Source organism: Notamacropus eugenii, chromosome 4 (genome assembly GCF_028372415.1).
Source record: "Notamacropus eugenii isolate mMacEug1 chromosome 4, mMacEug1.pri_v2, whole genome shotgun sequence".
NCBI lineage: Eukaryota > Metazoa > Chordata > Mammalia > Diprotodontia > Macropodidae > Notamacropus > Notamacropus eugenii.
Window position 1 is genome coordinate 169,394,636 of NC_092875.1, and position 1,138,220 is coordinate 170,532,855.

General features: G+C 37.2%; 3 protein-coding genes, 1 long non-coding RNA gene and 1 other non-coding gene across 7 annotated transcripts; 2 read left to right on the forward strand and 3 right to left on the reverse strand.

Annotated features, from left to right (window-relative positions):
• The first annotated feature begins 208,896 nt into the window (after positions 1-208,896).
• Positions 208,897-970,735, forward strand: GMDS (GDP-mannose 4,6-dehydratase). Of its 3 annotated transcripts, XM_072606892.1 has the most exons (13): positions 210,973-211,296; positions 349,574-349,618; positions 362,943-363,030; positions 366,099-366,208; positions 535,857-536,049; positions 536,896-537,000; positions 576,484-576,611; positions 598,634-598,678; positions 636,911-636,931; positions 833,248-833,366; positions 858,677-858,773; positions 969,376-969,444; positions 970,208-970,735. In XM_072606892.1, exons 1-13 carry the CDS (start codon positions 211,195-211,197, stop codon positions 970,268-970,270), a joined length of 1,185 nt encoding a protein of 394 aa, XP_072462993.1. In that variant the 5' UTR covers positions 210,973-211,194; the 3' UTR covers positions 970,271-970,735. The 3 variants fall into 3 exon arrangements, with proteins under 3 accessions (XP_072462995.1, XP_072462993.1, XP_072462994.1); XM_072606893.1 differs by lacking the exon at positions 598,634-598,678; XM_072606894.1 differs by lacking the exons at positions 598,634-598,678; positions 636,911-636,931 and having other exon boundaries at positions 208,897-211,296.
• On the reverse strand, positions 305,919-305,991 carry TRNAK-CUU (transfer RNA lysine (anticodon CUU)). Its single transcript has one exon. It is a non-coding gene; the product is annotated as a tRNA-Lys (tRNA).
• Positions 415,214-482,300, forward strand: LOC140502845 (uncharacterized). The gene is made up of 2 exons (XR_011966592.1): positions 415,214-456,989; positions 462,384-482,300. It is a non-coding gene; the product is annotated as an uncharacterized lncRNA (long non-coding RNA).
• A 13,558-nt stretch (positions 970,736-984,293) lies between the features above and the next one.
• FOXC1 (forkhead box C1) lies at positions 984,294-987,996 on the reverse strand. Its single transcript, XM_072606891.1, has one exon. It carries the CDS (start codon positions 987,947-987,949, stop codon positions 986,174-986,176), a length of 1,776 nt encoding a protein of 591 aa, XP_072462992.1. The 5' UTR covers positions 987,950-987,996; the 3' UTR covers positions 984,294-986,173.
• Positions 987,997-1,037,285: 49,289 nt separating this feature from the next.
• On the reverse strand, positions 1,037,286-1,037,867 carry LOC140498291 (large ribosomal subunit protein uL4-like). Its single transcript, XM_072599478.1, is given in 2 exon segments — positions 1,037,286-1,037,593; positions 1,037,595-1,037,867. Coding segments are annotated over 2 exon segments (555 nt in total). The 3' UTR covers positions 1,037,286-1,037,311.
• Positions 1,037,868-1,138,220: the final 100,353 nt, after the last annotated feature.

The window sequence follows — 1,138,220 nt, forward strand, 5'->3', positions numbered from 1 at the left end:
TCAGGATAGGCCATCCTTTGTTCTCCAAGTTTTACCACCATGCCCCACTCACCACTTTTCAATTCTCTTTTATGTACTGTTCTCCCCCGTTAGAGTGTAAGCTCCTTGAAAGCAGTGTGTCCTCTGCACTTAGTACAATGCCTGACACATAGTAAGCACTTTATAACTGCTTCTTGACAACAGGAATGCTTACAACAATCTAGGAAGGAGCATTTTCAACTGGGTGGTGGGGATGTGAAGACGGAAAGTGGTTGAGAAGTAGGAACATGAGGAAGTGCTGGGCAAGTCACTTTGCCACTATACCTCAGTTTCTTCTTCTGTAAAATGCGGTGGTTGGATTTGATGACCTCCAAGTTTCCTTCCAGCTCATAAAATCTATGAGATGAAAAAAGGACTGGAGATTGAGAATAGCATGAGTAATCAAAGAAATAAAGTCCAAAAGAAAGTCAGAGGAGATGGAACTAAGGATATTACAAGGGATAGGGACTAGATCTATAATGTTATTGATATAGGGAATTCACAGATGAGGAAATCTGCTTTACCAGTGCATGTCAGCAAAGCATCTGTGACTTACAGTCTTAGAGGGTTCCCTGAGGCACTAAGAGGTCAAGTGACTTGTTCAGGGTCACACAGTCAGGATATAACAGAGGTAGAATTTGAACCAAGTTTTCCTGGTTCTCAAGATAGTTCTCTATTCATGACTGCCTCTGCAAGAATAATGCTATAACAACGAGATGATGATGATAACATAAAGGCAAAAATTCACCAGGATTCCAATTTCTTATTATCATTTAATCAACCTAACTGATTAGAAGTTCCTTTAGTAGATTAAAAGAATCTATTTCTTTATACAAAGAAAATAAATATGTAATGGATGACATGATTTAGGTTCAGAATTTAACAGGAGGTAGAGAATAGACTGATTTGCCTTTCAGGAGATGGTAAAGTTCCTTTAATAATTCCAAGCTTTCCCCAGAAACAAATACTCATCTTTTAAAGCAGCTAGGTGGCACAGTGGATAGAGACCAGGGCTGAAATCAGGAAGATCTGAGTTCAATCCAGTCCAAAGCATTACTAGCTGTGTGACCCTGGGCAAGTAACCTCCATCTTCTTCAGTTTTCTCAACTGTAAAATTAGGATGATGATAGCTCCTATATCCCAAGGTCATTGTGAAAAACAAGCAAGATAATATTTATAAAAAGCACTTAGCATAGTACCTGGCACATAGTAAGTGTTATATTTATAAATGTTTATTCCCTTCTCTAGTTTTAATATTCTCCTAGTGGTGTTACATGACTGTGAGAAAGTTTCTGAAAAATTGAACATGAATATCACACAGACGTCAATGGAGAAGTACAAGGAAGATTTGAGTAGATTGCAACATATAACAAGAAACTTTGAAGAAGAGGATTAGTAGGTGTCATCAGGAAATTTATGATAGGAAAAGAAAATAGTTTGGTCACATAAAAGAACAAAAGATCATAAGCAAAATACCTGGGTGCATCGCTGATATTCTCCCAGTGTCAGGAACAACTGAGGAAGTCCCAAGCACGTTGGGTAGACTCCCAGGGGCAAATTTATGGGACAGAATGGACAAGAGTCATAATAGAAAGGCACGGTCTGGAGAGTTTGCAATCTGCAACATTACAGAAAATATCCAAGTTAATGAGATCACAGACCCATTTGAGTATTCACATATGGTTAACACTAGTGTTTACAAACAGGTAGTTACAGCAGAGATAGCTTCACTTATTTTAAAGGTCTTCAAATTATAGATTATGCCCCTTCAGAGATTGCTTGGTGACCTAAACCGGACAAGTTAGCGTTCTTGATATGATTTCCACTGAACAGGTGCCCTCACAGTGCAAACTGTCACTGTAACCAATGTTCTTATCAAGGACAAAGTCAAGATGAGATAGAATAAGGAGCCTATAAGAGTAAAGAACTATTCTATGACCATATGGAGACATAGTCTGTTTCAAATATCCATCCTCGACCCCTAAAGTTCAGTCAAACTAAAGAAGATAAGAGAGGGAAGGGGAAAGAGAAAGAAATAGAAGGATTTAAAAAAGGAAGGAAGTAAACAATGAAGAGAGGGAGGAAGGAAAGATAAAGAAAAGAAGGGATGAAAGGAGGAAAGAATGAAGGGAGGGAGAGAAGAAGGGAGGAAGGAAGGAAACTAGGGAAAGAAAAGAGAGGGAGGAAGACATGACATAAGGAGAAAGAGAAAGGAATGAAGGAATGTGAGGTGGAAGACAGAAAATGAAGGAAACAGGGGAAAAGGAACAAGGGAGAAGAGAAGAAAGGAACAGAGTAGACAGATTTTATTTGGAGATGTTCACTGCCTTGTATGTTGCAATAACACCATTTTTCTGATTTTAAGTTGTCAAAATTCATCTCACCAAAAAGTAAAATCAGAACAGAGCATGTAATCTGCTTGAAAGGAACCCTGCAGGATCTCCAGATGTTTTCTTTTATTCTGTGGGGCAAGAAAGGGCTATGTCAGGGGAAGCAAATATGTTCATTCCATGAAAGAAGGAAGGTCACAAAGTGGGAACAACTTATATGCCTTTGAAAGTATTACATTACAGCAGAAGGAGCCAGAAATAAGATATCATTTGTTAACTTTGCTAATCCATTAAGTATACATTGGACAACTGAGCTATTATTTGGAACTTTCTGTATGTCTCTTATAACAAGGAAACAGTGTCCCACTGAGTTTAGGTGTGGTGTGTGCTAAGACCACATAAAACTTTCAGCAACTTTGCATGAAGTTGATTTTGATTCTAGGTAACAGCACATGTTGAATCAGTAGGAGAAAGAGAAGCCAACACCCTCCACCCCCTCTACCGGAAATATATTAGTAATAAATTACTTGGTATCTAAAACAGTTTATGGTTATTTCTATCAAATGTATCCCACAATACAGGATTTATATTTCTTCGTGTGACTAATTTTTTCTTCCATCAATCAACAAGCATTTATTAGGTACCTACTAAGTGGCAGGCACTGTACTAGGCACTAAGAAGACAAATACAGCCCTTGCCTTCAAGTAGCTTATTTTCTCTCATGGGAAATAATGTATGTATATAAAAGTAAATGGAAAATAGATATATTGCAAATATAAGACACATTTGGAAGGAAAAGAGGAGAAGGTGCTAACAGCTGAGCAGATCAGAAATCAATCAAAATCATTTATTAAGTGCCTTCTATGTGCCAAGCATTATGCTAAGCCCTGGAAATACAATTACAATAAATGAAACAATCTCTACTCATAAGAAGCTTAAGTTCTAATAGGAAATGGCAGTTGGGTTGAACTTTGAAGGAAGATAGAATTCAAAACTAGAAGAGACATTAGAAATCATATCAGACCACAGAACTTTGAGCTGGAAGGGACCTTAGCGGTCATCAAGGTCAATCTCTCGGTTTTACAAAACATTCAATGCACAGAGACATCTAGTGATTTGTCCAAAGCCACAGAACCAGTTAGTGGCAGAGACAGATCTAGAAATCAGGTTTCCTTACTTCCAGCCCAATATTCTTTTCCCATATCTCATTGTCCATTATCCTTCCTTTGATTTTCACTACATTAACTCCTTCTCCCCAAGACTCTGGGTACTTTTTCTTACAATTTATTAAACTGTCAATGTTGGGGAAATCCATTGTGGAAGTTACAAAAGAATTATGGCATTGTGCCTGGCAATCTGCCTGTCTAATAGCAAAGGCACCATCTGTTTCTGTACAGGCCAGGTTAGCCACATTATCCTTCTCATTCCATTAAGCATCCCCAGAGGATATGACAGGTAAAAAGTAGGTAACTAGTGAGGGTCAAATGAAAGTATATTTTAAATGTTGCCTTTGCTTTCATCTTCCTAGGCTTTTTCCCCCTATTCCCCTAGCAATGAGCTATTTATTACAAACTACCACAGTGTAAGGCTGTATAGACAGAGAGACAGAAGGTACAGAAATTACTGTTCAGATTTGGTGGGAGGAATCCAGTTTGCCTAGAGCATAGAACGTATTGAGATGATAGTGCAGGAAAAGGCAGGAAAGGGAAAGCAGTCCCAGTTTGTGGAGGACTTTAATGTCCAAGTTGAAAAAGTTTGGTATATGCATTGGAAGGTAGGGATGGGGGAGTGTATAGTGCTGACACTGAAAGTTCTGGAGAAAAAGCGTGAAATGATCATTCTTGAGTACTAGAAAGATAACTCAGGAGCAAACAAAGGGCAAATAATATGCACCATACATGGTCCAAAATGTTCCATTCCTTACTAGGAGACACCGTATAGATATTTTTGAAAACTATGCCTTTAGGTGCTTGGTCCTGGCTTGAGGAAGAAGCATCACTCAATCAACAAGTAGTTTTTTAATTAACATTTATTTTCTCTCCTTCCCACCATATCCTATTGAAAAAAAAATGAAAAAAAAAAAACAATTAACAGAACCCATATAACAAATACACATGGTCAAGTAAAACAAATTCCCACATTGACCATATGCCAAAATGTACTAATTATTCTGTCCCTTGAGTCCATCATCTCTCTGTCAGGAGTGTAACAAAATTTTTAAGTGCTTGCTAGGTGTCAAGAACAGTGTTTAACACTGAAAATAAAATTTTAAAAATTATATAAAAAGTCCCTGACAACAGGGAGTTTATATTCTAATGAGTGAGATGACATGTAAATAACCAGCTACATACTTAATAAGTGGCAGGTAATCTCAAAAGGAAGGCACTAGCACTGGGGGGACACTGGGAAAGACCAACTATTAAAGGTGGGATGTGAGTTGAGTCTTGAAAAGTCAGGAAACTAAAAGGCAGAATCTAGGAGGAAAAATACTCTAGACATGGGGGATAGCCAATTCAAAGACAAGAGCTGGATGCTCCATGCTGTTTGGAGGTCAAATAGTCTTGCACTCTCTGTTAGTAATAAAATGCACTAGAGGAATGGCTTTCATTGTCTACCCCTTATGGCCGATCTGGCTCTGAGAGACTGAGGCTAAATAGGTTAATTTATTTCCCAAGGTCACACAGGATGTATGTTGTGGAGCTGGGATTTGAATCCAGGTCTTTTGATTGTACGTTCAGAATTCACTAGCACACACATAAAGGAGATTGATGGCGTTATACCTTTCCTGGACCATTTCTGGAATTTGGGGACTGGTGCTTAAGTGTCTGAATGTGCCCAAATCTCAAAGTAGTGCCAGGAAAAAAATATCCCGGAATGGGGAAAAGAAAGCCTACCTTAAACTCTTCAATTCTTGTTTTTTAATTAGAGAAAGCAATTTCCTACCCCTCTATGGTAGTCTTCCATGTATTCTGTATGCACACACACATTCCCCCACACCATATATATTACACGCACATAGATATACCATACACACACACACACACACACACACACACACACACACACTATTTTTTCTCACCCATTAAAAAATAAGCTTTTTGAGGACAAGAACTGTTTTGTTCTTTCTTAGAATGCCCAGCACATAGCACAGTTTTGGGCATATAATTAAGTGCTTAATAAGCACTCTTTGACAAACTATTTTTTAAAATTTTAATGTAACACTAATTACTCTGGCCCCTACTGCTTGAAGGCCTGGTATACTACTTTTTATCCTTTCCCTAGGATTCTATAGTACCCCTAAGGTGAATTGGGACACATCCAGGTTCTCTGCCCCCACAAATGATAATGAGTTCCCAGCACCCCATTTCCATTAGCCACTAACAATTGGATTAGCTTTTATAATGAAATATTTCCTTCCAAGTTATATAGTTAATCCTTCCACATCGCAAGGGTTAGAGTACAACACCTTCATGATCTGGACAATTCAAATAAAAAAATTTTGGCCCCCGCTTTGTACTAGAGAAGATGTCCGAATTTTTCCTTTTATGGGATGTTCACAGTACCTTATTATAAAATTTGGGGTATTTGATCATAGGTTATGTGTCACCTGCTGGTCTTTGCCTGTCAGCTTTGAAAAAACTTTCAAAATCTCCATTTAATTTCTTATGCCCACATGTGGTATATTGAAGTAATGATGGAGAAAGTTGCAGCATAACTGTAATCACAAACATGTGAACACTCCCCAACAGGTAGGGCCTAACCCCTCTTCCCCAATTCTGAGCTACCCAGGAGCTACAGTGGTAGAGTCAGGAAGACCGGATCTCAAAAAGAGCCTCAGAATCTTATTATCTGTAACCAGACCTGGGCAAATCACTTAACCTCAGTTGCCTCAGTTTCCCCAACTATAAAATGGAATAATAACAATATCTATCTCACAGGATTGTTGGTCAAATGAGATGGTGTTTATAAAGTACTTAAGACAGTGCCTGGCATATATTAAAAAGCCATATAAATGCTTATTCCCTTCCCCTTTACACCACTTCAGCCTCTGGGGAAGGGAAGGAAATTAGGCTCATAACTTAGCTCAGTTCCTATAAAGTATAATCCCAAATTCCAAGTCCAAAGCTTCTATTGGGCATAAGCATCCTGACTTCTTGGGGCTTTCCCATCAGGCTGGCTAGCTACTACAGTCTGCCTAAAGTCCTGGTTCCAAGGATGCTATGTTTTGAACAGCTGGATCTGGCAGGGATTGTTCTCAGCACCTGAAACTGAGAGTAAAAAAGAAACTGGATAGAGACCCCAAGCTCATTTCTCAGAGCCTCAGGGTGAAAAGAGAAAGGGGAAGAAATATCCCCTTTCCCAGAACACTTCATGGCTCCTGCACTGGGAATGAACTGTGATCTTTACCCTTTGGGCTCGGAGTGATAAAGAACATGCAGGAAAGAGAGGGAAGCTGTTTCAGCTTGGCATTTCAAAAGATGTAGCCTGTTTTGGCTACATGGCCAATGAAAGGAGGCTTTTCCTACCCACATGGTGGGGGTACACAGAGAAGCAAGGTTATCTCCATGTTAGGCAAACTAGGCATACTTCAAAGTCCCATTATATTAAAAAAAAAATACCCTATAACTTAGCTCTTCTGAGCAACACAATGATATGAGATAATTCCAAAAGACTCACCATGACGGAAAATACGATCCACATTCAAAGGAAGAACTATGGAGTCTGAGTGCAGATTGAAACATACTATTTTCTCTTTTTTGTTTTGTTTTAGGGTTTGTGTGTATGTTTTCTTTCTCATAGATTTTTTTCCCCTTTTGTTCTGATTTCTTCTTTTACAAACATGACTAATGTGGAAAATTACATTTACTCTAAGCAAGGAGGACCCAAAAAATAATCATTAAGTGGTGCTTGGGCAGAGAATTATTGTTGTCCAATCCATGATATCCAGAGCGAATTGGGTTTAAGCCTTGGTCTTTGAGAAGAAAACCTAGTCAGTAAACCCCAAGTTAACTAGGTAGGCTTTGGCCATCAAAATCTATCTTTCTTTAGGCAGAAACGAGGAGAAGAAGGGAGAGGGGAGGGGAGGAGAGGAGACAAGCTGAGTTGCCCAACTGGAAGTGGTCAGCTAGGTCCCAATTGGGGCAGCTCAGACTACTCACATGTTATGGTTTGTCCTTCATTCTCAAAGAGGACCATGACATCAGGGAGATAATGACATGACTTGCACTTGACTTTGATTTGAATGAGGGAGGTCTGTACAGTCACCAGTCTCACTTTTACCTCCAGAGCCATCTGGGTCCATTGGCCAGATATTGATCAGGATGACTGGAGATGGCCCAGGATGCAGCAAGAGACCTTTAACTGTTTCTTTTGGACAGCAATCCTGAGGGTCTTCCCCTTCAAGTTTGATTTCTTTTTTTTTTTTCTTTAATTACTAAAAGGGTCATCCTCCGAGTCACTTTTTAAAGAGGTCTATTCACTTTGTCTCTCTCAAAGAGAGAACCTGAAAAGACCTTAGCCTAAAAGGGCTGGGTCTCCCATTGCATCCTAGGCCATCTTCAGTCATTCTGATCAATATTTGGCCACTGGACCTAGATGGCTCTGGAGGAAAAATGAGGCTAGAGACCTTGCACAGCCCTTCCTCACTCAAATCAAAGTCAATTGCAAGTCATGTCATCATCTCCCTGATGTCATTGTCCTCTTCGAGAACAAAGGACAAATCATAATGTGTAAATATGTTTAATACGGTCATACATGTTTAGCTTACATCAGATTGCACGCTGTTTTGGGGAAGGGAAAGTGGAGGGGAGGCAAAATTTAGAATTCAAAATCTTATAAAAAGGAATGTTGAAAACTAAAAGTTGATTAATTAATTTTTAAAAATACCCTATAAAGAAAACTTTGAAGAAGCTTAGCTTATGGAGTGACAAATCCAAAGGAATGTACATATTTTTCTTTCGGTTTCATCAACATTTTTGTTAAGTAAATAGTTTAATAACATCTAGACTTGGCAATGGGCAAGGAGACAGCCAGTCATAGACCAGGGAGAAGCCCTGTCCTCATAAAACTCAAAATCAACACTGCACAATGACTAGAATAATAGACTATCCTGTAAAAGGTCAGGTTTCAGAGAGCACAAAACAAACGCTGGGGATCTGTGTCTGAGACGACTCAAGGAGAAGTCCACAAACATGTTCCAGAACAACACAATGGCATTTGAAATGACTTGGACCCCAGTCTTCAATTTGACAATGGTTAGCAGAGGAAACATGCTTGTGCAGGCCCAGGGTCTCTCACTGCTTGTCCCACGGAAATCACAGGAAAAAAGAAGTCTCCCCCATCGGGATCTTTTTACTGCTGCTCCTGTATATTTGGTCCCACTGTAGCGGGCATAATATGTGGAACATATTATCAGAAGACCTAGGGAGCTTGAGGAATTAGCCTCTGGTTCCTGGTGTGTCCTGCTTAGAAAGTGTCAGAGTTGAAGACCATCCCTACCAGGGCTTCTTAGACGGTCAGAACCTCACCACGGGCTTACCTTAGGCTGATTCTGAAAGGGAAAAAAATGCTAGTTTGGGGAAAAGATGATGGGAACTATGATAAAATAGTCTTTGTGAGGCGCGCGCGCGCACACACACACACACACACACACACACACACACACATACACACCCTACCCCATGTGCTTCCTAATTTAAAGTCAGCTGGGTTATTGTTGTTTTATCACCCTTTTCCCATTTCCCAGCCTCCCCACCCAGGGAAAACAAATAACTTCTTGTTTATCCAGTTTAAAATATCAATGCAAAGTGATTAGATAAATAATTTAGGTAAAAGCCTTGTGGTTCAGGGAGCTAAAGACCTCTACCTTTCTGTCTCTGGCAGGCACTGATAAGAACCGTGTAAAAAAGTGAACACAAAGAAAGGATAGGCCTTTTACCTCTAAATCTGACCTGGAGGGAACAAACTAATCTATCTCACTTTTAACACCCAATACCTCTCATTCAGTCACAGGTTAAGTACAAAGCCCGCCTCACCAGCTCATTTACCTAGTGGTCTCACATGTTAATAAAATATGAGAGGAAAACAGCCCCAAAGGAAAACTCTAAGGAACAAAGAAATAAAGTGTTGTTTTCACCTCTGGGGCAGAGGTCTATGGGATCACTGTTCAGTGGGGATGCTCAGGAAGGGCCTGGTTCCTTCTCCTTTGTCAAGAGTCGCCGGCTCTGTAGTGTGTGTGTGTGTGTGTGTGTGTGTGTGTGTGTGTGTGTGTGTGTGTGTGTGTGTGTGTGTGTGTGTGTGTGTGTGTGTGCAGGACAGAAATCAAACAAGATATTCTACCCAGGAGCTAGGTCTTAATAAACTAGGGAGTGGGGATGGGGGTGGGGGTGGGGGGATGGGAATGCAGCGAGAGTGATTGCTGTCACAGCCACCTGCTACATCTCCATTTTTCTAATCTTCCCCAGGGTTGGTAGGGCAGCTGCTACAATCACCATTTTTGGTGGGCCATGTGGCTGATAATTAAAAAGGACTCATTCTTAAGGACAGGTTTCACCTAAGACAACTCCTCTAGCCCATAATGACTATCTGGGGCCAATACTGAGTAGCTTAGCACTAAGAACATAATTGGCTCCTAACATTTTACAAGTGAGGAAACTGAGGCAGCCCCAGAAAGGAAAAGTACCTTCTCAGTAAATGTGTGACTATACAACGGAACATACACTGCTAGGCTAGATTTACACTGCAAATACAAAGAAAAAGTGAAAGTCTTTGCCCTCTTGGATCTTACATTATATAGGGAAGACAACATATCATCAATCTGAAATCAGAGAAAGGAGAGAGCCCCCAAAGAAAGAGACGTGGAAAATTTTTGGTTTTCTTAATGGTCACAAGAAGTCCAACACCACAAAAATGCAATTTGGATCCAATAAGAAACAGAGAACTTCTTTTTAAATTTATTCATTTTTAGTTTACAGCATTCAGTTTCACAAGCTTTTCAGTTCTCTCCCTCCTCTTCCCCCTCCCCAAGATGGCATGCAATCTGATATAGGCTCTCCATATACATTCACATTAAATATATTTTCACATTAGTCATGTTGTGAAGAATTAGAACCGATGGAAAGAACTTTGAGAAAGAAGAAACAAAACAAGAACGAGAGAGAGCAAATAGTATGTTTTGGTCTGCATTCAGACTCCACAATTCTTTCTCTGGATGTGGATGGCATTTTCCATCATGAGTCTTTTGGAGTTAGTTGTCCTAGAACCTTGTATTACTGAGAGGAGCCAAGTCTATCAAAGTTATTCATTACACAATGTGGTTGTTACTATGTACAATGTTCTCCTGGTTCTGCTCCCCGCACTCAGCATCAGCTCATATAAGTCTTTCCAGGTTTTTCTGAAGTCTCCCTGCTCATCATTCATTATAGCACAATAGTATTCCATTACATTCATAAACCACAGCTTGTTTAGCCATTCCCCTGTTGATGGGCATCCTCTCAATTTCCAAGTCTTTGCCAGCACAAGAAGAGTTGCTATAAATATTTTTGTGCATATGGGTCCTTTCCCCATTTGTATGATCTTTTTGAGATACAGCCCTAAAAGTGGTATTGTTAGGTTAAAGGTTATACACATTTTATAGCTGTTTGGGGATAGTTTCAAATTGTTCTCCAAAATGGTTGGATCACTTCACAACTCCACCAATAATGAATTAGTATTTCAATTTCCCCACATCTTCTCCAGCATTTATAATTAAAACAGAGAATTTTTGTTGTTGAGTTGCATCCGACTCTTCATGACCCCACCTGGGGTTTTCCTTGACAAAGATACAGGAGTGGATTGCCATTTCCTGCTCCAGATCATTTTACCAGTGAAGAAACTGAGGCAAACAGGGTTAAGTGACTTGCCTAGGGTCACACAACTAGTAAGTGTCTAAGGCCAGATTTGAACTTCAGGTCATCCTGACTCCAGGCCCAGGCTTTATTCTCTGCTCCTTAACTGTCCAACAACAACAACATACAAGCTATGTGCAGAGAACTGACTGAATGATTATCTCAAAAACTTCAAAATAGTATATGATTTATTAGCAAAGCACTTCACCAGCTCCTCTATACATAAACCCAATCTCATCTTTCTTAACTGAAGACATCATATAGCTAATGAGAGAAATGATTATTAATAACCAATGATTAGGAGAGATCCAGAGTTACCCACCCCCCTTTTTTTTAGAAGTCTTCATTTCAAGGCTCAGCCTCTGAAGAACAGGACTGATGATAGTAGATAGGATCAACATTCTCCTCAATCTAAGTATTCCTACCCTACCCAACTTTACAAGGAATTTAATCTAGGACGAAACTCTAGCCCACTGGGTTCCACTCAGGCAGGGGTGGGAGATATAGATCCTTTCTCTAAATTGCCTAGGCTGGAGGTGATTTGGGAGTACATGACATAAACAAAGTCATGTCCCCTAGCCCCTCATTAGAATATATCCACTTCTCATTATAATATACATTTTTTCTCATTACTTTGCAACCAATCAGAGTCAATTGCCACTTCAGAAATACCTCTTCTTCCAAGGACATATAAGAATTGGAGGAGAGGTGGCCAGGAGTCCTTTGGCATTTGAAAGTGCAACTGACCCTTTTATTAATAATATGCTAACATTATTAATAAAATGATTAATTACCCAGAATATGTTTCTCAAACTTTTTAAGTGTCACAGTACCATCAAAAGATGAGAGAACTCTAGAGACCCCTCCAAACATTGTCCAGTGATGTGTTTCTATACTTTATACAAAGCATTCATGAATTATATCACTAAAAAAATCTATAAATTTTTGAGAGAAAACAATATATTTAGCTGAGAAGCAAATGATTATTATTAACTGTTACCTTAGAAAAATAGTCTAACACTGAGTATGAACTGAAGAATTCACCCTTGAAATTCCATCTGTGTGGGGTACAGATGTCATATAGTAACCACATTATCATCTAGGCACAGTTTCACCCCCCAAAAGAGCAATAGCCTCAAAGATCATGTTCATTTGCCTCCACTACAAATTCCCACGTTTCCGATCTTTCCATTAAAATAAATCAAACCTTTTCCAGCATATTTCATTCTTTTGAATGAAGCACACCCAGACCTTTGGCTTTATCCCCAGTTCAGTTTACAGCCACATCAAAACATTTATGGAACATTATACAAGTCTAAGATTCTGGGGATTTAGAAAAGTTTAAGGGGACTTTATTTGTCGTTGGGTCTGTCTTAAAAGGTCAACTTTCCCTCCATCTAGTGATGTGATCACAGAGATAAGCAGAATGCCCCTGACCTTGCTGTGGCCTGAGTAGAAGAGCCCCACTCAGATGACTTCTGACTTCAAGGATCTGTCATATTATCATTATGGGAATTCCCTCTCTTGAAGCAGATCAAATCTCGCTCTATCTTTGGGAGTTACTTTGGCTGAAAAATTCATCATCCTTCAGCAAATCCAGTTGATAGTCTCTGTCAACTTGCCTAGGCTGGTCCTCCAACAACCTATATTCAGGTTTTCATTGCCCCCATATTCAGACTTGGAAGGACTTGCCAGCACTTGGACTTTGCTGACATTGACTTTGAGAATCCAGGGACACTTCCATGCCAAGAAGTATTGAAAATGTTACATTCTTCTTTTCTACTGCCTTTTTTGAAACCCTAGCTTGTCCTTGAGGAGGGGTAGGTGGGGGAGAGGATGGAAGAAAGGAGGGGAAAGATCTTTTCTGCTTAGAGATCATAGGATCATAAATTTATAACTGAATGGCACCTTAGAAGTCATCATGTCCAGCCCATCATTTTATAGATGAAGGAACTGAGTGAGAGAGACAGACAGACAGACAGACAGACAGACATAGAGAGTTTAAGTCATATGGTGACAAAGGACTATTAATGAGACTATTCAGACACAGGTCTGAAATGACAGAGCAAGGATTTGAACCCAGGTTCTCTGATGCTAAATTTAAAGTGGTTTTTTTCCTACCAGAACACAGTGTCCTGGTAGATCACCTAATTCAATCCCCTTTTCTATTCCCTTTTCATCCAGGTTTATGGTTCATCATAGGACCATAGGTTCATAAATATCAAGCTAGAAGGGAGTTTAGAGATCATTTAGCTTAACCCCTGTATTTTACAGGTAAGAAAGGTGAGACTCACAGGGGTTAAGTGATTTGTTAGAGGTCACACAGGTGAATTTAGTGGTGGAATTAGAACCCAGATTCTCTGACTCCATTGTCAATGTCCTTTCTACTTCAGAATGCTGTGCCTCAAATCATATCTGAGAGTGCTAGACTCCCTCAGTTGATAGGACCAGATGGTATCAGAGAAGTCATGCCCTCGTATTAACTTTATCTGAGATTTAATCACATATCCTGAGTATTCTCATTTTTAGAGTTTCACCCTGAAATTTCTTCCATTAATAAGCTGAAATTTAACCAGACATTACCCATGGCCATACTAGATATCTAGCCAGCATGCTTCAAATACTTGTCCAAAATTGTTGTTTTACAAATGAGACTGAGACCTCTGGAGGGAGATTGAGTTGGCCAAGGACCCACACATAGGAAGTAAAACCAAGAATTTCCCAGTCTCTTTGAAACCATACTACCTCCTTTATAACAAGCACCTTGACTGTCCCAGCCATCAGGTCAGTCCTATTTGGAAGTCCTAGAGATAAGCCTGGTGACTGGGGTTAATTAAAAATGAGCCTGGTATTTTTATGTCACTCTTAAGAATGGCTAAGCAGACCCTTCTCTCAGCCTCCAAGAGTCTGCCCCAGGGACAGGAGAGCTCACCAGACTTGGAAACAGTAAAGCATGAAGCAGAGAAGGAAATCTCTGGAACCTGACTGACTTCGGGGCTAAAAATAGTCCTGAGAACTAGGGAGCAGGTTGGTTCTGGCCTGGGAATGACAAAACGGTCCGAGACTAGGATGCTACAATTATAGCCCAGTAGCAATACTGTAACAGTAAGCCATAAATTTTTTTTTCCCATGGCAAATGGACATATTAGTACTCAGTCTTAGTCCCTTCTTTGCCTTATACTATCATAATTTCTTCACCTAAAATAGAAATAGATTGTACATAGCAAGGGGGAAGGACAGTTGACTATGATTACAGACCTGATATGACTCTGGAATCACAGAATTAATTTGAAGTTGGGCAGTGACTATATAACATTTGATACAGAATAAAAATAAGGTAGCTGGGTGGTGCAGAGGATAAAGTGTTAGCCCTGGAGTCAGAAAGGCTCTTTTTACTGAGTTAAAATCTAGCCTTAGATATTTACTAGTTCTGTGACCCTGGGCAAGTCACTTAACCTCAGTTTTCTCTTCTGTAAAATGAGCTGAAGAAGGATAAGACAAACCACTCAGTATTTTTGCCAAGAAAACCACAAATAGGGTCACAATGAGTCAGATATGACTGAAAAACAACCGAACATAGAACAGAGAGAATAGTATATTTGCGTTTCCTTCTCAGGCACCAAGAAGCGGTTCTCCCTAGATCACAGGGGTGGGGAATCTGCAGCCTTGAGGCCACATGTGACCCAATTCTTTGACTGAATCCAAACTTCACAGAACAGAACTTCAACACCCAAAAGAATCTAGTCAGCATAAGCTTGAAACTCTAGATGAACCAGTGCCTAGAAATATAAGAGGACACAATGAGGGACCAAAGTTGTCAATCTAGAAGGATTATAGCACCTTTGAGGAGTTTCCATCAACCTATTTCTTTCCTTTCCTTGTTCAGAACAAGACCTGTTATTTTTACTAGAAGGAGCTAGATGGTGACATGGGTAGAGCCCTGGACCCAGAGACAGGAAAAACTGAGACACTAATTGTGTGATCCTAGGCAAGTCACTTAACCTCACCTTACCTCAGTTTCCTTAACTGTAAAATGGAGATGATAATAGCACTTACCTCCCAAAGCTGTGGTGAGGATCAAATGAGATAATATTTGTAAAGCTCTTTGCAAATCTGAAAGCATTATGTAAATGCTAGCTGTTATCATTGTTCTATGTGATGTCCTTTTCCTCTAGTAAGTTTTGCCATAAACAATATATAAAACACCTGATGCTAATGTCTCCCTTAATTCAACAAGATGATCTATTTCTCTCCCTGCCCCTTGTCATATTCTGTTCTCACACTTCCCTTCTTCTAGTCCCCAAATAGAAGAAAAATCATTTCTGCAAAAGTCTTTTAATATTTTGGTAAAAGCATATGTTGTAAAATCAACAAGTGTTTTATTGCCTCCCCACATGCGCATGCGTGTGCGCACACACACACATACACACACACACACACACACACACACACACACACACACACACACCTGTGGCTTCCCTCCTCCCCCCACCCCACTCCCTTCTTTTCCAATGTCTTTCCTTTCCCTGTTTCACTGTCCCTGGGCTTCATGTTTGTTCTTTTGGCTCTATTTCCACCTTGACCTCCTCTGACATCCCATTTTTATGAGGTTAAATATCCCTTTAATTTAGTACATTTTGTACCAAGAAATTCTTCCAGGGTGGTTATTTTTAAACTAGGAGGGCAAGAGAAATGATGGTGGAGAAAGGAGAATGAGAAGAAAATGAAGAGTAAAGATGTTAATATGAAAACGATAAAACCTTTCCCAGAAAGTCCACCACAGCTGTTTCTTCATTGAGATCCCCCCCACTTCTTTCCTCTTTTCCCTTCTCTTCCTCCCTTTCTCCCTTCCCTTACCCTCCCTCTCTGTCTCTCCCCATCTCTCCCTCTCTCTCCTTGCCTCTCTCTCTCTCCTTTCCTCCCCTCCATCATTTCCTAGTCCCTAGTCCCTTCCTATTCCCGGGTCTTCACTAAATTCTACCCTTCTAAATTGCCCTAAGGATATTCAAGAACCAGAATCCCCATATTCCCCAATTTTTATTACATATATACACACACATTGTACCTATACATTGATGTTTACCTATGTAATTCTTGTGTACCTATGTAATTCTCTAAGGACTCACTCTTAACACAAAGAGCCCAGAAACATCTTGAGATGTCTTGAGAAGTTTTCTCTGACTTGCCCTTCCCCAGATGAAGCCTGGAAATGTCAGTAGTTTGCACCCTTTTACCCCCTTTTCCTCCTCAATCCCCGGGTGGTAGTCAGCTTGTGAACTCATTTTCTTCTACCTGAGTGAAACTTGGGGATGTGAGAAGGGAACAGAAAGAGAACATGCATTTATAAAGCAACTACTATGTTCCAGGTACTGTCCAGGTAAGCATTTTACAAGTAATACCTCATTTTGATCCTCACCGTAGCCCTGAGAACTGTGATATTATTATTCTCATTTTACAGTTGAGGAAACTAAGGCAAACAGAGGTTAGATGACCCAGCCAGGACACATAGCTAGCAAATGTCAGAGGCTGGATTTGAACTCAGTTCTTGACTCAAGGCTCATCATTCTATTTATATAGCAATTCCTTCCCCAGGGGCCAAAAACAGTTCCCCTCTATAAGTACCCAGGTTCAAAAGGCATCAAACAAAGAAGAGATTTTATTTATGCAGCAAAAGACACAGCAAACACTCACCATCTGAGTCCACAGAAGATCCCAAGAGGCCCTCTCTGACCCTCCCCTCACAGCAGGCCTTCACTTGTCCCTCAGTAACAATGTTGTTACTGTTAAGTTGTTTCAGTCGTAACCGACTCTTCGTGACCCTATTTAGGGTTTTCTTGACCCTGGAGTGGTTTGCCATTTTCTTCTCTAGCTCATTTTATAGATGATGGGACAAGTGTCCCCTAGGGACCATCTACATCACTAATGATGCCCTGAGCAGGACCTTCCCTTCCCCCTTGGGGTTTGCTCTTCCACAGCAAGCCTTGCTATATCTGACAGATCCTTTTCTCCTGGTGATTTCAGCTTTAATTCATCAACCATTGATCCTCCATCCCTCTGCTGCCACCATAATCCATTCCCAGCAGGCATAGCAGTACTTCTTGGCACCCTTCTCAGGTACTCTACAGTGTGGCTCTGCCTCCCAATGACTCACCGCCGTTTGCTCTGTGTGTGTGTGTGTGTGTGTGTGTGTGTGTGTGTGTGTGTGTCCAGCACTTAGCACAGTATCTGGCACACATTACACACGTCATAAATGCTTGTTGACTTGACTCTCCATGGGTGCCCTTCTGGCAGTTGGGTCTTTCCTCCTGTAGGTGGTGCCAGGAGCATTATGGTTCTTCCCCAGTTCTGGACCAAAAATATTTGAAACTTTCCAGCTCTTTCAGGTCTAGGATGAAAATGCCTCTGGGCTGTTTAAGATTTTGTCCTGTTTCATCCAGACTCTACTACCTGCCCCCTCCACACAAAAGGCCTCTTCTGGTGATCACAGGAATTTGATTTTCCTTGTATTGCTCCAAGATGTCTATATTTTGCACTGATCTGTTCCTAATGCAGCCATCTCACTGATTCCCTCGATCTTTCAATTTCTTGGCCCTGTTCCTCCTAATGGGTTACATTTAAAGAACTGGTGGCATCTGGAGGGACTCCTTTCTTCTCTGTCCTATTTGGCTTCCTATTCCCTGTCTTCCTCTTCAGCCAACTAGGCCAGATTATGAGAATTATCATAAACTCTCCAAAAATTCTCTAGAGATGGTGAAAAAAATCAAGGTGGGATTCGTCTGGAAAGGTTCAGTGAATGTTTCCAATATATTTTCATGTGATTCAAAGGGGAGAGAGAGACAACCCTGTCCCAAAGGTAAAAATGTATATGTCTACTATACACATTACATGTTCCATCTCTACAAATTCTCATTTTTTGTTAACTATCAAAATCTTAGTGATATTGGAAAAATCCTGGAAAACAGAAGTAGTGGAATTGGAGATGGTCAACATTTTCTCAATTTTCAGAAACAGAAAGAGATGCAATTTGCAAACTATATGCTCATGAATTTGACTTCCTGAAAAAAAAGTTAGAATATATTCTTAAAGGGATAGTTACTTAATATCTAGAAAAAGAAAGCAATGATCACAAAGAGTCATCATAGCTTCAATAATAATTAACAATGGCAATAATGGTGGTGGTGGTGATGGTTCACTTTTATATAGCACTTTAAGGTTTACAATGCATTTCCTCAAAATAATCCTATGAAAAAAGTAGGTTAGGTTATACAAGAATAACTTCATTTCTTTTTTTGAAAGGGTTACTAGAGTATTAGATTAAGAAAAAGTTGTTGATGGAGGTGACCTAGATTTCAGCAAAGTAACTGATAACATCTTTCATGCTATCCTCATGAAACAAGATGATGATAAGTAGACAATTATTTAGTTAAGTGAATTCAGAACAGGTGAAAAGACTAGATCTAAGGGTGTTAGAGGCAGAGTATAGATTCCTTTGGCCTTGTGCTGGCTAATTTTTTTTTTCTCCCAGTGACATGAATGATATACTCATCAAATTCACAGCTTAATCCAAGCTCACAGATATGGGATAGCACAATAACATCCAAAAGATTTCAACAGACTATAATGTTGGATCAAATATAATATGATTCATTTTTAAATAAGAATAAATTTTTAAATAAGTATAAATAAAATCCTACATTTGGGATGGGACAGGGAAACCATGGCTAGGTTACAGTTTATGTGAAATAGATATGCGAGTTTTTGTGAACTGCAAGTTCAATTTGAGTTTTCAGTGTGAGGTAGCAGCCCCTACACCCTCTCCCCTCCAAAAAAGCTAATGTGACCTTAGACTACATTAAGATAGTCATCCTGTTCAGAATATGGTAGGCAATATTCCCACTATACCCTGCCTTGGTCATATTATATCTCTGGGAATGACATTTTAAGAATGACATTGATACAAAGGGGAGCATTTACAGAAAGGGGGTGCAATACTGTGCCTTATGAGAATCAACTGCAGGAACTACAGTTATTTAAGCTGGATAAACCAAGAATTAGGGTTAAGAGGAAGTGCAATAAATATCTTCAAATATTTCAAGAGCTGCATATGAAGGAGGATCTAGACTTGTTCTTTAGCACTGGAATGTGGATGTATTATCTGAAAGCCTGTGTCATTTTAATCCTGGAATTTGGACAAAAGGACTTTTTAAATTGGGTACATGTTTGTGTTGTGGATGGTTTCCCTAAAGTTAGGGACCTAACACTAAGGCAGCTAAGTGATATAGTGGTTAGAATGAAGGGCCTAAAGTCAGTAAGTTTCATCTTCCTGAGTTCAAATCTGGTCTTAGATATTTACTAGCTATGTGACCCTGGGTAAGTCACTTAATTCTGTTTGCCTTGGTTTCCTCATCTGTAAAATGTGCTGCAGAAGGAAGTGGCAAATCATTCCACTGTCCTTGCCAAGGAAACTCCAAATGGGGTCGTGGAGAGTCAGACATGACTGCAATACCACAACAAAACACTAGGATTTCAAGTCATATGAAACGCTGTTTCAAATATATTTTTTTATAGTAGGAGTGAGGACAATTTTATCTGTAAAGCTGTCTTTACTGCATTTTATGGTCCGCAAATGCTTTATTGCATTTTAACCCTGGACCTGAATTGCCAAAATGGACTGGGTTAAACCTAGCCTGTCATATTTTTCAAAAATAGTCTTTTGGATAAAAATATTTCAGAGAAGGAATGAAGGAAACAAACATTCATTAAGTGCCTACGTTGTGCCAGGTATTGTGATAAGCATTTAATCTTCAAGATAATCCTAAGAGATGCATGCTATCATTATCCCCATTTTACATTTGAGGAAATTGATGCAGATACAGGCAAAGTGACTCACCCATCAAAAACTACCAACCTGGGGCAGCTAGGTAGCACAATGAATGGAGCACTAGCCCTGCAGTCAGGAAGACCTGAGTTCAAATCTTCCCTCAGACACTTGATATTTACTAGCTATGTGACCTTGGGCAAGTCACTTAGCCCCAATTTCCTTGCCTTCTCATCTCCAAAGAAAATTATCAACCCATATGTCTACTTTCCCAACTGCATAAAAATATTATAGGAATAATCTATATACATATTGAAGGCATTCTTGATCAATGTATTAAAAAGAAACATGCAGCCATTTGCAAATAAGTCCACATCTTTACCATCCCACAAATAACACAAACAGATGTATAGAATATAAGGTTCTATTATGACAGTGTTTGCTGATTATAAAAAACATTTGATTCAGCATAGCAAAATGTTGCTTTAATGATCTTTCTCCAATATGTCTCCCATGCACTAGACAAAATTATACAAGATTTTTTGAAACACATAGTAACAGGCATAACTTTGAGACCCTCTGACCTAAATATGTAACAAGTCATAGGGTCACCAGAAATGTTAACCAGTAACCACTGTCATGAAGGAAATCTTTTTCAAAGTCTCTGTCAAAGATATCTTTTAATAGTAGTGTTCTCCAGATACTCCTATTTGTAGATGGTGTTGTGTTTAATGCATCAAACCTCAACACATCAAGGATCCTCCTAAAAGAGAGCCATAATCGTTCAGAAGAGTTTGGTTTAATTGATCACCCAGAAAAAATAATCCCTATTGTCCAAAATAAGATATTCAGTTGGAAGGATAATCTATAGAATTCATCAGTCATTGCATCTATCTTGCAGGGAGGCTGCAAATGAATAATGAATTGGGTATAGAATTAAGCAAGAAGAAGGAAGCAGACTAGATTGCAATCAAGAAATAACCAATCTCTTTTAAAAATCCCAAACTTCTCCCTAAAACAAAGGCCCATCTTCTTAACACCAGAGTTGTTTTAGTAATAACCATAAAATCATATATGTAGAGTTACAAGCTTATTCAGGGACCATCCAGTCCAACACCTTCAATTTTATAGATCAGAAAACAAAGGCCATGTTCATGATGATTCAGGTGTTCAACACTGGAGGTGGGATTTGAATGAGGGCCAGTGCTCTTTCCATATGATTATAGTCACGAAACACTATAGTCTCTGAAAGATTCAAATTGAAGATTATTCAAAGACAATGAAGAAGTGCATGAGGGTCATGGGCAGACTGCTTCATATTATGAATAATTCATTGTGTAGGAATAGTATAAAAATGTCATCAAAAACGTACGAGTGAAAAAGAAGATGAGCTGATCATAGAGTGAGAACAATATTTTGAGGAAGGCAAGAAAACATGGGAAAATCCCCTAGAATGTTGGATAAATCTCCAGTAATTAATTTAGGAGTAACCACAAGTAAAAGTTGTATATAATACAAAGGCACGAAGGGGTTGTGATCTGCACCAGTGTAGAGAATACTCATATTAATGAGATCAACCAATCAAGAAGCATTATTAAGCACCTACTATGTGCCAAGAAGGATGATAAGCACTGGGAATACAAAAAAAAGGCAAAAGACAATACCTAATCTCAAGTTGCTTATAATCTAATGGGGGAGAGAATATGTAAACAAACATATCCAAATAAGCTATGTACAGGATAAATAGGAAATAATTAACAGAGGGAAAGCACTGGAATTAAGAGTAGTTGGAAAATATCATAAAACTATTTGGATACTAGAATATTGTCAGTAAATTTTCCTTATATCTAATTTACATGCCAGCTTTAGGCTCATTTCCTCTTGTTTTCTGGATAGAAAAGGATAACTAGGCAACGTAATCTTTAGGCTAACAATTTAAATTCATGAGAAAAAAAAGTTTTCCCCAGACATTTTCTATTCTCTCTATTCTTGTCCTCTTGAGTCCTAAGCCTTCCCTCTTTACTTTTTAACTTCCCCTCCCTTCTTCCCTATATAACCTGCCCTTCCTTTCCTCTCCTCTCCTCTATTTTCTTTTTTTCTCTTTTTTCTTCTACTTTCTTTATCTTTTCTCAAAGGTTTTGCCCTCCAATCCTTCAGTCATCTTTTCAGCTCTTACTTCTGAACCATGTCCAAGATGTTTAGTGACTGTGCCTAACTCAGTCCAGTCTACAGTACAAAAAGGATGACCACATTCCCCACATGTTATGTTTCTTTTTGTCCTCTCAGAACAATTTTTAAAGTTACATGACCAAATGACAAATGCAAATCAGAAGACAGGTAACAATAGCAAAAGTTGTTGTTGCTGAACATTGAGTTCAGGAAGTTCCTAGACCTCCTAAAGTCTTTGGGGGAAGAAGGAGTTTAGTTGATGTGAGTTCAATGTGTAGGATAAAACAAGGTTCTGAGTTGTGTTCTTTTGTGATACACGAGTTGAAATGAGCACATCTACTTTAAAATGGCTAAGGCACTCCCTGGAAAATGCTTTGTGAGGGAAATCAAGGTAGTCTTCTTCAGCAGATATCTAAGCTTAACAACTCCTGATGTATTTTTTTTAGTGTCTCTGAAGGAGATAAACAAGGGATAGTTTGGGGAGAGGAAGTGAGGGAGAGAGGAAAGTATAAGGAGATGTTGCAGAGTGAATGAAGTAGACTGATAGATACTATTCCCCTCCCAAATACATCCTGACAAATGATTGGTATGCTGTTCTTGCATATTTTCTATTTATCCAGAAGAGGTACAGTGGTACAGGGTGAGAGGTGAGTGTGGGCCAAACCGTACAGTCATCAGAATAAGGGAGTGTGCCCCAGGCAGGAAAGCAAGAATCCTAGGTTCTAGTATTGGCTTTAGCTGTTTATAGCCCCTTCCAGCTCTGAGCACGAAGCAACAAGGAATGCACTAAGTGTCCTTGGAGAACAAAAGTGGGATTCAATTCTCCTTCTTACCCCCACTCCCATACTTTCTCTTGCACTTGCCTCTCCAATTCTGTGCCATGATAAGTTCTTCTGTTAAATTGAATTCTGCTCTGCATACATGTTTATGTTTTTAACTTCAAATGAAAAGTTCTAGAATTCTACTAATAGTCTCCAAAATGTAGTATCCTCTCCCCTATAAACCATCTCTCGCTCATCAGTCTTCGATCTCATCCATATACAGGTCATAGAGGAAGTGTGAAGTCATTGGCTCAAGATCAGCACCTTGTAGAACATCTCTTACTGTATTCCCTTGAAGCCAATAGCACTCTTCTCAGCATAGTTCCCAAACCAAGGGTGCAGTTTTTTATCCAGGTCATCTAATTGTTAACATCTACCTCAATATCTCAGTGAATCTTGGATTTCATCACTATGAGAATTCCCACAGATCATGATCAAATGCTATAATATTTGGAAAACAGAACAATGTTCAGCACATAGTAAGCATTATAAAGGTGTTAGCTATTATTACTATTTATTATTATTATCATGACTCATCCATGCCTACTCATCTATTTGAGTTTTTACCATGTCATTTCATGATTATACCCCACTGGGTCCCTCCCACATGCTCAGGGGCTTCTTCACACTCCCTTGACACACTGAGTATATCACCAGGTCCCACATACTTTCTCTTCCTCACTCTCACAATGGGACTAGTCTATTTCCATTTTAATTTTATGATTTTTATGACATCATTTATAGCAATTTTCCTAGGTAATTCCTTGTTTGTAATGAGCCACTCATTCCCGGCTCACCTGTTTGTTGCCCTTTGGATGATCTACAATTTCAACTTTTTAAACACTAGTGTATCATGACTTGTTGCCATAAAACATCACTGGGACAATATTGGTTTTAATGACCCCAAGCTAAGGGTCATCTTCTCCCTGAAATAAAGACATAACTTTTTAATACCAATATTCACCCAGTGATGTTCAGTTCTGGGCCCAATTCATATATTGTCCTTTTTTCTTCTTGTTCAGTTGTTTTTAGTCATATCCAACTCTTTGTGATTCAATTTGGGATTTTCTTGGCAAATAAATTAGAATGGTTTCCCATTTCCTACTCTAACTCATTGTAGAGAAGAGGAATCTGAGACACACAGAGTCAAGTGACTTGCCCAGGGTCACACATCTAGTAAGTATCTGAGGCTAACAGGAAGATTCATCTTCCTGACTCTAGGCAAGGCATTCTATCCATTGTACCACCTAGCTGCCAGTCTTTCTATTTTTCTACAATTCTTTGAATAAATGTGTTAATGACACTACTCCTCTGTGATATTGACCAAGTGACTTCACCTTTCTGGACCTCAACTTCCTTGATTATAAAATTAATTAGTTGCACTAAAGGTATTCCAAAAGTTCCTTCCAGTTCTAAAGCTAAATATGACTACATAACCCTATATCCAAATCCTCATTACTCACTGGTCAGGATCCATCAATCCTAATTTCTAATTTCTACCAAGCCTATCTCCTTATCATAGAAGGAGATTTTCTCAAGTAGCTTAGGACTTATTATTTACAAATAATGATGATGATGGCAGTAACTCATAGTAATATAATTTAGGCTTTCCTTAAAATAAATCTATGTGGGTATTATTATTTCTGTATAGGTATTATTATCCTCATTTAATAGATGAATAGAAAAGTTAAATTCAGTGCAATTCAAACCAACAAACATTTGTGTAGTGCCTACACTATTCAGGCTTCTGCAGCACTGGGAATACAAAGATAAGAAAGTAAGGAATGCCCTAAGGAATGTTCATTCCCTTGGGAGGATACAACATGTACATAGATAAGTAAGTATAAAAAACATAAAGTGACATAGTGTAATTTCAAGAAGAAGAGATCACACTGGGAAAGATCAGGAGAAACCCTAAGGTCAGAGATGGCACAAAGATGAAGAAGGATTTTATTTCAGACAAAGGAGACAGATAAAGACATGAAAGCAGGGGATGGAATATTGTATCCCGAGAAGAACTATTAAGCCAATTTGACTGAACTATGGAATGCATGAAGAAGAAGAATATGAGAGGTAGGTGAGAGTCAGATAGTGAAGTTTTAAATTATAAAGGTTTTTTATTTTATCTTATAGGTACCAGTCAAGATATTTGAGTTAAGAAAATGATGTGGTCAGATCTGTGTTTCAGCAATACTTATTTAGCAACTATGTAGAAGAAGGATTGGAGAGGGAGGAAACTGAAAACAAGGAAATCAAACAGGACATTATCATGATAGTCAAAGAAAGAAGTGATTAGGGAATGAATATGTGTGGAAGCTTTACTGGCAAAGAAATCATGGAAGTAAGTGAGTTTATGGAGGCAAAATTGACTAGACTTGACCACTGATAAGTTATGAAGAATGAGAGAGAAGGAAAAATAAAAGTTGACCGACTACCAGATTGCTAACATGGATGACTAGCAGGATGGGGGTGCTGTCAGTAGAAATAGGGAAATTCATAGAAATCATGTCATAAACTGCAGAGAATTCAAGAAGGATGAAAGCTGAAAAAGGTGATTGGATTTAGCAATTAAGAGATCATTGGTAAAGTTGGAGGGAGCACAAGTGGTTAAGAAGCAATGGGAGGTGAGAAAAATGTAAGAAATGGTATAGATGACCTTTTCTAAGAGTTTAGCTGTGTCTCAAAGGTGACAAGGTATAATATGGCATCTCAAGGAATCAACTGAAGACTTTTTAAGCATTGTAGAGAACGGGATATTTGATAGATTGTAAGAAATTTGCTTTTGTTGAGTCATTTTTCAGTCATTTCCAACTCTTTATGACCCTAGTTGGGGTTTTCTTGGCAGAGATACTAGAGCTGTTTGACATTTTCTTTGTCCAATTCATTTTACAGATGAAGAAACTGAGGCAAACAGTGTTAAGTGACTTGCCCAGGGCCATACAACTAGTAAGTATCTGAAGCCAGATTTGAACTCAAGAAGATTTCTTCCTCACTCCAGGCCCACCACCCTATCTACTGTACCACCTAGCTTCCTGCAAGAAAGATAAGGAAATAAGGACAAGGATTTTTAAAACATAGGGAGAGATTTAATATGAAGGAATCATTCCATCATCTCTATTCTGAACTCACTTTCTTTCCTTCATAGTCTGGACTCCGTGGTGAGCCAGTTTAGTAAGTGACAGTCCTCTACACCAAGGTCATTTGTTGTAAGTTCTTTCATCTCCCCTCCTCCAAACCTGAAAACCTATGAACATTTTCACTCATTGATCTTTCTTTGCTCCAGCCTGAGAAGCTGAGAAGACCCTCCTTTTTGTCAAGCCTAACACTCTGTGCCTTTGGTGCCACTCTTACAAAGAGCAATCTATATTTACTTCATCCACCTTTTCTATACCCCTCAACTCTTTAAAATCTGGCTTCCAACTCATTTACCTTAAGAAAATTGCTCTTGAAGGTCACCAATAACCATTTGATGGCTACATGCTCAGAGCTGTCAAAAAATAATCTTGAAGCACAGACCTGTCAGTGTTGCTCTTCCACCCCAAAACCTCCCGTGCCTCCTTCTTGCCCCTGAAGCTACAGACCCCTTACCCTAACATTTAAACCTTTCCACAAGAGCATTCCAACTTATAGTTTCCAACCTTCTGTCACATTATTCCTCTTCAACCACTCCATGTTCCAACCAGACTACATGCCATCTTCCATTTCCATGCTATTTTCATGCCAGGAATTTCCAGTAGCCATCTTAAAATCAACATTTTCACAACTAAATTCATTATCTTCCCCCTCTAAACTCTTTTACCTTCCAAATTTCTCTATCCTTGTGGAGGGCAACACCATCCTCCCAGTCTCCCAGGTTCATAACCTAGGCATCATCCATGACTCCTCATTCTCTTATCTCTATGTTCAACTTGTTTCTAACGTCTATAAATTTCATATTTGAAACAGCTCACAAATATGCCTCCTTCTTTCCTCTGATACTGATACCTTGGTGTAGGTCCTTGTCACTTCACACCCGGACTGTTATAATATCCTGCTGGTGGGTCTGCTTGCCACAAGTCTCTTTCCACTCCAGTCCATCCTCCACTCAGCCAACAAAGTGATTTTCCTAAAGAGTATATCCAAGAATGTCATCCCCATGCTCAATAAACTCCAATGGTTCCCTATTACCTCCAGGATCAAATATAAAATCCTTTGTCATTCAAAATCCTGCATAACCTAGTCCTTTCTGACTTTTCCAGTGTTCTCATACCTTATTCCCTGACCTGTACTCTTTGATCCAGTGACACTGGCCTCCTGGTTGTTCCTTGAACAAAATATCCCTGCTCTCATCTCCAGGAGTTTTCTCCATTCATCAAGCCTGAAACGTTCTTCCTCCTCCGCCTCCTTGCTTTTCCAATTTCCTTCAAGTCCCCACTAAAATCCCACTTTCTATAGGAAATCCTTCCCAACTCCTCTTAATTCTAGTGTCTTCTCAACTATTTCCTATTTATCCTGTCTATAGCTGTTTATATACAATTCCTTGTGTGTTGTCTCCCCAACCCAAGCTCCTCCAGGGTTTTTTTTTCCTTCTTTATACGCCCAGCACTTTGTATAGTAGCTGCTTAATAAGGGTCTATTGCGTGTCCATCCTTTATTGCCGAAGAAGACCATGCCATCAGAGAAATAATGACATGACTTGCACTTTGACTTTGTTTTGAGTCAGGGAGGGCTATGCAGGTCACCAGCCTCACTTCTTCTCCAGAGCCATCTGAATCCAGTGACCAGACATTCATCAGGAAGACTAGAGTTGACCCATGATGAGACAATTGGGGTTAAGTGACTTGCCCAAGGCCACACAGCTAGTGAGTGTCAAGTGTCTGAGGTGAGATTTGAACTCAGGTCCTCCTGCCTCCTGCACTGGTGCTCTATCCACTGCACCACCTAGCTGCTGGAGCACACTCTATCCTTATCTCTACCCATCAGAATCTCCTTTCAAGGCTCAGCTCTGAAGCCTGATCTCTGAGCTGAAGGTGTTCTCTCTCTCCCTAAATTTTCCTAGAGCCCTTTGATTGAATTTCGCTTTTTCCCCCATCACTACACATTTCACATACTGATCTTTATATATAACATTTCCTCTCTAGTAAAATGTTATCTTCTTGGGGCCAGGAATTGATTGTGTAATTTCTTTTTAAAAATTTTTTCATATCCTAGTGCTTAGTACAATGACTTACACATAACTGCTAAACGTGTGTAATGTAAATATGAACAGTGCCATTTAACCTTTACAACCCTAAGAAATAGCAAGTGGGATTAATAGTATCAGCATGTTAAAAATTAGCCAACTGAAGCTCAACAAGCCGAGTGAAGTGCCACAGCCAACAAAGCTAATGGCGCAGCCAGGACTTGAACCAATTTTCTCCTGCCATAAGCCATGGCCAATGCTATCTCAAATCACAGCTGACATTTACAGAGTGCTTTGAAGTTTATAAGGTTTACATACATTATTTCATTTGATCCTTACAATAACTTTGTGAAATTTGTCTTACAACTATTCTTATCCCTATTTTACAAAAGAGGAAACTGAGGTTGGGAAAGCCTAATTGGCTTGCCCAGGATCTCACAGTTGAAAGTGTTTAAATGTCTGAGGTAAAATCCAGAACTTCCTGACTCCAAGTCTAGTGTTCCATGTACCAAACCACCTTGCTACCTACTTTCTTAGCTCCCTCCACTTCTTTGGAAGTCAAGTGGCCTGTGCATTTTTTCCCCATGAGGCAGGGCCTCCTTCCAAACTGAAATAGTATGTATTTAAGTGGGGGGGGGGGGGGGGGGGGCTGGGGGCAGGAGGGGAAGGAATGACAACATATTGTCCGTGAATAGCTACATTTTATTCATCTTCCTGTTTCCAGCATTTGAAGTATTTATAAAGTGTCTTATTTGGTTCTTTTTGGATGGATTGCCTGTTTGAGATGAGGAAAAAATGAAAGAATTTGCCAGAATGGAGAGTCCATAACCTAATCCCTAGAACTGAAGTGGCTTTAGTTTTTCCTACCTGTTAACACTACAGCCCTGCCTTCCTAGCAATGAAGAGAAACAGAGTTAGTTTGGTTAGTACTGTGAAGAATCATATTTTTGTTTTTCTTTTATGTTTTTCTTTTCTTTTTTTCTTTCTTTCTTTTTTTTTTGCAAAGAGGACATCAACTATGTCAATTCTTGGGGGGTGGGAGGGTACTAAATTAGGATCTTTTTTTTTTTAGAGGCAATTGGGATTAAGTGACTTGCCCAGGGACTTCCTGACTCTAGGACTAATGCTATCCACTGCACCACCTAGTTTCCCCTTAAATTAGGACCTTTAGGTGTTTAGAATCAGTAAGACCTGAATTCAAATACAGCCTCAGACAATTTCTAGCTGTGTAACACTGGAGAAGTCACTTAACTTCGATCTGCCTCAGTTTCCTCATCTATAATGGGAGTAATAATAGCAACTAACTTTCAGGGTTGTTGTGAGAATAAAAGGAGATAATAGTTGTAAAGCCTTCTGTAATTATACATACATACATACATCTATACATGTGTACATACATTTATGTATGTATACTATTACTTATTATAATTTCTGTTCTTTCCTGGAACTCATTTTCTGTTTTTGTATGTGAAGTACAAAAACCGGTTGCCTAGAGAACAGAGGATGGAAAATGAAAGTTATCTTAGACTGAAAGAAGTGGCTAGTGGTTTTCTACCCCATTGGGATTGGGAAATGCATAGAAGTTCGAATAGCCTCCAAAAAGAAACATTAATTACAATCAAATTCTAAATACAGCAGTACTCTGGAAAGGGAAATGGTGGATGGAAGAATGACTGCCAAAAACCTTTAAGGAGGTTTCTTTTGTTGTTTGTGTTTTTAAAGAACGCCATTGTTAGAAAGAAAATAGGAGGGCACTTGCTTCAAGCACTTTGCTGACCGCCTGTATCTCAAAGCAAGATTTTCTGTGCCCGGAACATATGATTCAGTCCATTTCCCAGAATGGTTTTTCAGGTTGGGTCATTGCTGGATCTTGGAGACATCCGCTTACATGTTAATTTCAGGCCAGGGAGCAAGCCCTGCGTCCCAGACAGAGAACCCAGAGCCGAAATAGAAAGGAACAGCCCACTATACAGCTAATACCAGGACCTCTGAGGAGTTCTCCAGCTAAAAAATCCCGGTCTGGCTCAAAAACATCTCCCACAGCTTTTGCTTACCCAAAGACAAAGGTCTTCTTTTATTGAAATCCCCATGTGTTAAATCGAAGGACACCGCCAGGTTCCTTTTGTTGCTTAAATTTAATCTGCCTGACCTTTAAGGAGAAAAATACCTCCCGAGCTGACTCCCGCCGCTGCCACCGCAGAAGAATGAGTGCAGGGAGTGCCCTGGATTAAGTCATGCAACGCTGAGGTGGTTGTTTTTCATTGCAAAATCGTTTTCTTTTTAAAATATCCCTCCTCAGTCATCAGTGACACCAAAGCGACTGGAGGTGGTCTGATCGTTCCAGACAAGCAGAGAAAGGAAGTGGGCGTTTGTTCAAAGCCGGCGTGTGTCACTGAGGCAGGGGCCAGGACAGGGGGCAGATTCTGGGGATGAACCAGAGCATCGTCCCTGAAAATCTTTAATGCGGCATCTAGGACGTGTTGCCAACATAACGATCATTCCTCTATCACATGCCAGCTCAGAGCCAAGAAGCCCCCTTGGTAGATTTGCGAGCCCTTTGTTGCGTTTAGAGACATCTCTAGAAAAGCTCAAGGGAGGAGTGTTAGGTTGTGTCTTAGGGTCTCTTCCAATGACCAGTTTAAAAGTTCCAGCAAAGCACTCAGTCCTGTGTAGTGACTGGACTATCTATCATAGCAGAGGAAAGGGAACTGGGGACTAACACACTTCGAAACTTTTCACCAAAAAGTAGAAAGATGAGGAAAAACACATCATATATCTTGGGAACAGTAATGTCCTGTTATTGTTAAAAACTGCTGGGACCTCATTAGCCACTATGAAAACATCATCCGTAAGTACTGAAAGGCCATAAATCTTCAATGTCCAGAAAAGAAAGTGAGAGTGGGGAGGGATGAAAGAGGGGAACTGATGCGAAATGGAAGGGAAAACGGAGGGAAGGGATAGAGAAGAAGGAAAAGGGAACCAAAGAACTGCTGTCGATTTATCATCTTTAGTGCCTAGCTATGAGTTATTAGTTTCCACCTCTGCCTGCCAAGCAGTTTCCAGAAACTATTATGTAAATTCAATGGCTTACTAATGGATAAGATAGTGAACTTGCATAAAATATTACCCCCCAAAAAGAGTTTTTAAAAAAACCCTAGCGTTTTTTACTGCTGGGATTAAACCCAAACCCTTCCATTTGCCATGTAAAGTCCTCCTTCAGGACCTGACTCCACCCTGCCTTTCCCATTTTATGATACATTTCTCCTCTTCACTAACTCTTAGTTCAGCCACACTGACGTTCTTGCTGTCCCTTACACACAGCATTCCATCTTCCGACTCTACGCTTTTTTTTCCTCAGTGACCCATGCCTGCAATGTACTTTTTCATCACCTTTACCTCTTAGGACCTTCTTCCTTGAGATCCTTTCTGATCACCTCCAGCTGCTAGTTACTCTCTAAAGGAAAAGGAAACAAAACAAAACAACCAATGTTGTATGTAGATATAGATGGATTTATAGGTGTAGGTATGTTTTTATTTTATTTTATATTATTTATTATATGTATTATTTTATTTATATTTATTTTATGTCCCTCAGTTGTATGTTAAAACAATTTTTTAACGTTTGGGGTTTTTTAATCTTTGAGTTCTAAATTCTGTCCTTACTTCCCTCCCTCCCTCCCCTCAAGAGAGTAAGCAATCACGTATAGGTTATACATGTGCAATCATGTAAAACATTTCCATATTAGTCATTTTGTACAAGAAAACTTAAATAAGAGAAAAGAATGAAAAAAAGTGAAAAAAGTATACTTCAGTCTGTATTCAAATGTAGATATATTTTAAATAAAGTCTGTATATACTTATGCAGGGTGTCTCAAAATGCAGTTTTAAGCTATTAAAACTTAAATCTGCACTAAAACTTTTGGGCCACTCTCTAGGTCTGTACATTGTCTCTCCCAACAGAATATCTGCTCCTTGAGGGCAGAGGCTAAATCATTTTTGTTTTTGTAACCCTTCTGCCTGGTACAGCCCCGGGAATTACTAATTAATAATCAGTTGATAAAGTCTGGTGCTTACCAAATGCTCAGTGACTGATGGATTGATGTTCCATGATTTCCCAAAGTAATTTAGCCTCTTTTCCTCTCTAGAGATTTTAATTCTTTCCAGGGTATGGGCCTGTGACAAACTGAAGCATCTTTCCATTAAGTGAGGAGAAGTAATATGTCAATAACAGAAGGTCCATATTTTAAAAAGAATGTTTAAGTTCCATGCTATCCTTCTTTCCAGAGTTATTGGCCACACTCCTCTAAGGAGCATCTTTCTTTTTTTCTTTTCTTTTTTAAGTAAATTGTGTTTTATTTTTTCCAATTACGTGTAAAGATAGTTTTCCACATTCATCTTTTATGAGTTTGAGTTTCAAATTTTTCTCCCTCCCTTCCATCCCCCCTCCCCATGACAGCAAGCAATCATGATATAGATTATACACATGCAATCATATTAAACATATTTACACATTAGTCATGTTGTGAAAAAAGAAACAGAGCAAAAGGGAAACAACATGAAAAACAAAAAGCCAAGTGAAAGCAGTACACTGTAGTCTACATTCAGACTCCATAGCTCTTTCTCTGAATGTGGATACATTTTCTGCCATGAGTCTTTTGAAATTGTCTTGGATCATTGTATTGCTGAGAAAAACTAAATCAATCATAGTTGATCATTGAACAATATTGCTGTGTACAGTGTTCTCCTGGTTCTGCTCACTTCACTCAGCATCAGTTCATATAAGTCTTTCTAGGTTTTTTCTGAAATCTCCCTGCTCATCCTTGTTGAGCATGATTTCTTATGGCAAAATAGCATTCCATTACATTCATGTACCACAGCTTATTAAGCCATTCTCCAACTGATGGGCATTCCCTCACTTTTCAATTCTTTGCCACCAAAAAAAAAAAGAGTTGCTATAAATATTTTTGTATATGTAGCTCCTTTTCCCTTTTTTATGATCTCTTTGGGATAAGACCTAGTAGTGGTATTAGTGGATCAAAGGATATGCACAGTTTGATGGCCTTTGGGCATAGTTCCAAAGTGCTTTCCAGAATGGTTGGATCAGTTCACAACTCCACCAAAAATGCATTAGTGTCCCAATTTCCAGGGGCATCTTTCAAGCCTTACAAGAACACAGTGTTTGTTCAATTCAAGTTTGTCCCATTCAGAAAATGGGAAAATATCTTGCTATGTATGAGAGGGAGGGATGTGGAAGGCAGCGTAACTCAGGAATTCTGTGATATAAGGAGCCTGGGACAGCACAACTATGACAATATAGTCAGTGTTTAAGTTGGAATTTAGACAAGATGAAAGTCTTCATAATAAGGCACACAAAAAACAAACTGACTATATGAAAATGCATTCTGGCAGCTACATATCCTGGAATCAGACTTAGAAGGGAAGAGAGAAAATAATAACTAACATTTCTATGGTGATTTGTTTTCCAAAACACTTTACCTAGATTATCTCATTTGAGCCTAACAGATCTATAGGTATTGTTATCTCCATTTTATAGATCAGGAAGTTGAGATTTAGAGAGATTAAATGACTTATCTACAGCTAGTAAGTATCAGAATTTGCACCCAGAATTTCTTTACTCCAAGTCCCACATGCTATCCACTATTCTGGGGTGGCCCTAGGAGTAGTTAGACTAATCTCCTACCTATTGTGGGAATCCCCTTCACAACTTCCTCTTTAAGTATTCATCCCTCCTCTCCTGCCTGCATATAATAGGTGAAGTCACCTTCTTGTCTGCTATAATCCTTATTTTATCCAAGCTAAACCTCCCCCACTAAATTAACCAGTCCTCATATGACATTATGTCAAGGCCCATTATCATCTTAATTACCTTCCCCTGTTTACCCTCTTGTCCATCAATATTCCTACTGAAATGTAGTAACCAAAATGAAGAAAATACGAGAGATGTGGCCTAAGACACAATGCATGGGGACTAACACCTCCCATATCTGAAATGCTCCATCTTCATCTCTCCTTCTTCATCTCTGCTTCTTAGAATCACTTAGGTTCTTCAAGGTACTGTTCACACACCATTTCCTACATGATGTCTTGACTGTTTCCCAGTTGATCTCTCTCTCTCTCTCTCTCTCTCTCTCTCTCTCTCTCTCTCTCTCTTTCTCCATTTGTATATACTTTATGTTTAGTCATCTGTGCACAGGTTATATCCTCCTTAGAAATATCACAGACAAAATGCTGCCCCACAATGGCTTAGATATAACACTTTCCCATACAAATTTAAGAATTATGTTAATAAATGTTTTCATATCAAATAATCATACACTCCAAAGTACATGGAATAGAAGCTTTCCAAATAGAGACCTAGTAGAAGAAATCAGAAACATGTGGGAAGAGGTGAAGCAGGCATCATCCCCACTATTGTCTTCTACTACAGTTGTCATCAAGATGCTTTCAGGGAGCTAACAGAAGATGAGCTCTCATCCTCATCATTTTATTCAGTTATAAAAGTCAGAGTCATTTTATTCATCTACTCTACAATAATCCATAGAACAGTAAACATAAATGAGAATAGCAGGATAGCACCAATCATAGGACCATTCCTATCTAAATTCCAATGAACAGGTTGACAATAATAATGTTTTTATCAGACACTGCAGAAATATTATCCTTGAGGCTCCTGAACTTGATTAATGCACATCCCCCAAGGAAATGATAAAATCTGTACAATATACAGTACAGTTTGAAAATGTGAATACCTAATAAGATCATAGAAAGACAATATCAAGTGTTCAGGATCGCTATTCAAAAATGGCAGCAGTTAATGTTAGAGCGGTCATGGAAAGATAGGCACATTAATACATTGTTGGTGGAGCAGTGAAATGGTATGATCCCTTTGGAAAGCCATTTGGAATTATGCAAATAAAGTGACTAAAATGTCCATACCCTTTGAATCAGAGACTGGGCTTATACCTCAAAGAACCCATTGATAAGAAAAAAGTCCCTATATATTCCAAAATACTCATAGCAGCACTTTTTGTGATAGCTAAGGATTGAAAACAATTCAGCCAATCAAATGAATACTTACTACACAAATGGTGGCACATGAACGTAATGGAATATTACTGTGCTGTAAAAAATTATGTGTGTGATAAATAAAGAGAAACATAGAAAAAGGTATACAAAGTGATACTGAGTGAAGTGAACAGAGTCAAGAAAACAACATATACAATAACTACAAAAATGTAAGTGGAGAGAACAAAGACGCTCCAAAAAATCAAAAATATATGTACAAAATTGCAAAGATCACATAAGAATTAAAATGAGGATATATGAGAAGATACACCAAATCCTTCATGGAGATTATACATTGTTACATGTTGCATATGTTTCTGGACTTTTTCAATATATCCACCAGTTGTGCTGACTTTTTTTCTTCCAAAAAAAATACTATTTGTCATATGGAATGGAAGGGGGAGGAAGACACATGGGATACTATGATGGTATAAGAAACAGAAAATATCAATAAAAACGTATTAAAAATAAAAATTAAAGGATCACTATTCTTGCTAAGCCTACGGACAAGTCTGTTATTATAAATACAAACCTGAAAAGAGATTTGAGAATTCAACAAATAAACTGTACACATTACCATAGTCAGAACTATTATGTATAATCATCTGAATGTAATACTGATCCATAAAAATTTAAGAATGTTGTTCTTAATAAATATCTCTATTCTGAATGCACACAATCTTCAGACTGTGAAATTAAAAGCTTGCAAAATATGGAGGCTTAGTATAAGAATTCAAAACTTTGTGGAAACCACATGAACAATCACCACTCTTGTCCCATCTGCTATTGGAACTAACCCGGTGAAGTTTTCAGTAAGTGTACCAAAGAGTTTGTATGTCCTGAGACTTTTTATTCAATTCTAAAAAGTAGCTTTTTATCCCCCTCTATGATAGTCCACCACACATTAAACATAAAAGGATAATAGCAGGATAATGACTTCTCTAGAGGCAGCTAGGTGGTTCAGTGGATAAAGCATTGAGCCTGGAGTTAGGAAGACCTGAGTTCAAATTCATCCTCTGATATTTTCTAGTTGTGTGACAGTTGGGCAAATCACTTAATTTCTGTATGTCTTATTCCACTGGAGAAAGAAATGACAAACTACATCTTTGCCAAAACAAAAAACCAAAAACCCATGAACAGTATTGGTGTGATAGAGTCCACAGGGCTTGTCCTAGGACAATGTCTGAACTCCATTGAACAAGATGAAAAGAACACAGTTAACAAGAAGAATGACACAATGGTTGAGGGATCAAAAAGGAAGGACCAAGACATTCCAGGAGAAAATCATTTTTTCAGCAAGATTCTCTGATAAAGTTCTCATATGCAAGATAAATAAGCAACTGGTCCAAATTTAGAAAGAAAACAAGAACATTTCTTAATTGCCAAGTGGTCAAAAGATAGAACAGGTAGTATCTCCAGCCCCAACCTACTAACAGTCATATGGAGAAAAAGATATTTGAAGTCACTAATAATTAGAGAAGTGCAAATTAAAGCAACTCAGAGGTCCTACCTCATACCCATCAGATTAGAAAAGATAATAAAAGGGAAAATAAAAACTATGAAAGGGACTACTGGAAAACAGGCAACTTAATGCACTGTCAATGGCACTATGAATCGGTCTAGCTGTTCTGGAAAATATTTTTTCTAGGATTATGCTTCTGATGTCACGAAGTTGTTCATACTCTTTAACCAGGGGTGTGGCTGAAGCTAACTGATGCAGTTTTTAAGAGCGAATTGTGAAATTTTCAGTGTGAACATTTATACCTTAGAAATCAGCAAATTCTAGAAATCAGGGCTTGATTTATTGTTTTTGTTGATTATCTAGACTTAAAAAAATAATAGAGAAAATATTCATGATATGGATTTTACTTTAAAATTTGTTGTGAATACTTTTTTTCAGAGAGCCAGCTATTAAACATCTACCAGCAGATTCTTACTTTTAATCCAATGATTCTCTTACTAGGCCTATACCCCAAATAGATCAAAGGAGGAAGAAAAATACATACACATGTATGCGAAATTATGTATAACAGTACTTTTTTGTAATAGCAAAAATAAAAAGGTGAAGTAAGGAGGTATCCATCATTTGGGAAGCCACTAAACAAATTATTATATATGATTATAAAATGATATTATTGTGCCACAAGAAATGATAAAATGGACATTTTCAGAGAAAACTGGCAAGATTTACATGAACTGATACAGAATAAAGCAAGTAGATCCAGGAAGTCAATTTACATAGTTACTACACTGTAAAAAAAAAAAACTACTCTGAAAGACTTGAGAATTCTATCAATGTAATGACAAAACATAACTCACAAGGAAAATTGAAGCTTGCTATCCATCTCCTCATAGAGAACTAACATACTAAGAATACAGAATGAGATACTTTTTTTGAAGAAGATCAGTGCAGGAATTTTGTTTGTTTGATTATGCATATTTGCAATGAAGATTTTAATTTTCTGTTGTTTTTGGTTTTGTGCATTTGGGGGAGAGAAAATAAATTCTTGGTAATTGAAAAATAATAAAATTTAATTTTAAAATGCAAAAAGACCCTGGTCTATAAAGAACAACTAATTCTTGGTTCAGTAACTATTGAACAGGATAATTGAGGGCATCATAGCGACAATAACAACCTTTATTAACTACCAAAAAAGTTTTTATGGTCATCTGGGCTTCAAGTTTGTATTACAATGAAATGAGATAATCAGAAGATTTCTAACACCTCTAACAGTTAAGCAAAGGAGTTTTACTTAGCCATAACATGGAAAGGATATTCAGCAAGAATGATTCATTGATTCATTTAGATGCTACTTCCTTTCCTCTGGTGTTTGTCATGTTGGTCTCATGTCAGAAACCTGAAGAAAAAGAGTAATTCTGGCTTCCTTGTAGGCTGGCCTTTGTACTAAGGCTACCAGGAAGTTTCATCAACAGCCCAAACCTTAGTGTCCTGAGCCAATTAAGTCTCAAGGATAGTTTCAATACCTTTTAAGGAAAAACTAGACTAGCCCACATGGCAGATAATGTTCTTACTACAACTTTTGACTCAGTTCCAGACTCATGGTGTACTAATGTGTAATAGGGAGGTTTGAAAATTGACTGGCACCTTAAAAGTTGCAGTTCAAAAAGACAAGCATTCTCCTCTCAGACAAGAGAGTAATTTGAAATTAGCTCAGTCTTTGAGACAGAAGGCAGAATTGAGTCATACCCTGACATATGCTATACACCACACTAGGTGCTGGGATAAAAGCACAAAGTAAAAACTGTACTCAAGAAACTTTCCTTCTATTAGGGTGAAACAATATTGAAATAGATAAGTGAATACAACTCAGGGAAAGAGAGAATACTCTCAACTAGGACAAAAAGAAAGAAAGTCTTCCTATTGGAAGCCACAGTTGAGTTGAAACTTGAAGGAAATTGAAGAGTCTAAAAGGCAGAGATGAAGAAGGAGTGTGTTCTTGACATTCAGGAAAGCCTGTTCAAAAATATAGGTGCAGAAAACTGGAAATCAAGGGGATGCCCATCAACTGGGGAATGGCTGAACAAGTTGTGGTATATGAATGTAATGGAATACTATTGTACCATAAGAAACGATGAAGAGGAAGACTTCAGAGAGGCCTGGGTTGAACTGATGCTGAGAGAAAGAAGCAGAACCAGAAGAACTTTGTACACAGCAACAATGACAGTGTCCAAGGAATTTTTCTGGTAGACTTAGTTCTTCATAACAATGCAAAGACCTAAAAAATTCTCAATGGACTTTTGAGGCAAAATATCTTCCACATCCACAGAAAGAACTACGGAATTGGGTCACATAATGAAGCAGATCATTTTCTTTTGTATTATGCTTTGTTTTGTTGTTTTATGTTTTATGGTTTCTCCCATTCATTTTAATTCTTCTATTCAACATGACTAAGGTGAGAATGTATTTAATAGGAATGTATGTGTAGAACTTACATAAGACTGTGCACCTTCTTGAGGAGGGAGTGGGGAGGGAGCAGAAAAAAATCTAAGATATATGGAAATGATTGTAGAACGCTGAAAACAGATAAAATAATTTAAATATATAGGATCAGGGGGTGGAATGCCCTCCAAAAATAAGGACAGTTGAATGAGGAATTGATGAAGGGTAGATAGAGGATGGGGAGGAACAAAGATAGATCTGGAAATTTTGTACGTAGAGATGATAGTTAAAAGGAGATGATATGGTTGGTTGGTTGTTGTCCTTCATTCTTGAAGAGGACCAAAATGACATCACTTTTGTAAAGGGCAATTTCAATGTGTCTGAGTGTAGCTGATCAGACCAATAAGAGCTCGGAATGCTCTACCACAGGTTGGGCACAGATAGTCCGTGTGAAAATTTGGGGTGGATACCCCAAATTTGCACATTCTGCATTTACTTTTTGCTGTCTCAGTTCTGCTTTGCTTAAAGAGCACCGCACCTTTTCTCATGTGGGCACATCATGCTGAGTGGTCCTGTGCCAGTGTCTCCCATGTTGCACAGTCAAATCCAGAGTTCTTGAGAGAGACCTTGACAGTGTCCTTGTATGGTTTCTTCTGGCCCCATGTGATCACCTGCCCCATGCAAGCTCTCCATAAAATAGTCTTTTTGGCAAGCATACATTTTGCATTCAAACAATGTGGCCAGCCCATCAGAGTTGTGCTCTCTGAAGCATAGTTTGAATGCTTGGCAGTTCAGCTCGAGCAAGGAATTCAGTGTCTGACACCTTATCCTGCCAGGTGATCCTCAGAATCTTCCTAAGACAGTTCAAATGGAAACTATTCAGTTTCCTGCCATGGCGCTGGTAGACTGTCTGTGTTTCACAGGCATACAACAATGAGGTCAGCACAACAGCTCTGTAGACCTTCAATTTGGTAGTAGTCTAATAGCTTTTCTCTCCCAGACTTTTCTTTGGAGCCTCCCAAACACTGAGCTAGCTCTGGCAATGTGTGCATCAACCTCATTGTCAATGTGTACATCCCTGGAAATTACACTACCAAGGTAAGTGAACTTATCCACAGCATTCAAAACTTCCCCATTTGTTGTAATTGTTAGTTCCACATATAAAGAAAGAAGAAAAGACAGTCCATGACAGATCTTTGAGAGACACCCACTGTTAGGGGTAGGACACAGATGATGACCCAACAAAGGAAACTAAGGTATAATAAGACAGAGAGAGAAAAAAAATCATTATTTAAATTTAACATAATTATGCACAATGCACTGTGGTAGGCACTATGGGAGATTTAAGACATGGTGTTTGCCTCAAGGGGCTTTTAACATAGTAGGAATTTGCAGTCTAATAGTATAATGTCATCAGGAACTTGGGAAGCAAGTGGGAACTCCTGCAAGAGAAGAGAAGGGATACATAAGGGAGTACCACAATGACAACTTAACCTCCTTTACAATTTTTCCTGGGGTTCTAAGACCATTTCATGAATAGTCACATTATTCATGCTCATACTCTAAGATTCCTTGCTTTGCTTCTTCCCTCCTCCCCAAAAAAGTCATTCTCTTCCTAAAATGAAGACCACAGAAATTTTCTGTTAAGATATAAAGGTTCTAATCAAGTTTCTACATGCAGGAGAACTAGGACATGGAACATGGTACACTCCTTTGGAACATTCATTCATAAACTACAAGCCGTTACTTACTTATTGGTACTGGAGATATCAGTCTTAACTTGAACCATTCTACTTTTCTCAGGGCTCCCAACACTACCTCTCATCATCTCAACTTACTCACTCACTCCCTTTCTAAGACTCACTCCTCTTATTTCATTCTCTCTACTCACTATTTTTTCATACTCACTCCACCTACTCCCCAGTCACTTTCCACTCATTTTTTTCCAAGATTCATACTGACTCATTCTTCTTGAACCATTCATCACCTTCCTACCTCATATCCAAGAATTAGTTTCTTTCACCACACCAGAACACCAGCACCAAGGATATATCCCCATATTTCATTAATAAGCCCAGGAGGTAACTAGAAGCTATGGACAGCAGCAATTCCTTTGCCCAAATCTTCATCTGATATCAGATCAATCCCAGTTTTCTGTGAAGGCTTGAGCCCTTTGCTATGTAATATAGCATAAAAATGAATGATCCTTGAAATCCTATGACATGACAACAGGAAAAGAATGATGACATGGTGCTGTTGATCCTGGATTTTCAAGGACCATTCCTTTACATTGACCTTTATACTGTTGTCTACTTTAGTATGGCCCACTGAATCAATATGGCCCTGGTCATTGACTGATCCCTGAGTAGGTAAGTTAGCTTCAGTTTGTTCATTGATTGCAGTACAAAGCAAAGGAAGGCAGGAAACCAGAAGGCATGTCTGAGGAATGGTGAATAGTTTAGTTTGGCTACAGACTAGGGTACATAGAGAAGAGTAATAAGAGACAGGGTTGGAAAAAGTAGACTGGGACCAAATCATGGAAGGAATAGGGACTTTATTTTTTAGGAAACAGAATCATTCAAGGTTTTTGAGCAGAAAAGCTACATAATTAAAACTATGTGTTAGGACAATTTGTCTGGTAGCAATGTGTAGAATGAATAATTATAAGATGAGATTAAAGAAAAGGAGACTATTTTGGTCCAAAAATGCTATCATACAAGGGTGGTCCCATAGACATGAGACCCTGAGGCAATAGCCCAGTCCTCCATGTTCATGTCTGAGGTATTGAGGAACATGTGGGCAGGTAGGTGGTATAGTAGGTAGAGTACCAGTGCAGGAGTCAGAAGGACCTGAGTTCAAATCTCACCTCAGGCACTTGACACTCACTAGCTGTGTGACCTTGGGCAAATCACTTAACCCCAATTGCCTCATCATGGGTCAACTCCAGTCATCCTGATGAATATCTGGTCCCTGGATTCAGATGGCTCTGGAGGAGAAGTGAGGCTGGTGACCTGCATAGCTCTCCCTGACTCAAAACAAAGTCAAGTGCAAGTCATGTCATCATTTCTCTGATGGCATGATCTTCTTCGGCAACAAAGGACAAACACTTACACATTGGGGGACAATACTATATCAGGACCAAGTAACCATGAAAGAAAAACCTGGAGCAACGAAGTCTTGTCTAAGAACAAACATCAACTATGGTAGGCACTACATGAGGTGTATGAGCTACAGATACAAAAGTGAGATCATTCCTGCTCTCAAAGAACTTACATTGTTTCTAGGCAAAGCAACATAGGTAGGGAGGTGGTAGCCAGGGTCTAGGTAATCCAGAGGCCTTAGGGAAGAGGCATAGCAAATGAAAAGACTGAAAATAAGGTATCACAAGATACAGAGGACAGAAAGGAAATACAGTCCTTAGCCAAACTGGACTGAAAGGAAACCTATTGTTCAACAAGGTCAGAGTGTGGGCAAAGAAAGTTTATTTAGCATTTATTACAGTCAAGGTAAGTATGCCTTTACCTTTTCAGCTCCTCTCTGTTTCTCTAAAGAGTTCTAGCTGTGGACAACCATTGGGCATGCCTAGTGTTTCAGGTTGGGGAATACTTTTGTCTATGTGGCAGTAGATAAGGAGGCCTTTGCAATAATGGGGAACAAGAGGAAAGAAGAACCTAAACTAGAGTGGTGATCATGAAAACTGAAAGGATGGTATAGAATCAAGAATGATTACTGAGGTAGAATGGGAAAAAATTGAAGTGGAATCAGGCAGCAGCATTTTGTGACTTTCCCCAGCCTCTCTTATCAATCCTCAAACTGAAAAAGGGAAAGTAAATGGCAGAGTTTACCTAGGGTCAGCATTAGGTAAGACACACAAGAAGGATAATCAAGAAAATCAGAGATTCCACAACAAACCTTTATTTAAGACCTATTGTGTGCAGGTTATTATGGTAGGCACTGAAGATATTGCCCTCAAGACATTTACATTCCAGTACAGAAAGTAGGGGGTTGTGGAAGAATGGCATGTATTTAGTATAGTTGACATGGTTGACCATGAGTTTAGACTTAGGAGAGAAGGAAACAAACCCAAAAAATAGCTATTGGACTAAAGGGAACAAGCATTTATTAAGTACCTACTATATGCCAGGAACCATGCTAAGCAATTTACAAATATTATCTCATTTGGTACTCTCAGCAACCCTGCAAGGTAATGCTATTATTATCCTGTTACAATTAAGGAACAAAGGCAGACAAATAATAAATGTCTGAGACCAGATTTGAACTCAGGTCTTCTTGACTCCAAGTTCAATACTCTATCATCTGCATTGGTAGTCAATGTGGAGTAAAATAATAATGTCAGGGTCAGGAGATCTGCTTTTAAATTCTGCCTTAGATAAAAGAAAGCAAGATGATCATGGGCAATTCACTTAACCTGTTGGATTCCCAGTTTCCTCATCTATAAAATTGGGAGAATACTTATACCACCTACCTCAACAGTATTGTTGTCAGATAACTATTTTGCAAACCTTTAAGTACTAGAAAAATGGGCATTGTTATTATCATCATTGTAGAGGTTTGTAAGAGAAGGGGTACTACCAGACCTGGAGAGCCAGATTTCCCTCAGGGAGGGGAAGTAAAAACATCTTAGCACATGGAAGAAATGACGAGAAGGACGCTCTCAGAAAAACCTGGAAAGACATACATGAATTGATACCATGTGAAGTGAGAAGAACCAGGAGAACACTGTGTACAGTAATAACATTATTGTACAATGAAAAACTGAATGATTTAGCTATTCTGTGCAATACTATATCTAAGACAATACCAAAGGACTTATGAAAAATGCTATCTGCCTCCAGAGAAAGAACTGATGTTTTCTGAATACAGACTTTAACATACTATTTCTCTCTCTCTTCTTCCCTTGCTCCCTCCATCCTTCTCTCTTTTCTTTCTTTCCTTTCTGTCCTTCTTTCTTTGTTCTTCCTTTCCTTCTTCCCTCCTTTCTTTCTTTCTTTTCTTTCATTTGTTCACATCTTCTTGCACAAAATGACTAATATGGAAATATTTCACACGTATAATCTATATTAGATTGCTTATCATTTCAAAGAGGGAGAGAGAGAAAAGGGAGAGATAGAATGTGGAACTCAAATTTTTTAAAATGTTAAAAATATAAAAAGTAAAACATTATTAAAGACAATCTTGGCATAGTAAATTGAAGAAAAAACAAGTTTGTTTTTGATATAATAGGGATCCAGAAGGCACAGTGGAAAGGGCTATTAGGGGAGTTGCCATGAGAGAGGGAGAGAGGCCAGGAAAGTATTGAAGTTGAACTGAATGGGGGCAGAAATATGGGAGGAACTCTCAGATGGACAGTTCATCTAGAGATAATAGGAATGAAGGAAGCAGAGTTGAGGTGGTATGCAGAAGAGACATGCTTGAAATGACGGGGTAGAGTAGGAGTGCTGAGTCGGCTAAGTTGTACCTGGAGGAGTGTTTAGAACTAAATGCAGCAACTTCAAATTCATTAAGTCAGTTAATAAGTGATATTTAGATGCTAGTCATATTTATGACCAATTTCACATCCCATTTCCTAGGCACACAAATGTCCTATGGGTATTTCCCATTGACTTCAAAGGAATGTTAACCCTGAGAGGGAAGCTTAATAAGGACTTAAAAAAAAAAATCAGTGACAGCATGAGCATGTATGCCAAGGCCTTGTCTTACAGCCTATCCAGATTCAAGGTGTTCAAGTCTTCAATCTTTAAGGAAATTCATCTACAGGCTTATGAGTGAATCTAGATGAGAATCATCAGAATTTGGAAGTTCTTCCCACTATTCATCAATGATCTGCAGACATCATTAATGTGTGACTAACTGGACAATAACATATGACCTTTAATTATCTCTATCACAAAATACATGTGTGTGTAAAAAGACACACATGAAACAGAGGTGTTATAATTGTAGACTAAACAATAAATTTGTACCTCTTAAGCAATTTCATCCATTGTGAAAAAAAATCATGATTTGAATTTTATATTGAACCCATTCAATGCTTTGACAATGGGATAGTAAAATTTAAAAGTAGATTGGATGTTTCAGGTCATCTTGCCTAAACCTCCCATTCTCTATAACCAATCATAGGTTTATAGAAATATACAAGTAAATAGACTCAGAGACTGGTGGGCTGAAAATGAAGGATGTTGTAAAAAAAGAAAGTTTCTCTTAAAATGGATGAGTGTGAGCACTAAAAATGGATTTTAAAATATGGATATGGTTTTATCAGTGGAATGACGTTAAAGAAGCTGTATTACTAGCATCTACTTTGCCTCCAGATCGGGGATGAGGAACCTAAAGCCTTGAGGCCACATGTGGTCCTCTATGTCCTTTGACTGAATCCAAACTTCACAGAACAAATCCCCTTAATAAAAGAATGTATTCTGTAAAACTTGGACTCAGTCAAAAGGCCTCATCCAAGGACCTAGAAAGTCATAGATGGCCTCAAGGCCAGCAGCATATTCCCCACCCCTGTTCTATACCCTAAGGCCCACTGGGTCTTTCAAGTAGACTTGCAGCTGAAACCTCTTGTATGTGTTATCTCTTCTTATTAAAACAAGAGCTCCTTGAGAAAAGTGACTCTTGGTTTTCTATTTGTGTCCTCAGCATTTAGCTCAATGCTTTGAATAAATGTTTTCTTTTTCATTCATTCATATAACTGAATTCAGTGGCATTTAATAGAAAAGGGCATGAGGAACTTAAATGGATTTGAAGTTCAGTTTTCCTTAAGTAGGTAAAATATATGGCAAATATCTCTTTAGTGGAAAGAAGAGGAAAGTGTGAGTTCCTTGGGCTGGAAAGGGAAATAGGCCCTGTGGAAGAATTCACTTCTTTTTGTCGAAGCAGCAGCTTATGTTCAGGACGGTGCAAAAGGAAATCATGGTGGGGAATTCTCTCACATCATCTTAAAAAATATCTTACTGTTGATGTGCGGATTGTTGCCAAATTTGTCTGACTGGCTAAAAAAGCTTTATAAGAAAAGGAGTAAACAAAGAGTGTTGGTCAAAGAAACTCAAATTCTCTTCTCACTGTCATATTCTGTAAGCTTGCAAGGAAAGTAAAACCATGCAACAAATTTATACACATATTTCTGTTTCCTCTCATGTTTCTGTTCATTTCTCTAAAAATCTTCTGCTGACTAATGCCAGTCTTATATTAAGACTAGGCCCAGACAGAGTAAGCTGTATGCACCCAGTCTAACTTGAGGCAGTCACACATTTAGTAAAAAGATTCTTAGATGAGGAATTAGGAGAGCCCTGAATTCAAACCTCATCTCTGGTATTAACTAGACATGGCAAATCTAATAGCTATATTGGTGAAAAGAGGAGGGCCATAGAAAAGGGTTTAGGACTGGGGTAAGGAGGATGAAAAGCAATGACAAAGAGGCTGCTTAGCTCTTATATGTGAGTCTAAGACACAACAGTATAATAATTTATAAGAGATGGTAAAAGAATAGAGAAGAGAGAAGTTATACAAAGAGACGATGTGGTTGTCATGACTAGCCTGATTTTCTTTTTTAACAGCAATTTCAGACTGGTGGCTCAGAGAAATGCATTAGAGTTTTCATAGTTTTTATTAATTCATTTCACAAAATCTTTCATGCTGTTCGTATAGAAAAAAGATGAGAAAAGTAAGCTAGATGATGATTGAGTAGATTTAAAATAGCTGACTATCAACAAGCATTTTCTTTTAAAATAATTTATTACCATTTTATTAACATGTTACGGAAATAAAAAGAATGTGACAGATATTTGTAATAAAAATAACGACAACAATAATAAGACAAATGTGTTGGGTGGATTTAGTTTTTGGTGTGAAGTTCCACAAAACATGATATCTTTGAAGACACTGCTACCTGACACTTTTTCAACTATCTGTCTCTTTAAATTTTTTTCTTTCATTAATCTATCCCAATCACTATTCCAACACCTTTCCCCACTGAGCAAAAATAAAATAAAGTCTTCAACATATAAATACATAGTTCAGTAAAATAAATCCCCACATTGGCCATGTCAAAAAATGTGTTTCTTTCTTTAAAGTTAATTGTGCCTCTGGCAGTAGGTCAATTGGCATGTTTCATCTTCATTCTTTTGGATTTGTGGTTTGTCATTGATCATAGATCAGAGTTCTAAAGTCTTTCAAAGTTGTTTTTCTCTATAACGTTGTTATCATTGCATACATTGTTCTCCTGGTTTTGCTCACTTCACTCTATATCAATTCATAGAAATTTTCCTGGTTTCCTTTGAAATTATCCTTTTTATCATTTCTTATGATACAGTATTCTATTATATTCATATACAATTTAGCTATATCCTAATAGCACAACTCTCCCTAGATTTCCAATGTTTCGATATAATGAAAAGAGCTGCTAAATATTTCTGTGTGTATTTCTATACATGCATATAGTTATGTCTTTTTCCTTTTTTTAATTTCTTTTGTATATAGGTAGCCTAGTAGTTGTTTTATCAAGTCAAAGAGTATGCAAAATTTGGGCATAACTCTAAATTGCTTTCCCAAATGGCTAGAGCAGTTTGTAACTCCAACAGCAGTGTACTAGATACCTGCAACAATCCTGACAATCAGACTTGTCCAAAAGCTGTAGGGACTGTCTTAGGTGGTTATGTAGTTTCATTTATGAAAATTCTTCAAAGGTAAACTAGATGAGTACTTCTTATTGCAGAGATTCTTTCTAGCTATGGACTAAAATACATAGACTCTGAGGTCCCTTTCAATGCTGATATCCTGTAATACTTTTGATAATTTTCTATCGAGTCAACTAACCCCACTAAGCTTCAGTTTCCCAGCCTGTGAAATAGGAATAATGATAATTTAATGCCTGTAGTAGGTACTCAAAAAGATTGCTATAAGGATCAAATGAGATAATTTATGAAAAATTCTTTGCAAAAACTTAATTTAAAAAAATCTAAATATTTTATTTCATTGGTGTGGAAAATTTTCAGTGTGAAAACTTCCTCTATCAAAGAAAATAAGCAATTCTTGTACATCTTATAGAAGAGAGTTGACTGGAGGACTAAGGGTCACGGCAGTGGGGTTGTTACACCATCAGTATGTGTCTGAAGCTGGACTTGAACCCAGGTATTCTTGGCTCCAAAGCCAACATTCTATCTACTATACAATCCTTCTCCTTGCAAAGTTTCAAGGGCCATGGGACTTCTGGGAGCAGAGCCAGGAGGATAGAGTAAAGAAGCACTCAGCTGAGCTCTCTCAACATTCCCCTTCAAACAACTTTAAAAAAACACTTCAAATCAAATTCTGGAATGTCAGAAGCAACAAAAATTCAGAGTGAGACATCCTTCTATTCCAAGAAAACATAGGAGATCGTGAGTAAGGAGGTTGATCCAGAGTCCCTATGGATAAAACACTAATGGTGGGACTAGGTAGTCGTGACAGAAGCAACAGCACCTTCAGGAGCTCTCAAGCGAGAAACAGTAAGGGGACCTGGCAACTGGTCAGAAAGAGATTACAGGATACCCCTGTGCTAGCATTGGAGGTAGGAACAGAAGCTATTTGGCAATTTCATTGCCTAAACTCACTTTAGAGTCATAGTTCAAGGATAGAGAGGAGCACATTCAGTCCAGAGGGAGTGAAAACCTTGTTGGGTAGTAACACTACTGGTCCCAAAGCATCAGGGACCCTGAAGAACAAAATTATTTCCAATCCCAAGGGAGGAGGGGCCCTGAGTAGCAGTATCAATTGCAATCCCAAGGGATCTGGGGACCTCCCTGAGTAAGGACCAGAGTGCAGAACAAGAAACTAGTGGCCACATTTTTCTGAGTCACATCACCTTGGAAGCACATAATACTCCCAAGTCGCCAGAACTAGGTCTGAAAAGAGCAGTGCAAAAATGTCTGAAACTTGAGACAGAATCCTTCCACCCCTATGTGGGGTAAAGAGCCTAATATTAACATAAAGTTCCAAATCAAGAAATAGGATAGAAAAATTAGCAAACAATAAAAAAAAAACCTAACCATAAAAACTACTATGGTGACAGGGAAGATTAACACAAAAACTCAGAAGAAAATGAAGTCAAAACAGTTATAAACAAAGCCTCCAAAGGGGAAAAATATGTGAATTAGATGCAAGACCAATGAGAATTCCTAGAAGATCTAATTTTTTTTTATTGCAGAATCAAATAAGAGCAATAGAAAAAAAAATTAGGCAAAGAAATAAAAACAAAAGAAAATTACAAAAATACAATCAATAGCTTGGTAAAAAAGAGACCCCAAAAATAACACCTTAAAAAAATTGGCCTAATGAGAAAAGAGATACAAAATCTCATCGATAAAGAGAAATACTTAAAAAGGAGAACTGGCCAAAATGAAAAAGGTACAAAAATTCACTGAAGAAAATAAGTACTTAAAACGTATAATTGGGCAAGTGGAAACTAATGGCTCCATGAGACCTCAAGAAACAAGAAAACAAAATTTTAAAAATGAAAAAAAAATGGATGAAAATGTGACTTACCTCATTGAAAAACAACTGACCTAGAAAATACATTGAGGAGAGATAATTTAAGAAAACCTGATCAAAGAAAGAGTCTAGATATCATATTTCAAGAAATTATTGAGAAAAACTGCCTTAATATCCTAGGATGAGTAAAATTAAAAGAATTCCTGAATCACCTAAAAGAGATCCCAAAATGAAAACTCCCAGGAATAGTAGGATCAAATTTCAGAGCTTTCAGGTCAAAGAGAAAATACTTCAGGCATCAAGAAAGAAGCTATTCAAGACCATGGAGCTATAGTTGGGAATCACACAAAATTTAGCAGTTACAGTATTAAGGAAGGAAAGACTTGGAAAATGATATTTCAGAAGGCAAAAGAACTGGGACTATAATAAAAATAACCTGCCTAGCAAAGCTGAATATAATACATCAAGCAATAATAGATATATTTAGTGAAACAGAGGGCTTTCAAGCATCCCTGATGAAAAGATCAGAGCTGAATAAAAAATTTGACTTTCAAATATCAGACTCAAGGGAAGTATAAACATAAAAGAGAAATGATAAGGGACTCAATAAGTTTAAACTGTTTAACTTTTTCTTTGGGAAGATGATACTTGTAACTTCCAAAAGCTTTATCATCATTACAGCAGGTAGGATTCTACATAGGAAGAGGCTATAGGGGTGAGTCAATTATGTTGGGATGATGTAAAAAAGATATATTGGCAAGAAAAAGGAATGTCTTAGGAAAAGGGGGAAGGGAAAAGAAGAAAGGGGAAAATTATCTCCCAAAAAGTGGTGTGCAAGGAAGAGCTTTTATAGTGGAAGGGGAAATGGCGTAGAAAGGAGGCAATGGTTGAATCTCATTCACATTTAAATTGGTTGAAAAAGGAAAATATGTGTGTTTATATGTGTGTGTAAACACACACACATACACACACACACACACTCATTTGGTAATAGAAATCTATCTTACCCAACAGGGAAGCAGGAGGGGGAGAGGATAAGAAAAAAAGGAAGTGATAAAAGGGAGAGAAGACAAAAGAAGGCAGTGGTCAGAAGTAGAACAGACTTTAGAAAAAGGACAGGATAAACAGAAGAAAATAAAATGAAAAAAATGTACAGTTAGTAATCATAACTGTGAATGTGAATGATTTAAACTTGTCCATAAAATGGAAGCAGAATGATGAGTGAATTAGCAACCAGAATTCAAAAATATGTTGTTTACAAAAAGCATACAACACAGAGAACTACACACAGGGTTAAAATAAGATTCTAGAGCAAAATTTATTATGCTTCAGCTGAAGTAAAAAAAGTGGCAGAGGTAGCAAGCATGATATCAGATCTAATTAAAAGAAATAAGCAGAGAAACTACATGTTACCAAAAGGAACCACAGCCAATGAAGCAATATCAATACTGAACATATATGGCATAGCATCCAAAGTCATAAAGAAAAGTTAAAGAATTACAGAACAAAGTAGACAATAAAACTATACTAATAGGGGACCTCAACTTTTCCCTCTCAGAGTCAGATAAATCTGTCCAAAAATAAATAATGAAGAAGTTAAGGAGATGAACAGAATCTTTGAAGAGTTAGATATGATCGGCTTCTGGAGAAAAAAAAATGAATGAGAATATAAAGGAATGTATCTTTTTCTCAGCTATACTTGACACATTCAAAAAAATAACCATATAAATTATTTAAAAACCTCACATTCAAATGTAGAAAAGCATAAATGTTAGATGCACTTTTTCCAGACCATATTATAATAAAATTATGTTACTTAAAGGCCCATGGAAACACAGACTAAACATTAAATAAAAACTAAATAATCTAATCCTAAAGAATGAGTGGATCAAATAATCAATATCTAATTAAAGAGAATGACAACAAGACAATACCTAAAATTTCTGGGATACAGTTAAAGCAGTATTTAGGGGAAATTTTATGTCTTTAAATGTGCACATCAATAAAAGAGAGAAAAGAGCAGGTCAATGAATCAGGCATGCAACTGAAAAAAAACCTAGAAAAAATAAATGAAAAACCCCCAATTAAACATCAAAAGAGAAATTCTGAAAATCAAAGGAGAAGTTAATAAAATTAAAAGCAAAAAACTCTAATAAATAATTCTTTGATAGTTTGATTGGTATGGCACTGAATAAGTAAATTAACTTAGGAAGAATTGTCATTTTTATTACATCAGCTTGGTCTATTATGATCAATTTATATCTCTTCAATTGTTTGTATCAGTCTTTATTTGTGTAAAAAGTGTTTTACATTTGTGTCCTTATAGCTTCTAGGTTTGTCTTGGCAGGTAGAGTCCCAAGCATTTTATATTGGATCAATTTCCCTTATATTTGAAAAATGAGGCCTTTATCAGAGAGACTTGATGTAATTCTCTCCCCCCCTCCCCATTTTCCTGTTTTCCTTCTCATTTTGCTGACTTTGGTTTTTTTTGTGCAAAACCTTTTTTAATTTCATGTCATCAAAATTATCTTTTATAATTCTTGTAGTTTCCTGTCTCTTGTTTGGACATAAACTCTCCCCTTATTCATAGGTCTGGCAGGTACATTTTCCAATGCTGCTTTAACTTACTTATGGTATCACCCTTTATGTCTAAATCATTTATCCATTTTGACCTTATCTTAGCATACTATGTGAGCTGTTGGTCTATATTTAATTTCTGCCAAACTTCTTTCCAGTTTTCCCAGCAATTTTTGTCAAATGGTGAGTAATTACACCCAAAGATTAGATCTTTGGGTTTATCAAACACTAGATTACTATGGTCATTTTCTATTGTGTATCTAACCTATTCCATTTATCCACCACTCTGTTTCTTAGCCAGTGTCAGATTATTTTGTTGACTGTTACTTTGTAACACAGTTTGAAATCTGGAATTGCTATGCCACTTTCCTTTACACTATTCTCTTGATATTCTTGACTTTTTATTCTTCTAACTATTTTTTTCTTAGGGAGTACATTGATGGCTTGTTCAATTTTTTTTTTTCTGAGATAGTGTTATTTAAGTATCCTATTTCCTCTTTTGTTAATTTGGTCAATTTATATTTTTATAAATATCATTCACTTTACTTAGAGTATAAGTTTTACTGGCATAAAATTGGGCAAAATAATGCCTAATAATTGCTTTAATTTTAACTTCATTAGTGGTGCCTTCACCTTTTTCATTTTTGATATGGGTAATTTGGTTTTTCTTTTTTTTGATCAAATTAACCAGTCATTCATCTATTATTGTTTTCCCTCATAAAATCAACTCCTAGGTGCACTTATTAATTCAAAGGTTGTTTCAGATTCATTCTATGATACAAATATCATCTTGGTGCATAAACCAAGGAAAGTAAAAATACGAAAAAAAACTATAGGCTAATTTCTCTAATGAATATTGGTGTGAACTTTTTAATTAAAATATTAGCAAGGAGATTACAGCAATATGTCACAAAAATTACATACTGTGACCAAATAGGATTAACTTCAGAGCTATTTCAATATTAAGAAAACTGTACAATAACAGTGAACTTTCTAATACTAGGAATAGCAATAATGACCTTTATTAATAGCAAGAAATCATGTGATTTTATCAGAAGATGTAGAAAAAACTTTTGATAAAATGCAACACTTAATCCTGTTTTTTTTAAAAAAAAAACACTAGAAAGTATTGTAGTAATAGATCTTTCCTTAATATAATAAATAGTATCTAGCTAAAACCAAGAGTTGGTATTATCTGTAATGTCAATAAACTAGAAGTCTTTCCAATAAGGTAAGGTCTATTTCCAAAGCTGATTAAGGAAAATGAAAAAGAAGATCTATATTCTAAAATTTTTATAGTCTCTCTGTCTTTGTGGTGGCAATGAATAGGAAATTGCAGAGATTCCCATCAATTGGGGAATGACTGAACAAGTTGTGATGGAATATTCCTGTGCTGTAAGAAATGATGAGCTCAATGATCTTAGAGAAATATGGAAAGACTTGCAGGAAATAACGAAGAGCAAAATGAGCAGGACCAAGAGAACATTGCATATAGTTATAGCAATAATGTTTTAAGAATGACTTTGAGCAAATAAGTCATTTTTACTATTATAAATCCCCAAACTATAAAGGATATATGAGAAAAGACACTACCTACATCTAGAAAAGAACTGATAAATAGAAGTATATATAGAATAGTTTTATAGATATATACCTATTTGTGTCTAATGGTAGCTAACCCAAGTATTGGGGGAGGAAATAAAAAAGGGGGAGGAAGGAAATTTACATGATACCTTTGCTGTATGTTTAAAAAGAATAGTAACTTGTACATAGTGCATTTACAGTTTCATATGCAATCATCTTTTTTATTGTACTATGTTATGTAAATGCGTCTTTTATTCCATAAATTTAAAAAATAAATAAATTTAAATTAAAAAAAGAAACAATGAGGTTGATGCATTGATTAGGAACATATTACACAGAAGCAAAAGAGCACAGTATTCTAGTCTTTGATAAATACAAAGATCCCAGTTATTAGGGCAAGAATTAATTATTCAACAAAAACTTCTGGGAAAACTAAAAGGCAATTTGACAGAAACTGGACAGAGACCAACATTACAAACTACATATCAAGATAAACTCCAAATGGGTATGTGACTTAGACTTTTTGTTTGTTTAGTTGTTTTGGTCATGTACAGTTTTTTTATGGCCTTATCTTCCAAAGATACTGTAGTAGTTTGCCTTTTCTTTCTCCAGCTTATTTTATAGATGAGAAACTGAGGCAAACAGGGTTAAGTGACTTGCCCAGGGTCACACAGTTAGTAAGCATTTGAGGCTAGATTTGAACATCAGGAAGATGAGTCTTCCTGACTCCAGGTCCAGCACTCTATCCACTGCACCACTGAGCTGCCCTTAGACTTAAAGAGTGACATAACAAAGTAGAGGGGCAAGGAAAAAATTACTTATCAGATTTATGGATAAATGGATAACCAAACAAGAAACAAGAGAGGTTCACTGCAGTTCAATGGATAATTTTGATTACATAACATTTAGAAAAGCTTTGAACAAATGAAACAAATGCAGCTTAAATTAGAAGAGAATCAGAAAATCGGGAGGGGGGGATCCTTGTAATATGTTTCTCTTATAAAGGTTTAGTTTCTATGTCTATGGAATTGATTTAAATTTATTAGAATAAGAGCCATTCTCCAATTAATAAATGATCAAAGAATATGAATAGACAGTTTTCAGAGGAAGAAATCCAAGCTATTAATAACCATATTTTTAAATGCTCTAATTCAGTGATAATTAGATAAATGAACGTTAAAATAACTCTGAGATTCCACATTACACTCATCAGAATGGCAAAGTTGCAAAAGAGGAAACATAAAAGCTAGGTCTGTGAGACAACATCTCTCATACTCACCTGCTTTTCTCCTTTGACATTACCACCAACCTGATTGCAGGTTCTCATCACCTCATGCCTCAGCTATCGCAATATTCTTGTGATTGTGAGCTCCTTGAAAGATGAGAGTGTCCTTTGCTTTTCTTTTTATCGCTAGCACTTAGCACAAATAAAACCTGAGACTTACTTGTTATTGACTGATAGACAGCAAGTAGAAGTTTTACAACATATTTCACTTAATAATGTTCACATATGTTTTTTGCTAAATGTTTTCCAAAGAGGATTTGCCTTTGCAATTACATCCTTGAGTCTACTAGTGATCAAAGTTTGACCTAGCAGACTCTTCATTGCATTTTAATTTGGGTATCCCAATAGAATTCCCATACCTCTGTAGTAATAATTGAGTCAATATGGTAACTCATTCTAGGAAGCTTGGTACTGAGTCCTGCCTCTGACACTTACTGGTGTGTAACCCTGGGCAAATCACTTAACCCACTGGGTCTCAGTTTTCTTAACTGTGAAACGAGAAATTTTAACTCTATGATCTCTAAGGTATCTTCTAGCTCTATGTCTGTGCTCCTAAAATCTCCCATTTCACAAGTGGGAGTCATTATCTGTATGTAGTATTTATCCCATTACACAACTGTGGTTTTAGAAGAATGGACAAACCCAATATATTCAGTAGATTGAAGAGCTGTGGAAAGTTGCATTGGTTTCTTTTCATGTATGATTTTTTGGGACCCTAAGATGCTACTAGAAAAGCCCTGGTATACCACGGGAAACTGCTTAGCCTGAGTATGCTTAGATTTCTTCATAGCCTGTGCTCTGAAAATGTAGGTTTAATTATTGAATAGCAAGACATATTAGGACAGAGGCAGTGCAACATGGTGGATAAAGAACCAGCCTCAGAGAATTGACCTCATATGTGTGTGTGCATAAGCTGCCCTGGGTATTCCCAGTAACATTTTAAACATCTCCAAAAGTTTTTATATTTTGTGTTTAATTTTTAAAGTAAAGTTTTGTTGCTTTTTCTTAATTAAGGTTAGTTAACTTTTCTTTAGTGTGATGAATGAAAACAATGTCCTTCATTACTGGGTATTCAGTAAATGTTTGCCTTAAAAAATGACACAATTCCCTAACAAAAGGTGCTTATACAATGACTTCTTTGGCAGATATGAACTTGGGTAAGTCATTTAACTCAGCTCCCCAAACAATTCTCTATAAGCTAAATTGAAAAATAAGTGCTGATATATTAAAGGAAATATCCTCATAGGGAGCTTAGTTCCTGTATGCATGAATGAATGAATACTTGGTACTTGGTGACCAATTGGTGTTGATCTTGATGCTGGTGGAAATATTCTTCTCCACAAGGGTTAATCTTCTATAATAATGGCTATTGAGATCAGTCTGGAAGCAAGATTGGTAGCAAGGGTGAGAAGCGAGAGTAAATGCAATTATTACAACTCTTGGGTCAATGACCTGGGCTATCTCCTCTAGGGACCTAGGCAGGGGTGGGGAACCTGAGGCCTGAAAGCCACATGTGACCCTCTAGGTCCTCAAGTGCAACCCTTTGACTGAATCCAAACTTCACAGAACAAACTGGATTCAGTCAAAGGGCTGCACTTGAGGACCTAGAGGGCCACTTGTGACCTAAAGGCTGCAGGTTCTCTACCCCTCGATCAAGGAGAGGTGGTGGTTGAGTTGTTGATGATGGTTTGACAGATCATGACATTTTTTAAAAAATGTATTAGATCCATGAACAAATTTCTGAGTAAAGTTTAGAATTTTCTCTAGCAATTCTGTAATGTCTGTGATCTCATCTACACATATATTTCCTTCAGTGATATAACTTACAGCCCTTACATGTCTGCTTATCCTGCAAGTCTATTAGGGGTCCACCTCATATGTCAGGAGTCTTCCTTCATGTTCTCTGGTTAACTACTGGTTATCTTTCATTCTCACCACATGATCAACTGATCTTATTTTTTATTACATATTTCTTTGATGGCATCCTTTTTACTGCCTCTCTTTAAACTTCCTTATTTGGCTCTACTTATAGGATCTACTTTTCAAGATGTATATACTGATGAACAAACCCTATAAGCTGTCCATTCAATTGCAATCCATGGTCTGAACAATAGTCATTCTTCATCTACTTCATTTCTCCTGTGTGGATATTGAGGGTAAACTCTCTTGGGTGATTACTGATCTTACTTGGGAAGCTCTCATATTCCCAGACTTGATGCAATCAGTGTAATGTCATCTGCAAATAGGAGCATCTGGAGGGAGATAAACCTCTTCCACTCTGCCTCTACCAGAGAGCTTCTCCTTGATGATGGCTAGCATCTTTGGCAAGAATTGATCTCCCCTTCCCATCTTGTGCCCCACTGGAATCTCTTCTAGAAATCATTAATAACAGAACAAATAAATGTTTATCTAGATGAAATAAATGAAGTTAAATTCCATCAGGAGTCAGGAAGATGAACTAGGACCAGAAAGCAGAGCTTACTTGCCTCCATGATCCAGTTTGTACATGAAGTTATAGAGCTTTTTCCTAAAAAAATAGAGTCTTTATGTGAATAGCTAATATCATCATCTAAACACAACTCAATCATTGTATAATTGTATAACAAAGAGCCCTTTCAAAGAGATGAGAGTTCTACATCCTAAGAAACTTTAGAGACCTTCAATTCTGCCATCAGTTGCTCCTGAAACTGGATAGTCATAACAGCTACCAATTATATAGTGTTTTAGTATTTGCAAAGTGCTTTACAAATATTATCCTATTTGATACAGCAACCTTGGGAGGTAAGTGCTACAATTATCCCCATTTTGAGGATAAGGAAATTGAACCAAAAAAAGGTTAAATGATTTTTCCAGGGATACATGGTTAATGAAAATCTGAGACAGGATCTGAATTGAAGTTTTATTAACTCTGAGTCCAGCTTGAACCACCAGCTGGGTGATAGTCATTTTGTCCAAGTGCAGTGGTTAAAGCAAACTCTGGCTAGAAGATGTCATCAGCCCAAGTAAAGCTAGCCCACGAGAAAATATTTTTGGTCCATATTACCCTATTCTCCATCTCCACTGACCCTGTCACTGGATGATTTGCCTGTGTAGTCTTAATACACAGAAAATCCTATCTCTCAAGTCCTAACCTGTGCCCTTACACTGAAATCCCCTGCCTTGGCTTCCTCATCCCTCTAAGGTTCAATCCCTAGAAGGTAAGATCTAAACATGGAACCAGAGCTCACAGTCTTTAATAAGAATCACTCACTTATGTAATCAATTAATAAGTGAGGAGAACTTGAGCTGGTCCTCACAATTCTACTTCTTTTTTTGTCTTGTGGCTGTTTGTGAGCTCCTAATGATTCATGAATGAAAAATAATCCCTCTGTATGCTCATCCTTGCTTCATTCCCAGTAACCATCAGGTTGTTCCTCTCTACCAGAGAGCATTTGGCCCCTCCAAAAGCAATCAACCCTGGTTTGTGAATTACAGTGTAGAACGAGCCAAGGAATGGCAGGAGTGAAACATCAACTTCAGTAGCCATCTTTTGCAGTTATTTAATCGTACCAAACAGGATGTAAAGATGGTGGCCTGTGACTGACAATAATCTTGAATTAGGGAGTGTTTGCCATGAGTGGGCTGGCAGGTTTCATAATGGCTCTAACAGAATTCCCTGCTCACTATGTCTAAATGAACTGATATTTCAAGAAGGCAAGAAAAAAGAAAGCATAATGAGTCTCCGATGAGTTGCCTGTTCGAAAACAAAATGACACCTTTCTGGCTTGAGCTGTTTGACAAACTCCAGCTCCAAGCCGTGTGTCTAGTGAAGGATAGGTAGCTCCTGCTTTCTGCTACTGCATTACCTACACTTGAACACAATCAGAAGTTGTGTTCCAGTGCACACAAAGGAATGATTAGCAGGCAGATAGAATCCTAGCTACCAGTCTGGACAAAGATGGGGAACATTAGGTCAATTACATGAGTGAGCAAACTTACTGTAATACAGGAACATGGCTCAGCGCCAGGCACTCCTACTCCATGCATCAAGGATCTTGCTGGACAGAGAAAATGAGAAGAATGTCTTTCAGAAACCCCTGTCCCATCAACATCTGTTTTAGTGCTCTCTTCAGAAGCCTGGAGTGGATTGCTAGCTTTCAAAATCAGGTCAAAGTAAACAAAAAGAAAAAGATGTTTGGATAAACAGACCTCATTACATCTGGTCAACAAAAGAAAAGGGGAAAAGAAGACAGAGATCTACATGAGGAGAAACAGTTGTTTGTGTGCAGTGGAAGGCAACTTGGGGTTAGTGATGCCTTGGCCAGGCAACCTGATGGCTTGTTTGTTGATATTATAAATGAGGAATCAGGAACTGGGGGAGAGAATTGCATTCATACATCTTGATCAGCCAATAAGCATTTATTGTCTACTCTATATAAAGAACTGTGCTAAACTCTGAGATTACAAAGATAAAGCATTACTTACCCTCAAGGAGCTTACAGGCTAATGAGATAGAAAACATGGAAAAAAACCATATACAAACAAGCTTTATACAAGATTGTTTTCCTATATGCTTTTATTAACTGGTCACAATGTGGAAACCAAAAGAAATATAACTGTGATATTCTGAGACAGCATTGTTATTAGAACGTGTAAAGTACCAGAATAAAAGATTATAGCTGGTCATGATCCTGAGGTGCATTATTCAGCTGGCTGCTATTCACTAGGGAGGTTAAATGACAGATCCATTGTAATGGGATTCTTTCCTAAAGTTTTCATTGAGGCTAATATGGAAATATGTTTTGCATGACTGCACATGTATAAGTTATATCAAATAACTTGCCTTCTCAATGAGGAGGGAAGGAGCAGAAGGGAGGGAGAAAATTTGGAACTCAGTATTTTTTAAAATTAATATTAAAAGTTGTTTTACATGTAACTTGGAAAAATATAAAAAATTCAAAAACATGTAAATGAAATACATTTTTCACTGAAGAAGGATTCACCAAGTTGGTGAGGGGAAGAAGGAGAAACAGAAGGGGTTCCCTTCATTGACTTCATAGATTTAAAGCATCATGTTTCTTAGGGTTTTATTTCTTCTTATTTGGCAGAAATGAAAGTCCCATGCTGGAAAAGCAAATTTTCCACTTACATAATGCATAAGCCATATGCAACTCCAAAGACTAATGAGAGTTCTTAATTTTTCGCTGAATAGTAAAGCCAGTGGATTTGTAGATGGTTATAGTCTGCTATTGATTCAATCAGTCTCTCATTTTTATCAGCCTTTGGTATTACCACTATCACATTGTATGAGTTCTGCAGTCCTTATTTCCCACCATATCATTCCTTTGACTTTGTCTCTGGGTTTGGCTCTTTCTTTTTTGGGGGAGCAGGGAGTGAGGAAGGCACACAGGTAGCTGCAAGAATCTCACAATTAATTTAGTTTTCTTTTCAAATCTGGAAATCATAAGTCTCCATCTGCTCAGTGAATCTTGACTGGAATTATCCAGTTAGGGTGATAGCCTTATATTATAGAATGGGTGTGGAGCAGAGGAAGTGAATTACATTTACAGCGTGGATCCTCTTGCCAGGAAACACATCCAAGTGGGGCTGGAAAACCAGCCCCAAAATAGTGGGCATTAATTGGCCCCTTGGCCAATGCAATCACTCTACCAGCCAATTAAAGTCCTTGGAGCGAGAGAGTACTCTCATCCAAAGCCAAAGCAGTCAGCTCCAACCCTGGTCACACACCATTGCTTTCTCCTTGCTGCCAAACCCGTGACTTTGCCCCCTTTGTCCTGTCTCCTATGGCTCAGGTTTTCTTGCTTTTGTCTGCTGGCGAAGCTGGGTAGCTTTTAAGGCTGTCCAGGATGCAGCAACCCATGGGTATTAAAAAGAAGCCACAGTTAGTTTATTGAAATTCATGGAAAGTCAATGAACTTGGAGTGTGGATTGAGGGCCCTTGAACGGTCTGCTCTCTTCTGGAGAGACACAAACAAAGGAGGGAAGCAGGAGATAACAGAGACCAGGAAGGCTGTATGACCAATGGAAATAGAGTCAGGACATGCAAGTTTTCTCTCTTATATGTAAAAGCTATAGGGAGTGACTGGGATATAGTAGATAGTACGTTTACTATAGTAGACCAGTCAGGAAGACCTGGGTATAAGATCTGCCTTGAAACGTACTGAGGAAAGTCACTTGTTTGGGAGCAAATGCCTCTAAGTGAGTTATTTTTTATCTTGTGATAAATCAGGGTCCACATTAGAAAAGGAAGGACAGAGAGCCTAAATACAAAACTTATGTGTCTGAATGAAGTTTATGGAAGGATATTCTTCACATGTTACTGAGGGTTTTGGAAAGCTGCAGATATACAATGATGAAAATTTTTAAGACTATCTCTCAAAATTGTCCTCATAACTGACTTGCAGTATTGCCACAGATGTTAGAACAATTCATGGGGCTGAAGGGAGATAGGCAGGAACAAAGATAGCTTCCTGGCCTCCCCCCTTTATAAAGGAAAGGTCTCATCTCTGATGCAGCAGTTCAGTTCTGAAGTACTCATGATGGAAAATGCTATACACCTCCAGAGAGAAAACTGATGAACTCTGAATGCAGACTGAAGTATAAATTCTCTCTCTCTATTTTTTTCTTGCTTTTTTGCAACATTGCTAATATGGAAATATGTTTTGCATGATTCCTATGTATAGTTGATATTATATTATTTACCTTCTCAGTGGGTGAGGGAGGAGCTAGAAGGAAAGAATTGGGAACTCAAAATTAAAAAAAATAAGTGACATGCTAGTGATCTTTCACCCATATTCCTCACTCCCAAGGGGGTCTAGGGCAGTGATTGTTAGAGACGGGTAAAGGGAAAAGATAAGCATTAAATACTATTTACTATGTGTCAGGTACTGTTCTAAGCAAGTTTTTAAAAAAAATACAAATTTTATCTCATTTGATCCTCATAATAATACTGGGAGGTAGGTCCTTTTATTATCCCTACTTTACAGTTTAGGAAACTGAGGCTAAGAGAAGTTAAATGACTTGCCCAAGATCATACAGCTAGTAAATGTCTGAGATTATATTTGAACTTAGAAGATGAATCTTCCCAACTCCAGGACCAGCACTCTATGAATTGCGCCATCAACTGGATGCCAAGGACTATACTCCCAGACCTATGCTATGAAATCTTTAAGAATTATAACCAATACAAAGGGTAGATGGAGAAATAAGTTGTTCCATGACAGACTTTATAAACTTCTAGTGCCCACCTTCATAGGAGCCTTCTCTCGATGGCTTTGCCTGAAATCTAAGAAATTTTTTCATGGCCCAAGGGCCCATTCTTCTGCATAGGTGGATATTAGTAATATAGAGATTCATGGGAAAGGATAGAACAAAGGTCACAAACACTTGATATCTTCATGGACTGAATTTCATATTTCACCTAGTTCTCTTGAATCATTCTCCAGGCTCTAAAGCATGTTATAGATCTAATAAGCAGATTAAAATTCACCCAGGTCCTTTTGTTCTTCAAATATTAGAGTTTCTAGGAAACTATTTCTATTATTTCTGTTAGTTTCTATTAGAGTATCTATGAAATGTGCCAACAGTCAACTATTGAAAACTGAAAAAGGCTCTCATTTAAGTGTGGGGGATAAGGGATCTCAACTCTGGAGCTAGAAGAGATGTCCAATGGTTCCCTATTACCTCCAGGATCAAATACAAAATGCTCTGCTTAGCATTCAAAGCCCTTTACAACCTAGTCCCCTCCCCTCTTTCTAGTCTTCTCACCCATTACTTCTCCAAAGTGACAACAAGACACTCTATCTCTCCACTCCAGGCATTTTCTCTGGCTGTCACCTATTCCTGGAATGCTTTCCCTCCTCAACTTCACCTCCTGACTTCCCTGACTTCGTTTAAGTTCCAACTAAAATTCCATTTTTTATAGGAAGCCTTTCCCAATCCATCTCAATTTTAGTGCCTTCCTGCTGTTAATTCTTTCCTATTTATCCTCTATATACCTTGCTTTGAACATATTTGGCTGTGTGTTATCTCCCTCATTAGACTGTAAGTTCCTTGAGAACAGAGATTTTTTTTTACCTCTGTATCCCCAGAGCCTAGCACGATTCCTGGAGCCCTCCAGTCTTGCTCCACTCTTCATGACCCTGTAGACTTGTCCAAAGATAGTGGAGTAGTTTGCCATTTCCTTCTCCAGTGTGTCTCCATTTTGCAGATAAAGAACTGAAACAAAAAAGGGTTAAGTGATTTGCCCAAAGTCACACAGCAAGTAAGTGTCTGCGGCTAGATCAGTATCCATCATACTGCCAGCTACCTGTCGCACAGTAGGAGCTTAATAAGTCTTTATTAATTATTGATAGATATCATCTAACCCAAATCTTTCCTTTTATAGATACGGAAGCTAAGGCTTATAGAGATAAGGTGACATGTACAAGATCATATAGAGTCAGTATTTAATCCCAGGTCCTCAGAATCAAAATTTATATATAATTTTGATATACATACATATAGACATGCATACATATGCACACATAATCCAAAGGATCAAAAATATAGTTGAGCTTGGTATTTCCTTGTTTTTGAACCACAAGTGTGCATATTAGGAGAGGGGGGATAGAAAGAGAGATATTAAGTTATAAAGTTACCTAGCTAGTTAAATGTCCTCATTTGATTTCTTTCAGTCAACAGTTCAGGCCTAGTGATGCAAGAAGCAGTTGTACAATTGAGTTGGGATAAATTGACATAGTTCGTTGATGTAATTCTTTCTGCCTAAAATAAAGTCAGGCATAATGTTCAAAAAAACCAAAAAAGATCTGAATTTGACCTTTCCCGCATTATTCATAACAGCTAGAATTTGTTAGGTTCATCTTTGGCTTTATCCAAAGACAACCTCGTGAGCCACAGCAAAAACACTTACTACATAGTAACTCTGAATTTCCTCTTTTCAAGCTCCCCATGCCCAAATACAGTCAATTCATTTTTAAAGAATTCAATTCAGCACATTTATTAAATACCCACCATCTACTGGGCATTGTCCTAGATGCTAAGAATACAAACAAAATAGTTTCTGCTCTAAAGAACCCAAATTCTACTGGGTACTAAAACACATTCAAAGAGAAGTAAATAGAAGAAAAAGAATATTAATGGGGCTAGGGGGTATTTAGAAGGCTTGATAGAGGAGGTCATTCCTGAATTGAGCCATGAGAGAATTTTCAATGGAAGAGGCACCTAGGGGGGATAAGAGGAGTTGGAATAAAGGATATAGGTGGCCTTGGCAAGAAGGGTCATCTCTTTCTCAGAGGCTGGAATAAATGAGAAACTTAGACAGAACTGACATGTAACCCCACTTCTGCGTCTTTACCTCAAGATAGTTGGGAATGAGGCCCACCCGGAAGCTAACCCATACCTGGAACATGTACTCAGTTCTGTGTCGGGCAGCCCTGGCATCTGAGGTCTTTTAGTGGTAGGCATAGTGCATGAAACCTTCCTTTCAATGGTAGGCCTTAATCAGGGCATCAGTAAGCCATTAAACCCTTTTGGTCCCATTGGTATCTGAAGTTTATATCATTTGGACTAACTAGGTGTGGGTCAAAACCAGTCTATATCAACTGTTTCTCTTCTTTCTGCTACTTTAGGTAAATGTCTTTGTCACATTCACATTTTTAAAATTAGTAAATACTTTTCCTCTCCACCCTTACATATGTCAATAAAGATGTTGATTGAAAGTACATAAAATTGTTAAAAAAAAAACTAGTCTTACTCAATGCCACATGCCCTACTCTTTTATTTATATTCTCCTTATTTGTTGTTGCTCAGTTGTTGAGTGGTGTCCAAATCTTCACGACCCTCTGGACCATAACATGGCAGGCCCTTCTATCTTCCACTATCTTTTGAATTCTGTCCAAGTTCATGTTCATTGTTTCTATGGCATTATCTATCCATCTCATCCTCTGCCATCTCCTTTTTCTTTTGCCTTCAATATTTCCCAACATCAGGATCATTTCCAGTGAGTTCCATCTTCTCATTAAGTGGCCAAAGTATTTAAGCTTCAGCTTCAGTATTTGACCTTCCAGTGAATAGCCTGAATTAACTTAAGTGCTGACTGATTTGATCTTCTTACTGTCCAAGGGACTCTCAAAAGTTTTCTTTAGCACCACAATTCAAAAGCATTCATTATGCAGTGCTCAGCTTTCTTCATAATCCAGCTCACAGGTATTCATTGCTACTTGAAAAACTGCAGCTTTGACTATATAGATCTTTGTCAGCAAGTTGACGTCTCTGCTTTTTAGCATGCTGTTTAGATTTGCCATAACTTTCCTTCCAAGAAGCAAATGTCTTTGAATTTCATACCTGCAGTCACTATCTTCAGTGATCTTTTTGCCCAAGAATATAAAATCTGACACTGCTTCCATTGCTTCTCTTTATCTGTTTGTCAGGAAGTGATGGGACCAGTTCTATGAATCGATATGGTTTTAACTACATGAATCTCTGCCACTTATTTCCCTTGATACAGCCAACTTTATGCATAAGCATGAGTTGGCAGTCACCTACTTGGATTAATTGGCAGGGGGGACACTGGGCAGACTTCCCCTCAACTACCACTGTTCAGATACTGCTTTCCCCCATTCGCTTGTCTGGCAGTCATAGGCTGACCACTTAGGGAAAAAAGAGAGATTTAATTTCAATTGAGGGGAATCAGAAGCCTTATCCCAGTAACATTTCAAATAGAACCATTGGATGTCTTAGTCTTATAGACCATAAATACTTCTCTTGATGCTCAGTATTCCCCCTTTTCTATCAGCTGACCTCATGTCATCCTATACCCCCTATCCCTTGTCATCGGTGACAATGCACTGGAAATTGCAGAGATGTTCATCAATTGGGGAACAGTTGAACAAATTGTGGTATATGATTGTGATGAATATTACTGTGCTATAAGAAGTGATGAGCTCAATGATTTTAGAAAAATATGGAAAGATTTGCACAAAATAATGAAGAGTGAAATGAGCAGAACCAAGGAAACATTGTATAAAGTAACAGCAGCATTGTTTTAAGAATGACTTTGAACAAATAAGCTATTTTGTCTATTATAAATACCCAAATTAACTACAAAGGAAACATGAAGAAAGTCACTAGCTGCATCTAGAGAAAGAAGTGATAAATAGAAGTATATACAGAATAATTATATATATATATATATATATATATAAAATGTGTGTATGTGTATATGTACACACATCTATTTGTGTCTAATGGTAGCTATCTCTAAGGTGGAATGGGGGAAGGGAGGAAAAAAGGGGAAAAAAGAACTTTGTTGTATATTTGAAATGACAGCTTTGACAGTTTTGTTGTATATTTGAAAGGAAGAGCAAATTGTGCACAGTAGATATGCAGTTTAATGTACAATCCTTATTTTATTGTACTATATTATGGAAATGCTTGTTTTATTTCATAAATTAAAAATAAAATTTAAAAAAAACAAGCATACTGCTTGAGAGGTATTAGCCCCATCCTATTGCTACTTGGTGATTCATTTCATCCCATCCCTATTTCTCCCAGCCTCACTCCCCCTCCTCTCCCTTTCACTGCACAATTTGAGCCCCCCATTTCCTTTGGTAAATAGCCCACTGTCATCTTGGACCTTTTCCTCTTAAAATCATTCTACCTTTTCATTCAAACCTGACTTTCTCCTGAGTCTCCATATCTACAACTCCCTTCTATAATTTGGCCACCCCTTTCCCCAATGCCACTTTGTTATGGGACCCATCAGTGGAATCAGCATATTCTGGGCTCTCAATTACCACTTCCAGACCTTTGCTCTGCCACAATCACTCAAAAAACTCTTTTGAAGTTCATACCATCCAACCAGACCATACTCTTCTAGACTGTCAATCTCCCATCTTTCTCAGTAATTATGGGCCCTGAATCATATTCTTCCTTAAGATTTCCTTTTCATTTACATCATCCTCAGAAAATTTAGCATCCACATCAGTGACCTTCCTCACAATCAGTTCTTACAGCCTCTTGAACTTCTCATCTCATGTCACCTCCCAAGTGACATCTCACCTCCATGTGACCTCAACCACAGTCACCAATTAGGGTGGCTACACCTTATTGCTCACTTCCATTTGAAATTATTTAGCCTCCAAAATTCTGACCTCTGAAATTCCTCTCTTTCATCACAAGTCTCCCCCCCCCCCCCCCCCGCCCCTTTTAACTTCTCTGCCTCTCTTATTCCTCATCTAGGTAATATGATATTGTGGGAAAAGGGGGAAATTTGGTGTCAGATGACATGGGTTGAAATCTCATTTCTGCTATTTATTCATTGTAGGGAAGGAGCAACATTTACTGGAATCTCTTCTAATTTTCCTCAAAAAACCAGGAAAATAATCTCAATTTGATTGGTCCTAGGAGCTAGGGTCAAGTGATTCATGTCACTTACGGCATAAATTGCCCAATCCACAGTAAGTCAATGCTTCTCAGGCTCAGTGGATGTCCCGCTGCCATGAGTGTCAACACAACCTTTTGATCAAACATGTTTCCATATGGAGACAAGAGGTACTAGGTCTATCTGAACCAGTACCATATCCTTATTGAATACCTTTTCTGTATTTTCTGCTCCTATTAAGTACACTTCCTTTCCATTAAATTTTAGGTGATCTAGAAGTGTCTCATTTGGCCACTCAGAATCCAACATAGGCCAAAACATTCCCTATGTGACCTTGGGCAAATCACTTAGACTTTCTGGGCTTCAATTCCTTCATCTGTACAAGTAAAGAATTAAACTAAATCTGAGATCCCTTCTATATCTAAATGTGATTATATCATATATATGCTATTTGCCTTCCTTAAAACTTTTGATTCCTTAAGTTTCCTCTGTTCCTCCAAAGGGAGAACACTCACAATAATGTTCTAACCTAACTTCCCTCCTTAATTAGTACTGGACAGATGGTCAGGCCTTTCAATATTGTCACTCCTATACACTTTGCTCTCACTGTTTTGCCCAAAGCAAAGCCTGGGTAAATTATACTCCTTCTCTCTTTATAGGTTGCCCAGTGCTGTTGGAAGAAACCATACAGTCATGCCAACCAGGTCCATTAGAAATCAACGCTGCCTAAACTGGACTCTCAGTATGGCACAAAAATCATTTTACTCATCTCATATTGACTTCTCACAGTAGCTATTCCACGTTTCTTTCTGTTCAAACCACCAACTTCACTCCCTCACCTTCAAATGTCACAGATATTCGTCTTTCACTTTACTGAAGTGACTGAAATTATTTTCCCTTTCTTTTTCTCATCAGATCTTCTGAGTGTCCTTATTCATTTATTCCTCCTTTTAACTAATCTCAAAACAATTGACCCTCTTCATTGTAACTGAACCTATACTTTACCCCTCCCATCTCTTTAAGATATTACAACATTAATTATGTATCTAATACTTTTCAAATTTATCCTCTTTATTAAGTCCCTCCTCTCATGTTACAAATACGCTTAGGTCTCCCCTTCCCTAGAAAAATTTTTCCATGTTTTGGCATCCTCTTAATTTATTATCCTATATTTCTCTTCCTCTTTGCTCCTACAAAGTACAGTCTACACTAGCTTTCTCTGCCTCCTTTGTGTTAGGGGGCACATTGACTCAACCCCTTAACAATCTGGTTTCCATCCCTATCACTCTATGGAAATAACCCTCTTCAAAAACCGCAATAAGCTCATCACCAAATCTAATAGTCTGTTTTCTGCCCTCTTCTTCCCTTGATCTATATGCAGTATTTGCTTCTTTGAATTATCATTTCCTTCTTGGGACTCTTTTTTACCTTTGACTTCTATAATACTTTACTTTCAAGGAATCTTCTCCTGTTTCTCTAATTTTTTCTCTCTTATCCAGTCTTCATTTTCCTCCCATGTCTTAAACCTTCTCCAAGATTCTGTCATAGACCTTTTTTCCATTATTTTTTCCCTTGGTGATCTATATATATATAGTCATATAGATCTCTTGACAGCAAATTTCTCCCTAGTCATTCGAAAACATTTATTAACTACCTACTATGTGTTAGGCACTGTGCTAAGCTCTGAGGATACAAAGAAAGGCAAAAATTAGTCCCCATTTTCAAGGAGCTCACAGTCTAATAGAGATAACATGCAAACAACTATATACAAACAAGGTATATACAGAATAACTACCTGGATTTCCTTCTACTATCTCATACTCAATGTGTCTAAGATTGAAAATATCCTCTCCCAAAACTTTTTCCTCCCTTTATTTATATATTGCAATCAATTACATCACCACCAATTTCAGTCCCCCAATCTTATAACTTTGAAGTCATCTCTGTCTCTTTCTTTTCTCTCATTCCAAACATTAGGTCAGTCACCAAGTGCTGCCATGTCTACCTTAGGAATACATCTTACATTTGTCCCCTCTTTGTTAATTACAGTTATATTAATTCATCTCTTCTCATCTGGAATAGTATAATAGTCTCATTTCTGTTCCTTATTTCTTCAGTCTATCCTCTCTCTAATCAACCTTCCACACCACCACTAAAAACTAACTCTCAATAGTTTTCCATGGACTACTAAATAAAGTGTGAGCTCTCATATTCATTTCTTCTCATCTTACCATGTCTGGGATGGACACTCCCTCTGTCCCCCTACACACACACACACACACACACACATACACACACATACACACACACACACACATATGCACACACACCATCCCTCTATGTTGAAGTCCTACAAGGCCCAACTCAAATAAAATATCTTCCATAAAACAGTCATTGATTCCTTTTCTGCAAAATAATAACAATACTTTCTGATAGTACTTTGCCTGAATCTCTCCCTTGTATCATAGTTATTTGTGTCCTTGATTTTGTCATTTCTGTTTGTATTCCCCAAACCTAGCACAGTACTCAGCACACAGTAAGAGTTTAATAAACACTTGTTGAATTGAATTGCATGAAACGCTGATAACTGTTGGGAGATGTTCACAGCTGAAGCTGCCTCTACAAGAAGAGAAGAGTCAGTCCAGGGCTGGAAAGGATACTAGTATGCTAGACCTTGCTAAGGTAACAAACTTTGTTTTAGCTTGGCCAAAATTCAGACCTTCTTGAACATTCAGTTTCCTTGAATTCCAGCCTGACCTTAGATTATGCTATTTGCCTTTTAGATCTCTTTTCCCTTAAGTAGTCAATGTCTCCCACCTCAGACTCCCATTTGCTTGTGCTCACTAATCTGATAACTGATCCTCATGCCCTGTATGATCTCTGCCTCTTATTTCTGGTCCTACACAAACTGAGACTTGACCACTGTGGACTCTGCCTCTCTCCCAAATAGCTTAGTCTTGACAGCACCACTCCTATCAGATCTCAGTCAAGGTCATGGAAAACCCAACGTCACTGTTATTGGAAGGTACCATTAGAATAGTCTCATCTCCACCTATATTTCACCATTACAGATTCACTTTTTTCAGAAATTTAGAACAAAGTCCTCTAAAAAAGACTTTTTAAACGAGAGGTCGCTACATGGTGCAGTGGTTAGAGCATTGGTCCTGGAGTCAGGAGTTCAAATCCAGCATCAGATTCTCGATACCTACTAGCTGTGGAACCCTGGGCAAGTCACTTAACCTGATTTGCCTTGTCAAAAAATAAATAAATAACTCCAGGAGACAAATTTGTCTGCCTCACAGTTTTGTCCAATATGAGTTTCAACATTTAAGTGACACTGGAGAAACCCACGAAGTTAATAGTTTTCTTTCACAAAAATCTCCAAACTAATCATTAGATACAGGTTCTGTTTGCATAACCTCAAAAATGTGGCCCAATTATAGTTAAAGAAAGTGGTCCTCATACTGAGAAAGCAGTCGCTCTTACTATTGTCCAGGATGAAACTGAAGGAACTATATTCAATCATGATCAAAGAGTATGAGCCCTCATAGATTACATATTGTTCTGCAATACAACATACAAAGTTTAAAAAAAAAAAAAGGTATGTCTCCTAAGCACTCTGTCAAGGTCGTATACTGTGAAAATAGTACAATCTGCAAAAAATCCTTGAGTTTCTGACTCTCACTGTAGAGAGGAATGGGGGTAGCAATAAAAATAATACTTACATAGCACCTACTATGTGCCAGGCACCATGCTAAGTGCTTTAGAACTATTATCTCATTTGATTCCAGCAACAGTCCTGGGAGGTAAGTACTATTATGATCCCTCGTGTTCATCCTTTGTTGCTAAAGAAGACCATGCCATCAGAGAAGTGATGACATGACTTGCAGTTGACTTTGTTTTGAGTGAGGGAGGGCTGTGCAGGTCACCAGCCTCACTTCTCCTTCAGAGCCATCTGAATCCAGTGACCAGATATTCATCAGGATGACAGGAGATGACCCAGGATGCACTGGGAGACCTTGGGCCCTTTAAGCCAAGGTCTTTGCAGGTAGTCACTTAGGGTGAGGCAACGGCCATTCGTTGAATAGGCCTGTTTAAGAAGTAGCCAGGGCATGGCCCCTTTAATGAGGTCAAGAAAAACAAAGACATAAGCCTGGGTGGGAAATAGCAACAGTTACTATTGATAATCACTGTAAAGCTAGAGAGGTCCAGGAGCCTTTGGCAGGAGCCCATTGGAGTCCCAGTTTCAGAGAGTAGTAGGTTTAAGGTTTTGGGAAAGACCTGGGGACAGGACAGGAAACAACAGGGGAACGACAGAGGAAGAAAAGGAAAGGAAAGAGAAAAGAAGGGAAGGAAAGGGAAGGGAAGGGGAGGGGAGGGAAGGGAAGGGAAGGGAAGGGAAGGGAAGGGAAGGGAAGGGAAGGGAAGGGAAGGGAAGGGAAGGGAAGGGAAGGGAAGGGAAGGGAAGGGAAGGGAAGGGAAGGGAAGGGGAAGGGAAGACATATCAACTGGGCAACTTTTAGCCATCCAAATTTACCTTCCTTTGGAGAGGAGAAGGAAGGGGAGGGACAGGCAGATAGGAGAGGGGGAGATAAAGTACCCAGCTAGCATTCAGCCAGTTGCATCTACTCACAGGATCATGTTCATGCTTCATTGCTCTTCTTTACAGTTGAAGGAACTGAGATTAAGTGAGCTGCTATACATATATCTGTTATACAGGTATACATAGATTATGTGATTGTAAGGAGAAGAGACAGACAAGATGTGAGTGACAAAGGCAATGTGTGGTGCAGAGCACTGGACTGATCATAAACTTATACATTCCAAGCTAAATATTCGCATTCATCAAAAGCGCTGACCCCAAGGGAAAATGACTACCAGAAGAAATAATGTCAACAAATTAGAGCTCTTCTCTGAGCGTGAACAGTTTGCTGCTGACTTGGAGGAAAAGTTGAGCCAACACGCAGTTGGCAACAGTGAAGCAGAAAAGGAGCGGGCAGCTCTCAGAGATTTGGTGTACAGCACTGCATTTGCTCATCTGGATCAGAACACTCGCAAACACCAAGACTGGTTTGATGAAAATGATGGGGAAATTCAGAAGCTGCTAAATGAAAAACAAGAACTCCACAGGATTTACCAGCAGGATAGTTCATTCACCTCTAAGAAGGCAGCATTTAATTCCATCAAAAGCAAAGTACAAGCAAAGCTTAGAGAGATGCAGGATTCCTGGCTCAGTAAGAAAGCAGATGAAATTCAGCTTTATGCTGATAGTAACAATCCAAAGTTCTTTTATGATTCCCTGAAAGCTGTTTATGGACCAAAAACATACTGTGCATCACAACTGCTCAGTGCTGATGGAGCCAGATTGATTAGTGACAAGGACATGATCCTAGAGAGATTGAGTGAACACTTCCATAGTGTTCTCAACAGACCATCATCAATCAATGCTGAGGTCATTGACCATTTACCTCAGGTTGAAGCCAATCTCTCCTTAGCTGAACTTCCAACTGAAGAAGAGGTTTTGCAGGCTATTAGGCTCCTTTCATGTGGCAAAGCACCTGGTGCTGATTCTACTCCAGGTGAGATTTACAAGGTAGGGGGACCATTGCTCATACAAAAGCTGACTGAAATTTTCCAGGTTATATGGCAAGAGGAAGTTATCCCCCAGGAGTTCAAGGATGCCTCCATTGTCCATCTCTATAAGGGTAAAGGGAATAGATTGTCCTGCAACAATCACAGGGGAATCTCTCTCTTAGTTATTGCTGGCAAAATTTTTACTACAGTCCTCCTTAATAGGCTGATCCTTCACCTGGAAGATGGGCATATACCTGAGAGCCAGTGTGGCTTCAGAAAGGGCAAAGAAACGTTCGATATGGTGTTTACTACCTGACAACTCCAGGAGAAATTCCAGGAGCAGAACAGAGATCTGTACACAATGTTTATGCATCTGACGAAGGCCTTTGACACTGTTAGTCATGAGGGCTTATGGAAAATTATGTCAAAATTTGGTTGTCCGGAGAAGTTCATCAATATTGCATGCCAATTTCATGATGGCATGTTTACCCAGGTTCTGGATACTGGACAATGCTCTCATGCCTTCCCACGCACCAATGGAGTCAAACAGGGCTGTGTGCTTGCTCCCATGTTAGCATGATGTTTTCAGCCATGTTGTCAAATGCTTTCAATGAGGATGAACACGCCATCAAGGTCAACTACCATACTGATGGTAAGTGGAGGGAGTGTTGGTGCATGCATGATTTTCTGTTTACAGATGATTATGCACTCAATGCATCCTCAGAAGCTGAAATGCAACAAAGTATGGATCAATTCTCTGCTTCCTGTGCTAATTTTGGCCTAATAATTAACACCAAAAAAACACAGGTGCTCCATCAGCCACCACCACACCATCTATATATGGAACCATAGGTTATAACAAATGGAGAAGTTTTGAATGCTGTGGATAAATTCACTTACCTTGGTAGGGTACTTTTCAGGGATGTACACATTGACAATGAGGTTGATGCATGCATTGCCAGAGCTAGCTCAGTGTTTGGGAGGCTCCAAAGAAAGGTTTGGAAGAGAAGAGGTATTTGACTACCTAACTGAAAGTCTACAGAGCCATTGTGCTTACCTCATTGTTATATGCTTGTGAAACATGGACAGTCTACCAGTGCCATGCCAGGAAACTGAATAGCTTCCACTTGAACTGTCTTAGGAAGATTCTCAGGATCACCTGGCATGATAAGTTACCAGACACTGAAGTCCTTGCTCAAGCTGAACTGCTGAGTATTCAAACTATGCTTCAGAGAGCACAACTCCGATGGGCTGGCCACGTTCAAATGCCAAATGTACACTTGCCAAAAAGACTACTTTATGGAGAACTTGCATGGGGCAGGTGATCGTATGGGGGCCAGAAGAAACCATACAAGGACATTCTCAAGGTCTCTCTCAAGAACTTTGGATTTGACTGTGCAACATGGGAGACACTGGCACAGGACCACTCAGCATGGTGTGCCCACATGAGAAAAGGTGCTGTGCTCTTTAAGCAAAGAAGACCTGAGACAGCAAAAAAGTAAATGCAGAATGCGCAAATTTGGGGTATCCACCTAAATATTCAAATGGACTATGTGTGCCCAACCTGTGGTAGAGCATTCCGAGCTCATATTGGTTTGATCAGCCACAGTTGGTCGGACACACTGAAATTTCACTTTACAATAGTGATATCATTTTGGTCCTCTTTGAAGACGAAGGACAACAACCATCTGTTATACAGCTATTTAAGTGTCCGAGGCCAGATTTGAACTCTGGTCTTCCTGACTTCAGGCTCAGAACTCTACATCTTGTGCCACTTAGCTGCCTCTAGGGGAACTGGTTACTCAATCATATTATCTCCTTTCTATAAAACTTTGAGGGAAGGGAACATATTTTAAGAAAGTTTTGATTTTATCCTTTCCAAGAGCATCCTAGAGCAGTTCTTGAGAGAGAGACATAAGGAAATGCTTGTCCTAGATCGGGGAGGTTCCTTTGGAGGCATTTAGCTAGCATTGCAAAAAAGTTCCAGTACCAAACACTGGATTGAGAATAGTTTTTGGAGTTGCACAATATCAGAATCTACCCAGAAAAAAATTCTGTGGAAAAGCACTGGCAGGTTTGAAAAGCATGTTCCAGTGGCAGGAAGTGAAGGTTGGAGAAACCTCCAACCTCATTCCTAGCAGGAACTTATTATTCCAGAAGATGTGGATATATGAGAGACACCCATGAATCAACTTGGCTAAGAGAAAGAGTGTGGGGCAAATGTTAACCAGGAAACAGGATACTTCAATTTTACGTCTTGAGACAATGACATCCAGCAGTCGAGTCAAAGTTTTGGTGCAGAGTTATTTCCTTAAAATGTTTTCATATATACATATATTTAATGTACATACATACATACATATATAGATATAGATATACTTGCTTACTCATAACATTAATATTCATTTTACTGAAGGTCTCATCTGATATAACTCTCCTTACCTATTTCCAAGCTCACTTTCTAAAAACTTTTTTTTTAAAACCAAGAAGGATGCATTTGGAAATTATCATCAATAAAAAAGGTATCTATGCATCATTCATTGGTGGATGGTACCTCAACAGTTGCCATACAATGGTAGATAGCAAAATCTATCCTCTAGTAACCTCCATCTGATATAAGCAATATAGGAGCAACCTGTATTGAATGCTGTGGATAAGTTCACTTGCCTTGGCAGTATACTTACCAGGCATGTCCACATAGATGATGAAATTGACACATGCATTGCCAGAGGTACCTCAGTGTTTGGGAGGCCCCAAAGGAAAATGTAAGAAAGAAAAGGTATTAGACTGACTATCAAACTGAAAGTCTACAGAACCATTGTACTGACATCATTGTATGCCTGTGAAACCTAGGCAGTCTACCAGCAATGTGTCAGAAAACTAAATCGCTTCCATTTGAATTGTCTTAGTAACATTCTGAGGATCACCTGGCAAGATAAGGTACCAGACACTGAAGTCCTTTCTCAAGCTAAAATGCCAAGCATTCAAACTCTACTGCAGAGAGCACAACTCTGATGGGCTGAGCATGTTGTTCAAATGCCAAAAGTATATTCATCTAAAAGACTATTTTGCAGAGTACTCATACAAGGCAAGCACTCACATAGAAGCCAGAAGAAGTAATACAAGGATCCTCAAAGTCTCTCTGAACAAATTTGGAATCAATCACATGACTACCCAGAATGGCATGCCCTCATTAAAGTGCTGTGCCCTATGAGCAAAGAAAAATTTCAGTATCTCAAAATAAATGTGAGATGCTCAAATTTAGAGGTATCTCTACTCCAGATGTTCATGTGAAATATTTGTGCCTGACCTGTGATAGAGCCTTCTGAATTCATATTGGTCTGATCAGTCACAATGGGATACACTGTACCCTTACTCCAACATAGTGATGTCATTTTGGTCCTCTGAGAATGAAGGACAACCGTGAATCAACCAATAGATGAAGCCATAAATAAGACTATTCTTACAGAAGAAGAAATAAATAGATGGGTTGCCTATTTATTTATTTATTTTTTTGCATCATGCCCAGACAATGGAACAGAACAAGGTAGTGGTGGAAGTTGTGGGGGACAAATAGGGTCAATTGCATTTTAAGATCAGCTGAAGTTGAGAAAACATCACTCACTGAGTTAATTCAAAGATCCTTGTTAGGGAGGGTAGGGTTTTAAGCTTTGGACATAAAAACTTAGATTTACAGGAAAGAGTTAGGTGAAGCAACAGGATGGGAAGGGGGTGAAGCCAGAGTATAAGGCAGCTACAGTGCAAAGAATGCTGGACTGGATGTCAGAGGATGTACATTTAGACCCTGGTTCTGCCATTTATTATTTGCATGACCTAACATAAATCACATTACCTCTCTGGCCTCATATGTAAAATGAGGGCAGTCAACTAAGGTGATTTCCAACTCTAGACTTATGATTGTGACTATGACTACCTGTATAACCTTGAGTATCACTGGGTCTCAGTTTCCTCAAGTGTGAAATGGAGTTGGAATAGCTTTCCAATCTCCCCTCCAGTTATAATTCAACAATCCTATGATAACATGTGACTGATAAATATAACTGACATCCAGCTTCCATCTGTAGATTAAATTACTTTAAATTGTCCTCAGCATGCCATTTCAATCTTTTTTCTTCCTCCATGGTATATTACTACAGCTGCTTAGAAGAGTTGTGAGTTACCAGCATTTGCTGTATCCTAGCATTTGGGGTCACAGGCTCACAAAAGACTATATTTTTAAAATGATGATCATCAAACCAGATGCCAGAACTCAAGACACTCTATAATTCAAGCCTGGGGACCCTCAGGCAACATATTCATTTATATTTTAAGAAGGACAGTCCTACAATAAAAATATTGTAAGCAGTTTTCCCCTCGGGCCCCCAAAGGACTTATGTGTTATTGCACATGCATGCATGCACATATGCACACACACAAACACACATACACACATATGCTCTGTCACTTGTGAGCAGGCAGGGGTCAGGAACCTGTCTGAGCCCAGAGAGAGCCAATGCTTTCTTGAAATCTTTCCTTGTGCCAGGAAATAGTCACCACACCCACAGCTCCAACAGCAGAGGCCAAGGTGTTCCAGGGACACAGTCTGTCATATAAGGCACGCCTGTGGAAAATAAATTCTGAAATGCGTATCCCATTTCTTTAATCTTTAATTCCTCAAAACTGAAAGGAATGAAAAAAAATTAAGGTAATTTGATGTGTGCTTTTTTTTAAATGAGTTTGGTTTTCTTTCCCCCTTCTCTCTATTAGACTACCAAAACTTGAACAGCCAAAAGAAAAATTTTGATTTTCTTCATATCCCAGCTTAGTCAGGATATAAGTTTGCTTTCAGTGGAACATTATTAATGTTGACCATGTTGACCTACCTACAGGAAAGCAAAGGTAGAGAAAGAAAAATGTGGGGAGGGAAAAGTGAAGGAGAGGGAAAAGTGGAGGAGAGGGAAGGAGGGGGAGGGGGAAAGGAAAGAAAGAAGAGCAGAGCAGAGGAAGAGACAAAGACAAAGAAAAAGGAAGAAAGAAAGAAGTTTCCCCGCAGTAAAGTTATCTATGCAAATGTTTAGGTAAACACCAGTTCAATTATCTAAAGTTAAAGAATAGAAACATTTTGCATTTGAATTCAGCGAATGTCACTCTTGATTTGTACGTTTTGATTTTTCTTCATTTCAATGGGAGTTCTATGAGTCAGAGCTGTAAAATTAGCTAACAGTCAGTGTTTTACTGCCTCAGGTTAGGTATAATTCTATCACTAGGACAAAATTAGAGAGAAATGACCTGCTTTAGTTTAAAAAAAACAAATGAAAACCATTGTGCAGTGTTTCTTTGGCCATCTGAGACTGTTTCTTCACGCTGTTGGGAATGTAGAACCCAGATGGTTGCTCCCATTCAGTGAAACTTCTTGCATCTTTCTTGTATCTGGGTCCGAAAAGTTCCAATTTCATTTGATTTTTCAGTCTATATAAATCTGATGTCCTTGAACTTCTCTGCCTCAAATGTGTTCAGTGACATTGTAAGTGACACCAGCCTCAATTTAATCCATTTTTTCATTGAGACTAGTTGTCTTTGTCACAAAAAAAAAAGAGCAAAAGATTAATAGAACTTCTCAGAAAGATCAAAATAAAATTGCTCTGACTTTGATTTCTGAGTATTTGGGGCAAAAGTCTATTTTGACTTGAAATGCCTATTTAAATTAAGGTACTTTCATTCCTTATTTCTTTTTTATGTTGAAAGGTATTTTACTTTTTAAAGTCTTTTAATATAGTATCCCTTTAAATAAATAGTCACTACTGAGGCAGGAATGATGCTGTAAATAGTGACAAAGTATTATATATGAATGCCATGGAGTATCATTGCACCATTTTGTTGGTATTATTCAGTTATATGAGTTGTGTCGAAATCTTTGGTTTCCCCATTTGAAGTTTTCTTGGCAAAAACACTGGAGTGGTTTGCCACTTCCTTCTCCAGCTCATTTTACAGATTGGGAAACTGAAGTAAACAGAGTTAAGTGACTTTCCCAGGGTCACACAATCAGGAAGTGCCTGAGGCTGAATTTAACTTATATTTCTGACTCCCAGTCCAAGTCTCAATGAACTGTGCCACCAATCTGCCCCTATTGTGCAGTGACAGAGGGGACAGTTTCAGAGAAAACTGGGAAAACTTGTATGAACAAATGCAGAGTGAAGTGAGCATAACCAAAAGAACAATTTGCGCAATAACAACAACCATGTAAAGACAACTTTCAAAAACATGAGAACTCTGATGAATACAATCACCAACCATGATTCCAGCAGACTGATAGTGAAATATTTCTGCCTGCTTCCTGATTCAAAGTGATATACTCAAGGTGTAGAAAGAAACATATATTTTTGGACTTGTAGAATATGGGCATTGCTTTTCCTTAACATATTTATTATAGGAGCTTTTCTTTTAATGGAGGGAGGACAGAAAACAGATGTTTGTTAATTGACCAAAAAATAAGTTTTTAAAAAAATCAAATGAAGAAGTACCAGTATTAATCATAAATAATATTTTGATGGAGTAATTGTTTCATGGGTAAGAATACTCCTTATACCCTTGCAAAGCACAATTCATGTGATTTTATATTTGTCTTTCCAGGTGTTTTCCATAATGGATCCATCATACATGATAGGAATCTTCTTCTGGTTCTTTAAATAACTCAGGATCATTGTACCACTGGTGTCATTCATCTATTGTCTCCAATTTTCAATTCTTGACTTAGCTTGTCTAGTCGTATATGCCTTCAATAATGAATTACTTTTCACATAGGCCATCATTGTTAATATGTTGCAGTTTATTGTCTACTCTGTGTCTTTATTTTGCCCTTTGGATATTTGTATTCATGAGATCCTAGATTTAAAGCTGACCTTAAAAGTCTTCTAGTCATTTTACAGATGAGGAAAATGAGTCCCAGAGAAGGGAAGGGATTTGTCTAAGGTTACACATATGGTCAAAGTCAGAACCAGAATTTGAACTCGGGTCCTACAAGTTTGGTGTTTTTTGCACTGTACCACATAATTTTGATGCTTCTTATGTAATTTGTCATTTTGATTATCAAAGAATCTAATTCTTTCAATATAAAGTTATTTATATTTAGAATGTAATAATACAGTATTAAATTCCCTGTTCTTATTCATTAAATACATTTATTGCCTGCTCTACTCCCTTAAAAAATCAGTTCATAAAAACCTGATGCTAAATTCAGAAATAAGCTACAACAAACCAAACAAATTTACTTCCATGACTCACATTTTTTTTAATGCATAGAATATATAGTAACTGTTTCAGGCAACAGCTGGAAATTATTGCCCTCTTGATAGAAGTTACCTTAATTGTGAAATAATTCCCAAAGCTGGATATCATCATTTAAAGTTACTTTCCAGTCCCTTGGGCAACATTTTACTACCCCTTTCTCTAACTAATAGAGGTTACATCAGTTGTTTACAGTTATTGCTGTCAATTGTCAAACCTATAAAATACATAAAATCTATTATTTATCACAAGAAATACGTGTGGTTTCATAGCCATATGTGGTGAGGTTTAAAAATGCATTTTATAGTTTCTGTACCCAATAGTAAAACTGTAAACAAGTCAGACAGCCTCTACCCTGAGGGCACCATTTTCCAAATGCTACTTTAAACATGAGTCATGACACATTTGATAAGATTTTTAACTGTGTTAAGAATATACTCGTAGTTAGCATATCACAACCATATGAGGAGAAGTCTGTGCTCTCTGATTGTTGTTAATAGTTTAATGGAGCATTAATTATGTGCAACTGCAGCCTGCGTTCATGTTGCACCCTTTTTTAAAAAGGCTGTTATGAAAATTGACCTGTCAAAGTCTTTTTTAAAAAGTCTTCTCTTTTTCCTGGGAGTTTACAAAGACATTGGCTAAAATTGCAAAGAAATAGACACACTTCACTGGAGAAATGCCAGTGGAGGATGCATACATAATTCAATTAGACTGTGTCTCATTCACTCTAGTTCTCTTTGTGCATGAAGACATGGGCTCAGACATGCATACAAATAGAATGCACATGTCAACATCGTCAAAGACTGTATCTATATGGCACAAAGGAAGCAGGAAAATTGGTAATTGTCTATTTAATTTGGTCAACTACTTAGCCACCCTATTTTGAGGAAGGCCTGCACTATCAGATGGGCGGTCTCTACTGAATATATATATATTTAGCTCTTTCTTCACATTGTGTAATATGGGCACAGCCTTAAATCCCTTTGGCATAGGTCACATTTCTGAACCTCTTTTGTCTACACACAACATAAATGGAGAATTCAAACTCTCTAGATAACTTAAAGCAAAAAATAAACAAAAAAAGAAATTCCCTAATTGGTAAAAGTGATACCTTTATTTTAATATTTATGCTTTGTGTGAGTAGACATAGGCTGAAAGTGACAGCACCCAATTGCCCAGAATTGTTTCTCACAAATGGTTTTAGAGGAGCTTTTTGGGTAAATGAAGCCAGTGTCAAAGGCTACCTAAAGATGTCTGATAAAACATATGACATATATCAATTAAGAACAGAAACTACTTACTTAGTATCTCCCCATCCTTCACCTCCTACAATTTGGTGCCAAATGCTGTTGACTATATCTCCACATTTCCTCTCATAACTGTCTCCTGCTTTCTGGTCTCCCTACAACTACTAGTTCAGGCCTTATGGACTTCAAGTCCAGAATTCTATCCATGATGCCATCCAGCTGTCAGGTAGACAAGAATTGAATCAATTAGAGCTAAAAGAATCTCCTAACACATAGATGCATTAAGCATGGACTCACACGTAGTGTTCATGCCTCTAATATCACCAAGGTCTTCTCACACTGCCTTATTGAGACTGTTTATTCATTAGGCGTGGAGTCACCATTGTACAGTTGTTCTACTGGCCCCTGGTGATAGCTGGGCTGAGGTTTTAGATGTAGCAGTTTTGACTTAGTTGTCTTCCTCTGAGTTGTTGTTTTGATTTTCTCTGTTACTATAGCAATTTTCTATAATTAGGATATTTTTCTGCTGTTTGCTCATTTTTCCAGTCTACTTCTTGACTTTTAACTCTATGCTAAAGTGGGGTTCTGCTTTCCGGAGGGGTAGGGGCACTGTCCCAAGCTTTACATTACTTTATATTATATCTCGGTTTTCAAAGATAATTCTGGGGGCCTATTTTGGTTATTCCAAGGTGGTATGGTCTAGGGAAAGGGGTATTTACTGCTCTCTTGACCTGTGCTCTGGTGTGTGAGTGGCCACAAACACTCTTTTTTGCCCTGGAACTGTGACCAGGGTCCCTAGCTCCTTGTGGCCTCAAATTGTCCTCATCCTTTCTATGGGACTGAGATCCAAATCCAAGTATAGGCAACGCAACAGAGTCCTGCCCCTAGTGCCAGCAAAGGGACCCCTATAATTTCCTTCTAACCAGTTTTCTCATCCTCCTTACCATCTGTGTGTTGAGAGGTCTGGAAACTACCACTGTTGCCACTGATTCAGTTACCCCGAAAGCCTACTGATGGTTTGCTGGGGCAGAGCTTGCACTGGACTGCCTCCACTTTTACCCAGACCTTTCCTGGCACTCTTTTAAGTTGTTTTAGGCTGGAAAATTGTTTCACCCTGTCCTTTTGTAGGTTTTGCAGCTCTAAAATTTGTTTTGTGGCATTATTTAAAGTTATCTGGAGTTGAGTCCATGACTTCTCTTTGCCATTTTGGTTCTATGCTCTGTGAATGTAGTCTCGACCAGCAGGACATTACTCCATTGGCAACAGTTAGAGGTTGCTGGGTTAGTCTCAGATCGCTTTGGGTATAACTCCTTGCTTCCAGATTCATCTCTTCAGGTCTTCTCTGTACCACTTTAGTTCCAATCTGCAACAGTAAGCCCTTACAACCTCTCCTTGATAAAAGCAGGCTAACAACTCTTTCCTCACATTCATCATATCCAGCTGACAAAAGCCAGACTGGGTGCCCAGAGGCTAAAATGAATTCTACCCCTATCTCTGGGAGTAGATCCAAACCCTCTGTTACAAATAACTATCTAACTTATGGTTAGATTTATCCCAAGATCCACTCTGACCTAAATTAGCATGCAAATTAATCTGAGTCAGAACAAAATGTAATTTAAGGACTCAAAAGTCATTGTTCTTTACCTATTTCCATGCCTGCCTCTACTATGTACAACTGTTGTCATCAAAGCCCCATTGCTTTGACTGTACTTTGGCCAGTGAAAAACCTTGCTGTCTCCTTACATGGATAACAAACAAGATGGGCATGAGATCCTAATGCAATGAAAATTTGACCTCATCAGTATCACTGAGGGATGATGGGTTGAGACCCACAATGGGATGATAACTCTGGAATCATATATCGTAGTGCCAAGAAACAAGATAAGTCAAAGGGCAAGGGCAGTTTAACACTGTATATGAAGTAAAGAAATCCCAGAGAAGAGAAACATGGCAGAGATCACTGGACACAGAAACAAAAGCAAAGCTGCTATCAAAATATGTTACAGATCATCTGAAAAGAAAGAGAAACTAGTTATAAAAATAATTATTTTATAGCTAATATTTATATAACTCTTTAGAGTTTGAAAAGTTCTTTGTACTGTATATATAAAAATATATGCATGTATATGTGTATATATGTGTGTGTGTGTGTGTGTGTGTGTGTGTGTGTGTGTGTGTGTGTGTGTGTGTGTAATCCAGAATGCCTCAAGGATAAGGGATAGAAGACAGCACAGGCTTGGCATGGAATGATGATGTAGGAATAATGGGGAACTTCAATTTTCAGGATATCTACTCAGGTTTTTTCTCTGTTAAAATCAGATCATTTTTTTTACTTGCCTTATTAATAAAGCCATCCTTCAAAATGTGAAGGAAGAAATTCACAGAACTATCTTTGATCTGATATTTAGCAACAAGGAGGAATTGGTTACTAAAGAGAAAGTGATGTCAACCCTATGGGGAAGTGATCGTTCCATCTTAGAATTTCTGATAGAGAAGGTTAGGCAAGCTAATCTGACCTGCACCATATATTTTGGAAGAATAAATATTAACAGGATCAGAGAAATGATAAGTAGAATTCCACCCTCAATCCCATTCTTCAGGTGAAATTACCAAGAAGGAATGAAAGCTCTCAAGAATAAAATTCTGAAGACACAAAGAGAAACAATCTAGCTAAAAAAAAGGGTAATAGCCTAAAGAGACCAATGTAGATTCACAGGAAATTGGTAGATCAACTTGGAATATTCAAAGAATATACGGAAAATAGATATGTGCACAGGTAATTAAGGATGAATACAAAAATACTGCAGAGTACTGTAAAACTAATTTCAGGAAAGCTAAGGCTGAGAATGAATGGAGACTGGTAAAGAAAGCTAAAGATAACAAAAATGATTTTTTTTAAATCTCTATTGCAGTGAGGATGGAGAAAAAGATCAAAGAAGAGACAGAACCACTATTTGGGGTGTGTAATGCTATCAAAGACAAGTAAGAGATGCTTAGTTATTATTTTCTTTCCATTTTCTCTGCTGAGAAGGATCTTTATATTGGAAAGGACAGAGATTTTATATTCAAATTAGGAAATAGCAAGAGAGGACCTAGCTATACCTAATGAGTCCAAGTCATCCAGACTCAGATGCATTATGTCCCAAGGTCTTAGGATACTTGGTAATGTTATTGCTAAACCACTATCAGTAATATCTGAAAGTTTCATTTCTAGTCCTGTTGGAATCCTCATGACCCCATTTGAGGGTTTTCTTGGCAAAGATACTAGAATGGTTTGCCATTTTCTTCTCCAGCTCATTTTACAGATGAGGAAACTGAGACAAATAGGGTCAAATGACTTGTCTAGGGTCACACAGCTAGTAAGTGTCTGAGGCTGGATTTGAACTCAGGAAAATGAGTGTTCTTGACTCCACATTCAGCATTCTATCCACTGCACCATCTACTTGCCTTGGAAATCAATCTTTACTACACTGATTAATAATCATAAAACAGGAGCTGAACAGAGGCTTCTATCTACTATCCTTTCACTTTATTCAGTCATTTCAGTTGTGTCCAACTCTCCACAACCCCGTTTGGTATTTTCTTGGCAAAGATACTGGAGTGATTTGCCATTTTCTTCTCCTGCTTATTTTACAGATAAGGAACTGAGGCAACCAGGGTTAAGTGACTTTCCCAGGGTCACACAGCTAAGTATGAGCTACCACAGGACTGAAGGACAAATGTCCTAATTCTCAAAAAAAAAAAAAAAATAGAAAAAGAATACAGGTGGCAAACTAAAATCACCTTAGTGATTAATTTTAATTCCTGGCAAAAATATATTATATCTTATTAAAGGAATTGTTAGCTATTTAAAAGGAAGCAATGATCACAAGAAAAGCCAATATGACTTTATCATAGTAGTTCATGCCAAATTAACCTCCTTTTCTTTTTTTGTCAGGGTTACTAGGCTGGTAGACAGTGGAATTTCATAGACATTGTTACCTCAATTTGGACAAAAATTTTCATGATCTTCTTGAGAAAACACTGGATGTATGTTGGCTAGACGATAGTACAATTAGGTGAATTAGGAATCAGTCCAATGGCTAAATGCAGTAGTGCTTAATGGTTTGGTATCATCTTGGAAGGAGGCAAAATATAATCCCGGACCTCAAGTAGTTTACAATCTAATGGAAGAGAAAACATGAAAATAAATATATACAAATCAAGCTATATTTAGGATAAATAATTAACAAGGGAAGGCACTAGAAGTAAAGAGGAGTTAAGAAAGACTTCCTGTAAAAGATAAGATTTTAGTTGGCACTTACAGAAGCCAGAGAAATCAGTAGGAGGAACTGAGGAAGGAGAGGATTACAGGCATGAGGAACAGACAGGGAAAACACTGGAATGAAAAGCGCATTGATAAACAGTAAGGTCTAAGGAGACTGGAAAGGTAGAAGAGGCAAGGTTATGAAGGTCTTTCAATGCCAAGCAGAGGATTTTGTATTTGATCCCAGAGGCTAGAGGGAGCCACTGGAATTTATTGAGAGGGAGGGTAGTGACATGGTCAGATCTGTGTTTTAGGAAAATCACTTTGGTAACTGAATAGAGGATGAGTTGAAGTAGGGAGAGACTTGAGGCAGCCAAATCCACCAGCAGGTTATTGCAATGATCAGGTATGAGGTGATGAGGGTCTTTATTAGAACAGTGGTCTTTACCTGAGAAGAGAAGGAGACATATTCAAGAGATATCAAAAAATCAAAAAAACAATGCAAAGACTATTTTCTCCCTCTCAAACCAGAGGGGGTAGTAAAAGGCAACACGGAGAACTCTGAGAGCTTCTCCCTCTCAAAGGCTGTAAATGACACTCAAGAGCAATGATCCCTGATAGATCATCACAGGATCAGAATTCACCTCCCTTCCAATGAGCTTCCAGCAGCTTCTTCAGTCTCTCTCCACTCAATCAACAAAGTGATGACTTTTTTTCCAATCAGAAAATTCTCAGCAAAGCATCTGAAGAATCAGTTAACTCAGAAGCCTTCTACATCTTCTTTCCTTGTCTTCTTATGACTCCTATGCTCAACTTACCCCCCTACTTCTTCTGTCTCCCATTATATTTTCTTCTCTGGCTTCTTATACCTTCTATTACCTCAAATCAGAACTTCCTGGTGGTCAGGGACTCATCTTATGAGACAAAAACTCAATAATTATGAACCCCATCATCATATAATCTCCAGACATTTGATTTACAGTTTTGTCACTTCTGACCTTTAAAACTCTGAGGGGGAAACGTGCAAATGAGCTGCTGGATCATGATGCCTTGCAGTCATTGTTACTCTTGCTTTCAAATGAGTCCTCTTAGTACATTCATCTGAGAGACAGTTCTCTATCTGGTTCTCAATCTGTGTCTCTCCTCAACATTTTATGCAAGAGACTCTTTCTCTTCAAATTGTTTTTTTCCTGTTTTCCTTATACAAACATTTTTTCCTTCCCCTTTCAGGAACACACACACACACACGTGTGTATGTATATATGTTTGTGTGTATGTATGTATATGTATATGCATATATAGATGTAATCAATATTTTATTAAATAAATCTATGATATAAGTAATTATCTGGTTCTTGTGGAGGGGGCTCTTGCTCCTCTTGCTGTCCATACATGGATTGGGTTTGATGGACTCTGAGGTCCCTTTCAAATCTGATGTTTTTTGATTCTGTGACTGTTGATTGGATTCCACCAAGGAAGCCTGCTGCAAAGACTGCCCAAAGAAGTGTCCTAACTAAAAGTATCTAGAAGGGCTAGTCAATATAAGGAAGATAAGGAAGGGCTAGTCAACTGACTCACCTGAAGAAATTCAGTTTCTTAGATATAGACGTAGCAAGCATATTGGAAAATGAAGGTGATATAAAATCAAAAGATATAAATAAACAGAAAAATAAAAGATAGAAACTTTCTCCAGGAAGTAAAGAAATTGTGATTTTTAAATTTAATTTTCATATCAACTTTTTTTCTTTTCATGTCTTAAATAAATTTCACAGGATGAGGAATTTTCTTCCATAAAATCTCCATGATAACAACTTACAGAGAAGTTTCACATGCACTCTCAAACTTATGGCTTGAATTAGGTATTTAGTTGAAATATTTACCTTGTATATTGGCAATCCAGATCTAGAAAACTCACCCTCACCAGATCTGCAGAAAGTGGAGCATTCACGTCTGAAGAATACTTGAGTTATTTTCCACTCTTCTATTTGTGTCATTCAGACTCTGTCTGCATCAGGAAAAATGTATCATGTATCATGTTATTTGCCCTAAATCATCTTTTCCAAGCTCCATATTCATTATCTCCATGAGTAAGCAAAGGCTCTGTTCCATAGCACAGCTGTCATTCACACTGCTAATTGGAATCATTCATGTTATGTACCCTGAATTTTCTTGCAATAATATATGGTGGAGGGGAGAGTATAGATATAGATATAGAAGTTATATAGAAGTTCAATTGTTCATTCTCCAAACAATTCTCGATAGCCAGAGGGTCCCTGGGAATGGACAACTTATTATGAAAACTATTTAGGACTTGGGGTTCCAAGGACCAATGGAGAAAGTAACTATGTGCTGAAAGTTTCTCTCTCCTTATCTCAAAGTTGGATTGAGAGAAATAATTTGGGTTCAAGTTAGTGTCCTGTCCCAGGGGCTGAAGTCACTGGCTTTGTCTGCTTCTCCTTTTTCTGCCCATTCCTGGCTCAGTTCCTGGTCCATTCAAATGATCTTCATTTTTCTGGCACTTGAAATAGCCCTGAAACAAGACATTTCTAAAGAAACATAACCCAAGAGTGTTTTTATTTACATTATGATATTCAATACTTCACTTCTTTCTTAATTTATGTAAGTTGGAACCTTTTAAACTTCAAAAATTTAGCATAAAGTGATATTCTGCACACTGATTAGATTGTAGTTGCAGAATTTTTTCTGCCTGGTTAATTTCAATGCAATTTACTCCTTCAGAGAATTTTTAGTTTCATTCTAAAGGTAAAACATAGGGTAGAAGAGCTGGCAAAGAGCCTGTTGCTTTAAACAAGAACTTGCTGTCAAAACTGAAGATTGATTATTGCAGACACAATTTCCTCAGTAATGATTAGATTCTGCCTATTTTTCTCAGTCAATTAGGTCACTCTTCTTAGCAGCAAGGATTAGACTCTGTTGACCTGGTTTGGAAAATCACAAAGATTACCCAAAGAGTTCCTCATTCCATAAACTTAATTTGAACTTTTGTTTCAATTTGGAAAAGACCTTCCTAGAGCAATTTGAGATTTGCTGAAAACTTCCAAACAATTAAATTGAAAAATGTCCTCTGTTTAGGATTTATATACACTTTTGAAAATATTTGGGCTTAATGTTTTTATTGTCTGGAATTTTTTTTCATAAAATTGGGAGCAACATTTTTTTTCCTTCTACCCAGAGAGTTATACACTTTTACTTCCCCCCACATCCCAAATCATCTCATCAAAGCTCCATATTCATGATCATTTCCAAAGGTAAAAACAATCTTTACATATTAACCATAGGTGTATCATTTTAGGTATCCAAATTCTGGAGTCTGACCTTCTTTTAGTTACTTTTTCATTAAGAACCCATTCCACTAGACATAGAGCTTAAGTTAAAGTCATTTGATTTGCTCATCCTAAATGTCCCTCTGCCTCCTTTGTAAATTGTCCAGTTCTTTTACTGGCTAGCATGATATTATTGGGGAAATCTGTCACAAAAGATGAACTGCTTGAAGAAGGAAGAAAGTAAATAATTTGAGTTCACAAGAGAAATCTCAGAGTACATGTATTTTATCCCCAAAGCATCTGGGGAAGTAGCCAAGGAAATAATATGGGTGGAGGCTGTGCTGGTAAGAACATAGCAATGAGCCCCCCAGGGCTCCCTTTTTTTGCAAACCAAGTACAGCACCTGGGATACCAAAAGGTACCCTCAACTTATAAAACTCTATAGACCAGCACCCACTCAAAACTATAGCTCACAAGCCTCCATAATGTGTTCACTTTTTGCCAACAATCATAGGGCCCATTAGCTTGGAAAAAAAAAAGATAAATAAAAGAACAAGTAAAATGAAAAAAAAATCCTTCCAGTTTCATATAAGATATACTCTCATCTGGGTTACTAAATCACCATTGGTGAGGGAACACATGCAGACAACACTTGCATGTTGATCATACACATGAAGGACTCATGTGGCTAGGGCACACACAAATAGGGAACATGTGCCCATGCCACAGATATTACCAAGACAATTCATATCTAAAATGCTAGAGAGCTACTACTGTCCACTGCCCTCTGATGGATAAAATATTTCTACTAGCCTGGTCGTTCTCAGGCTTCTCTCTGCTCCTTTCAACTCGTTGAGGTCTTTAGTTAGATACTTGACTCCTATCTGCAAAGATGAACTAATTAGAAAGACTTCCTGATGAAGGAAAACATTGGATGTTTAGTGAACAGACAAAGCAATGAGCCACCACTTCTAGCTTTTAACATCCTCATCCTACATTTGAATAAACTGAGGTTCAAAATGAGGCAAGGTCAAGGGACTTGTCCATGATCATACAGCAAAGTCAGACTGAAAACTCAGGTCTTCTAACTCCAAACAATAAACCACAGTGCTTCTCATGAGACACTGGGTCCAGTCCCTCTGTGTGACTCCTGAAACCCCTATGGTTAATAATAGGGGAATCCCAAACCAAGATAGGTAAATAGCTATTAGCAAAGCATCTAGATTCTCTCAATGAGTTCAAGGCATTGATGCCTTTATAAGCTAAACATGTCAAATGATTTTAAAAGAAATTATAGAAATAATTGATGATATTTTTTTTAAATTCAAAAAAATTTGAGAAGTGCCATAGGACTGCAAATGGGTGTTTAGAGTTGATAAAAAGGATGATTGTACCTCAGGATGTAGAAATTGTTCTCAGCCTTGACCAAGATAAATGCAATGATCATGTAATCGTTCCTTCTTACTTTCAAAATCTGTACCTCAATAAAACACTGTTGCCATCAGAATTATACACAAGGCACTTCCATGCCTTCAGTTTTACTTTGTATTCAGTAAGACAAAAAGGATATATGTAATCCAAGCCTGAATTCAGTCTTGGATGACACATGGCTGCCTCCAAATCCCCAATTTGTACTTTTTTCTGGTTTCCCAAGGGCATGCCTCAAATCCATGTCATTTGAACCAATGCAAAATGCAAAGTATCTATGGACAGAGACATATACATAATAGTGTCTTTACATTTTATTACGTTCACTTCTAGGATACTATCTCATGCTCCACATTGTACTTTCTAGAATTTTAATTAATGAGGGGACAAGGTGATGTCGCTTACCTATGCTTCTAATCTATGTCTCAGGAGCTTTGAACATTGTACTTGCTGAGTGGGACAAAGACAGAGTTGACCTAGCTTGGAGGTGGTCTTGCAAGTCTATCAAGCAGAGCACATATGAGAAGGCAGCTACTTTACACAGCCTTTCAGATATCCATTATCTCACACACACTAATAAATATAAGGTAAGAGGCTTTGTATACTGAGAACTCTTTATTTCAAATATCTCTTGTCTTTTATTGAAATTTCCTATACAGAAATTCTCTTGCTATCACATAACATCCATAAGGGCACAATTCATAATTGATTTAACTCACTCATTTGACTAAAATTTTTATAGCAGTAAAATGGTCCAATGTCCTAATTTCAAAAAGGGGAAGAAGACATATCCTTTAAACTACAGGCTGGTTAGTTTGACTTCAATTACTGCCTGAAATATAGAAAACTAAAATTTTATAAAGAACAGGTCACTCTAACTTCATTTCCTATTCTAACAGGTTAAAGGAATATCATAATTACAGGATATCTGGCCTTAAATAAGGCATTTGACAAAGTCACTCCTTATATCCTAGAGGACGTAGTTGAAAAATATGTGGGTTAGATAACAAATCGATTATGAACAGGTTCAATGACCGTACCTAGAAGGGAGTCCAACTGGAGAGAAGTCTCCAGTGAAATCTCCAGAACTCTGTGCTTGGCTTTGCTCCTTTCAACAGTTTTATCAATGACTTGAGTGAAGGCTAACATACTTATTAAATGTATGAACAGCATGAAGTTGAATGGGAGGGTTAACAGAGCAAGCAGAAAAATGGAAAGTTATTTACCTAAAGCAATGTTTGATTCAAGAAAGCCTTACAGTTACCCCTTTTCAACACTAGATGTCAATCATGTGTTGTTAAAGTGAAATACTGGCTGTGTTTTACACTATTTGTTTTTGTAGACAGCTGTGTTGGGAAACTGACAGATGGACAGTTTATATAGGTTAAGTGAAATATGGACCTGTTTATAGGCATCATCATCAGAGGGAGCCATGAAATCAGAGCCTGCTTATCATATACATATTATGGAAATACAAAAGTGTATATATTACAGAATGTAGACATTTGTAAGTATACTTCAATATATTAATGGAATATTTTGAAATATTGTTTTCTAGGATTTGGAGCTATGTGCTTTAAGGTATCTACAGGTAAGGATTTAGAGCTAGATAAAAGCACCTTAGAGATCATTTGATTCAACCTTTTCATTTTACAAATAAGGAAACTGAGGCCTACAGAAAATAAGTGGCTTAACCAAGGTCCCACAAGGCATGAGTATCAGAGCTAGGATTTATACCCAAGTCTCCTAACTCCAGGTCCAGATCCTTTCTACCATACTGTTTCTATAACCCACATTGAGAATTTGTATTATGGGCCAACTATTTGTTCCTAGAGTCCCTCCTTAGTCCCTGGGAGCCTAGAAAAAAGTAATGTTCTCCCCTATATTCATTTCAAATGCTGTGCTTTTCTATTCTTAGAATTGACCTGAAATTTCATTGGTGTAAATTCCTAGTGACAACTTCCTCCACCAACACAAATGAACACCTTCCCTGCAACTCACAGTCTTAGAGAGCTGCCTGGTAAAATAATGGTCAAAATGATTTACCCAGGATCGTACAGCCAATATGTGTCTGAGGCAGGACTTCTTGAGTCTGAGTCTTGAGTTCTATCCACTATACCACACTCCCTACCCCAAGCATATTTTGATTTTTCCCTTTGCTCTAAAGTTAACCTTTAGTTAAAAGAAGATGAGATGGAAACACACAAAAAAATTAAAAAATAATAATAAAAAAACAAACACTCCCTTACTCATTCCTGGGAACAAATGGTCCTTGGCCTTTGAGGAAAATCAGCCTTAATGCCTGTGATTTAGGCACGTAGTTGCAGCAAACTGGAGAAAGGCATAAGTTTTGTTTGCTTCTGGGTTTCTGTATTTCTTCTTGTTGTCTTGGAGAGTGAGAGATGCAGTAACATTTTCTCTTTAAACATTTTCTTATTGCATAGTGCCGAAACTCCACCTCAGAGCTCCAAGCAGACACAACTGAAAAGAGACCTACATTTTTTTTTTCTGCACAGGGAGACACACCTTCTCTGTTAGAACATCATGCCAGAGGCCAAATCCCTCTTTTTTTTGTCATCTCATTAAAACATAATGATTTCTGTGAAAGAGAAAACAGCTTAAGTGTTGTTACCAAGAGTACTGAAGGACAGGTTATGGAGATAATCCAGGATATTTTGTCTCATTATTTTTTTAAAGATTTCACTTTCAGGGAAATCATTAAGTTTTAATGAGATGACAACATACACACATGCACAGAGATGAAAATCTTTTTTAACATATATGTGTATACATAGCTTTTAAAACATATATACAAATACATACATGTAGATGTATGTTTGTGTACATACACATAAACATATATGGATAGATATATAGGCATAAAATTAGATTGGCCATACTTATCAGGAGATGAGGGACTCAGTCAAATAAATAGGCCTTAATACAAGTATAGCACCATACCTCAAGAAATAGGAATAAAGCAGATGTAGTCTGCATGCCTCCAGCTGACACCTTGTTCCCATTATATAGTATTTATGTGTATAGCATATGACAAAAAACAGTTTTTTGGCACTGGGCAAATGCAGTAGGAAAAGCTATAAGTCACACCGCAAAATAAATACTTGTATAAGTTGATTTTCCAACACCCCTTTTAACAAAGTGCAGGTTCTCTCCTAAGTGGCTCGTATTACAGATAGCTTTATGATAAGTTACTGGTCAAAGAGGGAACCACTCCCTTACCGCTGCCCAACTTCAAACCCTAAAGCATTATGGGAATGAGACAATAATAAGAGTACTTTCCACTGTTAGAAGGAATAATCCTATATAACAAAGAATTTATTGTCACTGTCATATCATCGTCATCATCAGCTTCAGAGTATTAGGCCAGTCCAAAAACTGTAGGCTGAAATGTAATTTATCAATAATTGGAAATGATTTGCAAATCAGCTTTTCATTGGACCTTGCAAAGTAATTCTAATTAATTGGGTCACAATTACTCGTTTGTACATGTTTACCAGGATGTAGTCTCTGTAATTTTTTAAAAATTAAAAGTCAAAAGTATAGAGAATAAAAAAAAACTCATAATGAATATCCTTTGTTTCTTTACTATGTGTTAAATTCTACCTTGTTAAACATTTTAATTCTTTTTATGAAAACGTGTCACAAAGCTAGTGAAGTCTGGTTGGGATGCCCTTACCTCTCCTTTCTCTGCCATCTCTCTGCCTTTCAGAACTTCTTCTCTCCAGAAACCCAGTACCCTACATCTTCTAGTAGATTATAGCCTTCTTAAGAACATTTTCAAATATCCATAAAAAGCAGTGTGTAATAGTATTTCAGTAAAGACTTAGTGAACAAATAGAAGAATGAATGAGTGTCAATAGAATTATAGGCTATCTCAATGGGCTTTAGAAATAATCTAGTTCAATACCCTCACTTTAGAGATGAAGAAACTAAAAGCCCATGAAGAGGAAGTGATTTTTTCATGGTCATTCACCAAATGAGCATCAGAGCCATGACTTAGTACCATGCCTTAGAACTCTTAAGTCCTGAGTTCTTTTCATTACAATTCACATTCTCATAAGTTGTTCCAAGTTTTCCCCTCTAAAAAAGGAAAGCATTTTCGTGAACTAATTAATGAAACTAGTGACAGTGTGTTAACTCTCCTCTGTACCCAAAGAGTTTGTATTTTCAAGCAGGATCACCTGAGGAGGTAACACAAAGGAATAACCCTCAAATAGAATAATTTTAGGGGAAGTAGGACAAGGTTTAACAGCTGGAGAGGAGTAGGAAACATCAGTGTCTGGTATCTAGTACACACAAAATATTTGTTGATTGAAGAGGCAAGAAGGGCCTTCCCAATACCTTGTAGGTGACTATCTACTTCGTCTATAAGCTATAGCACTGAATGAGATCTTTAAGAAACAGTGACTGTGGTATACATTCCCAGAGGCTCTTCCTGACGGCAAATTTTTATGAATAAACAAGGGAACTGTCATTCTCCTAGGGCATACTATTTTTAATTTTTTTAAATGACCCCTCTTAACTGTTACATGGGTGGGTGGACAGATGTTTGCAATTATAACCATATATGTGGTTACATGCCAGGTATGCCAGGCCTGAAGGAATCTGACTTTTTGTGAAATATTTTCAAGTAACCAGCTGCCACATTGCACTAGGCAGCCAAACCACACCAAATGGAAATGTACTCAAAGAGATGGGCAGAGTGAAATGCTTCTGTAAAAACAGAAAAGTGACTCATGCTCATAAAATATAATGACTATAGTAATTCTTTAAATATACTACCCATTCATGTGTACCTCAGTGGAGGCGCCAGTGGAGGGGAATCTCGATCACTTGTTTATTAGCACATTGTTGAGATTGTTGGTTTTTCCCATCACTGCCATGGACAGAAGACAAGTTGGTACTGAGAGGAAGGTCTTTCTTTTCAGGCTCTGTGTGTAAAGACTGTTCTGACAGGGAAATCTCCTTGCCTGCTAAACATGCTGACCTGTTTACCAAGCACATTTAGAAAGCCTTGAATGTTTTTCTCACCACCACCACTTGCCACAATTCATTCTTTTCAAGGAAAGTTTCAAAATAAGATGCAATATTTATTACCATAAATAAGGATAACTGACATTTAGGGAGCACTTTAAGATTTACACATCACTTTACACAAATTAATTCATCTGAGCTTCCTAAAGGCCATACAAGGCAAATACTATAGGTACTGAGAACTCCATTTCACAAATGAGGGAACTGATGTTCAGATAAGCTCATAGTCACAGAGCAAGTGACAGAGGAAAAAAATGAACCCAAGTTTCTTCTGACTCAAAATGTAGTATTCTTTAATTAACATTGAGCTCTTGAAAATGTTGGAGAAAATATCACAGGGTGTCACCTGTCTCCCCCCCCCCAAAAAAAACCAACTATTTTTAAGTAAATTATTCTTAAATTCCAAAGGAGAGAAAGTATGACAGGAAGTAAAAGAAACTTCCTGAGCCAAGAAAGTCAATACATAAAACTGTTTGTAACAGAACTTTTTTTTAGTAGCAAAGAACTAGAAGAAAAGTAGATCCTCCAAACCTGGGAAATGACCATAACCAACAATACAATATGAATAGAATTCAGTGTTGTTGCCACTTAAGAAAAGCTGGGGCAGCTATGCAGTACAGTGAAAAGATCACCAACCCTGGAGTCAGGAGGACCTGAGTTCAAATCTGACCTCAGACACTTGACCCTTACCAGTTGTGTGACCTTGGGCAAGTCACCTAACCCAGATTGCCTTGCCTTCCTCCCCCTCCCCCACCAAAAAAGAAGAAATGCTGAATAGACTAGAGAAACTTGGGAAGATTTGTATAAAATGATGCAGCATAAAGTAAGCAGAACCTAGAAAATAATTTAGACAGTGATCACAATAATATAAAGAAAGACAACATTGAAAGACTGTATAACTCTAATTAACGAAGTACCATTTGTGACTTCAAATAACTGATGGTGAATCTGTTTTGGCATACAGCCAAGGTGCAGAGTATGGCAAACTTTTTCAGGCATACTGAATTTGTTGATTTATTTTTCTTAACTATATCTTTTGTTTCAAGAGAAGACAGGGGAGGGAGAAGGGGGATTCACTAGGATGTGAAAATGGTAAATGAGAAGAACAAAGTATCAATAAATCATTTTTAAGAGACATTGTATGACTTCTTAAAAGATTTCCATGTTTAATATATCAATTTTTGTTCACTCCAGCCTTACCTCTTGCATTATTTCTAGTTTCTGTGGCCACCTCCTCCCAAAGACATTTAATTTTTCCAGAAAGTTTTGTTTTAATTTTTACTGAAAACTGGGGACAAAAATGGCAGGCACATATTGAGTGGACACATCCCAATAGAGCCTATGTTGCTGCCGCCACTGGTAGGACCTGTTAAGACATAAACTCCAGTTCTAAGACAGCATAAAAAGAAAATATCCTTCCCTCCCTTCCTCTTTACCATGTAATTTGGCAAGAAATGAAGAAACAAATCACCCAAAGGCTGCCAAACAGGGTACTTCTTTACCGTTTGCTATATTAATGGTTGTCAGTTCTAGAAACATTTTCATTTTTCATCCTTCTTTTATAATATTAACTGCTTTGGAGAGAGACAGAGAAGTAAAACAAAGCCAAAGAAAGACAGAGGAGTAAATAGAGAGAATAGTTTGTTAGAGAGAGACATTTAAGACAGAGAGATAGTGTTTGGGGGTGGAGAGAGGAGATGGGGAGATGTTCGCTGGCTGACATCACTGAAGCTCACCAGTGAAGGGAGAAAGAAACACCAGCCACCCGGAAATACAGAACAATTGCCTGAGTGTATCTGAGGATAAATGAATTAATGGTCAGGGAACTGTCATCACCCTCCTCACTAACACTTTCTCACCTGTGGCTTGTTGGCTAGGCTAGGCTTGCAGGTTCAAAGCTGGCTTTGTATATTCATTCCCCTGTGAAATGTGTTGAATTTTCCCACACACCCGTACCTTTATATAAATGTTATATGTTCCTATGCTTAATGAGAATAACATGACACTCATGTAAAGACGCACCACATGTTCCATGGACAGCTGTTATTCAGATAAAAGTCCTAAGAGAAGGGACACTGACCTGTGACTTAATCGGTTTGACCCTGAACGCAGGCTCACAGTCTTCTCTCCATCCCACTCCTTGAGGCTGAACCAAATCGGACTCGTGGGCTCTGAAAGAACTGTGGAACCATACAGATGCTCTGAAGCATCCCAGTGTTTTTGCAGTCATGAGATCTCCTGGAAGTGAATTTCTAAATAAACTTCCAGCCGTCATTTCTGACTGCCTCCAGAGGTGATGGGGTGTTGTGGAAAGAGCACTGGATTGCAAGTTAGCGGACCTGGGTTTGAGCCCTGGTTCTGTCACTTTCTAGTAATGCAGTGATAAGTAAATCCCTTTAATTCTCTGAGCTCCTTTCCTCAATTGTGATAAGTGAGGATATAAAGACTTATGCGTTCTTATGGGAACTACTGCTAGGATCAAAGGTGATAATATATATAAAGTGCCCTGCCAATCACCATTCTCTACATGTACACGTCATCTATTCTTATTACTTAAATATGTGCATAAAGTTACTGACTGCCTGTTCTTACCATCCAAAAGATAATTTCCACAGAAGTAAAGAGTGGAATGGGGAGAGAGGTATGGTCAACTATAGTTTTAAAAATAGGGTAGTCCAAATTTAACTTAAAGATACACATCAAAAAAAAAAAACCAGTTTGGAATTTCCCCTCCTCTCAATCTATTTATATAGGAAATGTTTTATTGCATAAAATGGAATTCCATTTATATCTGCTATCCATTGTGAATATTCATGTACATAGATATAGACAACAAACAAAGTAGAAAAATCTCCCAGTTCCACTATGTTTGCAAGACAATTAAGCCCAAATAAAAGTTTAAGGTAGTTAAGTATGTCAAGAACCTATCAATAACTGACCGATGCTGAATGTAAATCAAAGCATACTATTTTCTTTTTTGGTTTTTCTTTGTCGTGACTTTTCCCTTTTGTTCTGATTCTTCTTTCACAACATGACTAATGTGGAAATATGTTTAATATGACTGTACATGTATGACCTATATCAGAATGCTTGCCCTCTTGAGGGGAGAGGAGGGAAAGAGGGAGAAAAAAATGTAGAACTCAAGATCTTATAAAAGTGAATGTTGAGAACAAATAAGTAAAGTTTTACTTATCTTGCTAAAAAAAAAAATAACTGACCAATGAAAGAGTAGTATGAAAATGCATGAGGCAGAAAGAAAAGGAAGATGAGAGAGGATGGGGTAGGGAGATGTGAAAGGAGAGTGGTGTATGAGGCCAAGGGAGGTAAGGTCTCTGGAGCCTTGCCTCCAAATTTATTGACCTCCAGTCCAAGAGATCAAGGTGAGAAGAATTCCTCTCCAGGAGGATCTTGGAATTTCTGGATGGAGGAATTCCCCGACAAGTCATCCAAAGCCAGTTCCTGCAACTCCTCAAAATTTCTCAGCATCTTCATCTATTTATTCATTTTCTTCTTCCTTCCCTCCTCAAAAGAAGAGAATATTACTAGCGCTCATGTCTTCCTCTACTGTTGTCCCTAATCCTTGGTCTTCTTCTAGGACTCTTGCAGTCGTCCCCTTTCATATGAAACTTTAATCTCTTCTCCATTTGCATAAAAACAAACCAATGTCCTTCTAACTTTAAGGAAGTTTCTCCTTGATTCTTCTATTGTGCCTGAGTACTGTCCCATTTCTCTGCTCTCCTTCACTGCCAAACTTTATATCTTCACTATTAACTCTGAGGAGAGTAAAGTAAAAGAGGACTAGAAAAGAAAGAAGTCAGACAGTGAAGGACCTTAAAAAAGCAAACATAAAACATTATATTTGATCCAAAAGGGAATAGGTTGTAAGGAATAAAATAGCCTCTATGACCTGCTAAATGAAGAAGGCTTCTAGATTTGAAACAAGATCTCCTTGATGCCCAGGCTTGAACCCTGTCTATGATGCCACACTAGCTATCAACACAAGTTATTTCTAGTACAATTACATACAAGCACATCTTATGGGAATTCTTACTTGTTAATGTTTCTCTGGATTTTGGGACATATGGGACATCCTCATTATTTACCTCCAGGTATGTCAGCCTGACCACTGACTAGAGAGATGCCTCTGCTCTAACTCTCCTCTGTTATACTTGAGATTTTAGAACTGACTTCTGGGTCACATGACATAAAGATGAAGGGATAGATATTTTCTCCAATCTTCACAACTTCTCAAACCTCTTGAAAATAAAAAATTATCTGCAAGAGATAGAGCTATTTTGTCTCTCTCCATAGTTTAGGACACCAAGAACTCTCATGAGATTGCTGCTATTTGTACTTTGCTTTCTAAGAGGACCAATGACATCATGAGATGATGTCTTGATTCACCGGTGAATTGGATTTAAGTGAGGCACAGTTGTACTAAGTCCTCAGCTTCACTCACTCTTCCAGAGTCATTGAAGTCCAGGGGCAAGACAAAAGTCAAGACTGCTGGTGATGGCCTAGGATTCAGTGGATAACTTTGATGTCTTTGATATCTGACCAAGCTCTAAGTGCTCCACAGCACCTGCTTCAGCCACCTTCACAGTTGTGGGAATAAATTGTTCTTATCTGTCCATTCCGCTGGTGGGGGGAAGAGGAATGCTTGGGGAAGACATGCTCCTAACTCACCAACAAGTTTGAAGTCCATCAGTTACCCTCGAACTGGTTTAGCCCAACTGCCAACACAGTTTACTGAGGTGTGGCCACTGTGCATGCTACAGCTTTTTAGAGCCACAGCTGAGAGTTGAGTGCCAGTTAGACACCAAAATTGAAAGAGCAGCCCTGAGAAGGGCTTTCCGAGTCCTCACACCAGAGCTGCTCATCCTCCTTGAGCACCCCATACATCCTAATAAGGCAATAACGCAATGAACCAACAATATAGAGAGCCCATCCCTAACTTCTAACTCACTCACTCTGAATTGTCTTTTTTTTACACTTCTCAGAGTTGCCCAAGCCAAGAAGGAATCTGTTCTAGTGCTTCCAAAGATTCTCTCTCTCTTCAGTTAGGTTTTCTATTTTTTCAATTTCTCAAAGAGACCTTGGAGATCATCTACTCTAACCCTCTCATTTTACAGGTGAGGAAACTGAGGCCCCAAAAGATGGAGTAATTTGATCAATGTCATATAGTGAAGGAGCAGAGCAGGGATGAGAACCTAGGTCTCCTGACTCTAAGCATCATTTCTTTTATTTGCAAAGTTTTAAAAAAATCATATATCTCCTCTGATAGGTAGAAAATGACAAACTCCTACTGAATAGTTTTCTATGATGACAAAGAAGAACTAATTCCTTTAATTTAAATCTACTTTTTAAAAAGAATATGTAGAAAGTTACTAAAGTTTTTATAATAGCTCTTTTTGGAATAGAAAAGAATTGGAAATTGAGGGGATATCCATCAATTGTGGAATGGCTAAACAAGTTATGAGATATGAATGGAATGAAATACTTGTGCTACAAGAAATGACCAGCAGGCAGATTTCAGAAAAAATCTGGAAAGGCTTACATAAATTGATGCAAAACAAAGTTGGCAGAACCAGGAGAACATTATACACCGTATCAGGAACATTACACAATGATCAACTATGAAAACCTTCATTCTTCTTAGCAATACAATGATCCAAGATAATTCCAAAGGGGCCAGGGTGGAGAGTGCTATTGATATCCAGAGAAAGAATTGATAGTGTTTGAATGCAGATCAAAGCATGCTGTTTTTCACTTCCTTTATTTTTTTTTTGAGGGACTTTTCTTTCAACCTGTTTCTTATTTCACAACAGGACTAATATGGAAATATGTATTACATGATTACACATACATAACCTATATCAAATTGCTTAAGGACCTTAAGGAGAGAATGCTAAGCGTAGGAGGAAAATAATTTGGAACTCAAATTTTTTTTAAATGAGTGTTAAAAAATTGTCTTTACAGGTAATTGGGAAAAAATAAAATACTATCTTTAAAAGGAAATATAACAAAAGAAAACATAACATTGCTTGCTCATTCATACTTAGTCATCACAAGTTGAAGAAAATACATGAAAAGTTATTTAAAACTGGTCATACTTAATATCTTTTATGGGGTAGGCTTCATTTAACATTGCATTAACAAGTTTCCACTGCATTTAGAACTTGCACAGTTTTCTAAAGTCGTGTTTTGCTGCACACAAGAATTGCTTATGCTAGCTAGAGTCTAACAAAATTTAAGAAAGGAAAAACTGATAGACTATTGCCACTTAGTCTGATGTCAACCTATCATCCTTACACTAACACAGTAACACCTTTAACATATCAAATGAATATCCATGTGCCTGGGAGAGCCAGAAGGAAATGAATATTCTGTCTTAAGGAAGAACCAAAATTCGTCCAAACACGCATATCACCCAAGCCAATCTCCAAGTGCAAGCAAGCCTGACAATAATATGGAAACTTTACAGTTACACAATCCACACACGTGCTTTAAATAGGAAATTAGCTCAAATGGAGTGTTCATGTGGCTACAAAAACAGTATGGCAGTGTGATGAGAGGAGAAAGCAAACAACTGGCCCCCTCTGGAGCCCCTTCTGGTTTTATTTTCATGACTTTAGTCAAAGTTTCTTCAGATTCTAATGCTTCAACCATTTATTTCAATAAATATAGCAGAACTGAGTAAATACATAATCTTCATGGTATTCCTATAGAGAAAACTTAGGATCTGCTACTTCTGACAAGCACATGTATATATATGTATGCACACACCTACACATGTGCACACTCACCTTTCCACAAAAAGATTTTGTTACATGCTTGGTATCTGTTTCCTTCTTGCCACAACTTTCCCTTCTGTTTCCCCAGGGACCCTCAGAAACACCACTAGATCACAGATTCTCAGGGCCTGAACTTCATGCCAAATTGAGTTCTTTCTAACTAAATCAGACTCAGAGAAGCAGATCATTTTTGTCCATGAAAGCCAAGCTTCAGCACCAGTGTTTTCCTCAATAGGATCCCAAAAGATGTTCAGTTGTTCAGTCTGGAACAGAGCTGAAATCTTGATAGATAAATTGTACCATAGAAAAGCTGGGTTGTTCCAACCCAGCTAACCACCCCAGGGATGGATAGCTGATGTCCATTCTCTTTGTCAACATCGCATCAGGCATTAGTGAGAGAGGAGTCTAGAAAGGACCACCAAGAACAGGTCTATACTTACTGCCTAAATGAACTTTCTGGCAAATGACCAGATAATTGAATACTAGGAAGTCTATTTGGAAGCTAGTAAAAATAGACTATTGAATATGTTTAATCCACATCCCTGAATACTGAGATGGCTATAATGCAGAAACACTGCCTTTACAAGTAGGGGCTTCAGTAGTGAGTCTGTTCCTTGCCCAGAGTGAGTTCAGAAGTTTGAAGAGCCCCCTAGGAAGGACAACAACATAACTAAATAGTTTCGTAGCTAATTATATGGCAGGAATATCAAATTCCTTCCCGAATGACTATGTGATCTATTTTTCTGTACCCTACGGTCATATACACCCAAGACAAATGTTACAGCTCTGAAGAAGAAAAACACTGAGGATGCTGATCAAATCCTCAAGCAGTCTGGGGATATTGGTTCAAACCTAGACTCTGTTAACCATATACAAACATACATACACACACATTAAACAGAAAACAAGAAGAAGGCTGGACTAGGTTCAGTAACTTGAATGTTTAGGTGGACCCAGAATTAATTCCAGGCTCATCCTTGTAGGCAGAACAGAGGAACCACAAAGTCTAGTATTGACCATTGCAAGTTGGAAAAAGTGGAAAAAGCATGACACAACTTCTCTGACAATATTTCCTTGACTGTAATAAAAAAAAAAAGCACCATGATGCACTTTTTAAATCAATGCACTTCTGTCCTGGTTCTCCAGTCATAAAGCTGCAAAAGTGAATAATGACTTGTACTAGTTTTCCTAAAAATATCTGAAAGCTATGTAGTGCCAGTGTAAACACCACAGTAACCTTGACACATGAGGGACAAATGGAAGAGAATAAGCTTTCATATAGCATTCACGATGTGCCAGACACTGAGATAAGTACTTTACAAATACTATTTTACTTGATCCTCACTTCATCCTGGAAGGAAGGTGCTGTAATTATCCACATTTTACAGATGAGAAAACTGAGGCAAAGAGAGGTTAGGTGATCTGCCCAGGGTCACATGGCTAGTAGGTATCTGGGGTCATGTCTGAATTCATATCACCCTGACTCCAGACCCATTGTTTTATATGCTGTACCACTTGCTGCCACATATAACTAAAGTAGATTATGCTTCTATTTTAGAATGCTGCTATTTAAAAATTACTTTTATTTAAACAATTCTTTAGACACAATTGAACTAGTTTTAAAAGCCAAGGTTCAAAATTTTTACTTTAGACTACTGCCATATTACAAGGTAAAAAAAATGTTTTTTAAAATGAAATGTAAAATATATCTGAACTGATCCTTAATATTCATAAAAATAGTTACTTTTTCTAAATAGGTCACCAAAACATCAGGAAATCTAATGTATTAGACTTTATTAATCAGGCCTGTTCAAAAGAAACAATTCCTTAGTCACTAAATGGTAAGACATGATGCAAGCTCACAGCACAATTGATTCCACGTATTGTGACTTAGAGGAGGGTAGAAAACCAGCCCTCAAATTTAGCCTCTTTTTCTAAAGCCTCAATCCTAACCTACATTCAGAATTGTCTTTATAGATTCTTTTCTTTATGCATTATGCTCAAATGCTAAATGAACAAATGATTCTAGTTGAACTTCATTGATGCCGTTGGAAGGCTTGGATTTTTATTTTCACCATTCATTGCTAATTGACATCATAAAGTGAATGCTAATGTTAGCGATTCCACTGTAGCAAGTCAACTACAATCTCTTCTATTGGTTTGAAATGTAAGCCCAAATATCCCTGATAAATTGTGCAGGTTCTTAACATTTATTAGGCATTTATCAAGCTTTATAAAATATATGTGCAAAGAGAATTTGAAGCATAATAGATAAAAGTTCATCAGGTTTATGCAGCATATGAAAGCATCTTTAGTTCTGATATCATAACCTTTTTAAAGAAGAAAATAAAACAATAAAAAGAAATGAATAGAAAATCAGTGAGCCACAGTAATGGAGCAAGATGGGAAATCCCAATTTGGTTTGGCCAACGATCCACTCAATGCCATACCTTGAGGAATGAGGGGCCTCTTGGCATTACCTATGCCTCCTAACCTAGGTCATTTGGGTGAGGGAAAACATATGCAGAGATGGCTGAGATTCCTCTGTTGAAAGGGTGGAAAACACACTTTTTGGACAGCTTTTTGGAAAGCTGTAAAACCAAATGCAGTTCATAACACATGCTGTGTGATCAAACAGAGCTTCCCCTCAACTTGCCAGAATGCTGCTGAGGGACTGAGAGATTCTTTTAAAACTATATATGATATTCTAGTGTTTGCTTTCATACACATTAGCATGTTATTTCATTCTGTCTGGGATAAGAATCAAGTGACCAAGATGGGGTATGTATGTGAGTGAATGTGTGTGTGTGTGTGTGTGTGTGTGTGTGTGCTCGTGCACACATGCAGCACTCACACCAGGACTCTTATCGATTAGAATTTGTCTTACTGGTACTTCTTCTTTCTTAATTTAGGGATTTCTTTTTCCCAAAATGTAATGTTAAATACTCACTCTAACCTAAGATACTTTCAAATAATTTTTATAAATGTATGAATTATACTATAAAGGCCATCAGTAACAACAAGAGAAATAATGAACTTTCAATGGCCAGACTACATGTTTGTCTGTGGGTTCCTTTTCATTTAAAAGACTCATGACATTGAACATATTCCAGACTCACTCTAAATTCAAACTCAGGTTAGCAAGCTGGGCCCCCAGAGCCCAGATACAGCTCCATCACCTTTTGGAGTTCTAGGGGTTTTCAAGGGGTTGTGGGATTGTTCTGATTCTATTGGCTTGAGCCCCCATCTAGTGTATTAGTATCAGTTTTGCATCATGTAATCAGTGATTAGTAGCCCAAAATCATTCTGAGCAATTGATATCTCCTTAAAATCATCATCAATGATTTTATAGTCAATAAAAGCCAATTATAATCAATAACAACCAATTAACATCAATTAGTTTTTCCAAAGGAAAATTTACTTAAAAAAAAGATACAATCCAAACTAAAGTATAGAAATAGCCCCTTGAACTGAGCTCACTTCTTTTCACTGAGGTGAAAAGGATAATAAGCACAAATTTAAAATAGTTGGTACAAAACATTTATCCTACCAAGTATACGTTTGGTATAGTATAGCTGATTCACAGAGTCATCCCTTTGCTTATAGGGCACAGTGTCTCATTAGATGGCTCAATTTAGTTTGCTTCTCTGCTGGATTTAGTTGAGCAGATAGTCCCAAGTCTGATTCTTCATCAAGCTCGGATCCATGAAAACTCTGCTGAAAGAAACTTTGGTTCCTCTATCTCTGTTGGCTTTTGGAACTCATAAAGTAAAATCCTAGTCCATTCTGTCTCCTACAGTACTAAAAGAAAAAAATTAAAATACTGCAGAGATAGAAAATCAGCAGTGCCATGTATTCATGGCTCCATGGCACCAAAGATGGGGAAATATGGCAACTAGCAGCAGCACCTGCTACCACTCTCAGCACCTAAAGGGTGTTAATAAAGCCTGTATTCCTTACTTGCCAACAGAATAGAAAAAGACCAAGGTCCTCCACAGGAGTCTTTTATTTGCACCCTCATTTCCAATCCAGTTGGCAATGAAAAGGTTTGTCTTCACCAGGCAGTAATTAGATAGAAAATAGTCACAAAATATCCATGACAGCCTCAAACTGTACATAGGGCCTCCTTCCATCATGTGTCATCGTGCATTTCTGGAAGCAAACATCCATGCTGTTGAATCAGATTACCCAGGGTCACACAGCTAGGAAATGACTTTGGCCATATTTTAACTCATGAAGATGAGTCTTTCTGACTCCAGGCCCAGCACTATATCCACTGCGCTACTTAGCTGTCCCTCATGAGTTCCTATAGGCCTTCCCGGTTTCCTGTGAAACAGTCCATTTTGTTATTTCTTATGACACAATCATATTATATCAATTCCTAATCTAACAGTACATCTCCCTTAGTTTCCACTTTTGGACTACCACAGAGAGAAAGGCTGAAGGTTGGAGTAAGGACATAGATAAGTATAAATATGCACTTAAACTCACACAAGTTGAATTTTATTTATATATATGATATATATATATATATAACGTCTACGATAATAGGTGACCTATATTAACTTAATACATACTAAACATGTACGCATGTGTACAATCTTCCCTCCCCTTATAAATATATATAAAATATTTGGAGATAGGCATATATACGCATGTGTTTGTCTATGTATGTATGTGGGAGTGTGTATACACTATGCATAAAGATCAATCTGCAGGCTCTATTCCACTGGGTTTATCAGTCATACTGATATATGGTTGTTCCCAATACACACAAACCTGATTAATAGGGTTGACCTCAGAAGACATTCCACCTCCAAGAATCAGGAAAGGATATTTAGGAGCTCATTAAATCCTTTTTCACCTTGGACTATTTGATGAATGAGCCCTCATAGACACAATCAACCATAAAACTTGACAGACTCTGTCTAGAAATAGCCCGTCTGTGTTTGTTTATTATATACTGATGGACGACCTTGTTAGATTCAAGACTAAACAATTTCACGCTTCTCTGTTCCAGTGACTAACATTTACTATAGCTAAAGGTTTCATTCAGTTAGAATCTGTCAAATCCTATAGCCAGCCCAGAAAATAAGGTTAAGGGGTATGCATATTTACTAGAAATAGTCATTGAAGCTGCCATCACTCATCTTTCCCACCTGTCAGCTTTCAAAACGACATGTTCTTATCTCTTTTAAGAACTTAACGAATTATTTTTTTTATGCAAGTTATTTGTTTATATTCCTTATCTTCCCTCCCAAATTATAAGCTTCACCAGGACAACAACTAGAGCCTACTTGTCTTTTCACCTCTCTCAATGCCTAGCACTGGGTCTTATATAAGTTAGGCATATAAGTATTTAATGAATAAATCAATTCTTCTAGCCCTCTAATTTTAATGGTGAATTATCTCTTTGTTCCTTGTGTTCCTTAAGTACAAAAGCATTACAAGAAATAATATATGCCAAGAGAAGTCATCAACAACAAATACTTATTGAGTGCTTCACATCTAAGGGTCCTGGAATTAAGCATTCTATGCATCTTTTCATTTCTTCTCATTTGGTTACATGCTATAAGTATGACCTATTATCCTCTGTCTCTAGCTAGCCTGCAAATAGAATTCTGACCAAATGTCTGATGTTGTCTCATATAATTAAGATACTAACCTTGGACCTGGAGTTAAATCTCAAATTCAGGGAATATTTTTCAAGCATGTTAGGCCTCTATTGCAAAATACCATTTCTCAATTGCCCATTCATATCCCCTCTCCCAAATTCTGTCATTCCTTGGAGCATGGCTGGCCACAGTGCGGCAATACCACCAAGAATCTGAGCCAGTGGTTGGTGAGGTACTTCAAAACTTCACCAGAGTTATGATCTCATCTGCATGGATACACCCTGCGTCAATATAGCTCACAATCCATCCATACCTGCCTTCTCCTCCTTTGCAATTCTTGTTCATATTCTCTCCTAGATCCTCCACAGAGTATGCACCCAATAGACTGAAAACCTTCCTCTGGGTTTTTTGATATGTTATGGGTACCAGCACAGCACTCCAACCATCCATCTGTTACCCTTAACCTTAACTTCACAACCAACGTACTTCCTTTCCTAATCATGTATATCCTCAATTCAGTTGCTTATGCCACTTTTTAAGTGTAAATTATCATCTGAAATTTATGCTACATGCTGCTTGGACCCACTAGATCTCTATTTCTCCAGTGTCCCTTGGGTTAACCAAAACTGTGATTCCTCAGGGACTGTGATATTCTGAGACTTGCAACCATATGGTATCACCAAGAAAACACTATTTAAATTTAGCTATTATTATCATTAGGGGCCATAACAAAAGTTTGAGAAATTGGGTGACCAGCAGAACTGATTGGCATGTATTTTTATATCTTTTTTATGTACCACTAGCCAATTATCAATAAATCCTGTAGAGTCATTCAAAGAATGGGCAACTGTGCTTTTATTTACTGATACTTAGATCTAGAAAAATTTAGTTCCTCAGGTAATTCTTCTGCTAGAAGGCATCACAGTAAGTCAGAAAGAACAATGCATTTAGAGTCAGAAGACTTGAGTTCAGATCCCAATTCTGTCTTAATATCTCTGTAGCCTCAGGCAATTCACTTAAACTCTCTTGGCCTCAGTTTCTTCATTTGTAAAATGAAAGGTTTGGACTGGATGGCTTCTGAGATCCCTTAAAAGGAGGAAATCTATGATCTATGAACTCTCTTTACACCCAATTCAAGACAGGGAACTTTCTGATCAATCCCTATTATTCCTATGATTTAATCAGTCTGGAGAGGAATGTCATGGAAGTCTTCTGACATCAACATGGCTACTAGAAATGGCACAAAATAATCTGGGATCTGTAGTGGGAAAGGGTTTAAGAGCATCAGGATTCAGTATTGTTCTTCCAGGCTTATAGGTTTGTGTGTAGTGAGAAGCCCTGAGCAAAAGACCCCAATGCCAGATGTGTGGTAGCTTCAGTAAGACTTAATCATAGAGTTCCCAAAGCAACTCGTGATATGTAGGATTGTAAAAATATAGCCACAGAAGTTATTTTGGAGCTTGTTGACTATCACATTAACATAAGAGCTTCTTCATCAGTTCACATTTAACTTCTATCCTACAGATAATATGCATATATAATATACATATATCTACATGTATATGAATATGTACTTATATATATGAGGGATATCATGAAGGCAGAAATGATAGTATTTGGCAACAATTTGAATAAGTGTGGTGCAAGTGAAGAGTCAAAGATGACACCAAGATTGTCAACCTGGGTGACTGAGAGGAAAGAGATACCCTTGATAATAGAAGTTGGAAAGAGGAGAGGGTTGTGTTTGAGGGACAGAAGTGGAGTTCTATTTTAGATGTGTTTGAGATGTCAAGAGAATGTATTTCAGACACTGCAATATTAACAAGATTTATATTGATGGTAGTTAAAAATCTTCCCTGCCCATTAATTGACCTCTGGTGGATCCCATCAAGGGAAGCTTGATTAGGGGAGGCTTGTTTTGTAGGAAGACTCACACCTTTTCTTAATCTCTAATGAGGCACTGGGTCTAGAGGATCATGATGCTCTCTGGCTCTGAAAAGTGTATATATACATACATACATATATATATATGTATGTATATGTTGGTGTTTCTCTTTCTGATAACTATGTATGTAATGGTCAGACATTTGGATCTGTCTGTTGATCTGTGATATATGTATTACTTAAGTTAGAAGCCCTGTCTATTGGTCTTTATTTCTCTGTTTGTACTTTCTCTGTTGATAAGTGTACTTAAAATAGATTGTTGATTCCTCAAAAGTTGCTTTCCTTTTAGAAAAGCAGATCTGAGAACCTATGTGAGTGTCAGGGTGCTTGCTGAAACAGATACCCAAGAAGTAGTTGTACAAGTACTAGATGATACAGTGGATAGAGTGCTGGACCAGGAGTTAGGAAAATCTGAGTTCAAATCTAGCCTCAGACACTTCCTAGCTGTGTAACCTTGAGTCCATTGTTTAACTTCCCATTCCCTTTCCTTTTCTCTTTCCATAATTTCTAAAATGGAGATAATAATAGTACCTACCTCCTAGGGTTGTTGTGAGGATCAAATGAAATACCATTTGTGAGTGTAAATAGCAGTTGTTTTCTGTTCTGGTCAGATACTTGAAAGGTCTTCCCCTCCGAGACTGATGGTGTACTGGTGGCAAATTGGGCCATCTTTTGTCTCAATTCTTATCTAGCTTTCAGTCATTAAATGGACATTATCTCAGGCAAACGACCCTAATTTAGAAAGACCAAGGTTGCCACTGCATCCCAGGTCATCTCCAGTCATTTTGACTTTCGTCTTGTCTGTGGACTTTGCTAACTCTGGAGGAATGAGTGAGGCTAACAACTTTGTGTGTTTCTGCCTCACTTCAATTCATGCAAAGTCAATACATCACCCTTGTAATGTCACTGGTTCTTTTTTGAGAATGAAGAGCAATAACAATATATGTAAATATTTATATAAATATATGACTGTTTGTGTGTTTTTATATTACAAACATTTCCAGGTTATCTCTACCCCATGGGAGGTCTCTTGCATCAAAATAAAACAATTAAACAAAATTAACAATATAGTGACCTAGCTAAAGGAACTTACAACATTCCATACCTACAACTCCTCAAACCCTTATATTTTAAGTGTTTTTTTAAATTAATAGAAATCATCTTTTCTCTTTCTTATTCCCTACCACATTGGGGGGGAGGGGAGAGAGAAGAAGAAGAAGAAGAAGAAGAAGAAGAAGAAGAAGAAGAAGAAGAAGAAGAAGAAACAAATTCCTTGCAGCTAACATACATAGTTAAGCAAAATAAATTCCATGATTGGCTGTGTTCAAAATTATTTGTCTCATTACACACCTAAAATCCATCACTTCTCTATCAGGAATTGGATAGCATGTTTTATCATTGATCTCTGGAATTAAGAATAGTAATTGCTTGATCATAATTTTTTAAGCTTTCTCTTTATAGTGTTATTGCTATTATATACATTATTCTTCTAGTTCTGCTCATTTCATTCTTCATTAGTTAATAAAAGTCTCCAAAATTATTTCTTTTTATAATACTGGTGTAATAGCATAAAATTTTCTTTTTGTTCTGCTTATTTTGCTCATTACTTCATACAGGTCCTTCTATGTCTCTTTGAAATCATCTTCTCTTATAAAGGTCTCATTTCTAAGATGAATAAGGAACTAATTCAATTATATAAGAATAAAAGTTATTCCCCAACTGATAAATAGTCTAAGACTATGAACAGGTGGTTCTCAAGGGAAGAAATCCAATGTGTCTATAGGCATATGAGAAACATTGCTCCAAATCACTAGTAACTAGATTAATGCAAATTAAAGCAATTCTCAGGTTCAACTCATACCCATTAGAATACAAAGATGACTAGAAAAAGAAAATGATAAATATTGGAGGGTCTATGGGAAAACAGTCACATTGATGTACTGTTGGTACAAAAGTTCTAGAATACAATTGAAAATCAAATACAAAAAGTTACTGAACAATTCATGTCCTTTCACCCAGCTTTACTAGTGCTAAGCCTATGCCCAAAAGAAATCTAAGAAATATGCACAAAAATACTTATAGCAGCTCTTTTTGTGGTGGCAAAAAAAAGGAAACCAAAGGGGTGACCATTGACTGAGGAATGGGTGAATAAACTGTGGTTTATGGATATGTTGGAATAAAATTGTGCCATAAGAAAAGATGAAACAGGTTATTACAACAAGAAAGGGACAGACAAATTTATTATGTCTGGAAAAGTTGGCTAGAGACAGATTGTAAAGAATCATAAGTTTTAAATGCCAAGGGAGTTTGTGTTTTAAGCCTACTGGCAATAGGGAGTTACCATGTTCTATCTGCAGAGACTCTTAAATTGTGGAACCCCTTATGGGGTCGTGACCTACTGTTTAAGAAGCAGTGAAGGGGTCTTGAGTGAAAAAAGTTTAAGAAGCCCTGGTCTATTGAACAAGAGAATGTCAGAGTCAGATCTATGCTTTAGGTAGATTATTTTAGGAGAGAACAGAGATTAGAAACCGGCAAATCAATTAGGAAGCTAATAGAATTATCTAGATAGGAGGTAATGAGAGCCATTAGAGATAAAATGGATGTTGTGGGGAAAGAGTAAATAGGACTTGGAGATGAGAAAGATGAAAGAGATTTCTTGGAGATAAAACTGACAGGAGTGGAAATTGATTGCATATGGAGAGAGGGGGAGGGAAGGGTCAAGGATGATTCAGTTTGTGAGTTTGGGTGGCCAAGTTAGAAGGAGTTACCAGTTTAGGAGAAAAGATGAGGTTGTTTTGGATATGTGAAATCTGAAATACCTATTCTATGGATATCCAAGAAGGTACATTCAATTGGTGATACAGGAGAGAGATTTAGACTACATATATGGATTTAGGAATCATTTTTATTCGGATGATAACTGAATACAAGGGAGCTGATAAAATCATCAAAAGAGAGAAGAGGGCATAGGATGTCCCTGGGGGACATTCACATTTACATGGATAGGGGAGTAGAACCTGTATGGTGATATAGCAAAGGAGACTATCAGGCAAGGAGGACAAACTGGGGGTGTGGAGGAGAGGGTTTTATCAACAATATTAAGAGGCTTGTGGAGAAATCAAAATAGTTGATAACTGATAAAAGATTTTTCATTGTATTTAATGGTTTAAAATTTAACAGTTAAAAATTCATTGGTGACTTTGGGAAAAATTTAAGTATTATGTGGTGTCAGAAGTCAAATTAAAAGGAGTTGAGAAATAAGTGGTAAGTGTGAAAGTGGAGGCAGAGCATATAGACAGCTTTTTCTCAAAATTTGGTTATGAAAGAGATATTTTAAAATAGCTTAAGGAAATAACAGAGTCCAATAAAGGTGGTGGGTGTTTTTTTAAGGATAAAGAAAATTAGGGAATGATTATAAGCAGTAAGGAAGAAGCCAAAGAATGGAGGGGAGATGAGATTGGGGAGGGGTAGGATGTCAATAGGGTGGTGACTGGATGGGACCAAGGTATCAAGTGGAAAGATTGATCTTGGTCACCTATTCACCAGAGATCAGAGCAAAGAAAAAGAAATAGGTAGAAGAGGAAGCTGATGATGGTGAAGGGGGTTTGAGGTGTAAAATTGTGGAGGTGAGAAACCAAGAAAAATGGTCCCTATTTTCTCAGTAAAGTCAATATCCTCTGGGGAGAGGTTAAGTAAATAGGGTTAATGGGGTACAGACTCTGGGAACCCCTTTGAACTCTCCTTGAATTTTCCTGCTTAATCTGGTTTTTCATACCCAAATTTGTTACCCTTAACCTAGCCTGGCCCTCCATTGTCTGTGGCCTCTGGATTGTCCCAGATTGTTTCCCACCCTTACCTTTCATTGTCTGATATCTCCAGATTGCCTCCAACTATTTCCCACCCTTGATCAGTCACCCCAGTCCCATTAAGATCCTCCTTGGACTCCTCCTCTAGACCCTCCCTAAACCCCTTCTCCCATCAGCCCATACTACTAGATCACCCCCAGATCCCTCCCACAGTCTTTCTGTATATAAATTCCATCTCATCTCCATGAAGGTGCTCAGGTTCAATCTGGCTCAGATCCAATCTACCTCATTTTGTCTAGCTGAGATTCTATCTGGCCCCCTTGTTAATACAAGCCTCACAAATGGTTAGGCTTCTTAAGAGTCAACTCAGTATGGTGAATCTTTAATAGGCTTTGTTTTACTCTGACTTTAAGAAGGCTTGGGTAGAATTCATTCTAGCAGGACCTGGTGAGTCACCATTTTGGGGTCCTGAGCACGCCAAACCTCAACATTATGGTTCCCTGACTTCAGCAGGGTGAGACAGACAATTTAATGAGAGAAGAATAGGTGGAGAAGAATCACTACCAAAAAATGCAACAGAAGTCATCTAGAAAAGAATCACAGGGTTGCTAAAATGAGGGCCTATCTGAGATAACTTAAATTTGTACACTCTGCTGCATGATTTTCTTTTCCCAGCAACATGTAACCACATTAGAGTTGGAGTGGAAAAGTTAGAGGAAGGGAATTATCTCAGGATGGCTTCTGGAATGGCACGAGGTTGCAAAGTTGGGTTAGAGTTGCATTATGCAGGGCTATGATATCCCAGCAAAGAAGATTGGACTTAATGTGGTAGGCAATAGGTAGGGCACCATGATCCGTTTATGAAACAGGAGAATGGCATGATGAGAGCAAAACTGAAAAGATTGCTTCCATGGCAGAATATAGGGTGCATTAGAAGGTGAGAGACTAGAATAGGTGAGATCTGGTAGAAGTTATTTTATTTGATCTACACAGGAATCCATTTCAGACATAATGATGGGGTTCAAGACTCTGGGAACTTCCTTGAGCTCCCCTGGAATCTCCTCACTTAACCTGGCTTTTCATACTCAAATTGAGCTCTCCCTGTATCTCTTCACGGAATCTGGCTTTTCATACTCAAATCTGTGACCATTGTCTGTTATCTCTTGATTGCCCCACCTGCTTCCCACCCAAACCCTCCATATCTCCTGATAATCTCCAGCTATTTCCAGCCTTTGACCCTCCTTGGATTCCCTCCTTGGACTTCTCCTCTAGACCTTCCTTAACCCTCCTCCCATCACCCTGGACTACCAGATCACCAACCCCCCTCAGATCCCTCCCATACTCTTTTCTGTATTTAAGTTTCATTTCGCCTCCATGAAGGCGCTCAGATTCAATCCAACTCAGACTATGTGTAGGTGGGATTCTATCTGGCCTGCTTGTAAATACAAGCGTTACAAATGCTTAGGCTCCTTAAGAGGGAACCCAATTTGGCTAATCTCTAATAAACTTTGTTTTCTTTGGCTTTAAGAAGGCTTGAGTTGAATTCATTCGAGCATGACCCGGACTGTCGGTATTTTGGGGTCCACCATCACCCCTCAACCTCATCAATTTCACTTGCCAAAGGTGGATCTGAACGATCTCATTTATTTGGTTTGTTCATATACTCTAAAGTTACCCAAATAATTATACGTTCGCCTTATGTCTGTGCTATACTAAGTCTAATTGAACCAGAGATCTGTTTTCTGACCTCTAACAGTGGGAAACACATGGAGGTGCCTGGGAGATCATTCTCTGCTGCAAATGAACTTGGCTGTTCTGGAATTGGAATAATCACTGGAGATTGTGGCTGTTTATCCTTCATTCTCAAAGAGGACCAAGGGTGAAATCTTGACTCACTTGTGAACTAGATTTAAGTGAAGCACAGTCACACAAAGTTGTCAGCCTCACTGTCTCCTCCAGAGTCACTGCAGTGCAGGGGCAAGACAAAAATAACTGATGAAGCCCAGGAAGCAGTGGGAGATCTTGACTTTTCTAAATTAAGGTCTTCCCCAGCTCTCAGTTTTCAGAGGCCCTGCCAGCCAATTTGGGGACTAAGAGTTGGTGAGATTTGAGACAAATGATGGCCTAATTCCGTAATAAAGAGGGCAGGGAAAGACCGTAGGAGCTTCGGTCCAAACAGAAAATAATTACTCATTTGAAAGTAACGAAATCTAAAGAGGGAATTGTATAGCTATGCTCAGGAGAGGACATGATTAATGTCTTCCCAAATTTGAAAGGAAAATTCAAGAGGAACATAATATGACATTAAATGGTTTCTTGGCTTTCAGGTGAAAGCCAGTTCAGTGGTAGCTATGAAAACTAAAGGAAACCTAACTAGGTAATTAGCAAAGGATATAACTATGCAAAAATGCTTTACTGTTTAAGAAGTTATATCATCAGAATCATGCGTGTAAATCTTCATAAGACTTTAAGGACCTCCTGAAATGTAGCGGCATCAAATGACATTGCCACAGTTTAACAAAAACAAAAACAAAAAAAACCCAACAACACATAGACAGACAGACAGACAGACAGACAGACAGACCAGTCTGGTTATTATGTAGCTATCAGAAATGTAACAATTCTTTCTGAGGAAGTGCTTGAAGGCTGCAACTCTCCCAGCCAGAATCAGAACCTAAAGAGTGACAGGCTCTGAAAAGAGGCATTGCACCTACAAATCCAAAAGTAAACCTCCTTTGGGGATAGTCTGGAATTAAAGGGATTCTTTTTGGTCATGTCTACATACAGCCTTTTAGAATGAACCCTCAGTTTGGGTATTCCCTCCACTCCTTCATATCCTGTGTAGACTCTTCCAAGTCTTAGCATAAATCTAGTCTGTCCAATAATAATAACAATAATGAAACCTTCTATCAAAAAAAAAAAAACAAACCTTCCTAACCATCTCCTATGGGCCCGGTACTATCATGCAAAAATTTATGAAGCACTTTTCCTACCACAATGTTATGAGGCAGGGACAACAAGTAATGTCGCCTTCACTGTACAGATGAAGAAACTGAGACTTGGAGACATTATGGGGCTTGCCTGCAATCAGATAGTTCTTAACTGCTAGACTAGAACCCAAATCACTGGTCCCGCTGTCTAACTGTACCACCCTACTAAATGCACTAGAGGCCCTCTGCATATTCTTTTTAAATCTAAAGTAGAGATTCTTATCCTGGGGTCTATGGATAGATTTCAGGAAATCTGGAAACTTGAAAGGAAAAAAACATTACACCTTCATATCACTAACCTATAAATGAAATTTAGCATTTCTTTGATCATGAATGCAGGTAAAAAAAAATCAATACATTATTCTGAGAACAGGTCCAAAGTCTTTACCTGCCTGCTAAAGAGGTCCCCATGACCCAAAAAAGGTTAAGGTTAAGAACCTGTGACTTACAGGATGTTAGAGTAGATTAACTTTTCTATATCTGGTCATATCTTCACTTCTCAGGTTATCTGTGTTATCCCTCACTTTATCACTTAAGCATGAACAATTGATCCATCTTCATTTCTGGCCATGCATGTCCTCCATAATGTCTTTCTTTCCACATCTCATAGAAATTATAGTTGGTCCGACACACCAGCCTGCTTACGCTCATCACCCATTTTTTCCATTGCCCCTTGAGTTGCTTGACATTTTTATCCAGTGATTATTGAGTTTCACAACTCAAGGCTATGCAAAGTCATCAGGAAAATAACAGTATTTAAAAGGTAATGATTAGTTCCAATCAGTAAATATTTCTTGAATATGGGTTAGGTGAATGGCACCATGCCAGATGTTTGGAGGATAGAGGCTTTCAAGGAATCAGACTTTCAAGATGAGCTATTCCAAAGATCAAAATGAAAACCAAAAGCCTGTGTTTATTTGTGGAGATCTAAAATGTTACAATCACATTTATTTGAAGAGTTCCTATATAAATTTTTATTAATGCAAAGTTTTATAAGGAAGAAAATTCTAAAGAAGCACTATGTACATTTCAAATGTGAAGGCAAAAAATGCACACTTGTGGCAGCACATGCCTGTCATCCGTTCTGTTGGGGAGACTGAAATGGTGGGTCACTTGAGTTCTGAAGTTCTGAGCTGCTACAGTGTGATCAAATGTCTACATTGCCTCCAGCACCAATAGGTGAGCTCCTGGGAGCAGGCATCATCAGGCTGCCTAAGGAAGAATCAGTGGTAGGGAGAGGAGATGAGAGTCAAGATATTGGAATGAAGCCAGTATTGTGCCAAACTTCCAACACAACAACCTAAAAAAAAAATCAAATTCTAAGTAGGAAAAGGAAATAAATATCACAGTGAGTCATTTTTCTAGTATAAGTAAGTTTATGGAAAAAGAAAGGTCTGCTGACACCAAAGTGGGGGCTTGCCAGGAACAGGATAGTAGCACTGGGCTGTGGCAGCAGCAGCAGTGGGGAAAAGCCCAGACCTTAGGGATACTAAGGGGACTGAAAATCTAGTCAGAAAGAGTTTGTGTACCCTTGTATTAGCATTGAGAGCAGGCATGGTGTGATCTGGTAGCTCTGTCATTTATTATCTGGTTCTGGGTCATAGTTCCAAGGTAGAGATGGACAGTCTTCATCGAAAAGTGATGTCACTTATTACATAGTTCTGAGAAATAGTTCCAGGGTAGAAAGGAGTGACCTCAGTCAAATGCAAGGGAACAGAGACTCCACCTATATAAGAAACATAGCACAGGGTAGGAGGGCAGTGAAGAAACCTCTCTACAGGTCACACCACGGAAAATTTACAGGTCTCCAGAGTGGGCTGTGAAAGCAGCAGAAGGACATAAAAGACAGAAACTCAGGCCAGATATCCTCCTCATGCCCAGAGGTGAGCAGAGTCCAGTTCTAACATGAAGTCCAAAGTCAAAAAAATAGGTTTGAAAAATAAGCAAATAACATCAAAAAAAACCTATTGATGATACTGAAGCTCAAGGTACAAATTCAGAAGACAATGACTTGAAAATGTCTACAAGCAAAGCTTCAAAGAAAGATGCAAATTAGAGACAAGCCCAACAAGAATTCCTAGAAGAGCTAAAGAAACAGATTTTTAAAAGAGAAATTTAATTTAAATCAAACAAGAGCAGAAGAAAAAGTGGGAAAAGAAATGACAGAGGCAGAATCAAGGTGGCAGAGGGAAAGATTATGACTGACAAACCTCCCGCAAAACCTCTAATACCAAATGACCACAGAAAAAAACAAACAGAATTCTGAGAGGGAAAACCAACAAAAAGTTACAGTAAGCTATTTTTCCAGCTCAGGGCAGCTTAAAATGAGAGGTCTATGGATACTGAAGTAAAGGCTTACTTGGAGCACAGTACAGCTTGGAGGAAGCACAACACAGTAGAAACGGTGCTGGCTACAACTGGGGACAGCAACATTACCCAAGGACAGTAAGAGGACTGAACACTTGGTCAAAAAAGATCCCATATGACTCTTATACTAGCACTAAATACAGGGGCCATTTTGCAATGTTGTCTACCATCATCCAGTTCTAGGTAACAGTTCCAAGGTGGAGAAAGGAGCCACAGTTATTAGGGAGCAAGAGCCCTACCTGTTTCAGGATCAGAGTAGAGACCAGGAAGGTGGTGACTAGATCCCTCTGGGGATCACATTACATTGGAAGGACCAAAAACCTGCAAGTACCCCAAACAAGCTGTGAAAACAGAAGGGCATAATGGAAGAAACCTTAAGCCAGTCATCTTTTCCCCACCCTCAGCAATGAACAGAGTCCAATTCTAATATAAAATCCAAATTCAAGAAGTAGAATTGATCAAGTAGAAACTAATGACTCCATGAAACATCAAGAAACAAGAAAACAAAGGCAAAGTTGTTTTTTTTAATAGAAGATAATGCAGAATCTCATTGAGGAAAAAAAAATTTTTTTTACCTGGAAAATAGAGTGGGGAGAGTAACTTTAAATAATTATTGGAGTCCCTGAAAGCCATGATCAAAAAAAGAAAGAAGCTCGTTGTGATCTCCTGAAAGAAAGTCTAAAATTAAAACTTCCATTAATATGATAGCCAAATTCCAGAAATCCCAGATCAAGGAGAAAATACTGAAAGGAGTCAAAAAATAATGCTTTAATGTGAAGTCATAGTCAGGGTCACACAAGAGTTAGCAGATACCATTGTAAAGAAGCAGAGGACTTAAAATATGATATTCTGGAAAGCAAAGAAGCTGGGATGACAACCAAGAATAACCTGCCCAACAAAGGTGAACATAATCCTGCTGGGGGAAGAGGGGAAGGGGCAAGGACATTTAAAGAATTAGAGAGCTTTCAAGTATTTCACTTGAAATTTCACAATTTCTAGTATTTCACGAAAATACTAGAACTGAATAGAAATTTGCCTTTCAAGCACATGACTCAAAAGAGGCACAAAAAGGTAACCATTAGTGAGAAATCATAACAATTTAACAATATCATACTGTTTACAGTTGTATATGGGAAGATAATACATGAAATTCCTAAGAATGTTATCATCAGTAGGGTACTTTGAAGTAGTCCTTTTAGACAGGGAACATGGGCATGAGTCTATGAGGTGGGGATAATCTTAAAAGAAGCGTGGAAGGATGAAAAGGAGTAATGCACTGGAAGAAGGGGTTAGGGAAAGAAAGAATGGGAAAATTTTTCTTCATAAAAGAGGCATAAAAGGAGGAGATTTTTCAGGGTGGGAATTGATGGGGGAAGAGCAGACAGTGCTTAAACATCACTCTTATCTAACTTGGTTTAAGGAAGAAAGAAAGGAGGGAAAAGGGCAGAGAGATAGAGTGAGGAGAGTATGATAAGGGGGAGGGATTATTAAGGGAGGCAGTAATCAGAAGCCAAGTAGAATTTTAAGGAAGAGACAGGATAAAAAACAAAAGAAGGCGAAATAGATAAGTTGAACTCATCCATAAAACAGAAGCAGAGCAGAATGGCTTAGAAACCAGAATTCAATAATATGTTGTTTGCAAGAGATATATGAAAGAGAAAGACACATACAGAGTTAAATTATAATAAATACATGAAATATATTTAAATATATAAAGTATTTAATATACCTTAGTTTAATAAATACTAAATTCAATAAACATTGAATTTATAATCATATTAAATTATATTGTTTGAGCTCAGCTCAAAGGGATCATAGAAAATGAATTTATATTAATACTGAACATATACGTCCAAGAAACAGCATAGTATCCAAATTCTAGAAGGAAAAGTCAAATGAGTTAAAAAAGGAAATAGACAGTAAAAGTAGACTAGTGAAGAAGGGTCTTCATCTTACCCCCTCAGATCTAGATAAACCTAATGACAAATAAGAAAGAAGTTAAGGAGATGAATAGAATTTTTAAAAAGTTAGATGCAACAGACTTCTGGAGAATACTGAATCAGAATAGAAAAGAATACATCTATCTCTCAGTGGTGCATGACACCTTCACAAAAATTGATCATATATTAGGGCATAAAAAAAACTCACAAATGCAGGAAGGCAGAAATATTAAGTGCACACCTTTCAGATCATAATTCAATAAATATTAATTCAATAAAGGATCTTCAAAGCATAGATTAAAAATTAATTAGAAACTAAATAATCTAATCCTAAAGATTGAATGAGTGAAAGAACAAATCATAGAAATGTGGGGGAGGGAGAGGAAAGCATGAATCCCCTTACTCAAATTGACTACTCAGAGGCGTCTCAAGGTAAAAACAGAAAATCTCCTTTATTCGGTTCTCATGAGAAACCAGACTGGTCCCTTCACCGTAGAGCTGGAGTAGGGAGACGCCTTACAGAAGGAGAAGGGCAATTTATATAGATCCTGACATGAAAATCCCCCTCCCACCACTGACCATTATTATCATTGGCTGAGAAGCAAGGTCTTACATTCTAGGCACGAAATCTAACCAATCCCTTTTGAAACCCAGTTTAAATTTCCCCACTCCTGAACATTACAAATCCCGCGAAAATACACATCATTATATGCAAATTAGGAATTGAGGAGTTAGTGAGTCATATCCAATCACTGATCCTAAAGAAATACATAGCCTTATACGGAAATCACCCAACTCTGGAGGAATGGAAACCTGGGCCCAAGGTCTCTTCCACTCCAGGGAGAAGGCTCCATATTCCTGAGAAGTCTTCACTAAATCTGTTCCCATTCAGAAACAATCAATAACCTTATTAAAAATTAAAAAGTGGCAACAATCAAACAACAAGAAGAAATTTGTAGGATACAGACAAAGCAATATGTATGGGGAATATTATCTATGTACTTCAATAAAAGAAAGAAAAAACAGATGAATTATGCATAAAAATAAAAAAACTAGAAAAACATCAAATCACAAATCCCCAATTAATCATCAAAAAAATATTAATTCTAAAAAATCAAAAGAAAGATTAAGTTGACAGAAAAAAAAACATTGACCTAATAAATAAAACTAGGAGGTGGTTTTATGAACAAAAAATAAATGAAAACAGAGGGACCATTGCCTAATTTGAAAAGAAAATAAAGGACACAGCCAAATTACCAATATCAAAAATGAAAAAGATGAAAGTACAACTAATGAAGACAAAATAAAGCAATTATTAAGAGCTATTTTGCCCAAATTTATGCCTGTAAAAGTAACAAACTAAATGAAATCAATGCACATTTACAAATATATAAATTGTCCAGAGTAACAGAAGAATATAATACTTAAATAAACCTATTTTAGAAAAAAGAAATTGAAAAAATCATAAATGTGTGCCCTAAGGAATAAAAAAACCCAGACTAGAAAAATTTACAAGTGAGTTCTACCAGATGTTTAAAGAACAATTCCAATACAACATAAATTGTTTGGGGGGAAAAATAGATGGCATCCTCCCATCTTTCTATGACACAAATATGGTTTTGAGAGCAAAAATGGAGAGAGAAAACTAAAGACCAATTTTTCTCAAGAATAATGAAGCAAAAATTTTAAATAAAATGCTAGCCAGGAGATTACAACAATATATTACAAAAATCACACTATGACCAGGTTGGATTTATACCAGGAATGCAGAACTTGTGCACTATTAAGAAAAGTATAAGCATAATTGGCCATGCCAACAGCAACAAAAATCTTATTGTGATTATTTCAGTACATACAGAGAAAGCTCTGGATAAAACACAACACTTATACCTGTTAAAATGAGACTTTTAAAAAATAATTAATTTTTTCATTTTTAGTTTTCAACATTCACTTCCTTAAGATTTTGAGTCTTAAATTTTCTCCCCCTCTTTCTCCTCCTCCCTCCCCAAGACAACATACAATACAATAGGTTCTTCTTATACATTCATATTAAACACATTTAAACATATTTAAACACATTTTTCACATTAGTCATGTTATAAAGAAGAAATCAGAATTAATGGGATGAACTACAAGAAAGAAGAAACAAAACAACAAAATACAAAGAAAGCAAATGGTATGTTTCCATCTGCATTCAGACTCCAAAGTTCTTTCTCTGGATTTGGACAGCATTTTCCATCATGAGTCTTTTGAAGTTGTCTTAGATCCTTGCATTGCTGAGAAGAACTAAGTCACCCAAAGTCGGTTATTGCACAATGTGACTGTTACTGTGTACGGTGTTATCCTAATTCTGCTCATTTCACTCAGCATCAGTTTATGTAAGTCTTTCCAGGTTTTTCTGAAGTATGCTTGCTCATCATTTCTTATAGCTCAACAGTATTCCATTACATTCAAATACCACAACTTGTTCAGTCAGTTCCCAGCTGATAGGCCTTCCCTCATTTTCCAATTCTTGGCCACCACAAAAAGAGCTGCTATAAATATTTTTGTACATATGGGTTCTTTTCCTATTTTTATGATCTTTTTGAGATACAACCCTAGAAGTGGTATTGCTAGGTCAAAGGGTATGTACAGTTTTATAGGCCTTCGGGTATAATTTTAAATTGCTCTCCAGAGTTATTGGATCAGTTCACAGCTCCACCAACAATGCATTGGTGTTCCAGTTTTCCCACATCTTCTCTAACATTCATCATTTTCTTGTTTTGTCCTATTAGCCAATCTGATAAATAAGATATGCTACCTCAGAGTTGTTTTAATATGCATTTCTCTAATTAATAGTGATTCAGAGCATTTTTTTCATATGACTATAGATATTTTTAATTTCTTCCTCTGAAAACTGCTGTGACTATCAACTAGCAAATGACTTGCATTCTTGTGAATTTGACTCAGTTCTCTATCTATTTTAGAAATCAGGACTTTATCCACACTGGCTATAAAAATTGTTTCCCAGTTTTCGGCTTCCCTCCTAATCTCAGTTGCATTGGCTTTGTTTGTGTAAAAACTTTTCAATTTAATGTAATCAAAATTATCCATTTTGCATTTCATAATGTCCTTTATCTCTCATTTGGTCATAAATTCTTCTTTTCTCCATAGATCTGACAAGTAAACTATTCCTTGCTTTCCTAGTGTACTTATAATAACAGTCTTCATGTGCAAATCATGTGCCCTAAAATGGGGTTTTTCTTAATAATTATAAGAACCAACTAAAACCAAGAGCAAGTCTTATATGTAATGAGAATAAAGTAAAAGCCTTTCCAATAAAATCAGGAGTGAAACAAAGATGTCCATCATCACCATTAGTATTCAGTATTACAGTAGAAATGCTAGCTATACAGGCAAATTTCAGAAAAATCTCAAAAGATTTTTATCAACTGGTGCTGAATAGTGACCAGAACCAGGAGAACATTAAACACAGTAACAGTAGTATTGTATAATAATCAACGAAGATTGACTTAGCTCTTCTCAACAATTCAATGATCCAAGACAATTCCAAAAGACTCATGATGGAAAATGCTATCCACATGCAGAGAAAGAACTGATGGAGTCTGAATGGAAATAGAAGCATACTATCTTCACTTTTTGGGGGTGTTTTTTCATGGTTTTTTCCCTTTTGTTTCTTCTTTCACAACATGACTAATGTGGGAACATGCTTTACATTATTGCACTTTTATGATCTATATCTGATTACTTGCTATCTTGGGAAGGAGAAAGGGGAGAGAGGGAGACATAAAAACTTGAGATTCAAAATCTTTCAAAAAATGAAGGTTGAAAATTGTTTTTACATGTAATTGGAAAAAAATACTATTTAAAATGCTACCTATAGCAATAAGACAAAAAAATAAATTGAAGAAATAAACACAGGTAAGGAGGAAACAAAAGTATCAAATTTTTTGGATGATATGATGGTATACTTAGGAAACCCTAGAGAGTCAACTAAAAAAAACTAGTTAAAACAATTAACAGCTTCAGAAAAGTTGCAGGATATAACATAAATATTCAGAATTTTTTCATATTACCAACAAAACACAGTAGGAAGAAACAGAAAGAGAAATTCCATTTAAATTACATGCAGACAGTAAAGAATACTTGGAAGTATACCTGTCAATACACACACAGGAATATAATTACAAAGCAATCCACACAAATCAAGGCAGATCTGAACAAGTGAAGAAATATTAATTGCTCATGAACCAATATAATAGAATCAATATAATAAAAATATCAGTACAATTTAAATAAATTTATTTATTCAGAGCTGTACCAATCAAACTACAAAAGAACTGCTTTATGGAGCTAGAAAAAAATCATTAAAAAATCATCTGGAGGAACAAAAAGGTCGAGAATATGAAGAGAATCAATGAAAAAAAATGAAGGAAGGTGGCCTAGCATTACCAGATCCCAAACTATATGATGAAGCTGTACTCATCAAAACAATTTGGGACTAGATAAGAAACAGAGGTGTTGATCAATGGAACATATTAGAATACCAAGGTAAGATCAAAATAGGCACATGATAGATAGATAGATGATAGATAGATAGATAGATAGATAGATAGATAGATAGATAGATAGATAGATAGATAGATGATATATATATATATATAAAGTAATATTATAAGCAAATTAGGGAAGCATGGAAAAAATTACCTGTCATATCTATGGATTTGGGGAGAGTTCATGACCAAATAAGAGAGATTTGTTGGAGGTAAAAATAATTTTAATTACACAAATTAAAAAGGTTTTGCACAAAACCAATGCAATTAACATTAGAAGAAAATTAGGAAACTGGAGGGGGCAGTGGAATTTGTGGCAAATTTCTCTGATAAAGGTCTCATTTTTCAAATATATAGGGAAATTAATCAAATGTATAAGAATAAGAGCTATTCCCCAATCAATAAATGGTTTAGACATATGAATAGTCAGTTTTCAGAGTAAGAAATCAAAGCCATCAATAATCATATGGAAAAAGTGTTTTAAAACACTAATAATTAGGGAAATATAAATTAAAACAACTCTAAGATACTACTACCTCATGCCCAGCAGATTGGCTAAGATGGCAAAAAAGGTAATGACAAATGCTGGAGGGGATGTGGGAAAATAGATACACTAATACAGTGTTGAACCTTTAAACTAATCCAACTATTCTGGAAAGCACTTTGGAAGTAGTCCTTAAAAGCAATAAAACTGAGTATACCCTTTGATCCAGTAATACCACTTTTAGGTATATTTCCCAAAGAGATCAAAGAAAAAGGAAAAATTACTTATATATGTAAAAAAATATTTATAGCTATTCTTTTTACAGTGGCAAAAGAATTTGAAACTTAAGAGATGTCCACCAGTTGGTTAATGGCTGAAGAGGCTATGACATATGAATGAGATGGAATGTTATTGTACTATAAGAAATGTTGGTGGGGATTGTTTCAGTAAAACCTGGGAGAATTTATATGAACTAATACAGAAAGAGATGGGGAGGGGGGAGGAGAAGAAAAGAGGAAAGGAAGAGAAAAGAGAAAAAAGAAGGGGAGAAGAGAAGGGAGGGAAGTAATTAAAAAGCACCTTCAGAAAGAAAATATGAGGATATGGTAACAGTCCATAAGAGAATTACATAGAAGAAATAGAAAAAAAGAGCCTTTTATGATGTACCTTTATTCTTCTTTCCCTCTCTATAATATCACTTAGAAGGTCCTATAACTCAGTTTGACTTTTATAAAGAATATTTCAAAGTAACACTCATCATTCTAATGATTAAGCATCTGTATAACATGGTTGAGATAATTCCTTTCCATGTCAGAGTATGGTGAGTTAATGGATGACATAGTACCCCATAATTAACTTTCTCTTCCCTGTTTATTAACCTGAATGTATTTACTGTATAAGGGGGAGGAGGAGAGGGAGGAAGTTCTTTTTTAAAAAATTACCTTCTAATTGGTATTCTTTTTCCTACTCTCATTTTGAGATCACTTTACCAAGGCAACTTGTACAACACTGATCTCACTCCCTTCCTCCTCTATCATTCCTCCCTCTAATTTTTTATTGTTCCTTCCTTTAAAGAAGTTTGCTTCTCCATCCTCAAAAAACATTCACTAGACTCCCACCATCCCCACCAGTTATCATCCTCTCTAAAAGGAAGTCCATCAGTTGATATATAGATTAGATAAACAGACACAGATAGATAGATATAGATATATAGATACAGATATATCCTCTATATCTCTCCTCCTCCACTAGTCTTTGAAAAAGCTGACTATACTATGTGCCTCCATTTCCCCTCCTCTTACTCTATTTCAAACTCTTTGTAATCTGTTTTTTTACTTCATTATTCAACTGAAACTACTCCTTTCAAAGTTACTTAACTGCCCCCAAAATGATCTTTCCTCAATTTGGATTTTTCTTGATCCTTCTGCACCATTTGATGTTGTTGACTGTCTTCTCCCTTTAGATCAGGAATTCTTAACAAGGGTTTACCCATGGATAGATTCCAGGAGGGCTGTGAGCTTAGGGTGAAAAAAATTATATATTGATTTTCATAAGTGTCTAACTTAAATTTAGCATTTCCTTCAATTATTTAAAATATTACTGTGATAAGAGGTCATTAAGCTTCTTCAGACTATCCAAAGGGGTTCATGACATTCAAAAAGCTTAACCTAGATATTTTTCCCTTACTGGGTTTTCGTGACATTACTTCTTGGTTCATCTACCTATTTAACCATTCCTTCTTAGTCTACCTTGCTGGAACTTTATCCAATTCATACTCAATATGTACCATAAAGTTCAATCATAGCCCTCTTCTACCCCTTAGTACTATTTTGTCTGATGATCCAATCAGCTCCCAAGACTTGGATTATTATCTTTATGCAGATGACTCCCAGATCTATCTATCCAACCCCATTCTCTGTCCCAAGCTCTAGTTACACATCAATCACTGTTCATTAGACATTTTGAACTATATGTCCCACAAGCATCTCAAATACAACATGTCTATAAGAGAATTTGTTATGTTTCCCCAAAAATCTACCCCTATTCCAAACTTCCCTGTCACTGTGAAGGACGCTACCAGCTTTGGTGTCACCCAAGTTTAAAACTTTGTTGTTACCCTCAACTCCTCATTGTCAGTCACTCCACATATCTAATAAGTTGCCAAATTTTCTTGCTTGTATCTCCACAACATGATTTCTATATATCCCTTTCTCTCCACTCACCCAGCCACCACCCTGGTTCAGCCTCTCTTACCTAGAATAGTCACATAATTGGTCCCCCATCTCAAATGTCTCTACATTCTTATCCATTTAACACACAGATGCCAAAGTGTTTTTCCTGGAGTACTGATCTAACTACATTTCCATTGCATTATTTTCTATGCAACCTAGCATATAGTTAGGGTTTAATAAATATTTGCTTGACTGACCATGTTGACCATGCCTTTTAATTTTATGCACTTCATATACAACTACAAATTTTCAAATTTGTTTAGTACTTTGAACAGATACTTGGCATTAATTGTAGTTCTTTGAGGGAAGGAACTGTCTTTCTTTTTCCTCTTTGAATCCCTAACACTTAGTATAGTGCCTGGCACACAGTAGGCACTTAACAATGTTTATTGTATTATAGTAAAAGAACCAAATGTTCACAGATTCCCAAATACATCTATTTTATAAACAGATTTTTAAAAAAGACTCAACAGTATGTTATCAACAGAAAAGACTAAGGATCTGTCAAAAAGTATTTTGAAAGCTGGTCAGTGCCTTGCACTTTAGCTGGTAAACACTGATTCACAATGACAGTTATCATCATCCTTACCATAGGAATTAGAGATGAAAAGAACTGCAGAGATCATAGTCAAACCCCTCATTTTGCAGATAAGGAAACCAAAGTCAATGGAAGTAAAAAAAATCATGCAAGCAGTAAGAGAACCAGAATCATAGATGTCAAACTAGAAGAAGTCCTAGAGGCCAATTAGTCCACTTCCCTCATTTTACAAATGAGGAAAACAAGGCCCAGTAAAGTAACTTGACTTTCCCAATGTAACACAGGTAGTAAGCCTCAAAGATGAGATTCAGACCCAAGCCTTATGATTCCAGATTCCTACAATGAAAATGATTGTTTCACAAAATATTTTAAGCCAACAATTCAATTGTCTTTGTTTTCTGGCCTGGCTGAAGCTTTCATGATTGTTCCTTGATAGAGTAGCTTGAGGTAATGACTGGTGCAGCCCTGTAAACCTTCACTGCTACACCAAGAATGTAGCTTAAGCATCCCTGCACAGGTCCCTGGGGATCTGTCACCTTACTCAGAGTCCAGGGCAGCTGGACACTGTGTAAATATTTGGTTACCATACAGAAAGGAAAACAAATTTTTTAAAAAATATTTTTGATTTTGTGGTCCTATGCAGACATGCCCAAAGCAATCTATACTCATCAGTCAATAGAACTAGTTATTTTGCCTCCTAAACTCAAAATTAAACAGGTTTCAATGATTATATCATAATCGGATTTCTTTCCACCCTGACTGTACATCTGGAGCCTTGCCCAATTAAGGACCATTTATAACCTCTCCTCTCATGTTTCACAATTAATGATCTAATTCATATGGTGCTAGTTTTCTGAACACAGACCACTTTCCCTGGCCTCTGCATTAGACCAGTAAAGCAGTGCTGATACAAGCAAATAGCTTCAAATGTGTTTTAGTTAGTGCATACTGTCAAGGAGTTTTCCCTCCATCATCCATTTCTGAAAGTATTTGGACCCTCCTAACTGAACAAATTTTTTTTTCTAAATGTTTCCTACAGGCAATCCCTGAAGGACCAATACGAGTTCTGCGCAAAAGGAAAACTTGCAGGTGTGATACGGGTAGAAGAAATCCTGTGGAAATATTTGCAGAAATATTTGGCTATCCTAATTGACCAAAAACAACTGTTTAGTCCTTAAGTGTTTGCCAGTGAAGTGAGTGTTTATGATTTTTTAAAAAATGGAATTATTAGGATGTGCCCAAATTACGATTTTATTGATGCAAATATTTCCCAGGGTTTACTGATTGCATAGGCCCCCACCAGTTCTCAAGCTTTATTCATCTACCTTCAATCATCATTGTTAACAAAAGCAAGGGAGCATATGTCTAAATTTTACCTACCAAAAGGCCCACAGCTTAGTTTTATTCCATTTTACTCTCTCCCAGCAAAGAGCAAAATTGATTGAACTGAATTTCTTTCTCCTTTTCTGTGGATTTACTTCCAGAAAGGATGCTAATGAACTGATAAATGGCCTTAAAGTGAGAGGTTGGCATATGGGAATGAGGAGGAAGATAGAGACAGAGAGAGACTCACAGAGAAAGACAGAAAAGAAAAGAGAGGAAGGAAGGAAGGAAGGAAGGAAGGAAGGAAGGAAGGAAGGAAGGAAGGGAGGGAGGAAGGAAGGGAGGAAGGAAGGGAGGAAGGAAGGGAGGAAGGAAGGGAGGAAGGAAGGGAGGAAGGAAGGGAGGAAGGAAGGAAGGAAGGAAGGAAGGAAGGAAGGAAGGAAGGAAGGAAGGAAGGAAGGAAGGAAGGAAGGAAGAAAAAAGGGAGAAAGAGAGAGGAAGGGAAAGGATAGGGAAGGGAGAGAGAGAGAGAGAGAGAGAGATGGAGACAGAGAGGGAGAGACAGAGACAGAGACATAGAGAGAAGGGGAGGGGAGGGGAGTGGAGGAGAGAGGAGGGTGGGAAGACAAGAGGGGATGACCAACACAGTGATGCTCTGGAACTTTGAAAATTAGTCTGCAAAGTCAAAGTAACTTGTCTATATTTGGAAAACATTTTTCAGCATACTTGTGCTTCCTGTAAATAAAAATAGAGATATATTTTGTTGAGATGAAAACCATGCACAGAAAGAAAGAAAAAGTATAGTTTCCAAAAGACACAATTCATTTAACATTTACCTACCTAGGATGAGCTAATTACTGTTTCTTGCAGTATTTGCAGTAATTTACCAGCAAGATCTTAAGCTTGATCCAAATAGCCTTCTTCATCTGAACCAGTAGGTGGCGATGTTGACTGTATGCCCAATGGAGAAAACTTGGCAGGCGCTTTTTCAATGCTTAAAAAGGTAATCCCAAGAAATAAAAATCAATTCATCTTATCTGTGTTTTGAAACTTTCAGAGCTATTATTCTTCATACCAAATACTCCTGTGAACTCTCTTTGTTGTTGAAGACTGCATTGTCTACATATTAGTTTTGGCTGTTTTCCAACATTCAAGAGATGGGAACCCCTTTGATTTGTCAGGTTTTAGCTAACCCAGTGCGGATGCCTCATAGCTAGTGGTGATCTACTGTTTACCTTACCTGGGATCAGGCTTTCCAGAGTGAATGGGGTTTTCCTATGAAGAATAAAAAACACAAAGAGTAGAGAATTTGGTTGGTTTTAAATTATTATTATCATGTTTTGAGTTGGAAGGCACTTTAAAAATATTTGCTTGGAAAATTTATTTACTCATTTATCACATTAATCATATATAATCTGATAAATTCTATTTAAGTTAATATGTATGCATAATTCTTTTTTAATTTTAAAATTTTGCTTGTCAATATGTGTAGGTTTATTGACTAAAGATTAACTGTAGACAGCCCCTGATTTTATGCCTTGCAGTCAGAAAAGATCAGTAGCATGTTGTCAGGGAGTCACAGCTACAAATTTATAAGCAAAGGTAATGGTCGATCTATGGCATTCAGGTTACATTTTTCTCATTCTTTTTTAGGCTTCAGGCTTTAGAATTCTAACTCATTGCGGGGAACATTCCTTTCTAGATGCCTGGCTTGAGTACTGGATGACTTATTAATCTTGGTCCTATAAAGACTAAATTTTGTCAGGAGACCTCTGTGTATTTCTCCAGTCATTTGGTAAAGTCTACAGTACGAGTAGGTCCTAGGCCAGTGTTTTCAAGGTTGAGGAGTTAGCTAAAAAAATTTTCCTGCTGGATATGGAGTAGAATTGGAAACTAACTTTGTGGTTCCCTGTGTGCATTACCATCCGTGGGAGGACAAAATGCTATTTAGAGAATTTGGTCATTCCAAGGATAATCATAATGCTTCAGGATAAGAATGGATAGGGGGAGAAAGGGTCAAAGAAGAATACAGTACTTAGAAACTTATAAGGATGAATGTGTAGCATCTGCAGCTGCTACATGAGGACAGCCCTCATTTTAGGTTCCCTATAGTTAGGTACCCTAGGTTCTAGGTATTTTGTGGGTCTGACATCTTTCCACACTATATCTCATGAGTCCCCAACTTGTGTTTTACTTTTACCAAATATCCATAGGACATATCCACTTCATAACAAAAGCATTTTAATTGAATAGCAATGTAAATAAAGTGACAATAGAACATTTTCTTAAAAGAGCACAAAACAAAATATACACATGGTAGGAAGAGTGGACCTTTCTAAAAATTATGAATGAAACATCCAAATATGTGTCATGCATATAAGCCAGGACATCTATATGAAGAGATGGATGCCCATGTGGGGAATTGTATGTGACCAGGGTACACACATGGAAGGTCAATTCCCACTTCTGACATCAAAAAAGCTACAGCTACCAAGCCCTCTAACCTGTTCCTCATAGTTGCTCTCTGCTTCCTGCATATATGTTTCTTCCCTGTTTCTCATCAGGCATTGATCTCTGCTGCTCCCAACAAGTCTTTGTATTATAGCTGCTTCCTGTCCAGTGTCTCCCCTGATCCCTGGGAGGTATCCTATCTTGGCAGCCAAATAGTCTATCAACGAGCTCTTTCAGCCATCTCCACCATCCCACAGGAAATGTAACAAGCCTCTCCCTTGCAAAGGGAAGTTTATAGTTCCTTCAGCTTACTTTCTCCTATCCCCAAAGCTAATTTTGTCATTTTATCTATTAGAAGTGCTTTGGTTAGTATGTCAGCATTCTCAGCCAGTATCTGTGAAGCTTTCATTAGTCAGTTTTGGCTTAGAAACTCTTCCCGGTACCAGAAGGTACAAAAGTCTAGACCTTAAAGATTCTTAAACTTTTTTACATGTCATTGATCTCTTTGGCACTCTGATGAAACCTATTGCAGAATAATTTTTAAAATTCATAAAATAAAATGTTACATCAGAAAAGAAATCAATTCTATTGAAATAAAGATGTAATTTTGCCCCCATCCAAGTTCATAGACCCAGAACCTCTGGCCTAGACTGAAATTGGTTCTTTCTTTTGAACTCTTCTATGAATGGTTTCTCTTCTTCTGAAATCTTCTCTGCACTACTTTGTTATTTCCTATATCTATCAGTTCAGCTGTCAGTTTTTAGTCCATTTTTGTCCCCAGGTGTTATGATGCTCCTTGATTGCAGTAAATCTCCTTTGAGCTCTACTTCCTCAGATGGAAAAGGTATTGAAAGACACTTTGCTAAGGAAACTTTTAACCTTACCCCAACCTCACCTTTGCTTTTGTTTTTATTTTTGTTTTGTTTTTTCAAAATAAATGCTGTGTGGACTAAAGACGGCTGAAAGGAGGTTGACCTTTGTCCCAATTTCCCGATTTAGTAACATGATACAACCTGGTATCTCTCAGGTCTCTTTACATTCTTTTCTCAGTATACATACACATATATATATAATGTAATTCCTTCAAATTATGTGGGGACATACTTAAACATTTATAACATACATCATTCATATCAGTGTAAACATCAGAAATAGCACAGCATAGTTACATGTGCTCATTATAACTGTGCCGTATATCATTTCATTTTAATAGTATGAGTAACATAAGCGCTTCTAATAAATGACACATCATCAAAAGCATACACAACAGTGCAAATATTTAATCCAAAACACATATTCCATGTAATACATGACAATGTATTTGTAGCAATAGTATAATCATAACTGCACATTATACATCACAACATGTATCGATGAAATAAAGTTCATTACATAATAGACAAATAAAATATAACACATATGTGTTTTTGTATGTTTTTTTCTCCAGAGATGAAAAGCTTATATGTCCAAACTTCAAAGGCTACTAACATTGTATATTCTCTAAGCACACAGCATGAGATGGTTTAACATTTGGAATAACATAAATTTTTCTTATAGATAGGTGCCAGCCATCTTGGGCTAGCAGAAACTATTTTCTTTTCTTTTGGTCCAAGCATCCAATGTCATCATATAGAGTTTTCATAGCAGTAGAGTAAAATGCCCTAGGTACCTCCAACCTAATGGTAATCTATCAGGGCTCCAGTTTCTGCCATTTTCTCAATAGCAAAGGGTGCTGTTGGGAATAAAACTTGAGTTCCAGAGGATCATGCCCATCCCTCACAGTTAATATCACTTCTCCTCATCTTGTATCATAAGACTGCTGCCACTACTACTAATTCTAGGACAATTCAAGCAGGAATCAGTGTTCACCACAACAAAGTTTACTGGCACAATCTCTGATGAGAGAAACATGAATGGTAAATGATTCAGTCTTGGAGTCTTCTGAGTCAGATGTAGCCCCTGCTTCTAGCCCCATCTTTGTTTTCTGAAGGTGGTCTATGGAACTTCAGCTTCTGCCTTACCAGTTCTGCATTTGCCTTTCTAGTATACACTGAATTCACGTATCCGTCTAGCTCAAATACAACACAATATAACTGCTCCATTTTTGCTTAGCCAGTGGTGTTCTAGTAATGATCTACTGGAATATTTGGTTCCACTATTCTTTATCTTTCTGGGAGGAATGGTTCTGATCAGGGTTCAATTTGCCAAGGGATTGATTTGGTAGATATTTCAGTTTTGAAAGATAAGACATTTGGGATATTCTCCCACCTTTGTTCCACAGGCTGTACTTAATAAAGCATTTCTTTCTCAATAATTTGGAGAAAGTGTTTTTCCTGCTGTAAAATTTTTTCTCTGTGTTCGAGTCTTTCCTCAGATAATTCTAATCATTTTCTTCCTTCTCTCTAGTCCAATCATGTTGGGATTGGAAGTTCAAATCCATGTGGACGGTCTCGGGCGGGTAAAAGTGGGACTTCTAAATCTTAGAGTCTTACGAGGCCCTCCATGAACAGCGGGGATTCGAGAAGGTCAGACTGAGCTAGCTCGGCTAGCTCGGGTATTTCCGCCTCTCCCCGGGAGATACGTGATGGGTGGAGTCTCCCTGCCCTCGAGGTCTTCCCGGATCTGGGCACACTATTGTTATCTAACAGCACGGTATTCAGATGCAAACTGTGCGGCTGAAGGCTAAGTAGGATTGAGGAAGCCTGAAAGCTCTCTTAGCACGTGAGGAGCCAAGAAGACAGTAGGCTCCGCTTCTCTTCTTTCCTCTCTCCCCTCCCCCTCTCTCCCCGCTTGTACTTCTACTTCCAATCCCTTAAGATCCTAGCCTCCTTAGGAAATCTCCCCCTCTTCCTCCTAAGGAAGACTCCCCTGCACTTGTAACTAGACCCTGAAATAAAGCTCAACCCTTGTTCAACTCTGGAACGTCCTTTCTCTCATATGAGCATCCGGTTTTGGCCAACCGAAGACCTCGGAGGTGAGGTAAGAAGACTCGGGTAGCCCACACAGGCCTCTAGGCGTGGCACAATCATGTGCATGTGGAACCCCTCTTAATTTAGACAGCCAGGGTTTGCTTGAGATAGTCTGATGGCATCTACTTCTCTGGGTTTTACTGCACACTTGACTACTAACCTCAGCAACAGTCTATCCATATGAAACATCATGATCTCAAGAGGGTTTCTCCCCTTTCTGCTGAAAGGTAGTAAGGAACTGAAAGCAGACTTGCTGTGGAGTTTCTATATTACCAAATTGTGCTGATAAAACTTATAAACAATTCAGCATAGTGACATCAAGGTTTCATAATTTCAAACCATGTACTACAGTTAGTGCTGGAACCTTAACACTTTCTATGAGTCTCCTCTGCTTTGTTGCATCTCTTGCCTACCACTCTTGTACAGTTTGGTGGCATGTGCTGTACAGGAGCATTCTTCCTCTTCAGGATTGCATGTTTGATAACCTGAGACTATTTATAGTTTAGAATAATGAAATTGTTCCCCAGCATTGTATCCAGCCTCCCCTCCATCCTCTACAGTAGGCTCATGCCCATTCATGTCTCATACAACATCTTCAGACAAATATTTCTGTTGGCAGGATGGTCTTGAGATTTCTTTCTATATCCTCTTCCTTGGTTAAGAGCTTAGTAATCAGTTTCTAGGTATTTTTCTCAATTTTCATCTCATCAGGTATTTTACTCATTCTGATAATTTACAGAAAACAAGCAAAGTTTTGTCTGATTCTTCATATTATTTAATAAGCACTTTGCAATTTTCCAAAATATTAACAGCATTGCACAGGACCTTTCAACAACTTTATCTTGCAGGTAATGAGGCACTCCTTTAACTAATATTCTCTTGGGTAATTCCAAGTGCATTGAGGCACATACAAGCTCCCCAAATTTTATAATCATATTTTCCTCCTTGTTAATTGACTACTCAATCACCATAGGAAAAGGTAATGATACTTCTATAAAAACTTGACATATTACCAATATAATAATAATTTTTAAAGTCTAACCTGTCTAAAAACAAAGCATATTATTGAACTCTAGTTGGAGGGGGGGAGGGGAAAGTAATCCATTGGATCTGAGCAATACCAAAAAAATAGAAATTCTGGACAAAAATTTCCTGAATGGATCCCTGTAGTTCCTCTCCCTAGGGAAGGTCTAACTCACCTAGGAGACCCGATAAGACCAGGAAATTTAAGATGGATTTCTGAACATAAGCTAGATGACAGCTGGACTGAAAAAATGAGGAGGTATCAGAAGATAAAGTCATTTCAGGATTTAGCAGTTAATAGCAGGATTCAAAAGAGGAGAAGGAGTTAACTGTTCTAAGGAAGGCTCAAAGGGCAGGCCTGGGCTGTGCTGGTTAGAGAACTCTAACAGGTTGTTGCTTTCTGACATGTCTTCTGGTAAGGCATCACAACCTGGTCTCTCCCAAAACTCTCTATATGAAAAATAAAGGTATAAAAATAGCTTGATTTTTTTTAAGTTTAAAAAAATGTCAGACATTTTAACTTTTTTTTTAAACCAAGCTAGACTTATCTTTCTTCTCTACTCTTCAGATGTTAATTGCATAATTATAGGATCATAGATGCAGAGTCAGAATGGATTCTAGCGGTCATTTAGTCCAACCTCTTCATTTTACAAATGAAAAAAATGGAAACCCAGGCTGGCTATATGACTTGCTTAAGATAATACAAGTACTACATGTCAGTGGATAAATTTGAACCTAGGTTTTGGGTTCAAATTTTGATCTAAATTAGAGTCCTTTTGACATACATATTCTGTTCTCCTTCTGATATCACTACAAAGAAGAGCAGTGAAAACTATGGAGATATTTTCAGGGAAGATTTTAGGGAATAATTTATCCTGTGAGATGAAATTTGATTTAAAAGTTCAGAACAGTTAAATAACAAGATTCAAGAAACTGAGTCAAGATGGTAGAGTAGCAGGAAACAGTACAGTGAGCTCCTGCTCCTACCTCAGACTCCTCCAAATAGATCTAGAAAATGCACAGATAGAATCCTGATGGGGAAAGACAGAAAAATTCATGAGACATTTTTCCAGCCCAGGTCAGCATAGAGAAATAGAGAGGACAATAGACACTGAGGAGGTAGTCTGTTCAGGAGCAGGAAGGATTATTCCAGTAACCAGAGAAAGTTTGTGCACTGGGGTAAAATAAAGTCCTACATCTATAATACAATAATATTCCCTCAATGGGAATAGGTGCCATCTGGAAGGTTTCTCATCTATTACCCAGTTCTAGATCATCAATCTAGCCTAGACTAAGGAGTAGATCTGCACCTAGAAGTGACACTCTGGGATGAGTGGTGGTAGGTCCTAAGCAGTATACCGAGAAAAGAACAAATTCAGAAGCATTCAACAGCAGACCCTAGGAGCAGACCAGGGATTCAGTTTCAGTTTCTAACCCAGTCTGAAGCCTGTAGAAGAAAAGCCAGGGAAGGAATCTCAGACGAAAGGGGAACCTACAGTTCTGTCACTCTAAATCAACAGAACTTTCCAGCAGTCTATTACTGGCTGAGTCCAACAACAATCTGCTGTTGCTCAGATCCAAACTCAAGTCAAGAACTTGCACAGCTCAGACCAGGAGGGCAACTTTGCCTTGGATCTGAACACACTGGGAGTACTGAAAGCCTGCAGAGTCTGAGTCTGAACTGTCCCTGAGCTCCTAGAATAATACAGCACTCAATATCCTCAAGAAATAGCAACAGAAACTTCCTCTAGAACTGTACAGAGTCCAGCCCTAATAAAAAGCCCAAAGACAGGAAGGAGGCTAAAATCCCACCAATAAAAGTTGTTATAGTGAAAGGGAAGTTCAGGACACAAACCCAGAAGAGAACAAATCCAAAGTATTTAGAAGTAAAGTTTCAAAGAAAAAAATGCAGGTTGAGTAGAAATTCAACTAGAATTTCTGGAAAAGATAAAGAAGGAGGTATTTTTTGAAGAGTTTAAAATGTTTTTATAAAGGAAATTAGAACTCTAGAGGAGGGAATGGAAAAGAAATGAGAGATACAGAAAAAAAGAATTGGAAATGAAATTAGCTGCTTGCACAAGAGGTATAAAATTTTACCCAAGTAAATAACTCCCTATGAACTAGAATTAACCAAATAGAAGCTAATGAGGCCAACAAAGACCAAACACTAAAAAAAATGGAAAAAATGTATGGCATCTCACAGTGAAAACAACTGAAGTGGCAAACAGACTGAGGGGAATAAAATTTAAGAATTACTGAACTATCTGAATGCCATGATTAAAAATAAACAAGCAAATAAAAGCCTACATATCCAATTAAAAGGAATATTAAAAGAAAAACTGCCCAAATCCCTTAGAAACAGAGGGCAAAGTAGAAATAGAATCTTCTGGTAACTTCCTGAAAGAAATCTCCAAATGACAATTCCCAGGAACATTATAGCCAAAATCCAGAGCTTCCAGGTCAAAGAAAAAATATTGTAAGCAGCCAGAAAGAATTCACATACCAAGGAATGACAGTCAGGATCACAAATGATTTAACATGAAGTAATGAAGAGTTTGGAATATGATATTTTAGAAGACAAAGTATATATAGGCTTACAGCCAAGAATAACTTACCCAATAAAACTGAAGATAATCCTACAAAGGAAAAAAAAATGGATCTTTACTGAAATAGAGGACTTCTAAGCCTTCCTGATGAAAAGACAAGGGTTACATGGAAATTTTGAAGTTCAAAAGCAGGAATCTGAGAAACATACAATGACAAACATTAATGAAAAATGATGAGACTAAACAAGGGTAAAATGCTCACATTCAAATATAGGAAGATGATACAAGTGTCCCCTCTGAACCCTAGAATCATCCAGAATCATAGAGGAGAGTCTAATTCAATAAGACCTGAGAGTGATGAGACTACTGGAAAGAGAGGCAAAGAGGAATATATTTTGAGGGATGGGAGGGGTGGGAAGGAAGGTTAGAGAAAATTATCCCACATAATCAAGGTGTATATGTAGACATATGAATAAGGATGAAGGGACAGAAGGGAGTGCCTGACACTTGAACCTCACTCTCATCTGAATGGATCAAAGAAGGAAAGAATGCACACATATTTGGATATAGAAATACATTTTGCTCAACAGACAAATACAGGGAAAAGAGGAAAAAATAAAACTAGAGGGAGAATACATTAAAGGAGGGATTAGTCTTAAACTCTAATGGTGTAGAAAGGTATTTATAGCTCTTTCGGAGGAGGCAAAGGATAAGAATCTGAGGGGATACCCATCAATTGAGAAATGGCTGAACAATTTATGGCATATAAATGAATGGAATAATATTGTGCTATAAGAAATTACGAAGACTATAGTTTCAGATAAATATGGGAAGACTTGCATAAACTGATGCAGAGTGGAGTGAAAAGGATCAGGAGGATAATTTACATGACAACAACATGGTAAAGACAAACAACTGAAAAATTAGGGACTCTTATCAGCAATAATTACCTACCATGATTTTAGAAAACTAATGATGAAACATACTACTCACTTCCTGTTAGAGAGGAGAAGGACTCAGAATGGAGACTGAGACATTTTTTTTAACATGGCCAAGGTGGAAATTTGTTTTGCTTGACTATGCATGTTTGTAACAGAAGTTTTGTTTTACTTCCATTCTCATTTGGGGGAAGAAAAGGTAAATTTTTGCTGATAAAAAATAATTTTTTAAAACTCTAAGTTTTAATCTAAAGTTTTAACAACAACAAGAAACAAAAACTTTTTTCTTCCTGTCTCTATAATCACTAGTTCTTTGCAACACTGCCTATATATGATCAAGTTAGGAGGAAGGAAGCATTTATTAAGTACCTACCATGTAGCAGACCCTGTGCTAAGCACTTTGCAGATATTATCTCATTTGATCCTCATAATAATCATGGAATATTGGTGCTTTTATTACCCCCATTTTATAAATGAAAAAACTGAGGCTGAGATATATTAAGTGACTTGTCCAATGGCACAAAGTCTGAGGATGGATTTGAACACAGGTCTCTTGACTCTACACACAGCATTCTATTCACTGAACCACTTTCCTGCCTCACCTAGGAGAGACGATTCTATGAAACACAAGGAAGCCTCTAAATTGTCTTGGAGGTCTTTGCTTTGGAATAGAAACCCACACTTTAAGACTTGCACATGTATCCATGTATCACTAGTCTGACTACCTCCTTAGTCATACTGACAACAACCCAAAGTATTCCAAACTGTGAAGGGAAAAGTAGCAGAACCCAATCTCCATTGATATCGCTGAGCCAGATAATAAAGAATTAGCTGTTGAAAGACATAGCTTATTTTCTTTCCTGTAGTTTCCTCATCCGTAAAATGGAAATAATATTACCTGTACAGTCTACTTAATGAAATTTTGTGACAATCCTAGGCTCATAAAATCATAGATATAAAGCCAGAGAGGCCATGTAGTCCAAAATCCTCATTCAACACATGAAAAAACAGGACCAATTATGTTAAGTAATTTTTCCCAAGGTCCTAGAGTAAGTAAGCATCATAGGTGAAATTTGAACACAAATTCTCTGACTCGAGTCAGTGATCTTTAGAAAAGTATGCAGAGCACATTGCAAACCACAGAGCCATAAGAGTAGTAACATTACTATCCAGGTTAACATTACTATCCAGGAACTCATTCATTCACTCAGGAAAAGTAACTAGGTATTTTAAGTAAGACTGAAGAGAGAGTCAGAGTAGCACAGTGTATCAGCAGCCAGATTTGGAGTCCAACAGAGCTGGGTTCAAGTTCTGTTTCTGATATACACTCAATATGTGATAATGGGCAAGTCATTTAACTATTATTTTGGGTTACTTAACAACATTCAAGGTTGCAGCTAGTTGTGAGTCTACATGAATGGAGGGAGATTCTATCCTGGGAATTCAATATAACAGTGAAATCACTTCATACTCACCCTCACCCAGCACTCCAAAGAAACAGTATGCTACTTCTATCTTCCTTCCTTCCTTCCTTCCTTCCTTCCTTCCTTCCTTCCTTCCTTCCTTCCTTCCTTCCTTCCTTCCTTCCTTCCTTTCTTCTTTCTTTCCTTTCTTCCTCTTTCTCTACTTTGTGTCTTCTTAAAGGATAGGAACTGTCCTTGGGATTTCATTGGTACACTGAACTCCAGAGTAAGAAATCTCACCCTACCAGTGCAGGTCAGCACCCTCTCTGCCACTTTATAGTCTTACAGAGGACTGCGACATTTAACGACTTGCTCGGGGTCATACAGTCAGTATGTGTCAGGGATGGCACTTGATCCCAGGCCAGTTGTCTCTCCACTATTTGATGCTGTCTCTCTTGCTCCTCTTCATGTCTGATAAATGCAAGAACTGTGCCAACAGATTTTTAATAACTTGTTCTTTTTTAAATTCCCTGTATTTAATAAGAGGTTATTATAAGAGAAAAGCACATGAGAGGTTATCATTCACACTAGCAAGAAATGGATATATTTATTATTATATTCTATCATATTATTTGAATGGGCACTATTACCCCTATTACCCTTCATGTGGCATCAACAAGTGGAGAAATCTCCTAATCCTACCCCATCTCCTTTCTCCTGAGGGGAGGAGTAAAGATTGAGTTGTCCTAAAGTTAACACTTTGCCACTTAAAATCTACTTCTTGTGGGTTCACAGTAGCAAAGAAAATGCCCATTCTAAAGTGGCTGCCAAGGTAGAAACAATGACAAGCATGGTGGGGGATGGCTTGGAGATAAGAATGAGTTATGGCAATAAGGTGGGGAGCATACTGTGACTACAGCAATAATGACAGAATCAATCAACAGCAATTTTCTGAACTCTCTTTAGGTAGAAAAGCAACATAGCATCATGGATAGAGAACTGGCCTTGAGGTCAAGTAGGCCTAAGTTCAAGTATTGCCTCTAACACAAGATGGTGTATGACCCTGAACAAGGTACCTAACCTCTCTGTGTTCGCAGCAGTTCTTCAGGACTCTTAAGTTTCTGAAAAGTGTTGCCTTAGTACTGTAGAGGGATCACTCTCATCCAAGGGGTTCTTATGTCATTGAAATTGCAGGTTTGTTCTATAGACCTATCCCAGTAATGATTAAAAAGAGATCTTTGACCTACTCCATTTCCAATCTGGGTCAATTCACTCCTCCTTAGGCAGCATGGTGGCACCCACACTCCTAGGAACATACCATATTGGTGCTAGATTTAGTACATTCACCCATTTGACACAGCACACTGCAGCTCAAAACTCTCAAGCTGAAGTGATCCATCAGTCTCAATCTCTCTGGTAGCAAGGATTACATGCCCAGAATGAGGGGTTTATTTTTTTGGTTTTATCTTTCCAGTTTTAATGTCAATTTTATTTTATTTTTAGTTTTGGATGTTCTCCTCCCCTCTTTTCTTCCCGCCTCTACCTACAGAGAAGGCAAGAAAAATAAAATCCATTACAAATCTGTATAGTCATGTAAAACAAATTCCTCTATTTGCCACATCAAAAAAAAACCCCAGAAAAAATAGAAAGGATAAAATATGCTCAGATCTGTACTATAATCCATCAGTTCTTTATGTGGAAGTAGATAACATGTTTTGCCACAAGTCCTCTGGAATTATGGTGGATCATTATGTTGATCAGAGTTACTAAGTCTTCAAAACTGATTACAATATCATTACTGTTATATATATTGTTCTCCTGGTTCTTCTCACTTCACTCTGTATCAGTTAATACAAGTCTTCTCAGATTTTTCTGGAACCATCCCCTTTATAATTTCTCATAGCACAATGGTATTTCATCACTTCATATAACATAAATTTTTCAGCCATTTCCCAATAGATGAACATTCCCTCAGTTTCCAATTCTTTACCACTACAAAAAGAGCTGTTATAAATATTTTTATACACATAGGTCCTTTCCCTCTTTCTTTGATCTCTTTGGGGTATAGTCCTAGTAACAGTATTGCAAGCTTTGCACAGTTTAAATAGCTTTGGGGACATAGTTCCAAACAGCTTTCCAGAATGACTGAACTAGTTCACAGCTACACCAATAGTGCATTATTGTACTTGCTTTCCTACAACCAAGAAGGGTATAGTTTGAAGAAAAAAAGAGGGATATTAAAAAATGCATCAGTAACAAATGAGGTTTTTTAATGCATTATTGCATGGGAATGTGAGTATAAGTAAAGTGATCATTCAAGGATTGTTCAGTAAGGGCACTAATGGTCCTGATAGTGGCACAGCTCTCCAAGTCCAAGTATCTCCTAACCACAGAATTCAACTGCTAATGAGGATGCTGCTACATCTTCCAAAGCTAAAGTAAAGCATATTATTTCTGAGAACTCAGTGTATGAGAAAGGACAAGATTTCAGAATGTGTTGGTATGTTCACTTGGAGGTGCTCAAGAGCTTTGACCAAGAGCACTTACCTGTGTTGTGCCAATAGAATGACATCACTCAAGTCTCATCTGCTACTAGGGAAGACAATAGCAGTGGGCTAAGCCTGGGGCCCACACAGATTACCCTAGTCTCACTAAAGAGAAAGAACACTGGCAGTATGTCTATCACTCATTTCATGAAGAAGCCGAGGCAAGGTTGAAACTGTAGAAATGGATGGATTCTGAGCAGATACCAAAGAGGAGAAGGAGGACACTGGTTGTATGATTACAGACATCCCAATCAGCAGAGCAGCTAAATCACCATGTGGATTTGATTCTAAGTTTGTTGATGATGTAGTAGAAATGGAAACCAGTGAGGTTCAGCCCATCTAATAGAACCTAAGACCACAAGCTTACTAGTCTCATTAGGTATGTATGTAGAATTTGTAAGACTACTTTAACTCTGTAGCAGACACTTGAAAATTTTTCTATTCTTTTGTGAAGGAAGACAGTACTTTGTTCTGCTTCACAACCCCTTTGGAGGTTTGAAAATTTATACAAAATCAGTGATTTGCTCTTTGATAATTGTAACACACACACATCAAACTGCATGTTAATGTCTTTAATAAAACATTATTGAAATTTGAAAAAAAATACTTTCAGTAATTTAGTCAAGAGGTATTAAGGTCCTGAACTAAGGTAGTAGTCATGGGAATGGAAAGTAGGAAATGGATGTGAAAGCCATTGTAAAGGTAGAATTTAAAGGATACAGTTACAGATTAGGATCTAGAGACTAGGGAGAAGCATTTTCTCCTTAAGTTTGGAGCCCGAGTCACTGAGAATTCTATTGGTATTAACAGAAATCTAAGAGTCAAGAAAACTGGTTTGTACAAACACCTACATTTAGGGAGAGTAAGAAAAAGAGTCAACAAAAGAAATAGAGAAGAAGCCAGAAAGGTAGAGGAACAAGTATATGATATCTCCGAAACCAAGATAGGGGAATACAGCAAGAAGTGAAAGGCAACAAACAAGTTAGATGCTACAGAGATCATGAGGAAGATGAGGACTGAGAAAAGGTTACTTGTAGAGGCAAAGCCTGTTCCCATGGGACTTGTGCTTACTCACACCCTAGCAGAAGCTCTCCATGACCCTGGAACCTGATGTTCCTGCAGATACTGATGCTCTGTACAGTAAAGTTGTAATTGGGCCTGGGAATCCAGGAACTAGCTTCAGGAACAAGATAAGCTTCATTACTTGCTTCAGGTGTAAGGACATGGGATAGTCATGAGATGGTGAAGTAATGGGATGAGCTCAGCCTGCATGTGATTTGGTTACAGCCTTTATAAATCCTGAATCTCAGCTGAATAAATGGAGTTGCTTACCATCTTGTCTCCCACCTCATTCATTGCTCACAGTTCGCTCAGTCAAGACTGACAGGCACCACTGGTCAGAGACCTGTTGGTCTGGGGCACCCGGGGGGCTCGGGCCCTGATCCCAAGCAGTTACTGGATTCATCAGTTAGGAGGTCACTGAGACCTCCAAGAAAACAGTTCTAGGAGACTAGCAGGGATGAAAGCCAGAATGCAAGTAATTGAGAAGTTAGTGAATGATAGGAAAGTAGAGGATTCAAATGGAAATTAATCAGAGACTGTCCGTGAAGAGAAAGAAAGAGGTGAAAGTATCTTGAGATGGGGTAGAGGACTGAAGAAGACCAGAGGATGTTTGTTTAAAAAAACAGTACAAGTACAAGGGAGAATTTAAAGGTGCACAAAAATAACTATAATTGATGGAGCACCAAACTGGGGAAGGCAGCAAAGAACAGGAATAAAATGGAGGAGTTATCCTTGACAAGGAGGAGGGATAATTCTTCCTATGAAATAAGTATAAAAGGAAAGGGAGAATATAAAGATGCTTTTTCTCCAGAAAAAATTAAAGAATAAACAATATGTTTAATTTCCCTTTGTGCTTAAATTACTGCTTGAAAGTTAGGATTTTAGGGACCCTGGAAAATTCAGGTCATTGGGCACCATTGAGTGAAATGATGTTTTGGCAGCTTGAAAGACTTGAGAACTGTTATCTATTCAATAACCAACCATGACTCCAGAGAATCAAAGACAAAGTATTTTATTCACTTCCTGACAGAAATAAATGAACTAATGATGCAATATTAGACATTAATATTTGGACATAATATGAGAACTTGTTTTGCTCAACTATTCATATTTGTTTCAATTATTTTTCTTTTTATCTTTTCAATTGGGGAAGAGAAAATAAATGCTTATTAATTGAAAAACTAAATCAAATAAAAAATAAATTCTGCTATGGTGCAATAAGTGGTACCTACAATATTGTTTTTCTAACTGTTCATAGTCTATAAACCACTTCAGTGAGCCAGAAGATCTAATGGACCACTTATTTCTCAATCTGCTCCATCTTTCCACCACCAAAAGCATTCTTCCAGTGGTAGCACCCTGGAACCATCCTGCTCTTAGCTTTTTGAACCACCCTATTCTTAACTACCTGATGCTTGCCTTGCCCTAGGTGGAAGGAAAATAAAGGAGAAAAGTGGAGCAAAAGACCTTTGTTTAGTGGGAATTTGGAAGGGGAGCAGTGACAGCAGAGTGTCAGACATTATTTCCTTCAATAAATATTTGTAGGCACCTTTCACCTCACCTCCTCCTTCACTGAGCCTGCAGATGGCCTCTCATGCCTCCAAACAAAGCCAAGAAGTGGTAGAATCCAACTAATTTACTTCTTATCCAAGCTGGCAGGGGCAATGGCATGGTGAACATTAATGAAATATTGAGCTAGAGTTTTCCAGAGTATGAACTAAGTAAGCACTTTTGGAACAAAAATTTTAGGAAAAATTTCTGTTCTGTTTAAACAGTTTGTCAAACATATTCTTTTAAGGGTTTACTAAAAACTGTGATTGATGGTTCAAAAAAAAACTCAGCTGGTTTTTCATATTAAAAGTACTTGGAATTCTGAAGTTGAACAAATGATGTGCCATACTGCCAACTCAATTATCTCGGATGCCTTGTTCTTTTCCAGGCTCTCTTTTTCTCCACCACCTTCAACACTGTAATGTTGAGTGTTGCCACTGGGGAATATATAAATAAATATACACATACACACATACACACACACACACGTATATATATACGTGTGTATGTCTATATACATATATACACATACATATATATATACGTGTGTGTGTATATATATATATGTGTGTGTATGTATCTAGATATATAGATATATCTAGATACATACACACACATATATATCCATTCAAAAGAGCTGCTGGAACTTTAAACTACCTTAATTGAAGGGGTCCGAAAATTGTAAGTGTTGGCTCAGTATTTTGGACAGGATGATGTTTTGTGGGTGACAGAAGCCTTAAAACTATGGGCTTATTCAGTTCCATCAGTGGGAGGCATTACTCAAAACGAGTCAAAAGTTCTTTTTGCTTCAGCAAGAAGGAAGCAGAGAATTCTGAAACCGGCCAAAGGTGATATGCCAAGATTTTGAGGGAGGGCAGCCTAGAAATTAGGAAGTCATTATGTCTATAGAATTGTTGGTTTGCCCACTTTTCTGGACTTTTTGATAATTGCTTCTCTGGTTTTGTTGGCAGCCCCTAGGTATAGTTATATATTTAAACAAGACTGGATTTGATTTAAAGCTACTCTGACTGCAGTGATATTACTTCACCATGGCTTGAACTGAAAATATTTGTTAGGCCTCTGATAGCACATATTCTGCTAATCTAGGGGAAATGTAGGGATGAGGTACCACTTTACTTAAACAGTTTTAATTCATGGATCAAGCATATATTTTGTAGACCATTGATTTAGTGAGAAAATTATCCCAAATAGTCTCAAAAGTCCACAAAAGCTTGTAGGTAAGTTATGCAATCCATCCAAATATAGTTCCTTCTTCTGAGAGTTAGGGTCTAGGAGAATTTTCTTACTTGGATATTCTGAGAAGATCAAGGGAAATAAACTTACTGAGACATTCTCAAAGACAAATCAATGAAACAAATTAGGTATTTAGGTGACACAGTGGGTAGTGGGCCTAGAATCAAGAAGACCTAGGTTTATATGTGACCTCAGATACTAGTTGTATGAACTTGGCCAAGTTGCTTAATCTCTATCTACCTCAGTTTCCCTTAGTGTAAAATGAGGATAATAATAGCACCTACCTCCCAGAGCTATTGTGAGGATCAAATATCATATTTGTCAAGTGTGTCTGGTACATAATAGGTGTTATTTAAAGGCTAGTTGTGATTATTAGTGTTATATTATCACACATGCCATGTATTGAAAAATGGCTAGGATATCACATTTACCATGTATTGGAAAGGAAACTAGAAATTCTGAGTAGGCAAGGTCTCTCCCACTTCCAATTTCCCAATCCAGAAAGCACAAAATACTGTCCACCAAAAAAACTAAACTTGTGAAAAGAAACTTTTTTAAAAATCAGAAACAATTTCATCTTGATATTAAAAATGCAAAAATCAGGGCAAAAGGAATTCAGGCCTAACTCTGACATCAATTACCTGAATCAGTGTTGCTTTACACTAACATCTACAATGTCTATTAGCTATAATTCTTGTTTCAGAAGTTCCCTTACAACATGAAGCGCCCAGGTACATTCTGGGGATTTCTCTCTTCTCCAGATTATTTCTACCATCCTGGTGACACTTCCCTTATAAGAATCTGGGTTCACCAGGCTCAGTCATAGAACAGTTTTGTTTACAAATTAAGTCATTAAAGAGACTTGAATCTGAGTATGTAAAGAGTCAAAAGATAACATCCTCAGTTGAGCCACTCATCACACCTTGGATGATACCCCAGTAAGCGTGAATACAACTATGGTTGTCTTCACATTAGTAGGCACTCTTCCAGAACTCCTTTATCTGTGTCATCTTGCTCTTTCACCCAAAGCTCTTCTCCAGTTCCTGCTCACCATCAATGCTTCACTACCATTTCCTCATCATCTATCAGCGTGGATCCCTGCTTTACTGCTCTTGTAGTTAGGCTCATTTCTAGAGATGATATTTATTAGATCTGCTATATGGGACCAGCTCTCGAGCACATTACATATGAAGAGATTCATTTACTCAGGCACCTCCACTGACGATTTACAGGTTTTTCAAGCTGAAGCATCCCCAGCCTTTTAAAACTTTGTTTAGCATGTTTTAAATATTTAAGTCCCACAAGTCCATGCTCCAAGCAAAAGACTATCACTAATTATTGAGGGAATGCTTCCTCCTTGAGCTACTCCAATGAGTCTCGATTTTCCACTCAGGGTTGGTTCCCAGTGAGGCAAAAATATTTTTATAAATTTAACTCAATTCTCTATATATTTGAGAAATGATGCCTTTATTAGAAATACTAGTTAACAATTTTCCCAGTTTTCTGTTTTCCTTATAATTTTGATTGCATTGGTTTTGTTTGTGCAAAAACTTTTAAATTTTATACAATCAGTTATTTATTTCACATTTTGTAATGCTCTCTATATCTCTTTTGGTCCTAAATTCTTCCCTTATTCATAAATCTGACAGAAAAAGCTATTGCATGTTCTCCTAATTTGTTTATGGTACCACCTTTTATGTGTAAATCATGTACCTATTTTGACCTTATCTTGGTATACTGTGTGAGATGTTGGTCTATATCTAGTTTCTGCCATATTGTTTTTCAAGCAATTTTTGTCAAATAATGAGTTCTTGTTCCAAAAGCTTGGATCTTTGGGTTTATCATATACTAGAGCACTATGGTCATTTGCTACAATGTAATTTGTTCCTAACGTAGCCTACAGATCCACTGCTCTGTGTCTGAGTCAGTGCCAGATTGTTTTGATAATTACTGCTTTATAATAAAGTTTGAGATCTGTTATGGCTAGACCACCTTCTTTTGCATTTTTTCATTGATTTCTTTGATAATCTTGAGCTTTTATTCTTCAGGATGAATTCTGGTATATTTTTTCTAGTGCTATAAAACAAGTTTTGATAGTTTGATTGGTTTGGCACTGAATAATAGATTTATTTAGGTAAAATTGTCATTTTTATTATTTTAGCTCAGTCTATCCATGAACAATTAATATTTTTCCAATTGTTTAGATCTCACTTTTTCGTGTGAAAAGTGTTTTATAGTTGTATTCATATTCTTCTTGGGTTTGTCTCAGCAGGTAGACTTCCAGGTACTTTATATTGTCTACAGTTATTTTAAATGGTATTTCTATTTCTATCTCTTGCTGCTAGACTTTGTTAGTAATATATATAAACACCGATGATTTATATGAATTTATTTTGCATAATTGCATAGTCAGCAATGGTATCAAGGCCTCACTGGTGGCTTGTACTAGGGGTGGGGTTTTTGCAGTGGGACTTTGCTAAGAGGCACAAACCGTTCACTTGCGTTAGAAGCTGCTAGTTCGCTGGAGGTCAGGCCTCATTGGTAGACTGCCCCAGGTGCTCTGTGACCTGTTGCAGGCCCCCTGCTGTTGAGGATGACAGCTCTCCCTTCCCACTTCAATGAGACAGACTTTTCCTGCTGGACTGGGAAGCTGCTTCTGTGATCCTAGGCCGATTCTGAGGAGGTTTTCCAGTTGTTTGAAGGGGAATTTGGGAGGGTTCCAGAGAGTTCCTTCCTCACCCCTCTGTCTTGGCACAAGAAATTGATGAATCTTAATAAGAGGAAATCCCCAAGGCAAAATATGTGATGTTTATGAGAGAGTTTTAATCCCTTATCACCCCTGAACTCTTGGTTTACCCTTACTACCTGAGGACTAGTATTTCTTCCTAGTAGTCAACTGAGAATTCTGGCTAGTAGGAGACGTCTGCTAAAGATAAGATAGAGGACAATAGACAACAGCCCTAAGTTTGGCAGCAGGCTTTATGATAGAGATTCTCAATCTTTTTAGCTCTGTGGGTCCCTTTGGCAGTCTGGTGAAATTCATGGATCCTTTCTCAGAACAATATTTTTAATGTATAAAATAAAATATGTAGGATTACAAAGAAAATTCATTACATTGAAATGCAGTTATCAAAATATTAAAAATATGTTCTTTGACATCAGGTTAAAAACTGCTATCAGATGGTTACAACAAACCAGACTTCAGATGCATGAAGAAATCAGGTTCAAAGAGCATAGAAAATGGTTCAGATTGTTCCTGGTGCTTCCAAAGGAGCTATATAGTTTCATGCCAGGGCAAAGAGCTAGCCAAGCTCCCACTCCTTTTGCCACTGAGCACCTATTTGTATGCTTATATTTTGATCACCCCAGGAAAAAAATGACTTTAGAAATATTTCAGCCTGCTGGTTCTTGTGAAGAAAGTGGTGTGTAAACTATAAAAGTGCTATGTAAATGTCAAATATCATGATTATTCTTATTATTACTTCCAACTGTATCAAACAAGGGTCAAGGTTATCTGTTTGGTTAGGGAGGAACTTCAACTCATGACAATATTTGAAAGGTTTCCTTCCTTCACTCTGCCCCCATTCTGTCACTAAGTTGTCTCCCAATAAGTACTCCCAATGCCTTATTTCATGGATGGCAATGAAGTCATCAGAATTGGTCAAGCTCTGGCCAATTCTATCAAGCTCGTGGAAAGCTTTGAATATGACACTGGCATTATATAGTATTTCTGTAGGTCAAGGACTAGTCTAGCTATTGGAGAAATTCATTACCATATTGGTCATAAGGAGATGAATATTTTACAAATATCTGAAATCTGCATCAATGAAAAAAGGAAGTATGCACAGGATTGAAAATGCCCATTCTTTTGAGAAAAGACCATCGATTTGGTGGTTCAGAGATTATTGGCAGCTTTAGAAAGAGTAGGTTCAGAATAATAAGGTCAGATGCCAGATTACAGAGGGTTTAGAAAAGGGTGAGAAGAGTGGAAATGGAGTGCAGATAGTATTTGCAAGAAGTTTTGCTGAGAAAGGAAAGATATAAGACGAAAGCCAGTGCAGACAGTAGAAGCTAGTGATAAATTTTAAGGATAAGGGAAACTTGGGCATATTTATAGGTAGTGGAGGAAGGAAGATAAGGAGATATTAAAGATTAGAGAGAATGGGGATGATAATGAAGACAATTTGATAAAGGATGGGATGAGATCAAGGATGTTAGAGGGTCAGCCTTGAAAAAGAGAAGGGCCAGTCCAAGGCTAGAAAGATGAAGAGGATAGAAGTGAATGATGTTCAAGGGATGTGAAGTGAGGAGGAGCAAGGAGAGGGAACTCTCCTGGAATGTCTCCATTAAAAACATATACAACTTAGAAGCAGCAAATAATTAATCAATACTGAAACAAAAAACAAACGAAGTGTAATATCCATTGTTAAATATTTATTAAGCTTAGGGTTTATGGCTCTTTTAAGTTATTGATGGATTCTTTTTTATTTTTCATTCTCATTCAAATCTTTTTAAGACAGCCCTTTGCTAACAAGAGAAGAAGAGAACTGGACTGTACCCAAATCTTCTGATGGATTTCTGATGACATGGCCAGGCTGAATTAAGCACTGGTACTCCACTTAGGAAATCATTGTCTTCTGCCTGGAATCTGTTCAGTTCATTCCTATTTTCTCTGTGGCATTCAGTCTCTGTTGGAATAGGCCAACCTGAAAAGAATTCAGACAAGGTTGCTCTGACCCAGATGACTGATCAAAGTAAAAGGATACCCTGTTTGGCTAATCCCCTGAACAAAAGTAACAGGTCAGAGTCTGGACAGAAGAGTTAAAACCATATTAAAGTTGGCTTTTTATTTAACTTCTTTTTTTTATTAAAGTTCAACTTTTCAGTTCAGGTATTCCTAATTTCCACAGAGTTTAACACTATGATAGAGACAGGTTCCTGAATTTAAATGTATTTGTGTGTGAATGCGTGTGTGTGTGTGTGTATGTGTATGTGTGTGTGTGTGTGTGTGTGTGTGTGTGTGTGTGTGTGTGTATGCTACACACAGTAGGGATACATCCTGTAGAAATAGCCAAAAGGCTTAACTACATCTTTGATGTGCTTTGACACTGAGACTTATGAAGCATCTCCTATAGTGCTCCTTATGGAGCACTGCAGTGTTTATACCCACATTCATAATGCCACCTCCAGATATACATGAAGAGGATAGACATATTAATCATAGAGTCCGGGACTTGGAGACAAGAAGTTCTGGATTCAAATCCTGGTTCAGCCACTTATGACCTGTGTGATGTGACTTTGTCCAAATCACTTATCTAGGTGTTATCTCTAAAATGAATGACTTGTACCAGATGACTTCTGAGATCCCTTCTAGGTGTAGAACTATGGTCCTGCGATCCTGAAATCCTCCCTGCTTGTTCACAGCTTACCTTACCATTCCCAGCTCCTCTTCTTTTTTCTCCTTTTCCTGGGTTTCTGCTATTTACTCCCCCTGTTCTTCATCTCAGTCTCCTTTTTGTTTTTCCCACTTCACCAGGTTCCCTAAGCATCCCTTGTCTATCTCTCTATCCAGCTGGAGGTCTCAAGCTCCTACAATTGTCTGAATATTTTTTTTATTTAACAATGTCTCATACATGGCTCTACAAACACATAACTACTTTCAAAGTCAAAAGACATATTGTGTTTTCATGAGTATCACATGCATTATGTGTTGCTTTAGACAAACTGAGGCCTGGGAAGGATTTTGATTTAAAAAGGTCAAGGTCACCTGCTGTACCCCAGGTTATCGCCATTCATCCTGACTTTTGCCTTACCACTGGACTTCAATGACTGCAAGGGAGAGTGAGGCTGATGATTTTTTGCAGCTCTATCTCATTTAAATCCAATTCATCATCCTCCTAATGTCGCTGGTCCTCTTGAAGAACAAAGGATGAACAACAACATATAGACAGATAGATGGATGGATGGAAGGATGGATGGACAGATAGACGTGCATATTAATGCATAGATACAGTAACATATACATACCTGCATAGACTCATCAATATTTGATCCAGTCTGGATTTCATAAGTATAGAACTCCCACCATAGAAGTTCCTTTCAATAAATGTAAATCAGCAAATTATCTCTAACTTGCAGTCTTAGAGAGCTGACTATAACACTGATAGCTCCATTATCACACAGCAATTGTGTGCTAGAGATATAACTTGAATGTGTGTGTTCCAATTCTTAGACCACATGCTTCTCAAACATTCTAAACTGAATGGCCCAGAAGCATCTCAAACTCAGTTCAAGCTCAGTGCCCAAAACATAACTCATTATCTTTCTTCTCAAACCCTCTCCTCTTCCAAACTGATTATTGTCAAAAGCATCATCATCCTACCAGTCAGTCACCCAGATTCACAGACTTGATGTCATCCTTACTCTCATTCACCCCGAAATGCAATTAGCTGAGAAATGCTGTTATTCCTGTCTCTGCATTATTAGCATCCCCTTCCCTCTATTCACACAGCCACCACTATAATTCAAGTCCCCATCATCTCTTCCTATACTGTTGAAATAGCCTCCTATTTGATTTTCCTGTTACTAAATGAAATTAATCTGTAGTAATAGTAATAATCTGGGGAAAAAAGGCTTGATATTCGTTATTAAGTATATGCATACAAGTAGTCTTTTCCAAGCATTCATGTAGGATGACAAAGCTAAAAACAGACATGCATATTTAAAATAAAGAGATTCTGTTCTCATAGACCATAGACCTATGGATGTAAAGTGGAAACTCGTCTCCTTACCTTTATAGGTTTTAACAGTTTAATTTGGTCCAGACCTACCATCCACACAGGGAATTCTGAGTATACATTCAAATGACATTATATGTACACATATCAGCAGCATAGGGTTGTAAATAGAGAACCAGGTCAGAACCAGAAAGATCTGAATTCCGATCCCACCTCTCTTACACACTGAATACAGGATCCTGGACAAGTGCTTAACCTTTCAGTGCCCGAAGCAACTTTCTAAGATTAAGAGTTATAGATAAGTAGTTGGGGGGGCGGGGTGGAGCCAAGATGGCAGAGTAACAGCATGGACTTTCTAGAGCACTCCTGCCAAGCCCAGCCAAATACCTGTAAAAAAAATGGCTCTAAACAAATTCTGGAGCTGTAGAACCCACAGAATGACAGAGTGAAGCAAATCTCCAGCCCAAGACAGCCTGGAAGGTCACTGGGAAGTATCTATCACACCATACTGGGAGCAGAGTGCAGTCCAGTATGGGCCACAAGTAAAGAGAGAGGAGCTGAGCAGGCCTTGGTGAGACTGAATCTCTCACACCTGTGGTGGTTTCCATACTTCATGACTCCAAAATGCTGATGATAAATTGGAAGGTCAGTGAGAAAAGCCTGTGGGATCACAGTGGATTATCTGGCTCTAGCCCCAGGCAGGTGGGGGGGGGGGGGAGAGGGGGGAGGAACCCTCAGCAGTCACAGCAGCAGTAGGGGCAGTTGCAGCCCCTGTTTCTGGAGTTCTAGGCTCACAGATTGTGGGAGGGGATCTAGAGGTTGACAGTACACCCCACTGGAAGGAGAGAACTACATTGACAAAGGGCTCAAAAGTCAAGTAAATGGCTGGGGAAATGAGCAAAAATTGGAAAAAGAATCAGACTCTAGAATCTTACTTTGGTGACAAGGAAGATCAAAGCATGCAAATAGAAGAAAACAAAGTCAAAGCTCCTCCATCTAAAGCCTTCAAGAAAAATATGAATTAGTCTCAGGCCATGGAAGAGCTCAAAAAGAACTTTGAAAATCAAGAATGAGAAGTAGAGCAAAAACTGGGAAGAGAAATGAGAGTGATGGAAAAAAATCATGAAAAAAGGAGTCAACTCCTTGCTAAAGGAGACCAAAAAAATACTGAAGAAAATAAAACTTTAAAAAATAGACCAACCCAAATGGCAAAAGAGATCCAAAAAGCCAATGAGAAGAATGCCTTAAAAAGCAGAATTGGTCAAATGGAAAAGGAGATCCAAAAGCTCACTGAAGAAAATAATTACTTAAAGATTAGAATGGAGCAGATAGAAGCTAAAAACTTTAGGAAAAATCAAGAAACTATAAAACAAAACCAAAGGAATGAAAAAATAGAAGACAATGTGAAATATCTCATTGGAAAAACAACTGACTTGGAAAATAGATCCAGGAGAGACAATTTAAAAATTATGGGACTACCTGAAAGCCATGATCAAAAAAAAAAAGAGTCTAGACATCGTCTTTCATGAAATTATCAAGGAAAAATGCCCTGGTATTCTAGAACCAGAGGGTAAAATAAACATTGAAAGAATATACAGATCACCTTCTGAAAGAGATCCCAAAAGAAAAACTCCTTGGAATATTGTAGCCAAATTCCAGAGTTCCCAGGTCAAGAAGAAAATATTACAAGCAGCCAGAAAGAAACAATTCAAGTATTGTGAAAATACAATCAGTATAACACAAGATCTAGCAGCTTCTACATTAAGGGACTGAAGAGCTTGGATTATGATGTTCCAGAAGACAAAGGAGCTAGGATTAAAACCAAGAATCACCTACCCAGCAAAACTGAGTATACTACTCAGGGGGAAAAATGGTCATTCAATGAAATCAAGGACTTTTAAGCATTCTTGATGAAAAGACCAGAGCTGAATAGAAAATTTGACTTTCAAACAGAAGAATCAAGAGAAGCATGAAAAGGTAAACAGGAAAGAAAAATCATAAGGGACTTACTAAAGTTGAACTGTTTACATTCCTACATGGAAAGATAATATTTGTAACTCTTGAGACTTTTCTCAGTATTTGGGTAGTTGGAGGGATTATATACATATAGACAGGGGGTACAGGGTGAGTTGAATAGGAAGGGATGATATCTAAAAAATAAAATTAAGGGTTGAGAGAGGAATATATTGGGAGGAGAAAGGGAGAAAGGGAATGGGGCAAATTATCTCTCATAAAAGAGGAAAGAAAAAGTTTTTTTTTAATGGAGGGGAAAAGGAGGGAGGTGAAAGGAAAAAAGTGAAGCTCACTGTCATCACATTTGTCTTAAGGAGGGAATAACATGCACTCTCAATTTGATATGAAAATCTATCTTATATTACAGGAAAGTAGGGGAGAAGAGGACAAGTGGGGTGAGGGAAATGATAGAAGGTAGGGCAAATGGGAGGAGGGAGTAATTAGAAATAAATACTTTTGGGGAGGAACAAGGTCAAAAGAGAGAATAGAATAAATTGGGGATAGGATAGGATGGAGGGAAATATAGTTAGTCTGACACAACATGACTATTAAGGAAGTCTTTTGCAAAACTACACATATATTGCTTACCTTCTCAATGGAGATGGGTTGGGAGGGAGGAAGGGAAAGAAGTTGGAACTCAAAGTTTTAAAAGCAAATGTTAAAAATTGTTTTTTACATACCAGTGGGAAATAAGAAATACAGGTAATGGGCTATAGAAATCTATCTTAACCAACAAGAAAATAGAGGAGATGGGGATAAGGAAAGGGAGGAGTATAACAGAAGGGAGGGCAGATTGGGGGAAGGGGTAATCAGAATGTATGGTGTCTTGGGGTGGGGGAGGGGAAAGAAGGGGAGAAAATTTGTAACTCAAAATCTTGTAGAAATGCATGTTGAAAACTAAAAATAGATAATTTTTTTATTTTAAAGGTTTATTTTTATTTCAAAATAAAAAGAGAACTATCATTTTAAAGGTTTCCAACTAATTTTCTTTATAAAAGTTTAGTGACTGTTAACATCAGGACAAGTTTTAAACAGTTTTAAATTTTCATTTTCAAGACAATGTATTGGTAAATTATTATGTAATGATCTATAAAGCAGAAAAGATCTTGCTCTTTTTGAATTGAATTTTCTTGAATTTGTAGTCATTCCATGGCCTAAGCAAAAGTTAAAATTAGTGTTTGAACTTATTAACAACTTAATTTCTAAAAGTTTTTCTTCCAGAGTAAATGTAATCAGAGAAGGAGAAACTAGACTGTGAAACAATGATGTACATCTATTCAGTTGTATGGTTTAAGTTTGAAATCTCTTTTGTTTAAGGCAATACCAATAGAGAATTTTTTTAAAAAAAGAGTTATAGATAAGATGCCAATCCACAGTAGTACAGTTCCACATTGAGACAGCCCTCACACCAATGAAAGTATGGTTCCAATCAATCATACACATGTATAAACACACCTGTACACATGAATGTTATTATTCAGTCATTTCCAACTCTTCATGACCCCATTTGGGATTTTCTTGGCAAAGATACTGAAGTGGTTTACCATTTCCTTCTCTAGATCATTTTACAGATGAAGAAACTGAAGTAAACAGGGTTAAGTGACTTGTCCAGGGTCATAAAGCTGTCTAAGGCCACATTTGAAATTCAGGTCTTCCTTACACACAGGTGTAAACATACACACAGGTATGTTTATATACATATATACATACATACATATATACACACACATATATATGTATATATGCATACATATATATGCATACACACAAACTAAGAACTGAAATGCTAGTGGCTGACCACAGAAAAGGACAATTAGCTCCTTGGTCAGTTGGATTTCTGTTTAGTTTCTTAATAAACATTAGTTATAGTATAAGGACTTATGCATTGCAAGTCTACATATGTATATATTCATGTATTTTATGTATATATAAACATAACGCATGGATTCATATGTTATATTTAGAATACAATGTGTTCCAAAAGTCTTAGGGCTATTTTGAGCTATTAAAGCTTAAAACAGCAGTAAGGCTTTTGGGATACCTATCTAGCTATATGCATAAGTGTTATGAGATGTTTACATTGACCCAAACCTAATATAACCAAAGCAATACAATGCAAATGGGACGGTAGGCAGATAAGTGGGGACATTTGTTCCAGAAAGCTTCTAAGTCCTTCTTTAGGAAAGAGCGGGAGGCATTAAGTCATTTGACCAATTACCCCTACCCCACTTAAATAAATTTCTAAGATACTATGCCCTGCTATCTTAACTAGGTTAAAGCATATCTTAATAAATCAATCAAAGACTTTAAATTAAGTTTTAAAAGTCCTTAAAAACTATTGGATGAACTAGAGTAATGTTAAAAGAAAGTCTGCTCTGATTAGATGATTATTTATTCATGCTCTGAGACAGGAAGTTTGTATATAAAACCAGGAGCTAGTTCAGAACTTATAAGATGCAAGTGAGTAGCAAACCAGGAAAGAGGAATTTTGAAAAAACGTTTCTGAGGAGTTTCTGAGGTGGAATAAGAATGCTTCAACATCAGCCTTAATCTTTTCCCTCTCCAAATCTCCACCACCACCACTAACCTTGGCCAGAGAGGGACTTTTTGAACTCTGAAGAGTCAGGAGAATTTTGATTTTTCCCATATTCCCATCTTCATCTTAGCATCATCCCCAGAACATCAGGAGTTAGCAGTAACGTCTGTACCATGAGTTGAGAAAAAACTAAACAAATTGAGAAAAGCAGATTCAAGGCTCTACAAATATTCTAGTAGGAAAGTTAAACTGCACCTGAGGTGAACATGTTGAGGACTCAAGCAAAAGGGCTTCCAGGAGCTATGAGTTATCCCACACCTTCGCGAAACATATGCTAGGCTTGAGCCCACTTTCCTCTGAAAACTGTGTATATTTGTTAGAAGAGTGGGTCACAAAATTTTAGGGAATTTTTTTGTACTAACTTACAGCACAACCTTACTAAATTTTTACCCCTTTCTAAAAATTAATTAATTTGATTAAATGATATCAACTGGAAATCATGGAAGGAAGCACACTGGTGGGGGCTCATAAGCTATAAGAAGGATACTTTCAAATGTCTCAGGGATAACTCTAGAGCCCCGAGAAGACATAATGACTGTGCTTTGGGGACCCAACTCATCAGCAAGAATTGGGTTTGGAATAATAGCTCCAGAGCATACACTACATTAAGAAGCAGTTTTAATCGGCCACATGTTTAATTCGCCACATAGTGATCAATCAATAGTGTTGGTATTAAGTGATGTGACCTTGAAGCCAGCTCATAACTCTGTTGTTTCAATACATGGCATCCAAACTGGAGGTTAAGTGATTAGCCTGGGCCACTCCATCATTCTTCGCTATGCCCCACTTGGTGTCCACTATGCCTGGAATGTTCTGCTCCCACACTCTAACCTCTTAATTTCTCTAGTTTCCTTCAAGTATCAGCTCAAATGATGTCTGCTGCAAGAGGCCTTTACCAATTCCATCCCTGCTAGTGTCTCCCCTCTGAGATTATCATTCATAGGCTCTCTTTATATCTTGTGTGTACCTTATTATTTACATGTTGTTTTCCCCCATTATAATGTGAACTCCTTGGGAACAGGAACTATTTTCACCTTTCCTTGTATCCTCAATGCTTAGTAGAATGCCTGGTATATGGTAATACTTCACTAGATACTTGTCAAAGGCCTAATTGAAGAGTAAAATGGGAGGAAAAGCATGGTGAATCAGAGGCACAACTCAGCTGAACTCTCAACATTCCCCTGCAAATAACTTTAAAAAGTGCCTGAAATCAAAATTTGGAGTAATGGAGTCAGCAAAAGGTCAGAGTGAGCCATTTTTCTTGCTTAAGACAATTTAGGAGGTCAATAGGAAAAGTCTGTGACATCAGGATGGAGGGCTGTGTGGAGTGCCCAAAGGTGGAGGCAGCAGTAGCAGCTTCCAGAACTCACAGCCTAGAAATGGTAAGGAGGTTGGAAAACTGGTCAGAAAAAAATAATAGGGGATTCTTTGCTGGCAGTGAATGTAGCTGGATCATAGTTCCAGGGTGGAGAGGAATTCTGGTGGTCAGTCACAAGGGAACAGGGTCCCTGGTTACAGTCCCAGACCCAAGAGAAGCACCAATATTGGGGGCTGCAGAGAAACAGGGGCCCTTCCTGGGTAAAGACCAGAACACAGACCAGAAGAGAAATAACCACATGTCTCTCAAGATCACAATAACTTCAAAGTATGTAAAACTTCTAGATCCTCAGAATAAGCTCTAAAAACAGCAACACAAAAAAAGCATAAAGCTGGGCACAGTGCCTTCCCATGCCTGGGAGAGGTGAACCCAACTTTAACATAAAATTCAATGTTAAGAAATAAGCTAGGGGACACAGCCAAGATGGCAGAGTAGAAGCAGGGACCTGCCTGTGCTCTACGCCCAAATCCATCAAAATATCTGTAAAAATTGACTCTAAAATTCCAGAGCAGCAGAAGCCACAAAATGACAGAGTGAAACAGATTTCCAGCCCAAGACAATCTGGAAGGCTAAGAGGAAGTGTCTATTGCACTGGGCTCAGAAAGGAGCGCAGCCCACCATGGGCTGCACTGGCACAGAGGAGACTGGAGCAGGCCTCAGGGTACAGAATCACTGGCATCTATAGAAGTCTCCAGACTTCCTAACCCACAAATACCAAAGACAGCTTCAAAGGTCAGTGGGAAAACTCTCTCATCTGGGTGAGAGAGTGGTGGCAGCCACTGCTACAGCAGCAGCTGCTTCTAGAGCTCTCAGTCTACAGATGGTGGGAGAATGAAACTGCTGATCAGTGTTGCAGTTCTGGGTGACAGTCCTAGGGTGAGGAGAAACTCTGGTGGAGCAGAGTTGGTGGCAGCTGTGGAGAGGGAATGCTACTTGCAGATCCAAGACAGAAAAGAGTGCTTATACCTGCTTATAGACCAGAGTGCAGGCTAGGAAAGGAGTAAACAGCACTCCTCTGATCATACCACTTTGGAGAAACTGAGAATTTACAGGTCCCTAGAGATATCTAGATATCTCTGAAAACAGCTGCACAAAATCCCTGAAACTTGGGGCAGTACACCCTCCACTTAACAAAGAGGTAAAAAATGAAGTAATTGGCTGAGGAAATTGGCTTTTCCAAAAAGAGGAAAGAAATAAGATTATAGAAGTTACTTTCTTGGTGAAAAGATATTTTCTTACAACAGTGAAGATCAAAGCATACAACCGGAGGAAGACAGCATGGTCAAGGCTCCTACATCCAAAGGCTCCAAGAAAAATATGAATGGTCTCAGACCATGGAAGAGCTCAAAAAGGACTGTGAAAATCAAGTAAGAGAAATGCAGGAAAAATTGGGAAGAGAAATGAGTGATGCAAGAAAATCATGAAAAAAGGTAATAGCTTGCTAAAGGGGACCCCCAAAAATGCTGAAGAAAATAACACTTTTAAAAATAGACTAACCTAAATGGCAAAACAGGTCCAAAAAGTCAACGAGGAGAAGAATGCCTAAAAAGGAGAATTGACCAAATGGAAAAGGAGGTCCAAAAACTCACTGAAGAAAACAAAAATGGAATGGAGCAAATGGAAGCTAATGACTTTATGACAAATTAAGAAATTATAAAACAAAACCAAAAGAATTTTAAAAATAGAAGACAATGTGAAATATTTTGTTGGAAACACAATTGACCTGGAAAATAGATCCAGAAGAGATAATTTTAAAATTATCTATCTAAAAATCATGATCAAAAAAAGAGCCTAGACATCATCTTTCAAAAAATTATAAAGGAAAACTGTCCTGATATTATAGAAACAGAGGGCAAAATAGAAATGGAAAGAATCCACTGATTACCTACTGAAAGAGATCCCAAAAGGACAACTCCTTGGAATACTGTAGCCAAATTCCAGAGTTCCCAGGTCAAGGAGAAAATATTACAAGCAACCAGAAAGAAACAATTCAAGCACTGTGGAAACACAATCAAGATAACACAAAATTTAGCAGCTTCTACACAAAGGGATTGGTGGGCTTGAATATGATATTCCAGAGGTCAAAGGAATTAGAATTAAAACCAAGAATCACCTGCCCAGCAAAACTGAGTACAATACTTCAGGGAGGAATGGAATTTCAACGAAATAGAGGACTTCTAAGAATTCTTGTTGAAATGACCAGAGCTGAATAGAAAATTTGACTTTCAATTACAAGAATTAATAGAAATATGAAAAGAAAGTCATTTATCTTCATGCCAAAGTGAACCAGAAAAGAATTCAAATCAGAAGAGGAGTGAGTACACATTTTGGGGGTTCAAATTTGGAACTACCCTCAAAAAAGGAGATGAGTGGTGAGCAAGGGTTATTTGTGTTCAATAATGTACCAGAAAATGGTTTAAGGAAATGGAGGACTTAAGTGGTAAGACAAAGGTCAAACACGAGCAATGCCTTTGCTTGTAAAATGCACATTATGGTGAGTGAGTCCCCAGAAGCACACAGTAGCAGTCCTTGGGGAATGAGAAGAAACATCCTTAGCTTGTACCTGTGATTTATTACTGTGACATGATATTATTACATTTTGGTTTTTAGCATTTTGACAATGTAGGTAACAGTTATAAGAGATGAAGAACTCAGAATTAAATACTGTAGTTATACACAGAAGAGTAATTTGGTTTTTACGTATTGGCCTGGGACTGTTAACCAATAATACAAATTTTTAATTAGTACCTCACCAGTATGAAAAAGTGGTAGTATCATTATTAATGTCTAAACTACAATGTGTTTCACGCAGGATAATGGTAAAGATCAGGCCATGTTTCTCTGAATTAAAAGTTATTCTGAGCTACAGCATTCCCAATCAACTCAAACCTAACTCAGTTATAATGAGGTACAATGAATTTCAATCAACTGCATAGGAGTCCCCTATTTGGGGTCCCCTTTAGCAACTGTGTAGTGATTTATAAATGCACTGTAGTATCCTTCTAACTCATTAGTAATGAATGATACTATGTGTTTGCAACTATTTTTTGCTGTATGACTACTTTTTCGTCACAATATTTCTTAGTAAAAGTGTCTTGTATTCCTATTTCTTTCTTATATGTGGAATACAAATGATAGTGTGTGTACCCAGTTTATTCCCAAACTTTAGTCATAGCAGAAAGAAACTGACAAATAGTCACTCAAATAATTTTCATAAATTAACTATTTATAATGGTATCTCATATTTTTACAGCTCCTACATGTAGGAGCCATGCCATGAAAATTATGAACAAAAAAAATGAAAGTTATCATTGAGATTGTGTTTCAGAATTACACTGCAAACAGCCACCTGGAGGAATTTTTCAATAAACCATTGGACATAATTCAGAAAAAAAAGAAATAGGCCAGAGAAATTAACTAAAAACTTGATGATAAATTTGATGATAAAAGAATTTGATGATAAAAAGCTACTGTGGTAGTAGGGAAGACCAAAAACCATAAAGTCAGAAGAAGACAACAATGTAAAAACAGCTTCAAACAAACCCCCTCCCCCCAAAGAAAAATGCTAGTTGAACCCAAGTCCAACAAGAATTCCTAGAATTCTTAAATTCCTAGAATTTAACTCCTGCAAGGGTTAAGGAAAGAGATAAATGTGGCAGAGAAAAAACCGAGAAAAGAAATGAAAGTGATGCAAGAAAATTATGAAAAGAAAATTAACATTTTGGTAAAAAAAAAAAAAGACCCCAAAATATTGAAGACAATAATATCTTAAAAACCAGAATTGGCCTAATGGTAGAAGAGAGATAAAAATTCACTCAAGTGAAGAATTCCTTAAAAGGAGAACTGGACAAATGGAAAAAAAGGGTACAAAAGGTGACTGAAGAAAATAATTTCTTAAAAATTTGAATAATCTAGCAATACCACTGCTAGTTCTATATCCCAGATATCCCCCCAAAATAAAAAAACTCAAAAGGACCTATTTGTACAAAAACATTTATAGCAGCTCTTTTTGTGGTGGTTAAGAATTGGAAATCAAAGGAATGCTCATCAATGGCTAAACAAGCTGTGATATATGATTGTAATGGAATATTATCATGCTATAAGAAATGACAAGCAAGATGATTTCAGAAAAACCTAGAAAAACTTACATAAACTGATGCATGGTGAAGTGAACAAAAGCAGGTAAACATTATACACAGTAACATCAGTATTCTTGAATACTGTGAATGACTTAGCAATTCTCATTAATACAATGATCCAAATCCAAAAGGATTAATAATGAACCTTCCAATCCATCTCCAAAGAAAGAACTGATATTGTTTTAATATAGACTGAAGCATGCTATTTTCACTTTTATTTCAGTCTTCTTATACAAAATGACTAACATGGAAATGTTCTACATAATTGCTTATGTGTAACCTATTATATCTGATTGTTTACCATCTCAGAGAGGCCAGAGGGGAGGAAGGAAGGGAGGGATAGAATTCAGATCTCAAAACTTTAAATAAAAATGATTTTAAAAAAATTATTGCACTTAAAATTGCAAAAAAGGAATCGACTTAGGTAAGGGTAAATTAATGACTTTGTAAGACAAAAGACTGAGACAAAATAAAACAAAATTTTTTAAAAATTAGAAGAGAACAGGAAATATCTCATTAGGAAAGGAGCTGAACTGGAAAAGAGATTGAAGAGAGATAATATGAAAATTATTGGACTACCTGAAACTCATGATCAAAAAAAGAGTCTAGATTCTATACCTCAAGAAATTATTAAGGAAAGTTGCCCTGAATTTTAGAACTAGAGGGTAAGATAGAACTGGAAAGAATCCACTGATTGTTTCCTGAAAGACATCCCGAAATGAAAATTCACAGGAACATTATAACTAAGTTTCAAAACTCCTTGGTAAAGGAGAAACTATTTCAAGCAACTAGAAAGAAACAATTCAAATGCTGTTGAGCTACAATCAGGATCACACAAAATTTAGCATCTTCTATATTAAAAGTCTGAAGGATGTGAAATAAATATTCCAAAGAGCAAAGTTTGGGTTTGCAACCAAGAACAACCTACTCAGCAAAGCTGAGAGTAATCCTACAAGGGAAAAAAATAGATATTTAATGTAATAGAGGACTTTCAAGTGTTCCTGATGAAAAAACTCAAGATGAATAGAAAATTTGACATTCAAACACAAGTTTCAAGGGAAGCAAAAAAAAGATAAACATGAACAAATAATCATAAGGGACTCAATAAAGTTAAACTGTTTACATTTCCTGTATGGGAAGATGATGCATATAACTCCTAAGAATTTTATCCTAGTTCCAGGAGCTAAAAGAAATTTACATAGACAGAGGGCATGGGTATGGGTCAATTACATTGGAATGATCCCAAGAAACCCTAAAATTGGCATTTTGGAAAAAAGGTGGAGTAGGTCAGGAATTTCTAGGCTCTCCATATTTCCCCCAGAAACAGACAGAAAATTGCCACAAAATAAATGTAGAGTAGCAAAAAATAAATGGGGTAAAGTAGTTGTGTTCCTAAGACATCTTGAAAGGACTTCAGAAAAGACAGGTCCTCCAGGAGCTGAGGTTAGGCGTCAGGCCAATTTCACTGAATTAACAAACAGCAGGCCCTGAGGCAACTGTCAGGAAGCAGACTAGGCCACAAGAAATTTCACCTCACACCTCAGGAATTTTCACCTCACAAACTTTCATTTAAAGAATAGCAGACAGCTGAATGAGGGAAAATTGAAGGACCACTTTCTCCTCATCCTACCCCCACCTCCTGTTTCAGGACACTAGGAACTGGCAGTGCTGATTGGAAGTGATCCCAGGCTTTGGGCAAGGAGAAGTGAGCATACACCTGGTAAGTGTAGTACTTATACCACAGGAAGCAAGGACATTTTGAGGACAGTGTTGCTTGGGGACCCTCACTGTGGCTTAAGGAAGGAGAAGAGTTCCTGAGATTGAGCCTCTGGACAGAATTCAGAAAATAACAACAAGATGAGCCTGAGGCCTAGGACAATATTACCCACATCTCAGGATTAAAAACCTGATTGTTATAATAAGCTACTAAAAAATAAAATAAAAATAAATAAAAATAAAAATGAGTAAGCAAAGGAAAAAGAACCCAAATATAGATAGCTTTTTTGGTGTAAAATAAGACCTCAGTTCATACTTAGAGGAAGATAGTGAAGTAAAAAAAAAAAAGCTTCTCTTACCCCAAAGAATAACATCAAATGGCAACAAACTCAAAAAGAGTTCTTGGAAGAACTTAAAAAGGAATTCAAATATCAAATAAGAGAGATTAAGGAAAAATTAGGGGAAAAAATAAAAAAAATTCAAAAAAATTATGAAGAAAGTTAATCAATTGAAACTTAAGGAAGAAAAAACTCTTTAAAAATTAGAATTGATGAAGAGAGATCAAATGATATTATAAGATACTAAGAAATAATAAAACTAGAAAAAATAGAAGAGAATCTGAAACATCTCACTTGAAAAACATCTGATCTGGAGAACAGATTGAGGAGAGACAATATATGAATTGTTGGACTGATTATGAAAGTTATGACAAAAAATAATCTGGATGCGATATTATGAGAAATTATTAAGGAAAATTGCCCTGAAGTTCATCTAGAACAAGAAGGTAAAGTAGAAATAGAAAAAAACCTACTATTCATCACCTGAAGGCAATCCCACACAGAATTAAAATAAAGGACTAAAGCAGAAACTAATATACTCCAGTTGAAATTAAAAAAAGAGAAAGGCAGAGTTAGCAATCATGATCTCAGACAAAGCAAAAGTAAAAATAGGCCTAATTAAGAGAGATAAGCAGGGAAAGTACATTTTGCTAGAATATGCTGTATAGCATATAATGAAGCAATATCAAAAAAATTTACAGAAAATTTCTTTGATTACGTTCTTTTTTTTTCAAATATATGCTGAGTAGGGAACTGAGTCAAATTTATAAAAATAAGACCCATTGTCCAATTGGTAAATGGTCAAAGGAAATTTTCAGAAGAAGAAATCAAAGCATAAAAAAATGCTCGAAATCACTATTGATTAGAGAAATGCAAACCAAAGCAACTCTGAGGCACTACCTCACACCTATCAGCAATGGTAAATTCTAGAGAGGATGAGTGAAAAAGATACAGTAATGAATTGTTGGTGAAGTAATGAACCAGTTCAACCATTCTGGAGAAGAATTTGGAACTGTCCCCATAGGACAACTATACATACCCTTTGATGCAGCAATACCACTACTAGGTCTGCATCCCAAAGAGATCAAAGGAAGAAGGATCTATATGTACAAAAGTATTTATAGCAGCTCTTTTTGCAGTGGTAAAGCTCTGGAAAACAAAGTGATAGTCATCAATTGGGAAATGACTGAACAAGTTATTGCACATGACTGTGATAGAGTACTAAGCTCTAAGAAATGATGCTCTAAGAAACGATGAGGGGAGTGGTTTCAGAAAAAAATGTCAAGACCCATATAAACTAAAGCAAAGTGAAGTGAGAACAAGGATGTCATTGCATACAGTAACAGCAATGTTGTAAAAATGATGATCAACTGTGAAAGACTTGGTACTCCAATCAATACAATGATTCAAGACAATGCCAAAGGACTCATGATGAAAATAAATGCTACCTACCTCCAGAGAATGAAAAGTGAAGTATAATTTTGTCACTTTATTTTTTCTTTCTTTTAAAAAAAAAATGACTAACATGGAAATATTTTGCATGATTTCACATGTTTAATTCATGTCATATTGCTTGCCTTCTCAGTGGGTAGGGGAGAGGGTGTAAGGGAGGGAGAGAATTTGGAACTCAAAATTTTAAAAAGAATGTTTAAAAGAAATGATAATATTTTTAAAATAGTAAAATGAATTTTTATGAGGAGAAAGAAGAATCAAGGAGGCCTCAAGGTAGCAGGACAGTAGTCTGGAGATTATCCAAATATTTTTCTTTTCTGTATCACTTTGATCCCTACCAGGAAGCCTTTCCTCTGGGAAAAGCTCCAGGAGGGACTGTTTCAAATTTATTTCTCCCTTAGGCTAAGGATTGTGGTGAACCGATTTTGCTAAATCAGCAAAAGCTGTATCCTTCACAACATCTTCTAAGTATGTCTCCTTTAAAGAGATCTCTTTCTCCATCTGTTCAATTCTAATTTCTAAGGAGTTCTTTTATTCTGTGGATTTTTGTACTTTTTTTTAACCATTTGGACTATTCTGTTTTTAGGGTATGATTTCCTTCAGTGTTTTTTGTGCCTCCTTTACCTCACTACTGACATTTTTCTTCATGATTTTCTTGCATTACTCTCATTTCTTTTCCCAGTTTTTCTTCTACCTCTTTCATGTGATTTTTCAAACCTTTATTGAGTTCTTCCAGGATTTCTTTTGGGGCCTGAGGCAAATTTACATTTTTTTTTGAGATTTTCAACGTAGAAGTTTGGATGTAGAAGACTTTGTCGTCTTCGTCTGAGTTTGTGTTTTGGTTTTCCCTGTCACTCCATAACGTTCTATGATCAGGTTCTTTTTGGAGTTGTGGTTGTTTGCTCATTCTACCAGACTATTTCTTGACTTCTAACTTTATGTTAAAGTTGGGCTCTACTCCTGGGGTTGAGATGGCACCACTCCATGCTTCAGATTTTTTTGTCCAGCTGTTTTCAGAGGTAGTTCTGTGGGTCTGTAAGTGTTTTGGTTCTTCCAAGGTAGTATGATCTAAGGAGAGGTTTGTTTACTACTCTCCTAGACTGTATTCAGGTCTGTGAGGGACCACAAAAACTCTTTTCTGCCCTGGAACTGTGACCAGAGCCTCTGTACCACTGTGTCTATGAGCTCTGCTGTGCTAGTGCTCCTCCCCACACTGAGACTGTGACCCAGGACTGTGACCAGGATCCAAGTACAGGCAATGCAATAGAGTCCTGCACCCAGTGTCACCAAAGGGACTCCTATAATCTCCTGACCAGTGGTCCAACCCTCTTACCATCTCTGGGCAGAGAGCTGAGAAAACCACTGCTTCTGATTCAGTTGCCTCCAAGGCCTGCTGGTGCCTTGTAGGAGCAATGTCTACCCTGGATTGCACTTCACTCTCACCTTGGTACAACAGAAGGTCCTGCACACCTTCTAAGTTGTCTTGGACTATAAAATTCTTTCACAACCCATCCTTCAGCCACTTCAGAATTTATTTTGTGGCATTATTTAAAGTTGTTTGGAAAAGTATTTGGTAGAAGGGTGAATTATTGTCTTTTCTCTCTCCTTTTCTGCCCCCCTGAAGTAGCTCTTTGGAAAGCTGACGTCAACCGCAGAAAGGTGTACTGTTTCCCAAGGACATACATCCTAACTGAGAGGGAAAAGCATCCACTAGATCAGATTAGATTAATCTAAACTATTAAATTATTTTTGTGTGTGTCCTGGACCCTTTTGGAGGCCTAGTAAAGCCTATGAATAATAATGTTTTTAAATATATAAAGTAAAATAGACAAGATTACAAAGGAAATCTAGCATATTAGAATGTAACTGAAAAAAAAAGTTGTTAAATTCCAAATTAATAACCTTTGCATTAGATTCTCCTAAAACAGAGATGTCAAACACCAGAAGCATATTAAAATGTAATAGGCAAATATGTTTTAAATAAATAAAAATATAGTAAAACTAAGTCAATTTGTAGGCCACAGGGATTTTTGGGTACAGTTTAGTGACACCCATTTCCATTTGATTTCGACACCATTCTCCTAAAAGTTTCAAAGGAATCAAAGGGTTCAAAGGGAATATAGACAGGATCCCATGGTCTAAGAAATCAGCCCTGGAAAGGTAGGAGATCCTGAAGAATGAAATTCTGAAGACACAAAAGGATATAATTTCACTAAGAAAGAAAAAGGAATTTGTCTGAAGACATTAATTTGGTTATACAGTATACCAATCAATCTAGACTTTTTTAATGTACAGAATTTGGAAGCGAGCAAGTCAAGACAATAAGCATCTACTAAGTACTTAAGACATGCCATACGTTATGGCATGGAACATAAAGGAACACAAAGAAAAACAAAATAAACACTACTGGTCTTCAAAGGATTTATAATCTAGTGGGCAAGACAACATGGAAACATGGAAATGATGGGAAAAAAACATAGTTAACTCAGAACTGATACCCAAGATAAGTAAAGAAATAGTAAGAGAATACCTAGTTGCCCTTGAATTCAAGGTGTAATTGAAGAACTTCTCAATGATATTTGAAAGGGCATAGAAAAGAGGAGAATTATCATGAGGAGGACATGGAAAAGGACAAATGCTCTGATTTTTTTTTTTTTTTAAAGAGAAGCTCATAGAATCTTTGAACTATAGGCCAATGAGCTTAACTTCAATTTCTGGGAAACTTCTTGAAATTTGGTACCTAGATTCTAAAGACTGAGTACAGCCTACCAATAAACTGTATTCTTTTCCAATGTGCACTTAAAAGAAACATTGCTATTTGTACTAGTAATTGGTTATCTGATTTTATATCTCAGACATCGACTTTAGTGATATGCTCTGGTCTTGACTGATAGCTTTACATAAATGATATCTAACAATTTTTTAATTGCTTAAAACAACATATTTGCTGGGGAAAGAAGTTTCACATACTAGAGTTTTCACTTGAAATGACCATTAAAGTTCCTCTTCCTCTTCCTCCTCTCTCTTCCTCCTCCTCCTTCTTCTCTTCTTCCTCACCATCACCACCATCATCTTCCTCCTTCTCCTCCTGCTCCTGCCACTGCTGCTCCCCACCCTTCCCTTGGAGAAGACCATCCTGGTGCCTCTTTTGTGAAGGTGCAGCTGAGGAGACCCCCAGACTTGCCATTGTGACAAAAAGCCAAAAAGCCTAAGGAAGGAGTCAAGACTGAAAACAAAGCCAAGATGATGGATGAAAGCAGATGGTGGATGAAAGCAGAGAAACACCTGAACTCTCTCACAAATACCTTCAGATACCTCTAGAAAGTGAATCTGAACAAATCTGAGAGTGGCAGAATCCACTGGGAGACAGAGTGTGGCAGATTTCCAGACCAAGAGAACCCTGAAGATCATCAGCAAGGATTTGTTGCACCAGGCTGGGAGAGCAGTGCTGGTCTACACCCCACCATAGCTAAGTGGGAGCCAGCCCTGGTAGATTGAATCACCAGTGCAGCAATGATTCCCAAATGTTTCAGCACAGGATATGATTCTGGTGGAGCTGGGTGAAAGTGCCTGCAGAAGCTACAGCACCCATTCCTGGGGCCATCAGCCCATAGACTAAATGTTTGAAAGTCACCTACTTGAACTCAGAAGAGGACAGCACTGACACTATACCCACATCTGCAACTTCAAAAGGGAATATGAACTGGTCTCAAGCCCAAAAAATATTATTGGAAGAGCTCAAGGAGGATTTTAAAAGCCAAATGAGAGAGGCAAAAAAATTAACCAATTGTTTTAAAAAGTAAAATGGACAAAATGGAAAAAAATTCACTGAGGAAAACAACAACCACATTAATTTGAAGGTGACAGGGCAAGATGGTTCAGTGGTGCAATTTAAAATTAAGAGGCACACACCACTTAGTAAACTAATGGAAGCCTATTGTGAAAGGTACAGTTTGTCAGTGAGGCAGATCAGATTCCAATTTGATGAGCAACCAATCAATGAAACAGACAATTGATGTATTCCAATAGCAGACAGGAAGCACTTACTAAAAAAGAGAATATACAACTCTATTCCAGAACTGTGCTCCCAAGGAAAACAATACATTCACAATTAGAAAAGTAAAATTTGGTTCATCCACAACCTGACTACTGCAGTATAGTTTTCTCTCTTACAGGTGTAATGGCAAGCAAAGTAGGATCTTTTGCTGTTTTTTGTTTTAGTATAATCAAGTGCCTCTGACTGAATGCAGCCTTTGATTGAATTAATCAAGAGTCTTTAACTAGAAATAGTATATGTATTTGTATTGCTAATTATTTTAATGTTATTGAAGATCTTCCCCACCCTTTAATGGGCCTATCCTTTAAGGGGAGTTTGATTAGGGAAGATGTGTAGGAAGGCCATACTTTTTATTAATGAGGCACTGCTTGCCAAGGGTTGTGATGCCCTTTGGCTCTGAAAAATGTACAAATACTCTGAGGTGAGGTTTTACTTTGGGGCTTAGTTTTTGGAAGAAGGTTTGTATGTCAGATGAGACTCTGGGAAGCTACTAAATAGCACTTTGGCTTTGAAAACCCAGATGTTGGTGTTTCTCTCTCTAGTAACTATGTATGTATGGTCAGACAGTCATCTGTCTATTGATTTGTGGTGTATGTATTGCTTACTATCAGGCAGTTGGAAGCCCTGCCTGTTGATTTTGATTTCTCTGTATTTTCTCTGAAGTTCAGGGTGCTGACTTTTTCCCCTGAACTAAGTGAATGATACATGTGCTTTATTAAAGTGATTGTTGCCTCCCCCCCAAAGTTGCCTTTCCTTTTAGAAAAGTGGATCAAAGAACCTGTGATAGCAGGCCCTTCTTTGTATGTCAGGTTCCTTGCTTTTAAAACATGAAACTGTAGAGGTGTATGCAGTAGACAAGAGGCATGTAAATGCTCACTATATGCCAGTCATTGTGCTAAACATTTGGGGGTACTAATACAAGAAAAGTAAAAAGACTTAAGCTGCTTACATTCCAAATCACAAAATGATACACAAAAGGGGGCTGGAAAAGGAGGAGAGACAGGGAAGGTACCTGTGCATGATCATGGTGGTAAAGTTCTGAGAGTCAGAAAAAGAGACAAAAGGGAAATGAAGCATGGCCAGTCTAGTTCTGTCCTGAAAACAGACACACCAGAAGGAGCTCACCAATAGAAAAAGGGGGCCAAAGGCAATGGGATGTTCTAGAGTAAGAAGGCCCTTAGAACTGAAGGAAGTTCTAGAGTGAGAAGTCCTGAGAGTCAGAAGCAGAGCAGGGAAGGGATAGATGACACACTGTACTTCTGAGTTAGGAGCCAGAGGAGTCTTAATAATGCCCTTCGTCTTATTTTCTGTGCTATTAATATTTTCCAGGTTACCAGTGTCTTTCTGGAGCTGCAGTGTCCATAACGAAACATAATCTCACTTCCCCATTATGATTTTTAGAAGACAAACCAAACTGGCCAGACATAAGAAGATAAATCAACTGAAACTTTATAATCCAAAAGTCAATTCCTCAAATTCAACAGTATGATGATCTTTTCCAATGTCTCCCTCTAACTTGCTAGAGGTCTACATTTTTTCTCATTTTCTTCTAAATGTCACTCATCTATCTTTTGGGATCAACTGACCTATGTTCAACTGCTTTTAACTTTGGCCTTCAGAAACATCTTGGAATATTTGTGACTACCACCAGGAGGAGCACCTACAATGGATCCACCAGGGCTCAGACCCTGAGCAGCACCACAAGGGTCCTCCTACTTAGATTGTTACAGAATAGCACCTGAGAAGTGTTGCTTTGCATCTTGATCCCATTGTCACTTGGGAGGGTCTCTCCTCTACAAAGCCCTGCTCTGATACCTCCTCATGGTGTAGAGATGACCCTGAGTCCATTAATAGAATACAACTCTGCCATGCTCTACTATATTGGAAAGGCTTCAAGTATGGTCCTAGCAACAGATTATATCTACTTTCTCAAGATCAATCATGTTAGGTACAAAGAAGCTCATCACTAGTAGTCTGGACACTTAGTGATGAATTTCTAAGTCATGAAAATTCATGAAATAATGGAGAATAGTGGGAAATGAGGCAGAGGTTTATAAGTCACAACTTCGTTTTTGAATCTTTCACAAACATATAGTTATTGGCAGTCTAAATTTTAGATATTTCTTGAGCAACCTTGTGGTTAACTCCCACTCCTCACTTTCTCTTACCCGCTATATTTACTTGCCAAGGTTGTTAAGTCTACCTTCACATCTTATGTGTGGCTGCTTCTTTCATCTGATACTGCCAACCCCCTATGCCTGTCCTCATCACATCAGGCCTGTACTATTACAAAAGCCATCTGGATTATTCCTCCACCTCAAGTCTCCTCCAGTCCATCCATCAAAGTAATATTTCTAAAGCACAGGTCTGATTATGTCACAATAAACACTATTCAAGAAACTCCAATGATGCCATGTTAGTTCTAGAATCAAATATAGTATCCTTTGTTTGGCTTTTAAAGCATTGACCTGACCCCTTCCTACCTTTCTAGTTTACTTAAAAACTTATTCTCCTCCATGTACTCTGCAATCCAGTGACATTGTCTTCCATACTATTCCTCACCCAAAATACTCATCCCCTGACTCTGGGCATTCACATGGGATGTGCCCTATACCTGGAATTCTCTTGCTCCTCAACTCTACCTCCTGGACTCCCTGGCTTCCCTCAACACTAAGCTAGAATTCCACCTTCTATAAGAAGCTTTGTCTCTTGCCTGAGATTATTTCCCATTTATTATATATTAAATAACATATTATAATCACAATATAGTATATAGAATATATAATAGAATAGAAAATATTGTCTAATATACTATATAATATTATTATAATGATATATAATTATAATACAATATATCTTGTTTGTATGTAGTTGCTTGGAGATTGTCTCCCTTATTAGATTGTGAGTTCTCTGAGGACAAGAACTATTTTTGTCTTTCTTATCCAACACTTATCATAGTAGTTGGCAAATAGCAGATGTTTAATAAATGCTTGTTGACGATAAACAAATGGATCTGCTACCATTGTAACTGAATCAGATCAATCTTCATTTTATCTCTAAAAATTTTTGAAGCCAGAAGCCAAACTAGAAATTATAAAGGAGAAATATAAAGAATGCTTTATGAGAAATGTGTGATTGGGAAAAAGTGATTAGTCAGGGAGAAAAAATGAGGGACAACAAATAAAAATAAAAACATCCATGTACTCCATTGATATCCATATAATGTAAAGAGAATGCAAGAAAGATCTCTCACATATTGCGTAGACCCACTGTGGTAAATTTATGTGAGGATATAGATAAGAGTCACACAGAATGGAAAGTCATGTATGACTTACAATCTACAGTACCAGAGGGAACATGTATCAATAAAATCACAAATCCATTGTATTATTACAGTACCGCAATATTTGAAATTGAGGAAGTCAGTTTCTACTAAAGTCTTCAAAAACAAATTAAATTCAGTGTACATATTCATAATGACAAGAATTATATGTGGATACAGATACACATATTCACAAAGATTTAACAATGAATAAAAAAAATTGTAAATCATTTATATACCTAGGATATAGTGGCAAGTTTCTCAGACACTTTAAAGGATAAGATGAAGTTAAACTTACTTTTCTGGATCCATTTCTAATCTGCAAATTTTCCTTCAGTTTGATTTTAAAGAAACAAATATTCTCCTTATTCATACTCACAAAGTGCAGGGTTCTCTTTTGTAATATCTCTATACTCTGAGACCATCAGCTTTTTATTTAGCTATAGAAAGCATGTTTCAGCATGTCATCAGTAATTGTGGATAGTCCTTATATTGGTTAGAATTCCTAAGTTTTTCAAAGTTGTTTATCTGTACAATATCATTTTAGCCACATAAGCATTTTCCTGGTTCTGCCCACTTCCTTTTGCATCAGTTCATATAAGACTTAACAGTTTTTTCTGAAACTATCCCTTCATTATTTCCTATAACACAATAGGGTCCCATTACATTTGTATACCATAACTGGTTTAGTTATTCCCCAATTTATGGGTACCCCTTCAGTTTCCAAATCTTTACTACCACAAAGGAGCTGCTATTAATATTATTGTTTATATCAGTCTTTTTCTTCTTTCTTTGATCTCTTTGAGGTATAGATATGGAGAACCAGGAAAGAATAGTGTCCCAAAAACCTAGAGAGAAGAGAGTATCAAGGAGGAGAGGGTGATCAACAGTGTCAAAGCCTTCAGAAGGTTCAGTAATAAGGACTGAGAAAAGACCATTGGATTTGGCTACTAAGAAATCATTGGTCACTTTGGAAAGAGCAATTTCATGGGAATGATAAGGTTGGAAGACTGATTGCAAGATGTTAGAAAGAGAGTGAGAGGAGAAAAAGTGGAGACCCTTATTGTAGATAGCCTTTTCTGGGAGTTTAGCAACAAAGGGAAGAAGAGATACAGAATGAGAGAGTTAGAGGGGATGGAATGGTCAAGTGAGAAGTATTTTTTAGGATAGAGGAGACATGGGTTTATTTGAAGGCATTAGAGAATGAGTCAGTAGATAGGAAGAGAATGAAAAAAATGATAGAGTGGAGATAATAGAAGGGACAATGTGTTGGAGCAGAGAGAAAAGAATAGGATCACTTGAGCAGGCAGAGGGGTTAACTTTGATAAAGAATAAAGTCACTGCAGGGGTGAATGAGGAGAAAGTGGCAGGAGGCATCTGAGTGATAGGAGATGAGGAAGAGGAGAAAAGAGAGAGTTCACACTGAATGGCCTCAATTTTTCTGTAAAATATGAGGAAAAATTCTCAGGTGAGAGAATAGAGGAAAGGGGAGCAATGGGATATTTGATGAGGGATGAAAAGATTTGAAAAAGCCACTGTGGAAAGTGGGTAGCGAGTTGCTAAAGGAAGTATGGTAGGGTTGCCTAGCAGTAATAGGGGCCCAGTCGAGGTTGTGTAACAAATTTGTAGTATACCCATCCAGAACAGTTGCATCATTTTCTTCACCTCTGTTCAGAAACATGTGTAGAAGCAAAAAGGGTGAACAGTGGGAATGATCCAAGGCTGAGACTTCGCTGAGCATAATTGCCAAAATGATGGGGGGCTATGGATTTAAGAAAGAAATATTATGCAGATTTGAATTGACTCACCAAGGTGCCACGATGGGCAGAAGAGGAGAGAGTGGCTGTGTTTAGGAAATAACCTGGGAGAGGACTGAAGAGTCAAGAAGTCAGAGGTCAGCATGCAGATGAAGAGTAGGGTTTTCTGAAGAAAGGCAGCAAGAGAGAAAAGGCACTATATTATGATTGGATAAGGGGATTTCAGAATTCTTAAACATGGAAGTAGCACATTTTTGGCAATGGCAAGAACAAGGGTATGACCATTTTTGTGTGTGGCTGAGGTGGAGTAGAGGAACAGCTCATTGGAGTTGCATAGGTTGAGGAACTGAGTGGTTATGATATTTTGGGGGTGAATATGAAGTCCCTTGATATGAGGGCAAGAGTTGGGAAGGAAATATTTTGAGTCATGTACAGAACTCTCAGTGAGAAAGGAAGATAAGTAAATGAGATCTATAAACAATAGCTACCAGGATTTTGATTGGTAGTAGATATGAATAGCATGAATCTCAAAGGAGAAGAGATTACTAAGTGATGGAGTTAAATGGAGGACCTAGAAGTCGCAATGGGGAGCAGGGAGTATTCCAACTCTTCTGTCTCAGTGAGTGGAGGGGAATAAATGAAGGCGCAATACTGGAAAAAGTGGCCAGGGAGGCTGTGTCACTGGGAGGTGTGTATGAGGGTGGGGGCATGTCTTGAAATTAGGTACTATCTACTGATGGAAAGAGTAGGAAAGGAAAAGATTTAATGTAAAAAGAAGTTCGTTGCCTATGGAACAGGCATTCCACAGGACACATTGAAAGGGCTAGGTTGATGTTTGGACGAAACTTTGGAGTGGAAGAGTTGAAGCAGATGGAAATAAGGAATTGGGAATGAGATTTGAATGATAATCTACATCAAAATCATTGGAATGTAAAGGGTATAAGGAGGAGTATGATCATCTTGGATTATGCTCTTGAGAGCATAATCATTACTGAGTAGAGGTTATTTTTCCTCTCCTCAAGATAACCTCTTGAGAAATGTAGATTATGCTGGAGGCAAATGTAGTATGAGATGGAAGGCACCTGATCAGATGATTAAATGGTAGACCCTAGTTCACTACTCTAGTGAAGGTTAGGCAAAAAAAGGGACCAGCAAAAGATAGAAAATAAACCTGCACAAAAAAAGAAAAAATTCCCATTCCCCAACAACTTTCCCCTTCCTCTTCCTTTAAGGACAGGTACAGCAGGAGATGGGAGGCTTGAAGTTCAAAAAGAGGTCGTTCCACTTTGAATCAGAGTTTCTCCACTTCTTGGTTGAGAGATTAGTCTGGCAGCAGGAGGTTAAAGTTGTCTAGTGCTAGCACAGATAGAAGTTGTTTGGGGGCAGATGGAAGATATCTGGCCCCTTGCTGCTTTCCCTCAGGGGAACATGTTGTATCCAGCAAGCGATGGAAGGTATGAGGCACACAGAGGAATTTTGGTTTTTCTTCTCATCTGAGGAAAAGTAGTGCCCCCCAGTAAAAATGTAAGCAGCTTGAAGGCAGGAACCATTTCATTTTTTTGTCCTTGTATCACCAGTACCAAACACAGTTCCTGATACATAATGGGCAATTAATGTATGACTGACTGGTGAATAGAATAGGATGGAATAGACTCATAAAACTTGGTTCAATTGTTTTACAATCTCTAGTAAGTTTTTACTTTCATTGGATTTGAGGGGGATATAATTGTGGAATCAGTCTGTTATTTTTTTGTGCTTTAAGAGAGTTTGACACTGATTCTAAGGATTATGGGTAAAGCTAGAGGTTGCCCCTCCAATGAGACACATTACTAAAGAACAATGGAAAATCTCTTACTCAACTTGCACTGCTTGTTCCCAAAATGTTCCAGTCCCTTCCTTGGTCACTGTACCCTAGTCACTCTGCCTTCATAAATTGTGTCTCTCTACCTTCATTATCTTTGGTCTTCTAGACACTGTTGTAAGATTATAAACTATCTCACTCCAGTTTGAAGAAATTGGCCACAGTGCCTCATTTGTGCATCTGTATCCTTTGCTCTTCCTTTTCAGCTATAAGATTAAAGAGCAACATAATAAACAACACATATTCCTTCTTGGTCATGAAAGAAAATTATAACACTGAGTCAATTCTTCAACACAATCATCATCTGCACAAAGGCGTTCATTTTATTGCTTCCAATTTTATGTCTATATCCTTTATTTCTTTTCCCTTTTTCCATGTTGAAACAGTGTTCTTTAGTGGATAGATACCTGGATTCAAGTCCCACCTCATACACATATTGGCTGTGTGACCCTACATAAATCACTTAATCTCTGGCAATTATTTAATACTTCAACATGCAGAGAAGGTGCAGAGTTGCATTGGTTGAGGGAGTCTTCTCTGGGAATTCTCTATAAACCAATAAAATTACAGATCCAATCCTTATCACTTTCATAATTAAAGCCAGGATGTCTAGTGTTCTATCAAATAAGGAATTGTGGAAAGTGGCAATTTTGTCTTGATCTTGGTTTTTCAGAATTACTCCAGTGCTTCTCCATAAAATATCTGTAGCATCCTCTGAGATTTAGACTCTCTCTTCCCCATCCATTTTGGAGCTAGGAGATGAACAAAGTCTCTTCCATCAAGACTTGTACTATTTGAATAATGCATTATGATGCAAGTAGGAAAAGAGGAGGAAGTGGTAATAATGTCTCCCACAACTCCTAGCATTGCATCTAACTGCTCCCTGGCTATAGTGTCCTTCAAGAAGCATACTACTTAGAAAATCCAATCATCTAACTCTTGAATTTGGGATTATGCTGCAGGCAACTCCCAAGACTAGTGCTGTGCAAGAAATTTCCTTTCTCTGGCTAGTGTCAGATGCTAGTGTCAAATTGCCTGAACAATTAAAATCCCCCCTCCTTTACACAGGAAGCTGGAATTCATTGCCCTTAAGGGTCTCTCTGGCAAAACAGGCAAGCAAGTCTCCTTCTGCAGAAACTATATCATGGCTTCTACTGCCTGGGCTGGGAAAGTTCACTTTCAAGTCTCCAGTGTATACTTGTATATTCAGAAAACTGTGGGTGAGCAAATGTAACTCCCATGTTCCTAGTCATCCATGAACAGTTCCTGGGGGAAGGAGATTATGTGTGTGTATACACACACACACACATATATATACATACACACACACACACACACATATATATGTTTACACACATTTCCCTCCTTCTCCTCAAAACACAAATCCACTTTATTGAACTTCTGCTTATACTCTGAGAAAGAAAAGGAAAATTTGAAAAAAGTTAAGGGAAATTTTGGAAAGGTTCCTCACAAGTGTCTGTCCTTCCAAGAGTCCTGGACATCCAGATGATCTTGGCATCCCTGATATCTAATCAAGAGCCATCATCTCCTGTTCTTTCAACAAAGCACCACTGGACTTCTTTCTTCAGGAGAAGGGGCCTACAGATGTCCCAGAAAAAGGGTCTTTGTTCTAGAAGTCCATCAAGAAAATTAGGAGAGCTCCCCAATAAATTTCATTTATAGATAAATTCTTTGGTTTAAATACATTTTACTTCTCATTTTAAGAAAGAAATTCTTCCTGTCTTTTGCTATTTGAGTCTTATTAAAGAAGAGGTGAATTTTGTTCAATATTTTCTCAGTATCTATTGTAATGATTATATGATTTCAAACTATTATTCCTATTAATATGATGAGTTATATAAATAAGATATTAATATGATGGATTATATAAGTGAAATCCTTATCCAAGTTATGCATTCTGAGAAAAAACTTTATGAGATTACCATAAGTAATTTTTAAAATATGATGTGTTCTTTTGCCAAGATTTTCTTTATGAACCTCATCATGGCATGGAAGTGACCCTGTGTTGTCTAACACTGTAACAGTAGAGCACAAGTTCAGACAGCTTCTATCGTGCTGAAGAGCCTTCAGGTAGAGCTACTATAGCAAACTAAATCTGTTTTCTGAGGATCAGCCAACATAGGAAGAGATTTGCCACAAGCATATTGGCCCATTGGTGATGAATACTTAGCTCATGGCAAATCAGGAAACAAAAACACAAAATAACATTTAGTCCTGTGTATGCCCTTTCAACTTCCTCTGTAACTGTGCTTGTGTTTGTCCTTCGTTTTCGAGGAGGACCATGACATCAAGAAAATGACTTGACTTGGCAGTTGATTTTTATTTGAGTGAGGGAGGGCTGTGCAAAGCCTCACTTTCTTCTCCTCTCCAAAGGAAGGTAAATTTTGTATTTACTGACTAGATTCCTTTCCTTTGCCTTTCCCTTCTTTCCCTTTCCTTCTCTCTCTCTCTCTGTCTCTCTCTCTTTCACAAAACCTTCAACCCAGTTCACTCAGAAGCTCATAGATTGGACCACAATAGATCCCTGCCCAAGCTCTACTTAATGGCTTTATTTTGGGCCCTCCTGGCTTAGAATGTTTGTCAATGATAATTGTTTCTCTTTGGAACAGAAACTTTGAGGGTCTTCCCCTTCCAACTTGATTTTCTTTTCTTTTTTCTGGTTTTCTAATTAAAGGGGCCATCCCTTAACTCACTTCTTAAAGAGGCCTATTCACTGAATGGGTGTTACCCCATTCTAAGTGAATATCTGAAAAGGCCTTAGCCTAAAATGGCCAGGATCTCCCATTACAACTTGGGCCATCTCCAGTCATCCTGATGAATATCTGCTCACTGGACCTAGATGGCTCCGGAGAAGTGAGACGGTGACTTTGCACAGCCCTCCCTCACTCAAATCAAAATCAACTTCAAGTCAAGTCATCATTTCCCTGATGTCATGGTCCTCTTGGAAAATGAAGGACAAACACAATCCGTAACTGTAGTAGAATGATTGAAAAGGATGTAAAGACTGCTAAGAACCACCCAGTTTTTAGACCAGTCTTCAACAATAACATAGCTATTGCTGCAGTAAATGTGAAATATGTGTCCTCTGATCAAATAGATATATTATAGGAGGAAGAGAATTATATAAAACTTCATACCCTTATTAGAAATGAAACAAAAGACAAAAGGAAACTCCTCCTAAATGGAAGAATCAAATAAAGGAGACAAGAGAGTAGATTTTATCATGCCTTCAAAGACAACATATTACATCATTTCATGGGACATTCGGTCATCTTATATTGCAGTGCTAATGATAAGCACTTTACAAAAAAACCACTGGGGAAAAACAGTGCAACTGGGGTGCTACTACCATCAGCTGCAGAGGAAGAGGAAGTAAAGAGATTCCATGAAGATCTTGATAAGAGCCTCAAAATTAAATCAATGTATACAAGTGCTCAGTGATTTCACTGAAAGGTGGGCTTAGGAGATGTTGAGAATTATGTTGACAATGATGGTTCAGAAGTAAGAAATGAGATGATGTTGAAGAAAGTACCAGAACCTTTACAATAAAACCAGTGGGGAACTTCCCCTTTTCTATTCCCTCAGGGCCTTAGCTACAAAGGCTCATCATTTCCTGAGCAACAGGATCCTAGCTCTACGTGCCAAGCTTTGTCCCTTCTTGGCACATACTTTTAATTCAAATTATCTTCACCAATGTGGGAGCAGAGGAGAAATGTCCTCCTTCTTTGATGCACTGCCAAGGGAGAGGGTGAAGAACAAACCTCAGAGCTTCCCCACAAGCTAGGTCATAGTCTTAGAGTGGGTCTACCTTGCTTTTTAAAGGGAGCAGGCCTACTGCTCAGCCAGCCAATCACATTGTTGCATTGTTATTGTTCATCTTTCATTTTCAAAAAGGCCCAGTAGCATCATGGGGTTGTAGGAGTCTTAATTCATGTGTGAATTGGATTTAAGTAAGGAAGAGTTATACAAAGTCATCGGACTCACTCTTTCTTTCAGAGTCATCAAGGTTCCGTGGAAAGACAAAAGTCAAGATGCCTGACAATGGCCTGGTATGCAGTGGAAGACCGAAGTCTGACCAAGTTCTAAGCACTCCACGGCACCTGCTACAGACATCTTCATGACTATTCATCCACCCATTCTGTTTGGAATGTCTTCACATGCCTGGGGTACATATCCCCCTAGTTTATTGATAAGATTTGACAGTTGTGTCATGGAGGAGAAATATAAATACTCTTAGCTCTCCCATTGCTATTTCCATATTCTTCCTTTACTACCCACACACAGGAACCTCTTATTCTTTGAGGTTCACAACTCTCAAAATTTATCACCCAATCTAGATCCTAGTGGTCATTATCTATCTATCTTCCAGAATGCTCTTTTTCCTTCTTCAATGAGCTGAGTACCTGATTCATAGTCTTTACCACAATCCTCCCTCATACTTGGGGGCTTCAGCATATAACTGATGTACCCTCAACTGCCTTAACCTCCCAGTTCTTCAACTGATTCCATTCTCATACCTTATTTTTCTTTTAACTAACAATGTAAATGGAACCAATATAGTTAGATTCTAATATCAGAGTCTCCCATATGCAACATGAAGAAGTAGAAATGTCACTAATGAAAATAAAGATAGTGAGAGAATCTAGAATCTGGCCTTGACTACATATACACTTGCTTTTGTCAATGATATTCTTCAGCAGAACACATCATTACACAAATGACATAAAAAGACAGAAAATACAAGATTCCACTAGGCTTATTGTTCAAAATCAAAATGCCACTTTTAAGATTCTCCAAAAAGGTGCCTCCCAATCATATATCAAAGTTATACATAATTCTGAAGGATATAACAACAGAAATAACTTGGCTCAAAATATCTTTGATTATTAGTATCAAGTAGTCATAAAACAAGGAAATGAATACTCACACAGACGTTTGTCACCAGGATAGAGGATGCCCAACAGTTTCCAAATGAAAGATGTATTCTCTATACATGATGAGGTCCTCAAGATAATTACCCTTACTGGCAAAGGGCCTCCCGATAACTACTGGGAAATGGCAAAAGTCTGATTGCATCAAGCCTCAGAATATGGAAGAGTCTCCTAAATGAGATTCAGAAACATTCAAAAAGGGGTTGACCTAACTGTAAATTTTAGGAAAAGTCAAGTGGACAAATAATTATTTTTGTCTAGACTCTGAAGTCTATTGTCCAGTTGGATAATTAACCCAGAGAGTTGACCCATATGCAAGGTAGTACCCTTTTCATATGTAAGAAGTTTGGTTTCTGAAAGGGGCAGGAAATGAATTTTTACATGAAGAAAAATAATTAAATCCATTTGCAAAGGACGGAATGTATTGGTCCTTTTTGTATGTGAACTATTTGGTTGAGAAAGGAAAAGGAAAATTTTGAGCCCTCCCCCAGTTCTACCCTCATTATCAACCCTCACCCTTCCCCACCAAAAAACCAAAGACCTGATAAAATCCATATGTAAAGAAATACTGTTTTTCAATATAATGTGGGAGGAGACTGTTAAGATGGTCAAACTGAGAGTCTATTGATAGGAAAGTTTCAAATGCTGTGCTGGTAGTTGCTGATTAATCAAAGAAAGATTGAAGCTCAGTGGAAGAGAGGTGAATTATCCTTATAGCCCTTAAGGTCCAAAATTGAACAGGACGAGATCATACTAAATAACCTTTAAGAAATTGTGTGACATTTTTAATGATCTCAAGCTTGTCCCTGAAACAAAGGCTTGTACTTTTATTTTATTACAACCTTAGCAAACCCTAAATAAAATGGGGATTTACATAATTAAAAAGGAAAAAAAAGAGGATCCTACATGAAATTGCAGATCTCTATTAATATATAACCTCTTTTTCTTTTTTAAATTTATAAGTTCACCCAGTACCTTTCAAAGCTCCCCTTCTTGTCTTGTGCTTCTTTCTGACTTTTCTTCTATTCTCTTCTTTTTTTATGTCTCAGTTACCCTATTTTATTCTTTTCTTTTTCTACTTTTCTTTTTTCATCTCTTTTCTTCCCTTTTTTCTTCCTTCCTGTCTTCCTTCCCTTTTCTTCTCTTTTTCTTTTTTTCTATTTCTCTTTATTTTCTCTTCCTTTCCTATCTCTTATCTCCCCTCACCCTTCTACCCACCACCCCATCATTAGAGAAAAAGAAAAAATACAAAGCCCTGTAACAAATGTGGGGTGTGTGTGTGTGTGCGTGTGTGTGTGTGTACGGCAAAACAAATTCCCACATTACATCATATTTTTAATAACAATGTTCTTCCCATAATGTTTAATGCCTCTGACTCACGGAACACCACAGTCTCTCAAGATTTAAAGGTACTCAAAGAGCAGTGCGGCAGTAGTACATGGTAGGTATGACCAGGGTGTAATTTATTATTAACAGAGAATTACTCAAAAGCAGTAACATTAAGGATACAACAGGAAGATTATGACTGAAGGAGCAAAGACAGGTTGATCACATAATGAGAAAAAGAGATAATAGCCTACACAATAATTAGAGATGCCAGGTTTGTTGTAGGACATACAAGAATTGCATAGGATGAATAGGCATGGACATGGGATTTTTATCATTGAAGGGAATACCCATATTAATGAAATTGCAGACTAGGGATCACATGGTTTCCAGAAAGAGAAGGAAGTAGACCAGATTCCAATCCAGGGTAATAGGGTAAAGAAGCCAATTTCACAAATAAAGAGAGAACTAGACATTAAAAATGACTAGCTGAATCAGAATAAACCATCAGAAGAGAGACACTTTTCTAAAGCAAGAAGGAATAAGTTTCCAGGGGAACAGGGTCATCAAATCTGTCCAGGAGGGGCAGGCGGGAAAGTCTAGGCTGCTAGGGGATGTGCTTTGAGAAGCCAGGGAAAGGATTTTTCTCATCCAGCAAGTCAGGAGGCAAGAAGGACAGGACTCCTTCCCAGAAGGAAGTCTGCCCTGTGGTTAGAAAAAGGTTAATAAAGTTAAGGGCAGGGAGAGGTAGAGCAAAGGGTTGCCTATCAAAACTAGCACTTTTTTATCTAGAGAAACACCATTGCATATCTTCCCTGTCAGACTATCTCCTGAGCCACCACAGTCTGTCCCCCAGATTGTCCTCTATAGCATTGCTTCCCCTACTCAACCCCCAACAGTTTTTGTTTCGGATGAAATAATTCCTAGATACAGCTCAGCTAATATGCTGTGATGCCAAGGGCCACTCCTCCTCTGAGCCTAGTCTTGTCTTTCAACAGCAAGCAAGCTGTGGGATTTCTCAATAACACTCTATTCTGCTTCCTAGTTGCTTCCACATCTTATTTCTGAACTTGATCCCTCAACACTCATTTTGGCCAAACCTGGAGGGGAGATTTAATGCCTTTCTTTCTCTTTTCCCTAATCTTGCTTCCTAACTACTCCAGTAAAACATCAAATACGGTACAATCAATCAATGAGAAGAATTAGAGTTTATAAAGGTCATTCTTGTGGTTTACTTCCGTTCTTCCAAGAACATGCACAAACACAGTCATACTGGGGAAAGCATGCTTTATCATATCATTTGGATAACTTATTAATTATTATACTGTTTAGATCCAACTTTACGTGATTCAGAATATTGTCTGAGTAGGAATGCCTGAGATGACTACAAGAAAATTTGGGTTCCCCTAAGTTCCAAATCCACCTAAAACATCCTTGTTTTGGGATACTACACCCAGGACTTGTTTTGGAGTCCACACAATCTGATCTTTTGGGTTCCCATTATGTGATTTATGTGTGAATCATGTGTGGATGCCTTTGTCAAAATCCTATATAATGTAAACCTTTCAAAACCTGAGGAGAGGGATCCAGTCCTTCTTTCTGATTTGTTGTCTTCTGTCAAATGACCAAATATATTGCTTATTAAAAATATTGAAAATTTTGGAGTCAGTTCTCATGAAGAACAACACACACACACACACACACACACGCATGCGCGCACACACACACAGAAATTGTGGTTTCTTTTCTACATTTGCTAGGTCTATTCCTTGGAATCAGATGGCACAATTCTCTTTGTGAGGCCTTAATTGGTCTCAATTTCTAGCTAAGACATTCAGTTTGGCAAAGCTGTAGGTGACTTAACCCTTGCAGTTGTAGACAAGGTCTGCATCTTATTTCTTATTTCATCTTAGTATCCCAAGTGCCCAGCAATACTAGGATTTAATAAACATACAGTGAACACTTTGAATTGAATAAACTAAAGGACCAATGTGTACTTCACGATAGACATAGAAATTACTTGTATAATGACTAAGACAGACCAAGCACCCTCCAAAAAACCTGAAAATTCAATACTACTTCAGTGATGATAAATGTTGAATCACCTTTTCAGGATCTCCCCAAATACTTAGACCCTTTCCTTCTGAAACTCATTTACATTAGTTTTGTATATATTCTTTGTGTGTGTGTGTGTGTGTGTGTGTGTGTGTGTGTGTGTGTGTGTGCGTTAACACATAATAATGGAAGCTTCTTGAGGTCAGGGATTGTTTAGCTTTTGTCTTTATACTCTTACCTCTTAGCACAGTGTCTCACACATAGTATGAAATGAATAAATGTTGATTAAAACTAAGTTCAGTTGCATACAATTCTCTGTGACCCCATTTGGGGTTTTCTTGGCAAAGATACTGGAGTGCTTTGCCGTTTCCTTCTCCAGTTCATTTAACAAATAAGGAAATTGAGGCAAACAGGGTTAAATGACATGCCCAGGGTCAGAAAGCCAGTAAGTATCTGAGACCAGATTTGAACTCAAGAAGATGAGTCTTCCTGACTCCAGTCCTGGCACTTTTTCCACTGTACCACCTGAGCGCCCCAATTAAAACTCGAAGTTTACTGAATTTTATTCTTGGCGCTTTTCAAAGAATTCCCTTTTCATCAAAACCAACTGCCAGCAAGCAAAACTCATCAGAAACAGAAAAATGAAAACTTTCACCAAAAAATTACATATAACTAATATGCTCATTGGTTTAGAAATTAGAATATCATCATAAAATCATAGAATTTTGGAATGGGAAGGGACATTAGGTATCTAGTACTTTCCCATAATCTTATAGTCAAGAACACTGAGTCTCTGAAGTAATAAAAGTGATTTGCTCAGAGTTATACAACTAGTCAGTGTCTGATCAGAGACTGAAATCCATGTCCCCAAGCCTGCTCATGCTCCTCAGTATTTCTTGCCCCTGTCATACCATCTCTCATCTCACTCCTCATCTGACTATAACATAGCTGTAGAATATATGGATGCTTGAACTTTTAAAAGTGATTACCCTCATAACTCAGTTCTTTCCCCTATCCTTGGAGCTTTTCAGATTTGTTAAACAAATCCATACCTAGCAAATCTTTGTAACCAGATCACTTGAAGTCATCTTGTCTGTCTTCTTCTAGGTCAACTCACAACTCTTTTATTTCTCTATACTGATCAAATAAATTGGTACATTATCTCTCTTTTACTTGGTGTTATACAGTTAAGGATTACATTTTAATATGTATAGCTAATTGAAGCTGGGCTGGGAATTTCTTTTTCCAAGAAATTCATTTTGGGGCCCAAATTCACTGGCTTGGCACTCTATATTGGCCATATTAATTTCTAAATCTCCATTTTACTAGCTACAGCTAGACTACTGAATATACATATGAATTGCAGAATCTTAGAGTTGGAAAGGACCTCAGGACCATCTAGTCCAATTCCCACCCAAAATATTATGACATTCCTAACATGGCCTTCCAACCTCTCCTCTAAGACCTCCAGTAACAAGGCAGCCACTTCCAAAGTTGGACAACTTTGATTATTAGGAGGTTTTTCCTCATATTTAGCCAGAAATCTGCCTCCCTATAACTTCTATCCACTGGACCTAGTATTGCCCTCTGGGGCCAAGCAAAACAAGTCTAAACTTACAAGAGAAAGAGTATAAAATTCAGAAACATTACAATAGAGGTACAAGGAATGTAAAGTGAGTGAAAGAAATCTACCCAACAAATCGACTGAACAGCTTTAAAGCTGACTATCCTACTGGAAGCTTAACTGAGGTCCTCAGGCTGAGTCCACAGTCCAGTCTAATTCTCTGGGCCAGAACTACATCCCAGGCTGCCACTTCTCATATCCAGAATGCCTTCCTTGTCCACTCCACCCCAAATCAAGACTAAGATCTGTCCAACTCAAGGCTTTAAATGAAACCTAGCCATTGATTATACAAAGTCACAGCAACAACAATCCAATAGAATTTTTGCTCTCGGCATATACATTCCTAAGAGACCACTAAAAAGTCCCCACCATCACGCTTCCTCCAGAGAAGGGGAAAAAGCAAACCACATATGAATAGTACTGCAAACAGTCACTCAAAACAGGAATAATTTGCCCAAAATTTCTGCAAAAATACTCATATTCCATAGCATTCCAGATCTGCTTTCTTTCCCCTCATCCTATCTTGTTATCCCAAAACTTTTGAATTTTCTCCGACAATTTTTGAATTATTGCCATCTCATTTCAAAGCTTATTTATAAAATGAAAATGCAAAAAAACCCCTCTTTCACAGTGTATAGATAACACAAGCCCTATGAGAATAGAAAAATAAATATCTCTTCTTTAATATTCAGAAACATTTATAGATGTCTTCTTATACAATAGTTTTTGCAAGCAAAATATGGACTGATAATTTATCTAAAGTAACTCGAAAAATCATCTTTCCTAGTTGGTCAAGGAGTTCCTAGGAACTCACCATATACTTTAGCAAACCTCTGTGGTTTCTGTTTAAAATCATAGCAGATTTTTTACAGTGGAGCTGAGCAGACTGATCTGCCAGCCCCCTCTTGCAAAGTGGGAGGTTTCTCACATTTCCACCTTGCAGTTAACATTCTTCTGGCAGCAATAAAGTCTAATTTAACTTTTTTTTTTTTCCAGCAGCATTTGCCAGTATGCAACCAAAAACATCCTGAGGTATAAAATGAGGTGATTTGAGGATGGAAAATGACAAATTTTCTCCCAGGAAATTTTAAGTCTGTTCCAGTGCTTGCATCTCCAGGATTCCTGAAGGAACCTTCCCAGTCTTACCACATATATAATCAGGATGGAAAATGCAAAGATCTAACCTTTAAGGAGCAAGATCTTTAAAGAGTAAATCCATATAGATTATGGTTAATACAGCATCATATTTTATGTAATTTTTTTCAGTGCTACCACTGAAATAACACATGATTAATGAAAAAATGTTCTTTTGGATATGTAGCCTTTATGTCCACATTTTCTTAGCTTGTTGCTGTCTTTGATTTTTCTCTTTCCAGGGAAAAGCTTAGTAAGTCCTGAGGTTCTCTTTGTAAGGAGAATCCTTAAAATTTCAGGTTCAAGTGGCACTCAATAAATCTTTTAAAATAGTAATAATAAAAACAACATTTTTTTTAAAAAAAAGCTTAAGGCCAAGTTACTGCTTCCTGTCATAACCAATGGGACTATTAATCCAGGAAGAATATTTTAAGAAACATTGCTATAGTGCAACACACTTAAAGAAAGATCTGCAGTATTCAAATAATTCATCCCTAGTTAATAAATCAAAACTTTTCAAACCAGACTGGCTATTAGATTTTCATGAATGACCTGATTCTCAATCCAGAAATGTCTCTTCAATGATTTGATGATTTCTTGGCTACAAGGAACCATCATATATGACATAAAATAAATTCAAATTTCATGTGGTAACTTATACCTTAATATCTCACAAAGGAAAGTCATCTAAATTCCAGAAATTGTGTATGTGCGTATGTGTGTCTAGTTAAGTTAAGTCTAATTCTGCCCCAGAATTAGAAAGACCCAGTTTCTAATGTACCCAGGATGTATGATCCTGAACAAGTACTTAACATTGCAGACCCCGTAGACAACTCTCTAAAAACCATAGATTGCATAACAGTTTATCAGTCTACATTGGTTGGTGGAAGGAGTTCCCTTACTGGGAGCTCCTTGTAAGGATGGAATCACAATTGTTCATCTCTCCTCATATAAACATATACAAACACATACACATGTTTATACACTGCAAACATATCCATGTAAATATAGACATATAGCATATATGTGATATGTGTATATGCATGTTTATGCACATGTTTATGATATGTATAAATAAATACATTATCTGTCCATGTATGATTTCATTGTTAGAGGGAACTTCCAGGGAAGAAACTCCCTTTACAATGGAGGTCTATAAAATGCTATTTAATTTATAGCCATCGTAAGCCACACATATACAGAGAGGGAGAAGGAAAGAGAGAATTTGAATATATTTTATGTTACACATGTTACATTATACTCTATATTATATTACATAATATTGTATTTATGTTATATTACATTTATTATATCTTCCACTAAAGTCCATATTCTGATGCTTCATTGCGTGAAGATAACCTTGTGTTCTTAAAGGCAGTGTCAGCAGAACAGAAGTTCTGGTGGGTACCAATGAGAAGGGAAATGTAGAGAATAAGCATTTATATAGTGCCTACTATGTGCCAAGGACTGGGCTAAATGCTTTACAAATATCTTGTTTGATCCTTACAACAACCCTGAGAGATTAAACTTGTTACTACCCTTGTTTTACAGAGGAGGAAGCTGAGTTAAATGACTTGCTTGGTGTCACACGAGTAAATTTCTGAGGTCAAATTTGAACTCAGGTCTTCCTAACTCAAGGCCCAATACTTTATCTACTGTGCCACAAGCTGCCTTTACTAAGTTGTAAAGGCTTTCATATATATATATATATGTCTGTCATCCAAGGACCAAGCTGGCTAATTTTGAAGAAACTTATTATGAAGGGGGCCAGAAGATAATAAACCTAGCTGTAGCAAAGCTTGACTACCACTGAGTTAAACAAAGAGAGAATGCAATTTGTGTTAATGTAGACAGTATTCACTCACGAAAAAATGGATCATTGAAGTATTAAGACTGATGCAAGTGTTTTATTGTAATATTCTAGAGAAGGGGCCATGTTTTTTAGTTATCTTTAAGAGATAGTAAATGGAATAGTACCCAATCTACTTGAAGCATGTAACTTTAATTTGAATCTATGATCCCCAATAACCTGGCAAGTCAAAAGTGCCAGCTTAAACCACTGAGCCTTCTCAGATGACAAATTTTAGAAAGTATAAACCTCTGGGTAAAAAGTACTCTTAATTAGCCCTATCATATGGTTAAAACTTGGGTAATTATCCCTTTGATAGGAATGGTTAAGGTTAGGTTCAAGAGGAATAAAATAGTCTATAAAGGTTCAACAAAAAGCAGAACACATGATATAATGATTCACCAGAGTAGAAGCTGCTGTACTCAATTTAATCTTTCCCTCCTTAAACTCTAACTTCCACAAGGAGCAATCTATCTATTGTATTTATTTCTTCTGCACCTATTTACTTCTCATTGTTAAACAACTCTTAATAATGGGATGTATATATTGAGGTGCATTTATGCTACCCCATGTCCTTACACACATACACACACATGCTTGCAAACACACACAGATATACACCAGAAATATTATTCTTAACAGAGAGGTTAGCAATGTATCAAACCCAGTGGAAGGAAAGTTAATAGTAATAAGAATACTAATATTTATATACAGCTTTAGTGTTTATGTAGCACATTTAAAAACTTATCTTTCCAACAACACCATGAAGTGCTATTATTATCCTTATTTTATAAATGAAGAAACTGAGGCATATAAATGAAGAAACTGAGATAAAGTGACTTGCCCAGGGTCACACAGCTAGTAAGTACCTAAGGTTGAATTTGAACTCAGGTCTTCCTGACTCCAGGTCCAGACTCTATCTGTTGCATCACCTAACTGCCTCTAAGTAAAATAATTCTACATTATTTTTAGAAAATTTTACATTTGTTTGTCCTTAAAATGTAATGCCCTTAGGCATGACCAAGACAAAGAGCCTTACTTGCCAGACCTAGAGGCCTGTGGGCTACCCGAGTCTTCTTACCTCACCTCCCGAGGTCTTTGGTTGGCCAAACCGGATACTCGTATGAGAGAAAGGACGTTCCAGAGTCAAACAAGGGTTGAGCTTTATTTCAGGGTCTCGGTTACAAGTGCAGGGGATTCTTCCTTAGGAGGGAAAGAGAATCTCCCAAGGAGGCAAAGATCTTACAATAAGAGATTGGAAATAGAAGTACAAGCGGGGAGAGAGGGGGAGGGGAGAGAAGGAGAAGAGGAAAAGCGGAGCCTTGTGTCCTCTTTGGCTCCTCACGTGCTAAGAGAGCTTTCAGGCTTCCCTGATCCTACTTAACTCTCCAGCAGCATAGTTTGCATCTAAATACCGTGCTGTTAGGTAACTAGGTGTGCTCCAATCCGGGACAATCTCGAGGGCAGGGAGATCTCTCTCCCATCACGTTTCTCACGGGAAGAGGCGGAAATACACGAGATAGCTCGGTTCACCTCGATTCCCAGCCGTTTCCTGGGGGGGTCTCGTGAGAGCTCTAAGATTTAGAAGTTCCCACCTTTACCCGCCCGAGACTGTCCACACGGAATTGAGCTTCCAACCCCAACACTTACTGGGGCAAATGTTTTGAAGGGCAGATGGGCATCCTGAAAACTGCAGCTCTCTGCTTTTCCTACTCCTTGCCCAAACAAGATATTTCATTCATCTTCATCAGGTAATCAATGGCAGACAGGGAAAAGATAAAAGTGGAATTAAAAGAGAGAGGGCAAATTCAGGTAGGGTTTAGTTATAAGCAAAACAAATTCCATCTTCAGAGGGTAGAGCATAAAGTCTGAAAGGGGAAATAAAAGGAAAAAGGAAAAGAGTAAAAAAACAGAGTGAAGGGAAGGTAAGTGGAATAGTCGAGGCAGATTTTATCAGACATATGGCATTGAGCACACTACTCTTCCAACATCCTCTTCTCTCTAAAGAAAGAGACAGTTGGTAGAGAGGGGGAAAACGTAAAAGGATAGGACAGAAGGAAATTCACAATAAACAACTATAACTGTGAACTGCCAACATGAATAAGATGAACTCATGGATGACAAGCATGAAGGTAGCAGAGTAGATTAGAATCCAACAACATGTTGTTTACAAGAAACAAACCTGAAACTTCACAAATAGTCATGTAGTGTTCAAAATAAGGAGCTGGAGCAAAAGCTACTATGCCTCAGGTAAACTAAAAAACAAAAACCAAGGGTAGTAAATATGTTTTTAGACAAAGCAACAATAAAAACAGACTTGTGTAATGGTAACGGAATTTGAAGATTTTCCCTGCCCTTTAATAGGCCCATGTGATCTGCTTTGAGCTCTGTCCCAACCCACAACTTGGAGCTGATGAGGGGAGGAGCTTATTGAATGGGTGGAGCAGGAAGGATCCAGCTAAGAAAATGAGAAAGAGCTGAGAGAGAGAGCAGTCAGAGCAGAGCACAGCAGCTAGTGTGACTGAGAGAGTGATTTGCCTGAGGGAAGGCTTGGGGATGGACTTGCTCCCTGCATTGATAATGTGTGTAGATTTCTTTGTTACTATGATGTAGTTGGTTTTCTGTCATCTGAATAGTTTCATCTTTGAGGAAGAGAGTTTATATTTTGTGAATTTACCTTGAAAATGCACAGGCATATCCATAGTGCTGCTGTGGGTATTGTATTGGCACTACAACTTGTTTAAAAGAGATCAATAGCTAAACTTCATCATGCTTAAAGTCAACACAGGCAGTGAATTAATATCAAAACATAATATGTGTGTATTAGGTTGCATAGGATCAAAAGGTTGAAAAAATTAATCAATTTACTGGAAAAAATGAAAAGTAAAACTACAATAGTTGGTGATTTTGATGTACCCTTTGCAGAACTAGACAAAAATAAGAAAGAAATTGATGATCTTAATAGATTTTAGAAAAGTTAGATATAATAGATCTCTGATGACTACTGAATAGGAACAGAAAATAGTATTTTTTTCAACAGTGCATAGAAACTTTACAAAAATTGACCATGAACAAGGGTATAAAACCTCACAAATAAATGCCAGGAAGCAAAAATATTAGATATATCTTTTGCCAGTCATGAAATAGTAAAAATTATAGTCAATGAATAGCCATAGAAGAAAAGATTGAAAATTAATTTGAGACTAAATAACATAATCCTAAAGAATTCATAGGTCAAGAATAAATAATAGAAAAAAATAGATAATTTCATGAGAGAAAATCATACAAGATGACATACCAAATGGGATACAGCCAAGCAGTCCTGAGAGTAAAATTTCTATCACCGAATACTTTAGAGAGAGAGAGAGAGACACACACACACACACACACACACACACACACACACACGCATACATTTTATTGCTTCTGGCTGGGCCATGCTAATACAATAAAACTTATAACCTAAATTAATGTATCTATTCAGTGCCATACTAAATGAACCAATAAAGGATTTTTAATATAAAAATATAATAACAAAATTCATCTGGTTGAACAAAAGGTCAAGATTCTCAACAGAAATAATTTTTAAAAAGCAAAGGGGTCTCAGCAGTACCAAATCTCAAATTATACTGCAAAAGCAATAATCATCAGAATTTTTGGTATTAGATGAAAAAACAGAAATGAACAGTTATACAACATGTGGAAGAAAATGAACACAGAAGTAGAGCTTTTGGTAAAGCTAAAAACTCTCAACTACGAACAAGGTCTCAATAGGTTTCAATGCCCCTTATTGCTTTTATAATAAGTTCTTCTAATTCGCAAATTATAAACCAAATCCTGCCTCAGATTCTTACTTGCTATGTTATACTGGGCAAGTCACATGACCACTATTTGCCTCAATTTCCCCAAGTGTAAAGTGGGATAATAATAGCACCTACTTCACAGAGAAGATCAGGTGAGATAATATTTATAAAAAACACTTAGCACATAATAGAATCTACATAAATTCTTATTCCTTCTTTTAACCTAATTTTTCAAATTGATTACCTCTTATTCCTCTTCTACACTTCAGCCAAACTGGCCCCCCCGCTGTTTTTTTGTAAACAACTTTCCATGTCTTGCCTCTGTGATTTTACAGAGGCTACTCATCTTCTTCCTCCTTATCTTATTGTCTTGGATCACTAGCACATTTCAAGGTTAAGCTTAATTGTCACTATTGAAGACTATTCTCTTCAAATTATCCTGCCAAGCCTAGAGGCCTGTATTGGGCTACCCGAGTCTTTCTTACCTGTCCCAGGTCTTCGGTTGGCCAAACCGGATAAACGTATGAGAGAAAGGATGTTCCAGAGTCGAACAGGGGTTGAGCTTTATTTCAGGGTCTAGGTTACAAGTGCATGGGAATTCTTCCTTAGGAGGAAGAGGGGGAGATTTCCTAAGGAGGCTAAGCTTAAGGGATTGGAAGTAGAAGTACAAGTGGGGAGAGAGGGGGAGGGGAGAGAGGAAAGAAAAGAAGCGGAACCCTACTGTCCTCTTTGGCTCCACACGTGCTAAGAGAGAGCTTTCTGGCTTCCTCAATCCTACTTAATCTTCAGCCACACAGTTTGCATCTCAATACCGTGCTGTTAGGTAACTAGGTGTGCTCCAATCCGGGACGACCTCGAGGGCAGGGAGACTCCACCCATCACGTATCTCCCGGGGAGAGGCGGAAATACCCGAGCTAGCCGAGCTAGCTCAGCCGCAGTTCATGGAGGGCCTCGTAAGACTCTAAGATTTAGAAGTCCCACTTTTACCCGCCCGAGACTGTCCACACGGAATTGAGCTTCCAATCCCAACATTATCCTTTTTTTTTTTTAACCCTATCCCCTTCCAAAAAGATAGTTTTGCTTCTGACCGTTGAGTCCTTTAATCTACCCTCCCTTTTATCACCACCACCTCTTTTTCTCTTATCTCCTTTCCTGTTGTGAAAAATAGGTTTCTATGCTCCACTTTCTGTTTATATATATATATACATATATATATACATGTATGTATATATGCATATACATGTATATATGTACATATATATGTATATATGTATCATTTCCTTGTTGAACCAGTTCATATGACAGTGAGGTTCAAGAATTGCCTGCTCCACCACCCACCATCATGCTCACCTCCACCATTTTGCATGCCACTTTTCTGTAAGATTTCCCATTCTTCCTCTCTCTTCTTCCTTCTCCTAAGATATCCCTCTTTCTCACATTTCCATTCTTGTTTTGACATCATCCCAATAAAAGCAAACTCACATTCATGCCACCTAAGTAGACTCTTTTAAACGCCTTAATAATATGTGTGTTTGTTCTTTGTTGCCAAAGAAGACCATGCCATCAGGGAAACAATGACGTGACTTGCACTTGACTGAGTTTTGAGTGAGGGAGGGCTGTGCAGGTCACCAGCCTTACTCCTCCTCCAGAGTCATCTGAATCCAGTGACCAGATATTCATCAGGATGACTGGAGATGACTCAGGATGAGGGAACTGGGGTTAAGTGACTTGCCCAAGGTCACACAGCTAGTGAGTGTCAAGTGTCTGAGGTGAGATTTGAACTCAGGTCCTCCTGACTGCTGCACTGGTGCTCTATCCATTGCACCACCTAGCTACCCGCCTTAATAATAATGCATTTCATAAAAGAGGAGATAAGTTTTAGAGATACTTATAGATTTGATAATGTAAGATAGAAGAAAACTGGTTAGAGTTTTGCCTCATTTTGTTCATTGACAAAAAATAGAAAAATCAGAGTTTATATTCGCTTCTGATGAAAGGAATAATAATTTAACAAAGTACAGTAGAAGTTAAGTCAAATTTTTAGCTTGCTCTGCTCTGAAAGCATGTTTTTAAGGATTCAGACAGAAAGAACAGAAGCAAGAAATTGGCAAAAGTTGTTAAAAATTCAAAACTTTAGTGCTAGCAGACTACTGCAAAGAAATAGGTACTTCATTGTAAGAAATTTATAGATTTTACTTTGGAAAGCAATCTAGCAAAACGCAATAAGAGTTACAAAACCAATTACACCCTTGGACCTAGTAATCCCACTGTTAGTACTATGTCTTGAGGAAATTATTAAAAGGAAAAATATTATCTGCACCAGAATATTGAAAGTGATTTTATTCATAACAGCAACAAAAACTAGAAACTACATATTCAATGAGTAGGAAATGGCTAAAAATACCTCAACTGTTATCTATTAGTGTAGGGTAATATTACTGTACCATTAAATTTACAAACATAAGAAATATAAATAAATTTGGAAAGATACTTGTACTAATGCAAATCAAAGAAAAACTAGAACACTAAATGTGACTAAGCTGACGTAGTTTTAAAGCCACTAAACTTGGACTCAAAGTAGACCTATATCTACAAGCTTTTGCTATGCTCTGAAACTTGATCTTTTCATTGGCAAAATGTGACAACAATACCTGTAGTACCAACCTCACAGGGTTATTGTAAAGACTAAATGAGAAACTAGTGACATTGGGGTTCAAATATCAGTGCCACCACCATTACTGCTAAGACTCAGTTTCCTTACATCTGAAACAGAGATAATGGTACCTATATTGGTACCTATTCACAGGGTTGTTATGAGAATCTCTGCACACATTATGTGAGGGTGGGGTACAATTGATTAAACCAACCAAATCACCCTCCCCCACTTTAACTAGGTGATTAAAATGCTATACCATGGTGAGAAATTATTTCAGTTGATCACTTACTCAGTCATAGCCTTCAGACTAAGAGCAAAAAGATCCTTTATCAACTGGAGTAATTGCACAGGAAAAATGTTTAAATTGATTGAAGGTCACTAAAATGTTCTGTGGGATTTGTATGAAATCAAGAAGTTTTGAGTGAACAGCATTCCAGGAAGAACGTTCCAGCCCAACCCCAAGAATGGTGGGAAAGAGGTCACCTCCATTCCAACCTCAGCATCCTAACAGTATCCCTGGATCAACTTGTGCCAGTGTCTACATCAGGAGCCCAGAACAAACTGGATAATTGATGAAAACAGATTCAAGGCTCTCCAAAGAGCCCAGATGAAAACTCTACCATACCTAAAGGGAACATCATGAGAACTCTGGCAAAAGGACTTCCAAGAACTAGGAGTTACCCCTTTGCCCCTGGAATCTTTAAACTTGGGCCCATTTTCCCATGGTCTTTATATGTATTCAAGGAAGAATATCAGACTTTTGCAAAGAATGTTTTATACTACCCATCTTAGTAGATAAGGCTTCCTAAAAAATCAATTAAGTGTGACTAAGACATATGAATTTACAATCATGGAAGGAGGTGTACTAGCAGAAGCCTGTGAATTATATAGTTCAAGAAAACTACAGCCCAAATCCTGAGGGGCTACCTTTAGTCTCTGAGTGGAGACATAATTAGCTATCCTCTAAGCACCTGACCTGTCAATGCAAGTGAGGATTTTGAGGGGGCCCAGAGTTTAAATGGGATACGTTTAAAGTACTAAATTTCAGCTTTTAGTTCATCTGCTGTAATTCAGGTTTAGGACCCTGAGCAGAAGAGGAAAGAAAGGAGTAAAGCAATGAAGAAAGGGAAAATGGACTTCCAAATACCATTCAGGCTTAGGAATGGAGGTATTGTGTTGCAGTGAAAAGATCAATAGGTCTAGGGTAAGAGGGCCTAAATTCAAATCCTACCTCAGGCTCCTTACCTGTATGAACTTGGGCATCTCATATAATTTCTTAGGACCTCAGTTTCCTTATATATAAAATGAGTTTTCTGAGGCCCCTTCCAGCTCTAAATCTATGATACAATGTAATTTTTTTTTCTGTATGCCTTAATAAACTCATAATTTAGGATGTTTGGTGATGCGTTGTCTGAGGAAGTCTGCTAACATTCTGTTAATAGAACATATGGGGTTTGTTTTGGAAGTCATTTATATCTTAAGATTTATTGACATAGTCTGATGCTTTCCAGACTTTGCCCCATTCCCTAAGGCAACGACATGACTATTTCCATTTAGCAGACCAGGGCCCAGGCAAAATCCTATTTCTAAATACCTGACTTATGAACCACCAGAAGATACAAATAGCTGTGACTGTCTGCCTTATACCCCTAGGACTCCTAGATCCTACAAATCCTCTTGCTTCTTTATCCTTTCTTCCAGCCAGAACACCATGGTGCCACAGATTCCATTTCCCTTCCAGAACTTATACCCAGGGAAGAGCCCTCAGTTTCCTTCTAAATGCTCGGTCTCCTTCCTCCTAGACCCTGGGAGATCCCAGTCTCTCCCATTCCCTCGAGTCCCAAAAGCCTTTCCTCTTACCTCAGGTTTCTGTATGAGTGGTCACCAAAGGAGCCCTTCTAGCTGGTGTTAAGAGTGAGAGAAATGCACTTTTGGTAGTGGTGGTTGGACTTGTGAACGCTTTTTCACAGCGAAGCAGTGTTACCAAGGATAGCCAAGCTTATAATCACCTTCTGATTTAAGTATGCCTTTATGGGTTAGCCTGGGAACATAACCATGTTTATAACCTTATTTATATAGAAAGACATGTTTGAACTTCTAAAGAGTTGATTGACAAACTGGAGATTATGGGTACAGAGCTACAGCAATTGACATTACTGAAAGTTACCGAACAGGTTAGTTCCAAAGACAGGGAGGTAACTTCTCTCTTCATTTCATGATATATTATATTGCCTCTTACAGAGAGGAAGTTTTAAAATATTTTAATTAGCTAATTAAAATATTGAAATTAATAAGCTAAAATATTTAAAATGTAAAGTATTTAACTAACAAATATTGACCATTTGAGATAAAGCAGTATGTTAAAATATAAAGAGCACTAGAATTGCAGTTAGAGCAGGCTTAGATTACATTTTGGTCTTGCCATTTACTCCCTTTGTAACCTAACCCTCCTGGGCTTCAGTTTCCACATCTATGAAATGAAGAGTTTATACTAAGTGGGTTCTGAAATCTCTCCCCACTTTGGATCTATGACCCTATGACAAAACATAAACTCTAACAAAACAATAATAATATTAAATAATTTATTCTGTGCCTCCTTCCAAACTTGGCTCCATCTATGTATGTATAAGTTTTGTTGTTGTTTACATAGTCATAATATTTACTGATGTTTACATAGCACTACAAAGTTTACAAAACATTCCTTGTCTGTAATATTAGTTAATTGGACTTGAGAGGCTCTGAAGTCCCTTTTAGCTCTAGATTTATGACCCCATGATCTCTCAAATTTTATTACCTTTTAACAATGAAACAAATTTAAAAATCCCAGAAAAGAAAAGGTTTCAAATTATAAGGATAACTTATCAGTACTTGGTTCTGTCACAGAAAGAAATAAAACTGTAATCAAGTCAAAAATTAATTCAGGCTTATATGATTTGTTTATTTATAGTCATTGAAGTTGTTTTTATTCAGTCATTTTCATTCATGTCTGACTCTTTGCGACTTCATTTGAGGTTTTCTTGGCAAAGTTAAGGGAATAGTTTACCATTTCCTTCTCCAGCTCATTTTATACTTGAGGAAAGTGAGGCAACTAGAGTTAAGTGACTTACTCAGGATCACACAGTTAGTAAGTGTCTGAGGCCAGATTAGAACTTAGGAAGATGAGTCTTCCTGACTCTTGGCCCAGTACTCTATCTACTGTACCACCTAGCTACCCTGGTCATTGAAGTTACATGATCTTAATCCTAATTCAATTTAGAAACCAATTATCTGTATGATACTGGGCAAGTCATTTAATCTCTCTCAGTCTCAGTTCCATCTTTAAGGTAATAGGAAACCACTGGAGTTAATTGAATAGAAGGGTGACATAGTTAAACCTGCACTTTAGGAAAATCAGTTTAGTGAATGGAGAGGATCTATTAGAACACCCTAGAGACTGCTAAGAGTGAACCTTTCTACTGTGAAATGGTGAGATCATTTTCTCCACAGTCTCTGTTGCCTCTAGGAGCAAATATGAAACGCTCTCTTTGGTGTTCAAAACCCTTCTTAACCTAGCCTCTTCCTATCTTCCTAGTCTTCTCCCAAATGTACTCTTCAGTTCAGTCACACTAGTCTCCTGGCTGTTTAAATTAGAAGGCACTCCATTTCTTCACTCGAGGCATTCTGTCTGTCTATCCCTGATACCTAAAACAATTTCCCTTCTCCATTCTGACTACTGACCTCCCTGGCTTCCTTTAAGTCTCAACTAAAACTCCACCTTCTACAGGAAGTCTTCTTCAATCTCTTTTAGTTCCAATACCTTCCCTTTGTCAATTAGTGCTTATTGATCCTATTTATAGCTTGTTTTGTATATATTTGTTGCATGTTGTACTGGTCATTGGATTGCAAAATCTGGGAGGGCAAGGACTGTCTTTTGCCTCTTTTTGTATCTCCAGTGCTCAGCACAGGACTTGGCACGTAGTGGGTGCTTAATAAATGTTCATTGAATGATTGATTGCTACTATCTATTCTATCTAGCTTGTTGGATATGGATAGACAGTTTTCTCCTTTCCCTAACCTTTTTTGGTTTAAATCCTTCATGGACAAAGCAACTCACAATCCTGGAAGTGCAGGACTATGCTGTCCTTTCTCCAAAGAGTCTTCAAGTAGTTCATTGCAGGGTGTATCATCAGAGACAGGCGAGTCTTTCCATGACTAATAATAAGATGTTTGTTTTTTGGTATGTTTGTGAGCGTGCGCGAGTGGGGGGCATTCCCAAGTATCTTTCTTATTTCCACTCTCTTCTTCCTTTCTTGTGGTTCTGATCTCAGTGGTATACAGAGTCTCTGGAAGCTGAACCTCTAGGTTGGGAATCATACAGTGCATTTCTCTCTGTTTCCAGTCAGTCCCTATACCCCATAAGGAGAAATCCCTTCTGCTGCACAACTACCACTTGCATTAATTGCCTCTCAGCTTCCATTGCATGGTCCTTAAAAGCCCAAATCTCTGTCTCTAGTTGGTGAATGCACTGAACCAATTCATTTTAAAACTTATTGTGCTAGTATTCCTGGAATTTCTGATGGATGATCCATAATAACCAGGGAATTCTAGTTGATGCTTTCTTTATCTTCCTAAGCAGCCTCCTCCAGCTTGCACTGAGTTCATCACTCCATGTGAGTGAGATCCTATTCTGTGTTCCATTGAGAGGACATCCATACACAAGGGCTACCAGATGATATCCTACGATGTCTGGCCATTCAATCATGCCATCCTTTGTATTTTCAATGCCCTTTCCCCAACTCAACCATCATATGAACATGAGAACATCTCATCCCAATTTATTATACCTTATATTAGGAGCAACTCTGATGCTGGCATCTTGTAAGTTCAGGTTAGATTTTGAGATGAAATGAGGCACAGGTAAGGAGATAAGAAACGAAATCCTTAACAAAAGAAAGTTTATTTAGTTCTAACGTAGCAAGGTTATGCAATAAGAATACTGTGTCACTTAGCTTATTTAGACACATCTTCCCCCACCTCCCCCCATCTTCCACACCCTCCCATTCCATATGAAAAGGTCGGTAAGGGAGGGAGTGTTAACTTATGTGGTCTTCAAGCATTCCCCAAATCAGAGGGTCCTCAGATCTACATGAGTAGGACTTTTTATGCTTTTAGATAATCAGAAAACTGTCAAGAGAGGCAGAGGATATTCAGGTGATAGCTTTGTCAGCTTTGGGGGAAAACTACTCTCTCCTGTGGGAGAAGAAATATTGATGTAATTTGATCCTATTTGTAGAACGTAAAGAAGGAATTGTGTATAAACCCACAAATTTCTATTCCTTATCACTCGCTGTAAAAGAGAAGCAAATAAAATTAACCTGTTTCAACACTGACACACAGGTTAATAATTCCTTCTGAACTATTGTACTCATCTGCGTACTTTTAAACACTGTTTCAAAGACCTCCTCCTTTTAACATCTGGAACCACCATTACTTTCCCTTTTTCCCATAGAACTTAAAAACTCCACTTAAAAACTGGGAAAAAATTCTTCTTGGAAGAAATAAGCATAGATAAGGAAAACAAACTCACATAATTGCCATTTTCCAAAATGTATGCTGTCTTCCACACTTTGAGTTCATCAAGTTTCTGAAAATTGTCATTTGAGGTGCTCTGAAGATGTGATTGATCATTAGTTTGATTAGAGTTTTAATTGTTCGGAGTTGCTTTTCTTTAAATGATTGTTGTCATTGTAGAAATTGTTCCTTTTAGTTCTGCTTATCTTACCTTGCATTGGTTCCTACCTCCAAGGACTCTCTGAAATCATCTTTTCTATCTTTTCTTCCTATGCAGACCTTACCACCTGTTCTGTCACTGGCTCCTAAGGTCAAGGCCTTACCCTCAGCTGCACCTCTAAGCCTTCCAGAGCCTCAGCACCATCATCTGATCTACTAATGTAACTTAAGGACTCCTGTGCCTTGCCATCTGACCTGCTGTTGAACTTTAGGTCTTCTAGGCTTTTCTATACTTCCTATTTTCCTGCCATTATGAGATCTCAGTCAGTCAAGAAGCATTTGTTATCTGCTTTATTCTAGGCACTATGCCAAGTACCAAGAAGGAAAAGCAAGGCAAAAATGTAATCCCTGCCCTTATGGGGTTCACATTGTAATGGAAGATACAACCCTCAGATAACTTTACATACAAGATAAATGCACTGAAAATAGAAGGTAATCTCAGAAAAGAGACAGCAGCATTTGGGGTTATATCAAAGATGATGATAAACTGAGACATGGAATCATCGTCAATAATCTATAAGAAGAGCAAGAAGAGCCAGCTCTCTTTGAGGCCTTTTCTTTGGGACGTGTTGCTAACATATTCCTTCCCGTGCACTTCCAACGAAGAAGAAAATTTTTTGCCTTTCTCCTGATAGTAACAGTAGCAGGTGGTTCATGTGTTTGCCTAGGTGATCCTGAGTCCCAGACTGCCTTCTACTCCGGTTTTTGTTGTTATTGAGGTTTTTTTTCTATTTATTTATTTATTTTTACTGAGAACAGATCAAATTGATATTTCTAGCCCTGGCAATGTCCTGTGAGCCAAGAATGAATGGATGGATGGGTGGATAGATGGATGGATGGATAAACAGACAGAAAGATAGATGACTGGATGCTGAGCCACTGACCACATTTTGTTAATTATTCACTAGTCAAAATTGATAAAATTGATTGCTAATTACCGAGAAATTATGGCTCTTTTTTCATTCATCACGGTATACATCTTTTGTGTCTTCTAAAATACATGGCACTATGGGAAGGACTTGAATTTGAATTTGAGTTTATACACATATTGGTTGTGTGACTATAGACAAACTATTTAGCCTTGCTGGGCTTTAGTTTTATTATCTGTAAAATGGATCTAATACTTGTATAAAGACCAATGGTCTATACAAGGGATGGACTACTCTCTTCTACTAAGAGGATCTATTTCTGCTTTGAGGTTCAATACTGAGGGAATCTGGCTCCACAGAGAGGACTTAGGCTCTTCTCACACTCGCTGCCTTGTAATGTATCCACATGCCAGATTCCCATGAAAAAAATCTCTTGAAAGTTTTGGTTTTGTTCATGTCTGGTGTCTCCACCAAAAGTCCCTCCTAGAAAGTTACTCAATGTAATATGTAGATCAATTATGGGGTACGTATGTGTTTACCACAAAAGAAATGCTAGGACTGTAAGGGTGCATTAACAAATACTTAAAACATGATATAGTAATCCATAACTCCTATTATACTGCTGTGTAGTGTCTTGGGGCAGCTCAGTGGATAGAGTGCTGGCCTGAGAGTCAAAAAGACCAGAGCTCAAATTTGGCCTCAGACACTTATTAGCTAGGTGACCTTGGCTAAGTCAGTTAACCATGTTTGCCTCAATTTCTCATGTATAAAATGAACTGGAGAAGGAAATGGCAAACCATTCCAGTATCTTAGACAAGAAAACCCTGAATAGGGTGATGAAGAGTTAGATATGACTGAAAAACAACTGAGCATAGTCTCTTAGGAGATTGACACATAAACATTAAAACATGACCTCCTCTGTTCAACTGCAGAATTGATACTTCACCTTCACCTCAATTCTGCCTTCTCTGAGCAGCTTATTCAAGGTCAATGTGCTTTGGCAAACCAAAACATGGCTTAGGCTCATACTCCTGGTGGTGGTCATCTCTTCTGAGTTGCTTCAGATGTCACGTCCTGCTGGCAACCATGTAGTTGCCTTTTTTTTTTAAATCTATGCAAATATTTACTTTGTTCTAGCCTGAAGGAGAAAACTAAGCAGTGGAGAACAGTACCTATGCAGTAATGCTGAAATCTCCCTTAATAAAAACAAGCCTCATTAAATTCAGTGGAAATAAGAAAAAAGACGCAAAAGAATAGGCTGATTAAAACATCACTGGTTCCAGCCCCTCACCTGGTGAATGTGAGTCAGACACTGATGTTCTGGGAAAGGGCCAAGGATCCTGCCAGAGGCTGCCATCGTTGGCTGAGGAAATCAAAGCTGTATTTAGGGCTCCTGGATTGTGCTCAGAGCTCAGGGTGGGAATGCCTCCTAGGTCATGGTTAGGTCTAACTACATGAAGACACAGACCCCAGAATAGGGGCCAAAGAACCAGAATGTGCTAAAAGACTTGCTGTGTACTCTGCCTCCCTAGGAGGTGACACTCTTTCTGCAAGAGGAACAAAGAAGGGGAAGAGGGCAAGGTGCAAAACTCAGAAGAATGTTGAGGTCCCTATGCATGTGGTATGCTCAGAAGTTCCATATCAATCAGGGATTTAAGCCTTCGTTGGGATTCTAGCAATGTTGCCTCTTTGATAAGGAAATGGATGTGTCTAAGATACCACTGGCTTCTTTTCCCTAAGATCAGTGGCTAGGGAGTAGTATCATGGAGAGCTACCTGGCTCAGTGTTGACTTCAAGAGAATGTGACTTGTGCCCTCTAGGAAACATCATCCTGCTGGTATTCTCTCAGGAGCTGGATGGGGCCCTGTCAGATACCAGCCCCAATGAAAGCACAGTACCAAGTCCTTGCAGCAGTAGCAGGTAGGCAGATGCCATGCAATTCTTAATTCTTAAATTGAAAATGATAAATGATAAAAATAACAATAAAAACAGTAACCCTATTCATTTCTCCTGAATGAACCTGAGAACTACACATCTTCTCCTTTGCCCATCCAACTTAGCCTTCCTTTGTTGCTGCTATTCAGCCATTTCAGTTGTATCTGACGCTTCATGACCCTCTTTGGGGTTTTCTTGGTAAAGATATTAAAGTGGTTTGCCATTCCTTCTCTAGCCCATTTTACAGATAAGGAAACTGAGGCAAACAGGGTTAAGTGACTTGGCTAAGGTCACACAGCTAAATAAGTGTCTGAGGCCAGATTGTGAGTTCAGAAAGATGAGCCTTCCTGACTCTATGCTGTGTTCTATGTACTGTGCCACCGGGCTGTCCATCACTCTCCCTTAACATCATATAAAAAAGAAACAGTACTTTGCAAACCTGACCAAACTGCCTCTGGGGCAGGAAATTAGTTCTGTGAGTGCAGTTCAACATGACCTTGTGGGACTGGAAAGGCAAGAATCAGAAATTCTCATCTAATGGAGACAAAAGGTACAGGAACTAGGGAGCCCAGCCCCTCCTGCTGAGCTGGCAGGATCTCTGGATTGCACAAGCACACCAAAGTACACATACAGGCCAGGATAAAGGATGCTGCTGGGCTGGGGCTAAGGGAGGAGCAGGGGCAGGGAGAGAGGGAGGGGCTCTGGCAGAAGGTGGGCAAGGGAGAATCTTGTTTGTGTTTTGAATGGATGTTAACTCTGAGGATTTATTGCTTTGGAGGAAGTGAGGAGACTGGGATGGTGATGAAGATGATGAAGATAGACTTAGGAGGAGGGGAAAAGGAGGAGAGGAGAGGAGAGAAGAATCATTGCTTGACTTTTGAGTCTTTGATTTTCCAAATCATTGGCCCTATGCAAGAACTAGCATCTTCATTTGAATCATAGCCATTCAGTTCCTTCCAGGAGCTCCCATACACTTGAAGTCATTGAGTCCAAGGTTATAATCACCCATCTTTGGATTACTGTTTGGTCATTTGTGCTCGGAGAAAGAAACACAAAGCAACACAGGCAGAGAGACTTGAGGTCCAGTTTCTGGCTCACTTAGACAAGCATACGTACTTATTGTCACATTCATGACCTCAACACTGCTGCCAGAGGTGGAAGAAGCATCCTTCCCAGCCTCCATAATACCATCTCCTCTGACCCCCTTTCCATACACTGGAAGATTGGAGAAGAGTTTAGAATGCTGACAAGCTCGACAGACAGGAAGAGAGAAATAATAATTATTAAATCTACTGAGTAGAAAGCATTTCCTGTTCAATTTCCAGTTATTTTTAATATAGCCTACCCCAGCTCCATTATGAATTATGCAAGTAGAGACAGAATAGGGGAAGTGACTAAAACTCTCAAGTTTCATGTATCTTTTACTGAGGGGCTCACCAGAAAAGATGAGGAAGAAACACATTTCATTGGAATGGGACTGGTTCCAGGCATGCTTTCCAGAAAGGATGGCCATGGTTATACTTACTTACACTTATACTTACACTACTTTCACTATCTAACAGGGTCATTTTGAAGAAAGCATTTTGTAAGTCTTAAAGTGTTTTTTAAAAGCACTTTTGTGAATTTTAATGTTTTTTTAATTTTTGTCTTTGCATTTCTTCTAGCACATAGCATAGGGGTCGACGGTGCTTAATGCAAGCTTATTGGTTAATTGTGAAATCATTTTCAAATAGTGGGAGCATGATACCTTGGGAAAAAAAAAATGGACTTGATTCAATCCTAGAATTCCCATTTTTAGAATCTGCCTTGGCCTAGCTAGGCCACTTACTTTTCAGATCTTTAGTTCCTTTAGCCCTTCTTCACTCAAATCAAAGTCAACTTCAGGTCGCGTCATCATCTTGATGTCATGGTCCTCTTTGAGAACGAAGGACAAACACAACCTGTGAGTGAGTAGTCTTTCCCGTCCCCTTCCTCTTCTCTCCTCTGGCGTTCTACACAGGGGAAGGTACTCTCCATGGCCAAAAGCTGCCATTTTTCCTTTGGGTTTAAGGCTATATTTCTTGCGCAAAGATCCAGCCTTAAACCCAATTCACTCAGGAGCTCATAGACTGGACAACAATTCCCCACCCACCTAGCACATAGTGAAAGTAACTATTACATAGTGATTGTTTCACTTACTTAGGAACCCTGAGGGTCTTCCCCTCCCAGTTTGATTTTTTTTTTTTCTGATTAAACAGGCCATCCCTTGAGTAATTTCAAGAAGTCTATTCATTGGATGGATGTATCTCACTCAAAGGGAGAATGTGATACTGTGTTAGCCTGAAAGGGCCAGTGTCTCCCATGGCCTCCTGGGCCATCTCCAGGCCTCTGGACCCAGATGGCTCAGAAGAAGGAAGCGAGGTTGGTGGACTTGCACAGCCCTGTCTCACTCAAGGGCAAACACACAGCAACAATCCTTTAACATTTAAAATGAAGAACTATGTGTTCCCATAGGCCTCTTCAACCTCCCAAATCCTTCCCTCCCTGGCATATGCCTTCATTCTTTTGCATGTGCATCCTTTGAATGTAAATCACTTGGAACCTAGGGCCAGGAAACTCAAATCACCAAGAATAACTGTAAGAATTAAAAAGTAGGCCAGACTTGGGTCACCAAGCACTCATGAACTCCAGACATTTTTTTCACATTCAAGTTACAGGGAAAGAAAGAAACAACTGATTTTCAGGAATCCTTCGGGGATGTCCATGGCTGTCCCTCCTGGCCTTGATACACAGATCCCTTTCAAACGAAAACTACAGGAAGGTCACTGGCAGCATCTCCCAGCTCCCCTGGAATCCGTAAAGACCCCAGGTCCTGGATCCGGAGCTGGGTAGGGGGGGTTGGACGGACCGACAGCCCAGGCCCCTGACTTTATAGCTTTATACAGAGTGCGGCCATGGCTTTCCAAGCTGGAGCCCCGGCATGTGCATGTCAAATGCACGCTTCCCTTCATGCACCAGGCAACGGATCCTCGGGAGTCGGAAGCAGGCACGGCCAGTGGCTCCGAGGGGAGGGCGAGAGCCGGCCTCAGCAAGTGGGGCAGGGTACTTGACCTCTCTGCGCCCCGGGTCGCTATGCGCTACGTAAACGCTAGCCATGTAGATTATAAGTCATTCCTGTCCAACCCCTTCGTTGTACAGAAGAGGAAATGGAGGCTTGGAAAACGGGCACCCAAAGAATGATAGGTAGGATTGCAGCTCAAGGGCCTACGAGCCCCATCCCATTGAGCCTCACTCGGCCATCCAGCGGGCGTGACAGAGCGGAGCTCAGCGCTTCCGGTTCTCCGGTTCTCCGGTTCCTCTGGTGCCCCTCGGAGGTTGCCCTTCCAACACCCGGAGGTTCCAGATAAGGCCCAGGGTCGCCACACCAGCCCTCTCTTCCCTTTCCTCATTCCCTTCAGCCCCGGGCGCATGCGCACCCTCATGGCAGGGAGGGGCGGAACCAGGAGCGGGCAGGGCGAGGTCTCTCCTTACCCCGCCCCCACAGCTGTGGCGACGGAGGGTCGCAGCGTAGCTCCGCCCCCTTCGCGTTCTGCTCTTTGACGGCCTTCTAGTCTCCAGGAGGGGGAAGTGGGCGGGGCCTGGATGGACGTCGGTGGGACGACGCTGATGACGTAAGGGGCCGGCCGAGCCCGCCGCTCTGTCCCCACCCCCCTAGACACCCCCTTTCCCCCTCCCTCCCCTGTGAGCTTCTGGCGGTGGGCCGGGCTCTGTAATAGTGGCGGCGCGGGCGCCCTGAGCCCCCTCCCCCTCCTCTCCTCTTCCTCCTCCTGCCCCTCCCCCTTCTCCAGGCTGCTCACACCCCCCGGCAGGCACACACGTTCTGCCCCTTCTGCCCCTGCTCGCCCTCCACGCCAACCCTCGGAAACATGGCACAGGATCGGGGAAGCTGCCCCAGAGACCGAGGCGCCGGGGATGGCGAGATGGACAAGTCCAGGAAGGTGGCTCTCATCACCGGCATCACCGGCCAGGTGAGAGTGCTCTCCAGGGGACCCACGCGCGGGGACGGGAGCAGCTGCACATGGATGGGTGGGCCGCCTCCGGGAGGTCCCGGAAAGGTGTGGGTGGCCTGAGAGAGGGGCGGGTGTGTTAGATGGCGTTACCTGCACTCCCGTGTACTGTCTCCTCGTCCGTGCCCTCCGCGCGGGACGGTGCCCCGGGGATGCGTGCACGCCTACCTGCCCACACGTTTTGGTACCTGCCACACGCCTCCTCACCTGGGAGGCACACAGAAGTTCTGGCTGCTCAGGCCGTGGGGTCGCAGCAAACCTGTGCTGTAGAGTTGTAGTGGGAGGAGGAGAGAACAGGTGGCTGGGTGTGCGTGTTCACAGATGCAGCAGCCGGATTCAGAAGCCTTCGTGCCAGCACGCTTTTGTTTTTGACACTTGGCATACGAAGAGGGCGGTGATGTGCTTCCAGGAGGCAAACACCTGAAACGTTTCCTTCTGATTTCCCAGACTGGGTCTCCTGAAGGCTGAAAGAGTCCAGAAAGTAGTGTCTGGTTTTAAAATGGTGTTTTTAAAAAAATGAATTTCTAAGATGTAGTAGAACCAATTTTGAAATGGATTTCACAGATCAGTCAAAAGATAGGAGAGAATTTTATCTCAGGAAGATCCGAAGTAACTTAATGAAGAGTTTATTCATTCACCTGATGGTTCTGAAGATCGAAACCCATCCTGAGACAGTGGACTTGGGGCCTTGGGAGGAGGGACAGTAATGTGAGTCCTCCTTTGTAAGGTGGCATCAGTGTGTGTTCATGCATCTTCCTGAACTTGGTTGATGTCTTGTCAGATGTAGTCATTTAGCACCTTCTCAGGTGCTAATGGAGATGATATTGCCAGTATTTTTAAAGAGCTTGTTCTTTTTTCTTCTCCAATAAAAACTTTTGTTTGCCTGGATTATACTCATTATACTCAACAAAAGAAATCCCTTCACTCTCCAAAGGAAAATAGATACAGTAGGATAACTATAACTATAAGGGAGCAGACATGGAGTAAAGAAGACCTGAGTTCTAATGTGGCCTCAGACACTTAGTAATTCTGTGACGCTAGGCAAGCCACTTACTTAACTGCTGCCTGCCTCAGTTAACTTTTTTGTAAAATGGGGATGATAATAGTACCTACCTCCCAGGGTTGTTGTAAGGATCAAATGAGATAATAATTATAAAATACTTAGCACGTGTTTATTATTACTATTAGAATATGTACTGAGACTTAAGACTAACTCATGGAAAGAACTGTGGTATAGTGGAAAGATCACTGTTGTGAATCAGAAGACTCAAGTCCTAAACCCCTGCCCTTTCATTTAACTAGTATAACCCACTTCAAGCTCGTGGGCCCCATTTTCCTTGTGTGTAAAATGAAGGGGCTGGACTAGCTAATAGTTTTGGCTTTATAATTCTCAGATTCTATTCTCATACTTTCAGTACCCAAGCCTGCTCTGGATTTTAAACAGTTGTGTGCTTCATTTTACTGAAGGCAACTACTTAAGCATAGCTAATTACGAAGGTACAGAGATAAGAATCTAAAATTAATAATCAGAAAATTGAACTAGAAATAAAGGAAATAAGGTAAATAGTTAAAGTACACATCCTGTGTAATAGTAGTAGTACACATCCTGTCATTTTTCTTTTGATTGACCTCCAGAGACGGTGTTCTTTTTCACAGCTTGTTAGTTGTAGGTTAGATCTGAAGCTCAAATGGTACCTTTTAGGAAATCTAGTAGTTAGTAGAGATTATTAGAGTCAGGGAATTAACTGAGATGTTAAAATTTAAAGATAAGGCATTATTAAGCTGAATAGCATAGGGTTAGAAATAGAACCCTATTTACAGTTGTGAAAATAATCCTTTTCTATCTTCTATGTGGTAGGAAAGTGACTTTTTCTCTTTCAGTTCATCATGCTTATGGCTACCTAGATTAAGTAATAGAATCATAGGACTCTAAGGACCTTAGAGGTCATTTAGCCCAGCACCCTCATTTACAGATGATGAAACTGAGTCCCAGAAAGTGACTTGTCCAAAGGTCGGATACTAGGATTGTAGACTTAAAGTTGGAAGAAATTTTAGAGATCTCTTTTCCCATGCCTTATTTTATAGACAATGAAACTAGGAAGGAGGGAAATGAGCACTTATTAATCATTTACTATGTGCCAGATACAAGTAAAAACAGACTGACAATTCCTGCCTTCAAGGAGCTTATATTTTAATGTGGTAAGACTACACATAAAAGGGAGCTGAGGGTGGGTGCTGAGGAAATGCATAAAGGCTTGCTTGGGCCCCTCCACAAAATGGAGGCTCCTGTAGGAACTCAGGAATGGGAGAAGGGGGTGGACCGTGCCAAGGGATTTTCCAGAATGAGAAGACTGCAGCAATGCTCCAGGGTGAGGAGGCCCCAGGTGCTGGGGGATGTCTCAGGATGATACATCAGCAGAAGCATGACTTTGAAGTCTGGAAGTCAGAAACTAGGCCCAAAGAGGTTAATTCACTAGTTTACTAGTTACTGTGGTTAATAGTAAACTGGCATTTGAACCCACGTCATTTGACTGCAAAGCCAGTCTTTTTGTTATTATACAACAGACTTCCTTTCATCTTGTTACTCCTGTGTTGTGTGTTCGTCCTTCATTGCCAAAGAAGACCATGCCTTCAGAGAAATAATGACATGACTTGCACTTGACTGAGTTTTGAGTGAGGGAGGGCTGTGCAGGTCACCAACCTCACTTCTCCTCCAAAGCCATCTGAATCCAGTAACCAGATATTCATCAGGATGACTGGAGATGACCCAGGATGAGGCAGTTGGGGTTAAGTGACTTGCCCAAGGTCACACAGCTAGTGAGTGTCAAGTTCTGAGGTGAGATTTGAACTCAGGTCCTCCTGACTGCTGCACTGGTGCTCTATCCACTGCACCACTTAGCTGCCCCAGCTTTTAACTCTTGTGTTAAAAATTATTGTGGCACCACTTCCTTTTAAATTAAGTCTAAACTCATTGGTTTCTAAGGTCTTCTATAACTTGTGTCCACCTCACATTTTCAATTTTCCATAAACATAAATTTTATTTCTTTTCCAACATGCATTGTCTGCTATAGGAGGATCTTTTCAATGTTTCCTAAAAGCTTCTGTTTCTCAGCCTTTGATCACATGACAGTGTCCTTTCTTTTCTTATGAGACAAAACCTGTCTCCTCTATGAAGTCCTCACTGATAACTTCAGATCTTAGTTTGTATCTTGCAATTTAGCACTCCATTATGTACTTACTATCTTTATGAAGATTTTGTCTCCTCTATTATGATTGTTAGGTAAGGGCAAGAAAAATTGTAAGTGCTCAATAAATACTTGTTGATTGCTTTTCTTGGTACTCTGCTTTTCAAATACTCTATTTTGGTAGTTCCCAACCCAAGGGCTAAGTTCCCCTGGGGGCAGTGAGACTATTTTAAAGTATATCAGATTGCTGAAGTAAACATACATACTTCCCACTGAGAGGCAATTTTGTATAGTGATTAAGATGTAAGGTAGTGATTTAGAGCTAAGGACTTTGAGTCACTTGAGACCTGGGTCCAAATTCTATCTCTGAGGCTTAATGGTTCTATGCTCTTGAGGTAGTTAAATCTCGGTTTGCTTATCTGTGAAACCAGGAAAATAATGCCAATAGTACTTCCTAGAATCATTGTGAGGTAATTTCATCAAGGAGGATTGATGTATTTAAAGCATTTTGTTAATCTTAAAGCACATAAACCTCACTTATTTATCAAACTAAACAAATGTCGTACCCATATATATATGTGTAACTACTTTTCAAATATAAGTAGATGCTAATATGATGAATAAAATAGAAATTAATTTTGAAGTGTTGCTGCATTCATAGTAGCTTTTCGTTATCATTGTCTTAATCTATAGTATTAATAGGCTGGCACTTCACCCATGTACTAGAAGACATTGAAAACCACTGTTTTAAGCAGCTGTGCCAGAATGGTGCCCTGCACCATCTGCAACCTACTGTGCATAATTTCGTAAATTCTAAACTAAGGGTTGCTTGGTAGATTGCTGCTAATAGCTTCTCTCCCAATCTCATAAGCACTTGATCCCTTTATTGTTTCCCTTTTATTTATGCCTGATTCTCTTCCCCTTTTCTGATTAAACCTGAAAAGGTTCTTAGAGAGCCTCTAGTCTATATTTTCAGTTTATAAAAGAGGCATGGTATGAACTGGATTTGTGATCAGAAGGACTTGAATTCAAATCTTCTCACTGTGTCTATGATCTGAATTGTCACTTAATCTTTTCTCTGAATCCTAGCTGTTCCATCTATAATAATAATAATCAAGCATTTACATAGTACCCTAAGGTTTGCAAAGTAGTTTACAGACATCCCGTTTGATCCTTATAACCCTGAGAAGTAGGTGTTAATATTATTCTAATTTTACAGATGAAAAAATTGAGGAAGACAGATTAAGTAACTTGCTCAGCATCACACAGCTGTTAAGTGTCTGAGACTGGAATTTTGAACTCGGGTCTTCCTGACTCCAGCCCAACCAGTACTTCATTCACTGTACAATAGACTAAATGATTCTTAAGGTTCTTTCCCCATCTAAATGATCCCTAAGGTTCTTTCTAGATCTAAATCTATGATCTGATAAAACTGAAGCCCAGAAAGACTGTGACCTGCCTAAGGTCATATGATGACTACCTGCTGGTGAAGAGACTAGAACACAGATTTTCTGACTTTCAGTTCAGTATACTTTCCATTCTGCTATGATAACTATATGTAATGGTGTCTTCTTTTCTTTGCTATTCTTATAACAAGAGCACTAGTCCATACCCACTTACCTAGTTGTAAATAATACTATTGAGTATTGGTATGTTAGATAGTAAGGAAGATCTGGGGTTAAATTTTTCCTTTGTCATCAATTGACTGTGTGACCCTGTGAACTTCCCAGTAGCTGAACAATGCTCTAAGACTATAAATTGTAAAACATAGGTTCATAGATTTAGAGCTTAAAGTAACTTTGGAGGTTATTTAGTCTCATTTTTTACAGAAAGGAAATTGAGGCACAGAAAGGTTGTGACTTGCCCAAGGCCCTGCACCTCATTCATTTCAGAGGAGGGAACTGTACTCATGTCTTCCTGATTCTAAGTCCAATGCCTGGTTTGCTACAAGATCTGTATTGGCAGAACAAATTTCTTTTTTCCCTCCAAATTTATTAATTCATTTGTTTTCAGTTTTCAACAATCACTTCCATAAGTTCCAAATTTTCTCCTCCTCTCTCTATCATCTGCCTCTCCCCCAAGATGGCATGCAATCTTATATGGGCTCTATACATACATTCCTATTAAACACATTTTCACATTAGTCATGTTGCAAAGAAGAATTAAAATGAATAGGAGAAACCATGAGAAAAATAAAACGTAATATAACAAAAGAGAAAAGAGTCTGCTTCATGTTCTGACTCTACAGTTCTTTCTCTGGATATGGATGGCATTTTGCATCATGAGTCCTTTGGAAATCTTTTAGATCCTTGCTTTGCTTGTGAAGGGTTAAGTCTATCAAAAACGGTCCTGGCACAGGACAAGTAACAAGGCTGTTACTGTGTAGAGTGTTCTCCTGGTTCTGCTCACTTCACTCAACATCAGTTCATATAAGTCCAAGTTTTTCTGAAATCCCTTGTTTGTCATTTCTTTTTTAATTTTAATTAATTTTTAGTTTTCAACATTCACTTCCACAAGATTTTGAGTTCCAAATTTTTTCCCCAACTCTCTCTCTCACACCAAGACAGTGTGCATTCTGATTACCCCTTCCTCCAATCCGCCCTTCCTTCTATCACACCCCTCTCTTTTATCCCCTTCCCCTTTATTTTCTTGTAGGGCAAGTTAGATTTTTATACTCCATTGCCTATTTGTCTTATTTCCCAGTTGCATGTAAAAACAATTTTTAACATTCATTTTTAAAGCTTTGAGTTCCAACTTTTCTCCTTTCTTCCCTCCCCATTCACTCCCATGGCAAAGGCAAGTAATTTGATATGTTATACATGTGTAGTCATGCAAAACACTTCCATAAGAGTCATGTTGTGAAAGACTAAATATATTTCCCTCCATCCTAACCTGGCCCCTCATTTATTTTCTTCTCTCTTTTTGACCCTGTCCCTCCACAAAAGTGTTTACTTCTAATTACCCATTCTTCCTATTTGCCCTACCTTCTGTTATAGCCCCCTCACTTAACACCTTCCCCCTACTTTCCTGTAGTGTTGATAGATTTTCATACCAAATTGAGTGTGCATGTTATTCCCTCCTTAAGCCACATCAAATGAGAGTAAGGTTTGCTCAGTCCCTCTGACCTCTCCTCATTCCCCTCCATTGAAAAAGCTTTTTCCTTGCCTCTTTATGTGAGAGATAATTTATCCCATTCTATTTCTCCCTTTCTCCATCTCCCAATATATTCTTCTCTCACCCTTTAATTTAATTTTTTTAGATATCATCACTTCGTATTCAACTCACCCTGTGCCCTTTGTCTATATATATAATCCCTCCAACTACCCTAGTACTGAGAAAAATCTCAAGAGTTACAAATATTAACTTTCCATGTAGGAATGTAAACAGTTCAACTTTAGTAAATTCCTTATGATTTCTCTTTCCTGTTTACCTTTTCATGCTTCTCTTGATTCTTGTGTTTTTGAAAGTCAAATTTTCTATTCAGCTCTGGTCTTTTCATCAAAAATGCTTGAAAGTCCTTTACTTCACTGAATGACCATTTTTTACCCTGAAGTATTATGCTCAGTTTTGCTGGGTAGGTGATTCTTGGTTTTAATGCTAGCTCCTTTGACTTCTGGAATATCATATTCTAAGCCCTTCGATCCCTTAATATAGAAACTGCTAGATTTTGTATTATCCTGATTGTGTTTCCACAATACTTGAATTGTTTCTTTCTGGCTGCTTGTAATATTTTCTCCTTGACCTGAGAGCTTTGGAATTTGGCTACAATATTCCTAGGAATTTTCCTTTTGGGATCTCTTTCAGGAGGTGATCAGTGAATTCTTTCCATTTCTATTTTGCCCTCTGGTTCTAGAATATCAGGACAGTTTTCCTTGATAATTTTTTGAAAGATGATGTCTAGGCTCTTTTTTTGATCATGGCTTTCAGGTAGTCCAGTAATTTTTAAATTATCTCTCCAGGATCTATTCTCCAGGTTGAGCTGCTTTTTTTCCTATAAGGTATTTTACATTTTTTTCTGTTTTTTTATTCTTTTAACTTTATTTGATTGATTTTGATGTTTCATAAGGCCATTAGCTTCCACTTGCCTAATTCTAACCTTTAAGGAGTTGTTTTTTTCAGTTAGCTTTTGTACTTTATTTTCTGTCTGGCCAATTGTACTTTTTAAGGAGTCATTTTCTTCAGTGGATTTTTGCATCTCTTTTTCCATTTGGCCAATTCTCCTTTTTAAGTAGTCATTTACTTTTTCCAAGGTGTTGACCCTTTTTTCCCATAATTTTCTTGTATCCCTCTCATTTCTTTCCCCATTTTTCTTCTGCCTCTTATATGATTTTTAAGCTCCTTTTTGAGCTCTTCCACGAGTTCTTTGTGGGCTTGAGACTACTTCCTGTTTTTCTTTGAGTTTTGAGATTGTTGTCCTCTTCTGGGTTTGTGTCTTGGTATTCTCTGTCACCATAATAATTTTCTATGGTCAGATTCTTTTTTTTTGTTGTTTTTCGTTTGTCTTTTTTTGGCCCTTTTCCTTTCTTTTAAATTTGAGCTCTGCCCCCAGGGGGTAAGTGGTACTGTTTCACGTTTCTTGTGCCAGTGGCTGCAGGCCCTGGGTATTTACCTGGTGCTGCACTGATGTTGCCCTGAGGTCCACAGGGGACCCTTGTGGCTGTTGCTGCTCTGAGGATGTGTGTAGGAGGTGACTGGTGCTGCTGGAGGCTGTAGGGGTCTGGCAGCTTACCTGGTGCTGAGCTGGGGTTCTGGTGCTGGTGACTGTTATATGCTGAGACAAGCAGGGTGTTTCTATATTTCCTGGGGACACAATGAAGCATGGGGAGGTCCAGTCACTGTGTGCCCAGAGCTGTTCTGAAGAACCTGGTGCTGGCAGCTACCTTTTTGCTTACAGGTAGGGCTGGGGTCTACCTGTTTGCCCAGGGCTGGGGTGAGAGACCTGGCCATTAGAAGTTGCCTATATGCCTAGGGCTACACTGAAGCACTTGGTGGTTTTCAGAGTGGGAATCTCCCTGTTTCCCCTTTGCTGAGGCACATAGTGGGGTCCTTGTGTTGGTGTTTGCTACTCTATTGTACTGGAGCTCAGGATCTACCATTGGTTTGCTGAGCTGGGGCTTGTTGCTGACTTGCTAGGAGGCTTCCTGCCCTGGACTATGCTCTCCTTTTACCTGACCGAGACAAACTTTTCTTGTCAATCATTCAAGTTTCTTGGGTTCAAAGATTGTTTCATCACATCTTTTTTCCGGTTCTGCTGTACCAGGATTTGTTTTGGGGAACTATTTTTATGGTTGTCAGGAGGTGAACATGGGAAAGTTATGTCGATTTACTGCTTCCTCCACCATCTTGACTCCAAGAAGTCCTTGTTTTTAGGCAACTCTCCCTTCTAATGCTTCTTTTTTCTCTGTTTTCCCTGATTCCCTGATTTTTTCCCCCTAAGTATCCCTCCTGCATTTTCCTTGTTATCCTTTGAATTCCTTTTGCCAGATGCTTTTTTAGTACTTAGAATGTTTTCTTTTTTCTCTTTAAGTTGAACATTTCTCCTTCAAACTTTGCTTCCATTTACCTCTTCTATGAAGTATGCCTAGACTAATAACAACCAGGCTTTAATTTACCTGTCAGCAATCACTGTAAGAGTTACCTTAGTGTTTATGTATTTTCAGTTGCTGGCAATGTTGTTTGTGTTTATCAACTCTGTATCTTTGGAGCTAGTCCATTGAATTAAATTATAAGCTACTTCTGGGCAGAGATCATATCTTCTACATCTATGAAGTGCTCCATAAATAATAAGCACATAGCAAATATTAGCTTACATTGAGGTTGGTCAAAATCACTCTCTAATAATTTCTTATTTATTCAGCTGTAATGACTTGCCTGAGCTCCAGTCCCATATCACTGGTTATACCTATTCAACATTTAGGGCATAAAACATCTCAAATTTAGTGTGTTTGAAATGGAACTCATCATTTTCCCATGTAAACCTTCCTGTTTTTGTTGAGGGTATCTGAGGTTATCACTGTCCTGGTTACCCAGGATCACCACCTTGGATTCACCATCTACTCTTCTTTCTTTCCCACTTCCTGTATCTGGTCAGTTGTGAAACCTTGTCTGTTTTATGTCCATAATGTCCATTGAATCTCTCTTCTTTCCCTTTATAGGGCTACCCCCCTGGTTCAGCCCCTTATCACCTTTTGTCTGGTTTATTGTAACAATTTCACTATTCTTACTGTATCTCATTTCTCCATTTTCAGATTTACCTGTCATGTAACGGGCAAAATAATCTTCCTAAAACATGTCTGACCTCATCATTCCCCTCCTCAAGAAGTTTTAGTGGCTTTCTTTGCCTCTGTTGGTTCTAGGATAAAATATGAACTCTTCACCTTGACGTTTCTTTCAGTATGGTTCCAACTTGCCTTTCCAGACTTATTTTTACATTAATCTCCTTTTTGTATTCTTTCTTTAATCTAAACTAGTCTCCTAGCTGTTCCCAAGCCCGGCATTTCATCTTTAGGCACCAAGCATTTGTATAGGCTACCCCAGTGCTCTCCCTCCTTATCTCTGAGCTTCCCTCCTGACTCAGCTCAAGTGCCCCTTCTTCTCCAAGATCTTTTCTAATCTCCCCAGTTGTTATGCTCTTTCCTTCCGATTATATTATATCCTACCTCAATAGAACTTAAGCCCATCGAGGACTCCTGGCTTTCTTCAAATCCCAGGTAAAATCCCACTCTCTACAGGAAGGTGATCCTGATATTAATTCTAGTACCTACTTTCAATTGATGATGTTCTGGAACATGTCATTGCAAGCCACTTTACCTGTGGGAGCAGGACATGAGTGAAGTGCAGTCACTCCAGTACCACTTCTTCTCTGACTCCCTTACAGGGAGCCGCATTACCAAACCCTGTGAGTGGCAGTATCCCTTAGGCCTCTGGCCTTGCCTCAATCTGGCCTGTTGCTGTAGGACAACGTCAGTGGAAAGCTCACTAGCACCTGTGCAGCCTCCACTTCTTCAGCAGATTCAGCTACTGAAGGCTGGTTCCTTGCCACCCAAGTTCTTGGCACTGTTGGAAATGTGTGGTTTTATCAATAGAGATGACTTTAAACAAGAAGTAATTGTGCATCAGTTTTATCTCTTCTCCATTCCAACCAAACTGGAGCCAGTGGAAAAGTATGAAGTTGAGAACATGGAGTGCTGTGTTTGAAAAGCAATAAGAAATTCACTTTGGCCCCAGCATTAAGAAGTCCATAGCTTCTGGGAATGAAGAGGTGACAGTCCCACTGTATTTACCCTGTCAGACTTCATCTGGAGTATTGTTCTCCATTCTGGACACCACTACTTAATGACATTTATAAGTTAGAGTGTGTTTGGAGGAGAGTATTCAGGATGGTGAAGGGTCTTGTGTTCATGTCATATGATGATTGGTTGAAGGAACTGGGGATGCTTATCCTGTAGAAGAGAAAATTTGGGGGATACAAGATACATGATTTCAGATATTTAAAGAATGTTGAGGAGATATTAGATTTGTTTGGTTTGGCTTTAGAGGGGAAAACCAGGAACAATGAGTGGCAGCTGTAACAAAGCAACTTTAGGTTGAATTTCAAGAAAACTTCCTAAAAATTAGAGCTGTCCAAAACTGCAATAAGCTATTTCCAAAGTGGTAAGTTCTTCCTTCTGGGAGTTCTTCAAGCAGATGTTACACTTGTTGGGTATGTAGTAGTAGGGATTCATTTCCTGTATTGGTTGGACCAGATGCCTATTGAGGTTCCTTCCAATTCTCAGATTCTGTGGACTTGTGATTCTGATATCAACCTTTGATTTTTTTGGTAAAGGAACATTGAACTCATTTGTATACAATGGGAAGAGAGAGAAGGAAGGAGGTAAGTAGTAGGGGTCAGAATATGGTGATGGTTCAGAATAACTTTGTGATTCATATTGGGAAGTTTCATTAAGCAATTAGTTGAAATTTCACAGCTTGATTTTATTGTGGGCCAGGTCAGTGTAATATCTCTAGTAGCACTTTGCATCTTAGGATATGGTAGATAGCATTCAACCATACAAGGTTGCACAGTGGCCTGGTGAGCATGGTCAAATGTTAATTCATTCGGCATGCATTTATCAACCACCTGTCATGTGCTAGGCACTGTGCTGGAACCTGGGGTACAAAGACAAAAATAAGACAGTTCTTTCTCTAAAAGAGCTTACATTTTCTGTGTGTGTATGTGTGTGTGTGTGTGTGTGTGTGTGTGTGTGTGTGTGTGTGTGTGTGTATGTGTGCGTGTGTGTGTAAACATATACACAGAAAATTTAAATATTAAATATTATCTGGGAAGGAAAGCAATAACAAGAAAGGAGCACAGGATATAAGGTTCCTGAAGGAGGTGGCATTTGAACTGAACTTTGGAAACTAGGGATTCTGTTACCTCCCAAGGGATCAAATATCTTCTATATTCAGATGAATCCCAGATCTTAATATTCATCCCTACTTTTACCCTTAAGCTCCAGTTCTGCATCATAGGATAATAGGATCATAGATATAAATCTGGAAGAAGTATTGCAGACTCTTTAGTTTAACTCCTTAATTTTACAAATGAGGAAATTAAGCCTTAAGAAGCTTAAGTGACTTGGTCACTTAGGCAGTAGCATCAGGAGTGCAATTTCTATCCAGGTGCTCTGATTCCATAGTCAGTGATTTTTTTTCCTGTTCCATGCTGCTGTCTGTCTCATGCACATTTCCAACTGGTTGGATGTTTCTTAGACCTCTCTAACTCAGCTCATCCAAAGCAATGCATTTTCTTTTTCCTCAACTACCTTTCTCCTTAATTTCCTTATTTCTGTCACAGTCCTTCCAGTTATCCAGATGTATACCCCCGGTCATCTTGAACTCTTCACTCTTCACACTTGTCCTTCATGTCTAATAATTTGCTAAATCTTATTGATTCTACCTCCTCAGTATGTCCTCCAATTCTATTCATACCACAACCACACTTGTTTGGACCTTTATATCTTGCCTATACTATTAAAATAGATTTCCAACTGGCCTCCCTGCTTTGCATCTCTTTCCTTTCTGATCTGTACTCTACAAAGTTGCCAAAATGATTTTACTAAGTCACAGGTATGCCATCCTCCTATCCCCACTCTCACCCCTTCAAGAAACTCCAGTGGCTTCCTGTTGTGTCTAGGATCAAATATAAGCCTCTTTGGCATTGAATGCCCTTCACAATTGGCTCCAGCCTACTTACCCAGGCTTGTTGCCCATCATTCCCTCTTCACATACTATATGATGCAGCCAAATTGGCCTGCTTGGTCTCACTGAGGCTACTTGACAGAGCATATTCTATTCCATTGTCTTTGCTCCCTCCTGATCTCTGCCTCATAGAATCTCTTAGTTCTAGTGCCATCTTCTCTATAAGATTTTCCTAGTCTTTGATTACTAGTGTCTCTGCCAGAAATTACTTATATTTACTTTGTGTGGATCATAAAACCTGAGGGTTAAGATATTCAATTTCTTTCATTAAAAACATTCAGTAATCTCCAGGTAAAAGCAGTAATAGCAATACATAAAGAGATGAAGATAACCCATAAGGAGATAAGAGCCCTGTACAAGGAAGCTTCCTAGAGTCTCTGAAACTCCAGGTTCTCTTGAGGGCAGGCATTTTTGACTTTACAACTTTTCCCCTGAACATAATACTTAGTATGTGGTAAGTGGATAATGATAAATTGATCATGATAAATTGATTGATTTTGAAGAGTTAGTGGGAAGGAGGTATATATTCCAGGCACTGCTACTTTTGCAAAGTCATGGAGATGCAAGGCAGGATGTCACAAATGAGGAACATCTCCAAGGCCAGTTTGGTGGGACATGAGTATGGGAAGGGCAGGTGACAGGTAATAAGCCTGGAAAGGTTGACTGAAACCAGATTGCTTTAAATAGTGTTAGACTGAGAACAAAACCCAGAACTGAAACAATTTAGAAAGAACTTTATTAAATCTTCCAGCAGAGGGGAAAGCTGAAAAAGGGATGGCCCACTCCCTATGAGTGTCTATAAATTATATATGATATAGGATTCAGACAGGAACAAGGAGATAGTAGCTAATTGGTCAGCATGGAGACAGTTTGGAGATAAAGCACATGGGTTGTTTAATATGTGTAATGGGAGAAAACTCCTCACTTTCCTTGCATCATACTTTGGATCTGAATTTTGGTCTCTAAACCACATCTGGTTTCTCAGACACATAGGTTCAAACAATGCCATCAAGTTTTTCCACAAAAACCAAACAGATGGTTTTCCACAAAAACCAAAGAGGGATACACTAGAACTTCCTGAGGTGGGAAGTGACATGACCAGATCTCTGCTTTTTAAGAGTTTCTGCTTGGTAGCTATGTGGAGGGTGGAGAAGATAGGCCAATGAGGAGGCTATGGCAGTAATTCAGGAGAGAGGTCATGAGGGCCTGAATTATAGAGGTGGTTGTGTGAATGGAGAGAAGGGGACTGAAGGGAGATATGTCATGGAAGTAGAGTTGACGAGAATTCGTGTTTGTCCTTCGTTGCTGAAAAAGATCATGCCATCACAGAAATGAAGACATGACTTGCACTTGACCTTGTTTTGAATGAGGGAGGGCTGTGCAGGTCACCAGCCTCACTTCTCCTTAGCCATCTGAATCCAGTGACTTGAAACTGGGTTGTGACAAGAATTATAAATCTTGAAAAGGCAGAATTTATTGGATGTGAGGAGTGAGAGAGAGGGAAGAGTTGAATGATGACAGCGAAGTTGGGGAACTTGAGTGCCTAGAAAGGTGGTGATTCATGAGAGAGTCTAGACAGTTAATGAGGGTGTGGGAGTCATTTGACCATGGTGTTTAGGCTTGTATGGGAATAATGGTGTGGAAAAGGATGGTAAGAAAGAATTTGAGCCAGGTCCTGAAGTTAGGAAAATGGAAGTGGAATCTAGTAGGAGGTCAGGGTTGGTTGTTGCCCTTCATTCTCCAAGAGGACCAAATGACATCACTATGTTAGAGTTAAGTTACAATGTGCCTAACTATGGCTGATCAGACCAATATGACCTTGCAAAGCCCTACCACAGGTTGGGCTGTAATGGTCCATGTGAACATTTGGGATAGATTCTCTAAATTTGTGCATCTCTCTTTTCTTTTGACCTACTTCAATTTTCCTTTGCTCATAGAGCTTAGCACCTTATCTGATGAGGGCACGCCATGCTGGGTGGTCCTGTGCCAGAGTCCCCATGTCACATAATCAATTCCAAAGTTCTTCCAAGTTTGTGGTAAGGTGATGACAATAGCAGTCATGAAGAGATTATGTAGACTTCAAATAATGAAAGGCAAAGAAAGGGTGTGTTTGTTGTTCAGGAAGTGGGAAGCTTGTAGAAGGCAGATCGTCTCCAGGAGATGGCTGTTTTGTTTTATTCATGGGTGTTTCTTTAGTCTTCTCTCCCCATGTAGGTTGCAGGATTCTTGAATTCTTAGATCCTTATTTACATAGCCATTGCGAGTGGTGGCCTTTTGCCCATGCCCCAGCAAGCACTCAGTAAGTATTCGTTGATTGCCCGAGGTCTCTTTAGTGATATCTTTTGGCTTTACAGAAGCACACAGTTCTCAGGAAGTTTTCAAGATTTATAAAGACTATCAAGAAAAGGTAGCTTACTAAGGGACTTCGTGCTTCCAAAGTGAATTAATAAGAGGTATGGATTCATAGATTTAGAACTGGAAACTGAGACTGGAGAGGTTAAGGTCATATATGTATTAAGTGGCAGAGGTGGAATTTTAAAACAGGTTCTCTAACTCCCAGTCTGTTGCTCTTTTCCACTGTGCCAGGATACTTCTGAATTAAGGAGAGGCAACAGGCTTAGCAGCTAGAGAACAGATCTTGCAGAAAGGAAAGGAGGGTGTCCCTCCTGACACTTATCAGTTATGATCCTTAAAGTCACTTACCCTTTCATTACTCCAGGCAATTCTCTAAGATTGTCAGTTGCAAGACTAGTGCTGATCTGCCTTGGTAGAGAGAGTTCCTTAAACCAATGAAATCATAGGTCCTGATTTTTAAAAATGGAAATTAAGGATCTATGATTGAATTAAGACCATGTAGAGGTGACTCCAGCAACTGCTGCTTCCAAAAGGAAATTCTCAAAAGTTATTTTATTTTCAGCTCATAGTTATTACAGCAATGTCCCCCGGAAGGTATGAAACTGAAATGAAGTTGCATTGAGCTTCAATGTGATTACAGATGGCTTGGTAGTAATTTGGGCACTATATTTTTCTTCTTTCACTCTTTCACAGGTATGAAGTTGATTTTGTAGAATTGAACTTTACTAATGTGACAATAAGAAAAGAAAGGAAAACAGTTTCCTACTTTTTAGGGGTGAAGGCCAGGAAGGGTGCAGATGATACGGAAGGGAAGTGTGAGGTGATGTAATTAGTGAAAAGTTTTGCAAAGAGAATTTAGCTTTTCTTGTTGAGAGGCCATTGAAAGAAACAGGTGTTAAATAAATACAGTACTGAAACAGGTCTATTGTTTTTGACACGTCATCGGTTTTTATGGGTGTAACAGTCTTGGGTTTTGGTTTATTTTTTAACCTCACCCTTTTTCTTTGTGTGCACAAGTAAGTGATACTTGGTAATTTTACCTTATATGGTATTTTCTTCTCATTAAATCGTGTCTTTTAATCTTCTAGATGGGTTTGAACATCTAGGTTTGAGCCTACTTAAGCATAATCGGAGGTTTATTTTGAGGCTGTCACTATGAGAATTTTAATTTCAATTGCTTGAAAGAAGAGTGCTTTCAGACAAGTTTTTTTATCTTTTCTAGGCCATTTACATGCTTGGCAACTCCAGCTGGAGATATAGGATATATCCTACATAGGCTACTGTTGGTTAGTGAAGGACTGATGGTTATGAGTCAACAGAACAGGAATCATTTCTTAGCACTGCCGTTTAGGCATCCAGACTTAACTTTGACAAATTTTCGTTTTCTCTTTTAAAAAAAATGGATATTTCAGGAAGCATCAGTGCAAAGACATTTTAATTTTGTAGTGTCTTTAGTGCCAGAAGTTGTGTGAGATAGAGAGGGGAAGAAGGAGAGGAAAATAACTAATGCTTAATGGGAGATAAATATATTTGTTAGAACACTCACTGTTGGTTGTACCTCAATAGGCTGGGTTACCAGAAAAGTGCTCTAGTTTTGATAAGGCTAGAAGAAAGGTTCTAGTTGAAAAGTAGTACAGTTCTCTTTCAGAAATTACATTGGGTAAAGGTAAGATGACAGAACCAGAGAATCATAGATTGAGATACAGAAGGGACTCCTCATTTTACAGATGAGGAGATAGAGGCCTAGAGAAGATTATGACTTGGCCAAGGTCACACAATTCTTAAGTTTTTTTTTTTAATTATTATTATTTTTTAATGTTTAACAATCACTGCCATACAATTGAGATTTTATCCCCCCCACACCTACCCCCCACTACCCCCCTCCCTCCCCACGACTGCATACAATTCTGTATAGGTTCTACATATACTTTCCTATTGAGTATATTTTCACTATAGTCATGCCATGTAGTCGGACTAAAATAAATGGAAGAAATCATATAACAAATCAAAACATGATACACAAACACATACACATACACAAACATGATCTGCTACATTTTGTGAATGACTTCCATATTTCTTTCTCTGAGTGTGGAAGGCATTTTGCCTTGAGAACCACCTCTGAGATTTTTTTTTTTTATAAGAAGTTTTTGCATTATTACAAGATTCCAAGTCTACCAGAAAAAATTCTCACACACTGTGGTCGTTGCTGTGCACAAAGTTCTCCTGGTTCTGCTCCTTTCACTCAGCATCAGGTCATATAAGTCCTTCCAGGCCTCTCTGAAGTCTTCTTGTTCATCATTTCTTATTGGCACAATGGTACTCCATTACATTCATATACCATAATTTATTCAGCCATTCCCCAATTGATGGACATCCCCTTGACTTCCAGTTTTTGGCAACTACATAGAGTGCTGCTATAAATATTTTTGTACATGTGGGACCCTTTCCCATTTTTATGATCTCTTGGGGATATAGTCCTAGTAGCGATATTGCTGGGTCAAAGGGTATGCACATTTTTGTAGCCCTTTGGGCATAGTTCCAAATTGCTCTCCAGAATGGTTGGATGCGCTCGCAGCTCCACCAACAATGAATTAGTGTTCCAACTCTCCCACATCCTCTCCAGCATTTATCATCTTCTTGTTCTGTCATGTTTGCCAATCTTATAGGTGTGATGTGGTACCTCAGAGTTGTTTTGATTTGCATCTCTCTAATCAATAGTGATATTCTTAAGTTTTATGGGCAGGATTTGAACTGAGGTCCTCTAACACCAGATTCAGTACCTTTGGTTGTGGAAGGAAGAAAGATTAGATCTCATGAGCCCTTGATTAGGGACTCTCCAAGAATGTTTCCCTCTTAAATTTTGAATTGGTAACAACTTAGTTTCTTTCTATAAAGTACAAAGTAGGACCATATTAATATATTACTTTATCTCCATGGCTTGAAAGCTTTTCTTTCCCAGGCCTTTGAGAACTGGAAGGCATCAAGAGTAGATCATCTGCTCCCTGGCAAAAATGCACCATGAGTATGAGTTTGGGTCCAACGCTAATGCTAATAGGATTTTTAATGATACATTCCCTTTTCACTAACAACGTGTTTCCTAGTTTCTTTGTCTAGGAACATTCTCCACCTTCCTTGGCATTGAGAGATACTTGGTAAAGGCTAGGATTCTTTGATAGGCTAGGCAGTGCTTAGGTAATCAACTGAACTGGCAGTTCTGTGACAGACTATTCTCTGTGCAATTGCATCTTGTACTGCTACTTTTCTACCAGCTTTCATTGAAATCCATTTGAAGAGACAGAAAATACATTCATATGAAAATATCAACTCACATTTTATTTTAAAATTATGCTTCATCAAAATTAGGAATCTCCTTTAAAAGTTATCAATGGAACAAATAGAGAAATGTGAAATGGATGGTGGGCATTGCTCTTTATGATGTTCTATAAAGTCATCTGGATATTTTACTTCATACCCTTACTTAACAGCCTTGTGATCTAGGATGTTTAGTGATGCTTTCGTGGAGGAAGTCTGTTAGAGTTCTATAGTAATAGAAGAGCGCAGGGGTTTGTTTTGAAATTTAAGCTTGTATCTTTTTTTTTCACTTTTTCATTTTTTCTTTTTATTTGAGACATACAAAATCACTAATATGGAAATGTTTTAAATAATTTTACATGAATAACCTATATCTGATTGCTTACCATCTCAGAGAGGAGGGAGGGAAGGGATGGATAGAATTTGGAACTCAAAACTCTAAGTAAAAAATTTTTAAAAATAGGAAAAAATAAACCTCATAATTTTTCTTTTTTTAAAAAAATTAATTAATTTTATTAATTTTCAGTGTTCTACAATAATTACCATATAACTTAGATTATTATTTTCCCTTCCCTCCCCCCTCTTTCCCCCTTTCCTCCCTGAGATGGCATACAATTTTGTATAGGTTCTACACATATATTCCTATTAAATACATTTTCACTATAGTCATTCTGTGTTGAAGAATTAAAATGAGTGGGAGAAATCATCTAACAAACCAAAATGCAATACACACACACGCACACACATACGCGCGCACACACACACACACACACACACACACACACACACACACACACACAAATGATGTGCTACATTCTGCAATTGAATTCCATAGTTCTCTCTCTGGATGTGGAAGGCATCTTGCCTTAGAAGACCACTGGGAATTTTTTTTTTAAGTCCTTGCGTTGCAATGAAGTTCCAAGTCTACCACAAAAAACTCTCACACACTGTGGTGGTTGCTGTGCACAAAGTTCTCCTGGTTCTGCTCCTTTCACTCAGCATCAGATCATATTTTGATTTGTATCTCTCTAATCAAAAGTGATTTAGAGCATTTTTTCATATGACTGTAGATATCTTTAATTTCTTTCTCTGAAAATTGCCTGTTCATATCCTTTGACCATTTATCAATTGAGGAATGACTTGTATTTTTGTACATTTGACTCAGTTCTCTATATATTCTAAAAATGAGGCCTTTATCACCGATATTAGCTGTAAAAATTCTTTCCTGGTTTTCTACATCCCTCTGGATTTAGGTTGCATTGGGTTTGGTTGTGCAAAAACTTTTCAGTTTAATGTAATCAAAATTATCCATCTTGCACTTCATAATGCTTTCAAAAATTCTTCCCTTCTCCATAAATCTGATAAATACAGTATTCCTTCACCACCAATTTGTCCATGGTATCAATCTTTATACCTAGATCATGTACGCATTTGGATTTTATTCTTGTGTGTGGTGTCAAGCATTGGTCTATGCCTAGTTTCTGCTACACTTTCATCCAGTTTTTCCAGCAATTTATGTCGAACAGTGAGAGAACTCACTGTTCTGGGATATAAGAATATCCCAGAAGCCGGGGTCCTTGGGTTTATCAAATAGTAGATTGCTGTATTCATTGTCTACTGTGTCTTGAGTACCGAGTCTATTCCACTTGTCTACCCTTCTGTTCCTTTGCCAGTACCAAGTGGTTTTGATAATTGCTGCTTTATAATACAATTTGAGATCTGGTAGAGCTAGACCACTTTTCCTAGCATTTCTTTTCATTAGTCCCCTTGATATTCTGGACCTGTTGTTCTTCCAGATGAATTTTGGTACTATTTTTTCCAGCTCTAGAAAATAATTATCTGATAGTTTAATTGGTATGGCACTAAATAAGTAAATTAATTTAGGTAGAACTGTCATTTTTATTACATTGGCTTGGCTGACCCATGGGCAACTGATATTTTTCCACTTATTTAGCTCTGACTTTATTTGTGTGAAAAGTGTCTTGTAGTTGTGTGCATATGGTCCCTAGGTTTGTTTTGGCAGGTAAACTCCCAAATATTTTATAGTGTCTACCCTAGCTTTAAATGGGATTTCTCTTTCTATCTCTTGCTGTTGGCCTTTGTAACTAATATGTAGAAATGCAGAAGATTTGTGTGGGTTTATTTTGTAATCTGCAACTTTACCAAAGTTATTTATTGTTTCAAGTAGTTTTTTCTTGAATCTCTGGGATTTTCTAAGTATATCATCATATCATCTGCAAAGAATGATAACTTAGTTTCTTCTTTGCCTATTCTAATTCCTTCAATTTCTTTATCATCTAATTGCTATAGCTAACATTTCTAGTACCATATTGAATAATGGTGGTGATAATGGACATCCTTGTTTCACCCCTGATCTTAATGGAAATGCATCTAGCTTATCACCATTGCATATAATGCTTGCAGAAGGTTTTAGGTAGATATTGCTTATTATTTTGTGGAAAGTTCCCTTTATTCCTATACTCTCCAGTGTTTTTAATAGGAAAGGGTGTTGTATTTTATCAAAAGCTTTTTCTGCATCCATTGAGATAGTCATGTGATTTCTGCTAGTTTTGTTGTTGATATGGTCTGTAATGCTAATAGTTTTCCTAATATTGAACCAGTCCTGCATTCCTGGTATGAATCCTACCTGATCATAATGTATTATTCCCGTGATAAGTTGCTGTATTTGTTTTGCTAAAATCAAGCTTGTGTCTTAAGATTTGTTGATGCAGTCTGATGTTTCCCAGACATTATCCCTAGGAATAGCAAAGCAGCATAACTATTCTTATTTGTTAGACCATAGTCCAGGCAACCCCTACTTCTGAACACCTGTCTTATGAACCCTTGAATAACTGCAGTTGCCTCCTGTACAGCCATAGGTCTCCCTAGGGAAATGATCATTTCAGGTGGGTCCCACAATCCCTCTTGCTTCTTCATTTTTACCCCTTGCTCAGAACACCATACCTTACATCCTCCCCCCAATGCATTACTATCATAATGTTACTTCCGTAGCATCCCCCCTCCAACTCAGTTCCTGACACTCAGGTAGGATTCCTTCAGACTCTCTGCCAGAGCCCTAGAAAAGCCCAGTTCCTCTCATCCCCTTTAGTCCCAATAGTCTCTGCATGCTTCAGGCTTCCACATGAATAGGCATCATAGGAGCCTTTGCAGTTGATAATTGGGATGGGGAAGATATCCTTGTAGTGGTAGTGGTTAGACTTTTGAACTCATTTTCCTATAGAAGCAATATTACCAAGTTTTCAGTCACATTATTAGCTATAAGTATGCCATCGTGGGCTATCCTGGAAACATAGCCACCATTTATAATCTTATTTCCATTGGAAAATGTTCCAAACTTCCAAACAGTTGGTTAACCATTGAGAGATTATAGTAATTACTGTTATTGAAATTTATAGAACAGGTCAGTTACAGAGCTAGAAAAGTAGCTGCTTTCCTAATTTCATTGTTTGTTATGTTGCCCTTTCTAGAAAAGCAACTTTAAAGTTTATAATTGTCCAGTACTGGCCACTCAAGGTGAAGCATTGTGGTCAAGTGGAAAGAGTACTGCACTTGTAGCCAAAGGAGCTGGATTCAAATTCTTACCCTGCTATTTACTCCATATGTAACCTAATCTTCCTGGTCTTCAGTTTTTGTATCTGTAAAATGAGGGGTTTATCTGGATAGCGTCTTATGTTTCTTCTTACCGTAAATCTGTTATCTTAAGAAGCACTAATAAGAACTTGGTTGATTGAACATTGGGAGGGAAGAGTAATAATCTGAAAAAAAGCTTAAAACAGTATGAGAGAGAAGTGCTGAAGTAATCCTGGAAAATATTTTCTTTATATAGGGCTGTTATCACTTCTGGGTCCTTAGTATATCTTGTCAGGCTGACTTTGTATTCTTTGGTCTCCTTTGAGGATTTAGCCTTATATTTTATCAAGGAAAAAATGGCATAATAATTCAATCCTACTATGCTAGTCACTTTGACATAGCCATTGTATCCCAGCAAGAGCCAAGCAAGTATGGACAAGTAAATAGTTGTCTTTCTTCTATCCTTAGAATAAGTTTCTGAGAAAGAGACACCACCAATTGTCCTTGTTCTGTACAAGTAATTTATTTTATCTGATTTTAGAACAAAGGACTGTTTTCTTTTTGTCCATGTACTTCTTGACATTATATTTATGCAGGCCTGTACTATACACGGGGAAAAAGAAAGTTCTACATTTATTTGATTCTCTGTCTATAACAGATGTTCCAGAGGCACATCTAGATTAGAAGGCTCTAGGCTTCATTTTGGGAAATATCACTATGACAGAAAGTTGTGTTGGAACCATGGCTACTCTCCCATCCTAGGGCCTTTGTACTCCAGTCAAATTGAAGGAATTGCTGTTTTGCTTTCCCTCATCATTATCTGTTCATAGTTTACTTATCCATCAAATTCCATCTCAAAATCTCCCTTCTTCTAGCTTGGCCCTCACTCTTCTTCCTCCTCCTGGAAATAACTCTCTCTTAGATCTCCCAAGTTTTGCTCATTTTATTTTTTTGTAGGGAGTATTTCTCTAATATAAACTATTTCAGGACCAAGGGATTTTCTTCTTAGGGTTCTAGGGATGCCTCTGAGGGTTGGGTTGTCTTTTTAACACTCTTGTTTCAAGCCTTCATTCTGGCTCTGTACCCCATTGTCATGTGCCAGTAAGCATCATTCCAGTTCTGTTTAACAAATTAACATTAATTAGCTTTTGCAAAGTGATAATTACTTCAAAAAAACAAAGTAGGGACACTTCCTCCAAACCTTTGAGGAGGTACACTTTTCCTTAGGGAGAGTCTCTAGGGAGAGTAGTCTCAGAATGAATGTATTTTCTGTGTCAAATTGGTTCCATGTTCGCATCCAAATATAGCATCATTGACAGATAAGTCCTCATCTTAAGATATATTCTGAAGGTTCCTCATTGCACTTTGTGGTTTGAATGCTGGGATCACAATAGAGCCCAGTATAGAAAAGACTCTCAGACTCCTAGGTGTTTTGCTTTACTGACTTTACAAGATCATAGCCTTCAACTTGCTTCATCTAAAATGAAGATGTTAGCAATGAACTTGGCTCATAAAATGGTATCAAGTAAAATTTGTTAAAATGGAGTTCAGAGGAATTGAATGCCTTGGCCAAGGTGAACTCCATGATTCTTCAGAAAGGCGGAGTGAGAGTGAGAGAGAGAGAGATACGAAAGTGAAGGCATTTTCATAAAGTTCATGCAGGATAGATCCTTCCATCAGAGAACGGATTGGTCCATTCTCTTTCGGTTCACAACCTTTGACTAATCTATTTACATCATTAATAAATGTAGCTGGATTGGCTCCTTTCTGATAGCCTTTCCCTCAAACTCATCAGGCCTGGGCATTAGTTTCTGATCTTCTTCACCTGACTGTGCTAGGTCACAGGTCAACTTTCCCTTTTGGAAGTTTTTACCTTGTGGAATTGAATCTTCCTTTGTTCCCCACAAAATAACTAATGTTGAGGTAGGCAAAGCATCAAGTTTTATATTCATGCTGTTATGTGTCCGCTTTGAAAGGAGGGCCCAAGTACTTTTCCTTTGTAGCATTGTCTCTCACCTGGTGCCATCAAGCAGGAAGAAGTCACACAAAGAGAAGAGGTCCAACCAAGAGTGATTGAGGTCTAATAATGACTTTTTGAAGACACTTCTATTTCCACAACTGTAGCTGGTCAAAAGAGACTGCTATCCAACATGTCGTTAGCAGAGTAGAGCCAGTTACAGACTCTCTACATGTTCTCCAAAGTCTCTCCAAGGTACTTCTGTTACACATCATCATGACTCTTTAAGAAGGAAGCAGGTTTTTCTGGATCTCCCATATGGGGAATTTAATTAAGCAAACATTCTGCCCAGGCCTCATAGGCTTATTGGCTAGTACTTGGTTATACCATTTAGTTATTTGTGTATATATCATATTCTTTCTTTAACTAGACTGAGTATTATTTTTATTTTTTTATTTTTTAATGTTTAACAATCACTGCCATACGATTGAGATTTTATCCCCCCACACCTACCCTCCACTACCCCCCTCCCTCCCCACGACTGCATACAATTCTGTATAGGTTCTACATATACTTTCCTATTGAGTACATTTTCACTATAGTCATGCTATGTAGTCGGACTAAAATAAATGAAAGAAATCATATAACAAATCAGAACATGATACACAAACACATACACATACACAAACCTGATCTGCTACATTCTGCGAATGACGTCCATATTTCTTTCTCTGAGTGTGGAAGGCATTTTGCCTTAGAAAACCACCATTGGGATTTTTTTTTTTTTTAAGAAGTTCTTGCGTTATTACAAAATTCCAAGTCTACCAGAAAAAACTCTCGCACACTGTGGTTGTTGCTGTGCACAAAGTTCTCCTGGTTCTGCTCCTTTCACTCAGCATCAGTAGACTGAGTATTATAAGGTCAGGGATTGTACCTTATTCATTTTTGTATTCTCTAAAACCAGCACAGTTCTTTACACACAAGTTATTAGAGAGTTTTAAAAATGGGAGTGGTTAATTAATTAATGACAGTAATAACTCATATCCTTTACATGCACTTTCCTCTTAATTGCCATTTAGATAATAATTGAAAATCTCTTCATTGGATAGTACAGAAAACTGTCATCAATTCCCCAGCTGAAGGATTATATTAGAAGGTGGTTTTATTAAGAGAAGATAAAGCAACAAATAATATCTTATTTTTATTTCACACATACATATGTTCTGTAGCAAGTAACTTTATAGTAATCTTCCAATTTCCCAAGATCACACTAAGTAACAAGACTAGTATAGGACCCAAACCATCTGACTCCAAATTCAACATTCTACTACCAAACTGCTTTGTACTCCTACTACCTTGTTTGGTAGCTCAAGCAGACAAGCATTTATGAAGCACTTTCATTTTGCCAGGTACTGAGCTGGGTACTAAGCATACAAAGGCAAAGGAAGCTTAAATTCTTATGGAACCTTATGACATGTACTTCTATAAGTATATACAAATTAGAAGGCATTTTTTTTTTTTTTACAGTGGGGGAGGGAGGAAAGGCCATAGCAGGTGGGGAGGTTAGAAGAAACTTCATGTAGAAGATACCACTTGAGTTGAGTTTTGAAGAAAACTAGGAATTTTTAGAGGTGGGATGAGGAAGCTGTGCATTCTGGGTGTGGGATAGCCAGTGAAAAGACTCCTGAAAGATTAATTACCACTTTTCCTTTTGTTGGAGGCAGTTGGGTTGGGGAGTTGTGGAAAGGAAGGAGGGACAGTATTGTGTTGACTATAAAGAAGGGTGTCCATTCCCCTGAAACAGAAGAATGTACCTCAAAATATTCCCAAAAAGAGATCCAATATGGTGTCAAACCAGGGATTTCTCTTTATTGAGCCTCATTTCCAAATTACATGTCTTACTTTTGCAGAAGTTGCACAGGAATATACCACCTTACTATATCCTGTTTGTAGATGGGCTGAATCTAGCCTTCTCTGTGATAGCACTGGGGTCTCTCCCCTATGAGAATACTTCCTACCTGGCCCAAGGATTGACAAGATAACCTAGTTTTCTGTTTTTAGAAATTTGGATGGAAATCATGAGAAGTAAGCAAAATTTTATATAAGAAAGAAATAGAATTCAGATCCAAATTCCAACTTTGTTCCTTTCTTTCTTTGTGTTTTTGGGCAAATCAGTTGACCTTTCCAGCCTTCATTTTATTTGCCTGTAAATTGAGGGAATTGGTAGGACAGTTCTATATTGAAACTGTGTATCTATGTAGCTGTCATTGTCATTAGTTAACTCACTCCTGTGCTTTATATTCTCTGTAACTTCTATTGTAGGAATATCCTCAGGACCTATGTGCTATCCTCTCAAGTCAGTCTGGGGGATTAAGAGATCATGTTGCAGAATTATCCCTGAGTGGAGCAGTGGCTTTCCTGGTTTGGGAATTTTAGAATCTCTAGGTTAACCAAAGCTGTGGTCTCCAAAGTAAGGGTGGTGGAATGTTGCTAAAGGGTCTCTGCTTGACTCCGAGAAGGTAAGAAGAAAGGTTGAACTACTTCTCCACCCTCTCCTTCACTCATTCCCGCACCCCAATCGATCCTAGGTTTTTCCGGAGGACAACTAAACTTTCTTCTTCAACACTCTCCTTTTCTTCCTCTTTCTTCTTTGGCCTTTCATGCCTGGGCTATATTATAGTGCCTCTTTGGGTAATTCTAATTCTTTAGATTATCTAACCAGGAACTTGGAGCAATTGTGTCAGTACAGGGCAAATTACTGCTTATGTCATCCTACCTTGAATGAGGTCTAATTGTTGGGCTGTTTTGCGATTATATACGCACATCTTAATTGTCAATTGTATTAAGGGAACAATGGAAGGGTAATTAAATCTGAAATTTAGTTTGGAGTAAAAACTTGAAACTTTTTCTTGTACCTGTCATTTAAGATGTTACATTTCTTCTAATTTAATATTTGCAGCTGTATTTTAATTTCTTTCAGTAGTATTTGCTTATAAGCATTGATATGATATATAAAGGAAACGGTGTACTTGGCACAAACTAGAAATTCAGAGGGTTAGCAAATGATTCATCATATTTTTATCAGGTAACCCCCCCCTTAGGGGGAAAAAAATCAATGAATTAGGAAAAACCCAACCCTGTAGTTTGAGATTGTCTGCATTTTGGTATTGTCCCTTTTAGGCAGTAGCTGGGAAAGCACTGGCAAAGGAACAACTCAGCCATTCTTTCTGCAGTTTTATCCTTTTATCCTTTGAGAAGGTGGCTAATGGTTTATGTTCTCTGCGTGGCTTAATGGACAAATGCTCACTTCTGCTTCTCCCTCGAGGCATTGAGGTGGTGCAGGAGGTAGAGTGCTGAGCCTCAAATCCAGCAGTAGACACTCACTAGCTGTGTGACCCTGGGCAAGTCGTCATTTGTATAGATATTGGGCAAGTCAACCCCAATTGCCTCATCCTGGGTCATATCCAGTCATCCTGATGAATATCTGGTCACTGGAGCCAGATGACTGGAGGAGAAGTGAGGCTGGTGACCTGCACAGCCCTCCCTCACTCAGAACAAAGCCAAGTGCAAGTCATGTCATTATTTCTCTGATGGCATGGTCTTCGGCAACAAAGGACAAACACATGCAGATATAAATCAGCACAAACTCCAAAATGCAAGAGTATATTCTGCAGACAAATGCTTGATAACGATCAGGAAAATACAGTCATAGGAAGAGGTGAGATGGGAGCCTAGATGAGGAGAAGAGAAGAATGTGTCAGAAGTAAGCTGGAACCGAAACCAACTTTTAGTTGTGGCAGTTGGTGAAAATGAAGCCCACTCAACAGCTCCTTTCTTCATCTTATTTTTCCCACATTGCATGATTGCGAAAATTTCCACCTAGAATTTTATTATTAATTCTTTTCTTCAGTATTCCCCCTTCAGACCAACTTGGAGTACAGAAGAAAGGTGACCATAACGAGGCCCATCACAAGTTTCCATACCCCATTGAAATGTTTATTTGTATTTCCTTTCAAAAAAATTAATATTTTATTTTTCCTCAATCACATGTAAAAACACTTTTTTTACATTCAGTTTACATTTTTTTAAAATGTAAAGTTCCAAATTCTTTTCCTCCCTTACCTCCCCTTATTGAGAAGGCAAACAATTTGATATAGGTTATACATGTAGTAGTAGCTGGACTGTAAGCTATTTTTCTTTTTTTAGTGGTAGCCAGAAATGTTTTTTTTTTAATAAATGTAATATGATATTAGGTGAGTTCTCTCCATTCAAAGAAAAATTTCTCCTACTTCATATTTTTGCCATCTGAAGCAGTAAGTCAAAAATGGTGCTAGAAGGATTGAAGTTAGCAGCAGAAACAGAAGATTAACATTTTTTTCTAATGAAATCTAACAGCTTAAGCCTTTCAGGATTGTTGTATGTATTGTTTTCTTGATTCTGCTCATGTTACTTTGCATCAGTTCATACACATTTTCCCTGGTTCTCTGAAATCACCCCTTCATTTCTAATAGCACAGTCATATTTCTTTTTTTTTAAAAGAAAAGCTATTTTTATTCTGAACTTGACAAGCACCAAATAAAATGGCATTTCTGTATATAGCAGGACAGAAAAAGAAGATTGTAATGAAACTGCAAGTCTTTATTATATATGGCTTGATTTTCTTTTTAGGTAGGTAATAAGTTCAACTTGTAGCTTTTGAAGATGTCCTGCATGTCTGTGTTTCTTTTTGACCTTCTTTTTGTTCAGTTTTAGTAAGTACCTTATGATTTCTCTTTGCTGTTTACCTTTTCATGCTTCTCTTGATTCTTGTGTTTGAAAGTCAGATTTTCTATTCAGTTCTGGTCTTTTCATCAAGAATGCTTGAAAGTTCTCTATTTCATTGAATGACCATTTTTTCCCCTGAAGTATTATACTCAGTTTTGCTGGGCAGGTGACTCTTGGTTTTAATCCCAGTTCCTTTGACTTCTGGAATATCATATTCTAAGCTCTTCGATCCCTTAATGTTGAAGCTGCCAGATCTTGTGTTATCCTGATTGTATTTCCATAATACTCTAATTGTTTCTTTCTAGCTGCTTGCAATATTTTCGCCCTGGTAACTCTGGAATTTGGATACAATATTCCTAGGATTTTCATTTTTCAGATCTCTTTCAGGAGGTGATCAGTGAATTCTTTCAATATTTATTTGGTGCCCTCTGGTTCTAGAATATCAGGGCAGTTTTCCTTGAAAATTTTTTGAAAGATGATGTCTAGGCTCTTTTTTTGATCATGGCTTTCAGGTAGTCCCATAATTTTTAAATTGTCTCTCCTGGATCTATTTTCCAGGTCAGTTGTTTTTCCAGTGAGGTATTTCATGTTGTCTTCTATCTTTTCATTCTTTTAGTTTTGTTTTGTAATTTCTTGGTTTCTCATAAAGTCATTAGCTTCCATCTGCTCCATTCTAATTTTTAAAGAACTATTTTCTTCAGTGAGCTTTTGAACCTCCTTTTCTATTTGACTAATTCTACTTTTTTAAAGTATTCTTCTCCTCATTGGCTTTTTGAACTTTTTTTGCCAATTGAGTTAGCCTATTTTTAAAGGTGTTATTTTCTTTTTTTTTTTTTGAATCAATGAAAAAAAGTATTTATTAAGTGCATATTGCATTTCAGATACTGTGCTAAGCCAAAATATATTTTACACATATAAAGAAGAAAGCATTATTGAATTGAAATAAAACTGATTCAAAGGTGTTATTTTCTTCAACATTTTTTTGGGTCTCCTTTAGTAAGCTGTTGACTCATTTTTCATGATTTTCTTGCATCACTCTCATTTCTCTTCCCAGTTTTTCCTCCACCTCTCTTACTTGATTTTCAGAATCCTTTTTGAGCTCTTCCATGGCCTGAGACTATTGCATATTTATTTTGGAGGCTTTGGAAGTCTTGACTTCCTGTGATGGTATGCATTGTTCTTCCTCATCCAAAAGGATAGAAGAAAATACCTGTTTACCAAGAAAGTAACCTTCTATAGTCTTATTTTTTTTCCCTTTTTTGGGCATTTTCTCAATCAGTTTCTTGACTTTTGAGTCCTTTGTCAAGAGGGGGTTTACTCTGGGGACCTATAAATTCTTAGTTCCTCTAAGGTGGCACAATCAAGGGAGAAGAGATTACTCCTCTCCTGGCCTGCACACTACTCTGGGAGCAACCAAAAACTTTTCTGCCCAGAATCTGCAAGTAGAATTCCCTCTCTACAGCTGCCTCCAGCTCCACCTTGCCAGCGTTCCTCTTTCTCACCCCATGGCCAGGCTCAGGGCTGAGATTCAGATCAGCTGCTCAATTCCCCCAGGGGCTTTATGAGGAGGGCTCCAAAAATGGATGCTTCTGCTGCAGTGACTGCTTTTGGAGGGGCCAGACTGTGTTCCCTTCTCACCTAGATGAAAGAGCTTTCTCACTGACCTTTGAAGCTATCTGTGGTGTTTGTGGGTTGAGGAATCTGGGAATTGCAGTTGCTGCAGGTGGCTCCCTGAAGCCTATTCCAGGTCCTATCCCTGCCACGTTGTGTGGCCCATGCTGGGCTGTGCTCTGGTCCGTGCCCAGTGTGAAAGACCTTTCCTGTCGCTGTTCCAGGCTGTCTTGGGCTGGAAATCTCTTTTACTCTGTCGTTTTGTGGCTTCTGCTGCTCTAGAATTTGTTTGGTCATTTTTTACAGGGATTTCATGGGCTATGTGGGGGAGCTCCTACAGGTCTGTCTGTCTACTCTGCCTTCCTACCTCTGCCCCCCTCCCCCCCCCCCGCATTGGTTTTTAAAATCAGAAACATACATGTAGCAAAACAAAGAAAAAATCCCCAGATTTTAGTTCGTTATGTAGAAAGAACCATGTTGAAAGTAAGAGGAAATTTTTCTTTGGAAGTGTGGAATGTAAAGAAATAAATGATGAAGAGAACCAAGAGGACATTGAGAAAATAAGGTCAAGATGGTGAGGAGAGAGATTCAGGAGAAATAGAGACAGACAGGAGAGAGGAAGTTAGGAAGAAACAGAAAAGAATAAGAAATGAAAAGTCACAAAATGAGCACAGAATCATAGCTTTAGACCTGGAAGGGACCTTGGAGGACATCTAGTACTCTTCCTTTTGCAGATAAAGTAATTAAGATCCAGAAAGGTAAAGTGATTTGTCCTTGTTCACATAGCTACTAAGGGTCATAGGTAGGAGAGAAGTAGAAAGCAAGGGGGCTTAGATGATGAGATGAGTATTATTAGTTGGAGGTAAATTATTCTTGCAGCACTATAGAGTTTCCATCTTAAGTTTACCCAATAAATCTTAGTGACCTCCTCTGCACACAGGAAGGGGAGTAGTAGATCAGTGTTAGAATCTGCCTCCCTGGAGTCTGTTGCTCATCCTTTCCTTCTGCTTTCACCTTGATTCTTCCCACTTGTAGATCTTGACCACTGCTACTGGTTTTGGCACCTATAACATAGGAGCAGATGGAGTTTAGGGCTAGAGGCAAGAAACTGTTTCAGATATCAAGTTGTTTTCTTTCCTTCTAGTTTACTTTACTAACACCCAGATTCCTGCTCTTAATTTACTTGCCTTGAATTTATGGATGTTTTTGTGCCTAAACCTTGCTTTTCAGGTTTCAGGTATATCTTTCAGGTTTTATGACACCCAACTGCTTGAGACTGTTTGCCTGTATTTCCCTGTTGATTCTTAGCCTGTTCTGACCCTGCTAATATTCAGGCACACGCTACTGGCCATCATTAGTCCCTGACAAATATTGAATTCTTGAATTCTAGCCAGCCACCACTCTTTTTATGCTCTGGCACTGATAACCAGAAGGAAATGAATATTTCTCTGAGCTGCATGTTTGTGGCCTGAGTAGTACCACCTTAGAGTTTATTTGCCATTGGCTAGAAGAAACAGATCAGGAACTGGATTCTACTCTAGGGACAAGGGTTCCTCATTCCTGTTTTAAAACATAGTAAAATGGCCATAATAAGTAACATACACTTTTAATCTAATTTGTAGTCTTTTAAGTATGAAAATAACATTCACTCTCTTAGATTTAATATCCTCTGGCTCATAATCCACTGGTTGAGATTATTGTAAATCTGTTCCATCTCTTTCTATGTTTGCTTTTGAGATCTTAATTTTTTGCATTGGTTCTTGCTTCTGGTTTATATACTTCTGAAGAAATTTGAATACCTCCTGTAAGCATGTATGACATTATGACATGTATGAGACTATGACACTGGGATATGACTGGAAAAGCAGGTGGGCTGGTCATGTGGTAAGAGTAATTAATTAAGCTCTCTGCATCCACTGGCAATCCAGGCAATGTGAACCCCCTACGGGGTGTTTAGGAGAGGACATAGACAAGGGCAACAGAAGAAATGGATTGGTGTATTATGTATTATTGCATGCACTCATATCAGTAAGAACCTGGATCCATCAAAAAACATTCACATTGGTATTCTTCTAGTGATGCTCTATAACTGTGAAATAAAGAATCAGAATTATAGGTGACCCAATGAGCGATGGCCATCGACCTTGTGGGCATAAGTTGGTTGCAGCATACTACCAGTGATGACTTGCATGGGTCCAAAAATCTTTCAGAAATAGGAAATATAGAATTAGCAAAGGAAATGTACCAGTATAATAGCAAGATCAAGACATGACAAATGAATACCCTGACTATATAGATACTGACAGAATTTGGAAAGACCTAGAGTGAAGCTTTCATTTTATAGAGAGAACTTTATTCCAATTCCCAAGCATCCGAGTTAACTGGAGCTTTACAATTATATAGACAATTTGCTAACAGTACAACCAAAACATTAAAACAAAACAAATAAAACTTTCAAAGCACAACAGTCAGGAGAAAGAGAAAATAGAAAATTAGAAAATTAGAAATCCTCAGAGGAGGAAGAATTTCAGGAAGTTATGAGTTGTACACATTTGTGGACAAACTCCTGAATATATACTTCATTAAAAATTTGTAATCTCATTCGTGCACACTTCTTCCAACGGTGCAGAAAACAGCCTAATCACACTTTCTCGACCAGTGCAATTTTTGTCCATTTCCTCCTCCCTCTTTTTCATTTTTCTGCTTCTAATTATCCTTCAAGGTTCAAATCCAGTGCCTCCATCTCTGTAGAACCTTCCTTAATGTTCTCTGCCTATTGTAATCTCTTCCTTTAAATTCTTTTAACATTTCTTATCTGTACCATTCATTTCACATGTGGAACATAGGGCTTTGCATTATTGCTTATCTTTTAAAAGTATCTCTCTGGTATTCCTAACTAGATTACAAGCTTCTTGAGGGCAATAACTCTGTCTCATACTTTGCTATCTCCAGCACTCAACACAATGGCTTGTACATAGTTAACTGGCAATCAGTAGATAATAAGTGAGAAGAAAAAAAGGCCAAAGTAAATCTTGTGGGTGCATTTAGGATGGAAATGTTGTGGAGCAGGATATCAAAGGAAGGAGGGAGATCTCTGATCTCCTAATCAGTGAAATTACTGTGTCCTGTTGGATTTGTCCAATGAGATTCCCAGGTGCATACCTTCTGATTGTTTGCAGCTTTTTTTTTTTTAAGCCAGGTGATTTATTTGATAGCTGTAGGAATTAAACTGAAGTTATGGGTACATTGTTTATTAGGATTTCTTGAAAGATAAAAGTAATAATGATAGTAAACTAGTTAATTGCAGGTTCCATGCCATGTCTTCCAGCATTCTGTGGTTGGAAAGTTATCCGTATAGATTGTTTTCTTCCTGTTTGGAGTTTTTTCATTCCTCTTTGTATTTTATATTTGTAAGTATTTCCCCCATTTAAAAAAAACTCTAGAAGTTGTTTGTTCTTTCCTTTGCTCCCCACAATTATTTCATGACTTTATTTCTCTTTGGCTTGATGTGTTTCCAAGTGAGTGGACTAGATAATAAATAGAATGTATTGCTGGGAAATACTGCCAGGAATATTAACACACACACATGCAGCTAAATCACTTCAAAACTTGCTTTTTCCTGCATTAAAATTATATAAAATTAAGATTGTTGACATTCTAGAGATAGTGAGATTTTATAAAACTGGAGAAAATTATTTAAAATGCAAATTAGATTAATTCTGACCTAAGCATATAATTTGCAGGAATTGTTATCTGCTCTCAATAACATTGTAGTAGGCCAATAAATACGTAAGCAAAATTAAGCTATCTTTCATAGTTCATAGATATCAGTATGTTTACACCTATAGTACTTTTTTATCTATCTGCGTATACATCTATCTGTTTCATATGCAGCTCATATAGAATATGAATTTCCATGTGTACCTTTGAAATGCTTTGTGGCTCTTCGGGAGGAATTTTAGGAAAAAAACTTCAAATCTTTCCAGTGAAATCCAGATGCCTCAGTATTTACAGTGTTTTCCTGCTACAAAGTTCTTTACTATCCAGCTCCTTAGATTTCCATAATAGCCCTATGAGGTAGGAAGGGTAGTCATATTCTTCATTTGACAGATAAGGAAATTTAGGCCTAAAGAGATTAAATCATTTTTTCAAGGTAACGAAGCTAGTTGGTGGCAAAGCTAGGACTGGAAACCATATCTCCTGACTTAAATTTAATCTAATATTCTTTCCACTCTTTCATACTAATATTGACTTAGAACAGGGATTCTTAACCTAAGGTCCATGAACTTAAAAAAATATAATTTTGGTAATTGTATTTCAGTAAACTAGGTTTCTTTATACTTCTGTGTTTTATTTTCTACATTTAGAAATATTCTGAGAAGAGGTCCCACAGACTTCTCTAGACTGCCAAAGGGTTCATGACACATGAAAGGTTTAAGAACTTCTGCCTTACAAACTTCTTTTAGATGTGACAATGTTTGTAAAAGCTTGCCATGTGCATATTGTCTTTTGTGGGAAAGATTTTAAACCTATGATTAAATGTAAAAGAAGCACAAATTAGATCTGGGTAGTAAAATGTATTAAATGTCTCTTGTTGTTTTAAATAAAATATACATCTATTCTTAGTCTACTGAAATATTATTCATCCAGAGTAGAACTCAGTATTGTTGATAGACTCTCAAAATTTCAGGTTTGGAAAGTACACAATAGTACACATGAAAAAGGTTTCTCTTGATAAGATACCTGAAAAATGAGCATCCAGTCTTTGCTTAAAGGCTTCAAGTAAGGGGAGAAGGGGTGCCTCAGCATCTTCCAAGATAATCTATTCTAGGTGGGCAGGGGCTGTTTTCTTTCTGTCTTTGTATGCTAGGCTCAACTCATTGCTTTTGCATGTAATTGATGCTTAATAGATATTTGCTGAATTGTTGAATCATGTTTAAATTTGCCTTTTTGCAATTTCTACACAAGCACATTCTCACATCAGAGAGTGGTTTACATAACAAAAGGCATCATTTTATAAGAAAGTGCCATAGCATGGATACTGAAAATCCCAACACTATGAGTCTCAATTTTATGCTCCATCAAATGTCTGAATGCACCATCACCAAAGACAGTTTGGTTAAAATTATGGAAAAGGAAGAATGTGTAAGCTGTGACAAGAAAGAAAGAAGGAAGGAAGGAAGGAAAGAAAGAAAAAGAAAACTTTGAGAATTTGGTTAAAAGGAAAGGAGATAAAAGACAAATATTTGGTATAAGGACTGCTTTGGACAGTAGAAATGCTGAAGAATCCTTTAAGAATGTAAAAGAATGAGAAAAGAAGGTGACTAGAAAGTCCAGGCACTGTGGAAAAGAGGGATAAATATGATATGAGTAAAGAGAATGACAATTAACCTAATAAGTAACCAACATATAGTTATTTGAATATCTGGGGAAATTTCTCCTTTGTTTTGTGGTTAGAAAATTATGACCAGTGTGTGTATAAATATTTCCTGATATTTGAACATATGACTTTGGAAAGTCATGATTTATTGATTACTGCCCTCAGGCTAGGAATCTACACCCTCTCCCACTCCCCTTCCCCCTACTGCTATATATACCAAGGGCTCTTTCAGCTCCTATTTATGCTTCAGTGCTCAAGTGCCTTTCCAAACAATCAGTAAGCATCATCCTACTATGTGGCAGGCACTGTGCAAAATACTTTGTCCATTTCTTCCCTCTTCTCTGCTATTGCTGAAGCTACATGGTGGGGAGATGGGTGTTTCTGGAATTCTGAATTGGAACTAGGCATGCATTTTCCTATATAAACAATGTTATAAATAGTGGTTAGGTTCTAAATTACTCCATTACCATTAGTGCTATACTTTAGCTGCATTTTGGCTCAAATGAGCTTTTGTGGGTTATCTTGGGAACCTAACCATCACTTATTTTGTCTGTGGGAAATATGTTGTTAGAAGTAATAGACTCACAACTTAAGTTTTAAAACAGAACCGTTTTGTTAATTGAGGACTACCTGAATTATGGAAATATGAATTCATAATAAATATTTATGAGGATATAATAAAATAGTGTATGAAAATTGTATAAAAGTATGAAACACTATATTCAGTGTTTTTCCACTTACTTTATTGAAAAAAAACTGAGGCCGTTTAATGTGTTTCCCATTCTTTTCATCTCAGAACCCCTTGACTTCATTTCCCACTATCTTCTTCTTTTCTAGACTCTGACAAAGAGATAGTACTTCACCTAAGGCCAGTCCTTCTTCATGTGTACTTGAACTTCTTCCCTCCCATCTTCTCTAGCAGATTAATCATACTTTCTCTCTTTTGAATTTTCATCCTCTCCCTGTCAATTTTTCTTCTCTAGTACCTTCATTCTTGCCAAGTCCCCTCCATCCTTAGAAAACCTTGACAAAATTCTACCATCCCCTGAAGCTTCCATCCTATGTCTCTCTTCCTTTCTTATATAAATACTTTGAAAAAGCTACCTCTACTTCCTATCACTTACTGCTTAGCCTTTTACATCTTGACTTTTGACCTCATCACTCAACTGAAACTGCTCTCTCCAAAGTTAACAAAGGTTTCTTCTCAATTCCCATTCTTCTTGATTTACCTGCTGCATTTGACACTGCTGACCACCCATTCCTCCTATATAATCTCCTTTCTGTGTTTTTGTGACACTATTCCTTTCCGGTTCTCCTTCTGCTTGTCTAACCAGAGTAGTTAGGTGGTGCAGTGGATAGAGCACCAGTGCAGGAGTCAGGAGGACCTGAGTTCAAATCTCACCTCAGACACTTGACAGTCACTAGCTGTGTGACCTTGGGCAAGTCACTTAACCCAAGCTGCCTCATCCTGGGTCATCTCCAATCATCCTGATGAATATCTGGTCACTGGATTCAGATGGCTCTGGAGGAGAAGTGAGGCTGGCGACCTGCATAACCCTCCCTCACTCAAAACAAAGTCAAGTGCAAGTCATGTCATTATTTCTCTGATGGCATGGTCTTCTTTGGCAACGAAGAATGAACACGCACACACACTTGTCTAACCACTTCTTCATAGTTTTCTTTGCTAGATCATCATCCATATCACCACCCTTAGCCATAGATGTTCCCCAGGGTTTTGTCCCAGGCCCTCATCTTTTCTCCCCCTGTGCTCTCCCTCTGGTAGTCTCACCACCTCCACTGGGTTTACTGTTATCTCAAGGCTCTTCCTACTCCAGTCCATTTTAAACACTGCTGCCAAAGTAATTTTCTATAAGTGCAATATCTGACTATGTGACTCCCTTCCTCAACTCCAGTGGCTTCTGATTACCTCTAAGATAAGGTGTAAACTCCTTTGTTTAGCTTTAAAGTCCTTCACAACCTGACCTCATTGGAAACTATTCTTTCTGTACTCTGTATAGGGTACAACCAAACTGGCCTTCCACTGTTATCTCCTCAATGTCTTTGCACTGGCCTGTACCCTATGGTTGGAGTGAACTTCATCTCATAAGTCTCTTCCTTTCAGATGCACTGCCTTCTCCATGAAATCTTTCCTCATTTCCCCAGATGCTAATGCCCTTCTGTTCCTCCCCCCCAGTACCTTATATTTGATTACTTTTAATATTTGCATTTATTCACTTGATATGTTTACTTCTTCCTTCCTTCTTCCTTCCTTCCTTCCTTCCTTCCTTCCTTCCTTCCTTCCTTCCTTCCTTCCTTCCTTCCTTCCTTCCTTCCTTCCTTCCTTCCTTCCATTTTTATTGTTTTAAAATGTAAACTCCTTGTGAGTAGAGGTTGTTTCATTAGTCGTCCTTTTATCCCCAGTGCCTGGCACATACTAGGCACTTAGTACTTGTTGGTTGATTGCACAAATATTAGTGGCAGTTGTACAGATGGAAAAGCACTGGATGTGAGTCAGAGGAGATATTGGTTTGAATCCTGGATTTAACATTAGGTGTGTAATCCTGGGCAAGTCACTAAATAAACCTCAGTTTCCTCATATGTCAGTTGTGTTACCTGATAGAGTTGCTGTGAGGAAGGCTCTTAATAAACTTAAAAAAATAATGAAGTAGGCTACTGCTATTATTTTTAAAAATTTATTTATTTTTAATTTTCAGCAATCACTTTTCTAAGATTTTACGTTCTAAATTTTCTTCCTCTTCCTCTTCTCACCCTTCCCCAATATGGCATGCAATCTTATATAGACTATTCATGTACAATCCTATTAAACATATTTTCACATTAGTCATATTGTATAGAACAATTAGAACCAAAAGGAAAAACCACTAGAAAGAGAAAATAGAGAAAATAGTGTTTTTCAATCTTCATTCATACTCCATACTTCTTTCTCTGGATGTGAATAACATTTTCTATCACAAGTCTTTTGGGATTTTCTTAGATCACTGCATTGCTGAGAAGAGCTAAGTCTATCAAAGTTGGTCATCATACAGTGTTGCTGTTACTATGTACAGTGTTCTCCTGTTTTCTGTTCACTTCCCTCAGGATCAGTTCATAGAAGTCTTTCCAGGTTTTTCTGCTTATAACACAATAGTAATTCCATTACATTCATATGCCACAATGGTATCCCCTCAATAAGATCTGCTATAAATATTTTTGTACATGTAGGTCCTTTTCTTGTTTTTATGATCTCTTTGGGATACAGCTCTAGAAGTGGTATTGCTGGGTCAAATGGTTTATAGTTTTATAACCCTTTAGGTCTGGTTCCAAATTGCTCTCCAGAGTGGTTGGATCACTTCACAACTCCACCAACAATGCATTGGTGTTCGTTTTCCCACATCTTCTCCAGCATATATCATTTATCTGTTTTGTCAAATGTTAGGCAATCTGATAGGTGTGATGTGGTATCTCAGAGTTGTTTTGATTTGCATTTCTCTAATCAGTAGTGATTTAGAACATTTTTTCATATGACTATAGATAGTTTTAATTTCTTTCTCTTAAAACTGCCTATTCATATTCTTTGACCATTTATGAATTAGGGAATGACTTATTATCATAAATTTAACTCAGTTCTCTCTGTATTTTAGAAATGAGGCCTTTATCAGAGATATTGGCTATAAAAATTGTTTCCCAGCTTTCTGTTTCCCTTCTAATCTTGGTTGCATTGGCTTTATTTGTGCAAAACCTTTTCAATTTAATGTAATAAAAATCATCTGTTTTACATTTCATAATGTTCTCTATCTCTTATTTGGTCATAAATTCTTCCCTTTTCCATAGATCTGACAGGTAAACTATTTCTTGCTCTGATAGTTTGCTTACATTATCAATCTTTATATCTAAATCATGTGCCTATTTTGATTTTACAACATCAACAAATTTGAGGAGAGAGAGGGAGAGCATTAACAATTCACAGGGATTGGCTGATGAGAATTGAGGAAGAAAGGCTTTACCTAGGAGGTGACTAACTCCTGAGCTGAGCCTTGGATAAAGGTTCTGAGTACTGGAGAAGTTGGAGTGTATTCATGGAGTAAGTTGCAACCTTGCATATTCTGGGAGGCAGGAGGTAAAAAGTAGTCCCCTTGAGCTCGAATAAGGCTTGCCCGAAGGGGATCAATGTGAAATCAGTCTGGAAAGACTGGTTAGGTCATGTATTTTGGGTCTTTAGTGCCAGTTTGAGGTCTTTGTATTTTAGCCTATAGATATAGTATGGAACTACTCATGTTTTTTGGCGGTGGAATGACATAGAGAATATTCTATTTCATTAACTAGCATTAGTCTAGAGTTATCCCCCTTTTCCTTTAGAATGTTAATTGATATGGTCTTCCATACTATAATGACAAAAGTCTTTTGGGAATGACCTTTGGATGAATTGAGCCAAGATCGTGTCTCATATCTCCCTTACAATGGTGAAACAAAATGTCATTTTGGCCACTTTGCCTATTGTCAGTGAGTAGAACCGGAAAAATTCAACTGAGTTCTGATTCAGTGTCACTGATTTTGATGAGGTTCTGCCTAGTTCATTTTAAAATTCAGTCACAGGAAGACCAGATTTGAAATCCAGCCTCAGACACTAACTTTGTGACCTTGTGCAAGTCATTTAACCTCTGATTGCCTCAGTTTCCTTCTCTGTAAGACAGAGATAATAACAGCACCTACTTCCTAGAATTTTTGTGAGGAACGAATAAGATAATGATTGTAAAGCACTTAGCACAATGCCTGACACATAGTAAGCACAATATAAAATATTAGCTATTACTCTTTTTTGAGATTTAGGTTCACCTTGTGTGTACTTGCTGGTTATAATGTCCCCATTAACAGATGAGGAAATTGAAGCTTATTGAGGTTAAATGATTTGCCAATGGTTGTACAACTTCTGAATATCAGTGGTGGTATTTGAAGCCTAGTTTTATTAACCACAGGGAGACCACACCTCCTTTGCGTTAGGTTCTGGGACCCTGATGTACAGAGGTGAATGAGACATGGTCTAAAGATAATGGTTCACATTTGTAGAGGGCTTTGTGAGTATAGAGGGTTTTTACATTTATTCTGTAACCTGATCCTCATAAGAGTTGTGAAGGGCAGTGTGGCATAGACAGCTAGCTTCAGTCTTGCGAAGATTTGGGTTCAAGTTTTTCTTCTGAAATACACAGCCTGTGTAACTCTGGTCAAGTCATGGACTGCCCAGTGCTCCAGGCAACCTCAAGTGGCAGAGCTAGGGGCTGATCTGCATTGGTAGAGGGAATTCTTTATCAAGAATTCTGCTTATTTTTCTGTAATCAGGGGTCTAGTAAGAAAAAAAAATGCATATTTTATGTACACACACATATACATACATACATACATATATGAGATGAATACGCACATTTACATATATATTATATGTACATTTACATATATATTATATGTACATACACATATACTTATACTCTATATTGTGTGTGTATACATACATACATACATACACACAGGCATATACAAAGTATTCTAAAAGTCTTGGTGCCATTTTAAGGTATAAAAGTTATTGAACTTTTTAAATCTTAAAATGTACTAAGACTTTTGGGACACTGTCTGTATAATACAGGATATATAGTACACTGTGTATACTCTGTAGACATATATGTGTGTGTATTTGTATACATATATATACATACATATACATACACATACACACATACAAATATAATATGACTTTCACAACAATAGTCTGAATTGGTAGATCAGATGTTATGCACCTCATTTTTTTTCTTCTGAAACCATTTTGAGCATGCACAGCTTAAGATGACACATTTACTAGACATTACTCTCAGTATTTTCTGCAATGTGAAATCTTCCTTTTAAGAATAGTGAGCTTTTATTCCAATACATTTTGAATAGGGGTTAGAAGGTACTACAGAAGTCATGAGATCTACCCTATACCTAAGCATGAATATCTTCTGTGAGGCACTCCTTTGTCATGCAGCATCCACCAAAAGAACTGACACTGATTGATGGGGAAGGTACAACCTACTGAGGTCGTCCATTTCATTTTGGGCTCACAACTAATTCTTGGGAAGATTTTTGTTGTTTTGGAGCCAAAATTCTCTTTTCTGAAGATTCGACTAATTGCTCTCTCTTTTGCCTTCTGTGTTCAAGTAGATGAGTAGAGGCAGCCTTGTGGTGCATTAGATGGAATAGATCCTTTTTAATCTTTGTGACCCCCTGGGCAATCCACATAAACACTGCCCACCTCAGCTTCCTCTTTTGTAAAATGGGGATGATAATAGCACCTATCCCTCAAGATTGTCGTGAGGATAAAATGAGATAATATTTGTAAAACACTTGGCAAATTGTAAATTGTTGTGTTAATGCTAGTTGTTTATTGTTATTATTGTTATTATCCATTACTACCTTTATTATTACCTATTATCCTATTGCTACCTATTATTATTACTATTACCTATTATCCATTATTACTTTTCAAAAGCTTGAAGAAGACATCTTTCCTTCCTGAGTCTTCTATCCTGCAAGCTAACAATCCCTTGTTTCTTCAGCTGATCCTCATAAGGCATTTTCTTTAGTCCCTTTACTGTCCTTGTCACTTTTTTCTGGGCCTGTTCTAGTTTTTCAATTGCCTTCCTAAAATATGGTGCTTATACTGAAACATTCTACTCCAGATGGGACTTGATGAGGGCAGAGTACAGTGGGATGGATTAACTAACTCCTTTGTTGTTCTAGAGACTATGCCTTGATTTAAAAAGCTTAAGTATATATTGTAATGCTCTGAGTATAGATTAGAAAGAAAGGCTTGTATTTTCCTTAGCTCTCTTATAACATATTGGGAAAATGGTATGCCTGGTGGGGGGCAGTTCTGACCTCCCTGATGCTCATATTCTGAAGTCACACAGCGAGGAGGAAATAGACTCAGGGAACACCAATTAATTCAAAATGACATGTGCATATACATAAGACAGCAAGAAGCTGTAATTTAGCCATACAGCGATGTTTCCTTTAGCTTTAATGTTTGAAGCTATTTTTATTGAAACAGCTGTACAGAAAAACCCCAGTTGTTAAATAGTGTATCATGTTGTGTTGGTTGCCAGAAAGGTCACAATACAATCTCGAATGATCAAGTAATGAAAGTCTCTATTGTAATGCACATGTGCGAGGAAGCAGAGAAATAAGGTTGCTCTGGGGTGGCTAACTGAATATCCTGAATTTAGTGCAGTTCAGAATTTAATCTCAGTTCTGTGGTATAATGCATATTTAATTTTCCCAAGTTAAAGGGGAAGGAAATTCACAATTTACTTGATGGCTTAGAAGAAATCCTAAATAAAAAGTGTTTAGTATCAAAAACAACAAAACTGTTTTCTTTAGACACTTCAAACCATATAAAGGTAATTATTTTATGCTTTCTCTGGTTGAATTTGTATACAAATTCCATTGTTAGCAAAATTTGCTAGCAATTAAAAATGAATTTGTGGTTTTTTAGGGAATGGCCAATGTTTTATTGCTGATAGAATATTGTTTTACTGTCTTTAACATCAACATGTTTCTGCCTCTAAAACTTAAGTTCGTTATCAAATGCCAGATAACCCTCTCAGTAGTAGAGTTGTAGTGACATGCAGCATAAAGCTATGTTTTAACTATATGTAGGTGGAATTCCAAATCATTAACATGTTTATATGCTCACCTAATTAAATAGTTGAGAGCAACATTCTTGAAACCTGACTTTCCAAAACAGAAAATAACATTAGAGTCACTTAAGAAGTTAGCTGAAGTATTGCTATTTTATAATTCAACCCAGATGTGCCACATGCAAAAGAAAAGTCCATGTCTGTGGTAGTATTACTTTTCTTTATCACATCACATAACATCACTTCTAGTTGGCTTCTTAATCAATTGAATTACAGTGAAATGTAACACAGGCTCTATAAATTAAAAACAACTAGGTTCTCTAATTCCTCATACTGTGATACTGCAGTTGTATAATTGAATTATTTGTAATTCAAAAGGATGGGTTAAATTATTACCAATTTTTGATAGTTTTAGTTAAGTTCTAGGTGTTTAAGCTGGGAAATGGCATAGTTTTGTTTTATTGGAGCATACCTGCATGATACTTCTTAGAGGAGTGTTTAGCTGTTAGCTGTGCTGAAATATATGAAGCCAGGTTTTGGCGTCTTGCATTGCTCCATGGAAGAAGTTCTTGATGAGAACTTTTGAATCCTTTAGAAAAAATCTAAATTTCCTTTGCACTGATGCCCATTTTCTGAAGCTGCAATACAGATGACACTTTCCCTAGATGTATTGTGAATATTAACTTGAAAACACTTCTGTACCCTGCCTTGAATATCCTCCTGGAGGTACTGAATGTGTCACCACTTTTCTTTATGCTGGCTTACTTGATAAGCACTTCTTGGCATAAAATAATTCTCTTTCAAACAAAATAAAACAAGCCTCACTCTCACAAAGACTTGTGAAGTAGCCACCAACAATGAACTTATTTGGTGTAGAACATAAAGCATAAAAGGCAAATGAAAGAACCATAGGAAAGAATGTGATTAAAAACTGGCTAAGAAGACATTTTAAAAAGACACATTTTTCAGAAAACTGACATTTCAGCACATTTTGGTACCAGAAAGTGGTAACAGTGGGCTTTATTTTCAGTGGCTATAATTTCTTATTATTAAATTAAGTGAAGCTTTAAGTCAGAATTATTTTTAAAAGCGTTTTCGCTCTATTTACCTGCATATAAAATTCATTGAAGAGTAAAGTTGTATGATGAATATTCTTTATAAAAATTATTACTCTAGTAGAGATTCTAAGTGCCTGAATCACTGCCTGGGAGTTAAAATATGCTTTCCTTCCTAAAGGAAAGCATTACTCTAGAGCCAGCATCAGGAGGATTTATACTTTGAGTTGTTCTTTCTAGAAGTGATTATGGTTTTATGCTGATGTACACATCCACATAACAGATTTGAATCCTCTTATGACCTACCACTGAGTTGTGTTCTTACCAGTGATATTCTTTACAGTGCTGCAGATTTTCACCCATTTTTACCTTCTTGTCTAATATGATTCTTATCTGTATCCTTTCGTAAATCTTTCCAGAACATCTCTCCAGTGTACTGGTGGGCTTCTTCACTTTCTTTTATTATTTTGTATGTATGACTATAACATTTCAGTTGTCTGTTGGTTCGCTTTTGATTTCCTTACCTGACTGGCCTACCTCCTTTTATGGTCATACATATCCTAAATAAAGTTTGTTTGGTTTTTTCGCCTCACTTCTTGCATGAAAGTCATTGGTAAAAAGTTGAAACCTGCTTAAAACCTTCTTATGCCACCCAGCTGATCACTGGGTTACTTGCCATTTTGGATCTTCTGAGATAGTACTTTTTCATGATTCTTAGCTATGTGACATCACTGGGAGACTATTATTAAAGTTCGATGGTCAGGGAGTGGTACAGAATCAGAAAGTTCTGAGAAACTTCCCAAGTGCAGCCTCTTGCCCTTGTTCAATTCTTAGCCTAGCTCATGATTTGTCTGCAGTGCCTGTTCAAGTTTTGTGTCCTGTTCAGTGGACTCAGTGGGCTACTGTGCAGCTCCGTGCCATATCCAGGGCAGGGTGCAGTCTTTGTCTACTTGATTTTTTCGGTTTGAATAGTTAGGTTGATTTCCTTAAACTGGCTATGGTTCCTATTGTAGAGACACTGTATTGTTCAGTCAATTAATCAAAAGGTATTTATAAAGTGCTTATGTGCCAAGGACTGTGTTAAGTTCTGGGAATTTAAAGAAATAGTCACAACTTACAAAGAGTTCACATTCTAATTGGAAAGACAACATGTAAATAACCATGCATGTACAAGATCTATATAGACTAGATAGGAGGTAATTTTAGAGGGGAAGGCACTAGCCTTTATGTTTGATCCTGGCAGTGATAGAGAGACACTCATGTTTGCTAAGTAGCATGGTCAGACCTTAGTTTTAGGAAACTTTCTTTGGCAGCTGTTTGGAGGGTGTATTGGAGTAAGGACAGTGGAGGCAGGGAGGCTAATTAGAATGTTGTTGAAGAAATCAAGGGGATTTGTGATAAAGTTCGAATTTGGGTGATATCTGTGTGAGTATGAGAGATGTTTTGAAGAAAGAAATGATAAATATTTGGCTGTGCCATGGCTCAGTGATAGCACACTTTGTCAGCAGAGAGAAACATCTTGAAGATCTCACTATTTATGTGGAATCTCTCTTCTTTCTATTTGAACTTGGTGTTGGACATTGTCAGTGACAGTGGCAGACACTTTTGGTGGGTGTATATTTCAGTGTTTCTGGCAATGATTGGTATTGATAATCAGAAGGTCATTGTGATACAGTTGTCTCTGTAGTTGATACATCAAGGCATCTTATGGGATCCTGGTATATGCACAGGAGACACTTTGTTGGAGCGAGAGCCTTTATGACTGTTTTGCTGGACTGAGGCTATTTTTTTGGTAGTCAACAAAGTTGGATCTTATTTTCTCCAAGCTTTGCAATGACTATAAAGATGATTCTGCTTTGGATAATCATCTGCATAAGTCTATCTTTTTTTTTTTTTCTCATTGTATTCATCAAGAATAATAAACACAATAACAACTTTCCCTAACCCTCTAAAGTTTGCAAAACACTTTACATTTATTATCTCATGTGATTCTCAGAAATACCCTGTAAGGTAGGTACAATTATTACTTTTCATTTTACAGGTGAGGGATCTGAAAGACTGAAAAACTGAAAGACATTAAGTCATTTGCCCAGCATCTCACAGCTAGTAAGTGTCTAGGTTAGGATTCAAACTCAGGTCTTCCTAAAATTTAGTCCAGTGTTCCATTCACTATACCACTTAGTGGCCTGGATGCTATTAATACATTGTATTGATCATCCTTACCAATATTTTAAAGGAATGAGAAAGTAGGCATATAGGCCAGTAATTATAGTTGTGTCTTCTTAGCTTCTGTTTTTGGTAATAATACCACCTGTAAACTTTTCCATTACTTTGGAACAACCCTCCTTTGAAATACCTTAAAAACTGATCTCTGAATGCCTTTATAATTGTATTATCTTTAGCATGGATTTTGTCAGGCCCTCACAATTTGGCTTCACAAATGCTTTCCAAATAAATTAGACATTATTCCTTTTCACACATGCTTTACTCTAGCCAAACTAGCCTTCTTACCACTCCTCAAAAATGATACTCCATCTCCCATCACTGAGTTTTTGCCTGCTCTGTCCCCCATGCCCAGAATGTATCCACTTTTCACCTCTGCCTCTTTGAAATCCCAGTTTCACTTTTATGGCACTTTAAGGATTGCAAAAATACCTTAGCCAAATTGCCTCATTTGAGCCTTACAACATCCTGTAGGTAGGCACTACAGGTAGTAGCCCTCTTTTGCAGTGGAGGCAGACAGAGGTTAAGGGACTGGCCCATGATTCCATAGCTGGTCAGTCAGTGCCAGAATGTTTGGATGAATAATCTTTTTTTAGTTTAAATAAGTATCTTCCCATTATCTTATAAACTCATTCACATAGAATGCTTTATTCCCTGGTAAAATATAAGAAATAAGCAAGTGCAGCTTTTCTTTCAAATTGTGTGTCCCTCAGAATTTGGGGCATGAGTATAGTATTTTGTTTAGTATCGTTTCAGAGTTATATGTGGTTTCTCTAAATGGACCTCAGATAATAGTCCTTGTAGCAGGAACCATGCCCTAGCTTTTTTTATTATGGTATATCAAGTAGCAGTATTAAGTATGTAAAAAGTGCTCCATAAATACTTGTTTGAGTCATAAAACTGGCCTGAAATACTCTGCTTCCATTGTGGCAAGCAAACTATTTCCTCAAAGAGTCAATTAATTCAGGAAATTGTGACTTTGCTTAATGTAAACACCCTCATCCAACCAGAGTTCGTGCAGGGGTGGCAACCTCATCAACTGGGTTTCATTGAGGCTTAGGGTGGAGACAGGGGCCAAAATGAACCTAATCATAGTATTAGGTATGTTCAGAACTGGTTGAGGTGCTGGGTCTTGCTTTTGCTACTTAATACCTATTTGACTTTGAGAGAGTTATTTGACACTTGCGTCATTAGTTTCCATGTCGCCAAAATATGAGGTTTGGGTTAGATGATCTCTGAGGTCCTCTCTCTCAGCCCTAGATCTATGAACTTTCAAGGTGTAATCCCCAATGATTTGATGTCATCTGGGAAGGCGGTAGATAGTGGAATGTTCCCAGCATTGATATGCCTGTCACATGTACAGATGACATCTAGCTAGGAGAGACAGCTAACACACTACATGAATGTAGGTCAAATCTAATGAGATAAAATTTAGTAGTGATAAATATGAAATATATAAATTTTGATTAAAAAAGTAAATTTCACAAGTAGATGATGGGAATGGCATGTCTGGCAGCTTGGGGGAACAGTGAATCAAGTATTGGACTTGAAGTTAGGAAGACCTGAGTTCAAATTGGCTACTCAAACACTTATTAGCTACTCATTTAACCACTGTTTGCCTTGGTTTCCTCATCTATAAAATGGAGATGAAAATAGCACCTATCCCACAGGTTGGTTATGTAAGTGAAGAGAAGAGATATTTGCAAGAGATGTGGAGATAAAAATAACAAGATTTGGCAACTGAGTAGATGTGTAGAGTGAGGAGTTGAGGATGTCATTAATGTTGCTAACTTGGGCCACTAGAATGATAGTAGTGCTCCAGAAATAGGGAAGTTCCAGGAGGGGTAGATTTGGTGGGGGAGGGATAAACATAATGGTTTTGTTTTGGACATGTTAAGTTTCAGATGCCTATGACACATCCAGTTAAAAACTAGTGGTATAAAAATTAGTGATACATAGGACCAGATCTCAGGAGAGGGACTAGGGTAAATATATAGATGTGGGAGTCATCTGTATAGATGATAATTAAATCCATGGAAGCCGATTAGTTCACTAAGTGACAGTGTAGAGTGAAAAAAGTATGGGACCTAGGACAAATCCTTGGGGACATCCAAGGTTAAGGAGTCTGACATGGATAATGATCAAGCAAAGGAGACTGAGGAGCAGTCAGACAAGTAGGAGAACCAAGAAAGAGCCATGTTATGAAAACCCAGAAGGGAATGGTGCAGGAGGAGACATGGTCAGACAGCAAATATCATGTGCTCCAAGTAGGTTAAAAAAGGATAAAGACTGAGAAAGGCCATTAGATTTGGCAGTTAAGAGATAACATGGTGATGTTGGAGAAAGTAGCTTCAGTTGAGAGAAGAGATTGAAAACTAGACTGCAGAGATTTAGAAGAGACTAAGACATGGGGGTCCCTAGTGCATGGCTAGCACAGTGTCTGGCACATAGTATATGTTTAATAATGCTTATTGGAACTGCATGTGGGGTTTGTACCCTCATAATCCCAGCTACTGGGGAGACTTGACTTTGGGAAGTTTGAGCTTTAGTAGGGCTGAAGTTCACATTAAATCTGGTACTAATATGTTAAATCCTGAGGAGTAGAGGTCCACAAGGCTCTTTAAGGAGGGGTAAATCAGAGGAGATCTAAATAGTTGAGGAGGTCAAAGCCTCTATGAAGATGAGCAGTGGCCTTGGCCTCTGCACTTTTAGCCTGAATGAGATAGGGAGAACCGTTTTCAAATAAATAAATAATAATAAGTGATACTTATTGAATGGAATTTAATGGAAGAAGCTAAATGGGATCTTAGGCTACATAGAGAAGCCAGTGTCCAGAAGAAGGCAAGTCATAGTTGAGCTGTACACTCCCAGAGTCCAACCGCATTTAGAATATCTTGTTCAGTTGTAGGTGCTACATTTTACAAAGGACCTTGATGAGCCTGATAGCTTCACTGATGACACCAGTGAGTGTCAGTCAATAAACATTTGTTAAGCTCTTACTATATGGCAGATACTGTTAACCTCTAGGGATATAACAGAAGGCAAAAAGCATTCCCTGCTCTGAAGGAACTCATAGTGTAAAGGGGGAGGCAGAATGCAAACAATAGCTTACAAAGCAAGCTCTCTGTACAAGATAAGTTGAAACTACAGAGGGAAGGTACTAAGATTAAAGAAGGTGGGATTTTAGCTGAGATTTGGAAGAAGCCAGCAGAGAAGCCAGGAGACCTAGGAGAGAATTCTAAGTGTAGGAAGAGGCCATTGTATGGGGACCTTCATGAGATGAATGGACCAGGAGAGTGAAGGACCAGATGGCATCTACCAGATTAGATTTACTGAAGGAACACTAAAGACAAGAAGATATACCTTGGGGTGGGGGTGACAAGAATGTTAGTCTTTTGAATATTTAAAGGGTTGTTACGTGGAAGGGTGATCTGACTTGTTTCCTGGAAGTTAAAACTAGAATAGTGCATGAGTGTATGCCAGGTATGCTGCTGAGGGGGATTCTTGTATAGTTAGAGTTTGGCCTAGGTAGCTTCTGAATGCCATTCTGTCTCTGAGATCCTTCCCTTGTACAGTATATGATGGTAGGTACTAAGGCAAAGAGGACAATTTAGTTTATTTTAAATATTATAGAAATATTTGGAAATATTTAGATATTTCATTTATTGCATATTTATATTACTTTATCATTTCGTATTCTTGTTAATTGGAACTAGAGTCAGGCATTTATATTTTTATTTAGAATGAAGTGTTTTTATAAATGCAGTTTGATGATAGTGCTAGACTTCTGTCTGTAATAAAGATGCTCTTCTGTGCTTTGATTTTGTGTATGTCATGATTGAAATGAATGAAAAACAACAAATCTTTTTAGACTTAAGGAACTGAACAATTGGTGTTAAGATTTTTTTTCTCTTTATAGCACTTACTTTATAAAGCATGTTTTATAGTAAATAAAATGTGTGAGAGATAGGGACTGGATCTTTGATTTGGTTCATAGAGGAAACTACTCTGCAACTTAGAGAGTTGCTTAGAGCACTGAGAGGGTAAGTTCTTCTCTAGGGCTCACACAGTCAGTAAAATCCCAGGCAGTGCTGGGACTTGGATCTTCCTGCCTTCAAGGCCAGTTCTGTCTTCACCGCTCCAACCTTCTTAACTTACCCCTCACGTGAAAGACATTGACATTTTCCAGTGCAAATGGTTAACGCTTTCTAGTTAGGTCACTTAAATAAGCTTTCAGATATGAGGAGACTTCTTTAATTAAAAAAAGTGCCCTAAGAATCAAGCATTTATGTCATGCTTAGTCATAGTAAAAATAAAAAAGATAAGCTTGATGCTTATCTTTTAGAGGTTTTTTTTCTGGTAAAAAACCATGTTGACACCTGCTTTGTGTTTTGTACAAAATGCTGAGGTGGCAGAATTTAGCTGTAGTGTAGTAAACTGCGCCACCTAGAGGGAAGAGAAAGAAGTTGATCATCCAGTTCAGTAGTTGAGGAAACTGATTTGGTGAGCAGATAGCAAACTCTTGAAGTATCGTAAATAAATTCCAGGCTTGCCAAGGATCCCAAAAAGAAGGCTTACACATTTTTACTCCTGTCATAGGATGGCCTATATATCAATCATCCATCCCTTTGGTTTCCATTCAGAGATTATAGAAATCCATCCTTTCAATGTGGTAGGTCTTTTTAGATTCAGGTGACTGAAGAATCCATGCCATTGATTTTTTCTCTTTATATAGCAATTATCAATTATACATTAGGTATCTTAAAAGTTAGTCATCTGTGCTGTTACAACCATTCTTCCTGTTATCAATATTTCAAATTTTTTGTCCCAGAGCAAAATACATGTTTCACACTGAAGGTTAACTGTTAGTTTTCTAACACTATCAGAGGTATCATGGCCAAGTGAGAGAAGACTAGACTTGCATTCATAAGACTCAGTTTGAATCCCATCTCAGATACTTATCAGCTCTATGACTGTGAATAACTCATTCAACCTCCTTGAGCCTCAGTTTCCTCATCTGTAAAATTGGGGTAATAATATGTACCCAATAATGTTGTTGAGAATCAGGATCTTCCTTTTTTCTTTGGGAAAATTAATATATATATCCTGTGTATAATAACAATATATAGTATATAGTTCTCATAAAAGCCTGTTGCTGCAGTGGAAAGCACTTTAAATTTCAAGTCAACATTATATCATTAAGGCCAATCACTTAACTTTTCTTTGTCTCCATCTTATGGTTTCATGATTATATTACCTATACCATCTCAGCAGTCTTGAAAGGATTATTGAGAAAACATCTGTTGAAAATAATTTTGTGAGAAAATTGTCATTAACAGGGGAAAACCCCAATATTATTTTGTTATGGAGGTCAAGCAGACAAAAAATGATGTAAACTTCAGAAAGTATTTAGATGAGGGAATGCATTAACCCATTTGTATGAAGGGCATGAGCCTATTTTTACTTTAATGCTCATTAGTCCTAAGGTGATGTTATAGAAGGTAACAAGTGCTATTTTGAGGATACTTATAGTGTCTCAAATGAAGTGTTTATTTCATTTTAGGAAGTGCCCAGAGTTTTAACTAGTGTGCTAAATACAGAGAGCATAGACAAGCATTTGCATTGCTTTAGCAATTCCCATAGGGTTGTGCCTGGGCCCACATCCTTGTCTGCAACCGTGTTCTGTGTTGCCTACAACCGTGTTCTGTGTTGCCTACCCTGTTCCTTATGTGCTGGTTGCCTTGGATGTAAAAAGTTCAAGTTGTAATGATGTCTTCTATAGGAAAAATTTGTGACTTAGTTTAATTACATAATTTCTTTGGCTACCTGGAGGGAGACAGTCTTCTAAGGCCTCTCTGATTTTCTCTCCCAGGAAAAAAATCTCCTCAGTACCATTGTTGCCACCAGCTGCTATTGCTTTTCAGGTTTTTTGTTTTTTTTTTTGTTGTTGTTTGAAGAAAGGCTGATGGCTGACATTACCCTTGAGTACGCAGTCCCTCGTCCAGGATCTTCTGGAATTACCAACCAAAGTGTGTATATGAGTGTGTGTGTGTGTGTGTGTGTGTGTGTGTGTGTGTATATGTGTATATATATATATATATGTATATATATATATATATATATATATATATATATATATATATATATATATACTGTTTCAGTAAATGACACAGCTGTACTATTCTCCTGTGAAGTTGTTATAAATGCAACACATTTTTAAAGGATGCTCCAATGCTTTATAGTCTAGGAAGGGGAATACTTGTACATGTCAGTCTTTCTTCACAGAGTGAATGCTTTCACATGCTTGAAAAAAGATGCTGGGTGAGCAAACATAAAAACAGGCCAGATTTTCTAACTCCTCAAATAACTCTGCTTTATGAAGGTATCTTAGTTTTGTTTTTTTTTAAACTAAAGGGATTTATGTAATTCTCCTTAACTCATAAGACAATTGATGAGAGATTTAGGGCTAGAAGGGACCTCTGAGGTCATTTAGTCTAGTTCTTTCATTTTATGAATGAGGAGAGTGCTTTGCACAGGTTTTTATAGGCAGTGATAGATCTGGACCTTTGTTTCCTAACTCCCAATCAAACATTCTTTCACATGTGATGTGCTTTTGCCAGTGTTAATGCTGAAGCTTCCCTTGAAGGAGGAGTTGAATAAGAAGGCCTCTGCCTTTTGAAAGAGAAGGTCATCTGTTATGGAAACTGCTTATTATGTTTGTATGTAATTGTCAAATTTATAATAAAGACTATAGTTATCATTAATATGTCAAGTTAACTAATTTATTTTGATTATAATAAACTTTGTTCATATCTTTACAGTTATTCATTGTCCATATACTATGGTAATCTAACATTTCTAGTAGTTGCAGGGAAATTTGGCAGTTACCCACTCTTGCAATCAGAATCTCCTTTTAGTAACTACCACTAGAATATTCAGATCATTCAATGAAACTGTTTCTTTGATATGGTTGATCCCTGTGTGAAAATTGCTTTATTATTAATATTTTTCCAATGGGTAGATAATTTTTTTCCTTCAAAATTCATTGGTTATTTGGATCATTACTATTCGGAGTAATTACTATTGCCAGTCTGCAGTGCCACTTTATTTATCTTCTGTTTTCACATCTCCGCTGTCTCAAGCATTCTGTTCCAGGTGACTTGCAAAAAATAAGCAAGTTTAAGTACACATAGTTTAAGAGATTCTAGGAAGAAGGAATGTCCTTATATGAATTCTCTAGTTTCTAAAGAAGCATGCATTAGGAAGTGCAGATTCCAGACTGAATAACTTTTTGTATCTCGTTTCTCCAGGCAGAGAAGGGGTTACATGTATACTGCCTGAAAAGGGGGCAAGTTACCCTATGATCCTGAAATCGAATATATACTAAAGAGAGTAAAACATAAAATATAAGTAAACATTAGCTCAATTACCTGACTAATAACCTTAAATTTTCACATTTTCCCCGAGTATAAACAGCCATTCACAATAATACACTTAGCTCATTGATGTGAAAATTTATCAGCATTAGACTTGCCTAAAAGTTCTTTAGAAGACCATAACAGCCTCATAAAATGGATAAACAGTGGCGTGTGGGAAGCTCTTGCCATGTGTTCCTTAACATTTGGTTCAAACATTTTGGTCAGATGTTTAATTTTTGTTCTTTTCTGATGACTCTGAAAATGTTGATGATAAGTCACTTATGGGTCCTTGAATAGTAAGAAAAAAGAAATGAAACTAAATCTTGTTTATTAAATGAAGTAGAGAGTTTAGTGATTTTGTTTGGAGGAAACATTTTGTTTTTCTAATAAGCATTTTGAACATGCAGTTTGAACAGATATGTATTAGGGATTATTTTTCTTTTCCTAAAACTCTTGATAATGTAGTTTCTGAATTTTTTTTCAGATTAAAAACATATAGGAAATACCATAGTATTGATATTCAATGAATATTTTAATGTTATCATTATAATCATCATCGCTTTGGAATTATGAGGAAACACTATTGAAATTCTAGTTCTAGAAAGTGGTCATATATTCAGCAAATAAAAATCTAATTTAACCCTTAATTTAGCATAATGTAAAAAAAAAAATTGCTCCAACTCTTAATTTCTGCTTTCTGATATCTGAAGGGAAAATGTGAAGTGGGAGAACTATGTTACGGATCTAAGAGTTCTTTTTATCTATCTGTCTGTCTATCTATCTATCTATCTATCTATCTATCTATCTATCTATCTATCTATCTATCTATCTATCCAGCTATTTATTTATTTATTTAACTTTTAACATTCATTTTCACAAAATTTTGGGTTCCAAATTTTCTCCCCTTTTGTCCCCTCCCCCCACCCCAAAACACCGAGCATTCTAATTGCCCCTGTCACCAATCTGCTCTCTCTTCTATCATCCCTCTCTGCCCTTGTCTCCATCTTCTCTTTTGTCCTGTAGGGCCAAGTAACTTTCTATACCCCTTTACCTGTATTTCTTATTTCCTAGTGGCAAGAACAGTACTCAACAGTTGTTCCTAAAACTTTGAGTTCCAACTTCTCTTCCTCCCTCCCTCCCCACCCCTTCCCTTTGGAAGGCAAGCAATTCAATATAGGCCAAATCTGTGTAGTTTTGCAAATGACTTCCATAATAGTCGTGTTGTATAAGACTAGCTATATTTCCCTTCATCCTATCCTGTCCTCCATTACTTCTATTCTCTCTTTTGATCCTGTCCCTCCCCATGAGTGTCGACCTTAAATTGCTCCCTCCTCCCCATGCCCTCCCTTCCATCATCCCCCCCCCACCCTTCTTATCCCCTTATCCCCTACTTTCCTGTATTGTAAGATAGGTTTTCATACCAAAATGAGTGTGCATTTTATTCCTTCCTTTAGTGGAATGTGATGAGAGTAAACTTCATGTTTTTCTCTCACCTTCTCTCTTTTTCCCTCCACTAATAAGGCTTTTGCTTGCCTCTTTTATGAGAGATAATTTGCCCCATTCCATTTCTCCCTTTCTCCTCCCAATATATTTCTCTCACTGCTTGATTTTATTTTTTTAAGATATGATCCCATCCTCTTCAATTCACTCTGTGCACTCTGTCTCTATGTGTGTGTACATGTGCGTGTGCATGTGTGTGTGTGTAATCCCACCCACTACCCAGATACTGAATAGTTTCAAGAGTTACAAATATTTTCTTTCCATGTAGGAATGTAAACAGTTCAACTTTAGTAAGTCCCTTATGACTTCTCTTTGCTGTTTACCTTTTCATGCTTCTCTTGATTCTCGTGTTTGAAAGTCAAATTTTCTTTTCAGTTCTGGTCTTTTCATCAAGAATGCTTGAAAGTCCTCTATTTCATTGAAAGACCAATTTTTCCCCTGAAGTATTATACTCAGTTTTGCTGGGTAGGTGATTCTTGGTTTTAGTCCTAGTTCCTTTGACTTCTGGAATATCCTATTCCACACCCTGCGATCCCTTAATGTAGAAGCTGCTAAATCTTGTGTTATCCTGATTGTATTTCCACAATACTTGAATTGTTTCTTTCTAGCTGCTTGCAATATTTTCTCCTTGACCTGGGAACTCTGGAATTTGGCCACAATGTTCTTAGGAGTTTCTCTTTTTGGATCTCTTTCAGGCGATGTTCTGTGGATTCCTTGAATACTTATTTTGCCCTCTGGTTCTAGAATCTCAGGGCAGTTTTCCTTGACAATTTCATGAAAGATGATATCTAGGCTCTTTTTTTGATCATGGCTTTCAGGTAGTCCCAAAATTTTTAAATTGTCTCTCCTGGATCTATTTTCCTGGTCAGTTGTTTTTCCAGTGAGATATTTCACATTATCTTCCATTTTTTCATTCTTTTGCTTTTGTTTTGTGATTTCTTGGTTTCTCATAAAGTCATTGGCCTCCATCTGTCCCATTCTAATTTTGAAAGAATTATTTTCTTCACTGAGCTTTTGAATCTCCTTTTCCATTTGGCTAATTCTGCTTTTGAAAGCATTCTTCTCCTCATTGGCTTTTTGAACCTCTTATTGCCAATTGAGTTAGCCTATTTTTCAAGGTGTTATTTTCTTCAGCATTTTTTTGTGTCTCCTTTAGCAAGGTGTTGACCTGCTTTTCATGCTTTGCCTGCATCTCTGTCATTTCTCTTCCCAGTTTTTCCTCCACCTCTCTAACTTGATTTTCAAAATCCTTTTTGAGCTCTTCCATGGCCTGAGCCCACTGGGTGGGCTGGGATGCAGAAGCCTTGATTTCTGTGTCTTTCCCTGATGGTAAGCATTGTTCTTCCTCATCATAAAGGAAGGGAGGAAATACCTGTTCACCAAGAAAGTAACCTTCTATAGTCTTATTTCTTTTCCCTTTTCTGGGCATTTTCCCAGCCAGTGACTTGACTTCTGAATATTCTCTTCACACCCACTTGGCCTCCAGATCCTCCCAGCCAGCACTTGGGGTCTGAGATTCAAATGCTGCTTCCCAGCCTCAGGGCTTTGGGTGGGGGCAGGGCTGCTATTCAGTGTGAGATTAAGTTCAGCTGCTCAGGTGGGGGCAGGGCTTCCTCATGGGCTCAGTTCCTTCAGGGGGTTTATGCAGAGACCTTCAACCTGCTTGGGGAGCCCTTGTCTGCTGCTGACTCTGCTGCTGCCTCCCAAGGGGGTCTGAGTTATGGGGGCACCCCACTCCCCTCTCGGCAAGCCGAGAAGACCCTCTCACCAACCTTTGGGGCCCACGGGTGGAGGGACCCACGGGGCTGCTGGAGATTCCATCCCTGAAGCCCGCTCGGATCCTCTCCTCTTGGTGCTGCGCGGCCAAGGCAGGGCTGGGCTCAGCTCCGGGTCCGGGTGCGACGGACTTTTCGCGTCAGGTTTTCAGGTCCCTCTGGAACAGAAATCTTGTCTGCTCCATTGTTCTGTGGCTTCTGCTGCTCCAGAATTTGTTGGGAGTTCTTTTTTACAGATATTTTATGGGCTGTGGGTTTGGAGCTAGCGTATGTGTGTCTTTCTACTCAGTCATCTTGGCTCCGCCCTCTAAGAGTTCTTTTAAGGAAAACTTGAAGGTTCAGGGAGAAGCTAGAGTAAAAGGAAGAATGAAATGATCCAGAGTAGATGACAAGGGTGCACCAGAGAGCTTTGAAAATGAGGATAGAAAAGGGTAAGATGAACATAGGAAGAACCTAGGGCATAGGTAGCAACCAGGAAATCCTCAGGGAAACTGAATAAGTTGCTAAATGCCCCTACTCAAACAGGAGAAAGTCTAGTTGTCAGAGGTCTTCTCTGGGCAAATGGAAGGGAAAATCAGTAAATTGGTGAGGTTGAAGTCTATCAGGATACCAGACTGAAAGAAGCCAGAGTGCATGGATTCAGGATCCAGGTAGGAAACTTCAGCACATTATTTGAAATGTCATCCCAGGCATGGGGATAGAAGTAGGGTTGACTAGTAATAATAGTCATATGAAATACATCATAATTCATAAAATACTTTACTCACAAAACCCCTGTGCGATGGTCAACAGACATTTACTGAGCTGTTATTATATGCCATACCAAGCTTTGGGGCTTAGAAAGGGGCAAAGAAAGACAAAAGATATAGTCTCTACAATCAAGGAATTAATATCCTAATGCATTCAACAAACACTTATTAAGTGCTTACTCTGTATTAGGCACCATGCTAAGTGCTAAGGATACAATGAAAGACAAAAACATAAAAATATTCCCTGCCCTACATTTTAATATGGAAGTTAAAAATAACTGTGTACATTCAAGATTTATACAGAGTTGTCTGAAAGTAATTTCACGAGGAAGGCAGTAGCAGAGAGGTGGGATGGACACTGGTTAAAAGCCTGCCTTAAAGGTGGTGGAATTTCAGCTGAATTTTGAAGGAAACAAGAGAAATTATGAGGTAGAGGTGAAGACATTTGTCATCATTACCATAATAGAATGATGCTGTCAGGGAGGTTTAAGTGATTTGCCCAATCACATAGCAAGTGGCAGAGTCTCCTGCCTCTTGACCTAGTGATGGATTGGGAGCAGTATTGGACTTGGAGTCCAGAGAGCTGAGTTCTAATGTGGACATGACACTTATTAGCTTTATATTAGGTGAGTTATTTCACTTCTGAATTTGTTTCCTTGTGTGTTTTGAGGAAAGCACTTTTATATGAACTGACAGTATGAATTGTTATTAATATACTGAAGGGGGAAGCATGAGTAACACCAACTGTGTGAAATGTTTTCTTTCTTTTTCTTCCTTAAAAAAAAAAAAAGACTGTCTTCCTACTTTGCCCATACTAGAAGTAAAAAGGGACTATTTAAGAGCCCCAATCCCACTCTGATGAGCATGGGAGCTTTTTGGGGTACACTATTCAGACCTGGCCCAGTTTGCCTCTCCTTAGGCAATTTCTATAACCTCTTCCCGCCAAACCATTAGGTGCTCACTATTTTAAGGAAAAATAAGATTTTTTTTTTTTTTGTAACAGTTAAGTGTTACAGTAGGGTGGACATTTATTATAGAAAGTGGTCTGTGGGCTGAAAATGGGTTGAGTTAACAGAGAGCTCTTGGAAGGGACTGTTAATACTTTAAATCTGTGTCAAGTCAATGGAGACTTTGTTTAATTGACTTCAGGTATGTAGTTTTTGCTCCCTAGTTCCCCTGTGCTGTAGAGTAAGATACCAGATATTTTGTGCAGGAATGAAGAGCAAGCTCCTGAAAAGGGAGTGTGTCGCTTGTTTCAGAAGCAGGTCCATTGGGTCTGCTTCTGAAGGTATAAACTCTGCTCATTTTTGGATGGTGATGCTGGACAACAACAAAGGGGCCTGACTAGGGGAAACTTCTGTTTTAGGGAATGCCCATTTTTGTCACATGTGCTGTACCCTGTTTTCATTTTCAAGACTTCTAAGAACTTTCTTTGGTGTGACTGGAATGGCTTATACTTGTCAACTTTATGGGAATGTGTGTTCATGGGAAGACTTGCTCAGGATGCCAAAATAAATGACTTTTTTTCATTTTTGAGACTTTTCCACTTACCAGAGTAAAAGGCTGATGTACATACAACTGGACTTCTCAACCAGCTATGGAGCAGCTATTAAGAAAGAATAAAGGTGTTGATTCGATATGATTCTTTTGTGTTGCTTTAAGGGCATGGGGTCAATTTTGAAATGAGGAATGATGATAAAACTTGAAAGAATATGTAGGAAAAGCAAATTGTAAAACACACTTCCATGATTTTTAAACATACTGCCTTTCCTTGTGAGACTTTGCTTCCAGCTGTTATTTAAACTTGTGTGCTCTTGCCTTGTTAGACTGAGCAGCTGAGAGTACTGTATTAGCCGGAAACCAGGGCATTTATGATTGAGTTCCTGTTATTGACTTACTCCTAGACCAAATGCCAAGTTTCTCTAGACATAGTACAGTAGGTCCACTGTAGGGGCCATGCATGAATACTGTTTTGACATTTTTGTTTTATATGTAGACTTTTTTTAATGGCTTTCTTTTTTTCTTCAAGTTCCTGAAAACATTTTTTTGTAGGTAATTAGGAGAAAGTGGTTGATTTTGACTAACTGAAATACTAAGGAAAAATAAATGTTTTTTAGGTTGATCATATTGAGGTGTTATTTTGTATTCTTTCTAGATTGAAGTGTTTTTGTTCTGTTTGTTTTATCTTATTTTATTTCAAGCTGACAGAATAGCAGTGCTGATTTTAGCCCATGAGAAGAATTTTGGTAACAGTGATGTAAGAATCAGAGAAATCCCATACTTTCTTAATGCCATTGATATAATCATTGTATAATTGAACAAGGCAATTTTAACCTTTTTTTTCCTCTTAATGTTCACAGAGATTTTAAATATACCTTCTGGAAAGCTATGGTGGTTGCTTCCAGCTAGAAGTATTTTTCTTTTGAACTTCCTTTGACTCTCATGCCTTATCGGCAGCTAGAAAGGAGGGCTTTGGATTTCTTTCACTGTGAGACACAGGTCTTATAGAATGTCTTCTTCAAATTCTGAACACCTGCAGCATTTTAAGTTTATATGTTATTGGAATTGCTCTCTTAGTAATTGGAGGAGACCATAAAGCAAGAAGATATTTGCATTGCCACCTCTGTGGGTGGGCCTTTTTTTAATCTAGGGGACTTCCCATGGTCTGGAAAGATCTTTCCTGCATAAAGGAATTGCCTTTCCTCCCTCAAGATTTCTATCAATGTCTTCCTCCAGCTCTTCATACGTTCCTCCCCAATAATATTACTACAAAATAGAAGTCATTTCCACATTATGTATAGCTATATCTATCCTATAGCTCTCTTTTTACCCTGTATATTTTCTATTATTCATGTTTTTAATTCTGAGTATTTAATTTAGCTTTGAAGGAGATCATATTCCTTCTCATAGTCCAAATGTATTAGGACTTATAGGATATTTACAAAGCATTAGTGAGTTTTTCTTTCTGCTAAGTACCAGGTTCTTGAATTTTTTGTTATATACTAGTGAAGTAGGTAGCACTAGGAATCCTTTTTCTAATCTATCAAAGATTTCAATTTCTGAGAATACTGAAATTTTTCACTTCATAGTTGTTCATTAGTAGCAAAAATCTGTACAATGATAAAAGGATAGGAGAGTTCTTTTGCTATGTACACTTTAAGTCCTTTCTAGGAATTCTGCCCTAATAATGAATTTCTAATTTCTAGTCTGTGTTTTCTTATAGAATCTGGCTAGGAACAGTCATAAAAAGATCATGTAATCCACCACAGTGCCCTCTCTGACCAGATATAATCAAAATTATCTAGAAATCTTACTGTAGTGGTGCCCTTGGGGTCCATACCTGTGTTACAGGTGAAAGCATGGTATGATATCATCCTGTTACTTCTTAATGATAAACCCTGTTGGACATGAAATAATGTCCATGGACTAGTGTCACTTAGTAAAGAGAACAGAAGATGACTATTAGGTGGTATATTCTTTGACCTCGAGAGACCTATAAAATCTTAAAATGGAATCTTAAAACCTTAGAACAGAAACTTTTTCTCAGAATCCAATTAAATCTCTCATTTCAGTTTAGGCCCTTTTTAGGCCTTTTATCTTTTATTCTATACTTAGTGAAAATTACAAAAAGTTACTTCCAATAACTTGTGCAATATGCCCTCCTATGCTATACATTTCATCTTCACTTAACCTTTTTTAGGTATTACAGGTTAATTCTGACATTTCTCATAGTGACTAGACCAAGATCATACAGATAACAAATGGCAAAATTAATATTTGAATCTGTGTTTTCTGACTGAACATGTTACTGCCGCTGTGCACCACTATGTTTTCTAGAGGGCCAGAGTCAATAAATATGGAATAATTTTTCAGAGAAAGTTAAAGTAGAATATAAGTGTCCTTGATATGTTTATATGCCATGTGGCCCCGGAGCTGGAGCCTGTTTTCAGTCTTAACCTTTTCCTATAGTTTACTGGTCTGGATTTGGTTATCAAGTGAACTACTTGTATCTTGAACCTTCTAAAGTGTGTCTGATTTAAGTAACACTTTTAGAATACTACATAATACTACAGCTTAAAATACAGTTTGGAAAAACATTACCTTCAGTGCCCTAGTATGGATATACTATTTTACTTGTAGTTTTAATGCAATGACCTCTACAAGGTTCCTGGAAATTTTTGTCAGTTATTCTTAGGAGGAAAAACTGGGAAAATGTTGGGAAAGGAGGTTTTGTCTTATAAAAGGAAAGTTTAAAATTCTAAATAATTGATACTAAGCAATTCTATTATTCATCAAACATTTATTAAACCCATGTGGGGCAACTAGGTGGTGCAGTGGATAGAGCACCAGTGCAGGAGTCAGGAGGACCTGAGTTCAAATCTCACTTCAGACACTTGACACTCACTAACTGTGTGACCTTGGGCTAGTCCAAATTTCCTCATCCTGGGTCATCCCCAGTCATTCTGATGAATATCTGGTCACTGGAGTCATATGGCTCTGGGGGAGAAGTGAGGCTGGTGACCTGCACAGCCCTCCCTCACTCAAAATAAAGTCAAGTGCAAGTCATGTCATTATTTCCCTGATGGCATGGTCTTCTTCAGCAACGAAGGACAAACACACATACACATTAAACCCATACTATGTCCAAGGCACTATGCTAAAGCAAAGAACAAATTCAGCTTAATACAGCAAATATTTATGTATTTGTTTGCTACAAGGACAGAAAAAAAGAACTGGACTTTCCCTTCAAGGAATATACATTTTATTAGGGGTGAATGTGTGGCATACATGTACAGACATATGAATAAAAACAAGATAATCTGAAAAGGCAAAGAGTCAAATCTATAACTAGAAATTTTTACCCTTGGGGCAAAAAGATAGGAAAAGTGTGGTCATTTGGGTCTGGGATGAGGAGTCAGTGACCATGGGACTTTGGGATGAAGTAGTGTAAAGGAGTGAGAGGGAATCTTTCATGTAAATCACCTTGTGACTTCCAGTCTGGTCCATAAAATGTGAAAACTACTCATTGTTCTCAGGTTTACATTCTAGGTTAGGGAAGAGGAAGAGTAAAAAAGTTCCATTTTGGACACGTTAATTAAGTGTGCTATCTTGTTGGGGATGTACATCAGGCAGTTGTGATATAGGAATGGACTCAAAGATGTCAGGATTGGATGGATATGTAGAACTGAGACATGTACAAAGAGATGGATAAATGAACCCATAGCAATATTGATAGTATCAAGAAAGAGAGGCTAGATAGGGAAATGATGAGGACTCTGGACAAGGTCTTGGGGGACAGTTAGGGGCATGACATGGATGAAGATTTAGTAAACTAGAGCAAATAAAAGTGCCCATACAATTAGGATGAAAACCAAGAAAACAGCCTCATAAAGTATTAAAAGCTACAGAAAGGTTGAGAAGAAATTATGGGAAAAAAGCTATTGAATTTAGCTGTTTTTCAGGGGTGGGGAACCTGAGGTCTTTTAATAAAACCTTAAAGTCTTAAAAAGACTTAAAAGTCTTTAAAACTTGGACTCAGTCAAAAGGCCACACTCAAGGACCTAGAAGTCCACCTGTGACCTTGAGGCCACAGGTTCCCCACCCTTGGTTTTAGATAAATTGAAAAAAACATTTTTAAAGCATATGTTATATACCAGGCACTATGCTAAGTGCTGGAGATACAAGATAGAAAAATACACAAACATAGAAATACCCAAATATACAGATACAAAAAAAACCCCACCATAGTACCCACTCTCAAAAGAGAGCTGGAAAGGTTGGGATGAAAAAGTAGGAGGAGGGGGAGATATGGAGCAGTCTGGAGAGTGAATTGAGCTGAGAGTAAAGTGAATAGCATGACTCGGAGTCCCTCATTAAATGGTGAATCCAGCTAGGGATTCAACAGTGAGCAGTCCTCAGAATGTTGTCATCCCAAAGAGGGTGAAGCAACTTAGAACTGAAGTAACTTAGAATTTAGATATCTGAGTTGACCTTGGTGAGGAGTAGTTTCAGTTAAGAGATGTGGTCAACAACTAGACTATAGGGAAGGGAAGGGAGGAAATGGAGGCAAGGATTTTTCTAGGAATTTAGCTGGGAAAGAGAAATGGGGCTGTAGCTTCTCATTTTAAATAATTATTCATGCTAAGAATGGGTTGGGTTTTTTTTTAAACATTAGAGGCCTCCTAGTTCTATGTATTTTTCTGTCTAGAGACTATTACTAAAATCACAGAATGAATGTGCAGACTAAAAGGGACCTTAGAAGTCATAGAATTCAATCTTATTATAGAGGAAAAAAATGAGGCTGAGAGAGGAAGTGATTTATCTCCAGTCACATAGGAAATTAATAGGAGAACCAGGGGCTAGAAATGATCTTAGGAATCAGCATTCTTTCTTTGGAGATTGTTGGAGATATTAAAAAATTCTTAGTTTTTCCCTTTTCTAGAATCCATGTAGACTACTACCCTCTTAAGACATTACCTTAGACCTCTTATAATCCAGTATGAGTTCGTTTCAGCTTTTCTTAGAATCAGTTACATTCCATTCATGCTTTTCTAAGGAGATCCTGGGATACACCCTGTTTTCTTTGAGTTTTAGAGACTGGTTTCTTTTATATTTAGCTTTCAAAATTTTAACCGAATAACTTATTTAGTTATATTTTAGATTCTTGTCTCTCTGTGTTGGGGAGATTGCAAGTGGGCAGGCCACTTGTATTTTCATTTACACTCCATTTGCAAATTATCTCTTAGGTTAGATTGCATGTGCAAGTAACCAATCTTGTCTATTTATATTGATTTTGATTAACTTCAGTTTCCAAAGGCATCTTACTAACCTTGATCCACAAATCTGGGGTTGTACCCTAGATTGGATTTGCAGCCTCTATATGCAGAGTATCTTAAATTAAGGGAAACAATCCTATATGGTCTGGCTTATTACATATCCATCCATATCTGGCCACTGGACCCAGATGGCTGTGGAGGAGAAAGTAAGGCTGGTGATTTAGCACAGGCCTCCCTCACTTAAATCCAGTTCACTTGCTTGTCTTGGCATCACCTCTGGAATGTCATGGTCCTCTTTGAGAACAAATGGCAAACAACAGCATAGCTATATTTAGGGATGTAGGGTCTACAGCTTAGTGCCTGAAGGAATTTTAGAGATCATATCATTTGAATACTATAAGCAAGCATTTTGTTTCTTTGAAGAGATTTAAAAAGTATAGGGTGTGCATAACTTAACTTGCTAATTTCTTTTTTGGAAGCATCTTTACTGTATCTTATTCCCTGAACTCTTTCCTCCCCCCCTTTTTCTTTAACTTCCCCCACTCTCCCATCCCTTTTCCTTTCCTTCTCTCTTACAGTTGTTATTTTTAAAGCACACATGCATCTTTTAATTAAGCATTTTTCATTAGATTATAACTATTCCAAGAAATTAAGTAGTTTTTCAAAATTCAAGAAATGAACATATTCTTTTGAATAAAGAGCATTTTTAAACCATTGGCTGTGAAGTTCTGCATAGAATTAATGCAATAAATGGGTATGTGAAGAGTTAAACTATTCTTTCTCCCCTCCCCCCCAGTTTTTGTATAGGATGATTGAGAGAAGATTATGCTATTGTACACTCGTGGTACTTATTTAAATTGTAATCAAGTCCAGAATAGCTTAGAAAATTGAACTTTTTAGTGCCTAAGAGTAATTTTGTTCTTCCTTCACTAAAATTTCTGTTAGAGCTGATTAACAGGCAAGTTTGGCTAGTTTATCTGTTTTTACATCTTTTGCCCACTTTTAGGATGCATACTAAGGAACAATTAGCATGAGTAAATGAGAATGAGGGTGATGGAGCAGTTATTCCGTACCCTATATCGGCCAATTCTATTTAAGGTCTTAAATGTAAGGGAAAGGCATTTGGACTTTATTGCGTAGATATTGGGGAGCATTCGAAGGTTTTTGAGCAGGGGAGAGACTTGGGAATGAATTGACTAGTGATATATTGGCTAGGGCAGAGTGTGCTTCGTAGCTTCCATGTCAAGCTGGCTATTTCTGAGCTACAGAAAATGTATCATGTGACTCTTTAGGAGAGTTGAAAATGTAATGCACTTATATAGTGCATTTTCTTGCTCTTCATGACTATATAAATATTTATTCCATGGCCACAATTCCTGTGTTCCTGTGATATAAGGAACCTGTTCCCTGGAAGCTGCTGAGCTGCATCCCCTTTTGGCATTATTTCATCCTTTACTCAAGATGGAGATCTCTTTATTTTGCAATAATATATAAAGAACTCTTTATGAAATATTAGCAGAGGTGTCTCAAAATTCTTATTCCTGCTACTGACAATCCAGCCATCTTTGTAGAACAACTTATTTTGCTTTTTTTCCTCCTTTGTGTGACCATCTTTCTTATGTGTGACCATCTTAATGAGAATGAGAAAGCCTAGGATCTAGTTCTGATTTTTCCCCATTAATTCATTTTAATTCAACAAACATTGATTAAGTACACTGTGCATTTCACTGGAGATATAAAACTGGAAAACAGCAGACTTCTGACACCAAAGGAGAGTACAGTCCAGTATGGAATGATATGTACACAAATATCTGTTTAGAAGAGTTTGAAAATGATTAAGACCAAAAGTGTGACTTTGTGAGATTCAAGGAAGAGAAAGGAGTGATTATTTTTAAGTAGTAGAATGAGATGATGTTACATGTATGTCTAGATTTTGGTCATTCTGGACTCGTCTCATCAATTCTAAAATGAGAAGTTTGAATAATCTCTAAAGTTGCATTTTAGGTTTTTTAAACTATTCTCCCTATTTCTTTTTCAGGAGAATGATGTCATATAAAGCATTACATTCTCTTAGACTTTCTATTTAAAAAAAAACAACCCACTATGATTTCTTTTTTTTTTTTTAACCCATTGGCACTGAAAATAGGTAAGGATTTCCCAAAATGCTGAGACAATCCACATTAACACTTTCTCTTTGGGAAATCCCTATATTTGGGACTAGTGCTTCAATGTATTGGGCAGTGGAGAAATTTTAGCCTGATGCTTAATCCTCTGTTTTTCATAAAACTATAACTTTCCATCAGTTGAGTTTTAGAAAAATTTCAGTTATGAAATCAGCATGACACTCTAGTTAATACATTATAAGAATATTAGCAGCACATAGTAAATTAGAATAAATATTTTTGTAGCCATGAATGGTAAGAAAATGTACCATATTGGATTATGAAACATTTTATGTGAAACAGATCATTACATTTTAAAATCTCTTAAAGAGGAAGGAAAAATAAATAGTAATATTTATAGATTTAGCTTTATGAATAAAAATGCTATGTGTTTTCCAGGATGTTTGATAAAAGAATTTATGGTATATATATTCTCTAATATAAACTCAAAAATAACTGCTTATTTAAAAGTGTATGTCTAGACAAATATATTTCCTATTACTACTAGTATAGCTGATTATTCTTAGATAAAATTAGAAATTTCACCGGTGAGCCTAATGTAGTATTTTAGAGCTAGAAGAGACCTTACAGATCTTTTATTCTACCCCTGCTTTTATTCCAGGGAGATAAGTCAAATACCTTGCTCAAGCTTAGACTGTGACTGACAGCTGAAATTTGAACCAAGGACTCTAACTTCTAAGTTTAGTGATTGTTCTGCTATCATAGTATGGTATTAAGGAACTTGGAGGAGCAAGGTTTGACTAGAGCAACATACTTGTTTAGGGGAGTTGTGGGAAAGAGTTGGAAGAGTAACCTTAAAATCTTAAATGCCAGAACAAAGTGCCTGTACTTTATTCTAGGGTACAGCCTATGCAAAGTCATGAAGGTTTCAAATAGAATATCATGTACTGCACTGGGAACAGCAAATAGGTTTGTTTGACTGGAATGTTGGGTGTGTGAATGGAAGTGGTTTAAGATAAACTTGGTAAGGTAGGCTGGAGTCAGTTTGCTGTGGGCTTTAAATGTCTAAGGAGGTTGTAGTTTATGCCATAGGCAAGAGGTGAACACTAAAAATTCTTGAGTAGGGAAGTGGTCAGCTCATCCTTTCTGAATATCAGTTGGATAGCCATGTTGGGTAGCGATTGGCTAGGGGAAGAGACTTGAGGCAGGAGATCAGTCAAGACACTATTGTAATTGTCCAGATGAGAGATTATGAGGGTCTGAACTAGGATTTGTGGCTTTAGTGGTGGGAAGGGGGATGCATAAGAGAAATACTGTGAATACAGAATATACAAGACTTAGCAACCGATTGATTATAGAGGCCAGGGGAGAGTAAAAAATTGAGGATGACTCTGAAGTTGTAGACCTATATGAGTTAAAGTATGCTGGCACTCTTAATGGAAACAGAGAAGTAAGGAAGGAAGGGTTTTTACTTAAATGGCCACTACCCTAGTTCAGGCTGTCATCAGTTCTCATCCATTGAATCTATCTATTGAAATAGCCTCTCCTTATTGGTTATTTCTCCCAGGACCAGGTCCATCCCTTCTACATTCTTTGTCATTTTCCACATGGACTAGCAGCTCCTGCCTTCAGTATACTTCTATAATAAGTGATAGCTGAAGGAATGATTGAATACACTTACACTCTGGAGTCTGGACACAATGAACCATGGGTGAGAGTAGGAGCTATTTTTTCTTCTGTTGCTTGTTCATAGACATCATTATCTATTGTCATTTCACTCTGGCTGCAAACTGAATAAAATTGAAATTTGTTCCTCTGTTTTGAGCTGCCTCATGCAGCTGCGTTGTCATTGTGGCCCTGGAATGTTAGGAGGTTTAAGCCATGATCTTTGTCAGTTAGCATGTTGGGGGAATCAATGGTAAATTTTTATTTACTTTGAAGAAGATGACACTGAAGCTGAGCCTGTGAATCACAGTAACTTGAATGTGTGACTGTAAAACAGACAATCTTCCTTATTTGCCCCATGGGCCATCTTAACAACATAAGCACAACAACACTGGTGTTTTGGGGCCCCAGCCATATGGCCTTGTCATGAAGACAAACCATGCAGAACCAGGCAAATCTATTTTATAGTATAATTCATTCATTTTTATAGGGCTGGCCACAGACATAGAAAGGTTAAAGAACTTATTCAAGACCACACAGTGAGACAGTAGAACAGTTGGGGAGAGATAGCAACTTCTGACTTCTATCCAAGTGGTTCCTACCTATGGTATAATACTATTAGAAAACTACTTCAAAAATTACTTTGGGTACATAAAGTAATTTCTACCCCAGGAAAATAAAAGGCAAATTTCTATCCCCAGAAAACTCCTCTTTAAGCAATTTTTTTTTGCTCAAATTAGAACCTTACTTGTACAATAAAAAGAGCCATCCTTTGAATGATTTAATTGCACTCAGTTTTTCCATTTGATGCCTTGTACAGCTTTTGAATCACAGGGATAAATCAGTAATGTGGGACTGTTTGAAAAAACCTTGGCATTCATGCTTAGTGAACCATCCAAGAAATTAAGCAATGTAAAATAGTAATTATAATGTATGTGTGAGTTTACTAATAATTTGCTTTAGTGTTGAGTTATATTAGCTTTTCATTGTAGAAATTAAGGAACATTAGAGTGAGGGAGTTACTTCTGTTAGAATGTGTAACTGCTGCTGGGCACAGAAGTTTGCCTGATTATACCAACTCGTCTTCATAATAACCACTAGCTTATTTTAGAGATGAGATTTACATATACATGATTACATTGTTTTTATTTAATGATAGACTTTGACGGCCAGGATATTAACATTTGGACATGATCATATCCTATGGTAGTAGGCAGCATTATTAAAAAAAAAAAGTTCCAAACATAAGATTTTCCTGGGTAACTGAATACTTTTAAGTAAGAAGAATTTGAAGCCAAACATAGATGAGTAAAGATTGCAGTTAAACACCTTGTTCCTGTTGACAGTGTGTACCTCACTTTTTAACCTCTAGTTTTTAAACCGATGGAATTGAGAGCCTGTTATCCCTTGTTGACAGTTATGACAGTGTCCTCAGAGAAGTTAAATTTGTTCTGTCCTAAGCTGCCCAGTACTAGGAATGGGGTAGAGAAACCACAGGCAGGCATGCTGTGTGATCTTCAGATCCTTTGAATTTGTTTTGGATCCAATGCTTAGGGCAGAACTCAAACACTTTTGAAAAAATAACATAAAAAACAATTATAGAGACTTGCTACGGTAGATTTTCAGTAGTGCATTCCATACTTAGCAACAGTGGCTTTCTAAGTACTTTTGAGTGGAGTTGGGCCTTATGACCACAGTATTGCTAAATTCTGGGAAGTGTAAATTCTTTTTGGTCTTGGCACCTCAAGAGCATAAACTTCAAGTATAGACTGATGTGTTTGGGGCCTTGTGCCTAACAGGTGTTTATCAGTGCAGTGAAGCAAAGATTCCACCAGGTGGCTCAAGAATATTAGATACTACACCATTATATATACCTTCTCCCTTGCATTCCATGGTACTTCCAGTAGGCCTTTGGTTATAATTGATAATCCCAGTTTTTAAAAACATATATTGTTGTTATGTGAAAATACAATATGTCTTTGGTGCAACCATCTTCAATCACTGACAGATCGTACAAGGAAAGTGATATTTCTTTAAGTTTTAATATTTCCTCTACCTAGTATTTAGAATGTTAATGTATAATATTCAATTAAATTATGTCATTAGTCATAATTCAAAAACATTTTTATTGAATCTAGGTGTTCAGTTTTTTTTTTTAGTAAGATGGAAAATAATATATGAGCTGCTTTTTTATTCCTTTTGCCTGAGTCACATGTGTTTGAAAGTTATGTTTTGGGCAAGCTCTGATGTTTTTCTAGATCTTTGCTTCATAAGCATAATTTTCATAATTCACAAACAAATTTGAAAAATGTAACTTTGCTTAGAAATTCTTCTTGTAACAAAAATACCAAGTTAGCAAACATGTTATCACATATGGCTCCATTAGAGAACACAAAATTCCTTCTTCTACCCCACTTCCAAACCTCCTATGTGTTATACTTTGGACTTACCTGTTTAATAGTTTTTATTTTGTTTATTACATCTAAATTTTCAGGATGTAGTTTTGTGAGAGGTTTTTGCATTCTGAAAAGTTATGTCATAAACAAATTAGAGGAACAAGGAAAAAATCAGAACTATAGATAGGAGAAGAATTCATGATCAAGCAGTGGACAGAGGGGATCAGAGAAGATAAAATATACAATTTTGATTAAATTAAATTAAAAAGTTTTTGTACCACAAAAACAATTCAGTTAAAATGAAAAAGGAAATAAGTAATTAGGAAAATAATGTTTGAAGCAAATGTTCCTTAAAAAGGTTTCATTTCCAAATTTATGAGAGTAAGAGCCATTTCCCACTTCATAAATCTTCAGAGAATATAAATAGGTTATGCATTTTTCAAAAGAGGAAGTTATCAACAGTTATAAAAAAAAATTCTACAAATTATTGTCAGAGACAAGGTATTGATGCTATACTCTGTATTTTAGGCACAAATGTTCTGGCCTTTTCTGAAGATTTAATTTAACATTATTTTGTATGCAGGCATTTCCAGCCTAAAAAGAAATATCCAAGCTGACACAGTCCTCCCTTCCCATTACCCCTACTACCTCCCACCTGATGCCCTTGTTATTTTTCTTCCCACCAGCATGTGAAGTAATTTTAATGGGAATCTTGAATAGAGAAAATCATAATACATTTAAATATTATATGGGGTTAAGATTTTAGAATAGTTGCTAAAAAGCCCCTAGTTCTATTCTTTCGTGAATCATTACCCTCAAGGATTGAAAAGGACTTCTTCCTTTCAATCAATATCAATATCCTTTCAGATAGCCAGCCACAACATGCTCTTCCTGACAGAGAAGTATTAGAACGAAGTACACATTTTTGTACATGAACAATATTGGAATTTATTTTGTATTGCTGTGCATATTTTTAAAGGGTTCGTTTTTCTTTAAAAAAAAATTTAGATCAGTGGAGAGAAATTAATTCTTGATAATTGAAGAGTAAAATTTAAGAAATAATCTAAAAATATATAATAAATTCCATACTTTACTTTCAAAATTGCCCTGCTTGTCTGTGCTCCTTTCTGAACTTCCTTCTGTACTATTTTGGGTCCTTAAAAATGTTTTTCAATGGCCCTCCCCTTTTTTCTTTTCTTTTTTTTTTTTGCCTGTGGCATTCTTACTGCTCTGCTCCTCACTCTGCTTCATTAAAAAAGGAGGAAAAAAAAACCTTTTTAAACAAATAAATATTGTGAAGCAAAACAAATTCCCACATTAACCATATCAAAAAAATTTATCTTCCTTTCTATACCTTCAGTCAGTTAGCTTTTTGTTACCAGGTGAGTAATGTATTGCATTGTTGGTATTCTGTATATGAGATGGTCCTTTTTTTTTTTTTTTTTTTTTTTTTTTAGGATTCTTTGTTTGACATTCTTAAGTTTTTCAAATTTGTTTTTCTTTACAGTGTTGTTCTTCAGTGTCTGCTTACTTCACTCTGAATCAGTTCATACTTCTAAGATTTCTTGAAATCTTCTCTTTTATCATTTCTTATGGCATCATAATAGTTTATCACATTCATTTACTATATTTTTCAGCCTTTCTCCCATTGATAGACACCCCTTTAGTTTCTAGATCTTTCCTTTTCCTTTTTATTTTGCTTTTTGACTCTCCTTCAAGATCAGAACATTTGTTTTGCTTCCCTGCCTGGTATCAAGCTCTTAAGCTTCCTCTCCTTGCCTGTTTCCTTATTGAGTTTTGTATAGTTCTACATCTGTCTCTCTGTGTGTATATGCTTAAGGTTCAGGTAAGAATTAGGTTCCCCTGATCTCCACTCCCCTCTCCAGTTCTTCTACCTTGTTTACATACTCTTCTTCTCATATACTCCAATTAAGCAAAATATTAAGTTCCAAAAATCCTTTCTATGTTTATTCTACATTGGGGTATTCCATTTACCCTCACTTTTCTTTCCCTTCTTTAAACCCTCAGAATAGAACCATTATACTTAAGGATCTGCCATTTTTCTTATTTAGTTCCCTTAATGTCCGTTCTAAAGGTTTCTTCTCTCTCATTAGAATTGTGGAAGGAAAAAATGCTGTAGTTGAAGTTACAAGCCTATTAGAAACAATTTTTTAAAAATTAATTTTAGTTTACTATAAATCTAAGCATTGTTTTTTAAAACTTTTTCTTATTAATATTTTTTAAATTAATTTGTTTTCAATTTTCTACAATCACTTCCATATATTTTAGATTTTTTTCTCCCTCCCTCCCGCAGCTTCTCCTCTCCCTTTTTCCCTCCCTCTCTGAGATGGCATGCAATCTTATATAGGTTCTACATATATACTCTTATTAAATACATTTTCACCTTCATCATGCTGCATAGAAGAATTAAAATGAATTGGAGAAACTATGAAAAAACAAAACAAAACATACAAGAGAAAATAGTCTTGCTTCATTCTGTGATCCAATTCCATAGTTCTTTCTCTGGATGTGGAAGGCATTTTGCCTTGAGTCCATTGGGAATGTTTTAGGTCCTTGCATTGCTGTGAAGGGCTAAGTCTACCAGAAAAATTCCTCACCCACTGTGGTTGTTGCTGGGTACAACGTTCTCCTGGTTCAACAACTTTCACTCAGCATCAGTTCATATAAGTCCTTCTAGGCCTCTCTGAAGTCTTCCTGTTCATCATTTCTTATAGCACAATAGTATTCCATTACATTCATATACCACAACTTGTTCAGCCATTTCCCAATTGATGGGCATCCCCTTGATTTCCAGTTCCTGGTGTCCATAAAAAGAGCTTCTATAAATATTTTTGTACATATAATGAGTTTAATTTTAGATATATCGTGTTTAACAACATCACCAGTTTGAAATGTCCAATAGGCAATTGGAGTTGTGAGCCTGGAGGTCAGAAGAGAAATTAGAGCTAAACAAGTAAATCTGGGAGTCATTTGCATACATATGATAATTGAAGCATGGGGAGCTGATAGATCACCTCTATACAGGAGTATAGAGGGAGAATAAAGATAGTCGGACAGAGGTTTGGGGGACCCCCCCATGGTTAATGTCATGGTATAACTGATCATCTAGAAAAGTTTATTGAGTGGACAGACGTGGAAGAGGACAACTGGAGCAGTATCATGAAAACCTGGAAAGAAAAGAATAACAAGGAGAAGAAGTTAATCAGCAGTTTCGCAGAATGAGGATGGAGAAAGACTTTTTGATTAAAAGATCATTGATGACTGGGGAGAGAGCAGTTTCAGTCATGCTCAGAGTAGTTCTGATTTACACTTCTCTTATTGTTAGTCATTTGAGCATTCTATCATATGGTTGTTAATAATTTGCAATTCTTTTAAAAATTGTTCCTTTCCTTTGACTTCTTAACTTTTGGGGAATGCCTTTTGGTCTTATATATGTTTCTATAATTCTTGGAAGGCATGTCGTATGCTATCTCATTTCCTCACAACCACCCCATGAAGTAGATAATATTATTATCATGCACAATTTACAGATGAGGAAACTGAGGTAGACAGAAGTTAGGTGGCATGGCCCAGTGTCACACAGCTAGTAAGTCTCTGAGGCTGGATTTAAACTCCATTCTTCTAGGCCAACATTATATCTGCTTAGTTGTCTGTGTATTTTAGAGATCATAACTATCAGATATTTAATACAAATTTTTTCTCAGTTAAACTACTTCCATTCTTATCCTAGGTAATTTAATTCTGTTTGTATAAAAGATTTCCAATTTCATGTAATCAAAATAATCTGCTTTATCTTTTATAATTGTCTCCATTATTTGATTAAAAATTCTCTTTTTATCCATAACTGTGAAAGGTATGTGATCTGCTGCTTTTCTCCTTTTTTGGGCGGGCGGGTTCCATGCCAAAATGTTAAATGCATTTTCTTTCCCTTGTATTTTTCTTGATGGTTTCATCTATTTATGTCTTGCTTCCCTTACCAGGTTGTAAGCTACTGAAGACTCAGGACTTTTTAATATTTGCACACTTTTGGTTTAAAAACATACACACATACACACACACACACACACACACACATACCTCATTCACATGCAGACATTCTTGGGTTCACAGTAAAAATGTTAGTAAGTGCTAGTTGAATTAAAATGATTACTTTCTCTCTTACTCCCCAGAATGATTGATTGATTGATCCATTGTCGAGGACTGAGACAAATGGGCTGTCCTATCCCAATTTCCACTAGGCATAAAAGGTCATTAAATTATACATAACCTTTTGATCAATTGAAATGTATGTCATTGTCCTTGATGATACTTTGTGTCTTTTTTAAAATGTCACCTCTCTCCAGAAGCCTTTTGTGATTTCCTTACTTGTTTGTGTATACCCTACCTGTATTTATCTAACAGTGAGCATGTATCCCTGTAGTATAATGTAATCTCTTTGAGAGCAATGTCTTTCTGACTCTTATATTTCTCTAGATCCTAGCACACTGTGTGGCACCCAGGAGTTACTTAATAAATGATTTAGGATTGATTTAAACATTTAATAGCTATTTGTTGACTGTTTAAAGCATGAATTAAGGAAGAAAACTTGTTTGAATTATTTTATCTTTGAAAATACTTTATGAGTCTCACTTTGTTCATCTATAAAATAGGTGGTTAACATTTTCAGTGCCTGCTGAACAGGGTTGTAATAAAGAACAAATGATCTTGTATATCAAAGGTACTTTCTGTTAAGCATTGTATTACTATAAACTGATACTTTAATCTATCTAGCATGCATTTTTTTAGAATAGAGATTTTTGAATGATAGGATTTCATATATCAATTGCTTAGATTTTTCTCTTTCAAGAATTCTTGGCAACAATTGGATGGTTTTAAAGAAATTAATACAATGAACTTATCACATAAATGGTATATGCATAAAATAAAATGGGAAATACTCAGATGAAATTCTAATCTTTAAAGTGCACATTTGATTTGAAATTACAAGACATCAAATATTAATTAATACTATTCTAAGTAATTTGATTCCCACTCTTTGACTGCACAGGTTTTGATAAGTGAAACTGTGTAGGAGGTTATATGGTTTTTAATACTTGTCTGGGAGAAGAGTTTTATCTTTTCTTTACCTCCCTTTTTTTTTTAAACCAGACTAAACCATGGCCCTTAGTATGCTTCAGTGCAAATGCTTGAAAGCAACTGGAAGAGACACCAAATATCTAGATTGTTTCCTAGCTTTTGCAAGTTCTTCTGACATGTTTGATTTATTGCATGATAGACTAGCTAACACATTGCCTGCTTCTGTGGAAGTAACAGTAGGGACTTGTTACAGATTTCTGGGTAAACTCATGTCTGTTTAGCCACTTCAAGTCTTTAATAGAAATCTACAATCAGTGCCCTTGGCCTTCCTATGGGATCCAATATATTAAGATATATTGATTTTGGTAGACCCCTGTTAGATGGCACACTTGCATTTTTCAAGGGATAGTCACAATGTTTGAAAAATTATGGTATGATAGCATAAGATTCTTACCAAACCAAAACAGTCACAATAATTAGAAAAGGAAATTTATTAGGTAAAAATTCACTACTCATATGTCACAGAATTTCTTTTTCTTTTCTTTCGTGTTTTGAGGGGCATCTCTCTGTTTTAATGGCATGGTACCATATATCCATCATAGGTGGCTGGATTTACAGCTCTGTCCAAAGTGCTACTTTCCTAACAATTAGAACTGTCTAAAAATTAATTGATCTGCCATGATTGGAAATGGATTCTACCTCACTGGAAGTTTTCAAGTGGAAAATCAGTGACCTCTTAGTGTAGATATCATAGAGGTCAGATGCAGTTTGGACTGGGTGATCATTGAAGTCCTATTTAGCCCTTAGTTTCTGTGATCCTGGTGGCAATTCTGAGACTACAGGCTATAGATGGATATGTATGTATGTATACATGTATACACATATACACACATGCGCATGTTTATCTTTTTGACTAAAGGTATGGGGAATGGCAGCTGAATACACACCCATGAGTTTGTTATTATTGTTTCTGAGGACTGCCCTGACTTACTACAGGATAAATTTATTGCTAATTTCCTGTATTCTATGCTTTAACAGAGAATTAGATAGGGGAAAGAACCAAGAAGTTTAATTATAACACTCAGTGGCTGTGGATATGAGGAAAGGAAGAAAAGAAGGAAGGAGGATTTTATACTTCTTGATCCAAGCTGTTAATTCTTTTTTTATATCTTTCTTCATAGCCCTAATTTCTTTTACTATTTTCCCTCTTTACTACTCTTCCTTAGTTTTTAAGATAATTTTTTGTATCTTTTTTTAAAACTCTTCCAGGAATTCTAATTGTACTTGTGTCTAAGCTGCATTTTGCTTTAAGGGTTTGTTTATAGATGTTGTTGAGTTAATCTGTTCTGTTTTTGTGTCATAAGTAGCCATTTATGAGCAGATTCTTATTATTTTGCTCATTCTTCTATTCTGCTTCTTGACTTTGAACTTTAGTTTAGTGTTAGATTCTGCATGTATTTTTGGAGGGGAATTTCTGGCCTAGGAGTTTACTAATTCTATCTATCCTTTTCTTTCTTCTGCTTCAATATCTCAGGCTGGGTTATTGCAAGATTTTAGTGTTCTCAGAGTGAGGAGGTACGGAATGAAGACTGCTCACTGCTGAGTCTGAGCTTTGCAAGTTCTTGACCCAGCTTGGGTATGTCAGCTTGTGCCTGGTTCGGAATTTCAATAGTGTGCTGCTAGTCGCAGCTACTATTAGCCTGATAGGAGACTCTGCAGGTTCAGAGTGACTGAATTGTAAACTTCCCTTTGATCTGGGACTCCTGATCTGGTTATTCCACTACAGACTTCAACTGTGTGTCAATTGGAATCCATATTCTATTTCTGCAATCAGAGTCACATGACTGCAATTTGCTTTTAAACTTGTTTCTTGTTCAGTATATAGCTAGGGCTTGCTAGCCATTGTTCCTCTCCATCACCCCTATGTGCAGATCCTTAATTTGGCCCAATCTGGATCTGGGTTGTAGGTAAAGAACTTGTTCTTTGGCACTTGTTCCTTCACCTTGTGCTACTTCAGGAATCTCCTTCAATCTTAGGTCTTTTTCAGTGCCTAGATGCTGTTATGCTTCCTGGAGCATGTTTCTATCCAATCCCTATCTCCAGTGTCTACAGACCTCTCTGTGTCTACCTTATGCCACCCTGGACTGAGAAAATGACTCACTCTAACTATTTTCTTGGATTTCCTGGACAGAATTTGTTGGATTTTCTAGATCTTTACGGAAAAGCTTTGGTGAAGGAGTTAGGCCATATTTCTTCATTCTGCTCTACCATTTTGATTCTACTTCTTCCTTCCTTCCTCCCAATTTGATGAAGCTAAGAATGTTGGATTGAAGTTGCAAAGAGGGAAAGTTAGATTTAATGAGAGGAAAAGAGGAATGGGCAATCTTAAGAGGTAGGTGCCTTCCATTGGAATGCTTTAAGTAAGGCTGAATGACCACTTATTAGATGTATATTAATAAAGATTCTTATTTGGGGATGGTCAGACTAGATGACTGCTAAAATCACTTTTAACTTTGAAATTCAGTGATTCTGTGAACTGGATTTAGAATGGTAGTTTGAATGGAAATGTCTAAGAGAATAAGTAGCCCAGGACCCTGTTTTTTTTTTTTTTTCCTCACTTTGATCAGTAACTTGGTTGAAGGTAAAGTAGGTTTATGAAGTTTTCAGATGACAAAGCTAGGTCTAGCTAACATATTTGATGACAGTCAGGATCTAAGACATTGACTAAAGTATGCTGGTGGTATACTTTAAGACTTATCACTTAACCTCAGCGTGCCCCAGACAACATTATAAGTTGTGGAACAGGTTCTGATTTCTCTTGTTAACAGGAATTTCTTCCTTGAGAAATTCCCTTACTTTTACTCTCCCTCTGTTCTTAACTCTGTAATCTGGCTTCTGACCTTATCATTCAACTGATACATCTGTATCTCTGAATTATATTTTTAAAATTAATCATAATTTCCTTCAGGATCATCTATCCCTTTCTCAGCAAGCCACTCCATATAACAATATTTAAGAAAAAAAAAAGAAGAGGAAGAGGAAAACAATATCAGTATAACTGATCAATACATTGAAAACAATCTGAAAATATATGCAGTGAATCTCAGTCCCATCTCTGTGAAGGGGTGAACTGGGGGTACCTCTCATCTCCTCATTCTTTTCTCCCCTATATCCTATTCTTTGTTATGTTCTGTTTATTCTGTCTTCACAACATATCTCAAATACTCTCCCTTCTGTCCTCTGACACTGTCACAACTCTGGTGTAGTCCTCATACCTGGACTCTATTACAATAGCCTTCTGTTTGATCTTGCCTCAAGTCTCTCCCCACTCCAGCTATTGTCTAGTCAGCTGTCAAATTAATCTTTTTAAAGTACATCTCTGTTCATGTCACTCTTCTCTTCAACAAACATCCCTCTTTCCATCAACTCTAGTGACTCCCTATTACCTTTAGTATCAAATATAATTCTCAGTTAAAATTTTAAAGCCCTTCATAACCTGACCTCTTTTTTTTCATTCCGGTCTTCTTACAACACTCCCTGTAGTCTGCAATACAGTGACAACAGCCTCCTTTTGAGCCCTCATGCAAGAAATTCCATCTCCCCACTCAATGTGTTTTTACTAACTGTCCCCCATGTCTGGAATTCTCTTCCTTTTCATCTGTGTCTCCTGGTTACTTTCAGGTCTCTGCTAAAATCCCATCTTCTGCAAGAAATTTTTTTTTTTTGCCACCTTTAATGCTGGTGCTTTCCCTCTGTGGATTATTTCAGATTTATCCTATATGTAATTAGCTTGTACGAGTTGTTCAACTTCATTGAACTTCTTTGGACTGTGTGCTCTTTGAAAGCAGGGCCAGCTTTTTTACCTTTCTTTGCATTCCCATTGCTTAGCTCTGTGACTGGCAGATAGTAGGTGCTTAATAAATGCTTGTTGACCTGTAAGTTTCCTATATTAATGAAATCACAGATCTATTTAAAAATAAAGTCTAGCATCTTAAATTAAAGAAATTAAATGCATTAATACACAATGGGGGATATTATGGTTATGTGATAGTTGAAGTACAAAAGTTTTTGGTGTTTCATTAGTAGTCTGCAGTGTGACAGGCAGCCAAATGTACCATTGGTATCTTAGATGGTATAAAATGAACCATGTTGTACAGTATAAGAGTGGTTATACTTCTCTGGACTCTGACTTGATTAGACCACATGTTTAATTCCAGGTAAGACACTTTTGGAATAAACTATAATGGTTACAAAAGAGGCAGATCAAAATGTTGAGGGACCTAGAAGCCACACTCTTTTGAAGAAAAGTTGAAATGACTGGCATTATTTAGGCTGGAAAAAGAGGAGGCTTGGGGACAAAGGAACATGATAGCTTACTTCTGTAATTGAAGATCTTTTGAGTGGAAAAGGGAGTGGACTTGTTTTCCTTGGCAGGAGAGGGGAGAGCCAGGAACAATGGATGGAAGTTGCAGTGAGGCAGAATTCAGCTTAATAGAGGGGAACAACTTCCTTATAATTAGAGCTGTACAAAAGGGGTACAGGCTGCTTTGGGAGGTAACAACAACAGTGAACAACAATAACAATAACCCACAAAGATTGAGAGCTGGGAGGGACCTCAGAAATCATTCTTGTTCAACCCGCTTTATGAGTGACTTAAGTGATGACAGGTCATATAGGTAGGTAATAAAAGGTAAAGTTGGAATTTGAATTCAGCTCCTCTGAAGACAAATCTAACATTCATGCTACTCTACCATGCTGCCTCTCCTAAAGAACAGATTTTGTTTAATACCATATTTTATATAACTGTAAGGTTTGTGAGGGCAGCTAGGTGGTGCAGGGGATAGAGTGCCAGGCCTGGAGTCAGGAAGACTTATCTTCCTGAGTTCAAGTTTGGTCTCAGACACTTACTAGCTGTATGTATGACCTGGTCAAGTCACTTAACTCTATTTGCTCATCACTCTAGCATCTTCATGAAGAGATGGACATGACTAAAAATGACTGAATAACAATAACAAAAGTTTGTGAAGTGTTTTCCTCATTACAGATCTGTAAAGCAGATATTGCAAGTATTTTTTCTCCCATTTAGCAGTGGGGACATAAAGTCAGAGAAGGTAAGTGACTTTCTGGAAATTCCACAAATAGTAAGGTTCAGTGCTAGTTTGGATCCTAGGTGCTCTTTCTAGCACACCACAGGTGAGTTCCTTGTCATAAAAGTGCCTCCTAGCAGAAGCAGAATGACTTACTTGAGAAGGATGATGTAAAGGAATTTCTTCTCAGTTAGCTAACTAGATAGGCTGATCTTTGCAATTTTATTATTATCTGGTTTTACAATAGGAAACAAGAGGTAAGGAAAGTGAATACTTACATTGTGAAATGATGAGCCATAGTTTTCTACAGTAGTTAATCTCTAGGAGTTAGTGAAATTTAAACATTTCTTTTGCTTTTTAATATCATCAGAAACTTTTATTCTTAAAAAAAACAGGCAAGTAACACCTATGGGTTAGAAAAATGAACTATTCCTCAAAATGTGATAAAAGTTCAATTTCATGAAGGCATATGTGTCAGAATCTTATGAATTTAGGGCCAACTCATGTAGAGACTGAAAATAGTGACATATTGTGTTAGACTTTTTTTTGAGGATGTAAAACATAATGTTTATTGTATGTGCAGTAATTACTGTACTTTGTCTCAAGAAATTTGCATGCTACTCTATGTATATGTGTATAGAACAGACATAAATCAGCAGCTGAAATGTTCAGAAAAGGTATTATTTAGGTGATGCTATTTGAGCTGGGACTTGAAGGAAATTAGAGATTCTAAGAGGTAGAGTATAAAGGAAGTGTGCTCTGGGCATGGGGCACTGATGTTGCAAAGGTGCTGAGATAGGATCTTGTGTGTTTGGGTATGAGAAATAGGAAGAAGGTCTTGTGCCTAGGACAAAATATACATGGAGAGTGATATGTGTGTTGTTGTTCAGTTCTTTCAATAGTGTCCAACTCTATATTACCCCATTTGGGTTTTTTTGTGTTTGGCAAAGATATTAGAATGCTTTACCATTTCCTTCTCCAGGTTATATTACAGATGAGGAAACTAAGACAAAGAAGGTTAAGAGACTTGTCCAGGGTCACACAGCTACTAAGTAACTGAGGTCAGGTTTGATATCAGGGAAATAGATCTTCCTGACTCCAGGCCTCTCACTCTATCCACTGCTCCAGCTTGCTGCCCTGATGTGTATGTACTAAGGCTGAAAAAGGAAGTTGGAGCTACAGTTATAAAAGGCTTTTTCCCCTGTTTTTTTCTTCCTCTTTCAGTGTTGTTGATTTTTGCTACACCTCTACAAAAAACAAAACAAAAACCACAGTGCCCACCCAGCTTAGTCTATGGCTTACTTGTATTTGGTTCCTGTTTTGGATCTACGTTCCATTTTCTTGACTCCTACCACCTTCCTTCCCTCCAATAGGGAATTGCCCTTTGCAACAGTGATTGTGCTAGTCACCCTAGGGCAGATACCTCATAGATCTACCTTTCATGGTTGCATAAGCAAATAGAAACCCTGTTCAGAAGTAAAATTGATTTGATTCAAAAAACCATAAAAGACCATCATAATCTATTAAATAGCTTAGAGATCATCTACTTCCACTTCTCTTCCTTCCACCTACCCCTTCCATTTTTCAGTTATTGAAACCAAACTCTAGTGAAATTGTGATTTGTCCAAGGTGACGCAGGAAAATGAGTGACAAAACCAAAGTGAAGACCTAAGCCTTTGTGGTTGTAGACCATTCTGCTTCCCACCATTCCACACTTCTTCTTTCTGATATGTTTGACTAAGGTCACACTTTTACATTTCTTTTCAACGACATTGCTATTATGTGTCAAGTGATTTTTTAAAAAATTCTTGTTTTTTTTCAAGCCAACCAACTTTTAAAAAAAGTACCATCTTTCTCATAAGATTTTTTAAATGCCAGTGTAATAGGAAAGCTCAGTTGGTTTGGAATTGGGGAATGTAATGACTCACCATTAAATAAAATGATGTCAATGACATTTTCATCTTGAGAGCCAAACATTAGTTCAGTAATACTCTTTATCTTTTTTTCCTGTCTTCATTAATTCCAGAGGGAATAGATGCCTCATAATATCTGTATTATATTCAGTAAGATGTCTCACTTGCTTGAAATTCCTGATGTGGAATTTTATCTTCAGCAAGGCTACAACAGCTCAGCTCACTGGAAAATAATCCCCCCCTTGGGTTTAGTAGCACCACATGTGATTTAGCTCTGCCAAACTCAGTAGCCCTTATCCAAGTAAGTCTATGTAATATGAAGTACCACCAGTTCTATTGTATATATCAGTTTATTTTATACTTCGTGTTAGTATCTGGTTTCTGAAGAAGTAAAAATATTTTCCCTTTGATGATAAAAGTTTATCTTCTTAACCTCTCTCTAATCTTGGACATCAAAGTTGAGGGGAAACAAAAGTATCTGACACTATCTCCTTTACAAAGTTGCTATGAGGTATGCTTTATCATCTGTAGAGTACTATTTAAGAGGACTGGGCTTGAGGGTCTTCTTCAGTCACTCTGATCTCTGGTACTATGAGTTATTAACATAATCATCATCATCACCTCCACTTTCTAGATAAGGAAAATGTATGCTTTCCAAAACCATATTTTTATTAGTAAGGAAACTATGAAAAGCTGACTTAATCCTGGAGCCCAAGTTTTCTGACTGCTGAATGCTCTTTTCACTAGAAATGTTGTAACTTCTTGTGTATTGGTTGGTTTTTTTTGTGCTTTCTATTAAATATTGAATTCTGTTAGGAAGTTTCTAAATCATACTTTGATGGTAAGCTATACTTTCTATTTGAAGATCTGGAAAATACTTTAGGTGTCATTTTTAAGCAGATGAATTACTTTTCTTTGTATATTGTTAAATGTAGAACTACTGTTTCTAAAATTTAAAGATATTTCTACAGTTTGGATTAGATAATACCTTAAAAATAAAAAAAAAGACTTGAGCTTTGGGGTTGTTATGTGGAAGAAGACTTAGTTAAATGGAAGAGAATCTTTAATAATATTTTGAACTTATTTAGAACATTATCATTTTTTAAAGTACTTTGACATACTTTATCTTACTTGATTCTCAAGCCATTTGAGGTAGTGATTGTCATCATCCCTATTTACAGATGGAAAATTGAAACAAAAATTAATTGGGTTGTTCAAGGTCCATTTGTTGTTATTCAACTTTTGTTGTGTTTGACTCTTCATAATCCCATTTGGGGTTTTCTGAGCAAAAATACTGGAGTGGTTTGCCATTTACTTCTCCTACTCATTTGACAGATGAGGCAAACCCCAGGCAAACAAGTTAAGTGACTTGCCCAGGGTCATACAGCTAGCAGGTGTCCTAAGGCCGGATTTGAACTCAAGTCTTCCAGACTTCAGGCCGAGCACTCTATCCACTTAGCCAGGTTTACATTTTTGTCCCCATTGATTGATATTTTTAAGAGATTTAGGGACCCCTGAAACATCAGACCACTGTGCCATTTTATTTAGTTACGTAACTTTCAGGGTTGCAACAGGGATAAAAATTAGGGGACCAAATGTGATGGGTCTACTCTGGCAGGAAGTGATCAGAGCATCACAGAATTTCAGAGTTGGCAAGAAAACTTGGCAGTAGTCTGGTCCAGTGATGTCAAATTCAAAGAAAAATGGTGGCCACTAATTTACACAAGGATTCCTGAAGGCTACATAATCATTTAATTTTAAAATGTTATCTTTGTTTTATTGGTTTTTTTTTTTACTTATTTTGTTCAATATTTCACAATTTTGTTTTAATTTGGTTTGGGTCCACTTGGAAGTGTTGTAAGCTGCATGTCATGGTGTGTTTTGCACCTCTGATTTCAGTCTAACCCATGCCTGTAAAAAGAATCCCTTCTACCACATACTCAACAAGTGGTTGTTGCACATCTGCTTGAAGACATCTAGTGAAGGTGGAGCTGAGAGTCATCTCCCTATCTTGGGAGGCAGTTCCTTTCACTTTGGAGTCATTTGTAAGCAGCCTTTCTTTCCATTGTTCCTTTTAAAGGTAGAGTATGGAATTTAAATAGATGTAGCCTCTTAATTTCTTTCTATTTCTGAGCCAAAAGAGAAGATAAAAGCTAGAACACTGTTTTTATAGGTAATAGATTGTGAGGATGAAGCAATAGCCCAAACCTGAAGGATACTTTAACCTAGAGAAGGTCAATTACAGTGATGTCCTGATTAACATATGCCTTGGGAAGGAAGGTCCTTAGTCATATTAAAAATGAATCTATGCATCTAAATCTTAACACAGCCAAAGTACTTGGCTTAAAGATTTTCAATACAAAACTGTCCTTGTGTAATTTTAAGCTACAAAAGAACTTAGAGATTATTCAGTTCAATCCCTTCTTTTACAGATGGGAGAATTGAAGCCAATTGAAGATAAATAAGTTCTGCATCCTAAGAAAAATTATTAAAGTTATGTCCCTAAGCATATCTTTGTGTGTTTTTTGTCTCCTCATTTCCCATAATGACTTTGGCCTATCTTCTCCTTGTGAGAAAAAGAAAAAAAATAATGTTGACCTTTTATGTTTGTACTGCTTGCCATTATGTTTTAATAATAGTAAGATAGTTTTATATTTTATATAATGCTTTAAGGTTTACAGAGTACTTTACATATGTAACTTCATTTGATCCTCAGAACAACCCTGGGAGATAGATACAATTATTATCCTCATTAAAAAGGAAATTGATGCTGAGAAAGATTAAGTGATTTGTCTCATGTTATAGAGCTACAAGTAGTTATGGCAGTATTTGAACTCAGAATTTCCTGACTCCAAATCCAGCACTCTGTTCACTGAGTTTCATTTCAGTTACTCAAACTAATGTGTTACTTCAGTCAGATGTTTTCATTTAAAATATTTTACCTATTACTATGGAATCAAAATCACTTTCCCTTTTTAAGGCTGGAATTTTAGACGTTTTCAAGGAGTAACTTACTCAAATAATTCTGAAAATAAATTACGTTTAGTTGTATGATCAAAATCTAGAAAGGGATTTAGAGATCATGTAGGTGGAACTCCTCAATTTGTAAATGAGGAAAATGAATTCTAGACAGGTCATATGGCCTGCCAAGGCACATAGGTAAAAAATTTGCAGGAAAAAAATTGGAACTGAGGTCTTTTTAGGGTGACCTGGAAAAAGTCAGAAAAGAGAAGCCTTTATTTTATCATACCATATATATTAGAGTACTGGTTCAGAGCCTCTGGGAAAAAGCAACAATCAAGGTTATAATTTTCATACCTTACCTCTTTATAGATGCCTCATTTAACCTTCATGTTCATCTTGAACTTTTTTTTTTAAGGGTCTTAAGCTTCTACCCCAGAAAAGTTCTTCCACATTTCATGTAAAATCCACTCCTTTCCTTGTAGCTTTCCTTCACTTAATCCTCTCCCTTACCTCCCTCTGCCCTAAGACTTCCAGGTACATTTTGCATCTTTTCTGGCATGTATGATACAATAAAACCAACATCTAAGTGTATACTTTCTGCAAGTACATTTTAAATGATTTGAGTATTTTTCATGTCTGACTTTTTTCTTTCCCTTTTGATAGAGTAGTATTATGTGAAGTGTTACTGTATTATAGTTTGAGATTATACTTTTCTGATTGATAGAAATGAGTGGAATCTGATATTGTCTTGGACATCACTATTCTTTGTTTCTACAAAAGTGCTAATTAATTATGTCTTGGGAAAGGGAACCTAAATTAAAAGTAGCAAAAATGTCTTCCCTTTAGACTATTTCCTTCCCTGCTTTTCATCATAACTTTAGAAAATAAAGAGAAACAGAGAAGTCTGTGACCATTCTTTCTAATTATCTCTCAGTGTTGATAGCTTTTGACTTCAGATCTTCACGTTAGTTCGTTCATGCAGACTCCAAACAGGGGATACCTTTTTCCTCTTCACTTGTTAAAATTCTTCTCAGGCCTTTTTTCTACTCTACAGCCTTCTGTGATCCTCTCAGCTAAAAATATTCTTTTCCTCCGATTTTCTGCTAGTATTTATTCTTGAAGTCTTCTTTGCTCCCATCATACTGTGCCTTATACTGTACTTAACTCTCTTCTCTTCTCCTCCCCCTCCCCCTATCCCTAGGAGATTATAAACTCCTTAATGGCTAGGGCTTCATTTTTTTAACCTTTTATTTCTAGAGCCAAGTAAAATAGTCTATCCATATTGATGGACAGTATGAATACAATTTTATTTAATTGAAATGTACTAAATCTCAGGAATTGATTCCTGAGTATTTCCTTTCAACAGTAAAAGTAGTTCGATAATTTTTGAGGTTATGAATTTAACCTTAAAGGTTTATAGTTAATTTACTGTAATAGCTTCTTCTTTTTAAAATGTTTCTTTTCAGAAGTCTTGAGTTAACAAGTAATATGGCCATTATTTTTCTAGAGTGTCAGGCAGTTAATAGTCTTTTATCTAAGTAATGTTTTTATTTTAAATATTTATGGTATGAGTCAAGAATTTATAGTAACAGGAAGGAGAAAAAAAATCCATGGAAATAGTAATAAGAATTTCTTACAATGAGACAATCTATATCCAGCCTGTAGGCCTTTGCTATTATTCCATCAGATATCACATCCTAAACTAGTTCAGGACTCTCCAAGGAACAACTTGGAGTCAAGTGTTGCTGACTGAATACATGATTAAATTCCCTCTCATTCAGTTTCCCAGCTCTGTGTTTGAAGACACTATTCTCCTAGAGGTATCATGGGACTTGAAAAAATTTCAGATCCTGGAACATTTTTTATGAAAGTAAAGGGAGAAAGCAAGTTAGTCTCAGTGGCCTTGTGCAGTTCCAACATTGATCATTAATTTTTCTGTACATAAGTTTTTCCAGAAGATTTAGCTATATATGGCCTCTTTCTTGACTGAATGTTAAAGACTTCTGTGCTGTTGCCTGTGCTTTCCTAAATAACTTATTAGATTGATAAGACTCTTGTCTAGGCTCTTTTTTTTTTTGATCATGGCTTTCAGGGAGGCCCATAATTTTTAATTGTCTCTCCTGGATCTATTTTCCTGGTCAGTTGTTTTTCCAGTGAGATATTTCACTTCTCTTTCATTTTTTCATTCTTTTGGTTTTGTTTTGTGATTTCTTGGTTTCTCATAAAGTCATTGGCCTCCATCTGTTCCATTCTAATTTTGAAAGAACTACTTTCTTCAGTGAGCTTTTGAACCTCCTTTTCCATTTGGCTAATTCTGCTTTTGAAAGCATTCTTCTCCTCATTGGCTTTTTGAACCTCTTTTGCCAGTTGATTTAGCCTATGTTTCAAGGTGTTATTTTCTTCAGCATTTTTTTGTATCTCCTTTAGCAAGGTGTTGACCTGCTTTTCATGCTTTACCTGCATCTCTCTCATTTCTCTTCCCAGTTTTTCCTCCACCTCTCTAACTTGATTTTCAAAATCCTTTTTGAGCTCTTCCATGGCCTGAGCCCATTGGGTGGGCTGGGATACAGAAGCCTTGATTTCTGTGTCTTTCCCTGATGGTAAGCATTGTTCTTCCTCATCATAAAGGAAGGGAGGAAATACCTGTTCACCAAGAAAGTAACCTTCTATAGTCTTATTTTTTTTCCCTTTTCTGGGCATTTTCCCAGCCAGTGACTTGACTTCTGAATATTCTCTTCACACCCACTTGGCCTCCAGATCCTCCCAGCCAGCACTTGGGGTCTGAGATTCAAATGCTGCTTCCCAGCCTCAGGGCTTTGGGTGGGGGCAGGGCTGCTATTCAGTGTGAGATTAAGTTCAGCTGCTCAGGTGGGGGCAGGGCTTCCTCATGGGCTCAGTTCCTTCAGGGGGTTTATGCAGAGACCTTCAACCTGCTTGGGGAGCCCTTGTCTGCTGCTGACTCTGCTGCTGCCTCCCAAGGGGGTCTGAGTTATGGGGGCACCCCACTCCCCTCTCGGCAAGCCGAGAAGACCCTCTCACCAACCTTTGGGGCCCACGGGTGGAGGGACCCACGGGGCTGCTGGAGATTCCATCCCTGAAGCCCGCTCGGATCCTCTCCTCTTGGTGCTGCGCGGCCAAGGCAGGGCTGGGCTCAGCTCCGGGTCCGGGTGCGACGGACTTTTCGCGTCAGGTTTTCAGGTCCCTCTGGAACAGAAATCTTGTCTGCTCCATTGTTCTGTGGCTTCTGCTGCTCCAGAATTTGTTGGGAGTTCTTTTTTACAGATATTTTATGGGCTGTGGATTCGGAGCTAGCGTATGTGTGTCTTTCTACTCCGCCATCTTGGCTCTGCCCACCCCCCCGTTGATAAGACTCTTGCATGATGATTATTATAGTAATGGTGGTTTTAGTTACACTCTCAAGTCCCTCAAAATACTTTAAAAATATTTGTCAGCTTGTTTGTGATGTCAGTAACGAGTATTAAACTCATCCTATGTACAGATAAGGATGAAAGTAAATTATTTTTAGCTTATTTCTGGAAAGTTGGCAATGGAGCATAATTTATTTACTTATACTCTTGAATTAAAGTTTTTATAATTTTCTTTCCCATAAATTAATTCAATGAACTTCACCAACCATTTATTGAGCCCCTACCCTGTTTGAGGCCCTCCAGGGTCCAGAGATACAAAGATGAAAAATGGCCCAGCTCCAATCCTTAAACATGTCCTTAGCTCTTTTATTATTAGACAGTTTCGGTTTTCTGGTTTCTAACAATTCTCACCTCCTGCTTTCAGCAGGTATCACTGATCTATTCCAGGAAATATGACATGCACACAAATAAGTATAATACAAAGTATTATGTGGTAGGAGCAAGAGACAACATGCTCTAGAAAATGTGAGGAGGGAGGGAACACTTAGCTTTGGGGATCAGAGAAGTTTTCTTGGCACCTGAGTTGAACCTTGAAGGAAGAAAAAAGATTTTAGTAAGTAAGGATTAGGAAGAAGTACATTCCAAGCATAGAGGGACCACTGGCACACATGTATGAAGACCAGATGGCAGGGTGAGATTGGAGAACTTACCATAATTTGTCTAGAATACAAAGTACAAGAATGGGAGTTAGGTGAAATAAGGTTGGAGCTAGATAGTAGAAGACATTAAATTGCCAGGGTGAGGCATTTGTATTTTATCCTGTTTGGTAGTAGAGAGCCACTTGTAGATAGAAGAACTTGATTGTGACATAGTAAGAAATGTTCCTAGTTTTGACTTCTGTGTGAAAGATAACCCACAGCGGGGAGGAGATGGAAGTCAAGAAAATTTAGGAGACTTCATCTTATGATAATCCAGGTAGAGTTAATGAAGACTTGAACTAGGGTGGTAGCAGTGTGGGTAGAGAGGAGGGGTGGGTTCAAGAGATTTTATGGAGGTAGAACTGACAGGACTTGGAAACATACATACAATCTGTGGATGAGAGAGAGGGAAGAGTCATAGATGATCATTACAGTTTGAACTTAAGTGACTGGCAAGATGGTGGTGTCTGTTTCACAAATAAGGGAATTTTGGAGACACAGCTTGGGAGTGAGGATAATAAATTCAACTTTAGGACACTTTGAATTTGAAGTGCCAGTGGGACAGCCACCATTTTGACTTCATCTTTAGCTTTTATTATATCTAATATATGTAATTTATTAATTTTAAGGTCACAATGTTAATTGAACATATGAACTATTATTTTTGCAGTTGGTTGATATGCTTTTTTTTTTTGATAAGAGATATAAAGCCATGAACATAGGATATTGATTTTTTTTCTCTAAAGATTTCTGAGATATTCAGATGTAGAATTTTAATAGTTTTGACATCATCTGTTCTGGCTAAATCAAACTTTAGATTTCTAGACAGACCCTTATTTGGTTGATTTTAACATAGCCTTACTTTTCTTTCTCTTAAAATAGTAGATTTTCGATGGCTACTATTTAAAGGATGCATCAGATTCCCTCAACTTCAAAAGCACATTAGAAATGTAATATTTATTAGTAGTATCCCAAATGTTGGTTGGGAATGACAAGTTTTGGCTTCACTGAATGAAGCTTTTCTTTTTCTTTAGAATAAGCCACCCATCCTTGTGGTGATCCTTGCTCCAGAAATGTGGTAACTAATATGTAGACAGTTGTTAATCAGTCAATCAACAAACATTTATTATCTGCTATGTTCTAGGCACCGAGAATACAAATGTAATAAATGAAACAGAGTTTACACTGTAAACTGTAATAGGGATGGCAACAAGTACTTATATAGTTATACACCAAGGATTAGAAGGATTTTTAAAGGTTAAGCAGAGGAGTTTATACTTTATCCCAAAGGTAACAGGATTCCATCAGCATTGATTAAATAGGGGAGTAACTTGGTCAAATCTGTGTTTAAAAAAAAACAAATTCTATTTTAGTCACATTGAGGGTGAACTGGAGTGGTGAGAGCCTTGTTTAGCAATTGATTTGATATGTGAAGAATCCAGAATAATACTGAGATGAAAAATTTGGGAGACTGGAAGGATAGAACATCCCTTGGACAGAGATAATGAAGTTTGGGAAAGGAGAAGGTTGGAGGGTGAAGATGAGTTTAGTTAGGGCCTGAGTTTAAAATGTTTCTGAGAAATACAGTTTGAAAGATTCAATCACTTAAAAGTGATGTGGGAAAGCCAGAACAAAGCTCAGGGAAGAGAGCCTGGGGCTTTCTTTAGGCTGGGAAATCATCTGGATAGAGATGATAGTTAAAATCTTTTGAGCAGATACAAAAGAGAGAATGTAGAGGGAGAAGGGAAATGGACCCAAGACAGAGCCTTGGGGATCACCAACAGTCAGGGGACCTGATAGATTATTTCCTGTTCACTCTGTTAGCCAGCCAATGGACCTTGCTGTTTCTAACCCAGGACATTCCTCACTTCTGCCACTTAAAGTTCCTACTTTCTCTTTATTACTAAGCTAAAGGGCTGACTCTTCCACTGGGCCTTTTCTGATCTCCTCAGCCTCTTGTTTCTCCTCCATTAAATTCTCTCCTATTTATTCTGAAGACATTTTGCATATAAAAATATAAACTCTTTGTTGGTACTGATTTTTTTTTGCTCTTTTTTCTCCAGTGCCTAGGACAAAGCCTATTGATTCTTAATAAATGCTTAGTGATTGATTAAAAGGTTCCTTTTGCTTTTATACAAGGTTTTCATAACCTTAGGAATTAGATCTAAGAAATTAAGTCTTTAGTAACTGGGTATACCTAATCTATGGTTAATAGGGAGCCACTGAAACTTTTTGAGTATCTGTGTAATTTGGTCAGGCCTGTGTTTTAGGAAGAATGCTTTGAGAATTGTGTGATGGATAGATTAGAGAGGGGAAGAGACTTGAGGCTGGGAGACCAATTAGGAAGCTATTGTTAATAATCTAGGAGGGAAATGATGAGGGCCTGAATTTGCCTGGTATGGGATGAGGGAAAAGGATGGATGCAAGACATGCAGAGGTTTCAAAAAAGAAAAAGATTTGCCAACTGATTGCCAACTGTGAGTGAGAAGAGTGTTGAATTGACACCCTCGCTTTTGAAGCTGGGTGACTTGAAGAATGGTAATGCCCCAGAGAGAAACGAGGGAGTTCAAAGGAAGGGTGGATCTGGGGGAAATCGAATGTTTGGTTATGGAAATGATGAGCTTGATGTTTATCCAGAGGGTAGTTGGTGAGAGAGAGGGCCTAGGTTTGGATCTATAGATTTGGGAATCATCTGCATAGAGATGAGAAATAAACCCCTGATAGCTCATGAGATCACTTGGTGAGAAAGTGTAGAGAGAAAAGAGAGCCCAGGATACAGGAGCACTCATATAACATAGGGGTCCTAATATGGATGATGAACCCGCAAATGAAACTGAGGACTGCTTAGCCAGGTAGGAGGAGAACCAAGAAAAAATATCATAAAAACTCAGAGAGAAGACAGGTAGTCAATAACAGCAGGTGCAGCAGCAGATACTATAAAGCAGTGAAGGATGAAGACTGAGAATTTGGCAATTAAGAGATCATTGGCATCTGATTTTACAATGCTTGGAGATTTTGTAGCTTGGTGCATACTTATCACAGTGCCTGGCACATAGTGTATGCTTTTCTTTAATGGTCTCAAAAGAAGCTAAATATGATCTTACATGACATTGAGAAGTCTAGTATTTAGATGGAGAGATAATGGTTAGGCTGGACTCTGTCTTGGTCCAGTGACATTTGGAGTGCAGTGAGCAGTTGGTGATACTGGAATGAGCAGAGAGACTAGGGAGGAATGTAGGGATCTAGGAGATATCTCTGTAGAGAGTGAGCCTGTGGGTGCAGATAATGACATGAGAATGAATATAGAAATGGAATAGAAACAGGTCTAGGACAGAGCCTTGGAGCATACCCACAGTTAGGGGGCAAAATCTATTTTCCCATTTGTAAAATGAGAATACTAGACTGACCACTAAGTACCTTTCTAGCTCCAAATCATGATCCTATGAACTTGATGATTTTCCAAGGTCCCATCCACACACACACACACACACACACACACACACACACACACACACACACACACACACACATACACACATATTCTCTCTCTCTCTCTGTCTGTCTCTGTCTCTCTCAAATTATAGGATTATCTTTCAGGAAGGGAATAGTTAGGGAAAAGGTTTGTGAGACACACAATGTTCAAAATGTTTTTCCTTTAAGAGACTTGACCTCATCACATGTAGCCAGTTAGTTTCCAGTATTATGCAGATATTTGCTTGTCAGAGTATTTGTCCCGGCGGACATATTAGTGTAGTATATAAAAGACCTTTTATTGAGTCTCATTTTTTTCTTGAATGAATTATATTCTTTCTTGATTTATTTTGTCAGCTCTTTCAGGTTTATTGATGCAATGGCTCTACTTAATGACTGGCATTGTTGACATATCAGAGTTCTAATCTGACTCTCTGGCACAGTAGGAAAGTCCTTTGAAACCTAAATGTTTAACCCTTGTACTTACTTCATGGAAAGTTATAGAGAGCAGTTTCATTTTAGAGCCATGCTTTTCTATTGTCTGAGAGATCAATTGTTATTTTATTTGAAATTAATTTCCCAAATATCATGTGCTTCCATCTTCAAAATTCATTGCAAGAGCTTTTTGGGGATGCCTATGTATATCTTAGGTCTTAGCCACTGTGTGGTTGTAGGCATGCCATCGTATTCTTTCTCTCTATAGAAAGGGGTCTTCTGTTTTGCTAATGTTATTGTAGGAGTGTTTTTGTGTTATTAGTCAACCTGAATTAAAAACATATTTTTCCTTTGCAAACTATATATTTAAAGGAATATTTGTGTTGTACTTATTATTGAGATTAAGCATGAAAAAGGGTGAGTTTAGAAATAAGGGGCAGGAATTTGTCCCTAAGTAGGTAGAAAATTAGAGAAGTGTGCATATAGTATGCTCTATCCCAGAGTGGACCTAAAGAACTGTTTATTGGGGAAATGCCATTGTTGCTGTTGTTATTGTTCATTTGTTTCAGTCACATCTGACTCCTCGTGACCCTATCTGGGGTTTTTTTGGCAAAGATACTGGAGTGGTTTGCCATTTTCTTCTCCAGCTCATTTTACAGATGCAGAACCGAGGCGAAGAGGGTTAGGTAACTTGCTCAGGGTCACATCGCTGGTAAGTGTCCAAAGCCATATTTGAACTAAGGAAGATAAGTCCTCTTGACTTATTGTCCAAATCTGACACCCTGCTCTCCACCATAAAGAAAAGTGCCCAGTGTGGTGCTTGATTCCACAACCCTGAGATTAAGAGTCTCATGCTCTACTGACTGAGCTAGCTGGGCACTCTTGAGGAATACCATCATGTCCTTAATTCCTACCACTGGGCATTTTTTTTTTTTTTGATACTAAGCTCAGTCAGTATGGTCAGACCTCTGGCTGTAGGTAGAATCTACAGGATCAACACTCCAAACTTTTACTTAATATACTCAGTCAATAAGTATGTATTAAGCTCCTAGAATATGCCAGGCATTGTGCTAAGTTCTGGGAGTTGCAAATAAAGTAAAAAACTATGTCCCTGCCTTCAAAGAGCTCACATTCTAATAGAGAAAACAGTATTTAAAAAGAGGTATATAATGGAAAGCTTGTGTGTTTGTCCCTTATTCTTGAAGAGGACCATGACATCAAGATGATGACATGACTTGCAGTTGACTTTGATTTGAGTGAGGGAGGGGTGTACAAGGTCACCAGTCTCACTGAGCCATCTGGGTCCAGTGGCCAGATGTTCATCAGGACGACTGGAGATGGCCCAGGATGCAATGTCTAATGGAAGGAAATCTCAAAGGGAAGACAGGAGGGTGAGGACTATATAGTGAAAGGTCTCCTACAGGAGGTGGCATTTGAACTGGGTCTTGAAGGAAGCCAGAGGAAGCAGGAGGTAGAAGTGAGGGATGAAGAGCATTCCAGATGTGGGGGATAGCCAGTGCTAAGGCACAGAGTTGGGTGATAATGTGTTATTTGAGAGGAGCAGCAAGAAGTTCTGTGTTGTTGGGTCATCAAGTATGTGGAAGGTAGTAAAGTATAAGAAGCCTGGAAAGGTAGGAAGGGGCCAGGTTGTGAAAGACATTAAGTGTCAGACAGGATGTCCTCAGAGTCTTGGCCTAAGAGCATGGCAGCATTTAACTGACGCGTGTAGACACCTAGGAGAACAGATGTTAAAGGCACGAATGGCTACTTGTCCCAGAAGGTTGGCAGCCAAACCACACAGAACAAATAGGGAAAGGAACAGAAAGGCATCAAAACACAACAGTAATGTTTCTAGGATCCTTACCTGCTTGCTTGAACTTTTCATAGTACAATGCAACCCAGTACAATGTAGTACAATTCACTTCGGAAGTAAAGTAATGGACTGATCTGGCCTAAATGCTTTCTCTTCTCTGATCCAGGTGCTAGTGAAGCTTCTATATTTCATCTCTAGTTGTGAGACTCCTCCACCTGCTGATGGAAAAGACATTAAGAGGCTAAAGATATTTCTGCAAGTAAGCAAGCTGTAAAAGCTGCCTGGAGGGCTGGGCTGGCCAACTGAGCAGAAATTGTTGCCTTTACTGATTGAGGGCATTGTGAGTGAATCAGTATCTGTGTGCACTGGTATAGGATGTGTGTCTCAATTGTGTACATTGTTGACTATGAATATCTTGATAAACTGATATATTAAATGCACATCTAACTCAGAGAGAGATTTTGTCATTTGTGGTCAAGTAGCTCCTTTTCTCCCTTTTTGGTGTTGTCCAAAGTCCTAGAGTGTCAGGATATTCTAAGGGAAAGTAATACATTAATGCCCAGCTTTATAACCTTTTGTATTCTGCTTATGTAAGAAACTCCCAAGCTAAGCAACTTTTTTTTAGTGGCATATTTTAATGTCTATTGCTAATTCTCCTCCCTTCCTGATTAGGATGTGTATCTTCCCTTCTGAAATAAAGGGAATATTTATATAAATAAATATATAAATATATATAAATAAATATAAATATATAAATAAAGGGAAAGTATAAAAATTCCTCATATTTGTGTTTCTTGTGTGTATTGGGAAGAGCACTAGAATGGAACTTAGGCTTATGACCCTGCTACAAACTGTGTGACCTTGGGCAAATTGCTTTATTTCTATTTATATAAAGTATTTTGACGAAGTGAACTCTACAAATCTAGAATTCTGTGATTCTGTTTACAACATACATCTTAATGACCTAAGGAGAAGGTTTTATCCTAGTTTGCCATTCATATGTTGAATAATTAAAGTTGATAGGACATTGTGAGGTTATTTTTCTTTATTAAAAACAATAACAATATAAAAATGATTGCTTTTATATTTGAACTGTGTGTGGTTGTGTTTGAAGGAATATTACTTATGAAACGTTTCCTTTTTATCAATTAAAGGGACAACTCCACCGCACCCAGAGGTTATAGATGTAAACTTAAAGTATAGACTTGTGTTTTTATTTGGTTAAAGTGCTGTGAAGGGAACATAGGAACTGGAAAGGCAAAGAAAAGGTCATTATGGGAGTTGAACATGAAAGAATAGTGCTTTCATAAGCAAACAGGGCATTGATGTGGTCTTGGGGGCTGTGGTTTGTATTTGCTATAGTTACTATCTTAGAGACAATAGTGAATCAGACGTGAATCAAGGCAAGCAGGTTTTAATGCCAGTTTCCAAACAGAGATGTCTCCCTTAGATACACTGGGAAAATCGAAAATAGACCTTTTATTTGTTCTGCTTCTCCTCTTACCTTTGGACAGCATAGGAGGCACAGTTAAATAGTGCCAACCAGCATTAGCTGAAGCACATAATTGTATTGGGTAATAGAGGAATTTAAAAATTCCTGTTTTCCCTGATGATTCTCTTTCACAAAATGTCCTAGTGGTGAAATACTTTTGCAAGTGTTCTCATTCATCTTCAACTGATGCAAGAACCCAGTGGCTTGTGGTTTCCAAATTACCAAAGGCCTAATTTACTTGGCATGTGTTTCCCTTTTTGTGTCTATAGACTTCCTTTTGGCAGCCAAAGGAGTTAACTCACATGGCCAGTTGAGTGTTGATGTCTTTGGTTGGGAGGGAGGTAACAGGTGACTCTTGGGATTCATCACAAGATAAGTGGTCCTTCATACTTAGGCTAGTAGGTTAGAAACAAGCCATTGAGTTCAGACAGAAAGTATCAACTTTGATTCTCATTTCCTGACATACATAAAATGAATACAAGGTTTGTGGCTCACATCCTCTCCCTTTTGCTTTCCAAAGTCATTACCCAGTACATCAATCAGTCTCCATTCTAGACCATCATTACAATACACAAGTACAAACATCCTAGCATGTTACAATTGACTCTTCGTTTCATCCATGGTCAGAAAGATAAAAATGTATCTGGATTTGAGTTACTCTCGAGGACTAATGAAATTAGCTGGTAGATTTGGGTAGTCATAGAAAGCTTGCTCTCTTACTGTGATTTTTCCATGGGTTCAGCTTTCATTGAACTTGGTATTTTCGACAAAAATGTAAATTCACAAAAATAAGAAGGAATAAAAATTGAATTACAAGGTTCAAGGATAAAAAGAAAAATAGAAGCTCATTTGTATGTTTCACTCATTTCCTTCCTCTCTACTGGGCAATAAGTTCCATCAAGCCTTTGTATTTTTTTTTGCTTTCTAACATAATGCTCTGCACACAGTAGATACTTAATAAATAGATGTTCAACTGAGTTGTGAAATGTTATTAAATTGTACTATTTTAATATTTCCCCTAGGTGAATGTAAAAATAGATTTGTAGAACAACAAGGATGGAGTTTTCAGCTTTCTCATAAAAGCATTGAATACCTTTTCATTATTTTTTTATTTTACCAACACTGAAAATTGGTGGGGGGGGTTTTGTGTGAATATCACAATAATCTAAATGAAAATTTTAAAATATCAAATCTTCTTTGGGGAAATGGCAAAAAAGGTTTTAAACAGACTTATTTTCAAAGATTTTAATCATTAGCACCTTATTTGACCATGGAATAAGCAAGCAAGTACTTTATATGAGACCATAACTCAGGTTTTTTAAAAATATATTTACATTTTTTACAATTTTTTTGTATTATCAAAGAACGCCCCTAATTACTTATTTGGCTGTTTTATATTTGTGGATTGAGGAATTTTTCAGATAATTTTGGAGAAATTACTTATCTCTTTGGAATTTTCTTTTTTCTTAATCAAAAATTTAAAATGTAATTTCAGGGAGATAAAATTTCTTTGATTCATATAAGGAAATAACAATTTAGAACTACTGACTTTCTCTGGAAAGGTGTTTAAACAAAGATGAAAACTCTCTTTGTTCTTATCTTTTGTACATCACATTTTTGCCTGGCTTATTATATTTGACATATAATGCAGAGGTAGGGGTGAAGCATTTGTTTTTCTGGTTCTGTTTCCAGAGTTTGCCATAAGTTCAAAGTCTTGAATAAGATACCAATGTCAAGTAAAATGATTTAAAGGAAGCAGACACAATGTCATCTATTTCATTTAACAAAATGAAGCAGTGACTTGTTAGAGATACTGACTTCCCTAAATCATTAAAATGAAAACCTTAATTTAAGATTGTTGGGGGAGTTTGAAATGATTTATGTCCGACAAATTCTAAATGTAATAATGAACAAATTTTTATTTATGTTTGGTATAATTTTCTTACAGTCTAAATAGACATTGTAATATAGTGTTTTTTCAAAAGAAAGTTGTTCTGATAACTACATCTTATTGTTTGTAATTTATTTTTAAAATTTCCAAATCACTTTTTAAAAATTCTTCAGATTGTTTTAAAAAGCCAATTTGTCAGAAAGGTTTAGTTTTCTAGTTCCTGGGTTGAGGGGAGTATTAGCATATCTCTTCTATTAACACATAACTTTTTCCCCAAAATTGTCCCACAGTACTGAGTTAAGTGAACAATGTGAAATAGTGCTTTGTATTTTCCCTCAAACAATCTATATGTTCTTACGTTTTGCTACATGTAACTCGCTAAGCCACTCTCAGCCAGATTTAAATGGGTTGATACAGTAAATTATTATATCTTAAAATTAAGGAAATAAGATTCAATTTCAAATTTTGAATTCAACAAGGATTTACTTAGTTCCATTATGTGCCAGACGCCAGATGCAAAGATAAACAAAAAAGAATTCTTGTCTTTGTGAAACTTACATGGGTGTGTGTGGGGAGAAAGGTAACATTTAAGCAGGTTAATAAACCTCGTTACTTGGAGAAGAGAGCTTTTAACAAATGGAGGCAGGATGCAGGCATTCAGGAAAGCCTTGCTTTGAGGCAGGAGTGGAGCCTTGAGGTTAAGAATCAGTATATGTAATTATGATTTCAGTCAGAAGTTTTTTTCAGATGACATGTATGCTGTATCTCTAAAGTAATTGTGGATACCTTCTTTGTAAAACCTGACGGAGTCCTAGAAGGAGTCTGAGGCTTTAGGCCACTTGAGTCACACAGTTTTAATTATATGGAGCTCTGGAAATAAGCTTTTGGAAGCTGGCCAAATAACCAGACTTTGGGTTTCTTTGTTAATTGCCAAATAAGCAACAAACTTCTTCCTTCCCTACATTTCTTCTATTCCTTTAGCTTTCCTGTCCTTTTCACTGATTAATCATGAGTCTAGAAAGCCTATGACAAAGAATATTCTCCACCTCCTGACAGGGAGATAATGGACTAATATTTGGAATGAAATACACATTTTTGAACATGGCCTATATGAGAATTGATTTGCTTGAGTATGTTTGCTTGTTTTGAAGTTTGTTTTTTTCCTTTAAATTTCTTTCCTCAAAGTATAGCTAGATGAGCAGGAAGAAAATAATGCTGTGTAATTGGAAAAAAAATTTAATTAAAGTATAAGGAGATGGAAACAGCAAAGCATAGTTGAAATGAATTTGGTTGGTAAGGCTGCATATCCTTGTGACCTCCAGCATATGCCTTATATCAAAACACACATATAATCTCATGTAGCAGACAACATTCATGACTTTGTTACTGTTCATGTACCACATTCTGTAGGAGATTAGAAAAGGCATGATTTCTCAGGAAGGTAGTTGTAGCGTTGCCTCCTATAGTTCTGGAAACCTTACCTGATTCCCCACAGTGGTTAGTGTTTCTCCCCTCTAGAAATTATATTGTATTTATTTACCTGTTTAAATGTTGTCTTCTCTAGTAGAATATATGCTTCTTGCGGACAGGGATAGTTTTTTTGTTTGATTTTTGTTTTGTTTTTATATCTCCAGCATCCAGCACTGTACCTTGTATCTAGTAGGTGCTTAATAAGTACTTGTTGAATGAACAAAGATTGATTCTAATGGTAAGCCTGTAATCTTAATAACTTAAATTTTTTTTGGTATGAAAAATGAACATTACAAAAATGAAATTTGATTAGAAATATAACAGGCTACAAGAGGTTTGGGGAAAAAAACCCAGCAAAACAATTGGAAAATATCTGAAGTAATTTTTAGTTTATCTGAAATTCACTATGGGGCAGGGATTCTTAACCTTTTTTGTATCATGGATTTCTTTGGCAGCCTGCTGAAATCTATGGGTACTTTGTCATTGTATTTTAAGATACATAAAATAAAACACATGGAATCAACAAAGGAAACCATATTGAAATACAGTTTTATATTTGCATATATACATATATGTAATACACTTATGTATATATATATGTCTATCTATATGTATCATATATTTGTCATAATATGTGTGTGTGAGTTGTCTCTCTTCATATTTAGGGAGATAGACAGACAGACGCCCCCCCCCACCCCCAAAACAGGCTCCAGGTTAAAAACTTCTGCTCTAGAGTGATCCCTGATAAGTATAACTCTTCCAAGGTAACAAAACATTTTACTTCACTTGGCATGTACCATGTTGCTAAAGAAGACCATGCATGCCATCAGAGAAATAACGACATGACTTGCATTTGACTTTGTTTTGAGTGAGGGAGAGCTGTGCAGGTCACCAGTCTCACTTCTCCTCCAGAGCCATCTGAATCCAGTGACCAGATATTCATCAGGATGACTGGAGATGACTCAGGATGAGGCAACTGGGGTTAAGTGACTTGCCCAAGGTCACACAGCTAGTGAGTGTCAAGTGTCTGAGGTGAGATTTGAATTCAGCTCCTCTTGACTCCTCCACTGGTGCTCTATCCACTGCACCACTTTGCTGCCCACATGTACCATATAAACTTGACCAAAGGTCTGGATCTATACAGGAGTGGGGCACCTACAGCCTCATGACCACATGTGGCTGCCTAGATTCTCAGGTGTAGCCCTTTGATTTGAATTCAAAATCAAAGAGTCACACTTGAGGACCTAGAGGGCCACATGTAGGCTGTAGGGTCCCTCCCCACACCCCCTCCCCAAAAGTTCTCCAGTGCAGTGATGATCTGAATGTTGCAAATGAAAGTATCCTGCCTTTGCCTTAATCATACATATAATTATACTTTAAAAGATAACTAACACTGTAGACATCATTTAATATCTTTCCTAGTATATATTCTACACACCACAGACCAATCAATTAATTCAACGTATACTGGTCATTGTGGTAGGTAGTGGGAATACCATTACAGAAGTTCCTGCCTTCAAGAAGGTTGCATTCTTCTTGGGACATATGACTTGTTAACAATGAATGAATATAGGATATACATATATATGAGTCACAATGATGGGGGAGCGGGACTCAACACCTGCAGGAATTAGGAAAATTCCCCTTAAGGAAGCAGCATTTTAGCTAATTTTGAATAGAACTAGGGGTTCCAGAGGAAGGAGGAACACTACAGGCTTTGGGGGGTGTCTGGTTTTATGAAGTCACAAAGGCCAGAAGAAGACAAAGAAAAAATTAAGAAACTCAGAAATGCATAAAATGTAGACATGGCATTATATAATATCAGCTCAGATTTTACAATAAGGTACTGTAAACACCCCATAAAAGAAAAAGAAAAAAATCAGACTTCTTTTCTGGTACAAAGGGAGGGCCAAAAAAATTGTACGTGAATTTTCCAGATCGCAGGGGCACTGTGCCCCTAACCCTTGCAATGTGGAAAGTACAACTGTAATATGTAATCATCCTGGAAAGATAGGATGGAGCCAGATTGCCAAGGACATTAAATGCCAAATATAAAAGTTATATTTTGACTTAGGGGCCTTAGGGACTCTGATATTTCTTGATGAGTTAAGTGACGTGGTCAGAATTGCACTTTGGGAACATCAGTTTGGCAGCTGTGTGTGTGGAGGATGGATTACAGAGAGGAGAGATTGGTTACAGATTGCAATAATCTGGGGGAGAGAGAATGAGGGTTGCATCTAGTGTGGCTGTGGGGTGAGTGTAGAAGAGGCAATGAGCGCAGCACATGATGAGCTGGAATAGATGAGACTTGGCAAGTGATTAGATGTGACGGATGAATGAGAGTGAAGAGTAGTATAGTTCCTAGCTTGCAGGTCTGGGTGACCAGATGACTGGCAAAGAAGGAAATTGCAGTTTACGATTTTGGAGGCAGCATGGTTATGAATATGAGAGCAATCTTAGAGGTCTTGGAAAACAACCCTCTCATTTTATAGATTAGGTAACAGAGAATAAATGTCTTGCCCAAGATCACAAGACAATTGTCAGTTAACCTTTGTTAAGTTTTTACTATGTGCCAGACATTGTGCCAACCCTTGGGGATACAACCTAAGGCAGAGAAAGTCCCTGCTCACAAGGAGTTTACATTCTAATGGGAAAGAAAATTTTTAAGTAACTAGATATATGCAAGATATATAAACAACAGATAGAAGTAATTTGAGAGAGGAATGTATTAGCAGCTCGAAGACTGGGAAAAGCTTCCTGAAGAAGGTGGAAAGCAAGAGGGGAAGGGGCACAGCATTTCATGCGGGGTAGACAGCCAGCCAGTGGAATAGTAGGGAGATGGGAGATGGATGTTGTGCTCAAGGAACTGCAAGTGGTATAGGTGTAAGAAGACTGACAAAATAGGAAAGGACCAGGTTATAAATGTCTCACGGAGGAGTTTATATTTGATATTGGAAGTAATAGGGAGCCAGTGGAGTTCATTGAACAGGGTAATGATATGGCTAGACCTACACTTGAAAAAAAATCAGTCTGTGGTGCAGAATATGGATTGGAGTGGGCAAAGACTTGAGCCATAGGAGGCAGTAGTTGAAGTGAGAGATAATTAAGGTTGAGACTATATAAGAGAGAAGGGGATATGTACATGTGAAGGATTTTATGAAGGCAGCAATGATAGTATTTAGCAACAGATTGATTACGTGCGGTGAAAGTGAGGAGTCAAAGATTATCCTTTTTGATGAAGGAAAGAGATACCCTTGACGGTAATAGGGAAGTTGGGAAGAGAAGGGGGGTTGTGTTTGAGGGACAGATGTTGAGTTCTGTTTTGCATATGAGTTGGAGATGTCAATAGAATAGTGTATTTGAGACACGCAAGACATAGGTGTACAAGTACTAGGTGGTGCAGTGGACCAGGAGTTAGGAAAACTCAGACACTTCCTGACTGTGTGACCTTATGCACTTCTCTTCCCTTCCATTTACAAAGTGGAGATAATAATAGCATCTATGTTCCAGAGTTGTTGTGAGGATCAAATGAAAAACAGTATTTGTAAAGCATTTTGCAAATCTTAAAGTGTTATATAAATTCTAGCTATTCTTTCTTACACTCTAGTCTACATAGAAATATAACTCTTGAAATCATCTGCAGGAGAGACAAATTGGATCCATATGTGGGGATGAGATCACCAAGTAAGATAGTATAGAGCAGAAAGGGAAAAGGGCCCAAGATAGAGCCCTGGAGGATGTCCATGGTTAGTGGATATGACATTTATGAAGAATCAGTAAAGGATACGGAAATGGAACAGAGAGATAGGAGGAGAACCAGGAGAGAACAGTGTTGTGAAAACCCAGAAAAGAGACAATATCTAAGAAAAGTTGGTGATTAATAGTGTCAGATATTACTGAGAAGTCAAGAAGAATGAGAACTGATGAAAGGTCATTAGATCCATCCATTAGGAGATCATTGGTTATACTGGAGAGTAGTTTGCATTGAATGATGAGTTTGGAAGCTAGATTGTGGAGTATTTAGATGGGATTGAGAGGAAAGGAAATGGAGGCACTTAGTGGAGATGGTTTTCTTAAGGAATTATGCCATGACAGGGAGGACTGTAGTTTGCAGAAATGGTAGGATAAAAGTAAGAGTTTTTAGGATAGGTTTAAGGAGAGATTGAAATTGGAGAGAGAGAGGATGATGATAATCAGGGCCTTTTGCTGGAGAAATTGGGAAGAGAAAGGATCAAGGATGCATATAGAGGTATTGATCTTGGCACAAAGAAGGGGCCCCTCTTTATCTGAGAATGGAGTGAAATAGAAAATAGTAGGAGAAGATATCTGAGAGGTATGCTGAGGAGTGGAGAAGAGAGATATCTTTTTTTAAAATAATATTTTCCTCCTAATTACATGTAAAAATAATTTTTAACTTTCATTTTTTAAAAGTTTTGAATTCCAAATTCTGTCCCTCCTTTGTCTCCTCCCCCCACCCTGAGATGATAAGCAATCTGATATATTTTATACATGTACAGTCATGTAAAATATTTCCCATTTAGTGCAAGAACACAGAAAGGAAAGAAGGAAGAAAAGAAAAGGAAGGAAAGAAGGAAGGGAGGAAGCTTTTTTCTATATTCAGACTCCAAATCTTTCTCTGGAGGCAGAGAGCATTTTTCTTCATGGGTCCTTTGGGATTGTCTTGGATCATTGTATTGCTGAGAATAGCTAAGTCATTCACAATTGTTCATCTTACGGTATTGTTGTTATTATGTACAGCGTTCTCCTGGTTCTGCTCATTTTGCTCTTTATCAGTTCTGTAAGTCTTTCTACATTTTTCTTAAATCATCCTGTTCACTATTTCTTATAGTGTAATAATATTCCATTACACTCATATACCACAGCCTGTCTAGCCATTCTTCAATTGATGAGCATTCCTTCAATTTCCACTTCTTAGGCACCACAAAAAGCAGCTATAAACATTTTTATACAAATTGATCTGTTCCCCTTTTTAAAAAATCTCTGGAATACAGACTAAGCAGTCATATTGCTGGTTCAAATGGTATGCACAGTTTGATAGCCTTCTGTGCTTAGTTCCAAATCACTTTCTCAAATGTTTGGATGAGTTCACAACTTCACCTATAGTGCATTCGTGTTCCAGTTTCCCCACATCTTTTCCAACATTTTTCATTTTCTTTTTTGTCATATTAGCCAATCTGATGAGTATGATATGTTATCTCAGAGGTGTTTTAATTTGCATTTCTCTAGTCAATAGTGATTTAGAGCATTTTTTCATGTGAACACAGATAGCTTTGATTTCTTTGTCTGAAAACTGCCTGTTTATATCCTTTGACTATTTATCAATTGTATTTATCAGTTGGGAAATGGTTTGTATTCTTACAAATTGACTTAGTTCTCTATTTATTTGAGAAAGAAGGTCTTTATCAAAAATACTTGCTATAAAATATTTTCCCCCACTTTTCTACTTTCAGAAGAGGAATGCCCTATTGAGTGGTCTATGAACTGATTAGAGAGAAGTAGAATGTTTTCCTTTGCTTAGGAAAGGCCAAGTAAGATCACATATCATACATTTGTTGCGAACGTCTTCAGCATGGTTTAGTGATTTCCTCCAGCTCCATTTGTTGTTTGATGTTGTTCAGTCATTTTTCAATCCCATCTGACTCTTCATGACTTCATTTGGGGTTTTCTTGGCAAAGATGCTGGAGTGCTTTGCCATTTCCTTTCCCAGCTCATTTTTCAGATGGGGAAACTGAGGCGTACAGTGTTGTGATTTGCCTAGGGTCATATATCTAGTAAATGTTTGAGGCCGTATTTGAACTCAGGAAGATGAGAGTTCCTGACTCCAAGGCCAACTCTGGATCCACTGCGTCACCTAGCTGCCTGACCTTCTTCCTTCTCCCTTCCCCCCAGCTCTATTTAACAATATGCAACTAGAAGCAAAGGAGGCAAATGATTGGAGTAACCCATGATTTGAGCTAAGGCCTCATTAGTGATAGGACCAGGGATTGAGAGATTCAAGAGTTGAGGATATTATCAAGTTGAGTTTGTTCCTTAACATTATGTTAGTGTATCCAGTGCATGGGGTGATAGCCTTGGAAAGAACTCGGGTGTTGAGGAAATATAGGTCACAATGGGAGGGGAATAAAAAACAGAGTTAGTGGTTGTAAAACATAAGGAAAGATGGAAAGATGAAGCTCTGATCAGTTAAAGGCACTTCTGAGTTTATGAACAAGAAAGTGGAACACTTGACTTTGATGGTAAGATCCAGGGTATGACCATCTCTGTGTGCACCACAGGTGAAGGACTAGGTCATGGGAATTGAAGAGTTTGAGAAATTAGGAAGACAGGGTACTTGATGGGATATCAATATGTATGTTGAAATCCCTAGTATGAGGGCAGCAGATTGGGAGGAGACAAACCCTGCAAGTTAGCCACAGAACTCATTGAGGAAGGAAGAAGAATGTGCTTGATTGATAGATAACAGTCACCAGAATCTGGATTGAGTGATTTATTTGAAATAGTGTGAAATTGAGAGGAGGAAAGATTTCTAAGTGAGAGTAGAAGAGGCAGAGTTTGGAGGTGGCATGGAGAGCAAGGAATATTCTAATTTCCTCACCAGGACTATGGATTCAGGGAGTATGAGAGAAAGTACATCCAATACTGGAAAGGTTAACAAGAGAAGCAGTGATAGATATTAAGAGTGAGCCATGTCTGAAGGCCAGAAAAATGAAGGAATGAGAAGGGAAGAGATCAGTTAAGAAACATGTATGAAGCACCTGTTATTCGTAACAAGTAGTCCTACTTTCAAGAAACTCTCTCTAATGGGGAGTCAACATGTAAACAACTACATACAAACAAGCTATGGTATAGCTTGTATAGGGGTGGGGAACCTGGGGCTTCGAGTCCACTTACACCCTTCTAGGTCCTCAAGTACGACCCTGTGACTGAATCTAAACTTCCCCTTTTATTCAGGGGGTTCATTCTGTGAAGTTTAGATTCAGTCAATGGGCCATACTTCAGGACTTAGAAGTCCACATGTGGCTGCAGGTTCCCAACCTTGATATACAAAAGATAAACTGGGGGCAGTCTGTAAGGGAAGCCCAAACAATGATATAGCCTTACCAGGCTAACTTAACTGTAATGAGAGGACTTGGGGTTCCTGGCATTCAGGACTTCTTGGAGCCCTGAGAGAGACAGGGAGTTAATGGTGTGTCTGCCAGGCTCAGTGAAGTAAGACCCAGTGAAGTGGGGCCTTGGGTTTGTGAATTTGCACAGCGGATGATTGTGCTCATTAGAGCACATGTGACAGGCCCTATGTGGAAAGCCCTTTGCTAGTTGTGGCCCAGAGCAAAGAGGAATCTTAGCTTGGTGGCTGACAAGGTGGAGAAGTGGAGTGGGCTGAGACTAGCACCTACAAAGTACTCATAAATAGCAGTTGGGTTGGCTGGATTTTTCATGGAGCAATGTTAAGATGGGGATGGGGAGAGACTCTCCTCATAGGAGGGAATGGTGGTTGAATCCCTTCAGCACTGTCGTTTCCCAGACCATGGGACATCTCCTCCATATCACTTGTGCCCAGACTATACCCATACCCATGAAGAATCCATTTTGGAATCTGACAATTAGCCTGCTCTTTAGAAACTATGTGACTTTGGACAGGTCAATTCCTTCTCTGGGTCTCAGTTTCCTTATAAGGAGGTTAGACTAGATGGCCTTCGAGGTCCCTTCCAGCTCTAGACTTCTGAGCCCAATAGTACAGAAGGACTCTCTGACATTCTTCCATTGTACTCTGACTTTGTTCTTTTGTTACCACTGTGACCTTTTACTGATCATTCAGCATTTTTGAACCTTGTTTTTTCCGCCTATGAAATGGGAGCCATGTGGGACTAATCACTAGATGATGTCTCTTAGATCTGACCCCATTCCTCATTCTCTGTGCCTATGCTCTCAATTGTCCACTCTGTTCCAGGTGGAGTTTACTGAGTAGGGATGGTGGTGAAATGGTCATTCCTATGTTTTAGGAAGATGACTTTGACAGCCAGGTAAGTGGAGAATAGATTATAGTGCAGAAAGGCTTGTTTTTGGCATACCAATCATCAGGCTATCATAAAGGACTAGGCATGAGGTGAAGACGGTCTAGACCAGATTTCCAGCAGTGTCAGAGAAAAGAAGGGATGTAGGAGAGAGATGTATCAAATGGCAGATCTTAGCAACAGATTGATCGAGGGCAGGAAAAGAAATAGTGAGGACTTGAGGAAGTTTGTTGGTTGTGGAGTTGTTGCATACTTGTGGTTACTTATTTTCACCATTTTTCTGGCCAAACATTAGGATCATAGATATTAAACAATCTCCTGATACCTTAATCTAATATTAAGTATAAAAGTCCTTTGGACTATTACTTTTGCCTGTGTTTCTTTTTTTCCCCTTGGTGGGGGCAGGTTGGAAGTGAATCTGTAATTTTGATTTCATCTGTTTAGGGAACTCTTGAAGTAGAGATTTCCTCCACTAATACAGATAGACAATTCCTAATTCTCAGTCTTAGAGATTTGTCTGGTAATATTTGTTAACTGTAGCACTTTAACCTGAGTGTCACTGCCTGAGAGGATGGCCCTGGGTCCACTAGAATGCCTTCCTATCTTCTGTATTTTGGTTTCAGATAGTTATCAGTAGCAATCAAAACAGGAAAGGACAATCATTTTAATACTGTGAGATATTGCTAGGAAATTACTTAATGAAGTAGAAGTTAATCTTTTTAAAGATGTTAAGATAACATCTTTGAAAATGCTATTTTTCCTCAGTCAATTAAAAAAAAACAAACAAAAAACAGCCTGGGATAATGGTCTCAGAAAAAGTATTGCCAAATAGTTATGTTTGATGACAGACTAGAAACTGTACTTCATGGTTGTTCTATTCATGTGACTAAAATTTTACTGTGAAATAAAAGCAAAGCAAAAAAAAGAAAGAAATCTTTCTAAAATTTCTAGTAAATCCAGTTGGGTCCTGAAGGTATTTCACAAGAAAATGATAGGACATATTTTTTTTAAAAGTCTAACAATATCAATAATCAGTTTCTCATTTTAAGTATTTTATAGCTTAATCAGTTAAATACTTAAAGTGGGTTAAAATTTCACATTCAGTAATTTTAAAAATGCTCCATTTGAATAAGCATTTTGTATTCAATGATACTTTAATTTAGAATACTTTTATAATTTACTAAGTAATTTAAACAAGGAAAAAGTAAGTTATGGATTCAGATATTTATGAAACTCTGTATTATTGCCATATGAATATCCTCTGAATCAGAGAATTGTCCATTGTTATAAATGCACTGCACAATCGAATATAATGCAGCACTGATAAGTCTGATATTTCCTTTCCATTCTGAACAGTAGTTTTTAAACCGGAATATATAGTGTGCAAAAATTAGCAAAGAATACATCCATTTTGCAATCTTTAATTGTCTTCATAACTTAGGCAAGATATTTCTGTTGTTTATCTCTCATGTACAGGACCATGAATAAGGTAGGCATAGTGGGAGTGCATTGTTGGGTTTGTACTGTCTTTTATAAGTGAGTAAAGGAATTTTTCTTAAGTAGCAGATTATAACTAGCTTTTATTGGGTCTGTGTTCTTATAGCTCCATTGGTGCAAAAGTGTAATTATTCTAATAACAAAAAAAGAGAAATGTCTTTATGTACTTTAGAGAATTTGAATACTGTTCTATATAGGTATCTGGAATTTAAAAACTATATAACTGTGAGGCTAGGGAAATTGAACTGAGTTTTCTTTCTTGAGAAGCTGAAGACCATAACAACTTACCTTAGGCTACCCATCCAAGAATTTCTGTATTTCTTTATAGGATAGCACAGGTTTCAATTTACACATATTTAGTAGAAGTGACAATTATAAGCTACTTTTGCTCCAGTTTTAAAGTTAGTCATTTTGAAGGGTATTCTAATTTATTATTATTTTAAATGGCTTCTTAAATAACATTTTATTGATTCATTGAGTGATTACGGCAAACTATGAAGATATATGCCTTCAATTCTAAAAGGAAGATGTAATTTCTTGCATGTCTTACATTTCTTGAAAATTTTACAGTTCATATTCCCTTGGAAAAATCTCCTTTGCATTGTTCTGTATTGTCAAAGACTTTTGAAAATCACTGACCTTGTGTAGAAGACTGGAAAAAAATAGTAAATAATCTTTTTCAATACGAATTTGTCGATTATGAATGCATCAGTGGACTGTTACCACCAAGGGAAATTCTGTGGATATAGACTGGAATTTAGATTATTCATAGTGAAAACCATTATTTTGAGGCTGTATATTGATATTTGATTTTCTGTCATCTTCTCAACTTGCTGGTAATCTTTTTAAAAGTAATCTAAATACCTGAATGTGTGTATATGTGTGTGTGTGTGTGTGTGTGTACATGTATATATGTATGTGCGTATATCCTGTACTTGTCAGGAAAAAGCAAGGTGTAGATTTTGGCAGTTGTACATTTTTATGCATGAAGATAGGGGCTTCAGAACATGATCTGAAGGCACTGTAAACTTTACCTAACATGGTTTTCTTAATATTCCCCATAATATTTAATGTGATACTTATATGGTACTTAGTCTAAATCTTTAACATTCTTCAAAGTATTGTCAATGAAGCTATTTTTATAACATATTTTGGAAGTTTATAACTTTTAGATGTGCTTATTTTTAGAATTTTTGTACAACCGCAAATGACCTGGGTATGCTTCTATTGCTTAATGCTATTTAGTATATTTCTCTAGTGTCAAAGGCATCCTGGGATAGTGGGTAGGGAGTTGCCGTTGGAGTCAGTAGAACCTGGGTTCAGATATTTTCTCTGATGTTTACAATTGTTTGTCTCTGGACAGGTTATTTGATCTCTTTGCCTAAGGCAACTCTTAATAAACTTTCAGAAAGGGTGATGATTACTGATGGTTGAAGTAGTTTCTTCATCTCAGAATTACCTATACAATGAAATCCCAGGTCCAATTCCTGTCTCAAGGCAAAATTAAAATTTTAATAATTGTTTTGCTCTTATTTAGATCTTACCCTAGAGATTACAGAAAGGAAGAAGTGATTTTCAGAATATAAATGCTTTAAAATAGAGAAGCTATGAAAGAATTTTACTACTTTTATATTAAATGAATTGGATCAATGAATTATGTTAAACTTTTATCTATATCCCCATTGCTTTAAAGATTCTATTTAGTCATCTTATATTTCAGATTCCTCCTCTAAATTTTTCCTTTAAGAAAGCCTTATATGAGTCTAAAACACAATACTTAGCAAATTGTCTAGTGTTTAGTAAATTCTTATTGACTGATAATTACATTGTCAGAGTATTTAACTGTTCAGGAGTTGAATCTTCACATAACTGCTTAGCAAAAATGAAAATAACTCAACATTTAGGTACTTTTCTAAATGTCATGTAAACCTTGTTTTTCATCAGAGAGGGACAATTAGGTGGCACAGAAGATACAACACTGGCCTTGGAGTCAAGTAGTCCTTAGTTCAAATTTGGACTTCGACACTTACTAGCTGTGTGACCCTGGCAAGTCACTTCCCCTCTATTGTCTGCAAAAAAATGAAAAGAAAGAAAACACACCAGAGCCATGATATCCTCAGTATCTGTATTGACAGATACGTCCTATATACTGGTTAGAAGAAATGAGCATTTTTACCTTGGCAAGATAACCAAAGATTTATTGTCTTAAATAAAAATGCCAGAACATTGTTGTATTTGGCTTTGTCACTTAGTCATTGACCTAACCAAAAATGCTTTTCAAAATTCTGCAAAATAAATGAAGATTGAGATTTCCTTATAGTGTGTGGGATTTCAGGCAATTTTAAGCAGCTTTTGGTGAAGATAAAAAGTTTTAAAAATTCTTAGGATTTAATGGAAAATGCAGTTATTTGAAGGAAAATACTGTTACCGTTGAGATCTACCTTATGTACTCAATCTCCCCACAGCTTGTAAAGTTGGTTAAATATAGCCGTCTTTGGGATCTGTGGAACAGCAAATAGGGAAAGAAGTGAAAGTTGGAGGCATGTTTGTGAAAAACTCCTCAAAGTAATTTGTTTTGACACTTTTTAAAGGCCTCTTTGTGAGTGGACTTCTTAAATAGTACTTCTGTTGCAGATGATCCGTGTGAGAGCACAAAATAGACGATTTTCAAGAGGCCTGGTGTGGGAATATTTTAAAGTCCATTATTGCTTCTGTTGAGACAGCTGCTTGACTCTGAACAGTTCACTCTCTTTTTAATAAATCCAAATCCAGGTTACCTGGAAGGAAGTTCTACTGCGATACCTGCCTCGTATAATCCTTTTATGAGTGATTATTGCTTGTGCCTGTTCCCTGGGGTTTTGTGGAGAAGCCAAACTGTTACTTGTGTTTCTGGTCAGGAACAAATACTCAAGCAGCCCAGCATTTATTAGCAAGATGGCCTGCTGTCTTGGTGAAGAAATGAAAATGATCATTCTTCTTGATTTTTCTAATCTCAGCTAGACTGAATAATCCCTAGCCTATTTAAATTATTAGCAGTTCACTAATTTTTCCTACCTTAGTGTACTGTTTGTCTAGTTTCTCTCCTTAGATCCCTTTGACTATCTGGGTTATGAAGACTGTCCTAAATCCTGGAAAATTTATATTTTGATTTTTCTGTAGAAACACAATACAGTTATTAAAATGGCAAGAAATATTGTATCTGATATATATAAATATGTATATGTATATATATATGTGTATGTATATATACATATGTATATGCATTGGTTGAAATTGCTCTCCTTGAATCTATGCGTAGAGTCGCTCAGTAGTTCTATTAAAATTATAGATCAATTACACACAAGAATTTCATTTATTTTGTGTGACCTTCTATGACATGTATTTAAAATTGCACAACTGTAAAAAGACTCTCCATGTATTATTTATTTACCCTGTAATTCACCTTACATCTAACGAAATGTGAAAATCTTTCCAGAAACATTAAAAATGTGTTTCTGGAGATGGAATCTGACTCAGATCTACTGACTTTTAGTTCTGTATTCTTTTCAGTATAGTATAGATATAATTGGAGTGTTATGTTATCAAAGGATTATTTCTTTTTAAAGAATTTAGCAAAGGATTCTGTTAAGGAGTAGATCCCATTGGTGTATTTTAAGAATTTTTTGACTTAGCAAGATTTAATGAACATGTTTTTGGACTGTATATCATAAAGCAAAGTATACTCTGCTTTCAAAGTTACTATGTTTTTTAGTTTCTGCAGAGGAAATAATGATAATAACAATAATAATAATTCTAAACGTACCACCCTGGGATCTTGTGAACATCAATCAGGTAAATATAAAAATTCCCTTGTGATTCTTAAAGAAAATACTTAGTAGAACAGCACATATTACATAGATATCTCTTTAAGAAAACTGCAAAAATGGTTCCACTCTCATTTCATAAATGGAGATGCTAATGCATGGAGACAACCAGTGACTTTTTCCAAGTCACAAAGTAAGTGGTGTCTTGAAAATGGAACTAAGATCTCCATTTAGTTCTGTGTCTTAATTACTGGACATTTTTGCCTCCCAAAATAGAGTTAATGTATCCCAGTGATTTAAAGTTATACCAATCTAAAGTCTGTGTCTTTTGATTTTCCACTTTGGAGCATTATCAAAATACTGTAGTAATTTTGGACTGAGGAACTGGAAAATTTTTGGGTCTGGTATCTCATGAACCACTTCTGGGATGGCAACCAATGTCATGTACCACTGAAATCAGGGAATCTCAACATTCAGAATCGTATGTTTTCTAATCTTGGCAGAGCTTGATGTATCAGTGGTTTAAATGATTATCATTTTGTTCATCATCTTAATATGTTTTAAAGCATCACTTTCAAATTATGGCCAACTAGCAATTTATTCTATATGTCATCAAACCCAGTAATTTTGGGCTTTCTGATAATTTCTACTTGCCTTTTATTTAAAAAAAAAATTCTTTTACTCTTGAATCGCAGAAGATAATGAGCATTTATACTTCAGGATCTAACAAAGCTGAGTAAAACTTCCTATTTTTCTTCCCTACATGGTCCCTTTGCTACAGCCAAGCTAATCTGTTTGCCATCTCTCTCATATGACTTACTTATTCCTGCCTTTTTGCCCTTTGCGTATATCATTCCCTCCATGAGAAATCTGTTCTCTTCTTCTTTCTGTCTATATGTACCTCTTAAAATTAGGACTTAAAATATACTTGTAGGATATATTTCATGACTAATTCCATCTTTTATATTAAACATACCCTTAGTAGTATTTATGTACTCATTTAAGTTCAATAAACAAATCATTACGATGCTGATCCTGTTTATGGGGCTATCCCTTTAATATTGCTGTTTTCCTAGGGTCTTTTTAGAATAGTTTTCAAAGAACTTGGGGCGGGGAAGCTTGCTTTTAGATAGCACTCTAAGGTTGGCAAATGTGCTTTACACAACTTACCTCACTTGAACCTGAGGAAACTGAGACTTGCCTAAGTATTGGAGGCAGAATTTGAACTCAGGTCTTCCTGACTGTAAGTCTGTATCTTTTATTTTTTTATTTTTAACACAGTTTATAACAGATAAAGCAATTCAACTTTTGGTCAGGTGATATTTCTTTTTAAAGCATTTACAATATGGACCACAAAAGAAAGAAATTTTTTTTTTTAAACATTGACCAACTGAGACTCAAATAATATTTATGTTGCTAACTTCACAAGCTCTTGACCTAATTGTCTCCACAGTAAGGACCCTAACTTATTGTTGTTGGTCTAAAGTCTTATGCTTAATAAGACTTAATTTTAGACAACCTCGGATGTTCTCCTACCCATAATCTATAATTGAATAATTGAATATTAAGCTTACAAATCTTTTGACTATAGGAAATTGCCACTAATAGTAAGGATATTGCAGGGAATACAATATCTCCCCAACTTCATGTCAATTCCAGGCAGGATTAGATTATCCACTTGCATTCAGTCAGGCTTAAAGTCTGCCAGGTGTCAGTGGGGAAATTGAGCCAGGAGAATCCCACCTCAGCCCATGCTGAACAGCCGCTTTCCCACCCTTCCCTTGAGATCACCTATGCAGTTCATACCAGCATCTTATCAGCTTACTGGCATCATGTATTGGAGACTCAGATCGCCTTTCTTGCTACCCATACCTGGAGTTAGACTCAGAAGAACAGTCACTTAATAGTCCCATAGCATCTAAAAATGGCAAGTTCCAATAACCAGGTTTCAAGTATGATTATAGTTTCACTTTGGCTAAGGAACATCTTTTGAGGCAAGTCTTCAGTGGCTTACATGTCTTTCTATACATGTTCTAGTTCCTGACTAAATGGCAATCATAAAATCAAATTTCCCATTAAAACCTTGACTTTTTCATCAATGCCAAATTTTACCCGAGATTACCTTCCTCTAGGAAATTTAGACTGCAATTCTTTTCTCCAAACTAAAGATGTCATTGATTTATTCTCAGTAATTAATTCAGTCTATTGTTTTAATACTAATTGCTTTTACCTCACTTTGTAACATGTCCAATTTTTCTCCCCATCACTCCCCTCCCCCTGCTTCTGATTACTTGCATTCTGATTACTCCTTCCCTCAGTGTACCCTCCCCTCCATCACACCCCACCCCTCTCCTCTCCCTATCTTCTCTCTTTTTTTGCAGGGCAAGATAAATTTCCATACCCCTATCCCTGTAGTTCTTATTTCCTGATTATATGCAATAAAAATTCTCAACATTCGTTTCTAATACTTTGAATTCCAACTTCTCTCCCTCCCCCCTTCCCTCCCCAGCCCTACTGAGAAGGCAAGTGATTCAATACAGACTAAATATGGGTTGTTTTGCAAAGACTTCCATAGTAATCATGTTGTGTAATACTAATTATATTGCCCTCTGACCTACCCTATCCCCCCTTATTTTCCCCCCTACAGTTGACCTTGTCCCTTCTTGAAAGTGTTTATTTCTAGTGACCCCCTTCTCCCATTTGCCCTCCCTTCTAACATTCCTCTCGCTCCACTTGTCGCCTCCTCTCCTACTTTCCTGTGGTGTATATAAATTCTTATATCAAATTTAGTGAGCATATTATTCCCTCCTTCAGCCACATGTGGGGAGAGTAGCTTTATTTTTCCCCCTCTCCCCTTCTCCCTTATCTCCTCCATTGAATAAGATTTTTCTTATCTCTTTTATGAGTTATAGCCTGCCCCATTCCATTATTCCCTTTCTCTTCCTGGAATTTTCCTCCTTCACCCCTTAATTTTTATTTTATTTTATTTTTGTGTGTGTGTGTGTGTGTGTGTGTAGATATCATCTCTTCTGATATAACACACCCTGTACTCTCTATCTATCTGTGTGTGTGTGTGTGTATGTACAATCTCTCCAACAACCCAAATACTGAGAAAAGATTCAAGAGTTAAAAATATTTTCTTTCCATGTAGTAATGTAAACAGTTCAGCTTTAGAGAGTCTTTTGTGATTTTTCTTTTCTGTTTAACTTTTCATGCTTCTCTTAATTCTTGTCTTGGGAAGTCAAATTTTTAAATACAGATCTGGTCTTTTCCTCAACGTGAAATCTTGAAATTCAACTATATCACTGAATGACCATTTTTTTCCCATGAAGTATTATATTCAGATTTGCTGGGTAGGTGATTCTTGGCTTCAGTCCCAGTTCCTTTGACTTCTGAAATATCCCACTCCAAGCCCTTCGATCTCTTAATGTTGAAGCTGCCAGATCCTGTGTTATCCTGATTGTATTTCCACAATACTCAAATTGTTTCTTTCTAGCTGCTTGCAGTATTTTCTCCTTGATCCGGGAACTCTGAAATTTGGCCACAACATTCCTAAGAGTTTCTCTGTTGGGGTTTCTTTCAGGAGGTGATCGATGAATTCTTTCAATATCCATTTTACTTTCTGATTCTATAACCTCAGGGCAGTTTTCCTTGATAATTTCATGGAAGATAATGTCTAGGCTCTTTTTTTTGATCATAGCTTTCAGGTAGTCCCATAATTTTTAAATTATTTCTCCTGGATCTGTTTTCCAGGTCAGTTGTTTTTCCAATGAGTTGTTTCACCTTATCTTCTATTTTTTCAAATTTTTGGTTTTGTTTACTGACTTCTTGGTTTAACTCATAGTCATTCATTTCCCTGAAGTCAATTCTCTCTTTAAACAAATTATTTTGTTCAGTGAGCTTTTGAACCTTCTCCTCCATTTGGCTAATTCTCCTTTTTAAAACCTCCTTCTCCTCGTTGGCTTTTTGGACCTCTTTTTCCAATTGAGTTAGCCTCTTTTTAAAGCTGTTATTTTCCTCAGCATTTTTTTGGTTCTCCTTTAGTAAGCTGCTAACTTGTTTTTCAAGGTCTTCTATTGTCTGAGCCCATTTTAAGTTCCCTTTGGGGGCAGAGGCCTTGATGTCCCCTGATAGTGTGCCTTGTTCTTCCTCATCTGAAAGGATGGGGGGAGACACCTATTCCCCAAGAAAGTAATCTTCTATGGTCTTATTTTTTTTCCCTTTTTTGGGCATTTTCCCAGCCAGTTACTTGACTTCTGAGTTTCCTCTCCACAACCACCTTGCCTCCAGTTCAGCCCAGCCAGTGCTTGGGGGCTGAGATTCAAATGAGCTGCTCCCAAACCTTAGGGGTTTTTGGTGGGGGTGGGGCAGCTATTCAGTGTGAGATTAAGTTCAGCTGCTCCTGTGGGGGCAGGGCTACCACACCAGGTTCAGTTCCCTCAGGGGGTTTATGATGAGACCTTTAACAATGGATGTGGGCTACTTTCTGCTTTGGGAGTCCTTGTCTGCTGCTGCCTCTGCTGCTGTCTCCTGAGGGGGCCTGAGTTATGGGGACACCCTGCATCCCTCTTGGCCAGCCAAAAAGACCTTCTCACTGACCTTTGGCACCTGTGGGTTGAGGGACTTGTGCGGTGGCTGGAGATTCTGTCGCTGAAGCCTGCTCAGATCTGCTCCTCTCAGTGCCGCCTGGTCAAGCAGGGCTAGGCTCTGCTCTGGGTCTGGTGCGCAGCAGACCTTTCCAATAGGTTTTTCAGGTCTCTCTGGAACAGAAATCTCCTCTGCTCTGTTGTTGTTCTGTGGCTTCTGCTGCTCTAGAATTTGTTGAGAGTTCTTCTTTACAGATATTTTATGCGCTGTGGGGTAAGAGCTAGCATGTGTGAATCTTTCTACTCTGCCATCTTGGCTCCTGCCCTCCTGTAAGTCTGTATCTTAATCCACTGTACCACATAATATGCTTCATTTCACCCAGAGAACAATGGAAATCTATATGGTGGATGCAAGTACATTGTATCACATTACAAAACAGAGAATTATAAATGAATAATTGAGTAAAGAGTGTCATTAAAGAAATGTGTGTGCACAGCAACAACCACAGTGTGCAAGAGTTTTTTCTGGTAGACTTGGATCTTCATAGCAATGCAAGGACATTAAAAAAAAAATTCCCAATGGTCTTCTAAGGCAAAATGCCTTCCACATTCGGAGAAAGAACTGTGGAATTCAATCGCAGAATGTAGCAGATCATTTTTGTGTGTGTGTGTATGTGTGTATATTATGTTTTGGTTTGTTATATGATTTCTCCCATTTATTTTAGTTCTTCTACACAGCATGACTATAATGAAAATGTATTCAATAGGAACGTATGTGTAGATCCTATATAGAATTGTATGCAGTCTTAAGGAGGGAGGGAGGTGGGAAGGGGCAGGTAGGGGGAAAAAATCTAAGTTTTATGGTAGTGATTGTAGAGCATTAAAAATAAATAAAATGAATATATTTTTTAAAAAAGAAATGTGTGAGTTAAAAAAGGTAAACTGGCTGTATGGAAGAGAGGTTATGTGGTTTTGAGGAAGAGAGAAGCACTGGAGAGACTTTGTGAACAATTAGCATATCTGCACTGTGATGAGAAAGGGAGGAGGAGCCCTAGCAGATTGTATCAGAGGGATGCCCTCTGATTAATTTATGGGAGGATACTGATAAAAGTTAATAAAATAAAAAGTTATTTTTCCTAAAATATTTCTTTGCAGACTTATCACTATCTTACTTTAAAAAACAAAACAAAACAAAAAGCAACCTTCTTCAGGGGCTCCTTATTACCTACAAAAATTAATTATGTAGATTGTTAGCTTGACTTTCAAGACTCTTTATAATGTGGCTCCAAAGTTCCTTTCCTGAGTTATATTCTACTATTTCTCAATATAAACCCTCTACTCCTATTCCATTTTCCATAGTACATCATATTTGTTTCTCCCTTTATGCTTTTGCTCACACTGTTCCATTCTCATTGAACTGTCGTCCTATTTTTTCTCCACTTATGTAAATTCTACCTACTTTTCCAAGCCTAGCTCAAATCTTTCTTCCTTCAAGTAGCCTTTCCCCCAAGTTAGATGGATGCTAGGTACAGCTCTGACAGTAATTAGTTGTCTGACCATCAGAATGTCCTTTAACCACTTTGGCCAGAGTGATCACTTTGCCCTTTTAATTCCTAAAGTATTGTGGTTCCACTCAGCACTTTTAGAATATCCCACTCTGGATCACACATAGGTTGGTACTTTGAGAGGGCTGTTATTTCATTGATGTGGGTTCTTCATCAGGTGTAGATTACAACTAATCTTTGCCTTGTCATTCTCCACAACTCTTATTCAAATCCTTCCATTCTGTGCAGAGAATCTATCCAACACACTGGAGGCCTTCATCTAGGTCTTTTAATATTTCGTGGACACTGACACAACATTTAGACTAGTTTTTATCCCTTGCTCTTACTACATGATTGGTCCCATGTATATATTTTTTTCACTAGTATATATGTCCTAATATCTTTAAACAACTTCTAACATACATTCTCATTAGTGTTGAACTGTAGCCTATTTAAAGTCCTAATGTGCTTCTTCATCATTCTTTAGATCTGCCACCATTTTGGAATTTGGGGTATTCCATGGCTTTCATTATATAGCATTTCACCTGGAAAATGCATGAGTAGACTGATGAGTCTAAGATATATCATCATTAATGTGGTAATTTTCTTTCTGAGGGCAGACTGCATCTAATCTATGAATTCTCATTTTATTGGACTTTCATTTATGCCCTCCTACAAATCTCCCATAGAGGCACCGTAGCACCTGATATAAAGGAGCCCTCTTCTACATCTCCTTATATTACCTGAATATCAGTGGAACATATAGGCTTGTCTATTGACTGCCACAGCTAAAATAGATGGCTTTTTTTGGTCAACTTTTCCATTTGGACTTTGTGTTATGAATGCCAATGATGATGATTTAGGTCAACTGGCTAAAGGATTTACTCATGTTCACATAGCTAATGGTTGACAGAGCTTTATCTAGAATTTATGTCTTCTGACTTCTAATCTCGTATTCTTTTCACTGTACTTTGCAAAGCCAATAAAGTGGAAATATGTTAAATCTATATAGAAGACAAAGAAACAGGACTGCAACAATTCAACAGGTAGGCATATTTTGGAGATGAATTGGAGAGGGAGAGATGTGATAGTTGGCAAAAGAAGACTGGACTGAGGAATTTAAAATTTATGAACAATATGAAGCTGTAATAGGCTTTTGAAGAAAAAAAATTGTCTTTCAGATATGTGCAAGATGGATGGGAACAGGGAGAGACTAGGCAGAAAGATGAGCAAATATGCTTGGTATAAATTAGCTGTGAATTGATGAGTACTTGAAGGAGTATCACAGGACTGAGTGTGGAAAGATGCCTTAGGTAACCTCTAACATACCCCACTCATTTGATTGACTGTGGAGATAATAAGGAAAAGTTGGAATGATTTTATGAACAGTTGATTTTGCTTATGAATGAGTAAGAGAGGCAAAGGAGAGTTGAAGATAATTATTACATTTTTGGTTTAGATTATGAGGATTGGTGATACTGTTAGAAGTGAAAGGAGACAAGGGAGAAGAAATTAATGGGAAAGTTCTTTTGGAAGTGTTACCATTAGGTGTCATCAGGAGATCAATAACATGGCCTGTTAAGAGATACGACTGGTAAGAGTAAAAGATGAAGAAACAAATTTGGGAGTCAACCTTAAAGTAGAGATAGTAGAATCTATGATAATGAATTGTCCTCTCAAGAAAGGTAGTTGTGGGAGGAAATCGGAGGGCCTAAAACAATGTTGGTGCATAACCTCAGCAAGGTTCAGGAGAAAATGGAAGAGATGGATATTAATTTGTACTTTATAAAAGCATTTATTTCTTTTATATATTTATATCTCACCTCTCCAACTGTATACTCCACACCCAAGAGCAGCAGCAGTTTTGAGTTGTTTTCTTGTATTTTCTGCCAACATCTGGGGGGTATTGCATAAAATTTGAAGTCCATCTCCTATCGTTAGTTTTGACTTACTACTATAGGTTATATCTTTACAATATCAAATATGTAAGAGAAGAATACACTTGTGTAATAAATTCTTCTTTACAAAATATTTCATAAAACTCAATTATTTGAAGCATTTGTTTTTATTTTTTTCCTTTGAAGACACTATTCATACAACAGACTCTTAACTGGTTGTCAATTGAACACACACCCTATGTTGTCTCTGATACTGTCTCTCACTCCCTGTGGATGAACAGACTGGTGGGAGATAAATGTATTAGTTCAAAGACAGTATTGTTGGAAAACAGTTGTTGCCTTAAAACATAGTCTGTTTTGAATTATGCTATCTTCTGACCCTTCTAAATTAGAAATGCCTGAAGCCAATACAAATTCTCCCAGGACTATAACTTTTCTACAGTTCTATCATGTTGGAGGAAAAAATTCTTGTCTTAACTTTCTTCAGTCTTTCATTAATGTCTTTAGGGAACTGAGAGAGTACATAGATTCTGGAATGCACTGGTATTTTCTAATAATGCAGGGAACTCTATGCAGAATGAGAGGGAAGTGAATAGTATATCATTGTAAGAGTCCTTCATTTCAGAGAATATATTTCCCATTTGGAAGGTGATTCTACAATGTCATTTATAAACCATACTTGACATATTGTATGTTTGGATTCTTCAGTTAAAAACAAATCTAGAAAAATAAGGGCTTTATTTATGTTTATCCAATTTGCAAGAGGAAATGCTGTTATATTGTAGCATAAATTGAAATGTCTTAGGTGTTTAGAAAGTAAGATTCTAGTTTCTCACTGAACTTCACATCTATATATACTTTATAACTGCCCTCCTTTAATAAAACTAATTTTTTAAAAATTACATTTTTACAATATAAGAGTCCCTGAAATTGGTCTGAAAGAGATCTTCCATATGTTTGTGGTAGGGGTCAATAGATAGTTCTTCATTTTCTGTCTCCACTCACTTTCTGCTGGGAAAATGTGACTTCTTTGAATGTAAGAGAAGAAAAATATACCTTTTAATTGTACTTTAATTATAGCTCCATTTCAATAAAAAACATACCTATAATCCTTGGACATAATAAGTTGAACATTGTATATGATAACAGCAATATTGTTTTAAGAATAACTTTGAACAAATAAAGTTATTTTGGTATTATAAATACCCAAATTAATTGTAAGTAACATATAAAGATGCTATCTGCATACAGAGAAAGAACTGATACATAGAAGTATGTACAGAAAAATTTTACATATATACATATATAGGTACATATATATGTACCTATTTGTGTCTAATGGGGTGAGGAGTGGGGAGAGAAGAAAAAAAGAAAAATGATACAATTTTATTGCATATGTGAAAGGAATAGAAAATTTTACATAGTTGATTTGCAGTTTTATGTACAATCATCTTTTTTATTATACTGTGTTATGGAAATACTTGTTTTATTCCTTTAATTAAAGATAAATTTTTTAAAGAAGAGCAAAAATAAAATATTAAAAATAATATACCTTTGTATTAAAATGTTATAATACATTAAGAGGCAGCTAAGTGATTGATTAGATAATGTACTAGGCTTGGAGTCATGAAAGACCCGAGTTCAAATGTGGCCTCACACACTTACTAGCAATATGACCTTGGGCAAGTCACTTAATCTCTTTGCTACTGGAGGAGGAAATGGCAAACCCCTCCATTTTCTTTGCCAAGAAAACCCCATGGACATCATTGATGTGCTGTAGTCCATGGGTTCACAAAGAATTAGATGTAACAAAATGACTGAATAACAGTAATAGCTGGCAAATAATTTATTGTTGGTCATCTATAATGTTTCTGATACTTTTGAAGAGAATATTCATTCTTGTATCTCTAAATTGCAGTTGACTTCTATAAGACCCCAAGAAGTAAGAGAAATCCTATGGCTCTCTATAAAACAGATGAAATTTGTCTTTGGTGTTCTCAGCATCCTCTCTCTGTAACTTTTCATTTCTTTGGTGTTAATTTAACCCTGTAATCTCTTCTGAAAAGATACGATAAACTAAGGTACAAATAACTATTAATAATTATTTTAATATCTTATAAAACTTTCTTGCTAAAATGAAACTATGATGATAAAATTTTATTTAACAGATGAGATTTTGTGTAATAATTGGCTGCTGGTGATGGTAATAGAAGAATGTTTGCTGTTTACTTAGATCACACCAGGTATAGAAAGGATTGGGTGTGCTGGTTATAGCTTGTGCTGATAGGCTTTGTTTACCATGTGGGAAATTTCCTTCTTCCAATCTTTCTCAAACTCTATGTGACCTATCAAGTTCTTGCAACTTACTCAATTCTGATTCCTGACTTCTGTTTTTAGCCAGAAGGTGTCATGTTTGACAAAATAGTCCTTTTGGTGTGTGATCATGAATCTAGTCTCTCTTCCTCCTCAAAGCCTGGGAATTAGACTTTAAAATAAAAGCTGGTTTGTAATAGGTGTGCAGCAAAATGGAGATAATAAAGCCTTTGTTCATTCCTATGATTTACCTTCAACTTATGAGAAAATACAAGTGCTCATTGTTTGTCATTAACATGTGAGTGCTCACCAAAAGGATAATATTAACCCTAAGCTGGAAGGTCCAAATTTACACTACAGGCTTTAAAATAAAAGTTAACATGTCACTAGTATTTTACAACTTGTCAGCTCTGGAAACTAATGAGATGTGACCTTCAGTAGAAGTAATTTCCGTCTTGGATAAACTTTGGTGTTTCATGGATTCTTTTCAACACAAAAATAGTAAAAAAGTAAATTCATTCTCTTGTTCCTTACCTTTATATACCTATCTGTTCATCATCCATATTTTTACTAGCTAAGAGTATTGAATAAGAGAGTTCCTGCCTTCTGAGTCCTTATGTTTGACAGAAATAACTATAGAAGAAAGTGGAATAGACAGATACCTGATAAGTATAAACAAAGTACTGTGATAACATAGAGGAAAGAAAGAGAGATCATTTTGACCAGGAGATCAGAAAATCAGAGAAAGCTACTCCTTTATCTATTCCTTGAAAGTTAGCTAGGATTTTATTCACTGGAGATATACAAGGAGGGGTATTTGTAGGAGTAAGGAAGGATTGAGTAAAGTAGAAAGGTAGGAAAATGTAGAGTGTTTTTGGAGGAGGAGGAGAGAAGTATGAATTGTTTGGGACTTATCTGGGTCTGTGAAAAGGTTTAGTGTGAGGTAATGTGGCAAAAATTAGGTGAATCCTGGAAAGCCTTGCTCTTGGAGATCCTTGAATACTTAGTTTATGTGCTTTAATCCTACCTCTGACACATACTGGCTTAACTGTCCCAAGAAATTTCTAATCCGTCCTGATAAAGGGAGTTCCTTATCAGGAGGTCCCTTCACCGATGAAATTACAAGTATGGTATGAAAAAAAAAGGGTAAGAAGTGGCGAGATGGCATTTGTTGGTTAAGAATCTGCTTGAATTCTGCTAGAACGTTTCGTTGAAAAAATTGATTGAAAAAGAGTGTGGTCATTTGTAAAGAGTTAAACGTGTGTTGGTGACTAGCAGTGACATTTTGGAAACAGCTAACCTGCTAAATGAACTTGAAATAAGATGGGATAAGTTTTATAGAAAGACACATTCATTTACATTTGTGTCTCTCTTTGTTGTTCTTGTGACCTTTCAGAGCTATAAACAAAAGGACATTGTTTTCTGAGTCTGCCTTGGCCAGAATACAAATTAAGGAAAGAAATGCAGATCTGGCAGAGTGGAAACTTTAATGTCAAACAAGTCCTTAAATTTCATAATTCTGCCTTATAACTTTTTCTTTCAAATTTTAAATTATTCATCAAAACCTCACTTTGGGGACTGGTCAAGTATGTAGCTCTGTTGGGGTTCAAGTACCCACAACATCCAGTTTCCTTTATAAATTGTCTCAGTGATTAGCACTACATGAGCAAGTATTTTGTAAAAGAAACAATAATTAATTGTATGATTCCATCACTTTTGGAGAGTATGAGAGATAGAGTGAGGAGAACAAGGAATTATTATTGCCTAAATATGTGCAAATCAAATTTTTACACAAGTATCACGATTTACTTTCAAGATTTATTGTTTAGCATGAAATTCCCTGGTAATTGACTGGTGACTTCCTTGAAAATTTGTATAAATCTTTATCTCTGTATTTATAACCTCTCATGAATGTATAAAAAGCTCCTGTAAATAAAGTAATAAAAACTTTCAGCTGGTGTATTGTTGACATAAATGTGAAAAGTGTAACTTAAACCAACACTAAACAGATTAGTATGGCAGTTATTTCTAAAATTGCTTCCCCTCCTCCTCAGAGAACCCCCAAATGTCTTCTGATCTTCAGATCATTCTTTTTGCATCTATTCTCTTCTGAATCTCAATTTATTTTTCTAAATACAAAATTATAACTGATCAAAATAATTGTCACAACTGATGTTTATATAGTGTTTCTTGCTTGTAACATTATGTAGGTTTTCTCATTTATCCGCCCTCTGCAAGTTAAGTTGTTACAAGTATTATTATCTCCATTTTGCAGATTATGAAATTGAGGCTAGGAGTGATTAAGTGCCTCTCTCAAGGTGACGCACAGTCAGAAGGGGGTGGAGGGAGGTTGGTCCAGAAATCCTGTCCTTGCCACAACAATAAGAGAGCATTTTATCACCGTTGTTTCCCTGATCAAAACAATTTAAAATAACAAAGTGTAGTATAGATGTATGTGGGGTGGGGGGAGAGGAGGCGAGGGAAAAGGGAGATCTTAGTTTGCATTTTCACCATTATTCAGAAAACCCTGCTGTTTTACTTATCCATGATTCATTCTTAGAACTTGTGCTCCTGATGGCAAGAATTTTATTACCTATAAAATCACCTACTTATTATACCCTTCTAGCCATGTGTAGATTTGCTTATGCTATAAAATCTATTGGTTGGAATCTGTTGTGAACTGAAACAGTGAAATTTACTATTATGAGTAATTCAGTGAAACAGATACTTTTATTTTCAAGACTTTATCCACTTTGTATTTGATGATTATATTGAAAATAACATCAGCTTGTGGATACTGTACAGTACAAGAAGGATTATATAGTCGTAGCAAAAACAAAGAAATCAAAGAAAAAAAACCTGGTACGTTTTCTACAGCCAACAGAGTGCATGAGACGTTGGTATTTCTGGTTTTGTCTTTTTTAAATTAAAAAGTCAAAGAAGCTTTGATTAAGTGCCTACTTTGTCAGGCACTATGTTTGCCAAACCCAGGGAATGAAAAGAAAGGCAAAAAATAGCTCCTGTCCTCAAGGAGCTCACAATCTGACTTAAAATGGATGGCTATTTCTAGAAGGAAAAAGAAAAGGAAAAGATAACTTAAACTTTAAAGGGATGAGCCTAAAGGAGCTTATAAAAATGAAAGACTACAAAGAACAGCAGAAATTCTATTGGAAAAGCCAATCTCAAAAAAAACAAAACCCTACCAAAATGAAGGATTTTTCTGTTTGAAGTTCATCTGTTGGACACTATTCCTGTTATTGCATGTCACATGATATAGACAAGCTCTTTATAAATGCTTTTGAATAGATTTTGGTTGATTCGTTTGTGGTGCTATTATTATCTCTAACTTTGAATCTGCTTTCCCTTTCTTAGGTTTTCTCATACTACATAAAATTGATGTTGCTTTCATTTGAAAAGATCCCTAATACCTTTATTTCCCCTATCAACATTTAAATCAACAGACATTGTTATTTTTTTAATGTTTTTAGGCTGTGAGGGAGATACAAAGATAAATAAAACCTCTTTCCTATCTAGATCTTGGTGTAATTGGTAGCTAACGCATATGCCCAAATGATTATGGTATATAAGTATATAAGAGAGGTACAAAGAAAATACTGTGTCCTTATTTGAGACTAATCACTGCTCAATATTGGGAATCAGAAACACTTTCTTGGAGATGGTACATATATTGACCCTTGTCCATGAGGAAATGATACCCTTCCCTCCGAAACCCCCCTCCTCCAATTCCTGGGAACTTTTTGTCTAAACTCCAGAAACTGTCAGTGCCATTGTGCTGAAATGAAGATAACTGACTTGTGCTATTTCACCTTGAACAAAGACTTTGTAATGGAAATATTAAATAGGGCAGGAGTAAAAAAATAACCATTACCAGTTTGACAATGAGCATATATTTTCAACTGGAATAAGAGTTGAATAACTTGACATCTATCTAAGATTTTAAAATATTTCAAAAATAATTCTTTGTTATAAGAGATGACTTATTTTAAGAGCTGGATCGGAGATCAACAAAATGATTAAAATTTTTTTTCAATTGGGCAATTTGTGCTTTTTTTTTTTTCAGATGAAGGTTACCTCTTTTGGGGAAAACTTATTTTAAAAAATTCATCAAGTCATCTAAGTTTCTTATTTTCATATAAAGCATGCACAGACTCTTTGAAACTTAAGCTATGACTGAAAGTTGTGCTCAGAATTAATGCTAATAGAGAATGAATTGATAATGATTATCAAAATGCTTAATATAGGGAGTTCTGTTTTATAGGTTTAGGACTGGAAAGAACCTCAGAATGATCTAGTCCAAACCCCTTAGTTTACACATGAAGAAACTGGCCCACAGAAGTTAAATGACTCACTCAAGGTCACACACGTAGTAAACGGAGGAAGCAGGAATTGATTTTAGGTCCTTTGACTCCGATGCCTGTGTACTCTTAAGTAGCTTCCTAAAAAATTGGATTATTTGGTAATCCTAACTGAATTGTTGTAGAATCTGATCTTTTCACAGAAAGTGATATTCTTCCCTTCTCCCTGCTCCCCCTACCCCCAATTGTCCTGGCTTTGGTTCTGTTTGCACCACCTCTGGTCTTTTTTTCCACATCTGGAGACTAAAGAGGTCCCAGAACTGTGCCCACTAGACACTGACATCCAACAGAAGTTGGTCACAATAGCCCTTTACTTAGCACCCCCGAATTGAGAGCCATCTGGACCCAAGCTCAGGCTGGGGCATGCTTATCTTTCTCCCTATCCAGCCTTGTTCTCATTGATACCCATGGTCCCCAATAGATATTTGCTCATGGGCCTAATTTGAATCTTCTGAGGATTTACACCCTAGAGCCTGAAACAGTTTGCCTGAGGAATCATACAGAAGCAATGCACCATTGACACAGGTACAGATTGCTGTGGCTTCTGCACAGCCACTCCTGTGAAACAATAACTCTCCATTTTCCACACACCTAAATTCCAGTCCATATTTAAGCCACAAACTTCCAAGACTTGCTTCTTTCTACTGCTTCTGCTGCTTCTTATTCTTCTTTTCTTCTTTCCCTCTTTTCTTTCTCCTCCTCATCCCTGCTCTCTTTTTCTTCCTCTTCCTCCTGACTTTTTTCTCCTTTTTCTCCTGTTTCCTCTTCCTTCTTCACTCCCTTTCCTTCATCTCCCTCTCTCTCACATTAGAACTAAAGTTACTTAACCATGCGCTGATTTTCATGGAACCTTTGACCTGTTATGTTTTCACCTCTCTTTAGGCACCTTGCTCTCACCATATTGATTCCTTACTTCATACAGATACCCAATCTTCTTTAGCTTTATTATTATCTTAGAACTTTTAAACCCAAGTAACTCACCAGCCTCAGCTTTCCCCTTTTAGCAGGGATCATCCCAGGAGCTTGTTTCTACTCATGTCTGTTCTTCTGGTTATTGTCATCAGGAGATTGTCCTGATGCTTTCTTATAACTTGAGGGATACAGTAACTCTTTACTCCGAGGTGTTATTGTGAGCCCTGTCCTCTAAGTCAGGGTTGACTACTCTGTAAGATGACTGAAAATAGTTAGTCATCTTTTCTAACTTCTACTGTCACCACTTTGACAGTATATCAACTATTAGCATCTCATGGTTTACTGGATGCTGTTATGATTGGCAAGACAACTGCTGTCATCTTTGATCAATTTGAGCATTCCAACAAATCACCTGATTCAAGCTGTCACTGCATAGCAAATGGATAGGTAGAACAAGTGAAATAAATGATCTTTGTGAGCAACTGTTTGAAAAAGGTTACTAGCCATCAAATCAGCTATTTTTTTATTATTCAGTAACAAACCATCTTGTCTGGGAACATTTAACTTTCTTTCCCTTTACCCCCAACTAGCTATACTTAGTTATCAGCACTGACATTGGAACTGGTCTTTCTTTTTCCATTTCCTTCCCTCTTCGTGCTCCACACAACAAAATAATCTTCATAAGGCATGTTGGTCCCCTGCTGAAAATCTTCAGCATATCCTTATTGCCTAAAGGAGAAAATACAAATTCCTCATTTGCAGCCCTTTATCACCTAGCTCCCTTCCTTAATAGTCTTATTTCCTACTACTTCTTGTTACAAACTTTTGCTTTTCTCCAAACCGAACTACTAGTTATTCTCTGAATTCATTATTCCTCCTCCTCCTTCCATATGTTCACAGAGGCCATCCTCATTACCTGGAATGCACTTCTACACTGGCTCAGGAACCTCCTCTGTAAAGCTCTCACTGATTCCCTTCCCTCACCTCTTCTCTCTTTCCAGGATTCATTCTCTTCTCTTCCTCAGTTTTAATTTAACCATATTTATTTGTAAGTGTGTTGTATCCCCCAAGTAGAAGGTAACTATTTCATTGTTTCCCTAATCCCTAGCAAAATGCCTAGCCTATAGTAGATGCCTAATAAATGTTTGAATCCGGTTAATTCGAAATAAGCAGTTGAAATTTAGTTTTCTAACTTACTAGGAACTCTTAAAAAAGGATCTTATGGGCCTTCATTCCCATTCATTGTTGATCATTTGCTAATACCTTCTTTCTGTAGTACTTCCCAAGTGTTTTCTTCGTATCATTTTCTGAGGCAGATGCTTTCATTTTACACATGTGTCACTCCCTTATCAATATGCATTTATTTTGTATAGGTTTGATAGTAGGATCTAGAGTGCATGTAGTAGACACTTAATAAGATCTGATTGATGATGATCAGTGATTTGACCACATTCATCCAACTGGCCAGTTTCAGAGTCTAAGCACCATGGGCTTGACTCCAAGCTCATTGCTTTTTCTAGTTTTCTACACTGACACTATGTGTTAGGCATTATTACTCAAACAATTGCTGATTGCAGCTCCAGTAGCACTTATCATATTCAATTAAGGTTATAGCTTTAGAGCTAGAAGAGACTTTAACAATCATCAAATTCAACTCCATCATTTTAGAGATAAGGAAAAAGGCTCAAGACATTAGGTGATCTACCTAAGTCTTCACATGATTCATCATACCACAATTTTAGTGGAAATTGATTTTGGCCCAAAGTAGTTTCCTTCAGTTACTAAGAACTTTAGACCTGTATTGTATGAGGTGCAGGTTGCTTTGGCAATTGTTTCAGTCTGCTGAATAGATGCAATGGAGGTAAACTAGAACCTGGCAGTTCTTTTATTTCTCCAAAAAAGAATGACCTGGGGTCTAAATAAACTTATTTTGATTGTGTGGGAGGTATTTGACCTACTCTCTTCCTTCCAGAATTATGTTTTTAGAGAGTAAGAATTAGGTTAGTCTGTATACCACAATATTCCATCTTGTTCTTAAGAAAGTTATGAACAATTAAAAGCCTAGTATTGTGTGAAATCCTCTGATATCACAAAGAATTTGATTTGGGAGGGACCTCAGAATTCATGAAGTCTAGCTAATGTCTAAAGAAGAATACCTACCATGTACACAATTCCTAGCAAATGGTTATTAGCCCTTTCTATGAAGAACTCCAGGAAAGTGACATTCACTGCCTCCAAAGCAGCCCATTTTGCCTTCGATTAGCTCTATTTTTAGGAAGTTTTTCCTTAAATCTAGCCTCAGTTGATCTCTTGGCAGCTTTCACTTCTTAAAGATTGACTTGTGAAAACTGTAGCCTCTCAGAATTCATTTTAGTTGTACAAACATTTCTGGAAAAGAAGTCATATTGAAAACCCTGTGTTAGGTGCTGCTGAAAAACAGAGTGAGGTATATCCAGCAGGTGGGCTGGCAGGTAGGCAGTTGAACTAGCATGCTCTCATTGCTACATTTTCCTTTTCTATGTGAGTCATATGTACGAGGCAAGACAGTAATGGACTACTCTGTGCATAGATGTGGTACAAAAAGTGATGAAAATTGACAAGATCCATTGTGAGTGGGCTGCCTTCAGAGGTGATATACTAGACTTTCATTATTTTTTTTTTCTTTTTGGTATTATTTTGCAGGGAATTTAGAGGAAAAAAACACCTAGATTAAAACAATATTATCAAGTAGTGCTTATTTGTACCACAGTGACCTTGGGCATTATAATTAGTGGAAAAAAGAGCTTTCTTTAAAGGCTGGGAATGGTGGCTCCTTAGAACTACTGTAGTTTTATTCTAAATGTAGAGCCAAATGGAGTCATTAGTGCTAAAAATATTTAAAATGGTAATTTTACTGAATGTGAAAAATTAGTATGCCATATTAATGGATTGATTAATGTAATACTAGATTCTATTATGGGTCATGTAAGACATGTTTATATGTAGTATACAATTACATTACATATATTAAATGAATACTAGTTTTAAGTTTATAGGGTTTTTGATTATATCAGAAAATTCTTTTTATGAGCTATACCCCATTTTCTCTAATTCTTCCTGCTGGTGCACTCACTGGTAATGAATGAACTCAAGCCCCCAAATCAAAACAACTATTAAAAGCACTCTATGCATGGAATATCTATTTTTATATCAGTATACTTATTTCTTACTTTTAAAGTTATAATTGGTTTAAAATGTTTATTTTTAAAAGTTTGTATTGCTTTTCATCTAAATGAACAAATATTAGGGAGACAGTGTGATACAGTGTTAAAAAAGAATACTGGCTCTTGAGTTGGAGTACCTGGGTTCAAATACCACTTCTGATGATTGCCACTTATGCAATTTTTAAATTTCCTCATCTGTAAAATAATGGAATTGGACTGGATGACATCTGAGGTCTCCTTCTAGCTCTTCCTCTCTTATCCTGAGTGACTGCCCTGAAATTATGCAATATGGTTGTTATTCATAAACAGTCTCTTGTTTTGACAAAATCATGGGCAGGAGTTATATTCTTGGTATATAATACTACATATTTTCACTCACTACTAGCTATTTCTTCCCCATGTTGCTTTAAAAAGTATTCACAGTTCTGATGCTAATTAGCATGAAGATGGACAGTCTTTCACATGAGGGGAAAATTTATATTAAATTTAAATACTCCATAGTCCTCTGGTCAGTAGTCTTCATTCCTCCATTTTCTTTAAATGTTACTACTCTCTTTTGCTTGCCTGTAATTTGTCATATTTATATTAAATGATTAGCCTAATACAATAAGTTGCCTCTCTTCACCCCCCCATTAGTTTCCCAATATGTTTTTAGCTTTCCAGAGTTTCCTTAAATTTTCCTTTTTGTATTTTATGTCCTGAGATTTTAGAAATGCTTTTTTATACTTCATGTAAGACAGTAGTCATGAAATCACTTTTAATGAGTTTATTAACTTTTATTACAAGTTATTTCCAATTTTGTGTACTTAATTTAATAACTATGGTATTATGCTTATTATTTGATATTTCAATTTCTGTAGCACAGTTAGTTGTGGTGTCCTTCATAGATCCGTAATGTTGAGAATGAGGGAGGTGGTAGTTACAATGTATTTTGCCTTGGTCAGACCTCATTTCGAATTTTGTGTTGGGTCATCTCTCCCAACAGAATGTGGGATCATTGAAAGTAAATATTTTATGCATGTACATATATATATATGTATATATATATATATGTACATATATATATATGTAAATAATAGGTGCTTAGTAAATGCTTATTTATTGATTGAGGCTAAGCACCACATTTTAGAACATTGATAAGCTATATAGTATATCAGGTCATAAGGGCAGACAGGATGATTTGAAATCATGTCAGATGTGTTTAGAGAAATGGGAATCCTCAGCCTTGAGAAAACATAGATGGGCCTTGATAGTTGTCTTTGAAATATTTGGAAAAGTATCATGTGGAATTTTTTGACCTAGAAGCCAGTAGGAGTAATTGGCATTCATTAGACTTATAAGATATTAAGGATTTAACACCTTCCAAGCATGGATGTCCTCTTGAAACAAGCAACTACAGGTGATGCCAAAGTTTGTTAAAAAGCAGGGCTCATAAAGTACAGAAAACATGGGACCTTTACATAATTCTCTTCTTATCTGATTTCTGTTTCTGTGTATATAGTGGAGCAGATAGGGCTAAAAGGGTCCTAAAGTTCTTGAGTTAAATATTTGACTATGGTGTGATCAGGTGATGCTATAAAAATGACCATTATGATTGAATCTCTAAGGCATCTTATAAAGGACACTGAGCAAGTAGATGTGTGTGCAAAGTAAGTACATGCATTCTTACATTTTTTAAAATTTGAGGATTTTTGACATTTTGACTCAGGAGCAGAGGGAGAGATGAGAGGAGGGAGGAGTGTGATTTGAACTACTGTTGGTCCACAGTCCCTGAGTCTCACTAGGGATAAGGCTGCCAGAGTTTAATGTTGATTATAGGTTCTAAAATTCCATGACATTTTAATCACTGGTCAGATGACAGTATTCCCTGACAGCTACCGTTCTGAAAAGAGCAGGAAAAAACAACAACACTTGCTTTGCAAAACTTTTGACTTGCCATGATACTTTATCTCTGTGCTGGGTCACATCAATCTGTGTTGTGTGCGATGATTACCAGACAGTCAATCAGTTGTGCTGTGTTACAGCCAGAAACCAGTAGCATTCCCACTTGCTGCCTGTTTCCCACTCATTGTGAAGCTTGTGCCCCTATCACTTGATAGACCTGGAAAGGAAGTGCCGAGGAAGTGAATGCCACTGCTGGTTCAGAATGTTCCAGTGTGGTTGGAAAGTTTGAGAAATGGGCTGGGTGAGAAGAACAAGACCTTATTGACAGGGTTCAATCCTGGTCACGTCTGTTTCACATCAACTCTCTAAATAATTGCAGCTTTCCCCCCCTTTGTCTCTTTCTCTCTCTGCAGCATTAGCACTTTCACCTCTGCTTTCTTTTTTTTTAAGCAAGTTATGCAACTATGGTAAAACACAGAACATTTTTATTTTCTCATCTCAAGAGAATTATCAAATGTATAAATTATAAGGTTACCTGCTTTAAAAAAGAAAAATCTCATTCTTTCTAGGATTTTTCTACTGTAATTTTTTTTTTAAAACTGTGAGTACTTTTCCTTGAACTTTTTTTTCTTATTCTTAGATTTATGGAACCACTGATTATTCTAACATTTCCGCCAGTGGCATGGGCAGACCTGGCCTGTCATGGTCTAAATCAGTCAGTATCATAATTTGATTTCTGCGGAAGTATGGACATATAAAAAGCATGTGATAGTGCATATATCATATGAGTGAGAGGAAAATTCTTTCTTCTTCCCCTCACAAGTCTATAAACCAGAATATTTATGTCACAGAGTCAGAAGAAAATCTGGTAGAGTTTTAAAAGAACCACAAAATGTGTCCCTCGTATAATGTGCCTTGTTATTCTGCTCGGATTTATGTAGGACTCCTGCATTGATGTAATAAACCCTCTTCTGCCACCCCTGTCATTTTCAAGGCTCCTGGTGCATCTCAGATTCCAGCTTTAAGCAGTATGATTGCTATACATTCTTTCTCTGAAATATTTTGTTAGAATGTTTGAGGGTTAAAGATGTGTTTTAAGCTTTTCTCTGACTGAAGAATCTGACGAAAATGTTAGCATCCCTCCTGTTTCTTTCTTGGTTTTAAACGAATTTCAAATTTCTCGTTTAAGGTTTTGGGTAGTTAGAGTTTCTCACTTCTATGTTTTTGCAAAACTTGGGGGTGGGTGGGAAGGAAAGGAAATTGCTAAAAGGTGAAGAACAACTTTAAGGATTAAGGAATGTCAGATTATTTCATTTTTGATTGAGGAATGTCAGATTATTTCATTTTCTGAGGGAGGTATGCAATTTTTTATGGTACTTAAGTCATTTTTCATTTGTTTAATTTTTACAACTTTTAAACATATGTACTACTGTATATAAATGTTTTTACTTTATTTTAAAATTAAAAATTGACTGTTTTGTGTGGATTTCACAAGAAATTTTGCTATTATCACCTCTTACCTGGGCTATTGTAATAGCGTCTAAATTGGTTTCCCTTTTTCCAGACTTTTCTTTCTCTAACCTAACCTGTTTGTTAATTGAATTTTGCAACTCTCCTCCTCTCTTGCACTTATATTAGGACCATGTTTTTTTCTCATTTGGTCTGTTGTAATAGCTGCCAAACAGGACATCTTTCCTCTTTTCTCTCCTTTCTCTGATCTGTCCTTTATATTGTTTCCAATATAATATTTCTGAATTCTTGAGGGTGATGGTCAGTGTAACAGTTCTAGCTCCTAATAACAATCCATAGGGCTAATAATGGAACCTTCTTGCAGAGAGGTGAAGGACTATATGTATATTTATATACATATATGTGTATACATATATGTATATGTGTATTTACACAGAAGGAAAATTTTTTGATATAGGCAAGGCAGAAATTTGCCTTATTTGATTGTATATGTTTGTAACAAGGGTTTTGTTTTTCCTTTGTTGTTATTGAGGAGGTAGTGTGGGGAGAAAGAGAGAGAAGACAGCTTTTTACTGATTGAAAAAAAATATGAATGCGCCTACATCCCCACAAAGGCCCAAATAATCTTTTTAGTACATAAGCCTATCAATTTTACTATCCTGCTTAGAAAACTGTTCTGTCCCCCTATTACCCAAGGGAGTGGTTCCCAGCTTTTTTTTTTTTTTTTTTTTTTGAGTTTGAGGATCCTTTTATAATCAAGAAATAATCTTAATTCTAACATGATAGCAATGCTTTTGGTATACTTGAATTGAGATAAAATGCTAAGTAGCTACTATGAATTTAGTAATGCTTTCAGATGAATTTGTATTCCATTTTGCTCTCTTATCTACATACATTTGAAAAATAGCAATATGTATATGTGTGAAACATTTATTCAGTCTGTAGAAAGTATATTAGTAGTCTTCTCCATTAAGGCCCTTGTGGGCAGAATGTACCTACATTTTATTTATATCTTCAGTGCTTTGCACACAGTGCTTAATAAATGTTTTTATAATTTAATAAGTTCTTCTCCTTCTCCATCTCCTTCTTCTTCTCACAGTTAAGTGACTTGACCAACATAATACAGCTAGTGTCATGTGTCTGAGGCTGAATTTGGACTCAGGTCCTCCTGACTCCAGGGCTGGTGCTCTATCCACTGCACAATCTAGCTGCCCCAATAAGATATAACATTGCATTCTTCTTTGGGATAAGGCCCATAAGTTGGGAACTTCTGGCCTGTTGGCCAAAATATAGATTGCTTAGCCTGGTGTTTAAAATCCAGTACCATCTGTCCTCCATCTATCTTTCTAGTTTCATGTCATATTACTCCCCTTTATGCAGTCTATGTTTTGACCAGATAGCTCTATTGTCTGTTCCTTGAACTTGATTTAACATCCCATACCTCTTAAGCATTCCTTCACTCCCCCTCCATACCTGGAAACAAGCTCTCTTATCTCTGCTATCCTGAATTCTTTTCTTCCAAGGCTCACCTTTAGTGTTACCATATCTGTTAAGCCTTTTTTCTTGCCAAAAACGGCTACTTCCTCCTTAAATTTTCCTAGAGCATGTTGTTTACCTTATTCCTTTGCCTCTATCCTTGTAATATACTTATCAGTGTTCAGTTGGCATCCTTCCTAGTAAAACATAGTTTAAGGACCTGGCATTTTTAATCTTGGTATCCCCAATACCCAATATAGCCATCTGGTACAGTGGCAAGAACGAATTACTTGCAGTTAACTACTGCCTGAGACTTATGTGATCTTCCACAAGGTAGCACAAAATGACTTCAGAGGGCTCCTCTTTCTCTACAGTTAGGATCCTATGATCCTACATGGTGAGTACTTAATAAATGTTTGTTGTTGAATTCCAGTACTTGAAAATATCCTGAGATGTTACAAAAGGAATTAAAAGTGACTATTTTTGACTGACACCTGCCTGTCTGTCGCAGGTACTTTTTTTAGGTCTTCATAAACAATCGCTAAGCATTGATGTCATTGAAGTGTCCATTGTCTTCATGTAGGATAGTGATGTATGTATGACCTGTCTAAATAATTCAGTCCAAAGGACAGAGGAATCAGTTTCCTCCTAGTTAAAAGAAGAGAGTGATGAGTTATTCTGTTTCAATGTCATCGAATGTTACAGTTAAAAAATATCTTTCTTAAGGTGCTTGGGCTTTTGCAAATGGCCATGCTTGCCATTTTGTATCTAACATTTTCCTATCTCTTTCTGTTCCCAGGATGGCTCGTATTTGGCTGAATTCCTGCTGGAAAAGGGTTATGAGGTGAGTGACTCGATGAGCAAGCATGACTGATGGAATCATTTGGACCCAGCAGCCTCTAGCTTCCTTTGCTGCTGTCCTCCAGTGTGTGTGTTTTCCACTGAAACCCTGATAACAAATCAAAGCTCTATTAAAGAATGGCCTGTAATCATGCCAGCTCATTGTGCTATTTATCTTCTGGTATCCACTGGTGGCTTCCCTCTGCTTCTGGGGATTTAACTGCTCTGCACACTTCCCACACTCTCAGATAAAGCAGCAACCTGTGCAAGTCAAAGCTGTAAAGAATTAAGGAATAATTTATGATGTAATACATTAGTTTTAAAAAAACCACTCACAATGAAGTCACTCTTAATTCGGAAATTGCATGAAGCAATAAAAACCTAGCTAATCCTTGGCAGACTCATATGAAAAATTTAAACCTAGAGGTTGTTGCTTTCTTTCTATTTAAGAGTCTCTTATTTTTATGGAAATCCTAACTAAGAAGTGTTTTGTTGTATTTTTTCATGTGTTTAATTTTACTACTTCAGTGCTTAGAAAATGAGAGTTTTATTTAGCAAATCTGATATCAGTTGACATGCAAAGTTTGCCATATTGCATTTGTTTTATACTGTTATGCATGACTAATTGAAAGAGTTTCTTTTATGTTAGTAGTGCCCCGGATTATTATTCTGTACAAATGTAGAAAAGTATAGGGTGGCTCATGTATTTTGATACTTTGTAAGTGTCTATACTTTTTTTTTGTTGCACAAAAAGTGCAATAGCACTTTTTGAAATTTCATAATATTATAGAAAATTGGAACTTTAAGGAAGACTATTAGGGGTCATGAAGAATAGACTTATGTGTAAAAACTGATTCACAGTCATATTTATAGCATTTGTGACATTAAGCATTGGCTTAACATAGTACCTAAAAAGCATTAAGCATTGGCTTAACATAGTACATAAAAAGGTTTATCCAAAGAAAATTTAAACACTACCTTTATATATTTGAATTTTAACTTCATCAGTGATTAATTGATGCAGCTAGGTAGCGCAGTGGATAGTGCCAGACCTGGAATCAAGATCTGAGTTCTGATCCAGACTCAGCTACTTACTAGCTGTGTGAGTCATTTAACCTTGTTTGCCTCAGTTTCCTCCTCTGTAAAATCAGCTAGAGAAGGAAATGGTAAACCATTCCAGTATCTTTGCCAAGAAAACCTCAAATGGGGTTGCAAAGAGTTGGACATGACTAAAATGACTGAACAACAACAACACCGATTAACTAGAGATCTTTCCTACCTTATTTAGCACTCAAATTAATCATGTCATTTTACTGCTTGATTGGTAGCAGTATTGAACAAAAATGTAGTTAAATATTAATGAACAACAAAAAAAAAATCTTTCCTCTCTCTCTCTTTCTCTTTCCTTCTCTCAGCCCCAAGCTGGAGATAGCATTCTTCCAAAATGCCTGTTTTCACAAATCTACTGCTCCCTCTATTTTTCTGGGATGCTACCCTTCAAATGCCTCTTTACAAAAGCATTCACAATAAATATTCCCAGACCAGCAATTGCCTGTGGTTAGCATTGTTTATAAAGATGATTTATTTAAAATAAACAAAAAGAAGGTAAGCTTTTTAGGAAATAGCTTCAGGTTTCCCTGGAATCCAAAGGGAAAAAGAAGGTACAAAATTACCACCTTGGGTTCCACAGTCCAGAATGGTTTTAGCAGCATAGTATCAGCCCTCATGCACATGCCAGTTCTACTCATAAAACTTTGTTTCCAGAATCTTAGTGCCCACTCTTCATCATCGCTGCCTCTGACTACACTTCCTATAGCTCCATATGTGTTCTGGGTATCTCCCCTTTTCCCATAGTTTGAGGACCTGACTTTCTCTTCAGTTGTTCGTTTCTGCCTGTGCTGACATTCGTAGTTGGTGTGCTCAGCTTTTTAAGACTGTCATGGACATTGCTCATATTTATTCATCTAATGGCAGCTTCTAATTCAGTTAGTGATACAGGAAACAATCACATCTTTATGTTTTTTTGATGCCTCCTTATTGGTCCTTAATTTTTCTGATTGTATCCTTTTTTGTTTTTGAGACTACATCTTCATATATCTCTGACATTGGAAGGTCTCCTGTAGACCTCATGTCACTGCTGATCTGCACAGAAGCTTTGACCTACTCCATTTTTAATCTGTGCTGATTTACTCCCTTCTTATACAGACTAGTGGCCTCCCACTTATGGGGGCTCACTATATTGGTGACAGATTTAGTATAACTAAAGTCTGATTGGTTTTAGCTTTGCTCCACCTTAAAGCTGACTTCAGGTACAATCTAACATCTCCTCAGAGTATGGAAAGCATCTGGTTATGCCAGGCCACTTGCTGAACATCCAACCCACCTTTCCTTGTTATTTCCTGAATCCTTTTGTTGGGCTCTAATGTAGACTACGGCATGCACATACATACATATATACACACCTATGTGTGTGTGTTATTTCAAAATTTGCGAAGCACTTTATATGCATTATATTGTCATAATGTAGAGACTTAAATCATTCAAAGATTGGTTGAAAAACTGAGGATGCTTATCCTTGAGAAAGGAAGACTCTAGGTGAAGGGGGGGTCATGGTAATTGTTTTCACATATTTTGAATTCTGTTATGAGAAAGGGATCTTGATTTTCTTGTTTTGTTTGGGCACAGAGGGCAGAACTTGGAACAGTGAGTGCTCCAAGAAAGCCAAGTTTTGGTTGGATTTAAGAAAAAAGAGACTTCCTTAAAATTAAAACTTGCTCAAAGTGGGAACAGGCTCTTGGGGAAACAATGGGTTCCCAACTTCTGAATATCCTCCAGAGGGAGGCTGGATGATTCCTTTTCTGGGTTTTTTTGGAAGGTACTCTTGTTGACATACTGGTTACTTTTCATGACCTCTGATTTGAGGTAACTTTTAACTCTGAGGTCTTCATTCCTGTGAAATGAGACAGTTTTCACCCTTGAAAAGATTCCAATCCATCTGGAGACCAGTTAAATGCATATATACCATGACTGGAAAAATTATAAAGTAGCATATTCAAAATTACAAGTAACAGAGTAAAACTTGAATCCATATCATGGTCTTTTTTCAAGAAGACTATTTATGGCACATCCCTAGAAAGGAACCCATTCATTTGGTTCCTAGAAGTGCTGAACTGAACAGGATTGCCAGTGAAATCAGATATCAAAGCCTGTCCCTGACTTGATAATTTAGGAAGTCCCAAATTGATCAAATTGAGACACTGGCAGCAGCGCACATCTGACTCACCTTCTGTGTGTTGCTGTTCTCTGTGCCAAATATCCTGATGTTTCAAGCAAATGTTTGTTTGCAGAAGTAGATAACTTAGTTGCCAATTTTTCCCTTTTATTGTAATCTTCTACAAATGATATTTGGTGTCCAATTGAAGAAAATGTTCCTCTAAAAGAAATCTATGTGGTCAGGAATTTGAGTTTAAGTTAGAACAGTCTCTCTCTTCTTCTTTAAATAGTGAAGCATTTCTTTGAACTGTTGCCTTATTTGACTGTAGGGATTCATTTCAAGTAGACTTGTCTTTGATATTGAGTACTTTAAGAAGTCTTTCTTTCTTTCCACTTAATTGAATGTGACTTGAAACTTATTTATCAAACGTGCTATATTTAGAGATGTCAGTAATTTTACTACAGTTTGTTGATTTTGAACATTTTTTTAATGTTTTGCTCAAATCATTTTAAACATTGACTTCACTTTGTAGAAAAACTCTTATTATATGAGTTTCTATACCCCCATCTCTGCTCCCTCCAAAAGAAAACCCAATAACCAAAGCCTTTAAAAACAATTACATTCAGAAATCTCATATATCTGTCTTTTGTGAAGAGTTCACTAATCTTGCATTCTTATCCAGATTATCCAGTGTATACACAGTTTGTTTCACCTCCGTCACAAAAAGACTCAGCTTTCATTAGTTCTTAAGGTAATGCCTGCTGTCATAGAGTAAATGTTTTAGCAGGTCTTCCTTTTGAATATGCATAGCAAAGGTTCTCTGCATATGAGGTTCAATGTATACTCAGACAGAGTGCTACCCACTATCACTGATGAAATGTAGACTATTTCTTTGATGAAGCATTATGTAGTCATCTGATTCTCACCATGATTCATAGGATCTACCACTGACTTGTGTCAGAATTGTCTTTGTAAACATTACAAACTTCTGTAATGTTGTCTTTTTATTTGAGATAGTGATATTTGATCTTGTTGATTATTTTCAAAAAATGTGATAGGACACTTGTATGATCTTAGCATTTTTTTATTGCTAAAAAGTTAATGATCTGCCTTTATTCTTTGGACTTCTCTTTGCCAGGTAAAGAAACTTTCTCTTAAGTAATGATAAATCTGAATTCAAGAGCAGAAAAAAATTGTGATTGACTTCATATTTATAATTGGATTTTAGAAAATTCATAAACTTGTATAATAGTCATAACTGTTTATCACAACTTCATACCTTGTAAATTTGACAAAAATTAAAGAGGAGAACTTATTGAGGTTTTTTCTTTGCATATAAATATTTCTAAAAGAAGTAATTTAAAGCTGTATAGGTGTTTTTGTTGTTCAGTATTTAGTTATGTCCAACTCTTACTGACCCCAGAGACCATAGCATGCCAGGCCTTTCTACCCTTCACTATCTCTTGAAGTCTGCTGAAGTTCATGTTCATTGTTTCCAAGACACTATCTATCCATCTCATTCTTTGCTGTCATCCTCTTATTTGCTTACGTTTCTCTGTTTTTAATACTTGCCTACTGAAAACTCAGTTTAATGACCTGTTTCCCCTGTATTTATCTTACTTAATGAGTTTTCATATATCAGTCCTTTGGAAAAAAAATACTCTAAAATATTTTCTGTGTGTGTTGGCTAAATTGTCAAACAGAATATTTAGCTATAGTTCAGTTTTAAGAGTATTGTACTTCATATAAGGAAATAAACAAAACTAATGTGTATTAAAGAGAAAAATAGTGCTGTTAGCTTCACAAAATTTAGATTTAAAAAGTTTTAGCATAAAATTTTATGCAATTTAGTTACCCATGTCTGCCACATATAAAAATGATACCTATATCTGTATTTGGATTCATTCTTGTTCATTTTCTCCATATGATGGTGATCTCAAAGTCATATCTAAGATTAATCCAGTTTTCAGAAATGGAAAGAGGTGAAAAAAGAGACATTAAGATGGGTAAAATAGAATCCACTAAATATTTTAAGTAAGACTTTAAAAATAAGTCAAATATTGAAATTAAAGCTGCCATTCCAAACTTGACACTTGTCCAACCTGTGACCTAAGCTGACATTAACACTAGCAGCACAAAAGGTGCAATGTTTGTATAAGGAGGAAGTGGGATTATGTCTTGAACAATTTCCCTTATGTACTAATTTCAGTTAGCCTTTTCTTTACCATTAGACAGGTACGTATTCTTGTTCCAACTATTTTTATTACTGCACTTTATTCAAAGATAAAATTTCAAATGGCCTCTCATATGTTCTAGAGAGTAGGATTCTGCCTCAAACCTCTGCTTGCTTGAATTCTGTGATAGCAGCAATCTTTTCTCTGTCCTTTTTTGGGCTATACATCTGCTGTGTCTCATTCTTGATGACTGACACACCCCTTTCCTTTTTCTGTCACATATATCCTAAAACTAAATGTGTGTGTGTGTGTATAATATATGTACTATATATATTATATATATGTAAAATATATGAGAGTGTATGTATCTTTTATGCTGGCTTTCAACTTGCAAAAGAGAAAAATCAAAGTTATGTGTAAATAATATCAGTTAGGTTGGTAAATGCACTGACACCTGGACCATACTTTAAAGCCCAGAAATGTTAAGTGATCTTTCCCAGAGAAAATGATTTCTAGGGGCGGAGCCAAGATGGCGGAGTGAAAGCAACGACTCACCTAAGCTCCTGGACAAACTCCTCTGGATATCTCTGAAAGGAGAATCTGACCAAACTTTGGAGGTGTGGAATCCAGTGGGTGACAGACTTTGACAGATTCGGAGCCCAGGTTAGACTGGAAGGTCCACGGGAAGGATCTGTTCCGCGGGGGTAAGCCCCCAGCGCACAGCGCAGCGCAGTCAGCGCAGCAGGGCAGAAGGGACCTGAGAAGCCCGAGAGTGGCGGGCGAAACCAGCGGAGCAGGAGACAAGCCAAACCGAGCTGGTGAGAGCCGCTGAGCGCCAGATATCAGCGCAGCAGCCCTTGAAACCTTCAGCCTGAAGACTAAACTTCGGTAAGTCACCTACTTGAACTTCCTGGAGCCAGGATGGCGGAGTGATCAGTAAATGCTCTCTCCTCCCCGCCTGATGACCGTGAAAGAACCATAAAATATTTCCCCAGATAAATCCTGGATCAGCCGGAACAGCAGAAGGGGGCAAATAGTCTCATAACACCAGAGGCTAGAAAAATAGCAAAGGGGGATTCTTCCTACCGTGGCGGAGGCGATCTGGAAGGACAGACGACCCAGGGCAGAGAAAATTCGCACTGAGACCCAGGCAAGCCTCAGCGCCTCGAGACGAGCCCCAGGAGGGGCGGGAACACGCATTAGCATCTAGGCGTGCCCCAGTCCTTTAGGGGAAAAGGGAAGACAATAGGGAAGCTGGGATCACCATCCCCTGACCTTGCCTTTGCCTCAGGTCAGCTGAGGAGATCTCCTGAGACCAGACCACCCCTCCCACACACCTAACAAGCTAACCCCAGGGTTGATCTGGGAAACAAAAAACAAAAACCTGCTTTTAGCCTCGACCCCCATCAGCTGAACACAAAGATCTGTACCTTCTGACTGAAAGAACCAGAAGCTACAACACTCAGCCAACATCATGAATCAGAAAAAGCAGACGAAAAGTGAAAAAACCATAGAATCTTTCTATGGGGATAAGGACCAAAACACAAACACCAAAGAGGTCAGAGCTGAGACTGTACTTCCATCTGAAACCTCAGAAGGGACTATGAATTTCTCGCAAGCTCAACTAGATTACCTGGAACAGCTGAAGAAGGAAATAAAAGAAAAACTGGCCAATGATTTTAAAATTATAAAAAAAGAATTCACTGATGAGAACATCACTCTGAAAAGGAAAATTGAACAAATGGAAAAGGAAGTTCAAAAATTAACTGGAGAGAATAATTCCCTAAAAGGAAGAGTTAATCAAACGGAAAAGGAAACCCAAAACCTAATTGGGAAAATTGATCAAATGGAAAAGGAAACACAAAACCTAACTGGGAAAATTGGTCGAATGGAAAAAGAAGTACAAAAATTAAATGGAGAAAATAGCTCCTTAAAGGGAAAAATTGGTCAGATGGAAAAGGAGATGCAAAAGCTAACTGAAGAAAACAATACGATGAAGATTAGAATTGGGCAAGTAGAAACTAATGACTCAATGAGGCAACAAGAATCAGTCAAACAAAATCTAAAGAATGAAAAGATAGAAGAAAATGTAAAATATGTAATTGGAAAAACAACTGACCTGGAAAATAGATCCAGGAGAGAAAATTTAAGAATTATTGGCCTGCCAGAAACCCATGATGAAGAAAAGAGTCTGGACAATATCTTCCAGGAAATCATCAAGGAAAACTGCCCAGAAGTACTCGACCCAGAGGGCAAAATCGTCATCGAAAGAATCCACCGTTCCCCTCCCGAAAGGGATCCCAAACTCAAAACCCCAAGAAATATAGTTGCCAAATTCCAGAGCTATCAAGTGAAGGAGAAAATACTACAAGCAGCCAGAAAGAAACAATTCAAATATCAAGGACATACAGTCAGGATCACACAGGTCCTTGCAGCTTCTACATTAAAAGATCGAAAGAATTGGAACCCAATATTCCGTAAGGCAAAGGAGTTGGGACTTCAACCAAGGATCAACTACCCAGCAAAGTTCAGCATAACATTTCAGGCAAGGAGAAAGTCATTCGATGAAATAAGGGATTTCCAGAGCTTCCTGACCAAAACACCAGAACTCAATAGACAATTTGATCTTCAAATGCAGGTCTCCAGATAATCATAAAAAGGTAAACAGGGGGGAAAAAACAAAAACAAAAACTTGCTACTCAATTAGGGCAAACTGTTTACCTCCCTATAAGGGAAGATGATACCTGTTAATCTTGAGAACTGTGCAGCTATTATGATAAAAGGGATATATGTAGAGGGAATGGGTATAAAGTAAATGATGTTATGTCAAAAATATGATTTAAGTATGAGAAGGGATTGTAATAGGAGGTGTGAAAAGGGGGAAGCAGAAAATGGCAAATTATATCACAGGAAGAAGTACAAAACTATAGTAGAGGGAAGGAGGGGAGGGAGATGAGCATTGTTTGAGAGGTACTCTCATCTGATTTGTTTAAAGGAGGGAACAATAATGTTAAGTAGATAATCCTAACTAGCTCTATAGGTAGTAGGAGGGGAAGGGGGAAGAAAGGGGAGGGTGGCTAAAAGGGAGGAAAGAAGCAATAAGAGTAAAAGGGAGGGGGGCTAAAAGAAGGAGGGGAAGGCTGCAGGAGGAGGGGGAGAAAAGTGAATACTATTGAGGAGGGGAAGGGAGACGGGAGAGCTAAAAGCACAAATGGTGGGAAAGAGGTTGGAGGGAAATACACAGATTGTAATCATAACTGTGAATGTGAATGGAATGAACTCTCCCATAAAACGGAGACGGATAGCAGAATGGATTAAAAGCCATAATGCAACAATATGCTGCTTACAAGAAACACATTTGAAACGGGGGGATACACATAGGATAAAGGTCAAAGGATGGAGCAGAATATACTGTGCTTCAGCTCATGTAAGAAAGGCAGGAGTAGCAATCCTAATCTCAGACAAAGCAAAAGCAGAAATAGATCTAATCAAAAGGGAGAAGGATGGAAACTATATCCTGCTAAAAGGCACCATAGACAATGAAGCAATATCATTACTAAACATGTATGCTCCAAGTGGTATAGCATCCAAATTCTTAGAGGAGAGGTTGGGGGAGTTGAAGGAAGAAATTGATAGCAAAACTATACTAGTGGGGGACCTCAACCTCCCCCTCTCTGAACTCGATAAATCTAACCTCAAAATAAACAAGAAAGAGGTTAAGGAGGTAAATAAAACTCTGGATAAGGTAGATATGATAGATCTTTGGAGAAAATTAAATGGGAATAGAAAGGAATATACCTTTTTCTCAGCGGTATATGGAACATTTACAAAAATTGACCATGTACTAGGACATAAAAATCTCACAATCCAGTGCAGAAAGGTAGAGATAATCAATGCATCCTTTTCAGATCATAATGCATTAAAAATTACATGTAATAAAAGGCCATGGAAAGAGAAACCAAAAATCAATTGGAAACTAAATAATCTAATTCTAAAGAAGGGTTGGGTTAAAGAAGAAATCATAGAAACAATCAACAATTTCATTCAAGAGAATGACAATAGTGAGACAACATACCAAAACTTATGGGATACTGCAAAAGCAGTTATTAGGGGAAGTTTTATATCTTTGAATGCTTACATAAATAAAATAGAGAAAGAGGAGATCAATGACTTAGGCTTGCAGTTGAAAAAGCTAGAAAAAGAACAAATTGAAAATCCCCAAATAAATACCAAATTAGAAATACTGAAAACCAAAGGAGAGATTAATAAAATTGAAATTAAGAAAACTATTGAATTAATAAATAAAACCAATAGTTGGTTTTATGAAAAAACTAATAAAATTGATAAAACTTTGGTCAATCTGATTAAAAAAAAGAAAGAAGAAAATCAAATTACTAATATTAAAAATGAAAGGGGTGAACTCACCTCCAATGAGGAGGAAATTAAAACAATAATTAGAAACTACTTTGCCCAACTTTGTGCCCACAAATTCGATAATCTAAACGAGAGGGATGAATATTTTAAAAAATACAAATTGCCCAGACTAACAGAAGAGGAAGTTGAATACTTAAACAACCCCATCTCAGAAAAAGAAATTGAACAAGCCATCAATGAACTCCCTAGGAAAAAATCTCCAGGGCCAGATGGATTCACAAGTGAATTCTATCAAACATTTAAAGAACAGTTAATTCCAATACTATATAGACTATTTTTGAAAATTGGGGAAGAAAGAGTCCTCCCAAATTCTTTCTATGATACAAATATGGTTTTGATACCCAAACCAGGAAGAGACAAAACAGAGAAAGAAAATTATAGACCAATTTCCCTAATGAATGTAGATGCAAAAATTTTAAATAAGATTTTAGCAAAACGAATACAGCATCTTATCAGGAGATTAATACATTATGATCAGGTAGGATTCATACCAGGATTACAGGGCTGGTTCAATATTAGGAAAACTATTAGCATTATCGATCACATCAACAACAAAGCTAACAAAAACCACATGATTATCTCAATAGATGCAGAAAAAGCTTTTGACAAAATACAACACCCATTCCTACTAAAAACACTGGAGAACGTAGGAATAAAGGGAACTTTCCATAAAATAATAAGCAGTATCTATCTAAAACCTTCAGCAAGCATTATATGCAATGGGGATAAGCTAGATGCATTCCCAATAAGATCAGGGGTGAAACAAGGTTGTCCATTATCACCACTATTATTCAATATGGTACTAGAAATGTTAACTGTAGCAATTAGACAAGATAAAGATATTCAAGGAATAAGAATAGCCAAAGAAGAAACTAAGTTATCACTCTTTGCAGATGATATGATGATTTACCTAGAGAATCCCAGAGATTCAAGTAAAAAATTACTTGAATTAATAAACAACTTTGGCAAAGTTGCAGGTTACAAAATAAACCCACACAAATCTTCTGCGTTCCTATATATTAGCAACAAAGTCCAACAGCAAGAGATAGAAAGAGAAATCCCATTTAAAGCTAGGGTAGACAGTATAAAATACTTAGGAGTCTACCTGCCAAAACAAACCCAGGGATTATATGAACACAATTACAAGACACTTTTTGCACAAATAAAGTCAGATTTAAGTAAGTGGAAAAACATTAGTTGCTCATGGGTAGGCCGTGCTAATATAATAAAAATGACAATTCTACCTAAATTAATATACTTATTTAGTGCCATACCAATTAAACTATCAGACAATTATTTTCTAGAGCTGGATAAAATAATATCAAAATTCATTTGGAAAAACAAAAAGTCCAGAATATCAAAGGGACTAATGAAAAGAAATGCTTGGGAAGGTGGCCTAGCGCTACCAGACCTCAAACTGTACTATAAAGCAGCAATTATCAAAACCACTTGGTATTGGCTAAGAAACAGAGAGGTAGACAAGTGGAATAGACTTGGCACTCAAGATGCAGTAGGCAAGGAATATAGCAACCTTCTGTTTGATAAACCCAAGGACCCCAGCTTCTGGGATAAGAACTCATTGTTTGATAAAAATTGCTGGGAAAACTGGATAACAGTGTGGCGGAAATTAGGCATAGACCCATACCTGACACCGTACACAAGAATGAAGTCCAAATGGGTACATGATTTAGGTATAAAGATTGATACCATGAATAAACTGGAGAAGCAAGGAATAGTGTATTTATCAGATCTATGGAGAAGGGAAGAATTCTTTACTAAAGGAGAGATAGAAAGCGTTATGAAATGCTAAATGGATAACTTTGATTACATTAAACTGAGAAGCTTTTGCACAGCCAAACCCAATGCAACCAAAATCCGGAGGGATGTAGTAAATTGGGAAAGAATTTTTACAACTAAGCTCGGGGATAAAGGCCTCATTTCTAGAATATATAGAGAACTGACTCATATGTATAATCATACAAGTCATTCCCCAATTGATAAATGGTCAAATGATATGAACAGGCAATTTTCAGAGGAAGAAATTAAAGCTATCTATAATCATATGAAAAAATGCTGTAAATCACTATTGATTAGAGAGATGCAAATCAAAACAACTCTGAGGTACCACATCACACCTATAAGATTGGCAAACATGACAGAACAAGAAAATGATAAATGCTGGAGAGGATGTGGGAGAGTTGGAACACTAATTCATTGTTGGTGGAGCTGCGAGCGCATCCAACCATTCTGGAGAGCAATTTGGAACTATGCCCAAAGGGCTACAATAATGTGCATACTCTTTGACCCAGCAGTATCGCTACTAGGACTATATCCCCAAGAGATCATAAAAATGGGAAAGGGTCCCACATGTACAAAAATATTTATAGCAGTACTCTATGTAGTTGCCAAAAACTGGAAGTCAAGGGGATGTCCATCAATTGGGGAATGGCTGAATAAATTATGGTATATGAATGCAATGGAGTACTATTGTGCCATAAGAAATGATGAACAAGAAGACTTCAGAGAGGCCTGGAAGGATTTATATGACCTGATGCTGAGTGAAAGGAGCAGAACCAGGAGAACTTTGTGCACAGCAACGACCACAATGTGTGAGAGTTTTTTCTGGTAGACTTGGAATTTTGTAATAACGCAAAAACTTCTTATAAAAAAAAAAAATCCCAAAGGTGGTTCTCAAGGCAAAATGCCTTCCACACTCAGAGAAAGAAATATGGAAGTCATTCACAAAATGTAGCAGATCATGTTTGTGTATGTGTATGTGTTTGTGTATCATGTTTTGATTTGTTATATGATTTCTTTCATTTATTTTAGTCTGACTACATAGCATGACTATAGTGAAAATATACTCAATAGGAAAGTATATGTAGAACCTATACAGAATTGTATGCAGTCGTGGGGAGGGAGGGGGGTAGTGGGGGGTAGGTGTGGGGGGGATAAAATCTCAATTGTATGGCAGTGATTGTTAAACATTAAAAAATAATAATAAAAAAAAAAGAAAAAAAAAGAAAATAATTTCTAGAGCACTAAGGAAAATAATGTTAGCATTAGGAACCATAGCAAGATTTGTTATATATTAAATAGACAAGATGATTTTTCCTCACTGATACTGCTATACATGGTCTGTCTTCAGTTTCAGAATACAGAGATAGCCCTATCAGCAATATTCTCTCTCTCTCTCTCTGTATGTGTGTTTGGAAAAACATGGGTTGTGGTAGCTAGAGTGAAGCTTTCATTCTGAAACCACATAATTAGCCAGTTACCTGTGAGGTTTATATGTGTATGTTTTTTAAGTTTAGGAAGAGAGACCTGGGGGAAGAGCCAAAAAATAAACCATTGGTACTGTTTCCAATTATTTGTTTAAAAACAAAAACAACAACCTAGTCCTTTTTTCTTACTCAATTAAAAGACTGAGTTGCATGTACCACCATATTATACTTTTCCTTATAATTCGCTATTTTTCTTTTCTCACTATAAAAACAATATCATAGGTCCATGGAATTGTACGTCGATCAAGTTCCTTCAACACAGGTCGGATTGAACATCTCTATAAGAACCCTCAGGCTCATATTGAAGGAAGTAAGCCATTTTCTTTCACGTATAACTTTTTTTGAAGGACATCTAAAGGATGACAAAAGTAATTTTGCCTTTAAAACGTATTTTTCATTTCTGTCAAATCTCATTTATATATGTACTACTTATGCACTTATCTACTCTCTGTATGTAGTACTTATGCACTGCTTATTTATTTATGTACTACTATTTACGTATTCTGCGTTGCTGATTAGTTACATGCCTTAGGAAGAGAACATGTCTTGCTCCTAAGTTACCAGAGCATCCCCTTAGGATAAAGCCGAGATTGAATTCCTGTAGGTAATGGAATTTCTTCAGGTAGAAGGGACTTTGCTACCCCAGTAGGACAGTATACTCTGATGTGGGAAACTGTACCATAATGATTATCTGATGACCCATTTACTTCAAATGGTGGGGTCTCTTTTATACAAATAATGGAGGATGCTAGTTTTCTGCCTTCACTAAAGTCCGACTCCAGTTTGGCAACATGATGTAGAGGTGATTCTGACTTCTCAAAGATGATCCCCAAGAAGAACAGGCTCTTAGAGATCCTACTGAGCCGGAAAGGCTTGGAATATAGTCCTCAGTGGTCTGAGGAATCCATCAGTAAGTTCACAGGGCTTCTGATTAGCAAGTTGGTCTCCAAGTCAAACTGTTTTGGCCACAGATCCTGGAGACCATCTTGTAAGGTATATAGAAGATTTGTAGTTTTTAATCAGTTGGGATTTTAACCACATGATGAAAGTATCTGCATGTTTGGAAGATTGTCCTGATTAGCACTTTTCCCTCTCCTCCTTTTTTGGTTCTTTTATTTTAAACTTAGGCTATTATGTTTAGTTAAAAAAGTTTAAATTCATTCATGAAGGCAGGAACATGTGATCAGCAAGTGTATAAATTAAAATACATTTAATAAGCAGGTATCCTAAGGTAAGAAGGATGTCATTCATAGTCAATAAGTAATAGATTATCACATTTCCTCATCAAGAGCTCCATATGTCCCAGGCTTTTTGGACATCTCCACACATTAGTAACAATATCAAGCAGAGCAGCCACACCTCCTTGGAGGTCAGATATTTTCACCAACTTTTTAGAATTCATACCTGTGCTTTAGAGTGCATTTCAAATGCCATCTCTTTCATGAACACTTCTTTGATTTTTCTGACCTGTAAGGACTGTATCCTTTAGATCTGACATAGCATTTTCACTAACATGCTTCTCATATAATGTCTATCATAGCTATCTATATATTTGTATTTCTTCCCTATACTTGACTATAGTTAATTCCTTTGAAGTCAGGGACTGTGTCTTGATAAATAATCCAAATTAGTTATCTCTTCCAGCTACCAATACAATGCTCTGCCACCCTAGGAAACTAATACAATATTGTACTCCCTATTTCAAGTGTCAAATATTTACCTCAGAGATGTTTCTTGTTTTTGCACAAAGTGAGTAAGATTACTATTTCTGAATCTTGACATAGCCCAGGGTTATGCATTATTGATAATCTGATGAATCAGTGATTGCTTTGGTGTTTTGTCATTCCATAGAAGCAGATTGCAATCTCTTCATATCTCTCTATTATATACAATTCTTGTCCATGTATTTCCATGAATTTCCAATGTGGAAATTCCCAAAGTTTTAGAAATCTTCCTCTTGGTGTAGTTTGAGTGCTGGTTTTGGAGTCACAAAGACCTAAGTTCAAATCCAACCTCACTTACTAGCTGTGCAACTTTGGGGAAGTCATTTAACATCTGTCTGCCTCAGTTCCCTCAACGGTGAAATTGTGATATAGTGACACCCAGGATTCTTATGAGGATCAATTAAGATAATATTTATAAATCATTTAGCATGGTGCCTGGCTGGCACGTAGTGGTTAGTAATAAATGTTTTACCCTTCCTTCCTTCCTTCCTTCCTTCCTTCCTTCCTTCCTTCCTTCCTTCCTTCCTTCCTTCCTTCCTTCCTTCCTTCCTTTTCATTTAATATCTTATGGGTACGGATTCTTATTCAAGCTATCCAACTGTTTTCTTTCTTTCCTTTTTTAAAAATATATAAACTAGTCCATTTCTTTAATCTAGACTCATATCCTTGGTAGTATATTTTAGGTTACTTCTTGACTTGCACAAGAAAAGAACAAGATTTTGTGAAAATAATGTATGTTATTAGTAAATGCACTGATGAGTTAAATTATAGGATCATAAATTAGAATTAGAAACAACTTTAGAGATGAAGACATTAAAGCCCAATGAGGTTAAGTGATTGACCTATTTCTACCCAGCTGGAATATAGGAGAGCTGGGACATGTACACATATCTTCTGATTTCAAATCAGTCACTTTTCTGCAATATTATTCTGTCTCATACCATTTAGACCTTTGGAAGTATATGCTAGTTGGTATAGTACTTCAGTTAACTGAAAAAGACTGAAGAGCCTTTAGCAGAATATTTACTTTTTGATTATCGTCTTTGAATTTAGATCTTCTTACCCATCAGGGTATAAAGTAATTCTTTTGAATTTGTGAGGAACAGGGAAGAATATAACAACACTGATGCTTACCTAGCACTTCAAGAGTCCCCAGGTAGAAGCATGTGAATAAGTACAAAAGTATTTTCAAGACCGGTTTTATTATTACCATGACTTTTTTTTCTTCTTTAAAAGCATAGATATTTAATAGGGATTTTTTTTTTTGCTCCATAATATTCAGCTTTCTTGTAGCATATTTCTTAGAATTTTTAATGCAAAAGTATGATTTATGAATTATGTCATCTGCCTCATTGCCTTACACATAATAATAGCTCAATACATATTTATTTAATTTTATTACAGTGCCCTGAATATAGTTGTGACTTAATAAGTATTTATTGAACTAATTGCATATGATATAATAAAATTATAGTTTTAAAAGATCTTCTTTGTAAGTTATTTTAAAGTGCCAATTAAATTTTACTTCTGAGTCTATGAAAATAAATTAACTTATTTCGCATGAGGCTTCAAACTTTCTAAATGTGCTTATCTGTTTTAATTTTTCTTAATCTTATTTACTTTTTTTCTAATGGTGTCTTCTTGAACTCCAAAGATATGAAATTGCATTATGGAGATCTCACGGACAGTACCTGCCTTGTGAAGATAATTAATGAAGTGAAACCTACAGAAATCTACAACTTAGGAGCCCAGAGTCATGTCAAAGTAAGCAGTTTTCCACACTGAGTTTCATTGAGTAATGATGTAGAGGGCAAATCCAGGCTCTGAAATAAAAGCCTCTCCCAGATGGAGCACTCACATTGTTCCTTTCTAATTATTGAAGGCATTTGAACATTAGAAAATTGTTATACTAATGTGGAATTACTGTTCAGAATAGTTTTCTTATTAAACATCATAAAGTTTCTTATTCAACTATGTAAGAAAATGTTACTACCAATTCAAAGAAAATATAATTTCACATTACTTTGGTACAGTAAGCCCCTGGCTTTGATCTTTTATTATTTTCTGTCATTTCAAATTATATTGAAGATAAAATGCTTTCGTAACATCTTGGAAAATGATAACTCAACCCATGTGCCATTTTCATATGTTTATTTTTAATAAACTTTTAAAGTACTTGTTGAGAGAATAATATTGCCAGAGAAAAGCTGCAAGTTTTTTAAAAGCTAAGTTCTGTTCTGTTGTGCTTAGTGTCATTGACTGAGGTGAAAGTTACTTTGTATTTTTCCTGTCTTTCAGCTTGATCAAACAATTGTTGAATTCCTGTCTGTTTTTTCAGGCTTTCCAGCAGTCTCTCTGTATCTCATGCATTTTCTTTTCAGAAACTTGGTATATTAATCCCAGAGACACTGAAAATTTATCCACAGGGCTTTAGGAATTTTCTCAGTTCCAATTGTTGTCTTAGTAGTACTTTGCTTATGGTTGGACTGAATGAAATAGGAGAGGTATTAAATTCCATTCCAAGGAGTGGTTTACGATAGTTGATGGTTCTTCTAATGCACATATATCATATAAATAAAAGGAAATATATTTTAGTTGGGAAAACCACAATTACTATGCAAACTTGTCAGTATTACTTGCTGGTCTACAATATCATCTTCCCTAGGCAGGATGTAATTTATCTATCATTTCTGTTTCAGTTGCTAAAGGAAAAAAAACGTACCATCACATTAATCTATATGGCATACCATGGTGAAATGACTATTCTAAACAATCAGTGGTCTAAAGTAATTCCATAAAACATTAGACTCATTTTCTTTTCAGGTTATTAGCATGTACATACAAATTGATAAGAACATTTTGCTATTCACTACAGTCTGGGAGAAAATGATTTTTCCCTTGTTCTGTACTAGGTTTGTTTCCCATTCAAACTAAAATCTAAGCTCTGACCAACATTGAAGTTTACTTAAATGATGCCTTATTAGCATTTGTCCTTTTCCCCTTTTTTTCCAATAACTATCTTTCCCCAGAATTACTAAAAGTAATAAAAGGTAAAGATTCTATTCCCACAGAATGACAGTGCTCGTCCTCTGATTTTATTTCTCCAGTCCCCTGAATATTGCTTGTCTGTTTCTGAAGGCATAATAGCTTGAGAAGCAGTAGGGAATAGGATATAGAGACCAAGAAGAGGTAAGAAGGACCTGGTTTCAAGACCTGCCTCTGAGACATACTAATACCATCTGTGTGATCATGAGAATAACCTCTGAGGCCCTTTTTCTCTCTACAAGACTTTAAATTACATATGATTTGGCATTCTGCATCAATGGACAGAGTTTTCATGGTGGGACTTACCTTCACTAGTGAAAACACATATCCTTGTCCTTGTGAAAAAATGACGTTTAGAAAAAAATATGTATTTGTAGTATTTTGTTTCACTGTTTCCATTTTAACTCTCCAACTTTCCTGTGAATATGATGCTTTAGTATTGATGAGAAGCTACAAGCCCATCATGGTGGAAAGGTATGTGAAATTGTGTGGAGTTCTGTTGACAGAAACTGTCTAACTCTAAAAGTTAAACATTCTTGAATTGTTTTCCCATTATCCTTGCTGTAAAAGACTAATGCCAGTTTGGAATATTTGACTGAAGAGACAGATAAATTCAGCTTTTTAAATAGTTTTTTACTAAAGTTCAATTATAAGAATTCTTTTTTATTGAACTTGGTAATATGATGATGCCTAAATATTTTAGTGAATTGTTAAAAATTTTAGTTTTCAAAGATTTATAATTTTTTTAGTGGTATGTTTGTTTCTTTTTATCTGGATTGTGATTATTATACAGTCAGGCATATATTATGTGTTTTCTTCATTATATTCTTCATTGTTCAAGATAAAAATTACTTTTTCTTCTTCTTTAGCAGGAAAACACGTTTCTTTTTAATTATCAAAATACTATCCAGATGTCATTAAAGATCATTATTATACCTTCTGTTTTATCCAAGCAGTGAAACCTATCATTTTATACTTTTTCATGAAATAACAAATGATACTTTTTATCATTTATTAGCTCGCAGGTATCACTTTCACTGACCTGTATTAGAAAAAAGTACAAATTGTCATCTCAGGCTCATTGCAGGGAAGTTTTGGAGTTGAGACGTATTGGCTTCCTTCAGTCTTTACCGAGTCGTTGAAACATAGTTTCTGCAGTGTTTCCCAAAGTTTTTTTGTTGTAGCTTTCAGATTTTTTAGATTAAATTTATTGATGCATTTTTAGTTTTTAACATTCACTTGCATAAGATTTTGAGCCCCCAATTTTCTCCTCATCGCTCTCTTCCTCCCACCCCAAGATGGTGTATAATTTGCTATAGGCTCTACATATGCATTTATATTAAACCTATGTTCACATTAGTCATGTTGTAAAGAAGAATTAGAACCAATGGGAGAAACCACGAGAAAGAAGAAGGAAACAGAAAAAAGTGAGAGCAAATAATATTCATCAATTTGCATTGAGACTCCATAGTTCTTTTTCTGAATGTGGACAGCATTTTCCATCGTGAGTCTTATGGAGTTGTCTTAGATACTTACATTCTAAGAAGAGATAAGTTTTCCAAAGTTAATCATTGCACAATGTGGCTGTAACTGTGTATAATGTTCTCCTGCTCTACTCACTTCACTCAGCATCAGTTCATATAAAATTTTCCAGGTTTTTTCTGAAGTCTCCCTGCTTATTATTTCTTATAGCACAATAATGTTCCATTACATTCGTATACCACAACTTGTTCAGCCATTCCCCTATTGATGAGCATCACCTCAATTTCCAATTCTTTGTCACCATAAGAATAGCTGCTATAAATATTTTTCTGATTTCTTTGGCATATAGAACTAGAAGTGATATTGTTGGGCCAAAGGGTATGCACATTTTTATAGTTTTTTGGTCATAGTTCCAAATTGTTCTCCAGAATGGTTGGATTAGTTCATAGCTCCATCAACAGTGCATTAATGTTCCAATTTCCCACTTCTTCTCCAGCATTTATCATCTTCCTGCTTTGTCATGCTAGCCAGTCTGATAGATATGATGTGGTACCTCAGTGATTCAGAGCATTTTTTCATATGACTATAGTTATCTTTAATTTCTTCCTCTGAAATCTGCCTATTCATATCCTTTAGTCATTTAGTGTAATCAAAATTATCCATTCTGCATTTCATAATGTTATTTATCTCTTGTTTGGTCATAAATTCTTTCATTCTCCATATATCTGACAGACAAACTATTCCTTGCTCTCCCAATTTACTTATAGTGTCAGCTTTCATATCTAAATTGTGTACCCATTTTGAGTTCATTTTGGTGTATGGTGTAAGATGTTACTCGATGCCTAGTTTCTGCCATACTATTTTCAAGTTTTCCCAACAATTTTTGTCAAATAGTGAATTTTTATTCCAGAAGCTAGAGTTTTTGGGTTTATCAAATAGTAGTTTACTATAGTCATTGACTACTGTGTCTTATGTACCCAACCTATTCTACTGATCCACCACTCTATTCCTTAGCCAGTACCAAGTAGTTTTGATGATTTCTGCTTTATAATACAATTTAAGATCTGGTACAGCTAGGCCACCTTCCCTTGCATTTCTTTTCATTAATTTCTTTGATATTCTGGACCTTTTGTTCTTCCAAATGAATTTTGTTATTATTTTTTCTAGCTGCATAAAATAATTTTTTGGTAGTTTCTTTGGTATGGCACTGAATAAGTAAATTAATTTAGGTAGAATTGTCATTTTTTTTATATTAGCTCAGTCTAGCCACAAGGAATGGATGTTTCTTCTAATTATCATCTGACTTTATTTGTGTGAAAAGTGGTTTGTAATTGTGTTCATATAGTTCCTCGATTTGTTGCCTCCCAAATATTTTCTGATGTCTTCAGTAACTTTAAATGGAATTTCTCTTTCTGTCTCTTGCTATTGGTCTTTGTTAGTAATATATAGAAATCCTAATGATTTATGTGGGTTTATCCTACAACTTTTCTAAAGTTGTTTATTATTTCAAGTAGTTTTTTACTTGATTCTCTTGGATTCTGTAATTATATCATCTTATCATGTGCAGAGAGTGACAGTTTTGTTTCTTCGTTACCTATTTTAATTCCTTCAATTTCTTTTGCTTCTCTTATTGCTAAATCTGATATTTCTAGTACCATACTGAATAACAGTGATGATAATGGATATTCTTAATCCACCCCTGCTCTTACTGGAAATGCCTCTAGTTTATCCATATTATATATATAATAGTTGCTGATGGTTTTAAGTAGATGCTACTTATCCTTTTAAGGATGACTCCATTTATTCCTATGCTCTCTAGAGTTTTGGGGTGTTGTATTTTGTCAAAAGCTTTTTCTGCATCTATTGATGCTTTCTGTTAGTTTTGTTATTGATATGGTTAATTTTGCTGATAGTTTTCCTAATATTGAACCAGTCCTGCATTCCTGGCCTATTAAATTTCAGATTAACTGAGTACTAAGTAATTTTTTAAAAATTGTGAGTATTTATATGCCATTAGAATATATGTTCAGATAGGAATTTAGGAATTTATTTGCAGCTTATCATCTCCTAACATAATGGAAGAAACATTTAGGTTAGATAGCTAAGAATATGCTTAAGTTCCAACTTTTGTGTGTAACTGGAGAGTTGTGCTGAAGATGATTATCAAAATCGTTGATAAACAAAAATCATAGCTTGTTATCAAATAGAATTTTTGTCTTATGTTTAATGATACCTAAATTGGGTATTCACTATACTTTCAAGTGTTAAATATTGTGAAAATAGGTAAAGATTTGGCCAAATTCCCCATACTGGCCCTCTGTGTTCTAGATTGTTCTTTATTCCCAACTGTGTGTTCAAAAGAAATAACATAACCTCTCATACCAGATACCTATCTTAGATGAACCACATGCCTTCCCTGAAATAGTTTCGTTTCTGACTCATGCTTTTCCTGTAGTAGGTGCAATAGTGGAAGGATTTTGATTTCATAATTTATCTTCTAGAGCTCAGGAATTGCCCAGTGGATTAAAATTAAGAGACAATGGTAACAATGGGTATTGTAACTTATTCTGTTAAAGTCTGTACCTAACAAGGGTAAATTTTAAAATTTGTACTTATACTAGTACTTAAAAGAACTTGAGATTTTGTCTGATATGAATACTTCCTCCAATAACACAGATATCAACCCTTGTACAACTTAGTAATTGTTGAATAGTGTGGATAGTTTTTGAGATTGGAAAAGGTGAACTAGTTTCGCTGAACTAAACTAGACTCTTCTTTGATGAAAAGTGAGTAGTCCTTAATCTACTCAAAGCCCTGATAGGTTGTTAAGGTCCGCTAGAACTTGCCTTCGTTCCATTGGGAATGATGTAGGATGCCAATTTTATGACATTGTAGGAGGTCTATAGTTAAGACAGTGACCTTTGTTTTATTGGCTGACAGACTACAATGCTGATGCTCTAAAGTTAACCAAGAGTTGGTTATATGAGGTTCTTATTCTATTTAACTATTCTCCTTTATAATTAAAATCTAAGTCTTTCCTCAAAATCTTTCATTGAAGAAGAGCTCATTATCTTCCCTAGCAGCCAGTTCTTCTGTTGGATGACACTAATGGCTAGGAAATTTTTCCTTCCATGAAACTGAAATCAGTCAATCAATAAACATTTGTTAAGTGCCTACTATTTTCCAGGCACCGTCTTAAGCTCTAGAAATCTTCCCCTTTGACATTGGTCTACTCTGTGCTTCTAGTTGTGCTTTCTGAGACCAAGCAAAACTCATTGGCTAATTAGATACTATCATTATTAATAAACACAGTGTGGTAATCATAGCTCACATTTATGTAGTGCTTTGTAATGGCATTGTGTGGTAAATTTGCAAATATTATCATCTTACTTTTACGTGTATGAAACAAAGAAATAGAAAACCTATGCAAATGTCCATGGTTATACAGTTAGCAAATATTAGTGTTGGGGAGCCTGAAATTCAATGTTCTTTCCATTATTTGTCATATAGTATATTGATGAATTAGGACCCTGAACTCATTTTACTATTCTACACTCAGGTTACCTCTTGAATAGTCAGTTTTGGGAACACATTTGAAGAAAGGGACATTTAGGAGCATGCTCACATGAGGGTTGCCAGCATGGTTAAGTATATCAAAATTGTGTTACACAAGAATTGTTTTAGGTAATTGGTGTTATTTAATCTATGGCTTATAGAGGAACCTGACATTTAATTTTCCAATATTTGTAAAAAGAGGAATCGTGGTTCTTCTATTTGGCCTTAAAGGGGTTCTGTCTTGGATCAGTGTGTGGGAGTATTGAGGAGGTTTTAAATTCACTTTGAAATTGGGATCAAGTAGCAAATTGTCCTTTAATAAGTACATGCATATTTTAAAGACTACAGCTGACAGGAATGAGGACAAAGAAGTTTTCCATATTAGGTATCTTTCCTTTTGGGAGCATCATGCCATGCTGTTTCGTGAAGCTTATGTGGAACCTAGCTAGTTTAGAAAAGTTGTTTTGGTTAATTGATATATAGACTGGGAGTTAAGAGGCCACTTTCATTACCACAGCTTTCTGCCTTTAGAAGAATTGATAGTTTCTAATCTTGTCACTGATCTTTTGCCTGTCCTTCACTGCAGCTACAATAGGAAATAGGGGAATTTTGGCCACTGGGAAACAGGACAGGAAATAACAATAAAAGATGGCATTATTCAAATTCTTTGAGGTTTACAAATAGGTAGGAGATCAGATTTTGTGTGTTTTTGTGATTGTGATTGTGAGACTGAGATTGTGATTTTGTCAGAATTTTGAATTCCAAATGAGGAATCTCTCTACCAATGCAGACCTTCTCTGAAACTTGAAGAGGTGTTATAAGTAATAATACCTAGCATTTATATACAACATCACATAAACTGGACTTCAGAACAATAGCATGAGGTAGATTTGTCAGGTATCAGAGAATTAAAATGTTTTGCTAGCTATCAACTAGTTAATAAATTTCAGAGTCTAGATTTGAACTTAGATCTTGATGCCAAATTGAACCCAATAGCCTGCACCATATGGAGTGTCTGTGGTGATAGGGTACTCAGATACGGACTTGTAACAGTCAACAAGAATTTATCAAATGCCTACTGTTGGTAGTGGAGATAAAAATGATCTTCTGTTGTTCCAGCCAACTCTCCTCTCAGCACGTTCGGTTCCCTATTCCCCTCAAGTGTGTTAAGAGTCTAACATAGATATCCTCTTAATTGGAATGATTATATTGGTAGATACCATGTTTTAAGAACTAAACAAAAAACCTGTCCAGCAGCAGAGTGTAATGTTTGCAATAAGGTTGATCCAAATAAATCATTCTTTTTTCAGTACGCTTGGAAAACAAAGTTCTAATCTTAGCACATTCTGAAGTTTGGTCCATTTGAATCAGTGACGTCTAGACTCTTATTGGATGTTGTTTATTTTGGCTTCTCTCTGCAGAATGAAGTCTTCTATCACTCTCACTTCCAGTTAATTTTATGTGGGCTATGCTGAAAGTAAGGAAAATAAAATAATAGGAAGTTGGTCTGGTTTCCTGTAGGAAACCAATGAAGATGAAATTGGTTCTTGGAACGAACCCACAGCAGTCTGGGAAATACTGACTGAAGACGTTTTTCTGATTCATAAGAGTTATGACTCATGAAATAGGTCATTGAGAGGCTGATTGGATCTTATGTGGGAGAAAGTGAGAGGTGACTGAAATGCACTGGTTATTAAAAGCAGTAAACTGGCCTGGTGTCGTCATTGAAATTGGAACAAATTATCCAATGCATAATCTTGCCTCTTTTGATCAGGAGAGAACTCAGAAATCTCTTCTGTGCTGCTTTGTAGAATGTTTGTTAATAGCAGCATATATTTATTTGAACTTTGAATTCTTTGCTCCACTAAAAATTCTTCCATTATGATTTTGGAGCTTTTGCAAATTCTCACAGATTTTCTGATGATTGTGTATCATTTGCTAGATCATAGGATTAGATAAAAACTCTTTCCCCCAAGTTCATTTTAAGGTAGGGTGACATTGTAACAAATTCAGAGAAATGAGAATCTCTCCTCATTTGAAAAACCTGTCACTAATGGTGAAAGCAGTATATTGTATTATAACTTATGTGGGACTTAGAATCAGAGATACCTGAATTCAAATTCTGGCTGTGACACTTAATAGCCTCTGGATAAGTCATTAATATCTCAGAACCTAAATTTCTTCATCTGTATAATGTGTGTAGTTATATTTTCATTACTCATTTACAGGATTACTGTTAGGAAAGTATTTATATAAAATATTAGTCAGTATTTTGAGACTCCTTACGGTACAGTGGAAAGAGTACTAGAATTAGAGTCAGAAGACCTAATTTAGTCTTAACTTCTTCTCCCCTCATTTCCTCTTTAATTCTAGTCTCTAATAAAGAGATGAACTTTCTCTTCACCAAAACTAATCCCACCTTGATTCTGTTCCCTTTTCCTGCATTTAGCAAATCCTCTCTCATATCCCTCAAACTAATCTTGCGTACACACATGCCCAAGTCTTCTCCTATCTTCAAACAATTCTCATCTAATTCTTCCTTCACCACTACCGTTGTTTATCTCTCTCCTTTCTGAGCCAATGATTGCTTCTGCTTCTCCTTTCACTCTTTTCTTCCAGTTAAGAAGTGCTTGTTCCATTGACACAGATGACTTTTAACACCCCAGTGCCTAAAAGACAATCTTCAGTCATTGTTATGAATTAAAAAAAAATATCCCTAAAACTTCCAACTTCTGGTAGTAAACATTGCTAAACTTAGATAGGCTGCCCTCAGACAACAGATTATCTACCACTGGCAACTGTCTTCAAAGCCATCCCAGCTTGCTAGGATTTGCCAGAGTTTGTATTTTACTTTCATAGTTTAAAAACAAATAAAAATTGTGGCTTCTATGCAGCGTTGAGGTATGGGAGTACAACTTTTACATCTCATTAATGATAATAATTGCCAAATCATGGTTGACTCACTTTTTAAAAAATATAGCTCCAGGATAAAAGTAGATTTTTTCATGTACAGTGTAGAAGTATATACAGGGAAGGTAGGTGTCTCAGTGGATAGAATGCTGGCCCTGGAGTCAGGAAGACTCATCTTTCTGAGTTCATATCTGGCCCAAGACACTTACTAGTTGTGTGAACCTGGGCAATGAGTTAGAGAGGGAAATGCCACTCTAGTACCCTTGCCAAGACAGTCCCTAATGGGATCATAAAGAGTCAGACATGACTGAAAAATGACTAAACAAGACAGTGAGATTTCACGAACTGCTGGATAGTTTAAGTTGCATTTTTGGTTTTCTTTTAACTAGATTTAAATTTTGTTTTGGAAACAGAAACTGTTATTTGTTGGTTATGCTTGAAGGGCACACTAGTTTAAGATTAGATTTGAGCCTTCAGGTACGGTGGTATAGTGGTTGTGGTTTGTAAGAGGATCATGACATCAGGCAGATGATGATATGACTTGCAGTTGACTTTGATTTGAGCGAAGAAAGGGCTGTGCAAAGTCTCTAGCCTCACTTTCTCCTCTAGAGCCTTGTGTGTCCAGTGATCAGATATTCATCAGGGTACTGGAAATGTCCCAGAGTACAGTGGGAGACCTTGACTCTTTTAAGCGAAGGGCTTTTCAAGTTCATTGGATTGGGCATCGTGGAATTTAGGCTCAAGTGTTAGTTTTACTGCTTATTACCTTTTGTGACCTTGAGCAATTCATCTGACCTCTGTGGGCCTTGGGGACTAAGGCTAGATAGCTCTTTAAGTTCTAAAATCTACGACCCTATAATCTCTGTTTAATCGCCTTAATAATGCTTTGTGAAATTCTTGTGTGCTTATTAAATCTCACCCCAACTAGACTGTATTCTCCTTGAGGACAAGGCCATACCTTATTAAATTTTGTTTGTATCCAGCCATCTCATACATTATGATGATTGAAATCTACTTTTTGTGTGAATGTACACATGTTGAATGATAACCTGTTATTAGTGATTAATATCTGGAGATAGCATAGAGCAGTGGACCTGTGTTCAATCCTGACCCTATATGCATGATTTTGAGAAAATTCCATTACAAAGGAGTAGATGATTTCAAATGATCTCAAAATTATATCTTGGAATTTTCTTCTTCCTTCTCTGTACTTACACCATTTTTTGTGTTCCCAGTGCTTATTTTAAGACCTGTCAAATGTAAAATGATAACAATATCAAAAACTGCCACTTACCTCACTCAAAACTATAGTATCTCCCTCATGACTTTAATATTCACAAAGCCCATTGAGACTTAGAGCTAACTCATCTCTACTAAGAAACTGGAGAATAGGAGCTAGGTGAGGACAATATAGAATCTTTAGTTAGAAAAATAACATTTCTAACTTGCCACCTTAGAGCCCTATCATTTCACACACTTCTCACCAGCCATAATTATATCCTGAAAGTTTGTCCACTTGTTAATTTACACTTCTGTATTTGCTTGAAAGAACTAGAAATCTACCTCAGTCTTCTAGTTTCTAACAATTCTTTTCATATTGACCTCACTTCCTTACAAACAGCTTCCCTTGATATAACTAGAACAGGATGCACTTCTTTAGGGGAAGACCACAGGACAGTTGAAGGAATGGTACCTCTTGAATCAGAGGAGATGGGTTCAAATCCCCCTTCTGATGCTTACTCCCACTGTGACACGGATCTCCCAGGTCTTGGTTTCCTCAAATGTAAAATGAAGGGCTTGGAACGAGAGGGTTTTTAAGGTCCTTTCCACCTCTAGATCTATGCTTCTCAGTTTCTTCCCTATTGAATTGCTTCCCAGTATATGTTGATATCTACTGTATTATAATGTTAAATGTTGTTTTTACACTTGCTTCTGCTTAATCCCTGTGATTTCATAGAGGTAGATCTTTTTAGGATTATGACAAATCAGTTGCACACACATTGTAAAATCAGGAAGGGCGAGCTCTTCCCTATAGCAGTATGCATATTGAAAATGGAATATTTTATTGCCTTTGTAGTTTCCTACTCTTTCTTACACGCCCCCACCCCAAAACTGCATTCATAATAAATATCTTGACCCCAAAAACAAACCAGAAAAAAAATCTTTGATTGTCAGTTCCAGGCTTCTAAGAGCTTACATACAATCTTCTGTTTAGCTCTTTAAGGGCTTCTACCAAGAGTAGAAAAAATAGCTGAAAAAGTAATCATTTTGTAGGTAAATTGGTTGTGCTGTGACCTTCTATAATCTGAGTGCCTCAGTCCAGGGTTTTAAAAGGTCTTTCTTTTAATTTTTTCTAGACGATATACCTTAGCTTGACTGTAGGATGCATACACAAACATATATATCAGTTCTCAGTTATCTAAACCCCTTTGGGTTCTTTTTGACTTTGGAAGATGACAAATGAAGGGGATATATGGAGTGACAGGAAACAGTGCAGTGACCTCTTGTCCCAATGTGTCCAACCAAGTATAGAAAATGTACCAGTTGAAATCCTGATGGGGAAATTCAGAAAACATCATGATGAGTTACCTAAGACAAAATGGGCTCCACATAAGATGTCTATGGACCCTGGGGATGGGGTTGTAATGAGAGTACTCTGGGACCCAAAGAGAGCCTGTGCACCAGGGCAAGAGTAAATTCCAGACCCAGACTGGGTCACCCCCAAACCCTGACTAAGACATCATGATAAGGACAAGTACAAACTGGCAGATATGTTGTACATTACCTATTTCTGGATCATAGATTCTGGATGGAATGAGAACAGGACCTGCACATGGGGAGTGGCATTTCTCAGTAGGGAGTCCCTGGTCAGTGGACTGAGAAAGGAAGAATTTCAGAAGCCACCAACAGCAGTGGTGTGGCTCAGATCTCAGGTACAGAGTAATGTTTCATGTCCGCCATCTAGGCCAGCCCATTCAGGAATAACCAAGACTAAAATCCCATACCAAAGGAAGAGAGCCTACAGTTTTGCTCTTTGAAGCAACAGAATTTACCAACTGGCTGAAAGGGGTAGAGTCCAGCAGCAGTCTTCTCTTGCAGAGATCCAAACCCAGGTCAGTAATTTGCAGAACTCAGACCAGGGGGCAGCTAATAAAATAAACGTTGCACTTTAGGAGCAATGAAAGGTTATAGTTCTTCAGCCTGCCCCTGAAATCCCAATACAATACAACGCATAATACTCCAAGAAACCAGCAAGAGGAGCAGCCATTCTGCTGCTCTGTGACAGAGCCCATCTCTAGTCCAAAGTCAGGAGGTAGGCTGGAAGAATAGGCAAACCAAAAATTAACCCCACCATAATGAGCTATTGTGGTGGCAGGGATTTTCAAGACACATATACTGTGTTGTTAGAACATCTCCAAAAAATGCCTCAGTGACACAGATTGAACACAAACTCAATTAGTGTTCCTAGAGTAGATGAATCAAGAATTTTTTTAAAAAAAGAGCTAAAAATTTTTTGCAAATGGAATAAGGTTGAGGAAAAAAGTTGGAAAAGATGTAAGAGTTCTAGAAGTATTAGAAAAAGAATTAACAGCTTGGCATAGCAGGTGCAAAACCTTGCACAAACAGAAAACTCCCTGAAAATTAGAAAGGACTGAATAGAAACCAATGATACCATGGGATAATGAGAAATGTAAAAAAAGTCAAATTTGAAAAAAAAATAGACGAAGATGTAAAGTATCTCATAAGAGATTGAGGAGAAAGATTTAAAGATCACTGAATTATCTGAACTCAATCAACAAAAAAAGAGCCTAGACACTATATGTCAGGAAATAAACAAAACTGTGTAAGTCTCTTAGAAGCAGAGGGCAAAGTATAAATAAGGAAAATCTATCTGTTACATCCTGAATTTCCATATCAAAACAGAATTATTGCAAGCAGACAGAAAGAATTCAAGTACTGGGGAACCAAAGTGAGAATCACACCTAATTTAGCAACCACTACTTTTAAGACAGCAGAGAACTTAGAGTATGATCTGCCAGAAGGCAAAGGATATGGGCTTAGAACCAAAAATAACTTGCCCAGCAAAGCTGAATACAATGCTGCAGAGGGAAAAATGGATTTTTAGTGAAATAGAGGATTTCCATGCATTCCTGATGAAAACACCACAGCTGTGGAGAAACTTTGCAGTTCAAACACTAGAGTTAAGAGCAACATAAAAAAGGAAAATATTCATAAACAATGCTAAAGGATTAAACAAGAGAAACTGTATATTTTCAAATATGAAACAAGTAGACAACTGTACAAACAAGGGGATGTGGAGAAGCAGCTGACATGATTCACATTCACTTTCATTGATCGGTAGAAATAAGAATACACTTGCACACACAGATCTGGGTACAGAAATACATTTCACTCAACCAGGAAATAAGAGGGAAAAGGATTAAGAGAGGAGGAGGAATTAGAGGAAAGGGAGATTAAGGGAAGGATTAGTCCCAAGCAAAACAAATTCTAAAACTTTACAATTTTGCAGTTACAAAAATATTTACAGCTCTTTTTGAAGCAAAGAATGGGAATTTGAAAGGAGGACCCATATCCTGGGAAATGAATAAATATGTTGTATTATATAAAAATGATAGAATATTATTGTGCTCAGCTCTTATCAGCATAATGATCAAGATACTAGGAGACTAAACATGCCATCCACCTCTGGACAGAGAGGTGAGAAATTAGAATATAGAATGAAATGAACTCTTTTTAGGATATGACCAGTGTGAAAATTTGTTTTGATTGACTTGTATTTTTTTCTTGTGTTTTCAATGAGGGTGAGGGGTGCAAAGGGAGAGAGCTGGTCTTGGTTGATTAAAACGAATAAAATATTTTATTTTTAATAAATTTTAATAAACTAAATGAATTAAAAATGAAATAAAAATAAAACCTCGTAAAATATTTTTAAAAGATGGCATGTAGAGCAGGATTGGAAAAATACTTTCAAGATGAGATTTTGTTTTTGCTACTTCTAGGTCCAGGCCTCTTCAGTGATGGAACATTTCATTACTCCGGAATAAAAATTAGCACTGTGTCCTTCTATCCTAGTATTAGTTTATAAGATTAAAAAGAAATCAGTATTTTCTTTTGGTAAAATTAGAAGGATTGTTTTTCTTTGATTGATCAAACAAACATTGACATTAGAATACTCTTTCAGTTTGTAATCCTATTGTACTATTAAACCTCTTTAAAATTTCTCTCCTTACTTATTAGTATCCTCTCTCTGTCATTGGGATTCAGTGTCAATCAGCTTGAATTTATAAATCTATATAACATATCTAAATTTATAATACATCTAAATATATATAATATTGAATATATAAATATGATATATTTGATGTAGACCATGTAGATTTGTGGAATTATCCCTTCAGGGAAATAGTTTTATAAATGCAAATCTGCCAGGATATCAGCCTATCAGTTGAATATGTCAAGAAATTATTAAATATATAATTTTGTAAATTTTAAAAAGAATGTGTTGTCTGTCTAAACATGGTTCTTAAGAGGCTAAGATCTGGGATTTCACAATGCAAATATTAATGACTCAAGCATCTAGGTGGCACAGTGAATAGTGCACTGACCCTGGAGTCAGGAGAACCTGACTTCAAATCTGACCTCAGACACTTGACACTGGCTTTGTGACCTTGGGCAAGTCACTTAACCTCATTTGTCTTGCCTTCCCCCCTCCAAAAAAAAAAAAATTAATGACTCGAATTTATGTAATTTTAAAGGTTTTGTTAAGTGGTTTTCTATGATCAATTCTGTGAAGTAGGTAGTACATTTCTAGAGGTCACGGGGTATCATACCTGTGGTCAGTTATTACTCAAGGGTATTTTCTGTTATCATGGTATGGTTATGTTATTTCCTGTTACTGATTGTCCTTTGTTCCAACCACAAAACTTATAGGTCGCTGTACTGAACTAAAGTATTATGCAGTGCCAAGGAGAAAATGGCAAAGTAAATAATTTCTTCTCTCTGTTTTGCATTAAAACAATGTTCATTTATTGACTTCTTTTGTTATGGTTTTCAGACATTCCACTATAAAAATGAATAAACAGATTTTCTTTTACAAAGCCTTATACATGGATCATCTAAGACTAGGACTCTGGCGTGGTACATGACCAAAAATTACAGACTGAAAGACATCATTTCTTGGGGTCAATGGGTAATTTAGAAATGGAGATAATGACAGGAATTGAGAGGGGAATTGAGAATAGGATCCCGATCGTTTCTCCTGCTTTATGTCTCAGCCCAGACTTTTTGATTTTTATGTTTTGAGGCTTGCTTACTGCTCCTGTCATTACAAAAATAATTGTTACAACTTATGGAAATGGATGAGCAAAACTATAGTATCAAAATGGGCTTTTATGGGTGTTTCTGGTCAAATTTGAGCTCTCTTTTCAATGCTGTTCTCCCAAATTGTGTTCAGGAACATTTTTAGCTTCCTCCCTTCACTTTCCAGGAATAAATGCTTTCAGTTTATTTTAATTTCTTATAGTTTATGAAATAAACTACAAATTAGGAATACAGGTGAAAAGGGTAGGAACAGGAGCAACGAATAGAAATTGTGGAAAGACAAATTACAGAACAATATAAAGAATAATTTCCTAACATTTTGAGGTATTTAAAAATGTAATGAGTTGCACCTCTGGAGGTGGTGGAGTTTCCCCCTCCCTATGTTTTAGAGAGGATTTATGTATAAGTTTAACTAGTTGACTCAGAGGCACTTTCTAACTCTGAGATTTTATGAACTAATACTCTAGGTTCCTTATTATTTATTGAATACTCTCTTGACATTCTACAGCTGAAAGGGTCTTGATGAATCTAGTTCACTGCTTTAATTTTACCTATGAGGAAACTATGTATCAGTGAAGTCAATGGCCTTGCCCAAGGTCAGCCAAGTTGTAGAATCCAATGTCTCCTGACTTCTTCACTGATGTACTTCACACTCTGCCAAGATAAGGAAATGGAGGTCCAAAAAATATACCATAAATCACTTCTCATTGGGTGCAGAACATTGTGCATAGTGCATCGATCCTTTAAAAAGTATGTACATGTCAAAATTTGGTGTGTTACAGAATTTCACTATTCTGTCCACTGTAGTTTAGGAATCATTGATTAAGGAGTATTCCACACTCTTCTGTAACATGAAAGAGTCTAAGGAGGCAGTGATGTTTTTGGATACTTTCAAAAAATGATACCCATTCTGATGCAGCCATTCAGACCTCACACCTCCCTCTACTCAGTTGGATGGAGGTTTCAGCATTCTGAAAGGAAAGTCCCACAACTTAAAAGCTGTGGAGCTCTGCTTTTCTAGTCATCCCCCACACTGTGAGTGCAGCGGTTTTTTATTCTGTTTTGTTGTTCCTTGTATGAATTTGTTAGCATTATGCTGCTTAAGTAATTGTCATCTAAGGTGTTCCCACCAGTGTCCCTAATGGAAAATTGCCTTCAAGATTCAATGTTAGTTGTGTTAGTTAAGAATATAGACTATTCTTAAATTTGACAGTATCAGTATCACATCAAAATAAGTTAAATAGGTTGCCTTAAAAGCAACTCTTGGAGTACTTGCTACTTATACAAGCAAAGAGAATGATGGTTATTCCTCAGGATGCATGATATATTTCTTTTTACTTGGCTGTGTTCTCAAGGAAGTTGCAGAGAAAGAGAGGTCATTACAATTCTAGTGAATTTCTTGTTTTATAGAATTTTTGAGTTTCTATTACGAATAGTATAAATGTAACTTTTCTTTTATATTGGCATCCATTAATTACAAAGCACAATATATGGAGATGTCATGTTTTGTAGTATAAATAACACATGCCCATTTTTTCCTTACTTAGATTTGAAATTAATTTTCTTTGTGAATGCAATGTGTAGAGTAATTTAAAAGCATTGTAAGCCTGTTAAATTAGATTATTAAGGTTCATTTTATGGGAAATTGTTTTGTTTAGGAAAAAAACAGTAGATGACTTTCAGGATAACACAAAAATTTTTTATCTAGAACCAGTTTCAGGGAGATGTAGTGATTGAGATAAGATAGCTGAAAAGAAGGTATGCCAACAAATTTGTCTATATTCAATGATGTTAATGTTATTATATATTTTAATATTAATTTATTTGTATTTATAACCTGTAATTTTTAAACATCTTTACCAAGCTAATAGTTTAAAATAAGAAGTGGAACAAATGTGTGGTGAATTTAATGACTACAGATAGACAAACTGAATAATTTCGTTACTAGTGATGTCTTCTTTTTTATTCTTTAGGAAAGTTTTGAGAGGTGGGATTTCTCTGATTTCTCTGTTTCCTTCCCTTTGCTTGTGTTGGTAGCCACACATTCCGTGATATAAATTAGTGAAAGCGATGACTGTTTTCACTTCTTTTTGTAGCCAGGCTTAATTATATTAATCAGCTTAGGCTTTCTTCACTTTTTGGTTGAATTTATAAAAGTGAATGCATGTTCTTCCTTTTTTTATTAATGTGCCCAGGTGGCCCTTAGAAAGATATTGAAGTTTCTCAGTCTGAATTAATATTCTTGGATCTTGATGGGTAGATCATAATGTGTCATCTGACATAAATTCTGTTTTGAAAACCTCTTAGGGATCTGAGCAATCTAATTCAAATCCAAAACCACTTAAAAACTCCTTTCTAGTGCCTTAAGAATTTATGTTTGAGAGAGCACTCCGTGAAAGCTCCACTCTACCTGTTCAAACAGATTGTTTTATTTTATTAGATCGAGGTGGGGTTGTAATTTTGATAACAGCTAATAATGTTTGGAATTTTGCTTATAATTAGCAGACCACACAAAGATATGTTTGTTGTATTTTGCACAATCAGTTCATTTATAACAGTAAGTCTGTTGTCTAGACCAAACTAAACCAAAACACAAATATTATCTTACTTAATGCAACATAATTACTTTACATAATTATTTTATGTGATTAAACAGATTAATGTAATGATAAAAATAAATGCACATGTATATGTTAATGGGGTTTGGATATAAATGTGTATGCTGGACAGTAAGGAAATCAACCATTCTAAGTGTTTCTGAAAGATTCTACTAGAAGGTCATGAATTTTCATAGGAAGAACATTTTTAGATTTATTGTATCTTAACTAAAGCATAGCAGATAATTTTCTTAAACTACAGTAGAATTGGTAGAAATATATACCTTACACAGTACAGGTATACCCCACTTTATGTCTTTATGTTTTCCCCAATGTTATATATAAAACAAATTTCAGATAATCAGATCATACTTTAAATGAATCAAAAGATCTCAGAATTTATATTTTCTATTTATTCTTGTGAACTTGGATTTGTTGAGCTTTCTTAAAATCAGGCACATATGTCTATATAGAGTAATATAACAAAAAAAAGCAGACAAGTTCTGTTTTAGCTTGGTGAATAACAGTGTAGTTATTTTTCTTTAAAAAAATCTTTTTTTATCAGTTGATTTAATTTGTTACACTTCTAAGAAGAAAAGAATACTTAAAATAATTTAGTGGAAATGTTTCTAGTTTCTTGTATTTCCATTTTTACTTTTTAACTGGTATCTAATTTCAATTCATCCTCTCCTCAATTCTATTACTTAAATGTTTGCAACTTATTTCTAATTTATGACATTAATAAGTAAAGCATATATTACTGAACTTCTGAATAAAAGGAAATGTACTATGAAGTGCCTTTAGTTCATAATTAGTTTGCTGTCTTTGTCCTGATTGGTGAATCCTATTTATAGGTGACATATCTATAAACTTATAGATATATTTATAATCATTTGACTCCCTTGCTCTTTTCTACATGACACTATAAAACTATGAACTTCTCTCTTACTTATATGTTAAATCAGCCATCAAAATTACTTACTCAAAGTATTTTCCAAAGAAATTTTGATATTTTAAATGAACTTTTGAACTTATTTATTTTTATTGGATTATGATTAGTAGAAAATGTATTTTAAAAATTAAAATAGATGTGTCGATGGTAGTTATGCTCTCAGTGAAGTGTTACATGTGGAGAAAGGATGGAAGAATTTAGTTTCTTTTAATTTTACTTGTAGTGCCAGGAAAAAACTTTTCCAGAGAGATTTTTTTCCTCCTCTCATTTATAGATGTCAGTTTTTAATACTAAACAGAGTTCTAATTATATAAAAGTGTTAAAGTAAGAAACCTTGTGGAAGATTTAAGACCTTTATTTTTATGTTCATGTATATCATTAGGAGTATAAATGCTAAATCTAAATCTTTACTAGGCAGTTAATTGTTAAATAGCACAATACGGAACTTTTTTTTTCTCTTCTGGATTACGTGCTGGGCCCTTTTTTCAGTCTGGCACTCATATAAAGACAAGTTAGAGGCAGCATGGTGAATGTTAAAGGGATTATTTAGGAAATACTGTAGTATTCCCATGCCTTTTTTTTTTTTTTATTTGCCCAGGAAAGAAGAATAAGACATCATATTTGGAACAGATTAGTTGACCATTGGATTAGCATAATTATAGTCTTTGGTTTTTTTTAATAAATGTTATAAAGTTATTCTTAAATATAAGCTCAATATTACTTTATAATTTTAACCATTATTAAACTGTGTTAATGGAATAAGCCTCAGAAAAATGAAATATTAAGATAAGCTCTATATCAATGGATGCAACCTATAATGAATTATTTATGACCTCACATATTGAAAACTTAAAAAAATACAGCTATTTTCTGGTCAATCATGGATCCAGATTTTTCTCCTAAAACTCTGAGTAATCCATTCAAGCTAAAATTCAGCATCCATGAACAAGAATGATTAATTCCTAGTTGTATTAGATTAAATGATTTCTTTTAAATAACCCATGTTCAAGGATTTTTTAAATTTACTTGTGGTTTTAGCATTTTTTATTTTTTATTTTTTTGCCTCAAGTAAAACAAAGGATGTGCCAAATAGGTTTTTGGCATTTTGTAGAGAAGAAAATGATTCCTTAATTTTATACATATATGTGTGTGTGTGTGTATCTTATATATATATATTATATATAAATATATAATATATATGGTACCCTGTAGAGACAAGATTTGTTAAAATGAGACTGATAGTGCCGTGTCTCTGTTATACAAATAGATGGCAGCAGAGTGTTACAGACAATTCAGCAACTAGCTGTAATGAAAGATGAGTGATGGGATATGCTGACTTCTATCAACTGTAGCTTTGTGTACCTTGTAGTTCCACATAAAATAAGGGAGCTACTATTGATAATGAAAGAACATGGGAAGATGAAGAAGGTTATGGGATGCTATAAAATTCTGAATATCTGCAAAAGTCCCAGGTGGGAAAACTTAATCTTTTAAGGTATGTCATCTACTCATGAAACATGATTGAAGTCAGCTAAGATAATATGCATGTCAAAATAGAGACAAAGAGGGGGTCAGGGTGGTAGGGAAAGAGAGAGGAAAAAAGAGAAAGTATTCACAAGTCGCAACTGAAAGTAATGAACTGCTGCCTAGGGGTACTGTAGAACTTGGCCAGCATGTCGACTTTTTAGTTAAGCAAGTTATAGGGAGGAAATGTCAGTCCACGAATCAGGCAAACATTCCATGGGAACATTTGCTCAAATGTCAGCATTTTAGAAAATAGAACTGCAGTCTATTATATTCCAGGCCCCAAGCATGAATTACTATTAAGTGGGTGCTAGCAAAAGTAAAATTTTTGCATTGAGTCTGTAATTAAGAAAATCTATTTTGCATTTTAATTAAGATTCCTAAATACTGACACAATGGCTATAAAAGATGATAGCAGCGTAATGAGTATGCTTAATAGGAGTCTGTCTTTGAGGACTTTCCTTTGGTTTCTCCCGAGTCACCAAGGTATATAGTATTTGAAGTCCTTAAAATCAAAGTATTTAAATCCCTTAGATAGAAGGGGATGATCAGTAGTTAAGTACTTATTAGAACCTGGGATACGGAAAAGAACCTCTAAAATGTAGTTTGTATATGTCCGCAGTGACTAGAATAGATCAATATTCCAGTGTAGTAAGAACTTGTATCACTGTATGAATGATGCAGTTCTCAAAAAACTTGCCACACCATTTATTTTCCTAGTCTACCTCATGTGGTTCAATTCTATAAATGAATTTCTGCATGACAAAGTTGCCTCCAAAGGTGTGTATAACAACTTACTTAAAGGCAGTATCTGGCAAGTCTCTGTTGTGACAGCAACTTATTTCTCACATAATTATTTTCTTAGTAAATTTGATATCTTAACAACTCCTTCCCTCACTGTTGGGTTCAAAAAATAACACTTATTATAATTTATTTCTTGTACTTAATAAAGGCTTACTTGATAGTTCATTTTAGAGGGGTTTTTTTTTTTCTTTTTGCAGTTCACTTACTAGCTTTTAAAAGTGACGGAATGAAGTTTTCGAGAGGAGGAAGGTGGTTTCCGGAATGACTTGTGTACTGTAATATACTTCAATAGAATTTAAAACAAAGGTGCAAAATAAATACTCATGACTAGTAATAGTCAGTTCTTAGTGACTATTTTATAAAACTATGTATACAGGTAGAAGGATGTTTACTTACAATGCCTGGTTTGGGTACTTTAAAAAGCAATAACTGTGTTACCTTAGACTATTATCCAAAGTGCCATGTTACTCCATTTTAGTTAACACACACATTGTTGTATGCTCTCTATGAGTTGAAGAAAATTTAATTCCGAGGTATGTAATTATTTTGAAAGTATGATATTTCGAAGTAAATTTCACATGTCAAATTTAATTTTTTCAAGAAAAAAATCATCCATTTTGGACTATCTTTCCAAAATCCAAATTTTTAAAATGAAGCTTAAATTGTTGTTACAATATTTCCAGTCAACTTGAACATGAACAACTCTACCTACTATAGAGAAAGTTAGTTGAAAATCTGTAATTATAAGTTATAAAAAAGATTTATACTAACATATGATCTTAGTTTGAAAGTGAATTACCTTTCTTCCTTTAAAAATGGAGTGTCTTTTTGAAGAATTTTTCTTTCAAACATCTTTTCTTAAAAATATTTTTTCAGTAGACATTTCACTCAATTTTTTTTGTTTCAGAAAAATCAGTTGAACAGTGTTTTTGCAGTGGGTGTATTTTTTTTCCTTTTCCCACAATTTTTTTTGACATTTATGACAAGATCAACACTGATTTCCCTAACTACATAGGTTTTCAAGTGAATGTCACATAATCATGTTCTAAAAAGCCTGCTACATAGAGAGAAATACAAGTGAGTTCTGGAGTTTACATACGGATCAATAAAGTTTATTATCAGTTTGTTGAATGTTTTCATATTGATACCACCTTAAGTTTCACTAAGTGAATAGAAGTAGAATCATTATTTAGCTTCGGTAGTTTAAAAATGGCTAGTTATACCCATGTATAGCAGCAGTAATAGTAGTAGTAATTTTTTTTACATTACATAACAGAAAATTCACAATTTACCATTGACATTTTAAATTGCTAATTTAGGGGGAAAATGTACTTTGATAATATCAGCTGCTGATTTTTAAACTAATAACACACTAAAGGAAGATTGTGACAGTTCTCTTACAATGTCCCAATTTTATTTACCAATTGAAATGAACTCAGAATTTTAAAGAACTAAATTAATATTTCTAAAATTTTATGCAGTTAAAAATTTCTGGAATCAACATTTTTTTCCTCAACTATATTTATTAGTTTTTATGCAATTACTTAATAAAGACCAACCCATAAAATATTAGCATCACATTATTTTAGAATCATATTAAATATGTATTTCTTAGCCTTCATTGTGTTCACTATGGGTCAGTAGTGTCTTTAATGCATTTAAAGGTAATGCATAAGAACGTACGTGAATGTATAATTTAAAATGTTGGGTAAGATATGTTATGTACTATATATATCTTATTGAAACAATAATTTCTAATGTTGATGTTAATTTGTAAAATTATGACGATCATTGGAAAATATCCATCATTAATTCTCATTTCAAAAGATTATATCTTTGATTCCCTGTAGAATTTCATCAGTAAGTTTCTTAAAGTGAGCATATAGCCAGATCTTTGTTCTTTTTTAAAAATTAATCCTTTTGTAATTATTTCAGAAACTTATACATTTTTTAGAATGTTGTCTTTTCACATGTCACACCTGTGCTAAATATAGTATTACCTTTGCCAAGTGTTTCCTGTGTGCTTCTCTTTTTTAAGTGACTACGTTTCATGTATTTTGGAATATGCAACTTGCCTTTGGGTAGGAGATGTTTTTGTATGTGTGAACATCCTTCTACTTCCCACCCTCCCACATTGCTATGCTCTGATGATCCAAAGTATGAAGCTGAGCATCTCACATGATATTATGTCTGGATAGTACAATTCATTGGTACAACAGGGAAATAAAGATAAACTGCATAAAAGCAACCAAAAAAACATTCAGGAAGTCAAAAGTGTGAAATGCTACCTAGATTTTTTTTTTTGTTATTTTTCTTATCAGTTTTTCTCTTCATCTCTAAAAATTATTTTTAACAATCTGGAATAATTTTATTCCTCCTCTGAGTGTTTTCACCTTTATTTAATAATGCTAAAAACAAAAAAAAATGATGTATTTTAATTGCTCACATATATAGTCTAGTTATCTAGTTAGTTGGGCAGTAAATTTTAATTGCAAAGCAATAAAAAATGACTTCTTAAAATGCTCCACATATCAGAAACATTAAAAAAGAGTTAATATGGTAAAAGCTTCATAATCAAATTTAGCTTTTGAACAGTGTCAGTCGTATATTAAAAACATCTTTATACCCTCAGGTGAAAAAAGACCCTTAGAACTGACATGAATGTAACTAAAACAGTTTGCAGCTAGCCTTCTCATGGAAAGTGATAAATATCAATTAAAAATTAGTTTCTGTTTTTAATTAAATCAACTCTGTCAGTAGGAATTATATTTAAAATATGCAGAGGGGAAAACATGAGACGTACAACTGCTTATCTTTTGCTTTTAATAAACTTTCATTTTCCCTGTCAGAATGTTAATGAAAGACATAACAAGAACATGACATTTTCTGTAGGGTTTCATGCATATGCATGGTTTGTGTTAGTTGTTTAGTATTAGTTTGGTCACCTAATACCATTTGTGGTATTTTATAATTTCTTTTTTTCCCACATATTTTCCTGTTTCGATTTTCATTTTATTGTTTTATGCTACTGCATGTCAGACCTAAGTGAAGTATTTGTTCTCCCTAATTGTCCCATTTTTCTTTCATCTTGCCTTTTGCAAACAGTGGCTTATGACTATGTATTCTGCCATTGTTTTAATTCATATAAATTTATTTCTTTGTGAAGCATCATTGAAAAGCCTGAAACTTATGATTATAATAATTCAAGCATTTGGAAAGAACACATAGCTTATTGTTAATTAAAGTTTCCAAAGTAGTTGAATCTATCAAGTTGGCATTAATTAGAAACTATTCATATGACTTTACCAAAGATAAGTAAGAGTACTGAGAGTTATATATCCATTTAAATCTAATTTAACTTAAATTACAACTTTCTAACTTAAGACTCATTGACCTACATTTGTGGTCAAAATATTGAGCTTACAAGCTTCATATACATATTACCACAGGGGATTCTTTCTTTATGCTGAATAAATCAAAATAGCTGAAATGACACTCTTTCTAATATGTAGAATAATGGAAAAAAAGACATCTGGGGAAGTTACTTAACACTCTCCACCTCCGATTCCCCACCCAGGTTCAGTTTTCTTACCTTTAAAATTAGAGATGTGAGAGAATTTGGACTAGATGTTCTTCTCATAGTTCATTTCCTATCCTCGCTTGGTTAGTATTCTGACCTATGCAAAGGATCCCTACAGTGTTCTGTAACAATGTATTTTAAAGTAATCTAAGGATGATAAAATTTCATTCAGATATTGCAAAATGTATATGTGAGTGCTTAAAAACCTACCTTTTGTACAAAGACCTATTGCAGTAGGTAATAGTTTCTTCAAGTAATATTTCAAATTGCCCAGCTTTGAATGTGCATATACTTTTTCAAAATTTAGCACTATATTAGGAGAACCCATGGATACGGAGGATTAGCTAGTCTACTTTATTCTTTCTGGAAGCTAATGGAGATGAAGATTCTCAATGTCATTTTTTCTAATAGACAAAAGGAATTGTACTTTTAACACCTAGGGTGTATTAGCCAATGTTGAACGATATGTGTATGTTTATTACAAAATGGTAATACCTATATAAAATGAATTACTTCTTAAACAAAACATTGTTTCTGTATATACTGATGAATGACATAATAGGGCAAAACAATAACAATTCAGAAGCTTGTAAGTGTAATTACTTAAAAGGGATTATTAATACTTGTATTTTACTTGAATATTTATAATTTTGCTTCCTAAAATTTGGTAACAAATAGTGAACTTGAAGTAATCATTTTTAACTCATCAGAAGAGCTGTTTGTTTTCATGAATTACTTTTTATTTCTTAGATATGCAAATTATGTTTAAGGAGACTAATGTTTTATCAATTTTGTGAATGACCTTTCTTTTTAATGGACCCGTTTACCAGTTTCCGTGGAGTAAGTTGCCGTGGAATGGTTTTTACATTTTTGAGGAATCTAATTTGCCTTAAATCATACAGTAGTTTATCAGGATAATGCATTCCAGGTATTACCTATATAGTACCAGGGCTTTTTATTAAAAAGGTATACATTCATTCCTTTTTACAAAAATGCATAAATATATTTGGAACTCATTTTTTTTTTATTTAGTTAAAAACAGAATTCTGGAGATGTGAAAATTTACTATTTATGGAAGTACTTTTGATTGAAAGCCTTTATTATGTTTACTTGCAAAGCCTCAGCTACTCTTATAGCATGACCAATTTATGATGAAGTAACTGATTTAGCTTTCAGATGATTCTTCATCTTTTCGGGCTAGTTTTTATTTGAATTACCATACTGCTGTTGATTTTAAACTGTCTAGTTTACATATAATTCAACATACCAAAAATTCATGCTTATGTTATAAAACTTTTAAATATGCTTTGAGAAGAATACTGTCTATCTATGGTTTTTACTAAACAAGGTGTTTTCTCTTAGTTACATATCATAGATAAATTTGATAGATGCTTTAATTATTGAATTTTCAAGATATTTGTGACATCTAAGATGACTCAAAAATTATTCCAAATTTCTTTTTACTAAAATAAAATTGCTATTATGATGAACAGTTCTAGTTATGATGATGTCTTATAGAGTATAAGATCTGAAAGAAACAATGTAGGTTATCTTAGTGGAGTCACTTTTTGTGACAGTGTTGTGATTTGCCCAAGACCACATAGCTTGTTGGTAGTCAAACTGTTACCAGATCCCAGCTGCCCTGACCAGTACTTGGTACCCTCACTTGGATTTGTATAAAATAGATGAATTCCTTCAAAGTTTTTCTTGCATAGACATTAAGTTGAAGAGTTGTCACACTGTAGTGATTTTTGTTTAATCATTTTTCAGTCATGTTCCACTCTTCATGACTCCATTTGGGGTTTTCTTGGCAGAGAGACTAGTGGTTTGCCATTTCCTTCTCCGGTTCATTTTATAAATGAGGAAACTGAGACAGACAGCATTAAATGACTTCCCAAGATCACATAACTAGTAAGTGTTTGAGGCTAGATTTGAACTCATGTTTTTTTACTCTAGGCCCAGTACTCTCTAGTAGACTATACTAACTTTAATTTTAATGAAATATTCAAACTCTTTAAGAAAGTTATAGAACCAGAGTAAAACTGTCAGTGTTATATTTTTCTCTTTTATCCATTACCTTTTGATTTCAATAGTTCTTCTTAGCATATTCACCTACTTTCCTTCTCATTTCTCTTTATGGAATGAACAGTAAGTATGAGGAGAATGTGAAAATGTTACACTTTGGAACTGATTTAAAAGGCTTTGACTAGAACCATCTGTTCCCACCTCCTAATCTTCAAACTGCTCTAAAAAACAGACTATAATTTTATCCCAGGAGGGGTTAGTGGATACAACTAGCTGCAATAATAATACAATTAAAAAAATAAAATATACAGATACCAAAAATGCAGTGATCTGTAATAGCCTACAGGGCTCCTAGATGCTTTTATAGGCCTTATTTTTAAAAAATAAATTTCCTTAAACTTAAGATTTTTCCTTCCTTTTCTTTTTCAAATCATGTTATCTCTTCCTGTTTTATTTATAGCATTGATAGTATCAACATGAGATCTGTTAAATCATTTCATGTTGTCTACTTACCTACACATCTGCCTTCTGTGAATTCATTGCATTAAACCTTTCCCTTTTTTTTTTTAATGTAGGCATTCATTATAAGTCTTGTATTCACCATGTAAAGTAGTCTCTAGTTGAGTATATAGAAACATTTACAACTGAAGTATATGGTTATTGATGATTCCTTTCTTGGAGTTTTGAAGAACTGCCCAGAAAAATGTAGATTTTGGCTTTTCATGTTATGTGCTCAATGCGGAGTGATTGAGTTTTGTAGCAAGATAACCGCTGTATGGTTGTTATCACTCTGTTTGGATTGGGAACTTCCTCATTGGCAAAGGCTAATTTTTTAAATGTTCCCAAGCTAGCAAAATGTGTGTGTGTGTGTGTGTGTGTGTGTGTTTATACACATATGTGTGTATATAAACACCTCCCCCTCCACACATATATATTATATGATCAATCAATCATTAAATATTTATGAAATGCCTACTATTTCCCAGGCATTATGATAAACACTGAAGATAAAAAGAGGAGAAAGAAATTCTTTGCCATGGGGGAGACAACAAACAAACAAATATATACAGACAAGCTATACACAGGATAAATGGGAAATAATTAACAGAGAGAAGGCACTAGAATTAAAGGGTTGGGAAAGGCTTCCTATAGAAGATGAAATTTTAGCTAGGACTAAAAGGAAGCCAGGGAGTTCAGTTGTTGGAGCAGAAGAGGGAGAGCCTTCCAGGCATGGGCAACAGAGAATGCCCAGAGCTGAGAGATGGAGTGTCTTGTTTGTGGAACAGCCCAGAGCCCAGTGACACTGGATCAAAAAATATGTGTTGAGGAATGAGGTGTAAGAAGACTGGAAAGGTGGGAGGGGGCCAGATTATAAAGAGCTTTGAATGCCAAGAGTGGATTTTGTATGTGATCCTGGAGGTAAGAAGGAGCCACTGGAGTTTATTTTAATGGGTGGGGAGTGACATTGTAAAATTGTAAAAATCAGTTAGGAAAGTCTCTTGGTGACTGGCGGATGGACTGGAATGGGGAGAGATGTAAGGCAGGCATACTCACCAGAAGGCTCATTGCTATCATCCAGGAGTCAGTTGGTGAGGGCTTACATTAGAGCAAGTGGCTGCAGTGTCAGAGAGAAGGCTGTACATGATATACTGTAATGGTGAAATCAACAAGCCTCAGCAACAGATTGGATATGAAAGGTGAGGGATCACGAGACGTCAGGATGGCTCCTGGGTTGTTAACTTACTTATAACTGTTCTTATGATTATCTAATTATTATAATATTATCTAATTCTTATAATAATTGTAATCTTTCAAAACAAATACATTTCAAAAGTAAAATTTCTCTTGTTAAAAAGTGTGTTTGTATATAAAGGGAAATTGCATCGAGGCCCAAAACAACACAAAGATTATTCAACGAAATCCATGGATATGTTAAAGAGTTGCCCTAATCATCCATACTGATAAAAAGAAAAAAAAACTGAATATATGAAAATCATTTTTCATATTCTGAAATGCAGTTGCATAGTCCAGTCATAGTCAAGTATGTGTATTTGGCACATCAGCTCATATGGATGAATAGTGAGCAGGACTCAAAATTCTGAAGAAAGAGTTTAGGCCAGATTTTATTTGGGAACTTGTACAGTCCCTCCTTTGATCCCAAATTACTTTTCCAAAAAACTATTTCCTTAATTACCAGCAAGCTCCCTATTATGCTATATGGTTGTAAATTTGTGAACATCGCAATCTTGGAGGAATTAAAATGATCAGTATTCAAAAGACTTTTCAAAGATGCAAGATGGGCTTAAGTAGAAGCCTATGATGATTTAAAAGCAAGAAGTGGTTTAAAATGAATATTTGAAAATACGTTTCACTGAAAAAGAGTGTGGGATTGTTGCAGACCAATAATGAAAAACAATTGACAGACTGAATGACATCTGACCTCCAAACATATGAAAAAGTCAAATGAAGAAGACGTTTAGTATATAGGGTGTTTTTTTTCTTATGAAAAGGCATGGATAAGAATCACATAGGAGGTGAAGACATGGATGAATTTTAGTTGCATCAGAAAAGAGAGTGACCACATTGATAATACCACAGACTTAGTGAAGTATGAAGGGAAAATTAACTGCTAAGCCTCATAGTACTTTTGGTTGATAAATCATTAACATGAACAATGTGGTGTTTTATCTTTTCACAAAAATGACAAGTCCAGTTTGCAGTTCATTTGTAATACTCTTTTCATTTAAATGTAAAAGGTTTTAGTCTGTAGATAAGTGCTAGTTCCTGTTTAGTATTAGCAATACTAATTAAAAAGTAAATTTCAGTCACATATGTAATAATAATTTTTCTAATTTGCTCCTGTTAACATGATGTTCTTTCATATGCAGATTTTCAAGGACAATGTTAAATAACTTAATGTTAAAATTTTGATTCCTTATTTATGAAACTATATATATGTATATGTATGTATGTGCACACATTTCTCTCTCTAACTATTCTTGGTAAGTATGGTTAAAATATTTAGACTTGTCTATAGGCATTGTAAAATATTTTTTTAAACTTTGCTCATCACTTGTGTTTAATTGTCATTAGATCTACCTTATTTAATTCTTTCAGTCAGTAAGTCATCCATTCAAAAAGTATTTATTAAGCACTATGTGCTAAAGCTGTGCTAAGTGTTGAGGCTTAAAAAAACCAACCCTTGCCCTGCCCTCAAGCTTACATTCAAATGGTATGTGTGTGTGTGTGTGTGTGTGTGTGTGTGTGTGTGTGTGTGTCTATCTATGTCTCTGTGTGTCTCTGTGTCCTCACATCTGAGGAGATGAAAGGTAACCTTACAGGGAAATGGATACAAATCTAGGGGCCTAGGAAAAAGGCCTTATGTCTGTAAGTTGAACTGAGACTTAAAAGAATCCAGGGAATCTAAGAGTCAGGTTTAGGAGGTTGACTGTTATTCCAGGCATGGAATGCAAAGGAGTATCATTTGTGAGGAACAGCATATAAGCTGATATGTCTGGACCATAGTGTTCATGAATGAGTGACATTTTAAAGGACCTGGAAAGATATACATACATCCATTATATATATATAGGTACATACATACACACACATGTGCATATATAGAGAGTATATGTATATGCATAATAGGTATATATGTTGTACGTATATATGCATATGTATGTAATGTATATAGGCATGTGCATATATAGATATACATGTTATTATATTATTATATTACACATGTTATTATATTATATATGTTGTGAATATACACATCTCTGTCTATTTATCATAACATTAAATGCCAGAGTCTATATTTGATCCTAGAGGTAATAGGGAGCCATTGACATTTGTTAATTGGGTGTGGAAAGTTGAAATGATCAGACTTAGACTTTAGGAAAATCACTTTGGCAGCTGTGTGGAAAATGATTTGGAGTAGAGAGAGAGTTGAGCCAGGGAGTTCAATTTAGAAGGCTACTGCAGTAGTCCAAATTGAGAAATGATTGAGGCCTGAACTTGTGTGGTGATTGTCTGAGCAGAAAGAAGTCTACAAGAGATGTTGTAGAGAAAGAAGGATTAGTTTTACAATTTTCAGGCTATGTGGAATGAGTGAGAGGAGTATGGAATGACACTGAAGTCATGAATATGTTGGGCCAGAAGGATGATAGTGGTCTTAGTAGTAATGGAGAAGTTCAAAGAGGGATAGGTTTAAGAAGGAAAGTAGTGAGTTTTATGTTGGAATATTGTGTTTGAAATGTCTAATAGGTATTGGGTGATGTGGGCCTGGTGCATAGGAAAAAGAATAGGGCTAGATAAATAGATCAAAAATCATCTGCGTAAAGATGATAGTTAAAACATGGGAACTGATGAGATCACGAAGTAAGAGAGCATAGAGATAAAAGATAAGGAAACTGAAAACAGACCTGTGGGGGTATCTGCAGTTAGGCTGAATGACCTGGATAAAGATACAGCAAGGGAGACTGAGAATGAGCAGATAGGCAGGAGAATGAAGAGAGCAGAATCCCAAAAATGCAGAGAAAAGAAAGTATCCAGGAGAAGAAAGTGGTCTGCAGCGTTTAATGTTGCAGAGAAAGGTTCAAGGATGAGGACTGAGAAAAGGCTATCATATTTGGCAATTAAGAAATTATTGATAAATTTGGAGAAAATAGTTTCATTTGAATGATGAGGTTGGAATTCAGAGGATTTAGAAAAAAGTTAGAACAGAAGAATCATAGGCACCAAGTGTTGATGGTTTTTTCCAGGAATATAACTGAGAAAGGGAAGAGAGATGTAGGAACATTAGCAAATGGGTATGTGGGATAAATTCAACACATAATTCAGTATTTATTACATGCAGAACCTAGACATTTACTGAGAAGAATACAAAATTTAGATGATAGCCCCTGCCTTCATGGGTCTTGGGTGGTTGGTTGGTTATTGTCCTTCATCTTCGAAGAGGACCAAAATGACATCACCATGATACAGTGAAGTTTCAGTATGTCTGGCTGTGGCTGATTAGACCAATACGAACTTGGGATTCTCTACCACAGGTTGGGCACAGATGAATATTTGGGGTGGATACTCCAAATTTGCTCATCCTGTGTTTACTTTGTGCTGTCTCAATTCTGCTTTGCTCATAGAGCACAGCATCCTTTTTGATGTGGGCATGCCATGCTGAGCAGTCCTGTGCCAGCGTCTCCCGTGTTGCACAGTCAAATCCAAAGTTTCTGAGCGAGACCTTGAGAGTGTTCTTGTATCGCTTCTTCTGACCACATGTGATCACCTGCCCCATGTGAATTCTCCATAAAATAGTCTTTTTGGCAAACATACATTTAGCATTCAAACAACATGGCCATCCCATTGGAGTTGCACTCTCTGAAACATAGTTTGAATGCTTGGCAGTTCAACTGGAGCAAGGACTTCAGTGTCTGGTACCTGCCAGGTGATCTTCAGAATCTTCCTAAGACAGTTCAAATAGAAGTAATTCAGTGGCATGGTGCTGGTAGACTATCCATGTTTCACAGGCGTACAGCAGTTAGGTCAGCACAGTGACTCTATAGACCTTCAGTTTGGTAGTCAGTCTACTGACAGATGTAGAGTCTTACACTTGAGGACAAACTGTCAACTTCACAGGTATAAGAGGAAGGAGGTGTAGCTAGGTAGTGAGACAGCAGTTCTGAAATAAGATCTGATATTTTAGTAGATCACAAACTTGATATGAGTCAGCTGTGTAACCTTTGATCACACTAAGAAAGGCATGGGTTCCAGGAATATGATCCTGCTGTATTTTGCCTTCCTCATATCTCACCTTGAGTATTATGTTCATTTCTGTGCACCACAGTTTAAGAATAATATTGACAAACTAGAGAGTGTTTATAGGAGGGCAACCAAGTTGCTGAAGGTCCTTGAAACCAAGACATAAAAAGATAGATAGCAAAAACTTGGCCTATTTTACCAGCAGAAGATCAAATCAATTTGGATATCGTAGCTATTTTAAAGTATTTGAATGGCTATTATGTGAAGCAGGAACAATGAATGGAAGTTACAAAGAAGCAAATTTGGGATTGATAAAAGGAAATATTTCCAAACAACTAGAGCTGTCCAAAAGTGCATTGGGCTGCTTCAAAAGGTGCTGAGTTCCCCCCTCCTTGGGGATCTACAGCCTGAGATTGAGTGATCAAAGTCCTGAAACTTTCAGAGTTTTCTTGTATATCTCAATGAATATTTTCAAAGCAGGATTCAGAAAATAGAGAAGTGGATAATCATTGTATGTACTTTAAAACCACATCATCTGCCGTCTGTTAGCATCAGGCCTTTTTGCTTTGTAGTTCTGTCACCTGAGATAAATTTGCAGTATCTTTCTTGATTAAGCCAAAATTCCATTTCATTTTAAATGCTGTTTGCATCACTTATCTCTCTCAGGCTTCCTTTTATTTACTTATTCACATAGCATGTGAGCTACATTTTAATAATTTGTTCATTCACTCAGTATTTTCTTTTAATTTTACCAAGTCCTCGTACTCTCCCACTTTTTGATTATGCCCATTTTTAGCTAAGCAAAGATACCCTAAAATTACCTGTGAAAGTGTTTTTGGAAAAAGTATTTAGGAAAGATACTGTCCTAAGCAGTATTATAGTATTGAAAGTTTACCATTTCAGGTTCTTTCAAATGGATAAACTGCTCATTAGGAAGGAGCTCAGTACTTGGAAAGATTCAAGACTTGCAGAATACATGCAAAGGATTTAGTAAATTAAATTAATGCTTTGTAACCTGTCTACTTTTATATCTCCCTCTCAAAATTTTAAGTTCACTGAAGGCAGGGAATATTCTACTTTTTGTGATTGTATCTTAGGGTTTAACTTGATGCCTGACACCTAGCTCAATAAGTTCTTGTTGACTCACTTTGCTGAAGTAAGTTATAATTTATCTAGGACAAAAAAGATTAGAGTAAAACTCTAGTTTCTTCTCCTGTTTATCATAGTTCAGAGATACATTCAAAGCCCTTTGCTCCTGTGTGCACCAGAACTGAGATCTATAGTGTAACTCCTTTTTAGAAACCCAGCTTGTTGCTCTTAATTTCTTTAGTAATCCAAAGAATCTATGATCTCATCTATATGGATATATTCCTTGCGTATTGCAATCTCTTGTCCTGTGTAACACTCATCCATGTTCTTCTATGATTTTTTTAAATTAGAGGATACATGCAATGTGGAGACCTTTCTCTAAACTTTTTTTTTTAAAAATTTTATTTTATGAGTACTAGTACAGCACCTGAATTGTCTCTCTCAAATCCCTTTCTCTCACTATTGATTTGGCCCAATCTTTTTTCTCATCAAATACTTACTACATGTTTCATCACTAATAATACAACATAATCATCTTCTACGCAGCATGCATGTTTCCATTGTGCTTTGGTTCACCCAGTTTTCATTCTTTGGGGACTTCTATAAATTGCAGCCAAACAGCTTCACTTGAACAATATTCATGTTAAAAAGATGGGTTTTGTTTTGTTTTGTTAAGGAGCAGCTGGGGGAATCTTTGAAAGTGTGATATATTTTTCTAATTCAGTCTTGCCTCCTTTTTTCCAGAGACAACATGGTACAATAGAAGGAATTGAACTTGGAATTAGAGAAGGAGTTTGAAACTTGATTCTCCCACTTATCAGCTGTGTGACCTTGCCCTAGTCAATTACCTTTTGAGGGCCTCAGTTTTCTCATTTATAAAACGAGGGAATATCACTAGGTGACCTCCAAGACTCTTTTCCTCTCTTAACCTGTGATTGCATGATCTTCCTTCTCATTAGTTCTGAGCATAGATAATTACTTTTCTGCAGGTCTTGTCTAATACAGCCTTTGTGTAGTGAAGCTCTAACTCAATGAATTTTCTATTTGGTTCATTCTTTCCTTTTTAGTTTTTTTATACATTACTCTCTTTCATGTACTTTATAATCCAGTAACATTGACCTTCTTTATCTTTTTCAATTTTTTGCCATTTAAAATATGTATCATGTTCCAAGATCTCTCCTGTTTAGTGGTAGCTGTCAAGTCTGATGTTATCCTAACTGTGACTTTTTGGGACTTTAGCTTTTTTTACTGCTTGTAGTATTTTTTCTTTAGTCTAGAAGCTCTGCATTTTGGCTGTGGTGTTCCTGAGAATTTGCCTTTTGGGATTTAGGAACCAGAAGATTCTTTCTAGTTTTACTATTCCCTCTAGTTCTAACAGAAGTGCTCGGTTTTCATTTTATGATTTCGTGAAATAAACCTCTTTTTTTGTCATGATTTTCAGGCAGCCCAATAGTTTTTGGATTATCATTCCTTGATTTATTTTCAAGTCAATTGTTTTTAATACCATGTATGTCACATTTTCTTTTTTTTCCTTTTTCAGTCTTTTGATTTTGTTTTAATATTTCTTTCTGTCTTTTGGAATCAGTTTTTGGGTTGACCTATTCTAATTTTTAGGGAACTCAGTTCTTGGTTATTTTTTGCCACCATCTGTTTCAAGGCATTAATTCGCCTAATGTTTCTTTTTTTCTCTTGCTATTCCATTTTTTAACTTTTTCTTATCTTCGATATAGTTCTTATCTCCAGGAAAGACATCCTTTTCTCTTAGACTCTATTAGAAATTCTTGTGGAGTTAGTATTTGTCTGAGTTTAGTCTGGGCTTTTCTCAGTCCAAGGCATTTCTCTTTTTTTTTCATCTTTTCATTTTAAAAGAAAATTCTAATTTATTTATTTATTTTTAGTTTTCAGCATTCATTTCCACAAGATTTTGAGTTCTAAATTTTCTCCCCATCTGTCCCCTCAGCCCACTCCAAGATAGCATGCATTCTGATTACCCCTCCCTTCTCTCACACCCCTCTCTTCTCTTGTCCCCATCCCCTCTATTTTCTTGGAGGACAAGATAAATTTCTATACCCCATTGCCTCTATGTCTTATTTCCCAGCTGCATATAAAAACAATTTTTAACATTTGTTTTTAAAACTTTGAGTTCCAACTTCTCTCCCTTCCTCCCTCCCCACCAAGACATTTCTTTATTGTGTTCAGTGTTTTCTTCTGCGAACTCATGTCTTCAGCCTCAGTGTATAGATTCAAGGCTTGTGTTTAGGTCACATTTTGTTCTCATACTTCTGTCTAATGTAGGAATTCCCTACTTGATCCTTAGTTCTGTGGCTAAGGCTAGGTACTATTAAGCAGGAATTGTAAGGACTTGTCTCTCTTTTTATACCTAGTGCTTAGAATAGTAGGTGCATAATGAATATGTGTTGAATTAAATTTAATTGAAGAACAAAATCCTCTGTGAATAGTACTCTCTGGAGGATCTGACAACCCCGTTCCTCTCATATGCAAAGTTGTGTTGGACATCCTTCATGACAGCAATGAACACCTTTGGGGAGCATATCTCCCTATTTTAGATCTTGTTTAATATTCACCACCAGAGTATTGCAGAATAAAATTATCTTTATGGCTGAATTTATTGAAGAATCTTGGATCACCTTTACATGTCAATGGGAGATTTTTTGTTGGAGTTGAGGGTTTTCAAACTTCGTCTTACTCTGCTGAGTTAGATGATGCCTGATTATCAACATGTCATGAACACGGTGATATCTTGTGTTCTTTTACTTTCCAACTAATTCTGTTACTGTGATGGTATGATCTGCTGTGAAAAATTGTCTAAGAATTCCTCCCTGTTTCCCATTTCATATTTTCTTCAAGAATGTCCTAGAAATGTGAAGGTCATTCTCATAAAGTTATTATAGGGATTGATATAGAGACTGGAACCTGATTTCTTTAGCATAAATGAAAGATAAAGCATAACATAAGTTGGCCCCTTTTTTGCAGCTTATAGCCTTGGAATGTTATCTAGAACATTCAGAAGCTTGCTAGTGTTACAAAGCCTGCACGTGTCAGAGACAAGACTTGAACTCAGGTCTTCCTAGATTAAAAACCCGTTTTCCATCCATGATGCCAGACTACTTTTCAAAGATTTTATTACTCAGCCGTTTTAATCCTCTTCCATTTTTTTTTAAAATGTTGGGTTTTTTTCCTCCCTTTTTTAGATATCTTGTAATTGCTTCCTCAAATTGAGGCTTTATTATTTGACATTTATCAAGGGCCTTATGCATTAAACCCTTGCAAATGATCTCATATCATCAGATTCACAAACCAATCCACAGAAGACTTGTTAGAAATGTAACACAGAAACTGAACTCATTCCTTACTAAAAATTTCTAGTATGTTTTTCATTGGCAGAATTTAGTAAATGCTCATATGTGTGACAATGAATGTATTTTGCAGCCAATGGTGTTTCAGCCTCTTTCTTTATGTAGTGTGTGTGTGTGTGTGTGTGTGTGTGTGTGTGTGAGAGTGGATTTTCTATCAGCAAACTTTAAAGACAAACAATGTCGACTAAACATTTTGGGATCTTCTCTACCATAAACCAGGAAGCAATGTAGTTGATGACACAGAGGTGGAATGCAGAATGGAAATGAAATGAGATAAAACTCTTTGTGGGGTGAGGCCACAGTGTACACACACACACACACACACACACACACACACACACACAGATACACATGCACGCACAGACACACACATACACACACACACACACACACACACACACACACACACACACACACACACACACACACACACACACACACCCTCAAGGGATAAATGCTGATATGTACATTAAAGTGTGCCTTTTTTTCTAAAGTTAGGAATTTCTAAATATTTATCATTGCAGCTAAGTCATATAATGAATGCAGTGTCAGGTTTTCCATTTAGTTCTCTCTTAAGCTTATATTTTAAGCTACTAAGTGATGAGAGCTTCAACTTTCAACTAAATCCTGCTTTGATTCTTCTAAACATATGTTCTTTCTTCTGATAGTATTGTTAAACGTATGTTATGCTATATAATATAACATGATAACATTTGGAAGTGCAAGTTAACTTTAATTACTGGTATATATTGATGATCCTTTAAGAAAAAGAACAAATAATTTTAGAGTGATAGCATAAATATTACTTTGAGAGTAACTTTTTTTCTGTCTTGTGATTGAATACCTTAGTGACACTTTTCTAACAGAAGTTTCCTTATATTTTTATGTATCATTTAAGCCTTTGTTTGTTGTTTCTGGTAAAATTTCACTTTGAAGATTTTGGGGACTTGTTGGGATGTAGAATTGTTTGCATCATTAGGAGTCTTGTGACATATTCTTTGGCAACTAGAATAATTAAATAATTTAATTTGAAGGAGTAAGGTATTGCATTTACTTATTTTTAGCTACAAAACAAAGAATTCAAAACCTGTACTTTCTAAGTACTTAGGTTTTCTAACAGGAGGAAGTTCTTGTACAAACTCTTTAATCATTGCCAATGGACCAAAAACATTAGACCAGTTCCTCTTTTGGATTTCTTGGTATTACTGTTTGTGCTCAGAGATGTAGATTCAGTGCTATTCATTGTCTCTCTTTCACTTTTACCTTTCTGTTCTGTGACTATACTTTCCTAGTATGAAGAAATTCTCCATGCCCCCTCACCTCCTTGACCCTGCCCCTAAGATTTGCTTTATATTTCCAATTGTATGTTCTCTGTCTATAATGCAAGAAGAAGTACATGCTCTGTGGTCCTGGATCTCAGGACTTATTTCTGATCCATTACATCCTAGTTTAAACTGAATTTTTTAGAACTGAGCTTTCTTTTCTATTTCCCTTTTGGGTAAGACATTTCCATACCCAAATGAGTATTAATAGAAATTCATTCCTCTTTAAACCAGTTCCTATGAGAATGAGATTCAAGGATTGCCCACTCCCCACCCATTTTCCCCCTCCACTGTAAAAGCTTTTCCTCACATGCCCCTTTTTTATGAGATTATTTTCCCCATTCTTTCCTCTCCCTTCCCCCTTCTCCCTCTTTGTTGAACCCCTTCATTATTGAGATCATCCCAACATAATCGACTCATACCCATGCTTTTGTTTGTGTAGAATCATTCTAATTGCTTTAATAATCATAAAGTTCTTAGGAGTTGCATATATCATAGGAGTTACATATATCAGTTTTTTCATTTAGGAATATAAAGATATCACCTCATTAAATCTCTTATGGCTTCTCTTGTTTTCCTTTTTATGTTTCTTTTGTGTCTTGTGTTTAAATGTCAAATTTTCTGTTTGCTCTGATCTTTTTATCAATAATATCCTCTATTTCATTGAATATCCACTTCTCAACTTTGCTGGGGAGACTATTTTTGGTTGTACTTCTAGGTGTTTTACCCTCTGGAATATCCTATTCCAAGTGCTGCACTACTTTAATGTGGAAACTGCTAAATCTTGTGTGATCCTGACTGGCTTCATAATATCAGAATATTTTTTTTTTCTGGCTGCTTACAATATTTTGTCCTTGGCCTGAGAACTCTGAAGTTAGACTATAATATTTCTGGGAATATTCATTTTGGGATCTCTTCCAGGAGGTGATCAGTGGATAATTTCAATTTCTATTTTACTCTCTGGATCTAAAGTTTTTCTTTATAATTTTTTGAAATATGATGTGTAGGTTCTTTTTTTTGACCATGGCTTTCAGGTAGTCCAATAATTCTTGAAATATTTCTCCTTTATTTCCTTAAACTATTTTCTAGGTCAGTTGTTTTTCTGATGAGATAATTTACATTTTCTTTTATTTTTTCATCCTTCTCACTTTGTTTTATTGTTTCTTGATGTCTCTTGGAGTTATTAGCCTGCATTTGCTCTATTCCAACTGTTAAGGAATATTTTCTTCAGTAAGCTTTTATATCTTTCCCCCTATTTAGCCAATTCTACTTTAAAGATTTCTTTTTTTCAGTGGATTTTTGTATATCTTTTTCCATTTTTTAAGCCTTTTTAAGGAGTTCTTTTCTTTAGTGAATATTTATGCCTCTTTTACCATTTGAATAATTCTGTTTTTTTTAAGTGTTCTTTTCTGTACTTCTTTTGCCAAACTGTTAATTATCTTTTCAGAATTTTCTTGTATCACTCTCATTTCTTTTTCCAATTTTTCCTCTGCTATTTTTATATCTTTAACTCTTCAAGCAGTTTTTGGGGGGCTTATTTGAATTTTCATTTTTGTTTGAGGCTTTGATTATGGCTATTTTTACATTATTATCTTCTTCTGAATATGTCTTAAGCTTCCCTACCACCATTGTAGCTTTTTATAGCCAAGGTCTTTTATTGTTCCTTTCTCATTTTGCAGCTTATTTTTTGAATATGATCTTTATGTTAATGTTGGACTCTGCTTGCTTGGGTTGGGGGAGGATGACAGTCTATTTTCAGAGCTAGTTCTGGACATCTGTAAGTTTTCAGTTTTCCAAGGTGGTGTGATATAGGGATAGAAATGGTCACAGCTCTTCTGGTCTGTTCTCTGGTCTTTATTCAGGAAGAGATCCTGTTCCCCTACAACCTCAAATCCTAGCACTCCTGTCAGTGCTGGAACTGTGACCAGGGCCCCTGTTCCTTTTTGATTGCTCACAAGTGCCTCTCTCTGCCTTAAAACTGTGATCCAAAACTGTGTATGAGAGTTGAAGTTATCAGAAAGCACCAGGTCCTACAATCCTTGCCAGCTCAGGGTTTCCTGTCATTTCTTTCTGACTAGTTGTCTGACCCCTTTGCCACCTTTAGGCTGAGAGCTCCAGAAGCTGCTGTTGTCACTGTTGCAGCGACCTACAGGGCCTACCATGGTATTACCACTGCATGCGTTCTGGACTGGCCCCCACATTAGTGTCAAACACTTCTCCTGGTGGCCTCCCACATTGTCTTATGCTGGGAGAATGCCTTACCCCTACGTTTTGTTGGCTTATATGCTTCAGAATTGAATTTGATGAGTTATTTTAAAATTGACTAGAAGGGAATGTTGGAAGAGTTTGGCTGGGTTACTGCCTGTACTCTGCCATCTTGTCTCCATCCCTGCACACTACTATTGCTTGTAATTCTCTACACCACACCCACTTCCCCATTTCATATGAATTTTCACTAACTACATCTCTCCCATCTTGTAATTTTTGAGGTTAATTACCTAACCTTTTAAGCTTTATGTTTCTTTCAAGTTTCTTATAGTATCCATGTCTTCATTCCATTCATCATGAAAAATGTTGAACAAAATACTACCAACCATCAGCTTTATAGCACTTCACTGTAGACTTTCTCACTAGTCTCATTAGTGGACCTTTATCTGTTAATCACCACCTCCCTCTGGGTTTCAATATTCAGCCATTTTCAGATTGACTTAACTGTACTGTCACCTAGCCCATGCTTCGATTATATCCACAAGGATGTACTGATGACTTTTTTGAAGTCTTGCAGAAAAATAATGTTGAGAAACAACAAAGTATAGCAGACAGAGAAGTGGTCTCAGAGTTTACAAGACTTCTTTTTGTGACCTGTCTGTGACACAGATGGATTATATGACCCCTGTGCCCCAGGCAGCTCTCTGAGACCATAAATTGCTGAGGAAAGCTGATCTACATTGGTACAAAAACTTTATCCTGGCAAGTTTACTATACTAACAGACTCTTCAGGTCTGGTAAAAATGAAAAGATGAATGAACAACAAAAAAAGAAATATTAATTGCACCAGTTTTATTTTCCATTTGAGCAATCTTGTAAGCAAACAGGAATGGGATTAGAGTTACAAATCTTTTTATGAGTTTACATTAGTCAATATCCCATATTCTCTCTAGGAAGCATTTCCTAACCCCACCCCACCCCCTGAATTCTAATGCCAGCATTTATTTTGTATTTTTCCCTTATATAGCTTGTTTGTACAGATCTGTTAGCTCGTTGTCTCCCCTATTAGATTGTGAACTTCTGGAGGGCAGGAGTTTTGCTTCTTTTTTTGCTTCTTTTTTTTTAATCCTCTGCTTACATAGTGTCTGGCACATAAAAGACCATTTATTGATCATTATTCAAGTCTTTTGTTTTTATATTTCTTTTATTTTCAGATAAATCCTCTTCCCATCCCTGAGAGCCATCTCTTATAGGACAGAATAAAAATGCAAAACTAACCAACATATTAGCTTAGTTTGAGAATACATGCAGTGTTTGATTCTCATAGTAGCTCTACTGTGTCAAGAAGAGAGGGACACATTTCTCTTACTCTTCAGATCTGGTCCTTGTAGTTAAATAATGTTCTTTTTAATGTTTTCTATTTATGTATTTGAAGTCAGTGTGTTTATTGTTTTCCCAATTCTGATTATTTCATTTTGTGTCTGTTAATATGTCTTCTTATGTGTCTCTTTATTTTTCATATTCATCATTTCTGTGGATGTAGTAATATTACATTAAATTAGCACACATTAGCAGAGTGAAGCCTCTATTCTTATCCTGAAGATGCTATGCTAACCTCTACAGTTTTTTACCTGATTCCTCTCTAAAACTACCCTGTCTTGAAAGTGATAGCAATACATCAAGTACCTCTTATTCCATTACACCATCTATAATCACCCCAAAAAGATATTAGATCATCTATTTTCTGTGAGCTCTATAAAACTTGTAATACATACAGTCTTATTCTCTAAGACTTTGACCTTCTCGAGGACCATGTCTAATTCATTACTTTATTTCACAGAGCAATTAGCACAAGCTTTGAACATCTTAGGCACTCTACAAATATTTGCTGATTGACCTAATTATATTGAAATTTTCACAATATCCATTTCCAAATAATTAGTACTACTGGTACCTGAGTGCTGTCGTAAGACCCTATCCTGAATCTGGAAGAAATTAAATCTGCTAAGGAATATTAGAAGTGAGAAGGAATATTAGAAGAAGAATATTTCTTGTAGGTAGACATATTGTAACTCTCTAAATAAAATCATAAGTGCTGGTTCTTGGCCTAATAAAATATATTGTATTTGAAATTCATTTATCACTTTGCTCTTGGCATTTTAATTCATTAATTAGAACTTCTCCAAATCCTTGAGAACTATTCATACTAGTTGGTGGCATCAGTTTGGGTGATGGACAATACTGAATACATGCCTTTAGTTTCAATGGAAAAGCCTTTAGAAGACTGAGACACTCTGATCCTTGCAAATTATATTTTTGTGGTAATAATTTTTCAGTTCTTTGGCTTAATATTTCAATGAGTTTTTTTATGCTAATATTTTATCTGGAGGAATATTGTGATTTTCTGAGTGATTTCTCATATGGAAACTCATGCATTTATGTAGGACATAGATATTTCAGTGCATTTTTATTGCTCCAGACAGCAGCAAACACATGGCAGTATAGTATGCTAAAAGGAAAATGATGGTAGTCAGTCCAGACAGACTCCATCAAAGGTCTTCCTTCATCTCTGGTACCACAAAAGGCCTGGAAATGTATCCTAACATCTTTTCCTTGTGCTATTCTCTGCCGATGAAGTGCTCAGAAAGGAAATCAAACTAAGGAATATGTGCAGGCAGGGAAAAAAAACACCTATCAGCATCTTTCTTTTTATTTTTTGTGACAGGACATTGAATGTGTGCTATCCACATCCAGAGAAAGAGCTACAGAGTTTGAATGCAGAATGCAGATCGAAGCATATTGTAGGATTTCTCTCTCCCTTTTTTTTTTGTTTTGTTACTCTTTCCTTGCGGTTCATCCCATTGGTTCTAATTCTTTTTTTTTTTTTTTTTTACAATGTGACTATCATGAAGATATGTTTAATATAAATGTGTATGTAGAGCATATATCAGATTGTATGCCATCTTAAAGAGAGTAGAGGGTAGGGAGGCAGAGAAAATGTAAAACTCAATAGTTTGTGGAACTGAATGTTGAACACTAAAAATAAATTAATTAGAAATAAAGAAATCAAATGTGAAAAGGATCTCTCTCCATTTTCCTCTCCCTTCAGCTGAGTACCTTGCCTCTTAACTGAGAAAATTGAGACTATTTGACGTGTGCTCCCTTGTCTCAGCTTCTTCTCATTTCTTCATTCTTTGACATCATTCCCCAATTCCTTCCTCTTTTCTAGACCCAGTCTCTGACATTGAGACAGAAGCAAGAGAGAGAAATAAGCATTTATATGGCACCTACTATGTGCCAGGTATTGTACTAAGCACATTTTACAAATGTGATCTCATTTGATCCTCACAGCATCTATTTCAGGTAAATGACCCTTCACTTTGCCTTGGCCAGCCACTCCACATGTGCTTTTGATCCTATCCCCTTTTGTTGTCTTTAGAAAACTCCAAGTTACCAGTGACTCACTAATACTAAGTTTCTTGGTTCTTTTTCAGTCCTCACCCTTCTTCATCTTTCTGCTGTACAGGAGACTGCCTACCACCCTCTAAGTGAATACTCTTGTACCTGTTCTTTTGTGACATTGCACTCTCCTGGTTATCCTTCTATCTCTTTCCCTATTTCTATTGCTGGCTTACCCTCCATTTTAATTCAATTCAATAAACATTTATTAAGCACCTTCATTTTAAAGTATGTATTATATTTTAAACACTTATTAAGACTATGTGCTGGGCACTGTGCTAAATGCTCTGTTGTCAAGGAAAGACAACACAAAAGGAATCTGGAAAGGGGGGGAGTGTTTCAGGCATCTTGTTCAGTGGTGCTGAAACTGAGAGAGAGAGAGAGACAGACAGACACACACAGAGACAGAGAGACAGACACACACAGAGACACACAGAGAGAAAGATAGACAGACAGACAGACAGAGAGTAAGAGAGGGAATATTCTTTAACTGTGGGTAGTTTCCAAAGCTCTCTTCTAGACTCCCCACTCTCCCCTTTCCATCAGCTTTTTTGAGTTTTTAATGCTTTCCATGCTAATGACTCACAATTCTATATATCCATCCCCAGTTTCCCCCTTTAATTCTGATCCTATCAGCAGCCTGCTGGACTTTTCAAATTGAATGACTTAGAAGCATGGTAACTTTAACATGACCAAAACAAAACTCATTATCTTTCTCCCTAAAACATCCTCTGTTACAAACTTCTTTATGTTGTCAAAAGCAATACCATTCTTCCAGTAGCTCAGGTTTGTTGTATCAGCATTATCATTTTCTCCTTTCTCCCCTCCTGGCAAATCCAATATATTTCTTCCTCCACAACATTTCTTATATCACCCCTTTTCTCCACTTATATTATTATAGTAGACTCCTAATTAATCTCTCTGCCTCAATTCTTTTTCCTCTAACAAGTTCAAATCGAAAGGAATTCCTATGGGTAGTGCATTGACTTAGGAAAACTCAAATTAACATTATCTCTGGTGTTTTATATTTTATTTTGTTAAGCTTTTCCTAATTGCATTTTAATCTATTTCCTTGTATTCTGGAAGTTTTGCAGGCCAGTTTTTTTTTTTTTTTTTTTACACTTGGGTTCTTCACTACGGCCAAAGTGATTTTTCTTGAGAACAGATCTGACTGTGTCACTCCCTACTCAGCTAACTCTAGTGGCTCCCCCTTGGCTCTGTGATCAAATACTGTAAACATCTTTGTTTGGCTTGTAAATCCCCATACAACCTAGTCCCAACCTGTCTTTCCAGTCTCATTGGACATCATTTCCCTCCTACACTCTGCATTCCAACCAAACTAGCCTTCTCTGTACCTCACACATGACACTCCCTTTCTCATCTGCATGCCTTTTCACTGACCATCCCTCATATCTGGAATGTACCCCTTCCTCACCTCCACTTCATAGAATCACTGCCTTCCCTCAATATTAAAATCAAGTGCCACTGTGATCTTCCCAACTGCTAATGCCTTCCCTCTCAAACTACCTTCCTTTGAACTATTACATCTTTATTTGCATCTATTCTCTTTATATTTTCATTTTATTTATGTAATTTTATATTTACACATATTTATATTTTATGTATATATTTATTTATACACACATATTTATTGATATATTTGTCTCCCCATTAGAATTTACAGGTAGGGATTATTTAATTCATTGTACTTACATTCCCAATATCTATCCTATTTCCTGATAACAGAGAAGAGTACTTAATAGATTCTAATTTGCTGAAGATGTTCCTAAGGCTCTTCATGACCAGCAGATGGAAGAGAGCAACTCTTGGAAAGATGAGATAATTGTTCACTCTTAAGTGAACAATTCACTTTTAATTCACTCTTAAGTAGAAAGGAATCATTCTAATCTGAAAGCATGAGAGGGAAGACCTACTGATTTCTGGAAGTCTAGAGCTAAGAATTGGAGAAAATTATTGAAACCAAAGAGAATGATTCATAATTTTCATCTGTAAATATGGATTGTTCCTTCTTTCATCTCTAAAAAGAGTTCTAGGGACAACAAGGCTCAGTTGAGATTCTCATTAATTTTCACTAATTATCTCATATGATGGGGAGTGAAGCACTTTTGTAAAGACAAGAATCATCTCAAGATGCAAAATTGGTTCAGATAGTCTTGGAATAGGATAAGTAGGGATCATTTAGGAAAGAGAGGCAAGAGAAAATAGAGTTAATTTTACATTGTAGGTAGTTACTGAAATTAAGCAAAAATAGGAAAAGAATGTTGGGTATCATCATGATGTACCTCCAAAGCAAGAGAATTCTTTCTTCGTCATTTAAAGACTAGATGGAATTTTCTCCCAAGATCATGTGCATGTTCACCGACACTTGGTAATTCTTATAAGTAACAGATTTTCTAAACTAATATTCTAGCAAATGGAACAAGGTGCGTTTTCCCAGACTTCGTTTGCTGTGCTCATGAATCGCTTGTATAACTTTGTGACCTCGCTTTCTGTCCATACCTATTTAATTGCTAAATTACACTGACTACCAAATTGTGTTGGTTTGCTTTGTCATGCGTTTTCTATATGTCTAATTGCCTGGTAGGTCCTGCCAATTAAGTGGTGTTAAGAAAGCCTCTGTCAAATTGGACTGATCTTATTTTTCTGTACTCTATCTGATTCATCTACACTGTAAAAACCTATCCTGGTTTCTGAAAAACTGAACCCAAGACTTTTATTTGGATCATTTTGTTATAGCTGCTTACTGTGAAATGAAAGGTAATTGCCTAATCTAGGGTCTGGGAGCTATTTTAAAGATTAGAAAATTGCCTCTCTGTCTGCCACTAAAACAAACACTCTTCTTCTCAAACCTGTGCTCTACCAGTCAAGATGTTTACTGTGAGCGTCTTGTTCACTTTCTTATGATCACAATGTGTAAGAATCAACCAAAAGAAAACAAAATCTCTAAACAATACTACTCCTGATACCCATTTATATACATCCCAGACTCAGTAATGTACATATGCTAAAAAGTTCATGTTCTGTACAGATGACTATAAAATATTTTAAATTCATAACTAATAAGCAAATTGGGTATTCTTTTCCATTTTCATTTCTCTAGTCCCTTGCACATTGCAATCTAATTGAATAGAATTAATGTATAGTGGTTTGACAATGTAGTAAGTGCTTAATAATTATCTGTTGATTTTATATGGTAATGCTAGTACAATTTAATGTACTTGAGGTGATATGTTAACTTTTTCTCACTTTATTCATATCTTGTTATTTAGCATAATTGTATTGCATCATATGTCATTAGATTATTTCCATGTTGAAGTGTTTTTTGTTTTTGCTTATTTGGGAGATTTAGAGTACTTTTTCCTCATATCATTTGGAATAACTTTGGTAAAAATTGACCTTTACTTGACTATATCTGCCAGTAATCAATAGCAAATAATAAACATACTGCAATTTCAAAATTACTTACTGATGGATTTGTCTGATGAAATGCTGCTATATTAAGAATACTCAATATAGCTTCGAGATCATATGTGAAATCTAAGATCTTGTTATAAAATCAAGAGAAAATTAGCTTTGCAAAGACATGTACTGTGACCTTCAACTCCTAACAGTCTAGAAGGTGTTTAGGCCAACCCTTCAAAACAGTTAGAATCAGCCAAAGTGTCTTAAGACGCATATGGTTTCCATTGTGTAATGCTATTTCTGTTTGAAAGAATGTAATATGTTATCTAGTTCCTAAACAGTTAAGAGCTTTTTATTTTTTATATTTGATTTTATAATCTGACAGAACCATAGAATCATATAATTTTAAACCTGAAAGGCATGTTAGATAGTATCATTATCTAGTTTAAAAACTTCATTTTAGAGATCAGGAAACTGTAGTCCAGAGAAGTTAAGTGATTTGTCCAGGGTCACTTAGCAAAGGTCTAGATTCTTAGATTTTTCTGAAGTCCTCTCCAGCTCTGAATCTGTGTTCCCACAACTTTATTTAGTCTTAGTACTTAGATGTACCCAAGGTCATAGAGGAATAATTTTCTCTCTCTTTAAAAATGTTATCCTGTGGTTTTGTGTCAGAATTGTTTCTGAAAATACCTTTATCTCCTTCATATTTATTCTGCAAATCGTTTGACCAAAACCCCTTAATACCTATCTGACAATATATGCAATGGGAAGGAAAGAGAATAAGCATTTATATAGCATCTACTATGTTCTAGGCACTTGGCTTTACAAATATTATCCCATTTAATCTTCATAATCATCCTCTGAAATGAATGCTGTTGTTAATCCCATTTTATAGTTGAGAAAACTGAGGCATGGTTTATTTTTGGCATATTTAATAGAATTTACCTGTATATCCCTCCCTATGCTTTCTAATCTTATCCCTTGTGGTTTATTCAATTTCTTTTTCTGAGAGTGAGTCATTTAAATTCTATATTTCTTGATTTGTTAATATGGACATTTTAATTTTTGTCCCCATTCTCTTCTTTTTAAATTTTCATTCTCTTTTTACCTAATGTTATTATTGTTGGGCAAAATAATTTTAATAAGTTTCTTTGTTTCTTGTACATTTATTATCAATTTTCCTTTTTCCTTTTTGTTACTAATGATTTGATTTTCCTCATTCCATTTTAAAAACCAGATTAAATAATAACTTCATAGTTTTAATTAAATAACTGTGCTTTCTCTTTTAATTTTGTTCATATCTTTGATTTCAGAATTTCTCATTTTTAATTTCTCATGTTTAATTTAATGTTCTCTAACTAATATTTTAGATGCTTTCACATTAATTGATTTGGCCTTTCTTTTGTTAATGAAAAGATTCAAAGGTATATATTTTCTTCTGGCTACATTTCATAAAATTTTCATGTCCTCTCTTTTTTCTAATTTCCTTGATGAAATTATCTTTTGTCTCTGGTTGTTCTGTGGCTCACCAATTAAGCTTAAAAGCTTAAGGTTTTTAGTCTTTAACTAGTCGTTGCTCCTTTCTTCTACAGTCCAATTGAATATATTTTTTTTATACAATTGTGGTCAATAAAGAATATATTTATTATTTCTATTTTCTTAATTTTTTTGTGAGAATTTTACGCCTTTAACATGTGTTAAATGTTCATAAGGGTGCCATTTGGTACTAGGAAATATGCATACTACTTTTTATTGTCATTAAATATTCATCAGTTAGATAACATCTAACTTTTCTAAAATGCTATTCAGGCTCATTTTTTTTTTGGTGATTGTTTAGTTTTCTAATTCTGAATGGGTAACATTTAGGTCCTTCACTATTGTAGTTTTACTATTTCTTTCTGTAACTTTTTCCTTCAAGTACTTAGATCCTATAACATTCTGTGCATTATATTTTGTGTTGATATTAATTCATTATTACCTTTCAGAAGAATACGATTTCTTGTTCCCTCTCATTTAAGTCATTTTTTTTTTCTGTTCCTTTGGTTTAGATTGTGACTACTACCCCTGCTTTTCTGAGATCAATTGAAATATAATAAATTTTGTTGTAGTTCTTTATTTTAACTCTGTACAAATCTTTTTTTCAAAGTGTGTTTCTGATAACACATTGTTGTATTCTATTTTCTGATCTATTCTAATGTTTTCCTTCATTTTGTGAGTACATTTACCCATTCACCCTCACACATTTGGTCATTACTTGAGTACTTTCTCCATCCTGTTCACTTTTACTGTATTGTCTCTTCTCTCTTTCCTGCCTCAGTCTTCACAGAGAAGAGGATACTAAGAGAGAAAGATATAATCTGTGTTTGATGCCAGGTTTTTTCCATTTCTTAGCCACTGTTTTCCTCCCCTTAAACAGACTATAGTCACTGGATCTTTCTCCTCTTCATGATTCAGTCTCTAAGGTTAGAGTTTGTTTTTGTAATGAATAATCCTTCCCTGAATTCATTCTTTTTTACTTCCCTTGTTGCCTTCTATTTCATACGGGTATTGAATATATGCCTAAACCTAACCACTTGTGTGTATATATATTCTATCCTCCTTTGTCCTATTAAAATGAAAGTGAATACAAAGGACACCCAACTCAATAGTCCCCCCTCCCCATTTCTCCTGATTTGTATTGTATTCTGCTTCTGTATCTTGATTATGTGAGATAGTAAACTCTTTCCATTCTTTTTTCCATAGTATATTAATTTCCCCTTTTTTTTCCACTCTTCCAGTAGCATCAAAGCAAAAAAACAAAAACAAAAACTGCTCCCAGGTTTTCTTTGTTATTCTACGCACTCAGTAATCTCTGATGATATTAATATTCTGGTGGGGACCAGAATATTCATTTTTCCCTGTCAGAATTAGACACTTCAGACTTTTTATGCCACCTTGAGATTGTTCATTTGTATTTCTCCTTTTGTATTTCTTTTGCTCCCTGAGTTTGCATAGTTTCTACTCATCTCATGTCTTTTTTATCAAGAATGCTTGGAAGTCATCTCTTTGAATAAATTTCCATTTTTCCCCCTGTGGGATTGTATTCAGTTTTAAATTTTAAGCTATCCTCTTCTTTATAGTGATAGCTATGAAATCTTATTTGATTCTGACTGTGACTCCTAAGTACTTGAAATCTTTCTGATTGTTTGCTGGGCTTTTTCTTTGATCTACAAGTTTAAATTTTCTACATTTCTGAGAGGGTTTTTTTTTTAAGATTTTTTTTTTAGGAGATGATAAATCAATTAATTTTATTTTTATTTTGCCCCTAGGTTTCAGTAACCCTGGATAGTTTTTATTCATGATTTCTTAAAAAATATGAGATCTAGACTAATTTTTTTGTGCCATCTCTTTCAGGTAGTTCAATAATTCTTAATTTTTTTTTTCTCCTTGTCCTCTTTTTTAGGTCTGTTGTTGATATGAGGTGCTTCTTTTCTTCTATATTTTTCAGTACTGTGACTGTGTTTTAATGTTTCTTGTTAGCTTATGGAGTCATTAACTTCTCTTTGATCCACTCTAATTTTCATGGATTCTTTAAGTTAGGTCACATTTTGCACCTCTTGTACTTAGCTGTTAATCCTTTCAACTCTTTGCAGGCTCTCATCTATTTAACACAACTATAGGCTTACTTATAGTTGTTGGATTTACAATAGTTCCTGTCAGTTTACTGAAAAGTTTTGCAGGTTTAGATAGACAGAACTGTAGACCTACTTGGTGAGCACTTCTTTCCCTGGCTACATAACTTCAGGCTCTGCCCAGGTCTGTGATGCAGAGTTAAAACTCCTGGTCTAAAATCCCTGACCTTTTTACTCAATTGCAGGCCCCAATCCAAATTCAGGATTTGCAACCCTGCACCTTGGCGTGACAGAGATATAAGCTCACCATTTGTCCAAAGTCCTTGCCCTGGTAACTCAGGTACAGGCTCCAGCCTCAAGCTGTTCTATTATATCTCTGTACCAAGGGTTAGAAGGTGACATCTTTTAGCTTGCTACTCACTCTTCCGGTTCCCTACCCCATGAACATTCATAAGCTCTAGCCCAATTTCTGGTCTGGAAAGCTGTGAATTGGCCTTCCTGGAATGACCCCCTCCCCATTGCCTGTGCTGATCTGGATGTAAAATAGGATCCACAAGGACTTCACCTCAGATTTCCTGATCACCAATAGATCTGCTGCCCTTCCTTCCTTCCTTCCTTCCTTCCTTCCTTCCTTCCTTCCTTCCTTCCTTCCTTCCTTCTTTCCATTATTTTTGGAGTGATCTTGTGAGAGAGCTGGGTTGTTACTGCTTCCTTTTAATCCACCTTGTTTGTCAGTCCACAATACAGTATCTTACAGCCAATTGCCAATCCTTAAGAAGTCAGTACTTTGACGTTACAAAGAATTATTGTTTTGGACATTGAAAAAAAGAATTTATTTTGACCATAAGGAGCTGTGATCCTCATATGAAAATCTCATGAGATCATGAGTTTTATAAATTGAGCTAGTAGATTAGATTGGGATCCCTGTTCCCTCCCCATGTTCATCTGTGCCTTAATGACAGACCAGTGACTCTGAGATAATAGAGGAAGCAGAAATGACGCAGTGCTTGTCAGCTATTGTTCATAGCTCCTTTCTCAGAGTTAGAACCATCCAAATTGTGGAAATGAAGTTAGAAAAGGTGATTAAGCCAGGGAAGGGTGGATTTAAGAAACCCTTAAATTTGTAACAACTCCTTATCTGACTTTGTCTACATAAGTTTTCCTCTCAAATATGTCCCTGAAAAAACCCTGAGTTTACATTAATAGTTAATAAATGTTTCATAAAATCTTAGAGTCAGAAGAAAATTGAGAGATAATTTAGTTCAGTTTCACAGTTTAGACCTCATTAGAGATAGTTGTAAAACATGTAACTTCATTACTGTGCAGACGTTACTGTTTTTGAACCTAGGTTTAGTGACTATCTGTGTAAGGAGTAGGGGATCTTTGTAAGTCTGAAAAATGGAAGGGTTTGGGAAGAGTCAGCTAGGAGAATACTAGCAAGAAGGAGAAGGAAGCCAAAACTTTGAAAATGTTTTACATTTATAGAAAGTGTGGCAGAATGGATGGAAGTTAGGAAGACTACGGTTTGAAGACTACTGTCTGTGTGATTTTGGGCAAACCCCTTAATCTCGCTCAGTGCCACAGGAAATTTCTTTAAGGATAAAAGTTACGATCTACATCCAGGGAAAGAATTGTAGAGTGTGAATGCCGAGCAAAATGTACGTTTTTCTTTTTCTTTTTTTTTTCTTTTGGTTTTTCCCTGATTCTTCTTTCACGACATAATTAATGTGGAAATATTTTTAATATGTTTGTACATGTATAGCCTATATCAGATTGCATGTTGTCAAGGGGAAGGAGGGAGAAGGGAAAATTCAGAACTCAAAATTTTATAAATGTGAATGTTTGAAAACTAAAAATAAATAAATTTTAAAAATATAAAAAGAAAGGATTAAAGTTGTTGATGAATAAATTGTCCATCTGTTTGGGTCCAGTTTTCATATAGGAAGTTCTTATACCAATGAAATCATGGTTCTACACCTATATACCTCCCCAAACCCCCCAAAATGGTTGGAAAACACAAACATATCCCAAGCTTGCTTTACAGATTATTTATAACTATATTTTTTCCCTAATCAACAATGAGATGCTCCTAATAAATTACTTTGTTAATTTGGTTGCTCTGTAGTTTTATTACCTCCACCAGGACAGATTGTTACTTATTTATGTCTTCTCATCTCTTATATTTTTTGTTCATACCATTCCTTAAACCCTCCAAAGATAAAGATTATTATATTGAAAGTTTTTATTAATTAAAAATGTGTAATAATAACAACCAAGAAATATTTTCCCTTCTTGGGGTAAAAAAAAAAAATACTAAATGAATCATTCAAACAGATCAAGAATGGAAAAGTTTAGCCTCTGAAGGAAAAATTTCCAAACATTTTGGAGCAGGTGAATGTAAGGATTTATAGGGGATGTGTGGCTTGAATCTTTCTACTTCAGTTACTTCTAAGTATTATTTGTTTACTTAAGGTTACAATATTATCTTGATCAGACCCTAATGAGGGTACCATTTAAAAACACTTGTTAGAAATGCACACATATAAAAGAATACGTTTTCTATGTACTGAGTCTATTCCTTTCCACTTCTGTACTGAAAAAGTCCTACCATGCTCTGGAGCTGTGATGCTCTGCCCAACCAGGATACCACAGTGACCATGAGTAATTGGATATGTTTGGAAAAGAGGCCTCCCGAAAAACCCAGAGCTTTTCCTGAGGTGCTCTTGTGAATTTAACACACAAGTGGCATGTACATAAATTAGCATGAGTTGCTTGCTGCAGGTGGCAGTTGTATTAATTTTCTCTGTGCATTGACTGCCTAATCTAAACATTCCAGTGCTGAAAACAAAACCGTTATTTGGTATTTCAAGGAAAGGGTCCTCAAGTCTCATGTGGTAAGAAAGCATATATGAAAAGGAAAAGAAGTCGACTGATACAGGCTATCTGAACCTGAGATAGCAATGGGTCACATCCCTGTCCAGTTTAGAGGCCTTGGCAAGTCACAGATGTACTACTGATTCTACCAGCTCGAGATGCATTAAAGTATTGAAACTGTATTTGGGAAAGAAAGAAAGGATTCAGTTTAGCCGATGATGAATAACAGAGTGAAGTTTTGCTCTTTCAGCAACTTACAGATGCTTCATTGTATTTGCCTTTCCTGAATTCTGATGAAATGATCTTGAAAGAATTATGCCTGTTGTTCTTGGCATTTAATGATCTTGTTCCATGCAGCGTGAAGGACCTGCTGCTTGTCTCAAAAATTATGAAACTGAAAGAAGATTGATTTTGGATTAACTCCCACAATCTTGCCTTAAAACTTTAAATGACTAAAAAGTGATCCTTTAAAAATAAGACAACCCACAACAACACAGAGAATCCCCAGTTTTTTCCAATTTATGTTACATATATTAGACTATTCCTATTCATACACATTACCTATATATGTATGTATGTATCTTTGGGAAAACTGAATCATATAATTTATAATAGAGTAATAATATTTCCATATTTATTCAAACCCCTGTAGAATATATGGGTATCCTGTTTTTAGAATTCCTCTCAAGTTCTGTAGCCTGCCTTTTTTTTTTCTACAGATGTGCCATATGTAATAGCTGCTGAAACATAGTGAATTCTTGGAGGTTTTAAAAAAAAAAAGTAGGAACTGAGCTTTCTTGGGAGATGTGATGGGGGAGGAAATGATATGAGGGATGAAGTTGGTAATAAATTAATACCTATAGTCTTGGTCTTGTGGCATGAGTTTCCTATTGTTGAAAGGAAAAGTGAGATGACCAAAACATATGCCTTCAAAAGAAAGATAAATGAGAAAACACATTTCTTATAGTTCATACAAATCCCCTGACTCACAATCTTCTTGTTTTCTTTATTAATAAGTACTTATACTACAAATTTGCAAAGAGCTTTAACATCACTATTTTGTCTTCAGTGCCTCCATGATATGGCCCAGCATCATTCTCATTTTACATCTGAAGAAAATAAGGCCCAGGTGTTCTGTGTGATCTGTTCAGTGTCTCGCCAAAAGTTATTGGAAACGACAGCTATACAGCTCACTGTCTGAGTTTCTACATTACTGTTAAGTGCCATATTGCCTCCAAAATCTATCCTTGTGTCTTTGTTTTTCTTTTCTTTTTAAAATAAGTTTAAGTGATAAGCTTTTGTTTTTACGTAACAGTCTTTTCTCAAAATTCCTCTACCTCCCCTGCCTTGGAATGGAACCTTCTTTTAAAACAAGGAAGAACCGCATTTATGATTGTGATGTTCCCACAGTTCTGCCCTAGTTAATCAACCCCCCATTTTCTGAGAGGAAGGAGGTGCATTTCACTACATATCTTCTGGAGCCTTCATGAGTTTTCCATTTACCCAAATTTTAATCGGCTTTTAGTTTGGCTCCATTTACATTGCTGTAGTCATCGTATACCTTGTTTTGTTTATTTCACTCTCCATCAGTTCATACTTTCATCTTTCCTTGAATTCTTCATATTTATGATTTCTTACTACACAATAATATTGTTATATTCGTAGCCTTGGGTTTATTCAGCCATTCCCGATCTATGAGTACTTTTTATTTATATATATATATATATATATATATTTCTATCCTTGCCCTGTATTTCTTGGATACCAGGCTTTTTCCAATGATGTTTGATAGATAAAATTTTTGTCATTCTCCAGTTTTATAACTCTTCATTCATTTTGCTTTTCAAATTTTTATGTAATCCAAAAAGTGTTTATATACCTCCTCTTTCCCTAGTTTGGTTAAGAATTCTTCTTTTTGCCATAACTGTTAAATTTACCTTCTTCCTCTAATTTTTTATGATGTGACCTTTCTTGCATTCCTTTTTACACATTTTATAGGACACTCCCTTTTTTTTTTGAGCAAGATTAAATTACCATTTCTCAGTATTTTTTCAGCTAGAAGTCATTCCTTCTGCCCCAAATTTCTTATGTCTCTTTCCTTGACTATGTTTATGCACCCAGGATGTGATGTAAATCTATTAGGAATTGTAAAAATCACCTCTGTTAAATTTCTTCACATTCTAGTTGAGCAAATTGAGCCTCTGAAAGATATAGTAAACTTGCCCAAGGTGTTTAAAGCCCCAGCATACTACATTTGGGATTTGAAAACAGATCTTCTCCAAATCCAGTGGTATTTATAATATTATTCATACACCTTTTAAATTTGTGTTATGTATCCTTTGGATTTTAAATTCCTTGAGAGTAAGGATTTGTCCCACGTTATACATTTGTATTCCCAGGACTAGCTCAGTGTCTTGGAAATAATTACCTCTTAATAAATGTTAGAATTGCCAGGAATTGAATTCATTAGGGCTTTGCTCATCACTAGCTTTGCTCACTTTTTTTTTGTCTAAAATATTTGTTCTCTTATTTATTCACTCATTTCATAAATGCTTATCAATTTTGTATTTCTCAAAAGAGCTAGAGATTCTGTGAAGAAACTCATTATTGAAAAGTGTGTAAATCTTGAGAACAAATCAGTTATTGAGACATAACCATCTTCCAGTATTTGCTGGGCTGTCATGCAGAAGGAGGTATTAAATTTGTGGTACTTGATCCAGGAAAACAGAACTAAGACCAATGTGTGGAATTTACAAGAAAGAAGATTTCCATTCAACTTAAGGAAAGCTCTCTAATGATTTCAACTGCCCTTAAATGGAATAGGCATTCTTAGAGAGTACTTTCACTGGAAATGTTTAAGCAGAGCCTAGATGAACACTTGTCTAGGAAGTTACAGGTGTGGGCATTAGTGACTTGGATAGGAATTGCTCTAAATGACATATATAGCTTCTTATAATTCTATAATTAGTGTATTTTTCCTATTTTTAAGTTGTATACATTCCTTTTTATAATGACTTGCAAAATAGTTACAAATAATTATTATTTATTTTGTAGTTGTTAGCAGAAAGGGAGGTGTGTTAGATGAAATAATTTTCCAGTGTAATAAATTTAGGGACATAGACCTAGAGCTAGAAGGAACTTAAAGGTCATTTAGTCCAACCCCATCATTTTATAGATGAGTAAATTGAGACCAAGGAGGTGTCTGAGCCCCCAGAATTAGTCAAGTCGGAGGCAGGATTTGAACCCAGGTTCTGTGACTCCACAGTCAATTCCGCTATCTAGCAACAACACTCTCTCTAAGAGCTTGAAACATAGCAGATGCATTTGTTCGTTTACAATATCAGTCAGCCTTCAGATATTTTAACTCTTTTAGATGAAAATTTTTCTGAGATGTGTAATATTATTCCCTGTCTTAATAGGATTAACAATAAGAACAATAGTAACTAATTTTATAGTGCTTTAATTTTTTATAAAACCTTTTCTCTAAAAGAGATGTCTGAGAATTGTTTCCTCTTTGCAGAAATAAGGATATTGATACTCAGTGCTGTAAAGTAATTTGCCTAAGGTCAAATAGGTAGTAAATGTTGGCTATGGAATTTGAGCTTACACCTGATTCCAGGTTCAGTGATATATCCATTACACTAGGCTCTCTCTTATTTAATATATTTATTATAGGTTGCATTCCAAAATTGAGTAGAGAACTGGCCTTGAAACTAGGAAGGATTCTTCCTAGTTTTACTCCTACTTCTGACATTCAGGCTGTGTGAGGAGTGGAAAGTTCTTAACCCCTCATCACTTGAAGGCAAGTATTTTAAGACTATAACTTACAAAAAGAGTGCCCACTTGCAAGAGTTGCAGGAATTTCTTCATTGAGTAGTTCCCTATACGAATGAAATTATGGGTTCAGACCTTCTTCACTGAGGCAACTAGGTTTGCAGTGGATAGAGTGTTGGACCTGGATTTAGGAATATTTGAGTTCAAATCCAGCTTTAAATGCTACTAGCTATATGACCTTGGGCAGGTCACTTTAACCTCTGTTTGCTTCAGTTTCCTCAACAGTAAAATGAAAAATCACAGTACTTACCTTGCAGGGTTTTTATCAAATGGTACAATGTTTATAAAGTACTTAGCCCAGTGCCTGGGACACAGTAGAAGTTATATTAATGTTTATTCTTTTATTTCCTTTCCTTCCTTCCCTGACCCCCACAAACACTGAATCATCAATATTTCATGACTTTGTTATTTCATTAGCAGTGGCATTCTTTTTACTGACAAATCACAGTTTCTCTGTACCTTAAAGGACTATCTTCTTGAGCTACTTTATGGCTGTTGAAGTTGATATTTATAATATTACCTAGTATTTTAAGTTACAGTGAACAATATATTAAATGTACAAAAATGGAATTGATTGTCTCATCTCTTAGTAAGAGGGTGGTGTAGTATAGTGAATTGAGTACCAGACTAGGAAATCAGAATTGGAATCCCACTTCTGACATTTACCTTCTGTGTGACAACAGGTAAGTCATTTACTCTATCTGAGCCTCAGTTTTCTCATCTATGAAGTTTTATTAATAATGCCTGTGGCCTTACCTTGCAGGGTTTTTGTGAGACTCAGATGAAATAATGCACATGAAGTGACTTACAAACTTTAAAATACTATATTGTCATCACTCATCTCCCCCTGTTGCAAAGGCAACACATTTAACTCCTTATCTTGCCACCCCACCCCAACCTCCCCAAACCTACCTCTCTTTCAAACTTTCCTTTTATTGTCAAGTAATTGTCCTTCCTAACACAACCCCAGTTGTCTTTCTACAACATCTTTTGCATAGATCTCCTCCTTTTCATTCACACAGCCAAAACTGTTGTCCAGGCTTTCATCACCTCTTGAATAAACTTCTGCAAATACCTCCTTTTGGTCTTCTAATCTCAAGTCTTTCCCTTCTTCATTCCATCTTCTGCAAGTGGGAACCCCGCCTCAAGTGACTTCCCTAAAATTCAGGTCTGGTCTGATCATGTTACGCCACTCCATCCTCCCTCCCTCCTCTACCATCTCTACCTCTGACCCCTGTCACATCGAAGTTCTTTGTCATTTCAGCTTTTTGTATCTTGGCTCTTCCCTGCCTTTCCAGTCTTCCTTCACCACCCTCTTCTCTTCAGAGTCTGTTTCAGCCATACTGGCATATGTTCTATGTGCATGATGCTTCATCTCCAGTCTTCATGTCTTTGCATTAGATAGCCTCATTGACTGGAACGAATTTTTTCTCACCTTCCCGTCTTTCCATTCCTGGTTTCTTTTTTCATGATTCAGCTGTTTTGCCCCTTTCTTCATGAATCCTTTCCTTCTCCCCTCATTTGTTTTGGCACCTCTTCCTCCCAAAACTACTTTGTACCTATCTATCTATCTATCTATCTATCTATCTATCTATCTATCTATCTATCTATCTATCCATCCATCCATCTATCTATCTCTATCTATCTATCTATCTATCTATGCATATACACAAATATATGCACATATATGCATATGGAAAATATATACATTATGTATATATTCCTATGTGTATATGTTTTCTTCTCATTAAAATGTAATCTCATTGTGGCCAGGCACTGTTTCTCATGGTAGATAGCACATAACAGAAACAGGCATAGGGACAACACTTGTGATTTCATTTGTATAGGGAATTCCCAGAGGGAGGACACGTTCTCTGCCAATGCAAGTTAGCATCTGCTCTGAGAGTAATGGTCTTCAAGACTATAATTCTAAGAGGTTAAATAACCTTTACATGGTCAAACTAGGTAGTATGAGTCATAGGTGTGGCCTGAATCCATCTTACTGCTTCTGAGTCTGACTTTCTATCCATCATGTCACACTATCCCTAATCAAATGCTTGTTGATTGATTGCAAAATTGGAAAACTGAAGCCCAATGAGATTAAATTATTCAGTTATTTGCCCATGATTATATAATGAGTTAGTTGTAGGATCAAGGAAGAATATAGGTATCTTCACTTCACTGCCCCACTCTAGGCCTTCTACTGTGTTTTCAAGCAGATAAAAGCATGAACATGATGAAGTTCCTGCCCTCAAGGAGCTTGAAGTGACATGGCATATATGAACAACAATACTGGTATTTTTGGTAAGTGAGGTGAAAGAGGTGCCATCAGAAAGCCACTGGAGTTCAGAAGAGGGAGGATTCATTATTGGTTTATGTAATCAGTAAACCCTACTAGGGCCAAAATACAAGGTTTTTGAGGTCTGGGGCTAACACAGTGTTTTGTACATAATAGTATTTTGTATTGATTGAACTGAGATGCATTTATGGATGAAATAGTTTTTGAGCTGGGTCTTAATGGATTTTTAATAGGTAGATATGGAAATAAGAGGTCATTTCATGAAGGTAGAACACATAAGGAAAGGTACACAGCAGTAGGATCCTGGATCCTAATTATAATTACTAGGTATGTTACCTTGGGCATATCTCTTTTGGTTCTCAGTTTTACAGGATCATTGAATCATAGATTACACTCTGGAGCAAATTGTAGCAGCCATTGAATTGAAGCTCCTCATTTTACAAATGAGTTTTCTAATTTGTAAGGTGAGAAGTTTGAATTCTAGGATAATTTAATTAGGTCATAGAAAGATGGGAAGATTATTTGGGTTCTGCCACTTAAAAACTGTGACCTTGAGTAAATCACTTACCTCTCAGTTTCCTTTTCCTTAAAATGAGAGATTTGAACTACATTGCTTTTGAAGTCACTACCAGTTCTAAATCCAATGAGGGATATGTTTGAAGAGTAATGAGTAGTCCACTTTGGATGCATCATAGTATATATTTTGGGGAGCAGTGGGACACCAGCTAGAAAGGGAGATTGGGGGTAAATTGTGCTGGCTTTCAAAGCTAGGTTTTACCAGTTTGTGGTTGGTAGGTTCTTTACATAGCCACTCTCAAATATGTTGGTTGGTAAACTCTTGTCGTTGCTGAAGTGCTTAGAAGTGTAGGATTTAGAGGGGAAAGTGCCTTTATAGATGACCTCGTCTAGCCCTCTCATTTGAGAGATGAAGTGAGTCCTCAGGTGGTTAGTTGATTTGTCCAAAGTTATACAGCAACAGAGCCGTGATTGGATCTCATATGCTCTGCACACCAGATCAGTGCTCTTTCCATTTCCACCATAACATAGCAAGACTAGTTTTTACCAGAACCAGGACAAAAATCAGTGCTGTTGTCATTGCACTCCATTTATCCTTCACCCTCTCCCTGAAGAGCTGTGATTCCAGTACTCCAACCCCCATCTATAGATTCCTTAAGGAAGAGAACTCAGTTATATCCTAGGCAGTGCATGAGATGAGAAATACAGCAAAAGTCTTTACTCCTGATAATTTTCATTATATTCTCTCACTTCTGAATGAGTGCAGTTATTCCCATTGTTGCTCTTTGAGTCACGCCTCACTGCTCTGTCTCTCTGGGAGGTGGATTATATGCTTATTAGAACATTACAAGTTCACTTAGTTTTATTATCTGATGTGTGAGTATGTAGACATTCTGACAAAATAAATCTTATTCTTGACCCTGATTGATGTGGTTTCATTCTGACAGTAACTGGACATTTCCACGATGATTCTTCTGTTATTATTGTGCTTGCATATCCTCCATGGCATGTACCTTTAAATCTCAATTTACTTTCCTCTTGATCAAATTGATGAATCTCTAACCAGACACATGCTTTAACTTCTTTCATTAAACTTTCTCATTTACTTCCTAAACATAAATGTTTGCCATGACTCATCACTGATTAGATATTTTTAAATGAATTAATGATTAGATGATTTTGAGGAAATAATTACAAAAAAAGTCCTCGAGGCATTCCTCTAATCACTTTTAATGTGTCAAATGTTAGAGACACTATCTTTCTCTTCAGTACTATTACTGTGATAACTGTTTTTGCAAATGATTGATAATATTTTTTGGTGCCTACCAGTGAAGAAAATAGTTTGAATAGTTTGGGCTTTAGTGGGGATGGAAACTGAGCCAAAATGTTGATATGAGTAGCTTGTCTCTGAGTTAATAATGACATCTAGCTCCAATTTTGTCCCTTCTTTCAGCATACTTTGGACAACTCAGTTGTCAAAATCTCTGCCTAACAAAGAAAAGCCTAAAAATTTCTGCTGTAGCCAGAAGGGTAGCTATATCTGCCATCCTTGAAAATATCAACATACTAGACAAGTATCATTTTGAAATATTTTTAATGTTTTGTTTCTCTGTCTGTTGACTCTATTGTTGGACCATGAATTGATGAAGTAGTATTCCAACAACTTCTCCAGGCAAAGGGCTTTACTTTAACCCACTTTATTTTTATTTTTAAATAATAGATAATATTTACTTATACTCTTATACTTATATATACTTATACAAAGAGTTTTTGTACATTATCTAGTTATATCCTGATTATAACTCTATGAAGTAGGTGCTGGGGGTGGAATTTGAACTCAGATTATCTTCTGGTACTTTTCACCAAGCAACCTACCTTAAAATTGCTTTCTCCAATTCTGTCTTCTGTACTTTAATTCTCAGTTTAAGATAAAATACAGCTCCTTGTTTAATATTGAATAGTCTCTGATTTTTTTGGATACCCAGAAGTGGTTGGTGTCTCATCTACTTGATTTGCTACTTCTCTAAATTTTTCACAGAATACTTATGCAGATATATTGAACTAAAATTAGAGTACTGAGACATCCTTATCTAAGAATAATAGGGCTGCAACTTAGCCAACCTCATGGAGTAGAGGTCAGTCAGTCAAAAAACATTTAATAAACCCTTGCTGTATGCCACACACTGTGCTGTGTATCTGCAGATACAAAGAAAAACAAACAAAAAAATTAGCTGTCCTTAAGGAACTCAGGGTCTAATGAAGGAAACAAACATGAAAATAGGTAATATAAAATATATACCAAATAAATCAGAGAAGAAAGAGTACTAGCAGTTGGGGAGACTGAGAAAATCTTTCTATATAAGGTGGAATTTTGAGTTGAATTTTGAAGAAAATTCAGGCAAACACAAAGGCAGAGATGACACTTAATATCATATGACTCCAGCTTTTAGCCACCCTCATTATCTCATTATTTGTGAAAGAAAGTTTAAATTTAAGAGGTATGGCTGGAAACTATATTGCTTGCCTGTTGCTAGAATCTGGAATCTAACTGTTGCCCCACCAGAAGACTATCAAAGAAAACTGGGTTGTTAGGTTCTTTTGGAGGGAGAGGAAAGGGAATTTGTGGGAGCAGATAAGAATAGGTGGTGCTTCAGGTGGGAAGAGTCCCCAGTGATGAGAGTAATGGAAGACATTGAGAAAAGACCTATTTTAACTGGATGAATATGGAAGCAGTTATTCACTTTTCTGTTAAGCTTTGATTTGTCTTCACTCAGGAAAAAAAAAAAAACAACTTCATTTAGCTATTTCTTTCCAGAGAAAAATTCATAATATTTTGTGAATTAATTTTGAGCTACAGAAACATCTTATGACATTGTTTGTTATGAGAGCAGAGCTTAACTTTATTCCAGATGAAGGAGGGATAAACCCTCATCTTGCAGTATTTTAAGTAGTTTCCTAAATTTAACTTGTCCTTGTATTCCTGTGTCATGTATAAAAACATAATGAAATATATTTCTTGGGATGGAAAGTATCAGTTCCAGTCTATTGTAGTTTATTTTGAAAACTACTTCATCAGGTACGAATTGTTTTTTCATTAGGGAGGTTTTTTTTTCCATGTTGCCTATAATCTATTATTCATCTTTATAGCTATATTTGTGCATTACCTATTTATATAACTATATTTGTCCATCACCTGTGCGTGTAACTAACTATATTTGTAACATCTGCCAGCTCAGATTCTATTTTTGACCACGGGAGCCTAGAGTGAATGGTAGCAAATGTTATTTATTGCCCTCCTTTTTAACCCCTCAGAATGCTCAAACTCTCCCTACAGCTTTCCTTTTTCCCCTCTTATATTCTGAGCACATTTGACACATAACAAAAGTGACTTTTGTCTTGTTATGGAAATGTGCCAAGCTGTTTGACATGATGACAGGTGGGATATTACTTAGTGCCGGTGAAATTTGGGCTGTATGGGTGCTTTGTTTCCTCCTGGATTGTGTTTTGACTTGCATGTTTCTGACAGCCATTGTAGCATTAACCTTCCTTACTGAGCTTAGAACTTGCCTGCAAGAGTGAGCTTAGTAAAGGACATAAATTTTTTTTAATTACTCATGAATTTCTCCAGAAATTATGCTTTAGTATTTAAATACTTCCAATATTTTTTGAACATGTTTTTTTTTCCCTGCAGAATTCATTTTAATATATATTCCTACACTTTTATTCTTGATTTGAATTACAAAATATTAATTATGGAACATTTCAAAGAAGAGTTTGGGAGATTAAAAAAAGTCAAAATATTCCTCTTGCTTTGGTGAAATATCTTTATCAATACATTAAGTTTAAGGTGGTCAGTTAGTCCTAAAGAAGTAAAGATTCCTTCCTCTTTATGTTTTGGTGATATAGTTCTACTCAAATACTTCGTAATATAGTAATTTTTAAAATTCCAGATAGCTAGAATACAAGGGCATTGAATTTGGAGTCAGAAAACTCAGTTTGAAATTTGGCTCTTTGCTTTATTATCTTCATGACTTTCCATGAATCATTTCGTTTCTCTGAGCTCCATTTTCCTCATCCATAAAATTAGGAGGTTGGACTAGATTATTACTAACGTCTCTTCTAACTCTAACTTTATGATTTATTATTATAGTAGTAGTGGGTCTATAAAAGTCAGGTTGCTCCCTTGCTTTGAGCATAATGAGATATTTAAAACATTGTGGATTTGCTTTTGTTTGGAAATGAAAATCCATGGCTTTATAATTGAATGCTTGGTTTTATAGTTGCTAGGCTTTCTGATATAGTATCATTGAAAAATATGATATTCTGTGACTTGCAGAAAAAGCATGGACTTAACTTTTATGGTTGAACCACAATAATACTTCAAAACATTCCTACCTTATAGAAAGCAATGTTATTTATCTGTGCATTAAATGTAATAAAATGAAAAGTTGTGTAGATATTTTCTTACTCTATTATGCCAGGTAACATTACAGATGTGTCTGCTTATCTCTGAATCTCTTTCTGACTGTCAAAAATGTGACAGTGATCAAGAACAAATGAAATCCTTCCTACTTTTTCTATGTCACAGAGAGGCTTCTGGGAAATATATTCACCATGGGCTCTTTTTTCTTCTCAAAATCTCAAAATTCTTTGGTATCATTCCCTAATTTTGGTAATGAACTGGCTGTGTCCTTGCCATGGACCTCCACTTTATTCCAACCCCCTTTTTTTCTAAGGAAACTGAAACCTCAATCATCTCCTGATTCACTTTCAGCCTCAACATCTTTTTTATCTACTGATTCCTTACTTAACTGCCTTCAAACATATCCAGATCTCACCATCATTCTTTAAAAAACAGACATTCACTGACCACATCCTTTCCCATGGCAGCTATCTCCTATGTCTCTGCCTCTGCACTGGCCATCCTGGTATGTCCTCCCTCCTGAGCTTTTACTTCATTGAATATTGAAATTGAAACCTTTACCACTTTAGATGAAGCACTACTTTCTAAGAGTGGCTCTTTCTGATCCTCTTTCTCAACTACTGATACTTTCACTCACTAACTGTTGTTAAGTTGTTTTTCAGTTGTATCTGTTATATGACTTGCCCAGGGTCACATAAGCTAGTAAGTGTTTGAGGCCCAATTTGAAGTCTTGAATATGATTCTTCTTGACTCCAGACACACTGTGCCATCTAGCTGCCCCCTCTTACTAACAATATTTTATTTAGTTATTTGTGTTTTTTTCTTTTTATTTATTTTGCATGTCCTTGTATATCTACTTAATTTATATTCTGTTAAAATGTAAGACTATAGGGGTTGTTTCATTCTTTGTATTTCTATCCCCAATATCTACAGATCTGACCATATTATTTCTCTACTCAACCAACTCCAGTGGTCTCCTGTTGCCTCTGGGATAAAATAAAAACTCCTTTCTTTAGCTTTTACTCCTTTCTTTAGCCTTCTACGACCCAGCCCCAACCTGTTTCTCTAGCCTCAGTGGGTGTATTACTCCCCCTCCTGCACTCTGCTTTCCAACCAAACTGGACTCTTTCTCTCAGAAAGGACACTTCATCTTTAATCTCCATATCTTTGCCCTGGCTTTGGCTCCAGTGTCTAAAATGTACCTCCTCTCCATCTTACAGAGTTCCTCTCTCTTCCTTTAAGATGAAGTTTAGGCATCATGTTCTGCATGAAATTCTTCCTGATCCCCTCAACTGCTACTATCCAACCTCCCAAGCTACCTTGTACTTAACTATTTTGATTATAGTTCTATTTATACACTACACATATACTATGCCTGTTTTATATGTGTGTGTGTGGTGTGTGTATTTGTTTCTCCAACTGGAATGTAAGTTTCTTGTGAATAGATATTCCTTTTTTTGTATACTCATTAGCAGCCACAGTGCTTTCCATATAATAGTGGCTTTATAAACCTCTCTCTGATTAATTAGTAAATACTTAAGTGATTGATAGCAATTAGAAGTTCATTTTTATCCTCTGAATATTGGCATTGCTTTTCAAGGATAGTCTTAATATTAAGCCCTTTCAGATCTCTGATCGTGCAGAAAAATCTCTAGATTTCCTCTTTAACACCAATTTTCTCCCAGAGACCCTATATGACAGTCAGTCCTTGGGCAACTTGATTTTAAATAACGCAAAAGGGTAATGTGCACACATGTATGTGCATGTGTGCATGCATGCTATGAATCATAATTTTTCATAAAAGAAATGGCACAGAGTCCTAAATTTTTGATGAGTTAGGCTGGTCATTTGGTAAGAATTACAAATGGCCCCAGTTGTATTCCTAAGACAATAAAAAAATAACAACGCTTCCATTACACTGACTAGATTCTTTATGGAAAATTCATGAGAAAATGTAAGGAAGAATCACACTGGATAAGCAAGTCATTTGCATCAGTGGAGAACATAGCATATGAAATTGTAGATCTTTCAAAGTGTCAGGATACCTCAGGGAATCTCAATATGACATATATAGTGGGACATTATTTAATGTTTAACATGAACATGCATGTAAAAACACTCAAATTCAAACTTGTACTTTTTAATTTTTTCGAATTTTAGAAATCAAACAAAAATTAGATAATTATTTGAAGAAATACAATAATTATTTGTTTACATTTTAGGAACTATAATTCCAACTGATTATATTTTCAGAGTCCTAGGACTACTTTTCTTGTGCCTGATTTATGTGACAAAGTGTTCTATTTCTCTTGTGGTATTAGTACAGCCTCATGCCAGATTTTCATAATTGTAGGAAATATGTGATGGTTTCGGCTGTAAATTTAATGGACTTGTTTTTAAGTCTATTTAACCTTTCAGAATTTTTGTTCATTTAACATTTACTTATTTTTCCTACCCCTTCTGGTTTGCCCTTGGAACTGTGTTTTGTTTTGTTGTGTTTTCTTCCCTTCGCATACTTTAAGGCAATCTACTAAAATCATTCTATTAGCAGATGTGACTATATTGCTACAGGGAATAATCTTCCATTAGAGGATAAGGTCTAGTTAAGTGAAAATATGCTTTTATGTATGAAATGTTTAATAATATGGTTATCTCTGTTATCCAGTACAGTGGTGTTAAGGCAAATGGGAGATGGTGAGTACAGGAGCGTGGCCATATTTAAAATTTACTGGTATTATAAAATGTTAGGGCAGATTGGTGGTACAGTGGATATAGTTCTGGGTCTCAAGTCAGGAAGACTTATCTTTCAGAGTTCAAATTGGGCTTCAGACACTTATTAGCTGTGTAACCCTGGGCAAATCACTTCCCTCTGCCTGCCTCAGTTTCTCAGCTGGAGAAGGAAATGGTTAAATATTCCAGTACCTTTGACAAGAAAACCTCAAATGGGGTCATGAAGAGTCTGACACGAGTGAAAAAACTGAACAGCAACAAATGAAGCCTCACTTTAGTGAATCTGAAATTTGCGTCTTAGCAAATCTTTTTAACCAAACTACTAAGTAGATAGATGGATGCAGAGATTTTATTTTCACTTTCTCTCCCCATCTTTGCTTCTTTTCCAGTTTTGTCACTAGCTAGACCCCTAAAAACAGGAGGAAAGGAACATAGTTCTGATGTGTAACCCATATATTTTATAATCATTGCCTGAATAGTAGAGATGTTGTGCCTTGATCAGGTAGATTGGCAGGTATAAAAAGCACCTGTGCTGAGATAAATCAAGGCTGTTTTTCTATACCATTAACAGGTAACTTAGCAAAGGAAATGTTAACTACAAGAGATGCTTCTCACCCTTTTATGAGGTTGCTGGGGGGGTGAGGAGGAGAAAGGGGAAGGAAAAAAACTGTTGAGAGTTGAGGGATATAGGGAATATAAGCTTGTCATCCTTGAGGTAAGAATTTGCACAGTGTGAATACAACAGTCATTATATCCAGACATGACAGCGTGCATCAAGACTGTTACATAAAATCAGACATACAAGGCACAGCAGACTGACAATTAGGCAATTGTTATAAATTGCAAAGCTGAGAAATGGGCTTCTTCATTTTAATACCTACAGAACACTCCTTGTGCAAGAGGCACACTTACATAAAAGCAGCATTATGCTCTAGATTCTAGTCTGATGATGCTATTGAGTCCTGTGAAACTTCTGCTTGCCAAGTACAGAAAGGTCCTTTTTGTCTTTGTGAACTGAACTTAATGTCTTTCTCTTTGCTTCTGTTTGTATTCCTAGCACTTACCACAATTCTGGCATTCAGTAAGCACTTAATAAATGCTAATTTTAATATATACTATCTGCCTTGTTGCTTAGTCGTTTTTGAAATCTCTTTGAATCCTGAATTTTTAATGAAATGCTCTTTATTCCTTCCTTCCTTCTTTCCTTCCTTCCTTCCTTCCTTCCTTCCTTCCTTCCTTCCTTCCTTCCTTCCTTCCTTCCTTCCTTCCTTCCTTCCTTCCTTCCTTCCTTCTTTCCTTCCTTCCTCTTTATCTACCCTTTTTTCTCTTTCTTCTTCCTCTTCATCTTCTCTCTCCTCTCCCTCCCTCCATCCACATAGGGAATCATACTCTTACCTGTGGGACTCTGCTTAAAGGAATGTAAATTTTGATTGCTGAAACCTAGGAACATATTTTGGAATTTAGAGGCTAGATTTCTTTTTTATGCCTTAAATTCTAATCACTCTGGCTCTCATTGATTGCCAACAATAGGACCCAGCCCAAACCCTGCTTGGTCATCTTTTGGATTCTGAAGGTTCAGAGTGAGTGTAATTTGCACTTGTTTCTGTTTTGACCAGAAACTCTAAGGGTCTTCACCTCCTAGATTGATTTGTTTTTTTGACTGCATAAAAGAGGCCATTCTTTGCCTCATTTTTTACCTAGCCTTAATCACTGAATGGGCATTGCCTCAGACAAACTTAGACCTGGGAAAGGCTTTAGCTTAAAAAGACCAAGACCTCCCACTTCATCAGTGGGCATCTTCTTTTGTCTTGATCTGTATCTTGCCACTGGAGAAGAGAGTCTTGCTAGTGACTGCACAGCCTTGCCTCACTTAAGTCCAATTCACTTGCAAGTCATGCTTCTCCTTCCTTATGTCGTGGTCCTATTTGAGAATGAAGGACAAACAAGAAGAACAACAACTGTGCTAGAAGTCTTTCTCTGGTCCCTGTAATGCCCTTTGCTATCACTGTAACCCTAGGATTGTTTATCTGTTGTCCTTTTCTTAATACTTGAGTTATCCACCTGCTTTCTGGTCAGTATTTCTCCTTTAAGTCAACTGAGCACACATTTATCCTACACTTGCAGAAAAGTGCTGTACCAGTCTGAAGACACAATGTTAAAAATAAAATTGTTTTTGCCCTCAAGAAGTTTTACTTACATCTACTTGGTTTGAGGGAGGGAAGGCACAGCATATATATCAGTAAGTAAATACAGAATAATTTGAGTAGGGAAAGGATACTTACTAATGAAAGGATTAGGAAAAGATCTCATTTCTTCAACTACTTCATAAGTTTCATAATTTAAAAAAAATCTCTGGGTTCTGATGTGGAAAATTATATGCAAAAGCCCAACTGTTTCTTTTCCTAGTTTTACCTGGGTTATTTGATGTATTCATAAGTCATTCTTATCTTTTATAGAAAAGAAAAACTAGACATTTGCCGATTTATAGTTGTGGATGTCTTCACCTGTTTTTTTGGGAAATGTCACCTGTATTCTTTCAATTCTTCTAAAATTCTGCCTTTTCTTTGAGGTATCTTGTAGATTGGTCCCCAAGGAATGGTATCATATCTAAAATGGTTGTTTATTTTTTTCTCTTTTATATCAATCCTTACCCTTATTCTTCACTGCATTTTTCTTTTTTAAAAAGTCCGGATTTTCTTGCAGTTTTTCCCCTTGGTTATAATTCTTCTTTACAATATGACTAAAAAAAAGGTAGGGGATTGATGGGGTAAACATTACTTGGCCAATCTCAAAAGTCTCAAATGAAATGGGAAATGAAATAATTAAGCTGCTATCATCTTTCTCAGTGAATGTCAGGATAGATAGTAAGAGTGTGAGAAGAAGCAGGAAAGTACATCAGAAAGAAAGGAAAAATAAAGAAGATAGATTTCAAGCACTGGCAAGTAAAGGAAAATAATGAAGAATAAAGTATCTTGCTGAAATTTAGCTATAGCTACAGATACATAAAATGTTTTTATAATTTTTGGAGAATTGTAAACTCTTCATTAATAAAATAAAAATAAATGAAGTTGAGTAAATAAACCATCAAAAAATCTGTTTAGGAAATTGCAAAAAAAATTACTAGGAATAATAAAGCCTGTTTCAAAGTCCTCTTCTGACTGTACAATGGCATGAAGGTGACCCTGAAAGAGTGATAGTTTGCACTATGTAGAGAGCAAGTTTTGGAAGGATAGACATATAACTGGAAAGGCTAAAATACTGGCTTGAAGTGATTTCTTCTCTACTTGTTTTCTAAGGACCAGTCTTAAATTTCAAATGCCACACCTCTCTAAGGCAATTAAAAAAAAATTTTGAGGGAGTAGAAGGTACAGTCAAGTCATGAGGACCAACTAACTATGATGTTGTAGAGTTTTAATACACATTATTAATGAGAGTATACTGCAATAAAATAATAGATCTTTGGATATCTTCAAGGTTGAAGATGACATAGATGTCATAGCATATTTTACCCAACAGGCTTCTGGGCAGGTTGAGCTTCTGTCCTAAAGAAGAATACAGAGAGGATAACATAACTAAATAAACAGCTAACCTCTTAATGTACCCTAATAAATTACTTGCATCCAGTTGGCCAACATTTCTTGGAATTTTGTAATAGCACAACAATTTATGTTGTTTTTTATATAAAATTAAGGAAGATGAAATTTAATTCAGTTTAGGAAGAATTTATTCATTCAGCATAACCTAATGGGATAGGAACTCTTTTTTCCTGTTTCATGAGCATATATCAATATGCTAGATACATTCAACTGGGGTGAGAGTGAGACAAACAATACATACACAAATAGGTAAATACAAAATACACATAAGGTAAATATGAAGTAATTACGCAGGAGTGAGTAGAGAGCTATTGCTCTGCAGAAGGGGAATCAGGAAAGGCCTCATGAAGATCATGGAGGAGTTAAAAGGTGCTAGGGGGAACTTGGTGGAGGTCAAAGAATATTCCAGATATGAATGAAAGTCTTTACGAAAGTGAGGGCTGGAATGTCATGTCTGATATACATTTTCAGTTGTAGTCTAGTTCAGCAGGAAAATAAGATGTATAAAGGTGCATAATAAAAAATCAGTCTAGAAAGGTAAGTTGACCCCAGACAGTGAAGGACTTTAAATACCAAACTGAGGAGTTTGGATTTTATTCTAAAATCTAACCTTTTGAAAAGTGAGTCAGATGACCTTATCATAGCAAATATATATTTAGTTTACACATGTAAAAGAATTAGAAAAAAATGGAAGGAAAAGCTGAACACATATATGAGTCAGGTAATAGTCTTTAGCTATTTTCTCATCAGACCCCCTTTTTGCTTCAATCAATAACATAGTAAAGTCATACTTTTCCTCCCTGTAAATAAATATCTTTTAATCTTTGATCCACTATTTTTTCAGACCACATCTGAGAATTATAATGTTTATCACCTTTTCTTCTGGCTAAAAAGAGATCATATTCCTTACTTTTGAAGTGAAGAGAAAGGTGCTGAAGATTTTTTCCAAAATCATGTGAGACTTACCTTTCCTGAATAGATGCTTCTAAGTTTTTTTCCTATTCCATTAACTTTGCATCCTCATTTAACAGTCATTGCCTTTGATATACAATTGTACTTTATGTTTACGTGTTCATCATCTTAGATACTTTTTTCAATGAGACTACTCATTTTCTGTTATTTTTAACTCTAACATAAGAAAAGTTTTAGAAAAGAATTGCGAGGAAAACTGATAAACTTACATGACATGAATGGATGCAAGCCCTGTATACTACCATTTGAATAAAAGACATTTCACCTTGTATAAAATTTCCTCTAAATCTCAATCTTTGAAAGAAAGGATGGGAATTGTGCATGATTGAATTGGGTATGTACTGCTGGAAGTTTTTCTGAACTTGGATGATTGCTTAAAAAAAAGAAAGATATTTGGATAGCATGGCTATTGTAATGATCTAAGATAGGGAACTATGAGACAAATCCTGAGTTGGACTTGAACAAATTGGGTTTGTTTGGACTTAACAGCATGAATTGGTGATTTGGCTGTTGTATTCAGAGGACCATGCAGCTGTGATATTAGGAAAAATCTGGAGAAGAATGGTTCCTTCTGACTTAGATTCATGCTTAACATTTTTGTAGAGTTTACCATGTAGAATAACCTCCCCTTAGAAAAGATTGCTACTTTCTGCTGGCACTTAATAAACATCTGTAGAATCCCATGACCTCTTGGTAAGAGGGACTTCTTGTTGCCTAGTTTGAAAATATTTATAATGGAAGGTAATTCACAGTCTTCTTTCTTTTGATAAGTAAAAAAAAATAACTACTTTAACCACTTTCTGGGAGCAGGGCTTGGTAGATTTATCAGATTTTAATGCAACACAGGTAAAATTTTCTTCATAGGATAATAGGTGAATGATATTTTTTGAAAATCAAATCTTTAAGTGATAAGGTAGTTTGTAGTTTAAAGGAATTATGCACTAATTATTTTGTATAGTTAAAAGCCCTTTCCTAATGTGATTTAGCAAACTGGAGCAATAGATAGAACAAGTGAGTACAGCTTTGTCCTGAGTTCTTCAAATAGGTATGTACTTCCTTCCTGAGGTGAGTACTTCCCATGGTGACTACAATCATTGTGCTTTACCTCATGACCCTTTCCTTGCCCATGTTGCCATTTGGCTCAGCTTCCACAATTATGGACACTGTACGTCTCCCTCTCTTCAACTTTGATGTGACTCTGATCTCATGGGATCACGAATACCCTATGGAGAGTGTTGTTGGTCATTCCCACCTTTTCTCCTGGTGCAACTGTGCTGGAGACTGTTTCTTTGTCTCTCACCACTTCCTGTTTTTTTTCCCCTTAGGAAGTATTTCTGTCTGTAGCTCTGAACAGAACCCAAAACTTTTGCATTTTGTACAATAAAAGATTTGGTATTTTTTGGGTTTTCTTAAAGCAAATCCCTCCTACGTCTTTAAAGAGAGTGGGGGGGAAGTATTGAGTTGAATATTCTTTATCTTAAATTTGAAGATACTGTAAGGTTTTCATAACTTACTTTTCATATCAATCGCTAAGTTAACAAAACTTATTTAAAGGACATTGCCAGAAGGTATGTATGTATGTATGTGATATGTGTGTTTATGGATTATATCCAACTTCAGTTATGTGAGGACTGTAGTCTGGGTCAGGATTTGAGCTTTGTTACATATTTAAGATACCTCTGATTTTTTTCCTTTAGTACTTGGGCATTTCAAATATAACAAAGTAATGACTATTCAATTTGGTAAGGATTTCCAACCACTCATATATTTGAATTTTTTGAGAAAAAAAACCTTAGTTATTAAATGACTTCATTCCTTCTCTTCAAGCTCCATTTAATGAAAGAAGGAAGAAAGAGTTTTCATTCTTCTCTGAATGGAAAATACATGTATATATATTTATCATTTCTTTATTAGCGTTCTATTTAGCTATATGTGAAAAGAAGTATTGGTATTTAATGAAACACAGACTTATTCACAAAAATCCTGAATGCTTCTAGGAAAAATAAAACCTATAGATCATAGGATTTTGAGCTGTATGATAATATCACCTTCTTGTCCATTTTACTAATGAGAACCCTGAGACCCTGAAAGATGAAGTTTTTTGCGGAAGGTTATACTAGCACTTAGCAGAGTTAGGATTCATACTTGAATGCAGCACTTTCTAGTATCTAGTATACCATATTACTCTAACCTCCTTCTATGGAGTGTGCTCATTTTCGTATATAATTCTTTTATTCCATTATGAAAAACTGTATGCATACAAACAAAAAAGCATTTAAAATGAGGAGGTAAAGAGTAGAGACAAAAGAATTAGAAGATGGTTTTATATGACACAAATGACTGAGAACATCCCTTGGCCAATTTGGGACATTTTTGAGGCTATGTGTGTCCCCAATTTCAGGATACACCTTTTTTTTTTTTTTGGTTTGTTTGTTTATATTACCCTTGATTTAAGAATTTAGAACTAGATATGAACTGATCCAAGCCCACCTACTTTTTTTAAACTTTATTAATTTATTTTTAGTTTTCAACATTCCCTTCCACAAGATTTTGAGTTCCAAAATTGTGTGTGTGTGTGTAGTGTGTGTATTCCCTGTAACTACCCTAATACTGTGAAAGGTCTCATGATTTACAAATATCATCTTTCTGGGTAGGAATGCAAACAATTCAACTTTAAGAAGTCCCTTATTATTTTTCTTTCCTGTTTATCTTTCCATGGTTTTTGATTTTTCTATTTGGAAGTCAAATTGTCTATTCAACTCTGGTCTTTCCATCAAGAATGTTTAAAACTCTTGTATTTCATTGAATATAATCCCCAGTTTTGCTGAGTAGGTAATTCTTGGTTTTAATCCTAGCTTCTTTGACCTCTGAAATGTCATATCTCAAGCCCTCTGATCCCTTAATATAGAAGCTGCTAAATCTTGTGTTATCCTGATTGTGTTTCCACAATACTTGAATTGTTTCTTTCTGACTGCTTGCAGTATTTTCTTATTGACCTGGGAACTCTGAATTTGACTACAGTATTCCTAGGAGTTTTCCTTTGGGATCTCTTTCAGGAGGTGAACAGTAGATTCTTTCAATTTCTATTTTACCCTCTGGTTCTAGAATATCAGGGCAGTTTTCTTTGATAATTTCTTGAAAGATGATGTCTAGGCTCTTTTTTTGATCATGACTTTCAGATAATCCAATAATTTTTATACTATCTCTCCTGGATCTATTTTCCAGGTTATTTGTTTTTCCAATGGAATATTTCACATTTTTCTTCTATTTTTTCATTCTTTTGGTTTAGTTTTATAATTTCTTGATTTCTTATAAAGCCATTAGCTTTTATTTCTTCCAGTCTAATTTTTAAGGTATTATTTTCTTCGGTGAACTATTGGACCTCCTTTTCCATTTGACCAATTCTACTTTTTAAGGCATTCTTCTCCTCATTGAATTTTTGGATGTCTTTTGCCATTTGGGTCAGTTTATTTTTAAGGTGTCATTTTCTTCAGCATTTTTTGGGTCTCCTTTACTAATCTATTGACTTGTTTTTCATGATTTTCTTGCATCACTCATTTCTCTTCTAAATTTTTCCTTTACTTCTCTTACTTGATTTTCAAAATCCTTTTTGAGCTCTTCCATGACCTGCAACCAGTTCATATTTTTCTTGGAGTCTTTGGATGGAGGAGCTTTGACTTTGTTGTCTTCTTCTTCTTTTATATTTTGGTATTCATTGTCACCAAAGTAAGATTCTATTGTCTAAATTTTTTTCCCACTGTTTGCCCATTTTTCCCAGTCGCTTACTTGATTTTTTAGCTCTTTATCAAGGTAAGACTCTGCTTCCCCCATGCATGCATGAGTGTGTTGGGGGGGTGAGGGAGTGGGGCTCTTCTGCTGTTCCAAGTTTCAGAGGTTTTGTGCAGCTGTTTTTAGAGATACTTCGAGGGACCTATAAATTTTCGGCTCTTCCAAGGCAGTATGATCAAAGGAGAGCTGTTTACTCCTCTCCTGGCCTGTGCTCTGTTCTGTAAGTGACTACAAATACTTTTTTCTGTCTTGGAGCTGTGAGGAGGATTCCATCTTCAAGATTGCCATAAGCTCCACCATATCAGTATTCCTCCTTGTCCTAGGACTGCCACCCTGTAGTGTGACTCAGATCAAGGCATGGGAAAGCAAGAGAATCCTGCCTCGTTGCCAACAAAGAGATCCCTACAATCCCCTTCTGATCAGCCACTCAATTGACCCATCGTCTGTGGCCTGAGAGTTCCTAAACCAGCTGCTGCCGCTGCCACCACCACCATTCTTGGGCTGGGGCCAGACTGCTCTCCTCTCTCACTAAGGTCTGGCAGACCTTTCTTACTGACCTTCTAAGTAGTCTTTGGTGTTTTTTGGTTAAGAAACCACCACAGCTGCCAGTGATTCAGTTCCCTGACACCAGCTCTGGGCCAGTCTGTGCTGGCAAGGCCCATGTTGGACTATGTTCTTCTCTCAGACTGGAGCAACCGACCTTTTCTGTTGACCTCCAGGTTGTCTTGGGATGGAAATTTGTTTTACTCCATCATTTTTTGAGTTCTGCTGTTCTTAAATTTATTTTTTCAGGTATCTGCAGGGGTTTGAGGGACAGCTCAAGCAAGTCCCTGTTTTTGCCACACCTTCTTGGCTTCATCCCCCCAAGATACACCTTTTGAAGAAAACATGAGCAGTGACCATGAAGCTTTTGACTTAAATACATATACACACACCAAGTTATACCTCCAAATAAAAGTTCTCCCATTTGAAATTGCTATTCATTCTTTGTTGTTGAAAACCAGTAATATCACAAGAATGATGTTTTTTGAGTTGTATGTGAATTGGATTTAAGTGAGGCAGAGTTGTACAAAATCCTCTGTCTTACTCTCTCTTCCAAAATCATAAAATCCAGTAGTGAGACAAAAGAGGACTGACAATATCTGGGATGCAGTGGATGACCTTGACCTGTCAAAATCAAGGTCATTTCCTAGGCCTCTGTTTGTCTGAGGCAACATCCATGCAATGACTAAAGACTAGGCAAGAATTAAGACAAAAGATAACTCAATTTACCATAATAGAAATGCCAGTCTGGGAGGGGAAGACCCACAAAGTTTCCAAAACAGAAAATGTTTGCAATTTACATTCATTCTAAGCCATTAAAACCTAAACAATGAAGCATAGAAGCTTGGGCCCCGAGTTATAGTCTCTTTGGAAGGGGACCTGTACCAATTTAATTGGTGCCAACATTATTTAGTACACTTAAGAAATAGTCTTGATGCCCTTTCTGTTGACACCTTAATCATTTATGAATGTACAGCTTCTCATTACAATTGGTCATCAAGATTACACAATATTCAGCATCCCTTTTCTTGTTCTTTTGTTTTATCTTGTGTATCTTGTTTCACTTTGTGTGGATTAATGTATATATCCTTTAAGAGCTCATACATTAAATTGTTGTCATTATTGTCCTTGGTAATGTCTATCCTTTTTCAATCCTATTGCAAAATATTATTAAGCATTTTCTGATGATCTGACTTTATTATTCTTTTACAAGATGTAATTATATATATGTCCTTTTACATAATAGATGTATTCTTGAAAAAATTAAATTACATTTTTATAGATCATATCGTACAATTAATTTACTGTGTAGTTCCTGATGTATTGAATTTGATCTGTATTCAATTGGCAGTCCTTCCTAATGCTTGGGTTAATTATCAATTAAGGCTAAGTATAATTTTGTCAAGTTGTTCATGGAGCACTTCAGTATACCAGGTAACTTATTTGTTTAATTAAATGCAGTGGGTGAAAATTTTTCTTAATATGACTAATTATTTAATGTTTCTATTTAATAAATTTTTTGTATGCTGCATTCTTAAAGAGTAACAATGTCCCTTTCCCTGCTCAGCTTCATTCATTGCATTATTGTCTACGTGATTTTCCAGATGTTCTGATTCAGATTATTCCTCTACTAAAATATTTCATGGTTTCAGCATTAGTTTGGCATTCAAGCCTTCGAATAATGGTTCCAACATATTTTTCCAAACTTACATTATTCTCCTCTCATATTAAATTCCGACCAGGTTAGACTGCTAACTTCTTTGCCTTTTCCCCTTTCTCATCTTATCTTTTCTCCAGAGTGTCTTTGTTTCACTCTGAGAGCTGTCTGCCTATTCCAACCTTATCTCCCAGTATCTATATTTTGAAATCATTCTCTTTCTTGTAGTACCAAATTTAGTTTGTTACATCTCCAGTAATACTGGTCCCTAATATTCTCCCCAAACCTGTTGAAAATGTCTTCTTTCAATTCTTAGTTACTGTTCCTCTCCTTGCCTCTTATTTTCTAATTGGTATTAATTTTTTATTTGTTATATCCCTTACTAAATTATGAGAGAAAAGCTTGTATCATCTTTGCAATTTCAGGATGAAATAAGTGACTTTCACATAGTAGATGCTTAGAATTAATAGTTGAATCCAATTGAACCTTTATTGTGACAACCATTAAACTGTAACTTAGGAATATTATTTATAACAATATAACACCATAAAATTCAACATTAGTAAATTACTGGGGAAATCACAAAAGGCAAGTGCAAACATTGCTAATTTTTAGAAACCCTATTTTGTATTTATTATATAGAAGAAAATGCTTTGGGTCATGATTTTGTCAAAATAATCACTCTGTAATTTATTTTGACTGACAGAAATCTTGCCATGAAATATATAGATTTCTAGCCTACTGATGTAATGAAATCAGAATCTTTTGAAGTCTTAAATAATGTTGCTTTTTAAACTTTGCTCAAGGGGTTTTTATAGGCAGCAGTGAGGTGGCACAGTTGATAGAGCACAGGCCTTGAAATTAGGAAGACCCAAGTCTGAATCCTATATTGGGAAATTCTCAAGCATTCCTTGGCTGTGTGACCTTTGGCAAATTGCTTAATTTCTTTTTTCCTATATTTCCTCATATGTAAAATGAGGATAATAATCAGTACCTGCCTCACAGGGTTATTAAGAGGATCAAATAAGTTAAAGTATATAAAGTGTTTTGCAAAAACAATATTATATATAAATACTAGCTACTTTTATTATTGTAGTGGAATCAGGGTTTAAAAAGAGGTGGTGATGCACTTTTCCTTAATTCCAATAATAAACTCTCATTATAAAGGATAATTTTTTCCAACTGGATGAGAGAGGGGACGTATTTACAGAATAGCTGGTATTTCAAATTGTTGCTTTTGTAAGTAGTTATTTAATAATTTACTCTTTTCCACATTGTTGATCTTTTAATTTCTTATTCCTTTTACTGTATGACCTATTTACAGGGTCTTAAGAATGAATCAATTTTATCATTGTGGTCATGTTTTAAACCTGCTCTCCTTGTCTGACAAAGGCATCTTTGAAGAATTCCCAGATAGTAAATTTCCATTTAAGATTTGTTTGATTGTCATTAAAGAGAAGAAATATTAGAAGTAAGTCATAAGAAAAAGAAAACATGGAAGTGTGGTAGAAAGTATTATTTAAAGTAATAGTCATACTTTAAATCCAGTCATCACCATTGTCTGAAGACTACTGCCTCTCCTTTTGTTGAAACTGGTGTTGTTCCCCAGCCCAATATTCAAGCTGTCCTTGTCAGGATTGGTGGGTTTTGTTTTAATTTGCTTTGTTTTTTTAATTATTTTGCTTTGCATGTACCTGGGCACATGTTTTTCACAATTAAACAATTTTATATTTTCTGATCTGTGATACTACCTCTTTGGAGAGATTACCTCTTTGCTATTGTAAGGTAGGTAGCATCTTCCTTTGGTCTTGTTTTATGTTTTGTTTTGTACACTGCTACTCATGCTCAATGACTTAGCACCCCTTTCGAATGCTGTGCTTGACTCCTGGGCTTTATCTAAGTTTACAAGAATAATGATGCCTTTTCACCTCTAGCATTCCAGTGAGGTGCGTGATGTCATAGGGGAAAAGAAGAATCATTAAAAATAGAGAAAACAGGACAGAAACTCCCATACTTTCGCTTTCTGAAAGGGGAAAGGTCATCATTTCATTTAGCTGGTGATTGTCTGATGGATTTTGGCATCACCTGACTGCTTTGCTCTTGTTTTGACAGCTTTAAGTGACAGAGAATGTCACTCTTTTCTTATTATTTAATGGCATCCTGGCAGTGCTTACTGTGAAAACTTAACTGCTGTTGCCCTTTTGGTCTTTGCCTTGACCTAGAAACCTGCTATTTCAATGGTGCCTTGATATTCTTGGTTGGCAGCACATAGTAACAATGGCTCTTTTAGAGCAGGGGTCCAGCGTTAATTCCAATCACACTTCTCTTTTGTGTGATTTGATGACAGGTAATAATACCCTTTTCATGGATACTTTTGTGTTTGTTTCAGCAAATATCACCAAAAGTAAGTTAAAGAATGGGTTAATGTGGGTTTCCTTGGATTGTGAACATTAGGTAGCCTTTTTTTCGTATAGCACAGTACTACAGAAGTCAAGAGTATAAGTGGTCTGAAAATGAGCAATAGGCATATTGTACCCATTAAACATTTCTTGATCTCTGAAAATAAAACCGTTTAAAACCATTTGTATCAACTCTTATTGATTTTAAGTCAGAAAATCAAAAGAGCTGTTTATTTAAATACCCCTGTAGGATACATTCTTTAATTACAAGTTGTAAAAATAAAGGTAAGTAACAAATAAGTGAATATTATGACATCTGTGATGTTTATTTTGTTAAGGATTCATGGCTTTTATGAGCACATAAATGAAAATGACCTCACTATAGTAACACAGACCAAAACCTGTAGGAGTGTAGAAACATTGCAGATGTATTAGCACTTCAGAGTAGTCTCAAGGGATACCTCTTTTGTGCAGAATTGATCACTTACTTGTGTGCTTTGAATAATATTTTAGTTTCTTAAAATACAGTTATTTTCATGAAGGAAATTTGATAAAATAACTTATTTCTCTTATAATTTTAAGAATCTTATTTTTGTCCATTTCTACCTTTGTTACTCAATATATTTTCATCCGTATCTTCCATGATTATCTTTTAAGAATTCTTTTTTTCCCCTGAGGTCCATTAGCTCTTAGTTTGATTAGCAAGTAGTTTTATTTTCAATTGATCACCTTTTGAGGTTAGATTCAATCATCAGTGTCTGTTTCCCCTCAGTGAAAGGATAATAATGTTAAATAATTTGGTTGTCTCATTGGGCTCTACTCTTTGCCTCATGGACTCTGTCATTTCTCTAACTTCCATCATTGGTCTTTATCTTTTGTTGATTTCTGGATAGCATCTCCAGACCTGATCTTCTTTCCTGCCATTTCCTAGGTGTTTTTATGAAATCATTATCTTCAGTAGTTGTCATAGCATCTCTGGTCTGAAGTATTTATGTTCAAGTTACTAGGATCTTTAAATAATCATCCACCTATATCCCAGTCATGCCTATTCCTATTATACTTTAAAGTTATTTTTTAACAAGTATAAGCTACATCTAGAGATACAATTCTTTTAAAATTTTATAATGTTTATTAAAGACCTAATTTTGTTATTCCAAATTCCAAATTGCACTTGTCTTCACCAACTATCTAGATATTTGAGAAGAATAAGCTTTCAGTTCTTTTAAGAATGATCTGCTAATTGTTTAGTTTATTTCTTTTTATGTGACCTATTGACATTGAGTAACTAAGCTAAGGGAGGATGAATGTTTACAGATATATTCACTGTATATACACACATACACACATAAAATAGTAATGATAACTAATATTTATATAGTGCTGTATGCTTTAAAATTATCTCTTATTACAATTATTATCCTCATAACAAGCCTTCAAAGTAGGTGCTATTATAATTTCCATTTTACAGATGAGGAAACTGAAACAAACAGGTTGAGTTGCCCAAGGTAACACAACTAATAAGTGTCTGAGGTAGGATTTGATCTCAGGTCTTCTTGAATCCAGACCCAGGGCTCTATCTACTACACCACATATATCTTACGTTTTAATATGTTCATCTGCCAACCTTCCGCTACTGTCATGCAGAACTTTAGAAGGGGACTGTATAAATGATGAACTTGGCTTTCATTCACTGTTTTCTTAATTTAAAAAAAAAATCCCACTAACCCCTGAAACTTTTGGATTTTTTTCCCTTCATTTATATTTAAGGTAAATATCTGTTTATTTAAAATATTGTATTATCTGTATTATGTACAATAAATTATACATACACAATTTGAATGAATTTATTATCTTATTTATGCAGATTCTCTCTGCAGTTGTGCTTTTTTGCAACTTACCCACACCTTCTCATCTTGTGTGACTCCTGTTTAGGGACTTCTCATACATACTCCATAGAGATTCCCTTGAATACCTAGAAATCTTCCTAGAAGTCATCAGCATTTTGTGTGAACCAGAACTACATTGGAGCTGTTGATTTGTTATCCTTTGCTTTTATTATGTCAACCTCATATTCTGACCATTTATTTCCTGGAGAATAACTTTTATGCTACTCCTTGCCATTTTTATTATGTATTCTTTTACAGACATACACACACACTGTATATATGGCTTTGTAGTGACAGCACATTGTTTATGCTACAAGAAACCATCCTTTCTAAGTATTCTCAATTAAATCAAATAGGTTACATAACTTAACTGCATTTGGTAATTCATATTATAAAGATTTATAAAACAGTTTTCAGCTTTGATCATACAATAAAGACCATTTGTTCAGTGAAATGTACTTTTTGTGTAAGAGAACATTTTTAATGGTATTAAATTACATGTTCTTGCTAAAGGCAACTACAGAGAAGAGAATATAAACTTGGGTGATTTCAAGGGTAAGGTCAATCAGTGAAAGTTACAACAGTAAAACTCATATGTTAGAATTAACTTGTTTAGAAAAGGTGATTGGTCGTATTTTATGCTTATCTATGATATTTCTTGTAACCTAAAATTAGAACGAAACATTTCTTGAGAATTACACAGAATTACAGAATTGTGATATGTTAACAAACCAATTAGCTTTCATTAGTTATAGTATTCTGCTGCGCTATCTATTTCTCCTGGCCCTAAGTGACTGAATTAAAAGAAAATGCGTGTTTATATTGTGTATCATTACTCTTAGAGATATAGCTTTGTGAATTACACTTACTGTGTTGACAAAGTTTTTTCCCTTTTGCCTGAACATTTTTATGTAATGCCAATAACAAAAAGTTTTCATTCCTTTACAATTAAATTACTAGCAATATGTTATAGTTTATTTTTTGTAATTAATTTTAGTTTTCAACATTCACTTCCAAAAGATTTTGAGTCTTAAATTCTCACCCTTTCTCTCTTCTCCCCTCTCCCCAAGACAGCACACAGTCTGATATAGGCTCTACATGTACATTCATATTAAACATTTTCACATATGTCATGATATAAAGAAGAATTAGAACCAAGGGGAGAAACCCTGAGAAAAAAGAAAGAAAACAAAACAGCAAAAGAAAAAGAGCAAAGAGTAATCTTCCATCTGCATTCAGACTCCAAATTTCTTTCTTTGGATGTGGATAGCATTTTCCATCATGAGTCTTTTGGAGTTGTCTTGGATCGATGCATTTTGGAAAAGCCCTAAGTCTATCAAAGTTAGTCATGGCACAATGTGCCTATGATTGTGTAATGCTCTCCTGGTTCTGCTCATTTTACTCAACATCAGTTCATATAAGTCTTTCCAGGTTTTTCTGAAGTCTGCCTGCTTATCATTTCTTATAGCATAACTGTTTTCCATTACATTTGCATACCACAACTTGTTCAGCTATTTCCCAATTGATGGACATCCCCTCAATTTCAATTCTTTGCCACCCCAAAAAGAACTCTATAAATAGTTTTGTACATGTAGGTCCTTTTCCTGTTTTTATAATCTCTTTGGGATACAGACTTAGAAGTGATATTGCTGGGTGAAAGGATATGCATGGTTTTAAAGACCTTTGGGCATAGTTCCAAATTGTTCTCCAGAATGTTTAGTTCAGTTCACAACTCCACCAGCAATGAATTAGTGTTACAGTTTTCTCACATCTTCTCCAGCATTTATCATCTTCCTGTTTTGTCATGTTAGCCAATGTTATAGGCGTGATGTGGTACCTCAGAGTTGTTTTGATTTGTGTTTCTCTAATCAATAGTGATTTAAAGCATTTTTTCATATAACTATAGATAGCTTTAATTTCTTCATTTGAAAACTGCCTGTTCATATCCTTTGACCATTTATCAATTGGAAATGACTTGTATTCTTACAAATTTGACTCAGTTCTCTGTATATTTTAGAAATGGGTCCTTTATCAGAAATACTGGCTATAAAAATTCTTTCCCAGCTTTCTACTTCCTTTCTAATTAATCTTGGTTGCATCGGCTTTGTTTTTGCAAAAAACTTTTCAATTGAGTATTATCAAAGTCACCTATTTCGCATGACATGGTTTTCTTTATCTCTTGCTTGGTCATGAATTCTTCCCTTCTCCATAGATTTGACAGATAATCTATTCCTTGCTCTCCTAGTTTGCTTATAGTATCAGCCTTTATATCTAAATCATGTACCCATTTTGACTTTTTCTTGGTATAGGGCATAAGATGTTGGTCTATGCCTAGTTTCTGTCATACTATTTTCAAATTTTCCCAGCAGTTTTTCTCAAATAGTCAGTTCTTGTCCCAGAAGCTAATCTTTGGATTTATCAAGTAATAGATTACTATAATCATTGAGTACTGTGTCTTCTGTACCTAACCTATTTCCACTGACCTGTTACTCTATTTCTTAGCCAGTACCAAGTAGTTTTGATGATTGCTGCTTTATGATACAGTTTAAGATCTGGTACAGCTAGGCTACCTTCCCTTGCATTTCTTTTCATTAATTCCCTTGATATTCTGGACCTTTTGTTCTTTCAGATGAATCTTGTTATTGTTTTTTCTAGCTCTGTAAAATGACTTTTTGGTAGTTTGATTGGTTTGGCATTCATTTAGGTAAATTCATTCAGGTAGAATTGTCATTTTTATTATATTAGCGTGGCCTACTCATTAGCAACTGATATTTTTCCAGTTATTTAGATCTGAATTTATTTGTGTGAAGTTTTTTGTAATTGTGTTTAATAAAAGTGTTTTGTAATTTTGACAGCCAAATATTTTCTAATGTCTGCAGTAACATTAAATGAAATTTCTCATTCTCTCTCTTGCTGTTGGGCTTTGTTAGTAATATTTTATATATGCGTATACACACACACATATGTATGTATGTATAACGCCAGTGATTTATGTGGGTTTATTTTATATCCTGCCACTTTGCTCAAATGCTGCAATGTATTTTGACCCTTAAAAAAAGAACGAAAATTTCTTCTTGGACTAATAATGTAGAAGATAATTTTAAGGTTTCTTGGAACTTTTGATTGATTTTCACATTATGTGGTTATTCTTTATCACAATGGATATGCCTGATGTGTTGGAAAAGTGTCCTGTAGATAGACCTCTTGATGCTTTATATAAGCATGTGAGCTACCTCTCAGTTATCTAACTCTCCTACTACATGACCAGCCTGCTTTCTTTTCCAGTCATACATCTCTTTGATGATATACTTCTGTACAGTTATTCACTGGTGATATGCCTCTCCCTATTCATATCCATCATGTACCTCTCCATTGCCCTTTAGGAAATCCATGACTTGTTGTAATGTTTCATGAGTAGTAGGCATACAGCATCACAAAAAGAGCATAAGTGTTAAAAAGGACTTTTGTTTCAGGGAGAAGCTAAGAGTCTTTAAAAGCAATACATAATTTCCCAAAAGCAGTCAAGCCCACTATCTGCCTCTTATTAAATTTTGGTCCCTAGCTTTTCATCTATCCATGGTATCTGTCTCAAATGTATTTGTTTGAGAGCAACTCTTGATATGCAATATATCCAGTATATGCATATTATATCCTGGGAAATAGATGTTGTGGTATTTTTTTTTTTAAGCACCTGATTTTCCTGTGTGTATAATCACTGGGTGATTATGGATCACATTTAGGACTCTTTATAGCATCCTAAGTCAATGCAATCAGCATCAAAACAGGAGTATCTGCAGGACTTCATCATTTTTAAGAAATCCATTTTCTGTTTTGATTCTGCTCTGAACATCCTCAATGACAATGATGTAGATTATTAATGAGCATTTGTCTACTTATTTTATACCTGCTTTGATATTAATAATCATAGGATTATAGAACAAAATTCTCTCTTGTTACATCTCTCAAATAAACTTACAAGATTTTTCTATGTACCTGTGAGACACCTTGCTAAAGAGGATCCTTTAAAGTGACGTTTTTCCAATCAAATAAATGGTATTTTTATAGTCATCAAACAATAAACACAGTATACTTTGTACCTTTTGATCAGTTGTTTCAAGATATAATTTGAAGGGGTGGAGAGGGAGGGAGGTAAAGAAGTTGGAACTCAAAGTGTTAGGATCAACTGTCGAGTAATGTTCTTGCCACTAGGAAATAAGATACAGGTAAAGGGGTATAGAAAGCTATCTGGCCCTACAGGACAAAAGAGAAGACGGAGACAAGGGCAGAGAGGGATGATAGAAGAGAGAGCAGATTGGTCATAGGGGCAATTAGAATGCTTGGTGTTTGGAGAGGGGAGGGGATAAAAGGGGAGAAAATTTGTAACCCAAAATTTTGTGGAAATGAATGTTAAAAGTTAAATAAATAAATTTAATTATAAAAAAATAAAATAAAACGTAAAAACAAAACAAAAAAAAAGATATAATTTGATGCAGTTTTTTTCCCCCCAAAGCTTGCCAAAGTTCTTCATAAACTTAAATCAGTGATGCTATTAAGATGTGCAGATTATTCTAGTAGATTTTGTAGAGATGAGGAAGCAGGAATATGGGTCAATAGTGGGTGATATTTTTTCAAGTTAGTTTTTTGAGTGGGTAGAATAATAATAGTCCATGATTTTTTCTAAGGATTTGGTATCCTGACTTTATGGTAAGCCTTCTTTACACTAAAATATGTTGCCCTTACTATTTTCATCCAGATCTCTTATCAGAGAAAATGTATTGAATGGATACAATTTATTCTCTTACTTAAATGGCATAGAAATCATTCTGACTTGGAGGAAGTACTTTAATGGGGTTCAAATACTTATTTCCAGAAATATAACTTGGGTGTATGTTTTCAAAGTAAAATATTTTTTAACAGTTACTTTGGAGAAGTGTTTGTATACCAGCTGTACTTAATTAGGAAGTTCATGTTCAAAGGTGTTTAGAAGAGATTCAAAATTAATCAAAAATAATCTTTTTTTTTCCATTTAAATTATTTTCTGTTAATAAAAATTGGTCAAAATTTTTTTGCCCATGAGTTATTGGGTTGAGGTTGAGCCAGACATGCATATTTTAGTGGAAACTTTTTTTAATGGTTGCGTTTTGGATGGGGGAAAGTGCTTTTTTATTTTTATAAATGGTCTAAGAGGAGGGGTATTTTTTTTTTTTTTGCAGGTTGTTAGATTTCCATTTTCCATATGCTCAGGATATTGCTTGAACATATCAAAGAATGAGGTTTACTGCAAGCAGAAAGAGAATTGAAACAGACCAAACAAAGTGGAGGTCGGAAAAATGAATGAGTACTAAGCATAAGACTCTAGCTTTTCAGACAAGCCATACATTCATTCCTGAGGGTCTCTGCAGCCTGGCTGGCTTAGGAGTTTTCACCAGTATAGCTTGCTTATCAAAGCACTTTATCTGTGGGAAGGGATGTGGGTTAACCACTTCACTCAGCTCTAACTTCCCAGCTAGCAGTCTGTCAGCAAACAGCTGTTTTTCAATATGTACACTGTATACTGCCCAGCCAATCTTGAGGTCCTGACAAAAACATCATTGTGCTGAGGGGGTTGTTCAGGCTTAGGTCTTTTTTAAAATCTTCAATGAAAACTGTTAAACACAACTTGAGGCTTAATTTATAAGGGTGTTGTTTTTTTTTTACTCAGCCAATAGTCCCCTCCCCTTTTTATTTTTAAGGTTCAAAGTTCACATTAAAGGTAAAATTTCCTATAATAAGGGATGCTGTGGGGATGGATGATCCAATGATGATCATTATAAAGTATTATTTATTGCTTATGTTTATAAGCAATAAATTATTCATTTTCCTATTCATTTTCCTTTTTTCTATTTGCCTTTTTCTAACCCGTTTTTATTTCAAAAACTTTTGTAGAGCAAAATTCAAAGAAGATCAATTTAATCTTCATAAGAAGTCTACAGATATGTACAGTTTTGATATTATATCATAGACAACATGCCATTAATATATTGTGTACCATAGATAACAGATATTAAGGAAGAACGCTGTTAAACACCAAGTATGAGAATATATGCTTTATCATCATTAAGATGCTCATTAATTCTGTTGGACTAGATTATTAGATTTCTGGATTACTAGAGAACAGTAGGAGCAGACATACCATCCTGCTATAGAATGATCAGATAATTAAAGCATTACTTTTATTTACATGAACAATTAATTTTTAAGTCAATGAATGTATTTCAGAAACTAAACACTTATGAAAGACATTCTCAATACTATACAGTGCTGATACGTTTATATCTTTTTCCAGACATACTAGTTATATCATCTTTTTACCCTTCAAGACTTTACTCACAAGTGTCAATTTTTATTACAAATGCCATCTTTTAGATCTCAATTAAATCTCCTTGATTTCCTTCATTGCCTTTAATGTGAGAACTGAGGTTTAATTTGGTTTTCATGAAGCTCACAAATGCTATATTAAATTAAACCTGGGTAAAGAGTAATTCATATGGTTTTTTTTTCCCCTTTGGTGGGGTGGGGTGGGCAATAAATTAAAGGCCTAAGACACTCTCACCATCGCCCAAACAAATCGGCCTAACACTTAAGGTTATTATTTGGACTTTTGGGTCCTGTGGGCATCATATTTTCCTGACTGCCTATGGAATATAGAGCAGAGTATTAGGGAAATTCACCAATATAAATGAGACCAGCTGGACATGAAAAGAGATTAAGAAAAATAGATATTGTAGGAATTGTAAAAAGTTCCTGAAGGAAATTCCTTAGCTCTTGTGAGACAATTGCCCTGGATCTTTTCATTCTACATATTTGTAACCCCAGACCCTAGGACAATACCTGGCACAAGGTAAGCATTTAATTAATACTTGTTGATTTGTTGATTGTTCATGTATAGCCTGAATCAGAATAGCCTAAGGAACTGATTGTGATCCTTGCTAAGAAGCAATGCCTTAAAGACTTAGACTCTAAAAACAATTCATGATTTAAGTCAATGTTTCTTTAGTAATTCAAGTCTGTAATCTCTATTCATGTGGTAGAGAAATATGATAGAGTTGACTTACAGTTTAGTTTCCACCTTTAAATCAGAACTTTGTTCCACTTCCTATGTGTGAGGAAAATAATTTCTGAATAATTATAGTAATAATGAATTGATCATATATACTCATTTAGCTCTATACTGATAACATCATCATTATCAGTTGTATCACCATAAAAGAATCTTGAAATAGACTCTGTCTCTTCCCCTCAAAACTTATGATGTAAGTTGCTGATATAAATAAACAAAAGGACAATTGAAAATGTCAATAATTTGGATATTAATGGCCATCTTTGCTGTGTTCTTAATGCTCTTTTTAAAGAGGTATGTGCCCTTTTATGTTTTGGATAGTTGCACTTTTTTACAAGTATTCTAGGAATAGTTTGAGAAAAGTAGTAAAGCATTTGCTTCAATGACTAAATTGTAGATTGTAGAAATTAAGGAAATTTATTATCTTCACAGTCAGGATTCTGGAGGTGATAGAAATGCATATATTGAAATTGTCAAACATGAGTGCATAAGTGAGGATGAAGAGAGCAACTGTGACCCAGGTGTTGCACTCCTTATAGTGGGAAGACTGACTGGAGTCTTGTAGATCGTGATCACAATGATTTGAGCAGGATGATGTCGCTGTGTAGAGTGAACATCACAGGAGAAGTTATTAAGCAGTGGTGACAGAGGGAAGGATCTCCAAGGAGAGAGGACACCAGGAATATTATTATTTCTTGTTGTGGCCTGGTAATGTGGGCAATATGAGAGAAAGAAAAACCACCTCTGGAGATAGCAACCATTAATGCAGTGTTTTCCAGAGGAATTCAGCTTTCCATGAGTTAAAGAAGATGGAAAATGTGTGTGTTAGTGATCAGGCAAGGGTTTCAGAAGATGCAATGGAAAAGGTAATTTGAGTTGCTCAAGACTGGGATTTGGTAGTTTGAAGGTGAATTGGGATGAGGGAACAGGAAATGATTGCAGATGAAAGGATAGAGGGTTTGCCCTGGGAAATGAGGATTCTGAGTCATTAGTGTTAGGGGAATAGGAAGTGCAAATTTTCCAGCCATGGGTTTGAAGACCTACCATTTGTTTGGGCCTTCTATCTGCCAGGCATCTGTGAAAATGAAGGCTGGCATTGGTGCATGTTTGTTCTCCAAATGCTGAGGAATTAGAGCTTGTATCAGACTCCTGGGTCCTCAGCAACCTCAGTGAATTTACACTATCTCTGGAGCCAGATTCCAAGACTATAGACATACTCTGAAGAAACCCTACATGTGGAGACAGTAAATATATGTGTGCTGATTTAAATTATAGATGTGTTAATTATTCATTTTCATAGGATGGAACACTTTGCTTGAATTATAATGTAAGGTAGCAATTTTTTGTTTCTACATGATGCTTTCTAACTTTTTGATTGTGTTATAATGTTTTCCTCTACATGGAGTGACTGACACTGTTTAACCACAGATTTTATTTTTGTTTTTCTATATGAAACCAAAGTATTCAAAGGAGGACAGTTTTTTTCTCATTGATTTAAATTTTTTTTTTCCTTTCTCTATAATTTTCTCATTTCTAATTAGACTGTCAAGGCAGTAAAATAGTGAGTTAGCTAATTGAAGGACTGTCTCATAACAAATTCTTTTCCAAGTTCTCCCCTTTTCTTGACTTGTGACATTTAAACTCACTAAGTATTTTTTTTAATGAATAGGAATAACTATCACTTTATAAGAATATGTTAAGTACAACTTGCAAAGCCTTTTAAAACTTATAAAGGAAAAATCAGTTGTGTTTATATGATCAGCGTATACTAATACAATCTCCTTACAATCTAGTTAGCTTTATTCTTCTTTAGCTAAACTTTTACAGCCTAGCCAGCCATTTGGCATATACATAGATATTTATATACGATTGGTTATTCAGGTCATTAGATGAGTTAAGAGTAGTGATCTGGAGTAGGCCTATCACAAATATTATCTCATTTGATTCTCACAGCAGCCCTTTAGTTATTATTTTACAGTGAGAAAACTAAGGCAAACAGAGGTAAACAACTTGCCCAGGTTCATGCAGTTAGTGTCTGAAGCTGATTGGAACTCACAGTATTATGACTCTTAGAACTATCCATTGTGTCATCTACTGTCTCGGGTTTATTAAGAACCATACAATATGATTTCTTGCCTGGATTATATGATGGCAGTGGTATCCTGTCTTTAGATCCTTAGCAACTATAGTTCTTTTTTATAACTCCATATTTTCATTTACAATGTTTGATTATAAAATTCTGTTATTTTTATTTAGCTAATTCATTTAGTACAGTTAGACATGTTGTCATATCACTTAGTTTAATAGCAATACAAAAACAAATTTTTGTTTCATTCACATAAAGTGTTATTTTCTTATTAAATTGATCATTTTAATTTCAAAGACTAGTGGAACTATAGTGTATTGTGCAAATTTATACACATTTTGAGTTAGAAATAAATAGAAGCAAATCTAGCTCTGCTTCTTCTCCTTCTCTCCCTCTCTTCTTCTTTCTCCTTCTTTCTCTCTTCTTTTCCTTTCTTCTTCCACTTCAGTTTCTCATTTACCTTTTCCCTTTCCCAGTCTTCTTTGCCTTTCTTTTTCTCCTTCACTTTATCCTCCTCTTCACCTTTTCTCTTAACCTTTTTTCCTTCTCTTCACTTCCATCTTCAACTTTTCCTTCTCCCCTTCCTCTTATCTCCTCTCCTTATCTTTGTATCCCAATCCTTTTCTGTAGCAAATACTAAATAAATAATTACTGAATTGAATTGATTTGCTGCACCTAGAGACAAATATGCTGCTGGCCCTTTATCTCTGTAGCCAAACTGTAACTTTTACCTGCAACATGACCATGGCATAGTGAGATACTTTGCTTCAGACTTTTACTATTCTCATTTAGTGATACTTTGGTTTGTTTAGAACCTTCAAAGTCCTTAGAGCCAATACAAATTTTGAAAAGTGCTTTTTTTGAAAGTGTATTTTATTTACACCCCCACCCCCCAGAAAGTAATGGCTCCCAGGGAACCATTATGGGTTGTCTTGTAAATCCTTCTCAGTTCACGTGCTATTGACCCAGTAAGGACAGTAAGAGCTCTTGGGACCCATTATGGTCAATCATAGAATTCTACTGCTGTGGAAAGTCTGCTTGCTGTAAATTCTTAGGAAATTTTAGTTGAAAAGACATTTTTAATGAACAGAAAGCTGCATGTCTAAGTGGAATTTTTTTTTTTTTGACATTTAAAATTTTATGTCCATTCCTTGCCATTCCCCACAGATACTCCAACACTTTTAAATAAGAACAGTAAAAGTTGTTTGGGTGTTGTTCAAGTGCCAAATGAGAATTTTAGCTTATTAATTTTTTTCTTTGTAACTTCATATCATATAACATAGGAACTGAATTTTTCAATAAGAAAATGTGTATCTAGACAAAAATATTTTACATCTATTCATATCTATATGTGACCTTTTCTATTACACTTTAATTTTGTAACTGTTATATAACACTAAACATGGATTTATAATGGAAATATTGATGTCACCATCAATGTATAAGTTCATCAATTACATATTTAAAAAATGCAAACTATTATCTTCTTTTTTAGAGGTCATGTTATAAAAATATTTCAGAACTCATTTCAGAAGGTGTACAACTGTGAATCAGAGTTATGAGCCTGAATTTTAAAAATAACAAAGCCATAAAACCCACCATGACATTGGTTCCAGTTATATGCAGCATTCAATGCAGTGTAAGCTAACCACAGCATTGGGAATGGAATGTCTTTGCTCTGGGAACCCTGAATATATAATTGCTAAATCATGTGTATGCTGTTAAATGTTTTGTTGAGAAGTCCTGGAACAAAGTTCCTGGCCATTTTCCTTTTTATACTGCTCCTTTAGTTGATCTATCCCCTTTACTAACTTAGTATAGTGTAGATACTAGATAATAACCATAACTTTATCTAATAATTCAGGCAAGAGGGGTAAGAACCTAGACTCAAGTGCAGGTCATGTGAGTTGAGAGCAAGGGACAGAAATGAGATATGTTGTGGATGTAAAATTGCCATGATTTAACAACTGATTAGAAGTTGGAGGTGAGGTAAAGAGTTGAGGATGACTCTGAGGTTTGGAATCTCATTGGTTGGAAGGATGGCCTCTTTGACTGACATAGGGAAGTTTAGGAAAAACACTTTTGCTGAGGTCGGGGATGGGAGTTAGTTAATAGGCTCTGTTTTATCATATTGAGTTTGATAGTTTAGTATGCATTCAGTTGAGAATATTTAGTAAGCAGTTAAAGATGCTATACTGGACATCAGGAGAGCACTTCTGAATATATAGATTTGGAAATCATCTGTATAGATATGGTAATCAAAACCTTGGGAACTGATGACATTACAAAGAAAATGTGTAGAGAGAGTTGACAGTCCAAAAAAGAGCCTTCCTGGATGACAATGTTTTGGTTTTGGGCTGTGGTTATTTCAGCATAGGAAATTGAGGAGGACTGGTCAGACAGATAGATAGGAGGAGAACCAAAAGAGAGAAATGTCACAAAAATTTGGAGAGGAATGGGAAACAATGTCTTCAGAGATTTCAATAATAATTAAGATTGAGAAGCATCCAATTGGATTTGGCAATTAAAGATTATTAAGCATTTTGGAGAGACTAATGTCAGTTGAATACTGGAAGTCATATTGCAAAAGGTTGAGGAGTGAGCAGGAGGAAAGAAAGCAGAAGAATGAGATATAGCAGGCATTTTTCTAGGAGTATGGCCAAGAAGCTAAGGAGGAATATGGACTGCCTTCAGCCTAAAGTTACTTCTGTGCAACTAACAAATAGGTTCAGTTTCATTCTTGAAAATGAAAGAATGTTATCCCTGTCCTCCCGTGATCCATAGAAATAACCATTCATTTTAACTTCATGTGTTCCTATTCACATATACATCTGCATTGCTTCATTGTTCTTTGCTCAAACAGTTATCATAAGGAGATTAATAGGTGCTTGGTTGTTGTATGAAATATTGGAGGTAGTCTGGTGTTCATGAAAGAACACTGAACTTGGAATGAGTCAATGCAGGTTCAGAACCTGGCTTCATACTCATTAACTGCATGAACATGGGCAAGCTCACTCTCTGAGCACAAGTTTCACCATCTGTAAAATGAGGATTCTAATATTTCTGCTCCTTTCTTCCTAGCATTGTGAGAAAAGTGCTAAAACCCAAATAAGTGTGAATCATCTTCATGGCCACTATTGTTATCAATAATAATACTAATCAGGTCCAGAATTTAGGCACTACTTCTCTACATGCAATTTTACATACCACAGAATGAAGTTAACAATAAAGAATCCATCTGTCCTTCATTATGCAGTCAAATCTCGATTCTTCATGGTATTGGCATGGAAGATTGAAATTCCTTCCACGGTAATCTCCAAAGCTCACCTTATTCATTTACTTCCCCTTTCTTACTGTTCTAAGTTTTTGCCAAGTAGCAACTCTTAATTCTGCCCAAACACTGTAACTTGTGGAAGTGCTAAGAAACACCAAATGGCCCCAAACATTGTCATTAGGTGGGTAGGATGAAAAGTAGAGGGTGGGGTTAGATGACAAATTGGATAATCAGTGCCTGAGTAATTGAGTTAAATTGTAATTTTAAGAAAGTAGTTAAAAAGAAAATCTTCCTCTTAGTATCTTGTGCTATAAAAGAAGTCAACAGAGGTCTGATGCCAAAATCAAAGCCAAAATAACAATGGAAGGGAATCCTAGATGTGGGCTGGCTTCTGTGTTGAAGTGAATCAGGCTTGAGCAAGATGATTTGATGTTCTTAAACACACAAGAAAGGCTATAATAAGGATAATAAGTCCCCACCTTCCCATCCCCTCTGGTTAAAAAGCACACAACTGAAGCCATCTATCTTGTACAATTATCCTCATAAACCTCTGTAGTATGCTTCTCCCCCCGAAACATTATTAGTGTCGATTCTGGCATGCAGTCATTATGCCAGTAATTATAGCTCTTAACTGGAATATAGTTGTCTGTATTTCCTAGCCTCTATTATGAAGGCATAAATCATTTTAATAAAATGGTGAGTGGATACACCACTTGCAGTTTGTTTATGTTAAACATTCTCTGCAGGTATTCTACATGAAAGCTTAAGCCGTCTAGTACTCTTTCTGTAGACTTTGCTTATCATTAATAGAAAGCAGCATGTGTACATCCTGCAAACTCATTTCCTTATTTAAAGTGGGCATCCTTCCTTTGCTGAGATATGTTTCCTCTTTTATTACAGGAGAGAAGACCATGCCTTTGTAAACTCTTAAAGGCACATCCCTTCCAAATGACCTTTTGTCCTGTGCTACTAAGAAGCATTGTTTAGTCCACTCTGAGTTCCGCAAGGTTACATGGGGTGTCCTAGGAATTTTTGTTTTTCTTAATTAAATTTGGAAACATGTAACTTTTTCCTATTATAAAGCATAAATGAAAGTCCAGTAAAATGGTTGGTATTCTGCAAGATCAGATAATTTCAGAAGTAAAATGTTTAATTGTTACAGAACATAATGTACCTATTTATGCTCAATTTTTTAAAAAAATTAACTTAAGTTGAACTATTTTCTTGACTGTTTCTTTCCTATTATTAGACTTGCTTTTCCATATCACATGTAAAGTAATGTTATTCTATTTTTTATAATTAGATGAATACAACCTTCACTTTGTATGACACAAAGTGTCCTCTTTACAAATGTGAGTGGTTATAAAAAAAGGGATGAGCCATGTATCCACAACAGTAATAGTCTTTCTCACCTTTTTATAGCCTTTTACAGTTAATATATGTATATATATATATATATATATATATATATATATATATATATATATATACTCCTTTTTCCACAACTCAGTGTTGTTTTCTCCATTTACATATGAGCAGATTGAGGCCCAAAAAGGGTACATGCATGTATTCATGGTCACATGCAAATGATAGAATTCAGATCTTTTGACTTTGTTTTTAATTAAAACATCAATTTTAGTGAGTTTTATTTTATTTGCTTTACTATTCATACCCCAAACCACCATAGAGGTCTAGAATGACAGGGAGTCAGAAACACTGGAAACTGGGAGCTGAGTTTCTCTTTCATATACATGGTATTCTAAGTTGAGGTCCTGGGGACCTGACCAATGAATAGGACTGTGTCAGATTTCAGCCCTGAGGAGCCATGGTAATAAAAAGCCAGTTCCAGAGGAAATTGTAAGCCATCACAGATCTTGAACATTAGTGCACCAAAGGTAGTATCCCATCATCCTGACCCCATGACATCATCTGCCTATTCTGTCTTCCTTTGCTTCACCCTCTCATGAAGAGGAAATCCCTCTCCTCACCAAGGCCAACCCTTCTAATTGGGAATTTTTTTCTATCCCTTCCTGTCTGGTTCAGTAACTTGCCTCTTTGATCCCTTACAGGTTAATTTTCAATTGTTCTGTGTCCTCTGTCTCCTGTTATGTTGCTTATAAATGTTCCAAGGTCTCTCCTTAAAGCAAAACAAAACAAAATAAAAAGACAACAAAAAGCAAAAACAAACATTTGCTCAAGTTGTAGTATCTTCTCTTTCCTAGCCAATGCATCAGTATTCCAATGAAACTGTGATCTCATAGGTGTATACAATTCTGATCGCTACCAGCCCATCCTGACTATAGTTCACATTTTTATAAATTTTCCACAGCATTCTTTTCACTATCACTGGATGTTTTTGAAGCAAGAAATGGTCCATTATTGTCCCTCAGTGTCTCTCTATGTTCAAATCATGTATTTCTCTTATGCTATCCTTTATACCATTACTCATTTATTATGTGTTGCAGCCGAGTCATGGCCACAATATGTCTCTCCCTAGACCTTTGGGTGGTCCTTAACTTCGGTTCTTTAGAGTGCATTGTGTTCAATAACTATAAAACATACATAATTGTGTGGCGGGGGGAAGACTGGAGGTGTGGCAGTAGGGTCAGTTGAATCAGTCACCCCATCCCCACTTAAAGTTACTAACAAGATGATATACCCTGATATGTTTATCAAGTTAGAACACTTTTATTGAATCAATAAATTTATCAAAACCCTTAAATTATGTGGGAAAATTCCTAAATCAATTTGGAAGAAGTGAAAGCCATTAGATGAAATGGAAATGATGTTATATAGTAAGTAGACTGAGATTAGTTGAGGAGGCTTAGTCATGCCCTGTGGAGCATGGATGGAATAGCCAGTCAGTTTTGAACCCAACATTTGAGTACTAACTATTATTAACTATATGCTAGCCCAGAGGAATGAAAAACTTCATGCAAGTTCCTGAGAAGGAACCTCTGGTGGACAGTGTTTGGGAAGTGACAAACTCTCTCCACCCCACCTCTCTCCATTGGCCAAAATGTTTGGTTCTTCTCATTTGACTGTCATGTCAAAGACATAACAGTCTTTGAAACGTCAGTGGCTGACAGCGTTTGCAACAGGAACTGAGGACAAACTAATCATACTAAGGAAAGTGAAACTAATGAATCTGTCTATGAGGATCCCAGGAGAAAACTACACCATATGTCTAAGGGAAACTATATGAGGATCTTGTGAAGTATGAAAAGGGCTGTCAGTCAGGAACCTTAAATGCTTTCTAAGCTTGAACTTACTTGCTTCTAGAATCTTCCAGTATCAGAGTATGTCTTAGATTTTGGGGGGAAATATTTTGTACCAAACATTATTATTCTACCTTGGTAAATATATCTGAATAAAATTTAATTAATTCTTATGGGCTAATTGATAGCCACTGATCATCAGCACACTGGTGGGCAGACATCTTTCCCATTCTCCACTACCAAATCTTTCAGGGTTACTACTAGAACACTAAAGGGGCAGAAGAAACCAGCTATTCTCTGTGAACCTGGCCTGCCACAGTAAATGGAGATTGAGATATTGAACCTCAGAGCCTAAATTGCACATATACATTGGAAGACTATAATTTTTAAAAGGTGGGCCTTTGTTTCAGGAAAGAGCTTGTGTTCATTTCAAAGGACTACACACCTTCTGTAAGGCAGTCCAGTCTGCTTTTCTCCTGTTGCATTCTTGGCCCACTTTACTGTGGGCTGCATCTATTTGCTGCGTCTGTTACCCAAGTTGTATGTTTGTTTCCCAATGGAATAAGTTGTCTTTCTCCTTTGCCAACTCCCCTCCACCTCATAATCTAGACTTTGGGCTTTCTCTTTGTTTTTTTCCTGTGTTGACAGACCAAGTTTTAAATGACTATAGACAACATAGCATATAGGACGCACCTCACTGTTCTGGGGCTTGATTCAGTTAGCATAATAAATTCATCACAAAGGACCTCACCATCTATAATGGCAGTTCTTGATCTTTTTTGGTTTTAGGGACCCTTTGGCAGTCTGGGAAAGCCCATGGACCCCATCTTGAAATAATGCTTTTAAATACATAAAATGAAGTACACAGAATTACAAAAAAAAAAAAACCCAATCATTTAAATATACTTATTTAAACAATAACAGTGACAAGGTCACAGACTGCAGATTAAGAAGCTGTGTCCTACAGGAAATCCTTCGTTAACTTGGACTGTGTTTGGGACCTGCTGCATAACAGTCTTGACTTCTTACACAAATGTACATCTCCATGTTTTATATTCCACCTGGTATTATTACGCACAGAGTTGTCAGAATTATCTTGTTATGTTTAAGGAATCTTCTATGCTTTTGATAGAGATATCTTTTTTGTATGAGATCCTTTAAGTTACAATTTTGTTCTCAGTCAAATACATGTTTTTTGTAGCCAAAAAGTGATAAGTATAGAAGGATCTTCTATTCTCCACACTTTTCAGCCAATTATATGATTGTAAAGATGTCTGTCATGGAGTATTTCCTGTAAACGCTTACCTGTTCCCTTTTAAGAAACACATCAAGTGGTATATCCATGTAATATCCTGGATATGTGTTGATTATTTTTGTAACAGTTTTGTATAAACCATGAGAATAATCTGTGAACACTCACTAAGTCTACCTCCTCTTCACCTCCTCCTCAATACCTGGCTAGACAGACAGACAAGTCTGGCTTCTGATATCCAATCTTTAAATGAGATTGCTATTGGCAAAGTTTCTAAAGAGCTCAGCTGCTAAATTAGATGGTCCCCATCCTTCTCAACAGCTCTTCTGTCGCTGACTGTTTTCATGCTGCCCTTCTGAATATTCTTTTCTCTGAGTTTTTGAGATACTTGCTGCCTCTTGAATCTCCTACTTGTCCTACTCTTCCTTCTAATCCTCCATCCCTGGATCACTATATGGGTGTTATCCCTCTAATCTTGAGTGTCACACAAGACTATGTCCTGGGCCTGCTTCTCTTCTTTCTTCTCTACATTCTTTCTGCTACTAATCTTATCTACTCCTATGGATTAAATTATGATCTATACACAGATGACTCCATCTTTATATATTATTTAGCTCCTGAGTTTTAGCCATATTTTAATCTAACCGCACCTTCTCCAGAGAAAACTGGTGGTATAGTGAATAGTGTCCTGGGCTTGGAATAAGGAAGACCTGAGTTCAAATCCAGCCATAATCACTTACTACCTGTGTGATTCTGGGCAAGTCACCTAAACTCTGTTTACCTGAGTTTTCTCAACTGCATCATGGGTATAATAATAGCACTTACCTTGCAGGGTCATTGTGAGCATCAAATGAGGTAACATTTGTAGAAAGCACTCAGCACAATGCCTAACACACCATATAAATGCTTATTTCTTCATTCTTGTTCAGGAGGGACTGTTAAACCACCTCCACCCCCACCACATCTGTCATGACCCCCAGAATGACTGCACTTCCCTAAATCATAGGCTAGCATGGATGGCATTGCAGAGGAAAACTTACATTTATTTTAATTAGTGTTTAGAACCATGGTTCTGATTATTATATTGTTCTTTTTCCTGGCTAAACAACAACTCAGATATATTGTTTGACTCTGGGCAAGCACATTTTAGAAAGAACATTGATAGTCTAGGGTTCCCAGAGATGGACAATAAGCAGTCCAAGACTGTAGCCTTTTGGAGTCCTTTTAGTATCTGTTAATTCTTCCTAGAAAACATTAAAAGGAAGAAAGGCAGAGGGAAATTTGCTAGAAGCAGATAGAAGGAGAAATAAAAAGTGAGACTAAGTTATCACTATTGTGTGTGTGTTCGTTCTTTGTTGCTGAAGAAGACCATGCCATCAGAGAAATGATGACATGACTTGCACTTGACTTTGTTCTGAGTAACGGAGGGCTGTGCAGGTCACCAGCCTCACTTCTCCAGAGTCATCTGAATCTAGTGACCACATATTCATCAGGATGACTGGAGATGACCCAGGATGAGGCAATTGGGGTTAAGTGACTTGCCCAAGGTCATACAGCTAGTGAGTGTCAAGTGTCTGAGGTGAGATTTGAACTCAGGTCCTCCTGAATCATGCACTGGTGCTCTTTTTACTGCACCACCTAGCTGCCCGAAGTTAAAACTATTAGGATTAATGGAAAGAGCTGGTAGTGATTGATGTGTAGGTTGAAGCAGAAAAGTTTTAAGATGGATATGATAAGTGTTTCCAAAGTATTTGAAAGCCTGTTGTATCAAAGTAGGATAACACTTACCCTGCTTGGCTCAAAAGCACATACATAATTTCTTCCAATGGGAAGAACTTGGCATAATGGATAGAGTGCTGGGCCTAGAGTCAGGAGGACCTGAGTTCACATGTGACCTCAAACATTCACTAACTGGGTAACCCTGGGCATGTCACTTAACCTCTTTGACTCAATTTCCTTGTCAATGGGGATAGTAATAGCATATAGCTGCAAAGGTTGTTGTGAGAACCAAATGAGATAATAATTGCAAAGCACGAAACACAGTGCCTGGCACATAGTAAGTGCTCTGTTGTTATTTATCTTGCAGAAAGGCTTCGTAAAAGGAAATACTTCTAAACAACTAGACTTACCTAAAAGTAAAATGTTCTGCTGCTCCCTGTTATCCTCAAGCAAAGATTTCAGTATTGGAGTAATGTATGGAGAATGGAGTATTGTAGATGACATTCTCATTCAGAATTTGGCTATTTGCCTTTGAAGTCCCTTCCTGAGGAGAGCTGGTATTCTTTCAACTAGTCAAGCCTCAAGCATCTGTCTAATCTGATGGACATCTTCTTTTGTTTCTTTTAAAATGTAATATATATATGTATTGAAGTTCATTTATCTTTCATTTCTCATCTCTATACACTGCTGGTTTCTAGCCATTTATGACCTTAATAATGTCTTTTAAATATTTCATGTGCAAGGTGCTTTGGGCTACTTTCAAATTTTATTATTTTTTATACTGTGGTATTTCGTGATTCAGAACTAAATAGCATTCCTATTAGAGTTAAAAGCATCATGTTTTATCATTGGTTTATGTATTGTACTGTACCCATTTACTTAGTGGTCAGATATTTGACCTTAACCTTCAAGAACTCACCTGAGAATGAGAGGTGAGTTTTAAAAGGGTTCTGGGCCAGTAACTTTCACAAAGACCATTCATTTTTCAGTAAAGTTAGTTGAAAGCCTATTGACTTATGCTTGGTGTAAGATAAGGTTTCTCAATTAAACAAACTTGGTATCTGTTCTTTTGGGGTCTTTTTGGTATCTGTTAATTCTTCCTGGAAAATTAATTAAAAGGAAGAAATGTATAGGGAAATTTACTAGAAGCAGATAGATGGAGAATTAAAAACTGAAAATAACTCATCACTATATTCCCAATGATTTTTTAAAAAAAATAAAAGACCCTATTTGTATGGGACCTTAATGTTTGGAAATGTGTAGCTAGGTGGTACAGTGGATAGAGCACCAAGCCTTTAGTTAGAAGACCTGAGTTCAAAATCAGAGTCAGAAACTTAATTAGCTACATGACCCTTGACAGGTCACTTAACCCTATTTGCCTCCATTTCCCCATCTGTAAATTGAGCTGGAGAAGGAAATAGCAAACTACTACATTATCTTTGCCAAGAAAACCCCAAATGAGTTTATGAAGAAGTGAACAGGACTGAAACGAATGAATTACAAAAATGTTTATGAAACACTTGACATCAGAGTTTTGTGGTATGTAGTATAAGTATTATTATACCCATTTTATGAGTTAAAAAACTGAAACATTTGAGGTCATAAATTAACTTGGTCTCTTGCCCTTTCCTCTATTCAACAGTATCTTTCAATAATGACGTTCATAATGATGACCCTGATTCCTCAAGGAAGGGTTTAATTGTGTTCAGGGCATTGTATCTCATGTGGTATAAATGAATGTAATTTATTGTATATAAATTTCCTTCAGTGATGCTTACGATCATTTCATTGCTTAAATGAGTAAACTAGTGATCTAGAAAATCAGTTTTGTGAGAAATCCTTCGTTCCACAATGGTGCTAGATTAAAGTATTATAATGCCTTAAATTTAATAGTTTTACTCAATATCTTGCCATAAATTGAATAGTGTAGTAGTGGGAAATTATTTACCTTTCAACAGAATCATAGAATTTCAGTTTTCTAAGGATTTCAGCAGCCATCTTAACCCATACTTGAAAATGAATCTCCAGTAAAATGTATTAAACAAGTGGTCAGCCAACTTTTGTTGGAAGGCCTCTAGTGAGAGGGAACACACTACTTCTCCAAGTAGGCTATTCTGTTTTTGAATAAGTTTTGTAATATTTATAAAGAGTTTCTTCTTTATATGAATCAAAATTACCTTTCTTTCATCTTCTACCTATGATTTCTAGTTGTGCCCTCTGTAGCTGGAGAATCACTCTTATTCTTCGTCCACATGACAGGTTTTCTGGTGCTTGAAGATAGTTATTCTTCCCTATGTCCTCCTCTCTTCCCGCCCCCCCCCCCCCATCCTCCCCTTCTCTAAGCTATACATCTTCAGTTCTTTCAATTTATTTGGATATGACTTAGATTCAATGTTCTTGATTATTTTGGTTAGCCCCTCCTACTTATGAATATCCTTTCTAAAATGTGGTGCATAGAACACACAGTGATGTGTTTTGACAAGGCCAGAACACAAAAATACCTCCTTTTTCCTGGAAATCATTGCCTTTTTTGATTCAGCTCAAAAGCCTTTGACCTGGCTTCTGCCTGTTACCTCCGTTTAACTCTCCACTTGAATGCTCTTCCTTCTCTTCTCTCTTTCTCTGTCCCTCTGTTTCTCTTTCTCATGACTAATTATCTATACCTATTCTCTCTCAATAGAATATGTGCTCCTTGCAGTTCTGATTAGATGGCTATCCAAGACATTTGTCTCTGCTTTTTCCACCAGAATAACATGGATAATTTTGTTGGATACTTTTTAAAAAACCCTAGTAAACTATATCCACAGCATCTCGTTGGTCTGTCAATAACCCCATGAAACAAAGGTAACGCGGTTAGTTTGGGGTGGCTTCCATCCCATGAAGTCATGCCAGGCTGTGTGATTGGCACTTTCTCTTTTGGATGTTCACTATTAGCAAGTTCTAGAATATTCTCAAAGATCAAAGTCATTGTGACTGGTTGATAGTTTGCAGATTCCATCCTATTCCCTTGTTTGAGGATTGGTATGACATTTCCACTCCTCTTACTTTCTCCATGATCTCAGAGATCACTGACACTGGTTCAGTGAATCAGTCAATTCTTTCAGTGCGCAAAGATGTACTTTTTCTGAGCCATGTGATTCAAATTAATCAAGAACAGCTAGATCTTTTTTTCTCTCCTATTTTTATTGGGTATCAACTCCTTCTTAACTATTTTTGTCTTTTCCAGTCTAAAAGTTATTTTTCTTGGCACAGAAAACAGATGCAAAGTAATATTTGAGCAGCTGTACCTCCTCTCTACTCTCATTGTCCTAGCCACTCATCCCCTCCCTCCCAACAGTCCTCTCTCTTCTTTGGTCCTTCTCTTTTCCCTCATGCAACTGAAAAGCAACAAAACCAGCCACCTTTGTTTCTTGTTTTTAGCTTTCTTTGCCTGCGTCAGTTTAATTGGAGCTTTGACCCTCTGTTCTTGCAGTATTGGGCTACACTTTTGTTTGTCAATGTCACTTGTCCTTGATTCCATCTTATGTATGTATTATTTTTTAATGCCTAAGTTAGTGAGTGACTTCCCTGTGCTCCCACTTTGGTCCCTTTGGGTAACTCCTGTTTTTCTCGTCATTGAATTTGGTTCCTTCCCATTCTTATTTTCCACCTCTCGTAGTTTGAATTCCCTTTTATATAATTGTGTTTCTCAGGATCCTTGCTTTCCTCTGAACCCTTTAGAAATCTGTTCTTCCAAACCTTAGTGGTATGCCTGGCATTTCTCTCTTCTGTCACAAATTCTGAGACATAGTAGTCAGTTCTTTCCAAGGTTTCTTTCATTCCCCCCACCTCCAGCCACCATTCCCAGTCTTCTAGTTAGAGAATCAGATTCAGAAAATGGCTCCTGTGTTGTGTTCTTCACCTTTTGAAGATTAAAATTTTCATTAAATCCAGTCAAGAAGCTCTGATTTTTTTGATAGAGACAGAGGGAGCAGGGAAGGGAGAGGAGAGAGAGACAAAGACAGAGAAAAGACAAAGACAGAGACACAGCACTCTTCTCTTTCCTCCTTTTGTCTAGTTGTTCTGTACTGTACCCTGGTGAACAAAAATACTCGTTTCTCTCTTTGCTGATCTTTGCCCAAATACCCTCTACTTTGCTTTTCCCCTCTGGTTCCCATATTTTCTGTCATAACCTTTTAATGATTAATGCTGTCCTACTCTTCATAAGTAAAGGCATTTATCCTGTTTCTTTTTAATAAGGCTTGATTATTTGAAGCTATTTACAAGTCTTTGCTTTCATCCTATTAACTCCCAGTGATAGATGCTTATGTATTCATTTTTGTTTGCTTGTATTAGTATTTCTACTTCATCTTCCCTGTTATGTAAAATTGATGTTGAGGCCATGGGTTTTTGCTGTTGGATCATTTTTTGCACTTTGTCACCTGTGAACTTTTAGGTGTCTTGGTGGCGGTTTTTTCCCCCTACACTAATCTACCATGCTATGCTTCATGGGTATATATGTGAGCATCCCCTCCCCCTGCCCCAATCCTCTAATTTTTCACTTTAAAATTCTGTTTGCAAAACAAACTGGAAAATACATTATCATCAATCTCTATCAATTATACCATAGGCCAGGTATGCCTTTCATTTCTGAATTTTAATTTGAGATCCAGAAATATAAATCTCATTCTCATGTAACCTACTTTTTTTTCTTTTAGCAACTGTTAATCTGCCATATCATCTTTTCCTGTCTATATTTCAGGGAAGGAGGGTAGGAGGGAAACAAGAACCACTATTAGCACTGGGAGCATAAAAGAAAACAAAATAAAACAGTCTCTGCCCTCAGGGAGCTTCCATTTTAAGAGAAGAAAACAACCCTGGCCATGGAAGTACCCTGCTGGGGTTAGGGGATGGTTTTGAAGTAAGGGAAATCAGGAGCAATCAAGAGCAAAATGGAGGTTGGAGGAGGAACTGCTTTCAAGGGTGAAAACACTGTGGAAGTAATTGACTGTTCAGGGCAATGAGGTCCTGGGTGTTGAGAGAAGTTCCAGGATGAGACAGCAGCTAAGGTATAATAGCAGAGCAGGGAGGGGAATGGATGGGAACGATGAAACCTTCTAAGCCTGGGGTCTTCATTTTCTTGCACTAGATTCTGTGCTGTCTAATAGTGTTTTCTAGGTTAAATTGAGTTAATTTTTGGGTTATGTCTGTTTCATTTTAGTGAGCTATTGAAAAAAATTAAGTATTTTTTGTCAAACTTTTTAAATTTGTGAAATAGAACATTACAATAATAATATTTGTATGAGCCCTAATTTAATTTAGAAGGGAAAAAGATACTAGAAAACTTACTGAAGACAAAGTATGGATATTCTCTTTAGAAACTGTATTTTGCACTTTTTATATTTCAGCTTAGTTGTAAATAAATGACTGCCTTTTGCCTTAAATATTTGTTTAAAAAAATTCTCCTGAATATGACCCATTTGATTTTGCTCCATCTTAGTTTTTAAAAACCAGTCACAAATTATAGCAATTGAGAGACAGCATAGCCCTCCAGCATGGCTTAACAAAAAGTGCTGTCTTCTGAAGTTACTGATAGTCAGTGAAGTGTAAGAATTGTGACAGTGTGTATTGATTAGCCTGTAAGTGAGCATTTCATTAAAAGTTACTGGAAAATTCATCTATATTAAAATAACAAGCATAGTATCTTTATAAGAGCTCCTCATAGTGTGATACAAATGGTATCCAGTATGTTCATAAAAATAAAGTTGTGAGAGTAAACATTAACGTGTTTTCCCAACTGACAAATAGCAGTTTGGTAGCCTTTGCTTTGATTAACATCTTTCTATTTGCAATCTGTGTAAAATAGACCTTGCTATCTATGTATGTTGCAGTGCGTAAACCACTCTTTGAATGACTGCATTTGAATGATTCCTTATAATTATTGTCTTCTATGATATTAAACCTATATTGGGGCCTAAAGATGTTTGTATTAGGGCTGGTAGAAGGATGGTAGGACCCTGGTCTACAAAAGAACAAAGAGTAAGATACAGCCCAGTCAATCAGTAGTGAGGGTGGGTGCTTGGGAAAAAAAGTTGACACCTTTTGAGTTTGAAGTGATGGTGATAGGGTGGTCTTGCAAACTAGTATAATAAATGGAGAGCCACTTGGCCAAGCACATCAGGAGGTCCTTCAGACAAACCAGGTGGTGGCCCTTTGACCTTCCTTTAACTTTTGAGCCTTCTGTTTTGGATGGACAGATGAGACTTATCAGACTCTATCACTGAAGTGAATTGATATGAGAGGTAGACCTTATAAGTTGCTTTATGATAATTAACTTATAGCATATTCAGAAGATTCACTGAGCAATAGTAACAGAACTTAAATAGTTGTCTTGTTTAGTTAAATAATAATAAAGTACTATTTAAACACTGATGAATTTAAATGCTGCAATTTTTAAAGTTATAGAGGACTGTCATCTTAAATATAACACAGCCTGGGAAGTCATCCTATTTATAGAGAGTTGGGTTTTTTGTTTGTTTGTTTGTTCAAGTAAACATCTTTTCTAGTTAGGGCTAAATAAGGCAGGCTGCATCCATTTCTGCACTTTTGGAGGTTACCTTTTCTAGACTGACTCCAGCACAAAGAATGTATTCCATATTGCCAGAGAGCATCTTGGCCTGGCTGTCAGATCTGTGAATTATGTCTTTATTAATTCTGAATCATTTTTTTCCCACTATGTTTTTGATCCAAAATCTTTGTTCCTCAGGTAGTTTGTTAGGTAAACCTGCCTTGGCTAATCAGAACATTGTAAAGTTTAGTTAGTGCTTTACTTTTATCATTCTTGGAACTATTTTTGTAGGTGGGAGGAAGAGACATTTCCATTCTTTGTGAGTGCATTCCAGGTCCTGAGCATTTTTATCACTAATTAGGGGAAGAGACAAAGTCAACATTTATTTCGATGAATAAAGATAGTTCAGGTATTCTAGTTTGTTATTCAATAATGCCAGTTTTTGTACTTGAATCTGATTTTACCCAAGAGATTAGCGATTTGTGTGTCAATATTGTTTCATGTTTAGGTGTTTATTTGTTCCTGAAGTGACCCTTAAAATGAGAAGTAAAAAGTAATTTATGTTTTGTTTAATAAAGATCTATGTGCCCTCCAGCATGGCTTCTGAGTACAGAAATATCTTGTACTCTTTAGAGTAAGAATCTTAAAAAGAGAAGTGGAAAAAAAAGGCTGTTATTTGGCATTGGGATAGATCATTTCCTCTTTAAGAACCACCTTTTCTTCCTTAAGAAGCATTTTACAAGCCTTTGCACATAGTGTGGTAGTAATAACCACCCAGGATGCCAAATGGCTGGTATTTGACCAGTTGGAGTTGGACTTCCATTACGTTAGTTTCTCTTGGCCAAGTTGAGAGGCAGAGTAGAGCTGTGCAATGGTAAATAGCATCACATTTGGATCAGAAGCCATGGGTCTGAGTCTGTTCTCTGAAATTCACCAGCCCTCAACTTTTCTGAACTTCAGTTTTCTCATATATGAAATGGGGATACTAGACCACCCCACCCACAGGGTTACAATGAAGGAGGCATTTTGTAAATTATGCAATTATCTGCAGAAGTGTGAGGCCACCTTTTCCCCTCTTCTTCTATCCCTCTCCCCCCAGCTTCTTCAACCAAAGAGGTAGGAATTCATTGAAGGTGGAGATCAAACAGTCATGGAGTTAGAACTGGAAGGTTGATCAGAAGTTATTTAGTCCAACCCTCTAATTGTATCAGTGGGGAAACAGGAATGGCAGAAGGCTTGAACAACTGATTCATAGACAATCTTTAATTACACTGGACTAAAGGAGATGGAAGTCTAGAATATTTTCTCTTTTACTTATAGCTGTTTTAAAAAATTACTATCCTTTCCACTTTCTTGAGAGGCATATATTCTTTCTATTTTTTAAATCTGATTGTGGATAAATCTTTCTATTATTATAAGTGGTGGTGAAAACTGTGACCCTTAAAAATCGCTAGAAGCAGAGGAGATGTATGATATTGATCAGGCCAATTATCCATTATTTAACATGTATATTTTCCCTCATGCATGTAGGTATTCTTATGTGAACTCTCAATTGACCACTTTAGAATTTTGATGTAGTTAGATTCTGTGGTTTGAGAAGTTTGCTAACTCCAGCTTTAGTTGACAGTAATCTTCTGTAGAACTCAAGGCTTGGCTTTTTAAAAAAAAAAAATTTAACAATATGTGATAATTTAATTGTCCTTTTGAAACCTGGTGAATGAACTATTAAAAGCACATGTTACTGGTATTCTTATATACGAGGTTGTAATTTCCCTTAAAGAATTTTTTGTTGACATTAAGCTGTGCAAATGTTATTTAAGTTTTGTAGTTAAGATCTTTTTTATTTGCATAGTTATATTTAACATATTTAGATTCATCAAGTTAGCTGTGAGACTCCATATATACTTAGGTGTTCATCTTAACAAGTCAATCTAGAGCATAGAAAAAAAGATATAGGTTAGTGGTAGTTATTTTAGAAAAAATGAATTGCTTTTCAAAAGGATTCACCAAATAGTCTTACATAGGATAAAGTCTCTGAATGCATTTTAAATTAATCTGTTTATGAAAAGTCATTTTTCACAGAACTTTACAGGAACACACATTTATTGACTACAATAAGGTGAAATTATGTGATTAAGTATGCCCATCCAGCAGTGGAGAAACAGAAAAATAAGGGTAGATCATGGTAGAAGGACAAAAGGAAGGTTTTCTTTTCCCCCTCAGGAAATTAACTCAATGGTAACACAGTATTATTTGCATTTTCAATTCATTAAGGAAAATATTATCAGCTCCTTTGCATATTTGTTTATAAATATAACTTGTTGAAGTTTGTCGAGTTAGAGTCTATTAAGTACAAATCAAATATCACTTGTTCAAGGTCATATAGCTAAGAAGAGGCAGAACCATGAACTCAATGGCCTCTAGTTAAAGTTTCAAAGGCAGGTCTTTTGATTCCATCACAGCCAGGGGTTCTTATTATTCCCTCATGGTGCCCCTCATTCTCCAGGTTCCCTTTTTTCTCTCATCAATCTCTCTCTCTACTGGTTGTTTTCCCTTCACAAGTGCTCTGGACATCCCATTCCTAAAAATAACAGCAGTGACCACCACCCACAAATCCTGATTATACCTTAAGCTATCATCCTTTATTGACTCCTATTCATTCCTCAGTTACTTGAAAAAAATAATTTGCATATATCTCCACTTCTTCATCAGTAGACATACTTCGAACCCATACAGTCTGTCATCCATTCCCTCCAATCTTTTGAATGAACTGCCAATGCCTTAAACTCAATATGTCAAAAACTAATTTGTCATTTTCCTTCCCACTCCTACCATCCATGAAAAAAGCACAATTCTCTATTTCTTTGGGTGGTACTACTATCTTCCCAATCACCTAGGCTCAGAACTTTGGAAATCTCTCTGGCCCTTCCATCCCCTTTCACCCAACATCCACCAAAGTAATATTCCTAATAAAAATATAATAATATAATTTTTAAAATTGCTTATAGGATAAAGTACAAGTTCTCAAGTACAAGTAAAGTACTAGCCTGATATTTAAAAAGCCCACCCTAAACAAGAGATAGAAAACATTATGAAGTACAAAATGGATAATTTTGATTACATTAAATTGAAAAGTTTTTGCACAACCAAACCCAATGCAACCAAGATTAGGAGGGAAGCAGAAAACTGGGAAAGAATTTTTGCAACTAGTATCTGTGATAAAGGCCTAGTATCTGTGATAAAATATATAGAGAACTGAGTCTAATGTACAAGAATACAAGTCATTCCCCAATTGATAAATGGTCAAAGGATATGAACAGGCAGTTTTCAGAGGAAGAAATTAAAGCTATCTATAGTCATATGAAAAAATGCTCTAAATCACTATTGATTATTGATATGCAAATCAAAACAACTCTGGGATACCACATAACACCTATCAGATTGACTAACATGACAAAACAAGAAAATGATAAATGTTGGGAGAAGATGTGGGAGAGTTGGAACACTACTTCATTGTTGGTGGAGCTGTGAGCTGAGCCAACCATTCTGGAGAGCAATTTGGAACTATTCCCAAAGGGCTACAAAAATGTGCATACCCTTTGATCCAGCAATATCTCTTCTAGGACTGTATCCCAAAGAGAACATAAAAATGGGAAAGGTTCCCACACGTACGAAAATATTTATAGCAATTCTTTTTGTGGTGGCCAAAAGTTGGAAATCAAAAGGATGCCCATCAGTTGGGGAATGACTGAATAAATTGTGGTATATGAATGTAATGGAATACTATTGTGCTATATGAAATGATGAACAGGAAGACTTCAGAGAGGCCTGGAAAGACTTATATGAACTGATGCTGAGTGAAAGGAGCAGAACCAGGAGAACTTTGTACACAGCAACCATCAGAGCATATGAGGAATTTTTCTGGTAGACCTAGAACTTCATTGCAATGCAAAGACTTAAAAAATTCCCAATGGTCTCTTAAGGCAAAATACCTTCCACATCCAGAGAAAGATCTATGGAATTCAATCATAGAATGTAGCAGATCATTTTCTTTTGTATTATGTTTTGGTTTGTTTTATGATTTCTCCCATTCATTTTAATTCTTCTTTTCAACATGGCTAAGGTGAGGGTGTATTTAGTGGGAATGTATGTGTAGAACCTATATAGAATTGTATGCCATCTCAGGGAGGGAAGGGGGAGGTAAGGAAGAAGGAGGGGAAGGGAGGGGAAAAAATCTAGATTATATGGAAGTTATTTTGGAGCACTGAAAATAAATAAAATAATAAATAAAAAATTCCACCCGCATCAGACTGATCTACATTTTAAGTAGTATTGCCTTCTTTTTTTCATTATGCTTTCTAAAACAATCCAACCAAACTTATACCCAATTTCTATTCTCTAGTTTTTTCCTGAAGATGTTTATTTAGATGCCCACTACCCAGAATATATTCATTCATCACCTTCTTTTGAAATCTTTTTCTTCTCACAAGGCCTAGCTCTGTTCTATCTCTTCCATGAAACCTTCCCTGGTCTTCCCTTGCTGACAGTGGTCTCTCCTGAGAGACTGCATAATGTAGTGGATAGAGTATTGAACTTGAAGTTAGGAAAACCTTGATTCAAATCCTGCCTCAGACAGTTAGTGGTGGTGTGATTCTGTACAAACCATTTTACTTTCCTTCAGTTTTTCATCCCTAAAATGAGGGAATTGCACTTAGTAACCTCTGAGTTCTCTCTGAATTTATGATCCTATCATATAATTTTTTGTAATTCTTTGTCTATACATCTGTTGTCCTTATCACATCTTAAAATATGTAATAACTGTGTACATATGTATACCTCTTATTAGATTAAAAGCTTTTATTAAAGCAAGGATCATGTTTTTCATTTTTATACCATTTTTATATCTAAATCTAAATATATATATCTAAATATACCTCTAGTTCAGTGCCTTGTTACAAATGTTTGTTTAATTGAATTGAATTACAGGAATGAATGTGGCTTTTTTATGACAGGGTCTCCAAAATACTTTGTTTATGACAATCAATATTATGGCTTTAAAGGAGTATATTTTTAATGTTATCAGTTAACTTTGGTAACCCTCAAGAAAGTTTGCTATTTAGTGATGTGTGTTTGCTTTTCAGTGCCGTTGATGATGTATATGCGTTTTAAAATGGAGGTAATATGGTTATATTCCATTATGTAAAAAATTGTCATATAAAAATTACTTGGTCTTCTTAAAAGAAAAATAGATTTTACCACATATCTAGTCATTTGAATTTAGATTGCACCCATGATCTAATGCCTAAATAGTTTTGGTTTTCCTAAGTATAAGCAGATTTTAGGTTGGAATGATCATTACTTTAACTTGGAACTACTCTTAGGGTAGATTTCCCTTTGTGTATGCTGGTTCTTTAACATAATTTGGATTTGGTTTATCTGAGTTCCAAGTTATTTGACTATAATGCATAATCCTTCCTTTCTTTTGAAGGGATGTTCTTAATACCCAGTCGTAGTAAAAAGAAAGTAGCTCAAAATGAATTCTTTTGACTTAAGAATCCCCCTTTTCTCCTGTAACTCAATTTGATGAAAACTATTCCATTTTAGAGTATGTCACTCAATTCTTTACATAGATGTTTTGTTATATACACAAATGTTACTTTTACTTTTGGGTGATTGTTTTTCTTCCATTTCTTTTTTCTTTGAAAACTATTTAAAGTGTTTTCTTTTCACTTATTTAATATTGGAACACTATTTTTATTTTACTGTTCCAATCAGTGTGAAGAGCTACATAGGTGGTACAATAGATAGAATGCCAGGCCTAGAATCAGGAAGACCTGAGTTCAAAATTGGCTTTAGACACCTGCTGGTTGTGGTACCCTGGGCAAATAACAACCCATTTTGCCTCAGTTTCCTCATCTGTAAAATGAGTTGGAGAAGGAAGTTGCAAAGCACTCCAATATTTTTGACAAGAAAACCCCAAATAGGGTCACAAAGAAGTAGACATGACTGAATAACAAATCACTACGAAGAAAGACTCTGAAAACACAATAAAATCATTTCTTGGCATCTAGTATATTACTGACAAAACACTTGTAGTGCCAATGATAACTTTTGTGCCAGTTGTGCAATAAAAGACAGAAACATACATACATGCATACATATTTTACACACACACACACGCGTCAGCAGTTATATAATGCTTTAAGGTATGTAAAGTGGTGTATCCTTGAATTGGTGTGGATTGGTTATGTAAGGAGAAGGGGTAGGTTTGACTGGTATTTTGCCATCTTTGAGATATTAGAACAAAAGGATTGAAGAGGTCAGATCAATTCCCGACTTAATACAGAACTGGGGGTTTGAACTAGCCCCTCTGATTTCAAAAATCCAGTGCCTTTTCTCTGTTGACACAATCTAGGAAACATAGACAATGATCTCATAGCATAACAAGGCATGGACGAATTATAATCAGTGATGCCAGTGACATCAAAAATCCTTCAAAGTATCCCTGAAGATCATGAACTAGAAGGTAGCATGTAGTGGGTAGACTTGCATATAGTAGCTGGCAGACATAAAGGACTAAGTCACATATTCTTATGGGAATTTTCCGTATCTACCCATTTTCATTTAAATTTTTTTTCATGTTCTAGTATGTGTATGTGTATCTTATCTTTCCTTTTCTTTTTGAAAAATCACCAAGGGGGTTTTGTATACTTCCTTTTAAAAGTCCATTCCTTTCCTTTTTGACTGTATTTTGCTAAACCCATCATCTATTCTCCATTGTTCTCACATGTGTTACATGTATTATCTCACCATAGGTGGGTTTAAAAACACTTAAGTACTAGCAGTATCCCTGTCTAATTACCAGTTCACACATACTCACATCCAGTTTAGCATCCATTCTTCATGTTCTTCAGATTAAACAAATGATCATTTGCTGTTGTATTATCAGTTTAATGGTGCTGAGACCATGGCTTCTTCCTAAAGAAATTATCCTACTTCATACCCTGTAGCCCTGGGTGATTGTGAGAGGGAATCTGGCCTTAAGCCTATTCTGCCTGCATTCTTAGGAATAGGGTGGTACCTGTGATATGGAGATTACCAGGACAGCCTTTCTGTCACCCAGGTACAAAGGGTTTAAGCAATTTCTGTACCATCTCCCAGTGTGTGGTCCATTAGAACCAATTGTCTCTCTTAATTCAGTATCAGATAACAAAGTCAAGTTCAAGTCATGTCATCTGTTCTCTGACGTCATGGTCCTCCTTGAAAATGAAAGAACAACCTGGGATACACAATCACTTGAAGGCAGAGCTGTTTGCATTGAATCATTCCTTTCAAAGAAACTAACTTTCTCTCCCTCTGTCTCTCTCTTTGTCACACACATATAAACACACACACACACACACACACACAGAGTTGAAGTTGAAGGTAACTATAACAGTAGGAAAGAAGTTTGTCCAGTTTAACCTATTTGATTGTTCCTTATTCCCCAACTTGAACCTTGACTTAAAAAATAATACCTTTTATTGCTGTCTTTCACTTTACTTCATTTGGATTTTCTCTAATATCCTTTCCTCTTTCCAGAGAGCCATTCCTTAGAACAAAAAAATAAAGAGAAGACAAAAAAGTTATCAATACATTGCAAAAATCTGACATTGCATGTGCTGTGCCACACCAGCATATCTGTTCACTCTCCCTTCAAACCTCAGCAAAGGAGCAGGGTAGTCATTGTAACCTATCTATTGCAGGGCCAAGCTTGTTCTTTGTATTTTGTTGACATTCAGTTTCAATTGTCTTATGGTTATTTTTTCATTTACTTTGTTGTAATCAGTGAGTATATATTTTACCTGACCCTGCTTACATCACTTTGTATCAGTTCATATGACTTACCATGCCTCTCTGTATTCATCTTTTTCATCATTTCTTGTAGTATGTTATATCCCATTATATTAATTTACCACAGTTGGTTTACCTTATCCCCTAGTCAATGATTTCCATCTCTTTGCTGTCATGAAAAGTGCTTTCCTTAATATTTTGTGCCTGGCACATAGTGGGCTCTTAATAAATATTGTTTGATTAAATGATTGATTTGTGGGTAAATGTTTTTTTTCACTGACTTCCTTGGGATTAGCAGTTAAACTTCTGGGCCAAAGGGTATATACTTTAGTTCCTTTATTTGTATAATTCCAAATTGCTTTCTAAATTTGTACTAATTCACAACTCCACCAATAATGCATTAGTGTGCTTTTCTTCCACAAGTGCTCTAGTTATTTGTTATCATTGCCAAAAATTACTGGGTGTAGGGTGAAAGCGCAGAAATTTTTTGGTTTTCATTTCTCTTATTTAATAATATAGAGCATTCTTTCCTATGATTATTAATAATGTTCAGTTCTTTTGAAAACTGTTTGTTCATACTTTTGATCACTTCTCTATTGGAGAATGAGCCCCAGATTGTTAAGCCCCTCACTTAAGTGGCTAACTGAACCTTTGATCTTTTGGAGAAAGTGATCTTGATTTAAGGTTGGAGCAGCAAATGGCCCATAGAGCTCATTTGTCTTTACTCAGTATGTATATGTAGGTATGTGGGCATTTTTTCCTGAGATCATTGACAACTTGGGAGGTCTCTAAGACAGCTAATTTAATATTTTAATTTTCTTAATTGAGCTCTATTGAGCCTTTTTGCAGCTGGCCATACACCAGTCACCCTGGTTCATTCTTTTCAGTTGTACTGCCACAATTTAGGTTCAGTACATGAAGAGCAGCGTTTGGCTCCTTGGAGTGGCTGGTTATAAATAGACCGGAAAATAGCAACAAGCTGGGCTGCTGCTTCACTAATGGCCCTTTTCAAATACTTAAAAGCAAATGATTCATCAAATAAGGATCACTAAAAGCAGAAACCTGCCAATTTGTAGAATCTGACTCCTCCTAATCAGAGCAAGGCAACAGGATGTTGAGTTCCTGCTCTGCACCTGATTAAAGCCAAATGCAGGGGGAACAGCTGGGAGAAGGAGGAAGCTTCAGGCCCTGCTCAGTTGGGGGTACATTCGCTAAAGAGAATGTAGAGGGAAAAAAATGACAAAAACCCTTTGCATTTGTTGTCCTCTTTCCCAGACTTTCTGAGTAGATAAGCACGTATTCTCTCTCAAATCTGACTTTTTAAAGGAATTGCTTAATTTAGCATATAGGGCAAAAATAGCAGTGTGGATTTAGCCCATAAAAAATGTATTCATTATTGCAATTGTCCTGTAATTTTGATATACTAGGAATTCACTTAAGTTTAGCTCACATGTTTCAGTAATTGATTTCTCTTGTCTACCTTCCTTTACTAAACTTAAAGTAGCAGGACCTAAAGTGATGATAATTTCTAATTTAGAGCTTTGAAAAATTACAGTTCTTACTTTAAGAATAACCATATATGGTATACCGGAACTAAAGATGATTAAAAAGTGTCTGATATGGGAAGCAATGTGAGTATTTGTATTTATTAGGAATCTTTAAATGATTATTTTAAACTTTTTTTCCTCTTTTAGTTGGTTATACAGTTGATAGCCAAAATGTCTTTTTTCCTTAAATCAGTTTTCTTGTCATTCCCTAAGTATTCCTAAATAAATTGTATTAATAGAAATCCAAAATTAAGGATATTTAATAAAATATCCTGACATTTTTTAAAGTATATTATTGGGTGAAAATTTTTATCTCTAAAAATTGACCTAAATATACATATTTTCTAATTTCTCCCCTTACTTAGTACTTTCATGTGTGTGAAATGTGTACTAATCACAATATGATTGGCTCTGGGGAATTCATGTTATAGAAAGACCTTTTACTGAAGTAACTCAATGGTAACTTTATTCTTACAGAGTTGTTTAAGGTCCAGAGAGTTTTAAATAACTTTTCCTAAGGGCTACACAACCACTGAATACACATGTGTACACACACATGTCTGAGATAAGACTAGGTGTCTCAGGTCTGGAGTTTGGAAGACCTGACTTCAAATTTGGCCACAGAACCTTATTGGTTGTGTGACCCTGGGCAAGTCATTTAATTTCTGTTTGCCTTAATCCACTGGAGAAGGAAATGCAAATCCCACTACCATCTTTGCCAAGAAAACAACATGGACATTACTGAGGTGATGTCATCCATAAAGAGTCAGACACAACTCAATAACAACATCTAGCCTCATGTAAAATAAACCATAAAACAAACAAACAAACTTTGCTATCTGTAAGACCTGTCTTTTTATTCGGTATGACAAGCTGTGTCTCTACAATCAGTCTATGAACAAGTTTTATGAAGAGTTTACTGTGTTCTAGGCCAATGCTTAGATGTAATACTTAGAATATAACCACTGGGGATATAAAGGTAAAAAACAGTTCAAATTCTCCAAGTGCTCATCGAAACAGAGAGATGATATCTAAATAACTAGGTATTTACAAGTTATTTACAGAGAAGATGAAAGGTAATCTTAAATGGGGAGACAGTAGCAGCTGGAGGAACTAGGAAAGGACTCCTGTAGAAGATCAAATTGGAGCTGACTCTTGAAGGAAGCTTCTTAAGAGATAGAGCTGGTGGGGAACAGCGTTCTAGACGTGGGAATTCCAGAGCATTCAAATTCATGGAGATAGGAGATGGAGCTAGGTTGATAAGGTGACAAGTTTTTGTTGGGCATCCAATTTTTAGAAAAATGCATTCACAGAAAAACAGAATCCCTTTTAACTCTAAAAGGCTATAGGACTCTTAGATCATAGCCTGAAGGGAGGTAGTTGGGCACTAATAAGCTGACACAAAGTTGTCAAAATCCCTGGGTCTGTGGCAAGTTTTTAATTCTAAGAGATTTGTGATGAGTTTGTTGCATTTATTCCTGGAGATAGAACAAGTACTAGAGCTGGATGAAACTGTCAAGTCAGAATTTTAGAATTTGAAGCCACCTCAGAGGTCATTTAGCATGACCTAAAGATGAGGAAACTGAAGCCTATAGAGACACTTGGTGAAAATCACACATCTAGATTAGCTGCAGGAAAGAAGCTGAAGCTCTGGTCTCTGTAGTTCAGTTGCCTTTTGTTCTGTCCCACAATGCTGATGAGCTTAGTTACTGCTCTTACCACTTACCACTGTCACCCTTGACATACATATTTCCTTTGATACTTATAACCTTGTGTAGTAGATCTTACTGGCAACCATCAGTTTCAGCATTTAGTAAGCACCTACTAGATGGTAAGTCTTGAGAATACAAAGAGAAAAGCAAAATTTACCCTAAAGGAGTTACAATTCAGTGGATGAATCAGCATATATACATAGGGAGGAATATGTAAAATAGACAGAAGGCAGATATAGAGTAAGTTGGGATGGAGGCACCAGTGCTGGGAGGACCAACAAGGTCCTCATACAGAAGGAGGCACATGAATTGATTCTTTAAGTGAACTAGGAATTCCAAGAGACAGCATTAGAAGGAAAGACATCTTTAATGACCCCATTTGGGGTTTTCTTTGCAAAGACCCTGGATTGGTTTTTGCCATTTTCTTCTGTAGCTCATTTTACAGATGAGGAAACTGAGGCAAACAAGATTTAGCGACTTGCCCTGGTCACACAGTTAACAAGTGTCAGACCAGATCTGAACTCAGATCTTCTTGACTCCAGGCCTGATGCTCCCTATCCAGTGCACCATGTAACTGCCCTGAATCCTTTATCACCAACTGCCTAGTAAACATTTTGAAATGTATGTCCAATAGAAATCTCAAACTAGAATTCATTCTCTTTCCCTCTAAACTCTCTTCTTCCAAACTTTTCTATTACCGTTAATGGTCCTACTCTTCTCCAAAAGACCTAGCTTTACAACCTTGGTTTCACTTACCCCACACATCCACTCAGTTGCCAGTTCTTGCCATTTTTGCTTTTACAATATTTCTCAGGTGCATCTGCTTTCCACTCTCATGGTTACCATACTTTAGTCCCTCACTATTGGAACTGAACTGATTGTCCTCCATGATCGCAATGTTCTTCCTTATTATCTCTGCCTCTTGGATCTTGCTTCCTTTGAAATTCAGCTCAAATACCACTTTCTGCATGAGGATTTTCCTAGGCTCCCCAGTTACTAAGGTCTCCCTTTTCAGATTATCTTTCATCTATTCTTTCTGTATCTCCTATGTTCCTGATTTCTACCCCTTTAGATAAGTTCCTTAAGAGAGTAAATTGTTTTTGCCGTCTTTAAGCCCTCTGAGCTTATCACTGTACCTGGCACATAGTAAACATTTAATGCTTGTTGATTGATTTGGGAGAGTACAGTTTCACTTGAATGATAAGCTCAGGAGCTAGATTTCAGTGGTTTAAGAACAGAATGAGAGGAGAAGTAAAGGAAGCTTTTCCAAGGAATTTGACAGAAACACTGAATACATATGGGAATATAGTAAGTAGGATTCATAACATATAGTGTAGGTTCTTTAATGGTAAGAGTCTTGGATGTGTAAGTAACAAGAAAAGAGCCAGTAAATAGGGATTGTAGAAAAGAAGGGGCAATGGATCAAGATTTAGAGACAGGGGTAAAAGACTCAAATCCCCACTCTGCCACTTATTACCAGTGTCACCTTGGACAAATCACCTCTTTAGGCCTCAGTTTCCTTGTATCTGACATTACAGGGTTGACCTGGAAGTCCTTCAGGTTTCCTTACAGTTCTAACTCTAGCATCCTATGAAGGTAAGAAAAAGGCAATAATAGTGGGGATAATCTGCTGGAGAAGGTGGGATGAAGTGGGATGAAATCAAGGGTACATGTAGAGGGATTGACCTTGGCAATTTTCTCAGTAACTTACAAATCTGTGTTCTCAGATGATGTGTTGGGATTGGGTCTTGGGGACTGTGGGTAGTGTGGGCTTCTATGGGAGATTTGAAGAGAGAGAAAGGAGGTTTAGAACAGTCAGCATGGAGAATGTAGAGATATATTAGAGAAGAATAAAAGCAATGCTTGGCTATAGTAAGGACTCAGTTGAAATTAGATAACATAAATTTGTAGTGGACTCAATCATTATATTTGAGTGACTTTCCCTAACTGTTGAGAATAATCCAGCATTGGGGTTTGGGAAGGCATGATCGCTCACTGGACATGGCAATAGTAATAATAATAATAATAATAATAATGAAAGATTTGCAGAGCATTTAATCAATAAGGGATTCAAGAATACAAGATAGTATAGAGTTGAACTGGATAAATAAAGGGGTATTATTAGAGAAGAAAGTATAGCCAAAATAGCAGTGATGACCTGGGAAAATATTGAAGGGTGGAGGAATTGGTCATCAGAGAAAGGATGATGAACAGGTTAGGGAGGAGTAAAGCATTAGAAGGAATGTTGTAATAGATTATTATCCCCAATTTATGAGTGAGGAAACATGTTCAGTGACTTATATTTAAATGACAGATATTAAGTGTTGGCAATAGAATTCAAATCCAACTCCTACCTCCTGAGTTCTACTATCACACATTAATTGTACCAAAGTATATGACTTAATTATTGTTCTGAATTAGAGCTATAATTAGGATGGAGAACATTCTTGTCTCAAGCACATAAGGGAAACAGTGATGCAGTGAATAGCCCCATCATGGATATAGTCTTATTGGATAAGGATAGTCCTTTGAACTATTGGACTTTGTTGTATTAGGAGTTTGAAAGAAGGGTGGGCCTTGAGAGAGAGGTGCTATGGCAACAGGACCCCAAGATTGGTTCCTGAGAGTGTTTTTATATTGTACCTTTGGAGACCTTTGAAGGTAAGAGGTGAGGGGATGCATAGGGAACAAGGATGCTCCTACCTACCCACCCCTCTCCCCACTTCCCCAAGTTCTTTACTGCTCTTGGGCAGTCTTGTTTGCCCAATAGGTCTATCCTATTTCATCTTTTTAGATATTTCAAATATTGTATTAGTAATGTGAAGGGCAACTAGTTGGCCAAGTGGATAGAGTGCTGGGCCTGGAGTCAGGAAGATTCTTTTTTGCAAGTACAAATGTGGCCTCAGATACTTCCTAGACATGTGACCTTGGACAAGTCACTAAATCCTGTTTGCCTTCATTACCTTATCTGTAAAATGAGTTGGAGATGGAAATGGCAAACCACTGCAGTATCTTTTCCAAGAAAACTTCAGATGAGGTCATTAGGAGTCAGACACAACTGAAAATGGCTCAACAACAACAAAATTAGTAAGATGAAGTAGTGTAATATATAAAGATATATAAAGAGCTGCTCTGGGAATTGGGAAGATCTGAATTCAAGTTTTATCTCCAGTATTTATTGACTTTGTAATTATGGGCCACTCTCTAATATTATAAATTGATGCAAAAGTATGCATCTGCCTTGGAAAAGGAAGTTTCTCAATGAGACATTTCTGTGCTGATGAAAGGCAAAAAATAACAGCTCTGTAGGCACTCTTTATATTTCAAGGACTTAGGGCTTACTATGGGACTTTGAAATATTCACTATTTTCTTCTTCAGTCAGTATTGGATGTGTGTGCCTCAGTGAAGGAGGAATGAGAGGGAGGGAGAGAGAGAGGGAAAAAGGAAGAGAGAGAGAGAGAGAGAGAGAGGAGAGAAAGAATGGGAACACAAGGGAGCATAGCACAAACTATGTGTGACAGATGGTGTGTGCACTGTTGGTTCTACAAAAATAAATAAAATATAGTCCCTGGCCTCTAGGTAAGGCATGTAAGTCAACAAGCATTTATTAACCTCCTGCTTTGTGCCTGGTACTGTGCTAAGTATTAGGCACATAAATTGTTGTGTTTGTCCTTCACATTCAATGAACATGACACCATGACATCAGAAAAATGACTTGACATGTACTTGTACTTGACTTGGTGTTGAGTTAGGGTGGGCTGTGCAAGGTCATAAGCCTCACTTTCTTCTCCTGGGCCATCTGGATCCAGTGACCAGATATTCATCAGGATGATTGGTGACGGCCCAGGATGCAAGGGGAGACCTTGGCCTTACTTTTCAGGTACTCACTTAAAGTGAGGTAATGTCCATTCACTGAATAGACCTCTTTAAAAAGTAGTCAGGGGGATGGTCCCTTTAACAGAAAAGAGAAAAAATAAATAGATAAATCACTCTGGGAGGTGCAGGAGCCTGGGGTGGTTGTTTTTAAGAGAAACTGTTACTATTGACATTCACTGTAAGCCAGGAGGGTCCAAAACAGCCATTGAGTGGAGGGTGGAGGCCTAAATACAAAAAAAAAGAAGTCTCTGCTCTCATCTGTGATAATTTAGTAAATTTTCTTGAGCCATGATGAATGCGGGGTGTGAACAAGGATAGGTTTGTGGGAAGATCCTTGATTCCAATTGTATTCCCTACCTCCAGAATAAAGGGAAGGGGGAGAGCTTGAATAGATCAAGAAGAGCTGTTTCCTCAAGTCGTTATCTCTCTAAAGTCTATCAGTTTGACATCGGATGGGATTAAGAATCTATTTCTATAAAATGAAATTACTTCATGGGAGAAATTTTTTTTTGCCACATGTTAATATAAAGAACTTTATGCAGCTCAACGCTTATTCTATGAAGTGGGTATTATAATATGGGCTCGGGAAGAAAGAGGAACAATTTTTCAGAGGTGGGGAATAGGCCTGGACACCAACTTGAGACAGTAAGTATGAGTACAACATTTGAGAAAGTTTTCTCTCCTGCCCCTTCTGGAATGGGAGTGTGTGTGTGAGAGAGAGACAGAGACAGAGAGAGAATTTATTTCATAAGAAAGCAGAATCGAATAGAAATTCATGCTGCCCTTTCCTGCTTCCCCATGGATGTCATTTTCTTAAACACCCCTTTTCTCTTTGCATCTTCAATCTTTTACTTATATGATATCCTAAAAAAACTTTTCTGTCGGCCCTACCACTTGAAGTTACTGTCATATCTTTCTCCTTCATCACCAGGCTCCTTGAATGACTAGTTTACATTTATTGTCACTTCTTCTCCTCCAGTCACTCACTAACTAACTACTACCAATATAAAATCATGAGTATATGTTATTTTCCCCAGTAGAATATAAGCTTCTTCAGAGCAGGGATTTTTTTGTTCTGTTTTTGACTTTGTATTGGCCAGTACTTAACACAGTGCCTGAAATGTGCATAGTAGGCTTATTTTATTTATTCATTGAGTGAATGAATCTGGCTTAATGATTTAATGGAAAATTCTCTCTCAAAGACCTAAGTATTGACTTCCTCCTAGTTGTCAAATAAAAAGTCCAGGCGACGTAAGTTTTTTTTTGGTGGCATCATTTTACTAATCATTCAGGCTCTGTAGTTCTGAGAAGGCAACAGGGTAGACTTCACTTGTTAGGGTACGTATAAGATAGTTGTTGTGGAGGGAAGGGGATGAAAAATTCTAGTAGTAGTTGCTTGTTCAGGTTTCAACCAGTTCTTGATCATTTAGGGACTTACTCATATACAGAATGTATCTATATTTATAAGAAAATGGAGAGAAGATAGTATGTACTGGCAGGAAATATAAAAAAGAACCAGACTTTTTTTGTTATACTTTCCCATGTGAAAACAGAAACTTTAATTCCTACTCTATGGTATCATAAATTAAACTTTTGCATAGTTCTTTTCATGAAACCATTTGAATACAATAAACTAATAGTAGCATTGTTTACCTCGTTTTTATTTTTTCTTTTAAATATTCACCTATCCTGGTTTATTGTCCAATGAAGATAATATATAATATATTGTAAAAAGAACTGCAATAATAATCATTCTATCTATTTCACACCAATTAGAACCTCTTGAATTCAGACAATATAATTATCTAAGGAATAAGATAAAAACAATGGTTTCTCAAACTGTCACTCCTTGTTACTCTAATGTAATCATAGGCATTAGAGAAGTTTAAAGAGTGAGGGGTTAATGGAAAATTACTCAGTAGAAAGTAGCTGGCTAGATAGTCCAGGAAAGTTGTTGGTAGGCCCCCCCAACACCTAATCTAGGGGCAATGACTAAGTGTTTTTTGGGTTGGATTTCATTTTTACCAGTCCTGTGATTTTATTTGTGTAAGGGAACTACTTGAAAGAGCCTTCCTCTATGTTTGCTGATGAGTCCTTGCTCTGTAATGTAATCTTAGACTATCACCTAGATGCCCTGAGTGGTTCAGTGACTTTGCCAAATTCATTCAGTAAGTATATGTCAGAGGCAGGATTTCTGTCTTGTTTTTCTTGACTCTGAATCTTGCTCTCCCTTCACTTCTCCATCCTATCTCTTGAATTAGTTAACAGGAATTTCCAAAAGCTCTATCACTTTTCTACTCTATTATGGAGAAATGGACCAGTCACAGTGGGGACTTTTGTGTCTAAGGACTTGAACCAACCTGAGATTGAAGGCAATGAATGTACTTGGGTCCCGATCCTGTAAACTATGCACCTTGAAGGATCTCTGGGCAGAATTTGTAAGAGTGATGATTTGACCAACATGTTGAAGACAGACCTATCCTAACCTCTCCACACCTAGCTTACTCTGAAAGGACTAAACAGAGCGTCACAGAGGGATGGCAATAGTAGGAATAAACAAGAATTTGAACTTCATTAAGATACTTCCCTAGAATTCAACTAAAATTTTTAAATTTGCTAAGAAAAAAAATCATTGTTAAAGAGCAACATTATCATCATGGAGTAATTTCTGTAAGAGTACGTAAGATAAAACACTCCAGTCAACGCTGTTCTCACTTATATCTTTATACCATAATATACACCTGAGTTTATACATCCATTAAAAGGTGGCACATCTGTGTTCATTTTATTTTACATTTGAGATATTTCATTGCAGAACAAAGCATCTAAATGAAATAACTATTATTAACCAAACAGATGAATTGCTCCTAAAAAGAGAAAGGATAAATGGTTTTGTTAATTCATTTCCTGGCATGTAGGACAGTGATGTCTTAAGCTAGAATTCTCTATGGAGCTATTGAAGAGTAGTCAGTTTCATTAAGTTAAATTTTCTTTCCTTTTTATTGGTACATGAAACTGCAACTCCATTATATACAACTTGCTATTCCTTTTAAATATATAATAAAGTTATCATGTAACTTTTCCCCCTTTTTTTCTTACTTATTCCCCCCACCCTAGAGATGTCTACCAGTAGACACAAATAAGTATTTATATGTAAAACCATTCTACACATACTTCTATTTATGAGTTCTTTTTTGGATGCAGATTTCCTTTGTAATTGGCTATTTATAATAGTGAAAATGACTTAGTCACTCAAAGTCATTCTTAAAAACAATGTTGCTGTTACTGTGTACAATGTTCTTTTGGTTCTGCTTATTTCTTTCTATATTATTTTGTCCAAATCTATCCATCAAACTCATCATTTCTTATATCAATCATAGTGACTTCTGCAGGCAAAGTGAGCGTAGTAGATCATATCATGTAACCATCCCCACCCACAGTTACTTCCCACTGTATGTGTGTGTGTGTGTGTGTGTGTGTGTGTGTGTGTGTGTGTGTGTGTAGATACATAGGTATAGGAATTGTGCTTAGAATCTAATTGCTACAGGGTACCCTCTAAGTGAGGATACTCCTTTTACCTTTTCAGATTGGTACCTTCTCTGGAGCTCTCTTAAGGTTCATTTTTCTGTGCTAAAGTCTGTGATAAAGGCTATGTATGTAAAGTGTGTATGTGTACACACAGAGTGTCCCAAAAGTTTTAGTGCAGCTTTAACGTTTTAAATAGCTATTAAAACTTAAGCTTAAAACTGCATTAGGATTTTTGAGACATCCTGTGTATATACATACACGTACTATTTCTATATGTGTATATATGTGTGTGACAAGGTGATAGAGTGGATAGGTGGCTTGTATCAAAGCCAGGTAGACCAAGTATTAGGCTGTACCTCTGAGGCATACTAATTAACTGTGGGCAATCCAGTTACTTGTCAGTGTTCTGGGTAAATCCCTAAAACTCTAAGGTCTGCATTGGTAAAGGGAGTTGCTTCACCTGGGGAAGTTCCCTGTAGCAATGAAATCAAAGGTCCTACCTTTATCCCTTTTCCTTGCTCCTTCTGTACATCTCTGTATACACACACACTATGGTATTAGATGTAGAGCTGGAAGTTACCTAGAGGTCACTTAGTCTAACCCCTCATTTTATAGATAAGGAAGCTGAGACACAGAATGACTTGTCAAAGGTCTCACACCATTGTACCAAAGTTGCAAGTGCAAATATATATAATCAAATAATCACCACCCTAGTTAAGGCTCTTCTTTCTCATTTCTGCTGTTGCAGTAGATGGCCTCTCACTGGCCATTTATCTTCAAGTCACTTTCCTTTCCAATCCCTTCATTCTCCACAGAGCTGCCAAATTGATAGTCTTAAAGTACAGATTTGGCTACATTATTGCCATTTGTAGAAAACTCTCCTGGCTTCAGGTTGCTTTTAGGATAAGATAGAAACACCTGCAAATGCCTGTTAGGTAGTTAAAGCCCATTACTTTTGGACTGCAGGCTATCTTTTTACACTTATTGGTTATTACTTCATCACTCTTCATTCCAAGCAAATCAGCTTTTATTTCTAGTGTTCTTATATTGACACTCCTATCTCTTGTTTCCCTCCATTTTCACAAGCCATCTCCCATACCTAGATTGCACTCCCTCTTCATGTCCATCTATGTTAGATTCCTAACTGCCTTCAAAGATCAGCTCAAGGGTCACCTCCTGCATGAGATCTTTCTGATCCTTCCAGATACTTGTGCCCCCATTTTCTTTGTAAAAGTAGGGGAAGATGTGGTCCTTATCAACAAAACATTTGCAGTCTAGTTGAAAACATTCTTGATGGGGTCTCTTCCTTTGTCTTCCTTTCAGCCACTGCCTATGCCTAACATCATTGCCTCACCTCCTCAGGGAGCCACCCTATTTCCTCCACCAGGCAGCAATGCTTCTTAAGGTCTGCATGTCCAAAAAATAGAAAAGTTAAAAGGTTTCTAAAGGAGTTTTACTAGGATGTTGAATTTGGCAAGAAATAATTGAAGTTTGGGGACCAAATAGTATGTTAGGCTTACAGAGAAGGAGGCTTGATATGTACACGTGGGTGACATTGCAGAGGAAGGGACCTTTATGTAAATACATTGTAGAAGCACAAGTCAATTATAAACAAACTTAGTTTACTAATCTTTGTGCTGGTGCTGAAATCTCTTCAGAAGTGTCATCATGATTTAAAAGTTTGATTAAATGTTTGGTTTTTTCCCCCCTAGTAAAGGTTGGTGAGCCTGGGGCCTCAAGGCCACATATAGCCCTCTAGATCCTCAAGTGTGGTCCTTTGACTGAATCCAAACTTCACAGAACAATTAAAGGATTTATTCTATAAAATCTGGACTAAGTCAAAAGGCTGCACCCAAGGACCTAGAAGGTCACATGTGGCTTCAAGGCCTCAGGTTCCCCAACCCTGTATAGTATCTTCTCAAGCAAAACTTTAAGATTAAACACTGTTAGTTATAACTTCTTTTTAGATTATATTTTTCAGTTTGTTTTCTATTTTTAGCATACTGTCATTTGAATTTCCTACATGCAACTTTTCATTCATGTAATTAAAATAAAATTGTAATATATAAGTATTGCCCCGCCCAATCCCCCCAAATTGGAAGATGACCTCACTATGGCCTAGAAGAATCTTAGTGGCCCAGTAAAGCAATGGAAATGCTTGTGGTAGTTGTAAGCAGTCCTACTTATCCAGTACAACTGTTGACCCAAAATAATGCCTATTTGCTCTTCTTCTTGCCTATATTGTCATTAGCCCCATTCTTCTTCAGATATAATCTAAAACATTTTTTTTCCTCCCCCATGGCCCATTCCACTATTGGAACTTTAAATTTCAAATTTACCAATTGGAACATGGTACTTTCTTTGTATCTTCAGTGCTTACCACGGTGCCTGACATATGCCACATGGTTAATAAATGCTTGTTGATAGATTATCTTTATTAAAAGTATTTTGTTTTTATATCTCCTTCATCTTTGTATCCCTCCTTTCCTTTCTATTGAGCTATCCATTCTAACAGAATTTTTAAAAAGAAAAAAAGTTAGCACATTAATTTTATTGGTCAGTGTATGCAGTGTTTCCCACTGTATTTACCACCCCCACCCCCATTTTTTGCTTTTATAAAGATGATGAGGAATATATTTTTTCAACTCTTCTCCAGGGAATAGTCTTTATCTTTATAGTGCATTCACTTTTATTTTTTTGTAATTTTTCCATTAATATTATTATAACCCTTGTGTATTTTGTTTTCATGTTACTACTTGTTTCACTCCAAATGATTTCATAAGTTTTCTCAGATTTCTTTGAATTCTTTATGATAGGCATTTATTATAGCACATTGATATTCTCTTACTTTCATGTACCACAATTTATATAGCCATCCTTCAATCTTTGGGAATCTATCAATTTCAACTTTACTTTTAATAAGCTCCTATATCCTCAGCCTTCTGCCTACTCCTTTTAATTAAAATCTGCCCTCTTTCCAACGGCATTGCCTGCCTTGAAACCATTTGTATTGATGGCTACTCTTCCAATTCATGCCTATTTACTAGAGCTAAGAATTAGGCTGGGCATACATATTGTTTGGAGCTACTTTCCTATACTCTTCCTCTGGCATCATTCTTTAATCACTTTTTTGCTTGAGTTTTATGCTTCTCCTTTATACCACATTTCTCCATCCCTATTGCTGTCTCTTCCTAACCCTCAGTTCATTTTCTAAACTAGTTCATGGTCTTCATTTTTAAACTATCCTCTGTCATTATCCTTGAGGATTTCATTATACATGTTAATGACTATTCTATGACTGCTCTAAGAGAGTCTGTATAATTAATCAACCTTCTGAACTCCATATCTTCTTTCTCCATCCCATTTCAATCACAAAACCAATATTTTTTTTTTTTTTTACCATAGACCAAATGTAAAAGGTCTTATTTCCAAGATGTTCTCCTGCTTCAAATACAGGTCATTTTCAAATACTACTCTACCTACCTCCTCTTATCCTTTTATTTCTTCTGATTTTTTAAAAAATAAATTTATTACTTATTTTAACATGCTTTTCTTTTAAATTTTTAGTTTTAAATTCTCTCTCTCCTTCCTGCCCCTCCCCATCTGCTGAGAAGGAAAGCAATATTATATCATTTATATGTGTGAAATCATGCAAAACTTTTCCATATTTGCTATATTGCAAAAAAAGAAGAAAAATAAAGTACAAACTCATCCTTCACTTTACACTTAGAGTTCATCATTTCTCTTGGGGAGGGGGAACTGGATAGCTTTTTTCATCATGAATCCTTTAGATTTTCTTGGATCATTGCATTGATCAGAACAGCTAAATCTTTCATAGTTGGTCTTCATTACAATATTGCTGTTACTATACACAATGATCTCTTTAAATTTTAGTTCTTGTAGTAACCTCTGCACCTTTCTCCCATGTCTCCTTTCCCAGTTCATCTCCCCCACTTTGTCTGCAGTTGTTCCCATATCTAACCTCAACCACTTAACCTGCCATTTCAGTGTTTTGCTAGCAGCCAACCCAATCATATGACTATCGCTAATGAGGAGTGATGTTTATTTGTACCTGCTACCTGATTTCATTAAGGAATTTTCATCATTCCTCCTCTGTTCATAGGTTAGAGTCTACAGATAGTATGATGATATATTTAGACAAGTTACCTTACAAAGAGGTGACAGGTATCCTGTGTCAACTTTGGCTTATAAGGGAACCTTTACAGCCAGATGATAAGGTGTTATAGATGAAGAAGGAGAAAGAAATAAGAAATAATTGTAGGAGAATATTTTAAAAGACAATTAAGCAGGGGCAAAGATTAGTTCAGATGACCCAACAAGTATTGGGAAGTTTCATAAAGTTAATGTTACACTGGATTGGTAGGAAGAAGAAAACAAACATCTTTCTAAAATGTTATTCAATGTAAAAATAAATTCGTATTTAAAAACCTTTTAGAGAATCTACCAAATAGTAGCTGCAGTGTTTTAATGTATTCACATCAGGTTTTGTTTTTTTTTTAGGTATTTCAGATTTATAGAGGAAAGCAGATTTTTTTTTTAAATGATGGGTAGACAGTACTGAAATACTAAAAGGTTGTACCCAGTCCCTCAAAAAGAGTTGACATAAGGTCATTGTATTGAGGATATAAGAAGGGATGGATGATGTGTTTTAGTGTCTGATGCAGCAACAGCCAAATAGTCTATGGTTAATTCATTCTCCAGTTAATTTATCACAACTGAAGTGCATTGCTTCTAATTTTACTTAGTTAATAGTTTATTAATGGTAACTTCTTTTGAACATCGATCACTGATGAACCCTTCACTGTGTTTATGTGACTCTTCTTTCAATTAAAGACTTTTAAAATGAACTTAGAATGCTAGCTTAATCTCTTGAGTATTTTAATTGCCTTGTGGACCAACAATTTGAAACTGTGATTTTGTCTAATAAGAATTTAATGTGTAGTTACTGGAAGAGTATATTTCCTCTGTAGGAATGATGAAAATCTTTGTGTTGTGGAGAATCCATTATTCTATTTAAGGAATTTTAATTTTTAGACTCTCAATCCCTCCCCCAAAGACAATTTGAAGCTTGCTCATTTCTTACAACTAGAAGTAGAATTAACTTATATTATGTACCATTGAAACTGCAGCTGCATATTACTGTGGCAGTTTTTAGGGATGCCATTGTTGTGTAATGTATCTACTATTTTTTTTTCCTTTTTAGATACAAATTGTAAAGCTGACTATTAGAATAGGGGTTTTGCTGTCTTCTGAATGTTTCCCTCTTAAAACACTCTGTAAGAGTAGAATGGTTGATCTGGCAGAGCATGTTCTAATGGCCCTGACCTTTGGCTTTAAAATTTCTAAATTCTATGCATTCTTAAAGGTTAATATTTATATTAATAAAACTCATATGACCATAAATATCAAGCCATAAAATATCAATAACACAAGTCTTTAAATAACAGTGATCTTTCCTCCCCTCCCCCCAAACATTTAATTTGAGAAGGATTTGTTGAATACCTACCATGTGCAAACCATTGTACTAAGCACTGAGAATTTCATTTTTTATAACTTAATCTCTGACTTTTGATGTTATTCTTTGGTGGTTATCTTGCCTAATGGCAAAGAATGCTGCTTTTGTGAAGACCAGTGAAGTTTCATGTACTTTTTTTTGTCTAAACGTAAAATATAATGACCTTTTGATATCCTGTTTAGTCCTTCATTGTATTAACCCCTTAGAAGTTCAGAGGAATTGTTGCAGCTGTCAAGCCCTTGACAGGACAGTAGGCAAATGCTGGAAATGTACCCTCAGATTTTCTTAATTCTACTGTAGACATTCATGACTTCATCATATCAAGAATTCCTTAAGATCTTAGTTCCATGAAGTGATTTTTTCTCTAGAGTAAGCAAAGCCTGTTTAAATTAATAAGAATAATCCACAAACCACAGGTTTAAATCAGTTACTGATTGTTGTCACACCTAGCAATTAAAGTTTACCACTTAGAGCCTAAATAATATTTTTACCGAATATCTTAGAGGCCAGGCATCAAGCTCATGCTGCTGAGAGAATCACATTAAAAATTGCTTATAACCTGCCCTGTTCCATTTCTCCCTTTCTCTTCCCAGTATTTTCCTCCCTTACCCCTTAATTTTTATTTCATTTTATTTTATTTTTGTGGATGGATATCATCTCTTCTGATTCAACACACCCTGTACTCTCTATCTATATATGTGTATGTGTGTGTGTGTGTGTGTGTATGTGCAATCTTTCCATCTACCCAAATACTGAGAAAGAAGAGTTATAAATATTTTCTTTCCATGTAGTAATGTAAACAGTTCAGCTTTAGAGTCTGCTATGATTTTTCTTTCCTGTTTACCTTTTCATGCTTCTTTTGATTCTTGTCTTGGGAAGTCAAATTTTCTATATAGATCTGGTCTTTTCCTCAGTATTAATGATTGAAAGTCCTCTATATCATTGAATTACCATTTATTCCCTTGAAGTATTATACTCAGGTTTGCTGGGTAGGTGATTCTTGGTTTCAATTCCAGTTCCTTTGACCTCTGAAATATTCCATTCTAAGCCCTTTGATCCCTCAATGTTGAAGCTACCAGATCCTGTGTTATCCTGATTGTATTTCCACAATACTCAAATTGTTTCTTTCTAGCTGCTTGCAGTATTTTCTCCTTGATCTGGGAACTCTGAAATTTGGCCACAATATTCCTAGGAGTTTCTCTGTTTGGGTCCCTTTCAGGAGGTGATCTGTGGATTCTTTCAATATTTATTTTGCCCTCTGGTTCTAGAACATCAGGTAGTTTTCCTTGATAATTTCATGGAAGATAATGCCTAGGCTCTTTTTTTGATCATGGCTTTCAGGTAGTCCCATAATTTTTAAATTGTTTCTCCTGGATCTATTTTCCAGGTCAGTTGTTTTTCCAATGAGATGTTTCACATTATCTTCTATTTTTTCAATCTTTTGGTTTTGTTTACTTAACTGCTTGGTTTAACTCATAGTCATTCATTTCCCTGACCTCAATTCTCTCTTTCAATGAATTATTTTGTTCAGTGAGCTTTTGGACCTTCTCCTCCATTTGGCTAATTCTGCTTTTTAAAGCCTCCTTCTCCTCATTGGTTTTTTGGACCTCTTTTTCCAATTGAGTTAGCCTCTTTTTAAATCTGTTATTTTCCTCAGCATTTTTTTGGTTCTCCTTTAGTAAGCTGCTAACTTGTTTTTTAAGGTCTTCTATTGCCTGAGCCTAGTTTAAGTTCCCTTTGGAGGTAGGGGCCTGGACTTCCTCTGACAGTATGCCTTGTTCTTCCTCATCTGAACGGATGGGGCAAGACACCTATTCCCCAAGAAAGTAACGTTTTATGGCCTAATTTTCCCCCCCCTTTTTTTTTGGCATTTTCCCACCCAGTTACTTGATTTCTGAGTTTCCTCTCTACAACTACCTTGCCATCAGTTCTGCCAAGCCAGCACTGTGGGCTGAGATTCAGATGAGCTGCTCCAAACCCTCAGGGGCTTTTGGTGGAGGCAGGGCCGCTATTCAGTGTGAGATTAAGATCAGCTACTCAGGTGGGGGCAGGGCAGCCACACAGCGCTCAGATCCCTCAAATGCTTTATGACAGACTTTTTACAATGGATGTGTGCTGCTGCCTGCTTTGGGATCCTTGTCCACTGCTGCCTCCACTGCTGCCACCTGAGGAGGCCCAAGTTATGGGGACACCCTGCTTCCTTCTCAGCCAGCTGAAGAGACCCTGTCACTGACCTTTGGCGCCTGTGGGTTGAGGGATCTGCGCTACCACTGGAGATTCTGTCCCTGAAGCCTGCTTGGATCTGCTCCTCTCGGTGCCATGTGGCCAAGGCTGGGCTGGGCTCTGCTCTGGGTCTGGTGGGACAGACCTTTCCTATCGGTCTTTCAGGTTACTCTGGGCTAGAAATCTCCTCCACTGTGTTGTTCTGTAGCTTCTGGTGCTCTAGAATTTGTTGAGAGTTCTTCTTTACAGGTATTTGATAGGCTGTGGGGTAAAAGCTAGTGTATGTACGTCTTTCTACTCTGCCATCTTGGCTTCACCCCCTACATTAAAAATTGGGAAATATTGGACAAAATAAATAAAAATGCAAAACATAGGTAATTTAATTTGCAGTTTTCTAAGTCAATATGTGACCTTCAGGGATCTGATTCTTGCTGAGTTTGAATACTTTTGAGTACTATTGTGTCAAGAAAATTGTCACCTTATGAATATTTTTTAAAACAAAAAGTAATAGATTTATTATGAAATGAAATTTTAATTATTTCATTTTGATAACTATATAATCTTGATCCCTTCTTTAACTTGAATTAAAGCTGAACTCTGCCATCCTGCATTCTTTCTGAATTATGTGCTTGTAAATGACTCTCAGATACAAGGAGTGATAGAAAACTTGCTAATTCTAATGGTGGTCAATTCCAATTTTGAACATCTCTTTATTTTTATGACTTTTTCCTTGCAATGTACATAAATCTGCCCATGCAAATTCACCCTTTACCTCTAGGACCAAATAATACAAAAATGATCCTTTTAAAGACAGCTTTTTTGTTCCATCTCAGCCCAAATATCCTCTAATCTAAATACTCCCAGTTCTTTCAAATAATTCTCCTATAGTATGATTTAAGGCCTCTCAGCATGTCTTTTGGCTGCCTCCAGACACATTCCAGCTTGGTCATGTCTTTCCACAATATGTCACTTGGTAAAATTGTAACAGCAAGCACCCTAGCATATCCAGGATGACTTGCTAGTACAGGTTCTTGAATCTGCTTTCCTCAAAGGAAAACAACTTTAATGTGGTCAGCCGTCTTACTTTAATCAAACACATATATCACTCACTAAGATCAGAGGAAAATGCTAGCACCCTGAACTTCAGAGAAAATACAAACAAATTACAAGCAGAAATTACAGAGAAAATATCATAAAGACCAACAGACAGGGCTTCTAACCATCTGACCATAAGCAGTACATACATCACAGATCAACAGATCAAAATGTCTGACCATTACATACACACATAGTTATCAGAGAGAGAAGCGCCAACATCTAGGCTTTCAAAGCTGGGGGGCTCCTTAATGACTACCCAGAGTCTTGTCTGGCCAAATCAGAGCAACACTCTTCCAAGGAGTGAGCCACAGAGCAAAACTTCACCTCAGAGTATGTATAGAGCCAGAAGGCATCACAACCTATATGCTTCGGTGCCTAATTACCCAAAGGTGTGAAAGGCTTCAAGAGCATAAGCCTCCCCTAAGCAAACTTCCCTTAATGGGCTCCACCTGAGGCTTATTAATGTTGGGGGTGGAGAAGGGGGGAAGAAGATCTTTACCTCTGATTGCCTGTGGTTGTTTACATTGCAATTTTAAGGTATAGTTTGTAGTTGTTCTGCTATGTTGTTGACATAGAACTGTAATTTCAAGCAAGAGATACTTAAATTCAAACTTTGCCTCCAGCACAGGGTCACTATGTGACTGAGGAGAGGTCATTTCTAAGCCTCTTCACCTCTAAAGTGGATATAATATTACTTATGTAGTACCAACTGCCCAGCTTTGTTATGAAGATAAAATGTGATCATATGTGTAGAAAAGCTTTGTTAGCTTTTAATTAATTTAAAAATAAGTATGTCTTAAATCTCTGCTACTTGAATGTAATGGAATAACTAAATACTTTTGTGCTGTGTGTGTGTGTTTACATATATGTATGTGTATTCATTCAGAAATGATTATTATGAAGCCATTTTTAAAACAGTTATGATCAAAACAAAAGTAACTTAAATCTTATTTATCTACAGAATTCAAGGCAAATAGGAGATAGATAATTAAGACAGGATAATTTCATCTATTGGAGAAAAGGGTTTTTCCTGCTCTCTATCTACCCAAGTTGTTTATCTTCATAACCCCAAGTTCACTAGATAGCTACTCAGATGTTTTACCTATATAAAAAGGAGCAGCGAAGTGGAACAGTAGAGCACCAGATCTGTAGTCAAGAAAATCTGAATCCAAATTAATCCTCCAACACTGACTAGCTGTGTGGGCAAATCACCTGACCTCTGTTTGCCTCAGTTCTCTCATGTGTAAAATGGGGTTGATAACAGCACCTCCCTCTCAGGCTTATTGTGAGCAGAAAATGGAATAATAGTTGCAAAGCCCTTAGCACGGTGACTGGAACATACAGTAGGTGCTATATAAATGGTATTATTAATATCATTAAACAGTGTGGTTTTAAATGGAATGCTGGAAGTACATGTTAAAATTAAAACAATATAGAGAAAATAAGTACAGCCTCTGTGTAAGAATTTGATTCAGTTCAATAAATATTTGTTAATTATTTCCTTTGTACAAAGGATAAGTGTTAGATGCTGAGTATGCAAAGAAAAAAAATGAAATGGTCCTTGTCCTCAAACTGTATACACTCTGCAAGGAATAGAACGTATACAAAAATGAGTAAGTGAAAGGTAGATTAAGAAATAGTGGTTATGTATTTGGGGAGCATTAGTTGTTTTTAGGTGACAGTATGATATGGTGGAAAAACAGTGAATCAGGAGTCTGGAGGTTGATGGTCCAAGCTACAAATATAGGACCTTGCCATGTAACTTTTGACATGATTCTACGCTTCTCAGTTTCCTCATGTATTAGTTTTCTTGAGGCTGCTATTTCCCTATAATCAATAGCTATGTCTTATTGGCTTGGAAAAGTACTTCAGTGTAACTTTATAAAATATTTCTGTTCATAGTTATTTTATCGCAGCTTCTCATGAAGACATGCCCAGGTCAACAGAATCGAATTATGGGGCCCTAAAACTCTGGCACTAAATATTTTCTTCATTATCAAATCATAATATTTGACAATTCTTTGTATACTTTCTTCACTGTACCCATATATACACATAAAGAGAGTAATTTAAAAATTAAACTTGTAAAGACACTGAAAAATCTAAAAAAAAATTTTGAAAAAATAAGCTTGTCCTGGAACATAAGCTTACCAAGGGCATGTACAGTTTTTATTTTTGTCATTTTTGTCCCCAATATCTAACAGAGATTTGTGGTGTAGGCACTTAAACATTTGTTAATTTGTTATGTAACAATTCCTATTTGCATTGCATTTTAGAATTTTAAAAGTGCTTTCCTCAATACTCTGTGAAGCCAGAACTTGTTTTTATTATTTTACAGATGTATAAATTGAGGTTTAAAGCATTTATATGACTTGACACTAGTGTTGGAGTTAAGTGTTGTTAAGTGTTGGAGCTGATAGCAAAACCCAGATTTTCTGATTACAAATCCCATGCTCTTTCCAGTACACCACTGTGCTACTTGTTTGTAAAGCAGAATGGCTAGAGGTAGAGGATTCCTGAGGTCCCTTCTCCATCCCCTATAATTCTTTGATTGCTTCCTAAATAAGCCTTGCTATATAAACTAAATCTAAAGGATCATACATTTTGTTCAAGAAAGTTTTTAAGTGGGATAAAATCAGGCCCTGACATAGTACCTTAACTTCTAATGAAGTTATATAGATATGACAGTGATTATATTATCTTTCTATATTGATATTGTATTTTCTATATTGATTCAAAACTGAAAGCCATATTGAAATATATGTATGTATTCCCCAAGTCATACAATTACAGTAAGCCTGTGAGAGATTTATGCAACCAGAGCCCCTAGAATTAAGAATATACCCAGTGGAGAGACTGAACAGCAGCTGGATTAACATCTGGGAAATGTGAGAATCTTAACATTATTTAGTCAGCATTTTTTTCTAATATAACACTTTATAATATTATCCATTCAACTTTGAAGAGCAGCGACATTTCAAAAAAGGATACAGATGGCTTTAAATTTCAAAAGCCAAGAAATTACAAAATCGGGCTCTTGTTGCTCTTTTCTGGGAAAACTAAGTAAATCTGGGAACGGGGTGGGGAGATAGATTTTCAGACTGCATGACATTCTTGAATGTCAGAAGAATGACTTGCTGTGGCTAAAGGAAATATTAAATTTAAAAAGAACTGGGAACTTATCCTTTAATCACTTCACTGTATTCCAGGCTAGACTCTTCTTGATTGCTAAATTGAATGGCTCATTAGAAGGAACTGAGAAAATGATCTCATTCAAAATGGGTACACATGCTCAGAATTGTGAAGAATGCAGTTGTTAAATTAAAAAAAAAATACCCCAGTGCATCATATTTGAACCAGGGGTTTAATCTTATAAGCTCTCAGTCTCAAATTGTTCTCTTAGTCAGGAATACACTTTATATTTTTCAGAAAATAACAAAAAAGACAGCTGAAGAGGGTGTGGTTTTATGAGATAATTGTCCTCCCTAAGGGATTTGACACACTTGGGTGCATTTCATACCTTGTAGTGATCCATGGAGAAGATTTTCACACAATTATTCCACCCCATCAAATCTTGTTCAAGTAATTTTCTGTGCTTTGGAGTCATTTATTAATTTCTGATTATATTTACCAAGTTATGAGCAGTGTTACCTCAGAAAATCTCCCCTGTATCTTCCTTTCTCAACTGCTTCCACTTTGTTTTTATCTCCTCCTTCAGAAAGGAGGGAAAAATAAGATAAGAAATTGTATAATAGATTGTTATTTTCATTCCCTCCTTATCCTTTTAAACACTAGAACAAATTGTGCAAATTACTCTTACTTATAAAGCTCAGAATATTCCTACTTTGCTTTCCAGAGAACTCTTTCAATCTTAGTGAATACTCACTTCATATATTTTTATAAATCAATTAAAAGACTCAAATTAAGGTAAAGTGATTTCATTAATCTATGATAGATTTTGCACAGGGGTAGGATACAAAATCTTGTTCCTAGCCCTTTCATTTACCATTTGAAAAAAGTTATTGGCAGCTATTGGTGAACCAACCCTGATATGATGTGATGATGTAACCATCTGGTCTTAAAAATTCATAGCAACTAAACAATGTGTATTACAAAACAATACGTGAAATTTATATTGATAAAATATACTTATTTATATATCATCCATTTTTTGTCCTGTATCTAAATGCCTCCACCTACTACTACATTGATACCTAGATATTTTTAAAAGTAGTGGTAGACACGTATTTATCTCAATTCATTCAACAGTTATTTTTTGAGAATTTTTTTTTTTTTGTATGAGGGTTAGTTTTGGGAGGTAGCTAGCTGGCACAGTGGATAGAACTCTGGGCATGAAATCAGGAAGACCTGAGTTAAAATTCCACCTCAGATACTTTTTTGGCTGTGTGACCATGTTTTCCTCAGTTTCCTTATCTGTAAAATGGGGATGCTAATAATGGCATCTGCATCCCGGGTTGTTGTGAAGATCAAATGAGATAATAATTATAAAGCTGGTAGGGTGCCTGACGCATAGTAAGTACTGTATAAATATCAGCTGTTATTATTATCTATTGCTAAAATATTGGGAGGAAGAGGAGTTAGAATTCAAAGTGAATGAGACACACTCTTTGTTCTCAAGGGGTTTTATAGTCCAGTAGGGCATATGATATCCCCTAACTAACTGTAATATACATCATTACATAATGAGTGGATTATAGTGGTAGATAGAGAAAGCATATTTGCCAGGTACTGCCAAATGCTGGGGCTACTAAAATAAGCAAACATGAGAGAGGTGCAAATAAAGCTAGATGAGCAAGAGGAAAGCATATCACTTAAGGCAGTCTTGGGAAAGGCTTAATGGAGGAAGTGAAATTCCAGTTGGATTCTAAAGGATAAATGAAAATACAAGGAGAGATAGAAAGGAGGACATTTCATGTACTGGGAATTACAGAAGAAACCAGAGCATGTTTATAATAGCAGCACACATTTTTATGGGCATTCTGGTTTCAAAATGTTTTCACACATGTTATCTTATTCAATCTCTATAACAGCTGTTTGAAACAAGTAGGACCAATATCATCATCCCATTTTTTAGATGAAGAAACTGAAGTTCTGGAAATTGATTGGCTTTCCTGAGGTAGCATAGCTAGTAAGAGGGGAGACAGCTAAAACTAGAATTGTGAACCAGGGTTTTCCAACTACAAATTTAGTGCTTCTTTAAATGAAATCCTATTTGTAAAACCCTCAGCACAGTGCCTGGCATATAGGCAGGTGACAAATCCTTGTTTCCTTCCTCTCGCTTTCTACAAGTTGGCATCTCAGATTTGTTATTTATAGCTGTATGAATGAAGACAGGTCAGTATTGTAAGCAAAAATATCATACCTTAATTATAATATTGAAGATGTCTTAAGTATTAACATATAATTTTGTGAATTGGAAAATTGCCAGAAATTCAAGATCAACTCTTGCACATGTATCATAGAAACACATATCCTAATTGTCAGCATCTCGGTGTTATTCACTGCTCCTATTCATGCTGTGTGCTCTCACTCTAGTCTAGGGTTCTATCTTACAGCTTTTCAGGAAAAAGAGTCCTAAATCACTCCCTGCAGGGAACTTGTTAGTTGAAGAAGCTTTAGATTTAAAAGTCAGAAGAAGGTGACTTCAAGCCAGATATTTGTATTGTCACTCTCAAAAATTGGAGCCTTCCTTACAGTTCCTCATCATCACTGAATCTGATACAACATATCCCACCAATGTGTAAGCTGACAGTTGGCTCTTTCTGATTTAATATGTAAAGTGCTTATGTTGGAGTTGGGATACTGGCATTTTGCTGACTCACCATACAACTTACTTACTTCACCCTTGGTTTTCCCATTTCCAAAATTAAAATAATAATATATATCCCCTCCCTACCTTAAAGGGATGTAGTAGGTATTTATAAGATAAAAATCTTAGAAGTGCTTTGAACACCCTAGAAGAAAGATGCTGAGATATCAGCCTCCATGATGGTTTTATTATTGTATACTCTTTGCCTAAGTAGTCAGTCATCTCATGTATGAGAAATGTGAGGAAATGCCTTAGGAGAATGGGAACTGCTTCAAACACTGAGCTTACTTACATGAGGCCTGTCCTCATGGAGGAGAGGTGTTAATGTCTTCTCCTCTGGAAATTACTCTGTATGTACCAAGAGGCAGCATGCCATAGTAGAAGGAAAGCTGACTTTAGAGCCAGGAACACCAGAATTCTCTACTAGTTTTGTGATTCCCATGTAAACCATTTGACCTGTCAGTGTTACAGGTAATTCTCTAAGACTTGAAGATGCAGAAAAGATATGTATTAGTTGAGGGAATTTCCTCATCTGGGATGTAATCCTAGGCACAGTCCCTACCTCTGCTCTCTTTACTTACTTTTGTATATCTTGAGCCTTCTCCTTACTTGATCCCCTAAATCTTAACCCACATTATGGAGGTGATTTCTGAGCACTGACTTCACTGAACTTGGTCATGTCTACATCAGATGCAAGTACACTTCTAGGTAGAATGTTGAAACTGTTCACTACTCTAAGGAAAGGTACTATTGCTAATCTAACTTATCAAAGCAAGCAATTATTTTGACATAAACTTCATTAAGTAAACAAATATTATTTATTAATTAACACTAAAACTTCAGTCAAAATTGTTTTCCACACAATATTTGTCATGTACTAGGAGATAGCAATTGGGATCCCTCTACATTTTCTCTTATCTAAACTACTCCAGTTCTTCCAACTAGAAAGCAGCATACTACAGTAGAAATATCTGTAGTCAAAAGACCTGGCTTTGAATTCTCCATCTTTCATGTACTTACTACATTTTATAATTAAAGGCAGTCAGGTCAAGAGGGGTCAAGATAAGGTGGTTGGATCTATAATTCTGTCTATCATTCAATAATTCCACATATGAGATGATTTTTGATCCACTTTAGTTTTCATTTTTTGCAGTTTTTAACTCATTCTGAACTTTAACCATCCTGAAACAACTCTTGTAATTCTGGGATACGCATCCATATTCATCCCTGCTTTGGTATTTTTACCTTTTGAATTTGTTCTTTTAAAATTTGAATTCAGTAGTATTCCCTTTACCTCCATATTGGTCCTTTTGGACTCTTTGCTTTTCTTACCTGTCACAATTTTGAACACAGTTTTGAGTAGCTTCTATATCCCTCTTGAGTTCTTGAGTAGTATCTATCCTTCTTGAGTTCACTACCATTTCAGACTCTCTACTCTTTGATATATTTAGCATATGCCCTTTCATTATCATTTTTCAGTTGTATCCCCAAGGAAGCAGTGTGGGTTTGGGGTATTAGACTTGGATTTAGGAAAACCTCGGTTTAAATCCTTCTTTATGTATTAAGTTAATGTGTGCATCATTTAACCTCTCTATACCTCAGTTTCCTCATCTGTAGAACAGGAAATTTAGCTTGGTGGCCTTTTCCAGCTCTAGATCTTTGATCCTTGACTGTGAAATATAATTGATATAAATGAGATCATACTTGGAGCCAGATTGTAGACAGCTCTGAATTCCAGAGTAAGGAATTGGGATTTCATTTTTTAGTTGTTGTGAGCCATTTTCAGCTTTGGGGCAGAGAAATGATGTTCTGAAAACAATATTTTAAGATATATTTTTTCTGTTGTAACCATTAATGATTAAGTGGTTATTGGAGACTGTGAAGGCAGAAAAACTGGTTGGAAAACTATTGCAAGAATCCAGGTATGATATGGTAATTGTCTACACTAAAATGGTAGCAAGGATGGAAAAGAAGGGGGAGACACATTATCAAATGATGATGAATACATTTCAGAACATTCTAAATTCTTGGTAGAAATATAAGATTAAAATCTCCATAACAATCTCCTTTTTATCCATTGGCCTCACATCTTCTTTTCTTAATGGTCCCAGATTTCACTGAGGATGCAGGTATTCTCTATCATTAATTATCTGAGCCTTAATACTTTCTTTTGCTGTGTTCTTCAGTCTTTAAATGAAAAGTAACCATAGCATTCAGATCTTATTTTTAATTTTCAAAATAGATGCCTGGGATCAATCCAAATAACTTATAGGCACGGTGAAACAGAAGAACATGTAGTTTTTTCCTCTTGTCAGCCAACAAATGTGGGACAAATTCAAATGACAATGACAACAAACAACAAACAATCATTTTGTAAGTGACTATGCCAGGTGTTTATTAAACAAGCTTAAATTCCTCCTTGCAAGCTTTTCCTTACATCACTGCAACAATATAGTTGCCATAGTGGAGGATGTCAAAGGTTACCATTTTAGTTTCCTTCAAGTACTAGTTTTTTTTTCAAGCTCAGAATTAATAGTTACCATGACAAATATAAGTATACGTGATGTGTGGTACAACATGGGTCATAAGAGGTATGTGATGTTTTATAGAGTAGTAATTCTTCTGGTCACAAATTTGTTTCTGCTGTGGGAATCCAGGAAAATGGCAGCTAGTGTTTTTGCCTTTTGGAAAAGAAATCCATTTAAATTCCAGACATAACTGTGTGATCATTCTTTTTCTGGATTTAAAAAAAAGTTTTGTTTTTTTTTCCCTTTGGACTCACATACTAATTCTCACCCTTGCTCTTTTTTGCATTCTTTTTTTTCCTCCCTGTCTTTTTTTTTAGGGGGGGGGAGTCACTACGAATGAGAGTCTGAAGACTGAATTAGAAGACATACTCTAAATTTAATCTCAACTTAGAATTGGACAAGTCTTTTTAAAAAGTGTAGTTTGTTAACAGTATTTTAGAGTCAGTACCAAAAGAATGGGGGTGTCATGGCTAAGAGTCAGTGACAGGAAATACCTCAACCCTTTTCCCCCATTATGTTGCTACAGTGGAGTGTATTTCATCCCATATACCATCATATCTTTCATTAATATAGGAGGATATTATTTTTGCAAGACTTGTCATGGTACAAAAATGAAATAAAATTGAAGTCTGTCCTTTATCAGAAAATAGAACACAAATTCTGTTTTCCTACAGCATTTCACTTTATAAGCTAAAATGCACTGATGCTAATTGTTTGGAGTTAGGCTACTGAAGAAATTCCTAGTGTCATCTACAGGGCTAGCTTGTGCTATTTCTGAATGCTCCTTGTAGTGTGAGTATGAAAATGCCTCATATACAGCTAATCCTACCTACTTGATATGGTTAAATATTGTGCATGTACACAGGGTCCAGAGAGGCTTTGCAGTCCAAGGCAGATCAGAGTGGGCAACACAATGGAACAGTGATCTAGGAGTCTGTACAAACCTCCCTCATGTTTCCCCCTCCTGGCATCCACTGATGCAGTGTTTGCCAAAAACTCTTTCCTTTCACTAACATCAAATATCAGAGAGCAAAAGGTGAGCCATGGACTGCTGGCTGTAGTGGGACCCTGCCAACAATGTACAGACAGTCCCCAACTTAAAAATGGATTGTGTTCCAAAAGTTCATTTGTAAGTTAGTTTTTAGAACTTGGAACACATTTTCCCAGAGAAACTATGTTATAAGTGTTGGTTAGATTTCCAGGCTGGACTACAAAACCTCTATTTAACTCTTAATGTAGCTAAAATACTGTATGTATTTTCAATGATTGAGGGAAAGAAAAAAGTATTGTTTTAGTTATAGTATATGTTTTATATATAAATTATGTAATTAATTATATTTCATATTTACACATTATATATATGTAATTACATATTTAATTAAATAGAAAACATAACTGAAGGAAAAAATGGGATTTTTTTTTTATTAGGAGGACTCTTTGAGGTCTTCTAGCCCAGCTTCCCTCATAACTCAAGAAGCTTTCCTACAAAATATTGATCATGATCATGATAGCTAATGTTTCTATGACACTACATTTTAGGCATTGTGCTAAGTTCTTCACTATTATTTCATTTGATCCTCACAGAAAAACCCTGGGAGGCAAGTGCTATTATTATCCCCTTTTTACAAATGAGGAAACGGAGGCAAGCAAAGTTTAAGTAACTTGTCCAGAGTCACACAAATCTAATATCAGTAGCCTGATTTAGGCCTAGCACTCTATCTACTGAGCCACCTGGCTGCACCATCCACTTCTAGTTTACCAGTATTTCACATGCATTCCCGTATATTCATTCATCATCTCAGTGCTAATAATTCTCAGATCTTCTTATCCAGTTTTAAGCTTTCCCCAGTGTCCAGTCTTGTATGTCCAGCTCACTACTGTAAATCCAAAATTGAATGTTTCATAGACCTCTTAGACTCACCAAGTCTAAAACTGAACTCATCATCTTTTTCCCTAAAATCTTCCTCTTTTCTTCACTTCCCTATTACTTTCTAGGATGCCACCATCTCCTCACTCAGTCAGGCTCACAACTTAGGTATCATCTTCATCATCTCCCACATTCAGTCAGTTGCCAAGTCCTGCCAGTTCTACCATTCCAGCACCTCTTTTATGACCTCTCTCTCCTCTGTCACTGCGACCACACTGATGTAGCCCACCATCACCTTATTTCCTACTCTATCCCTGTTCCATTCCATCCTCCTCTCAAACTGATCTTCCTAAAGGACAGATCTCACCATATCACCTCCCACCCCACTTAATAACTTAATAACCATTACCTCTAGAATTAAATATAAAATCCTTTGTTTGCCATTTGAAGCCCTTTAATAACTTGACTTCATTCTACCTTTCTACTCTTCTTACACTTTACTTCCCTCCATGCACTCTGCATTATAGAAACACTAGCCTCCTTGCCATTCTTCTCACAAGACACCCCATCTCCTCACTCTGGGCATTTTCACTAGTTGCCCCCATGCCTGCAACTCTCTCATTTCCAAGACTTAGCTTCTTGGATTTCCTTCAAGTCTCCACTAAAGTCCCACCTTCTGTAAGAAGCCTTTCCCAATGCCTCTTAATTTTGGTGCCTTCTTTCTGTTGATTTTCTTCAAACTTATCCTGTATATATCTTGTTTATACACAGTCATTTGTGGTGTCTCCCAACAGATTGTGAATTTCTTGAAAATTAAGAAGTGTTATTTGACTTTCTTTGCATCCTCAAGGCTTAGCACAATGCCTGACACATAGAATCAGCAAGGTGGTGCAGTGGATAGAATGCTGTATCTGGAACCAGAAAGACTTGATATCTATTAGCTTTGTGACCCTGGGCAAGTCTTTTTATCTCCATCTGCTTCAGTTTTCTCAAGTGTAAAATGAAGATAATAAAAGCACCTATGTTTCAGGGTTGTTGTGATAATCAAAGGAGATATTTGTAAGTCACTGCAAACCTTAAAGCACTCTAAAAATACTCGTAGTCATAGCCGTGGCAGCAGAAGTAGGAACTGTGTGGTGACTTGACAAAGAGTTTACTAGTTTACTGGGCTGTATCTTATGGTATTTGGCAGCTATAGTTATTAGCAGGTTCCTCTCTATATTGAGGTAACATGTGCCTCCCTATCACTTTTACCCTTTGGTTCTAATTCTATTTCTTTTTCCACACAATGGCCCTTTACATAGTTGTCTTTTTTCCAGGGTGATCAACAATATTTATATTCAATTTCTCATATTCATTCATTCATTCCAGAATCATTTATTGAGTTCCTACAATAAGGCACAGCCAGGTAGCATGTCTTCACATGTTTTTAGATCCCCACATCATTCTAGCTGTCTTCCTTTGACTATGTTTAATATTTGAAAGTCTCATAAAATGTGCTATGCAAAAATTTAATGCAGTATTTTAGTTTTTGTCTTATAAATATTACTTCTTTTGAATTGGTCACTAGATTTCTGTTAATGCAGCTGAACCTTTTTAGCAGCTACATCACCTTGTTGACTCATATTGAATTTATGTACAATCAGCGTTCCCCACCATCCCCAAATAAACACCATTGGTTTTTTTTTTATGTTATCTGCTATTAAGCAATATATTCCCCATCTTCTGATTATGCAGTTAATTAATTTTTCAAAGTTAAATTTAATATTGTAGATTTAGTCTCAGCATTTCATGCCATTTGAAATAGTTTTTATTTCTTTCTTCCATCATGGGTTATAATCACTGTCTATCTATATAGACTATTAGCATAATTTTGTATCCTGATTCTTCCAGCTAATTTTTTAGCCATTCCCATTCCGAAATGAGTCGAAAGTCTGATAAGAACGTATTATTTATAACTCCATTTCTACATCTTGCTGCCTGTACTTTGGCTGTTGTTTTCTTGCCTCCACAGGAAACTTTGCTGTGCTTCTAGGATGCCAGACTCTGATAGGTGATTTTTCCCCTTATTCTACTGAGAACCACACTTACATATTACCACCTAGCTACCTCGACACCATACTGCCTATGCTCAGCAGTGTCCTTCTTTCTAACTCCTTTACCTATTGGAATCCCAGTACCCCAAGGTCTTACAGATAAATGTTTGCCTTATTTTTTCCAGGACCAGTCTTCCACACCACTTGCCGGGCCATCCCCATGGACTGCTACTGCATATATACTATCCCCATAGCCCATTCTATCTTCCCTCATTAGAATATAAACTACTTGAGATCTAGGACTGTGTCACGTGCTTGTATTTGTATCTTCAGGGTTTAGAATAATGCCTGGTACATAATAAATGCTCTGTCTACTTATCTATTTAATTTATAGGAATAGAAATTAAAAACATACTTACTGTTTCCTCTCCATTAATAAATGGCATTTAACTCTGTCTTGGGTACCAACACTGACCTATAATATTCCCTGCTATTCTCCTAACTTATAGTTTGTGGATTTCTACATGTGTTAATAGAGAAATAAGTTTCAAGAGGAGATTATCTATCTATTCATCTATCCATCTTTGTCTGCCTATCTAATTTATGATAAAGAGATGAAATTACCTGAACTGCTAGCAAAAACAGACTGAGGAATCAGGGTGCCAAACAATATACTGTATGTATGTGCTTAGGTAGAAAAGATATGGTGAAGGTGAGATAGCTCACCCCACTGGCCACCAGGTGGAGTTGTTGATCTAACACAGCTTTGTTCTTATTTGTTTGTTGTCTCCCCATTAGACTGAGATTCTTGAGGGCAGGGATGGACTGTCTTTTGACTTTTTGTAACCCAGAGTTTAGCACAGTGCCTGGCACATAATAGATGCTTAATAAATGCTTATTAACTGACTTACTGAAGTCATTAGCAGGAAGAAGTGAGTGACTATAACTCTCTCCTTCCTTAGATATTACATTTACCAATCAAATATTTATAAGTCAGAAGGTACTTGTAAGATTCCATATATGATCCTGGGCAAGTCATTTAGCCCATTTGCCTCAGTTTCTTCATTTGTAAAAATGAGCTTGTGAAGGAAATGACAAATCACTTCAGTATCTTTGCAAGAAAACCCTGAAAGGGGTCGTGAAGATTGGACATCTGAAAAACAATTGAAAAACAAAAAGTAAGTGCTATATATGGGTTAGCTAATATTACTGTATGCTAGTCCTTACCTCTTTACAGTGCTTAGTTCTTTATAGATATTTCACTTGATCCTCACAAAACCCAGTGACGTATGAGCTATTATTATCCCCATTTTACAGTTAAGGAAACTGAGGGAGATGTAGATTAAATGACTTAACTTACTTGCCTGAGTTCATACAGCTAGGAAGTATTTGAGGCTGGATTTGAACTCAGTTTGTCTTAACTCCAGGCCTAGTTCACAATCAACTGCAGATGACACAGAAAAAGTTTGGAAACTCAGAAATGCATAAAGCATACGTATGGTATTATATAATCAACATAGTTTATCTTTTAATATCATTATAATTCAGACTTCTCTCTGGCATAACAAGATAGCTAAAAAGTTTTACAGGTATTTTCCAGATCACAGGTCCTAACCCCCACCATGTGGAAGGGATAACTGTATTTTAAATTCAATTTATCAAATATTTGTGTACTGCCTAACATATGATAATATTATGTTTAGCTCTGTAATCGATACAAAGGAAGTTTGAGGAAATTTGTCTTCAAAGTTTATTTTCTTACACATTATTTTTATGTCTTTTCCCCTCAATTATATTGTAAGCTCCTTGCAGATACTGATCATATCTTATTCTTCCATCTTAACACCTTAACCGCCATATGTGGTTAATGCCTGTTATTCAATGAATGGATAACCAAATCTTTTCTAACCCTTTCATTTCACAAATGAAGGGAATTGGACCAAAAACCAAAAAATAAGTAACAAAAATATTTTTTGATTCTCAGTAGTCTGGCTTTCCACTACTACTCCACCATTTGTATGGCTCTAACTTAACATAGCTTATCTGCCTTCTGAGCTAGGTATGATTCTACTAGCTGAGTACTTTCTCTGATTCTGAAATTCTGTGATACTGTGAGCTCCTGCTTTGCTTTGTTCAACAGCCCTAAATACAGTCACTTGCACAATATAAATGCTTATCGAATACTGAATCTTGCTTACTGTTAAACATGTGTTTTATGCTTTTTTAGTCTGATCACAGCGTATTCCCTCTGTAGATACAACCTACCACTTGGTTCCCTTTCCTCAACAGGTTTTTATAAATAATCAATATCTATAGTTCTGACAATTAGGTACCATGGTATAGGAAGAAGGGTTTGGACTTTACCTTTAGGCAATAGGGAGCTATTAAAGATTTCTGAGAAGATATATATATATATATATATATATATATATATATATATATATATATATATATATATATATATATATATATATATATATATATAACATGATGAAAACATTAAGTTAGGATGGTGCATGTGGTTTCACTGATGGATTAAGGAATGTGAGACGAGTAGGGAGACTCTTGAAGTAATCCATAAAATTGATAGTTTGATGGTGATAGACTAGAAAGGTTGCCTTCCCTTGTGATCTGACCTTGTGCAAATTTGCAGACTACCTTGCATGTAGATTAGATGGCATTTTATTAGTTAATGTAGAATATTTTTGTGTTTGAGTCCTGAAAAAGTAAAATTTTTAATATATTTTATTATGTTTTATTTACTTTATATCATGCATTATATTTGCAACCCCAAAGAATTTCAAAAATTGTCATATAAGTTTCACTGTATATCAATAAGGTAAGGATACATTATGATCCCTATTTTACATTTTGAAAAAGAGACACCAAATCAAAAGTGAAATCAGCTAGAATGCACAATCCCTAAACTCCCTGTCCTAGGTCACTAGGTTAGGCTCCTTTTCACAATCCTTTCATTATATTAAATTTATCTACTTTAATTTATTTTTCCATTAAGCTTAAAGTTTTATAAGTTGCACCACTTGTAGCAATATGAAAATTTATGGAGGATTACTGTTGTCAGAAAAAGGCAGAACAGTGAGCAGTACTCACAGTGACTACAAAGGTCAGCTTCTTTTACTTCCTGAAAAGATCTCCAAGTCTGAAATATTGCCAGCTCCTAATCACCCCTTTCCCTGATGACATAGAACAACTCATGTGTAAAGATTTTGAGCATTTTGTTTCAGTATGTGCTTAAATACTTATGAAGCTAAAGCATAATAATTTCTGAACCAAATGTCTTAGAAATACGCTCCAAAGCAATCCCAATGCACAATTCTTTACTCAAGCCTATACATGCCAAGCATAAGATTCAGAAACAGTTATTTTTATCTTGACAAAATTAATGATTTCTTTCTAAATGTTAAGATAGCTAAAAACATTTTGTAACTATACGAATGCTTACAGTTAACAGGTATGATAATATATAATCCCAAAAGAGGAAATTTGAGAAAAATAAGGGGAAAAAAACATGAATACGAAGGGAATCATTTATTTTGAGCAGGATGTTGATAGGCCTCCTTCTGGGATTTCCCACCACTCTGAGTTGAAGACCAGATTAAAAATTATGTGAAAGGATTTAAAAGTCTTTAAAATATAAGCAAGTTATACCTCAGAGCTGACCTGTGTCTGACTTATAAATAGGCAAAACCAGATTCATTTAACTCTACAAGGTGGGTTTTTGAAGCTTCTGAGCTTGCCAGTTCAAGCAGCAACACATTTGGAAGAGCTGTCATCAGATAAATGGAAATATTTGAGATTGGTATTTCATTTCTTCTTAAAGGGACAGTTATTAACTTTGAGCTATAATTGTGTTCTCCTTACCATCAGAATATTTTCTTTAAGTCATTCTTCCTATATATAACCTTCTTTCCATTTATACTAAATATAGGTTTTCCTTGAAAGATCATTGGTCTTTTGACCCCAGGTCTTCCTGACTCCAAGCCCAGTGCTCTATCCACTGTTCCACTGAACCTTCCTAGCACTATATAGTTGAAAGAGCACCAGTCTAGAAGTCATAAGACCAGGGCTGTATTCCAACCTCTGCCTCTAATTCTGGACTTGGATAAAATGCTTCATTTTGTAGACTTTTTTTTTCTTTACATACAAAATGAAAAAAGTTTGACAATATTATCTTGAAAATTTCTTCTCATCATATTGTTCTACAGTGCTCCTCTTTATATATTTGTGTTTAAATATAAACTCACTTGCTGCTCTAATGTTTTTTGATTATACGTGTGTACTTGCATGTATGTATTCACTATCTATTCTAATTCTCTGTAGTATTCTGCTTAGAAAGTGTCCAAAGAAGTTTCCCTTTTGTTTTAAAAAACACTGATTATTCAATTCATTTGAATCACAGAAAATGATTGTGGAAGAACAATGTTCCATCTGAGAATGAGAGTTATATTTCTTTAAGGTAGGCTGCTTTGACTTTTAAATAGAGTTTAACAAAACATGTGAAAATCAGTAGAAATTTTTTTTTAATTGACAGAAATATTTGAAGTGTTTCCTTTCCCTCTCACATTTTGTTCATAGTTACACATTCCCCTGGCACAAATAAAGACACTTAATTAGATATCTTTTAATATCTTCTTAATAATGTTCTCTGGTGACTTTTTGAAACTTCTTCCTCCTTTACTTTCTAATATTATTTAGAACTTCTTGTACGATTCCATTTTACTATATAACCTATCATTGAGCATTTCACTTTTTTGGTCTTTTCAGTGAGTTAATTATTCTTTTACATTATAAAATACAAAGATAGACATAAACATCCACTTAAAATGGAGTTGTTGAAAAATACGTGACTTTCTCCAAGTTCATCTTGTCTGGAGGACTATTTGTCTCGTTATACTAAAGTTTATATAGTTTAAAATGAAACGAAGTCTTTTGTTTTTTAATTATTTTTGTTTATTTTGTTAAATATTTGCCAAGTAAATGTAACATTTTAAAAAATTTATTTGTTTTCAGTTTTCTACTATCACTTCCATAAGTCTTCAATTCTTTCCCCTTCCCTCCCCCGAAATGTAACATTTTTTAATACTCATTTTTTAAAATTTTGAATTCCAAGTTCTCTTCATCCCTCTCACCCCCCTCCATCCCTTTACAAAGGCAAGTTATTTGATATTGATTATACATATGAAATCATATACGATATTTGCACCTTAGACATGTTGCAAAAGAAAATACAAACAAAATAAAACAATAAAAGTTAAGAAACTGAAACAAAGTATACTTCACTCGGCATTCAGACTTCATCATCATGAGTCATTTGGCATTGTCTTGGATCACTGTATTGATCAGAAGCAGCTCATTCTTTCACTGCTGATCATCCTTACAGCATTGCTGTTAGTGTACAATGTTCTTCGGAAGACAAGGCCTTTGAATTGTGGGTTGGTGATTATTCTACAAGATCAATTGCTTGCACCAAATAGTCTTGACAACTCCCAAGTTCCATCAAATTAATAACGAATGGAAGGGAAGATAGGTAAAACTAATAGGGAGCTTATATTTTTGTGATAGAAGTTCAGAGCTGTTGAGAATCTCACGTTCTCGCGTTACCTCCTGCCTGTCCTTCTTGTGCTTCAGTTTTCAAGTCTTGATGCTTTTGATTAAAAACTTGTCCCCATATAGAAAAATAAAGATGAAGTATTAATGAAGAGTTCCCGGTCTATATGACTAGTTATCCCTAGGAATTTATAGTAATTTCTTTGTTACTTAAATGGGGAAGGATTAAGGTTTGTATGAGTGTGGTTTTGTATCACTGTGTATGTGTGGTTTTACTATCTTTTTTGGTAATGAAAGAATGGGTATAATTGAGGAAATGGGTGTAGAAAATGGTGAAGACATTTCCCAGAGGTAAATTGGAAGTCATTTGTCATGCTAAACATGCAATCCTAATCTGTTCTCTCTCCATTCTGTGTGCTCATCACAACACTACTGCATAGCATGGCTAGAATGAGGAATTAGGCCCCTGACAGAGTGGTCTAACAGTATCAGTGTCTGGTAGTCATGTAGTGAGGCCCTATTCAAATTATACTTGTCTGAACTACACTTGTACTTCAGCGGTTAGTTAATTTTGAAAGGAAAAATTGGAGACACACTGAACAGGTAACAGCTTCTCATTTTGTTTCACAGTACCTCCAGAGCGGGGCATTTCTCATATAATTTCTAAACACAGACAAAGACCTTTACAGATTATATTCAATACAAAGACCTTGTCTCCTTGTAATAAATCTGAAAGGAAAGTGAAGTTCTTTTGAATGAGGGAGATGTTTTAACTTGAAAATTACTGGCACTCAGTAGTTTTCTAGACAGCACATTTTTCAAACTGTTGTAAGTGTGCCAATAGATTGGTTTGCAGACAACGCTGAACTTTATTCATCTTGCTTTCAGGTAGGGACAAACTGAGGTCTTGGGTCTGCCTTTAACATAGAAATTTCACTGATTATTCCCAGACAAGACTGAGACTATGTGTTTGCTGCCTCTTGCAGATTCTGATTTCCTTTTCAACAAGGCAAGTTCCAAAACCCATTACACTTTGGCAACCTTTGACCCTTCCTCGATCTCATCTTTTTGTTTCAGATGTTCCTTTCTTTCACCAAAGAACCCAGAATAGAGTTGAGAAGGTTGGGGTGACCAGAAGCTGTTGCTGTGTTGGAGTCCTTGAGGGATCTGATAAATCAAGGGCTCTTCAATTCTGGGCAGATCTTTGCTTATTGTATCACTCTTGTTGCCACACCCACCTTTCTCTTCCCTTTCCCCGACTTCCCACCCTTCCCCTACATTTTATTTCAGTTACCTGGGAGGTTCCATTTGCTCTTCCACCAGTTTTGTGTTTTTCTGCCTCCATGGTCCAAAATTTTTAAAATTTTGTTGTATCTGCTCTGTTATTCCACTGAACTCAGCCTATCTTACTTAATTCTAACTTGATTCTGGTGATTTTTCTTCCTTTAGGACAATAGCTTCATCCCTCTTTGACCTAATCATTTATTATTTCATTTTCCATTTGGCTAAAATGCCATAGGTGGAGTCACCACTCTCCAGTTCTTGTCACTATGTCACTCTTCTCTTACCTAACTTTTTTCCCACACCAGTTTCTAGACCTCAAGAAATTAGGTATCCACCTACATTGCAGTAGGAGCATCATAGCCATTATTCAAAAGAAAAGAAGACATGTATCCTGTATAATCTGAGCTTTGTACTATACAGCAATTTTATTGTGAGACTTTTCAAAGTAGAACATTTTTTTCCTCCTCTACAACATTATTTGGCTAGTAATTTCCCATATCCTGTTTAATTAAAAGACATCAATATTTCAAATGATTTTTCCTTTCTCAGCCCAAATGATTTGCTAGATACTGCTTAACAGCCTTAAACTTAGTGTTTATATATCAAGTGTGCTGTTGCTCTGAATGTTATTCTACATTATGAATTTTTTTTAAGAGAATAAGTCACAATGTCTTTTTCCATTTTTGTGTGTCCCTAGCACTTACTACAATGCCAGGCACATGGTAGGGGTTAAATAAATGTTGGTTGATTGATTGAAGTGGATAGAGGAAACAAACCTATCATCACCATGTTTCCTGCTAATTGCCACTTGTTCTAAATGAGTAAATCTGTGTTAGCTATTTGGTAAGTAATATGAAAAATATCTAGAAGATTTGAGATAGCTTTAGCTCAAAAAAATGATTAGATCCCTAGGAGAGTCTCTTGTTTTTGTGCCTTCCCAGTAAGGTATCTTTTTATACTAACTCAGTGTTTTCTGTTACCAAGGAAGTTCCCTATGTGCAGTAAAACATTGCTCCCTCTCTCGTCTCCCTGACTCAGTTTTATATTGTGTCTTTGTGTATGTATGTGTGTGTATACATGTATGTAAATATGCATATATACATGCACATGTTTTCTACTAGACTATTTTATGACATCTAGGAAACATTTGAGAACTCTAAATAAATTATAATCCTATGTTCATATTTATCCACATTTAATCCCTATGCAGCTAGAAGGTTCAGTGGGTAAAGTGCTGGGCCTAAAATCAGGAAGACCTGAGTTTGGAGTTTTCCTCACACACTTCCTACTTGTCTCTGAGTATGTCAGTTATTCTCAAGTTTCCTCAATTGTAAAATGAAGATAATAATATCTACCTTCTAGGGTTGTTGTAAGGATCCAATGAGATAATCTTTATAAAGTACTTACCACAATACCTGGCACATAGAAGGCACTATATAATTCTTGTCTCCCCCTCCTGGTCCCTCCTCCCCTGCAAAAAAGAATTCATAAATTAGTTAGATAGGATTTGCCCTTAGAGCAACCACATATTTCTTTTTTTTTTTTTCTAGGAGCTTATGTATCCTTTAGTTTTTAGGGGTCCTCCTGGCTGGATTGAATAGTGTAGTTTTAAGTGGTGGTGATTTTACTCTTCTTTAGGTCCCAGGGTCACCCCTGGAATTTTTCTTATGGATAGGAGTTGTCTATCATCATAGTGGCATTTTTAATTATGCCACTAGTTAAGGTTTCGGCGACCAATTACACAATTTAATAGCTTAGCATCTTGTTAGGTGCCATCTAGTCCTGACTCATTTATACTCTATTTGTCTATGAATAGAATACCTTGTGTATTTTCCATTCTTCATGCCATTCTGATTTTCCTGACAATTTGGGAATATCAGTCTTCTATGTTCCTCAGTCAAAACAGAAGCAAAAAATTCACTCAGTACCAGTGGGGTCTCGGTCTCTCTCGGTCTCTCCCTCTCCCTCTTTCTCTCTCTCTCTCTCTCTCTTTCTCTTTCTCTCTTCCTCCCTCTTTCTCTCTCTCCCTCTCCCTCTCTCTCTCCCTCCCTCTTTCTTTCTCTTCTTCTCTCTCTCTCCCTCCCTCTTTCTCCCTCTCCCTCTCTCTCTCTCCCTCCCTGTCTGTCTCCCACCCTCTCTCTCTCTCTCTCTCCGTCTCTCTCTCTCTGTCTCTCTCTCTCCTACCCTCCCTCTCTCTTTCTCTCCCTCCCTGTCTCTCTCCCACCCTCCCTATTTCTCTCTCTCTCTCTGTCTCTCTCCCACCCTCCCTTTCTCTCTCTCCCTCCGTCTTTCTCTCCCTTTCTCTCTCTTTCCCTCCCTCCCTCTTCCTCCCTCCCTCCCTCTCTCTCTCCCACCCTCCTTCTGTCTCTCTCTCCCTCTCTCTCCCTCTCTCTCTCTTTTCCTCCTTCCCTCTTCCTCCCTCCTTCCCTCCTTCTTCCTCCCTCCCTTCCTCCCTCCCTCTTCCTGCCTCCCTCTCTCCCTCTCTCTCTCTCTCCCTCCCTCTCTCTCTCTCTCTCTCCCTCTCTCTCTCTCTGCTATCTGATCATCAGTCAGTCCCACTTATTCTGTGTGAATGACTTGAATTGATCTAAAGACCTTATTTTGATTTTGTGTTCCTTTAAAAGGTCCTCCATGGATTTTTAACCCTACTCCTCCCAAAGGCATTCCAGCCACCTCTCTTATTCACTTCTGAGTCTGGCTCATTGTCTATGCACAGTATATACTGTTCACATAATTGCATATCATAGTCTCAAAAATAAACATTTTTTATTTTATTTGGTTTTTCCTATATGTGTTGCTACATCCAACTCTTTTTAGTGATTATGGAACTCATTTAAGAGGCACTGATTTGTTCTTTGGCATGATGTAATTAGAATCCATATGATGTCATTTGCAGTCAAGAGCTTCTGGAGAACCATACTAACAGTACAAAATTTCTTTTCCATTTGGACCCTATATTGGGTATCTTCTGTCACTGTGCAAAGCAGCTTTGACAAACATCTTTTCCCTGTAATAACTCAAAGAAAATTTTTTCTATTTTAAAAAAGATGCCCCTTTTCTAGTGTTTACCACTTTTATTTTCATAGTTTTCTCTTTTTTAAAAAATTGAGATCCCATGATTTTTATAATTATCTTTGAATTTCTATTCGTCATAAATTGTGATCACTCTTGATACTGCAGTCATAGAACAGACTACTTATTCTTTTCTTTCAAAGCAGAGCTGAATAATACCTCTGTAACTCTCCTGAGTGAATTCTGGAAATCTTTGTTATTTTCATCATTTCTGGGAGAACTCATAGAATATGTTGCCTTTAAAAAACTTTTGGAGTCACTTTCCATTGTACAATAATATTTTTTCATTATGTTATATGATTTTTCTCAGTCCTTCTTCTCCTCCTCCTCCTCCTTCTCTTCCTCTTCTTATTCTTTCTTTATCTTCTCCATCTTATTTTTCTTTTCTTTATATTTATTCTGCAAGTACTTGTCTCCCCAGTTAGACTTAAAATCCTCAAGTATAGGGATTATTTCATTCTTTTTGTATGGCTATCTCTGCCACCTCACATAGTGCTCAGTACATCCTAGGTACATAATAAGTATTTGTTTAATGGAGAATGAAAGAATCAACCTCAGCCAAAGCTAGAAACAGAGGTTTGTGAAGTTTGTGGGCACAATGATGAAACACTGGACCAAGCAGGGCTGTAGAAGATAGGTATTCTTTGTTGAGTGCTCCTCTCTTGTTTCAGAATGTCATATATTGTGGGGAGGTGTTTCTTATCCTTTTTTATTGCAGTAATTTTAATTGCTATATGTCTGCTGTATTATTATTGATTTCAGTTTGTGAAGTATGGAAGTAATGTGATAAATTAAGTGTTTTGAAAAGACTTGCTTGCTGTCTTCTTTCCCTTGTGTCTTATCACGTATTTAGTAGGCAATACTGTTCTTTTTCTTCCATCCTTGTCTTACATCTTCTCTTCTCTTCGAAGCAAGGAAAATCACATATATACTGGTTTACATGGTTTCTGGCCTCTTTTGGTTCCATCCTAACAACTAATTTACAGCCATTATTCTTGTGTAAGAGATTTAGCAAGTGAATGTCTTTACCCTATGTATTTTGAAATTCATCTGAATGTCTGTGTGCTAAGTGATGAAGAGGGGTTTTTTTTCCTATTTTAGCTGCCTATCTGGAAAGGTCAGGTTGTATTTCTTTTCACTGCATCCGGTACCTTTTCATTGCCAGCCTTTCTTCTAATTACTGGATTGATTGGATAGTTTGTAGGCCTACTTCTGAAATGATTCCATTATTATTAATCAGTAGTTTCCTCTCCATTAGGATAAAGATTATTTTGTCTTTTGTGATGATGTTCAGCCACAAGTCTTCTGAATAGTCTGTCATCCTTTGGACCTTTTATTTTTGAATTCCAAAGTATGTTTTCCTATTTATCCAGCAGAACCTTCTTCATAAACTGGCTTTACTTCTTCAGCCTTTGCTTTCTGTCTTCTCGTTTCATATATAGTGAGGTATGGTTTAGTCCCTCCAGAATATATCAGCTTGTTGGTTATTGAAACTTATATTTAGGGTATCACAATTAATATAATAAACTTATATTTAGGGTATCACAATTAATATAATAAACTTATATTTAGGGTATCACAATTAATATAATAACAATCTCCTCTCTCCACCTTTCTCCTACTTTTTTTTCTTAACAGTATGATTATGGAAATGAAAAGGAGTTACTGGAGATTTTGAGCCATTTTTTTTTTTGTCAATCAATAACATTTTTTAAGTCATTTATTATTAAGCACAGGGGATACAAAGAAAAGTAAAAGAATGTTCCTGCCTTCAAGGAGCTCACAATCTAATGGGAGAAATACATAAAAAGAAACTGCAGAGAAGAGGAGGGTGTCTAGCATCCACTATCACATGGTAAAATCCAGAGAAGTGTAGTCATATAGGAATCTATGGCTGTCCTAGGGACCTTCCTTAATGGAGGATCAAGGAATTCACCACTGTCTACCCTCCCCTCTCCCTAAACAGAGTTAGGAGGGACTCCAGGGCCAGGGGGTACAGAGTAGGTGTGCATTTCAGAGTTCATGTTATCCTGCAGGATAATGAGATTCCAGAGAACACTGAAGTCCAGAGACATGCAGTGAGGGATTGTTTCTTTCATGATTTTCTGTGGCCAAAGAATTCATCACTTAGGGTCTACCATATTGATGAGTCTCTTGACACTTGGCTAAGCTGGCCATCAGACAACAGACATAGTTAAGACTCATCTGCCACCTCAGCTTGACAGGCACTTGAGGAACCTATGTGAAACCCAAAGCAACCTCTTCAGATTCTATGGTCACTCCACCTTGATGGAGCTTTGCAACAGGGCTTATGTGGAGGCTCAGACTAATAGCTCTTAAAAAGTAAAGCCAACCAACCAACCACACACTAGACAGATACTTTATAGGCTTCTTCCCAACTAGGAAAGTAATCATCTCTAAATTATTTTCAGCAAATATTAGTCTTGATCTGACTTTTCCTATATCATCTAACACACTCTTAGTTCATAAACTTCCAGCCATGAATATGTTCATTTTTACTGTCTACTTAATCAGAATATAATTAGGAAAGTCATTTAGGAAAGGGATGAATCATAAGATGAATTCCAAAGCTTGGTAGCTTCACTCTTTTAGATTAGTCATGCTTCTTTTACCTTCATATTCTAGTCTATTTTCCATCTTTCTTTGCTTACTTAGTCACTGAGGACTGATAGTTGTAAAACTACTTAAACTATGATTCAGTCTAAATTGTTGGTGTTTCTCACTTCTTGTAATTCCAAATGTACTTAATGTTGAAGTCAGAAGAGAAGTGGAAATAAGATTAAAATGTTTTAAAAATTCATTTGAAAAGAATGAAATACCTCCAGTATTCCTTTTTAATAGATGTTTTAGTAAGCTCACTTGTTATTTCTGCATAGTTTTAGAGTTTTACTACAGAAAACTTGCATTCTTTTGGCATATCACCCCTTCTAGAACTTTTTATCCCATTGCTCCATGGTGATACATAATATGCCCCTCCATGTTTACTTTCAAGCTACCTAAACACCTTAAAATGGACAGGAGAATATCATGCATTAAATAGAGTGATGGGAGGCAAGTGAAAGTTATCTAATATTCTTTTTAAATAAAAGATTTTTACAAAAATAAAAGGACTGAGTTTTATCTTTGGAGAATTGAGTGATATCCAGCCTTAATTAAAGGAGAAGAAAGACTTTAGGCCACAGGGCCAAGGGAACTTTTGGAGAAGTCCAAGAGGTGAAAATTTGTGATGATTTTGTGAAAAGAGACTTACTAAGAAAAATTGATTTAGTAATTGGATCAGGACAAGTCTGAAAGAATGTTGGATGTCAGTTAGATCCCTTGTCTTTCTTCTGAGTTGAGTTATATGGATTGTCAAAGAGAAATGACATTTCGTGGTGAATTCCAGTTCATGGACTCATTGTCTTGACATTGCAGTGAGGGAATGAAATTGTAAACAATAGCTGAAGTTTTCAAGAACAACGATTTTTTCAGAGGGGAAGCCATCATAAGAAACTTTAAACAAGTGCTTTTTCTCTGTTTCTCTTATATTTCTATCTTTTTGCTTCCCCCTTAACTTTTCTTGTGGTTTGTGAGCAATGATTGTCTAAGAACATGTGATTGTATTTAGGAATATGTGTAAATTGAGTGAGTTTGGGATTAAGCAGAATTATCTTTCCTCAAGTGACAGATTATTATGTATATCCAAAATTCCCCAAATTGTGAACCATTGGTTCTTTGTAACTTCTTCATAAAGCCAGGCTTCACTGAAGCAATATGCCCATTTTTCATTGGAAGCCCAGTTATAATGTTGGGTGTGATTTTATTTTAAATTCAGAAATTTTGGAACCTTTAAGAAAGAAGCCCCAAAAGAAAAGCATCTCAGAAAGATAAATGCACTTCAGGAAAGCATTTTCTGCCAACTGTATTCATAATTTTCCTCACCTGTATCTGCCTCATTATTCCCCTCTTTAGGTAACTGCCTAAAATTAAATTTGCATGTTGTCCCAGCTGGCAAGTGAGAAAAATAGCCAGCCATTTGAGTTGTGGGGAGCTTCTGCTAACTCAGGAAGGGAAAAAAATCAAAATATAAAGTTATTTTATTGCAACTGTTCCAGATTAATAACTTCAACTTGAAGATTAAAAAACTCATGAACCTGTAAACAGTTCTGTCTGTGTGGTCTTGGCTTTTGTGGCTCATTCATGCTGTTATCCTCCTGGTTCCTTTTTCTCTTTTAGCATAACACTTTCTGGTTTGTTGGAGTGGAATGAAATCAAATATTAGAGTAAGTGTTTTGCGTCTCCTATGTATCTCATTTTTGTTCCCATTGCCACAAGAAAATCTCTCCCTGTCTCTCTCTGTGTCTGTGTCTATGTCTGTCTCCCTGTCTCTCTCTCTCTCTCTCTCTCTCTCTCTCTCTCTCTCTCTCTCTCTCTCTCTCTCTCTCTCTCTCTCTGTATGTCTCAGTACTAAGAAGTTATGGCTAACTGCCTGTCCTTTTAAAAACTGAATTAGTTCCATATACAGGGTTTCATTCTGTTCTTAATTGTGTGATAAGGTCATTTTGGAACTGTGTACAAAAGCTTCAGACATTATGTTATTTGACTGTAAAGAGTCTGATGATTCTTTATGTTATTTGACTGTCATGAGTCTGACAAGGTAAAAATGTAGATGGCAGGATTGATTATTCATGTATTCATGCATTTATTCATTTGTTTACCTATTTGTTCATTCATCCATTCATCTGTTGATTTGTAGATTAATTGGCAATTTATTTACTTCTTTATGGGTTTGTTTCAGCCTCAACTGACAGAGCCTAACATTTCCGGCAGCTTTATTGAACAATATCATTGTAGCACTCAGCTCAGAGCTACTGACTTAGGCCTGTAGGCTTTTTGGTTGAATAGCATTGGATCTGTAGTCAAACTAACTGGGTCTGAGCCCTGCTTCTGTCACCTAGAAGCTGTTTGACCTTTGTCTGTTTTTACTCTGTTTTTTCCTCTGTAAAATAGGAATAATAACACAAGGACCATCCCCACCCCTTTTCCAGGTTGTTATGAAGAAAATACTTTGTAAAACAAAGTACTTTTTAAATTGTTAACTGTTGTTAATAGTAAAAAAGAACACAGTCATTAGTTTTATTTCAAGTGGGTTTCTATAAACATTTTAAATGTAGTACATAGCAGAAAAGATATAGGTTAAACTTGTGTAAGTTTAATGATCAAGTTTGCTGTCTCCCTTTTCTCCCAAAAGAGAGGGCAAGAAAACATAGCTCCCTTTCTTTTTTACATATGAGGGAACTTGGGTGTGGAATATGCATATATACTATCATATGTGGTTACCTTATTGTTAAAGATTGTTGAAGACACCTCCCCCACTCCACCCTTTATTTGTCACAAAGGAAAACTTTTCAGATTGGGAAGGAAAGGGGAATGTATTTTGAAATTAAGGTGGTATAAAGAGATAACAAGATTATTTGAAAAGAAAATAAATGGTCAAGCTACAACTCTACACTCCTAAAACTTACTGCTAATGGTAATAATTATCACAAAATAAGGTGATTAGATGAAGTTGGAGGTCTCTTCCAACTCTAACATTCTGTAGTTTCAAAAAATTGCTTATATTTTGGGAGAAATATCTTACCTGTAAAGGACTAACAAAAGTTCACAAAAACCATGACAAACAAATTTACACTCCATTTTCATCATTTATCACTAAGCTCTAAGAATTATTTCATTATACATTCCTATGTTAATTAGTTATTCAGTTATTCGAATGATTCAATTATATCCTTTCCCCAGCCCCCAGTTTTTATCTTTTAATCGGCTAAATATTTACAAAGTTCACAGAGTTCTTTGTATTTATATACTTCATAGTCATTGAAGGATAAGGTCTTAAAGAAAAAAAAATTTTTTTTTTTTAAAGATAGCTAATAAAAAATTATTCGCTGGAATATGTACATACATACATCCACACAAAAAGGACTTGCTGTGGAAAGAACATTGAACTAGCTCTAGCACTGCCACTAAGTAAGTAATTTAGCCCTCGTGGATCCCAGGGGACGCTTAAGTAAAACTGAGAATATTTGTTCTGTTTGCCTCCCCCACAAAGACGATGCTTGAAGTCTGACTTAGTTCAATTGATATAAAGGATTCCTGAGAGCCAGCACTCTGATTCCTGATACAAATACAAACAGCTCTAACTTCTGGGTGATTTAGTATTTACAGAGCACTCTCTTACAACAACTAAGTGAGATAGGGAATGCCAGTATAGGCAGTCATTTTACACATGGGGAAACTGAGGCTATCGAGAGGTTGTCAGAACTAGTACTTGAAGTAGTCCTCTATCCCTAAGGCCTTTTGTGCTAAAATAAAACAATTAAATGCAAATGAGGTAATGGATATGAAGGTGCTTTGAAACTTGCAGGTCACTACACTAAGGCCAAGCACTATTAGAATTGCAATTATTGCATTATACTCGTACTTACTGCCTGCTTATAGGTAAGTCATTTCTGAGTCTCATTTTCCTCCTCCACAAAATGGGAACATCAATGCATGAGAGGTAGAAAGCTGGCCTTGGTGTCAGAAAGCCCTGGTGCCAGGCCTTCTTCTCACTCATACTATCTTTGTGACTCTGGGCAAGTAAATTTATTTTTATTTCTCATCTTAGGCAGCTCTATAAGTTGTACATTGCAAACAAATTTATGGCTTGAACGGGTAGAGGGAGTTTCCACATGTGAGGAGTTCACAGACTAGCTATGAAATCACTGGTTGAGACCTGCACATGCATAAATATTTATGTATATACTCCTCTCTGAGCTATATTCTGGACTTCTTCTAACATTCTACCATGTCCCCCATCTGCTCTTCTATTTCTCCCATCCCTTTCAGCTTCTGTTTCTGAGAATTCTTTGGTGGAAGAGTCTATCTTTTTGCTTGCTTTTCTAGGCTCTTTACCTAGAACACAGCAAATGCTTTAATACACGCTTATTGCCTAACTGAATGAAGTACATATGTAACAAGACTTTGAGCTTAGGCAACTGGGCTAATGGTGGTCTTCTCAGCTATCATAGAGAATTTCAGAATAAGGGGTAGTTTGGGGGAAAAGGTAATGTTTTTGATATGAGATGTCTATAGGATATCCAATTTGAAATATTCACAGGGAGATTGGAGATATGGGACTGTAGTTCAGCAAACAAAATAAATCCGAATATAGAAGTCTGGGAATCACCTGCATAAAGATGATAATTGCACCCATGGGTGCTCATGAGATCAAAAACTGAAGTAGTTATAGAGTGAAAAGAGAAGAAGGACTACAACACAGCCTTGGGATACATTTCCATTGTTAATGGGCATTACGGGAAAAAAAGAACCAGCAAAGGAGACTGAGAACAAACAGCTAGACAGATAGGAAGACATGCAGGAGAGCAGTGTCGTGGAAACCTAGTAAAGAGACAACATCTTGAAGAATATAACTCATGCTGTCAAATAATACAAAGATATCAAGGAGAATGAGGGTTGAGAAAAGGCTGTTAGATATGCCAATTAAGAGGTCATTTGTAGCTTGGAAAGAGCATGTATTGAAATAAGGAGGTTAAAAGCCACGTTGTACAAGGTTTAAAACAGAAGGAGATGGAGAGGAAACTGAGGCACCAACTGAAGACTGTTTTCTCAGAGGGTAGCCACAAAGGGGAGAAAGTGAACAGGTGAGAACTTCACTGGACCAGTGTAGTTTAGCGCCTTCTCTCCACCTCAGTGGACCATGCCTAAAACACTGAAAAGAGTTGTCCACAATCACATAGCCAGTTTATGATAGAAGTGGGACTTGAAGCCCACTCTTTTTGACTTTGAGGTGAATCACCTTTCATGTTAACTCATAAAATAATGATAATTATTCCTTCAAAATATTATAAGTACTTCAAGTTCCTGTAGAAGGGCCTAGTTCAAAGATTAAATATTCAGATATATGTGTGTTGTGACCCATCTCCTCCAAGTGAGATTGTTAAATACTTGTCATGGGATATCTGAGGTGTCCACAGAAGACATATATTATTTACTATGAGATAATTTAATTATCAACTTATATATAAATCTTTTGCTTTTACCACTTGACCAACCTGTCTACTTTTTCATCATGCATTTCTTTGATTTCATTTTTTTTTCCTCCTGTTCTCACATTTCCTTTATTAGTGGTACATTCTGGTCACACATTATCCTCTCCCTTTCCTTTGTGAACGATTCATATTTTTTATTCCCCAGAGAATATTATTTCCTTTACCATTAATACTGTTCAAAATGACCATATTACTTCCCTTATCAAAACACTTTAAATTTGCTTTATCTGCCAATTTTTATTATCTCTAGTCCACTACCACATAAATATATGTTAACTCAAAAATGTTTTTGAGATGAGTTCACAACTTAATTTTTCTAATGGAAATGTATTTTGCTATTAAAGTGGCTTCATTGGTGATTCTACCTTATGGTCTTTTTGGTTATGCGCTATTTCATCCACTACGAATGGGTTCCAAAATGAATGTAGCTTTTGTGGAATTCTCCATAGTACTGAACAGTATTTAAGTGAGGTGCTAAAAAATCATTCACCCTTCTCTGCCGTAGAGAATGTCAATATTGAGGGCAACATGCTATTTTGTGACTTTCGGATGATACTGTTTTCAGATCATTCTTAAAAAAATACAACACCCTCTTTGTTATCAGTGGGAATACATTTTCAAGGTTAACTGAATCTCTGTCTCTACCAAATAAAACTACCAATTTTTAATCTGGTTTATTTTTGACTAGATTATGGCATGTTTGTGGTTCATCAGTCCAAAAGAGATAATTAAACTATTTCATTTGAATTAATCATTAAGTTCTCTAACATATGGGGCCTAGAGGAGTACAGCTACTTTGTTAGTCATTCTTAGGACAGTGCAGTAGTTAGAGCACTGGACTTGGAATCAGGAAGACTTATTCAAGAGTTTAAGAGCCTCAGACACTTACTAGATATGTGAGTGACCCTGGGCAAGTTACTGTTTGCCTCAGTTTCCTCATCTGGTAAAATGAGCTGGAGAAAGAAATGACAAACTACTCTGGTATCTTTGCCAAGAAACCCTCAAATGGAGTCACGAAGAATTGGACACAACTGAACAGCAAAAAACTGAACAATAGCAAAAAAATCCCATGGTTAAAAGTATCATCACAGTTACTATTTGGTGGGAAATAGGGAGAAAATTGTCCTGAGTCCCCTCTTTAAATAGAGGCTCAACAGCCCATTGCCCTGCCCCCCTGTCACAGGGTCCAATCAGAAGGGCAGAGGGCACTAATGAGTTGTGACAGGCAGATTCAGTTGTGAAGCGTAATGAGATTTCCCAATGATGAATTTCCTGGGGAAGGAGGCACGTTCAAGAGTTCCAGAGAAGTCTAAAAGCAGCGTAACTAGTGGAAAATGAGGAGAAAAAAATATGCTACCCTATTTCCTGTCATTATAATGGTGAAGAAAAAAGTAGTATTTGACTTAGGCTGAAAATGAATTTGTAAAGCTTCACAGAGACATGCAGTGTAGACAGTCATAGATGTATAAGTAGTAGATAAACTGAAATAGCAACTAGGATAATGACTGCGTTCAGATGTGACTTTTCTGTCATTTCTATTTAATTGATCTAGCCAAAAGCCCTGAAAGGGCTCTCTTTTTGATAGTTAAGTTCATCTTTAAAAAGAATTTGGAAAAAGTAGCCCATTTGGTTTTCTCCTATTCACAAACCTTCATCATCGTGAAATGTCACTCAACACATATTTGGCACTTACTGTATGCCAGGCAGTGTCTTAGAGTTCTATATTATTATCTTTGTATGGGTAAGTATGAATAATAATGTAATGTCAGCCTGCGTTTCTTTAGTGCCTGCTGTGTGTCAGTCAGTGTTTACTGTGCTAGAATTGATGTTGCTCTTTAAAATGCTGAAAATACTTTACATGCCTTATTTCACTGGGGCCTGTGAGGTACCTCACCTCATTACCCTCATTATCCTAGAGATAGGAAAACAGGAAGCTCAGAGAGATTGTGGTTTGACATGAACACACAGCCAGTGTCAAAATTACTTCGACTCCAGCAGTCTGTGAGTGGATGAATAAGTATTAAGTGCAAAGGCATGTCTTAAGTGTAAAGGATACAAAAAGTAAAATAACGTCTTCCCTCAAGCAGCTCACATATTAACTGGGGAGACAACACATGCAAAAGATCTCAGTCCTAAGTCGGATGAAAAGAGAGTACCTTAGAGTCCTCAGAATACAATGGCAAAACAGATAGTAAGAATGTATCATCTTTGATGACATTTCCACTACTCACATCGTAACACTTTCTAATGTTGAACCTTTTAACCATTCCAAGTACTTCAGTGGCTAGAACTTCTTTTCTTGGTCTTCAGGGATTGTCTGATACAGTTTCAAAGGCAGTTGCAAGCACACCTCTCCACAGGAGTTGCTTCCTTGCTGATTGCTGTAAGTTCTGGGCTTGAAGGAGCAGCAGGGGTCTGGGGATACTGCCTCTGTGAGGAATCTGAGTCCAGACTCCTGGGTTACCTCTACTGGGCTCTGAGGAGAGGAGGCAGTGGTAGTTTACCTTGCCTGAAATTTGCCACCTCCTATCTCTCCATCAGGGTGCCTTGTTATTTTAGCTTGTCTGACTTTCTTGCCATATAGATGTTTGGCAGTTAGTGCGGATGATTGGTTCCTTCTCTGCAGGAGTTGCTTTCCTAGATAATGGCTGAGAGAGATGAGCTAGAAGCAAGGCAGGTGGTTTAAGATGCACTACTCTTCCTCATGCTCTTGAATTCCAAATTGTGACCAGTCTTTATCCTGATCTCAGAGTAGATGGTGGTCACCATGATGGTGCCCTCACGTAACTCAAGCTCCTCCCAATCTCTTTCTCAGAGTAACTTATTGTTTAAATTAGATTTCCTGTCCGGTATGCCACACTGTCTGTCCAAGTCATGAAGTGTTATTTCTTCTACTCTCCCACCTCCCATTTATTTCATAGCTGCCATTTGAGCTTAACCTTCAGGCCTAAATGAAATGAGTTTAGTAGTCTGAACAGAGTCCCTAGTGAACAATAGACCATGTTACCAAAACACCATATGCATATACAAAACTATCAGCTTCTCTTCAAGAAACACTCAGTACTGGGCAAACATGAAGGCAGAATTACCTCACACCCTCCAGAGAGTGATTTTTCCAGGTGAAGATTGAGGTCATTCATAAGGCAGTAGGGAAAAGTGTGCATTGCATTGTGCTTGGCCTACTTTGGCCTGGGAATATACCAAGGAGTACATTTTGTAGCATATCCACTGTAGCCTCATTATTTGTTTGGGATAGGCAACATGTAGTTTTTCTCCTTTTTCAGGCTTGTGCAAATTGAATAAATTGGCCCTTAGTACCTTTCAGTGATTTTTGTATGTTTATTGAGAAATGTATCTGTAGGGGGAAAAGTCTCTAAACAATATGAATTTTAAAAATTAAATGCCTGTAGGTTTATTTTAACTAAAAGATATAATTTTCTACAATCATTTTTGTAAGTGGAAAAACATTTTGCTTTGAGATAAGGTGAAGGAGAGAATACCTCTTTAATACTTTCCTCTTCAGAGTGCACTTAATCCCTTGTAAAATACATCTAATTTAACATATCTTATGGTAAGAAGGATAATGTGAAATTATAAAAGCCTCAGTCAGTTTAGCTGTAGATATTAGAAACTGTTCTCACTTACTTTTAGAAATTGGGTATTTTCCTGAAGATTATGACAAGAGGTGTGTGTGTGTGTGTGTGTGTGTGTGTGTGTGTGTGTGTGTGTGATCTTTTGAATATATTATATGAGGGAAATTAATATACATCCCTCTTATTATATTTTTCAACCATATGAACCAGTAGCTTTTCTTTTGAAATATAGAAGCTAATGATAATCTACTCTTTGGATTTGAAAACAACCTCCTGTATTTTACAAGCTTAAATTCAGAAAGAGTTGTACAGAGTTGAATCATGTGACAATCATGTGACATCTTGGACATCATATACATTTGTTTCTTCATCTTTTTCTGTATCCCATTTCTAGATTTCTTTTGACCTTGCTGAATATACTGCTGATGTTGATGGTGTTGGCACTCTACGGCTTCTTGATGCAATTAAAACTTGTGGCCTTATCAATTCTGTAAAGTTCTACCAAGCCTCAACAAGTGAACTTTATGGGAAAGTACAAGAAATACCACAAAAAGAGACGACCCCTTTTTATCCTCGGTCACCATATGGTGAGAATATGTGTGTGTGTGTGTGTGTGTGTGTGTGTGTGTGTGTGTGTGTGGTGTGTGCATACATATATGTATACATGTGCATGTCTGTTTTAGGGTGTGTATGTGTGTTTCTGGTTTAATTCTGTACATGTCTCAGGGCTGAAGTCATTTGGGTGTGAGATTAACATTAAGATAGACTAAAAGTGACTAGACTTGTTGAGAAGCATACCTTTATAAATTGCTAAATAAAAGTATTTGCTGCCATTGCCTCAGGGATGGAAATTACCACCTCATTTCACGGAACCTTGTTCATTCAGCTCTTCCATACAGAACACTTTAAAAGGAAAATTAGACTCCACATGATTCTTTTTATTGAAAGGTTGTGAGATCATGTCGAAGTGATAAGATTTCATGTTTTTGTTTCCTCAGTCATAGTGTCCTAAGATTGCCTTTCTTCAGAATATATGCTAATTCTGGAATATTTTTAGAGCAGTGTCTATAGAAGGCTCCAGTGATATTTTCAATTTAGACGGTGTTAATATGCCATATTTTTGCTACTTTACCCCCACTGTTGTTGTTGTTGTTATTTAACTAGTAAGGGTCAAAACCATACGTTTCATATATTCTGTTTCTTGTATGCGAAAAGAACCATATGGTAGTGTAAAAAAAAAGTAGTTATATATTTCCCAATAGAAGTGTTTACAATTGAACAAAAGTTTAATTTGGGTTGACTGCTTTTTCTTGTTCTGGGTTTCTTTTCTTTTTTATGCCTTTCTATAATTATGTGTTGGTCATGTCCTGAAAATTGTTAGACACTGACTTTTTAAAAAGTTTTATATTAATTTTAAATAAATTTCTCCTCAGGAGCAGCAAAACTTTATGCTTACTGGATTGTGGTGAACTTCCGTGAGGCCTACAACCTGTTTGCTGTGAATGGTATTCTTTTTAATCATGAGAGTCCCAGAAGAGGTTAGTAGATCTTAGGCCTGAGTGCACAGAGGGTCTTGGGTAAAAAATTAAAAAAGGAGGGAAAAAAGGGGTCAGCATTAACATAGTAATAGAATAGCAATATTCTAATCCTTTTGCCTATTTGAAGTGGATAAATGAAGAAATAGCAATCCAGGTTTATTCGGTACAGGTTATTTCTTAAGCCCATACCTGGAATGTATTTGTGGTAGAAAAAGCACTCCACTCATCCATAACGAGAACAGAAAAACTATTTACCTCCTTGACCTTCTAAGAGGAGACCATAAAGAGAAAAAGTAATATTTGAAATGTCTAGTATGCCAAGTGACTAACAGAATCTCTTTTTATAAGTAATAAAACATGATTTATTATCATATTTTAGAATGCACCTTTCACATCATTGGTATAGGGCACTTCTGTTGAAGAAATTCTGTCTTTCAATGCAGCTCATCACCTTCTCTGCAATTTATTGTCTAAGAGAGTTGCTTAGGCTTTCTTCCACTATGCCACCCTATCGCTATGCCATCTTGCCAGCAAAAATTCATTCATTATGCATAGGGGGAAAAGTGATAGAACTGCCTACATTTCAGTATAGCAGTAATTCAGGGGATTAGTTGTATGTGTGTATTTCTTTCCACTATACAGATTTCAATAGATACCTTCTTATCCTTGGCTATTCTTAGTTATGTCTTCCTATGAAACCATTGTAGGTTGTTTACCAAACATGCTGGAAGTCCTTCTCTGGATCTTCCCTTATTATACATGTATTAATCAATACAGAACTTGGAACACCCACTTGTTATCCTTTATTCTTACTACATGACTGGTCACCCTCCTTTGTAGGATGATTTTTATATCACTTCTTATACACAAGTCCTCCTTGGGAATATATTTTATCCTATTTTTTTTCTTGAGCCACTTTGGGAGAGAGAACTGCCATTCTGATTTTTCAGAGATTGTTTCACAATTTAAAGCCCTTTGGCTTTTCCAGAGGATTATTGGTGTTAAAAATATGGATCCTGTTCCTAGGCAGCAGAGTAGCAGTACAGAGGGGGAACCTTCTTCAGTGTTCTCTCTACTATTTGCCTTATCTTGAATTTGAATTTTTTTAAAGTGAATTCTGACTCCATCAGACCCTACTCGAGGTCTCAAGCAGGAGCCCAGCTGAGACTGTCTCTCATCTTCAGCTTCTTTTCTCCTAAATATGCTCCTCATCCTTATTGTGACTTTCATTCCCTGGTGCATCAGCAAACTGACACCCCCTTAACCCACAACAGTGCTTAAACAGGTCTCATAACTGCTGGTCCTTTTAAAGACTGAACCTGGAGCCCAGGGTGGTGCAGTGTGGTGTTGTTTAATGACTGTTGTGATGGATGTTCAACAACCTAACACTATTCCGTATTGGAAAGATTATATAGCTAATCTTTATTTAGGATTATTTGTGTTACTGAAAGCTTCTGGAATTGTGTAAGGTGCATTTGTATTATTAAAGGAACTGTTTTAAGATATTCTTCTGAATAACTAAATAATTCCCCTGATTTTTTTTTTTAGAAATTCAATTAGATCCAGAAAGCCAATGCTATAAGCTGTAGTTTTATTTTCTATTTCATATAGGCATATTCCTCTTGCTTTCTTCCTTTAGCTTGAAAAAAATCAATGTACCAATATAATTTAAGCATTTAAATTTCCTACAATGCTTGAATCTTATTAGCATATTTGTTTTAATGAGTGTGTCCCTCCCCAAAATTCTTCAAAAACATTTTGGAAGCAAGTCATGCTGAATTTTGGAAAAGTCTAAATCATAGGCTAGTGGATCTTTCTTTGAAGTTTTAACTGTACATAGTAATTTAAATTATCTGTTAACACAGTATTTCTAAATGTATCTCCATCTAGATATGCTTTGATGAACAGACACAATTAATTTGTAATTAGCAAAATACTTTTGTACACCTACAATTTACTGTGGTACTTTTAAATAGTTTATACTTTTAAGTAAGTTGAGCATACACCATCACTTTGTTTTTGGTTTTGGTTTTGGTTTTTTTTTTTTATATTAGTAACTCAATTTGCAGACCCCTCTATTTCTTAGATGCTGCAAAGGTAAAATTCAGCACAGGCCAGACCAAATGAACACAGACGCTAAATTAGTGAAAGTGCAAATTAATGAGGCTTTACAGCATTACAAGATTTTCTTTCTTCCAGGCAATAAAATAAGTCTGGAATGGGTTCTGTGACACAAACTACTTTTCTTAATGCAAAATAATTGGCAAAGACTATTTTTGAATTAGTGCATATTGTTCTATGAGATAAGTTGTAACTTCAAAAAAATGTGGATACTTCTGCCTAGAATTTTTTTTAATATAATGATGTAGACAGCCAGGCCTGGAGACTAATAACTTTTCCCATTCCCAGGCTCCTCATTCATTTCTGTGCATAAATATTCCAAGGGTAATCTACTAATCGTAGCTCTCAGTAGACTTCTGTTGGCTGGTTGACCTCTCCCAGGCCTGCTCCATTACATACATTTGCACAGCCAAGCTCTGGAAAAGCATTTTCATTATTTCCTGTGGACTAGCTAAGCCCAAGATGTATATCAATGGGACTGTACAAGTCTCCCTTGTGAATGTTCTATACCTCCTGTGTCCATGTATAAATAGATATGTAGCGCTGTGTGGCAATGGAAGAAGCTATCTTTTCTTTTTTTTAATTAAAAAATAGATAAGAAAGGAAGGTATTATGTGTTGTGGAAAGAACACTAGGCCAAGAATTAGGATACATAAGTTCTATGTGCTCCTTCTTGAATTGCTGTACAAATTTCTGCAGTCTATTCAGCCTGAGTCTCAACTCTCAAATGAAGATAATTATACTTCCATGACCTTCCTTATAACATTATTATGAGGAAAACACTTTGCAAATTGTTGCTGTCAGTCTCTGTGTCTCAGATTCCCTGTCTGTTAAATGGATTGGACGATAACAACTCATATCTATTTCACTGATTTGTGACAAGAATCTAATGAGCAAATGTTTGCAGAAGTGCTTTGAAAAGTATAAAGCACTGTACAAATGCGAGTTATCATTGTTATTAAACATGGTAGTGTATTTTGGTGTATAGACTACTGGACTTAAGGTCAGGAAGGTTTGGGTTCAAATCTCACTTCAGATATCTACTAGCCATATGATGACGGGGCAAAATACTTATCTTCTCTGGACCTTAGTTTCCTAATCTGTAAAATGAGAAGACTGACCTCTAAGGTCCTTTCCAGCTCCAAATATATGTTCCTATGGTAAAACATTCTACCCTTCAAATTCAAATTTCTGTTAAGGAATTAATAGGGAAAACCAAAACAATTACTGGGTATGCCTAGAATCAATACACATTCAGTCCAGTCTTCTATACCTCCTATGTCTACTGATGTAGAATCATTATTCTTGTTCAGAATGATAAACCCTTGGTACTACAAGAGCCTTGATAAACCAGAAGAGATTCAGTTATGTTCTCTTCATTCTGTTTCTCAAATCAGAAAAATTAGACTAAAATGAAAAAAAAATATTAATTCTCTTTGTCTTCCATCAGTGTTGTCTGAGACTCATCTCCAACTCCCCTTGTGGCTCAGAAAAATCAGTTAAAATAATGTATACGATGACCTCATCTGTCGTACTATACAAATACATTGTTGGAACACCCTCAATAGCCTGGACAGAAGCAAAGCTCAGGGTTAGAGTTTTAGCTTTGAGTTGACTCAGAATTTCAATTTCCCAGAATACTAACTTTTACAAGCATTTTTTTTTTAAAAAAGTTTTCCTGTTCTCTGTTTCTAGATGATAATGACAACAGAGATACATACAAAATTGTTGATTGCCTTTATAGGAAGGCTAACATTTTTTGGTATGGGCACCCAACTGGTACTCCTTGCTTGCTGGCCTTGCCAGTGACACTACAGTCTGAGTGATTTCCTTGCATCTTTTGACCCTTCACCTGCCCTACTCCAAATGATATCTGGAATTTTTTAAAAAAATGAACTAAGAAAAAGGTGTTTTGTTTTTTTTTTAAGAATTCCATAATATCCTTTTAGGTAATTCAAGTTACACAAGTATCACAAAATCAGAGACTGGAAATGATAATCTGGTGAATAAAATACTGTGCAAATAGTAAGGGTTTTTTCTCTGCATTCTGTCATTCATTCACTTTATGACCTAAGGAAAGTTAATTAACAATTTGGTGCTACACTTCTCCATTTACTTATAAAATGAAGATCCAGCAGTGGTAGTATTTCCTACAAGTCAATTATTAAATAATGGTTAAATCTTCTAGAATAACTAGGAGGAAAAAGGGTTTGGTTTTATAGTATATGGGAGACATGCATAGAAATATGGAAAAAGCACACATTCAGCATCAAGTCTTTGAGTACTCTTATTTCCTATAATTAATTTCACAAGTATAATTTTAATATTATTGGTGTCCACAGATTTTAAATAACTCACCTTTTTTTTTCTCGGCTTAAATATCCTATACCGTCCCATTCTCCCTCCCTTTTATCTACATAGGCAGCTATAGTAAAAGAGGAGGAAGGAAGAATAAATATTTATGTGACATCTCCTATGGGCCAGGCATTGTGCTAGATGCTTTACAAATATTATTTTATTTGATCTTCAGTGGATAGAATGCTGTATCTGGGGTCAGGATGACCTTAGTTCAAATCCAGCATTAGACATTTCCTACCTATGGGCCCCTGTGCAAGTTCCTTAAATTCTGTTTGCTGTAGTTTACTTATCTTCATCCTGTCTTTCAGGGTTGCTCATAGGATAAAATGACATAATATTTGTAAAATATTTTACAAATCTTAAAGTGCTTTATAAATGTTATAGTTAATTATTTAGAGGAAACTAGGTGGTGCATTGGATAGAGTATTGGGCCTGGAGTCAGGAAGATTTATCTTCTTGAGTTCAACTCTGGTCTCAAACACTTACTAGCTGTGTGACCCTGGTCAAGTCACTTAACCCTGTTTGCCTCAGTTTCCTCATCTCATATGAGATGGAGAAGGAAATGGCAAACCATTCCAGTATCTTTGCCAAGAAAACCACAAAAGGGGTTATGAAGAGTTAGACATGAATGAGCATCAACAACAAGAATTATTCTTTAATTAGAAATATAATGTTGTTAACTTTCTCTTCTCCCCTTTTTTATGTGCCTCGTAACAATTTTCCCTCATCCCTATTACTCTTCTCTGCTTCAGTTAGTGACAAAAATCTTGTTCATTCTTGTCAAGATCAAGTCTTCTACTTACACTCTTGATTTATTCTTATTCCTCTCCTCTGGAAGTTTTTCCTTTTAATCAATTTCATTGATCCACCATTCTTCAGTCTTTCCTCATCTACTGAGTCTTTCTCTGATGTTCATAAATATATTTGTCACCTCATAATTAAAAATTAAATTAATTAATTAAATTTAAAATTAAATTAATTTTAAAAAAAGAGGGAGGAACTTTTCTTGACCTTGTCATACTCTAAAACTGTCATCCTATGTCTTGACTCTTCAAAGTCAAACTTTTAGAAAAAGCCATTGCCTCAATATATTTCTTCATTCTCACTTGTCATACCCTTAAAATCTGGTTTCTGATGCTCTCCTCCTCCCACTCCCCTGCACTGAAATTGTTTTTCCCAATATTAAAAACTTAGCTTCCAATTACTAATTTTATTAAGTCTAACATTTATACAGCATTTACCACTGACAGGCATTGTGCTAAACACTTCACAATTATCATTATCTCATTTAATCCTCAAAACAAGCCTGCAAGGTGGGTTCTATTATTATCCTCATTCTGTACAGGAGGAAACTGGGGCAAACATACATTAAGTGATTTGCCCAGGTCACACAGTGTGTGTCTGCGTCAAGCTTTCAACTCCATCTTCCTGACTCCAGCCTCAGCAATCTATCCCCTGTCATTTAGCTGCCTCTAGGTTACTAAATTGAATTGCTTTTTCTCAGTCTTCCTATTTCTTAAACTTTCCAGACTTTCTGACATTGTCAACTATCCCTTCCTCTTCTTAAATGTTCTCTTATCCCTTGGCTTATGTGACATTGATCCATCCTTATTTCTCCTCTTCCCTGTCTGCTACCTCTCAGTCTTCTTAACTGGATCATCATCCCTATACTGCCTTCAACCAATGAGTGGTCCTCTATGACTCAGTCCTAGGCCCGTTTATCTTTTCCCATTTTTAGAAAAAAAGCAATACTTTCTCTAATTACATGTAAAAACAATTTTTAACATTTGGTCTCTTGCTTTTTAAAAAAATGATATTAAGATTTAACAAGCATGCAAATTCTTCTGGATTTGATCTGGTCAATACTGTTACGAAAAGAATCTTGAGGAACTTTTTTAATTACTAAGACATAGTTTCTGAATGATAATTTTCTTATCTCTATTATTTGGTTCCATGTTACATCTTTGCTTACTAAGAAAAATTAAACAATAAAAACAATTATTAAACTTTGGATTAAGTCTATAATTTTGAACATTAGCAAATAACCATCCCCGCCCCAAACTTTATTCTGACATTTCTCGTTTGGTGAATTCATATGACTTTAAAAATAAACAAGCAAGAAAATTTAGAGGTGAGAAATTCCAGTTTCAACTATGCTCCTTTCTAACTTTCATATCTTATTCAGAAAATATTGATATGTTATTAGTTACTAGTATTATTCAGAATCACAAGTACAATTCATGTCCTGAATCTTTAAGAAATTCCTTCAGTCAGTTATTAACTATTAAGTACATACTGTTTCCAGGCACTGTGTTCTACTGTATATTCCTGTGTATTTGTACATTAAGGTATTATAAACATTCATGTCATATTTATATAATATGTATTTCATATGTAAAACATTTTGTATTATAGGTATTATTTTTCTCTTGCTTCCTATTTCTATCTTCTGTCTCCCTCTTGCTCCTCATTCATAAAATTAAAATCTATTATTCCTCTTTCTTTCCAGTAAATTGACATGGTGCAATGGAAACCTAAGCTAACTTGTATTCAGTGACTTTTAAAGGCCTCCCTCAATAGAACTGAGTATGCAATACTCAGAATTTTAACCACTATTTTTTTGAGTTTCAGTGTCTGTAGGCGAGGGTGGAGTTAGTTTAGATTTTATATAACTAAGGAATGGCTTCCCAGGGTGACACATTCTTGAAGAAAAGTTGGGAAGTCATGAGTGCACTGTGTGAAAGGGCACTCTGCAATGAACTGTTGCCAGTTTGAGTTAATCTATTCTGCCAATTTTCATTGGTGGGGCTCTTTGCTTTTTTGTCTCTCACTTGGATAGCAATGGCCTTCGAAAGAAGGGCATGGATATTTCCACGTTTCAATACTTTTAGTCCCTTCACTATAATATTTTTAAAAATTTGACTTGAATCAGCTTATTTCCTAGATTATTAGGTCAAGCTCTGGACAATTTATTGACTTTCAGAAAAGACAGATGAGGTCGAAAGTTGGCGAAGCAGATCTGTGCCATAGGCTTTCATTTACTGCAGTGAATCATCGTCTGTAATTGGCTTCATCTCTTTGATACCTTTAGTCTGAGTAAGAAATCACGTTCCATGTTGACAGCGTTATTTCTTCCATTCTCCTCCCACTCTGTTCCTTCTTTCTTTTTTTTCCTTTACTATTGAAGAATGTGAAACTTCCTCAGTTCTGGCTCAAATTAAGTTTCCTCTGGGTAGCTCTGGCCTTTCTTTTTCAGTTTTTGCAAGTTTGATATTAAGCACTTTCCTGCTTCGCTGAATTTCTGTATTTTGCATTCCATGTAAATGAAATACAAGGGACCTGAGACACCTGCCCTGCAACATGTACTTATATAGTCTTTTAAAAAAGATTATGACTCACCCTGTGCTGTCTTCCTATAGGAGAAATTCGTCACTCAGGGATCTTGTTTTTCCTCTAGAATTGTTATCCTGTATAAGGTATACTGTATTCCATGGGTCTGATCCTTGTTCATTACTTAGAAATTTTTATTCTGTTTACATTTTGTTTCAATATTATAAGTGTGATATCTTAGTGATACTTCTTTTGGTTCCTGTGTATTCCTGTGCTCATATATGTGTAAATGTGTTTATGTATATATTATTTTTCTTATCAGGTTTTTTTTTTAACAATTAAAAGTATTCTTGGTAGCCTAATCAAATAAGCAGCACATTTTGGCAAACAGTCTTTAATGCTAGAAACCACTCATCAACAAAAAGTACTAATGAAGAGAACATGAAATATCAGAGTTACAAGGTTATTTAACATAACCTCCTTATTTTGTAGATGAAGAAACTGAACCCCCTGGACATTTAGTGACTTGCTACTTGTATCATAACTAGTTAATGGAAATACTATTTTTAAACACAGTATAGACATTTAGATCTAAAATGGACCTCAGAGTTCATTTCATCTAGTTCAAAGCCTTCATTTTGCCTATGATGAAAATGAGGCCTAAATAATCTAAGTCCCTTACTCAAAGTCCTTTAGGTCACAAATAGCAAAGTTGGGATTTGAACCCAGACCCTCTGGCTCCAAACACAGTGCTAATCCATTAAATAAAAAAAACACTCTCCCAAATTATCTGTATACTGAGCACATAAAAAAAAGATGAGCCTGTTTTAGTTGTATAGAATCTTAGATGGAACACATTTGAGATAAAATGAGGAAAAGAGTTTGATTCTGGTGATACAGGAAAAGCACTTATTCTCCTTTTCGAACTAAAATCCTTCCTATAAGGAAATTGCTCCTTTATACCCCTAGATACACATTAACCTTTTTGTCATCATAAGCACCATGGCTCATACTTGTTAATTCATATGAGCTTCTAATTTTAGAATAATCTAAAATTTGAAAGAGTAAACTAGAATATGATGTTTTCCCCAACTATGTCCTCTTTTTATTATACCTTCCCATTTCTCCAGTTGAATTTCTTCTAGATTAATCTGCTAATATCTATAAAACCCTTTGACCTGGTAGTTGAAAGTTCATACAGAATTGAATTTTATTAAATTTGGAACCCATTATCATTCCTTTATCTCTTGAAATATATAATTAATATTTTCAAGGAATTAAGATGATAGAGTATGGTGGAATGGAAAGCCTTGCACTATTAATGAGGCAGCTTCTATGTGCTGCTTTTGACCTTGGTGTCACTTAGCTATGGGATTTGGGTCTCAAAGATAGAAAATAAGCTGCAGAATGAGGAAGGCTTAAGTTTAATTCTCACTTCCAGGACCTGATACTGACTGTTAAGTGGGCAAACCACTTAACCTTGTTGTTCTCTAGGCAAGCCTCTAAGACTGTAAGGTTCAGAGAAAGTACTGCCTTGTATCAGTACAGGGGAATTTTCTTATCAGGGGCTTCCCTGTACCAATGAAATCTCAAGTCTGATTCTTATCCCTTGTCCATATGGTTCTGAAACTGAGAAATGGGTGGTGGATGGAAAGGGAAGGGGAGAATTCAAGGCAGCTGTGACTGGATTCCTGAGAGGCAAATGCGGCATGGCTTAGGTCATCTACCTTCCTCTGTAAGTCCTGGTGCAGAAAGAATTCACGTATCTGTGCCACCCTGAACACTGCCAGACACATTGAGTGGTGCTGATTAACTTTTTATTGATACGCTACCGTAGAACCCTCCATGAACTCTGTATTCCTGCCATACTGCATATACTGCTCTATCTTCCATTAAGTTAGGGTTTGAACTAGATGACATTTGAGGTCCCTTCCAGTTCTGAGATTCCTTGATTCTATGACCCTTTTCCCTACTCCGTGTCTTTGTTCATTTTGTTAGCTGTGTTTTATTCCATTTCATTCATTCATTCAACAAGTATTTATTAAGGCCTGCTTTGTTCTAGGAATTGTGACCTACTAGACACTGGAGACACCAAGACAATAATAATAAAAATAACAAAATTGCCCTGCCTTTAAAGTGCATAGATAGCAGGTACAGTGATTTATACCTACAGAACATATACAGATTAATAGCACTGGTTTTGGGGGAGGGACTGTAACAATTGGAGGCATCAAGAAAGGCTGTTTTGTTTTTTTTTTTGGAAGAGGTGATATTAGATCCAAGATTGAAGGAAGCTAGGGATTCTAAGTGGGGGAAATGGTAGAGGAGAGTGCACTATAGATCATAATATTATAGATTCAGAGCTGGAAGGGACCTTAGAATTTATCAAATCCATCCCCCTCATTTTCGAGATGAAGAAACTGAGGTCCTACTCAACTAAGGCTTTACTTCTTTTTGTATCCCCAGTCACAATGGGTGGCACATAGTAGGTGATTTATTAAAATGTCTTGTCCAGGTCACACAGTTTATGAGTGAAGCTAGATTTGAGCTCAGGTCTTCCTGACTCCAAGCCCAGTTTCTTGAAGCCACCTAACTAAATGGAAGTCAGTCTGTGCAAAGGCACACAGATGGGAGATGTGTGAGGATAGGCAAGTAGTCCAGTTTGGTGGGAATATAAAGTATATAAGGGTAATGATATGTAGTAAGCCTAGAAAATTAGTATGAGGCTGAGTCTTTAAATGCCAAACAGAGAAGTTTTTGTTTCTATTTTTTAATCCTGGGAGTACTTTCTGCTAGGACAGTAAGGAGCCAATTATTAAAACTTCTGTTTTAAGTGAGTTATTGTTAGATCTCTGCTTTAGGAATTCAATTAAATTTAACCAGTTCGGTATAGTTGTATGGAAGATGAATTGGAAAGTGAAAAGATGATGTCAAGTCACTCCCTCTATTAAGAACCTATTATGTTTCTAAAAAATTAAAAAGTAGTGTTAAAAGCTGGGGATACAAAGACAGGGAGAAAATGGTGACCATTTGGGGGACTACTATAATAGATTAAAAGAGAATCAATAAAGGACTGAGTTAGAGAGGTGCCAAGTGAGTGTAGAGTTGGGAACAATGTGAGAGATAAAGGGTCAGTAGAAATTGCTAGATTTGCAAAAGCAAATGGGGACTAACGCAAGGTGACTTTGAAATGCAGTTCTTTGTTTCTAGGCAGCAAACATGTAAGTGCCTATGACATGCAAGACTGGAGATGAGCTAAAAATAACATTGCCTGGAGCGTGCATTCTATAGGAGGGGTATAAAATGTACACAGATAACTATAACGCAAGGTGGAGTTGTATTAGGTGCAAAAGGGAAACCAAGACAAAGTGCTCCAAGAAAATTTGAGAATGAAGGGAACATTCCAGCTCCTCATTTTCCTCTGTTGTACCTTTTTATCCTTGACGAAATTCTTACTTGTCCTTTAAGGCTCATTTCAATTGTTCCTTTCTTGTAGAAGCCTTCTTTGATATCCCCAATTGATAACAATCTTTTCTCCCCAGATTTCATTATTTTTTTACTTCTCTAACATACCTATGAATTATTTTGGTTATTTGTATGTGTATCATTACTTAACTGAAAGAAGGGACAATTTCTTTTGTAAACTCCCACTCCTGTCCCCTTTCTATCCCAGTGCGGTGCTCCCTAAAGTAGGTTTTGATAACTGTTGTGCCTTATCCAAGGTCACTGGGGACATCATTTCTCCCCTCTTATTTATTTCCTATTTACCTGTATATAGTTTCTTTGTATATATTTGTTGACTTGCTCTTTTTCCCATTTGATTGTGAGCTCTCTGAGATCAGGGACTGTATTTTGTATCTCCAGCACTTATAGTGCTTAGCATATGGTAGGCGTTTAATAAATGTTTATTGACTGTCAGAGTTGAGTTGTGAACTTGGTTCTTCTGATGCTAGCTGCATTGTTCTTTCCAGCCTATCCGGCTTTACATAGGCAATAAGATCTAATTCTTTCATGTTTCCTTCACTTTAAAGAAAAATCCAGTCTGGAATAATCCACACTTGCATTCTTCACTTTTTAATTTACAGTAGAACTCTTCCCTCTCTGAAAGAATTCAATACATGTTTCCTTTAAACTGTTACATGACTCAACTATCCTGTTGTGAACCTGGAATGGAACTCACTTGTTCTGATGCCAAATCCCATGTCTTTGCTGTCACACACACAACTGTCCTGTGAGCAGAAGAAATTGCTTATGAAGTCCCAATAGCTGCCGGCAGCCCTAGCCCAGAGTTATTGTGAGATGTTGTTAATGGCACCTGTGAGTCTGTCTGGCTATAATTTCTTTTAGAGGGACTACTTGAAGGATACTGTGTACACTTGAGCAACTTTTGCCTGTGAGCTCAAAATTCCTTTGCTAGATCCAAAGGCAGACTCTAAAAACCCTTAAAACACTGCTCTTTTCAGTTAAAAGTTCACTGTATTCATGAGGCCAAACAACTGTAGCAGGGTTTGAACCCCTAAGAGACTAAACCATGGTCTAGCATGCCATGTGTCTAATGATTCAATCAGAGTAATAAAAGAGCCTGGCAAGAAATTATTAGAAACCATTCTGCAATATTTCTCTACATTAAAAAGCCTGAAGTAACATGGCTTTGGCAAGTTTCTTTTATTTAAATAAACCTACTAATAGAATTTCAGTTCCCCAAAGTGATTTCAATAAGTAAGAATATTACTATTTAAATATTAACGTTAGGTTATTGACATTTATTTTGACTTTTAAGCATAAATAAAGTATTTAAAGCATTTTTAAAACAAATGAGCAGCAGCAGAAGGAGCAGGGAGGAAGTGAGAGGTCTGAATATTTCCCATGAAAGCTTCTCAAAGATACCTGCTCATTGAGGCAACTGCTTGCATTGGGGCAATTAGGCTTTGGTGAAGTCTGCTAATTACTGTTTGTTCAGACTTGGCAGATTGAGACTGCTGAGGAGTTCAGAAAAAAACAAGTATTTTGTCAAACACACACAACAGGAGTGGCTGGGGGAGCCACATGTAACAGTGTGAGCATTTTTGTAGGGCAGGAGAATTGTCCTAGTAACCTATAAATATTGTATATAATTTCTGCCACAGACAGTGGCTGTGGTATGATGGCTTGTGTGGGAAGTAGAGCTGGGATGGGAAAGCCTGGTAGGAGGCTATTGTAGTTGTTCACATGGACATTAAAGAGGGCCTTTCCTAGTATCTTTGCTGTAGGAGTAAATTGATCTTACAGAGGTACAAGAGAATCAATAGTACATAGCAACTGATTAAGAGAAGAGAAGGAAAGAAGAGAAGGAAAACTGAGATCTGAAGATGCTACCAAAGATTCAGTCATAAGAGATTAGGGAAATGGTGATAACTGGGGATTCTACAAGGTGGAGGTAGAGGGAGAATGCATTATATAAATAAGAAATAGCCTGTCCAAAGACATGGAGTTGGAATGTCTATAAGATGAGCGCATAGTAGGCACATTTCACTGAAACATTAAGATTTAAGAAAGGGATTGAATTGCAGTGAATCTACATGTATCCCTGGGCAGAGGATGGGGAATGCTTTCATTCAATTGCTACTTAAAATAAGACTGTTGATTTCTTTCCTTTCATAAAGTAATACATTGTAGTTTAATTTTAGCTTTGGGAAATCTTAGGATTTTTACTGCCTCCACATGTTGTTAAAGCCAATTAAATTAGAGAAAATTATCAGTTGTAATTTATTGTCTACATGCATAATTTGTCTTTTACAGTCAATCAAATGAACAAGCAGGTAAATTTAATTTTAAAATTGTTTTATTTTAAATAAACTATTTATTAAGTAAAATTAATCATGTAAGACAAATCATCAAAGTAACTGTTTCTGGTGTATATTCATTTGTAAATAGCCATGCAATATACATATCTTAAGCAAATTAACAATATCATTTCATTTTGACTATAATGAACAGAACAGCATGAAGTAAAACTGGTTTGATACGCCGTACATATTTTTCTTAAATCATCTTGTGGTAACTCAGGAGTTACAAATTCTTAAAATATACCCTAAATGAACAGTTTGAAACTACCACAAATTGGTAGTCTATACCCACTGTTTAGATACTGAGACATTTTAAAAGGATGTAGATATAGCACATTTTCCTAAATATGGGCTTCATAAGAAATCATATTTATCAGTCTAAACACAGTATGTTCACTCTTAGCCAATCCAGCATTTTAAGGTTCATGACCTTGTTTTTAGACTTGAGCATTTGTTAGTTGCCAAGGGTTTTGTCATTGCTTAAAAATAATGATTGAGTAGAAAGTGAGTCCACTGTTAACAGAAATGTTAGTGAAAATAATTGGTGAAAGTCTTTCTGTTGAGACCACTATTTTAAAATAAAATTTGGTGCTTTTACTTACTTTTAACATTTTTTAATGTCTTGGCATTGCTGTTGTCTGGAAGGTGATCATTGTTATAAACTTGAAAGAATCATTTAATTTATCTGTCCTTGCCACAAAATGCAATATTACCATCTTACGAAGCATAAAATTATATTTTATTTAGCATATTTTATTTAGCATATCATTTAACGCACAGGGAACTCACCTTAATGCTTAAGTAAACATAGAACTGAATTTCAAAGGCAATTGGCAAGAGAAAACATTTGGACTCAGGTAGTGTAATCCACAGTAGTCTAAGAGTTCTGCCCTTATTGCATGTCAAGTATAATTCAAAGTACCCTAGAAAGAAGCACTTCCAAGTTACCTCCGTAAAGCTGAGCCCGATTCTCTGATGAACTCCAAGTTTCCATGGACTAGATGCCAAGAGTTGGGCAAAGTGGAATAATAACTCCTCAGTCTTTTTGTTGTGGTTATTCAGTCATTCAGTCTCGTCTGACTCTGTGACTCAATGTATCATAGCACAGCAGGCCCTTCTAGCCTCTACTACCTCTCAAAGTCTGTCCAAGTTCATGTTCATCATTTCCATGACACTATTTATCCATCTCATCCTCTACCACTTCCTTTTTCTTTTGCCTCTAAGTCTTATCTTTTCATTATGTGGCCAAAGTATTTAAGTTTCAGTTTTATATTTGACCTTCTGGTGAATAGCCTGAATTTCTTGAAGTCTTGACTGATTTGAGTCCAAGGGACTCTCAAAAGTCTTCTTCAGAAATAGAAATCGAAAGAGTTGATCTTTTGGTGCTCATCTTTCCAAATAGCCATATACTTCTACTGAAAAGCCATTACACACACATGTACACTCACACACACACACACACACGCACACACGCAAGCAAGACTCACTTTTGCTTACTTTTATTTATAAGAATAAAAGTCTTTGAAGAAACAAACGTAAAACTGATATAATGGTGTTGCTTTTATCCAGCAGTAAGAATTCAGAATCATCATCAGAATGGCAGTAGATTTCAGAGTGAATGGATAAGTAACGTAGGAGGTTTCCTTTTAGCTGAAATGGGAATTTATAATAAATATTTTAATGCCTTGGTAGGGCATTGTGTTTATCACAGAAAGTTGTATGTTTAAACCAGAAGATTGTTTTCATTTACTTGTAGTAGGCAGATGCCACTTTTCCTTTGGGATGTAGTTAATGACCATGACACTATTACTAAATAGTTGTTATCTGTCAGTCTGGTTAGCACTACAGAGGAGTGTGAAGATACCAGTAAACCAATAACTAACAGCTCATGGTTTTACTTATGCTAATATGATGATACAGTGATAATTTTTTGATGAGTATTGTAGGCCTAAACTTCAGTGGAAAGAAAATCTAACTACACATTGTGAAACCACAGGATGAAGTCATGTTGGAGTTCCTCAAAACATTACAGGCCCTACACCATGCCTCCCTTCCATTTGTATGTAAAGAAAGCTGAGCTTTCTTTAAACCCACCGGGATTGAAGTGTCCCTTCTGATTTTGAATCTAGACTGACATCATTTAGTTTATAATTAAATTTGTAGACAGTATTCCCTTACCATTGACAAATACTCTGGGGGAGCACCAAACAGTCTCCCTGTTTATTTTCTCTTAAAAATTGAAATGTGATTGCTTACATATGAAAAACTTTTGAAGAAGTTTGTGGTTTGGTGACAGTAGCTCTAGACAAATTAAGTCTCTTTCCCCTTCTAAAGTCAGTCTTGCAGGTGGTTTCGTTGAATTCAAGGTATTAGTCTATATTTTATGTTTTTACAAATGATATTTTTTACATGAAAGCCACTGTAGAAGATAGATCTGACGTACAGTCCGAACTCTGGCACTTTCTAGCTTAGCTTAATGACTAATCACCAATTAATAAAAATTCATTAAGCTCCTACTATGTTCCTAGCACTGCTCTGTGAAATAGGGGTACAAAATGAGGAGCTTACAGTCTAATGGGGGAGACAACATACAAACAAATATTTACAAAGCAAGAAGACCATAAAGGTAGGAAGGGCCTGAATTAAGAAGGCCAAACCGAGAATTTTGTTTTTGATCCTGCAAGCAATAGGTACTACATAATTAGACCTTCCATTTAGGAAAATCATTTTAGGAAATTATTATTTAGGAAAATAGTTTTAGCGTGTGAATGGATGATGGATTGGAGTAGGGAGAGAGTTAAAACATGCAGATTGTTTCTGGCTGTTGCAATAGTCCTGACATGAGGGTCTTCATTAGAGTGGTAGCAGTGTCAGAGGAGAGAAGGAGGCAAATTTGAGAAATGTTGCAAAGGTGAAATCACTAAGCCTTGGCAACATCAGAATTAGTGAGGAATCCAGGATGACTCCTAAGTTGTGAGCCTGAAGGACTGGGAGGATGGGGCTGCTTTTTCAGTAATAGGGGAGGTAAGAAGGAGTGAGGGTTTAGAGAAAAAAATAATGAGTTCTGTTTTGGACACATTGAGTTCCATTGGAGGATTTACAGAAAGAAGCAAAGGGTTAAAGGTCCTCACCAGTGGAGAAAGCACCTGAACTGCTAAGATCATAGATCTATCAAAGATTATAGATAGATTGATAAATTGGGAGAAGAGTATTTGTACTCTTTATCTCACAAGGTTATTGTGAAGAAAGTATTTTGTAAACAGATTAGGGACTACTTAAATGTAAGTTACTCTTATGTTGTTGTTATGAATATCACATGGTTTATGTGACCATTATTGAACACTAATCATTACTCAGCATTTTTATGTGTATTTGTATAATCAAAGTAACTAGCTATGTCTTTCTACTATTTTTTGGATTAAGTTTCCCAACCTTTCCATAAAGAAGAGCTAGTTTTCAGAAAAATTTTCCTAATCTTGTAATTACTGAAGGCATGATAGACAGTAAAGTTTACTGATAGTAGTTTCTGAAAAGGCATAGTAAGAAGAGAGAAAGCAATGTTTCTGTTCCCTGGGAATTCCTGAGAATGAGAGTGTAGTACATGGATATCATATTAGCAGCCACTTTAGAGGCCTATTAAGTTGGTTTGACCTCTAAAGATTTATTGTTTGAGATCATTCTATTGGGAAGCACTGACTTAAATGATTTTTGACATTTTAATACTTAGTCTTCAGACAAATATCAAACTTTTGGTCAATATAAACACTATTGGACACTGGTGTATATGTCAGAGGGAACACCAGGTTGACAACACCACACCCCTCTGACATCCTAAGGTAGAGTCATTTCCTTTGAGAAATTAGCAGTCATTTTTTCCTCTCCTTTTTGTGGACCTATACTTTTGTTTGTATGAAAAATTTACATTTTGAAAACTCTCCCCTGCCCCAATATATGTAGATCAGCCATTTCTCTGTAACTTGCAGTCACAGAATCAGAATTTGAGACTTGGAGAAGACCATAGCAAACATCTAGTTCAACTTACATATAAAACGACTCCTTCCCTTATAATTTACTTAATAAATGATCCCTAGCTTCTACTCGAAAACCTCCAATAAGAGGGAACCCACTGTTGAGCCTGAAGTCCATCAAAATCCTAGATCTTTCTCAGACAAACTGGTGTCTAAACATCTGTCTTTCTTTTATCTTGTTCTTGGTTTTTAGGATCCAAGTGTAAGAACTTCTTTGTATAGAATTTCATTCTGTTGCATTTAACTAGTTAAAATATTTTGGGATGCTGACTTAGAGCTTCCTATAACTATATAGCTTGCTGTGTATATATTTATATGTTGTCTCTTTCATTAGATTGTAAGCTCCTTGTGGGCAGGGGCTGTCCCTTTGCTTCTTTTTGTATATACAGCACTTAGCACCTTAACTGTCACCTGGTAGGTGCTTAATAAATATTTGTTTATTGACTGATTCATCCAGCATGTTAGAGTGTTTACAGTTTCCTTTTTGATCAGTATGTATGTCATCTGTGCCTGTATCTAAGTCATTGCTAGGAAATACAAAGTTGAACATAGATCCAAGGGACACTCCACTGAACCCTTCCTCCCAAGTTAATAGGATCATAGTTTTTGAGCTAAAGAGGACCTTAAAAATCCAACCCCTTTACATTACAGGAAATTGAGGCCTATAAAGGTCAAAATCTTGCCCAAAGTCTTATCAATAGTAAATGACAGAGCCAAGAATTAAACCTAGGACTTTTGACTTCAAATCTAGTACATCATACTTTCTGCAGCATCATATTGCCTAGAGACCTTCAAGGAATTAATCAAAGGAGTATTAAATGCTTTCTCTTTACAAATCTCTGTGCTAAGCGCTGAGAATACACATAAAAATATAAGACAGTCCCTATTCTCAAGGAGTTCACATTTCGAATTGGGGCAGGAGAGGCAGGGGAAGGACATCACCCCTAAGTTGGTTGGAGTGAGCTAATAGAACTTAGGCTGCACTGGCAAGGCAAATGGTAATATCTTTTTTAGTATCTTTCCATTAATAATACCATATCCAAATCTATATCTGATTGCCTACTGTCTCAGGGAAAAAGGAGGGAAGGATAGAATTTGGAACTCACAACTTTAAGTAAAAATGATTTAAAATAAAAAATATCCATTTTGGATATTGAATGACTTGACAGTGCCAAGGGCTTTGGTAGTAAGAGCTCTATTTTTTGGTCCTTGAATAACTGACTACAGCCCCTGAAGAGTTAGCTGAATCTCCACAGGGTTTGAATGAATTCATCAAGGGCTACTATGGTCTTCTCTTGCTAACTCCTTATTTGAAGTGGTATCATCTCAGTATTTGCCATTTCCTCCCTAACCTTTCCAATCCACAAGTCATTTTTCTTGGCAGAGAAAAGAGAAGGTGCATAAGAATTGAGAAGCTTGACCTTTTCTCTTTAGTCAGTTACCAACTTCCTATCCACCACAAGCAGTAGTTTTATTCCTCCTTCAACTTTCCTCTTTCCAAATGTCTTTTTCAGACATTTTTGGCATCTTTTGCTTTCTTCACTACCCTTAACTCATTCTGAGCTCTAGCACTTTTAACACTATCCTTAATGTACTGTATCTTACCTTTATATTCATCTTGTTATCTGCCCTTGGTTCCACTTTCTCTACATTTTAAACAAATATAAATTGGCTAGTGTGTTCTCTTGAACTCCATCACTTTCTTCAGATAGCTCTTTTTTCTTCCTCACTGCAGTTATCTTTTGTATTAGTAAGTCAATAAGAATTTCCTAAGCACCCAGTATGTGCCAGTACTGTAAAGACAGTTCCCCCAATAAGAATCTCACGATCTGATGGGGGAGACAGAAAGCAAACCAATTTGTACAAATAAGCTAACTACAGGATAAATAGGAAGCAATTAACAGAAGGAAGACAATAGAATTAAGAGGAATTGGAATAGACTTCCTACAAAAAGTAGGATTTTAGTTGAGAGTTAAAGGCAGCCAAGAAAGTCTGGAGGTGGAGATGAGGAAGGAGATCAGTTCAGGCATGAGAGACAGCCAGAGAATATGCCCATAGCTTATGGATGGAGTGACTTGTTCATGGAACAGCAAGGAAGCCAGTGTCACTGGATTGAAGAATATGTTGGGACTGGGAGAAGCTGTAAGGTGTAAGACTAATTTGAAAATGTGTTTAATAAGAATGTATGTGTAGAACCCATATAAGATTGATGCTGTCTCGGGGAGGGAGGGGGAGAAAATTTAAGACTTACAGAAGTGATTGTTGAAAACTGAAGACAAATAAATTAATTAAAATTTAAAACAATAACAGCAAAAAAGACTGGAAGGGTTAGAGAGGAGAGGTTATAAAGAGCTTTGAACACCACGGTTTCATTCTTGGAAGCTTTCCTTCTCTCTTGAGGATCTGACTTCCCCAATAGAATTATAGTTTATGGGAATTTGCCTATCCTTCCTCTTTATCTTATGAAATCTGTTCTCCCCAGATATTGAGATGTGTGTCAAGACCATACCTGAGTTTTCTTCATCTTAAAATCACAAGTTCTCCGAGGACATTTCTACTCAAAAGTTCCTGTCATTTACCCACAGAAATCTGTACTTCCACCTGTACCTGTAGTTCCTGTACTTCCATTCTCCATTGAGAATCAGATCCAGAATTGACCTTGTTGATTTCTCAACTTTTAAAGGATAAAACTGACATTGAGAAAAGTCAAGAAATTGCTAATTGTTCTGCATTTGTTTTCTTTCTCTCCCCTTCTTCCCTTTTTTCCTTATGAAATCACTATTGTTTCTTGGAATTGTATAATGACTTTGACTTTGTACGTTGTTAAATAATATGTTAATGCCAAAGATGTTTGGGTTTTATGCTATGGCCTTTCTCAAAATTAGACTTCCTAATTGGTGTGGCTTGATCATTCTGTTCTTTTGTCAGAGGGTTTTAAATTTTCTGCTGCTCTTTTTGGAGAAACTGATAGTAGCCAGGATTCTAATGGACCTCCTAGTAATATAGTAGTTTTTCTGCAACTCTTTTAAAACATCTTTAAAATTTCCACAATAGGTAGGGTTTGTCCATCATCCCTCCACCCACCCCCATCCCCATATGTACCTATACCCACTTTCACATTTGGAATTGTACTGCATTCCCTATTTTCTTCAACCAGGGAGAGGAATTTTTTGTGTTTCTCAATGTTCATGCTGAATTTTCACTTCCTTATTTACATTACCATTTTAATTACAGCTACTTATCCTTTTTGTATTCTCCTCTGGAGCTCCTTTCCTTTTTGTTTCATATCCCAAATATTTATAAAATGTTATCATGTACTGTCTCTTTTAGTCATCACCTCTGCAAGTTCTGCATGTCACTCCTTTAAACTTCCCTTGCAAGACAATTCTATTTTTAAAAATCATTTTTGTTCTTTTATTCTAGATACCTTCTGGTTTTTGTCATTTATCCATACTCCAAATGGAATTCAGTTTTCTAGGGATCCCATTTTATAATGTTATAATGTTTATAATTTTATAATTATTATTATACGTATTTTATTTTTAATTTGATCCATTTTACAAAATTCAGAGACAAAATAATACATATTTCATTCTCTTATTCTTTACTTTAAATTTCAAAACACTACTACCCAACTAGAATAGTAGTCCAAAATACTAGCACTGAATAAGGTAACCACCAGCTAATACCCAAGGGAATTATTTGTATTTCTTACTTCAAGTATGTATGCTTTCTACTGGTTTGCTTTTGGTATATGACTTTTTATTTGAGTTAATTTAAACTCATTTTCATGTAATTTTTAATACAATATGTAAAATTTTTAAAGTAAAGGTTTAAAATAAAAAGTTCCTTCCTTGTTTCTTTCTTAGATGAATTTAAACAAATATTCTTGTGTAAGTTATGGCTCAGACTCACAGTTCTGACCCCATATGGACCAGGTTCAGTCTTTAGGGGCCTCTCAATAAAAATTCAAGTAGTTACTCAATTCCAATCGAGGGATCAGGCCTGGAAACATCTGAATTTTCTTTGTTTTTAGTTCACATATATAGTTCCCCCAGAGGCATTTATTTTCTCTGCATTCATTAAGGAAACAGATTATGGAATATAGTGCACATTTGTTCAAATACATTTAAAGGGCAAAAAAAGGACTGGTGTCATACATGGCTCCTTTGACAAGGGAGTAGTTATATCCTACCTCCATTTTAGTGCTATTTCTTTCCATCATCTCCTTTCCATAGGCCCAATTCTCACCCACTTCCCCCACCCCAAAATGCAACAACTTATAGGTGAAATCTATGGTACATGAGTAGATTTGAAGACCAAACTGAAGGGCAACATTGCCTTCTCCCTACTCAGTTGCTTCTCACTGGGGTCATGATTTAACCTCTTACTCTGGCACCCCCATTTATCTGCTCAGTCTGCTTCCTTTCTCTCTGTTTGTGGTACTACTAACTCTCAGTTTTTAGTTCATGCTATTTTACACAAGGTGGATGTAATGTCATGGCTCTCACAGCTCTTTGCTAGGTTCAGGAATGGTTCTTTTCAACTCTCCTAGCAGCCATGATGGTGGTTTGTCCAATGTCACATGTCTAATTAGAAGTAGAACTGGCCCTTTTCTTTGTCCTCTATACATAAGCATTAAAAAAACAGAATTATAGGGCTTCCTAGGCTCTTCCCCCCAGTCTCCTTTGTCAGCTTGATACATGAAGACAGCATATTAAGTAGCTCAGATACTAAATTTGAATTCAGGGTGAACTGGATTCAAATCTCATCTCTACCATTACTCATATGACTATGAGCAAGTCACCTAACTTCTGAGCTTCAATTTCCTTTTCTATCCTTTCTTCCACATCCATGCCTACTACCATTACCACTAACTTTTAACCAGCTGACATCAGTGGGAAAAGTAAACCAGCTCAACTGAATTACCTAGTTAAGCTAGGTGGGTCAAACCAGCACCACCTCCCCTGAAATTACAGTGGAGACAGCCCAGTAACCTAAACCCTCAAAACCAAGAAAGAGCAGTTCTTCCCCTACCCCCTGCTCTGATCCCCTGTCTTGCTTGAGCTCTGGTCCTAGAAACTTATCATCCAGGGGAGCAGCCCTTGTGGATAAGAAGCCTACTATCCAAGGTGTCACTACCAATGGTTAGACATAAGCCCAAGATCCCCAAGGAAATAAGCATATACCCTGAACCATATTCCAAAAGAGAACATGGGTCCTGAATCCAGTCCATTCCTTGCCCTTGACAGCTAAAGGAACAACTGTTATGGAAATGTGACCTTGTAGTCACAGCTTATGGGGAACCAGAAAACAAAGTTCTCATCACCAAAGTCATTGGCACCATCAAATGATTCAGAGGATGCAGTTTTATCAATAAAAATGACCCTAAAGAAAATGTATTAATATCTGCTTTGCAGCTGCACCCTAAGGACCACTGGTCATTTCCATTTAGCTTGCATTTGATCTGTTCTATGTGTTGACTCTCCTGACTGAAATGTGAGCACCTTGAAAACAAGGCTTGTCTTTTCTCTTTGTATCTGCAGTGCTTTGTATATGTTTATTCATTTAATACCTACATCACAGGGCTATTGTGAATCTCAAATAAAATAATGTATGGGAAGTGCATTGTTAGTTACTACTACTACTACTAGTCACTTTCATATACACTAGTTATAAACAATCATTATATCTTATTCTCATCTTTCTCTTTAACAACCTTTACTCATGTATAAACGCGCATTCTGTCATCTCATCAATATAGATACAGCCTCCAATTGTACTGATTCACAACCTATCCAGAACTTTACATTCTATGTGACTTGTCCACGTCCTCTGGTAACTCTTGCATAGAGATGTCTGCCCAATGAGCAAGATATTTTTCTCTGGGTTTTTTATCTTTACTTACTTTCCCTTATGCTATGAATCCATGAATCCATTTTCCATCACTACTGTGGCATGAAGAAGCTTTGCAGCTGTTCTGGCCAAGGGTACACTCCTTGTGTGTTCATTAATCTGAATGAGGTCAGAAAAGTCTTAAGTCTCCAGTTGAGAAGCTCAAGTAGATAATGAATCTCAGGAAGCTAAAGGCTTTTTTTTTTTCTTGAAAGACTCAAAGCACATGGGGAACAAAGTCATAGAGCCGCTTCTCAACTCATGCTTTTCCAGTTCTAAATATACAGAGTCCACATCAACAATTGGTACATTGTTTACTCACAGGGCCATAGTACTTAGAAGTGATCCTAAATTTCTGATTATAATTGCCCTCTGAGCTTGACCCTTCTTGAAGTGTTTTATAAATAGTTTGAAGAATAAATGAAGCATAGAAACAGCTATGGGGAGGCAGTGCTATAGCTTTCCTTGGGTGAAAAAATATCATCTATAAAGGACTGATTGTGCTCATCTGCTTTGTGGGTATCCATAAGTTTACTTTACTTTTCAAGGGAGAAGGGAGCACAACAGAGAAATTGTCATATGAGCCAAGAGCTTGTAGTGGTAGGAAATCAAATGGCCTTCGTCTGAAGAATATTACTCATGTCCCCATTCTGTGCTAGATGACAGCGTAAATCAAGGGCAATTTGATTTTTTTGTTTGTTTGTTTTCAGTCTTGAGAACAACAGAAGCATTTATGCCATATGTGCTGCTTGCAGGACCTTTCATTCATTTATATGGCCATATGCCAAATACATTTTTTTAAATGACTTCTTATAACAAATTATATAAGATTTCACTACTTGGTTTCTTGACTGTTACTATAGGTATGACTAAGGGTGTGCTGGTAAATGTTTCACAACTGGCCTTCCAAGAGACAAGAGAGAAGTGCCCAGGATACACTTTTAAATTTAATCCCCATTATTAACATTTTCTTCCTCACTTTCTGAAGTCTAGACAGTCAACAAAATAATAAATCAAGTCTTGATTTGTGGCATTTGCCAATTTCCAAGGTATAAATGCTCACAACTGAAAATTTAATTATCAGCTCTCAAGAGTGTGAGCCTATGGGAGGCAGCTCCAGCATACCAATTCTATGAGTCAAAAAAGAATTGAAAAAGAGTTTTTATTCTAAGTGTCTTCACTGCAGATGTCAAGTAGAAAAATACTAATGCCTTCTGAACTGTTGGACTTTAAATTGGCACTTTCAGAGTAGTAGTGACTGGTGGCATTGGGAAGGAAGGGGAGACTGGATAAGAAGGGGAATGGCAGAACAGGGCTCAAAAAAGAGTCAGATTAAAAGGCTACATTTCACCTAATGGGAAGATCTTAAGGATTTCTGCAAAAACATTCCTTGGAGATGAGAGCTGCCCCCTTACCATATGTATCCTTCTAGGCTTGGGCCCACTTTTCTCTGGAATCAGTATGTATTTCATTTCTCACTAGGCTACAATCCAGACTATTCCATCATGGCCTGGAAAACTCTTCATCCTGGGCAACTCTTCATCCTGGGCAACCATTTTAGCCCTGGAATTCAGATCACAGAAATACCCCATTGCATGGCTTCCTTCCATTTAAGAAGGTTCCCAGGACAATCATTTCTCATTTCTCATCAATCTACAAAACAGACTCATATGCTCTGGGGCTGGGTAGTTTCTCTCACCCTCTTTTCACCTTCCTTTATGGGTTGTCTTTTCTTATTAGAGTGGTAAGCACCTTGAGGGCTTTTTCTTTGGATTTTGTATCCCCAAAGTGAGAACTCTGAAAGATCTTAGCTTAAAATGGCCAAAGTCTCTCATTACTTCCTGGGCCATCTCCAGTTGTTCTGATCTATGTCTTGCCAGTGGACACAGATGGCTCCAGAGAAGAAAATGAGGCTGATCATTTTGTACAGCCCTCCCTTACTTAAATTCAGTTGACTTGCAAGTTATGCCATCACCTTCCATGGTCCTCTTCAATAATGGACAAACCACACAAGTCTGGCTCATGATAAGCACTTAATAAATGCTACTGCCTCACCTACTTAGTGGTTGGTGGGGAAGTTTATCACAGTCTTTTGGAAATATCTTTTTTTTGTTTTGTTTTGGGCACCAGTACCACTATAACAAATACCTGTTTCTAAAATCTAAGTCTGGCTGGCAAGTTGTAATCACTTGACACGCATTGAGGAAGCATAGCAATAAGGGTTCATGAACTACAACATTAGGGAACGCTCCCCCCCAAACACTCAGGGCTACCCATAGAACTGAGTGGAAATTTAGCAGCCATGCTGTGAGGACCTATATTGGCAGTTAGAAGTTCAGGTTGTAAGAATGACTCTAGACTATGTATTACATATAAAATTGAAAGCCTTGTCACAGTCATATGACCAACAAGTTGGAAGTCTAGATATTTTCTCTGATCCTCATGACCTCTCAGAACTCTCTATAATAGCAATTATGCACAGGAGATAAAACAATTTCAGTTACTTCCACAGGCTAGGATACCAAGATAGCATAGAAAGCTAATCTCAAATGCCTAAAATTTTGTTGTTGTTGTTGTGTTGTTTTTTCAGCCATATGTGACTCCTTGTGATCCCCTTTGGGTATTTTCTTGGCAAAGATACTTGAGTGGTTTCCAGTTTCTCCAGTTCATTTTATGGATAAGGAAACTGAAGCAAACAGGGTTAAGTTACTTGTCCAGGGTCACACAACTGTTGGGTAACTGAGACTGGATTTGACTCCTGACTCCAAAGCTGATGCTGTATACACTGTGCTACCGTTAATTACAGTTAAATGAAAAACTTAAGAAATTAAGTGGTAACCAATAGATAAGCGGTTAAGCAGTTCTCAAAAAAAGAATTGCAAATTATTAATAGCTATATGAATGAATGCTCCAAATCACTAGAAATAGTAAAAATGTAAATCAATACAACCTTAAGATTTTACTTCATACCCTGCAAATTGGGAAACATGACAAAAGTTGGAGACCATCAATGTTGGATGAGTTGTGGGATGGTAAGCACACTAGTATATTTTTAATGGAACTATGAATCATCAAATATTTTAAAAAGCAATTCTGAATTGTGCAAATAAAGTAACTAAAATTTCGATATCCTTTCACCCAGCGATTTCAGTGCTAGGCTTATATACCAAGAAGGCCACTAATAAGTCCTCATATACATCAAAATATTTATAGTAGCTTTTATTGTGAGAGCAAAGAATTGGAAGCAAAGTAGATGGCTATTGATTGGGGGATGATTAAATAAATTGTGTCACATTACTATAATGGAATATTGCTATGCTATTAGAAATAACACATTTGATAACAGAAACATATTCTTCTCCATGAACTGATGCAAAATGGAGTAAACAGAGCCAAGAAAACAGCATACATCTTGAATACTACAATGTAAATGGAAAGAACACACACACACACACACACACAATCAAAATTATGAATAAAGTGTCTCAAAAGAAGAGATAGAAGACACCCTAACCTGTTGTTGCTGAGTCATTCAATCTTGTTGGATTCTTTGTAACCCCATGAACCTTAGCACACTAGACCCTCCTGTCCTCCATTATCTCTGAAAGTCTATCCAAGTTCATGTTCACTGTTTCTATGACACTCTGCATCTATCTCATCCTCTGATGTCCCCTTTTTCTTTTTGCCTTCAATCTTTCCCAACATCAAGGTTTTTTCCAATGAGTCAGATCTTTTCATTCTATTAAGGTGCTATGTTCATTATATTGAGGTGTTATATGGAGTGCACATGTTTTCAGATTTTTAGGGAGGGATATATCAATCAGTTATGCAAATTTACTTCCTCTTCATTTTTTCTGTGAGTTTTTTGGCATTAAATGTTTCTTATGGCATGGCTTTTTGGCAGAGGCAAAAAGGAATTGGGATAGTATGAGAATTAAAACAAAGGCATCAATAAAGACTTGTTTTAAATGTTTGCCACAGATGGTTAGAATTAGAAGGGAGACAATTGGTGAAAAATCTCCGCATCAGGTTAGTCTGATAGTTGTATCAGAAACTATTCCAAATATATAAGAATGGGAGGCATTCCCCAATACATAAATGATCAAAGCATATAAGTGAACAATTTTTAAAGCAAGAAATATAAGCCATCAATAGTCATATCAAGAAATTCTTCAAATCATTACTAATTAAAGAAAGCTACATTAAAGATATATTAAATATTAAATCAGGATCTGTCAGGGTCAGTTTCTATCTCAAGTCTAACACTGGTGAAGGTGACAAAAAGGAGAATAACAGTTGTTGGAGATTTTATGGGGAAAATAAGCACAATAATGCATTGTTGATGGGTATGAAATGTTTATTAAAATTATAGAGAAAACACATGAGCAGAAAAAGGGAAATGTCAGTTTTAATGAAAAATTAGCTGTTATCAGGAGCATTTAAGAGTCTTCTATGTAAATTCTTTAAAGTAAGAAAATTTGGTTAGAATTTTGGTGAATATGGCTATTAAAAGATATCGATGGATTTTCCTTTTAGCTTTCAGTTTGTTAGATTGGTAGTTATCTTTTTTGATTATTATTAGCTACAAGACTTCTAATTTTTTTCTTTCACTTAACTTCAAATCATGTGTTTATGAATATAATAACTATTGGCAGAAAAATGTATCCAGTAGTTGGTACAAACAGCAGAGTCCTTTTTTTGACTCTCTCTTTAAAGAGTTATTTGTGAATAGTTGCCAAAAGGTGGTAGTTTTCCCAAACAAATGCACATTATGAATGGTCTTCTTTTAAGCCTGAAATTTCTTTAAACATGCCTGGTGGGTTTTGAGTACCTGCAGTTAAATCGTGTTGCTTTTGGCAGATCTTGGTGAGCAAATGAGGCATAATCTCTCTGATCTCAGAAGTCTGGTCAGTCAGCCATGACATTCTCAGTGTCTTTTCTTTCTACACCCTGTTTCAACAGAGCTGTGGCCCAGTCAGTTCTCAGTGGGGAGGCCTAAAATTACCATGTGCCTTCGAGCAGCAGATGGTAGGATTGTGGAGGGAAAAATCAGGCCCCAAGGTTTAGGTTCATGTGGGGTTCAGCATGAATTGGAATGATTTTTACAATTTTTATTTTCCAAAAAAGTATCATTAATTCTTCCTAAGGAGAGCATTAAATTCTAGAGGATCTTTCAGAAAAATTTCAAATGATAAGACTTTGGGTCAAGCATAGAATTCTGATGAGAAAATTGTTCTTGTGCTCAAATTAACTTATGGCAACTTTAGCTGTAATTAATTTTGGAGTCTACATGAAAAAACAGTTTGAAAATTTCTCTCTACCTTCGGGAAATGATTAAAACAATGGTCATCAGTTGTAAAACTACATATATCTTTACGTTGTTTCTTCATTTCTGTAGTTTTTATGAAACACTTCAGAAACTCCTAAAGTGTTATGCATGTGTTAGACAACATCATCATCAGTCTCTAGTTAATATTTTTTAAAATGCCTCTAAAGAAATGATAAATCCTGTTCTAGGTTTAAAAAAAGATCTGTTCTTATTACATTCACTTTTCATTTGTTCATTTAAAAAATCATGCTTCCAAGTCAAGTCAATGAGTACTTACTAAGCACTTAAAATGTACTAGGCATTGGATTAAAAATGCCAGGAATACAGAGAGGGAAAAAATAGTCTCTACTTTTTATATATTGAGGGCAGGGAATGATTCTGTTTTTTCCCCAAGCTTCATAATAATGTTGTAGGGCATAATATATTTTTCCTCCATTTTCTTTATTTTTATTTTAGGAGATTCTTAACCTAAAAATATTATCCTTTTATGGTATTTTACAAAATATTAGGAAAAAAATAAAATTGAGGCCCAACATAGAGAGCATTTTACAAAGGAAAGAAAATATTAAAATATGACTAGCAGACTGACAAAGCCAGGAAATTAAGAGTTTGGCTTTATTTCTGCCCTTAATTCACCTCATTGTGTTTAGGTGTTGGAATGATCTCAAAACAGTAGGTGATCTTCTTGCCTTTTCTGCCACTACAGGAAATGTCGCCTAACTTTTAAAGGGGAAGCATCACAGAAACAGGATGACTCTGCTATTCAGAGTTCTGTACTGCAGCTTGGTGCTGTGGAAGGAACACTGTATTTGGAGTCAGAGAATCTAGATCCTCCTAGTTCTGTTACTAACCGACTTGTGTGACTTTAGGTGAATCACTAGAGCCCTCAGTGCCTGAATTTCCTCATCTGCATTGCACTGCATGACCCGATGCTTTCTCCTTCTGATTGTGTGATTCTTTGATCCTAGAAGGAGAACCAATTTTCACAGTATAGTGGGTTTTTTTTTGCTAAGTTAAAATGACTGCTACAATAATTTCTATTGAAGCCATTCAAAAAAATGCCCTTCCTACTCCCTCTTATCCTTTGCTAATTGCAAAATGAATCCATGTCCATTAGAATGGGTCCACTCTTTCATCCTACAAATTAAGGAGGATATATAAGTAGACAGCCAGGATTGTGAAAGGTTTGGAAACCATATGATATCCAAAATGGTTGATAGAGAGATAACTTAGGATACAGCAATATCTGCTTTCAAGTGTTCCAAACAAAGTGAAATAGTAGGCTTTTTCTGTGTAGTTTCTGAGAATGGAACTGAAACCCCAATGAATGGCAGTTTGAAGGACATATATTTATTTCAGTCATGTAGAAACATTCAAGTACAGAATGAATGGTTAATTGTTGAGAATTTTGTAGAAGAAATGCATGAATTGAGTAGTGGATGGGACTGAGATCTTTATGGCTCTTCCATTGATGGTCTTGAATTATCACCATTTGTTTAATTATCTTCTATATTAATGTGAACCTCTGTTCTACCTCATTTAAGATGTTTCTGTTCCTGCAGTTGTAAGATGGTGCATAAAACCATTAAAACCTTTATTTAGTTAACTGCTATTATTTTTTTTTTTTAATCATATGTCTCACTGGACTCATGATTTTGCACATTCATTGTAAGAAAACAAACTTAACACCTAAAGAACTTTACTTTTCAAGGAAAGCTGACTAATGTGCCCAATACAATACATTGCATTGAGGTATGAAAGTAATATTTATTTTTCCTTTTTCTTTGGTTAAGTTAGCATGAGAAGTAGTTTAATTATGTTTGACTTTTATGTTTAGAGAAGGTAATGGAAAAATTTCGAAAAAATCATTACACAAAAAAATCTTATTCACTATATATAATGAATGAATAAACATTTTAGTGGCTTATGCATACCCTCTGAAGAATACAGAGGAAGTAGAAGACAAAGTCCCTGAACTTGAGTCTATTATGAAATACAAATAACAATTACCAAGTAAATATCTGTGTTGGCTTCTAGAAGCAATGAAGTAATATCAATTGTTTAGATCTTCATTTGGGCCTCTTTCATTAATTCAGCTATTAATATTTCTATTTTAAAATGGGTCATCAAATTGGAGAAACAAGTTACCAAACTCACTGCAAGTTAATATATTCTTGTCAGACCAGTATATGTGATGTACAAATGCATCCTATTTTAAAAGAAAAGCCTAGAAATCTAATTTTTTAGAGATTCTATTTTCCCTGGGATACTATCTCCTTAAAGAGAACTTTTATTTCCCAACATTACAGTATTATCCCTATTTGTGACACAATGGCTTGCTTAAAGAATTCTGGGGAATCAGCAAAGATAGCAATTGAAATAGTTGCAGGCTACAAAATGAACTAACAAAGAATACCATTTTTATATAGCAATTTAAATAAAAGTGGCAAGAAAAGGAAGGGAAACAGTACAAAATGTATAAATAACTTGGGACAATCAACCAAAGAACACTCAATGCCTATATAAAGATATTGCAAAGTGGTCCCTAACAAAATAAAGAACAACTTAAATAACTGATGAAATACTTAATGCATATGTCTGGGTCAGTATAATAAAAATGACATTACCCAAGTTAATATATAAATTTAATACCATGCCAAACTCCCAAAGGAATACTTTATTGAGGTAGGCAAAATAATTGTCAGAATTCATTCAGAGGAACAAAAGACCTAGAATAAGAATGTAAATAGTGAAGAAAGCTTGGAATGAAAAGCATATAACACTTCCAGACCTGAAACTATATTATGAAGCAATAATTATCAAAGTCGTGATCTTGCTTAAATAAAAAAAATAGAAAAGTAGGTCAATATAAGAGATTAGACACTAAGAATCAGAAATAATTGAACTCAGTAATAGAATATACAGTAAACTCAAAAGTAAAAATTAAGAAAGAAATCTGTATTTGATATTACTAAAGTAATCTCATACAGATTAAGTTTAGAATATCTTATAGCATATTCCAAAATAATTTCAAAATGTACATTGCTATCAAAGATCATACAATAAAGCCATTAGAAAAGAAGCAGACACACACATCCCCAAAAAAGGAATAGAGGTGATTACAAAAGTTTAAAAAAGGTCATTTTAATTACATGAAAGCTTATAGATTATAAAAATGATTGCAATTAGGTTAGAAAGGAAAGTGTTGGCTGGGGAAAATCTTGCTTGTATCTTTTATAAAGGTCTGACACCCTCAGGTATCAGACCTTTAATACTCATGGAGTAAAGCTGGAAACATATTAAAATTTAATGGGGAAATTTTTAGAAAATACAATAGAACATAGTTAATACTAATATGTGGTTTTCTAAGTTCATTATGTGACCTGCAGAGATTCTTATATATAGTTTTGTGTTTTCCAATAGATATATTGTATATATACATATATCCATTACATATATATTGTATATGAAGAAAAAAGTTCCCCAAAATTGCAAGCTATTTTTTTGTTGTTTTTGTTTATTTTTAAAAATTAACTAATTAATTTTTAGTTTTGAACATTCATTTTTATAAGATTTTGAGTTCTAAGATTTCCCCTGCTCCCATTCCTCCTCTGTCCCCACGATGGCATGCAATCTGATATAGACTATACATTTACAAGTATATTAAACATATGTCTACATTAGTCATGTTGTGAAAGAAGAATCAGAATAAAAGGCAAAAGCCATGAGAAACAAAAGCAAAAAGAAAATCATGATTTGATCTGCATTCAGACATTGTAGTTCTTTCTCTGGATGTTGATAGCATTTTCCATCATGAGTCTTTTGGAATTGTCTTAGATCATTGCATTGTTCAGAGAAGTAAGTGAATCAAAGTTGGTCATCACACAATGTGGCTGTTAATATGTGCAATGTTCTCTTGGTTCTTTTCACTTAACCCAGCATCAGTTCATGCAAGTCTTTCAAGGTTTTTCTGAAATCTGCTTGCTCATCAGTTTTAATGGAGCAATGGTGTTCCATAATATTCACATACCACAACTTATTAAGCCATTCCCCAGCTGATAGGTATCCTCTCAATTTCCAATTCCTTGCCACCCCAAAAAGAGCTGCTATAAATATTTTTGCACGTGTGGGTCCCTTTTCCATTTTTATGATCTGTTTGGGATGCCAACCTATTAGTGCTATTACTGGATCAAAGTGTATACATGGTTGTATGGCCCTTTGGGCATAGTTCCAAATTGCTCTTCATAATGGTTGGATCAATTCATAGCTCCACCCACAATGTATTAGTGTTCCAATTTTCCCACTTCTTCTTCAATATTTATCATTTTTAGGGGGGATGGAGCTAAGATGGCAGAGCAGAAAGAATCACATTTACTAGCTCTTCCCCCACAGCCCATAAAATACCTGTAAAGAAAGACTCTCAACAAATTCTAGAGCAGCAGAAGCCACAGAACAACAGAGGGGAGGAGATTTCCAGCCCAGGGTGACCTGAAAGGCCAATGGGAAATGTCTGTCACACCTGACACAGAATGGAGCCTAGCCCAGCCTTGGCCCCAGCAGCTGGGCTCTGGGAGGACTAGAGCAAGTCTCAGGGGCAGAATCCCCAGTCACAGTAGCAGCAGTTATCAGATCCCTCAACCCACAGGTGCCAAAGGTCAATGACAGGGTTTTTTTCAGCTGGCTGAGAAGTGAAAAGGGTCTTCTCATAGCTCTGGCCTCAGGCAGAAGCCACAGAGGCTGCATCAGGTAGGCAGCAGCAGCTTCCACAGCAGCCCCTACAGCAGCCCCTACAAAACAGCCCACATCCATTGTTGGATCATAAAACCCCTGGGGGCACTGAGCAGCTGATTCTTAGCTCAACCCTGTGTAGAGGCCCTGCCCCTACCTAATTCTCCTGGGGATTTCAGCAGCTGATCTTTATCTCGCACTGAATGGTGGCACTGCCCCTGCAGCTTATCTGAATCTCAGCCCCCAGTACTGACTTGGCAGAACTGAAGGCAAGGTGGTTGTGAAGAGGAAACTCTATTACTCAGATTCTGGGCACAACAATTTCTGCTTGCTCCCAGACCAGTGTACATGCTTGATTGTACCACCTTGGAGGAACTGAGATCTTACACACCCTCAGAGTATACCCTACTCTGGACATAGGACCCAAAAGTCAAGTAACTGGTTGGGAAAATGCCCAAAAAAGGGGGGGGGGGGAATAAGACTATAGAAGGTTACTTTCTTGGTGAACAGATATTTTCTCCCATCCTTTTGCATGAGGAAGAACAATGCTTACCATCAGGAAAGACATAAAAGTCAAGGCTTCTGTACCCCAAACATCCAAAATAAATATTCAATGGTCTCAGGCCATGGAAGAGCTCAAAAAGGATTTTGAAAATCAGGTAAGAGAGGTGGAGGAAAAATCGGGAAGAGAAATGAGAGCAATGCAAGAAAATCATGAAAAGCAGGTCAACAACTTGCTAAAGGAGACCCCAAAAAATGCTGAAGAAAATAACACCTTTAAAAATAGGCTAACTCAATTGGCAAAAGAGGTTCAAAAAGCCAATGAGGAGAAGAATGCTTTCAAAAGCAGAATTAGCCAAATGGAAAAGGACGTTCAAAAGCTCACTGAAGAAAATAGTTCTTTCAAAATTAGAATGGAACAGATGGAGGCTAATGACTTTATGAGAAACCAAGAAATCACAAAACAAAACCAAAAGAATGAAAAAATGGAAGATAATGTGAAATATCTCATTGTAAAAACAACTGACCTGGAAAATAGATCCAGGAGAGACAATTTAAACATTATGGAACTACCTGAAAGGCATGACCAAAAAAAGAGCCTAGACATCATTTTTGATGAAATTATCAAGAAAAACTGCCCTGATATTCTAGGACCAGAGAGCAAAATAAACATTGAAAGAATCCGCTGATCACCTCCTGAAAGAGATCCAAAAAGAGAAACTTCTAGGAACATTGCAGCCAAATTCGAGAGTTCTCAGGTCAAGGAGAAAATATTGCAAGCAGCTAGAAAGAAACAATTCAAGTATTGTGGAAATACAATCAGGATAACACAAGATCTAGCAGCTTCTACATTAAGGGACCAAAGGGCTTGGAATATGATATTCCAGAAGTCAAAGGAACTAGGACTAAAACCAAGAATCACCTACCCAGCAAAACTAAGTATAATACTTCAGGGAAAAAATGGTCTTTCAATGAAATAGAGGACTTTCAAGCATTCTTGATGAAAAGACCAGAGCTGAAAAGAAAATTTGACTTTCAAACACAAGAATCAAGAGAAGCATGAAAAGGTAAACAGGAAAGAGAAATCATAAGGGACTTACTAAAATTGAACTGTTTATGTTCCTACATGGAAAGATAATATTTGTAACTCTTGAAACTGTTTTCAGTATCTGAGTGGTTGGTGGGATTACACACACACACACACACACACACACACACACACACACAGAGCACAGGGTGAGTTGAACAGGATGGGATCATATCAAAAAAATGAAATTAATGGGTGAGAGAGGAATGTGTTGGGAGTAGAAAGGGAGAAATGGAATGGGGCAAATTATCTCTCATAAAAAAGGCAAGTTTAAGACTTTTCAGTAGAGGGAAAAAGGGAGGAGGTGAGAGAGAAAACATGAAGCATACTCTCATCACATTCCACTAAAGGAAGGAATAAAATGCACACTCATTTTGGTATGAAAACCTATCTTACAATACAGGAAAGTGGGGGAGAAGGGGATAAGCAGGGTGGGGGGGGATGATGGAAGGGAGGACAATGGGAGGAGGGAGCAATTAGAAGTCAACACTCTTGGGGAGGGACAAGGTCAAAAGAGAGAATAAAAGAAATGGGGGGCAGGATAGGATGGAGGGAAATATAGTTACTCTTACACAACATGACTATTATGGAAGTCATTTGCAAAACTACACAGATATGGCCTATAATTGAACTGCTTGCCTTCCCAGTGGGGATGGGTGGGGAGGGAGGGAGGAAGAGAAGTTGGAGCTCAGAGTTTTAGGAACAATTGTTGAGTATTGTTCTTGCATACAACTAGGAAATAAGAAATACAGGTAATGGGGTATAGAAATTTATCTTGCCCTACAGGATAAAAGAGAAGATGGGGATAAGGAAAAAGAGGGATGTTAGAAGGGAGGGCAGATTTGTGATAGGGGTAATTAGAATGCTTGGCATTTTGGGGTGGGAGGAGGGGAGAAATGAGGAGAAAATTTGGAACTCAAGATTTTGTGGAAATGAATATTGAAAACTTCAATAAATAAATTCTAAAAAATATTTATCATTTTCTTGTTTTATCATGTTAGCCAATCTGATAGATGTGATGTGGTACCTCAGAGTTGTTTTAATTTGCATTTCTTTAATCAGCAGTGATTCAGAGCCAAAAAAGCAAGCTATTAACCAACTTTTATACTGTAAACCATTGACAAATAAGAGAAAATGATTCTGCGATTTCACCTCATATCAAGAAAATTAGCAAAAATGACCAAAGATGGGAATAATCAGTGTTAACAGGGGTTGTAAAAAAGAGGCACAGATGCATTGTTCAACTGAATTATTTCAAGCGTTCTGAAAAGGTGACTGGAATTTGAGAGAAAGTGACAAAAATGAGCTATCCTCTGGCCCATAAATTCCACTGCTACGTCTCCTATAAACATCAAAATAATTGTAGCAGTTTTTTTCTTTTTCCCCCCTTTTCTCTTGTCTTTCTTTTTTTCTTTCTTTTTTGACAACAATCTGGACACAAAGTAGCTGCCGTCAGTTAGTGACTGGTTATGGTATATGATTTAAATTGACTATTACAATATTGCAAGAAATTGTGATTATTGATTAACATGGAGAAAAATGGAAAGACTATGTTAACTAGTAAAAAAATGGAAAGAACAGCAATATAATACGAACTGGATGCTGCAAAATTATAGTAAAAATTCTTGGTCTCAAAGAAGACATATGAGAAGATATGTCAGAATGGAACACTGCATGTAACAGATTTTTTTTTTTTTATGGCTTGGTTAGTTTCATTGAATTTTTTTTTTTATCTTTTACAAGAAAATCTAGCAGAAGGTGAGAGCTAGACATAGTAGGAAATGAAAGTGATCTAAAAAGAAAAATTTTTACCCTCCATAATCACTTGAATAATCGTTAATTTTTATTCTACAAGAATTTTGGTGCTCTGTGGTTTATGGACATATAGTTATCTTGAGGAGAATATTGACATTTTTTAAAACTCCTTTTCTATTTTTATTTCTTTAAGAACTCAAACTTAACCTAATGCCATACAGGAATTCAAATAGATATGGTAGCTGTGATTTCATTAGTATAAAAAGACTTCTGATGAGCAAACTCTATACCAAGGATTCTTAAACTTGTTTGTATTATGGACCGTTTTGACATTCTGCTAAAACATACGGGACCTCTTCTCAGAATGTTGCTAAGTGCATAAGTGCAACAATAATACCAACTGTATTCAAAGACATTTGTCACAAAAATATTAACTAAAAAATGATCTGTTCATGTACCCCTGAGTTAAGAACCCTTGCAGTCCATATCAATGCAGGCTAACACTTTATTTGCAATTCTGTTAAGGAGAATGTTTCTGTTTGGCCCCAGCTCTTGAAAGAAGCAAATTTAGACTAGATATCTGGAAAAACATCCTAACTATTAGAGCTTTTCTGAAGTGGAATGGACTGCCTATGATATCTGTCTTAAGAGGTAGTTGTAGGTGTTCATGCGGAGCCTGGACAATTTGATATTTGGATGCAAAGGAAGATTTTTTAGAATGTATCAGTAATGTTGGTAGCTCTAGATGACATTTTTTATGTTTATTAGCTTTTTAGTGGCAAAACCTATACAGTAACTCCATAGAAGTCTTGGGCTCAGGTCAGCATCCACTGGGTATTAGTTTCTCATCAGGGTGACATGTCCCTGCACAGTTAAATTTACTTTTGACTGATGGTCCAGACTCCAGCCCAATATTTGGTAGAAAAGGGGACTGACATCTATATCAAATGCCTGTTTCAGTTTTGTCTATTTATCCCAAGCACCAGCTATAATGACTGACACGTATTTAGTTGGCATTTAATAAATGTTAGTGGAATTGAATCAAAATAGACTAAATGTCTACTTTAAGTAAATGTGTTAGTTTCTGATTAATAAAATTAAATGAGAAATTATGAAATTAATCAAGATTAGATTAGTTTTGTCTTAAGAATAGTTCTGGAAAGACAGATCTGGAGTAGATAAAATTCTCTTTTATTTTTAAATCTTGATTCTATTATGATGAGGCTTGATTTTTTTTTGGAATATTTTACTCATAAAATTTGATTCATGAACCAAGGAATATTATGAGCTGTTATTTCTATGCAATGATAATGCTTAGCATATTCCCATCATATTTGGGGAAGGTATATTAATACTGAAATGAACATTGTGACATTGTATAATGAACGAGTCAGTGTGTTCTTGCCATAATTTAAGAAGAATATTTAGAAAAATTACCATTGTTTCTATACCAGATTCTTGAAAAACAAAAGTTTTTTTGTCATTACTTTAGTCTTTTTGTTTTATCTATGAAGTAATTGTAAATTTAAAGTGATCGAAATATTATAAGCTCTGATATTAGTGCATTTTTAATTATAGTTATAAAAACCTGATATATAGTTATAAAAACCTGATAATATGGTAATAAAATTGAGATTTCTATTAAATTAAGCCTTGGGACAACAAAGCTTGAATGCAGAGAGCTAAGTCAATATCTGATTCTATGATTTTTTTTAAGACCAGAAAACAATAATGAGATATCAAATTATTTTTGTTTATAATATCTTTCATCCGTTCATTTCAAAATATGTAAATTCTGCAGCTCTTTTTTTCTACACAGTACTTCATCTAAGTAGGAAGGTGAAATTGCCATAAATGCTTTGTGAGAAACATTTAATTTGGAGCTGTTGTGAAACTCAAGAGCTGCTCATTACCATAGGAGTAAGAGGCTTTAATATCTTTATTTTACTAACTTAAATGTAGAGAAAAAAATTTCCTGATTCATTTGAGTCCTTTATACTACTTTAACAATTAATATCCCACCCATGAATAAAATTATTTCCTTTTGTACCCCCTCCTCACATACTCAGACAAGCCAATTCTTAGCTTTCTCAATAGGAAAATATGGAAGTTAAATGTGTTCCCTGTAAAAAATACACACAAATAGTCAAGGGTGGTCTTAGCTCTGTCTTCTGTTCTGTGTTTTCTTTTATGTAACACTTCTGCATTTTGTGTTGAAAAAAAAAACCTGATATTCCAATAGCTTTTTCTTGGCCTTACGCCTGGGCTGCATATTGAGGAGCAAATGAGGAATGTGAAGAAGTCCCATCAAGATGAATATTTGTTGTGAAAGTAGAATTAAGTTCCAGCTTCTTCCTCTACCCAAATAAACATTAGTGATTTGTTGTTTTTGTTGTTTTAAGGAAAGATGAGGTGGGAAGAGGAGAAGATAAACTGAAGAAGAAAATAAATGCCCAGGAGCTGTGATTTTAAATACTTCATCAGTCAGTGGGACATAACTAATGATATCTTTTGTCTATTTTTCAGGGGCTAATTTTGTAACTCGAAAAATTAGCCGATCTGTTGCTAAGATTCACCTTGGACAATTGGAGAGTTTCAGTTTGGGGAATCTGGATGCCAAGAGAGATTGGGGCCATGCCAAGGACTACGTTGAGGTAGGTTATTGGTTATCTGCCTTTTTTTCCTCAATATTTTCTTTTTTTGCTTGATATTTTGAATGCTTTGTTTTTAACGAGCCAGCCTAACCTTCTGATGGTATCTTGTAAATTTTTGCTAATATAGGTTTACTTCACACCATTCTATTCTTGATTTTAGCCATACTTCTTCAGTAATATATTTATTATCCTACATGTGGCCTAAACAAAATAGTTCCAGTAATTTCCCTGAGCATAAACTTTTATCCAGGTTAAGTGGATGTCAGTAGAGCAATATTTCTCAGTAACATCTTTTTGAAATGATTAGATTCCCATCATTGTTAAGGTCTTGGATCTTTCTTATCACCAAAACCAGATAAACAAAAAATTCACAGACTTAAAAACAAGGTAATTCACATTTTTCCATGACAATTTACCCAATATAAAATTTCATATTGCTTAGAAGTTCAGATTTACATCCCCAGCAAGTCTCATTATTTGTGTTTTCACTTGTAGAAGAACTCCTTTCTTTGTAAAGAGGCCCAACAAAGATCATGAACTTTCATGTTGAGATAATACAGCCATTAATTAAGGTCCTATTTTAAGACTATCAAAAAATGAGAGTTTTCTTTTTGAAAAAACAAACATATGACTCTTGGAATGCATTTTGACTTTACATCATAGTCATTTTGAAGTCGGGAGGGAGAACTATCCTTTCCTTTCTTCCCAGTTGGCAAAGAGAAGTAGCACAAATTTCTGCTATAGCGACAGAAGTGATAATGTTGTTATATTTTGGCCCGGTGCTCTCATGAGCTTCTTTTGTAGGGATGAAAGTTTGTTTTGCTTTTTCTGTATAATCTTCCCTGGCATTTCAATTACTCAGAGTTCGACTTCTTTCTAGTAATCCCTTCAATTTATATTGTTGAAATCATCGTACATATGCTTCATTTGGTTCTGCTTGTTTCATGCTGCGTCAGTACATGCAAATCTTCTCATATTTCTCTGATTTCTTCACATTTATCCTTTAGTATTTTTAAATTATATTCCATTAAATTAATGTAAGATATTGTTTTCAGCTGTTACCCCAGTTGATAGACATCTTCTTTTTTTCCAGTCTTTTGCTACCAGAGAGGATGTTGTTTTGAACATTTTTATATATTGTGGACGTTTGTTTCTAGCTTTGACTTTGAGGGTGCTGCGTGGGGTTTTAAATCCAATTATGGAGGATATAGACAACTCAATGATTTTTATTGCATAATTTCAAATTGATGACCTAAATGAAGATTTAATATTCCAACCTTAATGAATGGATCAAAGAACAAATCATAGAAATTAACAACTGTGTAAAAGAAAACGTTGATGATGAAACAGCAAATCAAAATTTCTGCATGTAGCTAAAGTAGTCCTCAGGGAGGAAATCATATCCTTGCAGTCACATATTAGTGAAATTGAAAAAAAAAATGAATATGTACTTTTAAAAATTAGAAAAATCAAAAAATTAACAAAGAAAATTAGAACATGAGATGTTAGAAATTAGAGGGAAAATAGATAAATTGGAAATAAAAACCATGAAGTGATAGATAAAACTAACATCTTGTTCTTTGAAAAGAAAATTAATACACTGTTCACTAATCAGATGTTTAAACAGGAGAGCAGAAAATCAAATAATTAAAAATCCAAGTACAGTGAAATCCCAGGAATACCAAAGAAATAAAAAGAATAATCAGTACATATTATGCAGCTATATTTTAACAAAAATTGAGAAAATAAATGAAATAGAGGAATACCTTAAAAAAATAAAATACCCAACTATCAAGAAACTAAAAAGAGATTTTATGCAACCCATTCTCAGAAAAGGAAATTGAACTAGCTCTAAAAAGCTGTCAAAATGGACCTAAGGGATTCACAGGAGAATTCTATCAAATTTTTAAAGAACAATTAGTACCCTTTCTAACCAAATTATTTTCAAAATTTGAGAAGGAAAACACCGTATAAAATTCCATTTGAGACAAATATAGTCCTAATACCTAAAGCAGGGACAGATAAAACATGAAACTGTAAGGCAGTATCATCAATCAATACTGACTCAAAAATTTGAAATAAGAGCTTATCAATCAGAGTTCATCAATATATCCATGAAATCATTCCTTACGATCAAGTGTGATTTTTACTATGGATGCAAGGATAGTTCAATGTTAGGAAATCAATTGTCATAATTAGTCATATTAAGAACATAGAACATGCAAAACCACATGGAAAAAGCCTTTTGACAAATCCAACACACTTTTGTGCTTAAAAACCTATGAAGTATAGGGAAAGAGGGACCTTTTTTTTATATCATAAAAGGCATCTGTTTAAATACAAAAGAAACCATCATAGACAAGGGGGAATAGACTAGAACCCTTTCCAGCAAATATGGGAGTGAAGCGAGGATGCCCACTATTACTTGATATAGTTCTGGAAATGCTAACAATAGCAATAAAACGAGAGAAAGGAATTAAAAGAATAAAGATATGTAAAGGAGATAAAACTATCCCTTTTTGCTGATGATATGATGATTTACATGGAAAACAGATAATCAACAAATATACTAACTGAGAAAATTAATAGCTTTGGCAAAGTTGCAGGCTACAAAATAAATCTTCAAAAATCAATGAAATTTTCATATAATAATATCAAAACATAAATCACAATAATAGAAAGCAAAATCCCAATGCATAAATTAATTGCATAAAATAGCTAGGTCTCCAACTTTGCAAGGCATGGAAGAAAGGACTTCTTTAGTTTCCATTACAAAACACCCCTTGAAGAAATAACAACCTGAATAACTGGAAGAAATTCAGTGCTGACGTCTAGACCATATAATTAAAATGACAATGCTACCACAATTAATTTACACTTTTAATGCTATACCAATCAAACTGACAAGGTTCATCCTTTACAGAACTTGGTAAAATATTAACAAAATTCATTTGAAAGAACAGAAGATCTAGAATATCAAAAGAAATTACTAAAAGAAGTAAGGATAAAATGGAATAGCCTTTCCAGAGAAAATTTCTCTATTTGATAAGCACTTCTGGGAAAACTGGTAAAGAGTTTGGCAGAAATCAGTCTTAGACCAACATCTTATACCACATTCCACAATGCATTCTAAATGGACGTGTTACCTATTAAAAATAATGCGATATAAAAATTAGAAGAGAAACAAATCATACTTTTCCCAGCTATGGGTAAGAGGTATGCTCTTATTAAACAAGAATTAGAAGGAAATTATAAAAAGATAAAATATATACTTTTGATGACCTGAAGCTGAAAAAGCTTCTACATAGACATCATTAATGAATTTAAAATAAGAAGAAAGTGATCAAATTTTAAAAAAATCTTCATTTCAAATTTCTCTAATAAGGGTTTAGAATCCAAAATATATGAACACAATAAATATATGTGACTGATAGCCATTCTCCAGTAAGTAAATGATCAAAGAAGATTAATATTTTTCAAAAGAAACCTTGCAAATTATTCACAACCACATGAAAAAAAATACTGTAAATCACTAACAGTAAGAGAAATGAAAATAAAAACAACCCTTATGTTTTACCTCACATTCTACATTTAAGCAAAAATGACAACATTCCATTCTGAAGGGGTTGTGGGACACTAATACATTACTGGTGGAGATGAGAAGTGGTACAACCATCTTGGAAAGCAATTTGGAATTATGCAAATAAAGTGACTAAAATTTCCAATTCTTTGAACTAAGACTCCATTATGGAACTTATGCCCCAAAGAAGTCATTAACAAGAAAAAAGTCTCCATATATTATAAATCATGTATAGCAGTACTTTTTTGCAGTAGCTAAGAATTAGAAACAAAATAGAAGCCCATCACTTGAAGAATGACTAAACAAATAGTGGCACATGAACATAATGGAATACTACTACTGTGCCATAAAAAATCATATGTGTGCACTGGATATAACAGTGACCCAATTATCAGGAGAACCTGAGTTCAAATCTGGCCTCAGACACTTGCTAACTATGTGACTCTGAGCAAGTTACTTAACCCCAATTGCCTCTCTCTTCTTCCCCCAACCTGAAAGAAAATATGTATGTGATGAATACAGAAAAGATGTATGTGAACTGGTTGAATGTGAAATAGAACCACGAAAATTATATACACAATACCTACAGCTATGTAAATAGAAAAAACAGATTCACACCAAAAAAATCAAAAGTAAATGCATTAAAATTATAAAGATCAAGTGAGACTCAAATGAAGAGATATGGAAAGACTTACCCTACTTGCCCCTATGTGGAGATGGGTAGTATATAGGTATTTCACATTACACATTTTCAGACTTTTTCAATGTATTCATCAGTTTTGCTGACTATTTTTTCCTCTCCAGAAATTACTAATTGTCATATGGGATAGCTCTTGGGGAAAGAGAGGGATTCTCGGAATACTATGGTGATATAAGAAAAAGGAAAAAAAAAGTTGAGTTCCAGAATGTTTGGATTAATTCACAAGAACACCAATTGTGTACTAGTGATCCTATTTTCCCACAGTCCTTCCTATATTGACTGTTGCTGATATTTTGTTTTATTTATGCCATTTTTGCTAATTTGTATGTTGCAAATCTCAGACTTGTTTTAATTTGCATTTTTCTTAATATCATTAATTTGGATCATGTTTCATTGTGATCATTTGTAGTTTGCAATTCTTGTCTTGAAAATTATATCTTTTTACCACTTATATACTGAGGGGTGACTCTTGACACAGGCTTGTATCCATTTGCCAGTATATCTTTGATAATAGCCTCTTTGCAGCAATATGTGATGTAAATATTTCTCCCTCTGTACAGTTTTTCTTCTTACTACACTAATTTTATTCTTGCAAAAGCTATTCAGTTTTAGTAGTCAAAATTATGTTTTGTCTTTGAGGACTTTTTACTCTAAGTCCTTGATTTTATTGGTTTGGGTTTTGTTTTTAATTTTTTTTATGTGATCCTTTATATTTAGTTCATGTGCCTACTTTCAAAGCAACTTTGAATTGTTATCATTTCCATCTGTATCAATCCCAGTTATATGTCAGTATGTAGAAGTTTCTTCAGATGAGTAATTACAACTTTATTTCTTGATTTCTTTACTTTTTTATATGTGCAGCGTTTATGTGGCAAAAAATGAATGAGAGGCTTTATACCATTGTACTTTCCCCTGGAGACTATTGTCCTCACATTTAGGTGCTTATAGGTTTCCTGTGGTCATTGGACTATTTCTGTCTTTACTAAATCCTCTCTAGGAAACCGGATGTGGCCTCCTTGTTCATTGATGTGATTGAAACAGAAACTTTGATAATTTCAAAAGAAAGAAAACAAGGAGTTTTCTATTTATTTATGGAGTCAGAGGCTATTTTTTTTTTTATTTAGGACAATTTTTTTTTTTTAATGTTGACAGCTGGTACTAGAACATATTAAGATTTTGGAGAAGAGTTAGTCATAGGTATAGATTTGCATTAGTTTAATAAGATCACTTAGTATGTTCTTTTTCCTAACAATTATAGAGAATACATTTTTTTAGGTTAGACATGTACAATCATGTTAAACACATTTCCACATTAGTCCTGTTGTGAAAGAAGAATCAGAACAAAAGGGAAAAACCATGAGAAAGAAAAGTGAAAATAATATTCTTTAATCTGCAGACTTTATAGTTCTTTCTATAGAAAACACTTTTGCCAGAATTTTCATTTCTGTAGATGCAGTTTTGGAAAATGTCATTTATCATTATAATACTATCTTTGTTGTTGTTTAGTTGATTAACCATGTTGACTCTTCATGATCCCATTAGAATGATTTGTCATTTCCTTCTCCAGCTCACCTTGCAGATGAGGAAACTGAGGCCAAAAGGGTTAAGTGACTTGCCCAGGGTAACAGAACTACTAGGTGCCTGAAGTCAAATATGATCTCAGGCCCCCCTTACTCCAAGGCTTACACTCTATTCTGTAAACCTCCAAGTTGTCAGGGAGAATATTATCAGAATAAAACAAAATTGTGTGTGTGTCGGGGGGAGGGATATAGTTAGTTCCAGCTTTCACTTGTCAATGTGTGGGGACAGGGGCTTCTTATTTCCATTTGCATAGTTTGAGCCAAATTTAAAAGGAATTTGGTAGGACATGAGAGACATAAGTGCATGGAAAAGGATGAGTCTAGAACTCACTAATATTGTCCCTGTCACTGACTGCTGCTAAATGATTTTACCCATGTATAGCCACCTGCACTGCTTATGCAATCAGGCCAGTGCTGCTGGTGGGTGGAGTTTGGATATGGGCCTAGAGATTCCAGCACAAATGTTTTCTAAAATATTTGGCACAAAAACTTCAAAAACTGCAAGTTAGTAAAATTCAGTTCTGTAGAGTAGACATTTTTCTGATTCTTAGATATGACCTCTTTATATAACAAGGCCAGCAGTGAAAATTCTGATAGCCCCCATTTTCACATAATCTAAACAAGAGTCAGAGGCTCTAGAGTTTTAGTAAGAACATGAAATTTTTAGATTTTACTCAGAATGACACGTGTCCAAGCATTAAGTCATTCTTGGAATTAAATACTTGATTCATTCTACAAAATAATTAACTTCTAAAGTGTTTGGGACTTAGCTGGTATCCCAATAATTACACATTGCTGATGACGTTATAATAACAGTTTCATAAAGTATTTGACGTTCATTTTCTTACTTGAGACTAACAACAGTTCTGTGAGGTAGGTAGCATAAGTTTTCTGATCCTTATTTTTTGGAGAGGAAACTGAGGCTCAAAAAGTTTGAAAGTGATTTTCTCAGTGATTGAGTTATGGAGCAAGGATTCAAGTTCAGATCTTACAGTTGAGAAGGTGAGCCCAGTGGTTACTTCACTACTGCTTCATAAGCAGTTGTATCTACTGAGATTGGCCTCAAATCTTTAACATTTGGAGATGTATCATGACAAGGTCAGAGTTCATCTTTATATAGTAATAAAATCAGTTACTCTTGACATTTCTAAATTTGTTAAAACATGGTTTCCTAGAGTTGCATGACCAAAATGTGAATGTTGCCAAAATGACAATCAGCAGCTGCTTTTAGGTATGATGATGATAAAGGAAGAGTGTTTCTGTGTTTAAGACACATGTTCCAACATACCTTAACACCATTAGAAAAAGAAAAACCTTCAAGCACAGCCTCAGTAAACAATGGAAATTTCTTATTTGCATATGTGCTTTTAATTTATATTAATCCCTAAAGTTTATACATAAGCAAAATTATCTTGTTAATAAAATGTTAAATCACAGTTTCGTACATACCTGTTTATAATTTTCCATGATGAAAATTAGAAGCCTGTATTATTATTTTTTTTTTGTAGTTTGAGTATAAGCGTATATATTCCATGCTCTGTGAATGATTTATTTCTTGGCCTTGGGCATGTTGCCAAATCTTAATTTACCCATCTGTAAAGAAGGTATAATAATAACCCTTTGGGAAAAAAAAGTGAGGCTTGATGATTAAGATCTGCCTTTGTCCTGTAAATATTTTGAGACAATTTAAATAGCAAAATCATTTCCTGTTGCTGATTCAGGTTTATCAGCATGTGTACTTTAGCCTTTCAAATTGTTATTAAGCTTTCCTCCCCCTTTTTTTAACCATCATGTAAATTGCTGAAAGAGTTTCATTAGACTTTAATTTTCAACTAATATTTCTACTTGATAAGAAAAAAATCAGTGGTTGCTATGACATGGTATAGTATAAACCCATTTCATATAGTTTTACTTTAGAAAGATTTTTTTTTCTAAATAATCACTTCAGTATTTTTGTACATTACATTTTTATTGGTATTCAAGGAGCTAACTTGCATAGCTAAACATTACAGTACTTGCTTAGCTATATCCATGGCGAAACAAAATTGCAGAGATAACAGCACTCATCTTCCCATTTCCTCAGATATCATTGAGGTTATTATTGTTTCTGTTTTAAGTTTAGCTATTTGACAAGAGCTTTTTGTCTTCAAATAGTGTCACTTGAAGCTTCATCAAGCCAGAAACTGCTGACGAAGATCACATCATAGCAAGAGCAGTTTGAACATAATAGGAAGCAGAAATGTAGCTTGATCCAGATGGTAGCCATCCTAGTAAAAAAAAAAAGCCAAAGATGAAGGTAATTTGCCTAGAAGTTTCTTTTCCTTGGAATTCCCATTACTGGGAAGAAACTCTTCATCCTCTTCTATATAGACAGAACTAGATAGCCCAAGGTACACACTCGCAGATCACAAAGGCACAGAGGCCCAATTTTTTAGTCAGTTGATGATTAGACAATTTAATTTTTCCATAAATAGTAAACATTTGACACAATTATATCAGGCAACTCCCTTTACAGAAGTACTGTTTTAGAATGTATGGCCTGGGAAATTTAGGAAACAATGTACTAACATTATCTATGTTCTACTGTATTTTTATTTATTTTGTTAAGTATTTCTCAATTATATTTTAATCTGTCTGCCCTCTTGAGATGAGCTGTGTGTTTGATACTCCTGATATGGAGGATACAAGTACTATTATGTCAGCTGTCACAGAATGATCTCCACTGTTCCTCCCTCTACCTATTACTCTGTTCTGGCAATCGAAGTCATCAATCAATCCATCAACAAGTATTTATTGTTTATCTGTTCCAAGTATTATGCTACTAAGAATATAAAGCAAAAAACTCTTCCTGCCTTCAAGGAGTTTACATTTTAAAGGGGGGCGCCACATATGTAAGCCAGCATATGTAGGAGAAATACAGAGTACATGCAAGTTATCCTAGAAGGGGTCATAGGGAAAAGCTAGCTCTCTGTAGGAGCTGTTCTTCAGCCCTTTCCATCTTCTGTGAACATGAAGGCTGTTCCTATTTTCACTGTCCTCCCATTTCATTGGCTAGAAAAATAAGGAGAACCAAAAGTTCTAATTTCTGAGGGACCTATTTTGGTGGAGGGGCAGTTAGTTTTATCAGAGTAATGGGGAGATTTAAAATTTGTTTCCTTAAGCGCTTGTGCCTCATCTGTCAATCTGATGGTAATGAGTTGCCTATAACAATCCCAGTGCTTATTCACCACCCCCCCTAAAAAAAACGGGAAAAGAGAAATACCATTAACACTTTGAGAAAGCCCTTCTAAAGGAAGCCTGTTTATTGCTTGCAACAAACATCCTCTCATACACACAAAAGGGAAGCTTTACTTTCTGTGGTGTTGTAGAGTATTAAAGGATCAGCAAAGGTAGCCTTAAATAGAAAGGAAAGGGCAAGTTAATATAAAAGGCATGCTGTAAAATTATGTGAGGAGCCTTCTTACTGCCCTAGAAGCATCTGTACCATAATTGTCTCTGTCATAGACATCCTCATTGCCTGTATACACAAGAGTAGACACTGTAAATACCTTGAAACATTTTCCAGGGAAGAATCCGATAAAACGATGATGATGATGATGATGATGATAATGATGATGATGATGATGATGATGACGACGATGACAATGATGATCTTTTCCATTTTCTCATAAGGGAGTGATCTTTTTATGATGGTATTACTGTTCTATACTACAGACTATTCACATGTTTTCTCAGGAGTTTATTAAAGTTCTGTGGTCTTGATGTAAGATAGGTATATATGTATGTTTATGTATTAGATTCTTATGGGGGTTGGTTTGAATAATTTATCACTGAATACAATATGGCATCTTTGTACTGCTGACCCCTCCTCCTCAAGTGAATTAAACCTACAAATACACTGCATGATAAAATATTTAAAAATACCTGAAGAATACTGAGTGAATACAATCTCTCCTGTCTATTGAAGAGAGGTAGCAATAATTTCTGAATTACTTACAATAAAGTTACATAACTGCAGAAATAGAACCTAAAGGCTTGCAAAGCAAGAAGAAAAACCTGTATATCTTCATTTAGTAGAATAATTATATCACTTTCTAATATTTTTAAAACCAAACCCCTCTTTTCCCCAAAATAGAAGGTTAGCCACTTGCCAATGGGCCAGATCTTTGTGATTTGGGGAATAGTATAATGGGATCGAGAGTCCCAAAGAATTCCAGACCATCAGGAGACAGTGAGAACATTTATAAGCTGAATTTCCACAAGATAATATGGTCATTTCATCCTCAGCTTTGTTTTTTTTAAAGAGCATACATGTTTTTATTATACACTGCTTAGAGATCTCCTAAAACTGAACGTGGGGTAACCGAAGCTAGAGAAACACTTCTGACTTTGTGAAGTAGTCACTGGCAAATAAATATATATTTATTCAGAAGACAAAGGGGTTACATGTTCAAACTGTATAGTGCCTGTGGAGACGTGTTGTGAAACTTTGTGGAAATGCTATTAAAGCCCTAATTGATACTAATTAAACCCATTAAGGTGGAAGTTTCTACTCCACCCTTCAGTCACTCCTGTTGGTGTTTGGTGTCGTCAGACTATTTCAGACTATCATATGACTATTACCAGAACAGGGGTATATTGCTGGAAATCCTGAAAGTCAAATACTGAGAAAAATAGCCCTCATATCTGGGTTATTGACATCATTTCTATAATATATTATACTGGCACCATCACATGATCAGAATCTGAAGTAAGAGTTGGATATAAATATAAATATGGGCTTCTAAAAGAAGTCCAAAATTAATGACTTTTTTTTCTGGCAAAAGACAAATTCATGCTATCAGGACTCAGTTTCTATACTCTTGTGTGGACTTGACTCTCTCTAACTCTGATGAAGATTTTACTGAGAAAGGGAAGTATACATGACTAAAATTCAATAGTCTATTTGTCAGGGATTTTGCTTTTGTATTCTTTAGCATTAATCAGTTAGATTTTTTATGTATGATGCCACTCATGTGGTGGTTATAGTGAGCATTTTATTACAAAAAGGTTGAGCATTTCAGGTTCAGCTTATTTTTTTTTCCCATGCAAGATTTCCTGTAGACGTAGACTCATTCAGAACATTTAAAGGAACATCTCAAAAGTCAAAATCCCCACCCCGCCATGCGCGCGCGCGCACACACACATCCTGTTTTTACCATATACATTAAAAAAGAACACCTTTTGGAAAGACCCACCTTTATTGGGGGAAATCATTTACTAGAATTAAACATTTCACCCTCGCAGACTATTGGCCCAAAAACCCCTGAAATGAGTTGACTGCTTTCTTAGAATGCTTTACAGTCTTGCCTTACAATCTGTGGTAGACTCTACTTGAGGCCTTGCCTTCCTATCATCCCCTTTAGATAATGGGAACAAAATGTTAATTTATTTCTTCTTCTGGTTAAAATAAAAAACTTTTTCTAGAAGGCAAATCCTCCTATGCAAAAAGAAAAGTTTTACTTTCTGCTTCTGTTTTATTCTCAATGTAAATGACACTTCCTCTTCTGCAGTTCCCATTTGTTATTTGCTACTTTTCCCAGGCATTAAAAGTTTCAGTCTTTACAAAGTGCATTTTTCTGAACATAGGAAAAAAGGAAAGTTTAATCCTGTCTATGGATTCTATAACATTTACATTTTTATCTCCTTCTGTGTTTCTTTACCTTTCACATCAGCTGTCTTAAGCTGGGATAATTAATGGCTGTTTAAAATCAATTTGATCTTGAAATCAGATCCCATCTGTCTTGATTGATGTGGTGATCTGCTGCACTGATTACTTTATCATCTAACAGCAGTAATTGAGGGTCTAGGGTGTGGGGATACTTTCAGTAGAAAAGTTTGATGGATTGGGCCCTTTTGTTTAGAACAGATACTTTGCATTAATAATGTTCCTGACAGTTTTACTTAACTGTTAAGTAACTTAAACATATGTCACTATTTACTTCATACCAGCCTACTGGTATTTATGTTTAAAACTTCCACTAGACTGTAGAGATGATCAAATTTTGTTGTTACCAGTATTGTGATCCAGGAAAAGCATGTGTTAATAGTATGGATGCAAACTAATTGTGCCCCAAATTGGTCAATTGTAGATGTAGTTAATTATTCCTCTTCTCTCTTTGGGAGCAGAAAAGGTCAATCGTGGCTTGCATTAGTCAAATTAGTTTGCATGTGCAGTCTTGCAAATATAGACTAACTTACAGGCATAGTTGAGAGATCTTTGAAAACCTGGTCTCTGAACTATAGATTTAAGCCTCATATTGAAATGATTATTAAAGTTTCTAAAAAAGATATATGGCATTAATATTTAAAACAACTACCCCAGCCTCCCCTTAGAGCCATGTAAAATATTTAGTTCCTTTTTCTTTCTGCAGTATGACTTCACATGGTTATGGAGGCCTCAAAATTAAAGCATCACTATTAATCTCCCACCTACTCATACTATTATAGCATGTTGAATTCTTAAGTGGAATAAAATCTATGAGTTTGGGTGTCCCTGCCCAAAGTCATAATTATTTTTCCATATGACAGGATTTTCAAAGAATGCAATGTGTGTGGGTTGTGTGCTTGTGCTCATGTGTATAATATAAAAATATAGCTGGGTTATTGAGATTATTCTCTATTAAAGAATTATCTTCTGTGTAATTATTAGATCAGAAATATCCTATCTTGCATGTAATTCTTTTGTTGTTAGATTTATCAATTTTGAATTCTCTTCATCCAAGCAAATTATCTTAAGTTATCTTGTTTCATGCAAAAGTTATAGCAAGATAGTGTATAATATTTGAAGTGTATAAATTTCCTCTTGTCATGATTAATTCCCCTACATACCTTCAGCTCCCATTATTATCCACCCCTGTGCAATGCATAAATACATATGCATAGACATATGTTGTTCTATAACATAATACATGTATAAAAGTGCACATACATATAACAAGCACACTCTATTCTAATATATAAGTAGAAACACAAGATTTAATGATTTGCCTTTCTTTGCCTGAGAATTTCTTTCAGAAATTCATCTTTTTGTCTCATGTTAAACATATATTTCCTAAATTGTACAGGTTTTCATTTGGCAGTTCAATGCATAAATAAGTCAACTTGTTTTTACTTTAGAGAATGCCTCCACATTCATATACATAAGTTCATGGCAAAAACATCTATTGAGTGCCTACTCTGTATAAGGCATCCTGTAGCACCCTCCTTTTATGATTGGTGAGGTGTTTTAGTTTTATTTTTTATTTGTTTAAGTATAACTCTGCTACCCTAGAACAAGAGAGCTGAATACCATAGAGATTTGGGGGTTTTCCCCTTTTTGTATTGAAAGAAATTTAGCCAACCTTTATATCAGATTATGATCAGGATGACAGGAATAAATAAAGTTCACTAAGTAGCAATTGCAAATTTGAGGATTATTATATAGTTTGATTTATTTATCTCATTTCTGAGTGATTAATCTTCTCATCCTGATCATGTTTCTTCTAACCTACGTCTAGATAATCAGAATATACAATTTAGTTGTCATAGCTGTAGTTATTAAGTTTTCATTAGCTGAAAATTAATGTCCTAAAGATCTAATGAGTTCATTTTTTTCTCCAATATCATCTAACTTAAATCAACATGTGAAACTTACCTTTCATTGAAGATTACATTTGAATTCAAGAAATAAAAGATAACATTTTCACCAAGTTTCTTTTTTCCCCCAAAGGATGTGTATAAAACAATTATGAGTTTGTTTAAATGTATTAGGCTATTCTTTCAAGAATTCAAAGCAGTCTTGCTAATGATTACAAACTACTTCCCATTCCTCCAGTTTTAACTACTCTGGATACTGTGATTATATCAATTTCAGTTGTTCCATTTGTTGTTCAATTTCACTTTCTACTATGTTAATTCTATTGCTAGTTGCTTTTGTGTAATATTTGAGGTTTTCTATTATATTCTACATATTGCTTACCTTTCCATTATTAATTCTGTTACTGGTTGCTTCTCTTGTTTTTTTTTTCTTTGAAGTTTTCTATTATATGTTTCATGTTGGTCACTTTTCCTATTATTTCATTAAAGGATATGTTTTCATTCTAGTTCCAGTCCTCACATTATGTTTGACTGGCTTGAAGCTTTTCTTTTATTTGGTCTTGTGACTGTATTATAAGGATTAATTCTTCACAAAATTTATAGATTTTCAGAATTGAAAGGGATCTCGGGGTCAATGAATTTCTGTTACAGTATGCTTAATGAGTTTCCATATAAACTGTACTTGAACACTACCTCTTAAGGGGGACCTGACTACCTTTCAAGGCAATATATTCAATATTAGGATGACCCTAATTGAGAGAAAGTTTATTCTGAAATAAAGCAAAGTTTCTCATTTTCTACCCCCACTCATTGCTCCTAGTTCTTGCCTCTGGGAGGCAAACAGAACCCAGTAGACACGTCGAATCTCTCTTCTGGATGACAGCCCTTCAGATCCTTGAAGATACTCAGCATTACCTTTCCACTCTTCTTGGAGTCCTCTTTTCTCCTGATTAAATGTTCCAGTTCCTACTTACCTACCATCAAATTCCATGACTTAGGCATATAAGAATTAGCAGTTTTACTACTTGTTCTCTCCTGTGAGACTTGAATGCTTAGCAAAAAAAGTAATAATAACAATAATTATTATTATTTTAACATCTTTTAAATGAATTAGAAATTGAATTACAAAGAAAGTCTTTTCAAGGAATCTTTCGGTCAAACTACCGAAGTCCTGGACCTGTTGTCTAGGTAGAATATTTCAAATTAACAGATATACACAGAAGGCAAATGATAGTAATGGAATACAAGTTTAATATAGATACATTTTATTTGATTCTTATCTCCCAAAATCCTAAAGGTATTAAGTTTAAAGAACTGGCTCAGGCAGCTTAAATTCCTTTGTCTTTAGTCAAGGGAAGCTGACAGCCTCATTGTAGTTAGTTATCTCCTAGAGCCCTTTTGAAGCCAAAGCATCATTGAGGAGTGAGGCAAAATGAGTCATCTATTAAAATGATCCCTAATGAGTTACCTGCTTGCTTAATTGTCCATGGTTTAGTGTGCCATGGGATGTTAGAAGTCTAGTGGACTTCAAAATTATGACGCAAATCTAGTTAAGTATTTCAGTAGGAGCCTTGCTAATCTAGTCTCCCTAGACACAATTGTCTATGGGTCAGAGAAGTCTTGTTTCATAAACTCTTTCAGTAGGAGGACTTGCAACATTTGAATGTAACTTTAGATAGTGAAGCCATTACTTTTAGGGCACCTTGAGTGGTATGAGTTTTTACATGTCACATATGTTGTTGCTCTCAAAACCAGAGGGATCACTAAGTGGATGGCATATTCCATATGAACCATTACTTTTGTTTCTCCCTTTTAATTTTTTCGACTTCCTTTTTTATGTGGATTAGAATTAAAAGAAAAAAGGAAAGAAAATAAAGCTAAACTGCCTAAAAATCATGATATTTGAAAAGATTTAAAGCAAAAGCATTTCTTTTGGAAACTGGGGGGAGAGGCTTAATGTACTTAGTTACCTTTTTCCTTCTCTGTTTCTAAAAGAAGCCCCAGGTTTGAGCCTGTATAGCTAAATTCTCCATGAAATCTGACCCAGAGTCATGGGTCAAATCTGACTCTTCCTGAAAAAGGACAGGATCATAGAATCTAGAATTAGAACTAGAAGATACCTCAGAGGATTAGTCCAACCCCCTCATTTTGCAGATGAGAAAACTGAGAAGAGAAATTAAGGAACTCACTCAAGATCATAGAAATAGTAAGCATCAGAAGCATGATTTGAACCCAAGTCCTTTGATCCCAGAGTCAGTATACTTTCCATTATACCATTTTGCCTCCTTATAACTGATCTAAAGAAAATTCAGATATGGGCAAGATTTCTCATAAAAATAATAAATACTAATGCATAATGTCCATCTTCAGGCTGCTGATGCTCAAATAGGATTAAAAGCTCCAATTCAATCAATTTGCCAGCCAGTAAGCATTTATTTGATAACTTCTATGTACTAGGCATTGGGCTAGGCACTGGTAACGCATAGATGACCCTCAAGGATCTTATACTATATCACAGGAAATAACAGGAAGAAATATAAACAGTTTTTAGAAAATACACCAAGTATGTTTAAGGTAAACAGAATAGGCAGTTGTGAAAGAGTAGGAAAGGCATTAGAAGCTACATTGTTTTCATTTGCATTTCTCTAATCAGTAGTGATTTAGAGCATTTTTCATATGACTATAGATAGCTTTAATGTCTTCATCAGAAAACTGCTTATTTATAGCCTTTGACCATGCATCAATTGTGAAGTGACTTGTATTCTTATAAATTTGACTCATTTCTCTCTATTTTTTTACAAATGAAGCCTTTATCAGAGATAATAGCTGTAAAAATTGTTTCACAGCTTTCTACTTCCCTTCTAATCTTGGTTACTTTGTGCAAAAACGTTTTTTTTTAATTTAATGTAATCAAAATTGCCCATTTTACATTTCATAATGTTCTCCATCTCTTGTTTGGTCATAAGTTCTTCTGTTCTCCATAAAGTTGACAGATGTACTCTTCCTTGCTTTCCTAATTTACTTTATCACCCTTTATATCTAAATTGTGTATCCATTATGACCTTATCTTGGTATACAATGTAAGATGTGGGTCTGTGACTAATTTCTGCCATTCTGTTCCCCAGTTTTCCCAACAGATTTTGTCAAATATTGAGTGCTTATCCCAAAAGCTGTAGTCTTGGAGATGATCAAACAGTTGATTACTATCGTCATTTACTACTGTCTCTTGTGTACCTGATCCACCACTCTATTTCTGAGCCAGAACCACGTAGATGATTGTTGCTTTATGATACAGTTTTAGATCTGGTGTGGCTAGGCCAGCTTCCCTTGCATTTTCATTAGTTTCCCATGGTATTCTGGACCTTTTGTTCATTCAGATGAATTTTATTATTTTTTCTATATTTTCTCTGTTAAATAATTTTTGGTCATTTGATTGCTATCGCACTGAATAAGTAAATTAAGTAGGATTGTCATTCTTATTATATTAGCCTGGCATACTCATGAGCAACTGATATATTTCCAATTATTTAGGTCTGACATTGTGTGAAAAGCGTTTTGTAATTGTGTCATATAGTTCCTGGGTTTGTTTTGACAGATTGACTCCGAAATATTTTATGTTGTCTATAATTCCTTTAAATGGAATTTCTCTTCCTATCTCTTGCTGTTGGGCGTTGTTTGTAATATATAGAAATACTGAGGATTTATGTGGATTTATTTTATATCCTGCAACTTTGCTGAAGTTGTTAATTAGTTCAAGTAGTTTTTTTTTATTCTCTAGGATTCTGTAAGTGATAGTTTTATTTCTTCATTGCCTGTTCTAAGTCCTTCAAATTTTTTCTTCTCTTATTGCTAAAGTTAACATTTCTAGTACCATATTGAGTAACAGTAGTGATAATAGACATTCTTGTACTACCACTGCTTTTATTGGAAATACTTCTAGCTTATCCTTATTAGATATAATGCTTGCTGGTGGTTTTAGATAGATGCTACTTATCATTTTAAGGAAAACTTCATTTATTCCAATGCTCTCCAGTGATTTCAATAGGAACAGATATTGTATTTTGTGAAAAACTCTTTCTGCATCTATTGAGATAATCATATGATTTCTATAAATTTTGTTATTGATTTGGACAATTACACTGATACCTTTTCTAGTATTGAACCAACCCTGCATTCCTGGTCAAAATCCCATGTGGTCATAGTGTATTATCCTTGTGATAAGTTGCTGTAATCTATTTGCTAATTTTAAAAAATTTATATCAATATTTATTAGGGAAATTGATCTATAATTTTCTTTCTTTGTTTTGTCTCTTTCTGTTTTATGTATCAGCATCATATTTGTATCATTAAAATAATTTGGTATAGAACTCCATCTATTTTTTCCAAATAGTTTATATGGTATTGGAATTAACTGTTCTTTAAATATTTGGTACATTTTACTTGTAAATACATCTGGACCTGGTGATTTTTTTAGGGAGTTCATTGATGGCTTTTTCATTTTTTTTTTTTTTGAAATGGGCTTTATTTTATTTCCTTTTGTGTTAATGTGAGCAATTTGTATTTTTACAAATATTCATGCATTTCACTTAGATTGTCAGATTTATTGGCATACAGTTGGGCAGTAATCTTGTGAATATTGTGGTAACAGAAGAGAGAAATATTGTGGAGGAAAAAGTGATAAGGTTTGGCAATTGATTAGATATGTGGAGTAAAGAAGAGTCAGGAGTCAAGAATGACTCTGAGTTTGAACCTGGGTGGCTGAAAGAATGGTAGTATTCTTAACTGAAAGAGTGAAGTTAGGAAGATAAGTACAGAATAGCCACTGTGGTGGGAATTATGTTTGAGTCCGTTAGGGACAAGGGAAAGGATTTTCATTCAAAAGTAGAGGCCCAGTTGAGAATCAGTTTTGTTTCTTGTCAATTAGTCCTGTTCAACTCTTTGTGACCCCCATTTGGGGTTTTCTTAGCAAAGATTCTGCATTCATTTGCCATTTCCTTCTGTAACTCATTTTACAGAAGAGGCAACTGAAGCAAACAGGGTTAAGTGACTTGCCCTGAGTGATGCAACTAATAAATGTCTGAGGCTAGATTTGAACTCTGGTCTTCCTGACTCCAGCACTAGCATTCTACTCATTGCACTACTTAGCTGCCCCCAGTTGAGATTAGGTAGCATAAATTTTTAGTGAAACTATTCATATTAGAAAACACAATTTAGCAGATTGTGCAACTTTTAGCAATGTTCAGTAGAATATGAGTAGAAACAAAGTAATAGTGAGATGATAATGAGAGTCATCTAGGTTGCAGTATGGTAAGAAATGAGCAATGATATGACAGACAGCCAGGGATTTGGGTGTACAGAACATTCTGTAAATTGAAGTGATTCATTTATAAGTCAAGATTAGAAAAGGGGTGATAACTTAGATCACTGGAGTATGAAGGAAGTCAAGAGATGTCAGAATTGGTTTAGGAGTAGTAGTAACATGGCATAATGGATAGGGAGTAATCTGGAGTTAGGAAGGGAAAGAAAGAAAGGAAGAGAAGGGAAGGAAAAGAAGGAGGGCATTTATTAATTGTGGCCTTAGGGATACAGATTCAAAAGCAAAGAATCTGTGACCTTAAGAAACTTATTTTCTAATTGTGAGAGACTACACACATAGGAGGGATGATGGCCAGAAAGGAGTATTTTAGTATGAAAATTACTGACTTGGGAAGTAAAGCCAAAGGGGAGCAGTTTGACATTTCCCTTCCAAGAACTATGACAGAATTGATTTGCTTATGATTTTGGAATTTGATGAGGGTTCAGAAGGGGGACAGGTACAGGGAACATGTCAGCAAAACTGCTTTCTTGACTGTTGAGCAGACAAAAACCAAACTGGCCTTTAGATGATTGATTGGTAATAGCTGCATTAGATTGGAAGTACAAGATAGCAAAGTGTAGACTATTTTTATTTTAGAAGTAAATTGTATTTTTTTAAAGTCACATAGAAATGAAGAAAGAGTTTAATAGTATTATGTAGATGCTTTGTATAATACAGATTATTTGGTATTAGTGCTTATAATAAGTGTTTATAAATGTTTTTTTCCTTTTAAGAAAAATTGTACTTATTGTACTTTCTTTCCCTTTTATTTTCCTGTAGCCATGTTTTCAATGTGAATAGGAATAAAATATAAAACTAAGTTTGTCCCATTTACATAAATCTCCCTGTTAGCTTTCTGTTTTGCTATATCTGCATTTTTGTGTTTGATCAATTAAGTTTTTTTTTTTTTGGTTTTATAAAAGAAAAAAAAATGCTTCCTTCAGTACAACCATCTGGTTTAGTTTCCTGTACCTCAACAACTCTATGCGTATTATTATCAAGGCCACCCCTGTCGTTTTCTAAGTGGTCTTGTTACACTGGTGGTCTTAGTATTTAACTGGAGTAATAGAAAGGTTCTACTATAGACTTGTTTCAAGTCTTAAACTTCCAAAAAATCAAACAGGAATGTGATCAGTTTGTGATTATCAATTTTCATTTTTCATGAAGGCACATTCAAAAAAGCAAACTTTTTTTCTTTTTTTTTTTTAATGCATGTTCACACTCAAGTTCCATTTTGAAGAATAGGGTAATCAGATTTGTGGAAGGAGTTTTGTTATCTAACTTTAGACTTTGATCAAATTAAATAACTTGTTATCTATATTCATTAATCTTAAGAGTTGCTCCCACAGAGAAGAATGATCACAAAAAGTAATTGAAATAAATATTTTAACCAATATTTTGGTTAAATAATAATAATCTGTATTTTGTCATTGAATGTCCTGATTTTTATCTATCTTGAATGTTTGAACAGCCATTGATAGGACTGGATGATACCTCCCCATGCTTGTAATCTTTTGTCATTTCATCTTTCTCTTTGCCTTGCATCTCTCAAACTCTATCTCTGATAACCCTTGGTTATTTTTCAGGCTGTTACCCCCTTACTGTTTTGAGTCTCCTTCCTTCTTCATCTCTGCCCCCTGGAACCAATTCAGTTCTACACCATCATCAATTCTTAAGGTCTTGCCTCCTTGCTCTATCTCCTATTGAGCCATGCTGTGTTCAATTCTAGATTATTTCTGTCATCTTCCAAACATAGATAAAGGAAATGATAAAAAAGATGCTGACTGCATACACTTCAGTTTTATGTTATTTAAGCTCAACTCTTCTCTCATTTCAGCAAAGAAGGCATTCCATTCTCCCATATTCAATTCAGGATCCCACTCTCCACAATGACTGTTAAATACTTTTTCATTTCTCCACAAGCTTCTCACAATCCCTCCACTCTTTCTCTTCTCAGCTAATGACCTCTTATCACACATTAATGAAAAAGTTGAGGACATTTCTTTATCTCATGGTAATTAGATATATTTCCCCCATTATTTCTTTCACTTTTGTCTTGGAAGAAGATATGGTCCTTCTCCTTGAATATTTTAACTCCTTTCATGTTTTTTCAATGTCATCTTCTCTCATCTTATAAGGTCCCTGTGAATAAGGATTTTTACTCTTTGTACTTATCTCCCCACTACCCACACAATGCCTGGCACATGTTGCTTATTCATTTTTCAGTCATGTCCAATTCTTCATGATCCTGTTTGGAATTTTCTTGGCAGAGATACTGGAGTGCTTCGCCTTTTCCTTCTCCAGCTCATTTTACATGTGAGGAAGCAGGCAAACGGTGTTAAGTGCCTTGCCCAGGGTCACACATCTTGTAAGTACAGGCCAGATTTGACTTTAGAAAGATGAATCTTCCTGACTCTACACCCCACACTTTATTCAATATGTCCCCTAGCTGTCCTGCCTGACATATAGAAGCTGCTTAATAAATATTGTTGATTCACTCTCTAACAAATAGATCTCCTTATCATTGCCACTCTCCTACCTTTAAATTCTCCTTGTCTACTGGTTCCTTTACTGTTGCTCACAAACATTTCTATGTCTCTCCCATCCTTCAAAAATCCTCCCTTGATCCTGGCAGTTATTCTGTCTCTCTCTTCTGTAGCTAAACGCTTTGAGGAAACCGTGAGTAGTCGGTAGCTCTACTTCTCTTACTGTCTTCAAGCCTTCAGTCTGGCTTCGGAATCTTCACCTGAAATTGCTCTCTCCAGAATTACCAGTATTCTTTTAATTATCAGATCTAGTAGCTTCGTCTTCATCCTCGTACTTCTTGATTTCTCTCTGAAGCATTTCACACTCCTGACTATCTTCTAGACATACTTTCCTCCCTAGAATTTCATGACACTGCTATTTCCTGGTTCTTCTCCTGTCTGTTGTTTGCTTCCTTTGTCTAACCTTCATTTATAGTATATCCTATTATCATGGATAGCCTGGAAGGCTCTGTCCTGAGTTTCCTTTTTTAACTCTATACAGTCTCACTTAATGATCTTATCATCTTCTTATGTGTCCAATTATAATTTCTATGCTGATGAAGTTCCTACGTCTGTATAGCCAGCCCTAATATCCCTCTGGAGTTTCATGAAGTTTTAAATAACCAACTGCCTTTTGGATAACTTGATCTCTTATGTCCAATAGGCATTTCAAACACAACATGTAGGAAGACAACTGGACAAGAGATATGTAAGTACTTACTATGCACTTGACACTGGCCTAAGCACTAGGAATACTAATACAAGTAAAGATAACAATATTACCTGACCTCAAGGAGCTTACATTTTTAAGGGAAAATTAACAAATAATAGCAAGGGATATGGGTGGGTGGATGTCAAGACCCTGAACAGGACCTGGTGGTGAGGTCCACAAGAATAACAAGGAAAGCTGGAATAGAATGATGCATGGCCAGCTTGGTTCCCTCCTCCCAACAGAGATCCAAGCGAAATTCAACAATGATACTAAAGAGCCTTATAGAATCAGAGGAATATTCCAAGGTGAAAAGGTCCAAGGTATTGAGTGAAGTTTCAGTCAGAAATAGCCTGAGGCATGGAGGTGAAATCTGGAGAGTGATAAGCAGAATCCAAAGAAGAATGAAACATTTGCAAAGAAAACTTATCTTTTACCCCCAACTCTCCCCTCTTCTGATCTTCCCTTCTACTCTCAAGGGTATTGCCATCTTCCCAGTCTCTAAGATCTGTTGCCTTGGTGTCATACTCAATATCTCATTCATCCCACACATCCAAGCTGTTGCCGTATATTCATATCCTTGTACCTTCATGATATTTCTCCCATGTTCCCTTCTTTTTACTCAAACTGAGCCCCATAGTTTAGGCCCTTACCACATCTTGCTTGTCTGTAACTATTACAATGCAATTCTTCTCCCTGCATCAAGTCACTCTGTATTCCAAACTACTCTCTATTGAGCTGTCACAGTGATTTTTCTAAAGTGGAGGTCAAACTACATTACCTCATTTCCCAATGAGCTCTCATCACTCTTGTTACATACAAGATCAAATTCAAACTCCTCTTATGTTTGTCATTTAAAGCTTTTTAAAACCTAGCCATTTCCTACCTCTCAGGTTTTATCATATTTGATTTCCAAGTACTATAATCTAACTGCACTGCCCTGCTTGTTGTTAACTAAATCAGGAAACCCTTTTCCAGTCTCCATGCCCTTGTATTAGCTGTTACCAATGCCTGGAATGCCTTTCTCCTTACCTCTGATTCCTATATTACCCTGCTTCGTTCAAGGTTCAGGACAAAGCCTGCTTTCTTTGGAAGGCTTTGCTGATCCTGCTAGCTATTTGCATCTTGTCTCTCCCATTAGAATGTAAATTGGGGACTGTTTCTTTGTATTGTTGTATCCCCAGCTCAGATTCTAGTTGTCTTTATTAGTTCAATGATTTTTTAAAACTTTCATTTTTTTAATCTCTCCTTTGATTTTCTCAATTTTTATTTTGATATTTAATTGAGTTTTTAAATTTTGTTGATTTTTTAGTATTTTTAGTTGCATGCTCAATTTTTGATCTGCTCTTCCTCTCTTTTACTGATGTAAGCTTTTAAAGATATAATTTTTCTCCTAAACGTTCCTTTGCCTGTATTCCAGAAATTTTGATATATTGTCTCATTGTCATCATTTAAGAAATTATTGATTATTTCTATGATTTATTTTTTCTTCCCACCCATTCTCTGGGTTGTGGTTATTTAGTTTCCAATTATTTTTAGTCTATGCTTCAAAGATCCTTTATGGAATACAATTTTTATTACATTATGGTGAAAATTTTGCATTTAATATTTCTGCTTTGCTGCATTTGTTTGTGAGATTTTTTGACAGTGTCATATACAGCTAACAAATAGGCATACTCCTTTCTATTTCTCTTCAGTATTCTCCAGGCATCTATCACATCTAACTTTTCTAGGATTTCATTTATCTCCTTAACTTCTTTCTTGTTTATTTTATGGTTAGATTTATCTAGTTTTGACAGAGGTAAATTGATTGATTGTCAAAGCTAATTTATAGTAAAATGTAGTTTACCACTTTATCTCTTTTAATTAAGTCTGTTTTTACTTTTATTTTGTCTGAGATCATGATTATCACTCTTGGCCTTTTTCATGTCATTTGAAATACAGATTCTGCTCCAGCCCCTCATTTTAACTCTGTGTATATATCTTCCTATTTCAAGTGTGTTTCTTGTAAACAACATTTTGTTAAACTCTAGTTTCTAATCCATTCTGGTATCTCTTCTGTTTCAAAATTTTTGAATAAGTTCATCCCATTGAAATTCAGAGTTAAGATAACTCCACATTTCCCTCCACCCTATTCTATTATACTTATATTCTCTTTTTTATTCTGATCCTTCTTTAAGAGTTTATTTTTGCTTTTGACCACTGCCTCCTTTAATCTACCCTCCCTCTTTTTCTTCTTTGTTACTAATTTTTAACTCCTTTCCCTCTTACTTGATTGTTTGGTAGGATAAATTTCTGTACTCAACTGTGTGTATGTATATGCTTTTTCCTTGAATTAGTTCAGATTTATATTGAAGTTTAAGTGCTGCCTGCTTTCCCTCACTACCTCCTCCATAATATAATCTCTTCTTGTAGGCCCCATTTATGTGAAATAACTTCCCATTATTCTTCTCCCTTCCTCTTCTGCTCCTCACCCTTCCATTCTTCTTTTGAAATAGCGGAATCACACTTGGGCTGTCTGTCAAATTAAATCCCCTACTAAGACCTCTGGTAATGATTAAATTCTGAAGGGTTACATGTGTCATCTTGCCATATAACAGTGTAACAGTTTAACCTTTTTTTTTAGTACCCTGTGATTTCTTGTTCATATTTAGCTTTTATGCTTGAATTGTGTGTTTGAACACTGAACTTTCTATTCAGTTCTGTTCTCATCAGTGATGTTTTAAAGTCTTCCATTTCATTAAATGTCCTATTTTAACCCATAGGGTTATCCTCAGTTTTGGTGGAAAATGTATTCTTGGTTTTAATCCTAGACCTCTGACTTCTGGAATATCATTCTGAACTTTATGGTGGGGGCTGCTAAATGTTTTGTGATTCTTGCATTATTTTCTTCTTGAACTGGGACTTCTAGATGTTGACTACAGTATTTTTGAGAATTGTCATTTTGAGGATTTCTTTTAGGAGGTAACAAGTAGATTCTTTCAATTTATACTTTACACTCTGGTTTAAAGGTATCTGGCCAGCTTTTCCTTTATAATTTCTTGAACTATGATATGTAGGCTCTTTTTTGTTCATGGCTTTCAGACAGACTAACTAGCTGAAATGATCTCTCCATGATCTATTTTCCAGATCAATTCTTTTTCCTATGAGAAATTTTGTATTTTTTTTCTATTTTTTCTTAATGTCTCATGGAATCATTAGCTTCCTTTGGCCAATTCTGATTTTTAAGGAGTTGTTTGTACCTCTTTCACCAAGCTATTCATTCTCTTTTCATAACTTTCATGACTCTCATTTCTTTTCCCATCTTTTCCATTTTTCCTCTACTGCACTTATTTGTTTTTAGAAAATTTTAATAATATTTTTTCCCAGTTACATGTAAAAAAGTTTCAGCATCCTTTTCCTTTTCCTTTTTTTTTTTTGAGTTCCAAATTTTCTCTCTTCCTCACTTACCTCCCTCCTCCCTGAGATGGTAAGCAATTTGATTTAGGTCATACATGTATAATCATGCAAAACATATTTCTTCCTATTCAGTTTTTAAAATCTTTTCGTTTGTTTTAATCTCTTTCTCAAGCTTTGGATTGAACACTTCTAGGAATATTTATTGGGCACATGTGTACTCTGAGTTGTTTTGTTTTGGGTTTTTTTGAGGCTTTGCTTGTAGATGCCTTCACATCATTGTCTTCTGTCTTTGTCTTCTCCATCCCTGTCACCTTAGTAAGTTTTTATGGTCAGGTTTTTTCTGTTTCAGGTCAGGGTATCCCCAAATGAAGGAACACATATATGGCCTTAATAGACTTAAAAATGGAGATGTCCCCGGTATTTAAATGTGGATAAGACCACTTGTGTCTCCTTAAGCGTGAGCCCATGCCACCTCTCTTCTTCAAACTAGTCCTATCCGAAACATCAGTGATACTGGTAACATATAAATAACCATTAAGATTAAAAATAGTAAAATATTATTTTTAAGTAAAACATTTGAAATTACATGAACATGGTTAATTTTGCAGAACTGTTTTTGGGGGATATGTGAGTTCTCTTTTTTGCTTCTTCATTATAAAAGATAATAAAGAAGAAGAGAAGGGTATATTGGCAAGTATAGGTGAGGCCCAAAAAAGATTTAAATAAAATATTTAAACAAATAAAACAATCCTAAAACAGGCAAAAAAATCAAATGTGGAGCCTAAGCATGTTAAATATATTTTTCATAAAAGGATAAAGGCATTTGAAATTAGGCTACATGGAATTCTTTCAATCTTGGCCTTTTCATTGTACAAATTTAGTCCTTGATTTCTCTAAAAACTTACTCTTATGCCTTGTGCATTCTTCATAACTCTGTGTTTCTCTCTCTCCTTACCTCTTTCTTCCTCTCCCTTTCTCTCTCACTCTATCTTTTTAGGGGGAAAAAAGAAAAAAACTGAGACTAATAAAACTTAATGAGGAACATTTAAATCCTATAATGGCTCAATTTACATTGTAAGTCAGAATAGTTAATGCCATTATTATATATGGGTGGCAACATCCACTCTCAACTGTATTTCTTTTCACTTGAGAATGAGCTAGGGATACTCAAAGGGTAAGCCATGCTAAGAATCAGTAGATTGTTGTTTTTAGTTCTCCAGTGATTTCTGTCTATTTTTTTAACAGACTTGCCATTTTTTCCCCCTGGAATGACAGAGAGAAGGGAGAGACAGAAGGAAATTTTAATTTTAATTTGTGCTTTAGCATCAAGGACTTTATTTTATTGTGTCTTTTTCTGTTTCATGCATCACTGAAGAAAACAGAGCTGTCAGCAAAGTGACCATTTCTAACTGTCTTGTTGTGCTTCAAAATTTATTTTGGGATGGGGAACATTCTCGTAATCCATAGGGTGCACTTAATATGCCGCTTTTCGTTTAAGAATAGTTACTTTTCAGATGTAGGTGTTTGGGGATGTAGCCTGACCTAACAACCAGCATTAATGGCCCAAAGATAGAGCAGCTGAACTTTCAGACTGGCCTCCTTTGGAAGACATTAAGCTGTCTCTGGGGACAGTTCCTGCAGCTTGAGTTACCAGGATAAGTATGTATGAAGAGTACTTTGCTTTCAGAAATTTACTGCTATATTGTCTTATTCATTCCCCACATCAAATGTATAGTGCAGATTCCTGCTTTCTGTACGGTGGAAATAAACTGGAGACTCACTAGGAGCCTGGCCTTAGAATCCAGGCCATGGGAAAACTTTATGGCTAAGACCACCTTATTATAAAGGGGTCCTTTTTGTAATTCAGTTGCTTGGAAAGGGTTCAAGAGAAACCCACCTTATGCTGAATTCCACTCTATATTAAGAAGTGTTACAGAGAGATTCCAATAAAATAGAAAAGTGGCATGTTCTGTATGTGTTCATTTGAAGTTAATCAAATTCCATCTCTCCCACAAAAAGCACAGATTTTCCAATGAAATTTCTTATTAACAAAATGCTGATGCAAAAGCTCTACAATTAAATAGCTCAGTGTAATTGCTCTTGACAAGGTTAGAATCTTGGTCCTACCACAGAAAAATATCATCCATATATATCTATGTTTATAAATAAGTATAGCATATAACTTTTTTCTCAAAATAAAATATATCCCCTTGTGGAATTATTTCTTCTATATGGAAAATTCCTAAATAGAACATAATCTGCAACTTTTATCTTTACCTAGGAAGCTAGAGCACTGGGCCTAGAGTTAGGAAGACCTGAGTTCAAATCCAGCCTCAGTCACTTACTAGCTGCATGACCTTGGACTTGACCCCTGTTTGTCTCAGTGTCTTCAACTATAAAATGGCAATAATGAAAACATTTACTTCATAGGGCAATAAATGAGCATCAAACGAAATAATATTTGTAAAGCACTTAGCACAGTGCTTGGTACATAGTACATGCTCAATGCATTCTATCATCATCATCATTATCATTGCCTGTGATATGTAGGTTCTTGTTCCCTAAACTGAACTTAATTCTTTTGATTTTAAACCTATTATGTGTTCTACTGTCTCTTCCAACTGCAGTGTGATCTGAGCCAACTCACTTGCCCTCTTTGAACCTGTTTCTGTATCTGTAAAATGTGGCACCTTGACTAGGAGATTTCTAAGATCCTATGTTCTAAGACTTTATGATTAAAAATACTTATTTTCAAGATTTCTTGGTTTACTATAGCTAAAAATGTCTATTGTTGACACTTTGAAGTCTCTTTTTTGAACATTCCAAAAGTATATACAAACATGCTTTTTCCTCCAGAGACTACATTTCCATATTCAATAAATTTTAAGTTTAAAAAGTAAAATGATTAATTTTAACTCAGTAGCTATGTCCTCCAGCATTGAAACAGTGAATGTTAATTATATTATTCTATTTTTTTCTCTTATAAATACATAATGTAGCAACTCAATACCTGAAGTACATATGAACAGGTAATAATACCCTACAGATTTTCTGTTGTAATTTTGATTTTAGTATGAAATATTCTTTTATGGTACGCTTGGAAATTCTGTTCTGATTCTTCTCATGTCATGGAGTTGAAGTAGGGTTCTCTAAGCTTGATGTCACAGAAGTATGAAAAAGCACTTCCTGTCCATTTCTCTTCAGATAGAAGGTGGGAGATGAGGTAGTTGACAGGTGTAGAACACTGTATATGGCATCAAATTTTTTTTGCAATATATTGATTTTTGCTGATTTTTTTTTCTCTCCTGCTTTCTGTTTTTTAAGTTGTTATAAGGGATAGCTTTCTGGAAGGAAGAGGAGGAATAACATACAGAGAAATCTAAGCAATGTAAAAAAACTGAAAGATCAAATGAATATATTTTTAAAAAGTGGCTTCTCAAGGATTATATTAGTGGGGCAGTGAAAGAACATTGAATTTTTAATTACAGAATCTAGTTTCAAATCTCACCTGTGATACTCACTACCTGTCTGACCTTGGGCAATCCAATTAACATTCCCTGGGCTTCACTTACCTCATCTGTAAATGAGTATGTGGAGCTAGATGGTTTTTGGAGCCCCATTTAAGTCTATGTCTATATTCCTAATAGGTTCTGTCAAGCTGGAACGGTTATGTTGTAGTATAGACAGGCTTTGGCTGGTTATTGGATGAACTCTTTTGCTATGGCATCCCATGATAGGAAATTACAAAAATGGGGGCCTTTCATCTTATGTGTGTACCTTCTACTTCTATAATGATAGAGGTAGAGAACCATGCCTTTTTTTATTTGTTTTGATATTAACTACTGAAATTTTAAATGTGAAATGTTATCTAATAACCACCAAGTTGTTATTCATTGGAAAAACTAAATACTAGTATTGACTATCATCATAAATGAGTTCAGAAGTTGTAAGAAAGTTTCAATTAAGTAGAAATCTAATTTTCCTTTATTTATGTTTGAGTTAAATTCTTTGAAAATTGCTATGGCAAAGATGGCTTCATTACTACTCACTGATGCCAGTGCAAAGGTGGACACAGAGGAAGATGGCAAAAAAGTAAATTGGGAAATATGGTTCAGGATTAAGAAATGAAAGAGGTTAAAGGTACCTAGGCACTTAAAAACAGTATGATAAAAAATACTTTTATTAAAGAAAAAAGGAAGAAGACATTGGACCTGGCAAATTGAATAATGTCAAGAAAAATGAAACAAATAGAAACAGAAAATGACTAATTTTTAGTCTTGGAGTAAGGAAAGTCTGGATTTGTATTCTTCCTCTGACATTTAATAATTGTCTGGCTGTGGGTCAATCAGTAAAGCTCTCAGAGCCTTAGTTTCTTCAGCTGCAAAATGAGGTTAATAATTCTCTGTAGTTTCTTCCTCACACCAGGGTTGTGAGAATCAAATGACAGTGGAAGTAAAGTGGTTTTTAAACATTTATATTCAGACCATCAACTCAGTGCAAAAGTCTAATGAATGTCAAAATAGAAGAGCAGATTAAAATGAAAAGAAAAGGTAGCATGCTGTTGCAATTATTCTAACCTGACCTATTCAAAGAAATTATTAAAATGAAAAATTAGAATATAGATAAAGGAAGAGACATTGAAATGGATCGTCACTACTTTCTACCAAAGTATAACCAGCATAAAACAATCACTGCAACCAAAAGGCCAAAAAAACCCAGGAAGTGCCTCAGCTAACAAATTTTCATCTCCTTCCTTCCCCACAGACATGACAGGTAGGCAAAGGCAATACTGGTTTAAAATAAAAATTCATTTGTAAAACATTGAAGAAAAGATTACTGGAACATTCTGAATAGTATTCTATGAAAAACAACAAAGAGTATCAGAGAAACAATAAAATCTCCAGGAAGTTTGTCATAGGATTAAATAAACCACATGAGACAAAAACTGGAATGAGAACACCATGGGAAAAAATGGAATATATATGTGAGCATTTTTGTCAGAATTTTTACTACCAATGTAATAACTATATTTGAGTATTAGTATTTCACTGCCTAATGTGCTGTATGAAGTAGAAATGTCTCTAAGGAGGAGAGCGATAGAACAATCAGCTGAACGAGACCAAGTTTTGTTGTTCAGTTGGTTAAGTCATGTCTGACTCTTTGTGACCCTGTGAACGATCCATACCCTTCTATCTTCCACTGTCTCTCAAAGTCTATTCAAGTTCATGTTTATCAAATACATCACACAATCCATCTCATCTTCATCCTTTCCCTTTTGCCTTCAATCTTTCCCAGCATCAGAGTTCTGTTCAATGAGTCCTGTCATTTCAGGCCAAAGTATTTAAACTTCAGTTTCAGTATTTCAGCGTTCACTTTCCAGTGAATAGTCTGTATTAATTTCTTTAAGCATTGACTAATTTGATCTCCCTGCTATCAAAGGGACTCAAAAATCTTCTCCAGCCTCACGATTTGAAAACATCTATTCTGCAGTGCTCAGTTTTCCTTGTAGTTCACCTTTCACAGCCATAGATTGTTACTGGAAAAATCATAACTTTGACTATGTGAACCTTTGTCAGCAAGGTGATGTCACTGCTTTTCAGTATGCTGTCCAGATTTGCCATAGCTTTCCTCCCAAGGAGCAAGTGTTTTTTCATTTCATGGCTGCAGTTGCCATCTGTAATGATCTTTGAGCCCAAGAATATAAAATCTGACGCTACTTCCATTTCTTCTCCCTTTATTTGCCAGAAAGTGATAGGATCAATTGCCAAGATTTTATTTTTTTGAGGTTAAGCTTCAAGCCAGATTTTACACTCTCTTCTTTCTTCCTTATCAAAAGACTTCTTAATTGTTCATTTTGTGCTATCAGAGTGGTACTGTTGCTCTCCCTTAATTCCGACTTTTGACTCATCCAGCCTAGACATTTTCCATAATGTTCTCTACATACAAGTCAAATAAATAAGGTATGCAGCCCTGTCATACTTCTTTTCTAATCTTACACTAAGAACCATGTTTGGTTCTAACTGTTTGTTCTTAGTCCACATACAGGTTCCTCAGGAGACAAGTAATATGAGCTGGTAGTCCCATCTCTTTGTGCCACATTTTGTTGTGATCCACAGTTAAAAGCTTTAGTGTAGTCAATGAAGCAGAAGTAGATGTTTTTTCCTGGAACTCCTGTGCTTTTTCTATAATCCAGTAAATATTCGCCGTTTGGTCTCTAATTCCTCTGCCTTTTTGAAAACCAGCTTATTTTTGTGGTAATTTTTAGTCACATACTGCTGAAGCCTAACTTGCAGAATCTTAGGCATAACTTTGCTTGTATATGAAAGTGAGTACAATTGTTCAGTAATTTGAACATTCTTTGGCATTGTCTTTCTTTAGGATTGGAGTGAAACTTGATCTTTTTCAATCTAGTGGCCACCATTGAGTGTTCCAAATTTGGTGGCATATTGAATGCAGCACTTTAATAGCATCATCTTTCAGGATTTTAAATAGTTCAGCTGGAATTCCATCACCACCACTAGTTTTACTGTTAGCTTTGCTTCCTACAGCCCACTTGACTTCCATTATCTGGGTCGTCTGACTCTAGATCAATAACCACACCACTGTGGTTATCAGTGATATTAAGATCTTGTCTAGTTTTTCTGTGCCATCTCTTCCTAATCTCTTCTACTTTTGTTAAGTCCCTACCATTTCTTAATTTTAGCATGCCCATTTTTACTTCAAACATTCCAGCATATCTCTAATTTTCTTGCCAGAATCTCTTGTCTTTTCCATTTCATGGTTTTCTTCTATTTCTTTATATTGCTCATTTAAAAATTGGAAGAATAAGAAAGATACTCTGTAGGAGGTACTACTTAAGCAAATCCTTGAAAGGAGCTAGGAAATCCAAGAGTCAGATCTACCTAATTAATATTTCTAAATCATGTTTTTCTATGTCTCTTCATTTCAAAAACTCCTGTGGTCCCCTATTTGCTCTGGATAAAATAAAAACAGTGATATTTGGCATGTAAATCACTTTACAATCTCATTCCAATCTATCTTTTTAAATTCATTTCTTATTATTTTCCATTATATATTTTATGTCCTAGCCAAACTGATCTACTTGGTGTTTTCTGTACTTAATAGTATGCTAGGAAATGTTTAACAACCCTGAAAAAAAAAGTGTATATTTATGTAAAAAGGTTTATTATAAATTTTATGGTTATAAAGGATATGTAGCATTTAATTTATCAATAGTAACAAAATACACCATACTATTCTTCATGATAAATTTCTTTTTCATTTCTTGATTTTTGCCACTTACGGTTCAACTTTGATTTGACATATGGAGTGGCACCCTAATCCATTCTTTTCTCATAGATTCATTGTCATTAAATTTGATATGTGCTTGACTTGAAAATACACTCTCCTGTGATTGACACTAATTCTTTTAAAGCTACAAACAGCATAATCAGTGCAGAAGCTGATTGAAACACACACTGCCTATGTTTGTCAATCAACTCACAAAATCCTGAAAATTCAACATTTGGCTCTTGCAAACCAGCATGAGCTGACTCCAACATACCTCTGCTTGTACATGAAATTTCATCTCCCATTTCTCTGCCCTTATTGACAAAATTTCTGTTTCATAGGTAGTTCAAGTATGTTAGTCCTATTTCACAGAAAAGGGAACTAAGGTTTTGAGAGATTAGGTTACTTGTTCATGAGTCTTTAATACTTTGATGAATCACATCATGCTGGGTAGATTTCACCTCATTGCAAATTATAATAAATTCCTTTCTTCTTGTTCTTTGTGACTCTTATTTGTCTCTTCTTATAAATGCCTCACAGTGGATAAACTCATTATTCTCGAAACTTTCTTTAACATTTCTTGAAATTATGTGACTATAATGGAGGAAGTTAACTGTCTGGTGGTTATCCCCTCACTCATACTATATGCATGTGCCATCTTTGTGGTGTTTTTTTTCCCCAGTCATACAATTCTCTGATGACATCCTTTATTTCTCTTCATCTGGGCACTTATTCCTTGGTAGCATGTTGCTGTCTTCCTGCATCTACCATATGCATCTACTATTTTCCTTTGTGTAACCCATAATTCTTAAGTCTTAATTCAGTTCTTAAGAGAATTAAGTAACATTTCCTGATTTATCATTTAACTTCACTGGAAGAATATTGATAATAAGATGAGCCTGTGTTACAGGGAGAAGTTTCTAGTTGTTGAAAATGAACTTCCCGATTCACCAAAGGAAATCTAGGTTCATGAGATAATTGATTTAGAATCAGAAGGCACCTTCTAGTCCAACCCCCTTATTTTACAGATATAGAGCCAAGGCCCCAAGAGGTTTAGTGCTTTGCTGAAGGTCACCCTGGTAGTAAGGAACAGAGGCAGGATGAAACTAAGGTTCTCTGACTCCAAGTATAACGCACTTTCCATTATACTCTCTATAGTCTATCCTCTTCATCCAATTCTGTTCTGGCCTTAATTCATTGTCCATTTGCAATATCTGACCAAAACACAGATACTGACAAATCAGTTCTATAGGTTGGCTATCCAACTACATATCATATTCTGAATAAGAGCCATTCCTTATCCACTTGATTTTTCCTGTGTGAGTAGTATAGATCCCATTTAGGAGGCTCTTCAGTGTTGTGAGATGCAATCATCATAATGTACAATCCTTAGACAGAGTCATCCTCACTACCTGTGGGAAATCCTCCTTTCACTTGACATATGCCATGAGGATGACATGTACCTTTATTGAACAGATGTCTCTGTACTTTATGTATCTTTTGATAGTGATAAAGGGCTTTTGAACAGTTGTCTCTATTGTTACATCTTTTAAAGAATCTATACACCTTTCAGTCAATGTGACTATAAAGGTGTACCCCTGCTATGAATTACTATTTATTAGCATCTATCTATATCCGTTTTGTCTCTTCATCAAACATGCCCTCAGTGTGTTTATGGATTATTCCCCTAAAGATTTATATCATGATGGAATAGTAGGTATATGAACCAATGTTTTTTTCTTAATTGTTCTTAGGGGAGCAATAACAAGGTCTGTGATTTTTTCCCCCAGGTATTGGATTTTCCTTTCTCTCATATCTGTTCAATAAACCCTTAAACACCATCAGGAATATATTGCCCCCAAGACAGACCTTCTCTGGTTATACATGATCTGAGCAAGTCACTTTTCCCACTTTAATACCATTTCTACTCCATCATGTACCATGCCAGGGTTTATGAGGATTGGGCCAAATGATGATAGTTCATTGTCGTTGATGGAGAAAAGAGGTTAGTATCAAAATCTTTATAGATCTTTTCTCATTTTTAATCTGTTTGTTGTTCTCTTTCCAGATTAATTCTTAAATGCCCTTGGGATAATCTAAGTCTCTTGCCAAGCCTTCTAGAAATGTTCTTTTCACTCTGCTCCGCTGCTTCTCACTGTTTTATGAGGTGACATTGCTCATAATCTCCTCCCATCCTCCTCCACAAGATTTTACAGCTAGATTTATAGTCTAAATCACTATTGCTTTGCTTGCTATATCTTTCTAATTGGCTAGGAGGTCAGGTATTTGCTGGTTGAGATGGTTTCTGGTCTCTTTTGGTCTCCTCATAGACTGGTTAATTTATGTCAGTTAGAACTACAGAATACAGTGGTTATTTACCTGGGAATCTCAAGGAGTTAGTGGTAGATTTCAGGGGGTTGTTGAACTCACTAACTTCTAAAAGAAATTTAACATTTCCTTCATATTATGAATGTGGGAAAATGTTATTGTGAGAAGGGGTCTAGGACTTTCTCATGCTGCTAAAGGAGTCCATAGCACAAAAATATGATTAAAACCCCCTCCTTCAGAAATGTTGAGAACCGATGTCTGTCATTTCAGGCTTTTTCCATTGTTCGTCGTGAACAGTTTGTTTAAATAAGTTCTGGTGGGTAGTACATCAGTTGTATGCCAAATCTTCCTCTCATTTTGACTCTTTCTTCACGGTTGATATTGATTTTGTTCTTTGTTTAAAAAAGTAAATGGTTTGCCAGTACCTAGACAGCAGATATGAAATGACTCCCATATAAATAACAAGTAATTTTTATCTATTAAAATGTAATCAATTGCATTTTTTCTCTTTTGCATTATTATTTAGTAATCGCCATATCTAACACCCCTGGTTCTTTTTTGAGAGGTAGAACACAATGGAAAAAGTATAGAACTTGTATTCATAGGACCAGAATTCCACCCTTTGTTCTCAACTTTCATTTATGTGCTCTAGAAAAGTGGTCGTGGTTGCCTCACTGGGGACCCAAACTGGCCAGTTCCAGTTGAGCAACACACCTTCTTTCATTCTTTCTTTCTTTCTTTCCTTCTTCCCTTCCTTCTTTCCATCTTCTCCCTCCTTATCTACCTCTTAGTTTCTTTCTTCTTCCTCTCCCTCTTCTCCCTCCTCTCCCTCCTTCCATCCATATAGGGAATTATACACTTACTTATGGGTGCTCTACGCAAATGAGTGTAAATTTTGACTACTGAAACCTAGGAAGGTATCTTGGGATTTATGGGCTAGACTTCTTTTTTTGTGCCTTAAACTCAAATAACTCTGGTTCTCATTGATTGGCCAAAAGTAGGTTCCAGCCCAAGCCTTACTTGGTCGTTGTTTGGATTCTGATGACTAAAAGTCAGTGTAATTGGCAATTGTTTCTGTTTCAACCAGAAACCCTGGGGGTCTTCACCTTCCAGATTGTTCCAGACTTTTTTAACTAAGTAAAAGAGGCTATTCTTTGCCATATTTTTAACGTAGCCTTAATCCCTGAATGGGAATTGCCTCAAACAAACTTAGACCTGAGAAGGACCTTGGCTTAAAAGGGCCAGGACCTCCCACTTCATGCCAGGTCATCTCCAGTTGTCCTGATCTCTATCTTGCCATTGGAATCACATGACTCTGGAGGAGACAATGAGGCTGGTGACTTTGCACAGCCTTGCCTCACTTAAATCCAGTTCACTTGTAAGTCATGGCATCCCCTTCCTGATGTCAAATTTCTCTTTGAGGACAAACGACAAGCAACAGGAACAGCAATCTGGAGAAGTTCACTTAACCTTCCAGGGCGTCAGCTTCCTCATCTGTAGAATGAAATAGTTTGATTAGATGGTGTCTAAGGTTCCTTCTAACTTTTTAATCTATGATCCTATGATTCTTGAACAAGGAATTATATATATATATGTATATATGTATATATATATATGTATATATATATATATACATATATATATATATATATATGTTGAATTTTATTAATGTTCTATGAGGTTTGCCTCTCTCATTCTTTGCTTCTTAACCATGTTTTCCAGTTCATTTTTCTTCCTTGTCAGGTATGGATAGTTTTACATTAAAGTCATTGGCTATCAAAACATATGTTGATTTAATTTGTAGAGTCTTATCAATTTCTGTATAAAATTTATTTACCCCTTTATCTCCTGCAACAAATATTGGTAAGAAGTTGCAAGCATCTTCTCATGTTTGTCATGTGAACATTACTATGAGGTAACCAAGTATCCTATGAAATTATTTTTATGCTTACCTTACTGGCAAAACCAATTTTACCAAGTCCTTTATTTACTTCTCCAAGGAGAAATTGTGACTAATCTTTCCATTTAAATACAATTTCCATTTGTCTTCTGGCTTCATTTATGCTGAGAATTTCAAGGTTGAATTTTCTCTTGTTGTATGTCCATAAGCACCTCCCAATTAGATTATTCACAATTCTATTTATGTTTATAGACTATAAAAACTTGACTCTCATATATCCTGAGTCCCTTTTCCCTAGCTGCCACCATCTTTTGCAGATGCAGAAGGTTGTTTCAGAAGACTTAGAACTCTTTTACATTTTTCTTTGTTTCATAGATTGTCATGGCCAGAGAACTAACCACATAAGGCAAGCCTACTAGTGATAAGATTCTCTGTACATAACTACAAATGCCTTTGAAAAATAGACATGATATGGTGTCAGAACCTTACTCTATGCCTTTCTTGCTTGGTAGTACCTTCTGACTCTTTTGTTTCGCTATGGTTTTTAGAAATCTAGGATAAAATGAAGCATTTAAATGTGGACCGATTATCACAAAACAAATGTCTAAGGCAGTGTTCAACCTCAATTCTCCTCACTTAAATTCACTACTTTGAATAATGGAAGAACACCATCTCTGAAGAATTAAAATTGCAGTTATCCCAAAGAAAAGGAGAGAATAGTGGTGCAAGCAATTAGGCTGAATCATGTCTTAAAACATAACCTGCCCACCAAAGATGTCATCAGAAAAATTGCATATTCAGAAAAGGAGGTAGACTGAACATAACAGTGAGAATCCAAGATTTTGAATGATCAGGGACTATTAATACCGATACCCATGGAATGTTAAAAGATTTAGAGGAAAGCCTGCAAAACATCAGATTAGTCCTTTGTGCAATGTTTATGGGATGACATGAATAAGAATGAGAAAGGATGAGAGAATATAGATAGTTGCCTCTAGAGGAAATATCCTCATTGATGAGCTTGCTGATACACTGAAATACTGATGTTGCAGTAATTCTTTATGGTTTGATGAGAAAGATCATATAATTAGAGCAGAAAAGGAATTTAGAGCTCATCTACTCTAACTCCCTCTCAAGAGGACTTTTCTCATTATCTTTTAACCATTTATAATTGATGTGCCCTTGCACCTAAAAAGACCCCTGTCACAAATTCCTTGCAAAATGAGGGATGACAAGTAACTTTTGTATATACAGCTTTATCTTAAAATGGAAGTTTTCATAGATCTTGTGGAGTAGCTCATAGACTCAAGTTAGAATAAAATATTCTAGCTCCTTGGAGACCTAATGGGCCAGATGAAGAAGTCATGAGACTGCAGAATCTTCTTGACCTCTGTTGTTGTTCAGTTGTATTGGACTCTTTGTGGCCCCATTTGGGGGTTTTCTTGGCAAAAATCCTGGACTGTTTTGCCATTTCCTTTTCCAGCTCATTTTATAAATGAGGAACTGAGGCAAAGAGAGTTGTGACTTTCCCTGCATCATACAGATAATAAATGTCTGAGGCCAGATTTGAACTCAGGAAGATGAATCTCCAGACCCAGTGCTCTATCCACTGTGTGACTTAGCTGTCCTGGACTTCTAGAGGCCTCGGTAAAAGAGGGAATGTTTCAGATCTTACATCAGAGTTGAAAACTACATTCTCTTTACTGTTATTGCCAGGTATTGATCTTTGAAGTTTGCTCATATATCTTCATGTCTCTAGTGGTTTTTGGAACTCAGACTGAAAATTTTGTAAAGAATCTACGTGTTTTCATTTTTAAAAAATTTTTTTCTAAAAGTCGCACTATATTTCTCCAATTCATTTTTCTCTGTCCAGTCAATGAAAGTATTATCAGCAGTCTTTTCAAAATAGTAGTGGGTATAACACTCTAGAAAGCATTCTCAAGCCTTATTTCCCTTTCTATCTTAAATTTTTAAGCTTCCCAATAAGCCTACATTAAATGGCAGTGATCTTTTTTAGCTGCACCTTTTTATGATTTCAGTTTATGTTATTGAATATACCCAAGCTCCACCACTTACAAAAATTCGAATGACTTTGCTTAAATGGAACTGCTTCAAGGCTCACGTTGTGCTCATTTCATTCTTAATGGTTGTAATAAAAGTAAAATAAACATTTGTAACTTTAATGGAGTGACTAATGCCTCAAAGGGATAGACAGACTATTGCCCAAGATTTCAGGCGGGTCCCATGTAATACTTTGCATTACCTAGCACCTTTCATCTAAGGATCTCAAAGCATTTTGCCAAGCAAGTCAATATTATTATCCCCATTACAAGGATGGAGAAGCCATTCCACCACTGGGCTAAGTCACTTGCCTTAGGGCATGTAGTGAGTCAGAAGCAGAGCTGAAAGTTGAAACTGGCCTTCTGATCCCTAGGCTTCTTCTCTAACAGTTAAACAACACTTCTTCATTATTGCCATCGTTATTATTATTAACATTAAGAATGAGGATTGTAAATTATCCCAATATATTTCAGGTTAAATAATTCCTGAAAAAAAGTAGTTCTGTCAAAAACCATAATTCTTGCGTTTAACATTTACAAAATCTCACTGAGTAATGTTTAATACCCAAAGAGAGCCTATGCTATACACCAAAAGTTGTATCTCCCTAAGCCTCAGTTTCCTCATCTTTTAAGTGAAGGGTTTGGATCAGAAGCCTCTAACGATCCTCCTTTCTCAAAAGCTATAGTCCTCTTCTATGATGCTAGAAGGTCATGTTGGTGCAGGGGGAAAAAGGGGGGTGGCAAAAGAAGAAGTCATAGCTAGTATACAGTATAGGTGCATTGGATGCTCCCTCAGTCAGCTTTAATAGTTCTGTTGATGGAGTGAAGAAAGTGAGAATATGCCATAAAATCAGATTCTTGTTAAAAAACCAAAATTATGTGACTAACAATAACTAGAATATTATAGTGCTTCCAGGTTTACAAAGCACTTTATCCATGTAATCTCATTTGATCCTCACAAAAGTCCTGTGGGATAGGGTGTTATTATGAGCCCCATTTTACAGATGAGGAAACTGAGACTGAGAAAGTAAGTGACTTACCTAGGGTCACATGAAAAGGAGAGTTTTTATGATAATTAAAAAGCAAAAGTCTCATAAGAAGTGGTACATTGCAAAACCAGTAAGCACATGCACGCTGAGTAGCAAGAAACATATTTTAAAGGCTATTTAAAAAAAAACACATCAGTTATTACTGTTACCACAGGAGTGAGAACAGAATGTCACTGAATAATAATGAATCTTTTTTTCATGCAAGTTGATTTTCATCTAATGATACACTTTTTAAAAATCCCGTAATATAGACATTTAAGACTTCAGCTTCTTGAAGATATTCAGTTTTCATTTTTGTATCTGAAGTACTATGCCCATAATGGACATCTAATAAGTTTTTATTGTATAGTTTCATTAACTTGAAATTCCAATTTTTGGAAGTTCATGATAATTTTGAAGATACAATTAAAAATAAAGGCTCAAATGTTCATACCAATTATGTCACCGTCTTCCTCTTTTATATTCAACAAGTCCTTGAATTTTTCTTTTTTCTGACAATGGCTATTTATATTAGAAATAAATAAATACCATCTTCAATATAAAGTCTATCTCTTTTAACTAAGCAATCACTTTAGCCAATGCTGCAGTATTCTGAGGAGGGCTTGCATTACTTAATTAACTGAGAGAACAAATTTTTCTTGTGTATCTTAGCAATAGTTCAGAGTTTTTGTGATATCTAACAAAAAAATATTCCATAAATATTATTTGGGAAGCAACTGCTTATGCAGTATTTCATTGTACTGGTTTTTATGCATTCTGATGTAATTTCTATTCTGCAAATTGGTGGAAAAAATTATTTACTTATACTTTTCTGTCCACGATATGTTCGTGAACTTCTCAGGAAACAAAAATGCTCTTGTCACTATGTACAACCCTCTGTAGCCATGTATCAGATTATATAGCTGGATGTCATTGTATACATGAGTATATTTGAACTGGCATACTCATGCATCCAACTTATACTTACTGAATGCCTACTGTGAAATATTGAGAATTCTTGTAACATGTTGTCCATGATCTATCTAACCTTGTCGTCTAATTGTGTGAGTGATAATATAGCTAGGGCTTGTCAGAACCAGGATTTGAATTTAGGTCTCTCGACTCCAAATCTTGTACTCTTTCCAGAAAATCACCCTTTTTTCTTAACAGGAACATTTTTGAAAACTCCAGTTTCTCAAAGTCATAATTGTTGTATTATTTTATCCAGTTTTGAAAGCATTTTTATTTAAAGTTTTGAGTTGTGAATTCTATCCCTCTTTCCCTCTCTTCCCTCCCTCCTCCCTGAGGTTGTAAGCAATCCGATGTGAATTATACATGTACAATCATGTAAAACATTTCCATTATTCATTTTGTATAATTAGGCTCGCAGAAAAGGAAAAAAAATGAAAGAAATGAAAAATGACATGCTTCAGTCTGTATTCTTCCCCTTCCCCTCAGTTTCCTTGGTGCTCACTTGGAACTTTCTCTGATGTTTTTGGCTCTTGTCCTGTTTTCTATATCTGTCAGGTAGAATGTCCACTGGGAAATGAACTGTATAAAAATTTCTAGTTGATTCTCTACTGCTAGTTGATTGACTTTCACTCATTCAGGGGGCACTAATCATCTGTACCTAATGAAGTGAGGCACAGTCCTGAATAAGAACTCAAAGGTGCAGTGACTGATCAACTTCTAGTAGCACTTGCTGCTTTTGGAAATTTTATCCAGCCCTTCTGAACCACTCACATGACTACACACACAGCTCAGTGAGCGTACAAGCTTATTTTCTTTTCATTTTTTCCCATTGTCTTTCCCCCCATTCCCCCGTTGCTTTCTGTATTATCTTTCTTCCTTTTCCCCAATATAGTCTCCCTTCTATTTTCCCCCCTACCATATATCTTTCTCCTTTACTCACCTCCTTCTTCCCTGCTACTATAGAAACTCACCAAGCCTCCAAATGCCCCTGCTGTTTTGTTCTCAGCCCTACATCTCATGTGATCAAATGAGTTTTCACCACAATTTCAGATTTTGCCATCCTCTACAGAGGATGTACGTGTATATATGAAGATATATATGTGTGTATGAGCATGTGCACATATTGTCTGCATATAGTTCTTATTCAGTCATGTCTGACTCTCCATGACCTTGTGGACAAAACATGCCATTCTTGGCAAAGACTGGCATGGCTTGCCATTTCCTTTTCTAGTTTTGTGCTGGCAACGGTTAAGTGACTTGCCCACGGTCACATAGTTATTGTCTGGGGCCAGATTTAAACTCTGTCTAGCTGCCCTCCTTCAGATATGTGGGTAAATATATATATGTACATATTATTTGTATCTAAAACCTATATTCTCCATGTATATTTGGAAGACAATCTCCTTCAAAGACGTTTTTGGTGGCAACTAGATGGAGCAGTTGATAAAGTCCTAGAGCTGGCCTCAGAAAAACCTAAGTTCAAATTCTGTGATCCTGGGCAAGTGAGTTGGCCTCTCTCAGTCTCACTTTCCATCTCTGTAACATGAGAATAATAATAGCAGCACTTATTTTACAGACTTTTTGTGAGGATGAAATGAGGTAATACATGGAAAGCTCTTTAGAAAGCTATAAAATGCTGTTGTTATCATCATAACTATCATTATTACAAATTAGGCAAGAATTTCAGAGACAGATCAATCAAGCATGCAGGTGTAGGCTGATCGTCTCTTATATGCAGGAACTTTTCTGGGCCACATGAAGAAATCAAAGTATCAACTGGAAATTAATCCGCACGCTTCAATATAGCCACTTCTTGGCTTGCACAGGGTTTTAAAGAGAGGCACTAAGATTTGAAGTGACTGTCCTGTAGTGATTTTATTTAGAGAAACAAGCTGTAAGCACCAGCTCCATATAAGGATCATGACCTTTCTGCTGGAGAAACAAATCTATAATGTGAGCTAATTAGCTTTGCTTTATGCTTTTTACTTTGCTTACTTTGAATTCTATTGACTTCTGGAGTGTGGGAATGGGGTACACATATCTGACTTGTAAAATTCTTCTTTGTATAATCGATCAGATAATTTGTGGTGTGGCTAAAAAGCAAAGGCACTTTATAAGGATATCCACTTATGACAAGTTGGCAGACAATAGATGAACATCTTTTTCACTGGAAAACAACTGTCAGGAGAGCATCAGCCTTCTCTATGGCAACTGACAATGCAAATGCGAACTATTATTAATCTTGATGAGAGACTAGGGATTTGTTGTTTTCTCAGAGATAAGACTGGAGTTTCTTTTACAAATGCTATAAGCCAAATACCTCAAATACCTTTTTTTTCTCTACCAATTTGCATTTTATGTTGCTTTATACCATTTTAATGTTCAAACTGTAAAGTTATTTAACTACTTCCATTAAAGGCTCTCTGGACTGTTTGTCATCTAGACCATAGAAATCTGGAGGTCCTTTCCTTACATCACGTGTTATTCATTCAACAGGGCTTTTCTGTTCAGTGCTTGCCCTCCTTCCCAAAGCTGAAATAAATCAAAGTTGGTTGAGACTCAGTCGCAATAAATCAAGACCTGTCCAAAACTGGAGCCTGCCCAGTCAAAATGTCATAGCTTGGCTTTCACTGAGGATTAATTAAAGGCCTGATATAAAGCCCAGATGTGCTTCAGGAGAGTAGCAAGCTGCCTGGTGGCTGAGGCTCCCTATGTTTCTGCCCACCCAAGAACATGGAGGAGGAGGAAGAGAGGGCGGAAAGGCATCTAGGTTTGGGAGTAGAGATTTGGGGGAGGGGAGAGAGAGAATCATAACTAGTTTGGATGACTTTTTACAATATCTAGTTTGGTGAGAAATAATGCAGGCATTCATTGTATTTATCCATTCAGGATCGAATAATAATATATTTTTGTGTAGGTATTAACTGTATACATATTTGAACAGAAACCAAATATTATAGTTCAAATATTGTAAGTTAATCTAAAGAGTAAAAGACAATGAAAAAAGCAAATTAACTTTAACTGTTAAAATTGCCTAGTCATGTTTTAGCTTGATGTCCTTTGAACTTGTTTAAAATTTTCTAGATTACAATAGTCTGGGTAAGATGGTTTTAAGACATTCGTGATCATATAAATTGTTCTCTCCCCTGAGTTCTAATTTATTTTGAGATAATTTAACGTACCCTGATAATTTTTTTTTAATACAAGTCTGAACAGAAAAGAATTTCATAGTCATGCTTAATCAATAAAAATACGCTTTGTTTTTGGATGATGGGACTCTTTCAGGGTTCATAAGAAATGTTATGTACAAAATTAAAATTAAGTATAATTTTGGCAAGAACCTCATAATTCAAATTAATATTAGGGTAACGTTTCACTTCATATAGATGTATTCTATTTAAACGATGCACTTTATAAAGTGTTTGAAAATAATTTTGCTTCTGAAAGGTGCATACATTAAAAAACAATAATAAGACATCCTAGATTTGTTCTCTTGCACACAGCTATGCTTATTCAATTAAGAATATTTAAAACTGGGAAATTTCAAAAAGTTTCTAAGATTGCTATAACTTTTAAGAGCCTTTTCATTATCACCAATAATTCACATGATAATTTCTTGTTGATACTAATGATTAAAGAAGATGGAATGAAGCTTTTTCTGACAAGGACAGCTTGTTATTTTTGCAGCTGATTTCCATAGTGAGCACAACACATTTCAACTATGGATTGCTTTGGGTGGCTAGGTGGCGCCATAGTGCACAAGAGCACTGGGCTTGGAATCAGGAAACTCATTTTCCTGTGTTCAAATCTGACTTTAGACATTTACAAGCTGTGTGACCCTGGACAAGTCACTTGTAACACAAATAACCCTCTGTGCCTCAGTTCCTCTTCTGTAAATGAGTAGGAGCAGGAAATGGAAAACCAGTCCAGTATCTTTGCCAAGAAAACCCTAAATAGGGTCATGAAGAGTTAGACACAACTGAAAAACAACTCAAAAGGAATGTTGTCATGAACTCCAAAAATAAGAGAACATCACTATAATTGTATCATTGGGATACATATGTTTGATAAATTTGTCATATTTAGAGAGTTAACTTTCTAAGACAACTAGGTGGTGCAGTGGACAGAGCATCAGTGCAGGAGTCAGGATGGACCTGAGTTCAAATCTCACCTCAGACACTTGACACTCACTATCTGTGAGACCTTGGGCAAGTCATTTAACCCCAATAGCCTCATCGTGGATCATCTCCAGTCATCCTGATGAATATCTGATCACTGAATTCAGATGGCTCTGGAGGAGAAGTGAGGCTGGTGACCTGCACAGCCCTCCCTCACTCAAAACAAAGTCAAGTGCAAGTCATGTCATTATTTCTCTGATGGCATGGTCTTCTTTGGCAATGAAGCACAAACATGCTAATATAGAGTTATTCCTCAGTCTGGTATTTGAAGAACCTGCCCTCCCTACTTCCTTTGGAGAGCACATTCAAGGTGGGGTAGGGACAGGGTGAATCATCAGAGGCCTTATGAAGGAAGTGTCCCTTGAGTTGAATCTAGGCTCTCTTGTGTAAGTTCATTTATTCACTAAAATCAATAATCTAGAATACATAAATTCTATATTTGCCCAGTTATTTAATGTTTTGCTATTAAATCCTTTTGAAGAACTGATATTCTTTACTTTTGTTCTTTGTCCTCAGATTACTTTGAGTCTGTGTTATTTCCTTTTCTTACTCTTAATTTTAATGTCCTGTAATGGAAGTAGAATTATATAATATTGACATCCTAATAAAAGCTGTATTTAATGGTTAAGAAATTCAGAAAAATTAACATTTCTTATCACCTATTTCACACTGTGTGTATGCGTAACCCTTTATAAATTCTTTGATCACAGAGGTGTAAGCCAGGTAACTCTTGGTAGATAGTAGCAGCTAATAATAGCTAGTATTTTCATAGTGCTTTAAATTTTGCAAAGTACTTCATCTCATTTGATCTTCAGAACAACCTCACAGTGAGGCTGTTGTTATCACCCTTATGTTACTAATGAGGAAACTGAGACTGAAAAAGACAGATGACTTGCCCAGGGTCACTCAGCTAGAGACTGGACTCCAACATAGGTCTTATACCAAGTCATAGCATTCACTACCCTTTAGCTTCCTAAATCACATGAGATCTAGAAGTTTTTCTACTATGCAGTCCGTTAAGACTATGTAAATAAATTAGAAGGTTCCTTTCCTTGAGTATTTCAACATAGACAAGTCCCTTCAAATTTTTGTATGTTTTTGTAAAGGTGGATTTTCATTTACACTTTCTCCCATCCCTAGGTCACAAAAGAGTCTCATCTGGATATCTGGGAACTACATTAATTTTCTTCTGGCCACCAGGGTGCCATGAATGTCCAAAGGATCATTAAAGATTTAACAAGCTTATCTAAGCTTGGGGCTTTAGCATATAGAAAAATAGGAGCCAAACTCTCTCAGTCCATCAGCTACCCTCTAGGAATTTCTTGTTAACTGCATGAACCATCTCCATTTGGATAAAAACAAATAGTACTCAAATGGCCTGGTAGCCTTCATACAACTTCCTTCAAAGTACCTCGCTACACCTAGAAAAATCTCATTGAGTGAAGATTCATTGTGAAATCACCTTACCTTCCAGTGTTTGCTACCCTAAAAGAGTGTATATTTCTTATGTGTTTGGTTTCACTATGAACAGAGAAGGCGGGCTTTGAGAGCCTTTTGTAGTCAAGATTCTGAAATTGCATTCTAGAATTGATGTAGGAAATTTTCCTTAATTAACACCGAGTTTCTAAAGCCTGGTATATTGGGCAATGAAGAGTAATTCCCAGGTGTGCTTACCCTCTGGGGAAGAGAGCTGTGGAAGAACAGAATTCAAGAAACCTTGCATCACTTGAGACTCAACTCACCTCATAAAACAATGGTTGGCTTTGAGATAACTGGTACTGGTTTTACTGCCAGGACTTTGCCTCACCTCTATTTTTAGATGTTGCTGAAGACACAAGCATAGTTAGCTCAATGTCAGACAATTGACCTAGAAAGAGATTAACATATAGCTTTATCTGCTCTCCAGTGCAGAGAGTTAGTCACTCTAACCTAATTAATAAGTTACATGTGGCCATTCCAGTAATATATTCCAGTTACATGATTTTCAGTTTAGATGCATATTCTAGAATTATAAAATGTTAGAGGTCATCTGGCTCAACTGTCTTATTTCACAGATAAGGAAACTTGAGGTCTGCCTATTGAAAGTAAGTAGCTCACCAAAGATCTACTTCTTAGGAGAGATACACATAAAACCTCCTGAATCCTGCTACACTGACTTTGTCAGTGTGCCAAACTACCTCTCATTGTTTTTTGAAGATTTCATGTTTGCGACAAAATTTTCATTGAAATTTGGCTTCATATATATTGAACAGGGAATCTTTTATAAATTTTCATTAACAAAAACTTAGCTTTTAATTGACAGGGAGGTAGGTATAAGAATTACATTTGAATATGTATATAGGTACATAAGTATATATATATATATATAAATATATGCTTATTAGATATTAAAATCTGTTTTTAAGATGACATTTTAAAAATAGCATCATAGATTTTGTTCACATGTGAAATAGCCTCTTGGATTTTTCTTCCAAGAAAAAGAAAGAAAGGAAAACATAAGATGTCAAGTTATTAAGCTTTAACAATTATCTACTGTGTATGCTTGGGGACTTCTCCCCTTTCATAGCAGTGGGTTTCTCTGTCCACTTCTACTTGGGTGGTCTTTCACATCCTATATCAAACCTTGAGGTCACCCTCACCCCTCACCTTGATCCTGCTCTATTCTGCAGGAAGCCCTGTCCTAGTAAGTCTACTACTACCCTGTCTTGTAAGAAGGGCTAGAGAGAGATTCTTTTGGCACAGAATAAATTTGGCTCTTTTCTGTCTGTGTAGAAGATGGTTACATATGGGATAGTTGTGGCTATAAACCAAGCCAAAGTTTTACACCTAAAGCAAATCTGTTATGATGTACGTTAATTAAGAGAACTGCCTTTGTCATAACTTTCCACAGTCTGAACTTAGATCATTTGCTTTCATCTCTTAGTGAACATTTATATGATGCTTAAAGATTATAAAGTACTTTAGTTATGATCTCTTGGAGTTTGTAAGATCATGAGATTTAGAGCTGAAAGGGACCTTATGAACTATCTGGTCCTGTTCCCTCATTTGACAGACAAGGAAATTGAGGCTCAGAGAAATTAATTGCCTATAATTACATAGCCAGCATCCAGTGTCCTTGATAGTTCAAACTAGATGTTCCATAGACATTAAACTCAACATTTCCAAAGCTGAACTGATTACATTTCCCTTTTCCTTCCTTTTCTTCCTCTCTCCCTTTCCCTGCCTTTTGCTGTAATAGTGTTGCCTTTAGACTTTGTCTTTTGACCATATCAGGATCTCAAAACCTGTTAGTAGCATAGCTGTTATTTGCCTCCCCACCTCCAATAAAAAAGTTATTTTATATTTTAGTTTTGAAAATATTGATTATCTTACTATCCTTTATTCAAGTTATGAAACCATTGTTTCATAATCTTATGAGTTTACTTCCTTTAGGATTCTTTTAAAGGAATCTATAACAGAGAATACATTTTTTATTAATTAATTTATTTGTTTTGTTTTCTACAATCACTTCCATATATTTTAGATTTTTCCCTCTCCCTTTCCCTCTTTCCCCTCTCCCTCCCTCCTCCCTCCTTTCTCCCTGAGACAGCTTGCAATCTTATACAGGTTCTACACATACATTCTTATTAAATACATTTTCACCTTACTCATGTTACATAGAATTAAAATAAGTGGGAGAAACCATGAAAAAATAAAACAAAACACAACACAAGAGAAAATGGTCTACTTCATTCTGCAATTCCATAGTTATTTCTCTGGATGTGGAAGGCATTTTGCCTCAACAGTCCATTGGAAATTTTTTAGGTCCTTGCATTGCTGTGAAGGGCGAAGTCTACCAGAAAAATTCCTCACACACTATGGTTGTTCCTGTGTACAAAGTTCTCCTGGATCTGCTCCTTTCACTCAGCATCAGTTCATATAAATCCTTCCAGGCCTCTCTGGAGTCTTCCTGTTCATAATTTCTTATAGCACAATAGTATTCCATTACGTTCATATACCACAACTTCTTCGGCCATTCCCCAATTGATAGGCATCCCTCTGATTTCCAGTTTTTAGCCACCACAAAGAGAACTGCTATAAATATTTTTGTACCTGTGGGACCCTTTCCCATTTTTATGATCTCTTTGGGATATAGTCCTTGAAGTGATATTGCTGGGTCAAAGGGTATGTGCATTTTTCTAGGCCTTTGGGCGTAGTTCCAAATTGCTCTCTAGAATGGTTGGATCAGCTCACAGCTCCACCAATAATGAATTAGTATTCCAACTTTCCCATATCTTCTCCAACATTTATCACCTTCCTGTTTTGTCATGTTAGCCAATCAGATAAGTGTAATGTAATACCTCAGAGTTGTTCTGATTTGCATCTCTCTAATTAATGCTGATTTAGAACATTTTTTCATATGACTATAGATAGCTTTAATTTCTTCTTCTGAAAACTGCCTGTTCATATCTTTTGACCATTTATCAATTGGGGAATGACTTGTATTCTTGTACGTTTGACTCAGTTCTCTATATATTTTAGAAATGAGGCCTTTATCACAGACACTAGTTGCAAAAATTCTTTCCCAGTTTTTTACTTCCCTCCCAATCTTGGTTGTATTGGGTTTGTTTGTGCAAAAACTTTTCAATTTAATGTAATCAAAATTATCCATTTTGCATTTCATAATGTTCTCTATCTCTTGTTTGTTCAAAAATTTCTCCATTCTCCATAAATCTGACAAATACACTATTCCTTGCTCCCCTAATTTGTTTATAGTATCAGTCTTTATACCTAGATCATGTATCCATTTGGACTTTATTCTTGTGTACAGTGTCAGGCATTGATCTATGCCCAGTTTCTGCCACACTATTACCCAGCATTCTCAGCAGTTTTTGTCAGACAGTGAGTTCTTATCCCAGAAGCTGGAGTCCTTGGGTTTATCATACAGTAGATTACTATATTCATTGACTATTGTGTCTTGAGTACCTAAATTATTCCACTGTTCTACTCCTCTATTTTTTAGCCATTACCAAGTGATTTTGATGATTGCTGCTTTATAATGTAATTTGAGATCTGCTAGGGCTAGGGCACCTTCCGTAGCATTTCTTTTCATTAGTTCCCTTGATATTCTGGACCTTTTGCATCTATATTCATTAGCAAATTCAGTCTATAATTTTCTTTCTCTGTTCTGCCTTTTCCTAGTTTAGGTATCAGAACCATATTTGTATCATGAAAAGTATTTAGTAGGACTCCTTCGGCAATTTTCCCAGATAGTATTGGAATTAACTGTTCTTTAAATGTTTGATAGAATTCACTTGTAAATCCATCTGATCCTGGGTATTTTTTTCTGGGGAGTTCATTGATGACTTATTCAATTTTTTTTTCTGACATGGGATTAAGTATTGAACTTCCTCTTCTGTTAATCTGGGCACTTTATATTTTTTAGAATATTCATCTAATTTAGAATGTCAAATTTATGGGCATACACTTGGGCAAAGTAATTTCTAATTATTGTTTTAATTTCCTCCTCATTGGAGGTGAGTTCTCCCTTTTCATTTTTGATACTGGCAATTTGGTTTTCTTTTTTTTTAAATCAAATTGACCAAAGGTTTATCAATTTTATTGATTTTTTTTCATAAAACCAACTCTTAGTTTTATTTATTAGTTCAATAGTTTTCTTATTTTCAATTTTGTTAATTTCTCCTATGGTTGTCAGTATTTCTAATTTGGTATTTACTTGGGGATTTTCAATTTGTTCTTTTTCAGCTGCATGCCCAATTCATTGATCTCCTCTTTCTCTATTTTATTCATGTAGGTGTTCAATAATATAAAACTTCCCCTAAGAACTGCTTTTGCAGTATCCCATAAGTTTTGGTAGGTTGTCTCATTATTGTCATTCTCTTGAATGAAGTTGTTGATTGTTTCTGTGATTTGTTGTTTAACCCACTCATTCTTTAGGATTAGATTATTTAGTTTCCAATTAATTTTTGGTTTATCTTTCCATGGCCTTTTATTACATATAATTTTTATTGCATTATGATCTTAGGATAATGCATTGACTATCTCTGCCTCTCTACACTGAATTGTGACATTTTTAGGCCCTAGTACATGGTCAATTTTTGTATGTGTGTCATTTACCACTGAGAAAAAAATATATTCCTTTCTAGCCCCATTCAATTTTCTCCAGAGATCTATCATATCTACCTTATCCAGAGTTTTATTCACCTCCTTAACTTCTTTCTTGTTTATTTTGAGGTTAGATTTATCAAGTTCAGAGAGGGGGAGGTTGAGGTCCTCCGCTAGTATAGTTTTGCTGTATATTTCTTCCTGTAACTTCCTTACCTTCTCCTTTAAGAATTTGGATGCTATACCACTTGGAGCATATATGTTTAGTAATGATACTGCTTCATTGTGTATGGTGCCTTTTTGTAGGATATAGTTTCCTTCCTTATCTCTTTTGATTACATCTATTTCTGCTTTTGCTTTTCTAAGATTAGGATTGCTACCCTTGCTTTTTTTACACCAGCTGAATCACAATATATTCTGCTCTAACCCTTTACCTTTACTCTGTGTGTATGCCCCGGTTTCAAATGTGTTTCTGGTAAACAACATATTGTTGAATTATGGTTTTTAGTTCATTCTGCTATCCACCTCCATTTTATGGGAGAGTTCATCCCATTCACATTCACAGTTATGATTACTATCTGTGACTTTCCCTCCATCCTCTTTCCCCGCTTTATGTTTTTAGTTCTCCCTTCCTTTCCACAATAGTTTTAATTTTTGACCATCGCCTCCCTCATTCTTTCCACCCCCCTCCCTTTTATTCCCCTTTTACCTTACTTCTTCTTCCCTCCCTTTTACCTCCCCTCCCTTTTCTTACCCGCTTCTACTCCTACTGTCTATAGAGCTAGTTAGATTTATATACTTAACTGAATTTGTTGTTCCTTCCTTCAACCAAATCAGATGAGAGTAAATATCAAGCAATCTTCATCTCCCTTCCCTCTTTCCCTGTACTGTAATATGTTTTTGTGCCTCTTCCTCTGATGTAACTTACTTTGCTCTGCCTCCTCCTTTGGTCATCCCCATTCTATCTCTCATTACTGTTATATCTTTATCCATTATTTCTATCCAGCCTACCAACATTCCCATTTTCCTATCCTTAAAAAACCTTTACTTGACCCTAGCACACCCTCTGCTATCATTCTATAGTTTTGCACCCTTTAATGGATAAACTCCCAAAAACTTGCCTATATTCATTGCTTCTACTTTCTTACTTCCCACTCCTCTTCCATCCCCCACCACTTGACTGAAAATATTCTCTCTACAGTCAGTGGCTCTCACTAGCATCTAGAATAAAAGAGAAACTCATGTGTTTGGGATTTGAAAGCTCTTCAGTCTGGCTCCATACTATGATTTCAAGTTGATTAGCTATTTCTCTCTCTCTCTCTCTCTCTCTCTCTCACACACACACACACACACACACACACACACACACACACACACACACATACACACACACACACACACACACACACACACACAACTAAACTGACTGTTTGCATTGATATTCTATGGTCCACCTCTGCCTTTACATATGCTCCTGTGCCTGGAGTATTCTCATTTTCATCTCCTGGGAAAACCATCTCCCTTCAAGGTTCAGTTCAAGTGTCACCTATTTCTAGTCTTTTCCCAATTCTCCCAGTTACAGCCTCCCTCTCCCCCAACCAAAGTTGCTTCATATTTATTTTCTATATACCTTGTGTTTTCTTATCTCTTTGTATGTTGTATCTCTTCAGTAGTATAGTAGTTCTTCATGCTCTTTGGTATTATGGACTCTCTTGTTCTCTTTAGTTTCCTCAGACCAGTTCATGCCACATAGTAAGTGCTTAATAAGTGATTATTGAATTGAATCAATGATGCTTCTTTGCCTCAATTCTCCTTGACACGTCTTCCTCCCTTTTCACATTCATAATTATTTAAAATCTAACTTCATCAAAATATTATGTATTGCTTTCTCATTGGAGTTCTCTGTGTATTGTCAAATTTTCATTTTTGTTGGCATCCTACCCCATTTGCACTAATTATCCTATTTATCTTAATGCATGGGATATTATTCATCTTTTCTGTGAACTACTACTGAACTACTTGAGGTCTGTTCTGTCAAAATCTAGGTTGATTGTCAAACTGTCAGTTATTAAACCCTCCTCCTCCCCCTTCCTTTTCTTCCTCTTTTTCTGTTGCAAATATGGGACAAAGTTTCTGTTAACAGCATGTAAATAAATTTGTCAGTTTCATTTTGACTGTATCTGTCCTATCTTATCTCAAGGCACTACCTCAAGCAGATCATAACATAAAAGCATCCAGCAGGCTCACAAAAACTCATGATAGAGTAGAAAGTGAACTGGCCTGGGATATAGGAATCTTGGAATCTAGGTTAAGTTGTGCTGTTCAATAGCTCTTTGATCCTGGGCAAGGCATTTAATCTCTGTGCCTCAGTTTCCTCATCAATAAAACAAAGCTGTTGGACAAAATGATCTTTGAGAATGGTTTTAGCCTCTAAATATTCTAATTCTATGAGCAAAAACATAATGTACATTTCAACAAAATAAGATACTGCTCCTATATGCTGTGCGTCATTTCTTAACTATTCCCTACATGTTTATAAAGAGGTAGAATGTGATAGTAGGAAGCTGCCGTGAGAGCCATGAAGACCTGGTTTCTAGTACCATCTGAGGTATGCTGTCTGTCTAACCCTTGACAAGCTACTTCTCCTCTGAGTGCTCTAAGTTAGTGGAGTCAAACTTAAATAGAAATGGGGGGCACTAATCTGTAGATAAGTATCCCTATGGGCTGCATATTGACTTCATTTTAAAATATAATATTGACTGTCTTATTGTATTTGCATTTATTTTGTTAAACATTACTTAATTACATTTTTATCTGGTTTGGGCAGCACAGTCTTTTGACATTTCTACTTTAGGCAACTCTCCAAGAACAAGTTTCAGAGAATTTTCTAACCTGTATTGGTAGAGTTTCCTCATCTGGGTGATCCTTGTATCAATGAAATCTCTATCATTGCCCCATGTTGATAAAGAACATGATTTATATGTGTAGATGTAGCTTCAATGCATTTAACCTACAAAGCTTCCTTTTTTATACCTCTTGCCCTCTCAGTTTTTTTATTTCATTACTGTAAAATGAATATGCTTCTAATGTCTCACCGTATTAACCAAGTCATCTAGTCCACAGGCACTTAATAAGCATGTGCTAAGTCCTGGGGATATAGAGAAAAGAGAAGAACAATCACTGCCTTCAAAGAGATCACATTCTAAGGGAGGAGCATAATCTTATCTATAAAATAGATGTGTTTTTAAAATAAAGTTTTATCTCTCTAGCATGAATTTTTCCATTGACTCATATTTAAACATTAGAAGCATATTCCTACTATAAATTCTTTATGTATTCCTGCTTTCTATATATCACTGCAACTTCTGTTGTAAAAATGATGAAAAGGAGCAGCAAAAAATTCCTATTTAAAAATTTTTATGATTTATAAAATTCCATTCTGCAAATATTTATTAAGCCATATTTTATATTACCTATTATGCTAGTGATACAAAAAATAGAAAACAACACATTACCTGTTTTTAAGAAAGTTACATCTCATCAGAAGGACATGGCAGGGACATAGAACACAGAAATACAAAGCAGCCTATAAAGAAAAAGGTGAAAGAGCTTTAACAAATTTGAGGAGAAAGAGAGCACTTTTATCTAGGGGACTCAAAGATTCTTTCATTGAGGAGGCAGCATTTAAACCTTGACTTTTTAAGAGACTGAATTTCAACAGACATTGTTCAGTCAGTCTCGGTTACTGCATACCTCCATTGAAGGGGAATGCACTCCTGAATAAGGCTTCCAGCCCTTTACGGTTTTTAATGTCTCTAAGGATAGCGAAGTGTAGTAGAAAGAGCCTTGGTCTTGGTTGCAGAAAGCGTGATTTGAGTCTTGACTCTTCTGCTTGTTCATGGCATGACCCTAGGCAAATTACTGATCCCTTAGGCCTCAGTTTGCTCATCTGCAAAGCAAAGAAAAAATAATCCTCACATTAACAACCAAATAGGATGGATATGAAGAAAGCTCTTTATAAACATTAAAATGTTATATTAATGTGAGCTATTGTTATTGTTATTATTGAGGAGTTTCTGCTGATGACAAGTCCAGATTTTCCCTCCTGAAGTTTTTACCCACTGGGGCTAGCTCTGTTACCTGTTGCCAAGAGTAAATTTAATCTTTCCCTATGACAACCTTTCACATACTCTAAGTCTTTTCTCTGGACTAAGTATCCACAGTTTTTAACCATTCCTCATTATATTCTAGTGTTTCATTTTATCTCCTTCCCATCCTGGTTGGCCTCTTCTTGAGAAGCTTCAGTTTATCAATATTCTTTGAAAAAAGTGGGGACTAGAAATGTACAGTCCCAGATGTTGTCTGACCAATGCATGGTACAATAGGCAATCAATTCCCTTATTTTGGATATTGTACATTTGTTAATGCTGTCAAGATCACATTAGTCTTTTTGGCATCTACTTCACATAATTGGTTTATAATAAGCTTGCAATACATTAGAAACCCAAATTATTTTTCACGGTTTTCTCAGTTAGCTACTGTCTAACCATATCCACCTCATCCCCTACATATGCTATTGATTCTCTTAGTCTGTTTACGTTTTTATAGCTATCCCCATGTAATGTCACTTTGTTAGGTCCAGTCCGTTGTTCCAGGATGTTATGATATCTTTGATTGCTGATAGCGTCGTCCAGTTTTCTGTTATTATCTCCCAGCTTCATGGGACCTGCAGTTGTGATATACAATTGCTGTTTTCATTTAGCTCTTTCACAAAAATGAACTATATAAATGAAATAAGGCTTACAGCAGAACTTTGTGACATAGGGACCTGCCTTCAGGATGGTAACAATTGGCAGTTAGTGACAAAGGATAGAACTCAGGAGAGAGACTAGGGTATATCCACAAAATTCCTTGACAATTACACCCATACATAAGAATTATTTGTTGATTAAGGTCAAACAAGCAAATATTTGTTCCCTAAGAGTGTTCTCCTTTGTCATGTATGATATCTTGGATTCCATCCAAATGGAAAAGGGATTATGAGATCTTTCATATGCTCCTATTTGTGGATGATTTTGTGCCAGTTGCATCAAGTAGTAGGACTTTCTGGGTTTTCTAAACAAGATTGACAGTTATCCAAAGGAGATTTACAAAAGAACAACTAAATGGGTGAGAAAACACTTGTCTGGATTATGGGAGATGGATGGCCATTTTCATCGAGTTAATATATTAGTATGTATATTTTGAGAGTGGTACTGCAGATAGGCAGTGAACCGGGTTGAAAAATGAATAGGGGAATAGAGTAGGCTCTTTTTCTTTTGGAAAATCATATAGTACCTTTAATGATATCAACCTATTTTGTAGCACAAAGATTCATGTTTTCAACACAGATATTTTCCTGGTGATACTTTATGGCCAAGAAGGGTAAAACATAATAATCTCCAAGAATTAAGTTGGTGAAGCAAAAGGTAATGGAGAGATTTATGATGGGCACAAGCAAACTTATGCATATTCTGGTCATGATCTATATTGAAGACTTGGAAAAAGGGATATAATTGAAGAAACATATGACCTGAAAAGGAAGTAGGTATATGTTTGTAGAATGGATAACAAATGGACTGACCAAGCATTCAACTAATAATATGGAAATGTAAAATTACCCAGAGAAAGGCTATCACTGGCACATTGGGTGCATTCTCTGTGGATGTTCTCTGGAAGGACACAGATAAGAATCTCACAAGATAAGAGGGCATGGATGAATTATAATCTGCTAAATTGATGAGAAACATATCCAAAAGATCACAAATTAACTGGAGGGAAAGGAAAACTGGATATGTGATTTCTTCTGTGTAGAAAGCCTACTAAGATATCACAGGAAACTTTGTTAAATGCTTCACTGAAATCTAAATATAATATATCTACAATATTTTTCTCATCTTCTAGTCTAATTGCCCTGACAAAGAAGTAAAATTAATCTAGTAAAACTTATTCTTAGTGAACCTGTGGTGGTACCTAGTGGTTATCTCTTCCCATCCTAGGAACTAAAATAAATCCATTCCATAGTTCTTTTTCTCACATGTGGCCAGAGATCTGGAGTTCATAGATTATAGAATGTAAGTTCTTCTCCTTTCCTAAAGGGCTATGACATTTGTTTGTTTTCAGTATTCCAGTACCTCTACCATTCATTTGTCATAGCTTCTCAACAGTTATCAATTATCTTTGATAATGCTGTAATGATCACAATTGCAAGTTCATTCCATGTTACAGAATTTTTCTAAGACAAGATTAAAATTAATTAGAGCAACTAGGTCCTCTTAAAATTCCTTCAGTAAATTTTTGGCATGGATTCTCAATTAATCAGTCGCAATCAATCAATCTCAGTCCATTCTAAGAACCATTCTCCTTGACAGAAAAAAGAGAAACAAAAGTATAGTTGAGTATTTCCACTTCTCTATTGGCCGATAACATTATACTTACTATCTGCTGCAAATGGTAGGCCTAACACTTCCTTGTTTTATTTTTTCTTTCTTTGAAAAAAGTTTTACTAGAGTCCTTTTTGTTCTTAGCATTTCTTGTTCTTTCTGCCCTCTAGTCTTTCCAATGCTAGTCTTGTAGAGCCATGCCACTCTTCTATGTGTGTCTTTGATTACATGTTCCTGCTTCCTCCTTTTCTGTATGTCCTTTTAAAATCTTAAATTATCAGAAGGTGCCCTGTTTAAGACATATCAATCATTCTAGAAACTTCCTCCTTTGTCCTCATTGAGATTACTTAAAACTATATTATGACACTTCGATATTTTGTGAGATACTTACTACCTTGACTGTCTTCCTTTTTAAAGTCTCTAGCCAGGAGTCTATGTCCATTTTTTCTCTAAACTTTTAAAAATCTGTGCTACTAAAGTTCAGGGTGCATGACTGACTATCACCAAAATTTTCCTTAGTTTTTATGAATGATATAATCACTTTTCCAAAGACTTCATTTCATTAACCATTTTGTTTTGATTGGTGAGAATCAGGTCCAGTAAAACAATTTCTTTTGTTTGCTTAGAAGCTTTGAAAGTAACAATAGAAATATAGATAAAAATGTATCACATCTGAGATTATTTGAAACTGATGAAGTACATTATTACTTTAACCTTCTTCTTCATCAGTTTTTTCATAAATATTAGAAATGAAATCTGTATCCAATGGCCAGGAGAGCCATAGCTCATTTCCAAAGTTATAGTACTTTTCCTTTCTCCTTTCTTCTAACTTCTAAGCTCTCTGCCATGATTTTGCTGTCCTCATACTTTGGTTCATAAATTTCTACATGTATGTGCCTTTATATATAGTATTTTTTTTAGCAATTCTTTCTTTCAGTCTTTTAAATAAGATGTGGCTTTCCATGGTGGTATTCCATATGTGTATCATATTTGCATAAAAATATTTTGCTTTGATCACAACCCATTTTGATTGTAGTGATATATGACTATTTGAGGACAGAGGTATAATTTCTGATTGAATTGAATTCTTTTAAGTTCTCATTAGCTAATCAATTACTTTCGTCCCAGAATAGACAGAGGATGCCTTCCATTCCTAGTCAAAGTTCCATCATTCTATTCTTTTCCACCATTGCCCAATTATATCATACTTTGGACGTCATCTACATAACCACCTATTTATTTCCTGTATTTTTTTTCAGTTCTAAAGTCCCAAATTTATGTTAGAAGGAGTAATGAAAAACCACCTGTGCCTTCATTTCTTTACTTTTCCTCTGCAGAGCTTAATAGTGTCTCCACATTCAGGATTCACTCATTCCTGCATGAATCATCAGAATTAGATAGTGGTTGCCTAGTTTGATGAATTTCATCAAATTCTGTATCTTGTCCTATTCTCTTGCACCAAGAAGACGAACACTCCCTTATCATTCATGCCATTTCATGTCATATAGCTTCATCTGTACCCCATCATTAAGTAATCACAAACATAATTCATTTCTCCATTTTAATTATTTTCTTCTTGCTATTTAGTCTTCTATAAGCAGTATTTCATAGAAATTTTGACTTAGTAAAAGTAGAGAAGAAAAATAAAATAATTTTACAGCATAAGTATATATTTTAATATAAAGAATCAGAGGACTCAGTGGGGGGAAGAAGGGAAAGAGGGAAGATGTAATTATCCATAATGTCCTGATCTCAGTATGAATAAGAGCATTTTTCCTGAATACCATGACAAGAAGAAAGGTGCTTGAGGAAATCCCAAAGAAACTTTAATCGTCATTCTCTGTGGCCTCTACTTAAGTCTGTGGTCCTTCCAGGGTTGTCTTTCAGCTGGATCATAAATCCATGGTTTTCTCCATGGGGTTGTTTTATACATCCCTGAATGGTTGTTGCTTAGCTTTACTTTTACTTTATTTTTTGCTTCTTTTGACTCAAGTTATTGCTGTCATGTCCATGTCATGTCAAGTTATTGCTGAATTGGAAATATGTAAGGAGGAGAATTAAGTACACATGTGAAGGTCAATGGAATTAATAGAGGTTGATACCCTTCTGCAGCAGTGGTTGGTATCTTTCTCCACAGTCCTGTTTCCCTACAAGCAGCAGCTCTGAGGGCCATCCCTTGTATTCATTGTTTTCTGCATACATAGTTTCACTAAAGTTGAACACTTAACTAACAAATGAAGAAAACAGTGTTGCCAAGGAATCATTCCTAAGTCTTTAATCACAAAATAATAACAAGTGGTAGCTAGCAAAGGAAATCCGGCTTTAGTAATTGAGGAATTAATTCTCCGAAGTAACTGTTGCCAGTGAACAAAAGATCAGTTAGCATATAATTAATCAGAACTTTTCACCAAGACCATATATTGTACTAGTCCAGTATCACTGATGAGTAATCTTCCTTTTTGGGGGGAGGGTGAAAATAGGTGTGTGGGGGGGAAGCATTCCTAGAATGAATGTAGATACATACTCTTTTCTACTCCTTTTGTGTTCCAGGTTTGCAGCCTGAGTTGGAAAGTGAGTTATGATTCTGAAATTTCGTTTCTCTGATTTGTGTAGCCTGGTGTTATTGTTCATTGGTTTAATGTTGTTTTCTTTTAACTTTTTGTCCAGTCTCTCAGAGGCACAGATTTAACTAAATAACTTTCAAGCTCTGTATTGACTAGTTGTATTATGAAGTTGGTTCACGTAAAATAATATATTCATCAAAGAATCTAATATTATATTTTTGAAGATATATGTTCCAGTTACCAGATAGATTTCATTTGTTTTTCTCCAAAAACAAGGTGAATGTTAAGGCATCAAAGTGATGCATTAATTAAAAGTGTCTAGCTGGGAATGTATGTCAGTCATGTTTTTTAGCAGTGAGAGTCAGTTTTTCTTTAGGTGTCCTATACTATGCCATGTAGTTTTAGTTTTACATGAGTAAGATTTTTTTATTACCTAAATTATTTGGGATAAACAAAGCTGTTAAAAATTGGAAGTTCACAATTATATACCCCTTTCTTTAAGGAAAATATTTTACTTAGTAATACAAGTACACTCAAAATGATCCATAATGCATTCAGGTGGGTATTTTGAGAGTAGGTCAAAAGTTCACCTTTTCACAAACTCCACACATGTGTTTGAATATTTTATTTTTCCATTTAATGAGCTGAATGATATTTTCCTTACATTTGAATTAAGCAAAAAATAATTTTTAGCAAAGTGCTATATCTTAGAGGAATGTGAAGTGCTTTGATTCTGCTTGGAAAATCTTAAACTCCATATAGATGATGATCCTGGAAGTAATTACCTGGCAGTCCTTAAACAGAATATATTATGTGAATATATACATAATATGTTGTACAAACTTTAAAGCAAAAGAATTTCTTCAGTAAATTACTTTCTTTAAAAGCATAATATTTTAAAAAACTAAACATAAACTAATAGTCAACTTTTGACATTGTTTAAGTCCATTCACTACAAATCTATTTGAATATACCTAGACTTGGGAACATTTTCTTTAGGGCCAAAGAATATCAGTGTTAAATCACAATATTTATTTCAAGTTGTTGTTTGACTTTTGAAAGTTTACTGGTTAGGAGGGGGCCTTGACTTATAATAATGTGTGGGCTTTTTTTTTAATGAAAATTGTTTAATAACAGATGAAATATATTATATATACCAAGAAAAACAAAAACATTTTCATATATTTACTCAAAGCATGTTTTAATGAAAAATATGACCATGTTTACCTTTTTAAGAATGGTATATTATTAGTGCATATTTTTATTGTTTGTAGTTATATGATTTTCATAACGACTTTAGATATTTGTACTTGATAAATATTTTTTTATTTTACACTCTAGCCATATTAAGTTTCAGATCAGTTTTAGTTGTGATCTCTCCTTCTGGATTACTCTCTTTCTTCCCAGTCTGTTTTAAAATCTGACATCCAGTAGAATGTTTTTTTCTGTTCAAAGATTTATATGCAATCATTTCCCACATAACCAGAAAAAGATTGTCCATAGTGGGTATTACCCCATCATTTTGGGCATTTTCCATACTACACAATTTGGTCTTCCTCTGGCCCTGTCTTCTCCTGTGTGATCCTAAGAAACCCTAATGTTGACTCCCTGTATGGGAAATTATCTGCTAAGCTGAGAACCTTCTTCAAGCATGTCATCCAACAGTATTCAAGATGGTTTAAAAAATATTCCGTGATAGCATGGTGCAGAGGAATGAGAACTGAAACCTGGAGTTGGGAGGCTTGAATGTGAGTCCTGGCTTTGCTTATTTGTTCACTTGTACGCTACTTGTATCACAGGGTTATTGGGAAGATTAAATAAGATAAAATGCATTTGATTTTTGCAAAATAAAAACAAAAGCAAGACTAGATTTATTTAGCATTTGTATAATGCTTTTATAAAATTTAGCATTTATTTAATACTTTCAGTTTTCCAAATGCTTTACATATAGCAGATGTTTAGGTGGTTCAGTGAATAAAGCATTGGGCCTGGAGTCAGAAAGATCTGAGTTCAAATCCGGACTTAGACACTTACTAGGTATGTGACTCTGGGCAGGTCACATCTTATTTGCCTTAGTTCTTCATAGTAAAATGGGGGATACACCACTTAAAAAATAATTTTTCCTGCCAAAAAATAAGCTATGAAGATGCCACAAGGCTGCTAATATTATTATTTGTAGGGTTTTAAGACTAAAAGTAGATTTTTAAAGAACTGTCCCATAGTCAGAGTTTAATAAATGTTTATTGACTTACCATCCTTTCTACCTCCCAGATTTCTTTTGTGTAACTTCCAAGATACTGAGAAACAATGGAATGCAAAATGGGTTGGGAATTAGGGCAACTGGGTTCTGTTTACAACTGCATTTCTGTCTTTAGTAAATTCATCAGGCATTTATTAATCATGCTACACAGCAAGGCACTATGCTAGGCACTGAGGATACAAACTCCAAAATCCTATGGCCCCTGCCCTCAAAGAGCTTATATTCCACTGGAAGAAAAGAACATGTACATAAAACATTAAATACAAAATACATTACAAAATTTTAGAGGGCAAAAATCTAATAGGAAGAAGAATTTCTGGACAGTAGAACAGGAGGTTGGTCAAGACAATGGAAAGAAAGGGAAGAACAGGACTTGCATAAATATATAAATGAGGATATCCAGTAAGTTAATCTTTGACCAAGGCAACCTCTGACTCAGTTATAGGCAGCTAGCTGATACAGTGAAGAGGGCACTGGGCTTGGAATCAGAAAGACATGAATTTATATCTAGCCCCAGATGCTTCCTAGCTGTGTGTCCTTGGGCAAGTCACTTACCTTATGCCTACCTCTGTTTCCTCAAATGTAAAATTGGGCTAATGATAATGCCTACTTCATAGTGGTGTTTATAAGATCAAATTAGATAATTTTTGTAAAGCACTTAGAACAGTGTCTGGCACATGGTAGTTTCTTAAGAAATGCTTGTTCCCTCTCCTTTCACAGAATTCAGTGTTGAACCCCAAAGTATTATTGGTACACACAGTATACAATAGCAATGGTAATGTTGATTTATTAATCAAATAATGTAGAGAGGTATGAGGCATGAGATAGAGAGGGTAGAAGAGTGGGACAGTATTCATAAGAGCACATTTGTAGTCCCATGTTCTTCCTGATGGTCAAAAGCAAAGGATGATGCAATTCTGGGGTGAGACACCTTTGAGGTATTCATGTTCTTGTGCTCGTTCAGGTCAGTTTGCTCTAGGGCTTATGCCAGTATTGTGTAAAGTAAATTATCTTCCCCCAGGATGGCAGTTCTCAAAAGGATCTTTAGTACTGAATGATAGATGGCAGTCTCTGATCTTGCCTGATGGTCAAGGACAGGTCCTACAATTTATCTTTAACATAGTTTGTGAATTACCAAAGGACATTAAGACCATTGTGGGGCACTTATTTGTGATCTTGATAATGGAAATCTAGTCATAAGTGTTAACACTGCACTTCTTAGGGAGTAAGAGAAGAAAGATTTGCTTATTCAGAATAATATCTAACATAAAAGTCAGCTAATTATTCATGGTATTAAAGAAAGGCAAAAGGTGCACAAGCAGGTGGTCCAGATAGCAGATTCTTGGGATGCAGTAGGGCACAGGGAACCCCTTGAAAATATGGCTTCCTTCTTCCTTCTTTCTTGCTTCCAAAACCACAGTCACTCCCCTGCTGATGACATTAGAGCACCAGGGAGATCAGATTAGAAGTATGAGTAAAATATTATTGCAATCAATTAAAAAATTAGGCTTATAAATTAATCAATAATCTTTCCCAAACATGATGGACTGTAATTTCTTCTCATTAAAGAAAAATTTGGCAGTGAAGATAAAAAAGATATGTTTATTTTCATGTCAGGTAGTCTGTGATTAGTTAATTAAATGTTTTCATCTGTAAGAGTGACCTTTTGTCTTCTAGTAGCATATTGATTTTCCTTCTCCGTGCTCTTGGTCCATCTGAACTTAGTCAAAAGAAACCAGATTCTCCTCAGTCACCTTCAAGCTATAGCTTATCTATCTCACTGGAACTGACCCTCTGAAACCATTACCTTTGGTGGGGCATGAAACTGATCTTACATGGTCCCAGCCTAAAGGTCCCTGATTTGTTAAAAAGGTTCATGGCGGGTCAAATATTTCTCAGTATATTTTTTTAAAGGCTTGGTTGAGCTAATTTAATTTCTCATGTTCATTAATTCCTCCCCCCACCCCCACCTCCACATCCCCCTTCTAAATAAACGTCCCTTCACACGAATCCAATTTAGCTTCAATATACCTTATTCACACTGCCTTTTATTGCAAGGCCCAGTGCAGCCAGCTGTCAGATTGCCCAGCTGCCTCAGGTTTCCCAATTTAGCCCTGGAAATGATTTCAGCATGGCAAAAACTTTTCACTGGCCAATTTGGAAAACAGGATTCAATTTGTGAAAAAGTCCCAAAATGGCAACCAAAAATAAAGAGAGAATGGTGAAAGTTGAGAAAGAGAGGATATGGATTAGATGTATAGATATTTTTCTTTTTTTTTAAGGTATATATTTGTGTATAGGAATAGGTGGTGGGGAGGGGGAGGGAGCAGAAGTTGAGAATCAATTCTTAACCTTGCACTTTTGCCACCCTCTTAGGGACTTCTCTTCTTGGCTTGGGTTTAATTGCAGCACTGATATAAACAAGGGGTTTAGTGTGAAACTCTGTACAGGCAGCTGGAGGTGAACTGGCAGCAAAGACCCAAGATCGAGTTTAGTACTGAGGCAAAATAGCGCAGTTTTATCTGAGACCAGGAGTAGGAAGGGGGAAAAGTTTGCAGCTGTGTAGTGAGAATGCATGTCTAATCAAAGTTGGCCAAGGCATCAAATGTTCATATTTATCTGGTTGAGGGTAAAAAATAGTAACACTTCTCTTTCTCCAACACCATTGAACCTGAAATTGTTTTGCTAAACTCAAAAGCCTGGATTTTTAGATCCAAGTCTTATTTTTATGGCATGTGTGGTTAGTCAAAGGGTTTATTAAACATAGATTTATTATTGTGTTTTAAAAGGAAAACGCAGCATGATTTGTCATGGTTTCTGATGACAGACATGTCATAGAAAAGCAGGTTGGTAGCCTCTAAATTCCTAAGTCTAATCTCAATGTCTAGAGGGAAAAACACCCCTACATAATATGTAGGTATACATTGTAACTTTTCTCTCAGATCTGAATTTCTACAGGGAATCCATTCCTGTATAAAATGTACACATGCATCATAGCTTTTCTCTTCGGTTACCTATGTAAATCAACCGCAAGAAAAAAGATGTGATCTGCTGAAATGGAAGTGAATATTTTAAATTGATGGTACTCATGTTTCTACTATTTTCCCAGTATTACAGTAGATCATGTGATAAAAAGCAAAGCTTATGATATTTTAAGAAAGTTTTTCTTATGAATTATTTCATTAATTCCTAATAGCCACAAAAAGTACTACTTAAGATATCAAGTAGTTCCCAGTAGTGGTTGGAGATCCATATGAACTACAGAGTGAAATAAGCAGAACATAGGAAAAAAATTATATGATGAATTATTATTGTACTATAAAATGTTATAAAGATAAACCCATTTGAAAGACTTAAGAATTCTGATTCATACAAAAACCAAACACAATTCTAGATGATTCATTATGAAACATTCTACCTACTTCATGATAGATATTTGATTGACTCCAAATTGTAGTAATTTGTTCTGCTTTACTATGCATATTTATTAAGTTTTTTTAATAATGATAATAGCTAACATTTATATAGCACTTAATATGTGCCAGTCACTATGCGAAGCACTTTGGAATTCTTATATCATTTGATCCTCACAGCAACCTTAGGCAGTAAGCATTATTTTATCCCCATTTTACAAACAAAGAAATAGAGGCAAACATTGGTGAAGTGACAAGTAGGAAGTATCTGAAGCTAGATGTGAACTCAGGTCTTCCTGACCCCCAGATCCAGCTCTCCATTTGCTGGACCACCTTGCTGCCCCTAGGTACAGTTTTCTTTTTCAATAGAGGAGGTAGAGGGAGGAGAAAAGGGTCAGGAGGAAGAGAACTCAATTTTTTGTTAAATTTTTTATAAGTTGCCTCGCGTTGGTTCCATGGAAGTGTGACTCCAGCATCCTGTTCAAAATCATTTACTATTCTCCTGGAGCCCTTCTTCACCTTATTCCCTTTCAGTGTTTTGAAGAATTAGAAATTCAGATAATCAAACCAATTTCTCTGCTTTTCTTCCTTGATTGGTTACTCTCCTAGCAGTGGCAGAATATGACAATTCAGACATTCATGAATTCATTCAGCAAGAATTAAGTATCTACTACAGGTCAGAAACTTTTTTTCTAACCATCCCAGTACCTTGAAAAGAAGTTCTAGTTCTTGACCAGGAATGAGTGGTGAGAGTGGCAATAATGATAAAGGCTGTGAACTTTTTCTTTTGTGAATTCCATGTTCCAGCTTCATATCAAGGGACTGTCATGGTTAGAGATGTGAGAAATCGATTGGAGAGGGAAAAAGATGGGAGTTGATAAGACCAATTAGAAGGCTGTCACAGTCCTCCAGACAAGAAGTCATCAGAACTTGAACTATGGGGGTACCCATTGTGAGTGTCAAGAAGAGGATTAATGTGAGAGATATGGTGACAACAGAATTGACAAGAAATGGCCACTAATGGAGAATGACTCCAGAGCAGGACTCAGACTCAGATGTGTTGACCTTGGAGGCAGGATTACAGGCTGGAAGTGCAGCCAACTAGCCAACCAATGGGGAGGCGCTGAGAAGGCAGAGTGTCTACAATTTGAGCTTCCAGGTCCAATAGGGATTCGTTACCTATAACTAGAACTGGGAACAAATGGAACATAACAAAGCAAAACCCCAAGCCTGTCTCCTAAGGTGGCAGAGTAATAGAAGAAAGGAGAAGGTAGCCCTTCCCCTCACCCATGGTGCATACACTTTAGGTAATTATGTCCTTCACCCGCTCTGGAAACACTGGGAGAAAGTGAAAGACTTTATTGGTGTGGAATTTTTTTTTTTAAGATGCAGCATTATCTAACCATGCAGCTAATCAAAAGAGGTTGTTCCCATCCATGTCATAGGGGAATGAAGGATGTCTTTTCCCAAAAGCAAGGTGCTTCCATGTTAGATAATTTAAAAATGTGTAAAGTTCCCATTGCAACTTTTTTTCCATCTTTCTCATCTTTTTCCATTTTTGAAAATCAGGATAGCTTTTTTCCATTTTCTAGTCCTGTACCTTTCCCATCCTCTATGACCTTTCAGAGGCTTAGCAATCACATTTGTTTGTTCTTTCAATATTCAAAGATATTATTCACCTTGACCTGATGACTTGAACTTATCAAGAGTCCTTATCTAGTAGAAGTAAGAGAGGAATGAATTGATAGGTGTGTGCATCTATGTATGTGGAATGGAGACAGAAGGAATTTTTGGTTTGAGGAATAGTTAGCTATCCAGTTGACTTGAATGTATAGTGCAGAAAGGATAAGTATGAAGTAAGCCTTGAAAGATAGTTTGGAATCAGATTGTAGAAGGTTTTCAATACCAGGCTAAAGAGCTTGTATAGGGTGAGCACATATCTTGCCTATCTCATCAGTATCTATTAGTCAGTGTCTTGTTGATTAGGCTCTCCAAAAGAGAATGATTTTAATATCTAAGATTTAAGAAAGATCAAATTGATAAAGCCTGGTAATATTTTTGCAAAGGAAAAAACATTTTTATGATCATACTACGAAAGTCAAACATGAAGTGAAGGTCATCATATACTGCTATTATATAATTATTTTCAGAAAAAAATACCTCCTCCTAACTAATACTGGATTCATTCTTCTGAGAATTAGCATAGGTATAATTATAACTTTAATTGTGTTAAATATAAGATAATAGTAACTTTTTCCCATAATTTTAAATTTTATTTTTAAAGAAAAGAAGTCCTAATAAAACCTTTTTGAAATCACATTTTGCTTTGAAGTATTGGTCCACATTTTGTGGATTCGTTTTAAGTAATGTTTTCTATCTTCCAGTTGTACTTGGATGATAAGAATATATTGTAGTTACTATCCTAATTTTGTAGTTGAGGAAAATGGAACTCAGGTGTTTGAGGTTGGATTTGAAATTAAATCTCTTGACTCCAAAGCCATCAATCTTTTTCCTACATCATGCTTTTTCTGAAAGAGCTAAAAAGATAAAACAGAAATGAACAAAAATGATGTAATATAATTATGACACACATGCATATACCCAGATGTATACATATATATATATATATATATATGCCAGTAATTAATAAAGCAAATGAAATAGACCAAAATACTGGTCAAATAATCATTTATTCTAACTAAAGCCTGATTAAAATCATGCCAATTAAGTCTACATAGTCTATTGTGACAGCCAAAACTAATCTTTCATTGCAATAACCAGGCATTATGACCACTTCCATGTAACTTTTTTTTAATATTTTCAGTTGATGGTGTTGATACCCATGGTAAAATAAATAGTTTTTCTTCTGGATTAAATAAATATATTTGTTATTAATTAAACCAAAGTGCATAAAGGAAGGAGAGGGAGTACTCTTTCTAATAATCTAGTACCTCTTGATAAAAAAAAAACCCACTTTACATTAAATCCCAGTGTTCAGATGCTCAGAAAGAATTTGCTATAATTTTAATTTTCTTAATTAAACCATTCTTTATGAATTATCAATGCCAATCAGAGAGCATATGTAAAAAAAACAATTTCTTAGACAAAATAACTAGGGTTTTAATAACCACTTTTAAAAACTTGTCTGCTTTTCACAGCAAATCATTTGCCTTTCCATCTGTGATCTGTGTTGGAAACATCTAACTCATGCCAGATATGTGCCATTTTTGTTCACTCATTTCCTTATTTTCATTCATTCTTACATATTTGTTAAATTATGACAACAGACACATATAGCTGAAAAAGAAAAATTTAGGAGGTCCTACATGTGTTTCCTCAGATGGCTTTTCTGGTTGAAATTGAATCTGACAGTCATGCTATGAATGATGAGTACCACAGACAGCATTATATTTTTAATGCTAATTATGTTGCCATTCTTAAACCTTTTTATTCATTTTTCTCGGGCAATACAATAATTACAGAAATGTGTTCTGATCATTGGTTTGTTTTTGTTACCATGACATCTAAAAGACTGAGCCACACACATGTCCTGCTCTCACTGACATTTAGAAGTCTAAGTGTCCTTTTTGTTTTTCACCTGACTCTTAATTAACTGTCCAGTTACTTAGTGTGCAGTGCATTCCAGTAGTTTCAGAAGTGACCTTCGTCCTGGGAAGTGAAGGATAGGGATAGGGAGAATTGACTATGAGAACAGGATTGGGATTTGGGGGAGGAGCCTGCTGATTAGACAGCTGTGAGTTTTCCCTATGGTTGGCAGGTTGATGAAGTGGCATTGTATTAGTGGTGTCTGGGGGTTTCATTCTCCAGGCACAGGGGGAGTACTGCATAGGGAATGGCAGGAGACATAAGGGAGGTGGGTAGTAAGGAAAATATATGAGGGAAAACTGGCAGCCCATAGACTGATGAGGTGGACTTTATTTGCACTCTGACACCTGGGGGCCCCTCTAATCCAAAGACGAGTAAAAATATTGTCTTTTCACTTTTTTCTGCCACTGATTTTCTTTTTTAATAAATGAAAAATGGAATGGTGTAGTAATCTATTGACCTTTGTCCCCCACCCCAACAATGTTCGGCCAGCTTCAAATTAAATACATTGATACCATTTCCTTACATTTCCTTGGTAAAGACTAATGGAATAAAAGTTCAGATTCAACATATTACTTCTTTGCTTGGGTTTTGAGACACATTAATTTGATATATGAGCAAGATAAACAAGCAGAGCCAGAGGGTGAGGGGGAGAGTCCAATTGTCTCGTGATATCTTTTCTTCTTTGGCTTCAAAATGAGAAATAATTACAATTATCTAGGCAACATGGAGACATCTTGGTTGTAAATTAATTTTCTTGCAGTGTATTCAAATAAATTACAAAGCTTTACTATTTTCCAGACTTAGAAGCCCAATGTGACATCTGTAAGTCAAGTGCCTCGAGCTCTTTGACCTTCTTCTCCAATAACTAGGATTTCTTCCCATTTTAATCCATAAAATATTTGAAGCATCCTTTTAACTTCTCAGGGAAGGAGGTGCTGGATTACATAAATACTATTTTTATCAGAGTTTTACATTAATTTTTCATTTGTTTCAACATGGCTTTCTCTGTAGTTAAATCAGCATTTCAAAAGTTAACATTGAATATGGTGTTTATAGATAAATAATAGAATTTTGTAGCTTAAATAGATAAATTTTGGGCAGTTGCCAGTAGGTAAATGACCAGCTTCAAGCAATTTAAGAGCAATCTGTTTTGAGGTCATAACTCTAGCAGTGTACTTTAATGCACTTTTTAATGGGTAAATCATTACTGACATGTTCTCATAATTTACCATTTTGTGATATACTATCCTAGATTTTTGCCTCTGAGAAGTCAAGTGAGGTACCCCTAGGGCCATCAGAGAACTTGGAACATTAACAAATGGACATGACATTAATGTGAACCAATGGATTATTTGCATTCCACTGCTTAAGTTATCACTTAATAGTTACAGCCTCTCATGGCAAGCCTGTGGACTGCGTTATGTTAGACTTAGGAACAAATGCTAATATCTTCGATGTTTTCAAATTCCCCACCATATTTGGTAAATTGTGCTACTTTTAGCCCTTAAAGGCTGCCAGAAGTCTTGTTGGCAAAAATGCCACTTTGGTGAAGAAATAACTGACCACAGTCCTTGTTTGTAGGCTGCTCTTGTTTAAAGCTACATCTTTTAATTCCAGAAGGACACAGAAATTTGTTTTTTGCTGAGTATGTTCATTGATGTTCTGTATTAAATTGACCTCCCTTGGAACTCTTTTCAATGGTAAATGCTTTGATCTCTGTATAATACTTAACAGTAATTAGAGAACATCATTATGCTGTATATAATTTCCACAAGTAATTATCTCAATCTTTTCTCTGTACCTGAGCCTTAGAACTTGGTTGAGACAGGGGTAGGGTGGGGTGGAGTAGAAAGGTAGGACAAGTTCCCTTTCCTTATTGAGTCAGTCTAACTATTTCTGAGTTTGAGACCATATCTGTAATCATATCTCAATTACAGTAACAATTTGTTTAATGACATGCTAAGTGCCAGTTCATAGGACCATAGATCTAGTGCTGAAAGGGCCCTTGGAGCCCACTGATTCTAACCCTTCCATTTTCCAGATGAAGAAATGGAGGTCCAGGGAAGTTGTGACTTGCTTAAGTGACCATGAAGTAGAAAATATCCCCTACCTCAGAAGGTTTCTGAGGGGGTTGGAGGAGATAACATAAAGCACTTTGCAACACCCTAATGTGCTATGTAAATGTTATTTGTTATCATCATTAATAGGCACCTACTGTGTGCTGTGCACTGTGCTAGGGGATTCACAAACATTATATCATTTGATCTTCACAACAATCCTGGAAAGAAGTTGCTATTATTGCCCTCATTTTATAGATGAGGAAATTAAAGTAAACATAGGTGGAGTGACTTGCTCAAGGTCACGTAGCCAGTAAGTGTCTGAGGCCACATTTGAACTGTGGTCTTTCTGGCACCAGACCCAAGTCACTGTACCGTGTAGCTGCCTACATGATGTTTATATTGTTGTCTGTCCTTCAGTTTTTAAGAGGACCTCATGGGTGATGACTTGACTTGATCATTAATATGGATTTAAGTGAGGTAGAGTTGCACAAGGTAATCCTGACTCATTGAAATTCAGTGGCAAGACCGTGGAAGACTGGCAGTGGCTGAGAATGCAATGGATAACTTTGGTATCTTCTATGTCTGACCAAACTCTAAGAACTCTACATCACCTGCTTCAGCAGCCTTCAAGGCCATCGGAACAAATTGTTCTCATCTACCAGGGGAAGTCTTCACAAGCTTGGGGTAGACATCCTCTTAACTTACCAACAAGTTTGAGGCCTGTTGGTTACCCTCAACCTGGTTTAGCCTGTCTGCTGAGATGGTTTACCAGAGTGTGACCACTGAGCATGCTGTAGGTTTTTGGAGCTACAGATGAGAGTTGAGCGAATCACGTAGATACCAAAGGCAGATGAACAGTTCTGAAAAGAGCTGGTCAAGCCATCCCACCAGAGGTGCTAGTCTTCCTGAACACCTAACAAACCACACTTTAAATGCTTTAATATAGCACCTTAAGGTTCAGAAAGTGCCCTACAAATACCTCTTTTTATCCTCACAACACACTGAGAGGTGCTTTTATTATCTCCATTATACAGATGAGGAAACTGAGGATGAAAGTCATTGCTATTTTTATTATAGTCAATTCTGTTATCATCCGTAGCTAATAATTGTTTGAAATGGCATTTAAACTCTGGTTCCCTGATTTCAGAGTCAGTGCTCTTTCCACCATATTGCAGTTATTTAAATACAGTTTATTTTTATTAGAGCTAGAATTTGACCTAGACAGTAACCATGTCTTTAAAAATATCAATTAACATTACAGTCCAGTATAATAAATCCAAAATCACCATTTACATGATATACATAAATGAGATTTTATTATCAGTGGCTGTTATATTTGTAGAGCATTTCCTCACCACAGCCTTGTGAGGCAGCTTTTTGCCAGTATTAGTCTTCCCACTTGCACGTTAACATGAGTGAGAAAGTAAGTGACCTACCCGGGGTCATCCAGCTAGCAAGAGTCAGAGGCAGGACTGAGCCCCAGCTCTCCAGCGATTCCTTCATTACACCAGAAAGTGTCAACAAATTCATAAGCATATCCTGTAGAATAAAGGAATGAAAAGTAAATGAAAAACTGATAGTCTTGGAAAGGCAGATCCAAAAGTCTGTAGAAGCAATGGATGGATAAAAAGTTTTAAGTTGAACCAGGGAAGGAAAGGAGAAATCTTGAAAGTGTATTTCCAAACCTATGCCAAAATTAAGCATCCAGAAGTCAGTGAGAAAATGCAGAGTTACAAAATGTTATGTTACTTAAGATAATGGTGTAGCAAAACAGAAATAGACTTGATGCCAGGAAGACTTGGGTTCAGATCCACTTATGGGCTATATGACCAAGTGCAAAATTATTTCATTTCTATGAGCTTCAGTTTTTCTATCTGTAAAATAGGTTCAAAACTAAATTTATTACCCTGCCTCTCAGGCTTGCTGTGAGGAAAGCACTTTGTAAATCTTAAAAAACACTATATAAATATGAATTATAATTATTACTGTTATATTTTGTGTTCATGTACATATTTATATGTGCATGTGCACTGCCTTCAAAAAAAAAAAAGAGTGTGCATTCACTTCTAGAAAAATTAATTGTGCCATTTTACTCAAAAAGGTACTGCTCTTCAACACCATCTGGTAATGACGTAAAGAAAACATTGTTTAAAACATAGCTTTTAAGATTTCTACTTCTCTCCATATTTAAACTTGTAAATGTCTGTATTTAGTTCATCAAATCAGAAATATGTGGTATGTTAGAATTCTGATGGTCACTGACTAGGTAACTCTTGCTATATGTGTGTTAAATTCATAAGGATGTAATTTCTTTTGTTTTTTGGTGCTATATTTCCTCATTTCTTTCTTTTTTTCTTCTGTTCCATATTAAATGATCTTGTGTCATCATGATTCTAGTTCTAACCAGGATTTAGTTGTCATATTTTATTTCTTTTTTAGGAAGCCAACTTTGATAGCTCATTTGGTTAACCACAGGGTGTCACCTGAGAGCAGAGTGGAGGAATTTTCTCTGTCCCCTTTTCTGAAGGACCAAACATGTTGCCTCTACCACATTTTCAGAACTTTAAGTAACTAGCAAATATTTAGCTTAGCATACGGATATTGAATCCCAGTTTGTGAAGGCAGTATCATTCTTATCAAATCACTATGCTTTCCTTGATATTCACCATAAATAAACATGGTTATAGATACATAAGAAATCAGAAGTGGTTGGCATTGTACACCAGAATTCACTTATAAAAGAATAGCATGTATCACTCTGACATTACTGCATACTTCAAATTTAGGGAATCATGCTAGTTGATCTGAATCTTAAGACTTCTTTTGCCATTAATTTCCTGTTGACTTAGTTTTTTAAATCCTTTTTTTTTAACGTCATCATTAATTAAACAATGACGCTTCTCATTCTGGTTCTAAATCTCATAGGTAAGCAGATGCTTTTGGTCATCTAAAATAATTTGCACTCTGGTGATCCCCTTTAATCCAATGGACTCATTGACCCAAATAGCAACAGGTAGACAACTAGGAACCCAAGGCTACTTTACCCATGCTGCCTTAGTGGAACAAAAAAATCTACTTGCTACCTACCCTTGCTCACTTCACATTTGAATAATCTGTGTTTACAGAATGGTGGGAGGTTCATTGCAAAATACAGTAGCATTTCCTTTCATTGCTTTCTGGCTAAATGAGATTCCTATGTAGACAGAAAAACCAATATAGTCCTCCAGTGCAACTGTTCCACATGATACCTTCATCTTCTATGATTCAGTGACATTGAATTCACTATGGTGCTAATTTTCAGGCAGGTCTACACTTATCATGTTGTGAAGTAAATTAGAGTGCTAAATTTGAAGGTCTGGACAATTACGTTTGAATGCTAACTTATAAGAGGATATACTTACTAGTATGTGATCATGGAGAAGTCAGTGAACCTCTATGAGTGGCAGAACTCCGTATTCAGCTGCAAAATGATGACACTGGACAAAATTGCCTCTAAGGTCTTTTTCATCTCTGAAATGATGATCATTTGCCAGTGAGTTACATTATTTTAACTATTATTGATTGACTGATTATAGTCAAGAAGTTACACTTATAGCCAAATTCTTGTGCTGCAAAATGTAAGGCAGTTTCTTTTTAAAACATAAGTAAACAATTTTGTAGTTTTGCTCCTTGTTTTATTAAAAAGTGAATAAGACATTCCTCAAGAGTTTAAAGGAGATAAGGCATATATAATTAACTATAATTCAAAATAGGTTATAGTATTGACAAAATACTGTAATTGAGTCTGTGATGGAGAAATTACTTCCACTCAGTCTGGGACAATCATGGGAGCATTTCATAGGGAAGAGGACATTTTAGCTGGACTTAAAAGACAAATATTAGTCAATAAGCATTAATTAAGTCCTTATTATGTGCCTATGTACCTAATGCCCCATTTGAGGATGAAAAGAGAGGCAGAAAACAATCCCTGCCTTCAAGGAACTCAGGCAAATATAAATAAACAAGTTATATATTGGATAAGTAGAAAATAATAAAACAGAAGGAAGGCACTAGTGTTGAGTGATTGGTTTAGTTGGGACTTGATGAAATCCAGGGAAACCAGGAGATGGAGGTGAATAGAGAGAGCATTCCAGGTATAGGGAATAGCCAGAGAAAAATGCCTGGAAATGGAGCATCTTGTGTATAGAACAGCAAGGAGGCCAATGTCACTGGATAGATAAGTACATGGAGATAGGGATAGGCATAAGGTGTGATGGGTTATGAAGGGTTTTGAGTGTCAAACAGGATTTCATATTTTTATCCTGGAGGTTATAGAGAACCAATTTATTGAGTATATGGGTGACATGGTTAGACTTATACTTTAGGAAAAACACTTTGGCAGCTGAATGGATAATAGACTAGAGTGAGGAGAGGCTTATGGCAGGCAGACTAACCAGCAGATTACTGAAATAGTACTGATGAGAAGTGATGAGGATGTGTACCAAGTTCATGGCTGTATCAGAGAGAAGGGAGCATATTCAAGAAATGTTTCAAAGATGAAATCACCAGGATAGGTAAATTTGAGAATCATCAGCATAGAGAAGGTAATTAAATCCATTGGAGCTCATAAGATCACAAAGTAAAGTAGGATAAAAGAAAAAGAGAAGAGGGACCAAGACAGAGCCCTATGGGACAACCCCCAGTTAGTGAGGATCCAGGAAAGGATTGGATAATTGTCAACAAGTAGAGACATCAAAGGAAATGCTACAGGAAGTCATTCTACCCAAATACATGAAGATGGGAGGGAATAAAACAAGTTCTAGATTCTTGAGTATAAGATTATGGTTTGATGTAATGGTCATTATTTAAATTACCATTACTTAGATGTAAAATCAGTTTATCTCCTATTCTTAAAGAAGGTTTCAAAATCATCAGTTATACTTTTGTTTTTCAAAAGTTAAAAAATCCAACCCTTTTAATTTTTTCTCATAGGTAGTAAGCATGCAAGAAATAGTCAGTGAATAAATGAATGAGCTATATTTTTCATATATTAAGATGATTTGTTATTCTTCTTTGCTCTCTGTCCTATATCTTCAAATGTGGAGACCAAGACTAAACACAGTGTTCCAATATCCTAATCTTGTAAACAGTGAGCTCATGATGTACTTCTAGGGATATTTGCTCAATTAAACAAAGTTTGTTAATACTTTAAAAATATGAATTGTATGGTATTAACCTCACTCTTGCACAGATATAGTTTCCATTTGGCAATGAGTCAATTCTGTTCATATTACAAATAATCTCAAATGGTATGGTTAGAGTAATGTTTGGACCTCGTGACATATGAATGGATTCTGGAGTGAAAAAATATTAGAAATGGAAGGGAAATTAGAAATCATCTAGTTCACCTCTGTCATGTTTTACTAATGAGGAAACACTTAACCCAAGGTCATAGAGCTAGTAAGTGTAAGAACAGGGTTTCAAACCTAAATCTTCTATCTCCCAAGTAGAATTCTTTTTCTACATTATGCTGCTTCTTATATGCTTCTCTCCTTTTGTCAAAGCTCTATCCCTCTTTCAAGAAACAGACTAAGTACAAGACTTCCCTCAAGACTCCAGCACAGTCTGTGTCATCCATGAGTTCTTACGCTACAATTCCTCGTAGGAATAGATGGAGTGCAATAATGGGTTCAAAAACAGTATTATCTATCTTAGGAAATTATTTAAAAGGGGTTACTCCATATAGCTCATTTGTACAATGTTTTGAGAAGCTAGAAAGAGGTCTGTTAGAATAATAGGAAAAGATTATAGCATTCCACAAGTTACAGTAAATTATATCTAACAGAAAAGTATGGGGCCTTTAAAGATAGGAAATACAAGCAAATATCACTGAAAAAATCCTATGGAAATTTTCCTTGAATATGAGGACAGACTTCCTGACAGATCTCTTACTCAGTGAATTTTTTCCCCATCACCCATGAAATATAACTTCATTAAATCAAACATCACAAGATATATTATAAAGAGCTGTCATACGCTAGTTGTGTTGAGGGAGGGAAGGAAGATGGACTGAATGATTGGCCTACCAAGTTATCTCCTGCCATATCTCTAATTTATTTCAGTTTAACTCTTTCTAAATCTCCTCTTCCCTTCAGGTATGTGTGAAGATAGCAAAGGGACCTTCTGGATAAGCCTTCTTCATTTTTTTTTTCTCAGAATAACCTGTATAAATTATACAAGACCCTATAATGGAAAGTCTTAAAATGTCATAGTGTTAAACATTTTTCTACTTTCTTTAGCCCTATCAATTGTTTATCAGGTATTCTCAAAGACAGTAGAATATCTGATAATTGACTGCCTGAGGGTGTGTGTGTTTTTGTGTGTGTCTATATACCTATGATTGTAAAACCTAAGAAAAGGTACATGAACCCAAATTTCCTCATAAGAAGAAGAAGAAGAAATCTTTTTAATAGTGATAGGTGAAAAGGAGAAAGCACATTCTCATCTATAACAAACACATTATGATGCTACACTTGGGTGTCACCCTGATATGAAGCCCAGTTGGCTATGGTTAGGAAGCAAGAGAGCCAGGATGTCTTCTGTTATGACTATTGACCACTGTATTTTATGCTTTTCTACACCTTTATTTTCACCATGTGGAAAAGCCTTCTCTCTTCTGGTTTACCTTTGGCCACCTTGATAAATAATGACAGGAAAATAAATTTCTACAGGTGGAGAGGGCACATTTTTGCTCCATTGAAAGCAAGAAATAGATCTATTAGAATAATAGAAATTCAAAACTTAAACACTAGTTAAACTTTAGAGATCCTCTAACTTCAGAGGATCTCTTTAAAGAACTTTAGAGATCCTCTAACTAATCTAACCACCTAAATTTAGAGGTGGGAAAATATAGTTCCAGAGAAGTTAGGTAATTTGTCAGAGGTCACACAGCTAACTATAATAGAACCAGGTTTCTTAACTCAAAATCCTTATTTCTTGCCATCATATCATGCTGCCTCCAAGTTCAGTTTGTAGTAATGCAGTGTTATGTAAATTTCAGAAGGAAAACTTCGATTAATATACAAAAAGGTAACCAGAGAGTGCACTTTTCTTCTGTGACAGTTTGCTACATTTATTCTCACAATCTAAATATCCTCTCGTGTTAGACAGATCTTTATGTTCAAGGCATTTAGAATCCATAGCTAATCCACTTAACATTTCCCTTCCTCTTTGTGACCACATTCATTCGTTTTGCCTAACAGAAAAGGAAGTAACCTTTCTTTTCTCCTGTCTTATGAATTATGTTTATATAAGAAAATAAAGAACTGGCATCATGGTATAGTGAATAGAGAACTGAGTTTCTTGTCAGAAAGAGCTAGATTCAAGTCTTGTTGCCGCCATAAGCCTCGACATAAGATATAATGGCTATGTGATTCTCAGGAACCCAGGTACCTATTTCAAACTATAAAACGCAGAGAATGCATTCCTTCTCTTCAACGATAGAGGACATTCTTTACTGAGAGTTTCAACACAAATAAAATCACAAGGTAAGAGAAGATAGAATATTGAAAGGTATCTTTGGCACTAGTTAGTGTTCTCTCTCTCTCTCTCTCTCTCTCTCTCTCTCTCTCTCTCTCTCTCTCTCTCTCTCTCTCTCTCGCTCTCTCTCCTCTCTTCCTTCCTACCTCCTTCCCTATTCTACTGGTACAGTGAATAGTGTTCTGAGTTTGGAAGTAAGAAGGCTTGAGTTAAAATCCATCCTGAGAAAGTTAATTTCCTCAACTATGAAATGGGAATAATAATAACACGTACCTCAAGGAATTGCTGTGAGGCTCTAATGAGGGAATAAAATACTTAGCATAGTGTTAGGCACATACTAGGCACTGTATAAATGCTTATTCCATCTCTCCCTTACCCCTACTTTTTCTCTCTACCTCTCTCTCTATATATATACATATGTGAATATTTTTTAAAATGTATTTTAAAAAATGAAATGATCTCTGAAGGCCTTCTCAGATTTTCATCAAGGATACCCTTTTGCATAAATAGACCATTCTCATAAAAATTTTTCTAGAAGTGCATGGGCAAGTAATTGTGTCTTTTCGCTTTCCTTTTTTTTTAATGAAAGCATAAATCAATTCATAATTAGCTTCCTTTAGAATCTTTGTCTCTTTTACATATCTTGATTTATATAATTTATAAATTTTTGTTGCTTTCAACATTGGTTTCTTCTTTATTTGATTAGGCATAGCTACCTTATTTTGTTTTTGCCTTGACAAAATTCAGTGGCATACAATTAAATGGCTAAGAAGAGTGAAACAAAAGTGTAAAGATACAATCTATTGATGTTGTCCAAGAAAGTATTAGGATGACCTTAATTTTAATATTATGATGATTCTAAAATAGCTTAAGTTTAATTTTTTTCAGACTTCTAATCTACTTACCTGTGTAACCTTGTGGTTTGAAGGCTTTGAAGCCAGTGACAGTTTGTTGGGAGTTTAATTTTTAATTGAAAAGACGTTCACATTTGTTTAGAAAAGTGTCACCTGCAAAGTTCTGGTGGGTTTGGTTTTGAATTTTTTGGGTTTTTTTTTTTTGCATTTCTTTTAAATTCACTAGTTTGAAAGTGGGATTAGCATTATCCAAAAATATATAAAAACATTCCTTGTTCTTTCAGTGAAGCCTGCTATTGCATTATAATTCTTCTCAGCTTTTCTTTGTAACCAAAATAACAAACTCCACATTTCCTCATACCAAAAGAGGAGTAAAATAATTGTTCCCTCTATATACCATTTGCAGAAACAAAACAAAGATTAGGGTGTCTACTTAGCAATCAAGACAGAAAAGCTATGTCATTGCTTTCATGTCATGAAACTGTTTGGGTGAAGTCCTTCATCTGTTAAAGATAGTGGTCAACCCTCATCCATGCAGGTACATCTGCTTCCAGCCAGCTGCAGTGACAATGTTGCTCTAATACATCTGTGGCTGTTGTGGAATGCCAAAGCACAATCCATCGATTGTTTCATTTTAACATAGTGAGCCCATGGTGTAAGACGCTTTAATGAGTTTTTGTGGTTGTCTGTGCCTTGGAGAAGGCTGATATTTGCCTGTTCTCAGTGAAATGTGGTCACGTAGATACAAAGCTGGATGCTGGGTGTTCGTGCTGTCACCAAGTTCTGCCTATTCATCTTGTCTTTTACTGTGCACTACTTACCACTATTCTTGAAAATATGTGAATATATATGAATGTGTATGAAATGTCTGATATCTTTGTGGTTCATTAAATAAACATATTGCACTAGTTTGTAATTCCTGGATTTATTTTGAGTCCCTTGCTCCCCAAGAAAAGAGACTTTTAGTAGTCATCACAAGTCATCATTTGCAGCCCCTTCCCTTCTTCAATAGCTTCTTCTTAATGCCAACATTTGTCTTAAAAGGAGTGGGGTAGGGGAGAAGAGAAGAGGTGGAACTTTGGAGACATGTGAAATTGCACAGAATCACCAGGCACTTCTTAATTTCTAAACCCTATGTTTACCATGATTACAATGAAATGCTGCCCCCAGAACAGGCTACTTACTACTCATAGCTATATTCCCTCGCAGAGCATTTTATTGTGCTTTTTAAATACTCCCAGGGGTGTGGTCAGGGTGGATGAGGTTGGAATTAAAGATATGGTTGCAACCCAAGAGAAAATTTTCTTAATTAAAAGTGGTAAGAGGATAGCAAAATGCAAAGCATCCACTGACATACTCAGTTAATAACAGTAAGCTGCAATAGATAATAATGATTCTTACCACTCACAGATAACCCTTTTCATCTTCAAAGCATTTTACTAACACTTAGCTAATTAATTCTCTCAACACTCCTGTGAGGTAGGTTTTTATTATCCTCCCTTTTACTGATGGAGAAACTGAGACAAAGCTGAAATAAGGGACTTGCCTCGAGCTACGGAGCAAGTCACTGTCAGTCTATCTTCCTGTCTTTCCTCTCTTATGAAACAACACATGAAAACCCATAAAAGTTGAGTGATTTCAGCAGTTCCCAGAAACTTGTCTGTGACACAAGACTGGAATTCTGCTCGTTGCTAGTTGGAATACTGCATTTCATGGTGGTTTGCAGCTTATAGAGAAAGTATACACTAAAAACATGTAAACAGCTGTAGGGGAGGAGGTTGGGGGAATGCTGAGTGTAACAGAATAAGCTGCCAAATTCATCGCTGCCATATGTGCTGTGTAATACTTGTCATCTCAAGTGAGTCATTAAAAGGTTTCCCCCTAATGGGGCTTTGAAGTGCTGTGACAGCTTGAGAGCATCTATAAATTGCCACAAACAGCCCTCATACTGAGTTAGCTAATTGCTTGCTCTTTGACTTATTAGGAGTCACTGAGTTAAATAATTTGTCACATGTGTGGCTTGTAATAAATAATGTGACTAGCCAGTTTGTGAGCTGTTTTGGTGATATATAGTGCCCCTTTTGGATGCTGTCACATAGAGCCAACAAACGCAGGCTCATTTTGTCCACAGAATTGTCAGATTCTTGTAAAAATAGCAAGCTCTGACATTATAACAGGTTAAAAAAGAAAAGTCCACTTATACCAAAAAGGAGGTTTTCATTTTCCATAAAAGACACATCATCCTCCTGACCTGTTAATAGGCACACATACCACACTTATGCCAATGGCTAAAGAAGATAAGTTTTAACCAGTAATCGGTCAAAGAATAATGCCTGGTCCATTAGTGTAAAATATGCTTGCAGGGTTTTGTTGTTGTTGTTTTTGTGGTTTTCTTTTTTGTTTGTTTTGTTTTGGTTTTTTTACCAAAATGGTTAAATCACAGTAGGTGGGATAGGAATTATTTGTTACCAGAGTTAGGGCAAGTCCTTAATGTACCAGTTTAAATGATGATTTAGAAACTGAAAGTGCTGCTGTGATCATGTGATGACATCAGCATCTCTTAGTTCTTCTTGTATAGACAGGGAGAGAGCATCAATTTGACACATTTGGGACCTGGTCCATAAAGATGACAAGTGGTGAACGCAGTAGGGCAACCGTAGTCTGGCCTATCAGAAGATGTTAATTTTTTTTTAAAGTAGGAGTTAAGGATAATTTTTAATACTATATTTTAATACTATACTTTACTATACTTTTAATACTATCCTTTAATACTATCCTTTTAATACTATACTTTAATACTATACTATACTATTCTTTAATACTATACTTTATATTTCAGAAAATATTCTATAATATTATGGGTAGTATAAAGCGATTTCACTTTATTCTGATTTTCCCTACAACATCCGAGAAAGTCAGATCCTTGCCAGGCAAACTATTCATGGTTTCAAATGTTTTAAGATTATTGAATTTTCGATTTAGAGCTAGAAGTGACCTCAGATACCATCTAGTCCAAACTCTTTATTTTATAGATGGGGAATCTTCAGTTCTTTCATTTTATAGAAGAGGAAACTAAGGTCCACAGATGAGAAGTTTCTTGTGTGAGGCCCCACCAGGAACATGGCTCAAAGACAGTTTTTGAATCCAGAAACTCTGACTGCACTGCCTCCAGCATTGTCCACTGTACCATGCTGGCTCCCAGGCAAATATTACATGAAATATAAGGATTTTTCCTTTGATAGTTATGATTAGCAATCTTTATTATCAACAGGAGAAACCTGGGGCCACCATTTATTACATCTGTATGTATATTAAAAGATAGTGATCAGCTCAGGTGATTCAGAATGGAACAAACTTTTTAAGTATTTTGAAGATATACTAGTTTTGCAAAAGTTAGAGAAAAAAACAATTTTCTTAGTAAAAATGTTGCTTCTATAACAAATTAAGACTGTATCGATTGTAGACTAGAAGAACATCCTATTTATAAAAAAATTTCTTTTAAATGTAGCTCTAAGCAGCATTTCCTGTAATAAAATACCATTTGTCATCATTTCTTTGCCTGGGTTCCCAAAAGTCCTCAAATGACATAATAACCACATGAAGTCATACTTTCTAAAATCCTCAATTTTAAAAAAATTAAAATTCTGTTGTCTTTGTCAGTGTCATTTAAAAATTAGTGATTCTGCCATTTTCCATTATGACCTATTCTTTTCTTTCTTTGAATTTATTTACTTTGGTTTTTAACATATATCTGTGCTTACACATTATCACTGAGACAACAGGCCATAAAAATGCCAGAAAGTCTAAAACAGTGAAGCCAAGAAGTCACAAACAGCTTCCAGCTGGAGTATTTTCCAACTTCTTCCTTTTTTTTCTTTTTTATTGAACCCTCAGGATTGTTTTACCTACAATTTGGATGTCTGAAGTAATTAAACAATGGCTTAAATTAGTTTAGTGGGAGGGACAGGGAGGGAGTGTGTGGGAGAGAGTTTTGGGGGAGGGGAATACATTTCTCTTCTTTTACAAGATGATTCTATTGAACCTCCTCGGATATACTGGACAAGGCAAACTAAATGTGACCTAGGGAGTGGAAGAGACTTAATACTTTGAATGAAATGTATTTGCTTTCATTTTGGCCTTCATAGTCATTCATTAGGTTAGTGGAACAAAATTAGCCCCTTTTCCCTCTGTAATCTAGACAAACGCAAGTATTTACTTATCTTTCTTATCAACAAGTAAAGATTGATTTTATTGAGTTTTTTATGTTATGCCACTGTTTTAAATATTCTGTAAGCTATAGGATAATGTGAAAGTACTTACTGTAGTAAAATAGTATGCTTAATGAGTTTTTTAAAACAAATACAATGTAGCTAAGTTGTTTTTCCTTTTATTGAAGCATAACACGTGAGCATAACATATGGTGTATTTGATTCTCTGATTTCTACAGAAAAAGTCAGTGGATGTCAAAGTTGAATGATGACCATATTTCCTAAACCAAAAATCAGGACTAATGTTCTGCTGAAAGACTTTTCTTTTGCTTTGTGATTTTAGTTACATAACAAATCTTAGGCAGGTAGGAACATTGAATGTATTTAGCCATCTATTTATAACTTTTTTTGGAAATGGCAAATTGTGGCCAATGCCAAAAACATACATAGAACTATATACACATAATATAGGCCCATAGTTTGTACCTGTTTTATGAGTTGTCACAGTGTTTCTTCAGCTTGAGATTCGTATGTGTGTGTGTGTGTGTTTTTGATTTTGTGATTAATGCTTATTGAACATATTTAGTTACCTTTTACCAAAATATTGGTATTTTAGAAACAAATTTAAAATTTTTAGCATTAACAGTATAGCATATTTGAATTTAGAGTTGTTGTGCTCTCCCTATCCCCAAATCAAGCTGACATTAAAAAAAATGTATTTTAGGAAGAACTCCTTGGGGCACTCTGCCATAAGAAGCAAGCAACAAAAAAGTACCCTCTTCTTCACCTTCTTATGAATGACTGACAGGTGCTCTGTTCTTACTTACAAGAGGGTGGTCCATTGGCATATCGTCATAATAGTTCATTTTCATATGGTATTTTAAGGTTCATGAAGTGACTTATAATAAATCAAGAGATAGGAAAAAAATATTATTCTCTTTATTTTATTGATGAGGAAACATAGATGTGGGGCCCAACTCTAATAATTTCTCTAGCATACACCCTGGAACCCACAAAATTGCCCTGTAAATCACTAAGCAGAATCTCTCCTTCTTCTTGGTTCAGATGTATACATACAGCCAACTCCCTTCCAGGCACCAAAATATGCCATAAAGAAAGCAGGTTGGGACCTTGGCATACCAAGTTTACACATTTGTTAACACCCATTCTAATATTTGGCATTCTATATAGTAGAAAGAGAACTGGGTTTAGAGTCAGAATATATAAATTAAAATCATATCCCTATTCCTTAAGACTCATGTTTCAGTTAGCTGTAAGGGCCCTGGGAGAGAAAATAAAAGATGAGCCCAAAATTTGGCACAAGTATTGCCATGAGCAGAACTGGTGCCAAAATCCAATTGTATTGGCAGAAATGATGAAATCAGGAAGAGGTGCCATTCTTTGGGAATGATAGGTTTTGTTTTAGGAAAGTTAAGTTTTTGGAATGATAGAGACATCTCAATAGTGATGTCCTGTGCAACTAGAGAAGCTAGGATGGAAGATCTGTGTTAGAGAAATGACTTGGGGTAGGGTCTACATTGAGATCATACTTGAAATTTTATAGGAATGAGTGAAATCTCTGAGGAGAGAGCATAGACAGAGAAGAGTGGAATGGAGTTTATCACATACAGAGGAGAATGACCAACGCAATCAAGACAGCGATCGTCCTTATGAACCATGCCACATAAAGAAAGCGAAACAATTGTAGATGCTTAGTATGGAACAAAGAAGGGGAGGGAAGGGAATATGTGTTTATCCATTAGTAAGCATTTACTAAGTGTCTGCTATGTGTAACAGGCACTGTGCTAAGTACAGGGGATACAAAAAGAGGCAAAAGATAGTTCCTGCCCTTAAGGAGCTTACAGTCAAATGGAAAATACAGCACGCAAACAAATATATACAAAGCAAGCTATAAACAAGATAAGTAGGAAATAATTAAAAGAGGGAAGGTACTGTGGTTTTAGGTAGCTCCTATTATGTTCCAGGCACACTTCAAATATTTTAAGGGCTAGAATACGGGTGTGTCTGTATTTAACTTTAGAGGACAGAACTAGGACCAGTAGCTAGAAGTGGCAAAGATGTAATTTCACTTGAACATAATGAAGGAAAAAAACAATAGCTAAAGTTATCTACTAGTGGAAATGAACTGCTTCCAAAGATAGTGGGTAGCCTTTCAGTGGCAACTGAATGACCATGTATTGGGGATGTCATATGAATTTGTATTCAAGTACAGTTCACACCGGATGACTTCTGAGGTTCTTTCTCATTCTTATATTCTTTGATTATGAATCTTAGGTAACTTCCGCCTTATACATTCACTAGTGGGAAGAGGGCCATGCTAAGGAAGTTGTATTAATTGTAGAGGAGAGCCAGGAGAATAGCGTTTCAAAAGCCAAGGAAGATAAGTGTGTGGAGAAGAAGCTCAATAATATGTAAAGGTCAAGGTCAAGGGTAGGGAGGACTGAGAATACATGATTAGGGCATCATTGGTGACCTTTGAGTAGAGTGGTTAAAATGGAAGCTGGATTGCAAGGTGTTAAAAGAGTGAGAACTAATGGACCTGTGCCCCCTAAAAGGATCAAAGAGAGAAGAAAATGTCCTAAATGTACAAAAATATAACAATTCTTTCTGTAGCAGCAAAGAACTTTAAGGATTTACCCATCAACTGTGGAATGGTTGTATTGGTGGAGGGGTTATCAACATAATTGAAATTATTAATGTTTAAAAATGCTGAAGATGGATTCAAGATGGATTTATAACTTCCACAGAGGGGAAATATGTATAGCGAGGTAGATCCTGAGTCTCAGAGATCAGTTAATCATGGATCCTTGAGCTTATTAACTGTGAATGGCAAGAGGAGAAATGAGAAATGAGACGGTAGCTTGGTGAGGTTAAAGGAGGAATGTTGTTGGTTTTTTAGAGGATTAGGGAGACTTGATCATTTTAGCTAAGCTAATGAAGAAAGAAAGAGCCAAGATTCTGGTGATAGCTGACATTTTATAGTGCAGAAACTCTTGAAAGCAGACTTTTTTTTCTGTTCTTTTTAATCTCTAGTACTTAGTATAATGCCTGGCACACAGAAAGCACTTAAAAAATGCTTTTAAACGAGTTGTCCTGCCTTTATATACATTGCAAATTTTGTTGATCCTCTAAACAATCCTCTCAGATAGTGGTATTATTATCTCCATTTTACTGGAGAGCAAACTGTAGCTCAGCTTGTGATTGCCTAGACTCACACAGCCAGCAGGAGTCAAGGGGAGAATCTGAAGCCAAGTGTCTCCTATATCTAAGAAAGCGTAATTGGTTGCTAGAGCAGAGTCCTGGAGGGGTAAAGAAATCTGAGGTACAAGGTCAAATCATCCTCTGAGACAGTGAAAGGGGCTACCTTTAGAATCAATTATCAAAAAGCATTTATTAAGCACCTACTACTCTCCAGGCACTGTGCTAGGCCCTAGGGACACAAAGACAAAAGTATAAGTCCCTGCCCTCAAGATGCTAAGAAGTTTTGAGATTTGGAGTAGGGAAGGATGTCCGACTCCAATCTCATTGAAGAAGTCTTTAAGTTTGGTAGCAGGACTGAGTTTGAGAGCTCTCGAAGAAAAGATTTGACATGACTACTGTAGGGAATGAAATTGGAAACTAATGAAAGTTGAGCTGTGACATGAGAGACTCTAACCTGACTGTAACATTCATTACCTGTGTGATTTAGAGTAAGTCATTTAACTCACCCTGACTTTAGTTTCCCCATCTATAAAATGAGGGAGTTGGACACTATGGTTCCATCATCTCTTCCTTCTTTGTATTCAAACATATTCCCATGCCTAGAATAGGCTGCCATCTTATCTCCATCTCCAACTCCCAGAAACATTTCTCTCAAAGTTCAAGCACTTCCTTCCGTGTTAATCTTGGAGTGGTATGGAGGCGTGGAATGAGCACTAGCCCCAAAGTCATAAGACCTGGGTTCAAACTCCATCTCTGAAACTTCTTACATATGGGGTCTTAGACAAGTCACTTGAATTCCCTGGGACTCAGTTTGCCTATTTGTATAAAGAGGTTCTCAATCTTGATAGCCTTTTGGGTCTCTTCTAACCCTAAAACCTATGAATTTATCTTGTGTTTCATTGTGTACTTGTAGTATCCCAGTAGAATGCTCACTCCTGAAAGGGAGAAGACTCTTCAAAATTCATTGTTCTTGTTCTTTTCCATCCCCAGTACCTAACAAAAATGCCTTTGTCCTTTGTGACTAAGTTCTCATAAATAATAACAAGTGATCTGTGTAGCAGGAGAGGGTTATAAGCCAAATCGGAAAGTCTTACTTAGTCCCTCTGTCTTGATTTTGGGGCCCCCCCACTCCATCCTCCATATTTACAGAGCTCTTCCTCCTCTCCTTGGACTTTTAGCTTCCCTGGTGTTTTTCAAGACTCAATTCAAATGCCACTATAGACAGGAGTCCTCTTCTTGTTCCCCCAGCTACTGGTGCCTTCCATTTTGAGATTACCTTCCACCTTCTCTGAGTATCTCTTGCCTATACCTAATTATATGTATGTTGTTCCCTCCATGCCCTTATTAGAATATAAGATCTTTGGAGAGGAGGGACTTGTTTGTGCCTTTATTAACAACTCATCACATAGCATGGTGCCTGGTGCAGATTAAGCACTTAATGAATGCTTGTTGATTGACAGACTGACCAACTGAAATCGTGCCTCTAACACTTGATAGATGTGTGACCTTTGCCAGGCACTTAACCTTTTGGGGATGAAATTTCCTTATCTGTGTAATTAAGGGGCTGGACTTGATTTCTAAGTTTCCTCCAAGATCTAACTCTATGGTCCTATGATTCAAAGTTATCTTCACTTGATCCTCACAATAACACAATTTATAGAAGATAAAATTGAGGCTTGGGAAAGTGCCACTGGTCACACATCTCAGTGATAGGGACAGGATTTCAGGCCAGGTCTTTCCTAACTTCAAACTCAGCACTTCTATCACTGTACCAGACTAACTCTTGATAAGTATATCCCAGTGTTGAAAAACATATTCCATTTGCCTCAAGTTATTCAACACTAGCTTAAATATCTCTGGCTTTGGAAAAATTCTTGAAGAGAGTGTAGCATAGTGGGCAGAGACCTAGATTTGGGGTCAGGAAGAACTGCCTTGGTTCAAATCCAGATTTTTTCACTTACCTGGGCAAATGTGATAGCTTCCCAATGTTCCTATCTACTCTCTCAGACCATAAGTTGCAGAGAAGTCACAGATTTTCATTTGCAGATGAAGTTCCTTACTTGGCTCTCCCCAGCATCAGTAAAATCACAGGTCTAGATACACACTCACACACACCCTTCAATAGTTCTGTAAGCATATTAACTCATCGGTTTTGAAATATTTTTTCTCAGAAATCATGATCTTACATATTCATTTACTCTGCTAGAGTCAAGAAGCCACTAACACAGGAGGATAACAAGCATCTACTGAGCATCTGCTGGATGCAGAGACACAGCTGTAGAATAAAGAGCCTAAGAAATAGTCCCTACTTTCAAAAAGAAAGTTTAAACAGAGAGAAAAGGATATGCATACACAATGCAACCTCACGAAAATTATTACTAAGTAAAAATAATTACTAAGTAACAATCACTCCATGTAAAATAATGTGGTCACTCACACAGGAAATAATTGTTGGTCTGGACTCCAAATGGGTACCTTGTACCTTGGAGAAGCCCTGCTGAACTGTTGTAAATTTCCTGGGGAAGTTTCCTAGTTATAAGCATGTGGATTTTCTTTAGCAGTGCTCTGTCAATCAACTTTACAATTCCATTGGTAACTTCTTGTTTGGAAAAGCTATGCATATTATTTTTAGTCACTAAATCTCAGGCTAATCACAAAATGAATCAGGTTCAGACAATCATAGAAAAATGATTGTTTGGAGTCTTGAAGTTAGCCCTATCAGTATTATTTATTTGCCATATGGTCTACCTTATATGACTACTTTGGGGATAATGTGAGATTTATTCCTGTGATATATCAGTGAAGTTTTACTCTTTCTAGTTTTCGATGTTGGGTCAGGGTAGGGTGGGGCAGCAAGTCTATTGACAGTGTGCTTTGATAATCTATGTTGATAGCAAAGTAATACTCAAAAAAAGTGAATTCTGGTTTTGACCCAAGGACATTACTGCATATATTTGCCAATAAACTTTATAAGTATGGCTTGTAGACATCTTTTTGACTCTGTAACTTGCTGCTTTGATATGTTATAATATACTCTGAAAGTATATATAATCTTTAACAGTGAAAATATTTATCACTGTCTGATAATTTATGAACATAAGACTTAATTTCGTAGTTTTATTAGAATTAATTGGGGAAGTGTATAGGTATGTCTCCTCAAGACAATCTAATATCTAAAATCCCTAGCCTCACAAAACAGAAAAAAATGAGATTATTTAGTTCAAAAGAGTTATTGCTCTTACAAGAGGATTTAAATCAAGTCAAAAATCATTTAGAAAGGAATGGCCTACTGTCTCTGAAAGGATCCAGTAAATTCATTGACATATTATTTTATTTGCAAAATTATACACAGTCCAGTTTACCAAGAACACATCTTTCGTGAAGTGTTCTATTGCATAAGAGCTAACATCATTGTCATTTATTTGATGTTAGCTAAAAAGTCATAAAAGATTTTATTTTTCTAATTCTATTTAACTCACGCTTATTAAAAGCCTATTATGTTCAAGGCACTATGTTTGGCTCTGGGTTTACAAAGGTAACAGCACTTAGAATCTCATGAGGTGGATATGCAATATAAATGCTATCAGATAGAATATTCAGCTTAGTATAGTAGAAGCATTATAGATTTGGAGTCCAAGGACATCAGTTCAAATCTCAACCCTGGCCTTTGACCTGGATCAAGTCTGCTAAATATCTCTGGGCCTCAGTTTTCTCATGTAGAAAATGAGGGTATTAGATTAGATGATCTTTAAGGTCGTTTCTAACTCTGTGACCTCTAACCCTATCAAATACAAAGTGTTCAAAATTTGAAGAAAACTAGATGAAGTGAGGTGGGGTGAAGTTTTGTGGTTGAATCAAGAAAAGACTTTAAGAAAAATGGAGTCTGAGATGGACCTTTTAAGGAAGGGAAAGGTTCCAGCAGGTGAAGAAAAGAAAGGACTGTGTTCCAGGCACACAGGGCCATCCCAAAGAAATGTAAGAGTTCATTAGGGAAACATAGCCAGTGACATTTGTTTGAAATGTAACATGCACCACAGGGAGTTATGTAAAATAAGGCTAGCAGAGTAGCTCAGCATCAAATTGTGGAGGATCTTAAAGGCCATTCTGAGGGATTTATATTCACTTAGTAGGTATAGCATAGCATGTGGGTATTGCTGAATTGATTTTGTTGTCCCTGTACTTACAATTAGACTTTAGCTGTGGTTAAAGGATAGGCTGTTGTTTTGTTTAATTGAGAAATTTCCTTTCAGAAAAGGCAAGTAGGATCTCAATGGTACTGTTCTTGGCAAGATAAATATTAAACTTGGACAAACTAAGTTTGGTACCAGGCAACAAGAGGTGGCATTTAATATTTTTGTTTTTGACTATGGTAAATGGTGAGTTCATTGGACCCTTAGTCATATATAGATTTAATCCCTCTTCATTGATTTTGCCATGAGAAAGTATCCTTGCAACACTGATGGTTAGTTTTCGTTTTATAGCCTCAGCAGGACCTAATAGTAAATTGTGTAATTAATAAATTCAGCATGGCCTATTCAACTGACTGCCAGTAAGTAGTAAACTGAGGCCTTTTCAATAAACATAAAACCAAATTATGATTCTCTGCAGAACTGGCTCATATTCATCAGGCACTACATGTGCTCTGTATGGCCCCTAGGTAGCACCCCTACCACTTAGCAGTTTTTAAGCCTCCCTTCCCTCTGTAACGTAAATGTCATGAATCCCAGCCCTTTTTAAAACATACAGGCTTCACTAAGTAGTCTGATACAGTAAAATCTTTGTTCCCTGCGGTATGCAGATGCATTCATATGTACATGAGCCGCATAATATTTATCTGGTCTGGAATAAGCATTAATCTTTAATTACTATATAAACATTTTAAACAGGTGTGGAATAACTGCACTCTCAAAAATGCAGTGTTTACCTACCCATTCACTGGATGTGTTGGCTCTACCACTCCATGCCATTCACCTTGCTATGCTTAAGGTGGAAAAGGAGGGGGCAGTGGGCAATGGGCAAAAAATGTCCCAAATCCCACATGAATCAGAAATTTCCAGTTATAAATTATGCACCAGCATAACATCCTTTACCACAGTTTGTGAGCCAGCCTTTGAGCCAGGGATCGTTTATAGTCAAAAATGTATTTTTTGTGTGTCTATTTTTTTGTGTGTGTGTATAAGTGCATATGTGTGTGTGCGTGTGTGTTTTGGTGAATTGTGCACCCTCAGCCTCCTTCTCTTGGGCCTTGTGCATTGGCCCTGTGGTGCGAGGAGATATAAAGCAGCATTTTTCTAACTGCCTTTGAAAACAATGAGGGCTCTGTTAACAAGAGCCCAAACTTCTGTCACTCTTCCTCCCTTGGTTGGAATGACTGGTGGAACCCAGGTTCAAAGCCCTTGGCCTTCAAGTGCTTTAATTCAGCACTATTTTTGCTTCTCTAACCTCTGTTTTTTCTACTTACACCTTCTAAGGTCTCCTTGTTTTGTAGGGAACCAAGTCGTGACTCTTTATAATTAGATTAAAGATAATCAAATGAAGACTTGGATATTTTTAATGTCATTTAATCTCCTTTCCTTCTTCCCTGATGAACTGTAGAACTATTACTTAGTTGTCATAGATTTTTACAGAGTTTTTGCCCAATACTCAGTTTTGCCAGGGAACAAAAGGCATTTTTTTATCCTTTTTTTATTTTATGCTAGAATTAGCAATCACAATTTGATTGTCTATTAGACATTCACTATTCCACAATGTATTTTCAATCTTTTACTTCATTCTCTTTTCCAAAACTGCCAACTTGGAGAAAACATGGAAAAGTACAAATAATAGTGACAAAAAAGAAAAGAAAAAATAATACTTGTTACACTGAATTCAGTGGAAACATTTGCCAGGTGCTAATTGTCAAGTATGTAAATCAGGAGTCCTGTTGTTTTTTAATTAATTGGAAAGGGTAATATTCTAAGGACAAAAAACAAAACATATATTTAAGTGGAACAGATGAGCCCAGATGCCAGAAAAATTGTATTTCTGAAATATAGATTTAAATGTAGTTCCTAAAAAAATAAATAAATGAATGAATGAATGTAGTTCCTCCCTTATATTTTAGAAGCAGTGCGTTGAAAAGAGAAACAAGAAATTAGAACTTTTTTTCACATGAAACAGTAAATCAAACATTTTGAACCTAGAAATCAGAAGGAATTTTGCTGATTACATAAACTTTCTATACTATTAATCTAGAGGGGAACAGTCTCACAAAAGAAGAGAAGAAGAGGTTGTCCACTTGGTGTTTGACAAACTTATTGCCTCCTCTGATGCTGTGAAGAGATCAAATTTCCAATTTGTTAGTCTGATAGTTATGGGCTAGTGCAAAGATATGACTGGTTTGGATTATTCAAAGTGGTGCTAAAAAGGTCAGGGTTCATTATTTAAAATTTTTTTTATATAGAATTCATCACCAGCATATCTACCCTACCACTTTTTATTAAAGACTTAGTTTTTTATCCTTTCTGCAAATGAATTAAAGAACTTAAATGGATTCATCTATGAATGTTTTCTGGTTTTGTGGAGCAAAATTTTGCATCACTATGGATTTCCACATGAAAGTTCTATACTTTGTAATGCCTGTCTCTGAAAAAAATGTATAATTCTTCTTTAACCTATATTAGGAATAGATTAGATATATTTCCTTCCCATTTTTAAAAATGTAAGTCAGTTAGGGACTACTTTATTTATTTACCCCTGTTTGTGTAAGTCTAAATTTTTTTAACTTGCTTTTAAAATTTTTTATGTAAACATACAATAGTCTTCTTAAAAATATATATGCTATTGAAATATGTCCCATTTTCATGTGTATTTGTCCCAATTTTTGCTTTATTTATAAACATCAGGATAGAATCATACCTCCTAAACTTCTGCCATAAAAAAAAAAAGATGAAACATTATTTTATCTTTAAGTAAAAGGATTAAAAACTGTATGGAAAATTATAGACAAACCTATCTAAGCTAATACTACATTTTTCATTTTTTCCTTTGAATTTTGTTATAAATCAACATATTAGAAAATGCTCATGATTTTCAATTTATGTGAAAACAGTGGTTGCATTCTTTTTTTGATGAAATGTGATGAAATCACTTTCTGATAATTCAAAGCTACAAACTAGAAAATGACTATGTTATGTTTTTCCTTTTACAAGCTAGGTGTATTTTCATAGTTAGATTGACTAAAAGAAAGAATAATGTGAAGAGAATTCCTAGAACACAATCTTCTTTATTTATTTTAGATTAAAAGATGGGTGATGTGAGGTAATGCTAAATGTGAATAGATATAAATGAGTGTGCACAGAGGTTAAAGAGTTTGAGTTTTATTAGTAAACAGTGATTACAAAATTGACAGTGAAAAAGCCATTTGCAGAAGATAAAACTGCCACTTTTTTTCTTAAACCATATATATCTTGCTAATTGAACTAATGACAAAAAGTGTTATTATTGTATTTTTTCCAGGGGAAAGAGACTTGATAAATTATCACTTTTAAAGTTAAAAGCTTGATTTATAAGATTACAAGGAATCTTTAGGAGGGAGTGGGAATCATTGAATTACTCACTAATTCAAAGTAATAATAATATAAACTCAGTCATGTAGCATTTACATGTGTTGTTTTAACAAGTGATAAACTAGTCAAATACCCTATTCCATCATCCTTTTTCCCCCATACATTTGTAATATCTTAAAATGTTATTCTGTGTTCTGGGACACTTTACTAAGGTAATAAGAAATAAAAAATAGGAAATAATGATATATCATTTCACTGTACAAATAAATAATTTCCATTTTACACCGTTTATTTCTTTTTTCCACTCTTCTATGTTGTGTGTAACATGACATTTTCTAATAAGTAATATTTAAATAATGTAATATAATGTTATATGATTAATACTGCAATATATTGGTATAATACATTGTGTGTAATATATAGAGAAGAAACTTTGTATGGTATTAACATCTAATACCAAATATTCATTATACAGATATGAAATGGATGTATGCAGTCAAATGTGTAGCTTACATTTCATATCCAACTTTCTTTTTTATCTATGTATATAAATGTGTATATGTGTATAAGAAATTCAACATAATTAAAATAATACATACTTAATATAAAATTTGTATTAACATAGAAATGTGAAATAGAGGAAAAGTTCCTAAAATTGTGAAAGTTGAATAATGTAAGTTATATACGTGTGTGTGTGTGTATAATGCACACATATACATATATTATATATATATATATATGTATATATATACACACATATATATTCTTTATGATAAAGATCTAAAAGTTTTGTTTTTAACCTCCCCGGGTTTTCATTGTTTTTCTTAGCAAGTTTCCCTGGGGAAAATAAAAGGTTAAAATAAACTAAGATGCAATTTATCATTTTGACACACCCCAAAATGGCTAGTTGATATCCTCAATCCATTCCCCAAGTCATCAGTACTTCACTTAAAGTCATAAGGGTAATGAAGGTTATCAAGGCTAGTAGATAACCAGGAGAAGCTGTTACATTGCTTGTCTAAAATCAGGACTTCTTCATTTTTCTTCCTCTTTTTCAAGGTACAAACCAAAGGATGATTTTTGTGAGGTTTACATGATTGTATTCACAGTCCTTATGTTTTTTTCTAAACAATTATTGCTTCCATGATTTGACTCCCATAATTACTAACATTATTGAATTTCTCCAGTTTTAGAGATTTTCCTTGATTCTTTGCACTGACACAAATTTTATATTTGATATGCATGATAGTAATACTATTGTGCAGAGTTCCTTCTTGACTTTGTTACAGAAGAAATTTTCAAATGAATTCTTACATACCTTCATATGCAGATTTATGTTGTATTGTTTAGATCAAGTCTGAAGTAGATTGTGTTTTAAAAGAGCAAAACAAACATTTCCCCTGCCCACCTAAAAACAGCTATACTTTCTACCCATAAAATGTTACATTAATAAAATATAAGTTATTTGGATATTTAATTGACTGTGTCAATCTAAGATACATTCATTCTAGAGCAGCCACTCTGACAGATTCTTTGTCAGACTCATGTTATAGCAAATTATAGAAATTTGGACATTGTGGAATGTATCTTAGAAGAGGATTCTAGAAAGTCTTTTAAATTCTCTAAACCTTATTCTACTTAGTATCAAACACAATTCTACTTAATCTTACTACTCTCTTATATTTAATATGCTACTATTTAATACGGAGATGGCTCATATTGATAATATAGTTTATATTGATATGAGTGCAATACAAAGATATCGGACTCTAGAAAATGTACCAAAAGAGATTTTCTTGTCTTTATTTTTTTTTCTGCCTCTCCCTTAAGAAGCAGGGAGTATTTAAGTAAAGTGAGAGACATTGTTTTAGTTTAGAGTATTTCATAAAATAATTTTTATTTCTACTGCAATACTCATAGATCACCCCCAGACTTTAAAATCATCAAATAAAGCATAATTTTATTGGTCTGTTATAAAAAAAATTAGAAAGATATAATATCTTTTCTTATCATTTCCTTTCCTCTTCAAGTTCATTTTCAGTAAATCCAAGTTAAATGACCCAAAGTTTAAAGGATAGATAAAACTTAGGTTAAGGACAGAGAATTACGAATAAGTGTTCTCTCTGAAGTTCTTTTGTCATTTGAGATTTTGGGTGTTGGCTATACCAGTACTGCCTCCATAAACTCTTTCTTATAATCCTAGCTTTCAAGTTGAATTCAGGCAAGAAGATTGTTCGGTTATAGAGTTGGGTTTTGTGTTAATTTTGAGTTCAAGACTAACTTTCTGAAGTGTCAATTTTGGTCTACACTGCTGGGATGGCAGGCTTTCTTGTGACCAAAGGAAGAGAGAAGATATTGCCCCTCACTAGCCCTCCTAAATCTTTCATAATCAGAAGTCCCCCCAAAGTGGTGGAGTAGAAGCAGCATGAGACTCTTACCATTCCACTAGGAAGCTAAATAGAATTACATGACCATAAGGTAATTGGACTTTTGCTCCATGGCCTAAATGATAACCCAATACTTTAGGCATTTTTTTTTCCAGGTAGAGGAAGAAACAATGACCTATTAATAATGCCTAGTGGCTTAAAATCATAACAACTTACCCAACCTGATATAGATGGTGACTCAGCCTTGTTAGTGGGTGTTCTGATGGGAATCCCAGCCAAAGTGCCCCTTTTTACCTCTCAAAGCACTCATCCTTCTTTGCTCTGCATTATTATACCATTCTGGCCTCCCCTAGAGAGCCAGATGAGGACATTACTCCCGGATAGATAATTAAGGCCCTCAAGGGCAATTGAATCTCTGGTTTATATGTGGTAGTGACCTAGGCTCTACAAATCTGTTACTTTAGTCTAACAACTTTGTACTTTTGCAAGGTAGAAGTAACCACAGTTAGGTGAGGGATAGCAAGAGGAGACTCTTCTGAGATCTCTTCTAACTTTAAGGTTCTGTAATTCTTAGTCATTAATGACTGTTCTTAAGTTATGACCATGACTTGGGGTCTGAAACTACTTAACTAACCAACTCATGTCTTTCCTTCTTTTCCTGATGTGCATGCTTCTTGTTTCCCTCAATAAAATATAAGCCCAATGTAAAAGATTGTCAAATACTATGTAAATCTAATAAATTTATATGGACTGCATTACCCAATCTACTAGCACCATAACCCTGGAAATGAAGTGACCTGTTCTTCTTGATAAAGTCTCATTGGCTGATATGAGCACCACTAACTGGTCTAGGTGTTCCCTAGCATTCTTTTAGTACATTCTAGAATGCTATTAGGGGTTAAAGTCAAGGCCACTGACTTATAAGTAGCAGACTCCATTCTTTTTTTCCTTTTCTTGAAAAGTGGGAATTCTTCCCTTCTGCAGTTTTGTAGCACCTCTTGTGTTCTCCATGATCTTTCAAAGACCTTTGATTAAAAAAGTCTCTGAAAAACATTTGCCGTTTCTTTTGGTACCCTAAGATGTAGTTCATCTGGGCCTAGAGGCATGAACTCATCAAAGATAGGTATGCCTTTTCTTCTTACATCACCATGATTATTTTCTATATGAACTCCCAATTAGCCATTTTTAGTCTGTCTTTTTCAGTCCAAAAAATCCTTTTCCTTTAAAGAAAAAAAAACCAAATAGAAAATATGTATGAGGTGAGGATTTCTGCTGTTTCTCCGTTGTTCTTTATCTCCTCCCCTCCACCCTGATCAGTGTTCCTCTTCTAACACCTGACTTCAAAGAAAATAGTGGGACATGAGCGTAAAGATAAACATTGCATTCTGTTCTTCTTTGACATCACCTATGCCTCAACTAAGAGCCAGGAAAGGAATATCTTCTTCTGCCCAAAGAAGCTATGTGCTTAAATGGAAGAGGTTTAAACATTTGGTTCTATCTCTTGAGGTATACAAGAAAAACTTTGTAAACAAAAGGATGTATTATTGGCAAGTGGCAAATGTAGGTTGATAAAGAATGTTCCTGTGACTGACAGAGATCTGAACATGAAATAAATAAAAATCTTCACATGAGCATCCTCTTTAGACCATTGGATGGTTGCTATATGGCTTATTAGGTAACAAATCTGGATCTTCTGATTCATATCTATTTCCAAAACAGATTATATTATAGATTCCTTTCATTAAGCTTTGGTGATACAAAAATCGTTGAAAATATGAGCCATTATTTGTCAACTAAAAGAGAGTCCAATTATACATTATAACAGAGATGGGTAAAATTAATATTTATGCCTATTAAAAGTGATATAACATAGTTCATATATAATTCATGTGTGTGTACATAATATGCATATGTTAAAATAGCTTCTACATTGAAAAGAAAATGGTCTTTCATCTTCTATTAATATGTAGTAATGAAATAATATTTGCTTAAAGTGAGGATGGAAAGTAAAGCATTTAAATGAAGGTCATTCCATGGTTTTAAACAAATGGCAGGATATAGAGTCATAGACGTTAGAACTGGAAGGAACCTTAATGATTATCATGTAAAATTATACTTTGCAGATTAGGAAACTGGGGCAGGCCTAGTGAGGTTACTTGGATTGCTTATGGTCACACACCAAGTTAGTAGCAAAACATGGAACTGGAACTGATTTTTTGATTCTTTGTTCAGAAACTGCAGTCATTTGATGTCTATATTGACATATTTGCTCCAAACTACATGGTTGTTTGCTATTTTTTTTTGAAGGGGGGAGCACAAGTTTATCCTCATGTTGGGAAATGACATAAACAACAAATTCATTGAGTCTTATAAACTTTTTGAAATCTAAAGTATTTGGATGTCAATATTTTACCATTTTGTTGACTGGTCATTGCAGCTAACAGTGTGCTAATGTATACCTTATTTTTTTTCTTTCTCTCTTAATTATTTATTCATTTATTTATTTTTGCTTTCTATAGAGATATTACTGTGTCATTACAGTTGGACCTCGTGCTGATGTCTTATCAGTCTCCTACCTGAAACACATTACTGTAATTAGCTTCTAAATGACCCTTATTCCAGCAAGGGCTTATTATGGAGAAAGTAGTTCTGTCAACAGAACTGAAACAAAACCCTGAAAGAGCCTGTAGGGTGTTCTGTCTTCTAATGCCATATCAATATCTCTGGTTGATTCCCTGGTGCTGGGTCCAGATATTAGAATGGATCATGGGAAAGTGTGTTGGTCAATTAATCACTGCCCATGAGCCATAGCATGCACTCAGGGTGTATTTCACGTGGTGCTCTTCATACAGATCATAAAATCCCTACCGGTAGCATGGACCCTGAGTTCTGGGCATAGTATATCCTGATTTCCCTGAGAAAAGCAATACTTTGAGATATGACAGACTTTTCAGCCTTTACTGTAAATTGGCAATCCAAATCAGTAATGAGATACTATTTCAAATCAAATCTTTAAATGAAGTTAAAGATTTTCCTCTCTCGTATAGCTGAGAAAGTTTGCAATCGTAAATCACCAGAATTGTGGATTCCTACACTAATTGTGATTAAATGATACGCTTAAAGATTAGCAGGTCCAGGGAGGTCTAACATAATCATAAAAATGCCACTGGTGTAGAAATGTTCAATATCAGTAAGATGTAGGTTACAGAAGTTTATAATGTATTGACATTGTTTCAGAAAGAATCATGTAAATCCTTTTCATTCCCCTTTATCTGTTTCTTTACCCTGTTTTTACCCTGGTCACCCTATATCATGGACTTCCACCAAAGAAAATAAAAACAGGGAAGAAGGTTTTGGGGAATGAGTAAAATGAAGATCAAATACTAGTTTGACATAAGAACAAAACATTGAATGGAATTCCAATGACAAGCAAAACATTGTTATTTAATTTTTATTTTAAACAAAACTCTTTCACTCTGCTGACCCAGTTAGGAAGTTTGGTCACTGGTACAAAGCCATACAGCTGCACAAAATATAAAGTAAGTTTAACAGCATATTTGGTGAGTTTATAACTTCCCTAGGGCATTTTAACATTAAAAATAGTGATTGTTAACCCGGTCCATCTGAACTTAAATATGAGCTTACTTTGCAAGAAATGAGGGGTAACATCTAAGTACTTTTCTGTAGCTTTTATTATCACTTTAAGAGTTTACATTGCTTCGTATCCTTTTTTTGGTCTTTTCTCATATTTGTGTCATTCAATGTACCGAGATGAGCTCTCAGTCCAATTGAAATTAAAAGTCCTAACTCAGAATTTTATAATTTTACACTGTCTGGGGCAGCAAGGTGGCACCATAGAAAGAGCTCTGTGTCTGGAGGTAGGAAGATCTGAATTTAAATCCATCCTCAGCCATGTACTAGCTGTGTGACCCAGTGCAAGTCACTTAACCTCTCTTTGCTTCAGTTTCCTCATCTGTAAAATGGGGATAATAATAGTACCTACATTCCCAGAGTTGTTTTGAGGCTCACATATGATAATAATTTCAAAGTACTTAGCACAATGCTGGACACATAGTAAGCACTATACAATTGTAGGCTATCAGCATTATCATTATTATTCGACATATATGTTCATAGTAAAAAAAAAAAAGTTTATGGTTGATGTGGAAGTTTTGTTTTGTTTTTGGATAAGTCTAGGAAAGTATCTTACATAATTTTTATAGAAAATTTCTCTGGTACAGGTTGCTGGTAAATAAGCAGGGGAAGGGGGGATAATAGTGGCAACTACTATTTTAATCACAATGGTTCCATGTTCTAATTTATTTTTTTAAGTAATAGTTAAAAATCCAGATTTCCCAGGGCCAAAGTGGAAAATGCCAAATTGCCCATTATTTAGTTTGTACTGTAGCTTTCATTGTTTGTTCTTTGCTTTGAAGAGGGCCAGTGACATCACAGGGTGGTGACTTGTGCATGAATTGGATTGAAGTGAGGCAGAGCTCTGCAAAGTCATTAGCCACACTCTGTCTTCCTGGGTCATTGCAGTCCAGTGGCAAGACAGGAGTCAGGACAGGTGGTGTCATCGATGTTTGATCAAGCTCCAAAAGCTCCTTCATAGCCATTGGAACAAATTGACCTCATCCACCCATTGTACCAAAGAAGTCTTCGTAGACTTGAGGTAGACATCCTTCTTACTCACCCACACGTTTGAGGTTGGTTACCCTGATTTAACTGTCTGCCAAGATGGTTAACCAGGGTGTGGCCACTGTGCATGCTATAGCTTCTTGGAGCCACAGGTTAATAAGAGGTGACAGGGGAATGAACAGTCTTGAAAGGGGCTGGGACCAGAGGTGATAGTCCTCCTTGAACACTCCTTATGCCCCACTGTAAATGTATGTGCTCTAAGGAATAGGAAAACAATTTAAAAAATCCTGTTGTATAGTATCTTCCAGTTTAATTCCATTGAACTCTAGTATTTGAGACATGACATAAGATGTTATAACTGGAAAAGACTTTACAGATCATCCTTTCCAGGGATTATTAAACTTTTTTGTGTGTGATGAGGACCCCTAAATGAATCTAGTGAAGTTTATGGGCTACTCAGAATAATGTTTTTAAATGCAGAGGATTATGAAGGATACCAACTATTGAAATGCAGTTATCTATATATCTGTCTGTATCTATCTATATTTAAAAGCAAACTCATGGACCCTAGGTTAAGAACCTCTGATTTCATCAAACCTTCTTTACTTTTACAGATCGGCAAGTTTGGGTCCAAAAATGTAAAATGACTTGTAAAATGGAAAGGTCTAGAAATGTAGATTTTTAAGCTCCTTGAGGACATGGACTATCTTTTTCTTCTTTTTAAATCCTTAGCAGCTAGGCACTTAATAAAAGTTTATTGATTCTTGATTGGCAGGTAAGTGGCACTTGACCTGGAGTTAGGAAGACCTGAGTTTGAATTCTGCCTCACTGACTTACTAGCTATATGACCCTAGGCAACTCTTGACTTTAGTTCTTCATTTGTAGTATAGGAATAATAATACCTCTATCATAGGGTTATTGTAAAGATCAAATGAGATAGGTGTGATGCTAATATGTGTGAATCCTCAAAATGGTTTCCAAGGGACTGCTACTTTGCACTGCCTGACTTTCCATGACCAGTTTCATATTCCTTGAGTCTGCTCCCTCCCTCAGGTGGCTGTCTCTCTGTTTCCCTGTCTGAAGTATATGTTTGTCTGTGTTCCCTATTGGTCCAGGAGTTCCCTTCACTATTGCAAGACCAGTGGGAAAGGTCTAGTGAAGAGAAATCAACCCTCTTCTCCCTACCCTCATGGCTCTTCTCCCTAGGCTCCTTCAAGTCTTGATTTCTTCAGATCTTAACTATTTAAAACCCCCAGAGGCTGGACTAATTTGTTTTCTCTCAATTGACCCTTGTTCCCTTCTTAACTCTATATTTCAGGTGTTCATCCCTGATAAAGGATTGGGATTTAGATGCTTCTCTGTAGTCAATTTAGAGGCATCTAGATGGCTAGTTGGAGAGAGCACTGTCAGGAAAAACTGGGTCCAAATCTGGCCTCAGACACTAGTTATGTGACCCTGGGCAAGTTGCTTAACCCCGTTTGCCTCAGTTTCCTCTTTTGTAAAGTGAATTGAAGAAGAAAATGGCAAACCATTTAACCTCTCTGTTTGCCTAATCCACTGGAGAAGGAAATGACAAACCACTCTAGTATCTTTGTCAAGAAAACCACACAAGGGGTCATGAAGCCAGAAGCCACTGAACAATTATAGTCAATTTAACATCTCTTTAACAACTGATCTTTATATTCTGGGCTTTGAGTATATGCGCCAAATCCCCTCCCTTATAATAACAAAATTTTAAGTGATTCAGTTTGCATCCCAGCAGTTCACAACACACAGTCATACAATCCTATAGACCCTCAAAAAGTAGAGGCACTTTATATAAGGGGTAGAGAATTTCTACACTGTCACCACGCTGATATGTGGAGGAAGGTCCAGAAAGGGGGGTGGAGATGGTGCAAAATTTACTGAGGGTCAGGCACAAGAATTTCACAGAATGAGGTGTGGATGGGTTGCAATCTACAACTCTGGGAGGGATTCTTTTATCAATGAGATCACAAATCTAGTGAAACAAAGATATCTAGGTTCTGTTTTGTTGTAAAGGAGAAGAAAGGCTACCTGTATCTCATCTCCTTACTAAGCTTAATTTGTTTCATTGTTAGAAGTGTGAATATGTCACCTTGAGTCAATATGTCTTAATGTTGATTCTGTTCATCTCCCTGTTGTGTTTTGGAATCATGGTTGTTTATTCCACTGCTCAAAGTTCCTATATGACTGATTCTCCTGGTCCTGTTCACTTCACTTGGCATTACATCATACAAAGACTTCACAGGATTCTCTGAAACTATCCCCTTCATTTCCTATAACACAATACTTTTCCGTCACATTTATGTATTATAACTTATTCACTCATTCCCCAGTTTATTGACACCCCCTCAAATTTCCATTCTTTGCTACCTCGAAAGAGCTCACTATATTTTTATTTGTCTTTAGAGTTTGTTATGCTTAGGACTAATCCCTCCTTAATCTACTCCCTCCTAATCTGCCCTTCTCCTTTCTCCCCATTCTCTCCTATTTCCCTGTTGAATGAAACCTCTTTCTATACCCAAGTAGACATGTATTTTTCCTTTTTTTGATCAGTTCAGCCAAGAGTAAGATTCTAGAGTTAGCCAATTCCCCCTTCTCCCTTCTTTCTTATATAGATGTCTACTTGGGCACTTTGATTTTTGTGAGATCATTTTCTCTTTTCTTTTCCTTCATCCTAGGTCCCCTCTCAATAGTATGTTTTTCTTAAGATCATAAAGATATAACATAGATCCCAAGCATTTTCTGATTAGATTCCTTGTATGACCCCTGATGATAATTGAGGTCATGGGAGACACACATTTAATCTCTCTATATTAGAATGTAAGCAGTTTATCCTTGTTTGGTCAATAATTAATTACCATTGTTCATTCTTGTTTACCATTGTATGTTTCTCTTAACTCCTACGTTTGAATTTTAAAGTTTCTGTGCAGTTCTGGCCCTTTTATCAGAAATGTTTGAAAGTTCTTTATTTCATTAAAGATCCATTTTCTTCTCCTGTAGCATTATATTCATTTTTGCTGGGCTAATTATTCTTGATTGTAAGCGCATATGTATATCCTTTGTCTTCTTGAATATTGTATTCTAAATCCTTTGTTCTTTTATAGTGTGACTGCTAAATTGTGTGCCATCCTGACTATGACTCCTCAGTACTTGAAATCTTTCTGGCTTTCAAAGTATTTTGTTCTTTAAGTGGAAGCTTTGAATTTTGGCTATAATGTTCCTGGGAAATTTCAATTTAGGGTTTCCTTCGAGAGGTGACAAGTGGATTCTTTCTCTTTCCATTCCTCTGATTCCAAGAAATCTGGGTAATTTCCTTTTAAGCGTTCTTGAAATATCACATCTGGGTTCTTTTTCTGGTCATGTCATTCAGATAGTCCAATGATTCTTAATGTTTTTCTTCCATCTATTTTCCATGTGAAGTGTTTTTGCTATAAGATACTTTACATTTTTTCTCTATTTTTTTCTGGTCTTTTGACTTTGTTGTAGTATTTCCTATTTTGTCATGGAGTTATTAGCTCCTGTTTGGTCCAGTCTAGTTTTCAGAGAATTTATTCCTTGAACAATAGCTTGTACCTCTTCTGCTAAGTTATTAATTCCCTTTCTTCCCTCTCATTTCTTTTTCAATTTTCTCTTCAAGAGCTCTCATTTCATTTATTTTTTTTTAGAAAAAAGAAACATTTTAACTTTTTTTTTTAACTTTTACTTCATCACTTCCAGGAATTCTAGTTGAGTTTGTGACCAAGTCTCATTTTTCTCTGAAACAATGCTTGCATTTTTAGAGTTATTCTCTTCTTTTACATTTATGTCTTCAGCATCCCTGCCACCACAAAAATTCAGTTTGTTTGCTTCTGTTACTGATTCTTTCAGCCTGCCTCTTGACTTCAGATTTGATGTTCAGTCTGTGTTCTAAGGCACTTCTGGAGGGATGGGTGTGATTTTGTCTTGACCTAGTCTCCACACTTCTCTGTCTATCTCCCTTTGCCCACCTATGCTAGACAAAGGACTCATGAATTTTTCTGTATTTCCCTATCAGAACTTGGTCTGGTTCATTTTCTAGCTCTGTCTCTTTGGAGGAGTTTTATAGAAGGGAATGGACTGCATTGTTCCCTTTTATTTTGCCATCTTGACTGACTCCTTGTCACCTAATATTCAGCCACAAAGGAATCCTGACAAATATTAAACAGGACCAGGCTACAAAATTATTTCATATTAATAAATTCCTTGAGGATAAGTAGTATGTTATTTTGTCTTTCTATTTCCAACACTTTCTGTGCCTAGCATATAGTAGGCATTTCATAAATGCTTACTGATTCACATTAAGAATTTTATCTACATTTTCCTCACAAGGGTCTCAGGAAGGGAAGTAGATCAGGGATTATAATTCCCATTTTACAGTTGAGGAACTTGAGATTCTGAAAGGTTAAGTGCCTTCTATCTTCACAGAACTCTAAAGTGTATAATCTAGGACTCAAACTTAGGGTGAATAAGAACCCTGCTTACTTGGAATTGCTTACTTGACATGTAAAAATAACAGACTGAATATTATTAGCTATAAATCAGACATAGCTATTGTTTTCTTTCTCTTGTTTTTTTTTTTAATTATTAGGAAAACCTTTTAGGAAATTGAACTTAATCCTGATGCTTTATAAAATTTGGTGGTGTCAATATGTCTTAAAATAAAAATCTTAAGAGAATCCCCAAAAAGAATAAATAAACACACTGGAGTACAAACTTTAACATATGTGTTATGTTTAGGTCTCTCTCCCTTCATCCTCCAAAGTGTCCTTTGCTCCCTCTTGAGGTAGACCCTGAAATGCGTTAACACATGATTTAACTATACCTGAGTGACTTGGCTTAATTTTTAGTTTATTTTACTTTCACTAAAACTAGGCCATGGATGATGTAAACAGCTTATTCTCGGAAATGATACTTTCCCCATGAACTATTTAAAGTATGTTTTCAGTGTATCTCCTCAATTATACAGCCAAATTGGTGATCTCCTCAAACCTGGAGTGGAATACCGGGAAAGATGTAAATACCAGGAAGATTATGGAAATTAAGAAGGAACAATTCTTAGTGCAACTGAGGGAACCAACCACACACTGCCACCTGTGTTCAAACTAAACAACTTCCTTCTCCTACATTTTGTCCAAGTGAGGTCCAGCTATTACACTGGAGGCACAGTGCCAAGACCAAAATTGAGGCATCCCTCAGTCACTGATACAGCTGTAGACTGTCCAGAGGCACATTGGAAGCATGGGTTTACTTTTGGCCATTTGGAGAGTTCTGAGGCCTACATCAGTGTCACATTTTGGCACTCCAGAATGCTGTTTCAAGAAAATCCAGGAAAGTGATACTGAACAATACCAGTATGAGAGAGAATTTAGGGACTATTTGGTTAAGGTAAAGAAAGGATCTAATGTCAGGTGGGATGGCACTCATTCTGTAGAGAGATTCCACCTTCCCTTATCTAGAACCAGGTCACTCCAGTGACTCTCTACACTTAGCAAAGTGCCTAAAGCAGTGAGTGCTTGGCACATGCTTTTTTCATTCATTCCTGCATTCAGGCAAACATTCATTCATAAGTGCCAAATGAATTACAGACAGTAATATCTAGAGGAGGGTGGAAAGGGAGTTTTTGGAAAGGGAGTTTTACTTATGTTACCCCATACTACTTCTCTTACTCTCCTAGGACTAGTAATACTATTGCTACAACTGTCACTACTGCCGCCAAGAAGAGCTGGCATTTATATAGTGTCTTCTCTATGCCAGGCAGTGTGTTAATTGCTTTACAATAATTATCTCATTTGATCCTCACAGCAGCCTTGCAGAGTAGATGTTATTGTTATTACCATTTTACAGTTGAAAAAACTGAGGCTAAGAGAGGGCAAGTTTCCCAGGGTAACACAGTCAGTAAGTGTCTGAGGCTGGATTCAACTAAGGCTTTCCTGACTCCCAGAGTTATATCCCCTGGGCTACCTAGCTGTCTGTGGCATGTGTGTGCACTTATACACACACACACACATACACACACATATATATAAAGTCTTCCATCTCCTACTAGATTTTAAACAATTTAAGGAACACATTTTATTTTCTTTGTATGTATACACATAGTGCTTCCAGCCACAGTGCTTCACACCTTCAGGCATTTAATCCATTTGCTAGATGTTGCAATGGATACAGCCCTGGACAGAGCCCTGGGCCTGGAGTCAGAAAGACCTGAATTCAAATTGAGCCTCAGATGCTTACTAGCTGTGTTACCCTGGGCAAGTCCTTTCACTGCTGTTACTTTAAGTGTAAAACAGAGTTAATAATAATACCCATCTCTCAGGGTTGTTGTGAGGATCAAATGAGATAATGTTTGTAAATGCTAAGCACCGGGACTTGGCAGGTAATTGCCTCTTCATACATGTTTGTTCCTTCCATCTTCCTGTGTAATGAGGAATGGAAAATACCATAAACCAGGCCTTTAAATGAGACCTTAGCCTGATCGCAAAGAGAGGAGTGAGGCAGAGAGAAGAGCATTGTCCATTCAAGGATGAGAAACGATGCAGGAAAGGTGCTGAGAGCTTCTCTCTTTTCAGGGGAGTGGTGGCAAGGTTTGTGGGGAGGAGCGCTGTTTGGGTTAATTCAGGCTCTTTGGACACAGGGACCCCAGTTTGCAAATGGGAAACCTACAGACCTTCGTAGCCTTCAGCTTTCGAAAAATGTACACGAGGTACATGTTAGAGAGTGATTAATCCCATACATACACACCTTTCTCCAAAGCTATTATGGTGTTCATGTCAGATACTAATGTCGTAGGAGATTGAATCACATTAAACATGTTAATTTAAGTAGATCACTTATTTTCCATTTTTGCAAAATCAAATTGGAGTCTGGTGCTAAATCTCAGCTGGCCAAGAATTCTTACAACTGTAATATTAACCCTTGGAAAAGGATATTTCTAATGGAAATACTGACATAACCATTAGCGTCAGTTCCACAACAGGCATCATTCTCTTTGCTCTGTCCTTGGCTTTGGAAACAGTGGTCATATTGTCTTCCTCTGAATAGTGCTGACGGATTAAGAGGAGGAAGGAGTTGGCACTGATATCAGAGGGGAAAAATAATTTTAAATTAAAACTACACCATACATGCATGACTCATTCAACTCAAGGGGTTATTAAAAAAGAATGACCTCCGTTTTGATCCATGTAGAGTTTACATGCTTTATCCCATGTGGGTACATCGAATTGACATCAGTGATTGTTGGTGCCATGGACTGTGCTATCTTTAGCCATGAAATGCCAAAATGGTTACCTAAACACAAGTATAATATTCAATAATCAAATCATCCTCTCTAGATGAATCTGAGTTAATGAAGGTACTTGCATTATCTGATATTAGTAATAATACCTTAAATTTGCATAGGACTTTGTTAAACTAATTCAATCCACACAATAATTCAGTGAGGCAGGTAACAGAAGTATTATCTATCATCCTCATTTTGTAAATAAGGAAATTGAGCCTGAGAGAGGTTAAGTCATTTGTCTAAAGTCTGACTACAGAACTAAAAGGTGACTCTCAGCTTTATGGTTCCTGTACTGTGTACATTATGTCTTGCTGACTTCTCATAGGCTCTGCAGGAATAATCCTTAGAAGGCATCTCAAGCTCTATATTTAACTGTGGTGGCTGTAAGTGACTTGAAACAAAAGAAGCACTGAATGGTGGCCCCATCCATTGTCTATGTTTGTCTTATCAAGGGATATGAAGGTTTCTCTTGTCTCAGGGACATCTTATGGTCAATAGGCACCTGATTTACACAGTGTCAAGATTTTTCAGAAACATCTTTAGCTACCTGATTAGTTTTTTCATGACCTCCATACAACTTGATCTCTCTGCATCTTTTGATACTGCTGATTACGCTCTGCTCCTGGATACTTACTCCTCCCTGCCTTCTTCAACACTACCTCTCCTATTCTCCTACCTGTCTTCTTGTTCCTTCTCAGTCACTTTTGCTGGTTCATCATCCATATTCCCTCCCTACTCAGATGTAGTGAAAACTTTATGACTTTACTATAGGATCTATAGATTTGTTATATCTACAAAGATGATTCCAAAGTCTAGATAACCTCCACGGTTCCTTCCAATTTTGATTCTTTAAGTAGTATCATACCTACTCATATGCAAGACCTTTGAATTCAAAATGACTTCAAAATCATAGTGGTTATTAGGCACTATTATGCCACACTATATGGCATTGAGCTAATAGCCAGAAGGAATTTATTAGAGGAGGTGAGGAAGGGGATATTCAATTAAAATCCATCTCTGTCACTCATAAAATGGCTATGTGACCTTGGGCCACTCTGCTTACTTTTCTGGGCCTCAATTTCCTCATCTTTTGAATAAGGAAGGTGAACCTAATGATATTCTAAAAACCATTCCAGCTTTAACAATCTATGAATCTTTGAATGAAAGTAAGAGAAGACAATTCACAGCAGCTTTTGAGACACAACTCAGAAATATGTTGTGTGTGCCTTCAAAGATGTATGCCTTGTCTACTGTTCATGTTCCTTTTTAGAAGCTGTGAATGATTTAGTGTCAGTGAAATTCTACTTCCACTTTCTCATCTGTTGTGGATAAAAGAATATAGACAGTAGTATAATCTGTTATATAAACAACATGTGTGATGATAGAACATGAATTTGTGCACATGTGTCAAGGACTTCTGTTGAGTGTTTGATCATTTTCATATTCTTAATTGAACCTACTGACTTCCAGAGATAAAGAATTGTTCTGAGTAAGACAGTTACACTAAATTTACTAATAGTAGAAAAAAATCCACATGCTGAATGAATACCAGCATTTGAGACTTAAGAGAATAAAATGTTCTCTAGCCTCCAAATTGGCTTTTTTTATATTGTGTTTTAATGGCCAGAAACAAGGCAGGGAGGGGATGGACTATCACTTATTATTATAGGTTATCACTTCCTAATTAATGAGCTAACATTTATGATGCTGCAGACATACACCCCTTATTACGTGGTGTACTCTAGAAATGTGGTCTGGGGTGGGTATTTTTTTTACTGGTTTGGAACATAGAAACCTGTACTTTGTGTCTTTTACCTCTTCATAGAAAAAAATTATCATGAGTTCCGAAGTCTCCAACTTAAATATTACTTCCATTGTAGCTCTTTCTTTAACCAAGTATGCAGTACTGCACGTAGTCATTGCTGAATTGCACAACACATTCAAGTGTTTAAATAGTACCATCAAACACCCACATTGTTTTGTTGGTGCCATAAATATATATTCTTACATTAACCACATTAATCATATTTAGTTAGAAGGCAGAATTAACTGAAACAAATTATCCAGCCTTTCCCCTTATTTATTAAGAAGAGAAAAAACACAGACACACGCTTAAAACTTTTAAAATATCTTTCATTTGCTGTCTTAAATTTCCATTATCCTTTTAAGTTTGTCTAATTCATAAGAATGGGAATTTGATTGATTGAACACCCCTTTCCTCAACCCTTCTAGTAAATCCCTCAAAGTCCTTAACCTCTTACAGCTCGCTTGATATAGCATTTGCTGTTGTTTATAGTCTGTTATCCATGGGATTGGCTTTCTGTGTAATAAAGTACTAAAAATCTCATAGAGTCGGATCAACTTGGGTGTTCTGCGGTTAGCATGGTGGTTGGTATGCCTAATTCCCACAGCAGAGAGGGGGAATTAGAGGGAGCATCATAAAGAACAAAAAGTTAGTGGATGGCCAGCTGAGCAAAGCCCTCACTGTGAACAGGTTTGGGGAATAGCAATATTTCAGAAGGGGAGGGTAATGACACTTAAGTGAGGTTGGTCTTAGTAAGCAGTTGCAGGTCTGGATCCAATAATGTATCATTTACTGCGTCTGGAATAGATCGCTTGGATAAATTAAGTGAACTCTTACCCTGCTGGGAGCTTTTCTGCTGTGTGCTCTGTGCTTATTAGCCTCCTAGCCCCTAGTTTGACCCTGTTCCCTTTTTAAATTAATGCATCTCCAATTCCCTAATCTAGACATTTTTTTTAATCTCATGTTTCTTTGTTTCCACCCAACTTGAGGAAATAGCTGAGGAGTTTTCAACTGTTTACCCAGAGGCAAAATTAACAGGTGCATTCAGGGTTACTGTAAGGCTCATCCAATACACTGAGGGTTTGGACCATTTCCAGTTTTGATAAACAAGCCAGCATTGTAAATTAATTGAAAACTGATAGAGATAGAAGCATTATTTAAAGTCCTAGATAAAACTTTACTGTATGCAGGCCTAGAAAGCATTATTATAGGGGTTAAGCATTTTGACAATTCTGTACATAGTGCTAAGTTCCTAATGAACAGGTTGGAAGTCTAGAAACCAAAATTGTACTCAAGGGGTTGTTGTTTTTAACACAGTCTAAGAATGTATTTATATCTGGTATCAGCAGCCCTGGGAAGTAATTATTCAGAAATGTGGGCATCCATAAGCTGCCAGCACTTGCCTTTATATGGAGGTATTTAGGAAAAGTCTGTGTGCTTGTGTGTTTGTGTGTGTGTGCATGTGTGCGCTCATGTGTGCGCCAGAGTACATGCAAACAAAGAAGGATTAAGAAGAAAATCCACAAGGAGAGGAGAAGGATGTTTATGAAATCCTGCATTAGGATATATACAGATCATTTACATGGAAATCTCTACAAATGGTATTTTACATACAATGAATGTCTAGTGATACAAAAGCCTCTTAAGATCCAACTTCCTCATTTTGAAAAATGAACCTCCTATTTTACAAAATACTCTCACTAACTTCTTTTGTGCTCCACAGACAGGGCTTTGAAAAGTTCTTTGTTAGATATTAAAAACAGATTACAAAATTGTGACACAAGAATACTGGCTGCATTTCTGTTTTGTAACACACTGTAGAGCTCCAACTGAAGGCATTCCTTCCCTAGACATAACCGAGTTCTTCTTAGAGTAGAACCTGATAGGATGGAGAGGACATAATTGGAAAGTCAAGTTCAACATGGCAGCAGAGAGACATCAGAGTCATTCCAAGACTGGTTTTTGCAATTACAAAATTATACCTGTCATAAGAACAATGTCAGGGTCAGCTTGGGTTGTTGGTCAATACCTGGAGAGCAGATCGTTTGTACATAACAGGTCAAAGTGCTTACTATCACAAGATAGTAAGAGAAATGAACATACCCTCCCATTGTTTCCTGTTTAAAAAGAAGACCATCCTATAGCAGGGCATCTTACATGTTTGGCAAGACTTAGACATTAGCATTTGGAGCCATTCACTGTGTGGTTTAGGGCATGTGATATAATACCAATATGTCCCTACATTTCTTTCTTTTCTACAGTCTCTCCCTTGGCAGGTCGAATCTCTCCTATGGCTTCTGCGATTATAATAAAATATATGTACAGCACTTTGAAGTTTACAGAGTGACTTTTCTCATATTAACCCTTTGAAATAATGTAATACAAGTATTATTTTCCCTATTTTACAGGAAACATGCTCTTAGTACTTTAATGATTTGTCTGTAGACACATAACCAGTTAGAGGCGGAATTCAAACCCTGGTATATACCACGACAGCCAAAAAAAACCCAAAAAAACAAAAACCCTTGAATTTATGGACCTGAGACCTGTAAGCAGGAGTGTGTTGGTAAATGTTTAATGACTGGCTCTCCAAAAACTAAACTAAACTCTGATTTAGAGTTTTTGCTGATTTCTGAAGTGCAGTTGCTCACACTGAAAATTTCAAAATTGATTCTCTTGAGCCAGTACGAACTGACTCCATCATACTTCAGCTTATAAGGCTCTCTTATAGCAGGCTACATCTGCTCAGGGCCCTAGAAATGCCCCTTTCCTTCCTAATATCTGCCTTGCATTTTCTGGAAGTTTCCATGTCTTATATTTGTAGTTCCTATTTAATTCAGTTAGACCCCCTTGCATTAGCCAGGACTGAACATCAACTTGTTGGTAACAGACCCTACTTAAAAATGTTTTTAATGTTAGTTGACTTTATCAATTGCCTTGATATGGAATTAACTGTTATGCAGGCACCCTGCATTAAGAAGGAAAACTAAACAGAGAGTTGTTTCTCCAAAGGACATTGTTGACCTCTGTTATTCCTTGTACAGCGGTCTAAAGATGAGCCTACCCAGAGTCCCAACCTAGCCTAGCTGTAGCTTTTCCTTATTGTTCCTGTCTCCCTTCTCTCATGCCCCACCCTACCCATAGTGTGTAATTGTAGATCCTCAGACTGCCCTTATGTGAGTTAATCAAAAGACCATTGTTTAAGGTATTACTGAGCTGTCTAATTCTTTATGAAACCCTAAGTTCTATACAACTGTCAGGGTCTAAGATGTCACTCTACTCCAAATATAACACTCGTTGCATGAAATCACCTTGTCTTCTCTTCCTTATCATGCATGACAATGGAGATGACCTAGTGCTCTTAAGAGAATTACAGTTCCAACCTAGGTGGAAAAACTTCCAGTAAGGCCTTGACACTGGAGAAGGAAATGACAAGCTACTGCAGTAGCTTTGCCAAGAAAACCCCCAAAATGGGGTCATCAACATTTGGACATGATTGAAATGTCTAAACAATTAAAGTGGCCTTGACAACGGACTGCATCTGTTATTCTCAGAGCAGCCTAGCTAAGTTCAGAGGCCCATTGTCAGGCTCTTTCTACTGAAGAGAGATTAAATCTGTGCCCATTAATTAACATTTATGAAGGATCTGCTACATGCCAGGCATTGTGCTAAGCACTGGGGATGCAAAAAAAGGCAAAAAACAGTCCTTGTTCTCAAAGAGTTCACAATCTGATGAGGGACAAAACATGCAAACAACTATGTGTGTGTGCGCATACACGTATACATACCTCTATGGTGTATGTGTATACATATACACAGACATTTATACATACATCATATGTGTATATACACATACATATATTCACACACCATATACATATACATACATACACACATACATAGAATAATGCAAGCAAGTTCCTGAGGGAAGGCAGTAAGATTAAGGAAAACTAAAGAAGGCTTTCTGCAGAAGGTGGGACTTGAAGGAAGCCAGAAAACAGAGATAAGGAGGAGGAAAGTTCCAGACATGGGAGATAGGCAGTGAAATGCTTAGGGTCAAGAGGTGGAGTGTCTAGGGAGATCATGTTCACTGTAGGGAAAAAATCTATATATAACCCAATGTACCCTAATAAATAGAATGAACCAATCCCTCAAAATAAATTTAGAATATTGGAAAGTTGCATATCATTTAATAAGTTGCTGAAATTTACAAATTGAAATTTTGGTTCCATCGTACCAGAAATACTAAAAGGACTACCATATTCACTTAGAAATTAGGGTACTGATCTAACAAAATTCCTCAGTCCCTTCTATGCAGATTTCCTAAGAGATATAAACTTTAACAAGGTTCTATGTCCAGCATTGGCTCAATCATAATCCATATACGTTCTGATTTACAGCCAGTCTTCAACATTTGTGGGTTTAACTTTGGTGACTTCAAGCATTCACATGATTTTATTTTTGTTGTTCATTCATTTCAGTTGTGTCGAGCTCTTCATGACCCAGTTGGGAGTTTTCATGGGAAAGATACTGGAGTGGTTTGCCATTTCCTTTTCCAATTCACTGAGACAGGATGAAGTGACTTGTTCAGGGTCACATAGCTAATATATATCTGCAGCCAGATTTGCACTGAGGAAAATGAGTCTTCCTGGTTCCAAGCCCAGTGCTCTCTCCATTATGCCACCTAGCTGCCTCTGTGATGTCATTAGTAACCTCGTTCACACCTTTACCTTGACAAGCCTGCACTTTGGCAGCGCAGGTCTCAGTCAGTGTCCTGCTCTCCTGTTATCTCTGCCACTAGGCTCCTTAGCATCCATTCTGGCTCTGTTTGGAGCAGTGAAGCAGCAGGCTGCCTGTACCTCTACTAGCCAGGAGAGTCTGTTAGGCCAGGCAGGCCAGACTGAGCAACCCAGGGAGGGAGTGCTGAGCTCAAACTGGGGCCAGGAAATTCAGCCCAAGGCATGTGCTTTTCATAAAGAGATAGTTCAACCAGGAACTGATAGGAAGATCAGAGATGCTTGCTTGGCAGGTTACTCCTTTCCCTTTTTGTACCTTGGGGTTCTTCTGACATCACCACCTCTGCTTCTTGGTCCTTTCTGACATTGCCTCTCCTCTCCCGTGCAGTTTATGAGTTATTTCATGGTTACAGTGCTTGAAACAGAGCATATTATCAGAAGTAATGTTCTGTTATAAAGAATTGTATGTGGAAAAGTGTATTTTCAGCAATCTCTAGAGAAATCTTAAAGTTTTTGGTGGTCACAGGAACCTAACCCTCTCTTTCCTATCAGTTAAATGTATCCACATTCTGAATTTTTTTTACTTTCCCTCCATTTGCTAGGAACACTACCCCACAAAAGGTGAGGATTGATTGTATATTGAAGAAATAATAGGAAATCAATTCATCCCCTGTACAATGAGAAAGCAAAGAACACAAAACATATTACAAATATGTGTGTATAGTCATGTAAAACACATTTCTGCATTAGCCTACTGATTCCCTCTTAAAAGAAGAAATATTATAACGAAGGTAAAGTAATGATTGGATCTAACTAATATTTTGTCCCTAACTTAGAGTAGGGCTTTGAGCAAGTCATTCTCCCTCTGAATATACTTCCCCCTAATTTTTAAATGGGATTCATAGAAGAGTGAGACAGTGATACTGGCAAACTGCTTTTTGACTGAAGCATAAGATTCTACATGAATACTATTAATAAATATTGCAGTTTTTAAAAATGTTTCCACTTGTTCTGTATAAACAGAATTGGATTCACATTATTTATGAGTGTATTTTTAAAAGATCCAAAAGTGTGATGTAAAAAGGAAATTTTGAAATCTTAACATCACTAACTTTGTGGAGTTATAAAATCTATAAGTTTTCCTAGAGTCCAGACTTCCTTTTCATTGAAAGAAAACTTTGATTTTGTCATGACAGCATTCACAGCCTGAGAAGCTATCACTAAGACTGCAAAAGAAATTCTCTTATCTCTTTCAATTAAGTAGAAATGTGCATGTGGAGGAAATCACCTACTGATAAAAGAGTTTATATACTTATGCCAAAAATAATTTTAATGAAATTTTAAAAGATATTTTTGAAAAATGTCTGCTGGATGAATCTAGTCCATGCAGATACTTAATTCACCAATGTCATTCCATAAATTTAGAAGAAAATCTTATAAAATATAAATATACATGATCAAAGTGTTCTATAGTTAGGGGGAACCTTGTGTATTTCAACTTCCCTCATTTTCTGTTTGGGAAAATTGAGTTCTTAAAAGAGGGAAGTGATAACCAAGGTCACAAGGTACTAAATAGAATTATAAGATCTTAGATTTAAAGCTAAAAAGTACCTTCCAGATCATGCATTCCACTTCCATCATTTTACAAATAGAGAAACTGAGACAAAGAAAGGTTAGGTGATTGAACTGGGATCAAAGTCCATTTTTCTTAACACCAAACCTGGGCCTTTCCATTATACTGAGGTAGTTCAAATGTAAATCATTTAGAAAACAAATGCACACAAGTTATGTTCTTTACCTGGAAGTTTTATAATTGTATTATATGTTTGTGCCATCCCAATTGTTATTGTTATAATTATTACTTATTTTTTACTAAATACATGTGTGTGTATGTATGTGTATATTTCACCTTTAGCATTTAAGTGGGAAAATGAGAGGTGTGCGCTTACTATGCAATAACTTAAGAAACATGAAAAAAGTTTGCTGTAATATTAACTTTGCAAATTCAGCTTGTTCCCTTGGTGAGAACCACGATTTGGAAGGTGAACCATGATTACCTTATCCATAAGAAAGTCTGTAAACCAGATATAATAAGGGAAGTTAATAGTGAACCATGAGAAAAGCAAACTGGATGGAGTTTTAGAAACAGCTCTGTGCCATGGGATCCACTGTGACAAAGCCTACTGGGTATAGAGTGGAGGAGCCCAGTTGTCATGGTAATTGAGGTTCTTCTATGAGTGACCAAGTCGGACTCTTCAGTCAACCAGTTGTAATAAATAGATTAGGTGTCCCTAACGTGTAAGACCCTTGCCATTAGCCTTCTTAGATTTCTATCAGGAGAAAGTAATTACGTGTGGCATCATGGGGACAGTTAGGTGGTTCAGTGGATAGAGTGCCAGGCCTAGGAAGGCCTGAGTTCACACAACCTCAGATGGTTATTTGCTGTGTGACCCTGTTTGCCTCAGTTCCTCATTTGTAAAATGGAGATAGAAATAGCAAACTATACCTGTATCTTTGCCAAGAACAGCACAGATGGGGGTCTGGAAGAGTTGGACGTGCCTGAAATGACTCAAGAACAACAAAAGAGGTACCATGGAGAGACCTGACTAGAATCAGAGGACCCTCACCTCAGTCCTAACGACCCCTGTGTGAGGCTGCTTCATCATCCGGGGTTTCAGTTTCCTCACGTGAGAGAGAAAAAGAGAGAGAGACAGAGACAGAAACACAGAGAGAGAGACAGAATCAGAGAGAAGGGAGGGAGGGAGGAAGGAAGGAAAGAAGGAAGGAAGGAAGGAAGGAAGGAAGGAAGGAAGGAAGGAAGGAAGGAAGGAAGGAAGGAAGGAAGGAAGGAAGGGAAAGAAAGGTCTACTTCCCAGAATAATGTCTAAAAATGTATAAAATATAATGCATTGAATTACAAAGGAAACCAATTAAAATATATTTATCAAAATATTAAAAAGAAAAAGTTCATGGTCCTCAGGTTAATAATCCCTTTTCTCCATATATCTGTTGAGAAGAGAATGGGAAATTTTGCTGTGTGATAAAATCAAAGTAAAACAAAAAATGGTAGAACTACAGAATATGAATTGTGAGTGTATCTTCTTTTTAGATTAAAATCCTGGTATATCTTGATGAAAAAGTATTTTCCAGTACATATACATATATATATATATTAATTTCTAATCATTCAAGATACTTTTGTCAAATTTTCTCTTTCTATGTCCTACTTATTTTCCAAGCACATGGTGCCCCACATAAATTCAAAAACAACAAAAAATATTTATTAAGTTGCCTGTATCTGCAAGGCGCTACGTTGGCTTATGTGACTACATAAATGACCTAGTCCCTCATGCTTTTGCAAACCTTAAAGAAATATAAATGTCAGCTGTGATTATTATTATAATCCTCCTGGAGGTTACAACCTTTAAGGGAGATACAACATGCACACTGCTAACTATATCCCAGCTCAGAGAAATGGAACAGGGAGGAATTGCTTCTATCTGGAGAGGTTAAGAAAAGCTTCATGGAGATTGATACATCAAAATTAAACCCTAGTGATATACGGAGAGATAAGTAGAAATGTAGAGAGATGGTTCATTCCAAATAAAGATGCATAGTACACAAGGACATAAAGGCTTGTCACAAAGCAAGATAAGGTCAGTGATAGGGCAAAATATTAAAGAATATAAAGAGGAATAATATAAAATAGTGCTAAAAAGTTATATTGGAGCTATATTGCAAAATGTTTTAAATACTGGACTATGGAGTTTTATTTTACAGAACTGCCTGAAAGGTGTTTGTCTAACAAACATATTTCCAGATATCTAAATATAATTTTTATTTTTAAAACTCTCTGGTAGTAAATGGAGGATTTTGAGTACAAGAATGATAGATATACTCAGAATTGTGCATTAGGAAGATCAGAAAGGTAGCAGTGTGAAGAATAATTGGAAGAGGTAAGCAACTGGAGGGAGGGTGGCCAGTGAGCAGTACTGGTGGTAAAGCAGTAGGGTAAGGGTGGGGCATGTGATTAGAGTCAGGAAAATGTGTTATTTTCCAACTTTATATAATGACAAGTGAGTGAATGTGCTTAGTGAAATTCCTCTACACAAGAGATTTCACCTTTTGAGCCAACCAAAGCAAAGATTAGTATTATGAAAAGAACATTTCAGGGTGTAATAATGGCTGAAAGTAAAAGGATGAGATACTCTTTTCTATAATATTCCACATATTGTGCTCCCTAAATGTCTTTTCATTGTCTGCCTTATTATTGTTTCTTCTTGTGAACTGTTGTTATTGACTACAAGATGTATGTGAATTTAAAACATTAATAAAACTTGAAAATTTTGTAGGGAAAGATAAAATATATGATTAATTTAAATCCCTGATACCTAAATTATGTGCTAACTACTTCACCTATGCATTAACTTTAGAGGAACATGAAATAAATTGGACTTATAAATTATGAGGTTTGCTTTATTTGCCATAACGTGAGTTATGCATTCAATGGAGGCTAATTATGCAATAGTGTGCTCTTGTATTGAATAAAATAATAACTAGCTGCCAGATCGGGTAAGTGCCAAAATGAAGTTGAAGCATTTGCCCAACCTGAAAGCCATTTATTGAGATTACACTATTCAAGACCACACATTATTACTCTTATACAGATTTTTTTTTTTTTAATCCAGCTGATTCACATGCCGGTTTTGGCTCCTTTCAGAAAACCAGCGTCTAGATCAGCTGGGCTTCAAAGCTGAATGTCTCCACATAGTGTTCTACTTGGAAATACAGCTGACCCAGACTGGTTTCTTAGAGTAGCCAGAAATGAGCATCTGGCCCTAATTTATACTCAGCATATGGGCTTCCCACCAGCAGCAAATACTTCTCTTGTTCTTGTCTCTCTCATTCCCTCTGATCAGGAAGAGCAGTTCTCAGTGGTACATTCCTCCCTTTTTCTGGCTGTGCTTTCTTTCAGTCAAATTCTTCTTTCTACATGCATAAACTTCTTTTAGTTTCCTTGACAACTTGCCTATTTTGGGGAAATTAGTTATTATGACCACAATATTAATATCAGTATTGTTTCAACAAACTTTTACTGATTCCCTACTCTGTATGAGGTATTATTTGAGAGCTTTAATAAGGTAAGTTGTAGTGGGATGCTATTGTGATGTGTGTGTGTGTGTGTGTGTGTGTGTGTGTGCATTCAAGTGAGGAAATGTGGATTTTCTCTAGGCTTATTATATCCTTAACGTCATTCTCTTACAAATCTAAATCTCTAGGAAAGACTTTTCTTCTCTTCATTAAAACTCATTTCTTTAATATTAAGAATAATAATACTTCTCATTAACAATGGATACTTGTGAATATTTGTCATTTGAGGTCTCTATTTAGTAATCTCAGGATCTTAAAAGATTCTCAGAAAATTCCAGTGGCTATTTTAAGTTTTTGTTTTTTTCTTTTCTGAAAATAGCTTCAACAGAGTAAATTCAGTGTCTCACATACAAGTTACCATATTCAGTCAGTAACAGCCAACAGAGTAGCTAACTTCCAACGTGTTCTAAGATCTAACTACTAAGCAATACTACTTTTAATTTCATTGCACTACATTAGTATGGCACAAATAGCCCACCCTACTCCACAGGTAGCTTCAAGCATATGTAAATCATTTTAAACTCTGCCTGAGGTAACCCATTGTGGGGCAACATGGTTCTATTTTCCATCTCAGTGAAAATTACATCATGAGTTAAAATGGTATATCTGACTTGGAGTTGGCTGGAGTGGTCAAGATGATGGATCTAAGATATACTTGAAGGGATAATTGTACACAACCAGTTTAAAAGCTGGTAAATATTTAAGGGTCAGGGGTTAAATGTCAAAGCCACAGTGCTTGAGCACAGCTCCATAAAGTATCAAGAATGACTGGTAATTAAATCCAGGTTATATTTCACCAAAGGGAAATAAATTTGACAGCTAACAACCAATACTGGATTACCACCTTTCAGAGGTTAGGGATCATGCTAGTAATTGTAGGTAGTTTACAGTTTTTAGTGTAATGGTCATGGGTAGAATGATTACTTACCTTTCACAGATCACAACACCAAACAAATCTACATCTTATGAATCAAAATATTATCACCACGAAGTTTATATTTAGTTCCTCTGTCTTTATTTTAAAAGAAATACCTCTGACTTTATCAGATTAAATCACCTAAAGAAACCAAATCAAAAGGTATGGTCAATTCTTTGTTCTTGGGTTGTTTTTGGTGTTTGTTTTTGCTTCCTGGAGGTTTAGTGTTATGGGCCATTGTGAAATGAGGTTAATTAGATGTTCCGCAGCAAATTAAGTTATGTGCACATAATGCCTTTTCTTGCTCAAAATTTTGTTGTTGTGAAGTAGCACAATATTTTAATAGCTCCCACTATTCTTTTGTTTTATATATATATATATATATATATATATATATATATATATATATATATATATATATAGTTGCGTGGTAAGCTTCCTACCTTGAGTGAAAACTGCATGCCCGAAGACAAGCTCTATCGTATAGCGTTAAGCAAACATAGTCATCATAATATCTTTAATAGCCATGTTTACATGCAGATCTGGAGATTATTGTTGCATTAGCTGATTTATAGGGCTATATTAAGTAAATCATACTTGGAATGCTGCTTTCAAAGAGAAGTCAAGAAAAGTAGCTGATAACCTTCCCCCTTTTTTAAAGAAATCATTGAGAAAATAGGCAGAAAAAAGGTTGTTCGTTTCTCCATATCTTCATCTTTGTACTAAGAGAATCAAGAAACTTTTATAGATCAATTACTATAGTAGTTGTTTTATTCTTGGTATTTGAATTCCACTGCTATGTTCTGTCTGAAGTAACACTGGCTAACCTGAGATTTCACAGAGATAGCTTTCAGTAGAAAAAATAATCAAGGCAGCTTGAGCAAACAATGCCGCTACTAATACCTTAACTTACACTAGTTGAACTCCTTGGGGCAGATTATATTTGCTTTGGATAATTGTGAAAGTCGTTGAAATCATCAGAAAACATTTTCAGCAATGGAGGAGATTACATTACTCATTACACATGCTGTTCAACAAACGTGTTTGTATCCCAATAGACTTCCCAAAATTCAGGGACATATCAGATCGAGTGGATTAGTGGCCTCAGATTTGAAACTTTACTTATTTTTGTAGTTATTAAAAAATGTATGATGGCCTCTAATAAGTTTGTTTATAAATTTGTAAGGTGAGATGTTGGAGGGACAAGTAGGAGCTGAGGCTAGAGGGTTGGGTAAAAACCTCCTCCCCTTTTTTTTTATTAGCTTTTCCTGTATCTGGAGACTTCCTGCCAGGATGGAACATTCCTTTGGGTTCAACATGTGGGAGGTTTTGTATGAGCAGCATAAAAGTCGAGAGACAGGTACCTGCCACTGACCTCAATCTGCCTTTTGCCCTTAAACAAGAAGGGGGGGAGGGTCTTTGTCAGACCTTTCAGAGCTGTCTGTGGGCATTTGAAATGTGTGGGACAGCTTACGTTTTGTCTCTCAAGTCCTCCATTTCCTCCTTGGGAGGCCCGGAGTTTCCAGTGTCTGCGCCGATGCAGGTCTTCCTTTCTGAGAGGCAAATGCTGATCTTGAGATCCTGTCCAGACCTGTGGGAAAGTGCAGCGTAGAGCAATAGCTATTAATACTGTTCCTTTCCCACTCCCAACAGGAAGGTTTCATCAGCCTGGAAGAATATAGTTCCTTGGCTTTAACTCTTCGACTTCTGTATGATTAAGTCTTGCATCTTCACCTTTCAGAGGTACAGATGATTTCTGTAAAATGATCATGCGCTGATTTCTCCCACTGAGGATGTGAAAATTTCCCTCAGAGAATTTCCCATGATCCTCCAAGGAGGTTTTAATGACATGACACTGACACCAAGAAAGGAGGCATTAATATCTGAACTTTACTATGATGATCAGCACTTTGAGCCATCCTTAAAAGTCATGTGGGCAAGTAGAAATGGCAGGAGAGCCTTTGCATTAAAGACGGATTCCTGAGGAAAAGTCAGCCAGTTTATACTAAGAAGTTCCTTTGAGGGTTTTCTGTCTTCAAGGAGTATGTTTTTATAACTTTAGTGGAACTTCCTATTATGTTAATGAGACATTACTAGTGTCCCTTTGAGGGAAAGGCAGTCATAAACATCAGTTATATTGTAGTACCTGCCAGGATGACTTTGACAAAATGTAATCCTTCCAAAGTTATCTATTTCAGCTTTTCTTTTACAGTTTGAAAAATGAAAATGAGACATCTCTAAAATGAGGAGTAATGAAACTACTTAATTGAATGTTTTAAAACTTAATTGTTAATATGAATTTAGTTACAAAGCATTCCTTCCCTTATCTCTCTTGGTCTTAAGACATAGATGTAATCTACAGTGAAAAAATAATTGGTACTCTTAAATAATGCTGACTTCTAAAGATGAAGGGTATGAAAGGACTTCCTATCAAAACCTTCCTATGATATTTCTGAAGTTCTTATAGAAAATTTCTGACTGTGTGAAGTTATTATAATTATTTAATCATTTTAATGTAAAATCTCAAAGTTATTTTATCATCCAGTTTTTGGTGATGTAAGTGGGGGGGAATGAGGAACCTACTAGGTTCGTGGGTCTTTTCCCCAAAGAACAATACTTCTTTTGCAATTTAAATATTATTTTCCTTTTTAAAGGTTATAGTGACATAGCTGAGCCTTTTGAAAATTAAATTTTGTAAGAAAATGATTACAAGCTAAAAGGAAATTGAATCCATGAAATATAAAGAGTTTTACTTCCTCTATTTGAATTTTAACCTTTTCCCAAACTGTCTCTATTGTGCGATTAGCACAAAGTCTTATCAGCAAGTAAGATGGGGCAGCAGCTGGATCTCATTAAAGCACTTTGTTTAAACTATTCTTCTTCATTACCTTTCTTTGTCATGACGGCTTTTACTCTGCACAGAAAATGTTACTTTGTGTTAGAGATTTATGTCATTCAGGTGTCTTCTATTCTGAATGAACGTTTAGCTGCAGCAGGAATGGGTGGTTTACAAGGACAGCCAATAGAAATTTATGGGGGAGAAAGGTAAAAATCTACAAAATCAGTGAAGAAACACGAGTTTATACAATCAGTTTAATGACCACCCTCACCCACTCTTTCTCCTCGCTTCTAGAGGCGGCTCCGTAGCAATAAGAGAACATTTTTCTGTATACAGAAAGATTATGGACATTCTTTCAATTTGATTTTTTCTACTGAAGTTAGAAGGAAGGATTCTTTTCATTTTCCTTGACATTTTTTTAAACTTAATTATTAATTTGGGGGACAAGGCAAAATTAGCTGGAATTCTCTGAATGCCTTACAGATTCATCAAAACAGTTGAATATTTGCTATCGTCTGTAGCCAGCGAGAGCAACCGAAGAAATGTTAAGTGAAAGCATTATGATGCTGAAAAGAGCATTGCCTCTGGCCTCAGAAGCCTTGGGTTAGACTCACGCTTCAGATGCTGACAGCCAGTAATGCCATAGGCTAGTCACTTGACAACTGAACAGGTAGCGAGGTGGTGAATCCCAGCACTGGAGTTAGAGTCAGGAAATTTTACCTGAGTGCAAATCCTGCCTCAAGCACTTTTTAGCTGTATGACCCTAGGCAAATCACCTAACTTCTGTCAGCTTCAGTTTATTCTTTTGTAAAATCAGGATAATAATAACACCTCTCTTACGTGGCTGTTGTGAGGATCAAGTCGGTAATATATGGAAAGCACTTTGTAAACCCTAAAGCACTGTCTAATTGTTAACTCTTGCTGTCAGCCCTAGGTCTGAGTTTCCTCGTCTGTAAAATAAGGGAGTTGGACTTCATGGACCTTGGCCTCACTTCCACCTTTGCCTCCATCTTAAGTTCCTCTGAATAACCTAAACAATACTAAAAGCATTTATACCAAAGGGTACCTTCATAACCCCATAAAAAAGGAGAACTATTTAAATTCAGCTTAGATTGGTACCACTCTAATCCAATGGTGTCAGACTCAAAGAGAAATAGGGGCCCTAAAATGTGCATAAGGTCCCTGCAAGCCACATGTTGACTTAGTTTTAAAATGAAATATTATTATTTTTACATATTTTTAAATTTTTATTTTTGTATTTTGCTAAATATTTCCCAATTAGATTTTAATTATATATTTAAAGTACATTAATATAGTGCTTTAAGGTTTGCAAAGTGCCTTATACATATTACTCAAGTGGTCCCCAAAGCAACCATATGACATAGATACTTTTATTATCCCTATTTTATCATTATACATTTTAATCTGCACTCAGACGTGCTGTGGGCCATGTGTGCCCTGTGGACTGCATGTTTGACACCTCTTTTCTATTCTGTAGTTGGTTAACTTGACTCCTAGTGCTTAGCAGTGAAACAGGCTTGCAAAGTGAATTCTGAATATCAGCCATTTTTGGGCAATCTCATTTTGCTTTCATGCATTCTGTCTGGATTTTTCTGAGTGGAATTTCTTTTTAGCTCAGAAGCAGTCATACCTTGAAATCTTTAAGATTATGTAATACACTGCATAATGGGAAAAGTAGGGAGTGGTGAAGGGAAAGAAATAAGCATTTTTTGAATGCCTACTACATGTCATTCATGGTACTAAATACTTTACAAATATTATTTGATCCTCACAACAAGCTTCTGAAATAGGTTCTGTTATTATCCCTATTTCACAGTTAAGGAAATTGAGTCAGACAGCGGTTAAGTAACACAGCTAGTACATATCTGAGAGTAGATTTGGTCTCTGGTCTTCTGGACTCCAGGCCTAGCACAAATTTAAGTAACATGTAAAATACTTTATTATATTAAATGTATATCCCACTCCTTTTCAGGATGCAAATAAATTATTTAGATCACATCCATCAACTCACATCACTTTTCTCTGGACTAAGGGAGTTGAATGGTCATAATCCCTCCTTCCTTTTGCAATCTAAAATGCTTGAATCATTCAATTTAGAATGAGAAAGAACTTGAGAGATCATCCAATCCAGTTCCCTCATTTGAGTCTTAGAGATGGGAAAATTACTTGTACAACTAATTAATGGCAGAATTAAGACTAGAACTAGGTCTTTCTATTTCCATTTAAGTATTTCTTTCACTTCACTGCCCTAACTACCCCTGAATGAGGTAAAAACTTTATGTGCTCAGTTCAAACTTTCTCCTACCTTATTATCAATCAATATAGAGTATTAATTTCTAACAGTTAGCATAATGTATGTAATCTTCCTCTGAAAAGAATGTCTGTCATTAACTAAAGATTTTAATTTCTATGAAACTCAGGGGATAATAAAGTTGCATTTTATTTTTGGTGCCAAGTTGAAGTTTAAAATTGGTTTCTACAATACTATCCTCACTGCCTTTTAATGGATAAAATAAATTGGATGTTTAAAGTATGCTATAAATTCTTGGGAAGGAGAGAGAGAAGAGAGAGAGAGAATGAGTTCACTCCAGTTTGACCACTAGCTGATTCTTATAGAATCGTCCTTTTTGACAGATTATAAAGCCTCCTAATGATAATCATGGCACCATCTGAGCTTTTGTTGTGATTTCTGATGTATGGTGTCAAAGTGTTGCATCAGTATTGTGAAGGAAATTGCTGGAAATTTAAAAAGCATGCTCAAATAGTGTTTGAGTATGGAAGAGGGAGAAAAAGCAGCATACAATTCCTTTTTTTGCAAAAATATAGCTTCTTTACAATGACTAACATTATTTTGCCCAGACATCACTTTTTATTGTATATATTTAGAATGTTTGGTGTAGAAAAGATCGACTGCTTATCAGAAACCTAATAAAATAATGGATATGAGAAGCTCAGGGCATGAGCACTATGCCTGATTGTCTTTCAGCCTTCACTCTAGTGTGAGTTACACTACAAAGCTTCCTTTTGGAATCAAATAATTCCCTGTGCCAAGAATCAAATGCACGTGACTCAGTTTTCTCACAGCAGGCTATGAAACTGAATGAAACAGGAATTTAAAAGTCTACGAATACTCGTAGTAAAATGATTTATGTTGGACTGTTTGAGGGATTGCTTATTGGAGAGTTTTGTGTGATGTTACTGTTTTACCGACCCACCATTAAAAACAGAACTATCTGGTGAATTACACATTTATGTTGGATAAAGACATTTACTGTGCTGAGAAGTACTAGCCAAAAACTAAGTTATTTTTAATTTTGTCTTACAAAGGAGTGTAAAGACGTTTGTTTGTTTTTTAAACCATTGAGGGAGAATAGTAATCTGAGTACTCTCCACATAGTTGTCATGTACTAAAAAAGATGGATCCCAACTGGAGCAGACTGACAGAAGATCTATCAGGGTGCCCCTGACATTAGGTAACCTCCCGTAGCCCTTGGGACCTTCAGAGCAATTGCTCAGGGAAATGCAACTTTGTTGGCCCATGTCTGTCCTGCCAAATGGAAGTGTGTCTTAAAATAGCTTGGCTACTCTTTTCACCACTGAGAAAATTTTAAATGGAATATTTGCTTTAAAGAAGAGTAATGAAAGAGTGTAGAAGAGCATCTTTCAGTTTGATCCTAATTGAAATAATATCCCATTGATCAGTATAATTGAAAACATAAACATTTTTATCTATTTGTCATTATTTTTCCTTTGCTAGATTTCCACTAATAGATGCTAAAAGAATATCCTTAATAAAAGTTTTATTAGAATGTCCCATAAATTTATTTCAGATATAAATTTGCTATGTTAAACCTATTATGTGTATAAAGACATTTTTATTTTCAAATGAGTAAAACTGGTGGCATTTTGCTAAGTATTAATGAAATATATGCATTGTTTTTTTTTTTAATGGAAACATTTCCCATGGCTACATTTTAAGAAATTATAGTTGGGATATGAACCTCTTAATTGACTTTTTCTAATGGGCAACATTGTCTTATCTTCATTTCCATCTCCATAAATTACTCTTTTGTTGAATGATGAATGCTTTGCTATCCAGTACTTATCCTTCTGAAGCAAAAACAAAAAAAATTTAAAGCTATTGTTTTCTTGGTTTGGGTTTTAGAACTTTGCTGAGAGAAACAAGTCATCCAAAGTATGTGTGGGGTGTGGATTTTTTCTACATAAAGATTTGTCATTAATCTAAGCATATGTCTCCTTTTGTTAAGTAATTTACGGTTTAATTACAGTCTTGCTATGCTCTCTCAGGAAGGGGAGGAGAAGGAAAAGGAAGAAAAGGCAAAAAAAGAGGTTTTCGTAATTGTGTGTTGCATTCAGGATTTAGATCTCACCTTATAAAGTTTTTATTACAGCCTCCTCCTTCCCTACTTGTGCCATGATATGGTGAATCACTCTTCCTTGTCTCTGAATACAAGTGCAGTTCTCATGTTTTATCCTGACACCTCTTAGATGAGCTTTCCATACACTAGGAAGGGAGGACACTTGATGCTTCTAATGTTATTCTGATGCCTCCCTTTCTTAGGGAGTGAACCTCTCTTCTAGCTTTGGCCATGAAGCTCAGTATGGGATGACATGCAGCCTGTTCCCCTGCTGATTAATGTACTTGTAGGTTCATACCACCCTTTGTCTCCTTGCAGCATATTCATTATAAAGGCACAGCTTTTTCATGTATTCAGCTGTAGGGGTGAGCTGGGCAGAGGTCCAGTGGCGCCAACAATTTTCCGTCCTTTGTATGAGTACTCAGAGACCAATCCCAAGAAACTGACAGTGGTTTCACTCACCGCTAATGATCTTCAGTAGCTGAAGACTTCCTTCCTTGTGTGGCCTAAACACTTTGCTGGATAAATGTGTGATTTGGATTGCAGCTGTAAGGGCCAAAGCATGATAAGGTTCATTTTACATGTCATACTTGCACTATGAAGGTTTTCTCTGAGGTTTGTCAGACATATTGCAGGCACGATTTAATTCCAAGAAAAAACTTAATTTCTGCCTGAGAGGGCTTTAGCATCTGTGTTTTTCCAAATGTGAAGACCTCAATTTGCCATTTGTTTTCATACTAATTATATAGACATTCAAGCCAAAAGTTTAGTGGCAGATTTGTTCTGTTTCAGCCCACTATGTAATAGGTCTCAGCCTCACCTGGATTCTTCCACCGTCTCTTTTTTAGTACCATCTTTTTGTTGCTTATGTTAACTGGTCACCTTTGAATGATTCTCAGTGGAATCAAATACCCTCTCAATTAAGAAAAATAAATCCCTTCCCTCATCTCTACCTCCAACCTCCAACCTTTTCTAATATTTACACACTCTTAAAATTAGGAAGGTATTTCTTCAGTCTGGCTGCACACACAAACATGTACACATCAAGATAAAATTATGATTGTATAACTTGCCAGAGAAGTATAAAAAGTAAGCTTATTTAATTCTAGGGCTTAAAAGATAACATTATGCACAGTAAAGATTTTTTCTTCAGCTTACAGTCTTGAAAATTGTAGAACAATTTCATTTTACTGTCCTACTTGCCCCAGTAAATAACTTGTAAATGGACTCCAGCTCTTCATATAAATAATCCCTACAGGTGTGCACAGTGCTTTTAAGACATCATTGAAAACCTAAGAAGGGTGGGAAAGTCTTTGTTCAGATGCAGGTGGATCCTCAGAAAACCAAATTTTAAAAAGCTTTCTCTTGATTATCTTCTGAGTGACATGGTATTCCCCAGTATCTGTATGCATGTTAAAGAATCATAACTAAAAAAGCTGCTTTTGGGATTAATACCTCTCAGTGACACATGGTACTTACTCCCTTTTGCCCTTGGCTAGTGGCTACAACATTGTACAAAAGTTGCCATAGAGGCATTTAATGATGCCTTGCACTCAGAATATGTGTACAGCTGAAGGCCATGTAGTCAAATGAGAACTATGGAGATGATTTAGAAGGACCTAGTGTACCCACTAAAAACCTAAAATGATGTTAATGATTTTCCATCTACTAAGAAACCATTTACTGATGACTGTGACTTAATTTCTGTCCTCCATGGCTCTATTTTGGAAACATTCAAGTTGTTTCTTTGCTGGCACAATGAAGCAGATCATTTGCCCTATCTCCAGTGAATTGCTTGCTTTCCATTTCTGTCAAAGTGATTATTTGAAAAAATGCTAGCAAGATTAAATTCTTTTGGTAAATGGTTTTCTAGGTTTGGTTGAAAAGCTTTAACTTTTCTGAAATGGACTAATGTAGAAATAACTCAAAGCATCAAAGTGGAATTGAGAATTTTCTCTATTTCTAATATAAAAATTTAAGTTTTCTATTTAGCTTTATAATATAGTATTTCATCCTGAAAGATTTGCACATTTATTTCAGTGATTTTTCAACGTTCTTGGAAAAACAACGTTGGTAAACCACTTTTTTCAAGCAGGACAGGGGTAGAGTCTTGATGCATAATTTTTTTTTTTCTAGAGGGAAGTTCCAGATGGGGAAATTCTCCCTGCCAATAAAGTTAAGTATTATCTCTGCAACTTAAGAGCATTGAGAAGTTAAATAACTTTCCCAAGATCACCAAGTTAGTATGTGTTAGAGGCAGGATTTGAACTGACTACAAGGCCATTTCTCTCTATACTACTCCTCAAATGCCCCTGTGAATTAGATTCAGTGTTAATGTAGCCCATCTTCGTCCCAAGTTAAAATTAGTATCTCATTTATTGTTGCTGGGTTTCCTTACAGTTTAAAGAATGGGGTCAAGAAATGGTTTCGACCAAAAAAAGAGAATTTATGTCCATTTTCTTTTTCTTGTACTTGAAGATACAAGGTTGCCTCTTAGGTACTCCATTGTTAATCAATAATAAATATAATAATAATAGGTGGCACTTATATGGAGCTTTTAACTTTGCAAAGAATTGTAAAAATATTACATATCTCATTTGATCCTCATGACAACCTTGGGATGTAGTTAGATAGCTAAGTAGCATGGTAGATTAAAGCCCTGAGCCTGGAGTCAGGAAGACCTGAGTTCAGATATGACTTCAGACACTAACTGTGTGAACCTGGACAAGTCACTTAACTACTGTTTACCTTACTTTTCTCAGCTGTAAATTGCAAATAATAATAGCACCTACTAGCCAGAGGATAAAATGAAAGAATATTTGTAAAATATTTAGCACAGTGCCTGGCACATCATAGGTGTTATATAAATGGCTAGTTGCTATATTGTTATTGTCATTATTATGTAGGCATATTATGTTATATTATATATAATATTATTGTATGTTGTTTTGCAGGTCACTCTTTGTGACCTCATGGATCCATAGCATACCAGGCCCTTCTATCCTCTACTAATTCCCAAAGTCTGTCCAAGCTCATGTTCTTCGCTTCTGTGACACTATCTATCCATCTCATATGCTTCTCCTTTTTCTTTGAATCTCTCCTAATATCTAGGCCTTTTCCAATGAGTCCTATTTTCTCATCATGTGGCCAAAGTATTTAAGCCTCAGCTTCAATCTTTGTCCTTCCAATGAGCAATCTGAATTAATTTCAGTATTTATTGATTTGATCTCCTTGTTGTCCAAGGGTCTCTCAAAAAAAAAATATGTAATATTATCATCAATATTATTATCCCCATTTTACAAATAAGGTACCTGAGGTTGACTTGCTCAGGAAGTCACTTAATAGCAATTACTATAGCAAATACCTGAGGCTTGATTTGAACTCATCTTCTTGAATGGAGGTCGAGTGCTATATTCTCTGAGTCACTTAATTAATCTCTTAATTACTTCAAAAGTGGACGTGAACCCAGAGTCTAAAAAACTCTTGTTGATTCAGATAATGGATTTTTCAAATTAGTTGTTGCTTGGACACCCAAATAAATAGTATTTTCTATTGAAAATCAATGTGTCCAAAGTTTCCCGTTCCATGTAAACTTCCATTTATTAGGTCAGCTATACTGTTTAAATTTATAGACAGCTTTTCATAGAATATTAGATTCTAAGTGCAAAGGAACCTAAGAGACCATCTAGTCTATGCCCCTCTTTTTGCATGAGACCACTGAAACCCAGAAAAGTGAAATAATATGCCCAAGTTCATACATGTCACAAATCATAGAAGCAATATTTGAACTTTGGAGGTATAGAGCTCTTTCCAACGTATCCTTGATGCCTCTGTTCCATAAACAAGGACTTCTAAATCAATAAGGGCATATTCAAAAAATATATATTACATATAAACCTTAGGACCATCTCATAGTAGTAGCCAAGTATTCTTTAAGAATTGGAAATTGATCATCTAGGAACATTTCTCCTAAATGGTATAATATTTAGGAAGAGAGGCAAAAGATAGTGACTGTTCTCCAGGAGCCTATACAAATAATAGCCAACATTTATATGGCACATTAAGTTTTTTCACACAACAACGTTGGGAGGTAGGGGCTATTATTATCATCCTATTACAGATAAGGAAACTGAGGCATAATGGTGGCTCAGTATCTTCTTAACTCTTGATCTTGCATATAAAGGCAGAGTTATGAAATGATGTATTGTGCCATTAGAAGGTACTCATTCCAGAATCCCATAGAGGTTTCCAGCTCTCAAAATAAATTTAGCTAAAAGAATCAAGAAGTCAGCATGGTTAACTTGGCCTAGTGGTAGAATTATTAAATATTATATAAAGAGCTCAAGCCTTTGAAGGGAAATTAGAAATAGTCTCAGGTGACCATTTTAAGGGCAAACAACTGGGGATTTTTTTTTTTTAGGGAGCACTTCCCACTGTGATCTCTAAGAGACCAAAGAGCAACATTATCTTTAGATGAAGCATAGAACACCTAAATTTATTCCATCATTTTATCATCCTCTCTCCCTGTTGTGAAATAAGATGCTGAAAAAGAACCAGTGTTTTATAATTCAGAGAATCATGCTTATGCTTAAGGTCATTTGAGTTAATTTTTCTGACCCTGAGTAAAATATTTTATAGCAATAAAGTCACATTCCTACTTTTCTATTCCTTTGGGTTTGATAAATGCATTAATCAGTTACCTTTATACCACAGTGTACATGCCATTTGGGTCAATGTTATCTGATCTATATATGTTCCAAATCTTCTCTTGCCTCCTTTTTAAAAAGAAAAATTCAAGGACAATCTTTTTGGCATATGCCAGAATATATTTATGGCCTTGTATTTTTGCCTGGCAGATATTATGATCTCTCCTCATCTCCCTCTTCTGGATTCCCAGAATTCCTTCAAGTCCCACCTAAAATTCCAGCTTCTATAAGAAACCTTTCATATTCTCCTTAGTGCCATTGTCTTCCCTCTGTTGGTTACCTCCAATTTATATATACACACATCTATCTATAGATAGATATGTGTATTATCAAACCCTATTGTTTAATATTTTAAGCAAAACTAACAATGTGTAGCAATCTCATTTGAAAATGTATGCAACATTCCATACCTGTAGCACCCCCCAACATCAATATTTTTATTTTTTAATTAACAGGAATCTTTTTCTCTTGCCTGTGTACATACAGTGTGTGTACGCGCACATACATACACACACACACACACACACTCTTATATTTTCTTTTGACATATTTGTTTGTATGTTTTCTCCCCAGTACTGTGAGCTTTTTGAGAATTGGAAATGGTTGGTTTGGTTTTTTTTTATCCTTTCTTATCCCAGCACTTATCATAATGGTTATTATTAAACATATATTGAGCATTTATAGTGGCCCTAATACTATGCAGAATAGAGAGTTAAATATTCCTATCTAAACATGATACTGGTAAAAAGTAGAGTACGTACTATATAGGATTAGAGTTCTCATTAAGTAATGGGGGTAGAGGGTTTTTAACTAGTCTATTTGATTTCCAGCACACCATGGAAGATACACAGGAAAACCTACGTAAGTCCAAATAGCAGCCTTCATAGGAAGTGTTTATTGTCTTACAAGATACTTTTAAATTTTAAGTGTGTGTAGTCCCTATACTTTATGTGACTGCAAGCAAAGATCATTTCATTTTCGTGTTTGTATTCCCACCACCTAGAGGAGTAGCACACAGTAGGGACTTACTAATGATCGTTGATGAGCTATTCAGAAGTACCACTGGGACCACTTTAATAGAGAGGAGGAAGTAAAGGGGAGAGGTAAAGTAGCAGCAAAAGACAAGGCCATCTATGGCCTCCGGGTTTGCAAGCATTTTGCATACATTATCTATCTGGATCCTCACAGCTTTCTGAGGTATGTGCTATTTTTATTCCTGTTTTATAGGTCTCTTCATATCCTGCACTTTGTGGAAACCCCCTGACTAAACTTTAGATATATTGTCAGTCAAGGACATAATTAAAGACAGGATCCTCTACCCTACAGAAGCATGCCAATCCCACAAACATTTTATTGTGGAGTATTTTTATGGATTGTCCACTCATACCTTCTTTAAGGGCAGCTAGGTGGCACAGTGGATAGTGCAAGTTAGGGAAACTCATCTTCCTGAATTCAAATCTGACCTCCGATACTTATTGTGTGTATGACCCTAGGCAAGCCATTTAACCCTATTTGCCTCAGTTTTCTCATCTGAAAAATGATATGTAAAAGGAAATGACAAACTACTGTAGTATCTTTGCCAAGAAAACCCCAAATGGGGTCATAAAGAGTTGGACATGACTGAAAAAAATGACCCAACAACTCAACATCCCTCCTCTTGACCTCTTCATTGACCAATTACATTCATCGCCGGCCATTAAAGTTGGGGGCCTTTGATTTTCACCATTATTCATAGAAAAGCATCTGTCATTTGCACACATTTTGGTATTCATTTACTTCATCCTTTATACACATATGAAGATCAAAGTATATCTACATCCAGCAGTGCAGGGTATGTTGAAGGTAGCACTATTCTCTATCAGTTTACATCTCGTTCATTCTTATCACCAACATGTATTTGTAATATAAAAGAATTCAGATAAAAGAACTGAGATCATGCCATCCTTTACAATATAGTGATATGCTATTAACTCAAAACATACTTCATAAGGCCTATCCATTCTTGTCCTTTACCTATAAAGGTTTAGCTACTCAAATACATACTGTTCTCATTTAAATGATGTTTTCACCTTATGGAGTCCAAGGATAATTCCAGAGAAAGACTCGAGTGTATTTAGACAAAGCTCATATTAGACTTAACTCCAGACGTACTAATTGTTGTATTTGCATTCAGTCTTTAGCTACATCGCATGCCTGGCAATTCTCTTTAAACACAGAAAACAGTGCATGTGGAGTATGGCCAGATGTGTCATCTATAAGAATGGCACACACACATGAAAGAACATCTATTCAAATTCTATAGGATTTATTTCTTCAGTGAACAGAAGAGAGAATTAAAGCATCACCCCTGGTTTTTTAATATTTTAAGCAAAACTAACAATATATAAACAATCTCATTTGAAAGTGTATGCAACATTCCATACCTGTTGCCTCCCAACCTCAGTATTTTGAACATCTGTTTCTCTTGCCATTCTGCATCCAAAATTCATCACCTCTCTATAAAGGGGAGAATGGCATGTCATCCGTCCCCTCAAATCATCACTGGTCATTTCATTCATTACAGGTCTTATAACTTCTTGGTATTTACAGGGTTGTCATTTTACCAATTGTTCTCATTCTGTTCAGTTAATTCCTCCTCAGTTTATAAAGTCCTCACACTGGTTCATTTTTATAATATTTATATTATAGTATAAATTTTCCTTCTGGTTTTTCGTAACTTCAGTCTGCATCAGTTCATGCAAGTCTTGTTTGAGCTAATTTACTTCCTACTTCTTATAATATATTGGGATTCCATCATGTTCATAAATCACAATTTAATCAGCCATTTCCTTAAAAGATGGACATCTCTTTAGTTTCTAATTTTTGGCCACTACGAAAAAGAGTTGCTGTAAATATTTCTGTTATTTAGTACCTTTTCATGTTTCATTTATCTCTTTTGGGTATAGGCCTACTAGTTTGTAATTGCTGGGTCAAATGGAACATATATTGTGTAGTAAATTTTTGTAATTCCAAATTGCTTCCCCAAAATGTTTGTGTTTGTTAATAAATCCATCAACAACGTATCAATGTGATTTTTCTCAGAGATCTTCAGTTTATTTTATTTTCCTTTTTTGTAATGTTTACCAATCTCTGATACACGTGAGATAGGATTTCAGAATTGTTTTCATTTGCATTTGCCTAAGTATTAATGTTTTGGAATATATTTTCATATAGCTGTAGATAGTCTGGATTTCTCTCCTTAATAACTGCCTTAACTCATATTCTTAGATCATTTATCAATTGGGGAATGGCTCTTATTCTTATAATTTTGAATCAGTTCCTTATATATCTTGGAAAGTATACCATTATCAAAGAAACTTACTGCAAACATTTTTTTTTCCCTCAGTTAATCATTTCCCTTTAAATCTTAGCTCTTTGTATGTGACGTACAAAAACTTTTTTAAATTTTAGGTCATCAAAATTATCTACTTTTATCTTCTATGGTCCTTGTTTGGTTATCAACTTTTCTTCAGTCCATTGATCTGATCTATAATTTTTTTCTATATTGCTGTAATTTGTTTGTGATGAAAAAGGGGCAGCTAGATGGTACAGTGCACAGAGCACCAATACAGAAGTCAGGAGGACCTGAGTTCAAATTTCACCTCAGACACTTGACACTCACTAGCTGTATGACCTTGGGCAAGTCACTTAGCCCCAATTGCCTCATCCTGGGTCATCTCCAGTCATCCTGATGAATATGTGGTCACTGGATTCAGATGGCTCTGGAGGAGAAGTGAGGCTGGTGACCTGCACAGCCCTCCCTCACTCAAAACAAAGTCAAGTGCAAGTCATGTCATCATTTCTCTGATGGCATGGTCTTCTTTGGCAATGAAGGACAAACATACACCTTCTTTATCTAGATTATGAGTCTATATGTGCTTTATCTTGTTATAAGATGTGAGGTATTGGTCTAAATCTACTATCTTTCATACTGCTGTCTCCTTTGTCCAGCAGTTTTATCAAACAGTGAGTTCTTATCCCAGTATTGTGGATCTCTGTATTTATTGAACACTAGACTACTAGATGTATTTCCTTTCATCCCTAATATTTTCCATTCAGTCTCTCTATTTTTAACCAGTATTAAATTGTTTTAAGAATTACTGCTTTGTTAGTGTAGTTTGAGAACTAGACTGCTAGTTTTCATTATTTCTCTTGAGATTTTTTATTTACTTTCCCTTTTGCATCTTATTATTTTTTTTAGTTTTATAAAATAACCAATTAATACTTTAATTGATAAAACATTAAGTAAGCGAACAAATTTAGGTAGAATTGTCATTTTGTTATATTGAATAATACTATCCATGAGAAATTATTTTCTTTTAATTATTTGGGTCTGTATTTCTATGAATAGTAGTACATAGTTCATATATGTGTGTATATTTTTATCTTAGCAGGTAGACTCCTATGTGTTTCATATAGTTGGTAGTATTCCATTTTAAATGGAACTTCTTTTTGTCTTGCTGTGGTGTTTTGTTGGTATTATATAGAAATGCTGATGATTTGTATGAGCATATTATTTTATTTCTTTCTAGCTAATTTCATTGTTTTGTCTTTTATCTCAAAGCTCTGGATTTTGGCAATGATATTCTTGGAAGTTTTGAGGCTTATGGGATTTGGAGATTTTACAATGCTCTCTTATTCTAATTTGTCTGAAAAGATTATTTAATAATTTTCTAAATGTTATACACAAAAATAAGTAAGCAAACAAAAAAGGAATTTTATGCTTCTTGGAATGACCAAGACAGAAACTAGAAAGAGTTTCTTAAAACTCAAAAACATCTACAATCAAAATCTCAAAGAAAAAATAACAGCTTGCTAACATATACAATTAGATTTCCTCAAAGAAATGATGTAATAATTTTAAAAAGATACTATTAAGTAAATAAGAACTATGGAGAAGACTTGGAAAAAAGAATCAGTAGCTTAACAGGGAAAGTGCAAAATCTTATCCTAGTAACAAATTCATTAAAAATCATAGTGGACCAAACAGAAATTAGTGTCTCAAAGAGATAACAAGAATTATTAAAAATGAATTCAAAACACTGAGAAAAATGGAAGAAAATGCAATATATTGCCTATTTAAAAAAAAAAAACTTGGAATACCATTGAATAACTTAAACCTGCTATTTCAAATCAGTATAGTCAGTGGAAGTTTTCTCTGTTGTTATTTCTTTCTATGAGTTTTCCATAATTTTGATGTATGAATAGAGGAATCTTATTGGAAGAAAACCTTAAAGGTGGTCATTTCTACCAAATCAAAAGCTTTTTTTTAAAATAATAAACAAACATTAAAAACAGTGCTACCCGATTTTCTTAACATATTCCATTCAGTTGTGTTTCAGTAAACACGTGGTGTATTATGGAATATTACTAATGACTGTTTGATGTTTCTTCCTACGTGTCCCATAAAGGCTGACCTCAATGTTTGTGTGTGTATTTATCCTCATAAGAATTTCACATAGTTAGAAAAGTAAGCATGCATATGGGTCTGCAGTTATTGATGATTTTATTACCTTTGTGCCCCACCTCCCTCATCAACAAAGCTTAAAATTTTTCCTTCAAATGTCTTTGCATTGCTCTCTCAATAACTGCATTGCCTCCAGCACAAATAATCTCCACTTACACTTGGCCTAATCCTACTGCTTTTCCTGTCTTTTCTGCCAAAGCCTATCAATTTCACCTTTGCCACGTCTCTCACAAACACCCCCTTCTCTTCATTGACACTACTACCACCCTGGTGCTGGCCCTCTTCCCCTCACACCTGGACTATTCCAAGAATCTATTGGTTGGTTTCCCTGCTTCAAGTCTCTCCCCATTCTAGTCCTGCCTCCACTCATCTGTCTACGTAATCTTCTCTAAGCACAGATCTGACCATGTCACCCCCTCCCCACTCAATATACTCCAGTTTTATTTGTCCTGTTACCTCCAGGATCAAATATAAAATCCTCTGTTGTTCAAAGACCTTTGTAACCTATCTTCAGACTTCTTACATCTTAATCCAAACCCTCCTCTACTTTGTAATCCAATAACACTGGCCTCAAACAAAATGCCTCATCTCTTGACTCAGAACATTTTCATTAGGTCTCCTCCATGCTTAGAATTCTCTCCCTGGATTCCCTAGGCTCCTTCAAGTCCCAGCTGAAGTATCATCTTCTACATGAAGCCTTTCTCTTTCCTCCCTTAATTCTAGAGCCTTCCCTCTGTTGATTTATCTCCATTTATCTTGTATATATCTTGTTTGTATGTAGTTGTACATCTCTACTAGATGATAAAAAAGATTATTATTAAAATCTGTATCTCTCTTTTCCATCCTTTCTTATAAAATGTGTTGCTCTCCTTCTAGCTTCATCCTTAATTAGCCTTGGTATTTTAACAGTTTTTTATACTGATTTTACCCTCCATTGAATTCCTGTTTTTCTGAGGTGATATTGCTGTAATCTTCCACCATCTATTCCCACAAGATTTTACAAATGAATTTATATTTCAAATCAGTCTTGCTTTTGGCTGCCTCGTCTCTCTGTTTGGTAAGCAAATCAAGTGTTTGCTGACTCAGGAGCCTTTCAGGACATCTTGGTATTCTTGTTATGATGACTGATGCTCAATATTAGCCTTCTGTATGAAATTACATCTATTGTCTTTGAAGTTTCTGTTCTCCATATTCCTTGTTTTCAAAATCAATAACTTGCTTAAGTTATTGATGATTAGAGTTATTTTAATTTTATACTGTATTTTTCTGGTTTTCATAATTTTCCTAGTTTTGTTTTAATTTGCTTTTTACTCTAGCAAAAATGAAATCATTTCTCTGATGATATAGTCAGATTCTTAGGACATCTTATATCAGTACATAATTGTTTTTCATTTCTGAAAACATAATCATTTACATTTTAGTAATACTATTAGGGAGCTATATAGTCCATAGCCTTCTAAATCTTTTCTTGAAGTGAATATTCTTGATGTAAGTGAGCATGAGCTATCTTTGTTATCTAAAAGTTTTGAGCCTCTCTCATTCTTACTGATTTGTCCATTTGCATGTAAGCAGTATACTAAGATAGCTAATAGCTAGTATTTTTAAATCACTTTAAGGTTTGTGAAGTGCTTTACATACATAATCTTATTTGATCCTCACAACAACCCTGGGAGGCAGGTGCTATTATTATCTCCATTTTCCAAATGAGTTAACTGAGCCAAACAACTATTAAGAGATATGTATAAGGTCACACACCTCATAAGTTCTTAGGTCCAAATATGAATTCAGCTCTTCCTAACTCTAGGTGAAGAGCTTTAGTCTATACCACTCATTTTTTGTTGTCAATAACTTGTTGAAGCACATCTGGTTGGAGTTTTCATTGTAACTCCCTCAAAATGAGTTAGATAAATAATTACCATCTATTCCTTAATCCTTGTCTAGTAAGAGCATTATTTAAAAATACTTCATTGACCATTCACTCTTTTACTGTAAAAATTCAAATATCTTCACCACAACTAATGCAAATGTGGAGGTTTGTAATACTAAATTCCACCTTGATCAAAGCTAATGGTGGTAGTGGTTGTCTTCATGATGTAATGTAATAATCACAGTTTACCAGGTTACCCAGATTATCTCTCTGGTCTTGGTTTCCCCATCTGTAAAATGAAGAAGTTCGAATATATAACCAATAAGGACCCTTGTAGCTCTGTGATTGTTTGCATTTCTGGTTTGACTTACCAGGTGAAATAAGGATAATATATTTTTAAGATATTACTTCTTAGAAAAAAATTTTAAACTACATGTTTGTGAAATCTTCTGATTCTCTTTATCCTTTATTGACATGTTCTGACAAGAGTCTGTATATTTTGAAGGACAGCACACAAGTTATACTTTTTTTCAGACGTATTCTTTGTTGACAGCTTTGCTTAGGAAACTGTGAGAACCCCAGGTAACATGTGACATATTTGGTTTAGAAACTGTGACTGGTTTGAAATGGGGTATTTGTCTACTAATTCCAGATAAAGGATTGACATTAAAAAAAAACCAAAACAACAAAAACCGGAATTCTACCTCCTGTACTTTCTGACCTGAAAATATGTATGAGATGGAAAAAAACTATGTTGAGAACATGTACCACTTCACACTTTATTAATGTGGTAAATGTTTTATAAATAATAAAAGTGATTTATTAAAAATTAATGTTTGAGAGGAAATATAGAAAGAAGGAAATCCTGATACACAATTTCTCCTAATAGTAGGCTTTTTCACGTGAATATGAGGGTAAAACTCATTTCTCTAGCAATTTTGATAAAAGAGCTTCTATTTTCTTCTTTGATCAGTAGATATGCAACATCATTTTTCTTATGTTATTTATATAATTTTATTTGTAATAAGACTTGCAATTTCATTTTTCTTGTTAATTTTTCAGAGGAATCATATGAGAATATTCAACCTAACAAATAATCCCTGAACTTTTCTAAGTGATTAGGGGTTTTGTTTCTTATATTTTGTGTGTGTGTGTGTGTGTGTGTGTGTGCATGTGTGTGTGCATCCAAATTCAGTCAAGCTATACCTATATGTTTAGGTTTTCCCAGCACAAGGTTTCAAAAATTTTATAACATTTGTTAGTATTCCAAATATGGGGGAAATAATGAGTTGGCTCAGAATTTTTGATTTTTTCCATGAGCCCTCCAACCTAGTAGACTTAACTGCTTTTCTTGCACCATTTCATTATGAGGAACTTAGTGAGCAAGAAGACAGTTTTCACAGGCGTCTGTTTCATGGTAGTTTACACACTTAGAAACAGAAATCTGAGAAGAGAACTTGAAAGAAAACAAAGAGCTTTACAGTATTTTTTTTTCTTTTCAGGAAAACACACAGAAGCTAATTTTAGCTTCTTGATCAAATTGACCCAGCCTTTAACCCTGGCAAACATTACCACAACACACTTCCAATAGACAATAGTTTGCATACCAGCATCACACTGGAAACAGATGTGCATGCAGAATTGGCTTTTTTTTTCCTTCAGGAATCTATGAGAACACCACTACAGTGAGAGACTAAAAGAGGGTTTTTTGGCTTTTTTTCCCCTTAATTGGGTATAAAACTGAACCTTCTTTCAAACTCAGACTATTAGCTCTCATGATTTTTTTTAATGTACTGTTTTACAACTATGTTTTGTTCAGAGTTTCAAACTATCATTCATTGGAGAAACATCATTTGGCATGAGGCATGATTTTTATCTCTTTAAAAATATAAATTGTTAGCAGCTGCTCTATTCATGTGTGATGGTAACACAGTTTATATATCAAAACATTTGGAATGTGAACAATTACCTCTTTTACTTTCTCACTGAGTCCCCTATAGTTTATATAAACTGCTTTTTTATAACCCAAAAATATAACTTTCTCTCTGTTCCCTCTCATCTCCAGTCTTGGGACATACCAAATCCCTGAGTTTACAGTACGGGTTTGGCCACTCAGATGACTGAAAAGCAATGGTGGTCCCTTGACAGCATACATTCCTGCAAGGCTTCGCTGACCATCAAAATAGGACTTCCTCATTAGGAAAAAAAAATGGACAGCATTTTATTTGGTTCTTTTTAAGCTCATGAATGTTTGACATAAATTCTTTTCTCAAGTTCCTAGAGGCCTTCTGAAATGCTAGAAAATTTTCCCCTTTTTTGCCAAGAGACAAGAAATAAATTATTGTGTATCAGGAGTGGTGAAAACACTATGTTTCCTGTTTCTTTCTCTTACAATAATTACTTCTTTCATGTATATGTTTTCTCTGTGCTTTAGGAAAGGTTCACATATGCTTGCATGTGCAGATTTACAAGCACATGGTTGTATGCATGTACAATCATATATACACATGCAAACGAATATGTTATAGTTGTAAGACCACTGGATTTGGAGTCAAGAGAGACCTGGATCTGAGTTCTTGCTCTGCCAGTTAGTAACTACATGAACATGTACAAATGATTTTAGCTGCACAATAGTTAGTTACCTCATCTATAAAAAGAGAAAAGTAATAGTTGACCTACCTTCCCCATAGGATATTGTGAGGAAAGTTCTTTAGAACCCTAAACCCCATATTTGTTTTAATATTATTAGATGTTTAGATGTTGTTAGAAGTGTGTTACTTGTGATATACATACATATTATATGTGTGTTGTATGTATGCATGTAGGACCTAGTGTTTCCATGGTACTTTTTTACCGGCTAAAACATTTGCTATAATTATTACATTTATTTCCATTTTTCCTGTGATACATTGAACTGGCATTTGACAAATGTGGAAATTCAAGATCACAGAAGTCTCACAACAAAATGCCTGTAGAGCCTGAAGTAGCACACAAGTTTCAGAATGTCTGGCTGGGGCTCATTTTCATACTCACAATTCATTGAATTTATATGTATGATTTTAAGTGAATACTTTGTTCATATTATTTTGTGAATAGAAATATATGTGTGTATTTATCTGTGTATTACATCTAGAGTTATATTGCTTCTCCCTGAAAATAAGAATTACTTTTAAAATGTAAATAACTTAGTAAATTTTCACTAATATTTACCTATAGATGAGGTACATTGATGATATACTAATAAATAGTGTCCTATGTTTTGTTTTGTCTTTTAACGTGGTTCAAAAAATGTTATAATTCCTGACTATTTTGGATTTTAGACATATCCTCATGTATTTCTCAGTTTTACCAAGACATGCATATTGATAGTGAATTTGTAAATATAGCAAGTGAAAGAATACTATTCCATTCCCATATCACTGCACACAGTGCTTATGTTCTGTGGAGAATTATTTATACTCTATACAAATTAATCCATTGAGCATTTATTAAAGACCTACTATTTACAAAGCACTGGGGATAGAAAGAAAAACAAAGAAAATAGTTCCTGCCCTTAGGGAGCTTACATTCCATTAGAGCAGTGGTTCTTACCATTTTTATGTGTCAGGGATGCTTTGACAATCTTGTAAAGGCTGCAGACTCCTCAGATTAATGTTTTTGATATCATGAAAGAAAACATGATTATAAAGGAAACCAGTTAGATTGATGTAGTTATCAAAAAAATTATAACAAATACATGGACCCCAAGGTAAGATCCTCTGTACTAAAGGATACTCTATTTAAACAAATAAATGCATAGAATGTAATTTGAGGAGGGAGACAATACTAACAATGAACATTTTTCTAAATTCCAAGTACAGTGGCATTTCTTGGTTAGTATATAAATATGTAGTATATAAATATGTATGTCATGTTATGTTACTTTCATGGTGTTCCAAAAAATGATGGTTGATTACTGGAAGGTGTAGTAATTGTGACATCTCAGCATGACAGCTACAATAAATGCTTGAAGTCTGGTAGAAGTCTAATGTGGTAATTTAATAAGGGAATGAAAATATCAATCTGTGATTGCTCTGTAAATACACACATTATTTAAAGTATTTGAAAAAAATCAAGTCTTCAAAGGAAATTTATGTTTATGTCCATCAGAGATCACCTGACTGTACCAAAATTTAATTTCTCATACTGAAAATTCAGTGGCTAGTAACCATAGATGAACATATTAAAGAACCATTTCCCTGAAACTTTTGCTTGGTTACCTGAGGTGGGACAGGAGGGAATAAAACTTTCTTATACTGTTTTCCCAAAATTTTTACTTACTGGAAATATCTTTTGTTAGTAAGGAAAATTAACTAAAGAGAAGCTAAAACAGTTCTTTAAAGTCCTGTTCTTTTTTCCTTTATACTAAAACTCCTGCTAGCTGATGAGGTCACTAAGTGACAGAGTGTAGAGAAAGAAGAGTACCCAGGATAGTATTGTGGGAAATCAGTGGTAGAATATGGAGGGTGATTCAACAAGACTAAGAAAGCATAGTTATACAACTAGAAAGATAACCCAAAGAGAGATTTATAATCAAAGTTCAGGAAAGAGAAAGTGTCCAAGAGTAGAAGATGGCTAGCAGTGAAGTCTTGCAGAAAGATCAGAAATGATGAGAAAGGTCCAAGAAAATGTCATTGGATTTAGCAAATTAAGAAATAATTGTGAGCCTCAGAGAGAACAATTTCAGATCTGGACGAATCAGAATCCAGATTTTAAGGAATTGAGAAGTGAGTTGGAAGTGAGAAAATAAAGTCAAAGATCATAGAGGTTTTTTTATCTAGAAATTTGGCTGGGAAAAGGATGTGAGATATAGCCCAAAAGCTTTAGAGTTTGGCAGGGTCAAGTGAAAAAGTTTAAGTTATGAAAGTAAGTATTCTGGGTATCCGTGTACTTCTGTAGGAATGGAAATGTATTAAATATGATGAATATACATATGTCATAGGACAATTTAGAACTAGACAATATTGCATCTTGGGATTATAGAGTTGGAAAAGTCTTTAAGTCATTCAGGCAATCATCTCACATATATTTTATATTTAAGGAAACTGAACCTAAGAGGTTAAATGGTTTCCTAGTTACATTTACACATCTACACAGTCAATTGCAGAGTTAGAAATTTAATATGGCCCCTCTGACATCAAGTCTGCCACCATTTCCACTATACCAGACTACTTTTTTTATTTCATTTTTTTCTTATTGACCTCATAGAGTCAATAAATAACGAACTCCCTCTAAAGATTTCAAATATTATAGGATATCACTACCAGATATTGTCTTTCAATTCAATATAACAAAAAGTCTATTTCAAAGTATTGTTTTTCCATTTCTTCATCCTCTGGCCCTCTTTTTCCCATCGGTAAATTCCAACTGAGGCCTCTGTGTTGTCATAGGGTCCAGGCCAGCCATCCTTCATTCCTCTATCAGCCATTCTTCTGACTTTTCATGTTTACCTACCAAGACTTCATCTTCTCCATACCCTGCCCCTCCCAGTTAGCCCGCTTCTGTGTATTGTTTTCCTCCATTAGATTGTTGGTCCCAACCCAAGCCTCACTTGGTTATTATTTTGGGCCCTGATGGCTCAGAGTAATGTCCAGAAACCCTAAGGGTCTTCTTCTCCCAGATTGATTGGTTTTTAAACTAGGTAAAAAAGGCCATTCTTTGCTTCATTTCTTACCTAGTCATGTAAATACTAAAATATTATGTAAACACTAAATAGGAACTGTTTCTCCCAGGAACCCTGAGGGTCTTCCCCTCACAGTATGATTTTTTTTGTTTTTTTTTAAAAGGGGCCATCCCTTGAGTAACTACTTAAAGAGGCCTATTCATTGAATGGGTGTTTCTCACTCAAAGTGAGAATGTGATAAGACTTGAGCCTAAATGCCCAGGGTGGCAAGTTGTATCCTAGGTCATCTCCAGTTATCCTGATGAATATCTGGCCACTGCACCCAGATGGCTCTGGAGGAGAAAATGAGGCTGGTGACTTTGCACAGCCCTCCCTTGCTCAAGTCAAAGTCAACTGCAAGTCATGTCATCATCTTGATGTCATAGTCCTCTTCAAGAACAAAGGACAAACCCAACAACCTGGTCTAATCACTGAATGAGCATTATATCAGTCAAACTGAGACATGGGTAAGACCTGAACTTAAAAAAGCCAAGGTCTCCCACTGCATCTAGGACCATCTCCAGTTGTCCTGATCTATAGCTTCCCACTGGACCCAGATAGTTCTGGAGGAGAAAATTAAGCTGGTGACTTTGCATAACCCTCCCTCCCTTAAATCCAATTCACTTGCAAGTCATGGCATTACCTTCCTGATGTCATGGTTCTCTTTGAGAACGGAAGGACAAACAACAGCCTCCTTGAAGATTAGGACTGTCTGTATCTGTATCTCTAGTGTTTAGCACATAGTAAGTGCTTGATAAATGCTTGTTGACTCATTGACTTTTTATGCATTCAGTGGTTTCCTTCATATTTTTTTAAAACAATAACTATTAGTTTGGAGAGTGGTCTGGACTTCCTTCCCTTCTAAACTTCTTACAAGTTTTATTTTCTTCAGCTTCTTATCTTTCCTTCCAGAATGCAAATGAACATTTACCCCATTCTAATCTTCCCCATGTAAGGTCTTCCATAAATAAATGGATGTAAGTGCTTATTTGCATAAATTAGCAGAGCTAGTAAGAGAATGAAAGTAGTTTGATGTCTAAGATTTGGCTCTTGGCTGTGGCCATCCAACCACAGTGTCTGCAGGACCACAGATGCTAGTCATCTACACTTGAGCTTAACTTTCTGCTATCAGATGGGCAGAGAAGAATTTAAACACTCAGGACACAAATACCCTAAAATGAGCTTGATTCTTCTCTTAGGTGTTTTTACATATAATAATTTTAGTGGTTATATCATAGACCAATATATCATATCCTCCTTTTGTAAGCATGACATTTAAGCAATGTAAAACTACATGTCCCTAGAAATATTTTTTCAAAGCCTAAAGTGAAACTTGGAAAAAAATTAAGATTATTTCACAAACTTTTGACTTAGAAGTTCATTTTAAGATCCTTGGCAATCTTGTGTATGGCCTTCCGTACATGATTGTTGAATAACATGTTATTATGCCGGGGTGAGAGGGGGAGGGCGGAATAGTTCTTTTGTTGGCTATATTACACTTTGTGGTAAAATCGGAGAAAACAAATCATTAAGGAAGTCTATTTTGATTCGAGACATTACACACTTATGACGAGTCTGTTTTTTAGCCTCACCAAGCTCCAAGTAAATTCCATTCCATTTGTATTAAACCCTGAAGAACATGTTCCCGATTGTAATCTATGAGTAGTATAATTTGTGTATATGAAGGCTAAAAATAAAGTCAATATTTTAATGTGTATACATCAGCTTGAATGAAGACCCTGTTGCTGTTCTCGTGTATACCTACTTCTGTTCTTCTGCAGGGTCTATAATTTTATTTGTTGTGATAAACCCCTTCATACCTTACTAGACTGTGGCAAAAATTATTCATTGCCGGACAAACTTTTGATAATGAGCATCGCTGAACTTTGCTAAGCTGGCCCTCAGTTGACAGTCACCCTGTGCCAGTAGGGCAGTTGTCCACTGTGGTAGGTCCTGTCATAGTTTGTGCCCTACTCACGTAAATGTAAAGAGTGAGACCTATTTCCTTGCAGTGATGAAACATTGAAACAGAACACTGAGCAGAGGATGGATTTTGTTGTTGTTTTTTCTTTTGTTTATTTTCTATAGGTATTACTAATTTTTAATTATCCAGTTTCTAAATGTTTCTGCCTTGAGGAGCAGAAGTTTGCTAGAGAGAATGCACCACAATGCTGAGAATTCTAACCTAGGGCTACAGTATTCCATTCCCTGAAAATCTAAATGCTAGCTATTTTTAAATCTGTTTTCCCTCACCCTATCAAACTATCAAAAATTTCATTCACAAAATACCTTGATTCTAATTCTCAATGTTCACTGAGGAAAATTATTTTATAAGCTAATTCAGATTAAGATGTTAATGATAATAAGTTTATCTCATCCTTCCTAAGACTATTTACATTTTGAAAAAAGGCACTATTTAATACATAGGAATTAATCTCCAGTTGTAGAATTTCAGAAAGTATATCAGGCAGGAAGAGATCCATTTGATATCAAAGCTACCATTTTAGCTTACATGACACCCTATAGCTGGCCACTTATTCATTCCATCAGTAAAACCTGACCTTGGCATAGGCATAATAGGTTTCACTGGTGATAAAAAACTTACCTGACATGTATGGTGCGAGCTTAAATAGTCATGTTTGTTAGCTTGAAAGTAAAAGTAACTAGAATGATTGATTGACAAGTGCAGGGATGTCAGAGATCAGAAATTTATTTCTTTTCCTAGGCTGAAGGTATTTTTATTGAGAGGTTAATATCCTTTTTCTCACAATGTTTCAATTCTCCTGTGTAAGAAGTCTGAAAAAGTAAATGTGGGACTTGACATCAGTGCAGGGTATAAAATAGGCAAACCTATCAAAAACAGTTAACTAATTAAAGAGTAAACTATCTAAAGGAGGTGGCCTTTTTTAAAAAATATTTTCCCTTAATAGGGGTACGAGTAGGAGTAGGAAGGAATTGAAAGTCTGATCTATTTTTTTGTACTTATAAAATGGTATACTTTGTATGTTTTAAGATCATTTAACCAACCTCAGTTCCCTTTAGAGCATAAGAACCAATGTACCATGGTGTATTTAAAGTAAATCCTGTATATTAACCTTTGATATGGAAATATTTACAGATCAATATGACAAATTAAAAATGAGGAGGGTTTGGTGGTAATTGATGATTTGGGGTAAAAAAGAGGGCATTGAAATTCTTCTGCATAAGCGTTTTTCTTCTTAAAATATATGTTTTAAACATTTAATTATTCTATAACCTTACCTTTCACATTTTCAGTTAAAATCACGCTTGATTCTATCGAAGATTAACTTATTTAATTAAGTGAGTTGTGTCTATCAGACAGTAATTATGAAACAATATAAAGTTTTAGAATTCACTTTTATGCATTAACCATTTCAGCATAATCTTTAAAGAAATGCTATGTTTTTCCTTGGGGGGGAAGAGAAAAAGAGAGAGAGAGAGAGAGAGAGAGAGAGAGAGAGAGAGAGAGAGAGAGAGAGAGAGTGTCAGGGTATATATATGGGAGTCTGATTTCAGCAGTATCATAAATTCAAGACATAAAGTGCTTGGCTACATAATTTGGAGTTATAATTTCTAATATTTAATTGTAGAGTTCTGTAATTGAACTATGAATAAGTAACTGAATACAAAATTCTTCCTACTATCACAGTTAAAAATCTAAATATCCCAATGTCAGGAAATATTTAAAAATTCCATATTATAATTTAAAAACATTCAGATTGTAAATTCTATGCATTACTAAACATTAGTTGTATAATTAGTTCCATTCTAGAGATTTTAATATCTAATTGCTATAAAGTAGCATTATACATTGTGAATAAATTTCAATTAATAAAAAATGCAATTTTATATCTCATGGTTTTGTATAATTAAGTTAACCATGAAACACCCTAAGGTTTTTTAGGTTATGTTTATACAACTTCAGAACTCAGTAATCAAATATCTGCATTATCATGCTCATGTAAAAACCTGTACATTTCTTCCAGATTTGTGAGTAGTCATGTTTTAAGTAGTACCAAACTTGTTTCTCTGTTCCTCATTGACATTTAACAGATGTTAAATTTCCTTTTTATATTATTTGATAGTCTTGTAATTTCTAACACACATTTTATATTGCTCTTTTCTTCTCCCAACCTAAAGAATCCAACTTGGGTGGTCTTTCAGTGTGCTAAATACAGCTGGGTTTAATTTTTTTTCCCTAGGTACCCTTCATATCTTGGGTACATGTATTTTGAATACTCTATAAGACTTGCCCGCTTTTTCCCCTCTCTTGTTCACAAAATATTTACTTCTTAAAGAAAATAAAAATTTCCACAGAAACTGTGGTACTTGGGGTTTTAGTAACATTTTCCTCTTATAGCATTCCGTTTCACCTAGCCTGGTGTTTTCTACAAACTAGGGGAATGAAAACATTAGCTATCTTAGATGCTAACTCTCCTCTTTCCTCTCTTCTGTCCTAACTGCTTCTTCAGATGGTTAAAGAGAGTTGGTTGTAGTAATTTTTTTAAAATCTGAAGCAAAATATCCTGACTTGGTTTTTAATTATCTAGTGAATCCTTCTTTTTCTTCTCACCAGGTTTGTAGTTACTGAAGAAAAAAAAAAACAGAGTGAAGAGAGAAAAACAGAGCATAGTTTGCCTTAAATGCCTGACCATGAAATCCCAGTATCTAAATGATGTCAGGGCCAATTTCCTTATTTCAGAATTCTAATACAGTCTTAAGTTTCTAAAGAAACTATTGTATTGTCCCTCACATTCTTCCCTTCAAGGTCATTAGCAGCTCTTATTCATATTCTTAGAAAGATTTAGTAATTCGAACACTCCACTTGTTTCAACCCAATGTAACTGGATATTTAAATGTAAACTGTAAGCCTTCAAAGACAGTGCTTGAGAATTTTTATGATTATCTCCCAAGGAGTCTTGTAGTAAAATTTCTAATTGAAAAAGGAAAACTCCTTTTCTGTAGTCAAAATGAATACTGCTAGTAGATAGGAGTTAGATAATAATTACTAAGATAACTTCATGTTGCTTTTTCAAAAGGATCAGTTATGAATTTTGATTTAAAGAACCCTTAAAAATGAAAAGCTTTAGGGGGAAAGAATTTTTCTTTAGTTCCTAAATCACTGGAAAAGAATAATGGTTCTAATTAGATGTCAGTATAAAAATAGTTATAAAAACAAAAAGTTCTGCTATTCTGAACCCTGCAGAGTTAGAATTTTTTAACTGCATTGAGTTATAGTAGCTAATATTTCTGTATATTAAGATTTGGCATAATGAGGATGTAGGGAGTAGCCAGTGAGCTGGTCAGTCTTCATGTGCAAACTCTCTTTTCATGCACATGTGCCTTTTCATGCAATCTACAAGTATATTTAGAGCATGTATACATAATTTTGCGTAGTCTGCTTACCGTGTGAAGGATAGGAGCTCTTGAACTAGCTGCTGAGCCAATATTTGGAATTGGATATGCATTCAAAAGGCAACAACCTACCTTATGAATTTTGAATCCTCTGGAGAGCAAGTCACTAAAGCAGTGAAGAAAGAGAAACGGTGACTCATCTATTAGCCACATCACATTTATAAGTGCTTTACATTTAAGCCTACTCTCCTTGGGGACTGCGGTGGGAGAAGGGAGAGCATTACCTTGGTGTTAAAGAGAAAACATGCCTTTATTGGCTCTAGGAAATCATTATTTCAAATCACAATCATATTGATGGGTCAAATCGTCAAGAGTAAAGGTTCATTTCTCCCTTGGAATTCTAGGGTCACCCCTAAAGAGCTAGGGTGGAATCCTTTTCTCTGATACCATCAGCTCAAGTTTCCAATATCTTCTCCCCAATATTAACAACCAGTCATTAGCATCTTAGTTTCATTTAGCAAGTTAACAACTAGTTTGCCCAAGTGGATATATATTGAGAAGACATAGAAAGAAAATAAGGGAAACATTTCTCCTCGGGAGGAATACTCTCCCCTTATACCACCTCACTACTCTTTCTTTCTTCCTTTCTTTGCTTCTCTCTCTCTCTCTCTCTCTCTCTCTCTCTCTCTCTCTCTCTCTCTCTCTCTCTCTCTCTCTCTCTCTCTCTCTCTCTCTCTCATCATTCCAAACTGCTGCTCTTTTGCTCCCAGCTTGATTTAATAATTTTTTTTTCATGTGCTCTTTCAACGGACCATTCCCTAATTACTTCTTAGAGAAGTTTATTCACTGAATGGCCTAACCTCACTCTAAGTAAGTACCTGAATAGGCCAAGGTCGCCCATTGCATCCTGGGCCTTCTCCAGTCCTCCTGATGACTATCTGGTCACTGGATTCAGATGGCTCAGGAGGGAAAAGTGAGACTGGTGACCTTGCACAGCCCTCCTTCACTCAAAACACAGTCAAGTGCAAGTCATGTCATCATTTCTCTGATGTCATGGTCTTCTTCGAAAACAAAGAATGAACACAGACAGACCTCACTACTAGTGATAGTGGGTTCAGACTTAACACAATTGCTATGAACCATTTGCCCTAACCAGTTCATTTTTTAATTCACTTGATGAATAATGTTGATCCCTTGCTTGTATAAGACCTACCATCTTGGCTGTAAGGTCAAGCCACTGGTTAGGACATGTTTAGTTGTGTGTTCAGTGCCAGCCATGTGCTAGCTACTGTATTATAGACATTAGGAACACGGAGACATAAAGCAAACAATTCCTGCTCTGGAAGAACTTATGTTCTACTGGGGAATTTAAGTAAACACAAGATCATTTGAAAAGAGAGAAAGCACTGACAACTGGATGGATAAGGGAATGTTGCAGTAAATTCAGAATAGAAGAAAGTGACTAGAATAGTGGGATTCAAAAGCAGGTCACATACAGGTGAACACACCCAGGGCTGGTTAGCATGGAGGAAAGAAGGGAGTGGGATAGCCACCTTCAAATATCTGAAGTTCCATCCAATGGATTTTGTTGTGTTGAATAGAGTTGAGCAGTGGACACTTGAAGCATGGAATAAAGCTTACATAGTAAAATGTATTCTCTTAACTAATACTTAAAAACATTTGTTGAGCAGTACTAACATTGTGGAAGGAATCTTAGAAACTACTACATAGGGAATTCTGCTCTGTATATTTAAATTAATCATTTAGCCTATCAATTAAAAGTTTAAAATTTTTTTTAAAGAAAAATGTATTCTTCAGTAAAAATATTATACAATTGTATAAAAGCAATGTACACCTATGATACTTAAAATCCCCTATCTAAGGGGAAAACAAATCACTTGTTACTTATCAGATAGACTAATTTCAGTCTCATAGCTTCAGCTTCATAGCTTAAAATTACAAACCCTCAGAGTTGGATGAGACCTCATCAGTCATCCCCATACAATCCCTACCTGAAGAGCAGTGACTTATTTGGAGATGACAAGACTTACTTTCAGCGAGTTCTATCTCACCCTTTGCCAAGGTGAACATGAGGGCTATATTTTTGTGAGACATAATACTCTCCTCTTCCTAGAAATAACAAAACATACACATGTACCTAGCATAGAGTAAGCACTTAATAATTTTTTTTTTCATTTGACTTAACTTGACACACAGGTGTCCCTGATTTCCACTTTTATTCAGTGATCCCACAAGGATACACATCGCACTGTCAGTCTGCCCTAGTAAGGATGACTTTCTTTGATGCACTTCCCTACCTCCAAATTATACAAATTCATTATTTCTTGGAGAGGTGGGGATTATGTCTTCCAGGTCTATGTAGTTGCTTCAAGGCCTACCACTGTATCCTTTTAAAGAGTGCCAACACTAAGACTGGCTGGGTCTCTGTAATTTGGTACTTGAAGTACATCTATATTAGAAGTACTTCTCTGTTCAGTCCCTATCCTACTTCAGAATCTAAGTCTCAAGAACAGTGGTCAGATATCACAGTAGGTTGAGGTAGGGAAAAATCAAGTCAACCTAGCCTATATTTCTATTCCTCCCAACCCCCGCCCCCAACTTTATTCATTACTTGTAATTTGAAAGATTTTATTTTCAAAGGATGAGCATTTATTTTCTTTCCTTCTCACTTCCCCTAGCTCATTAAAAATAAGGAAAAATAAAACTCTTGTATCCAATATGTGTAATCAAGCAAAACAAATACCTATGTGAGCTGTGATAAAAAATATACATATTATTCTGCATGTCATCACTCTAGTGGGTAGTATGCATCATCATTGTTGGAATTATGGAATCATAGTGGGTCATTGCAGTGATGAGCATTCTGAAGAGTTTCAAAATTGTTTGTAAAATATTGTTATTCTTACATTAATTGTTCTCCTGACTACTCATTTCACTCTGTGTCAGCTCTAATGTGTCTTCCCAAGTTTCTCTGAAGTCATGCCCTTCACTTTATAGCACAATAGGATTTCATTACATTCCTATAGTATATTTTGTTCAGCCATTGATGACACCCCCTTTTTTCCCATTTTTTTGCCACCACAAAAAGAGCATGAATATTTTTTGTACATAGAGGTACTTCTCCTGTTTCTTTGATCCCTTTGGAGTGTAGGCCTAATAGGATTATCCTTGGATCAAAGGGCATACACAGTTTTTGGGGCACCATTCCAAATAGCTTTCCAGAATGGCCAGACTAATTCACAGTTTCACCAATAGTGCATTAATGGGCTTACTTTCTCACAACCCATCCAAAATTTGTCACTTTCCTTTCTTGCCAACTTTGTTAATCTGATGGGTCTGAGATGGAACCTCAGAGTGACTTTAACTTGCTTGTCTCTCATTGTTAGTGACTGGAATATTTCCCTTTATGGTTGTTGATGGTTTGAATTTCTTAACTTGGCGACTACCTGTTCATACCCTTTAGTTCTTATAAATTTGAATCAGTTCCTTATATATCCTGAAATGTTACTTTTATTAGAGATATTCACTGTGAAGTTTTTTTCCTAGATAATTCTTTTCCACTTAATTTTAGCTATGTTAGTTTTATTTATACAAAAATTCTCTTTTTCTGTAGCCTTTCAGATTATCAATGTAGCACACTCTATAGCTGGCCTGTTGAGACTTTATAAAGTTCCTTTATCTTATCCTCCCATAGAGCTGTAAATGATTAATCTCTTTTAAAGTGAGGCTTTTTTTTAATAAGTTCAGGAATATAATAAGAAAGCAAAAATGTCTATCATGTAATAATGTTCAAACATTTCTGATTTTCTTTGAGTTCTACTATGATGAAGCTATGCTTCCTGCAGTTATATCACACATTTGCTCAAAACTATTTACTTACTAAACAATAGCTAACTTGAACTATATTTTTGCCCCATCCCTAATAAACCAGGAAATAACCATCCAGATTCTACCTAAAAGCTATTAGGTAATGCAATGGAAAGAGTGCTGGACTTGGGATCCAGGAGACCCAACTTCTCCCGGACACTGACCTCAAACACTGACTAGCCATGTGACCCTGGACTAGTCACTTAACCTCTGTTTGCCTTAATTTCCTCATCTGTAAAATGGAGATAATAATAGAACCTTCCTATGACTTACGTAATGAAGATTAAATAAAATTATTTTTGTAAAGCATTTAACACTTAGCTATGTCTTAATAAATGGCTGTTCCCTTCTTTTCCTTCCCATAAAGACTCCCAGTGAAGGGGAATACTCTAACTATAATTCTGCCCTCTGGACTGCTTGAAGAGTTAGTGACATCCTTGGTCCTAGGAGTTATAGAACAGAAGTATTGGTGTCCACTTGTGAGGGATTGTTGTGGAGGATTCTCTTCAGATATAGCATTGTCTGGTTCTGAGACTCCTTCCACTCTTGAAGTTATATGATTCAAACATGACATCAGAATCACCTATTAGTTATGTAGAAGGGTCCACCCACTAAACCTTTTCTCTGGCCTAAAAACTGATCCCTTCTCAAAGGCCTTGTATACGACTTCTAATAATAGATAGAATATATGATGAATATAGAATCCATTCATTCAGGGTTATCATTACAACAATGATGTCATACTGAATTTTAGATATACAAAATATAGGAAATAGAATTGAATATATACTGACCCTCAGACCATATGGTGAAAATTGACTGGTTGTGTTTTAAACTGCATCTTTGCCATTGGTTTGTTTCATTGTTATTTGCTTCTTTTTCCTAGAATCAGACCTATGAAATGGGCTGAAGATTTATAATTAAAAGAGAGCTTACTTTAATTCAATTTGCTAGCTCAATTTAAAAAAAGACATTTAGCTCATATTTCCATTAAAAAAGTACAGTAGTGCTAACAACTTTTGTATGTATGGTAATAGAGAACAAAAAAGAACACAGATACTTGAAATGTAAAACAATCCCTAAACCTAATAAGTCATTTTAAAAAATGATTTGGTCTTACTAAGTCAGAAAAAAATAATAATGGAGCTCATTTGGAAGAGCAGAAGATCAGGAAAATGCTATCCACGTCCAGAGAAAGAATTAGACAATCAATGCAGAAAGCACACTATTTGCTGTCTTTTTCATTTTGTTTTGTTTCTTCTCCCTTGTAGTTCATATCATTGAATGTGGACAGCATTTTCCATCATCAGTCTTTTGGAGTTGTCTTAGAACCTTGCATATGATGATAGATTAGGTAGGTAGATAGGTAGGTAGGTAGACAGACAGACAGACAGACAGACAGACAGACAGACAGACAGATAGATAGATAGATAGATAGATAGATAGATAGATAACTGACTGGATATATACATAAATACATGTTTAAAATGTACCTGCTCTATGTGTAAATTATTTTGCTATACAACAGGGACACAAAAATAGTCAAGATACTGAATGTGCTCTTAAGGACCTTAAAATGAAATGGGATAGGAAGTTGGGGTAACTGATTCAATGGAGATATGGTGAATGCAAAGATGACAAAGAAAAGTGAAAAATCTGAGGAAGGAGAGATCTGATAGTACAACACTGGCACCACTTACACAAATCTTTAATGACAACTGTAAAAAATCATTTTTCTTTTTCAAAGTGATATTGATCTAAATTAATGGATCTCTCCCTTTAAGAAAATTTTCAGTACACAAAGAAAATATCATCTCAATTATTTTCTACTTTCTTGAATTCACTATCAAAACATTAATCAATCATATTATATGAGTTTACCAATAAAATCAAGAAAGCATTTTAAATCACATCATTTTATTGTAAGTCTTGTATTTTTTTTTTAATGAGCAAAGTTAGTCCTACTGAAATTGGCAAAGTTTAGTATCTGACTTTGATCTTTCAGAGTAACCCAATTTAGGTGACAAGTGTAAAATGCATTTCATCTGAATTTTGACTATTGGAGACACTTTAAGTGAATAAGAATTTGGTTATTTTAGTACACCACCCATTACATTCAATCTCAATAGAATGTTCCTATTAGTTTTTCCATCAGTATAGTCCTCCCCCTCCCTTTTTTAGTACTTAATCCTTATCTGTCAACCTTTATGAATTTGGTATTCTTTCACTAGCCTTATGTTTTGTTCCTAGCTCTTTAATTTGAACATTTCACTTGGCCAGGTCCCTTCACTCTGCCTACAAATCTATCCCATGTCATCTCCTTTGAGCAATTTATAACCTCTATAAAATGTCATGTAGAAGCACTTAAAAAAGAACATTTCTGAGTAATGGTTAGAAGGAGTTGCACTGGGAATCAAAAATCTAATGAGTCATACATTATTTTGCTACTTATAACCAGAAGTGCTCATTGACAATATTTGGCAATTTTATAGCTAAAAGCCTGGGCTATTGTGCTTTTGAATGTAATTTATTAAGCAAATAAAACTCTTATTGGTTATGGGTCCTGTTAAGCCTATGGCACCACATGGTCCTATACAGATGTGGAAGTTTCATAGTAGCTACATACATCTTTGGATGACTGGACACTAATATTTTACACTTTGTGGTTTTTTTCAGTCGCCTTTATGGTCTTGATTGGGTTGCTACCAAGCATTTACAGTATTAAAAAATTAGCCACTCTGAGTGATAGGGGAGAAGTAGAAAGAAAAATAAATTTAATTTATTTTGAGAAGATTTAAATTCATACTTTATGAGAAACGACATTTAGTCAATCCAGACTATGAAGGAAATGGCAGATATATCCATGAATAATATTGATATTAAAATAAATCCCCTTTATAAAAGGTAAGACAATGACAAATAATTATGCCAGGATAAATTTTTTTAAAAATTATATTAATCATTGGGTGTGGTGGCACACTTTTTTGAAATCTCTGCTACTGGTAGAGGCAAAAGTTGGTAGATTCCCTTAATTGGGGAATTCTAAGCTACATTTAGGGCTACAGACTAATCAGATTCCACACTAAATCTACCACTAATGTGTTGAGTCCCCAGCAGTGGAAGACTACCATACTGCCTAAGGAGGGACCAACCTACCCAGGTCAGAAAAACAGAGCAGGTTAAAGCTTCTATACTGATCAGCATTGGAATTGGATATGTCAATTGTGATCATACTTCCAATACCAGATAAAGATTTTGTTGTTCATTTCAGTTGTGTCCAACTCTTCATGAGGCCTTTTGTGGTTTTCTTATCAAAGGTACTAAAGTGGTCCAGTTCATTTTACAGATAAGGAAACTGAGGCAATCAGGGTTAAGTGACTTGCCAAGAGATATACTGCTTATAAATGTCTAAGACCTGATTTAAACTCATTTCTTCCTGACTCCAGGACTAGCGCTTTATCCACTGTGCCACCTAGCTGCTGTAGATAGGGATATCTAGTCACTGTCTCTCTGTCTTTATCTCCTTCTCCCCATCTAGATAGAAAGATAGATATAGGTATACACATGCACACAAAATTCAACTTTTCTTTTAAATGTCAGTCTTATAATGTTAACTTCACAATAGCAAGGAAAAGTTAATATATCTTTATTTTTTAAAGATGCTGAGAAGGATAAAGAATTGAAAAAAATAACCTTTACAGGTGTAAAATTCTGAACCTGTGATTCTAATTACATCTCTTAAATTGTTCAGTTTTTATTAGATTTTCTAAATATCTAAGTATCCCCATAGCACTTACATATGTGTTTATAGTCATTATGAAGTAGAGAAGTTGATCTCTACCACTGCTGCTGATTTAACAACTGGATTTGGAGGTGAAAGTTGAGGATAATTTAGTTTGCATTCCCAGTAGTAAAAAAAAAAGATCAAAAAACAAAAAACCACCTGACATGTTGAAATTCACCATAGACTAAGTAGAGAAAGAAGTCTAAAAAATGTCCTTTACTTACTTATTCTGTTATCTTACGTTCATCAGTCCATATGGCAACTCATCTTGACCTTCTTATCCCTTGAGAGCTTTGTCCACATATTCCTGTAAATTAGCCAAGAAAACTCAACCTAAGGCCCTGGAAGCTTTTCTATGTCTTTGAACATTCTCTACCACTCAGGGTTTCTGCTTTGTGCCTTACTCAGCTTGCTGTTTTGACCAGCCCACCTCCATTTCTGATCATACCTCTCCTGGCTGAGAATGTGCTCTCCACTGAAAACATCTCTAGAGAGTCTACCAGTATCTCTTTCAAAAAGTAGTTGGTTCACTCTCACCATAGTCATTTATTCATAACATCCCTACAGTATGGAATAAGAGTATTTTATCAGAGTAGTATTCAGACTAGAATTGCTGATGCATGGGGAGTACATATTGAGCATGAAGAATTTAGGCATATATCATAGGAGTAACACTAATAAAAGAAGATGAATGAGATCTGAACTCAGCTAATCTATTATCCACTGGCTTAGTTTCCTTATCTCTAAAATGATGATAATAATAGCACTCACCTCCCAATGATTATGATGATCAGTATAAAACAATAATTGTGAAGCATAGTGTCTGATAAATAGTAAAAAGTACATAAATGTTAGTTAGTACTGTATGTTATTAAGTATTTAAAAATTGTTCTCCCTTATTAGAAATGGAGAAAATAAACTTTAAAAAATACCAGGGGATTAAACTAAATGAAAAGAAATGGAGAAAATAAATTTTAAAAAATGCCAGTGGAATGAACTAAATTAAAAATAGTTTAAATTAAAAATAGTTTACCTATTTTCTCCCTCCCAAAAAAGGTAATGAAAAGCAATTATTCATTATACAATATTAGACCTACTTTCCTCATTGAATAAGTCAGTCATGAAATATTTTGTTAAAATTAACAAATAAACTTTCTTTTGATGGTGTCATATATATGTGTATATGTATGCATGTATACATACACATATGTATACACATACACACACATATATACATATCTGGACTGAAAAGAAGTTTCCTATAAGAACATTAACATATTTATGAATTATGATTCTATTTCTATTTTATAAAGAGCCATTTATTTCCTTACTTAAAACCTTCTGCCTTTATTACTTGCATCATTATGTGAAATTATTCATTCAGTCTCTTCCCTGCCAATAATATACTAGAGTATTCCACTATAGTATATTCTGGTATGCTCTAAAAGATTTGACATTTCATCCTCATGGACACTGTGCTAACACACAGTGCAAACCTTCCATGCCTTTGAACACTGTCTTCAAGAGTAGCCTCCTAAAAAGTCCCTCTCCTGGTGGACAGCAGCCAGCATCTTGGTGATGAGTTTCTCCAAACTTATCTCAGGTGATCCTCATATAACAAAGATACAATCTATTACCAAGCCTATTTATTATCTACTAATAATGATAGATAATAACATTTGTTAGTATCTAATAATATTATGAATTAATAATAGATTAATTCATAATCTGTTAGGTAAATTACTCATTACTTAAGTTGGTAGAAGTATCCAGTTCTTTTGCTCTGCACACCTTTAAGAACCTTAAAGAAACAAGAGTCACGCCATGCACCCCATTCAAGGGAAGTGGGGCAGGAAAATTCAAAGAGATCCACAGAATAAAAAACTACAAGTTGCAAGGGACCTCAAAATTTATTCAATCCAACATGTACCCAGTTCCAAATGCCTTCCTCAGCATATCTCTGAAGTGGTACCTCTTATTCCACTTTTGGAAAACCTAACTGTAAAGAAGTGAATCTTTATGTCAAGACTGAATCTGCCTATGTGTCTTTGAGCCCTTGCTTCTCATTCTGCCCTAGAAGACAAATTACTGTAATGAAGGTGGAATAGGTCAATTGATTGAGGACTAAAATAGTATTTTCAGTACCTCAAATAACAAATGTGCAAAAAGAATTTTTCTGCTTCAGATATTAACCTACTAAAGTGACTTCTCTTGTTCCCATTTAGATTTTATAGCAGCTGCAAAGAACTTAGGCCACTGTATATATGTGAAGGATCAGAAGCAGAAATGTGTGTGTTATCTACACATGGTCAGCACAGCTGTGCCTAAGTTTGGACTACTGTTCTGGGACAATCGAAACTGTTAGGGTTGTTGACTCTGACTTGCGCTACATAGCATAAACAAATCTTTGTCCAAGTGAGCGTTATTTTTGTTGCCCCTTAAAGGCATAAAACTTAAATATCCATATCACAAGTTGGTAGAAACTTGATATTTGTTGTGCTAAAAGCCTTTTTTTCAAAGTGTTGAAATATGAAGGGGTTATACTGTCTCGTCAGAGGAGATACCCATACTAATTGCAATCACATGTCATGGAGTACAGTGGGGCATAGCAGAATGTAACAGATTAATATTTTATTTAGTTCCAAATTGCTCTGAAAATAGGTCTTTAAATTTGTGATGGGCCAGTTTAGCCATAGATGTGCCACATAGGTCACCTTTTTCAAAGGGACAAATTTCTGCAAAATAGGCCAATAGCACATACCCATTCTCATAGATCAATTGTTGCAGCATTGTGAAATATGTAAGTGCTGACAAGACAGAGCAGGTACTTCTCACAAGCCCCTTTGGGAGTTGATGGGTTCCCCCTTGCTGGAGGATTTCAGTAGAGGCTGGATGCCTCCTTAGTTATTTGTGTAGAAGATTCTTATGCAGGTATAAGGTTGGAACAGGTGAGATCCCTTCCCACGGGGAGATTTTATGATATTCCAGAATACTTCTAACCAGTAGAAGTACTTCTGTTTCCTGTCTCAGGATGTATGTTTAAGATTTTTTTTTTTTTTTTTTTTTGCCATTGCAACTCTGTAGAAGAAAGAGTTCTAGGAGGAGATTGGATGTAGAATAGTTGAATGAGGAACGTAAGGCACTCATAAATGCCTGGGTTCCATTGCTGTAGCTCATAAAAATACAAGTATAGGGAACCTCCGATGTCCATTTCTAGAGGTTGGGATGACAAGACCCAATCTTCGACTTATCATAAGCACAAAAGACCATCAGTTTTCCAGTTTAAGCAAAAGTGAACCAACCAGTACTTTAGTCTTTCAAGGAGTAGGAAGGAATGAGGAGAATTTCCACTGTTCACAGTACACTAACAAGCAGAATCCTTCATGCCTAAGTTCTGCGTTATGTACTCCAGAGCATGTAACCTTTTTAAAAATAGTGGAGTTTATGGTATAGTTTAAAACCATTTCTATTGAAGAAAAAATACAAACCCACATATACAAAAGGCAAATCCTCTGCTATATGGAACTTCTGCTAGTTGCTTGAGGATTCATAGGGTCATAGAGCTAGAAGCGATCTTAAAATCATCCAGTCCAACCTCCTTATTGTACAGATGAGGAAATTGAGGCCCAGAGTAGCTCAGTAACTTTCCCAGGTTTATGGATCTAATTAAGCATCTGAGGCAAGTTTTGAACTCAGGCGTTACTAGGATTCAATCAAGTACGGTTGAATTATGTAAGTAACAGGATAAAATAATGGATAAAATTCCAGTACCTATACTGAGAAACTTTTTTCTTATCCTTATTCCTAATTCTGAACCTGAACCTTGTAATAGAGTCTTCTTCCTTTGTTCAGAATCTCGTTTGTCCTAGTGACTACTTTTCAAAAAAAAAGAAAATTCATATAGAAAATGAGAAACTTTTTTGAGTTTGAAGCAGCAAAAATAGTTTCACAAGCAATTCCTATTTCATTCCTATGAATTATAACAAACTCTCTTTACTGTACATTTCCTGTGTATCAAGTGTTGTTAGTTTTTGCTTACCTTCAGTTTCTTTTCCAACTCTCTCCCACCTCATTTCCCAGTGTAACTGAGTACTTTCATCAGTGATAGGCCTACACAAACTTGCTAACTTAAAAGTTTTCCTTCATGTTTACTGACCCAGTGGAGTTAAACAAGGGTAAGTGTTGATCAACACCTCTCTGGTGTTTCCCTAATTATTGAACTGCCATCTCCAGGGCCTAATAAAAATTTGCAAAGCGAGTTAATAATAAAGTGACCTTTCTTTCTTGGTACTTTTTTGGCCTTCCTGAGGGGAGCCCCTACCTTTTGCCATAAATTGTAGCTGTTGCCTTGATAATACTGTACTTGGACAATAAAGTCTCAAGGGGTGCTTACTGAGAAAGATTAAGCTGTAATTAAACTGCCCTATGAGTAAGGAGGAAAGGAAAAGGGGGAAAAAAAAGATTTGTGGTTTTCATAAAGCAGAAAAGAAATACATTGACTGGTGTTTACAGTCCAGAGGCTTTTTTTTTTCTTTTTCAACTACAAAACAGTCTTATTTTTAGCAAGGCAGGATTTTGCAAGAATGCCGCAGTTCTGTTCTTTAAAATAATTGCACTGAGCTTGTCTCAAATCAGTAGTAACGAACTGAGAAGCAAGAAGGAAATGTTCTCCCCCTCCACACCTCTCTCTCCCCTCTCTTCCTTCTCTCTCCCTGTCTTGCTCAGTCTCTGTCTCTGTCTCTCTCTCTGCCTCTCTGTGCTTCTTTCTTTCTCCCTGACCACCTCCCACCCCATGCATATGCATGCACATATACAGATTAAATTTGCTGTAACACTATGAAATATTGTAGGCATGTAGTTGCACATAATGGAAAAAAATTAACTGACTCTTAATTGAACATACAGCTACATAATATCCTTTTGTTAAGGCTCAAAAATGGGTGTGTTTTTTTTAACCTTCTTATCAGCTCAGCTATTAAATATTGTGGCTCTCCAGCTATCAGTCTCCGATCAGCACAGTTAGTGCATTTTAACTTCCAAGGAAGTGCACTGTGAGCCAGCTGGAGCACGGAAAATGTAGGAGCTGGAGAAAGTCATAATTGAAACAGGCGACTGCTTCAGTACAGACAGGAAATAAAAGGAAGACTGGGCCCTTCAATGGATTAAATTAGATGTTTCAAATTCAGACAGTATCAGGAGAAAGAAGACTTATGTTAGAAAAAAAAAGGTAACAGTAAGTTCATTCAGTTGAACCACGTCCCCCCTCGCCTCCCCTCATAACACATGTTTTTGCTGGAATCTCACGGTGTTGCACTGTGGGGTAGAAATTGTACAGGCCCCTCTCTTCCCTGCCAAACGACGGAGTAGCAGGTTCCTGTGTTAATGTTACACTATCCGCCTCTCCCTGCCTGGCTTACCCTCCCCACCCCATCCCCTTTTCAGAGTCCTTTGATATTCTCTTTCCATAAATTAGGCATGAAATGATGTTGGGCTGAGGATCCATGATTTCAGCTGTTTTATAGTTTGAAAGGAAAATATTTTAGACCTAAAGCAAAAGCATTTTAAGACATACTTCCTGCATATTAGTAGAAGCTATGCCTATTAAATACACATACGTGTATGTGTAGACACACACACAAACTATATAACTATATATATACCATTGAATGTAGAAAGAGAATAATTTGTGGACTGAGGAAATTTTTTTTCTCATCTCTCACTTTTTATCTCACAAAATCTTACCCTAACTTTACCTAGGCACTATGTGTCTGTGTCCCTGTGTGTATGGGTATGTGCATTAAGAAAATGACTATGTGTGTTCTGTAGGAATGCTCAAAGTATTCTAGGAAGTTCTTTAAGTCTTGCTGTTTTTTAAACCACAACACTTAGAACTTCCTAATTAGAGCTTTCAAAGACAGGCTGTGCTGTCTTGTAATGTAATGAGTTGCCCAGTACTAATGGTGTTCTAGCATAGGTTGGCAAACCACTTAGCAGGGACAACTTAGAAAGGATTCCTATCTTAAGAAGATCCAGGAGTGGGAGATTGAACTTGTAAAGTCTTCAGGTCAGGTACTGTGATTTTTTTGACCTTTATTTTTTTCACAGTTTCCTCATGTAATAAATAGGTGGTTACTTCCTTTCTGTATGCAAATATGAACCCCAGTGACATGTATTTGTGTGTGTCTGTGAGTGTATACATATTCTAAAGTGGTATTTTTTTTGAAATTCAGTTCTACTTGTTAGAATAGTCAGTGAATGAGAGGTCTTCTTAAGGACCAGCACCTATTTTTAGGGCAGCTAGGTGGTGCAGTGGATAGAGCGAGCACCAGTGCTGGAGTCAGGAGGACCTGAGTTCAAATATCTCCTCAGACACTTAACACTCACTAGCTGTGTGACATTGGGCAAGTCACTTAACCCCAATTGCCTCATCCTGGGTCATCTCCAGTCATCCTGATGAATATCTATCTGGTCACTGTATTCAGATGGCTCTGGAGGAGAAGTAAGGCTGGTGACCTTGAACAGCCCTCCCTTACTCAAAACAAAGTCAAGTGCAAGTCATGTCATTATTTCTCTGATGGCATGGTCTTCTTCAGCAACAAAGGATGAATACACACCTGTTTGGAATAGGAGAGTTAGGATTCACTGCCCTTTGCAGCTATTTGTATTATATGAGATTTTTCTGTAAAGTGGACATAAATGAATTCCATAATTCAATAATCTGGAAAGAGTAAAAGTTTTTCTTTCTGTTAGGAAAACTGATAAATACTTAAATAAAATAATTTTGCAAACACCCAGAATTTTTTAAAGTGAAGAAAAGGTTTGCTTTTGACTGTAGTATTCTACATGCATGATGCACAGTTTTCTAATTTGCAAAAGGACCCATTCAAGCATGCCCACTAAGTCTAGGTCTCAGGTACATAGGTTTGCTTATCGGAGGAGCTCTCTGAATAAAGCACATGGGAAAATTCTTATGCAAGCATTTGCTTCATTTGCCCTGCCTTGCTCAAAAATGAGTGGAGGTGGAGAAATGAATAGTATCATGTGAGTGTAGTTTGCATGGAAAATGATGTGGGTTGCTTCCATTCCAGCTGGACAGCTTTATACAACTATAAACCTTTTACTACAGCATCCACATTCTAATCAAAGTGTAGGAATCGCAGAGACATTACAGTAAAAAAGATCACCAATCACTTCTCCGCTAAATCATTTCCAGAGCTTAGTTTTAGAGAAGATAGGTAGAGTCATCCAAAGGGGACATGCTGAGAAGCATAAGACATTCTTTTTTAAAACTTTGCAGAAGAGAGGCTAATGAAATTATATATATATAACATATATATATACATACACAAATTTTATATGTAGTTAGCTATATTGTCTATAATTATATATACTCAGTATAACTTACAGCATAACATTACTTAGAGTTAGCATAGCTTACAGCATAACTTTCTCTATATGTGTGTGATAATAACATAAAACCACTGCCCATCTTTTTATAAAATTGAATTCTAGAATTGATCTTCACTTTGGATGGGCTTCTCTATTGTGCAGTTATTATAAAATTTGATTATGGTTTGTAATGCAGCAGAGGGAACTGTAAAGACTCCCAAGTTCATATCCTGGCTCTGTGACCTTTATGACTTTTGAAATAAGTCATTCAAATCATTTGAGCCTTACTTTCCTCTTTTGTAAAATGAAGGAGTTGGACCATATGACTCCAAGGTCTTTTCCAATTCCAAATCTATATTATGATTTCTTCTATGTTAAATTTAAAAGCAGGAATGGATATGATTTCATGTTGAAATAGACTTATCTCAACATGAAATCATATCCTATATCTCTATACATACTGTATATAGTTGGGATTTTACTTGAGATTTAAAAAAAGCTAGAGAAACCAATAGGTAGAGCATAAGAAGGAAAGTATTCCAAGCATAGGGACAGTGAGAGAATATGACCAGAATGAAGAGATGTCCTGTTCATGGAACAGCCAGGAAGCCAGTACCACTGGATTGAAGAGAATGTGGTAGGGAGTAAGATACATGAAGACTGGAAAGGTAGGGTTAAACTAGGTCATGAAGGACTTTGAATGTCAAACAGAGGATGTTGTATTTGATCATGGAGGCAATAGGGAGCCACTGAAGTTTATTGAGCAGATGGATGGCATGATCAGACCTGTGCTTTCAGAAATTACTTTAGTGGCTGAGGATGGATTGAGTGGGGAGAGAAAGGTAGACCCACCAACAGCTGTTGCAGTAATCAGGCATGAGGTGACAGGGGCCTGCCCCAGAGTGGTGGTGGTGTCAGAGGAGAGGAGGAGGTGTATGCGAGAGGTGTTGCAATGGTGAAATCATCAAGTCTTGGCAACAGCTTAGATATTGGGTTTGAGAGATAATGAAGAGTCGAAGATGTCACATAGGTTGGGAATCTTGATGGTATGGGAGTATGGAAATATCTTCTACAGTAATAGTGAAGGTAGGAGAGAGGGAGTATTTGGGGGAAAGACCAGTTCAGTTTTGGACACGTTGAGTTTAAGATGTACACTTGACATTCAGTTCAATATGTCTGAAAGGAAGTTGGAAAAATGAATTTGGAGATCAGCAGAGAGATTGGGGCAAAAAAGGTAGCTTTGACAGTCATCATCATAAAAATGTTAATTAAATCTATGGAAGCTGATGAGATCACCAGTTAAAGTAGTGGAGAGGAAAAAGGGAAGAGAGTCCAAAACAGAACACTAAGAGATACTGACACTTAGAGAATATGAGCTAGAAGAGAATCCAGCAAAGGGAACAGAGAAGCAGCCTTCAGATAGGTAGACAAATCAGGAGGACTGTGAACAATAGACTCTAAGGCTGCAGAGAGATCAAGAAGAATGAGGATAGAGAAAAAGGCTGTTGGATTTGACAGCTAAGAGTTCATTAGTAACTTTGGAGAGAGCAGTTTTGGTGCAATGTCAGAAGCTGGATTGTAAGAGCCTAAGAAGAGAGGAGTTTAGCTACAAAGTACAGAAGAGACAGAGGATGATAACCATGATAGAAGGGTCAGAGACATGGGCATGTTTGTAGGCAGTAGATAATGAGCCAGTAGGCAGGGAGAGATACAAAATAAGTGAAAGAGTGGGGATGACAGCAGTCTGTTAGAGGAGACAGAATGGGATGAGATTGCTTGAAGAAGTAAAGGGTTTAACACCTTAGTTGAGGAGTAAAGCGGTTTCATCATTTGACATAGGAATAAAGGTATCTGAGTGATAGTAGATGAGGAAGAAGAGAGAAGAAAGAGCTCACAATGAATGTCCTCAATTTTTTTGTAAAATATGAGACAAGGTTCTCAGCTGAGAGAGTAGGGGGAGAGGAACAACAAGAGGTTTGAGAAAGTGATGATAAAAGAGTTTGGAAGAGCAATTGTGGAAAGTGGAATAGTGAGTTGAAAAGGGAGTTATATTAGGACTGCCTAGCAACAAAGAGAGTCCAGTTTGAGGTTATATAGCATAATTTGTAGAGGACCAAGTCAAAATGTATGATTTTTCTTTGTCTTTGTTAATAGTACCTGTGTAGGAATGAAGGCAGTGAATGATGAGAGTGATTCAAGAGTAAAGCTTTCTTGACAAGGTATAATTGGTGATATGATAAAGGATGTAGGGATTCAAGAGAACAGTGTAGAATTGAATTCATTCACCATGGGGTCAAGATGGGAAAAAGAGGAGAGAGTGGCTAATGTGGAGATGTGGATTGGGAGAAAATTGAAGAGTCACGAGATTGAAGGCCATGAAGCAGATGAAGGCATAAGTAGAAGTGAAAAATCAACAAATTATGATCAGATAAGGGGATTTCAAAATTCTTAAACATAAAAGTGGTACATTTGTGGGTAATAGCAAGATCAAGAATATGACCACCTTTATGAGTGACAGAGGTATAGTACAGGAATAGCTCATGGGCAGTGAGTAGGTTAAGGAGCTGAGTGGCTTAGGTGTTTGAGAGTGTGCTCAAGTGTCCTAGTGTGAGAGCAGAAATTGGAGAGGAGAGGAAAAAAATGAACTTAGTACCAAACTCATTGAGGAAGGAACTGGAGTACCTAGGACTTTGATCCTGTGATGTATATGAAAATTATGAATCTTATTGGAAGAAAGGTTACTGTGATACACATAGGGGGAGAACCTGGAAGTGGCAATGAGGAGCAAGAAGTATTCCAATCCTTGTCTCACCCCACTCCCCCACTGCCTTTCAACCAATGAGTCAAGAAGAATGAGTCCATCCAGCACCTGAAAGATGGTCAGGGAAGCTCAGTCATCAGTGGGAGCCAGGTATCAGTAAATAGCTAGTAGATAGAGGGAGTAGGAAAGGAAAATATTTAGAATGAAATGAAGTTTGTTGCCAATTGAAACACATTCCAGTAGGGCAGAGTGGAAGGACTGGATGGTGTTTGGTTGAATCTTTGGGATAGGAAGGTTGATGGAAATGGAAATGAAGAATCAGGTTGTGGAGATTGAGGAATGGGGTTTGTATGATGGTTGGCAGAAGTCCAGAGTCACTAAGAAGTGAAGGGCATGACCAAGTATGAGAATGTTCATCTTTGAGTGGAGGATGCCACTCCTCTTCCTCAGGGAGATTAGAGATTAAACGAGAGGCAAATGCAATATGAGATGGGAGGCACACGGTCAGCCATGAGACTGTGCTTCACAGTTCTTCTTCCTTCCAAAGGCTGGAGATCAGGCAAGAAAAGGGCACAGCTGGTGATGGAAGTCAAACCTTCATAGCAGGAGAAAGAAGTCCCATTTCCTACCTATTTTACTCTTCCCTCAAAAGACAGGAGGAGCAGGAGATTGAACACATTAAGTCAAAGGGAAGGTTGCTCCTCTTTGCACCAGAGGTTCTCCACATCTCAGTTGGGAGATTAGGCTATGGCAGCAAGAGGTAGAATCTGCCCTGCACTGGTTCAATTAGACTAGTGGTGTCAGACTCAAATAGAAAGGCAAAAAGACCCATATGGCTGCATACTGACTTAGTTTCAAAATGTAATGTTATCTATGTTTTATTGTATTTTTATTTCTTTTGTTAAACATTTCCCAATTATAATTTAGTTCTGACTGCACTTGGGAGTACTGGGAAGCATGTGGCCTGATATGTCTGACACATCTATCTTAGAATGTATGTTATAGATGAATTGTTAAGCTATTATCTGTTGAGGGAGTTTCCCACATCAGGGAGTTCCCTAAACTGATCAACTCCCAGGTCATGAGGAGAAAAACATCTCCATAGTACTACAGTAGGCACTGATGGAGACAGAGAACAGAGTGATTGGGATATATATGGTTAAACAATGCAGACATCATGTAGTTTTCTCCTTAGGATGGGGAGGAAAGAGGGCTTTAAGAGCTTAAGGTTTCTAAGCCTCTAAGGAGGGAATACATTCCTGCAGGAGTCAGTGAACAAAATAAGTGGTATTCTCATCCCCCAAAACTCCAAGTAAAGAGTCAGAATGTGGGTTGACAGTGAATTTTCAAAATGCTAAATGAATACTACATGAATATAAGGGATTTTATGTTATGAAATCATACTTTAAAAAATAACCTATAAGTGCTCTGCTATGAACAGCAGAATTACGTTCAATTCAGTTAATATTTATTGAGTTTGTACTCTGTTCAAAGTTCCGTAATACCATGATAATCACTGTAGAGAATGATCATAGGAGTTTCTCTATCATAACTCCTTTCAGTTTTCCCTTCAACAGGTGTAAGGCTCTGCTGATATTAATAATATTATTGAAAGTGAAAACCAGAAAGGAGGCGGTCAAATATTGCCTGTGTTGGGAAAAAAACAGTCTTCTATTCCTGTCATAGGGCCTATTTGTCTTTCACTGTGAGCACAGCATTCCCTGAAAATAGTCAGAAATCACGGGAATTTAATTGAGATAAGTGGCATTGGGGGAATTTTATTTCCTTAAGGAAAAAAATAAGAGGATAGAGGGCTGCACTAGATGATCCTTAAAGTTCCTTTGATCACAAACATTATCTACAGCTAAAAAAGACTTCATACAAGAAGAAACTATACTTTCCAAATAGTGTAAAAAAAAAAAAAAACATAGAGGAATAAGTTCTTTGCCCAGTAATGTAAACAAAATGTCACTATCTGGGAGTGTCACAATGAGTCTTTTGAAAAGGCAAGGGTAAAATTTATGATGCCTTCTTCTTTTGAAAGCATACCAGTCTTCTTTTGAAAACATGAAATTGTATCCAACTTGTCAGAGGCATTCCCCTCTTATAATCGGGGATTAAATCTATGATAAATTTGACATTTTAAAGGGAATCTATTTTTTAACTGATCATCACAAAGGGAGGAGCAGGAGGTATGATAAATCTCTTTGCTAGTGAAAAGTAACATAAAATCCCACTTTCTGTCTCTTTGTTACTGTGTCTGTCTCTCTCTCTCTCTCTCCACCTCTCTCTCTCTTTTCTCCCTCTCTGCCTTTCTCACTCCCTCCCTTTTCCTTTTTCTTCTCTTCCTACCCTTCACCAGTTCTCTCTACCCTGCCCCTCCCCTTTGAACTAAGAAAAGTATAAAAAATTCTCAGCATAATATTTCCTAAATTTAAGTATTTGACTATAAAGGCAAAGTCTGATCATTCTTCTTATCCAATGGAACTAAATTCATGCAGCAAAGTGAAGTTTAGGGGCCTTGACTTTTTAGTCTTTACTTTCCTTCTCTATCTTATGCAGATTGGAAAGAATTGAAAGAAGCATATTTAGAAACACACACACATACACACAAAACACAGGCTTGTGTTGCCACTGATGTGTCATAGCCTGCAGGTCCTGCTGCCAGTGTAGGTGTCAACAGAGCTGTCTCTGAATCTGTAGTAGGATGAGGTGCCAAAACCAAAAAATCTGATGTGATTGCAAAGAAGGCACTGGGAAAACAGAGCTTTGTAGTACTTGCTCATGTTTGACATTTAGGGGACATTCATTTGGAAAACTCCCAGATCTGGGATAAGCCAGCAAGAGCAGCAGTTCAGTGGATTGCTAACTGGAAGGAGAACACTGAAGTTCTGATCAATTAGCCAGAGGTCTCTCAAAAGATTCCAAAGAAACATTCCATCCATAAGAAAAGTTTATACATGGTTCCAAAGCCACCCACACATAGGATTGGCACAAGCCAGTGGTTGGACAAGTTTTGTGCTTGCCTTCCAGAGGAGGAAATGAAAAATAATCCTGTGATGCTTCCTTAATTTGTCAATGACCTTGGACACTGAAAAGATAAGCAATGATATAGGTAATGGACAGTAATCCAAGAGTTTGATGCTACAGTTCTTTTATAGTTTCCAGGGCCATGAAACTCTGTGTGGGAGTATGCATGCATGCACTTGTTTCAAGACTAGGGAAAAAAGACAAAATGGGAATCAATTCAGTGTGTAGTCACTACGGCATTGCTTAGACTATGAAATATGTTCAGATCTGAGATCAAATGTAAGTTTTTGTGTTTGGTCTTTAAAACTCTTCTTGACTTAGGGACAAACTAACCTAGACAGCGAGAATATTACCAGCTCAGACCAGAAAAGGCCTCATTCAGAAAGAGATATCTGAGCTGAATCTTGAAGGAACCAGGCATGGAACAAAGTATTATGAAGGCTCATAGCAAAAAGAGGTAAAGGGTCACGTAAGAAGAGCAGCAAGAAAGGCAGGAACATAGAATAACTAAAAGAGAGTACTTTGTAATAAGGCTAGACAAGTAGGATGGGAGCAGGTTGGGATGAGTTTTCAAAGCCAAACAAAGGAACTGTCTATAATTCTAGCATCAAAAAAGAACTCTTGGAGTTTATCCAGAGGGGGAAAGGGGTGACAGGGTCAATTCTGTGTTTTAGGAAAATCATTTTGGCAGCTGTGTGGGAAATGGATTGTAGGGCAGGGGGGCAGGGAGAGGTAATGCGTGTCTGAATTAGGGTGGTGGTTTTGTATTTAGAGAGAAGAGGGTGGATACAAAATATATTGTGGAAGTAAAAATAAGATTTGGTAACTGGAAGGTGGATTGTATGAGTCAGAGAAGGTAGAGAATGATACCAAAGTTGTGAACTTGGGCAATTGGAGAGATGCTGGTGCTCTCCAGAGAAACTTGGAAGAGAAGTGAACCTGAGGGGAAAAGATAATAAATTTTGTGTGGGATATGTTGAGTTCAAAGTGCTTGTGGGATATCTTGTTCCAAATATCCACTATACATTTGGTGATGAGGGACTGGAGCTTGGGAGAGAAATTAAGACTGGATATATAGATATGGGATTCATCTGAATAGTTATGAAAATTAAACCCCTTGGATCTGATAAGGTTACCAAGTGAGAAAGTATGGAAAGGAGAGAGAAAGCAGCCCAGAACAAATCCTTGAGACAAATGCACTGTTAGAGGACGTAACTGGATTATGGTCTGGCAAAGTAGCCTGAGAAAGAGTGGTCAGATAGCTAGTTAAATGGAGACCCAAGAGAGAACAATGTCACAAAAATCCAGAGAGGAAAGATTACACGAGATAGTGGTTAACAGTGTGAAAGGTTTCAGTGTTCAAAGATGAGGATTAAGAAAATGACAGTAGATTTTTTGGCAATTGGAGGCCATTGGTAACTTTGGTGAGAGTTGTTTCAATTGAATCATGAAGTTGGAAATCAGAAGAGTTCTGAAATGAATGGAGATAAGTGAAGGAAATGAATAAAGCCAACTTTTTCAAGGAGTTTGGTTGAGATATGGAGGAAGTATAGAATGAGATGGTTTCATCAAATGGCAGTTTTTGTTTGTTTAAGGATGGGGGAAACCAGTAGCATCTGCCTCTTTACAACTTTCACCTGGAGTAATGGCACTATGTTCTTCCTCTTTGGGCATAGCAACACATCTCATCCCTCTTCCACATGAGAGTCCTTCAGATACTTGAAGGCAACTATCTTGTTTTTCCCCTTTTCTTTTCTTCTCCAGTTTAAACATTCCAAGTTCCTTTAGCCAATCCCCATATGACATGGTGTGTAATCTCTCACCATCCTCCTATACATACTTCATCTTGCCAAATAATAATAATGAATATTGTGATTAATAAAATAATAATGACAATAATAACACATATTATTCTCATTCCTGATGTCAGGAGGATATGAGGAAGACCTCCAACATATTGTGTGGCAAGCTTACTGGAGGACATGGCAAGATCACACTGGATGTATAAGCATAAATGAGCAGTGGACTTTAGCATTGGAGGAAGCATCCAACTCAGTGAGGTCATGGATCATTCAAATACTTGACAATAACATGTATGTCACCCTACAAGTCTTGCAAAGAATTTGCCTCATAGCATCCCCATTGTGAGACAGATAATATAATAATTATTATCACCATTTTACAGATAAAGAAACTGAGATTCTGAGAACTTAAATCCTCTCAGATTCCCATGAATGCAGACCTACTAACTATCCAGGATGGGATTTGAACCTAAGTTTGACAATTCCAAGTCCAGAACTCTTTCTACTACGCAATACTCTTCATGTCATCTGGCCAGGTTCATGCAAAAATTCATATCACTTCCCAAGTTCTGGACACTCTGCCCCTTTCAGTGTACCCTAAAATTGTATTAGGAACCCCAGTCCTTTCATACTCCCAAGGGCCCCCTTATTCCTTCTTGGTGTTGAAGTACAGGGAAAAAATGCCCTTGAATTCTTTTTACCTTGTCCTTATTGACCTCCAGTTTCTATCACTTTATTTTGGGGAAATTTGAATTTTCCAGTCTTAATTTGGCTTCCTAGAAACTTCTTTCTTTAAATAGACATTTTTTGAGTAGTAAGATAGTTCTATGATCTTTATTTTTATATAAATGATAAGATGTGTTGAGAATGATGTGTGTAAAAAACTTCAGGGATAGTTTTGTTTTGGAAGCAGATAAAAAGCAAGAGGTCCAATTAATATTAAGGTTAGAGCAATCCTATCCTATTTTCTTGAAGTTTCCTTGCTACTAAAACAAAGTCATTAATTGGAAGGGAAACATAGATAATTGGTTTTAAAAAGTTATTTAATTTTTGGAAAGGGAGGGAGCAAAACATTTTTCAAATGAACAAATAAAGTCATTGAAAATAAAGACAAAATCTAAGCAGTGCAATTTGCAAAATCAAATATGTTTGAAGGAAGTATGTAGAAACAATATAAAGGACAATTATTTTAGAAGGACAGTAATAGTGTTTAAATAGTCCCATTTTTCATCATATTTTCTGAAATACTGAACTGAATTATAGCAAAATGAAAGATTTATTACAGTATTTTTGTGTAAGCTAACATGACCTACTTAGATACAGGTTTATCTTTTTGGAGGTGGGGAAGGACTACATTGCATTGAATTCAAAATGCCCTGGAATCTTGAACGCAGTTCTTCACATAAGATATATACTCTGAGTCACTCATCTCACCTTAGGTTAGCCTTGAGTAAAATTATGAAATGAAACTGGGCTTCGCCCTCTTCTTAACCATCTGTTGGTTTCCTACACCTCTCTCTTAACACACTTTCCCTTCCCTTATTTACTGGACCCCAAAGACTCAATTACATTCTGTCTGTCTTTACAGTGACTGACTGTCCTATCCACTGGGGTGTTGGCTTGATAAAGCTCAGCACTTCCTTAAGATATTTCCCTTTTAAGAATTAAAAAAAAAAAAATAGTTCAGAATGAATAAATCAGAAAGGCTGAAATGGAAAGGAATGGCAAACAGTAATTTGGGATGGGGTCTAGCTACTCTCAAATCAGAGACTGAAGACAATAACCTATTTGAAGAAGATCTGTGAATTACCATATTCAAGAAATTAATTTACTATGCGATCTTGGGTAAATCACTTCTTCTCACAGGATGCTGTAGTTTACCTATAATTACAGTTAGGGAACCTTAACCTTGGTAAAAAGACACTCTCCAGCCAAGTAGTACAAATGTTTGAGACTGAAAGTCCCCGTTCATATAGAACAGTGAAGATACCCTCTCCTAGACCATTCTAGGGAGGCCCTCAGTATCCTTTATTACTTTTTCTTTTTTTTTCTTCTTTTTTTAATGTGGGGAAAGGTATAAACAAGGAAAGGCTAAAGCTTCTCATTAAAACCATGGTTGGCTAAAGATAATGAAGATAGATAGCTCTCCTTACTGCTGCAGACAACCTACTAAGCTGGGAAACTGACAAGAAAGGAAGGTGCACAGGTCTAGAGCCAGGGAGATCTGAGATCAAATCCAGTCCCAGATACTTCCTAGCTGTGTGTGCTGGGCACTTACCTCCTACATTGTTGTGAAGATCGATGGAGATAATAATTGTAAAGTGCTTAGCACAGTGTTTGGTCCATAGTAAATGCTATATAAATGTTAGCTATCATCAGCAGCATCATCATCGTTATACTAATCTACCACCAGTCTTGTCACTGGCCCCATTAGTTAGTTAGATATATGATCCACTTAAATACAGATTATGGAGTGGTGTTAAATTATTACTGCTCACCCAGGCAGTTCTTTAAAGGTGACTTGCAGATGGTTTCTTGCACTGTCTTTAAATCAAAGTACTCTTTAAAGTTAGTGTTTGTAATAAAACTTTTATAACTTGATGTGAGTGAACTGCTTTAAAAATAAGGACATCTATTTACATTAGCATTCATTAAACCACAGTGCACATTCCACCACTGAGATATTTAATATGGCTGTCTTCGTTTTGTTACTGAATTTTCATTTTTGTTTAATCTCATAATTGGTTGGATAGTTTATATTAGTTAGTTGAATCATTACTGCTTCATTTACTGCTACAAGATTTTTAGAAAATCTCTCCAACTTGCAGTTGTTCAGTGCTGAGGAAATATTAATGAAGTATGTACAGTGATTCCCTTTTCCTTTCTGAAGACTGGAGAAAATAAATGTTACTGTGCACAGGAGAGGGGCAGGAGTGGTAGAAATGAAGTTAATATGTAGAAGCTACATCATTTTCCAGTATGTGAATTTCATTAAAACAGTAAGACCAACAATGTGTAGTTTATTAATTCTGGTGCATGAATAAGATTTCTTTCATAAAAAGTAAAATAAATGCCTGAGAGATTATGCCTCAAAACTTTTGGTGGTGGATGGAGACTACAGACCCCATGGTACAGTGAAGAGTTTATTGGTTTTGAAACTAGGAAGACCTAGGTTCACATCTTATGTCTGACACTTGCTATATGACCCTGCCTTGTGCAAGACTTATCTACTAAGTAATAGACAATAATGTGACTTATGACAATAAATTTGTTGAAACCATTAGTTGAAAATAAGGCTTCACTTCAGGCTGTTCATTGCAATCACTGAATTTTTAAAAATTAAATGCCATACACACACACACAAACATATCACACACACACATTTAATAAATATATTTTCATCCCTTTTCCAAATATATCCCAAAGGGAATATGTCCATTTGGAAAGAATAACAACTGTATTCCAAATTTCCAAGATCAATGGACCTTTTGAGAAAAAGTTCTTCAAGTTTTTAATCAGTGTGTGAATTAATCTTCCTTCACTTAATAGTTTGTTTGATCTGAAAAGGAAGCCTTAACATTATAAGTTAATCATCCCTTTGGGTTAAATCTGTATTATTAGCCCTCTCCATTTATGAGCTCAGACTGTGGCACAAAAGCTAAATTGCTCTCTTTAGGCTCGTGAGTATTCTGTAGCTCCTTAATGGCAGAAAGGACCTCAAGTTTGGTTCTTCATCGTCAATTCCAGACCACAGAAGTTTCAACCACCAAATACCCAGGTATCTATAAAATGACTTCAGTTTCCTTTCCCTGTGGTTCTTGATGATGCCACACATCTTATTCTGTTTTTCTAGCTGCTTTACAAACAGTACAAGTTTTCTGATTGCAAGGCTTCAATTAACTGGTCCTGAAGAGTATTGTAGATTGGTAGATTGTTAGAAAACGCACCCATAAACACACACACACACACACACACACACACACACACACTCACCATTCTAGTTTCTACATCCATAACTAGTAAAGACCACTGTAAGTTTATCTTGGTCACTCATGAAGAAACAGAAAACTAAGAAAATGGTTAGGGGATTCTAAGTGACTGGATGATGAACTAGTTTCAAAAGGCTTGGATTAGCATCTCATAAACATGTAAATCACCATAGTTTTTTTTTTTCCTTCCATTTTCTTCCTTGTTACAACATGTTCATATAGAACAATCAGTTGTTTGTTATCCTACTCTTTGGAAATAACTTTCTCCAATCGTATTGAAACCAAGCAATCATCCATATTAGCATGCAGTTCTCTTTTCCACAGTTTCCTTTTCTTCGTATTGGGATCTCATAGTCCTGTTGGACACAGGCAGCATAGTAAACAGTGTATAGACTCCTACTCAGTTCTGACCTGCCAAACACCTCTGTTCTTTTAGTCTTGTGCATTTTGGAGATGCTTTAGGACTTCTTGGCAGAGAAAGTGTTTGCACTCTGAAACACAGAATAAAAGGCAGGGCCCCAGGCCACCAGGTGATCATAAAATCATAGACCTGGAAGGGAGAGAGAAAGACAGTAATTATCCCCCTGGGGGTTTTTAACTTCCCTTGGCATTTTTTGAAGTGAGAAGATTAGCTGCCCTTGTAGCTAGTTACCCAGTATGACTGCATAGTGGGAACCCCCATCCTGCACCTGGAATGGTTTTAGAGCCTCCATTATGCCTAAATTTAACTCTAAAATTCAGAATGGGTCTAGGACATCTTCAAGAAACTCAGAGCTCTCATCTTTGAAAACAAGTCTGTTCTTGGTGTATTTGGAATTGTAGGTCTGTTCCAGCTTTCCATTATAAGTTCTGTTTCATTTTGAGATAGTAGTGAGACTTTCAAGAGCATCCCAGTCTCTTGAAGGTCCTTTGAAATCATTTAGAACCCCTGGGTCCACCATTAATCCTATCTGAACTTGAGAAACATTTTAGAATTTAGGGAATGGACCAGAATAGAAATGCCACTTACATGTAGCTTTTAGGATATATTCTAAATATATCATATATGTTCTGGTAACTCATATGTCATTTTCCCAATTAAAATGTAAGCTCTTTGCTTGCAGTGATTGTTTTTACCCTTCTTTATATCTCCAGAATTTAATATGGCTCCTGGCACATAGTAAGCACTTAATAAATGTGTGTTGATTAATTGTTGTTTGTGAGATTCTAAATTGGACTAGTATTGATGTAATGTAACTGAAGAGGGCAATTGATCAGAAAATTGACACTGTGAATAAGTAAGTGAAATATTTTTCAAAAGCTAAAGAGCAAAAGTTGTTATAATTTAAACCTTAGTCACCTAAATCAAATTTTAACTTTAATAAATTAAAAAAAATATTTACTAGATGTTTACTGTTAGCCAACTACTATGCTAATTGCTGGAGATACAAATAGAAAATGAAGTTATCCACTGCTCTCAGGGAGGTCACACGATTCATTGGGAAAGACAGCACATGGAGGAGTGTTCAGATGGAAGTCCTAAGGGGACAGCTGTGAGGCTAATGGCAAGGCCAACACAACCTTACATGTACTAGTAGGTCATATTTAAGCAGTTGCCAGAATTTATTTCAGGGGTGGGCCAAATGGTAAAGTCTGATAGTCCACCATCTTAATTCAATAATTAAGATTGTAACTGCTGATTCCCAGGTTATCCAAGTGATATGAATAATCATGTTCAGTCCTGGGAAGGAGAGTCTTCAAGGTGCCAGTCCATCACCATTGGGAAGGGGGAATGGACCCTGAAAGTCTGCATGGAGTAAGGCTCTGGATTTTCTCCCACAGGGGTAATGATGAGGGGGAAGGGAAAAGTGACATTGGTAGAAGGATAAAGGACTGTAGTAACTCCTGATGCTTGCTCCACAAAGTCCAGGGAGGTTGGTTTGTCTGCAGCAGGGGTGGAGAACTTGTGGCCTTTGCATTTCTATTTAACACCACTAATGTAAAGCAACAACTTCCATCTATGCCAGTGCAGGATTGCTTCCCCCTCTTGCTGCCACAACCTAATCCAGAAGTAGGGAACCTATAGCCTTGGGGCCACCTATGGCCTTCTAGGTCCTTGGGTGCAACCTTTTGACTGAGTCCAAGTTTTACAGAACAAATTCTGTTTTAAGGCGATTTGTTCTGTGAAGTTTGGATTCAGTCAAAAGGCCGGACTTGAGGACTTAGAGGGCCACATGAGGCCTTGAGGCCACAGGTTCCCCACTCCCCATCTGAAGCATGGGATACCAGGCCCACATTTTCCTCTGATATAGTTTTCAATGTAATGGAGATATCAGACACTAATCTACCATTGTAGGCTTTCAGGTCCCCTTACGCGTACCCTCCCCCACACACCCCCAAAAAGAATAATCTCTTAGGAATGAGACAAAACTATCCAAATGGTTCATTTATTGAGAGTAGTGACCCTTTGTATATAGAATTCTAAGACTGAGCTGCCACATTCCTATAAAATTTTTGAAAAGAAACAAAAGATATTCCTCATCTTTAGATCATAGGTCTAAAGCTAGAAAGGATCTCAAAGATCACCTACAGCATATAAATTTTATATTTGTATATTATTGATATTTATAAAATCCCTTATAAATAAGGAAACTGAGACAAACAGATGAAGTGATTTGTCCAGATTTGCAATTTGACTTCAAGTTAGTACTCTTTTCACTTCACTATTTGCTTAATCATAAATCAGGAGGCCAGATGGATTCCAGAATCCCAACCCTGCTCAGCTTGTGGGATCCTTGCAAGTCCCCAGAGTAGGCCAACCCCTTAAGAGCCTTAGACAAGACTCCCCCCTCCCCAGGCAGTTTTTTCCCCTGTAATAGATGCCCCAACGCCATGTTAGCATAGAGTTCAACTTTTCATTGGGAAAGACAACACATTTAGGAAGTGAGCCTGAATTCAAGAAGACCTGAGCCTTCTTGGTCAAATACAGTCCCAGACATTTTCTAGCTGTGTGACCCTGGACAGGTCATTTAACTGCCATCTGTCAGTTTCTTCAATTGTAAAATGGGGATAATAACACCTACCTCCCAAAGTTGTTGTGAGGATTAAATGAGATGACATTTGTAAAGTAGTAATGCAGTGCCTGGCATATAGTAGGTGCTTAATAAATCCTTCATTCTCTCCTTATTTGCCCTCCCTCCCTTCCTTTCTCCCTCCTTTTCTTTCTTATTCCTTTCCTTCTCTCCTCCTTTCTTTCTTTCCTTCCTTTCTCCCTCCCCAAATTACACTGAAACCCCAAACTAAACTGAGTTTCACAGATAATTTGAAATGCCTGATTGTTGTCCTTTCAGTAGTAATCAAAACCAGCATTACAGAACAATTTTCACTCTTTGAGGACCACCAAGATGAACCACCAAAAACTACATTATTTATAGCCAGTTACATTTGCCCACGCCAAGATTCTTTAAAGTCTGCTACCTTTGAATACATAAAAGCAAAATTAAAATCATTTAAAAATTTTATATTTACAGAGAACATTGTTGGCAAAATAAGCTTAATTGTATTATCAGACTATATTTTAGATAGCTAATATTGGTCTCAAGGGAAGATATAGTAGGCTAAATGAAAAACTAAATTCTTTTTTTTTTTACATTTAAAATTTAAGTTCCAAATTCTATCCCTCCTTCCCTCCTTTTCTTGCCTTCCCTCTCTTTGAGATTGCAAACAATCTAATATAGGTTATACTTGTGCAATTATGTAAAACATTTCCATATTAGTCATTTTGTACAAGAAGACTTGAATAAAAGAAAAAAATGAAAGAAAGAAAGTGAATAATAGCATGCTTCAGTCTGTATTCAATCAATATCAGTTCTTTCTCTGGAAGTGGATAGTATGCTTCATCATGAGTCCTTTGGGATTGTCTTGGATCATTGTGTTGTTGAGAATCACTAAGTCATACAGCGTTCTTCATCAAACAATATTGCTGTTGCTGTGTACACATTCTCCTGGTTCTGTTCACTTCACTATGCATCAGGTCATGTAAGTCTTTCCAGGTTTTTCTGAAATCATGTTACTTATCATTTCTTACAGCACAATAATATTCCATTACAATCATGTACCACAGCTTGTTCAGCCATTCCCCAATTGACGGGCATCCCTTTGGTTTCCAATTCTCAGCCACCACAAAAACAATGTTACAAATATTTTTGTACAAATAGGTCATTTTTCCCCTTTGGGGATGTCTTTGAGTTATAGGCCTAGGAATACTATTGCTGGATCAAAGGGTATATATAGTTTTTATAGCTCTTTGAGCATAAAAACTAAATTCTTGATTGGTATGGCACTGAATAAGTAAATCAATTTAGGTAGAATTGTCATTTTTGTTATATTGGCATTGTCATTTTTGTTATATTGGCTTGGCCTACCCATGAGCAACTGATGTTTTCACACTTACTTAGATCTGACTTTTGGCAGGTAGACTCCCAAATATTTTATAATGTCTACCCTAGCTTTAAATGGGATTTCTCTTTCTATCTCTTGCTGTTGGGCTTTGTTAGTAATATATAGAAATGTAGATTTCTGTGGGTTTATTTTATAACCTGCAACTTTGCCAAAGTTGTTTGTTATTTCATGTAGTTTTTTACTTGAATCTCTGGGATTCTCTAAGTGTATCATCATATCATCTGCAAAGAGTGATAACTTATTTTCTTCTTTGCCTATTCTAATTCCCTCAATTTCTTTTTCTTCTCTTATTGCTACAGCTAATATTTCTAGTGCCATATTCAATAATAGTGGTGATAATGGACATCCTTGTTTCACTCCTGATGTTATTGGAAATGCATCTACCTTATGCCCATTGCATATAATGCTTGCTGAAGGTTTTAGGTATATACTGCTTATTATTTTATGGAAAGTTCCATTTATTCCTATGCTCTCCAGTGTTTTCAATAGGAATGGATGCATTTTGTCAAAAGCTTTTTCTGCATCTATTGAGATAATCATGTGGTTTCTGTTAGTTTTGTTATTGATATGATCAATAAGGCTAATAGTTTTCCTAATATTGAACCAGCCCTGTATTCCTGGTATAAATCCTACCTGATTGTATTATTCTCGTGATAAGTTGCTGTATTCTTTTTGCTAAAATCTTATTTAGAATTTTTGCATTCATTAGAGAAATTGGTCTATAATTTTCTTTCTCTGTTTTGGCTCTTCCTGGTTTAGGTATCATATTTGTATCATAAAAAGAATTTGGGAGACTCCTTCTTCCCCAATTTTCCCAAATAGTCTATATAGTATTGGAATTAACTGTTCTTTAAATGTTTGATAGAATTCACTTGTAAATCCATCCGGAGGGAAGCAGAAAACTGGGAAAGAATTTTTGCAACTAGTGTCTGTGATAAAGGCCTCATTTCTAAAATATATAGAGAACTGAGTCAAACATACAAGAATATGTCATTCCCCAATTGATAAATGGCCAAAAGATATGAAGAGGCAGTTTTCAGAGGAAGAAATTAAAGCTATCTATAATCATATGAAAAAAAGCTCTATATCACTATTGATTAGAGGGATGCAAATCAAAACAACTCTGAGATACCACATCACACCTATCAGATCACACCTAACATGACAAAACAGGAAGATGATAAATGCTGGAGAAGATGTTGGAGAATTGGAACACTAATTCATTGTTGGTGGAGCTGTGAGCTGATCCAACCATTCTGGAGAGCAATTTGGAACTATGCCCAAAGGGCTACAAAAATGTGCATACCCTTTGACCCAGCAATACCACTTCTGGCACCGTATCCCCAAAAGATCATAAAAATGGAAAAAAACATCCCACATGTACAAAAATATTTATAGCAGCTCTCTTTGTGGTGGCCCAAAACTGAAATCAAGGATATGCCCATCAATTGGGGAATGACTGAATAAATTATGTTATATGAATGTAATAGAATGCTATTGTGCTATAAGAAACAATGAACAGGAAGACTTACATGAGCTGATGCAGAGTTAAAGGAGGAGAACCAGGAGAACTTTGTACACAGGAACAACCGCAGTGTGTGAGGAATTTTTCTGGTAGACTTACAACTCCATTGCAATGCAAGGACTTAAATAGTTCCCAATGGTCTCTTAAGGCAAAATGCCTTCCACATCCAGGGAAAGAATTATGGAATTTGATCCCAGAATGATGCAGATCATTTTCTTTTGTATTATGTCTTGGTTTGTTTTATGACTTCTCCCATACATTTTAATTCTTCTATGCAACATGACTGAGGTGAAAATGTATTTAATAAGAATGTATGTGTAGAACCTATATAAAACAGTATGCCGTTTCAGGGAGGGAGTGGGGAGGGAGGAGGAAAGCAGGGGAGGGAGGAGAAAAATCTGAGATATATGGAAGTGATTGTAGAACACTGGAAATAAATAAAATTTTAAAAAAAGAAATGAAAAAAACTAACTAAATTCTTATAGTTACTGTTGTAAAGAGACTATAAGTTTATTCCACCTGTGGTGGCAACCTGGTCTCTGCTAGACATGTTAAGGCACATTGGTCCATAATAAGGAATGAATTTTAATATCTAGATATTATATTTTGTTGTGAATTTACAAACAATGTATCCACACAGATGCTCTGTATTTGTCCAGGCAGTGATCTAAAAGGACAAAAGCTCTCCACTTGGAATCAGGAAGCCAGAGTTCAAACCATGACTCTCCTAATTACTTAGACAAATCACTTTATGTCTGAGCCCCAGTTTCCTCATCTGTAAAACAGAGATGAAAAAACTTACAGGGCTTTTGTGAGGATCAAGCAATACATGTAAAACTGCTTTGTAAACTGTTGAGAGCTGCAATAACAATAGTTATTATGATATCATCACTACTATTACATACAAATATTGACTTTATACTTGAAATAGTTGCAGAGCCAGTGCATGTGATTGTACCTGTGCTGTTCATCTGACTTGGAGTGCAAATGTTTCTAGTGATGATCACATTATTGTTTTTAAAGCTTATTTCCTATTACACTTTACAAATATTTTACTTAGCCTTTCTCATAGCTTCACAAGAATTTTAAGGCATCTTAAAATATAGGTTATAATATGAAAAATTGTTTTCTATCTAATAAATATGAAAATCATTGCTTTTTAATGTCATCTAGAAATTAGCTAAAATTTTAAAATTTTTCAGGTGTATCTTGTTCATGGTAACTACTTTTTTAAAAAAAGTCATCACATTGACATTTAGAAAATCTGCCCCAAACCATGCTAGTTCTTTAATATTTAAGTAATGACTGCCAAATGATTTTATTGATTTGCACAAGTTCACATATGAATGATTGTCCCTTTTCAACAAGTTATATGCCCTTTTATTCTCAAATGAAACAGGTATAAAATATTTATTTCTTATATTTAACTTAGAAAGAAAAGCACAGCTTATTAGGGGTTCAAGTTTTGGCTATAGTTCAATCTTCAGTCAGACATTCCTTCTTTTTTAATTTCCTCTTCTAGCAATGACAGGTACTGTCAAAGCCTGAAATTTTCACCACACTGCAGGTCAAACAAGTTGGTGATTTTATCTTATCTTACCACACTTTGTATGTTCAACTCTTGAACTCATAATTGTTTTTTGTTGTTCTTAAGAAAGAAAACAAAAGAAAAAGCTGACTAACCAAGTACAGTGGCTAACCCAAGAAAATCTGATTGTTATGATGCAGGTGATTTATATGAAATAGTTTAGAAAACTTTCCATAAACAGTGTGAGTCATTGGAATTCCCTGGGGACTTTATAATCCATGGAATTTTTTTTAAGCAATTTCCTCAATTTCCTAATATGTGAGTAAGTGTATTGAAATTGCCTTGTGTGATTTGTATGTTGTATGTATATGTATTAAAAAGCAAGTGAAGCAGACATGTTAGAATATTGATACCCCTCTTCTTCCACACATACTCATGCATGCACATACATAAATACACACACATACACACACAGAGAGGAAAAGTGAATTGTGTCTCCTTTTTATAGGAGGATCTTTGTATTTCATGTGTTGCTGTTTGAGCCAGTGAGATCATTTATCCTCACTTCCAGTATCCTTCATCTTCATGAGGTATTTTGTGAACAGGCACATTCTTTTTCCTTTTGTTCATTCATTTCAAAAACATTTAGTTAGTGGATACTGTCCTAGATGCTGAGAGTCTTAGCAAGATAAATATTGCAGTCTCTGCCTTCAAGGATCTTGCAATCCAATAGGAAAGATAAACAAGTAACTGTCTTACAAACTAGAACATAGCTTTGAAGAGACTCTTGAAAGCTACTCTAAAAGTTCCTAGAAAGGAAAGATAACTTTGTTGTAGGAAAAACTAGGCAAGACTTTATGGAGGATATGTCATTTGGGGAATGCTCTGAGCAGCAGATGGGACTTTTACAAAAAGAGACAGTTCATTCATTTATTTATTCAGCCAGCATGTATTAAATGCCTTGATTTTGTGTAAGTACTTGTATTGCAAAAACAGAAGTAAGATAGTTCCTACCCTCAAGGAACTATGTTCTTGTACTGATGGATTAAAAATATACTTAGATCAGTGAATACAAAATACCCACAAAGAAGCTTTCCAGAAATAGGGAAAAGTGAGAGAAGTCATGAAGATGAGGAAAAAGAACAATTTGAGTGAAGTATAAACCATAAAAATAGGAATAAAATGAGATAATGCTCAAAAAGGTGTTACTACCACCAATTGTAAAATTTTCAAAGCATTTTACATGCATCAGCTCATTTGTGTCCCACAACAACCATGTGAGGGAGGTAGTAGAAATGTATTTGTTATCCCCATTTTACATACAAGGAAGGCAAGTAAATTGACTGTTTTTACCAGGCTTTTGTCAGAGGAAAGAATTGAAACCACCAGTAATACAAGGTTCAGTCTTTGAAGGTGATACTCTTTTATTGTCTTTATTCATTGGCCTTTTGATGCAGTTTGTATCCATCTTTTTGACTTATTTCATTCAGATATACAGCTTCTCATCTGTAGATTAAAATGTCATTTGCTAAATTGGTTTTAATAGGAACTTCATTGTAGCTTCTAGCCCATACATGCCTACTCTTATTTGAGAAGATGAGAAATTAATTTTTCCTCAACTGTGCATTTTCCACAAAGTTTTTACTTTTAATTTAAATTGGGGAGTGGAAGGGAGAGAAAGTCAAAGTTTTTTCATAGATAAATAAAATTCTTGCCTTTATCTTTCCATAAATATTCCATAATGAGTCAATCCAACATACTGGAGATCTTCCTGTGAGCCTTCTAACATTATGTAGATACCATTGCAACCCCCAACCTGTCCATCTCATTCCTCATATTCAGCATATGGTTGGCTCAACCCCTGTTTCAGTGACACATCTTCTGTGAGATATTATTTACACCATTTTGGGTAAAGAATAGTCATTAATGGTTTAAGGTCAGCTTGGAAAGCCATCTCCAGTGGAGTATCCCCTAGTAATCTCTTCTTTTCCTCTTCCTTTTCAACATGTTTAACCATGATTAGATGTCATTCTTATTAAATTTACAAATGACACACAGCTAGGAGAGATAATCAGTAACAAGTGGGATGATAGAGTCATCATTCAAAAATCCTCTGCCTCTTAGGATCCCTAACTTTCTTAAAGATTCTGCTTATGCTGGCTCCTACAAGAAGACTTTCCTTGTTTCCTAGACATTCTTAGTGCTCTCCAAAGTATTTTTTTTAATGATATTTTTCAATATTGTATTCCCAGTAGAATGTCAAATTTTTGAGGGCAGGGAATGTTTTTTCATTTGCTTTTCATCCTTAGTATATAAAATAGTGTCTTACACATATTGGATGCTTAATAAGTACTTGTTAAATTGACTTGGAAGCTATCATATGATCAATCTGCAAGTATGAGCTCTGCCTTCTAACCACTTGCACTACTGTACCAGGATCTGTGGCTTCTCACACTCCTTATGAATCAATGAACCAAGGACAACATTCTTGATTCCTTTTCCTTGTGCAAAAATCCCTTCTTATACTTCTGCAGTCTATCATAGAACAAATTGGAATGAACTTAAACTGCAATGACAAGGTTCAGTTAGGAAAATATAATATCTTAAATGAGAGAATGATCAAACACTGAATAAGTTACCAAATGAGACTGTGGAATTTCTGTCCCTAGATAGCTATAAAAATAGGTTGGCCGTCTAAAGTTGGCTTAGGCGTTGACCTGCATAGGAGCTGGATCATTTGAATCTCTCTTCAGCTCTGTGATTCTGCATTTAATTAACTGCATAATGAATTGAGTCTGTATTCCATGCAAAGTCTGCATTTCATTTTATACATACTCATCTTTTAAATATAATAGCCCTCAGTCCCTGAAATATGGGGGAAGGGTAATTACAACGATCTATAAATTTTCTTTAAAAGTTGTTTTTTAATTTCTTCTTTGCTTTCATATAATTTCACTAAATTTGTCAGTTTCATGCTCAGATCCCAGCTCATATTTTGCTGTCGAAAATGTCCCTACATTTTATTTGCAGTAAAAAAAAAAATCTAAAAGATTCAGATTTGGCATATTTCCTTTTTATTTTTATTTGATTCTAGAGTTTTAGGTAGCAATTGTATTGTTATTTGGAAAAAGTCAAGTCTAGTAGAGTTCTAGTCCTATAATTTAAATGCAGAATAAAACTTGGTCCCAAAGAAACCCTTCTTTGAGGTCTTAAGTCTTTTTCCCCCCACTCTTAGTTGTAAGTGAAACTGCCATTAATGGGAACTGAAGCTGTATAGTGATAGAGAATGGGCTTTCCTGTTTTCAGAGATGGACTTATCACATGGTTAGCAGCTGGACTTTATGTGGAGACTCATTAAATAAAACAGCAGTAGCTAGCCACCTCCTGCTGTAATATACTTGAAGGTACAGTACCTGAATTTTTCCAAACCTAGGTAGTGTTTTATGCTTTGTTTTATGTCTCCCATTTTTCTGATTTCTTTTTGACATTTTCTGACCTCAAAGTACTTTTATGATTATCTTTATTGCTGCTATAACAATGATCATTTAAAGACTTTGCCATTATATAAAGATGGCAAGTTAGCCAAGGGAGTCTGAGACACACCCAGAAAACATGCAGCAAATATAGGTCCATTAGTTTTTTACTTTTATTGAGTAGAGAACTTTTTTTTTTATTTTGACCCACACAAGCTTGAAACACTAAACTTTGCAAAATAGCATTTGCTGCAGACACAGCGCTGTGCTTACATAATACATAGCACTGTATATTGGGAGGAATTTCCCTGTGTTTATCTTTGGGAGGGGATAGTTATGGTAATGTAGAAGTCAATTTAGCTGAAGTGCTTCTATTTTGACATTTTTCTCCATTAGATAACTATAAGATAATTCTTATTCATCTGTGTCCAGGGTTACCCAACGGTAGAAGCCAGTTTGACCTAGGTGACTCGTAGGGTCCAGAGTCTTAGCTGCTTTTTTCTTTTATTTCACTTACCATAAGATGCACCAATTTGGGTACTCAGAAACTTCCACACCCCAATTAGCATCTTAACTCCACATTTTTGTTCCCTTTTTACAAAGATATAATGAGGCAGCGTGTGCTGTAGCAGAGAGTCAGCCTTATAGCCAGGACAATCTGGGTTCATATCCTGTCTCTGGCACATACTGACCGAGTGACCCCAGTCAAGTTCTCAGGGCACTAGACAGCTCTCTAAGAGTCTAAGTTGCAAAGAAAATGCCAGCCTCCATTCGTAGAAGTTCCTCGTCTAGAGCTCCTATCTGCATCCTTGCCTTTAGGTTAGACATGCCCTAAGGCTTCTGACAAGTCTTATATTCTAAGAGTAAGTAACTTGTTAGTAATAGTAACCTGCTATTTTAATGATATGGAGAACTCCCAGGAAAGGAAACTCCCTCTACCAATTCAGATAAGCATATTCTCTGAAACTTACAGTCTTAGAGAATTGCCTGCAGAAAGTTAGGGTCACTCAGATCAGAGTTATGTCAGAGCAAGAGCTTGGACCTAGCTCCTTGTGGCCTTAAGGCTAGTTCTCTCTCTATTAGCCTATCAGCTCCTTGTGGCAGGGACCAACATTTGCCTCTTTTTGTATCTACAGTGCTTAGGACAGTGATTGGCACATTGTTATTGTTCAGTCATTTAGTCATGTCCAACTCTGCAGAACCCCATGGATCATAGCAAGCCACCACTGTCCATGGTGTTTTCTTGGCAAAGATTCTGAAGTCATTTGCCATTTCCTTCTCTAGATAGTGTTGGCACATAATTGGTGCCTACCAGATGTTTACTTATTGACTGCCTCATGATATCCTGTGATGCTGAGAAAATAAACCTCTCCCTCTGGAGATACTGCTACTTATCAGACTCATGGGTCATTGCGAACATTCATTAGTTACTCTTAATAATGATTTTTGATAATGAATTAAGTAGTTATATGTCTGACCCTATGCAAATCACTTAATGCCTTTGGACCCCAGCTTCCTCACTGAAATGCTATGACTAGTTGTCCTGGGAAGTTCCTTCCAGCTCAAAATCAAGAATTCTGTGATCTGTGACCCTATTCTTATATTTGACTATTATTATTTCTGCAATTATAATTGGGATTTACATGATACTTTACAGTTGACAGAGTACTTTCCTCTTGGGCTTTTGTGAGTACTCTGTACCTAAAAGATGTTTAGTAAATGTACGTTGAGTTGAATTGATATGCTTTGGAACATGCCCTCCAGAGGCTCCCGTGGCCCCAGCACTGGCCTGACCAGTCCTGCGCGTGCAGGCGTGCAGGGCTTAGTAAGAGTCGGTTGAGTAATTGAGCACTGGAAAGGACCCAGCAGGTCTTTTTTACCCAGGAGGCAACTGACTGTGCTGGCTGCTCTGGGTCCTCCATAGGGAAGGTCCCAGAGAATGGCCTGACCTGGGGACATCCACTGGCCAAAGCTCCTTCACCTGCCTCTGTGGAGAGGCCTGCTTCCTACATCTGGAATCAGAAAGGTCAGAGTTCAAATCCAGCTTTAGATTCTTACACATTCTGTTATCCTGGGCAAGTCACTTATCTGCTCCCTGCTTCTGTTTTCTCAACTGTAAAAGGAGGAAAATAATAATACCTACTTCAAAGAGGATCAAATGAGATAATATTTGTATAGTGCTTAGCATAGTACCCAACCCATAGCAAACTCTATATAAATCCCTTCCCCTCCTCTTGTCTCTGAGGAGTTAAGTTGACTTGCCCAAAGTCATATAGCTAATAAATGGTAGAGTCAGAACTCTTAAGTTTTCCGACTCCAGGTCCAGTCCTCTTTCTGCCATGCCCTGTACAGTAAGGAATCTCCCACAGTGGAGTAAATTGGTTGACGTACTTACCATGGAATGTAAAATGCTGCACTCAGTGCCCACCCACTGCCTAGACTTTGCTGTAAATGAATTACTGGAAAAGAAAATCAGATACTTTTTCTTTAATCTTCTTGTAAAAGTGAAAACTTTTATTTTGCCAACCAAACACTGCCAGGGAAAATAAGTGAATTTTAAAATGGCAATGCAGTTCTTCCAAGGGTGATTTTGTGTATTGGTGTGTTTTAATTGCGGTGGTTCATTGGGCACAAATGGGCTATTTCATAGTCTTAGAATCTCCTAAAATAATGTTATCTAAATAGATTGATTCATGTGGAGATAAAAACTAAGGAGAAATATCATTTGATTGAAAGACAGAAAACCTGCAATTATCCACAGTAGTCAAGTAAAAGAGTGACTCAGAGAATCCAAAAATCATTTGATGTACAAAATACAGTTTCTAACAGAAGGGTTACCTAGTTCCTAATTAAGTTTTTTTTTTCTGTGCCTGATCCCTAAAGCAAAATTCTGAAGCTTATTTCCTCTCTCTCTCAAGTATTTCTGTTTCCTTCCATGTTTCTGATTTTCTCAGGCTGCCTCAATCATAGAATAAGAGAGTATAAAACTGGAAGAGAACTTAGACATCATTTAGTCTTTGTCTTCATTTTACAGATGAAGAAACTGAGAGGCCTAGAGTGGTGAAGGGATTTATCCAGGGTCAAGAAGAAACAGAACCAGAATGTGAATCTGAGTTTTCTGATTCCGGATCCATACATCTTTCCCCAGAGTTCCTGCTCCTACATCTATATATGCCCATCAAAAACTTCTCTTTCTAATGCCTTATTCCAGTTTTTCACAACCTGTCATTTTGGAAAACATCTGAAATCGATCCATAAAAAAGTCATTAACAGCAACTTAGTGTGTTACCTTTAATAGTGGTGTGTGATTTTGTGCCTTAATCCTGACAAACATGTGGCTGATGATGGAATTTTAAAATCCTATGAAAGATCTCAAGAAGAGAGATAATTTGGTGGCAAAGGGATATTCTCCATAGTCCTCATATCTTATCAACATGGGCACATATCTTTTCTACCTGAACATAAGATCAGCCTGGCTTAGACTGACTTTAAAATCCAATTTAAAACGAAATGTATAGTGAATTTTTATTCCTTAAATATTTATGAGGTATTAACAGCAGCAAATAGGGTGTTGAAGCATGCTGATCAAAAGATAAAAAAAATCTACAGAGTAAGGAATCGGATCTTCACAATTTATATCTACACAAACACAGTGAATCACAATGAACAACATACATGAACTTAAAGTTTAATAAAATTTTACAGTTATATGACTCTGGGCCTGGGTTTACTCATTTGGAAAATGAAAGGGGTCAAGACTATTTAGATCTGATCTATGTTTATGGGGTTCTATAGAATAGATGATATCTGAGGACCCTTCAGCTCTAATCCTTTGATGCTTTGACAGTAAACCTGGAGGAATAAATGTCATCCAATTGGATGGAACTTTTGGTGGCCATCTAATCCAAATTCTTCAGTAACTATGCCAGAATTTGAACTTCTGTTCAGAACACTGCCAGAATTTGACAATTCTATTTCCTTTGTGTGGTTAAGATTTTTTGATTCCTTATCATCTTCCAATGGCAAAATAAACTCATGTTCCTCTGGTATGTGTGCCTGATACCTATGAATATGAATAAGGAGCCTGAATTTTTGGACACCCACCTCTTTACAAATTCCTAATCTATTGTACCATTGTCAGTGTACAGATAGCCACCTCTTTTACGTAGTTTTAAAAGCACTGATTATTCAGTTGGTCAGTCAACAAGCATTTATTAAGCACTTGCCATGAGCCAGCCACTTTGCTAGGAGCTGGGGATGTAAAGAAAGACAAAAACCTGGCCTTGCCTTCCAGGAACTCCTACTCTAATAGCAGGGACAACATAGAAATCACTATGTAGATACAAGATATGTACAATGTGAATAGGAGGTAATCTCCAGAAAGAAGGCACCACAAATGGTGGGGACAGCAGAGGGATTTAGGCTGAGTCTTGAAGCAAGCCAGAGAAGCCAGGAAGTAGAGGTATGAAGGGAGAACATTCCAGGCACATTCCAAGAGAACAAGTAAAAAGGCACTGAATCAGAAGGTAAAGTACAGCAAGAAGACCAGTGTCTTTTGGATCTTAGAATACATGGAGGGGAATAAAATGTGAGACTGGAATGGTAAGAAAGGGTTAGGCTGTGAAGGGCTTTAAAAGCCAAACAGATTTTTGTCTCCAAAAGGATTTAAGTATATAAGGATGGACAAAGGCAGTGTGCTAAGATGGAAAAAATACAAGAGAGACCTGGGTTCATATCTTGGCTCTTAGACTGTGCTAGCTGTGTGACCCTGAGTTCCCTGAGCTTTAGTTTACAGGACTGCAAAATGGAGATAATTCTGTGACCACTTACCTCACAGAACTGTTATAAGGAGGCATGTTCTAAACTCTAACGCTTTATAAATCAGTCTTTAAAACGTTTATTTCTTCACCAAGCTAGGTATAAGAGATATAAGTATAAAGAATGAAACAATCCCTTCTCACAAAAGGCTTACATTTTAATTAGAGAGCTCTCTCTCTCTCTCTCTCTCTCTCTCTCTCTGACACACACACACACACACACACACACACACACACACACACACACACAGAACATGGGTGGGGAACCTGCAAGGACCTAGGAGGCTGCAGATTCTCCACCCCTGGTAGAAGGTATTTTAAGAGGAAGGTCACTAGCAGCTGCGGAATCTGAAAAGGCCTCATGCAGAAGGTGGAGCTTCAAATGCTTCTTCTCAGAAGAGGAGCGTCTGATGTAGGGGTCATAAAAGAAAGAGTACGTTCCTGCCATGTGGGACAGCTCTTGCAAAGGCTCAGAGGCAAGAAATGGAGTGTCACAAGAGGAACAAAAAGAAGACCAGTTTTCCTGGCTCACAGGATGTAGGAGTGGAAATAATGTTACATGAGGCTAAATAGATTGGAACCAGGTTGTAAAGGGCTTTAAAAGCTGAAAATAAGTTTCTGTTTTGTTCTGGAGGCAAAAAAAAAAGCTACTGGTGTTGGTTGAGTAGGAGGGTCACATGGTCAGATCTGCATTTAGGGATGATCATTACTGTGGCAGTGCTTTGTTGGATGGACTGGAATGATAAGAAATCAAAGCAAGGAGACTAAAAAGTATTGCTGTAATCTAGGCAAGAGGTAATTAAGGCCTAAACTAAAGTGGTAACTTTAAAATAGAGGCAAAGGGTCAGATAGAAGAGATGCTGTGAAGGAAAATTAGCAGGATTTGGCAACAGGATATGTAAGGTGAAAACAGCTGAGGAATTAAGGATGGTGCTAAGGTTTTGAAACTAGAAGACTGGAAAGATGGTGGCAGATTGACAGAAGCAGAACGATCTGAATGAGGGGAGGGGAGAGAAGTTCTAGGGAAAAGATAATAAATTCAGTTTGTGGCATGTTAAGTTTGAGATGTCTCTAGGAAATCCAGCTGGGAGTGTCAGATTGGTCATTTGTGATGCAGGAATGAAGCTAAATGGAGACCTTGCAGCTGGATATATAGGTTGTGGTTCATCTGCATAGAGATGATAGTTAAACCCAGGGCAACTGATGAGGTTACCAAGAGGTAGAATGTAAGGGGAGAAGAGGGCCTATGACAGAATCTTGGGGAATACCCACAGTTATAGAATGTTCTATGGATGATGGGCCAGCAAAAGAGAATGAGGTGGAAGTAGATAAGAAAAGAGCCATGAGGAAATGGTGTCATGAAAATCTTGAGAAGAGAGATTCCAGGAGGAGAGGGTAATCAACAGTGTTAAATGCATGGGAGAGATTGAGAAGGGCTCAGAAATGACTAGATATGGCATTTAAGGGATCATTAGTAACTTTGGAGAGAGCGGTTTCAGTTTCATGATGAAAGCAGAAGTCAAATTCAAAGAGTTGAAGAGTATCAGTGAGTATAGACATATTTTTAATTACATTTGATTTACAAAGGAAGGCTTGAGAGGGTGGTAGCATCTAGAGAAAGTTTTGGTTTTTTTTAAGAATGGGGGCAACTTGGGAATGTTTGAAGGTAGCAAGGAAGAAATTAGTAGAGGTTAAAGATTTGAGAAAAGGGTGTGATGATTGAGCATGCATTCTGTTGGGAAATATAGCATATGTGATCAAGTACACATGCAGAGAAGTTCACCTTGGCAAGGAAAATGTCAAGTAAATCACTTTAGCAGTGAGTTGGAGAAAGGAGGAAAGAATAAAAGATGAGATCAGATGAAGAGAATGGGAGGTGAGGGAGCTCACCTACAATGGCTTCAATTTGCTGAGTTAGGTAGGGGTAACATCCTCATCAATAATAAGGGGCAGAGATGGGGAAAGTATGAATGGTTTGAGGTACAAAAAGAAAGTCTGGAAAATCTTCTGTGGAACATGAGATAGGGAATGAATTAGTGCCTCATAAAAGGCCTACCTTGCCACAATGATGGCCCAGTTGAAGTTGAACAACCTGAATTTGTAATATACTCAATTGATGAAGTTATGACATTTCCTCCAGCTGCATTTAGCAACTCCTGTATAGGAGCAGAGGTGAGAGTAATCCAGAGCTAAGGTTGATAGGAGATAAGTGGCAGAAGGACTGGAAGGCAAATAATTGGAAACCAGAAGACAGGGCTAACTATTGTATTGAGATTGGAGGGGAAGACAAGTTGAGAATACTGTGGAGTTGAAAGGGTTGAGTTTTGGGTTGAGATTAGAGAGGGAAGAAATTCAATACTTTGGTGTTCTATGTTTTCATCAATGAGGGTAATCCCACTATTTACCCAGAGTATGGGCAGCTATCCACCCCAACTACTCCCTTAAGATTTATAGGCCTTTTCCTCTGTTTTGTCTTCTCTTTGCAGCATGGGCTCCTTGAAAGCAAGGAATATTGGTATACATAGTTCTTATTAGCACAGTGCTTGGCATATTGTAATAAATGTTTTTTTCATTCATTCATTCATTTTTCTATGCTATTATTTCACTCCATTCACTTGTTTTACAATTTTATTTGAATGATTTGGAGAAAAGTCAAATTATGTTTATATTTAAATGTAGAGAGATGAGTGATGGATAAAGGTATATTCCATCTTAAAGTCTTGGGGAAAAACATAGAGTACAGCTCTGAAAATGGTATAATATTGAAATCCAATCATTTTAAAAGTTTTCTTTTAATGCCTTTTTTTTTTTAGAGATAGCTTTCCAGTCAAGTCGATTACCTAAGATGGTTTTTAATTTTTCAAGCTTTTCTCATTCAGATTTTTAAGATTAGTCAAAATCCTGTACTGAATGAAATACCTTTATTGAATTCTCAAGGACATTTTGAGGTTTGTATGAAAATTTGTCATGAAGAATATCAAGCCAATTCTGGCTACTTTTTTATACCTTTCTAACGTGTTCAGCAAATGCTAATTTGTAATTTCTCCTACTTCCTTGAAAAATCTCTCTCAAACAGTAGGTCTGGGCTTCCTATAAATGAGCTTTCTCTAGTTTCTCGTAGCTCTGACCTTATCCCATATTGCTATTATGAACTGCTCTGTATCTGACAACAGATCTGCATAAGCAAGTCATTTCTTTGCTGCTCCTTTTAACTCATATCTCTATGTTAAGTTCATGTGGATATTGTCTATCGAGGCTTTTTTTTCCCATTCTTTATATCTTATTTGTTTCATAGATTTCATCCATATACATAGGTATATCACTGGAAGTCACATTCAACAAGTATAGTGGTGTATATTTTTTCTCAGTCTTTCCTATTACTCTTGTGATGTGATACCTGCCTTTTCCCCCTAGGAAACATTTTTGTAAATTTTTAATTTAGCATGCAGTCTAAAAACACCTGTCAGTCACTTAATCTCCAGTTTCCTTACTTGTAAACTAAGAGAGTTGAACTAGATGACCTGAACTAGATGACCTCCCTATGATCATTTTATTCTTTTTTAATGAGGAAATATATATTTCTGTAGTACTGTGAGATAGGGTGCCCTGGATTTTGTTAATGTAATGGGACTTTCACCCAAGTCTAGAGTATTTCGCATGCTATTTGTATGTGAATGACTCCTAACTAGTAGAAAGAATGCTAACCCGTTAGAGACCTCTGTGAGGGGTAGCTTTGGTTCACAAACTTTTGAAAGGAGAAACAATCTTCAAGAATGATACCCATGGTTCTATATATTTTTCTGAATTGACTCCAGGAGAGAGAGAAACTTTGAAAGAGACAGATTTGGAGAAGAAGCCAGTTCTTCATATGTCCCTGATTTCCTTGTTGTCTCCCTAGAGCCTCGGAAATAGAATTTCCTCTTAGGTGATATCAGATTCTTTCTCATTTTAGTCTGAGAGCTTATATCATTTCTATGGAAAAACTGCATTTTTTTCTTGCATATTCTAATCTATATAACTTCTTCAGTTTCTCTGTGCTGTTTCATTTGAACAAATGTGTTTATTAGCTATTCACTATCTGTAATGGTCTTTTGTGTAACAAGCCCTTGGTCAGAAGGGGCCAAGCCGATGTACCCTAAAGACCACCATTCCTCTTTAGTCCTAGAAGCCATAGAAGTAATATATTCTGAACCTAAAATTGTACCCCTAGACCAGCACTCTTTGGGGGAATATATCCATATAATTCTTGTCTACTACACCTCTCAGAGACTACAGAAAAGAACATCCACCTTCAGGTGTTCTTGGGGCTTGCTTGCACTTCTCATCCCACACCCCCATTCATACTGTATCTGTTCTTCTCAGAGACAGCCCAGAGACTTCAGGTCATGTGGATCCATGTATTTAAAGAACTATATTTAAAGAATTAATGTGGGCACATATCCTTTACATTAGTACACACACATCTTACATCAAAAATGTATAACTTTTGGTTTGAATAACCCTAAATTTAATATGGTCTATTGTACTCTTTCAAAGATCTTTTTGTTTTTTTGTCATTTTTATTATCCTCTTATCATACTAGAAGAAAAGTATCCATGACTTACTGTATAGAGGGCTGGTCTCAGAGCCAAGAAGTCCTTGGTAGACATATACTTCAGATATATACTAGCTGTGGCACCCTGGACAAGTCACTTAACCTTTGTCCTGTAGTCAGCTCTGTAAGCCTAAAAGTTGCAAAGGTTCTGACCAGCAGTGGCAGAGAGAGGGTGTTATTTTGTTTTGTTTTTCATCTATGAACTTCATTTATCGGTGAAATCACAGATCTAGGAATCTATCTCAGTCCTTACCCTATCTTAAAAAACTCTACTAAGGGTTTGGTCAGAATGAGGAGGTAAAAACACAGTATCTTTGGTTCCAGACAAAGCTAAACTAAATTCTCTTTTCAATAGAATGTTTCAATAGAATGCTGTTGAATTATATTTACTTGTAATAAAATCAGCTGTATTTCAAACTTGCCTCAAAGATTCTTAGATATTTTTGATCCAAGCACAACAGCCTGTTGCCTGTGAAGCCCTGTTGAAATTGGCAGCTTGAATGTAGGAACAGGGAATTGACGTTTGAAGTTTGCCCGTTCAAGCTGCCCTCTCATCAACATTTCAAGACAGCTGGGATTCTTTGAAAATCAACTTGCTGCTAAAAAACTGTGGGTTTAAGAGTATTATGCTGCTCCTAAATTAACATTCCTACCCAATATAAAGCTTTAAAAGGCTCCATTCCTATTAAGAATAGCTAAACTTGGTGAGTCACCTTTGGGTTTTAAGGAGAAAGGAAAGGAAGTCATAACCAGCAGGGTTCACTTCAGAATATATTCACAGTAGGACATTGTTCCCCCAACCAAAATTATGGTGGTTAAAATTCATGTGTCCAAGCTGTTGTTGTATTTGAGGAATTGATTTCTTTACCTTCGGTCAGGTGATGTCACCCCAGGATCTGGGCAGAGCCAAGGTAGACAAACAAAAGCCAGGACTTTGGATACACTGAGACAGAAGGGGACTGCGAGAAGGTCCCATAAGATAGGGGATCCAGAGGTCAAGTCCAGAGAGGAAAATGAAAATAAGGAGGAGCAGACAAGCACTAGAGGTCCAGTTAGAAGTGATACCCAAAGGCCAAGAAAGTTAGCTAAGGCAAAGAGCAAGGAAAATGAGGAACAGAGGACCAAAATTTGGAGCAGAAATTCTGGGGCAAAATGAATCAAAAGCCTAGGCCAGAGAGAATGGGCAGCAATAGGTAAATAAGTAGGTAGGTAGGTAACAAGTATTTATGTAAGCTTACTCACTATGTGCCAGGTTCTATCCTACATATTGTAAGTAAAGCATTTAAATGCTTGCTTATTGTAAGTATGTGTGAGTAACATGTCCAGGGACTGGTCAGCAAGAACAGATTAATGCTGAACTTCAGGAGTTTTATAAAGCCCAGCATCTGCCTAGAGTCAAAATGACTTTCAGAGTGTAGTTAAACCCAAAAATGGATACAAGTGGGTACACCTGACTAGAATGGAGTATTGAAGAAAGTTCTTTAGTAGCAAGATGCAGTATATTTTCACCATTCCTCTTTAGCACTGGAGTTTAGTGCCTGACTTTTAATTCACAACAATAAATTAATTATATTCAAATAAATGTGGTATATCATAGCACAAATATCCTTTGGTTATTTTTAAAAATTAATTTAAAGTTAAAATAATATAAAAATTATATTTTTAAAGTTAAAAAATTATTTAAAATAAAATGCCTCCCCCCAATTAAAGCAAAGCAAAGAACAAGAAAACCCTCAACATATACCTACGTGATCCAGAAAAATTCCTTTGGCCATTGCTGAATACACATTTCTTTCTATCTCTCTGACAGGAGGTGAATGTTGTGTTTCATTTTCATTTGTGGATCAGAATTCAAAATGCTTTCAAAGTTGTTTTTCTCTATATTGTTGTCATTGTGTTAACTGTTCTTTTTATTCTTACTTCACTTCATCTATTGACAGGGGTTTTCCTGCTTTCAGCTGAAATTGTTCATTTAATTCCTTATGGCACATTTTTGTTTCATTACATTTATATAGTGTAATTTGTTTAGCCCTTCTGCAATAGGACGACATTGTCATAGTCTCCAATTTTGTTGTCGTTGTTGTTCAGTCATGTCCAATTCTTTGTGACCCCATTTGGTGTTAACTTGGAAAAGACACTAGAGTGGTTTGCCGTTTCCTTCTACAACTCATTTTACAGATGGGGAAACAGAGGCAAATGGAAGTTAAGTGACTTGACTGGAATCACGCAGCTAGTATGGTGTCTAAGACCAGATTTGACCTCAGAAAGATGAGTCTTCCTCACGCTAGGCTCAGAACTCTATCCACTGAGCCGTCTAGCTGCCCTTGCTTTTACCTATCACAAAAAGGTTTACAATATGTAGCTAACAACTGTATACATGTGCATGTTTGTATCTGTAAACACATAGACATATAGATATGTTCATGTGTAGGTCCTTTTCTTCCTTTGATTTCTTTGGGGTATAGGCAGAATAGTAGTATAGATGGGCCAAAGGGTATGTCTAGTTTGGTGTCTTTCTAGTTGTAGTTCCAAGTTGTTCTTGAGAATAGCTGGAATAATTCATAGTTTCACTAACAGTATAATAGTGTACCTGCCTTCTCACATTTCATCCAATATTTGCCCTTTTCCTTCTTTGTCATTTCTGTGAGTTTGATAGGTATGAGATAGAATCTCCAAGTCGCTTTTCTTTGCATTTCTCATTTGATTACTGATCATTTGGATTTCTTCTCTAAAATTAGGGAAATCTTCCTGAACAGGTGGCATTTTAATTGGGTTTTAAAGACTTGATAGTACTTCACTATTTTAACAGAGAGGAAGAGTTTTTCCAGCATGCCTCCAGAGATGCTTGAGAAAAGGCACAGAGACATGAATATCTGGAGCATAGAGTTGAGTTGAGAGTAACAATAGAAGATAAGTCAGCAAAGGTAGGGTCTGTATATACTTATGATTTCATGAAAACATAAGGAATCAGGAAGTCCTTCACCCATGATTTCTGTAGCAAATTACATCTTACTATCACAAGTGCGATATACAATAGAGATACACAATAGAGAATCTGCAATCCAGCTGCAGCTGTGTCTGTAATTCATTTTTTTTAATAATCTGATATGGGAGAACAAAATGCCACTTAGCGTTTAAAGTGTTTAGATCTTTAAATAAGGCATCTCTTCTGTACATTACAACACAGTATTCTATGACAGGTATGACTACAACAACTCACTATTAACACCCAGTTAAGCATAAAACCAGGAGGCAAATGTTTACCTAAGGTATTTACTGAAGGTATGCTCTGCTCAGAGTACAAACGTAATCATTGTACATTAGTGGCAAGTTCTCTAGTTGCTCCTATTCACAGATGGTATGCTGCTATATGCATGATGACAAAACAGTGAAAATCTTCCTAATCAAAATCCGTAATTATTTAATAGAGGTTGCTTAATCATCTACACTGAGAAAACAAAGTGGATGAAAAACACATATCACCCAGATTCTGACATAAAATTAATTATGCCATTTCCGTAATGTCAAACCATCTTTATGTCCCTATTATGATTATATTTTAGTTGTAGTGAATTACTCCTATAATTTTTGCGTCCAAATTCATTTTTGAAATTAGTTTTTATTTTTTGTTTTCTCTTTCTCTGGTGTAGGTATTCAAAATATATTTTGGTTTGGTAGAGTGTTCTCTGGGGATTTTTTTAGGGTGAATTTTGTAGCACAGATATCAGTTGCTCTTAAAAACATTTGATAGCATTCAGTTGTAAATCCATTTGGCCCAGGTGACTTTTTCTTTGGCAGTTCATTTATGACTTGCTTGATTTATTTTTTCTGAGATGCAGTTGTTTAAGATTTCTACTTTTTTCTTGCCACTAGGAAATAAGAAATACAGGTAATAGGGTATAGAAAGTTATCTGGCCCTACAGGACAAAAGAGAAGATGGGGACAAGGGAAGAGAGGGATGATAGGAGAGAGAGGCCAGATTGGTGATAGGGGCAATCAGAATGCCTGGCGTTTTGGGGTGGGGGGAGGGGACAAACGGGGAGAAAATTTGGAACCCAAAATTTTGTGAAAATGAATGTTAAAAGTTAAATAAATAAATTTTAAAAAAGAAAAAAATTTAAAAAAAGATTTCTGCTTTTTACTAAGTTTGGAATTCTGTAGTTTTGTAAGTGCTTATTCTTTTCCTTTGAGTACTCAACTGGCATAAAACTGGGTAGAGCATATTCTGATAATTATCTATTGCCTCTCTTTTGTGAATTCGCCTTGTTTTTATTTCAGTGATTTTATTTGTATCATATTTGTTAGTCTTCACTGCATTTTACTTTCCAGTTTCTCTTTCTCCTCTAAATTGGAGTACACCTTCAACTTATTTTAGGTTAGTCATTTGTTTTCTCATATTTTTAATTACATGCTCAGTTCATTGACTGTCCTTTTTTCTGTTTTGTTAATATAAATTTTCAGAGATATTAATTTTCCTCTAAGGATAGTTTAGTCATAGCCCATAAACTATCATTATCTTTAACCAAATTATGTGTTATTTCTAAGTTTTGTTCAGTGACCCACTCATACAGAATATCACTATTGTCTCCACGTAAGTATATAATTTTTCTTGTATTTCTTTTTGTTATCATTCTTGTTTTACTTTGGTTTATAAAGAATGTTATTTATGCCTTCTTTGTTTTTCTTTTTGATTCCTTTATTACTTCACATATAACCATTTTTTTGTAAATGTACTGTAGGGATACTGAGTAGATAGGGCACTCTTGTCTCAGATAATTACTAGCTTTGTTACCTTGGGCAAGTCCCTTAGCCACTCTATCTTTTTGTTTTCCAATGTGCAAAATGAGAGAGTTGGACTTGATGATCTCTTCCAGGTTGAAATCAATTCTTTCTCTTTGGTGGATTTATTTCAGCTTCATTAGTAACATTACAATCTCTCCTACTGTTTTGTCCCTATCACTGTAATTTTGCAATTTTCTTAGTTCTTCCTTTAAAAGTTTAAATCCTAAACTTTTAGTTATATATGTGTGTGTCAGCATGCATATATACACACACATATGCAATAATGCCATTTTAAATTTACTATGTTGCTTTTCAGCATAACAGTTTCTGTGTTCATCTCTCTTGACATTGTTGCATTATCTGAAATTATGGTTGTAATACTTGCTTTTTTTAGTTACCAAAGCATAATTCATTTTTTCTATCCCTTCAATTTCACTCATCATGTGATGATATGTTTTAAAGGTGTTTTTTGTTATTGGGTTTCATTTTTCTGTAAAATTCTCTGTTCTCTTTTGATATAGAGATTTCATCCATCCATTTTTAGGGTTATAATTATTGTTTCTGTTTTCTTACATTATATGTATATAATATATATATAATGTTTTCTTTCTTTAATGTATATATAATGTTTTCTTATATATATGTACATAAATTATATGTATATACATATATATCATAAGTAACAAATATACAAATATAACATGTTTATATGTTGTGAAATGTATTTACACAATTTTTTCTTTTTAAGTCGCCCATTAATCTCTGCACTTTCTTTTGATTATACTAATCTGATCATAATCTCCTTCCCCAATTCCTTTTTCCTCCTATTACCTTATCTAGTTAAAAGTTCTTTGAGTTTTTACTTTTACTATTATCTTCTTTCTCTTTTTTATTTCTTTTATCTTTGCCTATTACTGATCAGAGTGTAAAAATGCAAAGTCAATCATCTTTGTACCCTTAACCCCATAAATTCTCTTAATTTCAGAAACTTTATATCTAATGCTCTCTCAAAAAATCTAGCTTTCCTTCCACACAGCAACCTTTTCTATTCTAGTATCAATTTCCAGAATTGTTCATTCTTGATGGAGACAGTGGAGTATAATGAAAGTGCTCTATAATTTAACTCCAAGAGTTCTGATCCCTTTCTTTGCTTTTTCCCTCATCATTTTTGGTTTTGTTGTTTATGCTTCCATTACTACCTACAAATCATTTAACCTTACTCTGTTCGGTTGATTTTCATGTTGAATATCTTCATCACTTCTGGATTCTTCTGAAGGAACAGCTTAAATAAATTCCCTTTTGGTGTATGCCTATTTTTTTGATGCTTTGTCACAGTTTTGCAGGTTGTTATTTTGAAGATAAACCATCTTCTTTGTTTTTCAAAATATATTCCCCTTTTTTCTTTGATTTTTTATAAATTCAGAGTAATCTTGTGTTATTCTGATTGATTGTCTGTGGAATATGAAAAATTTTTTCCTCACTATTTGAGAAATGTTTTTGTTTGATATTATAATATTAGAAGCAGCTAAGTAAGGTAATAGATAAGAGCTCCAGAACTAATTTCAAATCTGGCCTCAGACACATATTAGCCTATGTGACTTTGGGTAAGTCACTTCATCTCTTTGCCTTAGTTTCCTCATCAGTAAAATGAGGATAATAATAATAGCACCTCTTTCCCAGTGGTGTTTTGAGAAAAAATGAGGTGGTATATGTAAAGCACTTAGTATAGTATCTGACACATAGCAAGTGCTATATAAATGTTAGCTACTATTATTGTTATCTTTATTATTATCTGTTTGTGAAGCAAACTATCCTTCACTATTTGCTTCACTATTACCCACTATTAAAAAAATGGAGTTAGTAACAATACCTACCTTGTAGATTATTGTGAGGATTAGATCAGATAATATTTGTAAAGGATCTGATATAGTACCTGAAAAATAGCAAGTCTTATATAAATGCTTATTCCTGTCCCTTGGTATCTGAAGCTTAAATATGATGTATTATAATGAGTTAATTTAGGATTTTTTTCATTCTGACAAGATCTTTGGCTGGTGAGGTGGTAGGAGTAATTCATGGGGACTTCCAGTCAGAAGTGTGTGAGAGGTACTTATTATAATTAGGCTAATTCTCCATCATTCCCAGTTTCTTTGAGTTAGTGTTCTATAGATTCTTTTATGTTACGTATTGACATCAGCTTCTAATATTTCTAGGCATTTGTCTTGTATATTTTTTTAAAGTATGACTTTAAAGATTCCTTTTCTTGTGTGATTTTAGGGGACAGTTTTATGTTCTTGTTTTATAGAATTTTCACGTATTTTTCCACCCTTGTCTTTTCATTTTGTTCATTTGCGTTCCTTTCTTCATCTGCCTTTCTGAAATCCAGTTATGGTCTTCTCTTTTTCAGAGAACACACAGTTCTGGAGAGTTTTTCAGACTTTTGTTCTATATCTTCTACTGTCTTGTTAGTCTTGATGATTTCTTCCTTAAGATCTCTAATTTCTGTTGTAATTTTCTGATATTTTCACTTAATTGTTTGATTAACCTCCTGATCATTCTATACATTCTTGGATGCTCCATTGTCATTCAAGAGAACCTTAAAGCATCCAATGTTATTCTTTTACCTTCCTGAAGGTACTTTTTTTAACCTATCTCCTTTTGTTCTATGGTAGCTCTTTTTTAGATTTTTTTGTTCATTTCTTCTCCACAGTCAGCCTTTTTCTTTGTCAGAAACATTACTAATTTTTTCCATAGTGTTGCTGTGAGCGTACTTCTTATCATCAGTCCTTTCTCTTCTATATGACTAGAGTTTCTCACCCAGTCCCTGTTCCCTGTTCTCTCTTCTGTCAGAACAGTAGTGCTGGACAAGATCTTTAACCATCAAGGAGTGAGGGAAACCTACCACCAGCAGAGAGAGTTTGAGAGGAACTTATGAGTAGGCCAATTCTTAATCATTTCTAATCCTGTTCTTCTTGACTCCGTCTTCCTTTCTGGGTCAGACTTTCTTCAGTCTCCATAAAGCTGAATATAAATATAGAAGAGGATCACCAGAGGTACCCCTTGGGGAAAAGCCTTTGGAATTGAGTTTTGTCATCAACTTTCTCTTGCTTTTTTTGTTGACTATTTTCTCCTGCTCCGTATTAAATAGTTGTGACAAGTACCATACTGGATCCTTCCTCCCCCATAATCTCCTCCCTTCCCCCCCACCACCCAGCCACATTCTTTTGTCAGTGTTTTCCTTCATCTTAAGCCTGAGACTAGTCTGATTCATGAACTTCAATCCATTTGGGAATTCCTGAAACATTCCTTCCCACAAAATGTCACACACACACCTTTTTTTATATATATATATATATAATGTGTATGTGTGTGTTTGTCTATACACATATTTAAAGTAATAGCAGCCACTCTACTCATGGAGGAACCATGGACCTCAGGGTTATAAGTGGCAAGGAGTGAGGGAAGCCATGGGGAGGAACCAAGAACAGAAGGCTGATTAGCTCCTTTTCCTTTTTAGTTTGTTTTTTAAAGAGTTAACTTGTGGTGGTTTCTTTTCATTTTCCTCTTCCCTTTGTGGTTTTTTGCTCTTTTTGAAAGGATTTTTCTTGGGGTGATAGGAATCCTGTGCACTAATTATGTTTTTCTCTGTGATATTCCCAAAGTCCCCAGGCTCTCACTTTTACACTGTAATGGGTACATAGGAGTGCCTCCCTAATCTCTTCTGGATGATCACACATTGAAATATGCATGGAGTTAAGCTGGACGCGCCTGGGCCCCGTCCTATGGACCGCATTTGCTCTGGCTAGAGTAACTGCTCAAGAGGAAACTCTGATTACACCCCCCCCCTTAAATATGCAATCATATGTAGTCATCAAGAAGAAAAAAATTATTTCTTAAAGCATCTGATTTTAGATTGGCAAATTAGATACTTCTAACATCTCTCTGTCAAAAGGATTTCCCTTATAGCCTTGTTTTTTAAAGGACTCCAGTCGTCAATGTTCAACTCACTGTTGACATCATTAGGAAAAAAATCATTTTTTTATTCCAGGTTCTTAACCTTTCATATGCGTCATGGACCACCTTCCCCACCCCACCACAATAATATTTTTAAATGAATAAAATCAAATGGATATGATTTACACAAGAAACCAACTCTATTAAAATCTAGTTCTCTATATTTTTCTAGATAAAGAAAAGTCTATGGGTCCCAAGGTAAGAACCCTTGCTCTAGTTAAAGGCAAGAATACTTTGGTTCCTTTTACTTGGTAGGGAGACATTGCATTATAATTGTATTTGGAAACTGTTTTTCGTTGGAGATTCTAAAGAAACTCTGGAGCTATTTTCACGGATTCCCAAGTGATTATTCCTAAAATTTGTTGTTGTATTCAACAGAAAGCTTCCCAGTGTTTCTTTACCTTGTGCTTGTATCATAGGGGGAGCCAAGGAAAGAAAGGGTTCTTCACCCACACACACACAGCCCATGGAAAGGAATGTGGATTTTTTTTTGACCTACCTCTGGCCTAATTTGTAAACACAGTAGATCAGTTGAGTTTTTCTCCTGGATATTCCCCAGTGACCCCCATCCTTGGAAGGGCTTTTCCAGGGCACAGCTTGGGAGGCCAAGCCAAGTCCCCCTGGAGATGGCAGAACAAAACTCTTTGAAGAGTCTGGACATAGCAAATAGAAACCTGAACCAAGAGGGCAGCAGGGTGTTGAGGTTGGAAAAACATTTTCCAGCCTTTTCTGCTGAAAAATCAGAGAAGTCAAGGTGTGATTATGGAGCTGATGTAGCCCCTGATCATGCCTGCCATGGCGTTGTCAATGTGTTTGAGGTCTGAGATGCAAACGTCAGCAGTGGTTTTTTCCTGGCTGGCAGGAAGGGAAAGTTCCCTCCAGTGACAGACAAAAATAATGGATCTGGGACAAGTCTGGGCATTCAGAGGTTATAGTGGAAATTAATGGAGGGGCCACATTAACTAATGTTACTTTAATCCCGCAGTTAGGGGCATTGAGCTGACTTTCTGTTTTTATGGCATGTTTTACACTAACATATTAGATCTTGGAACGCTCTTTGCTTTGGTAAGCTTAGGTGAGGAAATATGCTCCTATATTCTAGAATTCTGCCATCTGTCCAATCTCTTATTCATTGCTACTCAGTGCCTGTGATTTTCCTTGTTTACTATCTCTGCTAAACCTTTTACTTCAGCTCATTTATCTTTCAGGTGTTATAATAATTGACTTCAATCAGTATTCCATTATCCTAAACAGGCAATTATCCACATTGTCACTTTTGCATTTGCTCTTTTGACCTAGAGGTCATGGAGGCCCTAGTGTAACTGAATCCAACAAAATTATTCCCTTACCTGTCATATAAATAGTCATCCCAGCAAAATGAGACCCAAGGGGGCTTTTGCTGAGGTGTTGAGAAGGCTAGTCTAACTCGATCCTTTCTTCTACTCTTTAAGGAATGCAGCACTGTTTTGGCACTCTATCAAAATAAAACAAAGTTCCATTTTGTAGCCTTTTTTTTTTTTTTTTAAGGAGAGTACCCCTGTGCTTACAAATGCTTCTTTGTGGCCCTCTTTATTGAAATTTCCATTCAGCTCTTCCATCTGTTAGCTGTGTTTACCACTATTCCTAGGGAAGGAATTTAGCATTTCACCTTTATTTGGGGGTGTAAGGTCATAAAACTGTCTGGATTATTTCAGCTATATTTATACCAAACTTAATATTGCTTCTTTAACAGGTTTAAAGCTTTTAATTCCCTGGTTCATTATGCATGGTGAGCAGTCTGAAGAGAACAGTTTGTGTTTTATAGCAAAGAAAGCATGCTATGCACCCTGCCTATGCCTCCTCCAACCCCAGAAGAAGAAAGTATTTTGCAAATGAGAATTTCATCCAAAGAAGTTCTGATTAAGCTCCAGTTTCACTCATGGCTTCTACATGATTACCATTCAGATTTTCTTCCCTTGCCTAGACGGCTAAATCAGAGGCAAGGGTTTGCACAAAAGTTCTCCTTTCCTAGAAATATGAATGTCATCACCATTCTGGAGGACAGGCATTGGATAAAAACTGATGTTATGTTAACAACTCTTGTTGAAATAGTGAATTCCAGATGGACAATTTTTCAAAAAACAAACAATACTTGCCTTAGGCAAAGGGCCCCAGGGCCTTGTTATCAAAGGTGGAGCACATACGGAGGACAAAGAGAGCTGAAGTATAACACAAGCGTTATCATTTTTATCTCTGAGAATGAGCATATTTAACACACACACACACACACACACACACACACACACACTTACAGTAACTGTGAAATTCAGAAAAGGTTCATTTTGAGGGAGAAAGAGGCACACCTGGAGTTAATGTCTCAAAAAAATGATGGACAACAGGAGTTAGGAAAAAGCAATTGATTCTTTCAGCACCAGCTAGCAAAAAAATCTCCCAACACATAGAGCCTGTGATTGAGCTAGCTTAAAATTGAAGTCCTTATTTTGGTGTTTCATCAATTTAGGGGGAGTTGTCCTAGGTTTACATATATTTCGCCTCATTTTGTGTTTCTATAGTATCTCTCAATATAAGTATGATTGTGGGGAGTGTCTTCCCCCTTATATTTGGATGCTCCTTGGGTTTACCATTCTCTCCATTGTAAAGAAGACTATAAAGCAAAATTAAGAAGCAATTCTTAGTTTTATCCGGGTTAGTTTGAATGGTCTTTGAGGACCCTTCCAGCTCTGTGATTCTGAAAGACAGTTAAATGTGTGTGTGCATATATGTGTATATATGTGTATGTGTGTGTACATATATATGTAGATAGATATGTAAATACAAAGCATTTGTAAGCACAGGGGTACTCTCCTTAAAAAAAAAAAAAGGGTTACAAAATGGAACTTTGTTTTATTTTGATAGAGTGCCAAAACAGTGCTGCATTCCTTAAAGAGTAGAAGAAAGGATCGAGTTAGACTAGCCTTCTACATATATATATGTAAATAGATATATATGTAAATAGATGTACATATATATGTAAATAGACATATACATGAGTATGAGAGTATAGATTTCCTCAAATGCATCCTGGGACACATCTTTGTAATGATAGATATACCTTAGAATAAAAATAGATATTCAATATAGCCATAAAATGTCATTACAATGCTATTAAAAAAAAAAGAAGCAACAAGTGTTCCAAGATTTGTCAGCATCAAAGGAAGCTATATAGTGGTGTTCAACTGTTTTCATTTGAGTGGTTTAAAAAAATACAGTTTTTTAATTTTATTTTATTGAAAGAATAGGTAGTCAACGCAGAATTATCCATAATTGCTCATGTATAGATTAACTGATGCATTGCCTCTGGGGACTACTTCCCCCAAACCAAGGAACTCGCCAGACAGCTAATGTCTTTTCCAGATGTTGTTACTGTGTAGACCAGTCTAAGGTGTAGTAAGAGTACATATCCCAATGTGATCAGCAGAGAACTGATGGTAATGATAATAATAGCTAGGGAGAAGGCAGTCATCATTTATGTAACACCTAGTGTGCACCAGGGACTGTCTTAAGTGCTTTTAGAAAAATTTCATTTTATCTTAACAACAACAACCCTAGGAGGGACAATTTTATTATCCCTCTTTTGCAGATAAGGAAACTGAGGCAAATAGCAGTTAAGTGACTATAACCTGGGGTCATACAACTCATAAATGTCTGAGGCTGGATTTGAACTCAGGTCTTGCAGATTTTAGGTCCAACTCTTTATTCATTACACCATATAACTGCCTCCACCCCCACCCCAAAGAAGTGTGTCATATCTTCCCATTGTTTTGGAAAATAATATGGATTAGGATGACTTTTAGAAACTCAGTGTAAAATAAACAAATTGAGGAGACATATAAACAATTGTTTTGATAATAGAAGTAAAAATAACATTAGAAAGTAATTAGACTCACAATAATTGTAATGACCCAATCTTAGTCCCAAAGAGTAGATGATAAAGCACGCTTCCCTCCTTTTTATAGAGAGGTAAGGAATTGTAGACACAGAATATCATTTACACTGTCAGATGTCATTACTGTTTTGGTTTTTCTTAAATGTTTTTCGTTGTTATAGGGTAGGATATACTAGGAATTGACTAGTTAAAAAAACAGAAGGCACCAATAAAACTTTTAAAAAAGAATATAGGTGTTATCTATTATTCAGTTAGCCATATCACAGTTTTTCCGAGAAGAGAGTTAGTAATTTTTATTTCCTCCCACAATAATGAGGAGAGTCATTGCCAAAAAGCTGCCTTCGTATACCTCACTGAGGTAAATCAGGCCCTCCTGTGGTCTCTGAAGTCTACAGAGATTTCTAGACCACAGGCATTTCTTGTATTGGACCCACACAAAACACAGGATAAGGAGATGTTTTGTCATTTGTGGGTCATAGGTGTTTTACAAATAGTTGACATCTGTATGGTCCTTGTCCTTCAACTGTCTCAAAATATTAAACTGACAGGTCTAAGGACAGCTATTTTGTCCCTATGGGCCAGTTGGAAAACTTGAGGCACAGAAGGTATGTACAATGATTTTCCCAGCATAGCTGGGGGATAAATGTGCTCAACAAGATATCAGGGAACAAGATCCAGAGAATTAATGATGATTACTGTAAACCTATGCCTGTGAGAATGCATTCTATGAGAATTCGGCCCTCTCTTTGAGAATAAAGCTGTTTCTGAATAGCCTTGCCCTTGTAAGCTTAGGAGACCAATAGCTTTTGGATCCAATGGAGTGTGACTAGATCTTGCTGCTTTTTGGCAAGGGGCCATATCTAACACATTTGACTTATGGACGAAAACAGTCTGTCTATGGAGAAAACAATCATAAATGCACCACCAAGAAAGAGTCACCAGTTCCCTAATTTCAAAGAAATTCTTCCTTAGCCAACATGCTGGTTCTGTCAGGAATCGTATGCTCATCAAAGGCCACTTCTCTGGGTCTGCCTCAGTTTTTTCATCTGTGTATGGATTTCCCAAAGTCCTTTCTAGTTCTGAAATCCTTTGATTCTTTTATTAAAGCTGGTTTCTAAAAGATTATAGAAGTGTTTTTAACATTAGTTAAAATATTTTTACACTGGTACCAGGTAGCCCATTTTTTTTTCAGTGTAATTGCTTACCACACATATGTTTTCAATGTGAGGAGTGATTTGTACACATTTCTTTCAGATTTTTGGAGAGAAAAATGGACATCTAGTGTTGGTGTATGTTTATGCGTGTATTTGTCTGTGTCTGCGCGTATGCACACAGACATCATTTGGAGATGTTGATGGACTCATAATCTACTTTAATAGCCTAGTGAGAGATTGCATAATGTTTTGTTTTAAACTATGTGCAGCTGTGAAGGAATAGCTCTCATAATTCATCTGAGGCCCTGCCTCTCCTTAACATGTGGGATACAGTGCATATCTCATATCAACTCATTATTCTGTGTGTCTTCTATAAATGCAGAAAGATTAGATGATAGATGCTGTAAAACAAGGATGTTGTTTCTACAAGAGGGGGAGGTTAAGCCCTGTAACCTATGAGTGATGAAGCCACAAGTAAGTTACAAAGTCAATGGATCCCTTTAAACTAGATAAGGTACTGTGCTTTATTTTGTAGCAACATTAACAGTTAAGAAAAAGGGAGGTGAAAAGTATAAGACTTAGTCCTTTTTTCTTGCATATGCCTTTCCTAACTTAGTGCTATTTAAAAATTAAAAATAAGCATGCGTGTCATCATAATTAAAGATGTCCCTTAATCACTTAGGTATAGATAATTAGCCTGTTCATTTTCTGCTCTTGGTCTCTAAGGGCTTCATTTCTGGTTTTGCAGCTGTAATTTAACAGATCTGGTTTTATAAGACATAGCCTTAGTTTGTAGATAAGTATGCACAGCAGGTGCACAGCGAAAATCTGAATTTTTGATTCAGAAATAAAGATTTGAACTTTGTCCTCCCTTGTTTTTCCTCCCTCCATGATCACTACTTTTAAGAAAGATATTTATTTTCATATTAAATTCCCTCTCTCCAGTCTTCAAGTACATGGACTTTTGCATATCTCCTCCACTGGTGACTTGAATAATGAATACTCTAGCATCATTATAGCTTTACCACCTATTTCAAGAATAGAAGAATGAGGAAGCCATAGAGATTAGTCATAGGTTTAGAGCTGGAAGGAACCTTCAAGGTCACTCAATGAGTTCAATCCCCTCATTTCCCAGACAAGGATTAGAGTAGTTAAGTGACTTACCCAAGGTTATACTGCTAGCCAATATCTAAGACAAGATTTAAACCCAAGTCCTCTTGACTCAAAATACAACCCTCTATCCACTACCTCACGCTGCCTTCCTAATCAAGAAGAGTATTGTAATAGACAAAATGTTGGACTTGGGATCATAAAGCCCTGGGTTCACATTCTGCCTCTGACAGTCTCCATTGCCTTATCTGTAAAATGGGGATGATAATACCTATAGTATTTATAATGTTGTTGAAAACATCAAGTGAGATAACTTGTGTAAAGTGCCCTGAAGCTTTTAAAGCTCTACATAAATGTTATTTACTGTCTTTTATAGCACATAAGCCTGATATTAGTATAGTTTATACTGGGAAACATTCTACTTGAAAGCAGTCTAAACTTCCCAGTCATCCCAGTCTCCTGTGTTTAAAAACCTTGTTCTGTTTGACACTTCTGAATGCCACATGTTATCATCATTCCCCTCTTTGTCTGTTCACATGGTATATGTGAGTAAAAACGATGCCAGGGAAAGGAACATATACAATACTAATAGGGGTTCTGAAGTCTTTGGAGACAGAGGCCATATTTCTTATCACTGCTACAGATGAAGAATAGAAACTTTGGAAGAGAAAGGAGGAGATGTGGAGTGAACAACTGGCTAAGAAGATGGTATCTGAGAGTGGGATTTGGATTTCTAGACCATAACTTAAGCCACAGGAATAATGGGCTCTTGACCAAGAATATAGTTGTACCTAGCAAAAATATATTTCCCTGTATTCTTGTGAATTTAATTAAGAGGCTTTTAAACTTAAGATGGATATTAAAGAAAAAAAATGTCACTATATCTATTAAGCTATATACCATAGAAAATATAGGACATAGTATAGAACCACCGCTGACCCTAGAGATTACCAGTAATTTGCAGGAGACATTTAGAAAACCCCGCAATTGAAAAGTATCTCAGGGACTCTCCTAAACATAAATCCCTTTTATAATATATCCAACCAGGAGTTATCCAGCCTTAGTTTGAAGACCTCCAGTGAGACAAAACTACTTTTGGATAACTCTATTCAGGAATTTTCTCCTTACATCAAGCCCTCATTTTCTGTTTTCAGCTTTTACCTTCTACTATTAGTCCTGCCCTCTAGGGTTAAGAAGGTACCTAGCTTCGATGGGCTTAAATGTCTATAAATAAATCCTCAAAGTATGGATAATAAATTAGAGTTCCTGTTGAATACTGAGTTCTTATCCCAGAAGCTGGGGTCCTTGGGTTTATCAAACAGTAGATTGCTATGTTCTTTGACTACTGTGTCTTGAGTACCTAGCATATTCCACTGGTCTACCCTTCTGTTTCTTAGCCAGTACCAAATGGTTTTGATGATTGCTGCTTTATAATACAATTTGAGATCTGGTAGCACTAGTTCACCTTCCCTAGCACTTCTTTTCATTAGTTCCCTTAATATTCTGGACCTTTTGTTCTTCCAGATAAATTTTGATATTGTTTTTTCCATATCTAGAAAATAATTATCTGATAGTTTGATTGGTATGGCACTAAATAAGTATATTAATTTGGGTAGAATTGTCATTTTTATTATATTGGCTTGTCCTACCCATGAGCAACTGGTGTTTTTTCACTTACTTAGATGTGACTTTATTTGTGCGAAAAGTGTTTTGTAATTGTGTTCATATATCCCCTGAATGTGTTTTGGCAGGTAGACTCCCAAATGTTTTATAGTGTCTACCCTAGCTTTAAATGGGATTTCTCTTTTTTTTTTTTTTAATTGTTTTTTTATTTTTTTTTTTATTTTTTAATGTTTAACAATCACTGCCATACAATTGCGATTTTATCCCCCCCACCTACCCCCCACTACCCCCCTCCCTCCCCACGACTGCATACAATTCTGTATAGGTTCTACATATACTTTCCTATTGAGTATATTTTCACTATAGTCATGCTATGTAGTCAGACTAAGATAAATGAAAGTAATCGTATAACAAATCAGAACATGATACACAAACACATACACATACACAAACATGATCTGCTACATTATGTGAGTGACTTCCATATTTCTCTCCCTGAGTGTGGAAGGCATTTTGCCTTGAGATCCACCATTGGGATTTTTTTTTTTTGTAAGAAGTTCTTGTGTTATTACAAAAATCTAAATCTACCAGAAAAAACTCTCACACACTGTGGTCGTTGCTGTGCATAAAGTTCTCCTGGTTCTGCTCCTTTCACTCAGCATCAGGTCATATAAGTCCTTCCAGGCCTCTCTGAAGTCTTCTTGTTCATCATTTCTTATGGCACAATAGTACTCCATTACATTCATATACCATAATTTATTCAGCCATTCCCCAATTGATGGACATCCCCTTGACTTCCAGTTTTTGGCAACTACATAGAGTACTGCTATAAATATTTTTGTACATGTGGGACCCTTTCCCATTTTTATGATCTCTTGGGGATATAGTCCTAGTAGCGATATTGCTGGGTCAAAGGGTATGCACATTTTTGTAGCCCTTTGGGCATAGTTCCAAATTGCTCTCCAGAATAGTTGGATGCGCTCGCAGCTCCACCAACAATGAATTAGTGTTCCAACTCTCCCACATCCTCTCCAGCATTTATCATTTTCTTGTTCTGTCATGTTGCCAATCTTATAGGTGTGATGTGGTACCTCAGAGTTGTTTTGATTTGCATCTCTCTAACCAATAGTGATTTAGGGATTTCTCTTTTTATGTCTTGCTGTTGGGCTTTGTTAGTAATATATAGAAATGCAGAAGATTTGTGTGGGTTTATTTTGTAACCTGCTACTTCATTCATTTTAATTCTTCTATACTACATGACTATGTTGTAAATGTACTTAATAGGAATTGGATATAAAAATATATAAAATTGGATGCCATCTCAGGGAGGGAGGGAGGAGGGAGATGGAGGGAAAAAAATCTAGGTTACATGGTAGTGATTGTGGAACACTAAAAATAAATAAAATAAAAAATTTTAAAATAAATAAATGAAGAAGAGTGCTTGATGAAAGAAGGCAAATTCACCTGCGTAGTTTTCATTGAAACTTGATGGGATAGAAATATGTCATGATTTCAATATGGCATTGGAAGGGTACATTTTAATACTTCAAGGAGCTGCAATTTGTCAGTGTGGGAAATCCTTCCACTATTATAATTCACATCCTCTCTTGCTATAGTTCATAGCTTAGGAGGTGGATTTGCTACAGATGAAAAATTCATTACCCTGCAGCAGCTTGATGATGAACTTCTCCAAACTTGGCTAGAGTAATCCTCAGAAAACATTGGTAGGCCCAGTGGCTATGGAAGGATATGCCCTTTCAAAAGGAGTACAATAAATAAAATAGATGGTCAAATAGCACTGTATATAAAGAAGATGCAAGAAAATTTCTGAACTGGAAGGGGAAACATGGCAGGGAGATCATTTGAGTAAAAATCAAAGGAGGGAGAAACAGCAATGCTATTGTAGGAGTATCATACAAACTACATAGCCATAGGAAGGACACAGATGAGTTTTTAAAATATGAGAGCGTGATTTGATTCAATTATCCAGACATCTCTCAGACATCTTGCTCTGCCAAACGCCTAGCAGCTGATAAATTCTGGACTTATCTTAGTGATCATTCCATGTTTCAAAAATTGGAGCCAGTGAGGAAAGGAGCTGCTCTTACACCTGGCATCGTGACTAAGCTAGAAGAGCAGACTGCTTAAGTAGAAACAATGGCAATCTTGGGAATAAATGGCCACTCCATCCTAGAGTTCTTGATGGAGGAGAAGAAAAGTAGGTATAGTTCTGCATGTCACCTTACTTTGGGGAGACCAGATTTTGAAGCGTGCCAATAAAAATAACACAGCTCGTAAGTAATAGGAAGAATTCAAGTCTCTCCTGACTCATCATTCTTACTTCTAGTCCACAATGCCTACCATGGCTGCTTTATCAAGGATTTAGAAGACTAGAAGAAAAAGGTAAAACCAAAGAAAAATGTGAAAATGGTAAGAAAGTCTCTATCTGTCCTAAGTAGTTTCACTTACGTAGACCTCAACATACTCCACCCTAAAATACTGGAGGTGTGGTGGGGAGGGCAGATATTGGCAAGTCTTTGAAATATCATAGAGAATGAACAGATGCTACAGGTATGAGGATGTCCTAGTATTTGAAAAAAGTTAAGAAGATGGAATTTTGAATCTCTAGCCAGTGAACTTGATGTCTGTTCCTAACAAATTCTATAATATATCATTAAAGGGATAGTAAGCATTTAGAAAGGAAAGCAGTTGGCAAAGATTCTGTCTAACTTCATTAAAATAAAAAAGAAATACCCAACTACCCTCATTTCTTTTTCTAATATTAGATTGGTAAATTCGGGAATTTCCAGAAACATGGTATATTTTAATCTCTTAACCAAGTCTCATGCTTCCCTGTGACCAAGAATGAGATATATAGCCCAGTACAGTTAGGTGGCTTTAAAACTGATTTAATCACTGGTCAAGACAAATTGTATTCAATAATGGATTGATGTAGACTTAAGAGAGAAATTTCAAGGGATGTGCCCTTGATCATACTCTGGTTCAACATTTTTATCAATGACTTTGAAGAAATAATTGGCATACTTATCAAATTTGATTAGCAAATTTGACAATGGCACAAAAGTAGGAGGGATAATTAACCCTTTGGAGTACAGCTTCTTGCCCCCCAAAAAATCTTGACTGTATAAAAGGATGGGACACATCTAATAAGTAAAATTAAACAAACCTATAATGTCTTACAATTGGACTTTAAGAATTCAACTTCTTAAGTACTGGATGAAGGTGATATGATTGGACAAAAATTTCTTTTGAGAGTAGTCTAGGGGTTTCAAGATTTAACATGAATTAGTGAGAATTGGAAGCCAACAGTGACCAACCATTTTAAACTATATTAATAGAAACGTAGTGCTTAAAATTAGTGAAATGATATTCCCCTTGTTGTCTGCTTTGGTCAAACCACATCTGGAGTATTTTGTTCCATTCTGTGTGCCATTTTAAAGAAGAAAATTGGCCCAGGATATAAACAAGCAGTTTTCAGAAGAAGAAATCAAATCTATCAATAATCACATGAAAAAAGCTCTAAATCACTATTAATTAGAAAAATGCAAATTAAAACAACTCTGAGGTACCACCTCACACCTCTCAGATTGGCTAACATGACAAAAAAGGAAAAGGATAAATCCTGGAGGGAATGGACTTTATGACTTCATGAATTTCATGTGATTTCACATGTATAATTAATATATTGCTTGCCTTCTCAATGAGTGAGGGAGAGACAGGAAGAAAGAAGAGAATTTGGAACTCAAATTTTTCAAAAAATGAATAAATTTTTAGGAAGAAGTAATTGGCCTACTAAAATAAGTCTAGAGGAGAGCCTCATCAGAATAGCCTTATCAGAAGATTACAGAACCTATCAGATGAAGATTAAATGAAGGAAATTTAGCCTGTGAAACAGAAACTTTGGAAGAACCTAACTCCTTTCAGTTTTATTTAAAGACTATTAGACAGTAGGGAGATTAAACTTGGCTCCAGTGGTTAGAGATAATAGATATGAATAGAAGTTAGAAAGGTGGAAATTCAAGCTCAAAGAAGGCTAAATTAATTAGCCACTAGGGTGGTCCAAAAGTAAAACAGGCTGCCTCATGGGTGCATAGATTCCTTATTACTAGAGGTCTTCTAATGCAAGTTTTATGGCCACTTCTCAGATATTTTGTAGAGGGGTGAGCTAGATGATCTTCCAAACTCAGATTACTTGATTCTTTGAATTTTTACCCATTCTTTGCTTAAGCCAACTCAAGTTATAGCTTATCTATGACTCCTTCCTTGACTTCCTCACAGTCAGTAACAATCTTTTTCCTCTTGGATATCACTTTTTGGACATCTTGATAATGTATTTTCATATTCTATTTATTATACTTACCTATTTGTGTCAGTTTGTATTTTCCCCAGTTCTGATCTGGTGCCCAACACACAATGGTCATTTCAGGAATGTCTGCTGAATGAATAGATGATGAAATGAATGGATGATACACTTCTATACTTTATTTCTATGGATCTGTGATCTCATCAATATGGATATGCCCTCCAACAATGCAAATTGCAGACCATCCCTACATTCCTTTCCCATTCACCTCTTGTCCTTGTCCTCCTGTAAATCCTGTGTGGGCTCTCCACTTAACATGCTAGAGACCTACTTCTAAATCTTGTAACAATTCTCTAATGCCAGTGGAGCATGAAGGCTATTCATTGGTTATCTCTAGGTCTCACTATGTAATTGGCCCACTTTTACTTAAACAAATTTCTGATAAGGTTTTATTATGATGTACTGTTCAGGCTTACCTTTTACTTCTCTCCTGCCCTTTGTGTGACCCTCAACTTTAAGTCTTTGATATACTTTAGAGATGGTTGTAGTCCATGACTCAAAGCTATGCAACATTACCAGAAGGCTGTTGTTAAACTATGGGCTTTTGTTTCAGGGATAGGCTGGAGGAGGGTATGTTTAAGAGGTGAGTCATTAAAAACACTGTGCAATTTCTCAAAAGCAATCCAGTCCACTTTCCTCCTATTAAACTCTGGTTGTAACTTACTATACTCATTCAACATCACACCAAAATATAGGTACTGATGAATCAATCTGTGGTTTATCTGTCCCACTGTATATCATGGTCAGGATGATATAGTGCCTGACAATTAATAAATGCTTATTGATTGATCAAACAATATACATTCTTTATCCATTTCTTTTTTCCTACATGTATAGTTAGGCCATTTAGGAAACTACAATATTCTTTGGCTTGAATAGTAAACATAATGTCTTCTGTGAACAGGAGTATTTGAAGGACTTCACTATCTATAGAAAGTCCCTCTTCAATTTAGATTTTGTGCTAAACTTCTCATAATGATGAAAGATTTTGATATGTATATCTCCCTGTCTTATGCCTCACTTGATAGTAATAATCAGAGGATTGTTAAACTAAGTTGTCTCTGATGTTACATCTTTTGTGGATTTGTGATTTTGACAAGGATGAGAAATATTTTGTTGGAGGGGAGCCTTTAAGTGTGATGAATTGATTTTTTTTAAAATAATCAACACAATAATGCAGTGAGATCTTGTATCTTTTGAACCTTTCTGTTACTTATATGAATAGAAAGATGTGGCTTGCTTAGATGTGAAAATCTACCTGTTCCTCTCTCATACCTTTCATCAAAGGAGCCCTCGATGAATGTACAAATTATTCTTATAAAAATTTTATAGAAATGGCATACTGCCTTCTCTTGGTTGCCTTTTTTTTGGTACTAAATATAAAATCATTTTAAAATCTGTGATTCCCACCCTCACCCCCACCTGCCCAGCCTCTGGTATCCTCCTTTACTTCCAAATACCTTTATGAATTAATTCCTAAACAGCCTCAAAGTTGTGTTACCTCTAATATAGAACTCCCCAGTGTATATTTGGTCTAATCTAGCCACTTTTCCTAGTTTTCTTCAGTGCTATTTCCACTTTCATAGGCAATAGATCATGGACTGTAATGATAGAATCCTCATGTGATGACACTACTCTCATTGACGATGGAATCTTTTCCCTTCTTCAAGTAATTGCTCTGTTTCTCCAAACTTTCACCTTTAAACATCCCCTCCCTAAAATGAATTTGCTTATTTGGGTCTCTCACCAAACTTTCTTTAATTAAACTTGTTTTTCCTCTCCACTTCTTCTAGTTTGTTGAAGTAATACTATTCATAATCTTTCACCTTGGTAGGATTTTACAAGACAGTTTTATCTTAAACCAGCATTGCCCTCAGCTGCCATATTTCTCTTTAACAAGATCATGTGTTTATTGGCTGAGGTCATTTCTAGCCAATTTCAGTCTCCTTGTTAGAGCATTTTATTGAATGGTGATAGTCCCTGTCAGTGTCTGTTCTATTTTTCATTGTCAACAGCTTGTTTACACAGTTCAGTATTTATAGTTGTTTTAATTGAACATTATATCTTCTGTTCATTTTTACCCTAATTTGGTAATGACTGTGATCTTTATATATAGGCTGTTGATTTGTATGGGTCTACCACATCAGTAACAATTTATTTCATTTTGTGATGAAATGTATTTCATTTTGCCCTTGGGATATGGGGCTGTGATAGGTGAGCTTTACTCGAGAAGCAGATATAGTCCGTTTCTAGCACTACATCTGAAGATTTTCTAGCATGGCAAAATCTGCCAAGAGTTGGCACTCTTCTACTATAGTGTTTGAGAATCCAAGGACATTCCTATATCATGATGAGTTAGAGATTTTATCAAAGTGAACGAATGGATGTGTTTACCCAAATTTTACTTTGTCGTCATCTACCTCTTTAAATAGGAGTATTTCCAGCCATTGAGTTGACCCTAGGCAGCGTTTGTGAAAATGTTTACTAGCTATTGGTTAATAAACAGTAGTTGGAAGTTGCTGCACTTAATCTCTCTGTGACTCAGTTTCCTCATCTGTGAAATAAAGATGATTAAACTCACCATTTGTAGTCTCTTCCAGCTCTGATTCTCTGGCTATGACTGTGATAAGTTATGATTTAATAATATTGTTAAAAGAGAGTGTGGTGGTTTAGAACTTTTTCCTAGCATAACAACAAAAGAATCTTGCTTAATCCAAGTAAATCATCATGTTGCCACTTCTAAGTGATACAGTCTCATTACAGCACAGAGATGAAGTCTCTGAAGTTTTTCTAACTGTTCTGACTATCCTAGAAATCATATAGTTAATGCTTTATTTTTACTCCATATTTAGCTCTTTTTCAAAATTACTCATTGAGATAATCTTTCTGTGACGAGAGAATCGTTTGTCTTTGAAGTGCACTTTAGGCTTGTAGTCTAAGTTTAAAGTTTGCAAATGTGTTCAGAAATCATTGTTCACAAAGGACTGTGAATGTCATTTTTTCAGTATTTAGCCCAGCCAAGTTAATTGTTTTAGTGAAGACCCACTGCTTCTGTGTGTGATCTTTTTCCCTTACCTTCTTCCTCTTAGAAATATATCCCAGGTTAAACATTTTAAAAATTAAACATTAACCCAGAGTTAGTGTTTTTGATCATTGCTTTTAAGAAACTAGTTGATTTTAACGAGTTGCCACTCGTGGTACAGCTAAGAGAAAATGAAAAATACCAAAACTATTTGCATTTTTAGCTTTTATCTGTTGTGCTGTGACGACACCTTAGCAACTGTTTCCATCTAAAACTCTTTCCCACAGTCCTCACTGTATTTTCAAAGGCCCTCTCAGTTTACCTATGATGTAGTCAACTCTCCCAGTATTCAGTTTACTCTTTTACGTTTTAGTCTACTGGCTAATCAATTAAACATCCTGGAGGAAACAAGCTATCCCTGGATGGCATTTTCTTTGATCTTCTACACAAACTTGCATTTACTTTTTTCCCTTAGAGTTTTAGATAGTTTAAAAATTAAGGTGTCTAAAAATGGTCTCAGAAGAGGTAGGGCAGATTCTTAGCATATAAGTCTTAGAAAATTGCTCGTGTTGTTCAAATGATGAGAGTTTCTCACCTTTAATTATCCCAACATTCCCTTTTAAAAAAAATAGTACTTGCCTTTTTTCCTAATAGAATAAAAGAAAGACTCAGGGAGTATTTTGACATTAAACCTTCTCTTCATACTTTATAAATGAATGCTACATGACAAAAAAAAAAAAAGAAAAGGTTACCCTTTCCATAGGCTATCCAGAAAAAGAAAAAACAAAAAACAAAAAAAACTTTAAGGCTTCAGTGGTTCTTTTCAAGCCATTTTTCACTTATTTGGTTTTTTATGATGTGAGTCAACAGTAACACAAGTTTCTGGAGATCATGCAAAGACAGCATGTACTAACAATGTTTCCTTTTTCAAAAGTCACTGTAATTCTAGTCTTTCATTTAAACCTAGTTATGAGTACTGTTGTCCTTATATTTTTTATATTCTTTATTTGTTTTTGTATCCCCATCACTCAGCACACAATATGTAATAAGTGTTTAATCAATGCTTGTTGGAATGAATTTAGCTAGGCATTTTCATAGTCAACAGAAAGCTTCACTTCTGTTCTTCATCCTCCCTGAAATGTAAGAATCTCTCTTCTGATCCTTTGGTCCGTATTCACAGCTCTCAGAATTTTGTTTTCCTTCTTCACAACTACAACAACAAAAAATATAATGAGGAATATATATGATTGGAAAAGGAGATGGATCGGTAATATAGTAAAAGTGAGTAAGAGGTGAACAACTCTGGTACTGCACTGGTATTCCTCTAATGTTGAGAGAGGCAGATGTCATTCATTCTCTACTGCTCGCTCTCCCTGTTCTTGTTCTGTCTTCTAGGAGTCATTTATAGAAAGATGGGGATAATAAGAATCCCACAGGATGCACAGGTGTGGAGAACAGTAGCACTCCACAGTTTGCAAAGCAAGCCATGTACATTTGAATTAATTGTGATTTGTACTGATGGGAGACCATAAATCCATTTTAATGCTTGCAATACATGATTAAGGTACAACATCATATGGAATATTAGAGTTTAAAAGAACCTTAGAGGTAATTTAGATGTAACTGTCAAAGGATGTGTAAATCTTCCCTACAGTATCCTGGACATCTCTGCTTAAACATTTCCAGTGATGAGGAACTCATTAACTCAAAAAGCAATACATTTGAATTTTGTATATTTTTAATTACTAGGAAGTTCTTCCTTGTGTCATGTTAAAAATTTTCCTTCCTGAAACTTTTCCCTATTGGTTCTAACATCTTCTGAAACCATATGGTATGTCTTATCTATATTTCACAAGACATCCCTTCAAATATGTCAAGTCAAGAATTATATCCCTTTAATCAAGGGTTCTTGACCTGGGATCCATGAACACTAAGGGACCAATGAATATATTTCAGAGAGTTCATGAATTTACATAGGAAAAAAAATAGATCTTTATTTCAATATAATTTATTTCCCTTCTAATCTATGCATTTTATTTTATTCATTTGAAAATATTATTCTGAAAAGAGATTTACAGGCGTTATCTGATTGCCAAATGGATCTAGCACATATAAAAAATTTAAGAATGACCATTTTAAAGACTCATCTTATACATGTTAAGCATTTTCAAAAATCTTCAGTAATAAACATATAGCATGGTTTTATAATTCCCTTACCATTCTAGTTAACATACTCTGAACATACTTTAAGCTTGTCAATATTAAAATATATGACTGAGAACCTATAACAATATTCCAAATGTAGCCTAAGCAGGATGGGTTACAGTAAGACTATCACCTCCCTTTTTAGGAACATGATGCTCATATTCATGCAGCTCAATGGCCCATTTGATGCAGCCCAGTCCATGGCCACTTCAAATTACTGACTTATATTGAATTTGCAATTCAGCAAAACCCATTAGTCAAGTGTCTCCCCACAGTTTCCCGTACTTATGCCCTTGATATTTTGAACTTAAGGACAAGACTTTGCTTTTATCCCTGTTAAATTTCATAGTGTTGGGTTATGTCTTTAATTCCAATACTTTAAGGAAATATTCTAACTTTTCCATTCAACATATACACCAACCTGTACATATTATTTCAATAATCTAGACAAAAGATAATGAAGACTTGAGGTATAGTTGAGCTATGTTATTGGAGAGATGACTATGAGATATAATAGAGGTAAAAAGGACAAAATTTGATAAGTGGTTGAATATATAGGGTGAGTGAGGCACCATGACTCTCTTTATTGCCTTTTATCTAGACTACCGTAATTGTCTCCTAATTGGTTACCTTGCCTCTCTCCAGTCCATCCTCCACTTAGCTGCCAAAATGATATTCCTAAAGTGTAATTCCAACTACATCACTTCCTTGTTCAAGAAGCTTCAGTAACTCCTTGTTGCCCCTTGGATTGGATATATGGCATTTAAAGTGCTTCCATACTGAGCTTCAACTTACCTTTCCAGACATATTACACTTTACTCCTCTTCTTGCACTACGTAGTCTAGTTCTAAAGAGAACAAAGACGGAAAAAGCAACTGTTCTAGACCAAGTGTACACAGACCTGAGTCAAACCAATATGTATGTATTAAGTGTCCTCTGTGTGCCAGGCACTGTGCCAATTGCTGAGAAGACAAAGAAAAACAAACTTTGTCCTCGAGGATCTCACAATTTTATGGGGGAGACAGCATGCAAACAACTGTGTACAGTCATCACTGAGGGAAGACACTACCAGTAAGGGGGATGGGGCTTCATGTAGAAGGTGGGATTTTACTTAGGTCTTGAAAGAAGTCTGAAGGTAGAGATGAGGAGAGAGAATTCCATGCATGAGGGACAATCTGTGAAAATACATAGAGTCCAGGATGATGCCTACATGGTGAGAATAGGTGATTGGGAAGATAGTGATGGGCAACAGTAAGGAAGTGAGGAAAAGAAGAGAATTTTGAGGGGAAAGGTTATTATTTCAATCTTGGACATGTTGCATTTAAAGTGTCTCTAAGACATCCAGTTTGAAATGCCTGATGGGCAGTAGGAAATACAAGACTGGAAGTTAGGAGACAGATTAGGGCTACATAAATAGATCTGAGAATCATCTGAATGCAGATGATATTTGGGCACATGGGAGTTGATGAGATCACCCAGTGAATAGTATAGAAGAAGAAGAGAAGAGGGCCCAAGACAGAGCCCTTGTGGGACTCCACTTTCTCTTACCTCTCCCATTTCTAATATCTTGCCAAGTGCTGCTGATTCTGCCTTTTTAACATTTCTTTAAATGGTCCTCCCTGCTACCACCCTGATGTGGGTCATCATGATGTGGCTCACACCTGGACTACTGCAATAGCATGCTGGTTGACCTCACTGCCACAAGTGTCTACCTATTCCAGTTCATCCTCCACTCCAATGTCAAAGTGACTTTCCTAAAGAACTCATGAAAATGCATGGAGTCAAGAGATGGCTTGTCTTTTGTGAGGAAGAGTAAGGAGGCAGGTATCATTGTATTTCAGAGTACATGGAAGGGAGGAAGATGCAAGAAGACTAGGAAAGTAGGAAGGGGCTACTTTCAAATCAAATCAAAATACTTTTGTGTTTGATCCTGAAAACAATAGGGACCCACTGCAGTTGACTGAATGTGACAGAAGGTTCATGAATTTAGATAGGAAAAAAAATTAAATCTTTATTTCAGTATAATTTATTTCCCTTCTACCTGTGAAACAAACTTTTATCTACAAGCAAGGTATTATCATGAATACTTTAAATGTTCATCTCTATCTATAACCACATATTTCAAGAGATCAAAATGCCACCTTACGAACTCCCTCCCACTAAGTTGTCACCCATGCATGCATTTGAATCATTCAAGATTCCTTTAGGAACATAACAACAGAGATGGCCTTATTCATTGATCCTCTGCTCATTAACATGGTGAGCCATTATACGCTTGCCAAACATGGAGGAAACCCAGCACAAAACCTAACTTGAAGAAGGATTCTCCAGGACAGTGAGGTCCTTGTGATACTCCTCTTTGTTGATGCATCAAGGCCTAAACTTTGTAAAGCCCCCTGAAAGAACTCACTTTAATAACCACTTTAAAAAGTTTGACATGACTGTCCTTGGAGGAAAAATAAAAAAGATGAAGACTGTTTATTGTCTAGATCAGAGGTGGGGAACCTTAAGCCTTGAGGCCACATGTGGTCCTCTAGGTCCTCAATGGAGCCTGACATCACAGAACAAATCCCCTTAATAAAAGGATTAGTTCCGTAAAACTTGGACTCAATTAAAAGGCCACACCCAAGGACTTAGAAAGCCACATGTGGCCTCAAGACCGCTAGTTTCCCATTCCCAGTCTAAATCATGACATATCATTAGATGGACAACTTAAAGAACTTATCCATCTCTGTATTTTTTGTGTGTCTGGTACAAATGGTACAACTAGACAATGATTTCAGCCCAGAATTAAATAGGAGGCTTTCAAAGTTATTTCTCTTTACAGTGTTGTGACTGCATACATTGTTCTGGTTCTGCTCTTTTTACTCTGCAGCAGTTCATGTTTTCTGAGTTTACTTGAAACCATCCATGTAGTCATGTCTTATAATGCATTAAATGTTGTTCAGTCATTCCTTAGTTCATAGGCACTCTCTTAATTTCCAGCTCTTTACAACAACAAAAGCTGCTATAAATATTTTATACATTTGGGTTTTTTCCCCTCTCTCTTTGGTCTCTATGGGGTATAGATCTTGAAGCAGCATTGATTCTGCACAGTTTAGTGACATTGGGGTGACATCATTCCACATTGCTTTCCTGAACAGCTAGACCAACAGTTCACAACTTCACTAATAGCACATCAGCGAACCTATCTCTTTAAAGCCCCTTCAATGCTCATTTTCCATTTTGTATCTTTGCCAGTATGATAGATGTGAGGTGGACCTTGCTGTTTCTTAAAGGCAGGGTAAAAACACTAAATCATAACTTAACTCTGACTCTTAGCTACAGGACTCTCCCTTTTTTTATCTGCATCTCCACAGTAGGCTACCTCATGAAAGAATGAATTCCACATGAGTAGAGGTGTCCAAACAGATGCTAAATGACCACTTGTTGGGGATGTTGATTCATGTGAATCAGAGAAGAAGATGTGGGATCGGATCAACTCTAAAGTCCTGCCCAGCATGGGATAGTATGATTCTATAATAATAGAATATTAACTTCTTAAGGACAAGGACTTATTTTCATCTTGTATGCCTAGGGCCTACCACAGTACCTCCTAGTAGTTCATACCTATTAGTAGTTCCATGCATTAAAATATTTATTGTAAAATAAAATATAAAATATTTGAATTGAACTTACATATACAGAGTACTATTGCTATAATAGAAATTAGGCAAAAAGCTGAAAATACTTATGTCATTATTGCCATTTCCCACTTTCTTCAACTATCCTTATATGGAATGATCCTCAATCCCCTCAAATGTGTGACCCTGAACAAATGACTTAGCTTCTCTGAGACTTAGTTTCCTTGTATGTACAATGGAAATAATAATTCCTGTCCTGTCACTTAAGAACTTTTCATCAGATCAAATGTTATGAGAGATATGAAAACACTTCATCAAATATAAATGTAAGGAGTTCTTGTTGCATATTCTTTTTAGAATGAGAGATATCTGTAATTAAAGATCCCAAAGGAAAAAGAAGAAAAAAGCAACGGTTCCAGAAATTCCAGATTTATATCTTTTGTTTTTACATCATATTCATTTTAAAAATATATTCCTTCCCCCCTCCTTTGTCCAGCAAATTGTACTTTGTTACAAATATTTTTAAAGAAGGGAGAAAAAAGCAATACAGGCAAATTAACCTACAATTATCAAGTGTTTGGCTTTTCCCCCTCTACTTTTTTTCTCTTCTCATCTATTGAAATAAGAAAGGAAGAGAGAAAGAAAGAAAAACAGAGGGGCAGGGGTATTAAAGAACCTCTGTGTCACATAAACACTCATCTAAAAGTGTCTTTCTTTTTTCTACATATCAATCCATCTCTTTCTGTCATAAGGTTAGTGGTGGTGTCAGTCCTCTGGAATTTCAATTGATCGTTTCAGTGATCGGAGTTAAGTCTTTCAGAATTGTTCCTTTTTACAATTTTGATGTTATAGTATTAATTGTTATTCAGATTCTTCTCACTTTGTCCAGTTATCAGTCCATACAAGTCTTTCCATATCTCTTTGAACCATCTTCATTTTTGGCAGAATGTAAGAGAATAATACTACTATCAAGTCAGACTGAATGCTCAGCCACTTTAGTTATCTTTGAGAGTCCATTCAACGTGTGGATGTTTTTCCCATTTAGCTATTGTGACATTGGATCATTTCCTTGCACACGAGTTATTTATAAATATGAACTGAATTGAATTGTATCCACTTTTTGTACAGAATTCTGAGTGTTATTACCTTGATAGTCTGAATGTTGGTCTGAAACAAGAATGAAGCCTTGAGTTAGTACCTCTGACTCCTTTATATTCTTCTACAACCTTTCTGATGAAATAACATCAGACGATCTTTTTCTAAAAAAAAAAGATTTGACTTAGGTTTATTTTACTTTGTTTTACATGTTACTTATATCTAGAATGTAAGCTCCATGAATCTTTGTTTCCCCCAGTCTGAGAATATTGCCACTCACAAAGTATGCATTGAAATGTCTATTGAATGAATTAATGAGTGAAAAATAGAAAAGTCCTCCCTTTCTTTTCCTCTCAAAAATTAAACAGATTTTAATAGTATATTTGAAAATGCTTTTCTCTGAGCTTACAACAAAAGAGAAAATGCTTCAACAAGTTAGATTAACCTGCTATATTATTTTAAAGTTTCACACATTTTACAGTGTTGATTGTGACTTAACAGTATAGAAAAAGGAGTGGGGGGGGGGTACTTTGATGGATTTAGAGATTTATGCCAATGCTAGTAATTGAACCACAGTACTGCAACTACTTCTTTGAAATTACTTGCTAAAAGATTTCTTCTCCTGGTATCAGACTACTTATAGAGTAGATGTAAAGCACTACTAATTCTCTTTCTTATGTTTTAGCATAAAAGTTCACTTTCTCTTTGGCAGTTTAAAGTTTTATTAGCATAGGGAAACTAATGACGTATGTTTCAATGCATGTGTGTCTGGACCAGTTAACTCAATTAGAGCATGGTTCTAATGAGGACAAGGTCATAGGTTCAATCCCCATATGGACTAGTTAACTCCAGTCTGATCCATGGCCACAGATTGCCCTCAGTTTCAGCCAGCCATCTTGCAAATGCCAGCCGTTAGTTTCAAATGCAAGAAAGTATAGATAGAGAAATATCTGGACTTAACTGCAGTGACTTGCTGTACTGCTAGTATCTGTAATGTCCTCCTCACTATGCATGTCATCTTTCTCGAGAAGCACATTGAAATGCCATTTTTTTAGCATATATCCTCACATATTAGCAGTTTCTAATTCTCTTGATAGCCAAATAATTACTGATTGGAAATGAGAGAGTTGGAGAATAGAAAATTCAGGGAATTTTTCAGGCACTCACCTGATTTAAATTCTCATAAACTCAAAATCTACAGGCTATGTCAGATCTACAGTACATAAAGTAAAATCTTCAGTTCATCCTGGGTTTCTTGTTTGATTTTTATTTCAAGGTAATTTATCGCATTTCCTCTTGCAAAGCTACACATATGCTAATATGTATGTGTTGGTATATATATGTGGTGTATATGTATATATGTGTATATACATATACACCACATATATATATGAGGGAGAACATAAAAGGTGAACTTCTAAAGGTACAAAAATGAAAAAGTCAGAAATTAAAAAGTTAAAATCTTTCAGGCTTAAATAATGTCCACATGTGTGAGTGAGTGAAACATGACCCAATATCAATAAAGTTTTAAGCTCACAATAAGAATAAAGTTGTTATACAGATAAAGCCATTTGAAATGTCCAAGCAAAGTTCAGTCACACCAGATTGCCAACAATCTTCATTCATTCATTCATTCACTGATATTGTTTGTGTGTTGGAACACAGAAATATCAAAATATGTGTGACTGAATTTTTTATAATGTTTCACTTGTATGGAGAATAGGCATGTTTAAATATTATCTTGTTTTTAGATATATGCATACATATATACATACATATACACACATATCTGCATGTAGACATAGTATTCATTAAATTCTTGATACAAGTATTTACTATAGCTTACATTGTATAAATTATGCTATTTGCAGATAAGTTTGGAAATATATCTCTATGACACTATATTCCCTACAAAATTTATATTAGGCATACTTGTGTGTATGAATATGTATGGTTAATGACTCATATTACCTGTTAAAGCTTCCTGTTTCCTGATTTTCAAAGTTCATTTAAAGAGTAAAGTATTGAAATGTTTATTTTTGGTTTCTGGATTTTGCTTCTTATTACTGTAACCACTTAAACAAACTGAATGTCTACTTTAAAATTACCAAACCCACTTTTTTACTTTATTATGAAACTAAGATTTGGTCAACTGAGGTCAAGTTGTACACTTAACATAGCCACCATTATAGCCTGCAAACTCTGTAACAAGTAGAGTCAAAATATAAACATGGAGCATTTCTACAGCAGCTTAGAGTCAGGATTAACTTGGATCACCTCGTCTTCTGCTTTTAATGAAATTCTCTCCCTTGTATTTTCTTGTTTGGAAGAGAGTCCAAAGTTATCTCATGCTAATTTAGTTAGGCAGTGCCCTGCGGGGATGTCACAGGCCTCCATGACCCCTCCAGAGAAAGATTCAGTGAAGGGATGAGGAGAATTAAACATTCCTGAGAAATTGCAAAGCAGTGGCCCCCAGAGATTTTGCATAGAAACTAGCTCCAGACTAGCTGCCAGAGACTCAAGTCACCTTTTCGGCACTTCCTTGACATCTGTCTCTCCTCCAGTCCCATCTGGCTTGACTCAGAGGTCAATCTGGGGACTGAGAAGAGGTGGTAGCTAGAAGAAAAGGAATTCAGGGGAGGTCTGGCTCAAACATTTTCCATCTTGATATTTGTCTGCGGAAAGACTGTAGTATTGAAATAATACCTGATTTGTCTTGATGGTCTTTGTTTTAAAAACCAAAAACAGAATTGAAAAAATATAGATCATTTCCCAAGTGATGGTCTTCCTAATGATTTTATGAATAGATTTAACTTTTCAAACTTCCTATCTCTCTTAAGGCAAATTGCAATGCATTTTTCATAGCTGTTTCACAGAAGATACTTTTTACCTATCTATGCATTTGTATATTATGTAACTTAGGCAATGTATTTTCTGTTTTTTAGCCATACTCCCTGTGTGTTTTAGAGTTTGTAACTGAAGAATTTCTGAAAAGCTAAGAAAATGGTGATATTATCAAATAGTATCTGTGAATAAATCTAAGAAGATACATTTCATGCTTGTATTCGTATCTCCTTTCTGTTAATAAGCCTAAGTACTTAATTCTAAGAACCTTTTGTAGATTATGATTAAAGAAGGTTGGTAGCTTCTTAGATTTATTTCTCAAAGTCTCAGAAAAATAGAGACTTCAATGGGATGGAAAACATTTCTCATTTCCCTTCTTATGTCATTTAAACAGTGAAATTTCAACGAGACTTGCTACAAAATATAGCTTGAATCTTGCTTTGTTTTTCAAACAGCTAGCCTTCCAAAAAATTATACATAAATTGAATGTCTTTAAATCAGATATGAATTTCCATAAATCAAATTCCATTTTCCAATTACCTCTATGTTGAAACTGGTAAAGGGTTTTACCTTTACTTCTGATTAATCTCCTGCTTTACCTGCCCTAGCCTCTCTATCAGAAAATTAGTGATAGAATCAAATACTTCAGTGCAGTAGGAGATACTGATTTTCATATCTGAAGAAACTCTGCAATGAATCATCTTTCTGAAAAGCAAATAATCATCTGCTGATATATTTAGTTTTAGACCTGAAATCAGAAAGTTCTAGATTCATATCCCAGCACTGACATTAATTAGGACAAGTCAAAAACTTCATCTCTATAGAATACAATAGTACTTACATTATCCACCTCAAAGATAGATTCACTTTACTGTGAAGTTCAAATGAGATTTTGTTTTACATACTTCAACATGCTATTTAATATTAATATGTGTATATGCTAATAACTTTAATCTTTATGAAATTAGTATTGATATTCCTTTTATTTCACATATGCACTATTTTCTCTCATCTGCTTTGCTTTCTGCAGCCTTTCTAAATGTGACTTTGATTAAGAATATTCAGGATGAAGTTCACATTAGGGAGTAATAAGGAAAGCTGAGGAGCTTAAGTGTGAAGGGAAAATCTTTTTGAGCATTTCCCTGGAAGATTCCTATGGGCTGAGGTGTCCCTAAATAATACAAATAAAAGATTTGGGAGAAGTGGTCGGGGAGGTTGCCTTAGATAAGGCATAGCCCTGTTCTAGACATTGCCACTTCACTAAATGTTTGTCTAATGACCTGAAAGAGTTAAAATTACTCAGAGCACTTAGCTTACTTTTACCAGGGAGTGACTTGAGTACTGGAGAAAATCTGGCATAGGACATGTTTTCATGGAACCGCTTATCAAAACTAAGCTTCAACTATTTCATTTAGACAGGGTAGATTAGGTGGAAAACTGGCAAAGGAATCAGGAAATCTGGCTTGTGTTCCTCAGTCTGTCACTGTGTGACCATTATGAAGGTCAGTCCTACTGCTCTCAGTTTCTCCATCTGTAAAAGGAAATGGTAAAATTAACTCTAAAAAGAAACGTTGCAAATATCCTTCACCTGGACTTTAGGTGGATTCCATTTGCCATAAACTGCTATATGTGGGAAAGGCCTGGTCTTATTGTGAGATCTGGGTCCACCCTTGGCTAAACCACTGGTTTCTGTTATGTAATGAGAAATTTTCCAGATCAAAGCCTCCCTGATCAGCTGTGAATGGGTCAACTTTCCATATTACCTTCTTCTCCACAGTATTACTAGCACTACGAAGAGAGAGGGGTGGAGGGGAAGTATTTTGTGCCAAACAAAACAGTAAAGTTTGGAAACAGTCAAACTTAACCTTTGAGCTGATTAGAAAAATGATGCTGAATAAAGGGATGGTACTCTCATTATCATTATTATGCTTCCAACTTAATCTCAATTTCTGCTTTTAAAAAGCACAATCACTACCTAATGGTCTGTTGAAAAACCTTTTAAGACTACTGTTTATATTTGTTCACACCTCAGTTACTATTCTACGTAGGTTATTATCCTTCATGAGGGTGGGACGTGTGTGTTCAATAATCACTTTGTCAAGAAGCCTAAGTAATTTTATGTGACCACCAAAATCTGCCTATTCTTCAGAACAAAGAAACCAAAGATCTTCTCAGATGCCTCCCTATCACACTTCAAGAGTTCTTTTTTGACAGTCCTTTTCCTTGGGCTTTAAAAAATATATATGTGAAATTAATACATTGGTGAGAAAGTTCTTCTCCTTACAGAGGTGGAGGCTATAAGTGTGGAACCCATATACTTTTAAATTTGATTGAATCGTTTTCCTGAAGTGCTTTTATTTTTCTCTTTCCTTTTTTTATTGTTTGGCCTAAGTTGACTGTGAGCAAAGTATATATTAGAAACAAAACTGATGGGAAAAAATATCATTATCAATTTTTAAAGAAATTAACATATCAACTTGTTAAGAACTTATTGTACTTACAATGTACTAATTTGGACAGGCTATCACACTTATCCATTAGACTAGTGGAATATTTTCTTTGGTTGCTAGCAATTTTAGAAATGTAGGCTAAAGTCTAGATATGTTGATGTGTTTCAATCTAAAGCATCATTCAACAACTATTTTGAAAGCCCTCAAAGCACTGACTTTTTTTGTTATGAAAATAATGACAGACTGAAATTGGTACCTGTTCTGTCTAGTGTCCTGGGTACTGCCCCAGGAATTTGTTTTTTCTGTTATGATCTCTTTTTCTCTCACCATTGAATGTTTTTGTGTAAAAATACTTTATGTCATTAGAGGAATAGAAATAAAGCCTTATAGCAGCCTTACCTCTTAAATTTGTAATAACTGTTGTCTTTGCTCTAATGTCATGCATATTTACTTTTTGCTTTGAATAAGTGTATTCTTATACAATCTCACACCCACATTTCTCTGGCTATAAATAGATTGTACTTCAGAATGTGTAAAAGAACCCATGTGATTATCTAAAGGGTAGAACTGAAATAACAGCACTGAATTTATTGCTGGGAAAGTAGCTCAATGGTGGGTGGATATGTGTGTGTGTGTGTGTGTGTGTGTGTGTGTATGTTTGGGGTTCTTTCCCCTTCATAACTCATTATATACTCAAAAATCATAGTTCAAGATTAATAATGTTGTGGAAAGCTTAACAGGGGAAAGTAATGCCATAGTATTTCATCCTATAATCCAAATAGGTATCTTAGGTTGAGCAGTGTAGAGTGTCAGGTTGTACTTGAATGCCAGCCCTGTTGGGAGCAGGTAGGTACTACAGAAATGTGTGTGACTAATTCAACAGATGGCATGCTTTCTTCCAGATTATCTAGAAAGCAATTTGCCAGTGGTAGGGTGCACTGTCCCTTCTGGACAGATATGTCAGCAGTTTTACTTTTCCTCATCTCTACCTTGGAGCCTTGAAATAACTCAAGTTCCTTTTCCCTGGATTTAAAAAGATACATATTCTTTCCCATTTCCAAAGAGACTCTCTAGCCCATTTGTGGAAAGAAAAAAGGGGAGATAGAGTGACATGCAATGCCAACAAGCATGGAATATACAATGAGAAGCTGACATCTTATGCCTTAGCATTTTTTAGATTATATTATTAAAGTCCCAATCACCTCAATAATGAAAAGATTCCATTGTTGCTCTAGGGATTTGTTGACTATTACACACTAATTTAAAAAACCCAAACACTCAAAAATGCCTGTTTTGATAACAGTCAATGACAAGTGTACCAAAATACTTAAAGGTAAAGTAAGAAAAAGAATGGTCATGTTGCTGTTACAGTAATAAAACCCTGTTCTAAATGACATGACAACCGTGTTGTAGACAAAGTGCTGGCTAGAGAGCAATAGGTTTGGGAGCCGAGGAACCCACATTCATTTCTCAGCTCTGCAGCTGACTCTGAGCAAGTTAACCTCTCTGGGCCTCAGTTTCTCCATGTAATAATGTTAGCCTACATGGTTTCTCACATCCCTTCCACTTCTAAATCCTGTGATCTTGTGACCTAGGTCAAGAGCAAATAAAGTGCATTAGAAATATACTGCTTATCTTTTGGCCATGAATTAATTCTTTGATAATAGAGGCTGTCATTTGAATGCACTGGAACACTTAATTTTCCAAATGGTAAGCTTGCATCTTGAGAGTTAATTTATCACCCTGAAGGTGAGCAGTTGATTACTGAAAAGTTGTCCTTCCCACTTTAATTAATGGTAGCAACTTGTTTTCAAGTTTCTGCCTCAGATGAAAAATGTTTGATAAAACCTGAGTTTCAGAATAAGAGCTCAGAGGTGAAAGGATTCATAGTCCATGCTCAATTCCCTGAATCATTCACACTTATGCAGTAGCCTAGTGGAATATTTTCTTTGGTTGCTAGCAATGCATGTCCACCTATCCTATTTTTTTTTTTCCACAGAAGGACTAGAGAGTTTATTTGGAAATAGGAAACAAAGACTGATCATAGATTAGAGTGTCGTATGCATAGATAATTCATTTTAATGAAAATTTAAATTATAGCAACTATTTCCTTAGCATCATAATTTAGTGGATAAAGAACTGGCCTTGAAGCCAAGAAAACCTGGGTTCAAATCCTGCCTCTCACACATTTTGTCTATATAACCCCAGGAAAGTTACTTAACTTCTCAGAGCAGTGCTCTAGGCAGTCCTCTGAAGCCTGCAAATTGTGGAGAAGGTTCTGACCTGCATTGGTAGAAAGAGTTTCCTCATTTAGGAGTCCTATGTAAAAATTGTTTCCATTGCAAAATCATAATGGAAGAGATGAATTATAACTTGGTTTACTGGTCATTTCTTTGACCTTGAGATCATTAGAAAGTCTAATGTAAAAATAAAAAATATCAAAATTAACTATAGTGTCAAAAAGAAAAAAGCATTTATTAGTACTTAAGCAAAGCACATTTTTGCATCATTTTAATTTTTATTGTCAGGTTTGGTTTCTTAAGTATGTACGATTTTTAAAACACATACTGAAATGAAAGCACTCACAATTTTATTCGTTGGAGAAAACTAATGACTGTTTCTTTAAAAGACCAAGGCATCAATTCCCTGAATTTTTCAGTCAAAGTCCCAGAAAATTTCAGGGTTTCCCAAGAAGATTAAAATCACAAGTAAATTTCACATCTGTCTTTTCATGAATACTATTGTACATACTCTATGAAAAGAGAATCAGAAAGAATGAAACTTGACTCTTTCTCCAAGCCAAAAGTTGCATCATAAACACTGTGTGATCAATAAGTACATTGTGATGATTATTTCATTGCTGATTAACTCGTATGTCTACAAGCCAACACTTGACTTGAAAGTCTGGTCTGGTTTCTTGTGGTGAGAGCATGGCCTTTACTAGTCCTTCTCTGGCACCCATCTCTGGGACTGCTCTTTCCTGACCGCAGCCTGGGTACAGCCCTTTAGTTTCATGGTGAGTAATCACATCAGCTGGAGACTACCACTTTTGTGAAGGACCATGTTGTCTTTTCATGTTGTACCAAAATAGCAAAAGAATTAATTTTGGGGAGGGATAAAAGATTGAGAACTGGGTCAAATACCTGGTTTTAGAAACTTCTCCTGTGAAGAGTATGAGAAAATGTGGCTGTTTGCTTCAGGCTTCTTTCTAGTTCCGATAAAGGCAAACAATTCAAACAGATTGCGTATTTGTCTGCTTGATGAAGAAAGGCATAGCTTAATAGGAATTACCCATGTGTTTCTCAGTTCATTGATGAATGAACTCCCAGTCCTCCCAGTCTCAGTCATGGCTTTTTCCTTTTGCTTTGAATTAAGTTATTTTTTAACTGTTGTCAGGATGTTGAGACTTCCTTTTCTCAGTTTTTATTTTCCTCCTTGAACACTTTTCTGTTTTATTCTTAACAAAATGGAATCAGTTATTTATCCCTTTTTCTGGTATCTCCTAAGTGAAATATGGTTTTATTGTCTCAGGCATTACTTTTAATTTTGCCACTCGCTGGGTAAATAAACCATTGTGTACTTGAAGGGGGAGAAAACTTGGCAGAAAAGCAGACTGTATTTAAGCCTCTTACTTTTCTTTGCTAGTGAGATTTCCCAACCAGAGCTCCACTGTTTTATTTTGCCTCTGGCTAACATCTAAAGATCAGTAATGAAGCTCTATGCAAATACTTTCATGTATTAAAAGAACAATATTTTGACACTCATTGACACACGCAAAAAAATACAACACTAAATTAGTGTTGGTGGAACAATAAGGACATTGTTCATTCACATGAAATGAATGTGAAAAATGTTGTGTTGTGTTAACAAGGAAGGTTGCTCTTCAGAACTTGACCTTTAAAGTCTATCTAGATTATACTGCTTATATTTAGTAAATTAAGGGAGAAAAAAAATTTTATGTATAATCAGCTATTATTGAGAAATGTTAGGCAATTGAAATGTACCAAAAAAGTTTTTATACTTAAATTTTCATTCTTCTTCTATTGATTGTTTGAATTACACCCCTTTTCAAGGACATCTTTTGTTTTGTAGGATATTTTGGAAGTTTTAAACACATGAGAACTGTAAAATATTTAATTTCTTTTGAGCTAGTTTTTTTTTTTTTAATTTAGGTATAAATCCACGAGATAGCTTCAGAGAATCAGGGGGAAAGTATTTGCCTTCCTCATTTATTTATCTTTAAATCTTTTTCCTTTAGAAGGTGGCCATTTGAGATTTCAAATTTTGAAGGAATTAAGTTTTTCAGAACTCTAGCTAATTTTAAAAACTGGAGGAATAGGTTTTGGTTTGTTGATTGTTTGGAGAGGACTTTATTTTGAACACTTCTTTGAATGGGAGTTCTTTTCCCTCTATCCTTAGATGTAGAGTGGTGCATTGTAACGAGAAAAGATTTTGCCAGTTGAAACTGACTTCCTCTTCCTACCTGCTGCAGGCAGGGTTGTTGCAAATTTATTCTCTAGGGAATGATTATGAAAACAGAAACTTTATAATGAATATCACCCAAAGCAGAAAGAAAGAAGATAACCTCACTGATTAACAAAACTTACATGATGCTCAGACTGATGCAGTGCAACCATAAAAGAGGGGAAGCTAAATTTAATTTTGCTAAACTTTACTGAACATTAAAAGTATAGAGTTGGAAAGAGACTTTTCATTGAAATCCTGATTTGGTTAGTGTGGATATTGGAACAAATCATATTTTAAGAGTGCTTAAACCTTTTGAATGAGCCACTCCTAGGAAGTAAATAAATTTCCAGTTACAAAGATGGCCCATATGTCCTTCTGAATCCACTTCAAAGGAAGACTACTAGAAGCAAAGAGATTGTCTGGCACTGCTACTAAGGTACATGTCTGTATGTTTTTGTTGGTGGGTGGGGTGAAGGTCAGTAGACAAGTAGGAAAATATTGTACAGGCTGTTCCCAATGCATGAACAATTTTGTTCCAAAAATTTGTCCGTAAGTTAATTTTTTGGAACTTGGGAAGCATATTCCCAGAGAAGCAATATTATAAATGGTGGTTTTATTAAGACCACTCTACACTGAAAATATAACTATAATACTAACAATACCTTCAATAAGAGGGATTACAACACATTCACTTCTTAGGGTACTGTGTGGTAAAGTCCCATCCTACCAGCCAACAAGCTGGGGGAGGGGGTGTCCAATATGGCGGGAACATTTTTCTAGGTCTTTTGACATTGCCTGAGTATTAGTTTCACTCATTGTCCATGCTTACTTTTGTTACATGACTTCATCCTTTTATGGTCCTACATGTCTTTGATGACATCTTTTATACCACTTCACTTCTTGTTTGCAGTTCTTCATTGGTCATATTCTATAGCCTCCTTACACCCAGCATGTATCCATCATGCCCCTGACCTGATTTGCAATTTTGATTCCTTGAAATCTATGATATTCCATGGTTTAAAACTACATAGCATTGCAAGAAGAATATTAGTGACAAAAAGTTGTTTCTGTTTCAGGATTCATTAAGAGTACTGCGTAATTTCCAGAATACAATCTATCTTTTTTTCCCCCTCCTGTCCTATTTTGGACCCATTTGATTGTCCACCTACATTATCCAAGTTATATGGATTAATAGATTCTTTCTTTCCAATTGCATATCATAGTTATGTCAATGGATCTTCTTTATCCATGCAGTTTTTCACGTGTAAATAGTAAGTCTTACTTCTTTTGAGAATTGGATGGGCTATTTTTGAGAATTTAGGGGTTACATGAAATTAACACAATGCCATCTCCAAACAAGTAGTAGCTGAAGGATCTCACCATTCCTCTTCCATTTAAATCTGCTGAAAATCTTCCATGAGAGTAGTAGCTCGGGTTAGTCCAATCAACATGTAATAAACATAGTAAGATCTTGTGTTCTTTGCACTTTGAGATCAGTTGTGTGTGTGATGGCATGGTCCAACATTGAATATCATTTATGAAAACTTTCCTTTTCTTTTCTCATTTATTTGTCACAGGAGCCAATGATAAGTGTGCAACATAGTCTTACAAAGATCTTGTAACAATGGGAAGGTAGGAATACAAGTTTAGAATTGTTGATATTTTCTAAGTCACTTTTTGCTATAGTAAAGATGACCTTAGGGCAGCTAGGTGGTATAGTGGATAAAGCACCTGGACCTTGAGTCAAGAAGACTCATCTTCCTGAGTTCAAACCTGACTTCAGATACTTGCTAGCTGTGTGACTTTGAACAAATCACTTAACCCTGTTTGCCTCAGTTTCCTTATCCATAAAATGAGTTGGAAAAGTAAATGACAAACTACCTCAGTATCTCAACCAAGAAAATCACAGATGGGGCCATGAAGAGTTGTATATGACTGAAAAATAACTGAAAATAATGACCTTGGTTTGTTTTTTTAATAAGCATTTGATAACATCTTATGAGCTGTCTTAAGAACGATCCTTCATGCCTTCAAAATTGTGTACCCTTCTCAATTGCCATTTTCTGTTTACACTTAATTTGCTACCAGCTATTCTTTCCATGTTTGTTTTCTTTCATGCCATTCAGCACTTTGGCGAATGATATAGTGTTATTCCAAATGTGGTGGCTTCATTGTCAGTAATAAAGAAAATAGTTTATTACAGAAATTTTAATAGATTCTTACCATTTGTTTTTGTTTATTATCTTCCTTTGTCTCATTCTTAAGTGTTCCTGGAAGGATCTAGCTTAATTGAGTCTCTTGCCAAGTTTTCTATAAACTTGTTTTTACTACCACCTTGTCTTCTGGTGTTAGGGAATGATATATCAGTTTATGTTATAAAGTACTTTTCCTGTAGTTCACATATCTCTCCGCTTAGCAAAGAGATCAAATATTTCTGGTTTCTTAGCCAGCAACTTCATGGTGACAATCAATTTACATCAGTCTGACTTCCATGACGTGGTGATAGGCCTCGTTGTTATCTATTCCTTTATCTATTTCCCATATGTAAGTATCAATAGATAATTTAAATGTTATATTGGAGTTGCTTCAGTTGCATGTCATATCTTCTTATTTTGATTCTTCTAATGATATATCAATTTTTTAAAAAAATTTATTTTTAATTTATGGAATAAAACAAGCATTTCTGTAATATAGTGCAATAAAGAAGATGATTGCACATGAAACTGCACATGTACTGTGCACAACTTACTATTCTCATTGATTTTTCCCTTAGGTCTGACAAGTCCCTTGTCTGACTGTGTACAGATAGTTGATTCAGAAATTACTCTAAATCAATCACCACTCATTTACCATTAGTAAAAATGTAGAAAATTTAGTTTTTCTAGTTACTTGGCACTCACCAAGTCCATACCCTACAAACTCTCATTTTTAATTATCCATGGTATATAGGAGTGAAGTTTCTTTGTAGTCCATAAACCTTTGGCTTCTTTTATTTCTTAACCTTGCACTGTGTTTTCCAGCATATTTTTTAATGAATTCTGTCCTACAACTTTTTGCATTAAGGTCATCAAGTACTTTTGTATTTAATCTGAGTCTTTGTAGAATTTCTCTACCTCTTCATCTTCAAAAAGTATTGGCAAATAAGCCACAATTATCTTCATAGTTTTTATGGTAGGCTTTTTGCAAATGTTCATCATGAGCACTGTAACATGATCTATGAAATATTTCTCATTACCTTTGGATGAATGACAAAACCAACTCTACCAGTTTCCTTATTTGCCTCTCTACAGAGAATCTGTGAGCCATCCTTCCATTCAGCTGCAGTTTTTGGTTTCTTTTAGCATGAGAAAAATCCTTGATTACACTCTTCTCCTGGATGCTCTCTCCACCTTAGGTTTTCATGATGCTGCTCACACCTGATTTTTCTCCTACCTTTCGGATTGCTTTGCTAAGAATAACCTGGAGCCTGATAGATGACTTTGGGTGACATTTGGAATAGACTTCAAAGGAGGAAATGTTGTTGAGTGATGATGACAGCTGTATGGTCTGAAAGGGGCTGTGGGGAGCAAAGAACATATGCCTACTCCTCCTAAGTTGTTTGGGGATTGGGGAGGAGATGAGAGAAGATACATCCAGTACCAGGGAGGATGGCCAGGGAAGCAGTATCTTATCTTGAAGGTGGTGGAGAAGGGAAGTAAGAGAAGAACCAGTTTCCTGTGAATAAAAAAAGATGGAAATAAAAGGTGCCTCAAGTAAAGGGCAGTTTGTTAATGATGGAAGGGGGGCACATAGATCATTGCCATATGACAGAATCTTCAGTCTCCCTAGCAATTAGGAAAAACCAATATAAATTCTAATTCCTAATACAAATGCTTGCCATTAGTTAAAACAATGATAATAGTAGCAATTGGAAGATCAGCACCAAGGTTGGGATATTTGGCAAAGGGTAGAGTAGACTTTTGGGAGCAGGCCAGACTGAAAAACTGTCAAGGAATCCATAACCAGATGTGAAGTTCAGAATGGGAACAAGATATTGATCAGAACCAGGTAATCATTAGGTAAAGCTTAAAGCATCACACTGTATTGGAGGTCAGAGTAGACACAAGTCCCAAGATCCAAGGAAACAGAAGGAACCAGGAACTCAGGCAAAGAGATAAGGTTTGAAGGCATTCAGGAATCCAAACAAAAGTATTTGGGTATCAACACCAAACACAGCCTTGATACCAGCTTCCTTCCTCAGGCCAGGTTCTGTTTGAAGCAGGCATAAATCTTAACCTGGCTTCTCTGGGCCAGAGATGTCATACTAGAGCCTGTTGGTCACAAAGAGACTGCAAAACTCCCAAGCTAGGCACAAACCAAATTAAAATGTATTTGGGAAATGTTTTTAAAAAGTACATAAAAATATGATACAACATAGATAGTATTAACTTGTGATTGTCTAAATCAGTAAGTGGTAGCAAGAGATTCTCTTCTGTTTGAGTTTGACACTGCTGGTCTTCACCCTATAGGTGTGAACAGGTAATTGAGAACACCTGGGAGAAGTGAAGCATCAATTGTTGGCAGCCAAGCTTCTAGCAGATAGTTTAGGAGGTGGCAAGTGGAGGAGAGACTGGGTGGTGGAGACAAAATTTAAATTGTAGTGAAAGTGAAAGTTTCCACATTCCAGTGGCCATTCCTTGAGCCACTTGGTTTTCTGGGGATGGGTGGGAGGGGGATAAAACTTTCACAGCACATTACTAAAGGGGATTATGAACAGAATTTCACTTCGAAGCTCCAAGATGAAGCAACAGCAGCTGCATTACTTAAGTGTTATTGTCACTAAAGAAAATTACAGTCATAATTGCATAGAAATAATCAGCTCTTATTTTATCTGTCATGAGACAGGTAGTATTCAATTTTATAATGACCCCCTCCCTTATAAAATATTCTTATGTTTATTCATTCTTTTATGTTTATGTATAGTGTGTATATATATATGTATATATATATATATATATACATTTACATGCCTTTGGGGTACATAGTATCATCTTCTAAAATAATTTAATAAAGTCTCTCAGTAGTTAGTGCTGAGTGTTGCACTAAGGACATTGAACTGACCTAACCCATACCTTCAGGATAGCATTTCACGGATGAATATAAGATGTCTATATCCTCATGATTAAATCAAGGAAGTTGAAATCTGTTTCATAAACTCTCATTGAATGAACTATATACATTCTTAACCTCAGCTTCCTCATCTTTAGAATAGTCTAAATTCTAAATCTAGAATGGTCTGTGTATTTCAATAAAAATTTGAAATTTAAGATAAAATATTTTAAAAATTCAAATAGAAATTATGACCTGAATCCTCATGTATATGCTATAACAGTACCATTCCTGCACCAGCCCTGTTGAAAATGTCAGTGAATTATCATTCATGTGTTTGTCATATTCAAACACAATTACTAATTCTTCCTCCTTACAAATCTATTTCTCAAAGTTTCCACCTCACTTTTCTGTGTCTATCTGTTACTCCTTCAGTGCATTTTATTACAGTTCAATACTCTATTCCCTAGACATTCCTTATGTTTTATGTGGGAAGTTATGACAGCACTTCCATTATATTAGCCTTTTACTAGGTAGCAAAAGAACAGTTGCCAGAATGGCAAAATTGAGTTCAAAACCAAGAATGTTGGAAATACTCATCTGGCAAACGAGCACAAAACAGTGTTGTTTTTCATGGAAATCAGAGACATTCGTGGAATTTCCTTAGGGGAAATTATACCAGGATCATCTCCATGATCAACAGAAATGGCCACAATTGAGTGAATCATTAACAATCTGTTTTGTTCATCAAGAAAGTTAAGGTGGATACATAGTTGGGCTATGTTATAGCTTATCATGCTCAGGCATGGATGGCAAAAGAACTATGTTACAGTCCAATAGGGATAACTGAGACCAGGCTTCAGAGGCTGGCCTCAAATGTCAACACAAGCAGAAGGCCCAGAATCTTGGAAGGTAACCTAGGCATGAAGGATCAGGAATCCAGGATAAGCAACTGAGTCAAGCTTTATAAACCTATAAAAGATACTGGTCGCCAGTAGTCAGAATCTAGAGAAGGAATCTGGGCAACAATTAAGGGACATCAATAGCAAGTAAGAAGATTAACACAGTCTGAACTAAGCTTCCCTGTTACATTCCTGTCTCTGCTAAAAGGTGAGGACTTGGAACCTGCCAACCTGTGCCAAAAGACTCTATGAACCCTAATGAGCCTCAGTAAAAAAACAGATGCCCACAATAGAACCTTACCTATTGAGGAAGCCAGAACAGTCAACCATGTCTGGGCCAAGACTCCTAACACTGGGCCAGAACTATAGAACTCACTTGGAAGAAGTAGAATGACTCCTAAGTCAAGGGTGGCATTCATGTTCTGTAACAATGTTGGCTCAAAGGTCAGCTCCAACAGTTACCCAGGCTCATTGCTACCACAAAGGAAAAACTTAGCAAATGAAGACTCCCAGGAATACAGAAGGATAATCACAATATATGGAATCTTTATCTACTTTGTATATAACTCACATGTCCCTTGTTCACATGTATATGTATATGTATATATATATATTCCTATAATTCCTGGCAAATAGTAACCACTTCAGAAATGTTTATTGACTGACTGTCTTGAACCCATTCATTGGGCTCTTATAATGCTTATAAGCTCATTTTGCATATAGACAGCACTGGGAGATGTGTCTGAATATATAAGGGCAGAGTTCCTGCTGAAAGATATTGCCATGTGGGTGGTCTGCTGGTCCTGATGCAATCAGCTCAGCTGATCAGTTATGCTGTAAAAATGGACACAAACTTATCATCTAAGGTTTCTATACCACATAAGAACCTAAAATTTTGTGAAAGCCTTTAATTAACCTTTGCATCAGCCCAGGAACTTTCCTATGCTTCCTCTAAGGTCATACTCTAATCCCCAAACTTGCCAAATCTGGAGTTCACAGGCAGATAATAAGTGATCTCTGGCTGGAAAAGGGAGTAAGAGAATGCAGAATGAGAATTCCTTACAAATCTCTTTGTGTATATCTATGAATTATATATTAGGCAATATATAAAACATTATACATCATGAAGTAATGAATGTAAAATTGCTATAGAAATGTCGGTTATTATTTGTAGATAAACCATCAGTTAGTCATTCAGATAACACTAAAATTACAGTGTTTGGTGGAAAGGAAATGCAATCCATATTGCTTATTAAACAATATGTGCTGTTGTTTCTTCCTTCACTGTCTTTAATAGTTTACTACATTAGTATCACTGTGCTCTTATCAAATATTATTTTGGTGACTGGAAAACTGTAGTTTTCTTTTTTCTTTCTGTTTCCATTCTTTGCCATCTTTAAAATATCTTCAGAAATCTTACCAGGAGAAATGTACGTGCCACAATGCCTTAGAACAAAGAAGAGATAATGACAGAATGTAAAAGACTTAAGGCTAGAATTTTCTCTTTTAAAATTCCTTTACTGTTATTTATAGGGGCAACTAGGTCATGCAGTGGATAGAGCACTAGTGCTTAAGTCAGGAGGACCTGAGTTCAAATATCACCTCAGATACCTGACACTCACTAGTTGTGTGACCTTGGGCAAGTCACTTAACCCCAAGTGCCTCATCCTGGGTCATGTTCAGTCATCCTGATGAATATCTGGTCACTGGATTCAGATGGCTCTGGAGGAGGAGTAAGGCTGGTGACCTGCACAGCCCTCCCTCACTCAAAACAAAGTCAAGTGCAAGTCATGTCATCATTTCTCTGATGGCATGGTCTTCTTCGGCAACGAAGGACGAACACATGCTGTTATTTATTGAAAGTATTTGTTTTAATGATGCCCTATGATCATGAATGAAGTAAGCAAGCATTTGTTAAGGGCTTTGTGCAAAGTGTTTGGCTAAGCTCTGGGTATACAAATAGAAAGGACAGTCCCCACTCTCAAGGAGCTTGCATGCTAATGAGGGAGACAACACATGGAAATTTTCAGCTGAAACCCAGTTGGAGAAGTCCAGGGGTATTCTGGAGCCAGCTCAAATGGGCTCCTGAAAGCTGATTGTTAAATTTTCAGTGTGAGCATTTATACCTCAGAAAGTGACAATTGTAACAAATCACTTAATTTGCCATTTTGTTGATTGTCTGATTCTGTGGTTCCATTTGGGATTTGCCTGGCAAAGATCCTGGAGTGGTTTGCCATTTCCTTCTCCAGCTCCTTTTATAGGTGAGGAAACTGAGGCAAACAAAGTTAAGTGACTTGCTCAGGGTCGCACAGCTAGTCTAGAGGTATGAGGGACATTGCTTTTCCTAAGGCATTGTCTACTGGAAAACATAGAGTAAAGATTTCCAGAGGAATTGTGCACAGCACCAGAAACTCTTCTGTCATCTCTTGTTATGCATTATGGCATAAGAAAACTTTTGGTCAGTATAGTAAGTACCCTTCTGTGAGTTTTATAATGCATATAATGTATTTTATAATGTACATAATCATTAGTACAGCAGATGTGCTGATTGGCTATAAAGTATTACTTATGAATTATCTTTGAAAATATCAAGGACAGGCATGAGTCTTAGATATTTTCAGAGTTCAACACTATCTAGAGTGGTTGTTTCCAAACTTTTTTGATCATGTATCCTTATTAAAAAATTTTCAGCATACAATATCAATATATGTATTTACTTATTTATAAATTGAATACATTTATTATAATAGTGACTGTGTACATTATAAAGCTCATAGAAAAGCAGACATTTTTAAAATTTAAGTTGAATATTAATTATTTTTAAAATAATATTCATTTACTTACAAAACCCTTTTTACTCTAAAATATTATTAATGTTATTGAATATGCATTTTTAAATCTTAATTTAACACCTTTTAATATAGTTATTTGAATGTCTTGTTTTGAATTTAGTTTATCTTAGTACATGGTTACTGTAGCTAAAAAAGATATCTTATGAAAATATGTAGATCCAAATGAAAGAGGAACAAGTTTCTGGGTGAAATCCAGCTATAAAACATCCATCTTCCCTGGTGTCAATCAGCTTTCCTCATGAGAATTAGCAGTGACACTATTGAATAAAATTCATTTCTTCAGTAAATTTTAGTTATCATGCTCTATTCAAAAAAGAGCTATCTGTGATCTCATTAATGTGAATATTCTCTCCAAAAATGCATGTTGCCACCATCTATACCATCCTTTGCCATGCAGCTCATATCTTGGTCCTCTCACAGATTTGCCACAGAGAGTTCAGCCAACTTTCTAAGAGCTTTTCTTACTTTCTCCTAATATCTTGCAGATACCATTGGAACATACAAATGCTTTATCCCTTTCTCTCAGTATGAAAGTCCTTCCTCGCACAACTTAAGATCATTAATTTGCTTCCTGCATATAAATACATTTACCTAGAGAAATATGTTCTTAGTAAGAACTAACTGAAACTATTTAATGTCTCCAATAACCTTAAGCACAACTTCTGCAGAACGACAAAGTACATAATTTTACTGAATAGTTTTTGTATTGCTTGGATAATGAACTTACTGTATCATTCCCACTACCAAAGTTACCAAAAGCTACTCAACTTCCTTAATTTTAGTTCCTTTCTTTTTATTGAAGTCTAGAATACTGGAACTGTAACAGGGACAAAGCTGTCCCTGACTGACTTACTGAATCGTCCAGTTCAACACTCTTTGTGCTGGGAATATCTTTTGGGATGGTTTGGGGGGAAAGAGCTAGCTAGGAACTTGTTTACAAGCCAAGGATGGCTATAAGGCAATAATGGTTGAATATCCAGAACAACATACCTCTCCACCTCCTTTGGACCCCGAATGGGCCTCTCAAGACTAGAAAACAAAAGGCAAACCTAAGAAATGCCAAGTGTTCACCACTATGTCACTTTGTTCCTAATCAGTCTTTTGTTGGGACTATTAGAAGCAGTGTCCCAGTGGATAAAAGTCTCTTGCTCTGACCTGCCATGTATACAAGGCTCTTTCTTTTGCTTTCTAGCAAGTACTCTTTTTACCCATTATTCTTTGAACCCTTGCCTTACGTATGATAGGGACTTATTTGAAATGAAGCCAGGATGGTGAATGGGATCAGGAAAAGTGACCACTTTTCACTGATTCCAGACCATCTTGAGAGGTCTGCAAAAGGCCAATATCTAAAGCAGTGGAATCATTAAAATCCTAAATGTAAACTGTTTCAGGAAAGATGTCATTTCATAAAAAAAAATAAGCCACCACCTCAAAAAAAAACCAAACTAAACTTAAAAGCAAAAGCTATTGTCAATAGAGAAAAGGTTGTCATTATTTGTACCTATCCATGTATGAATATGTGAGCAGCTCCATGGTACAGTGGAGTACCTAGGCCTAGAGTCAGTTCAAATCTGACCTCAGACATTTACTAGGTGTGTGACCCTGGGCAAATCACCTAACCCTGTCTACTTTAATTTCCTCTTCTGTAAAATAAGCTAGAGAAGGATATGGGAAACCACTCCAGTATCTCTGTGAAAAAAAAAAACAAAACAAACCAATACAAAAAAACCAAATGAGTCACGAAAAATCAGACGTGATTGAAATGAGTGAACAAACCAATGTATGAATATACAGGGTATCCCAAAAGTTCAATTTAAGCTTATATGAGAGAGAGAGAGAGAGAGAGAGAGAGAGAGAGAGAGAGAGAGAGAGAGAGAGAGAGAGAGACAGAGACAGAGAGAGAGAGAGAGACAGAGAGAGAGACAGAGAGACAGAGAGACAGAGAGTTGTGTGTGTAATTCACCTCAGATTCAATTAAACAAACATTTATTTAGTAATTACTACATGAAGCATCATGGTATAGTAGATAGAGAGTTGGTGTGGGAGCCAGGATGAGCAAGGCTCCAATCCCATCTCTAAGACAAACGTGTAACCCTGAGCAAGACGCTTGATCTCTTAGTGAATGAAGCAAGTCTCTAAGACAGGTTCGTAAGCTGGGATCAGGAGGATATGTGAATTTGAATGGAAAAATTTGGTTTCCTTTATAATCCTATGTATTTTACTTTATGCATTTATAAACATTGCTCTGTGAAGGGATCCTCAGGGTTCGCCAGACTTCCAAAGGGATCAAAGACACAGAAAAGATTAAAAAAATCCACTTTAACACCCTTAGTTGCAGAGAGGAAGTTGACTTGCTTTGACAAAGACAGTTCCTCTCCAGGAGCTCCCTATGCCATTGAAATCACAGACTTAATATCCTTGTCTTCATGCAAGATAATGTGTTAGAACAAGCACAAAACTATCAATTAGATTTAAATTATTTTGGAAACTTCCAAAAAAACTCCCAGAAAATAGGTAGCTTCTGCATTGACTATTTTCAGAATTATACAGCACAGAAGCACCAAGCTTAAAAAACGGGAATCAAATGTAGTTAAACATAACCTTGATTAACAAATCTTGTTATTCATGGATGACAGCTCAGTTAATAAGTGTTACTGGCTTGGATGCTGAACTGGAGGTTAATGGACAAGTGGAAGCAATTGTAGACTTGAGAATTTGTAGGCAAACACACTCCACAACCCAAAAGGCATGCACAGAATCGGGAGCAGTTAGTTGGCTGTAGCAATACAATTCAGGTGTTCTCCTTCACTAATGAAGAGTTACTATAAATAAAGTTAGCTTAGATGAAAATTGTTTCATATCTATCCATTCTGCTCACTATCTAGCTTCATCATTTAGAAGACTGACTATTTATTATGGGATTATTATTATCAATAATAAAAAGGCAAAAATAGTTAACCATCATAATTTAGGTTTGTAGAATAAACATCTTTTATATATTTTAAATCAATCATTTTTTCATCTAATAAATATTTTTCTATCTACTAGTATTCAAATGTAAAGTATATGGAATCCTAGTGGGACTTCAACATTGTGAACCTTAAGAGTGATGGTATTTAAAGTAGTTCTATACATTTGTCATTGAAGGACATTATATTATATTGAAGAATCTGAAGGTCTATTGCATCCCTCAAGGGCTTTTCTCAAACTCCTTGGTGGTTGATACAAAATAACTGTTTTTTGACTTGAACTTATAATCAAAATCAAGAATGAAAATAGTCGATGACTAAAGGAACTGAATTATTATATACAGGAAATTTCTAAATGGGTTATATAAATACTAGAGCTACAGGGAGTTTGGACCCCTTCTTTTTTCTTCTCATTGTTTGGGGGTGGGGCTGTGTGGGAGGGAGAGATTTCCACAACATGTGACTACAAAATAGTTCTGATACCCAAAAGCTAAAGCAGGGTGGTGATTTTATCACAGATTGTGGCCTGGCTATGTCATGGGTCGTGTGGTTCAGCATGTGAACAGGAAGGTGAGAATGGGTGAACTTTTGCCTCAGTTGTGCCGTCCATCACAGAACAAATGAACCACAGCAACTTGTGCAGCTGGAAAAGGAGGTGAATGGATGAATACCTCTCACACAGAGGCTTTTGTGTCCTGGACATGATCTAGCATTATGATGGGACGCACTAGGCCTCAGCTTTGTAGCAAATTACTAACCCATTATCACACTAGAACACGAGATCATTTATCTTCTAATTCAGAGTGTCACCTGTTCTTCATTTACCAGTCAATAACCATTAATTATTCTCAGTGGAAATTTAAACAAAGTTTTTCCCCTATGTGAAAACCAGCAAACCATTCAGTAATGACAAATAAATCTGGAGTTGTGTATCCCTCTCTCTCATTCTCAGCCTGAAGTCTGGTACAATATGAACTTTAAAGGAAATGCCTAGAAATTGATAGGTCAAAGGCCTCAAATAGTCTGATGGAAAAATAAAGATTCTTGGCACTTACCATAGTGAAAGTGAGACCCTTCTACAAAGATACATTTCTGTTTGGCTGACAAAAGCAGTACCAGTGGAAAGTGTGTTCCTGGCATTTAAAGCCATCTGTAACTGTTGGCTTGATTTTATCTAATTGAAAAATTAGTAACAAACATTGTTTACAGGAATAAATGTTATTCTCCCTCCTTTTTTAGTAGACCTTAGTTTTCTTTCATGTAACTATTTACCCAATTTCTTTCGCCACTTGGTTTAGTATCATTCTAACATTATGAAGTATTTGAAAAGAAAAAAAAAGAAAAAAAGTGATTTTTATAACTCTTTATTTGAATTTTTTCAATTACAGTTTCTTTCAAGTGCAGTAATTACAAATCGAAGAATAGTGACTTTTCAGTTATAACTGTCCTATTTCATCTGATGCAACAGTAATATGTATATATAAATTTTGTTCCAAATCAGAATTTATTATTTTCTTGCCACTTTTGAAAGTCTTTAATGAATTAAACATTTTAAATATCAGAGAACTGGTTTGGGGTTTGGGGTGGGGTGGGGTGGGGAGGTTAGTGAGGGAAAGCCCATTGGTTAGAGAGTGACTGGCCCAATATAACCAGTGATCTTCACATTTCATTACAGTCATAAGTTGCACCTATCTTCCCAATATTCTATATGGTCAAAAGGCACTGGATGAGAGGAGATAGTTAGATCTGTTCAAATGTGAATGAACTATCATTTTTCACAAGAGATATACCTGAAGGTTCATATTCCAATAGCACTAAGTTGTTTTAGAATATTTTAGAAAAAAGAGTGCTCTTCTTTTTTTAGGTGGTAGTGTTTTGTCCTTCTTCTTCCTCTTCTTCTTCTTCTCCTCCTTCAACTTCATCTTTATCTTCTTCTTCTGTCATTCAGTCATTTCTGAGTCTGTGACCCTATGAACCATAGCGTACCAGGTCCTCCTATCGTCTACTATCTCTTAAAGTCTGTTCAACTTCATGTTCATTGTTTCCATCTATCTATCTGTGCATCTGTTCTATCTGCTCAATTCATCCTTCACTGCCCCTTTTACTTTTACCTTCATTCTTTCCCAATATCATGGTCTTTTCTGACAAGTCACATCTTCTCATTATATAGCCAAAATATTTTCTTACTTTCTTTTATACTTATGTGATAATACAAATCATAGGTAAGTCTGTGTTTCAGTTCCCTATCTATAAAACTAGAATAACAATGCCTGCTACTCTTGGGTTACCCAGAGGAATATTTGGGGCATGAACAATGTGTAATGGTCAGACCAGAATGTTGCTGCTTTTGGCCAAAAGCCATTGCAGCATTTGGAGAGTCAATAGTTAATACATCTTAAGTTTGAGAAAAGATTGAACTAGATGATTCCTGAAGTCCCTTCCTTGTCTTTATTGTGAAGTCATTCGCTTAGTGCAAATACTGTAAAGAAATTCTTAGAATGACTGGGCTATGTGACCTGAGTCTCATCCATTTCTATGACTTTATTTTTTAAAAAACATAGCCCCTACTCTCATGGAGTTGATATTCTGCTATAAGGATACATGTACACAGCTGAGTATGATACAAGGTAGGATATTCTGGTAGCAAAAGAGAGAGCTAAGCAAAGTCCTTTAGGAATTTAGGGGTAAGGGGAGATTACTTTTAGCTGGAAGCATATGGGAAGTTTTTGCAAAATTGGTGGCACAAGCTGCACCTCGAAGAAACATGTCATCATCATCATCATCATCATCATCATCATCATACATCATTTATGTATCACCTACTAAGTACCAGGAACTGTATTAAATGCCTTGCATATAATATCTCTTTTTTCCCCTCAAAACAACATTGGGAGATAAAAGATATTATTCTTCCCATTTCATGGTTGAGGAAACTGAGGCAAACATAGGTTAAATGACTTGCCCAAGGCTACATAGCTCGCAAGTATCTGAGGATTTTGAATGTGTTGTAAACGCATAAATTAAATAAACAAATTCATCTTTAGGGAAGTTGGCATGGGATTCTCCCTGTTGAATTTCTTTGTGACAACCAAAGAAATCTCTCTGTCTATCATCCTGTATCTACCTGTCTATATGTACATATATGTAATTATTTTGTTTACTTAAGTTCTTTATTACTAGTTATGCCATCATTCTAATTTTAAAAAAAAATAGTAAAGGGAGTTTGTAACGTTAATCATTCTCCATGACCTCTTGATTCAGAATAAAATTTGAGATGTTCTATGATAATATGAATAAAAGCATCTTTTCCCCAGCTAACAATATATTGTCAGTCATACAGGTATCATTACATAACTGAAAACTAAAACAGTTTCCATTGTCCAATTATGGTAAATCCCCAAGCTGAAGATAATGTCAAGGGCATAGGTGATATAACCCAGTGACCTGTCTTCTGTATTTTTCTAAAATCTTCCACAAATGAAAGATACAAAAAACAAAATGCCATAAAAGATTTTCAAATATAATACCTCTATGAAAAGTTTTATTTTTCCTTGAAGCTGATAGAACCTAACAAACCTAACACTTTGGGTTAAAAGAAATTAAAATGTTCAAGTGGCATGTCCAGGAGAAACTGAACCTTCTCAAATCTTTTGATGAACTCTGATTTGTAGAATATTCACTAGAATCTAGATTCTTATTAACATTGTTTTGTTTAAGATTTATTTTTGTTTTGTTTTACCATGTGAAGAAAAAGTTGAATAGTTGAGTTATTCAGAATATCTGTTGGCGGATGGTGGTGTTATGAATATAAAGATTTGGTTGGGTTTCTTTGTTGTTTCATGTCATTGTTAATCATTGAAGATTCTCTACTTTTCTCCCTTTACTTTTTATCAGCTCATAAGTAATTACAAATGCACTACAGCTCACAAATTCAAAGAAATAGAACCTTATTCAGAGGTATAGGAAAACCTATTTCTCAATGCAATACAAATATAAAAGCCATTAGAGTCTATAGGATGGTTTGATAACGGAAGGATAGGAAGTCTTTATGCTATAGAAATTAACATTTTAATTAGGCTTGTCAATTTAGAACTGACTCTGACTTTTACTGCTAGTTTGTCTCTTATAAGGACCACTCACATATTTGATTTTTGGTTCTTCATTTCTTTTTAAAGGAAGAAGATAGAGAGTCGTTTTGGTGTGTTGTGGAACATTAACTTTAATTTTAGATATGTGGTCACGCAAGAAGAGTACCTGACTTTGAATGCTATCTTATGAAAATACTTAGCCATACTAGATATGACTTTTACTTTTTTTCTGTGAATATCAGACATTTCATTTTTACAAAACTCAGCACCACAGTTTATTACACAATTCCTGGTTTCCTTGCATTACAAAATCCTTCAGGTGCTTGGTTCCTGAGACTTAAAATTAATCATTTCACTGCTAAAAAAATTTCCTCCTCGCACTTTAACTCCATATTGTTTTTGCCTGTCTTCTGGCTATGGAATAAAAGGAAAAATGGATAAAATCTTTCAGCTACTCTTTCTTCAGTGTGATATAGTTGAAGTAATTCTCCTCAGAGTTCTACACCAAGCCAATTACCACCCCCTGTAGAAACCATGCCCATTTTCCTTATTGTCTGAAACCATGTCTGGTTATCTATACGTAAGAAATGTGGTAATATAATATCATATATGATAGAAGACATCTAATGTCATGCTCAGCCTATATTTACTTTTCTTTCTTTAGGCTATGTGGCTAATGTTGCAGACTGATGAGCCAGAAGACTTTGTCATTGCTACTGGTGAAGTCCACAGTGTCCGTGAATTTGTGGAGAAATCATTTTTTTACATTGGGAAAACTATTGTGTAAGTCTGCTTGCTTTGGGAGTGGATTTCTGACCATTTGTCAATCATTTGTGTTTGTGTATAGATTTGCCCCTGTGGAGCAATTCCGTACCTCTCCTAGCATAGCAAGACAGACATGCTCAGTATTAAACACAGATTGAGCCCGGCCACAGTGAACTTCGGAATCCAAAGATGGCAAATCACTAAGCCTGAGCCTTTCCAGCCAGGATGTTTTTTGCCCCTGCCTGTGAAGCTCTGAGAAGAAGAATATGAGAGCCTTTCACAAAGTCTGAGGTCAGGTTTTAATTGGAGCATTAAAAATATTTGGCAGAATCCCTCGTCACAGGAGGGCAATGCTTTCACAAAGGTAGGGGGTAACCTTCAAATTAATCCTCGTGAAATTTGGCAAGTCACTTTTATCCTCAATGCTATTCGGTTTTCATTTCACTTGTCATTTTTCTTCTCTGTAGCCCTAAGAATTAAACCCTCTTTTAAGATTAATTTAGCATTCCACAAAGAACATTTTAGTAAGAAATTTTAAAAAATACACCCCTTTTTTACCTCCAAAATGTCCTTTGGGCCCAAAAGATAATGTTCATAACACTGGCTTTTCGAGCCCAGTGTAGGAGACTGAATAAAATCTGATCATTCTTATTTAGTTAGTAAAATCTATCTAAATTCTATCCAAGTAACAAATTCCATTGAAATCAGTTAAAAATGACTGAAGCTATGCCCTTTTGAAAATTTCTTATCATTTTGCACAAATATGGTGAAAGGAATGACAAATCAGACTTAAAGTGCATGTTGGTCGCTTTGTTCTGGTCCAGACTTGTGATTTCATCAGTGTGGTGAACTCCAGGTTTGGGAAATCCTTCTACCAATTCAGTGACAACTAAAATGTATCTTTGAATCTTAAAGAGTTCCTTCAAGGCACTTGCCTTCAGTTAATTGACTTGCCTGTACCGAAGCCAGTATTTGTCAGTGGCAAGCCTTGACAGTGGCTCTCATGGTTACTGTCTAGTAGTATAGAAATATGGACAAAATCAGCTGCTTCAAAAACTATCATGAAACAAAGAAAGAGAGAGAGGAGAAATATCAGTGCATTGAGTTAAAATCAAGACCTTTCTTCATTCATTTAACAAGGATCTTTCCTGTGGTGGGGCACTGTAATCCTGATTTGTACCACCAGAATCTATGGACCCCTGTCATTTGACATTCCTATTACACAGCTCTTGTCTTTCTTGAGTCATGAAAGAAAATATTGAGCTGGGGGTGCAGAATGTTTACAATGCATATTCTGCATAGTTTGACAGAAAATACAAAATTCCTTCTCAAGGCCAGATAATAGAATCATGATGGCTTTGTGAATGCTTTCTGTAATTTATATTTTATTGTTTATTATTTTTTCAATTTCCCTCCTTCTGTATCTTCCTTGGGCCCCCTGCATCAACATACCAATCTCAGCTGGAAGAAGGAGAGGAAAGCCACAGGCTCCTCCATGATGCTATGCCAAGGCTGTTGCTTAGGCCATCAAAGTCACTGGGTTGCAGCTGGTGAACTTTCAAGAAGGCCAATAAGTTTTACTTGGGAACAATATCTCAACATATTTCAGGAACTGTGCAGAAATGAACAAAGAACACATTATGATTTAAACACTTGAAAATTGGTGGGGTCTGAAGGTGGGGGAGGAATGTAGAGAACATTTTCACTCAGTTACTTTAGGGATCATTCAAGTTTAGGGAATTTATTTGCATAGAACTTCAGGTATCCTTTTCAAATTACACTTTTGATTCTTTCATGGATCTTTAATTTGATAAACATGGATAGTATTTCCACTGTGTAGTTTGCAGCTTCTCATGCTTTCTCATCCTGTGTAATTCTTGTTCTTATTTTTCATTGGAGGCCCTATTCAAAACACTAGTGGTCTTTCTCTAGGTTTTTGTTGTTGTAGTTGTTGTTAATACATTGAGAATATCAGTGCGTCTCTTGTTCCTTGTTCTCACCTCCTGATTGACCCATCACACTTCCCAGTCATATGTGTCATCGATGACATCTTTTATGACACTTCTTGGCCACAAACTATCATTGATCACTTGTGTAACCTGTAGTTTGTTGGCATGTGTCATGCACTGGTTCATTGTCTGTGGGCAACTAAAGTCCAATGATATATGAAGGTCTCTGTGTACTCTTGCCTATATATCTACTTGGTTTGTTGTAGTCATGAAAAGTCTTTTTAAAATACATTGTTAATATACTATTGGAAAACTTTCAAAAAATTAAATTTCCTGCCAACTCTAGAAAATCAGTCAATCAAATATTTATTAAGTGGCTCTATAGGCACTGTGCTAAGTGTCAGGGATACAAATACAACCCCCCCAAAAAAACAAAATAAACCACTTTGCAATCATCTCATAAGGAAGATAATACACAAGAAGGAAGCTTAAGAATCAGTGAAGGAGTGGAGAAAGATGTCTGATGAAGTGGCATGTTAACATCTCTAGATCTCCGTTTCCTCATCTGAAATTTGAGGACATTAGGCTGGTTGGTCTATGTAAGCTCTTTTCAGATCTAATATTCTTAGTTCAGTTCAAAAAGCATTTCTTTAGTATGCTAATATGTGCCTACTCAAGTACTCACTATTGGATGCCTTTTCTGGCTAAAATAAGGTGGATAATTTAGTTTTTATTCAACTTTAACAATGAATTAAGAGTATGCATTGTAATTATGGCATACATGCCAGTTTTTCTGAGTTTACCTTAATGGCCAATATTCTCATCTTTACAAAAACTCTCTATTCACCTCTCCATTTTTCTCAGTGATTTTTCAAGTTAATTGTTCAGAAATTGTGCTATTTCATGATTCACAACTATCTAACACCAGAAAAATATAGATGTTAAAAATATGGACCTTTTCACAAAGAAATTTATTATTAAAGCATTGCATAATTCTTCAAAGGCAATACAGTCTTCTCTCTTCCTCCTATTCAGTTCTGGACTTAGGTGATTACCTATTTCTAACATCTGCCCAAGGTACATGTCCTGATGGGTTGTTGTCCATCTAACTCATAGTGTGACCAATAAACAGTCTTCATCCCCTTGTTTTATCTAATCTTATTTCTCCCATGTGAAGAATTAGACCAAACTCTTTTGATATGAAATGAGTTGTACTTTCTGAACTGAAGAAATTGAGGCAACAATTTCATTTCACAGTGATTATGCTTACCTAGTATTGTAAGCATGCCCTTCTAAAAAGAAACAAAGTAGGAGAAGTTATGCCACCAAGTTCCATATATTGAGAAAGACATGGTCCTAGAAAAGAGTTAAAGCAGGAAAAATTAAAATTATAGATATGGCAAATGAATATTGATTCAAAATTATTGAATAAAATGTTGGCAGTGAGGTTACGATGACATTTTTAAAAGATTGTACACTATGACCAGGCAGATTTATGCCAAAATTGCAGAGTTGGTTCAACATTAGAAAAAGCATGAGTTTGATAGTCTATTTTAATAACAAATAATCAAAATTACATAATTCTTTCAGTGGATGCAGAAAATTGACAAAATAAAAGAAAACTATGACAAAATACATTTTCAAAATCATTAAAAAGCTTAGGAGTAAATAGATCCTTCTTTCCTATGTTAGATAATATCTACCTATCTAAAACTAAAAGCTAGCATTATCTTTGGAGAAACACTAGAGGCCTTTTCATCAATATCAAGGGTAAAGAGAGCTCCCTCTTCTCAGCGTTGTTATCTTCTACAGTTCTAGAAATGCCTCCTGAAGCAATATGACAACACAAAGTTTGAGGGAATAAACAGGAAAGAAACAATTCCTACTTTTTTTGAGATGTCATGATGGTTTACTTAGAGAATGACAGAAAGTCAATGAAAAAATTAAACAATAATTTTAGGAGTTTAACAGGATATTAAAAAAACTCATAAAAACCATCCGCCTTACTACATGTTATTTTTTAAATCCCTCAGGAAGATATGTTTTTGAATTTTCTTTCAAAATAACTATAGAATATGTAAAATATCTCCAAGACATATAGTAATTATGTGAAAGGAACTACAGACTTTCTTTACAGAAATACAGACCTAAATAACTGGAGAAATAGGAATTGCTCATAGTTGCCCCATTCCAACATAATAAAAATGAAAATACTTCCTAAATTAATTTATAATTCATTCTCATGCTAATCAAAGTTAAAAAAAAAGAGTTAATCTACAGGATTAGGAAAAGAATTTTTTTAAATTCATCTTGAGAAACAAAACATCAAAAATATCAAGGAAAATAATGAAAATAGTAGAAAAGGAAGTTATCTAATAGTACCAAATTTCAAACTGAACCTCAAAACAATAATTATCAAAACTATTTGGGACTGATTTTTTTTTTAAATAGAAAAGTTAATCAGTGGAACACATTAGATACACTAGAGATACAAGTAATCAAACAATGTTGATGGTTTGGGTGGGGCGAGAATGGGGTTGAATTTTTTTTTTAAATTCTGAACTTAGCAAACATAAAATACAGTGAACATTTGCATATGCATAGTAAGTGAGAAAATGAGGAATGTACATCAAACTGCAAATATCTATTGTGTAGAGCTTGCTTTTATCTTTTGAGCATATTCAACATGTAATTTTCAAGGCTGTCCTTAGTAGTGTAGTATTCAGGGACTCCAACTCTTGGGCTAAGGACAAAGATTATGAGAAAAGAAAATTGCAGTTGCTGAACGGAATATGAGAGGAGGAACATACTGATGTCCTTTCGGTGGAGTTTTGAATTAGTCTGTCCATTCTAGAAAACAACTTAAAACTATACTCCCAAATTCACTTGACAAATACCCTTTGACCCAGACATGCTACTATAGTGCTTAAATCATGAAGAAATCAAAAGAGAAAAAATGACTTAGGTAAAAAATGCTTGTAGAAGAACTTGTTACAAAGAATTTTAAAGAAGTGTCTATCAGTTGGAGAATGGTTGAAAAATTATAGTTTGTGAATTAATGGAATATTTTTATACCATAAGAATGACAGAAAAGACATTCAGAGAAATTTCAGAAGATATTTTTGAACTAATGCAGTGTGAAGTGAGCAGAAGCAAGAGAACAATTTAACAATTAACTGCTGTGTTTTAAGGTAAAACAACTGTGAACATCTAAAAAGCCACGATGAAAACAATGACCAGTTGTAACTCCAAAAGCCAACTGCTGCCTACCTCTTAGCAGAAAAGGTAATGGAGCAGAGGAGCAAAATATGGCGTACTTATTTTTTTCCAGACATGACCAATGTTTGGCTTTGTGTAGTCTGTTGGTACTTCTTTGTGATCAAGGGGGACTTCATGAGGAATGAAGGAGAAGAGGGATAGAAGAAAAGAAAGAAAATTGTGTCACTGAGTAATTAAAATAAAGAGAAGAAAGTTTAGAATGGGACACAAGTGCAGGGCAGTGTTAGAACTACCCCATGCTAAGTTTGAGATATAACCCTCCCTCCTCCAAAAACAAAAACCAAACAGATTGTGCAGAGTATTTATCATTTCATAAGTAATATTCTTTATCTGTTCTTTAAGTTCAAATTTGTTGAAGTTTGTGAGATTCAAAATAGTAAAAAGGAGGGTTTTTTTTTAGTAGAAAAGACAATTATAAAAATGAAATTTATTATATTTTAGCCAAGTAGTAAATGAATCATTACTGACCTAGGAATCTTTCCTGAATTAGCTATCTATATATGGTCAAGACCACCAAACTGTTAGAGCAAAAATCAAAATTATTACCAAAGTAGAAAAAAAATTAAATTTGAAAAAAAGATGAGAATTAAGACAACTCCAACCAGACCTATTTAAAGAAGTTAAAATTCATGCCCCAGAGTAATATATGGAGTGAAGAAAGGATAGTGACACCAATTACAGTAATTTTACGTGAAAGTTAATATATAAATCAGTTATGGTAATGAGGAGATCAAAGGAGTCTGAAAATTGCTATAGTAAATAAAAAATTTAACTTAATCTCTAAGTGGAGAAATATGGCAGTCAAGGGCAATACTAGTTTAACATATACATTTTTTGGTAAAAATCTCATGGAAGATTGTTGAAAATTATGAGCAATATTACATAATAAAACAGGAAAAACAGAAGAAAGAAAGAAAGAAGAGTTTAAAGAAATCTTGACAAAACACTTAACTAAGCAGTGGCATCCAAAGGAAATTTTAAGAGGAACCAGAAGAGCAACAAAGAGAAGACAGGTGGATAAAAGCTGCAGAAACTTTTATGACTTTTAATTGTTAAGGAAAATAAAGGTATTGCATTTGGATACAGTCATGGAAATACTTAATAGAGGAGACAGAAAAAGCACTGAAAAGAGCAAAGATCAGAAATCGCAGCTCAAATACATCCATGTATAAACATCCATGTTTGTATATGTATACACACATGACACAAATGGCACAGGTGCTGTTATTGCCATTTTATAGTCGAGGAGACTGAGGTTCAGATGGTATTAAAGGGAAAGGGGGGATCTGGGACACTGTTAGCAGTAGAAATAAAAACAGTACATTAGAAGACTTGAAAATCGGGGAGAGAATGTTAAAAGAGGGAAGTTTCCATGGAAGAGAAGGGAGCTATATTAAATCCTACCTCACTACTGGGCAAGTTGCTTAAGATGTCCAAGCTTCCGCTTCCTCATCTGTACAGCTGGAAGAATGATTCTCACACTGATAAATGAGTGCAGTTTTACATGGGATGGGGAGGAGGAGAAAGAGACCTGATCCATCCATAGAATTTTTAACTTAATTGGATCTGATTTACTCTACAAACTTATCAGGGGATAAAGGAAAATGATACAAGGAATAAATGTGCCCATCAGCTCTGAGGACCACCCAGTTTGCTTTCAGCTGTTGCCTGAGAGGCAACTCCACACATTTGTTAAGGGGTCCAACCAAGCCTAGGATAAAAGAGGCGTTTCATTCAAACGCATAAACGTATCTAATGAGATGCTCTCTGGCCCATTGTCTCCGACAGATGAGAATTCTTTCATTTGAGGCAGCTAGGTGGACTAGCACTAGATAGAGTGCCAGGCCTAGAGTCAGAAAGACCTGAATTCAAATCCAGCCTCAGATAATTATTCACTGTTTGATCTTGGTCCAGTCAATTAACCTCTGTCTGCCTCAGTGTCCTCCTATATAAAATGAGATTAATAATAGCACCTACCACCCATGGTTGTTATGAGAACTAAATAAAATAGTATTTCTAAAGCCTTCTGCAAAACTTAAAATGCTATCTAAAATTTTACAGTCAAATGTATAAACTAAATGTAAACAATTCCTAAGCACTGATGTTGAATTAATCAGTGAAAGGCAAACGAAATGTGAAAAGCTGAGTGCCTCAAACCATTGCATAAAATCCAGTGAGGAAATGTATTGAGATTGGTAGGCCTCAGTGTATCAGTGAAAGAAAACAGTTTAGCTTTGGCAGTACTTTGAAGCTCTAGACTTTGCGGCTATAACCAGAGTACAGTAAAGAGGGGTAGAGGATGGGGAGTGAGCCAAGAAGTAGTGTAAACTCCTCCCTTCTCCAGTCATCAGAAATGCTAGACCAATAACAAATAATGCATTTAGCCAGAAAGAAGTGATTTTAGGACTCTACAATGACCCCTACCCCCAAGACCCAGGAAAAGAGCCACATACATTTCAAGGGAATTTCCTAAAGATTCCAGGAAGGGAAAAAAGAGTTTTCATCCAGTCAGGAGCTTTGATTTACCCTTACCCCTTTGCCATATGTTCTCTCTTAGCTTGAGCCCACTTTCCCTAAACAATATACTTGTGGGAAGGTATGTCTCACACTTTTGGAGAAGGTGATATTTTTGTACTAACCCTTCTTACCATAGCATCTCAGCACATACCCCTTTTTAAAAGCTTAAACAAAACAAAAAAGGGAAAGGGAAAAACAGCTAAAATAGATCAAGAATACAGGAACTTCATATGGGAGATAACAGTTTTGAAGTTCTTGAGGGATTGTCACTCAAGGTGTCTACAGGAGAAGAAGGAGGGAAAGATAGAGGTAAAAAAAATCTAATATTTTAATAACTACGAAGAAAGGAAGATCAACAGAACATCAACTACTGATCTGTATGCCTATTTTCCATATAAATATTCTTATAAAATTTCAGTCTATACCATGCATTAAAGTCATCCTTGAAAAGGGTATTATAAAGCAACAAGGAAACTTTTAGAAGCAATATTCTATAGTAGGCCATGTTTCCCTTCATGCCACCATGGAAGATAGTAGAGAATACAAGTTCCCACTATACTTACTGTTAATTTACTATTTTATAAAAGTAACTTAACTTCCTGTTACTTCCAGGATCAAACCTTCTGTTTTGGCATTGAAAGCTGTTCCCAAACTGACCTGTTCCTACTTGACTAGTCTTCTTACACTTAACTGATCTCCATATACATCTATAATCCTACCACACTGACCTACTCACTGTTTACCGTTCCTTTTACTCCATCTCCTTACACTGTTTCTTATATTCTCTACTTTTACACTGACTGTTTCCCCATGATTGAAATGTGCTCCTCCCCCTCTCTTCTGCTTCTTATTTTCCCTGGATTACTTCCAAAATTCTGCTTAAATCCCACCTTCTGCAGGAGATCTCTTCTTCCCCCATGAACTGCTAATGTCTTTCTTTCTAAGATTATCTTCCATCTGCTTTGTATATAAGTGTGTCCCAAAAAAATCTTAGTAAAGTTTTCAGCTTTTAATAACAGAAAACTTCACTAACATTTTTGGGATACCCTGTATCTTATACATACCAGTTCTCTTATCAGAGGCAGCTGGATAATTCAGTAGATAGAGCACGGGGTCTGGAGTCAGGAAGACATCTTCCTGAGTTCAATTTCAGCCTCAGATACTTACTACTTGTGTGACTTTGGGCAAATCACTTAACTTCTGTTTGCCTCAGTTTCCTCAACTGTAAAATGGCAATAATATCAGCACAAGGTTGTTGTGAGGATTGAATGAGATATATTTGTAAAATGCTTAGCACAGTGGTATCTGGCACATAGGAGGCGTTATATAAACGCTAACATTATTTATTATTGTTTGTCTCTCCTTTTATAATGTGAGCTCCTTAAGGGAAGAGACTGTTTATACCTTTTGCTGAATCCACACCAGGCACAGGGAAGGGATTTAATAAATCCTTGTTGTCTGCCTAGAGCAAAGAGCCACCATCAAGGTTTTTCTTCCAAAAAGATGTTTCCTGTACCTATATCAAAATTATACAGAAATTCCTTGAAAGATATAACAAGTGAGATAACTGCACTTATTGTGTAGTTATGGCTTTATAACTACTAGTATAAAACATGAAGATATCTGCTCACATCTGACATCACCATGAAGGATAATCAGTATCAAATCTAATCTGAAGAGGGTTTCTCTATGATGACATCCTACTGATGTCTCTGAATGCAGATGAAGTCATACTGATTGCATCAGTGCTGGAACATGAGATTATAATCATTAAAAAAGTAAACCTAATCATCCACCCAAAAGAAAAAAAACAAGTGGATGGTGGCCTGTCCACATTGTAACATGGATAACCTAAATTATCCATGAACACATTGCCTTTGGGAAGTTAGTTATTTTTATGAACTTTTTTTTTCTGCCCTACAGCAAAGCCATTTTGGGTTTTTTGTTTTGTTTTGTTTTTAATACCAGTAGTATACCCGTATTTGTATTGCACAAATAGAACATTACAGCCTCTGGGGAATAGAAAATGCATTTTATCCATAGAGCAATGGAGAGGTATGTGGTGGGTATGAACAGCCTGAAACACATTTAAATCAAGAGATTTGATTTGATTTGATTGAAGAAAGAAAATTAAAATGTCATCAAAGAAATCTGTAAGCCAAAAGTAAGACTGTCTAGTCACAAGGCAACCAATGAACACCAGTTGCTTCACTGGTGTCAAAAGGAAGCAAAAAAAAGAAAAAAAAAGGCACTTAGGACATTGGAAGAACTTCCCACCCTATTCCCCCACCATGGTAAACTTATAGGACATGGTCAAAAGTTGCACAGGATAGAAGATTTTTTGGATTATAATTACATTATTAGAGATCATAGCCACATCAGTGAGATCACAGGTCCATTTGAGTGTCTGAGTTGATTTCCTCTATGGAAATTTGGAAGGAATTTGGTTGAGACTCTAAGAGGTTGAAAACTGATTAATCAAAGTTCTATCCAAGCAGCCTACTTATTCAGTCTCAACTCCTTTGCTGTTATTTTAACTTCTTTTGAAATTTATTGTAAAATAGTGTAAAAAATTTGTTTTGAAAGGGTGAAGTAGGGATCTGTAAAGAGCAATAATGGAGCATCATCACCTCCTGTGCCATTATGAAATTAATGATTGAAGTCATTTCTAATTCAGCCCTTTGACTGACCCAAAAGACTCTGAGCCCACAAATATTTTCATGTTACATTAAGAAGGAAAAAACATTTTTCCTTCTACCTATTATTAATGAAGTAATATGAGAGGAAAACACTTCCTTGCTATAACAAGTAATAGCAGGGCAAAACAAACAGACTAATTTTCTGTCATTTATCTTATTAAAAGAGAATAGGATTTCAAGAATAGCCTTTGACCGTCTGAGTACCTAGATATCTTATAGAACACTCTCTGCTAAAGAAAGAAATAGACTTTTTGGGCAGTGGAAAGATCACATTTTGTTGCACTATATTTTGATTGAAAATACAAATACACCTTTCTAGAGGGAGCAGGGGTGCTGAATATGAAAATCGTATTAACTGAGAAATAAACTTAATACACTGGCCCTTAAGCTGACTAATTTGAAGTCATTTCCTTTTCTGTGGGATTTCTGATGATGACATTTAATGAAAAGAAGAAGATAAGACTTTCAAAAGACTGATGTGAATTAACAAAAAAGTCCAGTGACTAACAGATTTTTGATAGTATTTTATAGATAGAAGAGCTTGTTCATGAGTTACATACTATAATGGGAGATGGTGACCTTATAGTAGGTTCAATTTGCAGGGAGTTTGCACAGCCAAAATTAAAAGATTTAGGATGAAAATGGAAGCAATTTATGGAAGCACCGGAAACACTGGGAAAAAATGGAAAAAAAATGAAAGCAATCTTAGTATTAAATTTCTGAGACAAGAGAATATATACTTATATCCATGATATAAAGACAACCAACAGAAGTACTTAAGGCCAAAGTCATTCCTCAATAAACAATTGGTCTAAGGATATGAACAGTTATCAAAAAATATATAAAAATATTAACAATCATGGGAAGGAATATTCCCAATCACCAATAATTAGAGAAATGCAGATCAAAACAATCTTGAGCCTTCACTTTTTGCCCTTCATGTTGCCCAAAGATGACTAAAGATGGGAATAATCAACATTGGAGGGGCAATCCTGGAGAGACAGGAACACTGATACTCTGTTAGTAGAGCTGTGACTCAGTATAGTCTAGAAAACAATTTGGAATTATACAAATACAAAAAGCCATATAATTCCAAGGAGTCATTGATTAAAAGAAAAACTCCTTATATGCCCAAATAGTTAAAGAAGTTGTGGTACATGAATGTAATGGAATATTACTGTGCAGTAGGAAATAACCAAAACAACAAATACAGAGAAACTTTGGAAGATTTGTGAACTGATGCAAAATGGAATAAGCAGAGACAGAAAATGGTATAACAACAATGTAAATGGAAAGAACAACAAACACAAAGCGATCAAATATGTATGGTGCAAAATCAGAAGCAACAATTTATGTTTTAAGATCAACCAAAGAATAAATATGAGGAGATATCGCCTTCTACTCCTCTACAAAAGTATAGGATTCATAGCTTAGGAGCATTGTTTTTGATGTCATATTTTTTCAATGTATTGATCAATTTTGCTGAATTTTTTCTTTTCTTTTTCTCTTTAAATTATTGATTATACTCCAGAGGTATCAAACTCAATAGCTAGCAAAATCCCAGTGCACCCAACCAGACTAAAATGTAACTGGGAAATGTTTAACAAAATAAAATAAATACAACAAATACAAACAAAATTAACAAAATAAAAATACAATTAAAATAGATGGTTAATTTGTTCTGACTACAGAGATCTGTTTCTGTTTGAGTCTGATACTACTCTTATAAAGAATGACTTCCTGAAAGGTGGAGGGAGGAGAGAGCCAATGAGTAAAAATCTATTATCTAAAAAAAGAAAGAGGAGAAGAGTGATGACTTAAATCCAACATGATTCGCAGGACCTGGGTTCAAATTCTTATGTTCTTTGATCTCTGAGTAACCTTGGGCAAATCACTTGACCTGCCAATGCCCCCATTTTCCCCATCTATAAGATGAGAGAGTTGAATTTGGTTATTTTTAAGTTCCTAACTTTATGATACCTAACTACAAAGAAGTCTTTCCGTTCATTTATTTCATTACTTACAATGACTCTCCATCCCCTTTTTGGGAAAGTGAGAGAACATTTAAAAGAACAGGTTTTTTTGGGGGGGCGGGGTTAGTGAATTTGCTGTAATAAGTGGTGTACTTGATCATTTGAATTTGTGTTAAGTTACTTATGTACATTTTTTTTCAACTCTCCATCCATTCCACCCCACACTATTGTAAGTTTCTTGAGAGCAGAATATTTGTTGTTTCTCATTTTTGTATCACAAGGACTTAGCACAACCTTTAATGTGTTATAGCTGTGTTTGGCTCCCATATGGGATTTTCTTGGCAAAGATGCATTTCTTGTAGTAGCGCCCCCTGAGGGAACAGATGCAATATAATGATGCACTATAGACAGGTAGTTCCAATGTACAAATAACTTGGGTTCCAAAGGCAAGTATACAAATTGATTTTTTTTTTAAACTTAGAGTGCATGTCCCCTTAGAATGAATGTTATAAATGTTAGTGAGCTCCCCAGACAGTCCACAAAGTCTTTTTTAATCTACAATATACCAATTTGGAGTTCAAAACCACTGAGCAGAAGTTCTGTACAATGCAATTTTATACATTAGTGTGACTCAATAAGCATTAAATAATTATATAAAAACATTAAAAATAATAGTGTTAAGCATGATATTAAATAAGTTAGGAACCCCATTAAATAGATAGGATAACTGTTAAGAAAAAAAGAAGTTTAACTCTTGGGCCTGCCCTACTGAGACACCAGCTTAATTTTTTTAAGCTCTTTTAATTAAGACTTGGATATAAATATTGGGAGTATGGCAGCTGCCAGCAGCCTTCCAGTTGAAATGTAAGATATAACACAGTCCATTACTTAGAAAGATCCTACTTATGAATGTTCCTATACTCCCACTACTTTAGCCTTGACCCTGACACCAATAATGCCAGCAGATCACATACTCCTTCTTTAACTAACTCTCCTTCCAAACCAAGAACTGCAGCTTCCTTCACCCTGATGCCTAGAACTTAGAACCTAGAGCCTGGGCAAGAACCACCAACAGAAACCTGCTCATCTACAGGGCATTATCCCCTATCTCTCTGAATTTACTTTTGGTATATTGTGTGAGTGTGTTTCTAAACAGAGAAAGGTATCCTCAAATAAGGAAGCCCTGAGTTTCAAGCCCTGCCTCTAACTCATGTTGGCAGCAGTGACCTTGGGCAAGTCCTATAACCTCACAGTGTTCCAGGCATCTTTTTAAGACAGTAACTTGTAGACGAGCTGCCAGACTGCTTTTGTGAAGGAAACTGCTTCCCCAGGAGTTTTCCTATATCAATGAAATCATAAATTCAGCCCTCCCCCCTCCAAAAAAATCATGAGAGCAGTGAGAAAGCAGTGTCCCAATGTGTGCATAATATTATGGTTCAAATAGAAAACATCAGCCCTGAGAGAAGAAGAATGATATATGGTTTTCGTGTTGGGGAGAGGGATGTTTTTCAAAGTGGGAAATTCTTCCTGGAGAAAGTAGCTTTTGAGCTAGATCTTAGGGGGAAAAATATAGAGGATATGAGTTGAAGGTGTGAGGTACCAAATGAGGACAGCATTCTAGGTAGGTGGAAAGGGATCAGAAAAGGAGCAGAGGCAGGAATGAGCAAAATGTATGTGGGTGAGGACAATGACAAGCAGATTAGCTGGATTACGACAGTATCCAGGTTGGGAGTATAAAGGCAAGGGGTTGTCAAGGTAGGGTCATTTGACAGAAGATGAGGACAGAGGCTGAGAAGTTTATACTTTCTCAAATTGCCAGTTCCGTTATTACATTCCTCACCCGCATGTACTTTAATTTTATAATTCCATAAAATTTTATGTAATTTTCTGTTAAATTCTATGAATCTTACAGAGGGGGCTCAGAAATTTTATATAAAAGTTTCTATATTTTTTAAATAGTTAAGTCATCCCAGCTAAATTGAAAAAAAAACCCAAGGTGAAGAGGATTAGAGACCATTTCAATAGAGAACATTCCACAATCCAGGTGAATACACACATAAAAACAAAGAATCTTTTCACAAACCCAAACTTCAATATTCTTTTGCTATCTTTTTTTTTTTTTTTTTTTTTTTTGGCAACTGACATGGAATCTATGACCTTTTTTTTAACTGACCTCTTCAACACCTTTGGATTAGATACCACCACATATAAGAATTTTCTCCATCAGCATTTCATAGATAGAATGTACCAGGGGGAAAAAAAACAACTTGATAGGGAGAGCCTCTCTTTTCAATTGTCCATACTCAAGAGATGATGACAAATAGGAGAGAGTCAAGGAAATAATGACCCACCAACAACTCCTTACAATAAATAATTTTTGAGTGAGCCTAATGAAGATGACGGTATCCTTTTACTAGGAAACCACACCCATTCTGCTCATTCCAGCCATGTGAAGTAGAGGTGTTGTCTGAACACAGGACTAGAAGCCAAGAATTCCTACCTTGCAATCCTAGCTCTGCTACCAGGTCCCTTTGTGGTCTTGAGGAAATTATTTAGGTTCTCCTCAGGTTCTGTTTCTCTATCTATTAATTTGGGAATATTACATTTCCTAACATTGGTGGTGCCAACATTACTTGATTAAGGCTTGATAATGGCTTGATATGGGCAATATAAAGAGCTTGAGGGAGAAAAGATGGTGGCTATTCCTAGCTATTGCTTTCTAAATGAACATTTGTAAAATGGGTTTAATTTTTTATATTTATGATTTTGTGTGATATTATCAAAGTAGAGATACCTGGATTCCTTGCTCTTGATAATTCACTTAAAAGCAATATCCCTGGTGACATAGAACAAAGACCGGGAAAGAAGTGTCCATTTCAAAGCCATCTTTAAAGACCTGTGAAAAAAGTTAAGAATTTATTACACATAATGTGACTTCTAGAACATGATTTTCTGACTTTTCTTGAACTGCATTTCTTGTGGTAGCGCCCCCTGAGGGAACAGATGCAACGTAATGATGCGCTGTAGACAGGCAGTTCCCAATGTACAAATGACTTGGGTCTTAAAGGCAAGTATACAAATTCATTTTTTTTTTAAATTTAGAATACATGTCTTCTTAGAAAGGATTTTATAAATGTTAGTGAGCGCACCAGACAGTCCACAAAGTCCTTTTTAATCTACAATATACCAAAAATAAATTCAAGGAGATAGGGGATAATGCCCTGCAGATGAGCAGGGTTCTGTCAGTGGTTCCTGCTCAGGCTTTAGGTTCCAAGCTCTAGGCATCAGGGTGAAGGGAGATGCAGTTCTTGGTTTGGAATGGGAGTCAAAGAAGGAGTATGTGGTCTGCTGGCATTACTGGTGTCAGGGTCAGGGCTAAAGTAATGAGAGTGTAGGAGCATTCATAAGCAGGATCTTTCTAAGTAATGGACTGTGTTATATCTTACATTTCAACTGGAAGGCTGCTGGCAGCTGCCATACTCCCATATATCCAAATCTTAATTAAAAGGGCTTAGAACAAAATTAAGCTGATGTCGTCTTAGGGTAGGCCCAAAAGTGAAACTTCTTTTTTCTTAACAGTTATTCTATCTACTTAATGGGGTTTCTAACTTATTTAATATCATGCTTAACACTATTATTTTTAATGTTTTTATATTATTATTTAATGCTTATTGAGTCACACCAACGTATAAAATTGCATTGTACAGAACTCCTGGCCAGTGGGTTTGGACTCCAAATTAGTGGGCTTCATTCCTGTTAATTAGCTAAATCTTATACTCCCAGTCAAGCCACCTCCATTTCATTAACATTGAAGCACAGCTTTAAGTCATAATGTTACTTGTTAGGACAAGTTAACTGTTAAACTTTTGCTTGTTAATACAAGTGTTTCAAGTATTGTTGTAATTGAAGGGTTTTGGCCTTTGGCCCAAACTTTTGCTCACCAACCTCAAAAAGAATTGTTGGAGAAAAGAAAATTGATTTGGCCAACTTTGATCAGATTTTTTTTTTTGCTTTTACCTGTTTACAATTTCAAGCTCAGTATGATAATATTGTTGAAATTAATTAGTTACCTTCATAGTGGTTAGGGGCAGCTAGGTGGCTCAGTGGGTAGAACACCCAGTGTCAAGAAGACTCATCTTCCTGAGTTCATATCTGGCCTCAGATGTTTAGTAGCTGTAGGACCCTGGGCAAGTCATTTAACTCTGTTTACCTTGGTTTCTTCATCTGTAAAATGAGCTGGAGAAGAAAATGGCAAACCACTCTAGTATCTTGGACAAGAAAACCCCAAATAGGGTCACGAAGAGTCAGACACAACTGAAAATAACCAAACTGTAAAAACAAGTAGTGGATAGCATACAATCCTTGTATGCAGGAAAAGCTACATTCAGATTCTAGCCATGGGACCCTAGGCAAGGATTGCTTAACTCTATATTCTGAACCTCAGTTTTCTCACCTGTAAGGTGACAGTAATAGTAGCACTTACCTCATAGGATTATTGTGAGGATCAAATTTACAAATACATACGTGTGTTTATGTATATGTAGATACATATATGCGTATTTACATACACATTTATTTATGCGTTACATATAATGTATGTAAGACTCTCCAAACCTTAAAACACATGTAAGAAGTGTCTTATTATTTCTGTTACTGCTGTCTAGAACAGCAATATTCCCATCATCCTTTCAGTAGCTTTCACCAGTTAGAAGCCATCTTTTGAATTAGTTTAGCAGAAAATGGCCACAAAGGACAATGCAAATGGGGGACACTGTTAACCTAACCTTGCTAAAATATCCAGTGTTGGATAACCAAAGAATCATAGATCTGGAGCTAGAAAGGACCACATGTGTGTGCATATGTCTTTTAATTTCCCCATGGAATACTTTCAAAATAGAATACAACTACTGATGGAAAAGTCAGAATATTTTCTTTACTTTTTGAAGCTTTATTAATTATAAATATTTAGACTGACACTGGTTCAAAAATAAACTTGGATAGTCTTTATGGGAATTTATAAATCTCCTTCTCATTCTGCCTAATGTCCATCTCTGTCTGCTGAAACCTTTTCCTTCAAAAAAGAAAGAAAAAAAAAAAACCAAGTCCAATCCTCCATGAAGCCTTCTCTGATTCCTCAGCTAGAAATTATTCCTTGAGACTGTTCTATTTGGCCTCTCCCATGCCCTTAATTGTTTTCTATCTGATATAATTATTATTTCGGTACTTCTCTCATTCCCTCTACTAGAATGTAAGCTTCTCAAGAGCAAAAATAATGGCTTTTTTTTTTTTTTGTAATCTTTAGGCCCACGGGACAGCACAGGGCCTTGTACAGAGAGAACTTCATAAATATTATTGAACTAAATTGAAATACAGAGAGATGGTGCATGAGTGAAAAGAAGACTGTATTTAATTCACTTAGCATCTCCGAACCTTAGGTTTTTCACTCATAAAATGAGATGGTTATATTATATGGTCTCCTTTCTAGCTCCAACCCTATGATCCTCTGTTATATGTATATTTGTGTATCAGCCAGATCTATGCCAAAGCTTAATATCTGTTCAAAACTGTAAAGAACAAAAATGAATTCATGGATTGTGACAGATCTGATCCATGAGTACTCTGCTCAGGAATAACAGTTGGCTCCCTGTTGCCTCCAGAATAAATGTTTTCCTTATGTTTCCAGAATATGTTTTCCTTAGCCTAGCATTCAAGGACTTTCACAGTCTACCTCATTATTGCATTTGCAGCCATTTATTTCCCACTATAATACCTCACATACTCTACTCTCCACCAAACTCAATTACTAGCTATTTTTCAAACTCCGCATTTCATTGCTCCTTCCGCATGCAGTCACATAAGCCATCTTCCATACCTGGAATGCCATATGCTATCAAGGCTTTTATAGTGAATATTAGCAATTTTTTAAAAACTTGTCTGTTTTGATCTTTTGCCCATTATCCATTGGAGAATGCTTTTTATTCTTCCAAATTTGTAACTGTATTTTATAGGTTCTCAATGACAGACTGTTATCAGATATATTTGTCATAAATATTTTTCTCTGTAAATTTTCTTTTATTTTGAACACATTTTTGTGTAAAAAGATCTTATTGTTATATATTCAAATTCATGTTTCATCTCAAATAATTGCTTCTCGTAAAAATTTTCTTCTCTCCACAACTGAAGTAAATATATATTATTCCTTTTTCTTTTAATATGAACATGTTTAAATAATTGTTCCAATTGGAATTTGTTGTTACATGATGAGAGGAGTGAGTGAATTCATTTTTTAAATCTATACTACCATCCAATTAATTTTTTTAAAATTATCTTTGATTTAACAAACACTGATATATTGTGCTTTATTTCTGGGTTCTTTGTTCCATTAATCAAGTGCCAGGTAATTTTGTTAATTATTGCTTTGCATAGTATATTTTGAAATCAGTCAGAGATCACAGAGTCTATCTATAGAGCTGGAAAGATCCTTAAAATAAATCTACTTCAGGGTAGTGGCAACGACAGAGGAGAGAAGAGAGTATGTATGAAAGATGTTGCAAAGGTAGAATTGGCAGGATTTGGCAACAGATTGGTTATGGAGGATAAGAGAGAGTGAAGAGTGTGTTAAATTGTATCTTGTTTTGGTCGCCCTCACAACAACCCCTCCTTCTAAGTAAATTTATAAATTGCCAGTATCAATTGTCAGTAGCAGGAAGTAAGATTGCAACGGAGAACCTGAAGTCAGGTACAAACTGTCTCAAAGATCAAAGGAGAATAAATTATAAATTGTATCATATTAACTAAAAATTACATCCTAGTAATATGTGCCAAATCAGGGGAAGCTGTCTAAACTTTGCTGTCACGGATTTTTTTGATCCTATAATATATAAATCTCAGACAAGTTCCAAATATCCACAGTAAGACTAGCAGAACCCCAAATAACAGATAACTCTGAAATTATGTGCATGTGTTAACTTTAAAGCTTTACCAACAATTTAGAGATTATTTGGATATGCTAATGAACTAACCTAACCCCAAGGCGCAACAGGTAAGATTTAGTCTGTTCCTCCAAAAAAAACCTACAAAAAATGAGACCTCAAACTCGTGCCCCTGCCCTTGCCCCAGCCCTCTTTCCTCTCCATCAGAACCATGCTGCTAAGTGCTCCCAACTCTAATCCATGGTTAGTGAGTGATTCTCTGTGCCTCTCTTTCTCTGTATCCTCTTCCTCACTCTACCTGCCTTCCTTCACCACTCCATTTCCTATTATCATTCTGTCTGCCTCTGTACCCCCCTTTAACCTCTTGTCTGTGTACTTTCTGTGTTCTATGTGTCCCCCATATCCTCTGTGTCTTATTAAAACATTATTGAAGCTTCATTTGTTGGTGCCATTGTAGTCTTTCCCAGCAAGCATCCACAGAAGTAGGCATGCCTATACCATTTTATAATTTAGTTAAATAGCTATCAATTCAGGGGTCAAGGATGACACCTAGGTTTTTAATCCAGGTAACCGGGAATATGATGGTACTTTCAACAGTAACAGGAAGTTAGGAAGAGAGGAGCATCTGGAGGGAAAGAATGAGTGTGGTTTTGGACATACTGAGTTTAAGATATGTACAGGACATCTAGTTACATATAACAAATAAGCAGTTGGAGAGGGAAGACGGGAGAAGTCAGGATGGGATAAACAGATCTGAGAATCAGCGGCAGAGAGATGTTAATTGAATCTGTGGGAACTAATCAGAGCAAGTGAAACACTATAGAGGGAGAAGAGAAAAGTTCCAAGGACAGAGTTGTGGGGGATACTCAAAATGAAAAGCAGTGACTTTGATGAAGATCCAGCAAAGGAGACTGAGGATTATGGGTTAGACAGGTAGGAAGACAAACAGGAGAGAACAGTGTCCCAAAATCTAAGAGAGTGTCGAGAAGAGGGTGATTGACAGTGCCAAAAGCTTCAGAGAATTCAAAAAAGTTTAAGGAGATCATTAGTAACTTTGGATAGAACAGCTCCAGTTGAATGAGGGAATTGGAAACCAGACTACAGAGGATTTAACAGAGTGGGAGAGGAGCGGAAGGGAAGGTAATGATCATAGGTGTCTTTCTTAAGGAGTTCAGATACACCCAGTTGAGTCTGATATATCTACCCCAAACTCTCTGCGTGAATGTGTGTGTGTTTATCACTCCTTTACTCATTTTAGATAAGAATGAAGTTCCACTTCCTTGTTTCTTTCCTCTATGTTTGTCCAAATTATGAAAAGAAATATTAGAAATGTTTTCCCCTCCCTTGCTTTTTTCCACACTGGTGTAGCCCTCCTTTTACTCTTCTTTCTATTTCTCTTATTAAAGCCCTCAGAAGACAATCAATGTACAACCCCACCTCCACACAGGACCTCTCTTTTTCCTTACCTAAAAACTTCAGTACCTTTGGAAAATATTAACATTCTGAAAGGACACTTGTTTGTTTTCCCTCTCTAAGAGTGTTAGCACTTCATCATCATACACACACTTACTTCCATTTGTTCAAATAAATTTGCCTTTCTAGGTTTCTCTGGGTTCTTGTGTTTGCTTCAAAGTTCTTACTCAGCAATGATTTCTTCATCAGAAATATCTGGCAATCCTCTTTTCTATTGAAGGTCTATTTTTTTTTTTTTTTTACTGTAGGATTATGCTCAATTTTGCAAGTGTAAGTTATTCTTAGATATAAATCTATATCTTTCACCTCTTATAATATTGTATTCTGAGATGTCCTCTTCTTCTAATAGAAGCTTTTAGGTCTTGCATGATCCAGACTATAATCCCTCAATATTTAACTGTTTCTTTCTGGATGTTTCCAGTATTTTTTCCTTGGGTTTTGGCTAGAACATTCCTAGGACTTTACTTTTTGGGTTCCTTTTAGGAGGTGATCAGTGGATTCATTCTTTGTTTTGTCCTCTGGTTCTAATAGATCTGGGACATTTTCATTTATGATTTATTGAAATACGATTCCAGGTTTGGGGGATTTTTTTTGGTCATAAGTTTTTAGAGAATTCGGTGGTTTTTAAATTATCTCTCCTTGATGTGTTTTCCAGGTCAGTTTTTTTTATACCAGATAACCTACATTTTCTATTTTTTTAATTCTGTTCTAATATTTATTACTTTGATTTTGTGTGGTCTGTTATAGTTTTCAGGAATTCCATTTTTTGGTAAGGTTTAACCTTTTCCCCTTCTAAGCTACTTATTCTAATTCTTTCTTTAAGAGCTTTTATTTAATTTCTGTTATCTCTTGCTTCATTTCTTACAGGTGTTCATGTAGTCATTGTGGAAAACCCATTTTTTTCTCTTCTAATCTCTTCTTAGAGGTGTTACGAAGCTAGATTTTTTCAATAATTTTTTTTTTTAATGCTGGTTGGTATTTTCTTTAATTTGTTTATCTCTCCAGCTTTTAATTCCTAAATTGGGTTTTTATGTTAGCCCAGGGGTTGGGAACCTGCAGCCTCAAGGATACATATGGTCCTCTAGGTCCTCAAGTGCAGCCCTTTGATTGAATCCAAACTTCACAGAATAAATCCCCTTAATAAAAGGATTTGTTCTGTAAAACTTCCACTCGATCAAAAAGGCTGCACCCAAGGACCTAGAGAGCCACATGTGGCCTTTCGGACACAGGATCCCCACCCCTGTTAGCCCAAAGAGCCTCCCTACTTAACCTGGTTCTTTTGCTGACCTGTCTCCAGGATTTGAACTGCCCTTGTAACTTGAGGATAAGTGCCGAGCCTTCAGGTCCTCCTCAGTGTCTTAATAAAGTGTTAGGGCATCATGATGGTTCCTGACCTGTGCTATTACCCCAGATTTCCAAGGTGCACTCCCCTAGGACTTTCTGACCATCCTGGAGATTTCTCAGGAGAACCTTCCGCCCTTGACCACTCTGTCCCTCTAGACACAGAAACTTTCAGATTTCAGATATCCCTGGCTTTCTTTGCCTTACTGGTACTTTGCTTGGGAGCACATCTTATCTATTGCTCCTCATGGCTGACTAAGAAATCACTTACTATAGTTTCTAATTGGATCATTATTTCAACCCTTCAGAGTTTTGCTGTATTTGGTATGTAGGATCCTACCTCTATTCAGGTATCCATCTTAGCAGGAAGACCTAGGGGAAAGTTCTTCGTCAAATAAGGGCTTACAAAGGACAAAACGGATAATTTTGATTACACGAAATTGAAAAACTCAAATGAACAAAAACAAGGAAGGTAAGAAAAGAAGCTATCATCTGGGGAATACCTTTCTTATGAGTATCTGATATCCAAGATATATAGGAAACTAACACAAATGTATATCAGACCAAGATTCCATTCTTTAGCCTTTAAGTGATAAAAGGATGTCAGCAAACACTTCTCAAAACTATTAATACCCATATAAAGCAGAGCTTCTTAACCTGGGGTCCATACACCTCTTTGGATCCATAGGCAGTTTTCAGGGGATCTGTGAACTGAGATGGAAAAAAAAATTTGCATCTTCATTTTCACTAACCTCTAGTTGAAATTTAGTGTTTCCTTCAGTTATAAACATAGGCAGCTTCTGAGGAGAGATCTACAGGCTTCACCAGACTGGCAAAGGAGTTCATGATACACACAAAAAATTTAAAACCCCTGACGGATTTTTTAAAAATCAGTCCAAATAATTAATAGTAAGAGAAATACAAACCAAAGCAATTCCAGGGTTTCACCTCATATGTAGCAGTAAATTGGCAAAGATGACAAAAGATAGGGATAATCACATAAAGCCGAGAATAGAATCTTTGAGTCCCAACTCGGCTCTCTCCTCTGAGACATACCACACCCTCTGAGGACACTCAACGAGAGTCCTGATCCGCATTTTAGGCCTATTCTTAGGGCTCCTGTGAATCATTTAACTGCAGTCAGGTAATTTATTTCATGTTCTGATTGCTTCATTTGACCCTCACTTTGACTCTGATCTATGGGATGTATATAATTTTCCTGTTTTCTTCTCAAGATTTGTCTCCAGCAGAGATGCTAAAGCAAACAAGCCTTGAAAATAAACATCAGGGTTGAAAAAAAGAAATATATATGATAATTTTGTTGTATATTTGAAAAGAATAGCAAGTGCATAGTAAATTTATAGTTTCATGTAGAATCATCTCTTTTATTGTACTGTGTTATGGAAATACTTGTTTTATTCCATCAATTAAAATTTAAAAAAATAAAGTATAGGAGGAGAAAAAATAAACATCAGAGTTCAAGTGAAACCTATGTGGTTTTCTTTTTTAATTCTTTTTTGCCAAATAACTTAATTTTTAAAATAGGAAACACAAGATTATTTGATATGAAGTATGTTCATATGCAGAATTATAAGATTCTAATGTCAACAGTAAACCACTGGATTCATTTCTAAAAAGACAAGGTAGCAAAGGCATATTCCACATTTTCAGCACATAACTGGGCCTGAGTTTTATCTGTATGACTTCTTTTTGTCTGTGTAAGTACATGATGGCAGTGCAAATCAGAGTCATTAGTTGTTTTCTTGCTATTAAAAATTAGTAAATAGTAGGGAATTAAAAAATAAAATTAAAACAATACAGCCATATCAAAGACCTGCCATAAAGCAATATTGATGCCTCTTCTCCTTTTAAATAAGTGAATTGGTTTTGTTTTGTTATGAATTCAGTGCTATCAGAAAAATAACTTTAGCTATTAGTGAGATAGAAAGCTAGCTTGTGTGAGTAGAGAAAGTAGTGATTATAATTTCAGTATTTAGAGTTGAAAGGGGTTTTATTGATCACCTAGTCCAAACACCTCATTTTTCCAATGAGGAAACAGAGGTATAGAGAAGTTAAACAACTTCTCCAAGGTCATGTAGGAAATAAGCGAGAATTCATGTCTTCATGACTACATTATCAGGCATGCTTTCTCCTGTACCAGGAAAATTAGTATCAGTGGGATGATAAGTGTATTCCAGAATGGAAGAGAACAAGTCTTCACTAGATTTTTCTAAAACTTCCCCAAAAAAGTCCATCTGGAGAGTAAACTTTATCCAAAATATTGGCAATGTTACATAGTGGTTGTAGTACTGGATTCTAGTCAGAAAGACTTGGTTTTAAATTCTACTTCTGATAATTATTAACTATGTGATCCTGGCCAAGTTACTTAATCTTCCTGGGTCTCAGGCAACTCCTTAATTCTTATCTACCAAATGAAAGATAGATTGGGATTTACATTGATGGAGGAAGGTCCCACTCTAGGAGTTTCCTACACTTAAGAAATTATGAATCCTTTCAGTATTTCCTCTTCATCCAAAATTAATAAAATACTGATCTTTCACTAACTACAGGCTACAAAAGGTGACTAGTTTATGAAAGGAAAGCACCCAAATAGAATTAGTATATAAATTGAGAGAGAGAGAACATTGATCAGATAATCATTGAATAAGGCCTGTTGCAAATGGGAATAGCTGAAAGTTTTAAAAAATTTCCATATGGACAAAACCTATTTTATAATTTCAACTTGAAAAAAAAACTTTTAAAAAAATTTCAACTTGAGAAGTGGCTTCCCCAAAAATGAATAAACTCCTTGAGGAAAAGTGAAGCATTTGAAGTATCAGAAAAAGTGAGTGCTAATCTTATCTGTCTGACTTGTAAATCTTAAATGCCCCATGTTTTCTTTTAATTTATTTTTATTTTTTAAGAAAAGAAAGAGCCACCCTCCCTCCCCCCAAAAAAAGGTATTTAGAAGGATGTCAGAAATCATTGTTCCTACAATCTGGTCAAATTGGTGCATTTGTTTCTGTGCCTAATGAATCTTTCCACTCTGACAGGGGGGTGGAGGGGCACACGTTATCCTGAAGTGCCTGAAAACCCAGCCAAATGCTGCTGAGATCAGAGCACTGAAGCAATTAGAAGCTGATTAAGAATTTATCTTCTTTACAGGTGGGAAGGAAAGAATGAGAATGAGGTGGGTCGGTGTAAGGAGACGGGCAAGATCCACGTGACTGTAGATCTCAAGTATTACCGGCCAACTGAAGTGGTAAGAAAGATCTCTTGCAGCCAAGTAATCTAATCACTCAGCCAACAAATTGCTGCATTTGGCTAGCTGTCTGTGAAAATGGTCTAAGTGAACTCCTGCTGCCAGCCTTCAAAAGCTCTCCATTCAACTCCCTGCCTAACACTCCTCCAGTGGCATTTTGCATGCCAGAACAGAATGGAGTCAATTGGAGATGAGATAATCTTCTCTCCACCAAATACACTGCCCTGGAAATGGAGCATCAGGGCGTACTGCACAGGTGTTTGCAGGGAATAAGAATCATAGCCATACATGAAAGCTATGCTAGTTTTTGGAAGTCCACTAATTGTCAGAAAATGGTGTTCTACTTTCCTAAATTTATCCAAACTGGAGTCTTATCATTTCAATCTGAAACTGCATTGGAATTGTTTAAGACATATCAGTATAGCGGTGAGAAGTGGGTGATGCAAAACATTTAGGGATGCCTGAATATAATAAGGAGCAATAGATTTGGGGGAGGGGGTAATTGAGTCCAGATCTGAAGCATACTAAACTGTGAGAAGCTTATGAATATGAGATTGTTTTATTCGGGCTTTAAATTCAGCATTATATTGATATGTCTTTCTAAGCCAAATTTCCATCTCAGCTATATCCAACAGGGAAGGAGGATATCCCATTAAGGTGAATTGAAAGAAAACCTAACTAATTCTTCAACATATTTCATAATGTTCTGTTTCTAGCAAATGGGTAAATACATTTAACATATCTGTATATGCTGGAGGAAAGAAAGGAAAGGAAATGCCCAGCACTTAATTTGTAGGGGTGTAGTGTCAACACATTGTACTGGTATGGGGAGTTGTCTAGGTCTTTGACAAACAGTGAACAATTGTTCACTGTGCATTTGGAGAGTGGGTGTGCCAAGAAAAGGATGTGCTCTGTCTCCTGGGGAGGAAGATACCAGCCATACTGCTGCTGACACAGCGTCAGCTGTCTGAAGGGCAATTGAGTCTCCCTGGCATTCTCTTCCTGATTGGAATAAGGTACCACAAGGGTGGAGTTGTCCAAGGATTGCAGAAAATCACCAAGCATGTGTGCACACACACACTGCACACATACATGCACACATACACACACTCACACACACTTTTTTTTCCCCTGAGCACTCAGGTAAATAATGCATTTCAATTTAAGGGGTGACCAACCATCCAAAATGAATAACCTCTCTAAATGTAACATGGAAAAAACCAGAAGAGCCACCAGAAAGGCCACTCCTTAAAGTTATTTGAACGTGGCAACACCAAAATAGTTTCAAAAGCTAGGAAGTCATTAAGAATGGATTGTCTGTCATTCTTACTTAGGCAAGGTGTGGGATTGATAAGAATACAAAACAAAAGAGATCTCTGGACAGGAAAAGGGCACTTGGCCTAACGAGTCTGTGTTCTTGAATCTCATATCGACCCCTCTTTCCTGCCTGGCCACCATATCCTCCCTCAATTCCTTTGATTCCTTCACTTGGCATCATCATACCTGTTTCACAAACCTTATTATGCTTACACTGTCTGAATTCAGCAGCTGTACTCTGCTCCAGATGTTTGTTGGGTTTTTTGGGGGTTTTTTTGCTGAAACGATTCTTTCCCTGTCTTACCTTTGACTGTTTAATTCCTAGTTTTGATGTCCCCTTTTCATAGTTATTAAGCCCCTCCCTCAGCAGCATGAACACAGTAATTGAATTCATTCCCCTTAAACTTACTATTCCATAGGGCAGACTCCTTTTCTGTCATGTGAGTAAACGTTTAACCTCCTCAGGCTTCCCTCAGAATAACCAGTTTTCTTAAAACTGGAATCAGCCTGACAGCCTTATACTTCGTTGTCTCCAGGGTGATAATATCCTTCCTGTTGAAAGGTGACCAAAACTGAAACAGCATTGTAAATGAGCTCTCACTTGTGTGTTGTATAGTAATAACCAACGCAAGTGTAGCCTCACAAGATACAGAGATCCTTTTCAGCTAAACCCTTATCTAGAGTTTATCAGAACTCAAAGTCAGGTAGCGTTTAATTGTCCCACAGTCTATAAAGCACATTCTTCTTCTTCTTCATTGTTAAGCTGGGCTTATACATGTAATGGGCTTCTGGCCTTTCTTCTACCCTCCTAGGAATTTCCAAGAGTTCATTTTCCCAGTCAGGTGTAGTCCACAAATCTCTAGCACCCTGAAGTATCCTAGAGCCAGAGATACACTCTAGAGGGTGGGAAACCTGTGGCCTAGAGGCCACATGTAGCCCTCTAGGTCTTCAAGTATGGCCCTTTGAATGAATCCAAATCCCTTAATAAACTGATTTGTTCTGTAAAACTTAGACTCAGTCAAAAGACCACACCCAAGAACCTACAAGGCCACAAGTTTCCCACCCCTGCTAGAATCTCTCAAAGATAGGATGTTTGGGCATGCAGCCCAGATTGAGTAGCCAACTCGCTCTAATGTTAAATACCTGTGCATGGACTGACAGACTAGAGTCAAATGGAGAATTTGGGGGGAGAGAGGAATGTTCTGGGTTCTTGGTGTCAGAAAATGTCTGAAGCAGGATTTGTACCCAAGTCTTCCTGATTCCAGGTCCAAAACTCTATCCACTACATCACCTAACTGTTACCAGTGGTATGGAAAAAATATAGCATTTATGTAATCTATAAAAATCTATAAATAATCTATAAAAACCCTGCCAGGTTTGGTAATGAAAATAACTTGTCCTAGTTTTGCAAGTGATGAGCCTTAGGGAAGTTAAGTGATTTGACAAAGGTTCAATAGCTACTAAATATCTGAGCTGGAATTTGATTCCGGATCCAGGTTCACCATTCTTTCCATTACACCATTCTGCCTCTCCAAAAGCAAACCTATGTTAAAATAAAGAGAATCAAAGTTTTATGCAAATTATCATTTCAGAAAATAGGCGCCTACTATGTGCTAGGGACTAGGCAAGTTACACAACAATTAGAGCATAGTTTCTTTGTTCATGAAGTTGACAGTCAAGTGAGAGATAAGCAATGTACAGAAATAATTTTAATATAAAAATAATGCATGATTAATGCATAAGAAAGATCCTAGCCCATTAGGGTTTGGGGATGTGGAATTGAGGTCTAAAAAGGAAAGGCTTTATGGAGATCATGGGTGAACTGGATTATATGAGTTGAGTTTAGAGAATCATTTGGGGAAAAAAAAATTAGCCCTAACATTTGATTTCACTGATGGAGGGAACCACCGCTAAGGAAACTACCTCTAATGATGCAATTTGGTACCTGTCCTGAAATTAAAGTTTTAGAGAGTTGGCTGGGCTCCTAAGAAGATAATGACTAGCCCAAAGTCACATAGCTAGTATGTGTTCAGAAGCAAGGCTTCAACCCCCAGGTCTTTCAAACATCAAGGCTGCTTTACTATGTACTATGCTAGGCTCTTTCTCTGGAATTTTAATAAAGAGCATTTATTTACACAGCAGTTGTTTAGTATTTAACTTTTTAAACAAGTAGCGATATCTCATGGTAGGAATTTCTTTATTGCATTCATCTCTCCCCACCCAGATATGGTTACTGCAATGAAGTAGTAAGTACACAGAGGTGTCCAGGTGATGCAGTGGACAGAGTGCTGGACCTGGAGGCAGGGAAACTGCAAATCTGACCTCAGAAACTTATTAGCTGTGTGACTCTGGGCAAGTCACTTAACCTGTCTCCCTCAATTTCCATAGCTGTAAAATGAGGGTAATCATATCACCTACCTCCCACAGTCTTCATGAGGATAAAATGAGAAAATGGTGGTGAAGCATTTGCAAATCTTAAAGTGCTATATTAATGCTAGCTAGTTTTGGTTTTTTCTGGTGTGTGTGTGTGTGTGTGTGTGTGTGTTGTGTGTGTGTGTGTATGTGTGTGTGTCTGTAGGCAGTTGGGGTTAAGTGACTTCCCCAGGATCACACAACTAGTAAGTGTCTGAGGCCAGATTTGAATTGAGGTCCTCCTAACTCCAGGGCTGACACTCTATCTACTGTACCACCTTGCCTGCCATTGGCTAGCGAGTATCACTATAATTTCTGTGTCTTTTGTTTCCTTACTACATAGATATCCTTGAATGTTTTACAACTCAACAAGTTTGATTTTTTTTTATCCTGAAGTAAAAGCAGTGGCATCTGTATGAAATTTGTCACTAAACTTTAGGTGATGAATTTGAGGCACTCTTAATCCTGGAAATTCTCAGGAATTCCTCTGTGACTGGACTTCCACTTTTGCTAGTGCTATTATCAACACTTTGTTTAGTAATTTGTGTTTCTTAGTACTTCAAGCCAGTCTACATGTGCTTATGTAAGATTTGTTTACAAATGTCTGTCCATGTTATAGCTAAACTCTACCATTCTCTGTTTAGAGTAAGATAGTATTATTTCTGTAGTGGAATTTGGGGGACCCAAGAAGGTCCTCAATCACCCATCTGGGCTGAAAAATAACAAAATTTAATTTGGGAGGGAAAGGTTTTTGTCTACTACTCCCACATTCCTCGAAGAATTATCAGGGACTATATAGGAATTATACATACTAGATCAAAGTGGAAAACAAAACCAAATCAAGTTTTCTGACTAATTAATCTACTTCACTTATTTTACATTTTGTAATTTTGTTTATTTTATTACAACTACCATTTGTATATCACTTTAACCTTGCAAATCACTTTACAAAAATTATCTCATTTTAATTTCACAAGCTCAGGATGTTAGATGCTATCATAATTCTCATTTTGCAAATGAAGAAACTGAGACAGAAGGAGATTAAGTGACTTGCTCAGGGTCATGCATCTAGCGAATGTCTGAAGCAGGATTTGTACCCAAGTCTTCTTGACTCCAGGTCCAAAGCTCTATCCACTACACCACCTAGCTGTTACCAGTGGTATGGAAAAAAAATGGCATTTATATAATCTGAAAACTATAAATCTTAAAATATACTAAATGAGTTATCATTTTTCCTTTTAATAAAAGTATTATACATCGCTATGACTTTTTGACTTAGCAGAAGGGATGGAAGAATGAAATAGTTGTGTTATGTCTTTCTCATGTATAAAATGAGAGGGTCATATTTCCAAGGTCCCTTTCAGCTCTAAAATTCTTTCTCATATACAGTGCTTATCCGAATGTATCAAGTTTCTGTACATCAACTAGGAAATGCAAAAGACCTTATAGGCCATTCAGTCCTTTTGTCTTATAGAGGAGGAAACTGGGGCCCAGAAAAATTAAATGACCTTCCCGATATCATGAAGTAGCAAGTAGCAGAAACAGAATTCAAACCCAGCTTCTGTAACTTCAATCCATCATCCATTCCACTATACCCTACTGCCTTCCATTAAGTGAGTAACTATTGTGCAGTAGGCCTCTGTTTTGGAAATCATTCACAAACCAAGTGTGAATCCCGTAGTCCTTTAAGAAAGAAGAAAAAAAAAAAGAAGATACGTATCTGGAAGATAGCCTATACGTTGATTTTGACCATATTTTCTGCTCAATCCCATTTACATTTCAACTTCACATTCTTCTGATTTCATATTGTTCTGTTTTCAGCTTTTCTGCTTAGATATCTTACATTTGCTCTACCTAATTCTCTATAGATATTAGAAGGGATAGTGTTCCAGAACCTAACACCATGGAAGTAATAACTTCACAGGAATCCACCATGTTAGTTAAAACAACACCTTCCTCCAATAAAAACATCTAATCAAATTACTATAGGCTTGTCGAGTTGTTCCCTCGCAAAACTGTTTCTAATATTTTTCCATAAATGATGTTAAGTTAACTGGCCTGTAATTGCTTGCTCTATCTCATATCCCTGTTTAAAATAATGGTATTTAACACTTTCCAGACCTCAGGAATTTGATCTGTCATCAGAGGACTTACATAAATATCAGTTAGGACTTCCCTCATTTCCATCGTTGTATCTTTGGGAAGAGAAATCTTATATATCCTATACATTCATTGGGCTGGTACTTTTTCCTCTCCTAGATGTGTCTCCTTTTATTCCTCCTATAATTATTCCCATTGGTGTCTCACACTTCCTCTTCTTTTGTGGGAAATAAGATCCTTCACCCAGTATCTCTTCATCTTTTCCAGCTCTGTTAGACAGAAGCCTGCTAATCTGTTCCTTTCCTGAAATCTCTGGCCCCCAGTTCTCTAATCTTGTCCTTCCAATACTTGTTTTTCTTCCTTGGACTGGTGGGGGCAGGGATGAATGGTAGAGACATAAGGAGGAGAAAACCAAGAAGCAAAAATGCATCTTCTTTATGTTATTCTCATTTATAAAATGAAAGGGCTCAACAAAGGCTGTAATTCTATAACTACAAAATGTGCAGTACCTACAAACTTCACTGTTTTGGAATGTTGTTTCTAATGTATAATCATAATTCATCCATTTTTGTCATTATCCTCTTAACTTTTCCCGGATCATTTTTTATAAATAGTTTATAATTTTGAAGCATTGTTTATATACTTTTAAGCCCCCTACTTAGGCTCCTCACACTAATCTTTACATCCCTTCTTAACCACATTGGCCTGTCTTGCCCTTTTCCCAATGTGGATTTAACCAGGAGAGCTTTACGTTTCAGTCTCTTCAAGTGTTTCTTAAATATTTCACTGTATGTTTCCCATACTTCATAGGATCACCATCAGAACCCCCAGGGGCATATCACATTCCTCCTAAAGTCAAATGCATTTGTGTTGTTTCCTCTGGTACTTTCCCCTCAAGAGTTTTTCATCTCTAATGAAATGGTATTCCTGTACTTGGTTCAACTCCCCCAACTTCCTCGTATTTTTCATTGAAGAGTCTTTTCTTCTGATGAGATCCAGGATGGAATAATGGCATCAGAGGCTCCAAAGCCTTTATGAACAGGAGAACCGACTCTACCTTTCTTTACATGTATTTTTCCCCAGAAAAAGTTGATGATTTCTTCAGTATAAACACTCTATATACATTGTACATGTTAGTGGTAATTTATTTACACTGCAGGGGAATACCTCATAAAATTTGCATCTCTATATACACAATTACTGTTTTTGTAAACAGTCTTAACTAATGAACAATGCCTCATCACATTGACTTCCTTATAGTCTCCACTTATCTACAGAGCTGTTTCACTGTGGTGGAAATATTATACCATCGGAAAATGTCTTCCCTAGAAAGTATGATTCACTTTTTTGAGTTCAGTTTTTATTTAAACTCTCTCTAGTGCAGGTCATCTAAAGTGTTACTCAGCTTTGGAGAGGCTCATCCATCAATGATATTATTACCTATCTCCTACTTACTTTATGTCTCTATCCAATAAAATCTCTGTTCTGGAATTTGTAAACCCCTTGGTCTTTTTTTTTTTTTTTTAAACAAATCCAGGTATGTTCCTTCCAGCCTGGAAAATCCACATATATCTTTCTAAACAATTTCAATTCAACCATGCCACATTTTTCCTGCTCTTGATGATTTTATACACAGTAAAACTTATGAGTATCCTGCCCTAGAGTCTCCTAAATGCTAATCACTCTGTGCCAAATTAGATTGGCCTAGCATATAGTTCTCTTACCATCAGTGGACACATTGAAACTTTAAACTAGAAAGGGCTAGTCAGTATATATTTATTTACATTGAGGCCCTTCTAGACTTATCCTAACACCCTTTTAACCTTCCCCAAGCAGACTTCTTTCTTCATTGTGACATTGGCAGTTAGATTCCTGGGACTTGTATGGTTACCTTTGGCAGGAATATCAGTAATCTAGCATAGCCACAGTAAATTTTCTTCCTTCCATAATCAAATGCCCTGGCTTGTCTCTTAGACAATTAATTACAGTGCTTGCCCAACAGGCATCCAACGCTGTTCAGCTCTGAGACACAAATAGAAATCTTTGCACAGAATGATTCCAAAACTTACCTTACCAACTGCCATTTATACAGTGTTATGGTGATGCCCATAATTTCCTAGATAAGGGAGGTGTGCCCTGCTTTAAGAAAATCTGGGTTTTGAAAAATCTAAACACAGATTAATACACTAAAGAATGATTGGTCTCTTAAAAGAGTCTTCATTTCACAAACCATTTCAATTCAAGATTCTCTTAATCTGTGAACTTCTCTACTACATTTAAAATAAAATGTTATTAACACTCAACTTGACCAGAACAGATCCATTCTATAAAGCAAAAAACACTTGTATAGGTAAGACAGTAGTGAATGGGTTTTTTGTACCTATTTTCTCTTGTCACCATCACATACATTTGTTCAGCCACAAATCCACTCAGAAAAAGTAGGTCAACAATTCCTAGATTCTACCCTGTGTTTCTTAGCACATATGCCCAGAAGGCCCAGGATCAAACTAAAGTATCCTATAACTGAGGTAATTATATCCTGCCTTTAGTTTTCCCCACAGATTCATTGGCTGCAGAAGTCATTTTCACTTCTGAGGCCAAACGTTAGGGTGTTGATGTACAGTCAGATGGCTATAACTTTCTGCAGTGGGCTACGTGTTAGTAGAAGGGGAGAGGAAAGTTCCTGTAGTTGGTTGGTGTGTCTGTGTTCAGTTTGCAAAGCATTTTGAATGTTCATATATGAAAGAAACACCATAAACATAATAAAGTACCTAATGCTGTGTATTATTTTTATTACCGTCATCACCATTAATCATTGTGATTATCATTCTGCTCCCTGAAACTCACTAGTTTACATCCACACTGGGCCCCCTGAAAGCGTTCTAAAAACTCTTCAGGCCAGTCCTCTTTCATTTCATTTTTGGCCCCACAGGTTCCTTTGTTGTTCTATAAGGATAGAGATACATATACAAGGGCAATGGGGAAAGACAATAATGACCTCTGTCTACTTCCCAGGATAATGTTACCTTTCTTAGCATAAAACCAGTGAGTATGAGGGAAATAAAACCATAGTAATATATTAATTTGTTTGATCCTCATAACAAACCCTGTGAGATAGGTATAATATTATCTCCACTTTGCAGATGAGGAAACTGAGGCTGAGAGTGATTTACCTGATGCAACTTGTAAGCATCCGAGGCAGAATTCAGATTCAGACATTCCTGATTCCAAGCTGTGGTTACTCAATAATAAAATCACTAAAAAGTGTTAGAAGGGGCCTCAAAGATCATCTAGTATCCATAGCATAAATTCTTTCTTCATTATTTCTGACAAATTATGATGTCACCTTGAAATATCTAAAGACCTCCAGAAATGAGGCACTCACTACCCTTCCAAGGCAGTACATTCCTCTTTGGGACATCTCTAACTATTTGGAAGTTTTTCCTTGTATAACAGACTTGGAATGTGCCATTCTTTCACTCTACCAATTGGTTCTAGTTTTGCCCTTTGTAGTCAAGCAGAACTCATTCTTCCATATGACAGCCTTTCAGATGTTTGAAGGCTACTGTCATGGTCCCCTAAATTTTCTTTTCTGTAGCCTAAACATCCTCAAGTCTTTAAAATGGTTTTTGAATGGAATGTTTTCATGTTCCCTCACCATCCTGGTTGCCTTATTCTGGTCACAGCCCAATTTATCAACATCTCTTCTAATGTGGTGCCTGGAATCAAGCACAATATTCCAGTTCTGCTCTGAATAGAGCAGAATATGATGGGACTATGATCTCTTCTCTTTCTTTGTAGATACTATTCTTCTATTCATGCAACCTAAAATCAAATCAATCAATCAGCAAGCATTTAAAACACCTGCTGAGTTCCAGATCCTGAGCTAAGCACTGAGGGTACAAAAAGAGGCAAAAAACAATGTCATCAAAGAGCTCAATCTAATGTGGGAGACAGTATGCAAACAAATATATACAGGATAAATGGGAATTAATTCATAGAATTTCCTGTAGAAAGTGGAATTTTAGTTGGGACTTGAAGGAAGACAAGGAAAATCAAGTGAAAGAGGTAAAATATTCCAGGTGTGGGGGACAGGATTTCTGGAGTCAAGAGATGGAATGTCTTGTTCATGGAACAGCCAGGAGGCCAGTGTCATTGGACTGAATATTCCATGGTGGGAGGTAAGTTATAAGAAGACTAGAAACTAGTCTTCTAGACTAGAACCTAGTTAGGAAACTAGGTTAGGAAAGGATTTGAATGCCAAAGAAAGGATGTTGTATTGAAGCATGAAATATACTGGTGGGGACGGGGAGCAGGGTGACATCCAAAGTGATTTTCCTAAAATATACCTCTGACCATGTCATCCCACTAGTTATTAAGCTCTGGTGGCTCTCTTTTACCCCCAAGATTAAATTTAACATCCTCTCTTTGGCTTTTAAAACCCTTCACCACTTGGATCCTTTCTGGCCTCCTTCTTGCTTCACTGGTCTGGTTGCTATTCCATGAACATGACAATACACTTTCCCACTCTGTGCCGTGCCTCATCACCTGCTGTCTTCCACACCTGGAATGTTCTCCCTCCTCATCTCAGCTACCCGGATTCACTGAATTCCTTCAAGACTCAACCCAAATCCTACCTTCTGCAAGAAGCCTTTCCTAGTTCACTGCCAGTGCTTTCCCTCTCATAAATCCTTTCACCTGCCCGAAACTCAAGAACATTATGTCCTTGGCATCCCCCTGAAACTAGTCTAAGATAACCTTTCATTTAAGTGGCATGCAGCTTGTATGTACGTTCATTTGCATAGCATTTCTGTAAGTCCTGGAGGTCAAAAACTATGTTTTTGCTTCTATTCATGTGCCCACACTTAGCATAGTTCCTGGCACATAGTAGCCATCATCAATGCTTGTTCATTGACTATCAAAATGATATATCACATTGTTTGTTTACATTGAGTTTATAATCTACTACAATCTCTAAGGTTTTTCACATGAACTTACTTTCTAGCCTTATCTCTCTGATCCTGTATTTGTATGATTGACTTTTTTTTTAACCCAGGTTCATAACAGCCTATCTTGACTTGGTTACTAAGTCCTTCATTCTACTTCTGTAATATTTCTCACATCTATTCTCTGATCTCTCTTCTCATTGCTATGACCCCAGGATTAGACTTTATCACCACCTGGACAGACTAATACAATATGCCTTACAGATGTTTCCACTTCCATTCTGGCCTCCACCCTAATCCATACTGCTACTCTCTTAATATTTCTGAAACGTAAATATGGTCATGTCACTTCTCTGCTTAGAAATATTCAGTGTCTCCCTATAAGCCACAGCCTGCTAAAGAAAGGCCAAAGTTTTTGTTCCTGATGTTCACGACTTTCTGAGATCTTCCTGAGATCTTTCTGGTACCTCCTTGCCTTCTCGTTTTAGTGTGAATGGTTAGGAGAATGTTAGGAGTTAATCAACAAGTATTTATGAAGTACAGTAAGTTTCAGGGGCTATGCCTAGGGTTAGGCAGACAATAATGGAGCAGACAACAAAACCCTACGTACACACAAGATATATACAGTATAAATGAAAGGTAATCTTAGAGCCAAAGTACTAGGGCCAGATAAGACCTCCCCAAAAAGTTAAGATTTGAGCTGAAACTTGAAGGAAGCAAGGGAAGGTAAGACATGAAGGTGAGAAAGGAGAACATCTTAAGTATGGGAGACTCTCAGCGCAAAGGCATGTTGTCTGGAGATGCAGTGTTGTGTGCAAAGAATGAGAAAAGCAAAACAAAACAAACAAACAAACAAACAAAAAACCAAAGGTCAATATGAGAGGAGAAAGCCCAGAACATGTAGAAGCAAGTGAATTGTGAGAGGTACTAGAAGGGTGAGAAGGAATCAAGTCATATAGGGTTTTAAATGCCAAATAGAAGACTTTATATTTGATCCTGTAGGTAATAGGGAACCATGTGAATTTTTTTGAGTAGGGAGTTGACAGGGTCAAGCTTATGCTTTAGGAAAGCCATTTTGGCAGCTGAGTGGAGGATAGATTGAAGTAAGGAGAGATTTAAGGTAGGGAGACCAATTAGAAGGTTATTTTATTAGTTCAAGTGTAGGTTATAAGAATCTGAACTCAAGTGATGACAGTAATGGTACAGAAGATGAGATATGCTGTAGAATGACAAGATTTGGCAATAGATCAAATATGTGACGTGAGTGCCAGAGTCTAAGGATGAAACCAATGTTACCAGCTCTGAAGGAAGATGATGGTTCCCTAAACGGTAGCAGGAAAGTTGGGAAGAGGGGAGGGTTTAGGTAGAAGGATAAAAATTTCTTTTTTGGAAATGTTGAATTTGAGATGCCTACATCCAAGTTTGACATGTCCAAAGGGCAGTTGGTGATGCAGGACTATACCTCAGAAGACCAGGGCTTAGGGAATCATCTGCGTGGAGATAATTGAGCCTGTAGAAGCTAATTAGATCACTAAGGGACAAAGTATAGAAGTATGAGAGGAGAGAACCCAGGACAGAGCCTTGGGCAGTACCAATGTTTAGTGATTGTGATATGGATGGATGAAGATCCAGAAAAGGAAACTGAGATGGAGCAGTCAGATACAGAGGAGGAGTACTGGTAGAGAGTCATGTCACAAAAACCTTGAGAGGAGAGGATATCCAAGAGAAGACAGTGATCATTAGCATCAGAACCTGCAGAGACATCAAGACAGATGAGGCCTGAGAATAGGCCAATAGATTTGGCATGTAAGAGATCAGTGGTAACTTTGGGGATATTGGCAGTTTGGGGCTTAACGATTAAGTCAGAAGCCAGGTTGCAAAGAGTGTAGAAGAAAATAGGGAGAGAATTTAGTGGACAAGGGTTAGTGGAAATTTTTATGCTACAGTGTAAAGGTAGGAGTTAGCATGTCATTAATAGAGAATAGCAAGCTGATTTTTTTGACTGGATTGGGATTCAGATGGAGGAAAAATAAGAAATGAAATTAAATGAAACTGAAATAATCACCACATATTATCTTTCCAAGTTACCCTGTCTCTTAGCCTCTACTCATCCTATTTTCCCTTCTGCTGAGAATGTAGCATATAGGTCTGGCAATTTAAATAACTTGTCCTTTAAAAAAAAGATTTCCACATTCTTCTCTTTCTGTCATTGCAGAGTTTTAAAACCAGCTATATGCCATCTGTGAACTTAGTGTATTCATTGATCTTCCTGAGATCACCAACCTGTCTTTCTAAATCTGCTATCTGATCCTCAGCTTAAAGAAAAGTGTTCCTCTTCTGTTCATTAGTATAGCTAAAAATGTTTTATGCTTGAGACAAGTTCTTGCACAGTTCACAGCTGCTTTGAAGATTACAAAACAGGATGGAAAGGAATGCCTGTCTTCATAGTAAAGTTTGTCCATTTTTGGAGGCTAATATCTAACCACTAAAACAAGTCTTCAAATGGTCATACTAAGAGATTAGCTATGTGATTAATTTCTAAATTCTGACACTTTAGAGAGAGTCCCCAATTTAGGAGAATGTTGCATTCTAAAAAGTGGATGTATAGAAAAAGTGCTCCATATCACTAATAATTAAATATAAATTAAAGCAACTCTGAGGTTCTACCTCTCTCCCATGACAGTTATCAGAAAAACTATGGGAAAACGAATAATTAATTCCCTCTTTCTAAGAGCCATAAATTGGTCGTCATTTGAGAAATTAATTTGAAACTGTGCATGAAATCCACCAAACTATATACCAGACTTCTGGGTCACATGAGCAACAAGATGGAGCACTGGACATCTTCTCTGGGCCTCATATCCTCCACAACTTCTCAAAAATAGAAATTATATGCAAGAGGTGAAGTAACTTTACCTGTCACCACAGCTTAAGACACTAAGAATCCTAACAAGCTTAACTATTCAATGAACCAACAGCAGAGAAAGGCAATCCTTAATGCAGTCACTCGGCACCCCCTCCCCCATCTGCAGCCACATTCTGACATGGCTGGATAAGCTCACCCACAGTCTTGCACCAGAACTCAGCTCTGCCTCCTTCACCCCCTCCACCCCCACCTTTCACCATGGAAAGCCAGAAGTTTGCCCTGCCTAGACAGGGGTGTGGTAGCGTACTATACTACGACATTACTCAGCCAGAAAAATAAGGAACAAAAGGAACTGGGACAAGGGAAGTCCCACCAGGCCTGAAGGAAAGGGGACTGACATCTAGCTGAATCCACCCAGTTCTGTCCCCTCAGAAGTCAGTTGGAGCAGAGAATGAGACCTGTCAAAAGTAAACTCTCCAGTGTTAGAAGAAGCTGATAGGGAGTCAGAAAAAGAGCAGATAGGAGAACATAAGGGGAAAAAAAACAATTATCATAGTTCTTGGGATAAAAACGCTAACACCTGAGCATAAGCAGATAAACTAGTAGAGAAGGTAATCCTTCACATCTGTATATTTATAATCTCAATCAGCCATTCTTCTCTCTTTTTGATGCGATTTTACTCTGTGGATTTGTTTTTCTATTTTGCCAATAATTTCTACTCTTTAGACCATAAAATTCTACTTTCATAATTTTCATTTCTCTCTTGAACCATATGGAAACATCTCGCTCTGGCTCTATCATCTTTTGAGAATTCTTAGGGTCTTCTACCTCATCAGGTGTTGATTTATTTGCCTTTGTCTCGCAATATTTATTTAAAGAAATCTGAACTTGTTCAAGTGGCCTAGAGGCCATGTTCCCTTCTGTTATTAATATCTTCTAGGATATTTCAGCCTGGGAAGAAAAGTTTTGCTACCAGGAAGGGGGGGAATTTGTAGTTCTAACCTATGAGTGAAAAATTGGTCTCATATTGACTTGCCTCTCTCCATTTTATTCAGTTCAATTTAACAATTTTCTATTAAGCATCCCCTGTGTGGGGAGATATAGGGTGAAGGGGGAGGGGAGGTGAGATGAGTAGAAAAGATCCTACCTTAGTAAAAAATAATAATAGCAGAAAAGTAAGTTAATGATATTTTTGACTCTACAAATCCCACATACTCTCTTCATTATAAACAAGAGGGGGAAAGAAGAATTCCAAAACTTCCAAATTCTCTTATACAGTCATAGTCAAAAGTCCATCAGATACCTGGTCATAATAATATGTATCTGGCCCCTTCCTATGTAGTCCTAGAAGTTTCTTCATTTTTGTTCCTCATTGTGGGTCGAGGATTTATATACTGTGGGCATATTTGGAAGTGTCAAAATCAGGGATGGGAAACCTAGGTACTCAAGTGTGGCCCTTTGACTGAATCTAAACTTTCCCAACCTTAGTCAAAATGTTCTATAATGAGGTGTTCTGTAACAGAGTTTGTGGTATATCAAACTGGTATGGGCAAGAGTTTAACTTCTTTCTGGTAAATATTGCTGAACTTCCTCTTTGCTTTGGTATTTGGGTAATAAAGGCAAAGTGCAGTGCTATTGGTGAATTTCCCAGAATAGAGAGTACTCTAGAGTTCCATGGGAAACAGCATTGACCTCATCAAACAAGTTTCTTTTGCTAAAGTGCATAATTTTATAGTATTCATGTGAAGAAAAGAATAGGTAGTGTTCCACGAAGTTCATGTATCACCTGAATAAGAAAATAAAGGGAAAGAACAAAGGATGCTCATCAATAATTTGTTCGATTGTGTCCGACTCTTTGTGACCCCATTTGGGGTTTTCTTGGCAGAGATACTGGAGTGGTTTGCCAGTTTCTTCTCCAGTTCATTTCACAGTTATGAAAACTGAGGCAAATAGGGTTAAGTGACTTGCCCAGAGTCACACAGCTGCTAAGCGTCAGAGGCCAGATCGGATGAATCTTCCTGATTCTAGGACCAGTACTTGATCCAAGGGGCCACCTGGCTACCCCTGGTCAATAATAGATGGCCTTTGAAGAGTACTTTGCCTGGTGATCTCATTTGATCTTTACAATAATCCTGTGAAGTGCTGCCCCATTTTACAGATTAGGAAGTTAAATGACTTGACCATGAAAACACAACCAGTAGCAAGTTCCAACCCAGATGTCCTCAGTTTCAAACCTCTTTCCACTTAACCTTGTGAATATATATTCTTTCCATTTAGCCTCACTTTAATTCTTCAGGATTTCCATTATGAAAGCTAGGTCATTTTCATGTTTTCTAGCGTAACTCTACTTTTCTGATAGTTGTCGAGTTTTAATATACCCATCTAGTAGGGAAATTCATTGGTCTGAAGCTTTTCACTGATGAAACTAAATACTATCTTCATGATTCAACACCTCCTACTCATCCCATGAAACCATGAGATGAAACATGAAATGAATATTAATACCAATATGTTATATGAGCTTTCAGCTGGATGAGGGAGAAGGAGTGGGAAGCCAGGGTAGTCAACAAGGGAGGAGACATTAAACAAACAAGAAAGAGTATTGGACCCTAGGGTTGGTGGGTGGGTGGTTACTGCCCGAGGAGCAGCAGGTGGTTATATACTCTACTCTCATATCTTTGGTGCCTAAGCAGCCTCAAACTGACTCAGGAGGTAAAAAGGTAAAAAGATAAGCTGAACAAGCCCCAGAACACTTGAGTAAAAGTAGGTCACCTCTTCCTTTGCCAAAGTGGTTGCGTCTCAAGGAAGAAAGGTGACTAGGTGAAATGGTTTTCATAACTGGAAGACAATCCAGCCAACTTTTTATATATTGAATCAAGTGGACCTGACATCAGGTTGTCCTGACATAGTATGGTAGAAAACAAAATTTATTTGTTCTTTTAATATCTGGGCAGTTGAATTTTCTTTTCATCTCTCTTTTTCATCAGTCCACTCAGCTAGACTCTTGTAGAACCTTTTGTACTCTTATAGTGACAACGTTAGTTCTTCTTCTACCCTCCTACAGACTTAAACTGTTCTGCTGCAAAAGCCCACTAAAGGCAGGCCAGAAAGCATCTACCCACTGCTTACTAGAAATACATTAGGAAAATCTGTCCGGTTAGAATTGGCCCAAAGTAGAATGGGCTGTCTTAAAGGAGAGTGGGTTCCCTCTCATTGAATGTTTACAAGGCTGGATACTTGTCTGCTACGTTATAGTGACAATTACTTTTCAAATGTGAGGGAGGTTTCTTCCATCTCTACTTCTATGATCCATTGAAATAACCTCTCATTTTTCTTTCTAAATATTTCATGATGGTTTCATAGGATCACAGATTTAGAGCTGAAGGGACCTTATAGGCCTGCAAGTCCAACTTCTTCATTTTTCAGATGAGGAAACTGAGGCTGAGGAAAGTTTAATGACTTGCCCAGGGTCATGCACCTCATAATTGTGTGAAGCAGGATTTGAAGTCAGATCTTCCTGACTCAAGCTCTAGTGCTTTTTTGCCACTATACCACCTAGTTCCCCCACTTGAATGAAATTATTGCATCTATTCCATTTCTTTCTCCAGTATCATGGGGTTTTTACAAAGTTAAAAAACTATTTGGTCTTCAGAGAAAGGCCTAAAAAGGAGTTTTAGTGGGGAACCTGCAGCCTTGAGACCACATGTGGCCCTTAGGTCCTCAAGTACAGCCCTTTGAATCCGAACTTCACAGAACAAATCCCCTTAATAAAAGAATTCATTCTCCAAAACTTGGACTCAGTCAAAAGACCACAACCAAGTCCCTAGAAGTCCACTTATGACCTCAAGGTCACAGGTTCCCCACCCCTTTTTTAAATTATGTAAAAGTTGGTCATCACCTTTTATTTAGTCTGTTATTGTGAAAACTATGTGTGTTAGTGGACTTCTCTGATCTTTCTAAATAGGTAGTTGAGTATGTCATTTCCTTATGGATAAACTCAGAAATCAGTATTACTTGTCCTCTGTAGATGGTAATAGAGAGACACTAATGTCAAAGTAGTTAGAAGCTACAATAAAAAAAACAACACTGCCTCAGTTTCCCCATCTTCCAAATGAAGAATGTTAATACCTGCTTGACAGAAGTGGTGGGAGGACTAATTAATGTGTAGGAAGCATTTGAGATCTTGTGATGAAAGGTGCAGTAGTGCAGAGTATTGTGATTATTATCAAAACAACTCACAAAACAAGTAGGTCCTCAGACTGAAATGATAAGAGTACATTATAGTTTTTCTTCAATGTTGTGCTGCAAATCCCCAAACCTCTAATATCTAACCATATTCTTCCTTGATCCTGGATTCTGTTCCTATGTATTGGTGGGTATTTAAAATTTGGTTATGGTTATGGAATTATAAACCCAGAAAATGTGTAACATATTAGTAAGTGCTCAGATGTGTGATTTGACCAGGTTTTCCCTGTATGCTCGATGAGTTACTAGGCAACAAAGTTCCTCCAAACCTTCATTTTATAACACAGTCATGTCAGCACTGAGGGCTTGTTGTGGCATTTACCACTCCATCAAAACAGTTCTGTAGCTGAGCTAATCCTATATGGTTATCAAGACCTTTTATCTTATGCTTAGTTAAGTGGCAAAGACAGTTTTTCATGGGCTTCCCAAACCAAACTACACTGTAGAAGATAAAATGCATTGTTGGCTTCAGGACAGTTGTAGTAATAAGCAAACCAGAAATTAAAAAGTATGTGGAACAGACTAGATCAAGGATGCTTAACCTGGGGTCCATAAGACTCCCAAAGGGATCCATAGATAGATTTCATGGGGGAGTGTAAATTTGAATTTAAAAAAATACATCTCAATTTTCACTAATCTCTCACTGAAATTTAACATTTCCCTCAGTTATTTAAAAACTTTATTCTGAGGAACTCATAGGCTTTATTGCCAAAGGGGTCCATGAAAAAAAAAATTAAGAACTGCTGGGCAAGATGAACTTGGAAAACTGAAGTCTACAGTTTCCTACTACAGGGGTACAGAATCCTTTTGTTGAGTGCAAAGAATGACAAAGTAGGCTTGCTTTTGTGATACCCCACTGATTCATCTCATCCCTGACTGAATCCTACGTAACCACAGAATCTGCAGCCATTTGGCAACACCGCTTAACCATCAGCTAGATTCGTACATAAAATCTTCTAAATCCTACTAAAGCTATAACTAGTGCCTATTTTTCATGATATAAATGATCCTGACTTTCATAGCCTCAATGCCATGTTTCTTAGCACATTTCCAGCTATGTTTGTCGTTAGATTTCTAATTGAATGCTCTTGTCACATGAGTGTCATCTCATCATCAAAGTGCCCCACACTGCTCCTGCCTAAGGTAAAAGCTGTAGGAGGGATGAAGTCCAACCAACCACCTACCAACACCCGCAAATTAAAGTCCAACTCAGATGTTTAAGGGATCTAGTCACTTTGCAGCCTTTGTGACTTTTTTTGATCATGGCTAAAGAAAACACCTGCAGCATTTAGAGAAAGGATTTTCAACTTTTTTGTGTTTTAAGGTCCCCTTTGACAATATAGTGAAGCTGATGGACACCTCAAAAATAGTGTTCTTAAATGCATAAAATTAAATGCATTGGATTCCAGAGGAAGTCAATTATGTTGAAATTCAGTTGTCTAAATATTAAAAAAAAAAAACAAATTCATGGGCCCCAGGGTAAGGACCCTTACATTAGACATTTATTTTTTGCCTATTCATTCAAAGTAATTCAGACTTCTACCTGTAGGAACTTAAGGGAATTTGTAGTCAATCCTGCATAAGGCAATGGAGGAAAGGCATATAAGTTTTGCCTTCACTTCCCAAAGTACTTGTTGGAGAACACAGAATTTCCTTGCTTCATTCTCTAGATGCCTGATGGGCATATCTACTTGGATACTGCATCAGTACCTCAAACCAGAATCAGAAGTAGGGCAATTCCACAGAGGACTTTGCCCCAGGATGGCAAAATGTAAAAGAGCATGCTATAGTTGCATATGTGACTAATCCATGCCCTCACCTAGCCTAGGATGGAATCATCAGCCAGCCAGAAGTTTCAACTCACCTCTCTCCCACAGGTCAGCCCCTGGGAGGGTGGGGGAAGATGAACTATCCCTCCTTAGCAAGAAGTGCACCTGTCCAGGTCAGATTACACAAGTCAGGGCCTCCCACAAAAACCAGCTATACCACAGTCAAGGTGAAGGTAACCACTTTCTGACCCAAGGTTTTCCAGTACCCTAACTGAGATTTACCTGGACAGCTCAACCCTTGTCTCTCACCAGCAGTAATCTCTCAGGAAAGTTATTGGGAGACAACCCATAGAAGTATCTTGGGCCTTTTCTCTTCCCCCTACAAGGTAATATCCCACTGGACATGAGGACCTCACATACTGGTACACCAAATCTCTCCCTACTCTTCCTCCTCAATTTATTTTGCTCTGGGTACCAGAACAAATTCCTAGTTAAACCTCTGCCCCAAACTGAACATGTCTAAAGCTGAACTTAACATCTTCCCATCGACCTGACTCTCTCCCCAACTTCTCTTTTTGTTGAAGGCATCATCATCTTCCATAGTCCCTTGAGTCATCTCAACTCAAAATCTAGATGTCAGATCTTTGATTCCTTCTCTCTCTCTCTCTCCCTCCCTCCTCCTCTCTATTTCCAATTACTTTGTCAAACCCTATCGCTTCTGCTTCCATATCTCCTATATCCATCCCATTTTTTCCACTCACAGTCACCACCCTAGATCTGGCTGAAATAGATTGTTCTTCCTGCCTTCAGTCTCTCCCTCTTTCCAATTCTTCCTTTACTCATCTTCCTAACATACATTTCATTCCCCTGCTCAACAAGTTTAGTGGTTCCTTGCCACCTGTGGTATAGAGTACAGCGTTCAGCATTCTCATCCCTTTGCTTCAATCTACCTTTCTCACTTCCTTTTACATTATTGACCTTCGCCTACACTGCATTCAGCCAAAAGGACTACTACATTTCCCTAAAATCTCAACTTCATGCATCCCTGTAAGCCATCCATCCCCCATGCCTAGGTGGTATTCCCTCCTCAAAGCCACCTATCAAAGTCTTTCTCTTCCTCTAAGGCTCAGCTTAAATGCCACCTCTTCCACCAAGCCTCCCCTCCTTTCCCCAGCTGAAAGTATTCTGTCCCTCCCCTTTTTCTGTATCTCTCCTTTTGTCCCTGTCACATTCTATCTTGTATTCCAATTTTCTCTGTACTTCATAGTTCCCCTAGAAAATGGTTAAGTCTTTTAAGATCTGGGATGGAGTTGTCTTTCTTCTTTATACCCCAAGTACTAATGTTTTTCATTCATCTATCCACAGTGCCTTGCTCATCATAGTGGATTAATGTGTTTTTTAGATTGAATTGAGGATGGTAGTACTCAGGACTTTTCATGTGACCTTCAAACTGAAGTTGGAGACTTTAGAGATTATTTACCGATTGGAGCTAAAATGGAGTGCTAATAACTTTGATATTCCTATGAGTTCAGCCATGCAGACCCGTTGCATTTAGTGGTACACAGTAGCCATACTAACATAAGCTCAGTGATTGTTTTTTCCCAGTCTGTATCTATATAAATTGATTGAAAATGGGAAAAATGCAAATCTCAACCAGTTGTTTTATCTTACTGACCCCAAATAACCCCTGTGACTGCTTTAGTTTTCACTGAATGACAATCTTTATTTTGTGACTGTTGTCACATTGACATGGTATTCATGTGATTAAATCTCATAAGAATAAAGATATATCAAATTTATTTTCAATAAGGCCACAAAGATTGTGAGCAAGAAAAACCCAACCATATAGAAAGTGTTTCTCTTTTCTGGAGGTGGGCATTAATTTAAAGCAGAGCACTTATAGATATTTGACATCACACCAAGAGAGGTAAACAACCTTATTTCTGTGGGAAGGGTGTTGACAAGCAGTGAGTCTTGGGAAGCTTCCAGTTCTAATGTAGTCACTGACTTCAGGGATTTAGATAATATAAAAACAATTAAAAATTGTTCAAACTCCAAAGTAGTTTACATCAGCTATACTTTTAGGACTGGGGATTTTGTGTGGATTTTTTTTTAATGTATTAAACATTTCCAGAAATACTTCTGTGGTCAAGCCAAAGTTTGCATATAGAACGATCACTTGTGATCATTTTTAAGTACTGAAACCCAATTTACTGTTCACTCATTGAATGTCTTTACTAGTTTTATTCATATCTATCCAATAGGTCCTGTCTTCTCAAGGAAGAGAGAATTGCCCGTCAGATCAAATTTTCTTCCTCCCTGGAATCTTAAATCTGGATATATCAACAGTATCCATAAACCCTAATTCCAAATTCTAAACAGAATTTAATTCTAGTGGGGCTTTTTCGTCATAGATACTTAGACCTTAATCCTTTACCTTTTAAACCATTGATGTAAAACATCCATTTCAATAACCTCACATGTAACACTAATACATTAGGTGACAGAGACAACACCAATATTAATAATTACAATAATATTTATGTAATACTTTTAAGGTTTTTAAAGTACTTTACATGTGTTATCTCATTTGGTCCTCACAACAACCTGGTAAAATAGGTGCTATTACTATCCCCATTTTACAGATGAAGAAACTGAGAGGTTAAATGACTTTTGTAGGATCACAAAGTTAGTGTCTGAGGCAAGATCTGAGCTTAGTTCTTCCTGTCTCCAAGTCCAGTATTTGGAGCCCACTGGGCCTCCTAATTACCTCACATGAAAAAGACTTCTTATAGGATGAAGTAGGAAAAGAAGAAAGCTTCTTGTCATTCTTGGTTCAGTGAATAGTGACCAATAAACTTAAAGAGGGATCCTCCTGGAAACCAGTGTGAACCTCGGACATGGTTAAAGATAGGTAAGGAAGCAAAGTGCCTTCCTTTATAAATATGCATTTTATTTCCATTTCAGTGGTGTGGAATTTCACTGGCATACATTTTCATAATTTCTCTACCACTTTTCCTTCAGCCATGAGAAGCTTACCAGCATCTCTTAGAATTGAAGAAATCAGATCAGAGAAAAAACGTTGAATGACTTGACCAAGGTCGTACAAGTTACTGGCCAAGCCAGTTTCCAGTCTAGTGTTTACCATTATTCATTCTCCCTTTCTTGGGAAACCACAAATTCTTGATTTCTCAGTTAGAAGCAATAGAAGAAAGAAAAGTGAGTGTTCTTTTCTCTTCTTTCCATAAGGCACCTGCTTCAACTCCAGCTCAGATCAGGTGCCAAGCTAAAAGGCATTTTATTCCTAAAAAGACTTTTTTTTCCCCTCTCCCTCCAAATTATCCTTATCTCCTCCCCTCCCCCCCCACTGAAGTAGGATATGTTGGTACTTACTTAATGGCCTGAAACTGTAAACCTATCAGGCAAAAACTGATAGGACACAGGACGTAAACCTGTCATGTCTACCTGCAAAATGAAAGGCTGTGCAAGTTCTCATGCAGTCAGTAGAGTGTCTAGACAACTGTGCTGTCTCCCCCCATGGTTCATGCGCAAAGTGACATGCCTTTAACAGGATAGTCTAGAGGTGGGAAAGATCACAGCCCAGCTCAGGTATCTATCACTTCAGCATATGACAACAATGTTAATCCTTTCCATCAGTCACTTGTGCATATTTTTATTATAAAAAATTTTTTTTTGAGCAATGTTATGCTTAATGTAAAAAAATCCCATACAGAGATATGGTGGGCAGCATTTGGAAGGGATACTATGTCATGACTTTTCTCCCAGGTAAGCAATACATGCTGTCCTGGTTTTAGCATTTTTAATTGTCAAAACTTGAGGTCTTACCATTATTTTGTTTTCTCTGATAGCCTCATGAATGTCTAATCATGGACTAAGGCTTTTATTTTATTAAAAAGGAATACTTCTGGAAACCAGTGTTTGAGAGTTCACAAGAGGCCTAAACATGGGGAGAATGGCTAACTTTACATAATCTTCCCAAGAAGCATCATTATTTATTCATCCCCTCTAGATTAGCTATCTCTGTTCCTAAAATAAACTTCAGATCAGCATATCTCAACCTTTTTTTGTTCGGTTTGTTTTTTTCTTGATCCCCTTTGACAGTCTTGTACAGACAGGGAAGCCTTCTCAGAATTGTGTTTTTAAATTCATAAAGTACACAAGATTACAAAGGATTGAAATACAGTTATCAACATTTAAAAACAAAATCCAAGTTCATGGCCCCAGGTTAAGCATCCCTGCTTTAGGGTGTAATTTACTTTTCTGCTAGCCACCTTTCTCAGACTGAACATACATCACTCAGTAATATCATACTTTACCCTCATCACCTAGCCACTTATTTATCATCGAGCAGTTCAGATTCAAAACCACATTGTTTGATCTGCATTTAAGCCTTCACTCTGTTACTGTATTAAAAGCTTTCCCAGAGGCATGTTCCATCCTTATGCCCACTCCTCTAATCCCTTTCTCTCACCCTTCATCATTTGTTTACCTCCTCTAATCATGCTTCAGTGCTTGTGGGGAATGCTGTCTTCTTGAGCTCAAGTTCTGGCTGTCTATAAAGTTACAGCTTTCTAGGTGTTTCCTGTCTTTGAGCAGAGATATATAAAACTTTCAAGTTTTGTTTCACACGCACTTTTTTTTTTTTTTTATGGCAGACAAATGGCCAGATCTTTATGGGCCTCCAGCCCTCTAGAGGATTTGACTGGGCAGGCTGTCCCAGTTGAAACCCCTAATAATTTTTCCTCCTTATACTGTTCCAAAGGCAATTTTATTCTAGATTTCAGTAGAAAGAATTATATAGGTATTCCCTAATTGACAAATGGGTTGTGTTCCTAAAATTCATTTGTAAAGTTGATTGTTAAGAACTTAGAACACATTTTTCTGTAGGAAAAAAAATTATATCAATAATGGTTAAGTTCTATGGTCAGTCCACAAAAAAATTATTTAACTTATAACATACCTACAACATAATACTAATAAGATTTTTTTTTTTTAATTACACCTAGCCAAAGCACAGGGGAAAGCATTCTGGATTTGGAGGCAGAAAACCAGACTGTGCCTCTCTCTACCTGTGTGACTTCAGCAAGCCATTTATTTAACTGCCATGGGCCTCAGTTTCCTCATCTGAAAGATAATATCTAAGGTCCTTCTCCAGCTCTTCATCTACAATGCTATAGACATACCATCTGTTACATTCTTTGGGAAAATGCATTCCAAATTTCAACTCTGGATCCCAGAAATGTATTTCCCTCAGCAAAACTTAAGGCATATAACTCCCAGATATAACTTCTTGCCTTCTGTAATGCAAGAAATTACCAGTCAGCGGGTTCTGAATTGGGGAACAAAGAACCCATGGAAATGAGACAAAGAAAACTTGAGTTTGAGTCCTATGACTCATTCCCTTGATATCTATTTGAAAGCATGAGTTCAATTTGGTCTGGTTCAATTTAACAAGCATTTATTAAGCACCTACTGTGTGTTGGACACTGGGGATACAGTGAAAGCAACAAGGGAGATGCCATTTGTATTTGTGGGGGCAGGGGAGGGTGGATCAGACCTGTTATTTCATTGGTATAGAGAACTCCCAAGGAGAAAATCTCTGCCAATGCAGGATATGTGCTCTGCAATCTATAGACCTAAAGAGGTATTTGAGAGTCATTGAAAGGGTAAGCAACTTGCCTAGCCTATGCCAGAGGCAGAATTTGAACCCAAATTTTTCTGACTCTAAGATTGACTCCCAATCTACTATATTAATGCTGCTTCTCATAGCATGTATAAAATTAAGCAACTACAAAATAACTGCAAGAGCAAGAAAATGCTCAGAACTAAGGTGTTCAGAAAAGGTCAGAGGTGGTACCTCTGGTGAATTTATAGGCCAGTGATTCTGCCACGTGGAGGTAACAAGGGAATTTGGCCAAGGCAGGAAATGCTGCTTGTACCAAGGCGCAGAGCTTGGAGATGGGATGTCATGCCTGTCTGTCTCTTTTCTTCCCTTTGTTTTTGAGGAAAAGTTCTTTATTCCATGCTCCAGTTATATAACTAGCAGACCAGTTTGACAATAATATAGAGAATATGTGAAGAGGAAGATTATTAATAAAGACTGGAAAGGGAAGTGAAAAACAGATTATGGAAAGTTTTAAGTGACAGGCTGAGGAATTTGTATCTTGTCCTAAAAGCCGTAGGAAGGACCATTAGTAGATTTTTAGTAGGGTGCTGGCAGGAGTCTTTGTTTTAGAAATGCCAATTTAGTAGCTATGTGGAGGATGGAATGAAAAGAGGAATGACTGAAGAGAGGGAGACCAGTTAGAAGGCTATTACAGTAATCCAGTCAAGAAGTAATAAGGATCTAACCTAGAGCAGAGGCTGTGTGTGTGAAGAGTAAGAGGTGGAAACGATATGCTGTGGGGTAAGATTGACAAGATGGAATGTTTTGTGGGGGAGAGGGGAGATTCAAGCTTGATTCTAAGGTCAAGAACCTAGATGACTTAGAAGGAATGTAGGCTGCCATCAGCAGTAAGCGAGAAGCAGTTGGGGGAGTCATCTATTTAGCACCCAAAGAAGCTGATGAGATTGTCAAGAAAGAGAATATAAAAAGAGGAGAAAGCCAATATATACTTTGAGAAAATGCACACATTTGGTGGAGGGTGGAGAAGGAGGAAAAAATGATCTTATAAAGGAGATTGAGGAGGTACAAAAGCAGGTCAGGAGGAGAATCAAGAATGTCAGAAAGAAAACATTTAGCATCTTTTTCAACCTCAGCATTTGAACTGGAAGACACTGCCTGAAATTATCCCTAGTTAAAGTGGTAAGTAAAGGTTGTGATAGGAACATAGCTTATGGTGGACACAGCTGAGATGTCATTTTAATGTCTTCTCACTCCCACTCAGTGATAATGTTTCTCTCTTTCTGCTATTTCAAACAATCTTTGGAAGGTTCTAAATATTGAGGTCAATTAAACTGCTACTCTATTATCCTGGTGAAGGAGCTGGAGAAGGAAATGGTAAACCACTCCAGTATCTTTGCCAAGAAAACTCCAACTGAGGGTCACAAAGAGTATGAAACAACTGAACAACAACTCTGTTATCCACAAACCAACAACTGCAGATAACTACTTGGTTGTCTTCTCCAATCAGTAGAAAAACAGTTTGGAAATTTATGAAGTAGTGAATAGGAACCAGTAAGAGATAACACAAAGCTCTCATTGGGTCTACAAGGCTGAAAGAATGAAATTCTATTGTGGGATCCATTCATTCTTGCCCTAGGTAGCTCAAATTGTTTTAACAATTCCATATGTTAAGAGACTAGATCTAACAGAAGTCCCTGTTCCTGGTAATCATTTTGGCATTCAAAGGGAATCTTCTCTCTACAGAACACTTTTGGAGATAAAACATGGGTAGTGGAGTAGATAAAGCACTGGACCTGGAGTCAGGAAAACCTGAGCTCAAATCCAGCTTCCACACTGAGCAAGTCACTGAATCTCTGTTTGCCTCAGCTTCCTCATCTGTAAAATGAAGATAATAATACCTTCCCCAAAGGGTTGTTGTGAGGATCAAATGAGATGTTGGCACTCTTTAAAGGGCTAGATAAATGCTAGTTATTATTACCTATTTTTATTCATTGGAAACAGTTTGATAGCTTGGTTAGCTAGCCCTCAGTTGAAAATACAGGATGGATCTAAATGTGTTCTTGAGAGACACTGAGGTCACTGTTTTATTCTCAGAGAAATCAAAAAGCCAATTTCTGGCTTCCACTGTATCTGTTAGGATTCCTTAACATCCATTCTCTTATTCCAGAGTCCCTGTACTTTGGTCAGAAAAAAATCCATTTTTAGAAGGAATAATTTTATATATACTAGAAGCTGTTTGTTATTAACTACACATTTTCTTCTTTCATGATCATATTGTTGAAGATGGTATTATTTATATATGCAAGTTTATGCTGATATATATAAATTTGGACTTCTGAAACAGATAAATTGAGAGGCAACTAATTGCATTACCAGTCTTTTCCCTTTACAAAAAAAGATTTTCCATAGGTTTTCCCCTGAATCTCAAACTTCCTAGTACATTTGAGATAAGACATCTTATTTAAAGTCCTCTATCCTTCAACTTCTCCCTTTCTCTTCCCAGCTTCTTCATTTGATGGTTCTACTAGGTCCCTTGGTATTCTCATCTAGAAACCTTTAAGTCAAACCTCACTTTCATTGGCTATATTCTCTCTGTCATCAAGCCCCATTATTTCTTCTTTGTAAGTGTCTCTTGTTATCATCTTTTGTTCTCCATTCCACTGCCTGCACTCTAGTCCATTTCATACCAGTGGAGTATAAGCTTTTTGAAGGTAGGGACTATTTATCTTTCTTTCTTTCCTAATATCTGTCAGAACCTAGCACAGTGTCTCCTCTGTTGTAAGGGTTTGATGGCTGTGTGTTGAACTGGATTGAGTATTCCTATTGTAGCTTCCAAGATGGTTTTCCTGCCCCACATTTTTCCCTGACCAGTCCCCCTTCATACTTTTACCAGATTATCTCCATAAAGCATTCTTTCCCTCATGTGTGTCTCCTGCTCAAGAACACTTTTTTCCTATCTCACACTATGGCTGGCCCAGGGCATATGCCAGGATCAATAAGTTTATTGTTTGACATAGAAAGATTCAGTGTTCGCTACAATGCTTCATGAGTCCAGCTATCACATACAGCAGGGATTCTTAAACCATTTGAGAGGTCATGGACCCCTTTGGCAGGCAAGTGACATCTATGGATCCCTTCTCAGGATAATGTTTTTAAATGCATGAAATGAAATATATAGGATTGCAAAGGAAACCAATCATATGGAATATTGAAATAACTTGTCACAACATTTTTTTTAAAAAGTTCACAAACCAACAGGTAAGAACTTCAGGCATAAAGGGAGTATACCAGTAATCTGTTCCTCAAATTCCTAATTATAGAAACCAAAGGAAAAAGATAAAGAGAATGAAGGAAAGTGACTCTTCATAGCTTTAAAAAGCCACAATTGTTACTGTTCTTTATCAAGCCAGAGAAAATACAAAACAGAATCTTGATCATAGCATTTTGTTTACCTTTTTGACAATTTGAGGAAGAAAAGTATTATATTATTTCCCAAGATCATGTTTTAATGTAACTAGTATTTAGACATGCATGAGCAATAGATTAAAGCAGTTTTTAAAATGAGTATGAATAAGGATATAAAATATATGTGTTATGGGTTTCATTTGAGTGTGATGGGACATATCTACACAGGTAGCCTTATCCACTGGAAGATAACACTAAAGATAAGAAAGGTGAACTCAGGTAATCAGAGCCTGCCTTGAGAATACTTGCACACTATCTATGTAAACATCTACTCTCCTTAAAAAAGAGAAGCACAAATAAAGTAAACAGAAATCCTAGGATTCACTTGTGTTTTTCAGTCCTGCAACAGAGATTCAGATTCTTATCTTGTAGGCAAGATGCAATGAAAGTACTCACTACATATGATTTAGCTGCATTCCAGTTAATAAGGGTTTCAATTTCCCTGACAGAAACAAATGTTGCTAGCAGTGGATGAAATAATGCATTCCTCTTATCTGCATGCATGGATTGCATACAATCCAGCCACATTAGAAAATCGTTAGTCTATAGTAATCTGGAACAGAAAAATGAACAGTCCAAAGACAGAAGCATTGATAGTCTCTTACTTTGGTGCCAAGTTTTCATGGAGGCTAAGTTGTTTTTCACTAGGAGGGTATTTCTCCAGATCAAAGTCATCAGAAGAGCAGTAGGTGTGATTATCGACAGCCTGGGGTTCTTGAGTTAAAAGAACTCAAATACTTACTCCTTAAAGTCATCATCCTGGCCACCAGCAGAAACTCACCAATACCCTTAAACATGCCCCTCTGGCACTTCTGCCTCAAGCTAATGGTACTGTGATTGATGAGGATGTTTTTTCAAGGCCTAGCCCAGATGCTGCCTCCTCCATGATGTTTCCTTTCTCCTTTTTGAATAGCACTTTGTCTGTATTCCTCCTTTGCATTTATCCCCATCTACTCTCTTATAAGCACTTTGAGAGCAGAGGCCATATTGCTTTTTACCTCAATATTCCAAGTACCTTGCACAGTACCTTACACACAGTGTGTGCTTAGCAAATGCTTGTTGAATTGAATTATTATAATACTGAAAGTATCTTTTAAAAAACACACAAGCACTCTTCCCTCCCTTTCCACTCTTTCCCTTTCTCCAGTATGTCTACTTTTTTTTTTTTTTACATTTTGTTATGGTTTTCATCCCTTCTCCTTTAGGAAAAAGATTCACTGAAACAATCTAAATTACACTCTTCTTAACACCTCCTCCCAGCCCCAAAAAGTGATGGTAATACCTTTACAAATTGCATTGTGATTGGGAAATTATCAGGAATACTAAGTCCTTATTGACAAATCACTTAATCTCTCGATGCTCCGAGCAGCTCTCTAAGACTGTAAGTTGCAAAGAACATGCTACCCTGCATTAGTAGAGGACATTTCTTTACCCTGGAAGTTCTGTATATGGGTGAAATCTCATGTCCAGTCCCAATCCCTCTCTCACTAAGTCAAATGCTAGGATTTATTATTATTATTTTCACTTGGCAAAAGCTACTCTGAATCTTCCCTTCCTGCCAAAGCACCCTAGTACCATAAAAACAGACCTTTGGAGGCAGTGGTAAGTGGCACTGAACTAGAAATCAGAAAACCTCTACCCATCTCTACCACTAATTTGTGACCTCCCTGGGACTCGTTTTTCACCTCTGTATAACAAAAGGATTGGTCTAGAATCTTGATTATGTCTACAACCTCTCCATTTCTATGACTATAAAAGTTTCATTAATAGGGCTCAAATCAGTTATTCTGTACCTTAAAAAAAATTACCTAACCACCACTTGTTTTTAGAAAAGCAAACTGTACATGTCATTTTCTTTCCGAGAAAATTGTCTGCTTTGGCAAAGTAGCATTGTAGTGTTTTCATGAAGATTGCCTCCCTTTTGACTCAATCTAGTTTTGAAGGGAGCATTCCAGTCCAGTTCAGTGTTTGACAATGCCCAAGGGAGCAGATGCGTCAGTTTTAAAGAATCTCTCACACCCCCATCTCAGAAATCTTGGACATCTGACATTTTATAACATCATGTCTGCCTGCAAGAGGCGAAAATGTTGGACTGTGAATCAGCTTTTAGCCATTTTGGAAGAAATATTTCTCTTTCCTTTGTAGTAGATTTCACTCCAAACCTACATCTGTGGATATTCATTTCACCCATCACCAATAAATGGAAACAGTATCTTTTGAAGAATTTATTTGTAGTTTTATAGAAATAAAAGGTCAGGAAAGTACTAATATTAATAATTACACTTAATAAAGACTTTGTGACATGAATTTAGCTAATGATAGAAGTTATTTTTTTTACTTTAGCTTTTGATTACTTTAATGTCTGAAATAGCTATTCTCTTCTCTGATTTGTCCAGCTTAATAACACTGGTTTTTTGCATCAACATTTTCAAAATGCTTTCTTCACAACAATTATCTATGAGATTAATCGTGCAAATAAGTATTATTCTCATTTCAGATGTAAGAATTTAGGCTCAAAAAGGTTTAAGTGCCTTGCTTGGGGTCGAATGCTAGTTATGTTATAGAGCCAGGATTTGAAGCCCTCTTTTCCCAAACTTGAAGACTAGTATTCTCCCCACGGCACTGCTTCCTGGGGAAAGAGGCTGAGATCTGGAGCTGGAACGGACCTTAGAAATGATTGCGTTCAGCTTTTTTTTAAAGATGAGGAAGTTAAGAACCAGAGGAGGGAATTAGCAAATGTAAGTTGAGATAATAAATACAGAAAGGTAATGAATTCATAGTCACCACAGAGCTGATAGCCCAGTCTTGCCCGAGCCCCAGCCTCTCTTCACTCTGTCCCAAGAGCATCCTGCCTGCTTTCCAGATCTCTCTACCAAGAGCTCTCCTTAAAGGCAGCTGGAGCTAGTTTCTAAGTTTTGGAACTCTGTTATTCTGATTTATGAAAAGAATAAGTTCCCACTGTCCCTTTTACTTCACTCCTGCTGCTCTTGGCCAATTATCTTTTAAAGTGTAGTCACTGTCTCATATTTCAAGGAGTGAGGCTAGAATAGATTGAGTACAAGGCATGTGTGTTTGAGTGTGAGAATATGGGGAGCTGCTGTTTAAGGGGAGTTTTCAGTTTGTCATTGAACTGCTAAGGACACCATTCATGGGACAAGAAGGAAAGCTGTGCCGGCAAGTGAATGGTAGGGATTATTTTTAAGGGAACTTATCATAAGGGATATTTATCATCTTCAAGGCCACAGAAAGATATAGTGCTGCCTAAAGAGACTGGCCTCCTCCTTAAAATCCTGTCCTTGAAATACAAACAGTTTATAATTTATCTCATCTCAGACTCTCATGGGAATTGTCAATATGATCTAGAGTCCTTTCTACACAGCCTCTGACCTTGTTCTGATTGACTGGGCACCTGAACAGTTGTTAGCTGACAGAAGACCACAGACTTTAAAAGTCAGTGTGATGCTCTGGAATCAGCAAACTCTATGACCTTGAGCAAGTCACCTTGGGCCCAGTCCCCAGGCCTCAGTTTCCTCTTTGACAAAAAGATAGAGGTAGACCAGATGATTTCTAAGATCCCTCTCAACCTTAAAGATTTTGTGATTTTAAAGTGGACTCTATTGATTGTTTGCAGAAGATACAATAGCATTTTAAATGAATACCAAGGTAAATGTCCTCTGAGTATAGTAGAATTTGAGGGGTTTCCCTTGGTATTTTTCATTTTATACATTGAAGAAAATCCAATTGGTCTGCAGATAATGTGGTTTTCTGGTCATATCTGTTTTCAAAAAAGGAAGCATTTATGAATATATGAAAAGTTAAAGGTTTGTTGATTTTTTTGTTACCAGCAAAAGTATTAAAGGTCAGAATGAAAACTGATAGTTTCCACAAATAGTGATTTGGGAACAAAAATGACCATCTATTTTATTGCAGGCCAAAAATTTATTTACCACATGCAAATAAAATAGCCAGAGCATGAAGATTTTTTTTCCAAAAGGAAAAATTTTCTTCCTTGTATTTCTATACTCAGAAATATTTCTACAATATTATCATCTATGAGATGGCTACAAATTAGATGGTTGCTTTCTACTGAAAGAGCTTGTGTGTCCTTGTGTAGGTGTTAGCTTTATAAATAAAAGATCCTTATGTCTTCTAATAAATGGGCAGCATGCATATAAGGATGTCTACATATATACTGGATATGCAGAGAGAAAGAAAGGAGTCTGCCTAATAACATATTGTGCAGTCTCACTACATATCCCACAATTTTCTTTTGTTGGACTTGTTTATGTGAAGCAGATCTTTCCTTTATGACCTACCTCACACTAGCATTTCCTCTCTGTGCCCTTTCCAACATATCTCCTGAAATTCTGCCCTTTCCAAGACCTCCTCCTTTGCCTTCCAGTGCCCCACTTCCTGTCAGTTCACTCTTACGTTGGCTTCTCCATCCTTTTCCCCCACCCCCCACTACTTTTTTGTTGTTGTTCTTTTCTTTCCATTCTCAAACCTAAGCCCTTAAATGATTTCCCTACCCAAGACACAGTCTTCCTTTTCTTCTGACCCATTTCCCTCTTTGATCTCTTCTCTGACTGATTCCTTATTCCAAGGATGGTTCTTTGCTGTGTTTTTCAGAAGCACGTATGGTAGCAACAATCTTTTTTTTCCTTGTTCTTTAAATAAGTTGGGTACATAATTTGAAATAATACATAAAGGTTAATAGATCTAGAGGGTTTGGCCAGAGTGTATAGACAGACACCTGTGGAACAACTGGGATGAAAGTTTATAAAGGACCTAAGTTGAAGGTACCAATTTAACTTTAAATGAAGATGCATGACCTTTCCATGACTGTGAATTGTAGTATTATTTTAAATGTGTGTGCATTATTCCAAGTGTCTGCCTAATCAGAATGCTATAGGAAGTTGTCATGTGTGAAATCCCATTCCATCTGGCCAGAAAAGAAAGTGGTAGATAATTCTGAAATATAAGAAACCATTTATCTGCTTCCTCCTGGGGAAGTGTGTCTTTCCTAAATAAAGTTAGTGTTAAACTTGGATAACTTAATGCAAAAATAGTACTGACTGAATACTAATGGATCCATACCAAGGATGTAATTCATGGAACAAATCCTGCCACTGTAGCATCACCACTAACATACAGTCCTTTCCCTCCTCCAACCTCTCCTTGTCTCTCCTAGAGCGGGGGGCAGCAAGGAGAAGGACAGGACGGGAAGAGACTGCAGAGGGCCTAGGAAGCGCTGTGTACAATTACTCAGAAAAGATTAAGCATTAACTGCGTATGAGGCCACAGGGTTTCAAAGACAAGAATGAGATGCTGTCTTCCCTATGTAGTTTACTTTCTGCCTTGCCCTTCGCCTCAGAAGAGTCAGTTTCTGTCTATTTCAATTGAAAAATCCCTTGGGCCCCTGGAATTTGTTATAAAGAAGACTTGCTGTATGCTTTCCAAAAGGAAAACTTTCAGGATAAGAGGGGCTACCACCAAAGAATTGAATCTTGTCTAAATTGTAGAGAAAGGATCTCCTAAATTTGTTTGGAAAGACGGGCAGGGCATCCTTGTAGATACATGGACATGCATCTTACCACATACGGGCACAGGGGCAGGTCCAGGAAAACTAGAGTTTGCATTTGTGAGACCCAGATTCCAATAGGTTTTGCCCACCCATTGCAAGCTTCATCTCCAGTAATATTTCATATGTATATTATATATAAATACTGTGTGTATGTATATGTGCATATATACACAAAACTGAAGTATACATTAACCAAGATAAACTATGTTTGCCAGAGCTTTAATCTCAGCAGGAGACTGTTATTACTGGAGTCAGACTCCTGAGCACCAGCTGAGGATAGGAAACTAGATTCTGCTGTGCAGGGTGTGGGAGGAATATTTCTTTGTCTCCCCTTTTCTTTGCAGAGCGCATACACAAATAACATTCACATGTGGCCACAAATGAGGTAATATGCATGACTTATCCCAAAATTTACTTGTCTTATCAATATGTTCATTTTGGGGGGTACTTTACACTTATTATTAATAAGTTATTATGGTAAATTATTGTTAGCAAATTACAGTAAAAAAAAAAAACCCAATGGTTTTATGGTCTCTTTGAATAATAAAAATGGAAGTTGTCTTGCACAAAAATTTTTTTTCCTCAGAAGTTTGTATCAAAAATTTATAATTTCATCATGGTGAGAACTCCTCCCACCAAAACAAACAGTAATCTGTCTTTATCTTAGTAGATAAATCTTTAAAGATAAAGAAACTGAAAGTCGTAAGACTTGCCATTGTTCACTCAAGAAGTGTCTGAAGTAGGATTTGAATGCAGGTCTTTGTGACTCCAACTTCTATGCTGTATACTCAGTAGTACACTACCTTTCAGAAATTTATTGTACTGTAAGGCTGTTCATCATGTATCCTACTTTGTAACTTGTGCTCCAGACCTCAGGCATTCAGTTTTGTATTGTTTTTCAGTCAGTCATTCAGTAAACATTTGTTAAGTCCCTATTATGGGTCAGGTAATATGCTAAGCACTAGGGACACAAAAATCGCAAAAATCACTACCCCTAAGGAGCTTACAATATAATGGCAGAGACAACAGGCAAACAAATATGTACAAACCATATATGGGATGAATGTTTTAGAAAATTTGTGAGAAAACAGAGGTTTTATTTTGTTTCAGTGCTAGTAATGTCCTCAGCATTTGGACTCTCTTGTTGACTTCAATCTTCCATAATATCAGACAAGTGTAGTGGAGGATGCTTACTGTAAGTATTTTTCTTTCTATTAACAGTAGTTGTACAAATGATCCATCTAACATATGTCCTCTTTTTAAAAAGAAATTAAAAAGCTGTGCACAGATACCCTGTCAGGTGAGATAGTATGCATAATGGTACATAGAACTTCAGTAGCATCTCTCATCAAAGGGTATCAAAGAGCTTCACAAATACTAATTAAACTTCATGAGATGTAGGTAGAAGTTACTCTCATCATAGATATGGCGTGGTTATGGCATGGAGACACACAGCAAGCCAGCCACTAAATCTTGTCTCTTGGACCAGCATACTACTCACTTGACCACATTCTTTTTTTTTTTCTCTCTGAGAACCAGCATGGAGGAAATATTACTAGATTAGTAGTCACTAGACCTGAACTCTAATCCCAAATGTATAACCAGCCCTAGATCTATGAACCTATGATTTGATCGAGTCCCCTTTAATCTCTCTGAACCTCAGTGTGCTCTTTTGTAAAAACAGATAATAGTAACTGCCCTGACTCACAAGATTGTTGTAAAGATTGAATTAAATACTGCATGTGAAAACACTTTTGTAAAATGCTACACACATATGAGATCTTATCTTATTCAGTTTTTTCTCTATTAAACCTGTGTCTCAAAGGAATAACTTTTAGCCATAGCCTTGCTGAACATTCAGATACCAATCTGGAGAATGGATAACAATTAAATATAGAGAAATATGTGCAGAATCAAAGAAGTTGGCTCCTTGGGGGGCCAATCCATTCAAATCAACATTTTAAGAGGTCTATTTTATTTATTAGCCCAGTTTTCCATTTTCAGAGTACTGTCTAGTCAACTGAAATATTGAGGAATCTGTCAGAATATATTCTGGATCATCTTTTATAGTTAAGGCAATAATGACACACTTCACTTCTTCAGGGGTCTATCCCTTCATCACTGTGGATTCTCTCTACCTATGCATGTTATAATCCTGCTCTCATTCATAGATGGTCTCAAAGAGTTACCATGGTAGAAAAACCTAGACCAACAAAGGACAGGCTTTTCTAAATTTAACAGGACTGAACAAGCTGGATATAATAGGAATTCGCAATTTAATACATACTTCTTTTTTTCAGTTTTTTTTTCAGTTCTGCATTATGTCTGGAAGTGCATGTTTTATTTAATATTTGTAAAGTTCAGAATTTACAAAACAAACAAGAATCGTAACAAGAAAGATATATAGCCCAATGAGATGGCATAGTTTTGGATGTGGAGTGAGTTCAAAATCTGCCCTGTTCACTTACTAGCTTTTGGACCCTGAGCAAGTCACTTACCTTTCCTTATCATCAGTTTTCTCACCTATAAAATGAGGATAATAATAACACTTGACTCCTGGGGTCTCTGTGAGGAGCAAATGAGCTAGCTTACATAAAGGGCTTCGCCATCCTTCATGTTCATACAACAGCATGCCAGCTATGTTCTTGCTCTCATTAGCCATCACCAGGCTTGTCCCTGAAGATTTCCCAGACTGGGAGGACCTATTCTGAAATAGCCTCCTGGGAGTCATGTCGCATCATCAGAGCCTGCAGGAACTTGAACAGGAAGATCAGAGGAGGACGAAAGTCCTACACTGTCTGCATTTAAGTGGATTATGCATAGCTAAATAAAATTCAGGCTTTTGCATTTTAGAAAGGAACTAGTTGAGTGTCCTCCATCATTTCCATAGCAACAAACCATCTCACATAATAAAGTTCACAATGAGCTTTGTTCAAATAAATTTCTTTTTGCTTATTGTCTGTATTTTTAGTTGATAACCGTAATATACAAGTATATATTATATATATATATTATTATTCAATATATTCATAGAAGCATGAATATCATCAAACCTGTCAGTATATTTTGAAATATAATATAGTATCACTATCCTTCCTTCTCATTCCACTATTCTGTGTCTGTTTCTTCCTATGTTTGTATATATGTCTCTCTTGTCTTAATCTTTTAAATTGACTAACTAGGTTTAAAAGCCACTCTGATGAACAACTAGACTTGTTTTTCTCGCCAAAGTCAAAGTCTTTCCCCCCAAAAAAAACATGAGGATTTTTATTATTATTTTAGGCTCAGATTGCTTATAGAACCCCAGGTTTCGCCTGGACACTGTCTGTTCTCAAGACTGAGTTGCTGGGTTCTGACCATTGAACAACAGCCAGGAAAATGTCACATGGGAACTGAGAGGAGGAGGTGGCAGGCTGCAGAGTGGACATAGCAAGGTCCCACAGCAGAGTGTCCTTTTGGGGAAAAGCACACATCTGTTGCTTATGCTTTGCGAGTTTCTGCCAGCAACTCTTTCCAAATTCAGTCTCCTAATGGTCGTGGCCAGCTGTGTCAGTGTCTGTATATTTGTAAGGAGGACAGGCTAGCAGCTAAAACTGCCTCACCACTCACTGCAAATCAGCTTCTTCTCTCTAATAGGTCATATCTTATCTGGCCATTTTGTTTCACTGTATTTCACTCTCGCCTCAGATGAAAATCTAGATCATTTATGGTGAAAATCTTACCTTTCTAGGCCAAGGTTTACAGCAACCTCTTCATGTTTATGGGACAATATGTGGAAAAGTGCTTTCCAAACCCTAAAGCGACATAACACTGCTAGCGATTATTAATACTATAATTATTATTATTATTACCATCTATAATTTGCATAAACCTATTAGTGTGAGCCCCCCAGGGAATTTTCATTTCACTTTACTTTTTTAAAGTCAAACCTTTGTTCAAGGTTTAGTACAAATTAGTGTACAAATCAATCAACAGGCATTTATTAAATAAATGCCCCCGTGTGTTTGGTGTTAGGGATATAAAGACAAAAATGAACAGTGACTGACCTCAGAGAGCTTACATTCTCTGAGGGGAAACAACGTATGCAGATAAAAGTAGCTAAAGATAAATAAAAGTAGAGTTTGGTGTTTTTTTCAGGGGTCAGGGAGGGTACTAACAGGAATTTTACAAAAGACTCCCGAATCCATTTATTTGGAAAATTTCACTAGCTCTCTCGTCATCCAAAAGTCTAAACTTTTCAGTGTCTCAAAACAATAGCATAGATTTTCCCCAGTCTCTTCTATGTAGCATTGCCCAACTAGTCATTATTAAGGTTCATAGAGATGTCCATAGATTGTTCCCTACTTGGAGGTGTCATGGAAGCAGAAATAACCATCTCCTCAGCTTTACCTCAGGCTCTTACCCATTCATGTATCTGTTCTTTTTATCTGTTGACTCAATGTTCTATTACCTATGGAAATTCAATTTCCTATGTAAAGAAATATGAACTTGTTCACTCTTTTTTTTTTAATCATAGGATAAAAAGTCTACAAGAAAACAAAAAAGAACACATTTAATCCTGTAGCATTTTATAAGTAGTCTCTAATTCAGTCTCTTTTATGGACAATACCAACAGTACCTTAATTCCATTCAATGAGCATTTTTCATATGTACAAGATGTACAAGGCACCTTACTAGGCACTCAATGGGATAGAAAGATAAAAATCATATAGAGTCCTTGAACCCAAGATGCTTACTGTAATGGAAGAGGAGATAGTTGTATGTTCTCACAAATGACTATAAGACTGAATGTGGAAGGAGGAGAAGCTTTTGTTTGTCAAGTCCACATTAAGTAGACAGTTTTTCAAGAATCTTTAATTGACTCATAAATTAATCTGCTGAAGTAAAATACTTTCCATATTAGCAGAAGATCTCTTTGATTTCCTAATTTAGAAATGATCAAATTCACATCATTTTATTTCCACACATAGTGAATATTCCTTATATTTTTTGTAAGGTTATATCTCATTCACAAGATGATATTTCAGTTTACTTAGGAGTATTTGAGTAGAAACTTTCAACCTACTAACTGGAGAAAGAACTAGAACCCAGTTCTTTATAGTGTGCTCTTATTAAAAATTCACTGTGCTTGTTTTCTATCATCTAATGCACTCTTGCCCAAACATCTTTTAGGCTACAGGGAATTCACAATAAAGCCAGGTGCTCTGGCACATACACCAAAAATTGGAATGAGAGACCTGGAGAGCAGAACTTGGCCCAGGAGCTGGCAGGTTAGAGCCCCTGGGATAAGAGCTGAGTCATTAGGCTTAAGAATTGCTTGTTTATAAAGTTAGGAGGATTCAAGTTCATTGCTCATTTTTCTGGTTATAGGCTCTCTATTCCTCTATGGAAAAAGTAAAAAGAAACAATCTGTGTGCCTAACTCATCAGCTTTCTCTAAGCAGAGATACAGAGCAAGCAATGCTGTTAGTCAGATATAGAAAGGGGTGTGTGTGTGCGTGCGTGCGTGCGTGCGTGCGTGCATGCGTGCGTGCGTGCATGTGTGTGTGTGGCAACTCACTGCCCTTCTGGTTCCTGGTCTGTCCACCCTTCAGTCTATGCTGCACAACACTGCCAGACTCATCTTCTCCAAAAGCTACTTTGAATCATGTCACTCCCTTACTGGAAAACTTTCAATAGCTTCTCATAGCCACTGAGTAAAGTCCAAATTTCTAAAGCCTTCAGGCCCTCAGTAATTTGGCTCCAGTCTATCCTTTTATCCTTATTTACTGCTACTTCCCTCTAGGAAGTCTCCACTTCAAACAAGTTAGTCTATCCTAAATCTCCCCAAAATGTGATTGCCCTTTGCTGTGTCTTCACTATTGTTTCACTCACATGGACTTCTCTTTCCACATCTCTGTGTCTATCAAGAGCCTTGGTACCTGTCAAAACCTCCTCTTCCATGTACAACCTCCTCTGCAATGCCTTCTTGGACACACTATCCACTCCCTGCTCCTCTGCAACAGCCACTTGACTTCCTCTTATTTTTTACTGCCCGGATAGTTCAGTTTTTTTTTTTTTTATTTGGGGGAAGGGAGTTCTTTTTGTTTTGCCATGTTCATTTTACCTTCCCAACTAGACTAAAGACTGCATCTCAATTACCTTTATCTCCCCCATACTGCCTCATATTCTTTTGTACTGCATACTCCTCCATGGAAGACAGAGTTTTTCATGGAATAAGGGCTCAGTTTTTAAGGGTTGATTAAATAATTGGAACAGCTTCTTTCGAACTAGTTTGGTCATAGAATATTTGAGGACTTAGAATATATAAACAGAATCCATAAATAGAGGGTCAAGGGACCATGATCCCCTACATAAAAGAAAGGGAAGTCAGGGAAGTTTTGGAGTAGAGTGAGCCTTTTTAATTGGGGGAAAAAATGCCTCACATGACAAGTCTTTTTTTTTTTAATATACATAAATTCATATTAAATATTTTAAAGGGAAAAACATCACTAGTACTGAAATTTTGCTCATGGCAACCTCTATTCATATTATGGAAAACAGATATTTGTTCTATATAACAAAGTTTTAGAAATGCTGGATGTAGAGCATTGTCAGAACCAGACTAGTCAGGTTATAGCCTTCTAATTGAATTTTCTGTCTCAAGTTTCTGTTCACTCCAATTCATCCTCTACACAACTGCCAGTATGATTTTCCTAAAGCATAGGTCTGACCATGTCTCTCTCTCTTTCCCTGTCTCTTTCACATACACACACACACACACACACACACACACACAACACACACACATCAATAAACTACAGTGTGTCCATATTTCCAGTAGCATCAAATATAAACTCCCCATCTTGACATTTAAAGCCCTTCTCAACCTGGCCCTTTCCTATGTTCTTAATTATTAGTCCCTTGTGGTCCAGCTATACTGGCCTACTTGCCATTCTCCACATATAACAATCCATCTTCTGTCTCTGTGCCTTACGCCTGTACTGATCTCCCTCATTTCCATCTCTTCGAATCCCTGCTTCCTTCAAGTCTGATCTCCAACAATACCTTCTCCAGGAGGCCTTTTCCGGGCATCCCAACTGCTAATACCTTCCCTTCTCAGGTTACCTACCATCTCCTCTAAATGTGTCTTCACGTAGCATTCCAGCTGGCACTTAATAAATTAAGCTAACATTGAGTAAATACCAGTTGGCTGACTGACTTATCTAACTGCTTATATTGATGCTTTTTCCTCTATTAGAATGTAAGTTCCTTGAGGTCAGGGACAGTTTTTGCTTTTTCTTTATATCTCCTGTGCTTATTATAATACTCAGAACTTAGTAAGAGCCTAACCAATGCTTTTTGATTAATTGAAAATGATACTCACACAGGCTACTTGTGTTAAAAAGCAAAAAAAGGTACTGTGCTGGGGTTGTTCTGGTTTGGTTTGGTTTGGTTTGATTTTAAACAGGCATGCGTATTGTCTTCTTTAAAGTAGTGTCCTCTGCTAGCTGTACCCTTAGACCACCAAAATTGCTGTTGCTCAAAAGGCTTTTGGAATTTGCTTTATAGGTGGCAGCACATTCTTTTTAATACCTTGAGTGGCGGCAAATCTTCATCCTTTGAGACTGGGTGTAATTTTTGGAAGTAGTGGAAAAATACTCATAGCCAAATGTAGCGAATGAGGTCTATAATGACGCTGAGCAATCCTGGTTTTAATCATAAATTAGATGTGACTGTAAAGTGATGTTCTGTGGTTCATTAAGCGGCTTACAAGGCAAAAAAAAAATAAAAATTCAGAAATGTCAAAGGGACAGAAACAGTACAATGAACATCATAGTTATATAATTTGTTCTTCTCTCCTTGATTTGTTGCTGTTGAATCATTTCAGTGAAGCCCAACTGTTTTTGACCTCCTTTGGGGTTTTCTTGGCAAAGATAATAAAGTGGTTTGCCATTTCCTTCTCCAGTTCATTTGACAGATGAGGAAACGAAGGCAAACAGGGTTAAGTGACTTATCCAGAGTCACACAACTAGTGTCTAAGGTCAAATCTGAACTCAGGTCTAGACAGGCACTCTATCTATTGCATCACCTTGTCTCTAATATAGTTGGGAAACTAGCAGAAAATTGCATATCTTTGTTCATTATAATCTCTTTTAAGTTTTGAGAGTGTTATGCCCTCCTCCCAATAGTTATTTACCCAAGTTACACAGGAAATAGTGCAAAGTTAATTTCATCACAAATTTCCATTCCATCCCTTTTTATCCCTTTGTCTCCCAATCTTCTTGATTACCATTTAGAACATAGTTGAAATGGACAATTTACCAGGTCAAAATTGGATAGAGAGGCAAATAAGGCCACTTCTTCAGAGCAAAAGGATAGGGATCAATGCAAAGACTGAAAGTCTTGACTCACTCAGTGTCCCAGGCTCACTGTGAGTCAGAGTTATATGAATTAAAAGTTAGGATGTTGGGATCAAAGAGAAATATTTCAGAACTCAGGATCTTGGAAGTGAAACGAGAAAAAGGTAAGATGATTTGTAAGGCAGTGAGTGAGAAAGAAATCATAAGTTTCAAGTTTAATTTGGCTGGAGTTGGCAGTGTGCGTGTGTGTGTGTGTGTGCGTGCGTGTGCTCACAGACACTTCTGTGCCATGCTCATGTAAAGCATCAGGTGATATGGGCATATCTGACGAAAAGATGGGGGTGTAATTTTTTTTCTTATGCCTACTGTAATCTCAGTTCCACACTAGCTGTGACTCAGGGGTATAGTATCTCTATTGCTACATTGTTAGGTAACAGTCAGAAGTCATAGTTCATTCATAGACTAAAAAGTTAATTTATAATATCAGTGAAAGGCTTTAAAGCATTTATTGCATTCATTGCATAATTGAAGGCCTACATTTAACTAATTTTATGGGGCTTTCCCTTTTTCCTTGCTTGTTAAGGAAGAGTAATGTTGAAAACCTTAGGTCAAAGTAAGAGAGTGAGGCATAAAAGGAACAGACTCTCCCTCTGATGGCTCACCTAAGATTACAGGATTTCAAGCCAGAAAGTATATTATCTATCATCTAAGGTAAGATCTTTAGACTTCTTTGTATCATAGACCTCTTTGGCAGAATTACGTATTTAAATACATAAAATGAACTATAAAGGATTGCAAAGGGGTGGGGTGGAGGGAAAATATACATTTATATAGCACCTACTATATGAGGAAATGGAAGTACTAAGCAGTTTTTACAAATATCTGGCCTCCTCACCTAACCTCCTCACCTAACCTCTGTGACTAGCTAGCTATGTGAACTTGGGAAAATCCTTTAATTTTTCTAAACTTTCATTTCCTCACCTACAAAATGAGAATGTTGCACCAGATGCTTTCTAACATCCCTTCTCTGAATATATATTTTTGATCATTTGTAGTCGAGAACTTTATTCTGTACATCCAGAAGATTCATGATTTCATCATTGGTAGTAACCCCCTCCATTGATTCAGATTGAAGTCCCTCTGTACCTCAGTAGACAATTTTCATGGGTGGTTTTGGACAAAAAAGAAGTTATCTGTTGGGAGACCCCTTCCTGTTGATGAGTCCTTCTGAAGTGAGCAAGGTTGGTTCTCAGATGATAGACACCCATGCAGTCCCATCACTGAACCCTGTCAGATCTCATTGGTATAACCTCCAGAGCCCAAAAATAACTTCAGAAAATCCTAAGGAAGTAGGAACCACGTGAAATGAGAACCAAGAGAACATTTATACAGTGGCAACATTGTAAATATCAGTAACTCTGAGAGATTTAAGAACTCTAATGAAAGCAGTAACTAAGACATCTCCAGAGGACATACAATGAATCTTGCTTCCCACCTTCTGAAGGAGAGGCATGGGACTCAGCATTCAGATAGATTCATTTTTGGACATGGACACATTTTGCTGATCTATTCTTGTTTGTTCTAAGGGTGTTGGGTTTTTTTTTTTCTGCATTTGTGTTTTGGGAGTGGGGGTAGCAATAGTAATGCCCCCCCCCAGAGGAATATTGAAACTTTTTTTAATACATAGAAGAAACTAGAGAGAAGCACAAAGCAGCAAGGCAGTTTTGAAAGTAACATATGGAATTTATTATATACTTTAAAATAAAACAAATGGTAGAGACGACATCTGGCATGAGAAAGAAAGATGGCTATGGGCAGTAAACATGAAATAGGAAGAAAAAAGACATCAGAAAAGAGAGCAAAGTGGTAGAACAGTAGACTGGTAACTGGTAGAGGACCTTGAAGACTCTGAGTCAGGAGGTTGCACTTCATCCAGCAAGTATTAGAAAACCACTAGTGGGTTGGGATTGTGGCACAAACCATTCTTTTCCTTCTTTGATGTCACTAAAATGTCCAAAGAACATAGCATAACCTTTAGGTCCCATTCTACTTCTCCCACCATCCCCCCTCATTTCATGGGGGACAGGGGTGGTGGGGGACGGGGACAATCCTACCTAGTCCACTCTCATCAGACCTTGACCTCCTCACGCCTCTCATTTTACTTATTTATAAATGAAGGGATTGAATTAGGTTATTTCTAACGTCGCTTTCGCTCTCCCTATCTGATGCTGCTGTGATTCAAGTTTTTTCTTTATTACAGTAATTGTCTGAGGACTTTATAAAATGAAGTTTTGGAAACTTTCAACAGATGGCGCTGCTGTTACCCGTTGTCTGACTCATAATGAGATCTAAATTTAGGCTTTCCGTCTTTCAACAACATATGAGCAAAGAATTATGGAGCTGGAAGAGGCCTTAGAAATCTTCTAGTTCAGCCTGATTACTTTTTAGATAGGTAACAGGCTGAGAGAATTGAAGTGATTTACCCAAAATCATAAAACCAATTAATGGAAAATCTACCAGCTCTGCATGACTTTGGACAAACCTCTTCACCTCTCAGGACCTCATTTCTTGAATGAGGAGTGAACTAAGTGATCACTAAGGTCTTTTGTGACTTGGTGAAATTCATTCAGTCATACCTTGTGAGTGATATTTGTGTCAAAGGCAGACATATTTAATGTATTTTCTTCTACTGATACATAAAAGTATAACTCTTTAAATAAGGAGTTCTTAGCCCTGGGGTGTCAGATTTTTTTTCCAATATTTAAACAGTTACATTTCAGTAAAATTGGTTTCCTTTGTAATCCTATGTATTTTATTTTATGTATTTAAAAGCATTATTCTGAGAAAAGATCCATAGGCTTCAGCAGACTCCCAGAGGGGTCCATTACACACAAAAAAAGATTAAGAATCTTTGTTTTAAACTCTTTTCTTATTAAAAAAAAAAAAAGCATATGATTGATTGGCTGGGCTATACAAGAAGGATCAATGTCAAGAACTGCCCAAATTAAAACACCTTTTTTCCCCCCATACATCACATCCATGTAGAAAGTGTCTTCATATTCTTAACTGTGAGAAGCAAGGAGAGATCTTTACACAGTTGGGATAATCAGACCAAGCTGGAAAAGCTCTTCTTTCAGGTAGGCTTCAGAGATCATCCATAAATGCAAAAGGTGGAAATGATTTGGAGTATCTAGTAGGGATTCATAGACTCATAGAGAACGATGCACGTCAATAAGCAGTGAAGAAGAAAATCTTGTGCAGGGCATCACAGACAAATTGTTAATTGTTCATTTGCCCTTATCATCTGCTTTACCCATTCATTGGTTCCCTCAACTAGTCTTCAAGTCTTGCCTACTGACGTGATGTTTAAGGTAAAAGTAGAATATCTGAACTATGCTGCAGCCATACACTTGCATCTGGGTGTGGTTTCCCTGATTACATTCTTAAGGACAAATTTACAAATATTTGGCAGGATTCCTCCTTCTGTGGGAACCAGACAAGTCATAACATTAACTGAACACTCTAGACAGTGTTCAGCAGCAAAAAAAAAAACAACCCAGCAACTTTTTAGGGCATTTCCATCCATAAAAACTATTTGGCAACAGAGTACATGGCACAGAGAGTAACTTTAGTCTTGCTCTTGGACCTGTGCTCCTCCTTCCTGAAAAAGCCTCCATTAATTAGTTCCTACCCTACTATTGTCACTGTATAAAAGCTGGAGTAAGAAAAACACACCCAAAATATGTGTGAGAAAATAACTATTCATCTCTTGCTTTATGACTACTTACCCTTGAATGGGAGATAGAAATTAAGGTTGTTTAATTAATTCATTGTCACTGGTTCAGGATCTCAGAGTCACCCTCTCTTAGCCTGGAAGTCCACTCAGGTGACAAGGCTTACTTTTTCTACCACCCTCTCTCTCCACTCAAACCTCAGCCCCTCTACTTCAGGCTCTCAGCACATCTTCCCTGTTCCCTTCGAGTAGCTTCCTAATTGGTCTCTTTGGGTCCAGTCTCTCAGTTCCCCTGGCTATCCTACATACGGCTGCTGACTTGATACTGATAAGGCGTGTCTCCCCATCACTCCCCTGCCCCCCCCCCAGGCTCCAGTGGTTCCCCATTGCCTCTAGGATGACATACAATCTCCTGTGGCATGTGAACACCTCAACAATCTGATTAGAGCACACAAGTCTAGGCTTATTACATAGTACTCCCCCTTTAGGTAACATTTTAGCTAGACTGACCTACTTACTATCCCATCTTCTGTCTTTGCCCAGGCTATCCCCCATGCCAGAAAGATACTCCCAGGTTGCATCTTTCTTGATTTTATTGCGGGAACCAACATGTGTACATATAAGTAAATACAAGCTCTATGCAAATTAAAATAATTTTGCAGGGGGATGGGGCAAGGAACTAACTAAAAAATCATTTTAATTTCTATACAGTTTGTATTTGCCTATATGGACATATGTTGGTTCCCCCAATAGAATATAAGCTCCTTGAGGCAGAAACCATCTTGTTTTTATCTGTGTTTCCCATACCCTAGCCCAGGGACTGGCAGATAGTAGGTACTTGATAAGGGGCACAGTGGATAGAGTGCTAGTTCTGGAAGGTCAGGAAGATTGATCTTCCTGAGTTCAAATCTGGCCTCAGACACTTACTAGCTGTGTGGCTCTGGGTAAGTCACTTAAACCTATTTGCCTCAGTTTCCTTGTCTGTAAAATGAGCTGGAGAAGGAAATGGCAAATCACTCCCATATCTTTGCCAAGAAAATCCCTTGGACTCATGAAGACTCAGACATGACTAAAAAACAACTGAAAAACAACAGTTTAGAGAAAAGCAACTTTGAAAGGCTTTAGAATGCTGATAAACCATTAGTCCCAAAGAAGAAGACGAAACACAGCTCCAGACTCCTGAAGGAGAAGCAACACGCTTAAAATGCTGGAAGAGACAAATGTTTTCAGACATGGCTGATGTGGAAATCTGTTTTCCCAACATTATTAATTAAGCTGCCCAACATTTTTTCATCTGAAGCCTAAGAATTCCACGTTGGTGACTCTGTTCCTTTTCAAATTTCACTCTCATCTTCTCTCTCCTCCTGCTGAACTTTTCTGCCCCCAGCCCGGCCCTTTCTAACTCTTGTTCATTGCTCACCTGCTGTATTTTCTGGTGAAAGCTGGGAGCACCAAATTATCCTGTCATTGGCTTCCATTCCTGTTCGTCTCAGGTCTTAAAAGCCCATCAGCCTAGCACTAGAAGCTTTAGCATTAGTGATCTGTCAGCATAAAGGCAGAGAAGATATATAGAGTCAAGTAGCTTTTAATTACATTTTAAGGTTTTTTTTATTTTATTACTAATGTCACTTAGACAACAAAGAACTGTTCTATTAAGATAGTTGAAACGGAAAATCATAATACTTGGCACTCCTGTATCATTTTTTATCCAAGTGTCTAAAGGTACTTTACAAACATTAATAAGTTTCACTACCTTTCCTTGAGGTAGGTAAGTAGTAGAGAAAGGGAAGTTTCCACATATTTCCTCATGTCAGAGTACTTTATGAGAAATGAAACCCTGTAAGCCAGAGATCAAGAGTTCCTTTCCCATGTGGTTTCAATGGCACCTCAAGTGACTAGTCATGTGTGAATGCAAGTTTATAGCTCAAAGTAGGGAGTTAACATGCTTTGTGGGAGAAACCCCTATAGGTGATAGGACATAGGATTTGAGCACATGCACAGTGAGCTCTTCAATCCTACACTTTTTTATGTCCCTGTTCTTACCATTCCCAGTTCTACTTTATTACTCCCCATCTATGGCTAGCTTTAGTCCAGCAGCCTAGTATCTTCCTTCAGTGAAAATGGCTTCTGAACTAAAATCAGAACACAGGAAACATGCAAAGCCTCATTAAAAAGTATACTTTCTTTTCTGGAAACTGGCACTATATGGTAGCCCTGCATGACTGCTGCTTCTCTCAAGGTGGAAATAAAAGTTGGAATTCTGTGTTTTTCTTATCTTCTTTTTTCAAAGGTTTTCTTTTGTATTAACTGAAAAATAAAAAAAGGAAATAGCAGTGAGTGAAATAATGCCAATTCTTTTTGCAGATCTGTCTTACACCTTTCTTCCCAAGTCTAGTATAGTATTATATATAACAGGAATCTTGGAACTGGAAAATTTTGACTCAAGTGCTGGCTCAGATACTTACTAAGTTGAATGACCATAAGCAAATCACTCACATTTTTTTAAGCCTCAGATTTCTCATCAATTCAGTAAAATGGAAATAATGATCTCTGCACTACCTCCCTTCCAGGGTTGTTATGAGGAGTAACAATAATGTGAGGTATTATACCGTGTTAGTCTGAATATAGGCCTCCCTTGAGAATATACATGCCTGCTGAAATGAGATCTCTTTCAAATTAAAAAAAAAAATCAGTATAGATACAAAAAGATAATTCTGAGTCCACTTCACAAAGCAATCTGAAGGAGAAAGTGTGGCTTCTTTTTTGGATCAGTGATGTATTCACCTTGCAAGGATGAAATAGCAAAAAGACACAAGTAAAATCAAAATTCAGTAAGAGATTAGACTGGAACTTCCGATTCTGTGTCCTAGGCCTCAGCTCATTTCTCCAAAAGATTCCTGCTCTCTGAGATCTCAGAGGCGAAGAGCTCATTTTCCAAAGTAGTTGAAATTCACCTCCTAAAACATTTAAAATTACTCTATAGGAAATCATCCTGCAGTAGAAGGAAACCAATCAAATTAACAATAGTTATTTCCAAACACAGGGCCCCATTCTTTTTCTTTCCCTTCTGTCTTCTCTGTCTGCCTGATTGGATAAGGTGCCTAAGATATGGCAGCAGTAGAAACCTGACTCAGTGACAAGCAATCCAGAGGCTTTTGTCTGTGAACCTGACCAAGAGTGACTCACTCACTGACTATCAATTAGGAGGGGTGGGGAGAGTGGGGGAGTGGGGGAAAGGAATGGAGAGAAAGGAGAGGTGGAATGAGTTTGTTCTTTAAGATGAATGATTTATTCCCTGCCTGGATATTTTTTTGCCTTTGAATAGTATTATCAAATAAAGGAAATGCTTCCTTATCAACCTTTTCATAAATGTGTATGCTTACATCATAATTGTATCAGGTTAGGAATTAAGGACAGGCAGGCTTTTTGATTGAGACCAAAGAACTTAATTTAAGGCTTGGAAAGAGAAGGTCAGAGATCTAGCCCATTATAAGTGCTTAGGTTGCATAACAATGACCCAGAAATGCCATTATGATCACCCTTTCATATGTATTTCATATCTAAAGGAAACGCAGAAGCTCATAAAGTTTTAGGGATGGAAGATCCATCCAGTTGTTTTCTTCAAATACGTCCTGCCAAAACCAGAAGCCATTCAGCTTCTTTGGAATGTTACACATTTTTACTTTTAAACTGGAGCAAGAAAGCCAGGTAGCCAGGATAGCCTGAGTATAGCGATCCAGTCGCCCCTCTCCACATTGGCTTATTGGGAGGGAGGTCCCCATTTTCTATTTAGATCTATTTCTCATTTAGTGACAGGCTGCTGCCTGGCTTAAAATCACACTGTTGTGTTTTTGTTTTGGTTTGGTTTTAGTTTTTGTTTTTTAGTGGGAAACCATTTATTATATCTCCCAACTTCTGGTTGTGAGCAAAACAAGACCAGTTAGTTCTTCTTTCAGTCACTTTGGAGTACTGTGCATGACAGAGCACAGCCAAATGGAAATTGTTAAGTGGCTTATCCCACAGGGTGACAGGGGTTGCAGTGTGATGTCATGCATGTCAGCAGAGTGAAAGCTTTTGTCACACTGAGACTAGTAACAGCATGCCTGGGCAGCAGGATGCTGCCAAAAGGCAGATGTGTGACTGCATGCCTCTCACTTCATTGACATGCACGTTATGCACCATCAAATGCCACCCCCCTCTCAGATTTTCTTTAGCTGCCTTACCCCCTAGGCACCAGAAAATGGGACTTGTCAGAGAGACCAGAGTAAGAGTTAAATTATATCTGGCCCATTCATGGAACTTTTTTTTAGGAAACATCATTCAGAGTACTCTGTCCCAAAATAACTTTAGATTACTTGGGAAAGGCAAGAAATTGTGATGTCTCAGTGAGCTTTGAGTCATGAATTTGTTGTTCAGTCATTCAGTCATGTCTGACTCTTTGTGACCCAATTTGGGGTTTTCTTGACAAAGATACTGGAGTGGTTTGCCATTTCCTTCTCCAGCTCATTTTACAGATGAGGAAGCTGAGGCAACTGGTTAAGTGACTTGACCAGGGTCACACAGCTGTTAAGTGTCTGAGGAATTCAGGAAGATGAATCTTCCTGAATAATAATAACATTCATTACTACTAACATTTATATGGCATTTACAAAGTTGTGGGCACTGTGCCAAGTGGTTTATAATTCTTATCTCATTTCATCCTCACAACAACCCTGGGTGATAGATGCTATTATTATCATCCCCATTTTATAGATGAGGAAACTGAGGCACACAGAGGTTAAGTGGCTTGTCCAGGGTCATCTAACTAGTAAGTATCTGAGGTCACATTTGAACCCAGGTCTTCTCTACTCCAGGCCCAGAATGCTAACCATTGTACCACCTAGCTTCCATAATATTTACAAAAGGGCACAATTCTCCAGCTGTGACCACAGTTTAAAAGATGGTGGTGGTGGTAGCGGTGGCGGTAGTGATTACTCAGTCGTATCTGACTCTTCATGACCCCATTTAGGGTTTTCTTGGCAAAGATACTGGAGTGGTTTGCCATTTCCTCCTCTAGCTCATTTTATAGCTATGGAAACTGAGGCAGAGTTAAGTGACTTGCCCAAGTTCTCTGAGGTGGGCTTCAAATTCAGGTCTTCCTGACTCCAGATGCTCTATGCACTGCATCACCTAGCTACCTAAAACATGACATACCTTTAGGAAATTATGCTATTAGTGCTTTGCCTTTATAAGCCCCTGTCACCTGAGGATCTCAAAGCATTGTCTCAATATCACCATTTACCTTCTTAACAGCACCCCAATGGAGAGAATTGGATAACTGATTTCACTTCGGGGAGTCACAGAGAAATTGTCCTAAGACTTTACAGCAGTTCAGGGGTGAGATTCAAACTAGAAGTGTGACTTCCATGGCTTAATCTGAACAGTATCTTTTAGGGGCAAGTTGACACAGAGAGCCACAGCGAGAGCCGAATCTGATGTTTGTGTAGGACCATGTCACTGGCCAACTCGAAAGCTTTTAGTGGCCCCCTTCTGCCTCTAATATAAAATATTAACTTCTCAGCCTGACATTTAAAGCCCTCCACAATCTGTCTCCTAACTTACCTTTCCAGATGTTTTTCATACTAATCCCCTTCACATACTCTTTCCTAGTTCCAACCACCTGCCCTCCTCCCTATTCTCTGGGCCTTTATGTAGCCCATCCCATGTACTTCCAGGATCTCTTCCTCCCCTGTGCCTCTTGGCCACCTCTGATCTTTCCCATTGCTAGTGCACTTCTCTCTCTCTCTCTCTCTCTCTCTCTCTCTCTCTCTCTCTCTCTCTCTCTCTCTCTCTCTCTCTTCCTCTCTCTCTCTCTCTCTTCCTCCCTCCCTCCCTTCTGAAATCACTTCTTTACTTAATTATTCACATATTGGTGTCCTCCCTTCCACACCAGTAAAATGAAAGCTCTTTGCGGGAAGGAACTGTTTCATTTTTGTCTTTGAGCATCTAACATGGCATTTGGCACATGGTGGGCACTTGGAAAATGATTGTTAAACTGATTTCTGTGAGGGAAAATACACGAAGAGATGAAAACAATGCCAGCTCTCAGTTCTGGATTTAACCACTGCAGAATACTCTGCCCCAACTTAGTCACCAAGCTGCCTATCAGTAGTCATATCTGGGTGACTGATTTAGATGATCCTGGAAGAACATCAAGTAGGTGGATTTCACCATCAGTAAGACCCGTATGTCGAGAGCTTGTACAGCAACCGAGAAATACTTGAACCCAGTTGGTCAGCACTGAGCTTAGGTTAAGGTGTGATGTTTTCTCAGGCAGTTGAATTTCTTCCTTTTCATTTAGTCGGAGTGGATAATCTACAGGCTGAGCATATGCTGGTGCTTATGACACTCAGGATTAAGTGTCAAATTAAAGGCTGGTTTAAATTAATTATCAATTTGGCAGATATTTGCACAATGTGACTGTGATTTGTTCACTGTAACATCAAAGAACAATGTATTCCATTGTCAATCTTTCATTCTTTTTTTTTCCATAAGACCAATTAATTGTTCAAAGGTAATATATGGAGGAGATTTCAAGAGCATTTATCTTGGCAGTGTCTGCCTCTATTGTGGTCTGGCTAACAATAGAAGTAAAATCTGTTTTGTAATGACGATTCCAGTTGAGCAGAAATCCCTTTGAAGCTCCTGTGCTTTGCTGTCAGGAGATCTCAAGATCTCATTTGGCTCCAATAAAACATTCTCTCTACATGATCAAAATATGTTGCACACTGAAATGTAGCAACTTGCAGTAGGCCAAGGTTAGTAATAATCATGCATGACTGTAGCATGCGTCACAGAGCAATCATAGGACTGAGAGCTGGAAGAGACCTTGGACATCATCTAGACCCAACCCTCTCGTTCTCTGTGTAAGGAAATTAACACTTAGACAAGTAAGTGACTTCCCCAAGGGACCCTTAGCTAGAAGAGGGCCAAACAGGGATTTTTACTTTGGCCTTCTGAATCTAAAGCCAGTGAGTACTCTACCCCCATATAGATGTAAATAGTTTTAGGTTCATTGCTGGATGTGCATTTAATAGATCACAAAATGCATATGCTCAGTGGTTGCCAGAAAGAAGGAAATCAGCAAACAGATTTGAATGGAATTTCTGTTTTAATTAGTGACATGTTTGCCTGAGATGACATTCAGATAGAACAACATGAAAGTCACCATGAAGGTTCAGGCGCTCAACCATTATGTCAGCTGGCCTCAATTATTGAATGCCATTGTCACCTGTAAATAAATATAGTCATTATCATTGTCTCTATTTATATTTTGCAAACAGCTTTCCCACACACTCCCACTGTCTAGAACAATCCATATGCCCTAGCAAGAAGGATGCAAGGTTTTTTGCATAAGTTTTGAGTCAGTGCCAAAATTAGACTTCAAAAAGTTACCTCTCCTGGATCTTGGGCTTCAGGTCATAAGTATGTGATCACTACTGTTCTCACTTGACACAGAAGTAACAATGCATGTAGAATCTTCATGTTTTGCCCAGTTTCTGTATGTTACATTAGGAATAGAACCATATTCTGAGATGAAATTTTTGGTTATTATTGTTTTTATGGTATTTCCTCAAGACAATGTGTTATTCCTCTGAGAAGCATTGTGGTCCAGGAAGCTAGAAGTATGGTGATGAGTGTACACTTTAATTACAAAATAAAGCCCCCTACTACTCAGATGACTGAATTGTATTTTTCACTGCCTACAACAGTGTTTGTGGTAATGGGAATGGGTTAAATTTATTTTTGTTCGTGGTGGCAGTGGTAGCAGTGAGAAGTATTTTTAATGAATTACCCTTAGAAAATTCCTTCCCGGGAGACTCTGTAAATGTGTCAGTGGGAAAAGCAAATGATGAAATGAATTTTAATCTTCCAAGTAGAATTTCCTTTAGCTACAATACCAGACCTTCTCATGTAAAAGCATCTCACACACCACCCAGTCTTATATCTGCTTCCTCTCCCTAACCAGCACCATTACCAACTTTAAATCATTTGACCTAATGAAAGTCCCAGATTCTTTGCTTCTAGTTAATCACAAGCTGAAAATAAACACCTGTGGGGAACATTGTTCAGCAAAGGGAGTACTCGGGAAGTTAACATCCTCATGCTGGCAAAACTGGGAGAGTAGGATAGGACCATATTGTTTACTAGTCAGCTCCCATAATTTCTGGAAACTAATCAGCCCGTGAACTTGTAAGGTCATCAATCTCCAAAAGTTGAACAGATTGAACAACGCAAGATGTGAGGGGAGACATGGAGTGTGGTTTTAGGGTTTATGGACGGAAATTGGAGGAGCCCTCTGAAATCCTAAACCTCATTTATTTTATCCAGAAGTACAGTATGATAGTGGGGAAAGGGATGGACCCCAACCAGCTGCCATAAGCTGATCTGCTGGACTGTCATATGCTCTGTTTCAAAATATAGAATTAGAAATTGGCTAATGCACTTGGAATCCCCACTGAAATGTTGAGACTAGTAATGGATCACAGAAGAGTGATAAGTTGTCATTCCTGATCTGAGCAGATAAAAGAGAGGGCACAAAGGAATGGTGTTCTCATCGGTAGTGGGAAGGGCTGAAGATTCTTAATAGCAGTAGTGGGCAGAAATCCAAGGTAATTTCCTGGGGAAGAGGCAGAAGGATATAAAGTGAGGGCAACTGTATTGAAATCAGTTTCAGAAATCTTTATCTCCACGTTGTCAACTGATGAGATACCAGATAATACTTGGTGCCATGTCTTTGGCTTTTTTCCTACCTGGAAAGAAGTTCTATGCCCTGGTGTTGTAATATGTCCATTCATTATAGTGCCCACATGGAACTTATTTCAGTCACATGTCTCTGGGAATTTTTTTTTAACCAGTCTTAGAATTTGCTTTCAGTAACTTAAATCCCACAAACATACTGTTGTCCTAAACCTGGCTTTGGGGGAATCAGCACATTTGTAGATTCATCTGTGTCAACCTGATAACTCAGTTACAGTGGGCTAGATATAGAACTGGAAATCTCAGAGAAACTTACTATGAGAATTGCGTATATGTTTATATGTATGTGTACAAACTGTGCACACACATATAGACATATGTATATAAATATACATACATATACATATATGTAAAATACACATATATGTATACACATGCACACAAGTATCCTGTAGTCATTTTGCTGACCACTCACCTACTTTCTCACTTACCACCCACTCTCTTCTGACTTTCTCCCACCCACCTGGCAACTACTTGCTCACTCTCTTCCATGTAGCTCTCTCTCTCTCTCTCTCTCTCTCTCTCTCTCTCTCTGTCTCTTTCTCTCCGCTCCCCCTTTCTTGCTTACCTACCCATGTTCAAAATCATCTTGCCACATGGGGCCAGTTGGCACTGGTCTCCAAGCTGCCTTCTGAAATAGAAGATAGTGCTGCATCATAAGAAAAACAGCTTGTTAGTATAGTAGACAGAGAGCTAGCCTGGAGATCAAGAAACTCTGGGTTCAAATCTCACTTCCTATACTACTTGTGATCCTGGACAAGTCATATAACTTGTATGTGCTTCAGATAACTCCCCAAAACTTATCTACTAAGTTATGAACAAGTTGTAATCTGCAATGGTAGGGGGAGTTTCCAACCTGGTAGTTCCTTGCTATCCTTCCCTTTTTTCTATAATGGTTTATAAATAACATTATGCCTATTTTTTTACATTTGTTTTGTTGTTGATGTTCATTCATTTCAATTGTGTCCAACTTTTCATGACTTCATTTGGGGTTTTCTTGGCAAAAATACTGGAGTGGTTTGCCACTTCCTTCTCCAGCTCATTTTGCAGATGAGGAAACTGAGGCAAATGGTTACATCTAAGGCCAGATCTGAACTCAGCTCTTCCTGACTCCAGGCCTGGGTGCTCTATGCACTATGCCACCTAGCTGCACATTTATTTGGGAACATACAAAAATTCTTGGCTTTTATTCACGTAGGAGACTTATTTCTGTTATACCACATTTTCACCTCTCTGAAGTGTCAGATACATTTCTTGGGGATGTCTACAGTATATGTGAGGGAAGCCCCAACATCTTGAGTGGAATCTCTTTAGAAATCACAGATGAGAATCCCACAGAATATGGATGGACAGTGAGGTAAATCACTGGAGAAAATGTATATACATCCCTGAGGTCACAGATATATTGACATTAACTTGTATCATGTGTACATAAGCTTAAGGGGGAGAGGGACATAAGCTTGTAAAACACTTGCATCTTTAGACTTTTCCCAACAATTTAAGGGATTAATCTTGGTAGCAAAATGAGAATTTTCCAATCATTGTGGCTGATTTCATCAGTTTTTCATTAGGACACAGGGAAGCAACTTTATATAAATTCTGCTCTATGTCTCTCTTCCCCTGGGCAGGAGTTTAGAGTTAGTTATTTGTTTTAAACACAGACTTACACACACACATGAACTTGTCTATGCATTCATAAATGAAAGCGATGTAAACCTACCATGAGGCTCAAACAGCCTGAAGTCTTTTTAGGTCATAGGTTGCTTTTAGAAGGATAAGTTTAGGTCTGTTGATTGATGCTTTAGAGTGGTTATATTGTTCTGGGGGGCCTTGCATTTGTTGGTTCATTCTCTGTGGTTTGCAAGGAAGCGGCCTTCAGCGTTTTTCACTGGGTCAGTCGAACGAGGTCCTGAAAGCCTTTCACATTTCTAGGGAAGTGAGCGCTTCATGGAAATGAGCTGCCTTGTCTAGAATTTCCGAAAGCCCTGCAGCTGTGTGATGACTGTCAAACTGCAGAAATCCTCTGGCGAGAGGGGAGGCAGAGATGAGCAGCAAACAGGAGGTGTGGCTCATAGACATTCAGCCTCACAGCAATAGTTTTCATGTATTCAGAACCAAGAATTTTTTTTTTTAATGAGTAGTTTAGGTGCCACCTCGGGCCATAGTTTGACCTGCAGATGACTCCCGCTTTTGGAAGAGTGGAATGCAGAATGAAGACTAGAGAGTAAAATATACTAGCAAGATTATCATCTTGTTACTACAGAGCCACCATCGTCCCAAGATGATTTCTTATGAACATTAGAAAGTTGCTTAATATCACTGATTTATGACAAAAACATTCTGAAGTTGAATGACTTCTGTTTCATCCCAGTATGAAGATGCCAACTGCACAGGCAACAGCTAGGTGGCTTAGGGAAGAGAGCATTAAATTTGGAGTTCAAATCCTACCTTAGACACTTAGTACTGTGTGACCTTGGGCAAGTCAACCTCATCTCTGCCCTCCTCAGTTCTCTTATCTGTAAAATGAGAATAATATTAGTATTTGCTTCAGGGAGTTGTCTTGAAGATTAAATATGATAATATATGCAAAGTGCAAAGCACTATATAAATGCTAGTTATTGTTTCTAATTAAATGAATTAAACATAGTTTATAGCTTAAAAAAAAAAAAAGAGTCCAGGAAGCATTTTATTATTGTAGATTTAGAGTTCAAAAGAATATTGAAGTCATCTAATCCTGTCTCCTCATTTTATAAAGGAAGAAACTAGATCACAGAAAATAATTACTTAGCCAAGAGCTCATAGGTAATAAGTGACCAAAGCAAGTTTTGAACCCAGGTCTTCTGACTTCAATTTCAAATGTCTTTCCATATCAGCACCAGCATGACCTGCTAGACTTGCTGGTGTTGGGACAGATGACCTCCCATAAAAATAAATGGCCAAATTCTAACACTCCTTATTTTAAATAAAGCCTGGCTAGCTAATTTCAATTTTTTCCAAGGTATTCTCTTCTAATTAAATGAATCATAATGTTCTTATTATTAACCATAATTAAATGAATGGTAAATTGAAGTTTTCCTGAGAGAAGCATCATGGTAAGTACTTGGGCAAATAAGAAGGAACAATAGATAAGAAGGAAAGAGGGGGGAAAAATCTCCAGATTGTAGAGAGGGGGTTAACTCAAAGAGCAGTGGGGTCAAGAAAAGAAATAATCCTTCCACTTGGTAGTCACAATTCACATGTGATTTGTTTTTCCCAGATCAGATATATCTGTGCCCATTTAATACTTCTGGGAACTGCAAACTCAAATTCAAAGGGGCACTGAATGATAACTACTTTTTTTGACTCCTGCTCCTCCTGTCAGGAATTAAACAAGTTTTACATTTCTGAACTCATGATTGGCCTTTCAATGATATTAGAGAGCTGAATCAGAAAGGTTAGAGTTCAGATTCCATGTAACATCATTTTGTCAGTCTTGGCTTTATCCTTTTTTCCTCCAGAACTTGGTTCTGGGATTCTTAACCTTTTTTTTTTTTCATCCTGGACCCTTGTGACAGTCTGATGAAGCCTGAATGTCCCTTCTCAGGGTTCTTAAATGTATAAACTCTCAAGTGTGTATGAGTAAGCACATAAGATTACAAAGGAAACCAATTCTATTAGAATATACTTAACAAAATATTTTTTAAACAAATTTATGAACCCCAGATTAAGAACTTCTGGTAGAGTTTGAGAAAAGGTAAAGTTATATACTATAGATGAGTTTCCTATTGGATCTTTGCCTGATTCCTTATAAATTAAATAGTACTGGTCAAGATTCTTATCCTATGAAATACAAACTTGATCTAACTTTTAGAGTCTTTCTTACCTCTTTTATTTTTTCCTTAACAGGTAGTCTGTATATTCAAAGACTGATAGAACTGGAAGATTTATCCAACCCCCTTCTTTCATAGATGAGGAGAGTGGAGTCTCAGAGAGGTTACAATGTGCCAAGTTCTCACAGGTGGTTAGTGGCAAAGGGAGGATTATGGACCATGTTTCTTGACTCCTTGTTGAGAACTCTTTCTGCCATTCCATAAAGTAAAAAACCTGTTCTGCCTTTCTTATCCACTATCTGTAGAAAAGAAAAAAAAATAGTATTCCTATAGACTTCAAATTTAGCTTTCAAAGTTTCAGAACAGTCTTCCTTCATTCACTAACACAACATACTTGATTTTCATTTGAGTCAATAAGTGTATTCATTTTCAGTTTTGATTTTGATTTCTTACTAAATCTAGATCATACCAGTTTAATCTCTTGTACTAAATTAGCTGTTCATTTCCAAATGGTGTCATTCTGCTAGATTGACCCTCAAGTATGAGTTTAAGAAAATCAGGTGACAAAGCTACTAGAAGTAACTGAGGGAATTTGGCCAGGAAGCCTAATTTCAAAACTATGTCTTCTTCACTTTGTGATTTTTCCTAAACAGTGAGTGTTCTATTCTGATGTTTTAGGATTTTTGTTAAAACACGTTAAACCTTCATCTTTTTGTGCATATTTTCCAAAGGATCACCTAGCCACAGAATGATAACTTAGGTTTGGGGAGATCAATACTACTTCTATAATAGATTGTAAGTCTGACAGAGGTCATTTGCTGAGCAGCTATCTTCTCATCTTTGCTGAAAGGGACCATTTGACCCTTCCCCTGTCCATTTTTTTTTTTTAATAATTAGTCATCAGAAAGCAGATCTTGCCATTAGAAAAATAATGTCAATCTCTCCATGTATCATCTTCTGAAATATCCTTGTTTCAGTATTTCCATACAAATTCCAAAGTAGTATCTCTGTGCTTTATGGATCTCTCTGGGCTATTCATTTGAAATACAATGAGTAAACAAACAACATACTGATGTAATTTCTTGTAGCACGCAGCTGGAATTTCTTTGTTAAGATGTTGCCTGCTCACTAATATGGAAAGAATTACAATGGCACTGCCCAAGAAACCAAACAGGGAATGTCCAAATTTTCATTTGAAAGAAACTTAGCTGGGAAGGTGAAGATGTTGAAGTCCTTCTAAAAAGTCCAGCTTACTAAAATTTAGAGCATATTTTCGATTTTTATTGAAATGACAATCTTAGAACAAACATTTCAGAAGAGAAAAACACTATTTGAATCTAATAAAAATCTGTCACTTAAAAAATTACATATAAGAAGCTGCTTGAGACTACTTTCCAACTTATCTTGGGCTGTCATTACACAAACTGGTTTTCAGAAAAGACTGTCACCATCAATTTTTCGTTTTTAAAGGACTTTAATTCTTTCAGCATGTTCATATGGTTTTATAAAGCCCTAGATACATAGCAAATCCCCTTGGTGTTGTAAGACAAGATTGCTGTTAAAAAATGTTTAGGCTTAGTCAGCTTCTTCTCACCGCTGAAGCCATGAGGGACTCTGGGAAATGGTGTTTATACTAAGCTTAAATTGATAGGGCAAGTTTAATGCAATCAGGTCAAAGGTACAACTGCTTAGCTAGTCTCATCAACCACTCAGGTTTCAGCATCAGTTTATACGGAAAGGCCTGTGATGATAACATCTGGCTGCCTAAGCATGGACTGCATTTTGTGTGTTGTGATTGAATGGAATTTAATGGTGGGGAGGAGCAAACCTAGGGGTGACTTCATGCCTGAATTATGATTCTAGATAGATAAGGCAAAATGGTTAGACTTTGATCAATCTTGGTCCATTATCAGGCAGTTTGTTGAAGATCCTTGCTCCCACAAACCTTTCAACAGATGACCTTGTTGAGTTTGAGAAGGCAGTTCAATTGCCAGGGCACAGTGTAGGCAAAGTCAAGTCTAGGCCAAGGTTTCCCTCTCCCAAGGATTGTCTCTTTGGTGTCACTTGTCTAGCTGAGCCTCATGAAATCTTCGATGTGTAAGGCCACAAAACGTGTCCTCAGTAATCTCCCACAGTGCACAGCCTAGTGCCCTTCACCCAGTGGGTTCTCTGTAAAAGCTTGCTGATGAGTTAGGCGGTTGACATGATGAACTACAGATGTCTAAGTGGAATGTAGAAGAAATGCATGAGGAGAATAAATGGCATGGGGCTCTGGCTGAGTTCACTGTTGTCAAAGAAAAGTAATTGAAAAGTAAGATCCTGATCTGCAGCATCATTCCACTTGATTTACTTAGTCCTGAGGATACAAGGACACTGAGAACTTTGAGGACCAAAAAATGTAAAAAGTGTCATAAATTACAATAATTATTCCTAACTGTTACATAATTCCTTGAGGGCAGGGGACCATTTAAACAATATTTTGCAATCCCATAATGCCCTGTACCCTGTGGAACCTCAATAAATTTGGGCTAATGATAGTGATATAATGCTATGTAAATACTTAAATATATTTTCATATTAGGAACTTGAAGGCCTACCAGTAATACTTGTGATTTACTGGTATCCATCTGATTCTGAAAATAATCTAAAGTAATTAGTCACATAGGAAGACAATGAAAGGTATTTGTCTTCTTTTTATATCAAGGTGTAGTTTAAACCTGAAATATTAGCATAGGGGACAGCACCATTTATGTTACTGGAAAGCTATATGGAAGCTAGCCCATTAAATAAAGATATTTAATGATGGCGATGAGAATGAAGTGGACTGTTTCAGTATGGCTAGGGAAAAGTCTATCCCAGAAGGCTCTGGGGCATGAAATGAAGTAAAATTTAATTTTACCAGCATTTATTGATGACCTAATTATTAATGAATACAAGTATGTCTTACCTTTATCTTAATAAACAAAAATGCAGAATTACAAAACACAAATTAAAGATGATTATTTGCTTTACAAAAAGGTTCCTCACTTTTCAAAAGAATTCTTTGGTTTTCTGTAGACAAATTGACCCAATGTCTGTAGGATATGATTAGGTTTATGAATGTTCTGTTTATCCAGGAGTCCATTTATCCTATCTTTCAGTCATTTATCAGTCATGTCTGACTCTTATGAACCCATTTGGTTTTTCTTGGCAAAGATACTGGAGTAGTTTGCCATTTCTTTCTCCAGCTCATGAGGAAACTGAGGCAAATAGGGTTAAGTGACTTGCCCAGGGTCACACACCTAGTGTCTGAGGCCAGATTTGAACTGAGGAAAATGAGTCTCTCTCACTCCAGACTTGGGCACTCTCTTCACTGCACCACACGTCATAGTACACCAGTATTCTTCTATACCTATTTTTCAATAAATAATCTTACCCTGAGAATTAAAAAGCTCATTATTTTTCACTGGACCATTGCCTTTAATTCTTCTTGTGCCCCCAGAATTTTTCTCTCTTGCCCTTTCCTCCTAATCTTTGAACCTAACACCTAACCGAGCACTGTTTACGTAATGGCTAGTGCTAGGCAGGGCTAAAATGTCATGAAGAAATTAAACTCGCAAGACATGTATTAAACATCTACCACATTCAAAGCTAAGGATTTAAAGATGAAAAGAAGTACAATTTTTGTCCCCAAGAAATTCTCAAGAACAAAAGGTAAAAAAAAAGGCCATCTGTTCTTATGTCCAGAGTGTGTGTATGTGTGTGTGTGTGCGTGTGCACATGTGTGTGTATTAATGAAGACAAAAAGAAAAAGAAAATCTCTCTTAGGCTTATAAAAGACAACATGGTGCCCTGGAATGAATGTAGACTGTCTAGCAAGTCAGGAGTGAAACTGACCTTGGGTCAGATCTCACCTCCGTTTTCCTCATCTCTAAAATAGGGATAATAATATTTACTTCAAAGGTTATTATGAGGATCAAATACAAACCTTAGACCATTTTATAAATGATGGCCATCATCACTATTATTATTATGAATCCTAGCCAGATTCTCATTCTTGATGCTCCCTCCCCAAAGTAGAGTCTTCTCCAATATAATTCCTCACATTTATATAACATTTTGTGGTTTACAAAGCACTTTCCTCATCACAAGCCTGTGAGGTTGGTAGTGAAAGTTCTAGTATTATTAGCCCCATTTTATGGATGAGGATACTTAGTCTCAGAAAAGTTAGTTGTTGTGACTTGTTCCTGATCCCACAGCTAACAACTATTTCAAACCAAATAAACATATCCAGGGCTTCGCACTTCAAGACCAATGTTCTTACCATGAGACTTTTTCCTCAGCACAATAACAGAACAGAAAAATACACAAATTGAATCTAAGGTGAGATCAGTCAATCAACAAGCATGTATTAAGTAACTATCATATTCTAGGCACAATGCTAGATCCCAGGAATATAAAGACCAAAATGAAACAGTTCCTGCCCTAAAGGAGCTTACAGTCTCTCGGGAGGACAACAGTACAGAAATTAAATATACAAGGTAATTTGACCAGTGGGGATGAGGAGCTAGGAGTTATAACAATCAGGAAAAGTTTCATGAGGAAGGTGGAAGTTGAGCGGGACTCTGAAGGAAACTAAGGAGTCCAAGAGTCATGGATCACAAACCGAGATGGGAGATGGAGTACTAGGTATGAAGAAGGGTTAATATTGACAGTTAAGCTGGGTCCTAGCATGCATGAAGGGGCAGCTGATAAGCCAAAGCAGGCCAGTTATGAAGAGTTCTGACTGCCAAGCAGAAGAGCTTATATTTGATCCTAAAGGACATAAAGCCTCTGGAGTTTATGGAGTAGGGGTATGATATGACCTGACCTGCACTTCAGGAAAATCTCTTTAGCAGTTATATGGAGGATGGATTGGATTGGATTGGAGAGAGACTCAAAGCAAGAAGACTTGCAACAGTCCAGGTGAGAGATGATGGGAACCTCAACTAAGGTGATAGCCACATGAGTGGAGAGAAGGGGACAGATTCAAGAGATGTTACAAAAGTAGGAACAATAAGATTTTACATCCTTATTATTTCCTTTTTTTTAAAGTCTAAATTATATGTGACTATACTTTTACTTTAAGGCTTCATTTATCACTTTCAGTTCCTAAGTAAACCCATTTTTTCCTCTGTACATGGAAATAATTATGATTATTTACATGAGAGGTATCAGACTCTGGATTTAAAACTCCAGATTTAAGACTCCAGATTAAAAATGTAACTGCAAAGTGTTTGACAAAATACATAAAAATATAGTTCAACATAGATAACGTTAATTTGTGGTTTTCTAAGTCAATATGTGGCCATACCACTAATCTACATCATGCCCTTAAAAGTATAAACTACCTTTGAATATACTGTCAAAGATAAGCCAAACCACCAGTTGCTAATTCAATGAATCATACTCTTGATAATATATCTATATTGAGAGATAGATGTATGGAAATCAAACTATATATGTGTATATACACATGCACACACACATACATACATGTATATATACGTATACCACATGTGCAATGTATAAATAATAATTACGCCCGGACATACTGAAGCTATTAAATTCTTTATCACCATCATCATTAAATATCTGTATTAAATGGACTAAGTTTTCCACAGCTTTCCAGTAAGGTGAATTTTATTACTAGTGTAATTAGAATGATTTTGATCCCATTCTTGACATGTTTTACTATGCAGTAATTTGGATGGTAGTGAGATAAAAGAATCTGTATTCTTAAATGTGTGATAGTAAATGGGATATTCTATTTAATCATTATGCTAAAGCATTAAACATTAACATTTTTCTTCTAATTTTTAGACTAGCACTAGTCAGTCAGTCAATAAGTATTTATTAAGTACCTACTATATGCCAGACACTGTGATAAGCACGGGGGATAAGAAAGGCAAAAGACAGCCCCTATCCTCAAGGAGCTTACTGTCTCATAGTAAAGAGAACGCATAAAAGGAAGCTGAAAAGTTTACTGGGTACCCAGCTGGGGCCATGATTCATTCCTGCAAGTTGGGAAATGAGAAGGGTCTGGAAAGAGCTCTCCAATATCTACAATCTACCTTCTCCAATCAGAAGGAGAAAGGGACCCCAGGAGCAAGGAGTATTGAGGAGGTGTGAGTTTCAGAGCTGATTGGATCTTGCAGGAAAATAAGTTTCTGGAAAAAATGGAGAAGTCCAGTGGAGCAACCAGGTGGGAAGTGATGAGATGTCTTCCTGGGCACTACAGCAGACTGGGAACCCACATTTTAGTTTAGCCTCCAACATTTTAGTACTGATAGTGTCACAAATTAAATTACTTATGAAGGTGGTACAGTCAATCTCGTCTGTATATTTGGTGAATTTGTCTGTCCTCTAAAATGTATTTGTAACCCCAAAGTCAGTATTTGCAGTGCTTTTGCAATCATTTGTGGACAGGTGCTGAAGGTGAAACATTTGAGTTGCCTGCTATACATGCCTTCCTGGCTGAGGTCAAACAACGTGACTCTCTGCCTTCTTATTTCAGCTCTTATCCTGTAAACAGGTGTCCCCTTCGTAATCTATTTAATGTGATGTTTTTCACATTTTTGTGCTTTTTGTTGTTTAAAATGGCCCGCAAGTGTAGTGCTAAAGTGCTGTCTAGTGTTCCTAGGTGCAAGAAGGCTGTGATGTGCCATACGAAGACAATATATGTGTTAGATAAGCTTTGTTCAGGCATGAGTTACATGCTGGATTTCAATTTAGTGTTAATGAATCAACAATGCAGAACATCCAGAAAAAGAAAGAGGAAGTTTACTGGTTTGTATGTAAGGCTGCTCCAGAAAGTGCTAAAATAAATGTGACCAGAAGCTCACAGAAACCTAACCCTGTATTTCACCTAGGAGTAGTGGTTCAATATTTTCTAATTCAGTTTTCATGGTGACTTTGTGGAACTTTACCACAAATGATAAGGATTAACTGTAATGTAGTACTTTGTAGAGAATACTACATAGGGAGTCAAAGGACCTGGGTTCAAATCCTAATTCTGCCAGTCACTACGTATATGTCATTAAACTCTCCAGGCCTCAGTTTCTGCAACTATAAATTGAAGGAGTTGGAATAGATAATCTTGAAGATTACTTTCATTTCTAAATCTTTGACTCTATGAAGCTATTATCAAGCTGGCCACTTGTAACCTATACCCAAATAACATCTGATAATTTGTGTTAGGTTTACGTCTAGTCAATGAGTCAAATGGCCTAGATTCAGAATCCTCTTAAGAAGATACTTTTCTTTTTTAAATGTGACACATCCCACAAATACTTGCCACCTCCATCGGATAAGGAAATGGAATTTCTATTCTTCTCAATTAAGTAGGTATGACTGAACAGGCGTGTGGAATGTACATGACTTACACTCATTCTTGATCATCCATGTATATGGGAATAAGATAAGAATAACCCAAATAAACAAAATTCATAAATAATTCCTAAAACTTTATCTGTGCCAGCAATTTAGAGCAGAACTTTATTGTTTTGGCCAAAAAACATCATAGAACTTTGAGTGGAGAGTAAATATGAGATCTTTAAAATAACTTTATAAAGATATCAAAAACATAACCAAGTTAAAGCAAGTCTGAGTATAAGAATAAGTAACATTTCTAAGCCATTTTCTTAAAAAAAGATTATCAGACTTAAAATTATCTTCAAACTAAAGGAGCATTAACTTGAATTTTTTGAGATAGTCAATAGACTATGACATTTTAAGTAACTTACTTTTTCTGGTGCAGATTTCAGTTAAAATTGCTCTCTAAGAAATTTCTTGTTGTTTTGATTACATAGGACAGAATAAAAGGGAATGTGAATGAAGAGACTGTTAAACTAACAATTTTCCTAATAGGATTTAATAATAGCAGGCGTTTGTAATAGCACTTTAAGATTTGTAATGTGTCTTACAAATATACCTCATTTTTCTTCACAGCAATGCTGACGTGTAGGTGCTATTATAATCCCTATTTTACAGATGAGGCCCAAAAGATGAAGTGACTTACCTAGAGGTTATAGAGATAATAAGCATCTGAGGCCAGATTGGAGCTCAGAACCTTTTGATTCTAAGTTCATCATTCCATCCACTGTACCATCTAATTTCCTCTAGCTTTTTTTCGCCAAATTAACTTCTTTTTTTGCACGGGGCGGGGGGGGGGGGGGGCGGGGAACAGGGTTATTAGATCACTAGATCAGGGAAATGCTCTAGACATTGAGTATCTGGATTTGAGCAAAGAATTTGACATCTCTCCTACACCCCCTTTTAGAGAAGAAAGATCAGAACTACACAATATTGGATTGATTTTGGAACTGATTGAAGGTCCAGAGTCAAGGGCAGTTATTACATTTAACACTTGTATGAGGTTCATTGGCCAGTCTAAGAACCCTTCTAACAGAGATTCCTTACTGAGGATCTAGGTTAATGGATATCTTCCAAGCACTCAGCCTCCATGTGAGCCCACCCTTCAAAGACTGTGACCTCCAATGGAGAAGAAAGTATCTTCATTTGGGAGTTTCCTATACCAATGAAATCCCAGGTTCTTATCCCAGTTTTGTAGCTGTCATCCTGATCTCATTGCTATGCCTGGCTTTAGCCTTCTTGTTCTGCAGGTATAAAGCAGTTGATCAATGAGGGAAGACTGAAGAACATACTTTCCTGCTTTGTCTACTTCTTTTCAATCCATAGGTATATTCTTATAAATATTCAAGCACAATTTACCACTAAAGGTTGAAGCCTTTCTGTTAGAAGAAAATTAAATCATTAGTTATTTCTTGGATACCAGAAACTTTTGACACCCTCTTATCCCATGGTAATCATGAAAATCTGCTTCCCCTCTTTTCCCTGTATCATCTAAAACTGCTTCTAAATGTTTCTTTTGTCTCCACTTCTTCTCCATCTATTTGATCTTCCATCTCTCTCTTAGCCTCCAAGCCTTCTCCTTCCTCTCACTTCTGGGGCCCAATCTCTTTAACTTCCTTCTTTCTCTGTTATCCTCCTATAGCATCCACCTCTTTCTCAACTATTTTCTCATCTCTCAAGATGCCCCAGACTTCTGCTTCTCAATCATTTCTTCCTTTTCCTCACTTTGGGCTTCTTAGTAAGATGCCCTAAGATGGCATCTTCCATGCCAGGAACTTCTCTCTCTTCCCCTCCATTTACTATTTTCTCATTTTCCATTTTCATGGCTTTTCCATCTTTCTTATTTTTACCAGTTGTCTTGGGATCAAAGCAATCCAGCATTTGAGACAGGAGGCTGATTGGCCAGGAGTTCAAAAGCCAGTGCCTTCCTCCCCACAACTTTAACCTTAGGTACAGGAGAGAGCATTAAACTTAAAATAGAATTTTGAGAAAGAAGATACCTCTGGATCCTCCCTGGAGTGGTGCTGGGCATACAGATGCCAAAAGTGCTGCCGTTTTACTAACGCTAATAAACCCATCATAAGGCATCATAGAGCAGTCAAGCACTGACCCATTGCTGGAAGAGGAGGCATCACCCCTGTGGAATGTGTCTGACAGCTAGAATACTTAGCTCCTCTGGCCTCTTTGTCAGCAAGTCACTGGCAAATGAGGTCCCTCTGACTCAGTAGCTTCTCTGCTCCAGGGTAGCAAGAGCATCAATTGTCCAAGTCCCCTCCTCCTTCCTGGATTGCTGAGCCAATTGCACACATCCTGTAGCCCACTGGGCACAGACATCTGCCTGACCAGGTGGTTCTCATTTCCCAGCCTCACTCCTCACTTCTTGAATGGCCTTCATCAAGCCACTTAACTTGCCTGCTTCCTTAAATGTAAAACAAAGACAATAACGTTTAAGGAGATTGCAAGGGTGTAGTGCACATTAATTAATTTAAATTTGCAAAGCTATTTGAAGATCGTCCAGTTTCCTGAAGGAGAGGGGCTGTGAGCCGTGACTGGAAGCTCCCCCAGAGTTTCCCTGACTGCACCTGCTTCGTAGGTTCATTTGCGTGTGTGATGGCTACCTCTCAGTTAATTTAGCCTCTCCTAATTTATGCTTAGAAAAAAAGGCCAGAGTGTCCTATGTGCAAATTTTAGGGCTTCTTAGTCTAGGTTCTGTAAACATGTTTGAGGACCGTATTTAAATATAATCAGTTTCCTTTGTAATCGTATTTGTCTTATCCATTTAAAAATGTGATTATGAAAAAGGGTGCATCGGCCTCACCAGAGAGGCCAAGGGGTCCCTGACAAGAAAGGGAATTAAGAATCTCTTCTTTAGAGCAAGGTTAGGGACATTGTGGCTACTTGTCAGGAACTTTAAGGAATGGGCTTTTATTTTCTTCAAAAAGATCATGCTATAACTGTCTTTCTTTTCAACATGGGCCAGCTCAGATAGGAGTTGCAAAAATGCTTTGAGGGATTTGTGGTTCTTCAGGCCTGATCTCAGGGTCAAGATGGGAGAAAACGGGGACCATATGTTATGACCACCTCTGATTTACATGCATATTCAATTTGCTGTGCAGAAAAGAGCCAATTGTTTCCCAAATCCCTATCTTTCAGCCATTTCTCAGACTATCCCTAGGCAGCATCTGGATTCTTTCAGCCTCACCCTACCTTCTGAGTTGTAACTTCTTAAAAGGCTTTTAAGTCGTTACTGCCTTAATCAGAAATCAAAGAGGTACACAGATTGCCACAGCATTGCCATTGCTTCCTGGTTGAATCTGACATAAAAATGAAATTGTTACCTGTTGTAGTAAAATAATATGATTATACTTGGGAAAATGGAATTGGATCACAGGATTTGAAAGTGGAGGGGGCCTTAGAAAACGTCTAGTTCAACCCCTCCCCACCCTACCCCCCTTTTTTTAATACAGATGAAGGAACTGAAAATAAGAAAGTGACTTAATCCAGACTCAACCAAGTACTGCTATTTGGACCCTGGGTTTCTAACTTCAAAGCCACTACTCTTTCCAAGTAATTACCTGCAAGTAAAAAAATATGCCAACGAAAGTCACTGGTAGTATTTTTGGCAAATGCCTTTCTTTGTTTTGAAACACATATACATAATATTTTCATTTGAGAGTATGTTAAAAAAACAATGCATTCATAATTCTCTCTATTTCCATGACAACACATTTTGAAGTTGTGAAATAAGAGTCAGATAGAAATATTACTTTAATCTGATATTATTATCTAGTAGCCCATAGAAGAAGGATTGATGTTTTCATCTTTGTAACCCCAGCTAACATTTATTAGATACCCTCTGAATTCATTACCTTCTCTGTGCTAGTAAGCAGGATGCTGCAAAGTACAATGCAAGCGTATTTTACTGTGCAAAGAAAATGTAGGCTACAAATAAGTAGTCCAACTATGTAAGAGCCTTCATCGGCTGGACAAAAGGAGCAACAACAAACTATGACATTAGCCAAATGTGTGTTTGGACTGAGGACATTTGAGTTTGCTATTAACGATCTTCATTGAGACTTGCTGTTTTCCTATTATATCCATAAGAATAATTAATGTTCTATAGTGTTTAACATTTGCAAAGCACTTTGCTAATAGTAACCTGGGATAATATAAGAATTATCTCCCTTTTTCAGATGAGGAAACTGAGGCCTAGAGGTTACCATGATCACATAGCTCATTAAGTGCCTGAATCAGGATTCATAACCAAGTCTACTGCCTTTAAATCCCACACTTTGTCTACTGCATGATGCTTGTCTTTTACTACCTTTGTAATATTCACGAATTACTCCACCTCTTTTCAGCTCACAAACTAATTTATGTGGATTGTGCCTAGGCTCTAAGCCCTTAAAACCATCACACCATCTTTCAGCAGCATGAGGAAGGAAAGTGGGACTTTCACAAGCCTGGTTTTACATTCTGTGTTTGTTCCATGGACCTGGAAAGAAACAGAAATCAAGTATATCACAACATTTGACTCTTAGATCACAATCTATTTATATTTACACACAACTGCTAGTTCTTACCAATTTAGATGCCCTGAGTATTCTGTATTTTCCTTTACAGATTCCTTTCTTCCAGTAGAATGGAAGTACCATTCACAAGCTTCCTTAAGTCAGTCCTTCAGAACAGAAGTTCTTAACTTAGGGTCCACTATATTGAAATTGTTAAACTACTTCAATGTAATTGGTTTCCTTTATAATTCTAAATATTTCATGCATTAAAAAAATTACTCTGTGAAGGGATCCATGGCACAAAAATGGAGAAGGGTTAAGAAACCCTGTTCAAGACCAATGCTGATATACCCAATACTTTGAAAAAAAAAAAAGAGACTTTCTGAAAACTCAGGTGCCCTTCTTGTCTTATTTGTCTTTATTTACTCCTATTTTGTTTTTAATGTTACTGTAAGTAAGAAACCAGGTGTACTAGTTTTAGCAAATGTTAGTGTAGCTCTATGCTTTGGAATCTTCACCATACACCAGGTGAGATTAGAGGTGAGATCACTGTAGTAATCCTGCTGTCTAAATACTGGGCTTTCCTTTAACATCTTACACAACGAATATTTCACATTCTTTCAGATTTAGTTGATGTATGTTGTTTGGTATTTACAAACTGCTCTCTCTCTCCCTCCTTCCTGTCCTTCATTCTCTCCCTTCCTCTCTCCTTCTGTTGCTGTGTCTCTCTCTGTTTCTCCCCCCTCTCCCATTTTTATTGTTTATTATAAAAGATAACTCTCTTGGGGGGTGAAAGAGAAATGTATTTGAAAGTGAAGGTGCTATCAAAACAAAAAATTCTTTTAAGAATCTGTCCAGTTGTGTGGAGTTTGGTGTCCACTGGCTATATTTAGAATGCCTGTTTCATGTTCCTATGCAACTCAGATGGCATTTGGATCCTTGGCATCATCTATCTTTCACATGGCTTATGATTTCACCAGAAATGATTAGTAGTAGCTCCCCAGGCAAGCCTGAGCCAGGATGTTTGAGCTGTGCACATAAAACAGCAAACAAGTAATTTGCTTAAATGTGTTATTTAAATACCTGCTTCCACAAGATTACATAGGCAGGCACTTTTGGCAAGGAAGGTTCGATGTGAGGTACATCTGTGGTATGCAATGAAGTATACTCTGTTGTAAGTTTTACATATACTGTCCATTGTTTCAACAGTGACACATCACAGCTACAGTTTAAATGAAATCTCCCCTTCCAAGTTAACATGTGCTAACTCAGGAGAGTAGGTGCTGGTTTTAACATTTTAAATGCTTCAGTAAAAATTAACTTTTTACTAAAGGCTACCTTCATTTTCCTGAGTGTCATACGTGAAAATTTTCAAATCACTAACTACTGTCCTACTGAACGTCCTTAAGAATGTTAACTGTATTAGACAAGTAATAGATCATTAGTAACTAGTATCACCTATGGAGGCTATGGAAGGGGGCAAGACATACAGAATCATAGACTGGAAGCTGGAAGGTACCTTAGAGTCTAGCTAGTCCAACTCCCCCATTTTATTGATGAGAAAACTGAGACTCAGAAAGATGAAGGAACTTTGCCTGAGTTACATAGCTAGTAAGTTCCAGAGGCAGAATTCCAAGTATAGCACTCTAGACACTGCCTTCTCATTTATATAAATATATATATATGTATACATACATATATACATATATATTTTTTTCTATCAACCAGCTACTAACCCCCCCCCTTTCCCACCCAGTGCTCTGCCTGTATTCATCCATTCAAGTATATGTTTGCTCTTAGAAAATGGGAATTAGTTCTAAACAATTCTTTTTCATAATAGTACCCAGTGCCAAATAAAATTAGGTATCTATAAATGTTTGGGATTGATAGACCTCTGTATGTATCCAGATCGTCTTGTGTGAGTATATAATGTGAATGAGTAACTGTCTGTAGTTACTATAACAATTGATTTCCTCATGATCTCTTCATGGAGATTATACAACACATAGTCATGGGCTACAGAGGCGCAATGTAGCTAAAATGCCTATACCATTGGGCACAGACCAGCCAAAGAACACTCCCAGAATACAACTTCCAGATTTTCCACCCAAGTCCACACTAACACAAAAGATATGTCTGTATTATCATAAATCTTGTATTGAAAGAGATTTTAGAGATCATGTGATCCAGTTTTCCACTGAGTTTTAAAATTGTTTCTACAAAATCTCTGAAAAATGAATGAATGAATGAATGAATGAAAAAGCACTTATAAAAATTTGACTTTGTGCCAGGTATTGTGATAAATGCTGATGATATAAGTAGTGACACCGTTCATCCCTCAAGGAACTTGGATTCTAATTTCTATGCCCAGAGCAAGAAGGGAGGGAGGAAAAACAAAACACTTGTAGCTAGCTGGGCAGATGGCAAGATGGCAAGGTTTAAATCTAGCTGCATTGTGAAGTATGGTCTCATACGGTCTAGGACCAGCTAAATATAGTGGGCTACAGAAGTTTGCACTCAGTTACCAATCAAAAATGCCTCTACCCCAAGGCCAGAATTCCAAAAGTGAATAATTACTTTCCTCAGCATATGAATACTAAACATCCAGCACAAATGGTCCAGCTGGAGAGAAGCAAGGCAGTGGAAGTAACTGGGCAGATCACAAGATGGTCTGGATGGATGAATGAAATATTAAAGGACCATACTCCTTTATCTTCTAATTGAGATCCTCATCGGTGAAGGGGAACTCACAAATCAAACACATGTGAAGTGTGAAGTTTTTGTAGCTATTAAGGCTTTTTTGAATGAAGTCTGTTTCAATCTATTGCATAAAAATTTCTAAAAGGAAATGATATTAGAGATTTCTGAAGTATTTTACATATATGCATAGGACAGATACATCGTATATATACATAAATTATATAAAGGTTATATATGAATTTAGTATATACTCCATAGTTTACATGTATTTGCGTTACTACAGCAAATACTACATCGGTACTAAGTATAATAGTGTGTATATATTGACTATGTATACAATATACTTCATTTGAACATACCACACACGTATTATGTAATAGGTATATGTTGTTTATATGAAGTTAACATGCATTCCATACATTCATACTATATAAGCTACCCAAGTGCTACATGTTTTATATATATATACATTATATATGTGTCACATATGTGTTACACAAATACATCTAAAATATTAAAATACCTTGTAACAATTTAGCCCTGTCTCACATGTTCAAAGTTGTCAAGAGAAGATATTAAATATTTTGTCTTTCTTGTATGCTATACATAGTACATAACTACACTTATCCCAAATAGCACATAATACATTCTACACCCATGAACAGAATATACTTGTATCATATGTATATGCAAATATATGTATACATACTATAGTATGTAGTACTACACATAGAATATATATACTCATACAGTGAGTACTATCACCTAGGTACTGACTATAACATATGCTATGCATAAACTTCATCAGAAGGATTTATATGAACTGATGCGGGGTGAAGTGAGCAGAACCAGGGGAACATTGTACACAGTAACAGCAGCGTTGTGTGAGGGTTACCTGTGATAGACTTAGTTCTTCTCAGCAATACCATGTTAAGACCATTCCAAAAGACTCATGAAGGAAAATGCTAACCACATCCAGAAGAAGAGTCTGAATGCAGATTGAAGGATACTATTTTCACTTTTTTAGGTTTTTTTTTTCTTTCTCATGGTTCTTTTTTTTCTTTTTGTTCTGATTCTTCTTTCACAACATGACTAATGTGGAAATATGTTTAACGTGATTGTACATGTATAATCTGTATCAGATTGCTTGCTGTCTTGGTGAGGGGTGAGTGAAGAGAGGGAGAAAAATTTAGAACTCAAAATTTTACAAAAATGAATATTGAAAATTATCTTTACATATAATTGGAAAAAATAAAATACTATTAAGAAAAAAAGACTACATCAGAATGCACATACTATCCTGCAATGCTTCCTGATTGTCAGATATGTAAGTCACGTGTTTTCAACAAGTCTCCAAGAGCCAAGGTTCTGTTTTCTCCTCTCTCTTTTGCTTCTCACAGACTCCAGCACAAGGCCTGTTGTATAGAGGCTGCTAGACTTGGTACCTTGTTTCGACTTGTCTGACTTACTAGGTTGTCCCTGGACATTCCATCCCATCTCCTACATCTGTACTTTTGCCCAGGTTTTCTAAGACTTGGAATCCCTCCGCACTTATGTCTCTGCTCTTCTGTACTGTCTCACAAGTCTATATTGCTTTGGAATAAATTAAAAAACACAAAATGGCAGAGATGGAAGAACCCTTTCGAATCCTCTAGTTGCATTATTTTATTTTAATTGTAGAAGAACTTGAGATTAAATGATTTGTGAGCTGAGGTTTTCTGATCCCCAAATTCAGGGCTCTTTGCACTATACCACAATTAGTTCTCCTATGTAGCACAGTGGATAGACTGACTACCAGGCCTAGAGTGAGAAAGATCTAAGTTCAAATCTGTAAAAATGAGTTAGAGAAGGACAAATCACTCCAATATCTCTTCTAAGAAAACCCCAGCTGAAGTCACGAAGAGTCAGACATGACTAAAATGACTAAACAACAAAAATAAATAGTACTCCAGCCTATTCATATTCACAGGATCATAAGATCATGGATTTAAAGCTGGAAGATGCCTTGGAGTACATGCTTTGCCTTCCCGCGTAAAGTGTGAGGTACTTGAGGACAGCCTATAAATGCTAGTTACATTGGATTGGACTGAATTCTTTACCAACCTCTGTGCTCCATTAAAGTATAAGGAGGTATAGGAAAGGGGAAAACCTGTTATTCTAGGACTTTGCATGAAGATGAATCTATTTTAATCTGCTGTCAGGGAAGATTAAATTTCATATTTAGCCTTCTCTGATATTGTGATTTATAAAAACTTTTGTTTTGAAATGAACATTTTTCTGCTACCTTTCATACTCTTTCTTCTGAGTCTAGTCTCGAAGGCCTAGACCAATTGGTGATCGGTGTCCAGACCAGGGAGCTTTCAGAACTCTCCTTGGACTCATGGAATCAAAGAATCAGAAGAGAGCCAGAAGGGATATTATTAAGAACCATCCTTGTAGTCACCCAGACACTCTTGAAGTCACTCTTTTATGCGCTTTTCTATCCTATCAATTGCCACACCTTGTCAATCATACCTCCATAACATCTTTGACATCAGTCTCCTCTCCATTCATGAAAACTCCACCCTAGTTCTGGCATTCATAATTTTCTATTGTTATTTATCTTAATCTTATAATTTATCTTAATTATAGTCTACCTTCCCTATGCTCTCTCCTCTCCCCATTGAATGATGAAAAGATAAAAAGAAAAGAAAACCCTGATCTTAAACATAAATTCTTAGTTCAACAAAACAAATTCCCATGTCAGCCATGCCCGGAATGTATTTCTCCCTCTACTTGTTAAGTTCACCAACTCTGTGACTGAAGGTGAGCAGCTGTGTCATCTTCAGTCTTCTGGATTCATGATTTATGGTTGCATTAATCAGAGTTCCAAAGTCTTTCAAAGTTATTTTCTATATAATGTTGTCATTTTATAAATTGTTCTTCTAATTCTCTCACTTGGCACTTCATCTGTATGTAGAGGTCTTTTCTCTGAAACTGTCCATTTCATATAGCATAATAATATCCTTTTATATTCACATGCCATAATTTGTTTAGCCATTCCCTCATTGGAAGAAAGTCCTTTAGTTTTCCTATTCTAACTACTACAAAAGGAGCTGCTATAAATATTTTTGTATGGATAGATGATTCTCTTTCCTTGATCTCTTTGGGATATGTGCCTATTGGTGGTATAGCTGGATCAAAGGGTATATATAGTTTAGTAACTTTGGGGGATGTAATTCCAAATTGCTGTCCACGACAGCCAGACCAAATCACAGCTCCACAAGCAACACTCTAGTTTACCCATTTTCTTACAGCTCCTCTGTCATCTGTCATATTCTCTTTTTGTCACCTTTGCCAGTCTTATGAGTATAAAGTAGATCTTGAAAGTTTCTTGAATTTTTATTTTTCTAATTGCTAGTAATTTAAAGCATCTTATATGGTTGTTGATAGCTTTGATTTCTTACTTGGAAAATTGTTCCTAACTTTTGACCATTTATCTGTTAGAGAATGACTCCTAGTTTCATAAATTTGAATCAGTTCATTATGTAGCTTGGATATGAGAGAAATTTGCTACAAAGATTTTTCCCCCATTTACTTATTTCCCTTCTAATTTTGACTGTTAGATTTGCACATACCAACACTTTAATTTTGCATAGTTCAAACTGTCTCTTTTATCTTGAGTGATCCTCTTTAGTATTTAGTCATGAATTCTTCCCCCATCTGAATGAAAAGTAGTTTCATCCTTGTTTGAGATGTGACCTTTTATATCAACTCATGTATACATTTGGTGTGAAATACTGATCCAAATCTAATTTCTGCCAAGAGCTATCCACTTTTCCCTGTGGTTTTTGTCAAATAGTGAGTCCTCCCGATAATTGAGACCTTTGGGTTTAAACAAAGACCATGCTACTATATTTGCTTCTGTATATTACGTACCTAGTCTTTTCCAGTGTTCAACCTCTCTATTTTTTAACCAGTACCAAATCATTTTAATGATTTGAATTGTCAAACTAGAGTTTGAAATCTGGAACTAATAGACCCCTTTCCTTCCCACTTTTTGTTATGACTCTTAAGATTCTTGATCTTTTTTTCCTCCATGTGAATTTATCTTTTTTAGCTCTTTATGATATTCCGTTGGTAATTTAATTTGCACTTCACTGAATAAGTAAATTAATTTAGGTATTGTCATTTTTTATGATATTGGCTAGATCTACTCACAAACAGATAATGTTTCTCCAGTTATTTAGGTCTGCCTTTATTTCTGCATAGAATGTTTTATAGTTGAATTCCTATAATTTCTGAGTGCATCTTGGCAGATACACTCCCAAATATTTTACAGTTTCTACACTTTTATATAGAATTTCTCTTTGTAGTTTATTCTGTTGAATATTCTTAGTGTAGAAAGGATTCTTCAATAAGAATCAGGAATGCTGATAATGTATATGGATAAATTGATCAATTTTGCTAAATATATTTATTATTTCACTTAATCTTGGTTTACTTTTTAGAGTTTTCTAAGTAAATTATATGATCTGAAAAGTGATAATTTTATTTTCTCTTTGCATATGCTTATTCCCTCAATTTCTCTTTCTTGTCTTATTGTTACAGTTAGCATTTCTAGCACTGTTAAATATTAGTGGTGACAATGGGCATCCTTGCTTTACCCCTGATCCTTTTTGGAGAGGCCTCTATCTTTTCTCCATTGTATATAATTTGTATTCTTGGATTTAGATGGATATTATTTACTACAATAAGAAAATATTCATTTATTCTTATGATTTCTAGAGTTTAATAGATTTTTTCCAAAAGCTTTTTTTGTAATCTATTGATATAATCATATAGTTTTATTGTTTGTATTATTAACATGATTTATTATATTTGTGGTCTTCCTTGTGTTTAACCAATTCTGCATTCTATTCATAGTGCATAATCTTTCTTTTTTAGTATTTATATTATTTTTTTGTTATATTTGAGTTCCATGCTGTTTCCTTTCCTCCCAACCCCACACTAGAAAAGGCCAGAATTTGACAGAGACAGACAGACAGAAAGACAGACAGACAGAGAGAGACAGAGATATGTCCTATGTCAGTTCTTTCTCTGGAGGTGAATAACATCTTCCTTCATAGCTCCTTTGTAGTTGATTTGAATATTCATGTAACTCAGAACAGCTTAGTCACTCACAGTTACTCTTTTTTTAAAATTATTTTGTTTTCTGTTTTCTACAATCACTTCCATGTATCTTAGATTTTTCTCCCCTCCGTCCCCCCTTTTCTCCCTCCCTGTGCACTCCGTCCCTGAGACAATGTGCAATCTTATATAGGTTCTACACATACATTTCTATTAAATACATTTTTACCTTAGTCGTATTGCATAGAAGAACTAAAATGAATGGGAGAAACCATAAAACAAAACATAAAACAGAGAAAATGGTCTATTTCATTCTGCAATCCAGTTCCATAGTTCTTTCTCTGGATATGGAAGGTGTTTTGCCTCAAGAATCCATTGGGAATTTTTTAGGTGCTTGCATTGCTGTGAAGGACTAAGTCTACCAGAAAAATTCCTCACATGCCGTGATTGTTGATGTGTACAAATTTCTCCTGGTTCTGCTCCTTTCACTCAGCATCAGTTCATATAAATCTTTCCAGGTCTCTCTGAAGCCTTCCTGTTCATCATTTCTTATAGCATAATAGTATTCCATTACATTCATGTACCACAAATTGTTCAGTCATTACCCAATTGATGGGCATCCCCCTGTTTTCCAATTTGGGGCACCACAAAGAGAGCTGCTATAAATATTTTTGTACATGTGGGACCCTTTCCCATTTTTATGATCTCTTTGGGATACAGTCCTAGAAGTGATATTGCTGGGTCAAAGGGTATGCATGTTTTTGTAGCCCTTTGGACATAGTTCCAAATTGCTCTCCAGAATGGTTGGATGAGCTCACAGCTCCACCAACAATGAATTAGTGTTCCAACTCTTCCACATCTTCTCCAACATTTATCATCTTCCTGTTTTGTCATGTTAGCCAATCTGATAGGTGTGATGTGGTACCTCAGAGCTGTTTTGATTTGCATCTCTCTAATCAATAGCGATTTTGAGCATTTTTTCATATGACTATAGATAGCTTTAATTTCTTCCTCTGAAAACTGCCTGTTCATATCCTTTGACCATTTATCATTTGGGTAAGTTTGACTCAGTTCTCTACTCACAGTTACTCTTTAAATAACATTGCTGTTAGTATATATGATATTCTCTCTTGATTCTGCTCATTTCACTATTCATCATTTCATTTGAGTCTTTCCATGTTTTCCTAAAATCAGCCTGCTCATAATTTCTTATAGCACAGTAGTATTCTATCACAATTACATGCCACAACTTTTTCAACCATTCCCCAGTTGACAGTTATCCCCTCAGTTTCCAGTTCTTTGCCATCACAAAGAGAACTGCTATAAATATCTTAGGGTTCTTTTTCTTCTTTTTTGATCACTTTGGGAAACAGACCTAATAGTGATATTACTGGGTCAAAGTGTGTACACAGTTTAATAACTCTTTGGGCATAATTCCAGATTGCTCTCCAAAATGATTGGATCAATTCACAGTTCTACCAACAGTGTGTTAGTGTCCTAATTTTTTCTACTTCTTCTCAAAATCTTCCTAATATGTTGTTGTAGCCTACTTGCTAGCATTTTATTAAAAATTTTTATGTCAGTGTTCATTAGGAATATTAGTCTATGGTTTTATTTCTCTGCTTTGTCTCTCCTGGTTGAGATATCAGTATTATGTGTCATAAGAAGAGACTGGAAGAGTCCATCTTATTATTGTAGATCATTTACGTAGAAATATTAGAATTGTTCTTTGAATGTTTGATAAACTTCACTTGCAAATTTATCAGGTCATAGAATTTTCCCCCCTTTAGGAGTTCATAAATAGCTTGTTCATTTTCTTTTTAGTTATTCATCCATTTCCTCTAAGTTATTAGAGTTTTGTTATCATATGATTTAACAGATCAGTTTCTGATAATTTTCTTTATTTCCAATTTAATCATTGTGAGCTATTTTGTTTAGTTATTCTTCTCCACCCTAGAGATCACCAGTTCCCTCAACTGTTCCTAATATGATAGTGTTTACTTTTGAAATGTAATATTTTCTATCTTAAATTAAATTTACTACATGACCTTTATTAATTATTTATCTATGAAATGAGATTGATATGGTCTGTGTTTAAGATCTATATGTATATTTTTTTAAATCTGACTCTAATATTACTTAGGAAAATTATTTAAAATAATTTTTCTTCATAATCAGAACACTTGATGATATATTCATTGAACACTTGACTCCACAATGCAATAGGTCCTAAAACATACAGCCTTTAAATAAAGAAATGGAACTGGATCTTCTATCTCTCTATTACTTGAGAAGTGCAGTAGATCCATGAGTTCATCAGTAGATCACTTCCATGGAGCTCACAAACTATCCATTCCTTCTAATCTATATTATTCTTGTCCATGTCTTTAAGTCTTCAAAAAAGAGATCCTGCCAAATGTTCTAAAAGGCTTCCAGTAATTGTTTTAATATTTATGGATATCAGTACATGAAATGCTTAGGCCATCTACCTATTATAATTTACTTTTGTTACATGGCCAACTTACTTCTTCCAGTCCCTTCATGCCTTCATTGTTATGAATATGCTAAAACCATTTACATTCATCTTTCAATTGCCTCTCATGTTATTTGCAATTCTTCTTCTTCTGAGGCTGTGGCAACTCTTCTGAAATTCACAGCCATTTGGCATCATAAAAAGTACATGGAAGGTTAATGGGTTTTTGTGGAAGTATACAGCTTAGGATCAGAGAAAACATTTCACAGTTTCTGAAATGTTACACAGTCCTGTCTCTTCCTCCTATTCAGTTTTACACACAGCTTGTTGTCCATTTGTAGCAGTGGTCCAAGATACATTGATGAACTAACTCAGTGGGTTGCCTGTCCAACTCCATTCTTAATTTGAGCAATATGTATTCATCATCTGGTTTGTTTTTCTTGTGTGAATGACTAGATCATTATGTCTTAAATGATTCAGAGTAAGTCCTAGAACGTTCTGGGGTCCAGGGTATTCTGCATAATCTATCAATAGGAAATTCTTTTTCCATTTGAACTTTTTGGTATACATTTTCCCAAAGTCTAGAGCAACTGTATTTATGTCTAACATACTGATTGTTGCAAATTCCCAGATAACATAGTTTCTTCCAAAGCCCCATGATTTCCACTTTAACCACCAGTTTTTGTATGTCAGAACTGAATCCAAAATATGAGTTCTATTTACTGCTTCCTCTCCCTATCTCAGAAATATAAGTCAATGATTTATCTGATTCTCTGGTTTTCTGTTCTTTGGTTGTTGTTGTTGTTTAGTAAACTAAGACTTCCAGCAGATCTTTAGATAGTTCAAGTACCCCACATCCCCTACTTCTGTACCTTGCCTCTGTAGCAGTTCTATGCTGGGATTTTTGTTAGGAAAACATGAGCCATAGCTTCTATTTGACTGGGCAGTCTTTAATAAGTTCCCACAACAGAACTATTTCTGTTTCATTTCTTAAACTCATCCAAATTCTCTTCATCATTCTTTCCCCATTTTGAAGTATGAGAATTGGTAATGACTGAAACATCAAATAAGTAAAAGAGAATTCAACATAGAAATTAGAAGAGAGGGGAGGGAGGGAAAAAAGAAGAAAAAAAGAGGAGGAGGAGGAGGACAAGAAGAAGAAGGAGAGTTAGAAATTAATAACTGGGGGAAGAAAGAAAGGACTATAGTGTTCTTGATCTTTGCTGTCTACTGTGATAGAAATATTTCATGATATTAAAAGTAATTACTGTTCCTAAAGGAATACTCAGTTTAGAAAACCTGGTCTTGACTCACAAACTTGGATATAACTGTGGGTCCCAGTTAATAAATGCCTATGTATTTTTTTTAGCAATGGAGTATACTGGTATCATGCTTGAAAGCATTCCTAAGCTAGCCAATGCTGTAAAGTAATACAGAAAACTGACATTTTTATTGTGACATGTGTTGCCATATAGTAGCTATCTTAGTGAATCATCTGATTTTTATGATCCATGATGAGAAATGTAGCTGTCATATCAGGACTAGATTAACCTTTCCCAAGCTCAGCATCTCTCATTTCAGCACCTGCCTACGTACAGAAGTACTCGTTGCAGGACTGAAGCGAATAGAAGCTATCCACAGACCTGTTTCTCTTTGCACTCTGATATAAAGATTCACCAGTTTATTTACCTCTATACATTTCTCATCCTCCATTCCATATCTTTTGAGTAGTTTTATCTGTGGAAAATCATCCATGAAGTGAAGTCCCCAGCATACCGTTAGTGGTGTATCATTACGAATGCATCTTCCTCTGCCATCTGCTGCCATCAAAGATATTGGTTCAAGTGGCCCCTTGTCAGACCATCCATGAATCAGTCATTGAAACTTCCAGGGAGTTAATGCCACTAATATGGTAGAACAAACACTCTCAGGTGTCCCATGTCAACAGAGAATCCTTTCTGTGGTTCTATGATTAACATCTCCATTTATGAGTTACCTCCAAGTGTTCCATTACTAGAGAATGTTTTTCCTTTCAAGAAAACAGAGAACTGGCTCACATCACCACGTGCCATAATCTAGAACTATTGTGATTCAAAGAACAAACTCTTCATAGTATCAATAGGAATAAAGCCAAACTGTAAACCAACAAAAACATTTTCTTCCTCAGATTCTTATTTTAATGTATGGCTATCAAAATTGCCTTCAGTTAATGTGAATGGCTAAAAAGTAACATTTCTTAATGAACAAAGAAAATTGTCTTATTAAATCCACCCTATAATTCTGCTTTTACTTTAAGAAACTTTGAAATGCTTTAGTTTCCTCATTTACAAGGTGGGAATGGATATAACAATTGTTTCCTTTGAAAGAACTACTTTGGGAAGTTCAAAGCACTTTGCAAATATGTTGGGTGATGAAGAAGATGATAATGGGGTGTTGATTAAACTCATTATCTATCATCAACTTCAGGATTTGTATATTTCTTCCATTTAAAGATTTGTCTTAAATTCATATTTTCTATTACTGTTGTGAATTTCAATTTGCCTTATATTTGACTGTTGTTTTACCACTTACAAAGTAATCTTACATCTATTATTTCATTTAATCTTCAAGTTTTGATTTAGAATTTCTGAAAGAGTGAGTCAAGGGAAAGAAAACAACATAAACAGTCTATTCTAACTGAGCAGATTCTACATATGCTCTCTAAAAGTAGGTAAATCTGGATCAGATTTCTTAGCCTGCATTAGAATTCACTTTAGAAGCAATTATTTTTATTTCTGAGTTTATACATATGCATAGATTCATTATACTCTGGCTACATGGGCTATAACACATCCTTCAGTTAAGGCACAGATCTGTAAGAAAAATCAAACCTGTTAAGGTTTATATTAGTAATATTTTCAAGACTATAAACAAATGAAAAGAAGGCAATAAGTCTTAAAAACATTTGGTTTTTTCTTCCCTTTTTTGTTTCATTTAATCTATCTGAATTATGAGATTCAAGAGATTCAATTCGAGTCACTCATTATTTATTGAATGTTATATAATATGAAGATATATGGCATAAAAGACACAGTTGCTACCTTTAAGGAACTTATATACAAGTGTGACAACAACAGGTTTAAATGATTAAATATATTTCTAAGTGAAGTACTTAATGGAGCATATTTGACTGTAAAAAGTTAGGTGACTCGCTAGGAATTCAGAAAAGGAAAACATCATTCACACATTCATGCATCCAACAAATAACTTGTCCTTTAGCTCTTCTTCCAAAGAATATACTGTGTGTTAGGTATTGAATGAATAGAAAGAAATATAAAGCATGATTCATGTCTTCAAAAAGCCTACCATCTAGTTGGTCCAGTGACCCATTACATAGATAACTACAGCATAAAACAGTATGTGATACAGACAATGAGAACTAAAGGAGTTCAGAAAAGGGCAAGATCACATCCAGCTGAAATACGAAACTTTAAATGATGGGTTGAATTTTAATAGGCAGAGAGATGGGGCAAATGGAATTAGCAAAGGCACAAAGACGAGAAGCTTAAGGAACTGAAGTGATTTAGAAATTTTTGAAAAGAAGCTAAATAACAAAAGGTTTAAAAAGGAAAAAAGTTGGGAAATATGTAATAGTAAAGATAGTAACTTGAATAGGAATGTGCAAGTTAGAGCAACATGGAGTAGGGAATAACAGGCATCTTAATGATCAGTAATGTATATTATGCTGCAACTAATCATATATGTTGGATTGATAAAATATGATATGATTTTCTTCTAATAACATTGGAAAATAAGGCAATTACTTATACTGTACTTTTAAATCACAGACTTATTTCTCATCTTAGGAACATTTAAAAAAAGTTAGTCTTCTGACTAACTAGCTACAAGTACAACTCTACATGTAGAAAAAAAAATGATCAAAAAATAGCTCCCATACATCTGGTGAATAGATTGAGGCTCCGACCAACCTTCATGGATTAGAGTAAGAGATAAATATTGATGTGAGATGGAAAAAATAAGAAGACAAAACCCCACTGAGAGCTGGTTGAGTACCTATAGGTCTCATGAGCAAGAGTAATGACTTCTTCAAGTCCTGATCACAAACATAAAGTCTTCAAAATGTTTGTTTTGGGGAACTCACCCCTTTTTATTAAGCAGGTCAGAGAAATGGGATCCATGACCCAGGAACCAGGAGTAACAGGCATTTAAATCTGCATTTCAGTTCTAATCATTTTTCTCTTTCCTCTATCTTTTTTTTTAACCTGAAACAACTTTCAGTGTACATACAGAGGAAAAGTTGCCTGAAGAAAAGGGGGGCAGAAATCTAGAGTGAGTTAGGGGGGAATTCCAAATCACTCCCCTTGGCACCATCCTGCTTTGTTAGTGGAAAAATATTTTTGTAACCTGTGTGATAGGTAAGATCTAAAGGACTGCTAAAAAAAAAAAATGAACCATGGAAGTATCCAAAGTGTCAGTTCCTGCCATGTGCTAGATCAGGAATCGTACTGCAAAGCTGAGGTGATTCAGTATCTCATTAGATCTGGACTTCTGCCATGTGACTGTGTGTGTGTGTGTGTGTGTGTGTGTGTGTGTGTGTGTGTGTGTGTGTGTGTGTGTGTGTGTATGTGTGTGTGTGTGTGTTTGATGCTAGTGAAACACATGATGCCTATAATTATTTAGACAAGTAATCCACTTCAATGCTAAGCCTCTTCTTAGAGATCTGAATAAGGCTCTAGTCCTCAGCATGACTTTTCCCTTCACATTCCTCTATGTTCTAGGAGATTCTTTCAGAGTTGGACTAACCATGAAAGCAATGGTGCTAGCAAAACCTTTTTCTTTCCTTCATCCATTTGTTTCTTCAATCTTAACAAGTTGGCATCATTTTTTGAAAAATTTAATCAAACTAATACAGTTCAGAGGTTCCCCTCTTCCCCTTTCTTGCTGCCTGCAATATAGCATAGGACTAGATTTGAAATCAGAAAGCTAAGTTTGAGTCGTCTTTCACCACAGTGTGACACTTGCACAAGTCACTTACATTTTTATCCTCCATAAAATGAGAATAATGCTTCTTCTACTGCCTACCTCATGTGGTTAAGAGCAAAGCACTTCATCACCTGTCAAATACTGTGTGAATGTAAGCTGTTGTTATGCTTTATCCATTTGCCTGGCAGAGGGTGGTTACTTAATAAATACTTGTTTGATTGATTTTAAAGGAATTAAAATTTTATAGGAAACTATTGGTTTGGAAATTCTGGTTCCATTAGGTTCTCATGGGCTATGACTTTTTTATGCTTGGGTCTTAAGTGTATCCTGCTCTAATAAAACCTCTTATTGGGACATTTTGGAAAAAGTCTCACCACATCAAAAGAAGCTCCTTCTAGGTGTTAAATAAATAAATTGAATAGTAATTATTAGTTTTTATTTTACTGGTTTCCCTGGAATGTTTCAGGTGAGATGTTAGATTTATAATAAAAATTCATTCTTTTGACCTTTGCTAGATTTATAGATTCCTGCCTCATTTAAATTAAAGCTTTCTGTGGTGATACTGAAGTCCTTGAACCCAGTGTCAGTTAAATAAATGAAAAGAAAGTGTGGTCAAAAAGTAAGGCACTGGACTTTTAAGAGCTGTCTAAACTCCCTCATTTCTCCAGAGAAAAACCTGAGACCCCCAAAAACTTAAGTCACTTGCTCAAGGTCACACAACTTGAGTCATGCAATCTGATGACTGTAGACTGTATTCACCCTCTTATCTTTTTGAGAAAGCAGGCTAAAGATTCTTTTAACTACAGAAATATCTGAAGAGATGCCATTCTTTGAGAATTGTATTCTTTTTTTTGCTCTGAATAATACTACTTTAGAAAATTGTGTGAAACCAGAAACAACTCAGATGCCTAAAAGAATATGACCTCTTACAACTGATGTCTCATAGAACAGTTATGATCATGAAATCTAAGAATATTATTAAAGTGTAAACATGATTTCTTCACTGGAAAGATGATCCAAATATTCTTCTAGAAGGAAAAAAAAGCTATTTAGAAGGAGTTACCTATAAGAAACTGCTATTTGTCTAGAAACATGTTGGGAAGCGGCCTTCATAATGACCTTTGGCCTGGATGTTGAATGGATTTAGCAAGTAGAACAAGAACATTTCGAACTATTGCATTTCAATCTTGCATAACATACTTTCATACTGCAAAGAGGAATAATAAAGGGAGAGTTTTGTTCCTTGAAAATCTTATTTATAAGGCTGTTATTGAAAAATAACTCATCAGGATTTTCACTGTGTGTTTTGGGGATCCTGTCTATGCATTATTAATTTTGTTTGGTATCAGAATAAAATGTGCTCAGTATTTGGTGAAAGTAGATTGAGGAGCAGACTTGAATTCTGACTTGTAACTTGCTTTTGAAGTATAGAAATTTTGTCATTGGCTTCTCCTTTAATTTCCTTTTTGTTAAATGAGATTCATGATATTGGTTTTTTTTAATACTTTAGGATTTTCACATGAAAGACTGCATGCACACATGAGCACACACACAACCCATACACACCCACATAGGAGTGTCTTCTCAATATCCAAGTCACCCCATGAGTGTAGTATACCCTACTAAACCATGAGGAATAACATGTTCTCAGTAAGCATTTGCCAGGGTATAACTTATTTGGGCACTACCAGCAAACTGTCTTATGAATATTAGTGTGAAAACAATAATTGCAAGTAGCTTCTTTCAAAAGCAATAACATGGCAGGTTTCTGTTAGCATTGCTTAATCAGAAAATTTTGCCCTAGAGAGATTCAGGCATCTAGTACTGTTCTTCTTGCTTAGTAGCTTCACAACCATTATCTCTGGAAACTTAGAATAATAATACATAAATGAAAGATCCAAAGAGGAGCCAATTTATTTTTCCAAGTCATTTATCAGTGAGAATTCTTTAGTGGCTAGCAAAAAAATTATAAATACCGAGGCAGGTGGCCAGGGATCACTACACTATTATTATCTCCAGTCAGGTAATAAAATGTAACTATTTTACCAAATGACTTAATTTGAGATTGCCAGTATGTGTGGTGCTGAGAGATTTGGGTGTAACAGTTAACTTGTGGTTTTGTCTGTAGATTAAATTTTAAGCAAGTATTGTGAAACTAACAGTTCTGGTAGTTGTCCATATGCAAAATGATGTTTTATTTTTATAAGGCATACAAAGAAAGGGGAGGCCTATCCAAGCTTTCCTGGTTTGGAGAAAAAAATAATTGTATACTTGGAAGCTGTATTAAAATTTTAATATGGAAATTGGAACCAATAGCCAAGAATAAGAGTTTGACCAAACAGGTGATTGTAGTATGCTTCAATCCCATGGATTATAGGCAGTGGGAGAGGGGCTAAACTTGTGATTTCATTGATATGGGAAACTCCCAGATGAGGAAATTTCTTCTACCAGTTAGGTCAGCATCTTCTTTGAAACTTAGAGCAACCTAAATTAATGAGACGTTAAGTGACTTTCCCAGGGCACCACAGCTAATGTGTATCAAAGGTGAGACTTGAACCTAGCCAAGTTTTCCTGCCTTCAAGGTTAACTCTCTACTTTTCATACTGTTTCTCTGCTTTACTATGCTATGCTGCTTCACATTTATGACAAGAACTTTATAGAACCAACCATGAAATTAACCCAGACCTTATACAGCAAACTTGACTATAGGGTATAGGGAATTCCTGGATGAAGAAACCCTCTCAACCAATGTTAGTCAGCACCATCTCTATTATTTTAGAGTCTTAGAGTGGCCTAGAGCACCAAGAAGTTCAGTGAACTTACCCAGGGTATCATTGACAGGCCTATAACCTATCTTTAGGGTAGCTATCTACCTTCTACCACTTTCTCTCTTATACCTGAATGATAATATAAAAATGGCCTATCAGAATATGCCAGCTTATTGAACATAGCAGTTTCTCATAAGTAACCACTTAGAAAGTTGGAAAATAACAGAAAGACTTTTTTCCTCAGATGAGAGCATTTGATAAAATGTTCTGATATGCAAAATACATAATTCTATCCAAATTTTCTTAATACTTATCCATTTAAGTAACTATACCACTAATATCACCAATTCAAGAGAGAGAAAGGGTTTCTTGGAAAAGGGTATCCTGAAAAGGTGATAGGAACGAAGACAATAAATTGGACTGGCTAGCCTATTTCTTCCTGCTTTTCTCTCGCACGTTTTCTCTCTAAAATATTTAGGGAATTCAGAAAGGATTATTTCAGCACCTTAGTCTCAGGCCAGTTAAAGAGAGGTTTGAGAGACAATGAAGTTCAGAATGAAAAGCCCTGGTCACAGAGTCAAAAGAAAAGAATTTTGAGCCCCTTTTGATCACTCAGTAGCGTATGACCCTGGGTAAATCACTTAATTTCTCCAGACAGCCCTCAATTTCTTCATTATGAGATATAAATAATAATAGTTGCTTGGAGTATTTATGAAGAAAGCAATTTGTAAATCATAAAACACTTTATAAAGGTGAGGGATCTTTTTGAAGAGGAGGAAAATTGATGCTATCAATCAGGAGCAAGACCTCACAGGAGACAAGAAGTGGAAATCAAGAACACAAATGGAAGGATCCACTTCAAAAGTAAGGAAAGTCTGAGTCTATGGGAAGAGGATCAGTCAGAGGTTGAAGACATCTGCAGAGGGATAAAAGGTATAGCTGTCCCTTTGGGGTTCTGTGAAGATCATTTGGAACCTCCAGCATATACCATTACTGCCAAGTCAGTCCCCACTCAGTAGGATAAGGAGTAAATCAGGAGAAAGGTAGTTGGGCAATAATTGAAAAACTGATAATTTGTACTTTCTTTCTTCAATTCTAGCCAGTGGCAAGTTTCCAGCTGTTTGCTCCAGGTTACTGCATATGCAAAGGCCCCTGGAGACTTTCCAGGCAGCCATGGTTTCCATTTCAAAGGACAAGTAGGGAGAGATAGAGGCCAGTAACAGTAAGCAAGATTTTTAAAAAATTTCTTCTCAAAAAGAGACAGAGGAAATATGTAAGAGTAGAAGTGTAGAAATGATTCTGATACTTGGACTTCTACATTCTCTGGCTAGTGTATTGCTAGAGAATTAGAGAAGACCATGAGTTTAAATCCTGGCCTGCCACTGACTCACTACTTTACTCAGACAAATAATTTAACTTTAAAATGCTCTGTTTTCCCCACCTGCAAAACAGAGTTGATAATATTTGCTGCCTGTTTTATTCATAAGAATATTCAAATGATAATGAAAGCAAAGTGAGATTCATGAATGGAAAAATATTACACTGTGAGGAGAAGAGCCATTCCCCAGCTAATAAGTGGTCAAGGATATGAATGGTCAATTTTCAAGAGGCAGAATGAGATAAATATTTTTGAACATGGGCAGTGTGGGAATTTGGATTGATAGAGGGGTTTTACTTTATTTTTTCTTTTAAATGAGGGGGCAGGAAGGAGAGAAAATATGTGCTTGTGCATTGAAAAATAAAATGAAATGAAAGATTAAAAAAGAAACAAATATTACAATCTGGCAATATATCTAGATCATCAGAGAGATAGTTATTCAATTGTACTTCACTTGTGTCAAAGTTTTGGTTAATGTTTCAGTCTAATTCTACAGCTTAAAAACCAAAGGCCAGGCTGGAATAAACCATAGAAAGGAAATATCCCAAGAGTCCACTTGATGAGAAAATAATTTCCTCCTCACCCAAGCAGTAACAAATTCTTCTTCATAAGGATATTACTTTTGGGGAGGGGGGGATTAATTTTGGAGTCAGGAGCTCTGGAATATAGCACATAGCTTTCTGGTCCTCAGTTTTCTCATCTACAAAATAAGAATTGACCACATGATTTCTAAGTTCCCATTTAGGTTTATCTAATGGTGTGTGATTCTTCGACTCTGTCATGATGTGGCTACTGCTTTCTACCTCCAAGAGATGCACAAGTCAAATAATTTCAGGGCCAAAAAATTACTGAGCAGTTTGAATGAGAATCAACAAAATAACAGATTATAAGGTGAGACTCTAGAAACACACCAAAAATGACTCACAGAACTTTATGTTCTCCATACTGCCAAAAAGATGATAAAAAAATAGAAAAGAACTCACAGAAGAACCAAAATTGCTATTAAAGGATTAGAAGAAGTGACTTCATAAAGAAGCCAATTTAGAAGAGTATATGTGTAGTCAGACATCTGAAGAATGATTGTCATAGAAGAAGGGACCTCTTTCTGATGCTAAGAGGAGGCTACAGGGAGAAAAGATGGTAAATGGAATATGTCATGAAGCACAAGATTTTATACTTCTCAAGCAAGTAAATGAAGGAGAATTTTCCCAAAAAGAGTGATGAAGGATGATTTTGGGGGGATAAAAAGAATTAAAAGGTATATTGATTGCAAGAAATATTTCTTTCCTGTCCCCTCCCTTTAGACCAGATCAAAGACCAACTGGTGCCCAGGAAACTGCTGCCTACAAATCAGTGAGACTTAAAGCACAGGGCTAGAACCATGGCAACTTTCACAATAGGCAATAAATATTGTATGTACTGATTGCTTATATAACCTGGAATCTTGGGCTAATTGGACATAATTTCAGACTTGAGGATCTTTACAATGAAGAGTCTCCAATCTCTCCAGGATTTTGTAATAAGATTTGAGCCAATCTGAAAAGTTTGGAGAAATATGGGGCAGGGAAATAGTCAAAATGAATCTCTAGGGATTTTTATGCCCTCCCATGTCCTGAGACAATAGAAAGATCCTTAGGCAACGCTTAGGATACAAAAGTTCCCTGGATTGAGAACCACTTAAAGCTTTGAATGGAATCTCTAGTCCCAATTTAACTAAGTAGTGTCATCCCAGATTCCTCAGATATGGACTAGGGCACTCACACACACAGTTTTTTACAGCCCTCAGAGAAGGCAGGTAGTGCCTACTAGCCTCTGCTTTTAAAAGAAAAAAGAAAAACTTTCCATTGAGTTAAACCCCAAGTCGCTGACTGCTAAAACCATGACGCTCTCTTATCTTAAGAAGCTAGCCCTTGTCCTAGCATATAGTCCCAAGACTATAACTCCTATGATACCCCACCCTTTCCCAGTGATCTAGTCATAGAGAAGGTGGCGCAAGAAACAGTTGAGTCACTTGATAAAGATCAAAGTGGTACTTCAGGTTCTACCACAGACACAAGTCTCAGGTGAATACTCACTGTACTTTGTAGTGCCCCAAAAGTCCAGCAAGTTCTTGCCCTTCTTTGACTTGAAGAATATAAATTCTTTCTCCTTAAAGAACCAACCTCCCCAAGGCAGTTTCTACATGCCATTCATTGGCAGAACATATTTATACCCATTTATCTCTGCTGACACAAACAGAATTACTAAAGTTGTCTCACAGCCACATTAAAATGGCATCCTCCCTCTCTGCATCCTGGGGTTGTGGGGTGACTGAATTTTCTACAGTCCCACATGGTCAAGCTGGAACCAGAGTGGGAGCCAGAGATTCCATTCCAAGCTTTTGCTGGCTTCCAGTCTAGGAAGGTTTGATATTCCAGAGCTTGAGTGGGGCTCCCAATATAGTCTCAGATCATCTTAAAGAAACTTAATTTGATCTAGGCCCCCCACACCCCCCACCCCAGGAGCACATCAGAACTACCAAAGGGACTTCTGAATCAATTTCCATGACCTATCAGCTTTCCAAGTTAGTTCACTTGAACAGATGGCACCAGGGTAACCACTGCCTATACAAGCTCTCTGATCCCAAGCTATAGCAACCAGCCTAAGGTTCCAGAGTATATAAGCAGCAATCAGTGCATCATATATTTATTGCCTAAGGCAGAGATCGCCAAGGCTCAAAATCTGAGTTATTAGGTCTTGAACCTACAGTCAATTTTCTAGGGATTCAGCTACAGGAGTCTTTTATCATCTCAAATTCCTTACTAAACTTCCCTGATCCTTGGAACTCCAACCTTCCTGGACCATCCTGGCCCATGAATCCCTTTAGCCAACTTCATCTACTACTACCAAAATGTAATGGGTTTGGTGGTGCATACTTGTAATCTCTGCTACTAGGCAAGACTGATCATGGTAGATTGCTTAAGCTCTAGAGTTCTGAGCTTCAAGAGGGCTGAAGCCAATAATATATCTGCAGCAAAGTCCAATGAGTCCCCAGGAATACAAAGACACCAAGCTGCCTAAGGTGGAGTGAACTGGCTCAGTTTAGAAACAAATCAGATCAAAGATTCTTTGCTGATGATTAGTGGTAGAATGGGGCCCGTGAGTGGCTGCCTCATTTCAAGCCTGGGCAAAATAGGCAGACCTAGACAAAAAAGATACAATCTATATGTAATTACTACTCCCCTTTTTCTGCTACCATTTCCAGATGCTCTTTCTGAATTTTCTAGTTCCTCTTTCTGCCAACTCCACATATTAAAGACTATGTTCCAAGGTAAGTCCCTTAATCCCTCTGAGATTCAGTTTCCTAGTATGTAAAATGAATACAGTAATAGGACCCTAGTCCACAGAATTGTTGCAAGGATCAAATAAGATAATTTATGTGAAACACTTGCCATATATGGCAATGATGATGATGTGATGTTGATTATAGTGGTGCCAGAATGGTTGACCAATGGTACTATATAATCTGTTAATTGATTATATGTCTATTTTCACCCTACTCCCAACTCAGGACAAATAAAGAAATACGAACATGTAAACAGAATAGTTCCTATCACCTCAAAATCAGAATAATTCATCTGGATGTACAAATTACCCCCAAAGTTCACGAAAGTCAGTATCATTCTTAATGTCTGACTATGTACACCATGCTGGAGAAATACAAAGAAGATGACTATGCCCTCAAAAATCTATTGTATAGTTAGAAACCATTAAAAGATTCAAATTAGGTGGCACAAGGAGTAGAACACTGAACCTGGAATCAGAAAAACCTGAGTTCAAAGGTGGCCCTAGATACTTGCTAGCTGTGTGACCCTGGGCAAGTCACTTAACTTGCCATTCTTAGTTTCTTCATCCATGAAATGGGAATAATAACATACCTACTTCCCAGGATTTTTGTTAGGCTAAAGAATAATGTATACATAATATATAATAATAATATGTCTGCAAACTTTAAAGAGCTACATAAATGCTAGCTATTTTAAGGGCACAAAAAGTTAACAAGGAATTCAAGGTAGCATCTGAATGGTGAATGAGTGACAGAAACAACAACAAAAAATTATTAAGGTCTTACTTTGTACTTAAGGAATGTGAATACTAAGGGAAATGTGAAGAATAACATGAGGATTACAAATAAAAGATACCAAGAGAAATATGAAGATAAGAGGAACACAAATAGGAATCAAGTCAAAGGTATAGAGACTGGCCCCAGGATCACACAACTAATATATATCTGAGGCGAAGCTTGGACTCAGGTCTTCCTGGTTCCAGGTCCAACATTCTATCCACTACACTGCCAGCACATCCCAATAAGCACAGGAGGCTCCAGCTACAGAACAAATGGAAAGGCTCAGTGGACCTTAGGATGCAGCAGCAATGCAAATAGCACTACATTTTCCTTAGTGTCATCTCTACTGGTAAAACATATCCATTTCTGACACTGATGCCATTTGAGACTTTGACGACAAGAATCTCATTGTGAAGGTCTTTGGTTCTAGCTGCTAGGGAGCTCGAAAGGCTCAGCACTTATAGAAAAGATCACCAGGTTATGCCTCAACAGCATTCGCATCTTAGATGATGGTGTCAGGGGCTTGGCTTGAGGCAGGACCAGAGATCAGTGGCCCTGTTATTCCCATGACTCTTTGAGACATAAGTGTTCATGAGCAAAGTTCCCTTTTTATTCCCTATTTTATTTTATCTATGCCACTGCTTAGTAATCATTGTTTCTTCGAGTCCCCTCTATTTGGCCGTTGAAGCCCTTCACAGCCAAGTCCCAATGTCTCTTTCCAGCCTCGTTATACATCCGTTACTCCCTTTTAGGCACATTCTGGTTCAACCAAATTGGCCTTACTCTTCCTTCACAGTTCTCCATCTCCTGCCTCAAAGCCTTTGCTGTGGCTGTTTCTCATTCCTTCTCTCCTCAATCACTCCCTCCTCACCTCCACCTCATAGGATTCTTAGTATCCTTAAAGACTCCATATCTTCTCTACCTTCTACTTGAAGCCTGTCCTGACCTACCCTGGCTGCTAGTATCTTCCCTCCAAAACAACTCTACATCTTTTTTTATATAGATCTGTGGATATACAGTTGATTTCCTCTGCTGAACTTTAAATTCCTCAAGGGTTTCATTTTTGCCTTTGTTATCCCCAGCACCTAGTACGTGAAGTATGTGCTTAAGAAATGCTAAGTAACTGATTTACTGATTGATTTTTGTCAAGTCAGATAATGATGGTATTTCTATAATACCTACTGTGTGCCAGGCACTGTACTCTTTCATTTGAGTCTCACAACCACCCTGGAGGACTGTCAGTTTTAGACCACGTATCTGTCATGTGCTGTACCTGACAGCTTCAGCAAAGAGAGAATGCTTATAGCCAGAGGGATGTATCTAAATTGCTGCTTCTTCTATTTCGACATGTAGATGCAGTTTGTAAATTCTTTTTTAACATTTAATTACCTTAGAAATTGCCTTTGGTTCTCACTACTCCTCCCTCCATGCACACCCCAGCAATTTGTAATAGCTAAGACAGTCTTGTTTTTGGCTCTTGGATCGGCATTTTTTTTTCAAAACAGGAACAGATTGTTCTATAGAAATCAAAGGCTTTTTGGAAGCCTAGAAGACTAGCACAATTTGGGTGTAAATTCTTGCCTTTAGTTTAAAAACACTGACCTACAAAGCAGCAGTTCCTGGAAGCATCTGACCCAAAGTTGTTGGACAGAAAACTCCATCAGCAAAACTTTGTGAGTTGACTTTTCAAGTAGATAGGTGTTATAAAAGACCTATTTCCTCTAGAGTAGCTGGCCTGCCATGCACATATCCTATGTGTTGACTTCTATGAATAACAACCCTCCATAGAAGCTCTTCCAGAATATCGAGCCATTCCACTCATTTTGAGTAGCATAGTGTTGAACTGTCTCTATTCTTATTACAGACTATTCATCCTCAGCCTCTTAACCCTTTATTTATAGACTCACAGAATCATCTAGTCCAACCTCCTCAATTTACAAATGAGGAAACTGAGTCCCAGGAAGAAGTAGTTTACCCAAGGTCATTCAACTGCTAAGTTGAAGAAAAGGAATTTTAAAACCATTTTTCCTGATCCCAAATACAATGCTCTTTACAGAATGCTCTGTACATCCTCCTTTATATTTCTAGCCTAAATGCTGTGTGCTATGGAAGCAATCTGACTAAAATGTGTTTTTTTGGGTTCATATAGAAAGAGAGAGTGTGATATTTTCTAATAAGTTTTATTTCTCTCCTTAAATCCTGAATTCTAGTCCTATGTTTTCCCATTTATAGCCTCTATATTATTTGTACCTAAACCTTCCTATGAGTAATCATAGTTGGAAAGGTCTAGAACTTTACCAAATTCATCTTTGCCAGCTTATATGCCCCACTGTCATTAAATGCCTCTGAAACCAGTGGTTGAATGAGGACAGTGGATATAACATTTGCCCATGAGTTAGAAAGACCTGGGATCAAATCCCATCTGACATTCCCTATTGCTGTGACACCCTAGAAAAGTGACTTCACATCTTTGAGCCTCAGTTTCCCACTCTCTAGCAGGGATAATAGTAGCATACCTAATAGGTTGTTGTGGAAATCAAATGAAATTACGTAAGATGCTTTGCAAATCTTAAAGAGCTATAACAATACCAAGTGTTACTATTGGGTCATTCCTTTTAATTTCTCATAGTTTGAGATTCAAATAAATTTTTTTTAAAAAAATCACAATTCTTATACATTTAACTCAGTAGAGTACCTATAAACATTTGACATCCACCTAAACTAATATATGTATGTCCCATTCCAAGTCTGAAGGTTTCAGGCCACCTCTATTCCTAACATCAATGAAGAAATATACTCAGGACCAATCTAGGGAATCCTGAGAACTCTGAAGGTCAGCTTTTGGGGGAAGCCCTATTATCAGAACTACAAGTGAACTGGTAGAATTACTTGGTAAATGAACCTTGATTATGGATGGAGAAATATTATAAATAGGGCATATTGTCAGACACATATAAATACTTAAATAGATGCTTTCCTTTATATCAGTATTAATAAAATCAGAGATTTTTTCCCCTCCTTCAGATACTTTGTGTATTTGATCCTCAACACCCTTATAGTTATGTTACCTTCAGCACAATGCCATGTACACGGACTTGGACGGATCTAGTCACTTTTCCCTTTTTTTCCCTTTTTTAATTTAAAGGTAGTTTTTATTTTTTAAATAGTATTTTATTTTTTCCAATTACATGCAAAGACAATTTTAACATTCTTTTTTTTTTTAATGTTGAGTTCCAAATTTTCTCCCTCCCCTGAAAAGCTAAGAATTTTAAATAGGTTATATATGTATAATCAGGGAAAACATATTTCCATATTAGTCATGTTGTGAAAGAAGAAACAGACCAAAGGGGGGGAAGCACCAAAAAAAGATAAAGCAAACAAAAACCGTATGCTTCAACCTACATTCAGACTCCATCTTCTTTCCCTAGATGTGGACAGCATTTTCCATCATGAGTCCTTTGGAATTGTCTTAGATCATTGGATGCTTTTCGTTCTTGTTGTTTGTCTTTCCCAGACAGTGATATAGTACTTCCACTTTCTTTGATGGAGAAAAGTTTGTTATAATTATTTTTTGTAAATGTTTTCCCTTTTCTTCTGTCTTTGATCTTCCTTTGATTCTCATACTTGAGTGATGTTGCGATTACTTCTTTTGCTGTTGTTGCCCTCATTGTTGTTAGGGTTTGGGGGTGTGGTAGGGGAGGAGGCAGTTGGGGTTAAGTGGCTTCCCATGATCACACAGGTGATTACTTTTTACTGACAAAACTTGCTAAGATTTCTTCATTCTGTTTTTTCCCTCCAGTGCTGCTTCTTTCTGTTTTATGTAATAGTTACTCCTAACTGTCCATTACCTTTCTCACTAGGATTTTACAGATGGCTTTATAGTCTAACTTTCCATTACTCTTGACTATCATCAGCCTCCTAAGTAAATCAGGTGTTTGCTCACTATGAGGCTTTCTGGTCTGTTCTCCTTGCTGTGGCAATTTATGTTGGCTTAACTTCTGGATAAAATGATTGTAATCAGTGTTGCTGTCTTTTCTGTGGTCCATTTCCCATTTTAAAGTTTAATTACTAGTTTAAATAGTTCAGAATTAAGCTGGTTTGATTATACAGTGTTTCTGTTTCTCCTTGTTCTTGTCTGTTACTGACTGACCTCATCTTAGTTTTGTAGAGTTAATACGCATATGCTTGGCTCAGGAATAACTCCCACATCAAAAGCAAGTCTCTTACTTTCTGTTAAAATGCAATTGGTTTTGTTCTTTATGTTGTCTTTCATTACTCACCATGTCCACTGCTGACCAATTCTTTCCATACAGCAAAGTAATGTTAAAAAGTTCAAGGAAATAAAGTACAACTATTCCTTCTTTTAACCCTTCCATATCCCTATAGGCTTGTCTCAAGTTCCTCTTCCCAGCTTAGCAGGAGAAGGGATAGAACACCCAAGCCATTCACCTACTTACTAGAGTACTGAAGAAGAGCAATAAATAGCCTAAAGCTTAAGTAGGTTTGACATTTAGGGCTGGATTTACATTTTTTAAAATAAATCTGGCATTTACAGATGAATCATTAAAGAAATAACCCAACTCCCTTTTCAGGTGGTAATAATAGTCACTAACATTACCCAGGCTTTAAGATTTGCAAAGTTCTTTAGGTATATGACTCATTCCATCTTTACACTTAGAAGGAAAACAGGAAAAGACAAACACCAGTGAAAAATAATTTTCACCATATTGTTGGAGTTAGCTGTGCCATTTTTATAATCTATGAAGTTATACACACAAAAAAGGGACTCCCTAAGAACTAGGCTAAAAAGGAGAAAAACTAGGTGCAAGCAGATTTCCATCTACCTAATGATCCCATTCTATCCCATTTTCTTATATATACCCATGCTGTCTTCATCCTCAAAAAACCTTCCTTGACCTGACCATCCCCACTAGATATTTTATCTTCCTCCCTTGCGTGGCTAAACTCCTGGAGAAGACTGTCCACAATAGGTGGTTTCCCTTTATTTTGTCTCACTCTCTTCTTAACTCTCTGCTTCTGACCTCATCATTCATCTGAAACTGCTCTCTCCAGAGTCATCGGTGATCTCTTAATTTCCAAATCCAGTGATCTTTTCTCAGTCCTCACACTTCTTGACCTATCTACAACCTTTGACACTGTTGATTACCATCTTCTCCTGGATATTCTCCTCTAGGTTTTCATGACCCTCCTCTTTCCTGTTCTCCTCCAAACTTTGTGACCATTCTTTCTCAGTCTCCTTTGCTGGATCTTCATCCAGGTCATACCCACTAACTATGGGTGTTGCCCAAGGATCTGTCCCGGCCCCTCATCTCTCTAAATTATTTCACTTAGTGATCTTATTAGCTCCCATGAATTCAACTAGCATCTCTGTGCTTATGATTCTCAAATCTACTTATCTAACCCTTACCTCTCCCCTCATCTTTAGTCTCACATCTCCAATTAATTGTTTGACCTCTTAAACTAGATATATCAAAAAAAAATTCCCCCGAAGTCCTCTCTACTTCCTAACTTTTCTGTTTCTGTCAAGCTTCCAAATCGGGTGATTCATACTCAAGAGACAGGGCCCTGGTAGACTCCCCAAGGCCTAGATGCAAGGGTCCTATATGTATAGACCACTGATGATGACAGAGAAAACATGAAATGTTAGAAATGGGGCATTAAGGGTCTTTTAGTCCAACCCTATCTTTTTAAAGTTGAGGAATTCAAGTTCAACCTTATTTGCCCAACCTTACTTATATAGTTAATAAATAGAAGCGCTGACATTTGAACCCAGGTCTTTTGACTCCAAATATAGTGTTCCTTTCACACTTAAGAAATGTATTTTAAAAACTGAAACAAATTTAACTAAATGAATTTTGCCCTGTAAAGTTTGGTGGTATATATGAGTGAGGGGTTTTTTTTTGTGTATCAATGGGTTTTGGGGTTTTGTTTTTGGATTTTTTTTTTAGTACTATTCTGTGTAAAGATACAGAATAGGGGGGAAAATGTTTATCAGTGGGATTTAATTCCAATTTAATTTAATTCCAATTTCATACATGGGTAGCCCTGAGCCTTGAACACTGGTCCTTTTCAGCAAAGACTGCCTCTTTGATAAACAAAGCACCTGCAAAGGGTTACTGTTCAGAGTGGGAGACTTGGACTCCCCTACTAAAGCTTTCATCAAAGTAAATCTGATTCTTTTCCACATGGTTTTCCTGAAAGGATGTTATGATTTTCTAGATGTTTGTTGGCTGGCGATAAATTCGTTTTTTATGATGTCATGTGAAAGTCCACCTCTTAGACTTCCTTCTCCCTCATTCAAGCTGAAGGATAAATGTGGGACACATTCAGGGAGTAAAGTGGACATAGTTTGTTTGATTTTAACCCCTTTGTGACTTATGGATATTGAATTGAGTCAGATTGAGAAGGCGAGCTACCTAGGCTTCCTTTCATGTTCATGGAGTCATACGATTATAGACATAGAGCTAGAAGAGAACCTTAGAGGCAGACTAGTCCAACCTCATTTGACAACTGAGGAACTGAGGCCCAAGAGGTAATGGGACTGGCCTAGAATTACCCAGCTAGTTAGTATCTGGGTGGTCATAGAAATCACGTCTAGAATCAGACCTGTCCTGGAGTCCAGCATTCTATCTACTTCCCCATTCTCCCCTAATGGGGAAATGGGTTTGCTCTCTGTATATTGGCCAAATCTCCTAAACTAGTGAGCATTGGCACCAAATCAGGACTTTCGTAATAAAAAGCATAAATCGCCTATCCTTGGTCAAGCACTGTATTAGGCACTATACAAATACAAAAGAGAAAATAGCCCCTATCCTCAAGGAAATTATATTCTACTAGGGAAGACAACATGCAAACAAATATATGTAAAGCAAGCTATATACAGGATAAAGAGGGAATAATTAACAGAGAGAAAGCACTAGAATTAAGAGGGGTTGGGAAAGGCTTCTAGTAGAAGGTAGGATTTCAGTTTTGACTTAAAAGAAGCCAGGCAAGTCAGTAGTTGGAAAGGAGGAGGAAAAGCATTTCAGGCATGGGAGATGGCCAAAATTAGAGAAGAAAAAGTGGTGACACCCATTAATGATAGCCTTTTCAAGGACTTTGTAGGTGGAAAGGAATGAGTCAGTAAATATGGAGAGATTGAAAATAAGTGAAAGAGTGGGGATAACGGGGAGGGAGGGGAAGGAGTGATCTGTTGTAGGAGACAGGATGGAATAGAAATGTTTGAACAAATAGAGGTATTAGCCTTGATCAGGAGTAAAGCTACTTCACCATATGAGATAGGGATCAAGATGAAAATAGTGACAGAAAGGCTTCTGACTGATAGGACATGAGGAAGAGGAAAGATATCACAGCAAATGGCCTCATTTTTTTTCCTGTAAAATATGAAGCAAAATTCTCAGTTGGTAGAGGGGGAGAAGGAGCCATGGATGATATGAGGAAGTATGAAAAGGTTTGGAAGAGCCACTGTGGAGAATGGGATAGTGAGCTGGTAAGGGAGGCAACAGGATTGCTCAGGATTAGTAAGGGCCCAGTTGAGGTCATAGAACACAAATTTGTAATGAAATAGTCAGAACATTTGCATAATTTTCTCCATATTCATTCAGGAGCATATATATTTGGGATGCCAAAGCTTTGGAGGTGTTAGGGAGGGAAATAAGTTGGTTCCTTTAAAAGGGGACCCTATAACCCAAAGTAGTAGTCACAAAGGTTAGGAGTTTGGATGGGAAAGCCATGAAGGTCTCTCTGTTCTCTTGGTCTATACTATTTTCCAATCTCTAAAAAAGTAGAGATTTGTCACAAAAAGGAAGAGATCTCTTTTAGTCTGAAAACCTGTGGGACCATACTTGGTTGAAGCCAAGTAGGTAATAAGTCTGTAGGTGTGTAACCATTTGAAAGGGATCCTATTGTATTTGTGTGTGCCTGTGTGTGTGTGTGTGTGTGTGCGCGCGCGCGCGCGCGCATGTGTATCATTAATGAAGAGCTTTCTTGATATGGAATGAGCTATTGTGCTACTAAAAAGTGGGAGAAAGGGAAGGGAATTAAGGAAAGACATAAAGGAAAATTAATCTCTAAAAATGATCTAAAAGTCAGTGGTATTTGTTTTTAAACAAAACACGTGATTTTTCTAACCTCAACCTTTTTGCTTGGATGCCCAGAAAGATAGTCATTTATAATAAATGGAATTACTTATTAAAAGACCTAGCAGGAAACAAGTTTAAGAAAAATTTTCTTCACTACAATTAAAGATCAGTTGTGGCTTGAGTGCAGCTTCCCTGGGATCAGGAGTAGTGACTGTCTCTGCAATCTAAAGATAAGGCAGAATTAGAGTGGTTTGGATTTGACTTAACAAAGATACTTTGTACAGTACTTTTATCTCAAGGAAAAGGTACCACTTGGAACAGATGCAAAACCTCTTGAGTTGCATTTTGAATGTGATTGTCAGGAGGTTTAATTAGCTAATGTTTGCTAAGTTCTTTGAGGGTGAGAAGTACCTAGTATCAAGAGAAAAGACTGTGTGCCTCCAGAGCTCAGGAATGCTGTGGCCCAATTATGTCCCAGCTGATCCTTAATTGTTCTTTTCAAGTTGTTTTATCTCCTTTCCGCAGGGTTATTGTCACCTCCTACTGACATAGATAGTTCATTATACACTAGGTCCAGTTATTAGCAGTAACCATTAATTTCCTATGAAGATGGCCCAGGCTTTGAAGACAGGAATGCTAAGATTGCTAACAGTGTTGATCTCTCTTTCATGAAATTGCCCCCATAGATTCCCATTCTGAGTCACATCCCTTGAGGAAGAATAGTAAGAACGATGAGCAGTGAAGTCATTATAGTGGAGAGAATTCCACTTATCGGCAACTAGCCCAAGTTTCATGCATATTTTTAAAAGATGCAGTTTTGAGGATCTGGGGTCAGTATGATCAGAAAGTGGTAGTGAAAGGTTTGTAATAAATCTTTACAGCTGGCATGCGTGTGTGTGGATCCTGTGTGTTTAGCACTGTCCTTTTGCACCAAGTAAAATGACATCATGAATTTTTTCAGTTATGTGTGTAGGGTTTTTTTTTAAGTAGCATATTGAAAAAAACACCTAAGACTAGACATTCCCCCAAAAGCTACTGCACACCATGTCTGGGAAATTCTTTCCCCAGCAAAGCCCCCTCAGGCCAAAGCCTGGATAAACAGGACAGACTCCAAAGGTCAACCAACTCTGGCTGTGCAGACCAGCCAGGGAATGAGTTCCAGAGTCAAGGACCCTCCACTGAGAACACCCTGCTCTTGTCCCCTCAGATTCCAACTGTGAGGGCTACTGGGGAAAGCAGAATTTTAAATCTTAACCACTGAAGCATGTATGAGGAGAGAAACAGCACCCTTTATATGCATTATGTCACAGAGTCAGTGGGTGCATTTGTGTTCCAAATGACAAATGTACCCAAGGAATATGACTAAGTCAGGTTATCTATATATCTCTCAGTGACCACCTGAACATAGACTAGCTTCCTGAGCTACCTTAAGAATTTTTTTGTTAGGTTTTCTGGATAACTGTCAGTCCTTGTGATTTTTTAATCCTTTGCCTAACCAGATTTTTTCCATTTATGCTGATCATGTTTGATATAATATAAAAAGAGATGTTCTTGTACAAAAAAAGTTATGAACAAATAAAATTGTAAAACTGTCTCATAATAAACGAAATGCTCTTTTAAAGAGATTTGTGCTTTTTACCTAGCAACAGATACATATGAAATAACAGAAAATATTCTTTCAGTTTGATAAGGATTATGTTGAACATGATAGCTGGAATTTCTCTTTAGTGTCTATAGTGCCATAAGAATCAAAGATTTTCATTTTTCAAAAGAAGATGCAGGTCCCATAATTGTTTCCTAATAGCTGCTAGTTTTAAATAACATCTTTGATGCATTTGGGAATTATTTATTCACTGACTTAGGAGAATAGCTAAGAGATCACAGTCTTAAAAGATAGCCACTGACTCTTTTAAAAAAAACCCTCCAAATTTGACTTAACTCTATGGAACAGAAACTATTGATAATCAAGGGACCTGGGAATCAGACCCATGTCTAGTAAAGTTGGGTTAATGTGTTTGTGCCTTTCCCTAAGTTTGACTTTTGCACAAATGTAGTCATGGTAACAATGTGATTGTTCCAGTGTGTTCACCCAAGGAATATACAGTATGTGATGTGTCCCTGTGTTAACTTGTGCACTGCTTATTCTATCAAAATGATTAAGAAATCAGACATAGTGCAGGGATCCACTCTCTCTGTTTTGCTCCCTTTGCCGTTTTATCTGTAGTGTTAGTGTGCTTCTCAGAATCAGTGCCGACTGACTCATTTTCCCTAAGGTTGAGCTGAAGCATTGTTTGAGGCCTGGCAACACTGTTAGCCCCAGCTGATGGACAATACCACTGATTCCCCACTTCCTGAGCAGACCAGACAGTTTGCTGTTTTCTTCTTGTCTCTTATCACCCCTTGTCATTAAAAGAGAAGCCTGCCTTCAGCCATTTAGTTTGTGCTAATATAAAGCAGTCAAGGGGAGGAGAATAGGGAAATATCATTACTCTTATTAACACTGTTATATTTTATTAGCGCTGAGAGTTTCATTACTTCTTTGGAGAAAGACTAAATTGAATAGTCAAAATCTAGGAGATAAAGGAGTTAATTACACAGACAAGAAAAGTGCTACTGCAAATTTTCTCAGAAAACTGAAAGTCTGATTTTTTTTTTTACATATGAATTGATTTACAAATACCTAATCTTGATTGATCCATTAAGGCTTTTCCATTTTTTTATTCTGCCTTTCTAAAATGAAGCCCTTACCCAAGAGTAAAACTTTCCTGCCCACACTGCATTAATACAAATTTAGATCAAGAACCAAATTCATTGGCATTCTTTCATTCCCTTGGTACCTGAGTTATTCCACCACTTTGCTTTTCTAAGAACAGTGAAAGGAAAAAATGAAAACTGAGGGCCCTGCATGGCTCCTTTTCTGAAATTCCTAAACATGATATTTTCCTAGCTCTTGACTTTCCTTATTTTGTATTGGCTCAAGTAGGTACCTTGCACTTAGTAGACACTCAGTAAATGTTTTTGAATTGCATTGAATTGTCTTATTGACAGCATTGAAGAGGACAGAAATTTAACAAACAAAATAGTAAAAGATCTTAAAGTGATTTTCCTTTCCCCTAAACATTCTCTGCAAGCCTCAGAACAGGGCCAATTGACAAGATGTAGTATCTAACAGCTAATTTAAGATAAATAACAAAATTGTTCCAAAAAAACCTGGGGCCAGAACAGACAAGTAGGATGAAGCTTTGGGTTCTTCATTCATGCTCTGTGAGTCCATACATTTAATGAAAGGCATTTTCCCCCAAAGGTTCTAAGAAGAGTGAAGAGAAAACTATCAAAGGGATTTTAGAGGAGATATTAAAGAATCAAAATGAAGCTGGAGGAAGGAAAAGGAGGTTTAGGATGGAGATCACTAATGTAACTTAACGATTTATTTTGTGGTTATCTTGATGTAAATTAAAAGGTGTCAAGGATATTTGAGAGGCAGGAAATATGTAAGGATAGAAGATAAAAGCATGATATAGTCACTCCTTTCCAGGATTTCAGGTTAACTACTACAAACTCAGTAACTCACTTAATGACTTTTCCAGGACTTGTTCTGGCTCTTTATCAGTTCGTTATTACAGGGACATAAAGCAGAACAGCATTAAAAATTGTTGTCAAACTTGCTACTCTGACTGCCTGGTGAGTGGCACTACCAGTGTATGGCTATGATGCTCACTGAATTAGTCATCTGTGGTAGGAAGAGAAAAATTAGTTTTAAGCATTTAGGCATTTAATTTTTATTCCTTTTTCTCTTCATGCAATTTTGCTGCCATAAAATGCTCAGTTAAGCCCTAATTGAATTGGACAACAATAAATTACACGCTGAGACCATATCATTTACCTAATGAGTAGAAATGAAAGAAATAATGACACCCAGAATCGGTGTTTAGGAAGTCTAGTGTTTACTTTTAAAATGCTTTATGTTTTTTTCCTCAGAAGTTTATAATCATAATTTTTTAAATTCCAGGTCCCCCAGCACAAGAAGTCCCTTTGTCCTAATTCATGAATGTGTATGTGTTTGCACTATAAGATGAAATGCACAGAAGATCATTTCTTTTAGTAGTCTAGGCATGTACTACTGTTCATCAGAAACCTACTTTTAGCCTCCAATTAAAGAGAGAGGGAGTTAAGTGGTCAAATAGAAGAAAAGATCATATCAGATAAACTCATTCTTTTCCCTTATCTTCCAATGAAGATCATATCAGTTAAGTGAACTTTTATAATGTCAAAGGATTTTCAAATAGTGCTAAATAGAGGCAAGTAATTGGGCTATTTGCCTTCACTGCTCTTCAGCTACTGCTTGGAAACAGAATTATAGACATCTGAGAAAAATAGCAATTCTTAACCTGTATCTAAAAATGCCATTTACATAATCTGTTTTCTTTGCAGGGAGATGTTTTTTACTTTAAGAATCATTTTTTTAAAAATTTTCTTTCAGTCTTTATATTAATAAAGAAAGCAATATAACTTCTCCCCTTCCATCCAATCCTTCCTCTAAACTAGTTTTTAACTAACTAGAATCATGAAAACTAAAACATTGACTATTCTCTTCTATAAATAATGTAATAAGAATGAGGAAGAAAGTCCTTTAGGGGAAATTAAGTAAAAAAAAACCCCAAACTGTACCTAGTCTTAGCCTAAAAAATCATCGGTAGCAAGAGTACTGGCTGGTTTGTCCTTTAGTTCAGCAGCAGCAGACTTAAAGAACCACAGTTCTAGTCTAATGGGACCTCATCTTTTCCCTTCATAAGTTCAGTCTAATGATGCTTTAGGAAAGTAGAGCTTTGGCAGCAAATAGCAATAAGCCTCTGGACTGGCATGTAGGAGTTAGCTCAAAACTAAATTTGGAAATTTAAATAGGTGCATCTCTGGTTTCAATGAAATACTTTTGCAGCATATGCTAGCAATGTCTGTTTCTAGGCTTTTCAAAACCATTTTTCTTTTTCCTTAATTGTAGTTCCCTGGTTGTTTTTATATTATGAGCTACTTGTAGAAAAATACAGGAAACAAAGTTACAATACAAATCTCCCTTGTCTGAGGCCACTGAGATCATTTGAAGCCAATCTGGTTTCAGGTTTTTGCTAACTACAAATTCAAAACCATGAATTACATGTATGCAATGTTGGTTGATTTACAGCAAGTGTTATGTGATTAAACAATAACCATGTTTCTTCAATCCATGCAACTCCCCTGGAATTGGGGGTGGGGAGAAGGGATGATTTTTTTTTCATATTCTAAATGTCACAGCACCCTCTGGGGAAAAAAATAACATCGTCTATATTTTATTGTGCAATGTACATAAAATTAAAACTTGAGAAATGAACTTATTTTAGGGAGCCAGTGCTGAAAAGTATTTCATTTGCCTTTTTTCCTTTTTAAAATTATTTTGTCATTTTAGCATTTTCCCCCAGTAGTGTCAACTTTTCCTAAAGATACAATATCCATTATTCAGTGTGCTAGACTATACCCCTAGGGCAAGACTCTAGTTGTTTTATTAGTAGTTGCACTTTGGGGTAAAGGGGTGTTAATAATGGAATAAATTTGTACAGTTTAATGGCTATTGAGTTGATGAATAAAAAACCTGATAGATAACCATTTAACAAGCTATTGAATATAACTCCAGTAATAGACTATTTTATCAAGCACTTATCTAAAAGTTACAAGATTGTTCTAAGTGGTATAGAAGTAGAATAAAAAAGATAGTTAGTATCACAGACTTAGCTGTAAAAATTGTGTTTTCACTATGCAATACAAAACATTACATGGGGCAATTTGGATTTATACCAAATATCCTATACATGCCAAGTTTTATGGAAATCTGCAGAAAATAAAGGTTGTTTAGTGTTACCTTAGGACTTGGTTATTTGTCATTTTCACTTGAAATAATTATTTCAACTTTCTAAATACCTTTAAAGCAATAAGAGCCTGAAGCATGTTTATATTGGCCTTTCTTGGGCATATATAAAAAATCCAGCTGGTTTTACCTTTCCTAAAGTCCTTACAAATAAGAAAACCTATTTTACCTATAAATGTACATAGGCTCTATTGATAAACTAAGCATTGCCTCAGAGATCCAAGACTAGATTTCAGATGATTATCTCATTTACAGTCTAGTCCTCGAAAACTGCCATCCTGTTTTCAAGGAAGTAGTGGAACAGTTGAGATTTAAGGTTAAATTTTCTTCTCTTTTTAAAATTTTAGTTTTTTCTTCCATAATACAGCAGCTTAACTATATCCATCAAACAAATGAAATCCTTGCATTTGCTAACTCATAACCTTCAAAATAGCCCTCTTTTGGGATGTGTGTGTGTATTTTTATGTAGTTATGCTTTTCTGTTCTCACACTTAAGCTTCCCACACACACTTTGATAAGGAACTGTCCACTAGTCTTTGTGGCTCGCCTTGAGTCTGCCCATCTCCTGGCCCCTTGCTGCACAGAGGCACACTTGAACATTATCACTTTCCTGTATCACCGGGAACACACATAGACTGGGAAGGAACGAATGGAGAAGATAGTATCTGAAAAAGTGTTGCTAATGCACCTTTAGAGAAATTCTATTGGCTTGGCTTTCAGGGACCCAGGCCATAGGCATAGGGGCAGAAGGGAAAGAAAGAAAGGATACTATGGGGAGAATAGAAGTGAGTAAAGGGAGTTTACCACAACCAAGAAAGCAGCCTGCCCTTTTTATGTGGAAGCATCTTTTCCACGTTGCGTTACCGGAATTGTAATTTAGGGCTATAAAACTGTATAAGAGAATTTACACGAAGTGATTTTGAAACCTGAACCTACCGGTAGTTCAAAATAAATGCTAATGCAGTCAAGACTGGAACTAGTGCGAGCCTGGTGTCTTGTTTGTTTGTTCTGTGACGCTTTAGAGAGATACATGATCGAGGATAACTCGGGCTTCCCATCCCTGACCCCAGCGAGCCTAATTAAACGCTCATTTAGACACATGGCAATGCATCTAGAATTACTTGTCCCTCTTGCATGGATGTTGACTTTAGTTAAAAAATAAAAACATTATCGTGTCGAAAGCTTAAGTTTTGTCACTGCCAGCAGGGCACAGAGTCTTCAAATGCTGACCAAGCTCAGGACGTGCTCATTTCTAATATTTTATTTAACGGGGGTGGGGGAAGAGAAGGAATGTTGATTTATTTCTGTTTTGCTAGAGAGGTTCAATAATTTGAAACAGTTCTCACAGTAGCGTCCATGACAACTTAATGTACAAAAAAAAAAATCACCATTAAAGTGTCAATAGAATTTGATGGGGGGAGTGGGGAGAAGAGGCGAGGGAGAGTGGGAAAGAGGTTGGGGGAGGGAGGGCGAGGGGATTGATTGCTTTTTATGGTTTTTAAATGGCCTGTGCAGTGTATTCTTAAATGGAACTTCCAGATGATTTATAGGTCCATGAGCCTCAACTGAAATTGCAAAAAATGGAGGAGGGAGACGAGGAAAAAAAAGAAAGCTGAACTAGGTCTGCGCTTGTAGACTGCAGCGTGAAACAATTCTGCTGCTGCCTAGAGATGTGTATGGACTTTTGGACCGAGGAGTTTGGAAACGCGGTGGCAAGCTGGGTGTCTGTCAACGTGCGAAACTTCACCTCTCCTCCTCCTCCTCCTCCTCCTCCTCTCCTCCTCCTCCTCCTCCTCCTCCTCCTCCTCCTCCTCCTCCTCCTCCTCCTCCTCCTCCTCTCCTCTCCTCCTCCTCCTCCTCCTCCTCCTCCTCCTCCTCCTCCTCCTCCTCCTCCTCCTCCTCCTTCTCCTCTCTCCCGCCTAAACTGCAACCTGTTAGGGGGCCAGGACGAAGAGCTCAAAGGCTCGTTAGCCAACAAATTGTAGGGACTACTGGGAGGGCGAGCCGGGAGCCTGGGGGTGGGGAGGGGGAAGGACCAAGATGCTTTAGATTAGAAGCCAGGCCGACAGTAGCCTGAATCGCTCACCGCAGCAAGAACAGATGCGCAGCACCCCAACCCAGGAGTTTCTCTTTCCTATTTCCTTTTGCACAGGATTTTCTGCAAGGAGACTGCACCAAAGCAAAACAAAAACTACACTGGAAGCCCCGGGTCGCTTTTGATGTAAGTTTCTGTTTTGTAATGAAATGTGCTTTTTCATCCCACTGAAGGGTGGGAGGGTGAGGGAGAGAAAAGGCAAAGAATGGGAAGGAGATGGGAGACAGTCATAGCATATAAAATCGACTTAGGGATGTGTTTTTTAGGCAGCTGGTGATATTTTAAAATAGGTCCCGGCTCATTTTCTGAGCATTGAAGGCATAATAGTTGTTAAGTTTTGCTGCGGATGCAAACACCGGCATAGAATTCGAAATTATCTTTTCGAAAGAAGAGGAGCTTTCCTACAGAATGCTGAAGCCTTGATCGGAGACTGTTGATTTCGGGGAGCTCCCCCGCAGGACAGAAAATGGACGAGCTTGTGCTGTGTTCCTTACAATAAGGAATACATTTTGCTCGGCTCTTTTCTTCCTGGAGCCATGGACTTGCTGTCGTTACTGTGGTTGCTGTAGTTCCTCTTACATATTGTAGCAGTCACATTTTTGCACATAGTATTATTTCCACTGAGTCCTGGTAAAGGGTGTGTTTCTCCAGCTCTTCTGTACACTATCAATTAATCCCCAAGAAGCCAGGGCTCTGGGAGGATGAGCATTGGTGGAGAAAGGAAAGGGCCTACCTAGGGGAAGGGAGATGGGAGAAAACTGAAACACAGACTGTAGGGACAGGCCTGCCGATGTGTGTGTGTGTGTGGGGGGGGGGGGGGGTTGGGATAGGCCAGAGAGGGTTAGAATAGAAGGTTTAGCTCGTGGCCTGTCTCTCTTTCCGCCTGCAGGAACTGGTGAAAGAGATGGTCGAGGCTGATGTGGCTCTCATGAAGCACAATCCCAATGCCTAAGCTGACTTCTGGTCCCGGTCGGATCTCCTGAAGAGATATGATCACCTTAGCCAACCCTCAGGAGGGTAGGGTGGAAGGTTCATTTTCCCCTTGTAATCAATTGGTGGAGGGCATGTGACTGCAGAAGTGGAACTGACAATTGATGTAGTGGAGGAGAGGAAGATTTAGTCACGATCAACACTGATTTTTTCCCCCAATTCTCCGATGCCATTGATTGTCTCTCCTTGTCTGGAAAAAAAAAGAATCACTCCCAGAAAAACTGTAAAAGTGGAAACTGTAACCACTTCCAATGCTTGGTTCCACATTATCTCATTATAGATGCTTCATCTGAAGGATTTTGTGTAATCAATAGGATGGTTTAATCACAAATCATTCATTTTACTTGAAATTACATTGTAAGACAACAGAAATTGTGGGGCCTTTAAATTGTCTTCTTTTTTCTTATTAAACTGATCTTTCTACAAACCAGGGTCCAGAGAGTATCATTGTTTTCTCTAGCTCCTGGTATGAAAATCAGCAAAACAAAAGCCTATTCTCACATCCCTCCATTTCATTTTGTTCATTTGAGTCCCCTTATCATTATCTCCTCAATCTCATTCTCTTAATTTCTACCACCTCAAACTTTCCCTTGCCCTGTAAGCTCTTCCCCAATGGCCTTCTTCCACTTGTAACTCTTTAAATTTCAGTCATTTGTTAATCTAACTCAAAAAGTACAAAAAGCCATTTCCTGACCTGGCTAACTGAGTCCTGAGCTGCTGGGAAGCCAGGCAAAGGGGCCAGGGAGGGATTCAAAGGCAAAGGCAGCGTTCCTATGGATTTTTTTTTCTAGTGACAATAAGCTCCTCTATCCAGCCACAGTCAGAACCCAGTTGCTGCAGCAGTGAACCATTCACATTCCATCCTGTTTCTGCTTACTATAATTAGACCCCATAAGAGAGTCTGAACCATCTCAAAAGATGGCTTAAGAAAATTTGGGGTAGGGGGGGGGGGGAAGAAAAAAACTTAAAGGTAAGTAAATATTGTTGGAACATTTTGTGCCAAAGCACCTAGGTTATCCAGAGGTCATGAAGGAGATACATTTCCCTTTAGTCTAGGATTTTTCCCGTACCTATTATTTTCATCCTTTTTCTCATCATTGTAGTCCCTCCTCCTTCAAATAAAAAGGAGTTCTAGTTTATCAATGTAAATGACAAGAACCGAGCATTGCCTGGAACCACAGTTTACTATACTGGCTCCTAGATTCATTGTTTAAGTTCATAGATAGTATGTACTGTTTATGTAGCTTTTTTGATTTTATATATGTATGCAGTGGATATATACACACATGCCCACAGTAAATATACACACATATATGCACATAGGAAAACACGGAAATATTAAAGTATTATCAAAATCATATATCCTTGAAAAAATGAAATATTGACATATGTGTATGAAACATATACAAGTATGTATATCTTAAATACATAGATACATAAGTAATATCTTGTGTTTCTAGAACTATGATACATCAGTTACCTTACGAAAAATAAGGACCAAAGACTAAACACCATCAATACACTTCCAATAAAGTAATATAAAACTTTATAAGAAATTAAAGTCTTTTATCATAACCATTTGTGTATGAGACAAAACTATTTCTGAATATATTCAGGGGCAACTTTATGATATAGAGAGGGAAGGGGTGGTAATGGAGGTGGGTGGGGAGAGTGACTGAACTGAGCTTTTAACAGTCCGTGAGTAACCAGGCTGCTGGAGAAAGAGGGTTCTTTGTGTGCCTTCGTGAAAGGCAGCAGGCAGTCTCCAGAGGTGCAATGGAAAAAGTGTGTGCTTCGAAATGAGGTGGTTTCAGGGTTAGATGGAGCAGAACTGGGGCCGAGCTGTGCAGAACTGGGCTTTCAGAAGCAAGGCTGGGGAACAGTGCGCTTCTCTCCATCCTGTGCAGAAGCTCCATGGTTGCTAATTGGAAACAGATGGTTTCTTGAATGCTGGTTCTACAGGATAGAACTTCCAGAGTACTCTCTCTCTCTCTCTCTCTCTCTCTCTCTCTCTCTCTCTCTCTCTGTCTGTCTGTCTGTCTGTCTCTATCTGTGTCTCTGTCTCCTCCATTCTGTATCCTTCTTTTCTGTCCTCCCCAATCCTCTTTCCCTTTCCCCCCTTCTTTTCTCTATCTCTCATCTCTGACTCATAGTACGCATCAATGTGCATTATTCTTATTATTTCACACAGGTGTGCAGGTTAGCATTTTATTTTAACACTCTTCAAAGTTCTACCTATCCTTTCTCACTGTCACTGTACATAGTTTCCATCCTTACACACATGAATAAGGAATTGTCTGCCTTCCCAGCGGCCCTATTTAATCCCCAGTGGGGGTATAGAGCAGAGGCAATATATTGTGGCTTTTTAGAACAATCCCAAAGCCATAATAAGCTTCCTCATTGAGGAAGAGATGAAATACAAAGCAAATTCTTAACGCAACAGTAGCAAAGCCATAATTTTAAATTATAGTTCTTAAAATGGACTATAACATTAGTTTTTGAAGGGAAAAAAACAGTTTACACAAGATGGATATCAGGAAAGTATTTTCGGATACGACCTTTTGTGCTTTCCTTTGGTCTCAATCGTGGTGGTCCTATGGGGCTCTTGGTTTCATGGGCTCCCGAGGGGAGGGGGGGGATTTACAAAAAAGATCTTCCATATTTCTATTTTCTTTTTTGTTCTGTGAGAAAAATTAATTTGGATAACCCCCATAAGAAAACTGCTACTAAATTTCCCTACTCCTGAATTAAAGAGATGTCAGCTTTAAGGAGATATCAAATCTTTTTCTTGGAAAACTCTTTAGACTGTGTTTAAAGTAGCCTGTATTCCTCAATTTTTGTTGTAGACTATGAAGGCGATGAGCACAGTGTGAATTACCTTTTGAATCGTAGGAAGCAGACTGAGCTGGGAGCATCTTCTTCTCTTGGAACCTTTCAATCTTACCTACCCTTTGACCTGCCTATGGTGGTGAAGCTCATGGGCTCTGTGATTGCTGGGATCATTTTTCAGTTCCAAGAAGTATAAGGACCCAGATACTTTTAAGGGGCCTTGGCTTAAGTAATTATGATGCAGCGGTCATAAGAATAATAACTCTGCCATACTTTTGCAGCTATTTGGTGGCAAAATGTATATGTATGTGTGTATGTGTGTGTATATACATACGTACATATATATATACATATACACATATTCTAGTTGGGAGCTCTAAAGAAAGTATCAAAGTACTTTGGAAAAACAGAAAATTTTAATGAAATGCATTTCTTATGAAAAATGGAGCTTCTTAAAGGTATGCAAAAATTGCTTTGGACAAATCTGTACTTTTATTTCCTTTAAACACAAACTACCACGGTATGAGACAGGATCAGTTCTGAGATGGTAACCTCTGGTGATTTGGGTTGTTGTCTACCTTGCTTTTCTTCAGTTATTGATGGCATGGGCACAATCTAACAATTGGAAAATTGGTAATTTGTCCTTAAATATATTGTTGACAAATAAGTCTCCTTGTCCTAAGAAATTACTATAAAATATTTTTATTTGTATCTTACAACTGCTTATTTCCACTTAGAGAATTCAGTCCCCATGAATGGAAGTTCACACTTCATATATTTTCTGCAACACGCCACACTATTTTCCCTGCAAAGCAGACCATATTTCTGCAAACCAAGCATCAAGGAAAGGAATTGTTCAATGCACATAGCAGCCATTCTGAGTGGAAAGTTCACACTTATTTTAACAAAAGAATCTTACTTATGTGTGTAAACTTTTGCATACATTTGTTTGTATTTGTGTTTTGCATGAGTACTCATGTTTTCACATTTTGTGTACACATTCAAATTGTCTATCTGCCCCCATTTCAAATGTTTTAATAACAGACATTTTGGGATTTTTTGAAAATAGAAACATGCTATGATTTAAAAACAAACTTTTCAAGTCTAAGCTAGCTAAAATGATTGTTTATCCCCTCCTCCTTAGCCTTCCCTGTTATAGTCCCAAGATTATTTCCATAGCAAACAAACAGGAGGTGGGAACTGATAACTTGATTTCTTTGGGGGTGTCAAAACTGGCAGGAAGCTGTTCAGGTACAATGAGATCCCAGGGCTTTGGGTGCAGCTAGGAGGAGAGCTCAGCAAAATGGGGGGTGGGGAGGAGTGGTTATACTGCTGCTCCTAAGGCTAAGCTAAGAATAAAATAAAGAGTATGAACTGCATTCCCATAATCCTACAATGCCCTGAGTAGTGTTTAAGTTGGGTCACATCTCAAGGGAGGAATAGGCAGAATTTTTTCACTAATTACTCCCCTTCTCCACCCTAAATGAGCTATAGACTCTACTTGGTCCCAAGACTACTAGGAAATTCAATATTAAAACTAAAAAAGAGGGAGGAAAGTGTTACAACAGGTCATCTCCCTCCTTCCTGAACCTTTCTTAACAATCCAGTTTTGTGGATCAAAGAAGGTGGAGAGTGTCTCTCCAACATTCTCCCTCCCATCCTGTTCATAAGAGGAAGGGGTGGGGGAAGCCCTGGCATACAAGAACACACATATTCACACATCTACACATACAGTTTTTTTTTTTTTAATCACCAACACTACCCCTACCCTGAGAATCAATGTATTGACCTTGCTTTCTCTAGGCCCAGACCAGAGTTCACCATTTGTACAACACTCAGAAGCCATGTAGGAGTTGTGCTTGCAAAAGTGTTGAATGTCTAACACTGAGAATTATTACTAGTGGCTGTATCTCCAAGCCATTTCAACTCTTCCCATACCTCCCCACTCCCTTTCCCCTCTCTTATAGCTTGTCAGTACAGGAGGGCCTGTGCCGAGGGACTGAAAATCCTGAAACAGTAACAGCCTTGGATTAAAACTCTGCTGGCCTCTTCCTGGCAGTGCCTTGTATGCCGCCTCCCCAGTTTACAGCTCCAGTGGCCTTGAAGAATGCCTGACCACTTCCTGCTCCCCACTAACACACTTCTCTTTCTCTCCCCAACTCTGAGCAGCTCCTTCCCTGTTCCCAAAAGAGATCCTGCTTGGGCCAATTGTATCTTTGGGGTACAAGATGACTCCCTCTTTTGTAAATCCTTTGGGCCAGCCTCTCTGCCTTGGGAAGGAATTGTGACAAGTCTCTAAAAGGAAAAAAGTTTTTCCTGACCTACCCCTTGTGGGTCCTATCTAGTCACGTAGGTTCTCTACTTTTCCTGTAATCAGAGAGCTCACAAACTGTAGATATCCTAATTACAGACTTCCTTTATCTGTGAACACAAATGCATAGTCACTATATATGTATGTTCCACATATCAATACATGCACACTGACTGATTTGGTGTAGTGGCAAAAACAAATGGTCTCTATGCTTGGCCTGCCACTCTGTGACCTTGGGCAAGCCACTTAACTTTATTGGGAATCAGTAAACTTGCCAAATGTGGGAACTGGTCCAAGTGACCTCCGAAGTAATTTCTGCTTCTAAAATGCAGTATGCCCAAAAGGTGCATCCTCAAGTGTAGTTTCTTGTTGGCTAACATGCTTGTAGCTTACAATTCATACAGTGCCCATGTGGGTGTTGGGGAGAGAGCAGGGCACTGCTTCTTGCAAACTCAATTTTCTTGTTCCTGAAGGAGACCCTGAATGACCCCCCGGCACTGACCCGAAGGAGAGGAGGATGGCCTGAGGGATTGATGCTTAATGAAATCCAAATCCAGAGTTCTGGCAATCACATCCATGGAAATGCTCCCAGATGCCCCCAACACCCGACCTCCAGGCCCCCACCCCACCGCAGGAAGATATGTGATATGCTCCCCACACTGAAACTAATAAGTGATTAGAAACGATTCTGAAACTGGCGGCCATGACCGACTGAATCGGATGGATTGGTAAACTGCTAAGGTGGGGAGGGTAGTGAGCTGAGATCTTGGAGATAATGGCTGGTTGGAATCATCTCCTCTATCCTACACTCCCTCCCCACTGTCATCTCCTAAGACTTTTGTTGAATGTTGGAGGAGAGCCTAACCCAGATTGGAAGCAGACGGGCTCTTTGGACCAGACTCCTTGACTGGTGAGGGAAAGGGAGGACAGGTGGCCACAGAGAGGGAGGTAAAGTGGTATGGTCTAGGGGTCAAGTCCTTTGGGATATTTTATCTTTGGATGGCTGGGGGAGAGAATTACACAGATCTTTCTCAACACCTCCCAGTTGCTGTCGGTCCCTAAAGTGCTCAAAATAGCCCAGAATGAGGTAGGCCCGAGAGAAGAGGTGCCCAGAGCTTGGGAGGACGGTCCTGGGAGCCTAGAGCAGGAGCATCCGTCCGCCCCAGCCCATCCATCCATCCCTGGCAAACGTGGGATGGGGAAGAAGATCGGAAAGCCGGGCAGCCACTGGCAGAAGAGAAAGCAATGCTCGATTTTGGTTTTCTTTGGGTTCTTTTTCAAACTCCTCCCCCCATTCTTTATACACACTGTAAATACTCGTCCAGTCAGCTTTTCTCTAATTTGGAGGTGAAAATAAGGTGATCCAGGAGAAGGACAGAAAGTTTCCTCCTCTCCCCATTCTTTGCGGGAGTGCCAGGCTGAGGACAAATGCGCACAGCACTTTGCTGTCTGCACTGGCGGTGTTTCTGTCCCTTCGCTGGCCCCAGGAGGCTTGCCGGATGAAGAGACTGAAGTGAGCTCTGTAGATATCCACACCAGACACCCCAAGACAGACACACTCCTCCCCATCCCTCGCCTTGGAGAGCACCTCAGGCTGGTGGGACTGACTACACAGTGTCCGTGTGTGTCCTTCATGCATGATAGTAGAACAAATAATCATTGGAACTGTGAAACAGTGCCCCTCCTCCTCTCCAAGGGCTGCTGTCCTGTCCCTGACATTCGGGCTAGACAGTGACGACCTGGTCAGGGATCTTACGGACTGTGCATTTCGTTCGGACTGAAGATCCCGAGACCTTGGTTCTTGATCCTACAGGATCAAGCAAGCACCCCTCCCTCATACACACACATGCACACAGGCACACACACGAGCCTGCGTGCCCGATGCTCAAAAATCAGCAGATATAAGGTAAACGTCTTTATTCTCTGCAACTTGCACCAAATTCACAACCACAACAAATAATCCAGCTCCTAGTCTACATCTCCAGTTGCTGCAGAGCACAAACTTTTTATCTCCACGCCCTATCTCGCCTTTAAAAATCAATTTTACCTAACCTGGGTGCCTGGATTACTGCATCGTCGGTTAATTTTTTTTAACTTTTTTTTTTTCTGCCAAGCAGCAGCTTTTGCTTCTAAACATCTGATGGCTTTTTAAATTTGAGTCTCTCATTCAGTTTGCACATTTACAATGTTACATGCCCTGTGCACATCACGAGCAGGGCCACGGCCTGCTTTTATGTCGGAGGAAATTCGTCTGTCTTAAGAGTTAATGACTCTAAATGTGTTGGTTTTCCTGCTTTTCCCCCAGAGACTGGGGCGGGAGGGGGGAGGGGAGTGGAGACTTCTGTCGTTTTATTATTTGTGACCAAAATCTGTACAAAGCTAAATTGCACCTAAAGTCATATATTATCCTCTGTCCTCAACACTGAGATTTCTCTCCTCTTTGCTTCCCTTTCACCTTATTCCTCCCCTTGTACGCTTGGCCAAAGCCCTCTGTCTCCTCCTCCCACCCCCATCCTCCTTCATCCCCGCAATCCCCTGACAGTGAAAGGTCAGGTGAAAGTCTCCAGCAGGTATGTCCCTAGCTGCTGGCCCCTGAGCTTGCTTCCTTAGCTCACAAATTGTTCTCTCCTGCCCACCCAAGTTGCTCCAAGCTGTGTTTATTTAGGGGGCAAAGCTGATGGCCAATTCCCATCCCAGAGACGACCTGGAATAGATTTTTTGCTGTGGATAGATGGACACCTTCAGCACTAGAGCTGCAGGAGCTTGGAGGGGACCTGAAAGGATAGCCAAGAGAGTACTGCTCTGAAGACGGTGAATAGACAAGGATGGAAAGGGTTTAGCAAGAGCCTTCCTCTTTGACATAAAGGATGGAGGGACTAAGGAAATGGGAAGAGAAAGCGCTGAGCTCTTGGCTATGGGAACTAGACCCTGGCATTAAGATGACACAACTGTATGCCAAGAAGCTTTAAGGACCCTGACCAGCAGAATTCCCAAAGGGTACCTCGGTCGGTCGGCTTCGGGCTTGGAGCCTAGATCCTGCCGTAGCAGCTGGGGAGTGGGGGGAAGGCAGGGAAGGACCATCCCTCGGGACACTGAGTAAATTAGAGCATGTTTCTCACTGTAACTGTTACATTCGAACACCAAAATAAATTATCTCTGTAATTAGAAAGCATCTCCTCGGTGAGCTTTTAAGTCAAAAAGTCTCTTTCTGTCTCTCTCTCACACACATTACTCCCTCCATTATTGTGCGTGGATACCCATACTCTGCTTTCTGAAGTCAGTCATTCAAGCAGGGTCGCTGATAAAAAGACATGGAAACTCCAGTTCCTACTGAATTTGGTATAATATGCTCAATATGCTGCAAATTTAAAATCAGTCAGGGAAAAAATCAAGTAAACAAAACAAACAAAAATAATGTAAAACAGAGGGTTCCCTCGGAACCAGAGTAAGATTGGAAAGTAGTGCAGCAAAGTTAAGTTGAGCCTTATGTTCCTATACACCTTTCTGAGAGCTTCCAATAGGGCAGATATGGTACGTTTTCTTCAATTTTACAGTACTAATCAGGTTGCTTAACGTAGTCCTTCCGAGGCTCTCCTTCTATGCCAACTATAAGAACTGGAATGCCTTTCTTTATTGTTCGTGGCTCCATTTCCCTCATCAGTCCCAGGACCAGAAAAGAGGAGAACTGACCCTCAATCTGTACGGAATATACTAAGCCTGAGCTGAACAGAGTTCTCTTTCTAAATACCCCCTAAAGCAAAAACTGGGATTCCCTTGGGAAAGAGAAAGAAGGGCACATAGATGGAAGTCCAAACTCCAGTCTCCTAAGTCTCTGCTCCCTAGGTCCGTTCTCTCGAAAATCGCAACCCCTCGCAGATAAACATTATCCGTAAAATTAGACTTTCTTTGGGGCAGAAGCAAATTGCCGATTGCGGGTAGTCCGATCAAGCTAGGACATTTTAATCTCTGGGTCTGATTGGATATGAGACATGGGGAAGGGAAAAGAAATAGAGGGGAAGGAAAGGGGTGAAACAGACAGAAACAGACTGAGGGAGGAAAAGACAAAGACCCCAAAAGAGGAATTAGAAGTAGAGAGAGCAGGAAAAAGAGAATAATTCATTTTTTCAGAAGTTCTTTTTTGTGACTGCATTGCAACAATAAGAAAAAGCCAGTCTCATCATTGGAGGATCATTTGGATATTTGTTCTAAGGGCTCAGGCTTTTTGTTTACATGGGTCCGAGTGAAAACGCAATTAATAAAACTTTCTGCGGCTAAACTGCCTCCTGGACACAAATCGAAATGGGAGCTATCAGAGAACAGGGATTTTTAAAGTTTATGTCTGGGGCCTTACGGCCAAGTTTTTGGGTGTTTTTCTTTTCCTGCTGATTTGGCTATTGTCTCATTAAATTAGACTTCACTTGATAAAAAACAATCTCTTTCTCATTAGCTCCTTGCCTCCTTCCCCTCCATCCTACTCCCACCAATCCCTCCCCCCCATTATTTCCTTCCCCTTCCTTCTCCTGAACCCCCACTTCACCCTTCCAGGCTGCCAAATCGTGTGCTGAAGATCGTGACATCTTTTCTTGACCCTCTTGTCTCCTTCTGTGTCTTTCTGTTCTCTTGAAAAATGATTCAGCAGAGCTCTGATTGAATTTTATTCCTTCCTGACCTGGCCTGCTTTTATTACTTGGCCACCATCAATCTCAGCTCTAACGCGACGTTTTGTTTACGACTCTGGAAAGAAACGAATGGCTTCATAAACCAGATCATAATTAAACTCGGAGAAGGAAAAGCAGAAGAGACGAAAATTGTTCCTTCCTGGCACTAACTTAAGTGCACACAAATGGCAGAAAGAAGAGTGTGTTCCACTCTAAGGCCCAAGATTTCGGGGATCCCTCATTATCTCCTCCTAACCCCTTTCTAACTCAAATCACAGCACGTCCCAACATGGGGAGGGGGGGGCGGTGACTCCACAGATGTCCAGGGAGAAAATCGTCACTCACTCTTTCCCTAAAGTCCCTTTATCAACATAAGAAGAAAGAAGGGAACTGCTAGGGATATTTCTAATTGCCTGATTTGCTTCCCCCACTCCCCCCTCATCCCCATTACAAGAACTATTCTGGATTTAAGGGTTTTTTAGAGTACATAGCCAATAGTCTCCACGTTTAAAAGAGGTGGGGGGGGGGGAACTTATCCTTTTAAACCTTAAAAAGAAATGTCTTCCCCTCTTGCCAGTTAATCCCTAACAGGGGCCGTTGTATTCTTCATTTAAAGGTGCTCAAGGAAACTTAATTAATGACTTTAACCACCGAAAAATAGAGAATTAGTTCTCCTAAAAGTTCAATTATTAATTATACAAAACTGTAGTTTTGATAAATAATTGTGAAGTGCATGCATCTCTTTATTAAAGAGATGGGAAAATATGCTAAAAAAAATGCTGCATGCCCTTGTATATTGGTATCTGGCCGTCATATAGCCTATATCTTATAATCCAATGTATTTGTTCCCACACGTTTAAAAATACATTTCTTACTACACTTACTTTAAATACCTATTACATTAAAACCTCCTATAGTATATTTAATTTCAACATTTTCAATACCTCCAAATACTTATAATTCCCCATTTCACCCCAGTGCAGACCACTTTAAAGGCATTTTAGCCTTACTGCTGAAAAGATACAAATCAGAACTTCAAAAATGGCCAAAGCAGTAAGTATGTTTTCCCAATACTCATTTAAAATAAGGAAACTTTCTGTTTTGTTTTTCTTAAATTGGTGATGGCCATTAGGGAGTAAAAGTAAATTCACTGTTAGTGAGAAATAGAATCATGTCAAGTCTTTTGACTGGCGGTTTTAAATAGAGACCTATGCAGGACTTCTGAGTTTTAATTCGGGAACCTAACAAATTTTGCTTCTAAAATGTGATGGAGCCATCTTGTGTAGATAAAGCTACACTGTGCACGACTGCCTGTGTAATCTTCAAGTTCTTTACTTAAAAAAACCTCAAAATGAAGTAAGCAGCAATAGTTAATGAAACACAGTTCACTGGCCCAGTTTAAAAAAGAACCATCAGATGTCAGACCCAGTGACTCTTTCCTAGGGTCTGGCAACTCAGAGAGTTCACATACTTTCCCCCTACTCCTGTTTCTTCTAAAGTCAAAGGGGAAGGAGCGCGGGCCTTATGGGATCTTTTCTAACTCCAGCCTAAAACCTCAAATTCCATATAGAGGGGTTATCCTTCCTCTCTGCCCTGTGCGACTTCTCTCAGGGATAGGTTGACAATCCAGTAATGGTGCGATCGATTCGCTTTTTTTTCATTTAGACACCTGAGAGAAAAATCCCTCCTCTTCTCCTCTTCCCCCAAAAGCTGATGTAAACTGAGTGCAGAAGCCGAAGGCTCTTCATCTCTTGGAGCTGCTGAAACATCTCCTCACCTACCTCTTCCTCCTCCCCTGCCTCCCATGTCTCGCACCAAACTCTAGGTTCAGCTGACAAGGAAGCTGGCCAAGTTCGGTAGCTCCCTCCAAACTGTACACCCTCAGAAAATTTCTAAGGTTTCCAAAGCCAAAAACCAGTCCTGTCCTCAGCTCCATGGTATTTTAAACTTGATGTAACAGACTGGACCTACAGCGGAAACAAGGCACTCTCGGACATTATATATGCGTGCGTTCGCGCGCGCGCGCACACACACGTACGTATATTCAGTGTGCCCCTGCCCAGGTGATAGCCTCTCCTCCTCAAAGACATACACTCACAATCTGTTCGTCTACCTCTAGCACCACCAAACCACTCTCACTCTGGGAAGTATCGCTTCTCTCTGTGAATTGGGCTAAAAATCAAATAAGCATCCTCCCATCACCGACAGCATCTGAACTAAATTAAAGCTCCAACGGACGCCACGAAAGCTGCGGGGCACAGGGCAGATACATTAGGACTCTACGCCCAACGCTCGGACCCAGGCGGAGGGAAGGCCCCAATGCAGGACAGGACATGCCTTCTCGGAGCTGCAGTGGCGTGCACTGTCTCCTAGAGGAAGGCCGGCCGGCCGCAAAGTGTGCTCAACTTGGGACAGCCTCCGGAAAAGTGATTCCTCCTCATTCCGAGGCTGCGGCCGAGATTTCTACCGAAAACTCTCAGCATAAACTAACGCTTGAAAGTGGAAGCAAAGTTAGAGGGTCGACATTTGTTGGGTCCTTAAACTCTGTCCTGGCTCGGCCGATCCCCATATTACTATGACTAGCGCTGCTGCTGCTCCCCTGTCCCGCTTCCTTTAATCCCCCACCCCCAACCCCCGCAACGAAGCAAAGCCCAGCTCGGTCACACGTGAGGAATGGAATTCTCTGACCTTTCCACCCCGTGCTGGGTTCCTAAATACACAAGTGTTTTCAAAACAAAAGGCGTCGAGGGATGAGTAAATAGTTAATAATAATACTCTGGGTCAGGGCGGAGAAGGGAGAGGGGGAACGAGAAGGGGAAAAGGAAAAAGGGCAGAGAAGGTTTCGGAAACAGGCGAGGCAAAAAGAAGAGATAGGCGGCACCAAGTTTGCTTTTAGACCAGGGCAACTGGCTGGGGCTAAAGCCTCAGGCAGCTTAGGTGAAAGAATAATTGATAACACACCGGTTCAAATCTCGCTCGCAGCAACCCCTCCCCCCTTCTCTCTCTCTCTCTCTCTCTCTCTCTCTCTCTCTCTCTCTCTCTCTCTCTCTCTCTCTCTCTCTCTCTCTCTCTCACACACACACACACACACACACACACACACACACACACACACACACAGAGGCACACACACTTTCGACACATGCCTCAGACACACACCCCTTCCCCGCCTACCTCCCCTGCTCTTCTCCTCTCGGCCTCTGGCATTCACAAATCCACCCGGTGATTAAACCATCAGACTTAACAAAGGTCCTCTTTGATTCTATTTATTTTCTCCCCAAGCAACTCTCTCCCAGAACCCGCTGGAGACAACTCTTGGAACCCGGTAAAGGGAGAGGGGCAAAAGTCGAGGAAGGTGAAGCTGGACAATAGAGGAAGGAAAGACAGAAAATACAAACAAATAAGACCAAATCACCCCCGCAGTAATGTATAATTAAAGCTAATTAAAGGAAAGCCATTACCAGGCAGAGGAAGAAGCTCGGAGAGAAAGCGTCCCCAAATTTTGGACGTCTGACTTTGTAAAAGACGCCAGAACTTGCAATCTGGATAGGCATCCCCATTGCTTCTAACCGTAGACTGTTATTTTAAAAACAGAAATTTCATAAAAGGAAAAGAACTGCCCACTATACCCTGTTCTAAACCCAAGAACCAGTTTTGGGTTTTTTTTAGCTGTTTGCAGTGGATAAATCAAACAGTACTGTAGTTTCTTCTGAAGTGGATAGCTCTTTGGGTTTTTGATTGTAGAAACATCGGAATGAACAGTCAACCCGGATGGAGTCTGACACCTGCTTGCCTTTCTTTTCAGGCCTAAAAACAACCTCGAACCAGCCACAGGTAAGAAAACACTGTGAACAAAACAGCCTCCGTAGTCACATAAGCATCTGTTCTCCCCCTGTGTCCAAATGGCTACCCAGCAGGCTAAAAAAGCTACAGAAATGTTTACAAGAAACTTGACCGATTTGTTTTTATTTTCTCTCCACTAGACAGCCATTGACATCTCCAGTAAACTAATGCTAAATTCAGAAATAGTCAGAGGCAGTGGAGAAAAATGCATGAACCAACAATACTGACCTAAACCCTTAAGGGAGAAACTCCAGAATAAACTCTATCTTCCTAGACTATTGGATTACCTTCAGGGTATGGGGGAGGGAAACAAGGGTGACAGGACTGAATCAGAAGCCACAAAATTTGGTTTTGACTGAAATTAGTTTGTATTTATTTGCAGCAAACCTTTAACAATGATCAAATTCTGACAACAAACAACAGGAATTACTGCTAAGTGTTGCCTTTAGATAAGAGCGGCTGATAGGAAACTGTATTATCTTGAAAGCAAACTTAAAGGCCCTAAATATCTGTAATCAAATAGTCATCTCCCCAAAGTCTGATTGACAGGGTGGATCATTCTAAGATAATGAATTTATTACATTTCCTAGGTTATTTACAAAGGAGGAGGTCCAGTCAAGATTGCCCTTAGGATCTCCCAGTGAATTAGCAAGAACAATTACTAGGAGAAGAAATCATCTTCCCCCAAAGGGGTGGTTTTTACCTTAGTCCTTAATCTACTCATTTATAAGTATGGTTATTTTATTTTCCATGTTTTAACAATAATTAACTGTCCCTTAGATCTTCTAAAACAGTTTCCCACAGAAGATTAATTATTCCTTTTCAACAAAATAGTAAGAATTTTAAAAAATCCATCTATGTAATGCATGGAGGACTGCAAATCTGGACTCCCCTCTCTCTCTCTCTCTCTCTCTCTCTCTCTCTCTCTCTCTCTCTCTCTCTCTCTCTCTCTCTCTCTTTCCCTCTCCTTCCCTCCCTTTCCTCCCCCATATAAATTTTCCTGTTACACAGGGGCTAGATTTAATAGGAAAAAAAGTATTAAGCACTTACTTCCAACAAGGATATGTAATATACATCTCCATTGTGTATTCAAGACAAAATAAGTCATATATTCATTTCAATGTGACTGGAAGTCTCTGCATAGATACTCTTCCTCTCTAAATATATACCAACATATATCCTGCAATACTGTTGCTCCTTCATGGATTTAGTATTTCCAGATTGTATTACTTCATCACTGAGAAAACATGTTTGCTTATTTGCCAACTTAGATCTGCTCAGGAAAGTATTTCTTTTTCCTAGCCATAAAGCAAACCTACTATATGGAACATATTGCAGGAGTCTGGGGGTGGGGGGGCGCACTTTTTTGGATTCGAGGTTTGACATTGGGATTTTTTTTTTCTTTTCAGAGATTTAAGAAATTCGAGTCTTCTACCATTAAATCTCTGACATTAAATCTCTTTTCTCTAAACTAAAGATGTATTAAAGTATCCAGGCTCTAAAGTCTCATTCAAATTGAATGGTAATTTATTAATAAACAAACAATGCAATACCTTCAGAATATGTTCAACAAAAAGAAAAAATGATTGATAGAATAAGATTAATACAGTTTCCCTTTTATAATGAAAAAAAACAATTAAAAGTTTCAGGCAATTTAACGTCAGGTTTTGGAAACACTTTCTGGCGTTTGGTCCACAACATCCCACTACAAATTAAAAATAAATTACTATGTTGCAATTTACATTTTAAAACAAGTCCATGGGGGGGGGGGGGGGAGAAAGGAACTGCAGTATATGGGAATTCCCTCCTCCCCCTTCAAACATAGGATAAAATAATATCTTAAGGATGAAGGTTGAGGGATGAGATGGAGGGGAGGGGAATGGAAGATGTTAAAGGAGAAGGAAAACGATCTCTGAAAAGCAAGAAGAAACTTACGTGTTATCTGGAGTAACACTGTCCTTTAATAAACCAAGATTTTGCTGTCTCTGTACAAAATAGTTTACAGTTTGGTTTACTTAGGGAGGGCAAGGTGGCTCTCAAATTAATTAAGAAAATAGTTTTCTTTGTGCTGGTGATTTGGGTAGGCTTTACTTTGGGAGAGATTCTGCTGGTTTGTAAGTGGAGTTTAAGTTTGGATTTTTTAAATTGGGGATTTTTTTTGGTTTCGGTTTTGGATCGGATTTTTTGGGGGGGAGGGGGGAGCTATTTTGCAGCTCTGTTTTGGTCAGAACTTGCTGCAGTCATAGACAAAAGCCCCTGACGTGCGGTAGAGAGACTGGCTGGAAGGAAAGGCCATTTGACAGCTGCTGTTCCCATTCACAGGAGAGTTGTTCAAGCCAATCCTCTGAGACTCAAACATTTCCCTCACAGAGTGGAAGTTCTGCTGTTGTGCGGGATATCCCGCTGCCGCGGCAGCCGCGGCTGCACTGGCCAAGTGGCCCAGGTCTCCGGCAGCCTGGTTCAGGTACCAAGAGGTCAGGCGCCCTTGGTGGGCCGCCGGGTGGTGGCTCGGCTCCTGGCCGGCATGACTGAGGGAGGACGTGCTGCTGCTGGTGACCGGGGGCAGAGAGTAGTCGGGCAAGGGATCGTCCACCGCGGAGCTGCCGGTGCCCCCGGGCCCGCCTTGTAAGTGACCGGCCCTTTCCCCGGCCGCGTACAGGCTCATGGCTTGCATGTTGCAGTGGTAGGTCCCGGCTCCCCCGGCTCCCCCAGCGCCGCCGCCGCCTCCCCCGCCAGCGCCGCCGCCACCTCCGCCGCTGGCGCTGCCCGCGCCCGCGCTCTGGCTGCACGGGGAGCTGTAGATGGAACCCTGGCCTGGGGAGAAGCCACTGAGCGACAGAGAGGGAGGAACGCCCGTCCTGGAGGGAGCGGCGGCCGCGGAAGCCAGGAGGCTGGGTCCGAGCTCCGCGGAGGAGCCCTGCGGCGAGCCGCGCAGCGAGGTCATGATGTTGTCCACGCTGAAGCCCTGGCTGTGCTGCTGCTGCTGCTGCTGCTGCTGCTGCGTGTGCTGCGGCTGCGGCGTGTGCTCCCCCCCGTCCAGGCTCAGGGACCTGTTGGAAGGGATGCTGCCGTGGGGGCTGCTGCCGCTGGACAGGCTGCTGCTGCTGCTGTCGGGGCTCTCGATTTTAGGGACCGCCGCACTGCTGCCGCCGCCGAGGGCGGCCGCGGCGGGGGACAGAGGCTGAGGGGGCGAGGAGCACGTACCGTTCTCCGTCTTAATATCCTGAATTCTCACCGGCTGCTGCTGCTGCTGCTGCTGCTGCTGCTGCTGCTGCTGCTGCTGCTGCTGCTGCTGCTGCTGCTGCGAACTCCCACCGCCCGAGCCCCCTGCCGCGCCGCTTTCGGCTGGCTCTGACTGCTGCTGCTGCTGCTGCTGCTGCTGCTGCCGGGGAGGGGGCTGATGGTGGGGCTGCTGCTGGGTTTGCTCTTTGAGGTGTAGACGGTCCTTCTCCTCCTTGTCTTTGACCGCATCTTTCTTCTTGAAGCGCCGCCGCCGCCGGAGAAAGCTCCCGTTCTCGAACATGTTGTAGGAGTCTGGGTCGAGGGTCCAGTAGCTGCCTTTGCCGGGCTTCTTGTCGTCCCGGGGCACCTTGACGAAGCACTCGTTGAGCGAGAGGTTGTGCCGGATGCTGTTCTGCCAGCCCTGCTTGTTGTCCCGGTAGAAAGGGAAGCGGTCCATAATGAACTGGTAGATGCCGTTCAGGGTAATCTTCTTGTCTGGGGCGTTCTGGATGGCCATGGTGATAAGAGCGATGTAGCTGTAAGGGGGCTTCACCATGTCCTTGGGCTGAGGCTGCGGCGTGTAAGGCCCGTAGGCGCGGGCCATGCCGCCGGGGTACTGCTCGTGGGCCGGATGAGAGTACATACTCATGGGGGCCGGCATGGCCGTGTAGCCGCCCCCGGCGGCGGCCGCGGCCGCCCGGTAGTAGCTCTGCTCCCCGCCGAGATAAGGCACCACTCCCAGGGAGTTGGGGCTGGACACGGAGTAGCGCGCCTGCATGGCCTCAGCCCGGTGCTGCTTCGCTCGCCGTTCGCCCCCCGCCCCCCCTTCGCCCGCTTCCCCCCCACCCTTCCTCCGGCCCTCGGGCCGAGCCGAATCGAGAGGAGCCGAGCGGAGCCGCCAAGTCCAAGTCTCTGGGCCTGAGTGCTCTCACTCGCCCCGCGCGTCGCAGTCCTCCTCCACTTCTCGGCTCCCTGGTTCCCTGTGGCACTCTCTTCTCTGGTCTTTTCTGCACCACCGCCACCCCCGTTCCCACCCGCCCCCTTTCGCCTCCTTCGGGCACAAACACGGAGTTCTCCCGGAGTGGAGTCTCTTCTCTTCTTCGCCTTGGGCGAGGCAGGCGTGGCGGGGGCACCGGAGACCAGGGGACGGTGCAGAAGGGTGAAAAAGAGCGAGTCCAGACAAGGAAGAAGAAAACGGCCCCGGACAAACTCGTGAAGCAACTTCCCAGAGCAAATGGGAAAAAAAATTTAAAAAGTACAAGAAGGAAAGTACCACTTCTCGCCAAAGCGGCTGTCACACTCCCAGCGCCTTCCACGGGAATCTGCAACAAGTGGCGTACAAGGGAGGAAAAATAACCAAGGGGGTGGCTTGGCGTTGGGGGAGGGGGAGGAGAGAAAAATCCACCTTCTCGAGGTCCCAGCGTCAACTTTTTTCCCCCAGTGTCTTCTCTCTCTCTCTCTCTCTCTCTCTCTCTCTCTCTCTCTCTCTCTCTCTCTCTCTCTCTCTCTCTCTCTCTCTCTCTCTCCCTCTCTCTCTCCCCCTCTCTCTCTCTCCCTCTCTCTCTCTCGAGCGCGCGCGCGGGCTGCTTAAGGAAGCATTGGGAAAACTTCTGAACTTTTGAGCATCCGTCACCCAAGCAAGTACTTTTTTACGCACTTACTTTTTTCCCCCTGTGCAGCGGGGCTCCGCCTAGGCCTGGACCGGCCAACCAATGGGAGGCAAGAACCACCTCTGATTGAGAAAGGAGGGGGCAAGAGGAGGAAACACGCGCGCGCGCGCACACGCATACACACAATATTCGGAGGCGGTGTTAGCAGCAGCGAGAATTACTGCGCTGAGACTGACCACACACACTCATCCACTCATTCTCTTCCCCTCACAGTCCTAGTACAGGAGTACACACTCATCTTTGCCACATATTCATAGGCAAAAAATAACACGCTAACTTTTTACGCTTCCTTTACAGATATATATGTGTATATACATATATACACATATATATATTTCTTCAGTCCCTGTTCTCCCCTACCAAAGTTACACACACACCCATATAAACACAAGTCCATCCTCACTATCCACAAACACAGCATTCACGTGCACATTTCACGAAGGTTCCCTATCTATCCCCAGGCAAATATTTTTTCCCCAGTCCTCGCTTTCAATCATCCTCAGCCCATCGATTCTTGCTCCCATTTCCATTCGTTTATTTGTCCTCTCATCTTCTGTTTTGCTATGCTCATGTACGTCTTTAAATGCATTTCTTCCTGTCCTTTATACGAATACTCTGATTGTCATACCTGTTTACATGTAAATGGAGCTTCAGTTTACACATATACACACCTCTCCTACGCTGTACATTTGCACATTCTATAGATATCTATATACTACACCCACAAGAGTGTTCAAATATCCTGAATTTGGCACAAGCTACTTAAAAGCAAAGGACACGATCACAGATGAATCTGTGTCCTGAATGGAAAGGAAAGAGTTATCGCTCCCTCCACTTTTTCATCCCACCCCCCCATCCCAGCTCTTTACTCCAGTCAGGATTAAGGGGGTAAAGAAGACTAGAAGGGGGTAGAAGGTATACTGAACTGAGGAAAGCTGTTGCCTAATCATAAGTTTCTTGAAGGGATTCCATTCGTCCTTTTGACAAAGCTTCTGACAACGCTTTCTCTCCCCCGCCCCCCGCCACCCCTTTTACGAATCAGCCTCTACCGCTTTCCTTTGTCAGTCTGTCAAAGATTGTGTCAGCTAGCTGGGCTGTTTATAAACACAGTTTTCTTTGTATTAGTCTTTAACTTGCTTGGTCAGGTAATTTTTACCGGCTTGCTCAACCCTCCCTCGTCCTTACTCCCTCACTCTGAGCTCAACTACTCCGACCTCCTTCCCCCTCCTCATTCCTTTAGTAAAAGGAACATTTTTCTTCAAATGATGTCTCAGATAGTGTTCCGTGGCATCAGCAGGTGTGATGACAAGCAAATAAATGCGTCCAAAAGTATTTAACGATTTCTCTGAATAATTTTCATTTCTACACCTGCCTGCCCTGCTGGAGTTTCAGAAACAATAGTTTCCTTTAGTGCAATGTTTAAAACAATACTTCTACAGTGATTAAATAACCAGAATCAATAGGGAAGCAGTTTTTCTCTCCTTTTGAAGAAGTTTATAAGTATGGTAAAGTCGTGTTGTCAGAAGAACTTGGATTTTGGAATTTGGGTGCAAAATGAATTATCTCCTAAAGACTGAGAGAAAAGAGATCAAGTCAAAGAAAGCTAAAGAGAATGAGAGTGATTGAACAAGACTGAAACATAGAGATAAATGAAGAGGAAGAGAAGGAGGAGGAGGAGGAGGAGGAGAAGGAGGAGGAGGAGGAGAAAGAAGAAGAAGAAGAAGAAGAAGAAGAAGAAGAAGAAGAAGAAGAAGAAGAAGAAGAAAAGGAAGAGGAGAAAGAGGAGAAAAAGCACCCATCAAGCTAAGCTCATCACTTGATTTTGAATTTCAACAACACAAATTATTGTGGAAATTAAACAATATCTTTTGTTTTGTTTAACTAAGCAACTGTGGCAAAGTTTGGGAACTCGTGAAGGAGAAGTGTGTGATGCATTTCACACTTCAGTTCTCTCCACCTCTGAATTTCTGACTAGCTTGACACCAGACGTGTTGGTAGAACCTTTTGGCTTTACTCATTTCTTTCTATCCCTGCTTTCTAATTCGATACTGAAATCTTTGCTGAAGCTTCAGTGGACAAACCAAATGAATGTATGCTTGACTAAAGAAGAGGGAAGAGTAAGAGGATTTTTTCTTTAACATATATTTTAAAGGATAAAAAATAATTCCATTTCTGATGAAAATTTTTACTGAATCTCAGATAACAAAAGGCAAACCTACTCCAGGAATGGGGGGAGGGTAGGAGGCAGGGTAGATAAAAATGTATTCCTTGCCTGGGAATCAGTGTTGAATAAGTCTTGTCTCAGTTGTTATTCCCTGGGGTTTGTAGGCACCTGATTCTTCCCCTCCAGTATATACACTGGGGCATTTTATTGATGTGATGGGAGAAATAATGGAGTCAAAATTAGTGGGCTTAAATATCTCCCCGTTCTCAGGAATAAAAAAGTTTTGCTGAGATAAAATGCCAGTATTCTTAGGCTATTTTATGTTCAAACCTCATAGCTGTCCTTTTCCCACATGCCCACTTAACTCTTTTATTTTGTACATTTCCTTTATTTGCATTTGTCTTGTTTCAGTTTTTCTGAAAATTAAATAAATAAAATCCATTGAACGCCTATACTCCAGGAGTATGGCTTTAAACTGTATCCAGTGTGCGGGATATGGAGCAGAATGCCCTGATAAAGGTTCTTTTGTTTTCGTTAATGCGGGAAACACTGAGCAGTCCCTTGGTTTTGCAGTACAGTATTGTTCTCTCTCTCTCTCTCTCTCTCTCTCTCTCTCTCTCTCTCTCTCTCTCTCTCTCTCTCTCTCTCTCTTTCTCTCTCTCTCTCCTCTCCCTGCTCATTCCATAAATTGACAGTTTATAATACATGTGATCTAAACGTATATCTCAAAGGAGAGGCATTCTTGTTTCTCTAGTTCAGGTATAAAAGTTGCCATTGTGAAATTAATAACTGGCATCCAAATAGGGTTGGGTTTGGGGGGAGGGGAGGAAGGAGAGGGGGAGTTGTGGATAGAGGAATGATTTTTTACCAAGATCAGCTTTCCACTGGTTTAGCTCTGGATCCCTTCCAGGAAAAGTAATTTGTATTTGTGTTTTATATGCTTGTGCAGAAACGTATGCCAGTAAAACGACTTGATTGTATTTCAGACTTTTTGCTTGTTCATTTATTTATTTATATTTCTTTATTATCTATTATGAATGTTAAGAGTAAGAGGTAGTATTCCCAGAGTGAAAGGTTAGTTTCTATGCTATGCTATATGGTCCTTCAGTGCTTCCTTACAGAGCTGCTCAGAAGTATTTCTTAACATTCTTCCATGCCCATCCCCACCCCCATTGAGCATATTGTCCTGGACTGGCAAAAATGACTTGTAGGAAACAACATTTCAGCTTCTTTTCTGATACTTCACAGATGTGAGTAAAATCTTTTAAGCCCAAACATAAGTTAGCGGGCTATTTCTGAACCTTCTCTGGAACCTCCATGGGCCTCAATTTCCTCATTTGTAAAATGAGCGGGGTTGGTCTCTGAGATTCCTTCCAATTCTAAATCAATGATCTCTATGCAGTGGGCTTCAACCCTCCTTTGAACTGAAGTGTGACATTCTCCTCCCTCTCTCTCCTTCAGGAAAGTAGAGGAGAAGCCAATGCAAATGTCAGATCTAAAGAGAAGTGGGGGGGGGGGGGGGGGAGAGGAGGACTTAGTGAGATCACGCCCATTTTAAAAACAAGGCCTTCGGAGAAGTCTCACTCCGTTTAGGAATGGAGCTTTTGAAATACAACAATTCCACGCAAAAGCACATGGAGATTGCGTTCTAGGAAATTATCAGGTTCGAAAACTCATGCTGTGATATCAGACGAAAAAAGACCTTATGAATAGAAAGGAGAGAGAAGGCGGTGTCTCTTAAAGTCAAGGTCACGGAGTTAGGGATGGGGTTGGAGGATTTGCAGAGTATAACAACGACTGAGTTGATTAAATCCTACCTGTGAATTCACTCAGTGCACAATAGATTATTTTCTTTTTTTCTTGGAGATGTACAATTTATCCCTCCTCCCACTGCCCCCAAATCCCGAGTCTAACCTCTGCTTTTAATCCATCAAATCCCCCTCTTTCCCCCGTCCTCCATCGCCCGCCCGCCCCCCGCCACCTCCTCCTTCTTCCACCTGTAGCTAGCTCTTCATCTATCTCGCACCGGTTCTCAGAAAGCAGTCCAGGGGCTCGTTATTTCTCAGATCTCAGTTCCTGCCAAAGGGATAGGTTCTGCTGCCTGTCCTTTCCGAAAATCTCTCTGTCTGGACCTTTTGAAGGGGGTAGTCAAAAGTCTTACATGGGTCCAATTGTACTCAGAGAAACAAGAAAAGCGAGTTTGAGAGAGAATGGAAACGAACTTTTCTTTCTTTCTTTCTTTCTTTCTTCCTTCCTTCCTTTCTTTCTCTCTCTCTTTCTTTCTCTCTTTCTCTCTCTTTCTCTCTTTCTTCCTTCCTTCCTTCCTTCCTTCCTTCCTTCCTTCCTTTCTTTCTTTCTTCCTTTCTTTCTTTCTTTCTTTCTTTCTTTCTTTCTTTCTTTCTTTCTTTCTTTCTTTCTTTCTTTCTTTCTTTCTTTCTTTCTTTCTTTCTTTCTTTCTTTCTTTCTTTCTTCTATTGTATCCTAGGTTTGGTGATAGCACATAAGAATGGTGTAATGTCCGTAGCTGTTACAGAAATCGTATTTATATTAGCAAGCAGTAGGGAAACAAAGTGAAGAATTCAGACAATTATCCGGGTAATGTTTTAAAATGCCCACAGTCAACCCTAAATAAACAGATCATTGAATTACATAAATGACTTTTTGGCTTGAATTATCAGGATTATGATGCCAGTTTTTCATTAATTTTTATACTTAGACACAAGAACCGAGAGAATAGGGAAAGCTGTCCCCCACTTAACTATTTTACTTTGGTCCTTCCCTGTGATTCCTTTTGTTATTTAACCTTCATTTTAACAAATAATTTAACATTTTCGATTATTTGGAGCGAGAAGGGTATCTGTGCTGAGCGTGAGAATGCGAAAGGTGTGGGTAAGACTCAGGAACAGTGCACTAAATCAGGTTGGATGGACTTGCTTCTCATCTATTAATGGGGTGGTTTTTAGAATTGAAAGTCTTTGCACAGGCATAGTGGTGAGGATTTAAACCAATTATCTAAATAATTTCGTCCCCCCCTTCCTAAATCCCTTGTGAATGAAGAGAGAAAGCGTTGTTTGTTTGTTCAGGTAATGAATGAACCAGATTGACTGTCTACATCATCGAATTAATCGGATAACTGCCCGCTTAACTGTCCATTAGAAAGAATGATTTAATTTCATCCTTTAAATCCCTAAGATGCTCTGGTTCCACTAATTCCTTGCAAATGAGAGGGCCAATAAGTATTCACGAGTGATGTGGGACTCTCTGTCCGGTCCTCCTCTCTCTCCTCTCTCTGTTTTACGTTGCTGTCAGTGAGGTTTCTGCCATCTCACCTCCTGGCTGAGTTCTGGATCCTGAAGACCAATTTTTTACCCCTTAATCTTCCTCCGTACCCCACCTTTTCTGGACGGGTACTTGGTTCCTCGTGAATTATTAGGAGAAGCTCTGGAGAGCCGGGTTGAAAGGGAGGTGAGGAATGGTACCTGGAAATAACTGAACTGAAACTTTTTTTCTAACCTTGACATTTGGCAAAGAATTAAGGCGGAAGGTATGCAAGCCAGAAATTGATGTTTTTTTCTCTTTAAGACAACGACAAAAGGGGAGAAGGAGAAAGGTCTTATTGATTAGGGCTGGAGTTATATTTCCTTCTCTTGAAAATTGTGTTTCTGTCCATATTATCCCGTTGCTCTCGTCTTCCTCTCGACATTTTGTCCAGAGCTGGAAGAAATGGAGGCCGGGCAAGGGTCAATATCAAATAGGGAGGTCTTCTCTAACTCATCACTCCAAAGACCTAGCGATACTGGGAAAAGGGAGGTGTAGTTGTGAAGGGGGGTGGGGTGGGGCAGAGTGGTGAAGAAGTTCAAAGGGCTATTTGGATGTGTCTTCTTGGTGTTAGAATACAACAGTGGTTCCTAGCCGGTAGGTCCAAAGGTACTGGATGTTTAAGGAATCATTATCTCCAACCTACAGTCCCAGTAGGGAGCTCCTGGGGAGTCTTTGGTCCAGTAGCCAAAGTCAGACTCAGTTCTTGGTCATATTGCTCATCTCTTCTCCGCACATTCCCATGTCTCCTCTGAAAAGGAAGGTCACGGCTGGGACTGAAGGAACTTGCCTTTCAGCCTGGTTTCTAGCTGCCCTTCAGGGCCGTGGTGGGACAATTGCGTGGTTTTCCATGAGCACTATTTTTTAACCTGACTGCATTCTCCCTCCTCTTTGCTCCTAGAGACTGAGATCAGAATGGAGAAGACTCTCCAGAAGTGACAAGAGCTTCCTCCCTTATCCCCAAATGGCACAAGGCAGTCAGTCAACAAGCATTCGTGAAGCATCTACTCCGTGCCAGGCACTGCTCAGGGCAACTTCTCGGGGCACGCAGAATCGCATTTAAAGCCTTTGGAGAAGGGAGAGACAATTAAGCAGGCAGATATCTGACCCGGGGGCGATCTTGTCCCTTCCTCTTATTCCTTGGGGAACCTGATTCTCGTTTTCCTTTCCGTAGTCAGTGACAGGGACTCATCCTTGAGAAGAATCTGCCATGTGCCATTGCTGGAAGATGCGCATCTCCTGGAAACCTGAGCATTCCGGCTGCCACCTTCTCTCTCTCTTCACAGTCCTCATCGAGGGGACAGAGGGAGGGAGGCGGAGAAGGAGCATTCGTCCCCCCCCACATGATCTAGGGAGATTTTCTAGGGTTCAAAGCTAGGATTTGGTGGACAGAGTGGGGAGACCAGGCCCTGAGGATTTACCGGCGCCTTGCCGCACTGTTCTTTTCAGCGCAGGAGGTGATCCCCAGAGCCCCGGCCGTCAGCTCTACGTAGGCTTCGCGCGCCCTCTCCTGGCCCGAGCGCCCCACGGCTGCCTTCCTCGAACATCCTGACTCCTACTTCTCACAGGCGATTTCTCATGTCTTCTCCAAGAATCCTCTGTGCTGAGAAGGATCCCAAAGGAACTCCTACCTCCCGCCCCCGCTCTTGACACCTGTAAACCTGCCTTCCCCTACTTCCTCCCCCAAGAAGGAGGAATAGACTGGGTCTCCCCAGTCACAAGGCAAGAACTGCTCTGTTTCATAGACAGAAGATGACAATGGAGTAGACCGGTCTTGGGGAGCACAAGTCGAGTGGACTCGACTTGGGAAGCGCTCCCCAGCTTTTTACCCCTCCCCACTCTGCCGCTGAGAACAATGGGCTTGGGGTGTTTTCGGCCACTGACTGTACACATTGCTTTCAGCCGACTCCACTCATTTGATGTGTACCTTAAGAGCAAGGCAGTTTCATCAAAAGATCTGCCATTCTGTAAGATGCCAAGGAATGCCTTTACCAGCTGCCAGGTTTGCCAATGAAAATTGCAGATGCAGAATGTTGGTTTTCAGGAAAATTTACTTCTGTTTCTGAACTACTCTTTCCTCTTAATTGCACCCAAACTGAACCTCCAAAAACCCAGTTCTAAAAAACAAGTCTAATGAGTAGAGATCATTAGTGTTTCTAGTGGCAGTCTCACACCCCCACACACATTTACACACCCTCAGAGTCCCATATATGCAAACACAGACTTCTGCACACCTACATATTTACACACCAAGAGACTCCTGTCAATATTTACATACACCATAGACACATACAAAAAGCTAGACACTGGCACACACAGAGGTATGCATTTGGATTAGCACTATTTAGTTTGGAAGGGAAGATATGAGAAAAGAGAAACTATTTACTTATGGCAGTGGGAAGGCCAACTGGGGGCCTCCTTCCTTTCCCCAGAAAATAAACTAGAGCAAGAGGCACTCAACAAATGTAAGTAGGAGCAAATTTTTAAGCTAGGAAAGGTAGCACTTGTTTGGCGGCATGTAACTTATACGCCATACTACTCAGAGCCCCAGGATTGTTTGAGGCCCAAAGATGGTCAGGGTTCCAAAAAGAATTAAGAGCACATTTTAGCCAAGGAACAGTACTTACAGTTAAGGTCACTGAGGTCTTTGTGCTGCAGGGCTCAAAATAAAAACAAATCCAGGCTCCAGATGGGATTACAAAATATTCTTTGGCTATTATAAAACATCATGGCGCATCTTCATTCCCAAAGTTCCAATATCCTCCTTGACACAGGCCAGGGAGAAAAGTAATAAACTATAGGTTTATTTACTAGGTTACCTTAATTTTCAACACAGCATTTTCATGTTTATTATATATTACATTATGCCATATTGAGGTATATTCACATGCACAAGTAAATTCTAACACCTCTGAAAAGCACTAGGAAATCCTTACCTAGATTTAAAAAAAAGCCACATCTCTCTGAGCATATAATGTTTGTAGAGTTAAAGATATTCACACTTGATTACTTTTCTGCACATCTACAAGTCCTTCTATCTTTCTTCAAAGACAAACATATACGTGAGGAAGAGATAGTATAAACACTCATGACAACATGCTGTGTTCATAGGAAATTGCATTTCTCTACATACATGAAGTCACAAAGTCACCCCATGCTGTGTGTAGTATTTGTAGTGGACCCTGAGGAATATTAAGGTTTGAAAATAGTTGCTCTTGAGGGCTATTTCAGACTCCCTTTCCCAGAATTTTCATTTATTCATTTTCCCTAAAGAAAAATCTCCAGGCTGTAAAGGGATGTAGGGAGTATCTAGGTTATACTGCTATAAAATTATGCAATCCATTCTTGCTCTTTCCTATTAGTTTAAAGAAGGAAGACAGAAGCTGCCCATAGGACTGAAAGATTAGACTAGGTCTAGTATAATGAGAATGTTTTTCTTCTTTTTTTGTAAAAAGGGTATACAACATTTTAGCATTAGGGGAATAATAATGCAGGGTACCTTCACAATTCAGAGGGTAACTCTTTCTACCCTGCCCTCAAGCAAAGAGAGACCCAATAAGCTTCCAATCTCTTTCTCATTCCTTTCCTTCATGTTTTGCTACTTCCCATTCTCCTGTGTTGAAGGAAGAGGTAGTTTTCTCCTCACCTAGCTTTCCCAGTTGCTCTCTGGAGGAGGTAGGTCATGGGGGATCCCCAGAAGGAAAACATCTCAATATATTCTGGTGATTTATGCTCCTTCCATCTTGTACTGCCCCTTCTCCTCTCTCCAAAGAACAGGCATCAGAACTCTTGTCATTTTTCCCACTCCTCCCCTCTCTCTTTACACCACTCTCTTTACTCTCTCTTTCCTTCCCTTCCTTCCCTTTCTCCCCTGCTGGCTAGGACTGGAATGATCATTTGGAGTCTAGGGAAATGGATTGCACAAGGGACTGTGAATTTGGAGTGAAGAGAAAACTAACAGAATCTTTAGTCTTAGTACCTGCCATTAAATTTGGAATGGAAGAGATTCCAAAGACAACGTGTTAAAACCAAGCTTGTGGCTCAGTAGTATAGGTCCTTAGAACTAAGCAGTTTTTAGGAACTCAGAGAGTGTTAGAGCTCAAAGGAATGTTAGAAATTATTTTCTTCAGGTCTTAATTTTACATCTAAGGCCAGAGACATCTAATGACATGCTTAACATTATCTAGATTGTTAGAGGCCAAGATAGGACTTTTGAAAGCCTTCTGCATCCATTTCCAGGGCCCTTTTTGCTATGCCAGGCTGTTTCCTGGGGGAAGAAGAGAGCGTCTAGTCAATAAGCATTTATTAAGCAACTACTACGTTGGAGACACTGTGCTAAGTTCTGGGAGGGTATAAAAAAAGGCAAAAGACAGTCTGCCCTTGAGGACCTTGTAGCCACAGTGGGAGGTAGAAGGGTTGATAGTTTCTTTGACTGCACTCTCTGAGATCGCAATGTGGTTTCAGGATTGTGTGTGGTGCATGAGCATAGAGCTCCAGGAGGAATGGTATTTGGAGTGAATAGGAGGGCAGCAAAAGATTGGGCTTCTCCATAATCTTGGAAACACTGATGTGCCTGGGGACTTTTAAGATTGTATTCAGGATTTAGATGAGTGTCTAAGGTTCTGTGTAATCCCTGTTCTATCACTATATTGTATGGCCTCTTTCAGTCACCTCAACTCTCTGCGTCTTATGTTCTTTACTAATATAATAAGAGGATTTGACTAAATATTCTTTAATGGTCTAAGGAATGTTATGAACTGGTGTCCTCAAGAGGCCTTGAGGACCCCTCCTTTCTGGACCCATTACTTACATTCTTTTCTCAGGGTTGGAATAAAGAGGTACATAAGATAGCAAAAGAACAAGTAGATAAGACCAGCCTTGACCTCTTTCTTGAGCATAGAGGTTACAGGATTCAGACGGTTCTGTCTGACAGGAAACAAAGGAAGTTGTCATCTGTCAGCTTTTACCTCTCCAGCGTCTGAACTTCTTATCAAGGGTGGGGGTTTGATGGGCCACCGCAAGATGAACCCTAGGATTAGGGTGGGAAGAGGGCTTCCTCCATCCTCCTGAAGGGCCTGCAGTCACACTTGGAGACTCCCAGTATTTTTCTTGAAAGGGAGACAAGAGGAAAAGAAGGGAAAGGGCAGGTTGATAAGATCTTGCTGGAAGAGACCTGCTAATCAGATAGTCTAATTTTACAGATAAAGAAACTGAGGTCCAGAGAAGGAAAGTGACCTATGCAAGATTCACACAGCTAGGAAGTGGCAGAACAGTTCATTTTACCCCCAATCTAGTAATCTTCCAAGGAAAAAGAAAGGTGAGGGGAAGGGAAGGAAAGAGAGAGTAAAGAGAGTGGTGTAAAGAGAGAGGGGAGGAGTGGGAAAAGTGACAAGAGTTCTGATGCCTGTTCTTTGGAGAGAGGAGAAGGGGCAGTACAAGATGGAGGGAGCATAAATCACCAGAATATATTAAGAGACGTTTTCCTTCTGGGGATCCCCCATGACTCTCCTCCAGAGAGCAACTGGGAAAGCTAGGTGAGGATGCCAGCAGGGCATAGCATTTGAAATGCTCCTGAGCACCAAAGAGCACCTTAGGCTTACAGCCTTGGGACTTTTCCAAGTCTAGATAGCCATTGCATGCTTCTCTTTATGAATAGCCCATTCGGCCTCTGAAGCCCTATCTGTCTCTTCCCTTTCCCTTGACCCTTTATCTTTCATCACAGCACTGCCGAACATGTGGAGGAAGGCCCTTTCAAGTGTTAACCACTGCTACTGTAAGTCGATTTCATTCGCACACAGAGACAGACACACAGTCCCATGTAATTCTGAAACCCAGGCTAGTGTTTAGTCTACTTCTCTGACGTCCTTCCTGAACAGATGGGAAAAGGAAATGATTTTACTAACCATTTTTACATTCACAGTAGTCTATCACTCAGGACTGGCTCCTTCTCCTACCTTACTAACCTTCCCCCACCATGATTCTGGAAGCATCTATTCCCACTGAAATGGCCAAAGATTTTCCTTACCAGCCCCCCAACCTATGTCTTCCCCTCTCACTGTAGCACCAAGACTGAGATACCACTATAAAGAGTTATACAAAAGATTGGAGCAAGTTAAATTACATTTTTATGAAGTGTCAATATCTTCTTAGGAGGTATTCTCTATTTTGTGAGAGTGTGTGCTTATAGTAAGATTTGGCCTTCATAGATTCCTTCTCTTCTAAAATATTAAACTTATACTAAATATACATATGTCCATACATGCACACACATATATATGTGTATGTATATGTGCATATACATATACACATACTGAACAGTTAAGAGAGGGCCACTTAACTGAGCATAAGGAAGAAAAAAAAAGAAATCCTTTCTTTTAGAAAGGAGTAGGTAGCTAGAAGTGTCTGTCTTCTGAGAATTATCCTGCTAGGAGGAACACTGAGCTGATTTCCTCATGTGATGTAATTTTATAAACTTAGTCCTGATTCCATCTTAAGAAATGCATCTAAGTTGTCTTCTTTGTCTGCCTTGATGAATATTTGCTATCAAAGATCATTTGTTAGGTGTAGTTGTTTTAGTGAAGAAGGAGCCCAAAGGCAGACAGACGTGTCACTGGGAAAGTGTTTTGGCAAGAGACCTGTAGGTTTTTACATAATAGGAAAACAAATGGGCCTCCTCCCAGCTAACATCAAGGCAAACACACTCATATATTTTGTTTAGTATCAGTCACATTGTCTACAGTCTGTGGAAGTAGGTTAGTTTTCTAGTAAACATCGCTGTCAGAGACGTATACTGTTTTTTCTGGAACGAGCTCAGACTCATTCTTACAAGACTGATTAGCTCCATCAGAATACTTTAAAAGTCAGTGTTAATACATTAAAAATAACATTTCCTCTCTTAAAAGAAGCTTTAGATTGTATAATCAAATTTCTTTTCTATTCAGTTTTGTGTCTTCTGAATTTTGGAAAATTAAATTTCTTTTCAATTTCATGCCTCCTCAATACTGGCAAATCCAGATTTTATCTCTCTCCTTCCAAATATATTTTTATTGTGACAAAAAAATCACAGTTTTCTTTTCCTTCTTTCAGTTTGTCCACCAACTTTCCTGTTGGTGTCTACATGGTCCTGCTAATTGTTCGAAGTTCAGTCAACATGTGGTGTTGACTGTTGTTGGTGTTATAAAAACTGTGTTTCAAATTTTAATTTCTTTCTGATTTAACCAAATCTCTTCCAAGTAGATTTTTAAAACACAGAGAACTTTCTCTCGCTGATTATATTAATATTAAAGACAGGTCAAGTGTTGGATTCAGAGTTCTTGGCAGTGTCCCTTTAAAAACAAATTTCTCTGATATCCCTAGATGGGCTAGCCAGATATTAACATGACTTTCAGTTTTATCCACCAGACAAACAAATACTAGAATGCCTGTGCTTATATACAAAAAAGAAAATGACAGATGCATGTCTTGTACTCTTTGAGCTTCTTAGGAATACTTGCAGGAGGTTACACCATGCATTGTAATTTTTAGCACATTTGGATCAACTTATTTCCACCCCTAGTTTGGTTATTTTGTATTAGTTACATATGTTTTAAAATCAGGGAGAGAAGATCCTGCTAAAATAAAGTCCTGATACAATGAGAAAGCAGCATGATAGTTCAATACTACTTATTCCTTAGAAAGTATGATGAACAAAGATACTTAAATGAGCAAGCATGCCAAAAAGGAGAACTGAATATGTCTACCCATACAGAATCAATAAACATCAGAACTGAAAGGGACCTTCAAGGGCATATTTTTACATGGAGCCTCCAATACAATATTCCTGACAAGGGGTCTTCCACATTCCACTTGAAGAACCCTAGTAATAGGGAATGCATTATCTCCAATGGAAGCCTATTCAATTTATGGGAAGGTCTAATTGTTCAGTTTTTCCTTCTGTTTTTCCAGATTCTCCGAGGAGTTTTATTAGATCTCTCCTCAGTTTTGTCTTCTGGAGCCAAGCAAGACAATTTCCCTTCTTTCATGCTTTTCAAATACTTGAATGTAGCTATCATATTTCTCTTAAGTCTTCTCCAAATTAAACATCCCCATTTCCTTGAGATGTTCATTGTATGGTATGATCTCCAGCTCTCTACCCATACTGCTGGCCCTCCTTTGGAAAAGCTCCAAGTTTTCACTGTCCTTTCTAAAATATGGCACTTAGTAATGAACACAATACTGCAGATGTTTTCTGGCCAGGGCAGAGTAGGAGAAGACAATATGCTTCCTTGTTCTTGATATCATGCATCTGTTTATGCAGTCCAAGGTCCTTTTAGCTTTGGGGGTAGGGAGGGAACCATACTCTACTGATGAATCACTTGGAGATTTCAGTCCATCAAACCCATCAGTTCTTTTTCACAGGAACTATAGTCTAGCTATGCCTCCCCCCATTCCTGTAACTTAAAAAATTGATCTCTTTTAATTATAACATGGGACTATTAAATTTCATTTTGTTAGATTTGCCCTGTCATTCTAGACTCCTGAGATCTTTGGGGATCCTGACTCTTGTCATCTGACCTGTCTACTTTGTGCCAGAATAGGCAGTGTCATTTGAGAGGTCCCTACAAGACCCTTTCCCTGGCCCTCTTGAAACCTCCTCAGACTAAGTGTACCACATTCATCCTTGCTAGCTAGTGATGATTGCTGTATTTCTACCATTAGTGATCATTTCTTCAGCCTAAATAGTATAGACTCCCAAGTTCCTTTTTCCAATTGCAAAGATCCCTGGGAAGGGGTACCATCTAAAATTATTGACATTATACGAATAGATTTTATCATATATTTTCCTCATCGAGAAGAAACAGGAAAGCCCTAAATACCACTCCCCAACCCCTGCTTGGGGAAGGGGTGGTGGAGGGAGAGGGCCCTTAATATGACAGATTCTAACCCCAACAGAATGTAATCTCCTTCAGGGCAGAGACTTTCATTTCTATCTTTGTATCCTCACCATCTATCACAGCACTTGGTATATAATAGTTACTTAACATATGCTTGTGGACTGAATGATTGATTAGAAAAGGACAAAAATAAGATATGTATGGAGAGGTAGAGGTGACCCCTAATTCCTCATTTTTCCTAGCGCCAGCACTGTTTTTGGACGTGTCCAACAGAGCAACGTGCTTGCAGTCAGAAGACCTAAGCTTAAATCTGTACTCTACCACCAGTATGGTTCTAGGCCATTTTGCCTTTCTGTACCTCAGTTTCCTTAGCTGTAAAATGAAAGAGTTAATATTAGATGATCTTAAGAGTCTGTTCTAGCTCTGTGAAATCTGGAAGAACTAAACTTACATAATATTAAAGATAGGAAGTGATTGAGGTCAGCCTTGACAATCAGGTTTTTTCTTAGTTTCCAAGTTGCTAAGGAAACAACTACCCATCCTGAGCAGACCCTCCCCGGGAGGGATTTGTAATCCAATAGCTGGACAGTAACTGTAGACTCTGAACCAAAACATGGGGCACGTGGCCCGACAAAGTTTGATAAAGGAATATATTACTTTCTTGAAATTGACTGTTCTGAAAAATCATACAGTCATCAGGTTGTACGATTGCCACATATAACATACAATCTCATAAAAGAAAAGAATCTGGGGGAAAAGAGGTCTATTTACTGTGCTGCCATGCAGAAAACACACACACGCACATGCACACACACATGCATAGCAAATATTTACATCTGGCAGAAAGGAGTATTTGTAAGTAAGATTATACGAATGTTTGGTCAACCTCTTACTACACACAGCAGCCAAAGCACAAACAATGGATGTGTGAGATGTAACCCTTGGTGGAGGAGCGAAATCATCTGTTTACAAAACAAACTTGTCCAATTGCCACTGCAGAATGAGGGAAGCAATACCTTATAATCAACCTGTGTTAAAACAATCCTTCTCTTGTTGTAGGTGGAAGCAGTCTATACCTCTCAGTAAAAATATGTATGCAAAGTGCTTAAAATCTTGAAATATAGTCAATCTCTAAAGTAGGGTCTGAAGAGTGGGGCCCTTCCTTGGGAGCACACACAAGTAGTCAATGTGAGACCACAGGAAAGTACAAGGAGCTGAAAGGTGGGGAATAAATGTTGACTGATCATGGGATGTAGCCATAATCAGACCCTGCCGATGAATGGAAGACTGGAATCCAGTAAGTATTTTGTGGGTGTTATGTCAGGGGGTAAGAAATGAAATCAAGGGAATCAAACACTAGAGAAGAGAATTACCTGTAGGAAAGCTTCAGGGGTTCAATATCTGGTAGCCATAAAGGTCCACATGGCCCAGGGTAGGCCTAGGAATTACTTAGGATAAGAGGTAAAGAAGTTAATAATGTGGAAAGATAGGGTCTTAACCGTAATAGTGAGTACGTTTCAGGCTACAGACCTGGATGTAAAATAGTTTCTATTCGTACAGTGCTTTATGGTTTTCTCACAACAAGCCTATGCGGTTGGAGGGGCAGGTATTATTAACCTCATTTTACAGATGAGGCTTGGAAAGGTTAATGATTTGTCCGAGATCAACTAGTTATTGAGTATTAGAACCTAAGAAGCATGGACTCTTCTCCAACTCCAAGTTCAGTATTCTTTCTGCTACATAAAACCATAGGCTGAAAAAAAGAAACTTCAGAGTAAAATTCTGTGTGTGTGTATTTGTGTGTGTGTGTGTGTGTGTTTGTGTGAGTGCAGATTAGGCCTTAATGATCCTTTCCAGCTCTAAATCTGTGACAGAATCCAACCAGATTAGACTGACCTTTGTGTCTCTATAAATTTGGCACCTCTGTGTCTGTGCCTTACAGTTTTCTTGTATTCTTGATTTCCTAACAAACCTTTGGAAGACCCAGAATGGTGCAGCGGGGCGCTGTGGCTACAGTCAGTCTCAGAGCTACAGAGACCTTTTCTCAGATCCTGTGGGTGGCACATATACTGTCTGTGTGACTCCAGGTAAATCATCTAACTTTTCAAGGTTACAGACAAATTTCTAAGAAGATAACATGCTGACCAAATATTGACCTGCATTAGTTGAGGATGAGAGCTCCCTATATCAATGAAATTACAGGTCTGATTTAACAATAACAATGATAAAGCTTTTAAACTTTGAACTGGCCTCAGTGAAATTAATAGATGGAAGGTTCATCTGACCCTCAGGTATGGAGACAAATCCCATTGTATTCAAGGTTTGTTGGGGTTAGTGGCAGTGAAAAGTGAGAGAAAACAGGAAGAAACCTTTTGGGGAAAGGATTTGAAGGTTTGTCAATGTAACCTTTGCCTGGCCTCCTGGGATATTTTCTTCATGTGACCCATCGTCTGATCTGTTTCCCATCTTTCATTCTTAAAAATAGGATCTGTTTAGGGGCAGAGGGAGGAGAGCAGTAGGAGGTGGAAGATGAATGGTAAGAGGAGAAAAAGATCGTGACAAGTGGTAGTGGTTATCAGTTGGTACTCTCTCGTTTGCTGCTTTCTTCAGCCGTGATCATTTTGGTCGTTCCATTTAGGGGGGTTACAACTGTTTGTTTTAAAAGGTCTTATGTCAATATTTTTTCTAACCTTGTTCTTTGTCTGTATTGAGTGTGGGTGTTCTCCATGGTTATTTTCCATTTCTACAGAGAATTACTTACATGGCTACTCAATCTAAACCTTGCCTACATCCAATGTACATCAAAAAAAATCCGTTTTTCCTTCATCCAAAAATAATACACATGATGAAGTACAGGCAGAATGCCTTTGGGGAGGAGGAAGGTTAAACATCTTCAAATTATTTCAATGGAATTAAGTGGTTGGCCCCTCCAGGAAAGATTTGACAGGGATGTGAAACTGTCTCCTACTTAATCTATCTTAGGAAAAACTGAAGCACATGTTGGAGAAATAATCCTCCTTGTTGGTTAAAGGATGACTAGCATAAGGATGGTATCTGGTTAACTCTTAGCTGCATTGCTAACCTTCCATAGAAATCTAGGACTAGGTATGCATTTATGACTCAGTTTCTTCTTTTGTAAGAGAGATAGTTATATATTTGCCTCCTGCCTACTTGAAACTGATTCTACAAGATCTCTCGGTGTAACAACAGAGAATGCTCAGAGTGCAAAGGACCTATACAAATGCAGGAAATTAAAAATGATGATTTTCATAAATAGATTGCTGGAACTTTAAAGTTTAATAAAGTGAACTTTATTAAACTGTAATTGCAAAATTCTACCCTCACAGGCACTGATAGGAGTTGTGTGTTCATTTGGCTCAGGAGAGAAGGGTGGGTGGTAGTGGAGGGTAGGGTGTGACTGAGAGCAAAGGCATTGGATTGAGTCTGTAGAGAGAATCAGATTGGAGGAGCCAACAAAAACATTTATTGGCATTGCACCTGCTCTGCCTTATTTTTTATCATGGTTTTTATATAAGTCATCCATCCATGCTGGAGAATTAGATAGTATTATTACAGTGTTAGATGGATTGTATTAAAGTTTAGGAAAAGCATCACAGCACATAATGAATACATATATGTTTGTATATGTATTTAAACATTGCAACGTATATGTAGAATGAACATATGTGTGCGTGGTATTAATAGAAGTATAGAAATGTGGGGGAAAGTGCTTATTTGTACGCTGGTGTAAAGAGGGTCTTAAAAATAGGGAACTTTCCAAAAATGCTCTTTGAGACTTGAAAAGAAATACAGAGCCCTTCAGCTGGAGCCAATCAGAACACCCAGAACAGGTCTTTAAGATAAAGATCCTTGATGGGAAATTCCCCAAATGAGCAAGAGTGAAGTGGGCAAGTTGCCCGATATTAGTGTTGACAGGAAAAGGGGGAAGGAGTGAGTATTGGATTCAGAAAAAGTGAGGAATTTAAGTGGCTTAGGGTAACTTGGGTGGAGCAAAGGGTAAGCAAGAGGACTGAACCTCCTCCAAAAACAAAGAGCTGATATCTTTGATAATTTCAATCCATTTAAATCCAGAAATTCATTTTAAAAACCCTTTATCTATCTTTGAATTGAGGCTATCTTTTATGGTAAATAGTTTATGTACCATATGCTGATTCATGAAATGGAGGTACTCGTAATTGGTCTGGATGAACATTTTATGTGGAATTCATTTCCTTGGGTCTCTTTGCTTGGGCCTGAATGGCTTGAATGACTTGAATCCTATGTTTGAATCTTGTTAGGCTAGGAGGAAAGCAACTAAGGGCAATGACTTGGGCCCTCTTGAGCTGTGAAGGGGGCAGGGAAGATCAGAGGCCACAGAAGGGGAAAACAGGGGGTTGGGAAGGAAGAAGGATGATCATGTTTGTGGGTTGTTCATCTGGTTTTTCCAGTGTGTGTGTGTGTGTGTGTGTGTGTGTGTGTGTGTGTGTGTGTGTGTGTGTGTGTGTGTGTGTGTGTTCGAGCTCACACCTCTAGGGCAAATGGCTCTGGCTTTACTAAAAAAGAGGGATTTTCATCAGGGCTTGCCGCTCTTAGAGCCCAATTATGTGTGGTTACTGGGAGAGAGGAATAGCCCATTTAGAGTCCTTACAGCATGCCAGACTTACAACAGAGTAACCTTTCCAAGATAAGAGAAGGTGGAAAGAATGAAGACATTCATTGTATTTAAAAATAGCCCAGAAAACATTTTGGGATTTCCAGCCCACCCCCACCCCCCACATCAGTAAATTGTTACTGAGAACGTATGGGGGAAAATGTGACTTAAAATAATTAACGATTCGTAACTGCTTATTTGAGGGGTATGCTTTAATGGGATCATCCATGTTTCCTTCTAGCATCCACGAGGATCTGAAGTGTAGGCAGATTCCGGATTTGATCATTGCTTGTGATAAGCCCGACTGTTTCGTTTTCCTAGAAATTGATGCTGTGTGTTTCCAGTGACAGACTGAATTCAATGGAATTGAGCCTCCAGTTTGGAAAACTGAGCTGCTTCTAGTTCCTGGTCAAAAACAACAAAAACAAAGCCATCTCTCTTCTCTCTGTATCTCTGTCTCCCTGTATCTCTATCTCTGTCTATCTCTGTCTTTGTTTCTCTGCCTCCTCTGTCTGTCTCTCTACCTCTCTCTCTGTCTGTCTCTTCTTTCTGTCTATCTCTCTACCTCTGTATCTCTGTCTGTCTCTATGTCTTTGTTTCTCTCTGTCTCTCCTCTCTCTGTGTCTGTCTTTTGTCCCTCTCTCTCTCTCTCTCTTTCTCCCCCCACTCCTGTATGTGTCTGTTTCTTCCTGTCTCTTCTCTTCTTTCTTCCTTCTCTCTCTGTGTCTGTCTCTGTCTGTTTCTTTGTATCTCCCTGTCTCTCATTTTCACCCTGAGATGGAGCTGTGCCCCCATCTAGTGGGTAGAATTGAGAAATACACTTAAATCTTAGCATCCGTGGAAAAGAAAAGAAAGTCCTATTTTGCCCTGTGAATGATATGAGTTCATTTGACTTAGATCTTTGCAAACTGAGAACTCTGGTGGAAACATCAACAGCAGATGTATCTTGCAGCTGAGCACTGGTGGGCAGTTCATGCAGATAGAACCTTGGACCAGAATATGCAACCATGACTTGCAATATGAAAATATCCTCATTTCATAGTCCATAGTGCATCCTTAATGAATGAAAAAGGGATAGATATAGAGGCAGTGGTATAGTGGAAAGAGCCCTGGGCTTGGAATCAGAAGACCTAGGTCACTTATTGCTGTCACTCACCCCCTGCATGACCTTGGGTATATTATTCACTTTTTCTGGGACTCACTTTCATAATTAGTAAAATGAGATGATTAGACTAGATGGCCTCTAAGGTCCCTTCTGTCTCTAAATTTATGATTTTATGATTCCTTCTTCCTCCCAATATTTTTTAGCTACTTCCACAAACAATTATGTAAACTTACCCTAAAGAGTTATGACATCTTTCTCCTATAGAATTAAAGAATTTTAGGGTAGGAAGGGACTCAAAGATTCATTGATTCCTTGTCGACAGAAGAAGAAACTGAGGCCAAAAAGCACAGAGTAACCTGCCCAAGGTTACATAGTTAGAAGCAGAGTTGAGACTAGAACACAGATTTCCTGGTATCTTTCTCCCACTTCATGCTGCCATGTTGAATAGTAGAAGTATTGGGGTAGAGGTGTGAGTGTGGGTGAGAAGTGATGGATTTCAACCTGATACACTGAAATGCTGCTTTTCTGAATTTAAAAGTAAAGTGGAAGGCTGAAATTATGGTAGGGGGAGGCTGGGGGCTAGAGGAAGCAAAAGAAAAACCACCCGAATACGACCAACATTAAAGAAATACTCCATTTTACATGGTAATTGATGGCTTAAAAGGTATTTTCATATACATAAGTTGGATGAGGATAATCACTCAGATTTAAATAGGCTTATATAAAGATAATGTGCACTGTATCTTTTGATCTTTAGCCTGAAAGGACTGAGGGCAGAGGAGGAAATTGTTGTTCAGTGGTGTCTGACTCTTGGTGACCCCATTTGGGGTTTTCTTGGCAAAGATACTGAAGTAGTTTGCCATTTCCTTCTTCAGCTCATTTTACAAATGAGGAAACTGAGGCAAATAGGCCTAAGTGACTTGCCCAGGATCGTATAAATAGTAGTTGACTGAAACTGGATTTGAACTCAGGTCCTCCTGATTTAGGGACCAGTGCTACTGTACTTCCTACCAGCTACCTCTTAGGTACTTACCAACTATGTATCCCTGGGCAAGTCACTTAACCTCTCCCACCTCAGTTTCCTTATTTGAAAAATGAGGATAATAGCAGCTCTATATAGCAGTTGTTGAAGGATAACCTATGTAGAATGCTTTTTAAAACTTTAAAATGTTATACAAATGTTTTTATTATTGTTGTGGTTTTTGATTTTTGTTATCATTATATATTCTGACAATGTCACCCTGGGCAAGTCACTTAATGGTGCCCTAGCAAGCTTGCCTCCTCACTTGTCCCCCTCCCCCATCCCCTCCTTCCCCCCCTTCCAAAATTATATCTGATGCTTCTCAGGACTGGTGTTTGTCAGACAGCTACAGGCTACAGGCATCCCCCCAGGAGATACCCAAGGTTCCTCTCTCTGCCCGTCTGCAAGGTGACTTCGGTTTTGTCTGACCTTGCTGCTGGTCAGAGTGAACACTTTTTACTCTTAGCTTTGACAGTTCTACCCTTGGACAAATGTCAACTGGGTGCAGAGGAAAAGGAGCAGCTGAGGTGACCGCAGTGAGCCTCTCTAAGTGACAAGGCTGGATTGATTGGGGTTGACAGGAGTGGGTGGCTGCATTATCTTGAGATATTTCCCTGGTCTTGTGGAAAGCGTATGTACCCACAGCCAAATGCATCTGCCACCCTGGGGATGTGATTATCTCACAAGTGCCACACCCTCTGGAGTTCCTGCCTGACTGCAGTTACATAAAAAGTCTTTATTAGCAGGGGGAAAGTGTGTGATTTGTACTAGAGGAACATAAAGTTCATTGTTCCCCTCCGTTGTGGGCTGCCTAGAGCTCAGTCTGTCTGCTCTGAATATCCACCGCTGGGTGCATTTTCTACAATCAACTTTCTCATTTGTTTGGAGGAAAAAGTAGAGTATTTTCTTGAGTAAGAAAGAAAACAGGATGGGGTGGGGGAACTCTTCCTTTCTCTTTTATCCCCTTCATTTGAAAAAAAAAACCATCTATAGATTTGTTGTAGACGAACTCCTGATCACACCTTTACATTTCCCTTTCTTTGGAAAATGAAAAAAAAATGACAGTCTATACTTGAAGTTTATACAGTTATTTTAGTCTGAAGCCAGCCAGAATAGGTACATTTTGAGCTTGGAATGCAGGAAATTTCTCAATTCCTTTTTTCTGTTTTTGCCCTGATGACCTCCGAACTCAAAGGCGAAACTCCAAGTCCAGGTAGGCCAAAACCTACTCCGGAGAGACTCAGGCAGCCCTCACTTCAGGGCGGCAGCGGGATCCCTTTGCACTGGACGTAGGTTAAGCAGCTGCAGGAAAGCTAATAGCTAGGTTCATCTATTCTTGCCAGCAATTTCTTTCTTGGCCAGACAGTCCATTTTTTTGTTGCCTTTGTCTGGCTGTCTCTTTTTCTTAAAGGACTTAAAAAAAAAAGCAATTTTCCTTTATTATACATGTGCATCTATAGACTTATTTTATGTCTACAAACATACAGGCTTAGATGACATGTACATATTCACACCTTAGCTGACCAGAACTATCCATGCCAGGGACATCTTAATGACCCTTACCTGGGTACTTCAAGGAAGGAAGTAATGAAAACAAATCATAGAAGCAGAAAAAGCTTTTTCCCCTATACAACCCGAGTTCAGGAATCTGTTTTTGTTAATGTTTCAGGTCCCCAAAGAAAATTCCTCAATGTTCCTTCTTTTCTTTCTCTAAAAAGGACTTTCTGTCTTCTTTGTACCTTCCCTTCTAAAAAGGAATCTATGCTTCCTCCTCTCACCCCCCCCCCCCCCCTTCTTTGTAAGTAAGCATGGACAAGTAGTTGGGATGCAGAGAAATTTCTTGTAGGCACCTACCTCAGCCTCAGATCCTTTGCATTAACCAGGGGTCACCAGGAGGCTCTGGAATCCAGCTGCTTTGAGCTCTTTGTCTGTCTTCAGAAAGGTAACAGGGTCTCGGGATTCGTTGGTTTTTGGCACAAGCATTGATAGCAATACCACATATTCAGACAGTGCTAGTGACTGGAAGCGTGGGGTTCATTGCATGCCTGCATCCATGTGAGAACGGTCACGCTGGAGATTCTAGAGGACTGCGAGGCAGCTGTACGAGGAGGCTTGCCCCTTCAGACCAATGGAACTCAGAGAGCTGGGTTTGGGTCTGTGTTTTGGATCCTTTGCAATCTTGTGCACACTGTGTTTGTACAAGTCCTAGAGAAAATCTTGCGAATCACCTCACTTCTAACAAGCACCCAGCGCAGCTTTCAAAATTGCCCAAGGATCTTTTTGTCAGTTCAAAGGAAAAATGTGCTATTTCGGGTCCCTGAACATATCTTTCTGGCTGTAGAATTATCACAACATGTAATATGCACGTTGTGCCCTAGTGTGTGTGTGTATAGCATTTGTGGTGGCAAATGCTCAGGAGGCTATATTTTCTGCTTTACTCTCTTCTAAAATAACCCCCTCCCCCAATGCCCCAAACCAACCCCCCATATTATACATTTCAGGGTGAAGTTTTTATTCTTGGACTTTGTCTCAAAGTGAATTTTTTTGAAAAACCTGAACAAAATCCTCCCAGTTATTTTTGTATCATGGATGAAGACAGGAGCATGGGCTTTAAATGTTTAAAATTTTTGAAGACTGAAATAAAACTCAGGCACTTTGTATCTGTCTAACTCTAAGATGGCAGAACTTGACGGTGGAGTTTTTCCATGTGCTTTGTTCTTGCCTTCCTGTAGAAATCTCCCTTTGAAGTCAATGGAACCTCTGTGTAAGGCCAGGCAATGGGGCCAGGCAATGCAGATGGTGGGTGTCAGAGTCTGGAAGACAACAGCCAATACTGTGTTACCTCAGTCCTCATTAAAGAAGTCACTCCCGCATTATTTAGAGGAAAGTTACTGATGACTGATAGATGTCTTGGGCTAGCAGAGGATGGAACTCATCAGAACTAGAGTTGGTCTGTCTAGTTGACTGTAGAAACTTTTAAGTACAATTGGTAAACCTAATCTGAGCTCAGGGCATTATTTAGCCAAAAACTGAGCAAAAGATTTAGCTGAAGAAATGTAAAGCTAAAAAAGAAACTTTTTAAAATGAGATGCTCTGGCCACACATGGAATACAAGAACCAACCAATGACGAACTTCCCATGTCCATAGTTCAGAAAGACCTATGGAAGAGACACCTGATTGGATTTACTGAATTTTCCATTTTTTCCCACATGTTTCAGCAGCATGTGAGTAGAATCAGCCTAGCTGGCAGCTTGCTATCCTTTTTTTTGGAGATTGTTCTGTTTAGTCAGTAAGTACTTAATTTCAGAAAATACCTTATTTGAGCCCCGCTAAACATAATTCATTATTCAGGCCAGTGTGGATTTTTTTAGATCTTCCAGTTGCTACTGGTTAATAATTAACTACTATGTTGCACAGTCAGGTCCCAATTAGTGCAAATAATGAATCTTACGGCATGTGTTCAAATTCACTATATGATGTTATAACTATGTAAAATATGGTAATTAGTTCTAGCCCAATGGGAATATACACGGTAAATCCTAATAACTGGACCACTTTGCATGATGAATTATTCACACTGATCAAGACCTAAAGATAATATGAAGATCACTGTCTTTGGAATCAGAAGGCTTAGATATAGATGCTGGCTTTGCCACTTCATGGGAGGGTTTTTTGAACAAGATTACCTCACTGAGTCTGATTCTCACATGGAAAATGGGAGTTGGATAAAAGAAACAAAAGTTTCTTCTTATTTTACTCCCTTTGTCAAAGCAAAGGGAAAAACTAGAAAATTTTAGAAGTCCCTTGAACTATGTTAACTGAATTAATAAGTCCACATGCCATTGAAAGTTCTGAAAATCGCTATTTTAACTTTCTCACCTCTTGACAGTTGTTGACACCTTTCCTTGGCCTTTTCTTTCCACACCCACCAGAAAATGTATCAATCAAACAACCCCCACACTTCTGGATATAAGTTGCCTCTCCTTGAACCCCACATACTAAAGTCAAGACCAGCAGAATTTAAGAGTCTCCTAAAAAAACAGACTTTCATCTGTGTTGAAGCATTGATTACAAGGTATTGTCATTGTGTGTTGGAAGAGAGTAAATTACTCCATTTGGGGAGGCGTTTTTGCTGTATTGCGAAAAAATTACTTGGAGTAAATGACCCCTTGCAGTGCTCTAAATTATATTCTTGTGTACTGAAGGAGTTAGTGAACCTTTCAAGAGTGAGTTATTGAAGCCATACCTCTACAAGGAATGAAATTTGTGCAGTATTTGCAAATCCTTCCAGAGACTCAGGGACTTTTGCCACCTGCCTAGGCACAGCAGGTACTGTTGCCACTCAGAATTGGAAGCAGCTGGATGTGTGTACCAAAGGTGAAAGAAACATCTCCAGTCTTTCAAAGAACATGGAGTTGTGCCCTCCTGCCTTCCTTGGGATTATGCAAAATTGGGTAGATTTTCTCTCTCCCTTTGGGAACAAAAGCCAATGGACAGGCCTCTCTGACTCTGGGTGGATTGGCAGGGCTTCTCTAATGACGCCCAAAGTGCCAGAAATAAAGAGAAAGAATCTTGGTAACTTCTCTTTGATTTTTTTTTTATTTTAATTTTATGAGCCATTGATAATCATCTCAACCTCAATTACCAAATACAAACAGTTCAGGTGGCTCATCTCCAGACAGTTACTCTTTTTGAATTATATTAAACGCACATAGGACTGATACCAGTTCCATAATTGTTCTAGTGTTGACTTACTCCTGTTCTTTCTGCCTCCTTTCATATTTCTGACTTAGATGGAGGCTACTCAAGTCAATGGAAGTGGAGGATTTAAGAAAGCATCTGGAGAGTTTACTCAGAACTCATTTTTGCAACCAAATGAATTGGTTGGAGGGAAGGAGGTGGGTAGAGAGGAGGTAGGCAAGAACTGAATATCTGTATAACTACTTCAATGCCTCTAGTCATTTTCCATGTATGTAAACAGTCTTGGTAATCTCTGCACATCCAATCAGTGTGCTAATGTCTATGGGGTTTGGAAATCCCACATCACCTTTGAACAATGGCCCTCAAAATCTCCCTTCCTGGCAATGGAGGCTCCAGAGTCTTGGGAAGTTTTATTCTGACTGTGTAAGTGAAATAAGCTACAACACAAATGTTCTTTCCCATGATTCGCTGCAAATGCCAATAACTTTAAGAAACAGGTGACAAGAATCTTGTAACCTCGTGAATAGGAAGGTCCTCTCCTAGCCTGGGTTTTTAGAAAACTCTATAAATTCTATAGCCACAATTTGGGAAACTGATGAAGTGGTACAGTGATACAAAGAAAGGAGAAGTTTTATTAGACAATCCAAAACAGAAGCACATTCTTGCTTAGATTGTTATAGATGCATAGTGTTTGGCACTGAACAGTACTTGGCACATAGTAGGTCCTTAAAATATGCTTGTTTCCTTCCTTCAGGCAAAAAAGTTTTGAGTCCATGAATTGTATGCAAAATGAATTCTCTTTTCCAATTCCAGTTTTGGGAAACTGAATTTGTCTGACACTGCCTAAAAGATTAGGAAGCCCAAGAGATCATTTAAAACTCAATGATAAAAATACCAGTTTTTATATTTATCTGTGTCTACATCTCTTGCTCTTACTCTATCTATGCCTTTATAACCAGACAACTTGAAAACAGGATCATCATATAATAATTAGAACTTTTTAAGGAACCTAAGGGATCATCTAACCCAACCCTCTCATCTAATGGATGGCGAAACTGAGGTTAGATGGGGTTATGTTACTTCTCCAAGGTTATATAATGGCAGAGACTGTCTTTACATTTATTAGACTGAGAATTCCTTGAAGGCAGGGACCATATTTTTACCTCCCTTTGCAGTACTCCAAAAAGACACTTAATGAATGTTTGTTGACTTCAAATCCATGACCAGATGGAACATTCACAAGAAATTGTCAGTCATGGATTAAAAGAAGTTTCTGTGCATTTAATATGACCTTGGTTAATTACTGTCATAAAAACTTCTATAAGTAAGAGAGCCATAGATCATGAGCATGCTTTTCTGGGTGAACATATACCTCTATATAGTATATATGTTATGTAAAAGTCCTATAATATATCTATTTATACTCACCCATGTGGGACTCAGGTCTTCAGGTCAAATAATCCAACTCCTGAATTTGTTGGGAATGCTGCCTGAGTAAAGACTGTTGAATCAGCCCCTTCCTGGTGCTAACAGGAGCAAACAGTTTAGTTACGGTGATATATGAAGTCCCATTTAGAAGGCTCTTTATTCACTTGCTAATAACTTTCTGCCAAATTCTCCTTTGGGGCTGAAACTTTTTTTCTCTGGTGCCTTGCCATGTCAGCCCAGATACATTTTGCTGGAAGGTTGGGGCTGGAGCTGTTAGCTTTTCCTTGAATTATAAGTCCCCCCCAAAGAAGAAACTATTTGCTCAATTTTAAAGTTCATTTTTCTAGTAATCCATAATGTACTCATTAATAAATATTAACAGCTAACCTTTACATAGTGTTTTAAGTTTTGCAAAATACTTTATATGTTGTTTCATTTGATCCTTATGAAAACCTTGTGAGGCAGGTGCTATTATTATCCCCCTTTTACAGATGAGGAAACTGAGGCTGAGATTAAGTGACTTTAGAAATAAGGTTTTCCTAACTCCAAGTCCGGCACTCTATTACTTTGCCAATTAACTGACTGTTACACAAATTCATTCCCAAACCCCTATAAAGTTCAATGTGAGCTGACGGAAACCAAGACCAAATCATGGTTCTATACGATGTAATTCCCCTCTTTAAAAGGACATTTTCAGTCTGCTTACCTAGAAGGATTAAAGGCAAGCCAGCCACTGAGGAGGCAGCCCTTCCTTGCTAACCAATTGCTTCTAGGCTGGTGGGCATGCCTGCCTTCATCTTCTTGGATGCATGTCTGTTTATGACTAGGAGCCTGCTTTAGGAATGTGAGGTATGGCTCCACTGGGGCACTCAGGAAGGGGCAACCGGAAATGAAAAATCAACTTGAACAAACAGCAGCAGTTGAGTTTCTCCAACATTTTAATAAGAATTGGGTCCTTTGGATTAGTCCTTTGTTCCTCCATATCACATGGGATATGGTCCAGCTGGTCCTTGTCTCCTTACCCCATTTTTAGTCATGATGTACGAATATTGTGTGGTCTGCTTAAAACAGACTCAGAGAAAAACCTAGGCAGTAGATGAACTAGCTACTCTAAGAATACTTGAGGCCTGTCCATACATATAATTAGCACATAGACCTTCTGTTCACCAAGGAAAAGCCCCACTCAATCAATCCGCTAGCATCTGTTAAGTACCTATGTGCCAGGCACTGTAAGAGGTGCTGAAGATACAAAGATAAAGGTAAAAACAATTCTTGTCCTCAAGGAGCTTACCTTCTGATGTCCGTATGTGATTATGTACATTATTTCAATATTTACATAGTAGGGATCTATAAGATCCATACAAAGTCGATATAAGCCAACTGTAGAAGAGGAGGGTATATAGATTGTTCAGGGAGGAATAGCCACTCTAGTGTGACTTTTCAGGGCTCCTCATCCACCTTTGGTGTTCACCCGATTCACCCAATTCTTACCTGTGGCTCCAAGAAACTGTAGCATGTACAGCAACTACACCCTAGTAAAACCTTCTTGGCAGCAGGCTACAACCAGGTTGAGGGTAATGACAGTAGCCATCAATGAGTTAGGGGAATGTTTACCCCAAGCATGTGAAGACTTCCTGTGGTAGAATGGGTGGATGAAAACAACTTGTTCCAATGGCCATCAAGGTGGATGAAGTAGGTGCTATGGAATGCTTAGAGCTTGGTCAGACATTGCCAATTGTCCTGACTTTTGTCCTGCCCCTGGACTTTGATGACTCTAGAAGAGAGAGTGAGACTGACGACTTTGTGCAATTCTGCCTCATTTAAATCCAATTCACTCACAAGTCAAGATATCATCCTGTGATGTCATTGGTCCTCTTGGAAAACAAAGAACAAACAACAAGTAGAAGCTGAGTGAACAGAAGGTGGCATTTAAGCTGAGTCTTGAAGGCAAACCAGAGAATTGAGAAAGTAGAGATGAAGAGGGAAAGTCAGGGAGGGCAGATGGCCTATGCAAAGAAGCTGAGACAGAGATGGAGTGTTATATGTGATTACCAGAAAGTAGGTTGGAATGGCTGAATCACAGAATGTGTAGAAGGGAATAATGTGTGAGAAGACCAGGAGGAAGGAAGGGACCAGGTTGTGAAGAGCTTCAAGTACTGAAAAGAGTTTATATTAAATCCTACCCACTTACCCCAGGCTTCTTCATGTTGCCCTTTTGTGATTTCCTTTCCCCTTTGAGGCTGTCTTAAAGATTGGTCTTAGTTAGATTTCACCAGTATGAAAATATTCATGGGAGTTGGGTGAGTATGATATTGTTAGCCACCATCTTCCTCTCTCTATAGGGAGCCCTACCTTCATCCAGTTAGGTCTTGTGCCTAACAATCAGAAAGGTAGCTTAGGCAGCTATCCCCTAGGAAACCATTGAATTTTCTTGCCAAGAAACTAGACTTTTAGTCAGGGTGGTAGGTTTTGTCAGCTTTGAGGCCCCCTACACATAGGTGGTCTTGATAAATGGTGTTGACTGACCAAAGAAGAGTATATTTTCCTCTCAATCAGTCCTCTAGCCGATGTGATAGAGCCACCATGTGTGGCCTTCTGACATCTGGGTGGCTTGGAAGGGTGTGGATGTGTGTGTGCGTGTTTCTTTTTTGGATTAGCCCCATGTGGAGCAATCCTCATCCCCACCCTTGTTGAATGGCAGCCAACCCTTTTGAGCTGTTGGTTTTCTCACCTGCATGTTTGTTTATGAATCTGGAAAGGAAAGACAATTTCATAAGGATACTAAGCCAGCTAGAACCCAGAGGCGCTTGAGAATATCTGAGGCAAGGTCTACACAAGCAAAATTATGTGGAACGTTGAGCAAATTATCCAGATGTTTGAGAATCTGATTCCCACCCCACCCCCAATTATGGAAGAAGAGATAAACTCCTTTTTGGCTAGAATTATTTAGATCTGCTGTCTACATTTATTAAAACAAACACTTGGATGTGAGTTTACAACTTTTAGACTATATACTGCACTGTGCTGGAAAGAGTGCTGGACATAAATCCCTGGACTATTGTGAACAAAGAGCTTTACACTTTTATCATAACAGGTCTAGAGCCAAGGAAACCTGAGTTCAAATCCATCTTCAGACACTTACTAGTTTTACGCTTCTGGCAAGGCACTTGACTTCTGTTTGCCTTAGTTTGCTCTTTTGTAAAATGGGGATAATAGCATTTAGCTCTTAGGGTTGTTGTGAGGACAGAAGGAGATAGTAGTTGTAAAGCTCCTGGCACAAATGTTAGCTAAAATTATTACTGGGCAGCTAAGTGCAGCACCTAAAGTCAGAAAGACCTGAGTTCAAATCTGGCCTCAGACATTTACTAGCTGTTGACCCTGGACAAGTTACTTAACCTTGTTTGTCTCAACTTCCTCATTTTTAAAATGAACTGGAGAAAGGAACGACAAACCGCCACAATATCTTTGCCAAGAAAACCCCAAATGTGATCGCAAAGAGTTGGATACAACTGAAAAATGACTGAACAGCAAACAACAATAATATTTATTATGTTATTACATCTATAAATATATTCATATCCTTTTGTTATATTTTTATATATGTTATATTTATTATTATAACTCATGTGAATACATTCATTAATGTTTCTTCCAAATTCTGAAAAGGATCTTTTTTTTATTCACTTAATAGTATTTTCCATTATGAGTCTTTTGGAATTATCTTAGATCATTGTATTACTAAGAAGAGCTAAGTGTATCCAAATCGGTCATCACACCATGTTGCTGTTACTCTATACAATAGTCTCCTGGTTCTGCTCACTTCACTCAGCATCAGTTCATATAAGTCTTTCCAGGTTTTTCTGAAATTTGCCTGCTCATCTTTTCTTATAGAACAATAATATCCCTTCCATTACATTCATATACCATAACTTGTTTAGACATTCCCTGAGTGGAGGGCATCCCCTCATCACCTCTTCTTAAAGCTCCTCAACTGAAAAGGGTCTTACGGCCTCCTCCGGGATTATTTAACTTTCCTTAGGATCACAAATAAGGTGACAGGATATTCGATATGGAAAATGGATCATTTAAAACCCATTTTTGTAATTATTAGAAAGTGACTCAATGTTAAAAATGTTAGGGAGAAGCAGCATGGGGCAGTGGATAGACAACTGGCCTCAGCAACTGGAAGAGCTGGATTCAAGTCCTTCCTTTGAGAGATACTGGCTGTGTAAGCCTGGACAAATCATTTAACATCTCAGTGACCCAAGTAACTCTCTAAGACAATAAGTTTCAGAATAGTTACTGCGTCAACTTGGTAGGATGGTTTCATCATAAAGAATTCTCTACCCTGATGAAATCCACAGGTCTGGATTCTCACCTCCCCCATCAAAAAAATTATTAGTCTCAGTAAGTTTAGGAACATGAATCTTAAAGGGATAAATCATAGATCATAGATCTAGTGTAGCGAGGAATTTCAGAGGCAGTCTAGTCCTATCCCTTCATCTAACAGAGGAAGAAACTGAAGCCCAGAGATTTAATGAATTGACGCCTTGTAAGTATCATAGTCAGGACATAAACCAAGGTCCTCTAACTTTACAATCAACGTTCTTCATTATAGCTGCAGGAAACTGATAGAAGGCAGGAGACTATCTCCAAATGAAAAAGGTTCTTATTTTAAAAGCTTAGAAGTTTCCCATAGAAGGTTTGGGTTACTGATAGGCCTCCTTCAAGGCCCAAGTTGCTCTTCTCCACTTGCCATCTCTCCATGAGCATTTATAATCTGTTTCTCATTCCTATCACACAATCAAAACTACTTCTCAAGGCTTCTAATCAACTAAGGCCATTGTTTTTTCCTCCACTCTTCATCCTTGATCTCCTTGAATATTTGATACTGTCCACACCAGCCGTCTCTCTGTTTTTCCTTGGCTTCAGATCTTACTTTCTCACTTCTCCTCCAAACCTCTCTAATTATTCCTTCTCTGGCTCCTTCTCAACTCTTTAAGGAGTATTCCTCAAGGTTCTGCTTTTTACCTCTTTTCTCTTCTCTGTCTACACTCTCTCCTTTGGCAATTGAACTGATTTTCTTCGATTCAATAATTCCCTCTGTCGATGAACTCCCAAATCTGCATCTTCAGATGACCTCTTTCTTAAGCTCCAAGACTCTCTAGTCTTGTACCATCACTGCTTCCAGGATATTGCCACCTGATTGGACCATCAGCCACTCAAATTCAATATATTCCATATCAAGCTTATTATTTTTTGCCTAAAAACTACTCATCCTTGTCACTTCATTATTTCTGCTCGCAACAACTACCTTTCACCCAGGTTCCCCTGTTCAAAAGGTTAGTTTCAATTTTAAATCTTTCTTCTTTTACTCCTAAGGTGTAATGGAAAGAATGTTAGATTTGGATTCAGATCCCATCTGTTACTTACTACGTGTATGACCCTAGGCAAATCACAACCTCTTTGGGCCTCATTTCCTTATCTGTGAAATGAGGGGACTAGACTTATCACTAAGATCTCTTCTGATTCTAAATCTGTGATCTCATTACATCCAATTAGATGCCAAGGCCTATTAATTCAAACTCTGCAGTATCTTCCTTCTGTCCCCCCTTATTTCTTTTGCAAAGGTGTATGGGGTGTTCAAGGAGGATTAGCACTCCTGATAGAAAGGCTTCCCAAGTCCTTTTCAGGGCTGCTCATCTACCTTTGGTATCCACCTTCACCCAACACTCACCTATGACTCCAAGAAGCTATGGCATACGCAGCAGCCATACTCCTGTAAAACCATCGCAGCAGATAGGCTAGATCAGGTTGAGGGTAACCAACAAAGCTCAAACCCATCAGTGAGATGGGAGGGAGGGGTGTCTACCCCAAGCATTTGAAAATTTCCCTAGTTATAATGGGTAAATGAGAACAATTTGTTCCAACAGCCATGAAGGCAACTGAAGCAGGTGCTATGGAACACTTAGAGCTTGGTCAGACATTGAAGACACAAAAGTCATCCACTGTATCCCAGCCATTATTGTCTTGAGTTTTGTCCTGCCACTGGACATCGGTGACTCTGGATGAGAGAGGGAGTCTCATGACTTTGTGCAACTGCCTCACTCGAATCCAATTCATGCACTAGTTATCACCCTGTGATGTCATTGATCCTTCCTCTTTGGAAATGAAGGATAAGCAATATTTCTTTTGCCACTGACCCAGTACAGACCTTCTCAATCACTCACTTCGATAATTGCACCAATTTCCTGGAAGGTCTTTCTTCCATCCTCTGCTTTCCACCTTTCTTCAGTCTATTCTTCATACCCCTGCCATTCTTACCTTTCTTATATATAGATCTGACAATGTCATTCTTTTGCTCAAATCAATGTCTCATTAATGTCAATGACTCATTAATGTCCTACTGAATAAAGCTGCCTTCCAGCCATTTTTCATGCTTTCCCAAGACTGACCCAGATGGCAGGTGCCATCATCATACATTCCCTATATTTTCTTTTTCTTTTTCTTTTTTTTTAATACCTATTGACTCTTTAAAGTACTACATTAAAGTACTGTCTCCTCCAGGAAATTTTTCTTGATTCTTTTACCCCTCTCCCCCTTATCCCTTGGATTTGATAGAGCATGTTGATTTTGCCATCTTTCATGCACTTAGCATGTATTATTTTGTATTATAGTTATGCATATATGTATAATATCCCTTGATTAGACTGTAGGTTCCCTGAGATCAGAGATTGTCTTAGAAATCATTTGGAAATACCCAAGGGATGATCTAGTGAGCTTGCACAGTACTATTTTTTCCGGAGCCAGTGGTTGGTTACACTTTTAGTGTTAGCACTGATACTTCAGCAATCAACTGACTCTACAAATCAACAAAACAATTTTTGAGACGTAAGAAAGTGGTGAATGAAATGTTAGTAATACATATTAAGCATGAAAGTGTGTTAGGTGCAGTTTGTGGGTAAACATTAACCAGTTTACTGGTGGATATACCCTAACATGACCTTCTCTCTCTTTTAATTTTTTTTTTAGGATTTAAGACCTTATTTCTTTTTTTATTTAATAGTTTTATTTATTTATTTTTTAGATTTCAACATTCATTTCCACAAAATTTTAAGTTCTAATTTTTTCCCCATCTCTCGCCTTCCCCCACCCCATAATACCTTGCATTTTGATTACCCCTTCCCTCAATGTGCCCTCCCTTCTATCACACCCCACTCTTCCCTTATCCCCATCTTCTCTCTTTTCTTGTGGGGCAAGATAAATTTCTATACTCCATTACTTGTATTTCTTATTTCCCAGTTCTATGCAATAACAATTCTCAACATTTGTTTTTAATACTTTGAATTCCAACTTCTCTCCCTTCCTCCCTCCCCACCCATCCACACTGAGAAGGCAAGTAATTCAATACAGGCCATATATATATATATATATATATATATATATATATATATATATATATATATATATATATATATATATGTCATTTTGCAAAAGACTTCCAAAATAGTCATGTTGTGTAAAACTAACTATATTGCCCTCCATCCTTTCCTGTCCTCGCTTTTTTCTATTCTCTCATTTGACCTTGTCCTTTCCCAAAAGCATTTACTTATAGTTACTCCCTTCTCCCATTCACCCTCCCTTCTCTCATCCCCCTCACCCCACTTGTCTCCTTCTCCCCTACTTTCCTGTAGTGTAAGATACATTTTCATACCAAATTTAGTGAGCAAGTTATTCCTTCCTTAAGCCATATGTGAAGAGAATAAGCTTTACTTTTCCCCTCTCACCTCCTCCCTTTTCTACTCCATTGAAAAAAATTTTTATTATCTCTTTTATGAGTGATAGTCTGCCCCATTCCATTTCTCCCTTTCTCCTCCCAATATTTTCCTCTCTCACCCCTTAATTTTATTTTATTTTTTTATAGATATCATCTCTTCTGATTCAACTCAACCTGTACTCTGTGTGTGTGTATAATCCCTCCACCCACCCAAATACCGAGAAAAGTCTCAAATATTATCTACAAAAGTCTACAAATACTATCTTTCTATGTAGAAATGTAAATAGTTCAGCTTTAAAAAGTCCTTTATGTTTTCCCTATCCTGTTTACCTTTTCATGTTTCTCTTGATTCTTGTATTTGAAAGTCAAATTTTCTATTCAGCTCTGGTCTTTTCATTATGAATGCTTTAAAGTCCTCTATATCATTGAATGACCATTTTTTCCCTTGACATATTATACTCAGTTTTGCTGGGTAGGTGATTATTGGTTTTAATCCCAGTTCCTTTGCCTCAAACCCTTAATGTAGAAACTGCCAGATCCTGTGTTATCCTGATTGTATTTCCACAATACTGGAATTGTTTCTTTCTAGCTGCTTGCAATATTTTCTCCTTGACTTGGGAACTCTGGAATTTGGCCACAATATTCCTAGGAGTTTCTCTTTTTGAGTTTCTTTCAGGAGGTGATTGGTGGATTCTTTCAATATTTATTTTGCCCTCTGGTTCTGGAATATCAGGGCAGTTTTCCTTGATAATTTCATGAAAGATGATGTCTAGGCTCTTTTTTTGATCATGGCTTTCAGGTAGTCCCATAATTTTTAAATTGTCTCTCCTGGATCTATTTTCCAGGTCAGTTGTTTTTCCAATGAGATATTTCACATTACCTTCTATTTTTTCAATCTTTTGGTTTTATTTTGTAACTTCTTGGTTTATTTTTTAGTCATTAACTTCTCTGAACTCCACTCTCATTTTTAAAGAACCATTTTGTTCAGTGAGCTTTTGAACCTCCTTTTCCATTTGGTTAATTCTGCTTTTTAAAGCCTTTTCCTCATTGACTTTTTGGACCTCTTTTTCCAATTGAGTTAACCTATTTTTAAAGGTGCTATTTTCCTCAGCATGTTTTAGTTCTCCTTTAGCAAGCTGCTGACTCACTTTTCAAGCTCTTCTATGGCCTGAGCCCATTTCATATTCATTTTGACTTCCTCTGACAGCATGCACTGTTCTTTCTCATCTGAAAGGATGGAAGGAGATACTTGTTCACTAAGAAAGTAACTTTCTATGGTCTTATTCTTTTCCCCTTTTTTGGGCATTTTCCCAGACAATTATTTGACTTCTGAATCCTTTGTCAAGAGGAGGGTCCTAATGCTCCTCCTCCCCCCAGGACCATGCTCAGGGCTGAGATTCAGATCATCTGCTCAATTCCCCCAGAGACTTTAAGATGAGCTGCCTAGATAATGAGCCCAGGCTGCTTCCATGGCCACCAAAGCTGCCTGCTACCCACAGCTGCTGCTGCTGCCACCACCTGTGGCCAGTGCTGGGGGACCCTACTCCCCTCTCACCCAGCTGGGAAAGCCCTCCCACACTGACCTTTGAAGCTTTCTTTGTTGTTTGTGGGTTGAGGGATCTGGGACCCTCTCTGTTGGGGATTCTGCCTTGGAGGCCTGTTCAGGTCCCGTTTCTCCCCATGCTGCAGCCAGGACTGGACTTCTCTCTGTGGGATAGACCTTTCCTGTAAGCCTTCCAGGTTACCTTTGGCTAGAAATCTCTTTCACTCTGTCATTCTGTGGCTTCTGCTGCTCTAGAATTTGTTGAGAGTCATTTTTTACAGGTATTTTGTGGTCTGTGGGGGAAGTGCTAGAGTATATTCATCTTTCTTCTCTGCCATTTTGGTTCCACCCCTGCTCTCCCTTTTAATTAAGAAAAAAAAAGTAAAAGAAACCAATTGATAATCTGATTGTGGATACAATATTTTGCATTCCCAGTCCTCCACTTCTGTACTTACATGTGGGAGTTGCTTCTCATCTGTTCTATAGGACCAGCATTGGTCATTACAATTGCTCAGAATTTGCCATTTTTTTAAAGTTCTTTTCCCTTATATAATTGTAGGCATTATTCTCCTGGTTCTACTTCTCTTACTCTACATTCATTTCAAGAAGATTGTGTTTTATTTAAATTTTGTCTTTCTCTCAGTACTTAGTGTACTTTCTGTACACAGTAGGCATTTGGTTGGCTGAAGTGAATTGCCTTGCCTATAGAGTGCAAGATAAATGATTTCAAGGTGTTTGAAGATCTTCATTTTTCCATGTAACACCTATTCTGGCATGAAAATGAGAGATGCTGAAACAAACAAACACTGCCTGAACCCATTGGTTAGTAAGCTTTGGGACTAGAACATCAGGGAGTGTTTGGTGAGAAATTCTGGGAAAGAACAGCCAAGAAAGAGTTTTAGTTCCATTGAGAAATGGAAGTTTGGGATTACAGAATTGGAGAGGTCATGGAACTGCTCCTCTACACTGGGTCCATGTGACCAGGCATGGGCTGATCAGATACCGAATGTGTAGTTGTCCCCTTTGGAGATAAGCCCCTTCTGAGGTCATTGCTGCAGTTACTGTAGATCAAGGCGATAGTGTATGGGTTGAGGCTGAAACACTAATGAGAGTAAGAGTGATGGGTAGTGAGGTAATCCAACACTCTCCCAGAGGCAACTTCTTCCCCCTTCCCCTCCCCAGCCTGTCAAGTGACAAAGGAAGCCATTCCTAAGTGTTGGTTGCTATCATTTCATTTCCTCCTTTATATATCTGTACATACACACATACATAAACACATACACATACATATACATATACACATACATATGCATACGCATATGCATATGTATATATACATACACATGCATATGCATATACACATACATCTGCATCTGCATATACATATACACATGTATATGCATATGCATATACACATGCATATACATATACACATACACATACATATACATCATATACATATACACATACACATGCGTATACATATACACATACACATACATATACACATACACATGCATATACATATACACATACACATACATATACACATACACATACACATACATCATATACATATACACATACACATGCATATACATATACACATACACATACACATACACATACATCATATACATATACACATACACATGCATATACATATACACATACATATACACATACACATACATATACAAATACATATATACATCATATACACATACACATACATATACACATGCACATACATATACACATACACATACATATACACATACACGTATACATACACATATACATACACATACACATACATCATATACACATACACATACATATACACATGCACATACATATACACATACACATACACATACATATACACATACACGTATACATACACATATACATACACATACACATACATCATATACACATACACATACATATACACATGCACATACATATACACATACACATACACATACACATACACATGCACATACATATACACATACACATACATATACACACACGCGTATACATACACATATACATACACATACACATACATCATATACACATACACATACACATACATATACACATGCACATACATATACACATACACATACACATACATATACACATACACATACATATACATATACACATACACGTATACATACACATATACATACACATACACATACATCATATACACATACACATACACATACATATACACATGCACATACATATACACATACACATACATATACACATACACGTATACATACACATATACATACACATACACATACATCATATACACATACACATACACATACATATACACATGCACATACATATACACATACACATACATATACATATACACATACACGTATACATACACATACACATACATCATATACACATGCACATACACATACATATACACATGCACATACATATACACATACACATGCATATACATATACACATACACATACACATACACATGCATATACATATACACATACACATACACATACACATACACATACTACTTCAGCTTGAGGCCCTAGAGGAGATGAAGAAGATAGAGACTCTCTCCTCAAGTTACAACACTGGAGATATTTCTCCAAGGTCAGCTCCAGTTTACAAGCAAAACAATCCTTTTAATCAGAGAGATGTTAAAACCTCTAGACATAAGAAAGAGAAGACTTTGATGCCCGACTAGGCCAAGGACCTGGGAAAGGGATTTATTATTGAGCATATACATAGATTCTTCTCCCTGTCCCCACTAACTTTCACGGAGTGTGAGGATTTACCTGAGGACGTTACCTGACCCGTGATAACATTGCTACCTTCCCCAGCCCCCTGTGGATTCAGCTAAAGTGTTTAGGTTAAATATATTTATTCCATGTGGGTATTGTCCCAGTGAATTGGTCACTGGTAGGGTAATTCCATTTCAATTTATGTGAGAAGCCGCCCTAACTTAGAAACATTATCATAGCATACACATTAACGTCATCTTGATTAGTTTTCTCTCCAATTACTAACGTAATCATAGAGAAAGCCTCATCCGTGCACTGCCAATGCTCCAGAAATATTTATTGAATTGAATTAATATGTAAGTTAGACTGCTTGGTTTTTATAATTTTAACTAAGCATTCAGGTAAAAAAAGGTTTATTAAAGATCTTAAGATTAAGATATAACCTTTCTGGGATTTGTGATTACATTTTTTTTCCCATAGCTCACATACATCTCTGAACTGATAGAGGGAAAATAAATTGCAATTTTAACAACAACTTTTATTAGTATGATAGTTCAAGGTTTAACATGTTTGGACTGTCAATAGCTCTAAGAGGTAGGCAGTGAAGTATTATTAAACCCATTTTACAGGTGACGAAACTAAGACTTGGAGAGATTAAAAGACTGGCCCAGGATCACAAAACTAGAAAGTATTAGAGCCACAATTTACACCCAAGTCTCCTGACTCTGAATCTGAATCCAAGGCTCTTTTCATACCACCAGGCTGTCTTTTTTACATCTACTAAGTGTGTTTCACTTTTCTCTTTACTCTCAGTGATCAGAAAGATTCATCTTTCTATTCAATACAATTATACAGCTCACCAACATGCCTGTTTCTTATAAATATAGTAGGAGGAAATACTCCTATTTTTTCCATTTTATCATCTAGAGGACATCTAGTCCAACTCCCTTTAAAAGTAAGAAAATGAAAGACCAAGGTTGATAAGTGATTTACCCAAGGTCACACACGTAGTGAGTAACAAAGGTGGGTGAGGCGCTCTGACTCCAGTGTTCTTATCACTGTATTCTTTTCTATCTGGAAGTTAAAGAAATCTTTTCAATATCTGGAGTAACCAAAGTCAGATTCTCATTTGAGGAAAATTCCATGAACGTCTTCCACTCCAACCCACACTTCCTCCCTCTTCAGTGCCAGCAAAAGAAATAGGTGTATACATCTGTTTGGAAATATTTCTGACATATATGTATGGAAAGACTCCATCCTGTATAAGATAAACAGTCACCAAGGGTGTTTAGGCATTGTCTATACACCAGAGGACCATTTCAAAAGCAAAACCATCCATCACAATGAAAAGGCAGAGAAGGCCAAAGCAGAGGTTTGTTTTTTTTTTTAAATCAGTAAGGAGAGGTAGCATCTCAGGGAAAAAAATATGAAAAAGCAGAGCTGGCCAATTAGACTAGGTTCTTTTCATACACGAACAGAATGCTATTCTGTTTCACAGGCCTGGGGGAGATGAACTCTCTGGGGAACTAAACTGGCACAGATGGTGGGGCTTAGGGAAACCATGTTTCACCCTTACTAAGATTAGCCACTTAAGGAGCATGTATCATTGGGAGAGTCACTGAAGAAAAGTTGCAACCAAAGACACCTCAGTGTATGCTGTGCTGTGGCTATGCAAAAGAGAATGTAGCATTTTTGTAGGGTTGGGAAAGATCTCAAAGCTTTTGGAGACTGATCATCTTACTCCCTTGGCAAGACTTAACAGAATTTGCCGGTTGCCCAGGTATGGTGAATTAGACTTTGTCTACCCCCAGACATTACTAGAGTTATAACCACATGAAGGAGAGAGAAGATCCCAGGCTGGCAACATGAAGAGGACCGTGACCAGAAGGGAGGAACACTGCCTAAGGCAAGCCAATCTAGGGGCACCATTGAATACTGGGAGCAGTCAGATGAATGAAGAGTAGTAGGCAGTGGAGACTGGCAAGGGCAGGTTTCAGGCAGTCTACACTAAGTCATTTACCCTGAATTTCCTTCCTTCTTTCCCTTTCTTCCCTTCTCCACTGCCCTCACTCTAAATATGGAGGAACTTACCCCTATCCAAGACTCAAGTCTTTGGGAAGAAACCATTTCCTGAAGCATTCTGGAAGAAAATGGAAGGAAGCTTGTATTCTTTCATAAACATGTGCTGATATTCTTTGGGTTATCTTAAGTTTTATTTCTGCCTGGATTCAATCACCTGCTGTTTCAGGGTTATTTCATGCTGTGAATTAATTTTAGACATTCCCATTTTTGAAATATAGTTGTGGTAAGCAAGCAAGCCAAGATGGGTCAATTGTCATTAAAAATCTCCATATCCCCAATTGATAAATGGTCAAAGGAAGTTTTCAGATGAAGCAATTAAAGCTATTTATAATCATATAAAAATACTCTAAATCACGATTGATTAGAGAAATGAAAATTAAAACAACTCTGAGGTACCACCTCACATGTATCAATTTGGATAATATGAGAGAAGAGGAAAATGATAAATGTTGGAGAAGATGTGGGAAAACTGGAACACTAATGCATTGGTGGTGGAGTTGTGAACTGATCCAATCATTCTGGAGAGCAATTTGGAACTATGCTCAAAGGGCAATCAAATAGTGTACACTTTTTGATATAGCTGATACAACCACCAGATCTGTATCCCAAACAGATCATAAAAAAGAGGAAAGGACCCACATGTACAAAAATATTTTATAGCAGCTCTTTTTGTGGGGGCAAAGAATTGGAAATTGAAGGGATGCTCAACAATTGGAGCATAGCTGAACAAGTTGTGGTATATGAATGTAATGAAATACTATTATGCTATAAAAAATGATGAGCAGGTGGATTTCAGAAAAACCTGGAAAAGACTTAAATGAACAGATGCTGAATTACCAGGAGAACATTGTACACAGTAACAGCAACATTGTGTGATGATAAATTGTGATAGACTTAGCTCTTCTCAGCAATACAATGATCTAAGACAATTCCAAAAGATTTTAAGAAAATGCTATCCACATCCAGAGAAAGAACTATGGAGTCAGAATGTAGATCAAAGCAGACTATTTTCACTTCTTTTTGTTTTTTATTTTTAGTTTCTCATAGGTTTTCCCTTTTGTTCTGATTCTTCTTTGATAACATGACTAATGCAGAAATAGGATTAATGTGATTGTACATGTATAGCCTATATCAGATTGCTTGCTGCCTTGGGGAGTAGGGAAGGGAGGAAGGGAGGGAGAAAAATTTGGAACTCAAAATCTTACAAAAATGAATGTTGAAAACTATCTTTGCATGTAATTGGAAAAATAAAATACTGTTAAATGTGGGGGGAGAAGTCTCCATGGTTTGAATCTTGTGTTCATGAGGATCCAGAGATAAGGGGACTGACAGGCTATAGACTATAGATTGCATTCTAGCCACTGAGGGAATTTATTTTGCTTGATGATGCATAATGAATAACATGCTTTATCAGTCCTCTGGAATCATGAACAGTCATTATATTGATCATAGGTCATGCAGCTTTTAAAGTTGCTTATATTTTACAATGTTGTCATTGTGTAAATTATTCTCCTAGCTTTGCTCAAATCCATTCTTTATCAGTTTATAAAAGTCCCCCAAATTGTTAGTCTTCATAACATTGATGTTATAGATCAGATTCTGTTTGCTATGCATCAGTTCATATGTCTTTCTATATCTTTTTAAAAACATCTACTTTCTCTTTTCTTATAGCACAATTGTTCTCCATCACCTTCGTAAACCACAATTTATCCTGCCATTCCTCAATTGTTGGCTATTCCACTAGTTTCCAGACTTTTTTGCTACCATAAAAAGAACAGCTACAAGTATTTTTGTGGGCAGTAGACAGAGCACCCAGCCTAGGGTCAAGAAGACCTGAGTTCAAGTTTGGCCTCAGACACTTACTAACTGTGTAACACTGGATAAATCACGTAATCGTGTTTGCCTCAACTTTCTCATTTATAAAATGAGATGGAGAAGGAAATAGCAAACCACTCAGTATCTTTGCCAAGAAAACCCCAAATGTGGTCATGAAGAATCAGACACAACTGGAGAAGAATGACATAAATATTTTTCTACCTAAAGGACCTTTTCTTCTCTGATCTGTTTTGAATATAGCTGCTCAAAGGACACAAACTTCTATGAGACATAGAGAGCTGTCTGTAGCAGTGAGATACTCGTGTTCATCCTTCGTTGCCAAAGAAGACCATGCCATCAGAGAAATGATGACATGACTTGCACTTGACTTTGTTTTGAGTGAGAGAGGGCTCTGCAGGTCACCAGCCTCACTTCTCCTCCAGAGCCATCTGAATCCAGTACCCAGCTATTCATTAGGATGACTGGAGATGACCCAGGATGCACTGGGAGACCTTGGGCCCTTTAGGCCAAGGTCTTTGCAGGCACTCACTTAGGGTGAGGTAAGGCCAATTCATTGAATAAACCTGATTAAGAAGTAGCCAGGGCATGGCCCCTTTAATGAGGCCAAGAAAAAGAAAGACATCAGGCTGGGAGGGAAACAGCAACAGTTACTATTGATAATCACTCTAAAGCTAGCAGGGGTCCAGGAGCCCTTGGCAGGAGCCCCTTGGAGTCCCAGTTTCAGAGTGTAGTAGGTTTCAGTTTTTGGAAGAGGACAGGGGACAGGACAGAGGGAAGGGAAAAGGAAAGGGAAGGGGAGGGGAGGGGAAAGGAAAGTAGGCAGTAAAACCCAGGTCAACTGGGCAACTTTTGGCCACCCAAATTTACCTTCCTTTGGAGAGGAGAAGGAAGGGGAGGGAGAGGCAGACAGGAGAGAGGAGGTGAGGTACCCAGTTAGCATTCAGCCAGCTGCATCTACTCACAGGATCGTGTTCATCCTTCGTTGCCGAAGAAGACCATGCCATCTGAGAAACGATGACCTGACTTGCACTTGACTTTGTTTTGAGAAAAGGAGGGCGGTACAGGTCACCAGCCTCACTTCTCCTCCAGAGCCATCTGGCCTATGAGAACTCAGGTGAGAACATTTTCCCCAGTGATGATGTAAAGCACGTGGCACAAAAACCCAAACCCTTTCTCACTCAGGCTGTGAGTTTTTCTAGGGATTTGTTCCCTTTTCCACCAGCATGTGATTCTGTGGGAGATGATATTCATTTGTGTATGAGGGCTGAGAATGACCTTAATGTATGATTTCTCTTGTTATTTAGCTCATTATTTTACCTCAATAAATACTCTGCTATTTATGATTCCTCCTCGTCTCTCAGTAGATTAGGCCTTGGATGGGGCTGAAGTTCCATTTGTCAACGCCTCCTCTCCCTCCTCTGCATTCTCTCTCCCTCATTGGAACTGAGTCTGGCTTGTGATTCCAGCTTTGCGGAATACCTGTTAAACTTGTATCCCTAGTGTCTGGGGTGCTGTTTCGTAAACATATTGAGTTCCCTCTGTCTACTTGGAAGGCTGGTCCCTTGCAGGAGTTGTATGTGTCATTTTATTGGTTCGTGGTAACCCTTGAGTAACTGGTCATTTTTGTTTCTAAAAACATGTTTTATTGACCTTTTAAAACCAAAATAAAACAAAACATTACTATCATTTCTCAATACAATACTCCCAGTGTGCCCATCTTGTAACCAAGAAGTGCAATGAAGCAAAATAAACTAACGCATTGACCAAGCCTGACCACACAGACCTAGTGGCAAATAATTTATCCAGGATGAAAATCAGGGAGAGGTGTGGCTTCTGAGGAGAACTGAAATTCAGCGAAGCTCGGGAAAAACCGGTGAACGTTCTCCAGAATGTTCTCTGAAAGGTGACAAAAGCTGAGTCCTCCCAGCACCAGAGCTCCAAAGACCAAGGTCAGTGGGACAAAAGAAGGATGAAGGAAGTGGTGAAAATGAAAGATAAGAGACCAGGCTACACAACATGATATAAAATATGCTACACTGCTCTACAGTATCAAACAATACACTACACTCAATATGACATGCTACAATAGACTGCATTATACTACTATATAAGATACACTATACTATAGTACAGTATACTATGATATATGACTAAGCTACAGTATACAACACTACACCACACTACAAGTGACGTGCTACACAACACTATGAAATAACATGCTATACTACAGTATAGCATGCTGTAATAGACTACACTACACTACAGTATAAAACAGTACACTACAACAGAACATGCTACAACAGATTGTACTTGTGGTTGTCCTTCGTTCTCAAAGAGGACCAAAGTGCCATCACCATGAGAAAGTGAAGTTTCAGCGTTTCCGACCAACTGCGGCTGATCAGACCAACACGAACTCGGAATGCTCTACCACAGGTTGGGTGCTTTTACGTTGTGCTGTCTCAATTCTGCTTTGCTCATAGAGCACAGCACCCTTTCTGATGTGGGCACGCCATGCTGAGTGGTCCTGTGCCAGTGTTTCCCATGCCACACAGTCAAATCCAAAGTTCTGGAGAGAGACCTTGAGGGTGTCCTTGTATCGCTTCTTCTGACCACCATGTGATCACCTGTCCTATGTAAGTTTTTCATAAAATTGTCTTTTTGGCAAGCGTACATTTTGCATTTGAACAACATGGTCAGTCCATCGGAGCTGTGCTCTCTGAAGCATAGTTTGAATGCTTGGCAGTTCAGCTCAAGCAAGGACTTCAGTGTCCAGTACCTTATTCTGCCAGGTGATCCTCAGAATCTTCCTAAGACAGTTCAAATGGAAGTGATTCAGTTTCCTGGCATGGTGCTGGTAGACTATCCATGTTTCACAGGCATACAACAATGAGGTCAGCACAATAGCTCTGTAGACCTTCAGTTAGGTAGTCAAATACCTCTTCTCTCCCAAACTTTTCTTTGGATCCTGCTAAACACTGAGCTAGCTCTAGCAATGTGTGCATCAACCTCACTGTCAATGTGTACATCCCTGAAAAGTACGCTACCAAGGTAAGTGAACTTATCCACAGCATTCAAAACTTCTCCATTTGTTGTAATTGATGGTTCTACATATGGATGGTGTGGTGGTGGCTGGTGGAGCACCTGTGTTTCCTTGGTGTTAATTATTAGGCCAAAATTAGCATAGGCAACAGAGAATTGATCCATACTTTGTTGCATCTCAGCTTCAGAGGCTGCACTGAGTGCACAATCATCTGCAAATAGAAAACCGTGCACCAATACTCCCTCCACTTTGGTCTTGGCTTGTAGCCTTTTCAAATTGAAGAACTTACCATCAGTATGGTAGTTGACCTTGATGCCGTGTTCATCCTCATTGAAAGCATTTGACAACATGGCTGAAAACATCATACTAAAAAGCATGGGAGCAAGCACAAAACCCTGTTCACTCCATTTGTTACTGGGAAGGCACTAGAGCATTGTCCACTGTCCAGAACCCGGGAAACATGCCATCATGAAATTGATGTACAATACTGATGTACAAAACTTCTCCGGGCAACCAAATTTTGACATTTTTCTATAAGCCCTCGTGACTATCAGTGTCAAAGTCCTTGATCAGATCTACAAACATTGTATATAGATCTCTGTTCTGTTCTTGGCATTTCTCCTGGAGTTGTCGGGCAGCAAACACCATATTGACTGTTCTTCGGCCCTTTCTGAAGCCATGCTGGCTTTCAGGTAGGTGACTATCTTCCAGGTGAAGGATCAGCCTATTAAGGAGAACTCTAGCAAGAACTATATGACACGACAATGAGATAACTATGCCTCAATACAGTATACCATAGTACATGACAGTGCACTGTACTACAATTCAATATAAAGCAATATCCTGTACTACAATGTAATATGTTATACTAAACTATACTACACTACAATACAATAAGATATATGACACTACAAGAGACTATAATACAATATATTACAATATCCTGAAGTACAATACAATATACTATAATGCAGTACAATGCAATATGACATATCACATTATATTATCCTACATTGCACTATGGTGCAATAGGATATTGTAGCAATAAAACATGTTACAATATAAACCAATATGCTACACTGTACTACAATATAATCTAATATGCTGCATGAGACTATACTGTACTATAGTATAACACAATACACTGCAATATAATATGCTGTAATAGACTGTTGTGGAGTTGCTTCAGACTCTTTGAGACCCTATTTGGCATTTTCTTGGTAGAAGTTTTGGAGTGGTTTGCCATTTTCTTCTCCAGCTCATTTTACAGATAAGGAACATGGACTAAGTGATTTGCCCAGGTATACGTAGCTAATGTCTGAGGTCAGATTTCAACTCACGAACATGAGTCTTCCTGATTCCAAGCTCAGTGCTCTATCCACTGTACCACCTAGTATAGTACAGAATAGTATAACATAGCAGGGTATAGTACAGTATAGTATAGCATAGTATAGTTTAGTGTAGTATACTGTACTATACTACACTACAGAATACTATATTATACTATACTGTACTATACTATACTATACTACACTATGCTACAGAATCCTAAAATGCAGTACAATATACCACAATGCACCACACTACTACATTACACTACAATATACTGCAGCACAGTTCAACACAAGACAACAGAAATTCATGTCAGGGCAACCAGTGTGACAGCTTAGAGGAAAAAAGGAGCAGCTATAGAAGCTTGAGGGGGAATGGAGTCCTCACATGAGCAGAGGTTGGTTCCAAAGACCAGCTTCTAGGGCATGTCTTGTGAGCATTCAAACACATTTCCCATGCCTTCTGCCTCCACACTATTCCCAGCTAATGGCCTGGAAACCTTACAGTATTTTCTAAAGTCGCAGTTCAAATGTAGACATCCTATACTTTTTTTTTTTTTACCACATGTATTAGAAATCTTATTTCATAGATGAAGAGGCTTAAAAGAGGTTGTGACTTACACAAGGGCAACAAAGGTATGAAGTCTCAGGGGCAAGGAATTACTTTTATTTCCCAACTCTAGCTCTCTTTCCATTATACTAAGCTGCCCCTAAGAGAACATTAAATAAAACCTGAATATTAAAACCTCATTTTCCAATTTTAGGTGTTACTTGTCTGTACTACTACTATGAGACTAGATCCGATGTGCCCAATTAGTTCACCTTTTTGATGTCATTCCATGCCTTCAGCTTCTTAAGCAGCAAAACTGCTTCCTTGGTCTTCTTATACCCCTTGACTTTATCTTCAGCCACTAGAGGAAGTTCTGAGACTTCTTCCATTCGATGACCTTTTGACATGACCAGTGCTGGAAGGGCAGAGGCTGCCAGTGCAGAGTAGATGGCATAACGTTTTTGTGTTGTATTCGCTCTTCGATGCCAACGGCTCCAAGTCTTGGTAGGAGCAAACATGCGACCGCCTCGGCTCATATTTCCAAAAAGCACCCTGGCCAGAGCAGTGAGTACCCCCACCTCGAACACGAGGAATTCGAGCAACAGCTCTGCCAGTGCTCCGAGACTCAGCACTGGTTTGATGACCTGCTAATTCACTGACAGCATAAGGTTGCTGGTTATTTTTTCTTAAGTTGATATGAACAAAATTCACAATATCTGGACGAATAGGAGCCTTAAAGACAGCAGGCAAGGTAACATTTTTGCCAGATATTTCCCCCTTTTCGGAGTACACAGATATCAAGGGATGTACACAAGCCATGGCGGGTACTGGAGAGTAAGTGCCATGCTCCTCTCTGCCCGATGGCTCCCTCAGGAAAAGCAAAATTCTATACTTCTTAAGGTGGAAAAATGGACTACTATATCAGAAAGAGTTTTCAACCAGAAACATTATGCTGTTAACCTTCAATTCATCAAAACATTCATTTCATCAGACCAGCTTATTGTGCACGCGTTTGTCAGATGGACTTCTGTGGAAGGCAGTACCCGGCAGAGTATGAAAGAATTTGGTAAGGGGTGAATGGAACATGATAGAGAGAGAGGAAGAGGAGAGAAGAAAGGGGACCATTGAATGAAGCTAGGGAATGGGGGACTTCTGACACTGGTATTCCACTGAAACTGCTCTCTCCAAAATTACTTTTCTTAATCACCAAATTTAATGGGCTTTTCCCTATCCTCTTCCTTTTGACCTCCCTGCAACCTTCAATGATGTAAATCATTCTTTCCTTCTTGAAATTCCCTTTTCTATAGGTTTTTGTGATACTGCTCCCCTCTGGTTCTCCTACTACTTATCTGACTGATCCTTCATACTTTTGTTCATTGGACCCTAACTGTGGGTGTCCCCCAAGGCTCTGCCCAGGAACAGTTTTCTCTTCTTCTCCCATGTTGTTTAGCTTGATGATCTCATCAAGTTCAATGGATTCAATTATCATCTTGAGGCCAGTGATCCTGTTTTACTTTTCCAGCCCTAACCTTCTGTTCAACAAACTTTGCCCCCCATCTCTCTACTCTCCCTAACTTTCCAATTGGTGTCTAAAGCATGATTGTTCTCCTAGTCACTCTTGAAGCCTATGTGGCATCTTGGGTTCCTTTGTCTCACGTCCTGTATCTAATAAGTTGCAGAGTTTTTTGTCTCTGCCTCTACATCTCTCATATATGTCCCCTTCTCTCTTCTGACACTGTTGCCATCCTGGTGCAAGCCCTTATCACCTCACACCTGGACCATTACAATGGTTTTCCTGCCTTAAGTCTTCACTCAGCTGTCAAATTGATCTTTCTTAAAGCATGTCACATCCATCCCTCCCCCATTCATTCAACTGCAGTGGCTCCCTATTACCCCCAAGATCAAATATAAAATTCTCTGTTTTCTAAAGCTATAATCTGGCTCCTTCATACTTTTCCACTCTTACACTTCATCCCTTTCATGGACTCTGTGATCCAGTGACACTGACCTCCTTGTTTCTCACACAAGATACTCCGAATTTTCACTGGTTGTTCCCCATGCCCAGCACTCTCCCATCTCTGCCTCCTGTCTTCTGTAAAGCTATATCCCACCTTCTAATGAAGCCCTTTCCAGTCCTCCTTAACAACTAAGTGCTTTCCCTCTGAGACTACCTTCAACTTAGCCTATATATATCTTATTCATATGTAGTTGTTTGGGTGTTGTCTCTACTATTAGACTGTGAGGTCCTTGAAGGAAGGGATTGTTTCTGGCCTTGCTTTGTATCTCTATTACTTAGCACAGTGCCTGACTCAAAGGAGGTATTTACTTGTTGCATGTGGACTTCCTTCAAAGTAGAGAAAAGAGATCATCCCAAGGTGTGTCTGTTATCGCGATGTTTCCCAGTGTCATTGCTGCTCAGGGCTTTCATATCTCTAGGTTAAATCACATCTCTCTCAGTTGCTTTTGCTAATACCAACCCATATAAATTAGTGGTCACTGTCCCTACAAAATAAGGGCTGTTGATTTATTCTTGGAGATTTAATTGAACATCTGAATGTAGTCCACACTTGCATTGGTCCATGCTGCTTAGAAATCTTCAATAGTGAGGCCTAATTATTTTGAGATGGTTCTGTCCTAGTTGACTTCTCTCTCTCTCTCTCTCTCTCTCTCTCTCTCTCTCTCTCTCTCTCTCTCTCTCTCTCTCTCTCTCTCACACACACACATACACACACACACACACACACACACATCTTCAGTGTTTAATATTTCTAACCTCCCCTCATTACTCAATCCTTCCCAGCTTGTAAGACCTTTGTGGCTCTTTTTCTGGATGCCTTCCAATTTCTCAATGCTTCTCTGAACTTGGGGTGCTCCAAACTGTCTGCGGTCTTCCTAAGGGGCTGAACCAAGGGTTGGGTTCTATAGTATAAAGAAGGCCTTGTTATCTCTCAAGTACACCATGTTTTGCCTTTGTATGTGCCCAGTGTATCATGAGGATTTTTTTTTTTTTTTGCAACCCTATTACATCATACATTTGCTAGCCACTGACACACCTAGGCCTTTCCTGGAATCACTGCTTTCCAGACATCATCTACCCAACAACAATAAAATGTTATTTTATATTTTCCACTGGAGTATATAATAATTGATATTGATGTGGGCTGTCTCCTTTCATGAAGTGCCTTTTGTGTGGTGAGGTGGGTCTGTGTCCCCAGGGCCCTTTACCTCTAGAGAGGGATCCCTAATTTAAGGCCTGGGAAGATCATGGATTCCAGACCAATCTCTTGTTGTCCTCAAAGCTTCCTGAACTTGGTCAGTCAGATGTCTCTGGGAAGAAGAGAGTTAGTCTTAACTTCCCTGTTGCTGAGATGTTGCTTGCTGCCTTTGGGTGGGGGCTATTTTTTGGCTTGGAAAATGTGTTCTCTCTCTCCTCTAATTAACTTCTCCAAATTGTTTCTTTCCATTTTTCTATATTTTCTTGAATTTTCTATCTGTCCTGTCCATGACTTTGCCTTGGTGTCAACTACAGATTGAATGATTAGAATTATAGAAATTCAGAGCAGATCAAGGCTTTGGAGAATATACAATTCCAGCTTGCTGCCCGCCCCTTCCCCATTAATATGGTTCTGTGGCTCTTCATTCAGAAGACCAGGGTTAAACTTTGCCTTTGACACTTAATACTTAGCTTTGGGTGAGTCACTGAAACTCTTAGGCCTCCATTTCTTTTATTTGTAAAATGACAAGTTGTGAAATGGCCTCTGAGGTCCCTTCCAGGACCAGAATCAGTACCCAAGTCAAATGTATTCTTTTGTATATAACTAGGGAATAATGTAAAAAACAAACACCACTCCCCTATAGCCTTCTAAAACAACAACAAAATAGCCAATAGCAGCATTTGGGTGAGAAGTCAATAGCTACTTAATCCAAACATATTATTCCTGAACAACGAGAAGGTTTGTGCCTAATTTCTCTCTGTGCTTGACCATTAGGTTTGTTTTCAACACAGCCAGCATGGTCTGTTTGGAAAGGACCGAGGTCTAAATCTGACTGATTCATCAATGGATTTATGGCCTGTTCAGAACCTTGACAAGCAATGGAAAGAAACACAGCTGGCCTGGGACAAGCATCAGGATTTATTTGGTATGAAGTGGTTACCATAGAAGAAAGATTTGCAAGTTGTTGAAGAATAGATTTTTACAACAGTGGAATTTTGGACGTTTGGGCATTATTGTTCTTGGAGAGATGCTAGTTATCAATTATCAGTTATGCTTGGATTATTAATAAAGTCCAGAGAAGAAATTCACAAAATAGAATGGTAGGTTTTCCTCTGGTAAATTCTGGCTGTTGTGCTCTTTTCCCTACTCCCTGCCCCCCGCCCCCATCCCCACTCCTGCTTCCCTTGTCCATCTTGACTTTTCCATGCAACTTCTGTAACCCATTTTTGAACTTTTAAAAATCATGTTTTCATGATACTTAATAACTGAGTAGAAATCCAAAAGGAAACATCATGGCTTCTAAGAGCCAAGTTGTGCCTGTTTGCTGACTCCACCCTTCTGAGCTCAGAATCAGTATTACAAGTTGTGTGTCCTGTAGGTAAGAGGAAGCCCATCTCCTCTGTTGTAGAAAAAACCCTTCTGTGTTTGTTTATAAATGTTTGCTCTTGAGACTCCCTGTTGCTTTATTTTCAGAACATCTGGCCGCAAATGGTCTCCCTACGTTCTCTTTGTCCTGACATGACATACCTTATGCTTTCAAGGCCATGATTCAAAAACTTAGGTCAAGTTTTTAAGCCTGCTGTCTGTTTCTTTTGGGCAGTGAAACTTGATTTTATGAGTATTCATTTCTCAGGGCTCATTTTTTTTTTTCAGATGATCTTTCTTATTTAGGACTTTTGGAGTATCCCTAGCTCTTTCTAGAGGTTTATCCTTCTTGGAATGACATGCTGAGTAGAACACATTGATCTTGGGTTTGTGTGCTTTTGCATTAGGGCAGCAGACTTGGAGCCTGAATACTTGAGATCCAATTAGTCTTGTTTCTGCCACTATCTGGTCATATGACTTTGGACAAGTCACAGTGCAGTGGAAAGAAGGGTAGAGTAGTCAGAAGACCTGGGTTCAAATCCCAGCAATGCTAATTACTACCTGTGTCATATTGGGAAGATGATTTAACCTCTCTGAGTCTCAGTTTCCACATTTGTAAAATGAAAGTGTTAGATTAGATATCTTCTGAGATCCCTTTCATTTTTAAGTTTGTGACCTTTCTTTCCAGCTTTGTTCCTCTGTTTTATCATGAGGAAAATGAAGATATTTGACCAGTGTTCTCAAGGATCCCTTCCAGTGCTAACACTCCATGATTTGTGAAGTCTTGGTGAGTCAGTTGCTGTCCTCATAGACCCTGCAATAATTAACCATGTTTCATAGTTCTGAAAGGAACAAATGATCTCAGTTGAGTTTCCAGAGAACAATTTTCCACATCACAAATCTCTTCCACAATGGCTACACACTAAAATGTAGCAGTCATTCTCAAGGGGAAGGGATGAGCATGAAAGATATTGCAATGATCCACAGTCCCAGTGGAGTGTTGCCTGTGCTGGGCAGGTGGCTCTTTGGTCTCCTGGGTGTTTTACAAATCCATGGAAGTCAGAAGTGACCATTCAGCAGGAGCATATAGTGGAAGGGCAATCTCAGGAATATAACAGGTATCCGGGAATATGAATATTAGGAATTAGGCATGTTCTTTCATGAAGAGATATACTATTTTGTTCACAGGTTCATCTGAAAGGCAGCATCACAAGGGATCACATGGTATTATCTTGCTCTGATAAATACAAGTGGGTGTGAATTTGAAAGCCCTTTTGCTTAGAATATAAGATGCATGCTGGAGTTTAGGTTTTCATTGGTCTCATTGGAATTGGCAAGAGTGCTTTCCATTCACCCTAGTGTAATATAATAGAAAGATCCCTGAGTTTGAAGTCAGAAGATCTGGGTTCAAATCCTTCCTCTTCAGCGTGTGACCTTAAGCAAGTCATTTCAGTCCTTTGGGTCTCAGTTTCTTTTATTTATCTATTTTAAAATTTTTTAAAAAATTGTTATTATTTTATTTGTTTGCAGTGTTCTACAATCACTTCCATATAACTTAGATTTTTCCCTTCCCTCTCCCTTCTTCCCCTCTTCCTCCCCCCTCCCTCACTGAGACAGCATACAATTTTATATAGGTTCTACTCATACATACCTATTAAATACATTTTCACCTTAGTTATGTTGCATAGAAGAATTAAAATGAATGGGAGAAATAATAAAATAAACTATAATGTAATACAAAAGAAAATGATCTACTGTATTCTGCGATCCAATTCCATAGTTCTTTCTCTAGATGTGGAAGGCATTTTGTCTTAAGAGACCATTGGGAATTTTTTAAGTCTTTGCATTGCAGTGAAGTTCTAAGCCTACTAGAAAAAGTCCTCGCACACTGTGGTTGTTGCTGTGTACAAAGTTCTCCTGGTTCTGCTCCTTTCAGCATCAGTTCATGTAAGTCTTTCCAGGCCTCTCTGAAGTCTTCCTGTTCATCATTTCTTATAGCACAATAGTATTCCATTACATTCATAGACCACAGTTTATTCAGTCATTCCCCAATGATGGGCATCTCCTTGATTTCCAGGTTTTGGCCACCACAAAGAGAGCTGTTATAAATATTTTTGTACGTGTGGGATCCTTTCCCGTTTTTATGATCTCTTGGGGATACCGTCCTAGAAACGATATTGCTGGGTCAAAGGCTATGCACATTTTTATAGTCCTTTGGGCACAGTTCCAAATTGCTCTCCAGAATGGTTGGATCAACCAACCATTATTGACCAACAATGAATTAGTGTTCCAACTCTCCCACATGTTCTCCAACATTTATCATCTTCCCGTTTTGTCATGTTAGCCAATCTGATAGGTGTGATGTGGTACCTCAGAGTTGTTTTGATTTGCATCTCTCTAATCAATAGTGATTTAGAGCTGGGTCTCAGTTTCTTCATCTGTAAAAGTGAAGAGGTCAGAGTAGCTGGCCTCTAAGCAGAAGTATGCTGGGGCCAGCCTATTCCCATTTGTGAGAGATGATTATTAAATTTTCAGTGTGAGCATTTATACCTCAGAAATTGACAAATGCTACAAATCAGGGCTTGGTTTATTATCTTGTTGATTGCATAAACTTTAGAATATTGATGAAGAAAATGTTAAAAATGCAGATTGAGCCTAAGTGTTTTGTGTGTACTTTTTTCTTTTTGGAGGGTCAGTTGTTAAACATTTACCAGCACACTTCCCTCATATTCCTTCCACTTCTAAATCTATGGCCATCTTCACTGTCAACATTTCATTTTCTCAGTGAAAGAGTCTGGAGTGGTTTCTTCTCCCTGGAAGCAATTCACTCTAATTTCCTTAAAAGATGACTAATAATGTTTCCCACTCCTTGGGTTGGTGCTAGCACAAGTGCTGAGCTCACCAGGCTTGAACTTAGAACCACACATTCTAAGCTAAAAGAGTCATCTTGTCCATGTCCTTTATTTATAGATGATGAATTTGTAGCCCAGAGGGAAGGGATTTTAATTAATTAATCAACTAAGTATTTTTTTGTGCCAACTTTGTGCCACACACAGTGTTAGGTGATACGGTACTTGTTCAAGGCCTAGGGTCATAGAACTATTGCTGGAAGGGATCTTAGAGACCATCTAGTCCACCCTCACCCCCCCTTATTTCATAGATGAGGAAATCAAGACTAAGGTGTGGAAGCTGGATTTGAACTCAGGCCCTGTGTCTCCCAGTTCACCATGTTTTCTAATATTCCACACTACCTCCCGTAGACTCTGGGGCTATAGATCTGAAAGGGACCTTAGTACAGAGTAATAACTAGGAATTAATTGATATACTTGGAGTCAGAGGCAAGCAAGATACCCTCAAGTGGGATGAGATAGCCTACTATCCTGTGGGATAGAAATGGATATTGTTGTAAGACTTCAGGGGAGAGCAAAATGCAGTGGGGTTGGGAGGGGACCTTTCTTTTAAAACTAATTATTCTTGTTAACTAGGTGCTAGTTAGCTCATTCATGATTGGACTTACAGGTGTTTGGGAAAGGATCGACACCCTTCTCTACCCATTTAATTCTCCCTTCCACCCACAACTTCTGAACAGTCATCCTTTCTTTTTAGTTTTTTTATTTTATTTTTTCCACTTAATAGTATTTTATTTTTTCCAATTACATGTAAATATAGTTTTCAACATTAAATTTGATAAGATTTTGAGTTCCAATTTTTTTCTCCCTGCCTCCCTTTCCTAACCCCTTCCCCAAATGGCAAGCAATCTGATATAGGCTATACGTGTACATATTATCAAACATGTTTCTGCATTAGCTTTGTTGTGAAAGAAGAATCAGAACAAAAGGGAAGAACCACAAGAAAGAAAAATAAAGAGAGAAAATAGTGTGCTTCAATCTGCATTCAGACTCTTTAGTTCTTTCTCTAGATGAGTCTTGGAATTGTTTTAAATCATTGTATTGTTGAGAAGAGCTAAGTCTATCAAAGTTGGTCAACAGTGTGCAACGTACTCCTGGTTCTACTCACTTCACTCAGCATCAGTTCATGTAAGATTTTCCAGGTTTTTCTGAAATTTACCTGCTCATCATTTTTTATAGAACAACAGTATGATGTTGCTCATATACCACAACTTGTTCAGCCATTTCTCAATTGATGAGCATTCCCTCACTGCCTCTTCTTAAACCTATGATGGGTGAGACCCAGGTCCAAGCAATGGAGGGTAAAGGCCAGAACATTGTGCCAACATTGTGAAGGTGTAGGGGTTGTAAGCTTACTGTAATGTCCCTAACCCTAGGTGAATGAACGTACAACTGCATGATCTTGTCTCCACAATTTGTACAGAAAGGGGGTGACAGAAAGGATTCAACTGTCAATGGGTCACATATGGTGTCTGTACTGAGCGATAGACACATGCCCCTTGAACTTTCTTACCTGGTTCTGGTATCTTCCTCTTTTGGGGGGAAGCCTGACCATAGAGAGTAAAGGACAAGAGTTCTTGGGAGGCATTAAGAGATGGGTATTTATGACAACAGGTTATCCAGATGCTTACTGGATGCCCCCTCCATAATGCTCTGTGGCAAGTGAGAGTGACAGCCATTATCTGTCCCCATCCTATCTGTTCTAAGCTACCCTTTAACTAAGGGAAGAAGTACTGGTCCAGGCCAGGGCTGGGCCCTTTGGCGTTATGAATGACCAAAGTCTAAATCTCAAGATACCCACTCAGTGGTAGCACTAAGTGCTACACTCCTGTGTCCATGTAGTGATAACATCCCAGCACATAAATGTAAAGATTTGGGGTCAGCCAACTCATCCCATCCTCCCTGTAACCTCACACCCCTTCTGTCATTTTCTTAACTTATATAGGAGGTATCCAGGGTATTGGAGCTACAGAAAGCCTGTGGGAAGAGTCCTGGCACTTATTGCCCAATTCTGGTAGAAGGGCAAACTGGGTAAGCAAACTGGGTTCACTGGATCAGCTGAACCAATTGTACCAAGAGTGTTCACACAGAGTATTGGAGAATTACTATGGCTACAGCTGTGTGAAGAGTCTGAGTTGGGGGTCTTACCCTTCCTGAGTTCGAATCTGGCCTCAGACTCTTACTAGCTGTGTGACCCTGGGCAACTCACTTACCCCTGTTTGCCTCAGTTCCTTATCTATAGAATGAACTGGAGAAGGAAATGGCAAACCACTCTAGTATCTTTACCAAGAAACACCGCTCCCCCAAAACAAAAGGATCACAGAGTGAGACATGACTGAGGCAACTGAAAAACACATATAATCCTCTTGTGTTTTGTGGGGGTTTTTTTGCCTGAATAATCTTTATTTATGCTTTTCTCTTTTAAATGATACTTATAAATGATATAAATAGACTCACTTTTGTAACAAAACAGTTAAGCCAAAACAACTGATAGAATAAATCGGTGTGCATGTCACGTTCTCTAGTAAGAGAAGAGTTTCCTCAACTGGTCTCTAGGACCATTAGTGATTTTCAATTACTCAATGATTTACCTCTTTTAGTGATTCTCTTGGTTCCACTTATTTCTCTTTGCACCATTTCCTGCATATCTTCACCTTTCTCTGAATGTCTCACATACATAATTTCTTACTGCGTCAGAATATTCCATTATATTCACCCACCATTGTTTTTCACCCACCAGTCCTTAAACCTGATTGTCTACCTCCCATCTCCATGCCGTTAAATTGGCTGTACCCCATACCTTCTCTGCTTCTTACTTTTCCTTGCTTCCTTCATGACTCAGCTCAAATCCCACCTTCTGCAGGAGGCCTGCCCAGCTCATCCAGCTTCTATCAACACTGTACATACCTTGTATGTTTCTAGTTATTTAACATGAGATTTCCCTCATTAGAATGTTAGCTCCCTAATGGACTTTTTTGGACCAGCACAGTGCCTGGTCCACAGTAACCACTAGAGAGAAAAATGTGTTCCAAAAATTTTCCCCCCCAAAGAGTGCTGCCACAAACATTTTGGTATCTATAGGATCTCTGTATCTGTCATTGATCTCTCTGGGTAACCTCTGATTTTATAGAATGATACCATCATATGTCAGCATTGGAAGGGATTTTAGAAAACATTTAATAGGAACTTCATGTTGTAGATGAGAAAGCTGAGGCCCAGAGCAACTAAATGACATCCCTAACACTTCCCAGTGGAAAAGTTGTGACTAGAGTTTAGGTCTTCTGATTCACAGCCCAGGGTCCTTTCCACTATTTCAGGCTGCCTCAGGCTACTGCTTCTGTAGTCAAGTTCTAAGATATTAGAAGAGGCTGGCTGAGAGTATTATGTGATTGTGAATGAACTTCAGCTTGGGCAAGTGAGAAGTAGCTCAGCTGGGGGAGGAGTTGAAAAGGAGGAGGGAAGTAATAGCCATAGGGAAATGTGATATATATGATATAGTAGGTTCCAAGGTCTCTGTAACAACATAGGAAAAAGATACAAGTGTACTTGTAGAGTGTCCCCCCAAAACAATTTTATCTTAGTGTTTTACTCAGCCCAAAAGGCAATGCCTATTCTTGGCATTGTTGAGAAGAGAACTGGAAGCAAATGAAAAACCTTTTCTTAATATTGTATAAAAATAACAAGTGCAAGCCTGGCTACTGTACCTTGAGAGGTATGTAATGGAGGAGGACATTGTCCATGGAGTTGGCCCAGTCTAATAGAGGCCTAGTGTTGAAATTGGAAGACCCAGTCCTGGTCCTGCCACTTATTAGCTGAGCAAACATTTATATATCACTTAACTTCTCTGAGAAATCCTGGGGTTTTTTTTAAACTGTATGTGGAAGCTTCAATCGAATTTAGCTACCACTTCTCACAGGTCTACTGAACCCCCAATCAGTGGCCCTGGGTTTGGTGCTAGAAGAACACGCTTACATTTGTGTAACAATTCACTTTTTTAAAAATGCTTTCACACATATGATCTCTTCTGATCCTCACAATAACCTTACCTATGACTTAAGTGGCACAGTGGATAGAATTCTGGGCCTGGAGTCAGGAAGACTCATCTTCCTGAGTTTAAATTTGGAGTCAGACACTTACTAGCTGTGTGACCCTGGTCAAGTCATTTAACCCCACTCTGCCTCAGTTTCCTCAACTGTAAAATGCGCTGGAGAAGGAAATGGCAAACCATTCCAGTATCTTTGCCAAGAAAATCCCAAATAAAGTCATGAAGAGTTGTACATGACTGGACCATGACTTACGACCTAAGTAGTGTGGGGAAAATGACCAAAACCAATAAAATTGGTATATGGTTAAGGTGAGCATGGATTTACTCATCAAATCCCAGAACACTAGACTAAGGGGATACTCCATGAAACCTGAGAGAGTTGAGATGTTCTAGAATGAAGATGAGAACATAACTTAGCCTAATAGATGACTGATCTATGGAACTCAAGACCTCTCCTTTCATATTCCCCTAAGAGTGGCACAAGTTAAAAATATAAGGAGATTTTTTAAAAAGGTGATGGTAAATTGATGAATGTCAGATCCATACCATTAAGGGGGAGTTAGGGATATCCTAAATTTTCTGAGCTTTATATCATGGAGCATAACTAAGCTTTCCCATGCAGAGTCCCTGGAACCACTGCCAGAGACAGACTATTGGGTTAGATAGACCACTATTTGACTCAGCATCATGTATCAGAGTCACAGACTCAGGATGTTTGAACTACACAGGACCTTGAAAGTCATCTAGTCCAGAGGTATCAAAGACCCAGCAGTCCAACTTCCTATGTGGGCCAGAATCAGATTAAAATGTGATTGGGAAATGTTTGACAAAATACAATGCAGCATAAATAATATTAATTTGAAGTTTTCTAAGTTAATATGAAGCCCATGGGAATCCATCTCTATTAGAATTTATACCCTTGTTTAATCTAGCTTATTGATTTTACTTTTAATGTTTGTTTTCTCATTTTCCTTTTTTTGTTTTTTTACATTTAAAAATGTTTTTAGCAATGACCATTTTTTATGTGTTTGACTGCTTACTAATCCGCCTACAAGCCTCCCTCCCCCAAGTAGAAGCCCTCCTTCTAAATAATTATGTATAGAAGAACAAACTATATCAATATATTGGTCATATTTGAGAATATATGACTTGATTCAACACCTCTAGTCCATCTGACCCCTTTTCTTTTTTATGGACTTAGCACCTACCCCAATATGTGGTATATAGTAAGTGCTTAATAAATGTTTATTACTTGATCGATTCAGTGCTTACCCTTTACAAAATCCCATGACAGGGCCTGGGGGATGTCCAGATAAGACAAAGCAACTCATTCTTTCCCAACTGAGAACTTTATGGTTGATACTTCTGTTCTTTTCCCCATAGACTAAATCCTAGAGGCCTAAAGAATTGTTTGAAATAGAATATCTGGACCAGTCATTTTTGGTGGGTTATTTTTTTTTACATTCAAGGAATACCACTTTTTGTCATGAGAGATCACTAAAACAAGGAATATCACTTCGGTAAAATGAGAGTGGATGGAGACTAAAATGCTGAGTCTGCAGAATCTGAATGCCCTTGGAGCAGTCCAAGTTGGGAGTTCTGGCAGGGTGTAGTGGGACCTGGGGGTGAAAGAACTAGAAGCCCTTGTCAAGGCTGGTGCCAGTTGGAAGTCCTGATGCTGAACATTTCAGTGAGGAACCTTAGATGAATTAGTGGAAAGCAGAAGAACATCAGATCTACGGGAGCAGAGAGAATGCATGACCCAAAATGAGCCAAAGAAGTGGGAATAGAATGCCAAGAGAAAGAGCAGAGGAATCAGACAGGGATAATTGGAAACAAGAGACCAGGGGACAAAATCAGAGACTCTAAATAATCGACCACATACAAAATGAGGCCAACTGTGTAGACAAGTTGCTGGGCAGAATGTCAGCCCCGTGAGGGTCCCTGCCCTGTTTCATTTATGTCTTTTAATGTAGAACAGTGCTTTGCACAGTAGTACTTAATAACTTGAATCGATTTGAATTGATGAAGGGTGCTGACTTGCAGTCATTTTTGTCCAGAGCACAGGGATCCAGGAGTGATGTCAAACCTGACCTCCCACATGACCCACCATTTGGGAAGCCAAGATCCTGGCTTCCCAAAATAAGAATTTCTGGCAAGGTAGGAATTTGGAGACAGACGTTTTAGGATCTTGTGTTTGTTTCCTGATGGAAGAAAATCATTATGCCTATCTATTTTCCATGTTTCTCAGGCAGAAGTAACATTTCCTTTGAGAATGTCTTTGACTTTCTTTCTTTCTAAGCTCCCCCTTTTCCTTCTGTTGCTTACTGAGGTAAATGTTAGAGGAACTGTCAGTTTCTCATGTTTACAAAAAAAACCCAGACTCAAGCTTTTAAAAATGACCCATGGGATTATAGGGTGTGTGATACATTAGGCAGTGAGGTGGCATGGCTTAACAACAACTTGGGAATGCAGAGACTGTGAGTTTTATAGTCCCATGAAAACTTGACAAAGCCACTTTTACATCTGTTTAGGGCCTTGGTTCTTTCATTTGTAAAGAGGCTGGGGCAACCAAAGATACCTAATATTGAATTGGATAAGCATTTGACTTTAAGGCTCCATTCTGAATCTAGCCCTTTCTTGAACTTTTGGATATTTGGCAACATTGGCCATATCCAGGATGATTGAAATGATCCAGATGCTGAGATTCATGGCGAAGATAAGGTGCTGATTTAAAATTTGACAATTGGCAGGTAGGGGAGAAAGGAGAGAGTCACTAAGCCCTCTAGGCATCTCGGGTCTGGGGATTTGCCTCTGTGGACTACAGGTTAGAGAAAACAAGCTGAAGGCCAGGTATGGAGTGCTCATAATGAGGGCTGGGAAAAAATGTATTTGCCTAAAGATTTGTGAATCAAGAGATATGCAGACTGAAAATGGTGGGGACAAGTTAAAAAAAAAACAAAAACCTTCCTTTATATATGTGCTAAACTGAACACCATAGAGAATAACAGGTTTAGCACAGGAAGAAAAATGTTATTGGAAAGACCTGGTAATTTCCAAAGATTATATCCACAAAGGAAGAAGGTAATAATTCCAAGCTTGGGCCTTGGGGAAATCCTTAGGATCTGCAGGAAGTGGTCAAGGGCATAGAATACTAGGCTTAAAGCCAGGAAGACCTGAGTTCAAACTCAGCCTTAGGCATTTATTTACTAGCTATGTGACCTTTGCTATGCCATTTACTTTCTATCTGCCTCATTTTCCTTAGCTGTAAAATGGGGCTTATAATAGTACCTACCTCCCAGGGTTTTTGTGAGACTCAAAAGAGATAATACACGGAAATCACCTAGTCTGGCATCTGGTAAACAGTAAACAAATGGTTTTTTTTTTTCCTATAGTGTCTATTCATAAATGAATTGAAATTCACAAATTATTGGCAATAAAAAAGTGACTTGGAAATCTACCACAATTACTTAACACGGTGCTCCATACATTCTAGATGTTTCATAGGTGTCTCTTGAAATAAAATGAAACAAATTTAATTTCTTAGCTATAATTGAAACTGTGGCATGTGACTTATGCCTAGAATATGCTAGTAAGGGTGTACCTTATTCAAAATGAATATTAATAGATGAAAGTTGTGGTGGATTAGTTTAATATATTACGAACACATACTCCCATGAGGAGATTGTTAAACCAGAGTGTGAAACAATGGTAGGAAGCATTTGGTTGAGGATTAGTTTGAGTAAGGACAGAAAAAAGTCATACTGAAGTGGGAGTCTGTTGGAGAGCTCACAACCAGAAGGAAGAACTACACCACATGTGGGGAACCTGTGGCCTCGAGTTCACATGTGGCCTTCTTGGTCCTCAACTGTGGCCTTTTGACTGAGTTCAAGTTTTACGGAACAAATCCTTTTATTAAGGGCATTTGTTCTGTGAAGTTTGGATTCAGTCAAAAGACCCCACTTGAGGACCTAGAGGGTCACATGTGGCCTTGAAGCCACAGGTTCCCCACCCAGATCTAGATGATGAGTTCTGGAAGCAAATTACAAGCCTGGCATTCAAGCATGATACAGTATTCACAAGGGATGTCCAGTACCTGGATATCTGTAGGAGTTCGTCCCTCAAAATGCAGAGTGAGTAGTAAGTTGCTGACTTGGTTTGGTAATAATTGTGTTCTACAAAAAACAGAAGAAATGAATACTGGAATTACTTTCCTAAGTAATTATTTTAAACAATGAGGGTCTAGTTTCTGAAGTAAAAGTAGGAGATCCTTGTGAAGAAGATGCCAAACCATTTAAAGAGTTTTTGATGAATCAGGAGGGGCAAAGCCTGGCATAGTCTGACCACCCTAGATGTTAGGAGATCAGAATTCAAAGACAGGATCAGCAGGACTCTTAAGTCCAAAATCTCTACAGTGGTGTTGACTTAAAGAGATAGGATGCTCTCAAGAACAGAGGTCAGAGGATGTACATTTCTGTTATTTAACTGTCTCAGTCATGTCCAACTCTTCATGACCCCATTTGGAGTTTTCTTGGCAAACCACTCCGGTGGTTTCTTCTCCAGCTCATTTTACATATGAGAAACTAAGGCAAACAAGGTTAAGTGACTTGCCCAGTGTCACACAGACAGTGTCTGAGGCCAGATTTGACCTCAGGAAGATGAATAACTCCAGACTCAGCACTCTATCCATTTTGCCATCTAGCTGCCCTGACAGTATAAATACAATTGATTTTAATGACCAACATAAAGGATCTAGCTGCCTAAATAGACTTCTGTGGACTCACAGGTATCTAGACCCACAATACATCACAGTAACCAAAGCATGTAGTTACAGAATGCTTCCTTGGGCAGAGAAGTGGGAGACGAATAATGTTCTGATAGATGTCTTCAAGTCTTCAGTTCTCCTCTGACCCTGGGCTGACCCTCTAGGCTTTAGAATATGTACAAATCCTTTCTTTGGTCTGGTCCTAATTATGGGACTTAGAAAGGATTTCATAAAAGAATCAGAAAGACAAGTAATGCACAATATTACAGAAACATATTAACTCACCCAAGGAGAAACCTGGGACCTAAAATGAAACCTTCAAGGCAAAGATCAGACTAGGTAGTGGAAGGGAACTGGGGAGTACTGGTCTACAATCATGACAATAAAGAGAAGGGAAGGGAACAGATATGTATATAGTGCCTACTACTGGTCCAGGCATTGTGCTACGTTACAAATATTATCTCATGCGATCCTCACAACAACCCTTTGAGGTAGGTGCTATTATTATCCCCATTTTACATCAGAGGAAACCTAAACAAACAGAAGCTAAGTGACTTGTCCAGGATCACACAGCTAGTCAGCATTTGAGGCCAGATTTGAACTCAGGTCTCCCTGATTCCAGGCCCAGCACTCTACCCAATGCGACACCAACTTCAAACATCTCTTCATTTCCCACCTGGCTGTACTCTTTTTGTACTTTTTTGTCTTCTCCACCATGCCCCTAGTAAACTCAAAACTGAGAGATCTCAACATCTCACAAGATCCATTTGGCCGAAATATCAGAAATGGAGGGGATGCCCATTCATTGGGCAATGGCTAAACAAAGTGGTGTATGAATGTAATGTAATACTATTGTGAGATAAGAAATGATGAACAGGCAGATCTCAGAAAAACCTGGAAAGAATTACATGAACGGATGCTAAGTGACATGAGCAGAACCAGGAAAACATCGAATACAGTAACAGTTGCATTGCGTGATGATCAACTATGAATGACTCAGCTTTTCTCAGCAACGCAGTGATCCACAAGTATAAAGGACTCATGAAAGACAATGCTATCCACATCCAGATAAAGAACTGATGGATTCTGAATGTGAATTGAAGCATATGTTTTTCACTTACTTTATAAGTGTATATAATATAGTATAAAGTATGAAATATGCTTTCATGGTTTTTATCCTTTTGATCTGTTTTTTCCTTTCACAAATGTGACTAATATGAAAATATGTTTTACATGATAGCATGTGTATAACCTATATCAAATTACCTACTATTTTTGGAAGAGGAGAAGGGAAGGAGCAAAATTTGGAACTCAAAAATCTTGTAAAAATGAATGCGAAAAATTGTCTTGATGTGTAATTGAGAAGAAAAATAAAATACTATTTAAATTTTTTTTTAAAAGAGCCAATTGGCCTTGTTACTCACACCTCATTGTACCCTCTGCCCCTCATAGTGGAGGGTGGAGCCACAAACTTATCCATTTAAGGAGGGGAACAGGACTGATCTCTCCTCAGACAGACCTTCATTTCCCACCCAGCTGTACTCATTGTGGATTTCTTTGGCTTTTCCACCATTGCCACACCCCTTTTTCATCTTTCTTTTGTGTGTTGTCTTCCATCATTGAAACGGAAGTCCCTTGAGAACAGGGACTGTCTTTTTCACATGTGTATCTCCAGAACTTAGCATAATTCCTGGCATACAGAAAGCCCTCAATAAATGACTATCGACCAGATTCTTCTAAGCATAGGATGAAGGAGAAGTGTTGGTATTGGTGACCATCTTGGGAGAACCTGTCCTCAGAGCCCCAACTTTGAAGGATTCCTTGGGTCTGAATCACTTTCACACCAGGGGAGTCCCCTGAGGAGGTGAAGGATTTTAAAGGAAAGGCCTTTCATCTCTTTCAGCTTAGTCAGGTTGGTTCCAGGCCTCTGATGTCTCAGGCAGGGAGATGGTGAGGACTGGCCAAGGGAGGACCTGTCTGAATCAAATAGAGGGTGTAAGCAAGGACTGTTTTGGAAGTTTTCAGAAAGGAGAAGGAAGAGAACAGCAGGCAAGATGAGTGAGTATACCTGGTGTTCAGAGGAGACAATCTGCTACAGGCCAATATCTCAGAGAAGCTCATAGGCTCTAAGTTATTTGAACTATCCCATTCTTCTTCCTACTTCTCCCCCTATCCCCACTCTGGCTTAATTTAGCACAGTATCCTATTGGGTGCTCTTGGATCTATGTCCTCTTTAGCCAGGAGGATTCTTACCCTTAGTCCAATAATTGTTCACTCATATCCAAGGAGGCAGAAATTCAATAATACTGTATGTAAGGTGGATTTCAGTGTATGTAAAGTGAATTTTAGTGTAGGTAAGGTGGATTTAAGTGTACATAAAGTGAATTTTTGTTATTATTTTTCAGAGTTCAGTTTCCCAGTATCCATAGCCAAAACAATCTCCTGTTCCCAGGTACTAGATATGAGTTCCCACAGTTATGGTTCAAAACATCTCTACCATGCTTGTGCAGCATTATATAATGATAATTAATATAAACATCCACTGAGGTTATGCAGTGAAATACAGGGATGGGGTGATGTAAACTTGGGAAGCTGTTGCTGGCAAAATGCCTTCTTTGTCTGTTGGTCCATAAAACAGGTGGTCACTAGGCAGTGAATGGGGAACCCTTAGGGTTGAATGCACAAATGCGGTATGTGCCTCAGCTGGTCCCCATTGAGGCTTGGAGGGAACCATAGGGTTGAGTGCAAAAGCTGGAATGCTGTACGTTCCTTGATTGGCCCCCATCAAGGCTTGGGGGGAATCTGTGTTTGCCTCAGCTGGCCCCCATTGAGGCTTGACAGGATTTAGGGAGATGTACAAGTTGTGCCTGTCTCAGTTGACCCCATGGAGTCATAGGGTAGTTGCCCCCTCTTTCTCTCTGGCCCCTGAGAGAAGGGTGATTAGGGAATGCTGTAGCAGTTTGTGCTCTCATTATCAGCAATCTCTTCTGAGAAAACTAGACTAAAGTAAGATTATTTACCTCTTCTTTATCCCTGTCTGACCAAATCAAGAGTGAACCTGTGGTAGCAGCCATCCTGTGTGCTGTGTTTATCTGTCTTACAGTATCCAAATGAGCTCTTATCTCAGTCAACTAGTCTACAAGTCATGTGGAAGGACTCTAAGACACCTTAGTACTGTGAAAATAGTTGGATAAGAGTTCTATAGACCTGGTTGCTCTACTGGGAACATGCTGATTTTGGGAGATCATCACAAGACTGCCTACTGGGAGCCCAATAAGTTCCTTAGATTATTCTACCGGGCAGGGAGAACCTCTCCTGTATACTGTTTTGAGATTTTTCCCCCAAGGTACTGATAGGAATACAAGGTTTAGAGCTGGAAGAAAGTATCAGGTTCAAAGGCCTCATTTTACATATGAGAAAGCAGAGGGCTGGTGACTTGGCCAAGATCACTTGGCTAGTACATAGCAGATCTGGCATTCCAAAACTGGCCCTATGTTTTCCAGCTTTCCCTATACCATGCCATTTTTGTGTGGCTGAACCTGAAATCTATGATTCAAAGAGTTGTTGTGAGGCTATAGATAATATGCAGAAGACATTTTACAAACTTCATGGTGATATATATGTATATATGTCTATACATTATATATGTATATATGTATTGCATGTATGTGTTTGTATATATGTGCATGTATATGTGTATGTGTATATGCATGTATATGTATATACATGTGTGTGTATATGTGTATGTGTGTATGTATATGTGTGCATGTGTATACATATATATATATGTATGGAGAGAGAAAGAGTGTGTGTATGTATGTGTATGTGGGTATGCATTTATATATATATCAGTAGCTGTGATAATGGCAGTGATGGAGGTGATGATGGCAATGTTGTCTCCCCGAAGCTAGCCTCTGCTCCATCACATCTCCCTTTGGTGTACACATTGCCTGCAGAATCACTCTCTGCCTCACAGGATACAGCCCCCATTGGACAATGTGAAAGATGCCTTCAAGAGTTCAAAGATACTTTTGATGCCTCCCTTTGAGCTGAATCCACCAGCCAGCCTAGGTAAGACCAAGAGACCATGGGAGATTATGTTTCTTCTTCCTGGACTTCAGATCAAGACTTGCATGAACTACAATGGCCCTACTGAATTCATCAGCTCTCCTGAATAATTTTGTGTTGTCAATATCATCATTATTTTTCTAATAACAACAACAGCTTACATTTATATACATAGTATGTTATGCTTTACAAAATACTTTCCTTAAAACAGTCCTATAATGAAGGTAGTGAGAAAATATTGTTCCCATTACACTCGAAGAAACTAAAGATCAGAGAGATAAAGGGACAGAAGTCTATGGTGATAGAGATAGTCAGTGACTGAAGTATGGCTCAGACACAGGTCTTTGGACTTTTGTGGCTACCGCTTTATTCATTATATTTGGCAATTCCACTGTACTGAAGACTGATGCTTTCCTTTCTTGAGAGTTGGCATGGTAAATGGGTTTTTGTTGTTGTCACTGCTGTTCAGTTGTGTCTGACTCTTTTTGACCCCATTTGGGGTTTTCTTGGCAAAGATACCGAAGTGCTTTGCCATTTCCTTCTCCAGCTCATTTTACAGATGAGGAAAATGAGGCAAACAGGGTGAAGCAACTTGCCCAGGGTCACACAGCTAGTAAGTGTCTGAGGCCAGATCTGAACTCAGGAAGATGAGTCTTCCTGACTCCAGGTCCAGTGCTCTATCTACCACATCACTTAGCTGCTCCATAAATGTTCCCAGCCCCCAAGTTAATGCTTCCATGAGATGGTAAATGCCTGCATGCTGAGAAAAAAAAGTAGTGAAGTTTCAAAAATTGATATGCATTTATAAATATAAGACTTAAAGCACTTAATATGCCTTTCTAATCAGGTAACTACTGGAGATTGGGGACACAGTCTATTCTTTAGTAATGATGCAGAAGGCTCATGTCCTTACTTTTGTTTGTCCCAACATCTTGGATAACTATAAGGACCAGAATTTGCTTTTTATTTCCTCATTTGTAATGTACATGCCCAGAACATTGCGTAATATGTTTAGGGCTTCTTCTCTAAGAGAGTACTTACAGGTTTTCAGGTTGATCCTCGTGGTACCAGGTTCTATGGTATTCTCCTGGTCTGTACTCCTAATTTTGTAGCTCAAAAGCCTTCAACAGTGTGTTTACTATTAACAATCAGCCAGGAGACACCGTCAGCTTTTAGCTAAAGCATTTACTAAGATGGCACAGTGAAAGCAATATCTATAAAACGTTCCCCTCACTATCCTAGAATATGTTCTTCTTTACGTCGTCAAAAAGTCCATGAGAAGAGTAAGTTCAAACCAAAGTGATAATGAAGTATGCAAGTAAAATAAATATGTGGCAAAGCGACTCCCAAGTCCTGGCGCTCCAGGGTCTAGAAGCCTTTCCTGTCACTCCAGGGTCCTCACACAGTTCCCCTTGGATGTAGTGTCTCTGCAAGGCAATTTGCTCAGCTGGGTCCCTAGAATCTGCTCCTCTCTACAGCTAAACTCTCAATGGCAGGCCTATTCTTTCTCCAAAACTTCTCAGTCTCTTGAATGGCTTCCTTTCTGAATCGACGTTTTTCTGCCATATCTGCACTCCTGTGTGTCTCCTGCTTCTTCAAATGTGCCTCAAATTTTCTCAACTGGTGAACTCTAGAATTCCTAGATGGGATAGCTCCCTCTGGGTAAATTGCTTCTAGATGCCATGGAGTCGTACTTGTTCTTGTAATTTTTCAATGTTCACTTTTGTTTGTTTGGTGGTAGGTTTTTAATTTTCTATTTGCATTGCATTCATCGTGTACATTATTTTCTTTGACTCCACTGACAACGCTTGTTCCGAGAAAGGTCAGGGTTTTGTTTTTCTTAGTGAACCGCAAATTCAGTAGGAGTCAACAAATGTGATGTGACTGCCAAAAAAATGCAATTTCAGGCTGCATTTAAAGGGGCACAGCTTTTTGGAATAAGCTGGTGATAGTCCCATGGTCCCTCTTTAGACCTCATCTGGAGTACTATGTTCAGTTCTAACCACCACAGTTTAAGAAGGAAGTTGATAAACAGGAGGTTGTCCAGAAAATGGCCACCATGCTGATGGAGGGCCTTGAGTTCAATCAATCAGTCTGTTAGTCACCAAACATTTATTGACCTCTTCCTCTGTGCCAGGCCCGATAGGAGGACCAATAGTTGAAATGTTTAACCTGGAAAGAAGAAGGCTCAGTGGAGACAAGATAAGCCTTCAAGTGTCTGCGGGGTTCTCATGGGAAAATGAGGTTTCTGTTTGGCTTCATAAACCTGAGCCAGAAACAATGGATGGAAGTGGAAAAGAATACAATTTAGGCTTGATGGCAGGAGAAAAAACTCCAACTTCTTAGCAATTAAGCTGTCCAAAAGTGGAATGACCTTGCTTAAGAGGTGACAAGGTTCCCTCTCATTGGATGTCTTTAAGGAAAGGCTGGATGATCACTTACTGGGGATATTGTAATAGGCATTCTTTTGGTGTACAGGTTGGTCTAGATAGCTTATGAGATACCTTCCAGTTCTCAGCTTCTGTTATTCAGTGATTCTGTAAAGTTATTATTTCAAAGTTTTTTTTTTTAAGTTTTAGGTTTGGGATTTGAACACTTTTGATTTAGGACAGAAGAATCAGGTAGGCAACAGCTCTAGCTCAGCTCCCTAACAAGTCAAAAGCACTGGATTGCTATGCAGAGCCTGGTCTGCTACCTGGCTACAATGGCCAGTGGCCATCGTCATTGTCAACTGCTCTTGTGGTCTTATGAAATAGGACAGGAAGGAGGAACCAGATAAGGAAGGTCAGAAGAAGGAGAGTTAACATATTTCATCCTAATCCCCACCCCCAACCTCAACCTGTAATTTATCTGCCCTGGTGTGGACAAAACACTTTCTGCTTTATGTGAAAAATGTTTCCCAGAGAAAGCACTCTGCCTCCAGCTATGAAATGGATTGATGTTCTTAGAGTCCCGGTGGAACATCTGCTGACAGTCATGGGTTCTGTTCCAAATCAGATTTTTAAAATGTGTGTGGGAGTGTATGGAATAAAGGGGAAGAAGGGGGAGGCAGTGGTAGAGGTGGTCTAGAATGGGTCTTTTAGAGTTGATCTGAAAATGGCTTCATGGAGTGTAAGCCTTGAATTGGGTTTAGAAAGAGGGGAAGGATGTGGTTTGGCAGAAGAGAACTGGAAGCTCATTCCAGGAGCCATGCATGGTGACTTAGAGGTAAAAAAAAAAAAGGAAGTTATATGAAGGGACAGTATGTACATTTTCATGATTTTAATGGATGATGTTACAATGCTTGTAGTAGATGGAGAGAAAGCTGTGGCATATTCAGTAGAATGACCTAGGTAAATATTCTGTCCCTGAAACATACTGGCTGAGTGAACTTGGACAAATTACTTAACCTCCCAATGTATCCACACTACGCTTTAAGGCTTATAAATTGCGTAATAGTTCTCAATATGTGTTATGAGGGAAGTGTTTCCTCAGCTGAATTTCTCTATACCAATGGAATCACAGCTTCACAGTTACTTGCTTCTCCCCTAAAAAACCATTAAAAGGTAAAGACAATTGGAGAGTGAGGGTGAGGGAAACAAAGGTCTTTCTATCTTACAAGTTTGGACCATGAAAAAGATAGTCCAAAGGCATTGTGAGTTCTAAAAAGGGGACCAAGATAGTTGAATCTTTGCTTGAGAAAGGTCATTCTTGTGGGTAGGATAGATGAAAATAAGGGAAGCTGGTGGAAAAAAATCTGTAACAAGAGACCTGGCAAATGACAACTAAGACTTGCTGAGCTTGTGGACCTAGAGAAGAAGGAGCTCAATGAGATCCACAGGATATGTGGCAAGGTTTAGCAATAGCCTAGGGGGTATTATATCCTCTGTATGCAGTAGTCTGGTGCATGGGGTAGGTTGCCATCAAAAGGTCATGGTAGTTATTCCTAGCTTTATCATTACCTTCCTGATAAGGCTTTTACAAATGAGGAAACTGAGATGGAAAAAAAAAGAGGCAAAGTTGTATAAGATCAAGAAAAGTCTATTTTTTGTTTTAGTTTGAGTATTGGGTTCCTCTCCCCTAGAGCACAGATTTGTGGAAGGCCCTTTCTCATCTTGGGAGATAGAGCCAACACGTGTCAGGGTAACAGAAATGGAGGAGTATAAATAAGTAATATAAATACTGTAAAAAATAAATGTTTTTAGATCAATAAACTGATCAACTGAGTATTACTCCTATATGGACCAAGAATTTCAGGAGAGGGAAATAAAGCTTTGACCACCCAGCCAGGATCACCTATTCCTTTAAAAAACAAAACAACACCCGTTTAAAACAACAGATTGATTAATAGATAGCATGTTTTGGTAACAGACTCTGTAGTCACATGGGCAGGATTATTCCAATCTACCTCTGATGCTTATTGCCTGTGTGTTCTTCAGCCAATCACTTTAATTCTCTCTGCCTCAGTATCTTCATTCATACATTGAGAGGTTTTGGTTAGATGTACTGAGAGGCCCCATATAACTCTGGATCTATGATGAATAAATTTTGTTTTGGTCCATCATGTAACCCCAACAGATTCACAGTTAAATCCCCTACCACAGGATCATAATCCATGAAAACCTAAGCAAATGAGATTAAAAGAATGACTGAGACAGATAGTAATGAGACCACATCTTTTAATAGTTTGCTATTTATTGAAAGAAAAGAGTGGTGTGGGCTCTAAATTAAATGAGTTCTTGTGTTCTGTTCTGATTTAAAGTTGTCTTCACTCATACAGTAGTAATCATTATATATGATCTGTATGTTAGTGTATTTACATATATACAAGGTTTTTTTTAAAGCTATAATGGCTTAAACCTGCACTAATGTGCTGCTGAATACAACTCTGTGTCTGTGTGTGTAGTTCATTTGCTTGCTTTTCTCTTCATACAATTATCCCCACATTTCTTAATATTTGTCCTTTCTTATAGCACAATACAATGCTGGTCAGGTACCACAATGTGTTCTGTCATTCCTCAATCAATGAGTACAGCTTGTTTCCAATATTATGCTGATACAGATAATGTAGCAATGAATATTTTTGTACAAGTAATATTTTTCATATCATCAACAACCCTCTTACAGTATAACATCAATAGAAGAATCCTTGAGTAAGAGGGTAGGAACAGTTTTGTAACTTTTCTTGAATAATTCCCAATTGTTTCCCAAACTTCTGAATCAAGTTATGGTGGTGGCCATAGCTACCCTAGTTATGTCTGGGCATCTTTTTTCCAATAGCCCCACCAACATTTAACTTTTCCATCTTTGCTAGTGCTAAACTGAAAGGCACTGTGGCCTGGCCTGAGGCCAAAAGACTTGGCTTCTGGTCTTGACGCTTTCATTCGCTAGCCTTTATGACAGGTCACTCATCCTTTCTGGCCTTCAAATTTGTCATCTGTAAAATTAAAAGATGAGCTATACAATCTGGAAGGTTCCTTCCACAGTTCTCAGATTTTATGGTTCTAATAGGTTTATTTAAAAAGAAAAGAAATACAAAGTTTTAATGACAACCAAAGTAAAAAAAAAAGATTGAGGGAAATAGTACATTTTAAGATTCACTTAAGGTTTTAGGTAAAAGGCTTCTCTGAGGCCTTCAAAGGAGAAGAAAATGCTTTTCTCCACACTGTAGACCTTACATGGTAGTAAAACAGCATGTTTGTAAGAGGAAACCTTATGTCTTTGAGAAGGGCTATGCTTCCTTTTGGTTTCGCAAACGAATAGAATTAAAGAAGGAGATGTTGAATTGAAGGTCAGACAGCTGGAAAAGGAATCTGGGCAGAAATATTCTAATCAAAATAGTTTTGCTCCTGAGGCTGTTAAATCTTCTTACATCAATTTACTGAATCAAAAAGAAACTTCCTCTTACTGGAAACTCAATTCCTGCCAGATGGAGAAGAATGGAATGGAACCTGGGAAAAATATCATAGCCGAATGACATGGCAACCTTGGGGTGAAAAGCCCCATCCAGAAAAGGGCCCCACGTAAGTAAGTGGGAATGAGCTTTCAATGGGAAATGGATACTGTAAGAAGCAAATATCAGGGAGAGCTCTTGGTGTATCACTATATTGGGACTGTGGTAAGGAAAACATAAATCCTGTTCTATAGGGAGTGTGAAGGTCCACAGGCTAAAGTTCTTGGGTAGTGAGGAGGGAGGAAGAGTCCTAGATTAAGTGGAAGTTTGTATTTGGTAGTCAGGTAATAGGTTATGCTCTATTTGAGATGACTGGAGGTAGGTAGGGCAGGAGTTTATTGGAAAGCTGACTAGTTTTCTGCAACAAAAAAAAGCAATGAGTTCACTCAAGTAGTCTTTTGTTTGTAATAGTCAATGGTAACTATTGAGTATAGAACATTGGGGAAGTATGGAGGATTTCTCATTAGTGCTCTAATCATTTGCCAACAAATGTTCTTGAAATAACATGGTTGTAGCTTCTTGAGACCAAGGATGCTATTTCTCAGTGCTTTGCATCCTCTCTAGTACTAGATTCTAATGGTGTTGGGCAACAGTCAATGCTCAGTAAATAGTCATTGAATGAGCAGAATACTCACAGTGTACATAGTACTGAGTTGGTGGCTTAAACAGTGACTTTATAAAATAAGACACATTCCCTTGTACATGCCTAGATAGACACGTTGACATGGTTGTGCCCAGTGTCACGTTATTAAGAAGCCAGCAATTTCATTGGCAGAGTTAAGCAGTTTTGAGAAAGCATGGTATGAGGGAAAACAATGTTGGGAGGATATATTTATTTCTATGTGAACAATGCTATAAATGTGATGAATGAGTGACCCGAATGATGTTTCAGTGGGTTACACTGGGAATAAGGGGACAAAACATGGCTAATTTCCCCCTCTAGTCTCACTAACTGTAGCTGCCAGGGTTATGATTTACCTGTTTCAAGGGAGAAAAAAGGAACTGAAGCAAATTCTCTCACTTTAGAAAAATAAGGCACTCAAATAGCATCTCAACGCATGAAGAGTTCAAAAGGCAGCTTTGACCTAAGCCAGAGTTCTGCTGACTGACCATCTGGCTGTGGCTTTGGGGTTTAAATCACAAGAGAGAAAGATAAACCTGGAACCATGTGATAACAAAGAAGAAAACCCATCTCTTATGGGAACGGGAAAAAACAATAGCATAATGGTGGCATTTTGGCATCAGGGATCAGTGGAGGATCTGCAGAGAATATCTCAGCCATGAAGAACTCTCACCTGGTCATACAGTAGAGAGAAAAGCCCAAAATTGCAGCCCAGAAATCTACTACAGGAATACTAGTTCAATGACATTACCAGATGAGCCAGATAACAAGAACAGCTCTGTGGGAAGACGGTCAGCAGCAGTACTGGAAGCAGAAAATGGTTGCAACAGGAATATTGTCTTGGCAGTGTGAATCATGCTAGGAATGTGTGTTCTTTATGTGTGAGTCCTTTCCAATTTATGGTACCCAGGTCATGTAGATTTCTGATGCATGTGCCATTTATATACATGTTCCTTGAACACATGTGTTCTCTTCATGTAAATTTTCTCTCCCATTGGTGGTGTCTTAATCTGTGGGAGAATGTGTTCCTGTGTATGTGAGAAATTTTTTTTTGGTAATATTTTCCTATGCTGCTTAATTAAATGTCTTTTGCTTTGAATTAATGTGTCTTCTGCTTGATCTAAGAAAAGAAATGTCAATAGAAGGCTATGTGCCATGGTTTTGAGTGGATACTGACCCAAAGTGAGCCATGAAATTGAGGTAGCTTTCATCAGGGCCCATGTGCAAAGAGTCTACTAGGCTATATCTAGATACAGGAGTTTTTAACCAGGGGTCTGTGAACTTCTTTTTTTTAAATTTAATTACTTTAACAGAATTGGTTTCCTTTGTAATCCAATATATTTTATTTGATGTATTTAAAAACATTATTCTGAGAAGGCATCCATAGGTTTTATCAGATGATAAAGAGGTTGCTGACACAAGAACTCTTTTTAGAAAAAATAATTTTTAAAAATAAATTTCATTATTCATTTTTTCACAAAAACTCTTAAGATAGAATGTAGTAGGGATATTATTGTGGAAATATGTAGGTTGGTACAATGTTGTATGGGTATTATGAAATCAATGGTTTAGAGTTACAAGGTAATTTAAAGGTCGCCTTAGCTAAACCCCTTCATTTGACAAATGAGTCAACTGAGGACTGCACAACTGAAGGGACTTCTCCAGCATCACACAGTTTGTAAAATGGTAGAGTCAGGGTTTAAACTCAGGTCCATCAACTCCTGATTCAACACTCATTCCTCTGTACCATCCTCTCTTCCTGACTATGTATCAAATAAATCAAGTGATCCTAACTATTTAGTGGGGAGGACATATTTTTTATTTCCATAAATTCCAAAGATTAAAGTTGAGATAGACTGTTAGTGAGGCAGTATGGTATGAAAGGGTGGGGACCCTATGGCCTCGAGGCCACATGTGGCCTTCTAGGTCCTCAGGTGTGGCCTTTTGACTAAGTCCAAGTTTTATATAACAAATCCGATTTATTTAGGGGATTTGTTCTGTGAAGTTTGGATTCAGTCAAAGGGTCACACTTGAGGACATAGAAGGCCACATGTGGCTTCGAGGCTACAGATTCTCTCCCCCCCCCCCCCCCCACGTATAGAGTATTAGATTCACAACTGGAATCAGTTAATCAATAAGTACTTATTGAATCCCTTCCATGTGCCAGGCGCTTATGCCAGACACTGTGCTAGGCACTGGAATACAAGAAGAAACAAAGAAACACCCCTCCTCGCTCACAGAAGACTTACATTCTAATAGAGGAGATAACAAAAAAATATATATAGGACACATGCAAAGTGAATAACTACACATCTGTACAAAATAGTAAAATACAAGGTAGCTCAGGAGGGAGGAGAGATCCGTAAAGTTTCATTCAGAAGGTACTTGAGCTGCATCTTGAAGGAGGAAAGAGGGACTATGAGGCAGACATAAGGAAGGAACATATTTCAGACATGAAAGTAGGGTCATTTCAAGAGCACTGAGATGGAAGCTGGAGTGAAGAACAGAGAGAAGATAAGTTTGGATGAAATAGAGAGTGTAAGAGGGGAGTTAAGGTCAGACGAGTCTGGAAAGATAGGTTGGGGCCAGGCTGTGAAGGGCTTTAAAGGCTAAACCAAGGAGCTTAAAATTTATTCTAGGGGAATAGAGAACCATGGGAGTTGGTTGAAAAAGGAAGTTCTATGATCAGATCTGTGCTCAAGGAAAATGACTTTGGCAGCATTGTTGAATAGACTAGAGTAGTGAGAGAGATCTGAGGCAGGAATACCAGTTAGGAGGCTATTGCAATGATCTAGATGAGAGGTGATGAACTCCTGATATATGGTGGTGTTTAGTAATTTCACCGAGCCCATGACCCCATTTTGGGCTTTTCTTGGCAGAGATATTGGAGTGGTTTGCCATTTTCTTCTCCAGCTCATTTTACAGATGAGAAAACTGAGGCAAGTAGGTTAAGTGACTTGCCCAAGATCACATCGCTGGTGAGTGTCTGAGGCCAGATTTGAACTCAGGAAGATGAGTCTTCCTGATTCCAAGTGCAGTGCCCTATTTACTGCTCCAGCTAGCTGCCCAGTCTATGGTGGTATTTATGTAAATAGGGAGAAGGGATGCATATGGAGAGGTGGTGGGAGGGTAGAAAAGGCAAAATTTGCAACTGATTGAATCTTGTGTTGAGGGAGAGTGAGTAGTCCAGGGTAATGCCAAGGTGGCAAACCTGTAAGTCCTAACTTCATATTCTATCTCAGACAACAAACTATAAGCTATGTGACTATATAAACACAAGTCATTTCATCAACCTAAATTTGCTCATCAATAAATAGGAATAATAATATTTGGACCACTCACCTCATAGAGTTATTGCACAGAAGCATTTGTACATGCTACATGTGTGTGCAAACCTCTATTATTATGAATAATGAAGTTCTTATACTGGGAGACACCTGCTAAGGCTCTCTCTAGCAATGAAAGTGCCCGTGATAATGACAGCTACTGCTATCCCTCTCCATCAGATTCCAAACTTCTCAACTGACTGGTCAGTCTCAGTGGAATGATTGTGTACAATTAAAATACTAAAAGTAGATAAAACCCATACTTATTTCCTTATTTAATACTACAAAGCTACGATATTATGATTGTCTATTCTTTTGTAAAGTGGAAAAATAAAACCTTTTGTGATTTTATTTTATTTTTTGCTAAATAGTTGCATTGGTGAATTTTAAACTTTAGGAAAAGGACCCAAAGCTAGGATGAAAGGATTATTAGAATATAGTCTTGTTTAGATTTCCCTTCTTGGACTTGTTAATTTTTTTTGAAAAATGAAAGTAGAAAAAAATCATATCATCACCTTAAAAAACATTAGTCATCTTGTATTTTGGGAAGTTTGCTGGAGGTTACGTTTTTCAAAAAATGAGCAGTATCCAGTTAATACCAAAGCATGAATGAGTGATATTGATACAGATAGAAAAAGGAAAAAGTGAAATCTTGTTCTTGACAGCATTGGTCTAAATCCCACTTGGTGTGTACAATGCTTAGAGCAAATATCTCATTGTCCCACAAGTGCATATGGAGCCAAGGGGGAAGTATGCTCAAGCTTAGAAAGCCCACATGGCAGTGGTCACTCCTGGCTGCTGGTCACCGGCAGTTCTCTTCTCCCCTTTGTGGGGTCTTTAGGAAGTTCCCCTTAGGCATAGTATCATTTTCTACTGAATTCCTCATAGATTCCTGAAGCCCCTTTTCTTCAGTGTGCCTCATTTGTCCTCAATTCTCTGTGTAGACACAACCATCAACCACTCAGCTTCTGCTGAAATGCCCAGGGGAAGTCCCAAATCTTCTGATCTTTGGAATTTCGCAAGGTCATCCTCTCTGCTCAAGGGGGCAGAGGCAAGGAGATATTGGCTTTCTTGTGCTCCCTTTCCTCTCTTCCCCTGCCCTAGACCTAAGCGATTTCCCTTCAGAGCCTCGATACTCCAGTATCAGCCTCTAAACTGGGCATGATGGAATCTTTGCAATCAATTCCAAATATTTCTGTGCAGTATCATTTCACTTCATCCAGGGTCCTTTACTCCTTCCAAATTGATTAAGGATTCGCCCACTTAGTTTGCTTCCTTTGATTGATTCACTCATTAGGGGTAGTCTCACCTGATAAAGGTATTAGGGTCACAGTGCCTTGCCAGTGACTTTGTTCCACTTTGCCTTCAGTGTTCTGCCACAGAACAAGACTCCCCTCCCAGGATAAGCTCATCACTTCTAAACTCACCACCATGCTATTAATTCAAGCCTTATACCATCTCTCTCAGCCTCCTCTCTTCTCTGATTAGAGGGGTAAAGGGCAGAGCACCAAGCTCCTCCCAAGGCCTTCCTTTATAGTGGGTAGAAACTAGAATCAGCTCACTTCACTATGGTACCTGCTGCTTTGCCCGGTTTCAGTTCAATAGAACCAGATGCTCCCATGTCAGGTACAACCCGGTGTCCCTTCCCCCTTTTCCTATTTCCTTTTGTGTTTTATCTCCCCACCCCCCATTAGATTAGGTAACTAAGTGTCAAAAGTGCTGAGTTTGGAGTCAGGAAGACTCAACTTTTTGAGTTCAAATCCAGCTATAGACATTTACTGGTTATATGACCATGGGCAAGTCACTTAACTCTGTTTGCCTCAGTTTCCTCATCTGTAAAATGAGCTGGAGAAGGAAATGGCAAACTTCTCCAGTATCTTTGTCAAAAAAACCCCAGATAGAGTCATGAAGAGTTGACATGACTGAAACAACAGCTAAAAAACAAGAGCAAACATTAGATTATAATCTTCTTGAGGTTAGAGACTGTCTTTTTTTATGACTTGTATCCACAGAGGTTAGCACAGTGCCTGGCACATAGTAGGCATTTAATAAATATTTATTGGATTTGGATTAAACTGAAATGGGATAGGACAATTAATTCAATTTAATTCAATCACCCTCCCACCCTTCTGTGAGAATTCCAAGAAGCAGAGGTGGGGAAAGTAGAGTGCATTCTAGCTTATTCTGAGCCATAGAGAGAGAGGGCAAAATGCTGAGCTTGGGGAAGGACAAGCCATCCAGCTTGGCTCAGACAGAGAGTACGTGACAGGGAGCAATGTGAAATGTCTACAAAGGTGGTCAGGAGCCAGGCTGTGAAAGGCTTTACATGCCAAGCTGAGGAGTTCATATTTCATCCTGGAGGCAATTTGGATTTAAGAGTATGTCAGACGAAGGGTTTGCATTGGATGACCTTTAAGTTCCCTTCCATGCTAAATCCATGAATCTGTAGTCCTATGACCTGAACTGTAGCTCTGCTTCTTCATAGATGCATGACCTTGACAAAGTTACATTGCTTTAACTCAGTTCCCTAACTCAGAAAATGGATAATACTTGATCTGATACACACTGCTGTGTCATTTGGAAAACTTAAGCTGCCAATCTTCTCTTTAATGATTGGTTAAACCCAAATATGGAAGAACTGGCTACTTGGTCAGTGAGTGAGAAGAGTGGGGTGAAATATAACCCAGAAGGGAGTAGAGAAACTGACTCCTGATATGTCAGGAGCTGAAAAGCCACCCTTCTATGTTCCCAGCCCATCTTTCTTAGCTCCCCAAACCCACATACCAATTATGGTCATTATATATGGCATTTCTAACTCTGCCCTCATGAAGGCCCCTTTGGGAAGGTTTACTTTGCTAAATATTGGCAGGAAATAGTTGATGTGATGAAAGACCAAATACATTCCAATTCCCAGTGGAATGACCGAGCCCACTAATTATAGGAACGGTGTATGGCTGGAAGGTAGGAAAATCCCATTTCGTTCACTTCATAATGGCTACATTTATAGTTCATTTCTTAAGGGACATGAGGGAGAGGTTGTGTCCATAGGATGCCAGAAAACATCTATATGTTGCAAACATCCCACTGTTTGACATTGTGTAGATGTAAGCTATATTTGGAAACACTGGGGTGTTTTGAAGTTGTATAAATCCAGCCACAGAGAGGTTAAGTGGATTTTCCCTGGGTCACACAGTAATAAAGACAGCACTGAAGAGAACCCAGACACAGCAGCTTTTCAGCTCCTACTTCTTACTACAAGATCATAGAAACAGAGACAATATTATTTTTCCTTTTGTGACAGCTGTGGCCACGTATTAGGTTGATGCACATCGGGAGATCCTTGCTGTATTTGTATGTGTGCATATGCTGTTAGGAGGAAACAGTACTTTATTGAAATGGCTGGAAGAACTTCAAACCTGCATTTCTCTTTGGAGGCCATATGGTTTCAGCATTGGGGAATGACTGAAACAAAAGCAGACCTGCTTTCTCTATTGACCAGGCCAAGCTCTTAACTCTGACATTCTTTCTGGTTTCGCCTGACACCAGCCAGGGACTGGAGACATTAGATGGGCTGCTTGGGACTCCATATATCACACCTAAGAAAAAATTTCTTGGCCCACTGATTGGCCTAGGGACAGCAGAGCATGTGGCTTTGTGAGGAAATAGCAGGGACCCTTCTAGTTTTTTCGTTCTGTGATGAGGGCCTCTACCTTGAGTGTTCTCTGAGGTCAGCATCTAGGGAAATGAGACAATTCATATCAGGGTCATAAGTATATCGACTCAGACATTCCCACAACTTTACCTGGACTATTCTCAAGTTTCCCTTTAGACTTTTACTAGTCTTTTAAATTCAATTCTGTCATTCTTTAAAGTTTAAAACAAATTGAATTAGGCTCTCCCCCCCACCCCCTTCTGATTGACTCAGTATAATTTACCTAGGTCAGTCAGTCAGTCAACAAGGATTTATTAAATGCTTACTATGTTCCAGAATAAACCTGGGAATATAAAAACAAGTAAAAAGAAAGACTGTCCCTGACCTTAAGAAGGTTACAGTCTAATGAGAGAAGACAAGATGTAAAAGGAAGCTGAAATGAGGTAGGGGAAGAGGAAGGTGAGGGGGGAAGGTATATGGAGAAATCTGGAGTGCAGCCTGGTGAGAAATGAAGAGATGGTTGGCCTGAGTGCTCTCCTTCAAAGGAGGTTCTGGTTGAAGCATCCAATCAGAGAGAAGGGTCCCAAGGGCAGAGGGATGAATTCCAAGACTGAAGTAATCTTCCAGGCCAAAGAGGTTTCTGGGACATAGTGGAGAAACCTGGGAAGGGCAGCCTGGTGAGAAATGAAGGCTGTTTAGAGCAAAAGAATCTTTGGCGGAGAAAGGGCTGAGAAGTATAGAGAGGAAAAAAGGAAGATTGGAGGACAGCCGGGAGCTTTCACTGGGTCACCAATGACTGGTCTGGAGAACAACTTAGAACCTCAGTCCTCTGGAACAATAGAAAATGGAATGGAATAAGAGCAAGCAGTCGTAATACTATGGCACTTGAAGGTTTAAAAGCATTTTCCTTTTGTCAATTCCTTTCTCAGCAGATAGGACAAATCTTATTATTTGCATTTTATAGAAAAGAAAACTGAGCTCAAAAAAGTATCTAGCATTCCTTCTGTTACATCTAAGACCTATTGTTAACAAGGGATGTGGGCTCAGTTAGATCAGGCCCTTTCTTGGGGATGGGGAAGTGGGAGAGGGGAGATAGATAGCTAGAGACTGAGGAATATCTCTAAGCAGCCTTTGACTCTAAAAAAATTTTTCTTCACAGCAGCCCTTATATTTCACCTTCCCTACTTACCCTAGATTGGACTGTTTGTAGTAAGCCAAGGCTCCTGGCCCTAACCTACTTTGGCTAACTTAGTCTATACAACCACATAGCCCCTAAGATATATAGATCACTCTGTGATCAGGTTTTTATGGTCTGGATAGAGCCAGCCTCCTGGGTGCATTTCCCTTAGACCATCAGGGACCCAGTGGATGGTAATGAGGTGGACCAAAGAGTACAGTCATCATCTTGTATCCCTTCTGAATGAATGAGTATGGTCATGTGGTTTTATTCAATACATGAAGTAGTTGTTTTTAAAGGTGGATGTGGCTGATTTTTTTTTTTTTAAAGAAATAGAGGTTCTTAAAATCCAGAGCCTGACTGACTGATACACCAATACTTTCCATTTGGTTCTGAAGGACCTTTTCTATTTGATCTAAAAGCAATGTGACTGAGCTTTTGAAGGAAAGAAACTTTAAGAGTGTTCTGACTCTTAAGCATTCTTAGTGACCAAGACAAGACTTGGGAGGGTGAAGGGAATAACAAGGTAGACATGGGTGGAAAAGAAGGACACAGTGGTATCTTGAAGATGCCTCTTTCCTTTCTTACCAATAGATTTCCTTACTCTTACTGCCACCCATGGTAAGTTGATTGGAGCACCTAGGTGGTACTGTGGATAAAGTATTGGGCTGGGAATCAAGAAGACCCATCTTCCTGAGTTCAAATTTAGCTCTAGAGACTAACTAGCTGTGTGACCCTAGACAAGTCAGTTAATTCTGTTTCCTTCAATTTTCTCATCTATAAAATGAACTAGAGAAGGAGTTGGCAAACCAGTCCAGTATTTCTGCCAAGAAAACCCCAAATAGCATCACGAAGAGACTGAAACAAGTGATTTCATGCAACCTGTTGTTATCCCATGATTCCCGGTGATATTTCTATTAGTTCATGCAGAGACTCTCCCCTATCACTCCTCTTTGTTTTGTTCTCATTACTATAGTTCAATGTAAAACCAAACTCTAGGCTTCCTATAGTTTGTTTTTGAGACCCAATGAATTAACTTATAACAATTTTGAGACCACAGCAGTTGAGACAGCTATGTTGTTGAATTTATTCCTATTTCAGGCAAGCTGTTATATAGGTAGTTTAGCAGGGCTATTTATTTGGTAGCATGGTGTAGTGGATGGGGAGAGAACTGTCTTTAAAGTCAAGGAAATGTGAGTTCAAGTCTTGCCTTTGACACATATTAGCTGTGTGGCCCTGGGCCAGTCATTTCAGAGGATCAAGTCCTGGACTTAGAGTCCAGAAGACCTAAGTTCAAGGTAGCATCATCATCATCATCAACAGCAACACCTTCTCCATAGTGCTTTAAGGTTTGCAAAGTGCTTTGCAAACACCATCTCATTTTATTTTCATAACAACCCTGGGCCAATCACTTGACTCCTGTCTACCTCAGTTTCCTCAGCTATAAAATCAGTATTTTATAGCACCTACCTCCCAGGGTTGTGGTGAGGATAAAATGAGATAATATTTGTAAAGACCTTTGCAAACCTTGAAGCACTATAGAAATGCTAGAGTTTTTTTCAATTCTTATGTAACTTCTCAGTGCCCCAGGCAATTTTCTAAGACTCTTAAATTACAGAACAGCTGCCAGTCGGCATTAGTAGAAGGTGTTCCCTCACCCGGGAGCTCCTACCGCTGATGAAATCACAGGTCCTGTCCAGAAAGAAAGAAAGGAGGAAAGAAAGTTATTTGGCACTCTTTGTCCTGCATTGGTTGGTTTATTTTTAAGGAAATTAGTGGGCTTCATACAGGTTAGTTTTCCCCTGTGTTGAAGCTTGGAGCTCTTCAAGTCAGAAGTGTGGTCCCAGGACTTTCTCCTGTGATCGCTATTCCCATAACAACATACCATAGAACTGATTTGAGGTGTCTTTGGGGACCATGGTCTATAGCTGTGTAATAAAAGCAGATGCAGGAAATATGGCTCTGAGCAGAGCCTTATGGCTCGCACATGCTGCGTTTCGAGGGGAAGGAGCCTGATTCTTCTGAAAACCAGGACTCCAGTTTGGGTGTGCTAATTTGTCAGTTATTTATGTGCATGGGAGAAGCAGAGGAATGTTAAATGCCATAAATTTCAGATCTAGTACCCACCTATTTAACAGCTTAAAAAAAATAGGCACCAGGATGGGAGCATACGCACACAGACTCCACCAGTATGGCAGTACTCATAGGCAAAAAGGCAACTGAGCCACAGGTAGTTTTGAACAATATGGAAAAAATTCAAACGCCAGCTGAAATCAGAGAGGGAAAAGGCGTTGTGACAATTTCCTGGTTGTATACTGGTCTTTCAAATAAGCTTTATTATTCAGTTGTTAAAAGGGTCAACCTTTAAACAAGGTGAAAAGTAATGTTCTTTTCTTAACGAGACTAAAGGGCAGAGACTATAGAAGGGTTAAAACGGAAAACTCTAGCCATCTGGGCAACTAATAGAATCAAATCTTATCAATAAGCCAAATACTATCTATAAGTCACATGGACTCTCTGTGCCCAATCTGTGGTAGAGCATTCCGAGCTTGGATTGGTCGGATCAGCCACAGTCGGACACACTGAAGTTTCGCTTTATCATGGTCATGTCATTTTTGTTTTCTTCAAGAACAAAAGACAACAAACAAGCAGTCATAAGCCAATACAATCTCTTGATAATATTCAATGAACATTCATTATGAGCCTCCTATGTGCAGAGAGCTGTGTTGATAGGGGAAATATATGTATGTATCTATCTGTCTGTCCACATATATGTACGAGTATAAATACACATAATATAAGTATATATACATGTACATATGTAGTTGGTTAGTTGGTTGTTATCCTTCATTCTTGAAGAGAACCAGAATGACATCACTACGCTAGAGTCAAGTTTCAATCTGTCTGTGGCTGATCAGACTCATATGAGCTCGGAATGCCCTCCCACAGGTCAGGTACAGATAGTTCGTGTGAACATTTTGGGTGGATTCTCTAAATTTGCACATCCTGCATTTCCTTTGAGCTGTTTCAATTCTGCTTTGCTCATAGAGCACAACACCCTTTCTGATGTGGGCACACCATGCTGAACAGTCCTGTGCCAGTGACTCCCATGTCACACAATCAATTCCAAAGTTCTTGAGAGACCTTGAGAGTGTCCTTGTATCACTTTTTCTGACCAACATGTGAGTGTTGGCCCTGTGTGAGTTCACCATAAAATTATGTGTGTATATATATATATACATATATATACATGTATGTATATATATACATGTATGTATGTATCTGTGTGTATTTTAAATAGGTATTACTCTGTCTGTCTTGATGGAGCTTACAGGCTAGTAGGAATACTCCTGGTTCTATAATACCCTTGGTTCTAACTGGAAGTGAGTGAGAGATAGAGAACAGAGTGGGAATATGTTGACTTTTTTTGTTACATGCATTCTTTTTTACAATTATAATTAAAATATATGGTTTGTTGGATCTAGTCTGAAAAAGAGGCAAGATGTATACTGCTTCACCATCCTAGATAAGGAAGTGATTGGAGTCAATAGCTGAGGGCACAGAAGTGTGTGGCAGGGTCATTAGCTCTAAGGTCTGTCTGTTATCTCTGCTTGGTCAGTTAATGAGGAGTGAGAGGAAGTTCTAAATGAAAAAGAAGCTTTAGTCCGTGAAGAAATACCATAATATGATAAATATGGAGACTCAGACCCTGAAAGACTAGTCTTTGAGTATCTGGGGATCTGAGTCCTATGGAAGGTTGACTTGAAAGAGTTATTTCCCTGTCAAAGTCTGAGCCAGCTAAGAAGATGTGACTAATGGAATTTGTTTCAGGACAACCAGCCAGAAAAGAGAAGACAAAGCAGAATGAAAGAGATGAACTTCTTGGGGACAAGACTATATATGCCAACATATGAGTAGTAACAGAAGATGAAAGAAAGAGAAAAACAGTTTGCTTTAGTGCTTAGTATTATGAAATACTGTGAGTACAAATAGAAAAGTGAACTTGTTGGCTCTTCTGGACTTTCTGTTCTATTGGAGGTATAGGGGAGGGAGGAGGGGAGAATTTGGTCTGGAGCGTCACAGGGATCAATCATTCAATCAGTTAAGAAGTATTTTTTTAAACTGCCTATCATGTACCAGGAATTGTGTTAGGTGCCAGGGATTTAAGTACAAAGGATGAAAAAATGCCTACTTGCAAAAGGAGCTTACATTCTAATGGGGAAGATAAATACGGATATGTATTTATATGTGTATATATATATATATTTACATATATGCAAGATAGTTAAATACAAGGTAAGTGAGGAGAAAGAGCACTAGTGTCTGTGGAAATCAGGAAAGGCTTCGTGAAAAAGAGAGTGCTACAATCGCATGTTAAAGGAACAGAGGGACTCTGAGGCATAAGTAAGAAAGGAGTCTATAAAGGCACAAGGGGTCATCCAAGGCAAAGGAACGGAGATGGGAGATGAAGGGTCATGTTTGAGGAAGGGAGAGGCCAGCTTGGCTGAACCGCAGATTGCAAGATGGGGGTAATAATCTCCAACAAGGCTGGGAAAATAGGTTGCGGCCAGGTTGTGAAGGGCTTTAAAAACTACAGAACTTATCCTTTATTCTAGAGGCAATAGGAAGCCACTGGAATTGAGTCACATGGTCAGATCAGCACTTAAGGAAAATTACTTTGGCAGTAGCCTATGGGATGAACGAGAGTGCTGAGAAATTTGAAGCAGGGAGACCAATTAGGCGACTGTTGCAATAATCGAGGCGAGAGGTGATGAGGGCCTGGACTAAAATGGTGGCTGTGTGAGTGGAAAGAAGGGGTCAGATGTGACAGACATTTTGGAGGTAAAAAATGGCAAGATTTGCCAACAGATTGGATATGTGAGGTGAGGCAGAGTGAGGAAATCAGGAAAATACTGGGATTGTGAATTTGTGCGACCAGAAGGATGGTGGTGCCTTTAAAATAAATAAGGAAGTTTGGAAGATGGGAAGGTTTGAAGAGGAAGATAAGCAGTTCAGTTTTCAACATGTTGAAGTAGAAATGTTTCTGAAACATCCAATTGGAAAGAGTGTTGGTGGACTAATGCTCAGGGGAGAGACTGCAGCTGGGATATACAGATCTGAGAGTTATCTGTATAGAAACGGTAGTTAAATCCATGGAAGCTGATGAGGTTATTGAAAGACACACACACACACACACACACACACACACACACACACACACACAAAGATTGAGACAGAGACAAAGAGACAGAGAGAGACAGGGGCAGAGACAGAGAGAGTATAGGATTCTTAATTTGGGGTGCATGAAAACTATGTTTAAACATTTTGATAACACTTTCAATTGGTTTCCTTTGTAATTCTATGTATTTTATTTTAAAAGGGCTCAAAAACCCAATCAGATTGAGAATACAAAAAAGAAAATACAAAAAAAGATAAGAACCCTTGTAATAGGAGAATCAGAAAAGAGTAATATTATGGCAGAGGAGAGAGAATGTCCAGGAGAAGAGCATGGTCAGCAGTGTGAAATGTAGCAGATTAGTCTCGGAAGGGTCAGCGAGCTGATCCATAGGACAGCTGATTGATATATCCAAGGCTGTGTCGTTTTGATTACTGTGCCCAGAGCAGGGGCTGGGGGAGATGATGAAATGGTAAAATAGCTCAGCTGATTTTGTGTGATCTGGCGATGGCTGGATATTGTAGTTAGATGGGTCACTCACTCATCCATCCGGGCAGCTCAGCCCTAGGGCAGGAATTCCAGAACTGATTGAATTAACTGTCTCGGGGATTAGGAGCTTGATTTCTGGAGGTCTGGATCAGAAGACGCTAGTTCAGAAGAGAGTAAGTCGGCTGCAAAGCAGATGGCAAACTGCTGCATGGGATGGGAAGCAGAGGCCTGAGATTTGAGAGAGGAAAGAGCTTTGGATTTCAGATAGGGAAAGGGAAAGGGGGAGGGGGAAAATAAAGACATCCCCACATCAGCTACTTGTTTTCTCTGCAGGTTTGGGGAACCTTAGGCTTCGAGGTCACATGTGGCCTAACTAAAGTCAAAGAGCCGCACTTCAGGACCTAGAGGGACATATGTAGCCTTGAGGCCGCAGGTTTCCCACCCATGCTAGGGTGAAATATCCATGGATGACCGAACTAAAAAGATGGCAGGTCAGAGGTTAAGAGTCAAAGGCCTGAGGTCTCCGATGCTATATCAGGAAATGGGTAAAGCCCATTCAAGAAAACCTTTCAGACACATCTACAGCAAAAAAGCAAGGATAAGACTGACATCAAGAAGTCTGGCTAGTGACAAGTTAGGCAGGAGGGAATCTCAAAAAAGCAGTCCAATGCACGCTTAGTACAAAGACGAGATCAGGAGAACTGTAGCTTGTAATAATTCTCTTTTCTGACCTGCTGTGCATCCTCCTTTTTAAGTTACTCCCTTGATACTTTGTATTTTGTTTTCTTTGAGAACACCTAAGAGGATAGTATGTTTTTTCCAGAAAACATAGCTAGAAGTGGTAATGGTATAAAAAAAAATAGTACCCATGGTCGTCTGGTAACAAAGAATCCAGGAATCAGAAGGGAGGTGATAATAATTGGACCCCAGCAAACAGTGGTAGCTGGCCAGGCCCTGGACTTCCTGGTACAAAAAATGAAGTGTGGTCACACAGGGATGTTGGGAAGTCATCAGTGTCTCCTAGCACCCCCAGACCAAGATCTTATGTAAAGTACTTTATACTACACTCTTAGAAACTTTTAGATCTGCTTAGGGTCAAATCTTGTTGCTGGAAAAGCAATTATATTAAGTACATAGGATCCTAGGTCATAGATTTAGTGCTAGAAAGGATGTTGGGAGATTATTAAATCCAATTCCCTCATTTTACAGATGAGGAAGCAGTTAATAGGTTTACTTAGGGGTCACACAGCTAGGAAATATTTAAGACAGGGTTTGAACTCTGATCTTTCTGAGTCTAAATTCACTGTTTTATGTCACCTGCATACATACACACCAGAATGCATACACACCAGACAGAGAGATAGATAGTTACATGGCAGGCTCAGTCTTAAAGTGGTTTTTATGGGGCAGGTGGGTGGTACAGTGCAAGGAGTGCAGGGCCTGGAGTTAGGAAGGTTTGAGTTCAAATCCAGCCTCAGATCTTTTCTAGCTGTGTGACCCTGGGCAAGTCACTTAATCTTTTTTGCCTCAATTTCCTTATCTGTAAAATCAACTGGAGAAGGAAATGGGAAATCATTTCAGTATCTTTGCCAAGAAAACTCCGAATGGGGTCCCAAAGAGCCAGACAAGACTGAAAACAACAACAAAACGCTGGGTTTTCATTTTGCCTCTAGAACTAGTACTGTGGCAGCAAGATATTGCATTTTGCTTTTTTAAAAGCACTAGATTTCAAATATAAATTTGTGTCTGAATCCCTATTCCACCATTTCCAATTAGTGTGGCCTTGGTCAGAGCACTTCATTTCACTGGGGCTTATTTTTAACCTGTAAACTGTGAAGGTTAGATACTCTCTAAGATCCTTTCTGAATCTAAAATCCTATGATTGTAAAAGGGGACCCTACTGTGCTAGATCCTCAAAATGAAGTCTGGAGAAGGGTAGCCAAAATGTTGACAAGGACTGGCTGTTGTTTTTCAGTCCTGTCTCACTCTCTGTGACCCCATTTGGGGTTTTCTTGGCAAAGATACTGGAGTTGTTTGCTATTTCCTTCTCCAGCTCATTTTACAGGTGAGGAAACTGAGGCAAACAAGGTGAAGTGACTTGCCCAGGGTCACACAGTGAGTAGGTGTCTGAGGCCAAATTTGAACTTGGATCCTCCTTGAGCTGGGCCCTCTGTTTACCATGCCACCTAGCTATCCCTGATCTTAATATTTACCAGAAAGTAAATCTGTCAGGCCAATAACAAGGATCTCAAATTTATTATTCGCCTGCTGAGGGCCTCAGAAATCTTAAACGTATTTTACTTTGAAACAACAGCCTTAAGAGGACAGAATAGAGGTAACCTTAGATTAAAGAAAAAGCATACATAGTCTATGGTGTTCAGCACACAGAAGTCTAGAAGCCGAGGAAGAAGAAATTCATTAAGGAGACAAGTCTAGGACATGACTAAAGGATCACAGAGTTAGAGATGGGGGTAGGGGTTCATAGAAGCCTTCTAGTTCAAACGCCTCATTTTGGGGTTCAGGAAATTTGGGCTCCCACAGATTAAGTGACTTGTCCAAGATCTACCTGTGTGGAAGTGAGAGAAACAGAATTTGGGCTCAGAACCCCTATTTCAAATCTAGTGTTCCTTCCTTAAAAGGGGGCAGGGGAGGGGAAATGGTCTCTTTGGCAAAACAAAAAACAAAAAAAACCCCCAAAAAACGCTGTTTCAAGTCACCCTCCCCTGAGCTCTTCATCAGAATGGCCATCAGACTGGTTGCTTCCTGCAGAAAAAAAAATCTCTTCTCAAAGAGCAAAAGAGAAGTCTTTGGGGAGGGAAACAAGTAACTCCTTGAAACGATTAGTAGTCTGAAACAATAGCTTTACACGGTGAGACCAACCCAACCTTGTGGTCGTAAATATCGAAGCTGTTGACAAACGGTTTCCCACCTTGGGACCTGGGTCCTGTGGCTGCTCCAGCATCACGTGGTCCCACCATAGCCCTAGGGCTTGGCCTTGGAGCCAAGAGCTCAGGCACCTCAGAAAGGCTTGGCAGACTCAGAGTTACAGGAAGGGAAAAGCTCCAGTTTCACTTGAAGGAGGGGTGTGTGGGGAAGGGGTGAAAGAATGGTCCCTTTCAATGCGAACAGATGCAATCTGGCTGAGAGTCAGTCAGGTTTTAAAAACCCAAGTGGTCCAATAATGTTAAAAAATCTGCACAGATTCAAAGCTGTATTTTAAATACTGCACAAGTGCAGATAATAAATGTGATCGTTTTTCCATCCCCCAAGTAAGGAGAGCCAGCCCCATTCTAAACCACAGTACATGCGTGAAGAGACAAATGTACAAATGAATGTAGGCATGACTATGCGCGTATTTATTTGTGGATACGTAGGTGATACACTTCTACAGATAATGTATAAGCTTATTGTATTCACACCATAATTTTGGGTATAATATAAAGAACTATAGTCCATATATATCATATATATTATATGCATATGTGATAACATACACATTAATATGTAATATCAACACATCTATTGCATGTGGATGTATGTGGAGAGGAAGGTGCTTTGTAAACAGTATAACTGCTATATGTATATATGTGAAAATGTGTGTGCGTGAATGTATGTATATATATATTTACTATTACCAAGCTATGAACTGTGTTACAGCTAAACTGGCCAGCTTGCTATATTCCCAGTGCTAGACATTCCACTTACCCCCTCTGATAGGCCTTTGCGTAGTCTATCTTACCCCTCACTCCCCTGTAACATACTCACTTTTCAACTCTACCTCTTAGACTAGTGGCCCCCTCTTGGGGAGGCCTTTACAGATGCCTCCAGTTTTTAGTGCCCTCCCCTTGCCCCAAATGACCTTGTATATATTTTTAATTTATTTACCCTTACCTGTATACATATTGTTCCCTCTACTCCTCTCCAATAGAACATAAGCCCCTTGAGGGAAGGGAGTGTTTCATTTCTACCTCTATATCCCTAGCACCTAGCACAGTGACACATATTATGTACTTAATAAATGTGTGTTGAATGAGCAGTGCCCAGCCCAGGCAGTCAAAGGCAATAGACAAATTTCTGCTGCTGGAGTGGCTGCTTGGGTTGGTTCTGAGTAGGGACATGGCAGGCAGTTTCTGAGAAAATTAATTACCTTTGTGATCCCCTAAGAGAATGAACACTGTCATTGTTATTTTAGAAACAGAGCTAAGCTAAGTTTCCAGCAACTCCTTGGTCACTGGAGCTTTAAAGCAGAATGACTTTTGCTGCTAGGGTCCTGACTTAGGGGACGGGGAGTGGGAATGGGGGAGTTCATTTCACCTTGAATAAAATGACATGACAAATTAGAACCCCGGGAGTTTCACACAGAAGTGGTGAGCTTAGAACTGATTTCTCTGGTGCTCTTTCACAGCCTCTCCTTCCTGCCTCAACTGTTAATCTTCCATTGCTTGGTCCTGTCTTGTACTGCAGAGCTTTGGAAATTGGGATTGGCCAGGTAGGAACACAGCCCTGAAAAAGACCCTGGTGCTCATGGCTCAGGAGGGAAGCAGGGAGCACCGTCAGTTTGGAGGGAAAGCTTCATAAATCCGGTGGTCTCCCATCAGCCCCAGGAGGATTGTCGTCCACCTCATAAAACTACGACTTAATTAAGTGCAGTACAGTACCAACGGCAGGCTCGGCTCTGTCCTGCTCTGGCCAGGCCTGGAATGGGGCACATAAACCTGCTTCTGCGTCCTGTGGGTCAGAGTGGAGGCAGGAAGTGAATTCTGAGGTCTTCGGTGCAGCTCTTGAGCTTGCTTTTACAAAGAGAAGAAGAAAATCAAATTTCCAGGGGTGCTTGAGTTTCCCAGAGGGAGTTAGGAGCCCAGAAGAAAAGGGGGAGTGGGCTGGATTGTCAAATGAATCTTCGTTTTGGCTGGGGGAGATCATGGGACCCCTGATTTCATCATGATAGTTCACATTTACATCATGCTTACATGTGTGTTACAATTATGATCACTTTTGATCCTCATAACAACTTTGGGAGGTAGGTGTTATTATCCCCATTTTCCAGATGAGGAAACTGAGGCAAACAGAAGTTACATGATTTATACAAGGTCACACTGCTAGTAAGTATCTGAGGCTGGATTTGAACTCAGGTCTTCCTGACTCCAGGCTTCTGTTTGCCTCAGTTTCCTCATTTGTAAAATGAGCTGGAGAAGGAAATAACAAACCATTCCTATATTTTTGCCAAGAAACTACCCCCCCCCAAAAGTCCCTCATGACTGAAAAATGACTGAACTGCCATGAAGATAGATAGATGGACTCTTGTTCACTTGCAAACCCCTTTGAAGTCGATGAACGTGTACCAATGTCCCAGAGTGGGACTTGTCATAAAGAGTATCCTCTCCAGGTCAGGTTCAGGATCCTCAGAGGATCAAGAGGAATAGATGGACGTAATCATAACCTTGGGTTGTTCCTGTCTAGTGCATAATTGCAGGCCTTTGGTAGCCAGTGCTTTCAAATCCATGCTTTTCAACAAAGGAAGAGAAAGTCGTAAAGTCCCTAGGCAGTGTGGGACAAGGAAAAGAGCACGGAATTTGGATTCGAGGGTATGGGTTTGAATCTTGACCTTTCTGTTTGCTACCTGTGTGACCTTGAGCAAGATAGTTAACATCAGTTGGCCTCAGTTTACTCATCTATAAAATGGTAATAACACTGCAGATACCATCTGCACACTGAATTGTACGGGGTAAAATATTCGTGTGAAATGCTAATTGTATTATTATTGTTGCTGTCATGTGATTACTTATTGGCTTGTTTTAATGCTGATTTTCTCTTCTATGTCTCATTTTTCAAACTATTTCACCCTTTTCCCCCATTACTCAGGAGTCATTATTTTTCTAGATTTACTTCCCAAAACTATTATGAATAATTTAAAAAGAGAAAAAAAACAAAACCTCTGTAGGTCCCTTGATGTTCAAGACCAAGAACAAATAATGTGTTAAAGATTTTTAAAAAAGAATTCAGTGAGATGTTACATAGGAAACAGACACTACTACAACAACTCCATTTTCCCATCTAACTGGCCTTTTGAATGACTGTTCACAGAATTCCCTCCATAGGTTTACTTTCAAAGAAACCCAGGAAAATCACACCACAGTTGAGCCAGGACAATGAGACTCTATGAAGAAGCTGGACGTGTAGCAGGGATGGTGAGTTGTTCTTCAAGGGCATAAAGGACAAGGGGAAAGTTTAGAAAATCTGAACACTTTACTGGTGGTTGTGATTTCTCTGAAATTGAAACAAAAAGCTAAAAAATGAAAAATTAATCACTGCTTAGTTTGTTTTCAAACTAGTTTGAAGGGGATAGGTCTCTGCTTTCAACTTGTGCCCCCAACTTGATGAAGAGTAATTGCTTTATCCTGGCTCCCTCTTGTGGTGCCAGCATTGGCTTGCAGAGCCCAAGTTCATGGCTTCCTGAACTGGTCTTGACTGTATTTTTGCCCTTAGGTTAGCACAGAAATAGATTATTTTGTGGTTTCTCTTTCAATTTATTCACTCAGGAAGGAGTCTTTGGGCCCTGTATGGGTGAAAGGAAAGAACTACTGAGGTTAGGGATTTTTGCATTCTTTTCTGAGATTTATAATCAAGTGTAGTTTTTATTTTTTTCCCTTGGTTTTCATAAGGTAAGATTCAGTATGTTAGAAAAATATTTTCTAATATGCCTGACCTTAACCTGATCCTTAAAAACATTATTGCCTGTGTAATATTCCTTCTTTAGTAAGTAGTGGAAGGATTATTGTGGCACAATTATTTGTAAATGGAATAAAAGTATACCATTCTAACAGGCTCCCTAGAGAAACTGTAATCTACCTGCAAAGAGATCTTTAAAAGTAGGTGTGATATTCATCATCATTTTCCAGGTTTGGGTTTGTAGGACCAGCCCTCAAAAGGCTACGTATTTCTTTATAGGCACTATGCCTGCAATTGGAATACACTGCCAGTAGGTGAATCATAAAATCATAGAATTTTAGTGAACTCTTTTCAGGGTCATGGGCAGGCTTCCTTTAGAGACAGTTAGCAGAGAAAGAGTAGCATGTTTTCCTACTCAATTATGTTTTTCCATAGAAATATAATTCTGTGTACTAAGACCAGGAACATTGTAAAGTCCCCCAAATAAGACACATAATCACTCAAAAGAATTGGGTGGACAGTCCATAGAACTGGCCCATCAGTACATATATCTTGGACAGACTTGGACAATAAACTGAGTTCAGAAATGAATAAATAAGAGGGAAAAAAGCTGGATTTTATTTGGGCAATCATACAGGACTTTTAATAACTCCAAACTTCTCCCTGAAACAAAGACCCCTCTTTTTAACACTAATATTCTTTTGGTGATGTTATATAGCTGCAGAGCTTGGAAAAACCACAGTCTCCAAAGAATTACACTTACAGGTCAGCTAAAAGGCAATGGAGAGACATATGGTGGGTGTGAGGAGGCTATAGCATATTACCAATTACAAATTGCATAGTAGAAGCAATGAACAAGATACTTATAAGGAAAATGATAATTGGAAAATGTACTGAGAGTGAGGGATGGCCAGTCCATATGCTCCGTTAGGGCCAATGCAATGTCAAGAGATCACCCAACATCTGGGCAGAATCCCAGTGGAATATTCATGAGAAAACTTGGACAAGATTGAAGAGGATGAAAATCTTTGGTAGTGGTTGCAACTTACCCACAACAATGAAATCAGAGATACAATGCACTATACTTTTCCAGTGAGCATAATATTGAAACAGTGTAATTTTATGAGTACACAAAAATATTGCTACTAATTGTCTAAAACAAAATAAGAAGTTAGCTATTGTCCTTTTTTACTCATTTGGTCATGTCCAGCTCTTTGTGACCCCATGGAACAGGTCCTTCTATCCTCCACTATTTCTCAAAGTCTGTCCAAATTCATGTTTGTTGTTTCCATGATACTATCTATCCATCTCATCCTATGCCATTCCCTTTTCCTTTTGACTTCAATCTTTCCCAGAATTGAGGTTTTTTTTTCAATGAGTCCCGTCTTCTCATTATATGGCCAAAGTATTTAAGCTCCAGCTTCAGTATTTGACTTTCCAGTAAATAGCCTGAATTAATTTCTTTAAGTATTGACTTATTTGATCTTTTTACTGTTCAAGGGACTCTCAAAAGTCTTCTCCAGTACCATAACTGGAAAGTAGTAGTTTTGCGGTGCTCAACTTTCCTTATAGTTCAACTCTCACAGCCATACATCTCTACTGGAAAAACCATAACTTTGACCATATGGAACTTTGTTGGCAAGGTGATGTCTCTGCTTTTTAGTATGCTGATCAGATTTGCCATAGCTTTCCTTCCAAGGAACAAGCGTCTTTTAATTTCATGACTGTGTTTGCTGTCTACAATGATCTTTGAGCCCAAGAATATAAAATCTGACACTGCTTCCATTTCTTCTCCCTCTGTTTGCCAGGAAGTCATGGGACCAGCTGCTAAGATCTTAGCTTTTTGGATGCTAAGCTTCAAGCTAGCTTTTACTTGCTCCTCTTTTGTCCTCAGGAAGAGGCTTCTTAATTCTTCTTCACTTTCTTTCATCAGAGTGGAATCATCTGCATATCTGACATTGTTGATATTTTTCCCCTAAATCTTAATTCTGGCTTCTGGTTCTTCCAGCCTGGCATTTCACAGGAAGTACTCTGCCTATGAGTTAAAAAAGGTGACAATATACAGCCTGTCAGGGCTAAATACTGAGTATTGAGTAATCAGTCTCCAACAAAGGAGAGTCCCATGTATTTGAACCTTTGAACCAAGTGTTACACATATAGCTCCCGACTTACAGGAAAAAAAGACTAGGAGTACAGGAATTGCCCCCCTTTACTATATTCCCAGAGTTCTAGCCCAACAGCCAACTGAAGGAGTCATCCTGGTGAATAAAAAGCACTCAGATGATCTCTGCACCTACACTGAAACATGTGTGGGATGTATTCCATCATGCATCCCTAAGGGGTGCTTCAAAGATCCATGGAAATACCCAGATGATAAGAAAAACAAAGTCTGAACAACAAAACAATGTGAACAGTAGTAGAGTTTCAAGGATGTGATTTGAAGGACATGAGCTATCTGCCAGAATACTATGTCTTTTCCCTAGTTAGACTATAAACTCTTTGAGGGTAGGACCCATAAAAGATTCTGATTTGTATTTCCTATAGCTGCTTGTACATAGCTACTAGTATAGAGTAGGTACTGACATATTTATTTGTTTATGGATTGCTTAATGAATCTCTTTCTCAATCTTCATTTTGTTCAAGCCCATGCATACCATCTCCCATGCCTGGAATAGTTGCCCTCAATAGTTACACCTGTTGAAAAACTCACCACCACCTCCATCAGCAGCAACTCTGGACAAAAGCAAGCACAAGAGCCTCTGTCAGAGGTGAAGAGAGCCTGAACTAGGCTGGTAGCCCTGTGAGTACAAAGAAGGGGATGGATGAGAGATAGATCATGGAGGAAGAATTAACAAGACTTGGTCTGGTTCAAGTCCTATCTCCTGGAAACAAACCCTTCCCGCGTATTGTAATCCCCAGGGACTCACTCACCAATAAACTTGTATAGTACTTGTCTGTATCATTCATTAAGAGATTAGCAGCTTATAACTAACTGTTTTTGTTATTTGGTTGTTTCAGTTATGTCCAATTCTTTGTGACCCCCGTCAGGATTTTCTAGGCAAAGATACTACAGTGGTTTGCCATTTCCTTCTCCAGCTCATTTTACAGATGAGGAAACTGAGACAAACAGGGTTAAGTCACTTGCCCAAGATCACATAGCTAATAAGTACCTGAAGGTGAATTTGAACTCAGGTCTTCCTGACATTAAGCCCAGGACTCCATCCACTGCACCACCTAGCTGTCCATAGTGGAGGAATGCATGCATGCATGAAAACTGTTTCATTAAATTTCACTTAATAATTTTATTAAGTACCAGGCACCAGCTAATGGGGATTTTAAGACAGAAATGAAAGTCATTATCCTCAAAGAACTTATATTCTATTGGACTGTACACAGATAAGTAAATAGTAATGAATATATATGTATGTGTATATATATACACATACATACATACATATACATATATATGTATATATGTGTGTATATATACATATATGTATGTATATATACATACATATATGTATATATATGTATGTATGTGTATATATATATATATATATACATATATGAGAGACAACATGGTGGAGTGGATAAGATACTGGACGTGGAATTGAAAGGACTTGGACTCATATCCCACCTTAGACACTTGCTAGCCGTGTGACCCTAGACAAGTCTCTTGATGCCTGTTTCCTCATGTGTAAAATGAGGAGATTGGACTCAACAACCCCTAAGATCCTATCTCATTCTAAATCTATGATCCTAAGAAATCTAAAGTGATAGGGTGGGGGTAGTAACTGAGAGAGTCAGGAAGGGCCTCTTGTAGGCACTTGAGCAGAGCCTTTAGGCAGCTCAGGAATCCAAAAGACCAAGGTGAGGGGGGAGAGCATTCTGGGTGGAGGGGGGGATGAAAGGGAAGGGGGGGCACAACCCGAACAAAGGACCGCTCTCATTCTGGGAGGAGAAGTTGTCATTTTCCCACTCACAACACTTCAGTGAAGAGAGAATGTGAAAGTAATTGGAAAAAGAAATGCTTCCCAGACAGAACTATGGAGTTAGTGGGTTATTTAGCATGGTGGGTGGCAACTTCTTTGCAACACTGGAGCCGAGGAGGGTCTGGCAGAACTAGATACAGCCCTGGCCTGCCACAGAAAAGCCCTTTTAGAAAGCCAGGAGGTCTTCCTAATGACAACAAAAGGAAAGACTCTCTGGGTTTATCATCCAGATGTACAGGGGAACCAGTTAAGGGTCAAATATGCTGGGGTCGGTCCCTCATATTCCATGAGGCATGGCAGATATGAGTCCCCTGGCCTTTGTAAAGAAAGGGATTCCCAGGGTTTTTTGGTAAGATGTTTGAAATGGCCCAATTTATTACCTAAAACGCTATGAGATCCTGGTGAGAAAGGAGAGCACTGAGGAGAATCTGGCATGATAAGCGTATCATCGCTGAAGCCAAAGCAAAGCAACAGATAAAGTTTAAAGAACATTCTTCCCTTTCCTGTTCTGCTGGATCCCCCAACCAAAGAGAAGGGCTGAGAGCTGTTACCAATTAACAAAGGAATTCTTTGGGGCTGGGAACTAAGGCTTCTCTGTCATCTCTTAACTCTTCCCCCACCCCCAAGCCCAAAGTTGGGAAAACCTACCTGCCACCATACCTGATGCAAGCAATCCAGAGGAAGGTAAGGCTGGTGATGGAGGGCCAGCTGGGAGTCTGGGGTTGGTTATGGGAATCCCAGCTTCTCATTTTGGTGGGGAATCCTATTTTTGAACTTTTGTGACAGGGTTGTAGCTTAGGGTTTTTTTCCTGACCACGGAATTGTTGAGCGCTCAGTCTATTTAGTCAGTATGGAACCTTGGTTGTAGGAACATACCAGACTCCTCTCTCTGTGGAATGAAGGATGTTTTAATATACAATAGTTGATTTCCCAGTATTAATTGTCCATCTGTTGGACATTCAATACTCAGAGACGTCATATGTTGGATTCACCTAACTGACCTCTACCTCAGTTTCCTCAAGTGTAAAATGAGAATAATAGCACCTATCTCCCAGCATTGTTGAGACATGATCTTGTCAAGAGTTTAGCACAGTGTCTGGCATATAGTAGTCACTTAATAATTGCTTATTTTAAAAAGTTCAATATATGAGCATCTCAAATAGTTCTTCATTAATATTTTTTCTAATATAAATTTAACCCACTCAGCCACACAACCTTTCCCCTTCATTCCCAAAGCTCTGGGTTCACACAGAGTAGGTCTTATCTGGAGAGCTGGCATCCTTTTTTTCTTTTTGCCCATTGTGCCTTGACCCCAGAGTTAACTCTGGGGAAATCTCCAAAATAAAGCTTGGGAGTATCTTGTGTCTAGGTTTTCCCCAATGTAGATAAAAGAGTTCCCAGCTTCTGTACAAACACTCAAAGTAACAAATAAAAATTTGGCATGGGATAGTCTTTATTTCACCCCATAATAACTGTGTAATTCTTGAGTAACTCAAGGAAGCTTTTAAGCAGATATGGAAAATACATATGCCCTATAACCCCTCTTGGAAAGAAACTGAACTGGATGTTGCCATTGTGAACTTTTTGCCATATAGTCCTATATAGAGTCTTGCCCCCTTACCCATAATTACCTGGAAAGTGAGCATATAGTTTGAGGCCAGTTGAACAAGCAAATCCCTTTACCATCAGACCTGCATTGTAATAATAAGGGGTGGTGGCAGTGGTGGCAAAGTCTGGGTCTCTTATCCTGCCCTCCACTATTGCTGTGACTTTACTTTCCAAAGAAAACAAAGATACTCCCAGAAACTACATGGTTGTTTTTCTTTCTCTGAGAGGCTTTGCTTCTCAGAAAACCCTATGAATTTGGGAAGACTGGAACTTGGGATAGTTTAGGAGGTAACACCTAGGGCTGGCATTGCCCAGGAAATCTCCATTCTTTGCCTAGAAGGCTAGATTCCAGGATAACACTACCTGGGACATCAAAGTTCCCCTTCCATCACCAACCCTCCCTAATGAACTTCATTCTTGAGTTGAAACATACAGCACTCCTGTACTTCTGTAGGAAAGCTGGCAGTTTGGTGAGTGTAGAGTGGGTAGGGGAAGGACAGAAAGGAATCAGTGGGAAAATGGAGCAATATTTCTCTTTCCTTCCTTAATGAGCCTTTTAATTCTCTTAGGTTGTGAACAGATGACCATGTTGAAGGAGCAGCAAATCATGAAGACCATAGATGCAGTTTGTGCTGGAATATAAGAGAGTGTCTCCTCTTCAAAAAAGGTGTGGAGTTTTATGTTAATGTCTCTTCATACGCATGATCCTCCAAGGGAGATGCTCTCTTGAAATGACCAAGAGAGAGGTGGCTGAAGAGAAGGGAATAAAAGCAGGGACTGACATATGCCAGTAATTAGGAAGAAAACCTCAGGTATGTTTGGGGGAGGGAAAGATGGGAGGAGGGGTGGAGAGTAACCCTTATCAGGAGAGAGGAGATGGAGCCTGAATAGAAGGAAAACAAGCATAATCAGGAAAATGGGATACAGGAAACCTGTAATTAGTCAGTTTCTAGGAGCAACTTGGATCCAGAGTTTTGAGAAGAGGGGATGAACTGGTTGTCAATCAGAAAATTCAAAAGGAAGGAAGGAAAGAAGGAAGGTAGGAAAGGAGAGAGGTTAGGAGGAAGGGAGGAAAGAAATAAGCATTTATTAAATGCCTAATAAGTTCTAGGCACAGACAGCTAGTATATGTCTGAGTCTTTTGGATTCAAGGCCCAGCACTCTGTTTACTGCGCTACACCAACTGTCTCCATAGAAGATCCAGAGACAGGGTTTTTGCTGTAGTGGAGGTCACAAAAGGGTAATAGGAACAATTGAACTGAGGGAGATAAAAGGAGAATTATTCTCCTTATTATCCCAGGAGAATTATCCCATGAGAGCTGGGTGCTCAATCAATATCTGGATGCCCTCCCCAGCACCCCCCCCCCATTAATGGCAGCAAGTGACGATTCAGCCAACACTTGCTCACTTCTTCCAGGTTGGTCTGGAAGTTAAAGGGAAGAAGTAGGATGGAGAGGAAAATGACTAAGAAGTTGACACACTCTAGCAACCCCCATGTGCCCACTAAGTACAAAGTTTTATGTTAATATTATGGTAAAAAAAAGGATGTTGTTATTGTTCATATTTCATTCTAGAAGAGGACTGATGACATCACAATTTTTAAGGTCTCTTCCAGCTCTACGTCCATGATCTCATTATGAACTCATACATAGGTACTTGAACACATGCACATATTTTATATAGATTTTGAATTTGCTTATCTAGTTTCACGTTGTTTCTTCCCAGTAGAATATAAATTCCTTGAAAGCAGGCACTTAAAACTTTTGTATTATTTCTCCAGCACATAGCCTAGGTCTAATTATGTGCATGTTGAATGAATGAATGAAATACCATCCACCTTAGCAGGATGTTGTGAGAGAAGTGTTTTTCTAACATTTGGCTGAGTAGTATTAGTACGTTATGTACTAGTAAGTGGTGGTAAATACTTACCGTGTCCTGATTTAGTAACTAAAACTGCCTTCTTTGCTTGCACACTGACTCAACCACCAGAAAAAGGCTTTACACAAAGAAACCTAGGTACTCTCAATGTTCACCACTTGCCAACAATGCAGGTAAAGTGTGGGCCAGATAAGAAGTTGAGAGAGGAAGACTATGGTGTGACTGGGGTCTTACAGACATCTGATGTTGTCTGCCTGTCCACAGAGTAGGAGAAAGCAAAGCTGGAGTTAGGGGCAGGTAAGCTGGTTAGGGTACATATATAATGTATAGCAAAGCTGGAGTTAGGGGCAGGTAAGCTGGTTAGGGTACATATATAATGTATAGCAAAGCTGGAGTTAGGGGCAGGTAAGCTGGTTAGGGTACATATATAATGTATAGCAAAGCTGGAGTTAGGGGCAGGTAAGCTGGTTAGGGTACATATATAATGTATAGCAAAGCTGGAGTTAGGGGCAGGTAAGCTGGTTAGGGTACATATATAATGTATAGCAAAGCTGGAGTTAGGGGCAGGTAAGCTGGTTAGGGTACATATATAATGTATAGCACTATATAAATGCTAACCGCTTTTAGATTATTTGATATATAGACAATAGATTTTTTGGATATGTTTTGTTTGTTTTTACATTTCCTAGATTTCCTGCTGTATCATTTCCCCTCTTCACTCCCAGACAACCCTCTTTTATAATGAAGACTTTTTTTAAAGAAAAAAAAGAGGAAGAAAAGAAAAAAAAATCCAGAAACTAATCAACATATCAAAATAAATCTTACATTGTATATAATGTTTCATACTTCTGCAAATGGTGAAAGGAAAAGTATCTTCTCATATCTCCAATTTTAGGTGGTTTGTTCTTCATAATTTCACAATATTCAGTGTCAATTGTTTTGTGGTCATTATTATTTCTATTTCCATGGTTGTGGACATTGTGTAGAATGAGAGCTATCATTAAATGAACAAGTTTGCAGAGCACAGAGCGTTCTCATCCCAAGGTGAGTAGCCACAGACTGGCTTTGAGGCACAGCTCATAAAACTCATGGGGTTCAGGATGCTATGACAGCCTAGACAACTTGAATTACTTACCCTTTCCATTCATTCAAAACTCAGAGTGAGCTCTTTGGAGTGAGATGTTCATAAGGACTAACCTCCATATTGGACTTGGACCTCTCAGACCCCCACAGAACTTTTCTTGAAGTTGCTTTTATCTAGAGCCTTTGGGGTGGGAAGTCCCTGAGCTAGTCTTTGTGGAAGACTGAAGAAAGCTATGATCACTTGTACCTCTGCTTGGTAAAGCAATTGTTTAAACGAACTCTCAAGTTCTGAGTTAGACTAGGTGTTATATAAAAAAATCTCCCTCCCAGGACAGGCACTCAACCCTTACCTCAACCTTATTTGAAGAATTTCTGTTTAAGAAAGAATTTTCCCATTGGCCAACATACTTCCCTCCCATTTTCCCCCTGGACTACCTTTGCAGTTATATCCTTTTCCTTTCCTGGAGACCTCTATGACTCTGGGCCTTTACTGGATCCATTTTCCTAAAACATATTCATTAGGCAGTTGGTAAGCAATACTGGTAAATTATACAATTTTTTCCTATAGTTTGGCTCTCTGGACCATGTCCTCTTAGTGGTTGTGGTACTTCAATGGCTATTGCTATTATGCTTGGAACCTGCCTATATCATATTAATTCCATTGATAACCAACAAGATTTGTCTACATCCTGTTTTTCAAAATCCAAGCTTCCAGTACGTTCCCATTTCTGACCTGAGGGACACTTCTACCTCTTCTTTTGTTCGGCTGAAATGACCCCCTTACAGGAGCCTACTGACTATGAGCTCCATCCATTGGTCTAATTTCTCTTTGATGACTGAGACATGCATTTGGGGAAGGAGGATGAGGGGAAGATTAGTGTTCCCCTATCCTGCCACCATAAGTGTGCCACAGAGAGATACTTTTTATTCATGGCCACAAAAATACATTCCCCCCCCCCATAAGCTTATTATTTCTTTTTACAATAACTTCCTAATAAGATTTAATCTCTACAGATCAACCATTTTTGTGGGTGACTGAAGCAGATTTAGCTTCAAATGCTTATGGAGCAAAAGAAAGATATGTATTGGTCAAGGAATTACTGGAAGTCACTGGCAGCTAGTTGTGCATTTGTGAAGCTTAGAGAGAATATGTTTTCTTTCATTTTTCAACTCCCTCACTCACCCAGCTCCACCCAAACAAAGTGTATCATGAGATAAAGGCCCTGTGAAAATGATGTCCTCTGAGCAATTCTTGCTTTATGGACCAACTGAACTTTAGGTCTTTGGCTTCCAGGCTGGAATGTGTCAAGGGAGGAAACAGAAAGTCTCCTGTCATCAGCATAAAACAGACACAGCATAGAAAAGTTTTCAAATTTTATTTTCTACTCACGGGTAGGAGTGAACTTCACTGCTATGATAAATATAAGTTATCTTTAAATACCACAAGTTTGATCTGACATAGCTATCTGTGCAGGGTAATTGGAATGCTTGGAGGTAGGAGAGGCTTTGAAGGGAGAATCAGGGCACAGGATGGGTTGGAAGTTGATGACTGTGCCACCACCACAGTGTAGAATGGGGGTAATAACAGAAGAAGAAAATAGAACACTCATCCTTTAACCCTTCCTGCTATTCCTTCCAGGGGTTACTTTCCAGCTGAAAGGAAAATAAGTAAATAGGGATGATTGATATCATGAAAGCGGCCTTGTTTCCAATCATCTGGAAACTTAAAATGAAACCAACACCAAAATCAACAACACATTTCCTATTTGATAGAATAATGTTGGTTGTTTCAATGAAAGAACTTTTAGGGTAGAAATGAGCCTGTCAATGACATACACTCCACTCTTGATCATCTGGAGACCCGGGTAACTGCACTAATTTCTGTTTCCTTTCTTATCTCATTTGTTGACTTATCCACAGAAGACAACAGGAGCTGAAAAGGAAGGAAGGAGGTATAGCTGTCAACCAATTAACAAATATTTGTTGCATACTGGTTATCTTCAAATACCACCAGATCTCTCTTTACATAGTTATCTGAGTGGTGTCATCTATCTCTAATTGCCAGTAAGTGGCTATTGTTGTTTAGTGGTGTCTGACCTTTTGTGACCCCATTTGGGGTTTTCTTGGTTAGGATACTGAAGTGGTTTGCAATTTCCTTCTCCAGCTCGTTTTATAGATATGGAATTGAGGCAAAGAGGGTTAAGTGACTTGCCCAAGGTCACACAGCTAGTAAATGTCTGAGGCCAGATTTGAACTCAGACCTTTCTGACTTCAAGCCCAGCACTCTATATACTGTGCTACCTATCTGCCTGTCAGTAAGTGGAAGTAAGTACCTACTATGGGCTAGTTCAGCAATGGAAATTCATTCTTTCCTTGCATCCCTGACTTAGATACCGGGAAAAAAGACTTTTAAACAAATAAACCTAAGCCTTTTTTCTGTTCATTGTCTCTTATCCTTCCAAGAAAAGTATGAAGTAGGTAGGGAGTTGAAAGAGCACAACTCTGGTCAGGCTTTGAGTAAGTCTGAGAGGAGCTATCTGTCACAGCATGAAGTTGGGGGAGAACAAAGCTAGAACTAGGAGTAGGCAGGGTAAGACCCCACTTGGATACATTATGTGTAGGGGTAGGGGAGAATAGAATAAGGATATTCTTAAGCATTTAAAGCTGCACATATTTTTAATGTGAGAAAATTAGGTTTTTTATGGGACAAAGTTATTAATTTTATGATCAGTTGAGTTGCATATGCTACACCAAAGGCTTAAAGCCTCTGGTATTGGAACTCAAAATTTTGTGGAAATGAATGCTGAAAACTTAAAATAAATAAATAAAATAAAATAAAGCCTCTGGTAGACAGTAACACAAAATGGATTCAACTTTCAAACATGGCAGGGAGGAGGACATGAAATTTTTAATCTTTGCACATAGATATCTTGTCTTTGCTCTGGGGGAAGAGCCTGATCAGGGAAACAGGATGGGGAAATTGGACAGTTTCCCAGTTCTTTCTAAGTTATGTCTTCACAGTTTAGCTTTATTATTTTTGTCTAGAGTATTGTGAATTTTCCATAGTCAGACATGCTAATATTAAAATAACCACACAAAAATGTACCCCACAAACATGGACAGCTTTTTGATTAAGCGCTTTTCTGAATTAATCATGTATATGACTTCTAGAATAATAGTAATAATAATGACTTGTCTCAGAACTAACTTCCTTGAATGAAAAATTATTTTTCTGTTATAACTACAATAGTAACTACATTTCTATATCATTGTGTGAAATTTACAAGGCACTTTGCTCACAACAACCCTTTGGGGTAGGTAGTCAGGTTACTATCATCCCAATTTTATAGAGGAAAGAACCTCAAAGAAGTGAATTAATCTACCTATGGTCAAATAGTTATAAGGTGGCACAGTCAAGACTCTCAAGCACTGGGAAGGACTTCTGGATAATTGAGAGTTGATTGTAATGACGGGGGTAGCAAAGCTGATAGTATTGTACTTCAAAGGATTAATAAGAATCTATCCCGTGTTATAAATATAATATATTCTATTATTTTGGTGAAAGTGAATATGTGGAGTCCCTTAATATTCATGATGAAATTAGAGTTCTCTAAAGGCTTGAGAGTTTCTGCCCTCCCCCCTCCTTAGACAGGCAGGCTATACTCCATATCCCCTTCTCTGCTGCTGTCTGCCATGTGGTTTTTGCCATGTAGAAGTTGTTCACCTGGGGCTCTTAGTTGACCTGTTAGAGTGGAATGTGGGGATCCCTCCTTCAGCTCTGCTGGATTAGGGCTTGGCTACCCAAATTTGCTTTTACAGAACACTCTCACAACTTTAGCTTTCTTGTAATGCCATTTTTGTGTGTGTGTGCACACACTGCTGGACTGTCTGTTTGCAGTTAGAGCTCAATAAATCTCCCAGCCTTGTGTCAGCCCCTGGTGTATTGCCGTCCACCTCATAAAACTACTACTTAATTAAGTATGGTGCAGTACAATTGGCAATCTCTGCTTCCCGGCAAAGGCCCAGACCTGAGCCCATAAATGTACTCTGTCATGTTTGTGCCATGAGGAGTGGTACCGGCCAGGAGATTGCTGAAGGCAGATCATTCTAAGCAGAGCTGACAAAGCAATCCCTTTAGGATAATGGAAAACATTTATAAAGTATTAAAAAGCCCCCTCCTGCCTCATCAGAAAGCAGCCTTCATGTCCCTTAGTATGAGCCTTGTATGCTCAGACTTTTTTACAAATGTAGAAGAGCTTAAAAAAGAAATTCCAGACTGTCATCTTTCATCAAGAGTAAAGCCCCAATTCAGCAGTTATTTAGAAGTGGCTAATAGAGTGGTCTTAATTGTAATTTGTCTCCTGGCAAATCTGATCAAAATCCAAAAACCGAAATATTTGTATTAAAAATAATTCAGTTCACTCTAACAAATATTTGTTAAATACCCACCATATATAAGGCATTATATTAGGCCCTGAGGGTACAGAAAATGAAAAACTGTATAGACACTGCCCTCAAGGAACTTCTAATCTCTTATTATTAACAATATAATGATGATCATAATATTCATTTACACAGTGAGCCTTAAGGTTATTGAAGTGTGTTTCTCATGACAACTTTGTAAATTAGATGGTACAAATATTATTATCCCCATTTTATAGAAGAGGATACTCTGACAAGTGACTTGATAGCCCAGAGTCATATAACTCATATGGGTCAGAGGTTAGATTTGAATTCAGAACTTCCAACCTCAAATCCAGTACTCTTTAAGGGGAAATAATGCAAAAATACACATAACTGATATTAATTAGAAAACAAATGCAATTGAGAGAGTCATAGAAAGTACTAGAAGAATTTTGAAGAGAAGGAGATCCGTTCCAGATGGGGAATCAAGTGAGGCAGGCTTCATGGAGGAAGTGGGAACTGAGCTCTTTCTTAAAGGCAGGGAGGGATTTAACAGATAGAGATGGAGTAATGGAAAGAACCCATTTCAGGTATGGGATATGACATGAGCAAATAGCTGAAGATAGTAGAGGTCAGAAATTAAATGGAGGCTGATTTGTGTTCCACTTTAAATGGAACATCCACTAGAAGAGCAGGAGTATGTGATGATCTCAGAAAGACAGTTTGAAACCAGATTGTAGAAAGCCTTTTTTTCCCATTCAATTTAGGCTAAAAGATTTGTACTTTCTTCAATAAATAGTTGGGGGAAGATTATTGATCAGGGAAATGATATTAGATTGAAAAATTAAGACTATTCTGATCTTATCAGTAGGATGAAGGATAGGTAGACCTGAGAGAAGTCATAACTTCTTTCTACACAGTGTTAATAATGAATTCAGTAATTTTTCAGACTGACATTATTAGATAATTTAATCACTGGCTCACAGAATGAAATCTGTTTTCCACTCACTGTGAATTCTCCAAAGTTCTGGGTTCAATGTAGAGATAATATAGATGATAACTACATGTGAATTTGCTTGAGCCTCAATCACTGATAGACTGACAACCTCCAAGATCAGCTAAACGCAGTCATAGACAGTTAGTAGGTGACCAGAATAAGGAATATGAATTTTCATAATAAAAACTTTTAATCAATATCCAAAAAAATTCAAACAGATGGAGAAGCAATGCCCCAAACCACTCTAAGGACTAAAGTCTCATCCCAAAATAAGGGGAACAAATCTCTGGAAAACGCATTCATTGAGGTGATGGAGGGCATTTCATAGTTTTAGCAGTTGTGTTTGTCCTTCATTTTCAAAAAGGACCAATGACAACACAGTGTTGGGGTCAGGGTACAATGTCTTGTATTGGCTGATCAGTTTGGTCAGGCACAAGTGGTCTCTTAGAACTTTTGGTATGGAGATGTCTCTAGATCTACTCGATTCACATTTTCTTTGTGCTCCTGTGATCTTTGCTCATGGAGTACAGGGCTTTCTTTGATGTGGGCACACCATGCTGGGTGGTCCTGTACTAGATCTCTCATATGTCACAATACTAAAGTTCTTCAGAGAGACCTTCTGAGAGTTAGAAAGATTCATTCCTGCAGCATTTCTTTGTTGCTTTCAACACTATTAGTCATGGTGGGGGATGTTTTGCCCCAATACTGGGTGATACTTGTTCCCTCCATGGTAAGGTTCTTGGGTGTTCTGGTTCTCGAGGTTCTGGTGCAGGAACCCAGTGTGAGTAGCTGGCACTTCATCCCCACTTAGCAGACTAATTCTCCAATTTGCCTCTCTGTTCTTGGCAGCTTGGAAAACATCAATACTTCCAGAACACTGGTCCCCAGTGTTGAACACCCTTCTCTGATAATCTCCAATAACATTTCTTCCCATGATGAAATGCCCTTTGAGTAGGTGCACATCTCCTGGGAACTTTCATTTGCCTAGTCTACCCTAGCCCCACCCTCATGGGAAATGAGGGTCCTGATTATAGTAAATGTTATTTGATTAGAAAAGAGCAAAAATACACAATGAAAGAAATGAACCGTCTAATCATTAAAGATGGTTACAGAAGTAAAACAACCTTTGACATTGACAGTAATGTGGATAACAAGAAAGCTGTCAAATATTGTAGGCAAAATAAGACCAGCCTCCACTAAAAGAGAAAACATATATACTTTATCACACCTTTTCTTTTTTTAGCCATATGAAACAAAATTTGCACAAGTTTAATACAATAAAATATAGAATAGTCATATTAGGGGAGGTTACTTCTCTTCAAAACCGGAAAATAGAGAACCCAGACAGAATCCGTAATTATTAACAAATACTTCATAGTGGCATAAATTACTAGCAACACTTTTTTTTATCAGCTTCTCTGATACAAACTTGACCCCATCTTTCTAAATATCACATATTTGTTACCAAAAAATGAGAATACCTGTGACCTCTCTAAATATAGGTCATTTGTATACTCTTGTTCTTTACATAAAGTATACTTAGCTTGCTTCACTCAGAAAATCTGTAAACATTTATAAAAAAACATATATTAGTTTAAAAAAAAAAAGAAGAGTGCGCCAAAAAGACCTAGAAAAGAAAAAGGCAACTCATGTCTGTTCAATGATTATTGAATAAGTCACCCAAAGGCACCATAACATTTATACTAATCGGTAAACTAGCATTTATTAAGTACCTATTATGTGCCAGGTACCCTTACTGATTATCAAAGGTCTTTGATTCCTTTCCATACTCATACCTTTATCATGTACTACAAATATATGAAACATGATATTTTATATATATGCCACCAGCATAGTAAGTCCAATAACTGTTTTAAACATGGCCTTTGCCAGGGAGACTTTATATCAATTATACCCATAAATTCAGTATCATCAGTCTTAAATAGAACCAAGTATTGGTTCCAAGTCAAAAATAGAGTCATATCAAAGAACTGTATTTTTCACTAGAAACATGGATGATATCAACTTATATGATTCCAGTAAAAAGCACATTAAACAGCTCATGGAATTTTTCTCCAGTGATATGAAAATGTCATTTGGACTCAAGAACAATATTCTTAATATGCGTCTAGGAAGAATGGAGACCAAAGACTCTGAGCTTGAATCCAGAGGTCCAATTGAACCAATAGATGAAGGATACAGTTATAAATGCTTCGGTCTTGTTCTGGCATGACATACTGAGCATGAGTCATTCAACGAGAAAGCTGAGACTGTTCGTGTTACGGGACTGAATGACTTCCGAAAGTTAGTCAAAATTTAATAGAAAGAACACATCCAGAGCAAATAGCACCTATGGAACACAGGTTGTAATGCATACTTATTGCATTACTTTACTGCATAATTAATGCAATAGGTTAGGCAACAATGCATCCAGAAAAATGTTTAAATAAAAGCCTGTATAATATTTACAAAAAACAGGGTCTGTAAGCCTATGGCAATTACAGAAAAGTATTTCCCTCCCATAAAAGAGGAGGAGGATTGATATTCTCAGAACATATGGTAAATGGATTAAAAAATTCACAGAAACACTTTTTGAAAAGTTATCACTTCACTGAGTAATAGCAAAGGCTATCAGTGGGTACATGCTACTGGATTTGTTACTCTCCCCTCCTTTCATTTATTTAATTTTTAACATTCATTTCTTAAACACATCAGACCTTCTAAGAAGACTTAATGACATCTCTCCATCTGTGTCTACAAAAGGAGCTGGGCTGCCATCTTAAAATGCTACTATATTGATAACTAAACATTCATTTGAAAAGAAGTTGCCATGGGTGCTGAACTATGCTAGACCAGGGTAAGACACAAAGATGGAAAGGGACTAGGTTTTTGCCTCCAAGGATTTAGCAATCCATTGTGGATAGCTATAGATACATACCCAGATAAAAATAGTACAAATGTGAATTTGAGAAGTATACAGGAAAAACAACTCCCATAAAATCAGATGAGGAAGAAATGTTCAAAGATGATGGAACCTGAGTATGTTTACCTTGGAGAAGAGAAGACTCTGAGGTACCTGATAGTTCCTTTTAAATATTTGCAGGGCTATCTGTAGAATAGAGATTAAAAATATTTTGTTTGGCTCCAGAGGGCAGAACCAGAATCCTTAAGTGGAAGTTCTAAAGAGAAATTTAAATTTAATTCAGGAAAAATTTGCAAAAAATTAGAAATGTCTAAAGTTGGATTAGGGCACCTCAAGAAGTAGGTTTCTCCTTCTTGGAAACCTTTAAAGCAGAGGATGAGTGACTTTTTTTGTGGGGGGGAGATTGCTTTTGCATTTGGGTTCAACTAGATGGCTGCTAAAGTTCTTTCCAAATGTCAAATTCTGGGGTTCTGGGATGAGAAAGCACAGATTACTTACATTTTTCAATAGTTTATTAACTCCAAAAGGATAATGGCCCTGATTCTCTCTATTCCATAGGATGCAGAGGCAAAGTGGTGTCCTTCCTATTGGTTTGTCTTGCACAGTTTGCTACAGTGGATTAATGGTGGATCCTTGAGACAAGAAATCTTGTTCACGCATGAGCTTTGTGTCTCATGACTATAGACTCTACGCTTCGTACCCATAGCATAGCCCTAAAAGGATGTGATAGGGACACATTGGGAATATATAGCTAGTTGGCCTCCAATGAATGCTGTTGGAACAGTATTAGCTGCAGCTGCAGAGTAGGTCTGCAGCAGGGAAGCAGTAAAAGACTCCTTAGGAAAGGAAGGCCTTCATCACCTCCCTGCCCCCACCCTGCAGCCAGATTGCCCATCATTTCCTGAGGTGGTGACCCAGAGCTGTGACTTAGAAGCCACCTGGTGTCTGACCTAGAGTTTGTGAGTATGGCGAAGTGGAAAAAGCCTGTATGGATATTCTAGTTTGGAGAGTCCATCTGTGCTTTTGGAAATCTAAGTTTGAATCATTGTCCATCACTAATTACGTGACTCTGGGCAAGTTATAGTATCTCTGTGGGTCTGTGTCTTCATCTGAGAAATGACATGGTTCTATTGTATCGATTTTTTTTTATGTTTTTCTCTTTTTAAATACTAATATGTACTTGTGGGATAAAACAGGTATTTCCACAACATAATACAATAAAAAAGACAATTGTACATGTAACTTCAAATCTACTAAGCACAACTTGCTTTTCCTTTCAAATATACAACAAAATTATCATGTAAATTTCCTTTTTTTCCTCTTTTTTTTTACTACCCTCTCCCCATAGGAGAGAAGGCTACCATTAGACACAAATAGGCACATATATATGTACAGTTATTCTATACATTCTTCTATTTATCAGTTCTTTCCCTGGAGGCAGATAGCATCTTTGTTCATATGTCCTTTTTAGTTAATTTAGGGATTTATAATAGTCAAAATAACTTCTCCACTCAAAGTTGTTCTTACAACAGTTACTGTATACAACGTTTTCTTGGTTCTGCTGATTTCACTCTTCATTATTTCCTGCAAGTCTTTCCATGTTTCGCTAAGATCATCGAGCTCGTCATTTTTCACCGCACAGGAATACTCCATAGCTAGACTGTATTCTCCCAGCTCAGATATCAGAGGAGTTTGTGATTTCATCTCATGTGATGGTCAATGTGGATTGTATAGTTTTTTTAAAACACCGTATCTCCTTTCCCTCTCCTGTTTACCTGCTTTGGGAAAATGTTTGGTTTTGTCTCCCTTGAGCTTCCCCTTTAAGGGGCACTTTGCTCTGCTCTCCCTCCTCCTCCTTCTCTTCCTTCTCACCCCAACCCTCCCAGCCTAGGTTATCCTGTTTCCCCATTCCTGCTAATCCTTACTGGGACATTTGCTGATAACTAAGGCATTAGCTGATAAGGGCTGAAGGTGTTATCTTCAGGGAGATTTGCATTTTAATAGGCGACTCTAGATCCAAAAACTTTCCAGAGCTCAAGAATGCATCAATGATTGGAGGTAAGGGTGATGTTCTGAGGTGTGGGCCCCCAGGCTCTGTGCCCCCTCAGTCTCCAAACTAACTGGCCCTGCCTGTGCACTCAGACCTCCAAATGACCTACTGAGCCCCAGCTGCTGCCTCCCCCCCCATCCTTTTTTTTTTATCTATTAAAAAAGCAGCTTTATAATTTGATAAGGCAGAAGTGGTCATTTCCCCTCCTGTGTCCCACCCTGTGGCCTGGCAGAAGGAAACTCCCCTGGCCCTCTTGGAAGAGGTCACCCAACCCCGTTTCCTGCCCGGAGTACTTGCTATGGTTATTGCTACGTAGTGGCAGCCTAGGATAAAAGTGCCCCAGGTTGACAAGGTCTGTCTAGAGGCAGAGGAGTCATCTGCAGGGGCAGCAATCAGCACATAGCCACCGTCCTGGGGCTGCAGACCTTCAGCTCCTACCTACCCCATCACCCCTCTTGGTGGCTTCGGGTCCCTAATGTAAGCGTGGCAACATCGCCCTCTGCTGTCATGGAGTTAACCGGGTTTTAGTCGTGGCGTGAGATCAAGCATTTTAAAACAAAAGTGAGAGCCCGACGTAATCTAGGTTCTTTCCAGCTCTCCATAAGCGTGGGTTCTTAGGAAGGAAAACAAAAACATACTTCTGGTGTTAGTAAAATGCCATCTAAATTCTAGCTTGGTCCTAATCGCAGCTTGATATTATTGACAAACCTGGTTTCATTAAACATCATGCATGATCAGAACTCTGCACCTTGGTGTTTCGTTGCTATTAGGAGACTGCAAATTTTTCATGTATGTTTCGAGTTAGTGTGTTGTTCCTCTTCCTTATCTCTCCCCCCCACTATCCCCCACACCCCCTCCCCCTGGACTGTGAATATATCCTCAGGGAGTCTGGCTGGACGAAGAAGACTGGAAAGAAAAAAAAACCCACTTGAATTCTTAAGTATTACCAAAGGCGATGCTCAATTACAATTCTCGCTGAGGACGTGAAAAACAAACTCGGGGGTGGGGGAAGTGGTAGGATTAGCCCACCCTGTGTGTCGCTCTTGTGTTGTGCACCAAGGACGCCCTCTGCTAAGTGGGGAGCTTGCAGCTGGGGGTGGGGCAGGGTGGGGTGAAAGCCTTGTAAAGAAAACCACATGTTCCAGTTTACAGGTCAGTTGATATCCTCCCCTGAGGCGCCCTTCATTTCGGGCTTGGACATGCCGATATATCACTGCCACAATCCATCAACACGGCAGGATCCAGGGGGAAAGCTCTCCCCCAAATGCAGCATTGTGAATCTTCCCATTTGTAGTTTTGGTCACACAATTCATTTCCCTGCGATGGGAGTTTTTGATCTGGGCAGACAAGGGGCTGGTGGTTTTCTCGAACCCGTCTGCCTCGAGATAGATGGGTCTATGCTTGTTAAATAAAGATCTGGAATTCGGCTCTGCTGCAGCCTTCCTGTAACGCCCGGCAGTGCCAAGCATTCTTTGTACTGTTACACATTTGCAGCGCGAGGTTCTTAAGTTTAGAAGTAGAGGAGGCGTGCATTAAATGCATTCGCACAAAGTGGGATGAGAGTAAGAAGGGGTCACTGTAGAGGTTAGTGGATTTTATGTTTTATTTTGTGATTTTCTGTGCTTTCACTGTCTTCTCTCGTCATGGTTCCTGCTATTGTGGTTAGCCTCAAAGTTCTGAGTAGGGACGCAGACGTGATGGTCTGTCCAGGGCAGCCTTTCAGGGCCAAATTTCCAGCAAGTTTTTTCAATGGCCTCCAATGACTTTTGCAGTACACACTGGGAGAGTAGGATAACTGTTTTCTGAAGATTTAATCAGACGTACATTGCTTAAACCATCAGCACATTTGGGGGGAGGGTGGAATTGGGGAAGGCAATTCAGTGCTTTTTAAGTTAAAAATGAAATAAATAAACATATTTCATTGAACTTTAGAAAATAAGCATTGATCCCATATGGGAAAACTGAGCCTTTGTAGTTAGGCATAGCTACCTATGGGAAAGGAACTGATCAGCTCTACCTAGATGCAGTAAAATATACTAAAGAAGCATTCGGAACCATCTTAAGTGTCAATATATTTTGAAAGACCTCAGCTGGCCATAGAGATGTGTTCTTACATTAGATCTTATTACAAGACATATAACAAAAAACCCTAGTTGACAGCCTGGAGAGAAGACTGGGGGAAGGGAGATGAGATGACAGTCTTTGTGTGTCTGAAGGTCTGGCTTATGGAAGCTGGCTTAGACTTATTTTATCTCCTAGTCCTAGGGCATGGAGCTAGGAGCAAGGAAGATGGTAGGGCTGAGGGAGGAACATATTTCTAACATTTAGCCTTAAAGTGGAATGAGCTGCCTCAGGGGGTCCTGAGTTTTCCCTCATTATAGGTGCTCAAGTGGTGGCTAGAAGTTGGCAGTGATATTGTGGAGCATTCTCTTTTAGGTTGGATGCAACACCTCCTGAGGGCCCTTCTGATTATGAAGTTCTTTGATTTTTGAACCCATTAGAAGCTTCATTCTTTGAGGACTTTGCTTTGATAAGTTAGAAGGAACCAGAAAATAAAAATTAAAACTAGTTTCTACTTGAAAATACATTTGTTTTTTCTATTCAATGTCAGAACCAATTTCTAAATGGTTTTGAGCAACTTTAACTATTTCTCTGAATTTGGTTAGGGGCAACAGGTTCATTTACAGGTATCCAATTTTGCTAGATAAAGCATCCTAGGATGCACATCAACAAATGTCTGGGTAAAACTTTAGAAGCTCTTTGTGTATGTGTATGACTGGGACTGGCTCACACAGAATTCTGGGAATGTTACTGTGCATTGTGTGTATTTAGCAAGCACATACGTATTTGCTGTGCTTAGCAAGATAGATATAGTAATATCCCAATTTTAACATATATATTAATAATAACAGACTACATTTATATAGTTCTTAAAGTTTTGTAAAGTGTTTTACCCATATTATCTCATTTGATTCTCACAACATTGTGAAGTTGCTGTTCTCATTTTTACAAATGGGGAAACTGAGGCTCAGAACAATTTTGAGAGGGCTAAGGCCACAAAGCTAGTAAATGGTTAAGGTCAGATTTGAACCTAGACCTTTTTAATTCTAAGTCCTGTTTTTTATTCTTTATGCTAAGCCCAGTTACAGAAATAGGACTATTTCCACATTGAGAGAGGACTTTATCAAGCTCAATGAGAAAAATTAGTTCAATGCTTAAAGAGTATTTAATTTAAAACACTTCTAATAAATTGAAATCACCAATTTTAAACACCTATCAATGTAATTAGTTGCTTTCAAGATCCATGTTATTCTTTTTATTCATTTTTACTGCTTCGTCCAACTCAAAGGTAGCATTTTTTGAGCTTCAACATCAGTTAAGACCTGAATAAAAGGTTTCCTTTTCACTTGTGAATTTGCAGATGGGCCAGTTTTTGCCCATGAGTTATCAGTAATCTATTGGATAACAGCAGTAACAATAACTGTCCTACTTGCTTTTCTCAGAATTCAGTTTGGCATTCTATCTCCTCCTCTGTGCAGACTTTCCCCCAGGCCTTGGGGGAACCTGAAGGTTCTTTCTCAACCTCATTTTTTCTAACCCTTAACTTCCCTCAGGGTAAGTCAGATATTCCCTTCTCTTGGAAGGCTTTCCTGGTCCCCTAGTTATTTCTGTTTTCAGTTTTCCATCCTGTATTCATTCTCTACATATTTGTTTGAGTTCCTCACTAGCAGGTAAGCTCCTTGAAGGCACAGACCCTGGTCCATTTTTATCTCTATGTCCTCTGTGCTAAGGAGGATGCCTTACACATATTAGATGCCCATTAACTATTACTAATTAAGCATTTTTCTACCTAGGAATTCAGAGTACTCTCAACTCTATTATTTTATTCTCCTGATTATCTTTCCTGGGATTTAGATAAAAGAAGGGATTTTAATCTCCATTGTATAGTTGGACAAAGTAAGGCACGGAGAGATTGTATGACTTTGCTAGTGTCACGAAAGTGACAATCAGACAGAATTCACATCTCCAGGCTCTCTGAGCTATCACCCTTCTCATCATTTCAGTACAATTCTTCATCCCGTGTTTATTTAAGTAAAAGACAAACTTGTTCATTTGTGTCAGTGAGATTTTTCTTGGTTAGGGGCATGTGAAAAATTCTACATTTTTGAATATGGATTTTTAAATTATTTAACTAGATTTCTAGGAGTATCATTCCATATGTGTTAAAAGGGAACATCTATAGGACTCAGCTTTAGTGCTATTTGTATCCCAAGAGGTCTCTTTCATATATTCCCCTATAAGTACTAGCACAGGTTCAGGGCATATTGATGGTGTGGATCAGCTTCCACCTGAAAGCATGGTTTACATTCCCTTACCACTGTGTTTCTTTTATCGGTCAACCAGAGAGTATGTTAATTGGGCAGCTAGGTGGAGCAGTGGGTAGAGTTTCAAGCCTGGAGTCAGGAACACTTATTTTCCTGAGTTCAAATTTGGCTTCAGACACTAGGTGTGTGACCCTGGGCAAGTCATTTAGCTCTGTCTCAATCTGTAAAATGAAGTGGAGAAGGAAATGGCAAACCACCCTAATATCTTGGTCAAGAAAACCCCAGATGGGGTCACAAAAGACTCACATATGACTCAAAGAACTAAAAAACAACAATATTGTTAATTCAAAGCAAAAGACATTTGTTAACAATAGTAAGCTAACATTTATATAGCAGTTACTATGTGCTGTGCACTGTGTTAAGTACTTTACAGTTTTTATCATTTGATCCTCACAACACCACTGGTGCTATTCTTATCATCCCCATTTTACAGATGAGGGAACTGAGGCAAACAAAGGTTTGCCCAGGGTCACACAACTAATAAATATCTGAGGCTGGATTTTAAGTCAGGTCTTTCTGACTCTAGACCCAGCATTTTATCTACTGTGCTACCATAGCAAGGCAAAAGACGAGAAAATCAACCTTACAACCAAAACTGTACTGTCCTACAGGTTACCACTTAACTGCTGAGAGAGGACACACAGAGGAGTATATGTCACCAGGGAATACACACGGAGAGGCACATATATAGGGAATCTGCCTGATACAGGTATGGCAAGTGTAACTCTTGCCACCAACACTGCGCATCATTGCACTCAGAGTCCCTTACTCCTTTCTCCCTGTCATATTGCTCTCCAGCTAGGTGTCTCCACTTAACTGCTTTTCACTGAGTGTCTTCATTGTTAATCTTCTCTTTTGGGCATCGCTGCTGCGTCTGCTGCTTCCTCCTACCATCTTCTGACTTCTCTGCTGCCACTTACCCAATGGACAGCGGTCTGCCAGTGCTTTAACCTTGCCCCAGGTGGCACATGCTCTTTTGTGATGTGAAGCCCAAGTAGCAGTACTTAGGATGAGCTAGCTGCCGAAGTCCTTAGGCATTTTGAAATCCATTTTTTAAAGTTCTTTGTCTCCTTTAGCTGCTGTTATTTGAGATATGATCTAAAACACCATTTGACTTCTATTATTAACCCAGAAATACCTTTCAGTTTTCTTTCCGAGTTATTCCTGGGGAGTCCTCTTAGAAAATTGCAAAAAAGTTAATTGGAGTTGGGGTAAGGAGATACCTTTCAACCTGTTCCCATAATGCTCCTGGATGCCTTGCAGATCCGTACAGGAATAGGACTGAGAAGTCCCAGGTGGAATTGAGGGAGCTAACTATCTTTGCCCTATTCCCATCAACAGCCACAATCACAGTACTCCCTGTATATTAAAAGACTCTCATAATGAGATAATGATTTATTTTTATTATTGTTATTGTTATGGTTTTGGTCTCCACCTGTGATTTCGTGTGGTGTAGGAAATTCCCTCTCCCAATTCAGGTCAACAGCAGTTTGACAACTTATTATCATAAAGTATATTATATCTGGGTCACTAGAGGAAAAAGAACTTGCCCAGGCTCACATAAATAATGACATTGTTAGACTGTAACTAATCTTTTTTAATTTTCTTTTATCACAAACCAGTGATTTCATCAGGGTGGAAACTCCCTTCACATATTGAGATCTCCAATTTATCTTCATCATGAGAGTCATAGAAAATTTCCTAGGGGCACAGAGACTTTATGTGATGTGATTAGGGTCACACAGTGAGTATATGTCAGGAGCAGAACTCAAACCCAGTTTTTTCTGCCTGACTTTACGGCTAAGTTGGGTGACTTGGGAGATAGAGATAACCTATGCCATCCTGTTTTGATGTATGAATGAATGTTGTTGTTCAGTCTCCTCCTATGTTGGTATTTGAACAACATAATAGGTTTGGAGAAAAGCATATATATATGTATGGGACTAATCACTTTCTACCACATACCTTGTATTGTTCAGTTATGTCTGAGTCTTCATGACCCCATTGGGGGTTTTTTTTGTCAGAGAGACTAGAGAGGTTTGCCATTTCCTTCTTCAGCTCATTTTACAGATAAGGAAACTGAGGCAAACAGGATTAAGTGACTTGCCCAGGGTCACCAGAGTAAGTGTCTGAGGCTAGATTTGAACTCAGGAAGATGAGTCTGCCTCCAGGTCTGGCACTCTATGCATTACAGTGCCACCTGGCTACCCACATATGAATAAATACTAAAGCTGAAAAGCAGTGAAAAGATTTTGTGATCAAATTAAAAATGAAACCATAGCTCAATTGGATATGGAAACTTTGTCAATGCTCTATTTAGCACTTTTATTGGCTACTACTAAAATCAGCTCTGGTCAGATCTCCGAGTTAGTTATGTTTCCATTTTGTCTATGGCCACAGAATCTAAGTACTTGGGCAAATGTATTAAACCAAGATATTTTATCACGTCAGAAAGAAACTTCTTTCACAATTTTACCAAGTATCAGCATATTGAATTGGGTGCTGAAGCTAGATTTTAGGTCTTAGGGAAGAAGAGGTTTAACTGTTTATAATTTACATGGATCTGTGAATGTCATCAATGTGGATACTCCCTCTATCAGTACAGATTGAAGCTTGCCCTTCCATCATTTGTAATTTTTGTATTATCTATCATTATTATTATTATTTTGGAGACAATTGGGGGGTTGACTTGTCCAGGGTCACCCAGTAAGTATCTGAGGTTGGATTTGAACTCAGGTCCTCCTGACTCCAGGGCTGGAGCTCTCTCCACTGAGCCTCTTAGCTGCCCCCATGTTATCTACTATTTAATCTTTGTTATTTAATCATTGCTATATACTTTAGTCATAATTCTTACGTGGTATAGTTAATATTATTATTTTACAAAGGTTAAATAATCTATGATAGAATTGGAGCAGGGAGAAAAGTCCTCTTCTAAGGCAGTTCAGCTCCTGGTCTGCCACAGGTCTCAGAAGGTTGCTTGGAGAATTGAGTAACCTGCCCAGGGTCACCCAACTACTACATATGTTGGAGGTGGGATGTGAATACAGGTCTTGCTGATGCTTGGTAACCATACACTACATGGTCCAAGTCCAAAAAGTTTAAGATAAGAAAAAACATCCTCAACTTAAGGCAATGTTGTAGAGGAATAAAGTACCTGCCAAGCTTACTTGACCTTTGTAGCTTCCTAGAGGACCTCTAGCTAAAGCTCAGACTTAAGACTGCATGTAAGATGCTGTGGTCTAGACCTGAGTCACACTGGTAGGGTAGTTCAGGCTGAGAACTACAGTGAAATGAGATACTCATAGACCATCCAGACACTCAATGAAAATAAAATTATATAAGGTTATGGAAAGGATACAGCAGTGATTCAGATAGACATAGTGTCTCTCCCTTCTCTTTGCCATCAACCCCTCCAGCACATTTCATCTATTTATTAGGGTATATTGGGACGGATGAGTGTGTCACTCAAGGAGGAACATTGGCTCCTCCTTGTTGGCCCTTTTATGTCCTGGGACCTAAGGTGACTGGAGAGCCAAATGCTTGAGACTTAATTCCTCAGACCAATCAAGTTGCAGGAATGACTCTTTGCTTTTCAGGAAAAACAAGCCCAGGGACTTTGCTGCTACCACAATGGGAATTTTCTGTATTTTTAGGGATAGGAGTATAGTGTGCAGAGAGGGATTTGTTGTTCAGTTGTGTCCAACTCTTCATGACCCCATTTGAGGTTTTCTTGGCAAAGACGCTGGAGTGCTTTGCCATTTTCCTTCTCCAGCACATTTTATAGATGAAGACGCTAAGGCAAACAGGGTTTAAGAGACTTGCCCAGAGTCACACAGCTAGTAAAGCCTCTGAGGCCAGATATGAATTAAGGAAGACTAGTTGTCTCGACTCCAGGTTTAGGACTCAATCCACAGCGCCACCTAGTGGCTCCAGGGAGAAACTCCTCAAACAGATAAAAGACCAAATTCCCCATTGCTTCAGGTTACTAGGCTGAGTTTCTGGCCCAGGGGTTGCCAAGCACTGGTGGTGGAGCAAAGGCCACCGTGCCTCCATACTCCTGGCCCTCTTTGGGAAATGTGGAAAATGGAAACCATAGAGTAAATAGACAGTTGTTCTCTGGGTCTGATGATAAGGTTGCTTGGAAATTAACTTGGAAGTGAAGTTTAACTGCTTCCCTTTTAGTCTGCCTCTCCCCTCCTTTCCCTCTCTCCCCCATCTCAGAATACCAACAATGCTTGTCAAGGATGTTGCGGATAAGATTTCTGCCCAGGTACGCATAGGTTTGACTAGATCACATCTAAGGTCCTTTCACAGGATCATAGTGTTGTAGCTTAAAAGGGACCTTAGAGGCCAAGAAGTCCTTGTATGCTCCTCATTTTATAGGTGAAGAAAATGAAGTTAACTGACTTGCCTAGGGAGTCACACAGCTAATTACTATTTGAGGCAGGACAGGAACTCAGATATTCCTGACTGTAAATCCACTGACTTCCATTTCTCCAACTCTATTAAGAGGTATCACATCTCCAGCCTCACTTGGGAAAAGGAGACTAGGACAGCGTACCATGCTCCTCCTTGAGTTACACAACCCTCCTACCGGTTCTCTAGCCTCCCTCAGGAAAAGGAGAGGAGGGTACCTTTCCTGTCATTCCATTGCAACCTGGCCTCCTATCTGGCCTCCAGCCTCCATCATAGCAGTCCCCTAGCACTGAGGTGAGGGGGCAAGGTGACATTCCATCAAATTTCTGTCACCATTCCTTAGGTTGTAAATTTTTCCTCCAATATCTGAACTACCCAAGGTTTTGAAAAGACTCCACCCTGAGGTCAAAACCCTACTGACAATGAAAACTTTCCAAAGTTCTCCTTAATGGTTAAAAAACATTCCCCAGTCACATCCTGCCCATCCCAGTGATTCTGAACCCCTGTAAGTCCTCAGCATTTCTGTACTCCGCTGTCAGATTCCTTATTCACGTTCTCTCAACTCTCCCCATCAAAATCCTGCCCCAAAACTATTTACTTCTACTGTGCTCTCTGAAATATCTGATCCATAGACAGCAAACTTGCTTTCAGTTTAACATTTTCTTTTTCCCACTTCTACCATCTTCTGGCTCTTACTGAGATCTAGCTCCTGCTTGCCTCCCTGGCCATGCTTTCCAGTACTGAGTGTACTTTTTACTCATTCCTCCTGAGTAAGTGGTCAAGGAAGGGGTGTTGGAATACTCCATGATTCCCATTGCCACTTCTGGGGTGTTCCCCTACCACTGTCACTCATTAAAACTCTTTGAGGTTCATTCAATCCATATCTACCACCCTGTCAAAATTCTGGTAGATACTGTCTACAGACCTCCCAGATGTTCTTCTTTCCTCAGTGAGTTCAGTACCTGACTCAATCTTTTTTTTCTTTTTCAACTCCTGCCTCATACTAAGAGATGTTGACATTCAGTCTATTTCCTCATACCTCCTACCTTCTCAGTTCCTCAAATGAACTCATTTTCCACGACATTCCTTTACTCCATCTCAGCCACATACCAAGATGATTATACCTTTATCTTGCATCACCCACAAGTACACTATTTTCCATATTCATGAACTCTGAAATTCTCTTATGTGATCACAGTTTATGGACCTTCCCCTTCTTTCTCTGCCTTTCAATACCAACTTCATCCACACTGTGATTTTCAGTTCCTCCATCCCTTAGCTGTCTCCCCATTCATCTCCCCCACAATCACCAAACTCCTTCCTTTTTGCCATCTTGATCCCTTGGTGAACCAGTTCAATTCTACACTGTCTTCTTCTTTTGAGGTGCTTGCCCCCTAATCATATTACTAATTATTCCCTGCCCAGCCTCGGCCTTAGATCATTCCCAACATCTACTACCTTCATTCCTACTCATGTGCTGCTGAGTTAAAGTGGAGAAAATTATGAAACCAAACTGACTAGATACACTACAGATTGATGTTAAATAACCCCAACGGAGCTTTCACTGCTGCAAGGCAATCCTTCAACATCTCTCTAATTAACTCACTATCCTATTCACCACAGCAGCTTTTCTAACCCTTTTCATCTTTGCTCAAACCTTCTATGCCTAGAGATAGCTAGGTGGTCCAGTGTAGCACTGGGCCCAGAGTCAAGAAAACTTGAGTTCAAATCTGACTTTAGACTTCAACTAGCTACATGATGTACAAGTTACTTAACCTCTATCTGTCTCAGTTTTCCCAACTATAAAATGGGGATGATAACAATAGCACCTGCCAGTATCTCAGATCTGTTGTGAAGATCAAATGAAATAATCCTTGTAACTCCTTTTGCACAGAGCCTTTTACACCCACATTGTAGGTGCTTAATGAATGTTTAATTCTTTTCTCTCTTTCTTCAATGCCTCCCTTCTCCCAACCTTCTCAGCTGAGAAACTTGACTCATATTTTATTGAAAAATCAAGGCCATTCATCAGGAGCCTTTTCTTCTTCTTCTTCCTTATATCATATCACCCAGATGCCTTCTGCCACTATCTCCTCCTTTACCCTGTCTCACACAAAGGTGGCCCTTCTTCTTACCAAAGCTAACCCTTCTACATACACAAGTGGTCCCATTCCAGCCAATTTTCTCCAAGAGACTGCCTACTCTGTCATTCCACTCTCTCATATATCAGAAACCTCTCCTTGTCTACTGGTTACAAACATGCCCTTGTCTCCCCATCCTCAAAAACCCCTCACTTGATCCATCCATCTCTCATAACTGTCATTCCATATCTCTCCTTCCTTTTCTCTTCTTGAGAAAACCATCTGTCTTAGGTATCTCTATTTTCTCTCCTATCTCATCTTAACTCTCTACAATCCAGCTTCCAATCTCACCATTTGACTGAAATAGCACCCTCCAAAGTTATTAATAATTTTTAAATTGCCAACTCTAATGGCCTTTTCTCACTCCTCATCCTTCTTGGTTTCTCTATAGTCTTTAACACTGTAGATAACCCTCTTTCTCTTGACACTCCCTTCTCTCTAGCTTTTTGGGACTACTCGTTCTCCTCCCATTTATCTGACCACTCCTCCTCAGTTTCCTTTGCTGGATGATCATGCAGATAATGACTGCTAACTGTGGCTATTCCACAGGGGCTATGTCAGCCCCTTACTCCATAAACATCACTGGCTCCCTATGACCTCCAGGATCAAATATAAAATCCTGTACTTGGTGTTCAAAGCCCTTCATAACTTGTGCTCCCCAATCTTTTTTAATCTTCTTATATCTTACACCACCCTCCCCTCCCACCCCACCCTGCCAATGTCCTCTTCAATCCAGTGACCCTGAACTCCTTACTGTTCTTTGAAAAAGACATTCTATTTCCTCACTGTACATTTTCGCTGGCCTCATGAATGGAATGCTCTTCCTCCTCATCTCTCCTGCTTCCTCTGGCTTTCGTGAAGTCTCAACTAAAATCCCATCTTCTATAAGAAGTCTTTTACAATTCCTATTAGGGAAGTTAGGTGATGCAGTGGATGGAGCACCAGTGCAGGAATCAGGAGGACCTGAGTTCAAATGTCACCTCAGACACTTGACACTCACTAGCTGTGTGACCTTGGGCAAGTCACTTAACCCCAATTGCCTCATCCTGGGTCATCTCCAGGCATCCTGATGAATATCTGGTCACTGGATTCAGATCGCTCTGGAGGAGAAGTGAGGCTGGTGACCTGCACAGCCCTTCTTCCCTCAAAACAAAGTCCAGTGCAAGTCATGTCATTATTTTTCTGATGGCATGGTCTTCTTTGACAACGAAGGATGAACACACAATTCCTCTTAATTCCAGTGCCTTCTGTTGATTATTTCCTATGTATCCTTTATATAGCCTGTTTGAGCATAATTGTTTTCTTGTTGTCTCCTGCCATTAAACTGTGAGCTACTCAAGGGCAGGAGCTTTCTTTTGACTTTTTTTTTTTGTATCCCCAGTGCTTAGCACAGTGCTTGGCACACAGTAGGTGTTTAATAAATTCTTATTGACTGATAGATTGACTGTTCTATCCACTGCTCCATCTAGCTCCCCTTTACTTTGAGGTTCTATGAGTCTATGAACATTTCTCAAATAAGATTCCATGTGGGATTGATGCCTTTTGTTACCTGAGTGCTGTTTTAAGTCTAACTCTTCCTTGACTCCTTTTGGAGTTTTCCTGGCAAAGATACTGGAGTGTTTGCCATTTCCTTCTCCAGCTCATTTTACAGATGAAGAACTAAGGCAAACAGGATGCAGTGACTTCTAACTAACATATGTATATATATACATACATCTATACACACAAACACATACATATATGCAAACACATACATAAATGTGCACATATGTATATGTATGTGTGTATCTATATATGTGTGTATGTATATGTATATATGTGTGTGAGTTTATATATATCTATATCTATATGTCTAGTATACATAGTATATCTGGCATATACTGTAAGGCTAGTAAGTATCTGAGGCCAGATTTGAACTCAAGGAGATGAGTCTCCCTGACTCCAGGCCTGGTACTCTATCTACTTTGCCACCTAGCTGCCTGTTGGGTTTTATTAGGTAGGTAGAGTAGGGGGAACAGAAACACAGAGACACTTGCAAGGTCTTGGGTCATTCTCACATTTGCTAATATTTAAAATCTCTTTGGATTGACTTGACAGCCATGTGAAATACAGTTTGCTCTCAATGATCAGTCCTATGGAATGAATGAATCAAGCAGCTATGAAGAGCTTCCTCTGGGCAGAGAACTGGAATCCAAGATACTTCCTTCCCTGCCCCCCGTTTCCCCCCCAGCATAAGGTCATCACTTCTAAACTTACCACCATGCTGCTAACCCAAGCCCTGACTGATATCACTCCCTCAGACTCCTCTCTCCTGTGATTAGAGGGCTGGAGGATAGAGTACCAAGCCTCTCCCAAAGTCTTCCTTTATAGAGGGCAGAATCTGGACTTTTTGGGCTAACTGCACTCTGCATCTGTTGCTCTTCTTGGGAACATGGTGCCCCATGATGCCCTGTGCCAGGTACCCTGTGGTCTCCACAACCCACCCTCCTACCTCCTGCTGGTACCCTGTGGTCTCTATCCCCTCTTTCCTGTCTCCTTTTGTGTGTTGTTTCCCCTCAATAGATTTGAGGACAGGGACTAGTTTAAAAAAAAAAAAAAGATCAATTGTATCCCTAGCACTTATCACAGTAGCTGACACACAGTAGGTATATAATAAATGTTTATTGGATTAGATTGGGCACAAATAGCAACATAAGACAGTGTTTACTTTCAAGGAGGCTCGAATTCTAGTGGGGTAGACACACGTGGAAGATTTCAGCTACAAGTCAGATGGAAAAGTCCCTGTACCCTGGTCCCTAGGGTACAGCGGCAAAGCAGATGTTAAAAGTCTCTTCTTTAATGTCATTTCCATGGATAAAATTCCATCAGTTTGTGATGTTTGCCAAGGCAAAATGTTCTTTTCTGGGCCTTTAATAACTTTAATAATTGTGGCTATAGCACCCGAAGGAGCAGCAGCCAGGCTGCATCTCCACAAGGACTGGTGGAGGTCCAGGATGGTGGGCTGCAAGTATTACTATTTCCAAGGCTATTAAGTTTAGGGACCTAGACTGTCTCCACCAGGGCCTGAGAAGAGATGGCAGTCAAGGTCATAGTGCAGTGGACAGTGTTGGACCTGGAATCAGGAAAACCTAATTTCAAATTCAGCCTTAGACACTTACTAACTATGTGACCCTGAGCAAGTCATTTATCCCTGTCTGCTTCAGTTTCCTTATCTGTAAAATGAGGGTAATAATAGCATCTATCTCCAGGATTGTAGTGAGGATCAAATGAGAGAAAAATTGTAAAGTATTTAGCACAGTGCCTTGCACATAACATGCACTATTTAAATGCGAGTCTTTCTTCTTCTCCTCCTCCTTCCCTCTCTCCTCTTCCTCACAATAACCCTAGAAGGTAGGTGCTATTATTATCATTATTTTACAGCTGAAGAAACTGAGGCAGGTAGCGATCCAATGACTTGTCCAGCCTCTCTGAGGCAGGGTTTGAACTCAGGTGTTCTTCATTCCAGACATAAAGCTCTATCCACTGGGCCACCTAGCTACATCTAGTCAGCTTTAGCAGAAGGTGGAGGGGAATAATATTAGATGAGATTGAAAAGGTAGGGTGGCTGTGGAGGGCCTTGAATGTTAGGCAGATGAATTGGACCTTTCATACTTTGCAGAAAGGGCTTGTGGATAGCGTGCCACAGAGACCTATGCCCTAGCACCCATGCTCCCCAACCCCTGACCAAAAAAATAGCCTGGCATGAGAATCTGGCCTTGCTTATTTGTCCATTTGAGATGTTTTCTCCCTGTACCATAAAAAGACAGATCTCTGCCACCATTCTTAGTTGTGGGCCTGAGGAAGTCACGTTGAGTTCCAGTTTCCCAGTGGAATGGAGTGAGTATGTTTGGAGGTGATGTAGACCCTAGGATACAGTAGGCACATTTGAAATCTCCTCTCTCTGAAAGTAACCAGGGATGGTGATAGGCATTGGGGTTATAATCCAAAAGAGATCTCAAGGGAGTCACCAGGGGCCACATGGGGAAAAAACCTCTTAATCCAGAGTAAAAAGAGATTTGAAATAGAAAGTGGCTCATAGAATCATCCCTCTAGAGCTGTAAGGGACTTCAAGGTCATCCAGTCTAGCTCCTTCATTTTACAGATGGTGAAAATGAGGCCAGTGGAGGTAAGCTGACTTGCCCAAACTCACACAGACAGTAAGTAGAAGAGCAAGAATCTGAATGCAGTCTTCTCACTCCAAACAGCACTCTTACTACTGTATTAGAGTAGTTAGCAGCAGGTTTACTTTCCCTTAACAAGCTAGGCAAAGCAAGAGAGGGATGGAGGGAGGATGTTATTGCTTCCTAGGGAGGGATACTGATTCATAACAGGAGCATAGCAGAATGGGTATGTAGGTATTCAAAAGAGGACACACACAGATATTTTTAGTTTTTTAGTTTTTGAAAGGTAAAAAAACAAACAAATGTGGAGGAATGAGTTTTGCTGGAGAGGGAACTGCAAGTCCTGATTTGAGGTCCAGTTCCAAGGAAAGATTCTCAACCAGGCCCCTGCCAAAGTGCCTCATGCCTAATCTATAACACCCCCTGCAATCTGGGTCTTGGGCCCCTTCCAGCGGCCCAGGCCAACTGTACTGACTTGCCCGCGGTTTTCCTGCTCTACACAAACCAGGCGTAGGGTAAGGTTGCCAACTTCATTTTGAGTTGTGAAGGGCCACCCCTTAATTTAAGGGTTGGGGGCCTGGGATTTGAATCCAGATTCTCCAGAGGTGAAAAGTCAGAGCACTGCCTTCCCTCCCCCCCCCCACTGTGGTATTAATCTCATTAATGCCAAGGACTTGCAGAGCTCCCAGTAAAATACGAGTTCATTAATGGAACACTGCATGCCTGTTTGCTCATGCTTCTAGCAGGCGGGAATTGTGCCCAGTGGAACAACACAACTGTTTAAATCAGGCCCACAGGAGAATAATTTATACTGGTGGTTAGAAAAGTCCTGATGGGTTCTGCTTTCCCCCAGCAGCATCCTGATGGAATGGTCTGGTTTTCTTGTTGAATTCACTGTGGTACCAAAGAGGACTAATTTAAATTACATGTGTGACTTCAGTGCTACAGTTTGTTTGACCTATTGTTAATTATCGGAGCCCTAGGGGTTGTCACTTTCTCACCACTCATAGGAAGCAAATGATCGATATGTCTATTGTATGAATGGTAAAACTGAGGCACTGGAGTAGACTGACCTGTATAAAGTTACAAAGGAACTCAGTGTTCGGGTGAAGAAGGAAGAAATTGGGTGATGCCCATTCATGGGATATCTCATGCATCTAGAGCTGGAAAGGGTAAGTGGCAAAGTGAATAGAATGCTGGGCCTGAAGTCAGGAAGACTCATAGTTCCTGAGTTCAAATCTGGCTTCAGATATTTACTAGTTGTGTGACCCTGGGCAAGTCACTTAACCCTGTTTGCCTCAGTTTCCTCCTCTGTAAAATGAGCTGGAGAAGGAAATGGCAAATTACTCCAGTATCTTTGCCAAGAAAACCCCAAATGGGAACACAAAATGTTGAAAAAAACTGAATAGCAACAGAACTGAACTGACCAAGCAGTTGAACCCCTACTTTTCACCAGTGAAGAGACATTCCCAGAGAGCTGAAGTCATTTGTTCAAAGTCACACAAGTAGTAAGTTCAAAGTTACACACAGGATTTGAACTCAGGTCTATGGACTACAAATTCGTCACTTGTTTGATTGCAGTATACTGCTTGCTAATGGCATTGAGTAATCTTTTCTTTCATTAACAGACCTTGGATGAGTCAATTGATAATAATAACAGAGTGATAAGACACTTTTCAGTTATAAAAGCACTGCATTTTTATCTTATTAACTGTTCACAACAACTCTTTGAGGTAAAGTGCATATAATTATTCCCATTTTGCAGATGCATGGATTGAGGATCATAAAAAAGAAATGATTCATTCAAGATCACATAGATTGTAAAAGGGGGAGAGAGCTGGGATAGAAACTGACATTTTTTGATGTAAGGTCAAGTGCTCTTTCTACTACACCAGGTTGCTTCAGTCTCTCTGGGCCTAATTCAGTTTCCTTATCTATTCACATCCAGATAGATGTAAGAGTGACTTTCAATGTTGCTCTGAGTATTGGGTCAGCTATATCTACAAATGAAAAGGCCAGGAATATTGGTAGACTGGTAGAAGAGACCATGTCCTTATCCTGGGTTTAATTTATCTTCCCTTACCCTGCCTCCAACCCACTGGCCAAACTGAAAGAACAGAAGAGATTTGAAGTTTGAAAGTTGAGGTACTCCCAACCTCAGAACTGTTTGGTAATTATTGGGGAAACAAACATTGTCTGGTTTATAGGCTGCGTACCAGATATTGAAAATGTGAAAGTACGTAGAAGTACAGTAAAGTCTTGATTGGGGGATCTAAGCCTTTGGACTAGGAAGAGGAATCCAAAGGAATGACTATGCCTGAGAGTATTAGGTAGCTGGGAGAACTCTGGTCTTTGTTCTAAAAGGCTCAGCACCTGTGGCTGACAATCTCCTCCTGGGAAAGATCAGTGGTTTCAGAGCCAAAACCCTGAGGGAAGGAGAGAGGTGATGGGGTACAGCAGAAGGCTTAATTAGCATTCCAGTCGTTTCTAAAAGAGCCAGTAAAAAGTTCATATAGGCCTTAAACAGATAGAGCGTAATAACACTCCCTCTTTCTTTGAGGAAGAGGTAGAGAGGGGCAGAGCCAAGATGGTGGAATAGAAGGACAGACCTGCTCTAGCTCTACCCCCGTAGCCCATAAAATACTTGTAAAAAATTACTCTAAACAAATTCTAGGCAGCAGAAGCCACAAAATGACAGAGTGAAAAAGATTTCAAATCCAAGGCAGCCTAGAAGGCCTATAGGAAAGATCTATCAAACCATGCTTGGAGTGGAGCACAGCCCAGCCTTGGCCGCAGGGCACAGCTCAGACAGGACTGGAGCAGGCTTCAGGGCATAGAATCATGGGTAGCAGCTGTGGTTCCCAGATGTCTCCACCCACAAACACAAAAGACAGCTTCAAAAGTCAGTAAGAAAGCTCTTTCACTTGGATGAAAAAGGAGCTGGTCTGACCCCAGCCCTGGCCCCAGGGCCGCAACAGCCAATGCAGCAGCATCCACTTTTGGAGCCCTTAGTCTAAAGACTCTGGAGGAATCAGGTAACTCGCTATGGGTCTCAGTCCTGAGTGGCAGTCCTGAGGTGAGGAGGAACACTGGTGTGGTGGAGCTGGTAGAGGCTCTGGAGAGGGAATTCTGCTCACAGACCAGAGCGCAGGCCAGGAGAAGAGTAAACTCCTTCCCTTGATTGTTCCACCTTGGAGGAACTGAGAACTTACGGGTCCCTAAAGTATATCCTCCACTTGACAAAAGACTCAAAAGTCAAGTAACTGGCTGGGAAAATGCTGAAAAAAGGGGAAAAAAAATAAGACTATAGAAGGTTACTTTCTTGGTGAACAGATATTTTCTTCCATCATTTTGGATGAGGAAGAACAAAGCATATCATCAGAGGAAGTCATAAAAGTCAAGGCTTCTACATCCAAAACCTCCAAAAAAAATATGCGATGGACTCAGGCCATAGAAGAGCTCAAAAAGTATAAGAAAATCATGAAAAGCAAGCCAATACCTTGCTAAAGTAGACCCAAAATAATGCTGAAGAAAATAACAGCTTTAAAAATAAATGGCAAAAGAGGTCCAAAAAACCAATGAGGAGAAGAATGCTTTAAAAGGCAGAATGGGCCAAATGGATAAAGAGGTTCTAAAGTTCACTGAAGAAAATAGTTCTTTCAAAATTAGAATGGAACAGATAGAAGATAATGACTTTATGAGAAACCAAGAAATTATAAAACAAAACCAAAAGAATGAAAAAATGGAAGACATGTGAAATATCTCATTGGAAAAACAACTGACCTGGAAAATAGATCCAGGTGAGATAATATAAAAATTATTGGTCTACCTGAAAACTATGATCAAAAAGAGAGTGTAGACATCATCTTGTAAGAAATCATTAAGGAAAACTGCCCTGATATTCTAGAACCAGAGGGTAAAAGGGAAATGGAAAGAATTCATCAATCACTTCCTGAAAGAGATCCCAAAAGGAAAATTCCTAGGAATATTGTAGCCAAATTCCAGAGTTTGCAAGTCAAGGAGAAAATATTGCAAGCAGCTAGATAGAAACAATTCAAGTATTGTGGAAATAGAATCAGGATAACATAGGATTTAGCAGCTTCTACACTAAGGGATTGAAGGGTTTAGAATATGATATTCCAGAGATCAAAGGAGATAGGATTAAAACCAAGAATCACCTACCCAGTAAAACTGAGTATAATACTTCAGGGGAAAAAATGGAATTTTAATGAAACAGAAGACTTTCAAGCATTCTTGTTGAAAAGACCAGAGTTGAATAGAAAATGTGACTTTCAAATATAAGAATCAAGGGAAACATGAAAAGGTAAACAGGAAAGAGAAGTCTTAAGGAACTCATTAAAGTTGAACTGTTTACATTCCTACATAGAAAGATGTCATGAGTCTTTTTTCAGTATTAGAGTAGTTAGAGGGAATATATATATGTAGGTGGGTATGGGTATATATGTATGTGTATATTATATATGTGTAGGTATGTATATGTACATGGATATATATGTGCATATACACACACACACACACACACACACACACACACACACATATATATATGGACAGAGGGCACAAGAGCTGAATATGAAGGGAGAATACCTAAAAAACCAAAATTTACTGTTGAATGGAATGTACTAGGAGTAAGAGAAAGGGAGACATAGAATGTAGCAAATCATCTCACATAAAAGAGGGAAGAAAGAGCTTTTATAATGGAGGGGGAAGGGGAAAATGAAAGAAATAATTGAGCCTTATTCTTATGGAATTTGTCTTAAGGAGGGAATAACACACACTCAATTTGATATGGGACTCTATTTTACCCTGCAGGAAGGCAAGGGGAAAGGGGATTGGAGAGGGAAGAAAATAAAAGGGACAGCAAATTCGAGAAAGGGATAATCAGAAGCAAACAGTATTGTGGGAGGACAGGTCAAGGGAGAGAATGGAATACATGAAGGGCAGGATAGGACAGAGGGAAATGTGGTTAGTCTTTTACAATATAACTATTATGGAAGTGCTTTGCATTGTTATACATGTATGACCTATATTGAATTGCTTGTTTTCTCAATGAGGGTGGGTGGGGAGGGAGGGAGAGAATATGGAACTCAAAGCTTTAAGAATGAATATTAAAAATTGTTTTAGCACGCAACTGGAAATTAAGCTGTACAGGCAATGGAGTATAGAAATCTATTCTGCCCTACAAGAAAATAGAGGAGAAGGGGAATGGAAGAAGGGTGGATAATAGAAGGGAGGACAGTCTGGAGGAAGGGATGGATGGGGTGCATGCTGTCCTGGGGTGGGGGAAGAGGAGAGATGGGAAGAAAATTTTAAATTCAAATTCTTGTGGAAGTGAATGTTAAGAACTGAAAATAAATAAATTATATATTTTAAAAAAGGAAGAGGTAGATCAGGATTTTAGCTGAGCCAGAAACTGGAGGCATCAGACCAGTCGACATCCGGAGTCTAGGTAGGCAGCATCCAGCTGAGCCATGCCTGGCAAAAGCTACCTGTTCAGCCAAGCAGCATCTGGTGGAGCAGTATGCTATGGAGACTGAGACCAGCAGGGAGTAGGGCTAATGGGGACAGTGATGGAATAACTGGAAGAAAGCCATGGGGTCCTGCAGTTTGGGAAGCATGAGCTACTCCTCCACATGTATGCTGTAGCCATGTATGTTCTCTACGTGTGCTTCACTCCACATGGTCACACTGGCCATAAGTTTTTCCTATGTGTTTGCCTCTCCACGTGAGTTTCCTAGATTCTTCCCAGTGACCAATGCAAGAACCCAGTCTTGAGTGGATGTACAGAGGGTCCTGCCTCTCTGATTCCAATCCATGTAGGGGATTTGAGGAGTCTGCTTCTGGACCTGAAAGATGGTACCCCCTATTTAGAGTTTGTACAGATATTCTGTGACTTGTTTCCTGTCTCTTTCCTTCCTGTTTTCCATTAGAGTACCTTCCTCCACAGGGCTGGCCTGTGAGCACATGGCCTGCTAAGCAAGCCTGTGCCTGGAGTGTTGCAGCCACCTTGTGTTTTCTTTCCTTTGATACAATGAGATCTCAAAAAGGTTGGAAGAGTTATCAGAGGTTCAAGCCAAGCCCTGAGGATGAGCAAGCCCTTAGGAGCTAACTGCTTGACTCAGACTCAGACAGTAGTGGAAATGCTGTACGTATTCTGCAAATAAAGGAGTGATGTATCTATTGGCTGTGGCAGACCTAGACAGTAACTCAGTGGTGAGAATGTAGCTACTATTTTAAGGACCCATAGAGATCACAATGTAGAGGGGGAAGTATAGCTTGAGGGGACTTTTTGTGGTTTATCTTTTGAGCAAATATCTCTTTTGAAAATCTAATTGCTATTAATTGGTTATCAGTACTGAGAACCTATCAACTGGTTAAATTGATGAATGAGTATCACTATCACTGTTATCAGTGATAATGAGGAGACAGTACTTTACGCTGGGAAACTGATTTTAGGGAAAAGACACTAGAATGTGGGCTCAAGCCAAAAGAATTATTAGAATCTTGCAATCTCAATGGGGTACCCTCAGAATACTGAGGGGATGCTATAACTAAAGTCTGGGAACCAGACCTGGAAGTGCAAGCAGAATTGGGGAGCAGGAAAGTAAGTCCAGGTCTTATAAGGGCTACCTGTAATTAAAAAGGTTACCTATTAGATGGGAAAAAAGATATAGCCAGGACAAGACATTTATATGTCTTACATTATGTTTGAAAATTGTGCTCCCTATTCACTGGAGCCTCCCTGTAAGGCATGTGATTTGACTTTTTATTTTATTTTTTAATAGTTCAGATCTATGATTTTATCAGGGTAGGGAACCCCTGGTGTTTACTTGATTTCACTGTTATAGTTCAATCATTTTTCAGTTATGTCCTGCTCTTCATGACCCCTTTGGGGTTTTCTTGCAAAGATACTGGAGTGCTTTGCCATTTCCTTTTCCAGATCATTTTACAAATGAGGAAACTGAGGCAAAGACTGTTAAGTGACTTGTCCAGGATCACACAACCTGTAAGTTTCTGAGGCCAGATTTGAACTCAGGAGGATGAGTCTTCCTGACTTCAGGTCAAGCAGAATGTCTACTACATCACCTAACTGCCTGATTTCCATTGTAGAGTCTTAGTTAACCTAGGGGCACTGAGAGGTTAAGTTACTTGTGTATGTTTGCAATAGAGATCCATAGTTTCATGTACAATTCTCTTTTTCTGTCCTATTGTGTAGAAAATGCCCATTCTATTTGGTGGTTATTAAGTTCAGAATTTTAAAAATGCTCATGTGCATTTTTAAAGAGTGGAATTGGGGAGCATTAAACATACAGTTTGCAGTCATTCTTTCAAGATGTACCTCATTGTGCCTCCTTGGGTATTGTGTATTAGGTGGTAGCCTATTTTGACTACCATTAATCATGAGTCTGGGAAGGGCTCTTGCATCATCAATTACTGGTTTTCTTCTTAATCAGAGTTTCACTTGGACAGAATCTGAGGCCTGGTTAGTTTCTGCTTTTACCACAGAAACAATAAGAAGATGTTGGGAACAGAATCCCAGTTGGGACAAGGGTATACCCATGCCTCTGGGTGTCAGTCTGAGCTCATGGTGCATGGCACATGCGGTTAAACGGGGGTCCAGCTCTACTTCTTTTCAGGAGATAGTTGTCTCCGCCTGGCCAGTGGAACATTCAGCAGTGGCCAAATCTGGGGCTTCTCAGAAGTTGCCTCATTGATACTTCTGTCTTATGACTCACTCAGCTCTCCATGAAGTTTGTTATACAGTCATTTCAGCAACTCTCTGTGACCCCATTTGGGGCTATCTTGGCAAAGATCCTGGAGTGGTTTGCTCTTTCCTTTTCCAGATCATTTTATAATTGAGGAAACTGAGGCAAACAGAGTTAAATGACTTGCCCAGCATCACACAGCTAGTAAGTATCTGAGGTTGGATTTAAATTCAGGATAAGGAGTCTTCCTGACTCCAGACCTGATATTCTATCCATCTCGCCACCTACCTGCCCTCCATGAAGTTACAGAAAACAAAAAATAGGGTTGAAAGAGTAATTAACCAACCAACAAGCATTTATTAAGTACTACATACCAGGTACTATGTTACACACTAGGCATTGGAAGAGAAAAAATGAATCAGAAATCATGAAACCCTCATGGAGTTTACATTTTTAAGAGAGGTAGTGTCGTATACAGTGAAAGAACCCTGGATTTTCTGATGGAGGAAGTCCTAATCTGTCCTAATTCTTATTCTGGCCCTAATCCCAACTCTAGTACTACATGTTTCATGTTGTGGTGCTTCATTTTCCTTATTTATAAAATGGGCATAATACTTGTACAATCTACCTCCCAGAGCTGCTTTGTAGAACTTGAAGTACCATAGAAGAGTGAACTGTTGTTCTTGCTTCCCCATTCTGAGAATTCTATAATTACCAGGTTTTCAATTTTGGAAACCTCTTCCAAATCATTACTGCTACTTATGCACCTTGTTCAGTTGCTTTTCAATCGTGTTCAACTCTTCATGACCCCATTTGGGGTTTTCTTGGCAAAGATATGGGAATGGTTTTCTATTTCCTTCTCCAGCTCAATTTATAGATGAGGAAACTGAGGCAAACAAGGTTAAGTGACTTGCCCAGGGTCGCATAGCTACTAAGTGTCTGAGGCCAGATTTGAACTCAGGAAGATGTGTTTTTCTGACTCTAGGCTCAGTGCTCTATCCATTGTGCCACCTTGCCGTACCATTTTCAAACTATCTTCTCCAACGCTGCATTTCTTTACTGGCTCATAAATAAGCTGTAGGTTGTTGTGAGGAAAGCAGAGGGAAAACTTTTATAAATGTGAACTATTATTACTGAGAGGCAGCATCTTATAATAAAAGTTCTTATGCTTTTTGTGTACTGTGGACCTTTTTGGCAGTCTGACAATATCTGTGGATCTCTTCTTAGAATGATATTTCTAAATGAAAAAATAAAATACATTGAACTACAAAGGAAACTCATTATATTGAAATATAGTTATCGATATATTGTAAAAGTAGTTTGCAGACCCCAGAGTGAGTGCCTCTGACCTAGTGGAAGGAGACCTGACCCTACAGTCAGGGAGAAAGACATTAGTTCAGACCTAGCCTCTGCCTCCTCGTCAGTCTGTGATTCTGGGCAAGTCACTTCTCAGTGTCCTAGGACATGTCTCCATGTGCACCCCAGGAACCAGTTTCTGCACTGACAGAGAGTGCTTCCTCCTCAGGTGTTCCCCATAATTCTAATTCTATTTCTAGTCTAATTATCATGATTTTTGCCTCTGTCTTTTCTCCTCCTCTTGAACAATTCTCTTTGGTCCCAGGACCTAAACACAGCAGGAAAAGCACCAGTCCTGTTGGGATTTCCTGGGAGTTCTTTCTTTTGTTAAGTCTCCTGGGTATGTTTTTCATACATCCTTTGGGAGGGCACCAAATCAGTTCCATTTGTGGCTTTTTTAGGTTAAGTGTTTCAGTAGATTTTATTTTATTTTTTTTAAAAGATATGTTAACTTTGGTAACAAATGACCAAAGAGTCATGGAGGTTTTACAATCACTGTTAACTCCAAAAATTCCAAAGAGCTCACAAAAGTTATAAGAAAAAGCTTTCTTTATTTCATTGTGGAAGGGAAATTAGACACATGTGTTGGGGCCTTCTCCAGTAGGAGACCCAAGGCAGTGGAGCTAAACCTTGATTTATGTATTTGTGGCTAGATAAAGAATCAAATAATGTAGTGTGGCAACAGTAATGGGGGTACAACAGTAACAGTGAGGCAAGATTGTCTTGTGACAAAAAACCCATTGATAGCAGGGCTTCATGTCTGGTCCTGTTGGTGCTTGCCTGAGTTCAGGGACCATCAGTTCTGTGATTTAGTTGTAGCAGTGTTTATTCAGAGGGTGATTGCAAAGGATTGTTGTTATGCTAAACTCAGTGCACAGATTGCTTGCTGGACCTTAGTTCTGGAAAACAGGGTGTCCCCTAATAGTAAAAAGAATGGAGTAAAAAGACAGGGGTGGTTTTGGATCCTGACAGATAATACATCTAGGCTTTTTACTTAGATATACATTTCACATGGAAATTTTAGACTTAGATTAAAAAAACTCAATATACAATCAAGTAGATTGTCACATGGGAGCTGGAATAACAGGTCACATTTTATTTAGTCCTTTAAGGTTTACAATGTGCTTTTTTTTGTAAATAGCATTTTATTTTTTCCAATTACATGTAAAAATAGTTTTCAACTTTCATTCTTATAAGATTTTGAATTCCATATTTGTTCTTCCTCCTTCCCTGCCACATCCCCTCTCCAAGATGACAAACAGTCTGATATAGGTTTTACATGTACAATCATGTAAACATATGTCTACAATAGTCATGTTGTGAGAGAAGAAACAGAACAAGAGGGAAAAGACACGAAAAACAAACAAGCAGAAAAGTGAAAATAGTATGTTTCGATCTTCATTCAGGCTCCATGGTTCTTTCTCTGGACGTGGATAGCATTTTCTATCATGAGTCTTTTGGAATTGTCTTAGATCATTGTATTGCTGAAAAGAGCTAAGTCTATCACAGGGTGCCGTCACACGATGCTACTGTTGTTGTGTACAGTATTCTCTTGGTTCTCCTCACTTCACTCAGCATCAATTCATGTAAATCTTTGCAGGTTTTTCTGAAATCTGCCTGCTCATCATTTCTTACAGCAAATTGTATTCCATTACATTCATATACCACAAGTGTTTAGACGTTCCCCAATTGATGGGCATTCCCTCACTGCCTTTTCTTAAAGCTGTGGTGGGTGAGACCCAGGTCCAAGCAGGGTAAGGTATATTCTCCTGGTGATAAATTGCTGTAATCTCTTTGCTAATGTTGTATTTACAAATTTTGCCTCAATATTTACTAGGGAAATTGATCTATAATTTTCTTTCTCTGTTTTGGCTCTTCCTGGTTTAATTATCAGCGTCATATTTGTGTCATAAAAGGAATTTAGTAGGACTCCACCTATTTTCCCAAATATGTAGTATTGGAATTAATTGTTCTTTAAATGTCTAGTAGAATTCACTTGTAAATCCATCTGGCTCTGGAAATTTTTTCTTTGGGAGTTCATCGACAGTTTGTTCAATTTCTTTTTCTAAAATAGGGTTACTGAAGTGTTTTATTTACTCTTCTGTCAATCTGGGCAATTTATATTTTTGCAAATATTTATTTATTTCACTTAGATTGTAAGATTTATTGGCATACAGTTAGACAAAATAGCTCCTAATTATTGCTTTGGTTTCCACTTCATTGGTGGCTAAGTCACCCTTTTTATTTTTGATACTGGTAATTTGGTTTTCTTCCTTTTTAAAGATCAAATTAACCAGAAGTTTATTTATTTTATTTTTTAAAAATAAAATCAGCTTTTAGTTTTATTTTTTAGTTCAATGGTTTTTCTTACTTTCAATTTTATTAATCTCCCCTTTGATTTTTAGAATTTCTAATTTGGTGTTTAACTGGGGATTTTTAATTTGTTCTTTTTCTAGCTTTTAAAATTGTATGCCCAATTCATTGATGTGCTCTTTCTCTATTTTGTTCATGTAAGCATTTAGAGATATAAAATTTCCCATAAATACTTCTTTGGCTGTATCCCATAAGTTTTATTATGTTGTCTCTTTATTGTTCTCTTTGATGAAATTATTGATTGTTTCTATGATGTTTTTTGACCCACTCATTCTTTGGGAGTAGTTTTTTTAGTTTCCTATTGATTTTAGTCTGTCTTTTCATGACCCTTAATTACACGCAGTCTTTATTGCATCATGATCTGAAAAGAATATCTTTAATATTTCTGCCTTTCTGTACTGAATCATGAGGTTTTTATGCCCTAATACATGGTCAGTCTTTGTGTAGGTGCCATGTACCACTGAGAAAAAGGTATATATCTTTCTAACCCTATTAGATTTTCTCCAGAGATCTATCATATCTAACTTTTCTAAAATTCTGTTCACCTCCTTAACTTTTTTCTTGTTTATTTTGTGGTATGATTTATCTAGTTCTGAGAGGGGAGATTGAGGTCCCCCACTAATATAGTTTTGCTCTCTGTTTTTTCCTCTAACTCACTTAACTTCTCCTCTAAGAATTTGGATGCAATACAACTTGTGCATATATTTTTAATATTGGCATTACTTCATTGTCTATGGTACTATTGAGTAAGACATGGTTTCCTTAGATCTATTTTTGCTTTTGCTTTGTCTGAGATCAGAATTGCTACCCCTGCTTTTTTTTCGTTTTACTTCAGCTGAAGCATAATATATTTTGCTCTGTGTCTCTCTGCTTCAAATATGTTTCTTGTAAATAACATATTGCAGAATTCTGTTTTTTAATCCGCTCTGCTATCCACTTCCATTTTATGGGAGAGCTCATTCCATTCACATTCACAGTTATGATTACTAACTCTATTTTCCTCCATCCTATTTTCCCCCTGTATATACTTTTATCTCTCTTTCCTTTCACCCCATCTCTCCTCACCAGTGTTTTATATCTGACCACTACTCCCTCAATCTTCCATTCTTTCTCAGCCCCTCCTCCTTTTCTTTTCCTCTTCCTCTCCTACTTTTCTATAAGTTAAGATAGATTTCTTTACCCAAGTGGGTGTGTATATTATTCCCTCTTTGAGCCAAATCTGATGAGAGTAAAGTTCAAACAATGCTCACCCCCCTCCCTTCTTTCCCTCTACTGTAATAGGTCTTTTATGCTTCTTTGTGTGATACAAATTACTCCATTAATGCCTCCCCCTTCTCCCAGTACAATCATTTTTTTCATCCCTTAGTTATTTTTTACCATCACATACTCCTTCTAACTGTCCTAATAGAGATACAGTTCTTAAGAGTTAAACTATCATCTTCCCATGTAGGAATGTAAACAGTTTAATCTTATTGAACACGATGTTTTGTTTTGTTTTATCTGTTTACCTTGTTGTGCTTCTCTTGAGTCTTATATTTGAAGATCAAATTTTCTGTTCAGCTCTGGTCTTTTCATCAGAGAAGTTTGAAAGTTTCTTCTTTCATTGAATGTTCATCTTTTTCCCTGAAAGATTAGGCTCAGTTTTGCTGGGTATTTGATTCTTGGTTGTAATCCAAAATCATTTGGCTTCCAGAATATCATATTCCAAGTCCTCTGATCCTTTAATGTAGAAACTGCTAAGTCCTGTGTAATCCTGACTGTGGCTTCTTGATATCTGAATTATTTCTTTCCCCCTGCTTGCAGTATTTTCTCCTTGACCTGAGAGTTCTGGAATTTGGCTACAGTATTTCTTGGAGTTTTCATTTTGGGATGTTTTTCAGGAGATGATTGGTGGATTCCTTCGATTACTGTTTTACCCTCTGGTTCAGATATCAGGGCAGTTTTCCTTGATAAAACTTCTTGTAAGTTGCTATCCAGACCTCCTTTTTTTAATTATGGCTTTTGGGTAGTCCAGTAATTTTAAAAGTATTTCTCCTGAATCAATTTTCCAGGTCAGTTGTTTTTCCAACGAGGTATTTTACATTTTCTTCTATTTTTTTCATTTTTTTGATTTTGTTTGACTGATTCTTCCTATCTTATAGAGTCATTAGCTTCTACTTGCTCATATCTAATTTTTAAAGAATTTTTTTCACTTAGAAATGAATTTTTTGTACCTCTTTTTCCATTTGGCCAATTCTACTTTCAAAGAAGCTGTTCTCTTTAGAGAATATTTTCCCCCTTTGACCAATTCTAATTTTTAAGGCATTGCTTTCTTTAGTCAATTTTTGTCCTTCCTTTTCTAAGCTGTTGATTCTTTTTTTTTCATAATTCTTCTGTATAACTCTCATTTCTTTTCCCAATTTTTCTTCTACCACTCTTACCTGATTTTTAAAATCCTTTTTGAGTTCTTCCAAGAGGGTTTTTTGTCTTGAGATCAGTACCTGGGGTACAGCGACCAAAGTGCTTTTTTAACATTATTTCATTTGATCCTCACCACAACTCTTTGAGGTAGGTGCTATTATTATCTCCATTTTACAGATGTAGAAACTGAGGCTGAGGTTAAGTAAATTGTCAAGACTGACCCAGTACTTTTCTGAGGGAGGATTTAAACTCAGAATTCCAAATACAGATCCAGCACTCTTTCTGCTCTATCATACTGGCTTCTACTGTACCACACTTACAAACACAGGGATACTTTCTCCCTAGTGCAGCTTCTGGTCCTCTGGCAGTCCCTTCTCTCCATATCCTTTCCCCTCATTTCATAAGAATTCATTAAAAAGAATCAGAAAGAAAGTTCAGATCTTAACTTCTCATGAAAGATTATCTACTTCTCATTATTCAAGAAAACTTTGTCTTGGTCCCCTTTCACACAAACATCTCTCAGGATGATGTTCTCAGAAGAACAAGTTGTGCTATGCCTTGATCTTTGGAGATTTATCTTCTGGTGCAACATCACAACCTGAGGGCTTATGTAATGTGCAGAATGGTGGTTCTTGCACAAACTCTGGGTTCTGATATCCACAGAGACCCTGCCCCACAAAAGTTGGTAGAAGGGGAAGGTGACTTGGGCACCCCCCATTTGTGCAAATGACCTGATCTATGTTAAGCAAGTTTGGGCTTTGTTTCCAGGAGTTCCAAAGGAATGGGTAGAGCTAGGCTGATATTCTCTATAAAGTGCTCATTATGAAAGTACAAATGATATGTAAATGCCTTGTTATTCCTACATCAAAGTGCACATAAAAGAAAGACTCGTTCCTTGGGGAAAGCACAAAAATAGAAATGTAAGGCCTTTTCCTATCTCATGGAGAAGTGATTTGTCCTGCTGGATCATTTGCTCAAGAAAATGGGTCATTTCCAATTCTCTCAAGGCTGCCCTTTTTGGCCCTTTATCAAATTCCTAAGTTTAATGTGAGAATCAAATCATTATTACCCAACAAGAACAACTGGTCTGAGTTTGAGACAAAGTGGGATAGAATTACACATAGCTGAGCCAACATGATCCAACATCTCCCACCCCCACCTCTAATTGAATTTATTTATTCAGTAGGGGACTCAGGGAATATACGGTTTAAGCTGGAAAACAAGGATCTAAAGGGTATTGGGTATCAAACTGCTTACCAAAAAAAGGGGGTTAAAGTCCAACTTCTTTTTCAGATCATGTGGTTATCCCCCTTGAGTTCAGCATGTAAATTCAGGAGGATTTGTGCTGACAAAGCCTTCTGATAAGATCAGCCTTGGAACTGTCTATGAAAGTTTCATTGGGAGAACTCAGAGGAGTTCTTTTTAAATTTGCCATAAATTTTGCAGGAGGTTCCACTTTGGGCAATTAAAAGTTTCCTTAAAACCTCCTCCCTCCTCATAATTTCCTTTATTATCTAGAGAGGTGTGAATTTCTAAAAAGCTGAAGCTTGGGAAGGCTTAGGTTATTTGGGGTCTGAGATAGGTTTATTGAAAGAAAGTTATAGTTACATGTAGGTTGCCCCCAACTTCCCTGCCCCCCCATCTTCCATGTGACTCAGAAGACTCTGCCTGGGAGGCTGAGGACCTAGCTCTTGATGTCAAGAACTACTCTGGGAATAGAGCCAGGATCAGAATTGAGACAATGGAAGGCGGCAGGCGCCAGTAGAGATGTGACCATGATGTGGAGATTGGGAAGAGGTCTAAAACTCTTACAGGGCCTTGGTTAGCCTGAGCCTCAAGAGATTAGACCCAGCTATAGAGACAAAGCAAGGATGAGTCCAGGAGTCTGACTGCAAAGATGGAAAAAGTTATGATATGAGCCTCTGCTCTTACTGGAAGGAAGGTAAAACTGAAGGAGCACTCATGGAATGTTCACAGGGGGAAGTGAATGGGCCTTAGGCCTAGCTAAAGAAACTGGATCCTCCAGAGGTCATTCTTCTGTTGATTCCCCACCTCTTTCTGTCTTCCCAGAGGCGTAAGTGAAGATGACATTATTGCCGAAGGAGGCCACCAGATGGGTACCTAACCTATTTTTAGAGTTTTCAAGAGAGCAGTTCATTCAAGATTCCTCACAAACTGAGTGAAAGAACAAGTCTTATCCCCATGATCTCAGGGATAGACTGAGGACTTATAAGTTTTCAGTGTTCCCAAAGTGATCTGATCCAGGACAAAGTTCCCCTGGTCTAAGCTCTGCAAGTTTGTGACCTGAGTTGGGTCTAAACTGGACTTAGCCCCTATCAGCCAGCTGGAAAGATTTTCTGATTCAGAGAGACAGAATTGTAAGGGTCATTTGATTTGGTTATTTTTGCCTTGACGCTTGAGACAGGTCTAGATGCTGGAACTGAGACCTTGCTCCACTCCTGGTGTCTGAGCTATACCTCTGCAGTTTGTTTCTGAACTATCTCCTTTCTTGGTGCACCATTGAGGGCCTCCTTACCCCTAGATGTAGGTTCTCTTCTTAGTTACCCTTGGATGAGTGCCCTGAGACTGGGTAGTGAGTGTCAAAGCTGCCAGTTGGCACCAATTCTTGTACCCTGCAAATGGTGCTCTGGTATGGATCTGGGAACCTCCTTTTGCTCTGGTGTCAGTCTCTTTTGGGGTGCTGGTGTATTTCTAGCCAGATTGCATCTTTAGGACCCAAAGACCTCTCTTTCTTTGTACTATGCCAACCTGGGCTAGACAGCTGACACACTGTGACTTTTCCCGATTTCCCTATCAAGATGTGGTCTGGTTTTTTTTGTGTGTGTGTGTATGCATACACACACACACACACACACACACATATAAATACACACACACATTAGATCTGTTTGGAAGTGATTGGGGGGAGGGGAAGGAGCTCATCATGTCACTTTCTGCTACACCACCATCTTAATTCTGCTTTCCAAATTGAGATTTGACTCCAGCTCTTGTGACTCAAACTTTAGTGTTTTTTGCAATGTACCACACTGGATTTTTTTATATTCAGGTCACATATCCATTTTGAATTTATTGTGATATGTGATATAAAATGTTGGTCTAAACCTAATTTCTTCCAGACTACTTTCCACTTTCCCCAACAATTACTATAAAAAATGGAGTTGTTTTCTAGGTCATTTATGTTTTCCAGTTTTTTCATCTGATTCTTTCTGTCTGATTTCTGATTCCTCCTTGTCTAGCATGTTCCATTAATCTACTTTTCTATTTCTTATGCAGTATCAAATTGTTTAGAGGATGAATCCTCTGTACTATAATTTGAGGTCTGAAACTGGTATTCCTCCTTCATTCCTCTGTTTTTTTCATTATTTCCCTTGATATGTGAGATCTGTTCTTTTTCCAAATGAATTTCATTATTATTTTGGCTAGTTCTAGGCAGTATCCTTTGGCAGTTTGATTGTTATTGGACTAAATTTATAAATGAACTTAGGTAGTATTATTATTTTTATTATATTGGCATGGTCTAGCTATGAGCACTAAATATCCCTCCAGTTATTCTAGTTGTTCTTTATGTCTCTAAGAAACATTTTGAAATTTTATTTATAAGGTACTTTGGAGGATTGATTTCCAGATATTTTTTGCTTTTTGTAGTTATTTTGAATGAGACTTTAATTTCTATTATTACCTCCTAGACTTTGTTATTACTAGACTTTGTCTATTTGCTATTGTTTGGTGTAGGTTTGTTTTGTCATTTGCAATGATACTTAAGCTATGAATTGCTTCTATTTCTTTGCTGATTCCTTAGTATTTTTTAGGTAAACTATCATTTTATCAGCAAAAGAGAGACAGCTTTGCCTCTGATTTACCTATCTTTATGCTTTTGATTTATTTCTCTTATTATTTCTTTTGCTAATATTCTAAAACCAGGTTAAATAACAACTAGTGAAGAAGGCACCCTTGCTTTTCTCCTGTAGTGAGAAAGTTTCTAATGTTTCTCCACTGCATACAATGTGACCTTTTGGTTTTTAGTTAGATACTTTTTATCGTATTAAACCATTTACCAAGATAAGGCCAAAATGTATCCATGACCTTGATAAAAAGAGAGATATTACAAGAAAATTTGAAGAACATGAAACATATTACTTATCACATTTATGGATAGGTAATTTATGAATTAGACAAGAGATAAAGAGCAGTTAAGTATAAAATGGATAATTTTGATTGTATTAAATCAAAAAGGTTTTGTACAAATGAAACAAATGTAGCCAAGATCAGAAGGAAGGTAGAAAATTGGGGAAACATTTTTATAATTTCTTAGATAAAGGTCTCATATCTCAAACATATAAAGAATTTTGTCAAATCTTTAAGTATACGAGTCATTCCCCAACTGATAGTTAAAAGATATGAACAGGCAGTTTTCAGATGAAGAAATTAAAACAATTTATAGCCATATGAAAAAATGCTCTGAATCATTATTGGTCAGAGGAATACAAATCAAAACAACATTTAGATGTCATTTTATACTTTCAGACTGGCTAAAATTATTTAAAGGGGAAAATCACAAATGTGGGAAGGAAAAATTGGGACACTAATCCACTGTTTGTGGAACTGTGAGCTTATCCAACCATTTTGGAGGACAATCTAGAATTATGCCCAAAGTGTTATTATACTGCCTATACCCTTTGACCCAGCAATATTACTACTAGATGTTTCCCTAGAAGATTAGGGGAAAAGGGAAAGAACCTATATGTTCTAAAATATTTATAGCAGCTCTCTTTATGGTGGCAAAGAACTGGAAATTGCAGGGAAGCCCATCAGTTGGGGAATGGCTGAACAAGGTGTGGCATAAGATTGTGATGGAATGGTGCTGTGCTATAAGAAATGATGAACTGGTTGGTTTTAGGAAAACATGGAAAGGCTTGCATAAAACAGTGGAGAGCAAAATGAGTAGAACAGAGAGTATATTATATACTCTCAATAATAGTGTTCAAAGAGTAGATGTGAATGACAAAGCTCGTCTGAGTTTCATAAGTATTCAGATCAACTGTAAAGGACCCATGAAGGAAGACACTATCTGCATCCAGAAAAATAATTGATAAATAGAAGTATGTATAGAATGATTTTAATTCACACACACACACACATTTGGTCTAATAGTAGCTGTCTCTTGGGCAGAAGAGATAACGGAGAGGGAACCAAAAAAGAAAAAAAAAGAAAATTACATGATAACTTAGTAATATATTTAAAAGGAGTATCAAGTTGTACATAATAGATTTGCAGTTTCATGTGCAATCCTTTTTTTTCCTTTTCTACTCTGTTACAGAAATGCTTGTTTTATTTCTCAAGTTAGGAATAAAATACATAAAATTAAAAATATTCTTCTTATCTGTGCTTTGTGTTCTTAAGCATAAATGAATGTTATCCTTTGTAAAAGTATAACATTTTTGCTTTACTGATGCATAAATAAGTTGCAATTTTGTAGTTTTAGAAGTTTTTGTTTTTAAATTTATTATTAATTATTCTTCCTTATTTTTAAACTACCCTTGTATCTTGCATATAAATCTACTTTGTCATAATAATTTTAAAAATAAATTTCTGTAATCATTTTGCTAGGATTGTATTTAAATTTTTAGATTTTAAGACTATCTTTCCTCATAAAAGAAGTTTGTTACAGTATTTCTTTTGTTTGTAAGAGACATTCTTAATTTTTAAGATAATTTATGTAGCAAAAGTACTAATTATTAAAGTTTCATAGAATTCTGTAAATCTATCTTGACTAGAGTTTGGCCCTTATCTCTACCTTCTATCTTTAGCAGTTTCTTTATGGCTAGATCAGTTTTCTTTTCTACTTTTG

Coding starts and splice junctions, on each gene's coding strand:
- GMDS (XM_072606892.1), top strand. CDS start 211,195: ATGGCACAGGATCGGGGAAGCTGCCCCAGAGACCGAGGCGCCGGGGAT. Junction 537,001..576,483: donor TCATGAGAGTCCCAGAAGAG/GTTAGTAGATCT, acceptor TCTATTTTTCAG/GGGCTAATTTTGTAACTCGA. Junction 598,679..636,910: donor GACAACTGGACAAGAGATAT/GTAAGTACTTAC, acceptor TTTGTGTTCCAG/GTTTGCAGCCTGAGTTGGAA.
- FOXC1 (XM_072606891.1), bottom strand. CDS start 987,949: ATGCAGGCGCGCTACTCCGTGTCCAGCCCCAACTCCCTGGGAGTGGTG.